Source organism: Rhodamnia argentea, chromosome 5 (genome assembly GCF_020921035.1).
Source record: "Rhodamnia argentea isolate NSW1041297 chromosome 5, ASM2092103v1, whole genome shotgun sequence".
Lineage (NCBI taxonomy): Eukaryota > Viridiplantae > Streptophyta > Magnoliopsida > Myrtales > Myrtaceae > Rhodamnia > Rhodamnia argentea.
In genome coordinates this window covers 12,383,138-13,527,685 of record NC_063154.1, presented here as the reverse complement: position 1 = coordinate 13,527,685, position 1,144,548 = coordinate 12,383,138, and the positions used below count along the sequence as shown (strand labels likewise).

General features: G+C 40.4%; 22 protein-coding genes, 1 long non-coding RNA gene, 2 other non-coding genes and 2 pseudogenes across 39 annotated transcripts; 15 read left to right on the top strand and 12 right to left on the bottom strand.

Annotated features, from left to right (window-relative positions):
* Positions 1-47,849: 47,849 nt before the first annotated feature.
* On the top strand, positions 47,850-62,111 carry LOC115741962 (zinc finger CCCH domain-containing protein 19). Its single transcript, XM_030676013.2, has 10 exons — positions 47,850-49,981; positions 50,130-50,209; positions 52,537-52,724; positions 54,744-55,662; positions 55,758-55,885; positions 56,296-56,355; positions 56,432-56,482; positions 57,847-57,917; positions 59,573-59,727; positions 59,819-62,111. Exons 1-10 carry the CDS (start codon positions 48,081-48,083, stop codon positions 61,993-61,995), a joined length of 5,730 nt encoding a protein of 1,909 aa, XP_030531873.2. The 5' UTR covers positions 47,850-48,080; the 3' UTR covers positions 61,996-62,111.
* An 8,200-nt stretch (positions 62,112-70,311) lies between these two features.
* On the top strand, positions 70,312-73,972 carry LOC115742030. 2 transcript variants are annotated; one of them, XM_030676105.2, is made up of 6 exons: positions 70,312-70,496; positions 70,533-70,777; positions 72,028-72,197; positions 73,183-73,246; positions 73,475-73,550; positions 73,642-73,972. In XM_030676105.2, the coding sequence occupies exons 2-6, from the start codon at positions 70,570-70,572 to the stop codon at positions 73,760-73,762; spliced, it is 639 nt and encodes a 212-aa protein (XP_030531965.1). In that variant the 5' UTR covers positions 70,312-70,496; positions 70,533-70,569; the 3' UTR covers positions 73,763-73,972. The 2 variants fall into 2 exon arrangements, with proteins under 2 accessions (XP_030531965.1, XP_030531966.1); XM_030676106.2 differs by having other exon boundaries at positions 70,315-70,777; positions 73,481-73,550.
* A 39,325-nt stretch (positions 73,973-113,297) lies between these two features.
* On the bottom strand, positions 113,298-115,021 carry LOC115742031 (GATA transcription factor 5-like). 2 transcript variants are annotated; one of them, XM_048278993.1, is made up of 3 exons: positions 114,384-115,021; positions 113,381-114,089; positions 113,298-113,344 (listed from the first exon to the last, which is right to left on the bottom strand). In XM_048278993.1, exons 1-2 carry the CDS (start codon positions 114,753-114,755, stop codon positions 113,421-113,423), a joined length of 1,041 nt encoding a protein of 346 aa, XP_048134950.1. In that variant the 5' UTR covers positions 114,756-115,021; the 3' UTR covers positions 113,298-113,344; positions 113,381-113,420. The 2 variants fall into 2 exon arrangements, with proteins under 2 accessions (XP_048134950.1, XP_030531967.2); XM_030676107.2 differs by having other exon boundaries at positions 113,320-114,089.
* A 21,799-nt stretch (positions 115,022-136,820) lies between these two features.
* Positions 136,821-136,892, bottom strand: TRNAP-CGG. The gene has a single exon. It is a non-coding gene; the product is annotated as a tRNA-Pro (tRNA).
* An 82-nt stretch (positions 136,893-136,974) lies between these two features.
* LOC115742016 (bromo and FHA domain-containing protein DDB_G0267958) lies at positions 136,975-139,009 on the top strand. Its single transcript, XM_030676084.2, has 3 exons — positions 136,975-137,635; positions 138,385-138,591; positions 138,697-139,009. The coding sequence occupies exons 1-3, from the start codon at positions 137,000-137,002 to the stop codon at positions 138,754-138,756; spliced, it is 903 nt and encodes a 300-aa protein (XP_030531944.1). The 5' UTR covers positions 136,975-136,999; the 3' UTR covers positions 138,757-139,009.
* A 7-nt stretch (positions 139,010-139,016) lies between these two features.
* LOC115742014 (protein DETOXIFICATION 46, chloroplastic-like) lies at positions 139,017-144,525 on the bottom strand. Of its 2 annotated transcripts, XM_030676079.2 has the most exons (15): positions 144,376-144,525; positions 143,985-144,345; positions 143,760-143,854; positions 143,295-143,403; positions 143,059-143,114; positions 142,679-142,734; positions 141,785-141,923; positions 141,493-141,630; positions 141,341-141,409; positions 141,138-141,248; positions 140,889-141,017; positions 140,580-140,657; positions 140,283-140,354; positions 140,112-140,174; positions 139,017-140,018 (listed from the first exon to the last, which is right to left on the bottom strand). In XM_030676079.2, exons 1-15 carry the CDS (start codon positions 144,475-144,477, stop codon positions 139,917-139,919), a joined length of 1,680 nt encoding a protein of 559 aa, XP_030531939.1. In that variant the 5' UTR covers positions 144,478-144,525; the 3' UTR covers positions 139,017-139,916. The 2 variants fall into 2 exon arrangements, with proteins under 2 accessions (XP_030531939.1, XP_048134938.1); XM_048278981.1 differs by having other exon boundaries at positions 143,985-144,525.
* On the bottom strand, positions 139,017-163,699 carry LOC115741964 (annotated as a pseudogene).
* Positions 163,700-202,879: 39,180 nt separating this feature from the next.
* On the top strand, positions 202,880-210,997 carry LOC115742015 (squalene synthase 2). Its single transcript, XM_030676082.2, has 14 exons — positions 202,880-203,349; positions 204,755-204,797; positions 205,530-205,619; positions 206,720-206,795; positions 207,037-207,106; positions 207,775-207,918; positions 208,003-208,107; positions 208,304-208,450; positions 208,963-209,038; positions 209,411-209,499; positions 210,323-210,414; positions 210,511-210,556; positions 210,669-210,739; positions 210,834-210,997. Exons 1-13 carry the CDS (start codon positions 203,155-203,157, stop codon positions 210,735-210,737), a joined length of 1,242 nt encoding a protein of 413 aa, XP_030531942.1. The 5' UTR covers positions 202,880-203,154; the 3' UTR covers positions 210,738-210,739; positions 210,834-210,997.
* A 15,695-nt stretch (positions 210,998-226,692) lies between these two features.
* Positions 226,693-723,120, top strand: LOC115754607 (coatomer subunit alpha-2). Of its 2 annotated transcripts, XM_048278975.1 has the most exons (5): positions 226,693-226,913; positions 691,634-691,640; positions 717,268-717,509; positions 718,791-719,285; positions 719,779-723,120. In XM_048278975.1, the coding sequence occupies exons 3-5, from the start codon at positions 717,302-717,304 to the stop codon at positions 722,730-722,732; spliced, it is 3,657 nt and encodes a 1,218-aa protein (XP_048134932.1). In that variant the 5' UTR covers positions 226,693-226,913; positions 691,634-691,640; positions 717,268-717,301; the 3' UTR covers positions 722,733-723,120. The 2 variants fall into 2 exon arrangements, with proteins under 2 accessions (XP_048134932.1, XP_030549538.2); XM_030693678.2 differs by lacking the exons at positions 226,693-226,913; positions 691,634-691,640 and having other exon boundaries at positions 716,995-717,509.
* On the top strand, positions 226,782-233,472 carry LOC115742013 (coatomer subunit alpha-2). 2 transcript variants are annotated; one of them, XM_030676076.2, is made up of 4 exons: positions 226,782-226,932; positions 227,204-227,438; positions 229,199-229,693; positions 230,068-233,472. In XM_030676076.2, the coding sequence occupies exons 2-4, from the start codon at positions 227,231-227,233 to the stop codon at positions 233,016-233,018; spliced, it is 3,654 nt and encodes a 1,217-aa protein (XP_030531936.2). In that variant the 5' UTR covers positions 226,782-226,932; positions 227,204-227,230; the 3' UTR covers positions 233,019-233,472. The 2 variants fall into 2 exon arrangements, with proteins under 2 accessions (XP_030531936.2, XP_048134933.1); XM_048278976.1 differs by having other exon boundaries at positions 227,145-227,438.
* LOC115742000 ((-)-germacrene D synthase-like) lies at positions 391,231-394,326 on the top strand. Of its 2 annotated transcripts, none has more exons than XM_048278982.1 (7): positions 391,231-391,381; positions 391,809-392,088; positions 392,414-392,789; positions 393,015-393,233; positions 393,342-393,480; positions 393,648-393,899; positions 394,001-394,326. In XM_048278982.1, the coding sequence occupies exons 1-7, from the start codon at positions 391,241-391,243 to the stop codon at positions 394,295-394,297; spliced, it is 1,704 nt and encodes a 567-aa protein (XP_048134939.1). In that variant the 5' UTR covers positions 391,231-391,240; the 3' UTR covers positions 394,298-394,326. The 2 variants fall into 2 exon arrangements, with proteins under 2 accessions (XP_048134939.1, XP_048134940.1); XM_048278983.1 differs by having other exon boundaries at positions 391,276-391,392.
* On the top strand, positions 396,324-397,549 carry LOC115741999 ((-)-germacrene D synthase-like). 2 transcript variants are annotated; one of them, XM_048278996.1, is made up of 4 exons: positions 396,324-396,464; positions 396,573-396,711; positions 396,879-397,130; positions 397,219-397,549. In XM_048278996.1, exons 1-4 carry the CDS (start codon positions 396,376-396,378, stop codon positions 397,309-397,311), a joined length of 573 nt encoding a protein of 190 aa, XP_048134953.1. In that variant the 5' UTR covers positions 396,324-396,375; the 3' UTR covers positions 397,312-397,549. The 2 variants fall into 2 exon arrangements, with proteins under 2 accessions (XP_048134953.1, XP_030531922.1); XM_030676062.2 differs by having other exon boundaries at positions 396,325-396,464; positions 397,232-397,549.
* On the bottom strand, positions 539,435-546,941 carry LOC115754609 (coatomer subunit alpha-2-like). The gene is made up of 4 exons (XM_030693680.2): positions 546,769-546,941; positions 546,242-546,505; positions 543,049-543,543; positions 539,435-542,601 (listed from the first exon to the last, which is right to left on the bottom strand). The coding sequence occupies exons 2-4, from the start codon at positions 546,447-546,449 to the stop codon at positions 539,648-539,650; spliced, it is 3,657 nt and encodes a 1,218-aa protein (XP_030549540.1). The 5' UTR covers positions 546,450-546,505; positions 546,769-546,941; the 3' UTR covers positions 539,435-539,647.
* On the top strand, positions 592,834-594,964 carry LOC115754612 (B-box zinc finger protein 20-like). 2 transcript variants are annotated; one of them, XM_030693684.2, is made up of 3 exons: positions 592,834-593,267; positions 593,596-594,009; positions 594,461-594,964. In XM_030693684.2, the coding sequence occupies exons 1-3, from the start codon at positions 593,082-593,084 to the stop codon at positions 594,677-594,679; spliced, it is 819 nt and encodes a 272-aa protein (XP_030549544.1). In that variant the 5' UTR covers positions 592,834-593,081; the 3' UTR covers positions 594,680-594,964. The 2 variants fall into 2 exon arrangements, with proteins under 2 accessions (XP_030549544.1, XP_030549545.1); XM_030693685.2 differs by having other exon boundaries at positions 592,837-593,267; positions 593,596-594,004; positions 594,461-594,604.
* Positions 723,121-725,005: 1,885 nt separating the features above from the next.
* On the top strand, positions 725,006-730,902 carry LOC115754617 (DNA replication licensing factor MCM4). The gene is made up of 18 exons (XM_030693691.2): positions 725,006-725,036; positions 725,119-725,802; positions 726,377-726,505; positions 726,577-726,658; positions 727,328-727,460; positions 727,537-727,608; positions 727,707-727,826; positions 727,908-728,021; positions 728,128-728,340; positions 728,432-728,530; positions 728,816-728,976; positions 729,578-729,674; positions 729,760-729,921; positions 730,015-730,095; positions 730,190-730,268; positions 730,355-730,491; positions 730,617-730,670; positions 730,790-730,902. Exons 1-18 carry the CDS (start codon positions 725,021-725,023, stop codon positions 730,862-730,864), a joined length of 2,508 nt encoding a protein of 835 aa, XP_030549551.1. The 5' UTR covers positions 725,006-725,020; the 3' UTR covers positions 730,865-730,902.
* A 2,006-nt stretch (positions 730,903-732,908) lies between these two features.
* Positions 732,909-735,327, bottom strand: LOC115754610 (probable cysteine protease RD19B). The gene is made up of 4 exons (XM_030693682.2): positions 734,801-735,327; positions 734,123-734,242; positions 733,525-733,771; positions 732,909-733,396 (listed from the first exon to the last, which is right to left on the bottom strand). Exons 1-4 carry the CDS (start codon positions 735,275-735,277, stop codon positions 733,119-733,121), a joined length of 1,122 nt encoding a protein of 373 aa, XP_030549542.1. The 5' UTR covers positions 735,278-735,327; the 3' UTR covers positions 732,909-733,118.
* A 25,458-nt stretch (positions 735,328-760,785) lies between these two features.
* Positions 760,786-766,584, top strand: LOC115754614 (WD repeat-containing protein 13). Its single transcript, XM_030693688.2, has 12 exons — positions 760,786-761,173; positions 761,262-761,368; positions 761,594-761,663; positions 761,945-762,092; positions 762,162-762,299; positions 763,430-763,569; positions 763,951-763,998; positions 764,619-764,729; positions 764,821-765,002; positions 765,089-765,210; positions 765,822-765,898; positions 765,983-766,584. The coding sequence occupies exons 1-12, from the start codon at positions 760,973-760,975 to the stop codon at positions 766,091-766,093; spliced, it is 1,455 nt and encodes a 484-aa protein (XP_030549548.1). The 5' UTR covers positions 760,786-760,972; the 3' UTR covers positions 766,094-766,584.
* Positions 766,585-767,384: 800 nt separating this feature from the next.
* On the top strand, positions 767,385-767,457 carry TRNAE-CUC. Its single transcript has one exon. It is a non-coding gene; the product is annotated as a tRNA-Glu (tRNA).
* Positions 767,458-768,227: 770 nt separating this feature from the next.
* Positions 768,228-773,255, bottom strand: LOC115754613 (beta-galactosidase 5-like). 2 transcript variants are annotated; one of them, XM_030693687.2, is made up of 19 exons: positions 773,126-773,255; positions 772,836-773,028; positions 772,602-772,697; positions 772,372-772,484; positions 772,219-772,285; positions 772,005-772,097; positions 771,599-771,742; positions 771,415-771,503; positions 771,214-771,319; positions 770,973-771,060; positions 770,708-770,826; positions 770,387-770,551; positions 770,080-770,258; positions 769,857-769,966; positions 769,640-769,749; positions 769,423-769,533; positions 769,223-769,336; positions 768,623-768,825; positions 768,228-768,523 (listed from the first exon to the last, which is right to left on the bottom strand). In XM_030693687.2, exons 2-19 carry the CDS (start codon positions 773,007-773,009, stop codon positions 768,403-768,405), a joined length of 2,202 nt encoding a protein of 733 aa, XP_030549547.1. In that variant the 5' UTR covers positions 773,010-773,028; positions 773,126-773,255; the 3' UTR covers positions 768,228-768,402. The 2 variants fall into 2 exon arrangements, with proteins under 2 accessions (XP_030549547.1, XP_048135234.1); XM_048279277.1 differs by lacking the exons at positions 772,372-772,484; positions 772,836-773,028; positions 773,126-773,255 and having other exon boundaries at positions 772,533-772,669.
* A 24,568-nt stretch (positions 773,256-797,823) lies between these two features.
* Positions 797,824-803,126, top strand: LOC115754608 (BEL1-like homeodomain protein 6). Its single transcript, XM_048278602.1, has 5 exons — positions 797,824-798,590; positions 799,342-800,258; positions 801,122-801,492; positions 801,610-801,670; positions 802,102-803,126. The coding sequence occupies exons 2-5, from the start codon at positions 799,404-799,406 to the stop codon at positions 802,789-802,791; spliced, it is 1,977 nt and encodes a 658-aa protein (XP_048134559.1). The 5' UTR covers positions 797,824-798,590; positions 799,342-799,403; the 3' UTR covers positions 802,792-803,126.
* A 3,284-nt stretch (positions 803,127-806,410) lies between these two features.
* LOC115754615 (protein CHROMATIN REMODELING 35-like) lies at positions 806,411-816,512 on the bottom strand. Its single transcript, XM_030693690.2, has 6 exons — positions 816,305-816,512; positions 814,352-814,887; positions 811,593-811,772; positions 810,637-810,813; positions 806,648-808,425; positions 806,411-806,568 (listed from the first exon to the last, which is right to left on the bottom strand). The coding sequence occupies exons 1-6, from the start codon at positions 816,357-816,359 to the stop codon at positions 806,565-806,567; spliced, it is 2,730 nt and encodes a 909-aa protein (XP_030549550.1). The 5' UTR covers positions 816,360-816,512; the 3' UTR covers positions 806,411-806,564.
* Positions 816,513-871,484: 54,972 nt separating this feature from the next.
* Positions 871,485-879,855, bottom strand: LOC115754611 (squalene synthase-like). The gene is made up of 14 exons (XM_030693683.2): positions 879,637-879,855; positions 877,035-877,077; positions 876,433-876,522; positions 876,221-876,296; positions 875,834-875,903; positions 875,026-875,169; positions 874,840-874,944; positions 874,494-874,640; positions 874,145-874,220; positions 873,830-873,918; positions 872,104-872,195; positions 871,974-872,019; positions 871,794-871,863; positions 871,485-871,682 (listed from the first exon to the last, which is right to left on the bottom strand). The coding sequence occupies exons 1-13, from the start codon at positions 879,829-879,831 to the stop codon at positions 871,795-871,797; spliced, it is 1,242 nt and encodes a 413-aa protein (XP_030549543.1). The 5' UTR covers positions 879,832-879,855; the 3' UTR covers positions 871,485-871,682; position 871,794.
* Positions 879,856-944,033: 64,178 nt separating this feature from the next.
* LOC125315121 lies at positions 944,034-950,761 on the top strand. The gene is made up of 3 exons (XR_007198489.1): positions 944,034-944,175; positions 947,524-947,526; positions 950,730-950,761. It is a non-coding gene; the product is annotated as an uncharacterized LOC125315121 (long non-coding RNA).
* A 31,049-nt stretch (positions 950,762-981,810) lies between these two features.
* On the top strand, positions 981,811-989,232 carry LOC115754604 (SUMO-activating enzyme subunit 2). Of its 2 annotated transcripts, none has more exons than XM_030693672.2 (11): positions 981,811-981,930; positions 982,046-982,135; positions 984,202-984,285; positions 984,395-984,613; positions 985,699-985,800; positions 986,272-986,727; positions 986,835-987,064; positions 987,651-987,744; positions 987,832-988,014; positions 988,116-988,213; positions 988,635-989,232. In XM_030693672.2, exons 1-11 carry the CDS (start codon positions 981,898-981,900, stop codon positions 988,999-989,001), a joined length of 1,956 nt encoding a protein of 651 aa, XP_030549532.1. In that variant the 5' UTR covers positions 981,811-981,897; the 3' UTR covers positions 989,002-989,232. The 2 variants fall into 2 exon arrangements, with proteins under 2 accessions (XP_030549532.1, XP_048134850.1); XM_048278893.1 differs by lacking the exon at positions 981,811-981,930 and adding an exon at positions 982,856-983,001 and having other exon boundaries at positions 982,067-982,135.
* A 2,916-nt stretch (positions 989,233-992,148) lies between these two features.
* On the bottom strand, positions 992,149-994,945 carry LOC115754606 (bifunctional phosphatase IMPL2, chloroplastic). The gene is made up of 9 exons (XM_030693677.2): positions 994,521-994,945; positions 994,342-994,420; positions 994,023-994,117; positions 993,883-993,932; positions 993,547-993,671; positions 993,344-993,410; positions 992,983-993,072; positions 992,653-992,764; positions 992,149-992,470 (listed from the first exon to the last, which is right to left on the bottom strand). The coding sequence occupies exons 1-9, from the start codon at positions 994,882-994,884 to the stop codon at positions 992,400-992,402; spliced, it is 1,053 nt and encodes a 350-aa protein (XP_030549537.1). The 5' UTR covers positions 994,885-994,945; the 3' UTR covers positions 992,149-992,399.
* Positions 994,946-996,994: 2,049 nt separating this feature from the next.
* LOC115754605 lies at positions 996,995-1,002,213 on the bottom strand. Of its 5 annotated transcripts, none has more exons than XM_048278564.1 (5): positions 1,002,047-1,002,213; positions 1,000,762-1,001,242; positions 999,197-999,261; positions 998,174-999,123; positions 996,995-997,412 (listed from the first exon to the last, which is right to left on the bottom strand). In XM_048278564.1, exons 2-4 carry the CDS (start codon positions 1,001,159-1,001,161, stop codon positions 998,194-998,196), a joined length of 1,395 nt encoding a protein of 464 aa, XP_048134521.1. In that variant the 5' UTR covers positions 1,001,162-1,001,242; positions 1,002,047-1,002,213; the 3' UTR covers positions 996,995-997,412; positions 998,174-998,193. The 5 variants fall into 5 exon arrangements, with proteins under 5 accessions (XP_048134521.1, XP_030549533.1, XP_048134523.1 ...); XM_030693673.2 differs by having other exon boundaries at positions 999,203-999,261; XM_048278566.1 differs by having other exon boundaries at positions 999,197-999,249.
* A 14,679-nt stretch (positions 1,002,214-1,016,892) lies between these two features.
* On the bottom strand, positions 1,016,893-1,030,433 carry LOC115754618 (annotated as a pseudogene).
* Between the last annotated feature and the right edge of the window lie 114,115 nt (positions 1,030,434-1,144,548).

The following is a 1,144,548-nucleotide window of genomic DNA, read 5'->3' as shown; positions in this document are numbered from 1 at the left end:
CGATTTATTGCTAGTTTCCTCGCAATATAAAAGTTTGTGGTCATTTTTTTTTCCCCTAATTTTAAACAAATCAAAGTTAAAAGGGAAAAGTGCATTAGAAGTTCTAAAACTTGTCTCGAAAGTGCAATTGAGTCTTAAAGCTTGCAAAAAATGCAATCAAATTTTAAAACTTGTCAAAATGAATTAATTGAGTCCTTCCGTTAACTCCGTTCAACTGGGCTAACGAAAATGTTGACGTTGTTCATTTTAATACTTTCTCTGTCCTACGTGGTAAATATACTCAATTAAACTTGTCCATGTCCACAAAAACGACGTCATTCTGGAAAGTCCCTCTTTACAATTGAGCGTCGTTTTCCTTCACAACCTTGGAATGTCATCTCCTTTCCCGGTTTGAGAACTCTTCTTAACCCTAAGCCCCGATGTTGTTGCTGGAACATTATCTACTTCTTCCCGGATCGAAGTTATATATGAACCCTCAACCCCAACGTCATCGTCGAACATAGTTTTCTTCTTCCCAAATTTAAGTCATCTGAACCCTAAGCACCAAATCAAGTTCGATGATTGGGAGTTCCTTTGCGATTTGGGTCCCATCGTGATTTGGAGTAGTCGAGTTTGAGTTCGCTTTTTCATTGATTGCGATTTCGTGCGGTGGACCAAGCGACATTGACAATGGCGACGATTGATCAAGATCCGAAGTAGTTCGGGTTTGAGTTTTCTTTTTCTTTTTCGTCGATCGTGATTTCATGCGGCAGACCAAGCGATGTTGGCGACAAAGACTATCTCCAACAGTGACATCTAGAAATTTCGATGTCCGTAAGATAACTGGATTCAATGAATTCCAAATCATGAATTCTAACCTGGTAAACAAAATTGAATTTTTGAGGATTTAAGGGACAATAATTGGATTATCAAATATGACATCGGTCCGAGAAAGTTAAGCACGGGTAGTTGAGCCGTCACGTCGTACTACCGAAAACCTTCGCGCCCGAGCCTAGCCCTAACCGAACCCTAGATGTGAAGATACCAAATTACCTTTAGTCGGTTGAGCTAAATGAGTAATCGGGACCCATTTACCAAATTACCGTTTTGCCCCCTTTCCTTTTTATCACCATCACCATCCTATCTTCTATCTCTCTCTCTTCCCCCCCAACCAACTCGACAACCTCCTTCCTCCTCTCTTCTTCTTCTTCTTCTTTTGTTTTTCTTTGGCCAGCATCCCCCTCCTCTATCCACCCGCGTGACCACCACCCACACCATCTCCGCCCGCCTACGGTCGCGCCGGCCGATCGCCGGCTCAAGCCTTCTGCCGCGGTTGCCACCACAAGCTTCCCGCACCCGACAAACCCTAGTTGCCAAACGACCCACAAACCACTCCGCTCCTCCACCTCCTTTCGTTGCGGACCCGAGTCGCTTGTCTCTACATCCACCGCGCCGAGCCACCGTCCCTTCTGACCGGTTGCCATCACCCTTGAGCTCCATCGGTTGTGACCTGCGCGTCTACCGTCCGCCACCCGAGCCCCTCGATCTCGCCAATCTGTGCTGCTCTTGCCGCGTCGCTGTTGATTTCAGCCGACTCGAGCTGCTGCAGCCGCCTAGTCGCCGCCACGCCGCCCAAGACCCGAAATCCTCAAGCCCGTGACCGGAACCCATCGAGCTCAAATCGAACCGACCCGCACGGTTGCCGTGAGTCGCCCTCGCTTGTGCGTTGTTGTTGTCGTCACCGCTACACTAGAGTTGTCACCGACCGTCGTTAGTTAGTGAGTTAACCTCTAAACCCCGATTAGGACGTTAATTACATTTAGGGGTAGGTTAATTAGTGTTAATGACGTATTAGTTTAATTAATGTAGTCGGATTAAATTAGTGAATATGGTTAAGTTAAATTAACCTTAGTTGGATTAAAGTAACCATAGTTACTTTGGTTTAATCATGGTTACTTTATATTAATCATTGTTAGATTAAATTAATCATAGTTACTTTAATTTAACCGTAGTTACTTTTAGTTAATCGTAGTTACTTTAACTATTCGTGGTCGGATTAATTAACTGAAGCTAGATTGGTTAATTATTGTGGTACTAATTGATTGTGGTTGGATAATTTGACCGAGATGAATTGATCGATTAAGCTAGGGTTAATTAATTAATATGGAATTACTTAATTATAATGAGGTTAATTAATTACAATTATACTAATTAACTTGAGTTGGATAAATCAATTATTTATTAATTGATTATTATTGGGTGATTGTCGATAATTCTTTGTATGTCTTGATTGCTTATAAGGATATGAATGAGACGGTTAATCACCCTTATATAGATGCAAAGTCTGGTGGATAAATATGTTCATGTTACCATGTGTGAATTGAGTTTTGAGCATGAAAATAGCCTTGAGCCGAGTTTTGAGCATGACCGTGTGTGCACCGAAATTTAATACAAATATATAAATGGGCTGGTTATCTAGCGTGTTTGTGTGGTCATGTGATGGTTTCCGTCGGCTCGAGGGTACTTGGGGACGAAGCCGACGCCCGAGGGTACTTGGGGTTGAGCCTGGTATATTCGTGCTGAGGGTATTTGGAACCACACGGCTTATTAGATGCTAGTCGCGGCAAGATTTGGACCGATGCTCCCTAGATGAATGCCTGATTGTTAGTCTATACCAAGAGTACTTGGAACCACATGGCTTATCGATCGCCAGCGCCGAAGGAATGGGACGAAACCTAGCCTTACCGGAAGAGCATGGTTTTTTGTGGACTGGAATCTGTTGTTAATAACTAGAACATGTGTGGTGCACTGTGCATGCAGGTTGTGATGTGTATTCTGGTTGTGTGCCTTGGTTATGTGCTATTGATTGCCATGATACATATTGCATAATGTGTGGACCAAGGAGGGGTAAAATTGCATGTGATTGATAAGTGATTGTTGGGTTGTGCCCGATCCTGTGGTAGTTAGAGTGTGGCGCTAGTCGCCCACTATTGATATGTTATCGGCACTTATCTTGCATGTTTATACCACCACGAGCAAACCAGCGCTCTATTTGGACTTAGGCGTTGACTCACGGAGATTTTATGTCACACCTTGTTGATGTTGACCTTTTTCGGGACCAAGGTAATGGAGGTTCTTCTAGTCGGGTTTGGGGTTCCCCTCAACCGGTTATTTGATATCATTTACCATCCCATTCCGGGTATAGATCGAGTCCGAGAGCATCATGTGACGACCTTCTAAGTAGATGAGGGGTTGGAGCATCTAGTGCCCCACTGCTTCAAAGCCTGCCTTGTGCGTCATGGAGATGATCTCTATGGGCCAATCCGTGGATTCGATAGGCCGCCATCTGCGTCCCCGAGAATCCAAACCTGGGACTCTACGTACATCGATACTAGGTGGAGGACCCCGACTGCGATCGGACTACGACCCTACGCCCCCTTTCGACTATTACCGTTGAGTGGCTGTGGTCGAGAAGACCTTTTGTGGAGATCTGTTGATGTGGATGATAAGGGTGACGTGGCTCCTCTTTTGGAGTAGATATAACTTTAACCCCGCCTTGACCCGGTATCTTTTTGATGGTCTTAGGGAGCAGCCTAGAAGTGTAGGCTTGTAAATGTTGTAGCTTGCTTAGGGTTAAAGAATATCTATTAATAAAATAGTCTTTTACTGAGCTGGCTGATGTTGATTGATGTGATGTGCTGCTCTTCTATCCCTACTGATTAATGTGTTGTTTAGGAGTTGCACATTCCGCATGTGCTTAATAAAAAGATAAAAAGAATGGGTCGATGACGTGCTTATGGCATCATCCTTTTATGACCTGAGGCGAATTGGGAGGGTTGTTACGTGCCCGGAGATCGGGGTGTGACACCGACCCTCTATCCTCCTCACGTAAGTATCGCTCTTTGCATCTGTATTTTCCAATTGCAATTTCGAGTTGCTGACCAAGAGACATCCACAACTATCTGCAACCCCCCGTCCTCATCGCGTAGGTATCGCTCTCTCGCTTCGTGTTGTTCAACCAAAACTTTTTCAACTCTTCAATGCGGCCGGAATGTGTTGCTTTGAATGTGTTTAGTTTTAAACTGTTCAACGCAACCGTATTGCTCTCTCCTAACACACACATTGTTATCTCGGTTTAACTTTTCCTACAGTGTAGGGATTTAGTGATTGACGGTCCATCTCTAACATTTCAATCAATTTATGGGAGATTTTTATTAGGTTGGTTGAATAACTCTACTAGTATGAAGCAATCGTAGATTTGGAATAGAAACCTCTCACTATAGATCATGTAGCTGTATTGCGGTTATGCTGTGCATTGTGCTAGTTTGCTTTTCCTATGTTGATTGTTAGTCTCTTTTTAAATATCTTCAATCCAGAACTTATACAAGCCGACATAATTTGATGATTGAAAGTGCTATTTATTTTTGTTTCCTTGTTGGTCAATAGCTGGCAACAAAGTTTATGTTACTGTTTTCTTTGGAGGTAAATTTCAAGTTGGATTGCCGTTGGAATACGTGGGTGGAAGGGTCGATGTTGTTGAAATAGACTCCGTAAGGGTTCGCTGTCTAATCACAACCAAAGAAGAAAATGGTAGGATTTTGTTCCTAGGACAAACCTTCAAATTCTCAAGTGTTACTCTCCCTTCAAAGGAAAGGATTTTCCTTTCCAGGTCTCTGGTTTCTTCCTGAACTTTTCCAACTTGGTTTAATATTTTGCCCTAGTTACTTGCAGTAAACCTGTAGCTAATCCTGTTCGTGCTGATGTATGTTGCTTAGAGCTGTCTCAACAGTGATTTTGATGTAATGATGTCGTTCTAGTCTTTGTGAGCAGAAGTAGTTGTTAGAAACACCTGCTTCAATTTGTTTCGCTTGGCAAACTTTCAGTGGCTTCTTCTGATGAAAATGCGGGATCTATAGTGCAAGATTAGAATGCCGTTGATGATGATCTTCTTTCATTCTTTCATTTGGTTTTAGCTTTCGGTTGTTTTTGGTGCTCTTGATAAAATTACTTATGGTTCGGTGCATGAAAAGTAAGTTTTGGCCTCTACAATATAAAATAATTCAAAAAGGGAAAAAGAAAATAAAAAACGCTGAGTATTATTGTCTTTACGATTTTGAAGTAGTCTGAGCTAAAACTATGGAATGAGGTATTGTGTTTCTAGTTCTTTTTCCCTTTTCAGTTTAGAATTCATATTTATTGCTCTTTTCCCCTTTTCATTTTTTAGATTTAGTAGCCCAATATTTGAGAGTGATATGTTAACATTTTATCATAGCAATTGACTATCTGCTTGAGCTCGAAACATGCACATTCTTATGCAGCCTGGTACAACTGGTGCAAGATTATTAGACACACCAGATAAAGGAGTAGCTTCACCCAATGCAATGGCAAAGGCATATCCCAAAACAATACATAACCTCAGTCATTCGCAAAGGCACATCCTCGACCTCGGGAGAGTTGGCAATCTCGGTCATCTCATGCTACAGCATCTCCTCCAGAGCGTGACGCTGTAAAGCTAAAGGCACCAATACAACCCCAAGCCAGTTCGCAGCCTCAGTCATCTCATCCTACAACAACTCATCGAATGCATGCTGCTATAAAGCCAAAGCTACCATCACGACCCCTAGCCAGTTCCCAACCTAAGTCCTCTTAGGCTGCAACAACTCATCTGAAGCCTATTGTTGGGAAAAGCCCGATGGTTATGAATCAAGTGAACGTGAAACCTGCTGGACCACCAGAGACCATAGAATTGGATTGACATATTTGCTGAAAAAAGTTATTTTTAGGTTAAGTAAGGTCGATTATGAGCTGGTTTTTTGTATGAGAAATGCAACTTTGTTTGTTTAGTGGCCATAGTTAACTGAGTTTTGGAGATTCTGTTAATGTTAGGAATGATGCACACTTTGTGATGATGTTTATTTATTTGATGGTGTAGTTAATGTTGTAATTCAAATCATTTCTTGAACGGAGTTGTTAGTCGCTTGTTGACACCTAATTTTTACTCGGTTCTTTTTAGAAAATTAATAGAAAGTTTATAAAAATTCAAAAAAATAGCAAAGGCAACTTACAAAGCCTTGGTCAAGCCCAAGGAACAATTTTTGAACAATTTTTTTTTATATATTTTGTGCATTTTTTTAGCATTTTCTATATCGAAAAAATATTAAAAAACATCAAGAAAAATAGGATTAGTGACCACAAAAATACATAAAAATAGTCAATATTTTTATTTTTATTTTCCCTTCATTTTGGTCATTTAAAATTTGAAATATTCAATTTGAGATTACAAGTCTCTTCATTGAGCATTACCCATAATTAAGCCAAAAATTATACTTTCAGTCATTTTATTTTCTCTATGCGCTTTTTCCAAGTCATGACATTGGCCTTTATTGCCTCATACTGCATTTCAATCCAATTGTTTGCGTGATTGCACAATTTAGGGAAAAAAGAACTTTTTATTTTCAATTTAGCCCCTAAATTTCACTCAGAGTGCAATTAATCAAATTTTAGAGATGTTCATGCAAATCCAAAACCAATACCCTATATTTTTCATCATTATGAACCTATTGGTGGGGTAAATTGGATCGATTCAGTCATTTAGGGTTTGGATTATTGGAAATTCATTTTGGGCCAAACTAAACAAATTGGGGGTTTTGCACAAATCAAAATTGATTCTGCCTGATTTTACCTTTTTTAGACAGAATCCATGTCCTAGAATTCAATTTTGAGATTTGATATGATGAATTTTGAGATTTAGCAGGTCAATTTAGCAAATTATTGACAGTCGGGTCTGTCGGGTCGGACAAGATCCGACCCAGCGACCCAACTACCCACCTTCTTCCCCAATTCCCTTCGTGCGCAAGTTTGAACATCCATGGACGACGGAGTTTGAGCAGCCAAATTGAGCACCTTCCCAGCCATAATCAAGTACAACAATGGCTGGGCTTTGTGCGCCACCTCATTCCGATTCAATTGGGACCATTTTCATGGCCAATAATCGCCGGAGTAGGGAAGACTAGATCATTCTTCGCCGCGGCAGTGCCCAAAGGGAGGCCCTAGCGTAAACTATCCAAATTGGCTATCCATTTGAGCATGACGGAGAACCAAATGGAATGGAATTGCCATCTATCTCAAGCGCCGTTTTGGACCATTTGGCATGTAGTATCACGTGCAAGAGCTAAGTCGATGATAACCCCGAGCGCCAAATTCTGTTTCAAAATGGATATACCCAATTTCACGCATTTTTTTATCAGAGGAGGAGCTCATTCTGTTCCACTAGAGCTAAAAAACAAGAGAGAGAAAGAGTTAGAGAGAGAAAATCCTCTCTGTGGCCACCATTCATACGAGCTTGAGCCGAAGCTTTGCAGACTTGGCCAAGGCGTTACAGGCAGGCATAATCGAGCTACGCCACTACATCCTCGAGCTTCATTTTGGTCCAAGGAAGAGATCGCACCAGCTCGTGAGGCCTGTACATCGCTAGAAAGATAATTGCCATCTTTGACTTCGAGCTCGGTTGGCCATGACGGATCGATGCTTTGACCTCCATTTCGCGAGATTCTTTGTGTGTTTTACTCCTTGAACATCACTGAGCATCTCTCTGCCTTTGATTTGCTTCAATTTTGCATAAAAGCTTGTATCCAATCTTCGAACTTCTTTGAACCTATAGCGAGTTTGCGAACTCAAACTAGGGATCTACTGCTTGATCAGGACCTTAGGTAAGTGTCCTTAGACTCCATTGAAGTTGTTTGTGTGCTTACATTGCTTCGATTCTTTGTGTAGTGCAAGTTACGTTCCTCCATGGCCGAGCTGGTTCGACCTTGAGTAGTCTAGATTCTATTGTTAGATCTTGCCAGGATTTGGATATGTTAATCTAGAATTGACGAAGATTCAATTGATATATAGATCAAAGCAATCGGGGAAGGTTTTGCCATCGATCGGGGCTGGAAAAATCGCAGCCGTTCATGGTCGTCTTCAACCTCTCGACCGTTGACCAATCAACGTCCATTGACTTGGTCAACGATTGACGTGGCGCCGACGTGGCAGCTACGTTAGCAGGGACGGGCAACTTTGTTTCTCTAAAAATAAAATAAAAATAAAAACAAATCGGACGGCCACGATTTGACGAGGTGGGGCGATTTGGCTTTTTTCTAAAAATAAAAAATGATTTTCAGATATTATAAAATATTTTTCAATAATAAAAAATAAAATTTGATTGGACGGTCGTCGATTAGCCATGCTGTTTGATCTCGGCCGTAGGTGGCTTAGCCACATGGCTTAATCTGGTGCGTCGGATCAATAAATTGATGAGAATTTAGAAAAACCAATAAAACATTCAAAATAAATACCAAAACTATGTTGTTTAGTGCCAACTCGAGACCCATTTGGTCTAGGTCAGGTGCCTAGAGGCGCTGGTGGGGTCACAACAATCCAAAAAATAAAATAAAAAAATCAGAAAATAATAAAAACAATAAAAAAATCATTAAAAAATCATAAAAATTTCAAAAAATCATAAAAATTCCGAAATTTTTTTTTTCTAAAAATAAAAAAAAATGGGAAATGACGACGTTTCAATTGGTTTAACCCATTTTTGTTGATTTTGGTTCCCCGAATCTTCCTAAAATGATATTTTTGCCCCTTTGGGTAATTTGTTCCAAAATTTCCCAAATCACCCTTGAATTTTAATTATGCGTTCTCTAAACCTTTAGGCTACGTTTGGTCTTCTAGATTTATAGTTAGGATAGGATTGGATAGGATATGATATGAAATGCGGGGATTTTACCATATCCTATCAATTGTTTGGTAAATGACGATAATAAAGTCAGATATGTTCATATCATGTCATGTTCATCATTTGATATTTATACATATTAATGTAAATGAACACGAAAATGCACAAATGGAGACTATAAGAATCTCTTTATAATTCATTGCCAACTCTAGTAAGAGAGAGAAAATATGATCATTTACATTTGCAACTAAGAAAAGTTTAGCCTCTCTCACTACTTTCGTTAAATTTCAATATGAACAACAAAGCTGCGGAGGAAAATGAGTTTTGACTCTATTTTTTTGTTCATAGACTTTTGACGCGAGCCAGAAACCTATGAAAGAGAAGAAGTTTTACTCTCTCGCCGTTTTCGTAGAGTTTGGACATGAACTAAAAAACTACGAAAGAGTGGTGAAACTTTACCATGAACCATAGATGCATAGGAGAATGAGATGGAGTTTTCTTGATTTATTGTTTTTAGAAATTTCACTGGCCCACATCCTTCGAAAATTAGAAAGATCATTTTCAAGTTCGAATTTGTTCACTTAAAATCTAGGCTTTTCTGCTTCATTTTTTTTTATACTTATTTTCTCTATTTTTATAGCTCTTTTTTCATTATTTTTATTTCGTTACATCATTTCTTAATAAAATTTTTATTAAATAATAAACTATACTACCATAGCTAAAATATGTAATGATATAGATATGATTTGTGTGTATACATATGCACAAAATATATATTATAACGTAGAAAAAAATTAAATTTTATAAAAATATATAGGAATAAATAAAAAAATTATTTTTCATGTTTCATTTTCTTTTTAAAATTAGAATCCAAATATGATTCATATTTAATTATTATTTTGGTTTATCACATGAGAAGTTTGTTATTTGAGAAAAAATAACTTTTGTACCATAAACATAAAAAATCCTATCCACCTTTATCCCACCTCCCCATGGAATAATTTTATTTAAGCTATATCCTTCTTATATCACACTTTATCCCGTCCCGAGTGGGAGCTAAACATAGGATAGGATATAATTTATTATATCCTGATTTTTATCCCGACTACCAAACGCAGCTTAGGGCTTCACTAGATATGCCACGCCATAATTTGATGCGATTATATATATATATATATATATATATATATATATATATATATGCTTCCTTTATTTACGCATTTATTATCATTGGTTGTGATTGATAGGCTAGACACTCTCATTTGCATGAACTTTTAGATGATAAAGCTCACCCTTCCCTAAAACATTTGCTTGAAAATCTTAGTTAGGAAAATCTTCCAAGTAAGGTACCGAAAGGGCGTCAATGGTGACATTGGCATAACTAAGTCCTCGAACCCTCTTTTCTAGTTTTCGCAGAATTGAACGGAATCTCTCAACCTCTTGATAGGGTTTCCAATCTACCATCCAAAAACATATTGGTGGCGACTCCATTGGCATGTCTACACAGCACATGTCACTCGACCACACTAAGGTCGATATCGATGTAAAATCCCTCCCGTCGGGATTTGGTATGGTTCTTGGGAGGGCCCATGTCGTAGTGTACTCGTTTCTCACAAGGGTTAGACGATGACAATCCATTAGCCCCGCGTTAGCGACCGATCAACATCCGGATCGGGCGAGGTCGCAACACTGTACAATCTCTCTTTTTCAATTGTGAGTTAGTTTCAGACCAGAGAGAATTAGTTACCATTTTGAAGAGCCTATTATCATTATTTGCTCAACTTTTTTGGAAATGTTTGTTCCTAAACACAGTTATTACCATTTTCTTACAAAAGTTTCAGACCACAAGCTGTAGAACTTGACAACACAACATTCACAATGAAAGAAATTCATCTCAATTATCCACAATCAGTCTTACATACTTACAAACTTAAAAACAAGGCACTATGGAAGACTTAGAAACTTCCCACCAACTTTTACATTACATATGACAAATACAATAATACAACACATGCATAGAACTAATGCCGGTTGATATAGCATGTTAACTTCTAATTGACCTCATTAGGAGTTATGCCACTTGATTCACATGTTGGACCCCTCATTTTTCTAGTCATATTAAGCACGCAAGAATAACCTACAAAACAAAAGTTTAGAGACCAGTTACTTAATTGAAAAGTGCCTTCGGCAATGAAAGAAATCGAGACTATATACTAGTCTGCAAAGCTTGTTCACTGTGTATGCCTATGAACTCATCAAATTTCTTTATCTATACCTATTGGGAACCTAATAGAAATATATTACATGCATAATGATAGTTTCATTAGAACCTAATATGAGTATATTGTTAGTATCATTAAACAGATTGTCAGGTGAAGCAGTATATATAAGTAGAGAACAATCACAGTACTAATGTACATACATTGGCCTAGATCCAATCCATATGCACTGGATGAACAGATATATAGAAATTACTTTACATTGCTTAGCAATGAGAACAAAAGATGTAAAGTAGAAATATTTTAGTTTGTTCCTAGTACTGGAGCATGCAAACAAGCATAGCAGGAAATGCGCGAAATGCTTAATGATGGTGTAGACATTGAAATGTATTCGACATGGAAAGAATCAAAAGTGCTACAGTATTGTAATTGATTGTAACCCTAGTAGCAATTATAATATTCCCTTGTAGGCCAAAGTGATTTTTTCTACCAAAATATTTCATCAATTTAAAACATGCCAATTTAGTCGAAGAATGTCTACTTACTGCACAACAGAGTGATAAAATTAGTAAATTACCATAAAACACAACTCCAAATCACAATGCTAGTGTCAGTTTGAATCAACGATATGCAACCAAACAAAGCTATGTAAGCATGCACTAAGTAAGAACAATCTACATCGTACACGACTAAAGCAACAATTTCCACAACTCAGTTCTCGGTTTTGATACTCCAGGAGCTCGATCTCCCTCAGAATTTTAGTGAACTTTGATCTTTCCCATTGATTTGGAAAGAATCAAAAGCGCTGTAGTATTGTAACTGATTGTAACCTTAGTAGCACTTACAATACTCTCTCGTACGCCAGAGTGATCTTTTGTACCAAATATTTCCTCAATCTAAAACATATCAATTTAGTTGAAGAATGTCTACTTACTGCACAACAGAGTGACAAAATTAGTAAATTACCATAAAACACAACTCCAGATCACAATGCTAGTGTCAATTTGAATCAATGATATGCAACCAAATAAAACTATGTAAGCATGCACTAAGAACGTCTATGTAGTATGCAACGAAAGCAACAATTTCCACAACTCATTCTCGATTTTGATTCTCCAGGAGTTCGATCTCCCTCAGAGTTTTAGTGAACTTTGATCTTTCCCATTGATTTGGAGTGATGGACTAATAAAACCACTTAAAAAAAAAACTATAAAAAGCTACAGTCAGACAACACAGATGCAGAGAGCGATACCTGCGCCAGTAGGATAGAGGGTTGGAGATACTCACTGTCACTGACGTCGCTCGGTCCGACGCACGAAATCGCGACCAACAAAAAAGAGAACTCGAACTACTCTAGATCACGCTTCGCCACTGCCATTATCGACGTCGCTTGGTCCGCCGCACAAAATCGCAATCAACGAAAAAGAGAACTTGAACTGGACTGCTCTATATCACGATGGGGCCCAAATCGCAAAGGAACTCCAAATCATCGAACTTGATATGGGGCTTAGGGTTTAGACGACTTCGATTTGGGAAGAAGGAGGACTATGTTGGAGCGACGACGTTGGGGTTGACGGTTCAGACGACTTCGATCTGGTAAGAAGCAGGCAATTTTCGAGCGACAATGTCGGGGCTTTGGGTTCGGAAGAGTCCTCAAGTTGAGAAAGGAGATGACGTTTCCATGCTAAGAAGGAAATAGCACTCGACTGTGAAGAGGAACTTTCCAAAACGATGTCATTTTTGCGGATGTGGACAAGTTGGACTAAATGTATTTGTCACGTAGGACAGAAAAAGGACGGCATTTTCCCTTAGCGTAGTTGGACAAAGTTAACGGAACGACTCGATTGAACCATTTTGACAAGTTTTAGGATTTAATTATACTTTTTGCAAGTTTAGGACTCAATTGCACTTTCGTGACAAGTTTTAGGTCTTATAGCGCACTTTTTCCAAATTAAAAAACTTAAATTGGCACACCAAATAACTTTCAAAATAGAAGTTTACCAAACAGTATTTTTCCCAAAGATGCTTCCAATGCACTTTTCAATTATAGTTTACCAAACAGTATTTGCATTTCACCAAACCCTTTTAGCCCAAAGGTATTTGCATTTTTCCAATGACATTTCCCCAAAACTTGGTTTGTTACTCCTATCCGATTTAGCTTCCTTGTACACTATTCCGCTTAATTCACTGAAAGTATCTCAAATTTTTATTCAATTCCAATTTTGCCAAAAAGAATCATCAGCTTTCACGCTAACCCCAAATCTGTCCCTGTTAATTTTCCATCCAAAAATCACCGTCGGTTGCTTTAGAATCATCACTATCGGGAGGCCGTTATTGTTCCATATGAGGTGAGGGCATTGATGAAAATGTAGGTTAATGGGGGTAGAAATTAGAGTGGCTTGTAACTCTTTTGAGATAAAAAGAGAACGGAAAATTTTCAAATAAGGGCTAAATTACCTTAATTTTCACAAATAATGGTTTGAAGTAGACTTTATTTAAAAAAATGGCTTGACCAATGATATTTTAGGGATCTACATTTCTTGACTTTTTTTCTTTTTCTTTTTTATTCTTTCTTAATTCTTTTTCTCATATTTTTGCTTGTGACGGACCACTAGTGAGGGATGGGCAGCCTCGCCCGGCCGACCAATTACGATACTCGAAAATAAAAATCATAACAAATTTACCAAATGGGTAGACAGTGAGTGTCACGTCCCGATCCCCGGGCCCGCAATAACCCTACCAAATTGCCTCAGATCATTAAAGGACGACGTCCCAGGCCCGTCATCGTCCCATTAGTTTTATCTTATTGTCAAGCGCATGCGGAACATACAACTCCCCGACAGTTATAAAAACAAACAACAAGCATAGAAAAGCGGGAAATCACACCAATCACATCGGACAACTCTGCAAAAGACTATTAGTTTATTTATAGATACTTCTTAATCCTGGGGAGACTACGGTATATACAAGCCCGCTCTCTCTAGGGCGGCTCCACAAGACCAAGCAAAAAGATACGAGGTCGACAAGGTTAATGCATATCTACAAGAGTTCAGCAACTCCAACTAGTGGGGCCAATGTTACCCTCTCCAAACTCCCTCCAAAAGATCTCCAACAAAAGGTCTACTCTACGGCTCACATCCTACGAAATAGTCGGGGGTTTCTGGGTCTTCGTGCGGGTCATGATTAGGGTCATCAACTTCCCCATCGGGGGAGTCTATGTTCATCGGGTCCCACGCCTCGACCCTAGGGGTCATAGTAGGAGACCCATTAAACCTTCGGATAGGCCCGTATAGGAGATCACCATGACGAATAAACCAGGCTTTGAAGTTATGAGGAATCAAAAAGCATAGTCCTTCATCGACCTAGATGATCGTCACATGGTGCTCCCATATCCGGTCCGATTAGGGAATCGGATGATGTGTGACATCAAAGGACTAATATATAGGGACTCCAAACCTCACCGAACGTACAGTTGGCATCACGGATATGAAAATATTCAACAATAATAGGGTGAGATATAAAATCTCCGTGAGTTAACATCTAAGTCCAAGCGGGACATTGACTCGTTCGGGACATTGACTCGTTCAAGACATTCTAAGCATGTAGTACAGTATCGATCGCAAACCAAAAGCATGCGATCCTCACAACGCTTTACCTATCACAGGGTCATATACCAAACCAATAGTCGATCATCAAACACATGCAAGCTTACCCCATCTTGGTCCATACATTTGGCGGTTCATATATAACATGCAATCAATTGCATACAACCAAGGTACATAACCATAACACTCATCACAATTTGCATGCACAATGCACCATATGTGTTCCAATTATTAATGACCGTTCAGGGTCTTAACAAAACCATGTTCTTCCGGCGGGACTAGTATTGTTCCATTCCTTCAGAATCTGCAACTAACAAGCCATGTGGTTTCAAGTATCCTCGGTATGGACTAACAATCAAGCATTTCTGTAGGGAGTGTCGGTCCATCACAAGCTGCAAGCGGCATCCGATAAATTGAGTGGTTCTAAGTACCCTCGGCACGAACTTACCAAACTCGACCCCTTGTACCCGGGGATGTTGCCTTCGTCCTCACATACCCGAGGGGACGGTATCCATTATGTGACTACACGAGCACGATAGTTAATCAATCAATTTATGTCTTTGCATTAAATTTCAATCCACACACGGTTGTGCTCAAAACTTAGCTCAATGCCATTTTCATGCTTAAAACTCGGTTCACACATGGCCATATGAACACATTTTATCCATCACACTTTGTATCCGTAAACAGGGTGATCAATCACATCGATCAAGGCACTAAATAGTCATCAGACAATCATCCAAAAATACGATGCTCATAAAAAAAAGTAATTAATTAATTATCATGACCATAATTAATTAATCCGACTTTAATTAATTAACCCGCCTCAATAAATCAATCTAGGTTCCGATTAATTATCACCATAATTTTGAGTGACCCAACCTCGAGCAAACAATTCAATTATAAATTAAATAAATATCCGACACTCGTTAATTATTCCAATCGGCAATTAATAACAATTATTCTAATCCTCAAACATAATTAACACCATAATCAGAGTTTAGGGGTCGACTCACAAACTCCGATGGTCGGTGATGGGTTGGGCGCTACTGCAATAAAAATGGCGAGACTTGCGAAACGGTTGCGGTGCGGGTCGAATTGGTATGGGCGCGATACGATTCTAGTTAGGCTTCGAGTCGGGTCGGGATCGGGTTTCAAGTCGGATGGTTAGGGTTCATAGGTTTATGGTCGGCAGTAGCTGGTCGATGGCGTCACGGACAGCTAGGGGCTCAAGTGGTGGCTAGACGGTGGATCAAAGGGGCTGCAGTGGCGTCGGAGTGGGGTGGAAGCGGGGCAAGCATGGACGACATCGAACAGAGAAAAAGGGTAGAGTTGGAGGGACTTTAGGCAAGACTCGGCTGGCTATCGGGGGTTTTGGATTGCCGGTTTCAAGCGGCGACGAGGCCAAACAGGAGGTTGGATTCGCCCGATTTGGGTTGCGATTGTGGATCTCGGGTTTGAAGGCGTCGGCGATGGAACGAAGGGCTCGGGGTTGGCATCGGGACTACGTCGGTAGAGGTAGTAGCCGGGCACGTCGTCGAGGTAGAGCATGGTGGCGGTGAGCAGCATTAGCTCTCGGCCCAAGGGTGTCCCGGTGGCGACAAGGCTAATCTCGGCTATTGACGCGACATCGGAGAAAGCGATGGCGTCTTGGAAGGCGGGAGCGGGTGGCCGGGTAGCGGTATCGTCAATGGTGGTCGGGTGGTGGTGGTGGTGGTGTGTCATCGAGGTTAGGGGTTGGTTCGTGCAAGAAAATAGAAGAAAGAAAAAAGAAAGAAGAGGAAGAAAACCAAAGAAGATGAAGCAAAAGATGAAGGGGGAGAAAGATAGTGGTCACGTGGGCTTTGGGGAAAACTTGGGGGGAAAGTAAGGGTGATGTCAGCAGGTCGACATGGGATGCTTCAAAGCTTGGGGGATTTCGGTCGAACAAAACAAAAGTAGGGCCCACAAATTCAAATCTCACTTACTTAACTATTTTGTCTTATGTAAATAAAACCTAGGGGCAAAAATGGTAATTTGACAAATGGGTACCGGTGGTCGTTTGGCTCAACCGATTAAGGGCAAAATGGAGATTTTCACATTTAGGGTTCGGTTAAGGTTAGGTTCAAACACAAAGGGTCTCAATAGTACTAGTCAATATTTGACTATTCAAACTTAACGTTTTCTGACCTACGTCTCTGAACATCCAATCATCGTCTCTTGAATCCTCAAAATCCAAATTTATTTTCCACGCTAGAATTCATAATTGTTTTTATCTTACAGTCATCAAAATTCCAGGGTGTCACAACTCTCCCCTCTTTAGAAAATTTCGTCCTCCAAATTGAAACACTGTTACATTTCCTCGAAAAGAAAAGGGTATAAACTTCTCATCACTTCTTCGCTTTCCCACGTTGCACCCTTAGTTCCATCGTGTTGCCAAATCACTTTGACCAACGGGATCATTGTTCTTCGACGCACTTGCTCTTTCCTATCCACAATTTTCACCGAACTCTCCGTGTACAATACTCGTTCGTCCACTTCAATTTCCTCGAAACTCAACACATGAGCTAGATCGAGCTCATATTTTCTCGATATAGACACATGGAAAACGTCATGCATTTGAGCAAGTCTCGGTGGCAATGCAAGAAGATAAGCTAAATTTTCAATCCGCTCCAAAATTTCAAACGGTCCCACATATCTCGGGCTTGCTTACCTTTCTTACCAAACCGAGATGTTCCACGCATGGGCAACACCTTCAAAAACACTTGATCTCCCACCTGGAACTTCGAAGGTTTGCGCCTCTTGTCTACATAACTTTTCCGATGGCTCCGAGCAATCTTGAGTCTTTCTCTAATGACCTTGACAACTTCTAAGGACTGTTGCACCAACTCATGACCGGTGATACTTCTTTCACCAACTTCGTTCCAACTCTACCATATAATACCTCAAAAGGTGCCATTTTGATGCTCTCGTGAAAGTTGTTATTGTAGGCGAATTCAACCAAATGAAGTTGTTCCTCCCAAGTACCCTTAAAATCCAAAACACAGGCTCTTAGCATATCCTCAAGCATCCGAATCGTCCTTTAAGATTGGCCATCCGTCTGTGGATGATAGGCCGTCTTGAACTGCAATTTCGTTCCTAACGCATTACGTAAGCTTTTTCAAAATGTGGCAATGAACTTAGGATCGCGATCCGAAGTGATTGTCACTGGCACTCCATGTAGTTGTACTATATGTCGCACATACAAGTCGGTATACCTGTCCAAATTTAAATCCTTCCGTACAACAATGAAATGAGCAGACTTCCTTAACATGTCTACCGGAACCCAAATCGAATCATTGCCTCTCTAACTCCTTGGCGGTCCCATCACAAAATCCATTGTGATATGCTCCCATTTCCATTCTGGAATTTCTAGCGGCTACAACAATCCACCAAGCTTACAATGCTGCGCTTTAACCTGTTGGCACATCGGACACTTTGCCACGTGCTTAGCTATGTCGGCCTTCACACCATTCCACCAAAAATGTTATTTCAAATTTTGATACATTTTCGTACTACTCGGATGAATAATGTTGCTACTGCGATGTGCTCCCGACAAGATTTCTCGCTTTAGACTTTCATTAACGGGTACACATAAACGTCCTCGAAACCAAGTATTCCATCTTCGATTACTTGGAAGTCAACATTTCGCTTAGCTAAGCCCTCTTTAAGGGTCCTTTAAATGGTAGGGTCCGTCGATTGTAAGGTCTTAATTCTTACATGTACTTTTGACTCAATTCTCAATGTAGCTACAAGACTTGACAGGCGAATTACTTCCAGTTTAAAATCCAAATCCCGTACTTCTTCAAGAAGACGCCATTCTTGTATCTGTAATTGAGCAATCACCGATTTTCTACTTATAGCATCTGCGACTTTAATGGCCTTACTCGGATGGTACAAAATCTCGCAGTCAGAATCCTTAAGCAGTTCCATCTAACGACGCTGCCCTAAGTTCAACTCCTTCTAAGAGAACAAATACTTTAGGCTCTGATGATCGGTATACACCCGAAACTTTTCACAATTCAAGTAATGCCTCTAGATCTTAAAGGCGAAAACGACAGCTACTAACTCTAGATCATGCGTCGGATAATTCAACTCATGAGGCCTTAACTAACGAGATACATATGCTACTACCCTTTCATGTTGCTTAAGAACACAACCCAACCATTTATGCGATGCATCACTGTAAATCTCGAATCCTCCAGGACCAAACGATATTGTTAAGACAATTCGCTTTTCCTTAACCCCTATTGTTTCCTTACCCAAAAAAAAAAAAAAAAACGATATTGTTAAGACAAGAGCCGTAGTCGCCTTATGCTTCAGCTCTTGAAAACTACGCTCACATTTATCTGTCCACTCAAATTTCACATCCTTCTTTAACGATCGCGTCGGTGGCATGGCTATGGCAAAAAATATTTCCATGAAACGTTTCTAATAACCCACCAATCCCAAGAAACTTCGAATCTCGGTCATTGTCGTTGTTCTCGGCCAATCCGTAACAGCTTCGATCTTAGCTAGATCCATAGAAATTTCTTCTCCGGATACCACATGGCCTAAGAAAGCCACATGAGTTAGCCAAAACTCGTACTTACTAAACTTGGCGTATAGCTTATGATCCCGAAGGGTCTATAATATCGTCCTCAGATCTTGCTCATGATTCTCAAAACTTCTCGAATAAATCAAGATGTTGTCAATAAAATATTATGGCGAATTGATCCAAATACTTCTTGAATACTCTGTTTATCAAATTCATAAAAGTAGCAGGCACATTTGTTAGAACAAACGGCATTATGGTAAATTCATAATGACCATAACGCATTCTAAATGCCGTTTTCCATATTTCTTCTTCCCTTATCCTCAACTGGTGGTATCCTGTCCGTAGATCGATCTTGGAAAATACCGAAGCTTCTTGGAGTTGAACAAATCGTCAATCTTTGGCAACGGAGTACTTATTCTTAATCGTCACCTGATTAGGTTGTTTGTAGTCTATACACATTCGCAACGATCCATCCTTTTTCTTGACAAACAACACAGGTGCTCCATACAGTGACGCACCGGCGAACGAATCCTTTGTCCAAGAACTCTTGTAACTACACCTTTAGCTCTTTTAGTTCCCAATAATGCCGTCTTATACGGAGCTTTAGAAATAGGCTCCGTTCTAGGGTTTAACTCAATTACAAACTCGATCTCCCTATTTGGTGGCGAGACCGGCAACTCCCGTAGAAATACATTGGCAAATTCGCATACAACCGCAATGTCTTCAATCCCTGGCTCCTCAACGGAGGTGTTGACTACGATCGCTAGATATCCTTGATAGCCACTTTCCAACATACGCATCGCCTCCCGCAACGAGATTAATAAGGTCAATGTTCCATCTCGACTTCCGACAAACTCAAAACTAATCCCATCCAAAGGGTTAAACTGAATTGCCTTACGATAGCAATCTATCGTGGCTCTCTACTTTGTTAGCTAATCCATACCAATAATCACATCAAAATCATACATTTCCAGTACAATCAAATCTATCCTTTCTTCATGATTACCTATTGTCAACTTACAATCGGGACAACCTACCGCAGATACTACAATATCCTTTAACGACGTAGAAATCTTAAAGACTGTCCCCAAGCAGTTTGGACTCAACCCCACTATTTTAACAAATAGCTCCGCAACAAAGGAGTGCGTAGCTCCGTGGTCAAACAACGCATATACTATATGATCATACAAGAAAATCGTACTTGTAACGGTTGGCGAATCTTTCACCTATTCCCGGGTCACCGCATATACCCTTCATTATGCTGGGGGTCGGTTCTGGTAATTCTACGACGCATTCACACGTGGCTATCCTCCCTGCTGCGTTAGCGCTAGAGCTTCTCTTTGCCTCTGCCAGGCAATTTCTCACCTGGTGGCCGATCCGACCACAACCAAAACAAACTCCATTTTTGAAGAGATACGGGGCAGTTCCATGCCTCCAATTGCAAAATTAGCATACTTCACCATTACCAAAAGCTGCTTTCCCCACGACATTCCTCCGGTTAGGTGGGATAGTCAGCTTTTCTCCCGGCATTGGCCTCTCGCCAAATCTACGATCGTTTCTACTAGAGGACGCAAATGGCGATCCAGATGCGACGACCCTTTCAATCACATTTCTCTCAATCAGCTAGGCCCTTTTGTAACGACCCTAGGACCTTTCCCCTTATTATCCTATTTATACTTTTCTTTAACCGTTTTCCTTATTTTTTGCTAACCTTTATTTCTAACGATGGGTGTATTGAAATAGCAGACATAACAATCTCCATACATAAACACACATAATCTTATATATGCATCAATATATCTTGCAATCATCATATAACCTCCAATTATTACTTTATAAATAAAATACGAAAGAGGTTAACTACTCACTCTTATACTCTATCTCTCTTAGCTACTATCACCCACATCTCAAGACTCCACATCGACAACGTTACTCCGGTACATATGCATATGGATGGATTGGCCAAACAGAGGAGCTTGTGGTGGGTTCATTAATTCCTAAAAAAAAAATAAAGGGATGAACGAGTAGTCTAGTAAATGAAATTACTAGGTCTAAGGCATGAATGTCGCCTTTATACTTAATAAAGCTATCCTGTGATCTATTGCAAATATGAGCATGAACCTTCATTTGTAAATCATCAAATGCGTGGAATCCACCACATAACTTTTGTTCAAATGCCATGAACACATCAATCCATGCAAGTCACATTAAATGACTATTCATGGCTCGCCAATTTTCATGTCTATCTAGGCCATAGTTGTTGCCTGTCCAGGCCATAATTAGTAAGACATATCCCAGGTACACTTACTTATGGGTTCAATGTCACCAAAAGATAAACTTTTCGCATAATCAGTTTTACGGGAACGATGGCTCAATATACCCATAATACGAACACTTGAGATTTTAAGGGAATGTTTGCCTATCCGGGCTATACGTCGTTCCTCGGATGATCTGCACAAATACATTCTTGCGGGCGCATACATCAAATCATTTTAATGCAAGAAAATATTGTTGTGGTTTGATGCAAATCATGCTAATGCAATAACACTCGTATTGCACACAAAATGCACACAAGTCATATCAATCTAATGCAAAACTTCGTTTAAGTAACTAACGGACGTTACTGTGTTAGATCTAGTAATCTCATTTACCTTTCACTGGATTATCGTATCTCACTACGATTAACGAACGAAACCCAAACTAAGCCAAAGGAAGAGGCGGCGGCGGCGTGATGGCGACAGCTTGAGGCGATGGTGTCGGTGGTGTGAAGTGAGGAAGAGAGAGAGTCGGTCGTAAAGAGAGGGAAAAGAAGAGAGAAAATGATGGGTTTTTGTGGTCCTAAAATGGGAGACCATCATCCTTTTTATAGCCTAAAGTTTTTGTCTTTTATGCCATTAATACACATACTTCTAGTTCTAATCTTATTGGACCACCTACAAAGCCTATTATTCACTATGTCATCCTATCTTTAGAGTAGCCACTTATCTCCATTTTATTGGGCCACCTTACACCCTATAGGTCATCTTAGTATAAATTAGCTACTTATTGAAATCCTATTGGTCCACCTTAAACCCTAGGTATCTTAGATTAGCCACTTATCGGTATTCTATTGATCTACTTGTTTAAGGTATTAATCCTAGGTTTCTAAGGTAGCTATCTATCGTCATTTGATTGGTCTGTTTGTATGGTTATTATTGAACCTTTTCTTAGTATTTAATGCTTGAAAATGACATTGATCTTATCCTATCATTAAATATTTCAAAACAACATTAATCTCATCCTATCATTAAATGCTTGAAAATGATATTGATCTTATCCTATCATTAAATGCTTGCAAATGATATTGATCTTATCCTATCAATAAATGCTTGAAAATGACATTGATCCTATCTTTTAGAAAATTGACTTACCATTGACTTAATATCAATGCAAGAACTATTTCTTCATATTGTATTTTCTAATACAATTTTTCGAAAATCTTCCCAAATAAGTTAAGTGACAACTCTCTTGAGAATTTTTTAAATAACTTTCTTGGGAAGTTACGGAGTAACCACTTAAAAATTCCTTAAATAATGGTCGATAGAATTTCTTTTACTCTCTAATTATTTCTAATGAAGGGAAAATCCGGAATGTCGAAATTCTTCCCATCTTAAAAAATTTCATCCTCGAAATTTGGACATACCGGGATTATTGAATAGGTATGGGTATTTGCACTTCATTATATCCTTGCTCTCCTAAATAGCCCCTTCCACGCCATGCCATTGCCATAGAACTTTGATAAAAGGAATTGTCTTATGCTTTAGTATTCATTTCTTTTGATCCAAAACTTGTATTGATTCCTCGACGTACGACATCTTTTCATCCACGTCGATTGTCTCGAAATCTAGTACATAAGTTGGATTAGGCTCGTACTTTCTTGGCATAAACATGTAGAATACGTCATGGATTTTGGAAAGTTTCCGTGGCAAGGCCAACCGATAGGCTAGGTTTCCTATCTTCTCTAGGATTTGAAAGGGCCCTATGAATCTCGGGTTCAACTTACCTCTCCAGCCAAAGCGTAACACACCTCTAATAGGGGAAATCTTGAGGAATACATTGTGACATCCTGTATTCCAACTCATTTTCGAAGTTTTGAATAAATGAAAGGTCTCATTGATGTATTTCGGTTTAATCTCACTCGGAATTGATCCCTCTTGAGCAGACTAACCAAATGGGAATGGCTAACTAGGAAAATCAAGTACGTTGACCTAAGAACTTGATCCTGGACGGACTATTTGGCCATGAAAATTGTCGAGGGAATATTTTGGACCAATTTAGGCCGATCCTAGAATGATTAAGGAACAATTTGGATAATACCCTAGGCTTGGATCACGGGTGATTCCGTTTGACCTTGTATGGGTTCCGAACGTCCCTAAATTATTTTCTAACGATCGTGTCCATCGGGACTAGTGATTGACCCTCGCAATTGAATGACAAATAAAGTCGCCATGGCTTGAGAAATCCTTAAACGTGATATTAATCACGGGTCGATACGCGTAACTCCTAAAAGCCGCCCGTTAATTTGAGATACGCTGAAATTTCAATTGATCAAGATTGATCGCAAATTGAGCTTTAGAATTTGACGTCGAACCTTCAAGGGTTCCAATAATTAAATTTTGGACGTTACCTCATCCGGAGAACGATTTCTTCGCGGTTTGCCCCAAAGGGTTCGGGAAAAATAAAATTTGGACTGGAAATTGGAAAAGACCCATTTACTCTTGGAAAATATCCAATTTTCCACTTTGGCTCAAGGACATTTCGGTCAATACCCCTCATGGCCGAAATTTTGGACTAGTCTTTGGTGGGAAAATTGCTTTTTTACCCTTCTTGATTTTTAGACCCAAAATATCTATGCCCAAAAATTATCTTAACCTTTTCTAATAAATTTTTTGGGCTTCTTCCTCACAAATCCAAGAACACACACACTCACTCTCTCTCTCTACCTCACTCTCTCTCTCTCTCTTGGGTGAAAATTCCCTCTCCCCCATCTACCATTGCCAAAAATTCTCAAGCTCTCGCCGAGTTCGCCTTGAACCGCCGGAGCACAACCACCATCGTGAATCGCCCGGGACCGCCGGATCTTCGTGGATCAAAGTCGACTCGGAGGAATCGTCGGAGCCGCCGGTTGGGATCAAAATCTCTCTTGACTTTCTCGCCGGAAAATTTACTAAACTTTGAGTAAGTTGGCTTCTAATCTTAGATTAGGTATTTAGGTTGCTAATAGATAGTATATTGAGTAGTTTTGATGGAAAATTTGTGGGATTTGCTCAAGAACTAGTCATGGCCGAAAATGAGAGGGGGAGGAGAGAGAAAACATGTGTTCTTAAGTGAATAGTGTTATGCATGATTGATATTGGATGGCTAGGATTTAATCTAGCTTGATCATGCTTTACTAGAACGGCCTAGAATGAATCTTACTTAGGAAGATTGATCGGACGGCCGAGATTAAATCCTGTTTTATGTAGATTAGTCGTGTGGTGGGAATTAAATGTACGTTAGCGTATTTAAATCGTACGGTCCCGATTAATTGCCGCGTTGGTATGGTTTAATGGTATAGTACGTATTAAACGTATGGTAGTATAATTTTGATCATACGATAATTATTGATTGCTACGTTGGTATAATTTCGATCGTGTGGCATAGATTAATTTTTGGTGGTAACATAAATTAATCGTGTGGCCCGATTGGCCGATGGCTTGATCGTGATTTAATCGGGTGGTCCCGATTTATTATTTATTCAACGTGAGTGAATCACGTGGTCCCGATTGAGTGTTTATTCAGTACAATTTAAATCGAGTGGTCTCGATTGAGTAGTTGAGGAAAATTAGAAAGATCATGTGGTCCCGATCTTTTGTCGGAGAAATATTGGGAAGATCGTGTGGTCTCGATCTGCTAATTGGGAAGTTTAGCAAGATCACGTGGTGAAGATTAATCGATTGGAAGGATTTAAGAGATCGTGTGGTATCGGACGAGCGATCGAGGAATTATTGTTGTCATATAGTCTTTATGAGGATTATTTGAGAGGAAATGTGGAATTTTACCCCGAAGCGTTATGACGTGGGGTTCGCATTTTATAAGACCATATTTTAGCCTGAGGCGTTATGACACGGGCTCTGTTATTATTATTTTACCCTAAGGCGTTAAACACGGGGTTGTGCTTATTATTTTACCCGGAGGCGTTAAACGTTGGGTTGTGCTTATTATTTTATCCTGAGGCGTTAAACGCGAGATATTAACCTGAGGCGTTATTATGCGAGTTACGGTGACTCGAGGCGTTATTACGCGGGTCCGGACTATATAATGGTCTGAGCCGTTATTATGAGGGTCTGTCCATTTATATGTTAGCTTGATGCATTAAACGCGGGCATTTGAGTAATGTGGAATTTTATATGTTAGCCTGAGGCGTTAAACGCCGGCTCTAGAGCAATGTGGAATATTTTATTTACGGACCGAGGCGTGGAACGTCGATATGGGAGTAACGTGGAATTTTTATAAAGGTGTGGCAATTTTTGGAGAAAGAATGGAATATTCTGGAATTTATTAGTGGAATTTTTTTTATTGAAGGAGGAATTGTTGAGAAATTGCTCACCTAGGACGTGTCTGAAGGCACTAGCGCCCTAACCCGGGATTAGGGACTTTCTTATTGAGATTTATTCTTACCCCGTCGTGGGCTCGTCTTTTTTTTCATACCCTCCGCCTCAACCATGAGTGGTCCGCCCCCGAGATTCGGAATTCCCCAGAATATGGATACATTGGTAACGGAGTACCCGGTTGGGGAAGATCAAGTGTATTATAGGCACGCTACTACGGTTTGGGTGGACACATGAGAGATCTACTGGAAGCCCCACACATATGTGGCATGGACGTACCGTCATGGGGATTTGTTAGTGGGTTCGTTGAGTGGATTCAATATTCCCTATGATGGTGTTGGGGTATGGAATCCCACTAATGCTACACCTCCGGATGGCGTTGTGGTGCACCCCGAGGCCGGACCGGCAGGTTTGGAGCCCAACCCGAAAGTTTTGGTGCCGGAAGAGAATGGAGAAGTGGTGGAACCATCGGATGCGAAGCAGCCACCAGAGTTGGACGAAGACGAGTTAGCAGCTATAGATGAGATAATACCTGATAGCGAGGACGAGGCTCGGGGTAGTTGGCCTCTTGACTTTTGTAGAGCGTTTTATTTTGGAAGTGTAGTGGGCTTCGACCATGTAATCTTTTTGTTATAGGTGGTCCTAGGCTTGTACGGTGGTCCTAGGCTTGTAGAGTGGCCTCTGAAACCCTAGGTTTGAGAGTTGTAACAACTATGTATATATATACATAAGTTTGTTTTTGCCATCCCAAGTTATCGTATTTTGCTGTTGTTGGTTTTTGTGCGGGGATTGTTTCTGCTTCCGCACGTGTTGTTTTTTTATTGGCCTTTGGATCCTAGAGAACCGTATATAAGTGTGGCCAAAGGGGATGTTTACGAGCTCGCGGGGTTCGAGTCGTGACATACATGGTCGCTCATGTTGAACTCTAAAGGTTTCCTTCTTCTATCGGCGTAACTTTTCTATCGACTCTGAGCCGTCTTAAGTCGATCTCGTATTACTTCTACGGCATCAATCGTTATTTGGACTAGTTCGGGTCCTATCAATGGTCTCTCGCTGACTTCACTCAAATAAATTGGAGTTCGACAAGCTCTTTAATATAATGCTTCAAAGGGTGCCATTCCAATACTCTACTAGTAGCTGTTATTATAGGCGAATTCCGTGAGACGCAAGTGTTCATCCCAATTGCCTTTAAAATCAATGGCGCATGCTCGCAACATATCTTCCAAGATTTAAATAGTCCTTTCTGATCGACCATTGGTTTGTGGGTGATATGTCGTATTGCATCGCAGCTTCGTTCCCAATGCCTCTTGTAGACTCCACCGGAAAGCAGATGTAAACCTCGGATCTCAATCGGATGTGATCGATACAAGAACTCCATGTAATCGCACTACTTGTTGAATGTATAGCTTGGCATATTTCTCCATTGAATAATCATTCCGCACAAGCAAAAAGTGGGCAGACTTGGTTAAACGATCAACAATTACCCAAATGGAGTTGTGACCTCGTTGAGTCATTGGCATTCCTTGAATGAAGTCCATGGTCACATGCTCCCACTTCCATTCTAGAATTTCTAACGGTTGTAGCATTCCGCCAGCCTTGTAATGTTGAGCTTTGACTTATTGGCACATCAAGCATTTTGCAACGTGTTTAACTATATTCATTTTCATGCCATTAGACTAATAATGTTGTCGAAGATTCTGGTACATTTTCGTGTTTCCCGGGTGGATGCTATAACTACTCCGATGGGCTTCTGATAAGATTTCTTCCTTCAAATTTTCATTGTTAGGAATGCAAAGATGCCCACGAAATTGTAAGGCTCCATCACTAGATACTTAAAAGTCTGGTTTCTTCCTATTTAGAGCTTCTTCTCGAAGTTTAGCTATCTCTAGGTTGTCTTGCTATAATGCCTTAATCCTTCGTACTATTTCTGGTTCAATTCAAAGGGTAGCGATCAAGCTGGAAAGTTGCCCCGCTTCGAACTTAAATTCCGTATCCCGAACTTTCTCCTAAAGGGTTCACTCTTTGACCATCATGTGTATAATGGCCGATTTCCAATTGAGAGCATCCGTGACTCTGTTTGCCTTTGCTGGGTGGTATAATATCTCACGCTTGTAATCTTTCAATAATTCCATCCAAAGTCACTGTCTCATATTCAGCTCCTTCTAAGAGAACAAGCACTTTAAGCTTTGATGATCGGTATAAATCTCGAACTTCTCTCCATATAGATAATATCTCCAAATTTTTAAGGCAAAAATGATAGCCGCAAGTTCCAAGTTATGAGTTAGATAGTTCAACTTATACGGTTTTAGTTGCCTGGAGGCATAAACGACTACCTTGCTATACTACGTTAGGACACATCCGAGTCCTTTATGGGATGCAACACTATAAATAGCGAAGCCTCCCGATCCCGTTGGTATGGTTAGGACATGTACCGTTGTTAACCTCTACTTAAGCTCTTGAAAGCTTCATTCACATTTGTCGGTATATTCAAACTTGACATCTTTCTTTGTCAAATTTGTTAGAGGGGCAGCTATACTTGAAAACTTCTCCACAAACCTTATATAGTATCTAGCTAGACCCAAGAAACTTTGAACTACTCACACCGTCGTTGGTCTTGGCTAATTGGTTAATGCTTCTACCTTCATTGGATCCATTGATATCCCTTCATGTGTCACCACGTGGCCTAAGAATACTATGCGATTTAGCCAAAATTCACATTTATTGCATTTGGCATATAACTTATGCTCCTAAAGTGTTTGTAGGACCATCTTCGGGTGTTGTTCATGGTCATTAGAGGATTTCGAGTACACTAAGATGTTGATGAAAACTATAACAAAACATTTTAGGAATGGCTTAAACACTCGGTTCATTAAATCCATGAAGGCTGTAGGAACATTAGTAAAGCCAAAAGGTATTACCAAGAACTCATAACGACCATATCGAGTTCGAAAAGCGATCTTTGAAATGTCCTCGTGTCCGATTCTTAGTAATGATAACTCGACCTTAAATCTATCTTCGAGAATATCGACGCTCCTTGTAATTAATCGAACAAGTCATCGATTCTAGGTAATGGGTACTTATTCTTGATAGTTACCTGATTTAGCGGCCGGTAATCAATGCAAAGACGCAATGACCCATCCTTCTTCTTCATGAAGAATACAGGTGCTCCCCAAGGTGATGCACTTAGTCGAATAAAACCCTTATCGAGTAATTCTTGTAATCGAACTTTTAATTCCTTAAGCTCCGTCAAAGACATACGGTAGGGAGCTTTGGAAATGGGTTCTATCCCTGGAGCTTGTTGATGGCTAGTGATTTCACCTAGAGGGGGGTGAATAGGTGATAAAGTGTGATTTTAAGATTTTATTGCGGAATTTAGATCACACAACGTAAAACAGAGATCTCTGATGATCAAGCAATTCAATTGATGTAGGATATGTAATAGGATTGATGCGTGCTGTTCATGTGCAGTTTAGCTATCACAAAATATTTAGAGTGATTAGAGTAAGAGATAAGGAAAACTGCACGGAGGGATTATAGTGGTTCGGTTTTGGTTAAGCCTACGTCCACTTCTTTGGCCGACAGCCAATCAGCTGGATTCCACTAGTAAGCTACTCGGAGGTTACGGATCAGTGATCTCCTTGATACGCAAGAATTCACACCTAACACTCAACACTCGTGTGTACACCTCCTCACAATTATAATTGATGGATCAAGAAGTATGTATGAAATGAAGTACACTCTATCTAGGAATTATGAACACTTTTCCCTCTTTACGCCGATCTCTTATTTCCCTTCGTCTTCGAGATGTCTTTTATACTCTTCTGCCTCCAATCTAGCCGTTGCAAGGCATTCAGAAGAGATCTCTCCAAATCTACCATTTTGGAAGAGATGATTACCAAAAGAAGATCTCTTAGCCGTTGGGGATCGCTAAAGGAAAGTCTTCCCCGCTTGGATCAAATCGCCCATACAATTAAGATCCCGGGTTTCCATAGATGGTTTCTTCCATTTGGAAAGTCTTTGTTTGTCTTCTTGGTTCCACATCTTTGATTGATCTCTGTCGCTGAGAATCTTCAAGGATGATCCAGCTCGATGGCGTCCATTGATATGCATCAATTAAGCTCAATTTGTATTCCTCTTGACGTTCGATTCATCGTTCGTGAAGTACTTCTCTCAAAGCTTGAGCATCATTCCAACGTTTGAGCTATCCCCGCTCATCGTCCGAGCTCGAACCAGTGTCCGAGACTCTCAGAAACAACATCCGAGCCAAATCTTTTGCCAGATTCAATCTCATGCATCCCCACACAAAAGGATAATCTGCAAAACAAGTAAATCACGGCATTATCTCAAAACACAAGAGTAATTGGATTGTTTTGTCAACTTCAAAACCATCTATGGATTTTTCTCAACAGTCTCCCCCTTTTTGATGATGACAAAACAATCCATTATAGTAATGAATAATTGAGTTTAGAAAAGGTGAGCAACTTCAAGAAAGTTACTCTAGTGATAATGTTGCTAAGGAATAATTTTGGCGGTTCGTTCCTTGTACTTTTAGCAAGATTAAGTTCCGAAAAAGAATGTATTTATTTACTATGATGAGCAGTCTTAGAACTTGTGCCATCTCAATCGATGAGTCTGTCGGATGCTCAAAGCTTGTCCTGTTTAGCCAAAGCTTTCAAACTTATGTAATCTTGAAAGAAAGAAACTTGTTCACCTGCTCAACTTAGGAGAAGATAATCCTTCTAAGATGATGTTTCCATAGATCATGCGTAACCCGAAATCCTGTTCTTAAGGGATTTTGGCACACATATTATAGATTAATCTCACATGATTCAATCACATATTTTTCGGAGTCACATATCACATCACGACATCACAAAATAGTCATATATCGCACATATCTCATTTCGCATAAATCACATAATGTATCATTCTCCCTCTTTTTGTCATCAACAAAAGGGAGTGACCTGTATAGTCAGATATAAATTGTAGAGATAAAATGTTGCTCCCCCTAAATTCAAATGCCTATTCGGGTCATCCATGCAAGATACTCAAATCAAACATACTAGCATTCAAATGGTGAATCATTCAATCAAATGAATCAGAAAAGAGAAGAACAGAGTTCAGAGTAAGATTCAGAGTGCAGATCCAAACACGAAATGTTAAAAAAAATTTAATCTTTTGGTGTTTGGTCTAGATGAGAAGATGGTTGGGCTTGATCCGAAGTGGAGGCTTGGTCTACAAGTAGTTGAACCAGGACAAATTTGGATAGCTGATTTAGCTTGAGATCCAAATCCTTCTTCAGAGTAAGGATCCCGTTGTCCAAGAAGCCCAACCGAGATTCCCAATGATCATGGACAGTTTTCTGAATATTCGCAACCTCAGCATCTACCTTTGTGCTCAAGCCTTTAACTTCTAAGCGCAGAAAGATCCAAAGGTCTAATCATTTTTTGTCCATCTCTTGTTGCCTATGGGCTATCTTCCCGAGAAGGTCCGAGTTACGATCTGTTTCATCCGTCTAAGTGCCTACATTTGTTGACTCCCCCTGAGTCCTTGCAAGGTGCTCGGATGATGAAGCAGATCTGTCTGAGAGATTTGCTATTTCAGAAAGATTAGTATCTATTTCGGTTTGCTCCCTCTCAAACGTTCCTTCTCGTGGAAGTGGCCCCTCTGTCTCTATTCCCCGTTTCGGAACAGATGATATTTCTTCTCTTGTTGTATCTCCTCCTTCTTCTGTGTCCTCTTTCTCTTTTTCCCGCTATTCTAGTTAAATGGCGCTCTCATCCTCATATGTTGATTTGACGATCGTTTGGATCAGCTCTTCTAGTTCTGTATCATTTGTTGCTGAGCTGTCCAAGATGTGCTCCTTTTCAATTCTGTCAAGCAGCACCTTAGCATGCTTTCTTCTTTTGCTGCTAGGTCTGGTTGATTTGTGAGCAATCATCTTGATCTTCCTCTTTCGAGTGGATTCCGAGGATGGTTCCCAAGATTTGTTCTGTGGAGTTTCAACAAGAGCCTCCTTCCGAGGAAGATCTATGGGGATCACTTTCTTCTTTCTATCCCTCCAGCTTCCATTCTCAAATCAGTAACCCATCTTTGTGAGCATTGTCTCGTCCACACTTCCCTAATGAAGCTCTATGGATCCGAGTTCCAAAGGTACCACTATCCGCAGGTACTCAAAAATTCTGCTTATCAGAGATCCATAGGGCGGCTGATCCTTATTCTTCTTCACTGCTCTCCTCATGTGCAGAAAAATTAGGTGAGGCGGAGAGAAGGGTTTTCCATTCAGAATGGCCCAAATAAGCTTTGCTTCATACCTTGAGACATCTGTTTTTGAGGAACCCTTTGGTCTTAGGCGATTGATAACTACCTTATGTAGTATAATGGTCCTCGGAGGGAAGTGGTGATGCTCAACGTGTGGCTTGTTGGCTCTTGAAAGATCGGGGTTGCAAGATAGCTCCTTATAGACATCTTCATCTGAGACAGAGATTTTGGTAAAGTTGAACAGCTCGGTCCCAAGAATGTCTGCCAGGTATTCAACAGTCAAAATGATGTTCTGTTCCTCGTAGGAAAACCGAATTGCATTTCTATCGATCATTGTGAAGTTCGAGTAGAAATAGGCAATCAATTCAGTGTAGGTTGGAGTAGATAAGGAGCAGAAGTTGTGAAGCTGCAGGTTGGTGAGGGATAAAGGATCTCGTGACCATTCCTTTCACAAAAGTCCGAATCAACAGGCCTGTTAAGCATGACTCCTCTAGCAAGTAGTGTATTGTAGCTCTGTTGATGTTCTTTCGATCCGAACAGCCTGTCCGCCTCTTCTTCATCAGCCATAAACTTCATTGGTATAGACTTGAAGAAGGAATAAATCGGTTCATCATCATCATCTCTCACATGTTCGATCACGTAAATTTCTTCCTCTTTTACATCCTCCTTTTGAGCACTTCCCCGCTCAATCTCTCGCAGTTCTCCATCCTTTTATTTTCCCTTTTTAGAGGGACTACTCTTCAGTAGCTCGGTTCCTACTTTGGAAGCTAACCCTATTTCCGTTTGAGTGAGCATCTCGTAAAATTTGAACATCTCTTCTTCATTGAAGAACCCATTCATTTTTACAAATTCCAGAATGTTATTTTCGGACCTACCATCAATCCGCATTCCTTTAATGACATTCAATAAACCCCTAGCTAGCTTTATCCTTTTGTCAACAGGCAAACTAGTGGTTTCCTCGGCGGTTCGGATTACCGTGGAAGAGATTCGTTGGAAAATCTTCTTGTGTTTCTCTTCTGTCACTCCTGTTCACGAAGTCTCCGCCATATGAGCGATCAATCTCTATGCCTGTTGTTCGGCTTCGCTTGGCCGAGTGGTGAGGTCGTAATCGCCGGATGCTCTCTATCCTCTGGATCCTAGACGATTAGAGCGGCGAGAACCAGCGCCCGAAGATTCATGTGCGGAAGGATTCTTGGGCGTCACGAGGAATGAGAGTTATCGAGGGATTCCGATTGTAGATCTTTGGGAGATTTATGATTTTTGGATTTTGCATGACTGATTTGTGAGATTAAGAGAGCAATTTGTGAGAGTGAGCGAGTAGAAAAGGTTTAGGGTATATGAGGTGGTTTCCAAAAAAAAATCTTTTGAAAATATTTTGAGAATATTTCAACTCAATCAATTTAATCTCAATCAAGGCAATCAAATATTCAATCAGAACAATCATCACAATCACATAATATATGCCGAATATTTAGGAAGATTGTGTTGATGCGTACTTTATTTGTTGCCAAAAATAAAAACGACTTACACGCCAAGATTTCGAACAATCAAATCTTTTGTCGTATCTGCCCGTAAGATGTTGTCTTCAGATGATTCTCTAAGTTCCGAGATCCTTAAGTTCCTTCAGATGATGCTTTCAAGCTCCGAAGCTACCGAAGGTCTTCAGATTATATTTTCGGGTTCCGAGGCAATTTCTCCTATCTCAAGATCTCAGCTCAAATGGGAATCATGGTTATACCCAATTCTTGTCTAATGTATTCAAATATATTTTTGTCAAGTGCCTTAGTGAATATATCAGCTAATTGATGTTTAGAATCAACAAATTGAATGTTAACATCACATTTATGCACATGATCACGAATAAAATGATGCTTAATTTCAATATGCTTAGCTCGCGAGTGCAGAACTGGTTTCTTTGTGAGGTTGATAGCACTTGTGTTGTCACATTTGATTTCCACGTTGTGAGCTTCAACACCAAAGTCCTTCGGTTGTTGCTTCATCCATAGGATTTGAGTGCAACACCTTCCTAGTGCTACATACTTGATTTTTGCAGTTAATAGAGCTACGGTGTTCTGTTTCTTGGAGAACCAAGACACCAGCATTGATCCCGAAAGTTGACATGTGCTTGAAGTACTTTTTCTATCCAACTTACAACCCGCAAGATCAGCATCCGAATAGCCATGTAATACAAGATCTGATGTTTTGGGATACCATAATCCTAGGTTTGGATTAGTTCATATATACTTGATGATTCTTTTGACAGCAGACATATGTGATTCTTTAGGATCAGATTGAAATCTCGCACACATTCATACACCGAATATAATATCAAGTCGAGAAGCAGTAAGGTATAACAAAGAACCAATCATGCTCCCGTATAGCTTCCGATCAACCTGTTTGCTATTGAGAAAAATCCCTAGATGGTTTTAAAGTTGACAAAACAATCCAAGTACTCTTGTGTTTTGAGATAATGCCGTGATTTACTTGTTTTGCAGATTATCCTTTCTTGTGGGGATGCACGGGATTGAATCTGGCAAAAGGATTTGGCTCATATGTTGTTTTTAAGAGTCTCGGACACTGGTTCGAGCTCGGACGATAAGCGGGGATAGCTCGGACGTTGGAATGACGCTCAATCTCCGAGAGGAGTACTTCAAGAGCGTGAATCAGAACTTCAAGAGGAATGCAAATTGAGCTTAATTAATACATATCAACGGATGCCATCGAGCTGGATCATTCTTGAAGATTCTCAAGATGAGAGATCAATCAAGGATGCGGAACCAAGAAGACAAACAAAGACTTTCCAAATGGAAGAAATCATCTATGGAAACCTGGGATCTTAATTGTATGGGCGATTTGATTCAAGCGGGGAAGACTTTCCTTTGCGATCCCCAATGGCTAAGAGATCTTCTTTTAACAAACATCTCGTCCAAAAGGGTAGATTTGGAGAGATCTCTTCCGGATGCCTTGCAACAGCTAGATTGGAGGCGAAAGAGTATAAAAAACATCTCGAAGTCGAAGGGAAGACAGAGATCGGCGTAAAGAGGGAAAAGTGTTCATAATTCCTAGATAGAGTGTACTCCATTTCAAACGCACTTCTTGATCCATCCATTGTAATTGTGAGGAGGTGTACACACGAGTGTTGAGCACTAGGTTTCAAGTCCTGCGTATCAAGGAGATCAACGATCCAGAACCTCCGAGCAGATTACTAGTGGAATCTAGCCGATTGGCTGTCATCCAAAGAAGTGGACGTAGGCTTAACCAAAGCCAAACCACTATAATCCCTCCGTGCAGTTTTTCTTATCTCTGGTCACTCTAAATATTTTGTGATAGCTAAACCGCACACGAACAACGCGCATCGATCCCATTACATATCATGTATCAATTGAATTATTTGCTCATTGCGATATACTCTAGCTTCATCATTTGAGATCTCTGTTTTACGCTGTGTAATCTAAATTCTACAATAAATTTTTTAAAATCACACTCTATCACCTATTTACCCCCCCTCTAGGTGAAATCACTAGCCATCAACATTTGCCTTGCTCATCCTTATCCAATTTGGATGAGGTAGACATTAGCGATTCTGTTTTCTTGCAATTATTTTGACCAAACTTCTTCATTAGTTCTAAGGCATATTTTTCTTGATGTATGAATGTGCCCTGATTAGTCCGATTTACTTGTAGTCCTAGGAAGAATTTGAGTTCTCCCATCATACTCATCTCGAACTCATTCTGCATGGTCCGAGAAAAGTTCTTACAAAGATGTTGGCTAGACAAGCCAAATATAATATCATCGACATATATTTGGAAAAGCAGAGTATCTTTACCTTCCTTTTTGATAAATAGAGTTGTATTGACTTTACCCTTTTCGAAGCCTTTTTCAGTAAGAAAATTACTTAAACTTTCATACCAGGCTCGGGATGCTTGCTTCAGTTCGTAGAGAGCCTTCTTCAACTTGTAAACATGATCCGAGTTCTTTGGATCTTCAAAGCCTGGAGGTTGTTTGACATAAACTTCCTCCTTGATATATCCATTGAGAAATGCGCTTCTAACATTCATCTAGTACAACTTGAAGTCATGGTGGCAAGCATAGGCGAGTAGCAGTCTTATAGATTCCAGTCTTGCTACTGGTGCATAAGTTTCATCGTAATCAATCCCTTCTTCCTATGAGTAGCCTTTAGCAACAAGCCTTGCCTTATTCCCGATTACTTTTCCTTTGTCATCCAACTTATTTCGGAAGACCCATTTGGTTCCAATAACAGGATGATTCTTTGGTTCGGGTACAAGTTCCCAAACATCATTCAGTCTGAATTGTTGTAACTCTTGTTGCATAGCTTCGATCCAACTTTCATCTTCAAGAGCTTCTTCGATTCTTTTGGGTTCAACTTCAGAAACTAGAGCAAAGGCATTTATCATATCCTTGAGTCTCGGATCCGGTTCGACTCCTTCATCTATATTTCCAATGACCTAATTTGCGGAGTGACCGGATCTGTATTTCCAGCTCCTATTTGATTTGTCACGTTTAGTCTCGGTGAGATCTTCGTAATTTGAATCTTCAGATGATGTACTTTGCGAAGTATTTTCCATGTTTTGAGAGGTTTCTTCCGGTTCTGCTTCTTCGGATGATGGTTTTTCCTTCTTAGATGATGATTTCTGATTCTCGGACCTTGTTGTTTCTTCAGAATCTATCGTCCGAGTAATCCGCTCTTCTTCAAATTTCACATTCATTGATTCATCGACTGTCCGAGAGTTCTTGTTGTAGACTTGGTATGCTTTGCTTGTTGTGGTGTATCCCAAGAATACACCTTCATCTCCAATACTCTGTGTTCGAGTAGGTCCGAAGATATCCATGTGCAACAGTTGCAGAGCATGGGTAGTGATGACTTCATTTAAGGGTTTGTAGGAATTTCTTACTTGCTTTCCAAGTGTGCATGTTTCGCAGAGTCTTGTGTTTTCAAATCTTGCATTTGGAAGTCCTCTCACAAGCTTCTTTTTGGAGAGTTTGTTGATTTGCTCGAAGCTTATGTGTCCTAGCATCCCGTGCCACAATTCTGGATCGTCTTTGATGGATAGAAGACATTTTTCATTCTCGGACAACGTATCCGGAAGGTACATGTTGCCATATCTTCGTCCGGTAAATGATGATTTGTTGTCTTGGCTTATACCTGAGCACTTATTTTCTGCAAAAGAAACTTTGTATCCAATATCGCATAATTAGCTAATACTAACAAGATTGAAGTTCAAACCCTTGACTAATGAAACATCTTTAATAAGTAGATTGCCAATCTTCACAGTTCCTTTGCCGGTAATCGTTCCTTTGTTGTTGCCTCCAAAGGAAACATTTCCTCCATCAAGTTTTTCAAATTCAATGAACATGGATGAGTCACCGATCATGTGTCTAGAGCACTCGCTATCAAGGTACCATTTGTTTCACCTTTTGTTCGGTACCTGCAATGATCAAAGATTCTCACCTTTTCTTTGGTACCCAAATTTGTTTGGGTCCTTTGAGGTTAGTGTATCTAAGAATGTTATGTGTTGGTCGATTGATCTTTGAGCAATAGCTCCTGGAATGTTTCGGATCACCACAATTTGAACATCCCGAGAGATGTTGTCCTTCAGATTTTGCAAATTTTTTCCTAAAGTGACTCATGTAGGCACCTTTAGAAGGTCACCGCTTAAGTCTTTCTTTTACTGTTGGAAAATAATTTTTTTCATCACTTTTCTTTTGAAAACCAAATCCCGACTTGTTGTAGTAGGGAACTGTTATAGAAAGTATATGTTGTAAAGTTTTTGAACCGGATGAGAATTTTTTGTGCATCTCCAAAACTTCCTTTTTCAAAATGGAGTTCTCTTTTTCGAAAGGATCTTTTTCCTTTTTCATAGAAATGTTTTCCTCTTTAAAAGGATTTCTTTCCTTTTTCAAGAAATCATTTTCCTTTTCGAGAGTTTCCACCCTTGATTTCAATTGCGCATTTTTGCAAGATATAGAATTGGTTTTCTCATTTAGTAGACAAAATTCTTTTTCGAGAAAGCTGATTTTATCTTTTTGCGAAATATCTTTTTGTTTAAAAACAGCTACTTCCTTTTTCAATTTAGAAAGTCTCTTGAGAGTAGCCTTGTATTCTAAACATAACTCATCTATATACGCAGATACTTCAGGAGAGATGTTTGGATGAGTTACCTCAAGATCATCATCCGAGTCCGCCATTAGACAGACATTTGCGTATTCTTCATCACTTTCACATTCGGTGTCGCTCCAAGTTTCTGCTTTCAATGCTTTCTTGGATTTCTCATCCTTCCCTTTCTTCTTTGATAGAGGGAAATTGGGTTTGATGTGGCCTCTTTTCTTACATTCGAAACAAATGACTTCTTGACCTTCATTTTTTGTCTCGGATGATCTTCTTTGATTGAATCGTCCGAGATCCTTTCTGTCTTTGAAGTTCCTACCTTGTTTAGCCATTTGTCTAAATCTCTTGACCACGAGCGCTAGCTCTTCATCATCTTCGACTTCAGAATCTGAAACGTTAGAATCAACATTAGATTTTAAGGCAATTGACTTTTTACCTCTAGTTGTGTTTTCATCATTAATTCTTTCTTCTTCATAGGATTGAAGAGTTCCAATGAGCTCATCCATTGACAAGGGAGATATTCTTTGAGTCTCTCGAATGGAAGTTTTAACGTTGTCTCATTCCTTTGTAAGAGCTCGGAGTAGCTTGTTGATTCTCATCGGTCCAAAAACTGGTTGCCCGTGATATGTGAGACCATTCACTATTTCAAAGAACTTGTCAAACATTTCTTTCACTGTCTCTTCAGGCTTCATTTTGAATGCCTCATATTGTCCGAGTAGAAAGTTAACTTTTGTCTCATTTACTCTATCTGTTCCTTCATAGGTAACATGAAGCTTATCCCATATTTCTTTCGATGAGAAGCAATCCGCAATACGTCTATATGCGATAAGAGATAATGCACTGTAAAATGAATAAATGGCCTTTGCATCAAGAGCATCTCTCTTGGTTATCTCTGTTACGCTTAGAGCAGCGGCCGTGTTATCCCCCGCACTTGTAGTCTCCGTCGTTGGATTTACTCCTGTTTGTACGACATCCCAGATTTGAGGATCTTGGCATCCGAGAAATGCCTTAAATTTGTTCCGCCAGTCGCTATAATCTTTTCCTTCAAAGTATGGTGGCCTATTGTTACTTCCACCTTCGATCTAAGAAGGAGAGAAATTGCTAGCCATAAAGATCGTTAGTTCAGAAGTAAAAACACTTCACAAAATACGGCACCAGGCTCTGATACCAATTGTTGATGACTAGTGATTTACCTAGAGGGGGGGTGAATAGGTGATAAAGTGTGATTTTAAGATTTTATTGCGGAATTTAGATCACACAACGTAAAACGTAGATCTTAGATGATCAAGCAATTCAATTGATGCGGGATATATAATAGGATCGATGCGTGTTGTTCGTGTGCGGTTTAACTATCACAAAATATTTAGAGTGATCAGAGTAAGAGATAAGGAAAATCGCACAAAGAGATTATAGTGGTTCGGCTTTGGTTAAGCCTATATCCACTTCTTCGGCTAATACCCAATCGGCCGGATTCTACTAATAAGTCGCTCGGAGGTTACGGATCGGTGATCTCCTTGACACGCAGGAATTCACACCTAACGCTCAATACTCGTGTGTACACCTCCTCACAATTACAATGGATGGATCAAAAAGTGTGTTTGAAATGAAGTACACTCTATCTAGGAATTATGAACATTTTTCCCTCTTTACGTCGATCTCTTATTTCCCTTCGTCTTTGAGATGTCTTTTATACTCTTACGCCTCCAATCTAGCCGTTGCAAGGCATCCAGAAGAGATCTCTCCAAATCTACCATTTTGGAAGAGATGATTACCAAAAGAAGATCTCTTAGCCGTTGGGGATCGCCAAAGGAAAGTCTTCCCCGCTTGAATCAAATCGCCCATATAATTAAGATCCCGGGTTTCCATAGATAGTTTCTTCCATTTGAAAAATCTTTCTTTGTCTTCTTGGTTCCGCATCCTTGATTGATCTCTGTCACCAAGAATCTTCAAGAATGATCCAGCTCGACGGCGTCCGTTGATGTGCATCAATTAAGCTCAATTTGTATTCCTCTTGAAGTTCGATTCATGCTCGTGAAGTACTCATCTCGTAGCTTGAGCGTCATTCCAACATCCGAGCTATCCCCGCTCATCGTTTGAGCTCGAACCAGCATCTGATACTCTCAAAAACAACATCTGAACCAAATCCTTTTCCCAGATTCAATCCTGTGCATCCCCACACAAAAGGATAATCTGCAAAATAAGTAAATCACGACATTATCTCAAAACACAAGAGTATTTGGATTATTTTGTCAACTTCAAAACCATATAGGGATTTTTCTCAATAGAGCTAACTCAATAATAAACTCTATTCCCGCTTTGGAGGCAGCTCTGGTAACTCTTTTGGGAAGACATTTGGAAACTCTCGCACAATAGTGATAGCTTTTAACTTCAACTCCTCCTTATACTTGCATACTATGGTTGCTAAATATCCTAGACAACTATCCCCAAGAAGTTGGCGTGCTTCTAGTGCCAATACTAGAGGTATTGAAGGGTTTCTTCTATTTCCCAAAAACTCGTGATTAGGGTAATTGGGTGGGTGGAATTGAATGACTTTCCCATAACAGTCTACCTTGGCTCGTTGTATAATAAGCCAATCCATGCCAAAAATGACATCATAATTATACATAGCTAATACAAAGAGGTCCACCAATTGTTCTCTCCCAGTGATGATAACTCTACACCCTTCACATATTAGTGTAGACAGAAGGACTTTTCCCGATGGAGTAGAATACTAAGGAGTGTTTCAAGTGGTTTAGGTAGTAATCCAGCTAGTCGTGCAAATTGCTCAGACACGAATGAAGGCGTGGCACCGGTATCAAATAAGACATGGGCATTCTTATCATGTACTAAGATCGTACTTGAGATAACGGTCTTAGCAGCCTCTGCCTCTTCTTGAGTTATCGGATACATTCGACCCCGAGCCGGTGGTCGTTGCGTATTTCCTAGTTTAGCATGTTCACCCCGATTCGGATGTTCAATCAGCACAGGTAGTTAGACCCGCACAGGGCAGTCTCGTGTTATGTGGCTCTATTGACCACATCTAAAGCGAGCTCCAGTCTGAGTTCTGCACAACACATTACCATGTTGTCTGCTACAAATTCGGCATGTCTCGTTTTGTATCACCGGTCGCTTAAACCCTCTGTTGTTGCCTTTAGCGAAGGGTCACTTCTTATTTTTGTTCCGTTGAAGAAAGGAATACCCTCTTTGAGGTACAACCATCTAGGATCTCTCCACGAAATCCCTTTTACCAGTTAGGCATGTTTATATACCTCATTGTAATCCTTCGGGTTTAGTGGCACTAGTGGACTTTTAATGTCGGGGCTCAGTCCATCCAGGAATCTTTTTGCCTTATCCTCGGATTCTTCAATTAACTTAGGGGCGAATTAGGACAATTCGACGAACTTTGCTTCATATTGGTCCATTGTCAGATCATTTTGCTTCGGATGTAAGAACTCCTTCATCTTCTGATCACGAGTGCAATCGGAAAAGTACTTTCCGAAGAATGCTTTAACGAAAGCATTCCATGTGACTGCATCATCCGTTGGTACTTTGCCAGAGCTACCCTATCAACATTAGAACACTCCAATAAGGTGAAGATCTTCTCGAGTTCATCAATCCAAGTTTCTGCTCACTAGGGTTTCCTATACCGATGAACTTTGGTGGCTTCAATCTCAAGAACTGTTCAACTAGTCCTTGCAAATAACGTTCACCATTCATTGCATTAGAGTTAGCATGTTATTGGGCTTATTGGTTCACCAGATTCCCCAAGTTTTCAAGTATCTCCGAGATCCCCTCTAGATTGTGGTTATTCGTAGCCTTTCCTTTTTCCCATAGAGGTTCCAACTTTAGAACTCATACCATACGAAAAACCGTAATTTACTAAATTCACATTAACCTTGTCGATCGGAGTGAGTAAAAAAATGTTTTTTTACGATTATACTTTATTTACAATCTATTCACAATGACGTTCACAGGGATCGAAGCCCAGTTGTTCTTGAACCTACTTCATTCCCTTACTACCAGGTTATCACGCTGATGGCGACATAAATTGCTTTCTTTAGACTTTTATTCCTTAAGACTCATGGCTTAAGAAATAGCAATTAAATCACAAAATCAATAATACTACAATCAAAATTTATGCAATTGAATGCACATACCTCACCAACTAGTCCAGCTATTGGCATGCCACCTCCATCTGCATTTTCTCAACCCTTATTCCAAAGACTCCATCATAACTAAATCATCCTTGTCACTCCAACCTAACCTGGCTCTGATACCACTCAAACGGAAATATAATGACCCTAGGACCTTTCCCCTTATTACACTGTTTATATTCTTCTTTAACCGTTTTCCTTATTTTCTACCAACCTTTATTTCTAACGGTAGACGTATTGAAATAGCAGACATAGCAACCTCCATATATAAACACACATAATCTTATATATGCACTAACATATCTTATAATCATCATATAACCTCCCACTTATTACTCTCTAAATAAAATACGAAAGAGGTTAACTACTCACTCTCATACTCTATCTCTCTTAGCTACTATCACCCACATCTCAAGACTCCACATCGACAACGTCACTCCGGTACATATGCATATGGGTGGATTGGCCAAACAAAGGAGCTCGTGGTGGGTTCATCAATTCTTGAAAAAAATAAAGGGTTGAACGAGTAGTCCAAGAAATGGAATTACTAGGTCTAAGCCAGGAATGTCGACTTTATACTCAATAAAACTATCTTGTGATCTATCGCAAACATGGTCATGAACCTTCATTTGTAAATCATCAAATGCGTGGAATCCACCGCATAACTTTTGTTCAAATGCCATGAACGCATCAATCCATGCAAGTCACATCAAATGGCCATTCCCGGCTCGCCAATTTTTGTGCTTATTCTGGCCATAGTTGTTCCTATCCGGGCCATAATTAGTAAGACGTATCTCGAGAACGCTTACTTGTGGGTTCAACATCACCAAAAGGCGAACTTTTCGCATAATTACCTTCACGGGAACAACTACTCAATATACCCACAATATGAATCCTTGAGACTTTAAGGGAACGTTTGCCTATCCGAGCCACACATCGTTCCTCGGATGATCTGCACAAACACATTCTTGCAAGCGCATGCATCAAATTATTTTAATGTAAGAAAATATTGTTGTGGTTTGATGCAAATCATGCTAATGTAATAACACTCGTATTGCACACAAGTCATATCAATCTAATGTAAAACTTCGTTTAAGTAACAAACGGTCGTTACCGCGTTAGATCTAGTAATCCCATTTACTTTTTACTGGATTATCGTATTCACTACGATTAACGAATGAAACCCAAACTAAGCCAAAAGAAGAGGTGGTAATGGCATGATGGCGATAGCTTGAGGCGAAGATGGCTTGAGGCGACGGCGTCGGTAGCGTGAGGTGAGGGAGAGAGAGTTGGCGGTAAAGAGAGAGAAATGAAGAGAGAAAATAGTGGGTTTTTATGGTTCTAAAATGGGAGACCATCCTCCTTTTTATAGCCTAAAGTTTTTGTCTTTTATGACATTAATACACATGCTTCTTGTTCTAATCTTATTGGACCACCTACAAAGCCTATTATTCAATATGTCATCCTATCTTTAGAGTAGCCACTTATCTCCATTTTATTGGGCCACATTGCATCCTATAGGTCATCCTAGTATAGATTAGCTACTTATCGAATTCCTATTGGTCCGCCTTAAACCCTAGGTATCTTAGATTAGCCACTTATCGGTATTCTATTGGTCTACTTGTTTAAGCTATTAATCCTAGGTTTTTAGAGTAGCTATGTATCCTCATTTGATTGGTCCATTTGTATGATTATTATTGAACCTTATCTTAGCATTTAATGCTTGAAGATGATATTGATCTTATCCGATCATTAAATGCTTGAAAACGACATTGATCTTATCATATCATTAAATGCTTAAAAACAAAATTGATCTTATCCTATCATTAAATGCTTGAAAATGACATTGATCATATCTTTTAGAAAATTGACTTACCATTGACTTAATATCAATTCAAGAATTATTTCTTCATATTATATTTTCTAATACAATTTTTCAAAAAATTCCCAAATAAGTTAAGTAATAGCTTTCTTGATAATTTTTTAAATAACTTTCTTGAGAAGTTACGGAGTAACCACTTAAAAATTCCTTAAATAATGGTCAAGAAATTTTCTTTTACTCTCTAATTATTTCTAATGTAGGGAAAATCCGGGATGTCACACCTTTCGTATGACTCATTATAATCCTTCAAGTTCAACGGCACTAGCCGATCCTTCATATCCGGTTTCAATCCATCTCTGAACCTCCTTGCCTTATCCACAAGGTCTTCCACTATTATAGGTGCATACTTAGACAGTTCAGAAAACTTGGCCTTATACTGGTCTACAGACATCTAGTTTTGGCGCAGGCGCATGAACTCAATCATCTTCCGCTCTTTGGCAAGGTTAGAAAAGTATTTGTTGTTAAAACCTTCCATAAAGGCATTCCACATCGGGACCGTACCCTCGGGAAAGATCCTTCCTCGCATGGCTTGCCACCAGGGGTTGGTATTCCCTTGCAACTAATATACTGCAAAGGTTACCTTATACTCCTCATCGCACCTCAACAAAGCAAAAGCCTCCTCTAATTCCTTAATCCACAAGGTGGCAACCTTAGGATCTCCAACTCTAGAGAACTTTAGCTGCTTAAGCTTCAAGAACTGCTCCACCAACTTGTGCATCTGTTGACCTCCGTTCTTGTTTCCAGCCAACGGGTCTTCTTGCAAAGCAAGATGGCAGCAGATAGTAGCGGCAGCTTGATTCCTCACTTGCTACCCAACAATATCTCCCAAAGCTTCCAACGCCCGCAGAATCCCATCTACTCTGGGATCTCCTTGAGCTACTCCTCCTCTAGGTACTCTAGGATTACGGTTGCTCATCTTACAAGTCGATTACGAAGCTCTGTTTACCCCAAGCAACACGTAATAAGAACTCAAGCGTACGGCCTTAAAACCTTAAGTAACAAACACATACACGGATTTCAATCCTACTAACTATCTCAAAAACTCAATGCTCCTTATTACTCCAGGTCATTACTAGATGGATTAGGCTAACCTTGCTCTGATACCACCTTGGGCGGGGTAGTCACACCCCAATCCTCGGGCTCGCAACAACCCTACTAAATCGTCTCAAGTCATTAAAGGATGACGTCCCAGGCATGTCATCGATCTATTATTTTTATCTTATTGTTAAGCGCATGCGGGGTGTACAACTCCTAGATAGTTATAAAAAAAAAAAACAACACGGATAGAAAAGCAAGAAATCACACCAATCACATTAGACAACTTAGCAAACGACTATTATTTCATTTATAGATACTTCTTAACCCCGGGGAGACTACAATATATACAAGCCCACTCTCCCTAGGGCGGCTCCACGTGACCAAGCAAAAAGATATAAGGTCGACGGGGTTAACGCATATCTACAAGAGTTCAGCAACTCCAACTAGAGAGGCCAACGTCACCCTCTCCAAACTCCCTCTAAAAGAACTCCAACAAAAGGTCTACTCTACGGTTCACATCCTACGAAATAGTCAGGGGTTCCCGAGTCATCGTTCTGGTCATGATCGGGGGGTCCTCAACTTCCCCATCGGGGGTGTCTATGTCCATCGGGTCCCACGCCTCGACCCTAAGGGTCGCAAGAGGAGGCCCATCAAACCCTTGAATAGGCCCATATAGGAGATCACTATGACGGATAAACGAGGCTTTGGAGATATGAGGAATCAAAAAGTCTAGTCCTTTCTTGACCCAAATAATCGTCACATGGTACTCCCATATCCGATCCGATCCGAGAATAGGATGATGTGTGACATCGAAGGACCGATCTACAAGGACTCCAAACCTCACTAGACATATATATATAGCATCATGGATATGAAAATATATAAAAAAATAATAGGGTGAGATATAAAATCTCCATGAGTTAATACCTAAGTCCGAGCAGGATATTGACTTGTTCAAGACATCCTAAGCATGCAAGACAATATCGATAGCAAACCAATAGCATGCGATTCTCGCAACGCTTTGCCTATCACAGGGTCAGATCCCAAACCAACAATCAACCATCAAACACGTACAAGCTACCCCGCATTGGTTCACACATATGACAGTTCATATATAACATGTAATCAATTGCATACAACCAATGCACATAACCGTAACACTCATCACAATTTGCACGCACAATGCACCACACGTGTTCTAGTTATTAGCAACCGTTTCCGATCTTAGCAAAACCATGCTCTTCCGGCGGGATTAGGCACCGTTCTATTCTTTCGGCAATGGCAACTAACAAGCCATGTGATTCAAGCACAAAGGGTCTCGGCATTACAAGTTGACGTTTGACTATTTAAACTTAACTTTTTCCGACCGACATCTCCGAACATCCAATCATCGTCTCTTAAATCCTCAAAATCCAAATTTATTTTCCTCGCTAGAATTCATAATTTTTTTTTTCTTACGAAAGGTTCTAATTCCGGGCGTCATTGTGAGAGCCGAACGATTGGAGATGGCAGTGTGCTTGCTAAAGAAGATGAGCTTGTCCACCACCTTGCCGGTGGCTTCTTCCCAATGCGAGTCGAGATGAATTGCTTTGACGATGCCTTTATCCTATCACAGCAGCCTCGCTTGTCGATTGGCAAAAATTTTTATACCCTTGTAACCCCAAATTACAAAAAAGCATAACATCGCCCAAAAAAAAAAAAGCCACTCAAATCAAACATCGTTCAAGACAATGCAAGTTGAAGAAGAGAGGCTAAATTTTTTTTTTTTTATGACTCAATTGAGGGTGGATGACTTAAAGGGAGGGACTAGGGGTCCAATCGGGCGGGGCCAAGACGGCATTAGCGGGATCGATGGACGCAGGATCGGTGGTTGTGGCCACCAAAAGAATCACTAGTTCTCACTCTTTCATTCTTCTTTCTTCTTTCTTATTCTTCTTCTTTATTGCCTGCGCTATGTTAAAACATGGAGTTTGGTCGAGCAAGTGATTCACCAAACATTGGGGACAGCTTCATTCCCAGTTGGCGATCGCAGCTTTGGCTTCTTCTTCCTTTCTTGAGCCGCCACTTCGGCCTCGCCTTGCCCGATCCGGCGAGGCCGCCCTCGACGGCCACCTGGGATCGGGCAAGGGCTGCCCTCGTCGCCCATAGGTGAGGCCGCCCGGGCCTCGCCGACCGGTGGCTATTTCCACAAGGAAGGGAAGAAAAGAAGAATAAAAAGAAAAAAAAAAAAGAAAAGATCCATAAAAGGTAAATAACTAAAATACTCTTGGCCAGGTCTTTTTTTTTTAAACAAAGAGTATTATTCTGGCCCTTATTTAAAATAAGATCTATTTCATATTTTTATTTAAAAAAATAAGAACACTTTATGTCATTATTTGAAATTTTTCAAAAAAAAAATTCATAATATAATTGAGATTTGATCTAAATCTAGAGAGCTAAGAGAGGTTTGTTGAGAAAAGGAGGTCCACTGGGCACTCGGGGCTAACAACGTGGGAACACTGGCTGTGAAGCGGGACGCGACGATATGCCGATACTACCGAAACAAAAGTAACCGCTGAAAAATCTTCCATGACGTCACCACTTGTCCCAAGAGGCCAACTTTATTTTATTTAGCATTTTTTTAATATCGGATATTTTGTTGTTCTTGTGTTGTTGTCTCCTCTCCCCGTCACACAGGCGGAACAAGAACACTCCCTCTTCTCTCTCTGTGTGTCTTTCTCTCTCTATATAAGCGAGTTATCCCTAAATCGAAAAGGTTTCTCTCTGCCTTTTCGACAGTCCCCTGCGAGGCTCGTGTCCCTCTTCGTCTGCGATTCATTCGTCACGTCACCGATTTCGTCAGGTAGAGAACCCTAGGGTTTTTTGATTTCGCGAGTTCTTCGGGGTTCAATTCGTGCGGTGGGAGCTCCATGGAAGCCGAGGAGGAAGATCCATCGCGTGGCGTCACCGTGACGGAGAGCGGGGACGCGCGGCGGGAGCTCGGATTCGCTGAGGCTCAATGCGAGGGCGAGCCTGCTCGTTTGCCGACCGTCGGGGAGAGTGCGTCGGGGTTGGGAACGGAGCCGCGTGAGTCGCCGAGGAGTGGAGAGGAAATCGACGGAGATAGTGTTCGAGTTAGGGAAGCGGTGGAGGGAGCATCGCGTCGGGAGCAATCGGAAATGGAGCCCGAGTCTGCATTGCCGGTCATGGCGGGAGATGATGGAGAGCCAGTTTCTGGGACGGGACGTGGGGATTGTGCTGTGGTTGACAATCAGTCTGTCTCCGTGGCGGAGATGCCAATAGCCACGGAATTGGACCCGTCGCTGCCAGGGTCACCACCTCCGCAAAGCGCAAATGATGGTGGATATGCATTCGGCGGAGAAGAAACAGGAGCAAAGGTTGCCAACACAGAGATTTCCCAGCTGGAGAAGGGTGCTGTGGAGTCGCCACCTCCTCAAAGCAGAAATGGTGGTGGGGATGCAATCGGAGGAGAAGAAACAGGAGCGAAGGTTACAAAGGCAGAGTTTTCCCAGCTGGAGAGAGGTGCTGAGCAGTCGGAGGGTATACGGGCTGCAGTTTCAGCGGTTGATGTGGTACAGGATGGGGCTGAGGCTGAAAACAAGATGGACGAGGGCTTGGCGGAAGCAGGCGAGAATAGAGCAGCTGCTGGGGGGGCAGGAATGTCTGATGTGGAGGAGAAGAAGGTGATGGCCGGCAATGATGTGGTGGTGGAGAACAGGGAGGTGAGTGATGGACAAGGAATACCTGCCACAGAGGTGGAGGAGATGTGCAGTGTGCGGGGTGATGATGTGTTGGAAGTTGCACAGCAGGTTAAAGGAGAGGTCAGTGGTGTTATGGCTTTCAATAGAGTGGCAGAGGATGATGCTGGTGTTGTTGCAGCGGAGGACGGGAGGGTGGCGGGGGATATGCAGGAGGGACTGGCCACGGAGGTTGAGGAGATGCGCTGTGAGCAGGCCGATGATGTGTTGGTAGTTGCACAGCAGGTTAAAGGAGCTGAGGACGGAAAAGAGATGGAAGAGGTTGACAACGTTGTGGCATTCAATGAAGTGGCAGAGTATGATGCTGGGGTTGTTGAAGTGGAGGATATGAAGGTGGCAGAGGATAAGCAGGAGGGTGATGCTTTTGGAAATGAGAAACCCATGGAGGATACAGAAATTGGTGCAAAAGAGCTTGAGGAGATTGAGGCAGAGCAGGGTGCTGATGTGGGTAGGGCTCCAGAGGAGGATACAGGAAGAGATGCCATTATGGAAACGATGGATAAAGAGGTTGCTCAAGAGGAAGAAACTCAGGCGCTGGAGGATATTGATGAGGACATGGGCATGGCTCGTGCCATGGAAGTCATTGCACCGGTGGACAATACGGATGGCATTGCTGTTGTGGAAAAGGATATGATGGTTGATGATGCAGTTGTTGGCACAGCAGTTGTGAGCTTGGTGGATACTGAGGAGAGGGAAACTTTGGAAATTACTGATGTTGCAGAGGGTGTTGTGTTAGTTGGGGACCCAGTTGAAAAAGTGGAGTTTTCTGATGTAGCAGAGCATATCGAGTTAGAGGATCAAGAGATGGATGATGTGGCAGGGGATACAGAAGCAGTTGATGAAATGGAGGTGCATGAGGACACTGATGTTGCTGAGGAGACAGATGTCTTGGATGAGATGGAGAAGGTTGATGAAACAAATAGAATTGGTGGTCAAAAGAGGAAGCGGGGAAGGATTTCTAAGGGAGTTAAGGCTCCTACAAGGAAGAAGATGGAAGAGGATGTATGCTTCATCTGTTTTGATGGGGGTGAACTTGTGCTATGTGATCGCAGGTGTGCCCAGCTTCTGAGATTGTTTCCCTTTGATGGGTGTACTTGCAGTTTTGTATTTGCTTGCTTTTGATATGATTAGGAACCGGTTTTGAAAGCAAAACCATTTGCATTGTTAAATGAGACTGATCTTTTTGTTTCTTATATTTAGGGGATGCCCTAAGGTATATCATCCTTCGTGTGTGAATCGTGATGAGGCTTTTTTTCGAACCAAGGGGCGCTGGAACTGTGGTAAGCCTTTCTTTTCTGGTTCAATCGGAATACATACGTAGGTGGGCCTTGATTGACTTGAGAAGTTCACTGCCTTTGTTTTAAATGCTTTGACAGTAACTTTAGTTTTGTTGTAGCCATCCATTGAACCTTCGTCAACTTGGAATGTTGATTCAGGCATTTCTATTTTGTTAAAGATGTAGCTAGAGACTTAGGTCTCACAGTTGCAATTGTTCTTGTTTATTCCTTTGGAATTGTAAGTTTCTTCGAGAAACGGGAACTGCAGATTCTTGTACTTGCAAACAGGTTGACTGATAAAATCAAACTTCTCTCTGTGAGTAATAGTTCTGCTAGATTTGTTTTTTAACTTGTGTGAATTTGGCATGGAAGTTGGTGTTGTCATCTGCTTTATTCTTAATTCCTCTGAAAGTTTGTTGACGTCTTATTCCTTCCAATAGGCTTGCTTAATACGAAGAGGAACACTCTGATTAATTTTTCTACAGGGATGGACCTAGTGATACGTCGTAATTAAGGGTGCTTTTGGAATGATTTAACTTTGAACTTGTCATTTTTTTCCTTTTCTTGTAGCATTTTAAATTTGACTTAAATTTAATGGTGAACACCTGAAACTTTTGTAAGCATATATATATATATATATATATATATATATATATATATAATATAGGGTCATCTTGAATTTGTTAGGATTTGTTCTTTCCTGTGGTTTCAAAATCTGGAGGGGAAAAAAACTCTTCTCAAACTATATTATAAAAAGACCCTAAGTTTTAGCAAATTTCAGATTCTGACTGGACTCAAGGTCATGTATTACTAGTTATTGGTGCCTGTACTTTTACACTATAGAAACTTGCCAAAGTACTCTTGGAGACGGTGAAATGCAGATTAGCTTGTTGCCTACCAAAGGGGGTACTGTACTTCAAAATGAGGATGCTAAAAGTTGGATGAATGCTAAGTGCAACGAAATTGTAGAAGGCATTGCAGTTGGGAAAGTATCTTGCACTTAAATTACATCATATTTATTTCAGCAATTTGGCACGTTAAATGGTGCAATTTTATAAGCCAGAAGTGAAGAATGGTGTTAGCTCAGTTAAAAGCATTGGCCTAAGAATTACATCTTGTGAACTTGGACAAGATTGCCTGTTGGATCATAAACTGGCTCATGTAATTCATAGGCGCTCTTTGTTGGGGATCTAACGTATCCAAGATATTTTAAGGTGAAAGAATCCTATTTGGCTTTAGTGGAACATATTGCTCCTTTAATACCAAATTCAAGAAGAAAAGGAAGAAGATAAAAGCAAACCCTGAGCTCTGAGCAGATTAGGGCAATGAGAACTTGCAAAGTTGATACTTGAAAGAACTTAAAAACTGAGCTGCCACTCTCATCTCTCGTTTGCAAAGCCATATTAGGCTTTATGAGATGGTTGGCTTTGAGGGCTTTAGCAATGACCACAAAGTGATCTCAAGTTCCTTCTTCAACTGCATTAGTGCATTGTTCCATGTTTTCCTTCGAGAGTTTATTCTTCATCAGTAAATTCCTCTTGTTTTTGTCTAGATTTTATGATGATTCTTTCTTATATCATGAGTCTAGAGGGGAGGTCTGATGATTTCAATTTTGCATGATTTCTTTTCATGATTATCTGAAATAAAATAATTAAACAAATTTGAACTGTCCGTGACTAGTTGTGTGGACGTATATTACTTAAGAACTTAATATGCTCTTTTGCACTTTAGAATTATGAGAATGACACTATTTAAATTCTGTTGTTTAATATTGTATGTAGTTTGTCATCAGTCTATGAATTTCATTAAACTTTTCGATGTTATTTCACAAAGTTTACTACCTTGTCATCTGACCATCCTATTGGATGGGGACCTTACAGACTATAGGTAAAGAAAGCACTTTTCATTACACTTTTATTTGGTGATTCTGGTATTGCTGTAACAGCCAGTCAAGTGTTGCCAAATTCATTTTGATAATGGAAGCAAAGAACCAACTCATCCATAATGCAAGCTGCTTTGTCACTTCATTGAGTTGCTATGTTATGTCATCTATTACACATGGTGCACACTAAATTTTATTAGACTGTTTCTCCTTGCGGTCATGATTGCTTTAAATTGCTGAGATAGTGGAATATTTTCAGGGCTATAATTCACAGCATGTAAGGTTTGGTAATCTTAAGGCAGTTTGAATATGAAAATGTCTCTCATTGTGTATCCACTAACTCTTCACGGCCTCATGCTAACGCCTTTTGTTTGGTCCAGTGTCCTGACCTTTTCTTTCAGTGCTCTTGTCAATTGTCATATGATATACTTTGTTTGTTATTGTACAGGTTGGCACCTCTGTAGCAACTGTGAGAAGAATGCATACTACATGTGTTATACTTGTACATTTTCATTATGCAAGGGTTGCATCAGAGATGCTGTTATCCTATGTGTGAGAGGAAACAAAGGATTCTGTGAAACGTGCATGAGAACGGTCATGATGATCGAGAGTAATGAGCAGGGGAGCAAGGACGTGGTATGTGCCCTTCAAATTGTCATGTGTAACTCAGAGATTCTAATGCAGCTTTTTTAGATGGATACTTGCAAGTCCAGTGATTTGCCATTCTTATCCTATGTCGTTGCCCTTTTCTGTGTTAGTGCACAGCTGAAATATTCACATTGAGTTGAAGCTGTTGTGGTGGTGGGGGTTGCTGGTGGGGAAGAGAGAGTCCTGTCCATGGATTCATTACTTTTAGAAATTCCATTGGTTGTATTTGTGTGAATTGTACGAAACTGAGTATCAGCTGCTCGGTTTGTTCTGATTAATTTGGATGTTTTAAAAGTGGGTGTCAATGCTTGAAGGATTTAAACTCTCATAGCGTGTTTGACACACTGATGTGAAAAAGGCATAGTGGAACTACAAGTGGGAAGTTTGGTTTTTTCTGCATCCACTATTCTATTTAATTCACATGAGTGGCAAGTGGGGTGCCGTAACAATAACCTTAAAAGTTCCTCAACACCCTTATGTATGAGAGAACCTAGATGTGTAGTTTCTAACTGAAAGCTTACTAAATATATTGAGGAAAAAGGCATATTCACTTTGATGTGGCTTTTTAGTGTTTGAATTGTCATTATTTTTTTCCTTAGTTGCAGTTGTAGTTGGAAGCATTATAATGGTAGCAATAAACGAATATTGAGCCTCTTCCCTCGGCCACATACAAATGTCTCTGGTTCTCAGCATTTATTGACTAAAAAGATGTAGTAGTAGTAGAGTGCCAAGATGGAATACCATGACGTGCCTCCTCTGCCGCCCTCAGGTCACCTGTGCCGCAACTTCTAAACCAATACAACCACCACTATTTCAACTCTATTCATTACCTCCTTCGCTACAATCACCACAAGACTTATCAAATTTGGTACAAATTGGGTCTGCACAAAACAATTCACGTCACAATTAATTTTCTAGATTGTACTTTGGGAAAGTCCATCGACCAATTTAATATAGTCTTTTGATAGCTACTCTTTTGTGAACCAAAGCTCATAATAGCCATTCATCATTTGTTCTATTTTTGTGCTGTAATTCAATGACTATCTTTATAGCCAAAAAGCGTACTTATACGTGTGGGTAAAAGAAAAAAATTGTCAATACACGAAGAGGAATAAAATGTTTAATGATAAGAATTAGTTTAGGAAAAGCTTCTAAAATATTGTAAGATTGGAGACATTTGAATTCAATTTCCGAACAGTGAAGTATGATGGTTGGCTGGACTATTAACATTATGGTCTTGTCCATCATCTAGTTGTAGCATATTATGGTAGGTCACCTTAACAAAATGCATGTATGGAATTGTGGTAAAAGTTTGTGTTTGAAATGTGTGAATGGATATGCTTTCTATATAGAAGAGATTCTATTCTAGTGACGAACAGGTCTTGAGATTGCATTTCACGTCAACAGATAAACTCCACTTCAAGCTTTCAAAAATGTAATCACTACATTATTGCAGTTGTCGTTTGACCAACCCCTAACACTATGGGAATGAATCTGCACTTACATTTAGAGACTGGCAGGTCCTTTCTTGCGTCACATTCCCGAAAATGAAGTTCTTAAGCCTTTTTTTTTTTTTTTGTGTGTGTATTTGACTGAACGGTGCAATCTCTTCGACTCTTCTGTTTTCGGGGGTCTGTTTAATTGGCATTAGAAACCTCTTTGTTACTATGAGGTATGATGTCTTCCGAGAAGTTATATTTTTAATAGTGGAGAAAAATTCACTATGAGGCACCAAGGGGTTCCCAACCCTTTCACAAAAAGAGCTTAAATCTGGAATGTATCTTGAAAAGTTGTGCAATGAAATGTGTTGCCAGAAGACATGCTTTTCTTTTGGGCTAAGCAGGCTTTTTGTCAATTGGCATCGCATATTCTCAGTTGTGTGCTACATAATTTTTTCTTATTTGGAGCTGCTATATGTGTTTCCTTTTTCCTGAATCTACTCTGTATCCTCCAATCCTGTGATGTCATCTTATTAGTGGGTATGCTTGGTATTTGATGTCCTTGCAGGGTCAAGTAGATTTTGATGACAAAAGCAGCTGGGAATACCTGTTCAAGGATTACTATACTAGCTTAAAAGAGAGGCTTTCTCTAACTTTGGAGGAGCTTTCACGGGCTAAGAACCCGTGGAAAGGATCTGATGTAACTTCAGGGAAACAAGAATCTCCTGATGAACTTTATGATGCTAATGATGATGGAGGATCGGGTTCAGACAATTCTTCTGGAAATGCAGAAGTAACTGTCTCTAAAAGGAGGAAGGCAAAGAAACAATCAAAATCACGCAATAAGGAAAAGTACTTGCTGACCAGATCAACTCAAGTTAGTAGGGAAGATCCTTCTGCAAATGACAGTGTTGAGTGGGCATCAAAGGAGCTTTTGGAGTTTGTGATGCACATGAGAAATGGTGATAGATCAGTTCTTTCTCAGTTTGATGTACAAGCTCTCTTGTTAGAATATATAAAAAGCAACAAACTCAGAGATCCTCGGCGGAAAAGTCAAATAATTTGTGACTCAAGGCTTCAAAATCTCTTTGGCAAGCCACGTGTCGGGCATTTCGAAATGCTGAGGCTTCTTGAATCTCACTTTCTTATGAAGGAAGATACAGATGATCTTCAAGGGAGTGTTGTTGATACTGATGCCAGTCAAATTGATGTTAATGGAAACTCTGATGCTTCAATAAAGGCGGTTAAAGAGAAGAGACGCAAAAAGCGAAAAAAGAATGATGAGAGAGGACTTCAGTCTAACCTTGATGACTTTGCAGCTATTGATACACACAATGTCAATCTGATTTACTTGCGTCGTAATCTGGTGGAGGAGTTGATTGAAGATGTTGGGACATTTCATGATAAAGTTGTTGGCTCTTTTGTCAGGATAAGAATTTCTGGTAGCAATCAAAAGCAAGATCTGTATAGATTAGTCCCCATAATCGGTATGTGTCTTGCTTCCCATCAATTCTATAGAGACAGTAAAGTTTTTCCAAACGGGTAACGAGATTGTCAAGTATGTATTCCATTGTACCTCCAGGTACTACCAAAGCTCCGGAGCCATACAAAGTTGGCAAAAAGATGACAGATTATCTTCTGGAAATATATAATCTGAACAAGTCTGAGGTTATATCAGTTGATATAATCTCCAACCAAGATTTTACTGAGGTAATGCATTTGGATATTCAATTGGTTTATTTTTGTTTTCCTATTTTGCATTTGCATGATGTTGATTTTGGGTGACCTTTTCTTTGAAGTCCTTTGCAATAAGATATAGGTGAGTTGTGGTTTCTTGAGTTTGCTCACTAGCAAAGTCCTAGTTGTTGATGATTTTCTTCTTGGTTGATACAATGACGTAATCAAGTGATTGATGAATTTGAAGTTTTTTCTTGATCTTGCTTTCGAGCTATTGATGTCAATAGCTTGTCGTCAGAAGTTACTACTAGGAGAACCAATGATTAAATACAGTCACTTCATAAAATTATATAAGTGGAATTTTCTAGATAAATGGCACTTCCTCCTTCGACAGTATAGGATATTCTGTTTGTTAAACAGTGCATCTACTCCTGCTGTTCTAGGACGAATGCAAGCGCCTGCGGCAGAGCATAAAATGCGGACTTATCGACCGTCTGACTGTGGTAATATTTGCTGTCTATCTTTTTTTTCTCTTTTCTTCAAAACATTTCAACCTGAAAATTTCTGTGATTTTTGTAGGGTGATATTCAGGAAAAGGCCATAGCGCTCCAGGCAGTAAGAGTCAAAGATGTAATTTTCTTGCTCAGACCTACTCGAACTGTTGATATTTATTACTTTTGCTACTTACATAGACAATTTCTACTTGTAGACTATTGGTTCATGTTCAACTTGTCAAGCTGCATAATGGTGTCTTTTCTAAAAGCTGTGTTTGCATTTTAAAAGAAGACTTGGCAGGTTGAATAATGGTGGGTTAGTACACCATGGGAGGGGATTGGGGGCGTATCTCTATGTCAGACCACTAGGATTCAAGTTTGCTCATGTTATATTTGAATTGCGCGCGTCTTGTCCCACCCAAATCAATCATAGAAATGCAGATTAAGGGTGCATATTTGAGAAGTAAATGGAACTAAACTTGTGTCAAATCAGCTGCAGAAACAGTAATATTTGGTTGAGTTCCTGCCAACTGACCTAGTCGTTCTGCCCTCGTTTGGATTCAAGCTAGAATACCCAAGCTTTCCACTGAGGTTTCGTCTTGAAATATGTATGGTAATTTTGTCATTGATGGCATGTCACTTAGGATGGCATTAATTGAAAGGTAACGTCCTTGCTGCAACACTTTGGCAGCTGCTTCTACTATCAGATAGTTGCAGCTTTTTTGTATAGCATGTGGCAAATCTTTAAAGGTAGAAGCAGATGAAAGCTGAAGCAGTTAAAAGTCAATTTTCAAACAACAACTAAAGGGTGATTATATATGTTTTTGTTTTTATTTTTGTACTTTTGGAATCAAAAGTGTTTTAATAAAAGTTGCTTTGTGTTTAGAACTAATTTGCCCTTAAATCATATAGAAAGGTTAAATGTATTAATTGCTGGATCATATTGGAATTTGCTTGCCAAATTGTTACATTAAACATAGTTCAGCACATCGCAGCATTTCTGCATCGAAACTACAACAATAAGAACATACTCTAAGCCTCTAAGGCTTCTTTATGGTTTCAGGAATGAAAACTGCATGATGGATTAGAATCTTGCTCATGATTGTTTTCGAAGAAAGGCAGGCAAAAAAATGTGGATCGGCATGCGATCTGAACTGTAATGGCATTGGCTTCAAGTTTGCAACTAAAGCATTTTAAGAGGCAAATAGGCCAATTTCTCGTAGATCTTTTCTATTTAGGGTCAAAATGAACATTACTTATTTTTGTTCGATTGACTTTGCTGAACATGTGTATATTTTAGCAGTGTCTGGGCATGCTCAGACAGTTATTTATTACAGCCCAGCTTAATAAATTTGTTGCATGTCAAAAATAGCTCTCAGCTTTCTAGATAGAACAGTAGCATATTTTCCCTCTCATCTTCCGATTAAAGCCCAGTCAATAGAGATAAATTGCTATCTATTTCTGGTAATGATAGGAATGGTTTTCTTTCTACTGATGCAGTGGCTGGAGGCAGAAGTTTTGCGACTCAGTCACCTTCGTGATCGAGCAAGTGAAAAAGGTCACCGAAAAGAATATCCTTCTTAGCATTTTGGACTTTTCTTAAGTGCAACATGCGTTTTACTTTTACAGTGACTTTTCGCAGTCAAATTCTGCACGCTGGAATAATGCTATGGTGATGCTCTTGTGGGACTGTTCTGCTGCCTGTTTTTACACATTAATCTACTTGTTCATAAGCTGCATATGCGAAAAAGCGGGGCTAAATTAGTTTTTAATTGATCATCTCCTGCTCCCTTTTCTCTTCCGTCCCCATCCCCTCTCCCCTTTCTCCCTCTTTTTGCCTGCATTTCTTCTGTTGCTTTTTTACTTTGCTAATATATTCCTTTGAAGCAAATATGCAGTGGGCTGCAGGTCTTCATGTCTCTATCATGATTTATGAACAAAGAACTATGTTTCTAGCTCAAATAAAGCAAAAATTGTTGAATTATGACACTTGCTTTTTCTAGAAGTAGACTCTCCCAACTCCTCCCCTGCTCGCCCTTATATAATAGGAAAATTGATTCATATGTCAATATCATGATCTTATAAGTAATGACCGTGAAGAATTGCAAGTTGATATTGCCTCCTACATTTTGTTAAAGAGTAACAAAGAGAGGAAGATGAAGGAGAAGAATGTTGAAGAAGTCCTTCGATGGTTAGTGTGATTATAGGAAATTCACATAATGTCTAGTCAATGCATTTAACATAATCTTTTGAGCTTTGATTTAGTTGCTTAGCGTATTTAATTATCAGATCTTTGTAAGTCCTAATCCAAATTTTGTTTTAAGGGGTTAAGGATATATTAGCTTTAAGATGAATCCTAGATGTTGAATTTGATTGAATTTTCTGAAGTGGTGAATCGGGAATCGAATCAAAAAGTTGGTACATTTAACTATTCTAAGTGATTTTATGATCCTGTCAAACACTAATACTCCTTCAGATTTCTGATTTTTTTGTATGAGGGGAATCATTCAGTGAATTTTGGCTGGCAATATGCAATGAGTTTTTTGTCAACTTTGAACAAACATGAATTGGTTGTGTATTTGACTGGCTGGACAAACGTAAATCCAGTTTCATGAGTTAGGTTTAGGTTTTGTTCGTTTCCACTTAAAAATAAGCACAAATTCTTTTTTGCCTTCCAGTGAATGTTACCCAATTTTCAAATATTATGATGAAGTTATATGTGAGTCTACCTGTCAATATTTATTTTGCGAAAGTTTCAAGCATCTGGGGTTAAAAAAAAGTCAAAGTGCAGGCGTTGCATATTTAGATTAATCAAAAAGTAAAAGGTAATTGTCAATCCTGATACGCCCTTTTACCTGCATTTCAGATTGCATCCATTCTCACTGTTGTGTTGATATGTGTTGGTTGTTTGCAGTCTTGGGTGGTGAAACATTTTGCAATAGTGGTGGTCTTGACTGGTCTTCAGACATTGGTTGTTTCAGTGACCCATATGATGATGTTTTTTGCTGTTTTTAGAATCAAAACTAGCTACACTTGCCTCTCAGCCTTCCTAAGCTTAGACTTTCAAGCTCCACTACAATAAATCTCATTATTGTCATGTGACCACATTGTTTTCTCCCAACACCTCACCATTCAGGAAAGGGCCTGAAATCTAATAAACCTGTTAATGGTATTCTATAACATCACTTGTAAAGTGAATCTGAAGTTATCCTTGACTTTCTTTTACGCTTAGAGAATGTGTAGAAAAATTGCAGGTTCTAAAAACACCTGAGGAGCGCCAACGGAGACTTGAGGAGGTTCCGGAAATACATTCAGATCCAAAAATGGATCCAAGCTACGAGTCTGATGATGATGAAGGTGAAGCTGATCAGAGAAGACAAGGTACATCTCTTTTTTCAGTAGGCAGTATAAAAATGAATACCTGATTTCTGCATTGTGTTCTCTGTTCTTATCGTACTTCTTGTCCATGCAGAGAGTTATGCGGGAGCAAGAGGTTCTGGCTTGAGTGGGAGGGGGAGGGATCCAATATCTCCCCAGAAAGGAGGTTCTGCACCAACTGATTCCTGGAGTGGAGCAAGGGCTTATACAAACACTGGCAGAGAATTGACCCGAAATTTTTCTAATAAAGGCACTTTAATTAGAGGGGATGATGCTACTGAAGCTGGTGAGACAGTGAACCAAAGCGTGTGGAATCAGACCAGAGAGAGAGAAACACAGCAATTCAGCAGTTGGGAGAAGTCAAAATTTTCTCCAACCTCTGAAATTAGTGCGGTAGTTTCTAATCCTGGGGTGCTGCCTGAGTCAATCCAGAGGGTTGTCCATGAAAATCCAGGGGTCTCTCATGTAGTGAATACACCACAAGCTCCCCCCAAAGTCAATGAAACAGAGAAGACCTGGCATTACCAGGATCCATCTGGAAAAGTTCAGGGGCCATTTTCCATGGTACAACTGCGTAAATGGAATAACACTGGGTATTTTCCTGCCAATTTGAAAATTTGGAGAGCTACTGAGAAGCAGGATGACTCCATTCTTTTAACTGATGCATTGAGCGGGAAGTTTCTGAAAGACCCGCCAGAAGGTGGTTTTCCGAAGGCTCAAATGGTGCAAAGCCCACATATGTCATCCCAGTTCTCTAACAAAGCCCAGGGTGCACCCTCACAGCAAGCAACGGAACTTCTGGTTGGGAAGCAGTCGAACTTGGACCAGAATCGTGGAACTCAGGGATCAGAAGGTGGCCGAAGTATTGGCAGAGGTACTGCATCTTCAGTCGAGATACCCAAGCTCTCTGCCAGCGAATGGGGTTCTGGTATGAACCTCCCGTCCCCCACTCCGGGCCAAAATGCCACTCCTTCAAAAAAGGGGCAGGCAGATGAAAGCAAATGGTCACCTACTGGTTCTATTCTCAGTGCTAATATCATTCCTGGAAGTGGAGTTACTCAACCTTCAACTAATGTTGTCCCAAGTAGTAGCCAAGTGATGCAGTCGTCTTCTTCATCTTTCGCGGGATCAGGCAGTATGAATGGTCCAGATGGTTCTCATGATGTGGCTACTGTACCTAGGCCAGAGACGGACATGCTTTTGAGCTCTGGAAGTGCCTCTCAAGTGCATCCTCAGTCAACAGCATCAGGTCATCTTCAACTACCAGCTGATTTCGCTAATTCTTCTGGAAGCACAGGTAATGACATGATAAGTAATGTTGCGACTATCCAAAACTTAGTCCAGGTTATGAGAAGCCATAACCTGCCGGTCAATTCTCATGGATGGGGGTCGGCTCCAGTCTCGAAGACAGATATTGTCGGGTCATCACCCAGGTCCAATAGTGATGCTCAAGTCTGGGGAAATTCACTGTCTCAGAAGTCGGAACCAAGTGGTATGTCCACACAGTCTTCTGTACAATCACAGCCTTCTGTACATGGTCAATGGGGTGAAGCTGCCTCTTCTGTCCAAAACTCTGCTTCCTTCGCCATGGGTAATCCTAGTGGTGCTTTTGCAAATCCGTGGAGACCCGCCGGTTCAGGTGATCAATCAAATCTCCAGTCCACCGGTCCACCCAATATGAATTGGGGTGCTAATACAAGCACTTATACTACTGTTCCTGTGGTGGGACCAGAGAACCAAAATGCTGGTTGGGTGCAAATGCCTGGAAATCCGTCCGTTGGATGGGGAGGTCAGGTATCAGGGAATACTAATGTCAATTGGGTGGCTCCTGGAAATTTGAATCCTGGTTGGTCCGTTCCTGGTCAAATACAAGCATCTGGAGTTCCGAACTCGGGTTGGGTCCCAACTGGCCAAGGATTTGTGCAAGGAAATTCTAATCCTGGACCAGCGGTGATATTGGGACGAGGGGCACCACCTCAAAATGCAAATACTGGTTGGGTGGCACCAGGTAATCAGGGCACGTGGGGGAATGAACAGAATCAGCATGGGGATAGGTTCTCAGGTAAAAGGGACAGGGGTCCAGGAGGTCGAGATTCGGGTCACAGTGGAGGTAGGAGTTGGAATAGGCAGTCCTCATTCGGTAGTGGAAGTGGAGGTGGGGGTGGAGGAGGTTCGAGCAGGCCTTTCTTTAGAGGGGAGCAAGGGGTGTGTAGGTGGTATCATGAGAGTGGTCATTGCAAGAAGGGAGCTTCTTGCAATTATAGGCACTAACTCTAGCAGGATAGAGTAGCTTATATACAGTAATTTTAATCTGAAGATCTTTGTCACTGTATAATCTGTTGAATATTTATTATTGTAAAATGAAGTTTAGCAGCTCTTTTATTCATCTGCTTTTCTGCTTTGTGTGATATACCTGCACTTAGGTCACTCAGTTTATCGTGGTGGTCATAGAGGGACACGTTTGCTGTTATGTTTCTTGATCTGACTTGTCACTCATGTTGCTTTTGTTTGATTTACACTTGGTTTACCATGATCTTGACATTTGTATGAATGGGCTGGACATAAGCATGTTCTTGGTCGTATTTGAGAATGGAGCAATGCAGGAGTTATCACGACTCTGTTTATCCTTTAAGCAGCTTAAGCTTCAAAGGAGTCAGTAAGTTGAGCCTGTACCTATGTTGCCTTTTCATCTCCAGCAGAGATGTATAGATTTGGTAATTGTTTCAATACAGTATATATCTTCAGCAAGATATCTGAATCACAGCTGGTGATGGAGTACAACCTGATATTATTCTTGTCCCTGAATGGAAAACAAGTGCTTGGCCACTGCTTTACTGGATATGTACCATGATCTTTAAAGGTACTTTCTCAGACATTCGACATGGTTGAATTGGAGTTGATCGTGGATTTTCTCCTATATGGATATACACAATATTGTGGCACGTAGGTACTTTTCTCTTCTAGTCCACATTGCTAACAGGAGTATGGACAGATCATTCAAGTTTGAACTGATGCAAATCTTTTGACGTCTGCACACCCAGAATAACATTTACAACCCACACAATATGGAGCATTAAGGTAAATGCAGGTAGGTCCAGCTCTTTTTCTGCGTCCTATTTAATGTTTAAAAGACCTCTGACCGATCCAGGTTTCCAAACAACATCTACTTCAATGATTAGCTGATAATCACCATATAGCCCGATGGTATGCAACTGATGAAATTAGTGAGTTCAGATGTTGCTTCGTGAAAGAAGTTACTCACGTTCTCCTGATCTTGGTTAATACATGGCGATGATGGTTGGAAGGCGAGGATTGTCAAAATGACTCTCATTCTGTCTGCCTCTGTTTCCCATCTCTTGATATTGTTTGTTTTCTACTTCAACCCTTGCTTGGAATCTAGTATGAAAGCCTTACAACCGTCTATTGTTTTCACGTAATATGTTATGGACAAGAAGGTAGGCAGCAGTTAACTTCTTGTACCATGCCATTTGTCATCCAAACAAATGTAATAAATTTATTAGGACAAGTCACTCAATTTGAATAAATCAATTTTGTATTCGAGTGATTTAGATTTTTCTTTCGTCTTCTAAGTGTTTGGAATTTTACTTTTTCCTTGATATGGAGCATCTAACAGCTTTTTGATATAAGTGCCGATATATAGACATTGAGATTTCATTATTTTTGGTATCTAAAGGAATGAAGTTAAAAGCCATTTAAGAAGCCCGTATCGGTCAATATTGTGGGCATGCTATAGCTGTATAGTTATTCAGCCTTTTCTATTAGTTCTATCTGACAAGTAAATCTGTCTCAGTTTGTTACATAAAGGAACACCTGCATAGCATGTTCCTGCATGAGAAACCTGTTTCTCTCTTTCAATGCATGCCTTGTTTAATAGGAGCCACATACGAATTGCTCTGCCTAGTTCTGCCAGTGGCCTATGCCATGAATGTTTCCTCCTCCTGCTATGCAAGATTTGTTTGTCCATCGTTAATTTGGCACCTTTTCGCTCATCGCGTCTGATCACTTTCTTCAGCTCCAGATTGTCCATCTTTATCCTCAACGCGGAGTTTCAAGACAGCAAATTCTACAGGAGATGATTATTTGAGAAGGTAAGTCCCCTGTTCCGACATTGGTGTAGTCTGTCATCGTGGTTTAGATTACTCAGAATTTCAGATGACAAGTTCCAAAAGCAGGTCCGGACGCATCTACTTCGCAATCAGCGTGACCTGAGTTGAAAACTAAGTACATGAAACAGAGTCTAGATGATGGTCTCTACCCTTACTGGAGGCAACCGAACTAAACTGATCGCATATCTTACATACAAGTGCCGCCTGATTTGTTAATCAGAAGCTAATTTCTCTGATGGAGTCAATGGCTATTGCTACGCGTGCCAAGGGGCAAGGGGCAAGTTCCATTACCTATTATCTTAGCAAATTACCGATGATTATACTAAAAAATGCAGTCTTTATATTTTTCCGTAGAATGTCCCTAGTGCTCTACTAACACTAGTCAGATGTTTAATCGAAATGCCTCCGGCTTCCTGATCTTCTCACCTTATGTTCAATAAATCCGCAACTCCGGATTGTTACACGAGTATGAATCATATTGACCTTAAATGGCCTCTACTGAGAGTCTATAAGCAGGTCGCTTATGCCAACTCTTGTTTCGTCCGATCATTCTAGCATGAATTTACGTTTGTTAAGAGGTCCATGGTGTACGTCCTGACAGAGTGTAGATGCTTTATGGAAAATTTGTAGTGACAAGTTGCTCGCAGGGGTGACTGATCGCGTAATGTTGTTTGTCATAAAATTGAAAGTTTTCACCGCAATCGGAGAAGACTCAGCCGTCCTAAAATTTGTAGGAATCGCGTAGTCAAAGTATTTCCATAAAATTCGTTAATTTAATTTAATTTTTGTTGTTTCTGTTACTTTTGGGACACTCGGTGCTGGTGTCATGTTAAATGGGTGTTACATCAACAAAATAGATTAAAGCTAAAAAATAACTAAGACTAGAAAGTAGAAGAGAGGAATGAAGCAAAGGCATATTAGGGCGCGAATGATAATCATTCTGTTCTCGGAAATAATTTCTAGCTTATTTTTGTTCTCTGGAAGAGTTTTTGAGTAGAGAAGTAGAGAGATCCGTTCGATAACGACACAGAATTTCTGTTCATAGAATAGAAATTTGTAATATAAAAAAAAATTTGGTGACCGACGGCCGGAGATCGGGAACCGACGGCAAGAAGAGTCTTTATTTATGTTTGTGTTTCTAAAAAAGAAAAGTAAAAAATTTATACTTCTTATTTTTATTTTAAATCTATTTCTAGGCTAAAAATTTGTCCCCGAAATAGAAAAATTATATGACGTTACTAAATAGATTTCTATTCCAAATCTGTTCTTAAAAATAGAAAAATAGATAAATAAAATATTCATCATTCGCGTCCTTAGTGTACCGTAGCCTCACTTTTCTTATAACTATTTCATGCTTGATTTGTGGTAATTTGCATAAAACTTACGATGTGTTGCGATGTCTTGCGACGTGTCATAACGATGTACGGTACACATACTATATAAAGTGTCCCGAGAGCCAGACGACGAAGATGACGGCTGGAGAAGAAGAGCAAATAATGTCGCTGAAGTCACCTGAGGCCTATCAAGATGCTCTATTTCTTATTCCTCGATCCATCAGCTCATCACTTTTTTTTTTTTTTTTGGTCAAATAAAAAGTTGCTTTCATTGCTTCAAGTGATTTCACAGTTACAGCCAATAAGGGCTTCCGAACACAAGGGGTCTCATAAAACTCGAGGGGGATTAGTAGTCCAATTACAAGGTAGAGCTTTTCGTCTATGGGCTTTGGCAACCCAATCCGTCACTTGATTCTCTTCTCTTCCGCATCAGCTCATCACTTCACTTCTGCAAATTTGAAGTTCCCATCAATGCTCGCTCTATGCACTTCCTTGTACATACAACTCATGCTCAAGTCACCTCCTAGAGTAATCCATTGGACCTTGACCGCGTCTATGGCTTAAAAAGTTACTTCTCCTTGAAGTTACGTCCTCCAAAATACAAACACTTCAACTTTAGACTCAAATTTAGCTCCCTTTTAGTGAATCATAGGTTTGATTCATAATCAATGACATACAAGACAAAATGTACATTTATAAATGTCAAAAGACGATTCATTTTTTTACCGTTCAAGATTAATTGCTTGCTTTTCATACCGTTAGCAAATTTGCGATTTTCAAATTTCAAATGCACATCATGAGACTAAGGATCACAATCATTCTAACACAACAGAATCATATTAGACGTCGAATGAGGAAGAAATCAACGAGCAAATTTCGATTAAACTTCGATTAAACCCGAAAAAGGTCCTAGAGCCCAAAAACGGGAAAAATACCAAAAAAGTCATAAACCTATTATATTGGTATCAATTCAGTCCTAAACTTTTGAATTGGACCAATTTAATACTAATTTTTTTTGCATCGGTACCAATTCGGTCTATCCGACTAATTTTGATTGGAAATTGCCAACACGAATGCCGGTTGTGTCACGTAGAACGGCCAGTAATGAAGTGGACTTTTTTAATTAATTTTTCTTTTTTCTTTTTTTTAATTGCTTTTTTCTTTTTCTTTTTTTTTCATTGTGTTCTTTCCCTCTCGCTAGATCAGGGTGAGGGCCACGAGGGTCGAGGGCAAGGGCCTCCAAGGGCGGCGAGGGAGTGGCAGATTTGGGAATTTGGAAATTTACTTGTGCCTGTTGTTCATTCTTATATTGGTACCACTTCTTCCGTCCAAGAAATGGGGGTTGCCTGCTGGGAAAATTTTCTTGGAGTAGATCCTCGTTTTGTTGCAGCTTAACTGATTTTCTCCTGCTACTCGGAGAAATCCGGAGCTCGGCGAGACCTTATGTCGAATTGACAGGGGATCCAGGGGAGATTCAGTTTCTTCTATCCTTCTTTCTCGTTTCATGGCAACAATCGTTGGTTGCAAAATCTTTGGGGAACTGATTTTCTTGATTTTGGAAGAATTTGGGGCTTCAGATTTTATGTTTCCACATGGAGCTACTCTTGATCAGGGTGACTGAGCTGCAACTGCTTGTCTGAAGGGTAAACTCTGAAATCCGGTCATCTTTCTTGGTTTTTCCAATGTCTCTTTGGACTTCTGCATCGCTTCAAGTATCTGTTCACATTCGACCCAAAAAAAAAAAAAAAAAGGAGGTATCTGTTTACGAGCTCCAGATGTACGCATCTGCAGATTTGGTGGTGAAAGTAGTCACCTTTTCTCGTGAATTTGAGCGTTGTGGTGCTGTACACACGTATGATGGGGACAATTAAAAAAGAATATTTAAAAATGTGACACTGTCGGCATTCACGTCAACGATTTTCTATCAAAATTGACCGAATGTATTGAATTGGTGTCACTGCAAAAAGGTTTAGGATTAAATTGATCTTATTGAAAAATTTAGGACTAAATTAGTATTAATACAATGAGTTTAGAACTTTTTTGGTACTTTTCCTGCCTAAAAACATACTTAGAGGCCTCCCAATCGAATGAAACTTTCGAGGCCTATAAGTTATGGGAAGTAATCATTTAAAAAAAAAATGTCAAACTGCCGAAATGACATTTTGTTCATAAAACCCGAGCCTTAGACCTTGGTACTGTTCAAAATATTGGGACCGTAATTTCGACATTGATCTTGATTCGACCATCCCAACACTATTCGGAACTAGGCAAATGGGGCACAAGATGGCGAAGTGCGTGGGCCCAAGAATTGGCATGACTCAGGTGCCATGCCCGCCACGGCCTATAAGCACTACCCACCCATATTTCAATTTTCAAATACGAAGAGCCATTGCCTTACTTTCGTTTCCTTGAATTTCTCCTAGTTTGGTGACGGTGCGTATGCTGCCTCTCTTTGCGTGATCAAAACCTTGGACATGTGATTATTGCGATTTTACCTAGGGTTTCGTTAGAGAGCTCTCGACACGAGTGGTTCAACGCCGTGAAATTTACTCAAATCAGACAGCGAATGGAGAAATTAAGAATCCATAAAGTGATATTCTGAAGCGAAGGCACCCTCGCCTCTAGTCAAGTATCAACGTTGTGATTTACGTGGAAATCCATTCTATGGGAAAAGGGAAAAGTGATATGTCTGGGCATCGGAATTCGTTAATCGACTTCAATCAAGATGAGTTCAAGAGGTTGAACAGCACCAAGAATATAAGTGGACACAAGCTCTCCCTTCTACTAGCTACTATACCACCAACTTCCAATTATTAAATGTGTTAACCATGTTCTACTATATATATTTGATAACCGAGGATCCTAATCAGCTTGCGCGCACCTCGACTATTACTCGAGGGAGACTAGCATAGCAATCTACCGCCATGGCCCTCCACTTAAATCAAAGGTGCTTAGCTCGAGAATCGAATATGAGATCGGTGCGTCAAACCACACAATCTCAAATGCGCCCTAATCAATTAAGCCACCCATGGGTGGATACAGTCCCTAAGAATGAACACTACTTAATTGGAAACTTGGTACAACCTTATAAACAAGCAGAAAACTTGCGCTTTTGCCTTCAATGTGAATGCAAAGACACCTTAATCCGTAAAATACTCTAAATCCTAATCTCTCTTTTCCCTATTGCGTCTCTTCCATTTTGCATGATCACTCTAAGATTAGGGGTGAGCACCAGCCTAATTCAACTCAAAAACGAATCAAATTAGCTTGGACCGAACAGTTTGTTGGATCTAGCAATATCACTTAGAGGGGGGTGAATAAGTGGTTCTAAATAATTTTGACTAGAAAATATGGGATTAAAAGAATCAAGACAAAATGTACATAAAATCTGAATCTGAATATGTATAATTTTGATTCCGAATACGAGTATGCAATTTATGGATATGTATATTCAGAATATGAACACAAATATGCAGTATTATCAATCAAAATGATAAGAGTTTAGAGATAGAGAATATTGCACACGACGATTATAGTGGTTTGACTTAGATCAAGACTACGTCCACTTTCCCACGCCGACAGTTGATTGGCTGGATTCCACTAGATGAATCAATGGAGGTTTACAACAAGTGATGATACTCTCTTTGATATATCACACTATCATTTCTCAATCACTCTTACAAAGTCTATCAATGATTATTGTACAAAGCTCACGATGACAAGTATGAATATGAATAACTTTAGCATCTTGGAATTTATGACTAATCCTGCACCGTAGTAGCACCATGGATTTCCTTTTATACTCCTTCACCCCCAATCTAGCCGTTGGATAGGTCTTCAAAGGATCGCTTTTCAATCACCGATTGAACGTCATCAACCTTGATTGAACAAAACCGTATCTAGAGAAATTTGATAACCATTGGTGCAGAATTTGAACCCTTCAGATTCGGTCACCCATACAACTCAATCTTCGGTTTCCATAAGCGGAGTTCTTAAAAAATGGAAGTTTTCTTGTCCCATGGATGGTAATTTACAATCAAGGATATTCTATCAATTATGCTATAGAATAATCCTATCAATCAAAGATTACAAACTTCCATAAATACCTTAGTAACAACGGACACATGTTAGCCGTGAGTCTTAAGAATCTCAAATCAACATATCTCGTAGCTTCGAACAATCTTTAGAAACAGACCTTGAATACTTCGCTGTGTCTAAATAGTCTTCATAAATGAAATCAGTCTTTAGAATGCATAATTTAGATGTAGTATGTTGAGCTCTATCTTTTGGTTCCTCCAAGCATATTGGCAATTGCGGCTCTACCTCGTTGTTTACCTATCCAAGGTACTTCCGAGCTTTATCGAACGTTCCGTTTTAGGCTTGTTCACCATTGATAGATAACTCATAACTTTCGGACGTTAATTTAATACACCATTTGCATAGTGGCTTATGCTTTTTTCACTTGGTTCTACTTAACCAACGAACATATTAGTAGCGTTTGATTATTTTGTCATCTTCAAAACATCATAAGAGATTTTCCTCAACACAGTTCAATAGAGAAACAGTTCAATTCCTAGTTTCATAAACCTAAAACTGAACAAACAAGTTCTGCTCCCCGATTCCAAGGCCAGAACCACCGGTTCTCGAATAGAACCGTTTGTAAACTAGTTTTGAAGCCTGTTTCAAATATTTCACCTAACAATAATCATATTATGGTCTTTAACACAAAGAAACAACAATATAACCACTTTTTTTTGGGGGGGGGAATGTTTTTGCAGTGAAAATGTGCAACTTTTCTATACTTTATTGTAAGAATTTGACTTTTAATTAAAAAAAAAATGGTTAGTTCCCTAGTAAAATTAGGACGAGAATTGTCAATTGTCCGAAAATCGGACTGAGATAGATCGGTGGATGGGCGGTTTAAAAAAAAACCGACTAATTCGGTTCATGATTTCAATCTTTTAGAACTTGAGGGTTATTGGATCGGTTCTCGATTCTCTGGAACCGATTACCCCTAATTCGATGGTGGGACCCCTGAGCCAGATCAAAGGGTATGGCTTTATTAATTCATCAAATCCATGGGCGTTTTAGTAAAATCGATCTATTAAGCGTAAATTTCCCGGAAAGAAAGGAAATTGCATTTCGCCCGGGGAGAGCTCACCAGTTTGATGGTGGGTCGCAGCCTCTCTCGTACAGGCGGAATCTTTCCTCTGGCGATTTGAACGAACGATCTGCGAACAAACCACAAAAACCAAACTCCATCCCGATTGCTTCGCCATTCCATCTCTCCTCCCGAGCACGGACGACTCGTTTCCCTCTCAAGCTCGCGTACGTACGGAGATTGCAGTTTGCAGATTCGATCGATCAGCCGAGAGAAGAGCCTGATGGAAACGAACAAAGGGGAAGACGCTGGCGGTTGTCCTCAGGTCCCCCATCAAAACCCTAGTCCGGGCCCTAGCCCGAGCCCGAACCCTAGCCGGAGCGCAGGATCGAGGGGGAAGTCGTGCAAGGGATGCTTGTTCTACTCCTCCGTTCTCAAGTCCAAATCTCAGCCCCCTACCTGCGTCGGCCTCTCCCGAACTCTCCCTGAAGGTCCGTCGTTTCCTCTTCATTGAACTCGTTTCCTTGCCTCGTTTTGGTTTTTCCTGCATTTTCCGCTGCTCTTCCTTCCTGGTAAGAGAATTGACAACGCGAGAATGGCGGAGAGGATATGGTAATCCGCTGCGGTTCGCTCGTTCTTCTTTTCTGTTCTTTGCGTTGCTTTGGATGGCTTTAGTAACGGCATCGCATTTGAGCAATTGCTTGGAATTGAGGTCGGAGGGTTTTGCGGTGCGAGGCTTATGTCTGACAAGATTAACTAGTTAAAGTGGGGGACCAAAATGACGATTGTTTTCTCCTTTTCTGGCCGATTCATCGGTGTCTTGTGGATGTTTAAGCTTATTTTGCACATTGCCGTTGATAGGTTTTTCTTGCTTATTAGGTTTCTTGTGCGCACATACGCTGCTGCTGGCTCCCCTTCTACTTGTTTTGCGTCTGTCTGAGATTGTAGAGTTTAGTGGGGTTCTTATTCTCGTGCTTTGCCTTCAAATATACAGTTGCTTCTAGAGTGAATTGTGTGGTTTGATTGTGGGGCAACCGGAAAGACACTCTGGTAACAAAGCCTTAGTGTAAGCTGTACTGAGACGAGCCATGACTTTTGTGCTGCCCTCTGGAGTAGCACTTTTTGAGTATGATATTGGACATAATCTAGGGGAATTTCTATCCAAAAGTGCTTCTACAGGACTGGTCCTGCATTCGATGTGGATCTTTGGATAAAAAGGGAAAAAACGTGGTTCGTCAGATAGGTCGGTTTTCTATTTGTAACTTACTAACGTTAATGGATAGTTATGGATGCAAGGTGATCAAACTTACATTTGATGAAGTAAAATAGTTTATAGATGTCAGAAAATTGTTACTGGTCCAGTAGAAAGTGCCCCTACTGCTTTTCCAAGTGAACGAAGGTTTGAACCTTGCTTGTGCAAGGTCAAATATTTTTGTTTATAAAGCCAAAGGAACAGATAGAAGCTGTCCCGGTCGAACAATGCACACTGGGCTTGATCATTTTTTGACCACTCAAATTCTTTCACATAAAACGGACTATACCATGCTCCGGTTCCTGGTTGAATCGGCCAGTTCTGTCTGAGTTTGAAAACGCTGGTTTGACAGTTTGCAATTTTCACTTAAAGTTACTTGTTGTCTTAAATTCATTGACCTACGGACAAAATGTTCCAGCTCCATCTTCACAAAAGCATGAATACTTTTGTCCTACTGTAAGTATGCTGACCCTTAGGATTGTTGATCAGTGCCTACCTCTGTTGTGGGAGAATCTGAGTTCGAAGCTATCCAAGAGGGCCGGAATCTGAAAGAATTCAAATATGCCTGTGTTGGTTACTCTGTCTTCTTGGAGAAAAATCATCAATCTTCAGATCTGAAGGATAGACAAGCAGAGCTTCCCTTGTGTATTGGTCTTGAGGTAATGTCTCCTCTCTGTCTTTGCCTCAATGGGATTACCTCTCTCTATGAACCAGCTTCTTCCTAATTACATCAGATGGTGTTTTTGTTCAACACAAAACTGAAGACTGTAAGCACCTATTGTGGCTTAATGTTGTATTATAAGTCTTTTGATGTGTTTCTGTTACTGATTTAAGTTGCTTGCAAATACTGGATACACTATTGTGACTAAGATAATTATTTTTAAGTGTGATTTGTTTTTGGTTGACTCAGTTGAATGCTATCAGAATTACGCTATGTGAGATCCTACTTTTGAGCATGGATGTGTCACTAGGGCCATAGTGTTCTTTTCATGAGTCCATATAAATTTCACGGAGGCTGTTTAATTGCGTTTTGCGGGTACTTGTAAAGATTGCCATTTGATTCAGTGTCTTTGTATAGATTACCATTTGATTCGGTGTCATTGTTAGAGTAAGTCCAGAAAGGACACAAGATACCAAGATGCTAGATATTTTGCCCATTGAAGGTTTTGAAGTACTTAAATAAGGAAGAAGACATGACACAGGCTGCATGCTGTGGTGATTCTAATTTCCAAACCAATTGGGACCTTAAATTAATCCTGCATGTACTTACTGGCTGATGTAGTTGTACGTTTTCTTAGATGGTGTTACTACTTTGGAAGTTTCTGCTTAAGTAGTCAACTATAGGAGAGCCTCTGGTTATCAATCATCTCATTGGCCAAAAAGAATTATTAACTGTCTCCTCTGTCATTGGTGTCAAATGTAAAAGAAAGCGAACGATCAATTGTCTCTTCAACCATCGATCAGGCTTGGTTATCGAAAAGTGAGATCTAAGGGCTGCATTTATCTTTGGTTTTTCTCTTGTTTATAATGATGTCTTGTGTAGTGAACATATTCGGTTCTTCTTGAATCGGTTGTCGATAATGTGGGTGTGTTGTATGATTTGTGCTGTACTTTATTTTTATCTGACAGCTAAATTTGTGTCAGGTTCTGTTAGATAAAAGAACAACACCTGCTGAGAATGTTCCTGCGAACCTACATAAAAAGGAAGGTGAGGGGCTTATTTCTCTTTTGCAATGCTTGCCTTATTACTTGGTTATATTGCCAGCACACACGTAACATTCTTTGTTCTGCCGTGGCCTTAGCCATAATTGTCCCCTTGCCATGTTTTATCGTTGGCCTTAGGCACTAGATGTGCTCTTCTCATGCTATTCCACATGAGTTGCTTAGTGACGATTTAGTTCTTTCTTCTCATTATGGCTAACTCCTGTGTCTTGGGCTCCAGATGGTCATGCTTTTCCTCAACGGCGGAGTTACAAGCCAGCAATTTCTTCTGGCGATGATTACTTGAGTAGGCAAGTCGTCTACTCTAAACATTTGTATTATCCTCCTCCGTGTTTTAAGATTACTTGCAAATCCAGATGACTAATTCCATTAGTTTGGCAGGTTTAGGAGAAATGCAAGTCTGGTTGCATCTGGTGTTGCCAGGAACGTGAATAGAGTAGGAAACTACATAAAAGAGAGTCTGGATGATATTTTCCAGCCTTATCGGAGGCGACCGAAGTGAGGTTGGCAGATCTTGGCGGCGTAGTTGAGGAATGGGCAACTTGCTGGACGCCGAATTTGACAGAATCCCAGTTTCTCTGATACAGAGTTATTTATAGTACATCCTTTGCCGAGAAGGGCCAAGTTCAATTTTTGTAATAAATGAGTTTTGACGAGTATACTTAAGATTCTACTAAGTTTTGAAAATCCCCGAGGCTTCAGTTTTGCACAATTATCATTTCCCATCTTCAATCGCCGCACTTCACATTTCCTACCTCCTGACATATCTGTCCGTCCTGTGTTCAATCAATCCTTTAGTTTGTCGGGGTGTGAATAATATGGTTAACAGTAAATGCCCGTTACTCACATTCCCTCATCAGGTATCATCTTATGTTCAACATGGCTCGAGATTCACCACGAGTCATGACAGCAGGTGTACTTTCCCCATCCTTAGCCCGAGCTTTCTTCTTTAGTTTTTATTTCTAGCAATTTCTTTTTTCACCTCAAGGCTCAAGCTTTTATTTTAGTTATTATTTCTTTAGGTTATTGTACTTTTTGCCATGGCCAACTCAACAAGCCTTGATAGGCTAATTTATACAAGAAAAGTTATTGATGGGCCTCTCAGCTGTAAGCTGCCAAGCCCACTCAAGCCCATGATCGTATCTGTCTAAAGTGTTTTGCCTTTTGTTTCTTCTCAGTTTTCCTATGAAAGGTGATCAAATTGAGCACGTGATGCGGGTACATCAAGAAAAGTCACTAGCCGTTCCCACTACGCTAGCGTTTCACTATGTCATTTTGTTGTTTCGGACAGTTTGGAGGACTCGTGACTCACGATGAGTGATGGTGTTAACATTATCCCAAAATGAAAGCCCGCTCTACCCAAGAAAGATGATTCCTCTCAAACACTTTGCAAAGTTTTTGGGAAAAGTGTTAAAAAAATCTTAAACTTATTGTGTTGGTGCTAATTCAGTCCTAAGCCTTTTATTGGTATCAATTCAATCTTTTTGCATTGACGCTAATTCATTCCTAATCTTTTATATTTGTGTTAATTTAGTCAATCTTGCCAATTTTGATCCGAAACTCGGCGACGTGGATGTCGGTAGTTCTACATGGCACGAATGGCGTTGAAGTGGATTTTTTTAAAAAAATTTTAAAAAATTATTAATAAATATTTTGGTTTTTTCTTCCTTTTCTTTTCTCAAAATATTTATTAAAAAAGTATCAAAAATATTAAAATAATATTAGAAGATATTCACGTCAACGCCATCCGTGCTAAGCGACGTACATGTTAGCGAATTTCCGGCTAAAAATGGCCGGAGTGACTCAATTAGCACAAATATAAAAGGTTTAGGACTTTTTTGACACTTTTCTCCTACATTTTCTTTACAAGTTTGTATTCCATATTTGATGCGAGTTTTAATCACTTTTGATCATTATTTTGTATCGGTTCATATCTCTCTCGAGTGCAGATTACTGCCCTCATGCATGGTTTTTATTATCACTGTAACTTTCCATTATGACCTTTTTTGTTTTTATCAATTTAAATATCAGTTCATAGCTCCCTTGAGCGAGGATGTTTCCACCCTTGCGAATTTTCTTTTTAAATAAAGCATAATTTCAATATTTCCATTCAAATGCTAAAAGTAATTTATAATTTAGTAAATTCAGAGATACTATAACACAGACTGAATGGAAGTTCCCTCTTGTTCTTAGGGCTAGCTGACCCCATACAATCTTAGGGCATGAATCGCACCAAGCTCTAGACCAATTCAGAAAAGATCCTTTTAGAAGCCACTCATGCACCGCATCTGAGTCACATGAGCCACCCACTAATCAAGTGGCACTTAACATGCATCAAAGTCAATGGAAGTATCTCTTGGACACATCCACTTAGTGCCTTTGTGGATGGACAGATTACACTGGATTCGGCTTGACCCAACACCTGAAAACTCTCCTCTAATAGAGTCCCCAATCTCAATATATAGTTACCAAGGTACCACAAAAGTAGAGATGTCAAATAGATGAGTTGAGTCAGATTTAAATTAGGTCAAATATGATATGATTCATATTGACCCATTTAACTCGTTTTGATCTATTTTCATACCGTATAAATTTAACAACCCAAACCCGACCCGAAGAAATACAATCAAGCCTAACGAAATACAATCCTTTCTCTTTTTCAACACCAAAATTCTGTATACATATCAATTTGAAGGAGGTACTGCTCTGTGGTCATACTTGTTGTATATTGTCCTTATATAGGTAAAACCGTTATGTCTAGAGTTTTCTTTCCCTATTCGAAGTTGATTTATGGTCCCCTTTAGGATCCTGAGCTATCCCAAGATACCGCACCCTGGAATTCAAGGGCTATAACCCCGTGGTTGTGGTGGTGACCGCCAATTCATATGGCCGAATTGAAGGTCGTTTGAATCCCCAGGGTTGTCCGGTGTTTCGACGCCTTCTCCGTGTGGTCTCACAACAACATACTGTTGCACCACGAGTGCCGACACGGTCATTGCGAAATCCGATGATGCTAATAAATCCCCAATTGCTCCGAGCTTAGGGTAATCGCGTCCAGTCCGTGAGCCGTGTCGTGAGCGGCGATATCATCCCTTGCCCTCTCCCCACTATGAAAAGATCGTATGAAACACTTACACACCGAAGAATTTTAATTAATCAAGTAAAACCGTAACCTTAGACCATTAGACCACTCGGGAACCGAACAAGACTGAAGGTCTGATCCTCGATTTTGAAAATTGGGAATCGGGACCACCAGTCCAGCTCTCGGTTCTTGAGGGGGACCGGACCGGATCGGGAACCGCTCATCCCTAGAATCCACCAATGTTGCAATTGAAAAAAAAAAAAAGACCATCAAAGATTGCTATAAAATAAATTAGACCGCAGGTGTGGAATGGTTAACCAAATCTCTTTAAGGTGATTTGTTTCTGTCAACGGTGCTAAACAGCTTTACGAATTATGCCTCTCAAGATACGACACCTTGATTGTATCAACACTATATGAATAGGACTTTGTCAAGTACTTTTCGAAACCAACACACTTGGCGAACAACTACAGGGAAAACTAGAGGAGTATTTCGAGTAGTTCTCTTGAAGTTCTTATTTTTGAACTAAGGAGACACGACTATTTATTGACAGGTAGAAAATCAAATGGACGTGAACTCAAGAGTCAGTGTCGATTATGTCCACATTAATTAAGCCATCAACCCTTCATAATTACAATATTAAAGTCCGAAGCTGCAGTGCAAGAAGAGTCTCGTGAACTTGAAAAGGCAAGTTAATTCAAGAGATGTCACTAATGTTGAGCCGTTAATAATCTATAATTACAACAATTAGAACACGACACGATTACAACACAAAGGCACGAATTACCAGCTATGGTCTTGTGCCCCACCGGCGTTTTTATTCATGATGATCTTAGTTCATGTTCTTAGCTACAATGGCTCTTGATAGATTCATCTTTTGTACATTGCAAAGCACTCCTCAGGCAGGTACTCTAGAGCCGTATGGCCTCTTCCCTGCAATTGCCATTTCTTCACATTCCAATCAACCTGCTTCCTACTTTGGTAAATGACCAATGTCGGGTTTTAGATGCTCATCTTCACCGTCGCGAAAGCGAAACCGTTCTAGTAACCCCTCGTAAATCTGCTCAAGCAGTACAAATAACACCGGTCAGGAAGAACAAAACGAAAATGCCGATCAAAAGTTTAGAACCATCTGAGAATATGTGCTTATTCAGAATGTTCCCCGCAACTTGATCGCCGACCATCCATGGCCGCCAATCGTCCACGATGGATAGGTTAAGAGCCTTGATCCAGGACCGTGTACCCAAGTACGGGATTACCAATTCACGATCTCCACTGTAGAATATATACACTCACTGCATCAAAACACGTGAGGAACGAATCGGGATCTTGCTTGGTTGTTTCGAGTCTTAGCCAACTTCTCAACTAAACACAATTTAACCAACATGCTTGAACCTTTTCAGTTCCCTAGTCCTTACCTTATTTATTGCTCGTTTTGTCGCCTGATCTGACCAAACGTCATTTCGAAAGAAGATGGTACAGCTAACATGGAAAAATGAAAAAGCCAGGGAGTATATTAGGGTGCGGCATGTTCTGCTATTCAAGTATAGGTGATGGCTCACAGTGCTGCTGACATTGGGGGCGTAAGCTAAGCTTCTGTTGCATCTCACCCAAGACCTTAGTATACCCTGACCATTGTCGCGAAATGCAGTCACCAGGAAGGCCACTGTTTGACATCCTTTTTCTAAAGTAAACAGCATCTCGTACCTGTTCAACGTGAACCGCCTCCAGAACGGCGGGATCGTTTGCCCAAACGTCGTCGCATAACAGGTCAAAATATTGCCGTTCTAGGGATGAAATCATTGCCATAATAAGTGTACTTTACATTCTCGAGCAGGCTTAAGCCTTAAGTAATTACCCAACAATGGAATGCGAGAATTTCTGGTGGCGCCCGCCAAGTATCTTCATATATCTCTGCCATGTATCTTCGACTTTCAAGAAGTTTATGTGATGGCTCATAGATATCGCATTTTGGCTGAAGAATGTGTCCCTTATTTACTCCACTAGTGCACTGCAAGATCCAAGAAAGTTGAAGACAACCTTCAGTAACAGAAACACAACCTAGGAACATTAAGCTTACAGTTAAAAGGAAAGATCGGTTAGCGTTTACTTCTGAGATATTCTCCTTGGCAGTTCCTTTTAGCTGACTGACATGCAAATATCAGAAAAACGAAGATGCTTCGTCGTAAGTTCTGGGAACAACAAAATGGAGCAAATGCAGTGGAGGAGAATCACCTCGTAAAGCTCTTTCGGTATTAGCGCTTTATGGTAAGCAAAGGGAATTCTTGAACCATCGTCGAATACTGAGTCTGTCGCAGGATTTCCCAGCAGATAACCATGAAACAGATTAAGGGCCTTCTCAAAATTAATCGAAGACCGGGTAGGGACAGATATAATGAAATTTAACCAAGTGAGTCGAACTTATAGTGCCAGATACTTTTACTTTGAGATTTCTCAGAGGTCGCTGCAAAATGTTGTTACTCGCTGCATTATTTAACCAGAAGATGTCATTCGCCGGAAAAGAACAGTGAAAACGAACAGGACCGAGTGAAAATGGAGTATACCTTCTAACATCAGTATCTGAATCGGTAAAGTATAGAGTTTTTTTTTTTCGCCTTTTCCAGGAAAATACGACTTCGGTGAGCATGAACTTCATCTCCAGTATCGTTACCTTCTGCGCTCGCTGAATAAGAGAAACCCCGTGCCAACAGGCGTGTCTAGAAAGATTATGCTAGAGACCTGCTATTTCTTCGCTGGCATGAGTGCAATACAAATGAAAACTTTATAAAAAACAATGGATATGTTCCCCGGCAATCCTAAAACCTATCACGAAAGTGCAATTGAGTCATAAAATTTGTAGAAAGTGCAATCAGTCCCTTCCATTGATTCCGTTTAATTTGGCTAACAAAAAATGCTGACCTGATATTTTTTGTATTCATTTCTCTCTCTCTCTTACGGCTAGAGATCAAATGAAGAATTCCACGTGTGCAAAAACAACGTCATTTGAGGTTTGCCCCCAAATCTCCAAGCCCTAATTTCATTCTCAAATTCTGCTCACACCATCGTCCAGTTCCTCGATTACTCCTGCTCTTCGTCCGAGTGTCCTCGTTCGTGGAGTCTGCTTCTTCTTCTTCGAGCCCTTTTGTTCTTCACCCGTGTGTCCTACTTCGTCAAGCCTCATTGTAGGAGTTGGGTGATATGTCATTCAATTTGGGCCCATCAGATTCAAGGGCCGAGTGCATGCACCAAAAAGCCTCTCGATGCCATGAATATTTTGTTTTGCGCGAATTGAGTCCAATTCCATATATGGACTTCGATTGTCCTACGTAGCACCGTCGGCGTTCATGTGGATATTTTCAAATTTTTTCAGATATTTTTTTTTTGTAGTTCTTATTATTTTTATTTTTTTCTTTACATTCTCTTTTCTTTTTTTCTTCTTTTGGATTGACGGCCAACGACTCTCGCCAAGACTGGGCAAGGGTGTCCGGCCCTCGCCGGCCAAAGCGTTAGAAAAATTCGCATAATGCAAGGGCCATCGACTATAAGCAAGCTTATCCATTACTTCACCCTCGGGTATGCCATTCTTGCTTCTTCCTGCCAATTCGAACTTATTTTACTCCTCGTCCCTCTACTTTAATGCTTTTTCTAAACCAAGTGTTATTATTTTGAAGCGAAAAGTTAGTTCAAAAAGTATATAACCATAGTTTGAAAAGAAAACAAAATGAAGTTGGGTTTGTTCACTTCTAACTTTGTGTATTTTAAGATAATAAACATAAATAAGAAGATGCTCTTCAAAGAGAACTTTCATTAGAGTGCACAAACTAAACTCCCGAAAAACGGAAAGTGATCCGCAAGCGAGAACAAGTATCAAAAAATTATTAATCCTGTTGCATCGATACCAATTTAGTCATCAACCTTTATATTGGTACCATTAGGACTGAATTGATACTAATACATTAAATGTAATACTTTTTTGGTACTTTTCCTTCTACCATGCCTAGGCAGAATTAAAATCTCGGGCCTTGTTAGGTTAGAGAAAGGTTTTCCATTTTTTTCAATTTCCAAAATGGATGTGTCTGGTAAGAATTCTCAAAAGTTGGACTCACTTGAATCCACGGGCAGCGCTTTTCTCACTCTAAAAAATTAGGGAACGACTTCGTAGTTGTTGACACTCTAATCACAGATTTTCCGTTCAGCCAAATTTGTGTTCAAGTTAAAAATAAAAGTCTTGGATGCGGGATAGATCTACCTTGGTCATGGAATGAGCATTTTTTTTGGGACTTTGCCTTTGCCATTGCCTTTGTAGAGAGAAAGGACCACTTAAAGTCTACTCTTTTGCCTTTCCGGCAGTTTTGACGCAGAAAACTCATTCTACTTCTCGGCAGCGCAACAACATTTTTGAAAATGGCCAATAATCCCTCTCCTCTCGCTCAGTACTTAATTTCGGCTCAAAATACGCGGCAACGTTATAAGGAGTACCAGAATGCTCACATGGTTGCTATGGCGAATGTGATGGGGTAGCCATTTGAGTTGCTATTTTTAAGCAATATTTGTTCTAATTTCTCGTATTCCTCCTTTTTTTTTTTTTTGCTTCTTCATCGTTGGTCAGTCAATTTATAATGTTCATACATCGTTCGAGGAGGCTCGGGATGCGTGTAGCGCACAAGATGTAAGGGCAGTAACACAATTTGTATTAGTTGTGGCAACTCCCGAGGAGGTGAAAGCTTCAGGGGAGCTCCCTCAAAATGAGCAATTGGTTCGCGCAGTACAATGGGTCGTTGTTCGGGGCCCTATCATGGATGCAAATGGGGTAGTAGACCGGAGGTAGCAGATCTTGAGTGACGCTCTAGAAGCACAAGGCTTCGTGCTTCAAAACGGGTAAGGGTTTCTTCGTTTTTGCTTCTTTTTTACTTCCTTCTAAACCTTCTAATCTATTTGCGGGAACACCTACATAGTTCCTAACTACTTATGGGGGGGGAATGCGAGCATGCGGTTACGCTAGCTCAACGGCAGGTTCTGGCCGGGGGTCGAGGTCAATGCGGCGGCCGCGACAACCATGGCGTTTAGGAGAGAAAGATTGCTATCTTCCGTTATATGAGAACTTTGATTGATTAGAGTGCACAAACTAAGCTCCCGAAAAATGGAATGTGATCGGCCAAGCGGGACAAGTATCAAAAACTTATTGATCATGTTGCATCGATACCAATTCCATCCTCAACCTTTCTATTGGTATCATTAGGACTGAATTGATACTAATTGATTAGATGTAATGCTTTTTTGGCACTTTTCCTTCTACCATGCCCATGCAAAATTAAAATCTCGGGCCCTATTTGGTTAGAGAAAGGTTTTCCATTTTTTTTAAATTTCCAAAATGGATGTCTTTGGTAAGAATTCTCAAATTGGATTCACCGAATCGACGGGCCAGTGGTTTTCTCACTCTAAAAATTTGGGGAACGACTTCGTAGTTGTTGTCACTTTAATCACGAATTTTCCGTTCAGCCAAATTTGTGTTCAAGTTAAAAATAAAAGTACCGGATGCGGGATAGATCTACCTTGGTCATGGAATGAGTATTTTTTTTTTAGACTTCGACTTTGCCATTGCTTTTATATAGAGAAAGGACCACACAAAGTCTATTCTTTTGCCTTTCCGGGAGTCTTAACGTAGTAAACTAATTCTACTCCTCAGCAGCGTAGCAACGTTTTTGAAAATGGCCAATAATCCCTCTCCCCTCGCTCGGTATTTAATTTTGGCTAAAAATGCACGGCAACGTTATGAGGAGTACCATAATGCTCACATGGTCGCTATGGCGAATGTGATGGGGTAGCCATTTGAGTTGTTATTCTTAAGCGATTTTTGTTCTAATTTCTCATATTCTACTTTTTTTTTTTCCTTCTTTATCATTGGTCAGCCAATTTTTAATGTTCATACAGCGTTCGAGGGGGCTCGGGATGTGTGTAGCATACAAGATGTGAGGGTAGTAACACAATTCGTATTAGTTGTGGCAACTCCCGAGGAGGTGGAACCTCCGGGGGAGCTCCTTCAAAATGAGCAATTGGTTCGCGCAGTCCAATGGGTCATTGTTCAGGGCCCTATCATGGATGCAAATTGGGTAGTAGACCCGGAGGTAGCAGATCTGAGTGACGCTCTAGAAGCACAAGGCTTCGTACTTCAAAACGGGAAAGGGTTTCTTCGTTTTGCTTCTTCTTTACTTCCTTCTAAACCTTATAATATATTTGTAGGAACACCTACATAGTTCCCGACTACTTGGGGGGCGCGAATGCGAAGCATGCGGCTTTGGCGGCTGCGGTTGTGGTGGCTCAGCAGCGGGTTCTCGCTGTGGGTTGGGGTCGGGGCCACGGCCGGGATCGGTCGTAAGTTCCCGCAGGGGGTCGGGGTCGGGGTCGGTGTCGCGGCCGGGGCCCTAGCGACCTCGGCGTTTAGGAGAGAAATATTGCTATCTTCTGTTATATGAGAACTTTGATTGATTAGAGAGCACAAACTAAGCTCCTAAAAAACGAAATGTGATACGCCAAGCAAAACAAGTATCAAAAAATTATTAATCATGTTACATCGATACCAATTTAGTCCTCAACCTTTATATTGGTATCATTAGGACTGAATTGATACTAACATATTAGATTTAATACTTTTTTGGCACTTTTCCGTCTACCATGCCTATGCGAAATTAAAATCTCGGGCCTTCTTAGGTTAGAGAAAGGTTTTCCATTTTTTTCAATTTCCAAAATGGATGTGTCTAGTAAGAATTCTCAAAAGTTGGATTCACTGAATCTACAGGGCAGTGCTTTTCTCACTCTAACAAATTGGGGAACGACTTCCTAGTTGTTGTCACTCTAATCACGGATTTTCCGTTTAGCCAAATTTGTGTTCAAGTTAAAAATAAAAGTACTTGATGCATGATAGATCTACCTTGGTCATGGAATAAGCATTTTTTTTTTAGACTTCGTCCGTGCCATTGCTTTTATAGAGAGAAAGGACCACCGAAAGTCTATTCTCTTGCCTTTCCGGAAGTCTTGACGGAAAAAACTCATTCTACTCCTCGGCAGCGCAGCAACGTTTTTGAAAGTGGCTAATAATCCCTCTCCTCTCGCTCAATATGTAAGTTCGGCTCAAAATGTGCAACAACGTTATGATGAGTACCCGAATGCTCACATGGTCACTATGGCGAATGTGATGGGGAAGCCATTTGAGTTGTTATTTTTGAGCAATATTTGTTCTAATTTCTAAAATTCTAATTTTTTTTTTTGCTTCTTCATCATTGGTCAATCAAATTTATAATGTTCATATAGCGTTCGATGCGGCCCGGGATGCGTGTAGCGCACAAGCTATGAGGATAGTAACACAATCCGTATTAGTTTTGGCAACTTCTGAGGAGGTTGAAGCTGCGGGGGAGCTCCTTCAAAATGAGCAATTGGTTCGCGCAGTCCAATGGGTCATTGTTCAAGTCCCTATCATGGATGCAAATGGGGTAGTAGACCCGAAGGTAGCAGTACTCGGTGATGCTCTAGAAGCACAAGGCTTCGTGCTTCAAAACGGGAAAGGGTTTCTTCATTTTTGCTTCTTCTTTACTTCCTTCTAAACCTTATAATATATTTGTAGGAACACCTACATAGTTCCCGACTACTTGGGGGGGGTGCGAATGCGGAGCATGCGGCTTTGGCGGCTGCGGTTACGGTGCCTCGGCGGCGGGTTCTGGCCGTGGGTCGAGGTCGGGTCGGGGTCGGTGCCGCGGCCGCGGCCCCGGCGACCTCGGCGTTTAGGAGAGAAAGATTGCTATCTTCTGTTATAAGAGAACTTTGATTGATTAGAGCGCACAAACTAAGCTCTCGAAAAACGGAATGTGATCTGCAAAGCAAAACAAGTATCAAAAAATTATTAATCATGTTACATCGATACCAATTTAGTCCTCAACCTTTATATTGGTATCATTAGGACTGAATTGATACTAACATATTAGATGTAATACTTTTTTGGCACTTTTCCTTCTACCATGCCTATGCAGAATTAAAGTCTCGGGCCTTCTTAGGTTAGAGAAAGGTTTTCCATTTTTTTTCAATTTCCAAAATGGATGTGTCTAGTAAGAATTCTCAAAAGTTGGATTCACTGAATCCACAGGGCAGTGCTTTTCTCACTCTAACAAATTGGGGAACGACTTCGTAGTTGTTATCACTTTAATCACGGATTTTCCGTTCAGCCAAATTTGTGTTCAAGTTAAAAATAAAAGTACTAGATGCATGATAGATCTGCCTTGGTCATGGAATAAGCATTTTTTTTTGGACTTCGTGCGTGCCATTGCTTTTATAGAGAGAAAGGACCACGAAAAGTCTATTCTTTTACCTTTCCGAAAGTCTTGACAGAAAAAACTCATTCTACTCCTCAACAACGCAGCAATATTTTTGAAAGTGGCTACTAATCCCTCTCCTCTCGCTTAGTATTTAAGTTCGGCTCAAAATGCGCAGCAATGTTATGATGAGTACCAGAATGCTCATATGGTCACTATGGCGAATGTGATGGGGAAGCCATTTGAGTTGTTATTTTTGAGCAATATTTGTTCTAATTTCTAAAATTCTAATTTTTTTTTTTTGCTTCTTCATCGTTGGTCAGACAAATTTATAATGTTCATATAGCATTCGATGCGGCCCGGGATGCGTGCGGTGCACAAGCTGTGAGGGTAGTAACACAATCCATATTGGTTTTGGCAACTTCTGAGGAGGTTGAAGCTTTGGGGGAGCTCTTTCAAAATGAACAATTGGTTCGCGCGGTGCGATGGGTCGCTATTCGGTGCCTTATCACAGTTGCAAATGGGGTAGTAGACCCGAAGATAGCCGCACCGAGTGACGCTCTAGGAGAACAAGGCTTGATGCTTCAAAACGGGTACGGGTTTCTTCGTTTTTGCTTCTTCTTTACTTCCTTCTAAACCTTCTAATCTATTTGCGGGAACACCTACATAGTTCCCGACTATTTGGTGGAGCTGCGAATGCGGAGCATGCGACTACGGCGGCTGCGATTACGGTGGCTCAGCGGCTAGTTCCCGCTAGGGGTCCGGGTTGGGGTTAAGGTCAAGGCCGCGGCCGGGATCAACCGCAAGTTCCCGCTGGGGGTCGGGGTCGGGGCCGGTGCCGCGACCCCAGCCCCGGTAGCCTCGGCGTTTAGGAGAGAAAGATTGCTATCTTCTGTTATATGAGAACTTTGATTGATTGGAGTGCACAAATTAAGCTCTCGAAAAACGGAATGTGATCTGCCAAGCAAGACAAGTATTAAAAAATTATTAATCATGTTACATCGATACAAATTCAGTCCTCAACCTTTATATTAGCATCATTAGGACAGAATTGATACTAATTTATTAGATGTAATATTTTTTTGGCACTTTTCCTTCTACCATGCCTATGTAGAATTAAAATCTCGAGCCTTCTTAGGTTAGATAAAGGTTTTCCCTTTTTTCAATTTCCAAAATGGATGTGTCTAGTAAGAATTCTCAAAATTTGGATTCACCGAATCCACAGGGCGATTCTTTTCTCACTCTAACAAATTGGAGAACGGCTTCGTAGTTGTTGTCACTCTAATCACGGATTTTCCGTTCAGCCAAATTTGTGTTCAAGTTAAAAATAAAAGTACTAGATGCATGATAGATCTACTTTTGTCATGGAATGAGCATTTTTTTGGGACTTCGCCTGTGCCATTGCTTTTATAGAGAGAAAGGACCACTGAAAGTCTATTATTTTGCCTTTCCAGAAGTCTTGACAGAAAATACTCATTCTACTCCTCAGCAGCGCAGCAACGTTTTTGAAAGTGGCCAATAATCCCTCTCCTCTTGCTTTGTTTTTAATTTCGGCTCAAAATGCGCGACAACGTTATAACGAGTACCGGAATGCTCACATGATCACTATGGCGAATGTGATGGGGAAGCCATTTGAGTTGTTTACCTTTTAGCAAAATTTGTTCTAATTTCTAAAATTCTAATTTTTTTGTTTTTGCTTCTTCGTCGTTGGTCAGTCAAATTTATAATGTTCATATAGCGTTCGATGCGACCTGGGATGCATGTAGGGCGCAAGTCGTGAGGGTAGTAACACAATCCGTATTAGTTTTGGCAACTCCCGAGGAGGTTGAAGCTCAGGGGGAGCTCCTTCAAAATGAGCAATTGGTTCGAGCGGTGCAATGGGTCATCATTCGGTGCCTTATCACAAATGCAAATGGGGTAGTAGACCCGAAGATAGCAGCACTGAGTGACGCTCTAGAGGCACAAGGCTTCATGCTTCAAAACGGATAAGGGTTTCTCCATTTTTGCTTCTTCTTTACTTCCTTCTAAACCTTCTAATCTATTTGCGGGAGCACCTACACAATTCCTAACTACATGGTGTGGGCTGCGAATGTGGAGCGTGCGTCTCTAGCGGCTGCGATTTTGGTGGCTCAAGAGCAAGTTCCCGCTAGGGGTCCGGGTCGGGGTCGGTGCCGTGGCCGGGATCAGCCCGGAGTTCCTATAGGGGGTCGAGGTCGAGGTCAATGCCGCGGCTACGGCTATAGCAGCCATGGCCATTAGGAGAGAAAGATTGCTGTCTTCTATTATATGAGAACTTTGATCGATTAGAGTGCACAAACTAAGCTCCGGAAAAACGGAATGTGATCTTCCAAGCGGGACATGTATCAAAAAATGATTAATCATGTCGCATCGATACCAATTCAGTCCTCAACCTTTATATTGGTATCATTAGGACTGAATTGACACTAATATATTTGATGTAATACTTTTTTGGCTCTTTTCCTTCTACCATGCCAATGCGAAATTAAAATCTCGGGCCCTTTTAGGTTAGAGAAAGGTTTTCCATTTTTTTCAATTTCCAAAATGGAAGTGTTTAGAAAAAATTCTCAAAAGTTGGATTCACTGAATCCACGGGGTAGTGCTTTTCTCACTCTAAAAAATTGGGGAACGACTTCATAGTTGTTGTCGCTCTAATCACGAATTTTCCGTTCAGCCAAATTTGTGTTTAAGTTAAAAATTAAAGTACTAGATGCTTGATAGATCTACCTTGGTCTATCGAATTTATAATGTTCATATAGCGTTCGATGAGGCTTGGGATGCGTGCGGCGCACAAGCGGTGAGGGTAGTCACACAATCCGTATTAGTTTTGGCAACTCCCGAGGAGGTTGAAACTCTGGGGGAGCTCCTTCAAAATGAGCAATTGGTTCGCATGGTGTAATGGGTTGTCATTCGGTGCCTTATCACCGATGCAAATGGGGTAGTAGACCTAAAGATAGCCGTCTTGAGTGACGCTCTAGAGGCACAAGGCTTCGTGCTCCGAAACGGGTAAGGGTTTCTTCGTTTTTGCTTCTTCTTTACTTCCTTCAAAACCTTCTAATCTATTTGCGGGAACACCTACATAGTTCCGGACTACTTGGTGGGGGCTGTAAATGCAGAGCATGCGGCTCGGGCGGCTGCGGTTTTGGTGGCTCAACAACAAGTTCCTGCTAGGGGTCCAGGTCGGGGTCGGGGTCAAGGCCGCGGCCGGGATCAGCCACAGGTTCCTACAGGGGGTCGAGGCCGGGGTCGGTGCCACGAGTACGGCCGTGGCAGCCACGACGTTTAAGAGAGAAAGATTGTTGTCTTCTGTTATATGAGAACTTTGCTCGATTAGAGTGCACAAACTAATCTCCCGAAAAATGGAATTTGAACTACCAAGCCGGACAAGTATCAAAAAATGACTAATGATGTCGCATCGATACCAATTCAGTCCTCAACCGTTATATTGGTATCATTAAGACTGAATTGATACTAATACATGATATGAAATACTTTTTTGGTACTTTTTCTTCTACCATGCCTATGCAGAATTAAAATCTCGGGCCTTGTAAGGTTAGAGAAACGTTTTCCATTTTTTCAATTTCCAAGATGGATGTGTCTAGTAAGAATTCTCAAAAGTTGGATTCACTGAATCCATGGGGCGATACATTTCTCACTCTAAAAAATTGGGGAACGACTTCTTAGTTGTTGTCACTCTAATCACGGATTTTCCGTTCTGCTAAATTTGTGTTCAAGTTAAAAATAAAAGTACTGGATGCGTGATAGATCTACCTTAGTCCTTGAATGAGCTTTTTTTTTTTTGCGACTTCGACTTTGCCATTGCTTTTATAGAGAGAAAGGACCACTCAAAGTCTATTCTTTTGCCTTTTCAGGAGTCTTGACGCAGAAAACTCATTCTACTCCTCAGCAACACAACAACGTTTTTGAAAATGGCCAATAATCCCTATCCTCTAGCCCAGTATTTCATTTTGGTACAAAATGCGCGGATACGTTATGGGGAGTACCATATTGCTCACATGGTCACTATGGCGAATGTGTTGGGGTAGCCATTTGAGTTGTTATTTTTATGCAATATTTGTTCTAATTTCTCAAGTTCTTTTTTTTTCTTCTTTGTCGTTGTTCACTCAAATTTATAATGTTCATACGGCGTTCGATGAGGCCCGAGATTCGTGCGGCGCATAAGGTGTGAGGGTAGTAACACAATCGGTATTAGTTGTGGCAACTCCCGAGGAGGTTGAAGCTCTGGGGGACCTCCATCAAAATGGGCAATTGGTTCGCACGGTGGAATGGGTCATCGTTCGGGGCCCTACACGGATGCAAATGGGTAGTAGACTCGGAGGTAGTAGCACCGAGTGACGCTCTAGAGGCACGAGGCTTCATGCTTCAAAACAGGTAAGGGTTTCTTCGTTTTTGCTTCTTCTTTACTTCTTTCTAAACCTTCTAATCTATTTGCGGGAACACCTACACAGTTCCCGACTACTTGGTGGGGGCTCCGAATACGGAGCATGCGGTTCTGGCTGCTATTGGTCTAGTAGCGCAGCAGCAAGTTCTTGCTCGGAGTCGTGGTCGGGGCCACGACCGGGAGAAGCCGCAGGTCCGGCAAAGGGTCGGTATCGGGGTCGGTGCCGCAGCCACGGCATTAAGGAGAGAAAGATTGCTATCTTCCGTTATATGAGAACTTTGATTGATTAGAGTGCACAAACTAACCTCTTGAAAAACGGAATGTGATTTGCAAGCATGACAAGTATCAAAAAATTATTAATCATGTCACATCGATACCAGTTTTGTTCTCAACCTTTATATTGGCATCATTAGGACTTAATTAATGCTAATACATTAGATGTAATGCTTTTTCGGTACTTGTCCTTCTACCATGCCAATGCGAAATTAAAATCTCGAACCCTTTTAGGTTAGAGAAAGGTTTTCCGTTTTTTTCAATTTCTAAAATGGATGTATCAAGAGAGAATTCTCAAAAGTTGGATTCATCGAATCCACGAGGCGATGCTTTTCTCACTCTAAAAAATTTGGAAAGGACTTTGTAGTTGTTGTTACTCTAATCACGGATTTTCCGTTCAGCCAAATTTGTGTTCAAGTTAAAAATAAAAGTCTTGGATGCATGATAGATCTACCTTGGTCATGGAATGAGCAATTTTTTTGGGACTTCGCCTTTGCCATTGCTTTTATAGAGAGAAAGGATGACTCAAAGTCTATTCTTTTGCCTTTTCGGGAGTCTTGACGCAGGAAACTCATTCTACTCCCGAGCAACGTAGCAACGTTTTTGAAAATGGCCAACAGTCTCTCTCCTTTATATTGGTAACATTAGGACTTAATTGATGCTAATACATTAGATGTAATACTTTTTTGGTACTTCTCCTTCCACCATGCCTTTGCAGAATTAAAATCAAGGCCCCCTTTAGGTTAGAGAAAGGTTTTCCGTTTTTTTCAATTCCCAAAAATGGTTGTGTCTCGTGTGAATTCTCAAAAGTTGGATTCACCGAATCCATGGGGTGGTGCTTTTCTCACTCTAAAAAATTGGGGAACGACTTCATAGTTGTTGTCACTCTAATCACGGATTTTCCGATAAGCCAAATTTGTGTTCAAGTTAAAAATAAAAGTTATGGATGCATGTTAGATCTAACTTGGTCATGGAATGAGCATTTTCTTTTTTTTGGGACTTTGCCTTTTCCATTGCTTTTATAGAGAGAAAAGACCACTCAAAGTCTATTCTTTTGCCTTTTCGAGAGTCTAGACGCAGAAAACTCATTCTACTCCTCGGGAGCGCATCAACGTTTTCGAAAATGGCCAACAATCCCTCTTCTTTTTATTGGTATTATTTGGACTTAATTGATGCTAATACATTAGATGTAATACTTTTTTGGTACTTCTCCTTCTACCATGCCTATGTAGAATTAAAATCTCGAGCCCTTTTAGGTTGGAGAAAGGTTTTCCGTTTTTCTTCAATTTCCAAATTGTTTGTGTATGGTGAGAATTCTCAAAAGTTGGATTCACTGAATCCACAGGGCAACGCTTTTCTCACTCTAAAAAATTGGGGAACAACTTCGTAGTTGTTGTCACTCTAATCACGGATTTTCCATTCAGCCAAATTTGTGTTCAAGTTAAAAATAAAAGTACTGGATGCATGATAGATCTACCTTGGTCGTGGAATGAGCATTTTTTGGCGACTTCAACTTTACCATTGCTTTTATAGAGAGAAAGGACCACTCAAAGTCTATTCTTTTACCTTTTCGGGAGTCTTGACGCAGAAAACTCATTCTACTCCTCAGCAGCGCAGCAACGTTTTTGAAAATGGCCAATAATCCCTCTCCTCTCGCTTAGTATTTCATTTTGGCTCAAAATGCGCCACAACGTTATGAGGAGTACCGGAATGCTCACATGGTCGCTATCGCGAATGTGTTGGGGTAGCCATTTGAGTTGTTATTTTTATGCAATATTTGTTCTAATTTCTCATATTCTACTTTTTTTTTTGCTTCTTCCTCAATGGTCAGTCATATTATAATGTTCATATAGCGTTCGAGGAGGCCTGGGATGCGTGCGGCGCACAAGGTATGAGGGTAGTAACACAATCGGTATTAGTTGTGGCAACTCTTGAGGAGGTTGAACCTTTGAGGGAGCTCCTTCAAAATGAGCAATTGGTTCGCGCAGTCCACTGGGTCGTTGTTCGGGGCCCTATCACGGATGCAAATGGGGTCGTAGACCCGCAGGGAGCAAGACTGATTGACGCTCTATAGGCACAAGGCTTCGTGCTTCAAAACGAGTAAGGGTTTCTTCGTTTTTGTTTCTTCTTTACTTCCTTCTAAACATTCTAATCTATTTACAGGAACACCTACGTAGTTCTTGACTACTTGGTGGGGCTGCAAATGCGGAGCATGTAGCTATGGCGGCTGTCATTTTGGTGGCTCAGCGACGGGTTCCTACCGGGGGTCGGGGTCAACGCCGCCGCCTAGATCGGCAGTAGGTTCCTGTAAGGGGTCGGGGTCGGTGCCGCGATCGCGGCCATGGCAGCCACGACTTTTAGGAGAGAAAGGTTGCTATCTTATGTTATATGAGAACTTTGATGGATTAGAGTGCACAAACTAAGCTCCCGAAAAACGGAATATGATCTGCCAAACATGACAAGTATCAACAAATTATTAATCATGTTTCATCGATACCAATTCAGTCACCAACATTTATATTGGTATAATTAGGACTGAATTGATGCTAATACATTAGAAGTAATACTTTTTTGGCCCTTTTCCTTCTACTATGCCAATGCATAATTAAAATCTCGAGCCCTTTTAGGTTAGGGAAAGGTTTTCCATTTTTTTCAATTTCCAATATGGAAGTGTCCGGTAGGAATTCTCTAAAGTTGGATTCACCGAATCCACGGGGTAGTGCTTTTCTCACTCTAAAAAATTGGAGAACAACTTCGTAGTTGTTGTCACTCTAATCACGGATTTTCCGTTCAGCCAAATTTGTGTTTAAGTTAAAAATAAAAGTACCAAATGCATGATAGATCTACCTTGGTCATGGAATGAGCATTTTTCTTTTTTGGACTTCGCCTTTGCCATTGCTTTTATAGAGAGGAAGGACCACACAAAGTCTATTCTTTTGCCTATCTGGGAGTCTTGACGGAGAAAACTCATTCTTCTCCTCAATAGCGCAGCAACGCCTTTGAAAATGTCAAATAATCCCTCTCTTCTCGCTTAGTATTTAATTTTGGCTCAAAATGCGCGGCAACGTTATGAGGAGTACTAGAATGCTCACATGGTTGCTACGGCGATTGTGATGGGGTAGCCATTTGAGTTGTTATTTTTAGGCAATTTTTGTTCTAACTTCTCAAATTCTTTTTTTTTTTGTTTGCCTTTTCGTCTTTAGTCAGTCAAATTTATAATGCTCATACAGCTTTCCCTGGGGGCCGGGATGCGTGCAGCACACATGGTGTAAGGGTAGTAACACAATCTGTATTAGTTTTGGCAACTCTCGAGGAGGTTGAAGCTCTGGGGGAGCTCCTTCAAAATGAGTGATTGGTTTGCGCGGTGCAATGGGTCGTCATTCAATGCCTTATCACGGATGCAAATGGGGTAGTAGACCCGAAGATAGCAAGACTGAGTGACGCTCCGCAGGCACAAGGCTTCATGCTTCAAAATGGGTAAGGGTTTCTTCGTTTTTGCTTCTTCTTTACTTCCTTCTAAACCTTCTAATCTATTTGCAGGAACACCTACATTGTTCCCGACTACTTGGTGGGGGCTGCGAATGCGGAGCATGCGGCTCTAGCGGCTGCGGTTCCGGTGGCTCGGTAGCAAGTTCCCGCTAAAGGTCGGGGTCGGGCCCGGGGCCACGGCTACGAACAGCCGCAAGTTCCTGCCGGGGGTCGGGATCGGGGTCTGTGCCGCGGTTACGGCCGTGGCGGCCACGGCGTTTGGGAGAGAAAGATTGTTTTCTTCTGTTATATGAGAATTGTGATCGATTTGAGTGCACAAACTAAGCTCCCGAAAAACGGAATGTGATCCACTAAGTAGGACAAGTATCAAAAAATGATTAATTAAGTTGCATCGATATCAATTCAGTCCTCAACCTTTATATTGGTATCATTAGGGCTGAATTGATACTAATACATTATGAGTAACACTTTTTTGGTACTTTTCCTGCTACCATGCCTATGCAGAATTAAAATCTAGGACCCCGTTAGGTTATAGAAAGGTTTTCCATTTTTTTTCAATTTCCAAGATGGATTTATCTAGTAAGAATTCTCAAAAGTTGGATTCACTGAATCCACGGGGCGGTGCTTTTCTCACTCTAAAATATTGGGAAACGACTTCGTAGTTGTTGTCCCTCTAATCTCGGATTTTCCGTTCAGCCAAATCTGTGTTCAAGTTAAAAATAAAAGTAATGGATGCATGATAGATCTACCTTGGTCCTCGAATGAGCATTTTTTCGGCGACTTCGACTTTGCCATTGCTTTTATAGAGAGAAAGGACCACTCAAAGTCTATTCTTTTGCCTTTTCGGAAGTCTTGACGTAGAAAACTCATTCTACACGTCAACAAAGCAGCAACATTTTTGAAAATGGCCAATAATCCCTCTCCCCTCGCTTAGTATTTCATTTTGGCTTAAAATGCACGGATAGGTTATGGGGAGTACCATATTGTTCAAATGGTCGCTATGGCGAATGTGATGGGGTAGCCGTTTGAGTTGTTAGTTTTATGCAATATTTTTTCTAATTTCTCATATTTTACTTTTTTTTTTTTGCTTGTTCGTCGTTGGTCAGTCAAATTATAATGTTCACACAGCGTTCGAGGAGGCTCGAGATGCGTGCAACGCACAAGGTGTGAGGGTAGTAACACAATCAGCATTAGTTGTGGCAACTCCCGAGAAGGTTGAAGCTTTAGGGGAGCTTCTTCAAAATGAGCAATTGGTTCGCGTGGTCCAATGGGTCATTGTTCCGGGCCCTATCAAGGATGCAAGTGGGGTAGTAGACTCGAAGGTAGCAAGACTGAGTGACGCTCTATAGGCACAAGGCTTCGTGCTTCAAAACGAGTAAGGGTTTCTTCGTTTTTGTTTCTTCTTTACTTCCTTCTAAACATTCTAATCTATTTACAGGAACACCTACGTAGTTCTTGACTACTTGGTGGGGGCTACGAATGCGAAGCATGTAGCTATGGCGGCTGTGATTCCGGTGGCTCAGCAGCAGGTTCCTACTGGGGGTTGGGGTCAAGGCCGCCGCCTAGATCGGCCGCAGGTTCCCGAAGGGGGTCGGGGTCGGTGCCGCGGCCGCGGCCATGGCAGCCACGACTTTTAGGGGAGAAAGGTTGCTATCTTCTGTTATATGAGATCTTTGATGGATTAGAGTGCACAAACCAAGCTCTTGAAAAACGGAATGTGATCCGCCAAGAAGGACAAGTATCAAAAAATTATTAATCATGTTTCATCGATACCAATTCAGTCACCGACATTTATATTGGTATAATTAGGACTGAATTGATGCTAATACATTAGATGTAATACTTTTTTGGCCCTTTTTCCTTCTACCATGCCAATGCAGAATTAAAATCTTGGGTCCTTTTAGGTTAGAGAAAGGTTTTCCATTTTTTTCAATTTCCAATATGGAAGTGTCTAGTAGGAATTCTCTAAAGTTAGATTCACTGAATCCACGGGGTAGTGCTTTTCTCACTCTAAAAAATTGGGGAACGACTTCATAGTTGTTGTCACTCTAATCACGGATTTTCCGTTCAGCCAAATTTGTGTTTAAGTTAAAAATAAAAGTACTAGATACATGATAGATCTACCTTGGTCATGGAATGAGCATTTTTTTTTTTTGGACTTCACCTTTGCCATTGCTTTTATAGAGAGGAAGGACCACACAATGTCTATTATTTTGCCTTTCTGGGAGTCTTGATGCGAAAAACTCATTCTACTCCTCAGCAGCGCAGCAATGTTTTTGAAAATGGCCAATAATCCCTCTCCTTTATATTGGTATCATTAGGATTTAATTGATGCTAATACATTAGATGTTATACTTTTTTGGTACTTCTCCTTCTACCATGCCTATGCAGAATTAAAATCTCGGACCCTTTTAGGTTAGAGAAAGGTTTTCCGTTTTTTTCAATTTCCAAAATGGTTGTGTCTGGTGAGAATTCTCAAAAGTTGGATTCACTAAATCCACGGGGCAGTGCTTTTCTCACTCTAAAAAATTGGGGAACGACTTCGTAGTTGTTATCACTCTAATCACGAATTTTCCGTTCAGCCAAATTTGTGTTCAAGTTAAAAATAAAAGTACTAGATGCATGTTTGATCTAACTTGGTCATGGAATGAGCATTTTTTTTTTTTTGGACTTTGCCTTTTCCATTGCTTTTATAGAGAGACAAGACCACTCAAAGTCTATTCTTTTGCCTTTCCGAGAGTCTTGAAGTAGAAAACTCATTTTACTCCTCAACAGAGCTGCAGCGTTTTTGAAAATGGCCAATAATCCCTCTCCATTATATTGGTATCATTAGGACTTAATTGATGCTAATACATTAGATGTAATACTTTTTTGGTACTTCTCCTTCTACCATGCCTATGTAGAATTAAAATCTCGGGCCCTTTTAGGTTAGATAAAGGTTTTCCGTGTTTTTTCAATTTACAAAATGGTTGTGTCTGGTGAGAATTCTCAAAAGTTGGATTCACTGAATCCACGGGGTAGTGCTTTTCTCACTCTAAAAAATTGGGGAACGACTTCGTAGTTGTTGTCACTCCGATCACGGATTTTTCATTCAGCCAAATTTGTGTTCAAGTTAAAAATAAAAGTATTGGATGCATGTTAGATCTAACTTAGTCATGGAATGAGCATTTTTTTTTTGGACTTCGCCTTTGCCATTGCTTTTATAGAGAGAAAGAACCACTCAAAGTCTATTCTTTTGTTCCGGGAGTCTTGACACAGAGAACTCATTCTACTCCTCAGCAGCGCAGCAACATTTTTTAAAATGGCCAATAATCCCTCTCTTGTCGCTCAGCATTTAATTTTGGCTCAAAATGCGCGGCAGCGTTATAAGGAGTACCAGAATGCTCACATGGTCACTATAGCAAATGCGATGGGTAGCCATTTGAGTTGTTATTTTTCTGCAATATTTGTTCTAATTTCTCAATTTCTATTTTTTTTTTTTTTTTGCTTCTTCCTTGTTGGTCAATCAAATTTATAATGTTCATACGACATTCGATGAGGCTCGAGATGCGTGCGGCGCACAAGGTGTGAGGTTACTAACACAATCCGTATTAGTTGTGGCAACTCCCGAGGAGGTTGAAGCTCTAGGGGAGTTCCTTCAAAATGAGCAATTGGTTTACGCGGTGCAATGGATTGTCATTTAGGGCCCTATCATGGACGCAAATGGGGTAGTAAACCCCTAGGTAGCAACACTAAGTGGCGCTCCGGAGGCACAAGGCTTCGTGCTTCAAAACAGGTAAGGTTTTCTTCTTTTTGGCTTCTTCTTTACTTCGTTCTAAACCTTCTAATCTATTTGCAGGAACATCTATGCGGTTCCCGACTACTTGGTAGGGGCTGCAAATGCGGAGCATGCAGCTCTGGCAGCTGCAATTCCGGTGGCTCAACAGCGGGTTCGTTGGGGGTCGGGGTCGGGATCGTAGCCGGGATCGCTCGCGAGTTCATATATGGGGTCGTGGTCGAGGTCGGTGCCGCGGCCGTAGCCATGGCAGCTACGGCATTTAGGAGAGAAAGATTGCTATCTTCCGTTATATGGGAACTTTAACCGATTAGAGTGCACAAACTAAGCTCCCGAAAAGCGGAATGTGATCTACCAAGCAGGACAAGTATAAAAAATGTATTAATCCTATTGCATCGATACCAATTTAGTCATCAACCTTTATATCGGTACCATTAGGACTGAATAGATACTAATACATTAGATGTATTACTTTTTTGGTACTTTTCCTTCTACCATGTCTATACGGAATTAAAATCTCGGGCCCCGTTAGGTTGGAGAAAGGTTTTACGTTTTTTTTTTCAATTTCCAAAATGGATGTGTCTGGTAAGAATTATCAAAAGTTGGATTCACTAAGTCCATGGGCAGTGCTTTTCTCGCTCTAAAAAATTGGGGAACGACTTCATAGTTGTTGTCACTCTAATCACGGATTTTCCGTTAGGCCAAATTTGTGTTCAAGTTAAAAATAAATGTACTGGATGTATGATAGATCTACCTTGGTCATGGAATGAGCATTTTTTTTGGGACTTCGCCTTTGCCATTGCTTTTATAGAGAGAAAGGGCCACTCAAAGTTTATTCTTTTGCCTTTCCAGGAGTCTTGCCACGTAAAACTCATTTTACTCCTCGACAGCTCAGCAACATTTTTGGAAATGGCTAATAATCCCTCTCTTTTCGCTTAGTATTTTATTTTGGCTTTAAATGCACGGCAACGTTATGGGGAGTGCCATAGTGCTCACGTGGTCGCTATGGCGATGTGATGGGGTAGCCATTTGAGTTGTTATTTTTAAGCAATATTTGTTCTAATTTCTCATATTCTTTTTTTTTTTTTTGGTTCTTCGTCGTTGGTCAATCAAATTTATAATGTCATACAGCATTCGGGGAGGCCCGGGGATGCGTGTAATGCACAAGGTGTGAGGGTAGTAACACTATCCGTATTAGTTGTGGCAACTCATGAGGAGGTTGAAGCTTTGGGGGAGCTCCTTCAAAATGAGCAATTGGTTCGCAAGGCCCAATGGGTCGTCGTTCGGGGCCCTATCCCGGATGCAAATGGGGTAGTAGACCCGGAGGTAGCAAGACCGAATGACACTCTGGAGGCACAAGGCTTCGTGCTTAGAAGCCGGTAAGGGTTTCTTCTTTTTTGCTTATTATTTACTTCCTTCTAAACTTTCTAATCTATTTGCAGGAACAGCTATGCAGTTCCCGACTACTTGGTGGGGGCTACGAATGCGGAACATGCGACTCTAGCTGTTGTAGTTCCGGTGGCTCAGCAGCGGGTTCCTATTGGGGGTCGAGGTCCGGGCCGCGGCCGGGATCAGCCGCCCGTTCCTACAGGGGGTCGAGGTAGGGGTCGGTGCCACTGCCGCGGCTCCGGCAGATACGGCGTTTAGGAGAGAAAGATTGTTATCTTCTGTTATATGAGGAAATTAGTTGAAAACTGTGTTTAGTTTGACAATATGTCTTTATATGAGAATATTTTTACAATATGGCTTTATCTCGCTTGTGAATTTATTTTCTGGAGTTTTTCTACTGTTCTGGTGTTTTTGGCTTTCGGGTTTTGATTGGTTTTAGGTAAGCATCGTCTGTCTCAGAAAGAGCTGTATCTGTGGCCTATTTGAACTCTAAAATTGTCAAGACCTGCTTGGTGCACTACGCGAAGCGATGCATCCGAGGCGTCTCGCGATCCAGTATGAAGGCACCATTGCTGTCGTCTTCTTCTTTGGTCCCTTCGGAGTGTGAACAAAGAGCTTCTGGAGACACTAATCACTAATCTGCCGCATGAGAAAATGACGTCGCGGTCTTCGGTGGTGACCCCTCTCCCGGACGAGCCAAGGGTTGGGCGATGGCAGCGCTTGTCGGCCCGAGGCTAGTCGAGGACGGTTCTCACCGATGGTCAGCCAGCCACCGGCCACGAGCAAGGGAAATTAAAATAAAAAAGAGAGAAAATAAAAGGAAAGAAAGCAAGAAAAAAGGAAAAAAAAAGCAAATGACAAAATATCCTTAAACTCTTGTTTTCTTTGAAACAAAAGGGCCCTTCAAGCCATTCTCAAAGCAAAGACTCCTTTCTCAATCAAAAAGAGAAAAAAACCTATGATCAATCTCCCCTCTCATGTCGCTCTGCTTTTGCAAGCCTGCGAAAGCAGGCACCTCCGACGACGAGAAAACGACTGTGCGCTTTTGAATGCCACAAGGAATTTTAAAGGGTAAGGATTTCAGTTAGGATTGCCATTTTTTATTTATTTTAATTTCTGATTTTTCTTTTTTTGACAGAAACATTCTTGAAGCGCGAAAAGCCACGGAGGTTTTTGTAGCGTAAAGAGCCGTCGAGAATGCCAAGGATACGTATTCGGCACAAGCTCGTAGAGTCTTGGCAGAAAGCACATTAGGAGTAAGTACAATAGAAGAGATTGAAGCTCTATTGGAGCTTCTGAGAAAGCCCCTCTACAGCAGCAACGAGGGCCACTTTGGAACGCCGAGGCTTCATCTTGTGGAATGGGTAAGAGTGTTCTCTCTTATCCCATAGGTACAGTCATCAATAGAAATGCGCCGTAAATTGCTCTGATACTATCGATGGCACCCAAGTGCCTTAATGCTCTTGATGCACAGAACATCAAGCTCGGTCGAGTACCAGATCTTGTTTATCGAGCAAAGTCAAGCTTGTAATGGTACCGAATCCATCTCCACCTCATTACCACCCCACGAACAGCACGTGAAAGGTGCTACTAGCTCTTAGATCGGGAAAAGTGCACTAGAAGTGCCATAACTTGTGTACGGCGTTCACTTGAGTGCCATAACTTTCAAAACGTTCACTTAAGTGCCATAACTTTCAAAAATCGTTCACTTGAGTGCTACGTCGGAGCAAAATCGTTCACTTGAGTGCTACAGTAACTTTTACGGCGTGACACGTCAGCTTTCCGACGTGCCACATCAGCTTTCCGGCGACTACAGTAACTTTTCCAGCATGCTACAGTAACTTTTCCGGCCTTTACAATAATTTTTCCGGCAGCCACGTCAGCTTTTCCGTCTGCCACGTCAACATGGCACTCAAGTGAACGATTTTTAAAAGTTATGGCACTTAAATGAACTTTTTGAAAGTTATAGCACTCAAGTGAACGCCGTACAAAAGTTATGGCACTTCTAGTGTACTTTTCCCCCCTTAGATCTAGTGTCCCCTACCTTTTCTAATGACTTTTGTCAAGATTACTAAAGAATGAAGAAATCCGATAGAGATGAGAATTGAATCGTGTGCAAAATATTTCCTTTTGTAGTGTACATAAAGCATGCTTAAAACCATGCGCGTGTATGACTTTGAGTAAGGACTCTGTGGAATTCTGAAGATGCCAATCCATACATAGTATATGATGGTTTCATGCGAAAAGTTTCAAAAATTAAAGTGTCATTGACATACATTATACTTTATGAGAAAACAATATGTCCCGATTACGTTGAAAAATCTTGACATTTTGACATTCCGACATTCGGCTACTTAACAAATGCCTCGGATATGTCCGATAACATAGTTATTAACATTGTGATCCGTAATTATGAATTGATTCAAACTACATGATGACGAGTTGGTCAAATAATCTCAAAGCTTGTTAAGAAATTGAAAGCAGGAAATATCAAACGTCATTTGAGATGTGCCCTCAATCTTCTCTAGCTAAACTCATGTCTTTAGCCCACTGGATGTGAGCTGCAATGTTTAGTGCAAGATAAAAGGATGATATATGTGTGTGTATATATATAAAAATTAGCCCTAGCGGGCTTCTTATTTCTTAGCCCCATTTGAGATCGATGGTTGAAATTTTACTCTATCAGAGTATATAAAACCGTTAGAAAAGCGAACGATTAGCAGTTTTGTATAGTTCATCTAGATAACGCAAAGTGATCAAATTTGTGGAGGTCACATCCTCTAAAGGGAGCAAGGCAAAAGTGAGCGTCTTCTTGAGGCTAGAGGCTACCATAGTATTTATAACGACCCACCTTGTTTTACCTAAATTTATTGTAATTATACCAATTCAATTCATCAAGTCAATTTTGGCTGCAAACCGCTAACATAAACATTGGTCGTCCCACGTGGCACGAATGGCACTAACATGAATAATTTTTTAAATATTTTTCAAACTTTTTATTAATTTTTTTAATCTTTCTTTGCTTTTCCTTTTCCTTTTCCCTTTTTTTTCTTTTCCTTCCTTCACCCACTACGAAGGTTGCCTTCCATTGGGTGAGGGTCGTGCATCCCTCGTCGATTGCCGGCAAGGGTCACGACCCTTGCTTGGCCTCCCCATGGCCTCTTCGGCCGCTGGCGAAGGAGGTCTCGCTAGCCTTGCGGACCGTAGGGGAAGCCAGCCATGGTCTCACCAGCCGTGGGCAAGGCAGGGTGAAGCTAGGCGAGGTAGCCGACGGGGCCGTCGAGGCCTCGCCTAGTGGCCAACCCGCTCCGACAAACATCGTCGGCCATAATCGGGGAAGGAAGGAAAATAAAAATAAAAATAGAAAATTAGCTAGCCATGTCATGTAGAAACTCGGCTTCTATATCAACGATTTTTGGCCAAAATCGACCGGATGGATTGAATTAGCTAAAATGCAAAAGATTTAAGACTTAATTAGCAAAAGGAAAGGCTTATGATTGAAATGGCATAATTGCAATATATTTAAGATTTTTTTGGTAAATTTTTCGCAATTTGCTGAGTGACCATAAGATTGTGACTAATTAAGGACAAATCTTAGTTATCAATGGGGTCTTTTCCGTAATTAAGGACAAATTTTTCCGTAATAGGTTTATGAAGCACTTAATGGGGTCTTTTCCATCTAATGTGAGACTCTGGGATATCATGACGTTTGCTATTACCTAATTGAGAAAACAAATATTATGAAGGAAAAATCATTGCTCATAGGCACCAGTGAATTCTTTTTACAATCGTTGATATCTATATTATGTATTTGTCGATGACCATTTCATATAGCTTGTCAATAACCATACCGGTTTCATGACCAAACTTTAGTTGACTAAATCAACTTTGTGTCGTGTTGATTATGAATAGTCCTTTAAATAGTGAAGGGGGAAAATGGGGTAGCAAAAGAGAGGTTTCCTATGTAAATGACCTGTACCCTTTCATATCAATCATCATGTTTAAAGACAAGAATTTTGTCAAATTAAGTACGGACCAAAAAGCGTGATAGGTCAAATGAATCTTCACATGTGAAATGGATACACGATTATTTCTTGCAATCGACAGATATGAACTTGGTACATTTGAAGAATTAGTTTATAAAGAGAGTGATCACTATAAATGCATTTTTTAAATAGTTAGAAAAAATTCAAACACCAACCATGGTTTTAACTATAGGTGTCAATATGGGTCTTTGGCCCACTCTCTAACCCACTTTTATTCATTTGGTGGATCTTGTCCATAGTGCCTCTCTATGGGTAGGGTAATACACAGCTTTGTGGATTTATCAATGATGCCATAAATTATGCGTGAAACCCCCACATTTCGCTTGCTTATAAGTAACGGTGAACTTGGCTAGCCTAAGTGATTACACTGTTCTTTAGAGTGAGGTAAAATGGCTTCTTCGCTGTGGTTCCTATGCCTTGGCTTCTCGCCTCGGGAGGGAGGGGCGCCGCGCCGAGAAAGCCCATGGACATCCCCTTCGGTCACAGCCACATGCCGACTTGGGCATTCAACCACATCAAGTACTTCGGTGGCGATTCCAAGATTCAGCTGTCTCTTGACAAATACACCGGTAAGGGGCATTGTGACGCTTTTAAGTACCGGTGCAAGATCCCCTGGCACTCGGTTTCATCTTGCGAATGTAGCTACTTTCGTTAGCACACCGATAATATTGAAGAACAAATCCGAAACCATATAAAAGGAGGATCGAATCGACGGGATCTCTCGGCTCGTGGATTTATTAATGATGTAGAATGATAGCCAATGATTCCAAATTAACGGGGGTCAAATTTGGAATTTGAGTTAAAGATAGTGATTTTTTATAAGATAAAAAATATATTCGGGTTAAATTTGGCACTCGAGTCAAAAGTGGACGATTTTTCATGAAACCAAAAAAAAATATAAAAGGTTTGTTTTGTGAAAAACGTCTCCAAGAGACGATGGAGGGGCGGTTTTATGAAGCTGCGAGTCTCAAGCGGGAGGGTTTGAACCGTCCCATACCATCATGGTCGTCTTCTTCAATGCGTTAGGGTTTTGGCTCATCGTATGTATACGCTCAATCACCCAAAAATTACACGGCAGTTTTCTTCTCTTCTTCAAAACAAGAAGCCATGGCCAATCTGCCCTCTCCACTTTTGGAGGGCGAAGGCCTCATGTTGCGGCATGGGTAAGAGTGTTTCTCAACTGCTCGTTTTGCTTCTTCTTTTTTTTTTGCTATTTTTTTTTTTCTTCTCTCTTCAACCGTTTTAGTCTAATCTATTTGCAGGAACGTCTACGATTTCCTAAAGCCTTTAGTGCAGGCTGCGCAGCAGGCTCCGGTTCAGCAGCTGGCTGGGAGGTGGACTTCGCAGCGGCAGACTAAGCGGCGTCGGCTTTAGGAGGCGAGAGAGAAGCAGTTGTGTTTAGTCTTTAGTAGGTGGGAGGGAATTAAGTGGGGGGAGCTGTGGTTAATCTGCCTGTAAAAATCTAAAGATTGTTCTTTCAAAAGCTTTTGGATTGGATTTGGTTTCCTGACTTTCCAGATATTTGTTATTTTGTGTGCGAAAATGTTTAATATGGAGCTTATGAAAAAATAGAGGAACTTTGGTGGTCGGCACGATTCTATCTGCTTTGTTGTACAAGGACTGCTTTACATAGGACCGGAGTGTTCTTATTTTCTTATTTTTTATTTTTTTTTCCTTCTCCCTCGTCTTTTTTCACCGTAAAACATCATGAAGTCACAACAAGCAAAGGCCCACTAGTGGCCCGGGTCTACTACACCAAGCCATCAACCACATTGATCCAAAAGACTTTGCTGAGATGAGCCGAAGCCCAACAATCAAAATGATCACTTGTTGAAAAAGGAGGCATCATGCTTCATCGCATCCATCAATTACCGGCCCGGGCAACTTGTTAAGCAATCGATTTTCGGTACGCTGGCTGCCCTCGTGATAAGCACGATCGATACACTGCGAACAAAAATATTCCCTTACAGGGCATGATTAGTAAACGTCTCGGGGACGCTTGTTAATAAGACCCCCGGCAATTATCGGGACCCCGCAAAATGTCCGCAACTGAGGGTAGTGAGTCCGAGATTCATCGGAGGATTATTGGATGCTCGCAATAGCCTCGGGTTTCATTAGGTATATCCCTACTGATCGCTCACTGATTTGCGAGCTGCGTTTCTCCTGCTTTCTAGTTGTTAGTTTTATATGCTTCTCATTCTAGATATGATCGCGTCAAATATAAGCAGGCTCGCTCTCTCTCTCTCTCTCGCCAATTTTTTCTATGTTGGCCTGCATATGACACAAACTGGAAAATATCTTGTTTTCTCATCCCGTGCCCACGTTTTAAGTTCACTTTGTTATTCTAGTTAGTCGTCAAGGGAGGGTCAGGTTGACAAAATGGTATTCTCCGTACACGCAGAAGGAAAGGAGTAGGGTATTGTCCTTATTCCGACATACTGTTTCTTTAAACCTCACCGATGATTCTTGATAAACTGATAAGATTTGAGCACCTGAGTTTAGTGGCTGCCTGCTGTAGTTATTGTCACCTGCCTTTGTGTATTGTTTCTTCGTGCCCCGTTTTGCTGATATGCTCGTATGGTGACACTGTCATATGAGAAGGTCATCTGAGAGCCCAGTGGATTAGTTCTTAGTAGAGGACTTAAGGTTGTTCACAAGAGGTAATTTATGAAAGATTATTTAGGTTTTCATCCATATTTTGCTCTTGACCAAGTTGGATTCAATGATGTTGTGCAGATATGCCAGTCTCTATTTTTTGTATGTGCTTTAATTAGGATGACAATTAATTGGAGGTACTGGAGATAATTCATCATTTTGTGGAGATTTTGGACCTGTACTTTGGCAGTGTGTATACGAACTTTTCTATTCATAAAATAGTAAGATGTTTGTGTTGCGTTCCTGATCTCACCACAAGCTCCTTACTCTTCACAGGTATGCGAGTTGGACTCGATATTTAACTTCCATAAGGTCGGTTATGCTCATTAAGTACAAGAGTTCACATATTTATCTTCTCTTCATATTGCTTTATTTATGAGAATTAACGATTTTGCTTAATGTATGTTGCTGTCAAAACTCAAGGCTTACTATATTTTGGATGAGCGCCTGATTGCTGGTGAACTTCAAGAGTTGAGCAAGAGAACAGTTGCCCGATTGATAGGAGCTCAGGTCTCTCTCTTGATCTCTCGACTGCAGGGTTGCCCACTTGTTTTTGTTCAATATGTGCTTTCCCATCTGGTGATAGGGATTCACTTGTGGAAGCTGTAAAGGTACAACAGATTATATAGGATATTCAATTTGCTCTCGATTCCCACTGCATTCGATGTGCTTGAAGCATGGCTTCTTCAACTCTATGCTTTCCTTGCCGCGGTTGAGTTGTCGGTTTTGATTGTTGATGCACCTACTATGATGGTTAACACCACATATATTGTGTGACTGGTTGAGTTGTTGGTTTTGATTGTTGATGCACCTACTATGATGGTTAACACCACATATATTGTGTGACTGGTTTTGAGTATTCATGTTCGATTGAAGATAGATGCACACAGGATTTTCAGTGAAATAACTATGAGTTCTAATCGCCTGAAAAAGTCATTCATCACTTGAAGAGTTTTTGCGCTGGTTTCTTCTATTTAAGATGTCATGACTTTGGAATTTTATAAACCGTTGCTTGTAACTTTGGCGGGGGCATTGACATACTCCATCCTGGCAATCATTCTTCTAAAGTCACAATTCCGCAGTGCTTCCTTTTTTATTGTGATTGTAGAAGATGATAGATCGTTCAATTCGAAACTGGCCTTTCCGTTGATTCCGTTTAATTTGGCTAACAAAAAATGTTAACGTGATATTTTTTGTATTCATTTCTCTCTCTCTTACATGGCTAGAGATCAAATGAAGAATTCCACGTGTGCAAAAACGACATCATTTGAGGTTTGCCCCCCAAATCTCCAAGCCCTAATTTCATTCTCAAGTTCTGTTCACACCGTCGTCCAGTTCGTCGATTACTCCTGCTCTTCGTCCGAGTGTCCTCGTTCGTGGAGTCTGCTTCTTCTTCTTCGAGCCGTTTTGTTCTTCACCCGGGTGCCCTTCTTCGTCAAGCCTCATTGTAGGAGTTGGGTGATATGTTATTCAATTTGGGCCCATCAGATTCAAGGGCGGAGTGCATGCACCAAAAAGCCTCTCGATGCCAGGTAAAGCTGTAACCGGCGCTAGAATACACACGTACAAAGCGTGACATAGAACAAAAAAAATGATCATACGAGGCTCTACATTTTCGTTTGCTACTCACCATCTCACTTAAATGGACACCAATTCCTTTGACCCCAAAAAGAGAAAAAAAAAAATGGACACCATTCCACAACATGTATTAACAAGTATTCCTAGTGGAACGAACATCTATTACTAATTAGTACTGCTAAATAATCATAGCCCTTAAAAAATGTTTGTTCTTTCAAAACTAAAAACATCTAAATGGAAAAATCTCCATTCTACTTTAAGGATCTTATATACTGATCGAAACAGAGGAATGATACAACATGTTCTCATGCATTGATTCTTCTTCCTTGCCACTAGCTTCCCAATAATGAATCCATGATTGTCTCTAAAGCTATTGGTGTAAATTCAGTCCTAAACATTTCAATTGTGCTAATACAACCCTAAACATTTTGTTTTGTACCAATTGAATCCAATCCCAAATGTGGACTTCGATCGGCCTGCATGGCACGGTCAGCATTGACGTGAATATTTTCAAATGTTTTCAGATTTTTTTATAGTTTTTATTTTTTTTAAAAAAATTTCTTTACATTCTCTTTTTTTTTTTTTTTTTTTTTTTTGGACCGACGGCCGACGACTCTCACAAGCACTGGAGAAGAGTGTCGCAACCCTCTCCGGCCAAAGCGTTAAAACTATCCGCATAACGCAAGGTAGACAAGGCCAAATGGGCGCCCCGAACAAGCCCGTTGACCGGGCCCACAGTTCTAACCCGGAACCAAAACCGGCCCTCAAGGGCCGGTTTCGGTTTCTAAATTGTCTGAACCGGCCCGGAACCGCCGGTTCCCGGCCGGTTCCGACCCGTTTAAAAAAAAAAAAAAAAGGGGGAGGCACGGGCCAAAGAGCCGTTGGGCTCCGGAACCAGAACCGGAACTAGCTCCTTCAAGGGCTGGTTCCGGTTCCACCTTTTCGTGGAACTGGAACCGGCGGTTCACCCGAACAGGCCACCTCTATCGCAAGGGCCATCGACTATAAGCAAGCTTATCCATTATTTCACCCTCGGGCATGCCATTCTTGCTACTTCCTGCCAATTCGAACTTATTTTACTTCTCGTCCCTCTACTTTCATGCTTTTTCTAAACCAAGTGTTACTATTTTGAAGCTAAAAGTTAGTTGAAAAATTATATAACCTTATTTTGAAAAGAAAACGAAATGAAGTTGGATTTGTTCACCTCTAACTTTGTGTATTTTAAGATAATAAACAAAAATAAGAAGATGCTCTTCAAAGAGAACTTTGATTGATTAGAGTGCACAAACTAAGCTCTTGAAAAACGAAATGTGATCTACCAAGCGGGACGAGTATCAAAAAATAATTAATTCTGTTGCATCGATACCGATTCAATCCTCAACCTTTATATTGGTACCATTAGGACCGAATTGATACTAATACAATATGTAATACTTTTTTGGTACTTTCCCTTCTACCATGCCTATGCAAAATTAAAATCTCGGGCCCCATTAGGTTAGAGAAAGGTTTTCCGTTTTTTTCAATTTCCAAAATGGATGTGTTTGGCAAGAATTCTCAAAAGTTGGATTCATTGAATCCACGGGCAAGTGCTTTTCTCACTCTAAAAAATTGGGGAATGACTTCGTAGTTTTTTTCACTCTAATCACGGATTTTCCGTTAAGCCAAATTTGTGCTCAAGTTAAAAATAAAAATACTGGATGCATGAAAGATGCATGAAAGATCTACCTTGGTCATGGAATGAGCATTTTTTTTTTTGGACTTCGCCTTCGCCATTGCTTTTATAGAGAGAAAGGACCACTCAAAGTCTATTCTTTTGCCTTTTCGGGAGTCTTGACGTAGAAAACTCATTCTACTCCTCAGCAGCAAAGCAACGTTTTTGAAAATGGCCAATAATCCCTCTCCTCTTGCTCAGTATTTAATTTTGGCTCAAAATGCGCGGCAACGTTATGAGGAGTACCGGAATGCTCACATGGTCGCTATGGCGAATGCGATGGGGTAGCCATTTGAGTTGTTATTTTTAAGCAATATTTGTTCTAATTTCTCATATTCTTCTTTTTCTTTTTTCTTTTTTTTGGTTCTTCGTCGTTGGTCAGTCAAATTTATAATGTTCATAGAGCGTTCGAGGAGGCCCGGGATGCGTGCAGCGCACAAGGTGTGAGGGTAGTAACACAATCCGTATTAGTTGTGGCAACTCCTGAGGAGGTTGAAGCTTTGGGGGAGCTCCTTCAAAATGAGCAATTGGTTTGCGCGGTCCAATGGGTCGCCGTTCAGGGCCCTATCCCGGATGCAAATGGGGTAGTAGATCCGGAGGTAGCAGCACTGAGGGACGCGCTAGAGACACAAGGCTTCGTGCTTCAAAACAGGTAAGGGTTTCTTCTTTTTTGCTTCTTCTTTACTTCCTTCCAAACCTTTTAATCTATTTGCAGGAACACCTATGCAGTTCTTGACTACTTGGTGGGGGTTGCGAATGCGGAGCATGCTAGATGCTCTAGCGACTACGGTTCTGGCGACTCTGGCGGTTCTGGCGGCTGGGGGTCGGGGTCCAAGTCAGGGCCACGGCTAGGATCAGTTGCCGATTCCTGCAGGGGTCGAGGTCGGGGTCGGGTTCAGTGTCGCGGCTACGGCCATGGCGGCCACAGCGTTTAGGAGAGAAAGAATGATATCTTCTGTTATATGAGGGAATTAGCTTAATACTGTGTTTAGTTTGACAATATATGTCTTTATATGAAAATATGTTCATGATATGGTTTTATCTCGCTTGTGAATTTATTTTCTAGAGTTTTTCCACTGTTCTGGTGTTTTTGGCTTTTGGGTTTTGATTGGTTTTAGGTAAAGCTTGGTCTGTCTCAGAAAGAGCTGTTCTGTGGCCGATTTGAACTTTGAAATCATCGAGACCTGCTTGGTGCACTACGCGAAGCGATGCATCCCAGGCGTCTCGTGATCCAGCATGAAGCCACCATTGCCGTCGTCCTTCTTTGGTCCCTTCGGAGAGTGAGCAGAGAGCTTCTGGAGACACTAATCACTAATCTGCCGCATGAGAAGATGAAGTCACAGTCTTCGATGGTGACCCCTTGCCCGGACGAGCCGAGGGCTAGGTGACGGCAGCCCTCGTCAGTCCGGGCGAGTCGAGGACGGCTCTCGCCGGTGAACTTCAAGAGTTCACATATTTATCTTCTCTTCGAATTGCGTTATTTGTGAGAATTAACGATTTTGCTTAATGTATGTTGCTGTCAAAACTCAAGGCTTACTATATTTTGGATGAGCGCTTGATTGCTAGTGAACTTCAAGAGTTGAGCAAGAGAACAGTTCCGATTGATAGGAGCTCAGGTCTCTCTCTTGATCTCTCGACTGCTAGGTCGCCCACTTGTTTTTGTCAATATGTGCTTTCTTATGAACTTCTATTTCAGTTTCTCTGATCTAAAAACTACTTTCCCATCTCGCTATAGGGATTCACTTGTGGAAGCTGCAAAGGTACAACATATTATATAGGATATACAATTTGCTCTCGATTCCCCGCTGCATTCGCTGTGCTTGAAGCATGGCTTCTGTAACTCTATGCTTTCCTTGCTGCGGTTGAGTTGTTGGTTTTGATTGTTGATGCACCTACTATGATGGTTAACGCAACATATATTGTGTGGCTGGTTTTGAGTGTTCATGTTCAATTGAAGATAGATGCACGCAGGATTTTCAATGAAACAACTATGAGTTATGATAGCCTGAAAAGGTCATCCATCACCTGAAGAGTATCTGCGCTGGATTCGTCTATTTAAGATGTCATGATTTTGGGAATTTTATAAACCGTTGCTTGTAACTTTGGCGGGAGCACTGACATACTCCATCCTGGAAATCATTCTTCTGAAGCCACAATTTCGCAGTGCTTCCTTTTTTATTGTGATTCTAGAAGATGATGGATAGTTCTTTTCCACTGGAGGAGGGATGTCTGGAGGCCATGAATGCCCCCTCTGAAGTCTCAATCACCATTGGAATTGCCGCCTTTATTGAACACATGCAAGTCTCAGTCCCAACTCAATGTCTCTTCAAATCAATAAATGGTTGCATTTGCCTTTCAAGAGTACCTGCAGGGGGACTGCAAATAGAGTCATGATGACATCAATAGAAATGAATACGTTGGCTTTTGACATGATTAGCGAGCCGGGGCAAACGCACTTTCGACGAATGCTATGAGTCAGGGGCGCTTCTTGTTGTCCACGGCGATTTGGGTGGCTAGTTTGAAGACATTTTGAGGATGTTTAGAATCGCAAGCTTTTGAGAAATCTCATCTCTTTCATTTTTGAGATACTTGTGTGCCGCATGATGTGTAAGAGCTTGAGACCACTTCTAGATGACGCTTGCGATTGTAGTGAATTCTTTGAATCATATTATTGATGGAGATTTTGGAACAGTAAAAACATGTTTATTGATTCTTTTCAGGTTTGGTGTTTGGTCCTTTATAATTCCTTTTTTTTTTTTCTGAGTGAAACAGAGAAAACTAATAATTGTCCGAATGAGAAAGCGTCAAATGCTGAAAATTTTTCGCTTGTACCATGCACTGAAAAAATGTCTCGGTTATGCCATCAGTCTTCGGACTGGTATAGTACCTTTTATCCGGCGGCTATTCATAATTATAATGCTGCTGCATTGATATATCATGGGACTGTAACAATTCAACAACTCCCGCAAGAGATTATTGGGTGATTTGTTCCTTAATTTGGGTCGATCAAGGATAAGGACGTGGGTCGGCTGGAATTCGAACCTCCTCCTTGCACCGCATGGCGAAAGCCGAGAGAGAGGTCGAGTAAGAGAGCGGCGTCGAGGGGCGGCTAGACATCAGATGGGACCTTGAGGTTTGCCACCGTCGGGCCATGGAGTCGCCGGCCAAAAAGAGAGGACGAGAGGGAGAGAAGTCGGGCGGAGGAGGGCATGGGCGGAGTGAACAAGGGGGAGGGTCCCATGCAAAAGAAGAGAGGGAAAAAAAAGTGAGGGGAAAGTGAAAGATAGGGGCCTTAATACTTATATAGGAGGGGGATGGGTGGGTCGGTTTAAAGGGGTTCACGGTTCCTTCCCGTCCAAACTCTAGGCACGAATCACACTTTTGCGTTCCAAAATGATCGTCGCTTCCAATATGTTCTCACAAGCTACTACTGTCGTGCCCGTCGACAAGCCAACGTCTAATAGTCCCTTGCCACATTAGTTAATCTCTCATACACCATCTTGAATATTCTAAGCTCGATCATTAATCATTTCGCTCGTTAATCTAAATAAGATAAAAAATAATTTAGGTCTTCGCAGATCGCATGTCAGAGTGTCGGATACGACACAACACAATACAAAAATCTCTGAACAGTATCGGTGCTTTTTGAGATCCGACTCGTACGCTCATAACTGTCGAATAAGTTTGACATGAATCCTAATTATTGGACATCGCATGCCGTGAAGTAAGTGCAACCGGCCCAACTCGATGGAGGACGGGACTCAATTTCCCACCTCTTCCATCATGCCAAGTTGACGGAGTCTTGATAACGACGATTTTATTTAGGCCGTTGAAAGTGATATGCTGGATGGCGGAGCATTGACGTTTGACTCTTCATTTTCTAGGGGCTTGATAGACTTTTACAACTTATTCATTTCATTTTATATTTTTTTTATGACTTTTTTTTTTCGCAGAAGATGCCAGTTGGGACGCTGTGTAAGATGCCAACGCAACACTTAACGGTAGCCCGACAGTCACGGCAGCTTTCCCATTCTGTACGAAAGGACCGGCAGAAACCAAAAAAAGAAAAAAAAAAAAAAGATTAGGTGGCTCACGGGCTCAATTTGTGAGAAAAAAAAAAAATCTCTCTATATGTCATTAGATAATTTCTTAAATCTAAAATCTAACTGTTTCTGGGTCCCTACCGTTTATTGCTTTAATAATTATCCATGTTAAGGACGGGGACATTAGGATTTCAGATTTTGTTCTCTAGGGTTATAACTAAAAATAGAAAGGTAATCTTCTCGTAAAAACAGTTTAGCCGTATGACAACACTTTTTGAAGTATAATATGATTTTCAGATTTGTTCTCTAGGGTTATAACTTAAAATAGAAAGGCAAATATCCTTCTTGTAAAAACAGTTTAGCACAATGACAACACTTTTGAATCGAAAATCCGTTTGATGATGCAATTTTCGAAATATAAATTTATTTCGTTCTGTAATTTTTTTTAATCCAAAAATAATTTTAGAGCCATTTGAAAAGAGTTAAAAAAAATCGTTTATCTTCAGAAGTAGAAAAATCAACTTCTGCTCGGACGTATAAGTAAAAAAAATTAACTTCAGATCAGAAATTGATTTTTAGAACAGAAATATTTTCGCACTTATTCTTATCTTTCTAAATTAATGATCGAAAATTCACAAAAAAAAAAAAAAAAGAATTCTTGCTTGTTGCATTTCGAGCACGCTTCGTGTATGGCAGCTATATAGCATGACACCGACCCATGCAAATGAGCCATCAGCCATGTCGAGAATCATTATTCAGATATTTTGTTTCGCCAGCTGGACCGGACCCCACCAAATGGCAAGGCCGCACACCACGCAATCTCTCCTTCTTATTTAATTATTATTATTATTATATATATTTTTTGGATTTGGTTGTTTATTTATTTATTTTCTGGATTTGGGTTCTCGACGACCATAGGAAACCGCCGAATCCATTTGAACATTTCAACAGCTTGTGATATTGGGTTGAACTTGGAACAGTTATTTGAATTTGACTTGACTTTACCAGGCGCCAATCACTGAACTGGTACACATCAAACATTAAACCAAACTTCTACTGCATAGAAAATTCCAGTCACCAATAATTTTGTTTGGCCGAAATTCCAGAATGAATTAACTTACTAATTATCGTTTTCTCGATTTTTCATGCGAGGTAATTCTAACATTATAACATTAATTTCTCAAAAGATGACCAGAACCAGATCCAAATCTCGTAATCATTCTAATGTCTCGAGTAAATATACTATTAATTTAGCACTACCTACGCTAAAAGCAAATAATAGCTAGGAGCTACTATCTAGAAAAAAAAATGTATAGAACCTGAAGGGAAAAAAGGAAAACACTAAACCGGGTTAAGGAACCCGGTTCGAATGGCCTCTCCTCCTAACCTAATAGACCCTTCAAAAACTGGTGACAATCCGGTTCAACTTCAACCCGCCTCCTCCAATTCCATTTCCGGCCATCTCCTTCTTCTTCCTCATGTCCAACACTTTCCGGTGGCTGTTCGAGTGAGCTTCGACTGAGAACGTCGGGCTACAAGCCGGCCTATACTCGGGGAAGAGCCGGCCCGATTTGTACCGGACCCCGCACGCGTTGCAGAGCGTCTTCGGGCCCAACGGGCCAGCTCGCCACTGCGGCGTCCTCTGCACCTGGCAATGGCTGCAACGCCTCTGGAACTGAACCGGCGATCCCCTCGTTGTCTTCATCTTCTTCTTCTTCTCCGGTTCGCTTTGGCCGGGCACAAATCGCACTCGGGTAAGCACGCTCGTGAAAGAAAGGCACGAGCTCGACGTGTTCTCCGAAGAGCACGAAGATGTGGAAGATGACTCGGACGACGACGGTGGTCGGTCCTTCCTCAAGGCCCGGGTCCGTTTGGTACGAATCTTGACCGGAACCGGTGAAGGAAAACAGGGCGGTCTTATGAAAACCGGTCTAGGTTCCTGTTCAGGCCGGTTCTTGGCACTGCTTTCTTGTTTCCATTTTCCGGTAAGGTGACAAGTCGAGAATTCCGGCAGGGAATCATCGTCCACAAATTGAGACAACCATTCAAGCTCTGCTATGTCAACATCCTGCACAGCAGCATATAACGTTTGGATAATTGTCGCAAAAAAGAAGAATCTTGAAAAATTACTTTCCATTTAGATATTACCGAAAAAAGAAAAGAAGAAAAAAAATAAAAACATGTAGGAAACCGCAGAAAATTTAATAAACTCGTTCTTTTTCCAATTAAAAAAAATACCACCTAAATTATTTCACGAGATTCTCACACATGACGAAAATTTACAAACGCGGGAATGCAATTTAGAAGATAATTACAGAAAAAAAAAATATTTTCGAAAATAAATAAAATGAATATCTGTTACCGGAACGGTTAATTCACTGGCCAAAATAGGCTCGCCGGAGGCCGAAGAAGAGGAACTGAGATTGGAGCAGTCGTCATCGCCCTCTTGCGAAGAAACGCAGAGAGACTCCTTCGCTTCTTGCCCTTCGTCGTCGTCATTTTCTTCCTCTTCTTCCTCCTCTTCTACTTCTTCTTCTTCTTCTTCTTCTTCAACCTCTCCGTCATCGTAAGAGAAGTCGAACAAGTCGTCGACGACGAAATCGTCGTTGCAGGCGACCAAGGACACTGCACCGACACCCAGCAAGCCGTCCTCAACCGCCACGACGTGCTGGCCCTCCGCCTTGCTGCGGAAACCGGACTTGAGCGCTCTTTCCACCATGGACGACGACTCCATCTTCCTCTTCCTCTTCCTCTTCCTCTCTCCGTATAAATTACCCCCCGCCAAATCAAATCTTCACAAATCGAAAGCAGCTCCACGGAACCCGCAGACTAATTCCCTCCCAAACGAGATTATTTCGTGCTCTGTGCCTGAGCGAACCGAGAAGAGGAAAGCGGGTGCAGAAGAAGAGGGAGATTGCTTTGCTGTGGATAGGAACGAGAGGAGTTGGTCAGAAAGAGCGCACTGAAATGGGGGCGAAACAGGTGGTGGGAGCAGATGGTTTTTTATCTTTATCTTTTATTTATTTATTTATTCCTTTTTTTTTTTTTTGACATTTTGGGTTTTTCTCGCATGGGCTGTTGAATTTCTGGTATGAAATCATTTGTTTATTTTACAGTGGTGGGAAGGAAAATTTAGGAAGACGCGTATTTCGGGGGAAAATTCAAAGAACGTCGGGGTTGAATTTGGCGGTTCATGGAGGACGGTTGACTGTTCAAACGAAGGTTCCCAACGGTGGCGGAGGGGAGGGGAGGGGAGGTTCCGTGCCTGGACCTGTTCGGACCATCCAATCGCGGTCGAGACATTTCGTTTTGGTTTTCACTGGACAAAGGCAACTTTGTTTGACCAATTGTTTCTTGGTCCGTTGCGACGGGTCCAACCCGAACAAACCAGGAAAATGAGGGTTGGATCCGGCCAACGACATCACCCAACCCAAAAAAAAGGTTATCATTTGCCAATGCAACGCTTCATTTATTGTGCAAAAAATGTGATACTTTTAAAAAATACTTTTCAAGAAGTTATCTTAAAAAAATTGACACTATTTTTCGATGTTTGGTTGCGACACGAAAATAAACTGAAAAATACTTTCTATCTTTTGATAAGGTTAATTTGATTTTCTGTTTAGTCATTTGGTAAAAAATTACTGACATGGACGTCGGCCGTCTAACGTGGTACGATCGGCCCTAACATGGACAATTTTTATAAAATTATCCAAAAAAAATTAGAAATTTTTTAATAATTTTTATTTTACTTTTTATTTAATTCTTTTCTTTTCTTTTTGTGGTAATTCACATCTTCTCAAGACCTCACTCATCTTGAGACGCAAGATAAAGATTTGCTGAACCCTCATGGATCAAGCGAACCGTATTTAAGTCTCGTGATGATCATGCTTCTTAGTTCTTGCTCATGAAGCATTTCTTTACTTTCATTGATTGAAATGACACGTTTAGAATCTTTTCAATGTGTTGTCACCCAAAAAAGATTAGTCCTGGTAACTGACCCAATGTTGATGCAGAGCCCGCAGTTGGTCATGTTGAATATCGACAAGAGGAGAAAATCTACCGATAATAGAGGAAAAAAGTCGACAATCGGTGACGTTGATACACGTGAAAATGTCTAGCGATTGGGCTAGCGACATCACATTAAAAGTAAGGAAGTTTGCCAATGGTTGTAATGCCGACGACAAAACATTGTTAACAATGTACAATGACGAGCTGTCGACAATTAGTTCTAAGTGAATTTGACTTATTACCAATTGCGATATTAAAAGCTGAACAGACATCGATTACGGAGACATTAATAGTGCACCATGGAAACTGCCAGTGATCGTGACTCGGGAGGAGCAAATCATGAGCCTGAGGGGAGCACATAAAAAATGGCGGGATCGTTTACAAAGCATCATCAGCTCTCTCTCTCTCTCTCTCTCTCTCTCTCTCTCTCTCTCTCTCTCTCTCTCATCTTCTGTTCTCTCTTTGTTTCTTTTTTTTTCCTCCATATTTTGGTTTCTTCGACGATTTCGTGGACGATGCGATCGACATTCTCTACTGAAGTGCTATGAATATCGATCTCCATCCGATCTACTCGCTCGCTCCGGCTCCGGGTGCTTGCTCAAGATAGTCGAATGCTCCACAAGTCTTCTTTATCGCTCGGTTTGTCCGATAGTGATTTTGTGATCAACTGCTATTGATTTTGTAGCCCTTCTCTCTCGATCTAGAGGTATATCTAGATTTGAATGCTTTTCTATCTCGATCTAGATATAGATTTGGGATTGTCAAGATGTTTTCTGTATTCCTTTAACCTATTAGTGTTGTTGTACTCTCTACATGGTTATGGTGCTGGGAGTGCCCAATCTAGGCTCGCACAGTCTTTTGGTAAAATCGTAGTCACTAGAGAGGGATTTCTCGGCGTGTGCTCATCACCGATGATGTGAGATTCCGTGATCAGCTGCCATATGAATTTTGATGCTACAATATATCCATCATCGGGGAATGTGCCATTCTTTGAGAGTAGAAGCAAGTCGATTTACTTTTCAGATTTGTTTTACTTGTTTTGTAGGATTTGTATCATTATTTGAAGTTATGTATTCCTTTTTCCATATGAAATGAAGATGCTCGTTTCAACCAAAAAAAATTATAACCATTTAAAGGCGGTTATATCGGGCTATATAAGCTAAGACAATTTTGTCCGGCCATTTGTTTCTTGGTCCGTTGCGACAGGTCCAAACCGAACAAGCCAGGAAAATCGGGTTGAATCAAGTCGACCCTCGTCGGCTGACCAATTGAAAAATCGAATTCTCAATGAGCAATAGTCATCTAAGGTTTCATTTGTTGTCCAAAAAATGTGACTTTTTTGAAAAATATTTTTTGAGAAGTTATTTTCTAGAAAAATGATAATTTTTTATGATAAGTCATTTTCTAATAAAATAAAAATATTTTTTTTGTGTTTGGTTGACACTTGAAAATGAACTAGAAAATATTTGTTGTTGTTTGCTAAGAAAAATCTAATTTGATTTTTCGCATTGTCATTTGACCGAAAATTGTTGATGTAAATCTTGGCTATCTCACATGGTACGGATGACGCTAATATGGAAAATTTTATAAAATTTTGAAAGGAAATTCGAAATTTTTAGTAATTTTTATTTTACTTTTGTATTTAATTTTGATATTTTCTTTCTTTGATTCCTTTTTCTTTTTCCTTCTTCCTCCGCCGCAACTGGCCAACAACGGCTACGGGCAAGCTCGAGCCTCGTTTGCCTCGAGCGAGCCCGAGGCTCCGTTCGTTGAAAAGAAAATGAATGATTTAAAAAATATTTTCCTAAAAAAATGAACGAAAAATATTTAGACATAAATTTTTATCGATAATTAAAATATTTTTAATTGAATAATTATTTTAAATGATATAAGCTAGTATTTTGAGGATAATGGTTGTCAAATCATTAATTTTTCGCGAAATCAATGGAACCTAAATATGCTAAAAGTGCCGTTTATCTTACTTCTCAGACATTCCTAAATTAGACGAATAACAGTACAATGCATGCGTCCCCAATAACTTCCCACTTCATCCACTTCCTTGCGCGGCTACTCATTTTCTTCCCCCACATGCTTTGCCAATTGCGTGCACACGAGTGGCGCGCGGCCGAGTACGAGTACGAGATTTCACATTGAACAACGCCAAAAACTACAAACAGGTACTTAAAAATCAACACATGCATCATTTTATTTTGAGTAGCGTTTAGGTGATATTTTGAGGATAATTGACTATGCAACAGTTTTTGGGTAACCTTAAGATTAACAGTCCTTTTTTTAGTCACAAAAAATAAATAAAAATTAATTAAAAATTATTGTGGGCTCTACTATTTTAAGAATTTATAACTCGCAACATACTTGTTATTCTCACATCACTTAAAAACTGTTATGCTAGCAAAACCCTTTTATTTCGAGCCAGGTTTTGCGCACCCTTCCTCTAATCTGATGACAGGTTGGTTATCCTCATTGAAACAAAAAGGGTTCGCCATAAGTTCCCTGAGGCTTGACCTCGAGTGGTTGCATCGAATAGAAAATCAACCATTAGACTGCACCCTTTCTCGAACGCAATATGATAGTGGATATCAAGAATCAAGATCAAGTATAAATCATCACCTCTTCTCAAGAGCTCACTCGTCTTGAGATGCAAGATAAAGATTTGCTCAACCCTAAGGGATTGAGAGAATCATATTTAAGTACCTCATAGAAGATAAATCAGAATTTGTACATCAATTTGTGATCCCTCTGTCTAACACCGTCCAAAAGACAGTCGTTATCTCATCATTTCGGTTTTATGTTTGATAGAGATGACTGATCTACGTTTTGTACCTTAGTTGCAGTCATAATGGCCAACAACTCCTTCTCTTCTTCTACTGCTATGCCTACTCTACATTCCTTCTCTCGAGGATGTCTTGGACTATGTTCAGGCAAGGCTTGACGTGAACAATTACTTGCCTTGGTCTCGTCTTTTGCTATCTGGTGCTAGAAATGTTCGATTAACAAAATCATGCCGAACAAGACGTGTCTCCCAACTTGCCAATATCAATTAATTCTCAAATGAGTTATACAAACAATCAATGTTAGAATAATGTTTACCGAATCATTTATTTTCTGTGAAATAAAGCACCCTAAACTAGAGTTTCCTTGTGGGAGACATACTAGCAACAGTTGCCGTATAATTGCATGGCTGCTCCTGTTGCTCGAGCTAGTAGACTCCATGAATATTTCCTTGACAATACTTGGAAGCTAGATCTTCGCCTCTCAATTGCGTAATCAATGCAAAAGGTCCTCCTTCACCAATTGATGAATAAATTTAGAAAACCCGGGAATTTGCCAATTCCTTTTCAGATCAGAACAAGTCACGTACATAGAGTCTCCTGATGTTTGGATCATGCTTCTTGCTCATGAAGCACGTTCAGATTCAAATCCTCCTCCATCTGATATCACAAAACAATTTGCTGCACTTCTTATTATAACTTACTCCTTTGATGCTTCGTGGTACCTTGATACCGGCGCTGCAAGACTTTTTTAATGTAGGCTTTATTAATTAATATTATAATTAATTAATTGATCTAATGAAGTAAAGAGATAAGATTTCTTGAAGATAAGTTTTCTTAATTAGTCCAATAAGGGATTGGATAGTGTGGACCGAGTTAAATCTTATCCATGAGGAGAAGCTAGGTTACAAACTCTATAAATAAAGTTCAAGTCCCTTCTCCAAACCCTAATGCACAAATTACCTCGTCATCTCAAGAAATAATACTTGAGGAGCAGCCTCATTGAAGCCAATGATTCAAGGGTTATAGAGGAGAAGCCCTTGAGCATCGGATCATCACTATTCCACATCAAGAACGATGGATCCTAAACAAGGTGCATAAATTTCTCTACTTGATTATTGTGATTTGTGTATCTAATTATAGTAATCTTAGGATGTTGCTTAAGGTTATTATCACAGTTTGCAAGAGTAACTTCTCACGGGTATCTTGATGCAATGCCATTTCACATCAATTCCTTTCCTTCAACAACAAAAAAAAAAACAATTACGTATTGGACTTTGTTGTTTCTAATGTAATGAATTCACCGATATCTGCCGTTAGTGGCTTCCTCTACTATGTTATGATTACTGATTATTTTCCTTGGTTCCCTTGAATGTATTCAATTTGTCACAAGCATGAAGCATTTCTTTACTTTCATTGCTTCAAATCACGCGTCAAGAATCTTCTCGATGTGACAACACCTAAAAATGACTTAAGTCCCGATAATTGACATGATATTGATGCATTGCCCGCAGTTAGTCATCTTGAATATCGACAAGAGGAGAAAATCTATCGACAACGGAAAAAATGTTGACAATCGGGAAAGAATGCTTCTGGAAGGACCGTGGCAACTACAAGGCAAAGTAAATATGATGCGGATCAAAATACCTAACTGCATCTAGAGAGTGGCAAGAGGGGTGTTAGGGGAAAGTAGAGGGAACGGACATCAAACAAAGGAAACTTGGTGGTGGAATGAAGAGGTGCAGGAGGCAATTAAATAGAAGAAGGAGTGTTTCAGATGTTTGCATAAATGTCCTCATGAAGAGAATTTGCAAAAGTTTAGATTGGCAAGAAAAAAATGCCAAGGAAGCTGTGTGAAAGGCTAGAGGCAAGGTTTTCTTATATATGTACAAAAAACTTGGGAGCAAAGAGGGAGAAAAGGGTATCCATAGGCTTGCAAAGATAAGTGATAAGAAAAGTAAAGACTTGACACAAGTTAGATGCATCAAGGATGAAAATCAAAAACTCTTAGTAAGAAATGTAGAAGTTAAGGAAAAGTGGATGAGCTATTTTAACAAGCTTTTTAATGGAGAGAGCGATAGAAGTGAGGTGGATTTGGAGGACACTTTTGATGATTTAAACAGAAAGTTTGTGCGTAGAATTAGAGCGCATGAAGTTAAGGAGGCATTAAAGAAGATGAAGACTAGTAAAGCCTTGGGACCCGATGGTGTCCCTATTGAAGTGTGAAGATGCTTAGGGGATGTGTCAATAAGTTGATTGACTAACCTTTTTAACAAGATTCTCCAAATGAATAAGATGCCCGATGAATGGAGAAAGAGTATGTTTGTGCCTATCTACAAGAACAAGGGGGATGGTCAGAATTGTTCCAATTGTAGAGGCATTAAGCTTATAAGCCATACAATGACGTTGTGGGAGAGAGTTATTGAGCATCGTTTAAGAATAGGGACTAAGGTCTCTGTAAATCAATTTGGATTTATGCCAGGAATATCTACCATGGAGGCTATCTTCTTGATATGACAGTTGATGGAGAGATATCGAGAAAAGAAAAATGACCTACATATGGTGTTTATTGATCTCGAGAGGCATATGATAGAGTTTCAAAAAAAGTTTTGTGGTGGGTTTTTGAGAAGAAAAAAGTACCTTCAAAGAACGCAGAGGCAATCAAGGATATGTATGATGGTGTTACTACATGTGTGAAGGCTTGTAATGGTACAACAAGTTATTTTCCAATCACAGTAGGCTTACACCAAGGTTCTACTTTGAGTTCTTATCTTTTTTCCCTAGTTATGGATGAGCTAACAAAAGATATCTAAGATGAGGTGCCGTGGTGTATGCTATTTGCAAATGATATTGTACTTATTGATGAGACTAAGGCTGGGATTGGCACTAAATTAGAATTATGAAGAAGCACATTGGAGTCTAAAGGATTTACATTAAGTCGAAGTAAGATTGAATATATGAAGTGTGAGTTCGACTTGGCAAGAGGAGGAAATCAAGAATCCGTGAATATGCTCGGACGGGAGGTACCCAAGAAAGATGATTTTAGATATCCGGAATCAATATTGCAAAAGAGGGAGAGATTGATGAGGATGTAAACCATAGAATTGGAGTCGGTTGAATAAAATGGAGCAATGCATCAGGATTTTTACGTGGTCGCAAAATCCCTCTTAGGCTAAAAAGGAAATTTTATAGAATAACAGTAAGGCCTGTAATGTTATACGAAGCTGAATGTTGGCCAACACAGAAGCAACATGAGCATAAAATAGGAGTAGTGGAAATGAAGATGTTAAGGTAGATGTGTGGTCATACAACGATGGATAAGATAAAAAATGAAGATATTCGACGAAAAGTTGGAGTAGTATTGGTGGCAGAAAAGATGAGAGAACATAGATTGAGATGATTTTGGCATATTCTTCGAAGATCCCTAGATGCTCCAGTAAGAATAGAAGTTTGTTACCGAGAGCATAACATGAAGAAAGGAAGATGTCGGCCAAAACGTAATTGGGAGAAAGTAGTAAAACAAGATTTAATGAAGTGGAAAATAGATTAGCGTACGATTTGTCTTAGGATGAAGTGGAGGAAGTGATTAGCATTGTGAAAGGGCAGAATTTCTATGTTCCAGACTGTCATTTTTAGTCTATTTTCCATATATATTTATATATTTTTATTTTTATTTTTATATAATTATTTCCTTTCCCTCAATCGGTATTGCTTTTATTTTATTTATTTTTGGGTTCATCGACCGCCGACCCCAACACTAGTTTGGGAGAAAGTTAATATTGATGTTGATGTTGATGTTGAGTCGGTGATTGTCAACACAATTGGGTTATCGACAGGACATTAAAGGTGAGGAAGTTTGCCAATGGTTGTGAATGTCGATGACTGAACACCGTTATCAATGTATGATGACGAGTGGTCGATTATTAGCTTTAAGTGAATTTAACTCACTACTAATTGCGAGATTGAAAAGTTGAATAAACATCAATTAAGAAGACATTAATAGTGCACTATGGGGGATCAAAATCATGGATCTTGAGGGGAACCCATCTAAAGTTGCGGGATCATTTACCAAGCATTATCATGAGGCCAAAAATCAATGGCCGATTAATTTCAAGTTTGAATTATAACCGTTTAGAGACACCAAGCTATATAAGCCAAGTTGAATCACTATAGAGAGGATCCACAATCGTGGACACAAGTCAAGGCACAATACTAAAAGAACTCCTTAACTTTAGCATATGTCCTAATTATATTCAAAACTTTTTTTGTCGCATAAAAAATTCTCAATTTTTACTTTTCTCCCAATTTTACCAATCTTATAGCCAAAAAACTCCCAATTTTAGCATATGTCCCAATTATATCCAAAACTTTTTTCGTTTCATAAAAAAACCCCAAATTTATTTGTCCTAATTTTACCACCTTTAGCCTTCCATCCATAATCACCTTAGTTAATCCTACATGGCGTTTCCACATTGTTAATGAATTTCTTTTTGTCATAATGTCATTAATGAATTACACTTTAGCAAAACCGACATGAAAAAAAAAAATCCCTCGACTTCTCTTATGTTATATGCTTCCCCTACACATTGCATGAAGATATAGAGCTACTCAAGGCGACGCATTTTAGATTCTCCACGGTACTCAACAACTCAAAAGAACGGCTAGACGTGGAGATCCGATTATTTGGACAAACGATCTCAAATCTCGTCGTCCCTAAAACCTGCTATTTTCGAATTTCAAAGATCCATTGGTAAGTTTGACGAGAAAATTTGAGCCACATAGGACTAACTAATGAAGGTTGTGGACGGAAGGTCGACGTCGTATTTGCACATCATTAATGAATTCCTTTTTATCATAATGTCATTAATGAATTACACCTTAGCAAAATTGACATGAAAAATTCCCTCAACTTCTCTTATGTTATATGCTTCCCCTATATATTGCCTGGAGATATAGAGCCACTCAAGACGGCGTGTTTCGGATTTTCCACGGTACTCAACAGCCCAAAGAACGGCTTTACATGGAGATCCGATTATTTGGACGAGCGATCTCAAATCCCATCATCCCTAAAACCTGCTGTTTTCGAATTTCAAAGATGAATTGGTGAGTTTAATAAGAAAATTCAAGCCACGTAACATTAGCTAATTGTGGTTATGGACGGAAGGTTGACAGTGGTAGAATTGGGATAAAAGAAAAAGTTGGATTTTTTATGAGACAAAACAAAAGCGTTGGATATAATTAGGACATATGCTAAAGTTTGGGATTTCTTTGGGTATTGGCCAGCGGAATTAAGACAAAAATAAAAGTCGGGGATTTTTTGTGAGACAAAATAAAATTGGATATAATTAGTACAAATGCCAAAGCTAGGGGTTTTTTTGGGTATTAGGCCCACAAGTCTATACTTTTTTAATCTATCAATTTATGGACTTTCGGTGTTTATACTTAAATTTTTCGTGGAATCGGTTAGCATAGTGTAATGAGGATCCTTATTGTGACTATATATTCCTATCCGAATCACTGTTGTAATTTTATGTGTTAATGGCTCAACATTAAGGAGACATTATTTTATTCGTGTCTCTTCAGTTTACGTAGCGGTTATGACTTTCTAGTTTAATGTCGGCATAACCGATGTGCATTTATGTCCGTGTAATTGAGTACTCTTATGTCCGTGTAACCGACGTGCTCTTATGTCTCGCGTAACGGCATGTTTAATGTTGGTATAACCGTCGTGGTTTAATGTCGACGTAACCGACGTTTTTCCGGTCTATAAATAGATTGTTTCGGTAGTTCATAAAGAGAACTCACAACTTGCAGCACATTTCTCTAGTTCTCTTGTAGTCATCCTCCATGTGTGCCAGTTTCGAGAAGTGTTCAATAGAATCTTATTCGTATAGTGCTGATACATACAGGTTTGAGGTGTTGTACCTTGGGAGGGATAGTTCGTAAGCTACTTAGCACCATTGGCAGAAACTAATCGCCTTAAGGAGATTCGGTAAGTCATACCTCACCTCTTGTCCAATTTTTTGAAGTTTATAGTATTCAGCAAGTTTATTTGTTTTGTAATCTTTATTTGTAAAGATTGTAATCTGGCTTGATCGGTATTAAATATTGTTATCGCCTTCTCTATGTTATTGTTTTTCTGATTACAACAAACAATGTTACGTATTTTTCCCGATACATTAATGTGTGCGCAATATTTTCCAACAATCGCCACTTAACCCGAATCCAATAAAAATCGAAAACCAACCTTTGGTGAAAGTATGACCGAAAAAAAAAAATCTTTGGTGAAATATATTTCGTAATTGAGACATTTCCTGACGGGATACAAAGACAACAGTCAATCCTTTTCTATTCAACCAGATCAAAAGCAAGCACTGTGCACGTGATTAGCTCGTTTTTGAAAAAGAAATATTTGAGGCTTTAAATGAATATTGATTGAAGTGTTTAAGAGGATACACTTCAATTAAATTTGCTCCCTCCATTGCGATAGAGATTGCCTCGTTATTCTTGTATGCTATTAATAAGATAATAAGTGATGTATCTAGCACTGAAATTTTAGACTTTTAGAAAGTTGACACCAAAATTCCAAAATATACTTTTGTGTGTCAACGCATCCGAACTTTGTTCCTGTCTCAAAGATAAAAGGGCAAGGATCTCTACAAGCTATTAGGAATAACAACTTTAAACATTGTTCTTATTTGCACATTTCTCAATCCAAAGTTAAAACTAAAAGTCAATTGAGAATTAGAAGGCTGATTTCTGCCAATACCAGTCTGTTTTTCTAATCCAAATTTTTTGGAACTAGCCTTGACTGGTCCTGTTCCCGGTTCAGGACCGTGAACCATCAATTTTGCCTCCAAACCAGCCTCGTTACAGGGCAGAAGTTGACCAAATCGAGACCCAATCGGGACTGACCCTAGGTTTCTCTCTTTTAACTCTTTCTATTCACCAATGCAAAGGACATGTTTCATTCTCATTCTCATTCCAGCAAGTTCCACGCCTTACTTTTCTCGAAGCTTATACCTATCTTGCATAAAATAAAATGACATAAGTGTCAGACTAAACTAAAGAGATAAACTAACGATCCCGAACCTTAGTCAGGAATAAAATTCTGTAGAAAATCGGGAATGAATGCGGAAACACGAAGAAAAATGAATATATCTCTAGCCATTGATGAAGACGATGATTATAGAAGCAAACATTGAACAATCGGCGAAAACAGGATATTACTAAGCCAATTGCCCCCTTTGAAGCAATGGTGTGGGTTCTCTATAATGTACGTTCTGAAGAGAGAAAATTGACAACAAAACTGACCTCATAACTTACTTAAGGGGTTTGGCTTAGACAACTTGTCTAAAAATTGACGCTCCCACCTCTTCGGATAACTGTATCCCATCAAGACGTTAATTAGGTGAGGCGGTTAACAAGTAATTATGTGCATAATATGACGTTAATGAACTTAAATGTCACTAATTATCAACTAAATGTGGGATCATATTATTAATAATATGACATTCTTCCACTTGATCCAAACATTCATTAACGAAATATTGAACCAAATGCACAGTAACTTCATGCTGAAGACAAAACACATGAATTGTGGCAACAACTCCTCTTAGAACGAGTATTATCTTTCATATATCATAATACGTCTTATCTCATCAAATTCAACCCACATGTGATAACATAACTTAGGCTGCGTTTGGTCGTCCGTATAAAACTCAAGATAGGATATGTTTTATCATATCTCGTGTTTGGTAGGCGTCCCGGATAGTATAATGTCAAATATAGGAGGGATATAACCCGGATAAAAAAATCCTAGGGGAGGGAGTAGGATAAGGTCGGATAGGATTTCTCTTATCCGTCATATAAAAGCTAACTTTCTTGTCTCATTTGTTTATATTTTCATTTTATTTATTTTTTTTGCAAAGAGGTTTGAAAATCTAATAAAGTGTGTATATTTTCAAGTTTTTTTTTTTGTGTATGAGAACATTAATAAGATCGGAATATTTCATGAGCATCACGTAGGGCATATACGTCATTTATATTAATATACAGTTTCTACCAAATGCAGAATATGATAGGATATAAGAATATTCGACTTTAAATCCGTAGTTCACCAAATAATGGATAGGATATGGCCAAATCCTTAGATTTCTTATCATATCCTATCCAATCCTATCCCGACCAGAAATCCCGACGACCAAACGTAGCCTTAATGAATAAACCCGGTATTTATTTCAGGTCTACTTAATGAGTAAACCTTTAAGTTTATTCTAGGTCAAAATGACCAGTTTTCTCATAATAACCGAATGTACACCTTAATTGAGAAAAACATCACAACTGAATAAGAGTTTTATAAATTCATCCATAGGACGAAAATCCTCATAACAGGAACTATTTCCATTTTAACCACATAATCCTTGTATCTCATTAGTGGCATGCCTTCATCCAAGGATCTACTAACATCAACTCAATGCTAACATGTTCAATGACCACTGTATTTCCTTAACGCGTTCCCTTATGGCTAAATCATTAAAGTCGACATGCTTAATTCGACTACCACTTTTGTGGCGTTTAGCCTTGAAAATAGCAGATAAATCGTCACAAATATCCTTAATGGCTTAGCACCAGAAATCACTTAATCACCATAGGGCTTATTTGATTCGGTTTATGTAAAGGCAAAATTCATTTTCTGTTTTCTTGCCAAAATAAAGCATCTCATTTAAATTTCAGAATATTATGAAAATGTTATATGGGGATTTACTTGATGAAATTTACATCATGCGAAATTGCAAATGTTTTGAATAAATAATCTTGAAGCGCATGAGTTGCAAGGATATGATCAAGTGACAAGTAAGGGCCAATCCGGGCAATTGTAGAGATAAAGAGGCATTCAGAAAAGTGTCATTAGTTTTTCCAATGGAATCCGAATACCAATGTTGATGGCAATAAGTGTCATTGGATTTCAAAATAAGGTCTTTTTAACAATTGGGCTCGAGGCATTCTTTAAACATATTTATTACGAAAATATTCTTGACTATCAATGCACTAATTAAATAATTATGTGTCACACAAGGGACAAGTGACAAAAGCCTTTTAATAGGGCAAAAGAACACTTCAAATATCAATATTTGTGTACGGCGCTTACTTTGGTGTCAATATTTTTTTTTATCTCTTAAGTGCTAATTTTTTTTAAAAAACGATAATTTAAGTGTCAATTCTGGTGAAGTTATTGGAATTTATTGCCGTTGATACTAAAATATTCATTTTTTCTCATATTTGGCAATGAAGTGATCGTTTTTTGGATCACTTGAGTATCTATTTTTTTAAATGATTATTTAAGTATCAATTCCGGTGAAGTCACTGGAATTTCTCGCCTTTGACTCTAAGCGATCCAAAAAAATTAATATTAAAGTGAGCATCATAAATAAATATTTACGCTTAAAGCGAATTTGTGCCTTTTTAATAGTAAGTATAGATTAACCGGTGATGCATTGATAACTTCATGATGCTCCACGGGCCTTGTCAAAAGACAAGTGACCTCGACCCAACAAATTTAAAGAGAGAGAGAGAGAGAGAGAGAGAGAGAGAGAGAAGTGACAGCCAAGTGGCGCTAGATTGATTCCTAAAAGGAAACCGGCGACGAAGTAGCCACGAAACTGCCGCCCCTTTTCTATATTTGTGCGCCTTTTGTGTTTTTCTTTTCCAAAATTGCCCTCCCACTTCAACTTATTTACGGATTTGTACTTTCTAGATTGCTTGGCCGCGTTGATGGCGCCGCCTTTTCAGTTTCCAACTTTACCCCGCCCTTCTCAAAAGCAGCACTCGAAGAGCGTCGCGCCAACTTAGCGCGTGGAGATCGGACCACCCAAATTCGACGAGGCTTTTGATCGGAGGGGTCACAGGCTGTCGTGTTGTCCACGGACAAGAAAGAGCGAGTGAGTGGTAGTTACTTTTGCTATTTAAAGCGATTTCGAGGAACTTTAAGGGGCCGGTTGCTCCCACGTCATTACGCATTTCGGAAATTCGGACAAAGCGTGAGAGACTGGAGAAGACAATAGAAGAGCCAAAACACTATTGTTGCGCGTGACTCTTTGTGGTCCAAAACGCTCTCGTTTTTCAATTACAAACGTCTGGTTCTGGTCTGGGGATTAAGATCATACCGAAATTACTCTGATCTAGCTTGATTTGATTTTGGTTTGGGCCATCTAGTGAAATTAAAGTTGTTGCATGTATTATCTACGCGCTTCCAGTGATTATGTCATGCGAGAAAAAGTATTCGTATATTCATTTTATGTATAATCAGTTCAAGTCGAAATGATTATTTTATTAGATTGTGTTGGGTTTTACAACCTAATGCCGCAAATGGATTCTAGTATGAAATAACTTTTGCTTATTGACTCGGTATTGGTTGAAAATTTTTGACCGAAATCAAAAGAATTTATTTTTTTATGAATAAAATAAATAAATAAATTTGAAATATAGAACCTCATGAATTAAATAAGATACAAAAGAATTATGTTCAATTGGTCACTGACAAGTGTCTGCTTATGGATATGCTAGTGTTTGGCCATGCCCAACGGTCACTTTGCAAAATTCAAAACCTCTTGTGGCTTTATCCCTCATTCTTTTCAATTTTCAGTTCAAGCTTTTATCAAATGCAAAGCTTTGATTATGGTTAAGTGGTTATTTAGGGGATGCTCTTATTTGTCTTGGAAGTTGTATGTGGTTGGCTTATCATGAAGCTCGGTCGTATTTAGGCTTCATTTGTTTCGCGAAAAATGAGTGATTTGAAAAACATTTTCTGAAAAATGATCTCTTATATCACTTGCAAAACTATTTAAACGAAAAATATTTTCATCGTTTATGTAAATATTTAGATACAAATTGTTGTCGGTGATGAAAATGATTTTCATTACTTAATTTTTTTTCAAGTGATGTATGCGATCATTTTAAAAAAAATATTTTTCAAATCACTCATTTTTCACAAAATAAATAAACCTAAATGTCAAGTCTGTATGGAGTATTAAAAAAATATGTGGTTGGTAACGACAATGATCAGATTTCAAATGCTACATGCTATTCAAAGCAAAACGTACTGAAACATGGTCTATCATAATCATGCACTTGGGCAAAAGCCAGACAAGTGAGAAGCCTCGATTTTCTTGTGACGACAATGTCCTCATTAGATTAGTAAAGTGAAGGCCAATCAAGCATCTCATCCGATAAATGGGAATTTTATCAACAATCCCCGTCTCAACTTTGGCAACCACCAAAGAGGGGAAAGTTGAAAATCATCATAGACGGTGCTTCCTTGCAAGGATTGAACGAAGGGTCCATTGCAGCCGTTTGTCGAGATAACCAAGGATGCCTAATCGATGATTTTGCATGGTCAATTAAAGCTTCATCAACGGCAATGGTGGAGGCAATAGCCTGGGTCAAAACCCTAATACACTTTCTGACCTATGTAGGAGAAGACTTGGAGATAGAAATAGACCACTTAGATTTGATATATGGCCTTGCAAATCAAACTCAAGTTAGCTAGAGTTGGAATGTGCTTATCAGCTAAGCCAATCTCCTTTGTGGACCTTATTCGAAGTTAAAGATGACCCATATTAATAGAAAAGCGAATAGAGTTGTTAATTGGGCTTCTAAAGCCCCAAAAGAGAAATATTCTATCTCGTAATTAGGCTTTTTATCCCCGGAGGTTTTTTGGATTTACTGTGCTTCGAAACCCATGGAGTGTGTTCTCGAACTCCATTGACCAAACCAGCTGAAGCCAAAGCTCGAATTGATAGCTTATCTATCGAATTATCTACGCTTGATGGCATAGAGAATTTTCTTTTTGTCAGTTTCAGTGCGTGAAAACTGACTTATAATACTATTTAAACTACGAAGAAGGAAAGAACAGCTAGACTATGCAAACTATCATCTACCAAAACACTTATGTTGCGTGCCTAGACGTTTACTAATAGACTATATGCAAAATCACTCCTGCTCTCCCTTTCCTCCTCGTGCACATGCCACCCGGTTAACTCTATCATCGATGACTTAGGGCACCCATAACAATATTTCTGAAGCATAGATTTGTTTGGTAAAGTAACTTTTAGAGCAGACATTAGTTTGGATACGCAACTTCATTTTTCTACTTCTACAGCATTTTTTTTTACTCCGTAAGTAGTTTTGAAGCTACTTAAATAAGTAAAAAAAAATTACTTCTATCCAGAAGTAGAAAAATCAATTTTTGGCCAAAAGTTCATTTATATAGCATAAGTGTTGCCACGCGCCCTTCATGAATCATTCGTTACCAAAAATCAAAAAGAAAGAAGGAAATAAACTGCTCATAATTTTTTAGAAAATTTTCAAATAAGGGCCCGAAGTGTATTCATTTTCTCAAATAATGATATGAAGTAGACCTTGATTCAAATAAGGGCCTAAGTTGGCATAATAGCTTCAAATAGGGGTGTCCAGTAGCTATGTAGTCTCAAAAAAATGATATGATCTCAAGGGTATTTTCGTTATTTATTTTTTGATTTTTTTCTTTTTTGTAAATAGAAAAAGTTACACAAGTTAAAAAAAAATCCAACATCTTCTTCTTCTTCGCATAGCCAACTGCTGTGACCACCATGGATGACTACCACCGGCACCAGCGGGCGCCGCCCACCATCGATTGGGCGTCTGCGATAGCCGGCGGGGTCGCCCGTGCCTCGGTAAGAGCCGACGACCTCGCCCAAACCGGGAGAGGGTTGCGAGCCTCTCCTAGAACGACCCATGCCCGGCATCGCCAACACCCCACCGACGGTGGGGTGACCGCCATAGGCCGGAGAGACAGCCCTCTCGCGGACTAGAGGGAAGATCTGTCGGTGGCGGTGGCGAAGGGCCAAGAGGAGGAGGGGGTGACGAGGGAGAAATCATCGACGCATGACTTTGATAGCGTTTGGGTTTGGGATCGATGGAGGGAAGGAGTAGAGATGGGACGGAGATCCGATGAGGGCGGTGGTGACATTGTGGTGGTGGTTTTCCATGGTGGTCTTCGTAGTTGCTATGGGAAAGTTGAAGATGATGAAGACGATAGCTTTTTTTAAATTTTTTTTAATCTTTTTTTTAAAATAAATAAAGGAAAAAAAGAAATAAAAGAATAGAAAGAAAGGTAGATGACGAAAATGCCATTGAGATTAGGCCCTATTTTGAAACTACATGGCAACTTCAAGTCTTTATTTGAAATAAGTTTCACTTAAGGCTTTTATTTGAGAAAATAATGGTACTTCGGGTCCTTATTTGAAACAAGATCCATTTCATGCCCTTATTTGAAAAGATAAAAGCATTTCATATTATTATTTGAAATTTTTTCTAATTTTTTAATTCACGAAACAATATGCGGATGATATGAAGAAAAACTGAGCAATCGAAGGCCAGTGGAGGGCCGGGTGATGCGGGCGGCCCGTGATTTCGAGAGGAAGGGAATTGTTTGTCGTGTCTTCAATTAGAGATTTCATATATTCGAACAATAGGCCACGTCATAGGTCCACTAGTCACCAATGGCCACGGATTTACGTGTCCATTCGTACCACCGCCACAGCTGACGGTTGACCAAACCAAGAGTTAAGCTTTGCAGGGGCCCTGAGACCGACGCGCGGAAGAAACAAAAAGGCTATAACAGAAATTTCCTTTTTCCCCAAAAAAAAAAACTTATTTAATTACATTGTGATCTAAACTTCCAATTGGACTAATCTTTAGAAAAAGCATGCAAATCATTTTGTCCACGGGGTTTTTTTGGAAAAAAAAAACTTGTTAATTACGTTATTATCGATCTAGTCGACCTGTCTGCATGCATTAGGCAAGGCTCTATCCTAAAAAGTGACTGTGAGAACTACTTAAATTGAGGGAGATCTTGATTTGAACATAAAATATTTAACCGTTCCCTAAATCAAGAAATGACATGAAGATGGAATTTACCTTCCCCCATCCTGGTTGGAGGCTTTCAGCCTGTCGGTGTTAAATATGCACACCACCCATGTACAGACCTCAATTAGATCAATGCGGGTTTGTTCTCGTTTAATCCTCGGTGGTGTAGGGATTGATTTTGTTTCATACTACTTAACCCCCATGTTGCACGGACACTCCTTCGAGGATGATTTTCGCGTGTCGGACACGTGTCGGTGCCCGACACGCATCGGTCACGGCTGTACACATTCGGACACACGGTCAACGCTTGTCCGAGCGTCGAAACACGGTCAACTGAATGCGTGTCTGGATTAAGATGGGAAATTTTTCAGTGAAGTAAAAACAAGAAAGACCGAAATCTAACCTAATTTTCAACCTCTCCTCTCTGTCTCTTGCTCTCGTCACGCCTCTCCTGTCTATCTCGCGCTTTGTCTCTCGCTGCTCTCGGCTCTATTGCCTCCCCTCGTCACCTCGTGGCTGCCGGCCTCGCCTCGGGCCCTCAGCTCGCCTCCTCAGCTCGCCTCGAAGTTCAGAGACGATACCCTTGATGCTCGACTCGCCATTTTGCCGCTGGATCTCTCTCACTTCCTAGTTGTGAAAAGAATCTGTTCTCTCCTGCTTATCACACGTGGAGAGTAGCCCATGGGCCTTCCAGCACCTATGGCCTGCAATTTATTTTTGGCCCAAATGAAGAACGTATCCCTTATTACATGTTAAGAGGATAGTTTGATTTCTTTAGGATAGATAATTTGATATTAACAACTGGCGGATCATTGTTTTTAGTGTAAATTCATTCTAGGCTCTTTTTATTATTTATTTATTTGTGAAATCATAAAATTGATATTTTATTATGTATATATAAGTCCCAACGTGTCTGAATTTTTTATTTTTTAAGAAATCAAATATTGACGTGTCGTGTCGTGTCTTACATCCCGTGTCGTGTCGGTGCAACATAGTAACTAACGCGTACCACAATTCTATTCATTGGAAGGCTTGAGCTTTACTCATTCTTAGATTATACTTTTGATATAAGAAGTCATGGTTCAAATCCAAATTTTTGGAGTTCAAAATTTAGGTAAGCACTTTAGTGCCTTGATTAAGAAAATTTTCTGAGGAATAATGTAAAACGCATATGTAAGGCCTTTTCTCCTCTTTGTTGATTAGCAGAGAATGTTACAAAGTGGAAGGGGAGAAACAGTTGAACGCATTTCTTGGCGTTACGAAACGATTACTTCTCAACAGAAGTCGACTCCCTATGACTTGCGAAGCTTTTTCTTTGACGTAAATAGGTATGACCATGTTCGAGGTAAATACCAATCAATAGCATGATCTAATCCATCCTCTAATACCGTAATACATGTTAGTTTGGCACCACAAACATCTCATATGCTGAAAACTTCTGCATCAACTAATACTATAGTCTTAAGAAACAAGGGTAACCGGTGGCTTGGCCATATTATTAAACCTATCAAAATTGGTCGTAAATCCATTTCCTAACCCATATATGATAGGTTGAGTTGTTATATGGATGAACTATATCCAATAAATGGGCCATAAATGAGTTTTTAATATATTATGAGTGTTAAATGGGTTACTAATGAGTTATAAACGAGTCATGGATGGTTTTACAACTTATTTAAACTCAACATACCCGTATGACTCTCTCTTCATTTTTTCTTGCCCTCACTCAATCTCACGCTTGTTTTCTTCACACTCTAACCTCAGTTTGGATATGAAATTTCCTAGATTAGATTAAATATGAAAGTATGAGGAATATGGGTTAGGTTGGATATGTCTTAATAGATGTGCAGTGCAATAAATAGGTCATAATGGGATTAAATCGGTTTATTTGGATTGGACTATCTATGACACGACCCAAACTAGATGACGGGTGTGTGTGTTACTAAGCTTGCAGCAGCTGGTGAGTTTGGTTTGCCTTTTTGCATAAAAGGCACATAGAGAGAAACCAGAAGAAAAAGAAAGAGCTGGTTTATGGGCAAGAAAATGTATAACAAGTTCCTTTAGAAGCTTAAACGGCTTTAACGGTGAATACTTTTGTATGTTCTGAAGTGAAAAATTTGAGATGTTCATTTCACAGTGCCCATGATACAGTAACAGTCAAAATTCAAATATGTAAATGTCTAAAGCCAAATTAAAAGCAACAGCCACTCCAAACACACTATGACGGATTCCCGCATTCATGGTGGTTTGGTATCAAATCAACCCGTGGAGTGAAACTTTAGGGCGCGCATGACAACACTTCTGCTTCAAAAATCAACTTTTGGGTACAAATTAGTTTCTCTACTTCTACTCAGAAGCATATTGATTTTTCTACTTATGTTCTAGGAGTTGATTTACGATCGGAGAAATTCGTTTAGTAACGATTGAAAATTTCTACTTTTGAAATATTATTAATACAAAATCTTCTATGAAAAATTATTGTCGGCTGAAAAATTTCTAATTCATTTTTAAACATTTTAAATTTCTTATTTTTATTATTAAAACTATTATTTACTTTTTAAAAATAAATTTATTTTTACTCTAGCGGTCAGAGACGGCGACTCGGTGGTAGGCGGCGATGGTTGCTCCGGTGGTCGGCGGCAATGTTCGATGGCTAGTGGCTAGGAGTAGCGATGGTCGGCGGTTGGCGGCGGTCGCGGGTGGCAATGAGCGACAGCCGATGAAAGTCGGCGATGGTCAGCAGCGGCGGTGGTTGGCGGGTGGCGGTGGTGGTGAGCGGCGATAGACGCCAGGTGGCGGAGGTCGGTGGTGATTGGCGGTGGTCGCCGGTGACAGAGGTCAACAACAAGCAATGGCGGGCGTGGTCGAAAAGTGAGTGAGGCAAAAAGTACTTTTTGAGTTGAGAAGTAATTTTTTTTAACTTCTCTAATTGGGAAAAAAAAACAACTTCAAAAATGAAAATTCATTTCAAAAAAATTGAAATTTCTTTCAGAAATAAAAGTTTTTACCTAACAAATTGCTGTTCTAGAAGTACTTTTAGAGTAAAAATCCTCTTTTAGGAACCGGTGAACACAAAACTATTGATATGCTTTAGAAGCACGTGAAAAATGGAGCACTAGGAGCTTTTATTTTTCTTTCACAAAATGCTCCTTTTCTGCCATTTTGCTGCAATTAAAGACGCGGAAAGGGAAAGGAAGGTCCACTCAAATAACAAAGAACGAAGAACTCCTTGTTGGTCTGGTAATTTGTAGAGGTAACCTGCAGGAGGTTTACCATTCAGAGAGAATCATAAAGCTTCCGCTTGGGGAAAATTATCAAAAAAGTCCTAAATTAATTCTATTTATGCCAATTCGGTCTTAAACCTTTTAATTATGTCAATTCAGTTTTAACTCTTTTGACAACTTGTGAATTCAGTATTAAGCTCTTCAATTATGTCAACTTAGTCCTAAACCTTTTGAAATTTTGCCAATTTTGTTTTAAGTCTTTTGAAATTTTGCCACTTTTGTCATAACCTTTTTATTTGAATAATTGACTGATTAGGACTAAATTGGTAATTCATGAAAATGTTTAGGATTAGTTTGACAAATCATTAAAAGGTTTAGCACCAAGTTGGTATAATTAAAAGGTTTATAATTGAATTCGCAAATTGTCAAAAGACTTAGGACTGAATTGACATAATTGAAAGGTTTAAGACCGAATTGATACAAGTGCAATAGAGTTAAAACTTTTTGAACAATTTGCCCCTTTTGCTCGACACACAGGACATTAGAAGGCTGTCTTATTAATTATTATCACTTAGTACTTCGGGCTTGTTTAACTTAAATTTAAAAAAAAAAAAAATTAGGTGAGGGGTGATTGCCGTGACTGTGCCACGGGCACCAGAAAGGACCATCAATGATGGGGGCGATGGCCGGCGAGGTCACTCGGCCCTAGGCATTCACCAGCGACCCTCGCCGGCAAAGGTCGTGGTCCTCGCCCCAGCAAACTTCCAAAAATTTTCCGTCTTTGCACAGAAACAGCTTGGGAATCCATCGAGCAGCTTCCTCCTAAGACTGAATTAGGGTGCTGAGAGAATCGAACAAAAATTTTAAAATGGGGTGTTGCGAGAATCGAACTCGCGACCTCTCGCACCCGAAGCGAGAATCATACCACTAGACCAAACACCCTGTTTGGTACAAGCTGTCAATATTTTTATAAATACTTTGTATTTTTCCCCTACCCAAAAGCATAGCTAGTTGTAAGGAAGCTCGCTTGGAAACGGCGGTGCCAAAAAATGGCGGCGACAACTCTATCTTCATCTTCTTCTCTGTCGATTCATCTCCTCCACCAACTTCGCCGACCGCAACCGCCGTCACCGCCGACTCCTTCTCCTCTTCTCTCTCTATTTCTTAACCCGCACTGTGCCCCCGCCGCCACCGCCAAGTTGAACGCACTTTCGTTACCTCCGTCACCCCCGAAATCGGCTGTCCGATTCCGAGCCCTAGTTTCCAATCCAACCTCCTTGTCTTCCGTCTGTTATCTCCTCGCTTGCTCTCGTCCTCTCTCCTCTTCCTCGTCCTTTGTGGCATTCACCCAAACACCTTCTCTGCATCCGGAGGCATCGACCGATGGAGACGACGGAGACGAGGGCACCGAGCTTCTAGAAGAAGAAGAGGACAGCGACGACGGAGACGAGGGAAGGGAGCTTCTAGAAGAAGAAGAGAAAGAAGAAGTGCCAGAACCAGCCTATCGACAGCCAGTGACGGCCGGGAAAGTGCCCGATTTGAGTGTGAAGGAGAAGAAAGAGCTTGTGTCGTATGCCCACAGCCTGGGGAAGAAGCTCAAGTGTCAGTTGGTCGGCAAGTCCGGGGTAACAGACAATGTGGCGGCTTCGTTTATCGAGACGCTTGAAGCCAACGAGCTTCTCAAGGTACAGGGTTTTCCTTTCTTCCCTTGCATATTTCTATTGTGGACTCTGGTTGGACATCCTCACTCCTAAAGCACGTAGTTTTTTTGTCCTAAAATACTGTTTTCCTGATTGAGGATTCTTGTGTACGTACACCTTTGTCAAATTTCATTGCTTTGAGTGCTCATTCTGGTTCTTTTATTTGTACAGGAAAACTGTGCTCTTTACTGCGAGATTTTCTTGGTTTTACCGTTTCACTTTGTCGTGTGTTGTGCATAATTGCTGTTTAATTGGGTCTTCAGGCCTTCCTTGTTTGTAGTGTAAAGTGTTCCTCTGAGTGGAAATATTTGATTTGCCAACATCGTCTTCAAAGTTGGATTCCATTTTTAGGGGATTGGAACGCAAGTTTTTCTTTGAGATCTCTCTCCCTCTCTCTCTCTCTATCCAGTTTCTTGAATTCTAGATTAGCACTTTGGAACTATCCCCAATGTTGGTTACTGGCTGCTTCTACAGCTTATGCAATGGTCTGAAGTTGTGTGGCTACTGGATATACTTTTAGTTTGATTGGTCGATAACAATCCCTATGTCTCTGACAGCCAAAGGGGTTGTCAGGTTTCTCTTTGTAAAAGAAACTTACCGGAGTTCCGTGTTGTTGTTTGCATTTCATATGTATATTGATAAGTAGAAGTAGAACTTGTCAGTTTTTAGCTCAGGCATAAAATTTGGAAGTTCTCTGATGAGGGGGTGTAATTTGTTTCATATTTTCTTGCTAGATCAAAATACACAGGACTTGTCCTGGTGAGCTAGATGAAGTTGTGAAGCAACTGGAGTTGGTCACCGGATCAGTTGTTGTTGGTCAGATTGGTCGGACCATAATCATATACAGGCCCAGCATTACCAAAATGAAGGCAGAGGAGAAGAAGAAGCAGGCTCGCAGGGTGTTTGTCAGAAAAGGAGCTGGTGCCAATCCGTTGATCTTGGTAAACTGAAAATTCTAGGATTCTCTCAGTTTACTCGAAAACATTGTCCCTATTGTAATTTGTGGGAGCAATTTGACAACCTTAACATTTCGTGGTCAAATGCAGAAGAAAGGTCGACCGTCCAGACTCACTGGACGTGTTCGTCGTGGCCGCACCCGGGTTTAAGATCTGACTCATTGTTTGGTCTATTATCCCTGTTGAACATCTAAAGCAAGCACATCGTCCTTTGTTCCGTCGCCTTACTCTGTGATGGCAGGTTCTCCCATAGGGAAATGGGAGTTTCACACAACACACATCTTGGAGTGCCATCTGGATTGTGGGAGTGCTTGTTTCGACTAGAGACTAAACATGCAACAGTGCGGTCATTAAGTCGGTTTATGGGGAAGCAAATGAGATCATATCATGCTGTTTGGTAGTATTTTTTGATCAGCTGTTGATGTGAGATTCGAAGGGGCACATAACGCCACTGTCTTCTGTCATTTCCTATTTTGCCTCTTCTTCACTCCCAAATGGGTAATAGTAGTAGTGAGAGAGATTATTGTCAATGTTAAGCTATGCAATGGTTTTCCCCAGAATTCCCTGGTTCTGCAATGACATCCAGAATTCAGGAACGAGATTGAACAAAATAAAAAAGTTCAGGAAGATATTGAACAATGAAGTTAAGTTCAAGGACTACTAAGGTCATTCCACATTTCCTTTTTAAGATTGACAACGAGAAGAAAGAAAGGTCAATTCAGGGTTTTGATTTGGCTTCCTCTCTCTTGGTGACTTTGATATTTTAGAATTTTCGGGAAAGAGGGAAAAAAAGTACTCAAAAGCTACATTGTTGCTCTAATATTTTATTATGACCACCTATTAATTAATAATTACTAATTAATATCCATAAAAGGCCCTAACGGTTGATGTTCATTCCTACGCTTGTCACTTCATCAGAAGTTTCTTCTGACTGCATAGTGCGTACATGGTTCAAGGTTTTCTTCCGAGAACTCCAAGAACAATTAGTGTAATTTTTTTGTTCCCTATGGGACCTTACAGAAGAGAATACACTTGGGCATTACAAATTGACGTGCAAAACCAATGGATCTATCATACTTTACTCCCCTTGCAGGGGCAAAAGCACAGGTCCAAAAGCAGGGCTCACTTATGTCCTTCTCTCGGCCATCCGGTACTAAAGAATGAGAGCCTCCTTATCCATTTGGAGTCCGGAGAGTACAAATGCCTTCCAGGAAGCTGTTAGGGTCTTGTAGCAAAAGCAAGAACCTGTCATTCGCTCTTCCTTCGAATTCCGCTAATTCGTATATAAATTCACGGGGATGTTGCAGAAATTAAGTGGCTTTCAACTTCCCTACTTGAAACTGAGTCGAGCTCTCGGAATAAAGTATTCCTGTGGGGGAGAGGAGACGCTGGAGAGCAAGGAAGAATCGAGCCTGAATGTCCAAAATCAAAAACAAGTCTTGAGTAATAGTGCATATGAACAGAGTGGTGGGACGTTGTCAAAGATGTACAATTGTTAGAATTACCCATTGAAACACTAGGAGTGCACCCCAGCAGCCTGGCAAACCGTATCCTCTGCTGCTTACGAGCTGATATTGAGGAGAATGAAGGGAGTATTCTTCAGTTCACAAAGATCTTAGAAAAAATTCATTACTCCTAAATCAAAAGCAATAGAAACTTGAGGAACCGATCCATACCATAAGCAGAAGGGCACCAAGAGAGAAGCAACCGCTCATCGCCAAGCTAACAAATTTGAAATCTCGTCCAGCCTGTGAAATAGGGGGTTCTGCTGTTAGATCTCTCTGAACTTCTTAGTTCTAATGAATGGTAAATTAAGTGACACTGTGAAGAAACATGCAGGCTAGTAGCATCTAGTACTCCAGTATCAATGCCAATCATGTGTTTATTGTTAACATGCCAGAGCACTTGAGATCGTTTGTCACCGTTAAAATGTTCCAAGGATGTGCAAACGGATGCAAAGTGATGGGACTTACCAACAACGTTCCCTCGAGGCTATGAGTGCAAGGTGTTGCAAATATGGCAACAAAGAACAGAAGCAAGACTTTGTGCATCTGCAAGAGTAAGCACAAGAGATTACTGAGATGCTTGAATTGCACCTCGTACATTATTGCAGTGTCTACCATGCTAAAAGCAAATACAGAGTAAACGAGGCAAACGATTGGTGTCAAAACTTGGTAGAACGATTGCATTAAAGAATGTGAAATAATCCTATTGTCAATAGTAGCCTGTAATATGAGTAAAAGGGAAGGTTATGACATCTTTATGTAAAAGAAAGCACTAACCTGCTGTATGACATTAGGATCCGATGTGAAAATATTGGGGAACAAACCAGGAACAGAAGCTCCAATACCAGCTATTACTAGTCCCAGAATCCCTCCGATAATCATAAGAGACTTCAGCAGCATTCGGGCCTGAGAAATTTTTTTTTTTTTTGAGTCCCTTTCTGGGCAGTCCAAATCTACTCAAGAAGAAGTGCCAGGAAAGGGAATGCATAGACATGTCGGAATCTGTGGAGGCAGAAGTGAAATTACCTTTTCTAAGCTTCGGGTTCTTCCATACATCAACTCAGGCATAAACGACTGTGCAGTTTGAGAGAGGGGCTCGCCCCATACCATGCACATGCTGTACATTTGTATCATGACCTGACGATATATACATGTGGAGTTCATCAATGCCACACTAAAATTGGATCGGAACCCAAGCAATGCAGTTTATGCAATGCATTAAAATTAACCTGGTGAGCTGCAACCATGTGTGTGCCCATGGCTGTGGCAAAGTACGTAATGAGCGAGTAGAAAGCCACCTGAAACGTTGGTACATCTCGAATTCGTCAGCCTTGCAATCGAGTAGGATAGACAACCATGTGTCAGGTAAAATGGAGCTGACCTTTGAAAACATGGTAACAAAAACTGGAGCGGCTATCCCAAATAAGTGAAGAAATTCGCTGGGTGATGGAACAGACACGGCAAAGCTGTTAAAACCTTTCTTGTTCAGAGCTTCGATCATCATATATGCCGCAACAATCTGGATGGTCATGTATTTACTCGTTAGTGAAGATCACCATGAATTGAATGAAATTCAAGCTGAAAGTGGAATTTCCGTTTCTTCATTCACATATTTCTGGGTGATTTTCCCCGATTGCACCCAATAGAAACAAGAAAATGCTCTTTGAGGTTACCTGTGAAGCCATTGTAGCCCAAGCGGCACCGACAATACCATAACCCAACATTTTGCACAGGACTAAGTGACCCATTCCATTTACAGCACTGGCCACTAATAGAGCCTTCAAGGGGCCCATGGAATCCTTCATGCCAAGGCTGAAATTAAAAGTTAGCAAGCCATAAGAAGTAGAACAGTGAGCAAAAAATTTGAGTGATTTCTTCTATTTTGTCACAACCACTCAACAGCGCAGCACATCCTCATCAGTTGTCACATAATCAAGTTCCACTAGATTCACAAGCGTGGACAAAAATGATAACCGCCAAATACAAGATATGCCGATCAGCATATGCCAGCCAAAGTTACAAGCAGCCGAACAATTTTCTTAACTCGAGAGGTCTCAGCCAGTCTCAAAACTCAAAAGTGGGTGGTTATCCCTTAGCTCATAATAGTAAAGGATATGCAGCTGATGCCTGAAGATTACAGAGTCAAGGAAAAAGCACAGACCTAGGTGCTAAGGAATAGCTTTATTTTACCAAAAGATACCCTACGAGTTCTAATAGGAGTAACAATGATACCAAAGTAACTCATCCTGCTGACATAGCAATCACCCAGATGCAACCTTAGTATGTTTGAAACTTTCCATAAGAAGTCAGGCTAGAGTTGCAGAGCCCTTGCTATGTATAGTTCAATGTTAAGGGTCGTCAGAGAACAACTAATGTAGGAGTCTTCCAACAGTTGCTAGTAAATTAACAGCACATTCAAACATGGATACATGAATCTTCTCAGCAATCAATACAGAATGCTTAAAAAAAAAAAAAAATCAATACAGAGTGCTTTATCGATGTGCCTTCCAGGGATACCTAGCATAGACTGCAAAGTACTAAACGTGGACATTGTATGAAGTACCCACCTCGAGCTTTGAGCGACCAAGCCATAAAGGATTGCAGGCCATGCTAGTCCTCGGATCTATCAAACGAAGATCATTGCGGTCATTTAGGAATTCATGAAAAACTTACAAACTAGAGGTGATTAGATACAAGGAGCATGAGATCTAAACTATGCACCAATAAGCCAAAAACTTCAAAATCTAGATCAGTATAGCTTGTATAGATGTAGCCAATCATATGAACCTAGTTTGGGGCCTCGGAAGGATCATCTATCATGGTCTCAATCTGTCCATTTCTCCTCATTAGAGATCGTACAGAGACGAGTGGATAGACTGAACTATTGACGCGAGCTAGCAAGTGATCACAAATGGTTAACCCAAAAAGAAAAAAAATATGAATGAACCTGAACATATTTGGTTGCTGCAGGTACAATGTGTACATTCTTTGCCCCTGCGAAAGCTGAAAAAATATACGAGTTCGAGCTCATCAGTTCACTGCATTACTCTGTTTCTCGAAGACTGAATTTATTGTCTCAGAGACAAATTTACAAATTCATTCGTTCTTATGCATGATATGTCAAAGTCTAATATATGTTTTTAAGAACAAGGAAGAAGAAAAATTGATGCACCAGCTTATTACCAGTGAGTGCTTGTGATCCGAGGAATTGGGTGAACAAAAGCATCAGCGTCCCACATGTCAATCCAACGAACAACAAGATGGAGATTTGATGCTGAACATCTTTCTTGTCCTGCGGCGAATCCGGTTAACTTGGAGGAGCAAATTCGGTACCAGATGAACACCTTAAACAAATGATTACATCCATTGCAGACAGATGCGTAAAAGGTACTTGGAATCAATTGTACATCGCAGCAGCTGCAGCCGGATGTGAATTTGCTTTTGACACATGACCACAGTTGGAACCAACGAACCAAGGCATAAATGTTTCGGCATTGAACTTTTGTGAGAAATGTTGTTGTTAAGCAGGCGCGGTAAGCACTCTAAACTCTACCATATCATTCTCACACTCAATTTGCGATGTCACCGACTGCACTCAAACTTTGGGGTAACAAGAAACTATTCATCTAAAAAGCTCGGAATGCTTACCCCTTTTGCAAGTGATGTGGCAACCATATTCGATGTAGCAATCGACAGGAACATGAACAGAAGATTCATGTTGTCGCAGAACACCGTCCCAGGACCTGTTAATTCAAAAATTGCACTGCTTATTAGACTCACAAGCAATCTTCTTGCATTTTCCCCTTACAACCGAAATAGCTCCAATTGAATCAAGCTCAATTCAGAGGAACTCCAACAATCGATCAAACTAACCTAAAGCGGCGAGCTCCGTGGAGCTTCCCTGGCCGATCACAGCAGTCGAGATGAGACTCATCAATGGTGCGCAGATCCACAGACCAGTCGCCGGCCCAGAGAACATCATGATCTCCTTAATTTGGCTCCACAGGCTCTTCGTCGCCAGATCCTCCTCCTCCTTGCCAACTCCCGCCACTTGGGGCTTTTCTTCTTCACTCGGCACAGCCAGCGCACCGTTGCCGTGGCTCCCGACGGCGACCGTAGGCTCATCATGGAGGAGCTCTTGGCTCGAACTGCCGAGGCACGGAGTCACGAAGCGGCGCCGAGGATGCGTCGGCGGGGAGATGCGCGGATTGGAAGGCTCGAGAGAGATGCTAGACGGAGGTTTGAGCGCGGCGGGGAAGAGAGATGGCGGTCGGAGTCGAATCGGGAATGGTTGAGAGAGTCGCTTCAGATTCTTCGCATTGTGGTGGATTGGAGTAGGTGAATGAGTGAGTGTGTGGATTTGCATTGTGTTTGTTGCCGTTGATGCGCAGAGAGAGAGAGACAGAGAGAGAGAGAGAGAGAGAGGGAAAGGGAAAAGCGGGCTCATATATTAGTAGCCATTTTCAAATGAGCTCGAGCGGCTCAAAAGTGGCTCGGCTCGGCTCATCGCGTACGGACAAAGGGGAGCGGGAGATTTCGTGGGGTGAACATTGGTGGTGGTTAAGTGGCTCGGCTTGGCAGCTGATGTACAGCGGCGGCTTTCTTCTTTCCAACTAACTTCTTTCATGAGGGACTTGTACTGTATCTAACCGTAACGAGACGTGCCACGCTGCGATGCGCACGTGTCCAACGGCAATTCCAAGGGGTCTCTCCAGCGGAGACCAGCAACAGCAAATTCGTTTTGCTGAAATTCCAGTACTAACCATGTTTCTTGAGGCCCAATCTAATGTGTAGAGTCGAAAAATGAAAATCTACCAGCACTTGCTTGTTAAAAAAGGTAATTTTTGAGCTAAAGTGGCACTCAAGTTCGTTGAAAAATAATGGGTTGATGTCACAAAAAACTCATAAGTTAATACGTTTGTGATATATTTATCCCAAATTATTTTTTTTATCACAAATAATTTCAAATTTGTATACATGTGACAAATTTATCCAAAATTATTTTTTTGACTACCAAAAATCCTAAACTGGTACATTTGTCATAAATTTACCATAAACTAACTTTTTTTAACCACAAAAAACCCCAAACTCATACACATGTGATAAATTTATCCTTCATTAAATTAAATTAATGCCTCGAAAAACTCAAAATTAATACACATGTGACAAACATATGGTAAAAACCTCAAAATAGTACACCCGTAAACCGTCACGTGCCATCCGACTCGGTAGTTTAAAGGTTAGATTTAACGAAAACTATCGGAGGATAAATTTGTCATAGATGTACTAGTTTAGGATAAATTTATCATAAGTGTATCAATTTATTATTTTTTTGTGGTAAAAAAATAAATTTAAGATAAATTTATTACATGTGCACTAGTTCGAAGTTTTTCATGATATTAACTCAAAAACAATTATACTGCAATACTAAAATTGGCATATATAACATTGCTTCCACGAAACGACGGGTTAGATTTTTTTCAAGAATTGGATATGACTTAATGATTTACTTAGATATTCATTTACATTTATGTTATTTTGATGAGAGCAAACCGGTCTACTCGAGGCTGCTCCATTTTATAGCTTTCAGTACGTAAAAAAATTAAATAATCCAGTTTTCTATTTTGAATTGAGACCATGTTTTTGTGAGTTTTTTTAAAATTATTATTTTGGGATTTTGCTAACCTTTTAGTAAAGCAATTAATTTGTTAGGAAGATATGCACATTGATTCAGAACCGGGTTTGACTAGTGCTACAATGGAATCAACCTCGTAAGTTCGGTCACTAGGCAGAACCAGCGTGTTTAAGACACTCAATTTGGTTTTTGATCAAATTCCTAAGTTTTAAATCCACGAACCTGCTCGATTCTCTAGGCCTGAGTCTCCGGATCAGAACACGGACCAATTGTTCTTCGCCCTACAAATGAGTCCCATCCGTGGGTCTCACTAGATATCCACGTGTCCCCTAGGATGTTGATTGAACTTTGCCTAACAAATGCGCGTGATGCACTCAATAGGGGCTCAAATTTTGGAAAAACTCCATAACATTCGATCAGAGTTCGTGGGCCCACTTCATCCCAAACATTAATTGTTGTGGGCCCCACCTTAAATCCACGTCATCTAGAGATTGAGATTGAGATTGAGATTGAGCGAGCTCACGTACAAAAATTTGGACCCGGTAAGGCCCTTGAGGCCCTTTGCCAATCGGTCCGGCCTTTTAACACCCTCTCAAAACCGGCTGCTCATGTGGAGGGCGTGTCTTCTCATCACGTCAAATGGTCAACCGGGCTATCTGAAAAAGTTAGCGCACCTTCCTTTCTTGGTATCCACCAAATTGGTTAGGACCCAAAAAAAAAAGAGTAAAACACAAGGACTACGTATCCGCTTGTCATCGTTCGGACGATGAACTAAATCGAAAAGCATAATCAGCCGCCTCAGAGATTCACCCGCTGACCAACCATACCCATGCAAGGTCAAAGTGTGTTAAGTTTGACCTGGCTTCTTCCACTAGCAAGGAGGACAAAATGAGGTCGTTTTGGCTGATATCGTATTTTCAATCCCCTCCTTGTTTTCCTTCTCTATTCAGCGGCGAAGATTGATTGCCATTGCTAACCCTCGTCAGCAACGCGATGAATTGCAGTGCGAGCGAGGAGGAAGACGGTAGTCCCCCGCACTACTCTCATTAGCCTTCGAAACCCTTCGATGATGCGAGCCGAGAAGCGAAGAGGCCACAGCGAAGTCACAGTCACAAACTAGAGGGCTGTGGCTAAGCCGAGCCGGCGAGGGAGGGAGGGCAAGCTCACTGTGGCTGTGAGGACGGAGGGGAATCGAAACTAAACATGAAGAGAGTCTTCAATTTGTTGGAGTCCGAGAAGATGGCAATGAAAACCGAGGCCACGTATCTCTATCTCGCCCGTCTCCATGGACTGTGAGGAGCTTGTACTTGTTATTCAAATCTGAGATCTGAAGGTATAATGCCTTTTGTCAATAATTGTAAAGTTATTGCTTTTCTTGGTTATTTTTCGAACTTTTATGCGATCTTTCATATGCGTGCTGTGATTTTGATGTACCTAGTCATTTGGCATGGTAGGCCAAGAAAGTGGTGGCCATAGGCCGGTTTGGGCTCGAAACTGGCCCGTTAATCGGGTCCGCCGATTCCAAACCGGCTCATAGCCATTGGGCTAAGGCCCAACGACTAAAATAAAAAGAAATTCGAGAAATAGCCGCTCTTTCCTGACCAATTTGACCATTGCAAGCAACGGCTCCCCCCCCCTTCCCCTCCTTCAAATTTTTTTCCCCTTAATTTATTAAAACTATCCTAAATCTTTATAAATACCAATTTCCATCTTTCATTTTTTTCTCATAATTTCTCTCAAATTCTCTTAATTCTCTCAATTCTCTAAATCGGTTTAGATCTCTCAATTCTTATTTTTGCTTCCTTCACCACCCACAATCCTCTGTTCTCTTCTAAGCATGTAGTTAGTCATAGCGCTATGAAGCTCCACCTAAGGGAAATAGGCATGGATTGGGTTGGACTTTATTGGTTAAAAGAGCCTGTGTACCCATTAAATGAAGAAGCAACTAGCCTTTGGGTCTTACCTTCCTAGACCATTGCTAAAGCTCAATAAGGAAGCCAATTGAGTCTCACGGACTTTTTTTATTTTCTCCTTAAGATGAGGTTCTATTGTTAGGTAGAAGTGGGCAACTGCTCAATAATTCTCAGCCTTGGGATTTCGACCTTGATGATGGATATCATAGCATCAATGGCCTCCTTTTCTTGTTTGAGTTGCACAATCCTCAAGCTTCTTGACCTCTCATTTGTTCGAGTTTGCCCAAAAAGAATTCATGCCGAGCACGAGTGTGAGATTTGGTGAACAAATCTGCAATATGAAGGTCGGACGAAATAAAGGGTTGTCTTTTAATCCAAGCACTTCTCACGAGTGAAGTGCCCTAAATGAGTAAGGCCACTTCGTTTAATGACACGTAAAGAAAGACCGTATTAAATATAAAAATAGGTTGTCCGAGCGTGACCCTAAAGGTAATGATTCTTTAGCATTGGTTCGTGAATCTAATTTGTCAGAAGCCACATCTTGTTCATGGTGACTAAATAGTGATGCAACTAATCATATTGCGTGTATCATCGTGGATTCATAAACCAAAGGAAACCAAATAAGGAAGAATCAAAGCTTACGGTAGGAATAATAATAAAGTTAACATTGAGTTCTTGGAAGATGTTATTTTAATTCTAGATTATAGGTTTAATTTGATGTTAAGGAAAATATTTTATGTACCTTTTTTTAGAAAGAATTTAATTTTCGTATCAAGTTTGGACATATGTGGCTACTCTTTTGAGATATCAAACAATATAATTTATATTTTTTAATTCAAATAAAGTTGAATGTGTTAGCGGTCCGCCCTAGGAACTAATCAAGGTTGATACTCTACCATTAGTGGTGGATTAGGTTGTGTTGAAAAACGACATTCACTATACTTAGGTAGCCATAATGTGTTGTTAGAGACCGCTTATGATTTGTGGGCCAAAAAGAGTTTTGAGCACACTGCTAGTGTTTAGTGAACCTACAAGGTCTCACACGATAGCGAACCGAATCCATATTTTTTATGCGCCTTGATCTACTTAAAAAGTAGATTTTAATTTATTTTCTTATTCTAAATATCTATGTGATTGTGCATGTTATGAGATAATGATTAAACGCATGATTGGAGATAGGTAGTTTGGCGGGCCCAGCCCCACTTCTTTTGTTACGTGTAAATATTGAGGTTATATATAGACAGGGAAAAACCCTAAAAACGCTTAACGGAGAATCAAGAAAGACTTATTCCAAAGGGGAAAAAAAAAGAAAAAAGAAAAGGACAGAGAATCATTCTCTGTTCGTAGATCTTTGAGAGAGTCTTAAAGAGCAAAGACAATCAAGCAAGAGGAGCTCCAAGATTTGTAAGCTAACACTTAGATTATTGGAGACTTCAATTCGTATGTGTGGATATCGGTAGAGGCGCAACAATTAGGGTGCTAATCCAAACACAACCGATTGTCAATTTATCTTCGATCCGCAAAAGGTACGTCTTGAACGCCTATTAATTTTAATATACGCATGGATCCTGTTTAGGGTTTTGGTTTGTAAATATATTCCGTTGTGTTTACCAATCCCGAAACCCTTTTAGGATGTTGCACTATGTCCAATAGATTGTACACATTATATTTATCTCCCAACGAAATATACGTTACTTATACAGTTGAAAAAGTTATTTTTGAAAGACCTCTTCCTAAAGAACAGCCTTACACATTATGACATAAACGTCTTGATCACATCTCTAAGGAAAGAATGGAAAGACCGATAAAGGAAAATATCCTACTCACTCTTAAAAGTGACCTAGATGCATGCGTAGACTGCTATAAAGGTAAGATGACTAAAATAAAGTAGCAAATTATAGTTCGTAGTTCTCACTTATTAGAGACCATTCATATAGATATAAGTGGACCTTATATAGCAACGTTGTGTAGAAATTTGTATTTCATCATATTTGTTGATGATTGTTCATGATGTGGTTATCTGTACTTAATTAAGGAAAAGTGTGAATCTCTTGACAAGTTCAAGATTTTTCCTACTAAAGTCGAGAAATAGCTGAGAAAAATCGTGAAAATTGTTATATTTGATCGCGGTAGTAAGTATTATGATCGGCATAGCGATGTAGGACAGTTTAAAGGGCCATTCGTCAAATATTTAGAGGATTCTAAGATTGTAGTTCGATTTACTATGCTCGGTAGTCCCGAATAGAACGGTATAGCTGAAAGGAGTAATTGTACCCTCATAGATATAGTGGGGAGTATAATTAGTATAACTAATTTACCTAAATTTCTATGGCGCTTTATATTTTAAATCATATTCTTACGAAATCTGCGCCACTTACTCTTTTTAAATTATGGATTGAACGTAAACCTAGCTTAAATCATCCGAAGGTTTGGGGATGCCTAGCATAAGTAAAATTATATAATTCAACTTTCAGCAAGTTGTACTCCAAGAGAACTCGATGTTATTTCATGTCTTATCCAAATCATTCGAAGAGATATCGATTTTACAATCCCAATGAAGGAATAAGCTTGTGGAACCACAGATAGCGAAGTTTCTAGAACTAGATGTGGCCGAAAAAGGTAATTGCTCACAAACTATTGAGGATAACAAGATGATGGGTACTTTTATATCGTTTTCTCTACTTATACGGATAATTAAGGAGGCCCCTACACCACAAACCGAACCCGTTAAGGTTCAGGAACTTGTTATTAAAGCAATTCCCGATGAATTTCCTCAAGCCTCTCAAGAATAGATTAAGGTTGAAGATGCTCCTACATGGAGATCTGTCAAATAGAGATGATCAGCTATACCACCAAACTATTTAGTTTATCTAGGAGAGTAGGATTATGATATCGGCTATGTTGTTGATCCAAGAACTTATATAGAAATTGTTTCCTGTTCTCGGTCCAATTACTCGAAGGTTACAAACCCGTCGCCTATAAATGGGTGCATAAGACTAAATGGGACTCCAAAGGAAAGATTGAGAAATTTAAAACTAAACTAGTAGCCAAGGGATTCACTCAGAGAGTAGGAATAGACTACGAGACAACTTTTTATCCAGTCTCTTTTAAAGATTCTTTTAGAGTGATAATGGCTTTAATTGCTCATTTTGATATGGAGCTTTACCGGATGGATGATAAAACTGCTTTTCTGAATGGAGACTGGATGAACAGGTCTATATAGCACAACTCGAAGGTTTTGCAAGAGATGATTCAGGTAATCCGGCTTGTAGATTGAAAAAGTCTATCTATGATTTTACACAAGCTTCTAGATAGTGATACTTAAAGCTTCATAGTGTTATTACTTCTTTTGGGTTTGTTGTAAACAAACTGGATCGATGTATATACTACAAGGTTAGTGGGAGGAAATTTATTTTTGTCATTCTTTATGTTGATGACATCTTTGTCGCGACCTAAAAAATCAAGTTTCTAGGCTAATGGATTATTAGGTTAATTATTCAACTAACCTAACTCGGACTCTCCCAAGTCCATACCAAATCGCAACTTAACATACAAAGATATTTGAATTGGAGTCGCCACTAATCATTTTTGGTAGGTCGATTAGAAACCTAAGTAAATTAGCGGGAGAACTAAATTACTTCTACGAACCAGAGATTCTAAGTCCGGGGACTTGATTACGCTAGATTACTCTAACGCCCTTTCGGTACCATTTTATTTCAATGAAAATTATCTGAGTCGGCAACTTTCGAAGATTGTGATTTAAAGTTCCAAAGGTGTGATTGTTTCTTTTTTTATTTAAATGGATGATGCAATGCATGAATGTGATGGTATTATGAGAACACAATTATTCTAACGAGATGAAAAAAGTGACGACTATTCTAATATGACATGAATGCATGATGGTTTTTTTTTTTTTTTAAGTTTTTGAATCCTAATGACATGCAAAGCAACGTGAATTCTAACCTACATGTTATGCAAAAATGACATGAATTTAATCTAAATGACGTGTTATATTAGACTAGACTAATCTACTAATTTAAAATGAACGAGCCTTATTCTAAATGACGTATGAATGTGACATGGCATCAATGACTTATCAAATTTTATGACATAACGTATAATACGACACGTAAAAAAAAATAATATGATGAAATGACATGCCGAACTATATGATATGTCAAACTTTGATAACGTGGCAAAATATATTACATGACTAATCAATGCAACATGAAAATGACATAGTGGTTGTGCGACTAGGCCTAAACAATGTGCATATGTAAAATGAATGTGTTCAATCTACCTTAATAGAATGTTCTAAACTATATGCAATTTACATAAATGAGATATTTTTGGTGTTTTGAATGGATTTTTTTTTTTATTTAACAAATCAAATCATGCATGATCATTTATGAAAATATCTTCCGATTCGAATTAGATAACGGATTGGATCGAGGAATCAAAGCTGGTGGTTAAGATTAGATATCTCGATCCCCGTGCCATCGAGACAAATCTCGGGGTTGAGATTAGTCCGAATTTGCACGTTGTTGGTAGGGAATCACCCCTCCGATTCGAAACGGTTTTCTAATCTAAAAATATGCCGAAGATGTCGAAAAATTCAAATAGGCAACTAATATATATTGCGATATCAACAGATAAAGTTTGCCTAACTGAAATATCAACACAATATTTGCATCAATTCAAAAACGAGAAATAAAATATGAATGAATTGGATTTTTACCCGATCCCAAACAATTTCAGATTCGTGGCCTCCCACTTAAACCCAATACGTCACGGATGGAACTGATTTTTCGTGAGGATTCGCACGGCTTTGGAACCGCAACTCAATTTGGCTTGTTCATGGTGGACTTGCGGATTGGACCGGTTCGGATAGGGAGCTTGGCGCTTGAATGGTCGCAATGAATGATCTACTAGGTTGTTGACTCGAACAAGCCCGGGTAAGAGAAGTAGCGACGGTGCATGGCGAAATCGAGAGGCTTCGTGGTTTTATCAGCATGGATCCTTTTTGGCGTTGAATGCATATCCCGTTGAAGCCATAGAGGTGTTTATGGAGAAAACAATTGGCTGACTCCTCTCAGGCTTTCTTTTCTTTTTCCTCTAAGATCAAAAACTCTCTGAACATGGCTTCACTTTTTCTGCTCCCTCTATTACCGTCCAGCTTTCCCTCTAAACCTCGCTTGGACGACTCCTCCCCCCTAACACTTCTCTCTTTTTCTACCTAGACGAGACTCACTTTTTTTCAAGGAAGTCTTCCCCCTCACTTTTCTGCTCTCTTTGTACCATCACGCCTTTTTTCCTATTCACCCTAGACGAGACCCCTCGACTTTCTCTCTTTGTGCTTGTGCGGTTGTCGAGCCCCCTTTGAAGAAGAACGTGAATGCCTTTTATAGACCAAGACGGCTTGAGCTTCTTCAAAACAAATCAAATCTCTCTTCGTATCTTTTTTTGAAAGTACGGAGCTGTTGGAGCTATTTTGATCCGTGGAGATTTTCCGAGAATTTCGACAAAGACCACTTGAGCTCTTTCAACGCAATCTATTCTGTTTCGCTCATATTGCCGCGAACGTGTCTACGTTCATCACCGTTGGCCCATTCACGAGAATTGATCTTTTGCCGATATTTCTCCAACCGCATTCTCATTGATTTTGAATATCGAAGATATGCTTCATCTTACCAGATTTTCAACGTTCTTTTTCCTATGGTTGCTTTCTTTCAACAATTTCCTACATCGATCTCGAGCAAAATTAAATAGGTTCTGAATTGAACATTTAAGCATGTCCGCTACCAGTCCTATGCTAAATTAAACTAGACTATATGAAAATGATTTGAATATTCTAGGGACTAAAGTTAGTCCCTAATTTTTATGCAAAATTTCATGACTAAAGAGAATAGCCAAAATTTAGGTGCCAACAATCTTGCTTGCAAGCAGCGATATTGAATTATTGGATGAAGCAATGCAAATGTTGCCACAAAACTTTGACATGAAGGATCTTGATGAGGCGTCTTTTGTTCTTAGCATTGATATCCATAGGGATCGTTCTCACCACATTTTGGGCTTATCTTAGAAGGTATATATTGATTCTATTTAGGAGAAATTCAATACACAACTATGCAAATAAGGAATTGCTCATATCTGCAAAGGTGATAAATTGAATCTTTCATAATGTCCTTACTCGGATATTGAGAAAGCACGGATAAATAATATACCTTATACTAGTCAACTTGGTAGTATCATGTATGCTCAAGTTTGTACTAGACCGGACATTATTTTTGCAGCAGGATTTCTAGGCAAGATATCAATCAAATCTAGAACACGATCATTAGGTTGTTGCCAAGAAGGTTTTAAGATACTTAAAATGGACTATGGACCTATATGCTAATTTATAGACTTGTTCAAAACTTGCAGTTAGTAGGGTTTTCAGATTCGGACTATCCTGGTTGTTAAGATGATAAGAAGTCAACAACATGGTACATCATTGTGCTAATAGGTGGTGCAATATCATGAAAAAGTGAAAACAAAAAACGGTATCATTCTTTACCATGCAAGCGGAGTTTATAGCATACTTTTCTACTACTACTCAAGATATTTAGCTCCGAAATCTCATTAGGGAGTTGACCGTATTTGATTTGTCGATAGGCCCATATAGTTATATTGTGACAATAACTCTACAGTGTTGTTCATTAACAATAACAGAGGTCTCAAGGGGTTTAAGCATATAGAAGTCAAATTTTTTACCATAAAAGAATTCATACATAATGGTGACGTTGCGGTAGAGCATATTTCTATAGATGACATGATTGCTGATCAACCGACTAAAGGTCTATGCCTTTGATTAGTTGAACAACATCTCATTAACATGAGCTTAGAAGTATTGTGAGATGCCGTTGTTTAGTGGGAGGTCTTCAGCTTTTGCTCTAATAAAGTTTGCATATATATTATGTTACATTTAGTAACAATTTTAATATATATGGACTTTTTACGTTTAATGAAGTGTTTATGAATGTGTTATTTTCATATTGAATACATATCTATTGAAAAATGTCGGGGTATTTAGTAAACCTTGAGTAATGGCTGAGGCATTAAATTTTTAGCCATAAATGTATGTCTTGTTACACATAGAGTATAATTAACTATAAAGGTAAAACTTATGTGGATTCATTAAAACCATAGGGATATTCTCTAATAACATATCGGGTTTCGTGACATTTAAAGTAAGAAAATGATGACCGATAAGAAGGATAACATATAAAGTTTCTCTATTATTTGAGATGTTATATGTTTGTCTTACTACCATATCAAATCCATATCAGTAAAGTTAAGAGCATTTGTGACTATGGATGGCTCTACGTCTTCTGATACGATTCTCATTACGATTCGGAGTTAAGACTTTATAGGATCGGATTAACTATTAGAAATTATCTCTAGATCAATATAAAGATGTGCATATACGGTACAATTTCAATTAATATAGTCCAAGTATGAGAATGTTAGAATATATTTTATGGGCTTTATTAATTATTATTGTAATTAATTATCTGTCTAATAAAGGAAAGATATAAGGTTTCCTAATCCTAATTGGATGTGGGGCTGATTAACATGGGCTGAGATAAACATTATCCATAATGAGGGGATATGTTAAAAACTCTATAAATAGAGCTCAAGTCTCTCCTCTAAATACTAATGTTCATATAACCTCACACAAAGAGTCGTCGAAAAGAGATATGTGAGGGGCCATCTCATTGAAGCCATTGTTTAAGAGGGTTCATGGAGGAGAAGCACTTGAGTATCGAATTATCGCAATTTCGTATCAATAGCAATGGATTCGAAATAAGGTGTGTACATTCTCCTACTTTATAAAATTTTGATTCGCATATCTAAACGCGACAATCTTGAGTCGCTGCATAAGAATATTAATCGCAGCATATAGAAGTATCACTCTATCACAGCCTACCCAACTGTCGACCTATCTATCACGTGAAAGTGAAATCCACATTGATCAGGATACCAAAAAACCGAAGTCAACGGTTTGATTGATGGGAAAATAGAGAATGAGAAACCTTGCGGGCATGAGAGAATCGTTCGCGGAAAGTCACGGATTATGCGCCGGAGCTCCGCGAATTGGACCTTATCACCTCTTTGGAGCCTATTGTTGGGCATCGGAGCAACGGTCGGGCCAGATTTCTGAGAAGAGTGATTTTCGAGTATAGATTGGGCTTGTCAGCTAGAGAGAGATATATTGTCGATGTAGGTGGTGACCTCTTACAGGCCGACGATGTACTCTGCCCCAATTCTCTCGTCGGCTTCTCATCGTTTTCGCTTTGCGTATGCTAATTCATACAAGATCTAACCCATCAAACATACGTTAGATTAGAAAACAAAGCACACAACCCTCCCCACCCCACTCCACCCCCCAAAAAAAAAAAAAAACAACGTTAGAAAGTGAGCATTTATTCCATTTTGGCGGCACTATTGCATAGTCATTCTAATCGAAAGAATCACTTTTGAGACCCCTCGTTACTTCACGTCGAGAAGAGTGCAAGGACGATGAGTTCATGTTCATGCGCATGAAATGGGCCGACACTTGGGCCGAGAGGGGGGACTACCATAGAAATAGGAGCTAGACTAATAAAGTCAGGATTAGCTTCCGGCCAAAAAAAGAGTCAGGATTAGCTGTCGGTGTTCATTTAGGCTGCGTTTGGTCGTCGGGATTTACGGTCGGGATAGGATTAGATAGGATAGGATAAGAAATCTAGGGATTTGGCCATATCATATCCATCATTTGGTGAACTACGGATTTAAAGTCGGATATTCTTATATCCTATCTTATCCCGCATTTGGTAGAAACCGTATATCAATATAAAGGACATTTATGTCCTATGTGATGCTCATGAAATATTCCGATGTTATTACTATAAAAATAATGTTCTCATACACAAAAAAAAAAAACTTGAAAATATACACATTTTATTAGATTTTCAAACCTCTTTGCAAAAAAAATAAATAAAATGAAAATAGAAACAAATGAGGCAAGAAAGTTAGCTTTTATACGACGGATAAGAGAAATCCTATCCGACCTTATCATACCCCCTCCCCTAGGATTTTTTTATCCCGGTTATATCCCCTATATATCCGACATTATACTATCCTGGACACCTACCAAACACGGGATATGATAAAACATATCCTATCTCGAGTTTTATACGGACGACCAAACACAGCTTTAGAGAGTAGAAAAATATCCACACGTAGATATGAAATGAAAAAACGCACAACAGTCCTAAAAGGTGGAGCCCACTTCGCACGTGCGAAAATATAACGGAGAGTAGTGGGGACCCACTACGCTGGCGCAAAATTCAATTTCAATGCTTCAGACAATTGGCGAAGCTGGGGTAATGTAGTGGGTCCCATTTCGATGTTATCAAAATGGGGGCCAACGATGTTTCAGTTCCTGATATTTCTGATGTTAACGGGACTCTTTTTTGAAGTAATCAAATTTCAGTATTTCCAATACAAAAAAATCAGGCCCCACGAGGAGAGCAAGGGGGTGTTTGATTCAACATTTGAAATTAGCTTTAGGAAAATACGAATACCTTCAATTTGAAAGGATTTAAGAAAATATTAATTGTATTTGATAAAATCTCATTTGAAAATGAGCTTTGGGTTAAACGATATTTGGTAAAAATAACATTTCAAAGGGGTTTTGAATGTAATTTTTTAATTTTTAATTAAAAAATTACTGATTACCGGACCATCGAAGAAGATGAACAGTAAAAAAGGAGGCAAAATAGAAAATATAAGGAATTAATGAAGTTAGTTTTGGAAGAAAAAAATCTCTTTGCATTTGGCCAAATACTGAAGTCCAATGTTGGTCCCTACTAGTATTGGGCTTTCAGCTTTTCCAAGGCCAGCATTTGGTTGGCCTAAAGCTGAAACAAATACTTCAGCATTCTTCCAATGGGCTTTGATAGTTGAAAACCCCTTGGAAATCTTGAACCAAACCCACCCTAAGAGAAGCGGCGTTTGGAAGTCCATTGTTTTCATCCTTCATTTTTTTATTTACATTAATATCACAAAAAATTTTAATCTAATGTATTTATAATAATTAACTACAAATTAATTTATTGATGACGAAAACCCTATACATATGCATATGTGATAAATTTATCCCAAATTTAATTTTTTACTACCAAACAGTTGGACAAATTTACCGTCCATTAATTTTCATTAAATTAAGTTAATATCACAAAAATCTCCAATTTAGTACACCCGTGATAATAGGAGGGTAAAATTTTCAAATCGGTGCACTAATCAATTATTACATGTCATTCAATTCTGCAATTTAATAGCAAAATTTGTAAATTTGTCATAGGTACACTAATTTGGGCTTTTGACCGTAAAAAAAAATAATAATTTTTGATAAATTTTTCATTCGTACCAAATTTTTTTATGATATTAACTCTTTTTCTTATTGGGTGCACGTTTTTCAGATTACCCGCAAAAGCACGGTCGACTTTTGCGAGCCCTAGCTTAAAGCTACATAGCATGCCATGGACGGACTTCGACCAAAACAGAGTGGACTGAATTCCAATGTGAACGTGGTCCTAACTCCACAGTTATATAGTCAACAAATAATCCCTTCCGCTCAACCTTGGTTCATCGAATCAACTTAAAGCAGCTATGTGCTTGAGGACGAGGTCACACTATACTCTCACACGTTGGTTGGAGGGAATATTCGAGGATTTCAACCACAATTCAATAAATCATTTCTTCACGTCTTTTTAGCCGAACTATTTAACGTCGAACTTTCAAAAATCCATTACTTTTATGCAAAATATGAAATGAAAGCAATTCTTCCATTACTAAAAGGAAGAAAAGAAAAGAAATGGAAGGACTTCGTTTTCATAGAAAATTTTGAGAATCAATACATGTAATAATTCCAATGTGGTTGAAGATAGGAGCTAGTATATCGAATAACATATAATCCCCAAAAAAATTTAAATAAACAGCAAAAGTTCAATTAAAAAAAAAACTCGTGAAAATAGTGGCCTCAGAAGAAAAATGACAAAAAACTAAATAAAGAGGGAAAAAAAATAAAATACAGACCATCCACATTATCATCGCTCCGTAAATTCCTCGTCATGACTGGCTCAGTGAATCACGGACAGGCCCGGGTCGTTTTCGGATAAATGTACAAATCTCCTCTTTCTTGTCCGCAATCGAAACTCCCCCATCCATATTTTCGGCCATTTACATTGTTCAATTCCAATCGAAAGAGTCGCCACATTAGGACCATTCGGGTGTCGATCGCCTTTACAAAAAGCCTCCCCGCATTTATTTGTTCTCCACCCAGATTCAATCTCGTCTTCTGTGAGAGAGAGAGAGAGAGAGAGAGAGATGGGCAGCTTGGGAGCATTTCTGAAGCATCAGGGTCTTGTAGCAAACGCAAGAACCCCGTCGTTGCTCTTCCTTCGAATTCCGCCAATTCGTAGATAAATTCACGGGGATGGTGCGGAACTCAAGCGGCTTTCAACGTCCCTATCTGAAACTGAGTCGAGCTCTCGGAATAAAGTATTCCTGTAGGGGAGAGGAGACGCCGGAGAGCAAGGAAGAATCGAGCCTGAATGTCGAAAATCAAAAACGAGTCTTGACTAATGGTGCATATGAACAGAGTGGTGGAAGTGGAACGCTGTTAAAGATGTACAATTGTTAGAATTACCCATTGAAACACGACGAGTGCACCCCAGCAGCCCGGCAAACCGTATCCTCTGCTGCTTACGAGCTGATATTGAAGAGAATGAAGGGACTATTCTTCAGTTCACAATGATCTTGGAGAAAAAAACATCATTAATCCTAAATCAAAGCTGTAGAAACTTGAGGAACCCATCCATACCATAAGTAGAGGGGCACCAAGAGAGAAGCAACCGCTCATCGCCAAGCTAACAAATTTGAAATCTCAAGTCCAGCCTGTGCAATAGAGGGGTTCTGATGTTAGATCTCTCTGCTCTTCTTAGTTCTTATGAATGGTAAATTAAGTGACACTGAAGAACCATGCAGGCGAGTAGCTTCTAGTACTCCGGTATCAATGCCAATCATGTGTTTATTGTTAACATGCCAGAGCACTTGAGATCGGTTGTCACCGTTAAAATGTACCAAGGAAGTGCAAACAGATGCAAAGTGACGCGACTTACCAACAATGTTCCCTCGAGGCTATAAGTGCAAGGTGTTGCAGATAGAGCAACAAAGAACGGAAGCAAGACTTTGTGCATCTGCAAGAGCAAGCACAAGAGATTACTGAGATGCTTGAATTGCACCTTGTACATTTTTGCAGTGTCTACCGTGCTAAAAGCAAATGCCGAGTAAACGAGGCAAACAATTGATGTCAAAACTCGGTAGAACGATTGCATTAAAGAATGTGAAATAATCCTATTGTCCATAGTAGCCTGTAGAATGAGTAAAAGGGAAGGTTATGATATGGTTATGTAAAAGAAAACACTAACCTGCTGTATGACATTAGGATCTGATGTGAAAATATTGGGGAACAAACCAGGAACAGAAGCTCCAATACCAGCTATTACTAGTCCCAGAATTGCTCCGATAATCATAAGAGACTTCAGCAGCATTTGGGCCTGAGAAATTTTTTTTTTTTTTTTAACCTTTTAGTACAGATATCCTTTTCGGAGCAGTCCAAATCTACCGAAGCAAGAAGTGCCAGGAAAGGAAATACATACACGTCGGATTCTGTGGAGGCGGAAGTGAAATTACCTTCTGTAAGCTTCGGGGTCTTCCATACATCAACTCAGGCATAAACGACTGTGCAGTTTGAGAGAGGGGCTCGGCCCATACCACGCACATGCTGTACATTTGCATCATGACCTGACAGTATACGTGTGGAGTTCATCAATGCCACACTAAAATTGGATTGGAAACCAAGCAATGCAGTTTATGCAATGCATAAAGATTAACCTGGTGAGCTGCAACTGTGTGTGTGCCCATGGCTGTGGCAAAGTACGTAATGAGTGAGTAGAAAGCCACCTGAAATGTTGATACATCTCGAATTCATCAGCCTTGCAATTGAGTAGGATATACAACCATGTGTCAGGCAAAATGGAGCTGACCTTTGAAAACATGGTAACAAAAACTGGAGCGGCTATCCCAAATAAGTGGAGAAATTCGCTGGATGATGGAACAGACACAGCAAAGCTGTTAAAGCCTTTCTTGTTCAGAGCTTCGATCATCATATATGCTGCAACAATCTGGATATATGTATTTACTCGTTAGTGAAGATCACCATGAATTGAATGAAATTCAAGCCGAAAGTGGAAGTTTCGTTTCTTCATACATATATTTCTGGGTGATTTGCCCTGATTGCCCCCAAAAGAAACAAGAACATGCTCTTTGAGGTTACCTGTGAAGCCATTGTTGCCCAAGCAGCACCGACAATACCATAACCCAACATTTTGCACAGGACTAAGTGACCCATTCCATTTACCGCACTGGCCACTAATAGAGCCTTCAAGGGGCCCATGGAATCCTTCATGCCAAGGCTGAAATTAAAAAGTTAGCAATCCATAAGAAGTAGAACATTGAGCAAAAAATTTGAGTGATTTCTTCTATTTTATCACAACCACTCAACAGTGCAGCACATCCTCATCGGTTGTCACATAAATCAAGTTCCACTAGATTCACAAGCGTGGACAAAAATGATATCTGACAAATGCAAGATATGCATATCAGCATATGCCAGCCAAAATTACAAGCAGCTGAATAATTTTCTTAACTCGAGAGATCTCAGCCAGTCTTAGAACTCAAAAGTGGGTGGTTATCCCATAGCTCAGAATAGTAAAGGATATGCAGCTGATGCCTGAAGATGACAGAATCAAGGAAAAAACGCAGACCTAGGTGCTAAGGAATAGCTTTATTTTACCAAAAGATACCCTAAGAGTTCTGAGGGGGGTAACAATTATACCAAAGTATCTCACCCCGCTGACATCGCAGTCAGCCAGATGTAACCTTAGTATGTTTGAAACTTTCCATAAGAAGTGAGGCTAGAGTTGCAGAGCCCTTGCTATGTATAGTTCAATGTTAAGGGTCATTAGAGAACAACTAATGTAGGAGTCTTCCAACAGTTGCTAGTAAGTAAACGGCACATTCGAACATGGATACATGAATCTGCTCAGCAATCAATACAGAGTTTTATTGATATGCCTTCCAGGGATACCTAGCACAGACTTCAAAGAACTAAACATGGACATTGTATGAAGTACCCACCTCGAGCTTTGAGCGACCAAGCCATAAAGGATTGCAGGCCATGCTAGTCCTCGGATCTATCAAAAGAAGATCATTGCGGTCATTTAGGAATTCATGAAAACTCACAAACTAGATGTAATTAGATACAAGGAGCATGAGATCTAAACTATGCACCATTAAGCCAAAAACTTCAAAATCTAGATCAATCTAGCTTGTATAGATGTAGCGAATCATATGAACCTAGTTTGAGGCCTCAGAAGGATCATCTATCATGGTCTCAATCTGTCCATTTCTCCTCATTAGAGATCGTACAGAGACGAGTGGTTAACAAAAAGAAAAATTGAACGAACCTGAACATATTTGGTTGCTGCAGGTATAATGTGTACATTTTTTGCCCCTGCAAAAGCTGAAAAAATATACGAGTTCAAGCTCATCCGTTCACTGCATTACTCTGTTTCTTGAAGACTGAATTTCTTGTCTTAGTGATGAATTTACACATTTATTAGTTCTTATGCATGATATGCGAAAGTCTACTATATTTTTAAGAACAAGGAAGAAGAAAAATTGCTGCACCAGCTTATTACCAGTGAGTGCTTGTGATCCAAGGAATTGGGTGAACAAAAGCATCAGCATCCCACATGTCAATCCAACGAACAACAAGATGGAGATTTGTTGCTGAACGTCTTTCTTGTCCTGCGGCGAATCCGGTTAACTCGGAGGAGCAAATTCAGTACCAGATGAACACCTTAAACAAATGGTAATATGCATTGCAAACAGATGCGCAAAAGGTACTTGGAATCAATTGTAGATCGCAGCAGCAGGATGTAAATTTGCTTTTGACACATGACCACAGTTTGAACCAACGAACCAAGGCATAAATGTTTTGGCATTGAACTTTTGTGAGAAATGCTGTTGTTAAGCCGGCGTGGTAGTCATTCTTACACTCTACCATATCATTCTCATCAATTTATGATGTCAGAGACCGCACTCAAACTACGGGGTAAAGAAATTATTCATCTAAAAAGCTCGGACTGCTTACCCCTTTTGCAAGCGACGTGGCAACCATTTTCGAAGTAGCAATCGACAGGAACATGAACAGGACATTCATGAAGTCGCAGAACACATTCGCAGGACCTGTTAATTCGAAAATTGCACTGATTATTCGACTCATACGCTAGCTTCTTGCATTTCCCCTTACAACCGAAACAGCTCGAATTGAATCAAGCTCGATTCAGGGGAACTCCAACAACCGATCAAACTAACCTAAAGCGGCGAGCTCTGTCGAGCTTCCCTGGCCGATCACGGCAGTCGAGATGAGACTCATCAATGGCGCGCAGATACACAGACCAGTCGCCGGCCCAGAGAACACCATGATCTCCTTGATTTGGCTCCACAGGCTCTTCGTCGCCAGATCATCCTCCTCCTTGCCAAACCCCGCCACTTCGGGCTTTTCTTCTTCACTCGGCACAACCAGCGCACCGTTGCCGTGGCTCCTGGCGGCGACCGTAGGCTCATCATGGAGGAGCTCTCGGCTCGAACTACCGAGGCACGGAGTCACGAAACGGTGCAGAGGATGCGTCGGCAGGGAGATGCGCGGATCGGAAGGCTCGAGAGAGATGCTAGATGGAGGTTCAAGCGCGGCAGGGAAGAGAGATGGCGGTCGGAGTCAAATCGGAGATGGTTGAGAGAGTCGCTTCAGATTCGCATTGCGATGGATCGGAGTAGGTGAATGAGTGAGTGTGTGGATTTGCATCTTGTCGCCGTTGAGGCGCAGAGAGAGATTGTGGGAGAGAGAGAGGAAAACGCGGGCATCTTATACATAGTAGCCATTTTCAAATGAGCTGGAGCGGCTCGAAAGTGGCTCGGCTCGGCCCGGCTCGCCGTGTGCCGACAAAGGGGAGCCGGAAATTTCAGGGGGGTTGAAAATTGATAGTGGCTAAGTGGCTCGGCTTAGCAGCTGATGTACAGCGGCGGCTTTCCTCTTCCAACTCACTTCTTCCGTGAGGGACTGTATCCATATCCAACGGCAACGAGCGTGGGGGCCAGGGCCATGCTCCGATGCGCACGTGTCCGGCGGCAATTCCAAGGCGCGAAGACCAGCATATTCGTTTCGCTGAAATTCCAGTAATAACCATGCTTCTTGAGGCCCAATTTAATATGCAGAGTGGAAAAACGAAAATCTAAAAGAACATGCTTGTTAAAAATGTAATTTTTCAAATTAAGGTTAAGAAAAGAATTAGAACGTTTCTTGCCGTTTCCAGTGTCTCCATTTCATGTGAAAACCAAAAGATCCGAAAATTTGGCATTCTAGTACGTTGGAAAAACAATGACGCCGCAATACTAAAATTTGGCGTATGATATCGCTTCCACGAAATCATGGGTTAGGATTTTTTCAAGACTTGCGTACGATGTAATTATTCATTTAAATTTATGTTAGTTTACGTAGTCCGATGCAAACTCTAGAGATGACAGCAAACCGGTCTACTCTAGGCTAATTTCCGAAAAGACGGGGGCAACCCATCCTCCATTTTGTAGTTTTCAGTGTATAAAAATAAATAATCAAGTTTTCTATTTTGAATTGAGACTGTGTCTTTCCGTTTGTTTCACTGAAATGAAACGTTTTCCACTCATGAAAAGAACTCATTCAAGAGTGGGGAAAATATTTTCCTCTTTTTGAGAAGAGGAAAACATTTTTCCTAATCTTTGCTCTTTCAATTCCTTTACATTTAATTTCTTTTATAATATTATTTTTTGCGTTTCAACTTTTCAGAAATCTCTTTTTCCCTCACTTTCTCTCTTCCATAAACGCCGCTCCACCCTTCCTCTAATATGCAACGGTCCTCCCCGTCTTCCCTCGTCTTCGATTCCTCCCTCCCCCCCAATTCAACAAAAATACGGGGAGAGAGAAGGTCTATCCCAATTTTTTGTTCAAGAAGAAAATGCACAAAGCCCCGCCAGCTTTGTACCTCGTTCTCGGCCGCCGCCGAGCCGGCTCTCATTGATGCCGAGCCCGATAAACTCTGCGGTGAGATGTTCGACCTCCCGCATGCCGCCGCCTTCCGGCCCGGCGCCAAGATCTCGTCGACTATTCCATCGCCGACCGGTCAACGGAGGCCGAGATCTTGGTGAAGGAATAATCGATTTCCGTAACCCATATAAATTAAGAGTCAAATCGCATAGAAATATGAATACATTAATATGTGGCAATGAAAATCAAAGAAAAGATGAATTATTTTTTGTTCTTCTTTCATGAATGAGTGAGACAAAAAAAAAAAAAAAAGTCTTCATTTCCGAAGGAAAGAGAGAGGGAGCGCGCTGTAGAAGAGAGATGGAGAAGAGAGGAGGTGGAGGGGCGACTGTGGAAGGCAGAAAGTGGGTCAGAAAGAGATTTTTCAAAGATCTGAAATGTGGAGCCTATTGGACACGTGTCGTTCATTAAATGGATAAGTGAAAAAATGAGGTGGCATCAATGGGATATGCAATATTTTCTCTAACAAGGCGCTTGCGGCCCTTTGCCAGTCGGTCCGACCTTTTCAACACCCTCTCAAAGCCAGCTGTTCATGTGAAGTGTCTTCTCATCAGATCAGGTCAAAATGGTCAACCGGGCTACCCTGAAAAAGCAAGCGCACCTTCCTTTCTTGGTATCCACCAAATTGGGTTAGGACCAAAAAGAGAAAACGAAAAGACTAAAATTGCAAGTACTCCGTATCTGCTAGTCACCGTTTGGACGATGGACGAAATCGAAAAGCATAATCAGCCACCTGAGAGATTCACCCGCTAACCAGCCACACAAATCCAAGGTCAAAGCGTGTTAGTTTGACCTAGCTTCCTCCACTAACAAGGAAGAAAAACGAAATCATTTTGGATGATGTCGTATTTGTTAGAAATATGCCCTAAAACAATCATGTAATAGTTACATGTTAGAGATTTTAGTTGTACTTTCAATTTCTAATTTAATTAATGGCAAAAACATATTTATTCATTTATCCAATTGCTTACGTATATGGATAAATTCCATAAGATCAATTCAATGTTTTCGATCGATGGATCATTGAATGAATATTAATGATCCCGTTAAGACCTCTGTGTTCTTTTAACTTCACCATTTAGTATCGGATACTTAAGAAAATGACGAGTCACAAGTTATTAGGTATTGTAATGCCCGATTAGAACACATGTACTTGCACCGAACAAATTCATTGAACGTGACACACATTAAACTATTAGCAACATGAAAACTTTTAGCGTGGTCAATGTCTAATCGTTTAACTTCCGATCTTGTGTAAATAATCCTTAAACCCGAGATACAGTGTTAACTTGTATGTTTGATGGCTATGCTTCACAAGTGCGTATATTGTCGATTCGTTGATCCATTTCCGCACTTAATGATCATAGTTCATGCACATATGAAGTTACACGTGTGCGCAAAATGAAATCTGTCTCCTTGTTACGTGCAAGGGATGATGTCTTATGTGATCCAATTATGACAATGTATTAAAAGCCTCGGCCGGGGTTATAATCAAGAATGAAATGTTCATATCTCATATAAATGCATGTCGAATTAGATTTATACATATGATTGAATTAGTGGCTTGACAAATATTTCATGGTGTTTGTTTGATTGGGACATAGTAAGAGAGGGGGATTGCATTACACTATAGCTAAAACCGACGGGTTCATTATGTTTTTAAAATATTCACACTGTTTTGTCGCGACCCTCCGGAAATCTTGGTCCCGCCTCCTTTTGATTTCGGGGATCCGGGATGAATAGGGCTAACGAGCCGATCCTTTTTATAAGTAAGACCCCGGTTGTCGGCGGGGTATTTTTAGGATCGCGGGTCTCTCCCAAGACCCATTACTCGAATCGCGATGTCGAGTAAAATTTATCAAATATCGATATCGACCTTAGTGTGGTCGGGTGGCATGTGCAAATGTGTACATGCGATTTGGAGTCGCCACCGATCGGTTTATTGGAGGGTACGATCGGAAAACCCTACCGAGCGATCGGGAGAAACCGTTCGGTTCCGCGAAAACCCGAGATTTTTGGGTCCGGGGACTTGGTTATGCCAAAATTCACATTGACGCCCTTTCGGTTACCGATGTCGAGTGTTTTTCTAACCTAGGAATTCATGCAGATGGACTTTCGGGTGAGGTAGGCCCTAACAATACTAAGTATTCATGCAGATGGGAATTTTCTATCCAAACAAATCATAATCAAAAATTAAAATGCACAATCAAAACAATCAATGTCAAATCAGTCAAACAAATCAAACAAACGAGCCTAAGAGGGTTCTATCGATACAAAAATAACGAATTTTAGTTCCGGCGGAGGGCTCGGGAAAATTTGGGGCGAAGGGCCCGGAAGGGTAGAATGGTCATTTTGGGGGTCCGGGACCCGAAAATCACAAAATTGGGGTCGGGCCAGTTGAATGTGGTCATTTCCCATTTTTTGTGATTTTCCAGAATTTTTCTAATTTTTTCTATTTTTTGGAATTTTTATTTATTTTCTAAAAATATGGGAATTTTCCGGATCGACACAAATCGACCCTCGAAGTCTCAAAATTTTCGATCCAGAATTTATGAGTTCCGAATCAATCTAGGAATTTTTAGAAATTTTTTGTGAAAATCCGGGAATTTTTATGAATTTTCTAAGTATTTTTACAATTTTTTTGGATTTTTGGAAATTTATTTTTTATTTTTTATTATTAAACCGGATCGGGTCAACTAGTCAACGGTCGGTCAACCCGGTTCGACCGCCCGTGAACCCGCTTGACTCAAATACGGTGCCGTATACGTATCTATACTATTTATTTTTTATTTTTCTAAACCATTTTCTAATATCCGAAAATACAAAAATGAAACGGACGGGTGAGATCAATCACAGATTTGATCTCGGCCGTCGACTCACACTTATTCAAAACGACGCCGCTTCAGGCTAGCGAACGGACGGCTAGGATCTAAACTTAGATCTAATCCCGACCGTCAACCTACTTAAGCTAAAACGACACCGTATCTAATAATGAAACGGACGGCCACGATCTAGCCTGGATTGAATCTGAGCCACTCGTTCCCTACACGCTCTAAACGACGCCGCATCACCTATCGCCATGAATGGCTACGATTAATCCTAAACCTGATCTGCACCGTTCATTCCCTCAGAAGCCAAAACGACGACGTATCCGCTCATACCCTAAACGACGCCGTGAACCATTCAACCTTAAACGGCATCGTTTCTATATTTCTCTAATAAACGAAAATATACATAGCGATCCAACGGCCGAGAATCAAATTCGTCGATTAATCTCAGCCGTTGGATCGGATCTGAGTCGACCTACTCGCGCCAACGGCCGAGCCGACTCGGATCCGGGTGGACCTATCGCAGAACGACACCTCAGCACGCCGACCAAGTTGACCACGCCACGTAGGACTTTGACCCGTTGACCATGCCACGTCGGCATCGTCGTCTTCCTCGCGACGACGCCGAACGAACGGCCGAGGTTTCCCGGCGAGATCTAACGGTGAAACCTCGGCCGATCGACCTCAAACCAACGCCAATCTACTCGCTTTTACATCTAGATTAACATACTCTAAGATCAAACAATTTCAACGGCTAAATCGTAAGAATCGAGCTACGCACAATCACGGCATTCCAAATCTCAAACATGAAATACAGAGCATAACAATCAAATCCAAGCTTCAGACATGCATAAATCGAGTTCGGAATACTCACCTCGGGCTCCGATCGAGCCCGGGGTTGCCAGATTTGTCTGACCGAAGATCGGCCGAACCGCGAAATGTTGGAGGTTTGATTCGGGTGACTCGGGCGAAATCAATGCAGAAAAAAGATGCAATCATGGTCGGTGATACTCGGGGATAAAAACGCACACATCAATTGACAGAATCATGCTTGGAAAGTCAAGATGCCATGATCGCACAGAAACGACGCTCGAAGCTCGACTTACCGGTTTGGAAGCTTGAAGACGATTAAGCTGCGCCGATCGCCTCTCCTGGACTCCGGTGAACTTCCGGTGAAGATCCGATGATTCGATTTGGCTCGGATTGGCCGGGATGAAGTTCGGAAGTCTCGGTGCAGCTCCCGGTTATGGCGTCGCCGGAACTCCTCTCTCTCGCTTTCTCTCTCTCTCTCTCTCTCTCTCCTCTCTATTCTGTTTTGTCTCAAGAACCGAATGAGCCTCTTTTTCTTCTAGAATCCTCTTGTTCCCTTTTATACTCGTTTTTGAATTCTCGCGCGCACAGGAGCTTTAGTCGGTGACGTCCTCACGTGTTGATCACGTGGCTTTTGGTCACCGGACGGTGACGGAATCGGTTATGATTCCGTCAACGTCCATTTGGCCCTCCGTCGACTAAGAATGCGCACGAATTGAGCCCTGGTTTGTACACGTTGACTTTTCAAGCGGCCGTAACTTTGACTGGCTCGCCGGAGCTCCTCCGGCGGCCATTGACCTTGATGCTTGGTCCAATCGACGCATATCAACATGGGGAACAAAACGCCTAAGCTAATTGCTTCGATTATCACCAATTGGCTCCTCAATTTGATCGTCCAAATCACGCTATTCACTGTTCATCGTCGCGAGTATTCCGTGAGGAAGATGACATTATTCCAGACCGGTTCGACCGGTCCGACCGGCGGTCAGACCGGTTCGAACCGGTTCGGACGTGAATTTCATGCAATTTTCAAAATTAAACAAAATTGGCTGGGAATTTTTGCAATTAAACCTCAAAATTGGACTTTAGGGCCTAGATATTATCTAAAAATGCAATTTTTCCCAAAAGTTCTTATCAATTTATACGAAATCCCCAAATGTTTCTAAATCGGCAAATTGGGGAAAAACTCAATTGGACGTCTAATTGATAAAATTGGACTATGAGACCCATGCCAATCGATTCAGAATATGTCAAAACCTTAGGGGTAGCCCAATTGTGTATAGAAAGTTCCCCAATTAAAAGTAATTTCAAAAATTAAGAAATTGAGGGACTAAATTGCAAAGAAATTGGGGAATTTTGTGCAATCCGTGCAATTCGAGCAATTAAGGGTGCAATTGATCAAATTGAGGCTCAAAGGGACTGCAATTGAATGTCTAGACTCTAAATGTGCAAAAATTACAAATAAAAAGACTCAATTGGTATTTTTTGTGAAAATTCAACCTTAGGTATTATGAAGAAACACCTAAAATTGAATTCAATTTTCAATTTTTCTTGAGGTCAATATGAAAAGAGGATTAAATGAAAAATATAGGACATTTTTGTGTATTTTTGTGACCTCGAAAAGTATTTTTTTTTATGAATTTTCAAGTATTTTCCTATTTTTCGAAAATATTAAAAAATGTGAAAAATATGAAAAATTATTTTTTGTTCCAAATTGGTTCCTTATGCTTGGCCAAGGCTTCCAATGTTGATTTTTTAATTTTTTGATTTTTTGTGAATTTTTAGTGAATTTTGGAAAATAATACTAAAGGAAAATTGATCAAAAATCGGGTGTCAATAACTGTCCCTCTTTGAAAGTAATCTCGGTTAGAGGTTGCTTTCAAAGACAAGGTGACACCTGGATCCTTAATCGACTCTGCTGGGGAAAAATCTAAAGAAAATAAATCTTGACATTCGATTGTTTTACCTTTGCCGTTTAAGCTCCAACTCCGTGGGGAATTGTTTCAGCTCATGCTCATTTATATGAAAGAGAGATAAGAAGAGAGAGAGACTTACCCGTAGCTCACCCGTCTATGGTTTGAGATTTGTCGATCCGAGGTTGAAAGATTCAGTGTATGGAATTACCTTCGAATGAATGGCGAGATTTCGCGATGGTCGGCGTTCGTCTGGTGTCGAGTGGTGATTTGAAGACTTAGAAGGGAGGTTCACCCTTGTAACAAAGGGATTTCACCTATTCAAAATGGGTTTGACTATCCACCGGGGGTTCATCATTTAAAAAGGGGCAGATCGTCTTTCATCTAGGAAGCTACTCACCGTCCGGAAGGGAGGTTCACTCTTGTAACAAAAGGGTTTCACCTATTTAAAAGAGATTGGCTATCCTCTATGCGGGGACTCACCATCTAAAACGCAGATCGGCTTTCATCTAGGAAGCTACTCACCGTCTGGAAAGGAGGTTCACCCTTGTAACAAAGGGGTTTCACCTATTTAAAAGAGATTGGCTATCCTCTATGCGGGGATTCACCATCTAAAACGCAGATCGGCTTTCATCTAGTAAGATACTCACCGTTTGGAAGGGTGCCATCCGAGGACCTAGGTTGACTAGTGTACCTACGTAAGCTCAAACCCTATTTCAAATTTTCTAAAAAGCAGATCGGCTTTCATCTAGGAAGCTACTCACCGTCCGAGAGGGTGCCATCCGAGGACCTAGGTTGACTAGTGTACCTACAGAAGCTCAAACCCTATTTCAAATTTTCTAAAATGCAGATCGGCTTTCATCTAGGAAGCTACTCACCGTCCGAGAGGGTGCCATCCGAGGACCTAGGTTAACTAGTGTACCTACGTAAGCTCAAACCCTATTTCAAATTTTCTAAAATGCAGATCGGCTTTCATCTAGGAAGCTACTCACCGTCTAAGAGGGTGCCATCTAAGGACCTAAGTTGACTAGTGTACCTACGGAAGCTCAAACCCTATTTCAAATTTTCTAAAATGTAGATCGGCTTTCATCTAGGAAGCTACTCACCGTCCGAGAGGGTGCCATCTGAGGACCTAGGTTGACTAGTGTACCTACAGAAGCTCAAACCCTATTTCAAATTTTCTAAAATGCAGATCGGCTTTCATCTAGGAAGCTACTCACCGTCCGAGAGGGTACCATCCGAGGACCTAGGTTGACTAGTGTACCTACGTAAGCTCAAACCCTATTTCAAATTTTCTAAAAAGCAGATCGGCTTTCATCTAGGAAGCTACTCACCGTCCGAGAGGGTGCCATCTGAGGACCTAGGTTGACTAGTATACCTACAGAAGCTCAAACCCTATTTCAAATTTTCTAAAAAGCAGATCGGCTTTCATCTAGGAAGCTACCCACCGTCCGAGAGGTTGCCATCTGAGGACCTAGGTTGACTAATGTACCTACAGAAGCTCAAACCCTATTTCAAATTTTCTAAAAAGCAGATCGGCTTTCATCTAGGAAGCTACTCACCGTCCGAGAGGGTGTCATCCGAGGACCTAGGTTGACTAGTGTACCTACGTAAAATCCAAGTTAATCAAATCTTTAAAATGTAACTTTTCCGAGGATTTAGGATCACCAGGGAACCTGCAGAAAGTTCAATCAAACATCATTAGAATGACAATTTTAAGTTACGGGGAGAAACTTAAGAATCCCGGACAAATTTTCAAAGTGTAATTGCGAAGGAAATGTGTCCAATCACAAGTTCAAACTTTCACTGGGGATGGATTTTGAATGACACATCCTAAGTGTTCTACAAAAAATGGTGTTTTAAAAGTTTTTCAAAAGACTTTCCTTCATCCAAGAGGGATTCTCACCATTTGGGAAGGCTTTTCTTGAAATTCAAATCCGCTCACATGAAACCTAACCTCGAGGTTTCGGGATCATTCGAGATGCATACAATCTGACTAATCAGAGAAGGCATTTTAAAAAGGACCGTAATTCGGGCCAGGTCAAAGGCTTATCAAAGGATATTCATTTTGAGGTTTAGAAATGAATTTTGATCAGAAATAGCTTCTTCGGGTCTACAAGTTAAGAACCCCGAAGTCATGATAAGATATGATTGTACTTACCTCTTTAAGCGGTAGCTTCCTTTATGATTTCTTGCATCAACCTGAAACACCTCTTAGATCAGAAAAGTTTTGGTGACAGGCTGCATCTTGGCTTAAAGTGGGCTCTTTAAGAAAAGGCCATATTTTCAAAAGAGGGGTGAACTTTGGTAATCACCTTGACATTTTTCCAGCATTCATTTGCTTTTGCAACAGATTCATGATCATTCTTTCTTCAATCAACTTTGAGGATTTTCCTCTTTTTGTCTTGATTTCTCAAACTTTGCCCCTTTTCGGGATGCTCTTTTCATGGGCTTTGGCCTTGCTTTTACCAGGCACTTTGCTTTTTCTAGCCCTTTCAATCTTTATTTTTTGCATTGACCGGCTCTTTTGGAGACCAGTATCAAGAATTCTTCCAAATTATGCATTTTGACTCATTGCTAGCAATTCCTTTGTTTGCCCCGGTGTGGGGAGGTAATCACCAACAAGGGTTTAGAAATGAATATTCAAAGGCTCAAATTGGCTTTTTCAAAGGGTAAGTGTTTGGGGATATAGAAATGAAATGCTTTTCTTCACTTTGAGGCGTTCCAAGTCTCCGCCAGAAATCACCTAAAGCTATCACAAAAAGATTGATGCGAGTTAGCACAATAAAGTCTTACCCGATCTTTTCTCCAAGGAATCATCCAATGAACCTTCAAATATGCCCCAGTGTGGGGTGGTTCTTGACAGGGTTATATTCATAAAATTCTCCCTTTTTGGTTCGGATTGGTTGTCAAGGGATATAAATGTGTATGGATAATTTTGAAATGGAAATGCCTTTCATCATTTCAATCCATGTAATCACCGCAAATGATCTCTACGTCCCGAGATTAAGCTCTTTCGCTCCGCCACTCTCACTCATCGCTCAAGTGTATCGGGGATGTGTTTGAGGATAATGCTTGCCTCTTTTCATCCGAAGGATCATTCTCTTGAAAAACTTTCAAAACATGCCCTTTTATAGAAAGCCAGGGTGTTTTCATCAAAATTCATCATTTGCAACAAGTTCTCGTCAAAAGATGTATCCAAACGATGTTTTTGAAATTTGTAATGAATGTTCCTTTGAAAAGGGTCTTATGGCTTCACAAATCAAAAATTTTTAAATCTTTAAGCATGACGATGTATGAAAATATTTCATAAAGGAAGAGAACCTCAAACCTGTCTTCTTCAAATGTTGGCTTCTGTCTCCTGTAAAAATAAAAGGAAGCAATCGGTTCAAAGATGTTCAAAATTTCATATCCCGAAGCGACTTCTTCTCATCTCCTTCGGACGCCGACTCCCGTTCCCCGTAAAAACAAAAGGAATCAATCGCTTAAAGATGTTCAAAATTTCCGATCACATTCAAAATTTCAAATCCCGAAGAGACTTCCTCCTGTCTCCTTCGGATGTCGACTCTCGTTTCCCGTAAAAACAAAAGAAAACAATCACTCAAAGATATTCAAAATTTCAAATTCCGAAGCGACTTCCTCCCGTCTTCTTCGGATGTTGACTCCTGTTTCCCGTAAAAAAACAAAAGGAATCAATCGCTTAAAAGTGTTTAAAATTTCAAATCCCGAAGCGACTTCTTCTCATCTCCTCCGGATGTTGACTCCCGTTTCCCGTAAAAACAAAGGGAATCAATCGGTTACAATGTTCAAAATTTCAAATCCCGAAATGACTTCCTCCCGTCTTCTTCGGATGTTGACTCCCGTTTCCTGTTTGATCCATGGCTCAGTAGGATTCCTCATGACTCCCACTCCACCTACAAAATACAAACGTATGCAAATGCATGTATGCAAATGTCATGCGAATGCAAAATCTTTATGTGACTCAGATCTGCTCATCAATAGCTCTGAAGCTCAATTTTATTTCAAGGATAATATCTCTTCACGGTGTCTGCATTTACTAGACTTGCCAATTCTTCCCCATCCATGTTTACAAGTATAAGAGCTCCCCCGGATAAGACCTTCCGAATCACGTAGGGGCCTTCATAATTTGGCATAAATTTGCCTCCTGGGTGTTGAGTATTTGGGAGCATTTTCTTCACAACTAGCATCCCTGTTTCAAAATTTCTAGGCTTGACTTTCTTGTTAAAAGCTCTGGTCACTTTCTTCCGGTAACTTTGACCATGGCAGATAGCTTTCAATCGTTTTTCGTCAATCAAATTCAACTGTTCATGTCTCTCGCGGCTCCACTCATCTTCCGAGAGTTCAACTTGAGACAGAATCCTTAAAGAGGGGATTTCCACCTCTACTGGTAGGACTGCTTCCATACCGTATACCAAAGAGTAGGGAGTTGCCCCGGTTGAAGTACGAATTGAAGTTCGATAAGCCATGAAAGCATATGGCAATCTTTCATGCCGGTCTCGATATTTCTCAGCGGTTTTAGCCAATATCTTCTTGATATTCTTGTTTGCCGCTTCCACAGCTCCATTCATTTGCGGGCGGTAAGGTGAAGAATTAAGGTGTCGTACCTTAAATTGTTCCAATAAGTGATCGACTACCTTGTTGTTCGGATTGGAGCCATTATCTGTAATGATGGTTCTTGGAACCCCATATCTTGAAATGATATCTCTTTTGATGAATTTAGCCACACTATTCGCAGTGACATTGGCATATGAGCTAGCTTCAATCCATTTTGTGAAGTAGTCAATAGCCACCAGAATAAAACGATGTCCGTTTGAGGCCTTTGGGTTGATAGGGCCAATCATATCAATTCCCCACTTAGAGAATGGCCAGGGTTCTGACATTTGATGTAGCTCGGTTGGTGGCGCATTTATCCTGTCGCCGTATACCCGACATTGATGACGGGATCTAACATGTTGGTTGCAATCTGACTCGATAGTCATCCAGTAGTATCCGAGTCTCATAATCTTCTTGGCGAGGAGGTGACCATTCATATGCGGTCCGCATTCCCCTTCATGAATCTCTTTCATAATGAGATTTGCTTCTTTCGAATTAACGCACCTCAATAGGACCGAGTCAAAGGACCTCTTGTATAGGATCTGCCCGCCGAGGAAAAATTTAGATACCATCTTACTGATGTACTTCCTATCTTCCGGTTGATCGTCCCGTGGGAATTCGCCCTTCAGCAAATAATTCTTGATGTCATGATACCATGGTTCTTCATCGGGTTCTTCTTCAATGACCATACAGTATGCGGGTTGCTCCAGGATGTCAATCCTTAACGGCTCTATCTCAAGGCCATCTTGTACTTGTAACATGGGCGATAGTGTGGCCAGAGCATCAGCAAAATGATTCCGAGTTCTTGGAAGATACTCGAAAGTGATCTCCTCAAAATGTTGGATCGGCTCCTCGAGGTACTTACGATAAGGAATAAGTTTGGGATCTTTTGTCTTCCACTCCCCTTGGGTTTGTAAGATAATCAACATGGAATCTCCATATACCAGTAGCTTCTTCACTTTTAATGAGATGGCCAATTGTGACCCAAGAATGCAGGCTTCATATTCAGAAATGTTATTGGTGCATGGGAATACCAACTTGGCTGAAACTGGATAATGTTGATCTTCGGGGGATATCAGAACCGCCCCAGCACCTGATCCGGTGAGGTTCACTGCGCCGTCAAAGTACATCGTCCATCTCGTCTTCGATATGTTCGGGATTTGACCTCCCTTGGTTTGTTCTCAAACGTCTTTAGGAGGATTATCGGCTAGCATGTCGGCAATTGCTCTTCCCTTGACAGACTTTTGGGGAGAGGTTTTGATATCGAACTCTGAAAGCAGTATTTGCCATTTAGCCATCTTTCCTAACAATGTTGGTTTCTCCAAAAGGTACTTGATAGGGTCATTTTCGGTGACCAGTTCTATATGATAATGCAGCGTATACCGCCTTAATCTGTGGAGGACCCAAACCAATGCTACGCAAGTTCTTTCTACTGCTGGGTACTTGGCTTCAGACGTTGTGAACTTTTTGCTCAAATAATATATGGCCCGCTCCTTTCGATCTTTGGGATTGGTTTGGGCAAGTAAAGCTCCAAATATTTCTTGATCTTCTCAAATGCTTGTTGACATTCCGAATCCCATTTCACTTTCGCACCTTTCTTTAACAGCTTGAAGAAGGGTTTTGCCGTTTCTAATAGTTGAGATATGAATCTGGATATATAATTCAATCTTCCAAGTAGGCCCCTTACTTCTTTAACAGTAGAAGGAGTCCCTATTTTCCATATGGCTTTGATCTTGGAAGGGTCAATTTCAATACCACGATTGCTCACTACAAATCCTAGCAACTTTCCGGATCTTGCGCCAAATACGCATTTCGCAGGATTCAACTTGAGCTTATACTTTCTCAATCGATCGAATAACTTCTTTAGCACTTTAACATGGTCTTCTCCAGGCTTGGACTTGGCAATCATATCGTCCACATAGACCTCAATCTTCTTATGTATCATATCATGAAAAAGGGTCACCATAGCCCTTTGATATGTTGCCCCTGCATTTTTCAATCCAAAGGGCATTACCTTGTAAATGAAGGTTCCCCATTGTGTAGTGAATGAGGTCTTGATCTTATCTTCTTCCTTCAACATGATCCGATTATATCCCGAGAATCCATCCATAAAGGAGAATAATTCAAAGCCCGCAAGATCGTCGACGAGCACATCAATGTGCGGTAAGGGAAAATCATCCTTCGGACTAGCTTTGTTTAAGTCGCGATAATCCACGCATATTCTAATTCTTCCATCCTTCTTCTTAACCGGTACGATGTTGGCGACCCAATCAGCATAGGGGACTACCTCGATAAATCCGACCTTAAGGAGCTTCATCACCTCTTCCTTGATTTTATCTGCCAGCTCGGGATTCATTCTTCTGGGCGATTGATTTACTGGTGTGCAAGAAGGATTTGTGGGCAAAGTATGCTCCACAATTTCACGATCTAAACCCGGCATGTCAGCATATGACCAGGCGAAAATATTTTGATATTCTTTGAGCAATGCCGTTATTCTTAAAATATCTGCTGCAGATAAGTGCCCTCATATATTCACTTCCTTGACGCAATGTGAATCTCCCAAATTAATAGTAATGGGTTCTTCGGAGATAGGGGATTCAGATTCTTCAAAACAATCCCATTCTTTCTTGATATCACTCACATCCATCTCATCTATATCAACCTCGCATGCATAGTCATCGAGCTGATCCGAGTCACATATTAACATGTTATGTATGGGTGGGATGACATGCCCGAAATGCACCATGAAAGGTTAGTATTCAAAGATGATAAAATTGAAGGATGCATGATTTTTATCATGAAAACATTTTTCAAATTCCAATTTTTAGACAAAGAAAGGAGAACTAGTCCACGATCTTCCGGACATCCCGGTTCTCAAAAGCTATTTAAAACTCAAGATCATATGGCGGATCGGGCCTCAAGTTTCATGGTAGAATCAATTGTCATCATCGGACTAATCCGTTGCTCCACATGTCTGTAATAAAATTTGTGATGATTTTCATTAATAGATGTGACTAATGACAAGACAATATTGCACTTCTTGGATCACAACATGAGACCCAAATGGTGCTAACAATAGCGAAAAGCTTTTAGAAATAAATGCAGTAATGAAAATGCATTAAAAGATAAAGTTCAGAAAGAGCCTTTTACTCGGGGGTGGGGAAATCATCCTCCGGCCACTCAATGATCACGTGCACCCGATTATCCAGGAACGGGTTGAATAAGTCCGACTCAGCATCTTCAGAGATGTTCTCATCTTCCAGCCATTTGCCTCCTTTAGAGAATACCTCAAATAAGGGGTTTATGAATATTTTTCCTCTAGCTTTCCACGCATCGGTGCCTACGAAACGGCCACCTTGGTGTCCATGGCGTCCACGGTCTCCATAACACTTGTTTCGACCTCGGCCTCGACTCGTGTTATTCTTCACTATTCCATTATAACCCATACCAACCTTGTGGTCATTTGAGCTCAAATTCGGAGGGTTAAGGATTCCCCGACCGTACTTCCCTAATCCGGCACCCGGAATAAATCCATTCGAGAGTAGCACTCTTCCCGCCATAGTCGCAGGCTTCGAAAGCTCCGGTGCAGCTATTTTTGCATCCGGCGATACATGCATGACAGATACAATGTTGAAGGTATGATAACTCGGATCCTCCTCCTTTGAGGGTTCAATGTATGGGACCATCCCTTTTAAAGAAGCGCGATGCCTAGTCTCGCCATGGATGGTGATCAGCTGGCCCTTGATCACGAATTTTAACTTTTGATGCAGAGAGGAAGGTACCGCTTCGGACACGTGGATCCATGGTTTTCCCAGGAGCAAGGTGAAGGCGCTAGGAATGTCCAAGACTTGGAACGGTATAGAGAAAGTTACCGGTCCAATGTCAATGTCCAGCTCAATCTCTCCTACAACATTTTTAGAGACTCCGTCAAATGACCGGATGGTGGCCTTGGATGTCTTCACAAAATCTTCATTGATCCCCAAGCTTCTCAAAGTGCTCAGAGGACATAGGTTAAAAGCAGAACCATTATCAATCAGAACGTGAGGAACCTCCTTTCCATGGCACCTCACGGCGATGTAGAGGGCTTTGTTGTGGACTCGCCCTTCTTTCGGGAAATCTTCATCCGAAAAGGATATCTGGTCTTTCAAGAGGATAGCACCTACGAAGTCCCCTAGTTGAACCTCGTTAATTGTTTCCGGAACATGCACCTCATCCAGCACTTTCAAAAGGGCATTCTTATGCTTTTCAGAATTTTTGAAGAGATCCAAGAAGGAAATCTATGCCGGCATTTTCCTCAGTTGATCAACGACCTCATATTCACCGGTCCTTACGACCGATTGCAACTTCTCAACTTCTTCTGCATTCGGATCTTTCTTTTGAGAATCCGCCTCTCTTGGTGGATAACATCTTCCCGATCTCATTATGGCGTCGATCTCGCCCGTTCCATAATCCCAATGAACTGCTTTCGAATTATATTCCTCCACAAACGGTAACTTAATCTTCACCGGTATGATCTTTTACGGTGGTGATTCAAATGTCGACGGTTTCTACGAGGCGGACGCTTCCCAATTATCTACCTTATTTAGATCAATAATGAAGCGAATCGGGGTATCTACCATTCCGATCATCTCGTCTTCATGGACATCATCGGGGTTATGTTACGGACCTGGCCTTACCAGCGTGGCATTTTCTTCATCCAGACACCTCTGCCTTTCCCTTTTGATTCTCGGGATAATCCCCTCAATTCTCATACCAATCTCCACCAGATATTGGAACGACGAGTACGTGTACGCATACATGCGGTCAAAGTATTTAGCCGGAAGTGACTTTAGCACGAACTCCAGCATTTCTCTTTCTGATAGTGGCGGTTGCACCATCATAGCGTGCTTCTTCCATCTCCTAGCGAAGAGTTCAAAACTTTCATCTTCACCTTTCCCGATATTCAACAGATTGGCTTTAGTGAAATAACCTCCGATTCCAGCTTCAAAATGCCGTATGAAGTGTTATGATAATTCCTCCCGACTTGGGACCCAGTCCAGATCAATCGACCGGAACCATACCAGTGCGGGGCACGTCGGACTATGTCCGAAATTCCGGATCGGTGTTTCATCATCCTCATGATGGCCAACCATTTGGCGAAGATAATATGAGATATGCGCCGGAGGACATCCAACGCCATTATACTTTGTGCGGAAGGTTACTCTCGGGTTCACGCCTTGGGGCGGAACATTTCTTGCCCGAGTAAGTGGCGTAACCAGCTCTTTTAATTCATCCATTTTCCTTGACATTTCGTCTCCTTGCTCCTGCGATAAGGCAATCTTTCGATTTTGTGTCTCCATAGCCTGCCGTATTTCCAGAATTTGCATGTTCTCTTCTACCGCCATGGTGTTCCTTTTGGTTATCAATTGTGACAAATCCGCCACCATGTTTGTCAAATGACGTATGTGAGTTTCTATATTAGAAACCCGCATATTTACTTCCCGATTCTCTCGTTCATTCCGAGGGGCCGCTTGGTCTTTAACTTCATCGACCGTTCCTACAAATTCTTCATTTGCGGGGTCATCCATGCCGCCCCACCCATCGGGGACTACATCTCCAGAATCGACGAAAAAGCTTGGGGGTGCCGAATATAGCACTTTAAAGTTATAACCGCCACTATCTTCTCCGAGATTATCCACTATTTCGCCTCTCTCAAGAGCCTTCTGCATAAATCTTCTATCACCTCTGCGTGCTTTATCTAGATGGACTTCATATTCGTCTATTTCTTCAATTTCTTGGCCATCTTTGATGCTCATCAAATATCCCGAGGGTATTTTCAAAACAGCTCCCCTCGTAGGTTTCATCGCAAACTCCTCAGACAGCATGTCCACCGCCACGTAGGTCCCCTTGAAAGCGACATCTTCCATTTTTCCTATGACGCCCGGATTGATCAACTTTTCTAAGCACACCTCCTTTTGCTCCCGGGAAATACTTTCTCCTTCCGGGTATTGTGAGGCCAATATCAAGACATCCCGCATTTTACCCATATCCACTATGAACTCCATAACCTCTTCCTCTTCGCCTCCAAAAATCGCGTTTACCTCGCGATGCTCAGGTAACGGGTTTTGTTGCACATTCGGTTCGGTTTTGTCAAACTCCAAGACCTTACCGTCTATCAACGCTTGTACTCTGAATTTGAGAGCAAGGCGGTTGTCCATATTGTGCCCCCTTTCTCCCATATGGTACGTGCACGTCTGGGTCTCATCAAACCCGGGAAACCTTGGCGGGTGAGCTCTAGGTGGCTCTTTTGCAACTAAGCGGTTCTCCAGAAGCATTGGTAATAATTTGGATAAGGGTCGGGGTAGTGGTGTGAAAACAATTTAGTTCTTTTTTTCTGAATTCTGGTGGTTTGGAAGCGGTCCAGGAGGACGTTCCTTGGGTAGGGATTGAAGGTGAGAAATTTCTAGGCTTTGGCGGGTTAGGGACAAAAGCTACTTCTCCGGTTTGCTCCCTATTATCCCTTCTCAAAGGGTATTGGCGTACGAAAGGCGCTTCAGGTATCTTCTTTTCTCTCGGTGCCCACTCATGGCATTCTGCTACCTTGATCGGGTGCGCAAACGTTTGACACCCGGAGGTGTTCGGTTTGTCGAAAAACTCAAAGGGAAGGGCCTTGAGAAACAGGTCTATTAGTTCTTCTTCCGGGACGGGCGGCTTTACCGGCACAACCAACGCTCTCCATCTTTGGGCGTAGGCGCGAACGGCCTCGCTCTTTCCTTTCACGGTCCTTAAAAGGTCCTCTCTAGTGAGGGCGGTCAAAGTGTTAAACTTGTATTGCCGAAGGAACTCATCTGCCGGTTTGTCCCAATCGGCGAGCCTCTCTGGCTCCAATTCAATGAACCACGCCAGGGCTGCCCCAGATAGGCTTTCCCGGAAGGTGTTGACCAGTAGTGGGATGTTGTCGGAGAACTGCGACATTCGGCGCAAATAATACTTCAAGTGCGCCTTGGGACACCCGGTCCCATTATATTTTCTCACAAAGTCCGGTTCCTTGTAGTCGGCGGGAACCTCAATCTTTCCAAACGGTGCTACCTTATCAAACCTTGAAAGTTCATACCCCTGACTCGCCAAATATTCTTCGATCTTAGCAAGCCTTTTAATTTCCTTTTCCATTTTGAGGACTTGTTTCTCCTTCTTTTCCAAATCTATCACAACGGGAGGATCCTTAGACGATCTCTCCGGATTCAGAGTGGGATTAGCGGCGGGCGCCGGATTAGCATTCGCTCCATCGGAAGAACCCGCAGGGGCTTGGGAATTAGGATCAACGGGGTATCTACCTTGGCTTGCAATCATCATTGCCTTCATCTCCGCCACCATTGTAGCGATCACATTCATTTGGTTCTCCAGATTACCCACACGAGGTACGAGCTCTTCTTGTTCCATTCTTAACTTGCGCGTTTTGCTACGAGTCCTCGTATTTGTCACTCACCTGTTTTCAGAACATCAAGTCGGTATGGAAAATATTAAAGGATTTGGAGACATTGATCCGTGGTAATTGACTTTTCTATATGTATGCATGAAATGCTCATAAAAGAAATAATGTGTATTTATTACAAACCAAATTGTTCAAAAGTATCTAAAAGATGACAAATATGCAAAAATCTAAATGGGGGAATGAATCTATCCAAGTCTAGGACGTTTCGACTCTTCTTGTTCTTCTGATCCATCGGAATCCCACAGGTATGGGTCTTCTCCTTCTTCTGACATCCACCGCTCCGGATCTTCGGGAATGTACGGCTCTACCCCCGGTACGTACGGTACTATGTACTCTGGCTCATAGGACTCCACCTCTTCAATCCGAGGAGATACGCACTCGGGTACATATGGCTCGACCATTGATTGGCGATACTCTTTAAACTTCTGGATATACTCCTTGGAGGCTCTATGAATGTTCATCTCATCATCCGAATAATCCGGCCATTCAACTTGTTGCAACGGGGAATTCTTCAAAGCGTGAAGAATAAGCTTGATCCGAGCCCGATATAACTTCTTTGCTTCTTTTGTAAGTTTTCCTCGTGTCATGTCGAATAAGAAAATCCCGGGACAAACATCCGGTGGCACCTCCCGTAGGACTCCAAATTGCCTTACCACTCGGACGGGGTAATATGCCACAGCGCCAGTACATCCCAATAAAGTAATAGGGCTATCTTCCACACCCATAATGCGAGCCTCCACAATCTTAGGCCAAGTCAGATGCCATCTAATATGCTCGGGTTTCAAATTGTCCAATAGCTCAACCCATTTTTTACACGAGTGTTTGGGTACAAGGGATTGACACTTGAGGAAGGATCTAAGAGGGTGGACGTGCTCATTGATCTCATAACACCCCACTCGGAGTTGGAAAGTCTTTATATGAGAGGTGAACCACATATGGAGTAGCCCACTAGACGCTTGGAAAATAGCCTTTCTTGAAGCTTTGGAACGGTTTAAGGAAAGAAAGGTCTCGACTAAGATCATGTACGAATAATCCCAACGACAACATGCTTGTCCGGCTATATGGGTTATGGAAGGGTCAAAGGTAGTTCTAGAAGTTGGGAATAGGACGAATGCAAAAAAAGCCAAGATGAACACCTTTCCCGATTTATGACCGGTTTCGGTGGGTAAAGAGGAATAATTATCGAAAAGGAATGAGAAGGTGAATTTGCCAGAATTGGATTTATAAACTTTTTCAATCTCAGAAGTTTTAAGGCGAAGGAAACTCGACAAAGAACGAGTGGAGTCCATGTCCAAAGGGGGTTGAGCTATTCGTTCTTCAAATTTGGCCCCAATAATAGCGGTATACTCTTTGAGTGTAGGGGTCAATTCTAATCCTCGGAAGTTAAATGTCATTGTACGCGCGTCCCAAGCCTTGGCTAGTGCTTGAATGAGCGCCGGTTGGTATTCCACTTTAATCAAATCTATAAGTTGTCCCAGACGTCCTTCCACGTAGGCCTTGTTGATGATGTCGAGGCGGTCCCACCATATAGCGAGTTCTTTGCGTGGTACTGGAATGATCTTGATGTCTCCATTCCCCATGATCTAAAAAGAATGCAAAAAATGATGATCCTAAAGTCAATTACCACGGATTTAATATGCATATGCATGAAATGTGATGCAAATGTGCTAACCAAATTCCATGTCATCTTTTGGTAACATGAGGGTCAACTACTCCCACTTGACCCAAATAAGCTAAATAGGGTAGTTATGGACCTAATCCCACCCAAAGATGGCATGTAATTTGATTAGGACCGTTTAAGCGAAATCGGGGTAGAAAGTCGCTCACAATTTGACAACTCATGGAATTTACAAGTATAATACAATAAAGTCGAAAGGGATAGGACATAATAGCATCTAAAGATGTTCGGACAATAAATGTCGATGAAAGTACATAATCGACTCAAAACGTAATGAAACCTAGAAAATGCCCCAAAGTCATACTAAACTAGATAGTCGGAATGGTGTCCTCATCGGATGAAACCTCTACTATCTCGGGAAACTTGACATCTTCTTCGTCATCGGAGGATATGGTGATGACTTCCTTCTTCTTAATAGGGGAGTGTTTTGGGGTCGTCTTGGTCCCACGTGGCTTCCTTGCCAATTTCATGTACAACTCCCAAATTCTCTCCTTTTCGCGCTTGATTTCCAAATGGCGTCCACAACAGGTATAATCGCAACTCTCGCTACGAATGCGGTTCCGTCCATTGAGCTCCCGTCCATGGACAAATCCAAAGACTCGAAATGTAGCGGGTACTCGGTCCTCGCGTCGAACAGTCCTCCGCTCCCACGTGAATACGTCGGGTACATCAATATGACCTCGGGGCGCTATCTATCCTAAAAAGGAAAAATTGACCTTCAACCCCGATCACTTAAACGATCTTACAAATTGCGATGATATGTCGTGAAAATGCATGGTATGCAAAATTTAAATTTACAAGTTCAAAATAAAAAATGGTAGAAAGCCTTACCAACCGATGTTACTCTTTTTTTGGGTTTTTGGTTTTAGGTATGCCAACCGTCCATTTCACATACGCATGAGACAAGTGAGGTTCAACTCTAAAGAAATCAAAAGAGGCTTGGGTATGTACCTAAAAGGCTCTCGCTATACAAATCGATGAGCCGCCCACAAGCGCAATCAAACAACAAGTGGGTAGGATCATCAATCTTGCATAGCGAGCGGGATCAAATATGGTCAACCCAAGTGCAATCAAACACAAGAGCTTTGCATATCGATCCCTATCTATGGCGACCTAATAGGTGATTTCACGGCTCGGGTTTAGGCGCTTGTGTGTGCGGTGTCGTGATCCTCGGAATATGCAAGACATGCACAACAATTTATATTCAAAACACCGCTTCAATATTTGCATAAATAAACACACAACCCAAAACTCCATGTTTGCATCAAAGAGGTTAACACAGACGCCACCCCTTATAACTCCCATCTACATCAACATTTAACACTTTTTGTTAGTGGACTTACCTCATCTTCAAGAGCATCTGCAGGAAACGGGGTTAGAAAGCACTCAACATTTTTATCGGCTTAAGTCCTCTTATGAAATTCTTCCCCAGCGGAGTCGCCGGTCTGTCGCGACCCTCCGGAAATCTTGGTCCCGCCTCCTTTTGATTTCGGGGATCCGGGATGAATAGAGCTAACGAGCCGATCCTTTTTATAAGTAAGACCCCGGTTGTCGGCGGGGTATTTTTAGGATCGCGGGTCTCTCCCAAGACCCATTACTCGAATCGCAATGTCGGGTAAAATTTATCAAATATCGATATCGACCTTAGTGTGGTCGGGTAGCATGTGCAAATGTGTACATGCGATTTGGAGTCGCCACCGATCGGTTTATTGGAGGGTACGATCGGAAAACCCTACCGAGCGGTCGGGAGAAACCGTTCGGTTCCGCGAAAACCAGAGATTTTTGGGTCCGGGGACTTGGTTACGCCAAAATTCACATTGACGCCCTTTCGGTTACCGATGTCGAGTGTTTTTCTAACCTAGGAATTCATGCAGATGGACTTTCGGGTGAGGTAGGCCCTAACAATACTAAGTATTCATGTAGATGGAAATTTTCTATCCAAACAAATCACAATAAAAAATTAAAATGCACAATCAAAACAATCAATGTCAAATCAGTCAAACAAATCAAACAAACGAGCCTAAGAGGGTTCTATCGATACAAAAATAACGAATTTTAGTTCCGGCGGAGGGCTCGGGAAAATTTGGGGCGAAGGGCCCGGAAGGGTAGAATGGTCATTTTTGGGGGTCCGAGACCCGAAAATCACAAAATTGGGGTCGGACCAGTTGAATGTGGCCATTTCCCATTTTTTGTGATTTTCCAGAATTTTTCTAATTTTTTCTATTTTTTTGGAATTTTTATTTATTTTCTAAAAATATGGGCATTTTCCGGATCGACACAAATCGACCCTCGAAGTCTCAAAATTTTCGATCCAGACTTTATGAGTCCCGAATCGATCTAGGAATTTTTAGAAATTTTTTGTGAAAATCTGGGAATTTTTATGAATTTTCTAAATATTTTTACAATTTTTTTGGATTTTTGGAAATTTATTTTTTATTTTTTTTTATTAAACCGGACCGGGTCAACTAGTCAACGGTCGGTCAACCCGGTTCGACCGCCCGTGAACCCGCTTGACTCAAATACGGTGCCGTATACGTATCTATACTATTTATTTTTTATTTTTCTAAACCATTTTCTAATATCCGAAAATACAAAAATGAAACGGACGGCCGAGATCAATCACAGATTTGATCTCGGCCGTCGACTCACACTTATTCAAAACGACGCCGCTTCGGGCTAGCGAACGGACGGCTAGGATCTAAACTTAGATCTAATCCCGACCGTCAACCTACTTAAGCTAAAACGACACCGTATCTAATAATGAAACGGACGACCACGATCTAGCCTGGATTGAATCCGAGCCACTCATTTCCCTACACGCTCTAAACGACGCCGCATCACCTATCGCCATGAATGGCTACGATTAATCCTAAACCCGATTTGCACCGTTCATTCCCTCCGAAGCCAAAACGACGACGTATCCGCTCATACCCTAAACGACGCCGTGAACCATTCAACCTTAAACGGCACCGTTTCTATATTTCTCTAATAAACGAAAATATACATAGCGATCCAACGGCCGAGAATCAAATTCGTCGATTAATCTCAGCCGTTGGATCGGATCTGAGCCGCCCTACTCGCGCCAACGGCCGAGCCGACTCGAATCCGGGTGGACCTATCGCAGAACGACACCTCAGCACGCCGACCAAGTTGACCACGCCACGTAGGACTTTGACCCGTTGACCATGCCACGTCGGCATCGTCGTCTTCCTCGCGACGACGCCGAACGAACGGCCGAGGTTTCCCGGCGAGATCCAACGGTGAAACCTCGGCCGATCGACCTCAAACTAACGCCAATCTACTCGCTTTTACATCTAGATTAACATACTCTAAGATCAAACAATTTCAACGGCTAAATCGTAAGAATCGAGCTACGCACAATCACGGCATTCCGAATCTCAAACATGAAATACAGAGCATAACAATCAAATCCAAGCTTCAGACATGCATAAATCGAGTTCGGAATACTCACCTCGGGCTTCGATCGAGCCCGGGGTTGCTGGATTTGTCCGGCCGAAGATCGGCCGAACCGCGAAATGTTGGAGGTTTGATTCGGGTGACTCGGGCGAAATCAATGCGAAAAAAAGATGCGATCATGGTCGGTGATACTCGGGGATAAAAACGCACACATCAATTGACAGAATCATGCTTGGAAAGTCAAGATGCCATGATCGCACAAGAACGACGCTCGAAGCTCGACTTACTAGTTTTGGAAGCTTGAAGACGATTAAGCTGCGCCGATCGCCTCTCCTGGACTCCGGTGAACTTCCGGTGAAGATTCGATGATTCGATTTGGCTTAGAATGGCCGGGATGAAGTTCGGAAGTCTCGGTCTGCAGCTCCGGTTATGGCGTCGCCGGAACTCCTCTCTCTCGCTTTCTCTCTCTCTCTCTCTCTCTCTCTCTCTCTATTCTGTTTTGTCTCAAGAACCGAATGAGCCTCTTTTTCTTCTAGAATCCTCTTGTTCCCTTTTATACTCGTTTTTGAATTCTCGCGCGCACGGGAGCTTGAGTCGGCGACGTCCTCACGTGTTGATCACGTGGCTTTTGGTCACCGGACGGTGACGGAATCGGTTATGATTCCATCAACGTCCATTTGGCCCTCCGTCGACTAAGAATGCGCACGAATTGAGCCCTGGTTTGTACACGTTGACTTTTCAAGCGGCCGTAACTTTGACTGGCTCGCCGGAGCTCCTCCGGCGGCCATTGACCTTGATGCTTGGTCCAATCGACGCATATCAACATGGGGAACAAAACGCCTAAGCTAATTGCTTCGATTATCACCAATTGGCTCCTCAATTTGATCGTCCAAATCACGCTATTCACTGTTCATCGTCGCGAGTATTTTGTGAGGAAGATGACATCGTTCCAGACCGGTTCGACCGGTCCGACCGACGGTCGACCGGGTTCGAACCGGTTCGGACGTGAATTTCATGCAATTTTCAAAATTAAACAAAATTGGCTGGGAATTTTTGCAATTAAACCTCAAAATTGGACTTTAGGACCTAGATATTATCTAAAAATGCAATTTTGCCCAAAAGTTCTTATCAATTTATACGAAATCCCCAAATTTTTCTAAATCGGCAAATTGGGGAAAAACTCAATTGGACGTCTAATTGATAAAATTGGACTATGAGACCCATGCCAATCGATTCAGAATGTGTCAAAACCTTAGGGGTAGCCCAATTGTGTATAGAAAGTTCCCCAATTAAAAGTAATTTCAAAAATTAAGAAATTGAGGGACTAAATTGCAAAGAAATTGGGGAATTTTGTGCAATCCGTGCAATTCGAGCAATTAAGGGTGCAATTGATCAAATTGAGGCTCAAAGGGACTGCAATTGAATGTCTAGACTCTAAATGTGCAAAAATTACAAATAAAAAGACTCAATTGGTATTTTTATTGAAAATTCAACCTTAGGCATTATGAAGAAACACCTAAAATTGAATTCAATTTTCAATTTTTCTTGAGGTCAATATGAAAAGGGGATTAAATGAAAAATATAGGACATTTTTGTGTATTTTTGTGACCTCGAAAAGTATTTTTTATGAATTTTCAAGTATTTTCCTATTTTTCGTAAATATTAAAAAATGTGAAAAATATGAAAAATTATTTTTTGTTCCAAATTGGTTCCTTATGCTTGGCTAAGGCTTCCAATGTTGATTTTTAATTTTTTGATTTTTTGTGAATTTTTAGTGAATTTTGGAAAATAATACTAAAGGAAAATTTATCAAAAATCGGGTGTCAACATGTTTGAGTAGCTATGACGTAATGCTAGATGTCACTCATGGCTTGTAGGACCTAAATATTGATCGGGATAATTAATTCTCTTAGGAGTACTAATGTGTTAGTGCAAATCTTACTACCACCTCGGTGATGAATGTAGGGATGTCACACACCTTAACCAATACATGATGACATTGAATGAGAATGATGATATTGCAAATATGTTTGCAATTATGACTATTGAATTAGTTGGACTGAAATTAGATTAAATATGACTTAATTTAAATTCTTATTTTTTGTTGTGGACTACATGCATAAAATGCACATGCATGTTCAAAGTGGACACACATTGATGCTGCATTTATGTTTCAATTTTTATCTATGCATGTTACGTATTGCTCCATAGTATTTTCAATCCACCTCTTGTTTTTCTTCTCTATTTGTTGGATACTTAATCCGATCTAATAGATACTTAAAAGCGAAAACATGCCCAATAGATCACTAGATTCACCGATCGACGAAGATACATCACGAGGACATACCTTATTGATCACCGGTTAAAAGCCCTTTGCAATCTCGGAGTTTTTCTCTGTCAAACAACAATCAACGATTTGGGGAGGAGTGTTCTTCGTTCTCTGTTCTCTTTGGAAGTGACAGAATGAATTCATCAAGAGAATTGTGGAGAGGACGTCGCTTATTTGACGTTACTTCAACTAACGTGATCTTTCACGTTTGAAGTAGATAACCGCTCAAGGGGGGTGTGGTTGCCCACATGGGCGCACACCGTAACCATGTTGACCATACTTTAATTTAATCTAATATCTCCCACTCGCCCATGTAGGGCAAACAACTCCTATTTGTCCACGGAGGACTAAGAACTAAACTTTTTATCTTCGCAAAGTTCATATTGGCAAATAACCCGTGCGACCAGCATACACTGAGAGCTCGTTGTCATATATCCGTTGGGAGTATATTACAGCTCTAAAATTGGACATAAAAAAAACAATAAATGAATTGTATGTTGTACCCTAGATCGATCAGTCACATATAAATTTCTCACTAGATCTCATTTTAAAATTGACATATTATATTCACAATTATGATCACACCAAATAATCATAATTGACCGGTCTGTGAATATAATCCATAATGTGACTTAAAACTCCAAATCAATCTTCCTCATTCATTAGATCTCTCAATCTCGGTTCAGCTCGCTTTTCTAGAAATGTCCCTTTAGATCGAATCAATTTCATGACCATAGGCAACACCCTAAGATAGCAAACACTAAATAGAGTCCTTGAGAATAATGAAGAGTCATGAAGGTACAAAAAATGAGGAATTTTATCCTCGAGAGTCTCACACGGCATAGAGAAGTTGAGATCAAAACTTTTGCCTACTCTCATTGGTCGATAGTGCATACGTATTATGAAATACGTATTACGGTATGTTCTCCTTCCCTATGGAGAGTATGTCTTTCTATTTTAATACCGTACAGATGCTCATCTTGACACACTCGGTGTCTAACTTGGGTTCACGTAACAACTTCAGCCAAGAGTTTTTCATCAGAACTCTCATCCGGCATTTAAGACGGATAAAACGAAATATGTGGGTTATTTCACTTCCAGAATTTGTAAGTAACAAGTCCTCATCTTAACATCATGTTAAGGCGGTATTAGTATTTTAAGTTTGAGCTCTCAATTATCACCTAAATAATAAGCTTAAAATTGCATCATATCTATTCACTACATAATAAATAGAGGCGGTTACTCGTGTGGGTGGGCTAACCTCCCATCTGTTCGACATACCTTTTCAACATATAGTGCACCAAGCATTAATATGCATGAATATCAAATAAACTTATAGACTTCAATATTGATAAACAACATCATCAATTATTGACGTTCGGGGAAAAAATTACAAATATTCAATACATTAACCTCTACGCAGTCCTAGAGTCTTTATATGACCAAAGAAAGCATCTCTAGGAATTGGCTTTGTCATGGGATCTGCTAACATTCTATGTGTAGATATATACTGTAGGTTCACTTCCTTTCGTGCTTCCATGTCCTTGACATAGTTATACTTAATGTCTATGTGTTTGGTCTTACTATGAAACTTAGGATCTTAGTATAAGTCATTGCTGCTTGACTATCACAATAAATCTTCACAGGTTTTACAGTATCTTTTGTAACACCCAAATGATCCATAAATCTTCTAAGTCAAACACCTTCTTGTGCTACCGCTGATAATGCCACGAACTCGGTTTCCATGATGGATAAGACAATATACTCTTGTTTCTTCTTGTTCCACGATATGGCGCCATTATTCAATAAGAATACATTTCCAGAAGTGGATTTTCTCTCATCCAAATCTTCTTCCCGAGTCAAGATCGTGTAGCCCTCAAGGTGCAAATCACTTCCTTGATAAGTTAGCGAGTAATCGGCGGTTCCTTTCAGATACCTCAAGATTCTCTTAACGGCAATCCAATGTGCTTAACCTGGATTGGATTGGTATCTACCGATCAATCCAACCGCATAACAAATATCATGTCTTGTACACATCATAGCGTACATGAGACTTCCAATAGCACTAGCATATGGAACGTTTTTCATACGTTATTGCTCTTGTGGAGTCTTAGGACACATTCTTCGGCTCAACCCATCACCTTTTGCAATAGGAGTATCAATGGGTTTGCAATCTTGCATATAAAATCGTTCGAGAATTTTATTGACGTACGTCTCTTGCGAAAGAGATAATGACTTTTTCGAACGATCTCTCGAAATCTTAACTCCGAGAATGTATGTAGCTTCACCCATATCTTTCATTTCAAAATTAGAAGATAGCCAACTTTTAACTGTCTTTACAAACTCCATATTATTTCCAAGAATCAATATATCATCAACATATAATGATAAAATTACAAAGTGACCTTTGGACCTTTTGATATAGACGCAATTATCTTCATTAATTATATCAAAATCATATGCCACTATGGCATTATTGAAGCATATATACCATTGTCTTGAAGACTGCTTAAGGCCATATATCGATCTCAAAAGTCGACATACCTTTTGTTCTTGGCCCTTTTTAACAAACCCAACAAGTTGTTCCATGTAAATCTCTTCATCTAATTCTCCATTGAGAAAAGCGGTCTTTACATCCATCCGATGTAATTCAAGATCTAAACTAGCCACTATTGCTAGAATGAGGCGAATCGAGGTAAATCTTACCACGGGAGAAAAAGTATCTTCATAGTCGATTCCTTCCCGTTGGTTATATCCTTTCGCCACAAGGCGTGCCTTATATTTCTCAATTGAGCCATCAACTTTGCGCTTTATTTTGAGAACCCATTTGTTCCCAATGGCTTTGCGTCCTTTCGGAAGATCAACCAGTTCCCAAACTTGGTTTGATTTCATTGACTCAATCTCTTCTTTCATTGCTTTCATCCATTTTTCCTTATCGGGGCAAGATAGAGTCTCATTCACATTTCTTGGCTCATCTTCATCCAATGGAGCGATCATGAAAGCTTCCCCTTCAATTTCAAAGCGTCGTCGAGGAATGCTTTTGCGACCGGTTCGTCGTGGAGAATATTGTACCAAGGGTACTTCATCCTCCAATACGCTCCCACTCGGACCGGATAATGGCATTGATTCATCAAGTGGTTGCAATGGAGATTGGTTTGTATTCAACTCCCCACCTATCATATTGCTTCCACTTGGATCATTATGTCCAACAGTCTCATCATCTTGATCCAATGTTTCAAATAGGGAACAACCTTCACCTATTTCGCCCTTTCTTGGAAATTCATTCTCTAAGAATGTGACATCTCGTGATTCAAATTCAGTCACATTTCCACTTTCTTGCTCACCTATGAACACATATCCTTTTGAGTGTTCCGAGTATCTTATGAAGATACTCTTTTTGCCTCTTGGTCCTAATTTTCCATATTTATATGAGGACTCATGAGTATAGGCAAGACAACCCCAAGGTTTGAGAAAGCTTAAATTAGGTTTTCGACTTGTCCACAATTCATAAGGGGTAGAAGTGAGCGATTTGGAAGGCACTCGGTTAAGTACATAGGCAGCAGTTAATAAAGCATCGCCCCAAAAGGCAATCGGTAAATTAGCTTGTGCCATCATGGACCTAACTATTTCAAGTAGGGTTACGTTTCGTCTTTCGGTAACACCATTTTGTTGCGGAGCATATGGAATAGATAAATGTCTATCTATTCCATTTTCATCACATAGATTTCTGAACTCATCGGATAAATATTCTCGACCTCGATCGGATCTCAAAGGTTTTATTTTCTTATCTAACTGATTTTCCACTAAGGTCATAAATTTCTTGAAGCAACTAAATGCTTCTGATTTATGAGATATCAAATAGACATATCCATATCGAGTATAATCATCAATAAATGTGATGAAATAAACAGCACCATGCCTTGCCCTAACATTCATTAGGCCACAGATGTCGGTATGAATTAATTGCAATGGGAATTCAACTCTTGTCCATTTTTCAAATGGCTTTCGAGTTGTTTTTCCCATTAGGCAATGCTCACAGGTAGACAATTCAACTTTCTCAATATTGCCTAATAAGCTATCTTTGGCTAATCTATTCATTCTTTGTTGGCCAATATGACCAAGTATAGCATGCCATGTATTCACATCATTCTCATTAGAACTAGAAGATGCAAACAATGAATAACATACATTCACACTAGCATGTTTAATATCCAATACAATAAAGCCATCCGTGAAATAATCGGAACCATAAAAAATTGTTCCTAACAACAAATCAACACCATTGTTGTGAAAATTCATACTAAAACCAAGTTTGACTAATACCAATACAGAGACAAGATTTCGATGAATCTCCGGAGCGTACAAAACATCATGTAGAAATAAAGTGCGTCCACCACGCATGATAAGTTGGCAAGTGCCAATTCCTTTCACTTCTACTATGGAATTGTTTTCTACATAAATCCATCTCGCTTCACTTGGAATTCGTCGAAATTCCACAAACGTATTTCTATCTCTGGCTACATGGTATGTGGCTCCCGAGTCTACAATCCACAAATGATAAGATTCAATTAAAAATACAGAACTTGACACATAACAAACATTTTTAAGTGTATTAAGGGTTTCTACTTTCTTCGGCTCGGCATAGTCGCAAGCGAAGTGACCCTTCTTACCACGGTTGTAACATTTCATCCTCGAAATGTTTTTCTTCACGGGACGTTTCCCTTTTCCATGCTTCTCAAACTTTGGTTTCTTGCTAGATGGTTCAACTCTTTTGCCTGTCCACTTCTTGAACTTTCCAGGATAGTTGCGCTTGAAGCCCGAAGCTCCATGTGAGCTAGATCCAAGAATGTATACATCAGATTGTATTTTAGTCGCCAGAAGGTGGTCCTCCTCTAGCTCCAAATGGCGCACAACATCCTCAAAGGTTGTGACGCTCACATTGTGGGTCGGGTTCACCTTCATGTGTTCCCAATTGTGAGGCAAAGAACGAATTACAGCCTGCACTTGTTGTTCATCAGACAATACATGTCCAAGATCCTTTAGCTCACTAATCATGTTCGACATCTTCCTCAAATGTTGCTTTATATTATGCCCATGTGGCATCTTATAAGTGTCGAATCTGATTGTAAGTCGCCTCGGCTTAGTGACAGAAGTTTGTCCAAATCTAGCCTTCAATGCATCTCACATGTCTTTAGCATTTTCATGCTTTCCGAACTCTCACATAATGTCATTATCCATACTACTCAACAACATAATGCGAGCAGTTGAGTTCTTTTTCTTCCAGGCGGTGAAGGCTTCTTTGTCTCTTCTGTGCGGTGCGGTATTACCATCATCCGGCTTAGTCATGGTCGGGTTAAGAGCTTCCAATGCCTCTAGTTCTTCAAGCATATACTGGATTTTCATACTCCAGATTTCATAATTTTCTCCATTCAATTTCTCACCCTTGTTGAGCTCAAGAACAATATTCTTAGATGCCGTTGCGATAGTATCTGAGTATAACATTTAGCATGTGTTTAAAGTCTATTTGTATGCAACAAATGCAATCATATTCATGCATCTTGATTATACTGGTATATAGTTTAAAAAAAAATTTCTAAAATCAACAGTTCACTAAGTTCCCCATCATCATCCAGATTTTCTTATTTAAAACCAATACCAATACAATCATCACTTTGTGTTCATCATACGATTACTAAAACTTGTGAACACTCTCACTCAAAATATATACACATAACATAATGTATATACATAAATTATCAATACAACAATCACAAGTCCCTAAAAGTCTCCTAAGACATACAGGAAAAGAACTAGCCAAAAATAAAAGTCTAAATGTAATAACGTGTGATCCTCCTAGTTCCGGTTAGAACATGAACATATGTAATTTCCTTGGTACAATGAAAAGAAACATCAAGGTCTTGAGGAGGATTATGAATCAAATCAGGGGCCCAAATCAGCTCCTTTGGAGAAAACCTTTGAGGACCCCTTACCGTTACGTCAAGGCGCATTCCGTTTGCGCAAAGACACATTCATTGCAAGCGATGACGTCTTCATCGCTCCAATCCTTATAAAATCGTGTAAGAAATGTAGCACGGATTTCTTATATGTGGTAGCATCATTCCACCATGCGTTATTCATCAAATCATGTCATTCTACGGTATAGTGTTACGTAGTGCATAAAATGCATCTATTGGAGTCATTTCTTGTCCATCCCATACGATTTCTTGGATCATGTCGTTGACCTTAATAACATATGTTATAATGTCAGAAGCATTATCCCATTTATAAAGGCCCAATTTTGTAATCTTTTCCCTTAGAGCTTGCCGAGCTTCACTCTCTCCGGGCCTTTGGGGTGTTCTTGCATTTCGTCTTACCCATGTTATTGTTCCCGCAACTAATGCAGAACACAAATGGATTACGAAAATCCAATGATTTTGTAACTATTATGAACATATCATAACAAATAAAATAATAGATAAAACAAGTCTCCCTTAGTATTGACTAACAAGACCTTCTTCTTCTTCTTCTTCTTTTTTGTTGGGTTAACGGTCAACAATCAAAGTCAACGGTCAACGGGTCAAGGTCAACGGTCAACGGGTCCAAGGTCAGACCGGGTCGGGTGCGTAACGGGGCTCGGGTCGCGAGCCGGACACGGTAAAAATGAAATGGGCTGGCCCAATTACCTTTTTTTTTTTTTAAAAAAAGGGCTGGGTTTATAAAACAAATGGGCCGGACTAGGCTTTCTCTTTTATATCAAGAAAAGGTTTTCGTATTGGGCCGGTCCCGGCCCAATACGCCGTGGGTCGCAGCTATGTGCGCGGCTGGGCCCGCCACGTGCGCCGCACGCAGCGGCTCCGCTGGCGTGTGCCGGCGCGTGGCCGGCCGTCCGGCGTCCTTCGGCAACTAAATTTTCGCCAAAATTTTCGTTTCTTCAAGACGAATACGATGGTATATCCATAACTCAAAAATGACAAACAAAAATGGACATAAAAAGGACAAAATGACACGGCCCCGCGGGACTCCGCCCCGTCGCGGCGCGTAGCGCGCATGCGGCGGCTTCCGACGGACTCTCGGGGCCGGCGACCACTCAAAACGATCATCTCGACGAGCCCGTTCTAATGGTATGTTCAATTTACTATTTTGATGAACGAATCATAATCAAAATGCTATGAACGATAACGACGCGATTAGGGTAAAAAATCCTTAAAATACAACATATCAATAAGAAAACGATCGGGAAACTAGTAAATCATTGCTCTGATACCAATGTTGGACACTTAATCCGATCTAATAGATACTTAAAAGCGGAAACATGCCCAATAGATCACTAGATTCAGCGATCGACGAAGATATATCACGAGGACATACCTTATTGATCACCGGTTAAAAGCCCTTTGTGATCTCGGAGTTTTTCTCTGTCAAACAACAATCGACGATTTGGGGAGGAGCGTTCTTCGTTCTCTGTTCTCTTTGGAAGTGACAGAATGAATTCATCAAGAGAACCGTGGAGAGGACGTCGGTTATTTGACGTTATTTCAACCAACGTGATCTTCACGTTTGAAGTAGATAACTGCTCAAGGGGGGTGTGGTTGCCCGCATGGACGCACACCGTAACCCCGTGGACCCCACTTTAATTTAATCTAATACTATTCAACGGGGAAGATTGGCTGCTAACCCTCGTCGACAACGCGATGAATTGCGGCGCGAGTGAGGAGGAAGAAGGTAATCCCCCGCACTACTCTCGCAGGCCTTCAAAACTCTTCGATGATGTGCGCCCACAAGTGAAGAGGCCACAGTGAAGTCACGGTCGACGCAATAATTATAAGGTTATTCCTTTTCATGGTTATTTTTTGAACTTTTATGCGATCTTTTGTACGCGTGCTGCGATTTTGATGTACGTAAGTCATTTGTATCTTTTGCTTCACCCACCATAGAGAAACCATTGAAGCACCGTCCCCGGTGCTGAATGCTTGTTCAATTGCATCACCAAACAATTCTTATTAATTAACAGTTGCATACTAAATAGAGGTGATGATGAAGTAGACTTGAGTAAGGTCGGGGACGTTGTGAAGCCGAACTTTATTACGAATCCCGTCCATTACAAATAATAATAATAATAATAATAATAATAATAATAAAATGTTCAGCCTGGGCGAAGGATGACTAGGTCGAGAATTTTTACCAAGATCTTTGTTCAAATTGGCCCGTCTAATATTGGGCATAGGGTTTGGCCGAGCTGAGCAAGCCATCCGGTACTAATCACCTCCAAATAACCACACTCAATTGCTCGAAAAACTTTCTGATGAATCGGTCTCCAATGATTTAGTAAGTAATGATCCGGAAAAAAGGATCAAGAGAAAGTACTTAGGCCGGAAGATCTTTGGGTTCCAAAAAAAAAAAATTTGAGTTCTCGTCTTTCTTTCTATTTATATAACAACCACATCCAAAGCCGCCGCTTTTGACCTGTCGCATGGCATGACAAACTCATATTTAAAAATGGGAATTGATTATGTAACAGTCTTGGGTGACTGTCTTGCTAACAATCTATTTTTTGTCGCAAAAAAAAAAAAAGTAATTAAAAATTATTGTGGGATCCACTCTTTTAAGAGTTTGTGGCTATTATTCTCACGATTATCCAAAGACCATTATGCTATCAAAGCCATTTAAAAGAACATAAACATATTGCCTGTCATGTGAAGTTGACATGTGAGAAATGAGATGCTCTCTCCATGGTATTCACACTGCCCACTTCGGTATACTTTGAAAAGAATTCCGTGAGAACTATTCTCGGGCTTCAGGCGGCTTTCAGGTCCACGTTTTCCAAACTCCCTAGGCTGGGAGATCCGATGTTAGTTGGACCTTAAATGCTTTCTAAGACTTCGAGATTGATTGGATACAAACATATGACTTTTGATTACTTTGGGCTTATGGTTCCCATCTAAAATTCTTGGTGTCTGGCCTATTTAGTAGGCCCGCCAAATGAGTGGGTCGATTTGAAAATGGCTCGACCCAAATTGACCAAATTAATCCGTTTTGACACATTTCTACATACTACAAATTTAATGACCCATAACCAAAATGGAACCATACCGAACCTAAACAAGGATGTTTCTTTTTTTTCAAATTTTTTCCTTATAGGATTGCTTTTGAAGAATGGAAGGCTCTGTAGACCGATTCATTGAGTTAGTGAGGGAGTTTCGGGATGTGAGCCATCATCCATAAATCATGAAACAAATTTGAACTTTGGCTTTAGGTTGCATATAGATAAGAGATCTTAACGTATTGGACTTCATGAAAGCCCAACTTACATTTCACTTGTAACATAAACAAATCTTTACTAATTTATCGAGAAAAGTATCAAACAATTTCTAAACATATACATTGGTATTAATTCAATCATACATCTTTTAATTATACCAATTTAATTTACTCTTAAACCTTTTCAAATTATTAACGATTGAGTCCATCATGCAAATTTAGGATGAAAATTGCTGACCTAGGTGTAAACCGTCCTACTTGACATGGTTGGTGCTGACATGCACATTTATTTTTATAAATTTTAATAATTTATTTCTTTATTTCCTTTCCCTTTTCTTGGATGGCTCCTTTGAGGAGGCCATCCCCACCCTTTTGCCAAAAAGCAAAAACAGTTCATGTTTCTTTCCCCCCTAACACCCTAGCTCATCTCTGCTTCATTTACATGATTGCCCTTCTCCACCACACTCTTTATCTGGACTGCCGTACATGTGTTGGTTGCACAGACTGTGAGCTTTAATTATGATATCATGTTCCGTTTGGGAGTGGGACAAAGCTCTGCTCTTGTCTTTACTTTAATCTCCCGGATCATCCCAAGAACATTGTCCCAAACATGTTGCGAGGGTGAACTCCTGAGCAATTTACATTTGATTAATCCCATGTTTATATCCAACAGCAGTTCAGATAAATAAATAAATCTAACTTACAAATACACAAACCAAATCGTGACCGAACCAACCTTCCAAAACTACGCTATTAGAAACTATCTCATCTTACCCAACTGTTGACCTATCTATAATGTGAAACCCACGTTGATCGGGATACCAAAAACATAAAGTCAACATTTTGATTGATGGGAAAACAGAGAATGAGAAACCTCGCGCTCATGAGAGGATATTTCGCGTAAAGTCACGGATTATGTGCCGAAGCCCACGAATTGGACCTTGTTGCCTCTTCGGAGCACATTGTCGAGCCTCAGAGCGACGCTGGAGCCAGGTTTCCGAGAGAAGCGGTTTTCGAGTACAGGCTGGGCTTGCTAGCCAGGGAGAGATTACCGATGTAGGCGGTGACCACTTGGTTTCGCTCGGGGGAAGTGCTGGCCGACGATGCACTCCGCCCCAACTCTCGAAGCTATTCGCGTGGTCTTCTCATCGTTGCCCCGAGATCCAAGTCAGCACCGACAGAGATCTGTTGATTCCTCGCGGCCAGGCCGTCCATTTTGACGGCACTACTACATAGTCAGTCTGATCGAAAGAATCACCTTTGAGGGCCCTCGTTCGAGTCACATCGAGCAGGGAGCAAGGACGACGAGTTCATGTTCACGCACATGAAATAGGACGACACTTGGGCACAGAGAGGGAGTACCGTACAAATAGGAGCTAGACTAACAAAGTCAGGATTAGCTTCCGACCTAAAAAAAATGTCAGGATTAGCTGGAGAAAAGCTGTCGGTGTTCATTTTAGGGAGCAGAAAAATATCCACACGTAGAGGTGACATGAAAAAAGGGAAACAACAGTCATAAAAGGTGGAGCCCACTTCGCACGTGCGAAAATATAATGGAGAGTAGGCACTAGGCATAGGAAGTGGGGGTGCAAAATTCAATTTCAATGGTTTAGACAATTGGTGAAGCTGGGTTAATGTAGTGGGTCCGATTTCAATTACAATTAGGTTCTGATATTTGCGATGTTAACGGATTTTTTTTGGGATAAGTCGTAAGATTTATAACAAAAGTACGATAGAATCCTAAAATTTTTAAATAGTCCAATTAAATCCTAAAATTTATGAGATAGTACAATTGAGTCTTAAAATTTTCAAAAGGTATAATCAAGTCCTAAAACATGTCAAATTGATGAAATTAAGTCCTTTTACTGATTGCATTTGCTGAAAGTTTTATGACTCGATTGCACATTTCAAAAGTATTGGGACTCAATTGCACTTTTGTGATAATTTTTAGAGCTTGATCAATTTTTTTGATAATTTTAAGACTTAATTGCACTTTCATGATAAGTTTTAGGACTTACAGTGTACTTATCCCAACTTTTTTTTTTTGAAGTAATCAAATTTCAATATTTCCAATAAAAAATTTCGGGCCCACAAGGGGAGAATGAGAAGAGTGTTTGGAAATCCACTATTTTCAACCTTCATTTTTTATTTGCATTAATATTAGGAAAAATTCTAATTTAATGCATTTATAATAAATTAATCACAATTTAATTTTTTGATCACGAAAACTCCAAACTAATGCATATGTGATAAATTTATTCCAAACTTAATTTTTGACAATAAGAAATCCAAAACTGGTACACATTGACAAATTTACTCTCAATTAATTTTTATTAAATTAAGTTAATATCACAAAAAACCCCTAAACTAGTAGTACACCTATGACAGAAAGAGGGTAAAAATGCCAAATTGATACACCCATCAACTACCACATGTCATTCAACTCTGTAATTTGATGGTAAAATTTTATATATTTATCATAGTTATATTAATTTGGGGCTTGATCGTAAAAGAAATAATTTTAGTAAATTTATCACCTGTATCATCATTTTTCGTGGTATTAAGCTCATTTTCTTATTGGGTGCACGTTTTTCAAATTACCAGCAAAAGCGTGGTCAACTTTGGCGAGCCCTAGCTGAAAGCTGCATAGCATGCCATGGACGGACTTTGACCAAAACAGAGTGGATTGAATTCCAATGCGAACGTGGTCCCAACTCCACATTTATATAGTCAACTAATAATCCTTTCGGCCCAACCTTGGTTCATTGAGTCAAGTTAAAGCAGCTATGTGCTTTGAGGACGAGGTCACACTATACTCTCACACGTTGGTTGGAGGGAATATTCGAGGATTTCCACCACAATTCAATAAATCATTTCTTCACGCAAAGTGGAAATTATGCCACCTTTTGGACATGTACCATAGGTTAAATCTAGGCATATATGCCCCTTTTTAGCCCTATCATATCAATTTTAATTTCACACGTCTTTTTTTTTTTTTTTAACTTTTGAAGTTAAAAAGTAAAAAAAATGTATTGAATCTCAAATTGCTATAAAAAAAAATGGTATGAGTTTCTATGCATCAATATTCACACATCATCCGTTATTTCAAGTGCTTCGTGCTAGATGATTATCAAAATATAAGAAATGCAGGCAAACTATTTAACGTTGAATTTCCAAAAAAAAGTGAAATGAAAGCACTTCCTCCTTTCCTCCCAAAAAAAAAAAAAAAAAAAAGAAAGAAAAGAAATGAAAGAACTTTGTTTTTATGTAAATTTTTGAGAATCAACACACATGATAATTCCAATGTAATTGAGGATTGGAGTTAGCATATCGAATGATCCCCAAATTTTTTTTTCAATAAACAGCAAAAGTTCAATCTCCCATTTTTTTTTCCTGGCCAGTAAAAAAAAAAAACTTTTAAACTCGTGAAAATAATAATAATAATAGTAAAAAATGGTGAAAATAGTGGCCTCAGAAGAAAAATGACGAAAAACTAAATAAAGGGTGAAATAAAATAAAATAGAGACCATCCATCTCATCATCGCTCCATAAATTCCTCGTCTTGACTTGATTGGCTCAGTGAATCACAGACAAGACAGGGCCCGGTCGTTTTCGGAGAAATGACGACAATCTCTTCTTTCTTGTCCGCAATCGAAACTCCCCACATTTGGTTTTGACTCCCTATCTGTATTTTCGGCCATCTACATTTGTTTAATTCCAACCGCGGAGACGCCGCGTTGGACCACTCGGGTTTCGATCGCCTCTACAAAAAGCCTCCCCCACCACATTTTATTTGTTCTCCACCCCAAGATTCAATCTCTATCTTCTTGGGATCTCACAGGTCACAGAGAGAGAGAGAGAGAGAGAGAGAGAGAGAGAGAGAGATGGGGACTTTGGGAGCCATTCTGAAGCATCCGGACGATTTCTACCCCCTGCTGAAGCTGAAGATCGCGGCGAGGAATGCCGAGAAGCAGATCCCTTCGCCGCCCCACTGGGCGTTCTGCTACTCCATGCTCCACAAGGTCTCCCGGAGCTTCGGCCTCGTCATCCAGCAGCTCGGCACCGAGCTTCGCGACGCGGTGAGCGCGGCTTTTCGATTTTGCCGTTAACATGATGTGGTCTGTTGTTTCGGTTTTGGTCTCTGTCTCTCTCCTTTTTTTTTTGTTGAGGAATTTGGACGACGATGACTTTGTGGATGATATGTGAATAGGATTGCGGATCAGTGGATTGAGTTTTCTGCTGTGATGATATGTGATGATCTTTTTTTTTTCCGCATTGTCTCTGCCCGTTGCTATTTAATGGACGAAGTTCTTGTTTTTTTTTTTGGGGTGGGGGGGTGGGAACAAGAGAATTTTTCTATGGCTTTGTGAGCATTACATGGGATCGGGAAGTACGAGGAAATTCATGGAATTGTACAGGGTGGAGAAATATGAAATAGTCAGGAAAAATTACTAATTCTGGACGACCTGCTGAAGACAGCAGGCACAACAGCTTAGGTAAAACCATGGATCAGTTTGTTCTGCATTGATTAACTCGGGTTCGTTATTCTGTATGTTGTGGCTCGGGTGGTGTGCCCATACTTACTGAAAGGCCCTGAATCAGTTTAATGAGGCATTTTACTAGGGGATCAATGCATGATGTTGATGCAAGATGATGGCGTTAGAAGGAGTACTCCAAGCATACACTTTTCTCTCTCATACGTCTGAGTTCCCATGAGAAGTCCACAGAACGTCAGATGGTCAGGATAAGCCCAAGGTTTTCATGAGTTTGGGCATTAGTTGATGGGAGGAGGTTCCTCGAGTCCATCCTCCTCCTCCTCCTCCTATGGTTTTGGTGTTTAGTAATATTGATTCTGAATTCAGAGCCAAATAAAGTATAGATTTTTCCCTCTCCTTCTCTCTCAAGAGAGATTCTGCAGGGAGGATATATCATGTGTCGATGTTTGGAGTGCTTCTTGCTTGGATTGGCTTTAGTCATACTGTTTGATAGCATGCGCGTGGCACACACAGCACCTGGAGATCAAACAATTCTGATGGACTGTATATAGCGACGGCTTGGTTATATAGGAAAGATGACATGTGTATCGGTGAACAAGCTGGTGGAGCTTATTTCTTTCCCTTGCTAGAAATTAGAATATCACCTGTTGAAAGTACATATTTTTATGCAACCGTTAATATTGAAAAGTCAAAGAAAGCGCTATAGGCCCTCCTGACTTGAACCCCATTGAATGGAATTGCGTGATATTATTGGTGACACCAATGCTGTCTTCTTACCTAGACTAATGTGGTTACTTCTTACTTTCTTCTGATATTTTCTCCTACGGACTTCTAGTGTCTGCTAATCCAAATTCCAAAAATCTGACAAACTTTTTGGATTAGTTAACTCAAATGCCAGCAGTAGCCAATGGGATTCCAATGGAATTGTTAGATTAGTTCCTCGTGAAGTGGTTTTATCTCTTTAACTGTTGTTTTTGCATTTTTGCAGGTGTGCATATTCTACTTGGTCCTGCGAGCACTTGATACAGTTGGTTTGTCCCATAACTCTGTATTAATTCTCTGTCTGGCATTTGCAAGATATTATGCTGTTTATCAAATAAAGTGAATTTGTCTTATATCACTATCATTCCATCTGGGTGACATTAAACCTTGACGGTCATTTTACCAATTAATTCCAAATGTATTTGCCCAGGTGGCAGCTCAACCTTTTCCCCTTAAACTTCTGCATACCTGGATAAGGAAGTGGCATTCAGGCTACATTTCCTTGTCCGTGTGTTTTTAAAGGCGAAAACTTACGTCTCTTCAAATCTCGATATTTTCTAGGTAGTGTCCTTCCAACTAGGAGAAGTTGCAACACTTACCTATAGCACTTTTTGGTTGGCGAACCGGTCCAGCTATCCTTTGTCTGTCAAAGACTAACCATAATGTGAACCCATTGGAGTTATCTTTTTATATTGATAATATTCATGGGAATATTATTGTGTAGGTCAGATTGTGTTCTCCACATCTAGACTTCATTTTGTTTGTCACCACTATCCGTCATAAATGGAAGTGGAGCATGTTATGCTCTAGTTGTTAAGGCCCGTACTGATTCATCAATTGATAAATATGGACTTATATATATTTAATCAGTTGGATTATCCATAAAAGAATCAGTTTCAGGATTAGTCCTTATCTCATTGAATAGTTGTTTCCAGCTCCATAATGACATTATTACGTGATTTTCTGCTGGAATCTTATCTCTTCTTATGTTCCCTTTCCAGAGGATGACACAAGCATACCTACTGATGTCAAAGTGCCTATCCTGACAGCTTTTCATCAGCATGTGTATGATAAAGAGTGGCATTTTTCATGTGAGTTAGACATGCTGTCCTACTACCTCTTCTTGCCAGTTAAAGCTTTTGGTGATCTAAGACTGGTTTTCCAGGATTTAAAGGCTTGGTTCAGTATTGGTGCCCTTTCCATACCTTTTATGTAAAATTAATGAAACATGAGTTACATGTATTCTAAAGGAAAATCTGTTTGACTCATCTCTATTAATGGTTTCCTTCGTATAAATGTGTGTATATATGTGTAAATAATAGATGTTGCCCCCATTTTGCATTTTTAAGAATGGGCTTTGAAGCGACAGGGAGATCCTATCTATGATCTTGTACCATATATACGTCTTTGCCATTCTGGCATCACTGGGAGGATCAAAACCACATTTGTAGGCCTACAATTTTTCTGGATAGGTCGAACACTTGGAAGCAAATGGAAAAGGAACACTGAGCTTTGTTCTTCCAAATCTAGAATGATAAGAGAAGTAGTTCTTTCTGTCATATTTTATTTGAATTTGACTTGAAATTAACTTGAATTATTTTCCGTAACACCGCTTTTAGTAGAACCACACCACAGGCTGAAGTCCTTCCATGGCAGGAGAAGGGCAGGGCAGCATTCTCATTGTTGGGCCGGAACAAGAAACGACATTTTGCATGTACTTTATGATTCTACATGAGAACCTTTAAAAACAGTCTCATCTACTTTTCTTACTTTGGGCAATCTTTCCCTAATTTTTTTAAGAACTAATTCTAGAGAATGATGAACCATCTCTTGTAATACTTCCAGCATATGGGGAAATTGGACTATCCAACATAGGGTAAAAGATTGTGAAATTTATTCCCGATAATCAAGTTGAAAATCATATGTTTCTAGGTTATTTAGTTGCCATCATGCCGCTGATTTCCTTCAAGTGGCACCTTTTGGGGCGTCCAGAACTTGGTTAGATAGCTGTCTTGTAGTTAATATTATTACAAGTAATAATCTTTTTCTGGTTTAGTTTACAGACAATCTGTGAACCACCCAGTGATCTGTGTTTCCTCATTTAAGAAGAAGTCGGCTGTGCTTTGAACTATGCAGTCACCCAGAATTTCTTGTAAGTGTACTGACTCAAGTTTTCTGTGGTTGTATTAAGGTGGTACAAAGGAGTACAAGGTTCTAATGGACCAATTTCATCATGTGTCAACAGCTTTCCTGGAGCTGGGGAAAGGGTTAGTAACTTATGACTTTCTGTGTGGTTTAGATGTGAAAACCTTTTGTGAGATCAGGATATTCTCTTCTTCTACCTGATCTTCCTTAGCCGCTCAACTTAACCATGTGTATTTCCTTTGCCAACATACTTGATCATCGGAGTTTCGCAACTGATTCATGATATTAAGGCGAACTGTTTCTACTGATTGATATGTTGATTGCTTTTCCTTTATAAACTGTGGCTTTTGCCTATACTTGCAGGTACCAAGAGGCAATTGATGACATTACTAAAAGAATGGGAGCAGGAATGGCAAAATTTATTTGCAAAGAGGTTTGCGATCTGCCATGTGACCCTTCTGATATTTTCCAAGACCTTACCGTAATGTAGCCAAGCTGAAGGAATTCTTAAAAGATTATGATATTTGGTTGTGCTTGGACTAGGTCAATATGTAGCCAGTGCATAAGCTTTACATGAGGAGAATCCTTGCCTCAAATGGAAGAACATAAAACTGGTCGAGTTTGTTGATATCATTTAGTGCCAGCGACCTATTATTTGTTTAATGGCTGACACAATGGGTAGCCCATCCTGCTGTTTACTATAACTGTGGTGGAGTAAGGATTTGACTTTAGCTCTTTGGCACAACTCCTTAAAGGATGCACTTGCTTATAGATAAGAATAATACATCTAGAAGTTTAGCATTTGCCCTTAACGACCATAATTCGATTTTCCAAGGTCCAGCGGCTTGTGAAACTGACTATTGACTCTTTATGCACCTTGTTTATGGTAGCTGATTCGGTTGAATTGGAACAATTTTGACCAAAATAATATAATCAAGAGGATTTAAGAGCTGGCGACGTTCTTTTGCACAAAACATTTCAAGGCTAGTTATAGACTTGAACCTTCTTGAAGAATTGCTTATAGTGAAGATACATCTATTTAATAGTTCATGCTGTTACTTATCCTGCAAAGAGTTCTACTAATTTTTTTCCTCATTGCAGGTGGAAACAGTTGATGATTACGATGAATATTGCCACTATGTGGCAGGACTTGTTGGTTTAGGTCTTTCAAAGCTTTTCCATGCTTCTGGAGCTGAAGATATGGCATCAGATTCTCTATCCAATTCAATGGGCTTGTTTCTTCAGGTACTTAAAAGGCTACGAAGTTTAATGTGCATTACTGCCCTTTTTATTTGGATTTCTAACATTGCTTTTGAATGTGAATATCAGAAAACAAACATTATTCGAGATTATTTGGAGGATATTAATGAGATTCCAAAGTCACGCATGTTTTGGCCTCGTCAGATTTGGAGTAAATATGTAAACAAACTTGAGGTACGCTTATTCAACATGATTCATGAATATTAAGTGCTTACATAGATTGCTTTAACCCATTTACCTCGTGAAGTTAGTTTTTTGATCACCTAGTTTGCAGATGAATTTTTGAGACATTATTCACCTGTAGTGCTGTATATGATATTGCATGCACATCCTTATCATTGTTTTTCTGTGATTGGCCGTATCTATGTAGGACTTGAAGAATGAGGAGAACTCAGTGAAGGCAGTGCAATGTTTGAATGACATGGTCACAAATGCCTTGACACATGTTGAAGACTGTTTGACATACATGGCTGCTTTAAGGGATCCTGCCATATTCCGGTTTTGTGCTATTCCTCAGGTACACGATTCACTCTTTAAGACAATAGTGTTCTTAAGTGTGACCAAGAGTTGTTGCCTAGATCTCTCCTGTATATTAAAATATAGGAGGTAGCTGTCGTTCTCAAAAAATTCTCCTCCAAAGATTTCCTTTGAAAGTTCTTCTCACGAACATTGTACGAGCCCACTCTCTGAATTATTCTCTCTCTCGCCCCCACCCCTGCCCCCCCTCTCCCGTCTCTCACACAAGTGCGCTCAGGCACCCAAATTGTCCCTTTGTCTCCCCTTGCAGACACATGCATGCATTTTTTACTAGTGCGTATTAGAAAGAGCGTTGCTTCTGCTTTTGGTTACACACATCAGCTTTGCCAAATTTTGGTACTAGAATCAGTTGTCAGCTCTTCATAATCTTAAGACTTCTGTATGTGGCACTTTTGCTTTCATGGCATTTAATTGTGCTATTTTATTGTCTATGCCTTTAAGTTGTTGATAATTGGGGAGAAGCTCATTTCCAACATTTTCAACTTCTTCTAGATAATGGCAATTGGAACATTAGCTTTATGCTACAACAACATTGAAGTTTTCAGAGGCGTAGTAAAGATGAGGCGAGGTAAGAATATGATCTGTTCACATTTCCTTTCATCATTGAAATTATAACTATCCTAGATACGATGAAGTGATTAGGCATACTGAAGAACTTGAATGGCAAGAGGCATTTGTAAAATAGTTTTACTGGGCCATTAGGCATGAGGAAATAATGAGGCATACCGAAGAAACTAGATAGAGTCAAGATGGAAATAGAGCCTGCGAGACTATCACCATTAATCAGTTTAAGACTCTCAGTAGGGCCTTGCATTATCATAATTCATCATTTGTCAAGGCAGCGTCTATCGATGAGCCTTTTATTCTATTGTGTTTGTTCTGTAATAGCTCCTATATAATGGCTGCTCAGTGATTCCATTTGTCTACCTATACTTTTCAGGTCTTACTGCTAAAGTTATTGATCGCACAAAAACAATGGCTGATGTTTATGGTGCTTTCTATGATTTTTCTTGTATGCTGAAATCCAAGGTATGAAGGTCAAAAGCTGGAATATATATATATATTCAGTTATTTCTTCTTGAAATGAACTAGACCTTGTGACCTGCATTAGACTTAATTTGTTGGAAAGAAACTGCTGATGTTCCCAATTTGTATGTGTCTGTGTAACAACATTGAGGTGGCCTGCTCAGGACATTGCCAGCAACCAAACAGGCGAGTCTTCCCAATGTCTTAGGGTCATTGGACTTATGCCTGTATCCCTAGATACTTCTTACTGAGAGGGTTAATTCCCCTATTTTGCTCTAGGCTAGCGGAAGACTAAGTTTGGGGTTGGCTGGGGGTGTACTATGAGAACTCCATACATTGGTTCGTCTTTGTTATGCAGCCAAACAGAAACCAATGAAGTTGTCGTTTGGTTTCCTCTTTTCCTTTCCTTCCTCAGGGGCTCGTACAGTTGTTAGGAAAAGTGGGAGGTTTGTTAGGAAGCTCAGTAAGCCATTGGACCACGCAAAATCCCACCGATCTAGGGGACAAAAGGAGTTGTGAATACTGCAAACCAGATTTTAAAGGCTAGCTATCTTAAATATGTAGTGGACGCTACAGTGCTCCGTCATGTCTTGTGAAGTGAGAAAATGAAATGAAGTTGTCTTCTGTAAAGATACATATGTATTGGGGTACCACTTCTCCTTTGGTGAGGCAGAACTTGCTTGATCAGTTATTTCAACTTTTGGCTGCAATAATAGTTGATACTTTCCTTGATTACCCAGTTTTCCATCTCCACACCTTTCACGCTCTGATTTTTTTAATATAGTCTGAGACATCGCTCACTAAATTATGTATTTGGCTCTTGTAGGTTGACAAGAACGATCCTAATGCTACAAAAACATTAAGCAGAATTGAGGCTTCGCAGAAGGCTTGCAGAGATTCTGGCCTCCTAACCAGAAGGTTCCTCTCTCTCTCTCTCTCTCTCTATCTTGCTCGGTTACATAGACCCTGATTTTGTTCCTTTTACTTAAACAAACTTCTTGTGAATTCCGACAGGAAGTCTTACATCCTTGCAAGCGAACCCAGATACAGCTCCGTCCTGGTGAGTTTACAACCATTTACCTTGAATTGTTTGGCTGGTCTGAGAACAATGGGCTGAACGGTAACCTGAACAAAAGAGAACGAACAATCGCTTACTATGATCTGAATTCCAGGTCTTGGTTTTGCTTGTTATACTGGCGATAATTTTGGCTCAACTCTCTGCAAGCAGAACAAGCAACTAAGGGTGAGTTCCATTAGCATAATACGCACGACCTATGATTGCCACAAACTTTCAGTCTTATTATTGTCCAACAACTTCTGCTCTGCTTTTTGCGCAGGATGTGCTTTGTGGGAACACTAGCAAATCATAGAGATGGGAAGATGCAGATGCATGTATTGAGGAGTTATCATATCTTGTACTTTGCTCTTTGTGAAAAATAGAGAATTTACCTTGTTCTTGTTCTTCAAGGAAATGGAAATAAACACATCCTTTTTCTGAAAATTCATTTCGGCCCCAAGTTAATAATTCCGCGATCTGTCGCCCCTTACTTTCGGCATATCCATATTTGAGCTGATACAGGATCGGATGGCATTTCTTCTGCTGCAAAAGCAAATGATGGACAAATAATTTGAAGCACAAAATCCCCGATGATTATCGTCGTTGTCATGAGCCTCTCCAGCACCAAAGTCATAAGAGAACCGTCCCAAGTACTCTTCATGAACTTGTGGACAATCCATGCTTCCATTGTTCAAACAGAAAGTGACCCAGGTTTTCATTTAAAGGGGGACAAAAGACATTGAATTAACTCTTTCATTTTCAATAGACTTTTTCAACACAGTGCACCAAGGGTATGCCAACCCTAGGTTCTGCAAAGCGTGACACCCACATATACTGGAAGAAATATGGAAATGAGGAGCACTTTCTGTCTAGTACATGGTATGATAGCATAGGGGTCTGCTTCTGTAAATCATTTGGTTGAGGCAAGATCATGATTCATATGCTGGACGCCATATTTTGTGGAAGAACACAACTTTTCTTAAAAATTAGTGAAAGATATTTGAATGGTGGTTTTTGAGTTGTCTATATTCATCGTGGTTTTCGAGTTCTCTATACTTACCAAGAAACCGAGATATTATTATTCGTGTAGATTGGAGATAGTAGATTCAGGCAAAGGCTACTGTATTAATATTATGAGAGTCTTCAATACACTCCATTAATTCATAACATGTACAAGAAGTATTGCCTAAAACACTGCATACTGTATTATTACTAGCGTCTTCATTTGAGGATATTTGAACACAACAGTTTGTCCAATATGAAATTGCTTTGATGGTGGTAAGGAAATCAAAAATCGAGGGTTTCCTTATATTTTTATTTTTGGTCCAAAAGAGGGCTTGCTATGTGGGAAAAAAAATGTTAAAACCACATAGCTTTAAAGCAGATCATCAGAAGATATACAACATCTAGTTTATTACAATGGACACGCTATAGTCGTATCTAGGATAATACCGCAAACTCATAAGAGTAACAATATTTAGATCTTAATAAAAAATGTTATTTTGATTTTATTGGCCAAATGGTTTGAATTTTCAGCACCTATAAGATACAATGCAGCGAAAACAGCTCTAGAATTTCAACACTAGGTTAACTGCTCTAATTAACAAACTTAAATTGTACCTTTGTGATTTGAAGGTGTCGGCTGTGTTAGCCTCTTAACAACTCGGAATGCAATGCCACGGAAGTGGCAAAGGGATCAAAACCTGAAAAACATTATGAAAAGAAGCAAATCAACTAAGTTAAAAACCTAACATGAGGACAAAGTAAATGGGAGAGTGGATAACAGAGTTTTGTTTTCTTGTCGCTAAAAAGCTCACCAAAAACAGCACAGAAAGGAAAAGAACAATCTAATCATTTATTCAAAGGGCAAAGAGACACACGTAATGAGCTCTGCACAATGCCACACGTGCGTGATGCCTGTCACTGGAGCCTCCAAGATCGAGGACAGAATTTTCAGCGACAAACCCAAGATTCATGTCGAGGACGGTAGTTTGGTGAATCTGGAAACGTGCGTCAAAGATATTTTGAATGGTTTCGGGAAAAAGATTCTTATTTTAACCAAGGAATACATTTTGCTCAAGCCATTGTAAGCAGTAAGGACAATCATTAAATATAGTAAGCATCTATAGACTGCCCTATTTCAAATGAAAATGATAATTTCATTACTACCAACTCATTTTAAGCATCACCATGACGAAAGGATTAAAACTATAAGGCACATTTCAATGATAATTCCACCAATCATCAAAATTCTTAGTGACAGCTCTTTCAGGGCAAAACTTGCATTGCATTTGCTGGACACTGCACCCATAGAAAGAGAGCCAGAAAGACAGAGACAGAGAGAGAGCCAGAAATCCAACAAGTAGGATAGTATGATTTAAGGGTCATGAGTAAGTCGTGGCAAGAGGCGCAGGAACACGCAACCCAAGCTGATTCCCTGAAAGCATTTGTGTCCAACTCGTTGGCTTGTCATGCTAAGATTAAGTATATCCTAAATTGCCTCCTTGGTGCAATGAACCTTCAAAACTAGTCTCAAGACCCAAATCCACCAGAGACCATCAAATTTGAAGTGCAATCTTGCAAAATGCCTAAGTAGAAGTCCTTGGTAGTAAAGTCGCAATATAGAGCATTAGTATTAGGAGCTATGACTAAAGATGGTCCAAGTGACTAAAAATTCACATCACAAAAAGGCCATTCCCAAGTAAAATGAAATAAGATACACGTTTGGTGACAGGATTACCAACATTTTGATCTATAAATAACTCAACCAGATCTAGAACTTGCAAAGCAGGGGCAACGTTTGTCGATATACCTTGGTACAGAATTTCCAGCGAAGCATGAAGTACAAGTTAGAAGCGAATTCACAAGTCATGCTGGTAAATGATATCTCTAGCAGATATAACATCCACGATGCCATTCTGTGACAGCTCAATAGCCACGGAAAATGTGATTTCATTTATGATTGCTACAAGTGAGAACTTATGCAAGGACACCATAGCCATTACGTGCTGGTACTTCTACCTTCAAATTCAAATATTTCAACTCTGTTTTTGGGGCTTTCAAATACTATGCTCCTAAAGCAGAAAACAATTGTACTGATATCAAAGCCATAAAGAATAGAGCTCTAAATTCATCGTCAAAGAGTCCAGCGTTATTCTACGGGGCTTAACCACAATCTTAAAGAGGCCATATTTTAAATTTAGAATGGTCTAAGGAAAATATCTGTATAGAAGAAAATTCCCAAAACCCAGGAACTTAAACACAACTTCAAAATCTTTAAGTTTGTTTAAGATATGGAATTTAAACACATGGAACAATCCAAGACTTAAATTTTAATCTTTCACCTCTTTCGGAATCTTGGCCAGATAGCTAAAAGATAGTCCCTTGAAATTGGCCAAGAGAGCCTGGTATTGGGGATAACATATCTGCTTCGGGTTTAGGCTTGTCTCCGCTTCCTTCCTACTATCAGAGCCATTCATTGTCAAAACCAAGTTAAGATTAGGACTCCAAACCAGGACCCGCATAGTGAGAAGAACTCCACTCTCATGGAAACTTTTCCGGATACTTCACTTGTTCAATTTGAATCTCCAATCTGTTTAGCCCCTCCAACCGAACTTCGGAAATCTACCGCTTCCAAGATTGATTATCTTTATGAGGTAGCCTATTTAGCCGAGAAAAGCAAGATCTCGAAACTCAACTTCCTCCCGATGAATCCTTACTCCGCCTTCTCAAAACCCTCCTCTTTTTCACTCATCAGATCCATCAAACATCTCTTAAGGCATACTCTTCGCATTGTTAAGGAATATATCCAATCCTCAAAGTTTGACCAACACTTTATCTTGTCCACCCAACAAGACCAGTTCATCATTCTACGTATATCTCAAGAGTTCCCTCTACAGTGGGCTCAATAGGGTTATACTCATCTCCATTTTGGAGCCATTCATCTTGCTCTCTCTTTTCATGGACGTAAAAGGTTGCTTGTTGTTGCACGAGTTTCTTTACTTGATATTCGTTTTATTGATTACCATCATGCTTGCATAGGCACCATTTAGACTACTCTGAATGATGGTACTGTTTTTGTTACTCTCTTCCCAAATTTCAATATGGCCCTTGTTGATTCTAGTCTTCTTTCACCTCTTAAAGTACAATTATAGATTATCGAAGCACCTCGGACTCCCCGAATCTATAACTGCTACTCTTCACTATCAGATGATTTATAGGATTCAAAATCATGCCATTGATCTTAAAAAAGGGACCACCACACGCCTAGGATACCGAGTCCTAGCTAGAAGAGGGTGTGGCCATGGAGGGCTCGGACTCCATATCGATCTCGGGGTCCATTACCTTCTCGTCGGGCGTATCCGAGTCATGGGTCCTAGGCGGGGACGTGAGGGGTTGGGTTAGGTGGCCCTCAAATCCACGAAGCGAGCCAAAGAGCTAGTCCTCATCATAAAAGAATCATGCTTTAAAGAGTACGCTACTAAGTGCGGAAAACCCGCATCCACCCGGATAGTCGTGACGTAATGCTTCCAGATCTGTTCGGTGCCCACGATCGGATAGTGGATAGTATAAAAAGACCGATCGGTAGGGACGCCGAATCGAATATGCCTCTCCATTACCTGGAACTTGAAAGTGTTGAACAACGGGGTGAGAATAATCTCGGTGAGTCAATGCCTAAGCCCGCTAGAGCGTTGATTTGCTCAGATTGTCCTACCAACCAAATATATAATCAACGCATATACGTCAATCACATGCAAACTTACCGGTCTTCGGTTGTCACGTTACGGATTCTGACCCCATTTCGAAGTATATGAATGAATAAAATGAATATCGATGTATTTCGGTAATCTCGCTCAGAATTGATCTCTCTAGAGTCGATCGACCAAAAGGGAATAGCTAAGTAGGATCTAAGTACGTAGACTAAAGAACTCGATTGCGGATTAGTACCTCGATCATAAGGATTGTCGAGGGTATATTTTGAACCATCGTGGACCGATTTAGGATTGTGTCAGAACGATTTGCTAGCATTGTGCAATTGGTTCGTGGGTGATTCCGCCTGATCATGGCATAATTTGCGAATCAACCCGAACCGATGTTTGATGATCGCGTCCTTATGGGATTGGTAATTACCCTCACAATTACATGACAACCAGGGTCGCAGTGACTCGAATAATTCTTAAACGTGACGCAAATCACGGGTCGATACGCGTAACTCCCGAGAGCCACCCGTCGATCCGAGATGTCTTGAATTCTCAATCGGTCGATTTTGAGCGCGAGTAAACTTTGAAATTAGAGGCCGGACATCCGGGGATTTCTTCATTGATTAATTTGACGACGTTTCATTTAGCCCAAGGCTCATCGGTCTTCCTAATCGGTGTTTGTTTCAGAATTCTCCATTCGCTCAGAGTTATAAGTTACCAAATCGCCCCGAGATATTAATTGCAAGAGCCAAAATTATTAATAGGGTTTGAATTTTTGTCTTTTCCCCATTAATTCCCCTCAACCACCTACCTACCAATCTTTTCCCCATTAATTTCCCTCAACCACCACCACTTTATGTCACATCCAAGAACCCAAGCTTCTCTCACAAGCTTCCCTTTATCTTTTCCTTAGTCATATTTGGATAACACTCTCTCCCTCACACTTTCTCTCTCACTCACCCAAACTCTCTCTTCCCTCTCCCTTGTGTTCTTGCTCGGCCGCCCAAGACCAATCGCTTGCCTCACCGCCGCCGTGCTGCCGCCGTTCGGCTGTGGGTTTGCCGGGGACTTGAGGAGTTGATTTTGGGTTCATTTGGAGGAGTTTCAAGCTCAAACTCAAGTAAACAACTCCCTAATCCTTGAGTAGGCTAATGGGTTACTAATGAGTATGTTTAGGGCCTGATTTAGTGAAATTTTGGGCGTCGGATTACTGTTCACAGAGGAGATCCGAAAATGAGAAATGTGGTGTAGGTGATCTTGGGTGTTGGAATGTGGGATTTTATACTAGAAATGGATGATTGAGCCTAATTAGAGGTCAATAAGCATGGGTATGAGATCTCGAATTACTGTTCATTGAAGATATTTACTGTTCATCGAAGACGGTTCTTGTTCATCGCGACGGGTTACTGTTCATGACAGAACCGAAAATGGAAATAAGTGTTTGGATGATCTTGGGGACTTGAATTGGAGTTTTAGGTGGTTAGAATTTGGATAAGAGGTGTCATGTTGACCTATTGTGTATGTAAGGGCTAAGTAACTTATTGCGGCTTATGTGCATGACTAGATGTCAATTAGTGCGATGTTAGTCATGGGTGCAATAGGTGCTATGATATTGCCTTGAGAGTCCGATTATGCGGCTAGAGCTAATGTATGTGCTATGCCTTATTGTGATGTTGATTGGGCCTTATTATTATTTGGCCATGGCGTGATGAGTTGAGAAATTATTAATTGAATCGATGATGTGCCCTAACACATTGGGTCATGTGATGAATGACGCGAGTCGATTTTTTTGATATTGACTTAATCGCCTTATATTCGATCATGAAGTATTAATGATGTGAATCGGTCGAAGCGTGGGGACGAAAGACGTTTGTATGCATATAAATACCCTGATGCGCCTATATGACGCGGGGATGGTATTTATGAATACCCCGAGGCGCCTATAAGACGCGGGGAAATGTGTTGGTAAATGTGAAGGTGATATGATACCCTGAGGCGCCTATAAGACGCGGGGAAGGTGATACGATTACCTTGAGGCGCTTATATGACGCGGGAAATGTGATTTTGAATAGTCCGAAACGATAATTGTGGACTCGATTGCTGGAACTGATCCACTTGAATTTATTGCCACGTATTGTGATTGAATTGTTGATAAGTGCCTAAGTACGAAGCTTGTTACTATAGATATTGGTGGAATATTAATTTGAAGTGTGTATGGTGTCAATTCTCTTTAATTGATGATTTCGAGGTTATTATTACTACTAGTGGTATGTTGGGTTTTGTGTCTCAATTAAATTGCTCGGAGGTACTATTATCTTGGTCGAGGCTTAGGGGTTAGCTTATTGAGATTTATTCTCATAGTTGTATCCCAAAACCTTTTCAAACCCCCGACCCCGAAGATGCCACCGTCGCTTTTTGGGATACCGAGACGAATAGATCGCATAGTGACGAAATATGTGATAGGCGATGGTAGGGTGTACTATAGGCACCATAACACCGTATGGATAGACGTAGGAGGGGGAGCTTGGGAGGAGCTTACCTTTTTGGCCTGGGCTAAGGGAGCCGAAGAGGGAAGGGACGGACCTCTCCAAATCTATGGTGTGCCGTACGACGAGAACGAGCAAGGGGATCCCATGGAGTTGGACCCCGTCGAGTGCTTGCCTTGGAATAGAGAAGTTGAGGACCCGGACACCAATTCGATGGAGGAGGAGGACGCCGAAGAGCCAAAGGAGTCCGACTCGGAAGATGTGCCACCACCAAACGATGCCGCGGACCGAAGGCCAGAGTAGGGCCCCTTACTTTTTGGTACATCCCGGTGGATGGATGGAGTCTTGTAGAACGCCTACCTTTAGTTGTCATATATTTTGTGGGAGCCCTTTTTACACAAGTTGACCGTCTCCCTCGTATCCTCATGTATTTTGTTCCTATGAGTTGTAAGAATGATCGTCTCTTTAATGTTATAAAATTTCCTTGTCTTCCGAAGTCATCAAGTGAATTTCTTTGTATGGGGAAAATTTTGTATTGCTTCCGCTTGTGCATATCATGTTATATTAAGTTCGTTGTCGTTTCGATCCTGGTGAGAAATCTGTTAATGGTAGTTAAGGGGTGTTGGCGCATTCGAAGGACACGGGGCATGACATCGCCCATACATAATGCAATGCTGGACTTGACCCAACAATCACAACAAGCAATCAATTGGCAAGACATCACATGAAGTCTATTTATTAACAGATGACCCACGCAACCGGCGTGATCGGCACATACTACTGGTGTGGCCCCAACACTACGACCGACAATGTTTATTGGCGGGATCAGATATCGTCCCTTACTTTCGGTGACGGCGACCGAAAGCTATGTATCTAGTGCGATTGGCACGGCATAGCAGCATGGCATTCCAAAAGGAGCGTCGGTCCGTCACAAGCTGCGATTGGCATCCGAAAATCCGTGTGATTCGTACGACCGGCACGGACACGTATTGAAGTGCATCCGACAAGTCGTGTGGTTCTGTACGATTAGCATAGTACGAATTTGTCGGGCATCTCATCACAATTTCCAACATATGACCACTCGTGCACATCTGACAGCCAATCAATTCTCATCTTTGTTTATAACCGGATGCTGGTACGGACGTGTTCAAAGACTCGGACCAAGGCCATTTTCATGCTAAATTATGCAATTTGAGTTCGCACGTGGTCATATGAATGCATAGTTTTATTCACCAGACTTTGCATCCGACACATGACACTAACAACCCAAAATTTCACATGCAGCAACCATCGGTCAATGCAAAGCATCCACACAAACAAGCAATCTCCACGAATCAATTAAACATGTATAATTATTCTGACGATAATTATTAAATCTCAATTTCATTCGATTGTCAATTGTACGCTTAACTTTAGCCTATCACTCGCTCGCGATCAAATAACAGCAATCAACCGCCTAATCAATCAATTTAATCATTCTACGTATCAATTAGCCACCGATCACCTAACTACCCAAACTAACTTAATTAATTGTGGCAATTTAACCTAAACCATGTTTCTAACTAAACCGACCATAATTAATCTACTTAAACACCTTAATTTACTAGTTACACTAATTAACTACCACTAAGCGCAATTAACATCCTAACAAAAGGATTAGGGGCTAACTTACAACTAATGGGCCTAGGCGACGATAATGAAGGCGGTGGCGGGCTACGGTGACGGCGGTGGCATGAGCTCGGGATCACGATGAGGTCTTGGGTGGCTCACGGTACTGCGGGTCTCGAGGGTGGCGTAAGCCGGCGGTAGCGACCGAGGCCGGAGGACAATAGTGGCCGGAGGCGGATGGGCGACCAAGAGAGAGAGGTGGGCGAAAGAGAGGGGTCACGGGGCTCGGTTCCTCAAGTGGCGCGCGACGAAGATGCTCGGGACGGCGGCTCATGGTGGCATGGCGAGGTCAGGTGACGGTGGAACAAGAGGAAGGGGGTTGGAGGCGAGGGTGGAGGTAGGATGAAGGGCACACGAGTTCGAGGGGTCTTAGAGCTTAGCGGAGGGTGGCCGGCGGTCCCGTAGCCTCGGGGTTTTGGGGGCGAGGTTACGGGTTCAAGGGGTGGGCGAGGGTTCTTGGCGAGGCAATGGAGGAGTGGTGGTGGCCGGAGGTGGCGTTGGGTGTGAGGAGGGAGGCGTGAGGTGGTTGGGCGCTTAAAATGGGAGGGAGAGGGGGAAGGAGAGAAAGAAAGGGAAGAAGGAGAGAGAAAGGGGAGAGAGAGAGTGATATGATGGTTGGGGGTTGGCAATGTTACAAGTGGTGTCACATTCCATTCAAAACTTTTTATCCTCTAGCACATGATTGGGAGGGTAAAATGGTAATTGGGTATTTTAGGACCGGGTTGGACATTTAGCTCGTCGATGAAGGGTATTTTGGTTCTTTCATAACTTGGGCTCAATCGGGGTCGGGCTCGGGTACATAGGTCTCGATCATAATGCGCGACGACCGAACTACGAAGCCTAATCTATTCCGACCGACGCCTTAGAAATTATCCAACCATTGTCACTTAAATCCTCAAAATCCAATTTTATACAACAAATTGAATTCCACAGTTGGACCAAAACCGAGTCTAGTTATCTTACAAACGTCGAAGTTTCGGGGTATCACGGATGGTACCGTTACCATCAAGTTCACTAGGGAAAAGGAAGATTCTCTTTTGACTTTCCTTCTTTCCCTACCATTCCGTGTTTTACCTTATGTCCAACGCACCCAGCTGGTATGGAATGTTCCGATCCTAAAGAGTTTGTTCGGTTCTTTAATTCGGATGGACAACATGTCCATTATTTCAAGGATTCTATAGGATACTATTTTTGGGATATTGATTGTTCTTGTTTATCGTGTTCTCGAACGGAAGAAGAAGATGACGGACCTTCTTCCAAGTGGAAGAAAAAGAAAAAGGATTCTTTCTACCAAAGATACTTTGATGGTGGCCCTATAGTGGGGCCACTTAAAGAAGATGGTGGAAGATGGTAATACATGTTTGAGTATGGCTCACCCAAGCCCCCTCAAATTACTCCACCACTACCTCCTTATCCAAACATAAATTTTCACCACCATCACCAAAGAAGTTTGTTATTTTTTCTTTTTACAAGCCAATTTAGAAATGGGTTAAAAAGAATTCTTACCTTCTTGAACTCCCTTAGCCATATACATGCTCTCCCAAGCTAAAACCACCTCCAGTTTTACCCAAGATTTGCATGTTTCAGCCTAAAGACTTCCATCTATTACATTTTTCAAACTCCGAATCCAGTCCCAGCACTATCAAATTCCCTCGCTTGGAAAAGTTCTCTAATTCGCAGCAGAAGTATTACCATGCACCCATGATACCTGCTCCTAATGATGTGGATATGTATGGAAGACGCAAAGAACCTACTCCTTCTAAAACTGTCTTGAACCGGCAAGCAGAAAATGTATTTGCTTAGAATGTGGCCCTTAGCACAGTTGCTACCCCCTTGAGTGAATAGATCGGACTACCGCTGTGTTTAACAAGATGTTAGAAGATTTTCAGAAGAGACTTCATCTGTTTGAAATAAAGCAGATCCCTCCTAGTCACTATCCGGAAGATCAAACCCCCGAAATTGAAAAGCTCGGACGCTAGATCCGGATCCTCCAGAATCAAAGGAACCAAGGGTCTTTATTTCCTACTGAATCTCTTCTATTTTCTTCTATAGCCCCGGTTCCAAGATCAGAACCTTCTACAAGATCCTCCTCCTCATTCGTAACTATTCTTAGTACTATTGCACCGCCTCCTAAGATTAATATTTTGTTCTTTCGAGAACATTTGAGAAAATGGGAAGAAGATAAAGAATCTCAAGGCAAAAGGAAACCATCCCCTTCAGCTCTTCCACCTCATCCTTCTCCACCTTACTCTCCATCTCGCCCATCTCAATCATACACGGTGTCAAATTCTTTAGAAAGTTTTCTTAGGCACCAGGTTCAAGTCCCATCAATCTCTATTGTAAATCCTTGAGAACCTCTTGAAGATGAACTATATGCTTCTGATTCATCTGAGTCTAATTCATCCGATGACTCCTCCCAACCCGCTGATATTAGGATGGCGGACCCGGTTCCAAGAGAAGAAGAAATGATGTCGGAACCGTAAATGGTTCACCCTCCAAACACTCATCCCGCTGGATCATCCACCTCCTCATCATCCAAGGTATATTTTACCTTAGATGATCTTTCATATCATAAGTGGCCCGAATGTCTCCAAGAATTTCATGCCCGATTGACCATCGGTCATCTTACAGAGCACAACACTTATGAAGTACTCCTTAAATTCACAAGTAGATTCACAGGAGCTTTGAAGGATTGGTGGAAAGCGACACTAGAGTAAGATCGGATGATGTTTCTCACAATAACTCTTGATGAGGCCATCCAGTTTATTTATCTGTTCTTCATTAGCCAACCTGGTAATTCTAAAGAACTCAAGTGAAGAGAGTTCTTTGAATTGGCCAAGAAAGATCTTGATCGACTCTTTAAGGAGATGATCAAGCTCTTTTACCTCCTTGGTGCAAATCCAAATCTCAAATCTATCTTTCTATCTTCCATCTCTAAAGAAGTCGGCCAAAATGCTGAAATGACCTTGCGGGAAAGACAAAGTCTCCAACAGAAGCCACTTTTGGAGGAATCCAACAAACAGTTCATATTGCGCCCGAAGAATTATGCCTCAAAAAAGAACTTTTTAGAAGTTATCTTCGAGAAAATCAAATCTTGACAGATTTTGCGCTAAACCTAATCTAAAGATCAAGTGTTCCAAAGATTGCAATGACCTTTCTTGCCCGAGTCATAAAAAGAAGATGCACTTCAAGAAATTCTCTTTTGGCAAAAAGAGACATGATATTGGCAAATGGAAATCCCTTCGAAAAAGAAGGCATTCCTTCCATTCATCTCGAAGGAAAGCCAAATCTAGCGGATGCTATATCTGCTACAAAAGAGGACACCTTGCTAAAGCTTGTCCTCAAGCAAAGCGTCAAGGCGATCACATGATCTAGAAGATAACACAAAGCACGGGGATTTCTCTTGATGATGATGATATTGAATCAATATTTTCCATCGATGATGAACCTTCACCCGAGACCCCGTGTGCCATACAAGCCTATTCTTCTGATTCAACGATCAATCTACGGGAGACATCCTTGCCTTCTTTCCCAACTCTTTCTTCGGTTCTTTCCATATTTGACATCTAGTCTTTTACCCTTATATTTCTATCCAAATATTCACTTTCGAGTATGATAAACCCGTTCATGTGATAGCTCTTATAGATACTGGAGTAGCTGCATCCTTCATGGATACAAAAGTATTCCTAGAAGAATTCCGGACACCTTACACAAGGTATTTCAATTCTGCTTTTGGTGATACTTTCACAATCAAATTTCATGGCAAACCAGTCACACTCATGATTTTCCCCTAGTGTTTAATCACTCCAAAAATCCTTAGATGCAATTCCTTTATAATGATCTTATCATTGGCTGAGATATTCTTGCTCAACTTCCACAACTCATAATTGTACCCATTGACTTACAACCATCCATTTGACACCATACTCACCGCAAATAAACCTCTAAACCACGACCATTTCTCATCAATCCGAGCCACACCACTAGCAATCACCTACAATGAGGCGATAAAGGGTGAGAGGGTAGGATTTACTCGCTTAGTAGTCGCCGACGAGGAAACTAGCAGCTTGATCTCCGGCAGATGTTAGCGATCCACAGCGGCAACGTGCACTTTGGCTTCTCGAGACCACCATCGAGAGCTTCTTGAGAGGAGAGAAAATTGAAGTTTTGAGGAGCTCCCTCCCCTTTTCTTTCTCGGCGGATCACACGAAGCCAAGGGAAATCATGGACTTCCCTTCCCTATGCACACAATGATCATGTTTTGGCGAAGTTAATAAGCCATTTGCCACATGTTTCACTCTCTCTTATGTTTCATCATGTCTAAAAACCCATGCACGACACCCTTCTATTCTTCTTCACATTTGCGCACGGCCAAGCGCCCATTTCCCTGCCCTTTTCTTTTTGAATTGTAACCACTCTTGATTTGTGGTCACCTTGCGTGCATATTGGGGTCTCAAACCGTAGGTCTTGGATTTAAGGTAGACCAAATTTCTAAGGTAAAATTCTTAACAAATTGATTGCCCAACCAAATGTGACGTCGCATACTTTCCAATCGACCGAACACTTTATAACATATTGCGAATACCTTTCGCAATATATCCAAAATGACCTTTATAAGGGAGGGCGAACTTTCCTCCTCACTATATAGAGTTCCATAACAATATCTGATAATAGGTCCCAAAAAGGACATTTATTTAAGAGGTTATATCAGTCTTAAATTACAATCTACTATATTAGTGACTGACATTCTATTGAAAATAACCTTAACTTAAGGAGGTAAATTTTCGGGATGCTACATCGTCGGTGTTAAAGTCATGACCATATCATTATATTTTGTTACAAACATAAAATTTCATATGCGATATGAAATTCTTTTGAAACCTATGATGGTATCCTAAACATTAAAATCATCTATCGATATAATTTCGAGGTAGATCCCGGCGGTTGTATCCTTGGGCTCCAACTCGACGGCCCCGACGAGCCGCTAGAGATCTGCAAAGTCGGCTCTAGAGAAGAGCCTCCGGATGGTACAAGTTAATAATCATTGTATTGATATCGGTTAGTACCAAATAATAGATAGGATATGATATAAAGATATCGGACTTTAAATCTGCAGTTTACCAAATGGCAAATAGGATACGATCAAATACTTGAATTTCTTATCCTATCATGACTGGAAATCCGAACAACCAAACTACAATGTCCATGGCCACGACAAAGTCCCAAAGAGACAATGCAAAAAAGAACAAATTGAGTTTTGGCAACAAGCTAGAAGCTTCTAAAACTAGACTAAGTTTGCTCCTTGATAACTACCTAAAGCATTCAAATTACCCGATTAATATAAAGGGATAGTGACACAAAAGGTTTCCGAATTTTGACGCAATGTGAAATATAATTCATATACTTTTAATTTATGTAATGTGATCCATAAACTTTTAGTTTATTCAATGTAATCCTTGGATTTTTTGTACATTTTTAATTTAGTCCCTAAATTATATGAAAATGTTCAATGTTATTTTTCCATTAATTCAAGTTCGGTGATAATATTCAACATTTTCATATAAACATTTACATATCGCGCTTTTGAAAAGTTAATACATTTCTTACTTTACCCAAAAAAAAAAAAAATTAAACATGTACCTCGTTACCCAAAAAAAAAAAAAAATTTAAACATGTACCTACAGTTCAATGACCAAATTGTAAAAAAAAAAAAAAAGTTTCGGGGACAATATTGAATAAAAATTAAAAATCTTAGGACCACCTTGCATATTTGGCCAAAGTTAATTGATCATTTGTGTCATTTTCCCTAATAATAATGTTCCACCTACCGAAAGAAAATTCCACGATCGCGTGAAATGAGAGCCCAAGCAAACTAGGCAAAAAAAAAGCAAGACATATAAAAGGGCACGCATCCTATCTGCATAATCCACCCGCAATTGAAGAGAGTCGGTAACTATTCATCTTCCGGATACAACAGAAACCAATAGAACCTCGAGAAAAAGAAGAGCTTGTCAAACGAAATAATGATAAATGAACGTAGGAAGAACCATGGCAGATTCAAGACAGTCCACATCGAACTCAAGAGGTTTGCATTTGAGCAAACAGAAGCGGATAACAAAAATGCCAAGTATCCAAGAAGCGGTAGCTTGTCCAATCTTTAAACAATCATCAACTGAGCCCCACAGAAAATGCAATAGATCCCCAATACTCAAATACGGCAAAACTCCAACCTGTAAAAGAACTATAACTTGACAGTAATCGTCTCGCCACTCCCCAAAGATAATTAACTGCAGACCAGTTCCAATCAAAGCTAGGAACTGCCTAAAAATCTTCAAAATTTTCAGTCCATCGCCCATCCTTACAATGCCAACAAAGACTACTAATTCAACACCTCAATCCAACAAGACTGCAAAATCGATCATCACTCCTCCAAGAAGCCCAAATGCCCTATTCTATCTAGAGTAGAGGTTGGAAAAGAGAATTGCTGTAGTCGTGCGTTGAGCGAGAAATCCTCACTGCTGATATCTCTCAGAAACGGTTGGCTTGGGTAATAGCTATTAGTCAAGTGTACAAGTGTAAGTGTAGCGATTATGTCCTTATAGTGTGATCTATCTTATGAAAGGAATGACACTTGCCAATTGTAACTTTCATTGCTGGTTTCTGGTGGAATCCACAGCGACTATTAGGTTGTTAGTTGTAGCATGGACGTAGGTTTGGATATAAAACCGAACCATTATAAACGTGCCGTGTGATTGATCTTCAGCATTCATTATTTACATCCGTAGGGCACCATCATCACACGCATTGGTTCTGCATCTTTCACACCTTGCGCCGCTAGTTGTTAATAATGGCGAAAGATTGTCAATATTTTTGCATAACCTATTTAACCTCCTCTTAGGATATTTTATTAGCCTCAACATATTAGATGAAGGAGGGAGGAGATGGAAAGAGAAACGGAAAAAAGTAGAAAAAAAGAAGAAAGGAAAAATCTCTAGACAAAAATGCCCCCCTCCCCTTTTTTTGTGAACACCAAGCCTTTTTATTTATTTATTAATACTAAACAGTTTATTTCAAGCTCTTATTTGAGACAAAGTCCATTGTCTTCCGAGAAATGAATCATTTTTCGAAACTTCTCAAGCATATCAACGATGAAAATGCTTTGACAAAAGAAAAAAAGAAAAACAAAAAAACTGAAAATGCGACCAACACGATGGATTCTCCATTTTACCCTCCATAAGTTGCAAAATTCCCTCCTCTTCCTCTCTGTTTGCGCTCTCTAATACTGACGCCCAAGACCAGATCTAAAAGCGAAGACCCCTCTCTCTCTCTCTCTCTCTCTCTCTCTCTCTCTCAGAAGCTCACAGCTTCACCAACTATCTCCACCGTCTCTTCGTCTTCTTCTTCTGTATCAATTTCTCTCCGGGCGCACACCGATCGACGCCCGCTCGTGCTTACGCTTATCTAGTGATTGTGCCGTTTTTGGAATTTGCCCGGATCTTCGTTTGTACGTTTGCTGATCCCTGAGGTAAGTTTCATATAGAACGTGTGAATCTCGTTATCTAATCCAATGCTGCCGTGGGGGTTAGATCTCTTTGGGTTCCGCTCATTAGGCTTCGCGTAATTCTGCATCTACTCTTTGTCTCCCGTAAAACGGCTTAGCTCAAGAAACGTGGCGTGGTTTGAGCAAGGGCTTGCATCGATTTATGTCGCGTTTGATTTGATCTGGTTTGTGCTTAGCGTTTTCTTCTCTGTTGTGACTGGGAGTGGTTTTTTTTGGCGTGACTGCGGTGCTGTAGCGGTGGAGCTTTGCGTGATTGGAGAGGATGTTGACGAAGTTTGAGACAAAGAGTAATCGGGTGAAGGGGCTCAGTTTCCACAGTAAGAGACCGTGGATACTCGCGTCCCTCCACAGTGGCGTGATCCAGCTATGGGATTACCGCATGGGGACTCTGATTGATCGTTTCGATGAGCATGACGGCCCTGTTCGTGGGGTGCATTTTCACAAGTCACAACCTCTTTTCGTGTCCGGAGGTATTGATTTTTACCTTTAGCTGCCTTTTTGCAGTTCCAAGTTCATCTGAAAGATAATCATACTGCAGAGCAAGTTAAAAGCTTTTTCATTTCTCGTGTCTCATAGTAGTTTTGATCTCCGGTTCCTTGTGATCGTTGATTGGCTGTGTGGGGATATCACATATATGCATGGAAAGACAGGAGAGGGAATTTCACTTAATGGTATCTGGTATACCCCAGGGATCATGGTTGACTACATCTCTTTGGAGGATGGGACTCTTTCTCTCTAATTTCAAAATCAAGTAATTGCAGATTATATATTGGATTTGTCATTCCCGCTTTCTCATCAAATTGACTTTAATAGATGTAACATCATCAATTTTCCATTTTGGATCGATATTTCTCTTCCTGGATTCTCGGCAATTTAAAATGGCAGTACCATTTGCTGTCTGTAAAACAATATATCTGTATGATCCTGGTGACCATTTGGCTAGCAAACCCTTTAATCAGAATGTATATCCTTTTGAGAAACATTTGGCATTTTGGATAATCTTGTCAAGTGCCAATCAAGTGCCATGAATTAAATTTGAGGCAAATGTGTTCTTGTGCTTGTGTTTTTTCCCGTTTTCAAGAGTGATCAATCCTCTTTGAAGTCCTGGTCCGAAGCCGATAACAGTGGATCGCTCCAAATTTTATCACTTTCTTGCTGTAGCATCTGCATTGTAGTAGGTTTGCGATCTTAGATAGGAGATTGCCTATGGAATGCGACTTTTTCCTCTATTAACATATTACCGAGTAGATTCTCCATTCAATGAAGATTTGATCAGTGTAGTCCAAAATGCTAGATTGCTGTGGCCCAGGTGTTCAGAGGGGCAAGGGAATGACTTGCCTGGCTTCTAGCTAGCCATGGCAAACTTAATTTATGCACACACTTTTTGCAATGAAGCAATTGAACATTTCAGAAACCCAAAATTGGTTAAACTCTAAAAAATACCCTCTCGTCCATTCATTTTTTCAGCCCATTATGTTGGGTTGAAATTTTAATTTTTGGGCTAGAGCATAATTGAACTTTTCAGAAACCCAAGATGTTCAGAGGGGCAAGGGAATGCCTTGCCTGGCTTCTAGCTAGCTAGGGCAAACTTAATTTAGCAAGGCACACACTTCTTGCACTGAAGCAATTGAACTCTTCAGAAACCCAAAAATGTTTTAACTTTCAAAAATACCCTCTCGTCCATTCATTTTTTCAGCCCATTGTGGTGGGTTGAAATTTTAATTTTTGGGCTAGAGCATAATTGAACTTGTCAGAAACCCAAAAATGTTTTAAATTTCAAAAATACCCTCTCGTCCATTCATTTTTTCAGCCCATTGTGGTGGGTTGAAATTTTAATTTTTGGGCTAGAGCATGTTTTGTTCTTTTAGAGCAAACTGCTTCTGTAGTTTCTCACTATTCTGCTCCTTAACACTAGTAATCTTCCTCCCTAATGATTTACGCTTTTGTTTGATATAGTCTTAGCCTGGGGATTTGTATCTTTTCAACCTATTTTCACGTCCTTGTAGTATACCACCCACCCATCCATCTTTTTGTGCTTCTCCATTATTCTAGGGTCCTAGGGCCTTAGATGCACTTTTCATCCTTAACTACACTGGACTGGAGTCTTTTGAAAATTTGACGTGGTATAATACATGTCTTTGGATAGTTACTGTGGTGTATACCACTTTTTTATTGAATAACTATGATGTGTGTACATAATGACAGCAATATAAATTTCTTGCCATCGCAGGAGACGATTACAAGATTAAAGTTTGGAACTATAAGACATGCAGGTGTCTTTTTACCCTTCTAGGACATCTTGATTACATCCGTACTGTGCAGTTCCATCATGAGCATCCATGGATAGTGAGTGCCAGTGATGATCAGACTATTCGCATATGGAACTGGCAGTCTCGCACTTGCATTTCTGTCTTGACAGGTCACAATCATTATGTCATGTGTGCTTCATTCCACCCAAAAGAGGACCTTGTCGTCTCAGCTTCCCTCGATCAAACTATTCGTGTGTGGGATATAACTGCCTTAAAAAAGAAGACAGCCTCCCCAGGTGATGACTTACTGCGGCTGAGTCAGATGAATACAGACTTATTTGGTGGTGTGGATGCTGTTGTCAAGTATGTCTTGGAAGGCCATGACCGAGGAGTCAATTGGGCTGCATTTCATCACACCCTGCCGCTGATTGTCTCTGGAGCAGATGATCGCCAAGTAAAGTTATGGCGCATGAATGGTATTTGGTCCTAAGACATTGGTTTCTTTTTTAAAGTTCTTTGTAAAGTAGTATGAATGAGGTGCTTGGTTTGGCTCCTTTTTTGCTTCCTTCCCCCAAGAAAAAATGGAAAAGTTATGTAAAATTTTGATTGGAGGAGAGTTTGAATGTTAATATTTAGAGGTTAAAAGATTTGAGGTTTACAACACATAATGAACTCTGGTTTCACACTTTAGGAGTTATAAAAGCCAAAAGCTAATCCAGAATGCACCTAATTTGTGACTGCGCCATTATTTTCGTTGCTTGCAATTTGTTAGAAGCATCTTGATGTTCCATAATTTATAAATGACAAGACTTGATTGATTCACTGAAGTGGTATACATGTTTGCCTGCAGATACCAAGGCTTGGGAAGTGGACACTCTCAGAGGGCACATGAACAACGTGTCCTGTGTTATGTTCCATGCAAAGCAAGACATAATTGTATCCAATTCAGAAGACAAAAGTATTCGCGTTTGGGATGCAACAAAGCGAACTGGAATTCAAACTTTTCGACGTGAGCATGACCGTTTCTGGATACTTGCTTCTCACCCCGAAATGAATCTTTTGGCAGCTGGTCATGACAGTGGCATGATAGTGTTCAAGCTGGAGAGAGAGCGACCTGCCTTTGCTGTGAGCAGTGATCTTATTTTTTACACCAAAGAACGTTTCTTGCGCTGTTATGAGTTTTCTAGTCAAAGGGACACACAGGTTATTCCTATTCGACGCCCTGGATCTACTGGCCTCAACCAATGTCCAAAGACGCTCTCTTATAGTCCTACAGAAAATGCTGTTCTTATTTGCTCTGATGTTGATGGAGGATCTTATGAACTGTATGTCATCGCGAAAGACACTGCCAGTAGGGGTGATGGTGTTCAAGAGGCAAAGAGAGGTGCTGGAGGATCTGCTGTTTTTGTGGCTCGGAATAGGTTTGCAGTGCTTGACAAAAGTAGTAATCAAGTATTGGTCAAGAATCTAAAAAATGAGATTGTGAAGAAAAGTGGGCTTCCTTTTCCTGCAGATGCAATCTTTTATGCTGGAACTGGTAACTTGCTGTGTAGGTCAGAAGACAGAGTTTATATATTTGATCTCCAGCAGAGGTTGGTTCTTGGTGATCTGCAGACCCCTTTTATCAAATACGTTGTCTGGTCAAATGACATGGAAAGTGTTGCCTTGCTCAGCAAACATGCAATTGTTATTGCTGGCAAGAAGCTTCTCCACCAATGCACTCTCCATGAGACCATTCGTGTAAAGAGTGGAGCCTGGGACGACAATGGAGTATTCATCTACACTACACTGAACCACATTAAGTACTGCCTCCCTAATGGTGATAATGGAATAATTCGAACTCTTGATGTCCCTATCTACATCACGAAGGTTGCAGGGAATACCATCTTTTGTTTGGATCGTGATGGAAAGAATAGAGCTATAGTTATCGATTCCACAGAGTATATGTTCAAGTTATCTCTCCTGAAGAAGAGATATGATCATGTTATGAGCATGATAAGGAACTCTCAGCTTTGTGGACAGGCTATGATTGCATATCTGCAGCAAAAGGGGTTTCCTGAAGTGGCTCTTCATTTTGTTAAGGATGAGAGGACACGGTTCAATTTGGCTCTAGAGAGTGGCAACATTCAAATTGCAGTTGCATCAGCTAAGGAAATTGATGAGAAGGACCATTGGTATAGATTGGGGGTTGAGGCCCTTCGTCAAGGCAATGCGGGAATTGTTGAGTATGCATATCAGAGAACAAAGAACTTTGAGAGGCTCTCTTTTCTCTATCTCATAACTGGAAATATGGACAAACTGAACAAAATGTTGAAAATTGCTGAAGTTAAGAATGATGTCATGGGGCAATTTCATAACGCTCTGTATTTAGGTGATGTTCGAGAGCGTATTAAGATATTAGAGAATGCTGGGCACTTGCCTCTTGCCTATATTACTGCTTCTGCTCATGGGCTGCAGGATGTTGCTGAAAGATTGGAAGTCGAATTGGGAGATTCGCTTCCATCTTTGCCAGAGAGGAAGCAACCTTCCCTTCTGATGCCCCCAATGCCTGTCATGTGTGGTAGTGATTGGCCTCTTTTGAGAGTCATGAAAGGCATATTTGAAGGTGGGCTGGACAATGTTGGCAAGGGTACTGCAGATGAAGAAGAAGAGGAGGCTGAAGGTGATTGGGGAGAGGAGCTTGATATGGTTGATGTGAATGGTTTAGCAAATGGTGATGTGACAGCTATTATGGAGGATGGTGAAGTTGGTGAAGAAAATGAGGAGGGAGGCTGGGATCTCGAAGATTTGGAGCTTCCTCCCGAGGCAGAAACTCCAAGGGCTTCTGTCAATGCTCGCTCCGTGGTTTTTGTGGCCCCTACTCCTGGCATGCCAGTAAGTCAAATATGGACACAAAGATCATCTCTTGCTGCTGAACATGCGGCTGCTGGTAATTTTGATACTGCAATGAGGTTGTTGAGTAGGCAACTTGGAATTCGGAATTTTACTCCTTTGCAGTCTATGTTCCTTGATCTCCACACTGGCAGCCACACCTATCTACGTGCATTTCCTTCTGCTTCAGTGGTATCACTGGCTGTCGAGCGTGGTTGGAGTGAGTCTGCTAGCCCAAATGTCCGGGGTCCGCCAGCACTTGCGTTCAACTTCTCTCAATTGGAAGAGAAGCTTAAGGCTGGTTATCGTGCCACCACAGCTGGGAAATTCACTGAGGCTCTTCGGCTTTTCCTGAGTATTCTCCACACAATTCCACTTGTCGTGGTTGAATCAAGAAGGGAAGTCGATGAAGTCAAGGAGCTGATCATCATTGTTAAAGAATATGTCGTAGGTATGCAAATGGAGCTTAAGAGGAGAGAAATTAAGGACAATCCAGTTCGCCAGCAGGAACTTGCGGCCTACTTCACTCACTGCAATCTGCAAATGCCTCACTTGCGGCTCGCCTTACAGAATGCGATGAATGTCTGCTACAAGGCAAAAAACCTTGCTACCGCTGGTAACTTTGCTCGACGGCTTCTGGAGACCAATCCCACCATTGAAAACCAAGCAAGGACAGCAAGGCAAGTTCTGCAGGCTGCTGAGAGGAATATGATAGATGCTTCTGAGCTAAATTACGATTTCAGAAACCCATTTGTGATCTGTGGAGCAACGTACGTGCCTATATACCGAGGGCAGAAGGATGTCTCTTGTCCATACTGTAGCTCCCGGTTTGTGCCAAGCCAGGAAGGACAGCTTTGTACTGTGTGTGATCTTGCTGTGGTTGGGGCAGATGCTTCAGGATTACTGTGCTCCCCATCTCAGGTGCGATGATCTCTCCTGTGAAGCAAGAAGAATTTCCAACCTTTTTTCTCATGCATCAGAGTTGCAGCTGTTGATTTCGTTTATGTGTGCAGCAGTTAAGAGCTGAGAAATGCTGAAGTGTCAGAGCTAAGAATGAATTGGTTGTGTCGTCTTCGTTTCTTGTTCATCATCATTGGATTCTCCTTTACTTAGCTGTTTAGATTTCCGGTGTAATAACTGAATTCAGAATTTTGTAATGAGTAGATGTTTATAGATACGAATGTGTCAAGGCCGTTGTCTAATTTTGATGGTGCTACTAGGGTGGCCAACTTTGATACAAGTGACTGCAGATGCACTTGGCAGATTTGCTAGGACTTTGTGATGATTGCGAGCAGCATTTGAAGAGTTCCGTGGATTTATGTTTCTTCTTTTGTCGCACCGTGTATCTTATTATACCATTTGTAGGTTCCTCCTTTGAAGTACTGTTTTGTTGGTCTTGTTTAGTTTTTTCAATTCATTCTTCCCTGAGCAATTCTTCTAAGCGACTTCGCTTTCTTGATCGGGAGCATCTGGTTTTGGTGGGATTAAAGGAATGAACATGAATATGAATTTTTTGTGGTGTTCGTAGGTGTTTGGTGAATGTGGTATATACTATAATGTACCGATTGGATTTTTCTTTATGATGCACCATATGTTTTTTTGTCACTAGATCTCGCAAGGGATTGAATAGTGAATGTGTATCCTGGCTTTTCGTTTCTTCGGAAAATGAATGTACGGCCTTTTGTGTTGCGCTGCACAAATGAGGAAAAAAAAAAAAAAAAAAAAGGTCGTGCCACATATGCTGGATCATCCTACTTATTTTGCATCTGCTTAGTTTTTTATTTGTTTGGTCCAAATTTTGCATCTGCTTAGTTGTTCAACTAAGCAATTTGAGGTTTGCGATGACATGCCTTCCAAGAAAAATTTCCTTCGCTTAAGCTTTCGCTCCACCCATTTGGCCAGTTCTTCTGCCACCTCATTTGGGAGGTCAAAGCGGCTGCCCCCATGTGCCAAGAGGCAGCAAACGAGCGGTCCAAATATCAAATACAATAGTCACCTAGCTTGTCAAGCCTCCTCTCAATCATCAAATTACGTCTCCTTTTAAATTGGAGAAAGGATAATCAAACGATATGGACATTTCACCGTCCACAATTATCCGAGAGCACGAGGTCAAAGACCTCAAAAGTCCACCCTCGATTAGTTATGTGCCGATAAAATAGTCTATGATGCATAAATTTCAATAGATAGTGAGCTTGAAAATGTTATCCAACGAAGTTTTTGTGAATGAGACAATGGGCTCGGAAACTTTTTTTTTTGTGTGTGTGTTTCTTTCTTTTCGCATTCATGAATTTTGCAAATGTCTGACCCTCGAAAGATTCTTGCAAGTTGAGAGGCTTGAGACTTGGAGAGATCTCTTGATTTCTCTACTAATATCTTCCACACGTTTTTCTCCTTTGCATGGGGACCCATAATTATATATGTCCACCTCAAATTTTCGAATCCAGATTCACCTGACAGTAGTGCCTCGATTCTTAGGCTCTTCCCAAATCCTAGTTTCAAGATATATATACCAAAATACTCCCGATCAAAACTAAAAAAAATCGGACCAAAAGGCACAATAAAGTAATTTAGGAAAATTCTAGGTCAATTAGACACCTAACGCCTTAGGTTCTGACGCCCTAGTTAGTGTTGGGAAGCCACATACTACCTTAGGTGTAGGTGTGACGGGTGGAATAGGTTTTCAATTTTCATTGGACCGTGCCTTTACTGGGAAGCATCATGCATACTTAAAGAATTTATCAGATGAATGATTTAAGACTTCGTCATAAAAACAAAAGTTGGTGCGGCTTACACCTAAGCTTGATAGATGTCTTACACCTAAGCATAGAATACAAAACCGATACACTTCTCAAGAGATTACACTGTTCAGTACACTCTGAAAACAGTACGAATGCCGTACGAATGCCGAACTTTCTAGGATGAGTTAGCTTGATACTCTTGATGCTTCTTAATTTCTTCGGCGTCGGTTGATCTTCTTCAATACTTCTTGCTATCCAATCTGTCCGTTTGGACAATCTTCAATAGGGTCAATCTCCAAGCTAACCATTGGGTGATTATCATGAAGATCTATTAGCCATTGAAATCAACATATCCGAGTCAATTTTTTCAATTAGAAATCTATTTCCTAAATGATTGTTAATCAATCAAGTTATCACACGTAATTAGGATCTTTCGAATAGATATTCCTTTAGATTGATAATCGATCAATTTTTTCAATTAGAAATCCAAGCGCTGCCATAAATGTCTGAATTTGAATCTCATGGGATATCTTATCCAGATTCAAAATAGTATATGGAGTTTTCTTATCAATTCTCCCTTTTTGATTGTGACAAAACTATCAATGCAGATATCAAAATATATTTGATAAAAATTTTGCAGAAGTAATTTAAATTGCTTGGAACAATTTGAGTGTAAAACTTGGGCATGAGCAAGCAAGTTTTGCTATATAGTCTCCACTATAGGTTTTATCAGTAAGAGTTAGACTTTGTCTATAAAAAAAAAAATGAAAAAAGATTTGCTATAAACGTTTGAGCAGTTTCTTATAGAAGTCATTCGGATGCATATAATTAAACAGGTATATACCAGATCATATCTCTTAAATTCTGTCCAACTCTGTTCTGAGTATACTCTAGTATTATCCTGCAAGTAAGATCAACATCAGGTTACAACAACTATCCTGTATCAATATCAGCATCCTGTACTTTCATCTTATATTCAAGAGTTGCGTATATATAAGCAGTTCAGTCGCATAATGCCAGCAATATGTATCAACATATATCTGCATAATTTATCCTCCTCTTTGTCTGCATCACAACAAAGAAAAAATAAAGCCCGACAAAATGTTAATGAAAGTTCAAAACCAACAACTTTTTAATGTCAACACTGCAGATAGGTCCGAATCCCAAAACGTCAACAACATTCAAACACCAAAAAAAAAAAATAGAAAACTCCAAAAATATGTTCAAACAGGGTTGATTAGCATAAATGACCTTTCATTTTGATGATGAAGGGTTGTGGGTAACGAATGAGGGATCGAAGCTAGCTTTGACAGGATCATAGCACTTCAGAGGGTGGAGTTTTTGATCAAGTCTGATCAGGTAGTTGCGAAATCCTTCCTTCAGGGTGGCCATTCCATCCTTCAAAGCCTAAACCTCCTCCTTCGGTTCTTCTTGATTGGCCCTGACTTCCTTCGTCAATCTCATCATATCAGACTCCTCCTGAGTCTCGTCAACTGCCTTCTGCCGTTATCTTTTGGTGTGAACTTAGCACGAACTTTCCTAAGCACCAATTCAAACAACGTTTGGAGCGAACTTTCTCAAGTACTAATTCCAACAACTTTGAACTTTACCCAGTACCATTTCACACAACGTTTGGTGCAAAATTGGTGCTAACTTTTCCAAGTACCAACTCTAACAACTTTTTGTACGGACTTGATGCGAACTTTGCTAAGTAGCAATTCAAATAACTTTTGGTACGAACTTTCTCAAATACCAATCTACGCAACTTATGGTACGAAATTTCTCAAAGTACCAATTGATGCGGGAGCATCAAGCTTTATCGGTCAATTTGCAAGCTCAACTCCCAACTCATCGATTGATCCTTATTCCAACATGCAAAACGTGGCAAACACAACAATGGCACCCTAGGCACCCCACTTCCTTAATTCATACTTCCATTTGATTATATTTCCAATGTGATTAGCGCAGGCGGAAGACAAACATTATATTAAATTCAAATCTAAAGGATGGAATACGGAAATCATATATAATCATAGTGCTTCATTTCATTTGCACATAATAAGAGTTAGTTACATATTGATCACCTTACATATGTCACCGAAAGCCAAACACAAACTATCGTCCCTTAAGCCGGGGGTGACCTAGCCTACGCCTGGAGAAGAGGGCGTTCAAAAGGTTCCTAATCCCGTCTAGTAGGCGGCATATCACAAACCAAAAGTGTGTCTGATACATATAGACACGATACACGTGTGTGTATCCATACACGCACGCCATCTACGCCTCCTCTAGATCACTATATTCCTCCGGATCGCTGTCACTACTCCCACTATCATCATCAGCAAAACGCAAGGTTCATAACAGTTGATCGCCACGTCTATAGTACCACACGACAAATCGATATGTTACTAAGGGCACACGCCCCACATTAACCCATAAAGTGGCCGTGTAACGGGCATACACAGAGGTAGACCAAGGAAAACTGACATATTTTGTAACGAGCCGATTTTTTCACCTGCTTAAACAACGAGCGGGATAATATTTAGGGTAAATACTATAAAAAATCCTAAACTATGTCCATTGTGACACATTTACTTTGAAATTTTTTTGTGATGTCAAAAACCCCAAACTATACTCATTGTGACACATTTAGCCTAAATTTTTTTATTGTGATATTAAAAATCCTGAACTTGTACCATTATGACACATTTACCTTCTAGTAAAAAATAGTAGTTAAGCATCTAAAATGAATCCAAGGTGGCGTTGATATGGCGTCACAAGTGCCACATAAGAAAAACATTAAAAAGAAGAAAAGGAGAATTTGAAGACACTATTCATCATCTTCAACCTCCAAGGTCCTCGGCGTCCATCCGCTACCCACTTCCGTTTGGACCTCCAGTGGCTCCCTTGCCTGACGACACTCATCATATCTTGGTCATGGTAGCCGCAAGCGTCGAGGTCCAATTCAAAAAGAAATGAAGTATTGTTGTCAATTTTGTCGCTAGGTTTGGGGTTTTTGTTTTTGTTTTTTTTTGGGCCCTCTTTTGCAGAAGCTAGCTTTGGCAAAACACAAGAAAAGTAAGGACAAAATTGAAGCAGATTGAGAGTACTTAAAGTGGTGCTGCGAGACGCTCGAGGAGCAAAACCGAAGGCTCCTGGAGCTCCTACAATTCGGCTCCAGCAAGGACCAGCCCGACCTCCTCCAATTCGGCTCCGGTACTTCCGAGGACCGCATCCTTTGCTTTCTAGGGTTTTATTCTTTCCTCTATGGAGCAATTTGGGAAGCTCGTTTCTTGCGTTTCGATGTAATTGGTGATCGTTCGATGTTGGGGGATTTTAGATTCTCGAGACCGCATTCAAGAAGGAGACAATTGGGTTGCTCACAAGAGAACAGTGCGTTGAGAAGGTGAGTAGCTCTCTCATTAGCTCATCCAAACGGAAGTAGGCAGCGGACGAACGAGTGCCGGAGGACCTCGGAGGTTGAAGATGATGAATAATGACTCCAGATTTTCCTTTTTTTAATTTTAATGTTTTTCTGATGTGACTTTTGCGTGGTGCCATATCAACACCACCTTAGATCCACGTCATATTTTTAACTTTTACTTTTAACGAGAAGGTAAATGTGTTACAATGGTATAGGTTTAGGATTTTTAGTGTCACAAAGAAAAGTTTAGGATAAATGTGTCACAATGGATATAGTTTGGGATTTCTGATGTCACAAAAAAAAGTTCAAAGTAAATATGTCGCAATGAGCATAATTTAAGATTTTTGATGGTACTTTTCCTAATATTTATCGAGTTCGAATTATAGTTAAATAAACATGCTATGAGCGGATTATTATATTTGGCATGGAGGACTAATTGAATTTGATAGTATAGTTGGTCGTGGTGGAATTTTGGAGGTTAATGATATATTTTGGATGAGGCGGTTTCATTGGACCCCTAGTGGAATTTTTATTTGAGCGTGAGAATATAAAATCGTTTTGGGGGTAATTGGTAATTGTGAAGCATTTGGATTAGAAAATTGCTTTCATGACAGTCTAACAAGACTGTCAATTATTTTTGACTATAAATTCACACACCATTATCGCGTGTTTTGCATAAAGCACTCATTAATTAAAAAATTATGAGGCAAAAAATAATGACAGTATTATTAAACTGTTAGGCTAGCATCTCCCTTTGAATTAAACCCCCCTCACGCCACCTGCCCTTTTTACACCACTCACCCTGTCTTTTCCCCATGGACGACACCTCATTACTCCCTCCCATCTTCGCCCATAATCTACCACCTCCCCTCGCTCAAGGCACCTCCTCTCTCTCTCTCTCTCTCTCTCTCTCTCTCTCTCTCTCTCTCTCTCTTATTTGGTGGGAGAACTCCACGCCACCGTTCATCTTCATCCTCATTCTTCTTCTTCATTTTCTTCGGGCGACACGACTGAACGAAATCCCTCTCGCTCTCTTCCTCCTTGCGCTGGCGACTCCAAGAATTGATGGCAGTCCACGAGCTGCTCTAGGCCTCGTGCTCAACCCCTCGACACCGCTCATCTCCTTCTCGCTTGGCCTTGAACTCATGCGGTGCACCGAAGGAGGAAAATGTTGGTTCGAGCTCATCCGGATGGCCATTCGACTCCGTTTCTTCATGCGTCATTCTAAGGTGAGTAGTTTACTAATTCCTATTACTAGATTAGCTTATGTTCGCAAATTGGGTAAGTTGGCACAAATTGGTTCCTCATATTGCCGAAAATGAAAAGCTTTTGGTATGGCCTAGAGAATGGCAATACTTGTTGGTATAAATGGCTATATTATGTCCTTATGGACATGGGTAAGCACTGTTCGAACACTGATCATTGTTGTCGCCGCTAGGATGAGCTGAATTGGAGTGGGAATGTAGAGGAACGGCAGCCGAGAAACCCATGAGGGGATATTCGATAGTTCTTGTTTCCTTGGGGGTTTCCACTAGTTAAATGGTGTACTTCAGGCTGGAGAAGGTCTAGCTCTGAAGTTTGGGTGTAGCAGTAGTCATTATTGTGGCTATGGAAGTTGTGTTGCTGTGCGGATATTGAATAGGCCTAGAAGCTTATAGCAGTTGTGGTGCTCCATGTGCTTGTTTGTGACGATGTAGATGTGAAGTGAAAAATAGTGCACACGAGTTGGAGTCTCGTGAGTTCTGGCGGTTGAAGATTATCATTTGTTTGGGGTAATTATGATCATAGTTCATGAGGGTGAATTCATGGGTTCTCTGGATAGTGGGTCATTGCTTGGACTACAAATTTAGTGTGCTGTGACGTTGGATAATAGTATATCGATCTAATCCTGTCTTGCTTTAATCTCCTTTATGTATTACTAATGCAGTCCTGCCCTATGATTGCCCCAGTGTTATTCCTAAATGATCTTTGTGACCTTGCGATAAAAAAAAAGGATTATTTAGTAGTTCTGTTTAGTACTCTATTTGCTAAGCTTGTAGCTCACCCTTGTCGGATTAGCCTTTTTTAGATGAGCTAGTTAGCAAGGAGGAGCGATCATGGAAGTGGAAAACCATGGACGGAAATTACTTTGGTGGATCGGGAGCAGATATTTCGTGTAGTCTCCTAGTAATGCTTTGAACTGTTGTGAAGAACTAGTTGTAAAGTTGATTATATACGTATTAGGTTACAATATAGTGAAACCCTAACGAGGCCATACCCTATTAAGCTTGCCTACTGTTTATTTTCATGCACTTGTGTTTCGTATGGCCACTGTTTCTTTTCGGTTTATTAAGTTTCCGCATGCGACTCTATATATAATATTAGATTAAAGTAGGAGCGCGTAGTTAATAAGCGGGTTAAGCGGGTGGCAAGGCTTGGGTCGTCATAGAGTGGCATCGGAGCGGGTCAATGGAGTGATATGGTGCGCTAGTGGATGAAGCATTAGGTAGGCACGTACATGAGAAAAATTTACTAGTGCTTGTAATTTGTGTTTGTTCGGGATTAGTAGTAGCTCATGCTAGTTATTCTATAAGAAGTTTATTGATCACTGCTTGAGGAATTGACGATTTTTGTGTTTTGAGATTATAGCAAGGCAATCAACAAGCGTATTAGATGGTAAGTCGGATGGTGAAAATCAACCCTACGGGTAAGTGAGGCTAATTGAGGTTTACTTCTAGGCTTGAATGTTGTGGCTTGGTGGTTAGCCTTGTATGACTGGTTTTGGATATGGAATTATGATGGATGACTAACGTTTGTAGATTATAGGACTGAATCCTATTGGGATATTGATGGTTTTAGATATTGATCTCTACTAAAAGGCCTTGAATTGTCATGTAAAGTTTGCAAGGAAGTGAACAACGAATGTGAAGTGTTAGGCTTGGATTTGAATTTGTGCCTTGAGGTTTAATTATTGATATTAGACGATGGACTTTTTGAATTGTGTGAAGTTGCTCTTGATATTAACAACGACCAAGAAAGAGAGGTTAGTGTGAATCAGAGGTCATTAATGTTTTTATGATGAGTTGGTCGCTCATGGTATTAGATTGTTCAGTTTACATTAGGGAACTGATATTTTGGAAAGTGAATGATACGTAATATGGCTTGAGGTTAAACATGTATTACACATATCATTTGTTCCGTTGAACTTGACAAACCGTAAAGCATGGTCTTATTGATACCTAAATTTTAACTAATCTTTTTAGTCATTATTTTCGCATAGAAAATAAGAACTAATTTTAGTTCTTGCCAAAAATAATCAAATCATTTTTAATATTTATTTTTAACATTCATTCTTTGTATTTACATTCATTTGTATCGGCGATGCTAGAATAAGCTTAAATTGAACGGCGATTTGGACTATAAGCCCATCATCAGATTTTCGACAATATGAGGGATGGTGTGCCAAAATTCTCAAGGCTATTAAGCTTGTTTTGAGCTTAATTCAGCCTATGTAAATGATTAATTTGGAAAAGGCTTGATTTAAATGCATATTTAATTGGAAAAAGCCTAATGAGAGCCTAAAATTGTGCGAATAAACCCATAATTGAAAGAGAAATTCGGCTAAGCCCATTCCATGGGTGTGCTGAAATTTATATAGGGTTTTGAACTTCTTTTTAGAGAGAGAGAGAGAGAGAGAGAGAGAGAGAGAGAGAGAGAGAGGGGGGGGGAGAGATCGATATCGGAGCGTAGGTTTACCTAGAGTGATAAGGTGCGATAGTGTTCGATCCGCATTGTAAAGGCCTACTCGTCGATGGAGTGGAGTCGAATTGTAATTAAAGATTCGGGTACGGTTGAGTATATGATGGGCACGTTTAAGAAGTTAAATGGTGATCCAAATAATGACATTGGTATATAAGTGGGTCAATTGGGAGTTTGCGGGTCATGCGAGCGTGGGTGACCAGCCATCGTAATTAATGAGATGTCGCCATTATATTGAACTAGGCGTGATCATCTGCTTGCTTCTTATTTGTAACACATAAATATATGTGAGACAAGGAAGACCTAACTACATCTATACATATATGTATGCCGTAGGATTAAGTAAGTTGCCTGCTATCTTTTCTAATGGCATATGTGTAGCGCATGGAAGGGACTAAGCGGACAAGTGGCAAGAACGAAGGACACTAATAATATTGCAAGGCCTTAATGCATGCAAAAGGGGACAAATGGCAGCTACAATTGATAATTAAGGGATAAATCACCCCATGGGCGACCAGCTAAGTTGGAGCATGTCGCACAAGTGTCACATTTTCATAATCTTTTCCCTAAAACTATCCGCATGTTCGGCCTGCTATTTTTGGATACATTTTGGGCCTCAATACTTATTTGAGAAGAGGAAACAACTTTGTTCCATTTGGTGAAGGCAATGAGGGAGGAAGCAAAAAGGGAATTGCAGGGCAACTTCATCAAAAGTCCACGCCACTTGATTGTTCGGGCAAGGAGTCCATTCGATTCTGTTTCATAGTTTCGCTGGTGTATCCGGGTAGTGCAGATTAGGTTGTTTAGTTTAATGGGCTTGTGGTTTCGCTTAGCTCGATTGACATGTCCACCCGATCCGATCCATAAGGCTTCTTCCATATAGAGAAGTGTTTCGGAGTTGAGAGATGTACGGAATGATAGTTGATCGTAATCACTTCACAAGACGACTAGTCATCTTCAATTTGTAGGTTAAAATTTGATTGGTCGATTTTGTCTTTAAGGACGAGAATTGGCAAAATATGTGAGGGAATTCCGGGAAGTAAGGGATGAATGATTGAGATTACATGAGAGTTCCCGGAGGAATCGAAGGGTAATGGCATTGGCTTCGGTCTAAGGGTTAGGAGTGGTTCTGTTTATAGGCCTTAGCGGTGCAATTAGGCATATTGAGGGTCGAATTAATGTGATTCTAGGGCGATTTGGTGTGGTAGTTGGTATTGTATAGTTGGCTATATATGGTTTGAAGTGGCGGCAAGATGAACAAGAGAAAAATGTTGAAACGACAGGTTGAATGTTGTGCTTTTTGGAGCTGAATAACGGTCTTAAAGGTTGAGAAGATTAACTCTTGCTGGTCTATAGACTTTGCTTATTGTCTTAATATTTGAAGTGACCTTAACGCCTTTCAATGATGTGTTGAACCGATGGCCTGAGGATTTGTGACAAAAAGAGAACCTTCGATTCACTTTATTAGAGAGATCAATACCGGTACTTGTTGTGGCTGTTGCATTCATAGCATTTGGCATGTCATAGCACGAGTACTTGATCATTGGTATTACCAAAAGGGGAATAAGATACTTTGAATTGTGTGCGGGGAATGCCATGAAATTGTGATGCCCCGAGCTGTGTGCGGGGGATACCGGGGCCCCGTGATCACATAAGCATTGAACTTGTACCATTTTATATTTGAGTCGATCTCTAGTCATCGGCTGTAGGCTACATTCGGAGTCATAAGCATCATTATGTGTGTCACTTTTGCATTCATTTGACATGCATTTGCACTAAAACTAATGACGTGATATTGCTTGTGAAATGAAGATTATGTTGAACCTTCATTTCGTATTATTCGCCATACAATGTTTGATAGGTTATCTTGCGACTAACGTACCAAGCCCTCAGATGACGGGGTTTGAATGCATTCCTTGCTGAGCTTGTGAGCTCACCCTTGTATTTTTCCCCTTTTTTTTTTTTTTAGATCGGTAGATATGGCGGCTCCCCCTACGGGTCGTTTTGGATTCCCTATAAATTATGAGGTCAACCATTATGATATGATTCACCTAGATATGCCGTACCTTTAGCTTGTAGTGTATGAGTTCACCTTATGGGTGGATGAAGGATTTGTGACCGGAGTAGTGCCTTATAGGTTCCATGTCATGTATTTACCAGTAGGAGGATAACTGGTCAGTCCTTTTCCACACTATGCTTTAGACGCCGCCGACGAGCCAATCAACCTAGAGAATGTAGGATAAGGAGACAACTCTTTTGAGGAGGACACTTCACAGGATGACTAGTCTTCTTTAACAAGGGAATTGTTATTGCTTGATAAGTTATCTTGCGACTAAAGTACCAAGACCTAAGACGACGGGGTTTGAATGCATTCATTATACTAAAATAGAGCTGTGGTGTCCCAGGTCACCACATCTATTCGGTTATATCTCTTTTATAGGTCCTAGAGGATTTACACGCATATGTTGAACATACGAAAAGAAGATTCATTCAACCAAATACACATTATACAGAACAACAAGTCTAAAATGTTAGGCTTAGCGCGGAAAGACCATAAAACTTAGGATGACACCAAAAGGTCTACTTTCATATTAACTATTTATAACCATTCATATTTACATAAGCATTCACGTGTCGAGAGTTAACTTGATGGTATTGGGAGGTTCGATAACTACTCCTTGTTTATTTGCTATTCGCCAAGCTCCAAAAATTCCAGTACTCCATCTTCCTCCCTTGTTGAAGAAGACTAGTCGTCATGTGAAGTGTCCTCCTCGGAAGAGTCGTCTCTTTGTCCCACATTCTCTAGGTTGATCGGCTCATCGGCAACGTCTAAGGCATATTATGGGAAAGGATTGATTAGTTGTCCTCCTACTGGTAAATACACAGCATGGAACCTATAGGGCCCTACTCCGGTCACAAATCCTTCATCCACCCATAAGGTGAACTCATACACTACAAGCTGAAGGTACGGCATATTTAGGTGAAACATATCATAATGGTTGACCTCATAATCTATAGGGACTCCAAAACGACTTGCAGGGGGAGCTGCCATATCTACCGATCCGAAAAAAGAGAGGAAAAACACAAGGGTGAACTCACAAGCTTAGCAAGGAATGCATTCAAACCCCGTCGTCTTAGGTCTTGGTACTTTAGTCGCAAGATAACCTATCAAGCATTGTATGGTGAATAATACGGAATGAAGGTTCAACATAATCCTCATTTCACAAGCAAGATCACATCATTAGTTTCAGTGCAAAGGCATGTTAAATGAATGCAAAAGTGACACATATAACTATGCTTATGAACCCAAATGTAGCTTGCAGCCGATGACTAGAGATCAACTCAAATATAAGATGGTACAACTTTAATGCTTATGTAATCACAGGGCCCTAGTATCCCCCGCACACAGCTCATGGTATCATAGTTTCACGACATTCCCCGAACAAATTTAGAGTATCTTATTCCCCTTCCGGGGATACCAATCGATCAAGTACTTGTGCCATGAAGTGCCAAATGCTATGAATGCAACGGTCATAACAAGTACCAACATTGATCTCTCTAATGAAGTGAATTGAAGGTTCCCTTTTTGTCACAAATTCTCGGGCCGTCGGTTCAACACATCATTGAAAGGCGTTAAGGTCACTTCAGATATTGAGATTACAAGCAAAGTCTATAGACCAGCAAGAGTTAATCTTCTCAACCTTTAAGACCGTTATTTAGCTCTAAAAAGCACAACATTCAGCCTTCCGTTTTAACGTTTTTCTCTTGTTTATCTTGTCGCCACTTTAAACCATATATTGCCAACTATACAGTACCAACTACCACACCAAATTGCCTTGGAATCACATTAATTCAGCCCTCAATATGCCTAATTGCACTGCTAAAGCCTATAAACAGAACCACTCGTAACCCTTAGATCGAAGTTGACGCCATTACCCTTCGGTTCCTCTAGGAATTCTCATGTAATCTCAATCATTCATCCCTTCCCAGAATTTGCTCACATATTTTGCCAATTCCTGTCCTTAAAGATAAAATCGACCGATCAAATTTTAACCTACAAATCCAACGGACATTCTGCAAGTCTAAGCTGAGCCGTACCCTAAATAGAGAGCATATCTTATAGTTCAACCTAGTTGATAGGCATGTGCATTCCATTAACCCGACTTGTGGACGGGTCAATCTATCTATGCGAAACCACAAGCCCATTAAACTAAACAACCTAATTTGCACTACCTATACACACCGGTGAGACTATAAAACAGAATCGAATGGACTCCTTACCCGGACAATCGAGTGGCGTGGACTTTTAATGAAGTTGCCCTTCGGTTCCCTTTTTGCTTGCTCCCTTGTTGCCTTCACCAAAAGGAACAGAGTTGTTTCCTCTTCTCAAATTAGTATCGTGGCCTAAAATGAACCCAAAAATAGCTGGCCGAACATGTAGATGGTTTTAGGGAAAAGATTATGTAAATGTGACACTTGTGCGGCATGCTCCAACTTAGCTGGTTGCCCATGGGGTGATTTATTCCTTAATTATCAATTGTAGCTACCATTTATCCCCATTTTACATGCATTAAGGCATTGCAATAATATTAGTGTCCTTCGTTCTTGCCACTTGTCCGCTTAGTCCCTTCCATGCGCTACACATATGCCATTGGAAAAGATGGCAGCCAACTTACTTAATCCCACGGTATATATATGTCTTACAGATATTTATGTGTTACAAATAAGAAGTGAGCAAGTGATCACGCCTAGTTCAATATAATGGCAACATCTCATTAATTCTCTTACATAGGATGGCTGGTTGCCCACGCTCGCATGACCGGTAAACTCCCAATTGACCTAGTTATATACCAATGTCATTATTTGGGTCACCATTTAACTTCTTAAACATGCCCATCATATACTCGACCGTACCCGAATCTTTAATTACAATTTGACTTCACTCCATCGACAAGTAGTCCTTTACAATGCACATGCCCATTGGATACCCTTTACCATCTTCTTTATTCAATATACGAATAGTATGAATCCTCTCGCCATGAATCTTCTTTTCAATCCGTTTCGATCTTCCTTGACCGGAATTATTAAAAATGGGATGTTACGGTTTCCCCCCACTTTACGAAATTTCATCCTCGAAATTTATAGCTTAGTTTAGTTTTCGAATAGATGAGGGTACAATTGTCGCATTGATTCTTCAAGTTTCCAAGTAGCCTCCTCCACACTATGATGTTGCCACAATACTTTTACCAACGGAATGACTCTCTTCCTCAAAACTTGCTCCTTGCGATCCATAACTCGTACATGCTTTTCTACATACTTGACTTTGTCATCCACTTCTATTGTTTCATAACTTAACACATGGTTAGGATCGGGTCGGTATTTCCTTAGCATGGATACATGAAATACATCATGTATATTAGACAATTTCGGTGGTAAGGTGACTCAATAAGCCATTTCTCTTGCTTTCTCAAGAATCTCAAAAGGTCCAACATACCTTGGGCTCAACTTTCCCTATTTTCCGAATCTCGATATTCCCCTTATAGGAGAGGCCTTCAAGAATACGTGATCGCCAACCGTGAATTCAAGTGGCCTGTGGCGTTTATCCGTATAACTTTTCTGTCGATTCTGAGTAGTTTTGAGTTTATCTCGCACCACTTCTATTGCTTCAGTCGTGACTTGTACCAACTCTAGTCCCGTTATTCTTCGCTCTCCAACTTCATCCCAATAAATAGGTGGTCTACATCTTCGTCCATATAATGCTTCGAATAGGTTATGTCGATCCTTTGTTGGTAGCTATTGTTATAAGCAAATTCCACCAAATGTAATCTTTCATCCTAGTTGCCTTTAAAGTCTAGAACCCGGGCTCTTAGCATATCTTCTAGGATTTGGATGACTCGTTCTGATTTTCCGTCTGTTTGAGGATGGAAGGCTATGCTAAACTGAAGTTTAGTTCCTAAAGTATCCTGAAGACTCTTCCAAAATTTTGCTGTAAACCTTGGATCTCTATCCGAAGTGATGCCTACCGGTATTCCATGTAATCTTATGATCCGTTGAACATATAAGTTGGCCGGTTTCTCCAGGGAATAGTCCGTTCGTACTGCCAAAAAATGAGTTGATTTGGTTAAACGGTCAATTATCACCTAGATAGAATCATGACCTTGCGAAGTTCTTAGTAATCCTTGTACAAAATCCATGATGAATTGGCCACGGCCAACAACCGTCATAGACATACGAAGTTTTCTAGGATTGGCAAGATACTAATGAAGATTTGTAGAAGGATTCTCTCGGATAGCTGGCCCATTGACTCAATTAACACGAAAGGGAGTCAAGTTTGAATGGGCTGGAAAGTGTGAATAAAGTTTCTAGGAACTCAAAAAGAAGTTGACTATTGCTCCAGTATTAATAATACCGTCAAGACCTAGAGGGTTTGTGGTATATAGTGATGTGTCGCACAAAGGATTGGGCTGCGTCTTAATGCAACACGAGAAAGTAGTTGCTTAGGTTTCACGATAACTATGGCCGTATGAGTTGAACTATGTGATGCATGATTTGTAGTTGGCAACTGTTGTTTTTGCATTGAAGATGTGGAGGCATTTACATCGTCATTAAGACCTTTGGCGTGAATCACAAGGAGAGTGGGAAAGAGAAAGACTTTTCCTTGTACATGTGTCCTTGTGCATGCAATGGAGATTTGGTGGCTAATTTTATGGTTGCCACAACTCCTCCACTAGTCTTCACTCTAATTTGCTGCATATACCATGTGTTAGAAGAGGGAGTAACCAGGTGGAGTTGGCTACATATGGTCTACATCCCAAGAAGCATTATTAGTGTCCTATATCACTTACATGGTCTTACTTATGAAATTTATGTGGACCATCCCCTCCCAATTCTCATGGAATAATATGAATGAAGGTCTTATAAATCCTTTACCGTTCTCAACGGCGCATGCCCTCGGAACTCCCACATTTGCATGTCCTTCTCTCACATTGTGAATTTAAAATTTCTACATACCACAGATCATTTCCTTCAAGCTCTCACTCCTTCAAAATTAAACTTCCATGACAAGTTTGCGACTTGATAAGTAATCACTCTTCGGTTCCTACCTCCGAAAATCACACTCAATTCCTTCTTAAATTTACATCGTCATTACAATCCTTTCCGCGACGACCTAATCTGCACTACCCGGATACACCAACGAGACTACAAAACAGAATCGAATGGACTCCTTGCCCAAACAATCGAGTGGCGCGGACTTTTGATGAAGTTGCCATTCGGTTCCCTTTTTGTTTGCTCCCTCGTTGCCTTTACCAAACGGAACAGAGTTGTTTCCTTTTCTCAAATTAGTATCGTGGCCCAAAGTGAACCCAAAAATAGCTGGCCGAACATGCAGATGGTTTTAGGGAAAAGATTATGAAAATGTGACACTTGTGCGATATGCTCCAACTTAGCTGGTCGCCCATGGGGTGATTTATCCCTTAATTATCAATTGTAGCTGCCATTTGTCCCCTTTTGCTTGTATTAAGGCCTTGCAATATTATTAGTGTCTTTCGTTCTTGTCACTTGTCCACTTAGTCCCTTCCATGCACTACACATATGCCATTGGAAAAGATGGTAGCCAACTTACTTAATCCCACGACATACATGTATGTATAGATGTAGTTAGGTCTTCCTTGTCTCACGTAAATTTGTGTGTTACAAATAAGAAGCGAGCAGATGATCACGCCTAGTTCAATATAATTGCAACATCTCATTAATTCTCTTGCATTGGATAGCTAGTCGCCCACGCTTGCATGACCAGTAAACTCCTAATCAACCCACTTATATACCAATGTCATTATTTGGATCACCATTTAACTTCTTAAACGCGCCCATCATATTCTCAACCGTACCCGAATCTTTAATTACAATTTGACTCCACTCCATCGACGAGTAGTCCTTTACAATGCACATCCCCATCGAACACCCTTTACCATCTTCTTTATTCAATATACGAATAGCACGAATGCTCTCGCCATGGTCCGCTTTCTAGATCATTCAAGATTATGTGATCGCCAACTGCGAATTCCAGTTCCTCAAACGGGTAGGGCACTCGATAAGAGACCGCCCATAAAGGAGACAATAGCCTCGGCGTATCGCATCGGTTCAAGAACCCCAATGCAGCAAAAGCGTGGTGGGCCCATAATCCACAGGTCCTAGGTCCTAGCTCTGATACCACTTATAATGCTCGGGGGTCCCACTTGCACGATATTATCCACTTTAGGTTTTGCAACCTTCATGGTTTTGTTTTTTCATGTACCCAAACTAGAAAATGGCCTCATGTAAGTTAAAGGCCTCTAAATCCTTATAAACTAGCCCAGGACTTCCCCCCTAAGTGATGTGGGACGGGGGACAAGCACCTTAGCCTTGCTTGAGTACCGTCGAGGCGATCTTAGTCCATCCCTTCATACTTCCCAAGTTTGGGATGTCACATTCTCTCTTTCTTTGAGCGCAGAGTCGAGCACGGTGTCCTTGCTGTGTACCGCGTACACCAGCGAGCGCCCACTGCGGCCCACATGCTGTCGAGGGTCGGTTCTGATACCAAAACAAAGCTGTGACGTCCCCGTATGACCAAGTTAACTCTTGATACATGAATGCTTATGTAAATATGAATGGTTATAAATAGTTAATATGAAAGTAAACCTTTTGGTGTCATCCTAATTTTTATGGTCTTTCCGTGCTTAGCCTAATGTTTTAGACTTGTTATTCTACATAATGTGTATTTGGTTGAATGAATCTTCTTTTCGTATGTTCAACATTTGAAAAAAAATTTTCCTGAGTGTTTTTATGGTTAGAAAAGGTAGCTTGCAACCAACGTGCTTGTGCTAAGCAAGTAAACTACCTTCTTTGATTGTGTTTTTGTCAAATGACGAGGTGTTGCTCAGTAGTCTTATTGCCGAACGAGAGTTGATGCGGCAGTCATACTACCGAGGGGGCCATCATGAGGTCTGCTCGGTAGTTTGGGTGCCGAACGGCCCTCCGCTTGGCACTTTAGGTGCCGAATGACTACTGGGTACAATTGGTTAATTTTTTTTAATTTCATATGTTTTTTACATTTTTATATAAAGTTTATTTTATTTATAATTTTGTTCTTTTGAAGTTCATTTTATAATATAATTATTAATATTTAATTACTTAAGATATATGATTATAACATTACAATAAATTCACATATGTAATGTAGACATCGAACGGAAGAAAAGTAGGTTTTAGACAGTATTTTTGAAGTGGACACAACTTTTTTACCTCTTGTCATGACAAACTCTACACATTCTCAAGTCATTGTACGATATGACTTAAGGGTGGTGACAAGAAGGTTATCATATCCATTTCTGCTCCTAGCAAGGATGCTCCCATGTTTGTTGTAGGTGTCAATTAGGATGAATACACACCTGAGCTTGACATTGTCTTCAATGTTAGTTGCACCGGCGAAATCCCACTCACTATCCGAGGTTGATGAACCTACCCACTTGTTGTTTGATTGCGCTTGTGGGCGGCTCATCAATTCGAATAGTGGAAACCCTTTTAGGTCCGTACCTAAGGCATTTTTGATTTCTAGAGTTGAACCCTTCACTCGTCTCATGCGCATATGCTTGGAAGATTGTTATATCTAAAACCAAAAATTAAAAAAAGAGTATCATGGGTTGGTAAGGACTTTTCAATTTGAGTTTGTAATTTTAATTCCTTATTTTAATTTGCACATATCATGCATTATCACGAGCATACCATGCATTATTTAGTAAAAATCATTTAAGTGATTGGTCCGAAAGCCATTTTCTAGGATAGAAAGATGGTTTCTCCAAATCGGTCCAAGGTCCCCAACATGTTGTCATGGGAACGCAAGGCCCCCCAATGTGATGATACCAAGGATGTAGACTCTTTCCGGTTATCCGATTCATTCATAGGACGAGCTCTACTTGGCGCAATATTATTTGAGCCAGAAATTGGTATTACACCAAGTGTGCACATAAGCTAGAGTTCAAGCACAACTAGAAAAAAAAAAATCTACAAGCTAGACATGAAGTTAATGAAATGGCCTCGTGCGGTCAAGACGACACCTAAGAAAAAGTGAGTCATAGTCATTTCCTCCGATGATGAGGAAGATACCAAGGGGGATCCCTCACATTTCCCTAGATTAGTAGAGATGTCATCGGATGAGGATTTTGATGCAGATTAGACTAGACTTGGGGCATCTTTAGAATTTATCACATCTATTTGCCTTGTATTTCATTTCCGGATGTTGCGTATAGGATTACCCTCTTTGGGAATTCCTTCATCCTCTATCCTTAGTCTTAGTTGTATTAGGGATCTTTTGAGTTGTATTTGCACCGTTTGGGATGCTTTTCATATTTTCGCAGATAGATGTGATAATGGCTTTCTTTTCGATCACTTGAATGATTCTAATTCATTACATGACAACTTTAAGTGAAATTTGGTTTAAACTCTTCATTTGATTCCTTTGGTCAAATAAAAGCTTTTAACCCTTATTTTGCCAAAAGATGACATGGAATTGAATTAGTGAATATGCATAACATTTGTATCACATTGCATGTATCAAGCAACAAAATCCATGATAATTGATTCTAGGATCATTCTTTCATATATTATAGACAATGGGGAACGGAGACATCAAGATCATCCCCGTCTCATGTAAGGAGCTTGCTCAATGGTGGAATCGCCTCAACCCGATCAACCAAGCATATGCGGAAGGCCGTTTGGGAAGATTGGTAGATTTGATCAACGTAAGATATCAACCCGCTCTCATTCGGGCATTAGCAAGATCCTAGGATTTGAATATAATGACTTTCAACTTTCATGGGTTGGAGTTGACACTGACTTTAGAGGAGTATACCGCCATTATAAGCATTCAATTCGATGAACGTATAGCTCAACCCCCTCTTGATATAGATCCCACACGTTCTTTATCTAAATTCCTCCGTGTCAAGTCTCGGAGATAGAAAAAGTTTACAAATCATACTCTGGTAAGTTTACCTTTACATACCTTTTCAACAATTATTCCACACTCCCAACTGATTCTGGCCATAGATCGAGTAAGGTGTTCATTCTAGCCTTCTTTACGTTTGTTTTATTTCCGACTTCTAGAACAACCTTCAATCCTTCTATAGTTTACATTGCTCATCCAGTTTGTTCTCATTGGAACTATTCCTACATGATCCTAGCTAAAATCTTTCTCTCTCTAAATTGTTTCCAAACTAGTGAGAAGGGTACGTTTCAAGCTTCTAATGGACTTCTCCATATGTGGTTCGTTTTTCATATCAAAATCTTTGGGCTTCGGGTAGGTTGTTATGAGATTAACAAGCATGTTCGTCTACTTAGACCTTTCTTAAAGTGTCAATCCCTTATTCCTACCTATTCATTCAAAGAGTGGACCAAGCTCTTCGAAAAACTAGAACCCGAACACCTACGGTGGCGATTGACTTGGCCAAGGATCTTAGAGGCCCGTATTACTAGTATAGATGGGACTCCCATTCCTTTGATGGGTTGAATGGGTGTAGTTGCATATTATCCCATTCGGGTGGTAAGACAGTTTGGCATGCTTCAGGAGATTCCATCGAAAACTTATCCTAGGATTTTCTCGTTCAACCTACCACAAGGTAATCTCTTTGAGAAGACTGGAGCACTTTACCAAGACAAAATCAAGCTGATTATTCATGCATTGGAGAACTCTCCCTTACATGAGGTTGAGTGTCTAGATCATTTAGAGAAGGAGATGGATGTCCCTCGTGCTTCCAAGGAATACATAAAGAGGTTCAAGGAGTTTCGACAGTCCATGGTGGAGCTATGTTTCCGAGTATGTATCGCCTAGCGTAGCCGGGCCGGAGTCTTACGTTCTGAAGGATATTGTGCCATACGTACTAGGGGTAGAGCCTTATATTCTTGAGGACCCGGAGCCGTCGGTATTTGAGGAGGGGGAAAACCCTTACATGTGGGACTCGAATGGATCGGACTAGCATGCAAATCTCAAGCGTTCCTAACTGGCTTAGATTGATTCCCCATTAATCGTGACTTGAGAGTGTTGCATTTATGACATTATGAACATCTAAGGACTATCTGTATTGTGTTAAATTCATTTCGCTCTCATTTATGCCATTTTTTGATATATTCATCATGAGATAGCAAACATCAATTATCACAGATTGATTTCCTTTCATTAGCATGATTATATGTGACAAATGGAGAAAAAGACCATTCTGGTAGGGCTAAGGCTCCCCAGCGAGCCTTTTTCGTCATTATTCGCGAATAAACATGGTATTGAGGAAACTTTAAAGCCTTAAGTCCTAAATACCAATTATTTCAATTCTAACTCATGTCATGGAAAACAGGTGATATAAAATCACGAGGACTCGTAGCAAAGCGGGGCTATTAAGAATGGAGCAAGAGGAACTCGCTCCTCGTATAGCCGGCCCGGAAACACGGATGAACGCTGTGGCCACTATGGTCGTAGAATTGAAAGCAATATTGATCGCGACTCAAGGGAAATACCCGACTGGTGCGGAAGCTAGCACACAACCCAACCCCTCTCCTAATGTTGAACTAGTGCACCCTGTTAACTCAACACCGAACGCCGAAGTACCACCTCGGGTTCCTCTGGTGATTATTGACTTAGAGAAGAAAGAAAAGCAGATTTCCAAGGCAGAAGAGGAAGCTAAAAGGTTGGCCAAGATAGAAGAGTGCTCGGCCGATCAAGGTTATGAACTATCTAGATTCGATAAAGTGAGGTGCTCGCTGATTACAAAGAACCGGACTTTGTAAGAAAATATAATGAGACAGGATGTCCCAAGGCACACTTTAAGTACTATGTAGTGTCCTAGGTTACCACATCTAACGGTTATAGCCATATTCCATTATTAGTGAGTTTCGTTGTAAACATGTACATACCAAGATCTTGCACGTTAAATCCTAAATGGCCGTGGAACGTAAATTCAAGACCAAAGAAAAGACAGAATGTGAAACACGGGATCTTGAGATTACCAAAAAGGATAACTTTACGATCACCATATACCAAGAGATCGTTTCCACAAGCTTGACGTTCTGACCTCATCGGTTCATTTAATAGCAACTAGATTTGACACAAAGCAATAAACATTAGTAATAGCCTAGAAACAATTAAGATGTTCACAAAAAGGCCACATATGTGGATATATAAATACGCTTGCCCACTAGTCTTTTAGGGTTAGATGGTGAGCCTGGGATGGCTTAGGTATCTACTTCCCCTATCAACGAAAGTTGCCCATCTTCCAAAAAATGAGTCAATAGGTTGATGATCCGAGTCTTCAATCTTCGGATGGATCGGTCATGGTCGGCTCCTCCTTTTCATTAGGTTCAGCGGGTGCAATTGGCTCCATAGGTGCGTCGAATATGTGTTTGGGAAAGGGACCTACGAGCTGCTCCCCTACACGTATATATAAGGCATACCAATGATACGTAATCACTCCTAACTGAGCTCCCTCATCTACCCTCGGTGTCGATACATATATAACCATCCTTATATGTAGAGCGTCTAAATGTATCAAATCATGATATTCCATTACATAGTCAACAGGGACCCCAAAACGCATGACGGGAGCTGTCGCCATTTGCACTAATCTGAAAAGTTAAGGACAATATGGGTTAGCACAGGTTTAGCAAGAAAAACGTCCATTTGCATCGTGCATACCATAATTCATGAAAGGGTAATAGCAACCATATTTGACACAAAGTGATAAACATTAGTAATAGACTAGAAATGATTAAGATGCTCACAAAAAGGCCACATATGTGCATATATAAGCACGTTTGCCCACTAGTCTTTTAGGGTTAGATGATGAGTGCGGGATAGCTTAGGTATCTACTTCCCCTATCAACAAAAGTCCCCCATCTTCAAAAAAATGAATCAGTAGGTTGATGATCCGAGTCTTCAATCTTCGGATGGATCGGTCATGGTCGGCTAATCCTCGATCGGCTCCACCTCTCCATTTGGTTTAGCGAGTGCAATTGGCTCCATAGGTGCGTCGAATATGTGCTCATGAAAGGGACCTACGAGCTGCTCCCCTATACGTATATATAAGGCATACCAATGATACGTAACCACTTCAAACCGAGCTCCCTCATCTACCTTCGGTGTCGATACATATATAACCAGCCCTATATGTGGAACATCTAAATGTATCAAATCACGATATTTTGTTACATAGTCAACGGGGACCCCAAAATGCATGACGGGAGCTACCACCATTTGCACTAATCTGAAAAGTTAAGGACAACATGGGTTAGTGCGGGCTTAGCAAAAAAAAAAAAACGTCCAATTGCATCGTGCCTACCCTAATTCATCAATGCTATGTACCTTGGATTGAGAATTAAAGTTAAGTACCGAACCGAACATATTAGCATTAAGTTTAATCATAAAATTAAATTAGACATAAACCGCATCAGTTCATATATTATAGAATAACACTTCATCACAACTCAACATGTATGTGCGTATATGAGGATGTTATGTAACAATGCATGCCGAATGTATGAGAATGCACCCTTCACAACACCATCAACCTCAAGTTGATTGAACTTTATATTCCTCTAATATGAGGCTCCAAGGACAATGGTTATAGCAATGCATGCACACATGCTCAAGCGTCCCCTCTACTCTGAGGCTCCACGGACTAGCTATAGCAAACCTTGCACACAACTTAGGGCATTCCACATTCGCTTCGCATTCATTTCCAACACAATAGTGAGCTCACATGACATACCGTGCGATGGAATGATGGAAATGCTTCAATAAAACAACTCCTCATTTATATTGATATTCAACATACTCCATAGATCACATTACCACATCATGTGCACCAATGTACTAGATCACAAGGTATGGGAACTATTAAAATGTCACGCTTTTACATATGAATCACGCCACTCAAAGAAACATGCCACTTCATTCCGAATGACCAAGCAAAGATCTCATTTTAGTCACATACCGGTTCTTATCCATTCTCGTAATAACTTGCCCTAGAAGTCATTGGACACATTGATAATTATAGTCAGCATACACGCATATTCTGAGTTAGATATATTTAACAAGATAGCATGGAATTTCAGACCAATCTATTTAGAATTGTTGAGAAAAATCCCTAGAAGGCTTTGAAGTTGACAAAACAATCAAAGTACTCTTGTGTTTTGAGATAATGCCGTGATTTACTTATTTTATAGATTATCCTTCGGTGCGGGGGTGCACGAGATTGAATCTGACAATTGGATTTGGCTCGGATGTTGTTTCTGAGAGCCTCGGATGCTGGTTCGAGCTCGGACGATGAGCCGGGATAGCTCGGACGTTGGAATAACGCTCAAGCTCTGAGAGAAGTACTTCACGAGCAATAATCAGAACTTCAAGATGAATACAAATTGAGCTTAATTGATGCATATTAACAGATGCCATCGAGCTGGATCATTCTTGAAGATTCTCGGTGATCGAGATCAATCAAGGATACGGAACCAAGAAGACAAACAAAGACTTTCCAAATGGAAGAACCTATCTATGGAAACCCAGGATCATAATTGTATGGGCGATTTGATCCAAGCGGGGAATACTTTCCTTTGGTGATCCCCAACGGCTAAGAGATCTTCTTTTGGCAAACATCTCATCCAAAAGGGTAGATTTGGAGAGATCTCTTCTGGATGCCTTGCAACGGTTAGATTGGAGGCGGAAGAGTATGAAAGACATCTCGAAGATGAAGGGAAAAAAGAGAGATCGGTGTTAAGAGGGAAAAGTGTTCATAATTCTTAGATAGAGTAAACTCCATTTTCAATACACTTCTTGATCCGTTCATTGTAATTGTGAGGAGGTGTACACATAAGTGTTGAGCGCTAGGTTTGAAGTCCTGCGTGTCAAGGAGATCACGGATCTGTAACCTCTTAGCAACTTACTAGTGGAATCCGATCGATTGATTGTCAACCGAAGAAGTGGACATAGGCTTAACCAAAGTCGAACCACTATAAACCCTATATGCAGTTTTTCTTATCCCTTACTTTAATCACTCTAGATATTTTGTGATAGTTAAACCACACACGAACAGCGCGCATCGATCACATTACATATTCATCATCAATTGAATTACTTGCTCGTTGCGATATACTCTAGCTCCATCATCCGAGATCTCTGTTTTATGTTGTATGATCTAAATTCCGCAATAAATTCTTAAAAATCACACTCTATCACCTATTCACCCCCCTCTAGGTGAAATCACTAGCCATCAACAATTGGTATCAGAGCCTGGTGCTCATACTTTGTGAAGTGTTCTTACTTCTGAGCTAACGATCTTTATGGCTAGCAATTTCTCTCATTCTTAGATCGAAGGTGGAAGCAACAACAGGCCATCATACTTTGAAGGAAAAGATTATAGCGACCGGCAGAACAAATTTAAAGCATTTCTCAGATGCTAGGATCCCCAAATCCGGGACGTCATACAAAGAGGAGTAACACCAACGACGGAGACTACAAGTGCGGGGGACAACACAACACCGACGGCTGCCTTATCTGCAATCGAGATAACCAAGAGAGATGCTCTTGATGTGAATGCTATTTATTCATTTTATAGTGCATTATCTCCTACCGAATATAGACGTATTGCAGATTGCTCCTCATCAAAAGAAATATGGGATAAGCTTCACATCACCTATGAAGGAACAGACAGAGTAAAGGAGACGAAAGTCAATTTTCTACTCGGACAATATGAATCATTCAAAATGAAGCCCGAAGAGATAGTGAAAGAGATGTTTGACGGGTTCACTGAATTAGTGAATGGTCTCACATATCACGGGCAACCAGTTTCTAGACCGATGAGAATCAACAAGCTACTCCGAGCTCTTACAAAGGAATGGGACAACGTTAAAACTTCCATTCGAGAAACTCAAAGAATATCTGCCTTGTCAATGGACGAGCTCATTGGAACTCTTCAATCTTATGAAGAAGAAAGAATCAATGATGACACCACAACTAGAGGTAAGAAGTCAATTGCCTTAAAATCTAATGTTGATTCTGACGTTTCAGATTTTGAAGACGTAGATGATGAAGAACTAGCGCTCATGGTCAAAAGATTTAGAAGAATGGCCAAACAAGGTAGGAACTTCAAAGACAAAATGGATCTCAAACGATACAATCGGAGAAGATCATCCGAGACAAAAAATGAAGGTTAAGAAGTCATCTATTACGAATGTAAGAAAAGAGGCTACATCAAACCCAATTGTCCACTATTAAAAACGAAAGGCAAGGATGAGAAATCCAAGAAAGCATTGAAAGCAGAGACTTGGAGCGACACAAAATGTGAAAGTGATGAAGAATACGCAAATGTCCGTCTAATGGCAGACTCAAATGATGATCTTGAGGTAACTCATTCAAAAATTTCTCCTGAAATATCTGCGTATATAGATGAGCTATGTTTAGAATACAAGGCTACTCTCAAGAGACTTTCTGAATTGAAAAAGGAAGTAGCTGCTTTTAAACAAAAGGATATTTCGCAAAAAGATAAAATCAATTTTCTCAAAAAAGAATTCTGTCAACTAAATGAGAAACCGATTCCATATCTTGCGAAAACGGTCAATTGAAATCAAGGGTAGAAGCTCGCGAAAAGGAAACGATTTCTTGAAAAAGGAAAGAAATCCTTTAGAAGAGGAAAATGTTTCTCCGAAAAAGGAAAAAGATCTTTTCGAAAAAGAAAACTTCATTTTGAGAAAGGAAGTTTTGGAGATACACAAAAAATTCTCATCCGGTTCAAAAACTTTGCAACATATACTTTCTATACAAGTTCCCTACTATAACAAGTCGGGACTTGGTTTTCATAAGGAAAGTGATGAGAAGAATTATTTTCCGACAGTAAAGGAAAGGCTTAAGCAGCGACCTTCTAAACGTGCCTATGAGAGTCACTTTAGAAAATAATTTGTAAGATTTGAAGGAAAACATCTCTCGGGATGTTCAAATTGTGGTGATCCGAAACACTCCAGGAGCTACTGCTCGAAGATCAATCGACCAACTCGTAACATTCTTAGATACACTTATGTGGCTAACCTCAAAGGACCCAAACAAATTTAGGTACCATAGAAAAAGTGAGAATCTTTGATCATTGCAGGTACCGAATAAAAGAAGAAACAAATGGTACCTTGATAGCGGTTGCTTTAGACATATGATTGGTGACTCATCCATGTTCATTGATTTCGAAAAATTTGCTGGAGGAAACGTGTCCTTTGGAGGCAACAACAAAGGAACGATTATCGGCAAGGGCACTGTGAAGATTGGCAATCTACTCATCAAAGATGTATCATTAGTCAAGGAAAATAAGTGCTCGGGTACAAGCCAAGACAACAAGTCATCATTCACCGGACGAAGATATGGCAACATGTATCTTCCGGACACACCGTCTGAGAATGAAAAATGTCTTCTATCCGTGAAAGATGATCCAGAACTATGGCACGGGAAGTTGGGACATATAAGCTTCAAACAAATAAACAAACTTTCCAAAAAGAAGCTGGTGAGAGGACTTCCAAATGCCAGATTCGAAAAGACAAAACTTTACGAAGCATACACGGTTGGAAAGCGGGTAAGAAATTCCTACAAATCCATAAATGAAGTCATCACTACCCATGCTCTATAGCTGTTGCACATGGATATCTTCGGACCTACTCGAACACAGAGTATTGGAGGTAAAAAATATTGTCTTGTTATTGTGGATGACTATACTAGATTCACATGGGTATTCTTTCTCACTCACAAAAGTGATGCATTCTCATTCTTTAAAACCTTTTCTAAGAAAGTTCAAAATGAAAAAGGTTATTCAATCACAAGCAACAAAACCGATCACGGAGGTGAATTTGAAAATCATTACTTTGTAGAATTCTGCGATCAAAATGGTTTTCAACACAATTTTTCTTCCCCATATACTCCTCAACAAAATGGAGTTGTTGAAAGGAAAAATAGATCTTTGCGAGAAATGGCACGAACCTTTTCAATTGAAAGCAAAGCCCCACCCATTTCCTGGGCCGAAGTCATTTTAACGCTCGTTATATTATTAATCGTGTTTTCCTCATACCATTGATTGAGAAAACTCTCTTTGAACTCTACAAGGAAAGGAAGCCAAATATTTCATATTTTCATGTGTTTGGATGTAAATATTATATTCTTAAGAATGCAAGTGACTAGACTGGTAAGTTTGATAAGAGATTAGATGAAGGTGTATTCTTGGGATACTCCACAACAAGTAAAGCGTACCGAGTCTTCAACAAGAACTCTTAGACAGTTGAAGAATTAATGAATGTGAAATTTGAAGATGAGCGGACTACTCGGACGATAGATGCTAAAGAAACAACAAGTTCTAAGAATCAGAAATCATCATCCGAGAAGGAAAAATCATCATCTGAAGACGCAGAACCAGATGAGACTTCTCAGAACATGGAAAATACTTCGCAAGGCACATCATCTGAAGATTCAAATGATAAAGACCTCACTGAGACCGAACGTGACGGATCAAATAGGAGCTGGAGATACAAATCCAGTCATCCCGCAAATCGGGTCATTGGAAATATAGATGAAGGAGTTAGAACCAGATCCAAACTTAAGGATACGATACATGCTTTTGCTTTAGTTTCTGAAGTTGAACTCAAAAGAATTGAAGAAGCTCTTGTAGATGAAAGCTGGATCGAAGCTATGCAATAAGAGCTACAACAATTCGGATCGAATGAAGTTTGGGAACTTATACCCGAATCTAAGAATCATCCTGTTATTGGAACCAAATGGGTTTTCCGGAATAAGCTGGATGACAAAGGAAAAGTAATCAGGAACAAAGCGAGGCTTGTTGCAAACGGCTACTCACGGGAAGAAGGGATTGATTACGATGAAACCTATGTACCAAGAGCAAGACCGGAATCTATCAGATTGCTACTCGTTTACGCTTGCCACCATGACTTCAAGTTGTACTAGATGGATGTTAAAAGTGCATTTCTCAATGGATATATCAAGGAGGAAGTTTATGTCAAACAACCTCTAGGCTTTGAAGATCCAAAGAACTCGGATTATGTGTACAAGTTGAAAAAAGCTCTCTATGGACTGAAGCAAGCATCCCGAGCTTGGTATGAAAGGTTAAGTAATTTCCCCTCTTGAAAAAGGCTTGAAAAAGGTAAAGTTGATACAACTCTATTTATCAGAAGGGAAGGTAAAGACATTCTGCTTATCCAAATATATGTTGATGATATAATATTTGGCTCATCTAACCAACATCTTTGTAAGAACTTTTCTCAGACCATGTAGAATGAGTTCGAGATGAGCATGATGGGAGAACTCAAATTCTTCCTAGGACTACAAGTAAATCGGACTAATCGGGGCACATTCATACATCAAGAAAAATATGCCTTGTAACTAGTGAAGAAGTTTGGTCAAAATAATCGCAAGAAAACAGAATCGCCGATGTCTATCTCATCCAAATTGGATAAGGATGAGCAAGGGAAACATGTTGATCGGAAGCTATACAGAAGCATGATTGGTTCTTTGTTATACCTTATTGCTTCTCAACCTGATATTATATTCCGTGTATGCATGTGTGCAAGATTTCAATTAGATCCTAAAGAATCTCATATGCCTGCTGTCAAAAGAATCATCAAGTACATAGGAACTAATTCAAACCTAGGATTATGGTATCCCAAAACATCAGAACTTGTATTACATGGCTATTCAAATGCTGATCTTGCGGGTTGTAAGTTGGATAGAAAAAGTACTTCGGGTACATGTCAACTTCTGGGATCAATGCTGGTGTCTTGGTTCTCCAAGAAACAGAACATCGTAGCTCTATCAATTGCGGAGGCTGAGTATGTAGCACTAGGAAGTTGTTGCGCTCAAATCCTATGGATGAAGTAACAACCGAAGGACTTTGGTGTTGAAGCTCACAACGTGGAAATCAAATGTGACAACACAAGTGCTATTAACCTCACGAAGAATCCAGTTACGCATTCACGAGCTAAGCATATTAAAATCGAGCATCATTTTATTCGTGATCATGTGCATAACTATGATGTTAACATTCAATTTATTGATTCTAAACATCAATTAGCTGACATTTCACTAAGGCACTTGACAAAAATACATTTGAGTACATTAGATAAGAATTGGGAATTACCACGAATCCCATTTGAGCTGAGATCTAGACAGGAGAAATTTCCTCGGAACTTGAAAGTATCATCTAAAGACCTTCAGCAGCTCCAGAGCTTGAAAGCATCTTCCGAAGGAACTTAAGGATCTCGGAACTTAGAGAATCATCTCAAGGCAACATCTTCTGAGCAGATACGACAAAAGATTTGATCGTTCGAAATTTTGGCACGTAAGTTGTTTTTATTTTTGGCAACAAATAAGGTACACATCAACACAATCTTCTTAAATATTCCCCAAATTTTATGTGATTGTGCTGATTGCTCTGATTGAATATTTGATTGCCTTGATTGAAATTAAATTGATTGAGTTGAAAAAATTCTCAAAATATTTTCAAAAGAATTTCCCTTTTAAGAAACCGCCTCATATACCCTAAACCTTTCTACTTGCTCACTCTCACAATCTCACAAACCGGTCTTACGAAATCCAAAAACCCTAAATCTCCCAAAGCTCTACGATCAGAATCCCTCGACAAGTCTCATTCCTCATGGTGCCCAAGAATCCTTCGGCACAGAAATCTTCAGCTGCTGGCTCTCGCCGCTTTGATTGTCTAGGATCCAGAGGACAAAGAGCATCCGGCGACGCTCCAGCCCTAACCACTCTGCCGAGCAAAGTAGAAAAGTAGGCACGAAGATTGATCACTCATATGGCGGAGATTTCGCCAACATGAGTGATAGAAGAGAAACGCAAGAAGATTTAGCAACGAATTTCCTCCATGGTAATCCGAACCCCCGAGGAAAACGCTAGTTTGCATGTTGACAAAAGAATAAAGCTAGCTAGGGGTCCGTTGAATGTCATTAAAGGAATGCAGATTGGTGGTAGGTCCGAAAATAACATTTTGGACTTTATGAAATTGAATGGGTTCTTCAATGAGGAAGAGATGCACAAATTCTCCGAGATGCTCACTCGGGCAGAAATCGGGCTAGCTACTAGGGTAGGAACCGAACTTCGGAAGAGTAGTCACTCCGGAAAGGGAAAAGAAAAGGTTAGAGAACCTGTAGAGATTGAGCGGGGAAGTGCTCAAAAGGAGGACGTAAAAGAGGAAGAAATTTCTGTGGATGAACATCCGAGGGATGATGATGATGAACTGATTTATTCCTTCTTCAAGTCTGTACCGATGAAGTTTTTGGCTGATGAAGAAGAGGCGGACAGTGCTGTTCGATTGAAAGAACATGAACAGTGCTACAAGGCACTACTTGCTAGAGGAATTATGCCTAACAGACCTATTGATTTAGATTTTTTTAAAAGGAATGGTCTGCAGATCCTTTATCCCCTCACCAACCTACAACTTCACAACTTCTGTTCTTTATCTACTCCAACCTACACCGAACCGATCGCCTATTTCTACTCGAACTTCACAATGATCGATAGAAATGCAATTCGATTTTCCTACAAGGAGCAGAACATCATTTTGACTGCTGAAGACCTGGCAGACATTCTTCGGACCGAGCTGTTCAAATTTATCAAAATCCCCGTCTCAGATGAAGATGTCTACAAGGAGCCGTCCGGCAACCTTGATCTTTCAAGAGCCAACAAGCCACATGTTGAGCATCATCACTTCCCTCTGAGGACCATTATACTGCATAAGGTAGTTATCAACTGCCTAAGACTAAAGGGTTCCTTAAAAACAGATGTCTCAAGATATGAGGCAAAGCTTATCCGGGCCATTCCGAATGGAAAACCCTTCTCTCTAGCTCACCTAATTTTTCTGCACATGAGGAGAGCAGTGAAGAAGAATAAGGGTCACCTGCCCTATGGATATCCGATAAGCAAAATTTTTGAGTACCTACGGATAGTGGTACCTCTAGAACTCAGATCCATAGAGCTTCATCAAGGAAGTGTGGGGGAGACAATGCTCACAAAGATGGGTTACGGGTTTGAGAATGGAAGCTGGAGGGATAGAAAGAAAAAGGTAATCCCTATAGATCTTCCTTAGAAGGAGGCCATTGTTGAAACTCTACTGAGCAAATCTTTAGAACCATCTTCAGAATCCACTCGAAAGAGAAGGATCAAGATGATTGCTCATAAATCAACCAGACATAGCAGCAAAAGAAGAAAGCTTGCTAAGGTGTTGCTTGACAGAATAGAAAAGGAGCACATCTCGGACAGCTCAGCAACAAATGATACAGAACTAGAAGAGCTGATCCAAACGATCGTCAGATCAACATATGAGGATGAGATTGCCATTCAACTGGAACAACAGGAAAAAGAGAAAGAGGACACAAAAGAAGGAGGAGAGACAGGAAGAGAAGAGATACCATCTGTCCCAGAACAGGGAACAGAGACGGAGGGGCCACTTCCACGAGAAGGAACGTCCGAGAGGGAGCAAACTAAAAGAGATACTAATGCTGCTGAAATAGTAAATCTCCTAGACAGATCCGCTTCATCATCCGAGCATCATGCAAGGACTCGGGGGGAGTCAACAAATGTAGGCACTCGGATGGATGAGACAGGTAGTAGCTCAGACCTTCTCAAGGAAATAGCATAGAAGCAACAAGAGATGTACAAAAAATGGTCGGACCTTTGGACCTCTCTGCGCTTAGAAGTTGAAGGTCTAAGCACAAAGGTAGATGCTGAGGTTGCAAAAATTCAGAAAACTGTTCATGATCATTCGGAATCTCGACTGGGCTTCTTGGACAATAGGATCCTCACTCTGAAGCGGGATCTATACCTCAAGCTAAATCAGCTAACCACGTTTGTCTTAGTTCAACTACCTACGGACCAAGCCACCACTTCAGATTAAGCCCCATCTTCCTCTCACCCGGACCAAACAACAAAACCTTAATTTTTTACAACATTTCATGTTTGGATCCGTATTCTGAATCTCACTCTGAACTCTGTTCTTTTCTCGTCCGATTCATCCGATTAAATGATTCATTATTTTCTACTATATTCCAATGCTAGCATGTTTGATTTGAGTATATTGCATAGATGACCTGAATAGGCATTGAATTCAAGGGGAGTAACGTTTTATCTCCACAATTTATATCCGACTATGCGAGTCACTCCCTTTTGTTGATGAAAAAAAGGGAGAGAATGGTATATAATGATAATTATGTTGTAAGTGTTATAACTTGTGATGTTGTGATGTAATATGTGCGATGTATGACTTGGAAATATAACTTGTGATGTATGAATCATGTGAAATCAATCTGCAATATGTGTGCAAAAATCCCTCAAGAACAGGATTTCGGGTTAAGCATATTACGTGGAAAATAGAAGCATGATCCGTAGAAACATCATCCGAGGAGGATTGCCTTCTCCTAAGCTGAGCAGGTGAACAAGTTCCCTTCCTTCAGAATTACATATTTCAAAGCTTTGGCTAAATAGGACAAGCTCTGAGCATCCGACAAAACAAGATGCTTTGAGGAGTTACAATTTTCATACTCGCATCATATTTGAAACTATCACACATCTCAATAAGTATATGTACTTAGAATACAAACTCATCAATTGAGATAGCACAAGTTTTGAGACTACTCATCATAGTATATAAATACATTCTTTTTCAAAACTTAATCTTGCTAGAAGTACAAGGAACGAACCGCTAAAATTATTCCTTAGCAAGATTCTCACTAGAGTAACTTTGCTGAAGTTGCTCACCTTTTCTAAACTCAATTATTCATTACTATAGTGGATCGTTTTGTCATCATAAAAAAGGAGGAGGTTGTTGAGAAAAATCCCTAGACGATTTTGAAGTTGCCAAAACAATCAAAGTACTCTTGTGTTTTGAGATAATGCCATGATTTACTTATTTTGCAGATTATCCTTCGGTGCGGGGATGCACGGGATTGAATCTGGCAATTGGATTTGGCTCGGATGTTGTTTCTAAGAGCCTTAGATGCTGGTTTGAGCTCGGATGATGAGCAAAGATAGCTCGGACGTTGGAATGACGCTCAAGCTACGAGAGAAGTACTTCACGAGCGATGATCAGAACTTCAAGAGGAATACAAATTGAGCTTAATTGATGCATATCAACGGACGCCATTGAGCTGGATTATTCTTGAAGATTCTCGGTGAATGAGATTAATCAAGGATGTAGAACCAAGAAGACAAACAAAGACTTTCCAAATGGAAGAAACTATTTATGGAAACCCAGGATCATAATTGTATGGGCGATTTGATCCAAGCAGGGAATATTTCCTTTGGCGATCCCTAACGGCTAAGAGATCTTCTTTTGGCAAACATCTCGTTCAAAATGGTAGATTTGGAGAGATCTCTTCCGGATGCCTTGTAATGGCTAGATTGGAGGCGGAAGATTATAAAAGACAACTCGAAGACGAAGGGAAAAAAGAGAGATCGGCATTAAGAGGGAAAAGTGTTCATAATTCTTAGATAGAGTGAACTCCATTTTCAATACACTTCTTGATCCATTCATTGTAATTGTGAGGAGGTGTACACACAAGTGTTGAGCGCTAGGTTTGAAGTCCTGCGTGTCAAGGAGATCACGGATCTGTAACCTTTGAGCAACTTACTAGTGGAATCTAGCCGATTGGCTGTCAGCCGAAGAAGTGGACGTAGGCTTAACCAAAGCAAAACCACTATAAACCCTATGTGCAGTTTTTCTTATCCCTTACTTTAATCACTTTAGATATTTTGTGATAGTTAAACTGCACACGAACAGCGCGCATCGATCACATTACATATCCATCATCAATTGAATTACTTGCTCGTTGCGATATACTCTAGCTCTAACATCCGAGATCTCTGTTTTATGCTGTGTGATCTAAATTCCGCAATAAATTATTAAAAATGACACTCTATCACCTATTCATCCCCCTCTAGGTGAAATCACTAGCCATAAACAAGAATCGCATTTGATAGACTTTGTAAGTTCACCGAGTTAACTATAGCAAAATAAACTCTTCCTTTCCTCACATTTTCTCATATTATGAGGCATCCATCTACTAAGGACAACTAATCCTTTGGACCTCCTTTCTTGCTCTTAAATTACCCCTCAATCGTGGGTTCATCAGGTTCAAATAAGTCCTATAACTAGTTTATCACCTCACCACACCACCCTGGTACATGCACGCCCTAACCGAGCTCCTTTATTGCATTTAGTTGTATCAATCTCTCAATTACACCATCCAAAGACTAAAATTCGTCCAATTATCAGCTCTAATCGCAAAATAATAGACCTGAAACCGAGCTAATTCTTATTGATTCATTAAACTCAAGACTACAGGAGACAATTGGAAGAGTTTCTTGCTTTTGCGCTTGAAGTGAGCTGTTGGTTGTGAGTCCTCATTGCTTGTTGGTCGTGAGTCCTCTTCACCCGTTATCACAGTTGGACAGCCGTATCTCCTTCCTCGCAGCAGCTAGTCATCGAGAATGGAGGGTGGGAGGAGGAAAATGAAGAGACCAAAACCCCTTGCTCGGCCCTCACATACGTTTAGATAGGGTTGGGAAAAGTGTAGATGTAAAATTTTTGAGTGACAAATGGCAAGCTGCATGCAAGATATTTTACTAATCTAAGCCAAGTGTCATCAACCTTTAAGCAAGCTCACTCTATCCTTCCCTTTTAGCATCACTTGTCCAAATCCGAAACTAATGATTGTTCCTCCACTTACCACTTATCCAATGTCTTTTCTTTGCCCTTTCATCTGCCTTCTTTTGCATGACTACATGCATGGCAAGAGAGAAATCCATGTGAGCTCTAATACATGTGAACATGGCCTTAAACTCTCGGTTGAATGTGTTGCCTTTTTCAATTCAATTGAGATTTTCCGAGGTTCAACCATCCATGGTCACGGGCTACAAATACCTTTGGCTTGACCGAAACTCCCAATTGATTTGTTAAACCCTTACTTAATTCCCTTCTTGCGAGATTGGCCATGCTAGACCTGAATTATTTCACTATAATGGCTCCCTTCTCGTAGGTTTGATTCCTTGTTCCTTTCCCCACATTTCCAATCGGATGTGCTACGTCTATATAAGTTGACTTCCACTTTAATTAGTATACAAATATCACAAGTCTCCTCACTAAGGTCAGTCCCCAAATCTCTTTCAGTCTTCTTTGACCCTTTAGAAATCGTTGGAAGTGGGACGTCACAATTTCCCCCCACCTTATAAAATTTCATCCTCGAAATTTATGTGAGACTCTAGGGTTAAATGGCACATAAAAAAAAAAAAATCTCTTCCCTATAAATGAGCTTGTTGGTATATTAACAATATCTATCAAGTCTGCTTATAGAACATTTCTTGATGTATTCTCTTCAAAGGTTTCCTTGAAGTCCTTCAATATTCTCGTACGAAAATCAATGTACTTAGCGATATAGAAAAAATAATATACATTGTGTTGCTGCAAAAACTGTTATTGTTTCTATTGTATTTACAAGATACATCCAATCACCACCTTCGGGGGTCGATCCAAAGACCACCACCTCGAACCACTTCATTCCCACATACCACTCGACTAAAGTATTGGCGGTGGTTACGAGACGCTTTTATTTTGCTTTAAGTTTCATTTGAGTAGGTGTTGGCGAGGATTTCCCGGCGATACCATCCATTGTTGTGAAAATGCAGCATGTCTAGTCAAGTGTCAAAGGCTTAGCCTATGATTTAAACAAATGAAGGTATCGTTATTTCATTGATTCCCCGAGCTCCCAAGTGGCTTCCTCTATACCATGATGATGCCACAATACCTTAACCAACAAAATGATCCTGTTCTTTAAGACTTACTCCTTACGATCCAAGATTCGCACAAGCTCCTCTACGTACTTGACTTTCTCGTCCGCCTCTATAGTCTCATAGTTTAATACGTAATCTGGATCGGGTTGATATTTTCTTAACATGGATACATGGAATACATCATGTATGTTGGACAACTTCGGTGGCAAGGCTACTCAATATGCCATTTCTCCTACCCTTTCTAGGATCTCAAAAGGTCCAACATATATGGGACTTAACTTCCATTTCCTTCCGAATTTGGATATGATTCTTATTGGCGAAACCTTCAGAAACACATGATTACCTACTGTGAATTCAAAAGGCCTTCGACGCTTGTCGGCGTAACTTTTCCGATGACTTTGGGTAGCTCTAAGCTTATCTCGTATTACCCGTATTGCCTCGGTCGTGAATTGCACTAGTTCCGGTCCTATCAATTTTTCATTCTCCCACTTCATCCCAACATATAGGCATCCCGCACCTTCGTCCATATAGTGCTTCAAATGGTGCCATGTCGATGCTCTACTGATAGCTATTGTTATAAGCAAATTCCGCCAAGTGCAACTTTTCATCCTAGTTACCTTTGAAACCCAGTATATACACTTGTAACATATCCTCCAGGATTTGTATCACTCTTTACGTCTGCCTATCCATTTGAGGGTGAAAGTTTGTACTAAATTGGAGTTTAGTTCCTAAAGCATCATGGAGGCTTTTCTAGAACTTCGCCGTAAATCTTGGATCCCTACCCGAGGTGATGCTTACAGGGACTCCATGCGGTTTTACTATATGCCCAACGTATAGGTCTGCTAATTTCTCCAAGGAATAATTTGTCCTCACAGCCAGGAAGTGTGCTGATATAGTTAAACGATCGACTATAACCCAAACCGAGTCATGACCTTTTCGGGTTCTTAACAATCCTTGTATGAAATCTATGGTAACATGTTCCCATTTCCACTCGAGAATCTCTAAGGGTTTTAACATTCCCGCCGGCTTGAGGTGTTCGGCTTTCACTTGCTGACAAGTTAGGCATTTAGAGACATACCTAACAATATCTCTCTTCATTCCATTCCACCAATAATGTTGTCGAAGGTTTCGATACATTTTAGTGCTCCTAGTGTGAATATTATAGTTGCTTTGATGAGCTTATGTCAGGATTTCGTTCCTCAAATTTTCATCTTCGGGACGCATAGACGTCCTCGAAATCTAATAATTCCATCTTCGGATATAGAGAAATTTGGTCTCTTGCCCTCTACGGTTTCATTTCGAATCTTGAAAATCTCGGGGTCCGTCTATTGTAACTCCTTGATCCTTTGCACCGGTTTAGGTTCGATCCTAAGCATAACAAGAATACCCGCGAGTTCATCCACTTCAATCTTAAACTCTGAATTTGAGATTTCATTCAGTAATTCCCATTCCTTGCTCATCATACTTGCTACATATAAGGTAGATTTCCGACTTAGAGCATCCGCTACTCTGTTGGCCTTGCCCGGGTGATACAAGATCTCACAGTCATAGCCCTTTAATAACTCCATCCAACGTCATTATCTCATATTTAATTCCTTCTGTGAGAATAGATATTTCAAGCTCTTATGATCTGTATAAATTTGAAACTTTTCACCATAGAGATAGTGCCTCCATATCTTTAGTGCAAAAATAACAGTCGCCAACTCCAAGTCATGTGTCGGATAGTTCTATTCATAGGGTCTTAGCTGTCTTGAGGCATACGCAACCACTTTCCCATGTTGCATCAATACGCAGCCCAAACCTTTATGTGATGCGTTGCTATATACCACGAATCCTCCAGATCCCGATTGTATCATTAGTACGGGGGCAGTAGTTAGTCTTTTCTTGAGTTCTTGAAAAATTTGCTCGCATTTCTCTGTCCATTCAAACTTGACTCCCTTTCGCATTAATTGAGTCAATGGACTGGCAATACAAGAAAATGCCTCTACAAACCTTCGATAATATCCCGCCGGACTAAGAAAACTTTGAATCTCAATAATAGTCGTTGGTCATGGCCAGTTCACTATAGCTTCAATCTTGGCTGGGTCAATAGAGATTCCCTCATCGGTAACCATGTAACCAAGGAATGTAACCCAATCAAGCCAAAACTCACACTTACTAAATTTGGCATACAACTTATAGTCTTATAATATGTGCAACGCCATCCTCAAGTATTCCTCATGTTCTTTAGGCCCATTTGAATATATTAGGATGTCGCCAATAAACATTATTATGAACTGATATATGTGGGGCTTGAACACCCTATTCATTAAATCCATGAATGCCGCTAGAGAGTTCGTTAAACCAAATAGCATAACTATGAATTCGTAATGACTATATCTAGTCTAAAAAGCTATCTTAGGAATATCCTCCTCTTTGACTCCCAATTGGTGGTAGCTCGATCTCAAATCAATCTTCGAAAAGACCGATGCTCCTTGCAATTGATCGACTAGGTCGCCAATCCTTGGTAGAGGATATTTGTTCTTTGTGGTTGCCTGGTTCAATTGTCTATAATCAATACAAAGATGAAGCGATCCATCCTTCTTTTTGACAAATAGTACAAGCGCACCCCATGGTGACATGCTCGGCCTAATGAAACCTTTATCTAACAATTCTTGTAATTGTACCTTTAGTTCCTTGAGCTCTGCCAATGCCATTGTATACGAGCCTTTGAAAATCGGCTCAGTTCCTAGAGCTAACTCAATTGTGAACTTAACTTCTCATTTAGGAGGTAAACCTAGCAATTTCTTAGGAAAGACATCTAGAAATTCTTGGACTATTGGAATCTCCTCTATATTGGCTTTCTTTTTAATCATGTCTTTAACGCATGCCAGATAGTTTTGACACCCATTTCCAAGAAGTTCATGAGTTTCAATGGCAGAAAGGAGAGGTACAACCATACTTGCTCCAGTCCCTAGGAATTCGAAACTGTTCCCATCCGAAGGACTAAATTGAATCACCCTCCCAAAGCGATCTACAATGGCTCACAACTTGTATAGCCAATCCATTCCTATGATTACATCGAAATCAGACAAATCCATAACTATCGGGTTGATCCCCTAATCTTGCCCTCCTATAGCAATCTTGTAATTCTTGCATACCGTAGTAGTGACTACCCTATCCTTCAAAGGCGTAGACACACTAAGCGGTACTTCTAGTAATGCAGCCTTTAATCCACATAAGTCAACAAATCTTGTAGATATGAAGGAATATGTTGCTCTAGTGTTAAATAATGCATAGGCATTCTTATAACATATAAGAACCGTACCTGTAATGGTGGTCTTGGAATTCTTCGCCTCTTCTTATGTCATAGCTTGAATTCTGCCTTTGAGTTGGGGGCCTCTGTTGAGCTCCGGGAAATCTTGTTCCATTGTCCCGAGATGGTTAAGTCGGTGGGGCATGTTGAGGTTGTTGTCGTTTTTGTAGACAATCTATTATCGGGTGTCCCACTTGTCCATAACTAAAACATTCCTTCCGAATAATACATGGTGCATTGCTATGTGCTCTTCCACATCGACGGCAAATTCCATTTTGATACTGGGCTTGTCCGGTCGCCTAACCACTTCTAGTCCCTCGATAATTCCCAAAGTTACGTCTCTTATTAAAAGTATTAAATGGTCTACCAAACTATCTCGATCTTTTGTTATCACGCCTCTCATTATCCCGTGAAACTTGCCAACTCGATCCCACCTTCCGTTCAGCTTCATTCTTTTCCTTCACAAGTACTTGCTCTACTAGTTAAGCTCATTCATAGAATTCAGAGTAGTCCCCAATCCTCAAAGGCGCCAACCGCTTCTGAATGTCAATCTTGAGGCCATTCAGAAACCTCTTGCACTTGGGTATTTGAGTTTCAATTAATTGCAGTATAAACCTAGGTAACTCAGAAAATTTCACTTCGTATTGAACTACGGTCTTGTCACCTTGAGTCAAGTTCATAAACTTAGCTATCTTTTGATCTCCGGCACAATCGTAGAAACACTATCCATAAAAGGCATTAACAAAAACCTCCCAAGTTACCTCAATTCCATTAGGAAATACTACTTCCTTACTCGCATTCCACCAATGCTGAGCATTGTCTTCCAGTTGATATTCAGCTAGGGCTACTCTATCGACGTTGTTACGCTTCAACAATCTAAAAATCTTTTCCATGCTCTTAATCCATTTCTTGGCTTCTTTAGGTTCTCCTAATCCCGTAAACTTCAACGGTTTCAGCTTTAGAAATTGCTCGACTAATCCTTGTAAACGATGCTCCCCTCTTCCAATATTAGCACCAGCTTGAGGTTGCTATGCTTGGCCTCCTAATACTACACCCAAATTAACTAAAGCTTGTAGAGCCTCATCGATCCGATTATTCGCCCCTGCATTCCCCGCTCTACCAGATGATGATCCTCCAGTCCTCCCCATTGAAAACTATAGCTTATGCATATCAATCCATATTCACTCAGGATCAATACATTCAACCTTAACAAATGTTACTCGAAACCTATAAGTAATCAAACAGTTACTTATTTCACAACAATAAGACAATCACATGCGTTAGTGTTTTAATCGCATGCAACCTAACACATCAATCCCTAGCACACCTTATCACTCCAGGTACCCTATCCTTTGATACCAAAAATAGAGCCGTGGTGTCCCCGGTCACCCCATCTAATGGTTATAGCCATATTCCATTATTAGTGAGTTTCATTGTAAACATGCACATACTAAGATCTTGCACATTAAATCCTAAATGGCCGTGGAATGCAAATTCAAGACCAAAGAAAAATAGAAAATGAAACACGAGATTTTGAGATTACCAAAAAGGATAACTTTACGATCACCATATACCAAGAGATAGTGTCCACAAACTTGATGTTCTGACCTCCATTGGTAATAGCAACCAGATTTGACACAAAGTGATAAACATTAGTAATAGACTAGAAACGATTAAGATGTTCACAACAAGGCTACATATGTGCATATATAAACACGTTTGGCCACTAGTCTTTTAGGTTTAGATGGTGAGTTTGGGATAGCTTAGGTATCTACTTCCCCTATCAATAAAAGTCCCCCATCTTCAAAAAAACGAATCAGTAGGTCGATGATCCGAGTCTTCAATCTTCGGATGGATCGGTCATGGTCGGCTCCACCTCTCCATTTGGTTCAGCGGGTGCAATTGGCTCCATAGGTATGTCGAATATGTGCTCATGAAAGGGACCTACATGCTGCTCCCCTATACGCATATATAAGGCATACCAACGATACGAAACCACTTCAAACTAAGCTCCCTTATCTACCTTTAGCGTCAATACATACATAACCAGCCCTATATGCGGAACGTCTAAATGTATCAAATCACGATATTCCGTTACATAGTCAACATGGACCCCAAAATGCATGACGAGAGCTACCGCCATTTGCACTAATTTGAAAAGTTAAGGACAACATGGGTTAGCACAGGCTTAGCAAAAAAAAAAGTCCAATTGCATCGTGCCTACCCTAATTCATCAATGCTATATACCTTGGATTGAGAATTAAAGTTAAGTACCTAATCGAATAGATTAGCATTAAGTCTAATCATAAAATTAAATTAGACATAAACCGCATCAATTCATATATTATAGAACAACACTTGATCACAACTCAGCATATATGTGCGTGTATGAGGATGTAATGTAACAATACATACCGAATGCATGAGAATGCACCTTTCACAACACCATCAACCTCAAGTTAATTCAACTTTATATTCTTCTACTCCGAGGCTCCAAGGATAATGACTATAGCAATGGGAGCACACATGCTCAAGCATCCCCTCTACTCCGAGGCTCCACGGACCAGCTATAGCAAACCCCGCATACGGATCGGGGTGTCCCACATTCTCTTCACATTCATTTCCAACACAATAGTGAGCTCACATGACATACCTTACGATGGAATGATGGAAATGCTTCAATAAAACAGCTCCTCATTTATATTGATATTTAACATACTCCATAGATCACATTATCGCATTATGTGCACCAATGTACTAGATCATAAGGTATGGAAACCATTAGAATGTCACTCTTTTACATACGAATCATGCCACTCAAAGAAACACGCTACTTCATTCTAAATGACCAAGCAAAGATCTCATTTTAGTCACAAATCGGTTCTTATCCATTCTCATAATAACTCGCCCCACAAGTTATTGGGCACATTGAAAATTATAGTCAGCATACACGCATATTCCGAGTTAGATATATTTAATAAGATAACATGGAATTTTGGACCAATCTGTTTAGAATCGCACTTGATAGACTTCGTAAGTTCACCGAGTTGACTACAAAAAAATAAACTCTTCATTTCCTCACATTTTCTCATATTATAAGGCATCCACCTACCAAGAACAACTAATCCTTTAGACCTCCTTTCTTGCTCTGAAATTACCCTTCAACCATGGGTTCATCAGGTTCTAATAAGTCCCATAACTAGTTTGTCACCTCACCACACCACCCTGGTACATGCACGCCCTAACCGAGCTCTTTTATTGCCTTTAGTTGTATCAATCTCTCAATTACACAATCCAAAGACTAAAATTCGTCCAATTATCAGCTCTAATCGCAAGATAACAAACCTGAAACCTACCTAATTCTTACTAATTTTTCAAACTCAAGACTACATGAGACAATTGGAAGAGTTTCTTGCCTATGCGCTTGAAGTGAGATGTTAGTTGTGAGTCCTCTTCGTTCGTTGCCATTGCTGGATAGTGTTGGCTTGGTTCATTGAGCTGGAACCTAAGAGCCTCTTAGATTGGGATAAATTGGCGGATGATTTTCTGCGCCAATATAAGTTCAACACCCCGATTGCACTTACAAGGGAGGACTTATTGAGAACATCCAAAGGAAAGAATGAGGCCATCCCATGTCTACGCCCAAAGATGGAGAGCACTCGCAGTCTAAGTAAAGCCGTTAATTCCCGAAGAGGAGTTTGTAGACCTCTTCTCGAAGGCTCTACCCTTTGAGTTTTTCGATAAGCTAAATACTTCTAGGTGCCAAACCTTTACACATATGATAAAGGTAGTGGAATGTCATGAATGGATGTTAAGAGAGAAGAAGATGCCCGATGTAACATTCAAGTGCCAATACCCTATTAGCAGAGAAAAGGAGCAATCGGGTGAAGTCACTTTCATTTCTAACCCTATTAAACCAAAGAAATTTCCAAATTCTATGTCAACACAAGGGAATACTTGTGACATTCTGAATTCCAACCGAATTGATGAATGAATAAATGTCTATCGATGTATTTCGGTGAGATCTCGCTCAGAATTGATCACACTCGAGTAACTAACCAAATGGGAAAGGCTAACTGGGATTTAAGTACGTGGACTAAAGAACTCGGCCATGGATTGGTACTTTGACCGGAAGGACTATCGAGGAAATATTTTGGGCCATCGTAGGCTGATCTAAGATCGCTCTTAGAACGATTTGCTAGTGTTATACAATTGGTTCACGGGTGAATCCACTTGACCATGGTATAATTTGTGAATTAACCTAAACCGATTTTGAAGATCGTGCCCTTCGTAACTAGTAATTGACCCTTGTGGTTATATGACAACCAAAGTCGCCCTGGCTTGAATTACTCTTAAACGTGACAATAATCATGGGTCAATACGCGTAACTTCTAAAAGCCACCCGTTAGTGTGAGATGCACCGAAACTACAATTGGATAATTTTGACCATGATTTGGGTTTCGAAATTGGATGTCAGGTATTCGAGAATTCCAACGAAAGAAAGTCGGATGTCGTCTCATTGAAGTCAATTAGAATTTAGGTTCGCTTCGAAGGGTTTTGGAAATTACCCTTACGCTCCCGGTAATTGCTCATTCCTCTAGAAATTAATAATGACAAGGTGGTCATTAGTCATTTCTCCATATGTGATTGATTCATGGAAGGATAAAATGGTCTTTGGGCTCTTGAAGTGACTAGAGGTCAAGAATGACACATGAAGGAAATCCCATCAACAACTTCCACCAACCAACACTATTCCCTTTGTCACCTCATTCTTCCACCATGTCATACACTTGAGTGTCTTGAATTCATCACAATTACATATCACCCCACTCTTGCAAGTGGTCTAAGATTTGAAGAAAGCTCTTGACTCTCTCTCCGTCCCTCTTCATTTTGGCTAGCCATCCCTCTCATTTTTTTTCCTTCTCTCTCTCTCGGCCTTCTCTCTCTCTCTCTCGTTTGGTGTCGCTTACCAACCCGTCACCGCCCGTGGTTTTAGCTGTTTCGCCATCATCCGTGGCCGAAATCCGATGAGCCACCTACCATTAGAAAGCCCTTACTCTTACCGTCCCAACAAGCCATCATAAGCCCCAATCCCCCTAGCCGTTCTTCCCGTACAGCCGTTTTAAGCAGCGAAGGTCGCTGTCTGACCTTGTTCCAACCCAAGAAGCATCTTAGCCTATTTGGGAGCTTGTTTTGGCTTGGTTTCTTAGTAAGACACTTCCTAAGTCTAGTTAAAACATCTAGCATTGTATTTATAAGTTTAAGGATGGATTATAGTGGGTATTATAGACTAAATCCTTGCCATTCTTCATTGACCAAAACCGATCAGTTCTGCCCGGTGAAGATCGCGAGCTTTGCTGCTACTTTTGGAGGATTTCGTTCGCTCGTTTAGCCTTGTAAGTTGATCCTAAACCTTCCATAGGATGTTAGGTTACTAAGGGACCAAGTTTGAGCTTGATATTGAGTGAATGCATGACTGGTTTTGTGAAAAATGCCGAGACCCGAATCTATCCGTGTTGAGATTAAGTGCTTGATGACTTGTTCTTGCTTGGAAATCATGTTTTTATGCTTAATCCATGTTAGTTCAAGGCTGTAAATTAATGAACTTGGGTTATTGTAACAAGGATTAAGCATGCTAGCTTGAACAGGCTTGATTAAGGACCGTGGCGACTCGTATGCACGTTTGGGTATCGTTGATGAAATTGCTGAGATGAGTCGACTTAATTGGCTTTGAGAATAGAATGCCTTGTTTTGGTGAGGAACTGCTTGCTATGAGATGAGCTTGCTTGTGTTTGTAATCATGACTTGTTAATAATTAATGGTATGACCAATGCATTGTACTCAGGGTGTTTGATCTCGATTGACCTGGCGAGGACTTACGGCTAGAGAGTCAATATACGACCGAATCATCTCGAGGGCTGTAAGAATCGAGAGTCATTATATTTGACCGAATCATCTCGGCGTCCGGATGCGGGAGTCATATATACGACCAAATCATCTCGATGGAGCGGAGTATCGAGAGTCGATATAGTGACTGAATTATCTAACAGCTCAAAAGGAGTGTAACAAAAGTGATAAGATTAATGGAACATCAAGAAATGGAACCGAGAATGGAATTGCCTCATGAGTCCCGATTTGCCTCAAATGTTTAATTGTTTGATCTAAATGCCTTAAGTACGAAGCTTAGTCCTAATTACGAGTTGTAATTGAGTTGATATGAAATTGAATGCCTTTCCTCGTGTTTTCTGTTATTTTCTCATTCGCCATGTTATGCCCTTGTTTTGAAACCGCATCTTTATCAAAGTGTCTGGAGGTACTAATAGCCTAGTTTAGGTTTAGGTTTGACTTGGTGAGATATATTCTCAACCCGTTGTGGGTCCAACTTTTCAGACCCTAAGTCTTGATCCCGTTTACAATGCCATTACTTTTTGGGATGCCGATGGACGTTGAGACCATAACCATTGAGTACCCAAGTGGCGAGGACCGGGCGTACTATAGGAAAGCTAGTACAATCTGCGTGAACGAGGGAGGCGATTCCCGGAGGCCCCTTACCTTTTTGGCTTGGACTTATCGAGATGGGGACACCACTTTTGGACTACTCAGGGAGTGTGCTTTACCCCAACAAGGTGCTAGGAACCGCGAATCAACGCAGAGCTATTCCCCCTATTAGCGTGATAGCAGATTTTGATGGAGGATGCGTGCGGCGTGGAACCCCCGATGTCGATATCGAGTCCGAGGAACCTCCGAGTCCAAGCTCAAGCCGATGAACGAGTTTAAGGCTCTGTTGGAGTCAGAGTCCGATACGTCAGAGACTAGCAAGACAGACACCTCCGCAGAGTATGATCGTGTGGCTAATGAGGATATACCTGGTGATAGTGAACCCGACCTTTAGGTGTAGCTGTAATACCTACCTTTTGATGTCCTCTTGGGTTTAGTCAGCAGTTGTCCCTTTGTTTTGTATCATCTTTGTCGAACCTTTGTGGTATGCTGTTTTATTTATATGGGTTGTAAAAAGACTAAGTGTATTTTTGTATGGAGTTTCGTTTGTGCTTCCACTTGTGCATTTCATATCGAGTTTAAGATGTGCGCCATTGGATCTTGGGAATAGTTAAAGTAAACGGCCGTAGCGGGATTTTATTGGACCCGAAGGGCTTGGGGCGTGATAATACTTCCCGGTCAGCACCTAGGACATCTAAACCGAAGAAGAAACCGTCGGTTTTTACACCTTTATCGCGACCGTTATTGAAACTCTTATCTATGCTCTTGGAAGGGCGCTTGGTCGTTAAAGAACCTCCAAGAGCAAATCGTCCTAAACTTCCCAGATTTGATGAATTTCAATCATATGTCTACCATATGGGTGAAAAAGGGTCATAACGTGGATAATTGTATCCCTTTGAAGTATAAGGCGCAGCTTTAATAGACGGCGGAATGTTGGAATTTGATAAGCCAGAACCAAATGTACAACAGTATCCCATCCGGAATGTCACAAGGTGAACACGATATTTGTAGATGACTAGGGGAAAAGATGGAGTTCATAGTGAACTTAACAAAGCTGAAAGAAGTATTGATTGTAACTTCTCATTACCTAGAAGAAGGAGATATCTCAAAGGAGCAGAAGATGTTATGTCTAGCCAAATTGATTAGCTTGGGTGTTGTTGACACCTGATTTTTTGATCAAGTGTTTCTTAATTTTATTTTGTAAAATTCATAAAAATCCATAAAAAGTGAAAAAATTGAAAAATCAATTTTGGAAGCCTTGGCCAAGCATAAGGGACCATTTTTGAACAAAAAAAAATAATTTTTAATATTTTTCGCATTTTTTAATATTTTCAAAAAATAGAAAAATACTATAAAATTCACAAAAAAAACTTCTCGAGGTCACAAAAATATAGAAAAATGTTTCATATTTTTCTTTTAATTCTCTCTTCATATTGGCTTCAAGAAAAATTAAAAATTAGATTCAATTTTAGGTGTTTCTCCACAACATCGAGAGTTGAATTTGCTTAGAAAATTCGATTTGAGTCTTTTTATTTCCAAATTTTGCATATTTCGAGTCAAGACATTCAATTATGGTCATCTGCAATTTCAATATGGTCAATTTCACCCCCAATTGCACGAATTACACGGATTGGGCAAAACACCCAATTATTCTTTGCAATTTAGTCCCCGGGATTTTCAATTTTTGAAATTACTTTTAATTCAGGGACTTTCATGACAAAATTGGACTACCTCCCAAGGTTTTCATATGTCCCGAATCAATTGGCAGGGGTAATTTGATCCAATTTGATCATTTGGGCGCTCAATTGAACTTTTCCCCGATTTGCAATTTTAGAAAAATTTGGGGTTTTTATAGAAATTGGTTAAAATTTTTGGGGAAAATCATCTTAATAGAATTTGAGCCTTTGAATTCAATTTTGAGGTTTAATTATAGAAATTCCCCATAGATTTGGACTAATTGCGAAAATTACAAGTCGGGATCGGTTCAGACCGGCTCGACCGCCGATCGGACCAGTCGAACCGGTCCCGAACAGTGTCATCGTTTTCCCCAGCTCTTGCCATTTTGCAGGTTTGAAGGTCGAGATTCGGAGATCAAATTGGACGACCAATTGGCTATAATTGGACAAGCTCGGGGAGGCGTTTTGATCTTCAGGATGTCTCCCGTCGATTGGGCCCAATATCGGGACCGATTCTCGCCACGGAGCAGATCAAAGTCTTGGCGCATGAAAAGTCAACATTTTTGAAACCGAGTAAAATTCATGCTCGCTCGTGTTCGACGGAGGGCCAAAAAAACTCGGACGGAATCCCAACCGATTCCGTCGCCGTCCGACGACCCAATTGCACGTGTGGGCACGTATGAGGTGAGTCGGCGAAGCTCCTCCCCGACGCGCCAAAATTCAAAGTTGCTATAAAAGGTTGAGAAACTTCACGAACCAAGAGAGAGGTTCATTCATGCTCCCCAAAAATAACATAATAGAGAGAGAGAGTAAGCTAGAGAGAGGAAAAAGCTCTCGTTATTCGCCATTGATGAGAGTTTGAGCAAGGATCGTGAGTCGCTCGGCCGGCCAATCTAGGCCAATTCTGGGCGTCGCCGTTGATTCCGAAGCTCGCCCGAAGATCAAGGAAGCGACCGCCACCGATCTCTCCATCAAAGATCGCCTAAATCGGTAAGTCGAGCTCTCGGCTTTCTCACTATGCATCTATGGCGGAGCTCGCCTCCGACCATCATTTTTGAATCTTGTTGAGGTGTTTTACTCCTAGAACATCAGTGACCATGATCGCATCTCACTTTTGCATTGATTTTGCTCGAAACACCCGAGTCGAACTTCCAACCTGTCACGGTCCGGCCGAGCATTGGTCGGGCATTTCTAGCCATTGTGAGCTCAATCGGAGCTCGAGGTAAGTTTCTGGAACTCCTATTTGTGTGATTGTGCGAAGGAATTAGCCTGTTGTGCTCTATATTACTCGATTGAACTCTATAATGTCACTTTGTGCGTAGCTTGATACCCGCGATTTAGCTAATAGAATTGTATGATTCTGAGGTATGTTGATCCGGGAGAGTAAACGAGTCAATTGGTGTTGGTTTTGTGTAGTTTCGTTGAGTTTTCACCGTTGGATCATTGCCGGAAGCTCACAACCGTTGGTTGGGTCGTCGGTGAGAGGTTGAAGACGAAGTCTACGTGGCAAGTGAACAAGTCAGCGTCCGAGGTGGCGAATTGTGATTGGTCCAGGTCAAGGTCCAGTCAGCGTAACCGTTCGCGTGAATGGGCCGAGTCAGATTAGATCGATGGTCAAGATAAATAGGTTAGTTCAATTCTCGACCGTCCGATTAGATTTTCGGAAATTCGTTTATTAGTTAGAAAATAAAAAATGCAGAAACGGTGTCGTTTGCGTAAGTGAGCGTGTGACGTCATTAGGGTCTAAGGGTTAATGCATCGTCGTTTAGGCCTTAGAAGGAATAAACGGTTCGGATCGAGTCTCGGTTTAATCGTGACCGTTCGTTCATTTTTTGAAGTAGTGTCGTTTTAATACAGAGGGCAGGCGTGATCCGGTGTAGCGAGGCGCACATAGGCTTAAGTGAGTAAATGGCTGAGATTAGTTTCGGGATTAATCGTGACCGTCCGTTAGTTTTTTTATATTTTCGGATATTAGGAAAATAGTTTTAAAAAATAAAAAAATTCAGAATAAATAGATACGGTGTCGTTTTAGCGGAGAGCAGGACTGAGTTGGGTCGGGGTCGAGTTGATCGGGCGTTGACCAGGTTGACCATGTCCGAAAAATTAATAAAAAATTAATAAAAAATTTTCTAATAAATAAAAAAATCAATAAAATTCATAAAAAATCCCAAAAAATCCCGGATTTTCGTAAAAAAATTTTCAAAAAAATGTTTAGGTCGATTCGGGACTTTTATAGTCTGGATCGAAAAATTTTGAAGTTCCGAGGGTCGATTTATATCGATCCGGAAAATTATTGATTTTCGAAAAATAAATAAAAATTCCAAAAAAATTAGAAAAATTCAAAAAAATTCTGAAAAATCACAAAAAAGGGAAATGGCCACATTCAACTAGCCCGACCTTATTTTGTGGTTTTGGGTCCCGAACCTTTAAAAATGACCATTTTACCCTTTTGAGCATTTGGCCCCAAAGATTTCTCGAACCATCCCGGAATCCGATTAGATCTTTCTCACGACCGATAGGGCAGTATTAAACATGTCATGCTCGTTTGATTGCTTGATTTGATTTGTGATTATTTTGATTGCACATTTTATTTCTTAATTGTGATTGATAGGGTAGTGAATTCCCGTCTACCTGATACCCTATATCGTTAGAGCCTACCTCGCTTTAAATTTCATCTGCATGAATTCCTAGGTTAGAAAATCACTCAACTTCGGTAACCGAAAGGGCGTCGATATAAATCTCGGCGTAATCAAGTCGCCAAACCCACTTCTCTGGTTTTCGTGAAATCGAACGGTTTCTCCCAACAATTGATCGGTGGCAACTCCATATGCATGTACACCGTGCACATGCCACCCGACCACACTAAGGTTGACCCCGATATCTTAATTTCTTCTTCCCACCGCGATTCGAGTAATGGGTCTTGGGAGGGACCCGCGCATGATACCTACTACCCACTGGGTCAAAGTGTGGCTCGTTAACCTTGCTCGCCATCCATTGGGAAGGGATGCGATAGACCGGCGACTCTGCTGGGAAGAAATGGTTGCAAAATCAGTAAGAGGACTTAAGCCGATGAAAAAGCTGAGTGTTTTTCTAACCTTATTTCCTACAGATGCTCTTGAAGATGAGGTACGTATACTAACGAAAAGTATTAAATGTTGATGCAGATGGTAGTTATAAGGGGTGGCATCTATGTTAACTCATTTTATGCAAATATGGTGTTTCGGGTGTTGTGTGTTTATTTATGCACATATTGAAGCGGTGATTGATATGAACTACTGTGCATGCTTTGCATATTCCGAGGATCACGACACCGCACACACAAGCGCCTAAACCCAAGCTACGAATCACCCTTTTAGGTCACCTTAGATAGGGATTGGTATGCAAAGCTCCTGTGTTCGATTGTACTGGGGTTGACCATATTTAATCCCGCTCGCTATGCGGGGTTGATGATCCTACCCACTTGTTGTTTGATTGCGCTTATGGGCGGCTCATCAATTCGTATAGCGGGAGCCTTTTTAGGTCCATACCATAGCCTCTTTTGATTTCTTTAGAATTAAACCTCACTTGTCTCATACGCATGTGAATGGAAGGTTGATATACCTAAAATCGAAAACAAAAAAAAAGAGTAACGTCGGTTGGTAAGGCTTTCCCCTTTTAATTTGAACTTGTAAATTTAAAATACGCGTAGCATGCCTCATCACAAGCATATCATGAAAATTTGTAAAGTCGTTTAAGTGATTGGGGTTGAAGGTCATTCTTTTTAGGCTAGATGGCGCCTCAAAGTCAGACCAACGTTGTCGATGTGTTCTCATGGGAGCGAAGGATTACTCGACGCAAGGATCGAGAGCTTAATTCATTCCAAGTCTTTGGATTTGTCTATGGGAGGGAACTCAATGGACGCAACCGCATCCGTGGCGAAAACTGTTACTATACAATTTGTGCACGTCATTTGGAGCTCAAACGGGGAAAAGAAAGGATCCGAAAGCTATATGCGAAATTGATGAGGCGACCTCACGCAATTAAAACGGCCCCGGATCACTGTCCAATCAAGAAAGTGGAAGTTGTTGTCATATCCTCCGATGATGAAGAAAATGTTGATCCTCCCGAGTTGGTAGAGATATCGTCGAATTAAGACATCGATCCGACTAGTTAGTTTTAGTAGGACTTTGGAGCATTTCTAGGGTTTATTGCATTTCTTCTAGGTTGTTTTCGTATTTCCTTTTGACATGTATTGATCAAACATCTTTAGGTTTTTTTATATCCTATTTCTTTGGATTTAACTTTATTAGAATTGTGAGTTTTATGAGCTGTCAAACTCGAAGCCGTAATAATGACTTTCTTCCCCGATTACGCTTAAACGATCCTAATCAATTACATGCCATCCTTAGGTGGGATTTGGTTCATAATCACCCTATTTGGTTTCTTTTAGTCAAATGGGAGTAGTTGACCCTCACGTTACTAAAAGATGACATGGAATTGGATTAGTGCATTTGCATCACATTTCATGCATATCATCATAATCCATGGGAATTGACTTTAGAATCATCATTTTGCATATTCTACATCATGGGGAATAGAGATATCAAGGTCATCCCGGTGTCGCGCAAAGAGCTTTCTTAATGGTGGGACTGTCTTAACCCAATCAATAAAGCATATGTTGAAGGACGTCTCGGCCGATTAATGGATCTAATCAGAATGGAGTATCAACCGGCCCTCATTCAAGCTTTGGCCAGGACATGGGATGCACACACAATGACCTTCAATTTCCAAGGTCTTGAGATGATCCCTACGCTCGAAAAATATTCTGCTATCATCGGGGTCAACTTTGATGACCATATAGCTCAACTTCCTCTAGATATGGACCCTACCCTTTCTCTATCAAGTTTCCTTCGCCTCAAGACCTCGGAGATAGAAAAGGTCTATAAATCCAACTCTGGCAGATTCACTTTCTCATTCCTCTTCGACAATTACTCTTCTCTATCCACCGACACCGGTCATAAATCGGGAAAGGTGTTCGTTCTAGCTTTCTTTGCATTCGTCATATTCCCTACTTCCAGGACTACTTTTGACCCCTCCATAGTTCACATAGCTCGACAAGCGTGTTGCCGTTGGAACTACTCTTACATGATCCTAACTAAAACCTTCCTTTCCCTAAACCGTTTTAAAACCTCTAGAAAGGTCACTTTCCAAGCATCCAACGAACTACTTCATATGTGGTTCGTATCTCACATAAAGACCTTCCAACTCCGGGTAGGATGCTATGAGATTAATGAGCATGTACACCCTCTTAAATCCTTCCTCAAGTGTCAATCCCTCGTGCCTAAGCATTCTTTCAAGAAATGGATCGAGCTTTTGAGAGATTTGGAGCTCGAGCATATCCGATGGCGCTTGACTTGGCCTGAGATCCCGGAGGCTCGCATTGCTGGCATTGATGATAGCCCTATTCCCTTACTAGGGTATACCGGCGCGGTGGCCTACTATCCTATTCGCATGGTGAGACAGTTTGGCATTTTACAACAAGTAGCACCAGATGTTTGCCCCGGGATCTTCTCATTCGATATGACACATGGAAAGCTCACCAAAGAAGTAAAGAAGCTTTATCGAGCCCGAATCAAGCTTATCCTTCATGCCTTGAAGAATTCCCAATTGCAACAAGTTGAATGGCCTGACTATTTCGATGATGAGATGAACATCCACAGGGCTTCCAAGGAGTACATTTAGAAGTTCAAGGAATACCGCAGATCGTTGGTCGAGTCGTATGTACCTGAGTGCGTATCTCCCCGCATTGAAGAAGTGGAATCATATGTACTCGAGTACATTGTACTGCACGTCCCGGGAGTGGAACCATATATCCCTAAAGATCCGGAGCTTTGGATGTCCCAAGAAGGAGAAGATCCTTATTTGTGGGATTCAGACGGATCAAAGGAACAAGAAGAATTCAAGCGTCCTCGGCTTGGATAGATCCATTCCCCCAGTTAGTTTTGCATATTGTTTTCTTTTTTTTGAACACTTCTAAACAATTCGAGTTGTAATAAATGCATCTTATTTCCTTTATGAGTGTTTCATGCATACACATCATTATATAGGAAACGCAATTACCACGGATTAATCCTTTCAGATTTTGAATGCTCTCAATGCTGACTAGTGTAATGAAAAATAGGTAACTCATAAACACGAGGACTCGTAGCAAGGCACGCATAATAAGAATGGAGCAGGAAGAACTCGTGTCTCGCGTGGGTAATTTGGAGAATCAGATGAACATGATAGCCATAATGGTGGCAGAAATGAAGGCAATGCTGATTGCCGGTCAAGGAAAATATCCCGTCGACCCAAGTTCCCACGCTCCTCCAAGCGCGTTAGATGGTACAGATGCTAACCCGGCCCCCGCTGCAAACCGTTCTCCAAATTCGAAGCGGCCACCTAAGGACCCTCCAGTTATAATTGTCGCGACCCTCCCTTCCAGCGCGTGAGGGCGAATGGGGTTAACGAGCCGATCCTTTTATAAGTGTGACCCCGGTTGTTAGCGGGATCTTTAGGATCACGGGTCTCTACCAAGACCCATTACTCGAATCGCGATGTAGGGAAAAATTTTATCGAAATGGACCTTAATGTGGTCGGGTGACATGTACATAGTGTATATGCATTTTGGAGTCGCCACCGATCAACTTATTGGAGGGTGTGATCGGATAACCCTACCGAGCGGTCGGGAGAAACCGTTCGATTTTACGAGAACCAGAGATTTGGGTCTGGGGACTTGGTTACGCCAAGATTTACATTGACGCCCTTTCGGTTACCGATGTCGAGTGATTTTCTAATCTAAGAATTCATGCAGATGAAATTTCGGGTGAGGCGGGCTCTAACGATCTTAGGATATCATGCAGACGGGATTTTTCTACCCTAGCAATCACAATTAGAAAATTAATGCACAATCAAGATAATCACAATCAATCCAATCAACCAATCAAGTGAACAAGTCTAATATGATCCTATCGACCCACAGAAATATCGAGTTTGGCTTCCGGGGTATCTCGGGAAAAGTTTGGGGCGGAAGGCCTAGAAGGGTATAATGGTCATTTTTGGGAGTTCGGGACCTGAAAATCACAAAATTGAGGTCGGGCCAGTTGAATGTGGCTATTTCCCATTTTTGTGATTTTTCTTGAATTTTTCTAATTTTTTTATTTTTTGGATTTTATTTATTTATTTTTTTAAAAAAAGTTAGGAATTTTTCGGGTCAATGTGAATCGATCCTCGAAACCTTGAAAATTGTCGATCCAGACTACAAGAGTCCCAAATCGATCTAGAAATTTTTTAGAAATTTTTTGGGAAAATCTAGGCATTTTTATGAATTTTCTAAGTATTTTTACAATTTTTTTTGGATTTTTTGGAAATTTTTATCTATTTTTTATAATATTTCCGGACCGGGTCAACCCGGTCTGAACTGCTCGCGGACCACTTGACACTTCAAACGACACCGTCCCTATTTTCTAATATATATTTTTTTATTTTCTAAATTTAATTTGTAATATCCGAATATACTAAAATGAATGGACGGCCGAGATCAATCTGCAAATCCATCTCACCCGTCGGTTCAACCTGGCTAAAACGACGCCGTGTTCTAACACCGAATGGACGGCCGCGATTAAACCCTCGGACTCGATCTCAGCCATCGATCCCCTTACTAAACTAAACGACGCCGCATCGGTTCTACAGCTCAAAACGACACCGGATTAGACATTGAGCGGACGGTCACGATTAGCCTTAGACTTGATCCAAGCCGTTCATCCCATCCTCATCCTAAACGACGACGCATTACTTAGTACCTCGAACGGTCGCGATTAATCCTAGCTTAGATCTGAACCGTTCGTCCTATTTAATATCAAAACGACGCCGCATCATCTACACGAAACGACACCGTTTTTGATTTATTATATTTTCTATCTAATAAAGACTAATATTCAAAAATACGAAATAAGATCCAACGGCCGAGACTTAAACCTATCCAATTTCCTCAGCCGTTGGATCGGATCTGAGTCAGCACGCTCGCGCCAACGGCCGAGCCGACTCAGATTCCCGCCGGCCCTATCACGCGACGACACCTCGGACTTTTGACCGTTTGACTCGACACCTCAGCTCGTCGTCTTCAACCTCGCGACGACGTAATGGACGGTCAGAATTGTTCCGCGCGAGATCCAACGGTGAGATCTCGCCGGAATGACTCGAGACCAACACCGATCGACTCTTCCGTTCATCCAGATTAACATATCTAAGAATCATAGCATTTCATCCATGGAATCACGATTAATCAAGCTTACACAGTCTCGATTTCTCACAACCTAATCTCATGATCCAGAGCATAACTATCAAATTCAAGCTTCAAAAACATCAAATGCAAGTTAAGAAACCTTACCTCGAGCTCTGATTGAGCTCGCAATGGCTAGAATCGCGTAGCCGAAGTTAGACCGGACCGAAGGAGGTTTGAAGTTCGACTCGAGGTAATCGCGTGAAATCAATGCACAATGGAGATGTGATGGTGATCGGTGATGCTCGGGGATAAAAACGTACACATCAATTGACAGAATCGTGCTTGGGAAGTCGAGATGCCATGATCGCACAAGAACGACGCTCGAAGCTCGACTTACCGATTCAGGCCGTTGTAGGTCGATTGACTCACTGCGATCGCTTCTTTCATCTTCGGGCAAGATTCTGGAAGTGGTAGTTGGCCTCGATTCTCCTTAGATTGCTCCGGCGAGGCGCTCACGGTTCAAGCTCAAATCCTCGATCGTACGGGCGAGAGGATGAGCTCTCTCTCCCTTTCTCTCTCTCTCTCTAGCTTTCTGGATATCTTGCGAGCAGAATGAACCTCTCCCACGATCGAGAATCTTCCTTGGCTTTTATACTCGTTTTTTGAAAAAAAGGCGCGTCGGGTGTGAGCTGGCCGAGCCAATTCACGTACACTCACGTGCCAATTGGCTCGCCGGACGGTGACAGAATCATTAGGATTCCGTCCAAGTCCGTTAGACGTCCGTTGAGCTCAAGCGAACGCCAATTGCACGTGTTTTTGCAAAGGTTGACTTTGCTGTGCAGCCGTGCCTTTGACCGGCAATGTCGCCGTTCTCCGACGACGATTGGCCGTGCTGTCGATGGCAATCGACGCACCTTGGCCTGAGGATCAAAACCCCTAAGGTAACTGGTCTAATTAGGTTCAAATTGAGCCTCAATTTGTTGATCAAAATTTACCTTCAAATCTGCAAAATGGGACGGTCGCGCGAGGAAGAAGATGTACTGTTCGGGACGGGTTCGACCGGTCCGACCGGCGGTCAGACCGGTTTGAACCTGTTCGAACAGTAAAATTTCCACTATTTTCAAAATTAAACAAAATTGGTGGGGAATTTTTGCAATTAAACTTCAAAATTGGACTTAGGGGCCTAGATATTATCTAGAAATGTGGTTTTACCCAAAATTTTCTATCAATTTATGCAAAACCCCCAAATTTTTCTAATTGCCCAAATTGGGGAAATGTTCAATTGGATGCCCTAATGATCAAATTGGACCAAACTACCCCTGCCAATCGATTTAGAATGTATGAAAACATAGGGGGACGGTCCAATTTTGCTATGAAAGTCCCTCAATAAAAAGTAATTTCAAAAATTAGCAAGTAGAGGGACTAAATTGCAAAATTTTTGGGAATTCTTGTGCAATTCGTGCCATTGGGGGTGCAATTGGTCAAATTGAAGTTTGAAGGGACTGCAATTGGATGTCTGGACTTAAATTGTGCAAAAATTGCAAATAAAAAGACTCAAATGGTATTTTTTATGTAAACTCAACCCTAGGCATTGTGAAGAAACACCTAAAATTGAATTCGATTTTTGATTTTTCTTGAGGTCAATATTAAAAGGGAATTAAAAGAAAAATATTGGAAATTTTTCTGTATTTTTGTGACCTCGAAAAGTATTTTTTATGAATTTTATAATATTTTTCTATTTTTCGAAAATATTAAAAAATTTTGAAAAATATGAAAAAAAATTTTTGTTCAAAATTGGTTCCTTAAGCTTGGCAAAGGCTTCCAATATTGATTTTTTTTTAATTTTTTGATTTTTTTGTGGATTTTTGAGAATTTTCTAGAAAATAAAACTAAAGGAAAGCCGATTAAAAATCAAGTATCAACAATAATTGATCCGGAAAAGAAAGAAAAACAAGCCCTCAAGATGGAGGAAGAAATCAAGAGACTCGCAAAGATTGAAGAATGCTTGGCTAGCCAATGATACAAGCTTTTCACGCTTTGACAAAGTGAAATCGTTCGAGAAGATTGAGGTTCCTTCTGATTATAAGGAACCCGATTTCGTAAGGAAGTATAATGGGACCGGATGTCCCAAGGCGCATCTGAAGTACTACCTGCGCCGAATGTCTCAATTCCGAGACAACATCGCGCTATTGGTCAATACTTTTCAAGAAAATCTATTTGGGGCAAACTTAGCATGGTTTATCGAACTGGAACCCGAAAGGCTCGCCGATTGGGACAAGTTAGCTGATGAGTTCCTCGGGCAATACAAGTTTAACACTTTGAAGACCCTTACTAGGGAGGACCTTTTGAGGATCGCTAAAGGGAGGAATGCTGTCCGTGCCTATGCTCAAAGGTGGAGAGCTTTAGCTATTCAAGTGAAGCTACCTGTTCTCGAAGAAGAGTTGGTGGATATCTTCCTTAAAGCATTACCCTTTGAGTACTTTGATAAGTTGAACACCTCTGGGTGTTAGACGCTCGCGCACTTAATTAAGGTGGCGGAACGTTATGAATGGGCGTTGCGGGAGAAGAGGACATCCGACTCGTCCTTTAGGCGCCAATACCCCGTAAGAAGAGATAGAGAGCAAACCGGTGATGTGGCATTTGTCCCTAACCCTCCTAAACCGAAAAGTTCTCACCTCCTACCCTTACCCAAGGATCTTCTTCTTGGACCGTTCCTAAACCACCGGAGCCAAGGAAGAAAAACCCACCTGTTTTTGCCCCACCGCCTCGACCTTTGTCTAAACCGCTACCCATGCTATTTGAGAATCGATTGGTTGCAAAGGAACCTCTTAGAGTGAATCCCCCTAAGTTTGCGGGGTTCGACGAGACTCGGACATGCGTTTATCACATGAGAGAAAGGGGGCATAATGTTGACAATTGTCTTCCTCTCAAATATAAGGTGCAAGCCTTGATTGATGGTAATGTCCTGAAATTTGATAGGACAAAACCAAATGTGCAGCAGAACCCTTTACCGGAACATCATGAAGTGAACGCGATATTTGTTGATGACCATGAAGAAATTCTAGAGTTCATAATGGATGTGAGTAAAATGCAAGTCATCCTAACGCTGGCTTCGTAATACCCTGATGGAGCGACTATTTCCAAGGAACAAAAGAAGGCATGTCCGGAACGGCTAATCAATTTAGGTGTCATTGGGAGAATGGAGGATACTACTTTCAAAGGAACCTATGTAACCATCGATATGGTAGCAAATGAGTTCATGATAAAAGCTACAAGAGAGAAGACTTGGAGAGTCCCTTCAGGATACTTGATGAATGTCCAAGGTGGCAAAGAAACCGAATAGCTAGATGATTATGAAGTCCGCCTTGAGAAAGCTTGCCAAGGGGATAGAAGGTTCATGTAGAAAGCTCTTGAAAGGGGTGAGATAGTTGACAATCTCGGAGAAGATAGCGGCGGATACAACTTTAAAGTCTTATATTCGGCTCCCCCAAGCTTTTTCATTGATTTAGGAGATATAGTTCCCGATGATTGAGGTGGTATGGACGACCCCGAGAGCGAAGAATTCGTGGAAACGGTTGATGAAGTCAAGAATCATATGACCCCTCATAATGAACGGAAGAATCAAGAGTTCGGTATGCAACTTTCTAATCTAGAGACCCACATGCGTCATCCGACAAGTATGGTGGCGGAGTTATCTCGCTTAGCGGTCAAGAATAATACCGTAATGGTGGAAGAAAAACGCAAATCCTGGAGATATGACGGACTATTGAGACACGTAACCAACGGATCGCATTGTTGCAAGAGCAGGGCATTGATCTTTCAAAGAAAGTGGATGAACTGAAAGGGTTAATCGTGCCAATCACCCAAGTCAGAAATACTTCGCCCCAAGGTGTGAATCCGAGGGTGATTTTCCGCATAAAATATGATGGTGCTGGGAGTCCTCCGGCACATATCTCGTATTAGCTCCGCTAAATGGTCGGTCATCATGAAGATAATGAGGTGTTAATCCAAAGTTTTAAGCATAGTTTGACTGGTCCTACATTGACTTGGTTCCAATCAATTGATCCGGATTGGGTCTCAAGTTGGGAGGAACTATCGGAGCACTTCCCGCAACACTTTGAAGTTGGGATTAGAGGATACTTTACCAAAGCCAACTTGTTGAATATCAGAAAAGGAGAAGATGAGTGTTTTGAACTCTTCGCGAGAAGGTGGAAAAAGCATGCTATGATGGTGCAACTACCACTATTGGAAAGGGAAATGTTGCAATTTATGCTTAAGTCATTGCCGGCAGAATATTTCGACCGAATGTATGCATATACATGTTCCTCCTTCCAACACATGGTGGATGTCGGTATGAGAATAGATGGCATAATCATGAGAGTCGGGAGGGAAAAACAAAGGCACTTTGATGAAGGAAACGCTGCTGATGCAACGCCTGTAAGGCTATGTCATGGACATAATCCTAAAAGCATTCATGAGGATGAAATGATCGGAATGGTGGACGCTCCAATCCATTTTGTGATTGATCTGAATAAGGTGGATACCTGGGACACTCCCGGTTCGGAAAAGTCGTCAACACTGGATTTCTCTTATAAAGAAGTGGCAGAAGCCTCAAAAGGTTAAGATGGCAGAATCGGACCGGTGAAGATTAAAATTCCACCCGTAGAAGAATACAACTCGAAGGTGGTACACTGGGATTATGGGAACGATGAGATCGATGCCGTGATGAGATCCTGAAGATGTTATGCTCCAAGAGAGATGGAGCCTAAAAAGAAAGCGCCGACCTCGGAAGAAGTCGAAAAGCTTCAATCTATTGTGAGAACCAATGAGTATGAAGTCGTCGACCAACTCCGGAAAATGCCTGCACAAATCTCCTTACTCGACCTCTTTAAGAATTCAGAAAAGCATAGGAACGCTCCGTTGAAAGTATTAAATGAAGTACACGTTCTTGAGACTATCAACGAAGTCCAGTTGGGAGACTTCGTGGGGGCTATTCTATTGAAGGATCAGATTTCCTTCTCGGATGAAGATTTCCCGAGAGAAGGGCGCGTTTACAACAAGGCTCTCTACATCGCCGTAAGGTGCTATGGAAAAGAGGTACCTCATGTTTTAATCGATAACGGCTCAGCTTTTAATTTGTGTTCTCTAAGCACTCTGAAGAGCTTGGGGATAAATGAAGACTTCGTCAAGACGTCCAAAGTGACTATTCGCTCATTCGATGGAGTTTCTAAGAATGTGGTGGGCAAGATTGAACTGGATGTCTCCATTGGGCCGGTAACTTTCTCCATACCGTTTCAAGTACTGGATATCCCTAGCGCTTTCACTATGCTTTTGGGAAGACCATGGATCTATGTATCAGGAGCAATACCTTCTTCTCTACATCAGAAGGTTAAGTTTGTTGTCCAAGGCCGTCTGGTCACTATTCATGGCGAAACGGGACATCGCGCTTCCCCGAAAGGAATGATTCCCTACATCGAGCCCTCAAAGGAAGAAGAACTTAGTTATCACACCTTTGGTGTCATATCCATTATGCACGTACCATCCGATGCAAAAATAGCTACTCCGGAGTTATCTAAGCCTGCAACTATGGCTACAAAGGTATTCCTCACAAATGATTTCATTCCCGGCACCGGATTGGGAAAGTATGGCCAAGGAATTCGTAATCCCTTAAGTCTTAACTCAAATGATCACAAGGTTGATCCGGAATATAAGGGAATGATAAGACATGATACGGTTTGAGGCTGAGGTTGAAAGAAATGTTATAGAGACCAAGGATGTCGTGGACACCGAGATAATTGTTTCATTGGCACCAACGCCCGGAAGGCTAAAGGGAAAATGTTGGAAAATCCCTTATCCCAAGTATTCTCCAAACGAGGCATATCATCCCTCCCATGCATAACAGATCGCCTTGATGACTACTCATATGAGATTGATGAAGAAGAAACAGATGTCGGTGATATCAAGAGGGAATGAGATTGTTTTGAAGAGTCCCAACCTTCTATTTCTAAAGAACCTATTGTTGTCAATCTAGGAGATCCAGTTTGTGTTAAAGAGGTAAAAATAGGGGGGCACTTATCTATAATTGACGTTTTGAGAATGACGGCATTACTTAAAGAATATCGGGATATATTCACCTGGTCATATGCTGACATACCGGGATTAGACCGAGATATAGTGAAACATGCTTTGCCTACAAATCCCGCTTGCAAATCGCTTAACCAGCCATGCAGGAGAATGAATCCGGAGTTATCCGATAAGATCAAAGAAGAAGTAATGAAGCTTCTCAAAGTCGGGTTCATTGAAGCCGTCCCATATGCTGATTGGGTTGCTAACATTTTGCCGCTTAAGAAGAAGGATGGAAGAATCCGAATATGCGTGGACGATCGAGATTTGAACATGGCCGATCCGAAAGACGATTTCCCCTTACCGTATATTGATGTGCTTGTTGATAGCACCGCGGGCTTTGAATTATTCTCCTTTATAGATGACTTCTCGGGATATAATCAGATCATGCTAAAAGAGGAAGACAAGATTAAAACTTCGTTTGTCACCCAATGGGGGATTTTCTGCTATAAAGTCATGTCCTTCGGATTGAAAAATGTAGGGGCTACCTATCAAAGAGCTATTGTGACACTTTTTCATGACATGATACACAAAGAAGTGGAGATCTATGTGGATGATATGATCGCCAAATCCAGACTCGGAGAAGATCATGTTCAAGTACTAAGAAAATTATTTGATCGGCTCTGGAAATACAAGCTTAAGCTAAACCCCGCAAAGTGTGTATTTGGCGCAAGATCTGGAAAGTTGCTTGGATTTGTCGTAAGCGATCGTGGTATCAAAATTGACCCTTCCAAGATCAAAGCCATATGGGACATAAGGATCCCGTCCACTGTTAAAGAAGTAAGGGTTTACTTAGAAGGCTAAATTACATATCCAGATTCATATCCCAATTGTCAGAAATAGCAAAGCCCTTCTTCAAACTCCTAAAAAATGGCGCAAAAGTGAAGTGGGATTCCAAATGTCAACAAGCATTTGAGAAGATCAAGGAATATTTGGTACAACCACGAGTACCGGTACCTCATATCCCTAAAGTTCCTTTGACTTTATACCTGACGGTTCATGATGAGTCCTTAGGAGGTTTACTTGCCCAAACTAACCCCAAGAATCAAAAGGAACGGGCCATCTATTATCCGAGCAAAAAGTTCACCACATTTGAAGCGAAGTACTCATCAATCGAAAGAACTTGTGTAGCACTGGTTTGGGTCCTCCACGGATCGAGGCAGTATATCCCGCATTATCATATCCAACCGGTCATCGAAAATGACCCTATCAAGTACCTTCTAGAAAAACCAGCTCTATTGGGAAAGATGGCCAAGTGGCAAGTGCTCTTTTCGGAGTTCGACATTAGAACTTCTCTCCAAAAATCTATCAAGGGAAGAGCGATCGCCGACATGTTGGCTGAAAATCCTCCCAAAGGCAACCCGGAGCGAAATGATGGAGGCCAAATTTTGAACATATCTAAAGACAAATGGACAATGTACTTTGATGGCGTTGTAAATCTCGCCGGATCGAGTGCTAGGGCAGTCTTAATATCCCCCGAAGATCAACATTATCTCGTCTCGGCGAAATTGGTATTCCCGTGCACCAATAACATCTCTGAATATGAGGCTTGCATCCTTGGATTATAACCGGCCATTTCATTGAAAGTGAAGAAACTACTGGTATATGGAGATTCCATGCTCATCATCCTACAAACCCAGGGGGCGTGGAAATCAAAGAATCCTAAGCTTATCCCTTATCACAAATTTCTCGAAGGACTGATTCAACATTTTGATGAGATCATATTCGAGTATCTCGCTAAGAACTCGAACCACTTTGTTGATGCTTTAGCCACGTTATCGGCTATGTTATAAGTACAAGATGGCCTTAAGATAGAACCATTGAGGATTGACATCCTTAATCAACTAGCATATTGCATGGTTATCGAAGGAGAATCTGATGAAGAACCATGGTATCATGACATTAAAAATTACCTACTGAAAGGCGAATTCCCACAAGATAGCCAACCGGAAGACAAGAAATACATCAGCAAGATGTCTTCTAAGTTTTTCCTCGGTGGACAGATCCTATACAAGAGATCCTTTGATTCGGTCTTGCTAAGGTGCGTAAATGCCAAAGAAGCCAATCTCATTTTGAAAGAGATCCATGAAGGAAAATGCGGGCCGCACATGAATGGTCATCTCCTCACCAGGAAGATCATGATACTCGGATATTACTGAATGGCTATTGAGTCAGATTGCAATCAACATGTTAGGACTTGTCACCGGTGCCAGGTGTATGGCGATAAGATAAATACGCCGCCAAATGAACTGCACCAGATGTCAGAACCTTGGTCGTTTTCTATGTGGGGGATTGACATGATTGGTCCCATGAACCCAAAGGCTTCCAATGGACATCGTTTTATTCTAGTGGCCATTGATTACTTCACCAAATGGATCGAAGCCAGCTCATATGCCAACGTCACCGCAAACAATGCAGCTAAGTTCATCAAACAAGATATTATCCCAAGATATGGAGTTCCACGAGTGATCATTACAGACAATGGTTCCAACCCGAACAACAAGGTTGTGGATCACCTTTTGGATCGGTTTAAGGTACGACACCTTAATTCTTCACCTTATCGCCCACAAATGAATGGAGCTGTGGAAGCGGCAAATAAGAACATCAAGAAAATATTGGCCAAGACCGCTGAGAAGTATCAAGATTGGTTCGATAGATTGCCATATGCTCTAATGGCCTATCGAACCGAGATTCGTACTTCAACCGGGGCAACTCCCTACTCATTGGTATATAGTATGGAAGCAGTCCCGCCAATAGAAGTTGAAATTCCCTCTTTAAGGATCATTTTTCGGATCAAACTCTTAGAAGATGAGTGGAATCAACAGAGGCATGAGCGATTAAATCCGATTGATGAAAAACGACTAAAGGCCATTTCCCATGGCTAAAGCTATCAGAAGAAAGTGGCCAGAGCTTTTAACAAAAAAGTCAAGCCCGGGAATTTTAAAGCGGGGATGCTAGTTGTGAAAAAGGTACTCCCAAATGCCCAACACCCGAGAGGTAAATGTATACCGAACTATGAATGCCCCTACGAAATCTAGAAAGTTTTGTCCGAGGGAGCTCTTATCCTTGTAAATATGGATGGAGAAGAATTGGCAAGTCCGATAAATGCAGATGCTGTGAAAAAGTACTATCCCCGAAATAAAACCAAGTTTCGGGTTGTTTGATGAGCAAATCTGAGTCACATAAAACTTTGCATTTACATGCTATCTGCATACCCGCATTTGCATGTGTTTACATTTTGCAGGAGGACTTTGGGGTTATGAAGAATCTTGCAGAGCGACCGATTGAACTAGGAAAGGGAATCGCCTTTGATATGAAATTCTTTTGAATATCCATAGCTTATTAGTTTCTTTTGTTTCTCCAGGAGACAAGAATCGGCATTTGAAGGAGACGGGTTTGAAATTCTCTTCCTTCATGAAGGATACTAATCTTCATTAAAAGATGTTATCATGCTTGACACCGAGAAAAATTTTTGGATCCGCAAAGTGTAAGGTCTTTTAAAGAAACATTACTTTGAAATTTCACAAACACCATTTGAATATGTCTTTTGTGATGAAAATTTTTGCAAATGATGGATTTTGATGAAAACGCCCTGGGGTTCTACAAAAGGGTATGTTTTAAAAGCCTTTTCAAAAGGATGATCCTTCAGATGAAAAGAGGCAAACCTTGTCCTCAAACACGTCCCCGATACACTTGAGAGATGAGTGAAGATGATAAAATAAAAAAAGCTTAATCTTTGGACGTAGAGATCATTCGCAATGATTACATGGATTGAAATGATGAAAGGCATTTTCATTTCAAACTTTCTCTACACACTTATATCCCTTGACAACCATTCCGAACCAAAAAGAGAGAAATTTTTCTGAATAAAATCCTATCAAGAACCACCCCACCTTGGGGCATATTTGGAGGTTCGATGGTTGATTCCTTGGAGAAAAAGATCAAGGTAAGACTTTATTGTGCTAACCTGCATCAATTTTTCTGTGATAGCTTCAGGTGATTTCTCGTAGGGGCTTAGAACACCTCAAAGTGAAGAAAATCACTTCATTTCTATATCCCTAAACACTTTATCCTTTGATGAGCCAATTTGAGCTTTTATGATATTCATTTCTAAACCATTATTGGTGATCACCTCCCTATACTGGGGCAAGACATAGGAATTACCAATTATAAGTCAAAAGCATAAATTCAAAGAAATTTTCGATCTTGGTCTCAAAAGAGCCACTCAATGCAGAAAATGACAAGAGACAAAGGGGCTGAAAAAAGCAAAGTGCCTGGTAAAAGCAAAGGCCAAGGCCCATTTGAAATCATCTCGTGGAAAAAGAGAGAAAGAAAAGAAAAAGTTTGAGAATCACAATGAAAAGAGGAAAATCCTCAAAGTCAACTAAAGGAAGATATTCATGAATCCTCCTCAAAGCAAACAACTGCTGGTAATAATATTAAGGTGATCATCCACGTTCACCCTTCTTTTGAAAATATGGCCTTTCTCAAAAAGCCTATCTTAAACCAAGATACAACCTATCCCCAAAACTTTTCTGATCTAGAGATGTCTCAGGTTGATGCAAGAGATCACACAGGAAGCTATTGCTTAAAGAGGTACGTACAATCTCGTCTTATCATATCTTCGGGGTTCTTGACTTGTAAACCTGAAGAAGTTATTCTTGGTGAATATTCCTTTCTCAGCCTGAAGATGAATATCCTTCGATAAGCTTTTGACTTGGCCTGAATTACGGTCCCTCTTAAAATGCCTTCTCTGATCGGTCGGATTGTATACAACTCGAACGATCATGAAACCTTAAGGTTAGGTTTTCTATGAGCGGATTCAAGCCTTAAAAGCCTTCCCAAATGGGGAGAAGCCCTCTTGGATGAAGGAAATCCTTTTGAAAACTTTTAAGACAATCCTTTTTAAGAATACTCAAATCATGATATTCAAAATTCTTCCCAAGTGGAGATTTGAACATGTGTACTATTTGACAATGTGTTTAGACAAGCTTCCTTCACATATGCAAGTTGAAAACCTTTTAGTCATGATTCCTAAGTTTTTCCCCAAAACCTAGGACTACCTTTCTTTGTCATGATCCATGGGCCTCAACCCACTGGATTGCTCTAAAGGCAGCTCTAATGATGTTTAGTCGAATTTCTGCAGGTTCTTTGGTGTCCCCAAATCCTCGGAGTGACCATATTTTTGAAGATCTAACTAATTTGAATTTTATTGACACCTAATTTTTGATTTTTAGAAAATCATTCATATAAGCATAAAATGAGAGTTATTCATAATTCTCACAAAAAATAAATTTTCATGCATTGCATATTTAATTTTCATCGGTCAAGTGTACGTCATGTTAGCTAGGGCCGGAGATGAGTCAATTGAGCATGATTCCAACGGACGACCGAGTTAAAATCGACTTGAAAGTCACTAGAGAGGGTGCATAATTTTTTACTATAATTTTGGACTCAAAACAGCCCGTTTGAGCTTTTAAAATTGCAAAAAGGCCTTAATTAATTACCCATTTTATTAGTTAAGGTCCAAGTGAGTCCAGAATCATAAAACGAGCCCATAAAACATTGAAAAGTAGCCCATTTCGCCCTCCTCATTCATTTGGCCGAAAATTGTAAAAGTCTAAGTCTAATAGGTCTCCTCAAGATCAGAATTTTCGATCTAATGATTGATATCTAATTAGAGCTTTTGATCTAACGGTTTAAATAAACCCTACAACTCAAAGCCCTAGTTTTCTCTATAAATACATCTCTATGCCTATGGTTTAGGGGGTGGCACACATTCAGAAAATTTAGAATATTGAGAGAGAACACACGTGATAGAGAGGGGGAGCACGAAGGGGATTTACTCTCCATCAAATCACCAAGGAGCTCAGTCGAGCCCTATGAAGCTATTGCTATTTTGGCTCCGTGAAGGTCTTCTACGGCGACAATCCAGCAAGCTTCTAGTCAACGCCGTTTTGCTGCACATCACTGCCGAACGAATCCCTTGCTGTTTGGGGTCCCTCTTTGGTGCAAATTGGATCAAAACAATGCTGTTTTTGGGGCGAATTCACAGCTCGTTTGGTGCAGATTTTCGGGCTCATAAAAGTGACCATTCGCTGCTGTTTAGGCGCAATTTTTCACTATTTGGGGCTGATTAAGCGCAGATTTTTGGGCTTAGTTCAAGGTAATCTCTCTATACTTTTGTAGGTTTGATTTCATGACGTTTTCAGTTGAAAAACAAGCTGTTTTGTCATTGTTCACATGCTGTTTTTATGTTGTTTGTGTGCTGTTTTCTCCGAATTGATGCCCTTTTTGCACGTTTTATGATCACTAACTGTGTAGATTTTTATGCGAGCTTAAAGGTAAGTCTTTGGATTGTTGTTGTCGCTGTTTTGCATGAATTAGTTACTGTTTGCTTTCCATTCTTCGACATGAACACTAAAAATTTTTACGGGAAAATGCAAGGAGCAAGTTTTGCATATCAAAACAATAATTTTTATCATAAATTTTGAAAAGTGGGTTTAATTGGATTCATTGGACATATTTTCAGAATTAAAAAAATATAAATCTAAATTAGGAAATTTTATTTCCTAATAGGAAACATCTATGCTAAGTTGGATAAACTTATCCGTCGCCGTTCGGATACGATCCTCCAACTTAGTAAAGATGGAAATTTAGCCGATCCGATCTATCGCCATTTAGATCCGATTCGCTATCTTCAAAAAGCTGAGTTTAGATTTATGAATATCCTTTTTTCAAAAAAGTTACAAGAGGATAGGGTTTGATTTGGTTGGATCGCTATTTTGGATTATTTGATTGGGTTGATATTCTGTCCTTGATTGATATCTGGTCTAATTTAAATTTCCCGATAAACTTAAAAAAAAATCCTAAAAAATTTTAGTGAGATATGGTTTTTTATAAACCATGTCTGATTAAATCTTTAGGAAGATAAGGTTTCCTAAAAGCTTCATCTCATTAAGTTTATCTTGAAAATTTAGATAAAGAGAATCAAATCAGAATATTTTTAATCCGACCGAAAATTCAAATGAAAAGGGACAGAAATCGGGAAATTTTTTCATGCATATCTCGCATTAGCTCATTGCATATTTAGCTTATCTTGAATATCTCACGTCATTCTCGTGCATATTCCGAATTTTATGCATATCTTGTATATCCACTTCATATTTTCGAGTATCATATCTTGCATTCCATATTTTTAAAAAATATCATTTGTACTTCAAGCATATCTTTGGTCTCATGCGTATTTCTACTTCTAAACATACCCAAAAAAAAAAAAAAAAATTCTGCTCACATCTTGCATTTATCTCACGCATATATGTCACTTTTTGCATATCTTTTCACTACATATTCTTTCGAGTATCACTTATCTCCCTTTCCATTTTAAAAAAAATATCACGTTGCATATCTCATGTTTCTTTGTTTATCTCATAACATATATTGTGTACCTCACTTGCATATCAAATTTTCGAGTTCCACTAATCTTTTTGCCATTTTTTTTAATTTTCGAAAAATTGCATTGTCATAAATTGTCATGTTGCATGTTTACATATTGCATATCATAATTTGCCATGTAATTATATGATTATACTATGTCGTTTAGAATTCATGTTTAGGTTCACATTTTTTTAGGGCCAGTTAATTCAATGTTTGAGCTGCTAAATTAAAGTCGCATGTCCCTTTAATTAAACATGAATTCTTGCATAGCTATTGCATGTCTAACCTAGTTTTGATTGATAATCATATCATGTTGTCGCGATTTGCTTTGCATTTTATATCATGATTTGAGTTTATGTTTTGGTATCTCGCATGTGTAAATTGGTTACTTAATTTCGCATATGGGGAAACATGACTTTAGTTTTGCGTGTCTTGCATTGCATCCCTTTATTTAGTCATCTATTCATGTTATTGCATTTGTTTTTTGTTCAGTCATGCATTCCTTCATTCATATCATGCATTCATTCTAAAAAGTAAAACACAAAAACACCTCATTTGAACTTAAAGTGAATTCAATCAAGCTTGGGTTGCCGACCTAAAATATCTCATGGAATTAAGGTACCGAAAGGGCATTAGCTTTGATTAGTTAATGTAATCAAGTCCCCGAATCCACAATCTTTGGTTCGTAGAAATAAGAATAGTCCTCCCGCTATTTTTATTTAGGTTTCTGATCAACCTACCCAAAATGGTTAGTGGCGATTTCGAATCCCGAATCATTCTAATTAACCAAAGTTGCGATTTGGTAGGGCTTGGAAGAGTCCGTATTAGGTTAGTCATCAAAATTAACCCGATAATCCATTAGCTTGAAAAATTTATTTTTAGGTCGCGACAAATTTCTGTAGGTTTTCCGGCATCCCCAGGTTGTAACGGCCTTGGGCCCCACGCGCTTCCGCTGCGCCACTCTGCAAGATATTGTCCGCTTTGGACACACAGTCCTCACGGTTTTGTTCCTCCGAGCGTCGCCCATACAACGCCCGGAAAACGCGTCTTCCAAGTCTAAGGGCACCCAAGCCTTATAAAGGCTTTCCAAGACCTCCTCCTAGGCAATGTGGGACTAGAGGAGTTGTGACACAGGTCCTCGGATCTCCATCTTTTTAAATCTGAAAATCGGGTTCGAGCTTTTGTAGGTTCTCTAGTAATCCTAGATCCACAGATGGCACCCTCCTCTTTTAAAATCTGAAAATTGGGTTTGAACTTCTGTAGGTTTTCTAGTAATCCTAGATCCTCAGATGGTACCCTCTTTTTTTAAAATCTGAAAATTGGGTTCGAGCTTTTGTAGGTTCTCTAGTAATCCTAGATCCTCAGATGGCACCCTCCTCTTTTAAAATCTAAAATTTAGTTTAACTTTCAGAAGGTTTCCTAGTAATCATTGGTCCTTGAAACAACATCCTTGTTGCCGCTTTTGTCGATTCCAGGAGGAGGACATTAGGGTAGCCTTTTAAATGGTGAATTCCTTTCTACAGAATAGCCAATCTCCTTTTAATAGGTGAATTCCTTTCTACAGGATATCCAATCCCCTTTTAATAGGTGAATTCCTTTTTACAAGATAGCCAATCTCCTTTTAATATGTGATGAATTCCTTTCTACAGGATAGCCAATCCCCTTTTAATAGGTGAATTCCTTTCTACAGGATAGCCAATCCCCTTTTAAATGGTGAATTCCTTTCTACAGGATAGCCAATCTCCTTTTAATAGGTGAATTCATTTCTATAGGATAGCCAATCTCCTTTTAAGTGGTGAATTCCTTTCTACAGGATAGCCAAATCCCTTTTAATAGGTAAATTCCTTTCTACAGGATAGCCAATCTCCTTTTAATAGGTGAATTCCTTTCTATAGGATAGCCCATCTCCTTTTAATAGGTGAATTCCTTTCTATAGGATAGCCGATCTCCTTTTAATAAGTGAATTCATTTCTATAGGATAGCCAATCCTCTTTTAATAGGTGAATTCCTTTCTACATGATAGTCAATTCCCTTTTAATAGGTGAATTCCTTTCTACAGGATAGCCGATATCCTTTTAAATTAATAACCAATTTTCCCTTTATGGTGAATCCCTTCCTACATGATAACCAAATATCCCTTCCGGGATCTTTTTAGGTAAATCTCTTATTACGGGGTAAACCCTCCTTTTAATTTTCAAACCGCAGCAAAAGACACTTACCATAGGACGGGCGTCGCTCTTTGAAGGGACCTCACGAATTGTTGAAAGGTAATCCCATAAACTCGTCCTATCGACCTCCGACTAACAATCTCTAGACCAAGGACATGTGAGCTACAGGTAAATCTCTCTCTCCTCTCATTTCTCTCTCACATTATGAATGAGCCAAAGTGACTTTTCCATAAGATTTTAAACTTCAATAGCAAAGGTGAGATAATTGAATGTTGAGACTCGTTTTTCTTAAACCTTTCTCCCTAGTTGAGTCGATCTAAGACTCAAATGTCACCTTGTCTTTGAAAGCAACCTTTAAACGAAATTACTTTCAAAGATGGGCAAATGTTGACACCCGAGTTTTTGATCAAGTATTTCTTAGTTTTATTTTGTAAAATTCATAAAAATCCATAAAAAGTCAAAAAATTGAAAAATCAATTTTGAAAGCCTTGGCCAAGCATAAGGGACCATTTTTAAACAAAAAAATAAATTTTCATATTTTTCGCATTTTTTAATATTTTCAAAAAATATAAAAATACTATAAAATTCACAAAAAATACTTCCCGAGGTCACAAAAATATAGAAAAATGTTCCATATTTTTATTTTAATTCACTCTTCATATTGGATTCAAGAAAAATTAAAAATTGGATTCAATTTTAGGTGTTTCTCCACAACACCGAGAGTTGAATTTGCTTAAAAAATCCGATTTGAGTCTTTTTATTTTCAAATTTTGCATATTTCGAGTCAAGACATTCAATTATGGTCATCTGTAATTTCAATTTGGTCAATCTCACCCCTAATTGCACGAATTACACGGATTGGGTGAAATACCCAATTATTCTTTGCAATTTAGTCCTTGGGATTTCCAATTTTTGAAATTACTTTTAATTCAGGGACTTTCATGACAAAATTGGACTACCACCCAAGGTTTTCATATGTACCGAATTGATTGGCAGGGGTAATTTGATCCAATTTGATCATTTGGGCGCTCAATTGAACTTTTCCCCAATTTGCAATTTTAGAAATATTTGGGGTTTTTATAGAAATTGGTTAAAATTTTTGGGTAAATCACATTTCTAAATAGAATTTGAGCCCTTGAATTCAATTTTGAGGTTTAATTGCAAAAATTCCGTACGGATTTGGATTAATTACGAAAATTACAAGTCGGAGCCGGTTTAAACTGGTCTGACCGCCGATCGGACCGGTCGAACCGATCTAGAACAGTGTCATCGTCTTCCCCAACTCTCGCCATTTTGCAGGTTTGAAGGCCGATATCGTAGATCAAATTGGACGACCAATTGGCTATAATTGGATAAGCTCGGGGAGGCATTTTGATCTTCGGGATGTCCCGCGTTGATTGGGCCTAATATCGGGACCAATGGTCGCCGAAGGAGCGCCGGCGGAGCAGCCAAAGTCTCGGCGCATGAAAAATCAACATTTTTGAAACCGAGTAAAATTCATGCTCGCTCATGTTCGACGGAGGGCCAAACGGACTCGGACGGAATCCCAACCGATTCCGTCGTCGTCCGACAACCCAATTGCACGTGTGGGCATGTGCAAGGTGAGTCGGCGAAGCTCCTCCCCGATGCGCCAAAATTCAAAGTTGGTATAAAAGGTTGAGAAACTTCGCAAACTAAGAGAGGTTTATTTGTGCTCGCCAGAAATAGCAGAATAGAGACCGAGTAAGCTAGAGAGAGGAAAAAGTTCTCGTCGTTCGCCATTGACGAAAGCTTGAGCAAGGACTGTGAGCCGCTCGACCGGCCAATCCAGGCCAATTTAGGCATCGCCGTTGATTCCAGAAGCTCACCTGAAGATCAAGGAAGCGATCGCTACCGATCTTGCCGTCAAAGACCGCCTAAATCGGTAAGTCGAGCCCTTGGCTTTCTCATCGGACATCTATGGCGGAGCTCGCCTCCAGCCATCATTTTTGAATCTTGTTAAGGCGTTTGCTCCTAGAACATCGGTGACCATGATCGCATCTCACTTTTGCATTGATTTTGCTCGAAACACCTGAGTTGAACTTCCAACCCGTCACGGTCCGGTCGAGCATTGGTCAAGCGTTTCTAGCCATTGCGAGCTCAATTGAAGCTCGAGGTAAGTTTCTGGAACTCCTATTTGTGTGATTGTGCGAAGGAATTAGCCTGTTGTGCTCTATATTACTCGATTGAACTCTGCAATGTCACTTTGTGCGTAGCTTGATACTCGTAATTTAGCTGATAGAATTGCACGATTCCGAGGTATGTTGATCCGGGAGAGTAGACGAGTCGATTGGTGTTGGTTTTGTGTAGTTTCGTTGAGTTTTCACCGTTGGATCGTCGCCGAAAGCTCACAGCCATTGGTTGGGTCGTCGGCGAGAGGTTGAAGACGAAGTCTACGTGGCAGGTCAACCAACAAGCATCCGAGGTGGCGAGTTCCGATAGGTCTAGGTCAAGGTCCGGTCAGCGTAGTCGTTCACGCGAATGGGCCGAGTCAAATTAGATCAACGGTCGAGATAAATAGGTTAGTTCAATTCTCGACCGTCCGATTAGATTTTCGGAAATTCGTTTATTAGTTAGAAAATAAAAAATGCAGAAACGGTGTCGTTTGCGTAAGTGAGCGTGCGACGTCGTTAGGGTCTAAGGGCTAATGCGTCGTCATTTAGGCCTTAGAAGGAATAAACGGTTCGGATCGAGTCTAGGTTTAATCGTGACCGTTCGTTCATTTTTTGAAGCGGTGTCGTTTTAATATAGAGGGCAGGCGTGATCCGGTGTAGCGAGGCGCACATAGGCTTAAGCGATTGAACGGCTAAGATTAGTTCCAGGATTAATCGTGACCGTCCGTTAGTTTTTTTATATTTTCGGATATTAGGAAAATAGTTTTAAAAAATAAAAAAATTCAGAATAAATAGATACGGGGTTGTTTTAGCGGAGAGCGGGTCCGAGTCGGGTCGTGGTCGAGTTAACCAAGTTGACTCAATCCGAAAAATTAATAAAAAATCAAAATAATAAATTTTCTAATAAATCAAAAAATCAATAAAATTCATAAAAAATCCCAAAAAATCCCAGATTTTCCCAAAAAATTTTCAAAAAAATGTTTAGGTCGATTCAGGACTTTTATAGTTTGGATCGAAATATTTTGAAGTTTCGAGGATCGATTTATATCGATCCGGAAAATTATTGATTTTCGAAAAATAAATAAAAATTCCAAAAAAATTAGAAAAATTCAAAAAATTTCTGAAAAATCACAAAAAAAAAGGGAAATGGCCACATTCAACTGGCTCAACCTTATTTTGTGATTTTTGGGTCCCGAACCTTTGAAAATGATCATTTTACCCTTCTGGGCATTTGGCCCCAAAGATTTCCCGAACCATCCCGGAATCCGATTAGATCTTTCTCCGGGCCGATAGGGCTGTATTAAGCATGTCATGCTCATTTGATTGCTTGATTTGATTTATGATTATTTTGATTGCGCATTTTATTTCTTTATTGTGACCGATAGGGTAGTGAATTCCCGTTTACCCGATACCCTAGATCGTTAGAGCCTACCTCGCTTTAAATTTCATCTACATGAATTCCTAGGTTAGAATATCACTCAACTTTGGTAACTGAAAGGGCGTCGATGTAAATCTCAGCGTAATCAAGTCCCCGGACCCATTTCTCTGGTTTTCGTGGAATCGAACGGTTTCTCCCGATCGCTCGATAGGGTTCCCGATCATACCCGCCAAAAATTGATCGGTGGCGACTCCATATGCATGTACACTGTACACATGCAACCCGACCACATTAAGGTTGACCTTGATATCTTAATTTCTTCTTCTCGTCGAGATTCGAGTAATGGGTCTTGGGAGGGACTCGCGCACAATACCCACTGCCCATTGGGTCGAAGTGTGGCTCGTTAACCCCGCTCGCCATCCGTCGGAAAGGATCACGACAGGTGTTATTGGAAAACTCGACGACACCGCTTTCAAGGGAGCTTATGTGACGATTGATATGGCCTCAAGTGAGTTCATAATGAAGGCTATAAGGGGGGAGTTGTGGAAGATTCCTTCTAGATACCCGATGAATGTTAGAGATAATGAAGAAACTGATAAAGAATTAGATGAATATAAGGTACACCTCGAGAAAGCCCGTCAGGGAGATGGGAAGTTCATCTAAGAAGCGCTTCGGAGAGGCGAAGTGGTTGATAATCCGGGTCGGGGTAGCGGGGGATACAACTTTAAAGTTCTTTATTCCGCTCCTTCTAGCTTCTTCATGGATTCAAAATACGTTGTTCCCGATGGCTAGGGTGGAATAGATGATGCGGTAGAGCAAGAGTTCATCGACGCAATGGATGAAGGGTCTAATGAAGAGAACCTTGCGGATGAACAAAAGGGGCAGGAAACTCATATCAGAATATCTAACATGGAAACTCATATGCTTCATCCGGTGAGTATGGTATTAGAACCGACTTGATTGGCGACGCAACTTAACGAATGAAAGGTCGAGGAAAACAGACAAGCATTGGAGATACGAAGAACGATCGAGATACGTAATTGTCAAATGGCCAACTTGCAGGAGCATTGTAGTGAACTATCTAGTAAGATATTTGAGTTAAGGGAGCTTATAATTAGAAATATCCCACCGCAAGGGCCAAATCCAAATGTTACATTCTCAACAAAGTATGATGGTACTAGATGTCCCTTAGTCCACATTTCGTACTACTTTCATAAGATGGTTGGGTACCACAAAGATGATGAGGCCCTCATTCACAACTTCAAATTTAGCTCGACAGGATCTGCATCACTCTAGTTTCATTGATCTAGATTGGGTTCCTAACTAGGACGACTTATCGAAATAGTTTGTGCAGCGATTTGAAATTGAACTAAAGGGATATGTCAAGAGGACTAATCTACTGAATATTAAGAAAGGCGAGGATGAGAGCTTTGAATTCTTCACCCAAAGATGGAAGAAATAAGCTGGAAAAGTACAACCTCCATTGTCAGAGAAGGAAATGGTGGAGTATGTACTAAAATCGCTACCTGCGGAATACTTTGATCATATGCGTGCCTATGGGTACCACTCTTTTGAAGACTTGGTAGATATAGGCATAAGAGTAGAAAGTATCATAATGAGAGTCAAGATGGAATGTGAGAAGTGGTTTGGGGAAAAGAAACCTAGAAGCTCCTTATGTGCTAGGCATTCCCGTGAGTACGATTATGGGAACAATTCTGAAGATATCCATGAGGATGAAATGGTTGGGGTGATAGAAACTCCAACTCCTTTTGTCATCAATATAGACAAGGTGGACGCAATGAATGTGGAAGAAGATGGGCTCTCTCACAAGTTGTTAGTTATCAAGCCGACATATGATGGGCCGGAGGAAGTATTGAAGAACTCAAATGAGGTGATTAAACTAGTGAAGATCGGGATTCCACCTATGGAAGAGTATCACCCAAAGGCAGTACCTTGGAACTATAGAATCGGTGAGATAGATGCTGTCATGAGATCTAAGAGATGCTATGCTCCAAGGGAGGGCGAACCTAAGAAGAAAACACCAACCAGAGAAAATGTTGAAGAACTCCAGTCCATAGTAAGGGTGAGCGAGTATGAAGTTATAGAGCAACTCCGAAAGATGCCTGCTCAAATCTCACTCTTGGATCTTTTCATAAATTCCGAGAAATATAAAAATGCCCTAATGAGGAGGGTATTGAACAAGATACATGTTCTAGAGACCATAAAAGAGGTGCAACTCGAGGACTTCGTAGGTGCGATCTTATTGAATGATCAAATTTCCTTCTCGGATGAAGACTTCCCCAGAGAAGGGGGCATCCACAATAGAGCTCTCTATATCTCCGTGAGGTGCCAAGGAAATGAGGCGCCTCATGTTTTTGATAACGGGTTTGCATTCAACTTATGTCTCTTGAGCACTCTGAAGAGCTTGGGGATATCGGATGACACGATTAAGACATCAAAGGCAACTATCTGCTCATTCGAGGTTGTTTCGAAGCACGTAGTTAGAGAAGTTGAGCTGGATGTCATGGTAGGACCAATCGGTTCTCTATTCCATTTCAAGTGCTGCATATTCCAAGAGCATTCACAATACTTTTGGGAAGAACTTGGATACATGTATCTGGAGTAGTACCTTGGAGCAAGACCCTCAAGCCTTCATCAGAAGGTGAAATTTGTGGTAAACAGTATGTTGATTACCATCCATGGTGAAATGGGACATAGAGCACGTATAAGAGAATTGCTTATGTTGAACCTCAAGAAGAAGAAGAGTTGAGCTACCACACTTTCGATATCGTATCTATCATGGATGAACCATCTAGTACTAAGGTTGATACACCTAAATTATCTAATCCTTCTATCATGGATGGAAGAGTACTCTTGATGAGTGGATACATTCCCGGATTTGGATTGGGTAAATACGGCTAGGGTATTCATAATCCTCTAAATCTGAAATCAAATGACCACATAGTTTGTCTAGGTTATAAAGGAGACATTGATCGTTATAGAGGTCGAGGCCGAGGTCAAGGTAGAAACCACGGAAACTGTGGACACTATGGAGGCCGAAACGATTGATTTATCGTTCTAGCTCCTCGGAAGGGTCAAAGAAGGATGTTTGATAATTTGTTGAATAGGGTATTCTATCAAGGTACGTATTGGTTCAAAGATGGAGAGGTTCATGCTACTGAGGAACCTGATCTTTGCAATCAATTCATAGATGAACGAGTACACGTAATCATAGAATGGCTTGAGGATGATGCTCCTATCTCTAAGTGAAGAAACTCCTTCTGAACTTTCTTCTTGATGCATTTAATTCCTGCATTTAGTTTACTACATTTTACAATTCCATTATTGCATTTTCTTTAGGGTACCCTTGGATCCTTAACTGTTGATCCAAGAAGTGCAGTATTGTAATCATTTTTCCACATTAATCAATGAAAAATCTCAAGTTTTATTAAGGATATACGGGACCACAAATTAGCCCGATGATGATACTTGTCTTCATATAAATTAGAGCTTGAAGCCTGATTTGCGTATGAATCCCGATTTCAAAATTATTTTGAGAACCATAACGTCCGATGAAACGAGGACTGGTTCTCCCTCTCTTTTTCTCTATAAATGGGTTTCAAAACGACTTTCATATAGATTGTGTATTGATAATACTTATTGTGGCATGTTAACCATACTTGTTACGTTTCAAGCATATCATTCCTTCCATGCATAGCAGGTTATTATGTGACTCGGATGAGCTAGATGATTATTCTTATGAAATTGTGGAAAAGGAAAATGATTTGGGAGATGTTAGGCAAGATTGAAATCGTTATGAAGAGTTCAAACCACTTACTGCTGAAGGTACAATCACGATCAATTTAGGGGATTCTCAAAACATCGTAGAAGTGACAATCGAAGAGAGGTTAACCTCATCTCAAGCATCCATAATGATTGATTTGTTAAAAGAATATCAAGATGTTTTCGCTTGGTCTTATGTCGATATGTTAGGACTCGATCCAAGTATCGTGAAACATTCTTTACCCATGGATCCAAAGTTTCCTCCAAAGAAACAGAAGCTCGGACGAATGGAACCGGAGCTCTTAAAGAAGATTGAAGAGGAAGTGATAAAACTCCTCAACGTGGGATTCATTAAAGTTATCTCTTATCCTGATGGGTCGCTAACATCATTCCCATAATGGAGAAGGATGAGAGAGTTAGAGTTTGCGTGGACTATAGACATCCGAACAAGGCGAGTCTGAAAGATGACTTTCCATTACCACATATCGATGTTCTAGTTGACAGTATCGCTGGATTCGAGCTATTCTCGTTCATGGATGGATTTTCCGAGGTATAATCAAATTCTCCTAAAGAAGGAAGACAAAGCAAAAATTGCGTTCATTACTCCCTAGGGCACCTTTTGCTATAAAGTGATGCCTTTTGGATTGAAAAACCCAGGTGCCACATACCAAAGGGCAATGGTAACCCTTTTCCATGACATGATGCACAAATAAATTGAAGTATAAGTGGATGACATAATCGCTAAATCTAGAGCTAGAGAAGATCACGTCCAAGTGTTAAGAAAACTTTATGAGCGCCTTCGCAAATTTAAGCTGAAACCGAATCTCGCGAAGCACATATTTGGAGCTAGATCCGAGAAACTGCTTGTATTTGTGGTAAGCAATCATGGAATCGAATTTGATCCCTCAAATATCAAAGCCATATGGGGAATTGGAATTCCTACTACGCTTAAAGAAATAAGAAGTTTACTAGGACGATTGAATTGCATCGCCAATTCATATCTCAATTATCGAAACCTGCGAAGCCATTATTTAAGCTCCTGAAGAAGGATACGAAGGTGAAATGGGATGCTGAATGTCAAAAAGCGTTAGACAAGATCAAAGAGTATTTGGTACAACCACCGGTTTTGGCACTCCATATCCTTGGTAATCCCTTGACACCGTACCTAACAATTCGTGACAAGTCGTTAGAAGCCTTATTGGCTCCTACAAGCTCAAAGGATGGAAAAGAACGGGCAGTTTACTATCCGAGTCAATCCATGACGAGTTGTTAGGAACCTTATACGGTCAAGAAGTATTACCCGTAAAATGAAATCAAAGGCCAAAGGCAGCACCATTTTCCTCAAGTATATCTAAGTCACATTAGACCTACTTCATGCATATCCTGTATACATGCATACATGTATACACATGAATGTTCTCTTTTGTAGGTTTTCGATTGGTGATACACAAGTTCGGAAGACTATCCTTGAAGCATCATGGGCAAATACCCGTAATGGTAAATACCGATCTTGATTTTTTTTTAATATCTTTACTCATTTGATTCCATCATTCTTCCCCAGGAATCATGAGCATACAAGTTAGAATCATCATGGAGTGAAGAAGTTAATTCTCCTATTCCTTATAAATCTAAATCATATTAGGGTTAAAAAATCTTAAAGCTTAGAAGTATATGACTCCTTGAACTCTCAAGAAATATCCAAATCTTGAAAAATGACTCGTTTTGAAAAGCTCTTCTTGAAACTTTCTGAACACATTTGAATGCAAGCTTTATGTTTAAAAATCACCATGGAAACTAGTTTTGATGAAAGTGGCTTGAAATTTTTCAAAATGGGTTGTGTTAATTGATTTTCAAAAGGAGCATGCTTTCAAATGATAAGAGGCAAACCTTATCCCAAACATGTCCCATGCAATTTGAGTGATGAGTGATAGGTTGAGAGAAAAACCTTAATCTATAGACATAGGGGTCATTTGTAATGATTACATGGATTGAAGTGACCAAAAGGAATTTCATTCATTTCTCCCCAAACACTTGTTAAATCCTTTGCAAACTCTTCTAGGCCAAAAAGGGAGACTTTTGAACATAATCCTGTCAAAAACTGCCCCACACCGGGGTATATTTGGAGGTTCATGGTTGACATCTTAGAGGAAAGATCGGGGTAAGACTTTATTATACTAACTTGCATCAATCTTTTTATGGTAGCTCCAGGTGATAACCCGTGGAAGCTTGAAGCATCATAAAGTGAGGAAGAGTATTTCACTTATCTATCCTCAAACACTTTATCCTTTGATGAACCAATTTGAGCCTTTAAATTTTCATTTCTAAACCCTTGTTGGTGATTGCCTCCTTATACTGGGCAATGCAAATGACTTACCAACAGTGAATCGAGATCATATTCGGAAAAAATCCTCGGAAAAATGATAAATCAAGGGCTTACAAAAGCAACGTACCCGGTAAAAGCAGGACCAAAGCCCGTTAAAAATCACAAGATTTGAAATGCAATTCAAAAAAAGAAACATGTCATGTGCATCGATAAGACAAAATCTCTTAGTGTTGAAGAAAAGTCCTTACGACTCAAATGAGAATGAGCCTAAAAAAGGAGGACCTCTGAAGTTAAAAATATACAAGTTAATCTTCAGTGGGTTGGTAATGATGCAAACATAATCACCAACCTTTATACCCCTCTTTATGAAAATGTGGTCTTTTTCAAAGCCTACCATAAACCGATGTTACAACCCTATCCCGAACGCTCTTCCAATCCGGATGTTTCGGGTCTACATGGGAATTCACACAGGAAGCTAGTGCATAAAAAAGTAAGCACAATCTTGTCTTATTTTATCTTCAAGGTTCTCGACTTGTAAACTCGAAGGAGTTAATTTTGATGAACATTTTATTCTAAACCTCAAAGTGTCTGCCCTTTGTGCAGCCTTTGACTTAGCCTACATTACGATCTTATAAAAGACCTTTTCAAATTAATTAGATTGTATGCACTGCGAATAATCCCGAAGTCTTACATTTAGGTTTCGCGAGGAAATTCGAGTGTTTCGTAGATATGTCTCCCCATCATGGAGATCGAAACCCTCTCGAAAATTGTAAGGAGTCCTCTTAGATGAAGGAACTCTATTTTAAACTCTCTTAAAACAAAAATTTTCGAAAAAGTGATTGAGTCATATGATTCAAAATATCCCCAGTGGGGTTTTGAACATGAATATATGGTAATGTGTTTGGATAAAGTTTCCTTCACAACTTCTTTTTGATATCTTCTTTTGTGAATCTTAATCTCGCAAGCCATAGGATCGCATTATTTTTGTAAGAGCTTCTTAAGTCTTACCAATATGGTTTGATTTAAGACCCGCTTTGATGAATTTGATTAGGGTTGGAGCTTCTATAGGTTCATAGTGTTTCTAGGTCCTTAGAATGGCACTTACTTTATTGAATTTGACTAGGGTTGAAGCTTCTATAGGTTCCCTAGTGTTTCTAGGTCCTCAGAGTGGCACCCACTCTATTGAATTTGATTAGGATTTGAGCTTTTGTAGGTTCCCTAGTGTTCCTAGGTCCTCAGAATGGCACCCAGTTCTTGGTAAGTTCCTTCTTATAGGATAGCCAATCTTTTAAATCCCTCGGTAAACTCCTTCCTACAGGATAGACAATCTCGGTAAACTCTTTCCTACAAGATAGCCAATCTTTTATTACAGGATAACCAATCCCTCTTAATCCTCTTGGTGAACTCCTTATTACAAGATAGCCTATCCCTCTTAATTCACTTGGTGAACTCCTTATTACAAGATAGCCTATCCCTCTTAATTCACTTGGTGAACTCCTTATTACAGGATAGCTAGTTTCGAAAGATGTTAAGTATCTAGCCCAACATATAGGTCAATTTCTAAATCATCCTAAGAATTCTTATAACGAATCCTTAGGTTTTTCACTAATCCTCAATCAACATTCATCGGGTCATCGACAGGTAAGAATCAAGTGAGTCTCTCTCTCTTCTCTAATTCTCTCTCATATAAAAAAGAACGGAATGTGCCCATCTCCCCGATTAAAGCTTACATGGATGGATATGAAAGTTGAATGGCATGGCTAGATTTCTTTTATTTTTTCTTTATTTTTCTCCCATTCGAGTCAATTAGAACTCAGGTGTCACCTTGCCTTTGAGAGTAACCTTTGATGAGATCCTACTAAAAAAAGGGCAAATGTTGACACCTAACTTTTAATTTGTAGTTTTTCAATAAATTTTTCAAAAATTCATAAAAAATAAAACATTACAAAATAATTTTTGGGGACCTTGGCCAAGCCTAGGGAACCATTTTTGAACAAAAAATAATTTTTCATATTTTTCGCAATTTTTAATATTTTTCAAAAAATAGAAAAAATACTTGAAAATTCAGAAAAATAGGTTCCGAGGTCAGAAAAATATGCAAAAATAGTCTACATTTTTATGTTAATTCCCTTTTCATTTTTACCTCTTAAAATTTTAAAAATTTGATTTAGGAACCTATGTTTCTTCATTGGAAATAGTCCTAAATCAAGCCAAAAATTACAATTTGAGTAATTTTATTTGCAATGTTTGCATTTTTGGAGTCTTGACATTGAACTTGATTACCTTGCATTACAATTGAGTCCTTGAATTTAAAAAATTGCACAAATGCACGAATTTGACTTAATTGTACAAAAATCTTTCAATTTAGTCCTTGGATCCCTAGATCTTGCTCAAAGTGAAATTAATTAAAATCTAGGGACTACCATGCAAAACTAAGATCCATACCCTATATTTTTCAACCTAATGAATCGATTGGCAGGGGTAGTTTGGATTGATTTGGCTATTTAGGGGCCTTGAATTGCTCAATTTTCATTACCGGGTCAAAATCTAAAATTGGGGTTTTCGTACAATTTGTGGTAAAATGTTGGGGAAACCCACTTTTTTAGATAATATTTGTGCCCCCGAGTCTAATTTTAAATTTTAATTTGCAAACTTTTGAAGTCTAGGGGGTCGATTTGGTCATTTCAAGTCACTCGGGTCCGTTGGGTCAACCTAGATCCGACCCACGTACTCGGGCGACCTTCTTCTTCTTCTTCCCCATTCCCGCGCAAATTGCAGGTTTGTAGGCCGAGTTTCAATCAAGAAATTGACAATCCAATCAGCCATAATTGACGGACCTCATGGAGGGTTTTTATTCCTTGCTTCAGCTCGCGTCGATCGGTACCGGTGTTACTACCTATGATCGCCAGAGGAGCGCCGGTGAGGCTAATCAACCTCTCGGACCAGTAAAAGTCAACAAAAGCACAAAATCGAGCCAAATCGGTGCTTGATCACTTCGCTTGAGACCTTGACGGACTTAGACGGAATCCTAATTGATTCTGTCATCATTAATAGGCCAAAAGTCACGTGAGGACAAGTGAAAGTGAATCGACAAAGCTCGCCTAAGGGCGCCAAAAATTCAAATTGGGCATATAGCCCTCACGTGTCTTCGAGCGAGGGGAGTTCGATCATTTTAATCCTGGAGGCTAACAAAATAGAAAAAGAGAGAGAGAAAACGAGAGAGAACTCGATCGGCGACCTCCATTGTCGCGGTTCGTAGCTTCAACTAAGGTTCTTCAGTCCGACCATTCTAGAGCAAATCGGACCCGGCGATCGCTTCCAACAGCTTGTTCGACCTTCAAGGAGATGATCGGTACCAATCTCGCAGCTCAGCAGCCTCCGAAAAGGTGAGTTAAACACTGAGCATCCTCTCGGCACTCGCATGGTATCTTACTCGTTCGATGCTCATTTTTGAAATTTTTGTGTGCCTTTTACTCCTTGAGCATCACTAATCATGATCGCAACCTATTTTCGCATCGATTTTGCATAATACCTCTTGTCCGAGCCTCGCAAACTCTTCCACCATTACCGATCCTATTGAAGCTTGTCTAGATAAATCTAGACCAAACTAGGTCAATTGGACCTACAAGTAAGCTTTCTGAACCTTATTTTAATGTTTCCTGTGAAGAAATTGGCCTGATATGCTTTGATTTGTCTAATTGAATCGCTATGTGAGAGTTTTGTGCGAGCTTCATAACTGTTGACTTCATGGATGAAATGCTTTGATTGCTAGATATGTTGCTTTGCGAGTTGAGGCGAGTCGAACGATACTGGTTTCGCCTCATTTAGTTGAGGTTTCATCGTTAGATCATGCCGAGAAGCTCCCGGCCATCCATTCCTTCGTTCGAAGGTTGAAGACGAAGAACGTGGTTAACGTCCGAGTTTGCGCTGATGTAGCGCTATGTGGTCCGATACGTGGTGTTTACGCAAACAAAGCTAGTTAATCCGTTGGTTATGTTAGTCTAATAATAGAAATAGATTAGACGGCCAATAGGGTACCACGTGGTCTAATAGAGACCATTAGATTAGTAAATAGATTTTTAGAAATTCTGGAAAATAGGTTAAAAAATTAGAAAATTAGAAAAAAAAATAGAAAATGAAATGTGATGCCATTTTAGTGCTCAAGCAGGTTTGGATATGGGTCTGGACCGGGTGCCCAATCTGAGTTGATTGGGTTGACTCCGACCAGTTCAATAAAAAATATCAAAAAAATCACAAAAAATAGAAAAATCAATAAAAAATTCTAAAAAAATAAGAAAAAATAGGAAAAATTCCTAAAAATTTCCAAAAATACAAAAATTGGGAAATGACCACATTCAACTGGTTTAACCCAATTTTGTTGATTTTGGGTTCCCAAACCTTCAAAATGACCGTTTTACCCTTTTGGGCATTTGGCTATCACATTTTCTAAGCCAACCCCCAGGTGCCAATTGTCCATTCTCTAAGCTTATAGGGTTATACTAGGCTTATCCTGTTGATCCGATTGATTGATTTGATGTGATTTATCCTCACATGTCATTGATTCCTTGATATATGCGCTTAATTTCATGACTATGATTGTTAGGATAGAAAATTCCCATATGAATGATATCCTTATGTCGTTAGAGCCTACCTCACCTTTCAAAGCATTTGCATGAATTCTTTGGTTAGAAAAACACTCGACTTCTGTACCGAAAGGGCGTTGATGATATTCTCGATGTAACCAAATCCTCGAACCCACTTTTCTAGTTTTCATAGAATCGATTGGTATCTCCCGACCATTCGATGGGGTTTCCAATCATACCCTCCAAGAAATGATTGGTGGCAACTCTGATAGCACGTATACTATGCATATGCCACTTGACTACACTAAGGTTGATCCCGATTTTAATTCCTTTCGTAGTTACGACTTGGGTAATGGGCCTTAGGAGGGGCCCGCATCCGAAATCCACCCATTGCAAGATGGACGAGGATGACCCATTAACCCTTGAGAGCATTTCCCACCAATGAAACCTCTAACCGAGGGTCACGATAATTGTCTCCCCATTCGATCGAGACAATCCTCATCCCACCGAACCTCAATCGGGCACATCTCACCGAAGCTTTGGGTATCATAGCTTGGCATCCTTCTCGTCCTTCGCTGTCCAGCCGCGGATTTGTCCAGCTCCAACCACCCCAAGGGCCTGTCATCGTCTTTGCACCACCAACGTCTAGCCCCGTCGATCGGCTTGGACCGTAATTCACCAAACCGTCCAAATTCACTCATTGCTCTGTCAATTTTTAAGTTGCTGTTCGGCTTTATTCGGGGTTGATCTAGCTTCCTTGTTACTTAAATTTTGGTGAATAACATGATTGATATTTGGTATTGGAAGCTTTTGAGGTCTAGTACTCAAATTTGGATCGAAAGGTGGCTGTTTTGGGCGTGCACATCAAGTGCGCCCTTGCTAGAAAAATTGCTTGAAAAAACGAATGATTTTATTAAGCCCTTGATTGCATAATCATGCATGTTTACTTGGAAACTTGCATTGATGTTGTTGTATTATCGCGAGCATACTTGATTTGCAATAGAAATTGGGAAAATTGAAACCTTTTCCACCAAATTCTGTTCAATGCTGAAAATTGACGTTCATTGTTAGAAGATCATAATTTTTTAGCAAGTTCAAATTAATCACGGGATCGCTTGAATAATCTTGAGAATTGATATAATTTGGTTCAAAAATTCTTTTCCCAAAAGCTGAATTGTTCGGCAATTTTATATGGTTTAAGTTGAATTGGAAGAGGTTGAATTTTTACGGGACAAATCTGAAATTTTCGGTACTATAGATCTCTTGGCCGAATTATGCATTGGTGGATGAGCGTTGCTTTTATTATTATTTTTATATTGGTTGGTTGAGTTAATATTATCCTTTGTTGTTCAATTTTATCTCATAAAAATTGGATAATGATTACGCAAATGAACTCTATGTAATCTTTGGAAATCCTTTAATAGGATGAAGGTTTGATTGGTTATCGATAGACTCTTGGTTTTTGAATATCTATCTCTAACACAAGGAGTTAGTTGGATGCCTTATCTTTTGATGTTTTGATTGGATATCCCACCTTATGGATAAGGTTGAATTTGAATTGGATATTATCAAAACTTTGAGAATTATCTAGAACAACTTTAAAATCCTAAACGATAATTTCTTAAAGTTTGAACTTAAATTTCAAATGAGGAAAGATGGATCTCCACATTTCACAATTTTGGCTACCCCTCACATTATTTTCGAAAATTTAAATTAATTGCACGCTTTTTCTTTTATTTTTCCATGTTTGTTTGATTGCTTGATTGTTACAAAGTTTGCACATTTATAAAAAAAAAATGCTCATAATATATGCTTCCATGTACCTTATCCCATCGGAAAATAAATTATATGCGTTGGCCATGATCTCATGGAATGGGTTTATAATTTAGTATAAAATTTTCGTGTTTTGCCCTTTGGGAAAAGGGATGATGTTATTCTACACATCCATCTGCATGCCGGCTCTAACTTCGAGCTTGTAGTAGATAAAATTCTACTCTAGCCCAAATTTTTGGGAATGAGTGAATTTATCAGAAAATTTGAAATTAAAAGGTATATTATGGGCATTTTTATTTATTTTTGTTCAATTTTTCCTTTTTTTTAAATTATTGCCAAAAATACAAAAAATCATACCCATTTTTTTAGCATATCATATGTTTCAACGTCATATTTTCCCAATTAAGAATTCAATTCACATCAATCAATCGAAAGGGATTTTTTTTCATGAAATTGGTATCGAAAGAGCATTAATTTTCCAAATTAATGTAAACAAGTCCTCGAACTCATTTTCTCTAGTTCGTAAAAATAAGATATTCCTCCCGATATCTTATTAAGATTTCTGATCAACCTTCCATAAATGATTAGTGGCGGCTCCAATTGAACAATTTTTTGATGAAATAAAACCTAAGTTACGATTTGGTATGGGCCTGGAAGAGTTAGAGTCAAGTTAATTAAATAATTAACATGATAATCCATTAACTTAATGTTCCAACATTTTAGGTCATGACAGACCTCACTTCTTGACCTCTGCTCAGCCTTCCTTCATCATTTGAAGACCTCGTTCTCTCTTTCTCTCTATCCCTTCTTGGTCGTGCACATGAAGAGGAAATCAATGAGGTGACCCAGCTCGATTTCAAGGCTGTTCGACTTCAATTTTCTTTGTGCTTGGACATAATGCAAGTTGAGTCTCTAACTGATTGCCTATACTATTTACCTCTTGCTTGATTGGGCGTGATAATGCTATTAAGTTTCGGATATCAAGACATAAAACATGTCATAGGAAACGATCTTGCATGTTGAATCCATTGCTTGTATTAAATTTTAGGGACCTTGGGTATTCGGATTATGAGAACCGATCGCCTTGTACGACGTCGATTGGACACGAATTGAAGTTGACGGGCGCGTGGGTATTCGGCTGACCCTTGTAGATTGGCATAACGAGGATTCTCTTCTTTGTATATTGATTCTAATGGTTGCGTTAGCATTTACTATTCACGGCTATTTGGATCATAGAGATGAATTGTCCCGAATCTCATCAATTGAACATGAATTAAAGTTGAGTTCTAAAGGGGGGAGAGTTTGGTCGAGAGTCTTTGGGATAGATGGTATGGTTTCATGCCTTTATTCATTGATTTAGGTGAGTAGTATGATATCTGGTGATGTTAGATAAGTGGTCTTGAAGGACCGATTGCCTCGTATGCTATCGGTTTGGCTTGAATAAAACCGAGATAAAAATGGGGTATCCAACATGAACTCCATTACATGTTGAGTTAGTTGAACAAAATGAGGCTCTATGGTAGTAGGTAAATAGAAATTGGGAGGTTTAAGAACACTATAAGTATCAAAATTTGTGTACAATGCTCACTTTAGTGTCAAAACTTTCAAAACGATCACTTAAGTGTCAATTTTTTTGAAAAACGATCACTTCGGTGCCAAAAATTTCAAAATGTTCACTTAAGTGCTAATTTTTTTTAAATGATCACGTAAGTCCAATTTTTTTAAAAAATACTAACTTTAGTGTCAACTCCGACGAGCCACGTTAGCTCAAATATTAATAAAAAATAGGCCTCGTTGGATATCCTAGGAGCCACATTAGTTCAAATCGGAGTTGGCACTAAAGTGATTGTTTTTAAAAAAAGTCGATACTTAAGTGATCATTTTGAAAGTTTTGACACTAAAGTGAGCGTCGTACAGAAGTTTTGGCACTTATAGTGTACTTTAGCCGAAATTGGGATATGATCAGCTTGATTATAGATTGATTGACTTGAGTTAGATCTAATGTGGGATGGGGTATGGCCAAGAACATCAAAGGATGATAGCGTAATTCTTTTACTATGTACGTTGGACTTGATGGATTATTTAGTGTTATGTGATGTAGAAAGTAAATGGCAAGGCATGATTGTCTTGTGTATCATTGAATGGCACGAATTGAAGCAGATATGGGTGAAGTGGTTGAGAATTTTGGTGGATATTCATAAGATTTGTGACATGTGGTTAATAAATGGGGGTCTTCAAACTACAGGTGGATGGATTATAGTATTGTGTTAGCTGGATTACGTTGGTCGTAATTTAATATGGATGTGGACGTTATTCATGGGTGGCCGCAAATGAATTGTGCAATAGACTTGATTGGGCATTGTGGGATGATATTGATTGGTCATTGAGTGACTCGTGTGTTTAAGTGAGTAGCCGACGAGAATCGATCACTTTAAATATGAGCCTCGTAGCTTGATTAGGTGGTACAAGTGAGTTACTGAGTAGTTGTGCACATGAGATGATGAGTTCATCTTTGTAGTGGTATGATGTGAGTATCAATGATCTATAGTCCCGAGTGTCCATGGCGTGAGAAAATTGACTTGTGGTGTTTGACTGCGTTGGTTGTGAGATCGGTGGGTTGAAATAGAGCCTTAGAGTAGGGGAAATCGAGGCATATGTCCCTCGTGAGAGAATAAGGCCCGTGCCTCTCATGATACCCATGGCCAATGTCCCATGGATGAAAAGCCGAGGTAAAACCTAGAATCGATGCCTATGTCCCTCGAATGAATATAAGGCCTGTGACCTGTCGCGACCCTCCTTTTGGCGCGGGCGAGAGTTAACGAGCCGATCCTTCGGACCCCGGTTGACAGCGAGATCTTTAGGATCGCAGGCCTCTCCCAAGACTCATTACTCGAATCGCGATGTCGGAGAAAATTTTATCGAAACCGACCTTAGTGTGGTCGGGTGGCATGTGCATAGTGTACATGCATATGGAGTCGCCACCGATCAATTTATTGGAGGGTATGATCGGGAAACCCTACCGAGCGGTTGGGAGAAACCGTTCGGTTCTACAAGAACCAGAGATTTAGGTCCGGGGACTTGGTTACGCCGAGATTTTCATCGACGCCCTTTTGATTACCGATGTTGAGTGATTTTCTAACCTAAGAATTCATGCAGACGAAATTTTGGGTGAGGTAGGTTCTAATAATCTAAGGTATCATGCAGACGGGAATTTCTACCCTAGCAATCACAATCAGAAATTGAATGCACAATCAAGATAATCTCAATCAATTCGGGCAATCAATCAAATGGAAGAGTCTAATATGGCCCTATCGACCCACAGAAATATCAAATTTGGGTTCCGGGGTGGTTCGGGAAAATTTGGGGCGGAAGGCCCGTAAGGGTAGAATGGTCATTTTTTGGGGTTCGGGATCCAAAAATTACAAAATCGGGGTCGGGCCAGTTGAATGTGGCCATTTCCCATTTTTTGTGATTTTTTAGAATTTTTCAAATTTTTTCAAATTTTTTTTGGATTTTTTATTTATTTTCTAAAAAAAAGTTGGGAATTTTCCTGATCGGTGTGAATCGACCCTCGAAATCTAAAAAATTCTTGATCCAGACTATAAGAGTCCCGAATCGATCTAGAAATTTTTAGAAATTTTTTGGGAAAATCTGGGAATTTTTATGGATTTTCTAAGTACTTTTGGATTTTTTTTTTGGAAATTTTTATTAATTTTTATCTTTTTTTTATTAATATTTCGGGACCGGGTCAAACCGGTCAACGACCGGTCAACCCGGTCCAGACCGCCGCAAGACTCGCTTGAACACTAAACGACGACGTACCCATCGTATTTCTATATTTTTTTTTATTTTTCTAAACTATTTTCTAATAATCGAATATAAAAGAAAATAATGGATGGCCGAGATCAATTCCGGATTTGATCTCGGCCGTCGCCCCTCTATCGAACAAAACGACGCCGCATCATACATCCGAACGGACGGTCACGATTAAATCCTAAGGCTTGATCTGAGCCATTCATCCCCTCTTCAGTCAAAACGACGACGCATCTATCCTAGGTACTAAACGACGCTGCATCTATTAAATGAACGAACGGCCACGATCTCCTCTAGACCTAATCCGAGCCGTCCATCTCACTCATAAGTAAAACAACACCGTTCCGAATAGTACCACGAACGGTCACGATCAATCCTAGTCTTGATCCGGGCTGTCCAATTGCTTTCTACTTTAAACGACGTCGCATACATCTAACCTAAACGACACCGTTTCGCCTTTTTTATTTTCTATATAATATTCGAAATAACAGAAAATATCAAAAATAAGATCCAACGGCCCCAAATCAAATCTATCTATTTTTCACCATCGTTAGATCGGATCCGACTCGGCCTATTCGCGCCAACGACTAGGCCGAGTCAGCGGTGATCCGGACCAATCCTAGCTAGCCAACTCAAACTTTGACTCATTGACTCGGGCCACGTCATCATCTTCAACCTCACGCCGCCGAGCAAACCAACGGTTGAGGTTTCTCCGGCGAGATCTAACGGTGAGATCTCGCCGGAATGACCTCAAACCAACACGAAATGACTTGCCTAATACTCTAGATCAACTTATCAAAAGATCAAGCAAATTCAACGGCTAAATCGCAAGAATCGAGCTATGCACAGTCGGCCACCGCCGAGTTCAAACAATGAGATTCAGAGCAAATCATGACAATTATTTCACAGGTAAGCACAATCAGGAGTTTAGAATGCTTACCTTGAGCTCCGATTGAGCTCGTAGAGGCTAGGGTCGCCGGGCCAATGCTCGGCCGCACCGAGAGATGTTGGAGGTTCGACTCGGGCGAATGAAGCAGAATCGATGCATAAAAAGGATGCGATCATGGTCGGTGATGCTCGGGGATGAAAACGCACACATCAATTGAAAGAATCATGTTCGGGAAGTGGAGATGCCATGATCGTACAGTGAAGAGATTGAGAACTCGACTTACCAGCTTTGGAGTTCTCGGGCGAATTGAACGAGTGCGATTGCTTCCTGGAGTTGCTATGAAGCTTCGAGAAAGGATTGCGAGCTTCGATTTGCTCTGGATCGAGCTAGGGGGTGATGAGCAGTCCAAGCTCCGACGAGCTACAATGAAGCTCTCGAGAACTTCTCTCACTACTCGCTCTCTCTTTCTCTCTCTATTCCGTTACTCTGCGAACACAATAAGCCCCCCTTGATCGAGAACCTTCCTCGGTCTTTTATACTTGGTTTTCAAATTCGCGCGCGTCGGGTGTGAGTTGACCGAGCTGTCCTCACGCATCTATCACATGCACATTGGTCGCCGGACGGTGATGGAATCGGTTGTGATTCCGTCCATGTCCGTTAAACCTCCGATTGAGCTTAAGCGAGCGTGAATTTCACTCTAAATTGAATATGTTGACTTTTCCGGGCTCCGGGGCTTTGACCGGCGATTCCACCGTGCTTTGGCGACGATTGGTCATGTCTCCGGTAGCAATCGGCGCACCTAGACCTACCAAACAAAAGTCCCGCGTCAATTGAATCAATTAGGGTCGAATTAGCCTTCAATTTGGTCGTTGAAGTTCATCGTTCAATTCTGCAAATGGCGTGGGTAAATTGGGGAAGACGACATTGTTTGGACCGATTCAGCCGGTCCGATCAGCGGTCAGATCGGTCTGAACCGGTTCAGACAGTGAACTTTTCAAAATTTTCAAAATTAATCAAAATTGATGAGGAATTTTTGCAATTAAACCTCAAAATTGTACTTAGGGGCCTGGATTCTATATAAAAATGTGATTTTTCCCAAAAGCTCTTATCAATTTCAACAAAAGCCCCAAATTTTTCTAAATTGGCAAATTGGTGAAAAGTTCAATTGAGTGCCAATTTGATCAAATTGAACCAAATCAACCCTGCCAATCGATTCATAATATAGGAAAACCTAGGGGGACGGTCCATTTTCCCCACAAAAGTCCCTCAATTAAAAGTAATTTCAAAAATTGGCAAGTAGAGGGACTAAATTGCAAAACTTTTGGGAATTCTTGCCCAATTTGTGCAATCCGCGTAATTGAGGGTGCAGTTGATCAAATTGAAGCTTGAAAGGACTGCAATTGAATGTCTAGACTTCAAATGTGCAAAAATTGCAAATAGAAAGACTCAATTGGTATTTTTTATGGAAATTCAACTCTAGGCATTGTGAAGAAACACCTAAAGTTGGATTCAATTTTTGATTTTTCTTGAGGTCAATATGAAAAAGGAATTATAAGAAAAATATTGGACATTTTTCTGTATTTTTGTGACCTCGAAAAGTATTTTTTGTGAATTTTCTAATATTTTCCTATTTTCCGAAAATATTAAAAAAATGCGAAAAATAAAAAATTATTTTTTGTTCAAAATTGGTTCCTTATGCTCGGCTGAAGCTTCCAATCTTGACTTTTTAATTTTTTGATTTTTTATGAATTTTTGAGAATTTTTTAGAAAATAAAACTAAGGAAAAATTGATTAAAAATCGGGTGTCAATAGTTGTCCCTCTTTGAAAGTAATCTCGGTTAGAGGTTGCTTTCAAAGACAAGGAGACACCTGAATCTTTAATCGACTCTACTAGGGAGAAATCTAAAGAAAACAAGTCTTGACATTCAATTACTTTACCATTGCCATTGAAGTCCAATATTCGGAGAAGAGATCATTTCAAACCATTCTTATATGAAAGAGAGATGAGAAGAGAGAGACTTACCTGTAACTCACCCGTCAGTCGTCCGAAGATTGTCGATCCGAGGTCGAGAAGACGAGTGTATGGAGTTACCTTTGAATGGTCCGCGTGGTCTCACGATGATTAGCGTCCTTCCGATGTCGAGCGGCGGTTTGAAGATTTGGGAGAAAGGTTCACCCTTGTAACAAAGCGGTTTTACCTATTTAAAATGAGATTGGCTATCCCGTAGGAAGGAATTCACCATTTAAAATGCAGATTGGTTATCCTCTAGGAAGGGATTCACAATCCGGAAGAAATTGGCTATCCTCTAGGAAGGGATTCACCGATTAAAATGGGTTAGTCATCATCTAGGAAGGGATTCACCGATTAAAATGAGTTGGCTATCCTCTAGGAAGGGATTCACCATCCGGAAGAAAGGTTTACCCTTGTAACAAAGGGGTTTCACCTATTGAAATGGGGTTGGCTATCCTCTAGGAAGGAATTCATCGATTAAAATGAGTTCGCTATCCTCTAGGAAGGGATTCACCGATTAAAATAGGTTGGCTATCCTCTAGGAAGGGATTCACCGATTAAAATGAGTTGGTTATCCTCTAGGAAGGGATACACCGATTAAAATGAGTGGGCTATCCTCTAGGAAGGGATTCACCGATTAAAATGAGTTGGCTATCCACTAGGAAGGGATTCACTGATTAAAATGAGTTGGCTATCCTCTAGGAAGGGATTCACCGATTAAAATGGGTTGGCTATTCACTGGGGATTCACCTATTAAAAGAGGAGGGTGCCATCTAAGAACCTAGATTTACTAGTGTACCTGCAGAAGCTCAAACCCGATTTTCAAATTTCAAAAGAGAGAGTGCCATCTGAGGACCTAGGTTTACTAGTGTACATACGTAAGCTCAAACCCTATTTTCAAATTTCAAAGGAGAGGCAATCCGAGGATCCGGGGGTGCCAGAAGACTTGCAGAAAATCAAAATTAGTCAAATCTTTAAAAATGTAGCTTTTCCGAGGATTTGGGGTCACCAGGGAACCCGCAGAAATTCAGCTAAACATCATTAGAATTGTTTTATGAGAAATCCAGCGGGTTGAGACCCTTGGATCATAATAAAGGATGGTGATCCTAAATTCCGGGGAGAAACTTTAGGAATTCAAAACAGATTTTCAAAATTTGTGAAGGAAGCGTGTCCAAACACAAGTTCAAATTTTTACTAGGGGTGAATTTTGAATGTCACTACCCGAGTATTCTTCAAAAAGGTTGTTTTAAAAGATTTCAAAAGGATTTTCCTTCATCCAAGAGGGCTTCTCACCATTTGGGAAGGCTTTTCTTAAAACTCGAATCCGCTCACAGGAAACCTAACCTTGAGGTTTCGGGATCATTCGAGATGCATACAATCCGACTGATCAGATAAGGCATTTAAAAGGGATCGTAATTCGGGCCAGGTCAAAGGCTTATCGAAGGATATTCATTTTAAGGCTAAGATATGAATCTTGATCAGAAATAGCTTCTTCGGGTCTACAAGTCAAGAACCCCGAAGACATGATAAGACATGATTGTACTTACCTCTTTAAGTGGTAGCTTCCTGTGTGATCTCTTGCATCAACCTGAAACACCTCTTAGATCAGAAAATTTTTTGTGACAGGTTGTAACTTGGTTCAAGGCAGGCTTTTTGAGAAAGGCCATATTTTCAAAAGAGGGGTGAACTTGGGTGATCCCCTTAGTATTTTAACCAGCAGTCATTTGCTTTAAGGAAGTTTCATGAATGCTTTTCCTCATTTGATTTCGAGGATTTTCCTCTTTTTATCTTGATGATTTTTCTTCAAATTTTATCCCTTTTTGGGATGCTTTTTTATGGGCTTTGGCCTTGCTTTTACCAGGCACTTTGCTTTTTTTAGCCCTTTTGTTTCTTGCCAATTTTTTTGCATTGGCTGGCTCTTTTCGCACCAGGATTGAAAATTCTTCTAATTATGCTTTCGACTTATTGTTGGTAATTCCTTTGTTTTGCCCCAGTGTAAAGAGGTGATCACCAACAAGGGTTTAGAAATGAATATTAAAGGCTCAAATTGGCTTATCAAAGGGTAAGTGTGTGGGGATATAGAAATGAAGTACTTTTCTTCACTTTGAGGTGTTCCAAGCATCTGTCAAAAATCACTTGAAGCTATCACAAAAAGATTGATGCAGGTTAGCACAATAAAGTCTTACCTTGATCTTTTCTCCAAGGAATCATCCAATGAACCTCCAAATATGCCCCAGTGTAGGGTGGTTCTTGACAGGGTTTTATCCAGAAAATTCTCCCTTTTTGGTTTAGAGTGGTTATCAAGGGATATAAATGTGTATGGATAATTTTGAAATGGAAATGCCTTTCATCATTTCAATCCATGTAATCACCGCGAATGATCCCTACGTCCCGAGATTAAGCTTTTTCGCTCTGTTACTCTCGTTCATCTCTCAAGTGTATTAGGGACGTGTTTGAGGATAGGGTTTGTCTCTTTTCATCTGAAGGATCATCCTTTTGAAAAGCTTTCAAAACATACCCTTTTGCAGAGACTCAGGGCGTTTCCATCAAAATTCAAAAATTTTATTTCAAAAGATGTTTTCAAAAATGGCTTGTGAAATTTTGGAAGGAATTTTTTTTAAAAAGGGCCTTGTGGCTTTACAAATCAAAGTTTTTCAATTTCAAGCACGACAGTGTACGAAGATGAGCATACTTCATAAAAGATGAGAACCTCAAACCTGTCTTTTTCAAATGTTGGCTTTTGTCTCCCGCAAAAACAAAAGGAACCAATCGCTTAAAGATGTTTAAAATTTTAAATCCCAAAATGACTTACTCCCGTCTTCTTCGGATGTCGATTCCTGTTCCCTGCATAAACAAAAGGAATTGATTAGTTAGAGGTATTCAAAATTTTAAATCCAAAATGACTTCCTCGTTTGCAGGATTCTTCATAACTCCGAGTCCACCTACAAAATTCAAACATATGCAAATGCATGCATGCATATGTTATGCAAATACAAATCTCTATGTGACTCAGATTTGCTCATTAATCGCTTCGAAGCTTGATTTTATTTCAAGGATAATATCTCTTTACAGCATCTGCATTTACCAGACTTGCCAATTCTTCTCCATCCATGTTTACAAGAATAAGAGCTCTCCCGGATAAGACTTTCTGAATCACGTAGGGGCCTTCATAATTTGGCATGAACTTGCCTCTTGGGTGTTAAGCATTTGAGAGCATTTTCTTCACAACCAGCATCCCTACTTCAAAATTTCTAGATTTGACCTTCTTATTAAAAGCTCTAGCTACTTTCTTCTAGTAGCTTTGACCATGGCAAATGGCCCTTAATCGTTTTTCGTCAATCATATTTAATTGCTCGTGCCTTTGCCGATTCCACTCATCTTCTAAGAGTTCTACTTGAGACAGGACCCTCAAAGAGGGGATTTCCACCTCTACTGGTAGGATTGCCTCCATACCGTATACTAAAGAGTAGGGAGTTGCCCCGGTTGAGGTACGAATCGAAGTTCGATAGGCCATGAGAGCATATGGCAATCTTTTATGCCAGCCTCGATATTTCTCAGCAGTTTTGGTCAATATCTTCTTGATGTTCTTGTTTGCCGCCTCCACAACTCCATTCATTTGTGGGCGGTAAGGTGAAGGTGTCGTATCTTAAATTGGTCCAATAAGTGATCGACTACCTTGTTGTTCAGCTTGGAGCCATTGTCCGTAATGATAGCTCTTGGAACTCCGTATCTTGAGATGATATCCCGCTTGATGAATTTAGTCACGTTGTTTGCGATAACGTTAGCATATGAGCTGGCTTCAATCCACTTGGTGAAGTAATCAATAGCCACCAGAATAAAGCGATGTCCATTGGAGGCCTTTCGGTTGATAGGGCCAATCATATCAATTCCCCACATAGAAAACGGCTAAGGTTCTGACATTTGATGCAGTTCATTCGGCAGCACATTTATCTTATCGCCGTATACCCGACATTGATGACAAGATCTGACATGTTGATTGCAATCAGACTCGATAGTCATCCAATAATATCCGAGTCTCATGATCTTCTTGGCAAGGAGGTGACCATTCATGTGTGGCCCACATTCTCCTTCATGGATCTCTTTCATAATAGATTTGCTTTTTTGGCGTTTACGCACCTCGCAGGGACCGAGTCAAAGGATCTCTTGTATATGATCTGTCCACCGAGGAAGAATTTAGAAGCCATCTTACTGATATATTTCTTATCTTCCGGTTGGCTGCCTTGTGGGAACTCGCCCTTCAGCAGGTAATTCTTGATGTCATGATACCATGGTTCTTCATCGGGTTCTTCTTCGATGACCATGCAAGATGCAGGTTGATCAAGGATGTCAATCCTTAATGGCTCTATTTCAAGACCATCTTGCACTTGTAACATGGCTGATAGTGTGGCTAAAGCATCAGCAAAGTGGTTCTAAGTTCTCGGTAGATACTCAAAAATGATCTCCTCAAAATGTTGGATCAGCTCTTCGAGGTATTTATGATAAGGGATAAGCTTGGGATCTTTTGTCTTCCACTCTCCTTGAGTTTACAAGATGATGAACATAGAATCTCCATATACCAATAGCTTATTTACCTTTAATGAAATGGCCAGTTGTAATCCAAGGATGCAAGCTTCATATTCAGAAATGTTGTTGGTGCAAGGGAACATCAACTTGGCCGAGACTGGATAATGTTGATCTTCAGGGGATATCAGAACCGCCCCGGTACTCGATCTAGTGAGATTCACTGCACCATCAAAGTACATTGTCCATTTGTCTTCAGATATGTTCAAAATTTGGCCTCTATTGTATTGCTCCGGAATACCTTTGGGAGGATTCTCAGCTAACATGTCAGCAATTGCTCTTCCCTTGACAGATTTTTGGGGAGAGGTTCCGATGTCGAATTCGAAAGCAAGTACTTGCCATTTGGCCATTTTTCCTAATAAGGCTGGTTTCTCCAAAAGGTACTTGATGGGGTCATTTTCAGTGACCAATTGGATATGATAGTGCAAGGTATACTGCCTCAATGCGTGGAGGACCCAAACCAATGCTATGCAAGTCCTTTCCACCGACGAGTATTTGGCTTCAGATGTTGTGAACTTTTTGCTCAAATAGTAGATGGCCCGCTCCTTTCGATCCTTGGGGTTAGTTTGAGCAAGTAAAGCTCCCAAGGATTCATCATGAATTGTCAGATATAGAGTCAAAGGAACGTTAGGAATAGGAGGTACCAGTACCGGTGGTTGTACCAAATATTCTTTGATCTTTTCAAATGCTCGTTGACACTCCGAATCCCATTTCACTTTTGCACCTTTCTTCAGGAGCTTGAAAAAGGGTTTCGCCGTTTCTGACAGCTGTGATATGAATCTGGATATATAATTCAATCTTCCAAGTAGACCCCTTACTTCCTTAACAGTAGATGGAGTCCCTATTTCCCATATGGCTTTGATCTTGGAGGGGTCAATCTCGATACCACGATCGCTCACGACAAATCCAAGCGCTTTTCTAGATCTAGCGCCAAATACGCATTTCGCGGGGTTCAACTTGAGTTTGTACTTTCTCAATCGATCAAATAATTTTCTCAGCACTTGAATGTGGTCTTCTCTAGGTTTAGACTTGGCGATTATATCATCCACATAGACTTCCACTTCCTTGTGTATCATATCACGAAAAAGGGTCACCATAGCTCTTTGCTACGTTGTCCCCGCATTTTTCAATCCGAAGGGCATGACTTTATAGTAGAAAATCCCCCATTGGGTGACGAATGAGGTCTTGATCTTATCTTCCTCTTTTAGCATGATCCGATTATATCCCGAGAATCCATCCATGAAGGAGAATAATTCAAAACCCGCGGTACTATCGACGAGCACGTCAATGTGCGGTAGAGGGAAATCATCTTTCGGACTGGTTTTGTTGAGATCTTGATAGTCCACACATATCCGAATTCTTCCATCTTTCTTCTTAACTGGCACGATATTGGCAACCTAATCAGCATATGGGACAGCCTCAATAAATCCAACTTTAAGAAGCTTCATCACCTCCTCCTTGATCTTATTTGCCAGTTCAGGATTCATTCTTCTGGATGGTTGGTTAACCGGTTTACACGCCGGATCCGTAGGCAACGCATGTTCTACAATGTCTCGGTCAAGCCCCGGCATGTCAGCATATGACCAGGTGAAAATATCTTGATATTCTTCGAGCAATGCTGTCATTCTTACGACGTCACTTGCAGATAGATGTCCCCCTATTTTCACTTCTTTGACGCAAGCAGAGTCACCTAAGTTAATAGTGATGGGTTCTTAAAAAATAAGAGGCTTAGATTCTTCGAAACAATCCCATTCTCTCTTGATATCGCTCGCATCAGCCTCTTCTATATCGATCTCATATGCATAGTCATTAAGCCGATCTAAGTCACATATTAACCTGTTATGCATGGGCGGGATGACATGCCCGAAATGCACCATGAAAGGTTAGTACGTCCAAGGATGAAATTACAACATGCATGATCTATTTTGATGTAAAAATATTTTCGAATTCACTTTTTGAAAGAAAGAGGAAAGAGAACTAGTCCTTAATCTTCCGGACATCCTTGTTCTCAAAAGGCCATTTTAAAACCCAAGATCATATGGCGGATCGGACCTCAAGTTTCATGGTAGAAGTAATTGTCATCATCGAACCAATCCGTTATTCCACATGTCCGTAATAAAACTTGAGATGACTTTCATTAATAAATGCAACTAAAAGTAATACAAGATCGCACTTCTTGGATCACAACATGAGACCCAAAGGGTACTAAAACAGCGAAAAGCTTTAAAAACAAATGCAGTAATCAAAATGCATCGAAAGGTAAAATTCAGAAAGAGCCTTTTACTCGGGGGTGGGGAAATCGTCATCCAGCCACTCAATGATCACGTTCACCCGATTATCCAGGAACGGGTTGAATAGGTCCGGCTCTGCATCTTCAGAAATATCCTCATCTTCTTGCCATTTGCCTCATTTGGAGAATACCTCAAATAAGGGATTTTCAAACATCTTTCCTCTAGCTTTCCACGCATCGGTGCCAATAAAGCGACCCCCTTGGTGTCTACGGCGTCCTTGATCTCCGTACCAATTGTTTCGACCTCGGCCTCGACTTGTATTTCACCCTATTGACTCTTTATAGCCCAGACCTACTTTATGGTCATTAGAGCTCAGATTCAAAGGATTACGGATCCCCTGACCGTACTTCCCCAATCCGGCACCCGGAATAAAACCATTTAAGAGTAGCATTCTTCCCGCCATAGCCGCAGGTTTTGACAGCTCCGGAGTAGCTATTTTTGTATCCGGCGATACATGCATGATAGATACGATATCAAAAGTATGATAACTCAGCTCTTCCTCCTTTGAGGGTTCAATGTATGGAACCATCCCTTTTAACGAAGCGCAATGCCCTGTCTCGCCATGGATGATGATCACCTGACCTCTGACCACAAATTTTACCTTCTGATGCGGGGAGGAAGGTACCGCTCCGTACACGTGAATCCACGGTCTTCCAAGAAGCAAGGTGAAGGCGCTGGGAATATCTAGCACTTGAAACGGTACGGAGAAGGTTACCGGTCCAATGGAGATGTCCAGTTCAATCTCTCCCACCACATTTTTGGAGACTCCGTCGAATAACCGGATAGTGGCCTTAGATGTTTTGACGAAGTCTTCATTTATCCCCAAGCTTCTCAAAGTGCTAAGAGGACAGAGATTAAAGGCCGAACCATTGTCAATTAGAACATGAGGTACCTCCTTTTCATGGCACCTTACGGCGATATAATGGGCTTTATTGTGCACACGTCCTTCCCTTGGGAAATCTTCATCCGAAAAGGAGATCCGGTCTTTCAAAAGGATGGCACCTACGAAATCTCCAAGCTGTACTTCGTTGATGGTCTCCGAAACATGCACCTCATCCAGTACCTTTAAGAGGGCATTCTTATGCTTTTCAGAATTCTTGAAGAGATCTAGCAAAGAGATCTACGCCAGCATTTTCCGAAGTTGGTCTACGACTTCGTATTCGCTAGTTCTCGGGATAGATTGCAGCTTCTCAACTTCTTCTGCAGTTGGCGTTTTCTTTTCGAGCTCTCCCTCTCTTGGAGGATAACACCTTCCAGACCTCATTATGGCGTTAATCTCGCCCATTCCATAATTCCAATGTACTGCTTTTGGGTTATATTCCTCCACAAGCGGCAATTTAATCTTCACCGGCTTGACCTCCTCCCGAGGTGATTCTAATGCTGGCGTCTTTTCCGAGCTAGAAGCTTCAGCTTCCCAGTTATCTATCTTGTTCAAATCGATTACAAAGCGGATCGGGGTATCTACCATCCCAATCATCTCATCCTCATGGATGCTTTCGGGATTATGCTCAGGACCTAGCCTCACAAGTGTGGCATTTTCTTCATCCAGACGCTTCTGTTTTTCCTTTCTAACTCTCATGACTATGCCCACAATTCTCATACCGATATCCACCATGTGTTGAAAGGAGGAATATGTGTATGTGTACATGCGGTTAAAATATTCTGCTGGTAGTGATTTGAGCGTGAACTCCAGCATTTCCCTCTCCGATAGCGGTGGTTGCACCATTATAGCATGCTTCTTCCACTTTCTCGCGAAGAGTTCAAAACTCTCATCTTCCCCTTTTTTGATGTTCAATAAGTTGGTCTTGGTGAAATACCCTCCGATCCCGGCTTCAAAGTGCCGTATAAAGTGCTCTGATAAATCCTCCCATCTTGGGACCCAATCTAGGTCAATTGATTGGAACCAAGCCGGCGTGAGGCCCGTCAAGCTATGTCTGAAATTTCGGATTAGCATTTCGTCATCTTCATGATGGCCAACCATTTAGCGGAGATAATATGAGATATGCGCCAGAGGACACCCAGCACTACTATACTTTACGCGGAAAGTCACCCTTGGATTCACGCCTTGGGGCGAAACATTTCTAGCTTGGGTGATTGGCGTAATCAGCTCTTTCAACCCATCCATCTTCCTTGACACGTCATCACCTTGCTCTTGCAGTAGAGCGATCGTTCGATTTTGCATCTCCATGGCCCGCCGTATCTCCAGAATTTGCATATTCTCCTCTTCTGCCGTGGCGTTATTCTTAGCCACCAACCGAGATAACTCCGCTACCATGGTCGTCAAATGACGTATATGGGTTTCCAAATTGGAAAGCCGCATATCAACCTCTTGATTTCCCCGTTCACCCCGAGGAACTTCTTGATTCTTAGCTTCATCAATTGTTCCGACGAATTCTTCGCTTTCGGGATCATCCATGCCACCCCAACCGTCAGAAACTATATCTCCAGAATTGACGAAAAAGCTTGGTGGCACCGAATACAAGACTTTAAAGTTGTAACCGCCACTATCCTCTCCGAGATTATCAACTATTTCGCCTCTCTCAAGGGCTTTCTGCATAAATCTTCTGTCACATCGGTGAGCCTTTTCAAGGCGGAGTTCATACTCGCCTATCTCTTCAATTTCCTGGCCATCTCGGATATTCATCAAGTACCTTGATGGAACTCTCCAGGTCTTTCCTCTTGTAGCCTTCATTGTGAATTCTTCCGCCATCACATTTATAGTGACATAGGTTCCTTTAAAAGCGGAGTATTCCATTCTTCCAATGACGCCCGGATTAATCAACCGTTCTAAACACGCCTCCTTTTGTTCCCGGGAAATATCTTCTCCATTAGGGTATCATGAGGCCAATGCTAGGATGTCTTGCATTTTACATACATCCATTATAAATTCCAGATTTTACTCCTCTTCACCCTCAAATATCGCGTTCACCTCGCGATGTTCCGGCAGAGGATTCCGTTGCACATTTGGTTCGGTCCTATCGAACTCCAAGACCTTACCATCGATCAAAGCTTGTACTTTATACTTGAGAGCGAGACAGTTGTCGACGTTGTGCCCTCTTTCTCCCATATGGTATACACATGTCCGGGTCTCATCAAACCCGGGAAATCTTGGAGGATTAGCTCTAGGTGGCTCCTTTGCCACTAATCGGTTCTCCAATAGCATAGGTAGTAGTTTGGATAAGGGTCGGGGTAATGGGGTGAAGACAGGTTGGTTCCTTTTTCTAGGTTTCGGCGGTTTAGAGGCGGTCCAAGAAGAAGCTCCTTGGGAAGGGTTTGAAGGTGAAAACTTCTTGGGTTTAGGTGGGTTAGGGACAAAGGCCACTTCTCTAGTTTGCTCCCTATCTCTTCTCGTAGGGTATTGGCGTCCGAAAGACGTTTCGGGTACCTTCTCCTCCCTTAATGCCCATTCGTGACGTTCGGCCACTTTGATCAAGTGCGCGAACGTCCGACACCCGGAGGTGTTCAGGTTGTCGAAATACTCAAAAGGCAATGCTTTGAGGAAGAGGTCTATCGGTTCTTCTTCGGGTACAGGCGGTTTTACATGCACCGCCAATGTTCTCCATCTTTGGGCGTAGGCGCGAACGGCCTCATTCTTTCCTTTTACGATCCTCAGAAGGACTTCCCTAGTAAGGGTCATCAAAGTATTAAACTTGTATTGTCGAAGGAACTCATCGCCCAGCTTGTCCCAATCGGCAAGCCTCTCTGGCTCCAATTTAATGAACCACGCCAAGGCTGCCCTAGATAAGCTTTCTTGGAAAGTGTTGACCAATAGTGGAATGTTATCCGAGAATTGAGACATACGGTGCAAATAATACTTCGGATGCGCTTTGGGACACCCGATCCCGTTATATTTCCTCACAAAGTCTGGTTCCTTATAATCGGCAGGAACCTCAATCTTTTCAAACGGCGTGACCTTATCAAACCTTGAGAGTTCATATCCTTGGCTAACCAAACATTCTTCGATCTTGGCGAGCCTTTTAATTTCTTCCTCCATTTTCGGGACTTGTTTTTCCTTCTTTTCCAGGTCAATCACAATTGGAGGCTCCTTAGGTGTTCGCTCCGAATTCAGAGTGGGATTCGCGGCGGGAGCCGGATTAGCATTTGTACCATCCGACGAGCCCGAAGGAGCTTGGGAGTTTGGATCAACAGGGCATCTCCCTTGACTAGCGATCAGCATTGCCTTTATCTTTGCCACCATTGTGGCGATCATGTTCATTTGGTTCTCGAGATTACCCACACGGGGTGCGAGCTCTTCTTGCTCCATTCTCGGTTGACGCGTCTTGCTACGAGTCCTCGTGTTTATTACTCTCCTGTTTTTCATGAGATTAATTAGTATTGAGAGCATTCGGAATTTAAAGAGGTTGATCCGTGATAATTGTATCTTCTATATGCATATGCATGAAATACTCATAAAGGAAATAAAATGTTTTTATTACGGACCCAATTGTTCAAAAGTGTTTAAAAGATAACAAGTATGTAAAATCTAAATGGGGAGCAGATCTATCCAAGTCGAGGACGCTTCCATTCTTCCCGCTCCTCCGATCCATCGGAATCCCACAGGTACGGGTCTTCTCCTTCTTCCGAGTTCCACTGCTCCGGATTTTCGGGAATGTACGGCTCCACTCCCGGGACATACGGTACTATGTATGTGGGCTCATAGGACTCCACATCTTCAATCCGAGGAGATACGCACTCGGGTACATATGGCTCCACTAATGATTGGCGATACTCTTTAAACTTCTGAATATACTCTTTAGAGGCCCTATGTTTGTTCATCTCATCATCTAAGTAATCAAGCCATTCAACTTGTTGCAATGGTGAATTCTTCAAGGCATGTAGAATGAGCTTGATCCGGGCTCGATAGAGCTTCTTTGCTTCTTTGGTGAGCTTCCCTTGTGCCATATCAAAGGAGAAAATCCCAGGACAAACATCAGGTGGCACTTCTTGTAAAACTCCAAATTGCCTCACCATATGAATGGGATAATATGCCACGGCACCAGTACATCCTAGTAGGGGAATGGGGCTATCTTCAACACCGGTAATACGAGCCTCCAAAATCTTGGGCCAAGTCAAACGCCATCGAATATGTTCAAGCTTCAAATTATCTAATAGCTCAACCTACTTCTTAAAAGAGCATTTGGGTACGAGGGATTGGCACTTGAGGAAGGATTTAAGAGGGTGAACGTGCTCATTGATCTCATAGCACCCCACTCGAAGTTGGAAAGTTTTCACATGGGAAACGAACCACATGTGAAGTAGTTCGTTGGATGCTTGGAAAATGGCTTTTTTGGAAGTTTTGAAACGGTTCAAGGAAAGAAAGGTTTCAGCCAGAATCATATAGGAGTAATTCCAGCGACAACATGCTTGTCGAGCTATGTGAGCTATAGAAGGGTCAAAAGTGGTCCTTGAAGTGGGAAATAGAACAAATGCAAAGAAGGCTAGAATGAACACCTTTCCCGATTTATGACCGGTTTCGGTGGGTAGGGAAGAATAGTTGTCAAAAAGGAAGGAGAAGGTGAATCAGCCGGAGTTGGACTTATAGACTTTCTCTATTTCAGAGGTTTTGAGACGAAGAAAGCTTGATAGAGAACGAGTAGAATCCATGTCAAGAGGGGGTTGAGCTATATGATCGTCAAACTTGGCCCCAATAATAGCAGAATAGTCCTTAAGCATAGGAGTCAATTCGAGACCTTGGAAATTAAACGTCATCGTGCGAATGTCCTATGCCTTGGCCAAAGCTTAAATATGGGCCGGTTGGTACTCAACTTTGATCAAATCCACCAATCATCCCAAGCGCCCTTCAACGTATGCTTTGTTGATTATGTCGAGGTGATCCCACCATAGAGAGAGTTCTTTGCGTGGTACCGAGATGATCTTGATGTCTCCATTCCCCATGATCTAGCATGTATAAGATGATGATTCTAATGTCAATTACCACGGATCATGATGTATATGCATGGAATGAGATGCAAATGCAATAATCAAATTCCATGTCATCTTTTGGTAACATGATGGTCAACTACTCCCATTTGACCCAAATAAATCAAACGGGGTAGTTATGGACCAAATCTCACCCAAAGATGGCATGTAATTGATTAGGATCGTTTAAGTGTAATCGGGGTAGAAAGTTACTTTTACAACTTAAAATTTGACAACTCACGAAATTCATAAGTCTAATACAATAAAGCCCAAAGAGATGGGATATGAAAGCATCTAAAGATGTTCGACCAATACATGTGAATGGAGCATGCAAATGACTCAAAGGAAATGTAATAAACCCTAGAAATTGCCCCAAAGTCCAACTAAAACTAGGTAATCGAAGTGGTGTCCTCATCGGATGATATCTCCACTATCTCGGGAAGCTTGACATCTTCTTCATCATCAGAAGATATGATGACGATTTCCTTTTTCTTGATTGGAGAATGTTTCGGGGACATCTTGATCGCGCGAGGCTTCTTCATCAATTTCGCGTATAGCTCTTGAATCCTCTCTTTTGCCCGCTTGTACTCCAAATGGCGCGCACAATGTGCATAATCACAATTTTCACCACGGGTACGATTGTGTCCATTGAGCTCCCCTCCATGATCGAATCCAAAGACTCGGAAAGTAGCGGGTACTCGGTCTTTACGTCGAATAATCCTCCGCTCCCATGCGAATGTGTCGGGGACCTCAACCCGACTTTGGGGCGTCATCGTTTCTAGAAAGGAAAATTAACTCTCAACCCCGATCACTTAAACGATCTTACAAATTGCGATGATATGCTCGTGAAAATGCATGATATGCGAAATTTAAATTTACAAGTTCAAAATAAAGAGGGTAAAAAGCCTTACCAACCGATGTTACTCTTTTTTTTGGTTTTTGGTTTTAGGTATACCAACCGTCCATTTCACATGCGCATGAGACAAGTGAGGTTCAACTCTAAATAAATCAAGAAGGCTCGGGTAGGGACCTAAAAAGGTTCCCGCTATATGAATCGATGAGCCGTCCACAAGCGCAATCAAACAACAAGTGGGTAGAATCATCAATCTCGCATAGCGAGTGGGATTAAATATGGTCAATCCAAGTGCAATCAAACATAGGAGCTTCGCATACCAATCCCTATATATGGCGACCTAAAGGGTGATTTCGTAGCTCGGGTTTAGGCGCTTGTGTGTGCAGTGTCGTGATCCTCAAAATATGCAAGACATACACAGCAATTTATATTCAAAACAGCGCTTCAATATGTGCATAAATAAACACACAACCCGAAACACCATATCTGCATCAAAAAGGTTAGCAAAGACGTCACCGCTTATAACTCCCATCTATATCAACATTTAACACTTTTGTTAGCGGACGTACCTCACCTTCAAGAGTATCTGCAGAAAACAGGGTTAGAAAACGAGGACGTACCTCTTAACGGGTTTGCAACAAATTCATCCCCAGTGGAGTCGCCGATCTGTCGCGACCCTCCTTCCGGCGCGGGCGAGAGTTAACGAGCCGATCCTTCGGACCCCGGTTGACAACGGGATCTTTAGGATCGCGGGCCTCTCCCAAGACCCATTACTCAAATCACAATGTCGGAGAAAATTTTATCAAAATCGACCTTGGTGTGGTCGAGTGGCATGTGCATAGTGTACATGCATATGGAGTCGCCACCGATCAATTTATGGGAGGGTATGATCGGAAAACCCTACCGAGCGGTCGGGAGAAACCGTTCGGTTCTACGATAACCAGAGATTTGGGTCCGGGGACTTGGTTACGCCGAGATTTTCATCGACGCCCTTTCGGTTACTGATGTTGAGTGATTTTCTAACCTAAGAATTCATGCGGACGAAATTTTGGGTGACGTAGGTTCTAATGACCTAAGGTATCATGCAGACGAGAATTTCTACCCTAGCAAATACAATCAGAAATTGAATGCACAATCAAGATAATCTCAATTAATTCGGGCAATCAATCAAATGGAAGAGTCTAATATGGCCTTATCGGCCCACGTAAATATCAAATTTGGGTTCCGGGGTGGTTCGGGAAAATTTGGGGCGGAAGGCCCAAAAGGGTAGAATGGTCATTTTTGGGGGTTTGGGACCCAAAAATCACAAAATCGGGGTCGGGCCAGTTGAATGTGGCCATTTCCCATTCTTTGTGATTTTTCAGAATTTTTCTAATTTTTTCTAATTTTTTTGGATTTTTTATTTATTTTCTAAAAAGAAGTTGGGAATTTTCCAAATCGGTGTGAATCGACCCTCGAAATCTCGAAAATTCTCGATCCGGACTATAAGAGTTTCGAATCAATCTAGAAATTTTTAGAAATATTTTGGGAAAATCTGGGAATTTTTATGGATTTTCTAACTATTTTTAGATTTTTTTTTGGAAATTTTTATTTATTTTTATCTATTTTTTATTAATATTTACAGACCGGGTCAATGACCCGTCAACCCGGTCCAGACCGCTCGTAAGACTCGCTGAACACTAAACGACGACGTACCCATCTTATTTCTATTTTTTTATTTATTTTTCTAAACTATTTTCTAATATTCGAATATAAAAGAAAATAATGGACGGCCGAGATCAATCCCGGATTTGATCTTGGCCGTCAGCCCTCTACCGAACAAAACGACGCCGCATCATACATCTGAATGGACGGTCACGATTAAATCCTAAGGCTCGATCTAAGCCATTCATCCCCTCTTCGATCAAAACGACGACGCATCTGTCCCAGGTACTAAACGACGCCGTATCTATTAAATGAAGGAAAGGCCACGATCTCCTCTATACCTAATCCGAGCCGTCCATCTCACTCATAAGTAAAACGACACCGTTTCGATTAGTACCCTGAATGGTCACGATCAATCCTAGTCTTGATCTAGGCCGTCCAATTGGTTTCTACTTTAAACGACGTCGTGTACTTCTAACCTAAACGACACCGTTTCGCCTATTTTATTTTCTATCTAATATTCGAAATAACAGAAAATATCAAAAATAAGATCCAACGGCCCCAAATCAAATCTATCTATTTTTCACCACCGTTGGATCGGATCCGACTCAGCCTATTCGCGCCAACGACTAGGCCGAGTCGGCGGTGATCCGGACCAATCCTAGCTAGCCAACTCAGACTTTGACTCATTGACTCGGGCCACGTCATCATCTTCAACTTCACGCCAACGAGTAGACCAACGGCTGAGGTTTCTTCGGCGAGATCTAACGGTGAGATCTCACCGGAATGACCTCAAACCAACACAAAATGACTCGCGTAATACTCTAGATCAACATACCAAAAGATCAAGCAAGTTCAACAGCTAAATCGCGAGAATCGAGCTATGCACAATCGGCCACCGCCGAGTTCAAACAATGAGATTCAGAGCAAATCACGACAATTATTTCACAAGTAAGCACAATCAGGAGTTTAGAATGCTTACCTTGAGCTCCGATTGAGCTCGTAGAGGCTAGGGTCGCCTCGCCAACGCTCGGCCGGACCGAGAGATGTTAGAGGTTCGACTTGGGCGAATCAAGCAAAATCGATGCATAAAAAGGATGCGATCATGGTCGGTGATGCTCGGGGATGAAAACGCACACATCAATTGAAAGAATCATGTTCGGGAAGTCGAGATGCCATGATCGTACAATGAAGAGATTGAGAACTCGACTTACCGGTTTTGGAGTTCTCGGGTGAATTGAACGAGTGTGATTGCTTCCTGGAGTTGCTATGAAGCTTCGGGAATGGATTACGAGCTTCGATTTGCTCTGGATCAGCCGGGCGGGTGATGAGCGATCCGAGCTCCGACGAGCTACAATGAAGCTCTCGAGAACTTCTCTCACTACTCGCTCTCTCTTTCTCTCTCTATTCTGTTACTCTGCGAACACAATAAGCCCCCCTTGATCGAGAACCTTCCTCGGCCTTTTATACTTGATTTTCAAATTCGCGCGTGTCGGGTGTGAGTTGGCCGAGCTGTCCTCACGCGCCTATCACATGCACATTGGTCGCCGGACGGTGACGGAATCGGTTGTGATCCGGTCCACATCCATTAGACCTCCGATTGAGCTTAAGCGAGCGTGAATTTCACTCTAAATTGAATATGTTGACTTTTCCGGGCACCGGGGCTTTGACCGGCGATGATTGGCCATGTCTCCGGTAGCAATCGGCACACCTTGACCTGCCAAACAAAAGCCCCACGTCAATTGAATCAATTAGGGTTGAATTAGCCTTCAATTTGGTCGTTGAAGTTTATCGTTCAATTCTGCAAATGGCACAGGTAAATTGGGGAAGACAACACTGTTTGGACCGGTTCAAGCGGTCCGACCGGCGGTCAAACCGGTCTGAACCGGTTCGCACAGTGAACTTTTCAAAATTTTCAAAATTAATCAAAATTGATGGGGAATTTTTGCAATTAAACCTCAAAATTGCACTTAGGGGCCTGAATTCTATATAAAAATGTGATTTTGCCCTAAAGTTTTATAAATTGGCAAATTGGGGAAAAGTTCAATTGAGTGCCAATTTGATCAAATTGAACCAATTCAACCCCGCCAATCGATTCAGAATATAAGAAAACCTAGGGGAACGGTCCAATTTTTCCACAAAAGTCCCTCAATTAAAAGTAATTTCAAAAATTGGCAAGTAAAGGGACTAAATTACAAAACTTTTGGGAATTCTTGCCCAATTTGTGCACTCCGCGTAATTGAGGGTGCAATTGATCAAATTGAAGCTTGAAAGGACTGCAATTGAATGTCTAGACTTCAAATGTGCAAAAATTGCAAATAGAAAAACTCAATTGGTATTTTTTTATGGAAATTCAACTCTAGGCATTGTGAAGAAACACCTAAAGTTGGATTCAATTTTTGATTTTTCTTGAGATCAATATGAAAAAGGAATTATAAGAAAAATATTGGACATTTTTCTGTATTTTTGTGACCTCGAAAAGTATTTTTTGTGAATTTTCTAATATTTTCCTATTTTCCGAAAATATTAAAAAATGCGAAAAATAAAAAATTATTTTTTGTTCAAAATTGGTTCCTTATGCTCGGCCGAAGCTTCCAATCTTGATTTTTTAATTTTTTTATTTTTTATGAAATTTTGAGAATTTTTTAGAAAATAAAACTATGGAAAAATTGATTAAAAATCAGGTGTCAACATGACCCTCATGAGCTGTGGTAGTAAAAGATCAAAACTAGATAGTTCAATGTGTTTGGTACTGAGTTGATACTTCAGTGTGTCTGGTATCGAAACCCGATACTTCAATGTGTCCGGTATCGAAAGCGATATTTCAATATGTCCGATGTAGATGCGTTACTTTAGTGTGTTTGGTAACGTTGTTAGGTCATATGCATTCTGACAATTACTTGTGGGAGCTGGAAGGAAATCGGGAAGCCGTGTATCGGAGATTGATAATATGTTCATTGGCGGTTGTGAGGTTTAAGGCCGGATTGGTTCTGGAGGATTTGGAATTGATTGCTAAGTTTGCTCGCAGTGTAGACTATTTTTGTGATGAGAGGGGTTAGAGTTGTGGAGAGTTGGGTTTGTTCTACTTAATAGTAGTGATGAGACTATTTATGAGAGATTACGTGTGTGACGCCCTGGAATTTCGACGTCTATAAGATAACTAGACTCGCTTTAGGTTCAACGTTAGTTTAATCGTTGCGCGGTAAGATTGAGACCCTTGTGCCCGAGCCTAACCCTAGCCGTGAAAAGACCAAAATCCCCTCTGTCGATTAAGCTAAATGTCCAACTAGTCCTGAAATATCAAATTACCATCTTGCCCCTCATTCATGCATATAGTCCAAAGAAATTCAAATCTTGTGAGCCCCACTAGTTACCTCAACTTTTCACCCACAAAAAGTTAAATCCATAACCCCTAGTCTTGTGAACACAACTTTTCTCTCTCTCTACTCTTCTCTTCTCTCTATTTCTCCTTCCCCATCTCACCCAATCACTCCATCTCCTCCCCATCTCATTTATGCCGGTCGTCTCTCACCGCTAACCTCATGTCGTCCCACCATCGATGTTGCGGCACCGTCACCTCATCATCCGACGCTTGTCGCGCACCGTCCACCCCATACTGAGCCGCCCGCTCCCCCGTCCATCTCATTTATGCCGGTCGTCCCTCACCACTAACTTCATGTCGTCCCACCATCGATGTTGCGGCACCGTCGCCTCATCATCCGACGCTTGTCGCGCACCGTCCACCCCATACCGAGCCGCCCGCTCCCCCGTCCATCTCCGCCTCTCGCTCCCTCTCTCGGCCCCGACTCACTCTCTCTCATGCTTCTACTGCCTCGGCCTTCCACTACCGCCAGCAGCTTTGTTTGCCACCCACCGCCTCCGTCGCCCATGTTCTAGCCTTAAGTCATCGGTTCCCCACGGAGCCGAGACCCTCACGATTCGAAGCGGCCCGAGCCTTCTTCGTCACCGGTTCCTCCGCCGTTTAGCTTGCCGCTCCGATCGCCCGCCCTCGTCATCGCCTTCGGACGCCGCGCCTCGACAGCCGTGTCCCGTTTGTTGCCAAAGCTAGTGCCACCGGCTTCGAGTGCCATCGAGCCACGCCGCCGCCGTCCCACACCCACCGGTACCGAGTTCCATCGTCGCCACCGTAGTCGCCGTCATCGCCTAGGGTGAGTTAGCCCCTAACTCTTGGTTAGGATGCTAATTATGTTTAGGGTTAGTTAAATTAGTGTAATATGGTGTTTAGGTAGACTAATTATGGTTGGATTAGTTAGAGACTTAGTTTAGGGTAAATGACCATAGTTAATTAAGTTAAACTAGTTAGTTAGGCGGACTATGGCTAGTTCATGTTTAGACCGAATTGATTTGCTGGCTATTGTTGTTTGATCGTGAGCGAACAATAAGTTAAAGCCAAGGGGACAATTAAATATTTGACAGTTGGAATTATATCGGCTCGACTTTATGAATTTGGAAATTATTAATCGCAGTTGGATTAATTAATTATGTTTAATTGGTCATTGTGATTGACCGCTTGGTTTGGTGCTCTGGTTGGTTGCTGAGTGACTTGGATGGATCTATGAGTGTCGATCAGCATGTATTAGATGTAAAGTCTGGTGGATAAACTGTGCATTCATATGACCAAATGTGGAATCATACTGCATGTTTTAGCATGAAACCGGCCTTGGGTCGAGTTTTTTAGCACGACCGTATGAGCATTTGAATAATTGTAAAGATAAAAATTGACCGATTGTCGGATGTACTCGTGTGGTCATATGAGGAGATTTTAAACAATGCCAGCCGTATTGGATCCCGATAAGTTTATATCGTGCCGCTCGTAGGAAACCACACGATTCATAAGATTCACGTCAATCTGTGCCCGTACTAGTAGTACGGATCACACGAATTGTCGGATGTCGTTCGTAGCTTGCGACAGATCGACGCTCCTTACAGGAATGCCTTTACGTCATGCCGTACTAGTCGTATTAGATACATGACTTTCGGTCGCAGTCATCGGAAGTAAGAAACAATGCTTGGTGCTGCCGGTCGTAGTGCTAGGGCCGTACTAGTCGTGTACACCGACCACACCAACCGCGTGGGTCATCTTTTAGTAAATGGACTTCATGTGGTGTCCTATACATGTAAGTTGATGTGATACCATGCCAGTTGATTGTCCGATGTGGCTGTTGAGTCAAATTGAGCATTGCATTATATATGGCTGAAAACCGGTAAGCTTGCATGTGATTGACGTATATACTGTGATGTTGAGAAAAATCCCTAGACGGTTTTGATATTGACAAAACAATCCAAGTACTCTTGTGTTTTGAGATAATGCCGTGATTTACTTGTTTTACTGATTATCCTTTGGTGCGATGAAGCACGGGATTGAATCTGGCAAAAGGATTTGGCTCAGATATTGTTTGTGAGAATCTTAGACGCTGGTTCGAGCTCGGACGTTGAGCGAGGATAGCTCAGACGTTGGAATGACGCTCAAGCTCTGAGAGGAGTACTTCACGAGCAAGAATCAGAACCTCAAGAGGAATGCAAATTGAACTTTAGTGATGCATATCAACGGACGCCATCAAGCTGGATCATTCTTGAAGATTCTCGGTGACTAAGATCAATCAAGGATGCGGAAGCAAGAAGACAAACAAAGACTTTCCAAATAGAAGAAACCATTTATAGAAACCCGGAATCATAATTGTATGGGCGATTTGATCCAAGCGGGGAAGACTTTCCTTTGGCGATCCCCAACGGCTAAGAGATCTTTTTTTAGCAAAACATCTCGTCTAAAAGGGTAGATTTGGAGAGATCTCTTCCGGATGCCTTGCAACGGCTAGATTGGATGCGGAAGAGTATAAAAGACATCTCGAAGACGAATGGAAAAATAAGAGATCGGCGTAAAGAGGGAAAAGTGTTCATAATTCCTAGATAGAGTGTACTCCATTTCAAACACACTTCTTGATTCATCCATTGTAATTGTGAGGAGGTGTACACACGAGTATTGAGCGTTAGGTGTGAATTCCTGCGTGTCAAGGAGATCAACGATCTGTAACCTCCGAGCAACTTACTAGTGGAATCCAATCGATTGGTCGTTAGCCGAAGAAATGGACGTAGGCTTAACCAAAGCCGAACCACTATAATCCCTCTGTGTAGTTTTCCTTATCTCTTACTCTGATCACTCTAAATATTTTGTAATAGCTAAACCGGACACTAACAAGACGCATCGATCGTACTACATATCCCGCATCAATTGAATTGCTTGATCATCCGAGATCTCTGTTTACGCCGTGTGATTTGAATTCCTCAGTAAAATCTTAAAATCACACTTTATCACCTATTCACCTACTCTATGTGAAATCACTAGCTACTAACAATTAGTATCAGAGCCTGGTGCTCATATTTTGTGAAGTGTCTTTACTTCTGAGCTAACGATCTTCATGGCTAGCAATTTCTCTCCTTCTTGGATCGAAGGTGGAAGCAACAATAGGCCACCATACTTTGAAGGAAAAGATTATAGCGACCGGCAGAACAAATTTAAAGCATTTCTTAGATGCCATGATCCTCAAATCCGGGATGTCGTACAAAGAGGAGTAAATCCAACGACAGAGACTACAAGTGCAGGAGATAACACGACGGCTGCTCTAACTGCAACAGAGATAACCAAGAGAGATGCTGTTGTTGCAAAGGCTATTTATTCATTTTACAGTGCATTATCTCCTACTGAATATAGACATATTGGAGATTGCTCTTCATCGAAAGAAATATGGGATAAGCTTCACATCACCTATGAAGGAACAGATAGAGTAAAGGAGACGAAAGTCAACTTTCTACTCGAACAATATGAAGCATTCAAAATGAAGCCTGAAGAGACAGTGAAAGAAATGTATGACAAGTTCACTGAAATAGTGAATAGTCTCACATATCATTGGCAACCAGTCTACGGACAGATAAGAATCAACAAGCTACTCCAAGCTCTTACAAAGGAATGGGACAACGTTAAAAATTCCATTCGGGAGACTTAAAGAATATCTCCTTTGTCAATGGATGGGCTCATTGGAACTCTTCAATCTTATGAAGAAGAAAGAATCAATGATGAAACCACAACTAAAGATAAGAAGTCAATTGCCTTAAAATCTAATGCTGATTCCGATGTTTCAGATTATGAAGTTGAAGATGATGAAGAGCTAGCGTTCATGGTCAAGAAATTCAGAAGAATGGCTAAACAATGTAGGAACTTCAAAGACAGAAAGGATCTCGGACGATACAATCGGAGAAGATCATCTGAAACCAAAAATGAAGGTCAAGAAATCATCCGTTACGAATGTAAGAAAAGAGGCCACATCAAACCTAATTGCCCTCTATTAAAGAAGAAAGGCAAGGATGAGAAATCCAAGAAAGCATTGAAAGCAGAAACTTGGAGCGACACCGAATGTGAAAGTGATGAAGAATACACAAATGTCCGTCTAATGGCGGACTCGGATGATGATCTTGAGGTAACTCATACAAACATCCCTCCTAATGTTTCTGCGTATATAGATGAGTTATGTTTAGAATACAAGGCTGCTCTCAAGAAACTTTCCGAATTGAAAAAGGAAGTAGCTGTTTTGAAACAAAAGGATATTTCGCAAAAAGATAAAATCAATTTTCTCGAAAAGGAATTTTGTCTACTAAATGAGAAATCCGATTCAATATCTTGCGAAAATGCGCAATTGAAATCAAAGGTGGAATCTCTTGAAAAGGAAAACGATTTCTTGAAAAAGGAAGGAAATCCTTTTGAGAAGGAAAACGTTTCCCCGAAAAAGGAAAAAGATCTTTTCGAAAAGAGAACTCTATTTTGAAAAAGGAAGTTTTGGAAATACACAAAAAATTCTCATCCGGTTCAAAAACTTTGCAAGATATACTTTCCATACAAGTTCCCTATTACAACAAGTCGGGACTTGGTTTTCAAAAGGAAAGTAATGAGAAAAATTATTTTCCAACGGTAAAAGAAAGACTCAAGCATCGATCTTCTAAACGCGCTTCCCAAAGTCATTTTAGGAAACAATTTGTAAGATTTGAAGGACAACATCCCTCGGGATGTTCAAATTGTGGTGATCCAAAACATACGAAGAGCTGTTGCTCAAAGATCAATCGACCAACATGTAACATTCTTAGATACGCTTATACGGCTAACCTCAAAGGACCCAAACAAATTTGGGTACCAAAGAAAAAGTGATAATCTTTGATCATTGCAGGTACCAAACAAAAGGAGAAACAAATGGTACCTTGATAGCGGGTGCTCTAGACATATTATTGGTGACTCACCTATGTTCATTGATTTTGAAAAACTTGATGGAGGAAACATTTCCTTCGGAGGCAATAACAAAGGAACGATTATCGGCAAAGGAACCGTGAATATTAGCAATCTACTCATCAAAGATGTTTCATTAGTCAAGGGTTTGAACTTCAATCTTGTTAGTATTAGCCAATTATGCGATATTGGATACAAAGTTTCTTTTGTAGAAAATAAGTGCTCATGTACAAGCCAAGACAACAAGTCATCATTTACCGGACGAAGATATGGCAACATGTACCTTCCGGATACATCATCCGAGAATGAAAAATGTCTTTTATCCGTCAAAGATGATCCAGAACTATGGCATAGGAAGCTGGGACATATAAGCTTCAAGCAAATCAACAAACTTTCCAAAAAGAAGCTTGTGAGAGGACTTCCAAATCCCAGATTTGAAAAAACGAAACTTTGCGAGGCATGCAGACTTGGAAAGCAAGTAAGAAATTTCTACAAACCCATAAATGAAGTCATTACTACCTATGCTCGCAAGCTATTGCACATGGATATCTTCGGACCTACTCAAACACAAAGCATTGGAGGTAAAAAGTATTGTTTTGTTATTGTGGATGACTATACTAGATTCACATGGGTGTTCTTTCTTACTCACAAGAGTAATGCATTCTCATTCTTTAAAACCTTTTCTAAGAAAGTTCAAAATGAAAAAGGTCATTCAATCGCAAGCATCAAAACCGATCGTGGAGGTGAATTTGAAAATCACTACTTTGCAGAATTCTATGATCAAAATGGTTTTCAACACAATTTTTCTTTTTCATATATTCCCCAACAAAATGGGGTTGTTGAAAGGAAAAATAGATCTTTGCAAGAAATGGCGTGAACCTTTTTAATTGAAAGCAAAGCTCCACCCCATTTCTAGGTTGAAGCCGTTTTTTAACTGCATTACATTATCAATCGTGTTTTCCTCGGACCATTGATTGAGAAAACTTCCTATGAACTCTACAAGGGAAGGAAACCAAATATTTCATATTTTCATGTCTTTGGTTGTAAATGTTATATTCTCAAGAATGCAAGTGATAGGACTGGTAAGTTTGATGAGAGATCGAATGAAGGGGTATTCTTGGGATACTCCACAACAAGTAAAGCATATCGAGTCTTCAACAAGAACTCTCAGATAGTCGAGGAATCAATGAATGTGAAATTTGAAGAAGAGCGGATTACTCGGACGATGGATTCTCAAGAAACAACAAGGTCCGAGAATCAAAAACCATCATCCGAAGAAACAGAACTAGAAGAAACCACTCAGAACATGGAAAACACTACGCAAGGCACATCATCCGAAGATTCAAATGATGAAGACCTTACTGAGACTAAACATGACAAATCAAATAGGAGCTGGAAATACAGATCCAGTCATCCCGCAAATCAGGTCATAGGAAATATAGATGAAAGGGTCAGAACCAGATCCGGACTCAAAGATACGATAAATGCCTTTGCTCTAGTTTCTGAAGTTGAACCCAAAAGAATCGAAGAAGCTCTTGAAGATGAAAGCTGGATCGAAGCTATGCAACAATAGTTACAACAATTCAGATTGAATGAAGTTTGGGAACTTGTACCCAAACCAAAGAATCATCCTGTTATTGGAACCAAATGGGTCTTCCTGAATAAGCTAGATGACAAAGGAAAAGTAATCGGGAACAAAGTAAGGCTCGTTGCACAAGGCTACTCACGAAAAGAAGGAATTAATTACAATGAAACATGTGCACCAGTAGCAAGGCTGGAATCTATCAGATTGCTACTCGCTTACGCTTGCCACCATGACTTCAAGTTGTACCGGATGGATGTTAAAAGCGCATTCCTCAATGGATATATCAAGGAGGAAGTTTATGTCAAACAACCTCTAGGCTTTGAAGATCCTAAGAACTGAGATCATGTGTACAAGTTGAAGAAAGCTCTCTATGGACTCAAGCAAGCACCCCGAGCCCGGTATGAAAGGTTAAGTAATTTCCTTACTGAAAAAGGTTTCGAAAAAGGTAAGGTTGATACAACTCTATTCATCAAGAGGGAAGGTAAAGACATTTTGCTCATCCAAATATATGTTGATGATATTATATTTGGCTCGTCTAACCAACATCTTTGTAAGAACTTCTCTCATACCATGTAGAATGAGTTCGATATGAGCATGATGAGAGAACTCAAATTCTTCCTAGGACTACAAGTAAATTAGAATAATCGGGGCACATTCATATATCAAGAAAAATATGCCTTGGAATTAGTGAAGAAGTTTGGTCAAAATAACCGCAAGAAAACAGAATCACCGATGTCTACCTCATCCAAATTGGATAAGGATGAACAAGGAAAACATGTTGATCAAAAGCTATATATGAGCATGATTGGTTCTTTGTTATACCTTATCGCTTCTTGACCCGATATTATACTCGGTGTATGCATGTGTGCGAGATTTCAATCCGATCCTAAAGAATCTCATATGTCTACTATCAAAAGAATCATCAAGTATATAGGAACTAATCCAAACCTAGGATTATGGTATCCCAAAACATCAGATCTTGTATTACATGACTATTCGGATGCTGATCTTGCAGGTTGGAAGTTGGATAGAAAAAGTACTTCGGGCACATGTCAACTTCTGGGATCAATGCTGGTGTCTTGGTTCTCCAAGAAACAGAACACCGTAGCTCTATCAATTGCGTAAGCTGAGTATGTAGCACTAGGAAGCTGTTGCGCTCAAATCCTATGGATGAAGCAACAACCGAAGGACTTTGGTGTTGAAGCTCCCAACGTGGAAATCAAATGTGACAACACAAGTGCTATCAACCTCACAAAGAATCTAACAGGAGAAATCTCCTCAAAACTTGAAAGTATCATCCGAAGACCTTCAGCCGCTCCAGAGCTTGAAAGCATCTTCCCAAGGAACTTAAGGACCTCAGAACTTAGAGAATCATCCGAAGACAACATCTTCCGAGCAGATACGACAAAAGATTTGATTGTTCGAAATCTTGGCACGTAAGTCGTTTTTATTTTTGGCAACAAATAAGGTACGCATCAACACAATCTTCCTAAATATTCAGCAAATATTATGTGATTGTGTTGATTGCTCTGATTGAATATTTGATTGCCTTGATTGAAATTAATTTGATTGAGTTAAAATACTCTCAAAATATTTTCAAAAGAATTTCCTATTTTATCAAAATCAGGATCATCTCTTACGGAATCTCTCTTTCTTTCTAAATCGAAGTCATCTCCCCAATTTTAAAAAGGGTGGTCTTCACACTCATTTTCCTCCAAAGTCTTCTCTAGTCTTCTATAATCCCAGATTCCTAAAAACCGTCAATGCCCTTCAATCCTCATGGACCCCAAAAACATCTCTTACCCTTATCTTCCTCAAAGTGATCTAGAGAATGACGATCATCTTTCCCTCAACGAGTTCGTTGAAAAAGTTAGAAAAGAAAGAACGGCAGTTATAAGAGCAAAACATGGAATGCTGGAAGAAGAAGACATCTATCATAAAAATATGTTGGCAGAACACCATGACGTTCTGGTTGAAGATCGCGAAGAAGAAACTAATGATCCGACGCAACCGACGTAAAGCCAAGAAGAAAAATCACAGGGGGAGGACATGGAAACAGAACCGGGGATTGAGGAAGAAGAAATAAGTCAGAATAATGACTCTAACCTGTTGGAGGATGTCATGTACTACCAGACCAAGATGAAGCACCAAATCACTGGAATGTATAATCTGCTCTTTCGGGAGACAGGAGAAATGAGAGAAAGGATGATGGAAGAGTTTAGTGCATTGACACGGGACCTTTCAGAGAAAGAAAGACAAATCCTCTTCAAAACCGACATATTAACCAAGACGGTGGATATACTTCGGGATTCCATCAACCAAAGGCTGGAAGAATTCTCAAAACTGGTGTTGATGAAATTCTCACAAGACTTCATACTATCCACAGCACCACGGAGCTCCTCACAACCAACAGGGAAGGAATCGACCAAGCATTCCGAACCGGTAAGATCTCTCACCGTTAAAAGGGTTGCCTTTTATCTTGAAAGGAAAATAAGGCTGGCCAAAGTTGTTAGGAAGACAATTCTTGCAGCTAGACAAAAAGGAGAGGATGAGAAAACTGTGAAATCTTTGATAGAGCACAACGGGTTCTTCTCAGAACAAGAAGTGACCGAATATGTAACTAAGCTAACAGAGGAGGAATTGAGGAAGGCATCACTACAAGGAACTCAAACCGATAACGAGCTGAATCTGGATGATTTTCACATTCATGATCTTCTTCACTTCTACAAGGAAAATGAGCATGACTTTGCTTGAGCGGAACATGCAAGAGTAGTGGTGGAAGAACGCAAATTGGATCCAAGCTACATCTTAACAGGAATATAGGCTCTTGAAAAGCTATCTACCGAGATGAACAGGGATATCATCCAGAAGATTCAACAAGACAAACATGATCACACTCGGGGAGAATGGTGTCACTGCTGGGAAATAAAGAAACCAGAAATCTCCGACACGGACAAACTATCGGATATTCTGTTCAAGCGGGGTAAATGCAAAGATAACCTGAGGAAGTTCAGCACATAATTTAACATTGAAATGACAGGATCAAAGAACAACTGAGTATAAAGGGACAGACCCTTAAAGAAGATATGAACAACAAATACCATCTCACAGGCCTCAAGCTCGAACAAACCGAAAAGAATCTGCACAAGATAGCAGCTGAAGCCAATGAGAAGCTGTCTCAAGTGACACGAGCTGTCGTGTTTTAGATCTACTAAAGAACCTTCCAACACCATAAAAATCCCTTAGCCTAAACTTCTCTTAACCTCATTGTCTTGAATAAAATCTTCATCTGTCACACTCAATCCAATTCTTCTCCTTTCCGATTCATTTGATTGAATGATTCACCATTTGAATGCTAGCATGTTTGATTGAATGACTCATTATTTTCTGATTGCAAGCATGTTTGATTTCAGTAAACTGCATAGATGACCCGAATAGGCATTGAATTCAGGGGGAGCAACATTTTATCACTATCCGACTATGCAGGTTACACCCTTTTGCCGATGACAAAAAGGGGGAGAATGGTATATAATTGAGATATAATTGTAATAATGTGATATATATAACCCATGATATGATATGATATGATATGAGCAAAATATGATTCGAAAATTGTATGAATGAATCGTGTGAAATCAATCTGTGATATGCTTGCGTATTCGGCAAGAATCCTTCAAATACAAGGCTTTCAAGTTGAGCATGTTCTGCGGAATACAAAAGCATGATCTATGGAAACATCATATGAGTAGGAACATCTTCTCCTAAGCAGAGCAGGTGAACAAGTTCCACTCTTTCCACTCTTTCAAAATTACATATTTGAAAGTTTTGACTAAACAGGACAAGTTCTGAGTATCGGACAATGCGTGATACTCTGAGGAGTAACAACTTTCTTACTTGCTCGTATTTGAAACCGTTTCACATCTCAATAAGTACATGCACTTAGAATATAAACTTATTGATTGAGATAGCACAAGTTCCGAGATTGCTCATCATAGTATATAAATGCACTCTTTTTCAGAACTTAATCTTGCTAAAAGTACATGAACAAATTGCTAAAATTATTCCTTAGCAAGACTCTCACTAGAGTAACTTTGCTAAAGTTGCTCACCTTTTTTTTTTTAAACTCAATTATTCATTAGTATAGTGGATCGTTTTGTCATCATCAAAAAGGGGGAGATTATTGAGAAAAATCCCTAGACGGTTTTGATATTGACAAAACAATCCAAGTACTCTTGTGTTTTGAGATAATACTGTGATTTACTTGTTTTGCAGATTATCCTTTGGTGCGGGGAAGCACGGAATTGAATCCGGTAAAAGGACTTGGCTTAGATGTTGTTTCTGAGAGTCTCGGACGCTGGTTCGAGCTCAAACGTTGAGCGGGGATAGCTCAGACGTTGGAATGACGCTCAAGCTCCGAGAGGACTACTTCACGACCAGTAATCAAAACCTCAAGAGGAATGCAAATTGAACTTTAGTGATGCATATCAACGAATGCCATCAAGCTGGATCATTCTTGAAGATTCTCGGTGATCGAGATCAATCAAGGATGCGGAAGCAAGAAGATAAACAAAGACTTTCCAAATGGAAGAAACCATCTATGGAAATCCGGGATCATAATTGTATGGGCGATTTGATCCAAGCGGGGAAGACTTTCCTTTGGCGATCCCCAACAGCTAAGAGATCTTCTTTTGGCAAAACATCTCGTCCAAAACGGTCGATTTGGAGAGATCTCTTCTGGATGTCTTGCAACGGCTAGATTGGAGGCGGAAGAGTATAAAAGACATCTCGAAGACAAAGGGAAAAATAAGAGATCGGCGTAAAGAGGGAAAAGTGTTCATAATTCCTAGATAGAGTGTACTCCATTTCAAACACACTTCTTGATTCATCCATTGTAATTGTGAGGAGGTATACACACGAGTGTTGAGTGTTAGGTGTGAATTCCTGCGTGTCAAGGAGATCACCGATCCGTAACCTCTGAGCAGCTTACTAGTGGAATCTAACCGATTGGTCATCAGCCGAAGAAGTGGACGTAGGCTTAACCAAAGCCGAACCACTATAATCTCTATGTACGTTTTTCCTTATCTCTTACTCTGATCACTCTAAATTTTTTGTGATAGCTAAACTGGACACGAATAGCACGCATCGATCGTACTACATATCCTGCATCAATTGAATTGCTTGATCATCCGAGATCTCCGTTTTACGCCGTGTGATCTGAATTCCGCAATAAAATCTTAAAATCACACTTTATCACATATTCACCCTCCTCTAGGTGAAATCACTAGCCACCAACATGTGAGTCTATGTTTGGTTGATAAAATGCTTCGAACGAATCAACGTCCTAGCCGGGCTTAGGCGTTGACTCACCGAGATTATTCTCATTCCATTGTTCAACACTTTCGGGTCCCAAGTAATGGAAAGACATGTCCAATTCGACGTCCCTACTAATCAGTATTTTTATATTTGTCCACTATCCGATCGTGGGCACGGAGCATGTCTAGGAGCACCATGTCACGATAGTCCGGGTGGACGAGGGGTTACCTCACTTAGTGGTGGACATCTCCAAAGCCTGGTTCTTTCGTGACGAGGACCAGCTCTTCGGGCCGCTTCATGGATTTGAGGTGCCGTCTAACCCCGACCCCTTATGTCCCCGTCTGGGATCCGATGGATTTGGATACACTTGACGGGGAGGTGGACCCCAAGTTTGATATGGAGTCCGAGCCTTCCATGGCTACACCCTCTTCCGGCCGTGACTTTCTGCCCTAGGCACGTGGCAATCCCTTTTTTAGAACTCTGTTGATGCTTAGGTTGAGGGTAACGTAGCCCCTCTTTTGGGAGCAGATGAGAGATTAACCCTTCCTAACCATGGTATCTTTTTGTTGGTCTTAGAGGGCTACCCCGAAGAATGGGGTTGTATAAGCTGGTAGCTCAGTAGGGTTAACAATAATTTATTCGTATTAATAAAATTGAAAAATGTCTTTTGGTTGAATGATTGTGCTGCTTTCCTACTTTTCTATCCATGTTTGATATTTTGCTTGGGAGTTGTACGTTTTCGCTTGCGTAATTAAAGATAAAATGTTTGGGTCGATAACGTGCTTGGGACATTATCCTTCATGACTTGTGGGGATTTGGTAAGGATGTTGTGTGCTCGAGAGTTGGGATGTAACAATGTGGGATGTAGCTTACATTGTATTTTGAGATCTTCGTGTAGCGACTGCCTATGATCATAGCTTTATGTGTTTCTCTACGGGTTCTGGATTATTGATGTTGCTTAGTTGGGTGATTGGTACATAGTATAATCGATTTGTTAGGCACTTTACCTACTGAGTTTTATACTCATTCTCGTTGATTTCCACCATTTCAGATTAGTGGCAAGATGGAGCTTTGGGAAATACTTTGGAATGATATCCAGGTGTAGTAGTGATTGTGGATGGGGGTAATAGTAATGGTGAACGAAGGGATAAGATAACGATGTTGGATTGGAAGGAGAAGTTGGTTATCCTCCTAGTTGCTTTCCATTTTGTAATATGGAATATGAACTAGACAACTATAAATAGATATAACTTGAGCGTTGTGGTATCCACTAGTAATGTTGTGACAATTGAATATGTATGTAACGAGAACGGTTAGATGAACCTTAATGGCCATGCCCTTTTAGCGCGCGTGTTTAGTTGGATTGGTGGTGCAAATTATGGCCACATGCATGTTATTCTTTGCTTTTGGCTGCGCCCTTATGTTATGTATTAATAGATTAAATGAGATTGTGATTAGTAAGGACGATCCCTCGGAACGGTGGTATCCGAGTAGTGGGATGAAGGGCCCGGGCCTTACATTAGCATCGCCTTCATTTTCTCCATCATCATGGCTACCACATTCATCTGTATCTCCAGATTCACTACATGGAGAGCCAGCTCTTCTTGTTCCATCTTTAATAAACGATCTTTGCTATGGGTCCTCATGATTATAGATCACCTTATGTATCAAGGAACAAGTTAGAATCAAGATCTAGGATAAGAAGAAATTAATGCTTTTAAAATCTCTTCAATACCATGTTTGTTTGGGATTAATGCAGGAAAAAACCCATTTGTGAGCCTTAGTCCCACACAAATGCTATTTCTCTTTATTTGTCACAAATAAACATGCTATTTGCCAGTTTATGAAGAACACATTGAAAGTATATATATAAGGATAAATCAAGTTTATTGCAATGCAAAAATCCTAAAAGTGTTCAAAATGATCTAAAATGCAACATCCACACATTAAAACTTGATGGGAGAATCATCTATCCTATTTGGGGATGTTTAGGATCTAAATTATCTCCCATATCCTTTGAATCATTCCAATCCCACATAAGTGGATCTTTGTCTTCATAGGGGGATAGTGGCCCCATATCTTTAGGAAAGTATGGCTCCACTCTAGGTTCAATGAGGAAAATGTAGTCTGGTACGTAAGGCTCCACTTCGGGCTCGTGGAGAACTACATACTCAGGTATGTACGATTCAACCAAAGAGTGCGGTTCTCATTCCACCAAGGTATAAAGGATGCACCACCAGGCAAGGATAAAGATCGAGATCGGATGGAAGCTCACCACCACGATTTAAAGGATAACCACCAACCGAAGCTAAAGGGCTTTTGTTTAACCGCCAAGGAGTAATCCATTTTCCATGGATAAAGAAATTGAGGATTTAACAATTGAACTTATGATGCTGAATTCTCATTCATTCAATCTCATTTCATGTCTTCCTTTACAATGGAGACTTCACCTCGTTATATAGAGGGATAAGATAAAGCAAATAAGAAAAAGGAAATAAAAGACAATCAATCTCGTCCACCAACCTTTTATACTTAATAACAACCTTAAAAGATCTACTAATTGCATTAGAAATAACTCCAATCAGCTGTTGACACCTGATTTTTAATCCATTTTCTTTTAGTTTTATTTTCTAAAATTCCCCAAAAATTCACGAAAATCAAAAATTAAAAAATCAACATTGGAAGTCTTGGCCAAGCTTAAGGAACCAATTTTGAGCAAAATTTTTTTTTTCATATTTTTCATATTTTTTTAATATTTTCGAAAAATAGGAAAATATTAGAAAATTCATAAAAAATAATTTTCGAGGTCACAAAAAATACACAAAAATGTCCAATATTTTTCATTTAATTCCCTTTTCATATTGACCTCATAAAAAATTGAAAATTGAATCCAATTTTAGGTGTTTCTTCATAATGCCTCGAATTGAATTTGCATAAAAAATACCAATTGAGTCTTTTTATTTGCAATTTTTGCACATTTTAGGTCTAGACATTCAATTGCAGTCCCTTTGAACTTCAATTTGATCAATTACACCCTCAATTGCGCGAATTGCATAAAATCCCCAAAGTATTTGTAATTTAGTCCCTCAATTTGCCAATTTTTGAAATTACTTTTAATTGAGGGACTATCATGATAAAATTGGACTGTCCCCCTTTGTTTTCATGCATTTCAAATCGATTGGCATAGGTCTCATAGTCCAATTTAATCAAATTGACACTCAATTGAGGTTTTCCCCAAATTGGCAATTTTGGAAAATTTGGGGCTTTTGTGCAAATTGATGAGAACTTTTGGGCAAAATTGTATTTCTAGGTAATATCTAGGCCCCTAAGTTCAATTTTGAAGTTTAATTGCAAAAATTCCTCACCAATTTTGATTAATTTCGAAAATTGTACAAAGAACACTGTCTGAACCGGTTTAGACCCATCCGACCACCGATCGGACCGGTCGAACCGGTCCAAACAGTGTCGTCTTCAACCTCTCACCCGCGCGAATTGCAGAATTGAATGTCCAATTTCAATGATCAAATTGGAGACCAATTCGACCATAATAGATTCAATTGACGTGGGGCTTTTGTCTTGCAGGTTATGCCGCGTCGATTGGGATCGGCGGCGTGGCCAATAGCCGCCGAAGCACGGCGAAATCGCCGGTCAAAGGTTTGGCGCACGCAGAAAGTCAACATTTCGTAAAATGTACAAATTCAAGCACACTTCGCGACTAACGGAGAACCAAATGGAGGGTATCTTCACATCCGTCGCCGTCCGACCTCCGGTGACCAAAAATCACGTGATGGCGCACGTGAGAACCTCGGCCAGCTCACGCCCGACGCGCGCGAGATTTCAAAACTTGCTATAAAAGGAGAAGGAAGGTTCGCGAACAAAGAGAGGCTCATTTTGCTCGCACACATACCAGAATAGAGAGAGAGAGAGAGAGAAAGCTAGAGAGAGACGTTCTCGGGCGACGCCCTCACCGGAGTTCGGAACTCAACCGCGCGACTTCGGTCCGGCCAATTCAGGCCAAATCAGCGCGGTAAATCGTCACCGGAACTTCCCCCGAGCTAAGACGAAGCGATCTGCATAGCTCAATCGGCTTCGGACGTCCAAAACAGGTGAGTCCATCTTCGAACTTCAACTCTGCACGTTCATGGTATCGCATACTCACGAGCTCGATCTTTGCAATTTTTGTGTGCGTTTTAGCCTTTGAACTACGCTGATCATATATGCACCTTGTTCTGGCTTTGATTTTGCATGAACACCTTCAATCGAGTCCTTCAACTCTAATCTCCATGGCCGTCTCCTGCCGAAACTTGTCTAGATAGATCTAGACCAAACCAGGTTAATCAAACCTGCAGGTAAGGTTTCTATACTTGATTCGAGTCAATCTTTTGATTAAATTGAACTGTGATGCTCTATATCACTTGATTGAACTATGCAATGTTGATACTTGTCGAAGCTCGTCATTCGCGATTTCATGGATGAAATGCTGTGATTTTTGGATATGTTAATCTAGAAAGAGAGGCGAATAGAATGGCGTTGGTTTGGTATCATTCCGGCGAGATCTCACCGTTGGATCTCGCCGGAACATTTCTGGCCGTTCGTTGTGTCATCTGGCGCGAGGTTGAAGACGATGACGTGGCGTGGTCAAACAGTCAACGAGCTGACGTGTCGCGTCCGGATTGGTCCATGGTGTCGCCGACTCGGCTCGGCCGTTGGCGCGGACAAGCTGAGTCAGCTCCTTGATCCGACGGTCACAATAAATAGATGAGTTTAATTTCAGGCCGTCGGATCCATATTTTTGTATTTTTAGATATTTCGTTTATTAGGTAGAAAGTAGAAAAATAAAAAACGGTGTCATTTTTACTAGAGTAGTGCGTCGTCGTTTTGAACAATAGGCGAGTCGACGGCCCGAATCAAATCGAGGACCAATCGGGGCCGTTCACGTTATTAATGAATGCGACGCCGTTTTGAATATGGTACCAGAAGCGTCGTCGTTTAAGCTTTAATAGGAACAAACGGGTCAGATCTTGCTATAGGTTTTAATCGTGGCCGTTCGGGATACTAAGAGATGCGACGCCGTTTAGTCTAATAGGAGTCGACAGCTGAGATGAAGTCCGGGGATCTAATCTTGGCCGTCCGTTCGATGTCAAAATGCGACTTCGTTTTAGTTGAGTCGAGTCGACGGTTGAGATGGATTCCAGAGTCAATCTCGGCCATCCATTAATTTTCATATATTCGAATATTAGGAATTAATATTAGAAAATAAAAAAAAATATATTAGAAAATAGGATAAATGGACACGGTGCCGTTTTTGCGTCGTGTGTGGCCTGCGAACGGTCGGACTGGGTTGACCGGGCGTTGACCGGTTTGACCCGGTCCAAAAATATTAATAAAAAATAAATAAAAAATACATAGAAATTTCCAAAAAATAAAAAAATTGTAAAAAAAATACTTAGAAAATTCATAAAAATTCCCAGATTTTTCCAAAAAATTTCTAAAAATTTCTAGATCGATTCGGGACTCATATAGTCTGGATAGAAAATTTTGAGACTTCGAGGGTCGATTTATGTCGATCCGGAAAATTCCCAATTTTTGGAAAATAAATAAAAAAATCCAAAAAAAAATAGAAAAAAAATAGAAAAATTCTGGAAAATCACAAAAAAGGGGAAATGGCCACATTCAACCGGCCCGACCCCGATTTTGTGATTTTCGGGTCCCGAACCCCCAAAAATGACCATTCTACCCTTCTGGGCCTTTTGCCCCAAATTTTTCCCGAACTACCCCGAAACCCAAATTTGACTTTTCTATGGGCCGATAGGGCCATTTTTAGATATATCGAACCTTAATTGATTGATTTGATTGCTTGTGATTATATTGATTGCGCTTTTAATTTTCCGATTGTGATTGATAGGAATAGTAAAAATCCCATCTGCATGCATATCTTAGATCGTTAGGGCCTACCTCACCCGAAATTTCATCTACATGAATTCATAGGTTAGAAAATCGCTCAACATCGGTAACCGAAAGGGTGTCGATGAAAATCTCGGCGTAACCAAGTCCCCGGACTCAAAAATCTCTGGTTTTCGCGGAATAAAACGGTTTCTCCCTACCGCTCGATAGGGTTTTCCGATCATACCCTCCAATAAATTGATCGGTGGCAACTCCAATTGCATGTACACATTGCACATGCTACCAAACCATACAAAGGTCGATTTCGATATTTGATAAATTTTCTCCGACATCGCGATTCGAGTAATGGGTCTTGGGAGAGACCCGCGATCCCTAAAAAGCCAGCTGACAACCGGGGTTACATCTATATAAAAAATGATCGGCTCGTTAGCCCTATTCATCCCGGATACAAATATGAAAAAAATTTCCGGAGGGTCGCGACATCAGCCTCCCATTATCTTTCTTTAATTTAGCATCAAATCAGTAACTAATTAAACATCCAACAAGCGTATATCTCATGGAATCAGCAATCAAATTGCTAATCAATCAATCCGGTGAATCGCCATGAAATCCGTACTCAATCTGCTAAGCAATTAATCCGGTGAATCACCATGAAATTAGCAATCAATATGGTAAATCAACAATCTTATCGGTAAGGGAAATAATCAATACTTTATTATCAACAATCCTAGTGGATAGTCTTCATTTCGGTATGATCTACCGAAGCAAATTGTGACCAAATTAGCCTTTTCATGAAAGAATAAGGATTAAGCCAGATCAATCAACGAGTTGAAAATTGAGCTTGAGAATCGATCGATAAAACCCGATGTGGCCGCATCAATCTCCTTAGCTTCAAAAAGATTTGTCCTCAAATCTTGTTGTGGCTTCATCTCCGGGATTAGACGTTGCAAAATTTTCCATAACCATTCTTCCCGAAAAGATACTTGGTTCGGAAAATTTCCAGGACGGCTTCTCCAACGAACAAGATAATGCATCAATTTCACGCTAATAAATACATTTAAGGCATGCTAGAAAGATGAAAACATATCGAATCCATTTCTCAAATTGATGAATGCTTAAGAGAATGCTTCTGGGGGAAATGAAAGCATAATTCGTTCGATGATGAAGCCGTGGAGAATGAAACAAATCTTTTCTTTTCTATATATTCTCGATGTATACGTCCCAATCTAAGGAAAGGGGAAGTGAAATCAACCAGTGCTAGAAGCAATCGTTCGATGATGATCGAGTCTTTTTCAATCCATTTATTTCACATCACACTTCTTGGTATTTTTTATTAAACCCAAATTAGGTGTGTCCGTTTAGACAGGAAGAAATTTACCTTGACTATATGATAATCTAAATGAATCTCAAGTGTGACAGGCATACGAATTCAAACAAGCATGTACTGTCTTTGGCTGCCATAATCATTCCCCCTTTCTCTATGACTTCAACATTTATCTCAACAAATTGATTTAGCCATCCATAATATCATAATTTCTTGATGGCACCTCGATGATTAGCATCTCTCCCTCTTCAATTTGTTTGTTGATCTCTTCTTGCTCCTTGGGTTCAGACTTTTCATGATATGGATCTTTTTGAATGTCTCGAAGTTCCATACTAATCTTCTCAATTTCTTCAATGTTGATAGCCCTTTGGTTGGGACAATCAGTTTGTAGATGTCCATAGTTGTAGCATTTAAAGCACTTGCTAAACTCACCATTTGATTCTTTTTGAAGCTCGTTAACGAAATCAAGGGGCTTCTCCTTTTCTTGCTCCTATTTGAATGTATTCATAGCCTCGTTAGAATGAATACCGTCAAAGAAGGACATACCTTTAGTTGAAGGCTCAGCCAAATATCTCCTACCACCTTTTGATGTGAGGGCATCGGGCTTTGTAGATTGATTCTCAAGCTTAATTATGAACTCATCGATTGATTCAGCTTAATCCTTATTCCCGCATTAAAAGGCTGATTTGGTTGCAACTTGCTTCGGTCGATCATGCCAAAATGAAGACCATCTACTAGAATTTTCAATAATAAAGTATTGATTGTTTCCCTTACCAATAAGATTGTTGATTCATCAAATTGATTACTTAGCAAATTGATTGCTGATTCCATGGGATACACTCTAGCTAGATGCCTAATTAGTTACTAATTTGATGCCAAATTAAAGAAAGACAAATGGGAAGCTAATTGGAGTTATTTCTTTTGCAATTAGTAGATCTTTTAAGGTTGTTATTAGCTATACAAGGCTGGTGGACAAAATTGATTGTCTTTTATTCCTTTTCCTATTTGCTTTGTCTTATCCCTCTATTATAATGAGGTGAAATTTCCATTGTAAAGGAAGATATGAGATGAGATTGAATAAATGAGAATTCAACATCATGAGTTGAATTGTTAAATCCACGATTTCTTTATCCACGGAGAATGGAATTCTCCTTGGTGGTGAGCCAAAAGCCCTTTAGACTCGGTTGGTGGTTATCATTTAGACCATGGTGGTGAGCTTCTATCCAATCTCAATCTTTATCCTTGGCCGGTGGTGCATCCTTTATACCCTAGTGGTGATTGCATCTATCTTGCATTAGCATTCATTCTTTGACTTTCGTCCCCTATACACTCTAATCTATTTACACTTCCGTCCATAATCACTAAAAACACATTTACCTACCTCATGTACACATTAGATAGGGACTAAAACTTAATTCTCGATTTTTCATGCTATACAAATGAATAGAAAGAAAAAATCCAAATTTAGGTGTCAACAAAGGGCATTAAAAATTTACATTGATATCAAGTCCCCGTGATCATAATATCTTATTCGTAGAAGTAAAGCATACTCTCATGCATTACTTAGGTATCTAATTATCCTACTAAAAATTGATTAGTGGCGGCTCCTATTTGTATTGAACTTTGCATGTTCAATAAACACCAAGTTGTGATGGATAGGGCTTGGGAGAACTCGAGCAGAGTTTTCGAGCTTAGCAATCCTCTAGCTTATAATTTTAGGAAGGTCACGCGGATTCTTAAATAAAAAAAAACCAAAAAAGAATTAATATTGCAAATAGAAATTGAATTTTAGTTATTATCTTGCAAATATTTGGAAATTGATTATAGTGAAGCTATGCTTTGCTTAATGCATTGGTGTTAGCTCTCATTCTAACATTTATTTTCGGAAGGTTGATGCAAAATGAAGATAGAACAAAGTGTAGAAAGGATTTTAGACTCGATCGGACCAAATAGAATCGAGAAACAACACGTCTAAGGTTTAGCCATGAAAGCTTGAGCTTGAAGACATGAACGGCGCTTACCTTAATCGGCGAAAAATGAAGATTCGAAGAGGTCATCATGCTCGTCTAGACTTTGTGATGGTTTAAGAAGTGAGTTGGAAGCTCGAAGGGACGTTGGAGATGACGACCAAAGCTTGGAAAATCTCTCGAGCTTCGGCTTCAATGGCCACTCAAGAACTCATAGAGCCTTTTATCTCTCTAGTTTTTCCTCCCCCTTCTCCCTCTCCTTTTGTTATGCCTCCTCCTCCTTCTCTTTTTGTTGTTGGAACTTAATCCCCTCTTTCCAATAGACTTCAACTCCTCCCAATTTTCAGTTCAGCATTCGTTTCCTGTTACAGCACTTCCAGCCCATTGTCATGTACGTATCACGCGTGTTTGCCAGCTGGAGGTCGTTGGGAAAGGATGAGTAGTCGACCGAAGCCCGATCGAAGTTTGGGTATCCCAAAATTTCGTTCAATTTTTGGCCTGCTCTCTTGTGCTTATGTCCTTCGTGCGCGAAAGAGGAGAACCAAACTTGGTTCTGTGCATTGCCTTGGGATGACTTGGCAACTAGATTGACTAGGTCGGATTTATTTGATCCAGTTGGCCCGGTTCGACAAAAACAGCCCAGTTAGATGCCAATTCGCCTGAATTGATCAAAATGATGCCAAAATTGGAATCCGTAACATGGATATTATCTAGGAATGTCAGGCTTGGGTCTCATTGGTTCACTTATCCATGAAATCCCCAAATTTAAAGTTTGACCGGGAATAAAAAGTTGTCTAATCGGGGCCCTTAATAACCTGTGTGTGTCAATCTAACCTCACCAATGTATTTAGAATGTTGAAAAACCTATGGGTGAGGTTACATATTTGCATGGGTTCCCTTTTAGAATGTTCAATTTGACCATGATTAAAAACCGAGGACTAAGTCGAAAGTGCAAAGATGTCCATCTTGCAATCTGCTTAAAAATTGAAATTGATTGGATCAAAATGCAATTAAAGGTGTGGGAATCAAATGTCATAACTCACTCAAAGTAAGAAAAATAATAGAAAGATCTCAAATGAATTTTTTTTGCTCAATTTGGGTTTACGTTTGTGAAGACTCATGCATCCACAAATTGAATTTTCCAAATTTTCATAGGAAAAAATGAAGAAGGAATTAAAACAGAAATATTCTATTTTTTTATATTTTTTTGGCCAAAAATACTTTTATTGTGATTTTTTGGATATTTTTCTATTTTTGAAAAATATAAAAAAAAAGTGAAAAATATGAAAGTTTATTTTTTGCTCAAAATTAGTTCCCTATGCTAGGCCAAGGTCCCCAAAGTTGATTTTTTAATTTTATGAATTTTTATAGATTTTTAAAGATTTTTCAAAAGAAAAATTGATTGAAAATCAAGTGTCAACACTATTGTGGAGATAGAATTTGAAAGGAAATTGAAGAGGCTAAGCGCTACTTCAACCTCATGTTCGGCTTGAATTCAAGCATTCCTAGCCCAAGCATATTCTTCTTTAGAAGAGGAACGTTGCGAAAATTCTTTCGTTATCCGAGATTCAAGCATGTTCATTTCAACAATCAAAGGCTCAAGGCACCATATCTCTCTTACATTGTGTTTGAATTCCTTTAAACTAGAAGGCAAGAGAGAGCACAATTCCCATGCCGGATCTAAAAAATAAGAATCAACGGATAGAAACAGTTTGGATCCGAGGATGTCTCGCGGATCGGTGACTTCCAATCCATACTCAAGATTCAACACCAAGGCATGATACCCATATGAGAGTAGCTCATGCAATCATATCCATAAAGAGGGATCGTCATTAGGAGTTTGACTAAAAGAAGATAGCTCTGGAAGAGGAAGAAGAGGTCAAGCGCTAAATAAATAGAGAACAATGTCCAATAAAAAGCATTACCTCTTTGAGTAGGATGACATGGAGGTTGGATAGGTAAAGTAAGGTCACAAAAAGTCGAGAAGGCAAAAGGACGTGAGAGCGATGAAGAAGATGAGACTCAAAAGTTAGTCCGGAGGCAATAAGTCCGACTACGTAGGGACAGATGGATATGTGTAGATTGATGCGGAAAGGGTTGAAAAGGCAAACGCGCGAAACGAGGCAGCAAAATGGCGGTTGAAGCAAAAAGTAAGTGATTTTCTTCTTTGATATTTAAAAGAATTAAAGCTTCTTTAATTCTTTAAAAAGGGGGCATTTGTTGACACCAAAATAATATCAAGCACAAATACCGAATGGGCGTCGGTGTTACCATGTCCCGAGATCGGTAAATCGAAAGTAATAAACTACTTCCCCCAAAGTTCGGTAAGTTGATCATGACATACCTAAAATGGCAAAAAGGTTAAAACTGATATTTGGGAAGCAAGAGATAAGGTTATTGAATCTTAGGATTCGACAAGATTCGGGAACATACCAAAAATAGCAGAAAACCAGCAATAGAGGGATACAAGTGTAAAGAGGACCATGAGTCAGCCAAGTTAGCCCAGCATGGAAGTTATGAGCAAGAAACAAAGGTAATGGACACAAGCAGATCGTGGTAAGTTATTTAGCAAGACAAAAGTAATGGACACAAGTAGATTGTGGGAAGTTACTTGGAAGGATTCAAATTCAAAGCCATTGTGGCAGTTGAAGATCAAATTTTGGCGGAAGACGTGGGTGAAAAGGAACTTATTGAAGGCGCCAAGATTCAAGATTTGAAAACATGAAGATAATTAACTCGAGCGAGTCTACGCAAAAAGATACAAAGATACAGGGACGAAAGAAAGAAGGATAGATCAAGGACACATCCAAAAACACTCAATTTCCTCTGTAGTTTAACTTTCGTCGTGCTTTACTTTTCATACACTTTCAATTCCAGCAACCAAGTCTATTTCCTAGTTATTTATTGCTTTCCTAGGAGTATTGTAGCGCAACTTAGACCTTTGTTGATCTCAAATCCATATTCATTCCATTTATATCAAATCCATTCCCTTACATTCGCCTTGCAACCTGTTTTTCGTCAGAAACCTCCTCTATAGTTGAGCCATAGAACCCTCTTAATAAAAAAAATCAAAGAATAAATTTCGGTAAAAGATTTTTTTTGTTGAGAAACAAGCGAACAAGGTGCAACAACTAAAATAATTTACATAAAAACTTTATTTTGTTTTGTAAAACATAACAGGGACGCTGCCAACGTAACAGAAGAGGAGAAATAGTTTAACAAAAAAAAAATAAACGCAGTAAAAAGTCCATATTTGTGCCGTCACTACTACCCATTTTTGGTTTCGTTTCATTGTTTCATTTGATAACCGATCGAGATGCGATGCGGGAAAAATATTAGAGCTACAATGAGCGAAAGAGTCCCACATTTATAACTAATCGGGGTTTTGGACATAGACGTTTCACCTGCCTGTAAAAGTTGTCCTAACCCATCGGGATGGGACACGGTAGTACATTTAAAAAGTTGTTCCATCGATCTTGCACGTTTTAATCCAAATTTCCAAGTCAGGAATCGCGCATGGAGCCATTGATGCGACCTTGGACACAATGATCATGCACGACCTTGCACTATTTCTTTGGACGCATTCATCGGCAGCCAACTTTTGTGTACTACACGTGATAACATGTGATCTGAATCAGACCGCGAAATCAAATCATACTATTATATTACTCGGCACACGTTAATCGCCGAATATAAAATACAGGAAGAATTTGCTTTAATAAAATAAACTTTTGCCTTTTTTATTTGAATTCAACCTTTACGACAAATGTTGAGAACATGAGAGTAGATGTTGAGGTTGAATAGTTAGAGATCTCATAAACTTGGTTGACCATACAATCAAATCTTGATTCCCAAAGTGCTTCAATTATGGATAGAATCATGCCTATGGGATGATTGTCAATCAATCAAGATATCATGTGATTAAATATATTGTGAAAATCTTTAAGATGGAAAGTCAATCAATATCTTCTAAAGTAGGAATCCATAGTAGTTTACAAGTTGTACAATGAGATAAAGTATCCCAAAGATAGGGACAAGAAACTCATCGTAGGTACTGTAAGTGTCATGCTAATATTCAGCTATCGCAGTACTTTGTCGATAACCAGCACCTTGCTGATATCGAACATATGCTCGAATGACATGCTAATATCCACTCAGAACACTGTTTTCACACTGTAGTCCACTCTGTCTTCTTGGATATTATAAACTGTTCTGACCAATGAAACTTTAATAACAATAGTGATGTATATTCCGTACACACATAATTTTGATACTCCCAAGTTAAAATATGAATGTTCCGTTCTTCTAGGCTTGTTCATGTAGGTTCTTCCCGTCATAAAGAATCCTTTCACTAATCATACTTGGAGTTCTTTCAACGTGAATGTCACCTGAAACGTAAGCACTTCTTGCTTTACTCAAGATTGATATAAACCATGGATAATTTTGTCTACTTCAAAATATATAAGGAGGTTTTCTCAATAATGTCATCCTTGCAATCTAGATTTGTTCGATGTGGTCATTGAAGAATTTCTAAATTTTTAATTTGGCCCGTAAATTTTCCATTTGTTCTACTTTCAATGTTTAATCTGACAATCGAGAGCTGTCTTGTTGTCACATCTTCGTTCATCAGCTACTCAACTTTGGCGTGACCCAAAAAAAAAAAAAAAATTTGGTGTACTTCACGTGAATAATGTGGGATATCGATTAGACCTGGAAATCAGATCATATGATTAGATTACTTCTATGCACGGGACTCATTCGGAAATAGAAATACAGGGAAGAACTTACTTTAATAAAATAAACTGTTGCCTTTTCTGTTCCTTTTTTCTCAACGTTTACAACATGGGATGCTATAACGCTTATAAATAGTACCCATCAGTGAGGTATCGATACCCACAGAGAAGCCTCCACCCTCTACTGTTCTTCTTCTTTAGCCACAAAGAAATGTCTCTTCAGATTTCAGCAATCCCATCTCCTTCTCCTGTTCATGAAACGAGCCACGTCGCTGAACGTCGGTCGGGAAATTTTCATCCAAGCATTCGGTGGGATTACTTTCTCAAATATGCTTCTGGCTCCAACTCAATGGTAGGACTTAAGTTAATCTTTTCTGTTTTTGGATTACCTTCTGAAAATTGTTCTGTGGTTATATTTTCTAAAAACTGAGAGCACAGAAAATAATTTTCTCAGATTGTTAGGCACCATCCCACAGCAATTGATAGAAAAGAAAAAAAAAACATAGTTCCAGTTGATTGGGAACCCCATACATATATTGGTCCTTACGTGATTCAAAATTTATAGGCGAAACTTGAGGCATGCACATACGGCTTGAAAAATGTAGAATAATTTTGTTCTATCAATAAAACTAGTCTTAACCGAATAATGTTTAAGTAATTTCGATTCATAATGAGTCATTTTAAGCTTAAAAAAAGCGTAGACCATATTGGGTTAGTGTGTGATTTCAAATTAGCTCGGACCCTCGCAGGCCTATACCAAATCGCAATGAAGGAATATCCAATTCGATCTTAGTGTGATCGATGGCGTGTGTATGTGTACATGCAAATGAAGTCGTCACCAGTCTTTGAGGAATGTAGATCGGGAACCTTGTCGAACGGTAAGGAGAAACCGTTCGATTCTATGTAACTAGAGAAATCTAGGGTCCGAATAGTTGGTTACGTCGATGTTTTCACCAACTCCCTTTCGGTACCGGAATTGAGTGTTTTCTAAACGTGTTTTACGCAAATTTTTAATTCATTTCTAAACCTATGAGGTAAGCCAATGCTAAGTGTTCACGCAAGTTGTTTTTGCCTTTTTTCAAATTTTCTAAAACTATACTAAGTCTAAAGTACTTAAACCTAGGCAAATCACAACCAATGAAATCTAGTGCGCAATCAAGGAACCATGACATTGATAAATTGCATCATAAAACCCTAATGAAGCCTTAATGGCATAGAGAAATGTGGTTTGGATTTAATTTCAAAGTGTTTATGATTTTCCTAAAAAAGAATAAAATATATGAAATCTAGGCCCAAATTTGTGAAAATTAGGTCAAACTAACATAATCTAAGCTTCTTCTATTTTTAGGGATTTTCTAAAATTTTTCTGATTTTTAGAATTTTTTTCGATTTTTTATTTTTTATTATCTTAAATGTTTTTCTTTGAAAATGAGACCTCGTTATGTTTTAGGTCGAGTAAAAAGTGATAAGAGAACCGAAAGGGAAAAGTGTGAGATGTGAAACTTTATTCTGTTTTGTGATTCTCAAGAGTGATTCTTCTTCCAGAACCAATTGTTTTTCCTTTTTGTTCTTGTTTTTGTTCCAAAACTGTTCTTTGAAACAGAATCAGAATCAGAATCAGAATCATTTACATTATCAAATATGATTCTCATCATTTTTTATTTTAGGGAACATAATCAAAGAATCAAAATCATTGCTATACGGGCCCTAAACAGTCTCACAAATGGCCTAGTCAGAACTAGTCTCATTACTCAAGCAAAGCAAACAGAATCTGGATAGAGAGAGTGAAGCCAAGAATGGAATTGATGACTACATCCAATCCCTCTCTTCAAATCCAATCAGGTATAGAAGATAGTTGATGCTTTCTCTACAAGACTTAGTACATACTTTACTACGGAGCCGAGTATGACGCAGCCGCTTTTTCCTCTAGTTAAGCATTATGGCATCAATGAATAATAGTGGACAATGTAGAAGTATAAGATGTCTTATAGTATTCTTCCAAGACATATTTGTCTTTATAAATAGGGGGATAGTTCCATTTAGAGAAAACGACACTAACAATCCTTAAGCTACCCAAATGGGAATGACATCTTTGAACTTTTAACTTGTTCAATATGTCTCTTGAACTATTTCTAGATGTTCAATCTAGCCCTTAAATTTTGCATTTGTTCAATCTAGTCCCTCAACCGTCGTGACAAAGTCAAATCAGTCATTCGGTACTATTTTACAAGTTTTTGTAATTACATTATTGAATAACTTTTATAATGTCATTTCATTTCGATCCATTTAGTTTGTTCAATATGATCGCTGAATTTTCAATTGTTCAATCTAAATCGTAAATTTTGAATTTGTTTAATCTAGTCTTTCAACTTCTACAACAAAATCATATTGTCCTCTGGTACTATTTCACAAGTTTTCATATTAAAAGTTTTTCCCATATTTTAGAATGTCTTTTCATTTCAATCAATTTCCCACAGCAATAGTGAATGTGTTTTTTATTGCCTTTTTACCATTTTGGTCTTTGTAGAGATTATGATGGTCCCTTTGGGGAAAATGACATTAATAGTCCTTAAGATTCAACTCAGTGTGCAATGTCATCCTTAGACTTTGAATTTGTTCAATTTGATCTTTGAACTAATCCTAGATGTTCAACTAATCCCTCAACTTTTTGTATTTAGGTCAAATTGTCCTTTGGAACTATTTCACAAATTTCATGATTACAGTATTACCAAAATTTTAGGATATCTTTTCATTCAATCTATTTCCTAAATCAGCAATAGGCAATCGAAAAGGTTAGCCAATAAACATCGAGAACTCACCTTAGATATTTAAAGATCCGAGCAATAAATACTTGGAACTCACCTCAAGCATCATTTGAAACGTTTAAACATTCTTTAACCAAATTTTTAGGACTTGCCTTATATATTTAAGGAATGAATTGATAAACAAATGAAATTCACTCAAAGGTTTTGAAGATTTCTTAACGAAATATCTAAAACTCACCTTAGATGGTCGAGGAGATTTTAAAATATCCGAAACTCACCTCGGATTTTCGAAGAGATATTTGGAACTCACCTCACGTAATTTAAATACACATCTATGACTCATCTATGATAGTATGAAGGGACACTTGGAACTCACCTCATGCAATCTAAATAAGTACCTGGAACTCACCTTAGGTAGTCCGAAAGGGTACCTGGAACTCACATCAAGAAGTCTCGATAGAGATCTGGAATCACTTCAGATACCCGAAAGGGTTTGACCATCTAGAACTCACTTTAGAAGTCTGAAAAGGGACATGGAACTCACATTTGGACATGGAACTCACTTTAGAAGCCCGAGCCTCAATCATTTAAAGAATACTTTTCTTTTCAAGACCAAGTCTAGATTTATTGTAAAATGAAACTTCTATGAAAAGTATGTGCCCTACGGTTTTTTATAGTCGATAAAAATTTTTGTTAGGATTTGAAATTTCTTTTCTATGAGAATCATTTTCTTTTGCAAGTATATCTTGATTTTACTTGATTCACAATAATTTCTTTTGTAAAAACTCAGTCTTATCATTTTGTTTGTTGTTATTGCATGAACCTTGAAGTTTCCTTCTTCAACTGCAAAAGCAATTTGAGAGCAGATTGATATTCTAAAAATAATTCATCAATATAACCTAGGATTTCATTGTCGAACCTCGAGTCACCCATTAGTCAAATGTGTGCTTCTTTCTCATTGTCACTTTCCTCATTTCAAGATCATTCTAGCTTTCTACTTTTAGAACATTTATTTTTTAAAACTTGCCTATCTTCTTCTTTAGAAGTGGACATTTTGGCTTGATATGTCCTTCCTTTTTTCATTCAAAATAAATTACATCTTTACCTTCTTCCCGTTTGTCATTAAAGGGTTTTCTATGGTCAGTTTGCCCGAATTACTTTCTTCCCTTGAAGTTTCTCCCATCTTGGCCATTCTTCTAAATTTCTATACCATCGAGGCCAATTCTTATCATCTATCTTCCTCAAAATTTGTTTCGCCCGAGTCAGAAATGTTGGATTTTAAAGCAACTGACTTCTTACATTTGGAATCATCTTCATCATTTAAGTGTTTTGCTTCATATGACATGAGGTTCCAACAAGCTCATCTACAGTGAGAGGCATTATCCTATGTTTGTCGAATGGATGTTTACGCAGAAGTTGTTTACTTTTTTCTTTAGATGAGATTGGCTTCCCTTAATATGCTAGACAATTGATGATTTCAATAAATATGACTAACATGTCTATGACTAATTCATCTTGCTTCATTTTGACGGATTTAAATTTTCTAAGGAGAATATTTGTCTTTGTTTCCTTCACTCTGTTAGTTCCTTCAAAGGTCATCACATATCTCTATTTTGCATCAAAATAAATGGTTATATTCAGCATGAGGTGATACACAAGAAAGAAAATAAAGTGCTTTAGCAGTTAGGGTTGTGCCGCCCCGCTTAGGCGGCGATTGAAAGTCAATACCATCCCGTTAAGGATAGATTCCAGCTCTATGAATAGAGCCCTTCTCAAGAGAATACCATTCTAGCACAATTCTTCTAAATAGTCCCGATCGTAGCAAAGGTCGCATATGAGGGCACGTTTTGATTTGGTCAGAATGGTCAGAAAAAGACTTCTGGATCAAGGAAAAGCCATAAGAGGTCTTTCTCTTAAGAGGCGTTTATTCAAAAGGAACAACCCTAAGAACCATATAGCTACATGTCCTAATGTTGGTATCATCTTGATCCATTGGTAGTAGAAAAGAGTGATAGCTAGCTTCATTCTAGAGGTTTGAAACTATATAAGTCTTCCTTCCAAGTAAGGGTGGAGATGTGGGTGGGGTTTCCAATGGATACAAATATCCTCTAGTTTTTCCGTCACGCCCGCGTACCCTAGTGTTCGCCACATCCCGCTACCGCCATCAAACTCCAGGATCCGGACGGTAACAATACTCAGATGAAATGCACACGAGGAAGTAAATAAATAACCCGGACAAAATAAAAGATGCACTAGGATACCCCACACTTATAAAACATACACACCAAAGGTCTTATAGAAAGATCGTAGTCAAGTACAGCAGACGTCCACTTTGGTATCGTCAAAAGTCTACCAAAAGACAACCAAGATCCCGGATCCTAACACCACTACACCGAACTATTGGTATCATATTCATCCTCGTCTTAGTCCGCTTCCGAGTCGTAATCAGAAGAACCGTTGGCTCGCACCTCGGTGGCATCCTCCTCCTCCTCCTTCGAGTCAGAAACCTCAATCACTTCTATGTCCTCCTCAGCTTTATGAGTACTCTCCGGGATGTTCCTTGACCCAACCATACTAATTTCCAGCTCTACATTGTCTCGGATAGGGTGACACCAATTGGGCACTACTCCTCTAGGGACTTCTGTTGGCTTCAACGGACCTGTTGTAATGTCCCTAATCCGACGATACCACGCCTCATAATGATAAAGTGCTAAATATTCCTTTCCTTCATCCACCCCGACGGTAGTACACTTCCTAATGTACACAAACCCTCTACCATCAGGGAACTCATCAAAAGTGGAGGTCATCTTCTTGGGGTCTCCCGTGCGAACCGGCAACATCTTTAGGGTCTATGGTGTAAAAAAAAAAGGGATCCCACGACGGGGTGAGAATGAATCTCAAGAAATCAACCCTAACCCTAGACTAAGCCACTAGTAACTCCTAATTACTTTTCAAATCAAAGACGTCCTAAGACATCAATAAAATCAGTATAAACAGGATGCGAGCACAAGCAAAGGCATTGGCAAATCAAGCAATCATAACCACCAGGCATTCAATATTTCAAACCAAGCTTTACGTACTAGGATAATAATCTCATTCTCGATATCAAGGCCCGTGTAATAACGCATTAGGCTATCTTGATGTACTTGGCAATACCCGCGTAATAATGCATCGGGCTTATGTATAATTGCCGGGGCCCGCGTAATAACGCATCAGGTCAAATCCAGCATTTAACGCCTCAAGATAATATCAAAACCCCACATTATAACGCATCGTGGTATAAATAATCTCATAACCCGCGTCATAACGCCTCAGGTTACCATAGTCCATGACTTCGCAATTCAATCGATCGGACTCAATTTCAATCAAAACCTTCCCATTGGCCAAGGGTTCACAAATTCAATTCTCATTTTGTAGACTTCATGATCGAGTATAGCTCGACTTAGCGAACATTTAATCTATCACACGAGAATACACAAGGCTGCATTACACTAGGCCCGGCACAAATTGCACCACTACGCAATCAAGTCAACAAGCATAATTTCCGTTAATTCAAGCATAATTTATTGTCGTGTCATACAGATGATTAAATACTGTATAATCATTCAATGCAATCAATCATGCGTAATTCGCTTCATAATTCACCCAATTGGATCACAAATTGGTCCATTAGTACCCTAATGTCTTAATAAAGGGTTAAGGGCAATTTACCTATTCCAATGAGCTAGTCGTGACCTCCAATTCGAGCTTCCGAATCCAAGATTAATTCTGTCCAAAACAAGGCAGATCATCAATTAAGTTATGTCGCGCCGTTTAGTCACAATTCTAGCTCTAATCACCAAACCACTTCACATATTCTTCACTAACACACTAATATACGTCGTAGCATGTCTAAACGACAAGTTCAAGCCAAGTCGACACCCCATTCAGCCCAAAACAGAACCGGACAGCACCTTCCCCAGAACAAGGCCAATTTGGTTCTGCTCTAATCTACACTAATCAGTCCATAAATCACTCTAAGCTTCAATTTAATGAGAAACCAACTTGCCAAAACCTTGTTCTATATGTCTAATATGTTCACCAAAAATTTGAAGCCAATTGAACGCCTTGAAGACCTCCAATTAAACCAATCCTTTCAAGTGTGCAAAACAGTCAAATTCTGCTCTTTAAAACCCATCTCAAAACAGCTATGATCACCCATCAATTCTCAACTACAATTATCATTCCAACTCAGCCAAGTCAAGTACTATATGTCTAGAACATCTCACAAAAATTTTGAAACAAAATGAGCTCTTGAAACCGTTGTAAGAGAGCACCCTCTCAAACTGGGTTAGATTCAATCCCCGACTGGACCTTTGTCCATTCAATCAGACCTACTTGAAAAATTACCCAGCCAAATTGAGCTCATAATATGTTCTTAGAAATCTAAGACAACAAGCTTTCTGATGGAGGTGATCTCACCTTAAACCGATGTTGGAAGAAGAAGTTACGGCCGAAATAGTGAAGGGGGTCGGGGCTTGCTAGGCTGAGCGACTTTCTGTGGAAGTGCAGAAAATGAAAGAGCAGCAAGGCAGCAACATGAAGAGCAAGAGTGGCTGGTCAACTGAAGTCAAAGAGTGTGTGAGAAGCTTGGTCTCCATTATTGGCTTGGTCCAAACAAAATAATAGAGCACATGGGTCAAATGAAGTCCAAATATCTTAGTTGACTCTTATCCATAAATCTTTTTCTAGAAGCTTTGACTTCCATTGACTCTTTCTCATCCAATTTTCGGCAGCCAAGGGGAAAGAAAGACCAAAATGCCCCTTGGATCACTTATGGAAAAAATTAATGCTTGAGGGGTAAAATGGTCATTTTATACTTGTCATCCAAAAATTCTGATTTTTTCCAATCAAACTACTATCGATGAGGCGACATCCAATTCAAGACCAAAATTGGAATTCTTCATTTCCATTTTCCCTATTTCGAGAATCCATTTCCTAATTGATTTTCCTTCGAATGTAACTTCAATCCATCTCAAACCGACGGACGGCTTTTGTAGCGACATTACGTGTATTAACTTGGTAATTTTCATCACTCTTAGGCTTACTCAAGTCATGGTCATTTTGGTTGTCATATAATTGCAAAGGTTTATTATTAGTCCCTTAGGTCACGATCGTCAGGATCCAATTTAGGAAAATGTCGCAAATTATACATTGGTTAAGCAAAATCACCCGCGTTCCAATCGTATAACGCTAGCAATGGATTCCATAATTGTTCTTAGATCGACCTTTACTAGTTCTAAATATTCCCTCACAATCCTTATGGTCAAAATGTCGGTTTTCATTCGAGTTTCCTAGGTCTACGTACATTATCGTGCTTTAGCCTTTCTCTTTTGATCAGTATACTCGGGATTGATTAGATCCAAGCAAAATAAAATTGAATTACACCGGTAGATAATCTTCATTCAATAGTCTCGAAATGGTATGAAATTCAGAATGTCACATTTTTTCAACTAAAAGTGCTCATCGGGCTTAAGAACCCATATGGTTAACACAGGGAATTCATCTGGGCTTTAGAGGGTGCTATCACTACCAAAGGGCTCTTACCTCAGAGGCTTGGATGAGAGTTATCCTATAATCATTATGAGAGCATTGGAGGTTAGTCGGGATCACTTCATCCCACCCCGAAGGCGAAGGCTAGCTCTATCATCCTTGGGCCAAATAGACTGCATTAGTGGTGCATTAGTGGTATAGCAATGGTATTAACAGTGGCCGTAGTAGTAGTAGTAGTAGTAGTAGTAGTAGTAGTAGTAGTAGTAGTAGGATTACCTTAAAGCTTTTCTTTTGGCCAAATTTGTTGGGATAGTTCTAGCTATTGGAGGTGCGTTGTTTTTTGTTTTTCCTATCTCCGATGCTATAGTTGTAGAACCTACTGTTGGAATAACATTTACATCATTTTGGACAACATCCACAACAAGGAATCTATTAATGTGATGAAAGCTTTTATTTTGTTCTTCCAAATATTTTAGTCTTTCTAATCAAAGTAAGGAGGTACAGTATTGCTCTTTCCTTCGATAAGAAATGGTTCAAGATTGCTAACCATAACATATCGTTAACTCAGAAGTAACACGCTTCAAAATACTAATACCAATTGATATTAACTAATAGTATCACCTAGAGGTTGACCAATAAATGAGAAATTAAATATATCAAGTTAAATATGATTAGGACCCATCGAAATAGAGAGTGAATATTATCGGAGTTGCCATAATATTCAACAATGCATAAACTTCTATCAAGTAATTAGTAACTATGAACAAAGAGATAGAGAAGACTTCACACATAGGGCTTTATGGTGGTTCTTCATAGTTTATGTCTACCTCCACTTATTGGCTAGATTTCACAAGTTAACTCTAAGAAATTACGATAGCAGGTTCTACTTATACTCAAGCACTTCTTCTTGAAGTCCACTTGTTGCTTATGTTAGCGGTCCGCCCTAGGAACTAATCAAGGTTGATACTCTAACATTAGTTGGGGATTAGGTTGTGTCGAAAAACGACATTCAATATACTTAGATAGTCATAATGTGTTTCTAGAGACCGCTTATGACTTGTGGGCCAAAAAGGGCTTTGAGCATATTGCTAATGTTGTGTGAACCTACGGGGTCACACATAATAGCGAATTGAGTTCATATTTTCTTCATGCCTTGATCTACTTAAGAAGTAAATTTTAATTTATTCTCCTATTCTAAAAATCTACGCGATCATGCATGATTGGAGATAGAAGGTTTGGCGAGCCCGAATCACCCGGCCTCGCTTCTTTTGTTATGCATTAATATTGGGACTATATATAGCCAATTATTAAGAAAAGGGAAAAACCGCTTCTTTAGATAGTGAAAACCCTAGAGATGCCTCATAGAATTAAGAAAGTCTTATTCCGAAGGAAAAAAAATTTAGAGATTTGTGTTTGTTCTTAGATCTTTGAAAGAGTCTCAAAGATCAAAAGCTCTCAAAGGTCAAAGGCAATCAAGCAAAATGAGGTCCAAGATCCGTAAGCTAGTACTTGGATCGTTGGAGATTTCAATTTGTGTGTGTGATACCGGTAGAGGCGTAACAATTATGGCGCTAATCCGGATACAACCGATTGTCAATTTATCTTTGATCTGCAAAATGTATGTTTTGAACTCCTATTGATTTCAATATACGGATGGATCCCGTCGAGGGTTTTGGTTTATAAATATATTCCGCTGTGTTTTAACAATCTCAAAACCCCCTTCAGCTTATACTCAAGCTAATATAACTCACTATCTCACACCTAAACACATGTTATTACTCTCTCAACACTTCTCAAATTATTACAGTTGTATGCTCCAAAAAGACAAAAGAATATAAAGCTCTCTTCAAATTTTGGGATTAGAATTCTTGATCTCTCTCACTCTTTGATGCCTCGAACTCCTTTTGTACTCCTTCACATCCAAACTCCCCATTGGACAATCTTCAAGAGGATTGTTATCCAAGCTAGCCATTGTAAGCGATTAACGTAAACTTTATGTAGAAATTCATCATATATGGAATCGTTGATCTTCATGATTTTCATGATCAATAAGGATAAAGTCATACCTTTGTCCATAGTGATTCTTGAAAAACGATTAATGCAGAAGACAAAAATGATGAAAAATCTGATTTCTCTCCCTTAACCCTCTCTTATTTTACATATTCTAACGATGAAGAATAGAATACAAAACCGACGTTCCTTTTTACATTACGTTGAAGCGTCGTTCATTGATAGGATGGAGAGAGGATCGGACTTTCTTTAAACTTAAAACATTATCCAAAAGGGGCATCTTCAATAGGTGCCTTCCATCAAAGCACATCAGGTTTGTACCTTTTCAATTATATCGTTTCGTCACCAACAGATTTTAGCATTAATTAATTAATTATTAAATCATCAATAATAATATCACGTGGGTCACATTATTCTTACATTCTCCCACTTGACCCCTATGATATTTCTTTCATGATTTAATAATGACCATAATGTGCACAATAACATTATGTTAAAACCTTCTTAAATTGGCTATCACATAATAATCATAATTAAGTAAAGAAAACTAAAGCGAGTAAAAACGGTTGTGTCATTAATCGACACAGTCCATTCTATGTAATACAACTATAGCTCTCTACTCATCATGATTCATAGATAAGAAATATATCAATGGTCCAACTATAATGTCTCTATTAGAGACTATTCTATTAAACATTCATCTACTTCTATGATGTATACTAAGTAGAAAATAGGATATATCAGAAACACACATAAATGAGCTCAAAGTGTCAAATACAGAAACTAATAGAGTCATAATATAATATCATTAGTAACGTCCAATAATGTACATCCTTGCAACATGTTCATTAAATGTTTTGGGCGCCAATCCTTTTGTTAATGGATCTGCAATCATAAGATTGGTGCTAATATGCTCAATTGACACTCTTTGTTTATGAACTTCTTCTTTGATGGATAAGTTTGTAATTTCCATATACTTAGCACTCTTAGAAAACTTGTCGTTCTTTGAGAAGAAAACTGCTGTAGATTTATCATAATAAATTTTCAGCGGCCTAGCAATACTGTCGATTATCATAAGCCCTAACGAAATATTTCTATTTCTATCACATACATTGCTTCACCCATATCTTTCATTTTAAAATTCTTGGAGAGAATTTCTTGGTTTCACTTAATAAACCAAGATCATTAGCAGCAAGCAAAATGTTATCAACATACGTAACTAGAAAGATAAACTTGCTCCCATTGACCTTCATATATACATACCGATCAATGGTGTTTTTCTTGAGCCCGTAAGAAGTTATGGTATCATTGAACTTGAGATACCATTGTCGGGAAGCTTGTTTAAGTCCATATATTGATTTCTTTAATTTACACACTATGCGTTCCTTTCCTTTAACCGAAAAGCCTTCAAGTTGGTCCATATAAACCTCTTCCTCTAAATTTCCATTAAAAAACGTAATTTTCACGTTCATTTGGTGTAACTCTAAATCGTAATGAGCCACCAAAGCCAAAATGATTCTAAGTGAGTCTTTCTTAGAGACTGGTGAAAAAGTCTCCTTATAGACAATGCCTTCTTTTTAAGTAAAACCTTTAGCAACGAGTCCGGTCGTATATTGTTCAATATCACCTTTCGAGTCGTGCTTGGTTCTAAAGACCCATTTACACCCGATTTTGTTACATCATTCAGGAAATTCAATAATATCCTAGACTTGATTATGATCCATAGATTTTAATTCTTCTTTCATGGCATCAAACTAATTTGTAGAATCACTACATTCCATGGCCTGTGAAAATGAACCTAGATTATTACTAATTCCTAAGTCAATTTCCGACTCTTGTAGATAAACCACATAGTCATCAAAAATAGCTAACTTCTTATCCTTTTGAGATCTTCTTAATACTATTTCCGGTGGCTCAACTACCGTAGATTCCTTGTTGACATATTCATTATGGAGTGATTGATTATTTATTTATTTATTGTTCTTTATTATTGTTTGGTTGAACAATAAAATCAGGAACAACTTTGGAAGTTTTGGATAAAGAAACCTCCACCCTAACTTCTTGAATGCAAGCATCACGCATTCTTTCACTCCCACCGATGTCACCATTCTCAATGAACCTAGCATTTCCAGATTCAACAATTCTCGTACTATGATTAGGACAAGAAAATCTATACCCATTGGATTTTTCTGCATAACTAATGAAATAACCACTGGTTGTTCTAAAATCCAATTTCTTTTCATGTGGGTTGTAAATACGTACTTCTATTGGATAACCCCAAACATGTAGGTGTCGTAAACTAGGTTTCCTACCTGTCAACAGTTCAAATGGCGTCTTTAAAACCGCCTTACTAGGAGCCCTGTTTAATAAGTACATAAAAGTCTTTAATGCATACATCTACATAGATAAGGATAAAGACGAATAACTCATCTACTCCTAACCATTTCCATTAGAGTACGATTATGCCTTTCTGCCACACCATTTTATTGTGGTGCACCTGTCATTGTGTATTAAGCACAAATACCATGTATTTCAAGGAATTTAGCAAATGGACCTAGACATTGCCTTGATTCATCATACTTTCCATAATATTCACCACCTCTATCCGACCTTACTAGTTTAACCTTTTTATCTAATTGTCTCTTAACCTCTTTAATATACACCTCAAGTGCATTTACAAATTGAGATTTATCATGCAACAAATAAACGTAACCATTACGTGAAAAATCATCAATAAAAAGTGATAAAATAACTTTCTCCACCAAAGATGGAACATCAAAATGACCACATATATCAGTGTGTATAATTTCAAGAAGCTTTGTGCTTCTTGTGGCCCTTTATTAGTGTGTTTTGTTTGTTTACCTTTAATACAATCAATACGGACTTCAAGGTCGATAAAATCCAAATTTGGAAGAATTTCATTCTTCACTAATCTTTGCATCCTTTCTTTGGATATGTGACATAAACGTTTATGCTTATTCTCATCCATTAAACTACATTTAGCGCCGACATTATGATGCAAAGTCATTATGGTCTCAACGAATACATTATCAAGTCTAAACTTGTAAAGATCGTCACATAAGGTTCCAATTCCAACAAGATTCTCATTCTTAAACAAACTGAAAGATCCACAACCAAACTTAAAAGAAAAACCTACTACATCAAGTTTTAGCAAAGAAACTAAATTGTGGGAGAATGTAGGTACTTAAAGGGTTCGAAACAAATCCAAATAATGTCCAATATCTAAGACTAAACAATAAGTGTCAATGCCGTCAACTGGAGCTTTGTTTCTATTTCCCGTGTACACAAAGTTCTCATTTGGCTTTAAGGCTTGGATCGTAAGGAATCCCCGCATCGTGTTGGAAACATGGGTGATAGCACCCAAATCAATCCACCAAGTATTATGAGGAACTTTAGTAAAGTTTGATTCAAAATATACTAACGCACAATACTTACTTTTCTTTTTTACCTAAGCTTTACGCTTCAAACAATCTTTCTTCAAGTGTCCAATTTTGTTTAAAAAATGACACTTAATAAGATTATGCTCCTTCTTATGGTTTGAGAAGCCTTAGAAGAGTCATTCAAGATGTGCAATCCTTTCTCCTTGCTCTTTCTACCTTTCCCACCTTTTCACTTGAAATTCTTTTCGTGCTCTTAATGACTTAAGAGATAAATAGAATAAGTTTTTTGATTCTTTATCCTTGTTTCCTCTTGAACAAGTATACTAACCAATTCATTTACATTCAACTTATCTTTTGTAATGTTGTAATTCATCTAAAATGGCCCATATTGCTCATGAGGCAAGGAATTAAGAATGAACTGTACTAAGAAGTACTCATCCACGTTCATTCTCAAAGTCCTTAACTTTGTTGCTAAGTTCGTTATCTAAAGTACATGCTCATGCATGGTACGTGAATCATCATATTTCATGATGGTCAAAGTGCTCATCAGTGTACCAGCAAGTGACTTGTCGACGGTTTGAGAATGCTCTTCCACAAATTTCATATGTTCCTTAGCATTGTCGGTTTTGGGAAGAGAAGTCTTTAAGTTGTTCACTATTGTCATTCGCATGAACATTAAGTTTAGTCCGTTCGATCTTTTCCAAGTTTTATGGAATGACTTTTCATCATTGCTACTTTCTTTAGTAATAGCAGCCGGTTTCTCAACTTGAAATGCTAAATCAAGATTTAGGACACCTAAGTGAAATTAGACTTGTTCACTCCAATCGGAGAAATTCATTTCATTGAATAATAGAACGTACCAAGTGTCCGAATGAAGAGAAACAGGTACGGATACCGCAAGTATACAACAAAATACTCATACATTAACGCTTTGAGAATATCACAATCAGATTCAAATGAAGCATTACATGTATATCATAGTTCTCCTTTGGGAGATCCTATGATACGCCAACATATATTAAACCATAATGATGCTAACAACTTTTATTTGGTAGTTACGAATATATCTCATTAAAATTTATTTTCTATCTTTGGATATACAAATAAATCTAATAAGACATTTGAATTACCAACCATTACGTTCATGAATTATAAGAAATTAATTAACCTTTGGGTTAATCCCGAAGTTCTTATAATAAATGAACTTCAATATATCCACAATACTCATGAGGATATTTAACATATCAATTTTTTTATCATAGCATCAAATAATCATGGATAATTGAATAAAATATTATGAATTTAAAAAAAAAACTCAAAAAACTTAAGGTTTGGCCACTTTGGTGACTAACAAAACCTTAATTTTCCAAGCTTTATTAAATTCATGTGCCCAAGGGCAAAGTCATAAATTCATCATCCAAGGGAAAAATAGTAAATTTATGTATCAAGGGCAAATCTGTAGTTAGGCTTCATGAGCAAAACAATAATTTTGTCGCAAGAAGACAAAATAGGGAAAAATCTATAATTTTCGCAAAAGGACAAAATAGTACCAAAAATGTAATTTGCAGAAAAGGACAAAATAGGGAAAAAGACAAAACAGCAGAAAAGGAAAAAAAATGGAAAAATTGTAAATATGCACAGAAGGCCAAAACTATAATTTTTGCTGGGGCGTGTGCTAGGCATGCGCAAACGCGTGTCTAGCACGCGCCGAGACATGCGGGGTGCGTATGGACACGTGACCTACTGTTCTTCGCGCCAACAATGACCTTTTTTTTTTTTCTTCTTTCGCAATTTTTTTTTCGCTCCATCGGGTCTTTCTTTGCCTGGGTCTCCTCCGATAGCCCACATTCAATCAAAATAGTTGTGGGTTTTGGAGACTACTTCGGCACGAATACATAGGTCCTTGAATCGGTGAAAACGGTCTAGAAATTTGCCAGAATCGGACAAAATTCCTTGAACACAAAACCCTAACCACCGCAACTTCATTTGCTTAATTCACCTTTGGCAATCACCATAATGCTGAACAAACTTAGGGCTTTTGTTGCCCATGGCGATGTGACCCTGCTATATAAATTTCGGGTGGTGGGTGACTAGAATTTGGTTAGAATTGGCATTTTCTTTCAAGATCCAAAAATTGCCCAATATTGTAAAACGTCCAAAAACCCCAAAAATCAATCCATAAGTAAAAATGCCAACGTAAATTCATCATGCCCCTCAATTTTATCAAAACCATGAAAATTCATCGAGCCTTGATCCATAAGTACATATACATAACTAATATAAGCAGAAAATCATGAGATCCTAAACCATTGGATTGATGCCAACCGTAAGCGATTAACGTAAACTTTATGTGGAAATTCATCGTATATGGAATCGTTGATCCTCATGATTTTCACGACCAATATGGATGAAAACGTACCTTTATCCATTGTGATTCTTGAAGAACGAGCGATGCGTAAGACAAAGATGATGAAGAATCCGATTTCTCTCCCTTAACCCTTTGTTCTTTTACGTATTCTAACGATGGAAAATAGAATATAAAATTGACGTTCCTTTTTACATTACGTTAAAACATCGTTTGTTGATAGGGTGGAGAGAGGACCGGACTTACGTTAAACTTAAAACGTTATCAAAAAGGTGCATCTTCAATAGGTGCCTTCCATCAAAGCACATCAGGTTTGCACCTTTTCAATTATATCCTTTCGTATCCAACGGATTTTATCATTAATTAATTAATTACTAAATCATCAATAATAATATAACGTGGATCACATTATTCTTATAGCCATTGGGCAAATGTTGAGCAGATAAGAGTAGTCGTTGAGGTTGAATAGTTAGAGATCTCGTAAATTTGGTCGGCCATACAATAAAATCTTGAATCCCAAAAGTGGAGTGCTTCAATTATGGATAGAATCATGCTTTTGGATGTTTGACAATCAATTATGATATCCCACGTGATTAAATATATTGCGAAGATCTTTAAGATGGAAAGTCAATCAGTTTCTTCTAAAGTAGGAATTCATACTAGATTACAAGTTGTACAATGAGATAAAGTTTCCCAAAGATATAGACAAGAAACTCATTGTAGGTAGTATGCTTGTCATGCTAATATTAAGTTATCGCGGCACTGCTTTCACACTATAGTCCACTCTATGTTCTTGGATATTAAACTATTCTTACCAGATAAACTTTAATAACAATAGTGATGTATATTCCGTATACACATAATTTTGATACTTCCAAGTTAAGATATGAATCTTCCGTTCTTCTAGACTTGTTCATGTAGGCTCTTCCCGTCATAAAGAATCCTTTCACAAACCATTTCAGGAGTCCTTTCAACGTGAATATCACCTGAAGCATAAACACTTCTTCCATTACTCAAGATCGATATAAACCATGAATAGTTTTTTCAACTTCAAAATATATAAGGAGATTTTCTCAATGATGTCATGCTTGTAGTTTAAATTTATTCAATGTGGTCGTTGAAGAATTTCTAAATTTTTAATTTGGTCGCTAAACTTTCAATTTGTTCAACTTTCAATGTTTGATCTGACATTCGAGAGCTGTCCTGTTTCCATGTCTTCATTCATCATCTACTCAGTTTTGGTGTACTTTTCGACCAACAAAAAAGGAAAAAAAAACTTTGTTGTATTTCACGTGAATAACGTGGGACATCAATCAGGCCTGGAAATCTGATCCTATTATTAGATTAGTTCTATGCACGAGACTCATTCGGGGATAGAAATACAGGGAAGAACTTGCCTTAATAAAATAAACTCTTGCCTTTTCTGTTCCTTTTTTTTTGAACTTTTACAACATGGGATGCTATGGCGCCTATAAATAGTATCCATCAGTAAGGTATCGATACCCACAGAGAAGCCGCCACCCTCTATTGTTCTTCTTCTTTAGCCACAAAGAAATGTCTCTTCAACGTGAATAGTTTTGTCACAAACCATATTAGGAGTCCTTTCAACGTGAATATCACCTGAAGCATAAACACTTCTTCCATTACTCAAGATCGATATAAACCATGAATAGTTTTGTCAACTTCAAAATATATAAGAAGATTTTCTCAATGATGTCATCCTTGCAGTTTAAATTTGCTCGATGTGGTTGTTGAAGAATTTCTAAATTTTTAATTTGGCCGCTAAACTTTCAATTTGTTCAACTTTCAATGTTTGATCTGACATTCGAGAGCTGTCCTGTTTCCATGTCTTCATTCATCAGCTACTCAATTTTGGTGTACTTTTCGACCAACAAAAAAGGAAAAAAAAACTTTGTTGTATTTCACGTGAATAACGTGGGACATCAATCAGGCCTGGAAATCTGATCCTATTATTAGATTAGTTCTATGCACGAGACTCATTCGGGGATAGAAATACAGGGAAGAACTTGCCTTAATAAAATAAACTCTTGCCTTTTCTGTTCCTTTTTTTTTCAACTTTTACATGGGATGCTATGGCGCCTATAAATAGTACCCATCAGTAAGGTATCGATACCCACAGAGAAGCCGCCACCCTCTATTGTTCTTCTTCTTTAGCCACAAAGAAATGTCTCTTCAACGTGAATAGTTTTGTCACAAACCATATTAGGAGTCCTTTCAACGTGAATATCACCTGAAGCATAAACACTTCTTCCATTACTCAAGATCGATATAAACCATGAATAGTTTTGTCAACTTCAAAATATATAAGAAGATTTTCTCAATGATGTCATCCTTGCAGTTTAAATTTGTTCGATGTGGTCATTGAAGAATCTCTAAATTTTTAATTTGGCCGCTAAACTTTCAATATTTGATCTGACATTCGAAAGTTGTCCTGTTGCCACGTCTTCATTCATCAGCTACTCAATTTTGGTGTACTTTTCAACCAACAAAAAAGTAAAAAAAAACCTTTGTTGTATTTCACGTGAATAACGTGGGACATCAATCAGGCCTGGAAATCAGATCCTATTATTAGATTACTTCTATGCACGAGACTCATTCGGGGATAGAAATACAGGGAAGAACTTGCTTTAATAAAATAAACTCTTGCCTTTTTCTGTTCCTTTGTTTTCAACGTTTACAACATGGGATGCTATAGCGCCTATAAATAGTACCCATCAGTAAGGTATCGATACCCACAGAGAAGCCTCCACCCTCTACTGTTCTTCTTCTTTAGCCACAAAGAAATGTCTCTTCAGATTTCAGCAATCCCATCTCCTTCTCCTGCTCATGAAACGAGCCACGTCGTTGAACGTCGTTCGGGAAATTTTCATCCAAGCATATGGGGGGATTACTTTCTCAAATATGCATCTGACTCCAACTCAATGGTAGAACTTAAGTTAATCTTTTCTGTTTTTGGATTACCATCTGAAAATTGTTCTGTGGTTATATTTTCTGAAAACTGAGAGCACAGAAAATAATTTTCCTAGATGGTTGGGCACCATCCCACAGCAATTGATAGAAAAGAAAAAAAAAAGTAGTACCTGTTGATTGGGAACCCCATGCATATGTTGGTCCTTACGTGATTCAAAATTTATATGCGAAACTTGAGGCTTGCACATATGGCTTGAAAGATGTAGAATAATTTTGTTCTATCAATAAAACTAGTCTTAGCGGAACAATGTTTAAGTAATTTCGATTCCTATTTATGTTGGAAAATCAGGGGTCATAAGTATTATATTTCTGGCATTCTTACTAATTTACGTCATTGTATTTTTTTTTTTTTTTTGAAACTTTCTATTTATGTTATTGTAGAGTTGTCTTGCCACAACAGAGGAACGAATTGGGAGATTGAAAGCAGAAGTGAGAAAGATGTTGACCGGTGCCATGGATAAGCCTTTGCAGAAGTTGAACTTGATTGATCAAATCCAATGCTTAGGACTCGCCTACCATTTTGAAATGGAGATAGACGAGCAACTAGCACAGATCCACAGAAGCTATTTTGAGTTTCACTGCGGCGATGACAATGATGATCTACACACGACCGCTCTTCTCTTTCGATTGTTGCGACAACAAGGTTACAATATTTCATGTGGTATGTCATTTCAAATTCCCACTCATCGATCAATTGGCGAAATTCTATCCAAAAACTAGTTTGATAGCCATTTGATTGATTAGAGTGGAATACATAATATCACCGAGATGTTTAGTTTGCTCCAGTTTTGATTTGTTAATTCGTCGACATTTTTCTCTGTACTACTCTCACTCTGAGTTTGAGAGGTGAATAGTACTTTATTCTGGCTTCTTGGTTTAATAAGTCATTTTCTATTGTTTCCAATTGATCTAGATATTGGACATGATGTGTTTTTCACCGCATCTCTTGATAGAATCTTTTTCCCACGTTCCTTTTGGCAATACAGAAATCTTTAACAAGTTCAAGGACAAGGAGGGAAATTTCAGCAAATCGCTCATCGCCGACGTGCAGGGATTGCTAAGTCTGTTTGAAGCTTGCCATCTGGGTTTTCATGGCGATGATATTTTGAACGATGCACTTGCTTTTACTATAACTCACCTTGAATCAATTGACAAAGGAATAGTAAGCCGTAATCTCGGAAAGCAAGTGAGTCATGCCTTAAACCAGCCAATCCACAAGGGACTGCCAAGGCTAGAGGCGAGGCATTACATTCAACTCTACCAAGAGGAGCCTTCGCATAATGAAGTCTTGCTCTCCTTGTCTAAGCTCGATTTTAACTTATTGCAAGAGCAACACCAAAAGGAACTCGGCAACATTACAAGGTTAATTTCATGAAAGCATGTCTGAACTATCTAGATGTTCTAAGAACACCAAATTGCCGAAGATTGATTCATACAATTTCAATTTATCCCGGAACTAAAAGACATTTGTATGTGCAAGGAGTGTTAAATTCTTTTGATCATCGGTTTAAAGTAATTTCTAGAGATACCCTCAAAATTCCATCAAATGAATATTTGCCTAAAATAGTATTTGTTGGTAAACTGTAGGTGGTGGAAGGATTTAGACGGAAAGAGGAAGTTCCCATTTGCTAGAGATAGGCTTGTGGAGCTGTTTTTCTGGATGTCAGGAGTTTATTTCGAGCCGGAGTACGAAGCCACTAGAAAAATACTAACCAAAGTGATGGCGATTGTTCAAGTATTTGATGACATGTATGATGTCTATGCCACATTGGAAGAACTAGTAGTCTTCACGGAAGCAATTGAAAGGTACAGTTGGCGCTCAGATGCTTTTCTCATTTACAAATTCTAAACTTATTCTAATTTGATCAACTGTTAATTGTGGTCAAGTGTGATATTTTCTGAACTTGAACTCAGGTGGGATGTCGATGCCAAAGATGGATTGCCAGAGTACATGCGAGTGTGTTACCAGACACTTCTTGATTTGTATGATGAATTTGGCTACGAACTGACTAGAAAAGGACAATCATACCACCTCTTCTATGCAAAAGAATTGGTAAGCCATATGTGGTTACATTAGACAAATGCAATTTATACTCTGTCCACTTGCAGCCAAATATCGGAATTTTGGATAAGTATGGGAGAACGTCATATATTCAAGTCCACAAAATACATTAAAGTTAGGCTATTGACGTAGCCTTACGTTCGGCAATGGCTTCTCAGATGAAAAACCACTTGAGAACGTACTTCGCCGAAGCCAAATGGTTCCACCAAAACCACATACCAACGATGGAGCAGTACATGCCCATTGCATCAACATCCACTGGTTGTGAATTGCTGTTGGGGACGTCGTTGCTGGGAATGGGAGATATCGTAACAAAAAAAGATTTTGACTGGTTAGTATTCAGCGACCCCAAGATGGTGAAGGCTTCGGAAGTAGTCGCGAGGCTCATGGGTGACATTGCTGGACATAAGGTATATAAAAGCTACACCACAACATTAGTTATCTAAACTTTGTCTTATACATTTTATCTATGGGACAAATCATAATTATTTCCACAAGAATTCTTTTACAGATGGAGCAAAAGAGAGGACATTCGGCATCTTCGGTGGAGTGTTTCATGAAACAATACGGAGTTACAGAGGAAGAGGCTAAGGACAATCTCCGTAAACAAGTGGTCGATGCATGGAAGGACATGAATGAAGAGGTGCGCCGTCCGACCACTGTCCCCAAGCTACTCCTCATGCGAATTCTCAATTTGGCACGAGTCTACCATGTGGTGTATAATGATGAAAAAGATAACTACTCTCATGCTGGAACCAAGTTCAAAGAGAATGTCACTACTCTGCTCGTCGATCCATTGCCAATGTGATGCTTTGGAAGAGCAAGCATAATTACCAAGCGTCATAGATTGCACTAATATTTTCGAATCTGCTCTGTGCACAACTTGAATAGTGTTAACACTTGATCATTGCTCTTCTCTTTTTGGTAGATTTCGAATGCAAAAAATAAGGAGCCAGTTTCTTGGTGAATGTCAAATATATACTTTTTAATATATGCATATGGCGGTATTAGAACACGCAGATCGCACAAATTACAATATCCAACAGAATTGGAGCCACGTTTCGCATTTTTGGACAAAGTAACTCATTTGTCGGCTGTATAACTGATCTTGTGATGATTCAAGCACTCTATGATATAAACTCTAACCTACTTTGCATAGTCTTGATTATATTATACAGCTATATTGATTTATATCATCCTTCAATGTAACTAAACAATCTATCTTACGATAAAGAAGTGGGATAACTACCAAATCAGTTCCAAGCTTAATGTATAGATGCCAACAGTTCCCAATTTTTCAGTTTTGTCAATAAGTTCTAAACCTTTGGCCGAAATTCCAATGTGAATGGACTATACTAAATTGCATGCCCTAGATTAACTTGAATCACTGATCGAAGAAGTATATCACATAAAATGAACAAACCTCGATTGCCATAAATTAAGAGCCCCAAATGCAGATGAGAGAGAGAATCCGGATCTAATGGTCGCTTGTTCTTTGAGAGAAATTGCAAAGAGTTTTTGGAGAGTATTATTGCTTCCGAACTTGCATTTGTTCTAATAGAAGGAATGTATATATTTCTCCTCTTATAGAATTAGAATCAAATATATGATTATTGCAATCAAATAAGACTTGCCTAATTCAATCTTATATTATATTGTAACCGATGCCATACAAAAAAGAAATCATTATTTTTTGCATAAATGGGCGCCATTATTATTGACTATTTCAGTCTGATATTATATGGTAAGTGATGCCATACAAAAAAAGTAATCTTTATTTTTTGCCATTAATGGGCGCTTCCAACATATCCCACTTGCCCAAAAAGGCTACACATCTTTGTTTCTCTTCTCACTGCAAAGTTCATATGGGCAAATAATCCGTGCGACTAGCATCCTCTAAGAGCTCGTAGTATGCATCTATTAGGAATATATAGCAACTCACATTAGGGCATTATAATTTAGAGTAGATCCAGTATGTTGTACCCTAGATCAATTAGTCATATTTATATCTCTCTTGATCTCTTCAAAAGTTCGATATATATTGTATTCACAATTATGATTACACTCATACAATCATAATTGGTCGACTTATGAATACAAAATCATAATGTGACATCAACTACCAATTGATTTTCCTCTTTCCATAAAATCTCTCCATTTCAACTCAATTTGCTTTTTTAGAAATGTCCCACTAGATTGAATCATCCATGATCATTGGCAATACTCTAGGATAACAAACATTGAATCAAAATTTCAAGAAAAAATCAAGAGTCATAAGGGCACAAAACTGAGGAACTCATATCCTCAAGAGTCTCACATGGCAGTAGAGTTGAGATCGGTACATTTGCTAACTCTTCTTGGTCATCTCATGGATACATAGTATGAAATATGTATCACGGTATTCTCTCCTTTTCCGTTGAATGAATGTAGCTACATTCAATACTGTCTAGATGATAGTTCAAACATTCCCAATATCTAACTTGAGTTCACAAATCTACTCTCTTCAAAGAATCCATTAGAACTCACATTTGACATCAAAGACAAATAAAATGAAATACGTAGTTTCTTCACTTTCTGGCGCAACTTATTATGTCTCATCTTAACACTCCTATTAAGGCAACATCAAAATTTCAAGCTTGAGCTTTCAATTGTCACCTAGATAATAAACTTAAAATCCTCTCATTTCTATTGATGAGAGAATTCCGCCATGACATGGACACAAGTGTGCCGAATTTTTCACTATGATTTTAGACTCAATTTGATCGCAAATCAGCCCATTTTAGGAAGTTCCCATTTGCTAGAGATAGGCTTGTGGAGCTGTTTTTCTGGATGTTAGGAGTTTATTTCAAGCCGGAGTACAAAGTCACTAGAAAAATACTAACCAAAATGATAGCGATTGTTCAAGTATTTGATGACATGTACGATGTCTATGCCACATTGGAAGAACAAGTAGTCTTCACGAAAGCAATTGAAAGGTACAGTTGGCGCTCAGATGCTTTTCGCATTAACAAATTCTAAACTTATTCTAATTTGATCAACTGTTAATTGTGGTCAAGTGTGATGTTTTCTGAACATGCACTCAGGTGGGATGTCGATGCCAAAGATGGATTGCCAGAGTACATGCAAGTGTGTTACCAGATACTTCTTGATTTGTATGATGAATTTGGCTACGAACTGACTAGAAAAGGACAATCATACCACCTCTTCTATGCAAAAGAATTGGTAAACCATATGTGGTTACATTAGACAAATGCAATTTCTACTCTGTCCACTTGCAACAAAATATCGGAATTTTGGATAAGTGTGGGAGAACGTCATGTATTCAAGTCCACAAAATACATTAAAGTTAGGCTATTGACGTAGCCTTACGTTCGACAATGGCTTCTCAGATGAAAAACCACTTGAGAACGTACTTCGCCGAAGCCAAATGGTTCCACCAAAACCACATACCAACGATGGAGCAGTACATGCCCGTTGCATCAACATCCATTGGTTGTGAATTGCTGTTGGGGACGTCGTTGCTGGGAATGGGAGATGTCGTAACAAAAAATGATTTTGACTGGTTATTATTCAGCGACCCCAAGATGGTGAAGGCTTCGAAAGTAGTCGCGCGGCTCTTGGATGACATTGCTGGACATAAGGTATATAAAAGCTACACCACAACATTAGTTATCTAAACTTTGTCTTATACATTTTATCTATGGGACAAATCATAATTATTTCCGCAAGAATTCTTTTACAGATGGAGCAAAAGAGAGGACATTCGGCATCTTCGGTGGAGTGTTTCATGAAACAATACGGAGTTACAGAGGAAGAGGCTAAGGACAATCTCCGTAAACAAGTGGTCGATGCATGGAAGGACATGAATGAAGCAGTGCGCCGTCCGAGCCCCGTCCCCAAGCTATTCCTCGTGCGAATTCTCAATTTTGCACGAGTCTTCCATGTGGTGTATATTGATGAAAAGATAACTACTCTCATGCTGGAACCAAGTTCAAAGAGAATGTCACTACTCTGCTCGTCGATCCATTGCCAATGTGATGCTTTGGAAGAGCAAGCATAATTACCAAACGTCATAGATTGCATGAATATTTTCGAATCTGCTCTGTGCACAACTTGAATAGTGTTAACACTTGATCATTGCTCTTCTCTTTTTGGTAGATTTCGAAGGCAAAAAATAAGGAGTCGGTTTCTTGATCAATGTCAAATAGATACTTTTTAATATATGCTTATGGCGGTATTAGAACACGCAGATCGCACAAATTACAATATCCAACAGAATTGGAGCCACGTTTCGCATTTTCGGACAAAGTAACTCATTTGTCGGTTGTATAACTGATCTTGTGATGATTCAACCACTCTATGATATAAACTCTAACCTACTTTGCATAGTCTTGATTATATTATACAGCTATAATGATTTATATCATCCTTCAATGTAACTAAATAATCTATCTTACGTTAAAGAAATGGGATAACTACCAAATCGGTTCCAAGCTTAATGTATAGATGTCAATTCAGTTCCCAATTTTTCAATTTTGTTAATGAGTTCCAATCCTTTGGCCAAATTCCAATGTGAAGGGAACGGATCCTAATAACACATTCGTACATATACACAATGGACTATACTAAATTGCATGCCCCAGATCAACTTGAATCGCTGATTGAAGAAGTATATCACGTAAAATGAACATACCTCGATTACCACAAATTAAGAGCCCCAAATGTAGATGAGAGAGAGAATCCGGATCCAACAATCGCTTGTTCTTCGAGAGAAATCGCAAAGAGTTTTTGGAGAGTATTATTACTTCTGAACTTATGTTTGTTCTAATAGAAGGCATGTATATATTTCTCCTCTTATAGAATTAGAATCAAATATCTGATTATTGCAATCAAATAAAACTTGCCTAATTCAGTCTTATATTATGTTGTAACTAATGCCATACAAAAAAGAAATCATTATTTTTTCCATGGGCGCCATTATTATTGCCTATTTCAGTCCGATATTATATGGTAACTAATGCCACACAAAAAAAGTAATCTTTATTTTTTGCCATTAATGGGCTCTTCCAACATCTCCCACTTGCCCAAAAGGGCTACACATCCCTGTTTCTCTTCTCACTGCAAAGTTCATATGAGCAAATAATCCGTGCGACCAGCATTCTCTAAGAGCTCGTAGCATACATCTATTAGGAATATATAGCAACTCAAATTAGGGAATATATAGTCATTTTGTTCTTCCAAATATTTGAGTCTTTCCAATCAAAGTAAGGAGGTACGGTATTGTTCTTTCCTTCGATAAGAAATGGTTCAAGATTGCTAGCCATAACATATCGTTAACTCAAAAGTAACACACTTCAAAATACTAATACCAATTGATATTGACTAATAGTATCACCTAGAGGTTGACAAATAAATGAGAAATTAAATATATCAAGTTACGTATGATTAGGACCCATCGAAATAGAGAGTGAATATTATCGGAGTTACCATAATATTCAACAATGCATAAGGTTCTATCAAGTAATTAGTAACTATGCGCAAAGAGATAGAGAAGACTTCACACATAGGGCTATATGGTGGTTCTACTTAGTTTAAGTCTACCTCCACTTATTGGCTAGATTTCATAGGTCAATCTCAGAGAAATTACAGTAGCAGGTTCTCCTTATACTCAAGCACTTCTTCTTGAAATCCACTTGCTGCTTATACTCAAGCTAATATAACTCACTATCTCACACCTAAACACATGTTATTACTCTTTCCACACTTCTCAAATTAGTACAGTTGTATGCTCCAGAAAGACAAAATAATATAAAGCTTTCTTCAAATTTTGGGATTAGAATTCTTGATCTCTCTCACTCTTCGACGCCTCGAACTCTTTTTATACTCCTTCGTATCCAAACTCCCCATTGGACAATCTTCAATAGGATCGTTATCCAAGCTAGCCATCAAGCAAATGTTGAGAAGATAAGAGTAGTCGTTGAGGTTGAATAGTTAGAGATCTCATAAATTTAGTCAGCCATACAATCAAATCTTGATTCCCAAAAGTGGAATGCTTCAATTATGGATAGAATCATGCTTTTGGGATGATTGTCAATCAATCATGATATCCCACGTGATTAAATATATTGCAAAGATCTTTAAGATGGAAAGTAAATCAATATCCTCTAAAGTAGGAATCCATACTAGATTACAAGTTGTACAATGAGATAAAGTATCCCAAAGATAGAGACAAGAAACTCATCGTAGGTAGTATGATTGTCATGCCAATGTTCCTCTATCACGGCACTGCTTTCACGCTGTAGTTCACTCTGTCTTCTTCGATATTATGAACTATTCGTACCAGTTAAACTTTAATAACAATAGTGATGTATATTCTGTATACACATAATTTTGATACTTCCAATTTAAAATATGAATCTTCCGTTCTTCTAGACTTGTTCATGTAGGCTCTTCCCATCATAAAGAATCCTTTCGTAAACCATATTAGGAGTCCTTTCAACGTGAGTATCACCTGAAGCATAAAACACTTCATGCATTACTCAAGATCGATATAAACCATGAATAGTTTTGTCAACTTCAAAATATATAAGGAGAGTTTCTCAACGATGTCATCCTTGCAGTTTAAATTTGTTCGATGTGGTCGTTGAAGAATTTCTAAATTTTTAATTTGACTGCTAAACTTTCAATTTGTTCAACTTTCAATGTTTAATTTGACATTCAAGAGCTGTCCTATTGCCACGTCTTCATTCATCAGCCACTCAATTTTGGTGTACTTTTTCGACCAACAACAAAGAAAAAAAAAACTTTGGTGTATTTCACGTGAATAACGTGGGACATCAATCAGGCCTGGAAATCAGATCCTATTATTAGATTACTTCTATGCACGAGACTCATTCGGGGATAGAAATACAGGGAAGAACTTGCTTTAATAAAATAAACTCTTGGCTTTTCTGTTCCCTTTTTTTCAACGTTTACAACATGGGATGCTATAGCGCCTATAAATAGTACCCATCAGTAAGGTATCGATACCCACAGAGAAGCCTCCACCCTCTACTGTTCTTCTTCTTTAGCCACAAAGAAATGTCTCTTCAGATTTCAGCAATCCCATCCCCTTCTCCTGCTCATGAAACGAGCCATGTCGTTGAACGTCGGTCGGGAAATTTTCATCCAAGCATATGGGGGGATTACTTTCTCAAATATGCATCTGACTCCAACTCAATGGTAGAACTTAAGTTAATCTTTTCTGTTTTTGGATTACCTTCTGAAAATTGTTCTGTGGTTATATTTTCTGAAAACTGAGAGCACAGAAAATAATTTTCTTAGATTGTTGGGCACCATCCCACAGCAATTGATAGAAAAGAAAAGAAAAAGTAGTTCCGGTTGAATGGGAACCCCATGCATGTGTTGGTCCTTACGTGATTCAAAATTTATATGTGAAACTTGAGGCATGCACATATGGCTTGAAAAATGTAGAATAATTTTGTTCTATCAATAAAACTAGTCTTAACGGAATAATGTTTAAGTAATTTTGATTCATAACGAGTCATTTTAAGTTTAAAAAAAGAATAGACCATATTGGGTTAATGTGTGATTTCACATTAGCTCGGGTCCTCACAGGCCTATTCCAATTTTATAAGTTCCCAAGTACCATGCATATGCTATCTGGTTAATTCGTAATGGGCTCAACTGAATGTCTTTGTCCCGAGCTTAGTTCAAATAATTCAATTAAGCCTACAATCCCCTTATTTTAGTCCATTAATTCATATGCAATGTTATATGGGCTTAATTAAATTGCTCATATTATCTATATATTATTTAACTAACATTTTCTTCTAGAGGTCATTAATGCATAATTTTCGATGCAATGAATGACTAAACAAGGATCACCCAAATTTAGGTGCAACAACTAAAATAATTTACAGAAAATATTTATTTTGTTTTATAAAACATAACAGGGACGCTGCCAACATAACAGAAGAGGAGAAATAGTTTAACAAAAAAAAAAAACCGCATTAAAATGTCCATATTTGTCCCTTGTCACTACTACCCATTTTTGTTTTCGTTTCATTGTTTCATTTGATAACCCATTGAGATGCGATGCCGGAAAAATATTAGAGCTACAATAAGCGAAAGAGTCCCACATTTATAATTAATCGGGGTTTTGGACATAGACATTTCACCTACCTGTAAAAGTTGTCCTAACCCCTAGAGATGCGACACGGTAGTACATTTAAAAAGTTGTTCCATCGATGTGACCTCGGACACAATGATCATGCACGACCTTGCACTATATCCTTGGCCGCATTCATCAGCAGCCAACTTTTGTGTACTACACGTGATAACATGTGATCTAAATCAGACCACGAAATCAGATCATACTATTATAATACTAGGCACACGATAATCGCCGAATATAAAATAAGGGAAGAACTTGCTTTAATAAAATATACTTTTGCCTTTTTTGTTTGAATTCAACCTTTAGGACAAATGTTGAGAACATAAGAGTAGTCGTTGAGGTTGAATAGCTGGAGATCTCGTAAATTTGGTTGACCATACAATCAAATCTTGATTCCCAAAGTGCTTCAATTATGGATAGAATCATGCCTATGGGATGATTGCCAATCAATCAAGATATCATGTGATTAAATATATTGTGAAGATCTTTAAGATGGAAAATCAATCAATATCTTCTAAAGAAGGAATCTATACTAGATTACAAGTTGTACAATTAGAACACTGCTTTCACGCTGTAGTCCACTCTATCTTCTTGGATATTACAAACTATTCCGACCAATGAAACTTTGATAACAATAGTGATGTACATTTCGTATACATATAGATACTTCCAAGTTAAAATATGAATGTTCCATTCTTCTAGGCTTGTTCATGTAGGTTCTTCCCTTAATAAAGAATCCTTTCACTAATGATACTTGGAGTTCTTTGGGCATTTTTCCAAATTAAGATTAATTTTTTTTTACCAAAATATGTAAAAAAAAACATATTTACTAGTTTGGGGTCCGCTCGGCAATCATGGTGCCGAGGAAGAGCTGCCCGGCAGTCCCACCGCCGTTGTTCGACATTGAGCCTACCGAGCGGGTGCCCGCAGACTGCCCAAAGCGGTCAGTGACGGGGGACCTCACCCGCTCAGCACTTTGAATGCTAAGCGGGAGGCTGTAGTGGCTGTGGCCCCTACCCGCTCGGCACTCATATTGTCGAGCGGAGGGGGCCCCTCCCCTCACAAGGCCTTCAGACACCCGATTGAAGGTGCTGCTCCGCCTTTAATCAGGCGCTGGTACTACGGCGCACGTAAAGGTGCTACAGCACCTTTATGAGCATTTTAGAGCCTTCGGCTTTGCTTAACACAGAGCTGAAGGCTCTCCCGCCAGAAGTAAAAACTCTCCTCTCCCTCTTTCTGCACTCTCAAAGCCATTCCTCCTCTCACACTTTCGAAAATTTTCTTCATTTCACTTAACTCTCGCACTCTCTCTCACTTAGCTCACAAAGTTTTCCTTAGATAATTCTCACTCGTCTAGTCTCAAAATGCCCTCTCTCTGTTGACACCGGAATTTTTGATCAAGTTTTTTTAGTTAGTTAGTTTTATAAAAATTCATAGAAAATCCATAAAAAGTAAAAAAAAAAATTGAAGAATCAAGTTTGGTGGCCTTGGCCAAGCATAAGGAACCATTTTTGGACAAAAAATAATTTTTCATATTTTTCGTATTTTTTTTAATATTTTTGAAAAATAAAAAATACAAGAAAATTCACAAAAAATACTTCTCAAGGTCACAAAAATATAAAAAAATGTTCCATATTTTTATTTTAATTCCCTTTTCATATTGACCTCAAGAAAAATTAAAAATTGTAGGTGTTTCTTCACAACACCATGGGTTGAATTTGCCTAAAAAATGTAATTTGAGTCTTTTTATTTACAAACTTTGCATATCTTAGGTCAAGACATTCAATTTCAGTCCTCTGCAAGTTCAATTTGATCAATTTCGCCCTCAATTGCACGAATTGCACGGATTGGGCAAAATACCCAATTATTATTTGCAATTTAGTCCCCGAGATTTTTAATTTTTGAAATTACTTTTAATCCAGGGACTTTCACAATAAAATTGGACTACCTCCCAAGGTTTCCATATGCTCCGAATCGATTGGCAGTGGTAATTGGATCCAATTTGATCATTCGGGTACTCAATTAAACTTTTCCCCGATTTGTAATTTTAGAAAAATTTGGGGTTTTCATAGAAATTGATCGGAAATTTTGGGTAAAATCACATTTCTAAATAGTATTTGAGCCCCCGAGTTTAATTTTGAGGATTAATTTCAAAAATTCCCCACAAATTTTGATTAATTTTGAAAATTACACGTCTAAACCGGTTCAAACCGGTCTGACCGCTGGTCGAACCAGTCCAAAACAGTGTTGTCTTCTTCCTTAGAACTTCCGCACGAGTGAACAGTCCTTAGCCTAATTTTGACGACCAAATTGACAAGCCAATCGGTACTAATTGAATCAATTATCATGGGCATTTTGTTCCTCGGGATGATACGCGTCGATTGAGACCAACGGTACGGCCAATGGTCGCCGGAGGAGTGCCGGCAAGGCAGTCAAAGCCTTAACAGTCTAAAAAGTCAACATTCTTAAAAAACGAGTGAAATTGGCGCTCGCTCATGCTTGACGGAGGGTCTAACGGACTTGGACAGAATCCTAACCGATTCCGTCGCCGTTCGGCGACCCGATTGCACTTGTGGCCACATGCAAGGTAAGTCAACGAAGACCCCCTGTGCGCGCCTAAATTCAAAGTTGGTATAAAAGGCTCGGGAAGCTTCGCGAATGAGGAGGAGGCTCATTCGTGCTCGCGAGAAGTAACAGAATAGAGAGAGAGTGAGCTAGAGAGAGGAAAAAGCTCTCGTCGTCCGCCATTGACGAAAGCTTGAGCGAAGACCGTGAGCTGCTCGGCTGGCCAATCCAGGCTGATCCAAGCATCACTATTGATTCCGAAAGCTTGCCCGAAGATCAAGGAAGCGATTGCCATCGATCTTGCTGCCGAAGACCGCTTGAATCGGTAAGTCGAGCTCTCAACTTTCTCGCTGTGCATCTATGACGGAGCTTGTCTCCAGCCATAATTCTTGAATGTTATTGAGGCATTTTGCTTTTGGAACATCACCGAGCACATCTGCATTCCTTTTTTGCATCGATTTCGCCTAAATATCCCTAGTCGAACTTCCTACCCGCCTCGCTCTAGTCGAACATTGGCCAGGCTTCCCTAGCCTTCGCGAGCTCAATCAGAGCTCGAGGTAAGCTTCCCGAACTCCATGAGATGCTTGTATATGAAGGAATTGTTCTGATTTTCCTTGGATCTCCATGATTGAACTTTGTGATGTTGTTCTGTTCATAGTTCATAGCTCTTGATTCCGTCGATGAAATGCTTTGATCTTCGAGTATGTTAGTCTAGGCGTAGAGACGAGTCGATCGGAGGTAGTTTCGCGCGATTTGGTCAAGGTTTCACCGTTAGATCTCGTCGGAGAGATGTCGACCGTTCGTTTAGGCTCGTCGGGAGGTTGAAGACGATGCTGATGTAGCAAGGCCAAAGAGTCAAAGTCCGAGGTGTCACATTTTGGTTGGTCCAGGGTGTCGCTTAGTCGCCTCGGCGGTTGAGCGAGTTGGCCGAGTCGGATTAGATCCGACGGTCGAGATAAATAGGTTAGTTCAATTCTCGACCGTCCGATTTGATTTTCAGAAATTCGTTTATTAGTTAGAAAATAAAAAAGTAGAAACGGTGTCGTTTATATTAATGGGCATGCGGCGTCATTTAAATCCAGGGCCTGATGCGTCGTCGTTTTGCAGCTTAGGTGAGTCGACGGTCGAGATTAGATATAGGTTTAAATCGTGGCGATTCGATTAGTTGTGATGCGGCGTCATTTCGTGTATAGGGCGGGTATGATCTAGTGTGGCGAGGCATACGTAGGCTTAGGTGAGCGAACAACTGAGATCAATTCCGGGTTTAATCCCGGCCGTCCATTTAATTTTTGTATTTTTGGATATTAGGAAAATAGTTTTAAAAATAAAAAAATTTTAGAAAAAAAAAGAAATTGTGTCGTTTTAGTGTCGAGTGAGTCCGAGTCGGGTCGGGGTAAGGTTGTCCGGGTGTTGATCCGGTTGACCATGTCCGAAAAATTAATAAAAAATTCATAAAAATTTTCTAAAAATCCAAAAAAATCAATAATATTCTTAAAATTTCCCAGATTTTTTCAAAAAATTTCTAAAAAATGTTTAGGTTGATTCAGGACTCTTATAGTTTGAATCGAAAATTTTTGAAGTCTTGAGGGTCGGTTTATACCAATCCAAAAAATTATTCATTTTTTAGAAAATAAATAAAAATTCAAAAAAATTAGAAAAATTCTGAAAAATCACAAAAAATGGTAAATGGCCACATTCAACTGACCCGACCCTATTTTGTGATTTTTGGGTCCCAAACCTTCCAAATGACCGTTTTACCCTCCTAGGCCTTTGGCCTCAATAATTTTCCAAACCATCCCGAAACTCGATTGGATTTTTCTCTAGGCCAATAGGGCCATATTATACATGCCATGCCTTGATTGATTGGATGATTTGGTTGAGATTATCTTGATTGCGCCTTTATATTCTTGATTTTGATTGGTAGGATAGAAATTCCCGTTTGCATGACAACCCTAAATCGCTAGAGCCTACATCGCCCTAAATTTCATCTGCATGAATTCCTAGGTTAGAAAACCACTCAACTTCAGCAATCGAAAGGGCGTCGAGTCGAAACTCGGCGTAATCAAGTCCCCGGACCCACTTCTCTAGTTTTCGTAGAATCGAGCGGTTTCTCCCGACCGTTCGATAGGGTTCCCAATCATACCCTCCAAAAATTGATCGGTGATGACTCCATATGCATGTACACCGTGCACATGTCACTTGACCACACCGAGGTCGACCCCGATATCCAAAAATATTTTTCACGCCGCGATTCGAGTAATGGGTCTCGGAAGGGACCCACGCGCCAAGATCCACTACCAACTGGGTTGGAAGCGCGGCTCATCAACCTCGCTATCCGTGCTGGGAAAGAACGGAGAGGATCGCGACAGATTGGCAACTCCGCTGGGGATGTCGATGGTTGCAAAATCATTAAGAGGACTTAAGCCGATAAAGAGTTGAGTGTTTTTATAACCTTGTTTTTTGCAGATGTTCTTGAAGGCAAGGTACTTTCACTAACAAAAAGTGTTAAATGTTGGTGCAGATAGGAGTTATAAGGGGTGGCGTCTATGCTAACCTATTTTGTGCAAATATGGAGTTTCGGGTTTTAAGTGTTTATTTATGCACATATTGAAGCGGTGTTTGATATAAACTGTTGGGCATTCTTTGCATATTCTGAGGATCACGACACTGCACACACAAGCCCCTAAACTCGAGCCGCGAATCACCCTTTTAGGTTGCCTTAGATAGGGATTGGTATGCAAAGCTCCCGTGTTCGATTGCACTAGGGTTGACCATATTTAATCCCGCTCGCTATGTGAGGTTGATGATCCTACCCACTTGTTGTTTGATTACGCTTGTGGGCAGCTCATCAATTCGTATAACGGGAGCCTTTTTAGGTCAATACCCGAGCCTTTTTAATTTTTTTAGAGTCAAACCTCACTTGTCTCATGCGCATGTGAATGGAAGGTTGATATACCTAAAACCAAAAATCAAAAAAAGAGTAACATCGGTTGGTAAGGCTTTTTCCCTTTTAATTTGAGCTTGTAAATTTAAATTACGAATAGCATGCATTTTCACGAACATATCATGGAAAATTGTAAGATCGTTTAAGTGATTGGGGCTGAAGATCATTTTTTTAGACTAGATGACACCTCAAAGTTGGACCAATGTCCCCGATGTGTTCATGTGGGAGCGAAGGAGCATTCGACGTAGCGATCGAGAGTCCGATTCATTCCATGTCTTCAGATTTGTCCACGGGGGGGAACTCAATGGATGCAGTCGCATCCGTGGTGAAAACTGTTACTATACAAGTTGCGCAAGACATTTGGAGCTCAAACGGGGAAAAGAAATGATCCGAGAGCTATACGCGAAATTGATGAGGCGGCCTTGCGCAATCAAGACGGCCCCGGATCACTCTCCAATCAAGAAGGAGGAAATTATCGTCATATCCTCCGATGATGAAGAAGATGTTGAGCCTCCCGAGTTGATGGAGATATCGTCGGATGAGGACGTCACATCGACTAGTTAGTTTTAGTTGGACTTTGGGGCATTTTTTTTAGGGTTTATTGCATTTCCTCTGGGTTTTCTTTGTATTTTCCTTTGACATGTATTGGTCGAACATCTTTGAATTTAACTATATTAGGATTGTGAATTTTGTGAGTTGTCAAATTCAAAATTGTAATAGTGACTTTCTCCCCCGATTACACTTAAACGATCCTAATTAATTACACGCCATCTTTAGGTGGGATTTGGTCTATAACTACCCCCATTTAGTTTATTTTAGTCAAATGGGAGTAATTGACCCTCATTTTACTAAAGGATGACATGGAGTTTGATTAGTCATTTGCATCACATTTCATGCATATCCATCATAATCCGTGGTAATTGACTTTAGAATTATCATTTTGCATATTCTAGATCATAGGGAATGGAGATATCAAGATCATCCCGGTACCACGCAAAGAGCTTTCTCAATGGTGGGACCGTCTCAACCCGATCAACAAAGCATATGTTGAAGGACATTTGGGTTGACTAGTGGATTTGATCAGAGTAGAATATCAACCGGCCCTTATTCAAGCTTTGGCCAAGACATGGGATGCGCACACAATGACTTTCAACTTCCAAGGCCTCGAGATGACCCCTACACTCGAAGAGTATTCTGCTATCATCGGGGCCAAGTTCGATGACCATATAGCTCAACCTCCTCTAGATATGGACTCGCGCAGATTTACTTTCTCATTCCTCTTCGACAATTACTCTTTTTTATCCGCCGACACCGGTCATAAATCGGGAAAGGTGTTCGTTCTAGCTTTCTTCGCCTTCGTCCTATTTCCCACCTCTAGGACTACCTTCGATCCCTCCATAGTTCACATAGCCCGACAAGCATGTTGCCGATGGAACTACTCTTACATGATCCTAGCTGAAACCTTCCTTTCCCTAAACCGTTTTAAAACCTCCAAAAAGGCCATTTTCCAAGCATCCAACGGACTACTTCATATGTGGTTTGTTTCTCACATAAAGACTTTCCAACTTCAAGTAGGATGTTATGAGATTAATGAGCATGTACATCCCCTTAAATCCTTCCTCAAGTGCCAATCCCTCGTACCTAAACACTCTTTCAAGAAATGGGTCGAGTTTTGGAGAGATTTGGAGGTCGAACATATCCGATGGCGCCCGACTTGGCCCAAGATCCTAGAGGCTCGCATTATCGGCGTTGATGATAGCCCCATTCCTTTACTGGGGCATACCGGTGCAGTGGCCTATTATCCTATTCGCGTGGTAAGGCGGTTTAGAATTCTACAACAAGTGCCACCAGATGTTTATTCCGGGATCTTCTCATTTGATATGGCACATGGAAAGCTCACAAGAGAAGCGAAAAGGCTTTATCGAGCCCTAATCAAGCTTATCTTTCATGCCTTGAAGAATTCCCCGCTGCAACAAGTTGAATAGCCTGATTTTTTGGATGATGAGATGAACATCCATAGGGCTTCCAAGGAGTATATACAGAAGTTCAAGGAGTACCGAAGATCATTGGTCGAACCATACATACCCGAGTGCGTATCTCCCCGCATTGAAGAAGTGGAATCCTATGTACCCGAGTACATAGTACCATACGTCCCGGGAGTGGAGTCGTTTATCCCTAAAGACCCGGAGCTCTGGATGTCCGAAGAAGGAGAAGATCCTTATTTGTGGGATTCGGATGGATCGGAGGAACAAGAAGAATCCAAGCGTCCACGGCTCGGATAGATCCATTCCCCCCATATAGTTCTGCATATTGTTATCTTTTCGAACACTTTTGAATAATTTGGGTTGTAATAAATGCATCTTGTTTCCTTTATACGCGTTACATGCATACGCATTATCATATAGGGAATACAATTACCACGGATTAATCATTTCAGATTTTAAATGCTCTCAATACTGATTAATGTCGTGAAAAACAGGTGACTCATAATCACGAGGACTCATAGCAAAACGCGCCTAATAAGAACGGAGCAAGAAGAACTCGCACCTCCCGTAGGTAATCTGGAGAATCAGATGAGCATGATAGCCACAATGGTGGCAGAGATGAAGGCAATGATGATTGCCAGTCAAGGAAAGTATCCTATTGATCCAAATCCTCAAGCTCCTCCGAACACATCAGATGGTATAGGTGCAAACTTGGCCCCCGCTGTAAACACCTCTTCAAATCCCGAGTGGCCACCTAAGGACCCTCTAGTTGTGATTGATTTGGAAAAGAAAGAAAAACAAGCCCTCAAGATGGAGGAAGAGATTAAGAAACTCGCCAAAATTGAGGAATGTTTGGCCGATTAGGGGTATGAGCTCTCGCGCTTTGATAAAGTGAAACCGTTTGAAAAAATCGAGCTTTCTTCTGATTACAAGGAGCCTGACTTTGTAAGGAAGTACAACGAGACCGGATGTCCTAAGGTGCATCCGAAGTACTACTTGCGCCATATGTCTTAATTCTCAGATAATATCCCGCTGTTGGTTAATACTTTTCAAGAAAGTCTATTTGGGGCAGCCTTAGCGTGGTTTATTGAGCTGAAACCCGAAAGGCTCGCTGATTGGGACAAGTTTAACACTCTAATGACCCTTACTAGGGAGGACCTTTTAAGGACCGCTAAAGGGAAGAACGAGGCCGTTTGCACCTACGCTCGTAGGTGGAGAGCTTTAGGCGTGCAAGTGAAACCACCCGTCCCCGAAGAAGAGTTGGTGGACATTTTGATCAAGGCATTACCCTTTGCATATTTTGATAAGTTGAACACTTCTGGGTGTCGGACGTTCGCGCACCTAATTAAGGTAGCGGAGCGTCATGAATGGGCATTGCGGGAGAAGAAGATACCCGACTTGTCCTTTAGACACCAATACCCCGTAAGAAGAGATAGGGAGCAAACCGGTGATGTGGCGTTTGTCCATAACCCACCTAAATCGAAAAATTTCTTGCCTCCTACCCAAGGATCCCCTTCTTGGACTATCCCTAAACCACTGGAGCCAAGGAAGAAAAATCCACCTATTTTTACCCCATTGCCTCGACCTTTGTCTAAACTACTACCTATGCTGCTGGAGAACCGATTAGTTGCGAATGAGCCTCCTAAAGCGAATCCTCCTAGGTTCGTTGGTTTGACAAGACCTAGACATGCGTGTATCATATGGGAGAGAGGGGACATAATGTTGACAACTATCTTCCTCTTAAATACAAGGTGCAAGCCTTGATTGATGGTAAGGTCCTGGAGTTTGATAGGACTGAACCAAATGTGCAACGTAACCCTTTACCGGAACATCGCGAGGTGAACGCGATATTTGAGAGTGACAACGAAGAAACTATGGAATTCATAGTAGACGTGAGCAAAATGCAAGATATCTTGACCCCGGCTTCACAATACCCCGATGGAGCGACTATTTCCAAGGAAGAAAAGAAGGCATGTCCGGAACGGCTAATTGACCTAGGTGTCATTGGGAGAATGGAAGATACTACCTTTAAAGGAACCTATGTAACCATCGATATGGTGGTAGAGGAGTTCGTGATGAGAGCTACGAGAGGGAAGACTTGGAGAGTTCCTTCAGGATACTTAAGGAATGTCCAAGATGGTAAAGAAACCGAAGAGCTAGATGATTATGAAGTTCACCTGGAAAAAACTCGCCGAGGTGATAGAAGGTTCATGCAGAAAGCTCTTGAGAGGGGTGAGATAGTTGACAATCTCGGAGAAGATAGCGGCGGGTACAACTTTAAGGTTTTGTATTCAGCACTGCTAAGCTTTTTCATTAATTCAGGAGATATAGTTCCCGATGGTTAGGGTGGCATGGACGACCTCGAGAGTAAAGAGTTCGTAGGAACCGTTGATGAAGTTAAGAGTCAGATGGTCCCTCGCAATGAACGGAAGGATCGGGGGATCCATATGCAACTTTCTAATATGGAGACCCATATACGTCACCCGACGAGTATGGTGGCAGAAATATCTCAACTAGCGATAACAAAAAAATACTTCTATAGTGGAAGAAAATATGTAAATCTTAGATATAAGGTGAACTATTGAGACACGTAACCGACGGATCGCGTTGTTACAAGAGCAAGGCGATGATCTTTCAAAGAAGATAGATGAACAGAAGGAGTTGATCATTCCAATCACCCAAATCAGAAATGTTCCACCCCAAGGTGTGAATCCGAGGGTGACTTTCTGCTTGAAATATGATAGTGCTAGGTGTCCTCCGACATATATCTCATATTACCTTCGCCAAATGGTTGGTTATCATGAAGACGATGAAACGTTGATCCAGAGTTTTAAACATAGCTTGATTGGTCTCGCACTAGCATGGTTCCAATCAATCGATCTGGATTGGGTCCCAAGCTGGGAGGAACTATCAAAATACTTCATGCGACACTTTGAAGCTGGGATTAGAGGATACTTCACCAAAGCCAACTTGTTAAATATCAGAAAAGGAGAAGATGAGAGTTTTGAACTCTTCGCGGGAAGGTGGAAAAAGCATGCTATGATGGTGCAACCACCACTATCGGAAAGGGAAATATTGGAGTTTATGCTCAAGTCATTGCCGGTAGAATATTTCGACCGCATGTATGCATATACATATTCTTCCTTCCAACACATGGTGGATGTTGGTATGATAATAGAAGGTATAATCATGAGAGTAAGGAGGGAAAGACAGAGGCACTTTGACGAAGGAAACGTCGCTGATGCAATGCCCGCGAGGCCCCGTTATGAACACAATCCCGAAAGCATTCATGAGGATGAAATGATTGGGATGATGGGCGTCCCAATCCATTTTGTGATTGATTTGAATAAGGTGGATAATTGGGAAGCTTCCAGTTCAGAAAAGCCGTCAACACTAGATTCATCTTGTGAGGAAGTAACGGAAGTCTCGAAGGGACAAGATGGCAGAATTAAGACGGTAAGGATTAAACTTCCACTCGTAGAAAAATACAACTCGAAGGCGGTACACTGGGATTACGAAACCGGTGAAATTGATGCCATGATGAGTTCCGGAAGGTGTTATGCTTTAAGAGAAATGGAGCCCGAGAAGAAAACGTAGAACCTCAGAAGAAGTCGAGAGGCTTCAATCTATTGTGAGAACCAGTGAATATGAAGTCATTGACCCACTCTGGAAAATACCCACACAAATCTCCTTGCTTGATCTCTTTAAGAATTCAGAGAAGCATAAGAATGTTTTGCTGAAGGTACTGAATGAAGTACATGTTCCCGAGACTATCAACGAAGTCCAAATGAGAGACTTTGTAGGAGCCATTTTATTGAAGGATCAAATTTCTTTCTCAGATGAAGATTTCCCAAGAGAAGGGCGCGTCCACAACAAGGCTCTCTACATCGCCGTAAGGTGTCATGGAAAAGAGGTACCTCATGTTTTGATCGATAATGGCTCAGCTTTTAATCTGTGTCCTCTAAGCACTCTGAGAAGCTTGGGGATAAGTGAAGACTTCATTAAGACGTCCAAGGCGACTATTCATTCATTCGACGGAGTTTCCAAGAATGTGGTGGGTGAAATTGAACTGGATATCTCCATTGAGCCGGTGACTTTCTCTATACCATTTCAAGTAATGGACATCCCTAGCGCTTTCACTATGCTCTTGGGAAGACCATGAATCCATGTATCGGGAGCAATACCTTCTTCTCTACATCAGAAGGTTAAATTTGTGGTCCAGGGCCGTTTGATCACTATTCATGGAGAAACGGGACATCGCGCTTCCTTGAAAGGAATGGTTCCTCGCATTGAACCCCTAAAGGAGGATGAGCTTAGTTATCATACCTTTGATGTCATATCCATTATGCACGTACCATCCGATGCAAAGAAAAATCTTCCAGAGTTATCTAAACCTGCGACTATGGTAGGGAAGGTACTCCTTACAAATGGTTTCATTCCTGGCACTAGATTGGGGAAGTATGGCCAAGGAATTCGTAATCCCTTAAGTCTCAATTCAAATGATCACAAGGTTGGTCTAGCATACAAGGGAATGACGGGACATGATGTGGGTCGAGGCCAAGGTCGAAACAAGTGTTATGGAGACCAAGGATGTCGTAGACACCGAGATAGTCGCTTCATTGCCACCGATGCATGGAAAGCAAAAGGGAAAATGTTCGAAAATCCCTTATCTCAAGTATTCTCCAAAGGAGGTAAATGGCTTGAGGATGAAGATATTTCTGATGCTGCGGAGTCGGATTTATTCAACCCATTTCTGGACAATCGGGTGAATGTGATCATTGAATGGCTCAACGACGACTTTCCCACCCCCGAGTAAAAGGCTCTTTCTGAATATTATCTTACTACATTTGTTTCTTTCAACTAAAACTTTTCGCTATTTCTCCATTTTAGCACCCTTTAGATCTCGTTTCGTGATTCAAGAAGTGCAGTATTGTATTGCCATTAGTCGCATCTATCAATAAAAAATCATCTCCAGTTTTATTAAGGATATATGGAACAACGGATTGGTCCGATGATGACAATTGCCTTGACCATAAAACTTGAGGCCTAATCCGCCATATGATTCTTCGTTTTCAAAATGGCTGTTGAGAACTAGGATGTCCAAAAGATCAAGGATTAGTTCTCTTTTCTTTCTCTTCAAAAACGAATTCGAAAACGTCTTTATTAAAATAGGTCATGCATTCCGTAATATCATCATTGTGGCATACTAACCGTCCTTGATGCATTTCGGGCATACCATCCCTCCCATGCATAACAGGTTAATATGTGACTCAGATCAGCTCGATGACTACTCATATGAGATTGATGAAGAAGAAGCAGATATGAGTGATATTAAGAGAGAATGGGATAGTTTTGAAGAGTCCAAGCCTCTTATTTCCGAAGAACCTATTGTTGTCAACTTGGGAGACTCAGTTAGTGTTAAAGAGGTGAAAATAGGGGGGATTTATCTACAACCGACGTTTTGAGAATGACGACGTTGCTTAAAGAATATCGGGATATCTTTGCCTGGTCATATGCCGACATGCCGGGTTTGGACCGAGACATAGTAGAACATGCTTTGCCCACAAATCCTGCATGCAAACCAGTTAACCAGCCATGCGAAAGAATGAACCATGAATTGTCCGATAAGATCAAAGAAGAAGTGATGAAACTTCTTAAAGAGGGGTTCATCGAAGCTGTCCCATATCCCGATTGGGTCGCCAACATTGTACCGGTTAAGAAGAAGGATGGGAGAATCCAGATATGCGTGGACTATCGAGATCCGAACAAAGCTAGTTCAAAAGACAACTTCCCCTTATCGAATATTGACGTGCTTGTCGATAGCACCGTGGGCTTTGAATTGTTCTCCTTCATGGACGGCTTCTCTGGATATAATCAAATCATGCTAAAAGAAGAAGACAAGATTAAGACTTCGTTCGTCACCCAATGGGGAATCTTCTATTACAAGGTCATACCCTTCGGATTAAAAAAACGCGGGGGCAACTTATCAAAGAGCTGTGGTGACTCTGTTCCACGACATGATACATAAGGAAGTAGAAGTCTAAGTGGATGATATGATCACTAAGTCTAAGCCCGGGGAAGATCATGTTCAAGTACTAAGAAAGTTGTTTGATCGGCTAAGAAAATACAAGCTCAAGCTAAACCCCGCAAAATACGTATTTAGCGCCGGATCTAGAAAGCTACTTGGATTCATTGTAAGCGGTTGTGGTATCGAGATTGACCCTTCCAAGATCAAAGCCATATGGGAAATAGGGACTCCGTCTCTCGTCAAAGAAGTAAAGGGTTTACTTGGAAGGCTAAATTACATATCTAGATTTATATCGTAATTGTCAGAAACAACAAAACCCTTCCTCAAACTCCTAAAAAAGGGCGCAAAAGTGAAGTGGGATTCCGAATATCAACAAGCATTTGAGAAGATCAAGGAGTATTTGGTGCAATCTCCAGTCCTGGTACCTCCTATCCCTAACGCTCCTTTCACCTTATACCTTACGATCTATGATGAGTCCTTGGGAGCGTTACTCGCCCAAACTAACCCCAAAGATCGAAAGGAACGAGCCATTTACTATATGAGCAAGAAGTTCACGACGTCCGAAGCTAAGTACTCACCGGTGGAAAGAACCCGTGTAGCATTGGTGTGGGTCCTCCATAGATTAAGGCAAGATACCTTGCATTATCACATCCAATTGGTCATAAAAAATGACCCTATTAAGTATCTTTTGGAAAAATCGGCTCTGTTGGGAAAGATGGCCAAATGGCATAACCCGTGTAGCATTGACCGAAAATGACCCTATTAAGTATCTTTCGGAGTTCGACATCAGAACTTCTCCTCAAAAATCTGTCAAGGGAAGAGTAATCACCGACATGTTAGCTGAAAATCCCCCTAAAAGCAACCCAAAGAGAAATGATGGGGGCCAAATTTTGAACATATCTCAAGACAAATGGACAATGTACTTTGACGGTGCTGTAAATCTCCCCGGGTCGAGTACCGGGGCAGTTTTAATATCTCCCGAAGATCAACATTATCCGGTCTCGGCGAAGTTGGTATTCCCGTGCACCAACAACATCTCTAAATATGAAGCTTGCATCCTTGGGTTACAACCGGCCATCTCATTAAAAGTAAAGAAACTACTGGTATACGGAGACTCTATGATCATTATCCTACAAACTCGGGGAGCATGGAAGACGAAGGATCCCAAGCTTATCCCTTATCACAAATTTCTCGAAAGACCGATTCAATATTTTGATGAGATCATATTTGAATATCTTCCGAGAACTCAAAACCACTTTGCAAATGCTTTAGCCACATTATCGGCTATGTTGCAGGTACAAGATGGCCTTGAAATAGAACCGTTGAGGATTGACGTCCTTAATCAACCAGCATACTACATGGTCGTCGATGGAGAATTTGATGAAGAACCATAGTATTATGATATTAAAAATTAGTTGCTGAAAGGCGAGTTCCCACAAGGCGATCGGCCATAAGATAAGAAGTACATTAGCAAGATGTCTTCTAAGTTCTTCCTCAATGGACAGATCCTATACAAGAGATCTTTTGATTCGGTATTGCTAAGGTGCGTAAATACCAAAGAAGCCAATCTCATTATGAAAAAGATCCATGAAGGAGAATGCGGGTCGCACATGAATGATCATCTCCTCGCCAAAAAGATCACGAGACTCGGGTATTACTAGATGACTATTGAGTTAGATTGTAATCAACATGTCAAAACTTGCCATCAGTGCTAGGTATATGGCGACAAGATAAATGCGCCGCCAAGCGAACTTCATCAAATGTTAGAACCTTGGTTGTTTTCTATATGGGGGATCGACATGATTGGTCCCATCAACCCGAAGGCTTCCAACGGACATCATTTCATTCTAGTGGCCATTGATTACTTCACCAAATGGATTGAAGCTAGCTCATATGTCAACGTCATCACAAACAAGTGTGGCAAAATTCATCGACGAGATATCATCTCAAGATATAGAGTTCCACGAGCGATCGTTATAGACAATGGCTCCAACCCGAACAACAAGGTAGTTGACCACTTATTGGATCAATTCAAGATACGACACCTCAATTCCTCACCTTACCACCCACAAATGAATGGAGTCGTGGAAGCGGCGAATAAGAACATCAAGAAAATATTGGCCAAAACCGCTGAGAAGTATCTAGATTGGCAAGAAAGATTGCCATATACTCTCATGGCCTATCGAACTTCAATTTGTACTTCAACCGGGGCAACTCCCTACTCATTGGTATATGACATGGAAGCGATCCCGCCGATAGAAGTTGAAATTCTCTCTTTAAGGATCTTTTCTCGAATCAAACTCTCAAAGGATGAGTGGAATCGACAGAGGAACGAGCGATTAAATCTGATTGATGAAAAACGACTAAAGGCCATTTACCATGGCCAAAGCTATCAAAAGAAAGTGGCCAGAGCTTTTAACAAAAATGTCAAGCCTGGGAATTTTGAAGCAGGAACGCTAGTTGTGAGAAAGGTACTCCCAAATGCCCAACAACCGGGAGGCAAATTTGTACCAAACTATGAAGGCCCTTACGTAATCCAGAAAGTTTTATCCGAAGGAGCCCTTATCCTTGTAAACATGGATGGAGAAGAATTGGCAAATCTAGTAAATGCAGATGCCGTGAAGAAATATTATCCTTGAAATAAAATCAAGCTTCGAATCGATTGATGAGCGAATCTGAGTTACATAAAACTTTGCATTTGCATGCCATCTGCATACCCGCATTTGCATATGTTTGTATTTTGCAGGAGGGCTCTGAGTCATGAAGAAACCTCGCAAGCGATTGATCGAACAGGAAATCAGTTTTGATTTGAAATTTTGAATATCCATATTTGATTGGTTTCTTTTGATTCTCCAGGAAACATGAATCAACATTTGAAGAATACAAGTTTGAGGTTCTCTTCCTTCACGAATGATACTCATCTTCATTAAAAGATATTATCATGCTTCACACTAAGAAAATTTTTGAATCTGCAAAGTTGCAGGACCTTTTAAAGAAACATCCCTTTTAAATTTCACAAACACCTTTTGGATATATCTTGGGTGATAAAAATTTTCACAAATGGTGAATTTTGATGAAAACGCCCTGAGGTCCTATAAAATGGTATATTTTGAAAGCTTTTTAAAAGGATGATCCTTCAGATGAAAAGAGGCAAACATTATCCTTAAATACGTCCCCGATACACTTGAGAGATGAGTGAATGTGATAGAGAGAAAAAGCTTAACCTTTGGTCGTAGGGATCATTCGCAGTGATTACATGGATTGAAATGATGAAAGGCATTTTCATTTCAAAATTTTCCATACACACTCATATCCCTTGACAACCATTCCGAACCAAAAAGGGAGAAATTTTTCTGGATAAAGCCCTGTCTAGAACCACCCCACACTAGGGCATATTTAGAGGTTCGTTGGTTGATTCCTTGGAGAAAAAGATCAAGGTAAGACTTTATTGTGCTAACCTTCATCAATCTTTTTGTGATAGCTTCAGGTGATTCCTTGCGGAGGCTTGGAACACCTCCAAGTGAAGAAAATTACTTCATTTTTATATCCCCAAACACTTTATCCTTTGATAAGCCAATTTGAACCTTTAATCTTCGTTTATAAACCATTGTTGGTGATCACCTCCCTATACCGGGGCAAGACAAAGGAATTACCAGCAATAAGTTAAAAGCATAATTGGAGGAATTTCTGATCCTGGTCTCGAAAAGAGCCGGTCTACGCAGAAGGTGGCAAGAGACAAAAGGAGCTAGAAAAAGCAAAGTGCCTAATAAAAGCAAAGGCTAAAGCCTATTTGAAATCATCTCATAAAAAGAAAAAGCTTGAAAATCGCAATGAAAAGAGGAAAATCCTCAAAGCCAACTCAAGAAAGATATTTGTGAATTTTCCTAAAAGCGCGAACAACTGCTGGTAAAAATATCAAGGTGATTACCCACGTTCACCCCTCTTTCTGAAAATATGGCCTTTCTCAAAAAGCCCACCTTAAACCAAGGTACAACCCTTCCCCAAAAATTTTCTGAGCTAGAGATGTCTCTAGCCGATGCGAGAGATCACACAGGAAGCTACCGCTTAAAGAGGTAAGTACAATCCTGTCTTATCATATCTTTAGGGTTCTTAACTTGTAGACCTGAAGAAGTTATTCTTGATGAATATTCCTTTCTTAGCCTCAAGGTGAATATCCTTTGACAAACCTTTGACCTGGCCCGAATTACGGTCCCTTCTAAATACCTTCTCCGATCAATCAGATTGTATGCATCTCGAATGATCTCGAAACCTTAAGGTTAGGATTTTTGAGAGCAGATACAAGTTTTGAGAAAGCCTTCCCAAAAGGTGAGAAGCCCTCTTGGATGAAGGAAATCTTTTTGAAATCTTTTAAAACAACCATTTTAAAGGATACTCGGATCGTGATATTCAAAATTCATCCCCGGTGGAGATTTGCACATGTGTGCTATTTGACAATGTGTTTGGACACGCTTCCTTCACAAATACAAATTGAAAACTTTTTTGGGGTTCCTAAGTTTTTCCTCAGAATCTAGGATTACCCTTTCTTCGTCATGGTCCAAGGGTCTCAACCCACTTGATTGCTCTGAAAGCAGCTCTAACGACGTTTAATCGAATTTCTGCAGGCTTTCCGGTATCCCCAAATCCTCAGAATGACTACACTTGTGAAGATCTAACTAATTTGAATTTCTGCAAGTCTTCCGGCATCTCCAAGTCCTCGGATCTCCAACTTTTAAAATCTGAAAATCGGGTTTGGGCTTCTGTAGGTTCTCTAGTAATCCTAGGTCCTCGGCTAGCACCCTCAACTTTTTTAAAAAAAAATATGAAAAATCGAGTTTGAGCTTCTGGAGGTTCTTTAGTAATCCTAGGTCCTCGGATGGCACCCTCAACTTTTAAAAATCCGAAAACTCGGGTTTGAGCTTCTACGGGTTCTCTAGTAATCCTAGGTCCTTAGATGGCACCCTCAGCTTTTAAAATCTAAAAATCGGGTTTGAGCTTCTTTAGGTTCTCTAGTAATCCTAAGTCCTCAATGGCACCCTCAACTTTTAAAATCTGAAAATCGGGTTTGAGCTTCTGTAGGTTCTCTAGTAATCCTAGGTCCTCGGATGGCACCCTCATCTTTTAAAATCTGAAAAATCGGGTTTGAGCTTCTGCAGGTACGCTAGTAATCCTAGATCCTTAGATGACACCCTCTTCCTTTTAAATCTAAAGTTTAGTTTAAATTTCCGAAGGATTCCTAGTAATTTTAGGTCCTTGGAGCAGCATCCTTGTTACCACTTTTGTCGGTCCCGGAAGGAAGACATTAGGGTAGCCTTTTAATAGGTGAATTCCTTTCTACAAGATAGCCAACCTCCTTTTAAACGGTGAATTCCTTTCTACAGGATAGCCAATTTCCTTTTAATAGGTGAATTCCTTTCTACAGGATAGCCAATTCTCTTTCAATAGGTGAATTCCTTTATACAGGATAGTCAGTTCCTTTTCATAGGTGAATTCCTTTCTATAGGATAACCAATTTCCTTTTAATAGGTGAATTCTTTTCTACAGGATAGCCAATTTCCTTTTAATGGGTGAATTCCTTTCTACAGGATAGCCAATTCTCTTTTGATAGGTGAATTCTTTTTTATAAGATAGCCAATCGCCTTTTAAATGGTGAATTCATTTCTACAGGATAGCTAATCTCTTGTTAAATGGATAATCAAATATCCCTTTTTGGGTTTTTCTAGGTAAATCCCTTATTACGGGGTAAACCCTTCTTACTACCTTCAAACCGCTGCGAAAAGACACTTGCCATCGGACGGGCGTCGCTCTCTAAAAGGACCTCACGAACTATTCAGAAGTAATCCGATACACTCGTCTTATCAACCTTCGACTAACAATCTCTAGACCTCTGACGGGCGAGCCACAGGTATCTATCTCCCTCTCCTCACTTCTCTCTCACATTAGGAATGAGCCGAAGAGATTTCTCCATAGAATTTTTGAACTTCAACGGCAAAGGTAAGATGATTGAATGGCGAGACTCATTCTTCTTAAACTTTTCATCAGTTGAGTCGGTTGAAGATTCAGGTGTCACCTTGTTTTTGAAAGCAACCTCTAATCGAGATTACTTTCAAAAAGGGGCAGCTGTTGACACCCGAATTTTTTATCAAGTTTTTTTAGTTAGTTAGTTTTATAAAAATTCATAGAAAATCCATAAAAAGTCAAAAAATTGAAAAATCAAGTTTGGTGGCCTTGGCCAAGCATAAGGAACCATTTTTGGACAAAAAATAATTTTTCATATTTTCCGCATTTTTTAATATTTTCGAAAAATAAAAAAAATACAAGAAAATTCACAAAAAATACTTTCCGAGGTCACAAAAATATAGAAAAATGTTCCATATTTTTATTTTAATTCCCTTTTCATATTGATCTCAAGAAAAATTAAAAATTGAACTCAATTTTAGGTGTTTCTTCAAAACACCAAGGGCTGAATTTGCCTAAAAAATGCAATTTGAGTCTTTTTATTTACAAAATTTGCATATCTTAGGTCAAGGCATTCAATTTCAGTCCTCCGCAACTTCAATTTTATCAATTTCTCCCTCAATTGCACGAATTGGGCAAAATACCCAATTATTCTTTGCAATTTAGTCCTTGAGATTTTTAATTTTTGAAATTATTTTTAATCCAGGGACTTTCACAATAAAATTGGACTACCTCCTAAGTTTTTCATATGCTCCGAATCGATTGGCAGGGGTAATTGGATCCAATTTGATCATTCGGGCACTCAATTGAACCTTTCCCCGATTTGCAATTTTAAAAAATTTTGGGGTTTTCATAGAAATTGATCGGAAATTTTGGGTAAAATCACATTTCTAGATAGTATTTGAGCCCCTCGGTTCAATTTTGAGGATTAATTTCAAAAATTCTCCACAAATTTTGATTATTTTTGAAAATTACACGACCGAACCGGTTCAGACGGGTCTGATCGCCGGTCGAACCGATCCGAAACAGTGTCGTCTTCTTCCTCAAAACTCCCGCGCGAATGAACAGTCCTTAGGCTGATTTTGACGACCAAATTGACAAGCCAATCGGTACTAATTGAATCAATTATCGTGGGCGTTTTGTTCCTCGGGATGATACGCGTCGATTGAGACCAACGGTACGGCCAATGGTCGCCGGAGGAGCGCCGGCAAGGCGATCAAAGCCTAGACAGTCTAAAAAGTCAACATTCTTAAAAAACGAGTGAAATTGGCGCTCGCTCATGCTCGACGGAGGGTCTAACGGACTTGGACGGAATCCCAACCGATTTCGTTGCCGTCCGGCGACCCCGCTTGCACGTGTGGCCACGTGCGAGGTAACTCAGCAAAGACCCCTCGTGCGCGCCTAAATTCAAAGTTGGTATAAAAGGCTCGGGAAGCTTCGCGAATGAGGAAGAGGTTCATTCGTGCTCGCGAGAAGTAACAGAATAGAGAGTGAGTGAGCTAGAGAGAGGAAAAAGCTCTCGTTTTCCACCATTGACGAAAGCTTGAGCGAAGATCGTGAGCTGCTCAGCCGGCTAATCCAGGCTGATCCAGGCGTCGCTGTTGATTCCAAAAGCTCGCCTAAAAATCAAGGAAGTGATCGCCACCGATCTTGCAGCCAAAGACCGCCCGAATCGGTAAGTCGTGCTCTCAACTTTCTCGCTGTGCATCTATGGCAGAGCTCGTCTCCAGCCATAATTCTTGAATGTTATTGAGGCGTTTTGCTTCTGGAACATCACCGAGCACATATGCATTCCTTTGTTGCATCGATTTCGCTCAAATATCCCGAGTCGAACTTCCTACCCGCCTCGGTCCGGTCGAACATTGGCTAGGCTTCCCTACCCTTCGCGAGCTCAATCGGAGTTCGAGGTAAGCTTCCCGAACTCCATGAGACGCTTGTATATGAAGGAATTGTTCTGATTTTCCTTGGATCTCCATGATTGAACTTTGTGATGTTATTCTGTTCATAGTTCATAGCTCTTGATTCCATCGATGAAATGCTTTGACCTTTGAGTATGTTAGTCTAGGCGTAGAGACGAGTCGATCGGAGGTAGTTTCACGCGATTTGGTCAAGGTTTCACTATTAGATCTCATCGGAGAGATGTCGACCGTTCGTTTAGGCTCGTCGGGAGGTTGAAGACGACGCTGATGTGGCGGGGTCAACGAGCCAAAGTCCGAGGTGTCACGTTTTGGTTGGTCCAGGGTGTCACCCGATCGGCTCGGCCGTTGAGCGAGCCGGCCGAGTCGATTTAGATTCGACAGTCCGGATAAATAGGTTAGTTCAATTCTCGACCGTCCGATTTGATTTTTGAAAATTCATTTATTAGTTAGAAAATAAAAAAAGTAGAAACGGTGTCGTTTATATTAATAGGCGTGCGGCGTCGTTTAAATCGAGGGGTTGATGCGTCATCGTTTTGCAGCTTAGGTAAGTCGACGGTCGAGATTAGATCTAGGTTTAAATCGTGGCCGTTCAGTTAGTTATGATGCGACGTCGTTTCGTGTATAGGGCAGGTATGAACTGGTGTGGTGAGGCATACGTAGGCTTAGGTGAGCGAACATCCGAGATCAATTCTAGGTTTAATCTTGGCCATCTGTTTAATTTTTGTATTTTCGGATATTAGGAAAATAGTTTTAAAAATAAAAAAATTTAGAAAAAATAGAAACGGTGACGTTTTAGTGTCGAACGAGTTCGAGCCGGGTCGTGGTCGGGTTGATCGGGTGTTGACCGAGTTGACCTTGTCAGAAAAATTATTAAAAAATTCATAAAAATTTTCTAAAAACAAAAAAAAAATCAATAATATTCATAAAAATTCCCAGATTTTTTCAAAAAATTTCTAAGAAATGTTTAGGTCGATTCAGGACTCGTATAATCTGAATTGAAAATTTTTGAAGTCTTGAGGGTCGGTTTATACCAATCCGAAAAATTATTCATTTTTTTAGAAAATAAATGAAAATTCAAAAAATTCTGAAAAATTCTGAAAAATCACAAAAAATGGGAAATGGCCACATTCAACTGGTCCGACCCTATTTTGTGATTTTTGGGTCCCGAACCTTTCAAATGACTGTTTTACCCTTCTAGGCCTTTGGCCTCAATAATTTTCCAAATCATCCCGAAACTCGATTGGATTTTTCTCTTGGCCAATAGGACCATGTTATACATACCATGCCTTGATTGATTGGATGATTTGGTTGAGATTATCTTGATTGCGCTTTTATATTCTTGATTTTGATTGGTAGGATAGAAATTCCCGTCTACATGACAACCCTAAATCGCTAGAGCCTACCTCGTCCTAAATTTCATCTGCATGAATTCCTAGGTTAGAAACCACTCAACTTCGATAACCGAAGGGGTGTCAAGTCGAAACTCGGCGTAACCAAGTCCCCGGACCCACTTCTCTGATTTTCGTAGAATCGAACAGTTTCTCCCGACCGTTCGATAGGGTTCCCGATCATACCCTCCAAAAATTGATCGGTGCCGACTCCATATACATGTACACTGTGCACATGTCACTCGACCACACCGAGGTCGACCCCGATATCCAAAAATCTTCTTCACGCCGCGATTCGAGTAATGGGTCTCGGGAGGGACCTACGCACCAAGATCCACCGCCAACCGGGTCTGAATCGCGGCTCATCAACCTCGCTATCCGCACCGGGAAAGAGCAGAGAGGGTCGTGACACTCTCTCGGACCCCCTTTCATTATTGTCGTTCGCTCTTTCTCGCTCTTGCTATTCATCGGCCTCATTTGTTTGTTGAAGGAGATCCCCCTCACCTCAGTGTCTTTATTAATGTTATTATAGGTTGTTGGTGTTTTTTTTTTATTGTTAATATTTTTGTCATGTTTAAATTAATTTGGGACTTTTTTATTTTACAGAAGTTGAGACAAAAGCAAAGCCGGCCTCCTTACTCGATGCTTTCTCTTAACAGTTTGAGCTCTTTATTCTACACGTGCTTACCATCGATAGTTTGAGGTAAATTTCGTTGTAGTTACTTTTTGCAGTTTCGTAAGTATAGTTTTATTTATTTGGTTATTATGTTACTTATAATTTGTTATTATTATACCCTCAATAGTTATAATGTTTAGGAATTTAGGTAAATAAAAAAAATCACCCTAATCTCGTAAAAACAAATTTTTTGGGACTCATTTTTGCAACTATGTCCATATTCATATTGGCAATTTTCAAATTATTAAAATTAATTTTAGGAGTTTAAAATGAATTTTTGGGAAAATAAAAAAAGGTGATCAGATGGCCCAAGAAGCGGGGCGGGGGTTTCACCCGGTTCGAAAAATAATTTTTTAATAATTTCAAAATTAGAATAATAGAAAAATGGAAAATAGAAAATTGATTAAAAATATAGAAAAATCATAGAAACTTTAAAAAAATGAAGAAAAATTATTCAAAAAATAGTAAAAAATAGTAAACATCCAAAAAAAAAAAAAAGGAAATAGCCACAATCAATTGGCCATAGACGATTTTGGGTATTTTGCCCGGCAACTTTTATAATGGGCTACATACATGCAGTAATCCACAAATGTCACGGGATCATCGGTACCTTGATCAAAAGTATTTCTGCCGCCAAATAGAAGCAATGGTCGTTGCCCAACCGGATATCAAAATCGAGCCACTAATGGTGGAGATTCAAGACAAGCCGCACTTCGAACCTACTTACCGTAAAACCTAAAAGGCCAAACAAATGACGATTGTCAGACAATTTGAAGGATGGGGTGAGTTATACAATAGGTTGAGGACATGGTTGATCGAAATGGCGAGCCGGAATCCAGGTTCACATTTCGTGATCATGATCACATCAACCTAGATTAGGGCTGCACGATTTTCAATCGGATGTTTTGGACTTTCAAGCGGACGATTGAAGGCTGCATAAGTTGTCATCCCGTGATATTTGTGGATGGTACTTTTTTGAAAGGAAAATACCAAGGAACGCTCCTTTGTATGGCCTCACTTGATGGCAACAATCATAGTATCCCGTTAGCATTTGCTGTGATCCATCGGGAAAATATTAACAATTGGACTTGGTTTATGAATTTGTTGCGGAGATATGTCACTAGAAGGGATGATATTTGTGTAATATCAAACATACATATAGAGATTCAATGAGTAATAGAGACAACACGGTGGCGTCCTCCATATGGCCACCATAGATATTGCATTTGGCATGTTGTTAGCAACTACAATAAACAATTCAAAAATATCGAAGGCAAAAAACTTGTTGAGATGGCAAGTAAATTTTCGAATTTGAAAATACGAGGAAAATACGTGTTCATAAGTTTGAGTGCAAAGTACTAATTATTGTTGTAATGTACAGCTTATGCGAAACAACGGCGGAAGTTCGATCAAATCATGAGCCAACTTAGGGGGTTCGATCCAACCACAACTGCATGGTATGATCAGATTCCAAGAGAAAATGGACAAATGGTTATGATGAAAGGAGGAGATATAGATCGATGGCGACAAATTTAGTTGAATCGGTCAACGGCATGCTGAAGGGTTTTCATGGTCCGCCAATAGCAGCCGTGGTGGAAAAGATATTCTACTAGTTGGTGCACTATTTTCATACAAGAAGAACGATGTATATGATGCATAAAGAAAATGGGTGGGAATATACGCAATTTGCGTATGTCATGCTCGAGCACAACAATCGAAAAGCAAATAGGCATGCAATGACATGTTTCGACTCTAATAGCGGGGTTTTTGAGGTGATAACTAGACATGACGGATTCAAGGGTTCAAGGAGCTACAAACACATAGTGTACACAGACTTGCGAACGTACACATGTGAGAAATTTCAAGGGCTGAAAATCCCATGTTCACACGTAATTGCAGCATGTTAAGTGTGCGGCATTGATTACGGATTGTACGTAGATGAATGGTATACGTTAGATAAAACCCTTAAATGCTATTAGTATATGTTTCATCCGTTGGGGCATTTTGATTACCGGCTTGAACTTGACGAGCTACCATTAATGCCGGACCCAAGTCGTATTCAGAAGAAAGGAAGGCCCCGTGCATCACGAATACGAAAAGAGATGGATTGGAGAAGGCCGAGTAGTAGTACTTCACGAAATCATTGTACACACTATGAAAAATCAAGGCACAATAGGAAACTTGTGCATATAGATTGGCCCGAGAGTAGATCACAGTTATGTAAATTATGTAAATTAGTTTGATGAATTTTTTGTAATGTTATAATATCATTATTGGATTGATATTTATGAAGTTCATTTTTTTTTCGGGTTTTTACAATACATATATGATTTTTTTGTAATAGTATAATATCACAATTGCTTGATATTTATTCAGTTCATACGTTCCATGTTATCAATACATATGGAAATTTGTTGTAATGTTATAATATCACAATTGTGTAGATATGACATAGAGTACTCACATTCAATAGGGCCTTGAGGATGGTTCACTACTTGTCGGGCAAGCCCGACATAGATTTCAGGCCATATGGGACGCTAAGGTAATCGAGAAATTTAGCAGTTGATCTATCCTTTGTGACAACATTATCAAAATTGTAACTAATTATTCATGTCACATTTTACGGACACATCCGACTCAAGTCCTTAGATATCAATGAATGATGTTATACATAGGTGAACTTGATCCACACATAGTCCTATATCTGCAAGCTTCGGGATTTTACGGCGTTTATATGATGGGATTTGTCCAGCTTGATTGGCATTTGATTACTGCATTAGTCGAGCGGTGGAAGCCCGAGACCCACACCTTTCATATATCGGAAGGTGAATCCACGATCACGTTGCAGGATATTGTGATGCTTACGGGGCTTCCCATCATGGACGTGCGATTCATGGCCCTACTAATGTAAATTAAGCCACTATCTATGATGATCTACTTGGTACTCACCCAACCTAGTTGGGTGGCACGCAGATAAGTTTAAGCTGGTTGAGACAACGCTTTCAAGACCTTTCGGTAGATGCCAATGACGTCACCATAGTGCAGCATGAAAGGGCATTCATTCTTCGCCTGTTAGGAGGATCTATTTTCACGGACAAATCAGGTGCCATGGCTAGTTTGCTGTTTCTTCCACTATTGGCGAACCTCAATGTCCCTTCGTAATACAATTGCGGTTCAGTAGCACTTGCATCGTTGTACCGGGAGCTATGCCGTGCAACCGACCTAGAAGCAAAATAAATGGGCGGTGTCGTACATGTATTGCAGATTTGGGCATGGAAGCGCTTCAGATGTGTCTCCCCATCTTTGAGGATTGATGTTCCTTTACTAGATGCACTTTTTAGTCGGTATGTGATCTATTGCCTTTTTAGTTTGTACGTCATTAATTCATTCCAGTACATATAATATATAAAAATCCAATGTATTTTTGTTTATATAGCTGGAGTCAAGACCGAAACACAATGGAGGTCTCCACACATACATTGGTACATCTGCACTACCAACTTAATAGATTGGCATCCGAAAATGTAAGTAATGACAAGAACGAGTGAGTTTAATATAATGTTAGCTTTTAAATTAATTCTTCATTTAATTTGATATTTTTTATTACGATAATAGATTACTTGGGAGCCCTATGTTGGCGACAAGATAGAGGTTCTACCGTATTACTACATGTACGACTAAGACATTTGGAGGCCTCGTGTCCCACTCATCTATTACCAGATAGTTGAGTGGCATTATCCAGATCGAGTACTTTAGTAGTTGGTATGCATTAGCCAATACCTACTCCTCCTAGCGATAATAAAACCTTGCATGGTATTGATAATAGGCCACTTGGGAAGGATTGGGCAGCTAAGCACGGATGATGGATCGTTATGTAGGACGGACGTACCGAATATATAGTCCATGCTGATCCCGCAATGAAGCAACTTCACTTTTGTTTAGGATATATGAAGTGTTTCCATAGACATACACGGAAGTGGATTTCTATTACAGGAACCGCAATGGGTTCAACGGTTCGTGCAAACATTTTAATTTAATTCATTAATTACTTTTTAGTAACATAAATTATTAGCATGTAATAACTTTTGTTTTTTGTGATATCATTACTAGGGTAATGGCATTGAACAAATCTTACATATAAGAAATTCACGTCCATCTCGTCGGGCTTAGGCAGATGTGGGGAGAATAGCTAGGGCAATCTTATACGCCCGTAATGATGAGAGATGGCTAACAATGATGCCACCACTCCAACCAGCAACTATAGCAAGACCTGTTGGCACTCATGATGATGACCCACCTGAGCCTATTCAGCCAACCCGGAAGACTCCTCGAGCTCATCTAGTTGGTAAAGTCATCCCTTACACCTTTGAGTATCATACGACAGATTTTGCTCCAGATTCACTCCAGGGTTAGGCCGGGCAGATTTTGATGCAAGATTCGCCCGGTTTGCTGCCCTATTTCCCAAGGGATCTACTTTTGTGTTTCTTGACATTCTACGATCATAGACTCCATATCCTTCTCCTACTTCGTATGGATCCGATTTCTCTCATTTTTATCTAGACTTTCCTATAGGAGGATATGTACCATCTCGGTATGGCATATTTTCACAAGATATACCTTCATCATATACACATCCTACTTAGCTGGATCTGCATCCTTTTCGGTACAATACTAGACCCTGCGAGCACCGGAGAGAACCTAATTACGGAACAGAAGGTCATGTAGGAAGACAACATTAACGTAGATGTAATTGCGCTTAATGATTATTATCTATTATGAAAATTACATGTTTTGCATATATCTCAGCACTTTTACTTTATGAATATTCTTAATTAATTACATAAATACATAATTATTTATTAATTATATAGCTTAATTAATTTTTGATAATTATGTTATAAAAATAAGCTTCAAAAGAAATAAATTATAAACAAAATAAATGTTAAAAAACTTATGAAAGTTTTTTGGAAAAAGGTGTGCTCCCACTCGGCGTTTGGCAGCCTTTTCTATTCCTATTTTCTCAATGTTTACAACATGGGATGCTATAGTGCCTATAAATAGTACCCGTCAATAAGGTATCGATACCCACAGAGAAGCCACCACCCTCTATTGTTCTTCTTCTTTAGCCACAATAAAATGTCTCTTCAGATTTCAGCAATCCCATCTCCTTCTCCCGCTCTTGAAACGAGCCACGTCGCTAAACGTCGATCGGGAAATTTTCATCCAAGCATTTGGGGGGATTACTTTCTCAAATATGCTTCTGACTCCAACTTAATGGTAGAACTTAAGTTAATCTTTTCTATTTTTGGATTACCTTATGAAAATTGTTCCGTGGTTATATTTTCCGAAAACCGAGAGCACATAAAATAATTTTCTTAGATTGTTGGGCACCATCCCACAGCAATTGATAGAAAATAAAAGAAAAAGTAGTTCTAATTGATTGGGAACCCCATGCATTTGTTGGTCCTTACGTGATTCAAAATTTATATGCGAAACTTGAGGCATGCACATATAGCTTGTAAAATGTAGAATAATTTTGTTCTATCAATAAAACTAGTCTTAACGGAATAATGTTTAAGTAATTTCGATTCATAAAGATTCATTTTAACCTAAAAAAGGATAGACCATATTGGGTTAGTGTGTGATTTCAAATTAGCTCGGGCCCTCACGAGCTCATACCAAATCGTAATGAAGGAATATCCTATTCGATCTTAGTGTGATCGATGGAATGTGTATGTGTACATGCAAATGGAGTCATCACCAATATTTGAGGAATGTAGATCGGGAACCTTATCGAACGGTCGGGAGAAATCATTCGATTCTACGTTACTAGAGAAATCTAGGGTCCGAATAGTTGGTTACGTCGATAGTTTCACCAACTACCTTTCGGTACTGAAATTGAGTGTTTTCTAAATGTGTTTTACGTAAATGTTTAATTCATTTCTAAACTTATGAGGTAAGCCAATGCTAAGTGTTCACGCAGGTTGTTTTTTCCTTTTTTCAAATTTTCTAAAACTATACTAAGTCTAAAGTACTTAAACCTAGGCAAATCAAAACCAATGAAATCTAGTGCGCAATCAAGGAACCATGACATTGATAAATTGCATCATAAAATCCTAATGAAGCCCTAATGGCTTAGAGAAATGTGGTTCGGATTTAATTTCAAAGGTATTTATGATTTTTCTAAAAAAGAATAAAATATATGAATTCTAGGAAATCTAGGCCCAAATTTGTGAAAATTAGGTTAAACTAACATAATCTACGCTTCTTCTATTTTTAGGAATTTTTGAATTCTTTCTATTATTTTTTATTTTTTTTTTCAAATTTTTTATTTTTTATTTAGTTTTTATTATGTTATATGTTTTTCTTTGAAAATGAGACCTCGTTATGTTTTAGGTCGAAAAAAAAGTGATGAGAGAGCTGAAAAGGAAAAGCGAGAGATGTAGAACTTCATTTTGTTTTGTGATTGTCAAACGTGATTCTTCTTCCAAAACCAACTGTTTTTCTTTTTTGTTCTTATTTTTTATCCAAAACTGTTGTTGAGAACATAATCAGAATCATTTACGTTATCAAATATGATTCTAATCATTTTTTATTTTAGGGAACATAATCAAATAATCAAAATCGTTACCATGCAGACTCATTACTCAAGCAAAGCGACCAACAACTACATAGAGAGAGTGAAGCCAGGAATGGAATTGATGACTACATCCAATCCCTCTCTTCAAATCCAATCACCTATAGAAGATAGTTGATGCTTTCTTTGTAAGACTTAGTACATACTTTACTATAGAACCGAGTATGGCGCAGCCGCTTTTTCCTCTAGTTAAGCATTATGGGATCAATGAATAATAGTGGACAATGTAGAAGCATAAGATGTCTTATAGCATTCTTCCAAGACATATTTTGTCTTTATAAATAGGGGGAAAATTCCATTTAGAGAAAAACGACACAAACAATCCTTAAACTACCTCAATGGGAATGACATCTTTGAACTTTTAACTTGTTCAATATGACCCTTGAATTATTTCTAGATTTTCAATCTAGCCCCTAAATTTTGTATTTTTTCAATATAGTCCCTCAACTTTTCGTGACAAAGTCAAATCAGTCATTCGGTACTATTTCACAACTTTTCGTAATGACATTATTGATTAAGTTTTATAATGTCATTTCATTTCGATCCATTTAGTTTGTTCAATGTGATCGCTAAATTTTCAATTGTTCAATCTAATACGTAAATTTTGAATTTGTTCAATCTCGTCCTTCAACTTTCTACAACAAAATCAAATTGTCCTCCGGTACTATTTCACAAGCTTTCATATTAAAAGTTTTTCCCATATTGTAGAATGTCTTTTCATTTCATTCAATTTCTCACAACAATAGTGAATGTGTGTTTTTTATTGCCTTTTTAACTTTTTGGTCTTTGTAGAGGTTATGATGGTCCCTTTGGGGAAAATGACATTAATAATCTTTAAGATTTAACTCAGTGTGTAATGCCATCCTTAGACTTTGAATTTGTTCAATTTGATCTTTGAACTAATCCTAGTTGTTCAACTAATCCCTCAACTTTTTGTATTTAGGTCAAATTGTCCTCCGGAACTATTTCACAAATTTCATGATTACAGTATTACCAAAGTTTTAGGATATCTTTTCATTCAATCTATTTCCTAAATCAGCAATAGGCAATTGAAAAGGTTAGCCAATAAATATTAAGAACTCACCTTAGATATTTAAAGATCTAAGCAATAAATACTTGGAACTCACCTCAAGCATCATTTCAAAATTTTAAAAATTCTTTAACCAAATTTTTAGGACTTGCCTTATATATTTAAGGAATGAATTGATAAACAAATGAAATTCACTCAAAGGTTTTCAAGATTTCTGAATGAAATATCTAAAACTCACCTTAGATGGTTGAGGAGATTTTGGATTTTCCAAGAGATATTTGGAACTCACCTCACGTAATTTAAATAGACATCTATGACTCATCTTTGATAGTATGAAGGGACACTTCGAACTCACCTCGGGCAATCTAAATAAGTACCTGGAACGTACATTAGGTAGTCCGAAAGGGTACCTGGAACTCACATCAAGAAGTCTCGATAGAGATCTGGAATCACTTTATATATCCGGAAGGGTTTGAACATCTAGAACTCACTTTAGATGTGGCATCCTGTATTCCGACTCACTTTCGAAGCTTTGAATGAATGAAATGTCTCATTGATGTATTTCAACTTAATCTCACTCAGAATTGGTCCATTTTGAGCAGACTAACCAAATGGGAATGGCTAGCTAGGAAAATCAAGTACGTGGACCTAAAAACTTGATCCTAGATTGACTCTTTAGCCATGAAAATTGTAAAGGGAATATTTTGAACCAATATAGGCCGATCCTAGAATGGTTAAGGAATGATTTGGGTAATATCCTATGCTTAGATCACGGGTGATTCCGTTTGACCTCGTGTGGGTTCCGAACGTCCCTAAATTATTTTCTAACAATTGTGTCCGTCGGGACTAGTGATTGACCTTCGCAATTAAATGATAACCAAAGTCGTCATGGCTCGAGAAATTCTTAAATGTAATATTAATCACGGGTCGATACGCGTAACTCCTAAAACCGCCTATTAGTTTGAGATACGCCGAAATTTCAATTGATCGAGATTGATCATGAATCAAACTTCAAAATTAGACGTCAGACCTTTAGGGGTTACAACAATTAAATTTTGGACGTTACCTCATTCGGAGTACGATTACTTTGCGGTTCGTCCCAAAGTGTTTAGAAAAATAAAATTAGGACTGGAAATGGGAAAAGACCCATTTACTCTTGGAAAATATCCATTTCTTTACTTTGGCCAAAGGGCATTTTGGTTATTCACCCCCTTTTACCGAAAATTTGACTAGTCTTTGGTAAAGGAAATTACCAAATTGCCCTTCTTGCATTCAAGAGCAAAAAATTGAAGTTCATTATTGGTGGACCCCACAAGACTCTCTCTCTTCATTTTGCAAGACCAAAACATCTGCCAAAAATTATCCTAACCTATGATCTTCAATTTTTTCACCTTCATCCTCATAATTGGTCTTCACTTTCTCTCATTACACTCCCTCTCTCTCTTTGGGCGAACACCCTTCACCACCACCATCACCGTCGGAATTTTCACCAAGCCACCACCGGCCACCCCCTTGAACCATTGAAACTAGGCCGCCACCGTGAGCTACCCGGAGTAGACGGTTTTCGTGGGTCAAAGCCGGCCGAGAGGAATCGCTGGAGCCGCCGCTTCAATCGGAAAAATTCTCAACTTTTCACCGTAAAATTTGCTAGATTTTTGAGGTAAGTTACTTTCAAAACTTGGATTAGGTAACTAGGATGCTAATGGATGACATATTTGAGTAGTTTTGATGAAAATTTGGTGGATTTGTGCTTGAGAGGGAGCTTGGCCGAAAATGGAGAGAGAAGAGAGAGAAAATTTGTGTTCTTGAAGTGAATAGTAGTCCATGAGTGAAATTGGATGGCTGTCGCGACCCTCCTTCGCCCTTCCTTACGACGCGCGAAGGCGAGATGTGAGGTTAACGAGCCGCGCTTCTGACCCGGTTGACGGTGGATCTTGGCGCGCGAGTCTCTCCCAAGACCCATTACTCGAATCGTGATGTGAGGAAAAGATTTATTGAGGTCGACCTTAGTGTGGTCGGGTGTCATGTGCATAGTGTACATGCATATGGAGTCGCCACCGATCAATTTTTGGAGGGTATGATGGGGAACCCTATCGAGTAGTCGGGAGAAACCGTTCGATTCTACGAAAACTAGAAATTTGGGTCCGAGGACTTAGCTACGCCGAGATTTACATCGACGCCCTTCGGTTACCGAAGTTGAGTGATTTTCTAACCTAAGAATTTATGCAGATGAAATTTGAGATGAGGTAGGTTCTAACGATCTAGGGTATCATGCAGACGGGGATTTCTATATTATCAGTCACAATTAGGAAATTTAAATACGCAAGCAAGATAATCGCAATCAAATCAATCAATCAATCAAAAAAGAGCATAGTAGACCTAATATGACCGTATCGGTCCATAGGAAGACATACTCGGGTTCCGGGGTGGTTCGAAAAATTTTTGAGATGAAAGGCCCGGAAGGGTAAAATGGTCATTTTGGGGGTTCAGGACCCAAAAATGACAAAATTGGGGTCGGGCCAGTTGAATGTGGCCATTTCCCATTTTTTGTGATTTTTTAGAATTTTTTGGAATTTTTCTAATTTTTTTGGAATTTTTATTTATTTTCTAAAAATTGGGAATTTTCCAAGTCAATATGAATCGACCCTCAGAGTTTCAAAATTTTTCAATTCGGACTATAGGAGTCCCGAATTGAACTAAACCTTTTTTTGAAATTTTTTGGGAAAGTTTGGGAATTTTGATGAATTTTAGTAATTTTTTTTTAGAAATTTTTTATGTATTTTTATTTATTTATTTTATTAATATTTCGGATCGAGTCAACCCGACCTCGAACCGGATCAAACCCGTTTGACTCAAAAACGACACCTTATACTATTTAATACCTATTTTTTTATTTTCTGAATTAATTTCCTATTATTTTGAAATATAGAAAATGAATGGACGGCCGAGATCAATCTCGGAATTAATCTCAGCCGTCGACCCTCTCTTAATCAAAACGACGTCGCTTATTACTAAATGAATGAACGGCCACGATTAATTCTATACTCGATCCGGGCTGTCCGCCCACTCCCGACCTAAACGACGCCGCATAGAGTAATGCACGGACGGTCGCGGTTAAACCTAAGACTCAATCCGAGCCATTCATTCTTTCTAAAGTCTAAAACGACGCCGCATCCGCCCTATACCCTAAACGACGTCGTGCACTACTAAACTAAACAAGGCCGTTTTTTATTTTATTAATTTTCTATCTATTAAACTAATATCCGAAAAATACGAAAAATCGATCTAACGGCTGAGAATCAAATCTACCTAATTATCTCGGCCATTGGATCTATGCCGAGTCAACTCGCACGCGCCAACGGCCGAGCCGACCGGGCAACACACTGGACCAATCGGACGACGACACCTCAGATTTGACTCGTTGACCACACCACGTCACCTTCATCTTCAACCTCTCGCAACGACGCAATGGACGGCCGAGGCTTCCCGACGAGATCCGATGGTGAAACCTCGGGCGATTGACCTCAAACCGCAGCCAATCGACTAGTCTCAATGTCCAGATTAACATATCTAAGAATCACGGGATTTCATTGACTAGATTACGAGTATCGAACTTCGCACGTAATGACATCTCGTAGTTCAATCACACAATATAGATCATAACTATCCAATTAGAGCTTCAGAAACACTCAAATCAAGTCAAGGATACTTACCTCGAGCTCCAATTGAGCCCGTAGTGGTTGGAATTGCCTGGCCGAAGTACGACCGGACCGCGACTAGTAGGAGGTTCGACTCGAGGTGATCAAGCAAAATCAACATAGAAACGAGTTGCGATGGTGGTCGGTGACGTTCGAGAATAAAAACGCACACATCAATTGCGGGAATCATGCTCGTGGAAGTGAGAAGCCATGATCACACAGTAGAGAGATTGGAAGTTCGACTTACCGGTCTTGGAGGTTACAGGTTGATCCGGACGGTGCGATCGCTTCCTAGAGGTGTTGCGAAGCTCCCGCACTTGATTTCGTGGCTTGAGATGGCCTGGGTTGGTCGGACGAGCAGCTCATAGTTCGAGCTCCAGCGAGCGACAGGGGCGGCTGCGAGACCTTCTCTCTCTACCTTTCTCTCTCTCTCTCTCTCTCTATTCCGTTTAGTCCGGAGAGCACAATGAGCTTCCCCCCCTAATTCGCGAAGCTTCCCGCCCTTTTATACTAAGCTTTGAAATTTTGCGCGCACGGACAAGCTCGCCGAGCCTCTCATACGTGTGTACGTGCGCAAATAGGGTCACCGGATGGCGACGGAATCGGTTGTGATTCTGTCCAAGTCCGTTAGGCCCTCCGTCGAGTACAAACGAGCGTGAATTGCACTCGGTCTTGGAAATGTTGACTTTTTGAGCGCCGGGAATTTGACCGGCTCACCGAAGCTCCTCCGGCAACCATTGGCCGTGCCGTTGGTCCGAGTTGGTCCGTATTAATCTGAGGCATAAAACGCCTAAGGCAATTGATCCAATTAGGCTCGAATTGATCTTCAATTTCATTGTTGAATCTCGGCCTTCAAACTTGTAAATCGTGCAATGAATTGGGGAAGACGACATTGATGCGGACCTGTTCGACCGGTCCGACCGGCGATCAGACCGGTCTGAACCGGTTCGGACGATTAATTTTCAAAATGAATCAAAATCAGTGGGGAATTTTCACAATTAAACCTCAAAATTGCACTTAGGGGTTAAATATTATCTAGAAATGTGGTTTGACCCAAAATTTTTCATCAATTTCTACAAAAACTCCAAATTTTTCTAAAATTGCAAATTGGGGAAAAGTTCAATTGGACACCCAAATGGCCAAATTGGATCAAACCACCCCTGCCAATTGATTCAGAATATGTGAAAACCTTAGGGGACAGTCCAATTTTGCTGTGTAAGTCCCTAAATTGAAAGTAATTTCAAAAATTGGAAATCCTAAGGACTAAATTGCAAAAATTTTGGGAATTCTTGCCCAATTCGTGCAATTCGTGTAATTGGAGGTGTAATTGATCAAATTGAAGCTACCAAGGACTGAAATTGAATGTCTTGACTCAAGATGTGCAAAAATTGAAAATAAAAAGACTCAAATTGTATTTTTTAGGCAAATTCAATCTTTAGTGTTGTGAAGGAACACCTAAAATTGAATTTAATTTTTGATTTTTGTTGAGGTCAATATGAAGAGGGAATTAAAATAAAAATATGGAACATTTTTCTATATTTTTGTGACCTCGGGAAGTATTTTTTATGAATTTCCTTGTATTTTTCTATTTTTGGAAAATATTAAAAAATGTGAAAAATATGAAAAATTATTTTTTGTTCAAAAATGGTTCCTTATGCTTGGCCAAGGCTACCAAACTTGATTTTTCAATTTTTTGATTTTTTATGATTTTTGGTGAATTTTACGAAATAAAACTAAGAAATAGTTGACCAAAATTCAGGTGTCAACAATGGCCATGATTGAAAGTAGCTTTATTTAGAATAATCATACGGCTATGATTGAATCTTGCATTATGACACTTTGATCGAATAGCTAGGATTAATTGTTATTTTTTATGCTTTAATCATGTGGTGAAGATTAAATGCATGTTAGGATATTTAAATCGTGCGGTCCCAATAAATTTCCACGTTAGTATAATTTAATTGTACGGCATTTATTAATTTCTACGTTAGCATAAATTAATCGTGTGGTGCCGATTGGCTAATGGCTTAGTGTGATTTAAATCGGGCGGCCCTAATTTATTAATTATCTAACGTGAGTGAATCACGTGGTACCGATTGAATATTTCTTCGGTATAATTAAGTTGAGTGGTCTCGATTGAGCGATTGAGAAAAATTAGCAAGATCGTGTGGTCCCGATCTTTTATTCGAGAATATTAGTGAGATTGTGTGGTGTCAATATGTTAATTGGGAAATTTAGCAAAATCGTGTGGTTAAGATAGATCGATTGGGAGGTTTTATGTGATCGGGTGGTATTAGTCGAGCGATCGAGGGATTATTGTTATAATATGGTCTTTATGAGGAATAATTGAGCATGATCGCAGAATTTTACCCCGAGGCGTTATTACACGAGGTTTGTATTTATAAGACGGTATTTAATCATCTGTATGACACGAGAATAAATTATGTTTGAATTGGCGGGAATTATGCTTGTTGACTTGATTGCATAGTGGTGCAATTTGTGTTGGGCCTAGTGTAATGTGGCCTTGTGTATTCTCGTGTGATAGATTAAATATTCGCTAAGGTGAGCTATACTCGATCATGAAGACTACAAAATGAGAATTGTATTTGTGAACCCTTGGCCAATGGGAAGGTTTTGACCGAAATTGAGTCTGATCGATTGGATTGCGAAGTCATGGACTACGGTAACCCGAGGTGTTATGACGTAGGTTATGAGATTATTTGTACCCCGATACGTTATAACGCGGGGTTTTGATATTATCCCGAGGCGTTAAACGTGGGATTTGACCCGATGCGTTATTACGCGGGTATTGCCAAGTACATCAAGATAGCCCGATGCGTTATTACGCCGGCCTTGATATCGAGAATGAGATTATTATACTAGTACATAAAGCTTGGTTTGAAATATTGAATGCCTGGTGGTTGTGATTGCTTGATTTGCTAATGCCTTTGCTTGTGCATATATCCTGTTTATACTGGTTTTATTGACGTTTTCAAATGTCTTTGATTTGAAAAGTAGTTTGGAGGTACTAGTGGCTTAGTCTAGGGTTAGGGTTGATTTACCGAGATTCATTCTCACCGCGTCGTGGGATCCTTTTTTTTAGACCTCGGACCCTGAAGATGCTACCGGTTCGCTTGGGAGACCCCAAGGAAATGACCTCCACTTTTGATGAGTTCCTCAATGGTAGAGGGTTTGTGTACAATAGGAAGTGTACTACCGTCCGGGTGGATGAAGGAAAGGAACATTTAGCACCTCATCGTTATGAGGCGTGGTATCATCGGGTTAGGAACATTACAACAGGTCCGCTGAAGCTAACAGAGGTCCCTAGAGGAGTAGTACCCAATTGGTGTCACCCTATACAAGACGACGTAGAATTGGAATTAGTATGGTTGGATCGAGGAACATTCTGGAGAGTACTCATAAAGCTGAGGAGGACATAGAAGTGATTGAGGTTTTTGACTCGAAGAAGGAGGAGGAGGATGGCACCGAGGTGTGATCCGATAGTTCTTCCGATTACAACCCCGAAGCGGACCAAGACGAGGATGAAGATAAAACCAATAGTTTAGTGTAGTGGTGTTAGGATCCGGGATCTTGGTTGTCTTTTGCTAGAGACCTTTGATGAGACCAAATTGGACGTCGGTTGTACTTGACTCTAATCTTTCCGTAAGACTTTTGGTATGTATGTAGAGATGGCCATTTGGAACTGTGGGCCCGGAACCGGCCCATTGACCGGGCCCACGGTTCCAACCCGAACTCGGAACCAGCTCTCAAGGGCCGGTTCCGACCCGTTATTAAAAAAAAAAAAATTTGGGCCGGTGGGGCAAAGAGCCATTGGGCTCTCTGCCCCACCGGGCCCCTTCTGCACCCCCCCAACGGCTCTTTGGGCCATTTGGTAACGGCCCAAAGAGCCATTGCACTTGCAGATAAAAAAAAATTGAATTATTTTTAATTATTGCCTATAAATACTATCCTCCCCTTTTCATTTTTCTCACAAATCCTCTCAACAATTCTCTCAATTGGATTTCCGATCAATTTTTTCAAAAATGGCAAGTGGAAGCGAAAATGCTGAAAAGGGCAAGATGACTACGGGAGATTTCGAGTATCTCATTCTTGAATATGATCCTCGTGAGTATGCATGTTGGCAAGACAACGACGATAATATCAACAATGTCCCGATTCCGAACGTCGAGCACATCCCAACACAAGAAAGTCTTTATCCTCCTACTAGTGTCGAAGATACGTCAATGGCAAATGAGCCGAAACGGAAGGGGCGAGATAGTACATCCGACTTGTGGCTACACTTCGATAAGGTACGTGATAAAGGCGAAGGTAAGTAAAATATAAATTGTAAATATTGTTCGCAAACATATAAATTTATGAAAAGAGACGGCTGCGGAATATTCCGTCGGCATCGGACGAAAAAGCATCCAACGCAAGCGAGGATGGACAATACACAACAACAAATTTCCGGGTACGCCATTTCTAATCCTCATCCTTTATTCTGTTACGCCGATGCACTTTATAAACAAAAATTAGCTGAATATGTTGCCCTTGATCATGCTCCGTTTACTATTGGTGAAAATTTTAATTTGAAATATTTGATAAATATTGCGTTGGTTCCGCAAGCGCCAACTATTCCAAAAAATGCTCTTAAACGCAAAGTTTTTCATCTTTATAAAAAAGGAAAAAAATCTTTAGCAAAATTTTTTGCGGAATTCAATATACGTGTGCATATAGGTAGCGATATTTGGAGTGGTCCTTGGCAAATTCATTCTTATATGGGTGTCACGTGTCATTGGATATGTGACGATTGGACTATTCAAAAAAGACTTATTGCATTTCGAGTTTTTGATGAAAGACATTCGGCTCATAATACTTATAGAATAATTAGGCAAGTTTTAGAAGAATATAATTTGATAAATAAAGTATTTTCAATTGGTTTTGATAATGCCGCCGTAAATACCGCTTCTATTCCCGAATTAGAAAATATTTCAAACCCACTTTTGGCGGATAATTTTTTCACATTAGATGTACTTGTCATGTTTTAAATTTATGTGTACAAGATGATTTACGAACTCTTGACACTTCTTTCGCCCCAATAAAGGGTGCAATTAAATTTTTATGGAGTCGTCCCCATTTTATGAAATCATGGGGAAAATTTTGTAAACAACATGGGAGAAGGGCAAGAAAATTTCCAAAAGATATTCCAACTCGTTGGAATTCTACCTACGAGTTGCTTCGACAAACTTTTGATTACAAAGATTTATTATGTATGTTTACTTCACAAAATATTCTTGAAATTACTTTATTTCCGCAACATTGTGACATTTGCAAAAAAAATTTAGATTTTTTGAAAATTTTTAATGATGCTACTAAGACTTTATCTGGTATTTATTATCATACTACGCATTTATTTTTAATAGAGTATGTTAATATTGGTAGTGTTTTTAGTGAATATGAAAATAATACTGGATTAGCTCGAACTATTTTAGTAATGCTAGAAAAATGGTTGCATTATTAATTGCAAATTCCTCTTGTCTATTTAGTTGGTCGTGTTTTTTATCCACTTATTAAATTAGACGGTTTACTAGATTATTTGAATGTGTATTATCATAATTGTTTACATTTGGAAGATTCAATAGATATTTCAAATATACAAGTAGATGTTAAAGAATCAATAGTAGTTTTATATGGAGAATTTTATAGTAGATATGGTTTAAGTGATTCTGGATCTTTACAATCTACTGCATCACGTAGCGAAGGTGGTAGTTCACTTAGTAGAGGGTATAATATGCTCAAGAGTGGGCCAAAAAAAAATTAAAAGGGGCAACAGGTAGTATTTCTGAATTAGAAAAATATTTAACCACTCAATTTGAGTTTCGTGATGCAGAACATAGTACAGATTTCAAAATCCTAAAGTGGTGGAAGAGTCACCAAATCGATTACCCAGTTCTCGCCCTCATCGCTCTCCGGATATTAGCAACCCCTTCTTCAACAGTTGCGATTGAACAAACATTTAGCGCTGGAGGATTAGTTTTGGACTCTCGCTGTTCAAGATTAAGCCCGAGTCTCGTGGAAGCTCAAGCTTGTGTCGACGATTGGACGAGGGTGAAATTTCGACACCAAGAGCTGAATAGAGAACACGAATTTTTTAGTGAGGATTGTGGAGATACTACCGTAACGGGTACCACAACGGGTAGCGACGATTGACGATGAGGTAAGTTGGGTTATCAAAGGTAAAAGAACTACATGGGCTTTGATTCTTCTATCCCCAAGAAGATATGTAGGCGCTTAATGATAATTCATTAAGTTCAAGCCCATTCCTCCTCTCTCTCTTTTTTCCCCACATTTTATTACAATGTACAATTTGATTATATTTTATAATTTATAATTTATTATGTTTATTTTATTATTTATTATTTTAAAAATTAAAATTAAAAAACGGAACCGGAAGAAATCGGTCCGAAACCGGTATTTTCAAGGGCCGATTCCACCTTTTCGTGGAACCGGAACCGGGCACCTCTATGTGTATGTTTTATAAGTGTAGGGTATCCCAGTGTATCTTTTATTTTGTCCAAGTTATTTATTTACTTTCGCGTATGCATTTCATCTAAGTATTGTTACCGTCCGGATCCTAGAATTAACGGCGTGAGCGAGATGTGGCGAATACTAGGGTACGCGGGCGTGACATAGAGAGCGACCAAGCTTCGGACATCCGATAGAGTTCATTTGGAGAGGCATTAATCCTATCTCCATATATTTGGCATTGATGACACAATCGCACATGCTGATTGCAATCGGACTCCATGGTCACCCAATAATAACCGAGTCCCATAATTTTCTTCGCAAGGAGATGGCCATTCATATGCTATGTACTTTCTATCTCCAGCCTGACTTCCCTCGGGGAATTCTCCCGTCAGAAGATAATTCTTGATATCATTGTACCAAAGCTTACTATCGAATTCTTCTTCGTTCAACATATAGTAATCTGGTTTCTTAATCACATCAATCCTTAAAGGTTCAATGTCAAGCCCATTTGCCACCCGCAACATAGAGGCTAATGTTGCTAAGACGTTTGCAAAGTGGTTTTGCGTTCGGGGCAGGTACTCGAAAGATATCTCTTCGAATACGAAAGCCAGTTCTTCTAAAAACTCATGATAAGGGATGAGCTTGGAATCATTCATTTTCCATTTTCCTTGAGTTTGAAGGATAATGAGCATGAAGCCCTCGCAGACTTGAAACCTTCGTGCTTTCATTGAAATGGCCAACTGTTGGTCGAGAATTCATGCTCATATTCTAAAATATTATTGGTGCATGGAAATCCCATTTTTGCAGAAAGTGAATAATGTTGGCCTTACGGGGATATCAATATTGCCCGAGTACCAGCTCTCGATAGGTTAACTGCAGTATCAAAATACATGGTCTATTTATCCTCTGTCAATGTCGGGACTCGATCTTCGATTCAAGCTTCATTAGTAACCGCTACCATCCGGGAGTTCTCTATTAGCATATCTATTATAGCTCGCCCCTTAACGGACTTTTGGGGCAAACTTCTTATGTCAAATTCGTATAGCATAACCTACCATTTAGCTAATTTTCCAATCAAGACCGGCTTCTCCAATAGATACTTGATCGGATCATTTTCTATCACCAATTGTATGTGATGATGCAGGGTGTATTGCCTCAATTTGCAGAGCACCCAAACTGTTGCAACACATGTTCTCTCAATAGCAGAGTAATTCATCTCTAATGTGGTGAATTTCTTACTCATATAGTATATAACTCTCTCTTTACCATCTTCTGGATTAGTTTGGGCTAGTAGCACTCCTAATGACTTTTAATGAACCGTCAAGTACAGAGTCAAAGGATATTCGGGCATTGGTGGTACTAGTACAGGAGATGAGATCCAACACTTCTTGATCTTTTCAAACATTTGGTGACATTCTGCATCACAAACTACCTTAGCACCCTTCTTCAAAAGTTTGAAAAACGATTTAGCTATGTCGAAAAGTTGGCATATAAACATGGCAATATAGTTCAATCTCCCCTATAGGCTTCTTACTTCCTTAACCGTCGAAGGAGTGGCCATGTCGAGGATAGCTTTGACTTTTGAAGGATGAACCTCAATGCCCTTACTACTAACCATGAATCCGAGAAATTTTTCAGATCTTGCACCAAATATGCATTTATTGGGGTTTAACCTTAGCGTATATTTTCTCAACCATTCAAATAATTTTCTTAATACTTGGATGTGATCTTCTCCGAGCCTGGACTTGGCAATCATATCGTCAACATATGCTTCGACCTCCTTATGTATCATATTATGAAATAATGTCACCATAGCCTTTTGATAAGTTGCCCCGACATTCTTTAATCCAAAAGGCATTAGCAAAAATTCCCCCACGGTGTTGTGAACGAGGTCTTAGCCCTATCCTTTTTCTTCATCAGTATATGATTATACCTAGAGAACCCATCCATGAATGAAAACAACTCAAATCTAGCTATACTATCAACCAATACGTCAATGTGAGGTAGTGGAAAATCATCTTTCGAGCTCGCCTTATTCAAGTCCAGGTAGGATTCACACATTCGGACCCTTCCATCCTTTTTCATAACGAGGACGATATTAGCAATTCGGTCAGAATATGTAATTGCTTCAATAAAGCCGACTTTAAGAAGTTTCATCACTTCCGCTTTGATCTTGTTTGAGAGCTCGGGTTTCATCCTTCGCACAATTGTTTTACTGGTTTGAAACCGGGATTAATGGGTAATGCATGTTCCACAATACTAGGGTCCAGACCTAGCATATCTACATATGACCATGCAAAAATGTCCCGATACTCTCTAGGATGCTCAGTAATTCTCGATGTATCTACCCGAGATAAATGTCCCCCAATTTTCACCTCTTTGACATTTTCAAAGTCTCTAATGTTGACAATAACATGATTTTCTGTGGTAGGTAGCTTAGATTTTTCAAAATTGACCTAATCCCTTCGGATGCCCATCTAACCCTCATCTTCTTCCTCAATGTCACAAGAATAATCTTCCTAATGATCCAAGTCGCATAACAACCTGCTATGCATGTTTGGGATGATATGCTCAGAAGTATTAGCATCCTCATCAAGCTACTCAATGATGACATTCACAGTATCATCATTAAGGAAAGGGTTGGTCAAATCTAGATCACCCACTGGCATTACTTCTTCATCTGCCAACCATTTTGAAGTCCTACAAAAAAACTTGTTCAATTGACTGTCGAACATTTTCGCCTTGCCTTTCCAAGTGCAAAAGCCAATAAAAAAACCACTCCGACCTCCTCGGCATCCACGGCTTCAGCGATTTTTGTCCCTACCTCGGCTTCAGCCTGCATAGTTTTTTAGGGTAATGCGATTGCTCCCATCAACCCCAAAACCTAGACCAATTCTATGCTCATTCGACCCTAATTATAAAGGCGTGTGAATCCCTTGGCCAAACTTGCCAAAACCATTTCTTGAAATGTACCCATAAGCCAATAGCATCTTTGCTGGTAGGAGATCAAATTCAAAAAGGGCGGGGACCTTTAGTTTGGTTACAATAGGTATGTGGACCACAGCTACTAGTTCCAAGGAATGATAACTTGCCTCTTTTTTCCCTTCGGGCTCAATGTACGGAATGGCATTGTCATGATAAGATAGGAGGTCTACCTCGCCATGGATGGTAATAACCTTCCCATCAACCACAAATCGGACTTTCGGGTGTAAACTTGAAGGTAAAACCTCGACAATATGAATACATGGCCTCCCCAATGGAAATCCGAAAGCACTTGGAAGGTCCATTACTTGGAATTCAATAGAGAACTTGGTCGGACCTATAAAGTCATCAAGCTCGATTTCTCCAGCTACTGCTCTCCCCATTCCGTCGAAAGCTCTAATGTTAGCGTTAGTGGTTTAGATCAATTCTTCCTTTATGCCCAAATTCCTCGGAGTAGCCAAAGGGAAAATGTTAAACACGGATCCATTATCGACTAACACATGGGACACTTGCTTTCCATGACACCTCATGGTTATGTACAATGCATTGTTAGGTGTCCATCCCTCCAGTGGAAAATCTTCATAAGAGAAGCTTATTTGGCCTTTCGGGAGGATCGTACAAACGAAGTCCTCCAACTGAACTTCATTAATAGTCTTAAGGACATGTACCTCATTTAGCACTTTCAAGAGGGCATTCTTGTGCTTTTTAGAATTGATGAATAAACCCAGCAAAGAGATCCGGGTCGGCATTTTCCTTCTTTGTTCTATCACCTCAAAGTCACTTATCTTGATAATGGATAAAAGCTTTTCAGCGTCCTCTTTAGACACCTCTTTCTTTTTCGGTTCAGCCTCCCGTGAAGCATAGAATCGACCGCACCTGATCATGGGGTCTATTTCCCCGGTCCCATAGTTCCAATGGACTGCTTTGAGATTATACACATTTATAGGAGGGACTTTAATCACCACGGGTGTATCACTTTCTCCACTTCAGCCTCTGGTTCATCCTTCATCTCATCATCGAAAACGAAAATTACAACCGGCTTGACCGGACGATTATCATTACTGTCACAGTGATCAACTTTATATAGTCTAATTACAACAAGAGTTACAATCTTGATCATCCCAATCAGATCATCTAGATCCTCCGAATTATACCCGCATTCGGGTTCTTGATAATACGCATCATGCATCCGAATGGTTGGTAAGGTTCCCCGATCTAAGGCATTCTTGCTGGCTCCTCCGCTTGAGGACTCTGCCTTGGCGTAAATTGTCTCAAGACTAGCGAGCTTTCGCTAAGCGAATGATTTAGTCGACATATCAATGGTGGACACAACTTCGGCCAAAGTTAAAGAGTCTAACAACCCTCTCATTTCCGTAGCCAACGCCGTTAAGCTTCCCAACTGTTGATTCAGCCTCACAATTCTGCGATTCTATCTACAGACTTGAACATGAAGGTCAATGGCATACATGTCCCTTATCATCTGTGACCGACCAAAGGTTGCTAACTATCGAGATATATCCCTCAACTCATATGAAAAATCAGTCAATTGTTCTTCTACGCAAGATAGCCGGTCTCGGGCATCCCGCTTAAGTGCTGGCTCCGGATCTTTCTAAGGGAGTATAGTCTCATCACCTACTAATTCAAGCTTAGCGTAATCACCCATGCCTCCCAATCCTTCAGGTACGATGTCCTCATCTTTCAAGAAGAAACTTGGAGGAGTGGAGTATTTAACTTTAAAGTTGTATTTCCCAAAGTCTTCACCCAAATTATCCACGATCGCGCCCCTCCCTAGGGCTTCTGACATAAATCTCTAGTCTCCCAAGCGTACTCTTGCAGCTTTTAGCTCATCTTCATCAATCTCATCCTTTAGTTTCAAAGTCGGTTTAACAACGCGCATCAGGCTTTCATATGGGACTCTCCACAAGTCGGCTTGCTTAGCCTCGACCACGAACCGGTCTAAGGTTAAGTTCACAGAAGCAACAACTCCTTTAAACGTCTCATCGTTCGCTTGAGCAATTATCCTAAGGCTCAATAGATTGACGATACATAGCATTTTATTTTCAATCGACAACTCCCTTTTACTTGGGCAAGATGATGCGGGTGCTAGAATATCTTGTAACTTAGCTATATTCACCCTAAGCTCCAAGCGTTCCTCCTCTTCGCCATCGAAGATCATCCCTACCACCCGATGATCGGGAAGTGGATTTTGTTGTACATTGGGCAACACCTTGTTAAACTCTAGCGGATGGTTATCAATAAGAGCTTGCACTCTAAGGTTCAAGATGTAGCAATTATCTACATTGTGTCCCCTTTCGCCCATATGGTAAACACAAGTCTAGCTCTCATTATAACTAGGGTACTTTGTTGGGTCCGCCTTGGTCAACTCCTTAGCAACCAAATGCTCTTCTAGCAACATTGGGAACAGCTTCAATAATGGCCTCAAAAGAGGTAAGAACTGTTTAGATGGTTGTTTCCTCTTTTGTTCTTGTATTTTAGGAGTTGACCAGGATGACCCTCCCTTTGTATGGATAGAATTAGCAAACCGCTTTGGCTTCGGAGGATTTGGCACAAAGGTTACATTGACCCCCGCCTCCCTTTCCTTCCTCAAAGGATATTGGCGTCTTATCAGAGCTTCTAGGGCCTTCCGTTCCCTCATGGCCCACTCTAACCTCTTTGCGACTTTGACCAAATGTACAAATGTCCGACACTCAGAAGTATTCAATTTATCAAAATACTCGTAGGGTAGAACTTTCAAGAACAAGTCGACCAATTCGTCTTCAAGAATGGAAGTTTTAACCTGCGTTGCCAATGCTCGCCACCTCCGGGTATAAGTACATATTGCCTCATTCTTCCCCTTCACCATACGGAGTAGGTCTTCACTATTAAGGGCGGTAGCCGTATTGAACTTATACTAACATAGGAAATCTTCAGCTAAATCATCCCAGCCGTCATAATCTTCCATATTGGATTCAATGAGCCATGCCAATGCGGTGCTAGACAGACTTTCTTGGAATGTGTTCATTAACAATGGGACATAGTTAGAAAAATGCGCCATCTTACGCAAGTAATACTTCAGGTGAGTACGAGGACAACCTATCCCATTCGACTTTCTGACAAAGTCGGGCTCCTTGTAATCGTGTGGTGCTTCAATCTTGGCAAAAGGCGATATCTTGTTGAAATGGGACAATTCGTAGCCCTAACTACTCAAGCACTCTTCAATTTTGGCCAACATTTTGGCTCCTTCTTTAGTCTTCGCTATAGACTTTCCTTTCTCTACCTTCTCATGGTTAATAACAACATGAGGCATCTTAGACCTAGAATTAGGATTCGGCACCTGATTAACTTCAGGGACATACTAAGCATCTTCGGTTCGCCCTTTATCGTAGGTATTGGATGCCGACGGCTGAGTGGCGTTATTTAAATCGGGCATCATCATCTGTCCGGCTTAAGAGGCTTCTAGCATAACCTTCATCTCAGCCATCATGGCGACCATAGTAGTCATTTGGGTCTCTAGAATACCCACCCTCAGAGTCAATTCTTTCCGCTTCATTCTTGTCCTCAAACGAGTTCTAATACGACTTCTTATCCGTTCCATGATTAAAAACTCCCTGTTTTGAAGAACAATGAGAACATAAGAATTACGACAGGAAAACACCAAAAGGACTACATTCTTTCAATTGTATGTTTTCTGTTGATTAACGAGGGAAAGGACCACCACACGAGCCTTAACTTCATGCAAGTAGTTCTTTCACTCATTCTCCAAGAGAAATCATGTAATTAAAAGAAGTGTAACCCGTTGCAATAGTTTTAATGCATCGTAAAAAGGAATGTCTCTGTGCATATATGAGAAAATCAAATTAGTTTATTACAACAAAAATCTCAAAGAGTGTTCAAAGGCTAAAATAATATAATACCCCAATATCTTAAGCCTGGCGGGGTATTTCTATCCAAGTCCGGGACATTTAAGGTCCAAGGTATCCTCAACATCCCAGGAGAAGCCGGTTTCCCCAATCCGAGACTCCCCATCTTCATCGTAAGGCAGCGGTCCCATATCCTTTGGTATGTGAGGCTCGACTCCAGGCTCATGAGGGACAATGTACTCTAGTATGTACGGCTCAACATAGCTGCGCTTGGGTATCTCGAAATGGCGAATGTACTCGGACAAAGCCCTATGAAGGTTCATCTCGTTAGTCATGTCATCCAACCACTCTATATCCTCGATTTGGGATCTCTTCAATGAGTCTTTGATGTACTCGACCTTGGCCTCAAACGACTCCTTTTCTTTACCCTTGAGGACTTCCTTTGGCATGTCGAAAGAGAAGAATCCTAGTCTCGGCGGTGTCGGAATTTTTTCTAGAGCCCCAAACTATCCGATAACCCTTGTCGGGTAATACACGGTAGCTCCAGTAAAGCCAAGCGGTGGGGCCGGGTCTCTATTGTTGCAAGTAAGTCTAGCCTTATAAAGTGTTGGCCATTTAAGCCGCCATCGAAATTGTTTGGGGTTTAAGGTTCTAAGGAACTCCTTCCAATCCTTAAAGTTGAACTTAGGGACCCGTTTATGAGTTTGGATGAAGGTTCTAAAGGGATGGGTATGAGGACTAATCTTGGTGAAACCCATACGGAGGTTGAACTATTTGACGTGTGAGATAAACTACATATACACCACTAGAAGCTCTAAAGATCCCTTTGTTTCTAACTCGAAAATGGTTTAGGGACATGAAGGTTTCAGCTAGAATGAGGTTGGAGTAATCCCACCCACAATAGACCTTTTAAACTACCACAGCCATAATAGGGTCAAAAGTGGTGGTGGAAATAGGGAATAGCACAAAGCTAAAGAAAGCTAAGATAAAGACTCTACCCGACTTGGTCCCTTTATCTGCAAGAAGTTTTGAGAAACGAAAGTGAAATACGCCCATAGTTACTATTGGTGTCCGAAACTATCCGAGAAAAACTGGTATCTAAGAACTCAGCTAAGCAGATAAGGGGTTCATACCCTATCGGGGGTTGGACTAGGTGGGAAATAAACTCTACTCCGATGGCGGCACTATACTCCTCCGCAGTATGGGTGATCTCAAGTCCTTCCATGTTGAACGTAGAGGTAGTTGAGTCCCAAAACTGTGCAATGGCTTGGACGAAAGCCAAAGGGCACTCAATCTTGATCAAATCTAGCAGATACCCCAACCGTGTTCTCACGTACGTCCGATTGACTTCACTCATGTTCTCCCACCAGGCTAGGAGCTGATCTCGGGGAACTTTGAACACTTGGATATCGTTCTTGCCCATCAAGTCTAAAGTATGCAAATGATGTTGGAAAATCAATTGCCATAGGTTACTTTAAAATGCAGGAGTGCAAATGTCATGAAATATGCATGACCCGATTCAATTACATATTTTCAAAAGGTGAAATGAAAATTAGACACTCTTATTTTGGACTAAAGATCGAATAAGAGATCTAATTTGAATTTTACACGAGTGAAGTATGCAATTAGTCATAGTAATATCCAAGTGATTAAGAGAAATAATGATGTCACATTCCATTGATCAAAACAACAAATCGAACAATAAAGAGAAAATACATTGAAATAGATTCCTATTACATGAAAATTTATAGAGAAAAGACATAAAGATAAGAGGAGGTCCCAAAAAGGGAGATCCTATACATGCAAGTTAAAACATGAAAGTAATAAAAGAACAATGGAATGTGAATCCTAACTTTTCAACCCTTGAAGTCCCCATGGTTTAGTTGTCTTTGTCTAATTCTTCATCAAGGTAATTGTCATTATCTTGAGAAGATTCTTTACTTGGATTCTCCTCGAATGAGTAGTCGATTAGGGGTTCCTCTTCGAACGACTCTCGTCGCGACCCTCCTCTACGGACGAAGGTTAACGAGCCGATCCATTTTCCCGAAAAACCCCGATTGTTAGCGGGATTTTTTAGGATTGCGGATCTCTCCCAAGACCCATTACTCGAATCGCGATGTCGGAAAAAATTTCATCGAAATCGACCTTAGTGTGGTCGGGTGGCATGTGCGTAGTGTACATGCAATTGGAGTCACCATCGATCAATTTGTTAGAGGGTATGATCGGAAAACCCTACCGAGCGGTCGGGAGAAACCGTTCGGTTCCGCGAAAACCAGAGATTTTTGGGTCCGGGGACTTGGTTACGCCAAGATTTACATTGATGCCCTTTCGGTTACCGATGTTGAGTGATTTTCTAACCTACGAATTCATACAGATGAAATTTCGGGTGAGGTAGGCCCTAACGGTTCTAGGTATTCATGCTGATGGGATTTTTCTACCCTAACAATCACAATCGAAAAATTAATATGCGCAATCAAAATAATCACGACCAATCCAGTCAATCAATCATATAAGCATATCTAAAATGGCCCTATCGACCCACAGAAATATCGAGTTTGGGTTCCGGGGATGGTTCGGGAAAATTTGGGGCGGAAGGCCCATAGGGGTAGAATGGTCATTTTGGGGGTTCGGGACTCGAAAATCACAAAATTGGGGACGGGCTAGTTGAATGTGGCCATTTCCCTTTTTTTGTGATTTTCTAAAATTTTTCTAATTTTTCTAACTTTTTTGGATTTTTTGTTTATTTTCTAAAAAATTGGAATTTTCCTGATTAATGTGAATTGACCCTCGAAACCTAGAAAATTCTTAATCCAGACTATAAGAGTCCCGAATCGACCTAAGTATTTTTTAGAAATTTTTTGGGAAAATCCGGGAATTTTTGTGAAATTTCTATGAATTTTTGGATTTTTTTGGAAATTTTTATGTATTTTTTATTATTTTTTATAATATTTCTGGACCGGGTCAACCAGGTCAACGACCGGTCAACCCGGTCAGACCGCTCGCTGACCCGTTCGATCTATAAACGACGCCACTTCCTATTTATTTAATTTTTTTTTTTTTGAATTTCTAATCTAATTTCCGAATTTCAGAATATATCAAAATGAAATGAACGGCCGAGATCAATCCCGGATCCGATCTCAACCGTCGACTCACTACTTGACAAAACGACGACGTATGCCTTTTAAACAAATGGACGGTCACGATTTCTTCTGGATCTAATCTCGGCCGTTTATTTCACTTGAGATCAAAACGACGCCGCATTCACTAACTAGACGGACGACCGGGATTGACTCGGGGTTTGATCCGAACCGTTCACTCACACTCGCCTAAAGCGACGTCGTGTATGTTAAACCCTTGAATGGCCACGATCTGTCCTAAATTCAATCCGAACCGTTCGTTCGCTCTAAAACATAAAAATGACACCGGATCTACATCAACTTAGAACGACGTCGCACGATCTCTAGTCTAAACGGCACCATTTTACATTTTCTGTATTTTCTATCTAATATAAACGAATATTCAAAAATACAAAATAAAGATCCAACGGCCCAGAATCAAACTCAACTAATAATGCGGGCCGTCGGATGAGATCTGACTCGGCTCGTCCGCGCCAACGGCCGAGCCGAGTCGTGGATGAGCTGGACCAACTAGCACTCGACACGTCAGACTATTGACCATGTTGATCGCCACGTCGTCGTCGTCTTCAACCTCTCGACGACACCTAAATGGACGGCTGAAAAAGTTCCGGCGAGATCTAACGGCGAGATCTCGCCGGAATGATGCGAGACCACCACCGGACGACTCAACTCAACTTCCTCTACAATATATCCCAGAATCAAGTGATTTCGTTCACGTAATCAACATTAATCAAGTTTGTACAAACCTATAGTCGCAAAGTTCAATCACGGCATATGAAGCATAACAATCTAATTCCGTCACATACAAGCATCATAGGAGGTTAAGAGAGCTTACCTTGAGCTCGGATCGAGCTCGCAATGGCCGGAATCGCCCGACCGAGGTTCGACCGGACCGAAGCGGGTTGAAGGTTCAACTCGTGGTAATTGCGCAGAATTAGAGCAAAAACATGATGCGTTGATGATCAGTAAGGTTTAAGGATGAAAAGGCACACAATAATCGAAAGGATTATTGTCGCGAGCTTGAGATGCCATGATTGCACATTGAAGAAATTGAAAGCTCGACTTACCGATTCAGGCGGTCTCGAGCAACGAGGTTGGTGGTGATCGCTTCCATGATCCTCGGGCGAACTTCCGGAAGTGGTTTCACAGCTTGAGGTGACCCGAGATGACCGGGCGAGCGGCTCACGGTTTGAGCTCCGGCGGACGACGACGAAGCTCGCGGGAGTCTCTCTCAATACTCGCTCTCTCTTTCTCTCTCTAGTCCATTGCGAAACAAACAGAATGAGCCTCTTCTTCGATCGAGAACCTTCCTCCCTTTTATACTCGCTTCTTTGAATCTTGGCGCGCACGGGTATAACTTGGCTGAGCTGTCCTCACATGCGCCCACGTGATTTACGGCTCGTCGGACGGTGATGGAATCATTAAGATTCCGTCCAAGTCCGTCGAGCCTCCGTTAATCACAAAACGAGCACCAATTGCTCATATTCTTGAATATGTTGACTTTTACATACGCCGAACCTTTGACCGGCGATTTCACCGTGCTCCGGCGGCCTTTTGCTATGCCGCCGGTAGCAATCGACGCGTCGTGACCAGCAAGACAAAAACCCCAAGTCAATTGGATCAATTAGGATCGAATTGACATCCAATTTGATCATTGCAACTCGACGCTCAAACCTGCAAAATGCACGAAGATTTGGGGAAGATGACACTTTGCTGGACCGGTTCGACCGGTCCGACCGGCGGTCAGACCGGTCTAAACCGGTTCGAACAGTACAATTTTGATAATTTTCAAAATTAATCACAATTGACTGGGAATTTTTGCAATTAAACTTCAAAATTGGACTTAGGGGCTTGGATATTGTCTAGAAATGCAATTTTACCCAAAATTTTCTATCAATTTATGCAAAAGCCCCAAATTTTTCTAATTGCCCAAATTGGGGAAATGTTCAATTGAGTGCCCTAATGATCAAATTGGACCAAATCAACCCTGCCAATCGATTCAGAATGAGTAAAAACCCTAGGGGTAGTCCAATTTTGCAGAGAATATCCCTAGATTAAAAGTAATTTCAGAAATTAAAAATTCTAGGGACTAAATTGCAAAACTTTTGGGGATTTTTGTCTAATCTGTGCAATTTGTGCAATTGAGGGTGCAATTGATCAAATTGAAGTTCAAAGGGACTGCAATTGAATGTCTAGACCTAAAATGTGCAAAAATTGCAAATAAAAAGACTCAATTTGTATTTTTTGTGCAAATTCAACTTTGGGTATTGTGAAGAAACACCTAAAATTGAACTGAATTTTCGACTTTTCTTGAGGTCAATATTAAAAGGGAATTAAAATAAAAATATTGGACATTTTTGTGTATTTTTACGACCTCGAAAAGTATTTTTTATGAATTTTCTAATATTTTTCTATTTTCTGAAAATATTAAAAAATGTGAAAAATTATAAAATATTATTTTTTGTTCAAAATTGGTTCCTTAAGCTTGGCCAAGGCTTCCAATGTTGATTTTTTAATTTTTTGATTTTTTGTGAATTTTTGGGAATTTTTAGAAAATAAAACTAAAGAAAAATTGATTAAAAATCGGGTGTCAACAGCTACCCCTCTTTGAAAGTAATCTCGGTAAGAGGTTACTTTCAAAGACAAGGTGACACCCGAGTCCTTAATCGACTCTGCTGGGGAGAAATTTAAAGAAAACTAGTCTTGACATCCAATTGCCTTACCTTTGTCATTAGAGCTCGACTCCACTCGGGAATTATTTCAGCCCATGCTCATTTTATATGAAAGAGAGATGAGAAGAGAGAGACTTACATGTAGCTCACCTATCCGTGTTCCGAGATTTGTTGATCCGAGGTTGAAAGAATAAGTGCATGGAATTACCTTTGAACGGTTCGCGAGATTTTGCAATGGTCAGCGTCCGTCCGGTGTCGAGTTGTGGTTTAAAGATTTGGAAGGAAGGTTCACCCTTGTAACAAAGGGGTTTTACCTATTAAAAGGCAGATTGGTTATCCTCTAGGAATGGACTCATCATCCGGAGAAATTGGCTATCCCGTAAGAAGGAATTCACCATTTGAAAAGCAGATCGGTTATCCTCTAGGAAGGGACTCACCGTCCGGAAGAGAGATTCACCCTTGTAACAAAGGGATTTTACCTATTAAAATGAGATTGGCTATCCTCTAGGAAGGGATTCACCATCTAAAAAGCAGATCGGTTATCCTCTAGGAAGGGACTCACCGTCTGGAAGAGAGGTTCACCCTTGTAACAAAGGGGTTTCACCCGTTAAAATGAGATTGGCTATCCTCTAGGAAGGGACTCACCACTTGAAAAGCGGATCGGTTATTCTCTAGGAAGGGACTCACCGTCCGGAAGAGAGGTTCACCATTGTAACAAAGGGGTTTCACCTATTAAAATGAGATTGGCTATCCTCTAGGAATGGACTCACCATTTGAAAAACAGATCGGTTATCCTCTAGGAAGGGACTCACCGTCTGGAAGAGAGGTTCACCCTTGTAACAAAGGGGTTTCACCTATTAAAATGAGATTGGCTATCCTCTAGGAATGGACTCACCATTTGAAAAGCAGATCGGTTATCCTCTAGGAAGGGACTCACCGTCTGGAAGAGAGGTTCACCCTTGTAACAAAGGGGTTTCACCTATTAAAATGAGATTGGCTATCCTCTAGGAAGGGATTCACCATCTAAAAAGCAGATCGGTTATCCTCTAGGAAGGGACTCACCGTCTGGAAGAGAGGTTCACCCTTGTAACAAAGGGGTTTCACCTGTTAAAATGAGATTGGCTATCCTCTAGGAAGGGACTCACCATTTGAAAAGCGGATCGGTTATCCTCTAGGAAGGGACTCACCGTCTGGAAGAGAGGTTCACCCTTGTAACAAAGGGGTTTCACCTATTAAAATGAGATTGGCTATCCTCTAGGAATGGACTCACCATTTGAAAAGCAGATCGGTTATCCTCTAGGAAGGGACTCACCGTCTGGAAGAGAGGTTCACCCTTGTAACAAAGGGGTTTCACCTATTAAAATGAGATTGGCTATCCTCTAGGAAGGGATTCACCATCTAAAAAGGGTTGGGCTATCCACTAGGGATTCACCTGTTAAAAGAGGAGGGTGCCATCCGAGGACCTAGGTTTACTAGTGTACCTACTGAAGCTCAAACCCTATTTTCAAATTTTCAAAGGAGAGGGTGCCATATGAGGACCTAGGTTTACTAGCGTACCTACAGAAGCTCAAACCCTATTTTCAAATTTTCAAAGGAAAGGGTGCCATCTGAGGACCTAGGTTTACTAGTGTACCTACGTAACCTCAAACCCTATTTTCAAATTTTCAAAGGAGAGGGTGTCATCCGAGGACCTAGGTTTACTAGTGTACCTACAGAAGCTCAAACCCGATTTTCAAATTTTCAAAGGAGAGGGTGCCATATGAGGACCTAGGTTTACTAGTATACCTACGTAAGCTCAAACCCTATTTTCAAATTTTCAAAGGAGAGGGTGCCATCTGAGGACCTAGGTTTACTAGTGTACCTACAGAAGCTCAAACCCTATTTTCAAATTTTCAAAGGAGAAGATCCGAGGATCCGGGGATGCCAGAAGACCCGCAGAGGATCAAAGTTAGTCAAATCTTTAAAATGTAACTTTTCCGAGGATTTGGGGGTCACTAGGGAACCCGCAGAAAGTCCAATCAAACATCATCAGAATTGCTTTCGGAGTAATTCAAATGGGTTGAGACCCTTGAATATCGCTTAAAAGAGTGACAATTTTAAGTTCTAGGGAGAAAATTAAGAATTCCAGACAAATTTTCAAAGTATAATTGTGAAGGAAACGCGTCTAATCACAAGTTCGGATCTCCACTAGGGATAGATTTTGAATGACACACCCCGAGTGTTCTACAAAAAGGTTGTTTTAAAATTTTTTCAAAAGGATTTCCCTTCATCCAAGAGGGCTTCTCACCATTTTGGGGAGGCTTTTCTTGAAATTCAAATCCGCTCACAGGAAACCTAACCTTGAGGTTTCGGGATCATTCGGGATGCATACATTCGACTAATCGAGAGAAGGCATTTTAAAAGAGACCGTAATTCAGGCCAAGTCAAAGGTTTATCAAAGGATATTCATTTTGAGGCTTAGAAATGAACATTGATCAAAAATAGCTTCTTCGGGTCTACAAGTCAAGAACCCTAAAGACATGATAAGACAGGATTGTACTTACCTCTTTAAGTGGTAGCTTCTCGTGTGATCTCTTGTATCAACCTAAGACACCTTTTAGATCAGAAAAGTTTTGGTGATAGGTTGTATTTTGGTTTAAGGTGGACTTTTTGAGAAAGGCCTTATTTTCAAAAGAGTGGTGAACTTGAGTGATCACCCGACATTCTTTCCAGCAATCATTTGCTTTTGAGGAATTTTCATGATCATTTTTTCTTCAATTGATCTTGAGGATTTCCCTCTTTTCATTGAAAATTTTCAAACTTTGTCCCTTTTTCGGGATGCTTTTTCATGGGCTTTGGCCTTGCTTTTACCAGGCACTTTGCTCTTTCTAGCCCTTTTGTTTCTTGCCATTTTTCCGCATTGATCGGCTCTTTTTAAGACCAGTATCAAGAATTCTTCCAACTATGCATTTTGACTTATTGCTAGTAATTCTTTTGCCTTGCCCCAATGTAGGGAGGTGATCACCAACAAGGGTTTAGAAATGAACATTAAAGGTTCAAATTGGCTTAACAAAGGGGTATAGTGTTTGGAGATATAGAAATGAAGTGCTTTTCTTCACTTTGAGGTGTTCCAAGCCTCTGCCGTAAATCACCCGAAGCTATCGCAAAAAGATTGATGCAGGTTAGCACAATAAAGTCTTACCTTGATCTTTTCTCCAAGGAATCAACCAATGAACCTCCAAATATGCCCCAGTGTGGGGTGGTTCTTGATAGGGTTATATTCAAAAAATTTCTCCTTTTTGGCTCAGAGTGGTTATCAAAGGATATAAATGTGTATGGATAATTTTGAAATGGAAATGCCCTTCTTCATTTCAATCCATGTAATCACCATGAATGATCCCTACGTCCCAAGATTAAGCTCTTTCGCTCTATCACTCTCACTCATCACTCAAGTGTATCGGGAACGTGTTTAAGGACAAGGCTTGCCTCTTTTCATCCGAATGATCATTCTCTTGAAAAGCTTTCAAAACATGCCCTTTTATAGAAACTCAAGGCGTTTTCATCAAAATTCATCGTTTGCAAAAAGTTTTCATCAAAAAGGTGTATTCAAAAGATGTTTCTGTACCTTGAAAGAAATGTTTCTTTGAAAGGGCCTTATGGCTTGACAAATCCAAAATTTTCAATTTCAAGCATGACAGTGTATGAAAATACTTCATAAAAGAGGAGAACCCCAAACCTGTCTTCTTCAAATGTTGACTTCTGTCTCCTGTAAAAAATAAAAGAAACAATTAGTTCAAAGATGTTCAAAATTTCAAATCCCGAAGCGACTTCTTCCTATCTCCTTCGAATGTTGATTCCTGTTTCCTGCATAAACAAAAGGAATCAATCAATTAAAGATGTTCAAAATTTTAAATCCCGAAGCGACTTCTTTCTGACTCCTTTGGATGTTGATTCTTGTTTCCTGCATAAACAAAAGGAAACAATTAGTTAAAGATGTTCAAAATTTCAAATCCCGAAGCGACTTCTTCCTATCTCCTTCGGATGTTGATTCATGTTTCCTGCATAAACAAAAGGAAACAATCGATTAAAGATGTTCAAAATTTTAAGTCTCAAAAGTGACTTTCTTGTTTGATCCATTGCTCAGCAGGATTCTTCATGACTCCCGATTCACCTGCAAAATACAAACATATGCAAATGCATGTATGCAAACGCCATGCGAATGCAAAATTTTATGTGACTCAAATCTGCTCATCAATCACTTTGAAGCTTGATTTTATTTCGGGGATAATATCTCTTCACAAAGTCTGCATTTACTGGACTTGCTAATTCTTCTCCATCCATGTTTACAAGTATAAGAGCTCCCCCGGATAAGACCTTATGAATCACGTAGGGGCCTTCATAATTTGGCGTAAATTTGCGTCCCGGGTGTTGAGCATTTGGGAGCGTTTTCTTCACAACTAGCATCCCCGCTTCAAAATTTCTGGGCTTGACCTTTTTGTTAAAAGCCCCGGCTACTTTCTTCCGGTAGCTTTGACCATGACAGATAGCCTTTAATCGTTTTTCATCAATCAAATTCAACTGTTCGTTTCTTTGCCGATTCCACTCATCTTCCGAGAGTTCAACTTGAGACAGGATCCTTAAAGAGGGGATTTCCACCTTTACCGGTACGATCGATTCCATACCGTATACCAAAGAGTAGGGAGTTGCCCCGGTTGAAGTACGAATCGAAGTTCGATAGGCCATAAGTGCATATGGCAATCTCTTATGCCAATCTCGATATTTCTCAGCAGTTTTAGCCAATATCTTCTTGATATTCTTGTTTGCCGCCTCCACAGCTCCATTCCTTTGTGGGCGGTAAGGTGAGGAATTAAGGTGTCGTATCTTAAATTGATCCAATAAGTGGTCGACCACCTTGTTGTTTAGATTAAAGCCATTGTCGCTAATGATAGCTCTTGGAACTCCGTATCTTGAGATGATATCCCGCTTGATGAATTTAGCCACACTGTTCACAGTAACGTTGGCATATGAGCTGGCTTCAATCCATTTGGTGAAGTAATCAATAGCCACTAGAATAAAACGGTGTCCGTTGGAGGCCTTTGGGTTGATAGGGCCAATCATATCAATTCCCCACATAGAAAATGGCCAGGGGTTCGACATCCGATGTAGTTCGATTGGAGGCGCATTTATCTTGTCGCCGTATACTTGACATTGATGACAGGATCCGACGTGTTGATTACAATCGGACTCAATAGTCATCCAAGAGTATCCGAGTCTCATGATCTTCTTGGCGAGGAGGTGACCATTCATAAGCGGCCCACATTCTCCTTCACGGATTTCTTTCATAATGAGATTTGCTTTTTTGGAGTTTACGCATCTCGGTAGGACCGAGTCAAAGGACCTCTTGTATAAGATCTGTTCACTGAGGAAAAATTTTGATATCATCTTGCTGATATATTTCTTATCTTCTAGTTGATTGTCTTGAGGGAATTCGCCCTTCGGCGGGTAATTTTTGATGTCATGATACCAAGGTTCTTCATCGGGTTCTTCTTCAATGACCATGCAGTATGCAGGTTGCTCGAGGATGTCAATCCTTAAGGGCTCTATTTCAAGGCCATCTTGTACTTGTAACATGGCTGATAGTGTGGCCGGAGCGTCAAGAAAATGATTCTAAGTTCTTGGTAGATACTCGAAAGTGATCTCTTCAAAATGTTGGATCAGTTCTTCGAGGAATTTATGATAAGGGATAAGTTTGGGATCCTTTGTCTTCCACTCTCCTTGAGTTTGTAAGATGATTACCATGGAATCTCCATATACCAATAGTTTCTTCACCTTTAATGAGATGGCCAATTGTAATCCAAGTATGCAGGCTTCATATTCGGAAATGTTATTGGTGCATGGGAATACCAACTTGGCTGAGATTGGATAATGTTGATCTTCGGGGGATATTAAGACTGCCCCAATGCCTGATCTAGTGAGATTCACTACGCCATCAAAGTACATTGTCCATTTATCTTCAGATATGTTCAAGATTTGATCTCCATTGCTTGATTCGGAGTCATTCATGGGAGGATTTTCAGCTAGCATGTCCGCAATCGCCCTCCCTTTGACAAATTTTTGAGGAGAGGTTCTAATGTCAAACTCTGAAAGGAGCACTTGCCATTTGGCCATTTTTCCTAATAAAGCTGGCTTCTCCGGAAGGTACTTGATAGGGTCATTTTCAGTGACTAATTGGATATGATAGTGCAAGGTATATTGCCTCAACCTATGGAGGACCCAAACCAATGCCACGCAAGTCCTTTCCACCGACGAGTACTTAACTTCAGACGTGGTGAACTTTTTGCTCAGATAATATATGGCCCGTTCCTTTTGATCTTTGGGGTTAGTTTGGGCTAATAAAGCTCCCAAGGACTCATCATGAACTGTCAGATATAGAGTTAAAGGAACGTTAGGGATAAGAGGTACCAAGACTCGGGGTTGTACCAAGTATTCCTTGATCTTTTCAAATGCTTGTTGACACTCTGAATCCCATTTCACCTTCGCGCCTTTCTTTAAGAGTTTGAAAAAGGGTTTCGCCGTTTCTGACAGCTGCGATATGAATCTGGATATATAATTCAATCTTCCAAGTAGACCCCTCACTTCTTTAACAGTAGAGGGAGTCCCTATTTCCCATATGGCTTTGATCTTGGAGGGGTCGATTTCGATTCCACAACCGCTTACGACAAATCCAAGCGCTTTTCCATATCTTGCACCAAATATGCATTTCGTGGGGTTCAACTTGAGCTTGTATTTTCTCAATCAATCAAATAATTTCCTCAGCACTTGGACATGATCTTCTCCAGGTCCGGACTTGGCAATCATGTCATCCACATAGACCTCCATCTCCTTATGTATCATATCATGAAAGAGGGTTACCATAGCTCTCCGATATGTTGCCCATGCGTTTTTCAGTCCGAAGGGCATGACTTTATAACAGAAGATCCCCCATTGTGTAGTGAATGAAGTCTTGATCTTATCTTCTTCTTTCAACATGATCTGGTTATATCCCGAGAATCCATCCATGAAGGAGAATAATTCAAAGCCCGCGGTGCTATCGACAAGCACATCAATGTGTAGTAGGGGAAAATCATCTTTCGGACTAGCTTTGTTCAAGTCCCGATAATCCACGCATATTCTAATTCTCCCATCCTTCTTCTTAACTAGCACGATATTGGCGACCCAATCAGCATATGGGACAGCCTCGATAAATCCAACTTTGAGGAGCTTCATCACCTCCTCCTTGATCTTATCTGCCAATGCAGGATTCATTCTCCTGGATGGTTGATTAACTGGTATGCAAGCAGGATTTGTAGGCAGAGCATGCTCCACTATTTCACGGTCTAAACCCGGCATGTCAGCATATGACCAGGCGAAAATATCTTGATATTCCTTGAGTAACGCCGTCATTCTTAAAACATCTGCTGCAGATAAGTGTCCTCCCACTTTCACTTCTTTGACGCAAGTAGAGTCTCCTAGATTGATAGTGATGGGTTCTTCGGAGATGGGAGGCTTGGACTCTTCAAAACAATCCCATTCTCTCTTGATATCGCTCACATCAGCCTCTTCTATATCAATTTCATATGCATAATCGTCGAGCTGATCTGAGTCACATATTAACCTGTTATGCATGGGTGGGATGACATGCCTCAAATGCATCATGAAAGGTTAGTATTCAAAGACAACAAAATTAAAGGATGCATGATCTTATCTAACATGAAAACATTTTTGAATTCAATTTTTGAAGAAAAAGGAAAGAGAACTAGTCCACAACTTTTTAGACATCCTTGTGCTCAAAAAGCCATTTAAAATTCAAGATCACGTGGCGGATCGGGCCTCAAGTTTCATGATAGAATCAATTGTCATCATCGGACCAATCCGTTATTCCACATGTCCGTAATAAAACTTGAGATGGTTTTCATTAATAGACGCAACTAAAAAAGTAATACAGTATTGCACTTCTTGGATCACAGCATGAGACCCAAAGGGTGCTAAAACAACGAAAATCTTTAAAAACAAATGCGATGATCGAAATGCGTTAAAGGTAAAGTTTAGAAAGGGCCTTTGTCGGAACCCGTGGCGTCCCGGGCTCGCCACGTAGCTATCGAATAGAATTAATTTAAATACACACAAGCTTGAGTTATCAAAACACGACACTTATTTATTAAAAGGCCGACAACGATCGGGTTTGTTTACATAAACCCGGGAGGTACACATCAGGTGGCTTTCAAAAAGTGGCCCGTCGCCCTACCCGGTCATCAAAAAGAACTCGGAGTCGGAACAACCGACTCCCGACAAAACTCCCATACAACCCGACACTCATACATATCAGCAAGTACTTTGGCCCATGCCGTACATCATAAACCTTCTATACTACTATACTAAGGCCCTCTAAGGCGCCACGTAGTCAAAGGGTAGGGATCCCACAAATCCCAAGCCATCCTCCGTAACACCATACACAGCCACATAAATATGTGGAAACCCGTCCACATCTAAACCGCCGTTCACCCGGATGGTGACGGTGACTCGAACCATATCAATACCAGGTAGCCTAGGGCACACGTAGGGCTCCACGCTCACAAAGACTTGCGTGGGAATCCCGTAGAAAATGGTCCGCGGATTAGCCATTACCTAAAAAAAATAAACAACAACGGGGTGAGAAAACTCAGCAAGTCAGATTCCTAACTCACCAACTAATCTGCTCAAAATGATGAACATACGACAACATTACGGATCAGCATCCGTAATCCACGTAAAATCCATTTGTCATTTACTAGCAAGTTCGCTACATGCATCGGCATATAAGTATCTCTATGTATTGGAATAAAGATTATGATGCGATGCGTAAGGTACATTTTTACTTGGTTTACTATGACTCAAACAATAACATTACTCGGTTTCGATATTGTCTCGTTCCACCACGCAGACTAGTCCGGATCACGTAGCGGGACTATCCAGTTCACACACCAGGGCTACCCGGATCACACAACAGGGTCCTCCCATACACTCCATGGGAAATACGTGTTCAACTTGGAGCCTGTTCCCACTTCTCGCCTTTGGCCAAAAATAAAATATGGAAAAATTTATTCATATACACACGTGAATGGTGCACATATAACTTCACCATATCGAGCATCCACATGATAAATTTTATACTCATTGTATCCGTGACGACCAACATTATAATCGTAATGCATTACGGAAATCGCCACTCGAATTTACCCAATATGATTACCCAAGCAAAAATAGGACTACCAAAGCAAATAGAGGTAACACCCATCATGCGTTTTATGCTTGGATACCATAATCTCTCAGTCCCAATTATCTATTATATTTCTAACTTTTTTCCCAACTCCCGTAGCTTGAAGCCTCCCTAAACGGCGTGTTTTATATTACCCTGTTTTCCTTTTCCCCATTCGTTCTCACAGAATAATCAGTATCCTACCCACTAAAAGCCAAATCTCCCCCATTTTTCTCATCCCAACTCATGCTTCTCGGACCCACAAGACATCAGCCGCACGCCCCTACAAATCAATACGCATCCGCAGAGCCAAATCGTGAAGACTTCTTCGTACCTCATCGTCACTGTCCCCCATTTCACTTCAAGAAAAAATACTCACTTTAACCTGCAGATTCCGATTGCAGGACTCGATCCCTTCTATTTGTAGTTTAAAAATTTCCAAGAATTCCAGCCAAATAACACGCATTGCAACTTTACTCTCAAAACCCGCACTTCCTCCCTCTCCATCTTCTACAACCAAACAGCACTTAGGCCGCTTTCACGGCATTCCCCTCACCGTACCGGCACTCGTGACTCCTAAGAACGGCGTATACCCAAGATTCTTTTGACATGCGGACACGCACGACATCCGACGTCGGCCACCCGAAAATCACCCGCCAACCAGCCCGCCGTTATCGTCACCCATTGCGCAAACTAGTGAGCGAGTTAGGAAGGTGACTTACAGAAATCTTTGTTGCGACTAAACCGGTGCTTGCTAGTCGCGATCGAGCTGGAACGTTGCTGTGCGTACGGGCTTTCGAAGAGAAGGAAGCGTCGTCGTCGCCGGGAGCTCTTCCGGCGAAGACAACGAGGCGCAGAGAAGAAAAGAAGTAAATGAGTTTCTGTTGGGTCGATAACTAGTCACCAAGTGGGCCAAACTCACGATAATCTGTTCACAATCTAATTGGTAGGACCGAGAATTGGGCCTCCCCTTTTCATAGCCCAAAACTTGAAGAAAGAAAGAAGATGTGGGCTGCTCACCCAACCGCCCCCTTAGGCCCCAAACCGGTGGGCGAACAGCCCGGCTCGCTCGGCCTATGAGCTTGAGCTAGATAGCGCAGGCCCACTTGGGCCAAAGTAAATGGGCCGCTTCAAAAATATCAATGTTTGCTTTAAAAACTGAATTAGTCCAAAAACCTAATCGGTCCCTTGCACATTTAATTTAAAATGCGAGATTCTCGTGATAGCTTTGTATCCAAAATTTTTATTCCTCAAGCTTCGCTTGCTACTCATGCCCACCGATTTAAAACCGATAGCTACGTTAAGATTTCGCTATCACTTACCACACGAAACGCCTTTCCAATCCGTTTCGTCTAATTTCTATTTATTTAGAACTAAAAATATGGGGTGTCATAGCCTTTTACTCCGAGGTGGGGAAATTATCCTCCGGCCACTCAATGATCACGTGCACCCGATTATCGAGGAACGGGTTGAACAGATCCGGTTCTGTATCTTCAAAGATATCCTCATCTTTCATCCATTTTCCTCTTTTGGAGAACACCTCAAATAAGGGGTTTAGGAACATCTTCCCTCTAGCTTTCCACGCATCGGTGCCTACAAAATGGCCACCTCGGTGTCCACGGTCTCCATAACGATTGTTTCGACCTCGACCTCGACCCGTGTTGCGTCCTACTGTCTCTTTATAGCCCAGGCCTGCCTTATGGTCATTAGAGCTCAAATTCAAAGGGTTAAGGATTCCCCGACCGTGCTTCCCTAATCCAGCTCCCGAAATAAAACCATTTGAGAGCAAGACTCTTCCCGTCATGGTCGCAGGTTTCGACAATCTTGGAGTAATCATCCTCACGTCAGATGGTACGTGCATGACGTATACGATATCAAAAGTATGATAACTCAGCTCTTTCTCCTTTGAGGGTTCAATGTATGGGACCATCCCTTTTAAAGAAGCGCAATGCCCCGTCTCACCATGGATGGTGATCAGCTGGCCCCCGACCACAAATTTTACCTTTTGATGCAAAGAGGAAGGTACCGCCCCGCACACGTGAATCTACGGTCTCCCAAGAAGCAAGGTAAAGGCACTAGGAATGTCCAGCACTTGAAACGGTACAGAGAAGGTCACCGGTCCAATGGAGATGTCCAGTTCAATCTCTCCCACTACATTCTTGGAGACTCCGTCAAATGATCGGATAGTGGCCTTGGATGTCTTCACGAAATCTTCGTTTATCCCCAAGCTTCTCAAAGTGCTCAGAGGACAGAGATTAAAGGCCGAGCCATTATCAATTAGGACGTGAGGCACTTCCTTTCCGTGGCACCTCACGGCGATATAGAGGGCTCTATTATGCACACGCCCTTCCTTTGGGAAATCTTCATCCGAAAAGGATATCTAGTCTTTCAAGAGGATAGCTCTCACGAAATCCCCTAGTTGAACTTCGTTAATGGTCTCCGGGACATGGACCTCATCCAAGACTTTCGGGAGGGCATTCTTGTGCTTTTCTGAATTCTTGAAGAGATCTAACAAAGAGATCCGGGCCGGCATCTTCCGCAATTGGTCGACGACCTCATATTCACTAGTTCTCACGATCGATTGCAACTTCTCAACTTCTTCTCGGGTCGGCACTTTCTTTTCGTAATCCGCCTCTCTTGGTTGATAACATCTTCCCGATCTCATTATGGCGTCAATCTCACCCGTTCCATAACCCAAGTGAACTGCCCTCGAGTTATATTCTTCCACAAACGGCAATTTAATCTTCACCGGTCCGATCTCTTCCCGAGGTGATTCAGAGGTCGACGGTTTGTCCGAGGCGGATGCTTCCCAATTATCCACCTTATTCAGATCAATGACAAAGCGAATCGGAGTATCTACCATTCCGATCATCTCATCTTCATGGATATCATCGGGGTTATGTCCCGGACATGGCCTTACCGGCGTGGCGTTTTCTTCATTCAGACGCCTTTGCCTTTCTCTTCTAACTCTCAAGATTATTCCCTCAATCCTCATGCCAATCTCCACCGGATGTTGGAATGAAGAATACGTGTATGCGTACATGCGATCAAAATATTCCGCCGGAAGTGACTTGAGTACGAACTCCAGCATCTCCCTTTCTGACAATGGCGGTTGCACCATCACAAGATGTTTCTTCCATCTCCTAGCGAAGAGTTCAAAACTCTCATCTTCCCCTTTTCTGATATTCAACAAATTAGCTTTAGTGAAGTACCTTCTCATTCCGGCTTCAAAGTGCTGTATAAAGTGCTCCGATAGATCCTCCCAACTCGGGACCTAGTCCGGATCGATTGATTGGAACCACACCGGTGCGGGGCCCGTCAAGCTATGTCCGAAATTCCGGATTAGCGTTTCATCATCTTCATGATGGCCAACCATTTGGCGGAGATAATACGGGATATGCGCTAGAGGACACCCAGCGCCATTATACTTCGTGCGGAAAGTCACTCTCGGGTTCATGCCTTGGGGTGGAATATTTCTAGCTTGGGTGAGTGGCATAATCAACTCTTTCAACTCATCCATCTTTCTTGCCACGTCATCACCTTGCTCTTGCGGTAGGGAGATCTTTCGATTTTGCGTCTCCATGGTACGCCGTATTTCCAGAATTTGCATATTCTCTTCTACCGCCATGGTATTTCTTTTGGTCATCGATTGTGACAAATCCGTCACCATGTTTGTCAAATGACGCACATGGGTTTCTAGATTAGAAAGCCGCACGTTGGACTCCCGATTCACCTGTTCATTCCGAGGAGCCTCCCGATTCTTAGCTTCATCAACCGTTCCCACAAATTCTTCACTTCAGGATCATCCATGCCGCCCCACCCGTCGGGAATTATTTCTCCAGAGTCAACGAAAAAGCTCGGGGGCGCCGAATATAACACTTTGAAGTTGTAACCGCCGCTATCCTCTCCGAGGTTATCCACTATCTCGCCTCTCTCTAGGGTCTTTTGCAAAAAACTTCTATCGCCTCTGCGGGCCCCGTCAAGGCGCAATTCATACTCATCTATCTCTTCAATTTCCTAGTCATCCTTGATGCTCATCAAATATCCCGAAGGTATTTTCCGGACACCTCCCTTCGTAGCTTTCATCGTGAATTCCTCAAATACCATATCCATAGCCACATACGTTCCTTTAAAAGTGGCGTCTTCCATTCTTCCTATAACACCCAGTTTGATTAACTTTTCCAAACACGCCTCCTTTTGTTCCCGGGAAATATTCTCTCCTTCCGGGTATTGTGAGGCCAATGTTAGGATGTCTTGCATTTTACGCACATCCATTATGTACTCCAGAATATCTTCCTCTTCACCTTCAAAAATCACGTTCACCTCGCGATGCTTAGGTAACGAGTTTTGTTGCACATTCGGTTCAGCCTTATCAAACTCTAGGACTTTTCTATCGATCAATGCTTGTACCTTGACTTGAGAGCGAGACAGTTGTCCACGTTGTGCCCCCTTTCTCCCATATGGTATACACATGTCCGGGTCTCATCAAACCCGGGAAATCTTGGAGGATGAGCTCTAGGTGGCTCTTTTGCAACTAGTCGATTCTCCAACAACATGGGTAGTAGTTTGGATAAGGGTCGGAGTAATGGAGTGAAAACAGGTTGGTTCCTTCTTCTAGGTTCCGGTGGTTTAGAAACGGTCCAGGAGGATGTTCCTTGGGTAGGGGTGGAAGGCGAGAAATTTTTAGGTTTAGACGGGTTTGGGACAAAGGCCACTTCTCCAGGTTGCTCCATATTGTCCTTTCTCAAGGGGTATTGGCGTCTGAAAGGTGCTTCGGGTATCTTCTTTTCTCTCGGTGCCCATTCGTGACGTTCTGCCACCTTGATCGAGTGCGCAAACATCCGACACCCAGAAGTGTTCAGCTTGTCGAAGTATTCAAAAGGCAACGCCTTGAGGAAGAGGTCTATCGGTTCTTCTTTAGGGACGGCCGGTTTTACTTGCACAACCAATGCTCTCTATCTTTGGGCATAGGCGTGAACGGCCTCATTCTTTCCTTTCACAGTTCTCAGAAGGTCCTCTCTAGTGAGGGTGGTCGGGGTGTTAAACTTGTATTGCCGAAGAACTCATCGACAGCTTTGTCCCAATCGGCGAGCCTCTCCGGCTCCAACTCGATGAACCATGCCAGGGCTGCTCCAGACAGGCTTTCCCGGAAAGTATTGACCAGTAGTAGAATGTTGTCCGAGAATTGTGACATTCGGCGCAAATAATACTTCAGGTGCGCCTTGGGACACCCGGTCCCATTATACTTCCTCACAAAATCTAGTTCCTTGTAATCGGTAGGAACCTTAATCTTTTCAAATGGCGCAACCTTATCAAACCTCGAGAGTTCATACCCCTGACTTGCCGGGCATTCTTCAATCATAGCAAGCCTTTTAATTTCCTCTTCCATTTTGAGGACGTGCTTCTCCTTCTTTTCCGGATCAATCACAACGGGAGGATCTTTAGGCGGTCGCTCCGGATTCAAGGTGGGATTAGCGGCGGGCGCCGGGTTAGTGTTTGTTCCGTCAGACGATCCCGAAGGAGCTTGAGAATTAGGATCAACTCGGGTATCTCCCCGACTTGCAATCATCATCGCTTTCATTTCCGCTACCATTGTGGCGATCATATTCATTTGGTTCTCCAAGTTACCCACACGAGGTGCAAGTTCTTCCTGTTCCATTCTTAATTTGCGCGTCTTGCTACGAGTCCTCGTGTTTATCACTCACCTGTTTTTCGGAACATCAAATCAGCATTGAGAACTTTCATAAATTCGGAAATGTTGATCCGTGGTAATTGTATTTTCTATATATATGCATGAAATGCTCATAAAAGGAATAATATGTATTCATTATAGACCAAATTGTTCAAAAGTGTCTAAAAGATAGCAAATATGTAAAATCTAAATGGGGGAATGAATCTATCCAAGTCGAGGACGCTTCGACTCTTCTTGCTCTTCCGATCCATCAGAATCCCACAGGTATGGGTCTTCTCCTTCTTCCGACACCTACTGCTCCGGATCTTCGGGAATGTACGGCTTTACTCCCGGGACATATGGTACTATGTACTCGGGCTCGTAGGACTCCACCTCTTCAATCCGAGGAGATAGCACTCGTGTATGTATGGCTCAACCAATGATTGGCGGTATTCTTTAAACTTTTGAATATACTCCTTGGAGGCTCTATGAATGTTCATCTCGTCATCCAAATAATCCGACCATTCAACTTGTTGAAGCGAGGAATTCTTCAAAGCGTGAAGTATAAGCTTGATTCGGGCTCGATACAGCTTTTTCGCCTCTTTAGTTAGCTTTCCCTTTGTCATATCAAATGAGAAAATCCCGGGACAAACATCCGGTGGCACTTCTTGTAAAACTCCAAATTGTCTCACCACTCGAATGGGATAATAAGCCACAGCACCAGTACATCCCAATAAGGGAATAGGGCTATCTTCAACACCAATGATGCGAGCTTCGATGATCTTAGGCCAAGTTAAACGCCATCTAATATGCTCAAGCTTCAAATTATCCAATAGCTCAACCCACTTCTTAAAAGAGTTTTTGGGTATGAGGGATTGACACTTGAGGAAGGATTTAAGAGGGTGAATATGCTCATTGATCTCATAACACCCTACTCGGAGTTGGAAAGTTTTTATATGAGAAGTGAACTACATGTGGAGTAATCCATTAGATGCTTGGAAAACGGCCTTTTTGGAAGTTTTGAAACGGTTTAGGGAGAGAAAGGTCTCAGCTAAAATAATGTATGAATAATTCCAATGACAACATGCTTATCTGGCTATATGGACTATGAAGGGTCAAAAGTGGTTCTAGAGGTTGGGAATAGAACGAATGCAAAGAAGGCTAAAATGAACACCTTTCCCGATTTATGACCGGTTTCGGTTGGTAGAGAGGAATAGTTGTCAAAAAGGAATGAGAATGTGAATTTGCCGGAGTTGGATTTATAGACTTTCTCTATTTCAGAGGTTTTGAGACGAAGAAAGCTTGATAGAGAACGAGTAGAATCCATGTCAAGAGGGGGTTGAGCTACATGGTCGTCAAACTTAGCCCCAATGATAGCGGAATACTCCTCAAGTGTAGGAGTCGGTTCGAGACCTTGGAAATTAAACGTCATTGTGCACATGTCCCATGCCTTGACCAACGCTTGAATGAGAGCCGGTTGATATTCAACTTTGATCAAATCCACCAATCGTCTCAAACGCCCTTCAACGTATGCTTTGTTGATTATGTCGAGGCGATCCCACTATAGTGAAAGCTCCTTGCGCGGTACCGGGATGACTTTGATATCTCCATTCCCCATGATCTAAAAAAAATGCAAAATGATGATCCTAAAGTCAATTACCACGGATTTAACATGAATATGCATGAAATGTGATGCAAATGTACTAACCAAATTCCATGTCATCTTTTGGTAACATGAGGGTCAACTACTTCCATTTGACCCAAATAAGCCAAATAGGGTAATTATGGACCAAATCTCACCCAAAGATGGCATGTAATTGATTAGGATCGTTTAAGTGTAATCGGGGTAGAAAGTCGCTTTTACAACTCCAAATTTGACAACCCACGAAATTCGCAAGTTTAATACAATAAAGTTTGAAAGGGATAGAACATGATAGCATCTAAAGATGTTCGGACAACAGATGTAAATGAAAGTACATAATTGACTCAAAATGTAATGAATCCTAGAAATGCCCCAAAGTCGCACTAAACTAGGCAATCGAAATGGTGTCCTCATCCGATGAGATCTCCACTATCTCGGGAAGCTCAACATCTTCTTCATCATCGGAGGATATGGTGATGACTTCTTTCTTCTTAATCGGGGAGTGCTTTGGGGTCGTCTTGGTTGCACGAGGCTTCTTCGCCAATTTCATGTACAACTCCCAAATTCTCTCCTTTTCGCGTTTGAGTTCCAAATGTTGTCCACAACGAGTATAATCGTAACTCTCGCCACGAGTGCGATTCCGTCTGTTGAGCTCTCGTCCATGAACAAATCCAAAGACTCGAAAAGTAGCGGGCACTCGATCCTTGCGTAGAATAGTCCTCCGCTCCCATGCGTATACATCGGGGACATCAATATGACTTCGGGGCACCATCTATCCTAAAAAGGAAAATTGACCTTCAACCCCGATCACTTAAACGATCTTACAAATTGTGATGATATGCTCGTGAAAATGCATGATATGCAAAATTTAAATTTACAAAAATAAAGAGGGTAAAAAGCCTTACCAACCGATGTTACTCTTTTTTTTGAATTTTTGGTTTTAAGTATACCAACCATCCATTTCACATGCGCATGAGACAAGTGAGGTTCAACTCTAAAGAAATCAAAAAGGCTTGGGTATGGACCTAAAAAAGACTCCCGCTATACGAATCGATGAGCCGCCCACAAGCGCAATCAAACAACAAGTGGGTAGGATCATCAATCTCGCATAACGAGCGGAATCAAATATGGTCAACCCAAGTGCAATCAAACACAGGAGCTTCCCATACCGATCCCTATCTATGGCAACCTATAATGGTGATTCGCGGCTCGAGTTTAGGCGCTTGTGTGTGCAGTATCGTAATCCTCAAAATATGCAAGACATGCACAACAGTTTATATTCAAAACACCGCTTCAATATATGCATAAATAAACACACAACCGAAACACCATATACGCAACAAAAAGGTTAGCATAGACGCCACCCCTTATAACTCCCATCCGTACCAACATTTAACACTTTTGTTAGTGGACGTACCTCACCTTCAAGAGCATCTCAGAAAAACGGGGTTAGAAAACACTCAACATTTTTATCGGCTTAAGTCCTCTTAACGGGTTTGCAACCATTCAATTCCCCAGTGGAGTCGCCGATCTGTTGCGACCCTCCTCTACGGTCGAAGGTTAACGAGCCGATCCATTTTCCAGAAAAACCCTGGTTGTTAGTGGGATTTTTTAGGATCGCGGATCTCTCCCAAGACCCATTACTCGAATCGCGATGTGGGAAAAAATTTCATCGAAATCGACCTTAGTGTGGTCGGGTGGCATGTGCATAGTGTACATGCAATTGGAGTCGCCACCGATCAATTTGTTGGAGGGTATGATCGGAAAACCCTACCGAGCGGTCGGGAGAAACCGTTCGGTTCCGCAAAAACCAGAGATTTTTGGATCCGGGGACTTGGTTACGCCAAGATTTACATTGACGCCCTTTCGGTTACCGATGTTGAGTGATTTTCTAACCTACGAATTCATACAGATGAAATTTCGGGTGAGGTAGGCCCTAACGGTTCTAGGTATTCATTTCTACCCTAACAATCACAATCAGAAAATTAATATGCACAATCAAAATAATCACGACCAATCCAGTCAATCAATCATATAGGCATATCTAAAAAGGCCCTATCGACCCACGTAAATATCGAGTTTGGGTTCCGGGGATGGTTCGGGAAAATTTGGGGCGGAAGGCCCAGAGGGATAGAATGGTCATTTTTGGGGGTTCGAGACCCGAAAATCACAAAATTGGGGTTGGGCCAGTTGAATGTGGCCATTTCACATTTTTTGTGATTTTCTAAAATTTTTCTATTTTTTCTATTTTTTTTTTGGATTTTTTGTTTATTTTCTAAAAAATTGGAATTTTCCGGATCAATGTGAATTGACCCTCGAAACCTTGAAAATTCTCAATCCAGACTATAAGAGTCCCGAATCGACCTAAGTATTTTTTTAGAAATTTTTTGGGAAAATCTGGGAATTTTTATGAATTTTCTATGAATTTTTGGATTTTTTTGGAAATTTTTATGTATTTTTTATTATTTTTTATAATATTTCCGGACCGGGTCAACCCGGTCAGATCGTTCGCAGCCCCGTTCGACCTATAAACGACGCTGCTTCCTATTTATTTCTTTTTTTTTTTTTTTTTTGAATTTCTAATCTAATTTCCGAATTTCAGAATATATCAAAATGAAATGAACAGTCGAGATCAATCCCGGATCCGATCTCAACCGTCGACTCACTACTTGACAAAATGACGACGTACGCCTTTTAAACAAATGGACGGTCACGATTTCTTCCGAATCTAATCTCAGCCGTCTATTTCACTCGAGATCAAAACGACGCCGCATTCACTAACTAGACGGACGACCAGGATTGACTCGTGGTTTGATCTGAACCGTTCACTCACACTTAGCTAAAGCGACGTCGTGTGTGTTAAACCCTTGAACGGCCACGATCTGTCCTAAATTCAATTTGAACCGTTCGTTCACTCTAAAACATAAAAACAACACCGGATCTACATCAACTTAGAACGACGTCGCACGATCTCTAGTCTAAACGGCACCGTTTTACATTTTCTGTATTTTCTATCTAATATAAATGAATATTCGAAAATACAAAATAAAGATCCAACGGCCCAGAATCAAACTCAACTAATAATATGGGCCGCCAGATGAGATCCGACTCGGCTCGTCCGCGCCAACAGCCGAGTTAAGTCGGCGACAAGCCGGACCAACCAGCACTCGACACGTCGAGCTATTGAGCATGTTAACCGCCACGTCGTCGTCGTCTTCAACCTCTCGACGACACCTAAATGGACGGCTGAAAACGTTCTGGCGAGATCTAACGGCGAGAGCTCGCCGGAATGATGCGAGACCTCCACCGAACGACTCGACTCCACTTCCTCAACAATATATCCCAGAATCAAGTGATTTCGTTCACGTAATCAACATTAATCAAGTTTGCACTGACCTATAGTCGCAAAGTTCAATCATGGCATATGAAGCATAACAATCTAATTCCGTCACATACAAGCATCATAGGAGGTTAAGAGAGTTTACCTTGAGCTCGGATCGAGCTCGCAGTGGCCGGAATCGCCCGACCGAGGTTCGACCCGACCGAAGCGGGTTGAAGGTTCGACTCGTGGTAATCGCGCGAAATCAGAGCAAAAACATGATGCGATGATGATCGATAAGGTTTAAGGATGAAAAGGCACACAATAATCGAAAGGATTATTGTCGCGAGCTTGAGATGCCATGATTGCACAGTGAAGAAATTGAAAGCTCGACTTACCGATTCAGGCGGTCTCCGGCAGCGAGGTTGGTGGCGATTGCTTCCATGATCCTCGAGCAAACTTTTGGAAGTGGTTTCACAGCTTGAGGTGGCCCGAGATGACCGGGCGAGCGGCTCACGGTTTGAGCTCCGGCGGACGACGACGAAGCTCGCGGGAGTTTCTCTCACTACTCGCTCTCTCTTTCTCTCTCTAGTCCATTGCGAGACAAACAGAATGAGCCTCTTCTTCGATCGAGAACCTTCCTCCCTTTTATACTCGCTTCTTTGAATCTTGGCGCGCACGGGTATAACTTGGCTGAGCTGTCCTTACATGCGCCCACGTGATTTCTGGCTCGCCGGACGGTGACGGAATCATTAGGATTCCGTCCAAGTCCGTCGAGCCTCCGTTAATCACAAAACGAGCGCCAATTGCTCATATTCTTGAATATGTTGACTTTTGCATACGTTGAACCTTTGACCGGCGATTTCACCGTGCTCCGGCGGCCATTTGCCGTGCCTCCGATAGCAATCGACGCGTCGTGACCAGAGGGACAAAAACCCCAAGTCAATTAGATCAATTAGGATCGAATTGACATCCAATTTGATCATTGAAACTCGACGCTCAAACTTGTAAAATGCACGAAGATTTGGGGAAAATGACACTGTGCTGGACCGGTTCGACCGGTCCGACCGGTCTGAACCGGTTCGGAAAGTACAATTCTCATAATTTTCAAAATTAATCACAATTGACTGGGAATTTTTGCAATTAAACTTCAAAATTGGACTTAGGGGCCTGGATATTGTCTAGAAATGCAATTTTGCCCAAAATTTTGTATCAATTTATGCAAAAGCCCCAAATTTTTCTAATTGCCCAAATTGGGGAAATGTTCAATTGAGTGCCCTAATGATCAAATTGGACCAAATCAACCCTGCCAATCTATTCATAATGAGTAAAAACCTTAGGGGTAGTCCAATTTTGCAGGGAAAGTCCCTAGATTAAAAGTAATTTCAGAAATTAAAAATTCTAGGGACTAAATTTCAAAACTTTTGGGGATTTTTGTCTAATCTGTGCAATTCGTAGAATTGAGGGTGCAATTGATCAAATTGAAGTTCAAAGGGACTGCAATTGAATGTCTAGACCTAAAATGTGCAAAAATTGCAAATAAAAAGACTCAATTAGTATTTTTTGTGCAAATTCAACTTTGGTTATTGTGAAGAAACACTTAAAATTGAACTGAATTTTCGAATTTTTTTAGGTCAATATTAAAAGGGAATTAAAATAAAAATATTGGACATTTTTGTGTATTTTTACAACCTCGAAAAGTATTTTTTTATGAATTTTCTAATATTTTTCTATTTTCCGAAAATATTAAAAAATGCGAAAAATTATGAAAAATTATTTTTTGTTCAAAATTGGTTCCTTAAGCTTGGCCAATGCTTCCAATGTTGATTTTTTAATTTTTTGATTTTTTGGAAATTTTTGGGAATTTTTAGAAAATAAAACTAAAGAAAAATTGATTAAAAATCGAGTGTCAACAACTCCTCACTAAGCTCTTCTTCCGGATAGGGCTCTTCGATCAGAACTTCTTCCTTGATTGGTTTCCCCTTGAGATTCTTGTCGCGACCCTCCGAACTTTCGATCGAGGCGGGTGAGTTTAACGAGCCGCGCTTCCGACCCCGTTTGGGAAATGGATCTTGGCGCGCGGGTCCCTCCCGAGACCCATTACTCGAATCGCGATTTGAAGAAAAATTTTATCGGGATCAACTTTGGTGTGGTCGGGTGATATGTGCATAGTGTACATGCATATGGAGTTGCCACCAATCAATTTTTGGAGAGTATGATCGGAAACCCTATCGAGCGGTCGGGAGAAACCGTTCGATTCTACGAGAACCAAAGATTTGGGTCCGGGGACTTGGTTACGCCGAGATTCGAATCAACGCCCTTTTGGTTACCGAAATTGAGTGATTTTCTAACCTAAGAATTCATGTAGATGAAATTTAGGACGAGGTAGGCTCTAACGACCTTAAGATATCATCCAGACGGGAATTTGCTAACCTATCAATCACAATCAAGAATATGAAAGCCCAATCAAAATAATTGCGATCAAATCAATCAATCAATCAAAAATGAGCATAGCGCGTCTAATATGGCCCTATTGGCCCATAGAAAGACCCACTAGAGTTTCGGGGTAGTTCGGAAAATATTTTTGGGATCAAGTGCCCGTAAGGGTAAAATGATCATTTTGGAAGGTTCGGGACCCAAAAATCACAAAATAGGGTTGGGCCAGTTGAATGTGGCCATTTCCCATTTTTTTGTGATTTTTTAGAATTTTTTAGAATTTTTCTAATTTTTTTGGATTTTTTATTTATTTTCTAAAAATTGAAAATTTTCCGAATCAATGTAAATCGACCCTTGAAACTTCAAGATTTCTCGATCCATACTATAAGAGTCCCGAATTGACCTAAACATTTTTTAGAAATTTTTTGGGAAAATCTGTGAATTTTTATGAATTTTGGTAATTTTTTTTATTTTTAGAAAATTTTTATGATTTTTTTATTAATTTTTTTATTAATATTCGGACGGGGTCAACCCGGTCAGCCCAACCCAGACCCGCTTGGACTCGCTCGACACCAAAAACGACATTGTATCCTATTTATTTCTATTTTTCTATTTTCTAATACTAATTTCCTATTAATCGAAAATAAAGAAAATAAACGGACGGCCGAGATCAATCCCAGATTTGATCTCGGTCGTCTGCGCATGTCGATTCAAAACAACGACCCATTTGACCCCTATGTGAAACGACGTCGCATTTGGTAATCGAACGAACGGCCACAATTAGCTCTAGACTCGATCCGGGCCGTTCGCTCGCCTAGGATCCAAAACGACAACGCATCGCCCAATGTACTTGAACGACGTCGCATGCCACTTACACGAAACGGCATCGTTTCTTATTTTTATTTTTCTACCTAATAAACAAATATACGAAAATTACAAAAATCTAATCTAACGGCCTAAAATTAAACTAGTCGATTTACATTGACCGTAGGATTAGATCCGAGTCAGCTCGCTCGCGCCAACAAATGAGCCGACTCAAACGTGAGCTGGACCAATTAGAACGTGACACATCAGCATTGTTGACTCGCTAACCGCCGGGTCACCTTCGTCTTCAACCTTGCGACAACGACGGAATCAACAGCCGACGCTTTTCCGGCGAGATCTAACGGTGAGTTCTCGCCGAAATGACACCAAACCAAGACCAATTGACTCGCCTAACACTCTAGATTAACATATCAAAGAATCAAACATTTCTATCAGCTAAATCGTAAGAATCGAACTACCCACAGTCGGCCATCACCGAGTTCGAACATGCAAAATCCAGCCAAATCGGATCAATTCACTCACATACGATCATCATAGGAGGTTCAAGAAACTTACCTCGAGCTTTGATTGAGCTCGTTGTGGCTAGAAAGGCCCGGCCGATGTTCGACCGCACCGGAGCAGGTTGAAGGTTCGAGTCGACGTATTCGGGTGAAATCAATGCAAGAATAAGATGCGATCGTGGTCAGTGAAGTTCATGGATTAAAACGTACACATTAATTTCAGAAATCAAGCTCGTGGAGATGCGATGCCATGGATATGCGTAATCGAGCTCGAGAAGTCAACTCACTTGTTTTGGAGGTCGTGAGATAATTAAGCTGGTACGATCGCTTCTCCTCAGCTCGGACGAACTTCCGGACTTGATTGCGGGCTTTGATTTGCTCTGGATTGGCCGGACGAAGTGTTCACGCTTCTCGCTCGAAGCTCCGGTAATGGCGTTGCACGAGAGCTCCCTTCTCTCTTTCTATTCCGTTAATCATCGCGAGCACGAATGAGCCCCTCTCCCTCTCTCGCGAATCTACTAAGCCTTTTATACTCGTTTTTGAAATTAGACGCGCACAGGCGAGCCTTCGCCAACTCACTTCACACATGCCTACGCGTGTAAAGTGAGTTGGACGGTGACTAGAACGGAACAGGATTCTGTCCAGCTCTGTTTGGCACTCCGGCGATCGCAAACGAGCACGAATTTAGTCAATTCCGTGAAAGTTGACTTTTCCGGGCCGCCGCAGCTTTGATCGCCTCGCCGGCGCTCCTCCGGCGACCATTGGCCTTGGGGTTGGGTTCAATCGACGCGTATTGACCCGAGGAACAAAATGCCCAGGTTAATTGATTCAATTATCACCGATTGTCCAATCAATTTGCTCGTCAAAATCCACTCAAGCACTGTTCATTCGCATCGGCGTTCTGAGGAAGGAGACGACACAGTTCCGGACCGGTTCGACCGGTCCAACCGTCGGTCAGACCGGTCTGAACCGATTCCGACTTAGAATTTTCAAAATTAATTAAAATCCGTGGGGAATTTTCACAATTAAACCTCAAAATTGAACTTAGGGGCCTACATATTGTCTAGAAATGTGATTTTGTCCAAAAGTTTTCATCAATTTCTACAAAAACCCCAAATTTTTCTATAATCCCAAATTGGGGAAATCTTCAATTGAGTGCCCAAACGATCAAATTGGATCAAACCACCCATGCTAATCGATTCAGAATATGTGAAAACCTTAGGGGGCAATCCAATTTTGCTGTGAAAGTCCCTAGATTAAAAGTAATTTCAAAAATTAAAAATTCTAGGGATTAAATTGCAAAGATTTTGGGAATTTTTACCCAATTCATACAATCCGTGCAATTGAGGGTGAAATTGATTAAATTGAAGTTGTATAGGACTAAGATTGAATGTCTTGACTCAAGATGTGCAAAGATTGCAAATAAAAAGACTCAAATTGTATTTTTTAAGCGAATTCAACCCTTGGTGTTGTGAATAAACACTTAAAATTGGATTCAATTTTTGATTTTTCTTGAGGACAATATGAAGAGGTAATTAAAATAAAAATATGGAACATTTTCCTATATTTTTGTGACCTCGGGAAGTATTTTTCATGAATTTTCTTGTATTTTTCTATTTTTTGAAAATATTAAAAAAATGTGAAAAATATGAAAAATTATTTTTTGTTCAAAAATGGTTCCTTATACTTGGCCAAATCTACCCAAATTGATTTTTCAATTTTTTGATTTTTTGTGAATTTTTGTGAATTTTTATGGAATAAAACTAAGTAATATTTGATCAAAAATTAGGTGTCAACAACTGCCCCTCTTTGAAAGTAATCTTGGTTAGAGGTTGCTTTCAAAGGCAATGTGACACCTGAATCTTTAATCAACTCTACTGGGGAAAAGTTTTAAGAAAAAGAGTCCCGACATTCAATTATCTTACCTTTGCCGTTAAAGTCCAAGATTCTAAGGGAGGATCATTTCTGCTCATTTCTGATTGTGAGAGAGAAATGAAGAGAGAGAACTTTACCCGTGGCTCACCCGTCGGTGGTCCGATAATTGTTAGTCGGAGGTTGATAGGACGAGTTGTATAGAATTACCTTTGAACAGTTCGTGAGGTCCTCTTAAAGCTCGGCGTCCGTCCGATGTTAGGTGTCTTTTCGTGGCATTTTGAAAGTTAAAAGAAAGGTTTACCCCGTAACAAGGGATTTACTGATCAAAAGGAGATTGGCTATCCCGTAGGAAGGAATTCACCGTTTAAAATGGAGATCGGCTATCCTGTAGGAAGGAATTCACCGTTTAAAATGGAAATTAGCTATCCCGTAGGAAGGAGTTCACCGATTAAAAGGAATTGGCTATCCCGTAAGAAGGAGTTCACCGATTAAAAAGGAAATGGCTATCCTGTAAGAAGGAGTTCACCAATTAGAAAGAGTTGTTGGCTATCTTGTAGGAAGGAGTTCACCGATTAAAGGGGTTGGCTATCCTATAGGAAGGAATTCACCGATTAAAAGGGGTTGGCTATCCCGTATGAAGGAATTCACCTATTAAAAGGAGTTGGTTATCCCGTAGGAAGGAATTCACCGATTAAAAGGGGTTGGCTATCTTGTAGGAAGGAATTCACCGATTAAAAGAGGTTGGCTATCCTGTAAGGGTTGGCTATCCTATAGGAAGGAGTTCATCGATTAAAAGGGGTTGGCTATCTTGTAGGAAGGAATTCACCGATTAAAAGGGGATTGGCTATCCTATAGGAAGGAGTTCGCCGATTAAAATGGGTTACCCTAATGTCTTTCTTCTAGGATCGATAAAAGTGATAACAAGGATATTGTTCCAAGGACCTATGGTTATTAGGAACCCTTTGGAAACTTAAACTAAATTTCAGATTTTTAGAAGAGGAGGGTGCCATCCGAGGACCTAGGATTACTAGAAAACCTACATAAGCTCAAACCTGATTTTCAAATTTAGAAGAGGAGGGAGCCATCCGAGGACCTAGGATTACTAGAAAACCTACGTAAGCTCAAACCCGATTTTTCAGATTTCAAAAGTTGAGGGTGCCATCTGAGGACCTAGGATTACTAGCTTACCTACGTAAGCTCAAACTCGATTTTCAAATTTAAAAGAAGATGAGTAGTCGAGGATCCGGGGATACCAAAAGACCCGCAAAAAAAATCCAAATTGGTTAAATCTTTACAAGTGCGGTTATTCCGAGGATTTGGGGACACCAGGGAACCCGCAGAAATTCAATTAAATATCATTAGAATTGCTTTTTGAGCAATCCATTGGGTTAAGACCCTTGAATTATGATAAAAAAGTGGTGATCCTAAATTTTAGGGAGAAACTTAGGGATCCCAATCAAATTTTCAAATTGCATTTGTAAAGAAAACGTGTCCAAACGCAAGCTCATATTTCCGCTAGGGATAAATTTTGAATGTCACAACCTGAGTATTCTTCAAAAAGGTTGTTTTAAAAGTTTTTCAAAAGGGGTTTCCTTCATCCAAGAGGGCTTCTCACCATTTGGGAAGGCTTTTCTTGAAACTCGAATCCGCTCATAGGAAACCTAACCTTGAGGTTTCGGGATTATTCGAGATGCATACAATCCGACCGATCGTAGAAAGCATTTAAAAGGGACCGTAATTCGGGCTAGGTTAAAGGTTTATTAAAGGATATTCATTTTGAGGCCAAGAAAAGAATATTCATCAAGAATGACTTTTTCGGGTATACAAGTCAAGAACCCCGAAGACATGATAAGACAGGATTGTACTTACCTCTTTAAGCGGTAGCTTCCCGTGTGATTTCTTGCATCAACCCGAGACATCTCTAGATCAGAAAAGTTTCGGGGATAGGTTGTATCTTGGTTCAAGGTAGGCTTTTTGAGAAAGGCCATATTTTCAAAAGAGGGGTGAACATGGGTGATCACCTTGATATTTTACCAGCAATCATTTGCTTTGAGGAAGATTCATAAATGTTTTTCTTCAGTCGATTTTGAGGATTTTCCTCCTTTCATTGTGATTTTCAAACTTTATCCCTTTAAGGGATGATTTTACATGGACTTTGGTCTTGCTTTTACTAGACACTTTGCTTTTTCTAGCCCGTTTGTCTCTTGTCATTTTTGTTTGCATTGGCTGGCTCTTTTCGAGACCAGGATCGAAAATTCTTCCGATTATGCTTTTGACTTATTGCTGGTAATTCCTTTGTCTTGCCCCAGTATAAGGAGGTGATCACCAACAATGGTTTAGAAATGAAGATCAAAGGCTCAAATTGGCTCTTCAAAGGATAAAGTGTTTAGGGATATAGAAATGAAATACTTTTCTTCACTCGAAGATATTCCGGACTTCTGCAAGCAATCACCCGAAGCTATCACAGAAAGATTGATGCAGGTTAGCACAATAAAATCTTACCTTGATCTTTTCTCCAAAGAATCAACCAAATAACCTCCAAATATGCCCCAATGTGGGGTGGTTCTTAACAAGGTTTTATCCAGAAAATTTCTCCCCTTTTTGGTTCAGAATAGTTGTCAAGGGGTATAAGTGTGTATGGAAAATTTGAAACGAGAATGCCTTTCATCATTTTAATCCATGTAATCACCGCGAATGACCCCTACATCCCAAGATTAAGCTTTTTCTCTCTGACACTTTCACTCATTGCTCAAGTGTATCGGGGACGTGTTTGAGGATAAGGCTTGCCTGTTTTCATCTAAAGGATCATCCTCTTGAAAAGCTTTCAAAACATATCCTTTTATAGAACTTCGGGGTGTTTTCATCAAAATTCACCGTCTACGGAAATTTTCATCGCAAAAGATGTATTCAAAAGGGGTTTGTGAAATTTAAAGGGAATGTTTCTTTAAAAGGAGGCCTTATGGCTTTGTAGATCAAAATTTTTCAGCGTTAGGTATGATAATGCCTTTTAATGAAGATGAGCATTCTTCATAAAAGAAGAGAACCTCAAACCTGTTTCCTTCAAATGTCGATTCCCGTTCCCTGGATAAACAAAAGGAACCAATCAGTCGGGGATGTTCAAAATTTCCAAATCAAAAATGATTCCTTTTTTGATCAATCGCTCTGCAGGATTATTCATGACTCCGAGCATTCCCGCAAAATATAAACATACACAAATGCGGGTATGCAGATGTTATGCAAATGCAAAGTTTTATGTGACTCAAATTTGCTCATCAATCACTTCGAATCTTGATTTTATTTCAGGGATAGTATTTCTTCACGGCATCTGCATTTACCGGACTTGCTAATTCTTCTCCATCCATGTTTACAAGGATAAGAGCTCCCCCAGATAAAACCTTCTGAATCACGTAGGGGCCTTCATAGTTTTGGCGTAAACTTGCCTCCCGGGTGTTGAGCATTTGGGAGTATCTTTCTCACAACTAGCATCCCCGCTTCAAAATTCCTAGGCTTGACTTTCTTGTTAAAAGCTCTGACCACTTTCTTCTTATAGCTTTGACCATGGCAAATAGCCTTTAGTCGCTTTTCATCAATCAGATTTAGCTGCTCATACCTCTGTCGATTCCACTCATTTTCCGAGAGTTCGACCCGAGAAAGGACCCTTAAAGAGGGAATTTCAACTTCTATTGGCGGGACTGCTTCCATGCCGTATACCAATGAGTAGGGAGTTGCCCCGGTTGAAGTATGAATTGAAGTTCAATAGGCCATGAGAGCATATGGCAATCTTTCGTGCCAATCTCGACATTTCTCAGCGGTCTTGGCCAATAACTTTTTGATGTTTTTATTTGCCGCTTCCACGACTCCATTCATTTGTGGGCGGTAAGGTGAAGAGTTAAGGTGTCGTACCTTAAATTGATCCAATAGATGATTGACAACTTTATTGTTCAAGTTAGAGCCGTTGTATGTAATAATTGCTCTTGGAACTCCATACCTAGAGATAATATCTCGCTTGATGAATTTAGCCACACTGTTTGCGGTGACATTGGCATATGAGCTGGCTTCAATCCACTTGGTGAAGTAATCAATGGCCACCATAATAAAACAATGTCCATTGGAGGCCTTCGGGTTGATGGGACCAATCATGTCAATCCCCCATATAGAGAACGGCCGGGGTTCCGACATTTGATGCGATTCATTTGGCGACGCATTTATCTTGTCGCCATACACCTAGCACCGATGACAAGACCTAACATGTTGATTGCAATCTGACTCAATAGTCATCCAATAATATCTGAGTCTCGTGATCTTCTTGGCGAGGAAGTGACCGGTCATATGCGGCCCGCATTCCCCTTCATGAATCTCTTTCATAATGAGATTTGCTTCTTTGGCATTCACGCACCATAGCAAGACTAAATCAAAGGATCTCTTGTATATGATATGTCCACTGAGGAAAAATTTTGAAGACATCTTGTCGATGTACTTCTTATCTTCCGGTTGGTCGTCTTGTGGGAACTCGCCTTTCAGCAGATAATTTTTGATATCATAATACCATGGTTCTTCATCGGATTCTTCTTCAACGACCATGCAGTATGCTGGTTGATTAAGGATGTCAATCCTTAATGGTTCTATATCAAGGTCGTTTTGTACTTGCAACATGGCCGATAATGTGGCTAAAGATCTGTAAAGTGGTTTTGAGTCTCGGCAGATACTCAAATATGATCTCATCAAAATGTTGGATCAATTGCCCGAGAAACTTGTGATAAGGGATGAGCTTAGGATCCTTCGTTTTCCACGCCCCTTGGGTTTGTAGGATGATGAGCATGGAATCTCCGTATACCAGCAATTTCTTTACTTTTAATGAAATGGCCACTGTAACCCCAAAGATGCAAGCTTCATATTCGGAAATGTAATTGGTGCACGGGAATACCAACTTGACCGAAACTAGATAGTGTTGGTCTTCGGGAGATATCAAGATTGTGCCGGTACTTGACCCAACAAGACTCACAATGCCGTCAAAGTACATTATCCATTTGTCTTCAGATATATTCAAAATTTGACCTCCATCATTTCGCTCCGGAATGTCTTTAGGAGGATTTTCGGCCAACTTGTCGGCGATCGCTCTTCCCTTGACATATTTTTGGGGAGAAGTTCTGATGTCGAACTCTGAAAGAAGCACTTGCCATTTGGCCATTTTTCCTAATAAAGCCGCTTTTTCCAGGAGATACTTGATAGGGTCGTTTTCAGTGACCAATTGGATATGATAATGCAAGGTATACTACCTCAGCCTATGGAGGACCCAAACCAGTGCTACGCAAGTTCTTTCGACCAGTGAGTACTTGGCTTTAGATGCGGTAAACTTTTTGCTCAAATAGTAGATGGCCCGTTCCTTTTGATCTTTGGGGTGAGTTTGGGCAAGTAATACTCCCAAGGATTCATCATGAACCTGCCGATATAGAGTCAAAGGAACGTTAAGAATTGGAGGTACCAAGACTCGAGGCCGTACCAAATATTCTTTGATCTTCTCGAATGCTTGTTGACAATCGGAATCCCACTTCACTTTTGCACTCTTTTTTAGAAGTTTGAAGAAGGGTTTCGCCGTTTTCAACAACTGCGATATGAATCTTGATATGTAATTCAGCCTTCCAAGTATACCCCTTACTTCTTTAACGGTAGAGGGAGTCCCTATTTCCCATATGGCTTTGATCTTAGAGGGGTCAATTTCGATACCACGATCGCTTACGACGAATCCAAGCGACTTTCTAGATCCGGCGCCAAACACGCATTTTGCGGGGTTCTGCTTGAGTTTGTATTTCCTCGGTCGATCAAACAATTTTGTCAATACTTGAACGTGATCTTCTCCAGGCTTGGATTTGGCGATCATGTCATCGACGTAGACTTCCACTTCCTATAGCTCTTTGATATGTTGCCCCCGTATTTTTCAATCCAAAAGGCATGACCTTATAGCAGAAGATTCCCCATTGGGTGACGAACGAGGTCTTGATTTTGTCATCTTCTTTTAGCATGATTTGATTATATCCCGAGAAGCCATCCATGAAGGAGAATAATTCAAAGCCCGCGGTGCTATCGACAAGCACATCAATGTGCGGTAAAGGGAAATCATCCTTTGGACTAGCTTTGTTCGGATCTCGATAATCTACGCATATTCGGATTCTCCCATCCTTCTTCTTAACCGGTACAATATTAGCGACCCAATCAGCATATGGGACGGCCTCGATGAATCCCACTTTGAGGAGCTTCATTACTTCTTCTTTGATCTTGTCGCCCAACTCGGGGTTCATCCTCCCGCATGGTTGATTAACCGGTGTGCGAGCAGAATTTGTGGGCAAAGCATGTTCTACTATATCTCGGTCCAATCCAAGCATGTCAAGATACAACCAGGCGAAGATATCTTGATATTCTTTAAGCAACGCTGTCATTCTCAAGACGTCGATCGCAGATAGATGTCCCCCTATTTTCACCTCTTTAACACAAACCGAGTCTCCCAAATTGATAACAATAGGTTCTTCAGAAATAGGAGGCTTGGATTCTTCAAAACAATCTCATTCTTTCTTGATATCACTCACATCTGCTTCCTCCTCATCTATATCACATGAGTAATCATCGAGCTGATCTGAGTCACATATTAACCTGTTATGCATGGGTGGGATGATATGCCCGAAATGCATCAAGAAAGGTTAGTGTACAAAAAATGATAAAAATATAGAATGCATGACCTATTTTGTCGGGGAAAACATTTTCGAATTCGCTTTTTGAAGAAAAAGGAAAGAGAACTAGTCCTCGATCTTTCGGACATCCTGGTTCTCAAAATGCCATTTTAAAACCTAAGATTATGTGGCTAATCGGGCCTCAAGTCTTATGATTAAGAGCATTTGTCATCATCGGACTAATCCGTTGTTCCATATATCCTTAATAAAACTGGAGATGATTTTATTAATAGATGCAACTAATGGCAATACAATATCGCACTTCTTGAATCACGATACGAGATCCAAAGGGTGCTTAGAAGAAACAAATAAAAGAAACAAATGCAGTAATTGAAATGCATCGAAAGGTAAAGTTCAGAAGGAGCCTTTTACTCAAGGGTGGAAAAGCCGTTATCGAGCCATTCAATGATCACATTCACCCAATTGTCCAAAAATGGGTTGAATAAGTCCGGCTCCACAAAGATCGAGATATCTTCATCTTCAAGCCATTTATCTCCCTTGGAGAATACTTGAGACAAGGGATTTTCAAACATTTTCCCTTTAGCCTTCCAGATATTAGTGCCGATAAAGCGGCCATCTCGGTGTCCACGACGTCCTTGGTCTCCATAACATTTGTTTCGATCTTGGCATCGACCCATATCACGTCCTATTATCTCCTTATATCCCGGACGAACCTTGTGGTCATTTGAATTAAGACCGAGAGGATTACGAATTCCCCGGCCATACTTCCCTAATCCAAGGCCCGAGATGAAACCATTTGTGAGGAGTACCCTTCCAGCCATAGTTGTAGGCTTCGACAATTCTGGAGTAGCTATTTTCGCATCAGATGGTACATGCATGACAGATACGATGTCGAAAGTGTGATAACTAAGTTCATCCTCCTTCGGGGGCTCAATGTAGGGAACCAATCCTTTCAGAGAAACGCGATGTCCCGTTTCATCGTGGATAGTGATTAGTTAGCCTCGAACCACAAACTTAACTTTCTGATGTAGAGAAGAAGGTACTGCCCCAAACACATGGATCCACGATCTTCCCAAGAGTAGATTGAAAGCACTAGGATATCCAGAACTTGAAACGGTATGGAGAAAGTTACTGGTCCAATGGAAATATCCAACTCGATCTCGCCCACCACATTCTTAGAAACTCCATCGAATGATCGAATAGTTGCTTTGGACGTCTTGATGAAGTCTTCATTTATCCCCAAGCTCTTCAGAGTACTCGGAGGACACAGATTCAAAGCTAAGCCGTTATCAATCAAGACATGAGGTACCTCTTTTCCATGGCACCTTACGGCGATATAGAGAGCCTTGTTGTAAATACGCCCTTCTCTCGGGAAATCTTCATCCGAGAAAGAAATCTGATCCTTCAAAAGGATGGCTCCTACGAAGTCTCCCAGCTGAACTTCGTTAATAGTTTCAAGAACGTGCACTTCATCTAGTACCTTCAGAAGGGCATTCTTGTGTTTTTCTGAATTTTTAAAGAGATCGAGCAAGGAGATTTGTGCGGGCATCTTCTGAAGTTGGTCTACAACTTCGTACTCACTGGTTCTCACAATAGATTGAAGCCTTTCGACTTCTTATGCGGTTGGCGCTTTCTTCTCGGATTCCGCCTCCCTCGGAGGATAACATCTCCCCGATCTCATCACGGCATCAATCTCATTGGTTCCGTAATCCCAATGTACCGGTTTTGGATCATATTCCTCCACAGGCGGTAGTTTAATCTTCACAAGTTTAATCCCATCGTCTCGGCTTTTTGGGATTCTGATTGCTTCCTCACATGATGAATCTAATATCGACGGTTTCTCCGAACCGGACGCTTCCCAGCTATCCACCTTATTTAGATCGATCACAAAACGGATCGGGACGTCTACCATCCCAATCATTTCATCCTCATGGATGCTTTCGGGATTATGTTCGGGAACCGGCCTCGCCGGTATTGCATCGACAGTGTTTTCTTCATCAAAACGCCTTTGCCTTTCCCTCTTGACTCTCATGATGATGCCCTCAATTCTCATACCGATATCCACCATGTGTTGGAAGGAGGAATATGTATATGCGTACATACGATCGAAATATTCCACCGGCGGTGACTTGAGCATAAACTCTAGTATTTCCCTTTCGACAAGCGGCGGTTGCACCATCATAGCATGCTTTTTCCACCTTCCGGCAAATAGTTCAAAACTCTCATCTTCTTCCTTTCTGATATTCAGCAAGTTGGCCTTGGTGAAGTATCCTCTAATCCCAGCTTCAAAGTGTCGTATGAAGTGCTCCGATAGTTCTTCCCAGCTCGGGACCCATCCAGATCGATTGATTGGAACCAGGCCAACGCAAGGCCGATCAAGCTATGCTTAAAATTTTGGATCAACGGCTCGTCATCTTCATGATGACCTGCGATTTGGCGGAGGTAATACGAGATATGTGCCAGAGGACACCCAGCACCATCATACTTCACGCGAAAGGTCACCCCTCGATTCACGCTTTAAGGCGGAATATTTCTAGCTTGGGTGATTGGCAAGATCAAATCTTTCGGTTCGTCCACTTTCTTCAAAATATCGTCGCCTTGTTCTTGTAACACGGCAATCCGCCGATTCTGCGTTTCAACATTCGATCGTATCTCCAGGATCTGCATATTTTCTTCTATCATCGTGGTATTGTTTTTGACCACCGACCGAGATAACTCCGCTACCATATTTTTCAAATGACGTATATGGGTCTCCATATTTGAAAGCCGCATATTGACCTCCCGACCCTTCAGTTCATCCCGAGGGACCTCTTGATTCTTAACTTCATCAACTGTTCCCACGAATTCTTCACTTTTGGGGTCGTCCATACCGCCCCAACCGTCGAGAACTATATCTCCCGAATCAACGAAAAAGCTTGGCGGCGCCGAATACAAGACCTTAAAGTTGTAACCGCCGCTATTTTCTCCAAGATTGTCAACGATCTCGCCTCTTTCAAGGGCTTTACGCATGAACCTTCCGTCACCTCGGTGAGCTTTCTCAAGGCGGATTTCATAATCATCCGGCTCTTCTATCTCCATATTATCTTGGACATTCATCAGGTATCCCGAAGGGATTCTCCAGGTCTTTCTCCTCGTAGCTTTCATTATGAACTCTTCTGCCGCCATATCGATGGTTACATAGGTTCCCTTGAAGGTAGTATCTTCCATTCTTCCGATGACGCCTAGATCGATCAGCCGTTCCAGGCATGCATCCTTTTGCTCCCCGGAAATACTCTCTCCTTTAGGGTATTGTGCAGCCAACATAAGGATGTCTCACATTCTATCCACGTCCATTATGAATTCCAACGTTTCTTCATGGTCATCTTCAAATATCGCGTTCACCTCGCGATGTTCCGGTAAAGGATTCTGTTGCACATTTAGTTCAGTCCTATCAAATTCCAGGACATTTTCGTCAATCGGGGCTTGCACCTTGTATTTAAGAGGGAGACAGTTATCAACATTGTGCCTCCTTTCTCCCATGTGATACACACATGTCTAGGTCTCATCAAATCCAACGAACCAAGGATTTGCTCTAGGAGGCTCTTTTTCGACCAATCGATTTTCCAGAAGCATGGGTAGTAGTTTAGACAAAGGTCGAGGTAGTAGGGTAAAAACAGGGTGGTTTCTTTTTCTTGGCTCTGGCGGTTTAGGGACGGTCCAAGAAGAAGTTCCTTGGGTAGGGGTAGAAGGTGAAAATTGTTGAGAAAAAATCCCTAAACGGTTTTGAAGTTGACAAAACAATCTTAGTACTCTTGTATTTTGAGATAATGCTATGATTTACTTATTTTGCAGATTATCCTTTGGTGCGGGGATGCACGGGATTGAATCTAGCAAAAGGATTTGGCTCAGATGTTGTTTCTGAGAGTCTCAGATGCTGGTTAGAGCTCGGACGTTGAGTAGGGATAGCTCGGACGTTGGAATGTCGCTCAAGCTCTGAGAGAAGTACTTCACTAGCAAGAATCATAATTTCAAGAGGAATACTAATTGAGCTTAATTGATGCATATCAACAGACGACATCGAGCTGGATCATCCATGAAGATTCTCATCGATTGAGATCAATCAAGAATGTGGAACTAAGAAGACAAATCAAGACTTTCAAAATGGAAGAAACAATCTATGGAAACCCGGGATCATAATTGTATGGGCGATTTGATCCAAACGGGGAAGACTTTCCTTTGGCGATCCCCAACGGCTAAGAGATCTTCTTTTATCTCGTCTAAAAGGGTAGATTTGGAGAGATTTCTTCTGGATGCCTTGCAACGGCTAGATTGGAGGCGGAATAGTATAAAAGACATCTCGAAGACAAAGGGAAATGAGATCGGCATAAAGAAGGAAAAGTGTTCATAATTCCTAGATAGAGTGTACTCCATTTTAAACACACTTCTTGATCCATCCATTGTCATTGTGAGGAGGTGTACACAAGAGTGTTGAACACTAGGTGTGAAGTCCTGCGTGTCAAGGAGATCACCGATTTGTAACCTCCGAGCACATTAATAGTGGAATCCAGCCGATGGGTCGTCGCCCGAAGAAGTGGACGTAGGCTTAACCAAAGCCGAACCACTATAATCCCTCCGTGCAGTTTTCCTTATCTCTTACTCTGACCACTCTAAATATTTGGTGATATCTAAATTGCACACGGTCAATACACATCGATCCTATTACATTTCTAGCATCAATTGAATTGCTTGAGCATCCGAGATTTCTGTTTTACACCGTGTGATTTGAATTCCGCAATAAAATCTTAAAATCGAAAGTTATCACCTATTCACGCCCCTCTAGGTGAATTCTCTAGCCAACAACAATTAGTATCAAAGCAAGGTGCTCGTATTTTGTGAAGTGTTTTTTACTTCTGAGCTAACGATCTTTATGGCTAGCAATTTCTCTCCTTGGATCGAAGGTGGAAGCAACAACAAGCCACCATACTTTGAAGGACAAGATTATAGTGACTCGGCGAACAAATTTAAAGCATTTCTCGGATGCCGGGATCCTCAAATCCGGGATGTCGTACAAAGAGGAGTAAATTCAGCGACAGAGACTACAAGTGCAGGGGATAACACGATGGCTGCTCTAACTGCAACAGAGATAACCAAGAGAGATGTTCTTGATGCAAAGACCATTTATTCATTTTATGGTGCACTATCTCCTACTGAATATAGACGTATTGCAGATTGCTCTTCATCAAAAGAAATTTGGGATAAGCTTCACGTCACCTATGAAGGAACAGACAGAGTAAAGGAGACAAAAGTCAACTTTCTACTTGGACAATATGAATCATTCAAAATGAAGCCTGATGAGATAGTGAAAGAGATGTTTGACAGGTTCACCGAAATAGTGAATGGTCTCACATATCACGGGCAACCAGGTTTCGGACCTATGAGAATCAACAAGCTACTACGAGCTCTTACAAAGGAATGGGACAATGTTAAAACTTCCATTCGAGAGACTCAAAGAATATCTCCCTTGTCAATGGATGAGCTCATTGGAACTCTTCAATCTTATGAAGAAGAAAGGATCAATGATGAAACCACAACTAGAGGTAAGAAGTCAATTGCCTTAAAATGTAATGTTGATTATGATGTTTCAGATTCTAAAGTCGAAGATGATGAAGAGTTAGCGCTCATGGTCAAAAGATTCAGACAAATGGCCAAACAAGGCAGGAACTTCAAAAAGAGAAAGGATCTCGGACGATTCAATCAGAGAAGATCATATGAGACCAAAAATGAAGGCCAAGAAGTCATTTGCTTCGAATGTAAGAAAAGAGGCTACATCAAACCCAATTGCCCTTTGTTAAAGAAGAAAGACAAGGATGAAAAATCCAAGAAAGCTTTGAAAGCAGAAACTTGGAGCGACACCGAATGTGAAAGTGATGAAGAATACGCAAATGTTTGTCTAATGGCGGATTCGGATGATGATATCGAGGTAACTCACCCAAACATCTCTCCTGAAATATTTGCATATATAGATGAGTAATGTTTAGAATACAAGGCTACTCTTAAGAGACTTTCCGAATTGAAAAAGGAAGTTGCCGTCTTTAGATAGAAGGATATTTCGCAAAAAGATAAAATCAGCTTTCTCGAAAAGGAATTTTGTCAACTAAATCAGAAATCCGATTCTATATCTTGCGAAAATTCGCAATTGAAATCAAGGATAGAATTTCTCGAAAAAGAAAATGATTTCTTGAAAAGGGAAAGAAATCATTTTGAAAAGAAGAACATTTCTCTGAAAAAGGAAAAAGATATTTTCGAAAAAGAGAATTCTGTTTTGAAAAAGGAAGTTTTAGAGATACACAAAAAATTCTCATCCGGTTCAAAAACTTTCCAACATATACTTTCCATACAAGCCCCCTACTATAACAAGTCAAGACTTGGTTTTCAAAAGGAAAGTGATGAGAAAAATTATTTTCCAACCGTAAAAGAAAGACTCAAGCGGCGACCTTCCAAACACGCTTATCAAAGTCATTTTAGGCAATAATTTGTAAGATTTGAGGGACAACACCCCTCGGGATGTTCAAATTGTGGTGATCCGAAATACTCCGGGAGCTACTACTCAAAGATCAATCGATCAACACTTCACATTCTTAGATACACTTCTACGACTAAACTCGGAGGACCCAAACAAATTTGGGTACTAAAGAAAAAGTGAGAATCTTTGATCATTGTAGGTACCAAACAAAAGAAGAAACAAATGGTACCTTGATAGCGGGTGCTCTAGACGTATGACTGGTGACTCATCCATGTTCATTGATCTCAAAAAATTTGATGGAGGAAACGTGCCCTTTGGAGGCAACAACAAAGGAATGATTATCGGCAAAGGAACCGTGAAGATTGGCAATCTACTCATCAAAGATGTTTCATTAGTCAAGGGTTTGAACTTCAATCTTGTTAGTATTAGCCAATTATGCGATATTGGATACAAAGTTTCTTTTGCAGAAAATAAGTGCTCGGGTACAAGCCAAGACAACAAGTTATCATTTATCGGACGAAGATATGGGAACATGTACCTTCCGGACACGTCATCTGAAAATGAAAAATGTCTTCTATCCATCAAAGACGATCTAGAACTTTAGCACGTAAAGCTGGGACATATAAGCTTCAAGCAAAGAAACAAGCTCTCCAAAAAGAAGCTGGTGAGAGGACTTCCAAATGCCAGATTTGAAAAGACAAAACTTTGTGAAGCATGCACACTCGGAAAGCAAGTAAGAAATTCTTACAAACCCATTAATGAAGTCATCACTACCCATACTCTACAACTATTGCACATGGATATCTTCGGACCCACTCGAACATAAAGTATTGGAGGTAAAAAGTATTGCTTTGTTATTGTGGATGACTATACAAGATTCACTTGGGTATTCTTTCTTACTCACAAGAGTGATGCATTCTCATTCCTTAAAACCTTTTCTAGAAAAGTCGAAAACGAAAAAGGTTATTCAATTACAAATATCAAAACCGATCATAGAGGAGAATTTGAAAATAACTACTTTGCTAATTTCTGCGATCAAAATGGTTTTCAACACAATTTTTCTTCTCCATATACTCCTTGACAAAATGGAGTTGTTGAAAGGAAAAATAGATCTTTGCAAGAATTGGCACGAACTTTTTTAATTGAAAGCAAAGCTCCACCTCATTTCCGGGCTGAAGTCGTTTCGATCGCATGTTATGTAATCAATCGTGCTTTCCTCGGACCATTGATTGAGAAAACTCCCTATGAACTCTACAAAGGAAGAAAACCAAATATTTCATATTTTCATGCGTTTGGTAGTAAATGTTATATTCTTAAGAATGCAAGTGATAGGACTGGTAAGTTTGATGAAAGATTAAATCAAGGTGTATTCTTGGGTTACTCCACTACTAGTAAAGCATACCGAGTCTTCAACAAGAACTCTCAGATAATTGAAGAATCAATGAATGTGAAATTTGAAGAAGAGCGGATTACTCAAACGATGGATTCCCAAGAAACAACAAGATCTGAAATTCAGAACACATCATCCGAAAAAGAAAAACCATCATCCGAAGACGCAGAACTAGTCGAAACGTTTCAAAACATGGAAAACACCTTGTAAGGCACATCATCCGAAGGATCAAATGATGAAGACCTCACTAAGACCGAACATGACAAATCAAATAGAAGTTGGAAATACAGATCAAGGCATCCCGCAAATCGGGTTATTGGGAATATAGATGAAGGAGTCAGAACCAGATCTAGACTCAAGGATACAATAAATGCCTTTGCTCTAGTTTCTAAAGTTGAACACAAAAGAATTGAAGAAGCTCTCGAAGATGAAAGTTGGATCGAAGCTATGCAACAAGAGTTACAAAAATTCAGATTGAATGAAGTTTGGGAACTTGTACCCAAACCAAAGAATCATCCTGTCATTGGAACCAAATGGGTTTTCCGGAATAAGCTGGATGACAAAGGAAAAGTAGTCGGGAACAAAGCAAAGCTTGTTCCACAAGGTTACTCATAGGAAGAAGGGATTGATTATGATGAAACCTATGCACCAGTGGCAAGATTGGAAGCTATCGGGTTGCTACTTGCTTACGCTTGCCATCATGACTTCAAGTTGTACTAGATGGATGTTAAAAGCACATTTCTCAATGGGTATATCAAGGAGGAAGTTTATGTCAAACAACCTCCAGGTTTTGAAGATCCAAAGAACTCGGATCATGTATACAAACCGAAGAAGGCTCTTTACGAGCTGAAGCAAGCACCTCGAACCCGGTATGAAAGGTTAAGTAATTTTCAAACCGAAAAAGGTTTCGAAAAAGGTAAAGTCGATACAACCCTTTTTATCAGAAGGGAAGGTAAAAACATTCCGCTTATCCAGATATATGTTGATGATATTATCTTTGGCTCATCTAACCAACATCTTTGTGAGAACTTCTCTTAGAACATGCGGAATGGGTTCGAGATGAGCATGATGGGTGAACTTAAATTCTTCCTAGGGCTACAAGTAAATCGGACTAATCGGGGCACATTCATACATCAAGAAAAATATGCCTTGGAACTAGTGAAGAAGTTTGGTCAAAATAATTGCAAGAAAACAGAATCACCAATGTCTACCTCATCCAAACTAGATAAGGATGAACAAGGCAAACAAGTTGATCAGAAGCTATACAGGAGCATGATTGGTTCTTTGTTATATCTTACTGCATCTCGACCGGATATTATATTCGGTGTATGCATGTGTGCGAGATTTCAATCTGATCCTAAAGAATCTCATATGTCTGTTGTCAAAAGAATCATTAAGTATATAGGAACTAATCCAAACCTAGGATTATGGTATCCCAAAATATCAGATCTTATATTACATGACTATTCAGATGCTGATCTTGCAGGTTGTAAGTTGGATGGAAAAAGTACTTCATGTTGAGAAAAAATCCCTAGATGGTTTTGAAGTTGACAAAACAATCCTAGTACTCTTGTATTTTCAGATAATGCTGTGATTTACTTGTTTTGCAGATTATCCTTTGGTGCGAGGATGCATAAGATTGAATCTAGCAAAAGGATTTGGCTCAGATGTTGTTTCTGAGAGTCTCAAATGCTGGTTCGAGCTCGGACGTTGGAATGACGCTCAAGCTCCGAGAGAAGTACTTCACTAGCAGTGATCAGAACTTCAAGATGAATACAAATTGAGCTTAATTGATGCATATCAATAGACACCATCGAGCTGGATCATCCTTGATAGATTCTCATTGATTGAGATCAATCAAGAAAGCGGAACCAAGAAGACAATTCAAGACTTTCTAAATGGAAGAAACCATCTATGGAAACCCGAGATCATAATTATATGAGCGATTTGATCCAAACGGGGAAGACTTTCCTTTGACGATCCCCAACGGCTAAGAGATCTTCTTTTATCTCGTCCAAAAGGGTAGATTTGGATAAATCTCTTCCGGATGCCTTGCAACGGCTAGATTGGAGGCGGAAGAGTATAAAAGACATCTCGAAGACGAAAGGAAATGAGATCGGCGTAAAGAAGGAAAAGTGTTCATAATTCCTAGATAGAGTGTACTCCATTTTAAACACACTTCTTGATCCATCCATTGTAATTGTGAGGAGGTGTACACAAGATTGTTGAACGCTAGGTGTGAAGTCCTGCGTGCCAAGGAGATCACCGATTTGTAACCTCCGAGCACATTAATAATGGAATCCAGCCGATTGGCTGTCGGCCGAAGAAGTGGACGTAGGCTTAACCAAAGCCGAACCACTATAATCCCTCCGTGTAGTTTTCCTTATCTCGTACTCTGACCACTCTAAATATTTAGTGATATCTAAACCGCACGCGGCCAATACGCATCGATCCTATTACATTTCTAGCATCAATTGAATTGCTTGAGCATCCGAGATTTTTGTTTTACATCGTGTGATTTGAATTCCACAATAAAATCTTAAAATCACATGTTATCACCTATTCACCCCCCTCTAGGTGAATTCTCTAGCTAACAACAATTGGTATCAGAGCAAGGTGCTCGTATTTTGTGAAGTGTTTTTACTTTTGAGCTAACGATCTTTATGGCTAGCAATTTCTCTCCTTCTTGGATCGAAGGTGGAAGCAACAACAGGCCACCATACTTTGAAGGAAAAGATTATAGCGACCGGCGTAACAAATTTAAAGCATTTCTCGAATGCCGGGATCCTCAAATCCGGGATGTCGTACAAAGAGGAATAAATCCAGCGACAGAGACTACAAGTGCAGGGGATAACACGATGGTCGCTCTAACCGCAACAGAAATAACCAAGAGAGATGCTCTTGATGCAAAGGCCATTTATTCATTTTATAGTGCATTATCTCCTACTGAATATAGATGTATTGCAGATTGCTATTCATCAAAAGAAATTTGGGATAAGCTTCACGTCACCTATTAAGGAACAGACAGAGTAAAGGAGACAAAAGTCAACTTTCTACTCGGACAATATGACGCATTCAAAATGAAGCCCGATGAGATAGTGAAAGAGATGTTTGACGGGTTTACTGAAATAGTGAATGGTCTCACATATCACGGGCAACCAGTTTTTGGACCTATGAGAATCAACAAGCTACTACGAGCTCTTACAAAGGAATGGGACAACGTTAAAACTTCCATTCGAGAGACTAAAAGAATATCTCCTTTGTCAATGGATGAGCTTATTGGAACTCTTCAATCTTATGAAGAAGAAAAGATCAAAGATGAAACCACAACTAGAGGTAAGAAGTCAATTGCCTTAAAATCTAATGTTGATTATGATGTTTTAGATTCTCAAGTCGAAGATGATGAAGAGTTAGCGCTCATGGTCAAAAGATTCAAACGAATGGCCAAACAACGCAGGAGTTTCAAAAACGAAAAGGATCTCAAACGATTCAATCAGAGAAGATCATCCGAGACCAAAAATGAAGGCCAAGAAGTCATTTGCTTCGAATGTAAGAAAAGAGGCCACATCAAACCCAATTGCCCTTTGTTAAAGAGGAAGGACAAGGATGAAAAATCCAAGAAAGCCTTGAATGTAGAAACTTGGAGCGACACCGAATGTGAAAGTGATAAAGAATACGCAAATGTTTGTCTAATGGCAGATTCGGATGATGATATCGAGGTACCAAACAAAAAGAGAAACAAATGGTACCTTGATAGCGAGTGCTCTAGACATATGACTGGTGACTCATCCATGTTCATTAATCTCGAAAAATTTGATGGAGGAAACGTGTCCTTTGGAGGCAACAACAAAGGAACGATTATCAACAAAGGAACTATGAATATTGGCAATCTATTCATCAAAGATGTTTCATTAGTCAAGGGTTTGAACTTCAATCTTGTTAGTATTAGCCAATTATGCGATATTGGATACAAAGTTTCTTTTACAGAAAATAAGTGTTCGGGTACAAGCCGGGACAACAAGTCATCATTTATCGGACGAAGAAATGGGAACATGTACCTTCTGGACACATCATCCGAAGATGAAAAATGTCTTCTATCCGTCAAAGACGATCCAGAACTATGGCACGTAAAGCTGGGACATATAAGTTTCAAGCAAATAAACAAGCTCTCCAAAAAGAAGCTGGTGAGAGGACTTCCAAATGCCAGATTTGAAAAGACAAAACTTTGTGAAGCATGCACACTCGGAAAGCAAGTAAAAAATTCTTACAAACCCATTAATGAAGTCATCACTACCCATGCTCTGCAACTATTGCACATGGATATCTTCGGACCCACTCGAATAGAGAGTATTGGAGGTAAAAAGTATTGCTTTGTTATTGTGGATGACTATATAAGATTCGCTTGGGTATTTTTTTTTACTCACAAGAGTGATGCATTCTCATTCTTGAAAACCTTTTCTAGAAAAGTTCAAAATGAAAAAGGTTATTCAATTACTAGTATCAAAACCGATCACGGAGGAGAATTTGAAAATAATTACTTTGCTGATTTCAGTGATCAAAATGGTTTTCAACACAATTTTTCTTCTCCTTATACTTCTCAATAAAATGGAGTTGTTGAAAGGAAAAATAGATCTTTGCAAGAAATGGCACGAACTTTTTAATTGAAAGCAAAGCTTCACCTCATTTACGGGCTGAAGTCGTTTCGATCGCTTGTTATGTAATCAATCGTGTTTTCCTCAAACCATTGATTGAGAAAACTCCCTATGAACTCTACAAAAGAAGAAAACCAAATATTTCATATTTTCATGCGTTTGGTAGTAAATATTATATTCTTAAGAATGCAAGTGATAAGACTGGTAAGTTTGATGAAAGATCAGATGAAGGTGTATTCTTGGGTTACTCCACTACTAGCAAAGCATACCGAGCCTTCAACAAGAACTCTGAAATAGTTGAAGAATCAATGAATGTGAAATTTGAAGAAGAGCGAACTACTCGGATGATGGATTCCCAAGAAACAACAAGATCCGAAATTCAGAACACATCATCTTAAGACGTAGAACTAGTCGAAAAGTTTCAGAACATGGAAAACACCTTGCAAGGCACATCATCCGAAGCATCAAATGATGAAGACCCCATTGAGACCGAACATGACAAATCAAATAGAAGTTGGAAATACAGATCTAGTCATCCCGCAAATCAAGTTATTGGGAATATAGATGAAGGAGTCAGAACCAAATCTAGACTCAAGGATACAATAAATGCATTTGCTCTAGTTTCAGAAGTTGAACCCAAAAGAATCGAAGAAGCTCTCAAAGATGAAAGCTGGATCGAAGCTATGCAACAAGAATTACAAAAATTCAAATGGAATGAAGTTTGGGAACTTTTACCCAAACCAAAGAATCATCCTATCATTGGAACCAAATGGGTTTTCCGGAATAAGCTGGATGACAAAGGAAAAGTAGTCGGGAACAAAGCAAGGCTTGTTGCACAAAGTTACTCGCTGGAAGAAGGGATTGATTATGATGAAACCTATGCACCGGTGGCAAGACCGGAAGCTATCGAGTTGTTACTTGCTTACGCTTACCATCATGACTTCAAGTTGTACCGGATGGATGTTAAAAGTGCATTTCTCAATGGGTATATCAAGGAGGAAGTTTATGTTAAAGATCCTCCAGGTTTTGAAGATCCAAAGAACTCGGATCATGGGTACAACTGAAGAAGGCTCTTTACGGGCTGAAGCAAGCACCTCGAGCTTGGTATGAAAGGTTAAGTAACTTTCTAACCGAAAAAGGATTCGAAAAAGGTAAAGTCGATATAACATTTTTTATCAGAAGGGAAGGTAAAGACATTCTGTTTATCCAAATATATGTTGATGATATTATCTTTGGCTCATCTAACCAACATCTTTGTGAGAACTTCTCTCAGAACATGCAGAATGAGTTCGAGATGAGCATGATGGGTGAACTTAAATTCTTCCTAGGGCTACAAGTAAATCGGACTAATCAGGGCACATTCATACATCAAGAAAAATATGCCTTGGAACTAGTGAAGAAGTTTGGTCAAAATAATTGCAAGAAAACAGAATCACCTATGTCTACCTCATCCAAACTAGACAAGGATGAACAGGGCAAACAGGTTGATCGGAAGCTATACAGGAGCATGATTGGTTCTTTGTTATATCTTACTGCATCTCGACCTGATATTATATCCAGTGTATGCATGTGTGCGAGATTTCAATCTGACCTTAAAGAATCTCATATGTCCGTTGTCAAAGGAATCATCAAGTATATAGGAACTAATCCAAATCTAGGATTATGGTATCCCAAAACATCAGATCTTATATTACATGGCTATTCGGATGCTGATCTTGCAGGTTGTAAGTTGGATAGAAAAAGTACTTCGGGCACATGTCAACTTCCGGGATCAATGCTGGTGTCTTGGTTCTCCAAAAAATAGAACACCGCAGCTCTATCAACTGCAGAAGCTGAATATGTTGCACTAGGAAGTCATTGCGCTCAAATACTATGGATGAAGCAACAACTGAAGGACTTTGGTGTTGAAGCTCATAATGTGAAAATCAAATGTGACAACACAAGTGCTATCAACCTCACAAAGAACCTAGTTCTGCACTTACGAGCTAAGCATATTGAAATCAAGCATCATTTTATTCGTGATCATGTGCATAACCGTGACGTCAACATTCAATTTGTTGATTCTAAACATCAATTAGCTGACATATTCACTAAGGCACTCGATAAAAATACATTTGAGTACATCAGATAAGAGTTAGGTATTACCATAATTCCTATTTGAGCTGAAATCTAGACGGGAGAAATTTCCACAGAACTTGGAAAGTATCATCCGAAGACCTTCAGCGGCCCCAGAGCTTGAAAGCATCTTCTAAAGGAACTTACGGATCTCAGAACGTGGAAAATCATCTGTAGACAAACATCTTCCGAAGAGATACAACAAAAGATTTGATCGTTCAAAATCTTGGCGCATAAGTCGTTTTTATTTTTGGCAACAAATAAGGTACGCATCAACACAATCTTCCTAAATATTCGGCAAATATTATGTGATTGTGCTGATTGCTCCGATTGAATATTTGATTGCCTTGATTGATTTTAAATTGGTTGAGTTGAAAATATTCTCAAAATCTTTTCTAAAGAATTCCCTTTTGAGAAAATGCTTTATATACCCTAAACCTTCTCCACTCATTCAATCTCACAAATCACTCTCTCAAGACTACGAAATCCAAAAACCCTAAAACCTCCAGAGCTCCACGATCGGGACTACCCAACAAATCTCATTCCTTATGGCACACAAAAATCCCTCGGTACAGAAATCTTCAGCAGCTGGTTCTCACCGGTCCGGGCGCCTTAGACAAAGGACATTTGGAGATGCTCTGGCACTCACCACCTTGCCGAGCAAAGCCGAAGAGCAAGCACGAAGACCGATCGCTCATATGATAGAGATTTCGCCATCAAGAATAACCGAGGAGAAACGCAAGAAGATTCAGCAACGAATCTCTTCTACGGTAATCCGTACCCTTGAGGAAAACGCTAGTCTTCCCGTTGATAAAAGAATTAGGCTAGCTAGGGTCTCGTTGAATATTATTAAAGGAATGCGGATCGGTGGTAGGTCCGAAATTGATATTCTGGATTTTGTTAAAATGAATGGATTCTTTGATGATGGAGAAATGCAAAAATTCTCTAAGATGCTCACTCGACAAAAAATCGGGTTAGCTACCAAGGTAGGGACAGAAACTTCGAAAAGCGGTCCTTCCGGAAAGGGAAAAGAAAAGGTTGGAGAACTCGTGGAAATTGAGCGAGGAAGTGCTCAAAAGAAGGACATAAGAGAGGAAGAAATTTACGTGTCCGAACATCCGAGGGATGATGATGATGAATTGATTTATTCCTTCTTCAAGTCTGTACCCATGAAATTTTTGGCTGATGAAGAAGAGGCGGACAGATTGTTCGGATCAAAAGAACATGAACAATGCTACAAGGCATTACTTGCTAGAGGAGTCATGTCTAACGCACCTGTTGATTCAGACTTTTTCCAAAGGAATGGTCTACAGATTCTTTATCCTCTAACAAACCCGCAGCTTCACAACTTCTACTCCATATCCAAACCAACTTACACTGAACCGATCGCCAATTTCTACTCAAACTTCACAATGATTGATAGAAATGCAATTCGATTTTCCTATAGAAGCGAGAACATCATTCCGAGTGCTGAAGACATGGCGGATATTCTTCGGACTCGGTTGTTCAACTTCACCAAAATCCATGTCTTAGATGAAGATGTCTATAAGAAGCTATCTAGTAACCTTGATCCGTCAAGAGCCAACAAACCACACGTTGAACATCATCATTTTCCTCCGAGGACCATTATACTACATAAGGTAGTTATCAACTGCCTAAGACCAAAGGGTTCCTCAAAAACAGATGTCTCAAAGTATGAGGCAAAGCTTATCTAGGCCATTCTAAATGGATAACCCTTCTCTCTGCCTCATTTAATCTTTCTACATATGAGGGGAGCAGTGAAGAAGAACAAGGGTCGGTTGTCCTGTGGTTCTCTGATAAGCAGAATTTTTGAGTAACTGCGAATAGTGGTACCTCCGGAGCTCGGATCCATAGAGCTTCATCGGGGAAGTGTGGGTGAGACTATGATCACAAAGATGGGTTACGGATTTGAGAAATGGAAGCTGGAGGGATAGAAAGAAGAAAGTAATCCTCATAGACCTTCCTCAGAAAGAGGCCGCTGTTGAATCTTCATAGAACAAGTCTTGAGAACCATCCTCCGAGTCCACTCGAAAGAGAATGATCAACATGATTGCTCACAAATCAACCAAACCTTCTAGCAAAAGAAGAAAACTTGCTAAGGTGCTTCTTGATAGAACTGAAAAAGAGCACATCTCGGACAGCTCAACAACGGATGATTCAGAACTAGAAAAGCTTATCCAAACGATCGTAAAAACAACTTATGAGGATAAGACTACCATTCAATTGGAACAACAAGAAAGGGAAAACGAGGACATAGAAGCAGGAGGTGATAAAGAAAGAGAAGAAACGTCATCTGTTCCGCAACAGGGAACAGAGATAGAGGGGCCACTTCTACAAAAAGAAATGTCCGAGAGGGAGCAAGTCGAAATAGAAACCAATGCTGCTGAAATAGCAAATCTCCCGGACATATCTGCTTCATCATCCGAGCACCATGCAAGGACTCGGGGGGAGTCAACAAATATAGGAACTCGGACGGATGAAATAGATAGTACCTCAGACCTTCTTAAGGAAATAGCACAGAGGCAACAAGAAATGGACCAAAAATGGTCCGATCTTTAGTCCTCTCTACGTTCAGAATTGAAGGCCTAAGCACAAAGGTAGATCGTGAGGTTGCAAAAATTCGGAGAACTATCCATGATCGTTCGAATCTCACTTTGGGCTTTTTGGACAACAGGATCCTCACTCTAAAGAAGGATTTGGATTTAAAGCTAAATCAACTATCAAAGTTTGTACTTGTTCAACTACCCGCGGACCAAGCCTCCACTTCGCTTCAAGCCACAACATCTTCTCATCCGGACCAAACACCAAAAGATTAATGTTTTAAAAGAAAATTTACTTTGATGTTTGGATCTATACTTTGAATCTTGCTTCACACTCTATTCTTCTTTGATTGAAAGACCGACAATTTGAATGCTAGCATCCGCTTGAATGATTCATTATTTTCCGAATGCTAGTATATTTTGAATAGATCGCATAAATGACCCGAATAGGCGTTGAATTCAGGGGGAGCAACGTTTTATTACTATCCGACTATGCAGGATACTCCCTATTGATGATGACAAAAAGGGGGAGAAAATTAATGTTTGATGGTGTTATGATTTACACTTCATATGGTGTTATATGCGTGTGTATTACGGCAAGTATCCTTTAAATACAAGATTTCAGCATTTTCTGCGGAATACAAAAGTATGAACTCTGGAAACATCATCCGAGAAGGAACATCTTCTCCTAAATAGAGCAGGTGAACAAGTTCCACTTTTCACATATTTGAAAGCTCTGGCTAAACGGGACATGTTATGAGCATCCAACAAAGCATGATATTTTGAGAAGTTACAATCTTCATACTTGCTTGTATTTGAAATTGTTTTATATCTTAATGCTCTTAGAATACAAACTTATCGATTGAAATAACACAAGTTCTGAAGATTACTCATCATAGCATATAAATGCATTCTTTCTCGGAACATATTCTTGCTAAAAGTACAAGGAACGACACTCCAAAAATATTACTTAGCAAGATTATCACTAGAGTAACTTTGTTGAAGTTGCTCATCCTTTTCTAAACTCAATTTCTTCATTCCCATAGTGGATCGTTTTGTCATCATCAAAAAGGGGGAGATTGTTGAGAAAAAATTCCTAAACGGTTTTGAAGTTGACAAAACAATCCTCGTACGCTTGTATTTTGAGATAATGATGTGATTTACTTGTTTTGTAGATTATCCTTTGGTGCGGGGATGCACAGGATTGAATCTAGCAAAAGGATTTGGCTCAGATGTTGTTTCTGAGAGTCTCAAATGCTGGTTCGAGCTCGGACGTTGAGTAGGGATAGGTCAGACATTGGAATGACGCTCAAGCTCCGAGAGAAGTACTTCACTAGCAGTAATCAAAATTTCAAGAGGAATACAAATTGAGCTTAATTGATGCATATCAACGGACGCCATTGAGCTGTATCATCCTTGATAGATTCTCATTGATTGAGATCAATCAAGAATGCGGAACCAAGAAGACAATTCAAGACTTTCTAAATGCAAGAAACCATCTGAGGAAACCCGGGATCATAATTGTATGGGCGATTTGATCCAAACGGGGAAGACTTTCCTTTGGCGATCCCCAAAGGCTAAAAGAGCTTCTTTTATCTCGTCCAAAAGGATAGATTTGGAGATATCTCTTCTAGATGCCTTGCAACGGCTAGATTGAAGGCAGAAGAGTATAAAAGACATCTCGAAGACGAAGGGAAATGAGATCGGCGTAAAGAGGGAAAAGTGTTCATAATTCCTAGATAGAGTGTACTCCATTTTAAACACACTTCTTGATCCATCCATTGTAATTGTGAGGAGGTGTACACAAGAGTGTTGAACGATAGGTGTGAAGTCCTGCGTGTCAAGGAGATCACCGATTTGTAACCTCCGAGCACATTAATAGTGGAATCCAGCCGATTGGCTGTCGGCCGAAGAAGTGGACGTAGGCTTAACCAAAGCCGAACCACTATAATCCCTCTGTGCGCTTTTCCTTATCTCTTACTCTGACCACTCTAAATATTTGGTGGTATCTAAACCGCACACGGTCAATACGCATCGATCCTATTACATTTCTAGCATCAATTGAATTGCTTGAGCATCCGAGATTTTTGTTTTACACTGTGTGATTTGAATTCCGCAATAAAATCTTTAAATCACACGTTATCACCTATTCACCCCCTTAGGTGAATTCTCTAGCCAACAACACTTCGGGCACATGTCAACTTCCGGGATCAATGCTGGTGTCTTGGTTTTCCAAGAAACGTAACATCGTAGCTCTATCAACTGCAGAAGCTGAATATGTGGCACTAGGAAGCTATTGCGCTCAAATACTATGGATGAAGCAACAACCGAAGGACTTTGGTGTTGAAGCTCACAATGTGGAAATCAAATGTGACAACACAAGTGCTATCAACCTCACAAAGAATCCAGTTTTGCACTCACGAGCTAAGCATATTGAAATCAAGCATCATTTTATTCGTGATCATGTGCATAATCGTGACGTCAACATTAAATTTGCTGATTCTAAACATCAATTAGCTGACATATTCACTAAGGCACTCGATAAAAATACATTTGAGTACATTAGATAAGAGCTGGGTATTACTATGTTTTCTATTTGAGCTGAGATCTAGACAGGAGAAATTTCCTCAGAACTTGGAATGTATCATCCGAAGACCTTCGGTAGCTCCAGAGCTTGGAAACATCTTCCGAAGGAACTTACGGATCTCAGAACTTGGAAAATCATCTGTAGACAACATCTTCTGAGCAGATACGACAAAAGATTTTATCGTTCGAAATCTTGGCGCGTAAGTCGTTTTTATTTTTGGCAACAAATAAGGTACGCATCAACACAATCTTCCTAAATATTCGGCAAATATTATGTGATTGTGCTGATTGCTCTGATTGAATACTTAATTGCCTTGATTGAAATTAAATTGGTTGAGTTAAAATATTCTTGAAATCTTTTTTAAAGAATTCCCCTACGAGAAAATGCTTCATATACGCTAAATCTTCTCCACTCGTTCACCCTCACAAATTGCTCTCTCAACTCTACGAAATCCAAAAACCCTAAAAACTCCTAGAGCTCCACGATCGGGATTACCCAACAAATCTCATTCCTCATGGCACCCAAAAATACCTCGGCACAGAAATCTTCAGCAACTAGTTCTCGCCGGTTTGTTCGCCTAGGACGAAGAACATCTAGGGATTCTCCGGCACTCACCACCTTGCCGAGCGAAACCGAAGAGCAAGCACGAAGACCGATCGCTCATATGACAGAGATTTCGCCATCGGGAGTAACAAAGGAGAAACGTAAGAAGATTCAGCAACGAATCTCTTCTACGGTAATCCGAACCCCCGAGGAAAACACTAATCTACCTGTTGATAAAAGAATAAGGCTAGCTAGGGGTCTATTGAATATTATTAAAGGAATACAGATTGGTGGTAGGTCTGAAATTGACATTCTGGATTTTGTCAAAATAAATGGATTCTTCGATGAGGGAAAATGCAAAGATTCTCCGAGATGCTCACTCGGGCAGAAATCGGGCTAGCTACCGGGGTAGGAATAGAACTTCGGAAGAGTAGTCCCTCCGGAAAGGGAAAAGAAAAGGTTGGAAAACTCATGGAAATTGAGCAGAGAAGTGCTCAAAAGAAAGATGTGAGAGAAGAGGAAATTTACGTGTCCGAACATCCGAGGGACGATGATGATGAATTGATTTATTCCTTCTTCAAGTCTGTGCCCATGAAATTTTTGGCTGAGGAAGAAGAGGCGGACAGGTTGTTCGGATCAAAAGAACATGAACAATGCTACAAGGCATTACTTGCTAGAGGAGTCATGCCTAACGGACTTGTCGATTCAGACTTTTTCGAAAGGAATGGTCCGTAGATTCTTTATCCTCTCACCAACCTGCAGCTTCACAACTTCTGCTCCTTATCTATACCAACTTACACTGAACCGATCGCCTATTTCTATTCAAACTTCACAATGATCGATAGAAATGCAATTCGGTTTTCCTATAGGGCGAGAACATCATTATGAGTGCTGAAGACATGGCAAACATTCTTCAGACCGAGCTGTTCAACTTCACCAAAATCCCTGTCTCGGATGAAGATGTCTATAAGAAGCTATCCGGCAACCCCGATCTATCAAGAGCCAACAAACCACACGTTAAGTATCATCACTTTCCTCCGATGACCATTATACCGCATAAGGTAGTTATCAACTGCCTAAAGCCAACGGCTTCCTCAAAAACAGATGTCTCAAGGTATGAGGCAAAGCTTATCCGGGCCATTCTAAATGGGCAACCCTTCTCTTTGCCTCACTTAATCTTTCTGCATATAAGGAGAGCAGTGAAGAAGAACAAGGGTCACCTGCCCTATGGATCTCTAATAAGCAGAATTTTTGAGTACCTACGGATAGTGGTACCTCCGGAGCTCAGATCCATAGAGCTTCATCAGGGAAGTGTGGGTGAGACTATGCTCACAAAGATGGGTTACAGATTTGAGAATGGAAGCTGGAGGGATAGAAAGAAGAAAGTGATCCTCATAGACCTTCCTCAGAAGGAGTCTGCTGTTGAATCTTCACAGAACAAGTCTTGAGAACCATCCTCTGAGTCCACTCGAAAGAGAAGGATCAAGATGGTTGCTCACAAATCAACCAGACCTAGTAGCAAAAGAAGAAAACTTGCTAAGGTGCTGCTTGACAGAATTGAAAAAGAGCACATCTCGGACAGCTCAGCAACAGATGATTCAAAACTAGAAAAGCTGATCCAAACGATCGTAAGAACAACTTATGAGGATGAGACTGTCATTCAATTGGAACAGCAGGAAAAGGAAAAAGAGGACACGAAGCGGGGAGGAGATAAAGAAAGAGAAGAAACATCATCTGTTCCCGAACGGGGAACAGAGACAGAGGGGCAACTTCTACAAGAAGAAATGTCCGAGAGGGAGCAAGCCGAAATAGAAACCAATGTTGCTGCAATAGCAAATCTCCCGGACAGATCCGCTTCATCATTTGAGCACCATGCAAGGACTCTGGGGGAGTCAACAAATGTAGGAATTCGGACGGATGAGACAAACAATACCTCAGACCTTCTTAGGGAAATAGCACAGAGGCAACAAGAAATGGACCAAAAATGGTCGGATCTTTGGTCCTCTTTACGCTCAGAAGTTGAAGGCCTAAGCACAAAGGTAGATACTAAGGTTGCAAAACTTGAGAGAACTATCCATGATCATTCGAGAATCTCACTGGGCTTCTTGGACAACAAGATCCTCACTCTGAAGAAGGATCCGGATTTAAAGCTAAATCAACTATCAAAGTTTGTCCTTGTTCAACTACACACGGACCAAGCCTCCACTTCGGTTCAAGCCCCAACATCTTCTCATCCGGACCAAACACCAAACGATTAATGTTTTAAAAGAAAATTTTCTTTGATGTTTGGATCTATACTCCGAATCTTACTCTACACTCTATTCTTTTTTGATTGAATTGAATGCCAGCATGATTTGATTAAATGATTCATTATTTTCTGAATGCTAGTATGTTTTGAGTAGACTGCATAAATGACCTGAATAGGCATTGAATTCGGGGGGAGCAATGTTTTGTTACTATCTGACTATGCGGGATACTCCCTTTTGTTGATGACAAAAAGGGGAGAAAAATGGCATATAATTGAGACATATTTGTGATAATGTTTTGATGGTGTCATGATATACACTTCATAATTATATATGATTGTATGAATAGATCGTGTGAGATCAATCTGTTATATGCGTGTGTATTCTGGCAAGTATCCTTTAAATACAAGATTTCAGCATGTTCTGCGAAATACAAAAGCATGAACTTTGGAGACATCATCCGAGAAGGAACATCTTCTCTTAAACGAAACAGGTGAACAAGTTTCACTTTTTCAAAATCACATATTTGAAAGCTCTGACTAAACAGGACAAGTTCCGAGCATTAACAAAGCATGATGATTTGAGGAGTTACAATACTTGTTCGTATTTGAAACTGTTTAATATCTCAAAGCACTTAGAATATAAACTTATCGATTGAGATAACACAAGTTCTGAAGATTGCTCATCATAGCATATAAATGCATTCTTTCTCAGAACTTATTCTTGCTAAAAGTACAAGGAACGACACTCCATAATTATTACTTAGCAAGATTATCACTAGAGTAACTTTGTTGAAGTTGTTCATCCTTTTCTAAACTCAATTTTTCATTCATATAGTGGATCGTTTTGTCATCATCAAAAAGGGGGAGATTGTTGAGAAAACATCCCTAGACGGTTTTGAAGTTGACAAAACAATCCTAGTACTCTTGTATTTTGATATAATGCTGTGATTTACTTATTTTGCAAATTATCCTTTGGTGCGGGGATGCACAAGATTGAATCTAGCAAAAGGATTTGCCTCAGATGTTGTTTCCGAGAGTCTCGGATGCCGGTTCGAGCTTAGACGTTGGAATGACGCTCAAGCTCCGAGAGAAGTACTTCACTAGCAAGAATCAGAATTTCAAGAGGAATACTAATTGAGATTAATTGATGCATATCAACGGACGCCATCGAGCTAGATCATCCTTGAAGATTCTCATCAATAGAAATCAATCAAGAATGCGGAACCAAGAAGACAAATCAAGACTTCCTAAATGGAAGAAACCATCTATGGAAACCCGGGATCATAATTGTATGGGCGATTTGATCCAAACGGGGAAGACTTTCCTTTGGCGATCCCCGACGGCTAAGAGATCTTCTTTTTGCAAACATCTCGTCCAAAAGGGTAGATTTAGAGAGATCTCTTCTAGATGCCTTGCAACGGCTAGATTGGAGGCGGAAGAGTATAAAAGACATCTCGAAGACGAAGGGAAAACAGATCGGCGTAAAGAGGGAAAAGTGTTCATAATTCCTAGATAGAGTGTACTCCATTTTAAACACACTTCTTGATCCATCCATTGTAATTGTGAGGAGGTGTACACAAGAGTGTTGAACGCTAGGTGTGAAGTCCTGCGTGTCAAGGAGATCACCGATTTGTAACCTCTGAGCACATTAATAGTGGAATCCAGCCGATTGGATGTCGGCCGAAGAAGTGGACGTACGTTTAACCAAAGCCGAACCACTATAATCCCTCTGTGCGGTTTTCCTTATCTCTTACTCTGATCACTCTAAATACTTTGTGAAAGCTAAACCGCACACGGACAATAGGCATCGATCATATTACATATCTTGCATTAATTGAATTGCTTGAGCATCCGAGATTTCTGTTTTACACCGTATGATTTGAATTTCGCAATAAAATCTTAAAATCACATGTTATCACCTATTCACCCCCTCTAGGTAATTCACTAGCCACCAACAAAAAAATTTTCGGTTTAGGTGGGTTAGGGACAAACGCCACTTCTCCAGTTTGCTCTCTATCCCTTCTCACAGGGTATTATTGGCGTCTAAAGGATGACTCGGGTATCTTCTTCTCCCGCAACGCCCATTCATGACGTTCCGCCACCTTAATCAAGTGCGCGAACGTTTGACACCCAGAGGTGTTCAATTTATCAAAGAATTCGAAAGGTAATGCCTTGAGGAAGATGTCCACCAATTCTTCTTCGGGGGCGGGTGCTTTCACTTGCACGGCTAGAGCTCTCCACCTTTGTGCATAGGCGCGAACGGCCCCGTTCTTCCCTTTAACGATCCTCAGAAGGTCTTCCCTAGTAAGGGTTGTCAGAGTGTTAAACTTATACCGCCTAAGGAACTCATCGCCTAACTTGTCCCGGTTAGCGAGTTTCTCGAGTTCCAGCTCAATAAACCATGCCAAGGCTGCCCCGGATAGGCTCTCTTGGAAAGTGTTGACCAGCGACGGGATATTGTTCGAGAATTACGACATACGGCGCAAATAGTACTTCAGATGCGCCTTGGGACATCCGGTCCCATTATACTTTCTTACGAAATCAAGTTCCTTATAGTCAAAAGGAACCTCGATCTTTTCAAACGGTTTCACCTTATCGAAACGTGAGAGCTCGTATCCCCGACTAGCCAAGCATTCCTCGATTTTGGCGAGTCTCTTAATCTCTTCCTCCATTTTGAGGGCTTCTTTTTCTTTCTTCTCTAGATCAATCACAACTTGAGGATCCTTAGGTGGCCACTCCGTATTTGAAGAAGGGTTCACAAGGGGGCTGGATTAGCACTTGTACCATCCGATGCGCCCGGATGAGCTTGAGAATTCGGATCAATGAGATATCTCCCCTGACCGGCAATTAGCATCGCCTTCATCTCTGCCACCATTGTGGCAATCATATTCATCTGGTTCTCCAGATTACCCACGTGAAGCGCGGCTCTTCTTGCTCCATTCTTATAAGTCGCGTTTTGCTATGAGTCCTCGTGATTTTGAATCACCTATTTTTCATGACATTAATCGGTATTGAGAGCATTCAAAATCTAAAAGGATTGATCCGTGGTAATTGTATGATGATATGTATGCATGAAACACTCATAAAGGAAATAAGACACATTTATTACAACCCAGATTGTTCAAAAGTGTCTAAAAGATAACAAGTATGCAAAACTAAATGGGGAATGGATCTATCCCAGCCGATGACGTTTGCATTCTTCTTGTTCCTCCGATTCGTTCGAGTCCCACAGATAAGGGTATTCTCCTTCCTCGAACATCCAAAGCTCCGGATCTTCGGGGATGTACGGCTCCACTCCCGGGACATACGGTACTATGTACTCGGGTACATAAGATTCCACTTCTTCGATACGGGGAGATACGCACTCGGGTATATAAGGCTCGACTAATGATCTGCGGTATTCCTTGAACTTTTGAATATACTCCTTGAAAGCCCTATGGATGTTCATCTTATCATCCAAATAATCCGGCCATTCCACTTGTTGCGATGGGGAATTCTTCAAGGCATGAAGGATAAGTTTGATTCAAGCCCGGTAGAGCTTTTTCGATTCTTTGGTGAGCTTTCCATGTGCCATATCAAATGAGAAGATCTCGGGACAAACATCCGGTGGCACTTGTTGTAAAACGCCAAATTGCCTCACCACACGAATAGGATAATAGGCCACTGCGCCGGTGCATCCCAGTAGAGGAATAGGGCTATCATCAATACCGTAATGCGAGCCTCCCGGGATCTTGGGCCAAGTCAAGCGCCATCAAATGTGCTCAAGCTCCAAATCTCTCAATAGCTCAACCCATTTCTTGAAAGAGTGTTTAGGTACGAGGGATTGACACTTAATGAAGGATTTTAGAGGGTGTACATGTTCATTAATCTCATAGCATCCTACTCAGAGTTGGAAAGTTTTTATGTGAGAAACGAACCACATGTGAAGCAATCCATTGGATGCTTGGAAAATGGTTTTTTTGGAAGTTTTAAAACGGTTCAAAGAGAGGAAGGTTTCAGCTAGGATCATGTAGGAGTAGTTCCATCGGCAACATGCCTGTCGAGCTATGTAGACTATGGAATGGTCAAAAGTGGTCATACAGGTGGGAAATAGGACGAATGCAAAGAACGCTAGAACGAACACCTTTTCCGATTTATGACCGGTTTCGGCGGATAGAGAAGAGTAATTATCGAAGAGGAATGAGAAAGTGAATCTACCGGAGTTGGATTTATAAACCTTATCTATCTCAGAGGTTTTGAGGCGAAGAATGCTTGATAGAGAAAGGGTAAGATCCATATCTAGAGGGGGTTGAACTATATGGTCATCGAACTTGGCCCCGATGATAGCAGAATATCTTCGAGCGTGGGAGTCAACTCAAGGCCTTGGAAGTTGAAAGTCATTGTATGTGTATCCCATGTCTTGGCTAAAGCTTGAATAAGGGTTGGTTGATACTCTACTCTGATCAAATCCACTAGTCGGCCCAAACGTCCTTCAACATATGCCTTGTTGATTGGGTTGAGACGATCCCACCATTGAGAGAGCTCTTTGCGAGGCACCGAGATGATCTTGATATATCCATTCCCCATGATCTAGAACATGCAAAATGATGATTCTAATGTCAATTACCACGGATTATGATGGATATGTATGAAATGTGATGCAAATGCACTAACCAAATTCCATGTCATCTTTTGGTAACATGAGGGTCAACTACTCTCATTTGACTAAAATCACCCAAATGGGGTAGTTATAGACCAAATCCCACCCAAAGACGGCATGTAATTGATTAGGATCGTTTAAGTGCAATCGGGGTAAAAAGTCACTATTACAACTTTAAATCCGACAACCCACGAAATTCACAAGTATAATACAATTAAACTCAAAGAGATAGGATATAAAAGCATCTAAAGATGTTCGACGAACACATGTCGATGAAAAATACAAAGACAATCCGGAAGAGGTGCAATAAACCCTAAAAATGCCCCAAAGTCCAACTAAAACTAACTAGTCGAAGCGGTATCCTCATTCGACGATATCTCCATCAACTCTAGGGTTTCATCATTTTCTTCATCATTGGAGGATATGACGATAATTTCCTTCTTCTTAATTGGAGAGTGATTCGGAATCGTCTAGATTGCGTGAGGCCGCCTCGTCAATTTCGCATATAGCTCTTGGATTCTTTCCTTTCCCCGTTTGAGCTCCAAATGTTGTGCGCAACTTGTATTGTCACAATTTTCATCACGGATGCGGTTGCGTCTGTTAAGTTCCCTCCCATGGACAAATCCGAAGACTTGGAAGGTAGTCGGCTCTCAATCCTTGCATCGAATGCTCTTTCGCTCCCACATAAACACATCGGGGACATCGGTCCGACCTTGGGGCATCATCTATCCTTTAAAAAAAAAAAATTTGACCTTCAATCCAGATCACTTAAACGATCTTACAATTTTTGATGATATGTTCATGAAAATGCATGATATGCATAATTTAAATTTACAAGTTCAAAAGGGAAAAAGCCTTACCAACCGATGTTACTCTTTTTTTTTTTTTTGCTTTTGGTTTTAGGTATACCAACCTCCCATTCACATGCGCATGAGACAAGTGAGGTTTAACTCTAAAGAAATCAAAAAACTCGGGTATAGACCTAAAAAGGTTCCCACTATACGAATTGATGAGCCGCCCACAAGCGCAATCAAACAACAAGTGGGTAAGATCATCAACCTTGCATAGTGAGCCGGATTAAATATGGTCAACCCCGGTGCAATTAAACACGGGAGCTTTGTATACCAATCCCTATCTAAGGCAACCTAAAAGGGTGATTTGCGGCTTGGGTTTAGGCGCTTGTGTGTGCATGTCGTGATCCTCGGAATATGCAATACATGCACAGCAATTTATATCAAAATACCGCTTCAATATGTACATAAATAAACACACAACACCTCGAAACACCATATCTGCACAAAATAGGTTAGCATAGACGCCACCCCTTATAACTCCGATCTGCATCAACATTTAACACTTTTCGTTAGTGGACGTACCTCATCTTCAAGAGGATCCGTAGAAAATAAGGTTATAAAAACAGTCAACTTTTTTATCGCCTTAAGTCCTCTTAATAATTTCGCAATCACATTCCCTAGTGGAGTCGCCGGTCTATCGCGACCCTCCGAACTTTCGATCGAGGCGGGAGAGGTTAACAAGCCGCGCTTCTGACCCGGTTTGGGAAATGGATCTTGGCGCGCGGGTCCCTCCCGAGACCCATTACTCGAATCGCAATGTGAAGAAAAATTTTATCGGGATTGACCTTGGTGTGGTCGAGTGATATGTACATAGTGTACATGCATATGGAGTCGCCACCGATCAATTTTTGGAGGGTATGATCGGGAACCCTATCGAGCGGTCGGGAGAAACCGTTCGATTCTACGAGAACCAGAGATTTGGGTCCGGGAACTTGGTTACGCCGAGATTCGAATCGACGCCCTTTCGGTTACTGAAGTTGAGTGATTTTCTAACCTAAGAATTCATGCATATGAAATTTAGGACGAGGTAGGCTCTAACGATCTTAAGATATCATGCAGACGAGAATTTGCTAACCTATCAATCACAATAAAGAATATGAAAGCGCAATCAAAATAATTGCGATCAAATCAATCAATCAATCAAAAATGAGCATAGCGCATCTAATATGGCCCTATTGGCCCATAGAAACACCCACTAGAGTTCCGGGGTGGTTCGGAAAAACGTTTAGGGGCCAAGTGCCTAGAAATGTAAAATAGTCATTTTAGAAGGTTCGAGACCCAAAAATCACAAAATAGGGTTGGGCCAGTTGAATGTGGCCATTTCCCATTTTTTGTGATTTTTTAGAATTTTTTAGAATTTTTCTAATTTTTTTGGATTTTTTATTTATTTTCTAAAAATTGAAAATTTTCCGGATCAATGTAAATCGACCCTCGAAACTTCAAGATTTCTCGATCCAGACTATAAGAGTCCCGGATCGACCTAAACACTTTTTAGAAATTTTTTGGGAAAATCCGGGAATTTTTATGAATTTTGGTAATTTTTTTGGACTTTTAGAAAATGTTTATGATTTTTCATTAATTTTTTATTAATATTTCGGACCGGGTCAACCCGGTCAACGACCGATCAACCCAACCCGGACCCGTTCGGACTCGCTCGACACCAAAAACGACACCGTATCCTATTTATTTCTATTTTTCTATTTTCTAAAACTAATTTCCTATTAATCGAAAATAAAGAAAATAAATGGACGGCCGAGATCAATCCCAGAATTGATCTCGGCCGTCTACGCATGTCGGTTCAAAACGACGACGCATTTTACCCCCTACGCGAAACGACGTCGCATTTGCTAATCGAACGAACGGCCACGATTAGCTCTAGACTCGATCTGGGCCGTTTGCTCGCCTAGGATCCAAAACAACAACGCATCGGCCAATGTACTTGAACGACGTCGCATGCCACTTACACGAAACAGCATCGTTTCTTATTTTTATTTTTCTACCTAATGAACGAATATACAAAAATTACAAAAATCTAGTCAAACGGCCTAAAATTAAACTAGTCTATTTATCATGACCGTAGGATTAGATCCGAGTCGACTCACCCGCGCCAACCGCCGAGTTGACTCGGACATGAGCTGGACCAATTAGAACGTGACACATCAGCATTGTTGACTCGGCGACCACCAGGTCGGCTTCGTCTTCAACCTTGCGACAACGACGGAATCAACGGCCAACGCTTCTCCGGCAAGATCTAACGGTGAGATCTCGCCGGAATGACACCAAACCAGGACCAATCGACTCGCCTAACACTCTAGATTAACATATCAAAGAATCAAACATTTCTATCGGCTAAATCGTGAGAATCAAACTACGCATAGTCGGCCATCACCGAGTTATAACATGCAAAATCCAGTCAAATCAGATCAATTCACTCACATACGATCATCATAGGAGGTTCAGGAAACTTACCTCGAGCTCTAATTGAGCTCGTTGTGGCTAGAAAGGCCTGGCCGATGTTCGACCGGGCTGAAGCAGGTTGAAGGTTCGAGTCGACGTATTCGAGCGAAATCAATGCAAGAATAAGATGCGATCGTGGTCAGTGAAGTTCATGGATTAAAATGCACACATTAATTTCAGAAATTAGGCTCATGGAGATGTGATGCCATGGATATGCAGAATAGAGCTCGAGAAGTCAACTCACCTGTTTTGGAGGTCGTAAGCTAATTAAGCTGGTGCAATTTGCTTCTCCTCAGCTCGGGTGAACTTCTGGACTTGATTGCAAGCTTTGATTTGCTCTGGATTGGCCGGACGAAGTGCTCACGGTTCTCGCTCGAAGCTCCGGCAATGGCGTCGCGCGAGAGCTCCCTTCTCTCTCTAACTCACTTTCTCTCTATTCCGCTAATCCCCGCGAGCACAAATGAGCCCCCTCCCTCTCTCGCTAATCTTCTCAGCCTTTTATACTCGCTTTTAAAATTAGGCGCGCACGGGCGAGCCTTCGCCGACTCACTTCGCACGTGCCCACCCGTGCGAAGTGAGTTGGACGGTGGCTGAAACGAAACAAGATTCCATCCAGCTCCATTTGGCACTCCGGCGATCGCAAACGAGCACGAATTTAGTCAATTCTGTGAAAGTTGACTTTTCCGGGCCGCTGCGGCTTTGATTGCCTCACCGGCGCTCCTCCGGCGACCATTGGCCTTGGGGTTGGGTTCAATCGACGCGTATTGACCCGAGGAACAAAACGCCCGGGTTAATTGATTCAATTATCACCGATTGTCCAATCAATTTGCTCGTCAAAATACACTCAAGCACTGTTGATTCGCGCGAGCGTTCCGAGGAAGAAGACGACACTTTTCCGGACCGGTTCAACCGATCCGACCGGCGATCAAACCGATCCGAACCGGTTCTGGCTTAGAATTTTCAAAATTAATTAAAATCCGTGGAGAATTTTCACAATTAAACCTCAAAATTGAACTTAGGGGCCTAAATATTGTCTAGAAATGTGATTTTGCCCAAAAGTTTTCATCAATTTCTACAAAAACTCCAAATTTTTCTAAAATCCCAAATTGGGCAAATCTTCAATTGAGTGCCCAAACGATCAAATTGGATCAAACCACCCATGCCAATCGATTTAGAATATGTGAAAACCTTAGGGGGCAATCCAATTTTGCTGTGAAAGTCCCTAGATTAAAAGTAATTTCAAAAATTGAAAATTCTAGGGATTAAATTGCAAAGATTTTGGGAATTTTTACCCAATTCATGCAATCCGTGCAATTGAGGGTGAAATTGATTAAATTGAAGTTACGGAGGACTAAAATTGAATGTTTTGACTCAAGATGTGCAAAGATTGCAAATAAAAAGACTCAAATTGTATTTTTTATGCGAATTCAACCCTTGGTGTTGTGAATAAACACTTAAAATTGAATTCAATTTTTGATTTTTCTTGAGGTCAATATGAAGAGGGAATTAAAAGAAAAATATGAAACATTTTCCTATATTTTTGTGACCTCGAGAAGTATTTTTCATGAATTTTCTTGTATTTTTCTATTTTTCGAAAATATTAAAAAAATGTGAAAAATATGAAAAATTGTATTTTGTTCAAAAATGGTTCCTTATGCTTGGCCAAGGCTACCAAACTTGATTTTTCAATTTTTTGATTTCTTGTCAATTTTTGTGAATTTTTATGGAATAAAACTAAGGAATATTTTATCAAAAATTAGGTGTCAACAATTCTCTTTCTCGAGGGGTTCTTCCTCTAGGTCTTCTTCCGAAAAGGCGTCAATGGGGGTTTTTTCTTTCTTAGTGAGTTCCTTGCGATGGCGCAGTTCCTCTAGCCATTCTCTCGTCCATGGCACTATTATCTCGGGGGATTTCTCGGTCACCTTGGGTTTAAGCTTCTTGAGTACAACACACTTCAGCTTGGTCTTGATGGCGGGACGCTTCCCTTTTTCCCATGGGGCTAGCATGGGTCGGTTCACCTTAGCTAGATACTCGGCCTTTCGACGAGTATGTGCTTCTCTGGCTAGTTGGTTTCGGCATTGTCTTTGTAGCTCCATGAGTGCTTCATGACGTTTATCCATTTCACATTTAAATTGTAGATCCGTCACATAATACTCGGTGTGGCAATCTTCAGCATGCCATAGCTTCTTCCCAGTCAGCTCACGTCCGTGCACGAATATGGTGAAGTATGGATGGGTATTGGGTGCGGGCCACACTACCTTCCTCCGATGGATGACGACTCAAGCTCTATAGAACTCCGAAGAAAAAGCGGCATTCTACCCTACCATCATTATTTTTCTTAATCACTTGGACGATTTATGAGTGTGTGTCGTGCTTATGAATGCAAATGATATGCAATACACAAACAAACTATGATCAAATGGCATAAAGAAATACATCGGAACGTAAATGCCTTACCAACCAATACCAAAGGGAAAGCCTGATTTTCCCTATATATATTTTTTGGTTTTAGGTTTACCAACCGTCCACATACATGCGTATGGAACAAGTGGGGGGTATACTCTACAAATCAAAAGATCAAGTATAGAACCTATGGCTAAAGGCTCCCGGGATCCAAATATAGCAGATTCGCCCTCGAGAGCATCTACCCAAGAGGGTTAGAGATCGCCAATCAAGATCATGAGCGGGAACGAATACGAAAGTCTCAAGTGCTATCAAACACAAGACCCTCTCGCACTCTTTTCCTGTCTAAGGTAACTTATGGGTGGTCGTAGTCGGGGTTTGACCACCAGTGTGTGAAATCATGCACAGCAGCTTATATCAAAACACCGCTTCCATAATCACATCCACAAACATTAATTCCAAACTCCTAACCTGCGGGAAAAATATCAACAATCACTTCATCCCTTATTTCTCCCATCTACAAAAACATCTAACACATTTGTTAGCGTATGTATCTCATCTTCAAGGCATAAAACTAGGTTAGAAATCAATCAAATTTTTAATCGGCTCAAGTACTCTAAATTCCCAAGTGGAGTTGTCAAGTTGTTGCAACCCTCTCGAGGTTCGTATACTCTCGGGGTTAATTGGTCGTCCTTCGATCCAGTTGTCTATGGATCTCGGATGTGGGCCTCTCCCAAGGCCCATTACCCAAATCGCAACGGATGATAATGTGGTCGACCCTCGATACGGTCTAGTGACATGTGCTATGTGTGCATGCTAAGGAGTCGCCACCAATCGTTTCGTGAAAGGTACCATTGGAAACTGTATTGAATAGTTAGAAACTTCTATTCGATTCTCCGAGAACCAGAGAAATGGGATCGGAAACTTAGTTACGCCAACTATCAGAGTTGACGTCTTTTTGGTACCCAAGTTAGCTAAATTTTCTAACCTCGAAATTTCATACGGATGAGTAGAGGTACGAATCCCAAATCTAGGAGTATATACAAATGAGAGCAACTACCCTATGTTGACACCTAATTTTGACGATCCCATATTATTATTATTATTATTCGTTAAATAATAATACGTCTAATTTACTTTGTCTTATTGCAAAATAGAAAAAGTAAATATATATATAACGAATTTTAAAAGAAAGAAAGAGAAATAGAAAAAAAAATGAAAATGAAAAAATGAAATGATGAGCTATTGAATATGCATATTTTCTTGTTGTACTATAGAATAAAAAAAAATCAATCAAAAATCAAATTTTATTTTATTATTTTATTTCGTTTTTTTTTTATAAAAAAGAAAAAAGAAAAAGAAAATATCGGGCCGGGCCGGATCGACTCAAGCCCGCTCGTGGCTATCGCATTTCACGTGTAGCCCACCCACGCGCAGCCCAGTTGGGGAATTCTCTTCCTCAGCCCACCATTTCCTTTTAGTTCTCAACCCATCTCCATTTCTTATTTCTCTTCAGCCCATCTTTGTTTTGTTTCCCCCCACAGCCCATCTCTCTCTTTTATTCTTATTTCCTTCAGCCATTTCCCATGCGTGAATATCTCCCCACTCACCCGCACACTCGTTACTTTCATTTCCACCGTATACTTCACGTGGTCTTTCACCAACCCACGTCCACATCAACCGGATTTTGCGCTCGTCCACGCAAGCAAGCTTGGGGAAGGAGTCAAGAAGAAGATAAAAAAAAAAGAAAAAAAAAAGAGAAGAGCAGGCTACGGGCGTGGGGGGTCCGAGAGAAAAAAAAAAGGGGGTTGGTTCAGCTCCAAGAAGAAGGGGGATTGAAAGAGAGAAAACAAAAAGGAGAGGAAGACAAGCGCAAAAGGGAGAACAGAGAAGAATTAAGGAGGGGAAGTCCAAGCTGCACCGTAAAAGGAGAAGAACCCTTCTTGCGGTTGATCTCCGGAACTCACCAGCCACTTCGTTCGTGTAGGTCGGCTTTCTCTCTCGGATTTAGTTGTAGTGTTTCAATCGTGGAGCTCGCCGGGCCGAGAGCTTCCATTTCTCGGGTCGGCGAGCCTTGGGTCGCTGCTTTGTCTTGGCCGCTATAGGTCCTACCTTTGAGTTCTTTGTTTGCCTTAGTTGGAATACCCATATCCGGTCACGAACTTTTGACCCCTTCTCTCATTTTGTCGCGTGGTCGCACTCGTTTGCCTGTTAGCTTACTGTTTTGGTTTAGTATTCAACTGTGGGTGATTTTTATTTGAGTGATCAACCGCTCGGCGAGGCTCCGGTTTGCGAGGTGCGGGAGTTAATGAAGGTTTGAGCCTCCGTCGAGTCCTTCGTTTGTGGTCGTTGGTCGAGTCCGTCGCTGGGGGTCGTCGTTCCTTCGGACGGTCAAGAGTCCGTTGGAGCGTGGCTTGGTGTTGGTTTTGGCGGACAAGTCCAAGAGGTGCGGCGCCGAAGTGAACGAGGTCCGGTGATGCCGAGAATGCAATGTTGCCGTTTGGCGTGGTAAAGGAAAAAGGCGACGTTTTTTTAGTGCTGTGAACGAGACTAACCGAGCTTGGCGTGGTAACGTGAGCCTGAACCGAGGCGGAGCGAGGCCAAACAAAAGCGATGCAAGTGTGAATAGAGGGTGACGCGAGTGTGAGCGGGATGACACTCGCGCTCGAACCCACAACGACGCCAACGCGAACGGAAGAGGGCGATGCGGGATCGGGTCGTGGCGGTGAGGCGACCGGTGACCAGAGGCGACGTGGGCCCGAATTGAGGCGACCCAAGCTCGGCGGAGATGCTGCAAACGTGACCGGATGGTGACGCTAGCTTGAGAAAGAGGAGGAACGGGTTCCGAACGGTGGAACTCCGACGAAGCGAAAGAGGGATCGGAGCACGAGGCGATACGGCGGCTGGCAAATCTTAGTGTCGTTGAACCCGTACCGTACGAATGCACACGGCGTTTCCGATGAACAATTCTGGTGGCGATGCGATGAACGAGACCTAGTGGCGGTATGATGATCGAGTCTTGGCGATGCGGGAACAAGGCCGGTGAAGGCTGTTGGAGTCGTGGAGGTGCGGTGCCGTTTTGGGATGTTGCGGAGGAGAAAACGTCGCATGAGGAAGAAGATGAACAAGAATAGAGGGCCATTTCACGTTTTTTTTGTTTGATGTTGGGCTGGCGTGGAAGGAAGTGGGGCCTGGTTTAGAAGAAGTGAAGAAAGTCTTGTGGGCTACTCGCATGGGCTGGTGAAGAGAGAAAGAAGAGGAAAATGGGCTAGGCGAATGGGCAAGCAGAACTTGCATAAAAGGGAGGAGAGAGGGCGGGCTCGTGGTTGTTGGCTCGGGCTCCAAAAGTTGGTTCGGTTCGGGGAGCGACCAAAAAAATAAAGAAAAAAAAAGAGATGAAGCAGAGAGAGTTTGAGAGAAGTTGAGTTGCGGTAGAAGCCAGAGCCGGTCGCGTCTTGGCCGGAGAGGATCGTCACCACTCACCTCCGCCTCCTAGTTGTTTCTTACAGCCGGCCGAAGTTTGAACAGGTTCGCCTTTCTTGTAGGTTTTTCTGTCCCGACGAAGGGGCTCGTCGGACAAAGACCTCCCATTGCTTGGTCCGGCGAGCTCCCGCTTAATTAATGGGTTAGCTTACATACTGTAGAGCTTCTTTTCGTGTTATTTGTTCTTTGCGTTTCAACTACTCGTCTCGGTCCCACCTGCTTGTCGTTCACACTCCTCACGTCACCAATGAAGTAACCCCGGATTCCACTGTGAATATTTCTTTCCAAAATACTTGTTTGCGCCCGTTTCCACGTTAGTCTTTGGTCACCTGCGCTTGCCTTGTGGTGATCTGTGGATCGTCGTTTTGGACGGTCGGCCGTCCGGGAAGACCCGACAGCGCAAGACAGAACTTCGGCGCGACACCTCCGAGGCGGGGGACCCGAGATTTACAGAGATGAAAACTGGGGTGAGCTCGGCTTGAGTAGGGCCTGGAGTGACGAGCATAGCCCAACGAAACGGCCGCGAGATATGACATACGCTCCGGCGAAGGGGAGCTTGACCAAAGGCAATGGCGTAGCGACCGGACCTCGACGACGTGGTCTAGGCACTAGGTGAACAGAACCGCCTTGCACTCGGGAGATCCGGTGATTGTGCAACAAACGAACCCCGACGGTGCGGCAAACGAACACGAATCGGTGACGAGGCCCGGCGTGAGCGAGAGGGGACGCGGGCTCCGAGCGGTGGCAGTCCGACGTGGCAACGAACACGGCTTGGCACTCGGTGAACGGGACCGGTTGTCCTCCAGGAGGTCCACTGCAGCCTGACCTGGTGGTGTGCTACGAACGGATTTCGACGATGCGACAAGCGAGTGCCGGCGGGGTGGCGGCGCGATGACCGAGTCCCGGCGGTGCAACGGGTGAAGGCTTTCGGAGTCATTGGCATGGCGTCGTCGTTGAGTTTGCGGGGAGAAGATGCCGCACGGAGGAGACGATGAACAGTAATAATGGGGGGCTGATTCACGCTTTTGTTGGCTGTTTATGGGCCGAGAAAGTTTAAAAACGAGAATAAGAAGAAAAGGATGGGCTGGCGTGGGGAAAAGAAGGGAGATCGGACGGGCTGAAGAAGAAAGGATGGGCTGGCGAAAGAAAGAATAAAAGAAGAAGAAAGGATGGGCTGGCAAAAGAAAGAATAAAAGAAGAAGGAGGAGTGGGCTGGCGAAAGAAAGAATAAAAGGAGAAGGAGGAGTGGGTCAGCGAAAGAAAAACAAATAAAAGGAGAAGAGTAGTGGGCTGGTGAAGAAGAAAAGAAAAGAAAAGCTTCTGGGCCTTTTTTGTTTTGTTCAAAAAAAAGAGGCTGGTTTGGGCGTGAAGAGGTCGGGCCAAAGAAAAAAAATGTTGAAACCCAATTTGGATGAACTAAAGAAGATTGGGCCTGGAATTTCTTTTATGTCCTTCGGGCCCGGGTTTGGGTTTCTCCCGCGGACCGGACCGGGCCCAACGACCTGATCTAGGTTCGGGTCCGAGAACCCGACCCGGACCCGGTTCCCTTTAATAAAATATTAATAATAATAAAAAATAAATAATAAAAAATACTAAAAAAATTCAAAAAAATAATAAAAATTCAAAAAAATCAGAAAATTTTCAGAAAATTGGAAAAATGGTTTCTTTGACCTTTTTACCCCTAATATGAGTTTTAAGCCCGAAATTGGCGTTGATTGAAGACCGATGTTCAATCCAATCTGATATCGTTGTAATTCGACCTTCGAGTCGAAGTTGTTTGTTTAAATATCGCCATTATAGATTTGGTCCGCACGTGCTTATCCCGATCTTTATTTGGCATATTTATCTGATTGAGTGTTTAAAAACATTGTCTTTTGAAAAATTACCTGTTAATCGTTTTCCCCGTATGCTAGGTTAAGGATAAATAAGTAATTGCACGAAATGACAGAAAACATTATGCATGATCATTTAGTATGGATTAGATACACGATAAGCTTAAAATGATATGCAGAATGTGTGGTCACCTTAGGAAATATCAACTGGTTAGGTACCGAAAGGGCGCTAATTTTCTAATTAGCGTAAAGAAGTCCCCGAACTTAGAAGCTCTTGTTGCGTAGAAATCGAGATAACCCTCCCGTGTCTCGATTGGTTTCTAGCCGACCCTAATAGGCTAGTGGCGACTCTTAATAGCATTTTAATTTGCTAATCAATAAAATGAATCCAATGTCACGCGAGGTAGGACTTGGGAGAGTCCACGCCATTGATCTATGACAATACCTCTAAACCCGCCGGACCCTCCGCGGGAGACCAAAGGCGAGGTCGCGACACCCTAGCAAACACAATCGGTAAAATAAAGTGCACAAATCAAGAAATCCAAACATGCAGATAAAACGCATCAAATCAGCATGGCATCCCTAGTAAAACCCTATTAGCTTAGCGAAATGTCAATTACAACTCAAGAGAGATTTAGACATGATTTGCCTATGAGGGGCAAAATCGTAATTTCGAAGAAATTTGGAAATCATTTGCCAAAAAGGGCAAAATCGTCATTACGAAAGAAATCTGGAGTCAGAAAAAAAAATATATTGAAAATAGGATTGGCCACCTAACTGACCAACCACCTATTTTACGACAACTTTTAAAAATTTCTAGAATTTTTGGGAGGTGATTTACCCTTTGAGGGGTAAAATCGTCATTTTGGAAAGATCGGAAAAAGAAATCTCAAAAATAGGATTTTCCAATTAACCGTGGCCAATTGTGACATTCCGAAATCCGACCATTTTGAAGTAATGAAATGTCATCGATGTATTTCAATAAATCTCGCTCAGAATTGATCACTCTTGAGTTAACTAACCGAAGGAGAATGGCTAACTGGGAAATGGGTACGTGGACCTAAGAACTTGACCATGGATCGACGCTTTAGCCATAAGGGTTGTCGAGGGAAGGTTTAGAACTATTATAGGCCGATCCAAGAACGACTAAGAAACAAATTGCTAGCGTTATATAATTGGATCACGGGTGATTCCGTTTGACCACGGTATAATTTGTGAACGTTCCTAAACAGTTTCCTGATGATCTCGTCCTTCGTAACTAATGATCGACCCTCGCAATCACATGACAACCAAGGTCGCCATAGCTTGAGTATGATACGAATCATAAGGTCGATACGCGTAACTCCTAAAGAGCCACCCGTTAGTTTGAGATAAACTGAGTTGCAATCGATTGGGATTAGCCATTAAATTGGACTTCGAACTTGGGCATCGGACTTTTAAGGATCACAATATGAATATCTTGGACATCGCCTCACCAAAGTCAATTAAGTTTATAGTTCGTCCCAAAATGATTAGAAAAGTGAGATATGGATGGAATTAGAAATTACTCTTTTACCGTTGGATTAGAGCTCATTCCTCAAGTTAGATTAAGGGCAAAGTAGTCTTTAGACTTGAGTTGAATTTACAAGATTGCCCCTCTTGTTGTTATTTGCAAGAAGCCAAAAGTTTGAATTATTAATATGACTCCCTAGACAACTCTTTTTCAAACCGTCAACCACATAATCTACTAAGCCCCCCCCCAAGTCAAAAGCCTAGTCTAAGACAACCCATCACCTCAATCTCTCACTCTTCCCCTTGGCTTTGGGAACAAGCTCTTGAGAAGCAAGAGCTCATTTTCACTCTCCCTCTCCCCTTTCTCACCACCATCTCCTTCTTGTTACCTTGTCCGTTGGTCACCGGGATGCCTCACCACCACTACCATCGATCACCCTCCTCGGTAAGAGCACCGTGAGCCTTGAACCGCCGTCCGCGAGCCGTTGAGAGCCCGCAAAGCCGAGCCAAAACAGCTGCTACCCTGCACTGGAACTGTGGACTTGTAGGGCTGTTCTAAGGAGTTTCTTGAGTTGTTTCAAGGTAAGAAACTCCATATACCTCACTTAGTATGTTAGACAACTTGTGGAAGAATTTTGGAGTGGATTAAGAGGATTTAAGTGGCTGACTTCAAGCGTTTTCCTTGGACTGAATCAGCCCTCAAATCTATTCCAGATCTGGTCGTGAAGTCTTGCCGCCCCTTGGTTGGCTTTTCAAGCTTGAATCTTGCGGTAAGTTACTCTTAAACTTAGTCTAGGACTTTAGGTTACTAATGGATGGTTTAGAATTGGATTGGTAGGATTTTAGGGTAATTTTTGTATGAAGAATGTGTGAAACCCGAGAGACCCATAAATCCCGTTTTTCAGCGCGCGTCGAAGTTGAAATGGCTCGTTCGAGGTTGTCCGGAGTCCGAATTGAGCCCCGTTTCCTCCCACACAACCGTAAGATCATGAGGAACATGATTCTGAGTTTAGATTGCTCAAAAAGAAATTAGAAAGACGTCATTTTTTCTGAGAGTAGGTCTGGATGTAGAAATCAGTAGGTGGATACCGCCGAGGATGCATGGACGTGGCTAAATTAACTTGTTTGCCCTATATGTGTTTGGTCTTGAGGTGCCCTTGTGGATTGATCACTTATCGTTATTATGTTTGGCTATGGTTTGCCAATGTGAATTGAGCATTTGGAATTGACTAGCTAAGTACCTTGTATTTGGTCATGAGGGATTGAAATGATCGATTGGCTGAATGGATAAATTGCTCCTAGTATGTTTGACCTTATGATGTGGAACATGAATGAATTGATGTGTTTGGGGCATAGTGGACGAACCATGAGATGTCCTTTGAGATTGTGCAATTCATGTCTGCTCGAACAAGTGCTATGGTTAGTTGGCATGGCATGTGTTGTTTAGGTCATGATTGACCTTGAATTCAAGTTTGGCTAAGCGAACGAATTGATTATATATATATGATCACATAATACCCTGAAGCGTGATACGCGGGAAATTGAATTTATCTTGAGGCGTTAAACGCAAGATAACGACTTGATGCGTGTTTACGCGAGTCTTAATATTTATAACAACTTAATGCGTGTTTACGCGAGTCTTAATATTTATAATGACTTGATGCGTGTTTATGCGAGTCTTAATATTTATAATGACTTGATGCGTGATTACGCGAGTCTTAATGCTTAAAATGGCCTGAAGCGTTATGACACGGGCACTTGGCAATCTGATATCAATGATTGGTATGTGATTGAGATATACGATAGGAATCACCCTTTATGATCTTGTGATTTGTGAAATGTCCAAGTACGAAGCTCGACCTTAAAACGGTAAAGCATGACTTGAATTGCGAACTTCTAACTTATGATTGTAGTGTGCTTTTGTCGTTTTCCTTGCTGAGCAATTGTCCCTTTGAGTAGAATTACCTGTTTTAGGAATTGTCCGGAGGTACTATTGGCCTGGTCTAGGTTTAGGAATAACTTGCTGAGATTTATTCTCACCCCGTCATGGGATAACAATTTTCGGGTCCCAAATGATGAAGTCCCATGACCGCCATGGATTGGCTTTTGAAGATGCCCTTTTGAAGTATATGAACCGTTAACCTTACCCGACTGTACTTCTTTTTGTAGTCTTAGAGAGCTGTTTTTATATTTGGGGTTGTGTTCGCCCGTATAGCTCTGTAAGGTTAAACTTCATCTACCTTGTTTTATTAAGAGAAGTTGTATTTTGAGAATTATCAAATAGTAACTTTTGAAGTCAATTTGATGTTTTTAAGAAATGTATGGAGTAAGTTTTAAATCTCTCTTTTACATCCCGAGTCATTGTATTTCTTTCTATTGTATGGAGTGTAGTTCTCGCTTCCGCATGTGCTTATCATTTCGTGCTTATCATTTCATGCTTAAGTTTGTTGCCGTTGGATCCCCGGGAAGTTTATAAATTTACAGCCCGTGCGGGGTGTTGGCGTGCTCGTAAGGTTCGGGGCGTGACACCAAGCCTCAATTTTTGAGATTTTCTGAAATTTTCTAGGAATTTTTATACAATTTTTCCTAATTTTTTTAATTTTTCTAGGATTTTCTAATTTTTTTACTTTTTACTTTTAAATTTTTTTAAAATGCTTTCCTTTTCTTTCCTTTCTTTTAAGAAAAAAAGAAACTTTTACGAATCGGGTTGACCCAACCCACGTTGATCGGGCGCCCGACCCAAACCTGGACCTAGACTCATCCGCCTACGAGCCAAAACGATGATGTATTCATTTTTTTTAAATTTTATAATTAATAAAATATTCAAAAAAATCTAATTATTGATCGGACAACTGGAATGCTCCCACGTGGCCGCCTACGGGTCATTCGATCGCCTAACGGTTTTATAACAACTCTAATAGCCTCGTTGACGTGGCTCGCCACGTGTCATGCCATGTGGCGCCACGTCAGCACCAGGTTAGTGTTGACCAAAGTCAACGCTCACCGGAGAAGACAATCGGCGCCAGCATTCCATCGTCGGCGCCTTGTCGGAAGCTAATTCCGACGGCTACAGACATCCAAACTTCGTGAAACCAACGCCATTCGGCTCGTCTAATCATGCTCTACAACATACCACAAGATCATAGCACCAGAATCACATTTGACGAACCTACAAATCTCTACCGAAGCTAACCTCCGGCGACTACTCGCCCTAGCCGTTCTATGTGCGATTTAAGCAATTATATCAATCGGGAAGCATCACAGAAGCTCAAGGGAACTTACCCGTCCATCGCGACACTTTGATTTGGTCTAAATCGAGCTCTCGAGTTTGCAATCACTCAAGATTAAATGGAGGTCGACTCGACAATTTAGGCCACGAAAATGCACAAACAAGATATGTATTGGATTAGTAAGGTATAGAGAGTAAATTGAGACCGATAGCATGCAAAATGATTGACAGAAAATCAAGATGCCATGCGAGCCTTCATCGGCTATGTAGAGCTCGAACGTACTCTTTTCAAGAGTACAGCTCGATTGGAAAGGTCCGGCAGCTTCCTTAGAGCTTAAGGATGCTAGGACGAGCGGCGGTTTGCTTCGATTTGGTTAGAGAAGGTCCGACAAGCACGCGAGAAGTCTTAGTGCTTCGAAGCTTCAATGGAGGTTCCGAGCGCTCTCGATCGCTTCTCTCCTCTTTTATCTCTCTTTCTCGAAAGTTCTAGAACCAAATGAGCCTCCTTTGTGAACGAAAATGCGTGAGGATTAAGTAATTCCCTTTTTCAATTTTGGTGTGTCGAGGAGGGTAAGTCGGTGGGCTCCGTACATGAGACCACCCGCAAAATGGTCCGTCGGCAATGGGTACCGTCCGGCTATCCGAATGTAACTCTAGCATGCCCAATTTGGGTCAAATTTGAGGTGTATTTGGCTCTGTATTTCCACTGGTTCAACCGTGGCTCAAATTACCCTCGTCGGCATGACTTCGACGAACCGGTCCCAATCGACACTAGACATTATGGCCAAAAAATCCCCTCGACCCATTTCATCAATTATGGCCGATCATTCCATTTGGGTCAAATTTGAGGTGTATTTGGCTCTGTATTTGCACCGGTTCGACCATGGATCAAATTACCCTCATCGGCGTGACTCCGGCGGACCCAGGTCGTCAGACCGCTCCCAATCGACGCCGTACATCGTGGCCAAAAAATCCCCTTGACCCATTTCATCAATTATGGCCGATCATTCCATCGATTTGTTGATCAAAATCCAACCCGCAAACCTGGAATTGCGCAGGAAACCAAGGAAGAAGAAGCTGGGTTTCAATCGAGTTTGCGGGCCAAATTCGGTCTAGCTCGCGAACCCAATCAAGGCCAATTTTCAAAATTAACCAAAATCTATGGGAAATTTTTGAAATTAAATTCAAGGATGTCAATTTCATCTAAAAATGTGATTTTCCCCAAAATTATAGCATGAATTGAACAAAAACCCCCAAATTTCCCTAAAAATTCGAATTGGGAATTTTTCAATTTCGAGCCCTAATTAGCCAAATCAGACCAAACCACCCCCACCGATCAATTTAGAAGGGTGAAAAACATAGGGCAAGGGTTTTAATTTATCATGGCAGTCCCCGATTTTAAATTAATTTCATTTTTACTAAAATTAAGGGACTAAATTGCAATAAAAGTATGCAATTTTGCCCAATTCATGCAATCATGCAATTTTAGCAAAAAATTGGACTAAATAACAATACAGGGCAATCATATTGAATGTCAAGACTCTGAAAATGCAAAGATTGCAAATTAAAAGACTCAAATGACATTTTTTTAATCAAACTCGGCCCTTAGTGTAACAAAGGAACACATAAAATCGAACCTGAATTTTGACTATTTATGAGGTCAAAGTGAAAAGGGAATTAAAATAAAAATATAGGCTATTTTTCCATATTTTTTTGACCTCCAAAGCTATTTTCTTGATTTTCCATGCATTTTCCTATTTTTCAAAAATATTAAAAAATGCGAAAAATATGAAAAATTATCTTTTGGTAAAAAAAAAAAAAATGGTTCCTTAGGCTCCGCAAAGGCTACCAAAGTTGATTTGTAATTTTTTTTCAACTTTTTATGAATTTTTTTATGAATTTTTTCAAAAATAAACTGGAAAAAGACCGACCAAAAATCAAGTGTCAATAGCAACTTCCTCAATCTCTTTTGGTGATTGATTGTTGGCCCCTTAGCTTCTTGGGAACCGACTTAACTTAGTTGCGACTTCTGCTTGTAACTTCAGTTGCAAATATTGCCCCCTACCGCATATATTATCGTTTGCTACGTATATGATTCCTATCGTATCCAATATTCTATGCTGCAAATATTATCTACTGGTGCAGATATTATTCATGTTGCAGTCAATATTCTCTATTTGTAGATGATATTTTTAGATATTCTCAATCGTAGATATTCCGAGATATTCTCTATTTACAACTGTATTCTTTCTTTCTAAAATGGCGTCTTTTTTTTTCCCGCTATGTTTTCTTTTCTTTTTAATTTTTTTTTTATTTTTTTTAGGCACAATAGGTGTATTTACATGAATAGATCTATTCTATTTTGCAGAGAAAAATAAAGTACAAGACCGACAAAATTAGGTGTCAACATTAAGGAAAGGAAAGATTAAGTAAAGAAAGAGAGCAAGATTTTGGAAAGCCTTCCCATCGTGTGTTAGCGGTATGGGACGCTACATACGATTATGGTATCGAGCAGATTCATGGAGTGATAAGGTGCGCTAATGGATGAAGTGTTTGGTAGGCACATACGCGTTTAAAACTACAAGTGTATGTGATTGTGATTGCCAGGGATTAGTGATAGCTTATACCACTTATAAATTGTGTTGATCACATGATTGTCATATTTATTTGTGGATATAGTAAGGGGATCAACCGATAAGTTGTGTTGGCATCAGTTTTCCTTTAAGTTTAAAGTGAAATGATTGAGATTTACTTCTAAGTTTGAAAAGTTGTGGTTTGATAGATAGTCCCAAATTTGGAATTGCTATGAAGTGTTAACATTTGTAGATTATAGGACCGGGTTGTGGAGTTGTGAATGGAATTTAGAAATTGATTTTGAGTGGTGTGGAATATGGTTGATATGAAAGTGGTCAAATGATATAGATGAATCTAAGCTATTGATCTTTGTGAGATGATCACTCGATGCTTATAGATGAGTCTAAGTTGTGAATTTATGGTGTAACTAGTCTAAAAAACGAATAACATGCGTTGCACAGACTTATTGCATCAAAACTATTGAGTTTGAAAACATGCATGCATGATTATATCATTGCTTTTATATCGGACTTGAAAAACCGTCGCTTTGGTATCCGACGAGCTGGCAAGATAATTAAAAATCGTGGAGACATTGTATGGGACGTGTTGAAACGGGACTTTCTCCGTAAGTGTATGACTTAGGGACAAACAGTAGCAACCCGACTTGTGTTCGACTAGGGGAGTTTACGCCGGGGTAGAGATAAGACCTGTGCAAAGGGCGGCTCCCGGCTGTCATCTCGTAACCAGGTGGTAGGGGGCAGGATGAACTGTAGCAACCCGACTTGTGTTCAACTCGGGGAGTGTTCACTCGGGCAAAGATAAGTCTCGTGTAAAGGGTGACTCCCGGTTGTCATCTCAAAACCAAGTGGTGGGGGAGCAGGATGAACCGTAGCAACCCGACTTGTATCCGATTCGGGGAGTGTTCGTCGGGCGAGAGATAAATCCTGTGTAAAGGGTAACTCCTAGCTGTCATCTCGGAACATAGTAGCGGAGAGAGGCGGGAATGAACTAGGTCGTATATTGAAAGAGTGGGTCTAAGTGCTATGCTAGGTCTGATGTCGCTCTCGATTCTATATCGAGATGATTACAAAAATCTGAGTTGATTTTAAATTTAAAGTGCTTTCGGATGTCGAAATGTTCTCGATTTTGAATCGAAACGATTTCAAGTCTAAAGTGTTTTGTACTTATGAAATGAAATGACTTTTGAAAGCTAAGTTGCATCGTTTCGGTGTTTTGAATTGATTTTGAAATGAATTTCAAATGTCCGAAAGTGAAACTCTAAACATGGCATTGCAACTCGCATATTGAAAATGGAAATGGAAATGGTCATAAATGAGTCGAGATGCTATTGGCAAGAAATGACTAAAATACCTAGTGTGAATTGGTGAAAGTATGTTGTGATATCTCCGAGAATGTTGCCGGAGAAGATCCTGTCTGTGTGAGAGATGTGTTGTTTGTATTTGCCTACAATGGTGTGCCATGCAGAAGTCTAGATTGCGTCACGGAATGCCTAAAGGTTGATTCCCGGAGATCCGGGGATTGCGTCAGACTTGTTTAGTGTTGTGAAATGATTATATGAAATATTTTTTACCATAATCAATAGACCACAAGCTTGGCATATGGAACCGGCATCATGAATAGCAAAGGATTGTGTCCCGATTCTGGAATTTCATTGATAGTAGCCACTCCTAATCTTCGAAGTCTAGTCTAGTCCAAATGATGGACACACGCTTGGATATTTTGAAATATGGGACAGTGATAAGCCCATTGTTGAATGTTGACGCCATTTGAATTGGCGTGTTGAGAAAGTAATAATGGCATTGAAAATTAATTAAAGTATATGAAAGAGTGATTGTGGTATTGTGATTAAAAGATAGATGAAAATTGCACGTTAATGATGCCAGATTATTGAGGTTGATGATGACCTTGTTTATAGGTTGAGATTGCAAGATGTGTTGATTGAGGTTAGAATACGCAGTGAAGCATAGCCACATGATTGAGTCAACAGAAATTCACCATGAAAATCTCCTTATTTAGGATGGAGTAAGAATGAAATTAAGAGGACGAAATTTCCTAAGGTGGGGAGGATTGTGATGACTCGAAAACTCTCACATGCTTATGAGTGAATTAGTATTTAATGAGTTCGGATTATTAGATAAGCCGTAAGGAATTTTTATCCGAACTCCCCGGTATTTTTAATGAATTTTTATGGACTCGATACTATTTTTAGGAACATGATATGATACTTTTACCCGCTTAAAATAGGAGCACGCTAATACTTGATAGTTTAGAATCATTTAGCACGAAATTTGGAATTCGGCCTATATAAGCACGACAAAACAGACGCACGACAAATCATTAAGCACGGCACACCATAGGTCGACTCTGCAAGCAAGCAATGACAAGTACAACAAATCACAAGCTGACTCTACTTTAAGCGGTTGATAAGTACGACAAATCACAAGTTGACTCTACTGTAAGCTACCGATCGCAAGCTACCGATCGCAAGCCGACTGGTCTAAGTTGACTAGACCATTATAAATAAAAATCGACGTCGGTTCATTCAGTAACTATTGTCAGAATTCTCTATCATTACTGTACTTCTCTAGACCGCCGACTCTCTCTCTCTCTCTCTCTCTCTCTCTCTCTCTCTCTCCGCCATTCATCGTCGAGAGAACCGCACCGCCTGTGGCCGCCTGTCATTGCTAACCACCTTTAGCCGTTCGGTGCTCCTACTGTTCATCTCGTCCATTTGTCTGTCTGATCGTCGAATTGTTTGATCACTCGTTCATTGAATTCTCGCTTAGTTAAGGCAAGTAGATCTCTATCCTTATTACTATACTTTATATGATTACGGATACGAGTATTAGATTCTGGTAAATGATATTTGTGGTATAAATGCTTTGGATATGATTCCGAGATCTACTGTCTACGAGGATCATATTTGCTTTGCTAGGATTTCGATATCTACCGTTAATGTGGGATATGTTTGGTTGTCTTGAACGATCCTCAATTCCGTAATGTTATAGTTGGTTTAGTCGTTTGGCCTTGGGATCTTACTTTCGGAGGAGCTTCAGCTTACTCCCGTTGATTAGTCATTTTTCAAATAAGCGACATAGCTGTAAGTTGCGGATGATGATACTGAAAATGTGGAGTAGATTGCCTTCCTACGTAAATCCTCCCGTAGTCATTTCAACTTTTGTAAAGAACTGATTGAAAGATATGAATAAAAGATTGTTGTTTGAAATGTGTATATGTGGTTGGTGAAACCATGAAAGGCCATACCCTTTAATTAGGCGTGCCTGGCATTATATATTTTGTATTTCATACATTTGTGACCGTATGGCCGTCCCGCTTGATTTTCTATTTTTAAAAACTTCCGCATGCGCCATCGAGCTTTGATTAAGGAAAGATCAAAGTAGAAAACGTAAGCCTTTAGTCACGGGCGGTTTGGTATGGAACGTTCCACTAGCTTCGCTTGGATTGAGAACACGACAGTGGCAAACTGCCGGGGTTGCTACACCACCACCATCATCATGCTCCATCGTCACCCCGCCATATCTGCTACGGTTCGGTATGGAACATTCCGCCAGCTTCGCTTGGATTGAGGACGCAATAGTGGCGAACTACTTGGGTTGCTACACCACCACCATCATCGTGCTCCATCGTCACCCTGCCATATCTGTGACTCTTTACCGCCATCCTCATTGGCTAGCTAGTATGAAAAGAGTCATATCAACGAGGGTCAGCGAGAGCTTAGCAAGTAGGAATACTAGCATGAAAAGAGTCATATCAACGGGGGTCAGCGAGAGCTTAGCAAGTAGGAATACTCGCCCTATAACTAAACTATCAATTCATCACTCGATAGGCAGAAATGATAAACAACCAACATAAGAGTAGCCAATGGAAATTCACCACACAAAAAAAAAAAATAATAAGCATAGAAAAGCGGCAGCTAGCCAAATATCAACCACAGGCAGCAGTCAAACTAAGGAACTCCACGAACGGCTTCCTAGGCTTACGGCCGAATGCACATACGCAGTCCCATCTCAACTTTCCGGTATTTCGATGACACTCGTAACAATTCACTTCGCAATTCCAACTGCCCAGAGTCTCAAGATGTTAAACAATCCGCTGAACCCAACATGTGAATCACAATTGCATTCGACCAAAAAAAAAAATCACAATTGCCACCAAACCAACCTTCTCACCCATGGCCGACCGCCTTTAAGGACCTGATCCTCAATTAGTGTCGATCCATGAATAATTTAGACGATCAGCTTACATACATGAATAATTTAGACGATCAGCTTAACCAAGACCCAAAGAAGCTACCTCAAGTAACGGATCAGACATGCAAGGCCATTCTTCCATCCATGCAACACAAATTTCAATCGGCACACTCATGCTTAAAATCAGCGATCCGCACTAATCGAACGATAAATGGACAATTTAGTCACAAGGGTAAGAAGTGTACTTGCCATAGGTTCATGCAAGAGAAAACGAGGATCAATTCGCCACCCAAACGAGCTTAAACTGCCCTTCCTCCTTAGTGTTGCACATGCGAGAGGAAAGAGAGGGCCAGCGAGCTGGGACTGAGATGAGGGACAGCACGAGAAGGAGAGTGAGCCGTCGAAGATCGCCGTCGGTGCATCGTGGCGTCGCCAGCCAAAGCAAGAGCAAGAGGGAGCTTGGCGAAAGAGAAACCGAGAGAAGAGAAGAGAGTTTCTTTGAGAGAGGCTTCAAATGAGAGGAGAGAGGAGGGGTTTACATAGAGGGGCAATGGCAATGGGCAGGTCAGTGGTGGGAGCTTTCGCAAACCAAACTTCACATGGAACCATTTTACACTAACTAACAAAATCAATTAAACAATCATAGAAGGTCCAAATTAACATGTCCACTACGCCATTAAACTCAAATATAGTACCCCCAACGTCACTTTGCGCCACTAATCCAAGCCCGAGATATACTGCTTCAATTATAATCTTAACCTGGTGAAAATCGGATCGTCACACTATCTGTGTCATTATCCCTATGAGATATGCATATTTTTCATGCATTTCAGATTCTTAACATCAATTGCTGCTTTAACAATTTGAAACATCTAAGACAAAATAAACAAATTTGAACACTACAAGAACCATAATTGATCTCTCTCATCGCATAAGGACCGTTTCAAAATGCTAGCAAAGTGTAATTAGGGGAAAAAAAAATTAAAAGACTTCAAGGAGTTGTTTTACCACCATATGTTTGTCTGTCTCGGGTTCGAATGCAATTGTTCCATCTTAGAGAGATGCCTACACCACAACCTCCAACGGCATTCTACCCTGACGCTAAACAAGACCAGACTGGAGCAAAATATGGTTTTGACAAATATAGGATGGAGCAACATCACAAATTTTGGTATTCAAAAGACAGGACAGTCGTGTGATTTAACAGAATCCAGAATCCCGTAAAGAAGCATCATTGGCTGCCCAGAACTCCATCTCAGTAAGTAATTCTCGACGACAGTCCAGTACATAAAATTAATCTCATGGAACCAAAAAGATCGAGGCCAACCAAAATTCCGAGTCAGCTTATGGTTTATAAATTTTTTGGTACCGCACTCTGCTGCAGTTTCTAAATCACTCATATGAAGCTGAAAACAACTGTAAATTCCATTTTTATGTGGTAGGCCAAGCTAAAATAAGATGACCTGCAGACATGTTTCAAAGAAAAACTGCGAAATGATTTGCATCACAGATTCACAGAAAAGGAAAACTTAGAAATGGTACAGACAAAGAAGATTCACAGTACTGTTCCACGGCCAATCGATATGAAAACCAAACCCCTGACCCATCAATAGGATTTGCACAAACGTGCAAAATGCAATTCAGTCACTGACATGGTACTTGCCAATTCATCCAGCCTCAAGACCATAATCAAAAACTGAAAAGGGCTAGACATTTCTTGACCACCAACATCCATCCATCACAAAATTCAAAAGTACGGTTATAAATTAAAAATCTTAACATCTACTTAAAGGAAAATTAGATGATGATATAGGAGACAACAAACAATTCACCATAAGATTTGACATGTAAATTTCTTAACTGCTGTTCATGTCAATGAGCCAACACGTGCAACTACAGTGTCAAACCACGAAAAAACAAAAAACAAAAACAAAAACAAAAACAAGAAAGTTGGAAGTGTGTTCCTTGGTTACATAGACAGATCATCGTACCTGAGACGGGCAACAGAGTAATCCTGAAGCATCTGCTCCAACCACTGCAAGATCACACACACTACAAACCTGCCCTTCCTGGCTAGGCAAAAACTGGGCGCTGCAGAATGGGCAGCATACATGCTTCTGTCCTCGGTATATTGGCACATAGGTAGCCCCACATACCACAAATGGATTTCTAAAATCATAATTTAGCGCAGCGGCATCTGTCATATTCCTCTCAGCCGCCTGCAGAACTTGTCTTGCCGTCTTTGCTTGATTTTCAATGGTGGGATTGGTCTCTAGAAGCCGTCGGGCAAAGTTTGCTGCTGTAGCAAGGTTTCTTGCCCTGTAGCATACATTAATTGCATTCAGCAAGGCCAGCCTCAAGTGAGGCACTTGAAGATTGCAGTGCGTGAAGTAGGCTGCAAGTTCCTGCTGGCGCACAGGATTGTCCTTAATTTCTCTCCTCCCAACCTCCATTTGCAGACCCAAGACATACTCTTTGACTATGACGATCAACTCCTTAACTTCATCAACTGCTCTTCTTGATTCCACCACAATAAGTGGAATTGTGTGAAGAACACTGAGGAAGAGCCGAAGAGCCTCAGTAAATTTCCCTGCTGTTGTGGCCCGATAACCAGCCCTGAGCTTCTCTTCCATTTGAGAAAAACTGAAAATAACTGCTGGTGGACCCCGAACATTAGGGGTTGCAGACTCACTCCAACCACGCTCAACAGCCAGAGATATCACTGGAGCAGAAGAGAAGGCACGTAGATAGGCGTGGCTGCTACTGTGAAGATCAAGGAACATGGATCTCAATGTAGCAAAATTACGAATTCCGAGTTGCCTATTCAGTAGCCTCATCGCTGTTTCGAAATTACCAGCGGCTGCATGTTCAGCAGCAAGAGACGATTTCTGGATCCATATTTGACTCACTGACATGCCCGGAGTTGGGGCAACAAAAACAGTTTGGCGAGAACTTACAGAAGCCCTAGGGGTTTCTGCCTCAGGAGGAAGCTCCAAATCTTCAAGGTCCCAGCCTCCCTCTTCCTTGTTTTCTTCACCAGCTTCATCATCGTCCATAATAGCTGTCACATCTCCGTTGGGTAAACCATTCGCATCAACCATATCCAGTTCCTCTCCCCAATCACCTTCGACACCCTCTTCATCTTCACCTGCAGTACCCTTGCCGACATTATCTAACCCACCTTCGAATACGCCTTTCATGACTCTCAAAAGAGGCCAATCACCACCACATATTACAGGTATTGGGGGCATCAAAAGGGAAGGTCGCTTTCCATCTGGCAAAGAAGGAATAGAATCTCCCAATTCAGCCGCTAGCCTCTCAGCTACATCCTGTAACCCATGCACTGAAGCAGACGTATAAGCAAGATGCAACTGCCCAGCATTCTCTAATATCTTAACACGCTCTCGAACATCTCCTAAGTACAAAGCATTATGAAATTGCCCCATGACATCATTCTTCACTTCGGCGATTTTCAGCATTTTGGTCGATTTGTCTATGTTTCCAGTTATAAGATAAAGGAAAGAAAGCCTCTCAAAGTTCTTAGTCCTCTGATAAGCATACTCAACAATGCCGGCATTGCCTTGGCGAAGAGCCTCGACCCCCAATCTGTACCAATGATCCTTCTCATCAATTTCCTTAGCTGAGGCAACTGCAATTTGGATGTTGCCACTCTCCAGAGCCAAATGGAACCGTGTCCTCTCATCCTTTACAAAATGAAGAGCCACTTCAGGAAATCCCTTTTGCTGCAGATATGCAATCATAGCCTGCCCACAGAGTTGAGAGTTCCTTATCATGCTCATGACATGATCATATCTCTTCTTCAGCAAAGACATCTTGAAAGTATACTCCATTGCATCAATAACCATAGCTCTGTTCTTTCCATCACGGTCCAAGCAAAAGATTGTATTCCCTGTAACCTTAGTAATGTAGATAGGCACATCAAGAGTTCTAATAATTCCAGTATCACCATTAGGGAGGTAGTACTTAATATGGTTCAATGTAGTATAGATAAATACACCATTGTCATCCCAGGCTCCACTCTTTACACGAATGGTCTCATGCATAGTGCATTTGTGGACAAGCTTCTTGCAAGCAATAAGAATTGCGTGTTTGCTTAGCAAGGCAACACTTTCCATGTCATTTGACCACACAACATATTTGATAAAGGGGGTTTGCAGCTCACCAAGAACCAACCTCTGCTGGAGATCATATGTGTAGACTCTGTCTTCTGCCCTACACAGCAAGTTACCGGTTCCAGCATAAAAAATTGCATCCGCAGCAAAAGGAAGCCCGCTCTTCTTAACAATCTCATTCTTTAGATTCTTTACCAATACTTGATTGCTGCTTTTGTCAAGCACTGCAAACCTATTTCGAGTTACAAAAACAGCAGATCCCCCAGCACCTCTCTTTGCCTCTTGAACACTGTCACCCCTCCCAGCACTATCTTTCAGTATGACATACAGTTCATAAGATCCTCCATCCACATCAGAGCAAATAAGAAGAGCATTTTCTGTAGGACTGTAAGAGAGCGTTTTTGGGCTTTGGTTGAGGCTGGTAGATCCAGGGCGTCTAATAGGAGTAACCTGGGTATCCTGCTGACTAGAAAACTCATAACAGCGCAAGAAACGGTCTTTGGTGTAAAACAGAATATCATTGCTCACAGCAAAGGGAGGTCGCTCTCTCTCCAACTTAAACACTATCATGCCACTGTCATGACCCGCTGCCAAAAGATTCATTTCAGGATGAGAAGCAAGTATCCAGAAACGGTCATGCTCCCGTCGAAAAGTTTGAATTCCAGTTCTCTTTGTCGCATCCCAAACACGGATACTTTTGTCTTCCGAATTGGATACAATTATGTCGTGTTTTGCATGGAACATAACACAAGACACGTTGTTCATGTGCCCTCTGAGAGTGTCCACTTCCCAAGCCTTTGTATCTGGAGATAACATGTATATCACTTCAGAGTTAACTCAATTGAATCCTACGATTCATGAATTACGAAATTTCAAGATGCTTCTAACAAATAGTAAGCAAAAATGATTGCATAATCATTACTAGGTGTTTTGGGATCTTATGGCTTTTATTTTAACTTTTAAAGTATGAAATCAAACTTAATTCTAATAAGTAACATCCAAAGTAACTCGTTAATCATATTCTACATAACTATCACATTTTCTTTTTTGGGTAGGGATTCGAAAACGGAGCTAAACGAAGCGCCTGCTTCCTACCACTCTAGTCTAAGTGCATATTAATCGAAACACGTGTTATTTCACTCACAATTTACTGCATTTAAGCCTACACAATAATCAAGCAACCATTCTGCTGATCCTTAAAGTTCATTGCAAGGAATCACTTTAAAAAACAATGTCTTTGGAACAAGTACCATTCATGCGCCATAACTTTACTTGGCGATCATCTGCTCCAGAGACAATTAGGGGCAGGGTGGGATGAAATGTAGCCCAGTTGACACCTCGATCATGGCCTTCCAAGACATACTTTACAACAGCATCCACACCACCAAATAAGTCTGTATTCATCTGACTCAGCCGCAACAAGTCATCACCAGGGGAAGCTGTCTTCTTTTTTAAGGCACTGATATCCCATACACGCACGGTTTGATCAAGGGAAGCTGACACGACAAGGTCCTCTTTCGGGTGGAATGAAGCACGCATGACATAATGATTGTGACCAGTCAAGACAGAGATGCAAGTACGAGACTGCCAGTTCCATATGCGAATAGTCTGATCATCGCTAGAACTCACTATCCACGGATGCTCATGATGGAACTGCACGGTACGGATGTAATCAAGATGTCCTAGAAGGGTGAAAAGGCACCTGCATGTCTTGTAGTTCCAAACTTTAATTTTGTAATCATCTCCTGCAAAATGGCAAGAAATTTATGTTAAACTCATTCTTGTACACATCATGATTGTTACTCTAAGAAAAAGTAGTATACACCATAGAAGTTATCCCCAAAAAATGTTATTATACACCAGAGCACATCTCCAAAAGACTCCAGTCCAGTGTAGTTAAAGATGAAAGGCGCGCCTAAGGCCCTAACATATTAAAATGCACCAGGCCAGAAGCACAAAAAAGAGAGGGAGCGAGGGGAGGAGCAGATTGCCCAAGCGAATCAACATGCAATGACAAAATAAAAAGGAACAAGCAAAACAAAACCTCAACAGTTAAAACTATGACAAATAAAAGGGTAAATTGAAGGGGAATAAGAACACTAGTTTTGCAGACTAGAGGCAGTGAAAAACTCCAAAAGCTTTCGATGCTAAAAACAAAATAATGCTTTAGCCCCATATTTTCTTTGTCAACCCTTGACCATGGCTGACAAAATTAAATGGTTGAGGGCTTATTTTTCAAAGATAAATCAAATGTTGGGTTTCTAAAAACAGTTGAAGTTGCCAAGTGAGGGATTTAGCATTTTTCCCCGATTGCTTCCGTGCAAAAAGTGTGCCTTGCTGAATGTTGTTCGGCTCGGATGGTGAGAAACAAGAAGTCGTCCTCTTTTTACTGTAAACACCAGGACCACAGCAATCTGGCTCTTTAGACTACTGATCAAGTCTTCAGTAAAAGAAGAATCTGTCTGGCAACTTGCTAATAGAGGACAAAGGTCAATTTCGATAGCAAATCTAACCTATCTAAGATCACCCCAGCTATACTGCAGATGCTCCAGGGAGGAAGCGATAGATATTTGGAAAAATCCACAATTAGATGACAACACATCTCAATGTATTAACAAATTCGCTACTTTTACCGAGCCTTCCAAGAGAATGGCTCATTCTAGAACACTACACAAGCATAAAACTCAGTTATCAGAAAAGTTACTAGTTCATGGAACAAGGTTTTGGACTTGCATGATTATCCAAGTTTTTTTACAAGGATATACATCCTGATTATAGGGCTCGCTACCCAAATGATCTTAGATTCCAATACAGGATATATTGCTTTCTACATGGCGAACTGCTTTTCTAAGACATTGTTAAATAACTGCATATATTGTGCATTATATGAAAAATGTCAGAATACTGGCTGTCATATTAAATTGCCAGGGATCCATGAAGGCAATATCAGCTCCAAATGGCAAATTGCTAGAGTAACACCTTCTGAAGTCAATTTGATGAGAAAGTGAGAACCAGCAAATTTAATCTTGAATCTGTGATTATTGATTTTGAAAGCCAGAGAGAGAGAGAGAGAGAGAGAGAGACTGCCATCCTCCACATGCCATTAACTGAAAAATGCCCTCTCCTGTCTTTCCGTGCACATAAGTCATATCCCCACTGAATTAGATTCTTTTTGTAATTAATATCCCTGTGGAATAAACAATAACAAGGAACTGGAGATTGAACCTAATAGCTACACGAGAAACTAATCTACTTTTAACTTACTATGCTGGACAGTTATCTTTCAGATCAACATGGAACTACATTGATATGGACCTTAGAACAACCACACCCTAAATGCTAACTATTAAGGTCGGAGAACCTAAGGCCATATAAACCATAAATTGAAATCCCATAACATTTATGTGGGATTCAAGTTCCATGCCTTGCAATTAGGATCATAAGAATCCACCATGCTCCGCGGTCCTCGTGTCCCCCATCGAGCTGGCTTGACTAGCCATTTGCTAGTCCCGGGCAAACACTGCAATACCAACATCACCACTCGTGCCCCTCAATTAAAACTAGACTTACCAAATAAGTGGGTTCGGTTGGTTTGGCATGAAAAAGCTTCAACAAATTGCAAGGAAAATGAACTAAATATATGAGTAACATTACGGAATCAACATAATTAATAAGTACATACATAACATATCCACTTTGTTGCAATATCAAGTAAAATACATATTTCAATGTATTCTAAACTGTGATTGGAAGTAAGTGCATTTTAAATGGACCATCTTCCTCTGATTTCTACTTTTGGCTCAATCGGTTGTTTGACAACAACAAAAAAATTCCAAAAGAAAAAAATAAATACAAATTTTTCCCTTGCAGTGTATGTCTAAAAAAATGACTATATAATTTAATTATGCTAGTACATACCAGAATAAGGGATAAATTTCAATGCTTATTACTTTTAATAATTGACATCATAAATACTGAAAAACGCGTGTGCTATTTGGAAGATTATTGACCACTTAGCACTAAGATTCTAAGAAATCCTTCCAAAAATAAATAAATAAACCCCTCATTGGGTGAACCACTTCATGATGCATTCTTGATGCTTGTTGGACCGGTGGTACAGTTTAGACTGTTTCAATGTAGCTAACAAATAAGATGGATCTGAGTCTAACCCATTTAGACCTACTTTTAGTTAGTCTTTGTTTCTTATGGCTCATTTGAAGCCATTCATAAATTTGGAGTAACCCATTTTAACCCAAACTCAGTAGTATGAGTGGAAAAATGGGTATACAGGAGCTTCTCGAAGTCCCATAATGTCGATTTTAGATCCTGACTTGCATACTTTGCAATTAGGATCACAACAAACAGCCAAACAGCAGCTAAACCGGAAGATGCATTTGAATTTATGTAAGTAGATTCATATCATATAACTTAACAAAACAATACCTCCAGATACAAAAAGAGGTTGTGACTTGTGGAAATGCACCCCACGAACAGGGCCATCATGCTCATCAAACCGATCAATCAGAGTCCCCATGCGATAATCCCACAGCTGGATCACGCCACTATGGAGAGACGCAAGGATCCACGGTCTCTTACTGTGGAAACTGAGTCCCTTCACCCTATTACTCTTGGTCTCAAACTTCGTCAACATTCTCTCCAATCACTGAAAGCTCCGCCCTAAACCACCGCACTCACGCCGAAAAAGCACTGCGCAGTCACAACAGACCAGAACATTTCAAATAAAGCACAACCGAAATCAATGCAGGCCCTTATTCAAAACCTTCCATGTCTCACAGCTAACACGAGAAATCATACGGACTACACAAAATCTCTACAATAGAATTTTTGCGGGGGACGATGAGTGAACGCGTAATCGAGCAAACCCTGATGCACGGAATTCAAATAGATCTAAAGCCTACGGCAGCATTGATCTAGACAACGAATTCGCACGTCGGGCGATGAAAATTTACCTCGGGGATCAAGTACACGTATACGCGAAGATCAAGCAAAATCGAAAACGCCACGATCACTAGATGATCTTGTATCACATATTGATATAGAAGAAGAAGAGAGACAGAGAGAGAGTTAAGAACAAGCAGTTCTCTCTGTAGATCTGGTCTGTCTGTACTTTCCTCAGTGTTAAAACAGAGCGCAATGTCAGAGGAGGAGGATGAGGAGGGAATTGAGTAACTAATGGAGGGCAAAATGGAGAATTCGGCCCGTAGCTCGTCTTCAGTCTTGAACGTAGTCCTGACCGTTGGATCGGGTTTTGAGGGCTGGGATCTCTGTACCGTATCTTCCTTAAAATGCATTGGCAGATATTCATACGAGCCGTTTCAGCCCGACTCTCCCAAGTAGAAAATACTAGGGGTGAGCATGGGTCGGGTGAGCCGGGTCCAGACTTAGACTCTAAAACCGACCCCGTTATAATCGATTCCCAGTTTTTAGAATCTAGATTCGACCCTGTTTGTCTTGGCACCTATTTTGGAACCGATCCTGTTTTTTGGTCCGGGTCCGGGGTCTATCCGAGAACATATTTTCTTTTTCTTTTTATCAAAATACGATGAAATAAGCAATAAAAATTATAATCCACCAAAAGCAATAATCCAAAATATAATAATAGATAATACGACGAGATGGAAAGAAACATATGATTAAGAAGAGGTGAGGGCCGTGAGGCAATCAAAAGGCAAGCGACGTTAGACTGGACACTATGATTTAAAAAAAAAAATTAACTAAAAATCGGTTCTAAAATTGGTCCAGGCGAGTCTTCACCTAGAACTGGAAACCAGACCGGTTTCAACCAGTTCTCAAAAATTGGAACCAATTCTCGGACCGGTTTGAGAATGAACTGATTTCCGACCCTATTTTTTGGGTGGGCAAATCCGAGTTCCAAGTAAACCCAATCCGATTGCATACCCCTAGAAAATACGTTATTTGATGTGGAAATGACTGCAAGAGATGAGATAATAAGAATCGACAAGCTTAAATGGAACGTGTTAATTAACAAGGCTATGCTTGAAATAAAGTTAATAAATTAGAGGGAGGTATTTATTTCGTCTACTATTCTAATTTTTTTAAAGTATCGTGTTATAATTTCGCGATGATTCACTATATTATTTTATATCTCAAACTAAGTTAATATATTTAATCAATCTAAATATTCTTACTAGACTAAATCAAAGAATCAAGAACAACTATAATGAAGTGAAGCTTATACAAAATGAGTCATAGCTCCAAATTACAGATTATATATTTACATATGCTGCATAACATTATAAATTAAATGAATTTCCCAAAATTCAATAAACTAGTTTTTTTAAAATAAATGATAACTTAAGTTTCATTTAAAGATACTTATCTATCTACTCAAGTCTAAACTCAAATTGGATTGTAGGTAAAAAAAAATATTAAAGTTATCTTATAAAACTCATTCTCTTTATTGACAATAATTTTTATCAGACTTAATAATTATCTGAATAAGATGACATAAATTAAATTGAATGTGCGTTTGTTGTGCTTTTGTTTACTATTCTATTTAAGAGGTTTTCTGTTTCTTTTTTTTACTATTTTAATTTTGTAAAAGTAGCAATAACTCATGATAGGGTAGCAATTTAGCATCCTGTGTCTTTCATTCTCCAATGGTCTAAAGGATAATCAACGCTGAATCCCCAAATACCTTGAGTCGGGTTATCCTCATTTCAATTGTGGCTTGAAGACCGAGAATATATACCTCGTGTTGTACTATGTTATTAGTGTAAGGAAACACTAACTTTGCTGGTACAAGATAGTGTTGTCCACCCGGGGATATCAAGACTGTTCTAGTGCTTGACCCGGACAGATTTATGGCTCCATCAAAATACATGGTCCAGGTATAATCACCCACCGACAAAATTCGATCCTCAAGATGATAAATTTCCTCGCCCCGCACCGGATTCTCAACTAAAACGTCTGCTATGACCCGTCCTTTGACCGACTTTTGTGACAAGTATTGAACATCAAACTCAGAAATAAGAATTTTCCATTTCGCAAGCTTACCGACGAGGGCCGGTTGGTTCAGTAGGCATTTTATAGGATCGCATTCCGTCACCAAAAACACTTGGTAATGCAAGGTAAATTGTCGAAGCCTGTGCAACACCCAGATTAAAGATGTGCATGTCTTTTCGGCTTCGAAATATTTCAATTCAGAAGTCGTGAACTTCTTGCTCAAATAATAAATTGCTCGCTTCTTCCCATCCTCCCGACTTGTTTGGGCTAACATAGCACCTAGCAACTCGCTATGGATCGTGAGATAGAGGGTCAAAGGCTGTTCTAGTGTGGGTGGAACAAGTACGGAGTGGATTCATGAAATATTGTTTCAGCTTTTCAAAAGCTTCCTCGCATTCGCTATTCCAGTCAACTAGCGCATTCTTCTTTAACGACTTGAAGAATGGCTTAGCGATTTCAGACAATTCAAAAATGAATCGAGCAATATAATTCAGCCTATCCATGAGGCTTCAAACTTCTTTGACTGTCGCCGGCAGGTTGAGTTCATAGATAGCCTTCACGTTAGATGGGTTGATTTCGATACCTTTGCTATCGATGATGAACCCGAGCAATTTGCTCGAGCTAGCTCCAAAAACACACTTGGTCGAGTTGAGGCGTAACCCGAACTTTTGAAATCTGTCAAACAATTTCGTCAAGGTCTCGACGTGATCCTCCCCACACCTTGTCTTTGTGATCATGTCATCGACGTAAACTTCGATCTCATTATGCATCATATCATGAAACAATGTGACCATGGAGCGTTGATAAGTAACACCGGTATTTTTTAGACCGAAGGGCATTACCTTGCATTGGAACATCCCCCAAAGGGTTGTGAATGCGGTTTTCGGTTTATCATCTACGTTCATAAGGATCTGGTTATATCTTGAGAAACCATCCATGAATGAAAATAAATCAAAACATCATGTACTGTCGACAAATACGTCTATGTGTGGGAGGGGAAGTCATCCTTAGGACTGACCTTATTCAAATCTCAATATTCAATAAAGACCGGACTCGGCCGTCTTTCTTTAGTACGGGGATTATATTAGCAACCCAATCAGAGTATTGGGTAGTCTCTATAAATCCCACATCGAGGAGCTTCATCACCTCTTTCTTGATTTTTTATGCCAATTCTGGTTTAGCCCTCCATGGCCTTTGCTTCATAGGCTCGACCGAGGGATCTATCGGTAGGCGGTGTTCAACGATCGATCGATCAAGATCGGGCATATCTGCATAAGACCAAGCGAAGGTATCTTGATAGTTTTTCAAGAGGTTCACCAATCGCTCCGCCATATCTTTCGAAAGGTTTGTTTGGATCTTAACTTCTCTAGGATTTTCTGCATCACTAAGATTAATCGGTACAGTCTCCTCACTGGTTAAGGATTTGGCCTTCTCGTGCAGCTCAAAATCCCAATGTATTTCCTCATAATCGGGACTAGACTCGTCTAAGTCGTCTACAGCATATACTTCATAATCCATTGGACTTCCCTCCTCATGCTTACCCCCAAAACACAAAGTAGCAGAATTAGAAAAACAAACAGGCTTCAACTTGCATGTAATTTTTGAAAATCATGTGTCATTTTCGAAGAAATTTTTATTTTCAAAGACCGCGGGACAAGAATCCTTGACGAAGCTCAGCCCTAAGTTCTTACCATAGATGACAAATTTGTTTGATCGTTGGTTATCATTATTGGGTTGGTTTGGGATACCTCAACAAGATTCCAAAATTTAATGAAAAGCATATGTAATTTTATTGATATCAAATCAATGAATTACATCTTATTGGACGGGAAATCCTAAAAGTGCAATATTGAATGGAAATGAAGATTCAAATGCAACCTAACACCTACGGGAAAGCAAGGAATATCCCATGTAGGGGAATGCATGAAAATATAAAAATGTTACTCTAAATCTAAACCCTCTAGTGGATCGTCGAATATAGCATTGACGGACAGCCTTAGAGGTTTAGGCACCATGTAAGGCTCCTCTTCAACCTATATGGGGTCTTCGGATATATCGGCGATGGTTAGATCATCGAACAAGCCAGCAAGATTAGAGACTCCATCCTCAACTTCTTCTCTGCCTAGGATCATCGGCTCAATCATGGTACCCTGGCCCTTTGGCGAATTAGGGAACACAATCCCTAGGTCGTCTTCATAATAAGCCAATTCATCATAACGATCGACCACTCCAACTAATCATGACCACGAGTCGGAACTGGCGGGTTCCGGTTCATGAACCGGCGATTCCGGTTCGTGGCCATGGGGAAACCAGAACCAAACCTTAAGGGGTGGTTTCGATTTTGAACCGGCGGTTCCGAACCGGTTCAAGCCTGGTTTCAATTCAAAATCGAAAATGGAACCGTCGAATTCGATTCCGTTTACAATTTTTAAATGATGAATCATAAAAGAAAAAATAATAATTATGAAATTATGAAATAATAAATTATCAAATACAAATTGTAATCAAATTTGGAGGGAAAAAGGGAGGGGGAAGGGGCTTGAACTTAATGAATTATCATTAAGCGCCTACATATCTTCTTGGGGATAAAAGAGTCAAAGCCCATATAGTTCTTTTACCTTTAATAATCCCATACTTACCTCATCATCAATCGTCGCTACCCGTTCCCGTACCGGTACCCGTGGCGGTGGTATCTCCATTATCGAAAAATTCGACTTCATTGATGCAATCTTTCTCTTGTTGTCGATATTGAGCCTTTGTCCAATCATCGACACAAGCTTGAGCTTCCACCCAATCCAAAGCTAATCTTGAACGTCGGTCGTCCAAATTGTTACCTCCAGCCTAAATGATTATTCAAGCGTAAGCGTTGAATAAGAGATCGCTAAAACTTGTCTCGCGATGAGAGCGAGAATTGGGATTTGGGTTGAATGCCTCTTCTACAATCTAGAATTGTGAAATCTGTGCGGCCTTCGGATTCACCAAACTCAAAAGAAATAGTTAAATAAGTATCTATTTCAGAAATATTTCCTATTACTCCCTTTTATTTTAATTTTTTACCTATTCATCAGAAGTTTGTGCCTTCTACTAATTTTACCTAGGTCTCCGCTTTGTAAATCACTAGGTTGGGAAGATCCGCTATCACCTAGATTACATTTACTGCAAAATTCATTATACTATTGCATTTTTAACCACTGTTTGTATGGCTCTAACATTTACCATTTCAATCAAATGTAAACATTCATAATACGTAGTCAAATAATCACCTAAACTATCTAATTTGATACTTGGATCGAAAATAGAAGCAACCAAATAAATAAGAGAAATTTCGATATAATAATGTTGCCATTTTGTTTGCATTACTATAATAGTTTGACCTAATTGATCATCTTTTTCATTTTCTTAAAAAACACCAGCAATATTAATACACTCTATTAAAAATAAATGTGTAGTAGGATAATAAACACCAGATAAAATATAAGTCATATCATTAAAAACTTTTAAAAAATCTAAATTTATTTTGCAAATATCCCACCCTTATGGGTATAAATTAATTTGAGAAACATTATTTGAAATAAATGCACAAAATAAATCTTTATATGCAAAAGATTGATTAAGCAACAAGTAAGTAGAATTCCAACGAGTTGGAACATCTCTTGAATTTTTTTTTCCTTTTCTTCCATGTATTTTACAAAATCTGCCCCATTCTTTCATAATGTGGGGATGTTTCTATAAAAATTGAATTGCTATTTTTATTGGATTGAGAAAAACATCAAAAGTTTTTAAACCATCTTGTACACATAAATTTAAAACATGGTAAACACATCTAATGTGAAACAATTGTCTACCAAAAGCGGGATTACAAATCTTTTCTAAGTAGGGAATTAAAGCGGTATTTGCAACGGAATTATCAAAATCAATTGAAAAAATTTTATTAAGCAAATAATATTCTTCTAAAACTTGCCTAATTATTCTATAAATATCATTTGTCCTATGCCTATCATCAAAAACTCTAAATGCAATAACTTTTTTTTGAATGTTCTAATTATTATCTACCTAATAACATGTGATACACATATAAGAATGAGTTTGCTAAAGATCATTCCAAATGTCCTTACCTATATGCACACATCCATTAAAATTCACAAAAAAGGTTTGTAAATCTTTTTTTCCTCTTTTTTAAAGATCAAAAACATGGCATTTAAGTGTATTTCTCAAAACAGGTTTTGCTTGTGAAGTATATGCAGATTGTATAAAACGATTAAAATCAAAATTGTCACCAAAATTAAATGATAAACGTTCAACGGCAATACATCTAGCTAATTCTTCTTTATAACGAAATAAAATAGGAGTGTTATGATTGGCATACTTGAAAATTTATTGTTGCCTGGTGTCAATTTTCGCTTGGGTTGGATGTTTAGCCTTAAGATGCCATTTGAATGTTCCATAGCCTTGTCTACTTGTATATTTGTATGTTGCCCCCACAATGTTTACAAGTTACCTAATACTTTTTTGGGCATAAATCAAATATTTACTTCTTTGTGAAGTGCTCCCACATGTCGGATGCATCCTCTCGTTCCAACACATTTGTTGTTGACATTTCTTCTATACCGATAGGAGGATGAAGACTTTCTTGCGTTGGGATGTGCTTCACATTGAGAATAATATTGATATCATCAACATCAAATCCCCAATCTGCAAAATCACGAGGATCATGAGGATAATCGAATTCACCCATCTTGTTCTTTCTCGTGTCACTAGTTCTGCTTTCACTTGCCATTTTTTGAGAGAATTGAGCGAAAAGCGGATTCAAAAAATTGAGAGAATTGAGCGTATTGAGAAAATTGAGAGAATTGAGTGGATTGAAAGAAATGAAAGAATTGAAAGAATTGAGAGAATTGAGAGAAAAAATGAAAGATGGAAAATGGGTATATATAATAGCTAGATAGAATTTATAAATTAAATAAGAACGATAAAAAAAAAAAAAGGATGAGGGGGGAAGTATGACGATTGCAAGGCAACGGTCACAATTTGGGGAAAGACGGTTCTCTCCCCCTTTTTATTTTATTTTTTGTATTGTCTTGGTTAGTTTACCGGTTCAATGAAATAGGGACCCGTAATAGGCCCTTATGGCATGAACATGTTCCAGTGTGGAACCGGCAGGACCGATCAAAAGGCCGATTAAGGGTTTGACCAGGGCGAGTTTCGAGCAAAACCTGGCCCGTAGCGACCTCTAACTACAACCAGCCGGAAGATGGTATAAAGAGGGGTGTATCACCTCCCGATCCCCGAGCATACGACATCCCTATCAAATCACCTCGGGTCAAGAAGGATAACGTCACAAGCACGTTACCGACCCATTTCATTTTATCTTCCATTATGCATGCGAAAACGATTTACTCCCATACAATAAAATAAATAGGGATAATAAAGCGGGATACGCAATAGCACTCAATCACCAAAAAACTTTTTCATTTCATTACTAAAAATAGATGATCGTTAACCTTATAAAACTATACAACATAAATAACCCCCTTTCTTTGGGTTTGCTTCCTAAGACCATAAAAAAGACAGGTAGGTTGAGAAGGGTTAGCTTCTCATCTACTCTAAAAGAAGGGTTACCACTCCCTCGTCCTCAACATCTCTAAAAGATCCAACAAAACGTTTGACAGCTCACATCCCGTGAAATAGACGAGGGAACCCGGGTCCTCGTCCGGGTTATTATCGGGGTCCACAACTTCCCCATTAGGGGTATCGATGTCTAGTGGGTCCCGGACTTGGTTCGCATGGGTCGTAGCAGACGGCCCCTCAAAACCATAGAGCGGTCCATATAGAGTATCGCCGTGACGAAGATACCGGGCTTTGAAACGATGCGGCACTAATTGCTCGAACCCTTCCTCCATGCATATCGTCGTAACGTGATGCTTCCGGATCCGAGATGTGTTTGGAATTGGATGTGACTCGATATCGAAGGTCCGGTGATATGGGATCTCGAACCCGATCGGACGCATCTCCATCGTCTTGGACCCGAAAATGTTTAACCACAACAGGGTGAGGATAAATCTCGGTGAGTCAACGCCTAAGCTCGACAAGGGCGTTGATTCGGTTAGAGCATCCTACCAGCTAGCACATAGTCACGACATATATATCAACTACATGCCACTTACCAACCATGAGCCACATGTAATGCAATGCTTGACACGACATGATAGCCACGTCAAACAATCACTAGCAAGGCATTACATCAATTTGCATACACAGGACACTATACGTAGTTCATTTATTAACAGATAAGGCCACTTAATCGGGCACACACGATTGGCGCGGCTTAACAACAAGACTATTGGTATCTACTGGCGAAACCGGGTTTCGTTCCATTCCTTTTGCAACGGCAACTACTAGGCCATATACCTTGTACGACTGGCATGGCACAGCTAAGCGATCATTCTTGTAAGGAGCGCCGATCTGTCACAAGTTACGATCGGCATCCAATCAACCCAACGACGTAGATTGACATGCATCCGACAAGTCGTGTGGTTCTGTACAATTGGAACGGTAGGAACTTGTCAAGATCCCTAAGATCGGTACAGTTTAAACTCATTATATGACTATACAAGCACATTCGACAACCAGTTAATTCTTATCTTTGTAATTAGTTGAATGCTTATACAACCGTACTCAAAGACTCGACCCAAGACCGGTTTCATGCTAAAACATGTAGTTTGGTTCCACACACGGTCATATAAATGCATAGTTTAACAATTAGCTTTTTGCATCTGATATCGTGTAACCGACACTCACAAATCCACCCATAAAATTTAGTAACCAACCAATACATCCAATCAAGCAATCGAACATAAGGATTAATTAAACTCATTTATTTAATTTGACTATAATTATTAATTCCAATTTCATAAAATCTATCCAATATGATTCCTATTTATCGACAAATCAATCGTCCACTCAGCTCTAACCAATCGATCTCTCACGACCAAACAACTACGGTTAGTTAACAATTTAGTCTAATAACCAACTAGCCACAATCCATCTAAGTATCCGATCCGACTTATTTAATTGTGGCTATTTAACCTAAATCGAATTTCTAACTAAATCGACCACAATTAATCTATCTAAACATCATATCACACTAGTTAAGCTAATACTAAGCGTAATTAATGGTCTAACCGTGAATTTCGAATTAACTCACTATCCAAAGACTTGAGACGACGGCACGGCAACACGGGTGGTAACGATGAAGCTCACGGCTTCGGGGCATGACGACGATAGCGACGATAGCCCTCGGGGCTCGGTGGTGCACGGAGGACGACGACGAGTAAGAAGGCAAGCTGGATGAGTTCACGAGCTTCTCGGATCCTACGAGCACAAAGTAGTGGCGGAATAGCTCGGTAGAGTGTCGGCGGTTGCGGGGCTGAGAAGGGGTTGGATAGTGGGGTAGGCGGCACGAGGGGGGCTGGAGGTGGCGGATGGGGGACCGAGCAAAGGGAGGGGGTGAGGTGGAGCTGAGTTGCGGGGCTGTCGACTCTTCGAAACGGCGACAACGAAGGGAGTTGAGGGAGGGACGGCGAGAACCTAGCGGCCTCGGAGGTTGCTAGTGGGCTACCGATGACGGTGGAGCGGCGAGTGGAAGCGGCTCGAGCAAGTGAGGTGGGCGATGGTGAGGTGGTGGTCCGCTTGAAGAGCAGAAGAGGTCGGGGAATCTGGCTTTAGGGAACAGCCGCAAGGAAGGAAGAGATCGGGGTGGCGGAGCGGCGGCGGCGGCAACGGCAACAGCGGCGGCGGCGAGTGGCGAGCCGGCGGCACTTATGGCAAGAGCTAATGGACGGACGGAGGGTGGTGGTGGTCAAAGGTGGCGTCGGCAAGTAAGGGAAGGGGATGATCAAGCCAAATGAGGGAAAAAGGAGAGAGAAAAAAGGGAAAAGAGAGAAAAGGAAGAGAGAGAGAGGGTTTGACTTGACTTGAGGGAAAGTGAAAAAGATGAGATTTGACCTTGGTGGGTGAGGAATTGATATGTAGAGGCCCACCAAATTTGAATTTATTTGGCTTATGTGTATTAAAGCGGGGATGTTTTGGTCAATTGATATTTCGGATCTGCTTGGACATTTAACTCAACCGACGGAGGGTATTTTAGTCTATTTGTAGCAGGGGTTCGAACGGGTTTCGGCTCGGGCATGAAGGGTTCTAAACCTATTATCCCCAAGCTATTAGAGCCCGATCTAAATTAATCGATGTTACCGGCGAAATCCAACCATTATCACTTAAATCCCTAAAATCCAATTTTCAAACAACCAACTGGAATTCACATTTTATCCTTAAATTGAATTCGGTTATCTAACGGACGTCAAAATTCCAAGGCTTCACAGCTCTTCCCACTTTAAGAAATTTCATCCTCGTAATTAAACTACAATTACAACGCATCAAAAAGAAAAAGGATAACTATGTCTCATGATCTCTCTGCTCTCCCATGTAGGTCCTTCAGTCCCATGGTGTTATCAAATCACCTTAACCAACGGGATTGTCCTATTCTCAAGTACTTGCTCCTTTCTATCCAAGATCATCACTAGGCGCTCTACGTAGAATGCTCGCTCGTTCAACTCAATCTCTTCATAACTCGGGACATGAGTGGGGTCCAACTCATACTTCCTTAACATCGAAACATGGAACATGTTATGCACCCAAGCAAGTCTCGGTGGCATAGCAAGACGATACGCAAGATTTCCAATCCACTCCAAAATCTCGAACGGTCCTACATATCTCGGGCTCAACTTTCCTTTCTTGCCAAAACGGGATGTCCTCTCATAGGCGATACCTTCAAAAAGACGTGATCTCTACATGAAACTCCAAAGGCCTATGCCTTCTAATGGCGTAACTTTTTTGGCGACTCTAAGCTCTCCTTAGTCTTTCTCTGATAACCTTAATAGCTTCCATCGATTGCTACACCAACTCTGAGCCGGTGATCTTCCTTTCACCCATTTCATCCCAACACATTAGCGTTACGTAAGCTTTGCGATACAACGCTTCGAACGGTGCCATCTTAATACTCTGTTGATAGCATTTGTTGTAGGCAAATTCCACTAAATGCAATTGTTCCTCCCAACTGCCCTTAAAATCCAAAACACAAGCTCGCAACATATCTTCGAGCGCCCGAATTGTCCTTTCAAACCGGCTATCTGTCTCCGGATGGTATGCCATATCGAACTACGATTTCATTTCCAACGCAGTCTGCAAACTTTTCCAAAACATAGTTGTGAACTTGGGATCGCGATCCGAAGTGATAGTCACTAGCACTCCATCTAGTCTCACAATGTGCCTCACATATAGTTTTGCGTACCTATCCAAGGCGAAGTCCTTTCTCACAAGGATGAAATACGCCGACTTCGCTAATTTGTCGACCACAACTCAAATTGAATCATGACCTCTCTGACTCCTCGATAAACCCTTCACGACGTCCACCGTGATATGCTCCCACTTCCACTATGGAATCTCTAGTGGCAACAACAAACCTCTAGGTCTATAGTGCCGCGCCTTGACACATTGACAAGTCAAATACATCGCCATATGCTTTGCTATGTCCCTCTTCATACCATTCCACCAATAATGCTGCCTCGGGTTCTAATACATCTTCGTACTACCCGGATGAATGATGTAATTGCTACGGTGCGCCTCAAACAAGATCTCTTCTCTTAGACCTTCGTCGGCGGGAATGCACAGACGTCCTTGAACCCCGAGTATTCCATCCTCGACTACTTGAAAGTCAGCCCTTCTCTTAGTCGAGCCCTCTTGAAGGATCTTTTGAATGGTAGGATCCATCAACCGTAAGGCCTTAACCTTAGCTTACACTTCGGGCTCGATTCTCAATGTAGCCATCAAACTCGAAAGGCGACTCACTTCCAACCTAAAACTCGAATCTTTGACTTCCTTCGGAAGGCGCCACTCTAACACCATCATCCGGGCTATTGTCAACTTTTGACTCAAGGCATCTGCAACCTTATTCGTCTTACCCGGATGGTACAAGATCTCACGGTCATAATCCTTAAGTAGCTCCATCGATTGAAGTTGCCTCATGTTTAACTCCTTCCGAGAGAGCAGGTACTTCAAGCTCTAGTGATTGGTATACACTTGGAACCTTTCTCTAACTAGATGTTGCCTCTAAATCTTCAACGCAAAAAGATCTTGGCTAACTCTAAATCGTACGTCGGGTAGTTCAACTCATGCGGCATCAACCGACGAGATGCATAAACTACTACCCTTCATGCTGCATCAGAACATAACCCGGACCTCTAAGGGACACATCACTATAGATCTCAAAACCTCCAGGACCAAACGGAATCGTCAAAATGGGAGCAATAGTTAGCTTGTGCTTAAGCTCTTGAAAACGATGCTCGTACTTATCGGTTTAATCAAACTTCACATCATTCTTCAGCAGCCTCGTCAAAGATGAAGCTATGCTAGAGAACCTCTTCACAAAAAGCCTATAATAGCCTGTTAGATCTAGGAAACTCCAAACCTCGGTCACGATCGCAGGCCTCGACCAATCCATGACCGCTTCAACCTTAAACGGGTCTACGGCGATCCCTTCACCCGAGATCACATGGCCTAGAAATGCCACACGAGTCAACCAAAGCTCGAACTTTCTAAACTTTGCATACAACTGGTGCCCTCTCAAGGTTCCCAAACTATCTTCAGATGCTGCTAATGATCCTCCATACTTCTCGAGTACATTAAGATATCGTCTTTGAATACAATAACAAACCTGTCCAAATGCTCCTTGAACACCTTGTTCATCAAATCCATAATAGTAGCGGGAGCATTTGTGTGACACTCTGAATTTCGACCCATTTCAAAGCAATGAATGAATGAAATGCCTATCGATGTAATTTAGTAAATCTCGCTCAGATTTGATCACTCTCAAGTTAACTAACCGAAAGGGAAAGGCCGATGAGGAATTAAGTGCGTTGACCAAAGAACTCGACCGTGGAATAACGACTTGACCATAAGGATTGCCGAAGGAATATTTTGGACCAGCGCAGGCCGATCTAAGATTGGTTTTAAAACAATTCCTTAGGGTTATGCAATTGGTTCGCGAGTGATACCGCTTGACCATAGTATAATTTACGAATTAACCTAAACCGATTCCCGACGATCACGTCCTTTGAAACTAGTAATTAACCCTCGCAATTACATGACCACCAAGTCACCATGACTCGAATAATTCCTAAACGTAGCAATAATCACGGATCGATAAGCGTAACTCCTAAAAGCTGCCCGTTAGTTTGAGATAGACCGAAATCGAAATTGATAAATTTTAGCCATGAATTGGACTTTAGAAATGGATGCCGGATATTTGAGAATTCCAACAATCAAAGTTTGGACGTCGCCTTATCGACGTCAATTAAATTCCAAGATTGTTCCCAAGAAATTAGAAATTGAAAATTAGGCGATATAAGTTTGAAATTAACCTTTTACCCCGGATAAACACTCATTCCTATAGTTAATAGAAAGGGCATATGGTCTTGTATAGTTCCCCTTGTGACCAAAATATCTACGGGCAAAGTGGTCTTTACGCTTGAGTTGGAATTTACAAGATTGCCCCTCTTGATTTACATGAGACAAAAGATTTGAATTATTGGGTAAGGGCCCCCATTAGACATAATCCCCTAAATCCCTTAACCACCAAGTCTATTTTGTCCTAGCCTATCCTATGTCTCAATCCCTCTCTCTTAGCTTGTGAATGAAGTCTTGGGTCTTTGGAAAAGCAAGAGCTCTCAAGCTCACTCACTCTCCCTCTCTCTCTCGGTTTGCCCTTCTTTGGCCGAAGCTACCCCTTACCGGCAACACCACATACCACCATCGTGAACTACCCTCCTCCGTGAGACCCCGAGAACTCTTGAACCATCATCGACATCCACGACGCCGTGCAAAAATCGCTTGCTGCCCAAAGTGGAACCGTAGACTTGTAAAGCTGTTCTTGGAGTTTTCTTGAGTTGGTTCAAGGGAACCGAACCTGCTTTCACCGACCAGATCTGGATCGTGTTTTACACCGTTTGTTTCGTGGATTTCCTTGGTTCAATACTTTGTAAGTTACTCTTAAACTTAACCTAGGACTTTAGGCTACTAAAGGATGAATTAGAGTGGAATTTGTGGGTCTTAGGAGCTGTTCTTGCATGAAAAACACTATCAAACCCGAGAATCCCGTAATCCCCTTTTTCAGCGCGCGCCAAAAGTAAAATGGCTCGTTCGAGGTCGTCCGAAGTTCGAATTGAGCCCCATTTTCTCTTACGCGACCATAAGATCATGAGGAACGAGAATATGAGGTTGGATTTCCTAGATAGTACATAGAATTTTGTCAATTTTGAGAAAGCCAAAACTGTTCATGTAGGGACCAGTTTTTGTTTGGGGTATTCTTGAGCCAAAGATTGTGTGGCCCGGGCTAATTTGATTTATTGCTCTTGGTATGCTTAATTTAATGAAGAAAAAATGACTTAATTGATGAGTTTAGGGCATAATAGCCGAATCATGAGATGGCCTTGGTAATCGTGCAAATTCAAGTTTGCTTGAGCAAGTTTTATGATTATGTTGTCTGAATTGTGTTGTTTAGATCACGAGTTATCTTGATCTTAAGTTGGCCAATTGAATAACGTATATGAGAATGCCTGTTATGACCCGAGAGCCGTTATTACGGGGGGGAGGGGGGGTCTATAGAATCACATATTAACCTAATAAGGTTAAATTATGACCCGAGAGCCGTTTTTACAGGGGGTCCTGGTAAATGTATATGAGCCTGGGCGTTATAACGATGGCGTTTACCAAATGCAAGCATGACCCGAGAGTCATTTTTATGGGGGGTCCGAGCGGATGAATTTATTCAACTTGGGCATTACGACGAGGGTCCGCCTAATGTAATATGATTATGACGCTACGTGACGGACGCTAAGGCAAGGGCTGAATAGCGAGAATTGAGGTTATTGATAGAGCATACCTCATGCGAGTTATTGATTGATTAAATGCTTGGAGTACAAAGCCTAATCCTAATTATGAGATTGTGACTTGAATTGAATGGAATCGAAATGTTTGAATGTCGTACAATTATTTATTGTTTTAATTATCATGTTATTGCATATGTTTAGAATTGCATGTCTTGGGGTACGTCCGAAGGTACTATTGGCCTAGGCTAGATTTAAGAATGACTTGCTGAGATTTACTCTCATCCCATTGTGGGATAACATTTTCGGGTCTCGAATGATGGAGTCTTGTGATTGCCTTGAGTTTGACTTCCGAAGATGCCCTTTTGAAGTAGATGAACCCTTAACCTTACTTGACCGTATTTCTTTTTGTGGTCTTAGAGAATTGCTTTCTCATTTAGGATTTTAAACGTCTGTTTAGCTCTGTAGGGTTAAGCTTCATCTACCTTTGTTTTATTAAAGGAAGTTGTATTTTGAGAATGGCAAGTTGTAACTTTTGATGAATAATTGACGCTTTTAAGCAATGTATGAAGTATTTAAATCTCTCTTTTTCATCCCGAGTCATTTTGTTTTAAATGTTTGGAGTTTGTCCGCTTACGCTTGCGCACTTAATTTCGCACTTAAGATGTACGCTGTTGGATCCCGGGAATAATCGTAGTAAATGGTCGTGGCGAGATATTATCGTGCCCGAAGGGTTCGGGAATGACAATTTGTTAGTCCAAACGACATCATAGCGAACTCGTAATGCCCATAACGTGTCCTGGATACCATTTTCGATATATCCTCCTTCTTAATCCTTAATTGGTGATATCCCGTCCGTAGATCGATCTTGGAAAATACCGAAACTCCCTACAACTGGTCAAATAAATTATCTATCCTCGATAGTGGGTACTTGTTCTTAAACGTCACTTGGTTCAAATGCCTATAATCTATACACAACCTTAGTGACCCATCTTTCTTCCTTACAAACAATACAAGTGCTCTCCATAGCAAAGCACTAGGGTGGATAAATCATTTATCCAACAATTCTTGCATCTGCACCTTAAGCTTCTTAAGCTCTAACAACGCCATTCTACACGATGTCTCAGAGATAGACTCCGTTCCAAGAACCAACTCCACTACAAACTCTATTTCCCTTTACGGCGACAATCCGGGTAACTCTTGATGAAAGACATCGGGGAACTCACACATTACTGCAATATCTTCAATCTTTGGCTCATCAACGGACACATCCACTACGGTCGCTCGATATCTTTGACATCCACTTTCCAACGGATGCGTCGCCTCTAGCAATGAAACTAACAGAGTCGAGGTTCCACCTTGACCTTCAACGAACTCAAAGTTAAATCCATCCAATGGGTTAAACTAGACGCCTTACTGTAACGGTCTACCATGGCTTTTTGCTTCGTCGGCTAAGCCATCCCAATAATCATATCAAAGTCGTACATTTCCAGCACAATCGGATCTATTCTACCCTCATGACCATCTATAACAAACTTACAATCGGGAAAACCTACAACAACCTCTACGTTATCCTTTAACGGCGTATAAATCTTAAAAACAGCACTCAACCGTATCGAGCTCAACCCAACTACCTTGACAAACCGCTTAGCTACAAACGAGGGGGTAGCACCTGGATCAAACAAAGCATAAACTACTTGGTTATGCAAGAGGATCGTACTTGTAGTGATCAGCGAATCCTTCGCCTTTTCGCGAGTAACAATAAATACCATTTTCTTGTGCCAGTGGCCAATTCTAGAAGTTCTATAGCACGGCTCCTCTTAGCTATCCTCCATGCTACCGTGGCGCATGTACGCCCTACTGCCTTCGCGGGCAGTCTCTCACTTGGTGGCCATGATGGCCACAACTAAAACAAGCTTTGCTAAGGAATGGGCACGAAGTAGACCCATGCCTCTAGTGGCACAGATGGTATACATCATCCTGGCGAAGAGCCGGCTTACCGATCTCCCATTTACGTTGGGCGGGATGTGGTGCCTACCACCGGGCATCGGCCTTTTTCCTTACCGAATGTTTCTCCTACTCGAGGGCATGAACCCCGATCTATATGCGATAGTTCTTTCCATCAAGTTCCTCTCTACCAACCGAACCCTCTCATATATATTATTGTAATCTTTCGGGTTGAAAGGGGAAAAGCACACTAGAAGTGTCATAACTTGTGTACGGCATTCACTTAAGTGCTATAACTTTCAAAACATTCACTTAAATGCCATAACTTTTAAAAATCGTTCACTTGAGTGCTACGTCGGAGCAAATCGTTCATTTGAGTGCTACAATAACTTTTTCGATGTGCCACGTCGGCTTTCCGGCATGCCATGTCGGCTTTCTGGCGTCTACAGTAACTTTTCCGGCGTGCTACAGTAACTTTTTCGGCTGCCACATCAGCTTTTCCAACCGCCATGTCAACATGACACTCAAGTGAACGATTTTTAAAAGTTATGGCACTTAAATGAACGTTTTGAAAGTTATGGCACTCAAGTGAACGCCGTACAAAAGTTATGGCACTTCTAGTGTACTTTTTCCGGTTGAAAGGCACCAATACGGCACCAATACATCCTTGATCTAGGGTTCAGCTCATCCCGAAATCTCCTAGCCCTATCTATTAGGACCTCGACCATCCTCGGGGCTTACCATGATAGCTCTGTGAACCTTCCTTCATACTAGTCGATCATCATCCGGTTCTGACGCAGGCGTAGGAATTCATTCAGCTTCTGTTCCTTGGCATAGTCCGAGAAATACTTGCCATTAATGGCTTCCAAAAACACGTCCCATCTTGGGATTGTACCCTCGGGGAAGATCCGTCCCTTGGATGCATCCCATCCAATACTAGCGTTCTATTGCAAGCGATAAACGGCTAGGGTGGCCTTATCTTCCTCGGTACACCTCAGCCGGGCGAACACCTTCTCTAGCCCCTTGATCCGCAAGGTAGCAGCCTTAGGATCTCCATCTCCCACGAACTTTGGTGGCATCGGCTTCAAGAATTGCTCCACCAGCCTTCGCGCTGGGCGCCCTTCTTTTATGTTCCCAATTATTGGGTTTCCTTGTGGGGCTTCAGAATCAGCAGCTTGGTTCCTCATCTAATGTGCCATCGGATCTCCTAACACTCCCAACGCTTACAAGATTCCATCTATCCTTGGGTCCTCTCTAGCAGGCTTACCACGAGGTGCTCTTCCACCACGGGCATCGTACGGAATCCTACTCACCCCAAGAAATACGCGATCGAAATACTGCCCTACCGCCTAAAACTTAAGTAACAATCACATGTATGGGGTTTTTAGCCCTACTAACAATTCCAATTCCGTTCCTTATCACTCTAGGCCAATGACTAGATAGATCAGGCTGATCTTACTACGATACCACCTTAGGCAAGGATGTCACGCCCCCGTTCTCCGGGCCCAAGATATCCCTACCAAATCATCTCGGGTCAAGAAAGATAACGTCCTAAGCACGTTACCGACCCATTTCGTTTTATCTTCCATTATGCATGTGGAAACGATTTACTTCCATACAATAAAATAAACGTAGATAGTAAAGCGGGAAAAATAACAACAATCAATCACCAAAAGATATTTTCATTTCATTATTAAAAGTAGATGATCGTTAACCCTACTGAGCTATACAACATAAACAACCCCCTTTCTTCGAGGTGGCTCCCTATGACCATCAAAAAGGTAGGTAGGTCGGGAAGGGTTAGCTTCTCATCTACTCCAAAAGAGGGGCTATGGCTCCTTTGCCCTTGTTGACACCTAAATTTTGGTCATCCTTTTTAGTCATTAACCTTTGCATAAAAATTAGGGATTAACTTTAGCCCTTACAAAAAAAAAATAATTAAATCATCTTGCATATAGTTTGCACTTAGTTCATTTTATTTTATTCTTATAGCATGCATGTAGTTGCATTCGATCGACGATGAGCGAGATAAAACATATTGGACTAAGTGGGCGTGAATCAAGAGGGAAGTAGGCAGAGGCAGTTAGAAAAAGAAAATATAAAGGGATGTGATCAGATTTGTTGAAACAGAATTGATCTTCAAAAGATCTTAAACAGAAAAGTTTTTTTAAAACATCCAAAAGAAAGAGAAACCTGCTAGTCTTGGCTTATAAAAGGCTCTTTGGTTCACGCTCGGGGGGGGCTTCGTTCGGGAAAGGTAGAAGAGGAGGAGAGGGCAGAAAAATCAGAGGGGAGAAAAGGTTAAAAAAAGGGGTCCACGATCGGAGAGTGAGAGAAGGAGTCGTCCGGGGAGGTCCACCATTTGAGAGCATTCGTGAGGAAAATTGGCTCTAAAAGCTGAGAAAAACACGTGAGTTCCACTCTCGACGACGGCCGAACCAGGATCGAAGCGAGTTCCACTCTTGACAACGGAGCTGCTAACCGGACGTGCACGAGTGAGTCTCCTTACGTTGGTGTCCTTGCCTACGATTCTGCTGTTATTGTTTCACTAAAGCCCTTCCGATGTGGTATCCAATTTGAGAAAAAAGCGATACTACCATCATCGAAAAAAGTGAAATCCTTCGGTGGTTTCTTTTTGTCGTCTTTTTGCTTGGTCAACAGAGTCTAAAATTTATATTCTTTGGTTAATTAACTACAAAGTCTACCATGTTGACTAATTGAATCTTGAGATGGGATTCGGAGAAGCCTTGGAGGGGGGTGCAATTGTAGTGCATGCGGTGAAACACCCTCACCGGTTGACCACCATGAGCGTGATCGTAGACGTTTGAGCCTTCGGTCTCCCGCACGTGTCAACTCTCACCATCGCCACACGTGAGCCCCCATATATCACGTCCAAAGGGTCCTAGGTCGAGCTGCAATTTTTATGCAAGTCAAAAAAAAAGAAAAGCAATCTTTGAAAGGCAAGGTACATCCTCCATCTCGAAATTTGATTAATTTGAGGATGTTTTTGCATATTCCGAATATTGCATATCTTGGAGCATAAGTTGCAAATGTCAACGCATTTATTGTGTTAGTGTGTTATCTTGCATAAACACAGGTCGATTAGGAAAATCTCTTAATCCGCAACTTGCCACACAAGCAAGGATTTGAATTCAACCGTTAACCGTAAGATTACGGATTAAAGATTGGATTCAGATATTTGCGAAATGTTTTCAAAAATCGGTTGAGATATCCACTTTCTTGATTGATTTGATTGGCATAATATCTTTAGAATGAATATTCTCTTGCATGATATTTAAAATTCTAAAAGATATTGCATTGCATTTTAGACAAATTTGCATCCTTAAATTAAAATCATGTAGATATTCGCACGTTTATTAATTTTAGAATGAGTTAATTTAGATTTGCATTTTAGGATAGAATATGCATATTTGAGTAGATTTTCATGTCTAAAATAATTTATCTTTAATATGTTAGGGATTAGGCAAACCTGAACCTTAAAATATGAAAGATAATTATCTTTAGGCATATTTTTATTTAGGGTCATTCATTAATCCGAAAATACAGAAAAATAAAACAAGCTTGCCATGTCATTTGCATGCTAGGTTTAGATCATATAGAATTTGCATGTTTCGATCTTTACGTCATGTAGTAGACCGTAACATCATTTGTGCATTAGTTTCATTTAATTGCATGTCATCCAGGTTAGTCATGTAGTTAGATTAATTTCATATGCATGCTTAGGATTTCCATGCATTTAATTTAATTCATTTGCATCTTAGATTAAATTCATGCATTGCATATAAGTTAGTCTTTATCCCATTAAAAAGAGAAAACTCAAAAGTGAGAACAATTTGTCTTGGCGTATGCTTTCCGCAATTACCTCGACTTTTGGATGTTCAATTAATTGATTGTGCAATTGCATGATAACCTTTGTTAGTGAATTAGGTTAAAATCAATTAACGTTGCACGACAAAAATTTTTCATGAAATAAAATGGTACCGAAAGGGCGTTAGAGTAATCTAGCGTAATCAAGTCCCCGGACTTAGGATCTCCGGTTCGTAGAAGTAATTTAGTTCTCTCGCTAATTTACTTAGGTTTCTAATCGACCTACCAAAAACGATTAGTGGCGACTCCAATTCAAATATCTTTGCATGTTAAGTTGTGATTTGGTATGGACTTGGGAGAGTCCGAGTTAGGTTAGTTAAATAATTAACCTAATAATCCATTAGCCTAGAAACCCGATTTTTAGGTCGCGACAGCCCTTAACATCTCCAAAAGATCCAACAAAAGGTCCGCTCTACGGCTCACATCCTGCGAAAAAGACAAAAGGAACCTGGGTCCTCGTTCGCATCATCATCAGAGTTCACAACTTCCCCATTAGGGGTATTGATGTCCATTGGGTCCCAAACTTGGTCCACAAGGGTCTTAACATACACCCCTAAAAAATATGGAGCGGCCCATAAGAGTATTGCTGCGACGAAGATGTCGGGCGTTGAAACGGTGCGATACTAAGTGCTCAAACCCTTCCTCTACCCATATCGTCGTAACGTGATGCTCCGGACCCGATCTATATCCGGAACCGGATGTGACTCGATATCGAAGGTCTAATGATATGGGACCCCAAACCTAACCGGATGCATCTCCATTTCTTGGACTTGAAAATGTTTCACCACGATGGAGTAAGAGTAAATCTCGGTGAGCCAACGACTAAGCCCGGCTAGGGCGTTAATTTGCTTATAGTATCCTACCAGCTAGCACAGAGTCACAACATATATATCAACCACATGCCACTTACCAGTCATGAGCTACACGTAATGTAATGCTTGACATAACATTACAATCACATCAAACAATGACTAGTAAGGCATCACATCAACTTGCATATACTGGACACCACAAGCGGTTCATTTATTAACGGATAAGGTTATGTAACCCATACGGCTGGGGAAGCTGGGTATCGTCCCGTTCCTTCGAAAACGGCGACTACTAGGTTATGTACTCCATACGACCGGCGGGGCACGGCAAAGTAGGCAATCTTGTAAAGAGTGTCGATCCGTCACAAGTTGGGACCAACATCCGACCAACCCAACGACATGGATTGACATGCATCCGACAAGTAGTATAGTTCCGTACGCTTGTCACGATAGGAACTTGTCGGGATCCCGTACAACCGGCACGGGTTAAACTCATCATATGACCATACAAGAACATTCGACAACCAGTCAATTATTATCTTTGTAATTAGTCGAATGCTCATACATTCGTGCTCAAAGACTTTGCTTGAGGCCGGTTTCATCTAAAACATGTAGTTTGGTTCCATACGTGGTCATATGAATGCACATTTTAACAATCGGCTTTTTGCATCCGATATCGGGTGACTGGTACTCACAAATCCACCCATAACACTCAAGAACCAACCAATTCATCCAATCAACCAATCGATCATAACGATTAATTAAACTCATTTAATTAATCTGACTATAACTATTAATTCCAATTTCATAAAATCGAGCCGATATGATTCTTATCCATTAAACAATCAATCGTCCACTCGGCTCTAACCTAGCACTCGCTCGCGACCAAACAACTGCAGTCGGTTAATCTATTCGGTCTAATCACCAACTAGCCACTAACCTCCTAACTATCCGATCCGACTTATTTAATTATAGCCATTTAACCTATATCGAGTTTCTAACTAAACCGACCATAATTAATCTAGCTAAATATCCTATCACACTAGTTACGCTAATACTAAGCGTAATTAATGGCCTAACTGTGAGTTAGGAATTAACTCACTATCTAATGACCTGAGACGATGGCGACGGCGAGGCTCACAATTCAAGGGCTCGGGGTGGCGACGACAACCCTCGGGGCTCGGCGGCATGCGGATGGTAGTGGCGAGCAAGGGTGCGACCCGATTGAGTTCTCAAGCTTCTTAGGTCCTAAGGCGCAAGGTGGCGGCAGAACGGCTTGGCGAATAGTCGGGGGATACGGGGCCGAGAAGGTGCTGGACATAAGGGCTCTTGGCATTGGGGTGGCTGGAAGTGGCGAATGGGGGACTGAATAGAAGGAAAGAGTGAGGTGGACCTAAGCTGCGCAGCTGATGGCTCCTCGGAACAATGACGACGAAGGGAGTTGGGGGACGAATGACACAAACCCAGCGACCTCAAAGGCTGCCGAAGGGCTAGCGACGACAACGGAGTGGCCGGTGGAGGAGGCTCGAACAAGTGAGATGGACGGTGGTGAGGTGGTGGCCAGCGCAAAGAACAGAGGAGGTCGTGGGTGCTGGCCAAGGGGAACAATCGCGGAGAAGGAGGAGATTGGGGTGGCGAAGCGGCAGCAACGTCGAGCGGCGAGCCGGCGACGCCTATGACAAGAGTTGGCGGACGGACGGAGGGTGGTGGTGGTCGGAGGTGGCACCCGAAAAGTAAGGGGAAGGGAAATTCAGGCCGAAGGGGGAAAAAGGAGAGAGAGAGAGAAAAAAGGAAGAGAGAGAGGGTTTGACTTGACTTGAGGGAAAGTGAAAAAGGTGAGATTTGAGCTTGGTGGGTGAGGAATTGACATGTCGAGGCCCACCAAATTTGAATTTCTTTGGCTTATGTACATAAAGGTAGAGGCATTTAAGTCAATTGATATTTCAAGACTAGTTGGACATTTAGCTCAACCGACGGAGGGTATTTTTGGTCTATTCGTGGCTAGGGTTCGTTCGGGGTTCGGTTCCGGTGCGAAGGGTTCTAAACCTATTACGCGACAACTAAACTATCAGAGCCCGATCTAAACCGACCAACATCACCGGCGAAATCCAACTATTGTCACTTAAACCCTTAAAATTCCATTTTCAAACAACGAACTAGAATTCACATTTAATCCTTAAGTTGAATTCAGTTATCTAATAAACATCGAAATTTGTCACTGGGTGGTAGGAGGCTATATTTCAGCTTACCGTAACCCTTGACAAATCGTATGTCACATCCAAGATGGCTACGTCCTCAATATCCCAAACCAGCTATATGAGATTGCCCTTTGAGTTAGATTGGAGTGCTGATTCCTTGGCGATGCCGATCTAAACCCATGCCAGGCACAAATCCATTGCCAACCATTACATTGGCCACCATGAGGAAAGTGTTTGATATTTTCAGAATCGGTAAGGGATCCTTTAGCGATGCATGAATGGTCTGCACTAGCTCAAAAGCATGATATGTATCCTCTTCATTATGAGCCAACTCAATATAGGGGATGGCCATCTCATTAAAAATCAGGTGATCTTTTTCACCATGGATGATAGCTAGTTTTTGCTCAACTACGAACTTGAACTTCTAACGGAGACTAGATAGTACAACACCTATGTTGTGAATCCATGGACGGCCTAGCAAAAGGTTGAATGCAGATATAATGTCCAATACCCGGAGCAAGATATTGAACATAGAGGGTCTGATTTAAATCTCAAGATTAATGTGTTCCATTACGTTCTTCTTTACACCATCAAAAGCCCTAACTAAAGTCTTAGCTGCCCGCATCCTGGCCAAGTCAATCCCCGGGTGATTCGGTGTAGCTAGGAGATAAATATTCATTGCTGACCCATTATTGACGAGCCACATAAGTCTACTTGTGCAAAATTGACAAGGAAAATGGCATTTTTTGGGGAAAAATCCGGGCCAAACCGCCTACAACAATTTACCAATGGATTCGTCTCGAAAAATTACATGAAATAAAAAATAAAAAAAAACGTCTCAAATGGACGCCCAAGCGATGATATATGCTCTTCCAAAGTTTTGCCCTTTCTTTACTCGTTTACACTCTTTTCTTGCGGTTTTTAATCTTTCCATGCGGTTTTTAACTCTTTTGCTGCGGTTTCCCATCTAACTATTATTGCGGTTTCCAACATATTCCTGCGACTATATTACATTATATCACAACATTATTTATTAATTATATATCTTAATAAATATTTACATTAATTATTGTTAATAATGTTATAAATATAAGCTTCACAAGAAAAAAAATTATAAATAAAATAAATATTCTAAGTATCAATAATTAAAAAAAATACGAAATTTACAACAACAACAAAAAAACGCGCGGGCCGGGTGCGCCTTGCTCGGCGGCTCAACCGCCAAGCAAGGGGTTGGAGTGGGCCCAGTCCCTTGCTCGGCGGCCTAGCTGCCGAGTGGGCCTCGCTCGGCAATTCAACTGCGGAGTGAGGCCCAAATCCGTAAATCTTTATTTTTAAAAAATATTTTTATAAATATTTTTTTTTAAAATTATTTTGGAAAAAAACCCAACTTTCCTCCGACGTTCGTCATTTTTTTCACCGATAGATTTACTTGTGAATTATCCTTTTGCGACTTCTCTAGAGGAAATATTTTCAATTTTATCTTCATAAGTTCTTCAAATCTTATGATTTGCAATACTTCACAAAATATAGTAGTAGATTCCTTCTCGTATTGTTAGTAAAGCACAAAAGTGATCGTAACTTCCTTCGCCTTTCATAATTGTCCTCACTAAAAATAATAGGTTAATATCACGAAAAATTCTAAACCGCTACACTTGTGACAAGTTTACCTCAAACTATTTTTTTTACCATAAAAAATCCCAAAATGGTATACATGTGATAAATTTACCCCAAACTATTTTTTTGCCCATCAAAAATCTCAAACTAATACATCCGTGACAAATTTACTCTAAGCTAATTTTTCTATTTTCATTTTTTTCTCTTCTTCGGTTGGACACTGCCATGGCGACAGTCGGCTGCGGGCGAGCTCGAGCCTCGCTAGCCTCGAGTGAGGCTAAGTGTCCCCTCGCCTCACATTGCTAGATTTAGCGAGTCTTGGCCTCGCTCGCCTACGGCCGGTCGCCGACCATGGCCATGCCCGATGATAGGCCTAAGAAGAAAGTAAAAGAAAAAAAATATTAAAAAAAGAAAAGAGAAAGAGAAAAATTGAAAATTGAAAAAAAAATTCAATTATTTTTTAAATAATAAAAAATAAGTAAAAATAAAAGGAATGTGAAAGAGTGGATGAAGTAAAGATGAGAAAAATTGCTTTCCTCTTCTCAAAAAGAGCAAACTATTTTCCTCACTTTTGAATGTATTTTTTCCGTGAGTGGAAAATGTTTTTCTTGACTCTTTTATTTTATGTGAGCCGAACAATGAAAATTCAATTTTTTTTAAAGTTTTTTTTTCGCCAAACGAACGGAGCCTAGGTTAATAATAGGTCTCCAATATTGTATTATTACTCAAATACACAATTTATTGTAACTTCTCTTTAGCATCCGTAATTGTCCTCACGAATAGTAGTTTACCTATAAAATCATTTCGTAATTTTACTATAGAGGACTTAACTTTCTTTTGTCGTTGTAAGTTTAATTTTCCTTTTATGGTCGTAGGTTTTGTTGATCCTATAGTTCGTAATATTCCACAAAAACTAGAGCTTGTATTGTTAGCAGATTACTTAATTGATCGTGACTTTCCTCTGGAATTTGTAATTTTCCTCACTAATAATAATTTACTTGTTATATATCCTTTTGTAATTTTTCTTCGCAAGACGACTTTCCTTTCGTCATTGTAAGTTCCATGAGTTCTATCATTCGTATTATTCCTCTAAAAATAGTAATCTACTACGTTAATGGTTAAAAATCCTCTGTCCTATTGCTAGTAAGCTAACGAATAGATCGTCACTTTTCTTTTGAATTCCTAATTGTCCTTATTAATAGTAATTTACCCGGTAAATATCATTTTTCGATTAACCTATGACTTATTATGAGTCAATAACTTCCCTTAGTCCCGGTGACTTTCCTGAGTCAAATGAAATCGTTTTTGCACATTACCCGCTTTCACTTATGCAATGAGTCGGACGGATGTCCTTTTTTTCTCCTTTTAACCAACTGTCCAGATTGGCTGCGGGACCGATCTCGTACAAAGCATGGACTGGACCACAGAACTTCCCGAAGCACAAAATTCCGATAGGTTATCATAAACTTATTCTTGGGTGAGGCCGACGCACTGGTATTGGTGGCTTCAAGTTTTGTATAGGTTCTATCTGAAATCTGAAATCTACCCATCAAAATAGGTTCTTTATTTTTTGAAATCTAGAACTTACCCCACATATCTTGAAATTTGGAATCTACCCTAAGGTTCCACCCGTATTCTTAATTAAATGGTTGAATTGAATCATCACTTTTAATGACTATCATTTACTACTATAATTCACTGACCACAACTCAAATTTAGACACACAAATAAATATGAAACGTCAACAAAGTAAACGTCTTAGTCATAAATATCACCGAAAATGGAAGCTTAAGCAATGGCTCTAGATTACACACTCATTATTGGACGACATAGAATACCGTAGAATCACGCGAAGAAACATACAAAAAAAAAAAAATACAAAAACTTGTTACAAGTTACATTATATATTGCAGGTTCTAGATTTCATATTCCACCTAACTGAAACCTAACAATCAGAACATGCTTCCCAATTTTTAAAACTTGGAACCTATCATGTATACCTTGAACCTAGAACCGGATAGATTCTTCACCGGTCTAGTTTTAGATTTCAATCTTTACACGGAAACCATGTTCACCCCTGTTGGTACCGGCGATCTAGGCCTTTGGATCCTGTCAGTCCCACAATCAAGGGCTGAGAACGACCCATGCATCTATCCTCTTTGGGCTTTATTAAACCCTCTTTAGGATGGGCCTATTGAGCCACAAAAGTGGAGTTTTCGACCAGGTTTGAGCCTTTGATCAGGTGCCCAAATTTATTGAGGTTTTGTCAAGGCTTTTGGTTTGGCGACTTTGGTCCAATCGTCTCCGGGTAAGATCATACAAGAAGGTATACTATCTTAGCTCACCATCAGTGCCCATGCCACGGCGATGAGTGAAGAAACAAGTCGGTCGTAAGTGATTTTGTTTTCATTTCGAAATCCGAAAGCAAAGTTTGCTAACAAGCATAATACTCAGGGAATGAGATTGCTAGGTTTTCTTACGTAAGTCGTGTGTAGAGGTGTCAATATAGATCATTGACTCACTTTTTAATCCACTTTTATTCACTTGGATCACATATGAATTTAGTAGATTTAAATGGTTTAGCCTTATAAACTTTATTCAAATATGGGTTTTAACTCAATCCATATTCGACTCATTTTCGGCTCATGACCTAAACCTTCTCAAGCATCACTTCTAAATGGGCCTCAATTATATTAATTTATATTTCTTATAAGTAAAAGAAAGAAAATAAATAAAATTAAAAAAATAAAAAATGTTTTGGAACTCTGGGGCCGTCTCTACCTCCACCCTCCGCCGCCAGCCACCTCTGCCCTTGCCCCCCTCTCCTCGCCCCCACCCCCCCCACAAAACCTGCCTACCTCCAGCTCCGTCCACGGCCACCTCTGCCCACTACCGCCGCCCGTGTAAAAGGTTGTTTGCTTCTTCCCTCTGTTTCCACTTGCGAGTTTGTGCCTTTCCTGCGAAATGCAGTAAGTTTGTGAGCATGGTAGTGACCGGAATCAGAGCGTGGACTTGAAGAAGAAAGAGAAAGTTGCAAGGTAGTCGATGAGATTGCATTTCTAGTGTCAATTCGTATCAGAGACTGTTGGCTGGGTCCGCCTCATTTGTGGGGCCCAGCTAGCAAGACAAAAGAAAAACAAGAAATAGAAAAAAAACAAAATAGAGAAACGTGAAAAAGTCAAACGAAAAAAGAAAAGACAAAAAAAAAAAAGTCAAAGAAGAGAAAAGTTGTTCTGTCTTCGTGGAGTGGAGTAAGCCCAGAGGAGAGAGAGACCAGAGGCGAGAGAGAGCACCAAGAGGGTGCACGCAGAGGAGAAAGAAAAGAGGCAGCGGTTCCAGTGAGGTTTCGACAGCCAAACATTATTGAAATCGGCTCAAATTTTAATATCTTGTTCGTGAAATCGAGGACTACGGTTTGATCTATTTCGTTCATTGAGATCTTTCTCCGAACCCTCCTATTGCGATTAGGGTTTCTTGCCCCATTTTATATTGTTCCACTTTTGTGTGAAGAAATGCTCTTATAATATTGATGCTGAGCCTCTAGTGTGTAATTAGACATAAAACTTTTGTATTTTCTACTATTCTTGATGATTAGTGGAAGTTTTGGGTCATCCGTGATTTTTCTTGTTTTGAGTTTTCCACATAAATCTTGATGTGTTATCTCATTGTTATTCTGCTATCATATTTACTTGTTGTGAGGCTATTTTTGCTGGATACATACATTATGCTATATATATATATATATATATTATTGGTTGTTGCTAGATTAAGTCGGTTTAGTTTCGGGAGAGAATTTGATCCTAGATTGACTTAGTTTGAAGCGAAGTGCTGCCATTTTTTCCCAACAAAGTGGTATCAGAGCCAGGTTGAGATTCTAGTGTTAAATGGAGGATACAATTGGCACCATGTTTAAATTAAATGCCTTGAATTACTCCATATGTAAGCCTCGGATGGAAGACATGTTATATTGCAAAGATTCGTTTGATGCTGTTGATGGTGATAAGGCTCAAGGAGACAAGGAAGACAAAGAGTGGGAGCGAATGAATAGGAAGACGCTTGGGCTTATTCGAAAATGGATTAACAATAGTATGTGTCACCATGTTGCTCAAGAAACGAAGGGGATTACTTTGTGGAAGAAATTACAAGATCTCTATGAGAGGAGAACTCCACAAAATAAAGCTCTTCTAGTTAAACGACTTGTGAATTTGAGATACAAGGAGGGGAGTAGTATGTCGGAGCACTTGAACGAATTTTAAGATGTTGTAAATCAAATTAACAAATCTTGAGATTGACCTTGGTGATGAATTGCATTCATGTTTGTTGCTTGATACTCTTCTCGATAGTTGGGATACCTTGGTTGTGGCATTAAACAATTCGGCTCCTTACGATTGTGCTTCGTGAGCATAGTCAAAGAAAACTTGTTCAATGAAGAAACAAGGAAAAAAAAGGCTTGAATTATGCTTCTAAATTGGAGGGACTTTTCGTAGAAACTAGGATGAGAAGTTAATCAAAAAAGTTTCAATTAATGATAGAGGCAAATCAAGAGGAAGGTCGAAGTCAAGGCCGAGGAGAAGTGTGAAGTGTTACAATTGTGGCGAGATGGGTCATTATGCTAAAAAATACTGGTTACCAAAGAGAGACAAATCCTATGATAGAAATGGAGATAGAAAGAACGAAGAGAAACAAGTTACAACGGCAGTTGCATCATACGGCAATATTGTGTTCATTTGTGAAGACGGTTGTGTAAACCTTACATGCCAAGACTCTAGTTGGGTTGTTCATTCCGCAGCTTCTTTTCATGTCACCTCATGGCATAACTACTTTACATCTTATCACATTTTGATTGTGTTAGGATGGGAAATAGCGGTGTTTCCAAGGCTGTCGGCATGGGAGATGTTTATTTGGAGACCGATATAGGATGTAATTTGCTTTTGAGAAATGTGAGACATGTTCAAGATATTTGACTTCACTTGATCTCTGCGGGTGCCTTAGATAATAATGGCTACGGTAATTCCTTCTATGATGGCAAATGGAAATTGACTAAAGGCCCTATGATAGTGGCCAAGGGCAAGAAGACATGCACTCTCTACACCATGCAAGCAAAGTTGATGAGAGAAAATGTAAATGCAGTGCGGGACTCATGAGTTGATTTATGGCACATGAGGTTTGGTCATTTTAGCGAGAAGGGGCTGGAAACTCTTGCTAGGAAAAATCTTCTACCATTGAAGGAGAGAAATCTAACGGAATGCACTCATTGCCTAATAGGTAAGCAACATAAATTCTCATTTCATAGTTCATCTCTACATACAAAATCAAATATACTTGATTTAGTTCACATTGATGTTTGTTGTATGGATGCTAGAACACTTAGTGGTGCGTTGTACTTTGTGACATTTATTGATGACTACTCTAGAAAAGTGTAGGCTTTCATTTTGAAATCTAAATATCAAATGCTTGCGCCTTTGAAACAATTTCATGTTTTGAAAGGGAAACTGGGAAGAAGCTGAAATGTGTTCAAGCCGACAATAGTGGAGAATATAGAGGCCGGTTTGAATATTATTACGGGGATTATGGTACCGAGGTTGAGAAGACTATTCCAAAAATCCCACAATAGAATGGAGTAGCGGAGAGAATGAATCGGACAATTAATAATTGGATTCGGTGTATGCTCTCTCAGCAAGGTTGCCTAAGTCATTCCGGGATGAATCAATGAGAACAGAAGTGGACTTGAGTTGAGAGATTTTGAAATATAAATTCTAGAAATAAAATATTTTGAAGAGATATGATGAATTCATTTTGGAAACAAAATATTTAATAAATTCAAGCAAGATAATCACATCAATCATAATATTTCACATGATATTAAAAAGATTGAGAATGCGCGTACCTCATTTGTTGCTAAAAATAACAACTTACGCACCAAAAATTTGAACAATCAAACCTTATGTCATGTTTGCTCGGAAGATGACTTCCTCGGATGATGCTTTTAGTCCAGAGATCCTTTCATTCATCGAATCTCTTCAGATGAAACTTATCATCTTTTTGCTTTCTTCGGATGTTGTAGTCTGCTTAGAAGAAATATTTACCTATCTAGAGAACAACTCATACATGCATATCAATGATACCCAATTCTTATCCGATATATTCAAAAGAATTCTTTTCAAGTGGTTTTGTAAATATGTCAGCTAATTGATGTTTTGAATCAACAAATTGAATATTAGCATCACCATTATGCACATGATCATGAATAAAATGATGCTTAATTTCAATGTACTTAGCTCGAGAGTGCAGAATTGGATTCTTTGTGAGATTGATTGCACTGGTATTATCACACTTGATTTCCACATTTAATGCTTCAACACCAAAGTCCTTTAGTTGTTGTTTTATCCATAGGATTTGAGCACAGCAACTTCCTAATGCCACATACTTAGCTTATGCGGTTGTGTTTTGTTTCTTTGAGAGCCAAGATACTAGCATTGATCCCAAAAGTTGGCATGTACCTAAAGTACTTTTCCTATCTAACTTACAATTTGCAAGGTCAGCATCTAAATAGACATATAACGTAAAGTCCGATATCTTAGAATACCACAATCTTAGATTAGGATTTGTTCCAATGTATTTTATGATCCTTTTAACTGCAGAGAGGTGAGACTCCTTAGGATCCGATTGAAATCTAGGACACATACACACACTAAAAATAATGTCGGGTCTAGAAATTCTTGCAAAGTTTTTCATTAGAAGAACCAAATATAATGTCATCAACATATATTTGAATGAGCAAGATTTCTTTACCTTCCATTTTGATAAGCAAGGTTGTAACTACCTTAACTTTTTCAAAGCATTTTTCGATAAGGAAATTACTTAACCTTTCATACCACGCTCGAGGTACTTGCTTGAGTCCATAAAAAAACTTTCTTGAGATTATATACATGATCTGAACTCTTTGGATCTTCATAGCCTAGGGGTTGTTCCACATAAACTTCTTCTTTAATGTATCCATTTAAGAATGCGCTCTTGACATTCATCTAATATAGCTTGAAGTCATTGTACCAAGCATAAGCGAGTAGTAGCCTGATGGATTCCAATCTTGCTATTGGAGTATACGTTTCATCGTAGTCAATCCCCTCTTTTTGAGAGTAACCTTTGTAACAAGTCTTGCCATGTTCCTAGTTACTTTTCCTTTGTAGTCCAACTTATTTCCGAAAACCCATTTGGTTCCAATAATTGGATGATTCTTAAGTTTGGGTACCAGTTCCCAAACTTCACCGAGTTTAAATTGATGTAACTCATGCTGCATTGCTTCTATCCAGCTTTCGTCTACAAGAGCTTCCTCAATTCCTTTGGGTTCTACTTTTGAAATAAGTGCAAATGCATTTATAGCATTCTTAAGCTTGGACCTTGTTCTGATCCCTTCTTCTATTTCTCCAATAACAAGATCTGTAGGATAACTGGATTTGTATTTCCAGTTCCTCTTGGACTTGTTACTTTCATTTTTTGGAGATTCATCTTGATTTTCCTCTTCAAAAGATGTGATTGTCTGAATGTCTTCCATGTTCTGAGTAGGATTGTGTGTTCGCCTATCCTCGGATGATGGACTCTGCTCAAATGATACTGTGTTTTCAATGTCCGTCTTCTGAGTGATATGTACATCTTCAAATCTCACATTCATTGATTCTTCAACTGTTCGTGAGCTTTTGTTGAAAACTCTATATGCCTTGCTTGATGTGGAATAACTAAGAAAAACACCTTCGTCTGATCTTTCATCAAACTTTCCAAGACGATCACTTGAATTCTTAAGGATGAAACATTTACAACCAAATACATGAAAGTATAATATATTTAGTTTCTTTCATTTGTAAATCTCATAGGGAGTTTTTTCAAGTAGTGGTCTTAGAAAGACACAATTTATAATATAACATGCGGTTGAAACAGCTTCTACCTAAAAATGAGAATGAGCTTTGCTTTCAATTAAAAAGGTCCATGCCATTTCTTGTAAAGAGCAATTTTTCCTTTCAACAACTCCATTTTACTGTGGAGTGTAAAGAGAAGAAAAATTGTGTTGAACACCATTTTGATCACAAAAATCTACAAAGTGTTGGCTTTCAAATTCCCTTCCATGATCGGTTTTGATGCTAGAAATTGAATAACCCTTTTTATTTTGAACTTTCTTTGAGAAACTTTCAAATTATGAGAGTGCATTACTCTTATGTGCAAGAAAGAGAACCCAAGTATATCTAGTGTAATCATCTACAATTACCGAACAATATTTTTTACCTCTAATACTCTGGGTTCGAATAGGTCCGAAAATATCCACGTATAAGAGCTGCAGAGCACGGTTAGTGAAAACTTCATTTATTGATTTGTTAGAATTTCTTACTTATTTTCCAAGTGTGCATGCTTCGCTTTATTTGTTCAAACTTATCATTTGGAAATCCTCTCACAAGCTTCTTCGAAGAGAGCTTTGAAATTTGTTTGAGAGTTATGTGTCCCAACTTCTTGTGCCAAAGTTTTGAGTTGTCTTTGACAAATAGTAGACATTGCACATCCTCATATGATGTGTCCAGAAGATACATGTTACCATGTCTTTGTCCAGTGAATGAGTACTTGTTATCCCAACTTAGGCTTGAACATTTATCTTCCGCAAAAGATACCTTATAGCCAATATCACATAGTTGGCTTATGCTTGTGAGATTAAAATTCAAACCCTTGACCAATGATGCATCATTGATAAGAAGATTGCCAATCTTCATGGTTCCTTTGCCGGTAAATGTTCCTTTATTATTGCCGCCAAAGGAAACACTTCCTCCATCAAATTTATTAAGATTGATGAATATCTTAGAGTCTCCAATCATGTATCTAGAACAACCACTATCAAGGTACCACTTATTTCTTACATTTCATTGGTACCTACAAGCATCAAGAAAATTCAAGCTTTCTTTGATACCCAAATCTATTTGGGTGCTTTCAGGTTAGTGGAATTTGTAAATCTAAGAATATCTCAAGTGGGTCTCCAGATTTTAGGACAGCAACTCCTAGAGTGCTTCATGTCACCATAGTTTGAGCATGTAGAAGAATTTTGTCCCTCGGATCTTATGAACTGTTTACGGAAGTGATTCTTGTATGAAAGTTTAGAAGGTCTTTTTCTAAGCCTTTCTTTGACTTTAGGAAAATAAAATTTTCAAATCACTTTCCTTTTGAAAACCAAGTCCTTATATATTATAGTAAGGAACTTGTATAGAAAGAATATGTTGCAACGTTTTTTAGCTGGATGAAAATCTTTTGTTGATATCCGAAATTTCCTTTTTCAAGGAAACATTTTCTTTTTCCAAAGAATCTCTTTCCTTTTCAAAGAAACATTTACTTTTTCCAAAAAAAATCTATTTCCTTTTTCAAAGAAACATTTTCGTCCTTTAAGGATTCATTCCTAGATTTCAATTGCGAATTTTCTTTAGAAATAAAATTAGATTTTTCCTTGATTTGAGAAAATTCGCTTTCAAAAAAACTTATTTTATCCTTTTGAGAAACATCTGTTTGTTCCAAACTGGTTACTTCCTTTTTTAATTCAGAAAACCTTTTAAGAGTAGCTTTATAATATGAACACAGTTCATCTATATAATCAGATACCTTAGGACGAATTTTCAAATATGTTACCTCAAACTCATCTTCTAAGTTGGCCATAAGATAGATGTTGGCATATTCCTCATCACTTTCACATTCTGTGTCGCTCCAAGTTTTTGCCTTTAAGGCTTTTTTGGATTTCTCATCCCTTCATTTCTTCTTTAATAGAGGGCAGTTTGATTTGATGTGTCCTCTCTTGTTGCATTCATAGCAAGTGACATATTTTCTATCATCTTTGCCTCTAGATGATCTTCTTTGATCATATTGTTTGAAATCTCTTTTGTCTTTGAAATTCCTTCCTTTCTTAGCTATTATTCTGAATCTCTTGACCATGAGTGCTAATTACTTACCATCTTCATCTTCAGAGTCTGAAGTATCGGAATCGATATTAGATCGAGTGCCAATTCCATAGATGGAGTTCTTCATTAGGAAGGTCACACTCGTCTCTGTTAATCCTCATCCTTGATTGATTTTCAAGACAAAGGATCTTCAAGGCAGAGAATCTTCAAGAATGATCCAGCTCGATTACTAGCCATTGTGATGATGTAATATATCAATTAAATCATGTTTCAATATATCTCTTGATATTCTCGTCACTGTGCACAAAATAATTCTCTTAGAGCTTGAGTATCATTCCAACGTCCGAGCTCCCCTACTCAACATCCGAGCTCCACACAGCGTTTGAGTCCCTCAGAATAACATTTGAGCTCCCCTACTCAACGTCCGAGCTCCACACCTTTGAATAATCTGCAAAACAAGTATTTCATCGTATTAACCCAAATCAAGAGCACATGGATTGTTTTGTCAACTTCAAAATCAGTAAGGGATTTTTCTCAACAAAACTTAGCGGGATTGCCTCTCGTTGGCACTCAAGTTACCAAACGATTTAATGACCCCATCGATCGATGCCTATCAATACTATTACGCGCTCTGCATAAGTATTCTTTATTCTCCATCGAAATGCCTATTCCTTACATGTCCATTGCATATGTCGATTCTTCATGTATCCCGCTCGGGTGTCGATTCCTCACGTACATTCCATGTGTGTTAATCCTTCATGTAATCCAAGCGTGCACCGCCTTCTCACGTGTATAGCATGTCTTTCAAGAGGTGAAGTATTTTGAATGCCAACATGAATTGACCATATCCAAGCATTTGCTTTTACACATGGCCTCATCAACCCCCATTTGATTGAAATAAAATCACTATAGAATCGTATATACTATTTAGGGTTAATATCCCGAAAAACCCTAAATTAGTACACTTATTATAAATTTATCCAAAATAAATTTTTTGACCACAAAAAATCTCAAACTGGTATACTTAAGATAAATTTACCCTTTGTTAATGTTCGTTAAATTGAGTTAATATCACGAAAACTCCAAACTGGTATATATTTGACAAATAGAGGGTGAAAATCACAAATTAATACACCTAGTAACTAGCACATCTCATCTAACTCAAGCAATCGATAGTAAAATTTAACGAAAACTAACAAATGATAAATTTATTACAAATATACCCATTTAGAATTTGTGGTGATAAAAAAATTAATTTAAAATAAATTTATTACTAATATATCAATTTAAGCTTTTTCATTGAATTAATCCTACTTTTCAACCATTATTTCTTCAACCAACCGCAACTTTTGAACGCAGACCACGGGAGAGAAGCCTCGAAACTACACACGACCCTTTTGATTATTGCTTCTTCTTTTTCTTCCTTATCTTTCCGATTGCCGACAACTCGCATATATCTCTCTGTGCTGTTTATACATTCAGAAGATCATATCGTGATCATCATCCGAATCCACATCTGGCAAAAGTGAAAATTTGTCGTCTTTTGGCGTTGGCCTAATCCCTCCCGCCTCCTTTTTCTTGCGTTCCCATTCGATTTCAACTTGTGTCGCCATCACGTTCCCGGGGTGGGCGCCGCCCATCTTGCACGGCACGTCGTCCTCTTGCCAATTTGCAAGGAATTAAATTGAGTTAATGGGCTAGGCATGTCGTCCCCCAACTTGTAGCGACTAATGATGTGGTCGTAGTTGTTATCTTGTGAACTTCCAATCACTAGTTCGCTACCTTGTTCAAACCTCTAGTTGGGAGATGTCGATTTGTTTGATGTTCTCCCTTTTTTTTGGTCGAACAAACATTGGTCTCGCCCTATTTTATATCGAATTGTTTGTGTTGTATTTTGTTAGTAACAAAGCATTGGATGGTATAGAAAGAGTATCGTTAGATTCGGATGATCTCCTCTATTGCCCCTTGGATAGCCATCTTATTTTGTTCTACGGTGCACCACTCACTAGAACTTTGTTTTTGGTATGGCGTAGCACATTTGTGGTACACACTACATACGCCAAAATGCGACAAATTGGTACCACATTGTTTGGTACCATATTTCAGAACAAGAACATGATACCACAAATTAGGTCCCCTTCTATGCATTGGTGCCCCAACTCATCGCAGCAATTCCAAGATACCATTCTGGTGTACCATGCATTGAGACCTGATTCGCGATGCCGGATGTCACGTTCTAGTATTGTATCCTAAAATGCAAAAACTAGTGCTGGATGAAAGGGCGTATGTACCACAAATGATGAGATGCACCACCCTTTCACCTGGGAAATATTATCCAAAAAGTTCTAAATATATTGTAGCTTTTTCAATTCAGTATTAAGCCTTTTAATTTTGTTAAATTGAGTCCTAAACATTTTTGCTTTTGACAATTTAGTCAATCCAGCCAATAAAAATGAGTTCACCGGAGAAACTAAACTGCACATGATAAAAATGTTTAGGACCCAATCTCATGAAATTCAAACCTTCAAGACTTGATTACCCATTAGATCAAACGCTATTGATTGTTGGTGCAATTTTCTCTTCTTTATAGCAATGATCTTTTCACTGCGATGCTTTCGAGTGAGGTGTACATGTTTTCTATTGGATTTGGCAAATATTCCACTTTAGCACTTTGCAACATAGTTAACTACTTTACGTTCGTATTTCAAGGATGCTTAGAATCTTAGCAAAGCATTTTTAATGGACTCAGACCTTGATGATCTCTCCGACGAGCCAATTAGATACGAGGATCTCAAGACGCTTGTTGGCTCCTCCAAGTAGTGGGAGCAAAAGATCCAATTTGGAATATTGTAATGCTAAAAGAGCAAAAGATTAGCTTATGAAGAACCTAGAAATCGAAAAAGCGACAGGGAACACGCGCACACGAGTGATAAAAGTGAAAAAGACGTGGCAGTCACAACTATCCTACAGGGAGACATAAATCTTGAATCTTGATATGATGTTATTTTCTAGAACAAGTCTTTTATTTTCTAATGTCTAAGCTTAAATGATTTACTAATGCCTCATGCCGTAAAGTTTTACCCAACATGCACTACTTTTTGCTGGGGAGACCAATCATTTCATTGAAAAATGTGCCACATCAATTTGAAACAAGAATGAGCCCCAATTTGAAATTCCAATGTCAATACCTTGTAGCCTTATTTTTGCTACATCGTCCAATCTTTAAAGCATACATGCCTATAGCCAATGATATAAGTGGAATCGAACACCGTCCTTCAAAAGGCTCTAGCAAAAGTAACACGATTGTTATAGCATTGACGATTTTTCACATTACCAAGACCAACTCAATGGGACATCGTCTCCCAAATCACTAGATATTCTATGCAAGTTTTAGTGATCATACGCTATGTTTCTATACGTGAGATAGAAGCATACAAGGACACATGAGTAAAGGAGCCATGAACCACAAATTACTGGTGAACATTTAAGCAAGTAAATCATTATCAACATCAATACAGCCAGCCAAATCACTTGACAACTCAATTTTACAGATCGGATTTTGTATACGCAATATACATTTTTTTTAGTTTTCTATGAGTCCATCATGTGAGCCATCGGATCCGTCGTCCCATCCACGAGGTAAAGAACCATTGCGGGCAAGTCGGGGTTACAAAGCTAAGAAACCCGAATATTGGAGAAATTGAGGTGTGCATGTAGCTATGGTGTGCCTAATGCAGATAGACCATTTGTTTTGGTATGTGTCAAATTGAATTTCATGCTGCAAATCGATTAGCTATACGTAGCAGTAATCCTCATCTATCCTAGAAATTTTCCTAAACAAGGTCAATAGTCAATGCCCTAAAATAGCACTAGGAAGGCACTCAAAAGTAGGGTAGATGAGAATCTCAACCAGTAGGAAGGCGAAGGTTCTTTTATTTGAATAGAAAAAAATTTGACCTCGGGTGAGTTTGTTTGCAAAAAACTTCGTGATAAAGAAAAATACTTTTCGAAAAATCATTTTCTAGAAAAATGGGTAGCTTTCCTTTGTTTGATGATATTTGACCAAAAACATGTTTGTTATTTGGATTTCTTTTTAAAAAAATGATTTCAATCTCATGATTTTATCTCGAACCAAAAGAAAATTAAAATTTTAAATTCATTATTCTTTTTCTTTTTCTTTTTCTTTTTCTTTTTCCTCAATCGGTTGCCGGACCTTGACAACTGCTAGCGAATGGTCACAAGAGCTCGAGCCTTGTCGGCCTCGAGCGAGCTAGCTCGCCAAAACAAAGACACCCTCCATTGGATGACTCTTTCCCTTTTTCCCTAGCTTTGGCCCTTAACTGCCTTGCCGTGGAGCAGGGAACTCAACGTCGAGTGAAATTAACTCATTAGAATCCGCCCCTCGAAGAGAGTGAAATGGTACGAATGCTTGTGCGCTCATGATATTCATAATATGCACAAATTAAGACAAAATATGTGAAATTTTTTAATCACTTTAGGAAATATGCTTATTTGCATCGAAAATTGATCAATTTTTTATTATTATATACATGTGATAAACTTAGTCGATAAGAATATAATTCGTTCATTTATGAATAGAATTAGCGAAAGGGCCGTGCTATTTCCACTCTCATTTTGGATAAGACACTCATTTTTTTCAATCAATAGACCTAAATACCCTTCTCTCTCTTTTCAATATATTGTTTCTTTTTTTGTCATCTTAACCAACATAACGCTTTTATTTCTATCTCTCTTAAATTATCAATTTCACAATATAACCGTTAAATTATACCATAAAAAATATTATCCTATCATTCATCATGTTACCACTTTGTCCAGAGAATTGCATTATTTTAAATTTTTCTTCTCATTTTTCAATTATAAAAGTTATATAAAAGGTTAGAAATTTCTAGTTATAATGGCTTATGAACACACAATTAATTGTCTATTTGTTAAAACTTTATTTCAAAGTTGAAAATTATAACTCAATTTAATTATCTATCAAATTTTTTTACCTTGTGGGTGAGTTTACGGAATTAATTTATAGGTTTCTAAAACTAAGCATTGATTATTTGTACTTTCTTTTAAGCTTTTCATATTTTAACATGAATTACAAGATGGTGTTGAAAATTTATTTACACATTTTGCACTTTCAAAATCACGCAAGATTTTTTTAGGGAAAATATTTTAAGCATATTTTAAAGTTTTGATCCATTTGCTATGCAATTGAATATACAATCGCTATTATCTAGTTCCTTCATAACGTGAGTTTTTTTTTTGTCGAAAATTCATAACGGGAGTTTTTTTTTTTTTTATCGGACATAACAGGAGTTAAACAGCAAAAAATTTCATGTTTTCCCTTTATGCGTTTATCCTTTACTAATATTTATGTACGGTTTGAATATAAATATGTCTGACGTTTGATCACACTTTTAACAAATTAACCTTTTTCATATGTTGATCAATTTTCTTTTCCACTTTTTATCAAGATTAGCTAAATAATTGAATTCTATTTTCGACTTAGAAATGTAGTTTCACTCACACTATTCAGAAAAAAGTCACTTAATTGTATGTTCATAAGCCATCATAAATATAAATTTATTATGAATGAAAATGTGAAACCATTAATTAGAATTGACAATGTTCTCTAGGGAAAATGATAATAAGATATGGTAAATTGATATTTTGATACATGAGCATTTGTATTGTGAAACTAATGAGAGACATTATAGAAATAAAGGCAATTTGGTGTATTAGCTTGATTAAAAAAAAAAAAAAGAAACAGTAAATTGAAGAGAGAGAGAGGAGGGCATTTTGGTAAGTTGATTGAAAATATGAGTGTTTTAGTCAAAATGGGGGTGGAAATAGCGCTATCCTTAGCGAAAACGTGAGAAATTGACAACTTGAATGAATCAACAAAGAGTGGAGTCGACAATCTCCGATGCAACCATCAAAGAAGTAACTGACAATATAGTGGAACAAAGCAATCGTCAAGATAGTGGAATTGAAGAAATTGTCAAGATAATAGAGTCGATACAAACGTCCGATAACAATTTGTAACCTTTGTTTGTAACTTCCATTTGTAAACTCCATCTATAACATCCATTAAGAACCGTCATTGTAAGCTTCAAATTCAAATAGCCACATTCTACTCTTCGGAGACCGCTCCTACACAAATCAAACAAATTTACTATTTTTTAGTATTGTACTTTCCTGCGCTGCTATTATAATTTTCCAAACTCATGTTATCGACTAAATTTCGGTGTGAATCTCTATCTTAAGTATTGCGTCGTCGATTAAATTTCAGCATAGTATGGTAAGTTTTCCAGGCTTTGTGGTCGGTGAAATTCTAGTATAGTTTGTTTATGATAGTTCTACTGTGAAGTTTGTATATTCCAAACCTTGTCATCAATTAAATTCTGGCTTGGTTTGTGTCTGTACAAATCTACTGAAATTTAAGGTGTTGAATTCCTTATTTGATTGGATATTTCCTGTTCGGAGTCGCCACAAAATTTATTTTTCTTTAATTAAAATCAAAAGTTGACTTTTAGTGGAAGATATTTCACAACGGGAAAAACTTCGACGCTACAATTTTAATGGAAGTATTTTGACAAATATACACACATATTAAATATGTGAGATTTACTCGATTGTCGTATTGATGAGTTTGAAATTATTATTTGATTTGTTGCTACTTGTAGTGAGCCACAGACGGGGAAGGGACAAGCCACGGGCTGTCTACTCCCTTTCCCCTCCACTCCCAACAATAATCATAGCAAGCATAAAAAGAAAATATTTAAATTTTAATGGTTTTTGAGCTGTAAACTTTGCCTTCCTACCCCCAAAGTTTAGGGGATTAGTTAACCAAGCCCTTGAATTTTTATATAGACTGTTTATGTGATTTTTCTTTGTCACTATTCGTTAACTATGTATAAATAATTTTTCTCGTATTCAAGTTTGCGAAAAAAAATCCTTTACTTACTTTGACATAGGAATTGTGGCTCCAAAACTACTTGTGCTTTTCCTTAGGCTTAATACCCTAAAAAATTTTCAATTTTAACTTCTATCTCAATTACACCTTTTGTCTCATGAAAAACCTCAAACTTTAGGTTCGGTCCCAATTTTACCCTCAATTTTTTGTATCTCGTAAAAACCCCTCAACTTCAGGTTATATTCTAATTCTATCATATACTCTTTTTTGTCCTATGAAGAAATATCTACTTTAGGTGTTGTTCCAATTTTACCATCCAGCCCTAATTTTATTCTAACATTTTTGTAGTCACATAAAAAATCACAAATTGTTACTTAGAGTCACAAATTTGTCCCAATCAACCGTCCATCCAAAATTTCTCCTCGCAATCGAGAAATGGAAAACTCCCAAGTATGAGCTATTCGAATATCCGGAGCGTGAGCTCTCTGTCCGTGAGAGATGGAACATTCCCAAGCACAAGAGATCGAGAATTGAGCACAATATCACTAAGGGCAATTTTGATGAAAGGTTAACGGAAGTAGATTTAGGATTTAAGTAAAAGTTGATGATTTTTTACGAGACCAAAAAAATTACAGTAAATTTGAAACTAGATTTAAAGTTGAGATTTTTTTATGAGACAAAAAAATTTAGTATAGAATTGGTGCTGGACCTAAAGTAGAGGCTCTTTTATGAAACTACAAAAAATTTAGGATAGGATTGGGACTCAACCTAAAGTTTGAGGTTTTTTATGGAACAAAAAAAATTTATAATAGAATTGAGACCGCACCTAAAGGTGGATGTCTTTTATAAAAGAAAAAGTAGAAGTGGGATAAAAGCAAAAGTTTGAGTTTTTTTGGGTATGAGAGCCTTTTTCCTTAATATAAGCATCTTAGATAAAGTTTAAATTTGAAAACTTTCTAAACTTGTCTTATATTTAATACAGATCTACATGAGTGAATTGATTATAGGTATATTAAATGTGGGATGAGCATAAACGACAAATCGGGAATAGCTCGGATCGAACAAAATTGGCCAGTTGGGTCCAATTTTTGGGGGTTCTGATCTAATTCCTAGTTCCATAAAATTGGAACGGGCTATGGTTGGTTGGTGTGGTTTCCGATTCGATAGAGGGGGGAGACTGGACCTCCCAGGCCAAAACAGAATAATTTTTTTAAAAAAAATTTATTAAATGTAAACCTAAACGACCAAATTCTAAAAAAAAAAATCCTCAACTTTATATTTAGTCCCAATTATATTCCTAACTCTTTTTTATCTCAAAAAAATCTTCAACTTTCAATTTAGTCTCAAATTTATCTCCAGTTACTCTCCATCCAAACCACCACTAGTCATCTGACTTTCACGTAGGAAATAAATTCACGTCCCTGTTGACTTGGATTTGAAGTACTGTTCATCATCCCTATCCTCCCAACCCTTATCCAAATCTTTTCCTCCTTTTTTTTTTTCCTCTCTTTCCTTTTTATTTTCCTTTTTCTCCATCTGACCCTGCAAATCAAAGCATGGTCGGAACTCGGACCAAAACAAAAACATCACCGAAGCTAATCAAGACGACAAAGAGTCCCGCCCTCCCTCTATTTTGTTAACGCCTCCGTCATCTTCGTCATCTTCACCGTCCTCTGCTACCTCCTCTCCCATTGGCGCGAGAAGATCCGTTCCTTCTCCCCACTCCACCTCCTCTCCGCCTCGGATCTCGCCACCCTCTTCGCCTTCGCGGCCTCCTCCGTCTACCTCCTCTATAGGCTAAGGAGGTCTTGAAGCCGTTCGTCAGCAAACAGATGGTGGCAAGGTCAAGCTCGGTTACAGGGAATCACGAAGAGGGTCGATTTGGGTTCGAGCTCGAACGAGCGAGACTTTGCTTTTCTTAAGGATTGCACACACAGTCCTTGCTTGCGCAGGGGTTCGCAAAAGAGAGTAATAAAAATGAGTTCTTGAGTCGTGAATTCGAACGTCCAAATGGATCCGACGGACATGCTTTGCAAGGTCAGAAGGAGAAGAAGGAAAATAAAAAGGAAAGAGAGAGAAAAAAATAAAAAAAGAGGAAAGATCTGGATGAGATGATGAACAGTGCTTCAAATCCAAGTCAGCAGGGGGCGTGAATTTATTTTTTTATGTGGAAGTCAGATGACTAACGATGGTTTGGACGGAGAGTTAACTAGGGATAGATTTGGGAATAAATTTAAAGTTAGAGGATTTTTATTGAGACAAGAAAAAGTTGGGAATATAATTGGGATTAGATTTAGAGTTGAAGATTTTTTATGGAATTTGGTCAAACCTAAATATAAGATACTTAGGATTCTTAGTATGACTTCAAAATTTAGTGACAAAGTGACGCAATTAACCAGAGGCAGTCCAATATATACGTCATTCATGAGAAAAATTTAATGACAAATCACGAAAAAATGCGATCAATCCAATAATTGGATCGCCCAAGACCGGATCCAGATTGGTCCAATTGCTTGACCCTAATCCAGTTCCGGATCTAGGATAGAATTAGATCGGATGGGGAACCGATCACCCCTAATTTAATATTGAGAATGAGTTATGTCATTCCAATTAATATTTTCAAAGCACGGTGTGAGAAGCTTGTTGTTTTCATTTCATTAAAAAGTGAAAATGTTTCTTAGATTTCCCCGTTAAAACTTAAAATATTATTAAATATAATTACAAAAAATTATATATGAATTTACATGTCAATATTCGGGCGCTGTGAAAATTTCGGGAGTTTAGGATTCGAAAAAGAAAATAAAATGTGTTAGCCACAAGCTTTACATGAAACAAATAACAAAAGTTTATTCAAACGAGTATTAAGTATTGTCTAAATGTTTTTTTTTTTCTCTGAAGGCACTTTTTAATTTGTGCATTATCTTTGATTGGAGAGGGCATGATCATACAGCTTTCTGTCATAATGAATACACAGTCATAAAAACTAGAGAGAAAATGCCCATGTCATAACAGTAGCCACATTCATTGTCAACTTGTTCAAGGGTATTGAAAGAGCCAGCTCTGGTCTGTCAAAAAAGCTCTCTCTCTCTCTCTCTCCATCTAATATAGTAGTTGAGGCGGATCAGTAAATGCGCGTGTCAATGCTTACCATGCTCTCTCAATCTCTCCCACAGCATGAGAGTGATAGTAGGAGTCCTCGGTTCTCGGCCCGATCCAGTCCCATCCTAAAATCGGGAACCAGACTAGGAGGATCGGTTCTCAGCTTGAAGGATCAGGAATTGAACCGGATGATCTTGAGATTGGACTGGTCAATATTCGGGTGGTCTAACCATGGGACCGATCACAATTTTTGTGATTTGTCGCTAAATTTTTCTAGCTGGCGACATATACAACATACCACCTCTCATTAATTGCATCGCGTTGTCACTAAATTTAGAAGTCATGCTAAGCATCTTAGGTTTACGTTTACGTTTACATTTAGGTAATTTCTTTTAAAAAAATGTTATTCTGTCCGATTCTCCTCTAGAACCGGGAGTCGGACTGACCGTAACCGGTTCCCGGGAACCAATCCAAAGCCCTCACCGGACCAAATAGGACGATCCGGTTCGATTTGGGCGGTTCTTGATTCGATCGGTTCATTATGTTCAATCCACATGATAGTTTTTTTGTTTTTTATCATATGAAAGTCGCCACCAAAACTAGACCTTTTCAGCTTGGGGAAGGGAACAAAAGGAGAAAAGCCATCCTTACCAAAAAAAAAAAAGGAGAAAAGCCATATTCTCATACCCAACTTGCTTCCTCATCTCAACTCAAGAAGAACAAGAAGAGGAGAGAGAGAGAAAGAGATCATCCGGAGACTTCTACCAAGAAAAGTGCCCCTTCTCTTAGCTGTTCAGCCATTACCCTTAAAGCCTCGCCCATACCATTTTGTCTCTTCTTCCCAATTCAATAGCGCCCTTTGCATCTGCAAGTGAGTCAAGGACACTTTTTGAGGAAAAAGTACCCAGACAGAGAGAGAGAGGGGGGGAGTACAACACGAAGCTAGAAGAGAATGAAGATCCAATGTGACGTTTGCGACAAAGACGAAGCCACCATCTTTTGCGCTGCAGACGAAGCCGCCCTCTGTGACCACTGTGATCGCCGTGTCCACCATGCCAACAAGCTCGCCAGTAAACACGTGCGATACTCTCTTCTCCATCCAACCTTCAAACAGTCCCCTCTCTGTGACATCTGTCAGGTAAATACCATAAAAACATTTCTTGTTCCCTTTTTACTGGTTTTCAACAATAACCGATTCAATTTGAATGGCCTGTTTCGGAATCTGTCCCGAACGATGAATTTGTCCCGAACGAGATGAAATTTGTCCTACTTTTGCACTAAATGATGCAGAGCAAGTTGCAGAATGTTGGTTACATCCCATTTTTCTCTAGAAATTTGCTAAGTGTCGGGTACAGAACCCCAAGGGAAGCAGTTGTAGCGAAATTTAGACACTTCCTTTATGTTGAAAACACAACTGCAGTGGTAGTCCTTCCATCATTTTCAGTAATTTTAGTCTCTTGTTTCAGGAGAGGCGAGCATTGCTTTTTTGCCAAGAAGACAGAGCGATCCTGTGCAGAGAATGTGATGTTCCAATTCACAGATCCAACGAGCACACCCAAAAGCACACCAGGTTTCTTCTAACCGGGGTTGAGCTCTCTGCTTCTTCATCCTCGAGCCAAGCCTCATCGTCATCCAGTGCATTGAGCACAGACATGAAGAGCTCCAGATCCTCGGCAAAGAGACAGAATTGCTCGCCGTGTTCAGTGTCGACAGCCGGGAGCAGTTTGCCGTTGGGAGCTTACCAAGACGAGAACCACACCAGCGAGGCCGGCTCGATCTCGACGAGCAGCATCTCAGAGTACTTGATGGAGACTTTGCCTGGGTGGCGCGTGGATGAGTTTCTTGATCCTTCATCGACAGCTTCGAATAGTTATTGTAAGGTTTGCATGACACTCATGGAGTATCCGCTCTATTTCCGATTGAGATTATTGCAATTTACTCTGATATCGTTGCCGGGTCAGTCTGATTTCGTTAAGATGTCTGTCGGGTCGGACCAATTTGAATAATTTGTTAGTTCCATGACTCGGAAAAGCTTCACTTTATCATAAGTAGGAATTGGAAAGTACAGATGATACCAACGAGAAATCTGTTGCTATGCTAAAGAACAATTTGGTTTGGTTCACTTGTCATTTGAGTTTGATCTTTCTCTGGTCGTTTTCAAGTCCAATAGTCTTTCTTATCATGCTCAATTTTGAAGTACCGAAAAGTGGAGCTCTTCATTTCAGTGAATTTGGGCTGGTTTGAGCGCGACATATATTTTAGCCGACGCTTATCAATAATTAAGGAGTAAACGTTAGAGGAGTTGCTGATGCTGGACTGGATTTTATGCAGACTTTTGATCACAAGTCGCCGGCGATAGATCCCGACTTCGAGAGCGACACGAGCTCCTCTGCCTTGAAAGATTTTTGTAAACCACTCCGCCAAAGTTCCTCATCTCTCTCTTCCGCCTTTCTCCGGCTCAAGGTCCTTTCTTTTCATGGAATGGATCGGCAAGAGAAGGCAATGAGCAACAGAATCATCAAGAAACAGAGTGATGATGGTTTTCTTTAAGGAAAGCTCATATCAGCTTCCCTTCTCCCATAATTCTCAGGCTTTTTTAGCTACTGCGTTGAATCTACAACCCTTGTGCAATTTTTTCCTGTGTTTTCTGCATTGTTTTATTTGTTTTAACGGTTCCTCATGATCTCCTGTTCAAAGGGTAGGTTTGTTTTTTCCCCCCCTGATAACCACAACAATGAAAAAGGAAAATAACCCTTTTTTGTTCTTCAGATCTCTGGAGAAGTTCATTTAGGTAAATCTTCCTACAAAATAGTACATTTGTTCATTCAATGTGGCGAAAAAAGAAGTTTTCGCCGTATTGTATTCTGGAGATTTTTCCGTAAACTGAGGTGAAATACCGTGAAATATGCCGATGCCGGTTTATTCTTTTGGCACGGATAGTTAGCTGCTCAGTGCAGACAACAATCGATCAAGCATTGAAACTGAACTAAAGCCATGGTTGTCCCCATTCAAAAATAGCCCGAAAGGATGGTGACCAGCTTTGTGCTCAGATTGGACCAAGTTACATGCTAATTTCATCAGCTCTAGTAGCTGACAGCTTCGCATGATTCCAACTGGGCACGGTGGGGATGGACACTGGACGAGAAATGGAGTGTCACAGATGAAAATGAGAAGAAGCCGACAAGTAGTTTTGGCTGGAAAGTGAAGTGGGATCAAGAAAATATTGGCCCATGAAGATCTTGAAAGACAGAACCTTATCGATTTTTACTTTCCATCCACAGCCGCCACAAATATCATCGGCGGCTGCTGCACCTCAGCCTCTTGATGATCAAATGCTTCATTTATTTTGCGAAAAACAAGTGATTTATTAAAAAAAATTTAAAATAATTATCCGTTTCACATACAAAAATAAATAAATAAAAATATTTTCATCGTCCACGAAAAATTTTGAGACATAAACTATTATCGATAATGAATATATTTTTTATCAATTAATTATTTCAATTTATACAAACGATTATTGTTAGGAATTTTTTTTTCAAATTATTCATTTTAGCTTTACTGAGATCAATAATTGTTGCAAAAAACGCTAAGAAATGCGCGAATTTAAGCGCGAAATACCAAATGATGAAAGTAAAATAAAAAAACGCACAAAACACAATATACGTGGAAAACCTAAAAAGGGAAAAACCACAGGAGATAGGGGTTTCACTATCTTCAATAACAAATACAAACGTACAATCAAATATCTAAAGGTCTAATAAAAAAATGTGAAAACAAAGGATTTCGAGACAGAAGCAAAAAGCTCGGGGCAAAAGCGAAAGTAAGCGTTACAATGTAATATGCAACATATCCCTTTTATAGCACCCTCTTAAAAACCCTAAAACAAAAGTATATGGTCCAAACTACTCTTATCTTTTATTTGAAAGTCAAAATATGAAAAATCTCCATCTTGACTTCAAATTTCCAGAAGAGCGTTTTACCAAATGTCACATGACCTCTCTCCCTCACCATCAAGAGTAACCACTCAAGACCACTCGCCAAACGGCAGAATCGACAACGCACACCCCTAAGCCTACGTGAGTGTGCTCGATATAGGAAACAAGGGATGAAATGCCACCAACTCCGCATAAGTAACTCGAATGGCAAAAAGACAAGTCCAAACAATGCTTGAATTTGGTCAAAGAAACTGGTTTGGTCAACATATTTGTTGGATTATCCATCATAGGTACTTTCTTCACTATAACGGTAGCCTTATCAACCTCATCACGCACAAAATGATACCGTATGTCGATGTGTTTTGTTCTCTCATGATACATCGCATTCTTGGTCAACTGGATCACAATTTGATTATTACAAAAGATAACAGAGGCTCCCTCCTATATCACCTTAAATTCTGCAACCAAACGCCTCGACCAAAGGACTTCCTTTGCAGCTTCCATTGCTGCCATGTGCTCTGCTTCGATGGTAGATAAAGCAATCGGCATCTTGCAAAGTTGCTCTCCAACTAACCGCGTAACCATTAAGCGTAAAAACATAACCTGTCAAAGATCTCCTTTCATCGAGCTCACTTGCAGAGTTAAAATCAACAAAGCCAACAACTGAATGCCCTATATCACAGCCTCTATCAAAGATCAAACCAACATCCGAAGTACCCCGGACATATCAAAGAATCCACTTCACCGCTTACTAGTGAGTTTTACCTAAATATGCCATATACCTGCTCATAACACTAACTGCTTGGGAAATGTTTGGGCGAGTGCAAACCATAACATACATAAGACTATCCACCGCACTAGAATATGGAACTCAAGACATCTCCTCTTCATCTTCTTTAGTTTTGGGTGACAAAGAAGCAAAGAGTCTAAAATAGAACACCAAAGGAGTACTTATCGGTTTAGCATTCTTCATGTGAAAGGTATAACTTCCTAACTTGTCTATCTCTGCGAATCTCCATACCTAGAATTTTCTTGGTAGCTCCAAGATCCTTCATCTCAAATTCCCTGCTAGGTTGCATCTTTAACAATTGTATCTCCGATATGTCCTTCGCTACAATAAGCATGTCATCCATATACAATAGCAAATAAACAAAAGAACCATCACGTAATCTCATATAATACACACAACTACCATGTGCACTTCGCGAATAGGCATAACTTTACATAAAGCTATCAAATCTCCTATAACATTACCACGGAGATTACTTAAGACCATATAAGGAGCATTTCAACGTGCAAACGTGATCTTCTTTACCCTCAACAACAAATCCAAAATAAGAATGCCCTTAGGAACCTCTCCTTGATACATATCGCATAGTTGATCCGAGGGAAAACTGTTACATCCTCAAATACCCTCCCGATGTTTCGGGCCTAATTCGTACTAACCAACTCACTGCTAATCTCAAAGACCTCTTATGGCATGTAAATTGTCTCTTCAAGCTCGCCATGCAGGAAAGCGGTCTTGACATCAAGTTGCTCAAGTTCTATATCATAAAGGACCACTAAAGCGAGAGCAACACATGAATGAAACTATATTTCATAATGGGAGAGAATACTTCATTAAAGTCTATCCCCTCCTTCCGATTAAAACCCTTCACTACCAAACGTACTTTTAATCTTTCATCTTCAACCCCTGGAATTCCCTTTTTTCTTTTGAAAATACACTTGCATCCAACAACTCTTTTTTCCTTAGGCAATTTGTCAAGATCCCAAGTTTCGTTCTTATCAAGACATTCTATCTCTTCATTCATCACAACAAGTCACTTCTCGGATTTAGAACAAATAATAGCTTCACGGAATATAGAAGGTTATTCAATACCAAGATCTTCAGCAACTATAAGAGCATATGTTACCAAATCAACAAAACCATACATCCGGGGAGGCTTAATTTTCCTTTTAGCTCTCCCTACAGCTAAAGTCTAAGATTGTTCAACTTCTTCTACTTCTTCTTTAATCGAATCTGCGTCTTGTTGCTCACTGTCACTTTCTGACAGTATAAGAACATCTTCAGAGGTTCTTCGTGGATATTCTACCTTAAACTCCACATCTTTTACTACATTCTCTTCCTGAATATCCGTAAACTCAATAACTTTTCTCCGATCAAGCATGGAATTTTCATCAAAAGTAATATCCTTACCGATTATAAACTTTGGTGACCGAGGGTCATAACACCACAATCTATATCCCTTAACACCATCTGCATAATCAGCGAAAATATCTTTCTTGGCTCATGGTTCAAGCTTACCACCTTTCACATATTAATGAGCGGGATATCCAAATACTTTCAAAACAGAATAATCAAAAGCTTTACCAAACCATATCTCATTTGGAATCTTACATTCAATTGCGGTCGAAGTAAAACGATTTACCGAATAACATGCCGTGTTATTTGGTAAATCTTTTTCAAAATCAACATTAGAAAACATACATCTAACTCTCTCTAAAATGTTCGATTCATGCGCTCCGTCATCCCATTCTGTTGAAGTGTATATCTGATTGTTCAATGTCGAATAATCCCTGAATATTGTTGACACCTAAATTTTGAATATATATTTTCTTTTTTTTGCACAAAAAAAAAATATAACTAATTTTAGTTCTAATAAAAAAAAATCATCTTTAGCATATTTAATTTTTACTCATGCATTGCATCTTGCATTGGACTATCGGTGGCACAAATTGGAACTTAAATTTCACGGGCGGGAGCAATAGGGCATTTTTGGCCAAGGCATTTGAAATGGGTGTGCCGAATTTGAATAAGTGTTGGACACTTTTAATTAATTATTCGAGCTCAAGATTGCGCAAAAAGCCCATACACACGTAAAATACGGCAAGCCCACATACATATTCCTTATAGCCGAATATTTTATTAGAAAATAGGAAAGAAATTGTGCAATTCGGCTAGCACATTTGCATGTCTCTTTGGCTGATAACTGCACTCCAAGAGGGAATATTTATCAAATATTCATATTTTTAAGATACACATCCAAAAGGATATGTGAATATTGCATTCTTGCCCATCAAGCTAGGCCAATTCTCTCTATAAATACAAGGTCCTAGCAAGAGATTAGGGGGGCTAGCTCGGAGAAAAAAAAAATTTCAGAAAATAGAGAAACACACGTGAGTTTTTGAGAGCAAAAGAAAGAAGGGTTCTCGGCAAAAACTTTTCCAATCAAGCTTGGAGATTCCTTCGGTGATTACTCCTATTGCACTAGGCGATTTTTTTTTTTTTTTTGGGCTATTTCTCTGCTGTATTTGGCGTTTCTTTTGCTGGTTTTTTGTATCGGGATGGACAACTACCTCTTTGCTTCTGATCTTCACCGATTCGACACTCCTTGCTGCACCGAAAAGGACTAACTTTGCAGTTTGACATCCCTTTATTTTCTGGTCTTCGGTGGTCCAATATCTCCACTACTGGTGCTATTGTTTGCCTGCTGTTCAAGGTACGGTATTGCTCCAACACGAAGCTGTTTTTGTGCCAAAATCGGTCCGAAAATTGTAATTTGTCCAATTGAACTTCCCCTGCATTGCTGCTGCCCTCTGTTGATCACGGGCCATTTAACCTCAACGTTGGTTTCTCTTGCTCGAACGTGTCCTCACCAAATTGATCCAAGGAGCGGAAGCTTGGAGTGCGAAATTTGGTCTAGTCCAAATTAGGAGAGCATAAATTTGCAAGATAAGGTAAATATTTCCTATATTCAAATTGAGTATTCACTTGCCTAATTCAAGCATATCTTGTCATATATTTGCATATCTCGAGTATATTGCATCAAAGTGGATATTTTTTCAAACTACGGGTAGATTAGGAAAATTTCCTTTCCTAATCCGCAACTTGTCATATGATTGAGAACGTCCATCTTTAGAATTATTGATGGAATACTCGATTAGGCAAGGATTTGGGTTCAATCGTTAAACGTAAGATTATGAATTAAAGATTGACTCAAATATTCGCCAAATATTTCAAAACTTGATTGATATATCCACTTTCTTGTTTGACATTGATTGACATATTCACTTTCCTCATTTGATTTGAATTGCTTGATTGTCATATTTTTTAGAATATACCCGTCGCATGATGTAATCTCCAAAATTCTAAAAAATTGCATTCATTCACTTTGCATATCTGAAAATTACATCTTTTAAAAAAATAACATCATGTAGATATTGCATATCTAATTTTTTATTTAGGTTAGATTGCATACTAGAATAGAAATTGCATGTTTAAATAGAATCTTATGTTTAAAATGATATGTCTTCAATATATTAGGGTTTAGGTCAATGTAAACTCTAAAATATACAAGATAAAAATTGTTTTGACATAGTTCTATTTTAGGAAATTAATTCATCCGAAAATATAAAAAAAAAATCATTCATTCTTGCCACGTCATCTTTGCCATGTCATACTAGGTTGCATTTTAGCTTAAATTGCATATTAGAATTGCATGTCTTCTTTTTAATTAATACACGTGTCACGTAGTTAATTTAATCATGGTCCTACTTGTGCATTCATTTAGTTTGCATGTAATCTAGTTTAGTCTTGCATTTAATCCATGTCATTGCATATAGTGTAGTCTCTCATGCATTCATATAAAAATCGAAAATTAAAAAAAAGAACTATTTTGTGTGGCGCATGCTCCCTTGATTATATTGACTTCCGGATGTTCATTAATTGATTGTGCACCCGCATGATAACCTTTGTTAGTGACTTAGGTTAAAATCAATGTTGCCTTCTCTAATGATTTTTCATGAAATAAAATGGTACCGAAAGGGCATTAGAGTAATCCGACGTAATCAAGTCCCCGAACTCTTAATCTCCGGTTCGTAGGAATAAAATAGTTCTCCCGCTATTTTATTTAGGTTTCTAATCAACCTACCATAAATGATTAGTGGCGGCTCCAAAATTAAAATATATTGCATGTTAATCAATTGAACCTCAAGTTGCGATTTGGTATGGACTTGGGAGAGTCCGAGTTAGGTTGGTTAAATAATTAACCTAATAATCCATTAGCCTAGAAATTTTCCAAATTTTTAGGTCGCGACAACTTAGCGACTCCATTGGGGACTTGAACAACTTGATTTTCTCGAAAATTTTTTTGATTAATCAATCACTTTAATTTTCAAAAAAATTAAAAGGCACCTTAGTGGACTTAGGCCGACAATTTCATGGAAAATCGCATTTTTGTTTGGCAATTGGACTCCAGGTAAGTCTTTAACCATAGTGTTAAATGATTTTGCAAATTGGGAGTTATAAGGGGAGGAGTGTTTGGCTAACCCTTTGTTTTGCAGATCGGTGTTTGGGATTGTTTGTTTAATTATGCACATTTTGAAGCAGTGATTGCTTCTTAATTATTGTGCATGATTAATTGCTTTAGCATTACACCACACACGACCCGTGGTCGGACCCGGGCCACTAGTTTTAGGATGGTATCGAAATTGGATCCTAACGTTCTCCGTGAGATCACGGTTGAAAGTTAGTCCGAATTCGATCCCGACTGTCTCTTCAAAAATGAGTTTCGAAAGTTAGAACCCACGCTCGATAAGATTACCAAAGTGGGGTTATAATTTTTAACTCGAGAAGCCGAAGTTGAAATGATCCGGCTAATCCTGGTTATATCGTGGGATCCTAATTAATCTTGATTATGTGCGCGAGATTGTCGCCTTGCCGTAAGTCTTTCACTTCATTTTGCCAGCCTTTAGGATAGTTAGAATAAGTTTAACTCACGACTCATATGCATGTCTTTGTGATTGGCATTTTCTCCCTAAAGGTGATAATTTCTTGAACCTATCTTTTTTTTTTTTCTTTCTTCCTTATCTTATTTTGGGTCAGTCCATGATCTAGGTTGATTTATTCAATATTTTTATGGATCATTGGAGTATTCTTGATACTGTTTATGTTATTGGTCTTCCTTAAAAAATTCTGTCATTCGAATTGGCCCACAAAGTCTTGATGAAAAAACATTTCCAAGATTCTAATCTATCACCTAAAAATTTTCGAATCGGTGCATTTTTTATGAGAACAAATCAATCTCGATTTCAGCAATTTTGGACGAAACTGACGGTTTTCCGAAATGGAGCATTGGTGTCTTGTTTACACTTTCACCTTGCTCACCCGTTGCACTCAAATGGAAAGAGTCTAGGCACATGTCATGGATTGACCTACCATTCTCATCAAGTGTACTTATTCATGTGTTTACTATTTTGAGGGATTTAGGTTGTTACGGATCCTCCACGAGAACCCTATGGCACACGGTCTAGGACAAGGAAGATGGCCGACAAAGCTGAAATTGCGGCGCTTGTTGAAGAAAAGGTGAAGGAACAAATGAAAGGACTAACCGAACAAATGTCCTTGCTGGTGGACATGTTCAAAGCCCAACAGCAGCAACAATCCAGTTCAAGTTCCCAATTGGAGATGGTTCCGCCGATGCGTCAAGGCCTTCGCTCCGATAAAGCTGTGGAAGTGGATGCCAACGAGACGTTACCCTTCGAGAATTTTATCATGACTAGAACTAATGCCATTGCACCTAATGTGACCACACCCCCTATGATCAATACTTCCTAGATTCCCGTGGCTGAACCATCAAATGATGAAAGTGCAAAGCTATTAGCCAAGCTTGATCAAAGGCTTCGCGAGGTAAATGGCTCGCACCACCTGCCTCCCATTGACTTCTCCATTTATGCTAAGGTGCAAGTGCCAGAAAAGTTCAAAATGCCAGATTTTGAGAAGTATGAGGGTACCTCCAACCCTATCCAGCATATTCGGATGTACCAATCATTGATGTATAAGTACATATCCAATGGCCCCTTCATGGTCCAAACTTTTCAAGCCAGCCTCAAAGATGCAGCAATGAGATGGTACATTGACTTTAAAATTAACCGGATGGAGAACTGGGAAGAGGCGGCCAATGCTTTTGTCAAGCATTTCAGATTCAACCTGGATATTACTGTTTCCGGGGAAGACCTTGAGTAAGCCGAGATGAAAAAGGGAGAGAATCTCAAGCAGTATGCCACTAGATGGAGGAATATCGCATCTCAACTAAGGCCCGAACCTCCGGAGCGTGAGCTAATGAGGCTATTTGTGTCTACTCTTCCCCAAGCTATGAGATCACGATTGGTAGGAACCGCAGCCCAATCTTTCGATCAACTCGTTATAATGGGTGAAGATATTGAGATTGCTATGAAGAGGGGATGGCTCGGTGATAATAGTTCAGCAAGCAAGCGTCCTCCAGTAAAGAAAGAAAGAACCGACAATGAGGTAAACATGGTCTATGCCCAAAAAGGCGTGGCTCAGAATCCTGGAAAGCGGTTTGCCGCTCAACAGCAAGCCGGCTCAGGTCAACAAAATCAGCGGACTTATCAACGTAAGCCTCGGCAATATACTCCTCTTCCTGGAACAGTGTCACGGGTTTTTGCTGTATTACAAAAGAAGGGGTTGTTGACATCAGAACCACAACAACCCAATCATGCATCCTTCCGCAACTATGACCCATCTAAGAAGTGTGACTACCATAGGGGAGAACCTGGTCATTCAACCGATGAGTGTGGGGTGCTAAAAAATCGAATCCAAGATCATTTAGACACAGGGGCATTTGTACTCCGGCCGACCACACAGCCAAATGTTCATAGTAATCCGCTACCCGATCATGGGGGCAATTAATCTTGTTTTTGGGGAGGCGGGCAAAGACCTAAATTAGTAACTTATTTATTTTTATGCAATCCCCTGCGTGGGATATTTCTTGCTTTTTAGGTGTTTATGTTGCATTTTCATTTCCTAAGTTGATTGTCAGAGTCAAATTTCTCACCGTCGAGGAGTTTTACGTGTTTTGAATTCAATAAGATGTAATTTGTTGAGTTATCAATAAAATTACAGATGTTTTTCATTATATTTTGAATCGTGTCGAAGTATCTCAAACTAACCCGATGACGATAACCAACGATAAAAAATATGTCATCTATGGTAAGTACTGAGGGTTGGGCTTCTCCAAGATATCTCGTCCCGAGGTTTTCTAAAATCAAAATGTTTTGTAAAATGTTTGAAATAATGATGCGTGCTTAACCCTGTTTATCTATTTGACTCATTTATTAGATGTTTCAGGAATTTCTAAGAGGCGGGCAGCAAATCGTGTATTAGGCCATTAGACAGTTGAAGCTTAATCATTGGGCCACGTCCCGACATGCATCCTAATCTTCAGAGGAACGTATCTCTCACTAAGTTTAATCATTCCTAAAAAATAATGTCCGATTTTCCTCCTCGCAGGATCAACGGAAGAAGCGATTATCATGAACTCCCAACTTGAGGCACATCCGGAGGCACTTCCAATCCCCCTTCATGGCAATGTCACGATCATTGGACATAATCCATTCTGATAGAAAATGGGGCAAATCGACAACAAACTCCGACTTGGGAAGGGAAGTACCTCTTTCTCTATCTTATGTTATTCTCAATGTGACACTCTTTTTCCTCCTTGCGGGAGCACATGATAAACATATAGTCATCTCCAAACAGCTAGAGCATCTCAAGTCCTCGATTGAGTGATCTCATGCGCATTTCTATCTCCCCATTCCTCGAGATTTCTTTCACATATGAATATACTTGATTTGCATTTTTTTTATTGTGAATAATTAAATCAAATTGAATTTCATTTCATCAAATTTTTGTCTGTATTGCAATTCTTCATTGGGAGATAATTTAAATCAAGCAATCTTTGTGGTCCAAATGATCATACCGAATGAGAAAATCTCGGGATGACGAAAGACAAGCCATTTCCATACACGTTCGGATCCCCAAGTGAGCTGAGTGAGAATTTCCATGCTCACAAGGTAAAGGGTTATCTCGCGAGAAGTATGACAACCAAGATGATATGAGGCATTTATTTCCTCTATCCAAACACTACAGGTTGCCCTTTACTAAACCCCTTTTGAACTGCAATCTCATTTGATACCCCTGTTAGGAACAACCCCATACTGGGGTAATTCTCGAATCAAAGAATAGTTAAAATTTTCTTGCTTTCACTTGCATCAATCTTCGAGTTTATTTATTGCATACAAGTTCCGCATTAGCTCAAGTGCCCTAGAAATGACGAAGAGCATTTCTTTTCTACACCATATACATTTATCCCTTGCTTAAACCAACTTGAGCGGTGGATTCATTTCTCATAACCCGATCGATGATCACTCTTGTGATGAAAAGGAAAATGAGAATCTTAAAGTATCTAGCAGGTGAGGAGCAAAGTGCCTTCGAGCAAGATGAAGTTTGAAAGTTCCGTCACGAAATGTGCAGAAGATTCAAATGAGATCCTCTTTTCCTCCCGAGAAGAAACTTTTGAAAAAAAAAACAGGAGTAGGGAGTAAGAAAAGCAAAGGCTCACCATGCAGAAAATTTGGGGCATCCAAAAATTCTATGCACCCAAAAGGAAGGAGAAACAAGTGTAGCCCAAAAAGAAAAGGGCCCACTCCTGTAAAAAAAAAAAAAAAGGAATCTTTGGATGGAAGGAGATCTCAACTGGATTGGCTCACAATATGTTCCTCATGGATAGTCATTTTTTATGCGGATCGAGAGAAGTTGCTCGCTCAGAGCAACATCCACGCTTAAAAGCGACAAGGATGAATGATAACATATCTTATCTTCATACACCTCTTTTGTTATAAATAAGCCTTTCATTTCCAAGCCTACCGTGAACCTACGTTACAACCCTTACCGAAGTCTCTTCAGATTAAGGCACTTGAGCTAACGTAGGATTTCAAATACTTATAAATGTCACTTGAAGAAGTGTAAGCAAGATCATTTTATCTTATTTTACGGGGTTCCCGACTTGTAAACCCGATGCAGGTGATGAAGATCTCATTTCACTTCTAAGCCTTATGACTCTTGTGAGTCCCCTTCGATCAACCTTTGACCGAGCCCGAATTACAATCCTTGCAGAAGACCGCATGGATTGGTCCGGTCATACTAATTGCGAGAATACCTAGACCCTTGTCGAGTGTGATGATGACAGTTTTGAGTGTTTCTCATGCCCGCATTGATGGTCGGGGTTTCAAAAGCCTTTTCATGAGAGTGAGTGAAAAGTCCTTCCTAACTGAAGGTTCCTCATTCAACTTAATCAAATTTATCAAAAGGATCAGATAGATTTCCTCACTAATAAATTCTCCAGTGGAAGCTTGGTAACACGAACAGGTTTTGACTTAGGATGTTGCATTTTTGTTAGGAACACAATTATTTGCAGCTTTATTTTAAGTGAATGAATAGGTATGACGCAATCGGCCTAGCCATTCCTTAACCATTGCTCAGAAAATGTAGGTAAGTTTTCCGAATCCTTTTCCAAATTGATCTTGGTTGTCGTTTTAATATGTATGTTCGTGCTGATAAGGCCCGTGCGGCATACCTATTTTTATGTTCACGTTGATAAGGTGCGTGTGACATATTCCTTTCGTGTGTATACTACTAAGGTTTGTATCACACCCTTTTTGTGATTCGTATTGGCAAGTTTCAGGCGTCACATCATCTCTTGCATTCATATGGAGAGACCCGCTAAAACGGAGAAGGTCGCAAGAGACATTTTACCGACTCAAGGTGACCCATTAAAACGGAGGTGGTCCCAAGAGACATTTTATCGACTCACGGTGACCCATTAAATCGGAGGTGGTCCCGAGAGACATTTTATCAACTCACGGTGGCTCATTGAAACGGAGGAGTCACGAGAGACAATTTTACCGACTCATGATGACCCGCTAAAACGGAGGTGGTCTTAAGAGGCATTTTCAGCTGATACGTGACCCGCTAAAATGGAGGAGGTCGCGAGAAGCGTTTTCTAACTCACGGTGGCTCACTAAAACGATGGCAGCCCCAAGAGACAAGATGGTGCAGCTTGAACCATAACTCAAGCACATTTCTTCATTACGGATCTTGCGTCATCTCGCATCGGGAGAAGTCTCTGGTAACAGATGAGCCCAGTACCTTGAGATCCTCACATCAGAAACTTGGAAATTGAGGGAATTGTCAGCTTATGAGGTATCCGGTAAAACAGGTATTATCATATGCAATCCATGTGCAAGTTCCTCTAATATGGGAAAAAGAGAAGCTCCGGCGCATGTTATTTACAGTCTTGCACATCATGCATCATTTCTCTTGCATTAGAAAATGGGATTAAGACTCCCGCCAAAACTCATATTTCATCATTTGCATTTGCAAAATTTAGGTTTCAATTTTGGTCTTTGAGCGAAACCTCTGCGAGCCTCCACTCAAAGAGAGGCAAATGTTGACACCTAAATTTTGAATATATATTTTCTTTTTTTTGCACAAAAAAAATATATAACTAATTTTATTTCTAATAAAAAAAAATCATCTTTAGCATATTTAATTTTTACTCATGCATTGCATCTTGCATTGGACTATCAGTGGCACAAATTAGAACTTAAATTTCACGACAGGGAGCAATAGGGCATTTTTGGCCAAGGCATTTGAAATGGGTGTGCCGAATTTGAATAAGTGTTGGACACTTTTAATTAATTATTCGAGCTCAAGATTGCGCAAAAAGCCCATACACACGTAAAATACGGCAAGCCCACATACATATTCCTTATAGCCGAATATTTTATTAGAAAATAGGAAAGAAATTGTGCAATTCGGCTAGCACATTTGCATGTCTCTTTGGCTGATAACTGCACTCCAAGAGGGAATATTTATCAAATATTCATATTTTTAAGATACACATCCAAAAGGATATGTGAATATTGCATTCTTGCCCATCAAGCTAGGCCAATTCTCTCTATAAATACAAGGTCCTAGCAAGAGATTAGGGGGGCTGGCTCGGAGAAAAAAAAAATTTCAGAAAATAGAGAAACACACGTGAGTTTTTGAGAGCAAAAGAAAGAAGGGTTCTCGGCAAAAACTTTTCCAGTCAAGCTTGGAGATTCCTTCGGTGATTACTCCTCTTGCACTAGGCGATTATTTTTTTTTTTGGGCTATTTCTCTGCTGTATTTGGCGTTTCTTTTGCTGGTTTTTTGTATCGGGATGGACAACTACCTCTTTGCTTCTGATCTTCACCGATTCGACACTCCTTGCTGCACCGAAAAGGACTAACTTTGCAGTTTGACGTCCCTTTATTTTCTGGTCTTCGGTGGTCCAATATCTCCACCACTGGTGCTATTGTTTGCCTGCTGTTCAAGGTACGGTATTGCTCCAACACGAAGCTGTTTTTGTGCCAAAATCGGTCCGAAAATTGTAATTTGCCCAATTGAACTTCCCCTGCATTGCTGCTGCCCTCTGTTGATCACGGGCCATTTAACCTCAACGTTGGTTTCTCTTGCCCGAACGTGTCCTCACCAAATTGATCCAAGGAGCGGAAGCTTGGAGTGCGAAATTTGGTCTAGTCCAAATTAGGAGAGCATAAATTTGCAAGATAAGGTAAATATTTCCTATATTCAAATTGAGTATTCACTTGCCTAATTCAAGCATATCTTGTCATATATTTGCATATCTCGAGTATATTGCATCAAAGTGGATATTTTTTCAAACTACAGGTAGATTAGGAAAATTTCCTTTCCTAATCCGCAACTTGTCATATGATTGAGAACGTCCATCTTTAGAATTATTGATGGAATACTCGATTAGGCAAGGATTTGGGTTCAATCGTTAATCGTAAGATTATGAATTAAAGATTGACTCAAATATTCGCCAAATATTTCAAAACTTGATTGATATATCCACTTTCTTGTTTGACATTGATTGACATATTCACTTTCCTCATTTGATTTGAATTGCTTGATTGTCATATTTTTTAGAATATACCCGTCGCATGATGTAATCTCCAAAATTCTAAAAAATTGCATTCATTCACTTTGCATATCTGAAAATTACATCTTTTAAAAAAATAACATCATGTAGATATTGCATATCTAATTTTTTATTTAGGTTAGATTGCATACTAGAATAGAAATTGCATGTTTAAATAGAATCTTATGTTTAAAATGATATGTCTTCAATATATTAGGGTTTAGGTCAATGTAAACTCTAAAATATACAAGATAAAAATTGTTTTGACATAGTTCTATTTTAGGAAATTAATTCATCCGAAAATATAAAAAAAAAATCATTCATTCTTGCCACGTCATCTTTGCCATGTCATACTAGGTTGCATTTTAGCTTAAATTGCATATTAGAATTGCATGTCTTCTTTTTAATTAATACACGTGTCACGTAGTTAATTTAATCATGGTCCTACTTGTGCATTCATTTAGTTTGCATGTAATCTAGTTTAGTCTTGCATTTAATCCATGTCATTGCATATAGTGTAGTCTCTCATGCATTCATATAAAAATCGAAAATTAAAAAAAAGAACTATTTTGTGTGGCGCATGCTCCCTTGATTATATTGACTTCCGGATGTTCATTAATTGATTGTGCACCCGCATGATAACCTTTGTTAGTGACTTAGGTTAAAATCAATGTTGCCTTCTCTAATGATTTTTCATGAAATAAAATGGTACCGAAAGGGCATTAGAGTAATCTGACGTAATCAAGTCCCCGAACTCTTAATCTACGGTTCGTAGGAATAAAATAGTTCTCCCGCTATTTTATTTAGGTTTCTAATCAACCTACCATAAATGATTAGTGGCGGCTCCAAAATTAAAATATATTGCATGTTAATCAATTGAACCTCAAGTTGCGATTTGGTATGGACTTGGGAGAGTCCGAATTATGTTGGTTAAATAATTAACCTAATAATCCATTAGCCTGGAAATTTTCCAAATTTTTAGGTCACGACAAATATTCACAAGACTTGTTAAAATCACCTCCGTAAAACTCAAAACCATTGTCCGTTCTGAGACGCTTTATCTTATTGCAAGTTTAATTTTGAATCAACATCTTCCACTTCTTGAACATATCAAAAACATCACTTTTTCGCTTTAAGAAATAAACCCAGACTTTTTTTAGAAAAGTCGTGAATAAATGTTAGAAGATAAACCGCACCACCTTTAAATGTAACCTGCACAGGTCCCCATAAATAAGAGTGAATGTAATCAACCGTGCCCTTCGTCGAGTGCACCCAAGACTGAAACTAACTGTATGCTATTTCCTGTAAATACAATGCTCGCAAAAATCAAGTGAAATAGTATGCCCCCCTAGAGAGTAAACCACGTTTACTCAAAATAGTCATTCCTCTTTCGCTCATGTGACCCAACTACATATTCTACAATCTTAATTTATGAGAATGTGAAGAGAATGATATAATTAAAAAACCCACAATAGTACTTCCATGCAGAACGTAAAGACCATTCTTCTTGTTGCCTCTCATCACGGTCAAGGAGCCCTTTGAAATTTTCAACCTCCACCGGCATTCATACATCCACCAAAATCCAAACTGCTCAATGAAATAACATTCTTCTTCAAATCCGAGATGTGATGTGATGACCCGAAAATTTGAGTTGCTTGTCTAGAAATATTATTGGATAATTACGAAGTGAAAATGAGATAAGAAATATTTTTGGATAATTATGGGCTAAAAATAAGGTGATAGGGTGACACGGTATAATTTTTTGTTTTTGGACACGGCAGGATCGAGTACATGCGAAATTAGGATCGGGTGAGTATACGGGGACAAGGTGGCCACGTGGGGGGCCACGTAGCCGATTATGGTGAGGCGACAGAGGCGGTCGCCCATGTGTCACCGCTTGACACGTAATGACCATCTACCACGTACACATGGCACATGCTTGACACGTGTCATGGCGTGGGCGCAGCTGCAAGCAAGTCAACCTACCGACGTGTTGAAAGTTGCAAACCGCAAGGTGTTGACTACAAACTAATTGGACTAAGCTAACTGAGCTGTTATAAATAAAAATCGACGTCAGCTCACTCAGCAGTTTTTGTCAGAAATCCTATCGATCCCCCGCCCGACCACCCCACATGCCGCCAACTCGAGCCGAACAGCCATACACACCGCCCGTGACTCGCGCCCTAGCCGTCTCTACCATTGAACGCCGTAGCCGTTCGCCATCCGTTGCCCATCGTCCATTCATCATTCTGGAAATTGAGATTTCTAAATCCAGATGAGTGAATTTCTAACCTTTATGGTTAGTTTGAATTGGTGTTAGAATCATTTGTCAATAGTTTGAAAACTAGATTGTATTCTTGAAAATTCACTTGATATGCTTGATTCCCGCATTGTTAGGTTTTTTGGAAAGAATTTGGTCTTGGATATGAATGATTTATTCATTTTATAAAACTTCTAAATGCTGATGATGGCAAGATTTCAACATGTGTGCATGGCATGGCATTTCATGATGAAACAAGTGAAACACTCATTATGAGGTTTATCCGACGTTATACCGCCATGAGGTTTATCTAGCGATACGCTGTAGAAGCTGGACGGAATTCGGGATATCCTTTTATGCTTTTTGATAGTCAGAAATACCTCCACCCTTGTGAGCTTGAGATGCCTCCGGAGCGAGATGCCGAGTGAGGTTTATCCCCGAGGATGGCATACCCACATGAGGTTTATCTACGAAGGATTCGGAGACATTGCATACAAATTCATGAGATTTTGGAAAGAAACTTCACTAGAAATGCTTGAAATGCATGCTTTTGGAATTATGAATTATTGATATGGCATTCTGATATCAATGCTTACATTCCATTATGCTAAATGTTCATTTGTGGGGCGTTAGCTTACTATTGTTGAATTGTGGTTTTTCAAATAGTAAGAGTGCCACAAGTTAGTCATATATCACCAGTTTTGTGTTGTGGAGTCCCCCGGGAATGTATATCATCCTAGGAAGACCATATGAATACGTAACACCCTAACGTGAAGTTTAAGAAATTGAGTAGTACCCCGGCAATCGAAGTAGGACCGATGTATGCCCCGGTCTCGTATCATTTTATAGCATTGTATATGGTTGGTGACGACGATGTACTTTTGGGTCATCTCTTGTTCGTTGAGGACGATGATGATGCTAGTGATGGGTAAGTGATGAGAACGAGTGGTTGTGGGAAACAGGATAGCTTGCTCATGTGTATAGCGGAGTTGTAGTTGTAAGCGGTTGACCATTTTTGGTTGTGTATAGCCGTTGACTGGCTTAGATGGTTGTCTTTTGATCCCGATTCCCAGTTATTTAACTACGATTGTAAACTGAATCAAACACCTTGTAAATATGTTTGAGGAAATAAAGAGTTGACTTATGTTATATGCAATTTGGTTAGTGAACCAAGAAAAAGCCATTCCCTTGGACGTGCCTACTATTGGTATTTGAAAATTTTATTATACACTTGTTATGTATGGCCGATTGACCGATTTGAATAGAGCTTCAGCTTGCGCCAAATTTATAATGAAAGATTAAATTAGAGAACGTAAGTCGCAAGGCTATGGCGCGTCTAGGACGTTACATGTGTCTAATTTCTGTCAAAGTTCTTCCTACATTGTCATGACATTCAATCCACACTATACCAATACCCACAATCTTGTAAACCGTATTGTTACCCATCTAAACCGAACGACCATTGACTTTCTCATATGTGTGGAACCAATCTCTATTTGGACACATATGGTATAAACATGCCGAATCAAAAATCCATTCATCGTCTACACGACAATCCGAATACAAAACAGGAAGAACATTATCTGCATTAATAGACTCATTATCCTTCACAGATTAGCCAAATTAGAACTCTCCATCTACTTTTTTCCCTTAGCCTTGAGCAAAGGACACTCGTTTTTATTGTCTTCAAACTTGTGATAATAGTAACACTCAGTTTTTCTCTTGTCCTAACCTGATGTAGACTTTAGACACCCTTTACTATTACTGTGTCTATCCCGATGATTCGACCTTCTTCTAACAACTAAGCCATCGGCTTTATCTGCACTATTACTCGCATTCAAATTTGTACACATCTCCGCAGCAAGGCATTCACATCCTCAAGAGTTATGGATTTTCTTCCATACAACATAGAATTCACAAAATTCTCATATGAGCTTGGTAGCGAACATAACACAATTAGAGCTTGGTCTTCATCATCTAACTTCAAATTTAGATTTTTCATATCCATTACAATCTTATTAAATTCATCTAGATGTTCTTGGATAGGAATACCTTATTGCATCTTTAACGTATAAAGACGTGCTTCAAGAATAATCTCATCGTAAGAGGTTTCTTCATACAAAGACTCTCTAGCTTTTGTCACAGTCCCAAAGCCGTTTCTTCATCGGCAACTTCATGGAACACCTTGTCAGACAACGACAATTGGATGGTGATGTGCCCATTCTCTTCCATCTTCTCAATCTCTGTCGCAGTCATGTCGTCGGGATAATTCCCATCCAAGGCTCTAATAGAACCTTCCCGATGCAACAATGCCTTCATCTTGATCCTCCATTGCCCGAAATTGTTTTGACCATCAAAGGATGCCACTTTGAACATGATAGATGCCATCTCAAACAAAAGACCGAAATTCATTCGCTCTAATACCAATTTGTTGCGGAAAACGCTAAGAGATGGGCGAATTCAAGCGCAAAGCCTTGATCCTATGCACAGGATACCACCAAACCAAAGGAGATTGCAAGAAGGCTGAGAGGCAAGTGTAGCTATAGAAAAGGATGAAAATAAAATAAAAAAACACCCGAGACACGATATACGTGAAAAACCCAAAATGAGAAAAACCACAGGGAGAGAGAGGGGTTTCACTATATTCAATAACAAGTACAAGCATACAATCAAAGATCTAAAGATCTAACAAAAAGAAGTAAAAAACCAAAGGGTTTTGAGGAAGAAACAAAAAGCTCAGGGCAGAAGCGAAAGCAAGAATTATAATGTAATATGCAATATATCCCTTTTATAGCTCACTCTAGAAAATTCTAAAACAAAAGTGTATGGTCCAAACTACCCTTATCTTTTATTTGAAAGTCAAAATATAAAATAATTAATGAGGTCCCCAGAAAATTAGAAAGAAAAAACATACAAACGTGATCAATATATATGATCCTAACAACTGCAACTCAAATCATTTGGAAATAGCTCTTTGCAAAGTCAACCCAGTTCAGTTTGTGCTTTGGAAGAAGCAGTGAAATCGCTGAAACTAAGCTGCTATTTCAAGATTGCTGGTCACACAAAGATAAAAGTAGAGCATAGAACCCTTATTCTAAAAGTTTAAGCTAATAGAGAGCATTAAACACTTTCCACTCTCCCCTCACATCAAGGTAGATTTGACGATAAAGGTCTGTGGAGGGACAAGAATTTGAGGTCTCTTACTTCAATATCAAGGTGTAGTTATAAATCTTATTGTATATTCCAAAGTTCGCATAGCTGTTTTTTTTTTTTGGTAAAGAAAAGTTCGCATAGCTGTTTGTTGTCATTAAGCTTAATAATTAGACGAGCACATATATTTTGTATTTTGACATTAAAGTTATTTTATAAACTGTGCATTTGTTTTATTAGTACAAATCGCTCTAATTGATACGTCTGCAAACATTTGTTTTTGGTTAAATTGCCGGTTGTTTATCTTTTAAGAGGAGTTATGATATGTTCGGGCTCCATTTGTTTTGCGAAAATTTCGACCTTTTTGGGAAAAAAAAATCTGGAAAGTCATTTGTCAAGAAAATGACAATATTTTCTGGTAGTTGGTTGAGACCCGAAATTGAATTGAAAAATAATTTATGTTGTTCGGTAAAGAAAATCTATTTTTGATTATTCTCGTCATTATTTGGTCGAAAAATTGCTAATGTTTACCATGGCTATCATACATGGCACGATCAGCACTAACGTGGACAATTTTCATAAAATTTTCGCACAAAAATCAAAAAAATTTAATAATTTTATTTATTTTTTTCATTTTTTTCCTTTTCCTTTTTCCTTGGCCGATCCTTTTTCCTCAGCCGCCATGGTTGGCAATCGGCTGAGGAAAAAGGAAAATAAAAAAAAATAATTACAAAAAACAAAAAAAAAATATTAAAAAATTTTGAATCATTTTTAAGTCAATTAAAGGAAAATAAGGGTGAAGGAGTGGAGGGAGGAAAGACAAGGGCGAATGATTTCCTCTCTTCAAAAGGAGAAAATCATTTTCCGCATTTTTTAAAGTGTTTTTATTCATTGATGGAAAATATTTTCTTAGATTAGTTTAGTTTCTATAAACCAAATATTACAAAATATTTTTTCAAGAATTATTTTTCGCGAAATAAACAAAGCAGTAGTTCCTAAACCTTTTTGCATTGTTCTATATAATCCAACAAAAAATTTGACCCAATAAGCAGAGAGAGACTATATGAAAATAAGATTAGAGATGTCGATATGGGTCCATGATCCATTTCTAACCCATATTTTGTATAAATGGGTTCCATGTTGGTTGTTAATTTTTAGAGGACCCATTAAAAATGGATCCAAAAAATAAAAGCTAAATTTGATGGGTCAAAAATAGATCGCACATAGAACCCATTTTCGATCCATTTTCAACCTACCAAAAACGTTAAGTCATCCAAAAAGGTCACACAATGTGACCCAACTTCCACAAGCACCTCTTGCCCTCGCAGCTACAAGCAGCGGTCCCTCGCCTCCAGTCGCGTCTCTCTTCCCCTCACTCAGGTTCTCGTCTCTCCTTCCCCATTCATGTTCAATCACCACCGTCGTCAACCCCCGAATCACCCTCTCTTTTTCGATGCCTCCCCTTGTGGACTCGCCAGAGGTGAGCCGTCGTCCTAGTGCCTTGCAACTCTGGAAATGCTAGAATAGAATTGCATTGATCCGCATGCTTCTCTGCTTCCTTGAGTGAAACGTGAATTTTGGGTAAGAGTGAGATGGCGGACCCGATGGACTCCTCGGTTGCTCAAACTAGCGTGAGGAATCGAAATGGGTTTCGCTCACACAAAGACAAGAAAGAGATGGAGAGAGGAGAGATGTGTCACTGATCGAAGGAATAAGAAATTGAGTTGTTGAAGGAAGAAGAAGAAGTCAGGACGACATGCAATGGAGGACCGAGAGCCGACGGAAGATGGAGAAGGAACCGCGGGCATTGTGGTGGGTTGACTTGTTGACTTTTGGGATCCATACACCTAAATTTTGACTTTTTTTGGGTCATTTATGCATGAAAAATAGAACTAATTTTAGTTCTAATAAAAATAAAACAAATAATCTTTAGCATATTTACTCATGCATTGCATCTTGCATTGGATCATTGGCGGCACAAATTTGAACTTAAATTTGACGGGCGGGAGCAACAGGGCATTTTTGGTTAAGGCATTTGAAATGGGTGTGCCAAATTTGAGGAAGTGTTGGACTTTCTTTTTAAAAAAATTCAATTAATTAATTCAGCCCAAGCATACTTTTAATTAATTATTCGAGCTCAAGATTGCACAAAAAGCCCATACACACGTAAAACTCAGCAAGCCCACATATATATTCCTTATAGCTGAATATTTTGTTAGAAAATAGAAAATGTCTCTTTGGCCAATAATTGCACTCCAAGAGTGGATATTTTATCAAATATTCAGATTTTTTAAGATACACATCCAAAAGGATATGTGAATATTGCATTCTTGCCCATCAAGCTAGGCCAATTCTCTCTATAAATACAAGGTCCTAGCAAGAGGTTTTGGAGGGGGTAGTTGCACTGAGAAAAATTCCATTCGAGACCTCACGTAAGAAACACACGAGCGACAAAATAGAGAGAGTTGTGGATTCAAGACCTCCTTTGAACGAGTTTGCCCAAGTTCCTCTCGGCGGATTCCTTTTCCGCTACCGCTGCCGTCCCTTCTCGACGATCTTCCTTGGCGGTCTTGACATCTTAGTCATGGGACCAATCCAACCACTAATTTTAAAGTCGACGCTCCTGCTGTCCCAGATAAAACAAAACCGTGAATAGAAGCCGTTGTTTTTGCTCAATATTGCTACCGCACCTTCCCGATCTTGTCACTGTTAAAGGTTTGATGTTGCTCGAGAATTTTTGTACTGTTGATCTTGTCTTCTAGTGCTGTTTTTGCACGTGATTTTCTGCTGCCCACTACTGTCCAAGACGCCAAAATATTGTTGTGGCCTCAATTCAATTTTGGAGCCCCGGACTAGCTAATGGACTTATTGGTCACCACTGCATTTTTTATTTTTTTTTGGTCCAATGGTCACCACTGCATTTACACGCTATATGAGTTACCGATCCTGCAGCAATCATCCATGTTGTCAAGCCGGCCGTAGATCAAGGTCCAGCCTGGCGTGTTCCCATAGTTAATCGGTCCGAAGGTACAAAGATTGGAGTGCGATTTTTGCGCGAAATTCAAATTAGGAAAGCTCAATTTTGAAGAACAAGGTAAATTTCTTAACTTGAAATTGAATATTTGATTGCTTAATTTGAAATATTTGAATATCTTGACATATCATAGCATATCTTGTATATTGCATAAAAGTGGATATTTTTTTTAAAATACGGGTTGATTAGGAAAATTTTCTTTCCTAGTTCGCAACTTGTCACATGATCGAGAAAGTCCATCTTTAAGATTATTAATAGAATACTCGATTAGGTAAGGGTTTGGATTCAATCGTTAATCGTAACATTGACTCAAATATTCGCGAAATATTTCAAAGCTTGATTGATATATCCACTTTCTTGATTGAATTAATTGGCATATTCACTTTGCTATTTGATTTGAATTGCTTGATTATCATATTTTTTTAGAATATATCCGTCACATGTGATTATCTCAAAAAATTTAAAAAAGATTGCGTTCATTCATCTTCCATATTTGAAAATTGCATATTTTAAAAAATAGCATGTAGATAATTGCATATCTAATCCTTTTTGCAAATAATTAGATTAGATTGCATTTTAGGATAGAAATTACATGTTTAAATAGAATTTTATGTTTAAAATAATCTATCTTAATATAGTAGGGTTTAGGTCAATTTAAACTCCAAAATATGCAAGATAAAAATTGTTTTGGCGTAGTTCTATTTTAGGAAATAAATCCATCCGAAAATAGAAAAAAAATCATTCATCTTTGCCACGTCATTATTCCGGCCATGTCATATTAGGTTGCATGTTAGCTTAAATTGCATATTAGAATTGCATGTCTAGGTTTTAATTAATTTACATGTCATGTAGTTAATTTAATCAAACCATGGTCCACTTGTACATTCATTTTGCATGTCATCTAGTTTAGTCATGCATTTAACTCATGACATTGCATCATTTAGAATAAGTTCATGCATTCATAAAAAAAAATCGAAAATAAAAGAACTATCTTGTGTGGCACATGCTCCCGGATTATATTGATTTCTAGATGTTTAATTGATTGATTGTGCCCCTGCATGATAACCTTTGTTAGTGGCTTAGGATAAAAATCAATTAATGTTGCCTTCTCAAATGATTTTTTTCATGAAACAAAATGGTACCGAAAAGGCGTTAGAGTAATCTAGCGTAACCAAGTCCCCGAACTCTTAATATCTAGTTCGTAGAAGTAATTTAGTTCTCCCACTATCTTACTTAGGTTTCTAATCAATCTACCAAAAACGATTAATGGCAACTCCGAATTCAAAATACATTACATGTTAATAACATTGAACCTTAAGTTGTGATTTGGTATAGGCTTGGGAGAGTCCGAGTTAGGTTAATTATTTAATTAACCTAATAATCCATTAACCTGAAAATTTCTTAATTTTTAGGTCGCGACAATCATCCAATCACATGTCGTGTTCATGCTAGTTTCGAAAAATCTTAAGTCCCGTTCAAAGTAGAGAGACGTTGTTTCTGACTTGGCCATTTACATCCCGACGGTCCATCAGAAATTTAGAATGAGATAAATTATCCACGGAAAATAGTTTATTTAAAAAATATTTTCAAAAAATGATCGCTTTAATTACTTGGTAAAATAGATTCGAGGTTCGTATTGTTGGGTATTTAATGCGAAATGGGTTATTCTTCCCTTGCCTTGCACAAGTTACTCTCTAATGATGTCCCTAAAGATGGGGCGGGGAGGGGTGGGGCAGGGCATGGCTTAATGCTTGATTTTGTTCTGGGACATAAATTCGGGAGCTGTGATTTCATGGGAAAGTGATTTAGAGAATTCGGGTTGAACATGCTTGACGATCAGTTAAGTTCATCAAACACACGTATATTTGCTTTCAACAAACGAGTTATTCATATGAAACTGGGCTCATTAAATATGGTCACAACCCATTTTGTCATCCCTTTTTTTATTTGTAAGTATTTCAATTTACAGATTTTTTGCATTTTTTATTTTATTTTTTAACTTTTTTATTGTCTAATTTGCTTTTTTTTATTTGATGTGAAGTTTTTATCTATGTAACATATATATGTAAAGAGCTTAAATGAGTTAAATAGGTTGTCTAGGTTTTTCCTGGAATATTAGTGTGTTTTGATAATATGAGTCGAGTTGGGTATAGGGCGAGTGTGGGTCGAATCAGGTATGAGTCATTAAATATGGGTCAAAACGGGTTATATGGGTCAATATGGTTCAGACCATATTTGAACCGACCCAAACCCGACCCGGCCACCCATTTGACACCTCTAGATAAGATCCATTGAAACTCTATAAACAAGCGATGAGGGATTGCTACTTTAACACCCCTCTACCATGCAAGTTAAGATCATAAACTCTATAAACAAGCGATGAGGGATTGATACTTTAACACCCCTCTACCATGCAAGTTAAGATCATAAACAACACGTGTAGACAAACCGAGAGCCGCACATGTGTAATAAATAGGGGTGGAACCTAATTTTGACACCGTGTAAAAAGTTTTTAAGGTCATGGCCAAATTTTCTAAAAAATAGAAAGTAATAGGTAAAGAAAAAGGGTATAAAATATAAAGCTCCTTGAAACCTCGTAGACAAACATGGTGAATTAGATGCTTTACGGAAATTTTTCAGATTCAGCTAACTACGGCAAAGGGACATCCGGAGTGTCAATATTTGTGTGCAGCACTCACTTTGGTGCCAATATTTTTTTATCACTTAATTTCCAAATCGGAGAAAAACGATCACTTAAGTTCCAATTCCGAACAAACAGAACACGTGGCATTTTTATTAATTACGTGACAATTTTAAAAAAAAAAAATCAAGCCATGTGGCAGCCACGTGGACTTTTAAACTTGAAAATAATTTAAATTTTTTTAAGAATTAAAATTACTTAGAAAAAGAACAGAAAAGTTGCGGTTGCGGTGGATAGCCCTTGCCGCCACCGCCCTACCACCGCAGGCAATGGCCGGCCACCGGGGAGGCCTCGGCGGAGGTCGCCAATGCTCGGCCACCCCCCGCTCACTCATGGCTGGTGATGGTGGGTCGGCGGCAGCAACCTTGCCACTACAATTGGATTTTTTATATATATATTTTACCTTATTTTTAGTTTATTTTTATTTTTTTATATATTAGGTGGATTTTTTATTGATTTTAAATTTTTTTATTGCTAACTTGGAAGCGCCGGAGAGCCATGTAGATGCCACGTCAAATTTCCGGCGAAGCTCATCAAAGTTGGCACCGAAATAACCGTTTCTCAAAAAAATTGATATTAAAGTAAGCGTCGTATACAAATATTGACACTCTAAATGTCTTTTTGTCGGTTAAATACGGTCCTTCATTCAATGGAGTACAATATAAAGGATATTTTGCTTACACGGCATGCCAACTTAGAATGAACTACGCGTTGTTTATGGTGTGGGGGTCTAACTAAACTGAAGATGATTTTTTTCAAAAACATTTTCCTTTGTTTGACCCTTTGTTGTTCTTTCCGACCAAAAAAAAAAAAAACCTTTGTTGTTCTTTGGGAAAAGTGTCAAAAAATCCTAAACTTATTACATTGATGCTAATTCAATCATAAACCTTTTATTGGTGCAAAGTCAGTCATAAACATTTTCATTTGTGCCAATTAAGTCCATCAAGTCAATTTTGATAGAAAATCGTTGACGTAGATGCCGAATATCCTACGTGGCACGCCCGGGGCTAACGTCAATACTTTATGATATTTTTTAAATATTTTTTAATTTTTAATTTTTTTCTTCTTCTTTTCTTACATTTTTTTTTATTGGGGGCTAGCAGGGGTCGCTTGTAGACCCCTACCAACCCTAGGCGAGGCCGCGACGCCCCTCCCCCAATCGCAAGCGAGGGCATCATGGCCCTCACCCCCAGTAACCGTTGATAGCCTCGAACAAAAAAAAAAGTATAAGAAAAGAAATAGAAGAAAAGAGAAAATTGAAAAATATATTAAAGATGTCCACTTCAATGTCAATCGTACCACATAGGATAACCAATATTCAAGTCAATGATTTCCAATTTAAATTGATCGGATAGACTCAAATGATACAAATGTAAAATATCTAGAACTAAATTGACACTAATAAAGGGTTTGGGAGTGAATTGACATCAACACAATAAGTTTAAGACTCTTTTGATATTTTTCTCTTGTTGTTTTTCTTCTTTTTCTTCCATCCTCTGCATCGCCGTGGTTGGCAGCTTTCGTCGCAGCGTGCCACTACGCCATTGTCACTCTGCTGTGCGTTACCTCTATGGTCGCCAATCTCGACCCTGAGTGGCCCGCTCAACCTCACGGTGCTCTCTCTCTCTCTATACTAATTTGGTGGAGTCGTACACCAAAGTCACATGAGTCATTCAACTGCAGATTGGAGTGGGAAGATCAAGACTTGAGTTGTGCAATCTCATCGGAGTTACCCTCAGAGTTGCTGGCTCCAACTAATCAGATATCAGATTTACATAATTCGATAAACATAACCATGTTTAGGGGAGAGCATAAAAAAATGCCATTATAGGTTAAGCGAGAAGAAAAATTATTCAAAAAGTCATAAACCTATTACACTTTGTCCAATTCAGTTTTAAACTTTTAAAATTTGCCAATTGAGCCGTAAACTTTTTGAAACTTTATCAATTGAATCTATTCAGCCAATTTTAACTAGAAACTATTGGCGTGCATGCCATGCGTCATACATGACACGGTCGGTGATCACGTGAAATTTTTTTGCAATTTTTTAAAAGTTAATGAGTTTTTTCGATTTTTTTTCTTCTTTTTTCTTTTCTTTTTTTCTTTCTTTCCTTTCCCTTTTTTTTTTTTGGCCACGGCAACCCTCGCCGAACTTGGGAAAAGAAAATAAAACACTAAAAAAAATTATCCATGTCAATGCCAACCATTCTACGTGGCACCACCAATATCTCAGTTTACGATTTCCAATTAAAATTGATGAGATGGACTTAATTGCAAAATGTCAAAAATTTTAGGATTTGATGAGAAAAATTTAAAGGTTTATGACTAAATTGATCAAAATGCAATAGGTTTGAAACTTTTTGGACAAATTCCCATAAAAATTATAACCGCACTTGAGTCACTCAAACATTATTAGCATTCTTCAATCCTCAATTACACTCAATAACTCAAAAAGTATTTTACTCTCATAATCCCTCACGTAATAATCTTACAAAAGAATTACACAAATCTTAATAAAAGATTTTCAAAGCTTTGAAACATTATTTATGTAATTCACGAAAAAAATGCCTCTTGAATACTCTTCACTGAGAAGACATTTTTCATTTGTAGACAAGAGTTAGATCTAATACATGAAACATATACAAATGAAGTAATCATTTAAATAGAAAAACAACTCTAACTGGGAAACATATTTAAATTAGTAAAGTTTCCTTCTCAAACCCATGACATATAGGATGAGCAAATTGGACTGGACTAGCCGGACCGAACTAGATCGAGACCAAATCGGCCCGAACCGGACCGGGACGGGACTAGCCGGGTTGGTCCGGTCCTTGAGGGGGTAGTTCGATCCCCAATCCCAATAAATGGGACCGGTGATCGAGCGGTCCGATTCCCGATTTCATGGTAGATAGGACCGAACCAGATCGTCAAGAATATATATAACCTAATTTCCTCCTATTCTACTTGACACTCACTCATCTCCTCTCGCTCAACGCTCGCGTTTCCTCTTCGCAACGCAGCCTTCGATCGTGTTTGTCACTATGCAGTCTTTGATCATGTTTTGTTTTGACTATATTATGCAGACTCATTATTTTGTTCGCACTTGGATTCAGTAAAGTACAAGTATAATCCCACTTTGAGCTTGATTTTTTCCAATTCGAGGAGAATGATGCGGGACCATAATCATGTTTCAGTTGTTTTAACTGTTTTTGTTCCTAATTTAGTCTTCTCTCATTATTTTAGGATTATGAGTACTCATGCGATGATTGTATGATGGTCATATGTATTTTTTATTAGGTTAGATAATTGAGATTGGAAGTTGTTAGTTTAGATCCAATGATTAGATTTCTATAAGCGGTTGGTGTTAGCGGTCCCACTGGGACCGGATCGCCAATCCCAGGCGGGGCTGGTCCGGTCCCGATCCAATCCCCGGTCCCAAAAATTTGGCAATTGAGACTAGTCCCGGTCCACGGTTTCATACTAGACCAGACCGGCCCAGACCATGCACACCCCTAGCGACATATTTTCATCGGAGGGAGAGGAGAGCGACAGAGAGACGAAAGGAAATAGAAGACAGAGAAACACGAGAGACGCCAACGTCGTTCACGCGTTTCGCGTAACTGCCAACGTCAGTGTATCAACGGCATTTATGGTGAGGACTGCCGCATCCCCAGCTTTCGTTAATCCATTTAACGAAAGGATGACTTCGAAACAAATCTTAAAAGTGTGAAAATTAAATGAAGAAAAAAATTGGGACGATATTGGACAACGAGGAAAGTCATATTCTACGAATGGCAATTGCACCGGAGAATGATAAACCTAGTTTTCGAGAAAACTAAAGTTTGACATCTCTGTTTGCGTCCACTCGACGCAAACTTTACAGCTGAGCATAAATCTACAATTACACTGGCTGCTGTAGCTCTCTCTTTTCATTGATTTTTGTTTTTTGGTCTCACTTCTCCCTTCAATTCAATGTAGCGTCTGCGACAAAATTTCCACGGAGCACGGTGGGCCCGAATAAGATGATATACGCGCTCGCGCTAATTCTTGGATTACAATGGGACAATTTGGAATGGATCGGGCCTTACCCATGTAGAACCATTTCTCAAGCCCGCCCATTTGTCTTCCCGGATCCTATCGATTTAGTACTCGAGCGATCTAGCATCCGATCAGTGGCTGAGGACTCAAATTGGGTTATCATGAATATGATTATTTCATGGATGAGTACGGGAAATCAAATTACTACAACACATTTGACAATTTGGGACATAGATATTTATCCCCGGAGATCGATTATCGGCCTCTAAAACTTTTAGTGACATGTAATTAGGTTTCTTGAATTACTTAATCGTGGAAAGTATATAGGGACAGCTTACGGACAAATCATTCTCTATGTTTTTTGCACCCTACTTAGCTAATTAATTCGACAACGCATCTCCCGGCACATCTCCTCTTATCTCCAAAGCTCTTCTTTGTTTCTTTAAACTCCTGGGCTCTTCCCGACGCTTGAGTGAGGTGCTGGTAGTTAGTCATGCAACGTAGTTCCTCCTCTAGAGAATTTTTCCTTGTTCCATCTTGTTAGCTTCTCTTTGACAGCCTTCTGCCTCACTACTAAGTTTTGTTCCACCAGGTTTGGGGCCTGCCAGGCTTCTCTCATAATTCAGCTGCAGTCCTCCTCCTCTTCTAATCAGTAGGCCTCGAATTTGAACTCCCTTTTGCGCTTGACTGGTCCAGCAAATAAAGACTGTAAAATTTGCTTCTTCACTATTGTTTGCTCGCGTGTCAGCACAGCCCTTACTCTCTGAGTCCATTAACGAACAGTTATTCAGGAAATATCGGAACGTGTTCATTCAATAAGACTTATGAGGTCTCTTTCCTACTTTCTCCCGATGATAGAGAACTTTGTTAAAGTCCACCGTGCAAACCCATGGACTAGTGTCGACTGGCCCTCTCTCGTGGTCGAGGATCCCCCATACTTATGAGGGTCTTCCGATAAAATTTTAAAAAATTATAAAAAAAATTATTAATGCCGGCATCAACCGTTCAATGTAAGATATCCACGTCCACATCAACGATTTTCAATTAAAATTGATAGGATATACTCAATTGTCAAAATGTCAAAAAGTTTATGACTCAATTAGGTTTATAACTGAATTGGACAAAGTAAGTTTAAAATATTTTGGATAATTTTCCTTGATTTCTATCATGGCATTGTGATCGGTAGGCTGGTCCATGATGAATCCAATGGGGCAAAAATTATATTCCACCTTGCACATCTGCAAGATCATATATCATAAAAGGTTAATACCATAAAAAAATTTCAAATTTATACACATGTAACAAATTTACCTCAAACTATTTTTTTTACTACAAAAAATCCCAAATCAATAGACTTGTGACAAATTTACCCAAATTATCTTTTTTACCATAATAAATCTCAAATCGGTATACATGTGATAAATTTATCTTAAGCTATTTTTTCGATCACCAAAAATCATAAATTGATATACTTATGACAAATTTATCCTAAATTAATTTCTTTTACTATAAAAATCCCAAGTTGTTACACATGTGACAAATTTACTCTCTATTAGTTTCCGTTAAATTGGATTAATACCACGAAAAATATGAAATTGATATATATATGTGACAAACAGATGATTAAAAACTTCAAACACGTACACCCGATAATTATCACGTGCCATTCAATTCAGCAATTTAACAATAAAATTTAATGAAAATTAACGGATGGTAAATTTATCACAAATGTATTAGTTTACAATAAATTTATCGAAAGTGTGTCGATTTGAGAGTTTTTAATTACATTAACTGAACCCTATAATAAATTTACAAAGTGGGGTGAACCTCGCTCGTGCACTTGTGCAGAACCTACATTTACTAATTTTTGAAATAAAAAAATGCAACACTCGTAAAGTCTAGGATACAATCAAATCCTAAACGTTTGAAAAAGAATAAATTAAATCCTTAATATTGTTGAGTCCCGGTACAATCAAATCATCCCGTGTGACTTACTAAATCAATTTTGCTAACTTGACACGTTGCAAATTGGCATTCGACAAGGCGTTTCTTAACTTAACATATGACATTGCCGAAATGGTGCTGACATGATACCGTGATGGCGTTTATCTATCTTTTTATCTTTTTTATTTGGCAATTTTTCTGACACCACATCATGTTAGCGTTTGTATTAGCTCAAAAGTATTGAAAAATGCTATTTCTTATTTTCCACGTGGCACATCAGCAACACTAACTAAGAATTTAAAATATTTATGACAAATTGGACAGTGAACAAATTGTTTAAGGTTAGCTAATACAATCTTCCCATTTCTTAATTTTTTATGTCCAAAAATATTTATAGTCTAGAGTTAATGAGGAAAATTCCAAATAAATATTTAAAGTGCCTTCATTTTTTAAAATATAAGTATGAAGTAAATCTTATTTCAAATAAATATTTAAAGTGCTATCATTATTTCGAAGAATAGCATGGTCGAATGGTATTTTCACCTTTCATTTTTTAATTTTTTTCTTTTTTTTCTCCTCTCTCCTCCTTCGGCCATTGCCGACCTCAAGTAAGGACGGCTCTCCTGTATCTAGCGCCCTCCATCGGTGGCCCCACAATGGCCCAAGGAGGGAAGAAGGGGAGAGGGAAAAAACAGAAAAAAATTTTAAAAAAAATAAAATTTTAAATTTTAAAAATAAATGAAGGGAATACTTTTAGTCAATTTTTTTTTTTAAATATTGATGGCACTTTAAGTTTTTATTTAAAGTAAAGTTCATATTTGTTTTCTGAGAATGTACTAAAGAAAATCCATCCATCACTTTCTTTGAAGTCTGAACGGTGATGCGGTTAGTCTACCCGTCCCCAGAAGAACCGGGACTCGTTTGCAAACAGACCAAAGGCGTAAAACCTTGAAATCTTCGGATTTTGATTGGATTCGCATTAATGGTGATGGACATCAGTATCTCCGCCAATATCTTTCAGTTTTTTTATTAAAGTTAATAATGTTCCTGGTGAACTCAAATCCGTACCACGAGAGACAACAAATTGTAACCTCCGCTACAGTTTGGTTATGATCATGACGACTAAAACTTTGTTTTTGTCACGCATGTGTAGTTTAAAGGCCTGTCAGGCAACGACTCTCATCCAAAATAAATAATTTTGATTAAAATTTTATTTTTTGTTCCGTCTTCTAAATAATTTTTAAAAAATTAGAACGCGTTTAGTAATTATAAAAAAAAAATTTTAATATAAACACGTTTGACAACTACACAAAATTTCTATTTCCGAAAATAATTGAGAATTCTTTTTATAAAATTTTTCATGTTTTTAAAATCTTTTTGACTTTTTCAAAAATTTTCTCAATTTTAATTTTTTTTAAAATGCATTTTTTTAAATTTCCCCCATTAAATTTTTTTTTCAATTTTCAATTTTTTTTATATTTTTTTAATTTGCCCCCCTTTTTAAAAATTTTTAACTTTTTTTGTTAAATTTTAAAGCTTGCTTTTAAATTTAATTTTAAAAAAAGTATTTAAAGAATTAAAATTTTGCCCTTTTTGTGATTGTCAAAAGTGGTTCTTTTTTGCTAGAATCAACTTTTTTTTTATTCTTATTTTTGCTTTAAAATTATTTTCGAGAATATAATCAGAATCATTTATATTACCAAATATGTTTCTGATCTTTTTTGTTTTTTTTTTAGAGAATAGAATTAGAAAATCAGAATCATTGCCAAATAGACTCTCAATAAGTAAAGAGTTTTTACTTCAAGTTCATTTTGTGTTGAAAATTATTCCTATGGAAAATCCATTGGAATTTTCTAAGTTCTTTTGTCGAAGTGCATGATGTTGGACACGGTCTTGATGTTACATACTTTTACGAGTCTGAATATTTGCAAATAATTAAAAATTTTAAGAAGTCCATACGGGAGAGTAAGTTTATATGCTATTTTTTGTATTTAAGGAAAATTATTGTGAAGAATTAAAACTCGAGTACGATCAGATTGGGTCGGGTTAGGGATGAATAGTATTGTGTACAAAAAAAGGATCAAATCACTTCACATTTATACTTATTTCGAACCCACTCAAACTTGTTTGGATTGGGCCATTTGACAAGTCCTGCGAAAACAGATATGCATGAAATTTTGATTTCACTCGAATTGGTCAAGGGACATATTGAATTAGCACTTGGATCGGGAATAATGCTCTATTAACTATTGTTCCCTAATAGACTACTAGTTCTTTATTGCGTGTTTCTCTATATAAGTGAAATGTAATGGATTGTCCCACATAAAAATAAATCCATCTCCACCTCAATCCGATAAGAGACGTGTCATTTTCATTAGGACTAGAGAATTTACCGACAATTTTGTTTTTTGTGACTTCGTCAAAGATCATGTGATTCACCATCCTTAAGACATAGGGTCTTCGTCATTTTGATATCGCCTATGGTATAAAATACAATTAAGGTGGCTAGGGAATAATTACGGCAATTATTAACGTTGCTTCCTAATCAAAAGACCTAATATAAATGGTAAGGTTGTCAGGATATAAGCCAAAATTTAATATATTTTATCATATTTTATATTTAATAGATACCTATGATACGATAAATAGAGATATAGGGGTAATATAGCCATAATAAAAATATCCGAAAAGATGTGTGGGATAAATCAAAATAGGATTTTTCAAGAAAACATACACGAGGATAACTAAGTTTTTTCCACAACCACCGCCTCTCCGTCATGTCGGGCCGCCTTCTCGGCGGCGGCAACCGTTTAGTGTGACCGCCTCTTCGGTGATGTCGGGCTGGGTTCTTTAGCCATAAAATCAAATATCTCCAAGACCTTATTTTTTTAATTAATTATTTTGCATGATATGAGATCACGTCTCTCGTTTTTAACCGCTAGAACCTTTTCAACATTTGAACTCGACATGTTATGAAAAACATAAGGTTGATCATCAACTTTCAAGGTAGCTCATTTAGACAACTTATATGCGTGCATCTTCAAATTGTCAAAACATGTCGACTAATTAGATTGTTCAACATTTGTTTACTTACTCGATAAGACAACGAGCAAAGTTAACAGGTCGGATTTGACTCCAAATCAAGACCCTCTATCTCACAAGGTTTGCTTCAGTGATGTTGTGCCTGGATTTAAAATAACTCGCTCATCGGTGAATAATTTTTGAAGTATCCCGATGTTTGAATGAAATAGAGTTGATCATAGTTGTGCCCTACCTTTATTTATCCAAATTTAAATCCTCAATTCACCAAGCAGTAGATATGATATGATAAATCTTTGGATTTCTTATTATATCATATCCAGTCTTATATTTTCACTAGAAATCCGAACGACCAAACGTAACATCAAAATATTGACTATCTCAATGGCTACTAACTTATATGCTTATAATGAGGGGATGATCGGTTCGCAATCCGATCCTATCCTCCCACGAATCGGGAACCAAACCGAAAGGATCGATTTCCAATTTCTAGGATTGGGAATCGAATCGCATCTCCTGGGTGGCTTAATGGATTCGGTAGATTATTAGTAGGCTGATAACACAGATTTTAATATCAATATATTAATTAAAATTATATTTGTATTTAAGAAATAAAAAAATTAATCGATAAATTATTTAATAAATAATCGGTCCGGTAATTTTCAATCCGATTTCAAATAGGAAGTCACAGATTCCAATTTTATACAACTGGACCAACGCTTAGAAAATCAGTTTGAGTGATTTCCGATTCGGAAGATCCGACTCGCTGCTTGAAACAACAGATCACGATCGCGATCCAGGGTCGCTGTTGGTTTTTACGTGATAGGGGGCAAAAGAGAAGGGAAAGATACAGAGGTGATGATTAGATTACAAGCATTGAATGCATGGATTTGAAGTCAGAGAGAGAGAGAGCAGCCATGGATGATCTGTGTGGAACTGTGGAAGCAGAAGCAGAAGCGACGGGAGGCGAAGGGTTTGCAGCTTCCCGACAACCTAAATGATGAGCTTCACGTCTTTCACGAAACATTCGGCCGCCTCCTCACCCCAACTTGGGTTTTGCTGCAACTGCACGAAACCCTAATTCTCTCCACCTTCCACCGTTGGTTTCCCTGTCTTTGTCCCCCGCCACTATGATGTCGAGACACGCTAATTTCGTGTTTAAATCCAAAGTTAGGACCCGACCAAAAAAAAAAAAAAAATCCAAAGTCAGGGCATGATAATTGATATGCATCTCCTTCCATTTATACGGCCAATGTATTATTAATCAACAGTGGTAATACATTCGATCATGGGGATTTTTGCTTTTTTTGTTACCATGCACAATGCTCGTTAATTAGGGATAAGTCACCAACAAGATGGTTAATAAGTATTATGCGAGGTACAGGCCGACAACGCAGGAGCCGAAATCCCGATGCCGAAACCGACGTGATGACATTTCCTAAATTGAGAGAGAATGTTTTTTCTTCCCATCATCTCAAGAAATACCCTGAATTTTTCTCGAGAATGCAGACGAAGTAGTTTAAGGATTTACTCAAGTCCAAATTCTTTCCACCTTCCACCGTTGGTTTCTTTATCTTTGTCCCCATCGCTTTGATGTCGAGTCATGCCAAATTCGTGCTTAAACCCAAAGTTAGGGCATGATATGCATCTCCTTCCCTTTATATGTCTATTATTACTTAGCTGTGGTAATACATTCAATCGTGACATATTAACAAAAAATTTATGCGCTCCAGCTCTGAGCAATGTTGGGGTACAACACGACTTTACAACTCGATTGGTGATTTGATTGTAGTCGGCCTCCAAAGCTTCCATAAATTCTTCCGGCGAAAGGAAGTACTTCCTAAAGACTGTCAAGGTACTCTACTAGTTACACAGTAGTTACGCAGTCCATTTGGCCATATAAGTTTCTTGATTTTCGCAATATACCATTAAGAAAATAAAAAGTGATAACTCAATAATTGGGAAAATTCCAAATAAGAGTCCAAAGTACCTTCATTTTTTCAAATAAGGGTCTGAAGTGGATCTCGTTTCAAATAAGGGCCTAAAGTGCACAAATCGTTTCAAAAAAGGGTCTGGCCAAAAGGCATTTTGGTCTTTTAATTTTTTGTATTTTTTCCTTTATTTTTGTTTTTCCCTTTACCTTTTCTTTTCGATTTTTTTTTCCTTCTTCTGTTCCTCTCCCTCTCCAGCAGGTCCTTTCCCCTCCCCCCTCCGGCCATGGCCGGCCTCAGGCTCAGGCGGCCGTTGCCTTGACCAACATCGGGCGACGCCTGGTCGCCCTCGCTCGACCAGGCGAGAGCAACCCTCGCCCAACGCTTGGCCTGGCGTTCCTCGCCAGCGTCTGTTCCTTATTGTGTTTCTTCATGATTCACGATCTGCAAGACGCTAAGCGGAGGAAATTTTCTGTTTCTTTCTCGTAATTTTATTCTTTGAAGTTTTTAATATTTGTCACTCGAATCTTCATCTCATTAGCCAAGACCCGCGAGTTATCACCGGAGGTGAAGTTGCCGAGACCCTCCTCTCTTCCTCGGCATTAATTTCTGCCGAAGCTGAAGAACCGATTCAGAGCAGATTTTGCAGACTTCAGAAAAACGTGCAGATCAAAAAGGATTATTTTAATTAACCGATCCATCATTGTCTCCAGCATCGTTTAATGACACAAAATCCACGCAGATGGGGCTGCGAAGTTTCCCCTTCCCACGCAACCACCTATCTTCTCTGTCGAACTTGCGATTAGCCTGAGATTCGTCCTCTCAGTCGCGCCACTTTTTTTTCTGCTTCTGTTCTGTGAGATTTCCATCAAGAAATCTTTGGAAAGATCAGATAAAGTAAAGATAAAAAGGAGATGGAGACGAAGTTGGATTTGAGAAGTTAGTGCGAGGGTCGCCCAACGCCGGTCAAGGCGAAGGCCGCCCGTGCCTGAGGCTAGTGATGGCCGGAGAGGGAGGAAGAGGGGAAAAGACCTGCTAGAGGGGGAGGGGAAAAGAAGAAGGAAAAAAAAAAACGAAAAAGAAATGTAGACGGAAAAACAAAAATAAAGGAAAAAATGCAAAAAAAATTAAAAGACTAAAATGCCCTTCCACCAGGCCCTTTTTTGAAACGATTTAGGCACTTCAGGCCCTTATTTGAAACAAAACTCATTTCAGACCATTATTTGAGAAAATAAGGGCACTTCAGGCCCTTATTTGAAATTTTCCCTCAATAATTTGATAATACTATTAGTTATTTTTTATCACATAATTCGTCAATCAATGATTATTTTATTCAAAATATATGGTAATAGTGTGTGGATTTGCGATTGAGATTGTATGATTTTTTTTTAATTTAATTTTCAAAAAACAAATTTACGAAATTATTTATAAAAAAAAAACTATTTACAAGCTTAGGCCTCGCTCGGTAGTTGGGTTGCTGAGCGAGGCCCGCTGCGCAGTTGGTCTGCTGAGTGGATCGGGCTATTTTTTTTTTTAAATTTCATTTTTTAAGTGTTTTAATTATTTATACTTATAATATTTAGTTTATTTCATATTTTTTAACATGTTTATATTTATTTTATTTATAATTTTTTCTTGTGAAGCTTATCTTTATAACATAATTAGTAATAATTAATATAAAAAATTATTAAGATCTATAATTAATAAATAATATTGTAATTATGTAATTAATTAAAAATATTCAAAAAATAAAATTGGTAAGATATATGAAATTAAGGGGGACGAGGATCCGGATGTCATTTCGTAAATATATATATTTTTAAATTAAATTGGAAAAAAAAACCCTTATTTTGCCCTTTTCCCTACATTTCATAAATGACAAGTTTTATTAGCTTTTGTAGTTTTTGCCAAAGTCCCTCGTCACATTCCCCAAGAGTCGCGTTAGGACAAAGGTCGTTTGATTGATAAAGCTGAACAATGCACCGACACTCGACTTGTCACGCACCACATGCATGAACCTCCTCCTTGATTCAATATCATGCAAGGCCGTATGTTCAACTATTACTGGATAGTTGAGTTGTATTATTCAGATTGAGTACTTCATCGGTTCGGTATGCGACAACCAATACCTACTTGTCCGCGTGATCATACGGCATTGTATAATGTTGAACTAAGGAGGGGGTTCATGCATGAGATGTGTGACAAGTCGAGTGTCGGTGCATTGTTCAACTTTATCAGCCGAACGACCTTTGTCCTAACGTGACTCTTGGGGAATGTGACAAGGGACTTTGGCAAAATTACAAAAGCCGATAAAATTTGTCATTTATGAAATGTAAGGAAAAAGGGCAAAAGAAGAGTTTTTTTCCAATTTAATTTTCAAAAAAAATATTTACGAAATGACATCCGGATCGGCGTCCTCCTTAATTTCATATATTTTATCAATTTTATTTTATGAATATTTTTAATTAATTACATAATTACAACATTATTTATTAATTATAGTTCTTAATAACTTTTTATACTAATTATTACTAATTATGTTATAAAGATAAGCTTCATAAGAAAAAATTATAAATAAAATAAATATAAACATGTTAAAAAATACGAAATGAACTAAATATTATAAGTATAAATAATTAAAACACTTTAAAAAATGAAATTTAAAAAAAAAAAATAGCCCAGCTAGACAGGCAGCCCAACCGCCAAGCGAGTGGGCCGCTCAGCAGTTGGGCTGCCGAGCACTTGGGACGAGGCCCAACACGGGCTACTCGGCAATCCAACTGCCGAGTGGGCCTCGCTCAAGAACCCAACCGCCGAGCGAAGTCCAAACTTGTAAAAAAATTTAAAAAAAAATATTTTCGTAAATATTTTTTTTGAAAATTAAATCGAAAAACAACCCGAGATTGTATTATCCCTAATAATACTGTCGAGAAAGTGTTTTCTTAAAAAAATTGACATCCAAATTCCAAAAAGAAAAGGAAAAAAGAAATGCCGACTTATTCAATATTTTAAAAATTTATAGCATTACGTAGTAAGTCAAGTGACACCTCACTTCGACAAAGAAAAAGTGACATCTCACTAGAAAGGAGTACATGTTTATTTGCATAAAACCAAAAAAGAGCACTTACCAAAAAGCAAGAGCAAAATGTATTACTTTTCCTTCAAAATATAAAGTGTCATATAACTTTAAAAAAGTCATATGTAAATGTATGTAACAATACTCAAGCGTGGAGAGAGTTTCAAAAGTTCCCGTTTAAAAAAAAAATAAAACTAATTGGTGAGTTGCAAGAATTAGATCCGAATTTTAGAAAAAAAATCAAAAAGTGAAAGTTTTAAAATTTAGATTAAGCAAAAAGTATAAGGTAAAGTTCTATCTAATGTGCTCTCAAAGTTCTATTTTGTCGTTAGCTTATTAGAGTTAAAGATTTTCTTTAGATATAATCACTCAAATTCTCCTGAACTTTGGTATCATTGTTCAAAATTCCGAGTTTTGAAAAATTTCAGACTACCCCTGAACTTTGAACAATTGCAAAAAAGCCTCCTAATTTTGAGAAGTTACAAATTGACACCCTAGACTTTTTTTTCGGTCACCTTTTTTTTTTTGTCTGTATAGTCATTAAGTGTTAGTTGAAAATGAACTTACTGATCATTTCTTGAAAAAATTCGTAAAGGTTATATAGATCACAAAAAATGAGTTAGTCCATTTTCATATGATACCAAACAACTATGTAGACAGAAAGTTTGTCGACCGAAACAAAACTCAAATTTCGAGAGGGAGAGTAGGTGTATCTTTTAAAAGTTGGTGGCTGATTGTGCAGAGACGCGAAAGTTTATTGACCATAAAATCTATCTTCATAGCTAAATCCCGCAAAAAAAAAAAAGTCAAACATCAATACTATTTAAAAAACCTCTCAAATGTTTAAATATGCACAACTATTAAGATTAAGAATTTACCCAATTTTAGAAGTTCTATAAAACAATTTTTTTTATCTAAAAGTAGAATCCGAAAAGTGACTGATTGCTAGGTTATAAAGGACAAGAAAATCACTCGAGGGTTTGCAATATTTGTGACTCGCAAACAAGTTTTAAGAAAGTGTTCGACCAAAAAAAATAAATAAATAAGTTTTATGAAAGTGACGTAAGTTTTCTTCGCACTACTCATTGGAAAAGTCTAGGATGACTGATCTTGATAAGACTGATCTTGATGTTATGTGTCTTGCTGAAAGCTCTCGTGCACAATTCAACGGCAACTAATCCTTGTAAAAAAACAGACAAAGCAACTTTTGCATTGCCAGATAATGCTTGTCGCGCTTGTGCATTGCATTCCATGCAATAACATCAGCCTAGACATAACCATGGGCTGATTCGAGCTCGAAATCGATCGGGAACTAGTCCGTTGACCGTGCCCATCGATTCCGAATCGAAATAGGCTCAGCCCCTCACGTATCGATTACGATTAGAAAGGAATTCGAAACCGGCCCGACCGAATCCCCACTCGCTTTTTTTTATTAACCAATTTATCCTAAATTCTCTATAAATATCATTCACCCTTTTCATTTTTCCTCACAATTTCTCACAATTTCTCTCAATTCTCTCAAATTATCTTAGTTCGCTCAATTCTTTCAATTTTCTGAATCGACTTTTCGCTTAATTTTCTGAAAAAAAAAAATGGCAAATGAAAGCGAAGCCGGTGACAAGGGAAAGAGCCCGATAGGGATGGGGAATCCAATTATCCCCAACTTCATGATCAATATGATCCTCGTAAGTTTACATATTAGGTAGATACTGATGATAATATCAATTATATTTTCAACGTCGAGCACGTCCCAACACAAGAAAATCTTCACCCTCCTACCGGCGTCGAAGAAATGTCGACAACAAAGGAGCCAGAATGGCAGGTACTTATAGCAACACTTCGACAAGGTACATGTAGGCGGAGACAAGTATAAAATAAACTATAAATATTATACGAAATCATACAATTTTAATAAAAGAGACGGTTATGAAACATACCATCCGCATATGATGTGAAAACATGCAATGCAAGTGGGAATCGATACTAGCCAACAATAAATTTTCGGGCACGCCAATTCTAACATTTCTCATTTATTTCGTTACGGTGATGAGGTTTATAAAGAAACATTAGTTCAATATATTGCCATTGAACATTTACCGTTTACTACTGGTGAAAAATTTGATTCGAATTTTTTGATAAACACTGCATGTACTCCGCAAGCAAAACCCGTTCCGAGAACTACTCTTAAACGCGAACTTTTTAGGGTTTATAAAAAACAAGAAAAGGCTTTGCAAAACTTTTTTGCAGATTTCAATGAACATGTGCATATATGTAGCGACATTTGGAGTATCCTTAACAAATTTATTCTTATATGGGTATCACATGGCATTGAATAGGTGACAATTGGAACATTAAAAAAAGAATACTTGCATTTTGAGTATTTGATAAAAGGCATACGGCCAATAATATGTATAAAATAATTATGCAAGTTTTAGAAAAATATAATTTGATTAATAAAGTTTTTTCATTTGCTTTTGATAATGCCATGTCAAATATTATTTCTATTCCAGAGTTAGAAAATATTTATAAATCCTCTTTTGGTGGATAATTTTTCACATTAGATGTACTTGCAATGTTTTAAATTTATGTGTACAAAATGGTTTACGAACTCTTGAGCCTTTTCTCACCCCAATAAAGAGAGCAATTAAATTTTTATGGAGTCGTCTCCAAGTTATGAAAGAATGGGCAGATTTTGTAAAGCACGTGCACAAAAATCAAAAAAATTTCCAAAAGATGTTCCAACTCGTTGGAATTCTACCTATGAGTTGCTTCATCAATCTTTTGCTTATAAATATTTATTATGTGCGTTTATTTCGAATAATGTTTTCGAAATTAGTTTACTCCCACAAGATTGGGTTATTTGAAAAAAAAAATTAGATTTTTTGAAAGTTTTTAATGATGCAACTTATATTTTATCTGGTGTTTATTATCCTACTAAGTATTTGTTTTTAATATAGCATGTTAACATTGCTGGTGTTTTTTGTGAAAATGAAAAAGATGCTCAATTAACTCCGACTATTATAGCAATGAAAGCAAAATGGCTGCATTATTATGTCCGCATTCCTCTTGTTTATTTGGTTGCTATTGTTTTCGATTCACGTACTAAATTAGATGGTTTGTATGATTATTTCAAGGATTATTATTATGATTGTTTAAATTTGAATGAAACAATAGACACTAAAACTATACAAGGAGATGTTAAAAACACTATAGTAGCATTATATAATGAATTTTGTAGTAGATATGGTTTAGGTGATAGTGGATCTTCTCAATTTAGTGCCTCACAAAAGGAGGAGAGTGGTAGACTTAGTAGAGGGTACAATCTGCTCATTAGTAGGCAAAAAAGATAAAAGGGAGCAACATGTAATATTTCCGAATTAGAGAACTATTTAACCATTGCTTTGGAGTTTCGTGATTCCGAACATAGCACGGATTTCAAAATTCTGGAGTAGTGGAAGACTCATTCAACCCAAATCTTAGTCCTCGCTCTCATCGCAAGACGTATATTAACAACCCATTTTTCAACAGTTGAAGTTGAACAAACATTTAGCACCGAAGGATTAATTTTGGACAACCGTCGTTTAAGATTAAATCTGGATGCTGTGGAGGCTTAATCTTGTGTCGATGATTGGACAAAGACTAAATTTCGACAACAAAAGCTGGGTCGAGACGATGAATTCTTCAATGATGAAAATGGAGATACCACCGCTACGAGTACCATAACGGGTAGCCATGATTGACAATGAGGTAAGTTGGGGTTATCAAAAGTAAAAGAACTACATGGGCTTTGATTCTTCTTTCCCTAATAATATATGTAGGCCCTTAATAATAATTCATTAAATTCAAACCTCGTCCCTCTCCCTTTTCCCCCCCAAATTTGGTTACAATGTAAAATTTGATTATAATTTATAATTTATAATTTTTTTATTTCATAATTTATTATTTAAAATTAAATATAAAATTGAGAATCAGAACTAACCCTTGAACGGGCCCGAAATCGGGACCACCCCTTTAAGGGCCGGTTTCAATTCAAGCATGGCCACGAACCGTAACCGGTAGTTCACAGCCCGTGGCCATGTCTACATCGACCCGATGTAAATCTGCTAAGGACTACGTATTTTTCCGACCATCTTTTTTATTGGTGCGCTACGTACAAAACTCACATCCTCACTCCCCGTTACATAGCACCGCCATTGCCTTTGACCGCTCTTGGCTACCGACAATGGACCTTGCTGTTGAAGTTGTTGTTGCTGTCCCACATCGATTGTAAATGGGTCTTATGTGGTCTCCTTCTACCTATAAGCTTAAATTTTTGAGTTGATCTTTTTATCATAGTATTAGAGTTAGTGTTTGCTTCTTGTGAGTACTATACACAAACCACGACTATGGCGGTCCCACTATATTCATCATTCCCGTGCCAGCCGCTTGACGTTGTCTTCATCGCTCCGACTTCGCAATTGTCCGATTTTGTCTTGCTCGATCTTCTTTGTCTTTCGCCTTGTTCTCACAATTGACCTCGGGGTATGTGCGCACGCGCGCGCATTTGTTTGTCTCAGAATCATGGGTGATAGTGATCGAATTGGTTGCATTGATGTTAAGTTGGATGCACTAATTATGTTATTTAAAAACCCTTGGTGATGATTGCTCTTGTTTATCGTGATTTATATGAGCATATTGATGGCACTCGTTCTTGTCTTACATCTTTGTCCAATACTGCCGATCCTACACCTAGTACCGATCAAATTACACAACGCGAATATGAAATTAGGGTTTTGCATGTTGCTGATCGAAAAACATGGGCAATATTATTTGGTTCTATTAGCCCCGAGCTTCGGCCCCAATTTACTCAAATTATTGGTGCGAAACAGTTATGGGATCAAATTGATGAGATGTTTACACAAACAGGTGTTGTTCACGTTTATCAACTTATGCAAGAACTTTGTTGTGCCACTCAAGGTACACGATCAATTCGTGAATTTTATAATTATATGCTCGTCCAGCATATCTCACGTGTGCTGGTTGCATTGCTTGTGCTGCATTTAAACTTAAAGATCAGAACAAGAATCGTCTTTACGAATTCTTGATGCAACTCTCACCAGATTTTGAGAGAGTTTGAAGTTAGATTCTCTATCGTTATCTTGCACCATCTCTTTCTAATGCAATAAAGGAACTTTAGGCCGAGGAAACTAGACAAGGAATTCTTTGTGCTCCTCCATCTCTAGATCCCTTTGTAGTACTAGCCACCGCACGTCTCGATTTCCAGCCTACTCCTCTCAACATGGTTTCCGGTCTGGCTATTCTTAGCGTAGTTCTCAACATGGTTCTCAAAGTGGTTCTATGCACGGTTCCCATCGTGCCTCTTCTCGCCGAGGTTCACGTTTTTATTGTAACTTTTGAGAATCGATGTTTTCAGAAGATGCGTGATCTTTCTAATGCACATTCGCGTTCATTTGCACCTGTCTCTTCTCCATCCATGGATCGTGCCACCGCATCCTCGTCTTTAGATGATCGTCTTGCTAATATTGAGGCTCGGCTTTCTTATTTAGCCCAACTTCATGTTGGTTCTTCTAGTGCATCCTCCACTATTGCTGCGCAATCCTCAAGTGATAATTCTTCTTGGATTCTTGCCTTTGGGGCTACTCATCACATGATCGCCTCTGCTCATCATCTCACTCAAGATACTGCACTTACAAATCCAAAAGGGTTCTTTACACCTAATGGAACCTCTCTTATTGCTATTATGCAAGGACATCTTACTGTCCTTGGTAGTTTTAATGTGCATAATGTGTTGCATATACTTAATTTAGTCCTAAATATTTTATTTATTGGGTAACTTGCTGATATGGGTTATATGGTGACATTTACTATTGATTCTTGTGTTGTACAGGATCGTACAAGTAGTCGGATGATTGACAGAGGTAGTAGACATGGAGGATTGTATACGATATAGCATATCCAACTTCCTTCACCTCAACTTGTTTTCGCCATCTTCGATCTTGACTATTGCCACCAGCGTCCGGGTCACCTATCTACTTCCCATTTGTCTTTTTGCCTTAGCAGGGGTGTACTTGGGCCTATTTCATCTACTATTATGCGTCCTTGTACTAGTCGTCCTTTAGCTAAACAATCTACACCTCCTTTTCCTATTAGTTTTTCTGTTTCCACTTCTTATTTTGATTTAGTACATTCAGATATTTGGGGTCATGCTCCCCAAATTTCTAAAAGTGATTTCAAGTATTATGTATCGTTTATTGATGATTATTCTTGTTATATATGGGTTTATTTTACAGCTATGGTCTCTACTCACTTTTGTAAAACTATTAAAGTTTTTCATTGCGATTCGGGTAGAGAGTATCTTTCTACAACCTTTCATTCTTTTTTAATTTCTCGTAGAACCTTACCTTAGTTGTCCCGTGTCGGTGTTCTTGCTCAAAATGATCTTAATGAGTAAAAACATCGTCATATTCTAGATACTATTTGTGCTCCCCTGTTGTCCAATTTTGTTCCTACTGAATTTTGGGTCGAAGCACTTTCTATTATTTTTTATCTCATAAATCGACTTCCTTCTTTTGTCCTCTCCAAAGCCACCTCTCACTAAGGTCTTTTCTTGAAACCACCCATTTATCACAAACTTCGTGTTTTTTGCTGTACGTGTTATGTGCTTCTTCCTCCCCATGAGCGTACCAAATTCTTTGCAAAGTCGGTTCGGTGTGCTTTCTCGGGCTACGACATAGAACATAAAGGCTACATGTGCTATGTTCCTTCTTTACGGAGTATTAGTATCTCTCGTAGTGTAGCACCTACCATTCTTTTCCATTGCCTCTACTTCTTCACAGTCCTCTCCATATGTTTTTATGGATTTTCCTCTTGATTCACCTCTTGCTCCTCCTATTATATCTTCTCCTTCAGACTCAATATCACCACCTTCTCCTATTATGCCTCCTCCTTCGTCTACTTCACTTGCCACTTTGACACCTCTTAACGATTCTCTCCCACCGTCTCCTTTGTGGAATCCTCTAAGAGATGGCCTCCTCCGGCTAGGTATGTAGCTGTGACGTTCTGAAATTTCGACGTTTGTAAGATATTGAATTCGATGGATTTTAACCACAAATTCCGATACGATAAATGATTAAATTCAATGGATTTTAATCACGAATTTCGATTTGGTAAATAATATTAAATTTTCAAGAATTGAGGGATAATCGATGGACATTGAATTATTGAATTGAAAAAGGACATTGGATTATCCTTAAGGCTTTGAACAAGGAAAACCAAGTCGGATTAAGCGAGCCAGGTAATCGAGCTATCAAATCGAAGCATCGAGACATTCGCACCCGAACCTAGCCCCGACCAAATCCGAGAAGTGAATTTACTATTTTTTTCCTAAAGGGAAATTTACGTTTTTGCCTTTCCTTGAAATTACAATTCTACCCCTTTGCAAAATTACCATTTTACCCTTAGTGTTAAATTTCCACTTTTCCCTCAATTATTAGTTGCAATTGAGTCACTTGCCGTCTTGTGAAATTATCCTTTTGCCCCTAGCTTTACTAACCAAAGGACAAAAGTAACTATGAGAATTTATTAACTTGGCTCCACACTTCTTCTTCTTTCTTTCCCCCTCCTCCCATTCTGCCACTCCTTCTCCCTCTTCACTTGGCCGACCACCCCTCTCTCTCCCTCTACCTCCATTTTTGTTGCCCCGGTTCCACCATTCACCGCTCAAGCCACCGGCCGTGAGTGTAGCCACCACCGCGCCACCCCCGAGCCAAACCGCCGTGCTCGTGCCGCTCAACCGCCGCATCTCACCGCTGAGCAATCGAGTCGCATTGTCACCGTCATGCTGTCGTCAAGCCACTCACCGAATCGCGCTACGCATCGCCGACCGAGCCACCACCATGTGTCACCCTTGTTGTAGCCGGGCTGCTTGTGCCACCCGCCGCCGTCGCCGTGATCGTTAATTTGTGAGTTAACCTCCTAATCCTTGATTAGGTTGTTAATTGCGTTTAGAGATTAGTTTAGATTATGTTAATTATGGTTATATTACGTTAATTATGGTTAGACTATGTTAATTGTCGTTAACCTCGGTTAGGTTAGTTAACCTTGGTTGGATTAATGAACCTTGATTGGATTAATTAACCATAGTTACTTTAATTAATCATGGTTGGGTTAATTAACCATAGTTGGATTAACTTAATCATAGCTGGGTTAATTAACTATGGTTGGGTTAATTAAACGTGATCGAATTAAATAATAATAATAATTATTGTTATTATTTGGTGATGATTTGGTGATTATTTTGTGCCCTTGAATATATATTTATTTATATATTTAGATATTGACATAATCACCTAGATTGGGATTAAATTACTATGTTGAAAAATGAATTTTTGGACACGTAATTAATGACGCACTAAGAGGTGGCGTCATAATGTCATGTTCTTGTGTCCGAAAAATCCAGCACATTGTAGGATTGAGGAATACCAAGTTTGACAAAAAGTGCATGTCTCTGTGATCACGTGTTAATTTTAGATTGTATTTTTAAGCATGAAAAATTGCAATAAGTTGAGTTATGAGCAATCATGTTTGCATTAGGCTAATTACGAAGATATGAACAGGCATAATTGCCTGGTGTGCTCGTGTGGTCACATGAGGGAACCGCTACTCTAGGGTGTCCAGGAGACGATGCCTAATACGTTCGTGCCGGTCGGAGTTCGAAATCACAAGGTTTACCGGACGCCCGACACTCCGTGTCGCCAGGCTGAACGGATGTCGATCGTGACTTGTACCAGGCTAATACTCCTTACAGGAATGCCCGATATGTCCATATCGGCGGGAGTTTGGAATCACGTGGCTTATCGGTCGCCGTGCCCAATAGTGCAGGACAATGCTCGATCATGCCGAAAGACCGCTAACCTTCGAGTTGTGCCGTGGCCAAGTAGTTGTTAATAACCAAAACACTTGTAATGCATTATGCATGTAAGGCTGTGATGCGTGTTCTAGTTGTGTACCTTGACTTGTGTGTCGTTTATAAAATGCCATGATGGACATTGTGCAGAGTATGTGCCAAGATGAGGTAAATGTGTATGTGATTGATGGTTGATCGGTTTGAGTTAAGTACCCGATCACGTAGCGACCGTAGCGTTATGGAAGTTGCACATTATTGATCTGCTATGGACATTAACCCGCATGTTTAGGCCATCATGAGCGAGTCAGCACCCTATTCAAGCTTAGGGTGTTGACTCATGGAAATTTTATATTTCACCCGTTATAGTTAACTGTTTTCAAGACCTTAGCTATGGAGACCGCACCGGTTTGGTTTGGGGGTGGAGGATTCGGAGTCCGATTCGAACGAGGACCCCGAGACCCCGGCCGACTACCGCCTTCGAGGAGCATGTGGGAGTCGATATCTTTTTGAGTAGCTTGGAGTAGTGTTAACCCCAGTCCCAACCTGGTATCCTTTTTATGGTTGTAGGAAGTGGCCTTGAGGTAAGACTTGTGTGCATACGTACTTCCTAGGGTTAACAGTAAATCAATAAAATGAACTTTTGCTGTTTAACCGTTGTTGATTTCCTTTCTGACTATCTCTATTGTTATGATTGTCCGGGGATGAGAATCATTTCCGTATACGCTTAATTGAAAGATAAAATGAATAGGTCAATGACGTGCTTGGAACGTCGTTTTTAAATGACCCGAGGCATTTGGTAGGGTTGCGGTTGCCCGGGGATTGGGGCGGACGGTAGTGGCTACGAATTATTCTAATGAGTTTGGTTCCTTTATGGCTACCGTCCACACTTTGCCGGAACCATCACATTATCGTATGGCTGTACAATATGCCAAGTAGTGTGATGCTATGTTTGAGGAGTTGTCTGCTCTTGAGCGCACCGGTACGTGGGATCTTGTGCCTCTTCCACTAGGGAAGTCATTGATATCTTATCGCTGGATCTATAAAATCAAGACTAACTATGATGGTAGTATTGAGCGCTATAAAGCACGTCTCGTTGCACGTGATCTTGATCGGGAATATGAGATTGATTATGAGGAGACCTTTGCTCCAATTATCAAAATGGCTTATGTTCTCACTTTTCTTGCAATAGCCTCTATTCGTAATTGGCCTCTTTTTTCTGCTTGATGTGAAGAATGCTTTTCTTCATGGGGTCCTTTAGGAGGAACTCTATATGCAACCGCCTCCTAGTCCGGCTCATTCTTCTTGTCGGGTTTATTGTCTTCGTCGGGCCATTTATGGCCTCAAATAGGCTCCCGAGCTTGGTTTGAACGTTTTGCGGATATTGTTCGGTCACCTGGTTTTGTTCAGAGTGAGAATGATCATGCTATGTTTACTCACACTTTTCCCGCTGGTTGTACTATTCCGGTTCTCTATGTTGATGATATGATTATTACTGGGGATAGCTCTGCTCATATTATTTATACTAAGCAACATCTTCATCATCAGTTTGCTATGAAGGATCCGGGTTTCTTACGTTAATTTTTTCGGTATTGAGGTTGCTCGCAATTGACGTGGTATTCTTCTCTCTCAAAAAAAGTAAATTGCTGACATTCCGGCTTGTGCTGAGTTATCCGATATTCGTATCGCGGCTACTCTTATTGAACTTCATTTACAGCTTCATTCGAATGATAGTGAGCCTTTATCCGATGTCACTCGCCACCGGGCTCTTGTTGGCGATCTTGTCTATCTTATGACCACTCGTCCTAATATCGCCTATGCTGTTCGTCTTGTCGGTTAATTTGCAGTAGTTCCTAATACAGCTCATTATGCTACTGTACTTCGGATTCTGTAATATCTTTGTGATATTCTGACACGCTCAATTTTCTTCCATCGACTTCCTCACTTGCTCTTCATACTTACTCTAATACCGATTGGGCAGTGGATGTTACTAACCGCAAGTCCATTACAAGATTTTGTGTCTTTTTGGATAGTTTTTTGATTTCTTGACGTGCTAAGAAGTAGCCTATTACTAACCGCAAGTCCTCTATGTTGATGATATGATTATTACTGGAGATGGCTCTGCTCATATTATTTATACTAAGCAACATTTTCACCATCGGTTTCCTATGAAGGATCCGGGTTTCTTGCATCATTTTCTCGGTATTGAGGTTGCTCGTAGTTGACGTGGTATTCTTCTCTCTCAGCAAAAGTAAATCACCGACATTTTGGTTTGTGCTGAGTTATCCGATATTCGTATCGCGGCTACTCCTATTGAACTTCATTTACAGCTTCGTCCGGATGATGATGAGCCTTTATTTGATGTCACTCGCTATCGGGCTCTTGTTGGCAGTCTTGTCTATCTTGCGACCACTCGTTCTGATATTGCCTATGCTGTTCGTCTTGTCGGTCGCGTTGTAGCAGCTCCTAATACAATTCATTATGCTGATGTACTTTGGATTCTGCAATATCTTTGTGATACTCCGGCATGCTCAATTTTCTTCCATCGACTTCCTCACTTGCTCTTCATGCTTACTTTGATGCTGATTGGGCAATGGATGTTACTAACCGCAAGTCCATTATAGGATTTTGTGTCTTTTTGGATAATTTTTTGATTTCTTGATGTGCCAAGAAGCAGCCTGTTGTGTTTCGCTTTTTTACTGAGTTTGAGTATCGTGCTATGGGCGACACTACGATTGAGATTATTTGGCTTCGTCGTCTCCTTTCCGATCTTAGTGTTCCTCTTCTGCTCCCATTCCTCTTCATTGTGACAACAAGAGTGCTATTCACATTGTTATAAATCCGGTCTTTCATGAGCGTACCAAGCACATTGACATTGATTGTCACATCACGCGTCATCATCTCCAAGCACGTATCATTTCTCTTCCCTTTGTGGCCTCTACAGATTAGCTTGTCGACTTATTCACCAAATCTCTTACATCACAACGATTTGCTTCTTTTCTTTCCAAACTCTCGTTGGTTGACCCACCTTGAGTTTGAGGGGGGTGTTAGATATATTGTATATATTAGAACTAAGATTTTTCGTTTAGTGTATGTATTTACATTTGTACCCTTCTTCGTATGTATATTTATATCGGCCTTGTGCCTAATTGTAAATCAATCATTCCCTTATTCACTTTTCTAAATCTAACATGGTATCAAAGTTAGTATTATTCCTTTCTGCGTATTTAGGTTCACCCCCATTAATTAATTTCCACGTGCCGCTCGTACCCCGGCTTGCATGTGAGAGGGGTTGTTGAAGGTGTTGTTGTTGTCCCACATCGGTTCCGAATAGATCCTATGTAGTTTTCTTCCACTTATAAATTTAAGCTTTTGGATTGAAATTTCTAACTTCCGCGTCCCATGACTCTCTCTCTCTCTCTCTCTGTCAGGTCAAGCTAGACTTAAAAGTCGCGGCCGCAATCTTGGATGGGTTGGTCCTCAACCTCTACAGCCTCGAATCCGAGGTCGCCCGAGGTTGCGACTTCTACCACTTGCAGAGAAGAGGGGCAATTTTGAGGGCTCATGGCAGCTCGCTGGCTCGGTGATGGCGGCTCATGGGCACCGCAACGGCAGTAGTTTGTGCTAAGTGGGATTGGTGGTGTGATCGCGGTTTCCATGATCGCTCACAAATCAGAAGGGTAGAGAACAAGCCGGGAAAGAGAGAGAGAGAAAAAAAAAAAAAAAGAGAAGAGAGGTGATATTTTAATCATTTATTTATATATCATGAAAATTGGATTAGCTTGGTGTTGATTTTTCTAGAAAATCTATCAAGGTCTTGGTTGAAGGAAACCATGAGTAACTCGTTTAGAATTATTATGCCATCCACTGAAGATCGAGTCCGAATTCTACCAAGGGTACCATTGATGAATGAATTTGATAATTCCAACTATTTACTTAAGTTGCCAACTGGATGTATCTTACTGTGGTCAATGTATATCAACATCTACTGTATTTTCTTTTAATATAAACACTTTAATATGGTTTTTAAAATAAAAATAAGATAAGGGACTTTCTTGACATATTTTTCTTGTAAAGGACATTCTTTAAAAAAAAAAAAAGACAATCTCCTTACATAATAGCAAAATATCCGATTTACCTTTATTGTGTACTATATTTCCTTTTTGTCTCGATACATATACTTTTCTGACAAATTATAACATTCTTATGCAGTCTTCATGGAAGAATTTATACTTTGGTTAAATAAGTTCATATAGACGTGAAAAGATTATCGCGACATTAGCCGATCGACGGATTGCTGGGCGTCGCGAATAATTTTCTAGCGAGATGGTGCTCACGGTTCAACGGACTCTCTCAAATACTACCTGTCACAACTTGTTTTTCAAGCATCATCGGTTAAAAGAGACTAAAGCCGTCAGCATCCTACTTTAAGCCAGTTATGAGCCTAGTAAAGCTCGAAATCCGCCCTAATTTTGCGCATCAAGGTTTTAAAACTTGAGGACTTGGTTATGCTAAGTTTATTGTGCTGCTTGTTAAGGTTATCTTTTATCCTTGTAAGGAAGTCATTTTTCATGCAATTTTTTTTCCCCATGCAATTCTAGGTATCCACGTACAAACAACGTGCAAATAATTTAACGAAACAATGGAAAAAAATGCGACGACCGAGCTATATTGGTCAAATTCATACATAGCATTTAGCTTGGGATAGGATCCTCGGAATATTTATAAAAGTAAATATATCCTAAATTTAGGAAAGATATGTAACGCTTTTTTTTTTTGGGGGGGATTTTTATTTTTAATAAAAAAATCAGAAGAATAAAGCGAGGCCAGTTCGACCTTATACTACTCAAGACTTGTGTACAGCCTCGACTTCTATTTCCCTTTAATAATCTTTGTTTTTTTTTTCACAATTTTCAATAAATAGGTATGCCCTAGTCTAAATGCATGTATGCCGAAAGTTCACAGAAATAATAGTTAGCAACCTCGATGCATGAGTCTCGTTTTACTCAAGCAACACTCACGAATTCCTGCGAAGCAACACCTTAGTTCTTGATTTAAGGACATGATATATAAACGCACAATGATGACAAAACTCATCAGATACAAGATGACCAGCGCTCGATTGTTGATCCGAGAGACGAGTCGAATTCCAAATTGAGACATATCATCCCGTGACTTTCTGATACGGACAATGATCAAACCAAACATGCTAAGCAGCATATATTAACATAAAATTGGATGTTCTAAACGTGACGGAAGATGAGAAAAATGGGACTCGACAGCCCTCGAAGGCCGAAGCAAGGAGGCTGGCTGCATCCCGTGTAGTCTGCCTATGTGGACTGTTCAGCGGAGTCCCTTCAATGAGCAAAGGTTAGCTCACGCGAAGTAAATCATGAAACAAAGATCAAGCGCGAGAGCGAACGAACAACACAATTGTCAAAAAGTCGAGTACGCTTTTAATGTTTGAAAAAACCAATTATTCTTTTGACATAATCTAAGGCACCATCACATACGAATCAACTTCATGTCTCTTGGGTTTTTTTTTATTTATTTATTATAAATCGAACGAAATTTGCCATTCATATGTTGAAATACTCAAAAGCTACATTTTTCAAATCTACCAAATCTCAAAGGAAAAATGATTTGTATGATCCCTAGACTTTAATTCAATGTGTAATAAATCCCTAAACTTTCAATTTGACCAATATAATTTATAAACTTTAGTCCAATATATACTATGATCTTTGAACTTCCCACTTGTTCAATATGATATCTAAACTTCTGAAACGGACATTTGAAATATGTTCAACTTAATTACTAAAATATAAAAAGATGTTCAATGTAATCATTTTATTGATTTAAGTTCACGAAGCACATTAACTACATTAAACATCTTCCTATAATTCAAAAATTAAATTAAACATTTTAAAAGTTTAAGAATCATATTGAACAAATTAAAAATACAAAAATCATATTACACATTAAAATAAAAATTCAAAGATCATATTAGTCAAACTAAAAATTTAAAAACTTCATTGCACATTAAATCAAAATTCAAAGACTATTTTTATCATTATCCCAATTTCAAATAACTGCAGAACACCGATCGAGTCAAAAGAAACATACCCAAACCAACCAAAGAGACACCAGTGAAAACTGGCCGCTAGAGAACTCACGATGGTTTCCATGTATCACCTCGTTCTGAACTCAAAGAAAGTCCTCTTTTCACGAAATTTTTTCTTCTTCTTTTTCTTTCCTCTCTTCGCTACCAGCTCTCCTTCATATAAAGCAAAAGACCATTAAAACTCATTCTGATTATTAAACAAGGACCCAGACGCAGTTCATAGGGGGAGAGAGGGGTAGAAAGAGAGAGAGAGCAGTACATCCCTTTGAGGAAAATCAAGAAAAGACCTTAACCCTAACGAGCTCACGATCTTCTAGAAGGTGGACCCCACCACCTGCCCCATCGTATAATCCGTGTGGGGGTCCAGGTGCCAAGCTCCACCTCCATACACGTTTATTCTCATTGATCATACAACAAAACCCTAGCTCAACCTCACTTTTTCCACCCACAAACAGGAAAACCTGAACGCCCCCGAAACGAAGCATGAGACAAAATGCAGGGTTGGGAGACTGAACCCAATCTTTTCTCCTTCAGCTCATGATGATGAAACTGGCATAAAAAGAACTTGTCACATCAGTCACTTATTCTTTTGCCTATTTTGCCACCAGCAAGACCTAGCCAAAAATGAGCAGAGGGTTCAGTTCATTCATGGCTAGAAACGGCCCGTCCTATTGATGAGCTGCGCCTCGTAGTGTCTAGGAGCAATGCGCCCGCCGACGACCTCTTGGGTCACTGCCTTGCCCGACCCGTCGCGCGGCGGGCTGAATGCCACGGGCAGAAAGTCGTTGGAGTCGCAAGCGAACACCGTCTTCTCGAAGTGCCGCATCAGCGCCTCTTTCCCCTGATGGGAAGCACATGCCATCGTGAGAATTGTTACGATCCAAATTTTACTATAGCAAAAGAACACATCTTCATGACCCTTGATCAGATAAGACCTTTGCTAAAAAAAAGATCAAAAATGATGGACAGTGCATAGCTGAAGTTACTAAATTGAAAAAGCCAACAAGACTATGGCGGAGCTCGCCGCCCTGGGAGCTGTTCATCTAATCCTTATCAGAAACTAACAAGTACATTGCATCGAAACCCCCTCGTTCTGCAAGAAAACATACACTCAGCTCGCGATCGCAGATCATATAACATGGCAATTAGCGGCCGCGTAAGAAATCAAAGCAATTAGGTAATGTGATTGCCACCACTTGAAACATCAGAACCGAATTTTGACATTAACTTTGGGGGCGTCTACAGAAATTACTAGATGCATTGCTACTCTTATCCCGTGGCTGATGGAGAAAAACTATCTTACTTATTAGTCAGAGATTTTAGACGCAACGGGGAGGGATGATGATGATAGGTAACGTCTGCTCTCGTAGCTGCGGCGAGACTGTGTGAGTGAGTGAGATTTCAAGTCAAATCTTTCTCCCTGGTAATGATTAGGTGCTTTTTACTCATAAAATACACGTAATGATGTAGACATACGCGCTTATATACATGCATATGTACGTATACCTGGTATTTGGCGGTAGCGATCTGACGGATTTTGCTGGAGTAGAATAGCTCCCACCTCTGGTTGTTGGTGGCCACTTTGAACTTCCACACCGCTCTCGGACTGGTGAAGTTCACGAACGCGTACCCCAGATTCGCCTTCCTCCTACGCACGCACACGCTCGAGTTAAATTATAGCTTTGTACCAAGATCGCACAACAAGCGTTACCTCAATGGCATGATTAACTGTAAAAAGGAAAAAAAAAAAAAACAGCATGCATATCTAGAAATCTTCACGTGTAGCGTGTTTACCTGAGATCAAGAGGCAAGTAGACAAAATCGTAAGCTGAAATGATCGCATCGCCGCCCTCAGCCTTCCCCTCCGCCTTCTGGTTCTCCATTTGGCAGTGCTTGTCCAAGAAATCGATCAGCAATTCACGACTAGGCATGCATGAACGTATCACAGATAACCATTAAAACCAAAAAATGGCATCAGACAAGGTGCATCGAAAGATTATATAATCAATCAAAAGTGGTCGGGTCACGATTTCATATGTGAGAACATCGTCGGTCGATGATGAGCAACATCCAAGAAACTGGATTTTCACAAGTAGAAATAGCTCCAAAACCAACCCAAATGCAGATTTTCTCTTTTCTTGATTCTTCCTTTTTTGACAAGTCTTGAAAGAACAAAGACCTCTTTCACGTTTTGGCCTTCTTTTTCCTTTTTTCCAATCCTTTTTGGGGTAGATAGGGTTTTTAAGTTTTAGGAGAAGGGCACGCACGTGTACTTGTTGGGGATGTTCCTGATCATGACGGTGGTGTGATCGCCGCCCTCGTCGACCGGCACCACCGGCTTCTTCCTCTTCCCCACCATCTCCCGGGGCTCCACGATCCTCGGGTACTTGTGGACGCTGCAACAGGACTCCTCTTCGCTGCTGCTGTTGTTAACGACGCCCAGCGACGAGAGCTCCTCCTTCCACGCCCATCGCCTCCCGCGAGGCCCCAAATCCCCTCCCCGCCCTCCTCCGCCGCCGCCGCGGCGCCACGTCGGAGACCGCCGGAAACCGCAGTGCTCCCTCCCACGCCCGCCGCCTCGGGGATGGGGGCCCGCGGCCAGCCTCTGGCCGCCTAGTCCCTGCTTCAACTCCACGCTGATTCGGGCGCGGTTCAATCGCTTGGAAGTGTTTGACGGGGGTGGCAGCGGCGGCGGAGGTGGATGGAGGAAGCCGGAGTAGCTGGCGGAGAAACGGTGCGTTTCAGGGTCTAAGAGGGGTCGAGGGAAGGTAGAGTAGTATTGGTATTGGCAGTAGCAGTGGGTGGCGGTGGCAAAGTACGGTGAAGGTGGTGGTGGCGTGTTGTAGAAGCTGATCATAGGGGTCGAGGTAGGGAGGAGAAGGTGGGTGTAAGTGAAGGGAGGAGGGTGAGACTGGAGAAGAAGGGGGTTATTTTGGGGGATGAACTCTTGAGCTTCAGGGTTCAGGATTGTGGAAAAGGCCATTTGTCTGAAGGGTGGAGTTGCAGAGAGAGATGGTGTTGGTGGTGGAGACGCCGGAGAAGATCGATCGAGAGAGAGAGCGAGAGCGTGAGCGTGAGTCGGTTCTGTTTGACGAGACTATATATTTGCAGCAGAAAGAGAGAGAGAGAGTGGCGGTCATGATATCAGGCTCTCGCGCAAAGGAAGAGGGAATTTTCATTTGCTTGGATTAATCAGAAGACGGTCGTCATCGTAAAAACCGTCTTCCCTTGCCACTCAAAAACAATCTAGTTACGTTTTAAAGGGTTGGTAGCTGGTAATAATAAAAAAATCACAAATTGATATATTTATAATAAATTAATTTTAAATTAAGTTTTTGGCTATTTTTAATAAATTTATCATACATTAATTTTCATTAAATTAGATTAATAAATACCCCAAAATTGGTATACGCGTAATTTGATAGTAAAATCTAACGAAAATTAACGAAAAATAAATTTATCACATGTGTGCTAATTTGAGATTTTTGAGATAAAAAAATTAATTTGGAATAAATCTATTATATATGTAACAGTTTGAAATTTTTTATAGTATTAACCGCCATTTTAAAACTTACATTTTATATTTCTCTCGCTAAAAAGAGCTATACGTACTTTGACACACGTTAGAAATCCACACTTACAACATGATAATTTGAGAATTAAAATAGCAACTTGATGAAGTACTTATGCATGGAAGATAAAATTTGATGTTCAATTCAAAATATGAGAATGCCAAATTTCGATTTTGAAATGTGAGAGACAATCCATATGGATAGCAAATTGAGGATGATATTTATAATATTTCCGTTTTTCATTAGACTTGAATACCTAAGTTGAAATGAAGCTAACTGTGCGTAGAAACAGAATTTACAAAAAAGAAAAATTATGTTAACAGACATCTCAAATTGAGGATGGCCTTAGGTAATGTTCCTACGTGAGAATGCCAACTTGCCTGACAAACATTTATGCGTAACCGGACGAGAGATGCCGTGGAATTGAGTTTTTGTTGGGTTTTGGTCGGTGTTTGGGTTGAATTTGGATGGGTGTTTGGTGTCCGGGGTTGCATTTTGCATATGTTTAGGTGATTGGACATGTATGGGATTAGGGGGGTAGGATGTGGATTATGCCCGACCGTCTTACCATTCTCATACCATCTTCAATTCTCTCTGTGACGATAGCAAGACCAGTGAAGTCCGGGGATATATGCATCAGCATGTGTGACCCTTTGAAGCTCTCCTTAATCTTCGTTTCCATTTCTGCTGGTCCATGCGATTCGCGCAATTTCGACATCAATCTATACTGCTTTCGAAGAGTGTTATTAGTGAGGTCGAACCAAATTTCGAAATTGCTGGGATCTAAGTTCTAACTGGACTAACCATGTGAGTGTGAGTTTGCTTAAACTTTTTGGAATGACTGTATTATAGGCATTTCGTTCTTGCAATAAGGGGCCATCTTTGCTCAATGTATCATCCCTCCTCCCCAATTAAAAAGCGAAATTCAATCATAAAAAACACGACATGGCAAATCAGGTACAAAAAATAATGATAAAATGTCATAACAAAGAAATAATCACATGGAGCATTATATAACAAATAAGATGCAAGACAAGATGATGAAATGACATACATGGAAAATAATTACAGGTAGCATGACATGGTACATCGGATGCACAACACTAACGATAAAATGACAGGACAATAATCACGCGCCTCATGACATGACAAATCAAGTGCAACACATCAAGAAGAGACGACATGACATGATAATAATCACATATATCATGACAACGACAGATCTAATGCAAGGCATAACGATAAGATGATAGATATGGCAATGATCACATGCAACATGACATGGCAAATAAGATGCAATACACAAGGATAAAATGACATAACATGGTAGTAATAGCATGCAAATGACATGGCAAACTGAATGCAATACATGGCAATATGACATGTCAATAACTACATGTATCATGATATGGCAAGTCGGATGCAAGACATGAAAATGAAATAACATGACATGATAATAATCACATGCAGCATGACATGGCAAATCAAATATAAGATGTAATGACGTTATGTGCAAGCTACAATATGCGATGAGTAATTTATTCAATGTGTGGGTTTGCTCGAAAATCGTAATATTACGTAAAAACGGACAATTTCATTTTGGCTAGGTCAAAACAAAATCACTGATTAATTTCAAAATCATGTTTTAAATCAAAATCATGAAATGAATAATCACATCCATGAGGCCTCAGTTCATGAGATCGAATCCTGATGGCTATTAAGTCAACCCCCTATTAGTTGGCCTTCAAATGACCAATGCGACAGTTCAACAAATCCATCTCTTAATATCCTCCCTAAATTCCACAATGTACATAGATTTACATTAACAACATGCTTTCTATCATATTCCTGTCACAGCCAACATCTTAGTGGCCTAATTCCAAACCTATACAATCATCATACTGGTCTCCTCGCATACATAATTTTGAAGGAATAACCACATTATAAGTGTCATAATTTTCGTACGGCGCTTACTCGAGTGCAATAACTTCTAAAAAATAATTACTTAAGTGCCATAACTTTGAATTGATAATTTTAGTGCCAAAATATTTTTAAAACATTCATCCAAGTGCTAGAAATTCGATATGGCATAGCACTTGGGGTTAACGCTTTAAAATATTTATAGCACTTAAATGATCGATTGAAAAGTCATACGACATTCAAGTGAGTGGAAAAAAAATTATGGCTCTCATGTGAGTATTGTACATAAGTTATGGTACTTAAGTGATCGAAAGAAAGTTGTGGCATTTAAGTAGTATTATACAAACATTATATTACTTATGGTGTCATTTTTCCTAATTTTGAGTGATCATTTCGGCAGCACAAAGATATATCATATATCTCAAGATCTTACTTCAATAGTATTACCACCTAAGAACATGTATTTTTAGCTATTCAAATGAGCAGCGTAACAATATATCATGGGCTTTCGAGCTTTTACTTCGATATCACGTTGCCTAAGAACGTGTGTTTTTTGAGTTTTCAAACGGGCAACAAATCTATGTATTCTAAACTCTTTGACTCTAAATAGACGTTGTGATAACTATATGAAATTGAAATGAAGGGAGTTGAAACTTATCTTGAAAGTACAAGAGTTTTGACATCTACACAAATAGAAAAAACATGCGAAAACAAGAGAAATGTGAGAACTGGACTCGATCTAAGCGAAATTCAGGAGCAAAAGATTAGGTACTAGATTTACTCTCTCCATTTATAATGCATAAAAGGAATTTGTAAGCATTTCGGGTCACCTTAGGATGAGGCGTGGCCACCTCAAGAAGAGGCGGGCGTGGCTCATTTCTAGGCTCTAGTTTTTCAAGTCGTATGTTCTCCATTCTATGTCTAATACGTGTGATTTTTGCACCCTGTTTGAATGCTCGTGTCAAGAGCTTTCCAACGAGTCACATATTACTAGGTGAAAATGCAGAATCCTAGATCCAAGATCTAAATCCATGTCGAGGCCTAAGGCTCGATTCTATAAACTCCACATCATCTCGGTCATTTATCACTTCCAAAAATCACGTTTTACCGTAAAGGAGATGTTTGGAAATTTTCTTTCGAATATGAGACTTTTAGGTGCGATTTTGGTCTCTAGGACCTTTCTTTGGGTGTCGAAAGGTTCGACTGAAGTTTGATTGAATTGCTTTTGTCAGACATCCTCTGGAGGTCTGATTAGCGGCCAAAATGTTTATTTTTGTTTTGCTTTATTTTATGGTACTACATTTTGCTTATTTTTTTCTCTTCTCTGCCTGGTTCAAAGTTGCGATACCTAGCCGCCCAATTTAAACTGGGCCCAAATGGGCCTGATTACAGTGAATCAGGTCCAAACGGGCCTGATTCTGCTCCTCTTCCTGAATAATATTTGATTAGTAAGGGACGATTCGAGGTAAGTTCATGGGGCATATTCATATTCAAGTTTGAGAGGGAAATCTAGAAGGTTTGTTCCTAAAGGAAGTCCTTGAAGATTAGGGGACCGAAAACTGAAAAAGGTTTGCTCAGGTAAGAGAAAAAAGCAGTTGACAAAAGAGTATAATTTCTTTTAATGAGTAAAGGAGAGTTGGGATCGTTAGCTGTCGGATTGGCAATTCGATTTGATGCCTTTTCTAGCCTAAGCAACCCTCGACGCGGTCCTCTTCGTCCTTGCACAAAATTCCGTTAGGTAAGTAATTTGAGTTATGTTTTAAATGATTCACAATGCAAGCCTATTAACAATTTCTTGATTTTTCTTGAAGCAACAACCATCAAGAATGTTACGTAATTTGTTATGGACAAGACCTATATCCTACTACTCTTTTGTTTCTTCTATCATATTTTCAACGTGTCATGCGCATTGCATGTAGATACACATTATTTTGTAACAAAGTAACAAATAAGAGTTATTCCTGCAAATAGAATAACAGGAAATAGGACTAGTTCCATCTTTTTGGTAAGTTTTAGTAAGTTTACCATTAAAAAAGAAAAAAAAAAATCTTATTGCATCAATTGAGATAATAACACAAATGGTTCCTGAACTTTGATCCAATGTGCAATATCATCCGAACTTTTAATTTGACTAATATGGTTCATGAACTTTAGTTCGAGATGCAATGTGGTCCATGAACTTTTAATTTGTCCAGTGTGGTTCCCAAACTTTTGAAACATGTTCAACTTAGTTCCTGGATTATAGGAAGATGTTCAATGTAGACATTTCATTAATTCAAGTTCGGAGAAGAGACTAAGTTGAACATGTTTTAAAAGCTTAGGACCACAATGAACAAATTAAAAGTTCAGGAACCACATTATAAATTGAGCTAAAATTTAAGGACCATATTGTCAAATTAAAAGTTCGGAGATCACATTGCTCATTGGATCAAAGTTCAAGGATCATTTGTGTCATTTTGCCTATTATAATAAGATTTTACATAATAAAAAATGTCATGTAGAAAATTGAACTTTTTTTCTCGATAAGTAAGTGCTCTTATGCGCAGTTAAGATCATTTAGGCTATTATTTATCTTGTTATCGTTAATTCAAATTATCGCGGCATTTAAAAAAAAAAGAAATAGAAATCATGTATTGCATGCTTAATCATTTAGAAAGCACTTTTATCAATTAAAAATTCGTAAAATATGTTTCCAGGATTCCATATAGATCGAATCTGCATCTTTTATCATTGAGAATAGACTTGCTTTTAATTCATAAAAAAGAAAAAAAGAGAAAAAGAGTACAAACGTCGAAGGAGATTTTTGGCTTGCATTACGTGGAGAATGTTTTGGGTCATATTTTAAAATCCTCCATAATGATTTAAAATTATTGCTCATCCATCTCAAGAAAATTATCCAAAAATTCATAAATCTATTGTATTTTTGCCAATTCAGTCTTAAATATTTTTCATGCTTTGCTAATTGAGTCAATTCAACAAATTTTGGCCAGAAATCACCGACGTGAATGCCGAACATCAGCATGATTTAGATTAATGTGGATAACTTTTAATAATATTTTAATATTTTTATTAATATATTTCATTTTCCTTCTTTACTTTTTTCTTTTTTATCATTTTCTTTTTTTTAAATCTTTTTTCCCTTTTTCCATCCACCGGTGATCGATGAGGCGATGGCCGGCGAAGGTCACTAGCCTCAAGCAAGGGATGCCCAAGCCTAGGTTGGCAAAGGTAGCCGTTGCCGGATCGGGCGAGGGCGACCCTTACCTAAGGCCCACGATCTTTGTAGCCCTCGCTGGCCATAATAAAACAAAAGAAGGAAAAGAGAAGAAATTTAAAAAACAAAAGAAAGAGAAAAAAATAATAAAAAGTTAAAAAAAATATAAAAAAAATTATCCACATCGCCGGTTGTGCCATGTAGAAAGGCCGTCGTCCACATCAAAGATTTTTTTACCAAAATTGGTTAGGTGGACTCAATTGGTAAATCGTGAAAAGGTTTAGAACTCAATTAACTCAATTAAAATATTTGTGATTGAACTAGCAAAAGTGCAATAGATTTAAGACATTTTGGATACTTTTTCCCCATCTTTCTCACCTTATATAGACTTTAATTTAGGAAGAATTAGTGAAACAGTTCAACATCCGTTGCATATGTTGACACCTAAATTTTGATTTTTCGGAGAATCATTTATATGGGCATAAAACGAGGATTAACCATAATTCTCACAAAAATTAAATCTTCATGCATTGCATATTTATTTTCTGTCCTATAATTAGGTTAGAGGCGAGTGTAGCTCGGCATCAATATCAATTTTTTAACCACCAAGGGGGATTTTTGAATTTTTAATGGGTTTGGGCTTAATTCAAAGCTAAATCAGCCCATTTTAGCTCTTTAAATGAAAGGGGTTTTAATTAATTACCTGTTTAATTAATTAAAGCCTGATTAGGCCTCAAATTCGTGCATATAAGTCCATTAAATTGAGGAATTCGGCCAAGTCCTATTGCCCTCATTAAATTTCGAAATTCTGAAGAATAAGCCCATCAAGGGTAGAAATTTCAATCCAACGACCGTTATTTCTCAAATCTGACGGTAAAAAATAAACCCTACAACTCAAAGCCCTAGTTTTCTCTATAAATACATCTTGATGCCTAGGTTTAAGGGGTCGGTAAACTTTCTGCTCACAAAGCTCAAAACATATGTGAGAAATTAGACGGGGAGAAAGGGAGTAAAGAGATTGTGCGGATCCATTATTCTCATCCACCGGTGCACCACCATCCGCTACGCATCAAGATCATCTTCGTTGTTGTCCGCTCTCCCGACGCTTCCTGTTTTGCGTTCCATGATCCACCACAAAAGGCACGGCTGTCCGATGTACATGGTCGCCCGTTCGTGCTGTTGAAGTCCTCCCAAACCAGCACCGGTTTTCATCAATGTTTGGTCCGGAAAAGCTGCTGTTCGGTGTTGCTTTGGGTGAAAACCGATTTCTTGCTCACGATTTGGGGCTGATTACTACAGTTTTGGGGTGATTGCTTTGCCGTTTGGGGCTGTTTGAGGTGTGAATTGGATGTCACGAATTCACCTAGCCTCACACGAATCCCATAGTCGATCAGTCCAAAGAATTAGCTCACCGGTGTTTTTCAGCTCAAGCTTTGAATTAGGTAACGAACGAATCCAATTTGTCTATCTTAGAATTCGTTATCTATGGGATTGATTGCTTGCTTTGGTGCTTTATTTTTGCTAAAGTTTAGTCATTGAACATTATCCGATTCGCAAGAGATCATTAAATCGAAAGCATGCATGAAAATTTGGATTTTTACTCTTGATGTTGCTAGATCCGAAAATCTAAACTTGATTTGGATGAATTTCACTTTGTCTTGTTCATCTTGATTGAATTTGAATTATCTTGCATATTCTAATATTGATCGAACGAAAGAGAATTTTGACAAGATAAGGATAGTGATATTCAATTGAGATTTTGTGGATCATTCAAGGATAAGGATTGACCTTTGCATATCGGATCTAAATTTTTCTGCATATCTTCTATTCTTGTGGATATTGCGTATATCTTGAGCATATATCTGGATTTGTGGTATATCTATGGATATTTGATTTATTTTGTGGCTGAAATTTGAGATATCTAAAAAATTCTAAACATCATCTTAAAAAAGGATAGTGCGCAATTTTTTAGAATATCTAATTTATCTTGTGATAAAAATTTGAATCCATATGAGAATTATGAGCATATCGGATAAGATCCGTATTTCGGTTGGGAATTCTAAACATATCTTTAAAATTCAGGGAATTAGCTAAAAAAATTCTTTCAAATCTCGAGATAACTTACCTGAATTAAAAGATATCAATCCTTTGTGGATAGAAGCTTATCTCCTTGAAAATTCTGGAATCTCCTAAGAATTTTCAAAAATTCAATAAATATTTGCACATCTTTAAACAAAACTGCCTCTAATGTATGCTCCCCGGTGCCTAGTCCCGTCTGAAAATTAAATCATACGCCATGCCCATGATCTTATGGGATGGGATGGTGATTTAAATATAGAAATTCGTATTCTGCCATTTGGCGAGAAGGGACGTTGTATTTCTATATATTTATCCGCATACTAGGTCGAATCTTCGAGAATGTAGTAGATAGAATCTCGCTCTAGCCCGGATCTTTGAGAATGAGAAGATTCATCGGAAAATTCAGAAAATAAAGGTATATTATGGGTATTTTTATTTAATATTGTTCAAATTTACGTTTAAATAAAATTTACAAAAAAAATTTAAATCACGAAAATCAATCATAAAGACATGTTTCATGGAATCGGTACCGAAAGGTTGTTAATTAAAAAAAAATTAACATAATTAAATCCCCGAGCCTTAAATCTCTAGTTAGTAGAAAATAAAGTATTCTTCCGTACTTTATTTAGGTATCTAATCTACCTACCAAAAAAGATTAGTGGCGGCTTAAAAAAAAATCAAACCTAAGTTGCGAATTAGTAGGGCTTGGGAGAGTCAGTATTAGGTTAGTTAATTCACCTAATTAACCTAATAATCCATTAATCTAAATTAATTTTTAGGTTGCGACAGCATAATATCCACTTTTTTCACTTATACAAGGATCAAACATGAAGCTTGTTTCATTTACCAAAAAAAAAAAAAAAACATGAAGCTTGTTTTCCTTACCAAAAAAAAAAAAAAAATTACATGAAGCTTGTTTAGCGAAAGCATTGCGCATGCACTGTTCACTTAGTTTCTCTCATCCCTTTTTTTTATTTGCACTATTCATCGTCTCTGTGTTTTTGCGATTCCTAGCTATCGTGCCATCAATTCCTCCTGAAATTTTAGGACGTTGGTCGTGCCATCTCCATCTTCCTTCTCACTATTGGGCTTTCGGTTTGGAGCCCTCCTCTTGACTCAATAGCGGATCTCAATTGAGCGACTCCATAGCTGTTCGACCTAAAAATCGAGAAGAGGAATCCCAACAGAAGCTTGCTGCTATGGCGAAAGCCAAAATCTTTGAGAACCTCTTGCCCCCTAAGCGAACTTCCGAAGTTCAATTTGAGTCTGTTGGAGATGCCCCGAGTTACATTGCAGCTCTCGGCCCTTCAAAAGGGAAGAATTCTGTTGTCTTAGGTGGTATGGGGACTTCTTCCGCTTAGTCTCTAGCTCCACTAGAGTCATGCCCTTGTGGTCATGGTCAAAACCATGGCGGGGCCTCGTTTAAGCCTCCTTAGCCCCCCATTACGTCCGTGACATCCTTGCCTCTCTGCTTGGTCCTTGCATCCGGGTGTTCAACATACCTTTCCTTGAGCAACTCTCTTGCTCGTTCATCATCTCGGTGTCCTATGTTGATGATCTCATCTCTTGAATTTAGCCATCCTTCCGGAGAAACCACCCTCGGTATCATCTTATCGAGTGTCATTTTCCCAATGACAATATGAGTGAGAACCTCTTTAGGTGCTCGGGAGAAGTCGATGCCTTTCTTCTTGAAGATTCGATCGATCAATGCTACGTAGGGTAGTCCTCCTGATTTTTTCATTTGGTAGTTTGGTGCATGTGCAAGATGATGAGGTATGGGATTGATATAAGAAAACCAGTGAACAGAGCCCATAACACCTTTGCTTCAAATCTTGACACATCATTTGAGGATGAGGACTTAGGACGCAGCATGAGAGTCAAAATTTTTTGGAAAAAAATTACTTTGAGGGGTAAAACATTTACAGGCACAATCTTTCAGTAATCACGAGCAAAATTCGGAGTTCCCGGGGATAAAATGGTAAGCATAGTCACGGGGGATTTCCAGCTTTTGATAGGGACGAAAATTTATTTGGATAATCTCAGACAACTTCACAGTCGTAATAGTATAATTTTTCCTTTCAAAAGTGAAGACGAAAGAGGGAGGATTCGGAAAGTGCAAGTTTGAATAAAATATTGTGATCACATTTGGGTCAATGGATCCTCCATTGTGCATAGTTCCAAAAGTTTGTGTTTTTTCAAAATATCAGTAAAAAAATACCATGTAAATCAAGAATGTTAAAATCAACCACACGAGAAAAACCAAAGTTCTCAATTTGATGGACGACCAAGCTTTGTGATGATCTTTGCTTAAAAATAGGGGTTTTGAAAAAGACGGGTCGAGTTCAAAACCTATTGTGGGTTTGAAATTTTGAAAAATCCCATCATCATCATCCTCTTGTGTATTATCACTTGCTCTAGGATCAGCATTAAGGAGATCTTTACTAACCTTAACATTCTCCGCCTCGGGCATGTCTTGGGACTTAAGAAGATTAGGAGCCGATAGACCGACCTCGGGCATAGGAGTTCCACCGGATGTTTCTTTTGGTGGACTTATTTCCTCTATTTTTTTTTTTTTCGTGGATCTGCGACTTCCTTTGTTGTCGATTTGTGAAGCGATCTTTCCACTGGAGCTTCGGGTATATTAGCAGATGATCCGGCAGCAGCAGATTCAAGACCAGCTAGGGCGAGTGGAGCAGATGTCTATTTCTTTGGTTCTTCCTTTTTCTTGGGTTTCAGTAGCTCTATCACATTTTTGAACCATTCACCGAATTCCTCTTGAGACTTAATCAAAACGAGAGGAATAGTGACTCTTTCGATTAGTAGAATGAACTCAAGAGGAGATTCATCGAAGTTTTCGTCTTGATCTTTATGGCCAGAGACCGTGGTGTGCTAGCAGTAAGAGACGCTATAGCCGTCTATGAAGGCGTGCTTGCAGATATTGAGCCAGCCGGTTCTCGTCCTATCCGGGATCTGGGAACCGATACCTTAAGGGTATTTGTGAGATCTATGTTGGAAGGTTCGGCAGCCTTAGCCTTGGCTCTACTTGCTCTGATATATCTATGAAGGGTCATGGAGAAGGTTCGAGAGAAGGTAGGAATGAGGAAAGTGGATGAGGATGAAATGAAAAAGAGAAAAAAGTGTCTGTCTCAAGAAGAGAGCAAGAGAGATGGTTGAAAAAGTAGTAGAGGCAGAGTGGTGAACATGGTTCGCTTAAATAGGCATGTATGCACACGATCTTTCAAGAAAGATAACAGTAATAATTTAAAGATAATTAATAAAAATCAATTAAAGATATGTGATAGCCGAAAAATCACATCAACAGACAGTACAATAGATATATTGTCAAAATGGTCGTATCGTACGTTTATTGAGAATCAGTAATGGTAACTTTTTCTAAGAGATTAGGAGTACCCGATCCTTTGAACATTGAAGAGATCCGGTTACTAATTTTTTTCGATACTTGTGGATCTTTTGCCTTTTGGACTTGCTACTTAGGAGGGCTAGAAATTTCCAATTCTCCTTGGAAGAATTCAAACACTTGCTTGGTTAGAGGCTTTATGAATATATCAGCCAGCTGATGTTTTGAGTTGACACTTTTATGCACACATCACCACTATTTACGTGACCTCTAATAAAATAATTCATCAATGCAATATTTGATTCATGGTCCGATTTATAGCACTTCTATTGTTAAATAGATAGGAGTATTCAAGTTTTGTTCCTCAAAGTCGCTAAGTTATTGTTTCATCCAAAGAAGTTGGGCGCAATAGCTCCTTATGCAATGTACTCATCTTCATTGGTTGAAAGAGCAACTGAATTTTGCTTCTTTGAAAACCATGATATCGGCATGTTTCCCATCATTTGACATGTACTCGAGGTACTCTTTCAATCGATTTCACATCCCGTATAGTTAGCATCCGAATATCCCAATAAGTCAAAGCTTGAAGCTTTTGGATACCACAACCCTATCTAGGGTGAAGAACCAACATACCTTATGATCCCTTTTGCAGCAGTGATATGTTATTCCTTTGAGTAAATTGGAACCGTGTACGTAAACATATGGCGAACAAAATATCCGATTGAGAAGCAATTAAGTATAACAACAATCCTATCATGCTTCTATAGAGTTTGGAATCAGCGGACATACCTTTTTCATCCTTGTCCAACTTGATAGATACAACCATAGATGTTTCAGTGAATTTGCATCCTTCCAAATCGAATATTTTCACCAGATATTTAGCATACTTTTTTTGTGAATGAAAGTGCCAGCTCTTGTTTGCTTTATTTGAAGTCCAAGGAAGAAGTTCATCTCCCCCATCTGTTTGAGATTAATGAACATGTTTCTTTTGCCTGTCATGTGGCGTGAACATCCGTTATCCAAGTACTACTTATTCTTCTTCAGTATCACCTATAATCAAGAAAATTTTCATGTTTTATTTGGTGCCCACACAAACTTGAGTCCTTTTGTGTGAGTCTTTCGTCTCGTATCATATCTCAAGTAGATCTTTTTGGGCTTCATTTGCTCGATTGGGCTTGTTTGCTTGTAATAACCTGGTTCATTGCAAATAGAGCAATTGAATTGTTTGCCAATAGATATAGTGAATTGACGTGCAAAGTGATCTTTGTAAGACTGAAAAGACGGTACTTGTTTCAACCTTGTTTTCACATTTGGAAAAGGATTCTTCTCTTCATGTCTTCTTTCACGTCCAAGTCCGGACTTGTCGTATAGAGAGACTTAAATAAATAGAATGTGCTGCAAAGTTTTTAAGTTAAATAAAAATTTGTGCTAATTTTTGAAATATCTTCCTTTAAAGTTTTGTTTTTCTCCCGCAGAGAGCTGTATTCACTCCGAGAGTTGTCTAGATCTTTCTGCATTTTCTCGAGCTCATCTTTTTTAGAATGGTTTTATTCGGTGAGTTTTGAAACTTCCTTTTTCAGTTCTGAAATTCTTTTTGAGGCCTTTTTGTGCTCCGGAAATATTTCTTTAAAAAATTCTTGCATTTCATCGTATGTAAGTCAGAATCGTTTACCTCATCTTCTTCTTCCTTTTTTGATTCTTCCATGAGATCGGGATTTGCATCGTCGTTTCTATTTGATTCACTTTTAGCGTTGCTCCATATTTCAGCTTTGAGTTCCCTTTTCTTCATTTCTAATCTTCCTCCTCTTGTCTTCAAAAGTGGGCATTCCGGCTTGATATGTTCCGGTTTCTTGCACTCAAAATACAAAATATCTTTACCTTGGCTCTCTTCCTTCCCTTTGAAGGACTTCTTTTCTTCTGAAGATCTTAGATTTTTTTTGCTTATGAAGTTTTCGCCTTTCTTCATAAGCGTTTTGAATCTTTTGGTGAAAATAGCTATTTCAATGTCATCTTCTTCTTCAGCTAATGTTAAACTCATGCATTCTTATCATTAGCATTGAAAGCAATTACTTTCTTTCCTTTGGCGATGTTCTGTTTATTTATGCCTTCAGCTTCATACGATATCAAGGTACATATGAGTTTGTCCATAGTAATGAGTTGGATCCTCATAGTTACTCGGACTGATATTTTCACGGTCATCTACGCATCGGGAAGTGCTATGAGCAGCTTGTTCACTTTTTTGTGAAAATCTTTCCTTGATCGGCCAAACCATTCACTATCTCTGTGAATTTTGTGTACATCTTTCTTGCTGTTTCATCCGGGCTCATCATGAACATTTCGTATTTCTCAAGAAGAATGTTCTTCTTGGTCTCTTTTACTCTATTCGTACCTTTATAGACTAGCTGAAGACAGTTTCATATTTGCTTAGCTAAGACACAAGAAGAGATTCAATTATATTCAGATGGAGATAAAGCACAAGAAAGAAGATGTCTCGCTTTAGAATTGAGAGCAATTTTTTTCGAATCAATTCAAGGTGGACAGCTAAGGCAGCAACTGGATCAACAGCTTGTTCTCCAAATGCAGCATTAATGGCAGGAGCAAGAGGTACAATAGGAGCGGCTTGAACTTCAACACCGTTTTGGATCACGTCCCACATCTCCCGATCATAGGAGTCAAGATATGCAAACATGCTGTTCTTCCAATAGTTGTAGTTGCTTCCGCCAAAGTATGAAGGCTTTTTAGGTGCTGCAGATTCATTGCTCAAAAAACAACCAAAGTTAGCCATAATAAGGATCTTTATGCTCCAAAGAAGTACACATCAAATTACAAACAACAGAGCTCTGATACCAATTGTTTGGGCTAACAATGCAACCTAGAGGGAAGGTGAATAGGTTGTTTCAAAACTTTTTCAAATTTTACAGAAAACCAAAGGCGACATAAAAAAAATTGGGTGAGCAAATATTTCACTAAATAGTATCTAGTTGTGTGCAGACAGATATATGAAATAAAAAAAATTGGCATATAGGATAAATAGTGGTTCGGCTTATATACCAAGCCTACATCCACTCCATACAACTAACGGCCTCAACACAAGCTGAAATACACTAGTAAACTGCCTCATAAGTTACAAACGGTGCGTGAGCTAATCTTACACGCGATAGATCACACCATCTTTGTAATAAGTGGGCTATGAACTAAAATAAGTGAGCCCATCTCCAACCCATCTCCAACCATTTTACTGTAATAAGTGAGCCAAACAAGTGAGCCCATTTTTATCTTTCCTAAGTCCAAGCCCATCTCCAACCCTTTTACTTCTTTTCCTCTTTAGAAGACTTGTGCGTGAAGTATCTAGAAAGAAGAAGAACAACCGAGAGAAAGAAGGAAGAGATCTTCGTGCGCCCTCACTCCGAAGCGGAATCAATACTATTTTCAGAACGCCGGATAAGAATTGAAATCTTTAATCATCTAAATAGAGAAATTTTTGGGTTTGGGGTAAAAAATTAGGATTTTGATCGAATCTCACTTTACGTGTCTGATTGCTTATTCATTTGGCTACATTTTTGTATGAGGATAAAACTTTAAGATGTTTTGAAGCCTTAGGATTTGATGAATCTTAATTTGATGCTATGGTTTGCCCGTAACGAGTATTTCAAATCTGGTGCGCTTGCTGGACTATGCCAATAATATAATTTGAGGGCCGATTTCTTTAGTTTCCAGTTGTCGACAAGGTTGGCCATGTTAGGACTTTTGTAGTACGCCGAATAAGTTTCGCTTGGACTGTAAGATGGCTTAAAACAAAGCTCGGTGGAGGGAGTTATGGCCTTAATGAGCTCGGCGCGCAAGTTATCCATAGTGTATAGCAATGGGTATCCTCTACGGGCGAGCCGCCACCGGTGCGTAGTTATCATTCTATCGTTAAACAAGTGTAGTTTAGGTAATTCGTATGTTAGGGTGGCATGTTACTCCATTTTGATCTGTTTTTCCGTACATTTGATAGGACTTCGGACGCGTAAGCTCAAGTAAGCATTTCATTAGCGGAACTTTTGATAAGAAGATTTTTTGGTATAAGTTGTAAATAGTTGATGAGCTTCTAAAACAGATCTTTTGGTGGTTATGTGTATCTTTTTGATGGTTTATAGAATGCTTTGTTACTGTAACCGCACGACCTTTTTATTGTATATATTGATATCCGGTTGAGCAGAGCTACATTTTGAGGTTGCATACTTTATGAGAAAGGATGGCCATGTTGTAATCCTGTTCTTGTAGGAATTGGGGTGTGACATTTACTTCTTTTCCTCTTTAGAAGACTTATGCGTGAAGTGTCTCGAAAGAAGAAGAACAACCGAGAGAAAGAAGAGAGAGAGAGATCTTCGTGCGTCTTCACTTCGAAGCAAAATCAATGCCACTTTCGTAACACCGAGTAAGAATCTAAGTCTTTATTTGTCTAAATAGAGGAATTTTCGAGTTTAGGGTAAAAAATTTGGATTTTGGTCGAATTTGAGTTTCCGTATCCGTTTGCTTGGTCGTTTGGCCGCGTTTTTGCATGAGGATGAAACTTTGAGATGTTATGAAGTAGTAAGATTCGACGGATCTCGATTTGATTTATGGTTTGCCCGGAGTGAGTATTTAAATCTGGTGCGCTTGCTAGATTGTGCGAACAGTGTACTTCGAGGGATAATTTCTTTAGTTTTCGGTTGTCGGCCGAGGTTGACCATGTTAAGGTGGCAAGTTATTCGATTTTGATTCATTTTCTATACATTTGATAGGAATTCGAACACGTCGGCTCAAATAATCCTTATAGTTCGATTTTGGCTTTATTAGGTGAGTAGTGCTTTTCTTCTTTGAGTTTGCAAACTAATGTTTCATAAACGAAAAGTATTAGATATGTTATGAGGTAAGAAAAGAGCATATTTCTTGCATGAATTGGATCGAACTTTTACTGTCTTTTATAGTTGATTGACAAAGTTTCGGAAGACATTACTTGACAAGAAAGATCGTTTGTGAATTCCTTAAATAAATACTTTGCGAGGTGAATATTCGAAAGCTATATGTATGGTTTATGAAATTCATTTTGTCGATAAATGCAATTGTGGGGTTTATGTGATTTGTTATGAGATTATGTTGATTTTGATTCGGTTATTGGGGATTGTGGTTTATGAACTATACTCATATCACTATGTTAAGGACACATTGAGAGGGGAAGTACGCATACTATCATGACGTCCTTCGGGGCCGAACCACCGGGTGATATAAATGGCGGACCTAGACAAGCGGGTAAACCCGATTGCCTTTGTCACGACGTTAAACATGATCATAGTTTGATATTGAGCAGTTTAGTAGTCAATGGAATGGACCATTGACTTTTGCCTTGATTGAGATTAATTAGTGGATGAACCATTGATAGTTGGTTTGAGATTACTCAATGGATTGACCATTGATTGTCGATTTATGATTGTAAGTTATTATTGCTATCGATCCTATATGTAAAAAAAAAAAGATTTGCTGGAAAGATATCATTTACTTATGATACTTTACATATATTGTATATTGGATTCGGACTTGATAAGTGATGATATCATTTTTATAAATGTGCAAAGTGGTAGTTCGATCCGTTTAGAAGAAATATATTACTTACTGAGTTGTGTTAGCTCGCTCTTTTCGTCTTACTTGCTTTTTAGGTTCTTCATTGATCCGCAAGTAGGACGTAAGTGTTTCATTAGTAGGAAAACTTTTGATAGGGGGATTTTTTGGTATAAGTTGTACATAACTTATGAGCTTCTAAAACAGATCTTTTTGTGGTTATGTGTATCTTTTTTATAGTTTATAGAAGCTCAGTTATCGCAACCACATGGCATTTTTATCATATATATGTGAATGTTTATATATTGATATCGGTTGAGCATGGTTACATTTTGAGGCTGCATCCTTTATGAGAAGGGATGGCCATGTCCTTACCCTATTTGTGTGGGAGTTGGGGTGTGACATTTACTTATTTTCCTATTTAGAAACTTGTACATGAAGTATCTAGAAAGAAAAATAACAAGTGAGAGAAAGAAGAGAGTGATCTTCATATGCCCTCACTTCAAAGCAAAACCAATGCCATTTTCTCAAAGCCGGGTAAGAATCGAAGTCTTTATTCGTCTAAATAGAGGAATTTTCGGGTTTAGGGTAAAAAATTCAATTTTTGATTGAATTTGAGTTTCTGTGTTCGATTGCTTGATCATTTGGCTACGTTTTTTGTATGAGGATGATACTTTAGGATGTTTTGAAGGTCTAGGATTCGACGGATTTTAATTTGATTCTATGGTTTGCTCGGAGCGAGTATTTCAAGTCTCTTGCGCTTGCTGGATTGTGCGAATAATATACTTTGAGAGTTGATTTCTTTAGTTTTTGATTGTCGATCGGGGTTGGACATATTAGAACTTTTGTAATACGTCGAATAAGCTTCATTTGGACTATTAAATCGCTTAAAACAAAGCTCGGTGGAGGGCGTTATGGCCTTAACAAGCTCGATATGCAAGCTGTCCATAACTTGTGACATTCCAAAAATTCGACGTCTGTAAGATAAATGAATTCGATAGATTTTAACGACGAATTTCAGTTTGGTTAATAATATTGGATTTTCGAGGACTAAGGGTGTAACACCTCGTTTTCTTTTTTCCTTTGCCGGTCTTGGGCCATTGAGCCTAACCCGTCCCTCTCTTCTCTTACGGAGGCTCAGCCTCTAACTTTTTCTTCTTTCCCTTCACCGGCCCAAGGGAAGGCCCTTCTTTTTCCTCAGCTTTGGTCTTTTACGGACAATAGCAAAACCAGAAGTTGTATCACCGTGTTTAGCATCTTCAACGCCTCGGGTGCGTCGCAATAGGAGCTCTTCTTCCTTCCTGGTGCAGCGACTTTAGCGAGCGGAGCTATCGGTGACCTCTCGGCGTCCAACAAGGAAGAAGTCAGCAGCCGAAATCAGGTAAACCGATTTCCTATCTTGCCTACTAGCTCATACAATGGATGCCGGTGCCGGTGGGTGGAGGGGCAAGAGGTTTCGGGTGTAGTTCTGGTGGTGTCGGGGCAATTGAGAGACAAGTTGTGGTAGTGATTTTAGGAATGTGGTGTTGAAGCAATGTGAACTCTGGTTTACGGCGGGAATGTCGGGTGGATGGCATTTTGGGTCTCGGTTATACGGTACCGAAAGGGAGAGGCGTTCGGTTGGCTCGAACCGAATGCATGTTATTGATCTAGGATGGGTTGAGCATTCGGGAGTTTGGGTAAGAGGCTGAAGCGACTAATAGACAAAATGAAAAAAAAAAAGAAAAAGAAAAAAGAAAGCTGCTGTCCGAGTTGGAAGAGAGAGAGAGAGAGAGAGAGAGAGAGAGAGAAAGGGCAGAAATGGTTTGTAAAGGGCAAGAAAAGAGTTTACGTTATCAATTTTGCAGGAACTACTCACGAGCGATTCTAAGTTTGGTTCGATCGATTGAGCTAGTCTGTTTTACTATATGTCGTCCCGTGCAACGGCAAGGTCGAAAAGGGATGGTGGCCTAGAGGGCCTTGGCGTGGCTCCCCTAGTTCGTGTCAAGAGTTAGCAACGTATATCTGCCGAAGGGATTACTCATTTTGCTGAAACGGTTCTTGATCCTTAGCTCCCACTTCGGATCGTGTGTGGGTGCAAGTGAATTTTCTAAACTTATCTACTAGCCTTGGCAATGGAAGCCAAAATGTGTGGTGTCGGGAAGGTTTAAGGATGGGGGATTTTATTACTTGCGCTCTATTTGCACGGTTGGTAACGCAGTTGCATACCTTATCGTATCACTATGGTAATAGTAGAAGTTAGCTTTTGCGAATGCTAGTTAAATCACACCGCATACTCGATAATAGTACAATTGATGATGAATTAGAATATTTGTACAACATGCATTCATGTAAATCGTGGGTAATGGGATTGCGTCATGTGAACCCGAATTGTCTACTGTATGTAAATATGAGATTAATGCTTGGATGACCTTACCCCAAGAAATGTTACGTAGCCCCGCTGTGTGATCCGGGCGGTCCTACTGTGTGATCTGGACCAATCTATGTAGCCCCGCTGTGTGATCTGGGCGGTCCCGCTGTGTGATCTGGACCGGTCTCCGAGGTAGAACGAGACGACATGACAATTGCATGAGCATATTACCAACGTCACGGTGGCGACTAGCATTGTGTACCACGTGCATTTTGATTATAAATCCATTTCATCGCATCATAACTCTTGTTTGTTATCGATTGAAATGAACCTTTAAACAAATATCCGTGGTGAATGATGAAGTGACTTAATGCTTAATCTGCTTTATCGTTGTCTATCGATCTCGTTGAGTGGGTTAGTCGGTTTGTTAGGGAATTTGGTTTACCGAGTTTATCTCACTCCCTTCCGTTGATAATTTTTTTTAGGTAAACGACATGCACTTGTTAAGGCGTCGGAGCCGGGGTTTAAGGTCAAGCTATTGCAGGTGGTGTCAAAGCGGGAGGATCGAGGGTCCGGGTCGTTATAAAGGGACAATCGTTAGATGTTGATTTAGCGAACCGAAATTGGTATTGGATAACCTTAAGGCATTGGACAAGGGAAATCAAGCCGGAATAATTGAGTCGTCGAATCGAAGCTCCGAGATAATTGGCGCCCGAGCCTAATCCTGGCCGAACCTTAGAAGTGAATTTACCATTTTTCCCTTAAAGGTAAATTTACTATTTTGCCATTTTGCCTTGAAATGACCATTCTACTCTTTTGCAAAATTACCATCTTACCTTTGATGCTAAATTACCAAAGTGCCCTCAATTATTTGTGCCAAATGACTAACTTACCCTTACTTGTGAAATGACCAAAATGCCATTCTTGCATTATTGAGAAAAGCCAAGAAACCATTATGGATGAAGACTTTAGAGGCATGGCATTTATTGAGGGGATTTTATCTTGGATATAACTTGTTCAAGAAACGTAAGGGATATTCTCTCTCTCTCTCTCTCTCTCTCTCTCTCTCTCTCTCTCTCTCTCTCTCTCTCTCTCTCATTTTCTCTTCAATTTTCGTGGAAGCCTCCCCCATCCCGAGCTCCCTCTCTTTCTCGGATTTCTGCGTGCACCCGAGAAGAAATCGCTGGTTTGAGCTCGTCCGGAGGGCGAATTGAGCTCCGTTTTCTCCTATGCGATCGTAAGATCAAAGGCTATTTGGATGTGAGTGCAGATTGTCTAGAAAGTTGATGAAATTTCATGAATTTGAGCAGAATAGAGGCTGATCGGTGGAGACACGGTTCGTTCGGCGTTGATTCAAGTTCCGCCGTTCATCGTTCGTTGCCGCGCCACCGTGGGTTGTTTTCCTCAAGCCACGTGTTACCCCTAAGCTCAAGCTGGCAATTGCTGTGCCGAGCCGAGCCGAGAGGCCTAGAGCCACCGAGGATCGCCGTTGTCCCGCTCGAGTCGCCGTCGCCGATCGTTCGTCGTCGTCGGTCGTTATTGGTGAGTTAACCCATAATCTCTAATTAGGTCGTTAATTACGTTTAGAGATAGATTAGTTTAGTTAATGATGGTTGGGTTAAGTTAATTGACTACAGTTGGGTTAGTTGACTACGGTCGGGTTAGTCAACCTTGGTTAGTTAAAGTAACCGTAGTTACTTTTCGTTAGCCGCAGTTACTTCTAGTTAACTATAGTTACTTTTCTTTAATTGTAGTTACTTTATGTTAGCTATAGTTACTTTTTATTAATCATGATTGTGTTAGTTAACCTTGATCGATAAGCTATTGAGGTTTTAGACGATAAGTTATTGAGGTTTTAGACGATAAGCTATCGAGGTTTTAGACGATAAGTTATCGAGGTTTGGGTGATAAGCTATCCAAGTTTTGACGATAATTCGACGATAAGCTATCGAGATTTGCACAATAAGTTATTGAGGTTTTGACGATAAGCTATCAATGTTCTGACGATAAATTATCGAGGTTTAGACGACAAGCTATCAATTTATTATTTTACTAATATTATTGTGTAGCTTTAATACTCGTCTGTGATCGTTCTATGCTTGAATTGTGATGTTGATATTGAGAATAGTCATATAAATTGGCTTATGTAATAAATTGATTGGTAACTTTCAAGGATGGTAATTGAATTGTGTGTAGGTCATCACGTGCGGTTTATTTATCGCATGTTTGATGCCGTGCAATTTATTTATTGCATATTTGGCATAAAAGTTGTGATCAGTGTTCGGGTTGTGAGCCTTAATTTAGTTGTACTATATAATATGTGAGCTAAGGCGGGGTAAGTCGACATGTGATTGATGGTTAACTGTTGAGTTGGGCCCGATCATGTGATAGCTATACTATTGCGAGAGTCGCACATTATTGATCCGTTATCGACATTGACCTGTATGTTTAGGCAGCCCCGAGTGAATCGGCGCTTTACTCGGACTTAGACGTTGACTCACGGAGATTTTATATCTTACTCGTTGTTGTTAACCATTTTTCGGGCCTTTAGGCGTGGAAAGCTGGAAGTGGACGTGGATCCCTTTTTGAGTTAGCACAAAGTAGCGTTAACCCTAATCTAAACCTAGTATTTTTTTTTACGGTTGTAGGAAGTGGCCCCGAGGTTGGGCTTGTATATACGTATTTTCCATGATTAATGAGATAAATAAATAAAATTATCTTTTGCTGTTGATTGTCGGTTGCCTGCCGACCGTCCCTATCGCTTTTAATAGTGTTTGGGGGAAGTAACATGTTCCGCACGCGCTTAATTAAAAGATAAAATTTTAAATGGGTCGGTGACGCGTCCTAGAACATCATAACTTAACGACCAAGAAGGGATGTTGACGTGGCCGATGGGTGTGGAGCGTGACATAGCCGATCAAAATGGGTATCCACTATGGGTGAGCTGTCGTTGGCGAGTAGTTGTCGTTCTATCGTTAAACAAGTATAGTTTAGTTAAGTCGTATGTTAGGGTGGCAAGTCACTCAATTTTGATTAGCTTTTCTATACATTTAATACGAATTCGGACGCGTCGGCTCGAGCAACCCTTGTAGTTGAATTTTAGCTTTATTACATGAGTAGTGCTTTTCTTTTTTGAGTTTGTAAATTTATGTTTTGAAAACAAAAAATATTAGATATGTTATAAGGTAAGAAAGGTGAATATTTCTTGCATAAATTAGATTGAACTTTTACTACCTTTTATAGTTGATTGACGAAGTTTTGGAAGACATTACTTAAAAAGAAAGATCATTTGTGAATTCCTTAAATAAATGCTTTGCGAGGTGAATATCCGTAAGTTATATGTATGGTTTATGAAATGCATTTTTTCGATAAATGTAATTGTGGAGTTTATGTGATTTGTTATGATATTGTACTGATTTTGGTTGGGTTATTGAAAATTGTGGTTTATGTACCATGCTCATATCACTATGTTAAGAAGCCATTAAGAGGGGAAGTATGGGTACTATCAGAACGTTCTTCTAAGTCGAATCACCAACTGATATAGGTGGTAGACCTAGCCATGGGGGATAAACTTGATCGCCTTTGTCACGGCATTAAACGTGACCATAGTCTGATGTTGAACATTTTAGTAGTCAATGGAATAGACCATTAACTTTTGCCTTGATTGAGATTAATCAGTATATTGACCATTGATAGTTGGTTTGAGATTACTCAATGAATTGACCATTGATTGTCGATTTATGATTGTCGGTTATTATTATTATCGATCCTATACGTAAAAAAAAAAAAAAAAGATTTGGCGGAAAGATATCATTTACTTATGATACTTTACATATATCGTATATTGGATTCGAACTTGATAGATGATGATATCATTTTTATAAATGTACATAGTGATAGTTCGATCTGCTTAGAAAAAATATACTACTTGCTGACCCATGTTAGCTCGCTCTTTTTATTTTACTTGCTTTTCAGATTCTTCAGCGGCCCATATGTAGGATGTGAGCGTTTCGTTGGCATGACAACTTTTGATAGGGGATTTTTGTATAAGTTGTAAATAGCTAATGAGCTTGTAAAATAGGTTTTTTGGTGGTTATGTGTATCTTTTTGATGGTTTATAAAAAGCTCCGTTATGTAACCATATGACTTTTTTTATCCTATATATGTGAATGTATATATATATATATGTATATGTATATGTATATATATATGTATATATATATGTATATATGTATATATATATATATATTGATATCAAGTTTAGCAGAATTACATTTTGAGGTTACATTCTTTATGAGAAAGGATGGCCGTGTCATTACCATATTCTTGTAGGAATTAGGTTGTGATATTTGTTGGTATCGTAACATAGGTTATGATCTATATGGGTATATGTATGGGACATTGTGAGATAGTGTGATAGATTTTAATGTGTTAGGCTATCAAATACGAAGGTGTACTATTATCCTTGGATCGGGTAATTATGAGTTCCAACTCGGATCCCCCACTTGACTTTCTTCTTAGATATGGGGGAAAGAGAGCTATTAACTTCAATTCCAAGGATGTGCCTCGAAGTTCTAGAGGCAATGTCGTGACCTAAAATTTAGGCTAACGGATTATCAAGTTAATTAAATCAACTAACCTAATTTGGACCCTCCCCGGTCCTACCGAATCGCAACTTAGGTTCATTCATGAGAAAATATTTAATCGGAGCCGCCACTAATCATTTACGGTAGGTTGATTAGAAACCTATATAAAATAGCAGGAGAACTATTTTATCTCTACGAACAAGAGAGAATGAGTCCGGGGACTTGGTTACGCTAAAAAAATTAACGCCCTTTCAGCACCGATTTCATGAAAAAACCTTTCCAATTGATGTGAATTTGATGATTAATTAATTGAAAAAAATGTGACATGAAGACCATATATTATGCGCCTAGAGGATGATTTTTTTTTGGTATTTTCGGTAATAAAAGAAAACACTCAAAAACAATCAAAAATCTGAACAAAAATGCCCATAATATACTTGTAATTTCTGATTTTTTCGAAAATCCTCTCATTCCCAAAGATCCGGGCTAGAGCAAGATTTTATCCGCTATATCCTCGAGGATTCGAGTCGGTATGCGGCTATGTGTATAGAAAAACAACATCCCTTTTGCCGAAGGGCGGAACACGAATTTTTATACTAAATCACCATCTCATTCCACGAGATCGTGGCTAAGGCGTGTGATTTATTTTTCCGACGGGTCTAGGCATAAAGGGGACCATATATTATGGGCATGTTTGTTTAAAGATGTGCAAATTTTATAACAAATCAAAAACAAACAAGCACGACAAAAATAAAATAAAAATGAAAATCAATTGAGCTTGAAATTTCGAAAAATTCAAAGAGGGGTGGCCGAAAATATGGCGTTAGGGTCCACCTTTCCTCATCTAAACGTTTGATCCAATTTTAATTTGAAAGAATTATCTTTAAGATAGGAAAAATTATTTCAGATATTTCTCAAAAGATATGAATCGAACCTTATCTTTAATTAGATAACACTCAGGAAAATTGCCAAAGATAGGATAAGATAGCATTCAAATAACATCCAAATCGTCTTGCACGTGCTAGAGATAACGATCAAGGTCAAAAGCTTATTTGTAACAAATGTAAATATTATCCAATGACCTCAAATATTATTGCTAACAATCCAACATCATCATAAGATCACAAAATAAGTCCAATCATCCATGGATACGTTTCCTCCCCCAACACATTCGTCCTTAAGATTGAAGAGCTCATCCACATTACATCAAAACCCTATCTATCACATAAGATAATGATGTTTCAAACCCGAAATAGGTTCAGCCATGACGTGAATGTATGTCAAGAAACTCCGGCATGCTTATCTCATCTTAGAAAATTCATCGGACAACAATTTTTTTTTTAGGAAAGATATTTTCATTTAATCTCATCTATTCTCTAAAAAAATTAGATTCATCCAATCTCATGATCAAGTTGAGTTTACTAAAAAAAAAAAATCTGACATCATGACAAATCAATTTGCGGTTCTAGCATAGAAGAACTTGAATTCCTTTAATCGCAAAATCGTGAATGTTCGAAGGAGCCTAAAGACAACATGCACATTATCACGTAAACTAGCATGGATAAGCACTCAAAGTTTAAGATTAGTTACCTTTTCCAGATAGATTTTCCAACAAGCACTTGAGTTGTGATTTTCACCCAAAATGGCCTCCTCTACACCGGATTTGTGCTCTAAATAGCCAAATAAGCTAGCACAAGAATGCAGCTTCGTTAGACAATGAATACGGATCAAAGTAAAGTCAAATTATTGCCTGGACAGAGCTGATTTTTGTGTTGAACAGAATTGGACAGCAGCTGGGGCGATCCGGGTTTTCGACGTCTTGAACTACGACGAATGTCGGGACCGCTAAGGGGCGAGGCACCGGATTGTAACGGTTGAGCGATGACGGATCAGCGAACCAAAGCAGTCACGGGGATATTGGGATGGCGGTGGACAGCGATGGAGCAAGGGTGCCTCGTGTGTGACGGAGCTATGGCTAGGGGATCACTTCGACCACGAGGGAGACAATCGAACCTTCAATCTCTCCAAGCAACTCTCCAATTTCTGCTGCAAATCAATAATGGCCAACCAAAAAAAAACATTGACTTGAGCTAGGGGTTCCTTATATAGACTTCGGACTACTAGTCCTATTTGGAATAGGACTCCCTTAAAACCGTTAGATTTATAACGCTAGTCGAAGTATGAGCCATTAGATCGTGAGTTCCCGCATCTATCAAAACTCTCTGTTATTTTCAGCTAAGTAGAGATAGAGTTTTAACTTTTTGGGAACTCATTAAGATCCTAGACTAATTTTGAAAATTTAAAGAATCCTAGCTCTACTTCATCAAAACTTCGGCCAGGGCATGTGATACATGGATTCGGCTGAACAATCATGTTCGTGGGCTTTGAGATGCAATTAGGCACGATTGGTCTTCAATTAAAAAAAATAATGGCCTTATAAAATAAACTAAATTAAGGTCTAAACCCACATGCAACTTTCGGCTCCTTCATGGACTAGCCCCATTAGATTTTCTGATTAAACTATAGGCTTGTCTTGCATTCTTAAACTCAACTAAGGCTTTTCTAAGTAATGGACATTTAACTGAAAGCCTTAATTAAATAATTGAGCTCACATAGACTAAGATAAAATTGAAAATAAGTCCACTTAGCTCATTAAAATGCAGCACACTCCCCATGCCTTGGTCGCAATTTTTCAAACCAAGTTCGATTCAACCGCCTGTCAAAATTAAGCTCGGTTGACTCACCTCTGATCTTAAATGCAATGACCGACAGAAAATATATATGCAATGCATGAGAAATTATTTTTTTTTTGTGAGAATTATGACTAACTCTCATTTTATGAAGTAAATAAATAAATTCCTAAAAAATCAAAATTTAGGTGTCAACAGGCAAGCCTGTGACAAGACAATAAGATGATACAAGCGCAGACTCACAAGAAACAAGAGAGCAGAGCTAACAGCCAAGGACTCAAAACAATGTATCCGGAGTTACTAAACCTGGGAGTAATAGAGGTTACACCTTTGCTCAATTTAGAAAGGTGAAACCACCAACATATGATTGGAATACCAATCCTCTTGTGGCTGAACGTTGGATTAGGAAGATAGAGGGGAACTTTAAAGATGAAAGGGTTCCCGATGAGAAGAAAGTTGATTTTGCCACCCAATATCTAGAGGGCGAAGCTGAATATTGGTGGGAAGGCACTAGACCAGCCCTTGGAAGCAAGGATGCAAGTATTTCCCGGAAGGACTTTGCTGAGGCATTCAACGCTCAACTCTTTTCGAAGTCATTCCAGTTGAAGATGAGGAGCGATTTCATACATATATCTCAAGGTGATTCTACAGTATTGGAGTATGTAGATTGCTTTAATCGGTTGAGCAGATTTGCAGAACAATTTGTTGCTAGTGAGGAGGATAAAGCTGAACATTTTCAGAGAGGGCTCCGATCGTAGATTCGTTTCACAATTATGCCTCTTGCACTTACAACTTACAAAGATGTGCTGGAATGAGTGATGGGGGTTGAACAAGGTACTTTGGAATGCGGGATACAAGGTGTTTTTCAACCTAAGAGGCCCAAACTCACCGATTCTCGGGAAAGTTATACAAGTGGCAGTAATAAGCGAAAATGCATCCACCGACTAGGAAAGGGTAAAAACCACACTGTTCAAGATCTTTGCATTAGCTGCGGAAAACATCATAGCGGTCGTTATTCTTGGAAGACAGGAGTTTGCTTCCTATGTGGCAAGATGGGATACTTGCGGCAAAATTATCCTATGTAGAGGGATACTCCAAGAGACAGCTGATCGTGTTTTATATATGGATGACCTTGACATTTGGCTCTTACTTGTCCTATGAGAAAGGATGCGTCCTTGGTTGGTAAGCCCCGGGATAATCAGCAAAGATAGAGGACAACCGGGAAAGTTTTGCTATGATTGAAGATGATGCTGCAACATTTAACACGAGAGTTGCTTGTAATATTTTTATTGCCTCGCGATATGCTTATGCATTGTTTGATCCTGGTGCTACGTATTCATTTATTTCTACTAAACTTGCAAATAAACTTGGTGTACTGCCCGAGCCTCTTATTTGTGAATTACGTGTTGATACTCTTACCAGAGATTTCTTGATTGCGAATTGTGTGTTCAAGAGATGTATGCTCCATATTGATAATGTTGAAATGCCCGTAGATCCGGTGGTGATAAATATACGGGATTTCAATGTTATTCTTAGGATGGATTGGTTATCGCCTTATAATGCTACTGTGAATTGCTATTCCAAGAGGGTTATCTTTTAACTTTTAGATTATCCCAAATTCTCTTTTTCGGGAAGATGTAAAAGCACATTTTAAGACTGATTTTAGCTTTGCAAGCGAGGAAATTCTTGAGGAAGGGTTATTGTGATTATCTAGCATATGTAAAATACACTGGTAAGGAAGTTGGAAAGCTAGAAATTGTTAGAGAATTTCTGGATGTGTTACCTAATGATTTAATCGGTTTATCTCATGATAGAGATTGAATTTTGTATTGAGATGATGTCCGGTACCGTACCTAGCTCTAAGGCACCTTATTGGATGGCACTTGCTGAACTAAACGAGTTGAAGATGCAGTTGCAAGAGCTTTTGGATAAGGGTTTCATTAGACCCAATACCTCACCTTGGGAGCTTCATTGCTGTTTGTGAAGAAGAAGGATGGTAGTATACAGCTTTCCATAGACTACCGAGAATTTAACAAGGTGACGGTCAAGAATAAATATTCTTTGCCTTGGATTGATAATTTATTTGATCAACTTCAAAGAGCTCAAGTATTTTCTAAGATTGACCTTTGCTTTAGGTATCATAAGTTGAGGATAAAAGCGGATGATGTGCTAAAACCGCTTTCAAGACTAGGTATTACCACTATGAATTTCTTGTTATGCCTTTTGGATTAACAAATACGCATGTTACTTCATGAATTTGATGAATAGGGTATTTAGGGAGTATCTTGATAGATTTATTGTAGTGTTCATTGATGATATTCTGCTGTATCCGAGGAGTTTGGAGGAACACGAGCAACACTTAAGGTTTGTTCTGCGGACTTTACGTGAGAAAAAGTTGCAAGCTAAATTCGGTGAGTGCGACTTCCGGCTTGATCATATAGAGTTCTTGGGTCATGTGATCTCGAAGGAAGGTATCTCGGTTGACTCGAAGAAAGTTAAAGTAGTTGTTCGCTAGAATCGTCCTATAAATATTACTGAAGTGAGAAGTTTTCTTGGATTAGCAGGCTATTACAAATGATTTGTGAAGTGGTTTCCCAAAATTGCTGGTCCACTTACCCGCCTAACTCGAAAGGGAGTTAAGTTTGTATGATCAGATCGGTGTGAGCATAGTTTTCAAGAGTTGAAGAGGCGATTATGACAGCTCCCATATTGACCTTGCCTCAAGAACCGATGGCTTCACTATCTATTGTGACGTGTCTAAAGAAGGTTTAGGTTGTGTTCTTGTGTAGGATGGTAAAGTCATTGCCTATGCCTCTAGATAGTTAAAAGTACATGAGAAGAACTATTTCACCGATGAGTTAGAGTTAGCGGCTATTGTGTTTGCTTTGAAAATATGGCGTCATTATCCGTACGGTGGAAAATGTGAAATTTCTACCGATCACAAGAGCTTGAAGTATATCTTTACTCGGAAAGAATGGAATATGAGACAGATAAGATGGTTAGAACTTCTGAAAGATTATGACATGTCCATAAATTACTATCAAGGTAAGGCTAATGTAGTAGCCAATGCCTTAAGTCGTAAAACGTTTGGAAACATGGCAGCGTTGCTCACTTCTCAGAAGCCTATTCTTGAGGATATGAGAAAGTTGGACCTAGAGGTGTTGGTATATCAACTTGGCGCACGGTTGGCTAATGTTCGAGTACAACCGACCTTGATAGATATAAGGCTAAACAGAATGAGGATTCTTATTTGTAGAAAATTAGAGAAGGCGTAGAAGCTGGGAGATAACCAAATTTTAGTATCCATATGGATGGGCCATTGAGGTTTCGATGTTGGCTATGTGTTCTCGACGATGCAGAGTTGAAAAAGGAGATATTGTAGGAAGCTTACGCTACTAGATACTCGATTCATCCGGGAATCACTAAGATGTATAAGGATTTGAGAGAAAACTTCCGGTGGATCAACATAAAGAAAGATATTGCGGAGTTTGTCGACCAACCTTTGTAGTTGGATTTTGGCTTTATCAAGTGAGTAGTACTTTTCTTCTTTGAGTTTATAAACTCATGTTTCGAAGACAAAAAGTATTAGATATGCTATGAGGTAAGAAAAGAGCATATTTCTTGCATAAATTGGATTGAACTTTTACTACATTTTATAGTTGATTGATAAAGTTTTGGAAGACATTACTTGAAAAGAAAAATCGTTTGTGAATTCCTTAAATAAATGCTTTGCGAGGTGAATATCCGAAAGCTATATGTATGGTTTATGAAATGCATTTTGTCGATAAATGCAATTGTGGAGTTTATGTGATTTGTTATGAGATTGTGATGATTTTGGTTTGGTTATTAGAGATTATGGCTTATGTACTATGCTTATATCACTATGTTAAGAAACCATTAAGGGGGGAAGTATGCATACTATCATGACGTCCTTCTGGACCGAACTACCGACCGATATAGGTAGTAGACCTAGTTAAGGAGGTAAACTTTGTCACCTTTGTCACGGCGTTAAACGTGACCATAGTCTGATGTTGATTAGTCAATGGAATGGACTATTGACTTTTGCCTTGATTGAGATTATTTAGTGGATTGTCTATTGATAATTGGTTTAAGATTACTCAATGGATTAACCATTGATTGTCGATTTCTGATTGTAAGTTATTATTGTTATCAATCCTATACGTAAAAAAAAAAAGAAGTTAGGTGGAAAGATATCATTTACTTATGATACTTTACGTATATCGTATATTGGATTCGAACTTGATAAGTATGATATCATAAATGTGCATAGTGATAGTTTGATCAGTTTAGAAAAAATGTATTACTCACTAAGTTGTGTTAGCTTACTCCTTTCAATTTACTTATTTTTCTGGTTCTTTAACGACTCGCAAGTAGGACGTAAGCATTTCACTAGCAGTAGGACTTTTGATAGGGGGATTTTGTTGGTATAAGTTGTAAATAGCTGATGAGCTTCTAAAACATATCTTTTGGTGGTTATGTGTATCTTTTTGATTATTTATAGAAAGCTCTGTTACTATAATTGCGTGACCTTTTTATCGTATATTTGTGAATATATATATTGATATTAGATTGAGCAAGGTTACATTTTGATGCTGCATCCTTTATGAGAATGGATGGCCATATCATTATCATGTTCTTGTTGGAATTGGAGCGTGACAATCTTGATACAACCTCACTACTCAAGAATATACAGTTGTTTTTACACGATTACAAGGCTATCAGATGATCACAAGATCTTTTACACTTAAGCTTTTCAACTAGAACAATTTCTAGAGCAACATTTGGAAGAGCAATCTATTTTTTGTGCCTTGGTTCTATTACTCATTGGCCTTCACGACCTCCTCCTTTTATAAGCCTCAGTAAAATTGACATTTGAGTATCTCTAGAGAAGCAAAAGAGCCGTTGTAGTTCGATGGGATAGCTTGTCATCTCGTGGAGTAGCTTTCTTAACGTCAGACATGACTTTCCTAAAATAGGTGCTGACCTGCTGTTTTACGGCGACAGCTTTAGCTTTTCTCAGACACAACATTGTATTATTCTTGAGCAGATAGAGATCCTCCCGTTGACCTTTTCCATCAATCGTGGCCAACTTCAACTAATCTTTCCAAAATATTGGCAAGTATGGACTTTATACTCGTCATTTGACCCGATCTTTCAAGCTTTGATATCAAATATGCCGTGATCAGATCTTTTGAGGTTTTCAGCGAATGTTTTCATGAAAGTGCTTCAATTTTCATGCGACTTTTATCTGATGGCCATCTCATAATCGTTAACCATATATAATAAACATATGCGCACTAAAGATAAATAAAATACCAAAAGATAGTTTTGAAATCATCAAAATATTTTATGAGGCGTTTCTCCAACACATATTGTTGCTTATTTTGATGGCCTACTTGCTTCATCTAGTTTACCAGCCCGTCCATCTGTTCAAGACATCTAGTCGGTTATCGAGTATCTCTTGATTCCAATCAACGTCGGTTCCTATCTCGGCCCGCCTCAAATATTGAGATTTGTAACACTATGTTCTCTCTAGACGCTGGCAAGGCTCCGGGGCCCGATGGTTTTAATGTTGAATTTTTCAAAGCCACCTAGGATATTGTTGGTTTGACAGTGACTTTGGTAGTAGAAGATTTCTTTGGCTCTAGATACCTGCTTCGGGAAACTAATGCTACCATTCTCTCTTTCATTCCTAAAGTCCCTAACGCTAATTCTATGAATGACTTTAGGCCTATTGCTTGCTGCAATACTATTTACAAGTGTATTACGAAGATAATGGCTAATAGGCTTGCTTGTGTCCTACCTACTCTTATTGGCCTTCCTCAAAATGCCTTTGTTAAAGGTCGTCGCATTAGTGATGACATCCTTCTTGGTCAGGAACTTTTCTGTGGATTTCACCATGAGCCCTATTTATCTAAATGTACCATCAAAGTTGACTTCCAAAAGGCCTATGATACCGTGGATTGAGATTTTCTAGCTTCGGCTTTACAAGCGTTTGGGTTTCCCGACATGTTTACCAAGCTCATTATGATGTGTGTTCGTACTCCCAAGTTTCTCTTTCCATTAATGAGGAGCTTCATGGTTTCTTCTCAAGTGGAAGGGGCATCCGATAAGGCGATCCCGTGTCATCTTATCTCTTCACTCTTGTTATGGAGATTTCACGGGTATTCTTAAAGTACAAACTCGGTAGCCAGTCTTTAAGTTCTTTTGGAGATGCAAAGCTATTCAGCTCTCACACACATTATTTGCAGATGATGTCCTTCTTTTTACTGTTGTCGCGACCTAAAAATTAATTTAGGTTAATGGATTATTAGGTTAATTAGGTGAATTAACTAACTTAATACGGACTCTCCCAAGCCCTACCAATTCGCAACTTAGGTTTGATTTTTTTTAGGAGCCGACACTAATCTTGTTTTTGGTAGGTAGATTAGATACCTAAATAAAATATGAGAAAATATTTTATTTTTTGCTATCCAGAGATTTAAGGCTCGGGGATTTGATTATGCTAATTAATTTTTTCAATTAACACCTTTTCGGTACCCATTTCCATGAAACATGTCTTTTTGATTGATTTTTGTGATTTAAATGTTTTTTTAATTTTATTTAAATGTAAATTTGAACAAAATTAAATAAAAATACCCATAATATACCTTTATTTTCCGAATTTTCCGATGAATCTTCTCATTCCCGAAGATTCGTACCATAGCGAGATTCTATCAACTACATTCTTAGGGATTCGAGCTAGTATGCGGATAATGGTATAAGATGTCATCATCCCTTCTCGCCAAAGGGCGTAATATAAAATCTTATACTAAATTGCCGTCCCATCCCATAAGATCATGGTTAAGGCTTGCAATTTAATATTCCGAAGGGTCGGACTCAAGGGAGCATATATTATGGGCAGCTTTATTTAAAAATGTTCAAACATTTATTGAATTTTCGAAAATCCCTAAAAGATTTCTAAATTTTCAAGGAGATAAGCTTCTATCCACGAAGTATTGATATCTTTTAAAAAGGGAAAGCTTATCTTCTGAAATTTTCGAAGTATATTAGATAACTTCCCAAATTTTAAAGATGCATTCGATATCTCCAGAAAAATCCGATTGAACCTTGAGTTATCCGAATATTCCGAAAATCAATATTCCGTAAGATATGATTGCCTCAAAATCCAGTGTGATCTTATCTTTTAGTATTTTATTTTTTATAATTTTTGAATTTTCCAATTAGATTAGGGACAAATTCGAAAACAGGGGATATGCTTCAATTTGGCATCTATCAATCCAAACATACAAATATCCGAAAATTCACCTCATCCACAAGCATTCAAATCAAACGAACAATTTCCAGCCCAAGCATGGCAATTTGCACGAATTTGATGAACAATTTCAAAGCAATCCGACTGAATCTATGTAGAATAACATAAAAAAAAAAACATTTGAGCTCCATCTAGAGGACATGGAACACGCAAAACAACTTTTAAAAAAAACGTGCAAACAATGCGTGACAACGCCACAAAGTAGCGATTTCAATTCTATCAGAAACGTGATAGATTAGTGATCTTGAAAACAACGAAAGCGGGCGTGTTTTTTTTTGTCTTGGATGAAACGTGCACATGGAAATAGCATCAACACGGTGATCAATCCATGCAGAAAAACGCATGTGACGAAAATCACGAATATGCTCGGGATTACCTCAACTCACGGCCCGAAACTCGGACTGATCCGATGCAAAAGCTCCTCCAGATAGTAGCTCAATACAACAACTGAGTTATTCTCCAAATAGCAGCGAATTCTGCACTAAATGAGGGCTGAATTTGCGCACGAACAAAGTTGAAAACAGCCCGGACAACAGCTCCAAACACACATGGTCGGTGGCTCACGTACGAGAATTTTGAATGGCTTCTTCCGGGATCCCTCAATCTCATGTGAATCTGAATTTTCTGGATCAAAATTTGCCGACCCTTTAACCCTAGGCATAAAGATGTATTTATAGAGAAAACTAGGGTTTTGAGTTGTAGGGTTTATTTTTTACTGTTGGATTTGAGAAATAACGGTCGTTGGATTGAAATTTCTACCCTTGATGGGCTTATTCTTCAGAATTTCGAAATTTAATGGGGGTAATAGGGCTTGGCCGAATTCCTCAATTTAATGCATTCATATGCACAAATTTGAGGCCTAATCGGGCTTTAATTAATTAAACGGGTAATTAATTAAAGCCCCTTTCATTTAAAGAGCTAAAATGGGTTGATTTAGATTTGAATTAAGCCCAAACCCATTAAAAATTCGAAAATCCCCCTTGGTGGTTAAAAAATTGATATTGATGCCGAGCTACACTCGCCTCTGACCTAATTGCGGGACAAAAAATAAATATGCAATGCATGAAGATTTAATTTTTGTGAGAATTATGGTTAATCCTCATTTTATGCTCATATAAATGATTCTCTGAAAATCAAAATTTAGGTGTCAACAGTTGCCCCTCTTTAAGTGGAAGCTCGTAGAGGTTTTGCTCAAAGACCAAAGATTGCAACCTAAATTTTGCTAATGCGAGTGATAGTAATTTTTGGTGGGATTGAATCCCATTTTTTATGTGAAATAAATGATACATGAAATGCGAGACTGTAAATAATATGTGAAATCCGTACATGGATCGCATATGAGAATACCTATTGTACCATATACCTCATAATGCTGATGATTCCCTTAATTTCCAAGTTTCTGATGCGAGAATCTTAAGGTATCGGGCCCATATGTACTAGAGATTTCCCCATGATACGAGACGATACAAGATATGTGTGTCCTTCGAGATCACAAGAGCTATGTTGTTGTGAGTCGAAAGAAGTGAAATCAAGTTCACAATAGCTACGTCGTTGTGAGTTGATAAAATGTCAAAATCGCCAGTACATATATCTTCGCGATTTAACAAAGGGGAACCAAAATCATAACAGCTACGTCGTTATGATTTTGTTTGAATCAAAATCATGGGTGTTTATGTCGTCATAATTTGATAAAAGGGCCGAGATTCATAAGAGCTATGTCATTATGAGCCGACTAAAGGTCAAGATCACTAGTGCATATGTCTTCATGATTCGAGACCAAAATCATAAGAGCTACGTCATTATGATTTGATAAGATATCAAGATCATCGGTGCATATGTCTTCACGACCTGACGGAAGAGGCATATTGCCCGAATTGAACAATATTTGATAAGAGCACCACCGAATGGAATAGATAAGTAAGAAAGGGGCATATTGCCCGAATTGAATCATAACAACTATCATCAGAAGAGTTGTTAATTTGAAAAGGGCAAAACTTACCTGGGTTCTCCGAATGATTAATCAAGGAACGAAACAGATTGCTCGTATCGTACCTGCTTAAACACTTGAGATGAACACGATTAATTGTTAACACAACATGATATGTCCATAAATTCTTGAATCTTCATTTACATTACGAAGATCCAATGGGGAATTTGCCAATAAGGAAATTTGTCTGATTCTTTTGACGAATTTGATCAAATCGAATGAGGAACTCCGGTGAAAAAGGACTTTTCACTCACTCTCATGAAAAAAGTTTTGAAACCCGACCATTGATGCGGGTAAAAGAAAACACTCGGAACTGTCATCATTACACTTAACAAGGGTTCGGGTATTCTCGCAATCAGTATAACTGGACCAATCTATGAGACCTTTTTGCAAGGACTGTAATTCGGGTTTGCTCAAGGGTTTATCAAAGGGGACTCGTATGAGTTATTTTTAGCTTTGAAATGAAATGAGATTTTTGTCGGCTACATTGGGTTTGCGAAATGAGACAAAATGATCTTGCCCGCACTTTTTCGAGCGATATTTATAAACAATTTAAAACCCTACATTAACCGATGTGCCCTAATCTGAAGAGACTTTTGGCAACGGTTGTAATGTAGGTTCGGGGTAGGCCTATAAATGAAAGGCTTATTTGCAACAAGGGGTACATAATGATGATATTGGTAATCATCTCTTTGCTTAGAATGGTATTCTTGCGGACTCCCTGGAGAACATTCGAATGCATCCAATTGAGACACCCCTTCATTCCAGAGATTTTCCCGGGAGTTTTTTCTTTTTTTTTTTTAAGGAAATGGTCCCCTTTTTTTAAGTCGCATTTCTCATTTTTTTCCCATTTTTTTTTTGGGATTTTCGGATGCTCAAAATTTTTCCCACTGTTTTCTCTTTCTTTCTTTTTTTGACTGGTAAGCCTTTGCTTTTCTTACTCCCTTCTCTCGCCTCTCTTTTTTAATTTTTTTTTCAAAAGAAAGGAAGGGGTCTCGTCTAGGTCCTGCATATTTTGCTGGCAAATCTTTCGAGTTCGAGTTTGCCCCAAGGCGTTTTGCTCATTTGCTAGATGATCCGAAATGATTCCTTGCTAGGATGATCACCAATTGGGTTACGAGAAATGAATCCGCCACTCAAATTGGGTTTGCAAAGGGATAAATGTGTATGATGTAGGGAATGAAACGCTCTTCATCATGTCTAAAGCACTTGGACTAATACAGAATTCACATGCAATAAATACACTCAAAGATCGATGCAAGTGAGAGCAAGAAAATTTTACTCATTCCTTGATCCGAGAATTGCCCCGATGTGGGATTGTTCCTAACAAGGGCATGAAATGAAACGCCGTTCAAAGGGGTTAAGCAAAGGGAAACCTTTAATGTTTGGATGGAGGAAATGAATGCCTCATATCATCTTGGTCGTCATACTTTTCGCGAGACAATCCTTTACCTTGTCGGTATGGAAACTCTCTCTTTTCACTAGGGTTATGATATAGACATGTATAGGAAATGGCTAGCCTTTCATCGTCCCGATATTCCTCATTCAAAATGATCGGTTCAGCAGAATCAAAGAAATTTCCCGATCGAAAACTTCCCACATTGAAGATTAACAATGCGAACAGGAAAAATTTGAGTTTTGGCGATGAAATTGAAGATCAATTCGAGCATAATTGAATGGACTAATGTGGGCGTTTTGTTCCTCGGGTTGATACGGGTCGATTGAACTTGACCTCGAAGTCAATGGTCGCCGGAGGAGCGCCGGCGAAACAATCAAAGCTCCGGCGGTCCAGAAGTCAACATTTTCACGGAATCGACCAAACGATGTCCAATTCGCGCACGTCAAAGCATGAGATAGGTTGGACGGAATTCCTCACCGTCGCCGTCGCCGTTTGCACATCTTCGCACGCTTAGGCACGTGCGAAGGAAGGCCGGCGAAGCTCCTCCCGTGCGCGCCAAGTTTTGAAAAATTGATATAAAAGCTGAGAAGCTTCACGAACGAAAGAGGATGCTCATTCGTGCTCATCCGTAATACCAGAATAGAGAGAGAAAGAGAAAAGTAGAGAGAGAAGCTCTCGCGCGATGCCATTGCTGAAGCTTCACATCCAAGCTTCGCGACTTCAACCCAACCAATCTGGGCTAAATCGAGGCATCGAATCATCACCGAAAGCTCGCCCGAGCTAGGAGGAAACGATCGCACCAGCTCAATTAACCTGTAGCCTCCGAAACCGGTGAGTCTATCTCTCGGCTTTCTCACTATGCATCTATGGCGGAGCTCGTCTCCGGCCATAATCCTTAAATATTATTGAGGCGTTTTGCTCCCGTAACATCACCGAGCACATCTGCATTCCTTTTTTGCATTGATTTCGCTTGAATATCCTAAGTCGAACCTCCTACATGCCTCGGTCTGGTCGAACATTGGCCAGGCTTTCCTAGCCATCGCGAGCTCAATCAGAGCTCGAGGTAAGCTTCCCGAACTCCATGAGATGTTCGTGTATGAAGGAATTAGCTTGTTGTGCCCTATATCACTTGATTGAACTCTGCAATGTCGCTTTGTGCGAAGTTTGATACTCGCAATTTAGTCGATAGAATTGCACGATTCTGAGATATGTTAATCTAGAGGTCGAGACGAGTCGATCGGAGTTGGTTTCGCGAGTTTTGGTTAAGGTCTCACCATTAGATCGTCACCGGAGGTTCTCGGCCGTCCATTGAGTCGCTGGTGAGAGGTTGAAGATGAAGTACACATGGCAGGTCAACGAGTCAAGGTCTGAGGTGGCGAGTCATGATAGGTCCAGCTCGAGTCCGAGTCGGCTTGGCCGTTGGCGCGAATAGGCTGAGTCGGATTAGATCCGATAGTCGTGATAAATAGTTTATTTTAATTTTGGACCGTTAGATTAGATTTTTTGTATTTTTGGTAATTCTTTTATTAGATAGAAAATAAAAAAATGGAAACGGCGCCATTTATGTAAGTGAGTGAGCGACGTCGTTTGGGTCAAAGGGGCGATGCGTCGTTGTTTTAGACTTAGGTGAGTCGACGGTTGAGATTAGATCTAAGCTTAAATCGTGGCCGTCCATTTAGTTGTGATGCGGCGTCATTTCATGTATAGGGCAGGTATGATCCGGTGTGGCGAGGCACACGTAGGCTTAGGTGAGCGAACAATGGAGATCGATTCCAGGTTTAATCCTGGCCGTCCGTTTAATTTTTGTATTTTCGGATATTAGGAAAATAGTTTTAAAAATAAAAAAAATAGAATAAGCAGAAACGGTGTCGTTTTTAGGTCAAGCGGGTCACGAGTCGGGTCAGAGTCTGGTTGACCGGGCGTTGACCCGGTCTGAAAAGTTAATAAAAAATTAATAAAAGTTTCTAAAAATCCAAAAAAATCAATAAGATTCATAAAAAATTCATAAAAATTCCCAGATTTTCCCAAAATTTTTTTAAAAAATGTCTAAATCGATCCGAGACTCTTATGGTATAGATAAAAAAAATTTGAAGTTCTGAGGGTCGATTTATATCGATTAGGAAAATTATTAATTTTCGAAAAATAAATAAAAATTCCAAAAAAATCGGAAAAATTTCAAATTTTTTTTAAAAATCACAAAAAATGGGAAATGGCCACATTCAACTGGCCCGACCCTAGTTTGTGATTTTTAGGTCCCGAACCTTAAAAAATGACCATTTTACCCTTCCGGGTATTTGGCCCCCAAAATTTCTTGAACTATCCTGGAATTCGATTAGATCTTTATTTGGGCCGATAGGGCCATACTAGACTTGCCATGCTCGTTCGATTGTATAGTTTGATCGTGACTTTTCATGATTGCGCATTTAATTTTCTGATTGTGACCGATAGGACTATAAATTCCAGTCTACATGATACCCTAGATTGTTAGAGCATACCTCACCCTAAATTTCATCTGCATGAATTCCTAGGTTATAAAATCACTCAACTTCGGTAACCGAAAGAGCGTCGATGCAAATCTTAGCGTAACCAAGTCCCCGGACCCACTTCTCTGGTTGTCGTAGAATCGAACGGTTTCTCTCGATCGCTCGATAGGGTTCCCAATCATACCCTTCAAAAATTGATCGGTGGCGACTCCATATGAACGTACACCGCGCACATGTCACTCGACCACACCGAGGTCAATCCCGATACCCGAAAATTTTTTTCACATCGCGATTCGAGTAATGAGTCTCGGGGGGGACCCACGCGCCAAGATCCACCGCCAACTGGGTCGGAAGCGCGGCTCGTTAACCTCGCCTCGATCGCCGCTATTCTGCCGGAGACAGGGTCGCGACAACCGGTCTTCTCAACACCTCTATCTTTAATGGCTCAATTTCAAGTCCATCGGTGACTTGTAACATGGAATATAACGTAGCTAATGCATCAGCAACCTGATTGTTAGTCCTGGATAGGTATGAGAATGAGATGTCGTCGAACTCCTCGAATAACTCCTCTAGATATTCATGGTAGGGTAGTAAATTGGCATCTCGCGTTTTCCATTCCCCAACGGTCTGGAAGATGATTAGAGCAGAATCTCCGAATACTTTGAGTCGAGTTACTCTCATGTCAATTGTGGCTTGGAATCCGAGGATGCATGCTTCGTACTATGCTATGTTATTTGTGTAAGGAAATACCAACTTCGCTGCCACAAGATAGTTGGCCACCTGGGGATATTAGGACCGCTCCAATGCCCGACCCCGATAAATTGACAGCTTCGTCAAAATACATAGTCCTCTACCGACATGATTTTATCCTCGGAATGATAGGCATCATCGTCTTGCCTTGGATTTTCGGCTAGGACATCCGCTATGGCCCGTCCCTTGACCGACTTTTGGGATAAATATTGAACATCAAACTCGAAAATGAGGATCCGCAATTTGGCGAGTCTACCAATCAAGGTGGGTTGTTCAACAGGTATTTGATAGGATCACACTCTGTCACCAAGAGCACTTGGTAATGCAAGGTATATTGCCGAAGTATGTGCAGTACCAGGACCAATGCCATGCATGTTTTTTCTATTTCGGAATACTTCATTTCTAAAATCGTGAATTTCTTGCTCAGATAATAAATGGCTCGTTCTTTTTCGTCCTCCCGCCCTTCCCGGGCTAACGTGGCACTTAAAGACTCGCTATAGATTGTGAGGTAGAGGATCAGAGGTTGCCCCGGCGTTGGAGGAACAAGTACGGGGTGGATTCATGAAATACTGCTTCAGCTTCCCAAAAGCTTTTTCACATTCGCTATCCTATTAGACTAGCGCATTCTTCTTTAACAGCTTGGGAAACGGCTTAGCGGTCTCTAATAACCGAGAAATGAATCGAGTAATATAGTTTAGCCTACCCATCAAGCTTCGAACTTCTTTAACCGTCGTTGGCGGCTTAAGCTCGTGGATAGCCTCGACTTTAGATGGGTCGACTTCAATACCCTTACTACTTACCACAAATCCAAGCGGCTTGCCCGAGCTGGTCCCAAAGAGACACTTGGCGGGGTTGAGGCGTAACTTGAACCTCCGGAGTCCGTTGAACAATTTTTTTAACGTCTTGACATGATCTTCTCCATGCCTTGTCTTTGCTATCATGTCATCGACGTAAACCTCAATCTCATTATGCATCATGTCGTGGAAAAGGGCGACCATGGCCCGTTGGTAAGTAGCTCCAGGTGTTTCGAGACCGAACGGCATCACCTAGTAATGGAACATCCCCCAAGGTGTGGTGAATGTGGTTTTCAACTTGTCATTAACATTCATCGGGATCCGATTGTACCCGGAAAAACCATCCATGAATGAAAACAATTCAAACCATGCGGTAGTGTTAACGAGTACGTCGATATGCGGGAGGGGAAAATCATTTTTAGGACTGGCCTAGTTCAAATCTCGATAATCGACAAAGACCCGAATGCGCTCATCTTTCTTCATGATTGGGACTATATTGGCGACCCAATCGAATATTCTCGTAGTCTCAATAAATCCAACATCAAGCAGCTTCATGACCTCCTCTTTGATTTTCCGCACCAATCCTGGTCCGGCCCTACGCGATTTTTGCACCACAGGCTTAGCCGAAGGATCGATCGGCAAGCAATGTTCAACAATGGAACGGTCAAGACCGGGCATATCTGCATAAGACCAGGTGAAAACATTCTAGTAATCCTTCAAGAGCTTAATCAAGCGTTCGGACGTTTCTGGGGAAAGGTTCGCCCCTATCTTAACCTCTTTAGGATTTTCCTCATCGCCCAAGTTGATCGGTATAGTTTCCTCACCAGTTAGAGGTTTAACTGTTTCGTGCTGCTTGAAGTCTTGATGTATTTCCTCGTAATTAGGAGTGAACTCGTCCAAGTCGTATACTCCGGAATCCACTAGGTCTCCTTCTTCCCATTTTCCCCTAAAACAAAAGTAGTAGAATCGGGAGGACAAACAGAATTTAAACATTCGATGCATTTCTTTGTAAATCGAGCACCTTTAGCCATGTTTTTTAATTTTCGAAGACTCGGGATGAGAACTCTTGACGGAGCCCAACCCTCAATGCTTACCATAGATAACGGATCGTTCAATCGTTGGTTATCGTCATCGGATTGGTTTGGGATACTCCGACAAGATTTCAAAGATCATAATAAAATTGTCGGTAATTTTATTGATATCAAATCAATGAATTACATCTTATTGAAAGGGAAGTACGACATTGAATCAAAATCCTATGAGAGCAATGTGACCTAAAGGAAAGCAGGAAATATCCCACGCAGGGGAACATGAAAATAAATAAGCAAGTGTTACTCTGAAACCAATCCTTCCAATGGATCGTCGAACGTGGCGTTGACGGATAGCCTCGGGAGTTCACGTGCTATATTAGGCTCCACTTCAAGTGCGCCATCAACCTCCATGGTATCTTTCAATATAGCAAAGAATAGTCGATTATCGAACCAGCCAAGAAGGTTGAGGTTCTCATTCTCTTTGTCTAGCATCATTGGATCAGCATCTTGACATTACGGGAACACTATTGCCGGATAGTCTTCAAACTGACTCAACTCATCGTAACCGCCGGTCACTTCAGCCAATCCGAAGATAGTGTACAAGGACGATGGCAAAGGACTACGTTCTTCCTTACTCCGACCAGTTGTATATTGTTTATCACGTCTAGGGTGGTTATATCCTTGATATCCCAAACCACCTGTGTAGGACTGCTCTTTAAGTTTGAACGGGGTGCGGATCCCTTAGCCGTGTCGACCTAAACCCATGCCAGGCTTGAAACCACAACCGACCATTACTTTTACTACCATAAGGGAAGCGGATGACACTTCCGGAATGGGTAAAGGGCACTCTGGAGATGCATGGATAGTGTGTACTATTTCAAAAGCACGGTAAGAATCTTCATTATCATGAACCGACTCAATGTAAGGGATGGTCGTTTCATTGAAAATTCTGTGATCTTCCTCTCCGTGGACAATCACCAACTTCTGCTCGACCACGAACTTAATTTTTTGATGAAGGCTCGATGGGACAGCCCCGGTGTTATGAATCCAAGACAGTCTAGGAGAAGGTTAAAGGCCGAAGGGATATCCAAGACTTGGAAGAGGACGTCAAACAAAGAAGGCTCGATCTGAATCTCCAAGTTGATCTGCCCTAACACATCCTTCTTTACGCCATCGCATGACCGAATGGAAATCTTAGCCGTCCGCAACCCGACCAAGTCGATTTCAAGACGATTCAATGTGGCTAATGGGCAAATATTCGATCTTGACCCGTTGTCAATAAGTACTCGAGCCACGTGAGTTTGCTTGTGTTTGACTGTCATGTGCAAAGCTTTGTTATGACCCCGCCCCCGGAGCGGAATTTCATCGTCGCCGAATGCGACTTGATCCTTTAGAAGGATCGTCCCCACAAAATTCTCCAATTTGTTCCGCTTAATATTCTCGTGTACGTGAATTTGATCGAGTTCCTTCATTAAGGACTCCCGTTGCTTCTTAGATGATTGCAGAAGTTCAAGTAGGGATACCCGAGCCGATAACTTTCGTAATCAATCGACAATGCTATACTCACTCGCTTTGATTACGGCTAAAAATTCCTTAGCATCTTACTTAGCGACTTGCTTAGTCGGTTGGCCCTCACTGTAAGCGCGTCTTGATGTTGTTATCGGGATAAGATCATAGGACCAAGAAACCGCCTTATCATTGACATACGGAAAAGGTTGGGGTGGGCCAATGACAATTCCGAGTTCATCGTCCATCGCATCCTCCAAGGCGAGCATGTCTGCCGGCTCTGGGTCGTTCTTGATTAAGTCGATCACGTCGGCATCTGCTACCTTAGACTCTTGAAAGGACCCAGGTTGGATCAAAGCTGCGAACTCCCGATCCCGACCAATGACAATCCGGGATATAGTGGCCACTGTCCCGATTTGATTTGCCCGGACTATGAACCTTTTTTTTATGAGGTCGGATACCTTTTCTTTCAACTGATCGAGTGATGTCGGTTCACCGACCCGGTAATAACCTGCCCTGATTAGAGCATCAAAAACATCTGCTACTTAGATCTTAAAGGTGCCAACCTGTCCGATCCCCAGCCCAAATACAACATTAACTTTGTCCGAATGATCCGGCAAAGGATTACTCTGGACATTCGGTTGTTTGTTGTCTTGAAACGAGAATGCCTTCAAATCAAGTAGATCTTGAATACGATGCTTCAACACGAAACAACCATCGATATCATGCCCGAGCTCATCGCAGTGGTAATCGCACTTCTTCGATGGATCATATCTCGGCGAGCTTGTGTTACCGGGTCGCAAAAGCTCGAAAGTCGATAAGTCTTTCTTACATAGAACCGCAAGTACATGTAATGGGGTTCCTGGTAGAGGGGTGAGCTGTTGAAGGGGTCGTGGATTTCCTCTTTGTCGTTGCGCATTGTAGTTAGCCTGCTGCTAATTAGGAATTTGTACGACCGGCATTTGGGTCGTGGGTTTTTGACCGTAAGTCACGTTGACCTGTGAGGCCGGCTCCTTGTCCTTCCTTAGCACAAACCTCTTGGTTGTTGCGGCGGCATCACCATACCTGCCTTTCTTCATGCGATTATCGACTTCTTCAGCCATTGCGATGAAATGGCTAAATGACGTTGCGGCGGATCCCAAAATTCGAGTTCCATGATTTGAGGCGGGGTGGAAACGAACAATTTCATAAGTTCCCTTTCGGGAGGGATCGGTTTTAGTTGAGACCCCACGTTCCTCCACCTGGTGGCATACTGCTTGATCGTTTCTCCTTTCTTCATCTCAAGCTGCTCAAGATTGTTGAGAAAAATCCTTAGACGGTTTTGAAATTGACAAAACAATCCAAGTTCTCTTATGTTTTGAGATAATGACGTGATTTACTTGTTTTGCATATTATCCTTTGGAGCGCGGATGCTCGGAATTGAATCCGGCAAAAGGATTTGGCTCATATGTTGTTTCTGAGAGTCTCGGACGCCGGTTTGAGCTTAGACGATGAGCGGGGATAGCTCGGACGTTGGAATGACGCTCAAGCTCTAAGAGAAGTACTTCACGAGCGAGAATCAGAACTTCAAGAGGAATACAAATTGAGCTCAATTGATGCATATCAACGGACGCCATCGAGCTAGATCATTCTTGAAGATTCTCGGTGACAGAGATCAATCAAGGATGCGGAACCAATGAGACAAACAAAGACTTTCCAAATGGAAGAAACTATCTATGGAAACCCGGGATCATAATTGTATGGGCGATTTGATCCAAGTGGGGAAAACTTTCCTTTAGCGATCCCCAATGGCTAAGAGATCTTCTTTTGGCAATCATCTCGTCCAAAAGGGTAGATTTAGAGAGATCTCTTCCGGATGCCTTGTAACGGCTAGATTGGAGGCGGAAGAGTACAAAAGACATCTCGAAGACGAAGGGAGAGAGAGATTGGCGTTAAGAGGGAAAAATGTTCATAATTCCTAGATAGAGTGAACTCCATTTCAATATACTTATTGATCTATCCATTGTAATTGTGAGGAGGTGTATACACGAGTGTTGAGTGCTAGGCGTGAAGTCCTGCGTGTCAAGGAGATCACCGATCTATAACCTCCGAGCAGCTTACTAGTGGAATCCAGCCGATTAGCTATCGGCCGAAGAAGTGGACGTAGGTTTAACCAAAGCCGAACCACTATAAACCCTATGTGCAGTTTTCCTTATCTCTTACTTTGATCACTCTAGCTATATTGTGATAGCTAAACCGCACACGAACAGTGGGCATTGATCACATTACATAACTTGCATCAATTGAATTACTTGCTCGTTGCGATACACTCTGTTTCCATCATCCGAGATCTCTATTTTACGCTGTGTGATCTAAATTCCACAATAAACTCTTAAAATCACACTCTATCACATATTCACCCCCTCTAGGTGAAATCACTAACCACCAACAATTGGTATCAGAGCCTGGTGCTCATATTTTGTGAAGTGTTTTTACTTCTGAGCTAACGATTTTTATGACTAGCAATTGCTCTCCTTCTTGGATCGAAGGTGGAAGCAACAACAGGCCACCATACTTTGAAGGAAAAGATTATAACAAATGGCGGAACAATTTTAAAGCATTCCTCGGATGTCAAGATCCTCAAATCGCGGATGTCGTACAAAGAGGAGTAGCACCAACGACAGAGACCACAAATGCAGGGGGCAACACAATGCCGACGGCTGCTTTAATCGAAATCGAGATAACCAAGAGTGATGCTCTTGATACAAAGGTCATTTATTCATTTTATAGTGCATTATCTCCTACTGAATATAGACGTATTGCAGATTGCTCTTCATCGAAAGAAATATGGGATAAGCTTCACGTCACCTATGAAGGAACAAACAGATTTAAAGAGACAAAAGTCAATTTTCTACTCGGACAATATGAAGCATTCAAAATGAAGCCTGAAGAGACAGTGAAAGAAATATGTGACGGGTTCACCGAAATAGTGAATGGTCTCACATATCACGGGCAACCAGCTTTTGAGCTGATAAGAATCAACAAGCTACTCCGAGCTCTTACAAAGGAATGGGACAATGTTAAAACTTTCATTCGAGAGACTCAAAGAATATCTCCTTTGTCAATGGACGAACTCATTGGAACTCTTCAATCTTATGAAGAAGAAAGAATCAATGATGAAACCACAACTAGAGGTAAGAAATCAATTGCCTTAAAATCTAATGTTGATTATGACATTCTAGATTTTGAAGACGAAGATGATGAAGAACTAGCGCTCATGGTCAAAAGATTCAGAAGAATGGCTAAACAAGGTAGGAACTTCAAAGATAGAATGGATCTCGGACGATACAATCAGAGAAGATCATCCGAGACAAAAAATGAAAGCAAAGAAGTCATCTCTTACGAATGTAAGAAAAGAGGCCACGTCAAACCCAATTTGCCCACTATTAAAGAAGAAAGGTAAGGATGAGAAATCCAAGAAAGCATTGAAAGAAGAGACTTGGAGCGATACCGAGTATGAAGGTGATGAAGAATACACAAATGTCTGTCTAATGGCGGACTCGGATGATGATCTTGAGGTAACTCATTCAAACATCTCACTTGAAGTATCTCCGTATATATATGAGCTATGTTTAGAATATAGGCTACTCTCAAGTGACTTTCCGAACTAAAAAAGGAAGTAGCTGTTTTTAAACAAAAGGATATTTCACAAAAAGATAAAATCGGTTTTCTCGAAAAAGAATTTTGTCAACTAAATGAGAAATCCGACTTTGTATCTTGTGAAAATGCGCAATTGAAATCAAGGGTGGAAGCTCTCGAAAAGGAAAACGATTTCTTGAAAAAGGAAAGAAATCCTCTTGAAGAGGAAAATGTTTCTTTGAAAAAGGAAAAAGATCTTTTTGAAAAAGAGAACTCCATCTTGAGAAAGGAAGTTTTGGAGATACACAAAATATTCTCATCCGGTTCAAAAACTTTGCAACATATACTTTCTATACAAGTTCCCTACTACAATAAGTCGGGACTTGGTTTTCAAAAGGAAAGTGATGAGAAAAATTATTTTCCGACAGTAAAAGAAAGACTTAAGCAGCGACCTTCTAAACGCGCCTACGTGAGTCACTTTAGGAAACAATTTGTAAGATTTTAAGGACGACATTTCTCGGGATGTTCAAATTGTGGTGATCCGAAACATTCCAGGAGCTACTGCTCAAAGATCAATCAACCAACACGTAACATTCTTAGATACACTTATACGGCTAACCTCAAAGGACCCAAACAAATTTGGGCACCAAAGAAAAAGTGAGAATATTTGATCATTGCAGGTACCGAACAAAAGAAGAGACAAATGGTACCTTGATAGCGGTTGCTCTAGACATATGACCGGTGACTCATCCATGTTCATTGATTTTGAAAAACTTGATGGAGGAAACGTTTCCTTTGGAAGCAACAACAAAGGACCGATTATCGATATAAGAACTGTGAAGATTGACAATCTACTCATCAAAGATGTTTCATTAGTCAACGGTTTGAACTTCAATCTTATTAGTATTAGCCAACTATGCGATATTGGATGTAAAGTTTCTTTTGCAGAAAATAAGTGCTCGTGTACAAGCCGAGACAACAGGTCATCATTTACCGGATGAAGATATGGCAACATGTACCTTCCGGACACATCGTCCGAGAATGAAAAATGTCTTCTATCCGTCAAAGATGATCCAGAACTATGGCACATGACACTATGACATATAAGCTTCAAGCAAATCAACATACTTTCCAAAAAGAAGCTTGTGAGAGGACTTCTAAATGCCAGATTCGAAAAGACAAAACTTTGCGAAGCATGCACACTTGGAAAGCAAGTAAGAAATTCCTACAAATCCATAAATGAAGTCATCACTACCCATGTTCTGCAAATGTTACACATGGATATCTTCGGACCTACTTGAACATAGAGTATTGGAGATGAAGATGTATTCTTGGGATACTCCACAACTAGTAAAGCTTACCAAGTCTTCAACAAGAACTTTCGGACAATCGAGGAATCAATGAATGTGAAATTTGAAGATGAGCGGATCGCTCAGATGATAGATGCTGAAGAAATAATAAGATCCGAGAATCGTAAATCATCATCTGAGAAGGAAAAACCATCCTCCGAAGACGCAGAACCAGATGAAACATCTCGTAACATGGAAAACACTCAGTAAAGCACATCATCTCAAGATTCAAATGATGAAGATTTCACCGAGACCGAACGTGACAAATCAAATAGGAGCTGGAAATACAGATCCAGTCATCCCGCAAATCAAGTTATTGGAAATATAGATGAAGGAGTCTCAACCAGATCCAAACTCAAGGATACGATAAATGCCTTTGCTCTAGTTTCTGAAGTCGAACCCAAAAGAATCGAAGCAGCTCTTGAAGATGAAAGCTGGATCGAAGCTATGCAATAAGAGTTACAACAATTCGGATCGAATGAAATTTGGGAACTTGTACCCGAACTAAAAAATCATCCTGTTATTGGAATCAAATGGGTCTTTCGGAATAAGTTGGATGACAAAGGAAAAGTAATCAGGAACAAAGCAAGGCTCGTTGCAAAAGGCTACTCATAGGAAATAGGGATTGATTACGATGAAACCTATGCACCAAGAGCAAGACCGGAATCTATCAGATTGCTACTCGCTTACGCTTGCCATCATGACTTCAAGTTGTACCGGATAAATGTTAAAAGCGCATTTCTCAATGGATATATCAATGAGGAAGTTTATGTCAAACAACCTCCAGGCTTTGAAGATCCAAAGAACTCGGATCATGTGTACAAGTTGAAGAAAGCTCTCTATGGACTCAAGCAAGCCCTCCGAGCCTCGTATGAAAGGTTAAGTAATTTTCTTACTAAAAATGGTTTCGAAAAAGGTAAAGTTGATACAACTTTATTTATCAGAAGGGACGGTAAAGATATTCTGCTTATCCAAATATATGTTGATGATAGTATATTTGGCTATTCTAACCAATATCTTTGCAAGAACTTCTCTCAAACCATGCAGAATGAGTTCGAGATGAGCATGATGGGAGAACTCAAATTCTTCCTAGGACTACAAGTGAATCGGACTAATCGGGGCACATTCATACATCAAGAAAAATATGTCTTGGAACTAGTGAAGAAGTTTGGTCAAAATAACCGCAAGAAAATAGAATCGCCAATGTCTTCTTCATCCAAATTGGATAAGGATGAACAAGGCAAACAGGTTGATTAGAAGCTATACAGGAGCATGGTTGGTTCTTTGTTATACCTTACTGCTTCTCGACCCGATATTATATTCGGTGTGTGTATGTGTACGAGATTTCAATCTGATCCTAAAGAATCTCATATGTCTGCTGTCAAAAGAATCATCAAGTACATAGGAATTAATCCAAACTTAGGATTACGGTATCCCAAAACATTAGATCTTGTATTTCATGGCTATTCGGATGTTGATCTTGCGGGTTGTAAGTTGGATAGAAAAAGTACTTCAGGCACATGTCAACTTCCGGGATCTATGCTGGTATCTTAGTTCTCCAAGAAATAGAACATCGTAGCTCTATCAACTGCTGAAGGTGAGTATGTTGCACTAGGGAGCTGTTGTGCTCAAATCCTATGGATGAAGCAACAAGCGAAGGACTTTGGTGTTGAAGCTCACAACGTGGAAATCAAATGTAACAACACAAGTGCTATCAACCTCACAAAGAATCCAATTCTGCACTCGCAAGCTAAGCATATTGAAATCAAGCATCATTTTATTCGTGATCATATGCATAACTATGATGTTAACATTCAATTTGTTGATTCTAAACATCAATTAGCTGATATATTCACTAAGACACTTGACAAAAATACATTTGAGTACATTAAACAAGAATTGGGTATTATTATGAATCTCATTTGAGCTGAGATCTAGACAGGAGAAATTGCCTCGTAACTTGAAAATAGCATCCGAAAACTTTTAGCGACTTCAGAGCTTGAAAGCATCACCCGAAAGAACTCAAGGATCTCAGAACTTAGAGGACCATCCGAAGTCAACATCTTACGAGCGGATACGACAAAAGATTTGATCGTTCGAAATCTTGGCACGTAAGTCGTTTTTATTTTTGGCAACAAATAAGGTATACATCAACACAATCTTCTTAAATATTCGGCAAATATTATGTGATTATATTGATTGTTCTGATTGAATATTTGATTGCCTTGATTGAAATTAATTTGATTGAGCTGAAATATTCTCAAAATATTTTCAAAAGAATTTCCTATTTTATCAAAATAAGAACCACCTCCTACACCCTAAACCTTTTCTACTCGTTCACTCTCACAAATCGCACTCTTAGTCTTACGAAATCCAAAAACCCTAAATCTCCCAAAGCTCCACGATCAGAATCGCCCGACAATTCTCATTCCTCATGGCACCCAAGAATCCTTCGGCACAGAAATCATCAGCTGCTGGCTCTCGCCGTTACGTTCGTCTAGGATCCAGAGGACAGAGAGCATCTAACGACACTCCAACCCATTACGACCTCACCACCTTGCCGAGAGAAGCCGAAAAGCGAGCACAGAGATTGATCGCTCACATGGCAGAGGTTTCGAATGTCTTCCACGGTAATCCGAACCCTTGAGGAAAACGCTAGTTTACCTATTGAAAAAAGGATAAAGCTAGCTAGGGGTGTATCGAATGTCATTAAAGGGATGCGGATTGATGGTAGGTCTAAAAGTAACATTCTGGAATTTGTAAAATTGAATGGGTTCTTCAATGAGGAAGAACAGTACGAATTTTCCGAGATATTCACTCGAAAAGAAATAGGGCTAACTACCGGGGTAGGAACCGAACTTCGGAAGAGTAGTCTCTCCGGAAAGGGAAAAGGAAATGTTGGAGAATGCGTAGAGATTGAGCGGGGAAGTGCTCAAAAGGAGGATGTGAAGGAGGAAGAAATTTTTGTGACCGAACATCCGAGGGATGATGATGATAAACTGATTTATTCCTTTTTCAAGCCCGTACCAATGAAGTTTTTGGCTGATGAAGAAGAGGGAGATAGGTCATTCGAATTGAAAGAACATCAACAGTGCTATAAGGCACTACTTGCTAGAGGCATTATGCCTAACAGACCTGTTGATTCAGACTTTTTGAAAGGAATGGTGCGGAGATCCTCTATCCCCTCACCAACTTGCAGCTCCACAACTTCTGCTCCTTAACCACTCCAACCTATACTGAACTAACTGCCTATTTCTACTCGAACTTCACAATGATCAATAGAAATGCAATTCGGTTTTCCTACGGGGAGCAGAACATCATTCTGACGGCTGAAGACTGTGGAGACATTCTTCAGACCGAGCTTTTCAATTTCACCAAAATTCCCGTCTCAGATGAAGATGTCTACAAGGAGCCGTCTGGCAACCCTAATCTCTCAAGAGCTAACAAGCCACACGTTGAGCATCACCACTTCCCTCCGAGGACCATTATACCGCATAAGGTAGTTATCAACCGCCTAAGGCTAAAGGGATCCTCAAAGACAAATGTCTCAAGATATGATGCAAAGCTTATTTGGGCCATTCCGAATGGAAAACCCCTTTCTCTGCCTCACCTAATCTTTACGTACATGAGGAGAGCAGTGAAGAAGAATAAGGGTCACCTGCCTTACGGATCTCTAATAAGTAGAATCTTTGAGTACCTGCAGATAGTGGTACCTCCGGAACTTAGATCCATAAAGCTTCATCGGGGAAGTGTGGGAGATACAATGCTCACAAAAATGGGTTACTGATTTGAAGATGGAAGTTGGAGGGATAGAAAGAAGAAGATGATCCCCATAGATCTTCCTCGGAAGGAGCCTGCTGTTGAAACTCCACAGAACAAATCTGCAGAAACATCATCAAAATCCACTCGAAAGAGGAGGATCAAGATGATTGCTCACAAATCAACTAGACCTAGCATCAAAAGAAGAAAACTTGCTAAGTTGCTGCTTGATAGAATTGAAAAGAAGCACATCTTGAACAACTCAGCAACAAATGATATAGAATTAGAAGAGTTGATCCAAACGATCGTCGGATCAACATATGAGGATGAGACTGCCATTCAACTGGAGCAACGGGAAAAAGAGAAAGAGGGCACAGAAGAAGGAAGAGATATAGCGAGAGAAGAAATATCATCTGTCCCCGAATAGGGAATAGAGACTGAGGGGCCACTTCCACGAGAAAGAACGTCCGAGAGGGAGCAAATTGAAACAGATATCGATGCTACCGAAATAGCAAATCTCCTAGGTAAATCTGCTTCATCATTTGAGCACCATGAAAGAACTCAGGGGGAGTCAACAAATGTGGGCACTCAAATGGATGAAATAGACAATGCCAATGACTCAGACCTTCTCAAGGAGATAGCACAAAGGCAACAAGAGATGGACCAATAAGGGTCGGACCTTTGGACCTCTCTACTCTCAGAAATTGAAAGCCCGAGTACAATGGTAGATGCTGAGGTTGCAAAAATTCAGAAAACTGTCCATGATTATTCGGAATCTCATTTGGGCTTCTTGGACAACAGGATCTTCACTCTAAAGCGGGATCTGGACCTTAAGCTAAATCAGCTATCCAAGTTTGTCCTAATTCAACTACCTACCGACCAAGCCTCCACTTCAAATCAAGCTCCATCATCTTCTCAACCGGACCAAACACCAAAACCCTAAACTTTTTTTTTTACAACATTTCATGTTTGGATCTGTATTCTGAATCTCACTTTGTACACCGTCCTTTTCTCTTCTGATTCATTTGATTGAATAATTCATTATTCTCTGCAAAATTCCATATATGAATGTTAGCATAATTGATTTGAGTATCTTGCATAGATGACTGACTGAATAGGCATCGAATTTAAGGGGAGCAATGTTTTATCTCTACAATTTATATCCGACTATGCAGGTGACTCCCTTTTCTTGATGGCAAAAAGAGGGAGAATGATATATTGTGAGATATGTGTGACATAATCGTGTTGTGTTATAAGTGTTATAACTTGTGATGTCGTAATGTGATATGTGCGATATATGACTCTGAAAAATATGTAAATGAATCGTGTGAAATCAATATGTGATATGCGTAAGTACTATGGCAAGAATCCCTCAAATACAGGATCTCAAGTTAAACATGTTACTGTGGAATACGAAACATCATCTAGGAAACATGATATGTGGAAACATCATCTAAGAAGGAGTACCTTCTCCTAAGGCGAAGCAGTGAACAAGTTCCATTCTCTCAAAATCATATATTTCACTTGACAAGTTAAACTTGAAAGCATTGGCTAAACAGGACAAGCACCGAGCATCCGACGTAACGTGATGCTCTGAGGAGTTACAACTTTCATACTCGCGTCGTATATGAAACTATCACACATCTCAATAAGTATATGCACTCAGAATACAAACTCATCAATTGAGATAGCATAAATTCTAAGACTGCTCATCATCGTATATAAATGTTTTTTTTCTCAAAACTTATTCTTGCTAAAAGTACAAGTAACGAACCGCTAAAATTATTCCTTAACAAGATCCTCCCTAGAGTAACTTTGCTAAAGTTGCTCACCTTTTTAACTCAATTACTCGTTACTATTGTGGATCGTTTTGTCATCATCAAAAAGGGGAAGATTGTTGAGAAAAATCCCTAGACGGTTTTGAAATTGACAAAACAATCCAAGTTCTCTTATGTTTTGAGATAATGTCGTGATTTACTTATTTTGCAGATTATCCTTTGGTGCGCGGACGCACGGGATTGAATCTGGCAAAAGGATTTGGCTCAGATGTTGTTCTGAGAGTCTTAGACGCTAGTTCAAGCTTAGACAATGAGTGGGGATAGCTCGGACGTTGGAATGACGCTCAAGCTCCGAGAGAAGTACTTCACGAGCAAGAATCAGAACTTCAAGAGGAATACAAATTGAGCTTAATTGATGCATATCAACGGACGCCATTGAGTTGATCATTCTTGAAGATTCTCGGTGATAGAGATCAATCAAGGATGCGGAACCAAGAAGACAAACAAAGACTTTCCAAATGGAAGAAACTATCTATGGAAACCCGGGATCATAATTGTTTGGGCGATTTGATCCAAGCGGGGGAAACTTTCTTGTAGTGATCCCCAACGGCTAAGAGATCTTATTTTGGTAATCATCTCGTCCAAAAGGGTAGATTTGGAGAGATCTCTTCCGGATGCCTTGCAACGACTAGATTGGAGGCGGAAGAGTACAAAAGACATCTCGAAGACGAAGGGAGAGAGAGATCGGCGTTAAAAGGGAAAAGTGTTCATAATTCCTAGATAGAGTGAACTCCATTTCAATACATTTCTTAATCCATCCATTGTAATTATGTGGAGATGTACACACGAGTGTTGAGCGCTAGGTGTGAAGTCCTGCGTATCAAGGAGATCACCGATCCGTAACCTCTGAGCAGCTTACTAGTGGAATCCAAATGATTAGGCGTTAGCCGAAGAAGTGGACGTAGGCTTAACCAAAGCCGAACCACTATAAACCCTCTGTGCGATTTTCCTTATCTCTTACTTTGATCACTCTAGATATATTGTGATAGCTAAACCGCACACGAACAGCGCGCATTGATCACATTACATATCCCGCATCAATTGAATTACTTGCTTGTTGCGATACACTCTATCTCCATCATTTGAGATCTCCGTTTTACGCCGTGTGATCTATTCCGCAATAAACTCTTAAAATCACACTCTATCACCTATTCACCCCCTCTAGGTGAAATCACTAGCCACCAACAAAGATCTTCTCTAGTGGTGAACACGTCCGCATTAAAGCTGAAATGTTTGACAAAAGCATTAGCCGCCTTCTCCCAATCGTCCATACGATAGATCTCGTAGTCAATATACCATCTCATGGCAGCCTCTTTCAGACTAGCCTGGAAAGTCCGAACCATTAGGGGGCCATTGGTCGTATGCTTGTTCATTCTTGCTTGGTACATCCGGACGTGCTGGACCGGGTTAAAAGTCCTATCATATTTCTTGAAGTCGGGCATCTTGAATTTCTCCGGTACCACGACCTTCGAAAAGACAGACAGGTTGATCCGGGGTATACTATATGTGCCTTCCACCTCACGGATTCTTCGCTCCATTTGGGCCAATAGTTTGGCGGTTTCATCGATCGGTCTCATAGCCACAGGGCCGGCTTGGTAAACGGGAGCCGGTGATAGGGCATTCGAGCTAGCGCTAGTAATGACAACATCCTCTAGCGGCATGGTGAAACCAGGGACATGCTCAGAAGCCTTCTCAAGATTGCTTGCGGGAGGGGTCGGAGAGGCGACGTTTTGAGGTGTTCGATCGGTCGAGTGCTTAGCAGAAGCAACGTGAGCGACCATCATACGTTGCATCATCCGGCTTACCATACCCTCAAACCTCTAGTTCATAGCCTCGAATTGCTCCCGCAGTGTAGTCGATTCCCCTTGGGATAGGGCAGCTTGGACATCCCTTCATCCCAATTCTTATGCTCGGGGTGACGACCACGGTCGTCGATGCTATCATTACGACGGGAGTCAGAGGCTTCTCCACCATTCATCTTGGCTTGCGGCTCATCGTATCGGTAGAGATCGATGAGGGATTCAGCTATAGCGAGAGTTTTGGATAGCTCTTGCACTCTGTAGCGTTCTAGCTCCATCTTAGCCCACAATTTGAAACCATCTACGAATGCGAACAATGCTTCGGCGTTACTCATGTCGGGAATCTCGAGCGGGAGTTCGAAGAACTCACGCACATACTTGTGGATGTCCCCCTTTTGGGAGATCCAACATAGCTTGCTTCGGGCTTCATTCCTCGCACATTCGAAGAATAATTGCTCACAGAATGCATAAACAAAATTAGGCCGGCGAGAGATCGGTCTCGCATTGCGCCGGTCATTGTTGCAAAGCCTACGCCACCATAGCAACACTACTTCGAATAGATAAATAGCGGCGGTTCGCACCTTGGCTGCTTCATCCGTGATTCCGAAGGCATCGAAGTACTATTTGACCGCCCCGTAGGAAGTTATCCACTTGTTTGGTGAATTGTTCTCCCTTGAATAGATGTGGTTGGGGCACGTCCAGCTTTGGACTTGGCGTCACAGTGATAATGCATTGCATTACGGCTGATTTGTATGCTTTGAGCTCCTCCTCAAATTGATCAAGCTTGTTGTCCCTCGCTTTCTTGTAGGTCGGGAAGTCGACCTTAACACTCAAAAGCTTCGCTAGGATGCTAGTGATCGGCGCGTCATGAGTGTCTACCCGATCGACAGCTCTTCCAACAACGATGTTGAGGCCGGTATTGAACTTGTCACGAAGTCCTTCCTTGAGCTTCTCAAGCCGATCCTCCTCATTATCAAAGAACTCGTCAATGACAGCTTTCATGCTCACGAGTTAAGCCTAGTCCGAGGATCGTTCACACGCACACACGCTCACGTTTGGTGGAGGGAAAGAGAGTGAACCAAGAGATTGATTCATGGGGAGAAGGGATAATGCTCTATTATTGTTTGGTTGATACAAAGTGACTCAAGGTGCGTTACAATGTGGGGATTCACCCCTATTTATAGTACAAAGAAGTAGCAGCTCGGGTGGTTCTTTAGCTCACCCATTTCGTTTTGTAGTGTTTGTCTCATTACCTTGGCTTGGCTTGTTTGAATTCCCGAGTATTGGTGTGGCTATTTGGTCCCCTATGGTAGAATGATGTTGTGAGCAAACTCATGTGTGCGTTCTAGAAGGTTGGGGAGCCGATAGGTGGTACGTTTGTTTGTCTACCCACTCGATCGCTCGATCGCTTGGGTCATCTATAGCATGATGCACGACATCATGCTGCACGAGTCTTGTATCATGCGTTGGATCGTTTAGATTAAGTCTTGCATCGTACCATAAATGAAGTTGTACGATTGTTGATGCACCGATGATACCGCCGATTCGCCTACTTGACTGTCTTGGTTGATGCTTGGTCAAGGGGGATTGATGTTAGTTGATTCACATGATCGACCATGAATTGATTAATTACATGGTCGGCCGGTCGTATCTCGGTCAAAGCCGAGCTATGATACAATGGTATTTCTTCTCCATGCTGCTAATCTATTAGTCTCTATATAAATATATGATAACTAGTTCTTTTAAGGGTTAATACTATGAAAAACCTTAAATTGGTACACCTATGCCTAGGAACTACTTTTTTACCGCAATAAATCTCAAACTGATACACCCGTGATAAATTTTTCCAAAACTTTTTTTTTACCGCAATAAACCCAAACTGGTGCATATGTGATAAATTTACCCTAAACTATTTTTTTTACCACCAAAAATCCAAACTGGTACACATGTGACAAATTTATCTTTCATTAGTTTTTGTTAAATCGGGTTAATACCATGAAAAATCTCAAATTGATACATTTGTGATAAACAGAGGGTCAAAACCCTAAATTGGTATACCCGTCAACCGCTACGTATCATTCAACTCAATAATTTGATGGTAAAATTTAATGAAAAACTAACGGAGGGTAGATTTATCACAAAAGTACCGGTTTGGGATAAATTTATCATATATGTACTAGTTTATGATTTTTTGTGGCCAAAAAATAATTAGATGTACCAATTTGAGGTTTTTTCATGGTATCAACCATTATTTTTTAGGTTTGTCTCTAAGAGTGACATATAGGACTCTAAATTGCATGAAATGACCAATTTCTTGCAATATGTATGTCTTTTACACTCTCTACGCATTTTGTTTCCAACTAGAATTTGAGCTTACATCCAATCGCTAGTTTGTTCAACAATAGAAAGTAGTTTTAATGTTGCCACTTAGCTATTCCAAAAATTTTCAGCATTCTATGCAACTCTTCCTATTTTTTTGGGAAGATTTTTACGTTTTTTTTTTTCCTCTTTATATTATAATTGTGGAGAAATTATCTAATCATTCCTAAAATCATTGTACGGATGCCGCTTTAATCATAAAATTTTCTTTTACCAATTTAGTCATCTATACTTATGCAAAAATGGACTAAGATGGTCAGCTACCTAGCCAATCTTCACATAAACTTTTGCACAAAATTATCAACATGTTCATTCGGGATAATTTTTTGCCTAAAATCACCGACGTGGGGACGTACCAAGTAGAACAATATGTAATGACTATACTGTTATATTAGAAATTTTCAGCAAAAATTGATTGAAAGGGCCACATTGATAATTTTACATAAAAATTTAGGATTAAATTAGTAAAATTTAAAAGTTTAAAATTGAATAGACTAAAATTGATAAATTTATTTACGAAGTACAAATAAGTAAAAAAATTATATGCAATTGAATACAAATAATGAGTAATTTACCCTAAACATATATACTAAATCTTTGTAAATTTGAGTTTACTCTTTTCCTTGATGCTTCAATGAAAAATTATTAGAGAGAGAGAGAGAGAGAGAGAGAGAGAGAGAGAGAGAGAGAGAGAGAGAGAAGCTTTCGACGAACGCCATTGTCGAAGCTTCAAGCTTCGATCGTAGAACTTCAGCCAGCTTGATCCAAGGCAAATCGAGGCCTCGGACCACTTCGGGAAGCTCCGTCGCAACTCTAGGAAGCGATCGGACCTACTCTAACAGTTCAGCATCCTCTAAAACGGTAAGCCCAAACTCGGAGCTCCTCACTATGCATCTCACTTCTCCAACGATCATTCTTTGAATTTTTTGAGACGTTACGCTTGTTGAACTTCACTGAGCACAAGCCTGTCTTACTTTTGCATCAATTTCGCGTGAAACCTTGTATCGAGCCTTACACCATAGTTGAAACATGTCGAAGCCTCCCTAGCTCAAGCTAGCCAAAATTGAGTCAATCAGAGTCGCGGGTAAGTCTTGTGAACTTGATTTGAGTGTGTTATGTGCTTTGATTGGCCCGTTTAGCTTGATTTTGCATGATCGAACCGCCATTGGAGCTCTCTATCCGAGCTTGATTCCTATTGATTCCGTTGATATTTTGCTTAAATCTTTGATACGTTTATTTGCTTGATTAGACAAATCGAACGAGACCAATTTCGGGTCATTTGGACGAGGTTTCATCATCGATTAGCGCCGGAGAAACCACAACCGTCCGTTAGTCGTGGTCTCCATGAAGACAATGACCAATCAACATTCGTTGACTTGGTCAACGCCAACGTGGCACCGACGTGGTGCCCCGTGGCTGACACATGGTAGCTACGTTGGCTAGGTCTATTATCCGAAAATGTTTTCAAAAAAATAAAAAACAAAACCCAGATCAATCGGCCACGAGTTGACCACGTGGCGCGATCTAGAAATTTTCAAAAATAAAATTGATTTTTCAATTTACAAAAGTATTTTCAGAAATAAAAATAAATGTTGATCGGACGGCCGAGAACTAGTCTCACCGTGCGATCATGGTTGTAGGATTTAGAATTCGGATTGAGCGGTCGAGAGTTAATCTCTCCGTTCGATCTCGATCGTTGGTTTTAGTATGTTGATCGGACGGATACGATTTAGTCTCCATTTGATCCGGACCGTAGATTTTAGTATGTGATCTAAGGGTTGTGGCTTATCCACGTGAGCGATTTTGAACCGTTGGATTAGTAATTAGAATAAAAAATTCTCAAAAAATTCTTGAAAAAATATAAAAAAAAATTATAAAGTAAACAAAAAAATACAAAACAACATCATTTAGACCAACTCGGGACTAATAGGGTGCCGGTCGGGCGTCCGGTTTGCGTGGGTCGGGTCAACTCGATCCGAAAAATATTAAAAAATTTGAAAAATAAAAACATTGAAAAATATTAAATAAATCATAAAAATTCGTAAAAAAAATCTTAAAAAATTCCAAAAAAATCAGAAAATATAAGAAAATTTCCCAAAAAAAAAAAAAAAGGAAAAAGGCCACGTTCATCTAGCCCAACCCATTTTTGTTGATTTTAGGTTCCCGAGCCTTCCCAAATGACCATTCTACCCCTCCGGACACTTTGTCTCGAATTCATTCCAAACCACCCCCAAACTTAAATGACACATTCTCTAAGCCTATATGGCTTGACTAGGCATGGTATGTGATCGATTGTGTCTTGACTTGATGTGTTTTATCCACACGTTATTGATTCTTTGATTTGCACATTTACTTTGATGATTGTGACTAATAAAATAGACTTTTCCATTTGTATGAACACTCTTAGACATTAGAACCTACCTCATCCTCCAATGCATCTTCATGAAAATCATATGTTAGAAATTCAATCAACTAAAGTACCAAAAGGACGTCGATGACAATCTAGACATAACTAAGGGTGCGCATGGTAACACTTTTGGAAGTGAATTTTTTTAAAGCAGAAATCCATTTGATAATATAACTTCTGAAGCGTAAATCCGTTTGGTAAAAATGTTTACTTCTAAAAGAAATTTCTTTTTCCGATGTGAATTTTCACTTCTGAAGTTATTTTTGCCCCAATTTGATAAATTAAAAAAAGTAGCCTCTCAACTTAAGAAGTACTTCTTGGATAAATAAAAAAAAAACTCAAAGTACTTCTCGTATCACCTTCTTTTCATTACATCCTCACCCTCTTTTTGATTAGGCCCGCCTCCGCCGTCTTCCACCATTACATACTGCCGACGACCCACCACCACTGCCAACAACCACCGACCATTGCAATCGCCAACAATCGCTGGCCACCAACCGCCAACCATCACTCGCCACCAACCATGACCACCGACCACCACCTTCTACCCGTCGCCACCGTTGAGTCACGATCTTCACCCATTGGAGTAAAAAACAAATAATAATTTTTTTATTTTTAAAAAGTAAATAATATTTTTTTAATAATAAAAATTATTTTTTAAAGAAATTTAAAAAGGTTTTAAAATGAAGTAGAAATTTTTCAGCCACCGACAATAATTCTTCAAAGAAGATTTTCCGTTAATAATATTTTAGAACTAGAAATTTTCAACCATTATCAAACGAATTTCTATAATCAGAAATCAACTTCTACTTCTAAGAAAAAGTAGAAAAATCAACTTTTAGCTAAAAGTTGATTTTTGAACCAGAAGTGTTATCATGCGCACCCTAAGTCCCCGAACCCACTTCTCTAGTTTTCGTAGAATCGAACGGACTATCTTGATCGCTCGATAGGGTTTCCAATCATACCCTCCAATAAATGATTGGTGACGAGTCCGTTGGTATTCACACTATTCACATGTCACTCATTGGGCCCGACCCCTCACCGTGAAAGCGATCAACCCTCGTTTTTTAATAATACCTCTCCGTCGTGATTTGGGTGATAGGCTTTAGAAGGGCCCGCGTTCGAAATTCATCCACCGTGAGTTGGACGACGAAGACCCATTAACCCTCTCTCAATCCTCACACCCGCGCATGGGAGGGTTGTAACATCGGCTTTAACGGTTGTCCTCTCGAGTTTCGACCCGACGGCCCCAACGATCGGCCGGTGATCCACCGCGTCGGCTCTAGAGAAGAGCCTTCGAAAAGTACAAGTCAATAATCATTATATTGATATATAGTTTCTACCAAATAATAGATAAGATATGATATAAAGATATACAACATTGAATTTGAAGTTCACCAAATGGCAGCTAAGATATGATTAAATCAATGGATTTCTTATCATATCCTATCTAATTTTATCATTATTAGAAATTCGGATGATCAAACGCAGCTGGTTTTAGTAATAAAGATATACGCTAAATTATCGGTTTCGTAGCTCTCTTGTATTTCGTTGGAAGTCAGCAACTTAACTTTTGCACTACCTTTGAATGCGCGATGTTAGTACAAAACATCAGCACATCAATAAATCCCACATTTTTACAACAATAAAAGAAAACTTAGCATTTCATGATACAATATGGTTTTGTCGTTAACTCTACCATCGGGGTAAGACATAATTTTTCTAAAAGTTGAATTAATGACAGGCAAAAAATTTCGATTACCAAACTAATTCCGAACACGCATGTTATACATATATGGGAAAAAGCCAACAAATATCTTGAATTATGCCTATGGTGATATATTTATCCAAAACTTATAACTGTACAACACATTTACTCTATTTTTTTGTGACCGTAAAAAACTCAAAGCTTTTACTAGTGTGACAAATTTACTCAAAATTATTTTTGTGTTACACTAAGAACCCTAGACTTTTATTTGTATGACACATTTACCTCGAATTACACCAAAAATCCCCAAACTTGAACCAAATGTGTCACAATGATAGAAGTTTGGGGTAAATGTGTCACACAGAGACAAATTTGGGATTTTTTGTGTCAACAAAAAAGTTTGGGTAAATATGTCACAAGTAAGCATAATTTAGGATTTTTGGTGGCTTTTAGCCTTCATATAATGGTGAACTCGCATGTTTTTTTTTACTGTGGAAGTGGACTTAACAATAACCGTGCAAAATTTGACAATTTTGGACTTGTCAATTGTTGTGACATCAAAACTTGGACATGTCAATTGTTATGTCATTGTCAAAAAAAAAAAAAATGCTATGTCATTATTTTTGGAAGTACTAAATCTAAAAAAATTTGAATTAAATTTAAACTTGAATTTAGCTTATAAAAAAAAATTTCACATTCTTGGTTCTTCGAATTATGATAAATATATAACTTATGACCTAGTAATTAACTATTTATAAAGTTGCACTTTTCATTGTAAAATAATTTAAGGGTCATTTAAGTTTTCACAAAGACAAGATATGTCAATTCTACATTCTTTATACAAATCCACCTTTTTTATATCCCTAGAAAGATAAAATTTATATATTTATCTAATATATAGTAATTAATTAGAATAATAAAAAGACAAGCTTGAAGTATAAATATGCAATGATATTTCTTCTCCATGCTATAATCTATTAATCTCTATAAAAATATAAGATAGCTAGTTTTTTTAAGGGTTAATACCATTAAAAACCCCAAATTGATACACTTATGAAAAATTATCCAAAAATTATTTTTTTTACCGCAATAAACCTCAAATTGATACACTTGTGATAAATTTACTCTAAACATTTATTTGACCACAATAAACCCATAGGTGCATATGTAATAAATTTACCCCAAATTATTTTTTTGACCACCAAAAATCCCAAACTTGACAAATTTACCCTTCGCTTGTTTTCATTAAATCGGGTTAATACCATGAAAAATCTTAAATTGATACATTAGTGACAAACAGAGGGTAAAAATCCCAAACTAGTGCACTCTTCAATTGTCACGTGTCATTCAACTAAACAATTTGATGGTGAAATTTAATGAAAAATTAACGGATGGTACATTTATCACAAGGGTACTAGTTTGGGGGTAATTTATCATAGGTGTACTAATTTGTGATTTTTCGTGGTCAAGAAAATAATTAGGTATATCGGTTTGTGATTTTTTGTGGTAAAAAAATAATTTAGGATAAATTTTTATCACAAGTGTATCAATTTGGGATTTTTCATGATATTGACCATTTTTTAAAGTCTGTCTCTAAGAGTGACATATAGGACTCTAAATTGCAAGAAATGACCAATTTCTCGCAATATGTATGTTTTTTACATTCTCCACACATTTCGTTTCCAACCAAAATTTCAACTTATATCCATATCGCTAGTTTCGTTCAACAATAAAAAGTAGTTTTAAGGAGCTTTAATGTCGCCAATTAGCTATTCCAAAATTTTTTGGCATTTTATGTAACTCTTCCTATTTTTTCTTTTGGGAAGATTTTTATTTATTTTTTCTCTCGATATTATAATTACGGAGAAATTATCAAGCAATCCTAAAATCACTGTATGGATGCCGCTTTAATCATAAAATTTTCTTTTACCAATTTACTCATATATACTTTTGCAAAAACGGACTAAGAGGATCAGCTACCTAGCCAATCTTCACATAAATTTTTGCTGAAATTATCAATATATTCATTCAAGATAATTTTCAGCATAAGATCATTGGCATGGCGATGTACAAAATAGAACGATCTGTAATGACTAGACTGTTATATCATAAATTCAACGAAAATTGATCGAAATGACTAGATTGATAATTCTACATAAAAAATTTAGGATTAAATTAGTAAAATTTAAAAATTTGGAACTAAATCGGCAAAAATTGACACCTTTATTTATAAAGTACAAATAAGTAAAAAAAAATTATATGCAATCGAACACAAAATAACGAGTAATTTACTCTAAACACATATCCTCGATACTTCAACGGAAAATTATTGCCGAAAGGATTTTAACAAACCAAGGGCTTTTTTTTTTTTTTTTTTTTTGTCGTAGTTAACAAACCAAAGGTGGAGATATATAGTGATTGTAGCGTTTTTTGTTTGGCCCGATCTTCGCCTGTACGTTCACTGTGCGAATCTCGTTCTCTGATCCAATGCCGCCGTGGGGTGCAGATCTCTTCGTATTTCGCTCATCAGGCTTCGCCTGATTCTGCATCTTCTAGATTGTGCGCAGTTCGATTCGAATTGTGTCGAGTTAGCCCGAAGAAGACATGGCGAGGTTCGCGTCGATTTAGGTCGCGTTTGATTCGATCTGGTCTGCGCTCGGCGTGTTCTGGGTCTGTCGCGACTGGGCAGTGGAGATTTCAGTGAGATTTGGAGAGGATGTTGACGAAGTTCGAGACGAAGAGTAATCGGGTGAAGGGGCTCAGCTTCCACAGCAAGAGGCCGTGGATCCTCGCGTCGCTCCACAGTGGCGTGATCCAGCTATGGGATTACCGCATGGGGACTCTGATCGATCGGTTCGATGAGCACGACGGCCCTGTTCGAGGGGTGCATTTCCACAAGTCGCAACCTCTTTTCGTGTCTGGAGGTATTGATTCTGTTCCTTTATATGATATGAATCCTCCTTATGTAAGATTAAAATGGATTTCCCAGTTCCATGCTGATCTGAAAGATAATCTTCCTGCAGAGCAAGTTAAAAGTAAATCATAGCGTTTTGTTATCCAATTGACTTTAACAGATGGAATTCTAACAATATTCCATTCGGATCTGATATTCCGTTCTGGGTCTTCAACAACTCAAGATGAGAGTTGATGTTCTGAAACCTTTGTACGATGCACTATATAGTTACTTCGCAGTGTCTCTTATACTTTGTTTTGCAGAAAGCAACATATCTGTATGATCCTGAAGACTATTTGGTTAGCAAGCCCTACAATTCAGAATGTATATCTTTGTGAAATGCTTCCGGCATTTTGACTAATCATCTCAAGTCCCGACCAAGTGCCATGGATTATTAAATTTCAGACAAATGTTTTTTCTTTTTTGTGCTTGTGTTTGTTTCCCATTTTCTAGAGCGATCCATGGTCTTGGAAGTCTCTTGGTCCAAAGTAAATTTGCCATTTTATTGAGATCATTGTCGTCTAACTGCGGATCTCTCCAAATTTTATATCCCTTTCTCACTGTAGCACTCAGTGTAGTTGGTCTGTGATCTTAGATTGGCTACTAGATGTGACTTTTTCTTCTGTTGCGAAGTAGATTCCCCATTTAATGAAGACTTAATCGGTGCAGTCCTAAGCGCTATATGCTGTGGCCTAGATTCAGAGTGGCACGGGATGACTTCTCGCTTCTTGCTAGCCAGGGCAAACTGCATTCAGCTAGGCAGATGCTTTTTGCACTGAAGCAATCTGGGAAAAATGCTAAACCTCTCACTTGGCCATTTCAACTGGTTTCAGAAACCCAAAAATGTTTTATCTGTCAAAAGTACCCTCTTGTCCATTTATTTTTTCAGCCAAAGTGGTGGGTTGAAAAAGTATATTTGGGTGAAAGCATGTTTTGTAATTTTAGAGCAAACTGCTTCTGTAGTTTGTCCCTACTCTAGTCCACAATACTATTGCTCTTGCTCCCCAGTAATTCTCTTTCATTTAGTTATAGTCTTAGTGGTTGAGGTCTTGTATTGCTTTAACCCATTTTTCAGTCACTGTAAGTTTAGTCACTTAAAAAAAGCTGTATACTTTTGTGCTTTTGAGGTATTCTAGGATCCTGGGGTCTTAGATGCGCTTTTCATCTTTAACAACACTGTACTGGAGTCTTTTGAAAATGTCGTATGGAGTCTTTTTATAATGAGGGTAATGTGAGTTTCTTGCCATTGCAGGAGACGATTACAAGATTAAAGTTTGGAACTACAAGACATGCAGGTGTCTTTTTACCCTTCTAGGACACCTTGATTATATCCGTACCGTGCAGTTCCATCATGAACATCCGTGGATAGTGAGTGCCAGTGATGATCAAACTATTCGCATATGGAACTGGCAGTCTCGTACTTGCATATCTGTCTTGACAGGTCACAATCATTATGTCATGTGTGCTTCATTCCACCCGAAAGAGGACCTTGTTGTCTCAGCTTCCCTTGATCAGACTGTTCGTGTATGGGATATCAGTGCCTTAAAAAAACAAGACAGCGTCCCCGGTGATGACTTACTGCGGCTGGGTCAAATGAATACAGACTTATTTGGTGGTGTGGATGTTGTTGTCAAGTATGTCTTGGAAGGCCATGACCGAGGAGTCAACTGGGCTGCATTTCATCCCACCCTTCCCCTGATAGTCTCTGGTGCAGATGATCGCCAAGTAAAGTTATGGCGCATGAATGGTACTTGTTCCAAAGTCATTGGTTTTTTTATAAATTTGTTCCTTGCAAAGAACTATAATAATTAGCAGGATGGAGCTTGATTATTATATAGGTTTAAATGCAGTAAATTGTCACTGAAATGACATTTTTTTTCTCAAAAAATATGCACTAAGACTGAAGTGGTATGAAGGAGATGATTGGTTTGGTTCTCTTTTGGCTTCCCTACACAAAATAAAGTTGGAATAGTTATGTGAAAATTTGATTAGAGGTGACTTCGAATGTTAATATGTATACGTTTTAGAGATTTGAAGTATATGACATTAATAAAGTCTTATTTTATGCTTTTAGAATTAAAATAAGAGCGAAAAGATAATTCAGAACACACGGAATTTTGTGACCATGCAATCATTTTTCATTGCTCACAAATTTGTTAGAAGCATCTTGAAGTTTCTTAATTTATGAATCACAAGATTCAATTGAGTTACCGCTGAAGAGAGGAAATGTTTGCCTTCAGATACCAAGGCTTGGGAAGTGGACACTCTCAGAGGGCACATGAACAACGTGTCTTGTGTTATGTTCCATGCAAAACAAGACATAATTGTGTCCAACTCAGAAGACAAAAGTATCCGCGTTTGGGACGCAACAAAGCGAACTGGAATTCAAACATTTCGACGTGAGCATGACCGTTTCTGGATACTGTCTTCTCATCCTGAAATGAATCTTTTGGCAGCTGGTCATGACAGTGGCATGATAGTCTTTAAGTTGGAGAGAGAGCGACCTGCCTTTGCTGTGAGCAGTGATATTATTTTCTACACCAAAGAACGTTTCTTGCGCATTTATGAGTTTTCTAGTCAACGGGACACTCAGGTTATTCCTATTCGACGCCCTGGATCTACCAGCCTCAACCAAAGTCCAAAGACACTCTCTTATAGTCCTACAGAAAATGCTGTTCTTATTTGCTCTGATGTGGATGGAGGATCTTATGAACTGTATGTCATTCCGAAAGACAGTGCCGGTAGGGGTGATGGTGTTCAAGAGGCAAAGAGAGGCACTGGAGGATCTGCTGTTTTCGTGGCCCGAAATAGATTTGCAGTGCTTGACAAAAGTAGCAATCAAGTACTGGTGAAGAATCTGAAAAATGAGATTGTTAAGAAGAGCGGGCTTCCATTTCCTGCAGATGCCATCTTTTATGCAGGAACCGGTAATTTGCTGTGTAGGGCAGAAGACAGAGTTTACATATTTGATCTCCAGCAGAGGCTGGTTCTTGGTGATCTGCAGACCCCTTTCATCAAATACGTAGTGTGGTCAAATGACATGGAAAGTGTTGCCTTGCTCAGCAAACATGCAATTGTTATTGCTAGCAAGAAGCTCGTCCACCAATGCACTCTCCATGAGACCATTCGGGTGAAGAGTGGAGCCTGGGACGACAATGGAGTATTCATCTACACTACGCTGAACCACATTAAGTATTGCCTTCCTAATGGCGATAGTGGAATAATTAGAACTCTTGATGTCCCTATCTACATTACGAAGGTTTCAGGTAACACCATCTTTTGTTTGGATCGTGATGGAAAGAATAGAGCTATAGTTATCGATGCGACAGAGTATATGTTCAAGTTATCCCTTCTGAAGAAGAGATATGATCATGTTATGAGCATGATAAGGAATTCTCAGCTTTGTGGACAGGCTATGATTGCATATCTGCAGCAAAAGGGGTTCCCTGAAGTGGCTCTTCATTTTGTTAAGGACGAGAGGACACGGTTCAATTTGGCTCTAGAGAGTGGCAACATTCAAATTGCAGTTGCATCAGCTAAGGAAATTGATGAGAAGGACCATTGGTATAGACTGGGGGTTGAGGCCCTTCGCCAAGGCAATGCGGGAATTGTTGAGTACTCTTATCAGAGGACAAAGAACCTTGAGAGGCTCTCTTTTCTCTATCTCATAACTGGAAATATGGACAAATTGACCAAAATGTTGAAAATTGCTGAAGTGAAGAATGATGTAATGGGGCAATTTCATAATGCTTTGTACTTAGGTGATGTTCAAGAGCGTGTTAAGATATTAGAGAATGCCGGGCATTTGCCTCTTGCTTATGCTACTGCTTCTGCTCATGGGCTGCGGGATGTTGCTGAAAGATTGGCAGCCGAGTTGGGAGATTCTGTTCCGTCTTTGCCAGAGGGGAAGCGACCTTCCCTTCTGATGCCGCGAATGCCTGTCATGTGTGGTGGTGATTGGCCCCTTTTGAGAGTCGTGAAAGGCATATTTGAAGGTGGGTTGGATAATGTTGGCAAGGGTACTGCAGATGAAGAAGAAGAAGAGGAGGCTGAAGGTGATTGGGTAGATGAACTGGATATGGTTGATGTGAATGGTTTAGCGAATGGTGATGTGACAGCTATTATGGAGGATGGTGAAGTTGGTGAAGAAAATGAGGAGGGAGGTTGGGATCTCGAAGATTTGGAGCTCCCTTCCGAGGCAGAAACTCCAAGGGCTTCTGTCAATGCTCGCTCCGTGGTTTTTGTTGCCCCAACTCCTGGCATGCCAGTAAGTCAAATATGGACACAGAGATCGTCTCTTGCTGCTGAACATGCGGCTGCTGGTAATTTTGACACTGCAATGAGGTTGTTGAGTAGGCAACTTGGAATTCGGAATTTCACTCCTTTGAGAACAATGTTCCTTGATCTCCACACTGGCGGCCACACCTATCTACGCGCATTCTCCTCTGCTCCAGTGGTATCCCTGGCTGTTGAGCGTGGTTGGAATGAGTCTGCTAGCCCGAATGTCCGGGGACCACCAGCACTTGTCTACAACTTCTCCCAATTGGAAGAGAAGCTCAGGGCTGGTTATCGTGCCACCACAGCCGGGAAATTTACTGAGGCTCTTCGTCTTTTCCTGAGTATTCTCCACACAATTCCACTTATTGTGGTTGAATCAAGAAGGGAAGTTGATGAAGTCAAGGAGCTGATCATCATTGTTAAAGAATATGTCTTGGGTCTGCAAATGGAGCTTAATAGGAGAGAAATTAGGGACAATCCAGTGCGCCAGCAGGAACTCGCAGCCTACTTCACTCACTGCAATCTTCAAATGCCTCACTTGCGGCTTGCCTTACTGAATGCAATGACTGTCTGCTACAAGGCGAAGAACCTTGCTACCGCAGCTAACTTTGCTCGGCGGCTTCTAGAAACCAATCCCACTGTTGAAAACCAAGCAAGGACGGCAAGGCAAGTTCTGCAGGCTGCTGAGAGGAACATGATTGATGCTTCTGAGCTAAACTACGATTTCAGAAACCCATTTGTGGTCTGTGGAGCAACGTATGTGCCTATATACCGAGGGCAGAAGGATGTCTCTTGTCCATACTGCAGCTCCAGGTTTGTGCCGAGCCAGGAGGGGCAGCTTTGTACTGTGTGTGATCTTGCTGTGGTTGGAGCAGATGCTTCAGGATTACTGTGCTCCCCATCTCAGGTGCGGTGATCTCCTCTGCTGAAGCAAGGAATTTTCCGACATTTTCATGCATCAGAGTTGCAGCTGTTGGCTTTGTTTACATAAGCAGCAGCTAAGAGGTAAGAAATACTTGAGGTTTCAGAGCTAATAGCTGGTTGTGTTGTCTTCTTTTCTTGATCGTCATCATTGGATTCTCCTTTACTTAGCTATTGAGATTTTCGGTGTAATAATTGAATTCAGAATTTTGTAATTCGTAGATGTTTATAGATACCAGTGTGTCAATCCCCTTGTTGGATTTTGATGATGGTACTAGGCTTGGCCAACTTTCATACTAGTGACTGCAGATGCACGTTGCAGATTTACTAAAATTTTATGATCCTTGGGGGGTTTATACTGATTGGGAGCAGCATTCAGTGGATCTATGTTTCTTCTTTTTTCGCACCTGGTATCTTATTTGTACCATTTTAGGTTCTCCTTTGAATTACTGTTCTGTGGCTGTCTTGTGTAGTTCATTATTCACTGGGCAATTTGCCTCGGAAGGTTTTGCAAGATTAACAGCACGTGACATCTCTTCTAAACAACATTTGTCGTTTTGATTCGGGAGCGTCTGGCTTTACTAGGAATAAATGAATGAACGATACAATGCTTATCGTGTTGTGTTGGTTGGAGGTGTTTTCTTGGTTTGGTATACACAACGCTGTTTAGTATAACTGTAATGTACCAATGGTTTCCTTTTTGGTTACTTATAATGTACCAAACGTTACTATGAGGTGTTTTGCAAGTTTCAGAAGTCTTTGGACCTCCCAAGGCATTGAGGTGAATCTGTGTTCTGGTCATTCGTTTGTTCGGAAATTAAATATACAAAGATGGAACTGGATTTGGCTGACACTTGTGAGTAGAGACCGAATCGAACCGAACCAATGGGGGGAAAAGCTTGAACTGAATTGAATCTCGCTCTGAACTGAAAAAAAAAAATCAGTTCAATTCGGTTCGATTTTTCTTTTTCAATTTTCAATTTCATTTTTTTTATATTTTTCCTTTTTCCTTTTTCTTTTTGGGTTCAATCGGCTGGCCATTGTTGAGGGCCGGTGACTCTTGGGCGAGTGCCGGCAATGGTTGCCGGCCTCGGGGCAAGGGCATCATGGCCCCATGCCCAGGGTCGGTGACAACGCCCTTTTTCCATAAATAAATAAATAAAAAATGGTTATGTTAGATATTTTCGGTGCGATTTGATTAATTGAACCGAAATACTTGAAAATTGAAATGCACGATGCCATGCCGTCCTCGGTGTGTCAAAATTAGGACGGTGGGGCGTCATCCGTTAGCGATTTGGTTCGGTTCTGTTCTTTGGTTCGGTTTTGACACTCTTGCTTGTAAGGACTTACTTATGAATCGCGGTAAGAATAAAATGTCAGCCTTGTCGAATCGATTGTCGCTGGATTTCAACGAATAAAAAATTTAGAGACAATCTCTTATTTGCTGGATTTTGGAAAGAAGCATAGGTTGGTTCAAAATATGTTGGGCTTAGTGTTACATCTGTGTGTGCTGGATCATCATTGTATCGAGTTTATATCTACTTAGTGGTTCACTCAACCAACTTGAGGCTGTAGTGCTTTTCGCTCGAGAAAATTCTTCACCCGATATAGATGGGTGTGATATCTTGAAATTTCTATATTTTGTTAATATTCTCATCTTTCATAAAAATGACTTTTTTTTATTGACTAATATTCAAGTGATATAAGCCATGATTTTTTGGAAAATATTTTTCGAATAATTTATCTTTCGCAAAACAAACGAAGCCTAAAAGTATAAATCCACATGAATTTGGGCGGGCATGGCTTGGGCTCCACTGGGCTTGTCCAACTCAGCTCAAGAGTGCACACAAGGTGTTGCGAAACGGGCTGGGCCTAAATCGGCCCCTGGATTTGCTAGGTCCGTGATCAGATCTAAGACAACAAATTCGGTGAACGAAAGAAAAAGGTTGCCTCCAATTTCATCCCGTAAAAATACTCGCTCCATTTCGCCGCGGTCAACTTTTTGATCTTCCTTTGGAAGAAAAGAAGGAGAAGAAAAAGACTTTCTATATTCGGTCGTGGGAAATTTACCTGGGCTCCAACATTGGGCCTTGTTCAGCCCAAAAAAGTCGGCCTGGCAACAACTCTTCGTCACGATCTGGCGCGAATCCTCCTCATCTTTCCCGCTAAAAAGATCGACCGGACTCTCCCCAAAGCACACACTGTCTCTCTCCGTGCTTCATCATCTCCGCTCAGTCTCCAGAGCCTTAACCCGAATCTCTCTCTCTCTCTCTCTCCCCTCCAATGGCGTCCGACACAGGTACTCTCTCTGCTAAGTATTGGTTTATGTGTCTGGAAATGGACGATTCGATCATGCTGTGCGCTTTTTCTTCCATTTTCAGGTCCTTCCTCCCCGGATGATTCCTTCTCCAGCCCCATCGGCAACACGCTGTCCTCTCCGGACAACGCCACGGCGCGGGCCGGGGGGCGGAGGAGGCGGCAGCCCGGCGGATCCTCCACTCCCTCCAGCTTTGCGGCTACTCCACCGGCGCATCGGTCGCGCTTCGCCGCTTCGTCGGAGACGACCCCGACCCCTTCCAGAACGCAGCGACGGACGTCCGGCGGCGCCAATGGGAGGCCCTTCGTGGCGTCCACTCCCTCCTCGACGGATGACGGACCGCCGTCCTCGGAGTGTGGCGACGGGTACGAGACGGCTGAGCAGATGTACGTTTGGGGCACCAACATTAGCGTGCAGGACGTGAATGCGGCGATCGTGAGGTTTCTAAGGAATTTCATGGAGGGCCCGTTGCAGGCGGATTCTATTGAGGAAGGGAAGTACATGAGGGAATTGGATAGGGTTTTCGAAATTGAGAGGGAGTGGATTGATATCGATGCTCAGGACATTTATAATTATGATCAGGATTTGTATAGTAAGATGGTGAGATATCCACTGGAGGTACTGGCAATTTTCGAGATCGTCTTGATGGACATGGCGAGCACGAGAAACCCGCTGTTTGAAAAGCACATACAAGCAAGGATTTTTAATCTCAGGACATCCACTTGTATGAGAAATCTTAATCCATCGGGTGGGTGCGGTCCTTTTTCCGATAAATTGTTCTTGAAGGATCGAAAAGTGTCAGATTGCTTTGATGAAATACTGTCTTGAATATTGGTGGTTCTGGAAAATATTTGTTGGTGGATAGGGGCAAGTGTGTGTGACAAATTGAGGTTCATGTTTGCCTTTAAGCTTTTTCCACAAATCTGTAACTTGAGGTGAAGATGGGTCTAACATTGAAGAGTTGTTTGAACTATCTCTTAACTTCCTGTGGAAATCAAAAAAATCAGCTTTAACTTTTTGGTGGAAATCAAGCTAGTAAAGAATATGAGACTTGGTATTGGGGTCGTATACGGCTAGTTCCCGCTGCTTAGTGTGAAGTTTGCTACAGTGATTCATAGACATATTTTCTAAATTGCAGGTAGTTCATTAAGGATGTATGGTTGGTTTGTTGTGTATGCATCTGCTACTTCTTTCAGTTTAATGTGAAATCGATACTTGTATGGGCAGATGATCATGTTTATTTCATTGCTTTTAGCTGTTTCTCTCAACGAAGTAGTTGAGCTTTAGGTGTCTGTAACTGATGATGTCTCTTGTGTGACTAGATATCGAGAAGATGGTGTCCCTGAAAGGAATGATAATCCGATGCAGTTCAGTAATCCCAGAGATAAGGGAAGCTGTCTTTAGATGCCTTATCTGTGGATATTATTCAGATCCTGTTCGTGTTGAAAGAGGTAAGTGCTAATAAGCCTGTTGAGAAGAATGAATAATTTTGGTTTTCTTTCTAACAGTTCATCATTCTCAGGAAGAATCAGTGAACCTAAGAGATGTATGAAGGAGGAATGTGCTACCAAGAACTCCATGACATTAGTTCACAATCGATGCAGGTAGTTTACCCCTCTGATTTGGTTTTCCAAACCTGGTCAGGAGTTTTCTTTAAGCCATTTGTTGAATGACGTTCAATCATTTCTTATGCAGTTATTAAACGTCAGCTGCATTCTCTTTTTGCACCTTCACTTGGATACAGCAGTGTCTTCCTTATGGAATTCAATGATATATCTGCAATTTGGAAGCTAATCATCATTAAATGATTCTGACAATTAAATTCTCTCTTTTTTCTAAAGTTTTCCTCATAAACAAACTTTTTGGTCATCAGTGGTTTCAAGATGATCATCACGGACCTTGTCTTAGCAGCAGAAGTGTCCACCCTTCAAGCTTCAAAAGCTTTTTCAAAGTTTTAACATGTTGTGCACTGGCTCACTGAGGCCAGTGTAGGAAGTCTAAGCCTTCATGTTTGTTACTGAAAAGCCCAGTATCAGGATAGATTAGGATAGCCCTTGACAATTCTTGTCGCGTGTTCCTTGAAAGGAGAAGAAAATTAAACTATGGGTATCAAGTAATTGGAAAATCCAGAAGACAAATATTGTTGTTGGGAATCTATTCCATCAGAAAGGCAGTGCTGTTCTTAAAATATTTAGCTGGTGTTTTCAGTCAGTCATTATCTTTTGGAGTCTGTCGTGACTATAGCTAATTGATTTTGTCTTGCAATAAACCAGTTTTGCAGATAAGCAGATTGTGAGGCTCCAGGAGACTCCAGATGAGATCCCTGAAGGAGGAACACCACATACGGTTAGCTTGCTAATGCATGATAAGTTGGTAGATGCAGGAAAGCCCGGTGATAGAGTTGAGGTAAATATCACACTGTGCCTGAAGAACATGGAGGTCTCACTCTTCTGTGGTCAATTGACATTTTTTATTTCAACAGGTTACTGGAATCTACAGGGCAATGAGCGTTAGAGTTGCACCAACACAGAGGACTGTCAAATCGTTGTTCAAGGTGGATTCCTTACTCCCCTGTACTGTCACTGAGGCTACCCCATCAATCCCTTTAAGTGAATGCATTGTCTAACAGTGATCTCATTATATCTAATGCAGACTTATATCGATTGTCTTCATATAAAGAAGACCAACAAATCAAGAATGCAAGCAGATGACCCAATGGAAGTTGACAACGGTTCTAATAGAAGTGAAGATATCACATTTGATGAACAGATGGTATATCGGTTTTATTTTTCCCATTGGATGACAGTGTTTGCCTTTACTGCTATTTTAAGACTTTCTTGCCTGATAATATAGGTGGAGAAATTGAAAGATCTGTCTAAAAAACCAGACATATATGATAGACTAACTAGGTCCTTAGCACCAAATATTTGGGAGCTCGAGGATGTCAAGAAGGGTCTGCTCTGCCAGGTAATGCAATATTTAGTCCTCTTGTTGTTGACTAATAAGATATTGAGATAAATGAAGCCCTTTTTCGTTTAAATGCCTAATGTTAAATTGATTTCCATTCTTGTAGCTTTTTGGTGGGAATGCATTGAAGTTGGCTTCTGGTGCTACCTTCCGTGGGGACATGAATATACTTCTTGTTGGTGATCCTGGGACCAGCAAATCACAACTCCTTCAATACATACATAAGCTTTCTCCTCGTGGTATTTATACCAGCGGAAGAGGGAGCTCTGCTGTTGGCTTAACTGCTTATGTTACCAAGGATCCTGAAACAGGGGAAACTGTATGATACCTTTCTTTTCTTTTATTTGTGAGTTTCTTTATTAGAAAATGTAAAGTGGAGTTGATACTAACATACAAAAGGGTCTTTGCAGGTCCTTGAGAGTGGAGCCCTGGTTTTGAGTGACAAAGGCATTTGTTGCATAGATGAATTTGATAAAATGTCTGACAGTGCAAGGAGTATGTTACATGAGGTTTGTGAAGTTCATTCCTAATTATGTAGACAACAGAGGAGAAGATCGTGGGGCTCTATCTAATTCTTCATATTAAATCTTCGTGTCACATTTTTCTTCAGTCATATTCCTAAATGTGGAACGTGATTGTTAATTAAGCGAGGAAATAGCACCACTAAGCACCAAATTTTTTCCTTTCCATTAAGCACCGGATTACTAAAAGTTAATATTACTTATTGACATAGTCATGTTAATTGAGTTACTGGACTTGTGACTTATTTTCAAACTTTAACTTTGCCCTTCCAGGTGATGGAACAACAAACTGTTTCGATAGCAAAAGCAGGAATTATTGCATCACTTAATGCCAGGACATCGGTGTTAGCTTGTGCAAATCCGAGCGGCTCGCGCTATAATCCCCGTTTATCTGTTATTGACAATATACACTTACCACCTACCTTGCTATCCAGGTTAAGTAACTGTTCTTCCCTATATGTATATCTGTGTGAACATATATACCCACTGCTGAGTTTACCTCACAAAGTTGAGTGTTCATGGACCTGATTGTTGATATGGCCAACATGTGTCGATTGATTTTAATATGCAGAGTGTTGTGTGTACATTCTGCTTTAGGTTTGAATGCTCCCATTTGCTGGTTTTGTTCTTTTGTAAACTCGATAAACCTGGATTTTGTTTATGGACCTGATTGGGACCAAAGCCACATACGAAACAAACGTATGTCAAGCACTATGTTGACATGTTATGATCATCTTGTCCAAATATGAGGTTATGTGTAGATGCCAATAAGCATGTTCTCTGTTACACAGTCATGAGAGAATATGTGATTTCTCACTGTAATCGCAGACCCCAGCTTAGTGTCATATATTTTTACTGTTAAAGACATTTGTGTTGTCTGATAAGTCGGGCGACATCTTCTACGCTTCTCTCTTCTTGATCTGGTTTGTCAATGATTTACCTAATGCACCATAGTCATTTCAGAGATTGAAGCACCACAGCATTAGAGATTAGATTAATCTGACTCACGATCATAAATTGGTTCATGATGAACAGGTTTGATCTGATATACTTAATTCTTGACAAGCCTGATGAGCAAATGGACAGACGCCTGGCCAAGCATATTGTTGCTCTGCATTTTGAGGATACTGAGGTGCACTTAGAATTAGTGCTTACCTTTATTTAGTCATCAGGAACATCTCTGTAACATCAGTTAATTTGATCCTTGCAACTTGCAGAGTGTGCAGCAGGACGTTTTGGACCTCCCTACTTTAACTGCCTATGTGAGCTACGCTCGGAAACACATTCATCCACAGTTATCTGATGAAGCTGCTGAAGAGCTGACACGGGGTTATGTCGAGATGAGGAGGAGAGGAAACTTCCCAGGCAGCAGTAAGAAGGTGCACATTTCATGTTTCTCTCACATTCTTTGCCCTCTTATGGGGTTCAGTGCATTGATGTTAAAATAGACCAGGATACAATTGCTTGGACAGGTGATAACAGCGACACCTAGGCAAATTGAGAGTTTGATTCGCCTTAGTGAAGCGCTAGCTCGGATTCGATTCTCAGAATGGGTTAGTGAAGGCCACATACTGCGATTTGACCTTGTTTCTAGCGTGTGAATTCAGTCCATTCAATGCTTTAACTATAACGTTCCTGATTACATAGGTTGAAAAGCAAGATGTGATGGAAGCATTTCGACTACTGGAAGTTGCAATGCAGCAGTCAGCAACTGATCATTCAACAGGTATTTCTTTAGCTGTGTGATTCTTCACCGTTGCAGACAGCGTATGGATATATAGCAAGATCTAAACTTGAACTAAAATTTTCTAGGAACCATTGACATGGATCTTATCACTACCGGGGTTTCAGCTAGTGAAAGGATGAGAAGGGATAATCTTGCAGCTGCTACTCACAATGTAATAATGGAAAAAATGCAACTCGGTGGACCCTCTATGCGATTGATAGAGGTAGGTCTTTTTATATATGTTCTGCGGAACAGATTATCTTATGACTCATCGTAGTTAATAATATGGGAGGCCAGATGTACTGCATGTCATGGCTCACATTGGTTATATGCTAAAATGTGCTGCAGTTGCTGGAAGAGCTCAATAAGCAGAGTTCTCTGGGTGAAGTTCACCTTAGCGATGTAAGTATCATACTTTGTTTATGAGCTAGTGCCACTTTCTTGTCCTTTTTCCCCTTTTTTCTTTTGGCAAGTGACTGCCATTTCAAATATAAATTGAGATATGACCTTTATACATCCAGCTGAGGAATGCAGTTGCAACTCTCACAACTGAGGGGTTTGTAGCTGTCCATGGCGATACTGTCAAAAGAGTATGATGCAGTGGCATGATGGTAAATTTAATGGGGCGAGTACATTATCTTTAATTTAACGGGGAGAGTACATTATCTTTCACTAGTGCAAGTCTGTTGACTCTTTTGCATCTAGAATTTACCAGTCACTCTAAATAAAAACCCTTTGCTCTCAGATAGTTATCAGCTTCAGTTTCAGGAGTGTAAATGCTTAATACGTTACATAGGGTTAAGTTTGATAAAACGCTTTCTTTGTGTAATGTCTACATTTCAATCTGTTCTACTGTTTCTGGTAAATGTTATGTAATTTAACTCTAAGTAAGCTAGTGGTGCATGTAAGATACTGGTTTTATATCGTTGAAACTTCATTTTTTTCCTGTTCCACTGAAAACAGAGACTTCATTAACTTGAGCACAGGCAGGAAAAGATGCAGCTATTAGTCATGGTTGAAACAACCGAATGAATATCAAATTTGTGATAGAAGTTCTATTCAGTTTTGCCAATTTATTAGACGTCCAAGATGAATGGTATGGTAGAACATGACTGATTAGCTGCAGAAGGCCATGTCAATTCCATGGCTTATACAGTGTTGTCTCGGCTGGAAATTTGAACATTTTATGTGAGATTGCTCATTCCTTGCATTCAGTCGTTTTAGAGGTTGATGACAGATTATAAGTTTTGCATCCTTGATTTGCATTTGTTCCGAATGCATTCAAGGCTGCACAAAAGGTTATGCAAGAAATACTTTGATTGCACCCTTAGCTCTTTCAAGAAAAATGGGTTGCAATGTCAACCCCCGCCTTACTAAGCCGTCTTGGGAAACTTTTTGGCCATTTTGGGAAGCTCTTACCTTAGATGATAGTGCAGTTTCAAAAGACGGGAGATGATCTTGTGCGTGTGAAAGCTGTCCTCAAGCACAAATTCTTCACTAATGGGGTTAAAATGCTTGGTGGAGGATGATCTCTAGAACTCAAGAAATGAAATCTCATAATTTTTTCCTTTTTAGTTGGTCTTCAAGCCGAAACTTAATGGCTGAAACCTCTTATCTAGACATGGCCAAATGGAACCGTGGGCTCGGAACCGGCCCGTTGACCGGGCCCACGGTTTCTAAATTTTCGGAACTGGCCCGGAACCGCCGGTTCCAACCCGTTTTAAAAAAATAAAAAATAAAAAGAGGGAGGAGGCTCGGGAAAATAGACATTGGGCCTAGGAACCGGCAGTTCCGAATCGGAACCGGCCCGGAACCGGCAATTCCACCTTTTTTAGGAATCTGAATCACCGGTTCTTGAACCAGTACCGGCCACATCTACTGTTATCTCTTCGATACCATCATCAATTGCGACAGAACTTTTCCCCCTTTTGCTAAATAATGCGGGTTACATTTATTGGGAGTTGTAACTTAGCGCACAGGTTGCTGTTCCTTTGAGCATTCAGATCGTCTTCAATGAAATCCATCTAAAAAGATGGTCAGTTAATGGCACTTTACTTGTTCAGTCTGAATACATCACCATTGCAAAGAACATTTGGCAACAAATATCCATGATACCCTCTAGAGGTCAATACACATTCTTTATAACAAAACGATAGGCTGACCTTTACTAGAACATATCTAATACCATTCAATTTTACCTGCGAAACCAAAGATATTTTGGCAAGTTTTTTAGGATGTTCCAAAGTTAAAGTCGATGACCACTGGCAATGCGCACAACACACTATGTTTCAACAAGTTGATGTATCGTTAGATCCATCCCGTATAATGGTGGAAACTAGAAATACATGGGCCCTGGTATGAGATATAATCAATGGAATTTCCAGGATTGGGTTGGAGCTGATGAAACTTGAGAAACATTAGGCTGAACAGGAAAATTAGTTAACAGCAAAAAATGAAGACATGGGCTCTGGTATGAGATATAATCAATGGAATTTCCAGGATTTTCAGGATTGGGTTTGGAGCTCATAAAACTTGAGAAAATATTAGGCTGAACAGGAAATTAGTTAGCAGCTAAAAATGAAGGCCCCCGGCTCAGCCTTAACAACGTCATCACATGGGAAGGTGACCATAGATGTATGATAATGGAAATAAAACATAAAGTAGCATTCCAGTTGCCGTACAATTTCATAAACATTGTATCGGATGAATGTTTTGGTAGAATCCGAGAAATAAAAGTTCTTTCATGAAGCTGAATTGCCATAATAATATAACACGCCTTATGTACATGCATAGGTAAATGGTCAACCTACTGTGAAGCGGTGGAACAGCTTTGCAGAGGCAATAGTTAACCTACTGTTTGGTGGTGTGAATAGCAGCGACGGTGGAAACCATGGAGTCCACTCCGCATATATTGCGGCCCCTGCAGATTTTGTAGTATCCATTCTCTCCCCAGCTCTCTCCCCATGAGTTCTTTATGATCCAGTAGGGCTTTTCCTTCATTCTGATGGGAGAATAACCAGCAGAGCCATACCCTACCAGCAAGACCCCGTGATCCAACCTCTTAGAGCATATGTATGGGCATGAAACGCCCCCAACATACGTCTGCATGAACACTGCATTGATGGCAACTGCATTCAAGCAAAACAGATTGAAATGCGTAAGAATGGATCACATCTTTGTTTTCTGTGAATCAATGCATATCTTTGGCGCTCAACAAAAGATTTGTTAAGGTCTAAGAACTAGAAAATATCATTACTTGCTAGCGGACCGTTCTTCACAAGATTTGCAGCAATTTGATCCTCATTGAGGGAAACAACACTGAAGTTGGCAACGGATGCCGCTATCTTTGACTTGTCGAATTTGCAACTACTACGATCAGTACCGGTGTACGGGTAGTCTTCTTCTCGCATAAGGCCGCCGGCTTTGAGAGTGTATTCAAAGGCACTGTTCATCAAACCGCCATTGCAACCTGAGTCGCAGGAACCTGGTTCTTCTGGATCACACTACAGAGGTACACAAGCTCGATTGAGGAAATACACCCAGAATCACACATAGTTTCATCATGAGAAATCAACATCACAGCATTCAACACGACAAGAAACCCAGACTAATATGCTTAAAAACCAAAATGTATTTCATTTTCTGTAGGGCTGCATGATTTTAACACAGACATACATCCAGACATATTGGGCAAAAGACAAATCAGAACTAGTGATTTTTCCTAGCTTATGCACATCAGAACTGAAAACTTAGGACAAAAAGTAATTTATATCGTTCACTCATATGACCAAATGGAAAAACTAGGCATAAAGACGCATGAATGATTGGGCACGTTACGAGGCATGATAACAAACCTCGTGATCACAGTCCACAAGCTGTTGCTCGCTGAGGCTAACAAGTTTCCCGGTTGCAAGGTAGTTTGCACCTTCCAAGGCTCCAGTGGTGCTGAAACTCCAGCAGGATCCGCATGAACCCTAATCTCGCATGAAATCAATCACAATTAATTCAATCCATCAGACAAAGCAACGCTTAACTGTGGACGAATTTTACTTCCAGATTAAAGAGAACAATACAGAAGCCCACGAACAACCATTCAAATCCCCAGAACTCGCCAGCAAAGTTTCCAATCCAAAAGTCAACTCTCATATATTATCACAAGAGTCGCATATACTACTTCCTAGCTAGGCGAAACAGATCCATATTTGTCAAATAGACCATTAATTCAGGCGAAAAACTCACCAATCAATCATCAAATTCGACGGATGCACACACTACGCAGGGTACAAAATCTCCAAGGGGAGAAACATTGAACTTCAAAGGTCGGACAAAAATCGTCGCAAATAACTTCAACAAATCTATCAATCAAGCAGGAAAATTCAACTTCCAGTAAGAATCTAATGATAAACTACGTCCCCATGTCCCGACTGAGAATCTCCAACGTGATTCCCCGGTTCACACAAATAAAACTTACGTAAACATTCCAATCAGAGAACATAAATTACGAGGATCAAATTTCGCGGAAACAAAAGTACCTGATTTTTTACAGGGGTGACAGCTCCATGATCTCTCCAATCGAAATCTGCCGGCAGATCCTCGGTGGGCAAGATCGGCGCCTGGTTCGCGTCCTTGGGCAGCTTGACCTTGCTCCTAAGCCCCAGGTGCGTCCTCCTGAACTCCGACGGGGTCAGGTCGGAGAACTGCGTCACGCCGTGGACGGCCGAGGGGTCGAGCTTCTGGTGCCGCCTCGCGCGGCGGAGGTTCGCGCGGAAGACCCCAAACCTGTAGTCGTGCTCCTCCTGGGAGCCGTACGACCTCCCGAACCTCTTCTTGAAGAGGGCAAAGTGGTGGTGATCGGACAGAGCGCCCTGCCCGTCGCCGGCGGCGCCGTCCACCACCTGCCTGATCAGCGGGTCGGCATCGCCGGAGGAGAGGCCCTCCGTCGCCGACGCGGCGGCGAGGGCGGCGGCGAGGAGGGAGGAGACGAGGAGGAGAGAGAGGCGGCGATCCATGGTCAATATCTGTGAGAGAGAGGGGGAGAGAGGAGATGGATTCGCGGGATTCTTATAGCTGTAAAGGTTAGGTGGTTTTTACCTTCTTCGAAGCTAACAGTCTTTCGTTGATTGGGGAATACAAGCTTGGAGAAGAAGACGACGAGATAGGCCAACGAGAGATGGACACGTGGCAAGACATGAGGTCAAGCTTGAATGGTAGTTTCGCTTTTAGTCATCCGATAATTCATTTATTTGTCTTTTTTTTTTTTTTTTTTGGCCAGCGAGATTGAAATTGGTTGAAGAAAAGCAGGAACATAGTGGCGTGTCGTTCGGGCATTCTACATTGCGGTTTCCGATGGAAGGTGCGGGAAAATGGAGGAGGAGGACTATTTGCAAAATATTTCTTTAAAGATAATTAATTGTATCATGTAAAAAAATAAATTAATTTGGGCGTCTCTGAATTGATTCTCGCTTCTTCTTTTTATTCTTAATTAAAGATATTTAATTTGAATTTTAAATTTTCACGGTAGATGACAATTCAAAGGTAGATTAACATATAACATTTTGGTATTCTAGAAGATTTGGAATGTATTTTAATTTTTTACATACAAGTCAAAACGTACTTTTGGTTTAACACTTAAGCAAAACCACCCTAGTTAATGGCAATTTTTGTATTTAAAATTAATATATGCCTAAATATCTTTGCTAAACACAAATATATTATTATTTTAATTCATTTATATTGAACTTTCGAGAAACATTTTTCAAAGAAGTGTTAATAGTACGGAAAATCCTAAACCGGTATATTTATGACAAATTTACCCAAAACTATTTTTTTTTCATAAAAAACCTCAAACCTGGTATACTTGTGAAAAAATTATGTCAAATTGGTACGCTTATGACAATTTACTCTCCGTTAGATTTCGTTAAATCTAACGGTCAAATTATTGAGTTAAATGGTACGTGGCGGTTCACGAGTGTATTGGTTTGGGATTTTTATCCTATATTTGTCACATGTGTATCAATTAGATACTTTTCGTAGTATAAATTCAATTTGATGGAGAGTAAATTTGTCATAGATATAATAATTTGAAATTTTTCGTGATCAAAAAAATTAATTTATATTAAATTTATCACAGATGTGTCAATTTAAGGTTTTTAATGGTAAAACAAATAGCTTGGAGTAAATTCATCACAAATGCATCAATTTGAGATTTTTTATAGTTAAAATTTAGGATAATTTTATCACATGTGTATCAGTTTAGAAATTTTTGTGATATTAATCCTTTAACAAATTAATTTTTCGCAAAATAGATGACCTCATATTCGTCCTTTTTCCCTTTTGCCCTTTTTTTTGTTTTTGTTTTTTGTCTTTCCTTTCCTTTGATGAACAGCGTGCTGTCTGTTTGATCATTATGCAAGATAAATCCTATTGTAACTGTTTCTTCTCTGACACTTTATATTTGGATGTGTGTGATAATGGCCGGATAATTCGGAGACGAAATTTTGCAAAAAAATAAAATAAAAAGTATATATATAATTTCGAGAACTATAATGATTTTTCTTCGTGCTTTTTTCCTGTATAGACAAAGAACTTTTCTTGTTGGAGGCTGAAGCCTTGTTCACATCACGGTCATGCTTTGTGTAAGAAGTTGTCTGGTCTTCAAGAGAAGGAGAGGATACTCCTAAGAAAGCAAAGTTTAAATGAATCCCATGCTCTGAGGTTCCTAAGTAGATAATTTGGCTTGGCCATATCAGTCTATCCAAACAATTTTTACACATTTGATTCATTTCGAGCAAAACAATGATTTGACTCACGAACATGGTGTCGTTATTAAGTACAAAGACACTCTAATGAATGGTAGCATTGTCTTAGGACAACACGATGTAGGGGTAAAGGTGTTTTAAAAATCTATAATTGTGCAGTGTATTATCATGCTTTAGAAATTTCGTTGGGTTACCCTGAAAGGCGCAATTGAACCTGACAAATGGTGGAATATAGTTGAACTGGGTCGATTAATGTTTTTATTGTTTTTACATTTATGAAGCATGCATTGTAGGAAAAAGTACCGCAAAAGTCCTAAACTTATTTCATTGATACTAATTCAGTCTTAAACCTTTAAATTAGACCAATTTAGTCATAAACATTTTGTATTGAAATCGATTCAGTCCATTTGCCTAATTTTGATCGGAAAACGCTTACGTAGATGTTGGCTATCCTATGTGGCACAGCAAGTGTTGGCGTAGATATTTTTTAATAGTAATTTTGAACTTTTTATAGTTTGTTATAATTTTCTTTCTCTTTTTTATTTTTCTTTTGATTTTGTCCTGCAAGGGCCATCACGGCCTTACCGGCCGCAATTGAGGTGACCCTCGCCAAAAGCCATTGTGGCCTTGCTAGCCGTGACCCTCATTGGGCAAAATGAAGGGGGGAAAAAAAGAAGAAAAGAAAAAAAATCAGTTTTTTGCAAATTGAGAAAATGTTCGTGTCAACACCGGCTATACCACGTATGATGGCCGGCGTATACATAAGTGATTACCGAATAAAATTGATCCGGTCGACTGAATTGATACAAATGTGAAAAGGTTTAAGACTAACTTGATCAAATTAAAAAAGTTTAGAATTAATTGGTACCAATGCAATAAGTTTATGACTTTTTTTGTACTTTTTCCCTACATCGTATTAATTAGTTGACGTGGAACTTATATCCATTGGTAAATGAACTTAGTTTTATTTTCTTATCCGGAAAGATTATGATGCCATTATTGGGTAGTATATTTGTTTATATATCTAATGGGTTGCTTCTTATTTTATTGGGATTCCGATTCTATTATCATAAAAGGGACAAATGTACTAGAAGTCCTAAAATTTATCACGAAAGTACAATTGAGTCTTTAAACTTTCAAGAAGTGCATTCAAGTCCTAAAATTTGTTATGAAAGTGCATTTGAGTACTCAAACTTTCAAAATGTGCAATCAAGTCATAAAATCCGTCGCAAAATTGCAATCAAGTATTTTCATTAACTTCGTCTTGCTTGACAAACGGAAAATACTAATAAGTTTTAGGACTTAATTAAACCAACTAGATAAGTTTTATGATTTGATTGCATCGACTCTATAAATTTTAGGATTTGGTTGCACTTTTTGAAAGTTCTACGATCCAATTGAACTTTCATGACAAATTTTATAACTTGATTGCATTTTTGAAAGTTTTAGAGCTCAATTGCAACTTCGTAATAAGTTTTAGGATTGCAATGCACAATTATAAATAAGAAAGTTATGCTTCAACATTGTTCACTTTATATCATGGTCGAATATTGAGTTGCGCTAGTGATATAAACACGAGTAGCTGCAGAACCAAGCACGAATACAAGGGTCTCGACTTCGGCCTTGATGGACCCAAGCTCGGGGGCAAGGGACCTAGTCCCAAGGTGACGACTTGGACATGGGCACTAGCTTGAGCCTTAGCCTTAGCCTCGGCCTCGGCCTCGATAGATGTGGGCTCATGCACGGGAATTTAAGCACGAGCACAAGCACCGGCATCTCGAGCCTAGCCTCAATAGACTTGTGCTTAGGCTTAGGTGTCGGGGATCTACACATGGGTTTTAGGTTTCGATCTCGGCTTTTGTGGACCCAAGCTCGGCCTATATGGACCGATACACTTGCTTTGGGAACCTGGTGTCTTAGGCCTAGCCTTTGTAAACTCGGGTCGAGGAACCAACCAACAATACCGGGGATTTAGCCTGGCAGCATCGATGTCTCGAGCATGGGTACTAATGTCTTGCTCCACCTTTGTTGATCGAGCCTAAGTATCGGGGTTCCGGGCCCAACCTATGTGGACCCAGGCTTAGCCTCGATGTGCCCCGATGCGTGCATGGGCAAGTGGTTCCGTCGATAGGGAATTCACAAAGCTATATGTTGCAATTAGTTAGGATGGAATGAAGTATATGGGGATTTTCGGGGATAAGTGAATGGACGAGTGTATAAAGCAACAAAGAACCGATAGGAAATGATCTATATCGAGGCGTATAGGACGAATCATCAGCTGACAATACGTAACGAAACGATAGAATACGATCACCACCATGGCCTAAAGGATGCAACACTAGCCAAGGATAAAGGTCGGGATTGGATAGAAACTCACCACTATTATCTAAAGGCCACGTCACCGAAGAAGGATAAAAGACTTTTGACTCACCACTAAGGAGTAATCCACCCTCCAAGTATAAAGTATTGGTAGTTTATTTGTAAAACAAACCAAAAGGTACCTTGTCCCACATCGAAAGGATGTAAGTGCATGCACGAACTAGTTTTGGCACTAATCAACAATTACTATTCTTTGTTTATTGAAATTCGAAATTATTATTAAAAAAATTATTAATAACTATTGTGTCCTAACGAAACAATGTGACTGTTCACAAAGGAATTAGAGTTATTTTTTTTATTTTGAATTTAATAATAAAATAACCATTTTGATTAGCGAAACAAGGCGACTGTTCACAAAGGAGCTACATTTATTTATTTATTTATTTATTTATTATTATTATTATTATTTAATTTCGAATTTATATTAATTTCTTATATCCTTTGGAGTGTTTGTGCCTATTCGGATGTAACTACCGGTTCGGACATGAAGAGTTGCGTCCGAATTAACTTCCTTTTGAGATTTAAGGGTTATGTATGAATTAATCTCTTTTGGGAATGAAGAGATGCGTTCGAATATAGTTATTTTCGGAATGAAGAGTTGTCTTCTCTTCACTTATATATTCTCATTACGACTCTCTTCATTTTACTCTTCAATTTTTCAGAATTTCTTCTTCCATTTTGTCGCTTCTTTTCTAACGAGAGATACAGCCATTATTTCCAATTGTTTTCCTTGAGAGATTTTGGACAATTATCAGAATTGATATATGCTATTCTCATCGAGACTTTATTGTATCATGGAGTATATTTGCCGAATACCATTAACAACATTGTGAGGGCAAATAAATCCTTAAAGAGAGTGTTATCACGCCTTAAAATCTGACTCAATTGTTCATCCCATTCGCTAAATTTCCTAACAATTGTAAGGATTTATTTGTGTAACAATGGAGTCAGAGTCGATGTTGGAGGCACATGGCAATACACTGTTTTTGGGCAATAAAGGAGAGGAATTCTAGAGATTTTATGGGACCAAAGACGAAGAGCAGCACACACGGACACGAAGATGGGCTTAGCAACCAGAGAATTCTCGGCTGAACAAACCAAGAATTCCTGCATATTCATCAACAACGTATTCTCGGTCAAGGCAGAAGCAGCACGTTCATGGATGAGAGGGGCAGAAGAATTTTATTTTATCTTTAGTTTGTCTTTTGGGCAGAGAATGAAGGCTCTCCATCGCAGATTGAAGGGACAATCACTTCCACGCACTGTCAATGATTATAAGTTTCCATTTTCGCTATTGGCCATGGCGAGCAATGCTTATGGGATATATACACAGTTGGTAGTGGATGCAAGGATATGTGAAATCTGCCAAAGACCGAGAATGAGGCGGAGATGAGCCTGGAGTATGCCTTACTTTAATTAGTTTCTATTCAAGTTTGATATATGCAAAACTGATTGCAATGCTTCTGCAAGAAGTTTAAGAATAGAAAAGATTCGCGATGGCTGTTTAAGTCTTACTTTAGCGTGAAGACATCTCTCTATTTGATGCTTAGTGCCATATCTACATTTAATGAATTCAACTTACGATAGAAGTTAGAGGGGCATGATTGTTGCTGAATCATAATCAGCATAACGAGGAGATAAACTGTCTCGAGAAGTATGAAGCCATGCGTATGAGATGTGATATATCCGTATGCATTCTATGATATTTGATTTGTATTGAGATGCTTATTAATTCACAAGGAGACGGGCAGCATTACTCTCTGTCCATTTCCATTCCCAACGTGAAACCTGTAGCTTGGCTACAAATTCTCCGTTTTTGACTTTGTTGCACAGTTTCATCTTTTGCAAAATACACGAATGACAGTGGTTCTCCAAAAGAGTTAAAATTTTATTCCTGGAACTCAGCGACGAAAATGACTTGATCATATTTTAGCGTCTGTAGATTGTAGTTCTTTTTAAATGCCATGGAATACAATCACAAGATGCAAGGAAGCCGTGGGGGACATGTCCCGTGTGTGGATTATGAGTTCTAGATAAGTGGTTGGTCCTTAATTGATCAATGGCTACGGCAAATTGGTTTTGAGGGCAATTCATGTGGGGAGGAGGTTCCCTGATTTAGCATCAGGAGATTTTATTTATTTATTACGTTTGTATTGTCATAACCTATTCATGAGCAAGAGCCCTATATGCAAAGTGGACGGAGGATTTCAGTTGATGATATGCACCATCTTGGACTGGATCTCGCTTGTCTCGCGCGAACAATCTCTTGGCGGGGCCAAGAGTAAATGAAGGACAAAATGCATCACCATTATAAACGAGATGATATAACCAATATTTGTTCTTCTGTTCTTCGAAATCAGTATATGCACGTAGATAACTTGTCTGAATGTTTAGGGGCCTTCATGTGGAAAGAATTAGATAACTTGTCTTTTGGAGACCAATGCTTTCTGATAATGCTTGGTCCTGATTGCTTCTTAGTTTCCTCATCCCCTAGTATCTTGTCTCTATGCTAAATGATCTTATGGTGCTTCAAAGCTCAAAAAGGAAAAAGAGAGGAGAGGACCCCACACGAAACCTTTGAAGGAGTGGCAAAAAAAATTTTTTTATTATGAAGTCATATTGTCCCATAGGTTCAAACATAATAGTGCTCATGAGTGTATTTATCCTAAGTTCACTAAAAATAATGGTGTTTTAGTTTGCTTAAAAGTTGATAATATACTTATTATTAGAACCAATATGACTGATGTTATTGAGAGTAAAAAGTATGTAACTTTCAAGCTGAAAAATGAAAGACTTCGATGAAGCTGGCCTATCTTGGATATTAAAGTTAAAAAGCATAATGGGGTTTATTCTTTAAGCCAATGTGATTATGTTCCAAATATGTTAAATAAGTTTAAACATCTTGATTTCAAAGAAATAAGTATTTCGTTTGATACCAGTATGAAATTAAATTATAATACTAGTAGAGTAGTAGCACAACTTGAATATGCGAGTGCTATAAGATCTTTAATGTATGTGATGCATTGCACTAGACTTGACATTGCTTTTTCGTATTTAAGTTGAGTAGATGCACTAGTAATCGAAGTATAAAAAATTGAAATGTTGCCACCAGAATTTTTTGTTATCTTAAGAGAACTGAAAATTTGAAATTGTTCTATAATAATTATTCGGCTGTATTAGAAGGATACATCGATGCTAGTTGGATTTCTAGTATGCGAGATAAACATTCCACTTTTGGATGGATATTCACATTAAGTGGATATGTTGTATCTTGGGCGAGCAAGAAGCAAATATACATAACTCACTCAACTATAGAATTGGAATTCGTTGCTTTAGCGGCAATTGAAAAAGAGGTTGAGTAGATTAGAAATTTGCTGTTGGACATCAAATTATGGCCTAGTCATATGCCTCATATTTCTGTTCATTGTGACATTCAAGTTACTTTGGCAAGAGCTTATAGTAGCACTTATAATGAAAAGTCTAGACATATTAACATAAGGCATGAGTACGTGAGATAATTGATTCGGGATGATATCACAATAATTGTTTACATGAGGTCAATCAAGAATATGACCGTTCCCTTTGCAAAGGCTCTACTAGGTGATGTAGTAAAGATGACTTCAAAAGAAATAAGCAGAACCCTTTGCTTAAAATCACCTGTAATGGTAATCCAACCTAATACTAGTATATCACAAGTTATAAGGCTTAATGGGTGAAAACAAGTTACTGAAAGTGGTTGTTTGATATTGACATTAGCCCGGACATGAGAAGTTAGTGTCGTATGTTACATTTTAGAGGCTGAATTATACTTTTAATGAAGCATAATATGATTTAGTAACGTGTTTATTAGTAATAGAAACATGTGGCAATACTTCACCTATATGGGCTAAGAAGTGGTGCCGCATTTTACGAAAGTTAGGGTTGCCTTCTAAATAGCTCACAAAACAAATACAAGCACAAGGCCATAATAGTGCTGATTAAATATGAACTTATCGTTGAAACAAGATGTTAGAATATGTGCGGTATGTTCGATTCTATTACATAAAGTAACAAGTTTAAAGTTAAGCTACTTGTAATGTTAATAGAGTTTTGAGATACTTACACTAAATAAATGTTTAACTCAAAAGAGACCTTTATGTAGGTATATTAATCTCATGGAAATGTTGACTGTATTTTTTGAGAAATTTCATTTTGTAATTTTGATTTACAAACAAAGTGGTGGATTATTGATAGTTTGTTTTACAAACAAAGAGGTACATTGTCCAACATCGAAAGGATGTGAGTGCGCACATGGGCTAGTTTTAGCACTAATCAATAATTACTATTATTTGTTTATTGAAATTCAAAATTATTATTAAAAAAATTATTAATAATTATTGTGTCCTAACGAAATAGTGTGACTGTTAACAAAAGAATTATATTTCTTTTTTTATTTTGAATTTAATAATAAAATAATCATTTTGATTGGTGAAACAATGTGACTGTTCACAAAGGAGTTACAGTTATTTATTATTAATATTATTTAATTTTGAATTTATATTAATTTTTTATACCCTTTGGAGTGTTTGTGTCTATTCAAATGTAACTACCGGTTCCGACACAAAGAGTTGCATCCGAATTAACTTCCTTTAGAGATGAAGGGTTGTGTCTGAATTAATCTCGTTTGGGAATGAAGAAATGCGTCCAAATATATTTATTTTTGGAATGAAGAGTTGTCTTCTATTCACTTATATATTCTCACTACGACTCTCTTCATTTTACTCTTCAATTTTTCAGAACTTCTTCCATTTTGTCGCTTCTTTCCAAACAAGAAATACAACCATTAATTGCAATTGTTTCCTTTGAGGGATCCTAGAGAATTATTAGAATTGTTATCTGCTATTATCACCGAGACTTTGTTGTATCCTGAAGGATATTTGTCGAAAACCATTAACAATGTTGTGAGGTAAATAAATACTTAAAGAGAGTGTTATCATACCTCAAAGTCCGACTCAATTATTCATCACATTTGCTAAATTTTCCAACATAAAGATGTGGAGGGATAAACAATTCAACTCATGAAGGGGAATTCTCATCCAATCATATTAAGTCTATGTTACAATGGAGAACTCTCCTCATTATATAGAGGGACTCGGACAAAAAGAAATAAACAACAATAAATGACATGGAGACTAGACGATATAGGGACTCCCCAAATAGTTAAGACTCATGGGGACTAGAAAGTAGTTGAAGACCTAGTGACTAGAAAAGCATTAAATGACAACTTGAAACTAGAAAGCATTAAAGACTTGAAGACTTGGTCTTAGACTCTTCAGCAATTTCATCCACCACATCGATCCAACAAATAACTATTATTGTAAGTCTCCAAATGACCAAGGAAATAGCTCTGAACATCATGCCATTGTTATGTCATCGGCTTGCATTGAAATCAGCAACTATCGAACCTAGTCGACTAGGCCAGGAATTGGTAACTCCATAGTCGGCATCTTGGTCATTATCCTTCATATCGGCATCTCCATGATTGATCCATAATTGCGAGTTATAACCAAATTCGATTTTGACCTGAATAAACAAAGAGTTTGTTGAACTTGTCGACAAAACTAGATCGATTCTTAAAGATTGTATTGACTTGTCGGATGCTTCGCATCAACCCCGATGGACTCGGCTCCAAGAGAGTGTTGACATATAGCTTTGCTACATGTGACATCCTCAATTTTGACCTACTTTTGAAACTGTGAATGAATGAAATGTCTCATTGATATATTTCAATTAAATCTCACTCGCAATTGATCACTCTTGATAAGACTAACCAATGGAGAATGGCTAGCTAGGAAAATCAAATACGTGGACCTAAGAACTTGATCCTGGATTGACTCTTTGGCCAAAAGGATTGTCGAGAGAATATTTTGGACAATTATAGGCCGATCCTTAAACGGTTAAGGGACGATTTGTTAATACCCTACGATTGGATCACGGGTGATTCCGTTTGACCATGTATGGGTTTCGAATGTCCTCAAATCATTTTCTAATGATCGTGTCCTTCGGGACTAGTGATTGACCCTTGCAATTACATGACAACCATGGTCGCCATGACTCGAGTAACTCTTAAACGTGATAATAATCGCGGGTCGATACGCGTAACTCATAAAAGCCACACGTTGATTTGAGATACACCGAAGTTGCAATTGATCGATATTGACCACGAATCGGACTTCGAAATTGGACGTCACACTTTCGAGGATTCCAATATTAATCTTTTGGACGTTGCATCATCTAGAGCATGTGTATTTTACCGGTCACTCCAAAGTGTTCAGAAAAGTGAAATTTAGATTGGAATTAGAAAAAGACCCTTTCACCCTCGGGAAATGCTCATTTCTCTAGGTTAGTAAGAGGGCATTTCAGTCTTTTACCCCCTTTAGTGACCGAAATTATTAGGGGGCTAGGTATCCACTTGTGAAGCCAATTTATCAAATTGCCCTTCTTGAGTTTTAAGAGAGAAAGAGGATAGAATTATTGGTGGGCCCCACAAGTCCTTATCTCATCATTCAAGATCAATCATTCTTAGCAAAATATCTCACCCAAAAAATATCATAACCTATCTTATCTATCCATCATCTTCATCTTCTTCATTTGCACAAAAACTTTCTCTCACTTCTCTCTCTCTCACTTGCTTTGGCCGAACCACTCTCTCACCGTCACCACCGCCGTCGAACCGCCACCTCACACCACCACTCTCACCTTGAACCGCCACCCACCACCGAAATCCTAGCCGCCGCCATTGAGTAGTTTGATGCCGCAGAACCGCCGTGGATCAACCCGGCCAAGAGGGAGTTGTCGATGCCGCCGCTTGGACTTCGATTTTTGTAGCCTCTTGGCCTTAGGTTAATGCTAGATTTTGAGGTGAGTGAGCTTCTAAACCTTGATTAGGTAGTTAGGTTGCTAAAGATAGTAGATTAGAGTGATTTTGGGTGAATTTGATGTTGAATGGGTTCTTGGGAGCTTGGACCGAAAATTTGAGGTAAGAGTTGATTGTGTGGCCTTGATTCCTTGAGTTCATCATGTGATAAATCGTGTGGTCCCGATTGATTGCCACTTGGGTGTGATTAAATCGTGTGGTCCCGATTGATTGTTGTTTTAGTGTGATTAAATCGTGTGGTCCCGATCGATTGTTGCTTTAGTATGATTAAATTGTGTGGTCCCGATTGATTGTTTATTTGGTATGATGAATCGTGTGGTCCGGAATTGAGAATTGAGTAGATCATATGGTGTCGTAGCGATTATGATTGATATGGTTTGGTATATGATCATTCCGGAGGAGAATAGGCATATTTGATGATATTATACCCTAAGGCATTGTTACGTGGGGTTTTGTGTATAAGAGAATCATATTATACCATGAGGCATTATTACACGGGGTTTTGTATTTATCTTGAGGCATTAAACGCGGGATGCAAACTTGAGGTGTTATTGCGCGAGTTATATATTGACTCGAGGGGTTATCACGCGGGTCTAGAGTACTATAATGGCATAAGACGTTATTACACGGGTTTATTATTATATTATAGCCCGATATGTGTTATACGGGCTTTTAATCGCTTTAGCCTTGTTAAAGGCGTCGTGAGATTGAGGGATGATTTGCTTTTAATTCTTGCACATGTCATGTACTTTTGGCTGAGTTGGTAATTGTTTTAGGATAGTTCGCCTAGGATGAATCCGGAGGCATTATCGCCCTAACCTAGGTTTAGGAACTTACTTGCCGAGATTTATTCTCACCCCATTGTGGGTTACCTTTTCGGACTCTCAGCCTTGACCATGAATGATCCATTACAACGTTTCGAGATACCTATGGACATGGAGACAGTGATTACCGAGTATCTTGTAGGAGAGGATAAGGTATACTTTAGGCACGTCACCACAATTTGGGTAGATGAGAGAGGTGATTTTTGGAAGCCTCACACCTATTTGGCTTGGTCTTATAGACATGGAGATTTGTCAGTTGGACCGTTTAGAGGTTTCGACATTCCCCGTGATGGAGTTGGGGAATGGAACCCCACTCGGGGCGCCCCTCCTAGTGGCATTGTGGTGAACCCCAATACCGGTCTCGAAGATTCAAAGTCAGACCCGGAGCCTATGGAGCCCGATCAGAATGTGGAGATAATGGAGCCGTCCGATGCGGAGGTTGGTTTGGAGATGCCTTTTGAGACCGACGATGAGGATGAGTTATGGATGTCTTTAGATGACAATGGAGATGGGGCTTAGGATAGTCGCCCCTTGACTTTTTGGGAGTACCCTCATAGGATATGAGCTAGGCTTCGACTACTTGATCCTTTTTATTATAGGTGGTCTTAAGCTTGAAGATATGGCTTTGGAAGCCCCGGGTTTGGTTGATTCAAAGGATATGTGAATATGTATATAAATTTTATTTTACTATCCCAAAGCATCGTATGTTATTTGTTTTGTATAGAGTTTTATTTTTGCTTCTACATCCGCCTATCATTCGCATTTAGTTCAAGTTTTGTTGGCCATTGGTTCTTGGGAATTTGTATTTAAGTGTGGCCGGGTGAGATGTTGGCGTATTCGTAGACATGTGCTAAGTTCGGTTTACCCAACTTTTTCTGGTTTATTTTAACATTCCCACTTGTGCGATCGTTGCTGCGCAATTTTTAGATTATCCGAGAAAGTATTAACATGTCGCTTTGCTACATGTGCCAAGTCTTCTGCACTTTTGTCACCAAGGTTCTAGCAATATCCTTATGTAAGCCATGGGGTTAGCATCATCTAGATAATATAAGACGATCGGTTATTGGTCTAAAAGTTCTGTTAGATAACCTAGAGTTTTGTTCTTTCCCGAATTGGTGTAAACAGACTTAATGTTTCTCAGGAGCCAAATCCCGTAATCATCCGTAAAGTTTATTAGATCTAGTATTGGGTTAAAGCACGTGTAGAGTCCGGCGGGGCCTCTCTCCACTTGTTGATTAACTTCGCAAGTGAGTCTTGGATCTATCCAATATTTGATCGGGATAAACCTATGGGGGAAATAGATAGTGGATCCTGTGGATCAGAAATCGATGTCTTAAAGGATTAGTTCCAAGACCAAGATCCGGAAACTAACAGGCGATCCCTTGAGTGGCCAGAGAGCCCGTGTGGGATAGCATAATTGTTTCAGATTGAGTTCTTGCTTCCGCTCCTTTTTGGTATCAGAGCTGTCCGGTCCATCATAGTCAGAGGGGCCGTCTTTCTGACTTTTGTAGGCTCGCAATAACTGCTCTTTTTCGTAATCCGAGATAATCTGATCTAAGTGTAGGTCATGAGGGACGCCCGGGGTGCTTCTGGATGAGGAAGGGACGTCGGGCATGACGGGTTGCGGATAGCCGTATGGATCTTGTGACAGTTGTCCGCCTCATGGGTCAAAGGACCGGGTATCTGGATCCATGGAGGAGCTTGGTTGATTGTTGTTGTACTCCCGGAGGGCTTCGAATACATGAGGATGGGTCCTGGGTGTATCCCAAGAGTAGCTCGCCGAGCTGTAAGGCCATATTTCAGGTGGTATAACCTTATTCTCTTGACAGAGTATTCGCTGGAGTTCTCTGTATTCATGAGGAATGTCAAATACGATTCCGGAGTACGTCTTGTGAATCTTGAAGACTTGATCTTGGAGTACGGGTTTGAAAGTGGTAGTGCCAGTTTGCGAAAGATTGGATCTTTTATCTCCCGAGGGTCCAATGAATGACCAGGGATGATGAAAGAGGACAACTGTGTGTCCGCAAGGTTCCGGTCGACCAACTTGTCTTTAAAGAATGAACAAGTGTTTCCATGCTTGAAGGGGTTGGAACCAAGTATGAATATCAAGAAAGAACTTCTGGGGATGGTTCCGATAATTTCCAAAAAGGGAATCGGAAAAAACCTTAATGATTTTGTCTAAAGGGAACTCTATGGCAACTTGGTAGAGGTGAAACATAAACCAAAACATCCATTTTAAATCAGAAGGGAAAGGGATGGTAGAAGACCATCTTAATGGATGTATGAACGGATAATCACAATTGAGACCTGGTTTGAGGAATAATCCACCATAATCTTTAAAGATGACATAATGATAATTCCAAAATAATCCGTGAAAATTATCAGAGAGGGAATTCTGTTTGAGGGATGAATGCCTAATTGCCAGAAGCCCGCCTTAAGATCGAATTTGGAATAGATCTTGGCCTGGGCAAGGCCGGAGAACAAAGAGTTCTTATGGGGCAATGGGAATTTGTCATGTTGGATGAACAGATTGAGAGGCTGGTAATTTATGACTAACCGTAGCTTTCCACGATTTTGTTCTGCTCTTTTGTTGACATAGAAGGCCTCACATGCCCAAGGGGAGTCAGAGGGCTCGATGAGTCCTTGAGAAAGAAGTCGAGCACATTCTGCTTGTGCTTGAGCAAGGTGATCCGGGTTCATGCCCGAATGACTTGCTTTGGTGGGATTGATTTCTCCATTTTTCTTGAAGGGAATTTTGACAAAAAAGTCGAATTTTGCCAAAGAGGGTTGGAACAAATCTGAGCAAACCGCCGGTGAGATTCCGAACAACGAAAAAGGAGAGATTGATAGATGGGATCAAGGATTTCCGGTTGGATGAGAAAGAGTCTCCGGATTTCAACAAACTCCTGGAACTTCTTTTGGAATTTTAACCCCTTAGGGTTTATCTTGAGTTGTGGGAGCTTAGAAAGAATATCCCAACCAATGATGAGATCCTTGTCATGAGATGGACATCCAAGGATTTGGGTGGTGATTTCACAACCAGGGAGAATATGAATGGTGAGAGGTTTACTACGCAGTTTGGTAGTAAAAGTTTCTCCCGAGGCTGCCTGGAAATATCCGGTATATGGTGTCCAAGATTCTTCCGGAAGGATTTTGGTATCTAACGGGGATGCAACGCGCCAAAGATCGATGAGAGCAATGACTTGGATGGATCCGGTGCTTTACGGAAGGTGAAGCCGGACCGGAAAATGTGGGGGATGAAATGTTGGGGAGTGGATTCCCAAAGAATCAGCAAGAGGAAAGAAGGAGAGAATATCTCCCGGGGAAGAGTCCGAATCAGAAGAGTAAGTTTCAATAGCACACAAGGTGTCCGGAGACGGCTCTTCTTCAATGGAGAAGATGGATTCAACGTCTTCATCACCGAGAGAGATCCCAGTGTTTTGAGAGATCTTCCGGATCATGTAACCGCCCTGTTTCTTCGCTTGGGGGCATTTTTTTTGCAAAGTGACCCTTCTTGTTGCAAATAAAACATCCGTCAGACTTGGGTTTCTTGCGGTGCTTTGCGTAATGACTGCGTGATTTTTTTCTGAGGAATTTCCACTTGCTTCTGCGAGGCTTCGCAAATGAAAACTTCTTGAAATGAACTTTCTTCTTGTGACCCGAGCAAGACGGATCATTACGATCTACGGTGCACTTGATCTTCCATTCCGGCCTTTCACAATTCTTGTCATACTTGCGGTTTTCTTTTAAGAACTGGTCGAACTATCTTTTTCTTCCGCATTTTTCTTCAATGGCAATATGAACAGCTTGCTGTATTTCTCCGAGTGTGGATTCAAGGAGAGGCCTTTGAAGATGTTTATCAACTTCATCTGCAATCTCTTTAGGAATTGAGGCTAAAAAGATTGGTTTAAGATTGATGTCTGCTCCGAGATGATAAAAGAGTCGAATCATCTCTTTGAAATGTCCGTCAAGATCCTTTCGAGAAGTGGAGCAGCATTTTCTTTCAAAGAACTCTTTTCGCTTGAGTTCTCTTTCACTGGTGGGTTGACCAACAAAATACGTGTGAATGACCTGCATAGCTTGATTAAAGTTCATCGGGAGAAAAGCAATTTGGTCTTGTTCCGAGATGGAGATCCACCAGTCTTTCGGGGTTCCAATGAACTTGCTAGTGAATTCTAAGAGAACTTCATAAGTGCTTTGTTCAGCTAGATTTCTGGCAACAAGCCATGTATGAAACTCCTGGATTTTCATGGGCCAACGATGGTAAGGAACATCATCAAAAGTAAAGTACGTGCTTGATGAGGAATGGGCCGGACGAGATGATGGACTTGGATCTGAAGGGGTTTTAAGATTGACAAATTCCACTTCTTCATCTTCTTCTTTTAGGATCGCCGCAGCCATCATAATGGCTGGGATTTGGTCCGAAATGTGTTCGGGGTCATTTTCGGATTCCCAAGAAGGAGATGTTTCTGATGGTGGTGCAGATGATGTTGAAGAGGAATCATCTTGCTCGGTGGCTTGGATTGTGGAAATGGATGGAATTTGTTTTCTCGGGAAACTTTCAATAGGATTAGAAACCATGAATGAAGGTAGTTTCTGTGAAGGGGAGTGTGGAGGTGAGTCAAGAGGTTCCGGCGGTGCTGTGGGAGGGATTGGAAAAGTAGGAACCGATGATGATATGTCAGAGAATTTTGTTCTTTCGGCATCGGCTTCAGCCTTCTTGATTGCTTTGAGTCGAGCTCGAAGAGCGAGTACGTTTATACCCGAATCCGTGATGTTTTAGCGCTCGAAGGTCCGTGATGAAGAGAAACTTTCTCCAACATGGAAACTCCACAAGAAGAAAGCATGCTCACTCCCATACAGCATCAACCTCCACTCTCTCTCGCATCACCCCGCAGTTACGAAAATCCACTGCATCCAAAATAGACTATCTCTATGAGGTAGCCTTTTCCGAAGACAACAAGATCTCCGAAACACATCTTCCGCTTATCAACCCATATTCAGCCTTTGCTAAACCCACCTCCTTTTCTCCAATTCGCTCCATCAAACACCTTATCCGACACACTCCCCGCTCCGTTAAAGAGTATGTTCGATCCTCCAAGTTTGACCAACATCATATTCTCGCTACACAACAAGAACAGTTTGTGACGCTCCAAATTCCTCCCGAATTTCCACTCCAGTGGATCCAACAAGGGTTCACCCATCTTTATTTCGGAGCCATCGGACTTGCTCTTTCCTTTCATGGCCGTAAAGGTCTCCCCGTTGTAGCCGAATTGCCCTTTTTGGACACACGGTTCTTAGACTACCAGCATGCCCGTATAGGTACAATCCAGACCACTTTAAATGCTTGGACGGTCTTTGTTACTTTGTTTCCAAATTTCAACATGGCACTAGCAGACCCAGGACTATTGTCGGCCTTAAAAGTTCAATCGCAAATTACCGGAGCTCCTCGGACTCCTAATTCTTTGGTCGCTACACTCCATTATCAGATGGTTTATAGGGTCCAGAATCATGCCATTGATCTTAACCATCCCACCTCAGATGATGCCATCATCATCTCAATAGACCATGACCAGACATCCCGTGTTCATGTTCCCGGGTAAATACCCAGAGAACAGCTCATCAAGCTTCTCCCCGATAGCCGGGTCACCAATTATGAAAAACTTCATCAAAACACAAGGCCGCTTCGCCCATCGAACCCCGGTTCTCCAAGAAGAAAGATGGTACAGTAACCATCAAGTTTGCAAAAGAAAAAGAAGACTCTTTGTCCCTTTTTCCCTCCTTCCCTACTATTCTCTGTTTCACTCCATGTCCATCCGAAACAGTGAGTATAGAAGACCCGGATCCGAAAAATTTTGTCCACTCGTTCAACTCTGATGGACAACCGATCCACGCCTTTAAAGATTCCTCGTGTCATTGTTTTTGGGATCCAAAATGTGGCTGTCCTTCTTGTACTTCTCTTGCTGAAGAAGACGACAGACCCTCTTCAAACAAAAAGAAAAAAAAGAAAGACCCTCTGTACCAACGGTACCTTGACGGTGATCCCACCGTAGGTCCTCTTCGCGAAGATGGCGGAAACCGGCAATACCTTGTTCAAGATGGTACTCCTCCAATACCCCAAATACCCTCTCCATCCTCTTGTAAACCGGAACCCCCAAAATCCCCATCAACACCGTCTCAGAAACCAGTTACCAGCCCCTTTTATAAACCCATCCAAAAATGGATCGGGAAAAATCCAACTTGCTCCATTGATCTCCCAAAACCATACACATGTGTTCCCATCCCCGAACCACTTCCAAGCATCCGTATGTTTCAACTTGGCGATTTTCCTCCACTCCACCCCGGAGATGAATCTCACTCATCCACTTTAAATTTTCCACCACTTAGAAAATTCTCCGACCCTCAAAGAACGTATTATCATGCTCCTAAGATACCCGCACCAACCGAGATTGACCCACATGGAAAAAAGAAAGGTCCAGCTCCAGCAGAAACCGTTCTCAATTGGCAGACAGAGAATGCATTAGCCCAAAATGTGGCTCTTGAGAGAGTTTCTACTCAAGTAGATCGAGTTGATCAAGCTTCCACACATATCTGCAAGATGCTTGCAGATTTCCGGAAGAGAGTCTACATGATGGAAAATCAGCAGCTCCATCACCATTACCTAGAAGACCGGACTCCTCAAATAGAGAAGCTAAAGAGGCAGATCTTCATCCTTGAAAATCAGAAAGCTCAACTTGAGTACCAACCACCTTTCTCCTCATTTACTTCCCCTATTCCTCCATTTCCCTCCCATACACGTCCTACTACTCGTTCGTCCCAAGCTTCCAGCCAAACTTCTTTAACCCCTTTCCAAGAAGTTCTTGAGACAAGCACCTTCGTATTCGGTATAAACGTACTCGCTCTTCGAGCTCGACTCAAAGCAATCAATAAGGCTGAAGCCGATGCCGAAAGAACAAAATTCTCCGACATATCATCATCGGTTCCTACTTTTCCAATCCCTCCCACAGCACCGCCGTAACCTCCCGACTCACCTCCACACTCCCCTTCACGAAAACTACCTTCATTCATGGTTTCTAATCCTATTGAAAGTTTCCTAAGAAAACAAATTCCATCCATTTCCACAATCCAAGCCACTGAGCAAGATGATTCCTCTTCAACATCATCTGCACCACCATCAGAAACATCTCCTTCTTCGTAATCCGAAAATGACCCCGAACACATTTCGGACCAAATCCCAGCCATTATGATGGTCATGGCGATCCTAAAAGAAGAAGATGAAGAAGTGGAATTTGTCAATCTTAAAACCCCTTCGCATCCAAGTCCATCATCTCGTCTAGCCCATTCCTCATCAAGCACGTACTTTACTTTTGATGATGTTCCTTACCATCGTTGGCCCATGAAAATCCAGGAGTTCCATACATGGCTTGTTGCTAGAAATCTAGCTGAACAAAGCACTTATGAAGTTCTCTTAGAATTCACTAGCAAGTTCATTGGAACCCCGAAAGACTGGTGGATCTCCATCTCAGAACAAGACCAAATTGCTTTTCTCCCGATGAACTTTAATCAAGCTATGCAGGTCATTCACCCGTATTTTGTTGGTCAACCCACCAGTGAAAGAGAACTCAAGCGAAAAGAGTTTTTTGAAAGAAAATGCTGCTCCACTTCTCGAAAGGATCTTGACAGACATTTCAAAGAGATGATTCGACTCTTTTATCATCTCGGAGCAGACATCAATCTTAAACCAATCTTTTTAGCCTCAATTCCTAAAGAGATTGCGGATGAAGTTGATAAACATCTTCAAAGGCCTCTCCTTGAATCCACACTCGGAGAAATACAGCAAGCTGTTCATATTGCCATTGAAGAAAAATGCGTAAGAAAAAGACAGTTCGACCAGTTCTTAAAAGAAAACCGCAAGAATGACAAGAACCGTGAAAGGCCGGAATGGAAGGTCAAGTGCACCGGAGACCGTAATGATCCGTCTTGCTCAAGTCACAAGAAGAAAGTTCATTTCAAGAAGTTTTCATTTGCGAAGCCTCGCAGAAGCAAGTGGAAATTCCTTAGAAAAAAATCACGCAATCATTCCGCAAAGCACCGCAAGAAACCCAAGTTTGACGGATGTTTTATTTGCAACAAGAAGGGTCACTTTGCAAAAAAAATGCCCCCAAGCGAAGAAACAGGGCAGTTACATGATCCAGAAGATCTCTCAAAACATTGGGATCTCTCTCAGTGATGAAGACGTTGAATCCATCTTCTCCATTGAAGAAGAGCCGTCTCCGGACACCTTGTGTGCTATTGAAACTTACTCTTCTGATTCGGACTCTTCCCCAGGAGATATTCTCTCCTTCTTTCCTCTTGCTGATTCTTTCATAATCCACTCCCCAACATTTCATCCCCCACATTTTCCGGTCCAGCTTCACCTTCCGTAAAGCACCGGATCCATCCAAGTCATTGCTCTCATCGATACCGGCGCAATTGCATCCCCGTTAGATACCAAAATCCTTCCGTAAGAATACTGGACACCATATACCGGATATTTCCAGGCAGCCTCGGGAGAAACTTTTACTACCAAACTGCGTAGTAAACCTCTCACCATTCATATTCTCCCCGGTTGTGAAATCACCACCCAAATCCTTGGATGTCCATCTCATGACAAGGATCTCATCATTGGTTGGGATATTCTTTCTAAGCTCCCACAACTCAAGATAAACCCTAAGGGGTTAAAATTCCAAAAGAAGTTCCAGGAGTTTGTTGAAATCCGGAGACTCTTTCTCATCCAACCGTAAATCCTTGATCCCATCTATCAATCTCTCCTTTTTCGTTGTTCAGAATCTCACCAGCGGTTTGCTCGCATTTGTTCCAACCCTCTTTGGCAAAATTCTGACTTTTTTGTCAAAATTCCCTTCAAGAAAAATGGAGAAATCAATCCCACCAAAGCAAGTCATTCGGGCATGAACCCGGATCACCTTGCTCAAGCACAAGCAGAATGTGCTCGCCTTCTTTCTCAAGGACTCATCGAGCCCTCTAACTCCCCTTGGGCATGTGAGGCCTTCTATGTCAACAAAAGAGCGGAACAAAATCGTGGAAAGCTACGGTTAGTCATAAATTACCAGCCTCTCAATCTGTTCATCCAAGATGACAAATTCCCATTGCCCCATAAGAACTCTTTGTTCTCCAACTTTGCCCAGGCCAAGATCTATTCCAAATTCGATCTTAAGGCAAGCTTCTGGCAATTAGGCATTCATCCCTCAGATAGATTTAAAACTGGTTTTTGCATCCCTAACCAGCACTTCCAATGGAGAGTCCTTCCCTTTGGACTTAAAACTGCTCCGTCCTTATTCCAAAAGGCTATGTGCAAAATTTTCCAACCTATCCTTGCTAATGCCCGGATCTATATTGATGATATTCTCCTGTTTTCCCATGATGAACATTCTCAAGCAAAACTCCTTCAGCAATTTGCTGAAATTGTGCATACTCATGGCATCATGTCATCACAAAAGAAGATAATCATAGCTCAACGAGAAATTGAATTTCTCGGCATGCGTTTGAAAAATGGAACCTATTGCCCAGGACCACACATTGCGGAAGATCTCCGAAATTCCCGGATGAAAATCTCTCGGTTCACCGCATCCAATCCTTTTTAGGAATTGTCAATTATCTCAGAGATTTCATCCCAAAAATTTCTCAGATCCTTTCTCCCCTGCAAAAGATGTTGAAAAAGAATCATCCTCCTTGGTCACAAAAGCAAACCACTTCCATTAATACCTTAAAAGAAATACTGCAAAATTTGCCCCCTCTCCGGATCCCTTCCACTGGAACCGGAATCCTTCAGACGGATGCCGTTGACAAGCACCGGCACCCTATTCTCCTTGAAGAAATTAAAGGTAAGCGAAGAATCTGTGCATACGAAGTGGAAAGTTTTCGGCAGCAGAAATGCATTATCACTCCACTTTCAAAGAAATTCTTGCAATCAAAAATGGAATCAAAAAATTTGAATTTCATCTCATTGGTCATCATTTTTTAGTCGAAATGGACATGTCCTCTTTTCCTCAGATGCTCAAATTCAAGCAAAAGCAAGTTCCTCATCCTCAACTCTTGCGATGGGCGTAATGGTTTTCCAAATACTCTTTCGATTCAAAACACATTTCCGGAAAGAAAAATATTTTGGCTGATTTCTTTTCTAGGCCAAAAGAACATTTCGAATCCATAAACATGTTTATTCGAAAAGAGTTTTCGAGATCCATTATCTATTTCAGGATCCTTCAAAACTCAGAATATGCGTGAACACCAGTGGCCATCACACCAGAATCCACCTGATATCCCTCCACTCCTCAAACGGAATTCCCTCTCCGATAATTTTCACAGATTATTTTGGAATTATCATTATGTCATCTTTAAAGATTATGGTGGATTATTCCTCAAACCAGGTCTCAATTGTGATTATCCGTTCATACATCCATTAAGATGGTCTTCTACCATCCCTTTCCCTTCTGATTTAAAATGGATGTTTTGGTTTATGTTTCACCTCTACCAAGTTGCCATAGAGTTCCCTTTAGACGAAATCATTAAGGTTTTGTCTGATTCCCTTTTTGGAAATTATCGGAACCATCCCCAGAAGTTCTTTCTTGATATTCTTACTTGGTTCCAACCCCTTCAAGCATGGAAACACTTGTTCATTCTTCAAAGACAAGTTGGTCGACCGTAACCTTGCGCATAATACGTTGTCCTCTTTCATCATCCCCGGTCATTCATTGGACCCTCGGGAGATAAAAGATCCAATGCTTTGCAGAAACGGCACTACCACTTTCAAACCTCGTACTCCAAGATCAAGTCTTCAAGATTCACAAGACGTACTCCGAACCGTATTTGACATTCCTCATGAATACGAGAGAACTCCAAATAATACTCATCAAGAGAATAAGGTTATACCACCTGAAATATGGCCTTACAACTCGCCGAGCTACTCTTGGGATACACCCAGGACCCATCCTCATGTATTCGAAGCCCTCCAGGAGTACAACAGCAATCAACCAAGCTCCTCCATGGATACAAATACCCAGTCCTTTGACCCATGGGGCGGACAACTGTCACAAGATCCATACAGCTATCCGCAACCCGTCATGCCCGACGTCCCTTCCTCATCCAAAGCACCCCCGGGCGTCCCTCATGACCTACACTTAGATCGATTATCTCGATTATGAAAAAGAGCGATTATTGCGAGCCTACGTAAGTCGAAAGACGGCCCCTCCGACTATGATGGACCGCATGACCTCGACCCGCACAAGAGACGATAATGCCACCCGCTCCACCGGATCCATCAACTTCCTCCATCCGACACCACCTACTCCACCAGACAAGGCCATGTGCTTCATCGGATATCAGAAGCCCGAAAAGTCGTGTGTTTACCCGCTCCATTTGCTTCCCTTTGTAAAGAGTCAAGAATGGCTGCAGAGTTTGTTTGTATGTGTGCTTAGTTGCAATAATGGCTTCCTCAGAAGTCAATTTTGGTTGTGTGCTTGTCGGACCTCAATTATGAGGACTCCTTTGTGTTTTCGCCTATATAAGGCTTGTTTTCCCCTTGTAAGGGCTAAGACTTGGCTTCCTTCGTAAATCCAAGTAAGAGTTTGCTTCCTAATGAGTTTCTAAAACACTCCTCTTTTCTCTTCGAGCAGATACTTCTGTGCTAAAATGTCTCTACTTCTCTATTACAATGGTTGGTTCAAGATGCTCTCCACTTGCCACAAATCCCGTAATCATCCGTAAAGTTTATTAGATCTAGTATTGGGTTAAAGCACGTGTAGAGTCCGGCGGGGCCTCTCTCCACTTGTTGATTAACTTCGCAAGTGAGTGCTGGATCTATCCAATATTTGATCGGGATAAACCTATGGGGGAAATAGATAGTGGATCCCGTGGATCAGAAATCGATGTCTTAAAGGATTAGTTCCAAGACCAAGATCCGGAAACTAACAGGCAGTCCCTTGAGTGGCCGTAGAGCCCGTGTGGGATAGCATAATTGTTTCAGATTGAGTTCTTGCTTCCGCTCCTTTTTGGTATCAATGGTTAATCCCTAGATTGACAGATAATTGCACAACCATTGTTCAAGGAAAAATTTCAAATAAGGGTCTGAATTGCCAACATTTTCTCAAAAAATGGCATGAAATGAACCTCATTTCAAATAAGGGTCCGAAATGGGTATATCAGCCTTAAATAAGGGTCCAAAGTGGTCATGATAATTTCAAATAAAGATCGGACGTTGGCCGGCTAAATCTTCTAGCCGGTCAAGGGCATTTTCTTCCAAAGATAGTTTTAATTCTAAATTTTTTTCTATTTTTTTCTTTCCCGTGGTCGACAAGGGCTCGGGAGGGTCGTGGCCATCGCCCGGGCCCTCGTCAAGGGCCTGTTAGGATGCCAAAAATAAAAGAAAAAATAGAAAAAGGAAAAAATAAAGAAAAAAAAAGTAAAACAAATTCAAAAAAATAAAAGACAAAAATGCCCTAACCAACTTGCTCTTCTTTGAAATTGACGTAGCCACTACATGCTCTTTTTTGAACTAATATCCATTTCATGCTATTATTTTAATAAAATGATGGCTTTTTTATTTGAATTAATATTTCCTTCGGGCCTTTATTTAGAATTTTCACTTTGTTCAATGGCAATTATGATGCACTGACATGATTGATGCATCCATTCGTTGAAGTCCATCATTGATCTAACACCTACCTTCAGGTGCCATAACCGATAAGTATAGACTCTCTTAGTATAAACTAAAAGACAAGCCAACCGAGAGCGTCCGGGTTGGGAGGCACAGCAGCGCCAAGTCCAATCATCCAACCATCTATAATGACTCGGTGTTCCTCCTAGTGCATCATCTCCGATCACAAAGAGGAACCCAAATTAGTTCTATGCAAGCCAAGACCTAATCTGCTGCTGCAGCTTACCCGCTTGAGTATGCACAAAAAGGGCAACAAGGGAGTTCAAAGCGGATCTTTTTCTAATAAGGTCATGAAGTTGTCATATTAGTCTCCAAGAATGGTTTAATCTCACCAACCAAACAAATCTTTTGTCTAGTCGGGGGCATTTTTGTCCTTTAATTTGTATGAATTTGTTTCCTCTTATTTTCTTTTTCCTTTTGGCCATTGGCTAATCTCAAACGATTATTGGTCGGTGATGCCCGAAGAGGGCTAAGTGAGAGTGGCCCTCGCTAGATTTGGACAAGGGTCACCTTGCTTGTGACCAAGAAGTGGGCGGGACAACCCTCGCCCAAATCCGGCAAGGGTCAAGGCCCTCACGTGCGATCGGTGAGGTCCGCAACCCTCATCGGTGGCCAAGCCCTCGCCTAGTGGCTAATAAGGATTGTTGGGCCCACTCCGGTGGTAACAAAGAAAAAAATAACTAATTATTTTAAAATAAAATTATCTTTAAATGAAAATATCCTTGATAGACTTAAATATTTGGCTAGTCGGTGAGGTTAATTTTTTAAATTATGATCATTTTAAATCATTATTTAAAATAATATTCACTCTGAGCTCTCAAAGCAAATGAGGACATTTCAAAGTTTTTATGTGAAATTTTACTCGAATAAATATGAGCAAGACAATCGTGTTATAATGCTAAATGGGGCGTGACCCTGGAGATGCGGCAGGTGTATCTTTCACGTCTTTCAAAAGACTAGCACCACTGGAAGAACAGCACGAACTTGATCCATACCTCGAGCTTGAACAAGGTGGCTTGGCGAACTCCAAGTCGTCGTCATCGTGGTGGTTCGTCGAATCAAAAAACATGGATCGATCTCGGCTCGTGCGATCGACGTAGCCGGAAGAAAGCACGACAATGGCGGAGATCGATGCCGGAACCAGTAATTCGACCCAGCAGGCGTCGCGGAAGGACGAAGAGAGAGAGAAAAACAGTGCCGATCCAGACTTGTTCAGCTGCCTGCTCCAACCTTTCAGCGCCGATGGCGGTCCCAACTACATCGGCATTCGCCGCCTTCTTCTCCAGCGCAAAGCGCTCTCTGGTTCTGTTCGCCGAAGAGTATCTCTCTTACTCTCTCTGAATTCGGCGTGAATGTGTACGCGTGTTTCATTCGGCGGATTTTTTTTTTTTTTTTTTCTGTTTGAAGGACTGGAGATGCAACGGGAAAGGTTACGTCGCGTACCGGAATTACATTCGGAGGCCGAGGGATTGGGAGAATTTGCAGACTCCGAACCTGAGCACTCCTGGAAACAGGTCGCCGATCGCTTTGCTGGATTTGGAGCTGTCATTTCTTTTCAGATTTTAAGTTTCAGTTAGCTTTTCTCGATGGGGTTTATCCTCTTTTTGGTTTTGCTTCTTATGTTGCTAGGTCTGTGTGAGCTGTAGTTGTGCTTTTGGCATGTGCGTTAGTGCTATTTTTTTAAGTCTACGTTTGCACATAATTCTGACATCAGGCTGATTTACTGGTTAATGCATCAGCGGGCGGTGGGTTTCTTCTCCGCATCCGCTGTCCCTCGCATACGAAGCGGAGAGCTGGAGCTCAAGCAGGGTAATCATTTTATCTTAAAAGTCTTGTCTTCAGTTTGAATTATAAGTGTTGTCGTGTAGAATAACCAATTATAGTTTGTCTGCAAAACTAAAACCCTGGAGTACTTGTCTGTAATGATATATATGGAGTGGATTCTATGTGGTACTTGTCGGTAATGATTTCAAGGAGTACTGGGCAGAACTAAAACCATAGTCTCACGAATACAAGGTTTTAATTATGTCAGCAGAAAAGAGGATGTTTGATCTGTAGGGATAATTGCATTATGTGGACTGTGATTACAGGATCTGCGGACTGGCAATGTAGCTTCAAGTCACCGAACAAGTTTCAGCTCCAGCACGAGCGATAGTGATCGGCCGCGGCGTAAGGGGGCTGAACCTGCATACTCGTTCGTGGGAATGCATTGCATCTTTGATCAAAGCAGAGCTTCTGGTAATCCTTCAGATAGTCTAGACTGCTTTCATTGGCTGAGGATGGAGTGTAAACAGTAATATTTTGCAGTGACCGTTCTGAAGTTTGGGCATGCAAATTCCAATCTGCTTGCATATGGGGCAGCTGATGGAACCTTGACAGTATGCACTGTCTTGGAGCCACCTTCAGTCATTAAGCAATTGGCTGGGCATTCGAATGAAGTCACAGGTTGGCTTAACTGGTATCAGCTCCATTCTTTTCTTTCAGTCTGGTTATGTACATTTTTTTTGCAAGGCATCCCTTTCACATGTCATTAAAGGTCAGTGAAAAGATATTCTTTTCATGTATTCCAATTCTAATTCATGCCGGAAATGTAGTATTTTTAAGTTTTTTTAGGACTCTTATATGCGAAATTACTCACCCACGGCATAAAATTCTTTATTTATTTGAAAAGCTGTATTTCCTTATTATAATTTGGTTCTCTGAAATCCACTTGTGAGGAGCCATGATGGTATTCAATCTTTGACTAGCATAATATTCGCTAATCAGTTGAATAATGTTCCAGAAGCTTGATTGTTGTTTAATTGAGTGAAATTCAGGGAGGAAATAAAAATCGACTTTGAAGTTTAATTGCCAACATGTCATTTATTTATCTTATGTGTGTCTTTTCCTCTTAAATTCACGTGGAAGCCAATGTGTGTCTTCAGTCTTCCTCATAGATTCGGCAGATATAAGCAAATGACCGTATGGTGGTTGCCTATGTGGATCTTCTTTTCATGCATCCTGTTATTTGAGTCATTATGATGCTTGCTCAGAAGAATCAGTTGGACATATCCTATCATCATGGCACCTAGGTAGACACGTGAAGGACATTGACCTATGTGAAGACACCCAAAGAATAATGCTGGATTGACCGCCTGTGGAATCCACTCATCCTAGAAGTTAGTTACAGAAATCCATCATGTATAATTTCTTCATGATTGACACCAATATGAAATATCGTGCTGTGTACTTCTTTGCCTTGTAAGCAGAGTGGAGTTGTGGCTAATTTGAAGTAATTTTGTGATATTTTCTAGTAATACACGAGGTTGAATGTAGCTAGTTGTTCAGTTAGTCGCAATAGCTTGATCATGATTCACCTAATGGCAAATTGTACCTTTTTATTTGTTAAGATAGCACAAAAGTAGTAGCAGGGAAGGAAAAAGTTTGTCTGGTGTGGATGCATTGACTATATATAGTGAAATACCACAAGGAAATAAAGAATTGGTCCTTGCTTGAAGTTGTTTTTGTGGCTCTTTTCATGCAGTTGTCGGCCCTCCTATCGTCATAAATTTTCTGATACTCTTTGTTCATTTCAGACTTTGATTTCTCCTCCAATAATCAGTACATCGCATCATCCTCATTGGATAAGACAGTGAGAGTCTGGGAGATATCCAAAGGAATTTGCATTAGAGTGATATATGGAGTATCGTCACAGTTGTGCATCCAGTTTCACCCTGTAAGTACCCCTGTACATACATTTTAAACTAGAAAAGGTTCCATGAGTTCAATCTACTGGATGTTGAAACTAGAAAAAGTTACTCTAGAATTTAAGCCCTAAACGCCGTGTCATTTATTAGAAGTATTCAACTCAACTTGTTTGAGCATCTCATTCTTTTTCTTTGGTCTAATTCCTTTATGTCATGTTCAATAAGTTTTTCTTAGAAGTTCCTGTTCAGTGTTGGTGATGTCATAGTCAATATGCTATTTATATAAGTTGGATTTACTATCAGTTGCAATCAAAGGCTTCCATATCTTATATATATTTTTAACTTATAGACTGTGTGGTTAAAACATACTATTAAAGTCATTTACCTTTTACTCTTGATTATTGATGCAGGTAAATAACAACTTCTTTTCAGCTGGCAATGCAAACAAAGAGATAACTGTAATTACTGGGTACCCTAATTTTCAGCATATCTTGTTGTTTGCTTCTCCCATGCTTGAATTATTTGCTTTGTTTCATTATATCCTTTAGATAGTTCCAACTAGATACAATCGTAATGCATTTTTATGTAGTTGTTTTTTTGGTTGAATATTTTTATGTAGTTGAGTGATAGCGTTTTTGCCAATTTTTTAGTTGTGTTGGCTTCCAAAAAGTTTTAAACACTGATTAGGCATATTCAGTGACCATGGTGACCATATTTTCTGGGACTACATTGCAAAACCTACCTGAGTCATAAATATGGCTGGTATTTGCCAGATTTTACAAGACATCACGTCAGAATTTTGTGTACGTAGTCATGTGATTGATTAAAGGATGGGGATAGCTCAATCATGTGATCTTGTTTCATGACTAAAGGATGACTTTGCTAAAGTGTACTAAAAGTGCTCCTCGAAAGATCTGAATTGAATACTATTGTCAGAAGCACTCGGGTTAAGCTTGGTTTTTCGAGTGAGGACCATGTTTGTTACTGTATAAATTGCTCATCTCCATATTGAGCTTTTTCGAAAATATATATTCCAGCAATCTCTCTTATATGTGAAACTCCTTTGATACCAAACCAGGTGTTCAATTTTAGCACTGGGAGGATAATAAGTAAGACAGGATTTGATAGTGAAGTCACGTCTATGGACCACGATCATACTGGTCAGCTGATATTCTGTGGGGATGCTCAAGTATGCTTCTGTAAATCACTCTGATGGACTTTTTTGGTCATCTCGCTCTTCTGCTTGTCGAATGCTAATTGCAATGTGCTATTATGTGCAGGGATCTATATACTCTGTCAGCATGAACTCACGCACAGGGGCATTGTCACGCAGTCATCGTGATAGAACTAGCAGCAAACACAGGTCTCCTGTAACTACTGTGCAATACCGGAGTTTCTCTTTGCTAGCCCACGGTCCTGTGTTGCTAACTTGTACCCAAGATGGAAGTTTGTCTTTCTTCAGGTCTTGGAGGCAGAACACATCCTTTGTTCTAATATTGTTTTTGTAAATCCTAATGAGCTGATACAATTGGTTTGCTATCATTGCAGTGTAGCTTTGGAAATACAAGGTTATCTGACCCTCCGTTGCTCGCTCAAATTAAGTCCACGAGTGCATACTATTAGGGTTTCATTCTGCCCTCTTCTTTCCCTTGAGAAAGGGGAATTTATAGGTCTCTCTCTCTCTCTCTCTCTCTCTCTCTCTGGATTTTCTCTTTAGTATATTTTGGGATGAAGCGTACATCAAGACATGCATGAGAATTGAGTGTACCTAATGAACTGATTATTTTGTTTTCATTCTTTTACCATTTGTCAGTAAAACGTTTAGATAACTATAATTTCTCCTGTTTAGAAAATGAATCATTCTTGGATGCCACTTGGATTCATTCATCTTGTGTGCCTGTTTGGTTGGGTGAATGACTCCGCTTTGTTTTGGCCATAAGAGTGGATATCTGTGCTGAAAGATGCATAAGTATAGTCAGACATATTTAGTATTATTGCAAGTTATTGTTGAATGGCAGGGTGTAGTAAAAGCATTAGACCTAACGGTTAATGCTTGAGAATCAACCATATGAAGCCCAAGGCTCTTTCACAATATATACTTATTCATGTTTCATACATGAGTGTTAATGCAAACTCAAGCTGTAGAATGAGTAATAATCTAGAAGGTTTCATTGATGGAAGTGATCAGCAAAAACTACAATAAAATCATTTCATGTGCATGAAGTTGAGGTCAAATATTTGTTTGTTATAAATAACATGGCACATTTTCTGTTATGTGAAGTTGCTGGAAGCGAGGATTCAAATGTCTACTTTTATGACCTGACTCGGCCAAGGCATACCTGTGTAAACAAGCTACAGGTTTGCCTTCATTACTTGGGATGCTGTCAGAGCTCTTGTATTTGTTGTCATCAAAAACCGAATCTAAAGTTGATTGCATTACAGGGCCATCGGTTCCCAGTTGTAAGTGTTGCTTGGAACCATGGTGAAAACTTATTGGCATCATCCGATTTATATGGCACAGTTATTGTGTGGAAGAGAGCAAAAACAAGCTAAGACATTTGAACACAGGACAGGTATGAAGCACGAGAACATGTCAGCTCATGCCCAAGGAGACGAGACCAGGTTTGAGGAATTCAACGATGTTGTTAAACATAAGGCCACTTCTTACAGAGTGCTTTAAAGTTTACGGCATCAATGGAAGCTGATTGATCATACCTCTCTCTTGCTCTCACTCACTCTCCCTTTTCGGGAAAAAGATTAGGTGCGTTTTTGTTTTAAGGGGAATTGAAGAATTAGGTGCTGTTAACATTTTCCTTTCCCCAATTGACATTTTAAAAACGCAAGCGAAAAGGTTTTATTTTGGGAGCAAATTTCTTGATATATGATATGGAGTTGAAACTTGATGCAAGATTCACTGATTCACTTACTTCAGGTTTTTTTCACTCTTTTGTTTTCTTATTTTCCCAAATGTCACTAGGAACTTGCATTACGCTTTTTTCTCTAAGCAGCTTATGAGAATACTTTACTTATCCATGAAGATTATCCCTGATGTATGCCTGGAAGATGGAAAGAATGCAGAGCACAATGGCTCCATTCTCATTTAGTCGTCCTCTTGCTTTCACTGGCCACGAAAATTAGTTTGTCTTTGGTTTTTGCCTCTTTGTTTGGTTTGATGCCCTTTGTGGACGGTTCTTGTTCGGTCGATGAATTGTTCCAAAGGCACATTGACGTGAATTGAAGGTCGATAAGTAAATGGTTTCGCTATACTGGATTTGGTGTCACAATACGACGGGTAATTCGAAAGGGTGCTCACCGACAGAGTGCACACGGAAAAGATGAAGCGGAGATGTGTCTGGTGTTTCGCACATTCGACAAATGCTACTGAAGAAAATTTTATAAGATTGATAGTTAGTAGCAATGTTCTTTGGCACAGGGGGTTGGGCAGAAACGAGAATTCTACTCTAATTAAGGATAAGACAAGAGATTCGTATTTAGATAACTTGGTCTTAACGAATGCTTTAGTGAGGAACTGCGATCAGGAGATTGAAAGGGACGGTAGCCATAGACATTAAACATTCAAAGCTTCAAAACGATCTAATACAGAACCGTGTGCAACGGGATAAAGAGATCGGCATAGTAGATCCCATTCGGTGGGAATCGTGACGTGACGTTTGTCGCCGTTGCGGTGTCCACTTAGAAAACATCCAAAGCCATCAATCACCCATCATGCCATCACATTTGTTTCTCAGAAAAACTGCAATGCTTTCGTACGAGGATTGAAGTAAGGGTGTCCAAACAATTTATAGTGATATATATATATAAAAGCGAAGCACGTAAACACAAATCCGTTGTAGTCTAGTTGGTTAGGATACTCGGCTCTCACCCGAGAGACCCGGGTTCAAGTCCCGGCAACGGAAGTCTTACGTTTTTTTAAATCCTCAGCTTAGTCTTTTTGCATTTTGTAAGGTGGCTACTGTATCTTCTGTCTTTCTGCAATAACCTCTGTGGAATCCACGAAGCTGGTCCTAATGCGATATTGTCCTCCAAGGAGTACACAGGAACATAAAATCCCATTCAAAGAGCTTCCTCTAATAAAACTCCATCTACTAATGGATGCAGCTGCAGCTGCAGCTGAGATGGAGTTACAGTACCAGCAAAGAAAGTTGCCAAACTTTAAGCCGATACCGATAAGGCAAGTCGCTTGTGGTACAAGAAAGAAATTTTTTTCCTCATTGCACACAACGAGGCCAGATTCGCCAATGACTTTGTTCCCGGTATACCAAAGACGACAGAGAGTATCTTTCTAAGCTAACTTGGTCACCTGCTCCGAAAGCTCTGCCCTCAATGTAGTTAATGGCCCATTGCCGTTCATCAGTCCCAACTCCCAACTACTTGTGACTCCTCGCTTGGAAAGATGATCCAATGTCGACTGAAAAGATGCGCACAGCGCATAGGGACGATCGATAGGAGTGTTCCGTCATCGATGTAACACATTCTCGATCATTGCTGCAGTAATTCTTCCAGGAATAGATTGCTCGACTTCCGAGTTCGTTGTTTCAGTCTTTCAATAGAATGCGGGTCATTCTTTCGCTCGCACTTTGATCGCTGGGGTTTGTATCATACTTGCTCTCGACTACATACATGCAGAGATTTCGAGGGTGAAGCCTGATAATGCAGGCCTTTGAAATGAGCATGGACAGTTTCCTTGTGACCATTTTGAATGGCTTTGGGGTGTTGATTCACACACATAAATGTTGTAAAATGAGGCGATTCTTCGTCTTTGCTAATCACATAACAACTTCTGCAGTCAGTTTCGTAAAAAAATCCTGAGAACGTGTATACTGGAGTGCAACTCGGTTCGATTATTGTTCACCAACCACCACTCTTTTAACGAGAGCAATCCTTGAAGCGTCCCCACCGATTTCCTCAAAAACTACCAGCAAATTTTTGGCTGGTCTTAACCAAGACCGCGGAACGTGGTACCTGGAATACAGGAGTAGAAGTTAGATGATTGAATTCCTAATGTTCAGTTGACTGACCTCTCATCATGTTGGTTTTATGGTTTCATGGAGAAGTTTTTACCACTGTTGAGTGGGTTGTCCACATCGGAATTGGCACTTGATGGGCCGAAACGTGCCAGAGTAACTGCATCCGCTGCAATCTCCGTTGGCGCGTATACTCCAGTATCTTCCGAGGCTCTGCCCGTTGACCCAAACTTGACCTTTCCCCATACTTCCCATGTCGAGAGCCAGAGGTTCATCTCCTTCTGGTGCATCGAAATAGGCCTGCGGGTTTGAGCAGAATATTAAAAGGCAAATCCTCTCAACAACTGAAATCTGTTCATTGCTTTGTATGTTGGCATTGCATTGCATTGCCTAAGAGCCGAGGACATTACTATCGGTCCATCTTAAGCAAGAAGAAATTCTCTATCCCGGTTGATTCCCAGGAAACAAAACATACAATTTTACATGGCATTCTGTAGCAAATGATCTGCAATTTTGAGTTTAGAAGAACCAGGAGATGTTCTGTGGACGGCATCAGATTCGGGAAAAAATGAAGAAACGCAAGAATCAGGAATCCAGATTGAATTCAGACTATTATGCGACTCCTCCATCATTCATTAGCACGAAGAACATTAATAGTATCTCAATTGATAATGCACCAAAATAGTGTTACTCGTACCTTGTACCAAGTAAGAGGTTGTTGTTTCACCGAGACTAAAGACTCTCTTGTCCAATCAACTGACTGGATGGAACTCGGAGAATACAGTGTCATCGATTCTCCTTTAAGCCCAACCTGTACAAGCATTAGCGAGGTGGAGGTTTTACCAAGTTCTCGTCGACAACTAATTGCAACTAGAAGAGAAGCCAATATGTTTGTACCTTGTACAGCCACTTTTGCCATGACAAGTCCTTGTTCCCTTCCTCGAGCCCTTCCAGCGTCACTGGTCCTAAGATGCCGGTGCTCCATGTCTCGAAATGAGAGCCGATGTTCTAGAATCCAGGGTGATGTGAAATGTGATATCACGGTTTAGGATAAGTGCACATTCAGAAAGCTACTATTCGACAAAATTCTAAAGTGAAGTTTTGAAAGACCTACTTGTAATCCAACAGTGGCGCTGAGAAGTGAAATTTGGTTGGTCCCGCCTCGCAAGTTAATGTCCACTGCTAAATCAGATCTCCTCTTTTCCCTAGTGCCGAACGCAGAACCTGCATTAAAGGCCACCGATGTATCGGTGAGTACAGCAGCGAAGCTCATTTTATCCATTCTGTTTTCGTTCTCAACAGCAAACAAGAAATGAGACAAGAAAATGCACCTGAAAGATGTCCATTGACAAAAACGTGCGTACCATGGCCCATGGATCGAACTTTGAGAACTGGGCGTTTCCCTCCTCTGAGGATTGATTCAGACGGGCTAATATGGACACTGGAGCCGACACGGGAAAACAAGCAACATGTTCACAGAAAGACGAAAGCAATCTTTCACAATTCATGTTTTCCCCGTCGTCATTTTCTAGCTGCATAGTAATTTGATCTCACCTGGTTGTGTACCAGAGGTAGTCACTAGCATCTCTTGTTATGTTCAGCTGCTCGAGGAGACCAGTCGCTGTGATGGCGGAGTCTTCATTGAGGGAATAGATTTCCTCATTGAAAATCTCCCAGGAGTGGAGTTCTGCTTCAGTGGATAACATCTGCACTTGAGTTGTTTGATGCTGGACCTGCGCAATTAGTTAAGAAACTACTGTTAATTGCAGTCCGCAGGTGGAGTTTCTTTTTGTGGGGATTAGGTTAGATTCAAGTGGTTTCCCCTTAAAAATGCAAGTCAAGCCACTACCTCTCTACTTACTTTGGCTGTGTTGAAGACGACATCGACGCAGTTGGGGAGGATGCTGATGGACCAAGGCGGCAAGTCGTAGTGCCTTCCCCTGAAAGTCACCCTGGCATCCGAGTTTGTGTGGTAGTTCGAGAGAAACGCCGCGCAGCCTCCCGAATTAGATGAAAAAACATGAGCCTGCCCACCAAATATTTCTCCGTGAAGTGGAAGAAGTGCCAAAGAGCCGAATTGTGTCATAAAAGATGGTCCCTTTGATCGTCAATGATATGATGTTAACTAGTACCACTGGTTTTTCAGCGTCTGTGGACCAGTCGCTCAAAGAAGGTTGTGTACCTGCTCGTAGTTCCCGAGCGACTGCACGGCAGGGTCAGCATTTAGAATGGCTCTCTCACATCTCTTAATGGCATCATGTAGTTCCTTCAAATGACCATACTTGGGTTGCCTGATCAATCCTGGCAATCAATTACCGCATCTTCAGAAATGGACAGTAGCCGAAGAAGTGAATGAATGGAACGGGGAACGACTTTTATAGTCCACTACTCTGTGCAGCAAAAGTATAACCAGACCGGACTGTGCATCTGCTTTAGTATACTCTCACCATATTCATCAATTGGAGCATCGTAGTCGTAGCTCGTGGTAATGAAGGGCCCTCCGGATGTTCTGCCAAAATTGGTTCCTCCATGGTACTGCCAAAACAGGTATATGTCTGTGCTTTATAAGCATTCAATTTTGCATAAAAACAGAAAGCCAAAATCGGTAAAAGCATGACTGCATTTCTCGGAAGTGACTAGAAGGAGCCGAAATCGATAAAAGCGTGGCAGAACATCAATATCACTGACCATGTAGTAATTAATGAGGGAGCCTCCCTTTTGGATGAAACGAGCAACTGCAAATGCCAAATCCTCGACCGGCCTCTGATAAACCGGGCTGCCAAAATCTGTAAACCTGCACAGTTCAAGGGGAAATTTCACCTCGGTCTACTCTACGACACTGCTTGAACATCTGAAAGTTTCAGAGACTCTGGTACTCGAGAAAATTACCATCCGCTCCAAGCCTCGGTCCATAATGTTGGTTTATATGGTCTGTTAGGAGAGAAGTAATCGCAATAAAAGCCATTGCATGCGTTTATCTGCCACATGAAGTGTTGCAGGAGCCAGAAAAACTAATTCATTAGCGGCCAGCAGACGTCTCGCATATTACTAAACGAAGGTGATATGTGTTTACCACCGGGTCAGGAGCATCATCTTCCTTGCACATCACCCACGGCACTCCTGTGTCCATTCCTACAGCCATTTTCGCAGCCCAATTCATGTAGGCATTACCGGCAGCTCCAAAAGCCTTGCGTTCCGGCCCATACTCATTCTCAATCTGTTGTGGAGGACAACATTACCAAGAAGATCCGGCGAGACCAGAAAAAAGGATAAACTACACAAGCCATAGCAGAAATAAGACTAATACACTATATAGTGCCAGAAATTTTCCATTGATGAGGACGAACAAATGTTCATGCATTCCATTATGGCAAAATTCATACCGAGGAGCATCAATAGAGTGATTCAGAAGCTTGAAAGAGAGATTTTAGGTTCGAAAATATTTCGTGCCATCCAATGACAGAGACCAGAGGTAGAACCTGAGATAGGATGATGGGGCCTCCTTGAGAGTGAAACAGGTTTTCACTCTTCATCATCTGGACAATCTTTTGAGTGAATTTTTGCATTGCCGACTGCAACATGTAAGAAAGCAATCAAACCGTTATAATAGTCTGCCAAGCCCTCCTATTAAACCAATTCGAGAAGCATCTCTCTCTCCGCACGCGCACATCCACATGATCCACTGCTACAGACCTTGTAGGGCTCATTTTCTGTTCTGAAGCTAATGCCCCGAACAAACTTCAACCACACAGGTAGTCCCCTGAAAAGTCATAGGAAACACATTACAAATTACATCGAATAAGCGTGAAATCTTCACAAAAGGAAGAAGAAATTGTGGCTGTTCACCCGAAATTCCACTCTGCACAAACATAAGGCCCGATGCGGAGATGGACAAATAGGCCAGCTTTCTGGACAGTCCTTACAAACCGAACCAAATCAAATTGCCCCTCGAAGTTATACTATAAGATTCAGCATATAAAAAATCACTTAGCACAAATGAATTGAACCTAATGGCGAATGTGCATAAACCCAGATTAAGATAAGAGAATATATGTAAGGGTAAAGAAAAGAAGTACATTGCCAGGAGAAGGCTCATGAACATTCCAAAACACATAGGTATCAACAACATCCAAACCACCCTCTTTTGCCTTCTGCACAAGCCCTTCCCACATCTGCATTATTTGAACATAATGTTCAAGAAACATTGACAAGACACCAGACACTTATAAACTCATCAACTGAGCTGCAACAGAAATTTAAAAAAAAGAAAAAAAAATGGGAAAAAAAAAAAGGAGAGGAAGTGTACAAACCTGAGGGGTGCTTCTGGGGTAATGAATGGACCCAGAGAAAAGAATCCTCCTCTGGCCATTGATGATGAGAGCCTTGCCATCATAACTGACATTGCTGCAATGTGTCAATGATAGAGTCGCACACAGTAGCAGCACACAAGGCAAGAACCACTTGGAAGCTGAGGTAGCTGCCATTTGGTTGGTCCTCTTTTCCCTGAGGAGGGAAAGGGAAAGTGAAAGAGAAGGTTGTTGTGACAGCCAGTGAGCAAAGAATCTGGGGAAAAGGAAGTCTATTGAGGACTAAAAACAACCTGTGACTGTCTTGAAGAAGCCTCTACATGGACATCATCATCCAGAAGATGATGTTATCTACATGTTATCTACTTGTTAGATTGAATAAAATAACCTAAAAGAAGAACCCACTGCCACATTTCTCTCTCTCTCTCTCTGGAGAGTATGACAATAAATTATGAAGCTTTTCTTTGATCTTTTTCGTTTTTCAGCTCAAGTTTCTGTTCTTTTTTATCTTTTCTTCTTGGGGCCAGATCCCTAATTTGTTGCTAGAAAGTGGTTTTTTCCGTGATTGCGGAGACAACAATGAAAGCGGGAAAGTTCCCACTCACAGGAAGAAAATGTGCTGAAATCACTTCGAATGGAAATAAGCTTCTTTGAGTCCAAATAGTACTTTTGAGTCTACTAGTTACTGCTATAGTTTGGCCTTGATGAGTAGTACTCATTTCTGGTTTATGCACAAAAATAATTTATGTAAGTTGGTCTGTTCTTTTCTGTTTTCACTAGGGGTTACCAAAAGAATCAGCAACCAGCCCAAAATTGGTGGTTCCTAAGGGAACCAGCCCGGTTCCCACCCATCCATTGGAACGGGACCGATTATATATAATATGTAATATTTTTAAAAAAAATGAACACTACTAAAACCCTAATATGAAATTTGCTCATATTGTCTCAAATTCTCAGTCTCATCTTGGTCTCTACTCTCTCTCGTCTCAGACTCCCGGTGTCTCACTTTCACTTGAGTCTCTTCGTCTCCATCTCCGTCTTCGTTTCTTGACTCCCATCAACTCACGGCCTCAACTCCCACCAACTCATGGCCATGCCTCTGGCCATTATCACCTCCCTCTCTCGTTCTCGATCGCCTCCATTTGCTATAAGTTCAAATCCATAATCTTCAGTCTTCTCACCAAATCTCTAATTTTCAATCTCCATTTCGTCAGTGAAGCTTGGTGGGACCGGTTCCATTGGCCTACTATAGAATTGGACCGGATCGGCAGTTTGGTTCCTAGGTGGATCCATGAAATCCACAGGCGGTTCCCGATTCCAATTTTTCAAAACCGGTCTTTAGTGGGAGGTTCCTAGTTCTAGGATGGGAACCATCCACTCGGACCATGACCTCCCGCGCTAGTTTTCAATAGACAACTCCAAGAAACAAGGCTTTTTTTTTATTATTATTTAACTCATTGTCTGGGTATCATATATTGTGCCATACTTTCAGCAATAGGACAATTGATAAATGATGCCAAACAGTAATTAGTGTTATCACAAAAGGATTCATTTAAAAAGTGCTAAATAATCACATATATATAGTATATATGTATACAAATAGATAGTGTAATTGTTAATGCACCACTATTTTAATGTTATCCACAAACTTTGAGAATTCAACATTTCCTCATTAAATATATTTGCCGAGTTGGGAGCACTTGTTAACAAGGTTCGTCCCAAATCACATAAAATGGACTCCTTAAAAACTTCACGAAAATCTTGAGCATAAATCAATTAAAAGGAATGATTTCGGCATGACCTATAGGATCTCATCACGTTGAGGAGGCAGTTGAACGGGAACCCATCTAATTCTTTTTCATGAGAAACAACAAGTATTTGAATCCAATCCATCGATGGGGCCTCATTACGGGGACTAGGCTTGTCTCGATCCATGTTCACATCGGTCGGATCAATTACAATCCTCCGTCACATGGAACCCGCGTGAGTCTCACGTATGGTCCGTGCAATTTTTGTCCCCAAATCACATTCCGGGCGCGCGCGCAAACTACTTCCATGGCCACCTATAATATCACAAATTTGGCATGAATCAGAGATGGTAAATCCATCAGACGGAGAGATGAACCCATGCGGCCAGATTGCTTAATTGTCTCTAACATTAAATGCAACAAGAAGAGGCTATCGAAACTGTAGGTGGGCATGATGCCCCCTCGGAAAGTGATGGAACATAAAAAAAAACATAGGATGCCAACATTGGCAACTCTACCCCACGAAGCATGCACAAAGCTCTGCTTTTATTCATTGGTTGACAAAGACGGACAATGCACCCTCTTTTGTCTTGAGCTGTTTGGCCCACATGGGAGAATACCGATGCTCGAAATTGCCCGCCATGCACAACCGCAGAAGGACGTGCTTCCCGTGACTTTTCCCCCCTTTGACAATCAATCCACGTTTGAGTCTATTTTGCTTGGATCCCGGTCTACATGGATCAGTATTATCGCTGTCATTTCACGTATGGAATCTACGCGATCGATCGACGATTAGGTTTGACCTTGATCCCGCCAACAATTTGCCTTTACAAAAAGCCAATTAGATCAGCCGCCGGCCAGTCGAATAGGTTTAATCAATGGACGGATCTCAACGGCGCTTCATCGGAGCGTTGTAAAGTTCCTTAGCTCATTAGTCCAGTAGCATCAGGCTCTCCTATTTTGGTAAAAAAACCAACGCCATTCATTCATTCGCTAGAAAAAACCCGGCACCATACATAACATTTCTTGAACAAAGCATATTTAAAAAAGGTTTTGTTAGCATCACAGTTTTTAGATTACTGTGAGAGTAACAGTATGTCGTGGAGCCATGAATTTTCGAAAGAAGAGGCCTCACAATAATTTTTAAATATTCCGTTATTCTTACAATAAATTAGGGACGGTCACATAAGTATTTCTCAATCCGAAAAGGCCTCGAGAGAGGGCCTTCTGTCGATGGGCTTTAGCCTAGTTAGGAAGACAATTCACCTCATGGGAGCAAAAGATGGCTTTAGCTAGGGGTGATCAGCTCCCGATCCAATCCGGTTCCCCTCAAGAACGGGAACTGGACCGGTGGTCCTGGTTCTCAATTTTTAGAAATCGGGAACCCGACCACCGGTCCGGTCCGGCTCCGAGGCGGTTCCATTGAATCGGACACATGCAAAAAAAAAAAAAAATACCATTCTTGGATGGTCCTGGTCCAGCAAATATAGAGGCTGGACATAAAAAATATTCGAGTTTATTTCTCGAAACAGGTCTTTCATGGAAAAGCTGAGAACTTTTTGCAAGATTGGTTCCAAAATGCACATGGAATTCAAGCAGAAACAATCTTCCTTCAGTTCAAAAATGACCCAGGAATCAGTTGAGGCAAGATCAAGATGGGGATTTCGTTTGAGGGCTAAAAAGGCAAGATCGAGAAAAATCCATGCACATGGCGTTTTCTTGATTAAAAAAAAAAATTTCGATTGGTCCGGTCCGGGCAGTCTGGTCTTGGTGGACCCTAGAACCGGGAATCGAACCGCTCCCTCTAGAATTGGGAACCAGCCCACCGATCTCAATCCGATTCGAGCAGTCCAATTTGCTCATCCCTAGCTTTAGCGGGCTTCAAATTGGCCAACACTTACAGTAACCTGCAATCTTCCACTAGTGGAACTAGCAGCATCAGGCTTGAAAAGAGAGAGAGAGATATGTGGTTTAACCTAATTCTGGACACATGTACATTTTCGCAGATATTGCTGAAAAGAGGGTTGGTAACTTTGTTTTTTCTGTTGTATGTATTCTTACGCGTATAAGCGTGCAAATGGTGGGGCCAAATGCTTTAGGTGAAGTTGCAGGTATCACCAAAATAATTATATACCGCCATTTCCTAAATAAAAAAAAAGTCCTCGACTTTTGGTCCAAATTCCTAATTTTATCCCGAACTTTATTTTGTCTGAAGAAAAATCCCCAATTTTCATTCTACTCTCGAGTCTACCATGCTTTCGAAAATCTCCGATGATTTCTTCAAGATGATTAACATTACGAGATTGTTATTGTTCCATACGAAACATATGTTCTGATAATGAACCTCCTAACTGGTCCTGATGTTAATAATTTTGAAGAAACTAATGTCAATTTATTCACCCACGGGCAGATTTAAGACCAGATAGATTAAAAAAAAAAAATTTCGGGCTAGAACTGAGGTTCGACCTAAAGTCGGGAATTTTTTTTTTTTTTCTTTTAAAGAGAAGAGAGATGGGGAGAGAGGGGGAACTCAAGCCCATTGAAAGAATGAGATTGTGATAATACTCATAGGCATGGACTGGGCCGAGTGGTATACACAGTTGCACTAAACTTGGGCCAAGGAGCAAAAGAGTGGTTGACACCGGGCCCATTTCAAAACCCTTGTGAGGAGAAACAATGGCAAAGATGATGATGAAATTAGTCACAAAACCAACCTTATCGTTTTCCATTAAATGAATCGACGCACCGAAAATTCATTATGTTTCCTGAATTCCACAAATTGTGGAAAGAAAAGCTTCGTGGGATTATATAAACGCTTTTTAAGGATTATATGTAAACTGAATAATGCTTGGGCATAAATAAAAAAAACGCGCAATAATCTTAGATTAGTGTAGAGATCCGGCAAAAACTAATGTCTTTGGTGTCCCGACGACACCGTCAACTTCGCGGCAGTGACTCCCTCGTACGTACTTTGCCTCGAGAGACATTGTTAGCCTTTGCTATGATAACCTGCGACGGGATCAAAACAACCGATGCGCGTGTCGACTTGACGAGGCCGTAGGCCATCGACGGACGCCAACTGCATGGTTCTTTTACCAACGTCTACGCAGGGCTCTGAACTCGGTGAAGTGGTGAATTCATGAAATCCGAGGGATGCACTTACGAGTTCTTGCATGGGCCGTAATGAGCTCACAAGTTTCATTCTGGTGTTGGCTAAGCATAGGTAACTTTGGGAACGTCTGATTGGAGTCGATAACATGATTGGCGAAAAGACGAAAAGGAAACCACCGAAACTATGTCATCTATAGAATCGCTAAGGCAAAAAATTGAATGATGTTTGATTTGATCCGATGTACTCATCATGTCCACGTGTCACGGAGAACGATAATCTTAAGTATCTCGAAAAAAAAAACAAGAGGACCTAGCCCCCCATCCACGTCATTGATGACATTATGGCCTTTCATATGTCAAAACGTGGGTACTATAAGGGACCCACATTTCCTACTATAAGCTTGATTATTGAAGGGTTAATGCTCTACTTGTCAAAAAAATCAATCAATCAATTATTTTATCGATCTTAACAACCTACCAGGCTCCTGACCCCACATACACAAAAAAAGAAAAAAGAAACTGAAGAGCGAGCTACTCCCTCCACGTGTCATTATATTCCAATCATGCAAAAATAGTCTTTTTCCACTACTTGTTTTAATAAAAGCTTACTTTAAAAGTAATTATATTTTAATTGTACTCTTGCTAATCCAGCTGTTTGAGTTAGATTACAGCCAGCAAACTTGTAATATTGATTTCTTCCCATTGGAGTTAGGTTAATGAAAATATTAGGGTTGGTCCATAAGAGACATATTCTATCATTGTAGGTAGGTCTCATTTCGGTTTTGTTTATGCTAGTTCTACGTGCCGGACTAGCCCAAGGCCAACTCCTTTATGGAGTTATTAATGGCGGTTGGTAATGAAATTAAGGATCTTACTAACCGCCATATCTTTGGTTCCACATCAACGTAAGAGGCGAAAAACAGCTGCTGAGAATGTTTGATAATTAAGGTAAAGTGCTTGCTCAATCTACAATTGATGCGGACAAATTTCTGATGTTGTTTTCTCCGAGGGGAAAATTGTCCTATCAGTCTTAAACTTATTGTAAGGATGCCAATTCAATCCTAAAATTTTAAATTTTGCAAATTTAGTCCCGAACATTTACATGAAATTCGTTAACGTGGTTAGTGCCATGTGTGAAGACCGGCGATGACTGGATCACCATATCAAAGCTTCGAAAGTTGACCGAAAAGACTACGTTTGTATTCGACACACGTATTTAGGACTAAGTTGGCAAAATTGAAAAGTTTATGATTGAACCGACATCCATACAATAATTTTAGGACTTATTGAGTAATTTCCTCCTTTCTTTGATGATTAATTTAATATATAAATATGTTGGAAGGTTCAATTCAAATGCATCGACTTATATGTATAGGGAGGCCATATATCCATATAAATTATAAAGGGATACAAATCCCTTAAATAAGAGGATGTGTGGAATTTAACAAACAGGGACAACAAATTGGGGGTAAAATCTAGCTTTATACCATCTTTAAAAGGTACAACATAAAAGTTTAAATTTATAGGTGAAGTAAGAACATAATAGGATAATTTAAAGACTCTAAATCGATTTTACTCTTATTTATTTTTTACCAATTCTCTCCAATACATCCAACTATCCAAGAGAAATAGAACATCTAATTATGGTGGGTACGATTCATGCGAATCATTTGGATGAGTGAAGGAGAAGAGAAGAATTTAACTTTTGTTATTGAATTCTTAATATGCCACTGGCGGATGGCTACCAAAATTAGATGCGATATTTCAGCTTTAGAATATATTCGAAAGATGACTTGTACTATACGGTTCGGTTCCCAGTTCCCAGGGAACCGGGTCTGGGAACCGAACCAGGAAACTACTACACTCCAAAATGGAAATTGACTTAATTGTAATTTTATTCCAAACCAATTATTAAGTGATTAACTATCTTTGCTGTTTCTTTTGATTTCAGGTTGTTAGAGTTTGGAGCAATTTTTCATGGTTGATTAAGAAGCAAAGTTCTATAATTTAGGTCTTATGTTACGTGTTTTGAACCTTCTATTGTTTATTTGATTTACGTGTTCATCTTTTATGGATTGTTGCTATTAATTAAAGAGAAATTATCATTTTTGTTGTCGCGTTCACTTTTATTTTGGTTAACTAAAAATGAAATGAAAAAGAGAGAGGAAATTGGCAGATTTTCGGGTAGAACATGGAATCAATCCTAAAACTTATGACAGAGTATTTCAGATTCTAAAAAATGGGAATCGATTTCGATAGATAGGTTCTAGGTTTTAAGTGTAACCGGGACAGGACCTGTTACCAGACATCCTTATTGGAGAGTTGGTAATATAGTGGACCGTTGACCGTTGAATTGCAAGCCACGCAAAATCATACACCCAATTATTGGTGGAAAAAATAAATTAGTGGTGGAAACGAATCTCTTTGCATAAATAAAAAGGAAGAAGGTAATTTACATTTATACATGGAATATAGGAATTTGATATCTTAACTAGATCCCTAATTAAACATTTTAATGATGTTTAGTGTATCTATTATCGTATTTTCAAGGAAGTCTTAATTGATTCTCGAGTATAATGTGCTTATCGTCATACTATATACTTAAAATAACTCTACGATACATAACAAAAAAAAAATATTAATATTCTTAATGCATCTTTAAGTATTATTAATAGAGAAGCTGAAAGATTGACAACATTGTATGATAGTTCATTTATGAACAATAAAATCATCTAATTTTCATTGGCATTTCTTAATCGAAAGTGGTGTTTAGTTACACGTAATAATAAATTTTTATCTACATCGTTTTCGTTAAACAATATTTGTCATATCTAACTAAGTGTTATACTTTTATAGTATTATCGCTCAACGATACTTTTGACTCACATTTTAACCAATTAAATTAAACTAAAAAAGACGTTTTAATATTTATAGTTCAACATAAATAGTGCAATGAGTGTACAAAGCATCATTAATAATTCACATATTTAAAGGATAAGATAAAAAGGCGAAAATTAAAAAGCTGTACAATTGTGTAAAATTCAGCCTCAAAACATTTTTCTACCTAGATATATTCGCATAGTTCGTTAATTGCATCAATCTATCACTTACAAGATGAGTTTAAAATGAAAAAACAAACATAGCTTCTTGACAAATATTTATTTTATAGCGACTTTGAAAATACTTTTAAGAAATCTCAATCAATTTTAAAACGTTAAGATACTAGGTCAGAATTTAATTGAAAATGCAATACCTAAGATAAAGATATATATCGAAATTTAATCGATGATGCGGATCTAGAATCTACAGCTAAGAAATATGTCGGAATTTAATGGATGAGGCAAGTCTGGGAAATTCTCGTGCTCACGTTCTGACAGTCTCTTGATCTTGTCCTCGAGCGGTTGTCTCTCCGTTCTTTTAGTCCGGAAAGTTTTTGTACTTTGTGACTCCATGATCTTGCTTCCAGTGGTAATGGTCCCCACAAAAAGGACGTTTGCCAGTTGTTTCATGATTTCAAATATTTCGGCGATCTCGAACTTACAGTTTCACTTGTCTATTGCCCGGTCATCCCAATTGCCTTGTTCCTTCGTACTCCTGAAACTTGTGATTGTATCCCCGCGTTCATCGGCGGCCATGTCGATTACCATTAGTCATTCGTCATCGGGTATTAACAACTGAACAATAATTTTTGTCAATATGTGTCACCATGTCATTCAAGTTCCGCCGATGGTTGTATCAATTGCTAATATCGACATTGATCTCTGTAGTCGTCGGCGATATGTCACGTGCATAATAATATTCATGCATTAGCCACATGATTCTTTATGTTGATGACTCAGTTATTTTTTGTGTATATAGCGCTAAAAATTGCATTTGTCTTTTTTTAAAAGAGAAATCGTCAAAAAAGTCCTAAATTTTTTACATTTTTGACAATTTAATCCTAAACTTTTTTAAAGTCGCCCCCTCCTTTATCGATGCCATTATGGTTGTCAAGGGATTCATCAAAGGCGGTATCGCCTCCATCGTCGCTGGTCGCTCGACCCACCCGCTCAACCTCATCAAGGTTCGTATGCGGCTCCAAGGCGAGTCCCTCCCCGCGCCACCCCTGGCCTCCACAGCCTACGCCTCGCCCTCGCCTTCCATTCCTCTTATGAGCTGTGTTTTCCTCCATTTGTAATTGAAGAAAAATGCTTCAACTAGAGCCATGATGAAGGGTTGCAAGGACAAACATTATTCACATATAAATTTACTTAAAAACAAATCTAGGCGATGTCTATAATTATTAAACCAACAATTGTAAGAATGAGTGGATAAAAAACATAAATAGATATATGATAAATATGAAGCCCTTTGAATTTGGTATCTTTTATGCAAGAAATTAAATATGATAAGCAGACTCAACCAATTATTTATGTACATAGCTAAATACAAAGCATGGAAAGTTACATTTCAACTTGGATGTCATCAAATCCAGCAATTTATATATTCATTTAATCCCTCGCATGTCTCATGTTTCATAATCTTTTCTAGTCTACAAAACATTCCTAAAGTAATTTTTTTTTTTGTCAACTTTCCTGAAGTAATTCGAATCTTGAAAATGTTATTGTATTTCCACATAATGTTATATAAACTTTGTTTTTATTGTATTTTTATATCACCAATTTCCTTTAAGTATTTAGTCATTCAAAAATTTTCATGACATGGTGGTTTCACTTAATCTTTCTTTTTGCATATATTGCTCGTGCACATTTACTTGTAAGAAGAAATTGTGCATATACACGGGAAAAGAGAGAAATATCTCAATATTCGAACTTTTTTAAGGCTATTCATAAGACTGAAAATTTTCAAATGCTAAAATAAACAACGTGAGAGATAAGATGTACTTAAGAGTCTATGTTTTTGCTCATTGATAGAAAATTTCCAAGATAACTAATTGAGAATATTTTGGAAAGAAGAAAAAGGATTGAAGGTATGTCCTTAACTTTATGTAATAATACATATTACCTCATGGGACAGCTTAATAATGGGTTCTTGAAATTAGGTCCATACCCACCTGTTGACATAAGCAAAAAGGTTCATTTTTTTGCTCTTTCTGATAGCAATCATTTCGAGACACGTCTTAGTTTGATGGTTGATAAATTGAACATGAAAGGATTTACCCGTCTTTCAAATGATTCTCATCCCCCGGAACAATCTACCTAAAAGGAGGAAAAATTATCAAAAAAGTTCTAAACATATTACAATTGTGCCAATTTTGCTCTAAATCTTTTGCAATTGTACTAATTCGGCTCGTTTGGCTAGCCAGCGCTAACGTGACAAATTTTTAGTTTTTTTTCCTTTTTCTTTCTTTTCTTTCTTTTTCCTTCTTCCTCTAGTCGGTCGCCGAGCCCGGCGAAAGGCTAGAGGCGGAGGTCGGCAAGACACGACCTCGCCGTCACTAGCGAGGATCAATCTCATCGTTGTTGGGTGACGTCGTGCCTCTCTAACCTCTGACTTTGGCCGATAGCCGGGCTCGGAGGCTGGTTGGAGGAAGAGGGAAGAAAAAAGTAAAAGAAAATAAAAAGAAAAAGAAAAAAAATAAAAATAAAAAGTAATTCAAAAAATACTAAAATATTATTAAAAATTGGCCACGATCGCGCCACGGCAGTGTCGGCCTATTAAATGGACTAAATTGGCACAAATGAAAAAGATTTAGGACTGAATTGACATAAATACAAAAAAGATTTATGACCGAATTGACACAATTGTAATAGGTTTGAGACTTTTTTGGTAATTCTCCCCAAAAGTAATAGCTAGCCATCAAGAAGGGGAATTGGGAAGAAATAAAAAAAAGATGAAGGTTTTGATTGATAAAATTGAAAAATAAAACAGTTACTAATATTTGGTTGAGTATTAAACTTTTAAGAATGCCTTCATTTAAAAGTCATGAATTAGGTAAGCATTTGCAACTCCAAAACTTTTACATGACATCTGAATAAGAAGTCCAATGTTAGAATCTCTTAACATCCCCGTTTACCTCCCTATCTAATCAATAAACATCTTTGTCCCACGCTAAATCGAATTTTGTATGTAAGAGAGAGTGTTACGACAATCAAAGAACTTGTATGATATTTTAAATATTTGCCACTGATTTTTCAATTTATGCTTTTCTAAAATCGAGGGGCTAAAACGTCAAACTAACTCCAACCCACACATTGACGAAAACAAAAAATGTAGCCATGAGTAGGGGTGAGCGGTTTCCAGCCCCGATCCCGAGCGGTCCAATGGGATCGGCAATTTGTCCAATAATTGAGGAAAAAGAACACCAAATGAGTGAAACAAGATCAACGAGGGCGTGAACGAACACAATATTCAACTCTACCTTTGAACAGAGTTACACCTATAGGAAGCCCTTGAAAACCAAATAAGAAGGCCATGGATGAAAGGACAGAAGCCATGTATTTGAATTCAACAACAATACAATGCTTCCCCACATGATAATCAAAAGCAGGGGAAGAAAGTTTGGGGGGGCGAGATTGAACTGTGTGAGATGTGGGAGAGGTCACGGAAAGAAAGTTTGGGAAAGAAATAAACGAAAATTAGATATAGAGTTACGGTTAAAAAATTAAAAAAATAAAATAAAATCGATTGGTCCAATCTAGTCATGTATCCCTGGAATCGGGAATCGGACTGCCCGGTCACCAATTCCAATTTTACGGATCGAGAATTGGATAGTTGCCCTTTGGACTCGGAAACTTGATCCGGTCGATTCGGTTTGCATCCTGAATCAACACTTCCAGTGGACAGTAGTCCCTTTTGGGCTGAGTTACGAGGTGATGGTATGGTAACTGTAGAGAGAGTTTTTGCAGTTTGTGTTCACTTGTCAAATTCAAATTATAAATGTGTGTCAAATTATATCACGGGAACATAGTATTTTCTTGGTAAAAAAAAAAAAAGTACCATCAAAGTGTAGCATTTCAATGTCATTTTTCACATTTCCAAGTCATTTTTTTTAAAATTTTTGAATATTCACTCTCATGAACATTTATAGGAATAATATGTCTAAATTGAATAACCGTGGTAATATCCCCAAAGGTTGTACACCCTCCCATTCATTTTGAGCGTACACCGGGTTCGAATTTTTCACATTCGTGTAAAATCCCAGAAAAACTTATTATTTACCAAAATTTTCCCTCAGTAAATCCCCTCGTCTTGCTAAATGTGGGTCAATCATCTTATAAAATAATTTTAAAAACAAAGAGGTTGTGTGTCTTCTGGAATGTTTTGTAATGTTTATGTTTTAAGTTTCACTCTGCTTAATTTATTATATTCTTAGTTTTATCAAAATAAAATTCTTGTTTGAAGATATATTGCAAAACATACACACATATAGAATATGTGGTCACATTAGCTTTTTGGAAAGTTTTTCCCTTGTTTTCAATTGGAAGCCTAGATAATATTATCATTCATTTACTTGCATTTAAGTGGGGAAGGAAGTAGTTATGATACAAAAGAAATATCTCTTTTTTGTTTTGGATACTTTAGCATTTTAATTAACGAACTTAAAAAAAAAAAAATTCTCAATGGAAGATCTACGAGGATTAAATTTAAACGAAAAATCGAAAGTCATGATAAATTTTGGTGATTTGTCGTCTTTCTTTATAACTTTTAAGATAATTTTCACATTTTTTATTTTATATTTCGAGATAACAATAAGATTGTTATGCTATTTTTAAGTGCTTAACCAATCCGTGCATCTTGCGGGTATTATTCTGCTTACATGTTTATATAAATTTGGAGGAGAATATTACCTAATTAGTCTTTAACTTATTGTATATATACCAATTCAGTTTTAAAATTTTTGATTTGCTGATTTAGTCCTAAACCTTTACTCAAAATTCCAAAGTAGTCATTCCAAACAATTTTGCTGAAATTGCTGACATGACAATTTAATCATTACCGGCTGTCCTAAGTGGCACATTGCTACGTTAGTTATTTCCGACGAAAATGGCTTGAAGGACTAAATTGAAATTTATTGAAAAGATTTAGGACTAAATTAGTAAAATTAAAAAGTGTAGGACCAAATTGAAATCTATACAATAAATTTATGACTAATTGAGTAATTTTTTCAAATTTGGATTGTATCGGCAAGCGAAGCAATATGAACCAATAATATCTCACAATAAACTTATTGCTGAGCAGCTAATAGCTATATATCTTATTAAATCAACTCAAAACTCACCAGCTTCAATCGTGAATTGATGATAATTTTTTTGGTCTGTGAATTGATAAGAATTCAACGACCAGGGCATGAACGTGTTATTTGCTTAGAGGTGCATAATTTTTGTTTAGGTGGTGTCTAGGAGGCGGCTATTTTGTGGAGTTAAGCACATTTTCTGACAACGAGGAGAAGACCATTCTAACAATTTACAGTATTAATTATTGAGCTTAAATGTAATACTTAGAGAAAACTCTGTGACAGTGTGTGTATATATTTGGGTAATATTACACCATTTTTCCAAACTGTATATTTTAGGGTGTGTTTATTTCACGGACAACTCAATATGTGGAAATCATTTCTTAAAAAATGATTAGTTATAACGCTTACAAAGATTAGTGAATGAGAAATATTTCATTATCCACAAAAATAGTTACATATAAATGATTGTCGATATTGAAAATATTTTCCGTTGACGAATTTTTCTAAGTGATATAATCAATCATTTTTTGAAACATATTTTTCAAATTTTGATTTTCGCATGAAACAAACGCATCAGGACTTGTTTATCTTTAAGGCTCATCCACCATCTCAACGAACATTTACCAAATTAGGCAATGATCAACGAAGCCCAGGTTACGTTTTTCTTTCGTTTCTACTATTTCCAGTTTCTCATGTTTTGATTTTAAATTTTATTATGGTCTTGGAAAATTTTCGGATAGCATGTGAGATCAACTACTTTGAATGCACTACCATCTATCTTCAATTATGCTCGACTCTCTTAGCTTAGCTTGACTGATCGTGTAGCAACGAGCTGCTTGAATCTCTAGAGTAGGATCTGCAGCTCAAATTAAAGCCATGAAACAAATTGCTGGAAAATATTAAAATTAGAATTAGCGCAATTCACGGTATCGGTGAGATACCACTCTGGAAACGCTAGAATTCTACCCTTGTGTCGGGACCTGTGGGCTAAGGGAAGGAAGATGATCTATCTCTATATTAATATGCCTAGGTTTTTTTTTTTCCCAAAAGGAAAAGCTGTATTTTATTATTTCATGCATTATTCAAAATAAATTACAAACTACCAAATAAAATATATGTCAAAATGTTTATTGTTAAATATTTTTTATTAAGATTTAGTGTATGTATCTATATGTTGCAATTTGTTCCATTAACTAAATAAGCTAGCATAATTTTTCTATAAGATATATAGCTTTAGATATTGTTTCGTTTTTCATTGTAATATAATAAGACATGTCATGCTGATAGTTTTAGTCCTCATCTTTACTTATTTTTCTATTAAAAGGTAATCATTTAGTGCAACTTATCCCCTTAATCAAGTAAGTTATACTTCAAATTACAAGCCAGATATTTTGTAACAAAATATGCCTTTAAGTTGTCAGATTTTTCATTTTAATTTACTAAGATAAATATTATTTATTCGCTCAGTAAACAATTTTACCATACTATTGAAATGTAAAGTGAACTTGTTGATGTTATGATTCAAGGTATACCTCCACGGCTAAACGAAAAGAAGTAAGCTGTAATTCAAATACAAATAATTTGGTCTACTTGTGTAGGAGGTTTCTTATTATATATCACTTTACGTTCTAGTGTAATTGTGGATTAAATAGAATTCATTAATTGTACTATTTCAAACTAATTTCAAAATAAGTTATATTTTATAAGAATACTTTTCAAGATATTTTCATTTTACATGCTTTTTTTTTTTAAATTTAGACTCAATAACATGTTAATAACTAGAGATGCCGAATGAGGTTAGGTTTATCATTAATCAATGAAAAATATCTTTATTACTGCCATCAACTTGTTTCTAAATCTTTACGTAGATGACGAAAATATTTTTCATTTATTTATTTTTCTAAGCAATAAAAATAATTAGTTTTTAAAAAATATTTTTTAAAATACTCATTTTTCGCCAAACAAACGAAAGAATGAAAATGAAAGTAGGACTAGGCTCTTTGCTATGGAAGAAAGAAAACGACAAGTTTAGACTTATTTGATTATTTGCTAAATTTGTTAGAGGGTACTTTTGTTTTTTTAATTGAAAAAAAAAACCCTACTTTCATTGTGGATGAATTGTTAATGGCATCTGACCAAAAAAAAAAAAACTGCTAATGGCAAATTAGTCCAACAAAAAATGTAAAATATGGACATTTCGTGGAAGTAGAGTTTTTAGTTGTGTCAATATCATTTTCCCGCTTATATAGAATGATCGATCAGAAAAGAAATCCATATTTTTACGATTTCCCCCACCTCTTTTGTCAGTAAGAAAAAGACGAGAAAAGAAAAGTCGCCGCACGTGCGGAAAAAAGCCAAACTTTTCCACCGGCTCCGTGTGAGAAACGAAGGATCCTCGATCACGCCTCCTTCGGCCAATCACATGACGCCATTTGTCCTAACGTTGGATTTGTCCTCTTTTACGCGAATCCCGTACGTTGTCGTCACCTGTCTCCTTCTGACGCGGTGCTTTAATTACCACGCCACGTCAAGTGTTTTTTGCTTCTCTCACTCTCACCCCCGCGCCCTCCCACTTTTTCTCATTGACCCACCTTTTTCCTGTTTTCCTCTCTTTCGGCCCCCTCTTTTTCCTATTTTTCTTGCACTTTGGTCCTCGATTTCAACGGTTTTACTGATTTACCTCGGGTTGACTCGTGCTGTGTTTTGAGTTCTTTCTATATCTACTAGCAAATGCGTGCCGAGACGTGTGTGCACGCAAAAGTTGAACATTCAAATGATTTAGTGAAATCGCCTTATTATGAGATATTTACGTTATCAATCAATAAAAAGAAATTATTGGCACAATATGAAGAAACTTGCACATATATGTTAATAAAAAATAAATATTACAAAATGCAAACTTTTTTGTGACGTTATTTATAATAAAAAATTTAAATTATAAGTTTGGTTTGGTTTGCAAAAAATGAATAATTTAGAAAGCATCTTTATGAAAATGACCGTTTGTATCATTTAAAATAATTAATCAAAGTAGTATTTTTCATTAATTTATTTTTGTAAGCGATATAAATGATCATTTTTAAAAAATTACTCTTAAAATTTCCATTTCTCACAAAATAAATAGAACCTTAACGTAAAATGTACAAATAAGTAGTACTAATTATTTAATGCATTTCAAAAGAATGCAGCCAGTTTATTAGTATTTCTTAAATTAAACTGGATTTTATCTTGCCCTTTCTCTTGAACGACCTCGAGTTGCACTCCACATTTTGTCAACTTCTGATTACGATGTAAGGATACGTTTGGCTTCCATCAAAATAAATTCTCAATTTTTTTTCTCCACCATTGCATATGATGACTTCATAGTCTCATAGTTTTCGCAAATAATCAATTATGCACAAAGCTCAACACTTTTCAAATTTACTCATGCGGTATCTCTTACATGTTGTTGACACGTGAGAAGTCGAACTCAAATCAATTTCAAACTAAAGGAGAGAAAAAGAAAAACTCAGGCGAGCCTTGCTCTGTTGCATCATCTTCCGGAAGTCTCAACTGATTAGCAGTTAGCATGATTAACAAAGATGATTAAGTGTATCAAAATCATAAGATAAAGTGGGAGTGCTTGGTTTCGGGAGCCGATCATTTTATCTTTTGGGCCAAATTCTTATGATAAATATAAAAGTTGTACCATTTCACTACAAAAACTTTAATTGGTCGAGTAATTGCGTTGTTATTTGTTCATCATATTGAAGACCGTGGTTAACATCCTTAATGGGTGCAAGGTTTTTTATTATTATAAAAAAAAACAGATGCTTTAAAATCGGTTCAGAACCGTGCAACCCAATAATCAGATTGGATGAACCAGTTCTTGGACATAATCAGCGGCGTTGGCCTTGGAATGGGGAATCGGATGGGTCTTGGGCCGATTTTAGGTTTCAAAATCGAGAGTCGAACCATTTCTCCCTAAAATGGATCAGTCTAGGCGAGTTCGGTTTAGTTGCCAAGTGAACCAATCCTAATGCCTCACATTTAGTAAGTAGCATATTCTTCATGTCATCCGTACGTGATATTTTCAATTAGATACAATCAGATCCAATAGTAATTATTATATTTAGTTAAAATGAAAGCCAATCAAATAGCATATAGGTTAACTATTTCGTTAAGACTTTGGATGACTTTTGGTATTGAAGTCAAGAAGATATGTTTCTTACTAATTATATACTTTATTTCTTCGGTGGAGATTCCATGATGCTCGCTAGATATATATGTCTATTTTGTTGGTCGTTCACGCAAACCAAAATTCATTACCATACAAAAAGGACCATGCACCAATTGGAGTCCAATGGGTCCCACATAGGATGATGCTTTTCTCAATGTGGAATTAGGGGGAATAATTGCTGAGAAAAGTGGAAAGGGAAATGGGCGGTTCGCGGAGAGATTGTGTGGCAAATTTACTTTGCTTTAATTTGCTTTCTTTTACTTTAAATTGTTTCCAAAAAAATGAAGAAATCATAATTTGTGCGGTGTTCATACGCGTGGGGACCTCCTAAGCAATTGGGGTTGTGGAACTATCAACAAAATAGGTGGGCCGTGGTGGATTTTTAAAGCATCGCAATAAGAAAATCAAGTAAAGTCATATTTCAGTCTAGGGTTTAGTCAAGCGATTTGATCTCACTTTGGATGTGATTTGTAGGACCTGTTGTGTACCGGCAATGAATTTGACAAGAAAAAAGAAAAAAAAAAAAAAACAAGCATGCTTCCATACTTATACATTAGATAATTATTAAAAGACCCTCTCATTGTTTTACTTTACTTTTACCCAAATAACACTTTGCTTGTTAATTCGTTTCTTGGCCATTTTGCACTTCTATTTATGGAAACATAGTAACTAGCTATAAAATCATCACATTTTCGTTTCAAAATGCTCTCACAAGATTCCAAGTTTCTCAACCATTAGAAAGGTCCTTAATTAGAAAATGTTACCCTTTTGTTGAAAGTCGGGCGAGCTTATTCCAACCCTAACCCAATTTAACGCTATTGTCATGGGCCGATAGTTGAGGGTCGATTCGAGCGGTAGCTTAGGCTTCATTGGACCATTGGAGCATTTAAGCTAGGCCTTTTCTTAACAATTCAGCCGAATCGCAGAGAGAGAGAGAGAGAGAGAGAGAGAGAGAGAGAGAGTTCTAGAGAGAGCAGCTTTGGGAGGAATGTTTTTGTATTTCTTCCTATGGATGATTAAATGAGGATAACACCTCTTTATATAGTAGAGGGCATCGGATTATAATCGTTGATCTATATTCAATCTAATGGCTCGGATAGCACTTTCCCATTTACCTAACCATCGACAATAAATAGATAGGTTCCAGAACACGTGACAATTACCGTCTCGCTCGCCCTTGAAAATATTCTAGAAAGTGGTAGAAAACCCTAGACAAACCCTAGAGGTCCAAGATGCGTCAAGTCTTGGGGTTCTTCTCGGTCATATGATCTACCGGTCGCACCAAGAAACCTTCAGCACGTGTCATTCTCCCCTACCCATTTGAGTGTCGTCCTCGGTGCTCGCTGCTTGGGGTGTTTCGCTTTGCCATTTATATCCTTCTCCTGGATCATCGGTTTTTTTGAGCATTTGCGGTTCTTTCATTCACAAGAATGCTTCTTCTTAGGCTTTGAGACTTGATGTTTGCCCAATTTTTGGATTGCAATACGAGTTATCAGCAACTCGGTCTTCGATCCGGCCTCTCCAATGTCTTCCACTTCTGGAAACAACACATGAATTGGGTTGATGCGGTGAAGGTTTTTTAAAAGTGAAAAGACAAAAGGGACCTCGTCTAACTTTTCTCTTGATGCTGAGTCTAGCTCACTTAGGGTCACATTTGTTGAGTTGGCTTGGGATGCTCCCACTCTTCCTTTGGCTTCTCCAAAAGTCGGGTCTTCGTGCTTAACTCGTTCGGCGCCTCGGCTCTTGGCTTGGCGTCAACGAGTCAGATTGTCAAGAGTTTTTCGTCACTCTCACTCTAGTGAACACAGTCACCATCGATGGGCATTCCGGGTCGGTGATGATGATTGACTTAGTTCTTAGGTCAACCATCGCTTTAGCACTATCAAAAAAATCCATACCCAGAATAAGATCATATTCGTCAAGTGGGATTACCTCGGAATTGTGCTCTCCTTTCCATCTACCGACTTGTATTTCGACATATATAGCAACGCCAGGAGCCGGCTTGTCATTGGAGGTGAGCGTCTTGAGCCGGCGTTCAAAGGGTTCTACAAGGAGTCTCAACCACTTCGTCGTTTTGCTCAAGATGAACAAGTTTGTTGCTCTCGTGTCAACCAAGGCATAGAGCGGCTTGTCGCGTACCTTGACTTCCACGAAGTATAGAGTCATTGCACTTGAGGATTTCTTTGGCCGTGATTGAGTCTTCACGAAGTTGAGAGTCTTTATGCCTTCGAGTCGCACTTCCCTTGTTTCTTCTTGCAGCTCTCCATCACCTTCCTTGGCGACGAGTGCGTTGATTTTTTTCTTGTTTGGATAGAGTTGGGTCCAATGAGGACCTTTGCAGATGAAACAAGAAGACAACGCAGGATGCTTGAACTTGTCTCCATTGCTGATGTAGTTATTTTGAGGCATTTTTCCCCGATGTTGGTAGGTTTGTTGTCTAGAAGACCCTACTCTCCAATTCTTTTGATGTTCACCATAGTCTTTTCTACCACGGGTGGAATTGCCTTCTTCATCCTTGCGATCCGTGTTTCAATCCAACTTCCATATGTTCCCCCTTTAACTTGGATGAATCGGCTTTGCTGAAGTCGATGAGAGACTTAGACATGAAGATTGCCATCATGATGCTCCAAACGTCCCTTTGCTTTAGTCCGATTTGCACCTAAGGCTCCAATCCATCCATGAACGCTCCGAGAGGCTCCTCCTCCTCTAAGAATGAGAATTTGGAGTTTAAGCTCGGTGAATTCCTTAATGTACTCCCAAATTGTGCCTTTTTCGCTCAAGATGATGGAGCTTGATACGGGCTTTTTGTGGAGCAAATTTGGAATAGAAGTGATCCCGAAGTTCTTTGACAAAGTCGTCCTACATATCTATGGGATTGGATGCACCTTTCTTGGCTTCATCACACATGAATTGCCACTAGAGTATGGCATTATTATAAAGGAACATAGAAGCATTTCATACCTTGGCCATCTCGTCTTGGATACCAATGGCTATAAAGTATTGCTCCATGCTCTAGAAGAAGTTGTCCACCTCCATGGCAGATTGTTCGCCTTTGAATTCTTTGGGTTTTGGCACCTCTATCTTTAGCACCATTTGAGTGGGTATCATGTCACTTGCGATGCTTGTTTTGCAAAAGACCAACTTGGTCTTGAGTTCATGTATCTCCAATTTCAGCGCATCAATCTCGGCTTGGTGGGATTGTCTTTTTCCTGGACATCCAGCTTCAAAGCTTCAATTGATGCTTTGAGAGCTTCATCCTTTATGTGTAGCGGGGCCATGCCTCCATTGATGACGACAGTGAAATCTTTGCGAATCGTCTTGTTGACTTTGGTGATCCGCTTCTTCACTTCATTGAAACCATCGATGAGCTCTATCATAGTGGCTCTCATCTTTGCGAATTTTTCATTGAGACTGGACAAGGAGTCCGACGATGCTTCTCTTCTTTTTGATTTCCCACAGGTTTTCTCCTACGAGGTTTTCTCGTGGGGAATTTCTCCATCCACGGCAACGTGATCCACTTCCGAGTTCGACATTTCCTCGACCAGCTTAATGCTCCTCAGTATCATGAATAGCTCATCTCTACGTTGCTCGCATTACACTTATCACGAGTCGGCGGTTGAGGGTCGATTCATGCGACGACTTACGTTTTCTTGGATTGTTGGAGCACCTAAGCTAAACCTTTCCTTTACGATTCACCCGGATCGCGAAGAGAGAGAGAGAGAGAGAGAGAGAGAGAGAGAGAGAGAGAGAGAGAGAGAGAGAGAGAGAGAGTTAGTTTTAGAGGGAGAAGCTGTGGGAGAAATGCTTTTGTATTTCTTCTTGTGGATGATCAAATAAGAAGGAGGATACCTCTTTATATAATAATGTTCGCTCGTTTTGCAACAAGGAAAATTTTTCACCGAAATTCGTTCTTTGATTTTTATGAAGAAGGTTATGTGATTCAATTCTCGAGGAGGTATCCGATGAATAACGGATCACCAAGTGAAGGTGTGGAAATGAGTTTGAAATAGATGAATTGAAAGTGGACTTGAGATCAACAAAGGTCCGAGTTAAGCTACGATACTCCTAAGAAAGTAGTACATGGTTAGGAAATAAACTTGGCTACTAGAATTAAAAGTGCAAGAAACTTAAAGTGTGACAAAAGTTAAACCGCAAAGGAAATTTAGTATTTTTGGATGTCTCGTTGATCCCCATTTCCCTTCTTTCTTCCGGATATTTGTATCTCCTTTCACCCCGTGATTGTTCGGTCGATTATCTTTGTGTTTTCAAACCTTTAATCTTGGTACCTTCAATAACTACCCCTTTACGCCCATGTTCTTCATCGCTTTTGTCTGCCAAAACTCGATCTTCAAGCGCCACAATGATTTTGAATTTGAATCTTTTTGAATAACCTCTCATGATCCGTTCGTGCCCATTACTTTCGTTTCCTGCTTGTAACTTCCCATTGATGTGGCTAGCTTAGCTGTTCCATGGCCCTCTTTATGCCCGCAACCTCCATCGTTGGCCTTCTGCGATTTTCGGGAAGTTCCCGAATCATGACCACTTATCGAATTTTGGACTTTGTGACCTTGCTGCCCACTTCTCGAATATCAGGTTCTTGCAACTTTCAGCATACTACGGCCAACTTACCAAATTTCGGAAAGTCATTCGTCGCTCCCGATTTACCGATTTCAGGACATATTGACGATGACCCCCATTTGGTACTTGTTATCAATTTTGGTGTTAACAAGTAGATAACATTATATTACAACTGTTGATCTATATTCGATCTAGTGGCTCAGATAGCATCTTCCCATCTACCCACTGATAATAAATAGGAAGGTTCTAGAACACAAAACGATTACCCCCCTGAAAATATTATAGAAAATTGTAGAAAATTCTAGGCAAACCCTAGAGGACCAAGACATATCAAGTCTTGGGGTTCTTCTCGGCCATATGATCGACTGATCGCGCTAGGGAAACCTCGGCACGTGTCACTATTGTCTTGCATGTGTTGTCGCACCAATCATTATTGCAACCGTGCTTGCCGCCCGTTACCTTCGCAAGTGATTACCCTAAGCCCCGAGAGAGAGAGAGAGAGAGAGAGAGAGAGAGAGAGAGAGAGAGAGAGAGAGAGAGAGAGAGAGAGAGGAGGATGTTGAGAGCCCGTGTCACTGGAAATAGTAGTAAGGAGGCGGGGAGGCAAGGGAACCGCCTTCGATTGAGGTGGTTTGAGGAGGTTTTCATGGTGTTAAGGAGTTTAGAAGTTATTGGATTTCGAGACATGAGGGTGGGGGTCTTGGGAATTGAGGGTTTGGGGGGGGAGTGAAATTGAAACTACGACATAACATATGTTATTTAATGCGTTTGTTTCTCGAAAAATAAATGATTTGCAGAACGTTTTAAAAAGATGATTGCTTAAATAACTTACAAAGATGAATAAACGAAAAATGTTTTCATTGTCTATGAAAATGTTCAGACATAGATTCTCGTCAATAATTAAAATACTTATTATGAACTAATTATTTCAAATGATACCGACGATTATTTTTAGGAAAATATTTTCAAAGCATTTATTTTCAACGAAATAAACGGAGCTTGATACAAAGGATATTTTGTTATACATATAAGTCTTATGTACATACACATATAAATGTCTATTTATTATCAGTCGAGGATATTGTTTGGTGTTAATGTTGAAACACGGCATGCATCTTTACACATTGAATAACAAAAAAGCCATAAATGACTATGCTACAGTTCTATCAAATTTTTACTACGTTGGAAATAGAATATAGAGTCGGTTTACATTTTTAAATTGCGTTGGTTTTCTAAAGTATTCTTGAGAATGATTGCTGCAGAAAGCACAAACCAATAATACAAATGAAATTAAAGACTAAGGATCTATTTGTTTCGCGAGAAATAAATAATTTGGAAGTCATTTTTCAAAAAATGGTACCTTATAATTTATATCGCTTGAAATAATTAGTCAATAAAATTTTTTATTACAGTTGACAACAATTTGTATCTAAACATTTTTATGGATAACGAAAATGTTATCCATTCATTTATTATCATAAGCGATACAAGAGATCATTTCTTGAAAATATTTTTCAAATCATTCATTTTTCACGCATGAAACAGAGCCTACGTAGGGCTTATTTTCTTGACTCTCAAGTTCATTTTGTGCACACATTATTGAGGACTATAGTTACATCTGCATGATAAATCGAATTGAATCGTGTACAATCTTAACGAACATAGTGTAGTATAGCTCAAATTAAACATTCTAGTTGAGAGTGTGGAACTTGGATGATTTATTTTATTTTATTTATTTTTAGCTGTGAGTGAAAATGGGGAGGAAAAAAAATGAAGTATGAAAATAGTGCATTTGCTCAATGCTCTTTCATATCAGAGGCAAGACAACGGCTATGCTTTGGGCGCACATGATCCAAGCAAAGCAAGTTACAGGAGGAAAAGACTAGACCCAAAAAAAAAAAAAAAATAGAAAAGAGGAGGAAATGCACATCAATTGAGTGAGATTTTTTGTAATTTAGCCATAAAACTGATTCCGATTCATATCACTATAATAATTAATCATACCACGTCAATTATGAACCGAGGAATGAAATGCTTTTTCCAAGGGAAGCAACTTTTTTTCTGCTAATATATATCTTTTTTTAATTAATATCATGAAAAATCTCAAACCGATATACTTATGATAAATTTACTTAAAACTATTTTTTTACCACAAAGAACTTCAAACTGGTATATTCATCCAAACTATTTTTTTGACAACCAAAAATCTCAAATTGATATACCCGTGATAAATTTACCCTGAATTAAATTTTTTGATTACCAAAAATTTCAAGCTGGTACATATGTGATAAATTTATCATATGTTAATTTTTATTAAATCGGGCTAATACCACGAAAAATCGCAAACTTATACATCCAGAACAAACAGAGAGTAAAAACTCCAAATTGGTACACTCGTCAACTGTTACATGTCGTCAACTCAACAATTTGATGGTAAAATTTAACGAAAAATTATCAAATGTTAAATTTATCATAAGTGTATCATTTTGTGATAAATTTATCAGAAGCAAATTAGTTTGGAATTTTTGGTGTTAAAAAAAATAGTCTTGTGTAAATTTAGCATAAGTGTACAAGTTTGAAGTTTTTTATGATAAAAAATAATTTAAAATAAATTTAATATAAACGTATCAGTTTAGATTTTTTCATGATATTAAAATTTTTTTTTGGGATGTTTTATTTTTTCATTTTTGCTAAATTTATTTCTGAAAGCACCAACAAACCCCTGGCACTTCCCAGATTGAAAGGGTTTAGCGTACTTGCGGGGCAAGATGTTTGACAATTGACTCCGTCCCATAAAAACTAAAAACCAATTAAGGTTTGACACTGACACATGAACAGCAAGGCAAAACAACAAAAGAAAAGAAAATCGAATTTCCAAGGGGGAGAGAAAGGAAAATACATGAAAAGCCAGCACCTTCTCTGCAAGAAAAAAAGAAGGAGAAACGTTAAATACCAGTTTGGAGAAAAGGACAGATACAGGGATATGGGCACCTACTAATGGTGCGCCGATCACCTTTTTTTTTTCAAAGAGGAAACCAAATTCGAAGAACAAAAAGTGTGACTTAATGCTATTATTTGAGTTTGAACAAGCCAACAGCCGGAATAGAATATTGTTTCCAACGGTGGATATTGAAGAAGCCCCAGACCTTCCATGCCCATGGGGGGAAGAGAGAGAGAGAGAGAGAGAGAGAGAGAGACAGCTAGAAGAAGATAGAAGAGAGGGAAAAAAACAAAGTCTTTAGAGAGAGAAAGTATGCTGTGTTGATGAATGAGGAGGTTTATTGGAAGGGTTTCTTGTTACCCATTTTTTTTTTTTGGGTTTTAGGTCCACCAACTGGTAGTTAGAGATTGAGCTCCTTAACCAAACAGAGACAATCCCAAAACAAGAGCAGGAGGAAGAGGAGGAGGAGAAGGAGGAGGAGGAGGAACCTTTTAGAGAGAGAGAGAGAGAGAGAGAGAGAGTTTTGAAGGAGGAGAAGAAGAGTCTGCAAGCGTGTGGAATTCACACGTGGGAATTGGTGAAATTATGGGTGGGGAAGACAAATGAGCAGGAAATAGGAGGAAAAGATAAAAAGAAAAGAAATTGTGGGGGGATTTGATCTGCAGTCCTTTGAAATTATCCCCCATCTCATCTCCCATCATTAGAAGGGAAGCTGCAAAAGTTTTTCTTCTCATTCTCCCACTCTTCTTCTTGTGCTTGTTCTCCTTCTTTCTATCTTTGTCTTTGTCGTTAGTTTTTCTTCTGCGTTTGTTGACGTGTGCTGTGATACTTTGGACGAGAGGATCAACATCTTGGGATCGGCAAGTGTTTTGGTCTCCAGAGAGGATTGTTCTATCAAATTGATCTCTCTCTCTCTCTCTCTCTCGCGCGCGCGCAAAAGCTCTTTCTGTTCCCCACTAATCCCACACTTGTTGCTGGTCTCAAGGTAAATTTTTTCTTTTCAAGTACCATATTTACTTGACTATTTTATCCATACCTGCTCAGGCATTGAATTCTGCAATTTTTTTAACGTTCTTTTGGTTTTACTCTCTCCCTCCCTTTGGACTTTCCATGCTAGTACTCTACCCTTCCTTCTCTCTCATGATTCTGCTGGAACTGGAAGATTATCATAACCTCAAATGAATCTTTTGTTTGGCTTTTTTTTCAAACAGTATTTGTTACCATGTTCTGGGCCTGTCCTGGTTGTCTCGCCATATGATTAGCATTTCATGTTTCTGATTGGGTGGTTGGAAGAATGGAATTTTGCCCAATAATCGCTGAGTTTCTTGTCGGAATCAGTTTTGTTGGGGAATTGTCTTTGTCCCTTTTGTTTTCGATTTTGGGGTTTCAGCTGATTTTCCATCTCTTTGTCACCAGCTTGACCATCTGATTCTGTTAGAAGCAAAGTTGTGCCTATGTTTTTTTTGGGGGGTGATGATTTTTGCTGATAGAGGGTTTGTCTTAAAACTTATCTAAAGACAATATGTAATTCACCAAAAGGGATTGCCATGATCTTTTGGAGCAGCATGTTGAATTATTCAGGGCCAGTTAAGTTCTTGGTATAGCTTCCATGGCCCTATAATGGACTAGAGTTCTCGATATGATAATTTTAGTTGTCAGCTTGTTAACATCAAATAGCCATGCTTGATTTCAGATATTGAACAGCTTTTTCATTCATGTTCTATCTCTACTGCCAGAGTGAGGATGCGATTGTTGTCCCACTAACAAAGAGCACGAATCTTCAGATTGTGGAATTAGTATGGCGACTTACTACACCAATTCGAATCAAAGAGATGCTACACCTGCCCTCTACTTAAGAGAATCTATGCATGGTTCGTTCCCCGAGACACCTGTTCTATCCGGCAACATGATGCTGTATATGAATCCTGGGCCTTATACAGATAATCCACTGGGTGGGAATTCTCAGCAGCAAAGCAACGGCATGGAGGTGCCCTCGGTTGGGGGCATTGATACGGTGCAGCAGCAGCAGCAGCAGCAAGAAATCCTTTCCACTTTTGGTGGGTCACGAAGCGGAGATCACGATTTCACATTGTGGAGAGATGGAAGAAACGAGACGCTGCTAATGCCACCATTACAGAACTCACAAGGCCAGGGATTGTCCCTCAGCCTCGGCACGCATATTCCATCGGGAATTCAGATGCCTTCTGCGAATCTCAGTTCCATATCGTTCTTAGGTCCTATTCGCATGGTATCGGGGGAAGGTGGTGGGAGGACAGGTTCTGAGCGGTCAAGAAACACTGATTGTGCTCCGGCGGGTTTTGCTGGAGGTGATGAAGATGTGAATAAAGGAGGGGACATTCCCTATGGAATGTCAAGCATCGTGAGAGTCATTCCCAATTCTAGGTACTTGAAGGCGGCGCAGCAACTGCTCGATGAAATAGTGAATGTGCGAAAGGCTTTGAAGCGCCCTGATGACGCGAATGACCAATCTAGACACGAGAACCAAAGGAGCCCCAAAGATGCGGATGGGGGTTCCAAGAACGAAGAATCCTCTAATCCCCAAGAATCTGCCAGTAACTCTAGTGAGCTTTCCCCAGCTGAAAAACAAGATTTGCAGAACAAGCTCACAAAGCTCTTGTCCATGTTGGACGAGGTAAGAAAATTTGTTCATCTTTTGCTTACCTCGGAGACTGCTGTGCATTATCTGGGCGCTTGTAGATGACGTTAATTGCGAATTTTAGCTCTCAATTTAGAGGTTTCTTTGTTTTGGAATGATGGATGATAGGTTTCTAATGAATGCACAAAAGCTTGTTATTGATCAGTGGATTTTATTAATTATTTGGTACATGTTGTTAAATGCAATCTCAATATATGCTGATTCTTTTGGAAAAGCACTTGGCTACTAGAGATTCATATGATAGTAAAACTTGTATAGTAGTGCAGTACCAGAGGTGACGTTTTCCCCAATACAGCAGATTGAGAAAATTTTAATCATGCGAGAGACACGTGAAAATGTCTTTCATCAGAGATAATTCTAACAGAAAAGGCTCTGGAAAAGGAAAAAAAGAAGGTTAAATGGCTGACTATTAGTTCTTGTTGTAAAGATTTGGCAGGCCTACTTACTCTACCTTTAAAAAAACCCAGAATTTGATCATTCTGTTGATCTTAAACCGGTGTTCCCTGGCATGCCACACTTCAAAATTTCAACCATGTCTGCATATGATCCGTACATAAGACAATAAAATGTTGTGTGAACTGATTAGCACTTAGAGAGTGGTGGTTTGAATCGTCTCCAACATCGAAACAAAGAGATTATTTCTTTTTGAGTTCAGCGCTTCTTTTTGCATAAAAAGCTTGCGGTTAGTCATATCGACCTGCATTTTACGAACATAATCTCCAGTCTCTAAATCAGCTTAGCATGTAACCAATCTCCTCTTCCATAAGTTTAGATTATTGTGTCGCTTTCGGATGATAGTTTGACAAAAAGGATCATGATTTTGCCTGCGATGCTCACAGGTTGATAAAAGGTACAAGCAGTACTATCACCAAATGCAGATGGTCGTACAGTCTTTTGATTCAGTAGCAGGAAGTGGTGCAGCCAAGCCCTACACGGCACTCGCGCTCCAGAGAATATCCCGCCACTTCCGGTGCCTGCACGATGCGATCACGGGTCAAATTCAAGCCACCCGAAAAAGTCTTGGAGAGCAAGACACCTCCAACAGCAGCGGAATATCGCGATTACGGTATGTAGATCAGCATCTGAGGCAGCAGAGGGCGATGCAGCATCTTGGTATGATGCAACAGCATGCTTGGAGGCCACAAAGGGGTTTGCCTGAAAACTCGGTTTCAATTCTTCGTGCGTGGCTGTTCGAACATTTCCTTCACCCGTAAGGCCCCCCTGATTCCAAGTGTCGCCTTCTTTTTTATTCTCAACTTTCAATGTTTCTTCTTTCCTGGAAATCATGTATGCTTTGTGTAATTGCTGATTTGATGATGGTGACTAGATATCCGAAAGATTCAGACAAGATCACGCTAGCAAGGCAGACGGGATTGACTAGAAGTCAGGTAACAGTTCTTCTTTAATTCTCGCCGTGGTCAAATTATGGGGAGTCCACATTCATATGCATCCCGATATTTCGTGAAGTCTTATGTTGGCTAAGTTACACGTATGACAAGGGAAGTCCTATAAAAGGAACATAACATGTAAGTTATGTCTCGACAGTGCTACTAGGATCCTCCAATCTTCACAAGAACCTGCTACCCATACATGCCTTGTTTCACTCCATAGATCAATTCTCACAGAGGAATTCTGATGCTTCACTGATTCGGTGTAAGCTGGATTGCAAGAACTTTCGTACGAACGGAAGTTCTGGATGTAGAACTTTTAGATCCTCTTTTTATGTGGAGAAAATCATCTCCCAAATGCCTTGGTGATTATTTGTTGAAGTGAGTGGTGCTTGTCAACCCATATCGTCATGCATCTGCCACCTGTGTAGGTCTCGAACTGGTTCATCAATGCACGAGTGCGCCTATGGAAGCCTATGGTTGAAGAAATGTACAAAGAGGAAATTGGTGATCCTGAGATGGATTCTAACTCCTCCTCCGAAACTGCGGCCAAGGCGACGGGAGGCGATGGCCGGTCTTCAGAGGACAAGGGTGAAGATTTGCAGCAGAGTGCGACCTCATTGGCCACTAAGAGATGCGGAATGGGGAACTTCATGGACTTAAAACCACCTGTAATTAACGCTGAAATGGAGATCTCTGGACCGACTTTCAATAGCGGGGCACATGGAGAAGTTGATGCTGAGTATGGTTTTAAGCTTCGAGGAGGGCAAATTCCTAGTGGAAACGATGGAATTCTCTTCTCGGATGGCATTGTGCAGTCGGATGGGGGAAACAACAGGTTCATGGCTGCAGCCACGGCTGCTTATAACGTGTCCAATTTCGGACAATTTGGGGGTGGGTCCGGGGTTTCTCTGACTCTTGGCTTGCAGCATTGCGACGGTGGGACCTTACCCATCTCCAACTCAATGAATCACGGTATCGCATCCATGAGAGGAGATGGCTTCTTCAATGCAGCGGCCTCTTCTGTGGGGGCAGGGACGATGGCATTCGAGGGCTCAAGTCCAGGGGACCAGCAGCACCGGCTCGCTTCAAACCAACTGTTCCACGATTTTGTCGCGTAAAAACAGAAGGGGTTAGTGCTGATCGATGCAAGTCCACGTCGATTGGAACTCAAGATCCTCATTTAATAGATAAAAATGAGAACAGGCCGTGCTCGCCGACTGCCCCTTACTGCTCTATCAGAGCAGGCCTGAAGGTGATAAATAGACACTGTAGGGGGAAGGTGTAAAACACAGTTGTATATGGAGATATTGTTTGGTGGAGTTAGCTTATTTGTAAAGATGTATATCTGATACTTGCGTTAACCCATGTGGAAGAAGAAAAATATATACAGGTACGAATATCTATTTTTGTGTGGAAGAAAAATGGGTATAGTGGAATGAAATGGAGGTTGGTATTAAGTTGTCATCCATCTCACTTCCCACTTCATTTCCTACATTTCAAAAAGTAAACACCCTGAGATTGCCCCACTCTCAGGACATTCGCATCTCAAGATGCTCGAGATCGCAATAAAAATATTCTAGAGATAAGTGCATTGGAAGTTTTAAAATTTTGAAAAGTGCAGTCAAGTTTTAAAATTTATCAAATTGATCCAATTAAGTCTTTCTGCAACTTTTGAAAGTTTTAAAATTCGATTGTACTTTGGTGATGAGTTTTAGGACTTAATTGCATATTTTTGAAGTTCTGGAACTCGATTGCATTTTTGTGATAACTTTTAGGATTTTACTGCACTTTTCGAAAGCTTTAGGGCTGAATTATACTCCTCGTGACGAGTTTAAGCATTTTTAGTGCGCTTATCCTAATATTGAATATGCAAAGCTGAGAACTCGGCAACAGGCACTAACATTTGGTACGAGACTTCGCACACCTTCAGAATATTTAGAAAACGGTCTGCCTTAAGTCCCTGCTTCATTCGACACCAAAAAAAAGATAAAATAAAATAAACTCCCTGCTTCACACCTAACTTCTCCGGCAGCTCCTCTATCTTAACTATGGTCTCCTGATCCACTATCTTACTCTTTTTGTCTCAGTTGCAGAGAAGCTTCATGACGAAGGGCCCGAATTTGAATGCCAATGAAACAGCATTCCCAGCCGCCGTCGTCCTCGACTTCTTGAGAATCCTCTCGACATTCCCCGGTTCGGCCTCTGTTCAGCATTACATTGTAGGGTGAAGTAAACAAGTCCAAGAAGTCACCTTTATCCTGCAAAATATGCTCCGCCGCGCCGCACCATGGATCCGTGTCCGTACTGCTGCTTCCTCGCCTCTGGTACGGTTGCCCTACTCGAAAACATTGTTATGACTTATTTAAGATAGTTAACTAACCTATTTCTGACCCATTAAATTGTTAAGTGATCCATTTATGACCCACTTAAGTTTGTTAAACAATCCATAATATGGGTTCTTGATCCATTTTGCCACCTCTAGGCAAAAATGCATTCAAGACGGAAGCAACACGAGGCCTGGTGTCACGGTTCGGACTTTAGCCCACTTCGAAAGGACGATACAATAGTGACGCACGCACCATTCGCCTAGGATTGTTTGTAAGAAAGCAAGAACAAAAAGGGGTCTTGAGAAAATCTTCTACTCATTTATATTAACTGATAGTATAAACAATGTACATCAGGGGTCCATCAGAACAGGAGTTTGAGAAGCGGAACCCCTCAAAGAGCTCCAGACATTATCAAATCTACCAACGAGTAGAAGTGCTTGAGACAACACCATGCAGAAATTACGAAAGCATATGACAGCCATGGCCCAAACTTACTGACCTTCCTTCGTTTTCTAGTCTTTCTATTTCCACGTAGGATTTTAATTACCATAATTTAGATTTCATATGTTTCGTTTTTGTTTATTGTGGGCATCCTATGTATTTTAAAGGCATTATGTTTTCAATTTATTGGAAGACTTTACTTATGTAGAAATTAGTTTTCTCCAAAAGAGAAACTACCAATAACAAAGAAGGAAAGTGAAAAAATTTGGTGCGCTACAGCCTAAATGATTGAGGGCAATTTTTCATTTTCAGTGAAAAGTAGGAAGAATTTTTTGTTTTCATAAAGGGTGGAACAAGCGTGGCCCTTTATAAATGATAAAAAGAGAATAGTGCCACTGCTGTCTTAGAGTTACCTAACCTTGTTAAAGGTAAAAATAGAAAATATAGTTGTGGTAACGTGTGAAAAAAGACGATTTTTAATGAGGATAGTATAAACGTGTATTTGTATTCACACCCTTCTAAACCCAACTTCGATGTTAAAGAGCTGAAATTAATAAGCAATTGATGACATTCAGGATCCATCAACATTGTCCTTCGACTCGGGTAAGGTTAATGTGAAAATGCTATCGTTGAGATAAAGTCGAGCTGTAGCGGTGAATCCAGCCATCGACCGAAGAAGTCGAGGACAAGGGTGATTATTGATTGAGTAATTATAGGTTGGATGTCAACAAGGGTAAGAGAAAATGCTATGCTGACCAACACATATGATGTCATATTGGTTATGAATACAGTCGATAGTCAAACACTAGGGATGAGCTAAATAGCACCTACACCGACACGCCGACACGCCATTATTAAAAAATAAAAAATTCTGACACTTTGGGGCATATAAATTATACTAGCGGCGAGTTTCTTCTTCTGTTATATCAAGATTAGATTTTTTTTTTTTTTTGCTGGTTGAGTATATTAATTTTGAATTGGCTGGATATACGACTTTTTTTTTTGATCGAAAGGTATGTGACTTAAATATATATATATATATATTTGATAAATTTATATTTTGATCTTTAATTTATCGAAAATGCTCAAAATTGACTCGTGCGCGTCAAAATGGCATTTCGAGATGCTGGACTCGCGTGTCGCTAGCATGTCTAGGGCGCCGATCATAGGTCGGTTGTATGTCGAAGAACGTAGAAATGTCAAACACGACACATAGATCCTCAAAGAGTGTTGGTGCTTCATAGGGGATGAGCACCAATCCCGATCCAACCCAAGAATTGGTCCGGTTTTCGGATCGGAACCGTATGCCTTGTTTTTCTTTTTTTCAATTTTTTTTCTCTCTTCTAGAACTAAAGGTGTATTGGGGTCACAGACAATGTGCAATGTGAAATTTCTGCTCAGATTTAATGCCAAACTCAAAAAATTAAATCTTTGTTATTTGTTCACGACGGGATAAGAAACTCACGCTTAATTTTCACATTAGCAAGGAAAACCATTTATACTTAGCAAATAGATAAGTCTTAAGATTATCGAATTCCAGCATAAGAAATCTAATTATCCACAAACTATAGCTTCAAATAAAGAAAAAAAGAAAAAAAGAGACAGCAGCAGGTTCCCGGGTGGGGTCGGTTCTCGTCTAGTGACTGATGGTCGAGTCAATGTCAGACAAGTTGAAAAATATTATCGACTCACGGAATTTGACTGACATAATCGACTCGAAGGGAGGGATTTTCAAGTGAAACAATATATTTCGCCACATTTCTGGAAGAAGTAAAAAAAAATAAAAAAAATGAAGGTACAGCTATCTAACCTTTGGGTAGAAGAACAAAAGGTATGCCACCCACCCACTTCCCAGCTCATTTAGTTAACTTTCACAAAGAGCACCACTGAAGTTGCACTAGACATCATGAAAACAGCAATACCTTAAAATCCAGAACGAATCAGGCAAAAACAGAATGGAGAGATCGCATTGAAAATAAAAAGAGCATCAGCTTTCTTTTCAAGAACGAAGCAATGAGTTTGACAGACTGCCATATAGACATTTCAAATTGCTCTGACCTGTGATAAAACATCTACACGTCCATAATATACTTCTGCTACTTCAATCATCGTCTACCCCAACATTACCTGGAAAAGACACAAGACAGAAACTTAGTACACGATTCATATGTTGCGCATGCAAGGCTGAGAACCGCCAGGCACTAACCTTTTGTACAAGACTTTGACATCCTCATGGAGAAATGGGTTCTCAAGAAAAGGATCGCCACATTCCTTTGTGTCGACAGTCTCCACATCAAAGTCCTGAAAACCACGATACTCGTTCCACTCAAACCACATTTTCGAAATCAATTCCTTCTTGAAGCATGTAACATGATCTTCCTCTTCAGGGGAATCGGCAGCGACCAGCCTATATGCATAAACCTTTCTCTTCTGCCCAGGTCGAAATGCACGACCTATTGCTTGCCGAGTAACTGAAGGATTGAGGTGCACATCCAGAATTATAATCCGTGATGCACCCACCAGAGAAATTCCTTCACCACATGCCTTGATCGAGCCAAAGAAGACTCTAGCATCAGGTGAATTGTTGAACTGCTCCATCGATGATTCCCGCTCCTCCGTACTAGACTCACCTGATATGAAAAAGATTTCTCTCCCAAGAGACCAACTTCTCACTTTCATCACTAACCTCTCCATGAATTTCAGTGGTAATAGGAATTGACTGAAGACCAGTAGCTTCTCCCCTGCAGACTCGCACAATCTCAGGATATTTAGAAAGAATTTTGCCTTAACTCCCTGCTTCACATCTAACTTCTCCAGCAGCTCATCAATTTTAATTATAGTCTCAGGATCCACAGACTTACTATTACCATTAGTTGCAACGGAACTATGAGTTAAATGTTTTAATTTTGGATGCAGATAAACAGCACTTCCAACAGAATTCATCTTGAACTTCCGTGGAAGCCTCTTCACATTCTGCACTTCGCGCCTCTGTTTGGAACTAAGATTCAGCACTACAGTGAAGTCAACAAGTCCAGGGAGCTCGTCCAAGAAATCACCTTTATAATAATGGAGAACTTTTTTTGTCATCTCGCGTAAATCTTGGATGACAGTAGCTTTCCTCTTAAAGTCGGTTTCCTTCTGCAAAGTATGCTCCACCAAGTCGTAGAAACAAGTGTCTTTTCCACCTGTCAACTGCTTCCTAATCCCAGACATGTTTGCCCTACTCAAGATGCGCTTAATGACAACTCGTGAAGAGTCCAGTTTCAGGAACTTGGGACGGACAAGATTTAACACATTGAATACCTCTTTGACATGATTTTGATAGAGAGTTCCTGAAAGGACAACTTTCCTTGGTGTCTGCACTTTGGCAAGAGATTGAAGAACATCAGTGTTCTCATTCCGGGGTGTGTGCCCTTCATCCAAAATAAGAAGTGACGGGGCTTCCAGCAGTATTTCCTGACATTTAATAGAATGAGCACTGGCACCAGAGTCGCAAACAATTGCAGAGAACTGCTTGTATCCCAAGAAAAGTATGCTTTTTTGATTGATCCATTGCTTCAAAACCTCCAATTGCTGGGACCTGCTATCTGCTTTATTATAAAAGTCGAGCAATGGGATGTCCTCCACCTGCCATGTCTGAAATTCCTTTTTCCATGTAGGCAATATTCCTTTAGGAAGCACCACAAGAGGCCTGGCATGAGGATACTTCGCAAGGAAGCTCTGCATGAAGCTGATCATCATAAATGTCTTCCCGGATCCTGGAGCATGGGCCAGAATACAGCCCCCGGGATTATCAGTGATTAAGTTACTGACAAGAAAGTTGAAGCCCTCCACTTGATGAGGTTTCATCTGCTTCATGTGCCTTGGATGAGCAGCTATCTCTGTCACTGCCAAATCATCCAGCGGCAGGTCAAAACCAGCCAGCCCTGAAGCATCGCTGCCTTTCCGGATATCAGACACGTACGTCCTATTACTCCTCTTTACCTGACATACATGGAGTAAAAAATAAGTGACACGGGAGAGAATGTTGTTATGCAAAGCTATGCTGCATCAGATCAGAGGGCTCTCAATCAATAATCTACTGCACTTTTTTTTGGGGAGAGTATGCCAATATGATCTTAATGAGGTGGGGGGATTTTGCATCTGACATTCATTGGGCTTCTCACTTCGGGAGCCTGTCCTGTCATTTTTGTGCAATAAACCTGACAGGGAAGCCAGTGACTGAAGCCCCGGTGAATGGCGGCCGCAACTAATTTCTGTCGATTATTCAAATGAATCATCCAATTTTCGATTTTGCAACAGACCTTAATTATGCTGACATAACAACTGGCAATGGAAACAATTCAAAATGAGCAAATAAATAATCGAAAATTTAAAGAAGTTTCACATTAACTGATGATCAACAAAGATAAAAAAGCTGCTGCCTCCTCTGGAGATGCCTCCTGGTTGTTATATCTTCCAGCTGTGTTCTTTCTTTCTTGGTTGGTTACTATTCTAGTTTGGCCGCTTGTTTGGCTTTCTGTTCCTCTGCTAGCTTGTTAGCCTGTTGGGCTCTTCCCCTTCTCTTGGTGTATTTTGCGACCGGTTCACCGTTGAACTCTCCTTCGCACCCTATGTGCCATGTTGAGTTCATGGCTTTTGTGCACGGTATTTTTGTATCTAGCTTTTGAAAGATCAATACATACTTACCTTACCAAAAAAAAAAAAAAAAAAAAAAAAAGATAAAAAAGGATTCTGCAAGTAGAGAGAGAGTTTGAGGGAGGGAAGGAGATGGTGGCAGCCATCACCAGTAAAAGACTGGCACCACCAACCATCCCCCCTCTAGGGCCAGGGAAGGCTGCTTCTCGCCTTAGTAAGGTCAAATCTTTCTGGAGGGTGCAACCCAGGCAAGGTGCACCACTGCCTCACAGGGTGGCCAGACCCAGGCGTGGCGACAATATAATCTTCTTTGGACTTTGGTGGAGCAATCATTCTTCAGATCATCCTGAAGAACAAAATGGTCGAGGTTCTTGAGGTCCACAGATGCAATCAGGACCACCTCAACTTCACAGTCCAAGAAGATCATTGAGCAATCACAAATTCAGTGAACAAGAATATGCAGGAGAGAATTATGACTTTGAGACTCCAAATCTACAGAAATAATGGAGCTTTCTGGCTTTAAAGGATTGAGGGGCTTGAATGACTAAGCAGAGAAGGTGAGGCAGGGACCATGCCTCTCTCTCTCTCTCTCAATCAAAGTGCCTGCTTGTTGGGTCGCGTGATCCAAGCGAGAGATCTAGCCATGCAATGGCAAAGAGGAAACTTGCCTGGTTGGAATCGCGCAATTCCAGTGAGGGCCCACTGGATCAGAGCGAGGCAATGGTCGACGGTCAACACCATAAGCCACCACCACCAGACCCTTTCTAGTGGTGACTACCACCTCCAACTCTCTCTCAAACTCTCTCTCTCTCTCTCTAGATTGTTTTACATTTCTTTTTTAATTTTTCAATTAATCTGAAACTTTAATTTGATTTTTAATAACTTTTTACTCGTTTTTTCAATTTTTTATTGAAAGTTGCCCTGTCAGTCAACATTAGCGTTGATTAAGTGAGCTAATATCTCAGAGCTCGATTGCGCAAATCGTGCAAGCTGTGCAATCAAGCAAGTTAAAAGACTTGATGCATAATTAAAAAATAAAGAACTTAAATACATATAATTGCATAATAAACTTCAGCAAGAAACTGCGCCTCGTAAAACTTCAAGGTTCATGTTATCTTATTATGGCAATACTCTACATAAAATCTTGAATGCATGTATTCCTAAGATCACTTTCCTACAGTCTGTTGTCCTCTATTAAACCATATTATTCTTAGGCTACCACCCAACAGCTTATAACACGAAATACTGGTCAAGAATCTCCATGTAGCCAATGCAAGCACACTAGCCAAATGCAATCAACTGTTGTGTCAAAATCTCACCAGACATGCATGAACAAATCCCCCAATAAATAGAGAGGCTGAGCAACAGACGTTAATAACTTATCAAAAGACGATTCTAATGAGATCTCATGCATCTCTGATACGAAACCGATCAACGCTGCGGTGTCTCCATGCTCAGTCACAAACATTCATCAGAAAATATTATTGAACATAAAATGGGAATTTTGAACATTGTGAAGATGGCCTGCAAATTCAGAATGCAATAGATGAAGCTTACTTTATTATACTGGAACTCAAATATGGTCTCAATTTTCCTATCAACCACCCCGCACACCCGACAAACATAGCCGATATCGTCCTTGAGAACAAATGAATGGTCACAGTCCTCGATCTCTTCACTTGAATTGTCATCGGATGAAGGATGCTCCCAGTTCTCCATATCTTCAGCAATATCCTAACAAAAGCAGAATTGAATTAAAACACTTCAGATGGATGAATGCATATGGCAGGGCAAGGTAATGTGTAAGCACATTATGCTCTAAAAGAGTAAACATTTCCAAAAGTTTCGAGCATGTAGACATCGATAAATCAAGTTACTTTCATAACAGCCAAAAATGAAAAAACAGAAGGTAAGTTTTACAAATCCAGCATCAGATCTCAGACACCGCAAATAATCAGAACTGCCAATAATCCCTTCTATTCAGTCAGCACAATGTGGCAAACCAATATTACTGTCCCAAAGTCCAACTCACTGAGGCATGTTCAAGCACTATTGTGACAGAGAGGAGAAACAGCAGAAGGATCATAGCTTAAAATACCAAGAGTTCTCACTCACAAGAGTGAACTTCAAATAGCACACATAGGATCAAATAAGAGCATATGCCAATTCATGCTTTACAGTTTAAACTGAAACTCATAATTTCATCTCCTCAACGTGACAACTTTGCACCACACATGCCCAGCAAGATAAAATCCTTAAGAATGTTAGATCAAACTCAGCAGCAATGTTCCATATTACAGAAAAGAAATGTACCATTTCCACGACTTCCTTACACCTCCTAGATAACATAAATAATACAGCACTGGACGGAAAGTGATTTAACGATTTCAAACAAAAGCAAGCTGAATCAAATATTTGAATTGTCACTAAGAAGGGGAGGGAGGAAAATTGCCACAAGAAGCTTCATGGAGATTTTGAGAGGTATGAGTCTCAATGAAGAATTAATCATCTACCTTTGAACATTCCAATGCCATTGTCATCTCAGTCCAGATATCCCCAAGACCATCATCAACAACCTTTGTTAGGTGATCATCTTCATTGTCTACACCCACGTATACGCCCTTGTCTTTCTCAGTTTCAGTTTCAGTATTCAGAAGCCCATCTCCTTGAGCGATGTTTCTGTAGTTTTTAACCTGAATACAACATACAACAAAATCTTAAAGGCAGGATAAGAATTAGGTAATAGAACACACGGCAACATGAATTTCCATATGCAAGAAGATTCTAGGTCTTAAACTGGCCATAGATACAACATGAAGGGGAAAGGCCTACTCAATGCAAGTTTTAACAAGGAAAATCAGGAACTTTCTTCTAGCGTAGGAAAAAGCTTGTGAGCAATTTGGGAGGATGCAAAAGCTCAACATAATGTAGTTCAAAAGTCTATTTTTGGATTCTATCTTCTGATAGTCCATCATACATCATTAACAACAAAAGGAACCACAAGGAACACAACACAATACAAACAGCAGTAGCGAATGTGCAAACATCATATAACACCACAAATATAGTACTCAAGATGTCAAAGAAGATATGCAACTCTTTATGTAGTTGACCATGAGATTAAAAACACACCACATATGTGTTCTTGTTCAGCAACCAAACAAGAGAACATTACAATTTCCAATAAGCTAACCTTTTCTATGGTATGCAAATCAATGCTTTGAAAATCGAATGGTATGCTCATCCAGTGCCCCTGGAGCACTCCTTCACATGACCCATGCATATAGATTTAAGGAAACAAACAAGGTTTTGTACTAAAAAGTAAAAGCAAAGATCAACAGCAAAGGGTTCTTAAGCCTCATTTTAGAATGAGTAGCTTCTATGGATCTTGGTCATTGCCTCAGTAAACTCCACTGAATCAGTGAAGATGCATTTTTGACAAAAATCCAGCCGCTTTGTGAGACAGCAGAAAAATGAAATCATTAATCATCAAATAGACAAATGCATTTCTGGTGAAATCTACTTCTTTTCTTCTCATCAAAGCTTAAGCAGACATGTGCTACCAGTCAAAGATTAAGAACCAGCAGCCGCTAGAAGGAGGAAGGAGCTTAAAGGTCCCATTTCATTCAGGAACATGTAGCTAATGGGTACACAATGCATAAGGTGAAGAGGTCCACCTATTAGCAGACATGTACATCTAGTTTTCGGCAGTAAAAACCTGCTGAACATAACCAATTGATGTTATGTAAGAACATGCAACACATGCAATCGAGCAAAATTGAATCAACAACAAAAGAACAAATTTGGGACTACTTCCTCCACTGGCTTTAGGAAGGAGGAAAGAGGTGGAAGGAACAGGTGGAGGGAAATATGGGAGCTAGAGTGGAACATTCCAAGGTTCGGAAGAACAAATGGAAAGTAAGGACAGACATTTTACTTGGAACAAACAAAGAAATCACTCCAAGTTGGATAGAAATGTGGGCAGAATACGCTAAAAACCTCCAGCTTTAGCTCTTGTCCCAATTCTACCTTTTGTCTCATAAAAAATATCTAATCTTAGGTCCAGTCCCAAATCTATCATGAACTTTTTTTTGTCCCACAAAAAACCCCCGACTTTAGGTCCAGTCCCAATTCTACCCTAAATTTTTTTTTGTCTCATAAATAACCCCAAACTTTAGGTCCAGAAATAATTTGAACCTAAACTTTTTTTTTGTGTCTCATAAAATCCTAGCTTTAGATTTTTTTTTGTCTCATAAAAGGCCTCATACTTGAGTTCTAAATCTACCTCAATTAACCATCTATCAAAATCTCCCTTAGTACTGGAAAAAAAAAAAAAATCTCCCTTAGTGATTTTGCACTCGGTCTTCAATCTCTCGTGCTTGGGAATGTTTCATCTCTTTTGGTTGGAGAGCTCACGCTCGGCATGCTCGAATAGCTCATGTTTGGGAATTTTCCATTTCTCGATTGTCAATGAGAAGTTTTGAACGGAGGGTTAATGGGGGCAGATTTGTGACTCAAGTAAAAGTTTGTGGTTTTTTATGATATTACAAAAATTTTAGGATAAAATTGGGACTCGATGGTACAATTGGGATAAGACCTAAAGTTGGGAGTTTTTCATGAGACAACAAAAAGTTTAGGGTAAAATTGAGACATGACTAAAGTTAAGGATTTTTTATGGGACAAAAAAAATTTAGGATAGTATTGAGGCTTGACTCAAAGTTGGATTTTTTTATGAGACAAAAACGTAGAATTGGGATAAAAGTTAAAGTTAGAGGTTTTTTAAGGTATTAGGCCTAGAAAAGTGATAAGAAAGTAATTGAATTTACTTTTTCACTTGAAACAAACATTTTCAACGGACTTTATTCTAACCAAACATTTTCTCGATGCATTTTCGTTTCCCCTATTTCCCATCCATCCAAGCAAGGCTGCAAGAAAATTACCTCCACCTCCAATTTCAACCATTCCTCATTCATTCTTACTTTTCTCTAATACACAGGGAAAAGTAATTGTATAAAAGTTATCAGAGATCTTGCCCTTTCTATTATAATGCTTTGTGATTTGTAAGTACCGTGGCATGTCATGGTCACTTATGCTTTTCTTTTGATGCAGGCAAGATCATATAGAAAGGGCCAGATCTCTCATTAATTTTTTTACAAGCACTATGGCATGCCACGGTACTTACCAGCTAAAAAATATTGACATGCTATAAAAGTTTCTATACAATATTGTCCTCATATTAATTTAAAGCACGTGTATGTTAATGAAATGTTACCGCTATATCTCCCACAGGACAATGCCCAGCAACTCCTGCTTGTGTCGCCAAGAAAATCTGCTGAAAAGGATATGACGGTTTCCAGTTTGTATGGTCTTCCTTGTCTGAATCATCAAGAATTAAAACAGGTTGTGCTGCTTCCGGAGCATCATTTCTCGCACCATCATCATCCAAATCGATAATATTCTTATGCCCAGAATTTGCAGCTGGTTCCCCAGCAAGGTTTGAGGCCTCCTTTCTTGGGTTTACCACAGAATTTAACAAACCATTTGAAAGATTAATGAGAGGGGTCAAGTACTGCATCTTCTGGAAAATCACTGCTTCTACATCCTTGGTGACACTGCCATATTGACCACAATCCACCTTGTCCAGCATACGATGGATTGCAAAAGGATCGGAGTAGTCAACAACACCGGAAGAAGTTTTACCATTTTCCCCTTCAGATACATTAAAAATTGATCTGAAGGAGGATGGTCTGCGCTGATCGTTTCCATCCCCAGAGAATTTCATTTTCTTGTGCCCTCCAGAGTACCTCCCTGTTCAAGATAAAAGACAGTATGATGATAAACATTAATTGATATGACCATGATAGACAAAGCTTGGAAAGCATTTTAATTTCATTGAATCGAAATATACCTCCATTACAAATATTATCAAAAGAAAAAATGAGAAGTGATTTAGAGATGTACAGTAAATTGCACCTCTACCACAATAGGAAAAAGAAAACAGCAACAGCAACAGCAACAGCAGCAGCAGCAGCAGCAGCAACAAAGGCAGGCTCCTTTTATCCTCTTATTTTCTCAATGTGTTAAATATGAAGTCCTCATGACAGTATATCCAAAAGCATCTGCAAACCTATTTTAGCAGTCCTATAGACATGTTCTTAGTTTTCCCTTTCCCATTCTGACCCACTTCCCTACCATCAAATCACGCCTTCTCAGTGAAGCATCCTGCTAACAGCCATGTTCCTCCCCTCCCTTTCTCTACTGGAGCCACTGCAAACTTTTCACAGTCTCATTTCTAATAAATTCTTCTCTTAAATAGCAATAGATCAATTGAAACTGACAAATTCTGGTCTCGAACATCCTCATTCTATGTACAAGCCAAAAGTTGGCATGGCCAAATTTATCGCAGCAAAAGAAAATTTTCAACTTACACTTGAGCCGCCTCATAGAGAACAGAGCTTTCTGTATACCCAACAAGGGGTGATTCTATACACGCATGCCATTTAATTTACAATAGCAATATGGACTTAAAATCAACTTTTCCTACATTATAATACTTGAAGACCCATTGGACCTTTATATTCATATTACATCCAAGTCATATTCCTCTTGAGTACTGCTGCGAATATGATTCATCAAACATATCTTGTTTCGACTACATAACTACAACAAGCCAAGCGCTACCATACCATGCTTTAAACATGGGGCTGTCTACATTATTTTCATTTCACTTGCTGGTGCAACCGATGCCGCAGAATTCTCGAATAGCATGCTACAGTCACACCAGATGCTCTACCCTATGTTATTCATCAGGATTATATGTTATGAGTCCCAAATCATTGATTCGTCAATCTAACTCAGTATGCTACTAAATGACGATGCGCTAAAAAAGCAGTCGAGACTAAAAGCGCACAAACACCATATGCGACAAAATTAGATTTCCAAAAGGGACAAAAAAAAAAAAAAATGCACACTTGACAAACTCAATTGCCGTTCCGACCATGAGCAGAGGGGTCGCAGGAACAAAGCTTAAGCAGAGTAACTGAGTATGGAAGGCCCAGGAAGCCCACGTATAACTACGACACCATAAGAAATACGAAAACCACAGCCGCATCGCAATCGCAGAATCGCATCCACTCTTCGCGTACACCCGTAAATGCATACACGCATTCACGAGCAAGCAACGCTAATACATCAACTGAGAGAGAAAGAGACAGGGAGAGAGTACCGTCTGCGGAGCCGGAGTCGACGAAAAAGGCCTCGACATCTAAACCGAACTGCATCGTCCACTGAACAAAACCAAAAACCTTACAAAGAAAATGGTAATAAGAGACCAAGAAAAAAGAAATCCTGCCGAACAAAAGAATCAAAGTGCAGTCACACGTCAAGAATCGCAAAGAATCAAGAAGCCATAGCCGCTGCAATGATCGCCTCAACGCGTCCACCTCCGAGGACGACAGTAGGAGTCGGCGACTCTGAAATTTGGGCGCTCTTTCGCAGGGGGAAAGTAGAGTGCTCTGACATCTGACAAGAGGAGGAAGAAGGGGCGAGCATTGCTACTGTACGTCGCGGGATGAGAAGGTCGCCTATTTTTACTGGGTGATGTGATGTGAGCGAGGTGGAAGAGCCCGTCAGCGACCCGAGTGGCCCGATTTTGTCTTGTGTATGGACAGGGTCCACAGCGAGGTGCTGAGCAGGATTAGTTGAGAGAACGTAGGCGCCGTTCCCTTGTTTATCTTGTCCTTCAACATTAAAAGATCCTTTTTTTTTTGGCAAAAGAAAAAAAAAATCCAATATATGTATGTGTATATATATGTGTATATATATACATTTGTAATTTGAACGATACAATTTGTCACGCATCGAACTATTCGTGCTTGCCAACATCTCGTCACGGTCGTTATCTTTCAATTATTCCTAGGATCCAACGACGTACATTTTAATTCGATATAATATGCATAGGCGGAAGCATGAACAAAACTCCGAACAAATTGAAACAAGATGACTTAAGAAAAACATCATAATATAACACATAGTGTTTTACAACACAAGGGATAAAGCATAAATGGCCTTGAGGGTTCAACGAAGGCGATATCGATCAAAAATGGCACTGCTACCTAAACCCAAGGAATATCAAAAGCCATGTGATACAGCTACATCTAAGGGTCGGGCTCACTCTCGTTAGAGGATTCTTCATCATCGAGGGGCGGTCCACTGCGTAAACGTCTGACTCGGAGTTCTATGCGGTCTGCTGCTTCTTCCTCTGCCTCGGGATCGGATTTAGCGTTTGATAGGATATCCCATTCGTCTTCCATCTCGGGTTCCAACTTAGAAGGTTCTCCAAGTTCAGCCTTAGCATCAACATCAGAGGGTTCTACGACATCAATTCCTTCCTTGGGGTTAGGCGCATTTTGAAGTTGGACTCGGGCTTGACGTCCGGGTCGAGTACTTCACCATCCGGGGGAGTAGTACTAAACCATCTAGGGACGATACCAATGGGTATCTCAAAAGTCCTAAGCGATCTAAACTCTACATTGCCGTCTTTATAAAACCAGGCTTCATAGGAGTGAGGCCTCCGGAAGTCGTCCCCTTCGTTTATCCAAACCGTGCTTCCCTTCCTAACATAGGCTTTACCCTCGCCTACCGGGTACTCGGTGACGGATGTATCGATGTCCATTGGTACCCCAAAATGCTTTGGCGGCATGGCTAGGATTTAAGGTTTGAAAAGTTGAACCCACGACGGGGTGAGATTTTTATCTCAACAAGTCGAACTTAAACTTAAGCTAGGCCAATAGTACCTCCAAAAAATTTATAACACACAGAAATCAAACAGGAGTAATCACCGGACGATCGACACCACAATCGGAATTTAAGAATAAATTGGCACTACACATGCTTTCAAATAACATTCAACTAATCAACTAGGACTATGCTTCGCACTTAGGTACTGGATATCACATCGATTATAGAGTAGTAATAGACTCAATATGGCATGAATTTTCTAGCAATCGGGCCTGCGTATTAACGCCTCAAGCTTAATGAAATATTGCACCCGCGTTAGTACGCCTCGGGTTACCATGCCTTTCATAGACCCGCGTTAGTACGCCTCGGGTCGATCCTGCGTATTAACGCCTCAAGATAAATTTCAAACCCCGCGTTTGGCGCATCAGGGTATCATATACTTATCGACTTGCAACCCATCCAATTGAGAGCCAAAAGTAGTAAATTGCGCGTTTCCATAATTAGGGCACGCAAATTGGATTTCACGCCCAAGACTCGGTCGTTTCACATTTTAAAACTTCATGATCGAGTATAATGGAATTAAGCCAAACTTTCAATAATGGGTTCACGAAGAATAAAATCACCATAAGATCGAATAATCTAGGGCACCATATGGATTCAATCATCAACTTTCCCAAACACCACATGTTGCCCGAATAATCTTAAGGATCGAACCTTCACGCTAGAGCAATATAGCACAACAACTCGCCCAACCGGATATTAGGGATTCAATCGGCCACTATGGTATCTTTACAAGCAATATCATGGTATCAATTTTATTCATGACTACCATTGCATTAATTGGGCATTTAAACATACTCATAGGCCGAAAATAATTACTCGGCTCTCAATCAAATATACTAGACCAAATATGATCCCAAATCGGTGATGGTTATCCACTTTAGTCTCTAGCACACACATAATTCCATTCGGTTTCCACATGGCGGGTTCGACTCCTCATTACACGCCAAAAACAGTCCCTCAACCGAACAAAATCACTATCTAACATGCTCCTTAGTAGCCTATAGTCCTAAGTTAGGTTTAAGAATAACTTACCCTTGATTTGAGCAAGAGAAACCCAAGGGAATGACAGCAACACCCCATGACCAGAACTGTGCAAGAGTGAGCTGGTTCGGTTCCAAGGGAAAAATACCAAGTTTTAGTCAACAAAACTCCTTTAAATCTAACTATGATGTCCGCCTTTTGTTCCCTAACAAGCTAAGATAAGTTTAAGGGCAGCTCACCTTCCGAAAGGGACTAAGCAAACCTAGCAACGATGGCCTCTAAAGTTCACGGTTCAGCCGGCGATTCAGAGGGCGGATGAGGTGGTGGCGGCGGCTTGAAGCTTCTTTGGTCGAGCAAGCAAGGAGGAGAGGAAAAGGAGTGTCGGTTTCTTAAGCTCAACCGAGAGAGAAAATCGAGAGAGAGGTCTAAAGAGAGAGCGAAAATGAGGGAGAGAGGGTGTTCAAATGGAGAAGATGAAGAAGAGGGAAAAGATTAGTGGGAGTTGTTTGCGGGGTTTCATGACAAGAGGGGTGTGAAGTGACAAAAGGTATAGTGATAGTGGTTGAAGGTGGTTGGTGGGATTTTGGGCATAAAAAACACATGCCAAAATTATTTGAACAATGGAAGACCACTCTTGGACTAAATTGCCCTTGGATATTTCGGCCAAAGAGAGGGAAAAGTCAAAAGACTGAAATGCCCCTACCATTTCTAAAGGATTGAATATTAACTCGGGGGCAAAAAGGTAAATTCCATTATGAAGTCCAAAATTTCACTTTTCCAAATTCGTGTGGGGTGTAGCATGATCTTAACTAGACATGATGAGGCGACGTCCAATTTAATAACATTGGGATTCTTAAATATCCAGCCTTAAATTTCGAAGTCTAATTCATGCTCAAAATCAACCGATTAAGAATCCAGTACATCTCAAACCGACGGGCGGCTCTTAGGAGTTACACGTATTGACCCATGAGTAGCATCACGTTTAAGAGTTATTTGAACTATGGCGACCTTGATTGTCATGTATTTGTGAGGCTAAATTGCTAGTTCCAAAGGGCGCAATCGTCAGAAATCGGTTTAGGTTAATTCATAAATTATACTATGGTTAGGCGAAATCATCCGCGAACCAATCTCATAATACTAGCAAATCGTTCTAAACAAATCTTAGGTCGGCCCACGATGGCCTAAAATATTTCCTCGACAATCCTTGTGATCATGGTACTAATCCGCGGTCGAGTTCTTTAGTCCACGTACTTAGATCCTAGTTAGCCATTCCCTTTTGGTCAATTGACTCTAAGAGATCAATTTTGAGTGAGATAACTGAAATACATCGATAAGCATTTTATTCATTCATAAGCTTCGAAATGGGGTCGAATTCGAGAATGTCACAATTCTTTCTCCCTTACAGAAATTTCATCCTCGAAATTTACAAAAACACAACTATTCGAACAAATGGGGGTATTGACGCCTCATAGCTTCCTCACTTTCCCAAGTAGCTCTTTCGGTTCAGTGATGCTCCCGGATCACTTTCACTAGCGGAATCGCCTTGTTTCTCAAGACTTGCTCCTTCTTATCCTCAATTCGACTTGGTCTTTCCACATACGTCACTCGACTATCTACTTCTATGACTTCGTGATCCAATATATGGGTCGGGTCCGGTTCGTACTTCCTCAGCATCGATACATGAAAGACGTTGTGGACCTGCGATAAGTTTGGCGGCAAGGCGAGTCGATATGCCAAAATCCTAGTCTGTTCTAATAACTCAAAGGGATCCACGTACCTTGGGCTTAGTTTTCCCTTCTTTCCAAATCAAGACAACCCTCGTATTGGTAACACTTTGAGGAAGACATGATCTCCCACTTGGAATTCCAAAGGTCGACGTCGCTTGTCGGCATAGCTTTTCTGGCGACTCCGAGCCATCTTAAGCCTTTCTCTAATGACCTTCATTGCCTCAACCGGCCGTTCTATTAACTCTGGACCCGTTATACTCCTTTCGCTAATTTCGTCCCAACATATCGGAGTTACGCACGCTTTGCCATACAATGCTTCAAATGGTGCCATTCTGATACTATGCTGATAATTGTTATTGTAGGCGAATTCTACCAGGTGCAACCGTTCTTCCCAACCTCCTTTAAAATCTATGATACATGCTCGTAACATATCCTCCAACATCCGAATCCTCCTATCGGATTACCCATCTGTCTAGGGATAATAAGCCTTCTTGTACTTTAGTTTTGTCCCCATAGCCTTTTGTAAGCTTTTCCAAAATAAAGTAGTGAACTTGGGATCTCTATCGGACGTAATTGTCACTAGAACTCCATGCAATTGGACTATTTGCCGGATATACAGCTCGTCATATCTATCCATGGAGAAATCTTTTCGCACAACCAAGAAATGCGCAGACTTAGTCAACCTATCCACGATTACCCAAGTAGAGTCATGACCTTTCTGGCTTCTCGGCAAGGCCATAACAAAATCCATCGTAATGTGTTCCCACTTCCATTCGGGGATTTCCAACGTTTGAAGTAAGCCACCCAATTTACAATGTTGTGCCTTCACTTGTTGGCACGTTGGACACTTCGTTACATGTTTCGCAACATCCACCTTCATTCCAATCCACCGATAATGCTGTCGTAAGTTTTGATACATCTTTGTGCTACTCGGATGGATGCTATAATTACTTACGTGGGCTTTTGACGGGGTCCTTTCCCTTAATTCCTCGTCTTTGGGTACACATAACTGTCCATGAAACTTCAAGGTTCCGTCCTCAGACACTTGGAAATCGGGTTTTCTTTTCTTCCCATCCATCTCTAGAATTTTTGTGACATCGGGGTCCGTAGGTTGCGGGGTCTTAATCCTTTCTCGAATCTCAAGTTCCACTCTCAATGTAGCCAACAAATTGGACAGCTGGCAAACTTCAAGCTTGAATCCGGAATCCCTTATTCCTTCTAGTAGAGTCTACTCTTTAACCATCAAATGTGCGATGCTCGATTTCCGATTAAGTGCGTCCGCCACCTTATTTGCTTTCCCGGGGTGATACGGAATATCACAATCAAAATCCTTAAGCGACTCCATCCATTGACGTTGCCTCATATTAAGCTCTTTTTGGGAAAATAAATACTTCAAGCTTTGATGATCCGTATAAATGTGAAACTTCTCTCCACACAGATAATGCCTCTAGATTTTCAACGCAAGGATAATTGCGGCTAATTCCAAATTATGCGTTGGGTAGTTCATCTCGTGTGGTCTCAACTATTGCGATGCATGTGCAACAACTCTCCCATGCTGCATCAGAACGCACCCTAATCCTTTTTGTGATGCGTCGCTATAGATTTCATAACCTCCAAGGCCAGAAGGGATCGTCGATGCCGGTGTGGTTGTCGGTCTACGTTTGAGTTCTTGGAAACTTCTTTCGCATTTATCTGTTCATTCAAACTGCGTATCCTTCCTTGTCATCTTCGTCAAAGAGGTAGCTATCGAGGAGAACTTTTCCACAAATCTCCTATAATAGCCAGCTAGTCCTAAGAAACTTCGAACCTTGGTCACCGATGTTAGCCTCGACCAATTCGTAATCGCTTCAATCTTTGCAAGGTCTACCGAGATCCCATTCCCGGAAATTACGTGTCCGAGAAATGCCACTCTGTTGAGCCATAACTCGCACTTATTGAGCTGGCGTAAAGCGAGTGCTCCCTTAATGTCCGTAGAACTACATCTAGATGTTGTTCATATTCCTCGGAGCTTTTCGAGTAAATCAAGATGTCGTCGATGAAGATGATGACGAACCGATTGAAATGCCCCTTGAATACCCCGATGCATCAAATCCATAGAAGCGGCCGGAGCATTGGTCAATCTAAATGGCATTACTGTAAACTCATAATGCCTATATTTTGTTCGGAATGCCGTCTTTGGTATGTCTTCCTTCTTAATCCTCAACCGATGGTAACCCATCCTCAAATCTATCTTGGAGAACAACGAAGCCCCTTGCGGTCGATCGAATAAGTCGTCTATTCTAGGCAACGGGTACTTGTTCTTGATAGTCACTTGGTTCGGTTGTCTATAGTCAATGCATAGGCGCAATGACCCGTCCTTTTTCCTCACAAATAGTACCGGCACCCCCATGGTGATGCGCTTGGACGAATAAAGCCTTTGTCCAATAGTTCTTGCATCCGAACCTTTAATTCCTTTAACTCCGACAAGGACATCCTATAGGGTGCTTTCGAGATCGGCTCCATCCCAAGGGCTAGTTCGATCACGAACTCTATTTCTCTCTCGGGTGGTGTCCCGATAATTCCTTAGAAAAGACATTCGAAAACTCACACACCACAACTATGTCCTCCAACTTTGGTTCTTTGATCGTCGGATCAACTATAGTGGCTAAGTAGGCTTCGCATCCTTCGTCCAAAAGCTTTATCACTTTTAGTGACGAAATTACGGGAATCGAGGTACCTCCTCGACTTCCCACAAATTCGAATTTAAGGCACTCCGTCGGGTGAAACCTAATCACCCTGCTCCCACAATCCATAACGGCCCTTATCTTACCCAACCAATCCATCTCAATAATAACATCAAAGTCGTACATGGTCAACACAGCTAGGTCTATTTTTTTCCTCACTACCACCAATTACTATCTTACAATCTGAGCATCCTAACGAAATCAATACTTTATCCTTTAATGGGGTGCTAACATGCAACACAACATCCAACGGTTTCAAATCCAATTCGGCTAAATCAGCAAACTGTGTAGATACAAATGAATGCGTTGCTCTGGGATCATATAAAGCATAGGCAGTATGATCACATAATATAACCATACCTGTGACCACGCTAGGCGCATTTTCCGCCTCCTTATACGCCACAGCATAGACTCGTTCTTGAGCCGGAGGTCTATTCAAGTTATTCTGCTGAACGACTCTAGTTGGCGGTCCCGACCGAGGTCATTGCCCTTGAAACCGAAGCCCCAGGGCTTGACTTGGGTAGCTTCTCATTTGATGGCCTAGCTGGCCACACTTAAAGTATGCACCTGTCTTACTTGGGCAAGGCCCGTCCCCATGTCTCCTTCCACACGGGCGGCAATTCTAGTTGGATTGGTGAGCAGGCTTTCCAATATTTTTCTTGACTAGAGGGATAAAGCGTCTATTGCCTGTCATTGGCCTCTTACCGAACCGATAATTGTCCCGAGTAGGGGTAAACCACGATCTAGATGCGACAGCCCTTTTTTTCATGTCTCTTTCGATCATTTGGCCTCGCTTATACATCTCATTATAGGTCTTTAAATTCAGAGCTATCATCCGGTTGTGAAGGTCCGGTTTCAGCCCATCTCAAAACCTCCATGCTTTATCTATCGGATTCTCAACCATCCTCGGTGTGTACCTTGACAACCTTGCAAACTCCGCTTCATATTGATCGATCGTCGGTTGGTTACGGCGAAGTTGTTGAAACTCTATCGGCTTCCGCTCCCGAGCGGTCTTTGAGAAGTACTTCCCATTAAATGCTTCAAGAAAGGCGGTCCAATTAAGAGCGGTGCCTTCGGGAAAAACTCCTCCCCTAGTAGCCTTCTACCAATCATTAGCGGTACCTTCTAGTTGGTAAGCCGCCGGGGTCACTTTTTCTTCCTCCATGCACCTTAGAACTTCAAAAGCCTTTTCTAACCTCTTGATCCATCGAGGTGCGGTCTCCGGATCTTCGGCGCCATCAAACCGAGCCGGCTTCAGCTTTAGAAATTGTTCCACTAATTGGCTCATCCAGCAATTCACATTCCCATTTACTCCTCCGTGATTATTCCCATTTAGTCCATTGTTCCCATTTGTCGGGTTAGCAGTAGTAACGGCGACCTCGGCGGCCTAAGCAACGGTTGCGGCTCTTTCTTGAGCCTGTTTGCCCATTAAGTTTCCGATCTTTTCCGGTGCTCTAAGAACTCCATCAACTCTCGGGTCTTCTACGATTGGTGATCTTGAGCTAGAAGCTCCTCTTGTTCCTCTATTCCGGTTGTTCATCCTCGCTAAGCCTCGCAACACTTGAACTACCCTATAATTCTATCCAAGAATTAGAGACCTAAGTCATCTACTAAGTCTAACAGGCCTATGCCACGCATCAAAGCGGCAATCACAACAAGGTGAACAACTTATCAAGCAAACAACCAAGCAATCCAGAATACCGCATTCAAAGGTTCATTTTCATACCTCAAGTCCAAACGCATCTGCAATTTAGCATAATCACAATCAATCATCCACTCGGCCGATGAACACCATACTAAGCTACAACAATTAGTGCCAAGTACGAAGCTCTATAGTCTTATAATCACACGAGGTGATACCAATCAAATGTGCCAAATCACAAACGCCAAATCACATGACATGCATTTCGTGTCTAACTCTAGCGAATCTCTAAGGTCTCGCTACCCGGTCATCTCAAAGTCATCACTCCTTAATACTCCAAACCTTAATCAACTTGGATCGAGCTGACCTTGCTCTGACACTACTTCAATGGGGATGTCACGCCTCGAACTCTACGGGCTCGCAAACATCCCGCCACGGTCATTATCTTTCGATTATTCCGAGGATCCAACGACGTACATCTTAACGCGATATGATATGTATAGGCGAAAGCATGAATAAAACTCCGAACAAATTGAAACAAGATAACTTAAGGAAAACATCATAACATAACACATAGTGTTTTACAACATGAGGAATAAAGCATAAAGGACCTTAAGGGTTCAACGAAGGCGATATCGACCAAAAAGGGCACTGCTACCTAAACTCAAGGAATATCAAAAGCTATGTGATACAGCTACACCTAGGGGTCGGGCTCACTCTCAATAGAGGATTCTTCATTATCGTGGGGCGATCCACTGTAGAAACGTCCGATTCGGAGTTCCATGTGGTCTGCTGCTTCTTCCTCTACCTCGGGATCAGATTTAGCGTCTGATAGGATATCCCATTCGTCTTCTATCTCGGGTTCCGACTCGGAAGGTTCTCCCGGTTTAGCCTCGGCATCAACATCAGAGGGTTCTACGACATCAATTCCTTCCTTAGGGTTAGGTGGATTTTGAAGCTTGACTTTAGGCTTGACGTCCGGGTCGAACACTTCACCATCCGAGGGAGTAGTACTAAACCATCCGGGGATGATACCAATGGGTATCTCAAAAGTCCTAAGCGGTCCAAACTCTGCATCGCTGTATTTATAAAACCAGGCTTCATATAAGTGAGGCCTCCCGAAGTCGTCTTCTTCGTCTACCTAAACTGTACTTCCTTTCCTAACATAGGCCTTACCCTCGCCCACCGAGTACTCGGTGACGGATGTATCGATGTCCATCGGCACCACAAAACGCTTTGACGGCATGGCTAGAATTTAGGATTTGAAAAGTTGAATCCACGACGGAGTGAGATTTTTATCTCGGCAAGTCGAACCTAAACCTAAGTTAGGTCAATAATACATCCAAACAATTTATAACACACAGAAATCAAACGGGAGTAATCGCCAAACGATCGACACCACAATAAGAATTTAAGGATAAACCGGCACTACGCATGCTTTCAAACAACATTCAATTAATCAACTAGGACTATGCTTTGCACTTAGGCACTGGATATCACATCGATTATAGAGTAGTAATAGACTCAATATGGCTTGAATTTTCTAGCAATCGGGCCTGCGTATTAACGCCTCGGGCTTAATGAAATATTGCACCTGTGTTAGTACGCCTTAGGTTACCATGCCTTTAATAGACTCGCGTTAGTACGCCTCGGGTCGATCCCACGTATTAATGCCGCAGGATAAATTCCAAACCCCGCGTTTAACGCATCATGGTATCATATACATATCATCTTGCAACCCATCCAATTGAGAGCCAAAAGCACTAAATTGCGCGTTTCCGCAATCGGGGCATACAAATTGGATTTCACGCCCAAGACTCGGTCGTCTTACATTTTAAAACTTCATGATCGAGTATAATGAAATTAAGCCAAACTTTCAATAATGGGTTCGCGAAGAATAAAATCACCACAAGATCGAATACTCTAAGGCACCATATATGTGACATTACGAATTTCGACTCAATTCGAGACTTACGAATGAATGAATATCCAACGATAAATTTCAGTTATATCTCGCTCTGAATTGATCACTCACGAGTATACTAACTAAAAGGGAAAGGCAAATACCAATAGTGCCACTCGTTAGTTGAGGTAAATTGAAATCGAAATCGGCGGGATTCGGACGTGAAATGAGATTTTGAATGCGGAGATCGGGTTCGTGAATTTGCAATAACCAAGTCGAGTGGCGCTTTATTGAAGCTAATTGGATCATGAGTTTAACCTCAAAAGTTCAGAAAAATCTAATCAAGAATCGGGGTTGGGACGCGAAATGACCTTTTGCCTGTAAGGTTTCTTGCATCTAATTGGACTTGGGAAGGGCGAAATGGTCAATTATCCCCTTTCATGATCTGTCAAGGAATGAAGAGAGAGAGACAAGACCATTGATGGACTTGAATGACAAGGGTACCATTTAGCCCCAACCACCACACCTCAAGTTACCATCCATCCAATCTTGAAAGTACAAGTTGGTTAACCACTCCCACTTCCCATTTCTAACATGTGATAATTGAGTGGACATCTTCTCTTTCCTTCTTTCCTTCTTGCCCCAACCGACCAAGCTCTCTCTCTCTCTCCCTCTCTCTCCCCTTCACTCCCTCATTTCCTCACCCGAATTCTCCCTTCTGCCGGTCGCCGGCTGCCCACACCGGTACCAAACCACCGACTTCAAGCGGGATTCTCTCCTTCATCCGACGTCGTATGGCCATCAAGCCACCGCCATTCTCTTCGTCTCTCTCTTCTATTTCCGTACATACATGGATTGTCTCCTAACTCAACTAGATGCGTTCTATAGAAGCCGATGAAGGTAGGTCACTCACTAACTCCCGCTTGTCGCGATGCCGCCGACTTCGAGCGGGCTTATCTTTCATCCGACATCATTTTGACCTCAAACCACTACCATTCTCTTCATCTTTGAGCCCTCTTTCAAGCCGTACTGACCTTGTGTTCATACGATCTCTGTAGCTCCCTAAAGACATCCGAGACCGTGAGGTGCCCGGACAACCGGTTTACGTCATTTAGAGTTCGTGAGTCTTTGAGCCCTTCTACTAGCTTCCGAGGCTTGTTCAAGCTGGATTTAAGACCTGGACCGAGTCGTTTTGTGAATTTGCTGATCTTGTGTTGTGATTTCGAGTTGATTAGAGGCCAAAGTAAGTCATTCTAACCTTTGTCTAGCTTGCTGGGAAGCTAAAATGCATGATTTGAGTGATCTCATAGTGTAAAGTGGGTGATATCGCTTATTATCTTGTAAACCAAGTCTCGATGCCTGCTGGTTGCGTGAATTTTCACCTTAAATGAGCACGAAAATGATGATCCTTGGTTGTGAAGATTCGGTCCTTGAATGAATAAGACATACCTGGTTTACCTTGCGTTCGGTTTCGCAAGAAAATGGGTTTATACATGTTTTTATGGCATTATTTATGCATGGTATGTTTGGGCCGACTATGTTGAGTCCAAGAGTGCTCTGATATATGGTTAAACGATCGAGACTTGAATAATGACTTATCCAGTTGCTTGAGATCTTGAGTTATCGTATATTGTTGAAAGTCAAATACAAACCGTCGGGGTGACATGGACTTTTCGATGGTCATCCGGTGTTCGATCAAGAAAGTGACCGAAAATCGTGTCAAGAGCGAGGTTGTCCCCTTTAATCAAGCGAATCGTGTTAATGGCTAGTGGAGGCTCGAGGTGGTGATTGGAGTACAGAAGAAGGTGCGGGGCCTCTGCTGAATCGATATACGAGTAGATGAGGACATCATGCACGTAGCCGGACTTCATCGAGACTTGCCAAAGAGACTAGCTTGTTGGGATCCCGAGTCTAATAAATGGATAAGTTACCCAAAAGACGCCTCGCGATCGAGTCAGTCGCTATTTGTTTGGTCGTTTTGGTTACCACTTTGCTCTACTCTGTGTTCTTTTCTCTTGTGATTCACCTTCGATGGAGATTTCCATGTGTGGCTAGTCTATATGAGTATGATTGATTCTTATCTTGGTTCATGGGATTTATCGCTTTAAATGTACTTTCCACGTTTGTTTATTGCCAACGGTTCGTGGTACCTGTAAACTAGGCTAGGGTTAGTTCGACTTACCTTAACTGTTTATCCCGCTCCTCCGGGGTAAACTTTCGGATCCTAAACCCTAATGATGCCGACACGACGTTTTGGACTACCCAAGGACATAGATACCCATGTGATTGACTTCCCAGTAGGACCGGATAAGACTTGGATGCGGTGCGGTAGCACTATTTAGGTTGACGAGGGAGGGGTACATCGGGTGCCCCATGTGTTCGAGACTTGGTATGTAAAGGAAAACGGTAGGCGTTTGGTCCATTTAAACCCTCAACGATACCGCCCGGTGAGTTATCCCCTTGGGCTTTTGATGGACCATTAGAGGGAGATCCTGTTGGCCCCGCTCCTCTACCCGAACTAGTTGCCCCCGAGCTTGACTTTCCCGATCCCGAGCCCGAGCCAAAGGATGAGGTCACTATCATAGTGGATGAGGACAACCAGGTGGAGGTGGATGACGTATCTGTTTCCGACATGGTGATGGAGATCTACCCGGAGGAGAATGAGGATGAGCCCGATGAGTCGGTTTCCTACTCTGTCCACCAGCCCCCGGGAGTTTATATAGGCAGCACTGATGCGGAGGAGTCCGTCGATTCTAGTGGTTGACCCCGCCCTAGTCTTGGACCTATGTTCCTTCCGTATCCGTTTATATGTGTTAGTATACGGTGCTCGAGGTCCACTTTTGGTGTATGAAATCGAAGACAGTGATGTCCCCTAGATTGTCCTTGGGTCTATCTTGCAGTACTTTATTTTTCGTTAGAACTACGTTTATACATCATTTATTTATATTAAGTATATTTGTATTATGTTGTTCTATTGTCGGTTGTATATTTTATGTACATTCGGAGATGTGTGCTTCCACATGATCATCTGTTGTAGCTTGTGCCCTTGCCGACGAGATCTTGGGTTAACTTACGAGCAAGCGGTCTTATAGTATAGAGAGGGATGCTCCCGTGCATGTCGGACCCAAGCCGTAACAAAAAGTGGTATTAGAGCAAGGTCGGCTTGATCCATGAGGTTAAGCGTTGGAGTGATAAGGTGGGCTGATATTAGAACAATAGAGATTGAGACCCTTAGGTGAATAGGTGTCATTGGTGCGTAGTGCATGGCATTCGATTTGGCGCAAGTGATTGGCATAACGTTGGTTGTCTTGAACAATGGTACGATTCGATTGTATGACCGAAGTTGAACTGTTTGAGTGATATTGCTAAGCTGCAGATGCGGCGAGACTAGAGGTTTGAATCGAAATTCAATGAATTGCTGATTGGTTGCTTGGTATGCAAAGAACTAGTTAATGTGGTGTGTGTTTGAGTTTGAATGAATGTTGCTCGTTGGCCTGCCGTTGTTCTAATTGCTTAGTTGGGTAGCTAGTTGGCTTACCCTCGAAGAGTTGGCTTAGATCCCTAATTCCTAACTTGAATTATAGTTGCCCAGGTACCCAGTGTGTTTAGCAAATGAGTAACCGTGGTAGAGGAACCCGAGGAGCGTCAAGCTCGAGTGCACCATAGGTGAAAGATCCAAGAGTGGATGGTATGCACAAGGCTTTAGAACAGATTGGAGAGCTACCGAACAGGCAAGCCCGGGAAAGAGCCACTTCGACGACAAGTCAAGGCGAGGAAAGGGCTGCTACCGCGGCCTAGGTTGCGGCCGCTGCTGTTTACGGGACACTGGGGAATCGAGAGAATAATCTAGGTCATGTGGGTGAAAATGTGCCTAATCGGGAAACGCAAGTTCGGGCTCCGAGTCAGCTGATCGAGAGATTCCTCAAATTGAAGCCGTCCAGTTTTAACGGGAAGGGTGACCCAGAGTTGGCACCTAGGTGGATCGCTGAAATGGAGAAGTGTTTTAGGGTTATAGGTTATGCTGAGGCTGAAAAGGTAACCCTAGCAACGTATCGGTTGCAAGATACGGCTCATGATTGGTGGATGGCCACGAGTAGCATAGTGTTCCCAGAAGGTGTAGGGCGGGCGTGGGCTGCTTTTGCCCAAGTGTTTAATAATAAGTATTTCTTTATGGCTGCTCGGGAACGGAAAATGAGAGAGTTCCGGGATCTCCGCTAAGGGAACATGACGATAGAGCAATATGAGGCATAATTCACAAGGTTGGCTAAGTATGCCCCAAGGATGGTTGAGAACTCGGAAGACAAGGCTATGAGGTTTCTGGATGAGTTACAACCAGAGCTTCGTAGTTAGTTGATAGCTTTGAATTTGAACACCTATGAAGAGATTTATGTTCGAGGTCGGATGATTGAGCAAGAAATGAGAGACAGGGGAAGCTTTACTCCTGTGCGGTGGTTTAACCTACCTAGGGACAATCGGAACCAAGGCAAGAAACCGATAGCGAACAACAGACGGTTTGTCCCCCCGGCGAGAAGGAACATTGGAAAGCCCGCCCATCAAAGTAATTGGAGTTGTCGCATATGCGGGAGAAGGCATGGGAGTGGACCGTACCCATTGCGGAGCGGTGCTCGTTTCAAGTGTGGCCAACATGGCCATCAAATGAAGAATTGTCCGGACAGAGAGCCCCGGGAAATCAACCCCAAGGATTGAGACCTCAAGGGGGCCGCAAATAGGAGCTGCGTCGCAAGCAAATGTGAACAGACCGTCGGCGCAAGGAAGAGTTTATGCTGTGGCACGAAAGGATACTGAGAATGCGCCCGGCATGGTTACAGGTACAGTTTCTCTCTGTGATTATGCTTTCTATGCTTTGTTTGATCCTGGAGCATCACATTCATTCGCATCTGCCCAATTTGTTGAATTGATTGGATTAGAAGTGAGACCATTAGAAGCGATATTGCATGTTGTTACGCCTTTAAAGGATAAGGCATTGGTTTCTTTGGGATGGCCGAACCGTAAGTTAGTGATTGGCGGTAGTGAAGAGTCGATAGACTTGGCTATGTTGCCCATATATGGTTTTGATGTTATTATTGGTATGGACTGGTTAGGAAAACAAAGGGCTATTGTTGATTGTGGTAGCAGGGCGATTCAATTCTTTCCCGTTGATCGCCCTAAATTTGAATTTGTCGGAGGTTGAGAAGGGACCTCGATTCCTTTGATTTCGTCACTTGAGGTGACTAAGTTGATAGATAATGGATGTGAGGCTTATTTGGCGGTTGTGTTAGATCCGACAATTGAGGAACTGAAATTGGAAAACTTACCGGTGGTGTGTGATTACCACGATGTCTTTCCTCAAGACCTACTTGGATTACCACCTAAAAGAGAAACAGAGTTTTCTATTGAATAAGCTCTTGGGACAGAACCGATATCTAAAGCGCCATATAGGATGTCTTTGTCGGAGTTGAAGGAGTTAAAGGTGCAAATGCAAGAACTATTGGATAAAGGATTTATTCGCCCTAGTGTTTTGCCTTGGGGAGCACCCATACTTGTTTGTGAGAAAAAGGATGGGTCATTGCGTTTGTGCATTGACTACATGCGGTTGAATCAAGTAACCATCAAGAACAAGTACCCGTTGCCAAGGATAGATGACTTGTTCGATCAGCCGCAAGGTGCATCTATATTTTCAAATTTTGACACGAGAACGGGATATCATCAATTGAGGATAAAAAAGGAGGATATTTCTAAGACTACTTTTAGGACAAGGTATGGGCATTACGAGTTTACGGTTATGCCGTTTGGATTGACTAATGCCCCAACCGCATTCATGGATTTGATGCATCGTGTGTTTAAGGAACATTTAGATCGGTTCGTCATTGTCTTCATAGACGACATTTTGATTTACTCAAAGAACAACGAAGAGCACGAAGGACATTTGAGGATTGTTACGCAAACGTTAAGAGAGCACTCACTTTACGCTAAATTTAGTAAATGTGAGTTTTGGCTAAGTAAGGTGGCATTCTTGGGACATGTAGTTTCCGAAGATGGAATTTCGGTAGATCTCGCTAAGATTGAAGCAGTGATGAATTGGCCTAGACCGACGACAGTCACGGAAGTTAGGAGTTTCTTAGGATTGGCGAGCTACTATAGGAGGTTCGTGGAGAAGTTCTCATCCACAGCCATGCTATTAACCAGGTTGACAAAGAAGGAAATCAAGTTCGAATGGACGGACAAGTGTGGAAGAAGCTTTCAAGAGTTAAAGCACAAATTGACAACTGCACCAATTTTGACAATTCCCTATGGACTCAGAGGTTATGAAATCTATAGTGACGCGTCTTTGAAAGGATTGGTGTGCGTGCTAATGCAACATGGGAAAGTCGTTGCTTATGCCTCGCGTCGATTAGTACCTCACGAGATGAATTACTTGACGCATGATTTGGAACTTGCTGCCATCGTCTTCACGTTGAAAATCTGGAGGCATTACCTGTGTGGGGAGAAATTTCCGATCTACACGGATCACCGAAGTCTAAAGTACTTGTTCTCCCAAAAGGAGTTGAACATGAGACAACGTCAATGGATAGAGTTGCTCAAGGACTATGATCGCGACATTCTATACCATCCTGGGAAAGCGAAACAGTAGCGAGATGCTTTGAGTCGGAAGTCTAGTAAAGCGCACATGATGTTGGAGGAGTGGACTCTGCTGGAAAAGATAAGAGATTCGGAGTTTAAACTGGAAGTTTGTCGGTTGTCCAGTTTAGTGGCGACACTATGGATTGAGCCGAAAATCCATGAAAGAGTTAAGATACTGCAGCCTACGGACCCCGATCTTCAAAAGATTATGGAAATGGAGGCGGATAAGAGGAAACCGGAATTTCAAATATTGGGGGATGGAATCCTAAAGTTTCGTGGGAGGTTATGCGTGCCCAATGATGAGGAGCTTAAGGAAAAGATCTTGGTAAAGGCGCATCGGAATAATTATAGTGTTCACCCTGGTAGCACAAAAATGTATCATAACTTAAGGCGGCACTACTGGTGCAATGGAATGAAGGTGGATGTCGATGTAGCAAAATGTTTGACTTGCCAACAAGTGAAGGCGCAGCACTGTAAGCCTGGTGGTATGCTACAACCTTTAGAGATTCCTGAATGGAAGTGGGAGCACATCACAATGGATTTTGTTATGGGATTACCAAGGAGCTAGAGAGGACATGATTCGATATGGGTGATTGTGGATAGATTGACCAAGTCAGCCCATTTTCTATCGGTCTGAAAGGATTTCGCCATGGAAAGATATGCTGAGTTGTACGTGAGGCATATAGTACATTTGCACGGAGTTCCGGTAACAATTACGTCCGATCGTGATCCGAAATTTACTGCCATGTTTTGGAAAAGTCCACAAGAAGCTATGGGAACGAAATTGCGATGCGATGCGGCGTATCATCCTCGGACCGATAGACAATTTGAGAGGACAATCTAGACCCTGGAAGATATGCTAAGGACATGTGTGATTGACTTTAAAGGAGGATGGGAAGATCGGTTACACTTAGTGGAGTTCGATTATAATAACGGTTATCGTCAGAGCATCAAGATGGCACCATTTGAGGCATTGTATGGCGGAGCTGACAGAACTCCGGTATGCTGGGATGAGGTTGGAGAAAGGAGTATAAGCTGGGCCGAGTTGGTAGAACAGTCGGTGGAAGCCATTAAGGTAATTAGAGAAAGATTGAAGACTGCGCAAAGTCGCCGGAAAAGCTATGCGGACAAACGACATAGACCCTTAGAGTTTCAAGTTGGCAACCATGTATTCCTTAAGGTGTCGCCTATGTGAGGAATATCCCGATTTGGGAAGAAGGGGAAGCCGAGCCCCAGGTGCGTTAGATCTTTTGAAGTATTAGCGCGAATTGGGACCTTCGTCTATCACCTTGCCTTACCACCCGGTTTATCACGGGTGCACAATGTCTTTCACGTCTCAATGTTGAGGAAATATGAACCGGAACCGACTCATGTGCTGAACCACAATGTCATAGAGGTGGACGATAGAGTATCCTACGTGGAAAGGCCGGTTAAGATCAACGATAGAAAAGAGCAAGTCCTAAGGAATAAAACAATTCATCTGGTCAAAGTGATTTGGGAGCACCATGGAATCGAGGGAGCCACGTGGGAAGCGAAAGAGGCAATGAAGCGCCGGTATCCCTATTTGTTCGAGTAGTAGAAAGGATTATAATTTTGAGGACGAAATTCCTTTAAGGAGGGAAGAATTGTGACATTCTGAATTCTGACCCAATTCGAGACTTATGAATGAATGAATATCCAACGATGAATTTCAGTTATATCTCGCTACGAACCGATCACTCACGAGTATACTAACCAAAAGGGAAAGGCAAATACCAATAGTGCCACCCGTTAGTTGAGGTAAATTGAAATTGAAATCGGCGGGATTCGGACGTGAAATGAGATTTTGAATCGGAGATCGAGGTTCGTGAATTTGCAATAACCAAGTCGGCTGGCGCTTTATCGAAGCTAATTGGATCATGAGTTTAACCTCAAGAGTTCGGAAAAATCAAATCAAGAATCGGGGTTGGGACGCGAAATGACCTTTTGCCCGTAAGGTTTCTTGCATCTAATTGGACTTGGGAAGGGCGAAAGGGTCAATTATCCCCTTTGATGGTTAGTCAAGGAATGAAGAGAGAGAGACAAGACCATTGATGGACTTAAATGACAAGGGTACCACTTTGCCCCAACCACCATACCTTAAGTCACCATCCATCCGATCTTGCAAGTACAAGTTGGTCAACTACTCCCACTTCCCATTTCCAACATGTGATAATTGAGTGGACATCTTCTCCTTCCTTCCTTCCTTCTTGCCCCAACCGACCAAGTTCTCTCTCTCTCTCCCCTTCACTCCCTCATTTCCTCACCCGAATTCTCCCTTCTGCCGGTCGCCGGCTGCCCACACCGGTACCAAACCGCCGACTTCGAGTGGGCTTATCTCCTTCATCCGACATCGTATGGCCATCAAACCACCGCCATTCTCTTCATCTCTCTCTTCTGTTTCCGTGCATACCTGGATCATCTCCTAACTCAACCAGACGCGTTCTGTAGAAGTCGAGGAAGGTAGGTCACCCACTGACTCCCGCCGGTCGCCGTACTGCCGACTTCGAGCGAGTTTATCTCCTTCATCAGACGTCATTTTGACCTCAAGCCACTGCCATTCTCTTCATCTTTGAGCCCTCTTTCAAGCCGTACTGACTTTGAGTTCATACGATCTCTGTAGCTCCCTAAAGACGTCCGAGACCGTGAGGTGCGCAGATAACCCGTTTCTCTCGGTTAGAGTTCGTGAGTTTTTGAGCCCTTCCACTTGCTTCCGAGGCTTGTTCAAGCCGGATTTAAGACCTGGACCGAGATGTACTGTGAATTTGCCGACCTTGTGTTGTGATTTCAAGTTGATTAGAGGCCAAAGTAAGTCATTCTAACCTTTGTCTAGCTTGCCGGGAAGCTAAAATGCATGATTTGAGTGATCTCATAGTGTAAAGTGGGTGATATCGCTTATTATCTTGTAAACCAAGTCTTGATGCTTGCTGGTTGTGTGAAGTTTCACCTTAAATGAGCACGAAAATGATGATCCTTGGTTGTGAAGATTTGGTCCTTGAATGAATAAGACATACCTGGTTTACCTTGCGTTCGGTTTCGCAAGAAAATGGGTTTATACATGTTTTTATGGCATTATTTATGCATGGTATGTTTGGGCCGACTATGTTGAGTCTAAGAGTGCTATGATATATGGTTAAACGATCGAGACTTGAATAATGACATATCCAGTTGCTTGAGATCTTGAGTTATCGTATATTGTTGAAAGTGAAATACAGATTGTCGGGGTGACATGGACTTTTCGATGGTCATCCGGTGTTCGATCAAGAAAGTGACCCAAAACCGTGTCAAGGGCGAGGTTGTCCCCTTTAATCAAGCGAATCGTGGCTAGTGGAGGCTCGAGGTGGTGATTGGAGTACGAAAGAAGGTCCGGGGCCTCTGCTGAATCGATATACGAGTAGATGAGGACATCATGCACGTAGCCGGACGTCATCGAGACTTGCCAAAGAGACTAGCTTGTTGGGATCCCGAGTCTAATAAATGGATAAGTTACCCAAAAAACGCCTAGCAGTCGAGTCATTCGCTGTTTGTTTGGTCGTTTTGGTTACCACTTTGCTCTACTCTGTGTTCTTTTCGCTTGTGATTCACCTTCGATGGAGATTTCCATGTGTGGCTAGTCTATATGAGTATGATTGATTCTTATCTTGGTTCATGGGATTTATCACTTTAAATGTACTTTGCACGTTTGTTTATTGCCAACGGTTCGTGGTACTCGAAAACTAGGCTAGGGTTAGTTCGACTTACCCGAACTGTTTATCCCCGCCCTCGTGGGGTAAACGTACGAATCCCAAACCCCGATGATGCCGGCACGATGTTTTGGACTACCCAAGGACATAGATACCCATGTGATTGACTTCCCAGTAGGACTAAATAAGACACGGATGCGGTGCAGTAGCCTTGTTTGGGTTGACGAGGGAGGGGTACATCGGGTGCCCCATGTGTTCGAGACTAGGTAAACGGTAGACGTTTGGTCCATTTAAACCCTCAATGATACCACCCGGTGAGTTGCCCCCTTGGCCTTTTGATGGACCATTAGAGGGAGATCCTGTTGGCCCCGCTCCTCTACCTGAACTAGCTGCCCCCGAGCCCGACTTTCCCGATCCCGAGTCCGAGCCGGAGGATGAGGTCACTACCATAGTGGATGAGGACGACCAGGTGGAGGTGGATGATGTATCCGTTTCTGACATGGTGATGGAGATCTACCCGGAGGAGGATGAGGATGAGCCCGAAGAGTTAGTTTCCTACTCTGTGCACTAGCCCCCAGGTATTTATATAGCCGGCACCGATACGGAGGAGTGCATCGGCTCCAGTGGTTGACCCTACTCTAGTCTTGGGCCTATGTTCCTTCCGTATCCGTTTATATGTGTTAGTATGCGGTGCTCGAGGTCCACTTTTGGTGTATGAAGTCGAAGACAGTGATGTCCCCCAGATTGTCCTTGGGTCTATCTTGCAGTACTTTGTTTTTCATTAGAACTACGTTTATACATCGTTTATATATATATATATATATATATATATATAAAAAGTATGTTTGTATTGTGTTGTTCTAATGTCGGTTATGTATTTTATGTACGTTCGGAGATGTGTGCTTCCGCATGATCATCTGTTGTAGCTTGTTCCCTTGTCGCCGAGATCCTGGGTTAGCTTACGAGCAAGCGGTCTTATAGTGTAGAGAGGGATGCTCCCGTGCAAGTTAGACTCAGGCCGTGACAATATGGATTCAATCATCAACTTTCCCAAACACCACATGTTGCCCGAATAATCTTAAGGATCAAGCCTTCACGCTAGAGCAATATAGCACAACAACTCGCCCAACCGGACATTAGGGATTCAATTTGCCACTGTGGTATCTTTACAAGCAATATCATGGTATTAATTTTATTCATGACTACCATTGCATCAATTGGGCATTTAAACATACTCATAGGCCGAAAATAATTACTCGGCTCTCAATCAAATATACTAGACCAAATATGATCCCAAATCGGTCATGGTTACCCACTTTAGTCTCTAGCACACACATAATTCCATTCGGTTTCCACATGGCAAGTTCGGCTCCTCATTACATGCCCAAAACAGCCCCTCAACCTAACAAAATCACAATCTAACATGCTCTTTAGTAGCCTATAGTCCTAAGTTAGGTTTAAGAACAACTTACCCTTGATTTGAGTAAGAGAAACCCAAGGGAATGGCAGCAACACCCCACGATCGGAAGCGTGCAAGAGTGAGCTGGTTCGGTTCTAAGGAAAAACACCAAGTTTTAGATAACAAAACTCCTTCAAATCTAACAATGATGTCCACCTTTTGTTCCCTAACAAGCTAAGATAAGTTTAAGGGCAGCTCACCTTCCGAAAAGGACTAAGCAAACAGAGCAATGATGGCCTCCAAAGCTCACGGTTCAGCCGGTGGTTCGGGAGAAGGTTAAGGTGGTGGCGCCGGCTTGAAGTCCTTAGTCGAGCTAGCAAGGAGGAGAGGAAGAGAGTGTCGGTTTCTTGAGCTTAACCAAGGGAGAAAATCGAGAGAGAGGTCTAGAGAGAGAGCGAAATGAGGGAGATAGGGAGTTTAAATGGAGAAGATGAAGAGGAGGGAAAAGATGAGTGGGAGTTGTTTGTGGGCTTTCATGACAAGAGGGGTGTGAAGTGACAAAAGGTATAGTGATAGCGGTTGAGGGTGGTTGGTGGGATTTGAGTCATCAAAAACCATGCCAAAATTGTTTCAACAATGGAAGACCACTCTGGGACCAAATTGCCCTTGGATATTTCGGCCAAAGAGGGGGAAAAGTCAAAAGACTAAAATGCCCCCCACCATTTCTAAGGGATTGAATATTAACTCGGGGGTAAAAAGGTAAATTCCATTATGCGATCCAAAATTTCACTTTTCCAAATTCGTGTGGGGCGTAGCACGATCTTAACTGTACATGATGAGGCGACGTCCAATTTAATAACATTGTGATTCTTAAATATCCGGCCTCAAATTTCGAAGTCTAATTCATGCTCAAAATCAACCGATTAAGAATCCGGTGCATCTCAAACCGACGGGCGGCTCATAGGAGTTACACGTATTGACCCGTGAGTAACATCACGTTTAAGAGTTATTCGAACCATGGCGACCTTGATTGTCATGTAATTGTGAGGGTAAATTGCTAGTTCCAAAGGACACGTTCGTCAAAAATCGGTTTAGGTTAATTCGCAAATTATACTATGGTCAAGCGGAATCACCCGCAAACCAATCGTATAATACTAGCAAATGGTTCTAAACAAATCTTAGGTCGGCTTGTAATGGCCCAAAACATCTCTTCAACAATCCTTGTGGTCAAGGTACTAACGAAGGGGAAACCATCAATCCCTAGACGAACAAGTACAAGGGTAACATTGTATTATTCCAAGTTGTCATTTCCGAAAACGATACTAACTAACGTGAGTTCTTTCACATAATTGTAAGATCAGCCATCCAGCATGGATCAAGTAAGTATCCTCCCTAAAATCGTTCAAAAAATGGGTTCCTTGAATGTCCTACTTCCTGTAAAGTCCTATGTAACGATCCTTAGGCATTCTATTAGTCCTAGGTGAGAAGCTTAGGCATCCGGTCTTGAATGACGGTCTGGAATGAAATATGATTTCAAATCCAGCATCCAATATAATCTATTGTAGAGTAGGCGACAGTTGGAGAGACGAAGTCGGTGAGTTTCAATTTGTGCGGATCTTAGACATGAAGTTAGAACATGCACATTAATCTCACCATTCCCTAGAAGTCTCCAATCTCGGTTCATGCAAGTCTTAAACATAGGTTTTGACTTTGCTAGTGAAACTTGTAGGGTCCCCGACTGGAGGTGATCCACAGAGTTGCAATGATCATTGCTCGGGAAAATCATAATGTAGATTTATCTCTAGCAAGACCACCACAAAAATATTCCCGGTCGGGATTCTTGGAGAAGTATGTATATCCCCAGCATAGTGGAAATATATTCCCGGCAAGCGTCGGAGATAACAAGGCTTGCCATCATGCAATAATGACTTTTATCTCCGTGTCCGGATAGAAGGTCATTTTCCTAGCAGTGGGTCAATTCATTAAATTTGAGGATGTATCAGAAACATCATCAAGCCATGGTAGATGGATAACCCCATAAGTCACTTTCATCCCCAATGCGAATAACGGCAGAGAGGAAGAATGCTAGTAGCTCCATGTTCTTCGTTTATGCCTATTGTGCCTCATTTCTAGTCCTATACGGCAAATCAAGATGCGCCATCAGCATCCACGGGAGACTCAAAGGATCAACCGGTTGCTACGGTCCAAGTAAGTATCTTCTCCCTAACCTCTATAGGAAAAGCTATCCAAATCTTTTCATCCCCAAATGGGGTCATAACCGATTTTCAATCCATAAGCATCACTCATGAAATATCTCATCCCCCATGCAGAGTTTGAGTCAATGTTTCATCATCATACAGAGAAAAATATCCATTTTCATTGAACAAGTACATCTATTCATGCATACATGCATTTTGCAAAGAAGTCTCCTATAGGTTCATTTGGTGAGATGATTTTGCCAAATGAAGCAGAGGTATTGAGTATGCCAAACTAGAATGTTTAAGATGAAAAGCAAGCCCCATCTAAACATGTCCCCGATATACTCTGAGAGTGACTTGAGTGGAGTGAAAACAAGACTCGTATCTTAGGACGGAAGATCCATTTGCAATGTGTACACGGGTCGAAGTGACGAAAGCCAATTCCGTCTTTCCCATACACACAGTATAACCCTTGCTAGCCACTTAAACCTGAGTAAGGAGAATGTTTAAATACCCATGTCAAGAAACACCTTACACCGAGGCAGGCATAAGAGATTGTGGTTGAAAATCAGCGAAAAAAAGGTAAGAAAGATTTAATTGCCTTCACTTAGGTTAACCTTTGTGTGGTAGCTTCAATGAATCTTCATGGAAGCTCGAAGCATTGTAAAATGAAGAAGAACATTAATTCTTCTACATAAACATTGACTATCCTTTGCTAGCCAAGTTGAACCCGAAATCATTCATTTCCAAACCCAAGTGGTGATTATCTCCCTATGTTGGGGCAAGGCGTGTGATTTACCAAAAAGCTGTTGTCAATGTGAAATGACTCGAGAGTCTAGAGAGCTCATGAAAATAAGCAAAGAAAAGAAGAAAAAAGAGAATGAAAAACATAGGGCTAAAAAAGCAATGTGCCTAGTAAAAGCAAGGCCAAAGCCTAGAGAGGAGAAAGCTAAATGCAGAAGAGCATAAAGCTTACCTCAAACAGAAACAAATGCAGAAAATAGAGTGAAACTCTTTTCTTACCTAAAAGAAATAGACAACCAATGGACTTTCGAGACATGTTATGATCCTTAGAGTCAGATGCTTTCCCGTGACGAAGTGAGATTGATAAAAACACTAAGATGGTCACCAACTCATAAACCTCTTGAAAAGAAAATCGGGGCCTTATAAGCCTTCACAAACCGACATTACAACCCACCTAAAGACTCTTTCGATTGGGATGTTTCGAGTTGACATGAAGACTTTACAGAGAAGCTATCACTCGAAGGACCGGAGCCAATCATTTCTCTTCCTATCTTTTAGGTTCTTGATTTGTAAGCCGATCAAAGGTAATAACTTTAAATGTTTCCCCAATGTGGCCTTAAAGTAAGAGAAGCTGTTTGTAAGCCCCTAATCATGCCAACATTACGGTCCCTAAAAGACCTTTTAGATTGACCAAGAACGTATGTATTTCGAATATTTTCGAGACCTTAGACAAAAAAAGAGTGCGAGGTCCGGAGAGTATTTGTCCCAGAACCCCCAAGTGAGCGATTGGGATCAAGAGATATCCCCCAACAAGAGTATGTGAGAAGTCTTTTTAGACTAAGGAACTCGGCTTGGCATGCTTGACAAACCCGTTTCATGAAGCAAAATTGTTGCTCTTCATGATTCAGAATTTTCATCCAAAAACCATTTTTGAGAGTCACAGTTCTCTCATTAATTGATTTTTCATGGAGTCTAATTGTAACGACCCAATCCGACGAGGGTGGGGAATGGTCATCGGGGCTAGAGGGTCCGGACAAGAAGCGGCTCTCGACAGGCTTCTAGGATGGCAAAGGGAATATGAATAAATCGAATTGTGCACCGACTAGGGGAAGAGCGATTCTAGAATAAGTATGTGAAAGTTGAAATTAACTCATAGAGGCGCCTTTGACAGAACGGCAACGGGTAGCTTTGGAGCCCCAAAGTTAAGTGTGCTCATATGAGAGGGATTCGAGGATGGGTAAACTCTTGGGAAGGTGCTCACTTGTACGTCAAAGGAGAAAATTGTGAGGCTTGGTATAGGATGGGGCAAAGCGGATAATTTGTCACGGCCCGATCCCCGAGTACGCAACAACCCTACCAAACGCAACCGATCAATAAAGGATGACGTCCCAAACATGCCATTGACCAGTTCTTTTATCTTTTTATTTTGTGCATGCGGAACATGCTACTCCCTAAGCATCAAATCAATCAGCATGGATAGAAAAGCGGGGAATCATATTACACATTAGCAGAAAACCATTTTCATTAATATGTATTCATCAACCCTAAGGAAGCTATAGTAATTACAAGCCCACTCTTCGGGGCTGCTCCCTAAGACCATAAAAAAGATACCGGGTCGGGATATGGTTAAATTCATATCTACTCTAAAAGAGGGGTCAACATCACCCTCAACATCCATATCAACAGGTCTCCACCAAGAAGGTATTCTCGACTACGGCTACTCGGAGGTAATAGTCCGGCAAGGGCTGCGGGTCAAAGTCCGGGTCTAACTCTGGGTCCTCTACTTCCCCGTCCGAGGTGTCAATATCTATGGGATTCCGGGTTTGGATCTTCGGGTTCGCCGTCGGAGGTTCATTAAACCCTTAAATAGGCCCGAAGAGGAGATTTTCATTACAGACGAAACCAGGCTTTGAAGCGATGGGGCACTAGGTACCTCAATCCCTCATTTATGTGAATCATTGCGGAATTGATCGTTCTATGAAGATCCGGAAGGTGCGAATTGCGAACCTCGACCCTCAATCGAACCTGTGATTGGTAACCTCGGTATAAACGTGACCTATTTATGAACCCGTATCAACCAACTAATAATATAGATGCAACGAACAAGAAAACTCGCTATCTTGCTCAATAAGTCGAACCGACCGCCATAAGGAAGCCTTGATAAGGTCAAGTCCTCAAAAAACTCCAAGAAGAGAAAATCCTCTCATTGTATTAAAATTGAAAAATTCATCTCCCCGGTCTCGAAACCCTAAGCACCCTTATATATGGTGCTAACCCTAGAAACGCAATATCACAAAATATCATTAAATCACGCAAATTGCCTAAAATAAAAATAAATGCTTAAAAAACCTATGTAAACAACTCTGAAATGGAAAATAACGCCGTCGATCACGGTATATCGGTGGGTATGGATCATCGGTCTGTTTCCATGCAGCCGACTAAATATGAGCCCATTCGAAGTTTGCCAGCCCTTCCACTTTAGTTAACGGCTCGGGTCAACAGCTCGGTTAACGTCACTCCAAATGATCGTGTTGCACCAAGAAGTCCAAGATTCTTTAAGTCTCGAATGAAGATTGACTCCACTCCAAAGATCACGAACCATGACACCAACAGCTTTCTTGAATTGCTTTACCCTCGCTCGAGTGATCGGACCAAGTGGATAGGACAATGGGCCCCTAGCACCTCCTCCTTGATATGGCTCGATGTCTATATCATTCCCTCCTTCGTGCAAAGGATTTGCTCTCAAATCATCATCTTCATCGAAAAGAGTCAAGTTAGAAATATTGAAAGTAGCACTAACACCATACTTACTTGGAATATCAAGCTTGTAGGCATTATTGTTGACCCTCTTTAACACTATGAACGGTCCATCCCATTGCGGTAGCAACTTAGAGTGTCGCTGCTCGAGAAAACGCTTCTTACGCATAAGAACCCAAACCCAATCATCAAGCTCAAACACTAATTTCTTGCGCCATTTGTTGGCTTGCCTTGTATATTGCTCGGTTTTGTACTCAATATTCAATGGCGTTTCTCATGCAATGCCTTGATAAATTCAGCCTTTTTAGCACCATCTAAATCCACATGCTCATCAACAAGCAAAGGGGTTAAATCAAATGGAGTTAACGAATTAAAACCATAGACAACCTCAAACGGTGTAAATTTGGTAGCATAATGCATGCTCCTATTATATGCAAACTCAACATGTAGTAAATAATTTTCCTAAGACTTTATGTTATTTTTAATGATAGAACGCAACAATGCCCCTAAAGTTCTATTAACTACTTCGGTTTGACCATCGGTTTGTGGATAACAAGTAGTAGAAAATAAAAGCTGCGTACCTAACTTCTTCCACAATGTTTTCCAAAAATAGTTAAGAAATTGAATGTCTCATTTAGAAACAATGGACCTAGGCATGCCATGCAAACGTACAATCTCACAAAAGAACAAATCAGCAACATGCGATGCATCATCGGTTTTATGACAAGGTATAAAATGAGTCATCTTTGAAAACCGATCAACAACTACATAAATAGAATCCATACCATGCTTAGACCTAGGCAATCCTAGCACAAAATCCATAGAAATATCAACCCAATGATGTGTCGAGATAGGCAAAGATATATACAAACCATGTAGTTTAGTTATAGACTTAGCTTGTTTATATGCAATGCAACTCTCACAAACACATGTAACATCTCGTTTCATGTGTGGCCAATAAAAATATCATGCAGTACTTCATAAGTTTTATTAATGCCAAAATGCCCCAAGAAACCACCACCATGCGCCTCTTGCACCAACAACTCAAGCAAAGAACATCTAGGCAAACATAACTTATTTTCACGAAAAAGATAACCATCATGCCTATAGAAGTTATCAAATGTAGCGTGTTCACAAGATTCAAACATTCTTCCAAAGTCTTCATCATCAAGATATAACTCTTTGATGCGCCTTGGGACATCCGGTCCCATTGTACTTCCTTACAAAGTCGGGCTCCTTATAATCGGTAGGAACCTCGATCTTCTCAAATGGTGTTACTTTATCAAACCGGGATAGTTCATATCCCTGGCTAGCCAAGCATTCCTCAATCTTGGCAAGTCTTTTAATTTCTTCCTCCATCTTGAGGGTCTGTTTCTCTTTCTTCTCCAAGTCAATCACAATTGGAGGCTCCTTAGGTGGCCGCCCTGGATTTGCAGAAGGGTTTGCGGTGGGAGCCGGGTTAGCACCTGTACTATCCGATGAGCTCGAAGGAGCCGGGGAGTTTGGGTCGACGGGGTATCTCCACTGACTAGCGATCAACATTGCCTTCATTTCTGCCACCATTGTGGCTATCATGTTCATCTGGTTCTCCAGATTTCCCACATGAGGTACGAGCTCTTCCTGCTCCATTCTTAATTGGCGCGTCTTGCTACGAGTTCTCGTATTTATCAATCACCTGTTTTTTCACGACGCTAATTAGTATCGAGAACATTAAAAAATTTGAAAGGGTTGATCCGTGGTAATTGCATTTTCTATATGTATGCATGCAATGCTCATAAAGGAAATAAGATGCATTTATTACAAGCCCCAAATTGTTCAAAGGTGTTTAAAAGATAACAAATATGCTAAACTAAATGGGGAATAAATCTATCCAAGCCGACGACGCTTGCATTCTTCTTGCTCCTCTGATCCATCAGAATCCCATAGATAAGGATCTTCTCTTTCTTCTGACATTCAAAGCTCTGGATCTTCGAGGGTGTATAGCTCCACTCCCGGGACATATGGTACTATGTACTCGGGCATATAGGATTCCACTTCTTCAATGCAAGGAGACACGCATTCAGGTACATAAGGCTCGACCAACGATCTGCGGTACTCCTTGAACTTCTGAATGTACTCCTTTGAAGCCCTATAGATGTTCATCTCATCATCCGGATAATCAGGCCATTCAACTTGTTGCAATGGGGAATTCTTCAAGGCGTGAAGTATAAGCTTGATCCGGACCCGATAAAGCTTCATTGCCTCTTTGGTGAGCTTTCCTTGCGCTATATCAAACGAGAAGATTCCAGGACAAGTGTCCGGTGGCACTTGTTGTAAAATGCCGAATTGCCTCACCACACAGATAGGATAATAAGCCACTACGCCGGTACATCCCGGTAGAGGAATAGGGCTATCATCAATACCCGTGATGCGAGCCTCCAAAATCTTAGGCCGGTCGGGCGCCATCGGATATGCTCATGCTTCAATTCACTCAATAGCTCAACCCATTTCTTGAAAGAGTGTTTAGGTACAAGAGATTGACATTTGAGGAAGCATTTAAGAGGATGTACGTGTTCACCGATCTCATAGCACCCTACTCGAAGTTGGAAAGTTTTTATGTGAGAAACGAACCACATATGAAGTAGTCCGTTGGAAGCTTGAAAAGTGGCTTTTTTAGAAGTTTTAAAATGGTTTAGAGAGAGGAAAGTTTCAACTAGAATTATGTAGGAGTAATTCTATCGGCAACATACTTGACAAGCTATATGAGCTATGAAAGGATTAATAGTAGTCCTGGAAGTGAGAAATAGAACGAATGCAAAGAAGGCTAAGATAAACACCTTTCCCGATTTATGACCGGTTTCGGTGGGTAGAGAAGAGTAATTGTCAAAAAGGAATGAGAAAGTGAATCTACCGGAGTTGGATTTGTAAACTTTCTCTATCTCGAAAGTTTTGAGGTGGAGGAAGCTCGATAGAGAACGGGTAGAATCCATATCAAGAGGGGGTTCAGCTATATGATCATCAAAGTTAGCCCCAATGATAGCAGAATATTCCTCGAGCGTAGGAGTCAACTCAAGGCCTTGAAAGTTGAATGTCATCGTGTGCGTATCCCAATTCTTGGCCAAAGCTTGAATAAGGGCCGGTTGATACTCCACTCTAATCAAATCCACCGATCGGCCCAAACGTCCCTCAACATATGCTTTGTTGATTAGGTTAAGGCGATCCCACCATTGAGAGAGTTCTTTGTGAGGCATCGGAATGATCTTGATATCTCTATTCCCCATGATCTATAATATGCAAAATGATGATTCTAATGTCAATTACCACGGATTATGATGAATATGCATGGAATGTAATGCAAATGCACTAACCAAATTCCATGTCATCTTTTGGTAACATGAGGATCAATGCTCCCATTTGACCCGAATGAATCAAATGAGGCAATTACGGACCAAATCCCACCCAAAGATGGCATGTAATTGATTAGGATCGTTTGAGTGTAATCGGGGAAGAAAACTATTATTACAACTTTAAACCCGAAAAGACACGAAATTCACAAGTTTACTACAAGATAAAAACATCTAGAAATATCCGACTAATACATGTCAAAGGAAAATACACAAATGACTCAAAGGGAATGTAATAAAACCTAGAAATGGCCCCAAAGTCCAACTAAACTAACTAGTCGAGGAGACGTCTTCATCGAACGATATCTCTATCAACTCAGCGGGATCCATTTCTTCCTCATCATCAGAAGATATAACAATGTCTTCCTTCTTCTTGATCAGAGAATGATTTGGGGCCGTCTTGATTGCTCGAGGTCGCCTCATCAATTTCGCGTATAACTCTTAGATCCTCTCTTTTCCCCGCTTGAGCTCTAAACGTCGTATGCAACTTGTATAATCACATTTTTCACCACGGATGCGATTACGTCCATTGAGTTCCCTTCCGCGGATAAATTTGAAGACTTGGAAGGTATCGGGTACTCGGTCCTTTCGCCGAATGGTCCTTCGCTCCCACATGAAAACATCGGGGACGTGGGTCCGACCTTGGGGCGTCATCTATCCTAAAAAGGAAAATTGACTTTCAACCCCAATCACTTAAACGATCTTACAATTTCCATGATATGTTCGTGAAAATGCATGTTATGCATAAATTAAATTTACAAATTCAAACAAAGAGGGTAAAAAGCCTTACCAATCGATGTTACTCTTTTTTTTGGGTTTTTGGTTTTAGGTATACCAACCTTCCATTCACATGCACATGAGACAAGTGAGGTTTAACTCTAAAGAAATAAAAAAGGCTCGGGTATAGACCTAAAAAGGCTCCCGCTATACGAATTGATGAGCCGCCCACAAGCGCAATCAAATAACAAGTGGGTAAGATCATCAACATTGCATAGCGAGCGGGATTAAATATGGTCAACCCTAGTGCAAGCGAACATAGGAGCTTTGCATACCAATCCCTATCTAAGGCGACCTAAAAGGGTGATTCGCTGCTCGGGTTTAGGCGCTTGTGTGTGCAGTATCGTGATCCTCAAAATATGCAATACATGCGCAGCGATTTATAGCCAAACACCGCTTCAATATATGCATAAATAAACACAAAATCCGAAACACCATATCTGCACAAAATTGGTTAGCATAGACGCCACCCCTTATAACTCCTATCTACATCAACATTTGACACTTTTTGTTAGTAGACGTACCTCACCTTCAAGAGCATCCGTAGAAAACGAGGTTAGAAAACACTCAACTTTTTTATCGGCTTAAGTCCTCTTAATGGTTTAGCAACCATTCGATCCCCAGCGGAGTCGCCGATCTGTCGCGACCCTCCTTCCCCCCCTTTCGATACGTGGGACGAGGTTAAGTGAGGTTAATGAGCTGCGCTTCCGACCCAATTGTCTGTGGATCTTAGCGCGCGGGTCCCTCCCGAGACCCATTACTCGAATCGCGATGTGAAGAAAATTTTTATCGAGGTCGACCTTAGTATGGTTGGGTGACATGTGCATAGTGTACATGCAAATGAAGTCGCCACCGATCAATTCTTGGAGGGTATGATCGGGAACCCTATCGCGCGGTCGGAAGAAACTGTTCGATTCTACGAGAACTAGAGATTTGGGTCCGGGGACTTGGTTACGTCGAGATTTACATCGACGCCCTTTCGGTTACCAAAGTTGAGTGATTTTCTAACCTAAGAATTCACACAGATGAAATTTAGGGTGAATTAGGCTCTAACGATCTAGGGATATCATACAAACGGGAATATGCTAACCTATCGGCCACAACCAAGAATTTAAATGCGCAATCAAAATAATCGCAATCAAATCAACCAAGCAATTAAAACAAATATGTCTAGAATAGCCTATCGACCCATAGAAATACCAATTTTGAATTCTAGGGTGGTTCGGGAAATTTTTGGGGCGTAAGGCCCGGAAGGGTAAAATGGTCATTTTTGGGGTTCGGGACCCAAAAATCACAAAATTGGGGTTGGACCAATTGAATGTGACTATTTCCCATTTTTGTGATTTTTCAGAATTTTTTAGAAATTTTCGTATTTTTTTTTTGAAATTTTTATTTATTTTCTAAAAGTCGGGAATTTTCCGGATCAATGCGAGTCGACCCTCGAAATCTCAAAAAATTCTCTATCCAGACTATAGGAGTCCCGAATTGACCTAGATGTTTTTAGAAATTTTTTAGGAAAATCAGGGAATTTTTATGAATTTTTTGGTAATTTTTTGGATTTTTAGAAAATTTTTATGAATTTGTATGAATTTTTTATTAATTTTCTCGAACCGGGTCAACCTGGTCAATGACCGACCAACCCGGTCCGGACCCGGTCAGACCTGCTCTACACAAAAACGACACCGTACCTATTTATTTCTAATTTTTCTTTGATTTTCTAAAACTATTTCCTAATATTCGAAATTAAAGAAAATGAATGGACGACTAAGATTAATCCTGGAATCGATCTCGGCCGTCGACTCTCTCCTAAATGAAATGACGACGCTTTAGCCCCGCTCCTCTAAACGACGCCGCATCGATTAATATAATGGATGGCCACGATTAAACCAAAGACTCGATCAGGATTGTCCGTTCGCCCTTTAGTAATTCAACGCCGCATCGACTAACACTCAGAACGGCCATGATTAATCCTAGATTTGATCCGAGCCGTTCCTTCCTTCTAAAGGCTAAATGACGACGCTTTGGGTCTATACTCTAAATGACGCCGCATACTACTTGACTAAACGGTACCGTTTTAATTTTCTATTTTCTATCTAATAAACAAAATAACAGAAAATACAAAAATTCGATCCAACGGCCGAGAATCAAACCTATCTAATTATCTCGGCCGTTGGATCTACGTCGAGTCGGCTCGCTCGCGCCAACGGCCGAGTTGACTTAGACGTGATCCGGACCAATCATATGACGACACCTCGGCCTCTTTGACCCGTCGACCTGCCACCTCGGCTCGTTTTCTTCCGCGCCGGCGAGCGAATGGACGGCTAGGACTTCTCCGGCGAGATCTAACGGTGAGATCTCACCGGAATGACTCAAGACCAACCCTAATCGACTCGTCTAATCATCTAGATTAACATATCTCAGAATCAAACATTTCTATCGGCTAAATCACGAGAATCGAGCTACGCACGATCGGCCATCGCCGAGTTCGGACAATGAGATTCGGAGCAAATCACGACAATTCCTTCATAGGTAAGCATAATCAAGAGTTCAAAACACTTACCTTGAGCTTCGATTGAGCTCGCAGAGGCTAGGGTTGCCTGGCCGCACCGAGAGATGTTGGAGGTTCGACTCGGACGATTCGGGAAAAATCAATGCAAGAATGAAGTGCGATCATGGTTAGTGATGTTTGAGAACAAAAGCGCACACATCAATTGCGGGAATCATGCTCGAGGAAGTGAGATGCCATGATCGCACAGTAGGGAGATTGGAAGTTTGACTCACCTTTTCCGGAGATCTCGAGCTGATCCGGTTGGTGCGATCGCTTCTCCTCGGCTCGGGCGAGCTTCCGGTGGTGGTCCGATGTCCCGATTTGGCCTGGATTGGCCGGGTTGAAGTTGCGAAGCTTCGGTCCGCAACTTTGGCTATGGCGTCGCACCAGAGCCTCTCTCTCTACTTTTCTCTCTTTCTCTCTCTATTCTCATTGCGAGCGAACACCAATGAGCCTCAAACAGTTTGTGAATCTTCTCAGGCTTTTATACTAAGATTTTTGAAATTGGGCGCGCATGGGTGAACCTTCGCCGGCTCACTTCGCACGTGTCCGGGCGTGCGAAGTGAGTTGGATGGTGATTGGAACGGAATAGGATTCCGTCTAGCTCCATTTGGTACTTCGGCGACGCGAATTGTGCACGAATTTCACTTGTTTTTGCAAATGTTGGCTTTTTATGCTCCGGAGCTTTGGCTCGCTCACTGGAGCTCCTCCGGCGACTATTAGCCGTGCCATCGATCCCAATCGACGTGTATTGATCCGAGGAATGAAACGCCTAAGGTAATTGATCCAATTAGGCTTGAATTAACCTTCAATTTGATTGTTGAATCTCGGCCTTCAAACCAGCAATTCGCGCGAGTCCGTGAAGAAGATGACACTGTTTGGACCATTCGGACCGGTTTGACCAGCGATCGGACCGGTCCGAACGTGTTCTAACTTGGAATTTTCAAAATTAATTAAAATCCGCGGGGAATTTTTAAAATTAAACCTCAAAATTGAACTTAGGAGCTTGAATATTTTCTAGAAATGTGATTTTGCCCAAAATTTTTCATCAATTTCTACAAAAACCCCAAATTTTTCTAAAATCCCAAATTGGGGAAAACTTCAATTGGGTGCCAAATTGGTCAAATTGGATCAAACCACCCCCACAAATCGATTCAAAATATGTGAAAACCTTAGGTGGAAGTCCAATTTTGCATTGCAAGTCTCTAGATTAAAAGTAATTTTAAAAATTGGAAATCCTAGGGACTAAATTGCAAAAGTTTTGGAAGTTCTTGCCCAATTTGTGCAATTTGCGCAATTGAGGGTGCAATTCATATTGAAGCTACAAAAGACTGCAATTGAATGTTTTGACTCAAAATGTGCAAAAATTGCAAATAAAAAGACTCAAATTGTATTTTTTATGCGAATTCAACCCTTGGCGTTGTGAAGGAACACCTAAAATTGAATTCAATTTTTTATTTTTATTGAGGTCAATAAGAAGAGGGAATTAAAATAAAAATATTGGACATATTTCTATATTTTTGTGACCTCGGAAAGTATTTTTTTTTTATGTATTTTCTTGTATTTTTCTATTTTTCGAAAATATTAAAAAATGTGAAAAATATGAAAAATATTTTTTTTGTTCAAAAATGGTTCCTTATGCTTGGCCAAGGCTACTAAACTTGATTTTTCAATTTTTTGATTTTTTGTGAATTTTTTGTGAATTTTAAAAAATAAAACTAAGAAATACTTAACCAAAAAATCGGGTGTCAACAACGTCCTCCCCGTATGCTAAAACGACACCGTGTCACGACTAAAGGGACGGCCACGATTTAATCCTAGGTCTAATCTCAACCGTCGACTCGCTCTTAATCAAAACGATGACGCATCGGGATTCCTACTCTAAACGACACCGCATCGGGACATCAATGAACCGCCACGATTTACAACTAGATCTAATCCGGGCCGCTCGTTCACTTAAGCTATAAAACGATGCCGTATTAACCTTTGGGCACAAAATGTCGCCGCATCATTCCTAGATGAACGGCTGTGATTAAAACCTAGATCTAATCTGGGCCGTTTACTTCGCCAACGCTATAAAACGACGCCGCTTTTAACCCGTACACTAAACGATGTCGCATGCCAATTAACCGAAACGGCACCTTTTTTTATTTTCTTTATTTGCTACCTAATATCAAAAATTAAAAAGTCTGATCCAACGGTCCACATTCAAACCGGCCTATTAATCGTGATTGTTGGATCCGATCCAACTCCGCTCGCCCGCGCTAACGATCGGGCTGACTTGGACGCAAGCTGGACCAACCAGAACTCGACACCTCGGTATGTTGACTCGCTGACCCGACAGGTTAGTTACGTCTTCAACCTTGCGACAACGATCAAATGAACGGCCGAGAGTTCTCCGGTGAGATCTAACGGTGAGATTTCGCCGGAATGACATGAAACCAATGCCATTTGACTCGCCTCAACCTCTAGATTAACATACTCGAAGATTAAACAATTTGATCGGCTAAATCTCGAACTATGAACTACGCACGATCGGCCATCGCCAAATTCGAGTACACAAAATCAAGCTAAATCAGGTCAATTCACTCATACAGAAGCATCATATGAAGTTCGGGAAACTTACTTCGAGCTTTGATTGAGCTCGCTGTGGCTAGAAAAGCCTGGCCGATGCTCGACCAAACCGCAATAAGTGGAAGGTTCGACTCAGGTGATTCGGGGGAAATCAATGCAAATAGGAGTTGCGATCGTGGTTAGTGAAGTTCTAGAAGTAAAACGCACACATCAATTGCGATAATCGTGTCCGGGAGATGCGATGCCATGAATGCACAGTAGAGAGATTCAAAGTTGAACTCACCAATCTCGGAGGTTGTAGGCTAATCGGGAGGGTGCGATCGCTTCCCGGAGGTGAAGGCAAGCTCCTAGACTTGATTACATAGCTTGAGGTGGCCTGGATCGATCGGCTGAGCAGCTCACGATCCGAGCTCGAATCCTCGATCACACGGGCGAGAGGATAAGCTCTCTCTCGCTTTCTCTCTCTCTCTCTCTCTCTCTCTCTCTCTAGCTTTCTGAGTCTGTTGTGAGCACGAATGAACCTCTCTTTCTCGCGAAGCTTCCTCAATCCTTTTATACCTATTTTGAATTTTGGGCGTGCACGGAAGAGGCTTCGCTAGCTCTCTCACACGTGTGTACATGCGTAATTAGGTCGCTGGACGGCGACGGAATTAGTTAAGATTCCGTCCAAGTCCGTTTGGCCCTCCGTCGAACCAAAACGAGCACGAATTGAGCTCTAGTTTGAGAATGTTGACTTTTCCGGGCATCGGGGCTTTGATTGGCTCACCGGAGCTCCTTCGGCGACCATTGGCCGTGATACCAATGGCAATCGGCGCGTCTTGGCCTGAGGAACAAAACACCCACATCAATTGATTCAATTAGGCTCGAATTGATCTTCAATTTGCTCGTTGAATCTCGTTCTTCAAACCTACAAAATGGCGCGAGTCGCTTGAGGAAGATGGCACCGTTCTGGACCGGTTTAGCTAGTCCGACCAACGGTTAGGCCGGTCTGAACCGGTTCAGACGTGTAAATTTCAAAATTAATCAAAATTTATGTGGAATTTTTGCAATTAAACCTCAAAATTGAACTTAGGGGCTCAAATTCTATCTAGAAATGTGGTTTTGCCCAAAAATTCACTTCAATTTCTACAAAAACCCTAAATTTTTCTAAAATTGCAAATTGGGGAAAAGTTCAATTGGACGACCAAATGACCAAATTGGATCCAATTGCCCCTGCCAATCGATTCAGACTATGTGAAAACCGTAGGAGGCAATCCAATTTTATCATGAAAGTCCCTAAATTAAAAGTAATTTCAAAAATTTAGAATTCTAGGGACTAAATTGCAAAGATTTTGGGAATTCTTACCCAATTCGTGCAATTCGCGCAATTGGGGGTGCAATTGATTAAATTGAAGTTGTATAGGACTAAAATTGAATGTCTTGACTCAAGATATGCAAAGATTGCAAATAAAAACACTCAAATTGTATTTTTTGACAAATTCAATCCTTAGTGTTGTGAAGAAACACTTAAAATTGAATTCAATTTTTAATTTTTCTTGAGGTCAATATGAAGAGGGAATTAAAATAAAAATATGGAACATTTTTCTATATTTTTGTGACCTCGGGAAGTATTTTTCATGAATTTTCTTGTATTTTTCTATTTCTTGAAAATATAAAAAATGTGAAAAATATGAAAAATTATTTTTTGCTCAAAAATGGTTCCTTATGCTTAGCCAAGGCTACCAAACTTGATTTGTTAATTTTTTTTTTTATTTTTTATGAATTTTTGTGAATTTTTGTGAGATGAAACTAAAACTAAAAAAAATACTTGATCAAAAATTAGGTGTCAACACTAAGTACCATTGGGTGAAGATAACTATCATGTGACCATACAAGCATGCCAACAAACTAAGCCAATCTATATCTTCACATTTAGTCTAATGCATACGCGATCGTGCTTAAAAGTCGATGCAATGTCATTTTTCATGCTTAAAATGTAATGGGAGATTCACACACACTCACATGAATATACCTTTTCCATTAAACACGATACTCCGACATGGGTGACTAATCCTCATATCCATATGTATATACAATCAAAGCACATAGCAATCACCAAACAATCACCGAATAATAAATAATTATTTTGACTAATGTTAATTAGCATAACCGTAATTAATTAATCCGATTGTAATTAATTAACCCGACTTTAATCGGTCAAATCATCTCAATTAATTTACCCGATTATAGTTGATTAGTCCAGAATAATTAATTAACTCGACCTCCGTTAATTAACCCGACCACGATTATTTAAAGTAACTATCCTCAAATAATCCAACCATGATTAACCATAAAGTAACTGCAGTTAGCTAATTTAATCGGGGTTAACTAACCCAATTGCGATCAACTAACCTAACCATAGTCACTTACTTAACCGACCACGGTTAATTAACTAACACATAATTAACTTAAACTAATCTATCGCCCAAATAGAATTAATGACCTAATCGGAGATTATAGGTTAACTCACAAACAACGATTGGTGGTGATGATAGTGGCGGCGGCGAGTACTCGAGCGAGACAAAGACGGCGGCCCGCGGGCTCGGAGTTGGCATGGCAAGTCCGCGGTGCGGGGTGCGGTCGTGCGGCGGCTCGCGGCTAGTGGGGTTGCAAGTCGGCGGAGGCTCGTAGCATCTCGGCTAAGGGCTCAAGTTCGCCCGGTTGTCGCAGGTTCGGGTTAGCCCGTTGTTGCGGGTCGGCGGTGGCGACGGGCGATGGTGGCGCGGCGCGGGGCCTTGCGGGGCTTGGCTTGCACGACGAAGGGTGGAGCATGGCTCGGCGAAGTGACGAGCGGCGGACGCGGCAAGGTGAGGTGATGGTTCGGTGAGGTAGTTGAATGTGATGGAGGTTGCGGGCGTGCGGTGCTCGGGACCGCGGAAGGCGCGGTTGTTCGCAGGGGCTTGGGCGGTAGCCGTCGGGGAACGAAGGCAGCAATGAGGTGCGGTGCAACACGAAGTAACATAGAGGGGGCTCAGGCGGTAACAATGGAGGATGAAGGGAGGAGGAGAGAATGGTGATGGTGGCGGTGCTTGGCCAAAAAAGAAAAGGAAAGGGAGAGAGGGGGATCAGCCATAGGGTAGAGGAAGAGAGAGTGAGTTGATGTGAGGGGATGGGTAATTAATGTGTGGGTCCCACTAATCAAATCTCAATTAATGGGTTTCGTTTCTTATGTAAAATATCCAAGGGCATTTTGATAATTTGGTTCGTGGGGTTGTTGACACTCGATTGTTTATTATTCTTTTTCGAGTTTATTTTTGAAAAAATTCATAAAAAGTTCATAAAAAGTCAAAAAATTACAAAATCAACTATGGTAGCCTTGGCCTAGTCCAATGCACCATTTTTAACCAAAAAATAATGTTTCATTTTTTTCGCATTTTTAATATTTTTCAAAAATAGGAAAATGCTTTAAAAATCAAGAAAAATACCATTCAAGGTCGCAAAAATACAGAAAAATAGTCAATATTTTTATTTTAATTCCTTTTTCATTTTGGCCTCTTGAATGTTCAAAAAATCAAGTTCATTTTTATGTACTCCTTCATTACACCTAGAGTTTGATTTGTCTAAAAGTTGCCATTTGAGTCTTTTAATTTGCAATTTTTGCATTTGTGGAGTCTTAACATTCAATTTGGTTACCCTGCATTGCAATTTAGTCCAATTATTCACTAAAATTGCGTGATTACATAAATTGGCCAAAATTGCATATTTTTCTTTCATTTTTGTCCCTGGGTTTCGGATAAAATGAAACTAATTAAAATCTAGGGCCTTCCATGCAAAAATAAAACCATTGTCCTATAGTTTTCACTCTTTTGAATCAATTGGTGAGGGTAGTTTGGTCTGATTTAGCTATTTAGGGATTGCAATTACTAATTCCCATTTTCGAATCATTAAAACCAATTTGGGGTTTTTGTTCAATTTATGATAAACTTACGGGCAAAATCAAGTTCTTAGATAGCATCCATGCCCTTAAGTTCAATTTTGAGGTTTAATTTTGAAAATTCCCCACAGATTTTGATTAATTTTGAAAATTGGAAGGACCGGGTCTACGGGCCGGACCGGATTCGGCCTACGGACCTAGGTCAATAGTAGCGTCCTCAACGTACATTTCGTGCTATGTTTACGGGTTTGAAGGTCGAATTTCAATCAAGAAATTGAGGACCAATTCGATGATAATCGAAGCAGTTATGGGAGGTATTTTGTTCCTCGGCTCGAGACCTGTCGATCGGGACCGATCGCAGTCCAAATGGCCACCGGAGGAGGACAAGGCGACCAATCAAAGCTGCGGTGCCCAAAAAAATCAACCATTTGCAAAGTTGAGTCAAATTGGCTCGCATCCGAGCTCGATGGAGTAAATAACGGACTTGAATGGAATGCCGGACGATTCTATCACCGTCGACGAGCCAAATGGCACATGGGAGGCACGTGAGAATTAAGTCGGTGCCCTCCCGTCCACGCAAAATTTCAAAATTGGTATAAGGCATCCCCACGAGTTTTCGATCAAAGGGGGAGGCTCATTTTAGTTCACACACTAACAGAATATATATATATATATATATATATATATATAGAAAAGTTAGAGAGAGAGAGAGAAACTCTCGGAGGCGCCATTGATGAAGCTTCGGACCAAAGCTTCGCAACCTTGGCTTGGTGAATCCAAGCCCAATCAAGACGTCGAGTCACCACCAGAAGCTTTCCTGAGCTCCAGTGAAGCAATCGCCACCGATCTCGTTGCTTACAATCTCCTGAATCGGTGAGTCGACTTCCAAGCTTTCTCTCGGTACTCACATGGCATCTCACGGTTCGAATCATCATTCTTGCAATTATAGTAGGCGTTTTGTTGGTTGAATATCACCGACCATCATCACATTCCATTTTTGCATCGATTTTGCTCTGAAACCTCAAGTTGAACCTCCAACTTGTCGAGGTCTACCAGGCCATTCTAGCCATCGCGAGCTCAATCAGAGCTCGAGGTAAGTATTCTGAACTCCCCGTGATGCTTCAGTATGAAGGAATTGTGCTATTATGCTCTGTATGTTGAGTTTGATGTTACCATTGTCGCTCTCGTTCAAGCTTTGTTCATGTTCGTTACGTGGATAATATCGTTTGATTCGGATATATCTGTAAGAGGAGAGTTAGGTGAGTCGAACAACACTGGAATTAGGCCAATTGGCTAGGTTTCACCGTATATCAACGGTGGAGAAACCTTGGCGGTTTGTTCTAGGGTCGTTCGCTTGAGGAAGACGACGCCGACGTGGTTTGGTCGGTGGGTCAACGGCTAATGTGGCAAGCGTGATTGGTCACGTGGTAGCCACTTCAACGCAATCTATTATAATGGACAACAGAAAACCAAACTTGATCCGACGGTGGATGGTCGTCCATGTGTCACGATCTTGCCTTTTTCGAAAAATAAAAAAAATGAAATGATTTTAAAAAATATTCTATTTTTCAAAAAAATAATAAAAAATATATTTTGTGATCACGTAGCCTAGGTTTGGCCACGTGTCACCATTCCGATCATTGGATCACATTTTTAAAAATTATAATAATAAAAAAATAATCATTTTTGAAATAAAAATAATGCCTCTGATCGGACGACCGTGGATTTGCCACGTGGTCCGATCCCGACCGTAGATTTGATCGAAAGATCTGAGGGCCGTGGGCTAGCTACATCGCCCATCCCTTGCCATAGGATTAGAAACAAAAAATCTTGGGAAATAGGTAGAAAATGAGGGAAATTCAAAATTTTGAAAGTAAATAAAAAAATAAAAAATTAGAAATGATGTCGTTTTAGCGTAGACTGACTCGGGGCCCTTTCGATCCGGGCCAAGCAAGGGCCGAGTTGACCTGACCCGGTCGATATATTTTTTTAAAATAAAAAATTGGAAAATGGTTTTAAAAAAATAAAAAAGTGAAAATATCTTAGAAAATCCAAAAAAAATAAGGAAAAATTGTAAACAATTCTAGATAATTCCAGAAATTCTTAAAAATTGAGGAATGGCCACAGTCAATTGGCCAATCCTATTTTTGAGGTTTCTTTTCATGATCTTTCCAAAATGATGATTTTACCCTTTAGGGGTAAATTGTCCCTAAAAATTCCTGTGAGTTACGAAAAAATGCCAAAAATTAGGAGATGGGTCGGTTTAGTGGCCAATCCTATATTTGAATATTCGTGCCTCGTTTCCCTTGGAAAATGATGATTTCACCCCTCAAGGTAAATTATCCCAAAAAAAAAATTTAGAAAATTCTAAGAAATGTCAAAAATTAGGAGATGGGTCGTTTTAGTTGGCCAATCCTATTTTCGATACTTTTCACTTTGAATTCCTTTCAAAATAATGATTTTGCCCTTTACGGTAAATCGTCTCCTGATTTGTTTCTCAAATTTACGATTTTGCCCCGCATGGGCAAATCGCTTCCAAATTATTCTTGTTTCCCCTCTTATGCTGTGTTGACTTTTCTCTAAGACACTAGAGATTTACTAGGGATGCCATGTGTTGATTTGATACGATTTGTCCTCACATGTCATTGATTCCTTAATTGATGCACTTTAATTCTTGATTGTGGTTGCTATGATAGAAAATTCCCAATCTGCATGATACCCATAGGTCGTTAGAGCTTACCTCACCTCCTTGAGCATCTGCATGAAATCATGTGGTTAGAAAATTCATTCAACTTAGGTACCGAAAGGGCATCAATTAAAGTAATTGACGTAACTAAGTCTCCGAACCCATTCATCTGGTTCTCGTAGAATCAAATAGAAACTTCGGACTATTCGATAGGGTTTTTCAATCATACTCTCCAAAAAATGATTGGTGGATACTTCGAGGTATGTACACGTATTCACATGTCACTAGACCACACCGAAAGGGCGATCCCATTTTTCTCCGTTGCGATTTGGGTAATGGGTCTTGGGAGGGGTCTGTGTCTGAAATCCATATACAACCGGATAATGACGGCCCGTTAACCCACTCGAGAGCCCGCTTTGCTCGGGAGGGTCACGATAGGGGTAGATTAGTTTTTCAGTACTAATAGCCGAGGGCTTTTGATACTTTCACAACCGTGGTTCGGTCGGGGCTAGGCTCGGGTGCGAAGGGTCTCGGTACTACTGCGCGACGGCTCGACTACTTGGGTTTGATTTTCTCTGACCGACGTCTCGGGATAATCCAATACCCATTTCCGACGAATAAATCAACATTAAATTATTGTCCCTTAGTCCTAAAAAATCCAGTTTTATTTACCAAGCTAGAATTCATGGTTAAAATCCATCGAATCTAGTTATCTAACAGATATCAAAATTTCGGGACGTCACACAGTTCATCAAATCCATGAAAGCAGCAAGGGCATTTGTTAGACCAAACGGCATTACGGTGAACTCATAGTGACCATAATGTCTTCAAAATGCCGTCTTCGGTATATCCTCCTTCTTAATCTCAACTAGTGATATCCCGTCCGTTGGTCGATCTTGGAAAATACCGAAGTTCTTTGAAGTTTGTCAAAAAAACCGTCGATCATTGGTAATGGGTACTTATTCTTGATCGTCACTTGATTGAGTTACCAATAATTGATGCAAAGTCGCAATGATCCATCTTTCTTCCTCACGAACAATGCCGACGCTCCCATGGTGATGTACTAGGGGGGATGAATCCCTTGTCGAGCAACTCTTGCATGTGTACCTTCAATTCCTTGAGTTCTGACAACACCATACGATACGGTGCTTTGGAAATCGGCTTCGTTCAAGGGACTAACTCAATCACAAACTCTATCCGTGACATCCCCGGACACGAGAAGTACGGAGGGATGGACTAAGATGGCCTAGGTAATACTCGGGCAAGCATGAGGTGCTTCTCTCCTGTCTCATATCTCTTAGGGCGGAGGTCTTGGGCTAGTTTATAAGGATTTGGGGGCCTTTAACTTGCATGAGGCCTTTTTTGGGTTGGGTGCTCGGAAAAAAAAAATCGTAAGGGTTGCAAAGCCCAAAGCAGATAATATCGTGTAAGTGGGACCCCTAGGCATTATAAGTGGTATCGGAGCTAGGTTTCGATCATAGGACCTTTGGGTTATGGGCCCACAGGTCTTGTTAAAGTAGTACATTAGATTGACATGAATTGTGTACATTTTGTGTGTGACATAAGTGTTATTGCATCAGGCAACAACTGTACTTTCTTGCATTAAAATGATTTGATACATGCGCCCGCAAGAATGTTTTCGTACGGATCATCCGAGGAACGACGTATGGCCCGGATAGGCAATTATGGCCCAGATATGTAAACATTCCCTTAAAGTCTTAAAGGTTCGTATTGTGGGTACATTGAGCCATCATTCCCGTGAAGGCGATTTTGCGAGACGTTTACCATTTGGTAATGTTGAACTCGCAAGTGAGTGTTCCCGAGATATGTCTTAATGGCCTAGATAGGTAAATATTTATGGCCCGAATAGGCACAAATTGGCAAGCTAGACATGGCCGTTTGATGTGAATTGCATGAATGGATGTATTCATGGCATTTGACCAAAAGTTATGCGATGGATTCCACGCATTTAATGATTTACCATTAAAGATTCATACTCATATTTACAATAGATCATGGATAGTTTTGTTAAGTATAAAGCTGACATTCATGCCTTAGGCCTAGTAATTTCATTTACTTATAACGCCGAGGGTCCCACTTGCATGATATTGTTCGCTTTGGACTTTACAACTCTCACGGTTTTATTTTTTTCGGGGTACCCAGCCCAGAAAAAGGCCTCATGCAAGTTAAAGGCCCCAAAATCCTTATAAACTAGCCTAGGACCTCCCCCTAAGTGATGTGGGACAAGAGAGAAGTACCTTCGCCTGGGCCAAGTATTGCCAAGGCGATCTCGGTCCATCCCTTTGTACTTCCCGGGTTTGGGGATGTCATACTATCTCCCTTTCCGATGGCAAGCGTGGCAATTCTTATATAAAGACATCGAAAAACTCCCATAGCACAGTATTGTCCTCCATCCTTGGTTCCTCAACCAATGTGTTCCATGGTCACCAAATAGCCTTGACAACCACTATCCAACAAACATATCGCCTCAAGCGATGAAATCAAGGGAATCATGGTTCTCCCACGGTTTCTAACAAACTTGAAGCTAACTACTTTCAACGGGTTAAACTGAATCAACTTGCAATAGTAATCAATTGTAGCTCATTGGTTGGTGAGCCAATCCATACCAATGATAACATTAAAGTCACACATTGCAGCACAATTAAATCCATCTTTTCCTCACGATCGTCCATAACCAACTTACAATAGAAACATCTTATTGTAGACAATATACTATCCTTTAGCGGGGTAGAAATCGTAAAGACTATTCCCAATGGTTTCGGACTTAGCCCTACTAACTTGACAACCTGCTACGTAACAAATGAATGCGTGGCTTCGGTATCAAACAATGCATAAGCTACATGATTATGTAAGGAGATCGCACACGAACGGTCGGCGAGTTCCACGCCTCCTCTAGGGTGATAGCATACATCCATCCTTACATCGAGGGTCGATTGAGGTTGTTTTGCGGAGCGTTCTCTCGCGGTTGTCCTCCTTGCGAGGCGAGTGCTTGCACTCTCATTGGTCTTCATGGGCAATCCTATATTCGGTAGCCATGATGACCACACCAAAGCAGGATCCCGCCCTTAAAGGCACAGAGCTGTTTCATGCCTCCAATTATAGAATCGACATATACCAATAGAGTTGTATGCCGCTTTTCTCACAGCATTCCTTTGGTTGCAGAATGGAATGCTTTTCGCCTATCATCGACCTTTCTCGAATCGATGACCATTCTTAGCATGAAGAGCAAATCGCAATCCATATGCAGCTACCCTTTCGGCCATGTTCCTCTCCACAAGTCGAGCTCTCTCATACAACTCATTATAATTCTTGAGATCAATAGCACCAGTTGATCCTTGATTTCAGGTTTCAGTCCATCTCGAAATCTCCTTACCCTATCCACAGGGTCCTCGATCATCCTCGGTGCATACTTCGATAATTCGGCGAACTTTGCCTCATACTGATCCACTAACAATTGATTCTATCGAAGACGTAGGAACTCGGCCATCTTCCGTTCTTGTGCACGGTTCAAAAAGTACTTCCCATTAAAGGCTTCGACGAAGGCATCCCACACCAAGATTGTACCTTTGAGAAAGATCCTTCCCCATGTAGCTTCCCATCATGTTCTAGTGTTACCTTGTAGTTGGTAAACGGCCAGCATCACCTTATCCTTTTCCGAGCATCTTAGCAAGGTAAATACCTTTTCCAACTCCTTGGCCCATAAGGTTGTAGTGTCTAGATCACCTGCTCCCGCATTGGCCGTCCACCATTCTCGTTTCCAGCCAACGGGTCTTCGTTCTAAGGGTTTCCTCACTTGCTACCCTATAATGTTTCCAAGGGCTTCCAATACTTGCAGAATCCCATCCATTGTGGGATTCGCTTGAGTTTCCAAGGGCACTCTCGGATTACGCTTGCTCATCCGGAAAGAAATTTACGGAACCCTGCTCACCTAAAGTCGACACATAAGAAGAACTCAAGAACAGCAACCTAAAAGTCAATCAACAATGACAAGAACGGCATTTGATCCTACTAACTATCCCAAAACTCAGCGCACATTATCACTCCAAGCTATGACCAAGTGGATTAAACTAACCTTGCTCTGATACTACTCATGGGCAAAATTGTCATGCCTAAACCCTTGGGCACACAACAACCCTACCAAATGGCTTAGGTCATTTAAGAGCGACGTCTTAGATATGTCATTGACCCATTCATTTTATCTTTCAATTAAGTGCATATGAAAACGATTCTCATCCCCAAACAAGCAAAACAATAGGGATAGTTAGAAAGGAAATCAAAAACTATCATACAACAAAAGCTCTTTTTATTTATTTACTGCTAACCCTAGGAAGTATGTATATACAAACCCTACCTCGGGGCCGCTTCCCGCAACCATAAAAAAATACCAGGTCGGGGTTGAGGTTGATGCTACTCCAAAGCTACTCAAAAAGAGATCGGCGTCCACATTCTCCTTAGATCCAATAGTCGGCCGAGGTCTTGGGATCATCATCCGGATCAGAATCTAGGTCCTCTACCTTCCCATCAGGGGTGTCGATGTCCATCGGGTCCTAGGTCCGGATCTTCAAGGTTGCACTTGGAGGTCCGTCAAAACCTCGAATCGGCTCGAAGAGGACCTCACGGTGATGGACGAACCAGGCCTTGAAGTTGTGAGGTACCACGTACCCCAGCCCCTCCTCGACCCAAAGCATCGTTACGTAGTGCTCCTAGACACGGTTTCTCCTAGGGATCGGATGCGACATGACATCGTGAATCTGATCGACAGGCACCCCAAACCGAATTGGTATGTTCTCCATGATTAAGGGCCCGAAAATAGTTAACAACAACAAATGAGATATAAAATCTCCGTGAGTCAACACCCTAAGTCCGAATAAGATGCCAATTCGCTCGAGGTGGCTTAAACATATAGGTTAATGTCGACGGCGGATCAATAGCGTGCGACTTCCGTAATGCCCTAGTTACTACGTAATCAGGCGATTGACTCAAACTAGTCAACCATGAACCACAAGCACACTCACCCCGCCTTGGCTCATACCTTGTACAATGCCCGTCATGGCATTATATAAACAACACATCAACTAAGGCACACGACCAAAACACCCATCACGGTCTCGCATGCATAATGCAACACATGTGTGTCGATTATTACGATCGCTCTCGGCCACGGCACAACTTGAAGGTTGGCGATCTTCCGGCAAGACCGGGCATTGTCTTGTCCCCATCGGATATGGCAACCAATAAACCATGTGATTTCAATCTTTCGTCGGTACGGACATATCGGACATTCCTGTAAGGAGCATCGGCTCGACACAAGCCGCGACTCAACATCCGGCCAACCGTGCGATTTCGAAGTTCCATCGGCACGGACTTTTGGGCATCCGATAAGCCATGTGATTCCAAACTACCGTCGGCATAGACATATCAAGCATCGTCCCTAAGTACTATCGGGTGATGGTTTCCATCATGTGATCACACGAGCACACCGGACAATCATGCCGGTTCATATATTCGCATTTAGCCTAATGCAAACATGGTCGTGCTCACAACTCAACTTATTGCATTTTTTCACGCTTAAAAATGCAATAAAAAATTCACACGTGATCACAAAGACATATGTTTTTCGCCAAACTTAGAATTCCTTATTTCTACACCATACTGGATTTTTCGGACACAAGAACATGGCAATTTGACGCCACCTCCTAGTGCGTCCTTAATTACCCGTAAAAAAATTCATCTTTCAGTATAGTAATTCAATCCCAAACTAGGTGATTATTTTCATGTCAATATACGCATTAAAAGATACACACAATCACCAAATCATCATTATTTAATCCGACTATGATTAATTAACCCAACCATAGTTAATTAACTCAACTACGGTTAACTAACCCAATTACGATTAGTTAACTCAACCTTAGTTAACTAACTCAACTATGATTGATTAATTCAATTTTAGTACTATGATTAATTAACTCAACTATGGTTGATTAACCCAACCGAGGTTAACTAACCTAACCAAAGTTAACATATTCTAACCACAATTAACATTAACTAAACTAATATCTAAACGCAATTAACAACATAATCGGGGATTAGAATGTTAACTCATAAATTAACACTAGCGGCGATGAAGACGGTGACGCGGGCGGCGCGGCTACGAAATGGGCGGTGCATGATGGTGGCTAATTGGTGGCGCGTGGCTCGACTTGTGTGGGTGGCTCGACGACGGTTCAACAGTGGACAACGGTGATGATAGCGAGGTGGTTCGGTGGTGGATGGTGGTGTACGGGCGACAGCAACCCACGGTGGAGCGGCGGCGGAAGACGGTGATGAAGGAACTTGGGGGAACGGCGACAATGGAGGTAGAGGGAGGAGTGTCGTTGGCCGAATGGGGGGAAAGAGGGAGGGGAAGAAGATGAAGTGTGGGGCCAAAGTAAAAAAAAAACTTTTAATGATGGCTTTTGTCTTTTACCAATAATGCTAGGGGCAAAAATGTAATTTCACAAGTGAGGGCAATTTGATCTATTTACAGCCAATAATTGAGGGCAAAAAGGTAATTTACCACCAAGGGTAAAATGGTAATTTTGCAAAGGGATAGAATTGTAATTTCAAGGAAAGGTCAAAATAGTAAATTTACCTTTAGGGGTAAAATGGTAAATTCACTTCTCAAATTCGGCTAGGGCTAGGTTCGGGCTCAAATTGTCTCGATGCTTCGGTTCAACGGTTCGATTATCCCGACTTGCTTAATCTGACTTGATTTCCCTTATCCAGCGCCTTAGGATTTTTCAATATTCTTTTCAATTCAATAATTCAATGTCCATCGATTGTCTCTCAATCCTTGAAAATCCAATATTATTAACCATAAATGAATTTGTGGTTAAAATCTATCGAATTCAATTATCTTATGATTATCGGAATTTCGGGATGTCACATTATGAGTGCGAACGAAGGAGTTTGGGATACTCCTTGGGACCCCATGAAGCTCGGAGGAGCAATCTTCAAGCTCGGTTGTGCCTCCTTTATGATGATGAAGTCCGAGAAGATTTTTCCGAGCTCGGCTCCAATGGTGGCTCTGTGAGCTTCCCGATCGCCTTTCTCACTCTCCCTCTCTACCTTCGGCTCTCTGTCCACTCTCCTCCTCCATGAAAACATGGTCTTCCCCTCTCTCATCCCCCCCGCCCCCAATTTTCCTATCGCGAGCGCTCTTCTTGTATCTGCCTACTCAACCAAGATTCTTTGTGAAAAAAAAAAAAAACCATTGCCCTCGCCAGCTGGCTTCCCATACTACCCATGTGCCGAAAGGACCGCTGGTCGATGGAGGTAACAATCTAGAATATTGCTCCGCAAAGGATGTCACTTGGGCACCTACAATTGATGAGGAATTTTTGTGGCATTCTCCTATGGGTATCCTATGTGTACATGAGAGGAAGGATGAAGCAGATTCGGCTTCTATGTAAACCGGGTCGGGTCGGGTCGGGTCGGGACCAACTCGAGTGACCCGATTTTGTATTTCGTCCAATTTGGCATTAATATGACCCATTTTCATAAAATTGACGCTGAAATTGGATTCTACAGCATGCATTTCATGTAAAAATGATGCTCTCAAGATTAAATGGTTTAATTTGGCCCAAAAACCCTAAGTCCAAAGTTTAACTCGAGTAGAAAAATTGACCAATTGAGGAATTGAATGACCAAACCAAGCCAAATCGATCGCACCAATTAGTTTAAAATGTTGAAAAACCTTTGGATGAGGCTTAATGAAATCACCCAAAAGGTGATTGATTGATCATGATTTGAAAAAGAGGGATTAAATTGAAATTTCAAGTAGGAACAATTTTCAAATTGCTCGATTCATGAAAGTGATTAGACTAAAATGCAATTAAAGGTGTAAGAACCAAATGTCATAACTGGACCAAATTCAAAACAAAACCAAAAAGAACTTAATTTGAGATTTTTGGGTCGACTAGGGACCTAAATGAAAAAAATTTAGAACTCAAGGACCTAGGTCGAACTTTTAGGATTTAAAGTGACCAAAATTCAATTGCGGTTAAATGAAAACTAATGGCTATTTTTTTTTCATATTGTTCCTATCACAAATGCTATTTTTTTTTTCTATTTTTGGGGTACTTTTTAATATAAAGTATTATTAAAAATTCCAAAAAATTCAAAAAAATATTTTTTATTCAAAACTAGTTACTGAGACTTGGCCAAGGCTTCCAAAGTTAATACAATTTTATGAATTTTTGTGGTATTTTTAATAAATTTTATAAAAATAAAAGGATAAAAAAATGGTGTCAATGGTAGGGATTATACTTTCTAGGACTCTTCATCGAGTCAAACTCTAGTTTGGTTTATGCCTATGTAATTTCATTTTTGTTTCTATGTATTGACCATCTAGGATTGTACTTTCGGAACCTTTACGTTGAGTTAAACCCCGGCTTGGTTCACACCGGCGTATTTTTATTGAAACCTTTATGCATTCTATGTGTTGATTTTTTTTACTCTGGATCACTCATGTTTGGAATCACCACATGACTGTTTTCTACATTTAAAAGCCAAAGAATTAATATTGGTGAAAGTATTTTGTTGTGAGAGAATTTTGGCAAAACAGACCTGATCAAGAAAAATTAGTGACGCCTATTGTAAAATAAATACGTAACGCCTTTTCAGTGTTGATGGCTAGAATAGATACGGTTTAAATGGTGGAAGAAAAAGTTGAACGCATTCTTTGGCCTTAAGAAATGATGAATCCTCAACTAAAGTCTGACTTTCTTAGTCTTGCAAAGCTTTTCTTAACATAAATGGCTATGACCATAATCTAAGTAAATTGCAAAGCTCGCACTATTTCCATTTTCTTATTGTTCGTAGCACCCCCTATCAATTAAATTAACTACATTATCTTTTTGCAGGTCCCACGCTGGATTTAAGATTATTTCTTACTTTTTTTTATTTTTCTTTCGTTTTAATTTTATTAAAAAAACAAAACTACCCCTGTCCCCTTCAAACAACTATTTTTTTTTTCACGGATAACCGCTTCTTCACACCCATTACATTTCAACATTGCCTCCATGTTTGTCTTCTAAACTTATTCCGCCAATTATTATTTCTCTAGATAATCCTCATGATCGTGAATTTTTCGACCACGATTATGGCACAAATATATGAGAATTTGCTGAAAGATTGGCTATTGTAATTGATAAATGCATTATGTACAATTTATTCACATTTCACAGTACTTTTTTTTTTGTTAGTGCAGTCACTATGGAAGATAAAATTGAATAGGACCCAAATCGCGTAAACGTATCCATTGATGATGAAACTACGAATGGCGAACAACAATCAATCATGTCAACAAGTTTCTTTGGAGCTTCTCGCACTATAGATTGAAAATTATTCCTTGATGTACATGTGTTTAAGTCAATAATGACTCTCATTGATGTGATTGAAAATTTTTATTGTTTGATTCAGGTAAAATATTGTTTTCGAGAGAGTAACCTTTTTTAGGGGAGTCAATCAACTGAAGGGACATTATTTTCTATTAAGATGCATATGTAACTTGTTATTATTGTAGTGATTTATTTTCATTGATTGTTTAGTAAAATTTCCAATGCATTAAAATATATGTGTGTGTGTGTGTGTGTGTGTGTGTGTGTGTGTGTGTTTGCAAATGGTTCGAATGAATTGGCTTATAATTCCATTACAATTGCCATATTTTTTTGTCAACAGCCAATTATACCATGTAATCAAGACATATATAGAATTCTATGTGATAATGCTTGAGGGTGCATTTTCTTTTGCATTTGCATGGTAATAAGGGATGTTTAGAATATTTCATGTACTTTACTTTGTCATTTTTTTAATGTATCTTTTTAAATATCAAGCAATGACGGTATGAAAAAAAAGAAAAAAGAAATTGAACTATTAGATTCACTGAATAAAATGAAAGTTGAGTAGTTAAATTACACAAACTATAACATAATTTATATTAAATTTATAATCAAACAAAATGAGTACTCAAACAGGTAGATGGAGTCTTATTTTTTTGGTAAAGGGTAGTGGAGTCTTTTCACTCTTACTTGTAAGGAAAAAACAACAAAATGAGAAAGAAGGCAAGAAATAATCCTAAATCAAGAGTGCACCCCACATTTGACCTTAATAAGTGTTGTTTGAGAGGACCATGGGTAGTTTTCTTTTTAACAAAATTTAAAAAAAAATGATAGGATATCATCATAAATCAAAATCGGGACCTGCAAAGATAATATAGCCAATTTATATAATAGGGGGATGTCAGGAGCTGACAATAGAGTGGAAATTGCGCAAGCAAATTATAAATGGAAAGTATCATCTAATATATCCTGTAGTATGAGTTCATTGTTTGGCACAGCCTTGAAGGACTGTTAGGAAAATATTTGATGTCATTACGGCAGTATTCGAAGCCAATTCATCAAATAGAAACTTTGTAGGTCAAAACACCTAACTCTCTAGCAATCACTTGCAAATGGACGAAGTATAGTAAGTTCGAATTGACCAAAATTAGGAGAAACTATTAAAAAATCCATGAACCTAATGTACATATTCAATTCAGCTTTAAACATATCAATTTGATCAATTTAGTCCTAAAATTTTCAATTGTACCAATTTAGTACTAAATCTTTCAATTGTTCTAATTTAGTTATAAACCTTTAGACAATTTGCCAATTTAGTCTTTCTGACTAATTTTGGTCGAAAATCGCTGTTATGGATGTCTAGTTAGCCCCGGCCATCCTATGGCATGGACGACGACGTAAACAATTTTATGACTTTTTTTAAAAAAAATTTATGAAAACGTTAAGAAATTTTCCATTTTTTTCTATTTTCTTTTCTTTATTTTCAACCTTGGGGCGAGGTAGCCGGCCAACCATCATCGGTCACCGACCTAGAGTTGGAAAAAAAAAAGAAGAAAAATATGTATTAAAGAATAAGAAAATTTGAAAATTTGATTTTCTTAAAAAATTGCAAGAGTTGTCCACCCAAGCGACGTCTTGGTTGATGCTGGCTAGATCATCAAGTCAACAGTGTTTGGTCAAAGTTAGCCAAAACGAATTAATTTTGAAGATGTTTAGGATTAAATTGACAAATCATCAAAATGTTTATAACTAAATTCGTCAAATTGGAAGGTTTGTGATTAAACTGGTACAATTTCAATAGATTTAGGCCTTTTTTGATAATTCCCCCACCATGATTATATTAGCTTCCTATGAAATACTTGAAGATGAGAAGATTGGATTCAATTTAATATTTGGATGGTTCGAGATCACATGTCCCAGAAGAAAAACTATTTGAAATTGAAAATAGGAGTTGGTCACTTATGTTCGGGACCACCAATGTGCTTCAAACATACATAAGGACCAAGTTACATACATATCCAAAAGAAGGATGCAAACATATATAGAAGCATAACTTCACAACTGATGCATCTACATCGACACAATCTCCATGACTTGCTGGTGTTCGCACAAAGCCCATCCTGCACAAGAAAAAACAATGGAATATAAGTTGTTGGACAATGATAACTGAGAACTGAGAAGACAAGTTTGGAGCAATCTTAGGTTGAGCTTATCATGCTAATAGACCTCACACTAGTTACTGGATCTGCTTGCAGAGAGTTGAGCGACGATTATAGCCAGTATAATGAGCAAAACGGTGACCTGCAATTTAGATCATGAAAAGCTATTTTTCTCTCTTTTGTTTGGGTTACTGTTCATCACATTGTTCTTTGAACAGCCAAACAATGCAAGATAAATGGTTGTAAACTCACCAGGACAGATCTGTATCTGGGTTCAGTCGCAAGGATGTAAGATTTCCTGTCAAAATTCACAAAAGAAGTCTGCTCAAGTCAAATGAACAATTGAATTCTACACCACCGCGAGAGAAGGGGGGGCGGAAACCTTTTGTTTAGGAGGCCAGAATCTCTGCCAGCCTTCTGTATACCCTCAATTATGCTTAATGTTTTTGTAGCATTAGGATCATTCTTGTCCACCTACAGGAGCCAAAAGCATTATTTAGCATTAGGATCATTCTAACGATTTTGATCCGAAAAAGTTATTCTTATTAAAATTGATTTTTTCTGATTCTATCCCATAGATGAATTTTTAAGAATCAGAATTTGTTTAGTAATTGCATAAAATTTCTGTTCCTGGAACAAAAATGCGTTTGATAACTACACAATTTCTTTTTTCTCGAAAATAATTTCTCTTCCCAATTTTGTCATTTAAGTCAAATAATTACATAGTTACTTTATAAAATTTCGTCATACATTTCAAATTAATTGAAGATTAATTCATATTGATTCTCTTATATAACATATTGCATATTGCATGTAACATTTTTTCGTTCTATTTTGTCTAATTGTCATGTCATAACAAGTCATGTTAAGCTTAAAAAAGGAAAGGCCATGTTGGGTTAGTGTATGATTTTAGATTAGCTTAGCCCTCCCATGCCTATACCAAATCGCAACGAGGAAATATCGGACTCAATCTTAGTGTAATCGGTGGCATGTGTATGTGTACATGCAAATGAAGTTGCCACCAGTCTTTGAGAAAAGGTAGACCGAAAACCTTATCAAGCGCTTAGGGGAAATCGTTTGATTTACGTAATCAAAGAAATATGTGGTCCAGGGACTTGGTTGCGTCGGTGGTTCCACCGATGCCCTTTCGTTACTAAAGTTGAGTGTATTCTAAACGTGTTCATGCTTAGAGAAATGTTGTTCGAGTTTAATTTCAAAGATGTTTATGATTTTCTTAAAAAAATTAAAATCTATGAAACCTAGGGAATCTAGGGTCAAATTTATGAAAATGAGGTCAAACTAGCCTAAGCTAATTTTCTTCTATTTTTAGGGATATTTTGAAATTTTTCTGATTTTTTAGATTTTTTTTTGCAATTTTTTTTATTTTTTTTATTATCTCATATATTTTTAAAAAAAATGAGAGTTCGTTCTGTTTTAGGTTGAGGGAAAAATGAAAGATGTGGACTTTATTCTATTTTGTGATTCTCAAAAGTAACTCTTTTTTCCGGAACCAATTTTTTTTTTTTTTTTGCTCCAAAATTATTCTTGGGAACAGAATCGAAATTGGAATCATTTACGTTACCAAACATGATTTTCATCCTTTTTTGTTCCGAAGAACAAAATTAGAAAATCAGAATCGTTGCCATGTAGGCCCCTAGAGGAGCATTCTTAGACTTTATATTTAAATAATGAAAGGCATGGAGATGGAAAAACTGGGTAACAAATGAAAGCATCAGCTACTATTGCAGCCAAAAGTTGCAATAACAGATCATCAAGCAAGTTCCACCCCACAATCAGGAAACAGAATAGAGAAATTCCGCAACTTTTTTTAGGCTTAATTATAATCCCTTCTGCTATTTAGCATTATAGGTACTTAATATCATTGCAGAAGACTGAACTTCAGTTCATTTATTCACTCTTCACAGGCATAAAGGAGCACCGTCACGTCCACTTCGGATTCAATTAGCTTTCCTTTACAATCTGGTTTGTTGTATCCCAGTCAGTTCACCGAAGATTTTGCACGTTATAAGGTCCAGTACGTTTTCAAGAAGAAATAGCTAAATGTACGTGTGTAAAAGACAACGCATTCTACTTTTTGGCTTGCGCACCTTGGACTTCAGCATGCAAGAAAAATCATAGAAAGCGCCATAAACATCAGCCATTGTTCTTGTGCGATCCCTAACTTTAGCAGCGAGACCTGGAAAGTATAGGTAGACAAATCGAATAATTGAGCAGTCATTATCTCGGAACTACTACGAACATACAGCACAAGCTATATATATTTCTCATGTCTAATGGCCTAGTAAAACTATCTTTTGAATGCTATGTGCCATTCAAGTTCTTTAGTAGGCCTAATCATTTCATCGTGTCTAGGAAAGCTAATTTCAATGATGAAAGAAAATATCAGCAGCTCATTTTCTTACCTGGTCTGATCTTTACTACGCCTCTGAAAACTTCAATATTGTTGTAGCATAAAGCTAAATTCCCAATTGCCATTATCTAGAAAATGTAGAAAATGTTGGCAAAGGAGCTTCTCCCAGATAATCAAAAGATTAACCGCATTGTCAAGAAAATATCAACATTAAACACGCAAGTGAGGGTGAGAGAGAGGGGCAGGGGAAGAAGTGCAGAGAGCGGGCTTGGAGTATGTTCATGAGCAAAATTTCAACTCCTGTTCGATATCTACGTCCTATGATTTTACTACATTAGAGGGATGTGAGAGAACTCCTGTTCACAAAGAAGCACTGTTGCCTTGAAGAATTTATCAATTACCTGAAAAATAGCCCAAAACCGGAATATAGCAGGATCCTTTAAAGTGGACACGTATGTCAAACTGTCTTCAACATGTGTCAAAGCATTTGTCACCATCTCATTCAAACATTGTACTGCCTTCACTGAGTTCTCCTCATACTTCAAGTCCTACGTTGATATTCAAGCCAATCATAGGGAAGAGAAAATATGGATTTGCATGTGGCACGATATCCAACATTATATGTGCATAATATCTTAACAATTCATCTACAAAGTAAGCGGTGGAAAATCAACTTTATATTCTAAAATCGCCTAAGCACAATCTTTGTAAACACTTAATAGTCCCGAAACATGTTAAGAGGCATACCTCGAGTTTGTTTACGTATTTACTCCAAATCTGACGTGGCCAAAACATGCGTGACTTTGGAGTCTCATTGATATCTTCATAATAATCTTTAATTATGTCTTGTTTCTGATATTCACATCCATAAAACAATGTTAGACATCCAAAATATGTGGTCATGTACATGAAACTTTAGCGTCTTTTAAGTACCTGCAGGATCAAAGCCATTGAATTGGATAGAGAATCTGGTGCCAGATCTTCAGCTCCAGAAGCATGGAAAAGCTTCGACAGACCTAAACCTACGAGTCCTGACACATAGTGGCAATATTCATTGTAATCATCAACTGTTTCCACCTGCAATGACGAAGAAATTAGTGGAACTCTTTGTACAATAAATAACTGCATGACCTATTAAACAGATTAATCTCCACTACAAACAATTCTTCCAGAAGGTGCAGGACTACAACTAGCCTTGAAATGCTTTGTGCAAAAGAAAACTGCCAGCTCTTAAGTCCTCTTGATAATAGAATTCGGTCTAACTCATTCCAATCCAGCCAGATCAGTTACCATAAACAAGGCACACAGTAGGGTCAATAGGCAGTTCACAAGCCTGTGGACCTTGGAAGATGGAAGGATGGTCATTAAGGCCAAATGCTACGTCCTAGATGAATCCATTTTTTGTAAGTGAGTGAATACTAGGAGGAGTTGTACCAAACAGCTAAGGTCAAATCCTTACTCGACCACGGTTATCGAAAAAGGCAGGATCGAGTACCCGTTGTATGTGTCAGCCTATCAACAAATAGAAAGTCTATACTTGTACAAAACATTATCATATTAATTTTCATCCATTGGAGGCAAGGATTTTCCTCATGAAAGGCTTATGCACTAGCTGCATACTGACCTAGTCCAAGCACAACCATATACCATATAATCTGTGTAAGAGTTTGTTCGGCATGGCTATTTATCAAGGTCAGGTCTTGGAAAGTATCATAAGTGTCACATATCACATGTCACAAACCTCTTTGCAAATAAATTTTGCCATTCCTGCTCCCATTCTTTTGGTAATATCCTCAAGTACTTCTTGGTACCTGCAAGTATAGTCAAAAGCCACAGTTTACAAAGGAAAAGCGGTCAACATGTCAATCAGCAGAAACAGTTTGCCAATTTTGGGATAATTGCAGGAAAGTATTAGTTTTGAGTTTTCATTCTCAATGAAAACACAAAGAACATTTGGTAGACAATGATAATACAGTTTCAGAACTGGGATCATTATAGGTATGTTGGTAAAGAAAACACACATGGTTAATTTGAGAGGCTAAAGAATATCAAATAGAAGAATAGATTATCCTCTTCTCACAAGAGATGTTCACATCATAATTACAAAGAAAAATCATAAGTTGGTAACCTTTTCCCCAGCTCCAGGAAAGCCATCGAAACATGATGAAATTGGTCCGTTAAAACCTTGCCCTCCTTTGTACCACCTTAATACCATAATAGAAAACTCAAAGTCGGTGAACTCAACAAACTGAATTTTATGTAAAGGTCAGGAAAAGGTTAGCAACAAAGGAGGGCAAGGTTTAAGTGGCAAGAAAGAGGAGGATAGCATGTTTAACTCACATGAAAAATGCCACGCCTTATCAAACACGTGCTGATGAAAAGCTTGCAATAGAGGCACTTTGACATCAGTAGGTATGCTCGTGTCATCCTCTGGAAAGGGGTACATTAGAAGAAATAAAATTCCAGCACAAAATCACAACTAATGTCATTAGGGAGCTGGAAACAATTATTCAAACAAGAGCTAGGCAGAGGAACTAAGGACCAATCCTGAATCCGATTCTTGTGTGCATTATTCAACTGACAAAAAATAGAATTCAAAACATATATCATCGGATGAATCGGCTGGGGCCTTAATAACTAGAGAATAGCATGCTCCACTTCCATTTATGATGGTTAGTGGCGACAAATAAACTCAAGTTTAGACATGAAGAACTCGCTCTCGCCTACACAGATATTTCCATGAATGTAATGTACAAGGGAAACTCCAGTGGGTTCGCGTTATAGTTAATCTTTGACAGATAAGGGATTGCTGGCTTAGGTTAACCAACGAAAAGTGCTAATGGAATGACGGTAATTTAGGACAGATGCACTATGTTTGATAAAAAGCATAATAACTTGCAGATGAAAGACAAAGAGAATTAATGCAGTGCTATGGGACAAACCAACTGTATCCAGTGCTCGCAGGACCAAATAAAGTATGCACACCTGCAAAAATGCAAAAGAAAGTTGAAGAGATAAAAGCACATTGAGAAAAACTAATCTAACAATTCTACTGGAATTCGCATTGGCCGCGAGTGGCATTTGCATTAACAAATCTAACAGTTCATAAGATTTTTGCATTTGGATTAGCAGACAACAGAGGTGAGGTAGGAGAAAGCACCAAAAGAAAGCAAGAACTGCCTTGACATGAGGGGTAATAGGTTGCAATTCAAGTCGAGATCATACTTAGATGTGGTTCATGTCAGGAGAGCCCGTAGCACTTTCTTTGACATTCAGATTTAACAGTTGTATAGGAAAAAGAAATTATCTCTCAATGACAATTCAAATGGGGGAAAATTACCAAAAAAGTCTAAAATCTATTGCAATTATGTCAATTCAGTCCTAAATTTTTTTTTCTTGCGGATTCAGTCCTCAACATTTTGTAATTGTACTAATTTAGTCCATTCGGCAAATTTTAACTAACCAACACTGATGTAACACAAATTACAAAAGGTTTAAGATTGAATCGACAATAAAAAAATAAGGACTTTTTTTGTAATTTTTTCATTTAAATGGGTTAGCTAATAGCATGTGCTTTCACAGCTGAGATTCTGCCACCGCGGAAGGGAAAGAAATCAGTCCCTTGGGAGACTGTTCACCAATAACCAAGATGCTGTCAAATCCAGTCCGTCAGACTTGTTAGAGATCTCCAAGTGTCATGTGTGCCACTTGCATGCCATCAAATGGTATGTCTAAAGCGAGAAAATATTTGTGAAAATTTATGTAATCACTATAGATTATTTTAAAAGCTTAAACTTTTAAATGAATGCGCAAGTTAATATTTGAATATTCTATCATTTTTCTTTATGTTTAGTCTATTCTTTTTTGCCTAACACTAAACGTGAAAATATTTAATTAGAGAGATAAATAGAGTCCGAAAAGATTTGAATCCAAAAAGAGGAGGAGGATAGATTTTAGGAACCTCCTCCCATCAACTAAATGCCAAATTCAAAAATCTTGGTCTTATGCTGACCATTTGGCACGAAAAGGAAAGTGTGTCGGGGAATTGATTTTTAGGTGAACTTATCAGAGAGGTGTGTAAGATTAGTCGTACGGTTCCCCACTAGTTAGTGGAATACAAAAAGTCAACATATGAACACTTCATAGTCAAAAAAAGAGGAATTAATATTGACTCATCATCTGCCTGGATTATACTATTTGAGCGTGCATGACTCAATCCTAACTCTATTACTATCTCGAGAATATTTAAGTGGAAAGGCCTTGCCAGAAATAACCCACAAAATAAAATGAGTTCAACCATGGAAAATTTATCTGGAAGACCTTCTATTTCTCTATAAAGGATGAATTTGAACAATTTCAATCATGGGGTTAAGCTTTTTCTTTATTAGAAATATTTAGTCTTTTCAAAAAACATATTCATATTTTACTCGTAGAAGAAAACAATATATATGTCACCACACATTTGTGGCAACTTTATCCATAACTCAACAGTAAGAGCACGACCGATATTAATGCAGAGGGTTCTAGATTTGCAAAGGAACTTCCCAAAAAAATATTAAGATGTACATGCTACAAATCATCATAATTCTCCACGAAAATAATGGTAAACAATGGGTCGCTAAAATTGAAAGGCATGTCATAGCACCATGATGATTTTTCGAGGTTAAAAGCAAATATATATATATCATTTATATTCGGTTATGCAGCATCATTTTTCTACTTCAGAGGTAGTTTTTTGCTCCATAAATAATTTTGAAATCACTAGAAGAAGTAAAAAAATTTACTTTTCATCAAAAGTTGATGAATTTAGGGGTTTTGCGTCATCATTAATTTGCGTAATTTCCTTTGGGTCGTCCCCCATAAGTATCGGGCTACTTGCAAGTATTTGCAGGCAATCTAAGCAAGTATGACGCTTTAACTTGTCTGATTCTGTAGTGAGACTGATGAACCCGAATTCATCTTTGCAGCAAATTGATCCTTGACCTCCATTCGTTTCGCAGAAATTTCATGTTTTTGAAACATATTTTCTAGCAAGCCATTTTTCAGGAAAATGATAACATTTTTCAGTATTTGATTGAAACCTGAAAATGATCTAGAAAATATTTTCTGCCTTTCGGTATGGAAAATCAAATTTGAATTTCCTCCGTGCACTCCATTTAGTTATTAATTATTTTCTTTTTCTTATTTTCTTTTCCTTTTAAAAAGTCAACTTTTTTATTTTTTCTTTTTCTTTTTCTTTCTTCTTCGGCTGATCGCCATGCATAAGGTAAAAAAATCGAAAATAAAAAAAATAACAAATAATTAAATACGTACGCTTGGAAAAGTTTTCAAAAATGACTTTTCGTATTAACAAAGTTCTTTGGCTTGAGGTATATCTGCTCAAAGCAAATAGCATTTGGACAATTGATACATTTTTGTTACTCTTACTCTAATATCATGTGTGATCACTCCTAACTATTATAAAAAACTTAAGCCGTCATATGAATGTATGGTTGGATATTTAAATATTCCAACAAGAACATGAAAATTGAAAACTGCGCTGACCGCATCGCGAAGCTCAGTGGGGAGCTGTTCGATGACGAAAGCGAAGGTCTTGGAGAACTTGCGGAGCATGGAGTAGCAGAATCGCCAGTGAGGCTGCCGAGGGATCTGCTTCTCGACATTCCTTGCCATCATCTTTAGCTTCAGAAGCGGGTAGAGTTCGTCCGGATGCTTAAGAATCTCTCCCAAACTCACCATCTCACTCTCACTCACTCTCACTCTCACTCTCCCTCTGAACTTGGGATTGGAGAGAAAAGAGATTAATGAGGAGGTTTTTATATCGTCTTCGAAGGGTCCTTTCACGTTTTCCACGTGCCGCAGAGTTGTTTCGTGGTTTGTGGCGTTAAAACCAAGATTACCAATACAAGCTACCACGTCATCACCGATCAACCAAAAAATTACCAAAAAAAATTTCAACCTTATTATAATTATGTCATTTCAATTATAAATCTTTTCTTATCAATTGAGTTCTAAATCTTTTGCATTTTTATCAATTTAGTTTATCCGGCCAATTTTGGCCGAAACTCACTCATGTGGCATTGTTGGCGCTCTAGAGAAAATTTTTAGTATTATTTTTAATATTTTTTGAATATTTTTATTTAGTCATTTACTTGTTTACTCTTTTCTTTTCTCTTCTCTTTTTTTTTTCTGCCATTTCTTCTTCCTCCGGCAAGTGAGGTCAACCACGCCGGCCTTTGATGAAGCTCTCCCTCACTGGGCACTAGTGAAGCGCAACCTTGTCATCACTGCGAGAGGTCGGCCCCACCATCGCTAGGCAAGATTAGCCTCGCTCAACCATGGTGAGGCTCGACCTCACCCGAGCCTCGCCCAACCATGGCAAGGCCGGCCTCGCCCAATGACGGCAAGGCCGACCTCGCTAGGGGCGGGCGAGGCTCACCTTTGCCAACCCTCGCCTCAGGCTAGTTGCGTTCGGTTGGAAAGAAGAAAGGGCAAGAAAAAAAAAGAGAGAAGAAGCAAAAAAAGAAAAGAAAAAATAAATTAAAATATTTGAAAAATATAAAGACATTATTTAAAACTGTCACATCGGTAATTTCGGCCAAATTGACCGAGATGACTAAATTGGTCAAAATGTAAAAGATTTAAAACTCAATTGGCCAAAAAAAAAAGGTTTGGGACTTTTTTGGTTAGCCTCCCCATATCAACTGATCTCCCATTACAATTTTAGCTGTTAATCCATTCATGCATTACCCCCCAAGCCTAGTTTTAGCGGTGACCTGAACAGTCACTTATTCTAATTTCTAAATCATGTGGCAATGAAAAATTCTAAGATTGTCCTTACCAAAAAAATCTAAGATTGCTCCATGGTGTTGAAAATATGTCTCAAGTTTAATCCAATGAACGAAACCGATGCGAAATAGAAATATATGAATTGTGAATTATCTTGTTTTCGGATAACCGAATGCGCATCAATTGGGAAAGCACTTATCATTGATGGGTTTGAAATCTTGAATGGAAGTTACGTTTCCATATTGAAGTCCTTGTTGCAGATTTTACTGGACGGCCAAGATAAGAAGAAAACAAATTAAAAAGCAAAAGCAAAAGTATCTTGGACTTTTGTTGGCAGAATCCTAATGCATATCTGGTGCATGGAGTTTCCTCTTCAAGCTGACGTTGTCCAAGAAGTTCAAATATTGATATATATTCACATGAACTTGGATTAGCATCAAGAGTCGGTCAACATGGAAGGAAGTACATGAAGAGATAAAATATATGAAAATCTTTCCCTGCACAAGTGTGTTTGTTTTCTTTATACGTCGGTTTGGCTTGCACATATATATAGTATACCATATCGTGGCCGAGAGTTATTGTTTGAAGCATCGTCTCGTCGTCGAGTGCTTGAGAGAGTTTACATTCGTTGGTTTTGTTCGCGAAATTGCATCAAGAATTCAAGTGTCGAAGCCGATTAAATCTTGAGATTAGATTTGTGTAATTCCTTTGTGAGATTGAGAGATTATTTCACTAGGGACTGAAGGCTAAACACTTGTGAGTTATTTGATGTAATTGCGGCTTAGGAAACACTGCAAGTGTTTGAGTGACTCGAGTGTGATCTATAATCTCGCTTGATCTATAGTGGAATTCGTTGCTGCTCTCTCCGTGGACGTATGTCTTTACAACCGAACCATATATATCTGGTGTCCGATTTATTTTCTTGTTTTATCTATTTATTGTTTGATCGTTTGGTTCCACGCAATACATAGTGACCTTCAGGCACGGTTATGCAGCCATTTTGAGAGAAACTCCATTAGTAGTTTATGTACTTTGATTTCGTTCAGTCATTCTGATATCATATGCCTCGACGAGATCGACGTAAGTTTTTCCTTGCTGTTCTGTGGTGCACGAGATTTTCTCGTAACAACCCATGAAACTAAACAAATTAATAAAGTAATTTCTAGAAAACAAGATTATCCTAATGGGGAATCCGAAGGTTTGGTAACATAAGATCGGCTGGTCGGCATCATTGCTAGGTCCGGAGAAAACGACCAAAAGAAATTTTGGTGAAGCTGCTCGTTATTGCCCTTCTGTTCTTTTTTCTTTGATCTCAATGAATGCGTCCGGCTTTATGCTGGGGCTCCATAACTCTGAATTTTCAGTACTTATGTGAAAGTTATCGATCCTAACCGTTGACTCAATTATTGATTTGATTGGGATTTGATTCTCCAAAAAAGTAAACGAGGGACCTTGGCGCAAAAGCTCTCCCTGCCGGCGAGCCATGACATCGACCCTTTCTGCATTGCCGCCTTTGGACCGCAAAGAAGAACATTACGGCGATGACCAGCAAGCTGACTGCGAAGGTAGCAACGGCCTTGACAACGGTCTTAGGGGAGGATGACGACTGTGCCAGCGGTGGAGGCTAGGACAATTGTTGGTGCTGCCCTGGATCAAGGACATTGGATCGAGGTTGGTGCACGAGGACCTTAGCGGTTGAACAGGCACAATGTTGGAGCTAAAAGTGGTAAGTGGTATGTCCGAGGGGTAAAGTCACGCAAGGGTAACGGATATAGAATAGACCCGAGGGGGTTCAGATTCTAAATCAGTTTCACTTTCACTTGAAATATAGAATATACCTGTCGGAACATGTTCTCATTTTTGAAATCTAGAACCGGACCAGTTCTCACCAATCTAACTTTTCGATTCTCGATTCTACCATGGTACCATGCTCACTCATAATAAAAAGTTACGACGCCTGCCCAAGATTAGCAAAGATAGAGAAAGGAAGAGATGGGACCTATAATTTGTGATTGCTTCAATTAAAAATTTATTAAATTTGCACCGATTTAAATGTGTGATTTTGAAAGTGACTTATTCACTAGTCATCAATTAGACTATGATTAGACACATGGGCAAATGTTTTTAAAAACGCAACAAAGATTATGACCGCAATCTGAAGCTTCAGATGGGCGTAGAACTTGCGGGAGAAGTGTAATCAACATAGACATGTCTTGTCCTGCATGTGGAGAACGCCTCCTTATTTATCGACTTTTTATTTGATTAGATTTCCTTATATGACATCGGATGTCGTTGGCGAGCAAACTTGTCAAAGTGGTGGGCCATGGGGACTTCGTCTTCATCCGCGATCAGTGTGACAAATGTCTCCGTCTTCCGCCAATTCACATGTCTCATGAGTATTATGTCCATTTTTGGGATTTAATTCATGTAATCCCCATGTCTCATGAGTATTATGCCCTGTCCTGGGATTTAATTCGCGTGCTCTCTTTCATTTTCGCCAGTGTGGGAGGCTGGCTGGAGGAAGAATGAAGTAAAAAAAGAGAGAGACGAAAGGAAAAAAAGGTAAAAAAATATCTCAAATGTCAATATTTGTGTATGACGCTCACTTTGATGTTAATATTTTTTGTACTACTTAAGTGCAAAATTGAAGAAAAAGCCGATCACTTTAGTACCAACGACGAAAAATTCTGGCGGACACTCACCGGAGTTGGCACTCAAGGACATTGGGTCGAGGTTGGTGCACGAGGACCTTAGTAGTTGAATAGGCACAACGTTGGAGCTAAAAGTGGTAAGTGGTATGGTTGAGGGGTAAAGTCACGCAAGGGTAACGGATATAGAATAGACTTGAGTGGGTTCAGATTCTATATCAGTTTCACTTCCACTTGAAATCTGGAATATACCCATCGGAACATGTTCTCATTTTTGAAATCTAGAATCGGACCAGTTTTCACCGATCCGACTTTTTGATTCTCGATTCTACCCCGGTACCATACTCACTCATAATAAAAAGTTACGACGCTTGCCCAAGATTAGCAAAGATAGAGAAAGGAAGAGGTGGGACCTATAATTTGTGATTGCTTCAATTAAAAATTTATTAGATTTGCACTGATTTAAATGTATGATTTTGAAAGTGACTTATTCACTAGTCATCAATTAGACTATGATTAGACACACGGGCAAATGTTTTTAAAAACGCAACAAAGATTATGACCGCAATCTGAAGCTTCAGAAGGGCGTAGAACTTGCGGGAAAAGTATAATCAACATAGACATGTCTTGTCTTGCATGTGGAGAACGCCTCCTTATTTATCAACTTTCTATTTGATTAGATTTCCTTACATGGAATCGGATGTCGTTGGCGAGCAAACTTGTCAAAGTGGTGGGCCATGGGGACTTCGTCTTCATCCTCGATCAGTGTGACAAATGTCTCCGTCTTCCTCTAATTCACATGTCTCATGAGTATTATGTCCATTTTTGGGATTTAATTCATGTAATCCCCATGTCTCATGAGTATTATGTCCTGCCTTGGGATTTAATTCGCGTGCTCTCTTTCATTTTCGCCGGTGTGGGAGGCTGGCTGGAGGAAGAATGAAGTAAAAAAGAGAGAGACGAAAGGAAAAAAAGGTAAAAAAATATCTCAAATGCTAATATTTGTGTTTGGCGCTCACTTTGACATTAATATTTTTTGTACTACTTAAGTGCCAAATTGAAGAAAAAAACGATTACTTTAGTACCAACGACGAGAAAAAAATGATCACTTTATACGCTCACCGGAGTTGGCACTCAAATAATCAATTTCCTAAAAAAAAAGGATTTACATCAAAATGAGCGTCGTACACAATTATTGGCACTTGAAGTATTCTTTTTCCCATATTAGTTAAATCTCTGGTAATGTACTTCAGTGCCTGAATTTTTGCATCGTGTAAATGTTCGTCATTATTGAGATTTCGGTTCCGGAAGAATGGAGGTGGTGTTATAATCATCGGAGATTATTGCTAGCAATGGTCCGGCAATTGTCGGAGTAGTTGGACGACTGGAGGTAACGGTAAGCGATCTTGGTGATGGAGTTTCGATGATACTCTCGGTGATGGAGTCTCGGCGACGACGCTGTCAGTGAGGAGAGCAAGCCCAAAAAAACATAGAACAGTAAAAAATAGATAGGAATGAAAAAAGAAAAATACGAGACAAAGAAAGGAAAATTGTAAAATAATGGCCTCTTTGGAGGGATATCTATTAAATACATACAACATATTAAATAGAGTGCTCTAGAACTAGTCAAACAAGACAAAGAAGATAGAAAATATGCAATTAAGATACTTTGTAAGTTCAAGACTCAAAATCTTTGCACGGTCAAGTAGAAGCTAGGACATCATCAAATTGCAAGTTTTTTGAAGGAGTATGTTGACACCAAAATTTTGACTTTCCTTTTTAGTTATTTTTGCATAAAAATTAGAGCTAATTTTAGTTCTAAACAAAAAAAACAAAAAAACCAAAAAAAAAAAACAACAAATCAATTTTCTTTATGCATCACATTAGTACTCGTTTGCGTTGATGGCAAAAAAAGTGATGAATGAAAAATGATGACGGGTGAGAATTCGGCCAGGAGTAAGGTTCCGAAATTGCAAGGCCATTGGGGCTTGTTTTAGGTTCAAATCAGCCCACTCATGTTAACCACGAAGCTTTTCACTAAATCAGCTAATTAAAAGGGTAGTGGGTTTAAGATTAAAAAAAAGAAGAGACAAGCCCATCTAGGCCTAGCAGAATTCCACAATGCCTTTGGAATAAGGCCAGTTGAATTTCTAATCAATTTTTTTTTTTACCAAGTTCGTGCAAAATTGGACCCTCGGGGCTGTTATCTTAAGTCTTATTTTATTATGGGGCTCTATTTTGCGATAATTTAAAACTTTAAGCCCCGACTTGCAAAGCTCCAATCTATAAATACATAGCATTGCCTAGGGTTGTAGGGGGAGGAAAAAGATTCCACACAGACGCTCACCCAGAAAAATTCAGAAAGTTCAAGAGACACGCGAGAATTGAGAGGCCAAAAGCTAAAATTTGTGGCTGAGAAACATCTTGTGGGGGCGTTTTGTCTTATTCCTCCGATTGGCGACCGCTTCCTGCATACTCCAGTGTTGGCTCCATCTGCTGACCTTGTGACCCTTCGATCACCACAGTCGTTACTTCCAAAGGTCCAAAACCTTGAGTCCAAGAGGTGGGTTCTATTGCTTTTTGATTATTCTGCTAATCAAGGTCAAAGATATTCAGTCAAAGGTTTATGAAAAAACGCCACTTGGAGGACCTTTCTGGGATATCTACACACATTGAAGGGCATCCACTTGGACAATACTCCTCTCTAAGCGCACACGAATCCCATAGCCGATCAGTCCAAAGAATTTGCTCACCAGTATTTTTCGGCTCAAGCTTTGAATTAGGTAACGAATGAATCCAATTCGTCTATCTTAGAATTCTTTATCTATGTGATTGATTGCTTGCTTTGGTGCTTTATTTTTGTTAGAGTTTAGTCGTTGAACATTGTCCGATTTGCAAGAGATCATTAAATCGAAACCGTGCATGAAAATTCACATTTTTACTCTTGATGTTGCTAGATCCAAAAATCTAAACATGATTTGGATGAATTTCACTTTGTCTCGTTCATCTTGATTGAATTTGAATTATCTTGCATATTCTAATATTGATTGGACAAAAGAGAATTTTGACAAGATAAGGATAGTGATATTCAATTGAGATTTGGTGGATCATTTGAAGAAAAAAATTAGATTTTGCTTACCAAAATCGAATTTGGCTGCATGTTCGTTGTCTTGGTGGATGTCACGTTTATCTTGTTGGATACTTGATCTTTCTTGCGGATTGACTTTTCGAGAAAATTTGGGTTCAAGTCATGTCCTAAATTGCACTTGACTCGTGAAGCATCCGAGTTTATCTTTGGCATATGTTTGATCGACTTGATCTTGGCATAAAGATATTGTGCACATTATTTAGAATATTCATGGTTATCCGGTGTTCGAATTTTGAATGCATCTGAAAAATTTGAGCATATCAGACACAATTTTTACCTTAGTCGAGAATTTTGAGCATATCTTTAAAATCCGGGAGATTATCTAAAAACTCTTTCAAATCTCATGTGATAACTTTCCTAAGTTTAAAAGGTATGAAATCCTTTGTGGATAGGGGCTTATCTCCTCTAAAATTCGGCACCTACCCCTAGTTGGCCGAACATAATCTTTTTTATGCTTTATTTTAATTCAAATATTTTTATAATTTACCTTGAGTATAATACATGCTCCCTCGTGCCTATACACAGCCGGTTCCCGGGCCGGTTTCGATTTCGGTTCGGAACCGGCGGTTCATTCCGGTTCCTTTTTTAATATTAATTTTTAAAATAATAAATAATAAAATAAACATAATAAATTATAAATTATAAAATACAATTAAATTGTACATTGTAATAAAATATAGGGAAAAAAAGAGAGAGGAGGAATGGGCTTAAACTTAATGAATTATCATTAAGCGCCTACATATCTTCTTGGGGATAGAAGAATCAAAGCTCATGTAGTTCTTTTACCTTTGAGAACCCCAACTTACCTCATCGTCAATCGTCGCTACCCGTTGTGGTACCCGTGGCAGTGGTATCTCCAATATCATCGCTAAAAAATTCGTGTTCACGATCTAGCTCTTGGTGTCGATATTTCGCTCTCGTCCAATCGTCGACACAAGCTTGAGTTTCCACAGAGTCCGGGCTTAATCTTGAACGGCAAGAGTCCAAAATTAATCCTCCAGCACTAAATGTTTGTTCAACCGCAACCGTTGAAGAAGGGGTTGCTAATATCCGACGAGCGATAAGGGCGACAACTGGATAATCGATTTGGTGACTCTTCCACCACTTCAGGATTTCGAAATATGTACTATGTTCTGCATCACGAAACTCAAATTGAGTGGTTAAATATTTTTCTAATTCAGAAATACTACTTGTTGCCCCTTTTTGTTTTTTTTTTTTGCCTACTCTTAAGCATATTATACCCTCTACTAAGTGAACTACCACCTTCGTTACGTGAGGCAGTAGATTGTAAAGATCTAGAATCACTTAAACCATATCTACTACAAAATTCTCTATATAATGCTACTATAGATTCTTTAACATGTCCTAGTATATTTGAAATATCTATTAAATCTTCCAAATGTAAACAATCATGATAATACACGTTCAAATAATATAGTAAACCGTCTAATTTAATACGTGGATCAAAAACAATACCAACTAAATAGACAAGAGGAATTTGCAAATAATAATGCAACCATTTTTCTCGCATTACTAAAATAGTTCGAGCTAATTCGGTATCATTTTCATATTCACTAAAAACACTACAAATATTAACACACTCTATTAAAAATAAATGCGTAGTAGGATAATAAATACCAGATAAATTCTTAATAGCATCATTAAAAATTTTCAAAAAATCTAAATTTTTTTGCAAACGTCCCAATGTTGAGGAGGTAAAGCAATTTCGAGAATATTTTGTGAAATAAACATACATAATAAATCTTTATAATCAAAAGTTTGCCGAAGCAACTCGTACGTAGAATTCCAACGAGTCGGAATATCTTTTGGAAATCTTCTTGCCCTTCTCCCATTTTGTTTACAAAATTTTCCCCATGATTTCATAAAATGGGGACGACTCTATAAAAATTTAATTGCACCCTTTATTGGGGCGAGAGAAGTGTCAAGAATTCATAAACCATCTTGTACACATAAATTTAAAACATGACAAGCACATCTAATGTGAAAAAATTGTCCGCCAAAAGTGGGTTTGCAAATATTTTTTAACTCGGGAATAAAAGTGGTATTTGCGGCGGCATTATCAAAACCAATTGAAAATACTTTATTTATCAAATTATATTCTTCTAAAACTTGCCTAATTATTCTATAAATATTATGAGCTGAATGTCTTTCATCAAATACTCGGAATGCAGTAAGTCTTTTTGCATCGTCCAATCGTCACCTATCCAATGACACGTGACACCCATATAAGAATGAATTTGCTAAGGATCACTCCAAATATCGCTACCTATATGCACACGTCCATTGAATTCCGCAAAAAATTTTGCTAAAATTTTTTTTCCTTTTTTATAAAAATGAAAAAGTTCGCGTTTAAGAGTATTTTTTGGAATAATTAGCGCTTGCGGAACCAACGCAGTATTTATCAAATATTTCATATTAAAATTTTCACCAGTATTAAACGAAGCATGATCAAGGGCAACATATTCAGCTAATGTTTGTTTATAAAGTGCATCAGTGTAACGAAATATAGGATGAGGATTAGAAGTGGCGTACCCGGAAATTTGCTGTTGCGTATTGTCGATCCCCGCTTGCGTTGGATGTTTTTTCGTCAAATGCCGACGGAATGTTCCGTGCCCGTCTCCTTTCGTAAATTTATATGTTTGCGAACAATATTTACATTTTATATTATACTTACATTCGCCTTCATCACAAACCTTGTCGAAGTGTAGCCACAAGTCGGATGTGTTATCTCGGCCCTTCCGTTCCGGCTCATTTGCCGTTGACGTTTCTTCGACACCGGTGGGAGGATGAAAACTTTCTTGTGTTGGGATGTGCTCGACGTTCGGAATTGGGACATAGTTGATATTATCGTCGTCGTCTTCTCAACGGCTCTTTGCGATCCGCCCCGCGGCCCCCACAGGCCCATTTTTTTTCCCGGTTCCCACGGTTATGGAATCGTGGGCCCGGTCAACGGGCTAGTTCCGGACCCACGGGCCCAAATGGTATTGTCTACCCGTGCCTCGTCCCTTAGAATATGTGCAATATGGATGACTATCCGACTTCACCCCCAAAGTACGACGTTATCCGCACATCAATTTGTTTAACCTATCCCATAACTTTGGGACCGGACTGACAAATTTCATAATATATAAATTCATTATCTAACCCCACCCCCGAGGTACGACGTGAATAAATTATCTTCTGACCCCACCTCCCGAGTACGAAGTGAATTCATCGGAAAAATTCGGATTATAAGGTGTATTATGCTCAAGATTTATTATATTCTTATTTGATTCATTTTTTCATTAAAAAAATCATAAAAATCATAAAAAAAATCATCATATCTTGACCTTAAATGAATTTTTTTGGAAATTATATCTTAAGATGACTCTTAATATAAATTGGATTTTGATTAATCAATTTGTGTTAATTGTCGGACCAAAAATCATAAAACCGAAAATTCATTAAAGGGTTGTGACATTTCATGTGCATTTCAGATAATCTAATTCATCATGCATTATTATATGTCATTCATGCATTTTCATGTCTTAAATATAATCCATATTGCATGCCATGTAATTCGAAATTCATGTTCACTTTGCATCAAATTCAATTTTTCCAAAAGCCATTCATGCAATTTTTTTTATACCACATAACGTAAATAAATCATCTTGCATGTCATATAGGTTAGTTTTCATGTTGCACATCATGTAGTTAGAATTCACTTTACTTTATACGCATCAAAATACATTTTTTCAATATCATCACTACTCATTTCATATAGTTGCATAGCATTCGTCTAATCAAGAAAATCCAAACAAAAATAAATTGCACTTTAATTCATTCATTGAAATCAATTGGATTTGCCAATCAAGAAAATCTTCACAAGAATGGTAACGAAAGGGTGTTAATTGAAAAATTAACATAATCAAGTCCCCGAACCTAAATCTCCGGTTAGCAGAAAATAAAGTATTCTCTCATACTTTATTTAGGTATCTAATCTACCTTCCGAAAAAGATTAGTGGCGGCTCTAAAAATCGAAAATCCCTTGATTGAAATCATGTGAACCTAAGTTGCGAATTGGTAGAGCTTGGGAGAGCTCGGGCTAGGTTAATTAATTCATTTAATTAATTTGGTAATCCATTAACCCGGAATTCAATCCGAATTTTAGGTCGCGACAGCTTGGTGACTCCGCCGAGGTACGGGCGACCCCGTCCCTTATCCCGACAATTTCTTTCGTGTTGGAGATTTCTCCCTTGGCTATACCCCCATGGCACGGGGCGGAATCTCGACCATAGCCGAAATTTTGGAAACTAGACCTGACCAAACCCCATTGGTACGGTCCGTTGTTGGAATCTCCTTTTGAAAACACCATTAATCAATTAACTTGCATCCATGCGCATGTGGTTGTGATTGTGGTCTCTCATGGTAAATTCTTAGGTTTCGTCTTGTAATTTACTCATTTTTCATTTATTATTTTGGGTTGGTCCATGGCAATTAGGGTTGTCGTGTCTCTATCTTGATTATGGGAAGCAAAGATAATCCTAAGAATATCCGGATTCTGGATGCTCCGAAGTCAGACTTGAGCGAGTGGGCGACCCGACTCGACTGCACGGCCCATGCATATGTCGAATCCAGAGTTGGGCGACCGATGCCGATATTGGATATCAAGATTCGTGTGGGGATAGTTCATGCGTTCACTCACTTCTGGAGTCCCGATACTTCGACGTTTATCTTCGGTAAGCATGAGCTTACCCCTACTCTGGAAGAATATGGCATGCTTATTGGAAAACCTGTGGATGCGAAGTTGATTAGCCCGCCCATTGGGTTAGATCCTGCCATAGCACTAGCTGATTTTTTTAGAGTCAAAGTAGAAGAAATTCGCAAGATTTTGAAAGGCGATCGTGGGAATTGCCCGTTTTCTTTCGTAGAAAAATGCTTCAATGAGGCATCTCCTATTCAAAAGGGCAGAATTTTTCTATTGGCTTTCTTTGGAATGGTCATTTTCCCATATTTTCAGAACTTCCTCAATCCTCATGTTGCTTTTGTTGTTCAGCAAATATGTGATGGGAGAAACTTAGTCCATGCTGTCTTGGCTGAGACTTTTATCTCCCTCACAAAATTCAAGCAAAAAAAAAAAAGGAAACATTTTGCAAGCATTGGCCGATCTCTTGCTTATCTGGTTTTTATCACATATTAGGCCATGCAAGCATCTCGTCTCGCTTGAGAAAATTAGAAAATTTTCCCACCCCATTACTATTTTTAAAAATAAACAAGAGGAGATTATGGATTATCATTTTTCAGATTGGGTATTGCTTTTAACGGATCCGCGTCCAAGGGGGTTCCGATGGCAAGCTAATTGGTTCCAAGTAGAGAATGCTAGATTGGCGAGCGGGGGCCAAAAGCCCATCCCTTTGCTCGGATTTACCGGAGCGACCGAGTATCACCCCCCTTGCGTAGCCTGCCAATATGGAGTGGTTCAGACATTGCTACCACCTCTTGATGCCGACCGGGTCCAGTTCGATTTTACTCAGAGTGTCTCGTAACATGAGCAGGCGGTGATCACCATTCGTTCCCTATGGGACTTTTGCCGACCGACCAAGCTCAAGCTACCGACGAAACTCTTATCGTGCAACGAGAAAGCGTATCATGCTACATCGCTTTACATCAAGAAGCACGTGATTCCCAAGGCAATCCAACCGAAGATTCCTACAATGTCAGTCACAACCTCTCATCGGGCCGAGAATGAGGAGCTTAAGTGGAAGTTGGAGCAAGCCGAGGGCACTACCTCAAAGCTGACCACTGCAAATAAATGGTTGAAGGATAGACTTGCTTCCCCGAAGTCATAGATCGAGATCATCTTGTCGTCGAGTTGTTCGATTATTAGTCTTGCATTTAATTATTTTCTTTCTGATGTCTTTATTTTCCTAGGTCTTATGTTAGAGGAATCTCATCGGATGTCGGGCTTGTTATCCTTTGATTACACTCTCAGATTAATAAAACAGTTTTGTTCTCATTCTGACCTTGCTGAGTTGTACGAATTTTTATACCCCTTTCAAGTTGGATTCAATTTCTGTGCTTTAAATGAAATTTTTTTGTAAGATCTTGAACCATTTATTCAAAAAATTTCGTGATGATCCATTGTGTTTTCTATTTTTTATGGAATTAATGGCCGGAGTCAGGCAGGCTGGAATTTGACACGTTCTCAGACTACAGATTTTTTTTGCGATTTACTACCAGTAAACATGCCGTATTGTTAAATTGCCAAAGATGAAAGTTATTGATCTATGTTTCAAATAACAGCCTGAAAAATTTCGGAATTAAATTCACAATTTAGAGGGGTCCTTCGTTCTTTTAACAGCAGGTGGACGAAACGGTTTTCTGAACATAATTTTTCGTAAAGACACATTAAACTGATTTGATCCACTCAGATCTAACTTGATCGTCCAACACAAAAGTTGTTTATCAGCCTCTTGGTTATGAGCTGGTAAATTTTCACACCATTTTCATTATCGGGTGATTTATCATGAATAATTTCCCGAAACCCGACGAGACTAGAACCTGCAGGTCGGGGTCACGAGTCAAGTGCTCATGAGTCTAGTATAGCCATGGAACGACTCGACGTCTCTCACGCATTATACTCATCATATGACCCTCCTTTGTAGGTAATTTATCACGGATCCTCTACACATTACTCGATCGGTGGCTAAGAAAATGGCGGACAAGGCTGAAATCAACAATGCGGTCCAGAAAGCTCTGCGAGAGCAATTCGAGGCTATGAACCAGAGGTTTGAGGGTATGATGAGCCAGATGATGGAACATATGATGGCTACTACTGTTGCTTCTGCTAAGCACCCGACCGGTCCAACACCTTAGAACGTCGTCTCTCCAACCCTTCCCGCAAGCAATCCCGAGAAGGCTTCCGAGCATGTCTTTGGTTACACCATGCCACTAGAGGATGTTGTCATTACGGGCGCTAGTTTGAGCGCTCCATCACCAGCTCTCATCTCCCAAGCCAGCCCCGTGACTATGGGACCATCCGATGAAATGGCCAAATTATTGGCCCAAATGGAGCAGCGAATCCGTGAGGTGGAAGGAACGCACAGAATACCCCAGATTGACCTGTTTGTTTTTTCAAAGGTCACGGTGCCGAAGAAGTTCAAGATGCCCGGTTTCGAGAAGTATGATGGGACTTCCAACCTGGTGCAGCACGTCCGGATGTATCGAGCAAGAATGAACAAACATGCGACCAACGGCCTCTTAATGGTCCGGACTTTCCAGGCTAGTCTAAAGGAAGCTGCCATGAGATGGTATACGGACTATGAGATCTATCGGATGGATGATTGGGAGAAGGCAGCTAATGCTTTCGTCAAACATTTTAGCTTTAACTTGGACGTGCTCACCACCGGATAAGATCTTGAGCAGCTTGAGATGAAGAAAGGAGAAACGATCAAGCGGTATGCCACCAGGTGGAGGAACGTGGCATCTCGGCTGAAACCGGTCCCTCCCAAAAGGGAGCTCATGAAATTGTTTGTTTCTACCCCGTCGCAAGTTATGAAAACTCGAGTTTTGGGATCCGCTGCCATGTCATTCAGCCATCTCATCGCAATGGCTGAAGAAGTCGAAAACGGCATGAAGAAATGTTGGTACGGTGATGTCGCCACGACAACCAAGAGGTTTGCAGAAAGGAAAGATAAGGAGTCGGCCCCACGAGTCAACATGACCTACAGCCAAAAACCCATGACCCAAACGCCAGTCGTACAGATTCTTAATCAGCAGCAGGCTAATTTCGGCGTGCAACGACAAATAGGGAATCTACAGTCCCCTCGGCGGTTTACCCCTCTACCAGGAACCCCGTCGCAGGTACTCGCGGTTCTACGTAAGAGAGGTTTACCGAATTCCGAGCTTCGCGACCCGAATGACATGAGCTCGCCGAGATACGATCCATCGAAGAAATGTGATTACCATTGTGGGGAGCTTGGACATGACACCGATGGCTGTTTCTTATTGAAGCATCGGATCCAAGATCTACTCGATTCTAAGGTATTCTCGTTCCGGGGCAACAAACAGCCGAATGTCCAGAATAATCCTTTACCGGATCATTCGGGTAAAGTTAATGCTGTATTCGGGCTAGGAATCGAACAGGTTGGTGCTGTTAAGGTTGAACTAGCCGATGTCCTCGACGCTTTGATCGGGCAGGGATATTATAAGGTTGGTAAACCGATATCACTTGATCAATTGAAGGAAAATGTCTCCGGTCTCATGAAGAACAGATTCATAATTTGGGCAAGTCAAGCCGGGACAATGGCCACTATATCCCAGATTGTCATTGATCGGGATTAGGAGCTTGCAGCTTTGACCCAACCCGGGATCTTTCGAGAGTCTTAGGTAGAAGATGCTGATGTGACCGACTTAATCAAGAATGACCTAGAGTTGGCATATATGCCCGCCTTGGAAGATGCAATGGATGATGAACTCGGAATCGTCATTGCCTCGCCCCCGTCTTTTCCGTATGCTAGTGATAAGGCGGTTCCTTGGTCCTACGATCTTGCCCCGGTAACAAGATCGGGACGTGCTTATAATGATGACCAGCCAACTAAGCAAGTTGCTGAGAAGGATACTAAGGAATTCTTGGCCGTGATCAAAGCGAGTGAATATAGCATTGTCGACCGATTGCGGAAGTCACCGGCTCATGTGTCCCTACTTGAACTTCTGCAATCATCCGAGAAGCATCGAGAGTCTTTAATGAAGCTACTCGGTCAAATTCACGTACCCGAGAATATTGAGCGGAACAAATTGGAGAATTTTGTAGAGACGATGAGATTCCGCTTGAGGGGCGAAGTCATAACAAAGCTTTGCACATAACAGTTAAACATAAGCAAACTCATGTGGCTCGGGTACTTATTGACAATGGGTCGGCACTGAATATTTACCCATTAGCCACATTGAATCGTCTTGGAATCGACTTGGCCGGGTTGCAGACGGCCAAGACTTCCGTCTGGTCGTTCGATGGAGTGAAGAAGGATGTGCTAGGGCAAATCAACTTGGAGATTCAGATCGGGCCTTCTTTGTTCGATGCTCTCTTCCAGTGTTCGGATATTCCTTCGGCCTTTAACCTTCTCTTAGGCCGTCCTTGGATTCACAACGCCAGGGCTATCCCATCGTGCCTTCATCAAAAAATTAAGTTCGCGGTCGAACAGAAGTTAGTGATTGTCCACGGAGAGGAAGATTACCGGATTTTCAATGAAACGGCTATCCCTTACATCGAGCCGGTTCATGATGAAGAAGATTCTTACCACGCTTTTGAGATAGTACACACCATCCATGCATCTCCGGAGAACCCTTTACCCATTCCGGAAGTGTCATCCGCTTCCCTTATGGTGGCAAAAGTAATGGTCGGTTGTGGTTTCGAGCCCGGCATGGGTTTAGGTTGGCACGGCTAAGGGATCCGCACCTCAATCAAGCTTAAAGAGTAGTTCCACACAAGTGGTTTGGGATATAGAGGGTATAATCGCTCGAGGCGTGACAAGCGATATACAATGGGTCGAAGTCAAGAAGAACGTAGCCCTTTGCCACCACCCCCGTACACGACCTTCCGATTGGCTGAAGTGACCGGCGGTTACGATAAGTTGAGCTAGTTTGAAGATGATCCGGGAATAGTGTTCCCGGAATGCCAAGATGCCGATCCGATGATGCTAGACAGAGAGGATGAGGACCTCGACCTTGCCAACCGGTTTGATAATCTGACTATTGCTGCTGTATTGGAAGAGACCATAGAGGTTGATGACGCATTTGAAGAGGAGCCTAATATAGCACGTGAACTCTCGAAGCTATCTCGCAACGCCACGTTGGACGATCCGCTGGAGGGATTAGTTTCAGAGTAACACTTGCTTATTTATTTTCATGTTCCCCGCGTGGGATATTTCCTGCTTTTCTTTAGGTCACATTGCTCTCGTAGGATTTTGATTCGATGTCGTACTTCCCTTTCAATAAGATGTAATTCATTGATTTGATATCAATAAAATTACATACAATTTTTATTATGATATTTGAAATCTTGTCGGAGTATCCTAAACCAATCCAATGACGATAACCAACGATTAAACAATCCGTCATCTATGGTAAGCACCGAGGGTTGGACTCCGTTAAGAGTTCTCGTCTCGGGGTCTTTGAAAAATAAGAAATGCGGCTAAAGGTGCTCTATTTGCAAAGAAATGCATCGAATGTTTAAACCCTATTTGTCCTCCTAATTCTACTACTTTTTGTTTCAGGGGTAAATGGGAAGAGGGAGACCCAGTGGATTCCGGAGTATATGACTTGGACGAGTTCACTCCCGACTACGAGGAAATACGTCAACACTTCGAGCAACACGAAACGTTTAAACCTCTAACTAGCGATGATACTATATCAATCAACTTGGGCGATGAGGAAAATCCTAAAGAGATTAAGATAGGGGCGAACCTTTCCCCGAAAACATCCGAGCGCCCGATCAAGCTTTTGAAGGATTACTAGGACATTTTCGCATGGTCCTATGCAGATATGCCCGGTCTTGACCATTCCATTGTCGAACATTATTTATCGATCGATCCTTCGGCTAAGCCAGTAGTGCAAAAGTCAAGGAGGGCCGGACCAGAATTAGTACGTAAGATCAAAGAGGAGGTCATGAAGCTTCCCAACCTAGGATTCATTGAGACTACGAGAATATTCGATTGGGTCGCTAACATAGTCCCCGTCATGAAGAAAGATAGCCGCATTCGGGTTTGTATCGATTATCGAGACTTAAACAAGACCAATCCTAAAGATGATTTTCCCCTCTCGCATATCGACGTACTCGTTGACAGTACTACGGGGTTTGAATTGTTTTCATTCATGGATGGCTTCTTCGGGTACAATCGGATCTTGATGAATGTCAATGACAAGTTGAAAACCACTTTCACCACACCATGGGGAATGTTCCATTACCGGGTGATGCCGTTCGGTCTCAGAAACGCTAGAGCTATTTACCAACGAGCCATGGTTGCCCTTTTCCATGACATGATGCATAATGAGATTGAGGTTTACATCGATGACATGATAGCAAAGACGAGGCATGGAGAAGATCACGTCTAAACGCTGAAGAAATTGTTCGACGGACTCCGAAAGTTCAAGTTACGCCTCAACCCCACAAAGTGTGTCTTTGAGACCAGCTTGGGCAAGCTGCTCGGATTCGTGGTAAGTAGTAAGGGTATTGAAGTCGACCCTTCTAAAGTCAAGGCTATTCGTGAGCTTAAGCCGCTGACAACGGTTAAAGAAGTGCGAAGTTTGATGGGTAGGCTAAACTATATCGCTCGTTTCATCTCTCGGTTATCGAGACTCGCTAAGCCGTTCCTCAAGCTGTTAAAGAAGAATGTGCTAGTCGAATGGAATAGCGAATGTGAAGAAGCTTTTGAAAAGCTGAAGCAACATCTCACGGATCCACCCATGCTTGTTCCTCCTACGTCGGGGCAACCTTTAATCCTCTACCTCACAATCCATAGTGAGTCTTTAGGCGCTATGTTAGCCCAAAAGAGACAGGAGGATGGAAAAGAACGAGCCATTTATTATCTTAGCAAGAAATTCACAGCTTCAGAAATGAAGTACTCCGAAGCGTAGAAAACATGTGTGGCGTTAGTCTAGGTAATGTACAGGCTTTGGCAAAATACCTTGCATTACCAGGTACTTCTAGTGACAGTGTGTGATTCTATTAAATATTTGCTGAATTAACCCGCCTTGATTGGTAGACTTGCCAAATGGCAAATCCTCATCTCCGAGTTTGATGTTCAATATTTATCCCAAAAGTCAATCGGGGACGGGCCATAGCAGATGTCATAGCCGAAAATCTAGGGTGAGATGATGATGCCTATCATTCCGAGGATCAAGTTATGTCGGTGGAGGATTACATATGGACTATGTATTTTGACGGAGCTGTCAATTTATCGGGATTAGGCACGGGCGCGGTTCTCATATCTCCGAGTGGTCAGCATTATCCCGTGGCAACAAAATTGGTATTCCCTTGCCCAAATAACATAACAGAATATGAGGCATGCATTCTCGGCTTGCGGGCCGCGGTTGAAATGGGAGTTACCCGACTCAAGGTATTTGGGGATTCGACATTGATTATCCTCCAAACAGTTGGAAAATGGAAAACTCGGGATGCCAAACTGCTGCCCTACCACGAGTATTTAGATGAATTAATGGAGGAGTTTCACAATATCTCATTCGAGTTTTTGCCTAGAACTCACAATCGGTTTGCCGACTATTTGGCTACTCTGTCCTCAATGTTACAAGTCACTAATGACTTGAGATTGAGCCATTGAAGATCGAGGTACTAAGGAAGCCATCATATTGTATGGCTATGACCGATGAACCCGACGGCAAGCTATGGTACCACGATATTAAGACTTACATTCAGAAGCGGGAGTTTCCGGAGAAAAGTACTGTATCCGACCAATGGTACATAAAGAAGATGGCCTCAAAAATTTTTCCGAGCGGAGAGAGTTTATACAAACGGTCGTTCGATTCGGTCCTTCTAAGGTGTATAGATTCCACCGAAGCGATCTGCCCGATGATGGAGGTGCATGAAGGAATTTGTGGTCCGCACATGAACGGACACATGCTAGCCAAGAAGATCATGAGGTTGGGCTATTACTGGCTCACCTTAGAGAGCGATTGTATTCAACATGTCCGGAGCTGTCACAAATGCCAGATTCATGGTGATAGGATTAACGTTCCTCCGAACGAGCTGCATTAGTTGTTTGAACCATGACCATTTTCTATGTGGGGCATTGACGTAATCGGTCATATTAATCCTAAAGCATCTAAAGGGCATCGATTTATTCTTGTCGCCATTGACTATTTTTCTAAATGGATTGAAGCTACATCATACCTCGCAGTCACAGCTCGAAATGTCGTAAAATTCATCCATCGTGACATTATCGTGCGATACGGTTCACCTAAAGCTATAATCACCGACAATGGTTCAAACCCGAACAACAAGCAGGTCGATGATCTATTCAAGGAATTCAAGATCAAGCATCCGAACTCTTCTCCATACCGTCCACGGATAAACGGGGCGGTGGAAGCAACCAACAAGAACATTAAGAAGATCTTAGCTAAGATAGCTGAAAATTATCGCAACTAGCATGAGAGGTTGCCGTTTGCCCTCATGGCGTATCGGACTTCGATCCGAACATCTACTGGGGCAACCTCGTACTCTATTGTATATGGGATGGAAGCAGTATTACCGGTCGAAGTGGAGATTCCTTCCGTGCGAATCCTATCTCAAGTCAAGTCGATCGAGGCCGATTGGATCCAACAGAGGATGGACCAGTTAAATTTGATCGATGAAAAATAACTTAGGGCCGTATGTTACGGCCAGTGCTATCAGCAAAGGGTTGCTAAATCATTCAACAAAAAGGTTTGGCCTCGACACTTCTAGGTTGGTGACCTTGTCTTGAGAAAATTGTTGCCCATTGTTCCACTTCCGGAAGGGAAGTTTGCTCCAAACTATGGTGGCCCGTATGTTGTGAAGAAAGTACTCCCGGGAGGCGTTTTGATTTTGATTGAAATGGATGGTCATATTTTTACCAAGCCCGTCAATTCCGATGCAGTAAAGAAATATTATGCTTGATTTGCTCCTACATTTTAATTAAGTTACAATACATCTAATGGGTGTTCATGCATTATACTTGTACTTGAATTATTCCTATTCGCATTGTTAATCTTCAATGTAGGAGGTTTTCGATTAGGAAATTTCTTTGTTTCCGCTGAATTGATCATTTTGAATGAGGAATATCGGGATGATGAAAGGCAAGCCATTTCCTATACACGTCTATATCATAACCCCCAGTGAAAAGAGAGAGTTTCCATACCGACAAGGTAAAGGGTTATCTCGCGAGAAGTATGACAACCAAGATGATACGAGGCATTCATTTCCTCCATCCAATCATTAAAGGTTTCCCTTTGTTAAACCCCTTTGAACGGCGTTTCATTTCATGCCCCTGTCAGGAACAACCCCACACTAGGGCAATTCTCATATCAAGGAATGAGTAAAATTTTCTTGCTCTCACTTGCATCAATCTTTGAGTGTATTTATTGCATGCGAATTCTGTATTAGTCCAAGTGCCTTAGACATGACGAAGAGTGTTTCATTCCCTACATCATACACATTTATCCCTTTGCAAATCCAATTTGGGCGGTGGATTCGTTTCTCATAACCCAATTGGTGATCATCCTAGCAAGGAATCATTTCGGATCATCTAGCAAATGAGCAAAATGCCTTGGGGCAAACTCGAATTCAAAAGATTTGCCAGCAAAATATGCAGGACTCGGATGAGACCCCTTATTTCCTTTTGAAAAAAAGAGAGAGGTGAGAGAAGGGAGTAAGAAAAGCAAAGGCTTACCACTCAAAAAAGAAAGAAAGAGAAAACAATGGGCAAAATTTTGAACATTCCAAAATTCCAAAAAAAGAAAGGGAAAAAGAAAAAGTGAGAAAAGTGGCCTAAAAAAAAGGGGGCCATTTCCCGTAAAAGAAAAGAGAAAAAACTCATGGGAAAATCTTTGGAATGAAGGGGTGTCTCAGTTGGACGCATTCGAATGTTCCCCAGGAAGTCCGTAAGAATACATTCTAAGCAAAGAGATGGTTACCAGTATCATCATTATGCACCTTTTGTTGCAAATAAGCCTTTCATTTCTAGGCCTACCCCGAACCTACATTACAACCGTTACCAAAAGTCTCTTCAGATTAGGACACTTGGATTAATGTAGGATTTTGAATTGCTTATAAATATCGCTTGAAGAAGTGCGAGCAATATTATTTTTACTTCATTTTGCAGGGTTCTTGACTTGTAAACCCGATGTAGCCGACAAGAATTTCATTTCATTTCAAAGCCAAAAATGACTCATACGAGTCCTCTTTGATAAATCCTTTGACCAAGCCTGAACTACAGTCCTTGCAAAAGACCTCATAGATTGGTTTGGTCATACTGATTGCGAGAATACCCGGACCCCTATCAAGTGTGATGATAACAGTTCCGAGTGTTTTCTCATACCCGTATCAATGGTCGGGTTTCAAAACCTTTTTCATGAGAGTGAGCGAAAGTCCTTTTCGACTGCAATTCCTCATTCGATTTGATCAAACTCATCAAAAGGATTAGACTTATTTCCTTATTGACACATCCCCATGGAGCTTTGCAATTAAAAAAACAAAAAAAGAAATTTTCAAGAATTTGTGGACGTGTCATGTTGTGTTAACAGTTGATCATGTTCATCTCAAGGGATTAAACAGGTACGATACAAGCAATCTACCTCGTTCCGTGATTATTCGCTCGGAGAACCCAGGTAAGTTTTCTGAACCTCTTTTCAAATTAACAACTCTACTGATGATAGTTTTTATGATTTAATTCGGGCAATATGCTATTTTCGTACTTATCGATTCCATTCGATGGTACTCCTCTCAAATATTGTTCAAATCGGGCAATATGCCTCTTACGTCAGGTCGTGTAGACATATGCATTGGCGATCTTGACATCTTATCAAATCATAACGACATAGCTCTTATGATTTCGGTCTCAAATCACGAAGACATATGCACTGGTGATCTTGACCTTTAGTCGGCTCATAATGACATAGCTCTTATAATTCTCGGCCCTTTTATCAAATCATGATGACATAAGCACCCATGACTTTGATCCAAACCAAATCATAACGACGTAGCTCTTATGATTTTGGTTCCCCTTTGTCAAATCGTGAAGACATATGCACTAGCGATTTTGACATTTTATCAACTCACAACGACGTAGCTCTTGTGCACTTGATTTCACTTCGTTCGACTTGCAACGACGTAGCTCTTGTGATCTCAAAGGATATACATATCTTGCATCGTCTCGCATCAGTGGGAAATCTCTGATAACGGATGAGCCCAGTACCTTAAGATCCTAGCATCAGAAACTTGGAAATTAAGGGAATCATCAGCATTATGAGGTATTTGGTACAACAGGTATTCTCATATGCGATCCATGTGCAGATTTCACATGTTATTTACGATCTCGCATTTCATGCATCATTTATTTCACATAAAAAATGGGATTCAATCCCACCAAAAATTACTATCGCTCGCATTAGCAAAATTTAGGTTGCAATCTTTGGTCTTTGAACGAAACCTCTACGAGCCTCCACTCAAAGAGGGGTAGCTATTGACACCTAAATTTTGACTTTCCTTTTAGTTATTTTTGCATAAAAATTAGAGCTAATTTTATTTCTAAACAAAAACAAAACAAAACAAAACAAAAACAACAAATCAATTTTCTTTATGCATCACATTAGTACTCGTTTGCGTCGATGGCAAAAAAAGTGATGAATGAAAAATGATGACGGGTGAGAATTCGGCTAGGAGGAAGGTTCCAAAATTGCAAGGCCATTGGGGCTTGTTTTAGGTTCAAATCAGCCCACTCATGTTAACCACGAAGCTTTTCACTAAATCAGCTAATTAAAAGGGTAGTGGGTTTAAGATTAAAAAAGAGAAGAGACAAGCCCATCTGGGCCTAGCAGAATTCCACAATGCCTTTGGAATAAGGCCAGTCGAATTTCCGATCAATTATTTTTTTACCAAGTTCGTGCAAAATTGGACCCTTGGGGCTGTTATCTTGAGTCTTATTTTATTTTGGGGCTCTATTTTGTGATAATTTAAAACTTTAAGCCCCGACTTGCAAAGCTCCAATCTATAAATACATAGCATTCCCTAGGGTTGTAGGGGGAGGAAAAAGATTTTACACAGAGGCTCACCCAGAAAAATTTAGAAAGTTCAAGAGACACACGCGATAATTGAGAGGCCAAAAGCTAAAAGTTGTGGCTGAGAATCATCTCGTAGGGGCGTTTTGTTTTATTCCTCCAATTGGCGACCGCTTCTCGCATACTCCAGTGTTGGCTCCATCTGCTAACCTTGTGACCCTTCGATCGCCACGGTTGTTACTTCCAAAGGTCCAAAACCTTGAGTCCAAGAGGTAGGTTCTATTGCTTTTTGATTATTCTACTAATCAAGGTCAAAGATATTTCAGTCAAAGGTTTCTGAAAAAATGCCACTTGGAGGACCTTTCTGGGATATCTACACACATTGAAGGGCATCCACTTGGATGATACTCCTCTCTAAGCGCACACGAATCCCATAGCCGATCAGTCCAAAGAATTTGCTCACCAGTATTTTTCAGCTCAACCTTTGAATTAGGTAACGAACAAATCCAATTCGTCTATCTTAGAATTCTTTATCTATGTGATCGATTGCTGGCTTTGGTGCTTTATTTTTGTTAAAGTTTAGTCATTGAACATTGTCCGATTTGCAAGAGATCATTAAATCGAAACCGTGCATGAAAATTCACATTTTTACTCTTGATGTTGCTAGATCCAAAAATCTAAACATGATTTGGATGAATTTCACTTTGTTCATTCATCTTGATTGAATTTGAATTATCTTGCATATTCTAATATTGATTGGACAAAAGAGAATTTTGACAAGATAAGGATAGTGATATTCGATTGAGATTTGGTGGATCATTTGAAGAAAAAATTAGATTTTGCTTACCAAAATCGAATTTGGCTGCATGTTCGTTGTCTTGGTGGATATCACGTTTATCTTGTTGGATATTCTTGCGGATTGACTTTTTGAGAAAATTTGGGTTCAAGTCATGTCCTAAATTGCACTTGACTCGTGAAGCATTTGAGTTTATCTTTAGCATATGTTTGATCGACTTGATCTTGGCATAAAGATATTGTGCACATTATTTAAAATATTCATGGTTATCTGGTGATCGAATTTTGAATGCATCTGAAAATTTTGAGCATATCGGATAAGATTTTTACCTCGATCGGGAATTCTAAGCATATCATTAAAATCCGGGAGATTATCTAAAAACTCTTTCAAATCTCATGTGATAACTTTCCTAAGTTTAAAAGATATGAAATCCTTTGTGGATAGGGGCTTATCTCCTCTAAAATTCGGCACCTACCCCTAGTTGGCCGAACATAATCTTTTTTATACTTTATTCTAATTGAAATATTTTTGTAATTTACCTTGAGTATAATACATGCTCCCCTGTGCCTCGTCCCTCGGAATATGTGAAATATGGATGACTATCTGACTTCACCCCCGAAGTACGACGTCATCCGCACATGAATTTGTTTAACCTATCCCATAACTTTGGGACCGGACTAACAAATTTCATAATATATAAATTCATTATCTAACCCCACCCCCGGGGTACGACGTGAATAAATTACCTTCTAACCCCACCTCCCGGGCACGAAGTGAATTCATTGGAAAAATTTGGATTATAAGGTGTATTATGCTCAAGGTTTATTATATTCTTATTTGATTCATTTTTTCATTAAAAAAATCATAAAAATCATAAAAACAAATCATCATATCTTGACCTTAAATGAATTTTTTCGGAAATTATATCTTAAGATGACTCTTAATATAAATTGGATTTTGATTAATCAATTTGTGTTAATTGTCGGACCAAAAATCGTAAAACTGAAAATTCATTAAAGGGTTGTGACATTTCATGTGCATTTCACATAGTCTAATTCATCATGCATTCTTATATGTCATTCATGCATTTTCATGTCTTAAATATAATCCATATTGCATGCCATGTAATTCGAAATTCATGTTCACTTTGCATCAAATTCAATTTTTCCAAAAGCCATTTATGCAATTTTTTTATACCACATAACGTAAATAAATCATCTTGCATGTCATATAGGTTAGTTTTCATGTTGCACATCATGTAGTTAGAATTCACTTTCCTTTATACGCATCAAAATACATTTTTTCAATATCATCACTACTCATTTCATATAGTTGCATAGCATTCCTCTAATCAAGAAAATCCAAACAAAAATAAATTGCACTTTAATTCATTCATTGAAATCAATTAGATTTGCCAATCAAGAAATTCTTCACAAGAATGGTACAGAAAGGGTGTTAATTGAAAAATTAACATAATCAAGTCCCCGAACCTAAATCTCCGGTTAGCAGAAAAAAAATTATTCTCTCATACTTTATTTAGGTATCTAATCTACCTTCCGAAAAAGATTAGTGGCGGCTCCAAAAATTGAAAATCCCTTGATTGAAATCATGTGAACCTAAGTTGCGAATTGGTAGAGGTTGGGAGAGCTCGGCCGAGCTCGGGCTAGGTTAATTAATTCATTTAATTAATTTGGTAATCCATTAACTCGAAATTCAATCCAAATTTTAGGTCGCGACAGAGTAAAGTCGAAAGATTTGTGCAATCCGGTTTTACCCGTAGACCGCACGTCATTAATCATCAAAGAAATTCGACTTACAAATGCATACTCTTCTTCCTTTAGAGCTTCCTCTAGCTCTCGCATGTTCTTGTAAAAAAATTTAAGAACTAGGCTTCTCGATTCTATTTTAAAGGCTATATTACGACGTATTTTGTTCATTTTTTGACATATTTCTTCATCACACTCCTTTTTTGACAAAAATACATTAATCATATCCTGCAATTTGTTATACTATTTATTGTGTCTATCATTGCTATTGAGAAATTCCTTTGATTTCAATTTTCTATCAAAATACAGAAATATATCAAATTCTTAGTGAAACGATATTCTACACAGAAAGCACAAAATTTAATCCTTCCCTTCTAAATCCTCACAATAGACTAAAAAATGCAAGCACTTCATCCATGCCTTGGATTTTGATAGTGGGTCATTTTTGCAAACTCCTCAGTTCTTTTTTTTTTTTTAAAGGAAAACCCTACGTTTCAACGTAAGTTACTGCGATATTGATAATCACAAGCAAAAAAAAATTAGGAAAATTATTTCATGACCATACGGCCATTTTACAAAATGGACAGTACGATTGCATAACTTTTTGCCAACGAATTGTTGGCGTTTCCACTATTTTAAAAAGAAACAAGATGACATTTATTTATTTATTTGTTTTATTTTGAAACACATCAAAGTGATAATATTCGAATAATAACTAATATATAAAGAATTTAATAGCAAATTTTTAAAAGAGCGGATATGATTCTTTGGTAAAAAACTGATGGATATTGTTCCTAAATAAAATGTTTCAATAAGCCATAGTCAAGACTGAAGAGGATTTTAAAAGAAATATTTTTCAGGCGTATCGGCGCAAAATGAAGTGGTTGTGCTCATTCCTTCCCGCTAAAACAAACCGCTATATCATCTCCCCATTTTTGTCCTCATCGAATTAGACAAACCCTGTCGATTCACGGTAAAAGGACAACTCAAATGTCAATATTTGTATATGACACTTACTTTGGTGCCAACATATTTTTTTGAGATCATTTAATTGTCAAATCGAAGAAAAAATGGTCACTTTAGTGTCAACAAGAAGAGATTCAGGCGAGCTTACTGGAGTTAGCACTTAAATAATCGTTTTTTTTTAAATTGGCACTTATGTGATCTAAAAAAAATATGGGCACCAAAATGAGCGTCATACACAAATATTGGCACTTGATGTGTCCTTTTGCTAAAAAAAATAAAAAATTTGTAAAAATATTAAAGTACTATTAAAAATTATCCATGTCAATACTGATAGTGTCACGTCATTGATTTTCATTCAAAATTGGCCGGATGGATTGAGTTGATGGAAATGGAAAAGGTTTATGACTCAAGTGAGAAAAAAATTAAGACTGAATTAGTATAATTATAATTAATTTATGATGTTTTTGATAATTTTCTCCACATTCTGGTTAATTGTTTAGGAAGAGTTATTCATAAATAGACCAGTGGTCTACCAACACCACAATTGAAGATAAAGATAGTGGATCAACACGAGTGCACAACCGTTGAGTCTTTATGCCAACGGTCTCAAAATCTGTAACTTCTAGTAGATAATATTGCTAGATAATTGGAGATCATGTCTAAAGGTTTTGACTTCTTATCAATAATTGCATATGGGGTTAGGCTGTATTTGTAGATTCAAAATTTATAACTTCTTTAAGTAACCATTCATGGGAAATTTATAACTTCTTGGAAGTAATTATGGATGGTGGGACTATATATACACACGTTCTTCTCTTTGTAAAGGTTGGTCCAATCCATCATAGGACACATGTTCTTGTATATTCTATGTTTAGCTAAAAGGGCATCACAAGTGTCAAAATTTGTATGCAGGGATCACTTTAGTGTCAAAATTTTTCACTGGCTCATTTAAGTGCCAAATCAGAAAAAAAAATGATCATTTAAGTGCCGACACCGAGAGTTTCCGACCAATAATTATACGTAGCATTTATGATAAAAAAAAATTTAAGTGACATCGCATCTTGAATTAAAAAATCTAGTCCACGTGGACTTTAGTAATGATGTTGCTCGATCGTCATGGTTGGGCATGTCTTAAACGATGTTGCTTCTATCATCATGGCAAAAGTGACATTGCTCCAATGGAAGCAAAATGTCATAGCTTAGTTGTACCTATTGCAGACTCTTCTTGTCGCTCTCGCTCTCACTCAACATTACACTCTCTTGGTTGCTGCTCACTGGCTGTCGCTCTCTGTCGGTCGCACTCAGTAAGGTTTATTTCCCTGTCTAGTGTGAGTTGCATGAAATTAGAGCTCGAAAAGTGAAATTAGGGCTTATAATTGGGGTTGTTGATGCGAGTCACACGAAATTAGGGCTCTAAAGGGAAATTGGGGTTGTTGGTGTAGGGGGTGAGTTGCGCAAAACTAGGGCCCAAAAGGAATTTGGGTTGTTGGTGCACTGGTTAAGTCGTCCCAAATTATGACTTGAAAGGGGAGTCCATGTTTCTCCCTCCGTGTTGTCATCATTGTCGTCCGTATGGGGACCTCCATTGTTGTCGTGCATGTGGGGTTATTGTCCACTATAAAAAAATATTTGTTGAGTTAATGTTGTCATCCATGTGGAGACCTCCATGTGAAGTTGTCGTTAAGGTGTCATGCATGTGGGGCGCAAAAATTGCCGAGTCAATATTGTTGTGCATGTGGTCCCAAAAGCTAATAATTTTTTTTGTCTTTGGGTGCAGCATTGACATGGGGAAAAGTGTAAAAAAAGTCCTAAACCTATTACGCAGGTGCCAATTCAGTCTTAAATCTTTTTTTTTTTTGGTAAGGTAAGTATGTATAGACTTTTCAAACGACTTAGTTACAAGAAATGGCCGAAACACAAAAACCTTGATCCGACTAGGACACAAGAGATTGTCCTAGAAGGGTCAAAGGTGATGCGGCGCAAAAGATCAAGAGGGATCAAGAGAAAGTCCCCAAAAGGCCAAAAAGCGGCCGAAAGAGAACTAGACCGGCCAAAACAGCAGCCGAGGAACCAAAAAGAAACACGGCCAAAACAACGGCCGAAATCTAAGGAATACACGGCCAAAGCAACGGCAATAGCAGAGAAGAAGCTGCAAAAAGGCCTAAGGACGAACCTCAAAGATGGATGTAGAGAGACCCCAGCTACTTTGTAAGCGACGGTTCCGAGGAGTGTCATCGATGCTACCAAGGGAAAGGGTTTTATCCTTGACTACCTTGATGAGGTGTTTGACCATACCCGGTGCGAAAACAGGCTTGTCTCGAAAAAGGATGTTATTCCTCTCGGTCCATATGAGGTGACAGAGCGCCGCAAGTGAGAATCTGGAGATCTGGTGAGAGAAGGACCATCCACCGATGTGTTTAATGGCCCACCGAATGTGAACTTGCCACGGCCTGTTCCTCTAGAGTAGGTGGCACTTAGCCGCCCAAAAGTTGGCCAAGCTGCTAGTAACCGAGCACCCGAAGAAGAGGTGGTCTACCGAATCCGGTCTCCGCCGATAGAAGGCGCATGATCCTTCAATAATCCCGTGGTTTTGAAGTAAGATAACCTGAGTGGGTAAGCGGTTGAGAGTGACTAACCAGAGAAGGAAGGCATGTCGGGGAATAATAGCTCGATCCCACACAAAGGAGTGCTATGGAGCCGCACGGCAGCCTTAAATCTTTTTCGATGCCAATTTAGTCATAAACCTTTTGCATTGGTGCCAATTCAGTCCTAAACCTTTTACTGGTGCCAATTCAATCCTAAACCTTTTGTATTGGTACCAATTCAGTCCTAGACCGGCGAATTGAGTTAGCACAAATGCAAAAGGTTTAAGACTGAATTGGTACCAATGTAAAAGGTTTAGAACTAAATTAGCACAATGCAAATGGTTTAGGACTGAATTTGACATAAAAAAAAAGGTTTAGAACTGAATTGGCACAAATGTAAAAGGTTTAGAACTTTTTTTATACTTCTCCCCGTTGACATGGCTGATGGGGACACAATTGTAGCCATCATTGTTTACTATGGTGAGTAATTCATCATAGGAATTGACGAGTGGGAATATGTCGATGGAAATGAATGTACTGTGTATGTTGATATAAGTGGACCATCTTATATTAATTTTTTAAGGGATATAGTGCAATAGTTATTTGCAAAATAGAAAAAATGGCATTTTTGTGTTCCTAGGAAGAGCTTGAAGGATGATTTGAGACATTTTCATGATGGTATTGGTGTTAAAAATATAATTTATCATTATCTTCATGGCGAGGAAGTGTCGCGACCCTCCCGTAAAAAGGGACGAGGGGGTTAATGGGTCGTCCTTCGATCCAGTTGGCTGTGGATTTCGAACGCAGGCCCCTCCCAAAACTCATTACCCAAATCGCAATGGAGGAAAAATGGGGTGGACCTTTCAATGTGGTCTAGTAATATGTAAATACGTGTACATGTCTTGGAGTTGCCACCAATCATTTCTTGGAGGTATGATTGAAAAACTCTATTGAATAGTTGGGAGTTTCTATTCGATTCTACGAGAACTAGAGAAGTGGATTCAAGGACTTAGTTACACCAATTATCGTAGTTAAAGCCCCTTTCTATACTAAGTTGAATAAATTTTCTAACCTCGGGATTTCATGCATATAAGTAGGGGTACAAATCCTAAATCTAGGATTTCATGCAGATAGGAGTGACTACCCTAGCAATCACAATCAGTGAAATAAATGCGCAAACCAAGGAAATAGAACATGCGGATAAATAACGTTAAATTAGCATGACATTATTAGTAAAGCCTTATTAGCTTAGAGAAAAGTCAAGTACATCGTAAGAGAGGAAACAAGAGTGATTTGGAAGCGATTGCTCATGAGGGGCAAAATCGTAATTTTGAAAAAATTAGGGGACAATTTTCCAAAAAGGGAAAAATTATCATTTTTGAAAGAACCAAGAGCCCAAAGCATCGAAAATAGGATTGACCAGTTGATTGTGGCGATTTCCTATTTTTTCGACATTTTTCGGAATTTTCTGAAATTTTTGGGGGCGATTTACCTTTTGAGGGATAAAATCATCATTTTTCAAAGGAAATGAGGGACAAAAACCTAAAAATGGGATTGGGCACCTAAACTGACCTATCTCCTAATTTTTGGCACTTTCTATAAACTCACAAGAAGTTTCAGAGACGATTTACCCCTAAAGGGTAAAATCGTCATTTCAAAAATATTGGGAAAAGAAATCTCAAAAATAGGATTAGCCAGTTGGTTGTGGCCATTCCTCAATTTTCAAGAATTTCTAAAATTTTATAGGAATTTTTCTACAAATATTTCCTTTTTTTTTTGGAATTTCTAGGAATTTTCCTCTTTTTTAGATTTTTCTTATTTTTTTGAAAATGTTTTCTTTTCTTTTTTTTTTATCAAAAAAAATTCTACGGACCGAGTCGATCCAGCCCACGTGGATCGGGCACCCGACCCAAACCCGGACCTAGACCCGCTCACCTACAAACCAAAATGAAGCCGTATTCGTTTTTTTTTTTTATTTTTATTTATTTTCGAAAATCTTTTCTAATCAACAAAATATTCAAAAAATCTAATTATCAATCGGACGGCCGGACTGCTTCCACATGGTCGCCTATGGGCCGTCCGATCGCCTAACGGATTCTAAACAGCTCTAACGGCCTCGTTGACGTGGCCTGTTACATGTCATGCTACGTAGCACCACGTCGGCGCTAGCTTAGCATTGACCAAAGTTGACACTCACCGGAGAAGACAAACAATGCTGGCTTTCTATCGCCGATGCCTCATCAGAAGCCAATTCCGATTGCTACAGAAGTCTAAACTTCATGAAATGAACGCCATTCAGCTCGCCTAATTATGCTCTACAATATACCACAAGATCATAGTAGCAAAATCACTTTTGACTAACCCGCAAATCTTGACCAAAGCTAACCTCTGGCGACTACTCATCCTAGCCATTCTATGCGCTATCTAAGCAATTAAATCAATCAGGAAGCAACACAGAGGATCAAGAGAACTTACCCGTCCATCGCGACACTTTGATTTGGTCTAAATCGATCTCGCGAGTTCGCGATCACTCAAGGTCAAGTGGAGGTCAACTCAACAATTCAGGCCATAAAAATGTACAAACAAGATATGTATGTGACCAGCAAGGTACAGAGAGTAAATTGGGACCAATAGCATGCAAAATGATTGATAGAAAATCAAGATGCCATGCGAGCCTTCATCGGCCGTGTAGAGTTCGAATGTACCCTTTTCGAGATCGCAGCTTGATTGGGAAGGTCCGGTAGCTTCCTTGGAGCTCAAGGATGCTAGAACGGGCGGCGGTTTGCTTCAATTTGGTCGGAGAAGGTTTGACGAGCATGCAACAAGTCTTGGTGCTTCGAAGCTTCAATGGCTGTTCGGGGAGCTCTTGATCGCTTCTCTCCCATTTTCTCTCTCTTTCTAGGGTGTTCTCGAACCGAATGACCCTCCCTTGCGAATGAAAATGCGTGAGGATTAAGTAATTCCATTTTTCAATTTTGGCACGTCGGGGGGAGGGGGGTTTTCATTTTTTGGTCCGAGGGCCGGCGAAGGGGGGGGGCGCGGAGGGTTTTGCTAAGCTGGAATTCACGTGCCATCGCGTGCAAAATGGCATGTCCGTGATGAGAGACGTCCGGCAATCCAAATGAAATTTAGGCAAGCTCCATTTTGTGCCAATTTAGCGCGCATTTGGTTTGTGCTTTGTCCCAAAACGACCGTGGCGGAAATTAACCTTGCCGACTCAACTCCGGCAATCCCATGTCATCGAACCGGTCCCGATCGACACAGGACCTCAAGGCCAACAAAACCCGTCAATCAATTTTATCAATTAAGGCCGATTGGAACGCCTATTTCATGATCAAAATTGAACCTACAAGTCTATAAAATGCCTAGAAAAGGGTTTGAAGGAGATGGTGGGTCTCGATCGAGTCGTTGGGCTCGACCCGGTTTAGCCCGACAAACCCGATCGAATCAATTTCTTGAAATTGACATGAAAATTCTCAAAATTTGTCGAATTAAATCACATAATCGGAATCAAGAGCATGAATTCTATCTAAAAATACCATTTTCTCCAAAATTTCATCATGATTTAAACAAAAACCCCAAATTGGTTTTAGGATCCGATTATGAAAATCGTACAATTAAAGGCCTAAATGTGCAATTCAGTCCACAATACCTATGCCAATTGATTTAGAAGGTTGAAAAACATAGGGTAGAGGTCTTACCTTTACATGACAATCAGTGAAATTTGATTAATTTTATTTTTACCATGATTTAAGGACTAAAATGCAAGAAAAGTATGCAATTTGGCCCAATCTACGCAATCATGCAATTTTAGTGAACATTTGAACTAAATTGCAATGCAGGGTAATCAAATTGGATGTCAAGACTCCTAAAATGCAAAAATTGCAAATTAAAAGACTCAAATGACTATTTTTGGACAAATTCAACTATATGTGTAATGAAGGAGCACATAAAATTGAACTTGATTTTGAATTTTCAGGAGGTCAAAAAGATAAGGGAATTAAAATAAAAAATATTGAATATTTTCTTGTATTTTTGTGACATCAAAAACTATTTTTCTTGATTTTTCAAGCATTTTTTATTTTTAAAAAATACTAAAAAATGAGAAAATTATGGAAAATTATTTTTTGGTCAAAAATGGTTCCTTATGCTTGGCTAAGGCTACCGAATTTTATTTTGCAATTTTTCAACTTTTTATGAATTTTTTCAAGAATAAACTGGAAAAAGACTAACAAAAAATAGGTATCAACAACTGACCCTCTTTGAGAAGAATCTAGTTAGAGGTTTCTCTCAAATATAAGGTGACACCTGAGTCTCAATCGACTCAACTGGGGAAAGTGACAGAAAACGAGTCGTGACACTAAACTTTCATGCCCATCGATGTATGCTCTAATTCGAAAGGAAATATGCTCATTCTACTCCTTTTGATGCAAGAGTGTTAGAGAGTAGAGAAACTTATCTACTCGATGTGTGTGTGGCATTTGACATGAATGGATTCAAGAAGATACATAGGGACTCGTCACCAAAGTATCTTAGGGAGGTTGAGCTTTGACCCGTATGGTAGGTCAAACCATGATGGAATTCCTAACTAAAAGGAATGTGAAGAGAACTTATCCCATTTGTGGGATTCGTCTAAGGATTTGATTCGTATGGTGGACTAGCATAGAATAGAATTCCTAATTGAAGGGATTCTAAAGACGACCTATCTCACCTTTGGGATTCGTTTAAGGATTTGATCCATATGGTGGATCGGCCTAGAGTAGCATTCTTAATCGAAGAGATTATAGAGACAACCTATCTTGCCTTTGGGATTCATCTAAGAATTTGATCCGTATGGTGGATCAGCCTAGAATAGAATTTCTAACTCAAGGGATTCTAGAGACGACCTATCCTGCCTTTGGGATTTGTTTAAGGATTTGATTCGTATGGTGGATCAGTCCAGAGAAGGCTTACCTACTAAAAGGTTTAAACCATAGAATGATTTATCCCATTTTCGAGACTTGTTGAAAGACTTTAGGAAGGCTTACCTAACAAAAGGTTCACCTAAGAGAGGAGTTATCCCACTTTCGTGACTCATCAAAATGACTTTAAGGAAGGCTTACCTAATAAAATGTTCACCTAAGAGAGGACTTATCCTACTTTCGGGGAATCGTCAAATGACTTTAAGGAAGGCTTACCTAACCAAAGGTTCACCTAAGAGAGGATTCATCCCGTTTTCGGGACTTGTCGAAAGATTTTAAGGAAGGCTTACCTAACAAAAGGTTCACCTAAGAGAGGACTTTTCCCATTTTCGGGACTCATCAAAATGACTTTATGGAAGGCTTACCTAACAAAAGGTTCACCTAAGAGAGGATTTATCCCACTTTCGGGAATCGTCAAATGACTTTAAGGAAGGCTTACCTAACCAAAGTTTCACCTAAAAGAGGACTTATCCCACTTTCGAGACTCGCCAAATGACTTTAAGGAAGGCTTACCTAAGAAAAGGTTCACCTAAGAGAGGACTTGTCCCACTTTCGGGACTTGCCAAATGACTTTAAAGAAGGTTGACCTAACAAAAGGTTCACTTATGAGGGACTGTTCTGTGGTCTAGGGAATACCTGAAATCCTACAGAAAGTAGATTCTAAAAATTCTTCTCATCGTGAGAGGTGCCATTCTAGGATCTTGGGATGCCAGGATTCCAACAGAAACTCAAACCCGAAAGTTCTTTCTTATCAAGAGAACGTTAGAGATCTTTATGTGATGCCTTTTGTCAAACTGAAAAAACTTTACGACTTAAACTGAAGTCGTGAAAGATTTTGAATAAATGCATTATGATATTGGAGGTTATCCAAAACATCTTGCAACATATAGAAGTGATTAAAAGTTCCTTGTGGGAAAATTTAGATCCGATAGTCTAAAAATTCCAAAAGAGTTTATTTAAACTATCCATTGGAGTATCTCATCAAAGATGACTTCTCATCTACTTTGAGATAATAGTCTTTTGTAGGGAAAGCACTCGAATTTCTTATCAAACCTATACCTAAGATTCGGGATTAATCACAGCACATACATCTTGATCAATCGAGAGGTTTCTAAAGGACCGTAATTTTGAGCTTGGACAACTATTTCCAAGTGGGACTCAGAAGTGAGTCAAGGCTGCCGAATGAAAGGTCTTCATCATCTGCTCCAGGTTTATAAGTCAAAAAACCTATAAAATGAGAAACAAAAAATTTTGATCGTACTTCTTCGAGCTAAGCTCTACGTTAATCCAAATGCCTTCATTGGAAAAGACTTTGCAGGGTTATAACGTAGGTGATGATTGGGGACCGAAAAAGGCTTATTTTTGGTTCTTGAATATATGACGAGGTTTGACGTTGATGATCATTATAGATTTGCCACATATCCCGACCTTTCTAGATTATCCTTCGAAGAACATCTTCAATCTTTGAGATATATCAATAATCTTTGGAGAACAACATCAGCATTCCGAGAGCACCCATTATTCTTCCGGGTACACACTAACTTTTAGAGTGCACATCGGTCTTCAAGGGGCACCTCTATCGTATCAAGAGGGTGAAATTTTTTTTGTCTATGCCTTTGTCACCTGAACATGACATAACTAGGGAGTGTATTTTGCAGTCTAATTCCCCTAAGAACTTTCTTTTACGACCCTCTTTCACTGGGGATCTATATAAAGATATCATATGATCTTTTGACACTTATAAGATTATAAGATCAAATGTATGATTTACAAGTGTATAAATACTTGAATGGGCACCAGCCTTGCTTTTACCAAACGGTTTGCTTTTTTTTTTTTTTATGCCCGGGATTGACTTTTTCTTTCTTTTTTATTTTTTTGTCAAAATCCCACATTTTCCTTTCTTTTTGGAACTAGGATTTTCAATGATTGCACTAGACATTCAATTGGAAACTTTAGTACGTTTAAGTATTAGTCTCGGAATCTTTCGTAAATTGCATCTCTTGAACTATTTCATTCTTGAAGTGACATCGCTTCCACCTTGTAATATGCAATGATCACTAACGGGGTTCATGAATCAAATATGCAGGCTTAATTGGGTTGTGTAAAGGGTAAAAGTGTATAGGGAAGACAAATGAATGCTTTTTGTTATCCTAAAACACTTGAATTATCGCATAAGCAATACACGAAGATTGATGTTAGATCAAATAAGAAAATTTCTAATCATTTTCCTCTTGATGCTGTTGGACTTATCTCCATTTGGCCCCAATATTGAGTGGTTCTTGATAGGGGTAAAGAATGAAACCGCCGTTCAAAGGGGTTATCAATTGTCACCTATAGTGTTTATGATAGAGAAACAAATGCCTCCGTCATCCCAATCCATATAATCGCTATGAATAACCCTTACGTCCGCAGGTCAAGGTTTCGCTATCTTTTCTACTTCACTCATCTTTCAAGTGTGTGTAGGACATGTTTACGGATTAGGTTTGCCTCTTGTTTGAGGAAACATCGTTTTGAATGGTTTAAACAACCCTTATCGGAAAATTTTATCTAATTTTTTCCAAAATTTACCCTTTAAGGGGATTTATGATGCACCTACATGTCCCAATTGTGTTTAAATAACCTCCAAATTTTTTAAACATGAATGCAAGTAACGTGATCAGAGAAAAAGCTTGGTTTCCAAATCCAGGACTTTCATGAATTACCCATACTTAAGACCATTTCCAATATTGAGGGATGATGGAAAAATCTTTCACGCGATTTTGACGTGAGCTTTCAGTCATTTTTGCCTTCAATTGTTGTACCTTGATAAAAGGAGTCAAACACTTGATAAGCCATATGGCTAATAAAGGGTGATGAGACATATACATATTACATGTTCCAGCATATTGAGATGAGTAAGCTCTTAGTTCCTCTTGAACGGGCTCGGTTCCGGGTTTCTCTTTTTGAACTTTGCAAAATATGATGTACGTATGTATGTATGAATGCATGACATACAATGTAATGACTCTGTGGTGACTTGGATCATTCCAAAGAAGGCCAAATTTGCTTCTAATTTTATTTCAGGGATAATACCTTTTCACTGCATTAGTATTTATAAGATATCCCAATTCTTCTCCATCTGAGTTTACAAGAATCAAGACCTCTCCACGAGGACTTTCTCGATAACATACGGGCCTTCATAATTGGGAGTGAACTTACCCCTAGAATGAGTAGCATTTGGCAGTGTCTTTCTTACAATGAGATCATCCACCTCAAAGTGTATAGGCTTAACCTTTCGGTTGAATGATTTAGCTACCTTTTTCTAGTAACTTTGGCCATGGCATATTGCCTTTAGATGCTTTTAGTCAATCGATTCAACCTGTTCACATCCGTGATGCATCCACTCGGCTTCGGAAAGTTTAACTTCTAACAGTACCTTCAAAGATGGAATCTCCATTTTCACGGGTATGATTGCTTCCATACCATAAACCAAGGAATAAGGAGTTACCCCAATTGAAGTTCGAATCGATGTTCAATATGCCATCAATGCCAAAGTTAGCCTCTCATGCTAATGTTTATAATTCTCTGCCCTTTTTGCTAGAATTTTCTTGATGTTCTTATTTGCCACTTCAACGCCCTATTCATCTCAAGGGCGATAAATGGATGAGTTAAGATGTTGAATATCAAAGTGATCTAGCATATCATCGACAATCTTGTCGTTTAGATTGGACCCATTGTCCGTGATAATTGCTTAGGGAGACCCATAGCGAGAGATTATGTTCTTCTTGATAAATCTCTCCACATTCATCATAGTGACATTTGCGTAAGAATTGGCTTCAATCCACTTAGTGAAATAATCAATTGCTACTAGAATAAAGCGATGACCATTTGAAGCAGTTGGGTTTATTAGCTCGATCATATCTATTCCTCACATGGCGAATGGCCACACTTTTGACATCCGATGAAGTTCATTTGGAGGTGCATTGATCTTAGTACCATATACTTGGCATTGACATAATCGCACGTGTTAGCTTCAATCCGATTCCATGGTCATCTAGTAATAACCGAGTTGCATGATTTTCTTTTCAAGGAGATGGCCATTCATGTGCGGCCCACATACTCCCTCGCGAATCTCCTTCATGAGTATATTTGCTTCTTTGGCATCTATGAACTTGAGCAATACTGAATCAAATGATCTTTTATGGAGCGTCTAACCACTCAAAAAGAATTTGGTAGCCATCTTTGCTATGTACTTTCTATCTCCAGCCTAACTTTCCTCTTGGAATTCTCATTTCAGAAGATAATTCTTGATATCATGGTACTAAGACTCACCATCGAATTCTTCTTCGATCAATATACGATAAGCGGGTTTCTTAATCACGCCAATCCTTAAAGGTTCAACGTCAAGCTCGTTTGCTACGTGCAATATAGAGGTTAATATTTCTAAGGTATCTGTGAAGTGGTTTTACGTTCTAGGCGGGTATTCAAAAGATATCTCTTCAAATTCAAGAGTCGGTTCCTCTAGAAATTTATTATACGTGATGAGCTTGGAATCCTTCGTTTTCCATTCTTCTTGAGTTTGAAGAATAATGAGCATGGAGTCTCCATAGACTTGTAATTTCCACACCTTCAAGGAAATGGCCAACCGCAGATCAAGAATACACGCATCATATTTCAAAATATTATTGGTGCAAGGAAATACTAGTTTTATAGTAACTGGATAATGTTGGTCTTCCGGAGATATCAGCATTGCCCCAGTACCAACTCCGGATAGGTTAAATGTACTGTCAAAGTACATGGTCCATTGGTCCTCTATCAATGTCAAGACCCGATCTTCGATTTAAGCTTCATCGGGGACTACCATGATCTAGGAGCTCTTTGTTAGCATATTTGCTATAGCTCGTTCCTTAACGGACTTCTAAGGTGAACTTCTTATGTTGAACTCGGATAACATTACCTACTACTTGGCTAATTTCCCAATCAAGGATGGCTTCTCCAACAAATACTTGATCGAATCGTTTTCTGTCACTAATTGGATGTGATAACCCGGGGTATACTGCCTCAATCTGCGGAGCACCCAAATCGTTGCAACACATATTGTCTCAACATCATAGTAATTCATCTCTAACGTGGTGAATTTTTTACTCAGATAGTATAAGGCTCTCTCTTTATCATCTTTCGGATTAGTTTGGGCCGATAACGCTCCCGGTGACTCTTGATGAACCATCAAGTACAGATTCAAAAGATGTGCAGGCATTGGTGGTACCGGTATTGGTGGGGAAATTAAGTATTGTTTGATCTTTTCCAATGCATGGTGACATTTCGCATCCCATACCACCTTAGCACCTTTCTTCAAGAGTTTGAAAAATGGTTTAGCCGTATCAAAAAGTTGGCATATAAACCTGGCAATATAGTTCATTTTTCCCAAGAGACTTCTTACTTATTTAACTATCGAGAGAACGGCTATGTCTAGGATAGCACTGATTTTAGAAGGGTCAACTTTGATGCCCTTGCTACTGACCATGAATCCAAGCTTCCCAAATCTTGCCTCAAATATGCATTTGTTGGGATTCAATCTCAGCTTATATTTCCGAGGAAAAGTACACTAGAAGTGCCATAACTTGTGTATGGCGTTCACTTGAGTGTCATAACTTTCAAAACGTTCACTTAAGTGCCATAACTTTCAAAAATCATTCACTTGAATGCTACGTCGGAGCAAAATAGTTCACTTGAGTGTTACAAGAACTTTTCCGACGTACCACGTCATCTTTTCGGCGTGCCACATCGCCTTTCCGACTGCCAAATCAGCTTTTCCGGCATCCACATCAACATAACACTCCAGTGAACGATTTTTGAAAGTTATGGCACTTAAGTGAACGTTTTGAAAGTTATGGCACTCAAGTAAATGTTGTACAAAAGTTATGGCACTTGTAGTGTACTTTTTCCATATTTCCACAATCGCTTGAACAGTTTTCTCAATACTTGAACATGATCTTCTCCGGGTTTAGATTTGGCGATCATATCATCAACGTACACCTCGATCTCTTTGTGTATTATATCATGAAACAAAGTTACCATGGCCTCTTGATAAGTTGCCCCAACATTCTTTAATCCAAAAGGCATAACTTTATAGCAAAAATTCCCCCATGGTGTTGTGAACGAGGTCTTAGCCCTATCCTCTTTCTTCATCAATATTAGATTATATCTAGAGAATCCATCCATGAACGAAAACAACTCAAATCCAGATGTACTATCAACCAGCACATCAATATATGGTAGTGGAAAGTCATCTTTCGGGCTCGCCTTATTCAAGTCTCGATAGTCTACACACACTCGGACCCTTCCATCCTTCCTCATAATTGAGACGATATTAGCAATCCAGTCATAATATGGAATTGTTTCAATAAAGCCGACTTTAAGAATTTTCATCACTTCCTATTTGATCTTGTCCGAGAGCTCGGGCTTCATCCTTATGCACGATTGCTTTACTAGTTTGAAACTAGGATTAGTGGATAATACATATTCCACAATACTAGGGTCCAGACCTGGCATATCTGCATATGACCATGCAAAAATGTCCCGATACTCTTTGAGCAGCTCAGTAATTCTCAATGTAACTGCCTAAGATAAATTTCATCCAATTTTCACCTCTTTGACATTTTCAGAGTCTCTAATATTGATAATAACGTGCTCTTCCGTGGTGGGTGGTTTAGATTATTCAAAATCAACCCAATCTCTTCGGATGGCCATCTGACCCTCATTTTCTTCCTCAATGTCACAAGAATAATCTTCTTGATGATCCAAGTAGCATAACAACCTATTATGCATGTTTGGGATGATATGCCCGAAATGTCATGGAAATGGTCAGTTCATTTCATATAGGAGAGTAAAATTGATGATTTTATGAAAAATATTTTTGAAAGAGATTTTAAAAATCAAAAGAACTAGAAAAGAGATCTAGTCCTTGTATCCTCAAACAACTTTGTTCCTTGAAAATCATTTGGAAATCGGGAAGCATATGGAAAATCGGGCCTCAAGCTTCGAATCACGAGCACAAGTGTCATCATTAGACTAATTTGTTATTCCACATGTCATTAATGAAACATGAAATGCTTTATTGAATGTAAAAAGGATCGCATTACAAATTGATTTGGACCAACGGTCGGAGATCCAAAGGAATTTTCCTCTTACATTCCCAAAGCAAAAAAAATGCGGAATCAAAAAATAGAATTCAAATGCAAGAAAGGAATCAACAATGCAAGAAATAAAATGCAATAGTGAAAACAGAAGAGAAGCTTGTTTACTCAGAAGTATCGGCATCCTTGTCAAGCCACTTTATGATGACATTCGTGGTATCGTCAACAAGGAAAGGGTTGGTCAAATCTGGATTCGCCACTGGAATTACTTCTTCATCTGCCAACCACTTTGAACTCTTATAGAAAAACTTGTTCAACGGACTATCGAACATCTTCACCTTGCTTTTCCAAGTGCAAGAACCAATAAAAGAATCACTTCAGCCTCCTCGGCATCCACGGCTTCTGCGGTTTTTGCCTCCGCTTCGGCCTCGGCCTCCATAGTGATTTTTTAGGGTAATACGATTGCTGCCATCGACCTCAAAACCCAAACCAATTATGTACTCATTTGACTCTAATTGGAAAGGCATACGAATCCCTTGGCTAAACTTGCCAAGATGTACCCATAAGCCAATAGCATCTTTACTAGCGTAAGATCAAACTCAGAAAGGGTGAGGACCTTCAGCTTGGTTCCAACGGGTTATGTGGACTACAGCCACCAATTTCAAGGAATGGTAACTTGCCTCTTCTTTCCCTTTGGGCTCAAGGTATGGGATGGCATTGTTCTGATAAGATAGGAGGTCTACCTCGCCATGGTTGGTAATGACCTTCCCATCAACCACAAATCAGACTTTCTAGTGTAAACTTGAAGGTACAATCCCGGCAATATGAATCCATGGTCTCCCCAAAAGAAATCCGAAAGCACTTGGAAGGTCCATTACTTGGAATTCAATAGAAAACTTGGTTAGATCCGTAAAGACATCAAGCTCAATTTCTCCAACTACAGCTCTCCTTATTTCGTCAAAAGCTCTTATGCTAGCCTTAGTGGTTTGGATCAATTCTTCCTTTATACCCAAATTCCTCGGAGTGGCCAAAGGGCAAATGTTAAATGCGGATCCATCATCGACTAATACATGAGACATTTGCTTTCCGTGGCACCTCACGATTATGTACAATGCCTTGTTATGTATCCATCCCTCCATGAGAAAATCTTCATCGGAGAAGCTTATTTGGTCTTTCGGGAGGATCGCACTAACGAAGTCCTCCAACTAAACTCCATTAATAGTCTTAGGGACATGCACCTCATTTAGCACCTTTAGGAAGACATTCTTGTGCTTATCAGAATTGATGAGTAAATCCAACAAAGAGATCCGGACTGGCATTTTCCTCAGCTGTTCAGTCACCTCAAACTCACTTGTCTTGACAATGGATAAGAGCTTTTCTGCTTCTTCTATTGATACCTCTTTCTTTTTGGTTTCAGCCTCCCGTAAGGCATAAAATTGGCATGATCACATCACGGCATCAACCTCACTTGTCCTATAGTTCCAGGGAACCGCTTTAGGATTATACTCTTCTACAACAGTGACTTTGATCACAACGGCGCATCATTTTCTTCTCTTCGACCTTTGGTTCATCGTCCACCTCATCATCAGAAAGGTAAATCACTACCGATTTGACTGGACAATCACCATTGCTCTCCCAGTTATCAACTTTATCCAGCCTAATCACAATGGGAGTTACGGTCTCGACAATCCCAATCGGATCATCGAGGTATTCTGGATTAGACTCGTATTCGGGGTTCTTGATAATACGCAGCAGGCTCGATGGGTTCATCCATGTCCCCTCATCCATCAGGTACGATGTCCTCGGCATTTAGGAAGAAGCTGGGAGGAGTGGAATATTTAACTTTGAAATTATACTTCCTCGAGTCTTCGCCCGGGTTGTCTATGATTTCACCCTTCTCTTGGGCCTCCGATATGAATCTTCGATCATCCAGGCGCGTCTTTTTAGCTTCAAGTCATCCTCATTAATCTTGGGTTTGGACTTTACAATTAACTCCGGATCGCCCGCCAAGCTTTCATGAGGAACCCTCCTCGAATCACCCTACTCGGTTTCAACCACAAACCGAGTCCAATCTAAATTCACAAAGGCAAGAACTCCTTCGAACGCCTCATCGGTGGCTTCAGCAACTATCCCCGGACTCAACAACTTGGCGATGCATAACATTTTTCTTTCCATTGATATTTTCCCTTCATTCGAGAAGCATGACACAATTGCTAAAATGTCATGCAACCGGCCCATGTTCACCTTGAGTTCTAGGCAATTCTCCTCTTCGCCATAAAAAAATCATCCGTACCACCCGGTGGTCGTGGAGTGGATTCTGCTGTACATTAGGTGCTATCTTGTCATACTCGAGCAAATGGTTGTCAATGAGAACTTGTACTCTAAGCTTCGGGATATAATAATTATCCACATTGTGCCCTTTTTCCCCCCATATGGTAGATACATGATCGCCTCTCATCATATCCGAGGTATTTTGTTGGGTTATGCCTCGATGGTTCTTTTGTAACTAAGCGCTCCACTAGCAGCATCGGGAGTAGCTTAGATAACGGCCTGGAGAGAGGCGTAAACTACTTTGGCGGTTGTTTTGTTCTTCTAACCTTGCACCTTTTGCACCGACCAATATGAATCTCTTCTTGTCGGATTAGAGTTAACGAATTGTTTTGGCTTCGAAGGATTTGGCACAAAGGCGATATTGACCTCAACCTCCCTTTCCTTCCTCAAAAGATATTGACGTCTTATCGGAGCTTTTGGGGCTTTCCTCTTCCTCATGGCCCATTCCAGCCTTTCTGCAAGTTTTATCAAATGAACAAATGTTTGGCACCCCGAGGTATTTAACTTGTCAAAATACTCATATGGGAGTGCTTTTAGAAATAGGTCAACTAACTCATCTTCCGAAATAGATGCTTAACTTGCGTCGCTAAGGCTCGCCACCTTTGAGTATATGTACGGATCGCCTTGTTCTTTCCTTTCATGGTTCTAAGCAAGTCTTCTCGAGAAGGGGCGGTAGCAGTGTTAAATTTGTATTGACGCAGAAAGTCTTCTGCTAAATCCTTTTAGCCGTTATAATCTTCCAAGTCTAGTTTAATGAACCATGCCAAAGCGGCACTTGACAAGCTCTCTTGAAATGTGTTCATGAGGAGAGGGACATAGTTCGAGTAATGTGCCATCCTACGTAGGTAATACTTCAAGTGAGCACGGAGACAACCTGTCCCATTATACTTTTTAACAAAGTCGGGCTCCTTATAATCCGATGGTACTTCAACCTTGGCGAAAGGCAATATCTTATCGAAACGGGCCAGTTCATACCCTTGACCGCTTAGGCATTCCTTGATCTTGACCAACCTCTACGCTCCTTCCCCAGCCTTAACTGCAGATTTCCCTTTCTCCTCCTTCTCTAGGTTGATAACCACATGTGGCGTTTTAGCTCAAGGGTTAATATCTAGCGTGTGATTAACTTCCAGGACCTATTAGGCATCTCCGGTTTGCCCCTTGTCAGAAGTATTTGATGCTGACGGTTGAGTGGGATTATTCAAGTTAGGTAATGCTATTTGTCTAGTATGAAAAGCTTCCAAGAAAGCCTTCATCTCAGCCATTATAGTGACTAGAGATGTCACTTGGGTCTCTAGAACGCTTACTCTTGGAGTTAACTCCTCATGTTCCATGCTAGTCCTCAAGCGAGTTCTAATACGACTTCTTATCCGTTACGTGATTAAAAATAACCTGTTTTAAAGAATAATAAGAACATAAGAATCACGACAAGAAACACACCAAAAGGACTAAATCCTTTCAATTATATGTTTTACGTTAATTAATGAGGGAAAGACTACTACACGAGCCTTAGCCTCATGCGAATAGTTCTTTCATTCATTCTCCAAGAGAAATCATGTAATTAAAAGAAGCGTAACCCATGGCAACAGTTTTAATGCATCGCGAAAAAGGAGTGCTTCTATATGCATATATGAAAAAATCAAGCGAGTTTATTACAACAAATTCTCAAAGAGTGTTCAAAGGGTAAAACAATATAATACCTTTATATCCTAAGCTTGATGGAGTACTCCTATCTACATCTAGGATGTTTGGAGTCTAAGGTGTCTTCAACATCCTAGGAGAAGTCAAGTTTCCCAATATGAGACTCCCTATCTCCATGATAAGCCGGCGGTCCTATATCCTCCGGTACATAAGGCTCTACTTTAGGCACATGAGGGATAATGTACTGCGGCACATACGGCTTGATAAAGCTGTATCCGGCCATCTCGAAAATGGCAGATGTGTTGATGGCTAGTGATTTCACCTAAAGGGGGGTGAATAGGTGATTGTCGCGACCCTCCGGAAATTTTTCCGGGCGGAATAAGGGCTAACGAGCCGATCCCTTAATTAATTTTTAACCCCGGTTGTCGGCGGGGTATTTTTTAGGATCGCGGGTCTCTCCCAAGACCCATTACTCGAATCGCGATGTCGGGTAAAATTTATCAAATATCGAAATTGACCTTGTGTAGTCGGGTGGCATGTGCGAGGTGTACATGCAATTTGGAGTCGCCACCGATCGATTTATTGGAAGGTACGATCGGAAAACCTTACCGAGCGGTCGGGAGAAACCGTTCGGTTCCGCGAAAACCAGAGATTTTGGGTCCGGGGACTTGGTTACGCCAAGTTTCAAATTTGACGCCCTTTCGGTTACCGATGTTGATTGTTTTTCTAACCCGAGATTTCATGCAGATGCGATATCGGATGAGGTAGGTCCTAAAAAAATCTAAGTATTCATGCAGATGGGATTTTTCTATCCTAATCAATCACAATCAGAAAAATTAATGCGCAATCAAAATCCTTACAAACAATCAAATCAATCAAATCAAGGTTCGATATGTATAAAAATGGCCCTATCGGCCCATACAAAAATCAAAATTGGGTGTCGGGGTGATTTGGCAAAAAATTTGGGGCGGAAGGCCCGGAAGGGTAGAATGGTCATTTTTGGGAGTTGGGACCCGAAAATCACAAAATTCCGATTTGGCCAGTTGAATGTGGCCATTTCTCATTTTTTTGTGATTTTCTTGAATTTTTTCTAATTTTTCTATTTTTTTGGAATTTCTATTTATTTTTCAAAAATATTAGGAATTTTCCGGATCGAAATTAATCGACCCTCGAAGTCTCAAAAATTTTCGATCCAGACTTTATGAGTCCCGAATCGATCTACAAATTTTTAGAAATTTTTTATGAAAATCCGGGAATTTTTATGAATTTTCTAAGTATTTTTGCAATTTTTTTTAAATTTTTGGAAATTTCTATTATTTTTTATTATTTTTTATTAATAGACCGGACCGGGTCAACCCGGTCCGACCGAACTCAGACTCGATCTACACAAAACGGCACCGTATGAGTACATATATCTATTTATTTTTTGATTTTTCTAAAATAGATTTTCTAATTTTCGAATATAAAGAATAAGAATGGACGGCCGAGATCAATCCAAGATTTGATCTCGGCCGTCGACTCGCCCTCAAACAAAACGACGACGTCCCGACCTTCTACGTAAAAACGACGCCGTATGTCACCGAACAAATGAACGGCTACGATTAAACCTGAAAATTGATCCGGACTGTTGACTCAACCTTAAGCAAAACGACGCCGTATCTAATAAATGCATGGACGGCTACGATCTATTTGAGATCTAATCTGAGCCGTCAACTCTTCTAAACCCAAAACGACGACGTTTCTTTTAGTACTATGGACGGCTACGATCAAACTTTAGATCTAATCCAGGCCGTTCGTTCCTAACATGTCCTAAACGACGCCGCACCACTTATTCAAAACGGCATCGTTTTTATTTATTATTTTCTAACTAATATACCTAATATCCGAAAATACAAAATAACGATCCGACGGTCGTAAATCAAACCTATCTATTTATCCTAGCCGTCGGATCAAGGCTGACTCAACTCGTCCGCGCCAACGGCCGAGCCGAGCCAGCGACAGCCCGGCCCAATCATAGGGCGACACGTCGGCTCGTTGACTCTTTTGACTCGCCACATCGGTCATCTTCAACCTCTCGCAACGACGCAACAAACGGCCGGGAACTTCCGGCGACGATCCAACGGTGGATCCTCGACCAAAACACACAAATCCAACTCCTATCGATTCGCCTCGTCCTCTAGTTTAACATATCTAAGAATCATAGCATTTCGTACACGGAATCACAACAAATCGAACTCGCACAATCACGGTATCACCAAGTTCAAACATACAAACCAGAGCATAACAATCAAATCTAGCTTCAGACACACTCAAATCAAGTCTAGAGTACTTACCTCGGGCTCCGATTGAGCCCGGAATTGCGAGATTCGTCCGGCCGAAGATCGACCGGACCGCGTGATGTTGGAGGTTCGATTGAGGCAACTCGGGCAAAATCGATGCAAAAGAAAGTTGCGATCGTGGTCGGTGAAGTTCAGGGAGCAAAACGCACACAACAATTTAAAGAATCATATTCGGAACAGTGCGATGCCATTGATGCACAATGGAAGGAAGTGAAGCTCGACTCACCAGTTTTGGAAGCTTGAAGACGATTGAGCTGTGCCGATCGCCTCTCCTGGACTCCGGTGAACTTCCGGTGGTGGTGCGAGGCCTCGATTTGGCCTGAATCGCTTGGGCCGAAGACGTACGGCTCCGGTTCGAAGCTCCGGCGAAGGTATCGCTCGTAGTCTCTCTCTCTACTTCTCTCTCTTTCTCTCTCTATTCCGTTATGAGTGCGAGCGAAATGAGCCCCCCTCCCCTCTTCTAGAATCCTCTCTTGGCTATTTATACTCGGATTTCAAATTGGGTGCGCGCGGGTTAAGCTTGCCCGAGGCTCTCACGTGCCATTCACACGAGTCTAGGCTCGCCGGACGGTGATGGAATCATTAGGATTCCGTCCAATGTCCGTTAGATCTCCGGTCGAGCTCAAACGAACACCAATTTTACTTGTTTTCAGAAATGTTGACTTTTCGGACCACCGTGCCTTTGACCGCTGATTCAGCCGCGCTCCGGCGACGACCGGTCACGCCGAAGGTGGTGATCGACGGAGCTCGACCCGAACATCAAAAACCCCAAGTTAATTCGTTTAATTAGTATCGAATTGGACGTCAATTTGATCGTGAAGTTCACCACTCCAATCAGCATATTCGCGCGATTCTGTGAGGAAGATGACCTGTCTTGGGACCGGTTCGACCGGTCCGACCGTGCGAGCCGACCCGGTCCGAACCGAGTTCGCACAATGAACTTCGCGCAATTTTCAAAATTAAACAAAATTGACTTGGAATTTTTGCAATTAATCTTCAAAATTGGACTTAGGGGCCTGGATATTATCTAGAAATTCAATTTTGCCCAAAAGTTCCCATCAATTTATATGAAAACCCCAAATTTTTCAATTTGCCCAAATTAGGGAAATGTTCAATTGAGTGTCAATTTGATTAAATTGGATCATGAAACCTATGCCAATCAATTCTAAATGTATGAAAACATAGGGTGACAGTCCAATTTTACCATGAGAGTCCCTCAATTAAAAGTAATTTCAAAAATTGGCCAATTGAGGGACTAAATTGCAAAAAATTTGGGAATTCTTGTCTAATTCATGCAATTCGTGCAATTGAGGGTGCAATTGATCAAATTGAAGTTTAAAGGGACTGCAATTGAATGTCTAGACTTAAAATGTGCAAAATTTGCAAATAAAAAGACTCAATTGGTATTTTTTATGCAAATCCAACCTTAGGCATTGTGAAGAAACACCTAAAATTGAACTTAATTTTCAATTTTTCTTGAGGTCAATATGAAAATGGAATTAAAATAAAAATATTGGATATTTTTGTGTATTTTTGTGACCTCGAAAGGTATTTTTTATGCATTTTCTAATATTTTCCTATTTTCCGAAAATATTAAAAAAAATGCGAAAAATATGAAAAATTATTTTTTGTTCCAAATTGGTTCCTTATGCTTAGCCAAGGCTTCCAATGTTGATTTTTAATTTTTTTGATTTTTTTGTGAATTTTTAGTAATTTTAGAAAATAAAACTAAAGGAAAACTGACTAAAAATTCGGGTGTCAACAGCTGCCCCTCTTTGAAAGTAATCTCGGTTAGAGGTTGCTTTCAAAGACAAGGTGACACCTGGATCCTTAATCGACTCTGCTGGGGAAAAATCTAAAGAAAATAAGTCTTTGACATTCGATTGCTTTACCTTCGCAGTTTAAGCTCTGACTCCGTGGGGAATTATTTCAGTTCATGCTCATTTTATGTGAAAGAGAAATGAGAAGAGAGATACTTACCCGTAGCTCACCTGTCTATGGTTTGAGATTTGTCGATCCGAGGTTGAAAAATTGAATGCACGGAATTACCCGTGGACGGTTTGGCGCGATTTTGCAATGGTCGGCGTCCGTCCGGTGTTGAGTGGTGGTTTGAAGATTTGTGGGGAAGGTTCACCCTTGTAACAAAGGGGTTTCACCTATTTAAAATGGGTTTGACTATCCACTAGGGATTCATCATTTAAAAAGGGGGCGGATCGGCTTTCGTCTCTCCAAATTTACTCACCGTTCGAAAGGGGGGTTCACCCTTGTAACAAAGGGGTTTCACCTATTTAAAAGAGATTGGCTATCCTCCATGCGGGGACTCACCATCTAAAAAGCAGATCGGCTTTCGTCTCTCCAGCTACTCACCGTCTGAGGGGGAGGTTCACCCTTGTAACAAAGGGGTTTCACCTATTTCAAAGAGATTGGCTATCCTCCATGCGGGGACTCACCATCTAAAAAAGCGGATCGGCTTTCGTCTCTCCAAATTACTAACCGTCTGAGGGGGAGGTTCACCCTTGTAACAAAGGGGTTTCACCTATTTAAAAGAGATTGGCTATCCTCCATGCGGGGACTCATCATCTAAAAAGCAGATCGGCTTTCGTCTCTCCAGCTACTAACCGTCCGAGAGGGTGCCATCCGAGGACCTAGGTTGACTAGTGTACCTACGGAGCTCAAACCCTATTTCAAATTTTCTAAAAAGCAGATCGGTTTTCGTCTCCCCAGCTACTAACCGTCCGAGAGGGTGCCATCTGAGGACCTAGGTTGACTAGTGTACCTACAGGGCTCAAACCCTATTTCAAATTTTCTAAAAGTGGGGGATATGAGGACCTGGGGACTCCAAAAGACTTGCAGAAAATTCAAGTTAATCAAATCTTTAAAATGTAACTTTTCCGAGGATTTGGGATCACCAGGGAACCCGCAGAAAGTTCAATCAAACATCATTAGTATGACAATTCTAAGTCCTAAGGAGAGACTTAAGAATTCTTAGACAAATTTTCAAAGTGTATTTGCGAAAGAAATGTATCCAATCACAATTTCAAATTTTTACCGAGGATGGATTCCGAATGACACATCCCGAGTGTTCTACAAAGAGATTGTTTTAAAAGTTTTTCAAAAGTGTTTTCCTTCATCCAAGAGGGCTTCTCACCATTTAGGAAGGCTTTTCTTAAAATTCAAATCTGCTCACAGGAAACCTAACCTTGAGGTTTCGGGATAATTCGAGATGCATACAATCCGACTAATCAGAGAAGGCATTTTAAAAGGGACCGTAATTCAGGCCAGGTCAAAGGCTCATCAAAAGATATTCAATTTAAGGTTTAGAAATGAATTTTGATCTCAAATAGCTTCTTCGGGTCTACAAGTCAAGAACCCCGAAGTCATGATAAGACAGGATTGTACTTACCTCTTTAAGCGGTAGCTTCCTGTATGATTTCTTGCATTAACCTGAAACACCTCTTAGATCGAAAAAGTTTTGGTGACAGGTTGTATTTTGGCTTAAGGTGGGCTCTTTAAGAATGGCCATATTTTCAAAAAAAAGGGTGAACTTTGGTGATCACCTTGACATTCTTCCAGCATTCATTTGCTTTTTGCAGAAGATTCATGATCATTCTTTTTCCAATTGATTTTGAGGATTTTCCTCTTTCCATCTTGATGATTTTTCTTCAGAATTTGCCCCTTTTCAGGGTGTTCTTTTCATGGGCTTTGGCCTTGCTTTTACCAGGCACTTTGCTTTTTCTAGCCCTTTCGTTCTTCATCATTTTTGCATTGATCGGCTCTTTTGAGACCAGTATCAAAATTCAAAGTTCTTCCGATCATGCTTTTTGATTCATTGCTGGTTATTCCTTTGCTTTGCCCCAGTGGGGGGGGGTGATCACCAACAAGGGTTTAGAAATGAATATTCAAAGGCTCAAATTGGCTTTTCAAAGGGTAAGTGTTTGGGATATAGAAATAAAGTGTTTTTCTTCACTTTGAGGTGTTCCGAGTCTCTGCTAGAAATCACCTGAAGCTATCACAAAAAGATTGATGCAAGTTAGCACAATAAAGCCTTACCCGACCTTTTCTTCAAGAAATCATCCAATGAACCTCCAAATATGCCCCAAGTCGGGGTGGTTCTTGACAGGGTTGTATTCATAAAATTCTCCCTTTTTGGCTCGGAATGGTTATCAAGGGATATAAATGTGTATGGATAATTTTGAAATGGAAATGCCTTTCATCATTTCAATCCATGTAATCACCGCGAATGACCCCTACGTCCCGAGGTTAAGCTCTTTCGCTCTATCACTCTCACTCATCACTCAAGTGTATCGGGGACATGTTTGAAGATAATGCTTGCCTCTTTTCATCCGAAGGACCAGTCTTTTGAAAAGCTTTCAAAACATGCTCTTTTTATAGAAACTCGGGGCATTTTCATCAAAATTCATTGTTTGCAAAATGTTCTCATCAAAAGATATATTCAAAAGATGTTTTTGAAACTTGTAATGAATGTCTCTTTGAAAAGGGCCTTGTGACTCTATGAATCCAAGTTTTTCAATTTCGAGCACGACGGCGTATGAAAATTCTTTGTAAAGGAAGAGAACCTCAAACCTGTCTTCTTCAAATATTAGCTTCGTCCCCGTAAAAAACAAAAGGAAACAATCATCTCAAAATATTCAAAATTTTCAAATCCCGAAGTGATTTCTTCTCGTCTTCTTCGGATGTTGACTCCTGTTTCTGTAAAAACAAAAGGAAACAAATCAGTTCAAGATATTCAAAATTTTCAAATCCTGGAGCGACTCCTTTCTCGCCTCCTTCGGATGTCGACTCCCGTTTCCCGTAAAACAAAAAAGGAAACAAATCGATTCGAGATATTCAAAATTTTCAAATCCTGGAGCGACTCCTTTCTACCTCCTTCGGATGTCGACTCCCGTTTCCCGTAAAAACAAAAGGAAACAAATCAGTTCGAGATATTCAAAATTTTCAAATCCTCGGAGCGACTCCTTTCTACCTCCTTCGGATGTCGACTCCCGTGTCCCGTAAAAACAAAAGGAAACAAATCGCTCGAGATATTCAAAATTTTCAAATCCAAAATAAAAGATAACTTCCCCTGTTTTGATTAATTGCTCTGCAGAGTTCTTCATGATTCCCAACTCACCTACAAAATACAAACGTATGCAAATGCATGTATGCAGATGTCATGCGAATGCAAAATTCTATGTGACTCAGATCTGCTCATCAATTGCTTTGAGGCTCAATTTTATTTCAAGGGTAATATCTCTTCACGGCGTCGCATTTACTTGGACTCGCCAATTCTTCTCCATCCATGTTTACAAGTATAAGAGCTCCCCCGGATAAGACCTTCCGAATCACGTAGGGGCCTTCATAATTTGGCATGAATTTGCCCCCTGGATGTTGGGCATTTGGGAGCATTTTCCTCACAACTAGCATCCCTGTTTCAAAATTTCTGGGCTTGTCCTTCCCGTTAAAAGCTCTGGCTACTTTCTTCTGATAGCTTTGACCATGGCAGATGGCCCTTAATCGTTTTTCATCAATCAAATTCAATTGTTCATGTCTCTGTCGGTTCCACTCCTCTTCTGTGAGCTCAACTTGAGACAGGATCCTTAAAGAGGGGATTTCCACTTCTACCGGTAGGACTGCTTCCATACCGTATAGCAAAGAGTAGGGAGTTGCCCCGGTTGAAGTACGTATTGAAGTTCGATAAGCCATGAGAGCATATGGCAATCTTTCGTGCCAATCTCTATACTTCTCAGCAGTCTTGGCCAATATCTTCTTGATGTTCTTGTTAGCCGCTTCCACGACTCCATTCATTTGCGGGCGGTAAGGTGAAGAATTAAGGTGTCGTACCTTAAATTGTTCCAATAGTTGATCGACTACCTTGTTGTTCGGATTAGAGCCATTGTCCGTAATGATGGCTCTTGGCACTCCATATCTTGAGATGATATCTCGCTTGATAAACTTAGCCACACTATTCGCAGTGACATTGGTATATGAGCTGGCTTCAATCCATTTGGTGAAGTAATCAATAGCCACCAGAATAAAGCGATGTCCGTTTGAGGCCTTTGGGTTAATAGGACCAATCATATCAATTCCCCACATGCAGAATGGCCATGGCTCTGACATTTGATGTAGCTCGGTTGGCGGTGCATTTATCCTGTCGCCATATACCTGGCATTGATGACGGGATCTAACATGCTGGTTGCAATCCGACTCGATAGTCAACCAATAATACCCGAGTCTCATGATCTTCTTGGCGAGAAGGTGGCCATTCATATGCGGTCCACATTCCCCTTCATGAATCTCTTTCATAATGAGATTTGCTTCTTTGGAATTCACGCACCTCAGCAGGACCGAGTCAAAGGATCTCTTGTATAGGATCTGTCCGCTGAGGAAAAATTTAGATGCCATCTTGCTTATGTACTTTTTATCTTCCGGTTGACTGTCCGGCGGGAATTCACCCTTCAGTAGGTAATTCTTGATGTCATGATACCACGGTTCTTCATCGGGTTCTTCTTCAATGACCATGCAGTATGCCGGTTGTTCTAAGATATCAATCCTTAATGGCTCTATTTCGAGACCATTTTGCACTTGTAACATGGCTGATAATGTGGCCAAAGCATCAGCAAAATGGTTCCGAGTTCTCGCGAGATATTCAAAAGTGATCTCCTCAAAATGTCGGATCATCTCCTCGAGGTACTTATGATAAGGAATAAGCTTGGGATCCTTTGTCTTCCACTCCCCTTGAGTTTGTAAAATGATCAGCATGGAATCTCCATATACCAGTAGCTTCTTCACCTTTAATGAGATGGCCAATTGTAATCCTAGTATGCGAGGCTTCATATTCGAAATGTTGTTGGTGCGGGGGAATACCAACTTGGCTGAAACTGGATAATGTTGATCTTCGGGGGATATCAGAACCGCCCAAGTACTCGATCCAGTGAAGTTCACCGCACCGTCAAAGTACATTATCCATTTGTCTTCCGATATGTTCAGAATTTGACCTCCCTTGTTTGGCTCTAAAACATCCTTAGGAGGATTCTCGGCTAGCATATCAGCAATCGCTCTTCCTTTGACAGATTTTTGGGGAGAGGTTTTGATATCGAACTACGAAAGCAGTATTTGCCATTTAGCCATTTTTCCTAACAACGTTGGCTTCTCTAAAAGGTATTTGATAGGGTCATTTTCGGTGACCAGCTCTATATGATAGTGCAGCGTATACTGCCTCAATCCGTGGAGGACCCAAACCAATGCTACGCAAGTCCTTTCCACTACTGGGTACTTGCTTTCAGATGTTGTGAACTTTTTGCTCAAATAATATATGGCCCGCTCTTTATGATCCTTGGGGTTAGTTTGAGCTAATAAAGCTCCCAGGGACTCATCATTAACCGTCAGATATAGAGTTAAAGGAACGTTAGGGATAGGAGGTACCAATACTGGAGGTTGTACCAGGTATTCCTTGATCTTCTCAAATGCTTGTTGACATTCTGCATCCCATTTGACCTTCGCACCTTTCTTTAACAGCTTGAAGAAGGGTTTCGCCGTTTCCGACAGTTGAGATATAAATCTGGATATATAATTCAACCTTCCCAGTATGCCCCTTATTTCCGTGACAGTGGTAGGAGTTCCTATTTCCCATACAAAAAGTTCCCCATTGTGTAGTGAATGAGGTCTTGATCTTATCTTCTTCCTTCAGCATGATCCGATTATATCCCGAGAATCCATCCATAAAGGAGAATAATTCAAAACCCGCAAGACTGTCGACGAGCACATCAATGTGCGGTAAGGGAAAATCATCCTTCGGACTAGCTTTGTTTAAGTCCCGATAATCCACGCATATTCTAATTCTTCCGTCCTTCTTCTTAATCGGTACGATATTGGCGACCCAATCAGCATATGGGACAGCCTCGATAAATCCAACTTTAAGGAGCTTCATCACCTCTTCCTTGATTTTATCCGCCGATTCAGGATTCATTCTTCCGGGCGATTGATTTACTGGTGTGCAAGAAGGATTTGTGGGCAAAGCATGCTCCACAATCTCACGATCTAGACCCGGCATGTTAGCATACGACCGTGCGAAGATATCTTGATATTCCTTGAGTAACACCGTCATTCTTAAAATATCTCGCTGCAGACAGGTGTCCTCCTATTTTCACTTCCTTGACGCAATGTAATCCCCCAAATTAATAGTGATAGGTTCTTCAGAAATAGGAGGCTTAGATTCTTCGAAATAATCCCATTCTCTCTTGATATCGCTCACATCAACCTCGTCTATATCAACTTCACATGCATAGTCATCGAGCTGATCCGAGTCACATATTAACCTGTTATGTATGGGTGGGATGATATGCCCGAAATGCACCATGAAAGGTTAGTATTTAAAGATGATAAAATTGAAGGATGCATGATTTTTATCATGAAAACATTTTTCAAATTCCAATTTTTTAGACAAAGAAAGGAGAACTAGTCCACGATCTTCCGGACATCCTGGTTCTCAAAAGCTATTTAAAATCCAAGATCATATGGCGGATCGGGCCTCAAGTTTCATGGTAGAGTCAATTGTCATCATCGGACCAATCCGTTGCTCCATATGTCCGTAATCAAGTTTGTGATGATTTTCATTAATAGATGCAATTAAGAGCAATACAAGATCGCACTTCCTGGATCACAGCATGTGACCCAAGGGGTGCTAAAAAGCGAAAAGCTTCAAAAACAAATGCAGTAATCAAAATGCATTAAAAGATAAAGTTCAGAAAGAGCCTTTTACTCAGGGGTGGGGAAATCATCGTCCAGCCACTCAATTATCACGTTCACTCGATTATCCAGGAACGGGTTGAATAAGTCCGGCTCTGCATCTTCAGCGATATCTTCATCTTCCAGCCATTTGCCTCCCTTAGAGAATACCTCAAATAAAGGGTTCAGGAACATTTTTCCTTTGGCCTTCCATGCATCGGTACCTATAAAACGGCCACCTTGGCGTCCACGGCGTCCACGGTCTCCATAACAATTGTTTCGACCTCGGCCTCGACTTGTGTTATTCTTCATTATCCCATTATAACCCGGACCAACCTTGTGGTCATTTGAGCCCAAATTCAAAGGGTTACGGATTCCCCGACCATATTTCCCTAATCCAAGACCCGGAATAAATCCATTCGAGAGTAGCACTTTTCCCGCCATAGTCGCGTGTCTCGAAAGTTCTGTGTAGCCACTTTTGCATCCGGTGACACATGCATGACAGATACAATGTCAAAGGTGTGATAACTCAGTTCCTCCTCTTTTGAGGGTTCAATGTACGGGACCATCCCTTTTAAAGCGGCTCGATGCCCTGTCTCGCCATGGACGGTGATCAACTGACCCTTGACCACAAATTTTAACTTTTGATGCAGAGAGGAAGGTACCGCTCCGGACACATGAATCCACGGTCTTCCCAGGAGCAAGGTAAAGGCGCTTGGAATATCCAATACTTGGAACGGTATAGAGAAAGTTACCGGCCCAATGTCGATGTCCGGTTCAATCTCTCCTACAACATTCTTGGAGACTCCATCAAATGATCGGATGGTGGCCTTGGATGTCTTCACAAAATCTTCATTGATCCCCAAGCTTCTCAAAGTGCTTAGTGGACACAAGTTAAAAGCGGAACCGTTATCAATCGGGACGCGAGGAACCTCCTTCCCGTGACACCTCACAGCTATGTAGAGGGCTATGTTGTGGACTCGCCCTTCTTTCGGGAAATCTTCGTCCGAGAAGGATATCTGGTCCTTCAGAAGAATAGCACCCACAAAGTTTCCTAGTTGCACTTCGTTAATTGTCTCTCGGAACATGCACCTCATCCAAAGCACCTTCAAAAGGGCGTCTTTGTGCTTTTCAGAATTTTTGAAGAGATCCAAGAAGGAAATCCGTGCGGGCATCTTCCGCAGTTGGTCAACGACCTCATATTCACCGGTCCTCACGACCGATTGCAACTTCTCAACCTCTTCCGCAGTTGGGATTCTCTTTTCAGAATTCGCTTCTCTCGGGGGATAACATCTTCCGGATCTCATTATGGCGTCAATCTCGCCCGTTCCATAATCCCAGAAGCGCCCTTGAGTTGTACTCTTCCACAAGGTAATTTAATCCTCACCGGTATGATCTTTTCTGGTAATGATTCGGATGTTGATGGTTTTTCCGAACTAGAAGTTTCCAACTCCCAGCTATCAACTTTGTTCAAATCAATCACAAAACGAATTGGGGCATCTACCATCCCAATCATTTCATCCTCATGAACGTCATCGGGGTTATGTTCTGGACCTAGCCTTACCAGCGTGGCATTTTCTTCATCTAGATCCCTCTGCCTTTCCCTTTTGACTCTTAGGATAATCCCCTCAATTCTCATACCAATCTCCACTAGATGTTGGAACGATGAGTACATGTATGCATACATGCGATCAAAGTATTCCGCCGGAAGAGACTTCAATACGAACTCCAGCATTTCTCTCTCGACAAGGCGGTTGCACCATCACAACGTGCTTCTTCCATCTCTTAGCGAAAAGTTCAAAACTCTCGTCTTCACCTTTTCGGATGTTCAACAGATTAGCCTTAGTGAAATAACCTCCGATTCCAGCTTCAAAGTGTCGCATGAAGTGCTCTGATAAATCCTCCCGACTCGGGACCCAATCCAGATCGATTGATTGGAACCATATCAGCGCAGGGCCCGTTAAACCTTGTCCAAAGTTCCGGATTAGTGTTTCATCATCTTCATGGTGGCCAATCATTTAGCGGAGATAATATGAGATATGCGCCAGAGGACACCCGGCGCCATTATACTTCGTGCGGAAGACCACTCTCGGGTTCGCACCTTGAGGCGGGACGTTTCTTGCTTGAGTAAGTGGCGTAATCAGCTCCTTCAACTCATCCATTTTCCTCGACACGTCATCTCCTTGCTCTTGCAAGAGAGCGATCTTTCGATTCTCGTGTCTCCATGGTCCGCCGTATCTCCGTAATCTGCATGCTTTCTTCTACCGCCATAGTATTCCTTTTGGTCGTCAATTGCGATAAATCTGCTACCATAGTTGTTAAATGACGCATGTGCGTCTCCGCATTAGTAAGTCGCATATCAACCTCTTGGTTCTTCTGTTCATCCCGAGGAGCCGCTTGGTCCTTAACTTCATCGACCGTTCCCACAAATTCGTCACTTGCGGGGTCATCCATTCCACCCCACCCATCGGGAACTACATCTCCAGAGTCAACAAAGAAACTCGGGGGCGCCGAATATAGCACTTTAAAGTTGTACCCACCACTATCTTCCCCCAGGTTATCAACTATTTCGCCCCTCTCTAGGGCTTTCTGCAAAAATCTTCTATCGCCTCGGCGGGCCTTATCCAGACGGACTTCATATTCGTCTATCTCTTCAATTTCTTGACCATCTTTGATGCTCATCAAATATCCCGAGGGTATTTTCAAAAGAGCTCCCCTCGTAGGTTTCATCGCGAACTCCTCGGACAGCATGTCTACCACCACGTAGGTCCCCTTGAAAGCAACATTTTCCATTCTTCCTATGACGCCTAAGCTAATCAATTTCTCCAAGCAAGCCTCTTTTTGCTCCCGGGAAATACTCTCTCCTTCCGGGTATTGCGAGGCCAATGTCAAGACATCCCGCATTTTACCCATATCCGCTATGAATTCAAGAATTCTGTGCTGAACTTCCTCAAGTTATCTTTGCATTTACCCCGCTTAAACAGAATATCCCATAGTTTGTCTCGTGTCGAGATTTCTTATTTCTTTGTTTCCCAAGAGTGACACCAATCTCCCCGAGTGTGATCATGTTTGTCTTGTTGAATCTTATGGACGATATCTCTGTTCATCTCGGTAGATAGCTTTTCAAGAGCCCGTATTCCCATCAAAATGTAGCTTGGATCCAATTTGAGTTCTTCCACCACCGCTCTTGCACATTCCGCTCGAGCAAAGTCTTGCTCATTTTCCTTCCAGAAGTAAAGAAGATCATGAATGTGGAAATCATTCAGATCCAACTCGTTATCAATTTGAACTCCTTTCAATGAGGCATTCCTCAATTCTTCCTCGGTTGGTTTGGTTACATATTCGATCACTTCTTGCTCTGAGACGAACCCATTGTGCTTTATCAAAGCTTTCACAGTTTTCTCATCATCTTCTTTCTGTCAAGCTATAAGAATTGTCTTCCTAACAACTTTGGCTAGCCTTATTTTCCTTCAAGAATAAAGATAGCCCTTTTAGCGATGAGAGATTTTACCAGTTCAAAATGCTGGTCAGATTCCCGCCCCGTTGGTTGTGTTGAGCTCTGTGGTGCTGTGGATAGTATAAAGTCTTATGGGAATTTCATCAGCACCAGTTTTGAGAATTCTTCCAGCTTTTAGTTGATGGAGTCCCAAAGTGTATCCATCGTCTTGGTTAAACTGTCAATTTTGAAGAGGATTTGTCTTGCTTTCTCTAAAAGGTCTTGTGCCAGTGCACCGAACTCTTCCATTAGCCCTTCTCTCATTTCTCCTGTCTCCCGAAAGAGCAAATTGTACATTCTAGTGATTTGGTGCTTCATCTCGATCCGGTAGTACAGGACATCCTCCAACATGTCAAAGTCATTATTCTGACTCATTTCTTCTTCCTCAATGCCCGGTTCTGTTTCCATGTCCTCCCCCCGAGATTTTTCTCCTTGGCTTTTAGTCAATTGCGTTGGATCATCAGTTTCTTCTTTGCGATTTTCAATAGAGTGTCGTGGTATTCTGCCAACATCTCTTTATGATAGATGTCTTCTTCTTCTAGCATTCCATGTTTTGCTTTTATGGCTGCCGTTCTTTCTTTTCCGACTTCTTCAACAAACTCATTGAGAGAAAGGTGATCATCATTCTCTAGATCACTTTGAGAAAGATCGGGGTATTTTGTTGAGAATGGGATTTTTTGGGGTCCATGAGGATTGAAGGGCGTTGATAGTTTTAGACAAGTCTCGATGCTTCGGAGCTTCAATGGCGATTTGGAGAGCTCTCGATCATTTCTTGCCCCTTTTCTCTCTCTTTAAGGGGGTGTTCTCGAACCGAATGACCCTCCCTTCCGAATGAAAACATCAGTCAAAATTGGCTAGCTAGACTCTTTTACCAAAACTTGAAAAGGTTTAGGACTCAATTGATAATATTAAAAAGTTTAGGACTGAATTGACAAAAATACAATAGGTTTATGATTTTTTGAATACTTTTTTCAAATTAAAAGGGTTAGGTTGAATTAGTAAAATTGCAATATGTTAAAAAAAAATTTAATATTTTTCCCCCAAAGTCCGACTTTCTTGGTCTTGCAAGCTTTTGTTAATGTAAATCTTTATGACCATAATCTAAGTATTACTGATCGTAAGTATCATCTAATCCATCCTCTAATATGAGTTAATTTTTGGCACAGCCCTAAAGAACTTTTAAGAATATAGTTAAAGTATATCATAACAAGATCCAAGCCAATTCGCAAAAGGTAGAAACTTTGTGGGTCAAAACACCAAACTCTCAAGCAATTAATTGCGAATGGACGAAGTCTAGTAACTTTTTAGGAGAAATTACCAAAAAAGCCCTAAATCTATTACAACGATGTCAATTCATCTCTTAACCTTTTAATTTGATCAATTTAATCTTAAATCTTTTAATTGTGCCATTTTAATCCTAAACTTTTAGACTATTTACGATTTTAGTCTTCATGACCAATTTTGGTTGAAGATCACTTACATGCTGTCTATTTAGCATCGGCCATCCTAGGTGGCTTGGACGGTGTTGACGTGAATAATTTTTACAACTTAAAACAATTAAGAAATTTCCAATTATTTATTTCCATTTCTTTTGCAACCTTGGGTCAACAATAAACCAGTTTGACCCCCATTGGTCATTGGCCTAGAATTGGAAAAAAAACAAAGAAGAAAAAATGAAAAAGTGAATAAGAAAATAAAAAATGTAGAAATCTAAAACAAATTTATAAAAAATGCAAGAAATATCAACGTTAGCACCGTCCACGCTACATAAGACAATCGATGCCGACTGGATCATCGGGATAGCGATTTTCGATCAAAATTGACCAAAAGAACTAAATTGATGAACATATTTATGACTAAAATGACACCATTGAAATGATTAGGATTAAATTGGTCAAATTGAAAGATTTACAACTGAATAGGCACAAGTGCAATATTTTTAGGACTTTTTGATAATTTTCCCACCAAAATTATGTTAACTTCATATGAAATAGATGAAGACGACAAAAGTATATTCAATTTAACACTTGGATGGTTTGAGACCACATGTCCCAAGAAAAAAACAGATTAAAATTGAAATTAGAAGTTTGTCAATTATGTTCAAGATCACAAATGTGCTTCAAACATATATGGGGAGAAAATTACATGCATATCTAAAAGCAAGATACAAACATATATAAAAGCATGACTCCACAACCGATGCATCTACATCGACACAATTTCTATGCTTTGCTGGTGTTCTTGCAAGGCCCATCCTACTCAAGAAAAAATGACGGCATATAAGTTGTTGGATAGTGATAACTGTTAGTAATTAAACCGAATTCAGAATGTTGATATTCTAGAATTGATGTCAATGGGCATATTTGGTTCAGCATTTGCAAAGGACTTTGGGGCTCTAAAGTTCATTGGCCAAATGTAAATAACATTTGGTTATTTTTTTGCTCAACTTGGAGAAAATGCAATTGCATTTTCAAAGGCCCCTAAAGGCCTTTAGCCCAAAGTACCTCTGGAGGTACTTCGGAAGTTGTATTGCCTGAATGCAGCTAATTTTTTTTCTTTAACTTTGTCAGTCCACATGCCTCCACCCTTCGTCGCCGCTGCTCGCTGCCACCCATTGATCGTCCTAGCCACCCGTGTGACGTCCCAAAATTTTAATGTCTGTAAGAAAAATTGTGAATTCCAATCGAGGCAAAATGATATTAGATTACGAGGATTTAAGAGACAACAACAGGATATCCCTAAGACATCGGTCGGTTTACATTAGGCTTCGGTAGTTTAGTCGTCGCATAGTAGTATCGAGATCCTTCATGCTCGAGCCCAGCCCCGATCGAACCATAGTGTGAAAATCCCAATTTTGCCTTCGATCGGTTGAGCCAAATGACTAACAGGTACCTATTTACCAAATCGCCCTAAGATATTATCCACTATAAGACGAAACCACTAATGAGGATTTGACCCGTGGGCTCCACCCCCATTAATACCCCTCACCTCACATCAATTCTCTTTTGCTCTCTCTTCTCTCTCCTCTCTCTTTTCCCCCCAAACCCACGACTTCTTCTTCTTCTTCTTCTTCTTCTTCTTCTTCTTCTTCTCTTTTGGCATCCCTTTCCCCCTTCACCCCAATACCACCCGTGCGCCCTTCTCCACGGTGTGCTACCCGCGACCAGCAACCTACCGTTAACCCAAGCCACCCGTGAACCCAAACCGGCCCGTGAGCCACCATCGGCCATTGTCCTTGTTGTGTCACCGAGCCCTTACCACCACCTCCATCCTTTTACCTTGTCGCCACCGGCCACCACCGCAACCATTGACCAAACTGTTGCTACCGCCATCTAGTACCATCGCCACCAAGCCTAGCCGACCTAACCTAAGGATGAGCTCCACGACCCGAACCTATTAGCTCCACTCGAACCTGGCTGCGACACTTCTTCCTTTGCTCTCTCTCGGCCAGCCTTCACCCATCTCCGTCCTCGTCCCCGACCCGTTGTCGCTTGACCCAGCTACCCTCTATGACCCTATCGACCATCGAGGAACCAGAGCCGGTCACCCCAAGCTCAGGCCAACGAAACTCTCAGCCCCGAAACTCCTCCTTGCTTGAGCCATTGTCGTGCCACCCGAGGCCGTTATTGCGGCACAACCCACGATCCGGACCGGTGAGCTGCCGTTACATACTGCCGTCAACCCGTTAGCCGCCAAGGAACCTTTTACTCGAGAGCTTGAGGTAGAGACCCCTCTTGGACCTAGGGACCCAAACCTACCCATGTCACCGTGAACCTCGTCATTATCGTGGTCATCGCCGACGCGCCCGAGTCATCGCTAAACGTCATTAATTGGTGAGTTAGCCCCTAACCTTTGGTTAGGACACTAATTGCGTTTAGGGATAGTTAATTAGTGTAATTTGGTATTATAAGGTGTTTAGGTAGATTAATTATGGTCGGTTTAGTTAGAAACTTGATTTAGGTTAGATGGCCACAATTAAATAAGTCAGACTAGATAGTTAGGTGGACTGTGGCTAGTTGGTGATTAGACTAAATTGTTTAACCGATCGTAGTTGTTTGATCACGAGCGAGAGATAGGCTAAAGTCGAGTGGACATTTGACTGTTTGATGGTTGGAATCATATCGGTTCAATTTTATGAAATCTGAATTATTAATCATAGTCGGATTAATTATAGGTGTTTAATCAATCGTTATTATCAATTGCTTGATCGGATGCATTGGTTGGTTGCTGATTGTTCCGGGTGAATTTATGAGTGTCATTCACCCGGTATCAAATGCAAAGTCTAATTGATAAACTACATATTTATATGACCACATGTGGAACCAAATTGCATGTTTTAGCATGAAACCGACCTTGGGCCGAGTCTTTGAGTACGACCGTATGAGTATTCGACTAATTGTAAAGATAAGAATTAACTTATTATCGGATGTACTTGCGTAGTCATATGATGAGTCTAAACCGTGCCATTCGCACGGGATCTTAACAAGTTCGTAGCATGCTAGTCTTACGGAATCACACGACTTATCGGATGTACGTCAATCCGTGATCGTACCCGTCGTACAGATCACACAGATGATGGGATATCGATCGTAGCTTGTAATGGACGGATGCTCCTTACAAGAATGATTATCTACCATGTCGTGCCAGTCACATCGGATACATGGTTTTTAGTTGCTAGAAGTAAGGGACGATGTCTGGTCCTACCAGGATATACCGCCAATCGTAGTGTTAGGCCACACCCGTCGTGTACGCCGACCATGTCGGTCCTATGGGTCATCTGTTAATAAATAGATTCCATGTGGTGTTTCATGCATGCAAGTTGATGTGATGCCATGCCAATTAGTTATCTAATGTGACTGTTGGGTCAAGTCGAACATTGCATTATGTATAGCTGAAGGCGTGGTAAGCTTACATGTAATTGAGAATATACTGCTAGGTTGTGCCTACTCTTGTAATAGCTAGAGCATAGTGTAGATCGCCCACTATTCATTTGTTATTAATTGTTACTATATGTTTAGGCCACCATGAGCGAATCAACGCCTTAATCGGGTTTAAGCGTTAACTCACTGAGATTTTATATTTCACTCGTTGTTGTTAACCCCTTTTGGGCCCCTTAGCTGTGGAGAATTGGATGTGGACGTAAATCTCAATGGAGTAGTTTGGGAAGTAATATGAACCCCTATCCAGTATTTTGAGGGTGGTAGGAAGTAGCCCCGAAGTAGGGCCTGTGTGTATAAATGTGCTTCTTATGATTAACGAATAGTTTTAAATGAAATAACCTTTTATTAATGTTGATTGTTGTGCATCCCGCTTTCCTATCCCCGCTTAGTATTGGTTGCTTGGGAGTTAATTATTTCCACATGTACTTATTAAGAAGATAAAATCTATGAGTCGATGACATGCTTAGGACGTCGTCCTTAATGACCTGAGGTATTTTGGTAGGAATATTACATACCAAGGATCGAGGCATGACATCCCCGCCCAAGGTGGTATCGGATCAAGGTCAGCCTGAACCATCTAGTTATAGCCTAGAGTGATAAGGAGCATTGGGATTTGGGATAGTTAATAGGATTAAAATTCCGTCCATGTATTTGCTACTTAAGTTTTAAGGCTGTATGCCCGAGTTTTCATTAGTTTTTCTTTGAGATGAGAAGGGGCCCGTAAGGTACTTACTGGGAGTGTAGTTTGTTAAACTAGTTGGGTTGAGTTTGGAACTACTATGAATGGTCTTTAGGATCTCTATGCGTTAAAGGACATAGGGTAGTGTTTGTTGTAGGATGTTCTAGGTGTAAGTTGACTATCAAGGGTCACAAGGAGAGGATAAATTCGAATGTGCTGGCAATGTTTAATTCCGATGTTATTACTAGTATGCATTGTCTTAGAGTTACGATGGATGTTGTCACGAGGTGATGTGGTTTAACCCGTTGGATGGGGTTAGTTTTGAGTTTGATGTTAATTGAGGAGGAATCTCGACCTTGTTAGTTATGTTGCTTGAGGTAACTAGTCTATTGGAGAGTAGTTGTCAAGGTTACTTGGTGTTTGTGGTTGATGAGTCGGATGAAGAACCTAGGATGGAGGACATCACCGTCGTGTGTGAATTTTCGGATGTCTTTCCTTATGAGTTTAGGAGTTGTCACCAGTAAAGGGAAATAGAGTTTGTAGTTGAGTTAGCCCTTGGAATGGAGCCGGTCTCCAAAGCGCCGGATAGGATATCGTTATCGGAGCTTAAGGAGCTCAAGGAGCGGATACGAGAGTTGTTGGATAAAGGATTTATCCACCCCAAAGTATCGCCATGGGGAGCACCCGTATTGTTCGTAAGGAAAAAGGATGAATCGTTGAGCTTGCACATCGATTACAGTTAGCTTAGTCAAGTGACGATCAAGAACAAGTACCCACTACCGAGGATAGATTATTTGTTTGACCAGCGGCAAGGAGTTTCGATATTTTTCAAGATAGACCCATGGATAGAATATCATCGGTTAAGGATTAAGGAGGATATACCGAAAATAGCATTTAGGATGTGTTGTGGATATTATGAGTTTACTGTGACGACATTTGGTCCGACAAATACCTCCGCTACTTTTTTGGATCTAATGCATATGGCGTTAAAGGAGTATCCGTATGGATTAGTGATAATGTTCATAGACGACATCTTGGTGCACTTGAGGAGTTGTGGGAATCATGAGCAACATTTGAGGATTATACTGTGGACCCTTAAGGAGTATAATGCTTGCCAAGTTTAGTAGATGCAAGTTTTAGCTAACTCGTGTAACTTTCTTAGGTTTGATGGACTATTACAGGCACTTTGTGGAAAGATTCTCTACAATAACTATTCTCTTAGCGCAATTATCTAGGAAGGACGATAAGTCGAAATGGAAAGGAATTATTGATAGGCGTGACTTGTGAGTATGGGTTTGCAATGAGACGACTAGTATTGGTGGACTATATAAGTTTGAATTTGTGTTGTATTCTAATGGTCTTAGTTATCGACTTTCATTAATGGTCTTGAGTGGTGATACGATTGAGATTTACAAGGAAGATAACAAGAACTAGGAAGTTTTAAGTGTAGGTTGGAGCTGGTGAATGTGCTTGAGGTTTAATGATTTACTTACGAACGAAAGGTCGGTTGGATTATATGAGTATAATTTTAGATTGACAACGACCAAGCTTGAGGATATAATATAGTGGTCGATAAGAAGATTGGATGACAAGTTCAGAAGGTGAGGATTTAAAATTAAATTTTTGAAGTTCGGTGGTTAACTGGTTTGGAATTGTGGTGATTAATGATTGTAGATTATAAGTCTAAATTTGTGCGGCATCTTGATGGTTTAAGTTATCGTTTTTTTTATTGATGACCCCGATTGATGAGAAAAGGGTCGCAAGAAAGTGCTTGACGAACATTCAGACTAAAGGCCAATATGATTGAATGCATATGAGTTTTATCTAGACAAAGATCAGACATGAAGTTATAGATCGATCTTAGGCAATTGATCTTTGAGATGCGATGGTCTTGTAGAGTTAGAAAGTTCAAACATATAAGGATTAATGTGAAAGCGAGTGGTGTGCGAAGAGTGTTAAAGACAATCATGCACTACACATGTTCATGACATTAAAGTAGATTCTCAAAGGTGAGAAATATATTTCGAAGTGCATCGCATTGTATCTTGAGCATCAGACGAAGGATTGTGAGTGGATTGAGATGCCACGGTTAAGTGATACTTACGTGCCTTGTGGTATTAGTGAATGTCGGTTTACGCCCTAATGTAGTCATAGAGAGAGTCCTATGCTAAGTGACTAGGATAGTCTTGGAATGAATTGAGATCAATACGAACTAGTTGGTTAGCGACCTAACAATGTGGTGGTAGGGTGTGTTTTGTATAAGGACTGTAACCAATGGAACCGCGGGCAAACTTGTGGAGCGAAGAGTTGTAGAAAACATGAAAAGTTTGTAATGGCATCATGAGTTGATGGCTTAATGAAAATGCTAGTTGAATCTACGAGTTCTAGAGGCTGGTGATGACCTAGAATAAGGTTAAGCTTATGAGATGTAGCAATTAAGGAAAACAAGTGATCGAGTGCACAAGTGGAAGAGTTGTAAGGCCACTTAGTTTAGTGAGATAATGACCACAAGCGTCTTGCTATTGATAAGGACGAAATCTTGGCAAAAACCTATCGCAGTAGCTTTAATATTAATTTAGATAGCACGAAGATGCATCAGAATTTGAGGCAAAATTACTAGTGGAATGGCGGGAAGGCTGGTATAGCCAAGCATGTGGTGAAGTGTTACGCGTACCAGCAAGTCAAGGTACGATCTTATAAGTCCGGTGGACTGCTGCAACCATTGGAGATTCTAGAGTGAACGTATGAGCATATCACAGTGGACTTTGTAATGGGAATTGCCAAGGAATTAAAAGGGAAACGATTCGATTTGGGTTGTAGTTGGCATATTGATGATGCCTGCTCATTTTATAGCAGTGCAATAGAATTTTACTTTCGAGAGATATGTTGAGTTGTATGTACTACAGATAGTACGTCTTCATGGAGTGCCAGTAACAATCACTTTATATCGTGATACCAAGTTCACTACCACGTTTTGGAAAGAGTCTACAGACTGCGTTGGAAACGAAATTGCAGTTTAGTATAGTCTACCATCCTCAAACGGATGTCCAATCCGAAAAGATAATTCAAACGCTAGGTGTTATGTTGTAGGATGTGTTTGTGTCTGCTATGGGAAATAGTAGCCACTTACGTCTGTTTGCTAGTTAAGAGATTATCAATCGATATGTATGGTTGGCTAATTTCTATGGTTAATTGTAGATATAGTATAGCGATCGATAGCTAGATTGGACAGCAAATTCAGATGGTGACAATTTAGGTTTTGAATTTTGGAGTTAGACGATTTAACCTGTCTAGCCGGATTATGGATACGGAATTGGGTTGGTAATTGAGGATCATAAGCTTGAGCCAGATTTGTGTATTGATGGTCGCCTTATGGTTTTAGTGCACCGAGATGGGATAAGGATTACTATGAAATGAGTAGTATATGACGAGCGATTAAGATGTTATGGGATGTCAGCATCTCTATCTTTTGAGGTTATGCGGTGGGGTAATTTCGAGAACAAAATTTCCTAAAGAGGGGAGAATTGTGACGCCCCGGAATTTTAACGTCTATAAGAAAAATTATCAGTTCCAGTTGGGGCAAAATGATATTGGATTACGAGAATTTAAGGGACAACAATTGGATATCCCTCGGACATCGGTCGGTTTAGATCGAGCTTCGGTAGTTTAATCGTCTCGTAGTAGTATCGTGATCCTTCACGCCCAAGCCTAGTCTTGACGGAACCATAGTGTGAAAATCTCAATTTTGCCCTCAGCTGATTGAGCCAAATGACTAAATAGTACCTAATTACCAAATTACCAAACCGTTCTCAGATATTATCCACTATAAAACAAAACCATTAATGGGGATTTAACCCGCAGGCCCTACTTCTATTAATGCTCATCACCTCACCATCAATTCTCTTTCTCTTTCTCTTCTCTCTCCTCTCTCTTTTCCGCCCAAACCTACAACCTCATCCTCCTCTTCCTCCTCTTCTTCTTTGTTTCTTTTGGCCAGCCCTTTTTCCCTTCACCCGAACACCACTCGCACCCCCTAATTCACGGCGCGCCACCTGCGACCCGCGACCCACCGCCAACCCGAGCCACTCCGTGAGCCGAAACCAGCTTGTAAACCACCTTCCGCCATTGTCATTGCTATGTCGTCGAGCCCTCACCGATGCTTCCATCCTCTTGCTTCGTTGTCTCCGGCTACCATCGTAACCACCGACCAAACTATTGCTGCTGCCCTCTTATACCGTCGCCGTCAAGCTTAGCCAACCAAACCCAAGAACGAACTCCACGATCCAAGCTCGTGAGCTCCACCCAACGCGACCGCGTCACCTCCTCCTTTGCTCTCTCTTGACCAGCCTCCATCTATCTTCGTCTTCGTAAATACCATGTTGTCGCTCGACCCAGCCACTCGATGTGACCCCATCGGCTATTAAGGAATCCAAGCCGGTCGCCTTGGCCTCGGACCTGCGAAACCCTCAGCCCCGAAACTCCTCCGGTGAGCCATTATCGAGCCATCCGAGGCTGTCGTTGCCACCGAAGCCCACGATCCGAATCCACGAGCTGCCGCTACTTTCCACCGTCAAACCATCTACCGCCACCTACCACCGTCAACTCATCTGCCGCTAAGGACCCATTTACTCAAGAGCCGGAGATCGAGACCCCTCTTGGACATAAGGACCCGAACCTACCCATGGCTCCGTGAACCTCACAATTATTGTGGTTGTCACCGACACGCTCAAGTTGTCGCCAAAGGTCGTTAATTGGTGAGTTAGCCCCTAACCCATGGTTAGGATACTAATTACATTTAGGGATAGTTAATTAGTGTAATTAGTATTAAACGGTGTTTAGGTAGATTAATTGTGGTCGGTTTAGTTAGAAACTCGATTTAGGTTAAATGGCCACAATTAAATAAGTCAGACTGGATAGTTAGTGGACTGTGGCTAGTCGATTATTAGACTGAATTGTTTGACCGATCACAGTTGTTTGATTTCGAGCGAGCGAAAGGCTAGAGCCAAGTGGACGTTTGACTGTTTGATGGTTGGAATCATATCGGTTCGATTTTATGAAATCTGAATTATTAATCACCGTCGGATTAATTAAAGGTGTTTAATCAATCCTTATGGTCGATTGCTTGATTAGATGCATTGGTTGGTTATTGAGTGTTATTGGTGAATTTGTTAGTGTCGGTCACCCGATATTAGATGCAAAGTCTGGTTAATAAACCGAGATTCATATGACCACGTATGGAACCAAATTACATGTTTTAGCATGAAACTAGACTTGGGCCGAGTCTTTGAGTACGATTGTATGAGCATTAGACTAATTATAAAGACAAGAATTGACTGATTGTCAGATGTGCTTGTGTGGTCATATGATGCGTTTAAACCAGGCCGGTGGTAAGGGATCCCGACAAGTTCGTACCGTGTTAGTCATACGTAGCCACAGGACTTGTCATATACACGCCAATCCATGCTCGTGCCGGTCGTACGAATCACACGGAATGTCGGATGCCGGTCGCGACTTGTAACAAACCAACACTCCTTACAGGAATGCCTATCTACCATCTATGCCGGTCATACCGAATACATGGCTTTCGGTCTCCATCGCCAAAAGTAAGGGACGATGCCTGCTCCTGCTAGTAGACATTGCCGGTCATAGTGTTAGGCCATACCGGTCGTGTGCAAGATAGCAGTATATGGTTCAATATGGCACACTTGCACCTCCTCAGATTTCAATACAATTACTTTGTGTTCCGGATGAACAACTTCCTCCACCCCCACCATCAAAGAAGCCAATTACTTCTCCTTTTTACAAGCTAATTCAGAAATGGGTCATGAAAAACCCATCTGGTTAGATTGATCTTCCAAAGCCTTATACATGTGCCCCTAAAACAGATACACCCCTTATTCTACCAAGCTTCTACATGTTTCAACCTGAAGATTTTCCTCCCTTCAGCTAGTAAGAAATGAATCCAGTTCTTAAAACCTACAATTTACTCCATTGGAGAAATTCTTAGACCCTCAAAGAAAATACTACAATGCTCCTAAAATCCCAGCTCCTCATGATGTTGATGCACATGGTAGAAGAAAAGGCCCAACTCCAACAGAAAATGTTTTAAATCGGCAAACCGAAAATGCTTTAGCTCAAAATGTTGCACTTGACAAAGTTTCCACCCGAGTTAAACGGGTAGATCGGGGCACCACGTTGATCAAGAAGATGCTTGAAGATTCAAAAGAGACTTTATCTCGGTTGAAACCCATCGATTCTTCACCGTTACATAGAGGACCGGACTCTTGAAATCGAGAAGCTAAAGCGGCAAATTCAGCTTCTTGAAGAGCATAAGGCACACCTTGAATGGCATCCATATCAACTTGGTTTCTCTCCACGAAGTCCAATTTCCCAAAGTTCTTTCCATCTCGAATTATTCTAGAATCTCCAGCCACTTCGGCTTTTTCAAGATCACCTTCCTCTTTTGTAGTCACTCTTGCATCTACACCACCCTCTCCTAAGACCAATGTTTTGGCTCTTAGAGCAAAATTGCAAGAAATTGAAAAGGAAAAACAAAAGAGAAAATCTCCTCCTCCTCCAACTCCTTCAGCACCTCCAAAACTTGAAGAATCACCTCCCGATTCTCCCAAGCCACAAACCCATTCTTATATGGTGTCTAATCCTCTGGAAAGTTTATTGAGGCAGCAAATTCCTTCTATCTATACTATCAATTCGGCTAATCCCCAATAATCATCTGACTCTGATTCGGTTTCGAAATCTTTAAACACCGATCTTCCTTCTTCTACCTTGTCTGATACTTCTCCCGACAAGATTCAGGCAGTTGCTAAAATAATGATAGCTAATCCCGGAGAACCAAAAGAAGAAGACATAGAGCCTCAAGTAACCATGCCTTCAGAAAACCAGCCTTCATCAACCTCCAGAACCTTCTTTACCTTTGATGATCCTCCTTATTACAAATGGCCTAATAGACTCCAGGAGTTTCATGCATGGATGACAGGTAGAAATCTAAGGGAGCATAGTACTTATGAAGTGCTCCTTGAGTTTACTAGTAGGCTTACAGGAACATTGAGAGATTGATGGAATTCAGCCTCCGAGCAAGATCAAATATCTCTCATAATGATGAATTTTAACCAAGCCATCCATGTTATCCATACCTACTTCATTGGCCTGCCTGGAAACACCAAAGAACTCAAAAAGAAAGAGTTTTTTGAGTGGAAATGTTGCTCCACTTCCAAAAAAGACCTTGATCGTCACTTTCCTAAGATGATCAAACTCTTTTATCTCCATGGAGCAAATGTAAACCTTAAACCTGTATTCATGGCTTCCATTCCCAAAGAAATTGTCGATGAAGCAGAAAAGGTATTATAAACCCGTAATAAGCCCGTTGCAGAAGCCACCATGGGAGAAATCCAGCAAGCAGTCCATCTTGCCATTAAAGAAACTTGCCACATAAAAAAACTTTTCCAGCAATTCCTTCGTGAAAATCGTAATCCAAATAGGAATTGTAACAAGTCATATTTGAAGATAAAGTGCCCAGGAGACTGCAATGATCCAGCTTGTATGGGTCATTAAAAGAAAACCCACTTCAAGAAGGCTTCTTCCGGAAAAAGAAGAAAAGGTAAACGGAAAGGGAAATGGAAATTCCTATGCAAAAATCTCGTTCCTACGTAACGAGTGGGAAATACAAGTCGGATATGTGCTATATTTGTAACAAAAAAGGACACTTTGCAAAAAAAGTCCTCGTGCAAAGCACTAGGGAAGCTATATGATTTAGAAGATCTCGAAGATTACGAGAATCCCCCTTAGTGATGAAGACATTGAGTCGGTCTTCTCAGTTGAAGATGAACCTTCATCTGAAACCCTCTGTGCCATAAAAGCTTCTTCCTCTAATTCTAAATCTGATGATGCCTCAAGAGACATCTTTGCCATTTTTCCCAACTTTGTTTTAGACTCTTTCCATATCATTCCCTCGGTATTTCATTCACCCTATATTCCAGTTCAAATCTGTCTTCCTAACCAGGAAAATCCCATTCAAGTAATTGCTCTCATAGACACCGGAGTCAATGCATCTCTCATGGACATCAAGGTCCTCCTAGAAGAATTTTAGATACCCTATACCAGGTATTTCAATTCTACTTCTGGTGACACTTTCACTACAAAGGTTCACAAAGAAACCAATTACTCTTCGATTTTTCCCGATTGCTCAATCACTACAAAAATTATTGGTTGTCCTTCCCATGATAAAGATCTCATCATCGGTTAGGACATTTTGGCCTAACTTCCACAACTCAAAACCGTGTCCGATGGAATCTAATTCAAAGATCATTTTAAAGAATTCATAGATATTTAACGGCTTTTTATCATTCTGGTTGAAATCCTTGATCCAATTACCCGATCCCTCCTATCTTGTTGTGCAGACTCTCATGCCCAGTTTTTCCAAAATTGTTCTCATCCTCTCTGGACAAATCCAGACTTCTTCGTTCGTCTTCCGTTTAAGAAAAATGAAAATGTGAACCTCACAAAAGCCAGTCATTCTAGAATGAATCTTTGTCATCTTGCTCTTGCTCAAAAGGAATGCTTTGAGTTACTTTCACAAGGACTCATTGAGCCATCAAACTCACAATTGGCATGTGAAGCTTTCTATGTTAACAAGAGAGCTGAACAAAATTGTGGCAAACTCGAATTAGTCATAAATTATCAGCCTCCGAACCAATTTCTTCATGATGATAAATTTCCTTTGCCACACAAAAATTCTATGTTCTCCAGTCTTGCGCATGCCATAATTTATTCCAAATTTAACCTCAAAGCAAGATTTTGGCAATTGGGTATTAACTCGGAAGACAAGTTGAAAATCGGGTTACGTGTTCCAAACCAGCACTACTAGTGGAAAGTCCTTCCTTTTGGACTCAAAATAGGCCCTTCATTGTTTCAAAAAGCCATGCGTAAGATCTTCCAACCCATACTATCAAATGCCTAGATTTACATTGATTACATCCTTCTTTATTCGGCTGATGAAAAATCTTATTGCCAACTTCTCACTCAGTTTGTTGAGATTGTCAAAAAATATGGCATCATATTTTCCAAGAGAAAAATGATTATCACCTAGAAAGAGATAGAATTTCTCGGCATGCATCTCAAAGAAAGAACTTATGGCCTAGGATTCCATGTTGCGGAAGACTTGCAAAAGTTCCCAGACAGTGATCTCACAGCTAATCGGGTGCAAGCCTTTCTTGGTATTGTTAATTACCTAGAGACTTTATACCTAAAGTTTCGAAGGTATTGCATCCACTCCAAAAGATGCTAAAGAAAAATGCACCACCTTGGAGATCAAAATAGACCAAGACTATTAAATATCTCAAGGAGATCCTCCAGCATATGCCTCCCCCGAAAATTCCTTCCACAGGTAAAAGAATTCTATAGACCAATGCCAATGACAAATATTGGGCAGCAATTCTCCTTGAAGAACTTGATGGTAAGCGAAAGATCTGTGTCTATAAAAGTAGTCGACTCCGCAATGTAGAAATGCAATATCATTCCACTTTCAAAGAAATTTTGGCGATCAAATATGGCATCAGAAAGTTTGAATTCTATCTCATTGGTCACCATTTTCTTGTGGAAATGGATATGTCCTCCTTCCCCCAAATGTTGAAATTCAAACAAAAGCAAATTCCTCACCCAGAACTTTTGAGATGGACAGAATGGTTTTTAAAATATTCCTTTGATGCTAAACACATTTCAGGAAAGAAAAATGTCCTTGCAGACTTCTTCTCCATACAAAAGGAACCTACCTCCTCTATTAACATGTACGTACGAAAACAGGTCTCAGATAATACTTTTCGTATAGTTAATATGAGAGAACACCAGCAGCCTTCCTATCAATATCCTCTTGATGTCCCTAATTTGATCAGACACAATCAATTCTCTACAAGTCTCCATCTCCAGCTTTGGCATTATCACTACCATATCTTTCAAGATTATGGTGGTTTAATGTTAAAACCAGGACTAAACCATGAATATCCCTTCATTCGACCTCTTCATTGGTCTCATGATGAAGTATTTCCAGAAGAACATAAATGGATGTTCTGGTACATGCTTAATATTTATCATGTTGCCATAGAATTCCCAACAGATAAAATCATCAAGGTTTTATCCCAAGCTCTTTTTGGATATTATAGAACTCATGACCAGAGATACTTGATGGACATCCTCACATGGTTTCAGCCCCTCCAAGCATGGAATAATCTGTTTAAAATGCACCGAAGAGTTGGAAGACTAGAACCAGAAAAACACACAGTGGTGATCTTCTACGGTCCTTGGGATTTTACAGGACCAACGGGAGACAGGCGAACATATGCAGCTCAAGTCGGTACTTCAACTTTCAAGCCAGACCTTCCCGAATAAAGAGCTCGGATTCACCAGACTTTTTCAAAATCAGTCACACAGCTTACTTATGAATATAAGGAACTTCAAAGGATTTTGTGTCAATCAAACAACGTCATCCCTCTAGAAGTTTGGCCATACTCAGCTAGTTGTTCATGGGACAGACCCAAGACACATCCCAGTACATTTCAAGCCATTGAAGAATACCAGAGAAATCAACTAGATTCTTCCATGAATGTGGACTCACAAGATCCATGGGGTGGTCCACCGTTACGGGATCCTTATGACTTCCCACAGCCGGTTATACCCAGTCAAGATTTTCCATCTAGTTCAAAAGCCATTCCGTCCAGCTCAAGTGGTATCCCCGATAACCCGGAAGCCGACAAACCGATATCAGAGTATGAAGAAGCTCGATTATTGAGAGCTTGCCAAGTTCAACACTCGCCTTCAGAAATATTAGTGTGATTCCCAAAACCATGAGCCACTAAATCCTCTTCTCTTCCCTTCGAGCAGTATTTCAATAGTTTGAATCCTTTTGTTAATTTAGGTGTATGATTGGTTCAAGATACTCTCCACTTGCCACTTATGTGGATCTTATGAATTAGAAATTTCTAATACTTTACTAGATGAGTTCTAAGAATGCATTTGGAAGCTAAAAGGCAATCCCATGTTATCGGCCCAGGAGCCACGGGTTTTGGGATAGCATACCCGCTTCAGATCTGTTCTTGGACCACCTCTATTTTGGTATCAGAGCTAATATCGTCAGCCTAAGTTAAGATTATGATTCAAACTTGCGAATCTGTGAGAAGAGAAGAATTCACAAACCATGGAATCTTCCTTGATATATCTGCTCCGATACAGCTTATTTCCTCTATTTCTCTAGCCCCTCCTCCAGAACTTCAAAAATCCACCGTTTCCAAGATCGACTATCTTTATGAAGTAGCATATTCTGAAGATAGTAAGATTTTGGAAACTCAACTCCCTCTCATAAATCCTTACTCAGCCTTTTCAAAACCATTATCCTTCTCACCCATAAGATCCGTAAAACATCTTATCGGACATACTCCTCATGCTGTGAAGGAATATGTCCAGTCTTCAAAGTTTAACCAACATCATGTTTTGGCTACTCAGCAAGAATAGTTCATGACTCGCCAGATCCTCCAAGAGTTTCCTCTCTAGTGGATCCAGCAAGGATTCACCCACCTGCATTTTGGAGCTATCTAAATTGCTTTGTCTTTTCATGGTTAAAAAAGGGTTGCCTATAGTAGCAAGAATTGCTCTTCCGGATACCCATTTTTTGGACTACCAGTATGCTTATATTGGTATAGTCCAAACTACCCTAAATGCTAGTACAGCTTTTGTTACCTTGTTTCCAAATTTCAACATCGCTCTTGCTGATCCGAGCCTACTTTCAGCCCTTAAGGTTCAACTCCAGATTACGAGAGCTCCTCAAACTACTAATTCTTTGGCCGCAACTCTTCATTATCAAATGGTTTACCAGGTTCAAAATCATGCTATAGATCTAAACCTTCCTAATTCAAATGAAGCTTTGATCATTTCCATTGATCATGACCAAACCTCTTGTGTCCATGTACCCAAGTGGATTCCTAGAGATCAACTTGTCAAACTACTTCTTAGCAACTGGGTAATAAACTATGAAAAGCTTCACCAAAATTGTTGACATGTTCAATCTTTTGAACCCTAGTTTACCAAGAAAAAAGATAGTACTATCACCATCAAATTTGCCAAAGAAAAAGAATATTCTCCTTCTTCATTTCCCTCTTTTCTGACCATTCTATACTTTACTCCATGTCCAACGGAATCGATCGGCATGGAGTGCCTAGACTCAAAAGAATTTGTCCAGTCCTTTGATTTAAATAGTCAACCTATATACCATTATAAGAACCCTTCAGGACATTGTTTTTGGGATATCAATTGTGCATGTCCCTCTTGTACAGGTTATGAAGAAGAAGAAGAAGACAGGTTTTCTTCCAAAAAAAAGAAAAAGAGAAAAACTCCTTGTACCGCAGGCACCTTGACGGTGACCCTACTATCGGACCTCTTGGTGAAGATAGTGGAAGATGACAGCATATGATTCAATATGGCACACCCGCACCTCCTCAGATTTCAGTGCCATTACCTTGTGCTCCGGATGAACAACTTCCTCCACCCCCACTACCAAAGAAGCCAATTACTTCTCCTTTTTACAAGCTAATTCAAAAATGCGTAAAAAAAAACCCATCTGGTTCGATTGATCTTCCAAAGCCTTATACATGTACCTCTAAAACAGATCCACCCCCTATTCTGCCAAGCATCTGCATGTTTTAGCCTAAAGATTTTCCTCCGCTTCAGCCAATAAGAAATGAATCCAGTTCTTCAAACCTATAGTTTCCTCCATTGAAGAAATTCTTAAACCCTCGGCAAAATAGTACCATGCTCCTAAAATCCCAGTTCCTCACGATGTTGATGCACATGGTAGAAGAAGAAGCCTATCTCCAACAGAAATTATTTTAAACTAGCAAACTGAAAATGCTTTGGCTCAAAACGTTGCACTTGACAAAGTCTCCACTCGAGTTGAACGGGTAGATTAGTGCACCACGTTGATCAAGAAGATGCTTGAAGATTTTCAAAAGAGACTTTATCTACTTGAAACCTATTAGGTTCTTCACCATTACATAGACGACCGGACTCCCGAAATCGAGAAGCTAAAGCAGCAAATTCATCTTCTTGAAGAACATAAGGCACACCTTGAACGACATCTATATCAACCTGGTTTCTCTCCACAAAGTTCATTTTTCCCAGAATTCTTTCCATCTCGAATTATTCTAGAATCTCCAGCCACTTTGACTTTTTCAGGATCACCTTCCTCTTTTGCAGCCGCTCTTGCATCTGCACCACCTTTTCCTACAACCAATGTTTTGGCTCTCGGAGCAAAATTGCAAGAAATTGAAAAAGAAAAACAAAAGAGAAAATCTCCTTCTAAAACCTAAAGAATCACCTCCCGATTCTCTCAAGTCGCATAGGTTATCTCTTAATGAATAAACATTGTGTGGTGTTCTATTCATGCAAGTTGATGTGATGTCGTGCTAGTTGGTTGTCTAATGTGATTGTTAGGTTAAGTCGAGTATTGGATTATGTATGGCTAAGGGCGTGGTAAGTTTGCATGTAATTGAGAATGTACTGCTCGGTTGTGCTTACTCTTGTGATAGCTAGAGCGTGGCGTGGATCGCCCGCTATTGATATGTTATCGATTGTTGCTGTATGTTTAGGCCGCCCCGAGCGAATCAACACCCTAGTCGGGCTTAGGCATTGACTCATTGAGATTTTATATCTCATTCCGTTGTTGTTAATCCTTTTTCGGGCACTTAGCTGTGAGAACTGGATGTGGACGTAAATCTCAATGGAGTAGTTTGGGAAGTAATGTGAACACCAACCCGATGTTTTGAGAGTGGTAGGAAGTAGCCCCGAAGTGGGGCCAGTGTGTATAATTTTACTTCATAGGGTTAATTAATAGTCTTAAATGAAATAGCCTTTCATTGATGTAGATTGTTGTGCATCCCGCTTTCCTATCCCTACTTAGTGTTGGTTGTTTAGAAGTTAATCGTTTCCGCATGTGTTTATTAAGAAGATAAAATGTATGAGTCGATGATGTGCCTAGGACATCGTCCTTAATAACCCGAGGCGTTTTGGTAGGGATATTGCATACTCGGGGATCGGAGCATTACAACACGCTACCAGCCGACCGCCGCCACCACCGTCACGGACCACCGCCCCTAATGGCCTTTAACCCAAAGTACCTCCGAAGCTACTTTGGAAAGTTGCATTTCCAAAATGAAACTAATTTATTTTTTCTTTTAACTTTGTTACTCTACCCGCCGCCATCCGTCGCCCCCGTAGCCCGCCACCTTCCGACAGCCGCCAAAGACCACCACTGTCGCCGACCACCACCCTTACCGTCGACGTTAGCCCCTGTCGTCGCCGACCACCGCCGTCACCACCGATTACCACCATTACCAACTTTAGCCGCCGACCACCGTCATTACTGCAATCATTGACTACCGCTGTCGCGGCCCACCACCGCCATCACCGACCACTGCGATGGCCGCCGTCATCGACCACCACCGTGGCTAACCCTTGCGGTAGTCGACCGCCGTGGCTATCGCAGACACCCACCGCCATCTACCGCTGCCCGTCGATTACCACTTCTTTTTTTCAAAAGTAAAAATACTTTGCAAAGTGTATTTTTCACCAAACAGCCTTTACATCAAAGTTTTTTTCTAATGTATTTTTAAAATACACTTTATCAAACACTACTTGCATTTTGGAAAAGGCCTTTAGTCCAAAGACATTTGCATTTTCTCAAAGTTCCTTCGCCAAATGCTGAACCAAACAAACCCAATGTGTGTTCGACTTTTGAGACTGGTTCCAAGAATCAAAAGTCTTTATTGTAGTTTTGTTTTCAAGAGCCATAGTTAGGTGAGTTTATCAAGAGTCTATTCGGATTTCTATGTATTATAAATGCATCGTGACTCTTCGTGTTTCTAGGAGTCCATCTCCTTGGAATGTAAGTTACGTTTAAGAGTCATATAAGAGTAAGTTCAAGAGTCACGTAAAAAGTGAATATAAAGACAAGTCCTGCAATCATTTTTGGCTAGGGGTGATTGAAGGTGAAACAAAAAGAAATACAAAGTCAATTCATTTCATCCTCCTTCTTGTGTTGTGAGAGTTGTGAGTGGTTTTCACCTTCAAATCATCCCATTAAATTAATATTAGAATTTATGGTTTGTGATCATGGCCTCAATGAACACTCAGCTTCCTCTTCAATACCCTCGTCTTATCAAAGAAAATTATGGTAATTAGGTTGTTAGAATGAAAGCTCTACTCAGCACCTACGGTGTATAGGAACTTGTCAACACCGAATATGATGAGCCAAAGGATGAAGCCACCTTGACTCAAATTCAGAAGAATGCCTTGGAGAAGTTTCTAACTAAATATCAATATGACATGTCGATCTTGTATCAAGCTTTAGATGATTCTATGTTTGAGAAAGTCTCGAATGCTACTACTTTTAAGGAGGCATGAAAGATTTTTCACAATATACACCAAGGAGTACAAAAAGTGAAGAACATTTGCCTTCAAATGTTGAGAGGTGAATTCAAGGTAATCCATATGTAAGAATTTGAATCAAGTTGCTGATTGTTTCAAATGAGTTTTGGGAAAAAAAGACACCTCAAGTACTAATATTTGTGTACAGCGCTCACTTTAGTGCCAATATTTATTTTGGATCACGTAAGGATCAATTTTTTTTGAAAAATAATTATTTAAGTGCCAACTCCAGTAAGGTCATCGGAATTGGTACTAAGGTGATCATTTTTTTTTTTCGATTTAGCACTAAAGTGATCTTTTTGGATCACTTAAGTATCAATTTTTTTTAAAAATGATTATTTAAGTGCCAATTTCGGTAAGGTCACGAGAAAAGTACACTAGAAGTGCCATAACTTTTATATGGCGTTCACTTGAGTGCCATAACTTTCAAAACGTTCACTTAAGTGCCATAACTTTTAAAAATTGTTCACTTGAGTGCCATGTTGACGTGGCGACCGGAAAATCCGACGTGGCAATCAGAAAGTTACCGTAGCAAGCCGAAAAGCTGACGTGGCACGCCGGAAAAGTTCTTGTAGCACTCAAGTGAACAATTTTGCTTCGACGTAGCACTCAAGTGAACGATTTTTGAAAGTTGTGGCACTTAAGTGAACGTTTTGAAAGTTATGGCACTCAAGTGAACGCCGTACACAAGTTATGGCACTTCTAGTGTACTTTTCCCTAAGGTCACTGAAATTTCTCGCCATTGGCACTAAAGTAATCGTTTTTCTCCTATTTAGAACTCAAGTGATCCCAAAAAAAATATTGGCACCAAAATGAGCATCGTATACAAATATTGACACTTGGGGTTTCCTTATGATAGCTAAACTGCGCACGAACAGCGCGTATTGATCACATTACATATCCCGCATCAATTGAATTATTTGCTCCTTGCGACACACCCTATTACCATCATCTGAGATCTCTATTTTATGTTGTGTGATTTAAATTCCGTAATAAATTCTTCAAATCACACTCCATCATCTATTCACCCCCCTCTAGGTGAAATTATTAGCCACCAACAGTTGGCATCAGAGCCTGGTGCTCATCTTTTGTGAAGTGTTTTTACTTCTGAGGTAACGATCTTTATGGCTAGCAATTTCTCTCCTTCTTGGATCGAAGGTGGAAGCAACAACAGGCCACCATACTTTGAAGGAAAAGATTATAGCGACCGGCGTAACAAATTTAAAGCATTCCTCGGATGCCATCCCCAAATCCGGGATGTCGTACAAAGAGGAGTAACACCAACGACAGAGACCACAAATGCAGGGGACAACACAACACCGACGGCTGCTCTAATCGCAACCGAGATAACCAAGAGAGATGCTCTTGATGCTAAGGCTATTTATTCAGTTTACAGTGCATTATCTCATACTGAATATAAACGTATTGCAGATTGCTCATCATCGAAAGAAATATGGGATAAGCTTCACGTCACCTATGAAGGAACAAACAGAGTAAAGGAGACAAAAGTCAATTTTCTACTCGGACAATATGAAGCATTCAAAATGAAGCCCGAAGAGACAGTGAAAGAAATGTTTGACAGGTTCACCGAAATAGTGAATGGTCTCACATATCACAGGCAACTAGTTTATGGACCGATGATAATCAACAAGCTACTCCGAGCTCTTACAAAGGAATGGGACAACGTTAAAACTTCCATTCGAGAGACTCAAAGAATATCTCCCTTGTTAATGAATGAGCTCATTGGAACTCTTCAATCTTATGAAGAAGAAAGAATCAATGATGAAAACACAACTAGAGGTAAGAAGTCAATTGCCTTAAAATCTAATGTTAATTCTAACGTTTCAAATTTTGAACTCGAAGATGATGAAGAGCTAGCGCTCATGGTCAAGAGATTCAGAAGAATGGCTAAACAAGGTAGGAACTTCAAAGACAGAAAGAATCTCGGACGATACAATCAGAGAAGATCATCTAAGACCAAAAATGAAGGTCAAGAAGTCATATGTTATGAATGTAAAAAAAGAGGCCACATCAAACCCAATTGCCCACTATTAAAGAAGAAAGGCAAGGATGAGAAATTCAAGAAAGCATTAAAAGCAAAGACTTGGAGCGACACCGAATGTGAAAGTGACGAAGAATACGCAAATATCTGCCTAATGGCGGACTCGGATGATGACCTTGAGATAACTTATTCAAACATCTCACCCGATGTATCTGCGTATATAGATAAGCTATGTTTAGAGTACAAGGCTACTCTCAAGATACTTTCCGAATTGAAAAAGGAAGTAGCTGTTTTTAAACAAAAGGATATTTCGCAAAAAGATAAAATTAGCTTTCTCGAAAAAGAATTTTGTCAACTAAATGAGAAATCTGATTCTATATCTTGCGAAAATGCGCAATTGAAATTAAAGGTGGAAACTCTCGAAAAGGAAAACGATTTCTTGAAAAAGGACAGAAATCCTTTTGAAGAAGAAAATGTTTCTCTCAAAAAGGAAAAAGACCTTTTCGAAAAAGAGAACTCCATTTTGAGAAATGAAGTTTTGGAGATACACAAAAGATTCTCATCCGGTTCAAAAACTCTACAACATATACTTTACGTACAAGTTCCCTATTACAACAAGTCGGGACTTGGTTTTCAAAAGGAAAGTGATGAGAAAAATTATTTTCCAACCGTAAAAGAAAAACTTAGGCAGCGACCTTCTAAACAAGCCTACGTGAGACACTTTAGGAAACAATTTGTTAGATTTGAAGGACAACATCTCTCGGGATGTTCAAATTGTGGTGATCCGAAACATTCCAGGAGTTACTACTCAAAGATCAATTGACCAATACGTAACATTCTTAGATACACTTATACGGCTAACCTCAAAGGACCCAAACAAATTTGAGTACCAAAGAAAAAGTGAGAATCTTTGATCATTGCAGGTCTTGAACAAAAGAAGAAACAAATGGTACCTTGATAGCGGTTACTCTAAACACATGACTGGCCATGTTCATTGATTTTGAAAATGTTGATGGAGGAAACGTTTCCTTTGGAGGCAACAAGAAAGGAACGATAATCGGCAAAGGAACTGTGAAGATTGGCAATCTACTCATCAAAGATATTTTACTAGTCAAGGGTTTGAACTTCAATCTTGTTAGTATTAGCCAATTATGCGATATTGGATACAAAGTTTCTTTTGCAAAAAATAAGTGCTCAGGTACAACCCAAGACAACAAGTCATCATTTACCGGACAAAGATATAGCAACATGTACCTTCCGGACACATCGTCCGAGAATGAAAAATGTCTTCTATCCGTCAAAGACGATCCAGAACTATGGCACAGGATGCTAGAACACATAAGCTTCAAGCAAATCAACAAACTTTCCAAAAAGAAGCTTGTGAGAGGACTTCCAAATGTCAGATTCGAAAAGACAAGACTTTGCGAAGATGCATATTTGGAAAACAAGTAAGAAATTCCTACAAATCTAGAAATGAAGTTATCACTACCCATGCTCTCTGCATGTTGCACATGGATATCTTCGGACCTACTTGAACACGGAATATTAGAGATAAAAAGTATTATCTTGTTATTGTGGATGATTATATTAGATTCATATAGGTATTCTTTCTTACTCACAAAAGTGATGCATTCTTGTTGACACCTAATTTTTGATCAAGTATTTTTTAGTTACATTTCACAAAAATTCACAAAAATTCTTAAAAAATCAAAAAATTGAAAAATCAAGTTTGGTAGCCCTGCCCAAGCATAAGGAACCATTTTTGAGCAAAAAATAATTTTTCGTATTTTTCACATTTTTTTAATATTTTCGAAAAATAGGAAAATACAAAAAAATTCACAAAAAAAATACTTCCCGAGGTCACAAAAATATAGAAAAATGTTCCATATTTTTCTTTTAATTCCCTCTTCATATTGACCTCAAGAAAAATCAAAAATTGAATTCAATTTTAGGTGTTTCTTCACAACGCCAAAGGTTGAATTCACTTAAAAAAATACAATTTGAGTCTTTTTATTTGCAATCTTTGCACATCTTGAGTCAAGACATTAAATTTTAGTCCTATGCAGCTTCAATTTGAGCAATTACACCCCCAATAGTACGAATTACATGAATTGGGTTAAAATTCCCAAAATCTTTACAATTTAGTCCCTAGAATTCTAAATTTTTTAAATTACTTTTAATTTAGGGACTTTCATGATAAAATTGGACTGCCACATAGGGTTTTCACATATTCTGAATCGATTGGCAGGGGTAATTGGATCCAATTTGGTCATTTAGGCGTTCAATTGAACTTTTCCCCAATTTGCAATTTTAGGAAAATTTGGGGTTTTTGTAGAAATTGAAGTGAACTTTTGGGCAAAACCACATTTCTAGATAGAATTCAAGCCCCTAAGTTCAATTTTGAGGTTTAATTGCAAAAATTCCCCATAAATTTTGATTAATTTTGAAAATTGCAAGTCTCGAACCGGTTTAGACCGGTCGACCGCCGGTCGGATCGGTTGAACCGGTCCGTAACAGTATCATCTTCTTCCTCGGGACGCCCGCAACAATGAACAGTACTAGGGATGATTTTGACGATCAAATTGACATGCTAATTGTTGATAATTGAATCAATTGATGTGGGCGTTTTATTCCTCAAGTTAATACACATCGATTGGACCCGACCTTAAGGTTAATGGCCACCGGAGAAGCACCGGCGAGGCAATCAAAGCTCCGATGGCCCGGAAAAGTCAACACTCTTCAAACTGCGTGGAATTGGCACTCGTTTGAGCTCGACGAAAGACCTAACAGACTTGGACGGAATCACAACCGATTCTGTCACCGTCCGGCGACCCAATCGCACGTGGGAACACGTACAAAGTGAGTTGGTGAAGTTCACCGTGCGTGCCTAAATTTGAAAACCGGTATAAAAGGGTCACGAAGATTCGCGAACAAAAGAGGAGGCTCATTGTGCTCGCAAGAAGTAATAGAATAGAGAGAAAGTGAGTTAGAGAGAGAAAGAAGCTCTCATCATTCTCCATTGACGAGAGCTTGAACGAAGATTGTAAGTTACTCGGCCGGTCAATCCAGGTTGATCCAAGCGTCGCAATCGCCTCCAGAAGCTTGCCTGAGGATCAAGGACGCGATCACCACCGGTCTCGTCGCCAAAGACCGCATGAATCGGTAAGTCGAGTTGTGAACCGTCTCATTGTGCATTCATGGCATCTCACCTTCACGAACTTGATTCTCGCAATTGATGTGTGCGTTTTGCTTCGGGAACATCACCGAGCACATCTACATTCCTGTTTTGCATTGATTTCACTTGAATTGCTCGAATCGAGCCTCCAACCAGTCACGGTCCGGTTGAACTTCGGCTAGGCTTTTCTAGTCACTGCGAGCTCAATCGGAGCTCGAGGTAAGTATTCTAAAACTTGATTGGAGTGTTTTTGAAGCTTTGATTGAATAGTTATGCTTTGGTTCGGTAGTTTCATTGTTTGTGGCCGAAGCCTGTGCGAGTTCGATTCATGGTGAATTAGTGGATGAAATCGCGTGATTTTAAGATATGTTGATCCGCACGTTGAGTCGAGTCGATTGAAGTTGGTTTCATATCATTCCAGCAAGATCTCACCATTAGATCTCGCCGGAGAAGTCTCGGCCGTCTGTGTCGTCGTCGTCGCAAGGAAGAAGATGAAGCTGAGGTGGCGGGTCAACGAGTCGGCGGTTGAGGTGTCGTATCCTAGTTGGTCCAGCTCATGTCCGAGTCGGCTTGGCCGTTGGCGCGAATAAGGCGACTCGGATCCGATCCAACGGCTGAGATAAATAAGATAGTTTGATTCTAGGCCGTTGGATCTAATTTTTGGTATTTTCTATTATTTCGTTTATTGGATAGAAAATAGAAAAAATGCAAAGTGACGCCGTTTAGGTTAATAGATGGGTGACGTCGTTTAGACAATGAGGCAAAAGCATCGTCGTTTAGGCTTTAATAGGGATGAACGGCCCGGATCGAGTTTGGGATTAAATCGTGGTTGTTCATTAATTTCCCGATGTGGCGTCGTTTAGAGTAGGAAGCCGGATGCATCGTCGTTTTGATTAAGAGCGAGTCGACGGTCGAGATTAGACCTAGGATTAAATCCCGGCCGTCCCTTTAGTCGTGACACGGCGTCGTTTTAGCACGCGAGGCGCACGTGATCCAATACGATCGGGTGCATGTAAGCATGAGTGAATCGATGGCTGAGATTGATTCTGAGATTAATCTCAGCCGTCCGTTTATTTTCTTTATTTCAGAATATTAGGAAATTAGTTTTAGAAAATAAAAAAATCTAATAAATAGGAAACGGTGTCGTTTTAGCGTCGAGCGAGTCTTGAGCTGGTTCAGGGTCAGGTTGACCGATCGTTGACCGGGTTGACCCGATCCGAATTAATAAAAAATTACTAAAAAATCATAAAAATTCAAAAAAATTCAAAAAAATTACTAAAATTCATAAAAAAATTCATAAAAATTCCCAGATTTTCCCAAAAAAATTTCTAAAAAATGTTTAGGTCAATTCGGGACTCTTATAGTCTGGATCAAGAATTTTTGAGGTTCCGAGGGTCGATTTATATTGATCCGTAAAATTTCCTATTTTTTAGAAAATAAATAAAAAATCCAAAAAAATTAGAAAAATTCCAAAAAATTCTGAAAAAATCACAAAAAATGGGAAATTGCCACATTCAACTAGCCCAACCCTATTTTGTGATTTTTGGGTCCCGAACTCTCAAAATGACCATTTTACCCTTCCGGGCATTTGGCCCCAAAAATTTCCCGAACCACCCTAGAATTCGAATAGGTCTTTCTATGGGCCAATAGGGCCATATTAAATGTGCTATGTTCGTTGTTTGGTTGAATGACTGATTTGATTGCGATTACCTTGATTGCGCATTTAAATTCTTAATTGTGACTGATAGGTTAGCAAATTCCCGTCTGCATGATACTTTAGATTGTTGGAGCTTACCTCGTCTTAAATTTCATCTACATGAATCATAGGTTAGAAAATCACTCAACTTCGGTAACCGAAAGGGCGCGATATAAATCTCAGCGTAACCAAGTCCCCGGACCCACTTCTCTAGTTTTCATAAAATCGAACGGTTTCTCCCGACCGCTCGATAGGGTTCCCGATCATACCCTCCAAAAATTGATCGGTGGCGACTCCATATGCATATACACTGGGCACATGTCACCCGACCACACTAAGGTCGATACCCAATATAAAATTTTTTCTTCACATTGCGATTCGAGTAATAGGTCTCAAGAGGGACCCGCGCGCCAAGATCCACTTCTCCCAAACCGGGTTAGAAGCGCGGCTCGTTAACCTCGTTAACCTCGCTCCGCCGCTCGCCGATATCGAGAGAGAGGGTCGTGACAATTTTCATTCTTTAAAACCTTTTCTAAGAAAGTTCAAAATGAAAAAGGTTATTCAATTACAAGCATCAAAACCGATCACGGAGGAGAATTTGAAAATCACTACTTTGTTGAATTCTGTGATCAAAATGGTTTTCAACACAATTTTTCCTCTCCATATACTCTTCAACAAAATGGAGTTATTGAAAAGAAAAATAGATCATTGCAAGAAATGGCACGAACTTTTTTAATTGAAAGCAAAGCTCCACCCCATTTCTAGGCTCAAGTCGTTTCAACCGCCCATTATATTATCAATCGTGTTTTCTTCGCACCATTGGTTGAGAAAACTCCCTATGAACTCTACAAGGGAAGGAAGCCAAATATTTCATACTTTCATGTGTTTTGATGTAAATGTTATATTCTTAAGAATGCAAGTGATCGGACCGATAAGTTTGATCGGAGATTAGATGGAGGTGTATTCTTGGGATACTCCACGACTAGTAAAGCTTACCGAGTCTTCAACAAGAACTCTTAGACAATCGAGGAATCAATGAATGTGAAATTTGAAGATGAACGGACTACTCGGATGATAGATGATGAAGAAATAATAAGATCCGAGAATCAAGAATCATCATATGAGAAGGAAAAACCATCATCCGAAGACGCAGAACTAGATGAAACCTCTCAGAATATGGAGAACACTCTGCAAAGCACATCATCTCAAGATTCAAATGATGAAGACTTCACCGAGACCGAACGTGACAAATCAAATAAGAGTTGGAAATACGGATCTAGTCATCCCGCAAATCAGGTCATTGGAAATATAGATGAATGAGTCAGAACCGGATCCAAACTCAAGGATACGATAAATGCCTTTGCTCTAGTTTTTGAAGTCAAACCCAAAAGAATCGAAGAAGCTCTTAAAGATGAAAGCTGGATCGAAGCTATGCAACAAGAGTTACAATAATTCAGATCGAATGAAGTTTGGGAACTTGTACCCGAACCAAATAATCATCCCGCTATTGGAACCAAATGGGTCTCATGGAATAAGCTGGATGACAAAGGAAAAGTAATCAGAAACAAAGCAAGGCTCGTTGCAAAAGGCTACTCACGGGAAAAATGGATTGATTACAATGAAACATATGCACCAATAGCAACACTGGAATCTATCAAATTGCTACTTGCTTACGCTTGCCACCATGACTTCAAGTTGTACTAAATGGATGTTAAAAGCGCATTTCTCGATGGATATATCAAGGAGGAGGTTTATGTCAAACAACCTCCAGGCTTTGAAGATCCAAAGAACTCGGATCATGTGTACAAGTTGAAGAAGGCTCTCTACGGACTCAAGCAAGCACCCCGAATCCGGTATGAAAGGTTAAGTAATTTTCTTACTCGAAAAGGCTTCAAAAAAGGTAAAGTTGATACAACTCTATTTATTAGAAGGGAAGGTAAAGACATTCTGCTTATCCAAATATATGTTGATGATATTATATTTAGCTCGTCTAACCAACATCTTTGTAAGAACTTCTCTCAGACCATGCAAAATGAGTTCGAGATGAGCATGACAGGAGAACTCAAATTCTTCCTAGGACTGCAAGTTAATCAAACTAATCAGGGCACATTCATACATCAAGAAAAATATGCCTTGGAACTAGTGAAAAAGTTTGGTCAAAACAACCGCAAGAAAACAGAATCGTCGATGTCTACCTCATCCAAATTGGATAAGGATGAACAAAGCAAACAGGTTGATCAAAAGCTATATAGGAGCATGATTGGTTCCTTGTTATACCTTACTACTTCTCGACCTGATATTATATTCGGTGTATGCATGTGTGTAAGATTTCAATTTGATCCTAAAGAATCTCATATGTCTGTTGTCAAAAGAATCATCAAGTACATAGGAACTAATCCAAACATAGGATTATGGTATCCCAAAACATCAGATCTTGTATTACATGGCTATTCAGATGCTGATCTTGCGGGTTGTAAGTTAGATAGAAAAAGTACTTCAGGCACAGGTCAACTTCTAGGATCTATGCTAGTGTCTTGGTTCTCCAAAAAACAGAACACCGTAACTCTATCAACCGCAGAAGCCGAGTATGTAGCACTAGGGAGCTGTTGCACTCAAATGCTATGGATGAAGCAACAACTAAAGGACTTTGGTGTTGAAGCTCACAACATGGAAATCAAATGTGACAACACAAGTGCCATCTACCTCATGAAAAATTCAGTTCTGCACTTGCGAGCTAAGCATATTGAAATCAAGCATCATTTTATTCGTGATCATGTGCATAACTATGATGTTAACATTCAATTTGTTGATTCTAAACATCAATTAGCTAATATATTCACTAAGGCACTTGACAAAAATACATTTGAGTACATTAGACAAGAATTGGGTATTACCATGATTCTCATTTGAGCTGAGATCTAGATAGGAGAATTACCTTAGAACTTGACAATATCATCCCAAGACTTTCGGCGACTTCAGAGCTTGAAAGCATCATCTGAAGGAATTTAAGGATCTCATAACTTAGAGGATCATCCGAGACAACATCTTTTGAGCTAATACGACAAAAGATTTGATCGTTCGAAATCTTGGTGTGTAAATCGTCTTTATCTTTGGCAACAAATAAGGTACACATCAACACAATCTTTTTAAATATTCGGCAAATATTATATGATTGTGCTGATTGTTCCGATTAGATATTTAGTTGTCTTGATTGAAATTAAATTGATTGAGTTGAAATATTCTTAAAATATTTTCAAAAAGATTTCCTATTTTATCAAAATAAGAACCGCCTCCTACACCCTAAACCTTCTCTACTCGCTCACTCTCACAAATCGCTCTCTTAGTCTTACAAAATCCAAAAACCCTAAATCTTCCAAAGCCGCACGATCAGAATCGCCCAACAACCCTCATTCCTCATGGCACTCAAGAATCCTTCGGCATAGAAATCATTAGTTGCTGGCTCTCGCCGTTCTGTTCATCTAGGATCTAGAGGACAGAGAGCATCCGGTGACGCTCCAACCCAATACGACCTCACCACCTTGCCAAGCGAAGCCGAAAAGCAGGCACGTATATTAATCGCTCACATGACGGAGATTTCGCCAACGGGAGTGACAGAAGAGAAACGCAAGAAGATTCAGCAATGAATCTCTTCCATGGTAATCCGAACCCCTGAGGAAAACGCTAGTTTGCCTGTTAACAAAAGGATAAAGCTAGATAGGGGTCTATTGAATGTCATTAAAGGGATGCAGATAGATGGTAGGTCCGAAAATAACATTCTGGAATTTGTGAAAATGAATGGGTTCTTCAATGAAAAAGAGATGTTCAAATTTTCTGAGATGCTCACTCAAACAGAAATAGGGCTAGCTACCGGGGTAGGAACCAAACTTCAGAAAAGTAGTCCCTTTGGAAGGGGAAAAGGAAAGGTTGGAGAACTTGTAGAGATTGAGCAAGGAAGTGCTCAAGAGAAGGATGTGAAGGAGGAAGAAATCTCTGTGACGGAACATCCGAGGGATGATGATGATGAACTGATTTATTCCTTCTTCAAGTCTGTACCAATGAAGATTTTGGCTGATGAAGAAGAAGCGGAGAAGCTGTTCGGATCGAAAGAGCATCAACAGTGCCACAAGGCACTACTTGCTAGAGGCATTATGCCTAATGTACCTATTGATTCTGACTATTTTGAAAGGAATGGTTTGTAGATCCTCTATCCCCTCACCAACTTGCAGCTCCACAACTTCTGCTCCTTAAACACTCCAACCTATACTAAACCGACTACCTATTTCTACTCGAACTTCACAATGATCGGCGTTAAGAGGGAAAAGTGTTCATAATTCTTAGATAGAGTGTACTCCATTTCCAATACACTTCTTGATCCATCCATTATAATTGTGAGAAGGTATACGCATAAGTGTTGAGCACTAAGTGTGAATTCCCGAGTGCCAAGGAGATCACTTATCTGTAACCTCTAAGCAGCTTACTAGTGGAATCCAACCGATTGACTGTCAGCCGAAGAAGTGGATGTAGGCCGAACCAAAGCCGAACCGTTATAAACCCTCTGTGCAGTTTTTGTTATCTTTTACCTTGATCGCTCTAGATATCTTATGATAGCTAAACCGCACACGAACAGCACGTATTAATCACATTGCATATCTTGCATCAATTGAATTATTTACTCATTGCGACACACTCTGTCACCATCATCCGAGATCTCTGTTTTACACTGTGTAATCTAAATTTCGCAATAAATTCTTAAAATCACACTCCATCACCTATTTACCCTCCTCTAGGTGAAATTACTAGCCACCAACACCTGGCGCCAATTCCGAAGGAAACCAGTCGGATCCCCCTAACCCTATCAAAGATGGTAAGGTCGTGAAACCCTCCGATACCGATGTCGAGCCTAGAGAATCTTCTAAGTCTGAGCTCGAATTAGAGAACGAGTTTAATAACCCTTTGGAATTGGAGTCCGAACCAGAAATGGAGGATAAGTTGGATGCACCATTGGATTCAAAATCCGAGCTTGAAAAGGTTGATGTCCTAATAAACTCTAAGTCAGATGCTTCTACGGATTTCAACCCAGTGGGTGAAGAGGATATGTCCGGTGGTAGTGAACCCGATCTTTAGGTGTAGTCGTAACACCTACTTTTGGTCTCTAGTACAATCATATCTATTCTATCCTCATAACCACCTACTACCGACTTACAATCGGGACAACTCACCGCAGCTACTACATTATCCTTCAAAGGGGTAGAAATCTTAAAAACAACACTTAATGGTATCAGACTCAACCCAACTAACTTAACGAATCGCTCGGCTACAAATGAGTGCGTAACACCAGGATCAAACAAAGCATAAGCTACTTGGTTATGCAAGAGGACCGTACTTGTAACGGTCGATGAATCCTTCGCCTCCTTGCGAGTGACAGCAAACACCCTTCTTTGCGCCGGTAGTCTGTTTTAGAGTTCTTTGGGCGTCTCCTCCAAGTTGTACCCTCTCTACTGCGGTAGTGCCCGCTTGCCTAGCTACCTCTACAAGCAGTCCCTCACTTGGCGATCGTGCTGGCCGTACCCAAAACAAGTTCCACCATGGAATGGACACGGAGCAAACCCATGCCTCTGGAGGCATAGACGGCATACCTCATCTTGGCGGGGCACCGGCTTGATGATGACCCCTCTTTTGTTGGGCGGGATGTGGTGCCTTCTACTAGACATCGATATCTTCCCGTACTAACTGTCATTCCTGCTCGAGGGCGCAAACCGCGATCCGGATGCGGCAACCCTTTCCATCAGATTCCTCTCCACTAACTGGACTCTCTTGTATAGTTCGTTGTAATCCTTCAGATTGAACGACACCAACACGTCCTTGATCTCAGGCTTCAACCCATCCCCGAACCTTCCGGCTCTATCCACAAGGTCCTCGACCATCCTTGGGGCATATACCTCAACAACTCTGCAGACCTTGCTTCATACTAATCAATCGTCATCTAGTTTTGACGAAGGCGTGGGAACTCATTCAACTTATGTTCCTTCGCGCGATCTGAGAAATATTTGTTGTTGAAGGCTTCCACGAACGCATCCCATCTTAGGACCATGCCTTCGGGGAAGATCCGTCCTCTAGATGCATCCCACCATGTACTTGCATTCCCCTATAGCTAATACAAGGCTAGAGTTACCTTATCATTTTCTTCAGAATACCTCGGTAGGGCAAACGTCTTCTCTAGTTCCTTGACCTATAAGGTAGCAGCCTCTAGGTCTCCCACTCCCAAAAACTTAGGTGGCTTCAGCTTCAGAAACCGCTCCACCAACCTATGCATCCGAAGGCCACCATTCTCGTTTCCGGCTAATGGGTCTTCATGCGAGGCGGCAGCACCCGCGGCCCGGTCTCTCATATATTGCCCAACCAAACCTCCTAAGGTTTCCAATGCCTACGGGATCCAATCTACATGGGGATCCCTTCTAGCGGACCTATCACGAGGCACTCTTCCACCGTAGTAGCTCATTACGCAGGTATTGTATGGAGTCCCGCCCAGCCCAAAGCAACACACGATGAGAACGTAAACTTACGATCTAAGGCACAAACAACCACATACATGGAGTTTTCAGTCCTACTATCCCAACTCCCAACGCTCCTTATCACTCCAAGCTATGACCAAATTGATCATGCCGACCTTGCCGTGATACCACTTTAGGCGGAGATGTCATGCCCTCGATCCCCATACACGTGACAACTCAACCAAAATGCCTCAGATAAAAAAGGATAACATCCCAAGCACGTTATCGACGCATTAATTTCTAATCTTTATTTCGCATGCGGAAACGATTCACTCCCAAACAACATATCATTAAGTAAGGATAGTAAAGCGGGAAACGGTAATGAGATAACAACCGAAAGATTTTCGTTTCTTAGCAAATAATCTATAATCTTACAGAGCTATACACATACAACCCCATACTTCAGGGCGGCTCCCTAATACCAACAAAATGATAGGCAAGTCAGGGCGGGGTTAAAGTCATATCTACTCCAAAAGAGGGGATACGTCGTCCTCGAAACTCACATCAACGGGTTTCTCCAAAAAGGTCTCCATGACTACAATAGCCCTTTAGAAATACTCGGGCGAAGGCATGTAATTCGAATTATCGTAATGCGACTCGGGTTCGGGGTCTTCAACCTCCCCGTCAGAAGTATCGATGTCCATCAAATTCTAGACTTAGCTCGCAGAGACCGCGATAGGCGATCCCTCGAATCCACGGATCGGTCCATGGAGAGCATCACCCTTACGAACGAACCAGGCTTTGACATGGTGGGGCACTAAGTGCTCCAACCCCTCCTCCACCCATACGGTCGTCACGTGATGCTCCCAAACCCGGTTCGTGTTTGGAACTGCATAGTAATCGATATCAAATGACTGGTTGATGGGGACTCCGAATCGGACGTGACGGTTCTCCATTGCCTTGATCCTGAAAAAGGTCAACAAATAATGGGAAGAGAAATAAATCTCGGTGAGTCAACGCCTAAGCCTAGTTAGGGCGTTGATTCGCTCAGAGCAACCTAGCAAGCAACATAGATCCACTAGCAAGCATCACATCAACTTGCATACACAAGACACCACACACAGTCTAATTATTAACAATTAAGGCCACTCGGCCCGGCACACTAGATAGTTGGTGCTAGTACACTAGAAGTTGGTACTCTACCGGCGGGACTAGGCATCGTTACATTACTTCGGCAATTGTGACTACTAGGTCAATGTGATTCCGATCGACATGGCACGACATAGTAGGCATTCTTGTAAGGAGCATCGGCCCGTCACAAGATGGGATCGGCATCCGATCAACCCGATGACATGGATTGACGTGCATCTGACAAGTCGTATGGTTCCGCACAATTGGCACGGTACGAACTTACCAGGATGCCGTACGACTGGCACGGCATGAGCTCATTTGTGACCACACAAGCATATTCCACAACCAATCGATTCTTATCTTGGCATTTAATCAAATGCTCACACGATCATGCTTAAAAACCCGACCCACGACCATTTTCATGCTCAAATATGCAATTGGACTCCACACATGGTTACATGAACGCACAGATTATCCACCAGACTTTGCATCTAAGACAGGGTGATTAAATCTTTTATATATATATATATATATATATATATGTAAGCCATGCCAGTGCATTTAGCAATCAATCAATAATCACCCAACCATGCATTTAATAATAACGATTGAATATAAATAATTATTCCGATTGTAAATTTCATATATTCGAGCCCATAATAACTTATCGATCCAGGCAATTTATCGTCCACTAGGCTCTAATCAATCGGTCGCGCGCGATCAAACAATTACAACCAGTTAATTAATCCAGTCTAATCATCAATTAGCCACAGTCCACCTAGCTATCCAGTCTATCTTAATTAATTGTGGTCATTTAACCTAAATCGAGTTTCTAACTAAACCGACCACAATTATCTACCTAAACACCTAATTACACTAATTATACTAACTCTAAACGTAAAAACGTCCTAACCGTGAGTTAGGGGTTAACACACAAAAACGACGACGACGACACGGACAGCGGCTACACACGGCTACGGCTGCAGCACGGCACGGCACGGCACGGCAAGGTACGGTGGCGACGCGGCAGCTCCCGGAGCTTCTCGGGTTTGGCGGTACGGCTGCGAGTAGCTCAAGCTCGGGTGGTCGTGGGTTGCGACCGGGGTAGCTACAAGCGGCATCTCACGGCGGGGTTTTTAGTGAGGTATCGACGACTTGAGTGGAAACCACGGGGGACAGTGGTTCTCGGGCAGCTCGAGCTTGGCAACCACAAACGACAACGAGCGCGGCGAGGACGGTGGAGTGGTGGCGATTAGATGAAGTAAGGACCGAGAAGGAGAGAGAAAGCAGGGGTCGCCGGGGTTGTTGGTCGCGATTTGGTGGCGGTGGTGATAGGCGGCGACCATGACAAAGGGCGGTGGCTTGTGGCTCGCGGAGGCGATGAGGCTACGGCGGTGCGGCGGCAGGGGTAGTAGTCGCCGAGAGGGGGAGGGGAAGGATGGAGGTTGTGGGGTCTCGAGGTCTTCAGCTCCACAGGACAATGACGGGGTTGGTGCTTAAGAGTGCGGCGCGAGATTGACGGCTCAAGGTCAGCTGGTGGTGGTTGACAATGATGGATCGGTAAACGCCGATGGCTACAAGCGGCATCGAGGGTGAAAGGGGGGTCATCATCCGAGAGAGAGAGAGAGAGAGAGAGAGAGAGAGAGAGAGAGAGAGGGAGAAAAGTAAGAGAGAGAAATTGAGTTGACTTGAGGTGATGGGTGATGGGGGTTTTGACTAGGGGTGGGGCCCACCAGATTTGAATTATTTGGTGCATAAAGGCGGGGACATTTTGGTCATTTGGCATTTAAGGACTGGTTAGACATTTGGCACAACCGACCGAGGGTATGTTGGTAAATTTGTGGCTAGGGTTCGGTCGGGGTTCGGTCCCACGCGAAGGGTTCTAAAATTACTACACGACAACCAATTACCGAAGCTTAAACTACTCTAACCGACCTCTCAGGAAAAATCCAATTATTGTCACTTAAATCCTTAAATTCAATTTTCATACAACAAACTGGAATTCACAACTAAAACTTAAATTGAATCCAATTATCTAACCGACGTCGAAATTCCATGGGGTCACAAGAACCAAGTATGATTGCTTTGGCTTCCCAAAGCTTATGATTATCATTCTTGGGATGAGTTGTGGAGATCATCTGCCAAATGGCAGATCTCTTCCCACCCTTGCATCTCCTATGTGCACGACATCCCTCGCATTCTCACAATTTGTACACGTCCGTCCCTTTTCATTTCGGCGAGCACTTCCCCCTTAGTTCGCCGAGTTCCACAAGTGCTAACCATCATTGGACTCAATTTCCCACATTCATGATGATTGAGTTCCAGTTGAGTATAGAGGGTAGCGGACGCAGGTTCTGTCCAAATCCAATTTGTTGTGCGCAGACCACCTTCATTTGCTGTCCAATATCTCACCAAAGTCATATGTCACAATCCTCCTTTATAAATCTAAGCGCATCATAGACATATATATGTCCAGCTATATATATACATATTTGTGAAGTATTAATCTAATGCGAGTGCAACTTTGAAATTGAATTTTAGAAAATGTCTAGCTGGGTGTGTCTTCACAAATTGCTGCCCCAAAATATCGTTGGTGAGCCATTCCGCAGGTGACCAGGCGGAATTCACTATGTTCGGGGGTAATCATGCATTTCTCTTCCCCATATTTTCCATCATTAGGTCTTGGTGGACTCGTAGAGGAAGTTTCCCATTTGTCCATTTCATTCTTCACTCCTCATTGCACATACACGGCCATCCTCCCTTCCTCTTCATGTTTGCGACACCTCCCACTCGTCTCTCTCTCTACATCCAATTTGAAACTCCAATTGATTGTCCGTGCCTTATTGCTTGCCCTAGAAATTTGTATTGCAACCAGATGAAATTCCTAGGATAAAGTTCACAATCACTTGATTGTCCAATTATTTGTGACGCCACACGGTTTTCAGGCTTATTGCGAATACATTTCGCAATATATCTAAAATGACCTTTACATAGGGTGATGAACTTTCAATCTTGCCATATAAAGTCTCAAGAGCACTGTATGATACCATATTCCACAAAGGACTATTATTGACATAGGCGTTTCTATCTCAAATTACATTTCAATCCGAAAGTAATTGAGTATTTTGGTCAAAATAGCTCTATCTTGGAGAGCTGGTTTTTTAGGATGCTACAAAAGATCATCAGGTAGAAGAACAAAATATCCTAATCTCAAAAAAGGTGTTCACATCATAATTACAAAGAAAAATCATAAGTTAGTAACCTTTTCCCCATATCCAGGGAAGCCGTTGAAACATGATGAGATAGGTCCATAAAAACTGTTAGAGATAAATAATTTTTTTATTTAGAGGTATTTCTGTTAATTCTATGTATGTCTCAAGATTGTGCGTATCTTAATTGATATATTACTTTAGATAGTGACTTCATAAAGTCTATAAATAGACTTATGTGATCTTTATTATGACATATCGAATTATACAAAAAAAATTCCCAAATTCTCTTTTTCGCTCTATTCTCAACTTGGTATCAGAGCATGACTCTAAGGTTGATCGGGACAGATATTTGGCGAGGTGCTATAGGTTATATATGATCCTAAACAAATGTGCAACATGAGCGTAGATACACTAGAAATCCTAAAAGCTATTCCCAATCCCAAAGCACACCTAAGTCCTAAATCTTTCAAGTAATTACAATCAAGCCCTAAAAACTTGTTATAATTAAGTAAGCAAGCCTCTCTGACTACGCCGCAATGACAACGGCAATGGGTCTCCTACAATTCCATCTCCAAGGACCTCTAATCTCATCTAGGAGTAGAAAACTACATGTGATTGTTGTCCAAGCGGTGACCTAGACATGCATTTATTGTATTTATAACAGAGCTAATTGCTAATCCTATGGCAAGAAAATATTCCAAGATTGCTCCATAGTGACCGAAATCACGTGCTCCACCGAACGAGATGAAAAAACTTACATCGATCTCGTCGAGGCAGATGATGTCATAATGAATGGACGAAATCACGGTACATAAACTAATAACGATGTTACTCTATGAAATTAAATGAAGGTTTCGAGAAAACAAGATCATCCTAATGAGGAGTCCGAAAGTTTTGTAACACAAGATAAGATGGCCAGCAGTTATCGCTTGGTCCTCGAAGATGTCCCAAAAATTATCCATTAATCTATTGTACATATGCCAATTCAGTCATAAACTTATCAATTTTGTCAATTTTGTCCTAAACATTGGCGTGAAATTTCAATATAATATTTTCAATCAATTTTTGCGGAAACTCGCTGACATGGTGGCGGTCCAATCGTCTCTGACCATCCTACGCGGCATATCGCCGCATCAGGATTTATAGCGAAAATTGACTAGAATGACTACATTGGAATTTTCAACAAAGGCTAAGAACAATTTTAAAAAATTTCACTGAATTGATATCCATATAGTAAAATTTATGACTGAGTGGACAATTTCCCCCCAAAAAATGTCCTATCATTCTTGCCCTTCTATTTTGTTTTCTTTTATCTCGATGAATGCATGCGGCTTTATGCTAGGGTTTCATAACTCTCTTTTTTTTTTTTGGTCAAGATGGTTTCATAATTCTGAGATTTCAATATCTATCTAAAAGTTGTTGATCCTTACTGTTGACAAAATTAATAACTTGGTTGGGATTTGATTCTCTTAAACTGGTCATTAGTATAGTCATAGCTCAAGTAACGGTTGCACCTACTAAATGAAAAATGATGTTTTATTAGAATAATTTCTGATGATTTTCGCAAGTTTTATTTTTTTTAAATTAACCTATTATAAAAAAAAATTAAAATCGAACAATCAAATTGCACTCATACAACTTATAGATATTAAAACCTAAAATTTTGAAACGAATTATGTATACTTTATTGAGTACAAAGCTTTACAAGTTGAAGTGTGAAATGGTTTCCTTATTACATTTAAATTTATAAATTTAAATAAATCTATTTTATTGCAAGTTAAAGTAAGACTTAAAAGAAGAAATAAAAATGCTATATTTTATACGTCAAGTAAAATCCTTATAATTTTAATGATAATAGCATTTTCCGTTAGCAAGGTTGCCCTTAAAATATGAAGTCACTTAATGGAAATATCACAATGAAATTATTACTCCAAAACGGAAAAGTATATTTCTAATTTTATTTAAAACGTATCTATATTTTATGGAACTTCGAGACCTACTTTCGGAAAAGCTGGAGACATGAGAATGAGAATTCGGTATGAAAACCTTTCGACACGACATTGTGAGAAGCTTAATTTTTATTTTATTTTTTTGGACAGAAAGGAACTTTCATTTCACATAAAATAAAAATACATGACATCAAGACTAAACCAATCACAAAATGTTATTATAATCAAGTGTAGATCCGAAAAAACAGGTCATAACATCATAGCACAATCGACGGCCGATCACCAAAATTCGTATCATCATCGGTGATGAGCACACGCCGAAATCTTCATCGGTGGATGAAGCTTAATTTGAAAAGTGGTTTTGTGAAAAAAAAAATCCATTTTAAGCCGGTACTTGACGAGGCTCGATCGAGTTGCTAGCCGAAGCCCCTTAAGCTATGATCATATAGTGAGAGCCTCAGTGGGCTCGCTCAGGCCCATTTGGCCAAGAGGGTAAAATGCTCGATATTCCCTTTTTTCAGATATGTTCCGCACGTCTAAGCCCGCTCGGATGAGATCAATTTTATGTGAAACAGTTTTTCATAATCATAGATGGATCCGGAACGAGCTTTCTGTGGATCATATGCTAGGCCCCGACCCGCTCATCGATCAGGTCCAGCGCTCGTCCCGCGCGCGCCCCCGGTCTTGCATTTCCATTATTGGCCTCGTGGAATTCAATTCATGCACGGAAGATTACATTTCCTACTTTCCCTTTTGGATAAGAAAATTGTTTTCTATGCGTCTGCACTTTTCACTTTCTTGAGGCTCTCTTTTTGGCGCCTCCAATTAATTATTTATTATTATTATTTTTTGGGCCATAGCCGCCCCCTTTCCTCGAACCATTTGGCCACGCGCACGAACCACCACTCTTGCAGATTCTCTCTCCTCTTTTTATATGCCAAAATTTCAAACTCCCCCGACGCTTGCCCTCTCTCTCCCCTCTCGCGCTCGCCTCCCATGGCTTCTCCTCCACAGCTCTCCGCCATAAAGGTACCTCCCGTTGACCCGTTGACCGACCTCGAAGTCTCCGCGCTTCTTTTCGCTCCCTGGTTTTTGCTCCGCGTTCGGGGAGAAGCTTTGATTTGTGAGGGTTTCGTGGTTGCAGGACGCGAGAGTGCTCATGGTCGGGGCTGGTGGTATCGGCTGCGAGCTTCTCAAGACCCTCGCCCTCTCTGGTTTCCGAGATATTCATATTGTGAGTGGTGTTTCATCTCTCCTTTTTTTCTTTCTTTTTTTTTTGGTTTTCTTTTTCTTGGGCGGTAATAGGCTCAGTTTTACTGAGCTAGGGTTTTGAGATGATTTTAATTTTTAGGAATCTTGTACTTCTGTGCTGCTAATTTTGGTTCTTCCGAGGGCAAATGGTTTGTCGCTAGGGTTTCGAAAGGTGTTTAGTTGGTTGTGGGGGAAGCCTGGGTATAGGAAGAGTGCCACTGTGTTTCCTGTTCTGTGCATATGGGCTGCGTTAGTTCTTTGTTTCGTGCTCCAGTGTTGATTCGGGTCATATTTACTGTGAAAACTTTGATTGGGTAGTTTGGAATACAGCTATTTGGTTTAGTCGATAGTAGTTGCTGATTGGCGCTTCCACAATGCCTTGGCTCCCCAGGTGGTTAACACGCTTCAACCTTGGTGGACTTTTGTCCTCTTTGCGTTGGTAAATCAATCTTAAGTGTGGAATCTTTATTATCGAAAACTAATTTATCATAATATGTTTATTTTCATGCACAAGCAATTTCTTACCAAACTTATTGGATGTTTACCCCTCGGGCCACCATCCCCAGCGGATGGTAGTCAAACAGATTGATGACATGGGCCAATCCCTAAAATTCAGTATTGCCGTGCTAGGTAAAACAATGCTATCACACCCAAAATGTGCGTTTCCGTTTTCACATGCTACTTCTGTTGCACTAAAACTGAGGATTACGTACCAAAAAGGGTGCAACAAGCTATTCACTTAAATCTTCATTGGATGAGCTTTCATTGATGAACTGATCATGCGGTATTCAGCAACCACTGTTTTTCTTGGTGTATGGGGAATATAGAACCAATTGGAGCCTTCAAGGGGTATGTGGATGTTAAACACATTGGGTTGGGTATTGCCCATGATTTGCTGGTTTTCCTCGGTCTGGCTCGAAGGAAACATAAAATTTGATGCGTGTGTTGCAGTGGAGTCAGTAGTGTTGGGCGGTTGGAAACATCATTTATGCATGCTAGTTTGTAAAATTGTCTTTTGCAACAAACGATGCATTTGTTGCACATATGCTGAACCTGTACATTGTAAATTGATTCTCCTGGGATGTTGTATTATTAGTGCAAAATCTAACCGCAAGTTGCAATTTGGTGGAGGCGTTGATGCTTTATCCCATTTGGCATGAACTTTACATGGTGGTTCCATTTGTGATGGGTTCTCCCTAGTCTTGATAATCAAGAAATATGACTGTCCATGCATGGTCATCTTGAATGGTCTGCATAGTTTAGATGATAGACTGAAGAGTTCCTGGTTGCCATATGACCGCATCTGGTGGTGCAGTTTTGTAAGAGGTGGTGCAGATCCCATGGCTATTGTGTTCTGAAAGTGTATGACGTTGTACTCATGACTAGGATGTTATCTTTGCTTATGGCTCTCTGTGTTCTGAAAGTGCATTAAGTTATGCATATTTGCAAGAAAAAAAATTTCAGAGGGGGGCAGACCTTTCTTTTGTCTGATGGTGATAACCCCAAATTCTGGTTATACAAGTAATTCGAGGTTGTTCATCCTTATATGCATGGATCCAGGATTTGTACCTTTGTCTCTCTTTATTCTTGATTTTAACCGTGTAAACTTAGGATGCCTTGTTGATTGTCCATAACATCAGGAACTCCTTGCATGTGTTGCAGCAGTGTCGTAGAGTTATGAAATAGGGTACAGCTCCTGAATTTAAAGCTTTGAGTACTTATATAAAATTTATTGTTGAAATTGAACAAGCAAGTGTTTAGGACTCAAATTCTTCTATTAGTATTTTGCTTTTAATGTGCATTTTGTTGGCAACGTATGGTCTTATGGAAAATGTGTTCCTGATTCTAAGGGCCTCCCTACTTTCCTTCCTTTTAAATGTGTGTAACCTAGACCTTTGGGTCTCAAACCCCTTGCTCTCATAAAAAGTTGCTTTCAAAGGAAGAAGAGATAAAGGGAAGGAGGACCGGGGCTAATTTCTGTTTTGTTATCAACTTAGTTTCTATTGCATGAAGTGTTCCAAATGGTAAATAATTGAAATATTCTTGCAGATTGACATGGACACGATAGAAGTCAGCAACCTTAACAGGCAATTTTTGTTTCGTCAGAAACATGTTGGACAATCAAAGGCCAAGGTGTCTGCAGTTGCATCGTGTGCTCAAATCAACAATTTCCTTTAGTACCTGGACTGATTTTAGTTGTGCAGTTTGAGTTGCATTTTTTTCCTAATTTTCTTCTAATCAGGTTGCACGGGATGCTGTCTTGAGATTTAGGCCTAACATAAGTATCACACCCTACCATGCAAACGTCAAGGATCCTGACTTCAATGTTGACTTCTTTAAGCAATTTAATGTTGTCTTGAATGGCCTTGACAACTTGGATGCACGGCGACATGTAAATCGACTATGCTTGGCAGCGGATGTTCCCTTGGTTGAGAGTGGGACTACTGGGTTTCTTGGACAGGTGACAAGTCATTTCATGCCCTCCTCTAGTCAATCTTGCTTGACCTTTTCTAGTTTTTTGATGAACTACTTGCAGTTGTGTTATCTGTTTGTTATTGAAGATGTCTGTTCTTTGTAAACTGCTGTATGATTTCCAGCCATCACCCTCCATAACCATTTGGGACTCCACCAAGAGGTTCTTTCTCTCACGGGGGGCCCTTTTACTTGGTTTCATGAGCACTTTCTGATGTTGTGATCTATGCCAACAATTGTCTACTGAGCTTTTGGAGGAATAGAGATTATGTCATTACCTGTCCATTGATAATAATTAAGATAAAATACCCTGTTTGATGGCCTGGTGGAAATTCGTCATCCTGCAACATTCAGTGCTGTTGAACTGAACATGGCCTGATGTTGTAAACCTTATTAATAGTTGTCATAGAATTATTATGGATGATAATTAGTGCTTTGACGGGGCAAATGAAGCCTCTAGTCGTAAATGATATTTTTATTACATTTGATCTTGAAGTGCTGTCCCAGCACTAGGACGCGTTTCACACCTTTCACAGTTCAAGCTGGCTGTCTTACTCTTGGCTCAATATAAAGTGTTCATCTGTATATGAATTGAGTTCAACTAGAGAGGGCATAGTTTATATAATTTGGAAAAATTGATGTATGAATTAATGTGGAAAAACTAGTAGTTAAAATCTGTGGAAAAACTAGTATTCATTATCTGTTCAAACATTGATTGGAATAATCATGTCCAGAGATAAGAGACTTACTGAGGCAGCCAAATTTTATGGTTCCATGATCTTGCATTGTTAACATAAAATTGTTGAACAAATATTATGACCTTTCATAGGTCAAAAGGTTAGAAGTAAAATGTTTGTTCAAAGGAGGAAACAATGATTCTTTGATTGGAATAATATAAAAGCTGGGTGTATTTGCTGGTGGCGTGTTGATAAGTTGTGAAAACTCAAGGGACTTGCCAATAATCTGTGATTAGAAAAGTTCTGAATTATCCTACCTCAGCATCCTCTGTCAATTAATATATTCTGTTTATTTGCGATTATGGCTGATTTTGCTTAAACACATATGTATGACCAGGTGACCATACACCTCAAGGGAAAAACAGAGTGCTACGAGTGCCAGCCAAAACCTGCCCCAAAATCATACCCTGTATGCACAATCACCAGTACGCCTTCAAAGGTACTTCCTTAGGTTAATACATTGCTTGCGTTATTTTTCTTCTTCTTGTTCACCTCTTCCTACATATAGTGTCATATGGGTTATGTGAGCTATTTGTGGAAATCAAATTGAATAATTATGTTGTGCGGATTATGCGTCAGGCTTTTTTTTTGGTCAAAACGTCAGGCATTTGGAATATGGATTATTTTGCACTTTGTCATAATTTACAATAATTGTGGGAATTTGACTTACGATTATTATGGAAATATGTACTATCATCTGTTTTGAGAAATCAATTGGTATGTGGTTTTAATGCAAGTTCCATCATAACAAAAAGTGTATTCGAAGGCCGTATCGGGTTATTGTTGTTAATTGGCTGCATCTACCTAGATTGAGAGAAATCCTAGGTATAACGCTATATCAAATTAATTGTATTTGTTCTATATGACCTCAAGTAATTCATTACATTTGTTATATTTTCTTGATGAGCAGTTTGTTCACTGCATTGTATGGGCGAAAGACCTACTGTTTGCGAAGTTGTTTGGAGATAAAGCACAAGATAATGATTTGAATGTGCGTTCTGGTAATGCTAGCACTTCAGACCATACAGATGATGTTTTTGAGCGTAGGACGGATGAAGACATTGAGGAATATGGAAGGAGAATATATGACCACGTATTTGGTTATAATATTGAAGTGGCCTTGTCCAATGAAGAGACATGGAAAAACCGCAATAGGCCGAGGCCAATTTATAGTAAAGATGTATTACCTGAAAGACCGATTAATCAGAATGGAAATATGGATGGAGCGAGTGCGACTGATAACCCATCTTCAGTCTCTGCCATGGCGTCTTTGGGCATGAAAAATCCACAAGAAATATGGAGTCTCATGGAAAATTCGAAGATCTTTTTGGAGGCTCTGAAGCTTTTCTTTGGGAAAAGAGATAAGGTATTGACTTGCTTCTTGCTATCTAGATATTATGCTCTCATTAATGAACTTGCTCCACACATTCTGAAGACAAAGAGCTTTTGCTTTTTCTCTTAATTATTTGGTAGGAGATTGGAAACCTTAGTTTTGATAAAGATGATCAATTAGCCGTGGAATTTGTTACTTCTGCTGCAAATATCCGGGCTTCTTCTTTTGGTATCCCTCTGCACAGCCTTTTTGAATCTAAAGGTATGGCGGGTAACATTGTTCATGCTGTTGCTACGACAAATGCTATTATAGCTGGATTGATCGTGATTGAGGCGATCAAGGTGCTGCAGAAGGATGCAAAGAACTATAGGTATAGATTAAATCCCTCCCTCTCTCCCTCTTTCTCTCTCTCTCTCTCTCTTAGAGTTTGCATCAGCCATTTTTAAATTTTGAGAGTACCTAAAAAAAGATCGTATCTGGTGCTGCTCTTTTAAAAATTGATGTCCATATCCAATTGGCAGACTATTTCTGCTTCAGCTTCAGGGAGTAACCAAAATCATATCGGGAATCAGGAAAAGTATATGAAGGAGCAAACTTCAGTAGTGATGTAGCTTTAGTTGACATTGACGAGAAGTGATCAGTTGTTGGAACTTGGAAGATTAAATACTGTGTGTTGGAAGAGTAAATACGTTGATGAGAAGTAATTGAAAAGTGTCCACTCTTGTTAATTGTAGAGACTTGGTGTGTTTAGCGAAGAACTTGTGCATTAGCATCTTGGTTAGGAGAAAGTTGCTTATGCCTGGTTATTCTATTGTTGTTGCTTGTTAACTTCAGGCATGAGTTACAAGAGATGCTATATTCTGTTATCATGTGGCAGTCGAAGCATGTAAAAACGTGTTACATGGGTTATTTAGCTGACCTTCCAACTACTTTAACTTTGATCATGATCTATGCAGAATGACTTATTGTCTGGAGCATCCATCAAAGAAGATGTTGCTTATGCCAGTGGAACCATATGAACCGAACAAATCATGCTATGTCTGTTCTGAGGTAGTTTACTTGCTTTTATTCTAGTGGTGGAACTTTTACAGGCATGTCCTATGGTCTTCTGCTGATGCATGAGATGATTGATAATAGACACCGCTGACCCTGGAGATTAACACCCATCAATCAACCTTAAGAGACTTCGTTGACAAAATTGTTAAGGCGAAGCTCGGAATGAACCTTCCCCTTATCATGCATGGGTCAGCCCTTCTTTATGAAGTTGGCGATGATCTTGAAGAAGACATGGTTGCAAATTATGCAGCCAACCTTGAGAAGGTGATCCATTTTGGTTTTTCAAGCTGATTCAGAGGTTTTTTGGGGGTGCAATTGATGCAAACTCTTATGTCGCTTTCTTTTCATCAAATATCTGATCCCAGGTAATGTCAGAGCTTCCGTCTCCTGTTACAAGTGGGACTCTCCTTACAGTCGAGGATCTCCAACAAGAGCTGACTTGTAATATTAATGTTAAACATAGGTCTCTCGCTCTCTCTCTACAACGTAATGTGTGGTGGTGGGGTTTTTTTAAAAGATGTTTTGAGTACCTCAGGTGGTTTGACTTCCGTGTTTCTTGTCCAAATATTCTGAACCCTCTAATATTCATGACTTTCTTCCACTTGAGTACCTCAAGTGGTCATCTTGGTTTTTTTCCATGATATTGGTGCAATTTTTGTAAGATTTGAAGTTAAATTGTTTTATCTACTCTGAAGGCGCATGACTTCAATTTGCGTTCTTGTTGTATTGTTCCAAAATCACTTCAAAATTAGGCAGTATATGTTCCATCGTCCCATTCCTGAGTTGGTATTCATTTCATGTTCGTTATGACTGACCTTTTCTCTGCGGGGCTAGACTTACAAGAGATCACACTGTAACTGAGTTCTGCATTTGGATCTTAACAGGGACGAATTTGATGAGGAGAAGGAACCAGATGGAATGGTTCTCTCTGGATGGACTCAAGCCCCTGCAGTTGAAAAGAAAGATGAGAACCATGTAGGCAACGGTGTTGGCACATCTAAGAACATGCCTACAAATGCGGAGCAAGTTGAAATGAATGAAGACCTAGAGATTGTTCCTGCAGATGTTGAGATTCCTGCTGAAAAGAAAAGAAAGCTGTCCGAGATTTCAAATAACGATGGTTTGGGTACTTCAAGGGGTGCTGCTGAAACTAACAGCCACAGTAAAGTGGAGGAGCTTGACGACGACGACGACGTTGTTTTCATCTGCGATGGAGACTCAGACACTATCAAGAGGAAAAAGCTGCACTAGTTCTTGCATCCTAATTTTGTACTGACTGAGAGACAATATTCTTTTGGCGCGTATAGTTGTTGGTGTCCCATATAATCTGTAGTGAATGGCTTGAGTTAGACGTAGCCAATTGTCAAGCCGTGTACTTGATCTAGATGTGAGAAGCCAGCCCTCATTTTTGCACCGGAAACGTGCAGAACTAACTCGACTTGTAATGCGTGAATTAACAAATTGTGACACTCATTTTACTTATGATCCTTTGTCCATGTAATTGTCAGTTTCCTGTCCATTTTGCCTATCTCTCGTGGTTGTGAAGGATTGTTATTGTGCGTGCTATGAACTTGAGAGTGCATGGTAAAGCTCGAAAAAAGACGGAAGTTTGCCATGTGTTCAGCTTCCGTATCATCATCTGCACTCTGTTTCATTGGACGGAGTCTTTACTCGGTAAGGGAAAAGCTCAGAGAAATATTTGATGGATTTCAAGCTTCTGATAAAGATCTATGCGAAAACGAGGTATGAGAATCTGGACTTTCTCAAGGAAATCTATCTAGACCCAATTTCTGTCTAGGTCCCATTTTTTGTCACCCATCCATTCCAGATTTGGTTTATTTACAGCATGAACAAGTAAATACAGAGAGAGAAAGAGAGATGCCTCAAATAATCTGTGGAATCTACACGCCGATGAAGCTACTAAGGCATTGGGTGCTGCTACAGGTACTTCGACATGGGTATGGAGGAAATGGTGCTTCTGTCCTCTCCAAGTACTTCATTTTCTTGGCATCCGGGTGTTCTTGTTTCTTGAGATCTTCGAGGCACTGCACATCGGCCATGCACACGAACGATCTTGACTTTCCCGAGTAATACCTCGACAACCCTCTTCTGCAGGAGCAAAGAGAAAGTCCAAAACAAAAAATTAAGAGAGACATTCGTCCCGCTAAAATGCTGGGCTTAACTCGTCTTATACCAGACGATAACACGATCCATTGGGCATAGTTCTTACTTCTTTGGAAGGTTGCTCTTCAACACACGCATGTCGAACATCCTTGCCTCGTTTTCCATATCGGATCTATCTTAGGCGGAGAAGGGAGAGAACATAAGAGGGGGAGAGAACGGAAGAGGAGGGAAGTTGCTTGTTCCAAAGGATTTCAGGTAGAAAATCTGAGATAAAGCAGGAGCTAATAGCAAGTACATATGTATAGGTTGCATCAACAGAATTAGGATGAGAGCACGCAATATATGAACGTTGATCAATGGAGCTTGGGTGATCACAGACAGTTCTATTTATGAGGGTCGTTTTGTTCATGAAGCCTCTCTGATCACCCACAATTTTTGCGCAAGAGGATGGAGAGAGACGCATCCACATTCACATCATCACATGTATATCTTCTATTCTCCTCGATTAGCCTGTCTTTATCATTTGAATCTGGCCTTTTAGCCCTTCAACTCTCCTATTGTTGCGGGCAAATTTGTGGTTCTTCATCGACAGAGTGAGGACCCTTAACTGCATTTATCTGGTTTTTTTTTTTTTTTTTTTTATTTATCATTTATCTGGTTGAGAAGGTGCTAAAATAGCTTTGCATTTATCTAGGGTTACTATAGAAGAGCATATATATGCATTCAATCATGTTGCTGAAGTGGCGAATTGTTTGCCGCTTTCTTGAGGTCTCGCCATTCCGATCGATGTCTAAATTTATTACGAAATTTTAGGTGGTGCGACAATCGATGTTTTATGATATAGTTGATGGGATCGTGAAGGGACTCATTTGGTAATGGGTAGGCAAGAGGGCATGTACATTGAATTCCCTCTCAATGTTTCACCCTTCCTTTCCTTACTTCTTATCTCCATTGACAAATTTTTACTTGGGTTCAGTGTATCAAATCTATCGCAATCGTTGATTATATGGTTTTACATGATCAGCGGATATAATTGCTTTAGATGGGGCAAGATTGGCCGAAGATCCTAGATAACATTCTTGGAGAGCCCATTGAACTTGAAGAAATAACATGTAGAAAAGATCAAAAAAAGATTATTAAATGAAGATTTCAAAATAGCAGACCAAAAAATTACCAAACACCAAAAAAAAAAAAAAAAAGGAATGACAATAAAAATTTGACAAAGTCAAATTGATGTTTAAAAAACTTAGAAAATTATAAAGAAAATAAATCATGAACAAAAAGGCTAAAAAAGAATCTGAAGGGCAATTAGTTCCAAAGGCAAAAATATAATGGAAGAATCTACAACTGTTTTTTTTTTTTTTTTTTGAGGTCAAAGAAGAATCTAGATTATAATTCGTAATTAAAAGAGTTTCACGTGCATTAAAGCACCCGAGCTACTTCACGGCACTCTCCTAAGTTACTTTATTAGGCCCATTGACGCAACGTTTGATCGTCTTTAAGGCCAAAATCATTATACGACATTTAACAAACGCATACCACTTTATTTAGTATCGTCGTACATTAAAAAATCTTCTTTAGTAGGACTGTACGACGTTTCATCATATTCTAGGCAAAGCCGTAATATGCCGTTCATTTTTTAATATCATTTGACGTTATTAGGAAGATGAATGCCGTTTCACTGTATCGTCATAGATTGACAATTTCTATTCTTCTCACAACATCGTGTCGTACTCAATGTCAAAAGCGTTGTGTGATAATTCCTGATGTTATCAGTTTTCGTAAAAGCATATTGTGATACTTTCATAAATGGCGATTTCTCTCGGGCACAATCTTACGACAGTACATGAATTTTTATTTTTGTATTTTTTTTGGACAAAGTACGTGTATTCGAGATGTTCAAAAAATTTATCGTACGACAATTTGCTACTATATGACCGGACAAAACGGACAATGCTTGGTCGTACGTAATGCCAAATCTATCATACAAAATACTTTCGCTGTCTAAACTATTCATAAAAAAACAAAATACAAGTCAAACGGCTATTGCCGGTTGCACTTTAGGATCTCCAAGTTAATTTAGACAGAGCACAATTATGAACTTCATTTTTAGATAAAAAGACAGTATGGGAGTTCATAAAGCTACTGACAAAATAAATAATTTTGGGATGAGCTAAATATTTGATACCGACTCTTATATTGCATGCCAAGAAACAACACTGCTAACAGGATGAGCTACTACGGGCTCTTTAATTGCCAAGAAAGAATAGGATGTTTGAGAGGAGCAACCATCTTCTTTTGAGTTGTCACTCAGAACTCGATGTTACTTCAGGTTTTAACTCAGAATTTTATCAGTGTCTAACACTTGCTCAAATATTATCCACCTTTCACTAACCTTCTAACCTACACCAGTTCATGAGATCCACAAGGTCGTAATGGTTCTTGCAATAAATTGCCAGAATAACGAGCATTAGAACCAAAGAATTGCAAGTTCTATGGCAAATCAATTGCTACTAATCGAGATCTTACTGCCACTGTAATAAATCAAGAGCTTGCTGGTGAACTTGTTTGTCTCCTGCTGCCACAACATTAAAACCTGAAATAAAAAGAAAGAAGTCTTTTTAAGATGAAGCCCGGATATAAGATCATAAAGCTCCACCAGACTCACCTATAAATGAGTTCCGTCGATTGCATCAGTAGCTCAAAATAAATCATAACGTAATAAATGAAGGTCAACCAACTTAAAGTGAACCTCACGGATGGAGATGGTGACAGTACCTTGCGCACGTGAATCCAGAGAAGGTTCCCAATAAAGTCGGTGGCCTTTCCAATCAGTTATAATACCCCCAGCTCCTTCAATCACAGGTATCAGAGCAAGAAAATCGTATGGCTGGTAGAGAAGAAAATTTTAACTACTCAGGAGGTCTGAAAATTCTTTAAGAGTAATTCTTTTTGCGTGATATGAAAGATGAACTACTGAAGGCACAACACCAGGAAGTGTATGATCATTGAAGTCCTATATTGGGACACAAAGATGCTTCATTGCTCAGCTTCACATAATATAATTGCGAATCATCAAATGCATTAAAAAAGAATTGCACACTGTACCTTTAGACCGGACTCAATGACAAGATCCACAAAGCCAGAAGCCAAAAGAGCATATGCATAGCAATCACAGCCATATAGCGGCACTTTTACCTGCAGATAGTTAACATACTACAATTGACTTACCCATATCATAGATTCATCAAATAAAAGAGATGCAGAATTATGAGACGAAAGTAATGGGCAATTCTAAAAAAGAGGGAAAAAGCAAAATCAGAACTTGCCCAAAGTATCGATTCTCTTCAATCACCGCATGAGTTTGTATATCCTCATAAATACAGTGAAAAAGAATCTTCCATGATCAGCTGCCTAAGTATAGCTTGAAAGTACGAAAAAGCACAGCCAAATATTAAGTAAAACTGACCTTGCTTCTAACACGGCCAAATGCCTCTTCAGCCTCTTTCTTGAAGAGATGCGGACTTGTTGTGTATCTGAGAAAGTATTACGTGAAGTCAGGTAATAGATATATCAATTGAGAGATTTCATCTGCAGATGCTTGCAAACTTTCTTTTACATAAACGAAGCCCAACTCATATCCAGTTACACAAACAGTACCCAAAAACGTACAGATATGCCTGGGATATTTTTGTGCATACACGTGTCGACAGTTCTTCTCCATTTAGTGTAGTTCTCTTTCCCGTTATCCCAACCCATCTTTCCTTTAGAATTGGTTGATCAATTATGCCAAGAATCTGAGGATGCCATAATCATCATAATCAGACATACAGATAGTATTGCTATAGGCTCAGCATTAAGTTCAGGCAAGAACTGTTCATTTCACATCCCAAAGAAAAAGCATATGAATGGCAACACAAACAACGTCCGACATAAAATAAAACTCGATGAAGATCATCAACGAGAAGAAACACATTTCACAATGCTTAAATTCTGCCTAGTTCTCACCGGTTTACCCTTATGTAAAAGAGCAATCAGAGTACCAAACAAAGGCTTTCCTGAAACAAATAAGAGTTCTCGAGTCACTCAAGATGGGTTTTCGCGCATAAACACAAAATGAGCCAGAAACACGAAGAGGCAAAAGATACCAGTTATAAAGCTCTTTGTCCCATCTATCGGATCCAGAACCCAGACATAATCTGCAGATTTCTCCTTGCACCTCCATCCCTTCTCCTCTCCATAACTGCAATTGCAACGAGAGGCGCGTCAAAGGTACTAACATCAAACTCTCTCACTCCTATTCTAACCATATATTTTCCCCACAAATGGTCAGTCATTCATTATCAAATCAGACACATCTTTTTCCCCTCTACTTCAATACCAGTCTCGACACTTGAAGAAAGCGAAGCAAAACACTGCTACAGCATCAGTACTTCCGACTCATTGGTTAATGTACTTTTCACATACATTGCATGAGCAGGGAAACTCCCCAATATAATCGAGACCATTGCCTCTTCAGCTGCTTGATCCGCGATCGTCACTGGACCTACACCGAATCGAGGCCATAAATCGCCAAAACCGAAAAGGAGGAAACAGTAGAGTAACTTCACAGCACCCCCCCCAAAAAAAAAAAAAAAAACACTCACTCAGGTCCTCCTTATCGAGAATCTCGAACTTCTTCCGGAAATACTTCTGGATCACCTCTCCGGCGGCGTCCGCAGCCCTATTGGCGACCCCGGCGAACCGGCCGAGCTCGTCCTCCTCGGGACCCGGGTCGAGGGCCTGAGTGTGATTACCGGACGGGACGGCACCGGCGGAGGCCATCGGGGGAGGGGACTTGAGCGCGAGGGGGACTGGGATTGGAGAACCCAGGGCTGAGAAGGAGAGCAGGTTTGGAGGGTTGGACCGAGAGATCGGGGATGGAACCGAAGGGAAGATGATCGGAGCTCGGGTCTGGGCGGACAGATGGGATTGAGCCAGCATTTTGGCTAAGTGTGCGCAGCTCGCCATTTTTTATATAGCAGACGGAGAGAGAATGAAAGCGTGGAGATGTAATAGTGCTCCCGCTGAGGAAACGCCGTTGGGCTCACAACAGAGCGAGCGACCTGGGCAATAAGAAAAGAAGCAGAGAGGAGAAATTAACCCCAGCTTTGCCGTAATTTATATATAAAACATAATCATATTTAAACCAAAATCACGCTATTTTAATCTTACGATTCGTGTTTTACCCACGTGAGATAAAACAATAAGAAATATCATGTCAGCATTTTTTTGCTACCCAATTAATGAAAAGATTTTATTGTAATTGAAGTGGTCGATTTTTTACCAAATCAATAAGTGAGTGATCGCTCAAAAAGTTTTAGTATCATTTAAGTGAGTATCGAGCGAAAATTACAGCACTTTTTTTTTTTATCGAAAAAATTACAGCACTTAATGGTATCAATTTCCAGAGTGAGAACGTGTTTTATCTTCTTCAGACCACTCCACGTGAATAGACCGTGCCTACCATGGGACTAAAACTATAGCACTAAATGTAAATTACTGAATTTTTACCGAAAGTCATGAATTCAGCGTTGCCAGCCAACAGGGAAAAAAAGAGAGGAAAAAAGTAAAGATTGGTAGGGGATGTTGTATAAACTCGAATTATTTAACATGTCAATTTTCGTAATAAAATAGGTTTGAAGAATGTTTGATACTTTTCATTCTAAAGAAGAAAAACATTTAATTTTCCAACTGAACTTACAAATGGATTGAACTATTGAAAGAAGAAAAAAACATTTGGACTGTAAATTTGAAAAGTGGTCCAAAACATGCAGAAAAATGAATTTTTGAGTGAACCGATCAGCCGAAACTAGAAGAAATCCCTGTGACTTGTGAGTTACTGACGTGTTTCCGGAAGTTCTTCTCGGATTTTTGCCCAAACGTGAGATCAAACTCACCGTCTAATTAGCCACAAGAACTGAGTCAGTTTCTGAAGCGCCTTATCGGATTGCTATTACGGGATTTAAGGAGTTGATGGTACAATTGCAAGAACCGTTGGACACAGGCTTCATTTGACCAAATGCATGGCCATGTGGAGCCCCAATGCTTTCCGTGAAAAAGAGAATCAAGCCACCATCATATACAAGTTTTAGTTGCCTGAGTGTTGATGATTCGTTCAATAAGTTATGAGGAGCTTCGGTGTTCTCAAAGAATAAATCTTCAATCCGGATATCACCAACTTCACATCGAAAAGGATGACATTTTCCTAGAACCACCATTAGGAGCAATACGGTCACTATGAGGTTCTTGGTTATGCTGGTCAGATTTAAAACATGCCTGCGGCGTTCATGGACTTGATGAACTGAGTGCTCCGACCGTCTTCATGTTGATAGTACTCGGGTTAAATCTAAGAACCCCTGAGAAGCATGAGCCACACCAAGGCACGTTCTTCAAACCCTCCGAGAGCACACGTCGGCATCCCAGAAAACCGATGCTCTCAGTCCCAAAATCGGAGGTTCCCCTGCTCAGTTAATTGATCAAGGAGTGGCAGTTCGCTGGAAGAGGCATGAACTAGATTCCCAATTCAAGTTCGATTGGCATGACTCATTCGCGGTTTTCGCGACCCTAGTATCAAAGCCGTTCTCGTGCAGAGAATAAAGTGAGTTTCAATGTAATGACCCTGAGACAGAGAAGCTTAAGGGGAAGAGGCCCGATTTTCGAATTCATAATGACGAAAAGATCGTATCTCAAAGAATATTACGGGTGCCAAGAGACGATGACTTGTGAAATAGAGTTGTAATGGAGGCTCACCGTTGCGCTTATGTGGCACTCTTCTTGGGGATGCATCACACCTTGGCTATCACTATGGCATAGAGCAATGACATAGCCCATTTTGTTGTTCCATATTTGCTACGCCGACAGGTCGAAGCAGGACACCGTAAGCTGAGAGGTAGTCTCACTGCTTTGGAAGTTCCTAAATGGAAATGACAGTACGTGACCCTGGATTTCATTCCAACTCCTCTCCTGAGCAGAAGGAAATCGCGATTCTGGTCGGGTCATCGTCCGCCATTTGACAAAGACTGCTCATGTTATGCCTGTTCGAGGGTCGAAAATTCATCTTCTTGCAGGGGGTTGAAAATTTCCCAAAGCCAAGCAATTGATATATTGACAATGATAGAAGGTTGCAAATCCAGATACAACACTATCCATCACCAAGCCACCACATAGATGCACGGTGGCAGATCTTGGACTCTCAACAATCTTACAGAATTTGAACTGACTCTATATCATTTCATATCATAAATCAATACAGAAATCGACCAGAGGTTATACAGCACATATGCACCTTCAACCTACCAAATTTCCCTCTTTGGCTGTACTATTTTTTACCCTTCTACATTTTCCTTTCGCTTTTGATTCCTGTACAGTGTAGAATCACAGCAAAATAATGCGATAATTTCTGTGTATGCAGACAACTCGTCTTCAATCGAACATACATGAAATCCTCCGCAATCCTTTATCTGACTGAGATTGTCGAAGCGATTGCCATGAAAACTCTGCATGGTTAAAACAGGATCAGAAGTCGCAAGTAAATACAAATTAAAGCCACTTTCAACATGCGCACGCATGAGCCAAGCAGCAAGTTTCGAAGTTCAGTCGAAGTGCTGGTTAACGCCAACTTTTCAACCTCAAATAAAAGCATGGGACTGATCGGCACTGCTTGCGATTTGAATCGCAAAATGATTATTCTGTCTTCTAGCTAAGCGCATAGCATGTATTCAGAAGCCACCTATTTCAGTGATCCTACTTCAATTTCGCTAGAATAAGCATCATGTCCCTAGTGACCAGCAAACTCATTTGGAGGGTTTTAAAATTCCAAAGATAACTGACACATATGTAAGTAGCATTTGTTTCCACACGTTAATAAACCAAAAAGATGCATCGAAACACATCTGCAATCATGAATTTCAAAAGGATATCTATCAAAGCTACTGTATATGTCAGTACAATGACTATATCTCTATTCCTCTTACTTTCTTTTTTTACAGTTCTATTCCTCTTACTTCACAAGTTTTTTTTTTCTTTCACAATCTCTACAAGTATTTAGTTGCTCAATCTCATAAATAGGAACCCAAGGATGTAAGTTACTTTTTATCAGTTACTTCCACATGGAAGCAATCAAGCTCCATTTCCTCACTTTCTACTTTAAATATCTACCACATACTTTTAGCAAAGTTCTTATACATTAAGAAATATATATTTGACACAAACAGAGAAGAAGAATTAATCCTTTCAACGAAAACGTATTCAGTCTCACCTCGTTGGAGCTAAACAAGATCATTCCTTGCTAGATTTTGTCCAGAAGAATCCCTTTTTTCGGGAAGAATGATTCTCTTTCAGGGACCTACTCCCCTTTGATCCAAAAGAGAAGTGGCGACTCAAGAAAGGCTTCCCCGAGGAGCTTCTTGTGACTGAACTGGAACCCACCCTAGAACTCTTCACATCACTTCCACTACCTTTTATGCGATCATACACATAATCACCACCAAGATCACTATCCACCACTTGATTTCTTGATCTTTTTCCCTTTTTGATTTTTGAATCAATTTCCACTTTTAATGCTTTTTCAGACATCTTAAGGGTCTGTTTTACCCCAAAAGTACAGATCGGGCAAGCGGGATCATACTTGTTGATGTCTGGTGTCATAATCTCCAAACATTCAGCATGATAAATGTGACCACAGATTAAAACAGCGACAACAGAAAGCTCATTGTTAGCAATTATCTTCTGGGTGCTCCATGACGATTTTTCAGTCAACAACTTTGTGCAAACTCCACAGGTTTGTTGATCAGCACAAGTACTTCGTTTAGTTATCTTCTCATGCTTCAAGCCCAAAGGTTCACTGTCAAAAGACCAGCTCCCCTGGCGAGAAGTAGCCACAAGTTCTGAAAAGGCATTGACAGACCACCCATCTGAAGACCCACCATAGGAACCCCTAGTTGAATCATTGCTCCATGAAGGGATCCCTGGCCTTTCTTCGGCATCCAACTGACTGCTGGGTGACTTACTCCCTTGAAGTTTATTCTCAGATCTCTGCTGTGAAAGTTGTTTTGCTGAAGGACTAGATTGCCTTAATGGAGTTAAACTAGCAGGCTGCAGATGAATTTGGGAAGATGATGGCAATGGGGACGAAGCTGAGGGTAAGGAAGGCAGCGAAAGTTTTGTAGGAGATGGACACAAATAAGCTGGAGATTCTCTGGAGTCCACCTAAAACATTTCCGAAGAAGAGTTCATATACATTTACTGAAAGCATGAAAATCAGGAATTTCTGTGGGTTTACATTTACCTGCTCCAAATTCACATCCAGCGAGACGTTGCGTGAAATAGATTGATCTGCGATAGACACTAGAGAATGTAAGCTTAATAGGCCATCCAACAATGCATTAGAACTTAAAAAGCAAATTGTACAGTCTAAACACAAGTGAATAAGGAGATCTAATTTTGCAAATTAATAGGTAATAACAACAACCAGCGCTCTTTAGTGATCAAACCATCTAAGTCTTGAATCTTCGGCCTGAACTGAAATTGTCCTACTTATCTAGATCAACTAACAAAATAAGTTCTTCTCCTATCACCACCAACTTGTTCACACGACTAAGAAATACCCAAAGATCTCATACTACTACACCACGAAGGAGCAGAGAAGCGGAAAAGGACAAGAAACTGAGGAAACCAAACAAGAGAATCTGATCATATAATGGATATTTACAGAACCAATAGAACATTAACTGTGTTTACTGGCCAAATATACCACAAAGTCAAAACAGTCGAACAAGACCTACATAAACTTTTCAGAAGCAACTTAAGGATGGATCGCAATGAAGATGTTCAACACCTCGGCACTGATCACAATTTTGCAACTATATGACCCTGGGCAGGCCATGTCCTGCTACATATGCAGTCAATCTCTTAAACAGCAGGTGCTCACACAAAAACTCCAATATTTAAGGCGTAAATCTGAAATACCATCGAAATGGTGTAATGACACAAATCAGGTACTTATCAGATGTTGTCCCTCAGGTGCATGTACAAAGTTAAAAAATAAAGTCCGTCAAACTCTCTTCTATACAGTATGAAAAGGCCTTGCCATTTTACGACTGCCTTCTTAACTCCACTCCACCTAACTAGAATGCCCATTGCTTCATCCTCCCTCAAAATTCTTTTTCATTATTGCCCTTCAAATCAATTATGCGATCTGAATAAATGACGAGCATGAACAGTGAAAAACTGAAATTATCACTCTCTCTAAAACAAATGTGCTGAAAGATTGCACTCTAAAGATGCCCACATCTTAGCCAATCTTGATTGTATTGAAAAATAGGAATGGCAAGACAAGGGTGAAATGTTTTGCTTTCTGTTATCAGCCAACGCCTTTAACCACCGTGCTCGCACTTAGGGCCACAAAAACCTACAATATGCTGTGCAACTCAAAACCAATAGTAATTTAAATGCCACTCTAAATATAAATATAAAAATTGATATGAGGATACTTACATTGAAGAGATAAAGCATGGCATGCTTCCTCTTGCTTCTCTTACTCTCATTTTCTAATCTTCTCAGAGAAAAAGAAAATTCATATGCTCAATTTTGTCCCATATTCATGTGTAAATAAGGGCATGGATTTCTTTTTCTCACAAGAAAGATTTCATACAGCCACAGGCAAGTTTTTTCTGCCTAGCAGTCAAAATCAACAAGCAGTGCACAAGCTAACCAATAGAAATCAGAAGTTATGGATCAAAATGCAGTAAGGGTGGCAAGTGTGCAAGAAAGTGGCTAAATAATGGTGGAAAAAACAATAATGAAGATTCAATTAGTTAACCTAAAAAGATAATCCAGCAACTGTACCTGAACCAGCAGTTCTCACAAGTCCAGCGGTCCCTTCAGAAAATGGAGACTTAGGCCATGGCGGTCTATGCGAGCTATCCAAAGAACTTCCATCCTCTGATGCATAAGCACTTTCATACTTGACATCTAAGCGATTATTTTGGCTGATTCCATCAGGAAACCAACCTACAGAAGCCTCTTCACCTGCCACACGCCCTCGGTTTTCCCACCGAAAGCTCCATGTCGGCGAGTATCGTATATTTCGGTGAAAGAATTCATTACTTGACCCAACCGGGATAGTTTTGTCTCTGGCAGCAACACAGCAAGCTGAACCCATTCTAACAAGCACCAAACTCAAAATCTGAAACTGTAGCCAGACGGCACTGTTCAAATATGCAATGCCTACAGCTTCACAATTCATCTGTGAAACATTTTTCCATGCGTGTCATCAGCATCATACCCGATGCTTATTCCTCCAAATCATGCGAGAAGCGACTTCAACCTGGACAACAAGTAATACTGTAATCAATCGTCTGAAAAAACTAATACTCTAACAAATGCATAAACATCACAAGAATAGATCTAACAGCTATATAAAACTAACTAGTAAACTCATCAACATATCATCGAATCATCGCTCAGCCTTTATAGAAACCATAAATGAACTGGAGTCCCATTAATTCCGCTACCATGTTGTCCTAAATGACCAATTCACAGAGTGATCGGGCATTAATTCAAAGTGAATTTTCCTTCCGACCTCCAGCGACACCAACTAAATGAATCCATCAACAAAAGGGCCAAGAAAACTCACAAAAAGAAAGCGTAATTGGAATTCAATAAGAACTATAAAAAAAACGAACGCACTCTGGCTCGAGGACTAGTATGCAACGCCATTGCTGAACAGAAAATGCACGAAACAGAACAATAGGCTACCATAAATATGTACACATGTATAAAAAGCAAGCAGAATCGACTAAATCTGCTACTTTTAAGGCTGCTTAGAGCAAGTCCAATTCAAAAACCACCTCAAGTTAGCAGAAATAGTTAACACTGCGACAAGTCGGATAGATCCGAAACGAACGCACGGAGAACGAGAATCGCGGTCAAAATAATTCTTCTCGGTCCAAAAAAAAAAAAAACCACAAAATTGGCGGAAAATTATAATTAAAACACGAAACAGACAATCATCAGAAAACATACAAATTAGGTCGAGATCAACATATCCGATTAAAGCGCGCAGTCATCGCAAAACTGGAATCTCCACGCTCAGAAAACAAGAGAAAGCGCAGAAGAGAAAGGCGAGAACCTGACGCGATCGAATCGAAGCGTCGTTCGGAGAGGCCGAACCGTGCGGAGCTAGAGAGAGAAGCTGCGGTCTGAGAGCGAGAGCTTTCTAGAGAGAGAAAACTGAGATACGAGAGCGTGAGGTGAGGTGAGGTGAGGTCGGTTCGTCTTCGTTGCAGTGAGAGAGAGAGAGAGAGAGAGAGAGAGAGCGAGTCCGCGTGTGTGAAGTCGTTTTTAGACTGAGGGAAAACGGCATGTCGTTTTGGGGAAAGAGGAACAGAGTTAAGTGACGTGTCGTCGTGGGCGTCGGTGACACGTCGTCCGTGTGTGGCCTTCCTTTTTTTTGTTTTTGGGTCGACTCGAAACGTGTGTGGCCTTAATTCCCGGTAAAATGCAAGAATTTTCAGACTGAAATTTGCAACGGAAATTTCTTGCCGCCTTCCATTAAATGTGAACATAGATATAGGGACTCTTTATCCTGGTCCTGGCTTTTTCTTTTTTAAATAATTTTCGCATTCCTCTCCGAATTTTAAAATCAAAAGGAAATTTCTTTAACAATTGAAATCCTTAAAACTGTATATTTTCATATTAGCCACGAAAAATATCAAATTATGCCCACTGTGACCCAACTACTCTAAAAAATTTTTTGGTGACACTGAAAAATTCCAAACTTATACATGTGTGACACATTTATCCTTTGTCTAGATTTCATCAATATGACGCTCATGTGGTTTAAATAAAATAAAAACGGCGTTATTTTAGCTGGAAAATTTCTGACGAAATCTTGATGGTAAAAGTTTGGGGTTTTTTTTTTTATGTAGTAAATATGTTACAGTAAGTATAGTTTGGGGTTTTTTTGTCACGGAAAAAGTTTAGGTAAGTGTAGTTTAGGTTTTTTTTTTTTTGTGAGTTTTTCTCGATTTTTTATATTCTAATATGATCACTATCCTATGGAAATATTAAATTTCAAATACTAAGAAAATAAAAGGTAAAAATAATTACTCCCCACACTTAAACATCCAAACATGATTAAAGGTCGTTTTTAGTGAATCTGTTGACACTTTTCATTGCATCAAAGACTTGGGTAATGCAAATAAAGTAAAATTGAAGAAGAATGGCAAAAATATGTGCTGAGAATTCAAGTATTGAATATTAATTGATGAGGTCTTTGAGCACTGAAAACGAAAGTAAAGAGTTGTTTGATGGCGGATTACAATTAAATAATAGATTTTATTGAATTTCTACCAGACATGGAACAGTGAGCATTATTAGAATGCTTTGACAATATAACTGATAACATTTTACTTCCCATTGTATATTATATCCTTTAACGGAGTAAGTATGTCATTTTTACTTATAAAAGGTACAATTAAGTGATTTTTTACTTTAAACAATCAATTAAGTTGTGTGTAATTAGTGGTTATCAATGCACTCGATGACATGGTTTTCTGAAATTCTTCCAAAGTTTCTATTTCGATTAATGAAAATTGCAAATAATCACAAAAAAAAAATCATTTTATGCAGTATTTTGAAAGAAAACTGCTCTCCAGTGAAGATATGGCATAATAGTTCCAAAGATTAAAGATATTAGGGTTAATACCATGAAAAATCCTAAACTAATAAACATTTAACAAATTTACTCTTAAATTGTCACAGGTCTACCGGTTTGAAGTTTTTCGTTGTAATAATCAAATTTAACCGAAACTAATGGAGGATAAATTTTATCACATGTGTACCAATTATGGGTTTTTTATAGTCAAAAAATTAGTTTATGATAAATTTATCATTGGTGTACCGATTTGGAGTTTTCCGTGACATTAAATCAAGATAGTAACTGAAAGTTATATTTTTTTATTTTTTTATTAAAGAAAATAAAGAAAACTATTTTATAATTTTATTCGAGTAGAAACACATCCACGAAATTTTATTATTCCCTGAGAAAATTATCAACTTATACATCAAGCAAGTTTTCAAAAAATAAACAGCATATAAAAGAATATTTTCTCTTTTGCATTTATTGAACATTAAAGCTAAGTAGTTTTCTTTAACTCAAAAGTGGCAATCTTTTGTGCTGGGGCTTTCTGGAGAGGGACTTCTTTTTCTTTGTGCGCGCGTAAAATCAAGACAAGGCCGCTTTATTCTGGAATAAGCGGAGTGCGCACTACGCATTCCCCTGCTTTTCGCAGCACAAGAAAGCATCGCATTGTAAATTTCCTAACGGAAATTACATAAATGATCCTGCAAAGAAGCAGTACTAAACAAGATTAATGCGACATAGTCAACTTTTTTTAAAATCCATTTTTCCTTCTTGCTTCGGTTTTTTCGGCTTATTTGGCAACTATTTGCCCCGAAGGATTCACACGAAAAGGCATTTTGATTGTGTTTTTTTAGAAGATTATCGATTTGGATGGGCGAAAACGCCTAATCTAGGAGTATGTAAAAGTCTTCGATCATGGGTGATGTATTAATTAGCTATTCGAAACTCTTCGAGGATTTAACTATTTTTCATCGATCCACTCATCCCTAAGCATGCCAAAGTGCTCAGCGAGGCACGGTTGGCCAACTATATTTAACTTGCATCTAATGAGGCCATTTTCGTAGAATTTAATTATATTTGGATAGAAGTTACTTTGTCAATTGAAGACACTTCTTTTTATGTGGTGGCAATAACGATAAGATTCCATGTCCTAAAAAATAATTGCGAATATTAGAAAATGCTTATTCTTGGCTTGGCCTTTTGGGTATCTGCTTTCATCTTTGTTGGGATGTAAAGGAAGGTCAGACGTCCTTACCCAAAAAGAAAGAAAGAAAGAAAGAAAGGTTAGACGCCTATTGTTGTCGTGATAAGGCAATCGAGTGCTCATTCAATCCACCATCCGAGGCTAGACAGAGGATTGAGAATTGGAATACCATCTTTTGAGAAAGGGGAAAAAAAATTCTTTCTAAAACAACGGAATTCGGAGGGCTTGTTTCGATTCGATTCTGTCAGGCTTCCCATCACCTCTCCTAAAAAATTGAAGTATTCATTACAACCAATAGTATCCCCTCCGGTTGGGGTGACATTGACAATGATGAATTTCTCGAGTGGAAGGAACTTATGGAAATCTTGTAGTTCAACGCCTTCTAATTGTTAATAGCCCGGCCGTGGTCTACCAAAACCTCAAAATGAAATCCAAATCGACCCCCTAATACACCAAAAATGAAATCCAACAGTCACGTAAGTTTGACCAAACCTAAATTTGTAGGTGGGCTCTCTCTCACCATCCCCACCCCCGCCGAAATTTCTGACTTTAGTGATTTTTTTTTTTTTTTTGGGGTCAAAATCTTGAACAATGTCTTTTTCATTCCCACCAGTGTAGTTGTTGTTGTTGTTTTCTCATCAACCCTTTGTTTTACCAGCTAAAGTACGCTTTCATTAGGTGGTGAGCGTTGGAGGGTGCATCATAATTAGTTGAAGAGTAGAAACTAAAGAACTTCGCTTCCTTGGCAAATAAAAAAACCCCCAAAATTATAGAAGGGGAAAAATCATTTATTTCGAGAATGAAATTAGAGTTATGCTATTGAAGAGTAGAAATTAAATAATTCCGTTTTCTTAGCTAATAAAAAACCCCAAAACTAGAAGGGGGTAACTCTATTTTCGATTAAAAGAAACAAAAGTTATGCTATTGAAGAGTAGAAATTAGAGAATTTGGTTTCCTATTGAAAAAAAAAATCCAAAAAAAGAATGACTTTGCCAAGATAGTAATTTTTTGGCAACTGTGAGAATAATAGTATGTTGTGGACGACAAATTCTTGAAAAAGTAGATTCAATGATAATTTTTAATTATTATTATCAATTTTTTGTGGCTCATAATATATAGTTAATTTCACAGTAAATAAAAAATTGTTACATAAGCATATTTCAAGTAAAGAATGATGTGAAAAATTATTTACTTTTGAGAAAAAGAAATTAGAGTTACGCGTGGGCACGTAAATTCGATTGCCTCTCTCAACTCCCAAGTTGCAGTTGACGCAGATCAGTGAATGCGAGTCAATGGATGTTGATGTCGTGTCAAAGGAGCCCGAAATCCCAATCATACCCCCGCACTTGCCACTCCCTTAGGCGGCAAGTTGAGGGGTAGATCGGGGGACGAAATGGTCTTTTTATGGAACTCGTCAATTTTGGTGGCGTGTGATGCTAGTTAAAGGGCCCAATCATTTTTTGGGTTAATGGGTTGGATTAGATGTCTTCATCGAGTTGGGATTAGGTGGATCAATGGAGATGTAACACGAAGCTATAAGAAAAGCGTTTCTCCCTCCTGCGTTATTGTGTACAAGTTATCCCTTTGTACAGGCGCACGTGTTATTAAAGTAACGTGGAACATGCATTGTCGATGGATTATCGGATGTTTGTGTCATTTAAGATTAATGTTCCCATTTATTTCGCAAACATGAATGATTTGAAAAAAAAATTCTTAAAGAATGTTCGCTTTTATCACTTGAATTTATTAGTTAACAATAAAAATTTTAGGGTCAGATAGAGTTTTCTTTCGAAAAAGATCGTCTTTAGTGGGTAGGACGTTTAGATAGAGAGACCACATGAAAAATCTAATTTTGGGAGCAATTTTCAATTTCCATATGCCACTCTAAAGGTTGTGTGGTACTTGGAAAGAGGAGGAAGTTGAGTTCTGGCTGATGCTTTGTTCTGCTGCCCTTAAGCACTTATATCAATGAGCAAAATGGATCGCTCGTACCAGAAACCTCCCCGGACCGACGAGTTTCGTCACGTCGGCGACGGGGGTGAGATCATGGGCATTTTGGCATGTTGGCGACGGGGAAATGTTGGCAATTCCGTCCAACTCTGTTAGGTGCTCCATCGGACTATCCAAAAATTGCTAAATTGACCTACAAAACCTCATTATTTGTCAAATTAAATCACAAAATTGGACTTAGAGATATGTATTTCATCTAAAAATGTGATTCTTGTGGAAAATATGTTTTGAATTATGCAAAAACTCCAAATTTTGACTATGACCGAAAAATGGTATTTTCAAAATTACAAATCCTAAACGGTTGAATCGAGCCAAACTAACCCAACCATTAGATTCAAGTAATGAAAACTAGAGGGTATCGGCCTTGGTTTTGCAAGATCATCCCTAGATTGTGATTAATTGCATTTAAAGTGAAATCGGGGACTAAATTGAAAAATAATTGTTCATTTAGGTCCTTTTAGTCCAAATCATGCAATTATTCAAACTTTGGGTCAAAATAAAAAGCAGGGTGTCACGCCCCGCATCCTTCTTCCAACATGCGAATATCCGTTCCTCGTCTTTATTCGCGATAATCCCTAGGACCGAACGACGAACCATACACTTAAGAAATGAAATGCACATGCGGAAGCAATAAATAAACTCCATACACCAAAATACAACAAGATGACTTAGAATGCATAAAGCACCAATGCATACCATAAAGTGAAATCGATTTTACAACTTCGACGTCCATAGAAAACGAGTCCGGCTTCAAAGATAGGTGATACGAGAAAACAAAAGAGAACAACTACTAACCCAAATCAAACTCTTCTAACCCAAAAAGGATAACCAAAAGTAGATGTTATAACTACACCTAAAGGGTGGGTTCACTACCACCGGACATATCCCTTTCAACCACTGGGTTGAAATCTGCATAAGCATCCGACTCAGAGTCTTTTGGGACATCAATCTCTTCAGGCTTGGATTTTGAATCCAATGGTGCATCAAACTCATCCTCTATCTCCGGTTTGGACTCCGATTCCAAAGGGACATTAAACTCGTTCTCTAATTCCAACTCGGACTCAGAAGGTTCTCTAGCCTTGACATCATCATTAGAGGGTTCCATGACCTCGCCATCTTAGATAGGATTAGGGGGATCCGACTGGTTTCCTTCAGAATTGGCGCCGGGGTTACACAGCTCGCCATCAGGGGGAGTAGGGTTACTCCGGCCAGGGATCACACTTTACGGTATGTCAAAGCTCCTAAGTGGTCCAAAAGTCACTTCATTGTCTTGATAAAACCATGCCTCAAAACAGTGGGACTTCCAATCGTCATCTCCTTCGTCGGCCCGCACAATAATTCCCTTTCTAAAGTAAGCCTTATCTTTGCCTACGGGGTATTCGGTAACCGATGTCATGATGCCCATCGATATCCCAAACCGTCTTGGCGGTATAGTCAAGGTTTAGGGTCTGAAAAGGTAATCTCACGACGGGGTGAGAATAAATTTCAGTAAGTCGAACCTAAACCTACTAGGCAAATTGTACCTCCGAACGAGTCTAGACATGCAATTCTAATCACAAGTATAAACATAGCAAAAAAAGTCAATTTAACATGGCAATTGAAACAATAAGTCATGGCATGATACTTTGTTACTTTAATTCAATCCAATATAAGTCATAATCTCATAGTTATGACTAAGCTTCGTACTAAGGCAATTTAAAAATCACATACCACTCATGGTATTCCATAATTTAATTCTCAATGCTAAGGCCCACGTAACACTCATCAAGCGGGATAAGTACACTATAAGTGCTATAACTTGTGTACACTATTCACTTAAGTGCCATAATTTTCAAAATGTTCACTTAGGTGCCAGAACTTTCAAATATCGTTCACTTGAGTGCCACGTCGGAGCAAAATCGTTCACTTGAGTGCTATACCAACTTTTCCGACGTGCCACGTCATCTTTCCAACGTACCAAGTCGGCTTTCCCGTGTGCTACGTCGGCCTTTTCGGCATCCACGTCAACATGGCACTCAAGTGAACAATTTTTGAAAGTTATGGCACTTAAGTGAACGTTTTAAAAGTTATGGTACTCAAGTGAACGCCTTACAAAAGTTATGGCACTTCTAGTGTACATTTCCCCGCATCAAGCCAATAATTTGCCCGACCCGTGTAATAACGCCTCAAGTCGCAATCCCGCGTTTAATACTTCAGGATAAGTTCTAACCCCACGTAACATACATCAAAGTCAAATGTGCACATATACTCATAAATCAATCAATCAATGGCCAAACAATTGGAATATGAAATTCCACCATCCCATATACTCAATTCGACCTCCAAGCCTCAAATTTCAATCATTGGATCACATGCCACAACTCAGCCATTTATTGCCTCATTAAATTTCATTATCGAGTACCAAGCATCATGATTTAGCCATGGATTTCATATTTTAAGCTTTAAAACAATCAAACACACATTGACCCCCAAACGGTTTCCATGTCCGGACCTACTCCCAGAAAAACCGACATAATTCTATTCATTTTTTTAAAGAAATCTAACCTTAGAGTCATGTTCCTCAAGGTCTTATGGTCATGTGGGAGAAAAAAAAACTTAATTCGGCCTCCGGACGACTCCGAACGAGCCATTTTACTTTTGATGCGCGCTGAGAAACGGAAAATACGGGCTCTCGGGTCTAAGATGTTTTTCATACGATAACAGCCCCTCAAACTCTCCAAATCCAATTTTAAACCATCCATTAGTAACCTAAAGTCCTAGGCTAAGTTTAGGAGCAACTTACCAGAGATTTGAGCAAGCGAAGCCGGCGAAGGAAGCAATACAAGGCCTTTGTCCAACCCGGAAACGAAAAAAGGGAAAAATTTCTCCCTTTGAAGATCACAAGGAATTAGCCATCAAATTCCCTTAAGACTAACCTCAAGCTCAACCACAAGTCACTTATATGTTTAGACTAAGTTCTAAGATGGCTTACCGAGTGAAATGAAGCAAGACAACTCCTCAAGTGTCTCTCAAAGGCCAAGGATTCAAGTTAGGCTGGGTCGGGGTTCTCTTGGCTTCTCGGCTTGTCACGGCTCACGGAGGAGGACAGCGCCGGTGGGCGAGCAGAAAAGAGAGTGGCCAAGAAAGTGTAAGGGAGAGGAGGTGTGTTCGGTTGGGAGAGGAAATGAGAGAGGGAGAGTGATATATTTGCTCCCTAGAGCTTCCTCAAGAAGCTTCAAATAAGTGGGGTAGACAATGAAGTGACTAGGTGATGGATAAGCTTGACTAGTTGAAAAGGTGATGGATGGACACTTGTGATTGACTTGTGGGCCCCCACACAATCTTGACTTTTGTTCTCTTATCCATTATCTCAATACCACAAAATCATATCTTGTCCTGTTATCATTAATCAAGACAACTTTTGGACATAAATGCCCTTAAGATTACGGTCACATGGAGAATTGGCTAAAGACCATTTTGCCCTTGCTACTTTCTAGAGGAATCAACATTTAACGGTGATAAAAAGCTAACTTCACATTTCTAGTCCAAATTCCGATTTTCCGACTTCCAAAGGACGAATCACAATCTCAATTGATCTTGTCGATGCAACATCCAAATTTTTTATTATTGGAATCCTCGAATATCCGACATCCAATTCCGAAGTCCAATTCATGGCCAAAATTTCTTAATTCCGATTTTAGTGTATTTCAAACTAACGGGCGGTTTTTAGAAGTTACGAGTATCGACCCGTGATTAATATCACGTTTAAGAGTTATTTGAGCCGTGGCGACTGTGGTTGTCATGTAATTACGAGGGTCAATCTGCTAGTTCCGAAGGACGTGACCGTCGGGAATCGGTTTAGGTTAATTTGCAAATCATACGATGGCCAAACGGAATCACCTGTGAACTATTGGTATAATGCTAGCAAATTGTTCTAAGACCAATCTTAGACTAGCCTTTGATGGCCTAAAATATTCCATCGGCAATTTTTATGGTTAAAGTGTCAGTCCATAGTCGAGTTCCTTAGTCCACGTACTTAAATCCTAGTTAGTATTTTTCCTTTTTAGTTAGTCATCTCAAGAGCGATCAAGTCTGAGCCAAATTTAATTGAAATACATCGATGGACATTTCATTCATTCATAAGCTTCGAAAAGGGTCAGAATTCAGAATGTCACACAAGGTATTAAAGAAAAATGTCACAACTCGGAAAATGTAAAAAAGTTTGACTAGAATGACTTTAAATGTAATTTCTAGGCCAATTTGGGACTAAGGTTAATGAGGAGACCTATAATCCCGAATTGAATTTTTCAAATTTTGAGTGGCCCAATTGAAAAGGGAATTAAAATAAAAATATTCACTATTTTTGTGACCACGAATTCTATTTTTCCCGATTTTCTAAGTATTTTCCTATTTTCGAAAAATATTAAAATATACGAAAAATTTTGATTCAAAAATGGTTCCTTGGGCTTGGCCATGGCTAACAAAGTTGATTTTGCAATTTTTTGACTTTTTATGGATTTTCTACACATTGGTTCCAACCTCCTGGAAATGAAGAAGCCTGCATTGAAAATATCTTCCTTTAAAAATGCCTAGTGGTGTTAGTAGAATAACTAATTAAAGCCATCCGGACCAAGAGCTTTGGAAGCCCCAAGTTGGAAAACCACATCTTGTACCACTTCCTTCGTTACCTCAGCCACTAAACAGTCATTCATTTCCTCCGTCCGTGCTTTGCAACATAGTTATTCTGTTCCTTTGTCACGCTGGAGAGTAGTCGCACGAAAGAATTTTGTATTCTTGTCACCCCATTTTAACCAATTCATTCTGGTCATCATGCTCCAATACATTTTATGTTGTATCCAAGCTTTCTCAATTTCGTTTTGGAGGTGGTAAACTCACTCCCTATCAAAGAAGCCATTGGAATTGCTTAAAATGCATGTACTTGAGAAGGTCCCAATCTATTACTATTTGTAATGGTCCAACCCTTTCTATTTGAGCCTAGACCCCAAAAGGAGTACTCTGAATAAAGTGAGACTTGAGACGTCAAACATCTCCTTCGAATTTTTTCCTTTTTTTCATGAAAAATTTTATTAAATAAATCATGAATTGTAGTCAAATCTTTTAGGAAACTCAATTAATCTCATAGGATCATAGCTATCCCCCGGCCCCATATAAGCAAGCAATTACCGATGCAACATATGTTTTGTTAAAATAGCAAGGTAGCTCAGCATCTTGCAATTCTATATCAAGCACAAAAGAATGATATTGCCAAAGAAATCAGCAAGGAACGACGAGGCTGCCAGATATTTGTGCTTCGGTTCAGGTGTTAGTATCTATTCCAAAGGGAGAACCAACTGCAAATGATTCCACTATAAATATGCAGAATTAAACTGTAGCTCAATTACTCTAGTGACCCCTAGATTACCCAAAGTAAACTTGTTAATGTTATCTCATAATCTCTCGCTGGGTACTTGCTAAGAAAATTCACAAAGAAAAAACCCTAATGCTTGTCTTGATTATTCTAATGTGCAACTTTAAGAAAATGGGTCAAAACAAGCTTTTAAAAGTCGTGTTGTTCAGATCAAGCCCACTTGACGTACAAAATCAAAAGGCAAAACCAAACCACTAGTTGGGCTAGCATCCGCTAGGCTCGGTCGAGCTTTAGGCCTTAAATCAATTAGGTGAAAATTTTAAATTAGAACGTGTGATCCCGCATCCATCTAGATTAAGAGTGTGCATGGTCTGAGCTGGTCCGGTCTTGGTATAGAACCGAGACCGGACCAATAGTCCCGATCTCCAAATTTTCGGGACCAAGGACCGGATCGGGGCCGGCAATTTTCGTGCCAACCGCTCGACGTTGTTGTCATCGGCCTGACTTCTCAATTGTCCGACTTTGTCTCGCTCGATCTTCTTTGTCTTTCGTCTTTCACTTGTTCTCGCGATAGACCTCGGGTTCTATCTTCTTCACTCATATATATATATGCTTCCACTTTGATTTATTGATCTCGGAATCAATGGCTGATAGTGATCGGATTGATTGCATTGATGTTAAGTTGGATAGCTTTAATTATGTTATTTGGAAACCCTCGGTGATGGCTGCTCTTGTTTATTGTTATTTATATGAGCATGTTGATGGTACTCGTTCTTGTCCTACATCTTTGTTTGATACTGCTGATCCTAAACCTAGTATTAATCGGATTACACAATGCGAATATGAAATTAGGGCTTGGCATGTTGCTGATCGGAAAGCATGGGAAATATTCTTTGGTTCTATTAGCCCCGATCTTCTCCCCCAATTTACTCGGATTGTTGGTGCGAAACAGTTATGGGATCAAATTGCTGAGCTATTTATGCAAACAGGTTCTGTTCATGTTTATCGGCTTATGTAGGAACTTCATCGTGCTACTCGGGGTACATGATCAACTCGTGAATTTTATAATTATATGACATCTCTTTTGTCCCAACTTGATGTATTGGCTCGTCCAACATGTCCCATGTGTGCTGGTTGCATTACTTGTGCTGTATTTAAACTTGAAGATCATAACAAGAATCGTCTTTACGAATTCTTGAAGCAACTCTCACCAGATTTTGAGGAGTTCGAAGTTAGATTCTCAATCGTTATCTTACACCATCTCTTTTTAATGCGGTCAAAGAACTTCAGGCTAAGAAACTAGATGAGGAATTCTAAGTGCTCCTCCATCTCTAGATCCCTCTGCAGTATTGGCGCCCCATAGCCTAATTTCCAATCTGCCTCCTTTTAGCGTGGTTTCCGGTCCGCCTCCTCTCAACGTGGTTTTCGGTCCGACTATTCTCAGTGCAGTTCTCAACGTGGTTCTGTGCGTGGTTCCCAACATGCCTCTTCTTAGTGAGGTTCGTGTTTTTATTGTAACTTTTGTAAGCTAAATAGACATACTAAGGATCGATGTTTTTAGAAGCTGCTTGATCTTCCTAATGCACCCTTACGCTTAGTTACACTTGTCTCTTCTCCATTCGCGGATCGTGCTACTTCATCCTCGTTTTCTGATGATTATCTTGCTAATATTGAGGTTCATCTTTCTCGTTTAATGCAGCTTCATCTTGGTTCTTCTGGTGCATCCTCTATTATTGCTACTACAATTGCTGCGCAATCCTCGGGTAATAGTTCTTCTTGGATTCTTGACTCTGGGGCTACTCATCACATGACTGCCTCTGCTCATCTTCTCTCCCAGGAGAAGTACATCACCGACATTCTGGCTCGTGCTGAGTTATCCGATACTCGTATCGTGGCTACTCTTGTTGAACTTCATTTACAACTTCGTCCGGATAATGGTGAGCCTCTGTCCGATGTCACCCGCTACCGGGCTCTTAATGGCGGTCTTGTCTATCTTACGACTACTCGTCTTGATATCACCTATGCTGTTCATCTTATCGCTTAGTTTGTAGCGGCTCCTTATACAGTTCATTATGCTATTATACTCCGGATTCTGCGATATGTTCGTGGTACTCTGACACACTCGGTTTTTCTCCCATCAACTCCTCACTTGCACTTCGTGCTTACTCTAATGCTAATTGGGCTTCGGATGTTACCGACCGGAAATCCATTACAGAATTTTGTGTCTTTCTGGGTGATTCTCTAATTTCTTGACGTGCCAAGAAGCAACCCGTCGTGTCTCGCTCTTCTACCGAGTCCGAGTATCGTGCTATGGATGACACTATAGTTGAGATTATTTGGCTTCATCGTCTCCTTGCTGATCTTGGTGTTGCCTCCTCTAATCCCATTCCTCTTCATTGTGACAATAAGATTGCTATTCACATTGCTACAAACCTAGTCTTTCATGAGTGTACCAAGCACATCGACATTGATTGTCATATCACACGTCATCAGCTCCAAGCACGTATCATTTCTCTTCCCTTTATAGCCTTTGTAGCCCAACTTGCCAATTTATTCACCAAATCTCTTACATCATAATGATTTACTGCTCTTCTTTCAAAACTATCGTTGGTTGATCCACCTTGAGTTTGAGGGGGGGTGTTGGATATATTGTATATATTAGGATTAGGGTTTTTCCTTTAGTGTATGTATTTACGTTTATACCCTTCTTTATATGTATACTTATATCCGCCTTGTGTCTAATTGTAAATTAAGTGTTCCATTATTCACTTCTATAAATCTATCACTTATATCCCAAACACTCAAAATCCTTTACAAGCCCTTTGAGCATGATAAGGAGATTTCAAAATACCCTTGTCAATAACCATTCCACAATGGGGCAAAATAAGAGATTTTAGTTGAAAATTTGGAGAAAAAGATCAAGAAAGATTTAATTGCGTTCAACTTCACGTGAATCCTTGTTGGAGCTTGAAGCATCCTGAGGTGAAGAATAGAATTTCTTTTGAATTATCCCAAATACTCAAACCTAAACTTAGACTCAACTTAGCTAAGTTGTCTAAATTTTTCATTTCAAAGCCTAGTTGTGATTATCTCCCCACACTAGGGTCATGTGATTTACTAAGCTAGAAAGTAGTAAAATTGATGAATACATGAAAATCTCAAAAGTTCTGATAATTCAAGGGAAAATGAAACCAGGTGGCATAAAGCAAAAACAATGTACCTAAAGCAAGTCATATGCTTAAAAAGAAAAGTGTGCAATACAAAAAAATCAAAAACATAATGTTGGATTGAAAAGATCATCCAAATTCAAAAGCCATTAGAAAAGAGCAAAGCTCTTGAAAATGATTCAGATGAATTCTTGAGATATGCAAAAGAGTTCCCAAAATGAAAACAGTGGGTAATAATGCCATGATAATCACCAACTTTTATGAGCCCCTTTCCTAAAAGAATTTGAGGCCTTTTTGAGCCTTAACCTAACCGACATTACAACCCTTCACGAATCTCTCCAGATCGGGATAGTTCGAGTTGATATAAAGATCTCACAAAAGAAGCTATCACTTAAAGGAGTGGAAGCAATCATTTTGTTCTTATCTTTGAGCTTCTTGACTTGTAAACCTGGCGGAGATAACGTTGATGAATATCCTTTTCTTGGCCTCAAAGGGCACACCCTTTGTGCAAGTCCAGGATTATGGTCCTTGCAAAGACCTTACTGATTAATTTACATGTGTTCACTGCGAATATCTCTGAAATCCTTGAGCATTGGTTTCTTGAGTTGAATTCCGAGTGATTAAGCTTGATTTTTCATATGAATGATAGATCAAAACAGGAAAGAACTTTTGAGAGCCAGTGAGAGTAGACTTTTCAAATAAAAGTACTCCAATTTGACATTCTTGTTAAAACCTTTGAGTCATTCAAGACATCTTGTTTGAAACATTCCTTTGAAAGGAATTCTTGATATTGACATTTACCATTGTTTAAATGGCATTGAAAGTCTTCCTACACCCCTCGAAAAAAGTAATCTTCTGTTATATGTGTAAGCAATCTCAGAATCCCTTTTCAAAACTTTGCTAAGCAGAGTATTTTAACAATCTTATTTAGTAAAAATGAATTATTTGAAATATATTTTCTTAAAGAATGTTCTCTTCTATCACTCGAATTGGTTAGTCAATGATAAATGTTTTCGAGTCAGGTAGAATTTTCTTTCGGAAAAGATCGTCCTTAGTGGGTAGGGCGTTTTGACAGAGAGAAACCACATGAAAATTCTAATTTTGGGAGCAGTTTTCATTTCCCATATACCTTTCCAAAGGCTGCGTGGTACTTGGAAAGAGGAGGAAGCTGAGTTCTAGCTGATGCTTCATTTTGTTGCCTTAAGCAATTGTATCCACTTTTAACCAGGGGTGAGCAAGATGGACCACCCACACCAGACCAGACCGATGGGTTCGGTTCGGTTCTTGAGTTTACGAGTTCGGTCCTCGGTTCCTCAAGGTGGAACCTAGAACCGGTGTGCGGTGGCCGGTTCTTGATTCTTGGGGGAACCGGATCGATAGACTGTCCACTAGGACCTATTAATTTTATTTTACTCAAAAGATTCAATTCTGTTGAGTTCATGACTGTTTAGTCTGTTTTCTTTTGTAATTTTTGTAATATAAATTGTAGTAGCTCATACATGAGATTGAAATTCCCTTGCATATCGCTTGCCTACAATTATGGCCATGTTGATGTTTAAAAGATTCAGCTCTAAAAGAAATTAAATATTATACCATGCCTTCATTACATCGGCCATCGGGTGACTGGAGCAGATGCAAAACCTCGGTCGGGTCCATTTTCCAAAAGCATGCCGGTCACTTTGGCTGCATTATCATGCTCCAGCCGATCCACCAATAAAACATGCCTACATAACCTGGCATTTGTACTTCTTGCATATTGCGATCGGGCGGGAACAAGTAGCTGCTGACAACCAAATCTAGCTTGTGGATGGATTATGGCAGGAGGACCTTGCCCGTACAAAGAATTGTTGCCCCAAACCTGGAGCACCAGGAGGATGCATATGCATTCCAGGACCAACAAATGGTGCCATAGCACGGGGTCTCATCTGCGAGAACTGCGCCTGCAATCTAGTCCTTCTTTCTTCTTTCCTTTGGGCGAGTGCGGCACACAGAAGATTGCTGACAACCATCTTATTAGCTATTCCAACAGGCAACAAGAACTCGAATGCTTCATCAGGAGATGAGAATGGCACGAATCCAAAGCCCCTGCTAATTCCATTAGGATCACGCATGACTTCACACGAAGTAATTGTTCCAAACTTTGAGAATAATTCCTGGAGTTTCTCTTCGTCGATGCTATCATCGAGATTCTTAACATAGACGTTTACACCTCGATATTTGTCTGTTGTTTCCTTCATGCTCTACTCGAACCCTACCTTCAGTTCAAGCTCTTTTTCAGAATTTTCTGGGCTCTTTCAACGCACCATTCCTTCTCATCTAATCTTTTTTACCATTCAAAGGGTCAACTGCTTTGGCGGCGCCATCTGCATTTTCAGAATTGACAAATCCAAAACACTTTGACTTACCATCTCCATCTTTCATTGCTACATCATTGGTTATGGGCCCATACTCACCAAACGTCTTCTTCAAATCCTCATCTGTAGTCGAGCTGATAAGTTCTTCACATGCACACTATCGAATCTTGTCTTATTAAGAGCAGTATATAACTTTTTTGCTTGCGGAGAAAGTGTCCAACATATACTTGTTTATCATTGAGCACCATTCCATTTAACTTATCTATTGCATTTGGAACCCATTCTTCACTATCAAATTGAACGAAACCATGACCCTTTAACTAGCCTTGAGCATCAGCGGCCACTTTGCAGGAGGAAAGAATGTTGCCAAATGAAGAAAGAGTGGTCAATCCTCTTGTCCAGATTCTTGATAATTATGTTTCTAAATCATTAGTTTTTCGCAAAACAAACAGAGCCTAAGTATCTTCTTCCTTTATTTGTTTCTATCTACATCCTTATTATGTTCTCCCGTCTGTTTCTGTTTACTTTTCTTTCTAAGGCATATTTATGTAATTGTCTTCTCTTCCCTTTTGTCATATATAAAAAACAGTAATGAACATAACACGCTTTTGTGCAACTTTTTCCATCCCCAAAGCGTGTTACTTTCACTCCTTTCTCTTGTGTGCCATAGTCATGATAGCAACTTTGCTAAAGCTGGTAAAAGAACTTTTGCAATGTATGAATCTTTGGAAATGATCTCTTCTTCATGAAATATTCCATTTACGTCTCTGGCGTAGCCGAATTCAAAGGGTAGTTACTACTCATAATGTTACTAGTAGGAGGAATTCAGGTGTGGATAATGCCTAGGCTAGAAGCTAGATAAAGACTCTCGGGCTCGCATCATCCTCAGATGTGAAGATCAAGGTTCCTTTGTCAATCAAGTTCTGCACTCGGCGCTTCAGCTTCGGAGAGTCTTACTGTCGCGACCTAAAATTTATGCTAACAGATTATCGTGTCAATTGAATCAACTAACCTAATTCGGACCCTCCCAAATCCTACCGAATTGCAACTTAGGTTTGTTCATGAAAAAATATTCAATTGGAGCCGCCACTAATCATTTACAGAAGATTGATTAGAAACCTTAATAAAATAGAGAGATAACTATTTTATTTCTGCACACCAGAGAAAAACGGGTTCGGGGACTTGGTTACAATAATTGGAAAAATTAATGCCCTTTCGGTACCATTTATGAAAAATCCCTTTTTGATTGATCGATGTGATTTGAATGATTTTGATTTTTTTGAAAAAATGTAACATGAGACCATATATTATGCGCCCAGAGGATGATTTTTTTTTTGGGTATTTTCGATAATACAAGAAAACATTCAAAAGCAATAAAAAAATTTGAACAAAATTAAACAAAAATGCCCATAATATACCTTTAATTTCCGATTTTTTCGAAAATCCTCTCATTCCCAAAGATCCGGGCTAGAGTGAAATTTTATCCGCTACATCCTCGAGGATTCGAACCAGTATGCGAATATGTGTATAAAAAACAACATCCCTTTTTGTCGAAAGGCAGAATACGAATTCTATACTAAATCACCATCCCATTCCACGAGATCGTGGCTAAGGCGTGCGATTTATTTTTCCGATGGGTCTAGGCCAAAGGGGAGCATATATTATGGGCATGTTTGTTTAAAATTGTGCAAATTTTATAACAAATCAAAACAAACAAGCACGACAAAAATAAAATAAAATGAATCAATTTATTTTGGATATTTTGAAAATATGAGACGGGTGGCCAAAAATATGACATTGGGGTCCACATTCCCTCATCTAAAAAAATTGATCCACTTTTAACTTGAAAAATTATCTTTGGGATTTGAAAATTTAATTTCAGATAATTCTAAAAAAATGGGATAATTATCCAGTCGAACGCAAATATTATCTCTAATCAAATGCTTTCAGAAAATTTACCAGAGATAAGATCAAATAATCATCCCAACCAATTCGCATGTTAAAGATAATCATTGGAATCAAAAGTCTATCCACAACGACCAAACATTATCCAATTAAGCACCGATCCTTATCTACAATACAAGATAGCATCAAATAACACCGAGATAAGGCAATGATTAGATAAATCAACCAACCATGTATCAAAATTCAAAGCGAGGATTATCCACAAGTAAAATACTATCCGATTAAAAAATTCTAGAGATTAGATAGAGCCCGATTCGCATGATCATTATCTGATTTACATGAGATAAGATTGAACAACCAATGGATAACATCAAATCCACCAATTGGGATAGAAATCAAAACGATGCTCATCCATTTATATGCAATTCGGCCAAGAGAGTGAGTACGCCGAAAATTCAATCCTTAATTTGATAAAATCCTAAGATTTTAACCTACTTCAATTTGATCTTGAAAGTGCTTGATTTACATTGAGAAAAGATAAATTTCCAATTAAACTTAATCAATTCCCAAGAGTGTCACAAGTCAACCAAATTAATGAATGCGTTAGGAAAAATCAGAATTTCATTCCAACATGCTCAAATTTCTGCTCTTGATTGGAGTTGATAAAAACATGTCATTTTCCAACCTTGATCACAAATCAACATATATTCATTGACATCCATGAAGTATATGCATGTTACCAATTTAAATAAGCACAGATAACAACCAAAGATGTGAGGATTTTACCTTTTTTTAGAGCAATTTCTAGCACACGTGCAGTTGGGTAATCGCCTAAAACAGCCCCTTTTGACCCAAATTTGAGCTCTAAACAGGAAGAGACTCTAGCACCAAATAGTACATAAATTAGTGACAAAATATCAGTTGAATATAAGGATGAATCAACCTTGAATGGAGCTGGACAGAGGCGATCTTTTGCTCCAAACAGCTTAAGGAACCGAACAATAAATCGGGGTGTAAGCATGAGCAAAAAAGTAGTGGAAATAACACCAAACAGCAGTGTAAACGCAACAAATCAGCAGAGAATTAGAAGCACTCAAGAGCAGGTGAACCGGTGTCGAACAACCGTTGAATCGGCGCTGAATCAATGCACAAAAGTTGCTGGAGCAGAAGCTAGAACACGCTTGGATAGCAGCTGGGTTGATGCGACTCCGCGGCTGAATTCGTGGCGATAAATATGCATGAACAAGTATTGAAGTTGGAGCCTTCGGTGATGCAAACAGGAACTGTTGAGGGCATGCTCCTCTTTTGGCTTTATCTATATATGAGCTTTATGCCCATTGGGGTTGCCATCGAGGAGATCAATTAAGCTGTGGATCCCTCTTTCCTTTTATCAGCCGTATGTGTATAATGAATGTCAGCCCCCCTAACCCTAAGGTATAATGAGGTATTTATAGACTAAAGGGTTGTATAATCCTAGTTGAAGTAGGATTCTTTAATGATCATCGGATTAAAAATTCTGATCTTCAAGAGTTCGATCTCATTAAAACTCCACAATAATTTCCGCCACAAGAGGAATTATCATGGGCTAGCTCAATTTCCCACTCTTGCGGGCTTAACTATACAATCTCAAGCTCAAATTGGGCTTTAATAAATTAAATGAATAATTAATTATGAGCCTTTAACATTTAAATGAGCATAAATAGGCTGAATTAAATCAGAAAATAGGTTCAAGCCCTCTTAGAATTTTCGGCAATCTCCCCATGCTTAGCCGAATTTTTCATGTGATGACTAGTTCGTCTACTTGTCAATTTAAACTCAATTACTTTCTCTGGCTTGAATACAATGATACGCATGACCGACGAAAAATAAATATGCAATGCATGAGAAATTTATTTTTGGTGAGAACTATGACTAGTTCTCATTTTATGCTCGAAATGAATAATTTCAAAAAATATCAAAATTTAGGTGTTCATAGTTGCCCCTATTTGAGTGGAGGCTCGTAGTGGTTTCGCTCAAAGACTAAAATTGAAACCTAAATTTTGCAAATGATATGATAATTTATTTTTGGTGGGAGTCTTAATCCCATTTTCTAATGCAAGAGGAAATTATGATGCCACGCAAGACAGTAAATGACATGTGCCAAAGCTTCTCTTTTTTCCATATTAGAGAAACCAACACATGGATTGCATACGAGAATACCTGTTTTACCGGATGCCTCATAAGCTAATGATTCTCTTAATTTCCAAGCTTCTGATGCGAGGATCTCAAGGTACTAGGCCTATCTATTATCGGAGACCTCTCTCTGACGGGAAACGACACCGGATGTGTGTAATGTTGAAAATAAGCTTTTCGGGATCATAAGAGCGAATCGAGATTATGAACCCAAAACAATATTTAGATCACAAGAGTAAATCGAGATTATGAACTGAATAAATATTAAAGCCACAAGAGCAAATCGAGATTATGACTTTAACAAAAATTTATCGAGACCACGAGAGCAAATCCATCCTGGTTCGATAAAATTATCTCATGAAGTTAATCGTGAGTTGAATCCGGACCACAAGAGCAAATTAAGATTATGGGCTGGAAAAATATTCAGAGCACAAGAGCAAATCAAGATTATGATCTGAAAAATATTAAAGCCACAAGAGCAAATCGAGATTATGACTTTAACAAAAGAGATCGGGAACACGAGAGCAAATCCATCAATGAACTTGATAAAGATTTATCAAAACCACGAGAACAAATCCATCCTGGCTTGATAAATTAACTCATGAGAGCGGGTCGATCATGAGTTGGGTAAATATTCAGATCACAAGAGCAAATCAATCATGAACTGAATAAAAGAGATTGGGAACACGAGAGCAAATCCATTGTGAACCCAAAGGTATAAGAAATGCATTACTGTCGCGACCCTCCTCCGGAAATACGCGGGAGGTGAGTGAGGGTTAACGAGCCGATCCTTAATTTTTAATTTTTATATAACCCCGGTTGTTAGCGGGATTTTTTTAGGATCGCAGGTCTCTCCCAAGACTCATTACTCGAATCGCGATGTCGGAGAAAATTTCATCGAAATAGACCTTAGTGTGGTCGGGTGGCATGTGCGTTATGTACATGCAATTGGAGTCGCCACCGTCAATTTATTGGAGGGTATGATTGGAAAACCCTACCGAGCGGTCGGGAGAAACCATGCGGTTCTGCGAAAAACCAGAGATTTTTGGGTCCGGGGACTTGGTTACGCCAAGATTCACATTGACGCCCTTTCGGTTACCGATGTCAAGTGATTTTCTAACCTACGAATTCATGCAGATGTGATATCGGGTGAGGTAGGCCCTAATAGTTCTAGGTATTCATGCAAATGGGAATTTCTATCTTATCAATCACAATCATGAAAATTAAATGCGCAATCAATATTATCGCCAGCAATCAAAATCAATCAATCAAGGCTCAATATATCTAAAATGGCCCTATCGACCCACGTAAATATCGAATTTGGGTTCCGGGAATGGTTCGGGAAAATTTAGGGCGGAAGGCCTAGAAGGGTAGAATGGTCATTTTTTGGGGGTTCGGGACCCGAAAATCACAAAATCGGGATCGGGCCAGTTGAATGTGACCATTTCCCATTTTTTGTGATTTTATGGAATTTTTCTAATTTTTCTAATTTTTTTGAATTTTTATTTATTTTCTAAAAATGTTGGGAATTTTCCGGATCGACACGGATCGACCTTCGAAGTCTCAAGATTTTCGATCCAGACTTTATGAGTCCCGAATCGATCTAGAAAATTTTTAGAATTTTTTGGGAAAATTTGGGAATTTTTATGAATTTTCTAAGCATTTTTTTTGTAATTTTTGGGATTTTTTAGAAATTTTTATCTATTTTATTATTATTTTTTATTATATTTTTGGATCGGGTCAAACCGGTCAACGATCGGTCAACCCGGTCAGACCGCCCAAAAACTTGCTAGACTCAAAAACGACGTCGCCTACTATTTATCTAATATATTTTTGATTTTCTAATATTAATTCCTAATATCCAAATATATAAGAAAAAATAGACGGCCGAGATCAATCCGAGCATCGATCTCGGCCGTCGACTCGATCTAACAAAAACGACGCCGCGTCATACGTTTAATGGACGGCCACGATTAAAACTGGAATCGATCCGGACCGTCAACTCGTTCTTTGGACAAAACGACGACGTATCGATTTATACATTTGAACGGTCACGATTAATCCTAGACCGGATCTAAGCCGTCCATTTCTCCTTAATACCAAAACGGCGACGCTTTATCCTATCTACGCGAAACGACACCGTATCAATTAAAACCTTGAACGGCTAGGATCTATCCTAGACTCAATCTCAGCCATTCGTTCTATCCAATGCCAAAAACGACGACGCCTTCATGTTTATGCTCCAAACGACGTCGCTCGGACCTTAACTAAACGGCACCATTTCATTTATTTTCTATTTTCTTCCTATTATATCAATATCTAAAAATACGAAAATTGGATCCGACGGTCCCGAATCAAACTTGCCTAATTATCTGGACCGTCGGATCGGAGCCGACTCGGCTCACTCGCGCCAACGGCCTAGCCGAGTCGGCGATGCTCCGCACCAATCACACGACGACACGTAAGCCGCCGACCGTTTGACCACGCCATGTCGCCTTCTTCTTCAACCTAGCGACGACACAGGAATGGACGGCCGAGGGCTCTCCGGCGAGATCCAACGGTGAGATCTCGCCGGAATGGCCTCAAACCGGCGCCGATCGACTCGATTTAACCTCTAGATTAACATATCTCGAAATCTCACGATTTCATGCACGTAATCACCACAAATTGAACTCGCACACTCACGTATTTACAAAATTCAATCACGAAGTATAGAGTATAATAGGCTAATTCCTTCACACAAAAGCACCACAGGAGGTCGAGAAGGCTTACCTTGAGCTCTGATTGAGCTTGCGTGGGCCGGAAAGGCCCGGCCGGCGTTCGGCCGGACCGCGATAGGTAGAAGGCTCGACTCGTTCGATTCAAGTAAAATCAATGCAGGAATGAAATACGACCGTGATTAGTGATGTTTAAGAAGCGAAAGGCCTACACTAATTGCAAGAATTGAACTCACGAGCATGATATACCATTTATGCACGGTCCGAAGCTCGAGAGGATGACTCACCGATCTAGGAGGTTTCTGGTCGTTCGAGCTAGTGCGATGGACTCCTCCGAGCTCGGGCGAGCTTCCGGTGAAGATCCGTGGCCTCGATTTGGTACGAATCGCCCGGGACGAAGTTGTGAAGCTTCGGTCCGAAGCTTCGTCTATGGCGTCTCCGAGAGCTTCTCTCTCTTCCTCTCTCGCTTTCTCTCTCTATTCTATTACTTGAGCGAGCAAATGAGCCTCCTCTCTTCGCGAATATTCTCCCGAGCCTTTTATACCAACTTTCAAATTTTTGGCGCGTCGGGCAAGCTTGAGTCGGTGACAATTACACGTGTTTGTCACGTGATTTTTGGTCACCGGAGGTCGGACGGCGACGGGCGTGAAGATATCCTTCGTTTGGTTCTCCGTTAGTCGCGAATTGTGCTTGAATTTGTGCATTTTGCAAAATGTTGACTTTCTGCCCGCGCCGAACCTTTGACCGGCGATTTCGCCGTGCTCCGGCGGCCATTGGCCACGCCGCCGGTGGCAATCGACGGCCCTAAACCCGAGTATCAAAAGCCCCAAGATAATTAGTCCAATTAAGTTCGAATTGAGCCTCAATTTGTTGATCAAAATTCACTTCCAAATCTGCAAAATGGGACCGTCGCGCGAGGAAGAAGATGCACTGTTACGGGCCGGTTCGACCGGTCCGTCCGGCGGTCAGACCGGTCTGAACCGGTTCAGACAAAGTGCAATGTTGATAATTTTCAAAATTAATCACAATTGACTGGGAATTTTTGCAATTAAACCTCAAAATTGCACTTAGGGGCCTGGATATTATCTAAGAATGTGATTTTGCCCAAAATTTCTTATCAATTTGCACAAAAGCCCCAAATTTTCTTAATTGCCCAAATTAGGGAAATGTTCAATTGGGTGTCAATTCGATTAAATTGGACCATGAGACCCGTGCCAATCAATTCAGAATGTGTCAAAACCCTAGGGGTGGTCCAATTTTGCATAGAAAATCCCCCAATTAAAAGTAATTTCAAAAATTTGCAAGTAGAGGGACTAAATTGCAAAGCTTTTGAGGGTTTTTATGCAATTCGTGCAATTCGCGCAATTGTGAGTGCAATTGATCAAATTGAAGTTCAAAGGGATTGCAATTGAATGTCTAAATCTAAAATGTGCAAAAAAAATTGCAAATAAAAAAGACTCAATTGGTATTTTTTATGCAAATTCAACCTTAGGCGTTGTGAAGGAACACCTAAAATTGAACTCAATTTTTGATTTTTCTTGAGGTCAATATTAAAATGGAATTAAAATAAAAATATTGGACATTTTTGTGTATTTTTGTGACCTCGAAAAGTATTTTTAATGAATTTTCTAATATTTTTCTATTTTCCGAAAATATTAAAAAAAAGTGAAAAACATGAAAAATTATTTTTTTGCTCCAAATTGGTTCCTTAGGCTTGGCCAAGGCTTCCAATGTTGATTTTTTAATTTTTTGATTTTTTGTGAATTTTTAGTGAATTTCGGAAAATAAAACAAAAAAAAAATGATTAAAAATCGAGTGTCAACAATTACCCGAACCGAATTGGTGTTAATATAAGGAAATGTGTTGCCTAAACCAAGTCAATACAAACACAAAAGGTCAAAATGACAACTAAAATGAGTAAAGTCATCAATTTGAAAAGGGTTCAAAAAACTTACCCGAATTCTTCGAATGATAAAAAAAAATAGCTAAGTCGACTACATTGTACCTGTTTATTCACCCAAGATGTGGTTTAAAATAACATGTGCATAGACAAAACCAACACTTCACTGAAGAAGGTTGATAGCTAAAGATGTGGTCACCGCAATGAGTTTGAATACCTTGATAATCGTCGGTATTCATTCTCCCGAAAGATTTAGGTTAAGGATACACTTACCCGAGGATTTGAAAGATTACCCGGTGGATACTCTCGCCGGCGGGGTTTTGTTCATTGAATAATCCTTGGATGAACTTCGAGACTCAAAAAGTAACTTGAACATCGGGAGTGTGTTGCCTGTCGACAAAGTGTCGAGGTAACATGTGCAAGCATACACGCTGAAGTATGTTCAATAGTTTCATGCCAAACTATCCTACCGAGTTTGCGAACGAAATAATAACTCATAACGCGGTTCATTCATAACTATTCTATCAAGTTTGCGTCACCAATTCTATTCGGGGAGGTTATCTCATCATGAATACCTCAAATGTAAGCTGAAAGGGGGATTTCGGGCCGAAAGGGCTTTCGCTCACTCTTGAGAAAAGCTTTTCATCCCAACTGCGGGATTCAAGAGAAATCACTTAATCTTACTATCATCGCATTTGACAAGGATCCGAGTAACTTGCAATTGATACGATCGAGCCGATCCGGAGGTCTTGATTAATACCGTAATGAGAGCTAGGTCAAAGGTTTACAAAGGGGACTCTAGTTGAGTCAAGGCTACCGAAATGATTTTCTTTGTCATCTGCTCCAGGTTTACAAGTCAAGAATCCTGCAAAAATGAGAGAGAAATAATCTTCCTCGAACTTCTTCGAGTGATGCTTAAAATCATTTAACTTTACATTAACTCAAGTGCACTAATCAAAAGAGACTTTGGAGGGTTGTAACGTAGGCTAGGATTAGGGATTGAGGAACAAAAAGACTCGTTTTAGCTTAGAAGATGTATTAGAAAGGCTTGATGTTGGTGATCACTGCACACTTGGCCTACTGGAAATATCATTCAAAAAACACCATCATTGCTTGAGAGATGGTATGAACTTCTGCTGAGAATTATACTCTGCGAACCGACTTCTTAGGGAGTCTTCTTTACAACTAGGCTCGATTGAGGATTTACAAGAAAAACACCATGCAAACATGTACATGGAATTTACAAGTTAACATACAACAATGTACATTAAAATTGAGAAGAACTTCAATGGGCAATGGCCTTGCTTTTGATAGGAATTTTCCGTGAGATTAGCCTTCGCTTTTCTTACTCCCGACTCCCAATTTTTTTCTCCTTTTTTTTTTAGGGAGTGCTTGTCTTTTTCGAAGAGATTTCCTTCTTTTTATTTTTTATTTTTTGGGAGTGAGCCCTTTTTTCAGGCTACATTTTCTTTTTATAATCCCATGATTTTGAATTAGGAATTACAACAAGAATAAACTTTACAAACAAAAGTTATGAAAAATCTAAAATACAAGATGAGTTCACACGGGAATTGTCTGTTGACTTGATCATCTCTAGTTCTACTCCTTGGGAAAATGTTATCTTCATTTTGGAGTGAGCAACCGATCACCAACAGAGGTTTAAGAAAGGAATTTGCAGGCTCAAGTTGGCTATGTAAAGGACATAGTGTGTAGGATAGAGAAATGAATGCTCTTCATCATCCTAAGGCACTTGAATTAAAGTTCGAGTATAATGTAAAGGAACACTTGAAGATTGATGTTAGTTTGAGCAAGAGAATTTCTAATCATTTACCTTGTGCTGCTGGTAGAATTACCTTGTTCGGCCCCTATGTGGGGTGGTTCTTGATAGGGGCAAAGAAATGAAACCGTTGTTCAAAGGGGGTTTGCAATGGTAACCTATAGTATTTGGAATAGAAAACTGAATGCCTCTGTCACCTTGGCTATCATACCTTTTGCGAGAAAACCCTTTGTCGTGTGAATACGGAATCTAGCTACTGCTCAACTCATTGGGGATTGTAATGTAGGACGTATGTGGAATGGCTTGCCTTTCATCATCCTGTCATGCCCCATTCTATACATTCGATGTTTCATATATAACTTACGCTCCCTATACAGAGTTAGTAAATTAAACATGAAAAATAATCATGCTTGAATCATGAGATGTGGAGCAATTTTCCAAGTACGTGAACATGTCGATTTCAAGCATCGTGGCATGTTTCATGGAAGTCTTATGCACTTGATTAAGAAACAGACTATGCAAGTACGAAAGAAAACTCTTAGAAACAAGAGAATCTAAGTTGGCCCAAAGCAAGGAAAACATGCATTATCGAATCGGGTAAAGACTTGAGATGCTTTGATTGCCCCCGCTTAATGGCGATGATAATCATAGTTAGTCGCATCTTTCTGCAAGAACGAAAGTATCACCCTTGACAATAATATGAAACAGAGAAACACTCTCCATTTTTCAAGTCGAGTTGCCCCATTTTCAATCGGGATGGGTATAACTTTGCCAAAATGTGAGATTGCCCCATATATGGCCGGTGTTGGGAGCTCGATTTCGAGACCCGATCCTATATAGGAAAAATGTGCATGAGTAGGGTCTTAAAAAAATGGAATGGGTAAAATTTGAGAGGCTCTTGATTGTCAATTTGCTTAAATCGTAGCAATCAAAGATATGCCTCTTAGCTTGGCACCCGTAAAAAGGAAAATAAAAGGTTAGTCTCAGAAATGATGGGTAGTTGAACTGTCTTGAATCATTTAAGGGAACATATAAACTCCATGGATAATCGTCCATTGGATCATGTCATCGAGGATTGTCTCATAGATTATCATTGGGTTGATTAATGGACGGCCTGAGGCAGCGCCGATCGATGTAGGGATTGACGACGCTTGACGTCGAGATTTAATACAAAGATCGTTGAGCATTTTGTCGATCCGGCCCGACATCGACGCATGATTAACAGCCGCTTCATCGATTGGCATGGGAGAATGATCAAAAGCGAAGCATGGACCCGCCTCAATTGGATGATGAACTAAATTCTACCAAGGACACCTAGCTTGATATCCATGCGTGGGGCCATCCAAGGATCGATCGGGCTGATGCGTAGTGAGAGTTAAGACTTGCCCTCTTGCCCCTGAATTGATTCCCAAACACATAGTATGAGCATCAGCGGGACAACCGGGGTTAAACCACATGCCATTTCTGAAAATTTTTATGAAAAACCTTTTGTTTTAAAAAATCTTGGGACAAGAAATCTTGGGAAGCCCAACCCTCAGTGTTTACCATGGATGATAATACGTTCAATCGTTGGTTATCATCATCGGGTTTGTTTGAGATACCTCGACAAGATTCAAAATATAATGAAAAACATATGTAATTTTATTGATATTAAATCAATGGAATTACATCTTATTGAAATTGAAATCCTAAAGTGTAACATGGAATGAAAAGGAAAATCCTAGAAAACAGTAAAAGCTCCCACATAGGGGGAAATGAAAGACTGAAAAATAATTATTCTTGAGGGCTAACGCCCATCCCCACCATGATTTTTCAAACATTGCCCGAATGATTGGGCAACTGATTATTTTGAACATTCGATCGATTGTTATTTTGAAATGAAAATGCCCCGGAGTTGAGCAAGTCCTGGATGCGATTCTTGAGTACATAACAGCCATCTATATCATGTCCGGGTTCTCCTTGATGGTAGTCACATTTCTTAGTTGGGTTGTACCTTGCAAAGGTTGCATAATTCGGCCGTATGGGCTCCGTTGACAATAAGTCCTTCTTACGTAGGACGGCCAAGACTCGAGAAAGAGTACCAGGCAATGGTGTATACTGTCGGCTGCGCTTGTATCCTTTATGTCCCCGAGTACTAAAATTTTCATGCTGCTGATTAGGGACTTGAACCTTGGGTGTTTGGACCCGAGACTTCTGAGTGTAAGTGACATTCACTTGTGGAGTGGATTCTTTGTCTTTTCTTGCTGTGAATCGTTTGGCACTAGTACTACTATCTCCATACCACCCTTTCTTCAAGCCACTCTTAACTTCCTTAGCCATCGCAATGAGGTGACCGAACGACGTCGCAGCAGATCCAAGGATTCGTGACCGCATCATCCGAGGTAGAGTGGAGACAAACAATTTCATGAGGTCTCACTCGGGGGGTACCGACTTCACCTGAGATGCCACCTTCCTCCACCTGGTGGCATACTACTTAATCGTCTCACCTTTCATCATCTCTGCCTGTTCTAGGTCTTCCTTAGAAATGAGAACATCCAAGTTGAAGCTAAACCGCTTAATGTTGACACATGATTTTTAGTCAATTTTTCTTTAGTTTTATTTTCCAAAATTCACTAAAAATTCACAAAAAATTTAAAAAAATTAAAAAATCAACATGGGAAGCCTTGGCCAAGCTTAAGGAACCAATTTCGAACAAAAAATAATTTTTCATATTTTTTACATTTTTTTAATATTTTCGAAAAATAGGAAAATATTAGAAAATTCATAAAAATGCTTTTCGAGGTCACAAAAATACACAAAAATGTCCAATATTTTTCATTTAATTCCCTTTTCATATTGACCTCATAAAAAAAATTGAAAATTGAATCCAATTTTAGGTGTTTCTTCATAATGCCTATAGTTGAATTTGCATAAAAAATACCAATTGAGTCTTTTTATTTGCAATTTTTGCACATTTAGAGTCTTGATATTCAATTGCAGTCCCTTTTAACTTCAATTTGATCAATTGCACCCTCAATTACGCGAATTGCACGGATTGCACAAAATCCCCAAAGTATTTGCAATTTAGTCCCTCAATTTGCCAATTTTTGAAATTACTTTTAATTGAGGGATTATCATGGTAAAATTGGATTGTCCCCTATGTTTTCATGCATTTCAAATCGATTGGCATAGGTCTCATAGTCTAATTTGGTCGAATTGGCATCCAATTGAACATTTCCCCAATTTGGGATTTTAGAAAAATTTGGGGCTTTCATAGAAATTGAAGTGAACTTTTGGGCAAAATTGCATTTTAAGATAGAATTCAGGCCCCTAAGTCCAATTTTGAAGTTTAATTGTGAAAATTCCCCATCGATTTTGTTTAATTTTGAAAATTATGGGAATTTCACTGTATGAACCGGTTCGGACCGGTCGAACCAGCCCAACAAAGTGTCATCTTCCTCACTCAATCGCGCGAATTGCAGGTTTGAATGTCAAGTTTCAATGACCAAATTGGAGGGCGATTAGGTCCTAATTGATTCAATTATCGTGGGGGTTTTGATGTGCGGGTTAGGCTCCGTTGATTGCCACCGCGCGCACAGCCAATGGCCGCCGGAGCACGGTGAAATCGCCGGTCAAAGGCGCGGCAGTCCGAAAAGTCAACATCTTCAAATCAGAGTCAAATTCTTGCTCATTTGCGCTCGCCCGAGTGTCAAACGGACGTTGACGGAATCATAATCGATTCCGTCACCGTCCGGTGACCAAAATCCACGTGATCAACACGTGAGCGCGACACCGACTCAAACTCCAATGCGCGCGCGATTTCAAAAATGAGTATAAAAGGCCGAGGAAGGTTCTCGACGCAAGGGGGGGCTCATTCTGTTTGTCTCGCAAATGACTAGAGAGAGAAAGAGAGAGAGAGTAGAGCGAGAAGGTCCAGAGATCATCGCCGTCGCTCGTCGGAGCTTGAATCATGCAACATTCGGCCGGTCAATCCTGGCCATGTCGAGCTGCGAAATCACTTCCAGAAGCTCACCTGAAGATCAAGGAAGCGATTGGCACCAACCTTGCTGCTGGAGATCGCTTGAATCGGTGAGTCCTTTCTTTGATCATCTCTCTGTGCGATCATGGCATCCTCCCGTTCTGAGCACGATTAGTGAAATTAGTGTAGGTGTTTTACTCCTTGAACATCACTAATCCTCATCGTATCATGTTTGTGCATTGATTTTGCCCGAGTCACCCGAACCGAGCCTCCAACCGGTCGCGGCCTGGTCGAACTTCGGCCAGGCAAATCTAGCAACTCCGGGCTCAATCGGAGCCCAAGGTAAGTATTCTTGACCTCATTTGAACGTTTCTGAAGCTTGAATCGCATAGTTATGCTCTGATTTGTGAGATTGTGTTTTGCGAAATCGATTTTGTGTAAGCTCGATTGACGTTGATTCCGTGAGTGGATTTGCTTGATTTTCATATATGTTAATCCGGACGTAGAGGTAAGTCGTCCGGTGGTGGTCTCGCGTCATTCCGGCGAGATCTCACCATTGGATCTCGCCGGAAGGATTCCGGCCGTCCGTTTAGGCGTCGTCGAGAGGAAGAAGATGACCGACGTGGCGAGTCAAACGAGTCAACGAGCTGATGTGTCGCCGTGTGATTGGTCCGAGCTGTCGCCGACTCGGCTCCGCCATTGGCGCGGACGAGCCGAGTCGGCATAGATCCGACGGCCGTGATAATTTGTCTAGTTTGATTTAGGGCCGTCGGATCTGCATTTTCGTATTTTTGGATATTAGATTAATTGATAGAAATTAGAAAAATAGCGATACGGTGCCGTTTTTCCCGAGTAACACGTCGTCGTTTCGTTTATAGAAGTAATGAACGGCCGAGATCGAGTCTAGGTTAGATCGTGACCGTCCGTGCTCTTAATTGATGCGGCGTCGTTTTGGTAGAAGTAGTTCGACGGTTCAGATTAGACTTTGGTTTAAATTAGGACCGTCCGTTCGATTGACAAATGCGGCGTCATTTTATGAGGCGTACCAGAAGCGACGCCGTTTTGATCAAGAGGGTATCGACGGCCGAGGTCAATTCTAGATCCGATCTCGGCCGTCCATTCATTTTGTATATATATATTTCGGATATTAGAAATTACGTTTGACAATAAAATAGGAATAATTGGGAATACGGCACCGTTTTGTGTCGTGGGCGGCCTATGAGCGGTTCCGACCGGGTTGACCGGTTTGACCCGGTCCAAAATATTAATAAAAAAAATAATAAAAATAGATAAAATTTCCAAAAAAATCCAAAAAAATTGTAAAAATACTTAGAAAATTCATAAAAATTCCCAGATTTTCCCAAAAAATTTCTAAAAATTTCTAGATCGATTTGGGACTCTTATAGTCAGGATCGAAAATTTTGAGACTTCGAGGGTCGATTTATGTCGATCCGGAAAATTTCCAACATTTTTAGAAAATAAATAAAAAATCCAAAAAATTAGAAAAATTCTATAAAATCGCAAAAAAATGGGAAATGGCCACATTCAACTGGCCCGACCCCAATTTTGTGATTTTCGGGTCCCGAACCCCAAAAAATGACCATTCTACCCCTCTGGGCCTTCCGCCCCAAATTTTTCCAAACTACCCCCGGAACCCAAATTTGACATTTACGTGGGCCGATAGGGTCATTTTTAGATATATCGAGCCTTGATTGATTGATTTCATTGCTTGCAATTATATTGATTGCACTTTTAATTTTCTGATTGTGATTGTTAGAATAGTAAAATTCCCATCCGCATGAATACTTAGAACCGTTAGAGCCTACCTCACCCGAAAGTCCGATCGCATGAATTCTTAGGTTTGAAAATCACTCAACATCTGTAACCGAAAGGGCGTCAATGTAAATTTTGGCGTAACCAAGTCCCCCGAACCCAAAATCTCTGGTTTTCGCGGAACCGAACGGTTTCTCCCGACCGCTCGGTAGGGTTTTCCGGTCATACCCTCCAATAAATTGATCGGTGGCGACTCCAATTGCATGTACACATTGCACATGCTACCGACCACACTAAGGTCGATTTCGATATTTGATAAAATTTTCTCCGACATCGCGATTCGAGTAATGGGTATTGGGAGAGACCCGCGATCCCAAAAAATCCCACCGACGACCGGAGTCACATATAAAAAGGGATCGGCTCGTTAACCCTACTCACCACCAAAAACTTTATTAGTACGGAAGAAAAATATATTCCGGAGGGTCGCGACAGACCGGCGACTCCACCGGGGATTTATTATGGTTGCTAAACCGATAAGAGGACTTAAGCCGATAAAAATGTTGAGTGCTTTCTAAGCCCGTTTTCTACGTATGCTCTTGAAGGTGAGGTACGTCCACTAACAAAAGTGTTAAATGTTGATGCATATGGGAGTTATAAGGGGTGGCGTCTATGCTAACCTTTTTGATGCATATATGGTGTTCCGGGTTGTGTGTTTATTTATGCACATATCGAAGCGATGTTTTGAATATAAACTGCTATGCATGTCTTGCATATTTTGAGGATCACGACACTGCACACACAAGCGCCTAACCCCGAGTCGCGAAATCACCCTTTAGGTCGCCATAGATAGGGATTGGTATGCGAAACTCCTGTGTTTGATTGCACTTGGGTTGACCATATTTGATCCCGCTCGCTATGCGAGATTGATGATCCTACCCACTTGTTGTTTGATTGCGCTTGTGGGCGGCTCATCGATTCGTATAGCAGGAGCCTTTTTAAGTCCATACCCGAGCCTTTTTGATTTCTTTAGAGTTGAACCTCACTTGTCTCATGCGCATGTGAAATGGACGGTTGGTATACCTAAAACCAAAAACCCAAAAAAAAGAAAAGAGTAACATCGGTTGGTAAGGCTTTTTTTTACCCTCTTTGAACTTGTAAATTTAAATTTTGCATATCATGCATTTTCACGACATATCATCATAATTTGTAAGATCGTTTAAGTGATCGGGGTTGAAGGTCAAATTTTCCTTTTTAGGATAGATGGTGCCCCGAAGTCATATTGATGTCCCCGATGTATTCACATGGGAGCGGAGGACCATTCCACGCAAGGACCGAGTACCCGCTACTTTTCGAGTCTTTGGATTTGTCCATGGACGGGAGCTCAACGGACGGAGCCGTATTCGTAGCGAGAGATGCGATTATACTCGTTGTGGACGACATTTGGAACTCAAGCGCGAAAAGGAGAGAATTTGGGATCTGTACATGAAATTGGCAAAGAAGCCTCGTGTGACCAAAACATCCCCAAAGCACTCCCCAATTAAGAAGAAGGAAGTCATCACCATATCCTCCGATGATGAAGAAGATGTTGAGCTTCCCGAGATAGTGGAGATCTCATCGGATGAGAACACCATTTCGACTAGCTAGTTTAACGTGACTTTGGGGCATTTTCTAGGGTTCATTATATTTTGAGTCGATTGTATACTTTCATTTACATCTGTTGTCCGTACATCTTTAGATGCTTTCATATTCCATCTCTTTGGGTTTTATTGTACTAGACTTGTAAATTCCATGGGCTGTCAAATTGTGAGTTGTAAAAGCGACTTTCTACCCCGATTACACTTAAACGATCCTAATCAATTATATGCCATCTTTGGGTGAGATTATGTCCATAACTACCCTATTTGGCTTATTTGGGTCAAGTGGGAGTAGTTGACCCTCATGTTACCAAAAGATGACATGGAATTTGGTTAGTGCATTTACATCACATTTCATGCATATTCATATTAAATCCGTGGTAATTGACTCTAGGATCATCATTTTTGTATTTTTAGATCATGGGGAATGGAGACATCAAAGTCATCCCGGTACCGCGCAAGGAGCTCTCTTTATGGTGGGATCGCCTCGACATCATCAACAAGGCCTACGTTGAAGGACGTTTGGGACGATTAGTGGACCCGATCAAAGTGGAATATCAACCGGCCCTCATTCAAGCGCTAGCCAAGGCATGGGACACGCGCACGATGACATTTAATTTTCAAGGTTTAGAATTGACCCCTACGCTTGAGGAGTATACCGCTATCATTAGGGCAAAGTTTGACGACCATATAGCTCAACCCCCTTTGGACATGGATTCCACTCGTTCTCTATCGAGCTTTCTTCGTCTCAAGATTTCCGAGATAGAAAAAGTCTATAAGTCCAATTTTGGCAAATTCACATTTTCATTCCTTTTTGACAATTATTCCTCTCTACCCACCGAAACCGGTCATAAATCGGGAAAGGTGTTTATTTTGGCTTTCTTTGCATTCGTCCTATTCCCAACTTCTAGAACTACCTTTGACCCTTCTATACTTCATATAGCCAGACAAGCATGTCGTCGTTGGAATTATTCGTACATGATTTTAGCTGAGACCTTTCTTTCCCTAAACCGTTCCAAAACTTCCAAAAAGGCAACTTTTCAAGCATCTAATGGACTACTCCACATGTGGTTCACATCTCATATAAAAACTTTCCAACTCCGAGTAGGGTGTTATGAGATCAATGAGCATGTTCACCCTCTTAAATCCTTCCTCAAGTGTCAATCCCTCATACCCAAAAACTCTTTTAAGAAGTGGGTTGAGCTATTAGATAATTTGAAGCCCGAGCATATTAGATGGCGTTTGACTTGGCCGAAGATCGTGGAGGCTCGCATTATTGGTGTTGAAAATAGCCCTATCCCCTTGTTGGGATGTACTCGCGCTGCGGCTTATTACCCCATTCGAGTGATAAGGCAATTTGGAGTTTTGCAAGAGGTGCCACCGGATGTTTGTCCCGGGATCTTCTCATTTGACATGACATGGGGGAAGCTCACAAAAGAAGTAAAGAAGCAGTATCGAGCCCGAATCAAGCTCATTCTCCATGCTTTGAAGAATTCCCCACCGCAACAAGTTGAGTGGCCGGATTATTTGGATGACAAGATGAACATTCATAGAGCATCCAAGGAGTATATTCAGAAGTTTAAGGAGTATCGCCAATCATTGGTTGAGCCATATGTACCCGAATGCGTATCTCCTCGGATTGAAGAGGTGGAGTCCTACGAGCCCGAGTACATAGTACCGTACGTACCGGGAGTGGAGCCGTACATTCCCGAATATTCGGAGCAATGGATGTCAGAAGAAGGAGAAGATCCATACTTATGGGATTCCGATGGGTCAGAAGAGCAAGAAGAGTGGAAGCGTCCTCGACTTGGATAGATTCATTCTCCCATTTAGATTTTACATATTTGTTATCTTTTAGACACTTTTGAACAATTTGGTCCGTAATAAATACATGCTGTTCCTTTTTTATGAGCATTTCATGCATACATATAGAAAATTTAATTACCACGGATCAACGTCTCCAAATCCTTTAATATTCTCCATACCGATTTGATGTTCCGAAAAACAGGTGAGTGATAAACACGAGGACTCGTAGCAAGACGCGCAAATTAAGAATGGAACATGAAGAACTCGCACCTCGTGTAGGCAATCTGGAGACCCAAATGAATTTGATCGCCACAATAGTGGTAGAGATGAAGGCGATGTTGATCGCTAGTCAGGGGAGATACCCCGTTGATCCTAATTCTCAAGCCCCTGCGGGCTCATCCGATGAAACCAACGCTAATCCGGCACCCGCCGCTAATCCCACTCTGAATCCGGAGCGACCACTTAAGGATCCTCCCATTGTGATTGATCTGGAAAAGAAGGAGAAGCAAGTCCTCAAAATGGAAGAGAAAATCAAAAGGCTCGCTAAGATCGAGGAATATCTGGCAAGCTAGGGATACGGACTCTCGAGGTTTGATAAGGTCCCGCCATTTGAGAAGATAGAGGTTCCCGTTGATTATAAGGAACCGGATTTTGTAAGGAAATATAATGGGACCGGGTGTCCCAAGGCGCACTTGAAGTATTATTTGTGCCGAATGTCGCAATTCTCCGACAACATCCCATTGCTGGTCAATACATTCCAGGAAAGCCTATCTCGGGGCAGCTCGGCTTGGTTCATTGAATTGGAGCCAAAGAGGCTCGCCGATTGGGATAAGCGCGCAGACGAGTTTCTTCGGCAATATAAGTTTAACACTTTGACTACCCTCACTAGAGAGGACCTTCCGAGAACCGTAAAAGGAAAGAATGAGGCCGTTCGCACCTACGCTCGTAGATGGAGAGCACCGGCCGCGCAGGTAAAACCGCCCGTCCCCGAAGAGGAACTAATAGACCTTTTCCTCAAGGCACTTCCCTTTAAGTATTTCGACAAGCTGAACACCTCCGGGTGTCGACGCTTTGCGCATCCGATCAAGCTAGCGTAACGCCATGAATGGGCACTAAGGGAGAAGAAGATACTTAAAGCGCCTTTTAGACGCCAATACCCTTTGAGAAGGGACAATAGGGAGCAAACGGGAGAAGTGGCCTTCGTCCCTAAACCGCCTAAACCCAAAAATTTCTCACCTTTCACCCCTACCCAAGGAACATCTTCCTGGACCGCTTCTAAACCACTTGAACCTAGAAGAAGAAACCAACCTGTTTTCACCCCTTTAGCTCGACCCTTATCCAAATTATTACCTATGCTGCTGGAGAACCGCCTAGTTGCAAAAGAGCCACATAGAGCTCATCCTCCAAGATTTCCCGGGTTTGATGAGACCCGGACATGTGTCTACCATATGGGAGAAAGGGGGCACAATGTGGACAACTATCTCGCTCCGAAGTTCAAGGTACAAGCGTTGATTGATGGAAAAGTCCTAGAGTTTGATAAGGCCGAACCGAATGTGCAACAAAAGCCGCTACCCGAGCATCGCGAGGTGAACGCAATTTTTGGAGACGAAGAGGAAGAGGTTCTGGAATTTATAGTGGATGTAAGCAAAATGTGGGATATCTTGACATTGGCCTCACAATACCCGGAAGGAGAGAGTTTTTCCCGGAAGCAAAAGGAAGCGTGCATGGAGAAGCTAATTAACCTAGGTATTCTCGGGAGAATGGAAGATTCCTCTTTCAAAGGAACCTACGTCACTATAGACATGGTGGCGAAAGAATTCGCAATGAAGGCTACTAGGGGAAAAACCTGGAGAGTTCCATCGGGGTACTTGATGAATATCCGAGATGGTCGGGAAATTGAAGAGATAAACGAGTATGAACTCCACCTTGAAAAGGCCCGCCGAGGCGATAGGAGGTTTATGCAAAAGGCCCTTGAGAGAGGAGAAATAGTTGACAATCTTGGAGAAGATAGTGGCGGTTACAACTTTAAGGTTTTGTATTCTGCGCCCCCAAGCTTTTTCGTCGATTCTGGAGATATAGTTCCCGATGGGTGGAGTGGCATGGATGATCCCGAGAATGAAGAATTTGTGGGAACGGTTGATGAAGCTAAGAATCAAGAGGTTCCTCAGAATGAATAGGAGAATCAGAAGGTCAATATGCGGGTTTCTAATATGGAGATGCATATACGTCATTTGACGACTATGGTAGCAGAGTTATCTTAGTTGGTGGCTAGGAATAACGCCACGATCGTAGAGGAGAACATGCAGATTCTGGAAATACGGCGGGCCATAGAGACGCAAAATCGAAAGATCGCTCTACTGCAAAAGCAAGGGGATGAAGTGTCGAGAAAGATGGATGAGTTGAAAGAGCTGATTACGCCATTCACCCAAGCAAGAAATGTTCTGCCCCAAGGCGTGAACCCTAGAGTGACCTTCCGCATGAAGTATAATGGCGCTGGGTGCCCTTTAGCACATATTTCATATTATCTTCGCCAAATGGTTGGCCATCATGAGGATGATGAAACATTGATCCGAAATTTCAGACATAGCTTGGTGGCCCCCGCACCGGTATGGTTCCAATTAATCGATTTGGACTGGGTCCCGAGCTGGGAAGATCTATCAGAGAACTTTATACGGCACTTTGAAGCTGGAATTAGAGGGTACTTCACTAAAGCCAATTTGTTGAACATTAGAAAAGGGGAAGATGAGAGTTTTGAACTCTTCGCTAGGAGATGGAAGAAACATGCTGAGATAGTGCAACCGCCACCGTCAGAAAGGGAGATGCTGGAGTTCATGCTCAAGTCGCTTCCGGCAGAATATTTTGATCGCATGTATGCATACACGTATTCTTCATTCCAACATATGGTGGAAATTGGCATGAGGATTGAGGGAATAATCCTAAGGGTCAGAAGGGAAAGGCAAAGGCGTCTGGATGAAGAAAATGCCACGCCGGTAAGGCCAGGTCCGTAACATAACCCCGATGATGCCCATGAAGACGAGATGATTGGAATGGTAGATACTCCGATTCGCTTTGTTATTGATCTGAATAAGGTGGATAATTGGGAAGCATCCACTTCGGAAAAATCGTCAACCTTTGAATCACCTCGGGATGAGATCATACCTGTGAAGATTAAATTGCCGCCCGTGGAAGAGTATAACTCGAGGGCAATTCACTGGGATTATGGAACGGGCGAGATTGACGCCATAATGAGATCGGGAAGATGTTATCCACCAAGAGAGGCGGATTTTGAAAAGAAAGTCCCGACTGCAGAAGAAGTTGAAAAGTTGCAATCGGTCGTGAGGACCGGTGAATATGAGGTCGTCGACCAACCGCGGAAAATGCCGGCCCGGATCTCCCCGCTAGATCTCTTTAAGAATTCCGAAAAGCACAAGAATGCCCTCTTGAAGGTATTGGACGAGGTCCATGTTCCGGAAACCATTAACGAAGTCCAGCTCGGGGACTTCGTAGGAGCTATCCTCTTGAAAGACCAGATATCCTTCTCGGATGAAAATTTCCCAAAGGAAGGGCGTGGACATAATAAAGCCCTTTATATTGCCGTGAGGTGCCATGGGAAGGAGGTTCCTCACGTTCTAATCGATAATGGCTCGGCCTTTAATCTCTGTCCTCCGAGCACTTTAAGAAGCTTGGGGATAAACGAAGATTTTGTGAAGACATCCAAGGCCACTATTCGGTCATTTGATGGGGTCTCCAAGAATGTGGTGGGAGAAATTGAACTGGACATCTCCATTGGACCGGTGACCTTCTCTGTACCGTTTCAAGTGCTGGATATCCTTAGTGCCTTCACCTTGCTTCCGGGAAGACTGTGGATTCATGTGTCTAGGGCGCTTCCTTCCTCCTTGCATCAAAAAGTGAAATTCGTGGTCAGGGGTCACCTGATCACCGTCCATGGCGAAACGGGGTATCGGGCTTCTTTAAAAGGGATGGTCCCATACATCGAACCCTCAAAGGAGGAAGAGCTGAGTTATCATACTTTTGACATCGTATCTGTCATGCATGTATCGCCGGATACAAAGATAGCTACATCGGAGCTTTCAAAACCTGCGACTATGGCGGGAAGAGTGCTACTCTCGAACGGTTTTATTCCGGGTGCCGGATTAGGGAAGTACGGTCGGGGAATCCTTAACCCTTTGAATTTGAGCTCTAATGACCATAAGGTAGGTCCGGGCTATAAAAAGACAAGAAAGCGCAATACAGGTCGAGGCCTAGGTCGAAACAATCGTTATGGAGACCGAGGAGGCCGTTGACACCAAGGTAGCCGTTTTGTAGGCACCGATGCATGGAAAGCTAGAGGGAAGATATTCCTAAACCCCCCTTATTTGAGGTGGTCTCTAGAGGAGGCAAATGGTTGGAAGATGAGGATATCTTTGAAGATGCAGAGCCGGACTTGTTCAACCCGTTCCTGGATAATCGGGTGCATGTTATCATAGAGTGGCCGGAGGATGATTTCTCCACCCCGGAGTAAAAGGCTCTTTCTAAACTTTACATTTTAATGCATTTTGATTACTGCATTTGTTTTTAATGTTTTCACTGTTTTAGCACCCTTTGGGTCTCATGTCGTGATCCAAGAAGTGCAGATCTGTATTACCTTTAGTTGCATCTATTAATGAAAATCATCTCAAGTTTTATTACGGACATGTGGAACAACAGATTGGTCCGATGACGATAATTGATTCTATCAAGAAACTTGAGGCCCGATCCGCCACGTGATCTTGAATTTTAAATGGCTTTTTGAGAACAAGGATGTCCGAAAAGTTATGGACTAGTTCTCTTTCCTTTTTCTTCAAAAGTTGAATTCAAAAATGTTTTCATGTCAGAAAAGATCATGCATTCTTTAATTTTGTCATCTTCAAATACTAACCTTTCATGATGCATTTCGGGCATGTCATCCCACCCATGCATAACAGGTTAATATGTGACTCGGATCGGCTTGACGACTATGCATATAAAATTGATATAGAAGAGGCTGATGTGAGCGATATTAAGAAGGAATGGGATTGTTTTGAAGAGTCCAAGCCTCCTATTTCTGAAGAACACATCACTATTAATCTTGGAGACTCTTCTTGCGTCAAAGAAGTGAAAGTGGGAGGACACTTATCTCCAGCAGATGTTTTAAGAATGACAGCATTGCTCGAAGAGTATCAAGATATTTTCGCTCGGTCATACGCCGACATGCCAGGTTTAGATCGTGAAATAGTGGAACATGCTCTACCTACAAATCCTGCTTGCACACCGGTTAATCAACCATCTAGAAGGATGAACCCCGAATTGGCTGATAAGATCAAAGAGGAGGTGATGAAGCTTCTTAAAGTTGGATTTATTGAGGCTGTCCCATATGCTGATTGGGTCGCCAACATCGTACCGCTTAAGAAGAAGGATGGAAGAATTAGAATATGCGTAGATTATTGGGACTTAAACAAAGTTAGTCCGAAAGATGATTTTCCCCTACCGCACATTGATGTGCTCGTCGATAGCACTGCGGGTTTTGAATTATTCTCCTTCATGGATGGATTCTCGGGATACAACCGGATCATGTTGAAAGAAGAAGATAAGATCAAGACCTCATTCACTACACAATGGGGGATCTTCCGTTATAAAGTCATGCCCTTTGGACTGAAAAACGCAGGGGCAACATATCAAAGGGCTATGGTAACCCTCTTTCATGACATGATACATAAGGAGATGGAGGTGTATGTGGATGATATGATCGCCAAATCCAGACCTGGAGAAGATCATGTCCAAGTGCTGAGAAAATTATTTGATCGATTGAGAAAATATAAGCTCAAGCTGAATCTCGCGAAATGCGTATATGGCGCTAGATCCGGAAAACCGCTTGGATTTATCGTAAGCGGTCGTGGAATCGAAATCGACCCCTCCAAGATCAAAGCTATATGGGAAATAGGGACTCCATCCACTGTTAAAGAGGTAAGGGGTCTACTTGGAAGATTGAATTATATATCCAGATTCATATCGCAATTGTCAGAAACGGCGAAACCCTTTTTCAAGCTTCTGAAGAAAGGCGCAAAAGTGAAATGGGATGCGTAATGTCAACAAACGTTTGAGAAGATCAAGGAATACTTGGTACAACCCCAAGATCTGGTATCTCCTATCCCTAACGTTCCTTTAACTCTATATCGACAGGTTCATGATGAGTCCTTGGGAGCTTTATTAGCTCAAACTAACCCCAAGGATCGAAAGGAACGGGCTATCTATTATCCGAGCAAAAAATTCACAACATCAGAAGCCAAGTACTCGTTAGTGGAAAGGATTTGCGTAGCATTGGTTTGGGTCCTCCATAGATTGAGGCGGTATATTCTGCACTATCATATTCAACTGGTCACCGAAAATGACCCTATCAAGTACCTTTTGGAAAAACCAGCGTTATTGGGAAAGATGGCCAAATGGCAAGTGTTGCTTTCGGAATTTAACATTAGAATCTCTCCCCAAAAATCTGTTAAGGGAAGAGCAATTGCCGATATCCTAGCTGAAAATCCTCCTAAAGATGTTTCCGAACCGAATAAGGGAGGTCAAATTTTGAACATATTTGAAGATAAATGGACAATGTACTTCGATGGCGCAGTGAATCTCACTGGATCGGGATCAAGCGCAGTCTTGATATCCCCCGAAGATCAACATTATCCAGCCTCGGCCAAGTTGGTATTTCCATGCACCAACAACATTTCTGAATATGAAGCCTGCATACTAGGATTATAATTGGCCATTTCATTAAAGGTAAAGAAGCTATTGGTATATGGAGATTCCATGCTAATCATCTTGCAGACTCAAGGAGAGTGGAAGACAAAGGATCCCAAGCTTATTCCTTATCATAAATTCCTTGAAGAACTGATCCAACATTTTGAAGAGATCACTTTTGAGTATCTACCAAGAACTCAGAATCATTTTGCTAATGCTTTGGCCACATTATCGGCCATGTTACAAGTACAAGATGGCCTTGAAATAGAGCCGTTAAGAATTGACATCCTTGATCAACCCGCATACTGCATGGTCATTGAAGAAGAACCCGATGAAGAACCGTGGTATCATGACATCAAAAATTATTTACTGAAGGGCGAATTCCCACAAGGTAGTCAACCGTAAGATAAGAAATATATCAGCAAGATGGCATCAAAATTTTTCCTCAGCGGACAGATCCTATACAAGAGATCCTTTGATTCAGTCCTACCGAGGTACGTAAACACAAAAGAAGCAAATCTCATTATGAAGGAGATTCATGAAGGAGAATGTGGGCCGCATATGAATGGTCACCTCCTCGCTAAGAAGATCATGAAACTCGGATATTCTTGGATGACTATCGAGTCAGACCGCAATCAGCATGTTAGATCCTATCATCAATGCTAAGTATACGGTGACAAGATAAATGCGCCCCCAAATGAGCTGCATCAAATGTCAGAACCATGGCCATTCTCTATGTGGGGAATTGATATGATTGGCCCTATCAACCCAAAGGCCTCCAACGGACATCGTTTTATTCTGGTGGCTATTGACTACTTCACCAAGTGGATCGAAGCCAACTCGTATGCCAACGTTACTGCAAACAACGTGGCTAAATTCATCAAGCGAGATATCATATCAAGATATGGAGTTCCAAGAGCCATCATTACGGACAACGGCTCTAATTTGAACAACAAGGTAGTCGACCACTTATTGGATCAATTTAGGATAAGACACCTTAATTCTTCACCATACCGCCCACAAATGAATGGAGTCGTGGAAGCGGCAAACAAGAATATCAAGAAGATATTGGCCAAAACCGCTGAGAAATATCGAGACCGGCACGAAAGATTGCCATATGCCCTCATGGCCTATTGAACTTCGATTCGTACTTCAACCGGGGCAACGCCCTACTCTTTCGTATATGGTATGGAAGCAGTCCTACCGAGAGAGGTGGAAATTCCCTCTTTAAGGATCCTATCTCGGGTAGAACTCACGGAGGATAAGTGGAACCGACAGAGACATGAACAGTTGAATCTGATTGATGAAAAGCGATTGAAGGCTATCTGCCATGGTCAAAGCTACCAAAAGAAAGTAGCCGGGGCTTTTAACAAGAAGATCAAGCCCGAAAATTTTGAAGCGGGGATGCTGATTGTGAAGAAAATGCTCCCAAATGCTCAACACCCAGGAGGCAAATTCATGCCAAACTATGAAGGCCCCTACGTGATTCAGAAGGTCTTATCCGGGGGAGCTCTAATACTTGTAAACATGGATGGAGAAGAATTGGCGAGTCCAAGAAATTCAGATGCCGTGAAGACATATTATCCTTGAAATAAAATCGAGCTTCAAAGCGATTGATGAGCAGATCTGAGTCACATAAAGTTTTGCATTCACATGACATTTGCATACATGCATTCGCATACGTTTGTATTTTGCGGGTGAACCGGGAGTCATGAAGAATCCTGTAGAACAACGGATCAAACGAGGGAGTCATTCCCGATTTGAAATTTTGAACATCTTTAACTAATTGTTTCCTTTTGTTTATGCAGGAAACATGAATCAACATCCGAAGGAGATAGGAAGAAATCACTTCGGGATTCAAAATTTTAAACATCTTTAACTGATTGATTCCTTTTGTTTATGCAGGAAACGGGAGTCAACATCCGAAGGAGACAGGAGAAAGTCGCTTCGGGATTTGAAATTTTAAACATCTTTAATCGATTGATTCCTTTTCTTTATGCAGGAAATAGGAGTCAACATCCGAAGGAGATAGGAGGAAGTCACTTCGGGATTTGAAATTTTAAACATCTTTAACTGATTGATTCCTTTTGTTTATGCAGGAAACGGGAGTCAATATTCGAAGGAGACAGGAGGAAGTCGCTTCGGGATTTGAAATTTTAAACATCTTTAACCGATTGATTCCTTTTGTTTATGCAGGAAACGGGAGTCAACATCTCAAGGAGACAGGAGGAAGTCGCTTCGGGATTTGAAATTTTGAACGTCTTTGAACCGATTGTTTCCTTTTATTTTTTACAGGAGACAGAAGTAAATATTTGACGAAGACAGGTTTGAGGTTCTCCTCCTTTATGAAGTATTTTTCATACACGGTCGTGCTTAAAAAATGAAAATTTTGGATTTGCAAAGCCATAAAGCGCTTTCAAAGAAACATTCCTTTAAATTTTCAAAAACATCTTTTGAATGCATCTTTTGATGAAAACTTTTCCAAATGATGAATTTTGATGAAATGTCCTGAGTTTTTATAAAAGGGTATGTTTTGAAAGCTTTTCAAAAGAACGATCCTTCAGGTGAAAAGAGGCAAACATTGTCCTTAAACACGTCCCCGATACACTTGAGCGATGAGCGAGAGTGATAGAGCGAAAGCACTTAATCTTAGGACGTAGGGATCATTCGCGGTGATTACATGGATTGAAATGATGAAAGGCATTTCCATTTCAAAATTATCCATACACAGTTATATCCTTTGATAACCACTCTGAGCCAAAAGGGGGAAATTTTCTGAATATAACCCTGTCAAGAACCACCCCACACCGGGGCACATTTGGAGGTTCATTAGATGATTTTCTTGGAGAAAAGATCGGGTAAAACTTTATTGTGCTAACCCGCATCAATCTTTTTGTGATAGCTTCGGGTGATTTACGCCAGAGATTCGGAACACCTCAAAGTGAAGAAAAGCATTTCATTTCTATATCCCCAAACACTTGACCTTTGAAGAGCCAATTCAAGCCTTTAAATGCTCATTTCTAAACCCTTGTTGGTGATCACCTCCCCACATTGGGGCAAAGCAAAAGGAATTACCATCAATAAGTCAAAATGCATAATTTGAAAAATTCTTGATACTAGTCTCAAAAGAGCCAATCAATGCAAAAAATGGCAAGAAGCAAAAGAGCTAGAAAAAGCAAAGTGCCTGGTAAAAGCAAGGCCAAAGCCCATGAAATGTATATTGGGGAAAAGTACACTAGAAGTGTCTTATGTACAGCGTTCACTTGAGTGCCATAACTTTCAAAACGTTCACTTAAGTGCCATAACTTTCAAAAATCGTTTACTTGAGTGCTATGTCAGAGAAAAATTATTCACTTAAGTGCTACGATAACTTTTCCGACATGCCACGTTAGCTTTCCGGCATGCTACGTCGCCTTCCGGCGTGCTACAGCAACTTTCCCGCCTGCCACGTCGGCTTTTCCACCTGCCACGTCAACATGGCACTCAAGTGAACGATTTTTGAAAGTTATAGTACTTAAGTGAACGCCGTACGAAAGTTATGGCACTTCTAGTGTACTTTTCCCCCGTATTTTGTCATGTTCCTTTTTGAATATCAAAGTACCCCTGGTTGGTGTGCGCCATTTCTAACTGGTAAATTCTAGCTTGATATTGGTCTTATGGAACATTAGGCTGAAACCGTCTCTTGTTGGTTTTAAAATAGCTGGACTATCTTCATGCTAGGGCTTTCCATCATAATCTCCTCCTTGCTAGCAATCCGCCATGAGATGGGTCATCATCACCTTAGAATACGAAGATTTTCACTGCCAGGACGAATGCACTAGCCTCTTCTTCCCCAGTTAATGGCGGGATTGGCTGTTCAGCGCATTTCTTCCACCACCGCCCAAACATCGCGAAGCTTTCATCATTTTGAATTTCCAGCTTCTGCAAGTCCACCTTTGTCGGCGCTATCTTTTGGATGAACTGATTTATGAATGCTTCGGCGAATTTTAACCGATGAAGGGCTTGTTGATGAGGGAAAAACATCCAGCGCTTGAAAACTTAAGGAGAACTTAAGTTTAGTAAGTTACATAACCTAAAACGCGTGTGGAGAAAAGATTATTTAGTGAGACAATTTCTTCGAAGTATTGAAGCATTTGGGTTTGTAACTGTCCCAATTTCACAAAATATTTTCAACTATGACATCCTTCCAGAATTTGACAAAGTTAGTGGTGGAAAATTCATCCGAATTGGTACATGTAGTAACATTTTCAACGATTATAAATTTAGTACATCTCACTGACATGACCATAATAGGATACGAAAGAGTGAAAGAACTAGTGGCAAACGATTGGAAAAGGAGAAGGAAAAGTGACTTCTTTTGAAAAACTAGAAAGATTGAGGCCTATTATGCTTCTCGTCCACCACAAGTTGCATCTTGAGGTTTCCATCCTTGTTTGAAATTGTAGTGGACAAGTGCCACAAAATGAGGATCTTTTCTATGGGTACACTAGGCACCAAAACTATGTTATGCGATACTGTTTAGATACTCCCGGGAAGTGAGCTTGGAGGGTGATCTCAATACAGCCATAAAACAGTTATCAACATACAGCAACACACATAAAATTAGTAAGATCCAATTAATGTAACTCTCATCTTTTTTTTTTCTTGCTTTGCTTCTCAAATCGTCGGTCACCTTTTGACTCTTTAAGTAGAAATTTTCAATTCATTCCAGGCTCATGTTATCATTATTTATCTATTTCCTATGGGTAAAGTGTCCAAAAAGTCCTACACTTATTACATTGATGTCAATTTAGTCATAAATCTTTTAATTGTGTCAATTTAATCTTAAACATTTTGCACTTGTGCCAATTATGTTTATCCTATCAATGTTGACTGAAAATCGCTCATGTGGACGTTGATATTTTTTTAAATTATTTCATTTTTTCTTTTTTATTTTGTTGAGGGCTAGCAAGGGGGCCCCCAACCGAGAGCCGAGGACCCTCACTAGCATTTGGTGAGGGTGCCGCAGCCCTTACCGGAACCGGGTAAGGGCTCGCAACCCTCATCCGGTTGCCGCCGCAGGTAGCGACCCCTTCTCCTAGTGCCTATGAGGGTCTCCCGCACTCACCTAGGGCGGGTAGGAGTCGGCTGGAGATCTTTGTCGGCCCTTAACTAAAAGAAAGTAAAGGAAAGAAAACGAAACAACCAAAAAAATTATAAAAAAAATTTAAAAATAGGTAAAAATGTCTAAGTCAGGGGCCATGCCACATAGGATGATCGGTGTCCACATCATTGATTTTCGGCCAAAATTGGCTGGATAGACTCAATTACTGCAAATGCAAAAGGTTTAGGACTAAATTGATATAATTGAAAGGTTTAGGATTGAATGGCACCAATGCAAGAGGTTTAGTACTTTTTTGACACATTTCCATATATATATTTTATGTTTTCCCTTGCACTTGTGACATCAGATCATGCAGCTTAGCTTAGAGTCTAAGAGCACAAGTCCTCAATCTAGCAATTCTTGCCATCACACCGGCCGCTTGAATTTGTGCATGGGCAGTGCACTCCTTATGGATTCATCACAAAACATGATCATGAAAACAAAGAAGTAGCAACTCTTGGGCATTTAGACAAATGGTGACCGGTGAAGATAAGGAGCTATCCACAAAAGGATGTGGCGTTCTACTATATCCCATTATTTTATCTCTGTTTAATTTATTTATTATTTTCTACCAACCTTTATTCTTTATTTGCAAAAACGTTAATAGCTAGCATAATATAATAGGCATGACAACTTTCAAGATATTTATAAACATACTTAGTTTTACATATTTACTTAAAGTATATCTTACAATACTCACTAACCTTCCTTACTATGTACAATCGAAATTTGGAAGGTTACCCTTGACTATGACTACTCTATCTCTCCATACTCTTACTAAACTGTTAGGACCTCTTTCTCATCCCGACTCGGGTACTCTCCTAAGGCGTCACTTCGCCGTGGAAACCTAACGGTCCATCGAAATTACGCAGAGGACTCATAAGCATTCTTCCACCTACTTTTCGATTTCAATTTCTACATTCATGACTTCTTGCTGGCAATATTCCATGTGAGTCCGATATCCAAATAGCGGGGCACGAAGTGGATCCATCTTAATTTTGTAAAAATAAAGGGATGAGTGAATAGCCTAGTAAATGAAGTTACTAGGCCAATGTAGGAATGTCGGCTTTATACTCAACAAAGCTATCTTGTGATGCATTGTGAAATGAGCATGAATCTTCATTTGCAAACCATCAAATGTGTAGAATCCACCGCATAACTTTTGTTCAAATGCCATGAAACACATCAATTCATTCATTTCACATCAAACAACCACTCTTGGCTCATCAATTTGCTCCTATCCGAGCTATAAACATTTGCCAATCCAGGCCATAGTTAGTAAGTCATATCCCGGGAATGATCACTTGTGGGTTCAATGTTACCTAACGGTACGTCTCACATAATCACTTTCGTGGGAACGACAACTCAATGTACCTACAACATGAACCCTTGAGACTTTAAGGGAATGTTACCTATACGGGTCATATATCATTCCTCGAATGATCTGCATAGACATATTCTTGCAGGCACATGAATCAAATCATTTTAATGGAAGAAAATATTGTTGTGTCATAATTCAAATCATTATAATGCAAGAAAATATCGTCACGGCTTAGTATAATAACATTCGTATCACACATAAAATGCACATAATTTATGTTAATCTACTGTAATACTTTGTTTAAGTAACAAACAAATGTTACCCCGTTAGATTTAGTAATCTCATTTACCCGATATCCGAGAGGTGGCGTGACAACGGCGGTGTGAGGCGGCCAAAGAGGCATGGGGGAGAGATAGAGAGAGATTGGCATGAGAGAGAGCACATGAGAGAGAGGATTAGTGGTTATGGAAATTGAAGAAACCGCACCCCTATTTATAGTAGTTTTTCAAAAAAATTTCCCAAATTTCTTCATTAATGAATGTGCTCCTTAAGTTTTTCCGCAAATGTGAATGCATTTATAACATCTTGACTTTGTCAATCTTTTAGTGTGAACTCATTTATAGTTTCTTGACTTATTAGTGAAAGTGACATAGATCTTCTCCTAATATTAAATGCTTGAACAACTTGCTCGTTAAGTTTTTCTACAAACATTAATGAATTTATATCATATTGACTTTGTCAATCTTTTAGTATGAACTCATTGTTAACACCCGATTTTTAATCAAGCATTTCTTAGTTTTATTTCACAAAAATTTACAAAAATTCATAAAAAGTCAAAAAATTGAAAAATCAAGTTTGGTAGCCTTGGCCAAGCATAAGGAACCATTTTTGAACAAAAAATAATTTTTCATATTTTTCGCTTTTTTTAATTTTTTTGGAAATAGAAAAATACAAGAAAATTCATAAAAAATACTTCCCGAGGTCACAAAAATACAGAAATATGTTCCATATTTTTCTTTTAATTCTCCTTTCATATGGACCTTAAGAAAAATTGAATTCAATTTTAGGTGTTTCTTCACAACACCAAGGGTTGAATTTGCCAAAAAAAAATCCTATTTGAGTCTTTTTATTTGCAAATTTTGCACATTTTGAGTCAAGACATTCAATTTTAGTCCTCTGCAACTTCAATTTGATTAATTTCGCCCTTAATTGCATGAATTGCCCGGATTGGGCAAAATACCTAAGTTTTTTTTTGCAATTTAGTCTCCGGGATTTTTTAATTTTTTAAATTACTTTTAATCCAGGGACTTTCATGACAAAATTGGACTACCCCTTAAGGTTTTCATATGTTAGGAATCGATTGGCAGGGGTAATTTGATCCAATTTGGTCATTTGGGTGTCCAATTGAGCTTTTCCTCGATTTGCAATTTTAGAAAAATTTGGGGTTTTTATAGAAATTGATGAAAACTTTTGGATAAAATCACATTTCTGGATAATATTTAGCCCCCTAAGTTCAATTTTGAGGTTTAATTGTAAACATTCCCCACAGATTTTGATTAATTTTGAAAATTGTAAATCGAACCGGTTCGAGATCGGTCTAACCGCCGGTCTGACTAGTTGAACCGGTCTAGAATAGTGTCGTCTTCCCCAGAACTCTCGCGCCAATTTTGCGGGTTGATGATCGAGATTCAACGACCAAATTGACAAACCAATCGATGATAATTGAACAAACTACCCTAGGCATTTTGTTCCTCGGATCAATATGCGTCGATTGAGCCCGATCTCAAGACCAATGGTCGCCGGAGGAGCGCCGGCGAAGCGATTAAAGCTCCAACAATCCAAAAGTCAACATTTTCATAGAATTGACCAAACGACGTCCAATTCGCCCACGTTGGAGCATGAGATAGGTTGGATGGAATTCCTCATCGTCGCCGTCGCCGTTTGCACATCTTCGTACACTTAGGCACGTGCGAAGGAAGGCCGGCGAAGCTCTCCCGTGCGCCCCAAGTTTTGAAAAGTTGATATAAAAGCGGAGAAGCTTCGCGAACGAAAGGGGGGCTCATTCATGCTCGTTTGTGATAACATAATAGAGAGAGAGAGAGAGAGAGAGAGAGAGAGAGAGAGAGAGAGAGAAGCACTCGCGCGACTCCATTGTCGAAGCTTCACACCGAAGCTTCGCGACTTCAGCCCGGCCAATCCAGGCTAAATCGAGGCGTCGGATCATCACCGGAAGCTCGCCCGAGCTAGGAGGAAGCAATCGCACCAGCTCAATTGACTAGAGACCTCCACAATCGGTGAATCGATCTCGCAAACTATACTCTGCACGTTCATGGCATCACACTATTATAGGCATAATCGGTTGAATTAGTGTGTGCGTTTTGATCCTTGAACATCGCTGACCATCTCTACATCTTTGTTTTGCTTCGATTTTGCATAAAAACCTCCAACCGAGTCCGTGAACTTCAACCTCCATTGCCGGTCATTGTCGAAGCTTGTCTATGAAATCCTAGACCAAACTAGGTCAATCGGACCTGCATGTAAGGTTTCTAAACTTCATTCGAGTGATTATTGTGATTGAATCAACCCGTTGTGCTCTGAATCGCGCGATTGAGTTCTGTGACTTCGATATCGTGCATAGTTCATTGCCCTGGATTCTATCAATGAAATGCTTTGATTTTTGAGTATGTTAATCTAGAGTGTTAGACGAGTCGATCGGTGCTGGTTTTGTGTCATTCCGTCGAGATCTCGCCGGAGAATTGTCGGCCGTTGGTTGTGTCGTTGTCGCGAGGAAGAAGACGAAGCTAACGTGACAGGGTCAACGGGTCGGTGTACGAGATAGCGGGCTGTGATTGGTCCAGCCCGGAGTCGAGTCGGCTCGTCCGTTGAACGAGCCGGCCGAGTCAGATTGGATCGACGGTCGAAATAATTAGGTTACTTCAATTCTCGACCGTCCGATTAGATTTTCGAAAATTCGTTTATTAGTTAAGAAATAAATAATGTTGAAACGGTGTCGTTTTGTATAAGTAGTGAGTGACGTCGTTTGGGGTAGAGACTTGATGCATCGTCGTTTCGGGCCTAGGTGAGCGAATGGTCCATATTAGATCTAGGTTTAAATTGCGGCCCTTTATCCGGTGGTAATGCGGCGTCGTTTTACGCGTAGGGCGGGTGTGATCCGGTGTGGTGAGGCATACGTAGGCGCGAATGAGTGAACGGCCGAGATCTATTCTAAGATTAATCGTGACCGTCCATTTAATTTTTGTATTTTCGGATATTAGGAAAATAGTTTTAAAAAAATCAAAAAATTAGAATAAATAGGATACGGTGTCGTTTTAGTGTCGAGCGAGTCAGAGTCGGGTCGTGGTCCGGTTGACCGGGCATTGACCGGGCCGGCCCGATTCGAAAAATTAATAAAAAATTCATAAAATTTTCTAAAAATCCAAAAATCAATAAAAATTCATAAATATTCCCAAATTTTTCCAAATTTTTTTAAAAAATGTCTAGGTCGATTCGGGACTCTTATAGTCTGGATCAAATTTTTTTGAAGTCCCAAGGGTCGATTTACATCTATCCGAAAAATTATATTTTTTTTTTTTTTTTATTTTTTTTTTGGGTAAGGTAAGTATGTATTGATCATCCAAAAAGCTAGGTACAAAGGAGCCGGACACAAAGACACCATGAACTCAAGATGGCACAGAATGTGGCATAGGGAGTTCATGGGTGAAGCGGCTGCAAAAAACAACAACAGACAGAACGGAACAAAGGCAAACAAGCCAAAATAAGAAGGCCAAACAACCGGCCAAAAGCTAAGGGGCAAACAAGCAAAGAAGCACAGGCCAAACAACCGGCCAGAAAGTAAAGCAGACAAATGGCCAAAGACTAGCAGGGGATAGCAAATTAGAGAGAAGACCTAATCGTACATCCATAGCGTGGGGACAGCAAAGGCAACATCCATGAACCAGCGTGTAGGCATGTAGTAGTTGCAGCAGCTACACCCGATGTGAATGCTCATTAAAGATAGAAGCCGAAAGTCCCCGGTTGGTTTGAATGCGTACATTACGCGAATGATCTCGAATATGGCCCAAAGATAAAGCTTTATCCTTGATGAGTTTGGTGAGGTGGGACAGCATCGCGAGCAGAAAAAGCTGCTTATTGCGGAACAGTATATCATTCCGTGTAGTCCATATAATGTGGCATAGTGCACCAAGGGAAAATCTCGCGATCCTATGAGAGAAGGAAGATGCACCCAAGTGTGTCTTTGCCCATCTAATAAACCCGTCCCATGGTCGATTCCGCCAATGTAAGAGACAGTTGGAAGCCCAAGTGGAGGCTAGTTGACCGGTGATAGAGCATCCAAAGAAGAGATGATCCACAGAGTCCGGTGTACTATGGCAAAAAGCACAAGAGCCATCATCTATCCTACGATGTTGAAGAAGTAAGGTTTGGGTAGGAAGACGATTGTGGGATGCTAGCCACATAATAAAAGTGTGTCTTGGAGCGAAAGCCTTATCCCATATAAAAGAGTGCCAATGGACAGCTTGGCCTCTCGGCCTAATAATGTCCCAAGCCGAAGAGACAGAGAAGCGACCGGAAGCTTGACCACTCCAATAGAACCTGTCATCCATACTTTCCACTAAAGATGGTGGCGGATCCAACCAAGGCTGCATAGTAGTAAGTAAGGGAGATGGTGGGAAATCGGAGGAGAAGAAATCCCGTACAGAGATTGTGCGAGGGATCCCAGCTCTATATATTTCCCCTGGAGTAAAGAACTTGTAAAGCGGGCCTTTAACATGCCGGTGATCAAACCGGAAGGATGTTGAGACTCCATTTCCCAACTTCCACTTGAAATGGTCAGAGAAGTCTTGGCGAAGGTCCAGGATTTTCTTCCAAGACCAAGAACAAATCGTCGGTCTAGTGACAATCCGGAAGTTGGATTTCCGTAGGAAATTGGAATGAATCCACTTACACCAAAGAGATTCCTTATCGTCGAAGAGAGACCAAATATGTTTTAGCATCAAGGCCTTGTTACAATCCCCAAGCCTACGAATCCCCAGGCCACCTTCCTTTTTAGGGCAACATATATTTGCCCAGGAGACTTTGGCCCCTCCAACCCCAAGATCGGGGCCCTTCCATAGAAATTGGTGTAGGATAACCTCAATGTTCTTCAAAACTGATTTCGGGAGGGAGAATACGGTACCCCAATAAACATGGATGGAATGGAGCACCGATTTCAATAGTTGTAGACGGCCGGCATAAGATAAGTAGCGCCGAGCCCACGAACGTGCTCTGGCCGTAATAGCGTTAACTAGGACATTACAGTCATTCTTGCTAAGCCTGGATGAAATTACCGGGACTCCCGGGTAGCGGAAGGGTAGTTTCCCTTGTTGAAAGTTCAGCACATGCTGAATTTGTGTAAGCGTGGTCGGGTGCCCACCAGAAGCATAGAACTCGCTCTTGTTTGGGTTTGGAATGAGGCCCGACCAATCGGAGAACAAGTCCAAACCATTCTTAAGAAGCTCGATAGATGGCAAATGGCCTTCCAAAAATAGTAAGACATCGTCGGCAAAAAATAGATGGGAGAGCCTAAGATGTTTGCACCTCCAATAAGGTTTAAATCCGGGGCTTGAAGATTTGTCGAGTAAAATTCCGGAAAGCACTTCCATAATCAATGTAAAGAGGTAGGGAGAGAGGGGATCGCCTTGTCCGATACCTCTTTGCTGGGAAAGAACCCATGTAACTCCCCGTTAATCGCGACCGAGAATTTTGGCGTAGTAACACACTCCATGATCGAGCCAACAAGATAGTTAGGGAACCGGAAGGCTTGAAGGACTAGCCTAAGGAACTCCCAACCGACAGTGTCATATGCTTTTGAGAAATCAACCTTGATAGCACATCTAGAGCTATATCGAGGATGGTGGAAGTTCGCAAAAAGTTCTTGGGCAATCAAGATATTGTCGCTGATTCTCCTCCCTTTAACAAAGGCTGTCTGCGAATGGGAAATGATCGATGGCAAGATGGAAGCCACTCTATTGGCCAAGAGCTTAGTGATGCATTTATATACTGTGTTACAACATGCTATGGGCCTAAAATCATTCATTGCCAAAGCATTGGGTGACTTTGGGACAAGCGATAAAATGGTTGCATTTAGTTCCTTGAGTAGCCGGCCACTAACAAAGAAGTCCATGACTGCGGAGACGATGGAAGGGCCAATGATATCCCAAGCCGATATAAAGAATTCCGCATTGAAGCCGTCGGGGCCCGGTGCTTTACCTTTAGGTAAAGAGAGAAAGGTTGCACGAATCTCCTCCTCGGTGAATGGTCTTGAGAGAGACTCCACCCGATCGTCCGAGAGGGTGTGGGAGATAAAGCCCCCGATCTCAGCAACACATGGCCGAGTAGTAGCCGCTTCTGAGTTGAGAAGTGTCTCATAGTGGCTAACAATTCGGGCCTTCACTAGATTCGGTTCCGTAAGAGTTGAGCCATCGGATCCGATTACTGAAAGAATGCGGTTATGCGATCTTCTCTTGTTGACAAAGTGGTGAAAGTATTTAGTGTTCAAGTCTCCCTCTTCGAGCCACTTGATTCTTGACTTTTGTTTGAAGAAAGACTCCTCTTGTAGTCTAAGAGTCGCAAAAGTCTGTATATGTTCTCGCTCTCGGTCTACTAAAGCCTCATTCATGGGGTCATGTTCCAATGCCTCTTGGATCAATGATAATTCAATCCTGGCTTGTTCCGTGCGTTCCGAGATATCGGAGAAGGAACTCTTATTGAGTCGCTTGAGCCGCCATTTGAGTAATTTCAGTTTAGCACATATCACGAACATCGGGGTGCCGAGAAAGGGGGTAGCCCAAACCTGTGAGACTATCTCCTTGAAGGAGGGGTGAGTGGACCAAAAGTTAAAAAACTTGAATGGTTTCTTGGATTGAGCAGGGGGCAGAATTTTCACTACCACGGGAGTGTGGTCGGATATCCTCGGGGCCAAAAAAGTAGCTTCAGAGAAGGAGAAAACCCGGGTCCAGTGTTCATTTACAAGGACACGGTTAATCTTCCGTTGCTTGCGGTATGGACCAGAGGAAGTAGACCAAGTAAACCTGTGACCTACATATCCGAGGTCCTCCAAACCCGACCGGGATAAGCATTCCCCAAAGTCATCAAAAGATGGAATCCAACTACTTGAACCTCCCACTCTATCCGTATGATCGCGGATCGCGTTAAAGTCACCAGCAACTACCCACGGGTCCTCACATGCACCGAGCCAGAGTAGATCGGACCAAAGAGAGTGTCGGGCTATAAATGTGTGGCCTCCATATGCAACCGATAATAAGCATGAGCGGTTGAAGGCACTCAACGAAAGACGCACATGAATCGGTTGGTCGGAAGTGGAAAGAACCGTTAGACCAACCATTTGAGGGTCCCACCCTACCCAAATTCTTCCAAGGGGGGAGTATTCATAATTGGCCACCCAACTCCAACCCGGTATTAGGGTACGAGATATGTTAGCAAAAGTGGATGCTTTGACTTTTGTCTCCAAAATTCCAATGCAAGCAAGACGATGGTTCCGGACAAAGGATCGAGTTTCAGCTTGACGTAGGGGGTGAACAAGACCCCCGATATTCCACACGCCAAAAAACATATTTACAGAATGTAGAGGGGGGGTTACCATTTCTTCTTATTCGGCCTCCTCTTGGGTTTTCGGGAGTTGGCCATCGAAGAAGTGGGTATGTTGTCACCATCTTGGATATTGTCATCGTCTTTTGATTGCTGCTGGAGGGCCTCCTCCAAGGCTTCAGCCATTGGTATAACTTCTTGTGTTTTTGGGAGGGCAAACTCCATAGCTCTTGATTTAGTGTGCGGCGGTGATAAGAGGGGGAAATCCTCGTCGACATCACTTGCCAATTTGTTCTCCGAAGTCTCTTCTTTATCCCAAGTAGAGTAGACAGAGGAAGTCCGAGGAGAGGAGGTGGAGGGGCTCCTGCTCCGATTAGTAATGGTGTCGGGCATGGGGGACTGTGGTTTTCCGAGAGAATCGATCCGAGTGAGCTGCAAGACATTCTTGGGATGAGTTGCTGTATTCCCAGATTTGTCCCGTGCATCCAGATCTGTCCGAGGGTGTGTAGAGGCATCCAAAGCTGCTTGGAGGAACTGGGTAGTGGCCGGGTGGTCCAACCGTAAGAGTAAGGCTAGTGCAGCAGCCATACAAGAGGGCTGTGAAGCAGAGCCATCGAGTAGCACAAGGCGGGCTGCGGTATTTTCTTGAGGTGCAATAAGAGAGGAGGGAAGGGTGGCACCTTGATGCAACTTGTCGGAGGGGGTGTTTGTGATCATCTTAGCTACGGGAGGATTACCGTGATCGAGTGGCTGCAGCGCTCCTTTGACCTGGATGATGGCGAGGGCGGTTACGTAGCCACGCCTAAAGGGGAGTTTTCTTCATCAGCAACGAGCACCCGCTGTGTGATAGGAGGCACTTGGGATTCCTCAACATCGGTACCAAAGTGTAGGGGCATCAGCTGTTACGTAGGTGTTGGCACAACATTGGTTCCCGGCAAAAAGGCCGTGAGTTCTTGTGCTTGACCCTCACATTGTGGATGAGTAGGTTGATGGAGCCGATCGGACCCTACTGCTGGGCGCCTTCTACCTCGCCCTTTGACTTGTTTCCAGGTACCTTCGGGTTGTTGGTTGCTACCCGAAGGCTTGGGAAGGGAGGCTAGGGGGGATTTTGCACATGGATATGCAGCTGAGCCCATTTTGTGGCCAAACACACCACAAGTAAGGCAAGACAGCGGCTTCCATTCGTATTCGACACCAATGATGAGCAACTCACCTTTCCAACGAACTTTGATCTCTTCAAGGAGAGGATGAGTTGCCTTAATCTCAACACAAACACGGGCGTATGAGATTCTTCTCATTGAGTCCGTTTGTTCATCAACATAAAGTGCCTTGCCAATTACACTTGCAATATAGCCTAAACCAGATGGAGACCATAGAGAAAAAGGCATGCCCCGCAACTTTAACCAGATAGGGAAAGTTTGTTGGAGTCCCTTAATGAGTTTCAAGTCGGAGTGCCATTGTTGTAACAACATCGTGCTATTAAAGATGGAGATGGGTCCCTTCTCCAAGACTCTTCTTCTAAACGATTCATCCGGGATGTTGAAGAAGTAAATTCCATCATCATGAAGGTGCACATCAACAAGGAATTCCCCCCAAGCCTTTCTAACCGCCTCTTCAGTGGCTTTGAAGTGTATCTTCCTACCAATATAATGTCCAACGATGCAGTTTTTCCACATCGGATGTTGCTCCGCCTCAACCTCCGGAGGAATGTCTACAATGAGGTCTCCATCAACCATGGTTTGCGGAACATGTTTAAGGTTGTAGCCCGTGGAAACCACCTTAGCAACATTAGCCCGGGTTCTTGGTTTCTGGTGTACCGAAGGAGTAGTCCTTGGTCGACTTTTGCTTCTGTTAGTACCAGCCACGGAGGTGGAAGGACCCTTGTCTTCGGGACCACCAGCACTAGGGTTAACCATACGCAAGGGGGGTCTAGAGGGATTCTTGGTTTCCCCTGCGTTTCGGCTCCCCGCCTCTACTGCGACTCCTTCTTGGGTCACGGGCAGCGGGATCTCCCAACTTAGGTGGGTTAACACTACCAACGGGAACTAAAGCAACAGACTTGCCCTTATTTGAAACCGAATCAATGGCAGCAGAGCCACCCATCTGCTGTGCAGGGGTTAGGCGAGGTTGGGGTTCGGGGAGGCGGGAGGGGATAGGCTCTTGTAAGGATGGGGAGTGGATGGTGTTGTGAGTGGGGGGGTGCGGATCAGCCATTTCAACTGGAATTGCAGCTTAGAAAATGCCGCCCAGAAGCATGACGGAAGAGTAAAGCAACCAACAGAACTCTCCACCACAGAAGCAATACTCCAAATACGGATCGACGACAGACAATGTAGTAATCAACAGCACAGAGAAGCATGTAGCAGCGGGGCAATAGTGACGGATAATGCGGTCTTACCGGTGCGCAACGGGTATACGATTGTCCCGGATGCGAGTGGAACCGGATCTGCGGGACACACTTGCGCACACCGAAGATTCGGCGTAGAGGAGATGGCGACAACACGACCCTCGGTTGGAATGGGTGAGGGACGTTTGCGGGTCCGATTGATGTGTGAGAGGCCACAAGCGCCGGCTAGAGTAACCGGAAACCGCAACACTTCGACGGGTCTTTACCACTCGAGTGAGGACAGTAGGGAGCACGAGAGGGATCGCCGTTTAGAGGGTTCGGAGTGTAGAGAGAGCCGATCAAAACCCCCCAAACAACCGCCGCAAACGCCGCCGGGAATGGCCGGAAACACTAGGTTTCCGGCGGATGAATAGTGAACGCGGGGGCATCAGGCGAGAGCATCCTACTGGTGGTCAATCTTTGATAAAAAATAATCTTCAATTTCTTCTCTATCCGAAAAATTATTGATTTTCAAAAAATAAATAAAAATCCCAAAAAAATTAGAAAAATTCCCAAAAAATTCTAAAAATCACAAAATAATGGGAAATAGCTACATTCAACTGGCTCGACCCTATTCTGTGATTTTTGGGTCCCGAACCCTCAAAATGACCGTTTTACCCTTACGGGCCTTTGACCTCAAAAATTTCCCGAACCATCCCGAAACTCAAATAGATTTTTCTCTAGGTCGATAGGGCCATATTATACATGTCATGCTTTGATTGATTGGGTGATTTGATTAAGATTATCTTGATTGGGCCTTTATATTCTTGATTTTGACTGATAGGATAGTGAATTCTCATCCGTATGATACCCTAGATCGTTAGAGCCTACCTCGCGCTAAATTTCACCTGCATGAATTTCTAGGTTAGAAAAACACTCAACTTCGATAACCGAAAGGGCGTGGATGTAAATCTCGGCATAACCAAGTCCCCGGACCCACTTCTTTGATTTTCGTAGAATCGAGCGGTTTCTCCCGACTGTTCGATAGGGTTCCCGATTATACCCTCCAAAAATTGATCGGTGGCGACTCCATATGCATGTACACCACCGTGCACATGTCACTCGACCACACTAAGGTCAATCCCAATATAAAAAAATAATAATATCTTTCACATCGCGATTCGAGTAATGGGTCTCGGGAGGGACTCGCGCGCCAAGATCCACTGTCAACTAGGTCGGAAGCGCGGCTCGTTAACCTCACTTGCTCCTGCAATCTCCGCCGGACGGGAGAGGGTCGCGACGGACTAGCAACTACGCTAGGGACGTTTTTTGCAAAATCATTAAGAGGACTTAAGCCGATGAAAAAGTTGAGTGTTTTTATAACCTTGTTTTCTGCAGATGCTCTTGAAGGCGAGGTACGTACACTAACAAAAAAGTGTCAAATGTTGATGCAGATGGGAGTTATAAGGGGTGGTGTCTTTGCTAACCTATTTTGTACAGATATGGTGTTTCGGGTTTTGTGTGTTTATTTATGCATGTATTGAAGCGGTGTTTGATATAAACTGCTGTGCATGCTTTGCATATTCCGAGGATCATGACACTTCACACACAAGCGCCTAAACCTAAGCCGCGAATCACCCTTTTAGGTCACCTTAGATAGGGATTGGTATGCAAAGCTCCCGTGTTCGATTGCACCGGGATTGACCATATTTAATCCCGCTCGCTATGCCAGGTTGATGATCCTACCCACTTATTGTTTGATTGCGCTTGTGGGCGGCTTATCAATTCCTATAGCGGGAGCCTTTTTAGGTCCATACCTGAGCCTTTTTAATTTCTTTAGAGTTAAACATCACTTGTCTCATGCGTATGTGAATGGAAGGTTGGTATACCTAAAATCAAAAACCAAAAAAAGTAACATCGGTTGGTAAGGCTTTTCCCCTTTTAATTTGGACTTGTAAATTTAAATTACGCATAGCATGCATTTTCATGAACATATCATGGAAAATTGTAAGATCGTTTAAGTGATTGGGGTTGAAGGTCATTTTTTAGATTAGATGATGCCTTAAGGTCGGACCAACGTCCCTAATATGCTCGCATGGGAGCGAAGGATCATTCGGTGCAAGGATCGAGAGCCCGACTCATTCCAAGTCTTCAGATTTGTCCAAGGGAGGGAACTCAATGGACGCAACCGCATCCGTGGTGAAAACTGTTACTATACAAGTTGCGCACGACATTTAGAGCTCAAACGGGGAAAAGAAAGGATTCGAGAGCTATACGCGAAATTGATTAGGCGACCTCGCGCAATCAAGACGTCCCCGGATCACTCTCCAATCAAGAAAAGGGAAATTGTCGCCATATCCTCCGATGATGAAGAAGATGTTAATCCTCCCGAGTTGGTAGAGATATCGTTAGATGAGGACGTCCCTTCGACTAGTTAGTTTTAGTTGGACTTTGGGGCATTTTTTTTAGGGTTTATTGCATTTCCTCCGGCTTGTCTTTGTATTTTCCTTCGACATGTATTGGTCGAACATCTTTGAATTTAACCGTATTAGGATTGTGAATTCTATGAGTTATCAAGTTCAAGATTGTAATAGTGACTTTCTCCCCCGATTACACTTAAACGATCCTAATTAATTACATGACATCTTTAGGTGGGATTTGGTCCATAACTACCTCATTTGGTTTATTCTAGTCAAATGGGAGTAGTTGACCCCGTTTTACTAAAGGATAAAATGGAATTTGATTAGTGCATTTGCATCACATTTCATACGTATCCATCATAATCCATAGTAATTGACATTAGAATCATCATTTTACATGTTTTAGATTATGGGGAATGGAGATATCAAAGTCATCCCGATGCCGCGCAAAGAGCTTTCTCAATGGTGGGACCGTCTCAACCCGATCAATAAGGCGTACGTTGAAGGACGACTAGGCGGACTAGTAGATCTGATTAGAGTGGAGTACCAACCAGCCCTTATTCAAGCTTTAGGCAAGACATGGGATGCGCACACAATGACTTTCAACTTCCAAGGCCTCGAGTTGACCCATACACTTGAAGAGTATTCTGCTATTATCGGGGCCAAATTCGATGACCGTATAGTTCAACCTCCTATAGATATAGATCCTACCTTTTCTCTATCGAGTTTCCTTCGCCTCAAAACTTCCGAGATAGAAAAGGTTTACAAGTCCAACTCTGGCAAATTCACTTTCTCATTCCTCTTTGATAATTACCCCTTTTTATCCACCGACACCGGTCATAAATCGGGAAAAGTGTTCGTTCTAGCTTTCTTTGCCTTCGTTCTATCCCCTACTTCTAGGACTACTTTTGACCCCTCCATAGTTCACATAGCTCGACAAGCATGTTGCCAATGGAATTACTCTTATATGATCCTAGCTGAAACTCTCCTTTCTCTAAACAGTTTTAAAATCTCCAAGAAAGCCACTTTCTAAGCATCCAACGGACTACTTCATATGTGGTTCGTTTCTCACATAAAAACCTTCCAACTTAGAGTAGGATGCTGTGAGATCAATGAGCATGTACATCTCTTAAATCCTTCCTCAAGTGTTAATCCCTCGTACCTAAACATTCTTTCAAGAAATGGGTTAAGCTTTTAAGAGATTTGGAGCCCGAGCATATCCGATGGCGTTTGACTTGGCCCAAGATTCCGGAGGCTCGTATTACTAGCATTGACGATAGCCCCATTCCCTTCTTGGGGTATACCGGCGCGATGGCCTATTATCCTATTTGCGTAGTGAGACAGTTTGGTATTTTACAACAAGTGCCACCAGATGTTTGTCCCGGGATCATCTCATTTGATATGGCACATGGAAAGCTCACTAGAGAAGCGAAGAAGCTTTATCGGGTTTGAATCAAGCTTATCCTTCATGCCTTGAAGAATTTCCCGTTGCAACAAGTTGAATGACCTAATTATCTGGATGATGAGGTAAACATTCATAGGGCTTCCAAGGAGTATATTCAGAAGTTCAAGGAGTACCGCAGATCATTGGTCGAGCCATACGTACTCAAGTGCGTATCTCCCCGCATTGAAGAAGTGGAATCCTATGTACCCCGAGTACATAGTGCCATATGTCCGGGGAGTCAAGTCGTATATCCCCGAAGATCCGAAGCTCTGGATGTCAGAAGAAGAAGAAGATCCCTATTTGTGAGATTCGGATGGGTCGGCGAACAAGAAGAATTCAAGCGTCCTCGGCTTGGATAGATCCATTCCCCCATCTAGTTCTGCATATTTGTTATCCTTTTGAACACTTTTGAACAATTTGAATTATAATAAATGCATCTTGTTTCTTTTATATCTATTTCATGCATACATATAATTATATAGGAAGCGCAATTACCACGGATTAACCCTTTTAGATTTTGAATGCTCTCAATGCTGACTAGTATCCTCAAAAATAGGTAATTCATAATCACGAGGACTCGCAGCAAGACGCCCCTAATAAGAATGGAGCAAGAAGAACTCGCACCTCATGTGGGTAATCCGGAGAATCGAGTGAACATGACAGCCATGATGGTGGCAGAGATGAAGGCAATGCTGATTGCCGGTCCAGGAAAGTATCCTATCGAGCCGAATTCTCGGGCTCCTCCTAGTGCATCAGATGGTACATGTGCTAATCCGGATCCTGCTGTAAACCCTTCTCCAAATTTGGAGCGGCCACTTAAGGACCCTCCATTTGTAATAGATTTGGAAAAGAAAGAAAAACAAGCCCTCAAGATGGAGGAAGAAATTAAGAGGCTCGCCAAGATTGAGGAATGCTTGGATAGTCGGGGATACGAGCTTTCACGCTTTGATAAGGTGAAACCATTTGAAAAGATTGAAGTTCCTTCTGATTACAAGGAGCTCGACTTTGTAAGGAAGTATAACGGGATCGGATGTCCCAAGGTGCATCCGAAGTACTACTTACGCCGTATGTCTCAATTCTCAGACAATATCCCATTGTTGGTCAATACTTTCCAAAGCTCGGCGATTCGGACAAGTTAGGCGATGAGTTCCTCAAGCAATACAAGTTTAATACTACGATGATCCTTACTAGGGAAGACCTCTTGAGGACCACTAAAGGGAAGAACGAGGCCGTTCGCGCCTACGCTCATAGGTGGAGAGCTCTAGCCGTGTAAGTGAAACCACCGGTCCCCGAAGAAGAGTTGATGGACATCTTCCTCAAGGCATTACCCTTTGAATACTTTGATAAATTGAACACCTCTGGGTGCCAAACGTTCGTGCACTTAATTAAGGTGGCATAACGTCATGAATGGGCGTTGCGGGAAAAGAAAGTACCGGAATCGTCTTTTAGACGCCAATACCCCGTAAGCAGAGATAGAGAGCAAACTGGTGATGTGGCGTTTGTCCCTAACCCACCTAAATCGAAAAAGTTTTCACCTCCTACCTCTACCCAAGGATCTCCTTCCTAGACTGTCCCTAAACCACCGGAGCCAAGAAAGAGAAACCAACCTATTTTTACCCCACTGCCTCAACCTTTGTCTAAACTGCTACCCATACTGCTAGAGAACCAATTGATTGCGAAGGAACCTCCTAGAGCGAATCCTCCTAGGTTCGTTGGGTTTGACAAGACCCAAACATGCGTATATCATATGGGAGAAATGGGGCATAATGTTGACAATTGTTTCCCTCTTAAATATAAGGTGCAAGCCTTGATCGATGGTAAGGTTACGGAGTTCGATATGACCGAACCAAACGTGCAGCAGAACCCCTTATCGGAACATCGCGAGGTGAACGCGATATTTGAAGATAATCCTGAAGAAATTCTGGAGTTTATAGTGGATGCAAATCGGATGCAAAACATCCTAACACCGGCTTCGCAATACCTTGATGGAGCGATTATTTCCAAGGAAGAAAAGAAGGCATGTCCGGAACGGCTAATCAATCTTGGTGTCATTGGGAGAATGGAAGATGTTACTTTCAAGGGAACCTATGTAACCATCGATATGGTGGCAGAGGAGTTTGTGATGAAAGCTACAAGAGGAAAGACCTAGAGAGTTCCTTCGGGATACCCGATGAATGTCCAAGATGATATAGAGACGGAAGAGCTAGATGATTATGAAATCCGCCTTGAAAAAGCTCGTCGAGGTGATAGAAGGTTCATGCAAAAAACTCTTGAAAGGGGTGAAATAGTCGACAATCTCATAGAAGATAGCGGCGGCTACAACTTTAAGGTCTTGTATTCGGCACCGCCAAGCTTTCTCATTGATTCAAGAGATATAGTTCCCGATGGTTGGGATGGCATGGATGACCCCGAGAGCGAAGAGTTCGCAGAAATAGTTGATGAAGCCAAGAATCGGGAGACCCCTCGGAATGAATGGCGGAATCAAGAGTCCGATATGCGACTTTTCAATTTGGAGACCCACATATGTTATCCGATAAGTATGGTGGCAGAGGTATCCCGATTAGTGGTAAAAAATAATACCACGGCAACGGAGGAAAGTATGCAAATCCCGGAGATACGGTGGACTATTGAGACGCAGAACCAGCGGATCGCATTTTTGCAAGAGCAAGGCGATGATATTTCAAGGAAGATGGACGAACCGAAGGAGTTGATCACTCCAATTACCCAAATCAGAAATGTTCCGCCCCAAGGCGTGAATCCGAGGGTGACTTTCCGCTTGAAATATAATGGTGCTGGGTGTCCTCTAGCGCATATCTCATATTACCTCTGCCAAATGGTTGGTCATCATGAAGATGACGAGGTATTAATTCGGGGTTTTAAGCATAGTCTCGGCGGTCCCGCATTGGCTTGGTTCCAATCAATCGAATTGGATTGGGTCCCAAGTTGGGAAGAATTATCGAGAAACTTTGTGAGGACATTTTGAAGCTGGGATTAGAGGATACTTCACCAAAGCCAACTTGTTGAATATCAGAAAAGGGGAAGACGAAAGTTTTGAACTCTTCGCCAGAAGGTGGAAAAAGCATACTATGATGGTGCAACCACTTGCTATCGAAAGGGAAATGTTGGAATTTATGCTCAAGTCATTGCCGCTGCAGTATTTTGATCGTATGAATGCATATATATATTCTTCCTTCCAATACATGGTGGATGTGGGCATGAGAATTGATGGCATAATCATGAGAATCGGGAGGGAAAGGTAAAAACACTTTGACGAAGAAAACGTTGCTGATGTAACGCCCACGAGGCCGTTTCATGGACATAATCCCAAAAGCGTTCGTGAGGATGAAATGATCGGGATGGTGGATGTCCCGATCCGTTTTGTGATTGACCTGAATAAGGTGGATAACTGGGAAGCTTCTAGTTCGGAAAAGCCGTTGACACTAGATTCATCTCGTGAAGAAGTGACGGAAGTCTCGAATGGTCAAGATGACAGAATTAAGACGGTGAAAATTAAACTTCCACCCGTAAAAGAATATGACTTGAAGGTAGTGCACTGGGATTATGGGACCGGTGAGATTGACGCCGTGATGAGATCCGGAAGATGTTATGCTCCAAGAGAAATAGAGCACGAGAAGAAAGCCCCAACATATGAAGTTGTCGAGCAACTCCGGAAAATGCCCGCACAAATCTCCCTACTTGATCTTTTCAAGAATTCCGAAAAGCATAAGAACGCTCTGCTGAACGTACTAAACGAAGTACATGCTGGGAGACTTCGTAGGGGCCATTTTATTGAAGGATCAGATTTCCTTCTCGGATGAAGATTTCTCAAGAGAATGGCGCGTCCACAACAAGGTTCTCTACATCGCCGTAAGGTGCCATAGAAAAGAGGTACGTCATGTTTTGATCGATAATGGCTCAGCTTTTAATCTGTGTCCTCTAATCACTCTGAGAAGCTTGGGGATAAGTGAAGACTTCATCAAGACGTCCAAAGCGACTATTCGTTCATTCGACGAAGTTTCTAAGAATGTGGTGGGTGAGATTGAACTGGATGTCTTCGTCGGGCCGATAATCTTCTCCATACAATTTCAAGTCTTGGATATCCCTAGTGCTTTTACTATGTTGTTGGGAAGACCGTGGATCCATATGTTGGGAGCAATACCTTCTTCTCTACATCAGAAGGTTAAGTTTGTGGTTCAAGGTCGCCCGATCACTATCCATGGAGAAATGGGACATCATACTTCCTTGAAAGGAATGGTCCCTTGCATCGAGCCCCTAAAGGAGGATGAGCTTAGTTATCACACCTTTGACGTCATATCCGTTATGCACGTACCATCTAATGCAAAGATAGCTACTCCGCAGCTATCAAAATCTGCAACTATAGCCGGAAAAGTACTCCTCATAAACGGCTTCATTCCCGGCACTGGATTGGGGAAATATGGCCAAGGAATTCGTAATCCCTTGAGTCTTAACTCGAATGATCACAAGGTTGGTGCGGGATACAAGGGAATGATAGGACATGATGGGGGTCGAGGCCGAGGTCGAGGTCGAGGTCGAAACAAATATTATGGAGACCAAGGACGTCATGGATATCGAGATAATCGCTTCATTGTCACCAAGGCTTGGAAAGCTAGAGGGAAAATGTTTGAAAATCCCTTATCTCAAATATTCTCCAAAGGAGGTAAATGGCTTGAGGATGAAGATTTTTCTGATGCTACGGAGCCGGGTTTATTCAACCTATTTCTGGATAATCGAGTGAATGTGATCATTGAATGGCTCGACAACAACTTTCCCACCCCCGAGTAAAAGGCTCTTTCTAAACTTTATCTTTCACCGCATTTCGATTCGTGCATTTGTTTCTTACAACTAAAGCTTTTTGTTGTTTCTCCATTTTAGCACCCTTTGGATCTCATTTCATGATTTAAGAAGTGCGATCTTGTAATGCCATTAGTCGTATCTATCAATAAAAATCATCTCCGGTTTTATTAAGGACATATGGAGCAACAGATTAGCCCGATGATGACAATTGCCCTAACCATGAAACTTGAGGCCTAATTCGCCATATGATTCTTGGTTTTCAAAATGGTTGTTGAGAACCAGGATGTCCAAAAGATTAAGGACTAGTTCTCTTTTTCCTTTTCTTCAAAAGCGAATTTGAAAACATTTTTATCAAAATAGGTTATGCATTCCGTAACATCATCATTGTGGTATACTAACCATCCTTGATGCATTTCAAGCATATCATCCTTCCCATGCATAACAGGTTAATATGTGACTTAGATCAGCTCGATGATTACTCATATGAGATTGACGAAGAAGAAATAGACGTGAGTGATATCAAGAGAGAATGGGAATATTTTGAAGAGTCTAAGCCTCCTATTTCTGAAGAACCTATTGTCATCAATCCGGGAGACTCAGCCTGTATCAAAGAAGTTAAAATAAGAGGACATCTATCTGCAACCGATGTTTTGAGAATGACGGCATTGCTCAAAGAATATTAAGATATCTTCGCCTGGTCATATGCTGACATGCCTAGATTAGACCAAGACATAGTAGAACATGCTTTGCCCATGAATCCACCTTGCAAACCCGTTAACCAACCATGCAGAAGAATGAACCCTGAATTATCCGATAAGATCAAAGAGGAAGTGATGAAGCTTCTCAAAGTGGGGGGGTTCATCGAAGCCGTCCCATATGCTGATTAGGTTGCCAACATTGTACCGGTTAAGAAGAAGGATGGGAGAATCCGAATATGCATGGATTATCGAGATCTAAACAAAGCCAGTCCAAAAGATGACTTCCCTTTACCGCATATCGACGTGCTGATTGATAGCACTGCAGGCTTTGAATTGTTCCGCTTCATGGATGGCTTCTTAGGATATAATCAGATCATGCTAAAGGAGGAGGACAAGATAAAAACTTCGTTCGTCACGCAATGAGGAATTTTCTGTTATAAGATTATGCCCTTTGGATTAAGAAATATAGGGGCCACCTATCAAGGAGCTATGGTTACTTTGTTCCATGACATAATACACAAAGAAGTGGAGGTCTATGTAGATGATATGATCGCCAAATCCAAGCTCGGAGAAGATCACATTCAAATACTAAGAAAGTTATTTGATCGGCCGAGAAAATACAAACTCAAGGCGAACCCCGCAAAATGCGTATTTGGTGCCCGATTTGAGAAGTTGCTTGGATTTTTTGTGAGCGATCGTGGTATTGAGATTGACCCTTCCAAGATCAAAGCCATATGGGAAATAGGGACCCCGTCTACTGTTAAGGAAGTAAGGGGTTTACTTGGAAGACTGAATTACATATCTAGATTCATATCACAATTATCAGAAACGGCGAAGCCCTTCTTCAAACTCCTAAAAAAGGGTGCAAAAGTGAAGTGGGACTCCGAATGCCAACAAGCATTTGAGAAGATCAAGGAATACTTGGTACAACATCCAAGATTGGTATCTCCTATCCCTAACGCTCCTTTAACTTTATACACGACAGTTCATGATGAATCCCCGGGAGCTTTACTTGCCCAAACTAACCCCAATGATCAAAAGGAACGGGCCATCTATTATCTAAGCAAAAAGTTCACGGCGTACGAAGCCAAGTATTCATTGGTGGAAAGAACTTGTGTAGCATTGGTTTGGGTCCTCCATAGACCGAAGTAGTATACCTTGCATTATCATATCCAATTGGTCACCGAAAATGACCCTATCAAGTACCTTCTAGAAAAGCCAGCTCTGTTGGGAAAAATGGCTAAATGGCAAGTGCTCCTTTCGAAGTTCGACATCAGAACTTCTCCCTAAAAATCTGTCAAGGGAAGAGCAATTGCTGACATGTTAGCTGAAAATCCTCCTAAGAACACTTCGGAACAAAATGATGGAGGCCAAATCTTGAATATATCTGAAGATAAATGGACAATGTACTTTGATGGCACTGTAAATCTCGTTGGATCGGGTACAGGGGCAGTCTTAATATCCCCTGAAGATCAGCATTATCCAGTTTCGGCCAAGCTGGTATTCCTATGCACCAATAACATTTCTGAATATGAAGCTTGTATCCTTGGGTTGCAATTGGCCATTTCATTGAAAGTAAAGAAATTGCTGGTATACGGAGACTCCATGCTCATTATCTTACAAACCCATGGAGCATGGAAAACAAAGGATCCCAAGTTTATTCCTTATCACAAATTCCTCGAAGGGCTGATCCAATACTTTGACGAGATCATATTTGAGTATCTACCAAAAACTCAGAACTACTTCGGCGATGCTTTGGCCACATTATCGGATATGTTGCAAGTGTAAGATGGCCTTGAGATAGAACCATTGAGAATTGACATCCTTAATCGGCCAGCATACTGCATGGTCGTTTATGGAGAATCTGATGAAGAACCATGGTATCATGATATCAAAAATTATCTGCTGAAAGGCGAGTTCCCACAAGGCAGCCCGGCTGAAGATAAGAAGTACATTGTCGCGACCCTCTCTCTCGTTCCGTTGAAGAGAGATGGTTAACGAGAGTTAACAAGCCGATCCCTCTTTTTATAACCCGGTTGTCGTCAGGGATCTTTTTCGAGATCGCGGGTCTCTCCCAAGACCCATTACTCGAATCGCGATGTCGGGTAAAATTTATATCGAATATCGACCTTAGTGTGGTCGTGTGGCATGTGCAATGTGTACATGCAATTTGGAGTCGCCACCGATCAATTTATTGGAGGGTATGATCGGAAAACCCTACCGAGCGGTCGGGAGAAACCGTTCGGTTCCGCGAAAACCAGAGATTTTGGTCCGGGGACTTGGTTACGCCAAAATTCACATTGACGCCCTTTCGGTTACCGATGTTGAGTGTATTTCTAACCTAAGAATTCATGCGGACGCGATATCGGGTGAGGTAAGTCCTAACAATTCTAAGTATTCATGCAGATGGGAATTTTATTCTTAACAATCACAATCAAGAAAATTTAATGCACAATCAAAATAATCAAAATCAATTCGGACAATCAATCCAATGAAAGAGTCTAATACGGTCCTATCGACCCACAAAAATGTCTAATTTTGAGTTCCGGGGTTGGTTCGGGGAAATTTGGGGCGAAGGCCCGGAAGGGTAGAATGGTCAATTTCGGGGTTCGGGACCCGAAAATCACAAAATTTCGATTTGGCCAGTTGAATGTGGCCATTTTCCATTTTTTGTGATTTTCTTGAATTTTTCTAATTTTTTTAATTTTTTCGAATTATTTATTTATTTTTTCAAAAATATTGGAAATTTTCCGGATCGATACAGGTCGACCCTCGAAGTCTCAAAACCTTCGATCCAGACTTTATGAGTCCCGAATCGATCTAGGAATTTTTAGAAATTTTTTGTGAAAAACTGGGAATTTTTATGAATTTTCTAAGTATTTTTGCAATTTTTTGGATTTTTTGGAAATTTCTTTTTATTTTTTATTATTTTTTATTATTAAACAGGATCGGGTCAACCCGGTCCGACCGCTCGTGGACCCACCCGACACTCATACGGTACCGTATCCGTATTTATCCTATTTATTTTTGATTTTCTAATATATTTCTAATATTCGGATATAAAAGAAAATAATGGACGGCTAAGATCAATCTGCAAATCAATCTCGGCCGTCGGACATCTACTAAACAAAACGACGTCGTGTCTAGCTAATACACGAACGGACACGATTAAATCCACTAACGCGATCCGAGCCGTTGATTCCTTACTAAGCTAAACGACGACGCATTAGGACTTGGACATAAAACGACGCCGCATAACGGATCAAACGAACGGCCACGATTCAACTTTGGATCTAATCCGGACCGTTGAAGCCTCTAAACTACAAAATGACGTCGCTTCTGGCTTTTATGCAAAACGGTGCCGCATCACTTAATGCCTTGGACGGTCACGATCTATCCTAGATTCAATCCCGGCCGTTCGTTCCTAATCTGCCCTAAACGACGACGCATGCTACCGGTATAAACGACACCATTTTTGAATTTTCTAATTTCTAATCTAATATATCTAATATCCAAAAATACAAAACAAAGATCCAACGGCCCGGAATCAAACTCAACTAATAATCTGGGCCGTTGGATGAGGTCTGACTCGGCTCGTCCACGCCAACGGCCAAGCCGAGTCACCGACGACCTGGACCAACCCGCGCCCGATACGTCCGACCGCCGACCACGTTGACCGCCACGTCACCTTCTTCTTCTTCCTCGCGACGACGCCTAAATGGACGGCTAGAATTGATCCGGCGAGATCTCGCCGGATCGGCGCAAATCCAACGCCGATCAACTCGGTCTAACCTCTATATAAACATACCTCAGAATCAAATCATTTCATTCACGGAATCGCGAGAATCAAGTCCAACACAGAACGACAACGAGAAGTTCAATCTCGAAAGACAGAGCATAACAATCCAATTCCATCAAACAGAAGCTCGAGAAGAAGTTGAGGAAGCTTACCCGGAGCTACGATTGAGCTCGTGAAGGCTAGGGTTACCCGGCCGAAGTCTGACCGAGCCGTGAGGTGTTGGAGGCTCGACTCAGGTTTTTGTGCAAGATCAATGCCAAACAAAGATGCGATCGTGATTAGTGAAGTTCAAGAAGTAAAACACACACGCTAATTGAAGAAATCGTGCTCGGGAACGTGTGATGCCATACTCGCACAATGTCAAGCTCGAGAGGTGAACTCACCAATTTTGGAAGTCTTGAGCCGATCCGGTCGGTGAGATCGCTTTACGGTGGCTCCGGCGAACTTCCGCACGTGGTTTCGAAGCTTGAGGTAGTCTGGATTGGCCGGACGAGCCTCTCACGGTTGAGCTCCGACGAGGCGGCGATGGTGCTCGCGAAAGGTTCTCTCTCTCTTTTCTCTCTCTTTCTCTCTCTATTACGTTGTGTCGTGAACCGAATGAGCCTCTCTTGCTTCGCGAATGTTCTTGGCTATTTATACTCGACTTTGAATTTTGGGCGCGCACGGGTGTGTGAGTCGGTGACGCGATCACGTGCCAAACACGGGATTTTTGGTCACCGGATGGTGACGGAATCGTTAGGATTCCGTCCTAGTCCGTTAACCACGCCGTCGAGCTAAAACGAGCACATATTTACACGATTTGGCAATATGTTGACTTTTGGACGCCGGGAGTCTTGACCGTTGATTCCGCCGTGCTCCGGCGGCCATTGGCCACGCCGCCGGTAGCAATCGACACGTCGTGACCTGTAGTACAAAATCCCCAAACTAATTAGCTTGATTATACAAGAATTGAACCCCAATTTGGTTGTTGAAACTCGCCCTCTAAATCTGCAATTCGCGCGGGCGAGAGGTTGAAGAAGGCACCATCTTTGGGTGGTTCGACCGGTCCGACCGGTGGTCGACCGGTGCGAACCAGGTTCGAGCAGTGCAATTCTCATAAATTTCAAAATTAACCACAATTGACTGGGAATTTTTGCAATTAAACCTCAAAATTGGACTTAGGACCCTGAATATTATGTAAAAAAGTGGTTTTGCCCAAACGTTCTTGTCAATTTGCACAAAAACCCTAAATTTTTCAATATTGCCCAAATTGGGGAAAAGTCCAATTGAGTGTCAATTTGACCAAATTGGACCATGAGACCCGTTCCAATCGATTTAGAATGCATGAAAACGTAGGGTGACAGTTCAATTTTACTATGATAGTCCCTCAATTAATATTAATTTCAAAAATTGGCAAGTTGAGGGACTAAATTGCAAAGAATTTGGGGATTTTGCCTAATTCGTGCAATTCGTGCAATTGTTGGTGCAATTGATCAAATTGAAGTTCAAAGGGACTGCAATTGAATGTCTAGACTCTAAATGTGTGAAAATTACGAATAAAAAGACTCAATTAGTATTTTTTATGCAAATTCAACCTTAGGCGTTGTGAAGAAACACCTAAAATTGGATTCAATTTTCAATTTTTCTTGAGGTCAATATTAAGAGGGAATTAAAAGAAAAATATTGGACATTTTTGTGTATTTGTACGACCTCGAAAAGTATTTTTTATGAATTTTCTAAGATTTTTCTATTTTCCGAAAATATTAAAAAATGTGAAAAATATGAAAAATTATTTTTTGTTTCAAATTGGTTCCTTAAGCTTGGCCAAGGCTTCCAATGTTGATTTTTTAATGTTTTGATTTTTTGTGAATTTTTAGTGAATTTTGGAAAATAAAACTAAAGGAAAATTGATTAAAAATCGAGTGTCAACATACATTAGCAAGATATCTTCTAATTTTTTCCTTAGTGGACAGATCCTATATAAGAGATCATTTGATTCGGTCTTGCTAAGGTGCGTAAGCGCCAAAGAAGCAAATCTCATCATGAAAGAAATCCATGAAGAAAAATGTGGGCCGCACATGAATGGTCATCTCCTTGCCACGAAGATCATGAAGCTCGGATATTCTTGGATGACTATTGAATCGGATTGCAATCAGCATGTTAGGTTTTGTCATCGGTGCCGGGTATATGGCGATAAGATAAATGCACCGCCAAATGAACTGCATCAGATGTTAGAACCTTGGCCGTTCTCTATGTGAGGGATTGACATGATTGGTCCCATCAACTCAAAAGCCTCTAATGGACATCGTTTTATTCTGGTGGCCATTGATTACTTCACCAAGTGGATTGAAGCCAGCTCATATGCCAACATCACCGCAAACAGTGTGGCTAAGTTCATCAAGCGAGATATTATCTCAAGATATGGAGTTCCACAAGCGATCATTATAGACAATGGCTCCAATATGAACAACAAGGTTGTGAACCACCTTTTGGATCAATTTAAAGTGTGACACCTTAATTCTTCACCTTACTACACACAAATGAATGGAGCTACGGAAGCGGCAAATAAGAACATCAAGAAAATATTGGCCAAGATCGCTGAAAAATATCGAGACCGGCATGAAAGATTGCCATATGCTCTCATGGCCTATCGAACTTCGATTCGTACTTCAACCGGGGCAACTCCCTACTCATTGGTATACGGTATGGAAGTAGTCCTGGCGATAGAAGTTGAAATCCCATCTTTAAGGATTCTTTCTCAGATCAAACTCTCAAAGGATGAGTGGAATCAATAGAGGCATGAGCAGTTAAATCTAATTGATGAAAAATGACTAAAGGCTATTTGCCATGGCAAAAGCTATCAGAAGAAAGTGGCCAGAGCATTTAACAAAAAAGTCGAGCCTAGGAATTCCGAAGTAGGGACGCTAGTCGTGAGAAAGGTACTCCCGAATGCCCAACACCCGGGAGGCAAATTTACACCAAACTATGAAGGCCCCTACATGATCTAGAAAGTTCTATCTGAAGGAGCTCTTATTCTTGTAAACATGGATAGAGAAGAATTGGCAAGTCCGGTAAATGCTGATGCCTTGAAGAAATATTATCCCCGAAATAAAATCAAGCTTCGAATTGATTGATGAGCGAATCTGAGTCACATAAAACTCTACATTTACATGCCATCTGCATACCTACATTTGCATATGTTTGTATTTTGTAGGAGGGCCCCGAGTCATGAAGAATCCCGCAAAGCGATTGACCGAACAAGAAATCGGTTTTGATTTGAAATTTTGAATATCCATATCCGATTGGTTTCTTTTGTTTCTCTAGGAAACAGGAATCAACATTTGAAGAATACAAGTTTGAGGTTCTCTTCCTTCATGAAGGTTACTCATCTTCATTCATAGATATTATCATGCTTCACACTAAGAAAATTTTGGAATCTGCAAAACTGCATGACCCTTTCTAAAGAAACACCCTTTTCAAATTTTACAAACACCTTTTGAATATGTCCTTTGTGATCAAAATTTTCGCGAATGGTGAGTTTTGATGAAAACGTCCGGAGGTACTACAAAAGGGTATGTTTTAAAAGCCTATTCAAAAGAATGATCCTTCGGATGAAAAGAAGCAAATCTTATCCTCAAACACGTTCTCGAAACACTTGAGAGATGAGTGAAGATGATAGAGAGAAAGAGCTTAATCTTGAGACGTAGGGGTCATTCGCGGTGATTACATGGATTGAAATGATGAAAGACATTTTCATTTCAAATTTTCCATACACACTTATATCCCTTGACAACCATTACGAACCAAAAAGGGAGAAATTTTTCTAAATAAAACCCTGTCAAGAACCACCCCACATTGGGGCATATTTGGAGGTTCATTGGTTGATTCCTTGGAGAAAAAGATCAAGGTAAGACTTTATTGTGCTAACTTGTATCAATCTTTACGTGATAGCTTCAGGTGATTTCTTGCAGAGGCCTGGAACACCTCAAAGTGAAGAAAAGTACTTCATTTCTATATCCCCAAACACTTTATCCTTTGATCAGCCAATTTGAGCCTTTAATCTTCATTTCTAAACCATTGTTGGTGATCACCTCCCTATACTGGGGCAAGACAAAGGAATTACCAATAATAAGTCAAAAAGCATAATTTGAGGAAATTTTTTATCCTGGCCTCAAAAAGAGCCGATCGATTTAGAAAATGACAAGAGACAGAAGGGCTAGAAAAAGTAAAGTGCCTAGTAAAAGCAAAGGCCAAAGCCCATTTGAAATCATCTCGTGAAAAAAGAAGAAGAAAGGAAAAAGTTTGAGAATTACAAAGAAAAGTGGAAAATCCTCGGATTCAGCTGAAGAAAGATGTTCATGAATCTTCCTCAAAGCGAACAACTGCTAGTAAGGATATCAAGGTGATCACCCATGTTCACCCCTCTTTTTGAAAATATGGTCTTTCTCAAAAAACCCACCTTAATTCAAGGTACAACCTATCCCCAAAACTTTTCTGATCTAGAGATGTCTCGGGCTGATGCGAGAGATCATACGGGAAGCTACCGCTTAAAAAGGTAAGTACAATCCTGTTTTATCATATCTTCGGGGTTCTTGACTTGTAGACCCGAAGAAGCTACTCTTGACGAATATTCCTTTCTTAGCCTCAAGATAAATATCCTTTGATAAACCTTTGACCTGGCTCGAATTACGGTCCCTTTTAAATGCCTTCTCTGATCAATCGGATTGTATGCACCTCAAATGATTAAGAAACCTTAAGGTTAGGATTTTTGAGAGCGGATTCGAGTTTTGAGAAAGCCTTCCCGAATGGTGAGAAGCCCTCTTGGATGAAGGAAATCTTTTTGAAATCTTTTAAAACGACCTTTTTGGAGAATACTCAGAGTGTGATATTCGAAATTCTTCCCGAGTAAAGATTTGAACATATGTAATATTCAATAATGGGTTTGGACAAGTTTCTTTCACAAATGCAAGTTGAAAACTTTTTAATTGGGATTCTTAAGTTTTTCCCTGAAACCTAGAATTGCCTTTTCTTCGTCATTATCCATGGGCCTCAACCCACTGGATTGCTTTGAAAGCAACACTAATGATGTTTAGTGGAATTTCTGCGGGTCTTCTAGTATCTCCAAATCCTCAGAATGACTACATTTTTAAATACCTGACTAATTTGGATTTTTTGCAGGTCTTACGGTATCCTCGGGTCCTCGGATAGTTCTCTTTTTAAATCTGAAAATCGGGTTCGAGCTTCAGTAGGTTTTCTAGTAATCCTAGGTCCTCAGATAGCACCCTCCTCTTTTAAATCCGAAAAATCGGGTCCGAGCTTATATAGGTTCGCTAGTAATTCTAGGTCCTCAGATGGCACCCTCCTCTGTTGAATTTGAAAAATCGGGTTCGAGCTTCTATAGGTTCTCTAGTAATCCTAGATCCTCGGATGGCACCCTCATCTTTTAAATCTAAAAATCGGGTTTGAGCTTCTATAGGTTCTCTAGTAATCCTAGGTCCTCAGATGGCACCCTCTTCCTTTTAAATCTGAAATTTAGCTTAAATTTCCGAAGGATTTCTAGTAATCATAGGTCCTTGGAACAATATCCTTATTACCACTTTTGTCGATTCCGGAAGGAAGACATTAGGGTGCCCCTTTTAATAGGTGAATTCCTTTCTACGGGATAGCCAATTTTCTTTCAATAGGTGAATTCCTTTCTGCAGAATAGCCAATTCTCTTTTAATAGGTGAATTTCTTTCTACATGATAGCCAATTTTCTTTCAATAGGTGAATTCCTTTCTACGGGATAGCCAATTCCCTTTTAAATGGTAAATTCCTTCCTACGGGATAGCCAATCTCCTTCTAAATGGTGAATTCCTTCCTACGGGATAACCAATCTCTCTTTAATCGGTGAATTCCTTTCTACGGGATAGCCAATTTCCTTTTAATCGGTGAATTTCTTTCTATAGGATAGCCGATCTCCTTCCTTTTTGGATCTTTACGGGTAAACCCCTTATTACGGGGTAAACCTTCCTTTTAACCTTCAAACTGCTGTGAAAAAGACACTTACCATCGGACGGGCGTCGCTTTCTAAAAGGACCTCACGAACTATTCGGAGGTAATCCTACACACTCGTCTTATCAACCTACCGACCAACAATCTTCAGACCATTGATACGTGAGCTACGGGTAAGTTTCTCTCTCTCCGTTTCTCTCTCATATCAAAAATGAGCTCAAGTAATTCCTCCATAAAATTTTGAACTTCAACGGCAAAGGTAAGATGATTGAATGTCGAGACTCATTTTTTTCTTAAAATTTTCCTCGGTTGAGTCGATTCAAGATTCAGGTGTCACATTGTCTTGGAAAGCAACCTCTAACCGAGATTACTTTCAAAGAGGGGCATTTGTTGAAACCCGATTTTTGATCAAACATTTCTTAGTTTTATTTCACAAAAATTTACAAAAATTCATAAAAAGTCAAAAAATTAAAAAATCAAGTTTGGTAGCCTTGGCCAAGCATAAGGAACCATTTTTGAACAAAAATAATTTTTCATATTTTTCACATTTTTTAATATTTTTGGAAAATAGAAAAATACAAGAAAATTCATAAAAAATACTTCCCGAGGTCACAAAAATACAGAAAAATGTTCCATATTTTTCTTTTAATTCCCCTTTCATATTGACCTCAAGAAAAAAAAAATGGAAATTGAATCAATTTTAGGTGTTTCTTCACAACACCAAGGGTTGAATTTGCCAAAAAAAATCCTATTTGAGTCTTTTTATTTGCATATTTTGCACATTTTGAGTCAAGACATTTAATTTTAGTTCTCTGCAACTTCAATTTGATTAATTTCGCCCTTAATTGCATGGATTGGGTAAAATACCCAAGTATTCTTTGCAATTTAGTCCTTGGGATTTTTTAATTTTTGAAATTACTTTTAATCCAGGGACTTTCATGGAAAAATTGGACTACCCCCTAAGGTTTTCATATGTTAGGAATCGATTGGCAGGGGTAATTTGATCTAATTTGGTCATTTGGAGGTCTAATTGAGCTTTTCCCCGATTTGCAATTTTAGAAAAATTTGCGGTTTTTATAGAAATTGATGAAAATTTTTGGGCAAAATCACATTTCTAGATAATATTTAGGCCCCTAAGTTCAATTTTGAGGTTTAATTGTAAAAATTCCCCACGGATTTTGATTAATTTTGAAAATTGTAAGTCTGAATCGGATCGACCGGTCGGACCGATGTCGCGACCCTCCCGGAAATTCCCTCATTTCCCGGGGGTGGAATAGGGCTAACGAGCCGATCCCCTCCTTTTTATAGGCATATATATATATGGGGGATCGCGAGTCTCTCCCAAGACCCATTACTCGAATCGCGATGTCGGGTAAAATTTTTCAAATATCGAAATTGACCTTGTGTGGTCGGGTGGCATGTGCGAGATGTACATGCAATTTGGAGTCGCCACCGATCGATTTATTGGAAGGTACGATCGGAAAACCTTACCGAGCGGTCGGGAGAAACCGTTCGGTTCCGCGAAAACCGGAGATTTTGGGTCCGGGGATTTGGTTACGCCAAGTTTCATATTTGACGCCCTTTCGGTTACCGATGTTGATTGTTTTTTTTTTTTTTTTTTTTTTTTTTAACCTAAGATTTCGTGCAGATGCGATATCGGATGAGGTAGGTCCTAAAAGAAATCTGAGTATTCATGCAGATGGGAATTTTCTATCCTAATCAATCACAATCGGAGGAATTAATACGCAATCAAAATCATTACAATCGATCAAATCAATCAATCAAAGTTCAATATGTCTAAAATGGCCCTATCGGCCCACACAAAAATCAATTTTGGGTATCGGGGTGATTTGGTAAAAATTTGGGGCGGAAGGCCCGGAAGGGTAGAATGGTCATTTTTGGGAGTTCGGGACCCAAAAATCACAAAATTAGGGTCGGGCCAGTTGAATGTGGCCATTTCCTATTTTTTTGTGATTTTATGGAATTTTTCTAATTTTTTCTATTTTTTTGGAATTTTCATTTATTTTCTAAAAATATTTGGAATTTTCCGGATCGAAATTAATCAACCCTCGAAGTCTCAAAAATTTTCGATCCAGACTTTATGAGTCCCGAATCGATCTACAAATTTTTAGAAATTTTTTATGAAAATCCGGGAATTTTTATGAATTTTCTAAGTATTTTTACAATTTTTTTGGATTTTTGGAAATTTTCTTTTTATTTTTTATTATTTTTTTATTATTAAACCGGACCGGGTCAACCCGGTCAACGACCGGTCAACCCGGTCCGACCGCTCACAAACCCGCCTACAACACCAAAACGACACCGCATATGCATTTTCTATTTATTTTCGATTTTCTAATATCTATTCCTAATATTCGAATATACTAAAATAGAACGGACGGGCCGAGATCAACTCCTGGATCAATCTCGGCCGTCGACTCCTTCTCTCGGACAAAACGGCGACGTTCTAGCCTTCGTATTCAAAAACGACGCCGCCGGGTATTGAAATAAACGGCCACGATCCGAACTAAAATCTAATCTAAGCCGTTCGTCCTACTCGGACTAAAACGACGTAGTACCAATTAAAAGCACGGACGGCCACGATCTAACCTAGATCTAATCTCGGCCGTTCGTTACTCTCTCGCTAAAAACGACGCCGAATCAACTATGAGCACGGACGGCCGGGATCTAAACCGGACTCAATCTCGGCCATCCATTCCATACGAAGAACAAAACGACGACGCATTTGGCCCCTTTACTCCGAACGACGTCGCCTTCTTAATGACCTAGACGACGACGTTTCTTCATTTTTTATTTCTATCTTATATACAAAATATCTAAAAAACACCAAAAAAATGGATCCAACGGCTCGAAATTAAACCTATCTAATTTTCCCCACCGTTGGATCAAAGCCGATCGGGACCATTCGCGCCCAACGACCAAGCCACCTCGGCATGAACTGGACCTATCACCGAACGACACCTAGGACGCTGATTTGTTGACCTGACACGTAAGCATCGTCGTCTTCAACCTCTCGACGACGCGACGAACGGCCGAGGTTTCCCGGCGAGATCCAACGGTGAAACCTCGGCCGATCAACCTCAAACCAACGCCAATCTACTTGTTTTTACATCCAGATTAACATACTCTAAGATCAAACAATTTCAACGGCTAAATCATAGGAATCGAGCTACGCACGATCACGGCATTCTGAATATCAATCGCGAAATACAGAGCATAACAATCAAATCCAAGCTTCATACATCCATAAATCGAGTTGAGGATACTCACCTCGGGCTCCGATCGAGCCCGGAGTTGCCAGTTTGCACGGCCGAAGATCGGCCGAACCGCGGAATGTTGGAGGTTTGATTCGGGTGACTCGGGGCGAAATCAATGCGAGAAAAGGATGCGATCATGGTCGAGAGGTTCAAGGATGGAAACGCACATGCTAATTTCAATAATCGTGCGGTGTGAGTGTGATGCCATAGATGTGCGAGAATGAAGCTTTTGAAGTCGACTTACCGATTCTGGATGTCTCAAGGCGATTCGGGTGAAGCGATCGCTTCCTTGATCTTCGGGGAGCTCCGGGAAGTGGTTTCACGGCTTGGAGTGGCCTGGATTGGCCGGACAACCGATTTGCAGAACAAGCTCCGGCGAGCTACGGTGAGGCTCTCTAGCACTTCTCTCACTACTCGCTCTCTCTTTCTCTCTCTTTTACGTTGGTTGTGCGAGCGAATCAGCCCCCTCTTCTAGAATTCTCCCTTTGCTATTTATACTCGCATTTTGAATTTTGGGCGCGCACGGTGATGATTCACCGACTCACTTCGCACGTGCCCAAGCGTGCGAAGTGAGTTGGACGGAGACCGGAACGGAATAGGATTCCGTCCGGCTCCGTTTGGCAATCCGGCAACGCCAATTGCACGCGAATTGAGCTGGGTTTGCAGATTGTTGACTTTTTCACGTTGCCGCAGCTTTGACCGGCTCGCCGGAGCTCTTCCGGCGGCCATTGTCCTCGGAGTTTGGCTTAATCGACGCATATTTACCCCGAGGAACAAAACGCCCGGGTTAATTGACACAATTATCATCGATTGCATGGCCAATTTGTTCATTGAAATTCATCCAGGTACTGTTCATGTGCGCGGGTGTTACGAGGAAGACGATGCACTATTCTCGGGACCGGTCCGGTCGGTCCGACCGGCCGTGTCGAGACCGGTCCCGAACCGGTTCAGACGGTAAACTTCACGCAATTTTCAAAATTAAACAAATTTGGCTGGGAATTTTTGCAATTAAACCTCAAAATTGGACTCGGGGGCCTAGATATTATCTAGAAATGTGTTTTTGCCCAAAATTTCCCATCAATTTATATGAAAACCCCAAATTTTTCTAAATCGGCAAATTGGGGAAAAACTCAATTGGACGTCTAATTGATAAAATTGGACTATGAGACCTATGCCAATAGATTCAGAATGTGTTAAAACCCCAGGGGTGATCCAATTGTGTATAGAAAATTGCTCAATTGAGAGTAATTTCAAAAATTGCAAAGTTGAGGGACTTAATTGCAAATAATTTGGGGATTTTGCCTAATTTGTGCAATTCGCACAATTTAGGGTGCAATTGATCAAATTGAAGTTCAAAGGGACCACAATTGAATGTCTAGACTTAAAATGTGCAAAAATTACAAATAAAAAGACTCAATTGGTATTTTTTGTGCAAATTCAACCTTAGGCATTGTGAAGAAACACCTAAAATTGAACTCAATTTTCAATTTTTCTTGAGATCAATATAAAAAGGGAATTAAAAGAGAAATATTGGACATTTTTCTGTATTTTTGTGACCTCGAAAAGTATTTTTTATGATTTTTCAAGTATTTTCTTATTTTCCGAAAATATTAAAAAAAAGTGAAAAATATGAAAAATTATTTTTTGTTCCAAATTGGTTCCTTAAGCTTGGCCAAGGCTTCCAATGTTGATTTTATAATTTTTATTTTTTTTGTGAATTTTTAATGAATTTTGGAAAATAAAACTAAAGGAAAACCGACTAAAAAAATTCGGGTGTCAACAGCTGCCCCTCTTTGAAAGTAATCTCGGTTAGAGGTTGCTTTCAAAGACAAGGTGACACCTGGATCTTTTGTCGACTCTGCTGGGGAAAAATCTAAAGAAAATAAGTCTTTGACATTCGATTGCTTTACCTTCGCGGTTTAAGCTCTGACTCCGTGGGGAATTATTTCGATTCATGCTCATTTTATGTGAAAGAGAAATGAGAAGAGAGAGACTTACCCGTAGCTCACCTGTCTATGGTTTGAGATTTGTCGATCCGAGGTTGAAAGATTCGGTGTATGGAATTACTCGTGGACGGTTTGGCGCGATTTTGCAATGGTCGGCGTCCGTCCGGTGTCGAGTGGTGATTTGAAGATTTGGAAGGAAGGTTCACCCTTGTAACAAAGGGGTTTCACCTATTTAAAATGGGTTTGACTATCCACTAGGGATTCATCATTTAAAAGGGGGCAGGATCGGCTTTCGTCTCTCCAGCTACTCACCGTCGAAAGGGGAGGTTCACCCTTGTAACAAAGGGGTTTCACCTATTTAAAATGGGTTTGACTATCCACTAGGGATTCATCATTTAAAAAGGGGGCGAGATCGGCTTTCGTCTCTCCAACTACTCACCGTCTCGAAAGGGGAGGTTCACCCTTGTAACAAAGGGGTTTCACCTATTTAAAAAGATTGGCTATCCTCCATGCGGGGACTCACCATCTAAAAAGCGAGATCGGCTTTCGTCTCTCCAACTACTAACCGTCGAGGGGAGGTTCACCCTTGTAACAAAGGGGTTTCACCTATTTAAAAAGATTGGCTATCCTCCATGCGGGGACTCACCATCTAAAAAGCGGATCGGCTTTCGTCTCTCCAACTACTAACCGTGCGAGGGGGAGGTTCACCCTTGTAACAAAGGGGTTTCACCTATTTAAAAAGATTGGCTATCCTCCATGCGGGGACTCACCATCTAAAAAGCGGATCGGCTTTCGTCTCTCCAGCTACTAACCGTCGAGGGGGAGGTTCACCCTTGTAACAAAGGGGTTTCACCTATTTAAAAAGATTGGCTATCCTCCATGCGGGGACTCACCATCTAAAAAGCGGATCGGTTTTCGTCTCTCCAGCTACTAACCGTCCGGAGAGGGTGCCATCCGAGGACCTAGGTTGACTAGTGTACCTACGAGCTCAAACCCTATTTCAAATTTTCAAATAAGCAGATCGGTTTTCGTCTCTCCAGCTACTAACCGTCCGAGAGGGTGCCATCCCGAGGACCTAGGTTGACTAGTGTACCTACGAGCTCAAACCCTATTTCAAATTTTCAAATAAGCGAGATCGGTTTTCGTCTCTCCAGCTACTAACCGTCCGAGAGGGTGCCATCCGAGGACCTAGGTTGACTAGTGTACCTACTGAGCTCAAACCCTATTTCAAATTTTCAAATAAGCGGATCGGTTTTCGTCTCTCCAGCTACTAACCGTCCGAGAGGGTGCCATCCGAGGACCTAGGTTGACTAGTGTACCTACTGAGCTCAAACCCTATTTCAAATTTTCAAATAAGCGAGATCGGTTTTCGTCTCTCCAGCTACTAACCGTCGAGAGGGTGCCATCCGAGGACCTAGGTTGACTAGTGTACCTACTGAGCTCAAACCCTATTTCAAATTTTCAAATAAGCGAGATCCGAGGACACGGGGACTCCGGAAGACCCGCGAAAAATCCAAGTTAATCAAATCTTAAAATGCAACTTTTCCGAGGATTTGGGGTCACCAGGGAACCCGCAGAAAGTTCAATCAAACATCATTAGTATGACAACTTTAAGTTCTTGGAAAAAATTCAAGAATTCTAGACAAATTTTCAAAGTGTATTTGTGAGGGAAATGTCTCCAATCACAATTTCAAATCTCCATTGGGGATGGACTTTGAATGACACATCCCGAGTGTTCTTCAAAAAGGTTGTTTTAAAAAATTTTCAAAAGGATTTTCCTTCATCCAAGAGGGCTTCTCACCATTTAGGAAGGCTTTTCTTAAAATTCAAATCTGCTCACGGGAAACCTAACCTCGAGGTTTCGGGATCATTCGAGATTCATACAATCGACTAATCGTAGAAGGCATTTTAAAAGGGACCGTAATTCGGGCCGGGTCAAAGGCTTTTCAAAGGATATTCATTTTGAAGTTTAGAAATGAATTTTGATCAACAATAATTTCTTCGGGTCTACAAGTCAAGAACCCCGAAGTCATGATAAGACAGGATTGTACTTACCCCTTTAAGCGGTAGCTTCTGTATGATTTCTTGCATCGACCGAAGCACCTCTTAGATCGAGAAAAGTTTTGGTGACGGGTTGTATCTTGGTTTAAGGTGGGCTCTTTAAGAACGGCCATATTTTCAAAAGAGGGTGAACTTTGGTGATCACCTTGACATTTCTCCAGCTTTCATTTGCCTTTTGCGGAAGATTCACGATCATTCTTTTTCCAATTGATTTTGAGGATTTTCCTCTTTTCATCTTAATGATTTTTCTTTAGGATTTGCCCCTTTTCGGGATGCTCTTTTCATGGGCTTTGGCCTTGCTTTTACCAGGCACTTTGCTTTTTCTAGCCCTTTCATTCTTCATCATTTTCGCCTTGATCGGCTCTTTTGAGACCGAGTATCAAAATTCTTCCGATCATGCTTTTTGACTCATTGCTGGTAATTCCTTTGCTTTGCCCCGGTGTGGGGGGTGATCACCAACAAGGGTTTAGAAATGAATATTCAAAGGCTCAAATTGGCTTTTCAAAGGGTAAGTGTTTGGGATATAGAAATGAGATGCTTTTCTTCACTTTGAGGTGTTCCAAGTCTTTGCCGAAATCACCCGAAGCTAATCACAAAAAGATTGATGCGAGTCGAGTACAATAAAGTCTTACCCGACCTTTTCTCCAAGGAATCATCCAATGAACCTCCAAATATGCCCCATTGTGGGGTGGTTCTTGACAGGGGTTATATTCATAAAATTCTCCCTTTTTGGCTCGAGTGGTTATCAAGGGATACAAATGTGTATGGATAATTTTGAAATGGAAATGCCTTTCATCATTTAAATCCATGTAATCACCGCGAATGATCCCTACGTCCCAAAATTAAGCTCTTTCGCTCTATCACTCTCACTCATCACTCAAGTGTGTCGGGGACGTGTTTAAGGACAAAGTTTGCCTCTTTTCATTTGAAGGATCATTCTTTTGAAAAGCTTTCAAAGCATGCCCTTTTATAGAAACTCGGGGCGTTTTCGTCAAAATTCATCGTTTGCCAAATGTTCTCATCAAAGATAATATTCAAAAGATGTTTACGTAATTTGTAAGGAATATTTCTTTGAAAGGGCCTTGTGGCTCTATAATTCCAAGTTTTTTCAATTTCAAGCACGACGGCGTATGAAAATTCTTTGTAAAGAAAGAGAATCTCAAACCTGTCTTCTTCAAATATTGGCTTCTGTCCCCGTAAAAACAAAAGGAAACAATCAGTTCAAGGTATTCAAAATTTTAAGTTCGAGCGATTTCTTCTCGTCTCCTTCGGACGTTGACTCCTGTCTCCCGTAAAAACAAAAGGAAACAATCAGTCCAAGATATTCAAATTTTCAAATCCCGAAGTGATTTCTTCTTGTCTCCTTCGGATGTTGACTCCTGTCTCCTCTTTCGGGTGTCGACTCCTGTTTCTGTAAAGAACAAAAGGAAACAATTAGTCCAAGATATTCAAAATCCGTGATCCAAAGTAACGAGATAACTTCCCTGTTTTGATCGGTTGCTCTGCAAAGTTCTTCATGATTCCCGGTCCACCTACAAAATACAAACGTATGCAAATGCATGTATGCGAGATGTCATGCAAATGCAAAATTTTCATGTGACTCATATCTCGCTCATCAACCGCTCTGAAGCTCAATTTATTTCAAGGAAAATATCTCTTCACGGCATCCGAATTCACCGGACTTGCCAATTCTTCTCCATCCATGTTTACAAGTATAAGAGCTCCCCGGATAAGACCTTCGAATCACATAGGGGCCTTCATAATTTGGCATGAATTTGCCTCCTGGGTGTTGTGCGTTTGGGAGCATTTTCTTCACAACTAGCATCCCCGCTTCAAAACTTCTAGGTTTAACCTTCTTGTTAAAAGCTCGGCCACTTTCTTCGATAACTTTGACCATGACAGATAGCCCTTAATCGCTTTTCGTCAATCAAATTCAATTGTTCGTGTCTCTGTCGACTCCATTCATCTTCCGTGAGCCCTACTTGAGACAGAATCCTTAAAGAGGGGATTTCCACCTCTACTGGTAGGACTGCTTCCATACCGTATACCAAAGAGTAAGGAGTTGCCCCGGTTGAAGTACGAATTGAAGTTCGGTAGGCCATGAGAGCATATGGCAATCTTTCGTGCCAATCTCGATATTTCTCGGCAGTTTTGGCCAATATCTTCTTGATGTTCTTGTTTGCCGCTTCCACGACTCCGTTCATTTGTGGGCGGTAAGGTGAAGAATTAAGGTGTCGTACCTTAAATTGTTCCAATAGTTGATCGACAACCTTGTTATTCAGATTAGAGCCATTGTCTGTAATGATGGCTCTTGGCATTCCATATCTTGAGATGATATCTCGCTTGATAAACTTAGCCACACTATTCGCGGTGACATTGGCATATGAGCTAGCTTCAATCCATTTAGTGAAGTAGTCAATAGCCACCAAAATAAAGCGATGTCCGTTTGAGGCCTTTGTGTTGATAGGGCCAATCATATCAATTCCCCACATGCGGAATGGCCATGGCTCTGACATTTGATGTAGCTCGGTTGGCGGCGCATTTATCCTGTCGCCGTATACCCGGCATTGATGACGGGATCTAACATGCTGGTTGCAATCCGACTCGATAGTCATCCAATAATATCCGAGTCTCATGATCTTCTTGGCGAGAAGGTGACCATTCATATGCGGTCCGCATTCCCCTTCATGAATCTCTTTCATAATGAGATTTGCTTCTTTGGAATTCACGCACCTCAGCGGGACCGAGTCAAAGGATCTCTTGTATAGGATCCGTCCGCTGAGAGGAAAAATTTAGATGCCATCTTGCTTATGTACTTTTTATCTTCCGGTTGACTGTCCTGCGAGAATTCGCCCTTCATGAGGTAATTCTTGATGTCATGGTACCACGGTTTTTCATCGGGCTCTTCTTCAATGACCATGCAGTATGCAGGTTGCTCCAAGATGTCAATCCTTAATGGCTCTATCTCAAGACCATTTTGCACTTGTAACATGGCTGATAATGTGGCCAAAGCATCAACAAAATGGTTCGAGTTCTCGAGATATTCAAAAGTGATCTCCTCAAAATGTTGGATCGGCTCATCGAGGTACTTATGATAAGGAATAAGCTTGGGATCCTTTGTCTTCCACTCCCCTTGAGTTTGTAAAATGATCAGCATAGAATCTCCATATACCAATAGCTTCTTCACTTTTAATGATATGGCCAATTGTAACCCAAGAATGCGAGCCTCATATTCGAAATATTGTTGGTGCGGGGAATACCAACTTGGCTGAAACTGGATAATGTTGATCTTCGGGGGATATCAGAACCGCCCCAGTGCACGATCCAGTGAGGTTCATTGCACCGTCAAAGTACATTATCCATTTGTCTTCCGATATGTTCAGAATTTGTCTCCTAAAACATCCTTAGGAGGATTCTCGGCTAGCATGTCAGCAATTGCTCTTCCCTTGACAGATTTTTGGGGAGAGGTTTTGATATCGAACTCCGAAAGCAGTATTTGCCATTTAGCCATCTTTCCTAACAACGTTGGCTTCTCTAAAAGGTATTTGATAGGGTCATTTTCAGTGACCAGCTCTATATGATAATGCGGCGTGTCTTGCCTCAATCCGTGGAGGACCCAAACCAATGCTACGCAAGTCCTTTCCACTGCTGGGTATTTGACTTTAGATGTTGTGAACTTTTTGCTCAAATAATATATGGCCCGCTCTTTGCGATCCTTGGGGTTAGTTTGGGCAAGTAAAGCTCCCAGGGACTCATCATTAACCGTCGGATATAGAGTTAAAGGAACGTTAGGGATAGGAGGTACCAACACTGGAGGTTGTACCAGGTATTCCTTGATCTTCTCAAATGCTTGTTGACATTCTGTATCCCATTTGACCTTCGCACCTTTCTTTAACAGCTTGAAGAAGGGTTTCGCCGTTTCTGACAGTTGGGATATGAATCTGGATATATAATTCAACCTTCCGAGTAGGCCCCTTATTTCCTTAACGGTGGAAGGAGTCCCTATTTCCCATATAGCTTTGATCTTGGAAGGGTCAATTTCAATACCACGATTGCTCACCACAAATTCTAGCGACTTTCCCGATCTTGCACCAAATACGCATTTCGCGAGATTCAACTTGAGCTTATACTTTCTCAATCGATCAAATAACTTCTTCAGCACTTTAACATGGTCTTCTCCAGGCTTGGATTTGGCAATCATATCATCCACATAGACCTCGATCTCCTTATGTATCATATCATGAAAAAGGGTCACCATAGCCCTCTGATATGTTGCACCTGCATTTTTCAACCCAAATGGCATCACCTTGTAACAAAAAGTTCCCCATTGTGTAGTGAATGAGGTCTTGATCTTATCTTTTTCCTTCAGCATGATCCGATTATATCCCGAGAATCCATCCATAAAGGAGAACAATTCAAAACCCGCAAGATCGTCGACGAGCACATCAATGTGCGGTAGGGGAAAATCATCCTTGGGACTAGCTTTGTTCAAGTCCCGATAATCCACGCATATTCTAATTCTCCCATCCTTCTTCTTAACTGGTACGATATTGGCGACCCAATCGGCATATGGGACAACCTCGATAAATCCAACTTTAAGGAGCTTCATCACCTCTTCCTTGATTTTATCCGCCGATTCGGGATTCATTCTTCCGGGTGATTGATTTACTTGGTGTGCAAGAGGGATCCGTGGGCAAAGCATGCTCCACAATCTCACGATCTAGACCCGGCATGTCGGCATACGACCGGGCGAAGATATCTTGATATTCCTTGAGTAACACCGTCATTCTTAAAATATCTGCTGCGGACGGGTGTCCTCCTATTTTCACTTCCTTGACGCAGATCGAGAATCTCCCAAATTAATAGTGATAGGTTCTTCAGAAATAGGAGGCTTAGATTCTTCGAAACAATCCCATTCTTTCTTGATATCGCTCACATCAACCTCGTCTATATCAACTTCGCATGCATAGTCATCGAGCTGATATGAGTCACATATTAACCTGTTATGTATGGGTGGGATGACATGCCTGAAATGCACCATGAAAGGTTAGTATTCAAAGATAATAAAATTGAAGGATGCATGATTGCTATCATGAAAACATTTTTCAAATTTCAATTTTCTTAGATAAGGAAAGGAGAACTAGTCCACGATCTTCCCGGACATCCTGGTTCTCAAAAGCTGTTTAAAATCCTAGATCATATGGCGGATCGGGCCTCAAGTTTCATGGTAGAATCAATTGTCATCATCGGACCAATCCGTTGCTCCACATGTCCGTAATCAAATTTGAAATGTTTTTCATTAATAAATGCAACTAAGAACAATACGATCTTGCACTTCCTCGGATCACAACATGTGACCCAAAGGGTGCTAAAACATCAAAAAGCTTTAAAGCAAATGCAGTAATCAAAATGCATTAAAAGATAAAGTTCGAAAGAGCCTTTTACTCGGGGGTGGGGAAATCATCGTCCAGCCACTCAATTATCACGTTCACCCGATTATCCAGGAACGGGTTGAATAAGTCCGGCTCTGCATTCTCGAAAATGTCCTCATCTTCCAGCCATTTGCCTCCTTTAGAAAATACCTCGAATAAAGGATTTAGGAGCATTTTTCCTCTAGCTTTCCATACATCGGTACCTATGAAACGGCCACCTTGGCGTCCACGGTGTCCACGGTCTCCATAACGATTGTTTCGACCTCGGCCTCGACCTATGTTATTTTCCGCTATTCCGCTATAACCCGGACCAACCTTGTGGTCATTTGAGCCCAAATTCAAAGGGTTACGAATTCCCCGACCATATTTCCCTAATCCAAAGCACCGGAATAAATCCATTCGAGAGTAGCACTTTTCCCGCCATAGTTGCGGGTCTCGAAAGCTCGGGTATAGCCACCTTTGCATTTGGTGACACATGCATGACGGATACAATGTCAAAGGTGTGATAACTCAGCTCCTCCTCTTTTGAGGGTTCAATGTAAGGGACCATCCCTTTTAAAGTCGCTCGATGTCCCGTCTCGCCATGGACGGTGATCAACTGACCTTTGACCACAAATTTTAACTTTTGATGCGAGAGAGGAAGGTACCGCTCCGGACACATGAATCCACGGTCTTCCCGGGAGAGCGGGTGAAGGCGCTTGGAATATCCAACACTTGGAACGGTATAGAGAAAGTTACCGGTCCAATGTCAATGTCCAGCTCAATCTCTCCTACAACATTCTTGGAGACTCCATCAAATGATCGGATGGTGGCCTTGGATGTCTTCACAAAATCTTCATTGATCCCCAAGTTTCTCACACGGTGCTTAGTGGACACAAGGTTGAAAGCGGAACCATTATCAATTAAGACGTGAGGCACCTCTTTTCCGTGACACCTCACGGCTATGTAAAGGGCTTTGTTGTGGACCCGCCCTTCTTTCGGGAAGTCTTCGTCCGAGAAGGATATCCGGTCCTTCGGAAGGATAGCACCCACAAAGTCTCCCAATTGCACTTCGTTAATTGTCTCTCGGAACATGCACCTCATCCAGCACCTTCAAAAGGGCGTCTTTGTGCTTTTCAGAATTTTTGAAGAGATCCAAGTAAGGAAATGCATGCGGGCATCTTCCGCGGTTGGTCAACGACATCATATTCACTGGTCCTCACGACCGATTGCAAATTCTCAACCTCTTCCGCAGTTGGGATTCTCTTTTCGGAATCCACTTCTCTCGGGGGATAACATCTTCCGGATCTCATTATGGCGTCAATCTCGCCCGTTCCATAATCCCAATGAACCGCCCTTGAGTTGTACTCTTCCACAGGCGGTAATTTAATCCTCACCGGTATGATCTTTTCCGGTAGTGATTCGGATGTTGATGGTTTTTCCGAACTAGAAGCTTCTAACTCCCAGCTATCAACTTTGTTCAAATCAATCACGAAACGAATTGGGGCATCTATCATCCCAATCATCCCATCCTCATGAACCTCCTCGGGGTTATGTTACGGACCGGGCCTTATCGGCGTGGCGTTTTCTTCATCCAGATCTCTCTGCCTTTCCCTTTTGACTCTTAGGATAATCCCCTCAATTCTCATACCAATCTCCACCATATGTTGGAACGACGAGTAAGTGTATGCATACATGCGATCAAAGTATTCCGCCGGAAGTGACTTCGTACGAACTCCAACATTTCTCTCTCGACAGTGGCGGTTGTACCATCACGGCGTGTTTCTTCCACCTCCTAGTGAAGAGTTCAAAACTCTCGTCTTCCCCTTTCCGGATATTCAACAGTTAGCCTTAGTGAAATAACCTCGATTCCAGCTTCAAAGTGTCGTATGAAGTGCTCGATAAATCCTCCCAGCTCGGGACCCGGTCTAGATCGATTGATTGAAACCATACCAGCGCGAGACCCATTAAACTTTGTCCAAAGTTCCGGATCGAGTGTTTCGTCATCTTCATGGTGGCCAACCATTTGGCGAAGATAGTATGAGACATGCGCCAGAGGACACCCAGCGCCATTATACTTCGTGCGGAAGACCACCCTCGGGTTCACACCTTGAGGCGGGACATTTCTCGCTTGGGTGAGTGGCGTAATCAGCTCCTTCAACTCATCCATTTTCCTCGACACGTCATCTCCTTGCTCTTGTAGTAGAGCGATCTTTCGATTCTGTGTTTCCATGGCCCGCCGTATCTCCAGAATCTGCATATTCTCTTCTATTCTTGTGGCGTTGTTCCCGGCCATTAATTGCGATAATTCTGCTACCATAGTCGTCAAATGACGTATATGCGTCTCAGTTAGAAAGTCGCATATCAACCTCTTGGTTCCTCTGTTCATCCCGAGGAGCCGCTTGGTCCTTAACTTCATCGATCGTTCCCACAAATTCGTCACTTGTGGGGTCATCCATTCCACCCCACCCATCGGGGACTACATCTCCAGAATTGACAAAGAAACTCGGGGCGCCGAATATAGCACTTTAAAGTTGTACCCACCACTATCTTCCCCCAGGTTATCAACTATTTCGCCCCTCTCTAGGGCTTTACGCAAAAATCTCCTGTCGCCTCGGCGGGCCTTATCCAGACGGACTTCATATTCGTCTATCTCTTCAATTTCTTGACCATCTTTGACGCTCATCAAATATCCTGAGGGTATTTTCAAAAGAGCTCCCCTCGTAGGTTTCATTGCGAACTCCTCGGACAAACATGTTTACCGCCACGTAGGTTCCCTTGAAAGCGACATTTTCCATTCTTCCTATGACACCCAAGCTAATCAATTTTTCCAAGCAAGCCTCTTTTTGCTCTCGGGAAATACTCTCTCCTTCCGGGTATTGCGAGGCTAATGTCAAGACATCCCGCATTTTATCCATATTCACTATGAACTCCAGAACCTCTTCCTCTTCATCTCCAAAGATCGCGTTCACCTCACGATGCTCGGGTAGCGGGTTACTGCTGCACATTCGGTTCGGCTTTATCAAATTCCAGAACTTTTCCGTCGATCAATGCTTGCACCTTGAATTTCGGAGCGAGACAGGTTATCCGCGTTATGCCCCCTTTCTCCCATATGGTATACGCACGTCCGGGTCTCATCATACCCGAGAAATCTTGGCGGGTGAGCTCGAGGTGGCTCTTTTGCAACTAAACGATTCTCCAAAAGCATGGGTAACAATTTGGATAAGGGTCGGGGTAGTGGGGTGAAAACAAGCGGGTTTTTCTTTCGAATTCCGGTGGTTTGGAAGCGGTCCAGGAGGACGTTCCTTGGGTAGGAATTGAAGGCGAGAAATTTCTGGGCTTTGGCGGATTAGGGACAAAAGCTACTTCTCCGGTTTGCTCCCTAATATCCCTTCTCAAAGGGTATTGGCGTTTGAAAGGCGCCTCGGGTATCTTCTTCTCTCTCGGTGCCCACTCATGACGCTCCGCCACCTTGATCGGGTGTGCAAATGTCGACACCCGGAGGTGTTCGGCTTGTCGAAAAATTCAAACGGAAGGGCCTTGAGAAACAGATCTATTAGTTCATCTTCCGGGACGGGCGGTTTTACTTGCACGGCCCAGGTGCTCTCCATCTCTCGGGCGTAGGCGCGAACGGCCTCGCTCTTTCCTTTTACTTGTCCTTAAAAGGTCCTCTCTAGTTAGGGCGGTCAAAGTGTTAAACTTGTATTGCCGAAGGAACTCGTGCGCCGGTTTATCCCAATCGGCGAGCCTCTCGGCTCCAATTCAATGAACCACGCTAGGGCTGCCCCGAGATAGGCTTTCTGGAAAGTGTTAACCAATAGTGGAATGTTGTCGGAGAACTGCGACATTCGACGCAAGTAATACTTCAAGTGCGCCTTGGGACACCCGGTCCCATTATATCTTCTTACAAAGTCCGGCTCCTTGTAATCGCAGGAACCTCTATCTTTTCGAACGGTGCAACCTTGTCGAATCTCGAGAGCTCATAACCTTGACTCGCCAAACACTCTTCGATCTTAGCGAGCCTCTTAATTTCCTCTTCCATTTTGAGGACTTGCTTCTCCTTTTTCTCCAGGTCAATCACAATGGGAGGATCCTTAGGCGGTCTTTCCGGATTCGGAGTTGGATTGGCGGCGGGCGCCGGATTAGCGTTTGCTCCATCGGATGGCCCCAGGGAGCTTGAGAATTAAGGTCAACGGGGTATCTCCCCTGGCTTGCAATCATCATTGCCTTCATCTCCGCCACCATTGTGGCGATCACATTCATTTGATTCTCCGGATTACCCACACGAGGTGCGAGCTCTTCTTGTTCCATCCTTAACTTGCGCGTTTTTCATGCGAGTCCTCGTATTTATCACTCACCTATTTTCAGAATATCAAATCGGTATGGGAAATATTAAGAATTGGAGACATTGATCCGTGGTAATTGACTTTTCTATATGTATGCATGAAATGCTCATAAAAGAAATAGTATGTATTCATTACAAACCAAATTGTTCAAAAGCATCTAAAAGATAACAAATATGTAAAATCTAAATGGGGGAATGGATCTATCCAAGTCGGGGCGCTTCCACTCTTCTTGCTCTTCGATCCATCGGAATCCCATAAGTATGGGTCTCCTCCCTCTTCGATATCCACTGCTCTGGATCTTCGGGAATGTACGGTTCTACTCCCGGTACATATGGTACTATGTACTCTGGCTCATATGACTCTACTTCTTCAATCCGAGGAGATACGCACTCGGGTACATATGGCTCTACCATTGATTGGCGATACTCCTTAAACTTTGGATATACTCCTTGGAGGCCCCGTGAACGTTCATCTCATCGTCCAAATAGTCCGGCCATTCAACTTGTTGCGGTGGGGAATTCTTCAAAGCGTGAAGAATAAGCTTGATCCGGGCCCGATACAACTCCCTTGTTTCCTTAGTGAGCTTTCCTCGTATCATATCGAATGAGAAGATCCCGGGGACAAACATCCGGTGGTATCTCTTGTAGAACTCCAAATTGCCTCACCACTCGAATGGGGTAATATGCCACAGCGCCGGTACATCCCAATAAGGGAATAGGGTTATCTTCAATACCCGAAATGCGAGCTTCTACGATCTTGGGCCAAGTCAAACGCCATCTAATATGCTCGGGTTTCAAATTGTCCAATAGCTCAACCCACTTTTTGAATGAGTATTTGGGTACAAGGGATTGACACTTAAGGAAGGATCTAAGGGGGTGAACGTGCTCATTGATCTCATAACACCCCACCCGGAGTTGGAAAGTCTTTATATGAGAGGTGAACCACAAGTGGAGTAATCCGCTAGACGCTTGGAAAACGGCCTTTTTGAAGACTTGGAACGATTCATGGAGAGAAAAGTCTCGGCTAAGATCATGTACGAATAATCCCAGCGACAACACGCTTGTCGGCTATATGAGTTATGGAGGGGTCAAAAGTAGTTCTAGAAGTCGGGAATAGAACGAATGCAAAGAAAGCCAAAATGAACACCTTTCCCGATTTATGACCGGTTTCGGTGGGTAGAGAGGAATAATTATCGAAAAGGAACGAGAATGTGAACTTGTTGGAATTGGACTTGTAAACTTTTTCAATTTCAGAAGTTTTAAGGCGAAGGAAACTCGATAACGAACGAGTGGAATCCATGTCCAAAGGGGTTGAGCTATACGTTCTTCAAATTTGGCCCCGATAATAGCGGTATACTCCTCAAGCGTAGGGGTCAATTCCAATCCTCGAAAGTTGAACGTCATTGTTCGCGCGTCCCATGCCTTGGCTAGTGCTTGAATGAGCGCCGGTTGGTATTCCACTTTGATCAAATCTACAAGTCGTCCCAAACGTCCTTCCACATAGGCTTTATTGACGATGTCGAGGCGATCCCACCATATAGCGAGTTCCTTGCGCGGTATTGGGATGACTTTGATGTCTCCATTCCCCATGATCTAAAAATGCAAAAATGATGATCCTAAAGTCAATTACCACAGTTTAATATGCATATGCATGTAATGTGATGCAAATGTGCTAACCAAATTCCATGTCATCTTTTGGTAACATGAGGGTCAACTACTCCCACTTGACCCAAATAAGCCAAATAGGGTAGTTATGGACCAAATCTCACCCAAAGATGGCATGTAATTTGATTAGGATCGTTTAAGCGTAATCGGGGTAAAAAGTCGTTCACAAATTGACAACTCATGAAATTTACAAGTCAAATACAATAAAGTCAAAATAGGTAGAACATGACAAGTATCTAGAGATTCGGACAATAAATGTCGATAAAAGTACAAAATATAATGAAACCTAGAAAATGCCCCAAAGTCGTACTAATCTAGACAGTATGAATGGTATCCTCATCCGATGAAATCTCTACTATCTCGGGAAGCTTGATATCTTCTTCGTCATCGGAGGGTATGGTGATGATTTCCTTCTTCTTGATCGAGGAGTGTTTTGGGGCCGTCTTGGTCGCACGTGGCTTTCTTGCCAACTTCATGTACAATTCCCAGATTCTTTCTTTCTCGCGTTCGAGCTCTAAATGTCGTCCACATCGGGTATAATCGCAACTCTCGCTACGGATGCGGTTCCGTCCGTTGAGCTCTCGTCCGTGAACAAATCCGAAAACTCGGAACGTAGCGGGTACTCGGTCCTCGCGTCGAATGGTCCTCCGCTCCCATGTGAATACATCGGGTGCATCAACACGACTTTGGGGCGCCATCTATCCTAAAAAGGAAAATTTGACTTTCAACCCCGATCACTTAAACGATCTTACAAATTGTGATGATATGTAGTGGAAATGTATGATATGCAAAATTTAAATTTACAAGTTCAAAATAAAAGGGTAGAAAGCCTTACCAACCGATGTTACTCTTTTTTGGTTTTTGGTTTTAGGTATACCAACCATCCATTTCACATGCGCATGAGACAGGTGAGGTTTAACTCTAAAAAAAATCAAAAAGGCTCGGGTATGGACCTAAAAAAGGCTCCCGCTATACAAATCGATGGGCCGCCCACAAGCGCAATCAAACAACAAGTGGGTAGGACCATCAATCTTACATAGCGAGCGGGATCAAATATGGTCAACCCAAGTGCAATCAAACACAAGAGCTTCGCATACCGATCCCTATCTATGGCGACCTAAAAGGTGATTTCGCGGCTCGGGTTTAGGCGCTTGTGTGTGCGATGTCGTGATCCTCGAAATATGCAAGACATGCACCACAATTTATATTCAAAACACCGCTTCAAAATTTGCATAAATAAACAAACAATCCAAAACTCCATATACGCATCAAAAATGGTTAGCACAGACGCCACCCCTTATAACTCCCATCTGCATCAACGTTTAACACTTTTTTTGTTAGTGGACGTACCTCATCTTCAAGAGCATCTGCAGAAAACGAGGTTAGAAAACAATCAGCATTTTTATCGGCTTAAATCCTCTTAAAGTAGTCCCCGGTGAGTCGCCGATCTGTCGCGACCCTCCCGGAAATTCCCTCATTTCCGGGGGTGGAATAGGGCTAACGAGCCGATCCCCTCCTTTTTATAGGCATATATATATATGGGGGATCGCGAGTCTCTCCCAAGACCCATTACTCGAATCGCGATGTCGGGTAAAATTTTTCAAATATCGAAATTGACCTTGTGTGGTCGGGTGGCATGTGCGAGATGTACATGCAATTTGGAGTCGCCACCGATCGATTTATTGGAAGGTACGATCGGAAAACCTTACCGAGCGGTCGGGAGAAACCGTTCGGTTCCGCGAAAACCGGAGATTTTGGGTCCGGGGATTTGGTTACGCCAAGTTTCATATTTGACGCCCTTTCGGTTACCGATGTTGATTGTTTTTTTTTTTTTTTTTTTTTTTTTAACCTAAGATTTCGTGCGGATGCGATATCGGATGAGGTAGGTCCTAAAAGAAATCCGAGTATTCATGCGGATGGGAATTTTCTATCCTAATCAATCACAATCAGAGGAATTAATACGCAATCAAAATCATTACAATCGATCAAATCAATCAATCAAAGTTCAATATGTCTAAAATGGCCCTATCGGCCCACACAAAAATCAATTTTGGGTATCGGGGTGATTTGGTAAAAATTTGGGGCGGAAGGCCCGGAAGGGTAGAATGGTCATTTTTGGGAGTTCGGGACCCAAAAATCACAAAATTAGGGTCGGGCCAGTTGAATGTGGCCATTTCCTATTTTTTTGTGATTTTATGGAATTTTTCTAATTTTTTCTATTTTTTTGGAATTTTCATTTATTTTCTAAAAATATTTGGAATTTTCCGGATCGAAATTAATCAACCCTCGAAGTCTCAAAAATTTTCGATCCAGACTTTATGAGTCCCGAATCGATCTACAAATTTTTAGAAATTTTTTATGAAAATCCGGGAATTTTTATGAATTTTCTAAGTATTTTTACAATTTTTTTGGATTTTTGGAAATTTTCTTTTTATTTTTTATTATTTTTTTATTATTAAACCGGACCGGGTCAACCCCGGTCAACGACCGTCAACCCGGTCCGACCGCTCACAAACCCGCCTACAACACCAAAACGACACCGCATATGCATTTTCTATTTATTTTCGATTTTCTAATATCTATTCCTAATATTCGAATATACTAAAATAGAACGGACGGCTGAGATCAACTCCTGGATCAATCTCAGCCGTCGACTCCTTCTCTGGACAAAACGGCGACGTTCTAGCCTTCGTATTCAAAAACGACGCCGCTTCGGGTATTGAAATAAACGGCCACGATCCGAACTAAAATCTAATCTAAGCCGTTCGTCCTACTCGGACTAAAACGACGTAGTACCAATTAAAAGCACGGACGGCCACGATCTAACCTAGATCTAATCTCAGCCGTTCGTTACTGTCTCTCGCTAAAACGACGCCGAATCAACTATGAGCACGGACGGCCGGGATCTAAACTGGACTCAATCTCGGCCATCCATTCCATACGAAGAACAAAACGACGACGCATTTGGCCCCTTTACTCCGAACGACGTCGCCTTCTTAATGACCTAGACGACGACGTTTCTTCATTTTTTATTTCTATCTTATATACAAAATATCTAAAAAACACCAAAAAAATGGATCCAACGGCCTGAAATTAAACCTATCTAATTTTCCCCACCGTTGGATCAAAGGCGATCGGGACCATTCGCGCCAACGACCAAGCCACCTCGGCATGAACTCGGACCTATCACCGAACGACACCTAGGACGCTGATTTGTTGACCCGACACGTAAGCATCGTCGTCTTCAACCTCTCGACGACGCGACGAACGGCCGAGGTTTCCCGGCGAGATCCAACGGTGAAACCTCGGCCGATCAACCTCAAACCAACGCCAATCTACTTGTTTTTACATCCAGATTAACATACTCTAAGATCAAACAATTTCAACGGCTAAATCATAGGAATCGAGCTACGCACAATCACGGCATTCGAATATCAATCGCGAAATACGAGCATAACAATCAAATCCAAGCTTCATACATCCATAAATCGAGTTGAGGATACTCACCTCGGGCTCCGATCGAGCCCGGAGTTGCCAGATTTGCACGGCCGAAGATCGGCCGAACCGCGGAATGTTGGAGGTTTGATTCGGGTGACTCGGGGCGAAATCAATGCGAGAAAAAGGATGCGATCATGGTCGAGAGGTTCAAGGATGGAAACGCACATGCTAATTTCAATAATCGTGCGGGTGTGAGTGTGATGCCATAGATGTGCGAGAATGAAGCTTTTGAAGTCGACTTACCGATTCTGGATGTCTCAAGGCGATTCGGGTGAAGCGATCGCTTCCTTGATCTTCGAGCGAGCTCGGGAAGTGGTTTCACGGCTTGGAGTGGCCTGGATTGGCCGGACAACCGATTTGCGAGAACAAGCTCCGGCGAGCTACGGTGAGGCTCTCTAGCACTTCTCTCACTACTCGCTCTCTCTTTCTCTCTCTTTTACGTTGGTTGTGCGAGCGAATCAGCCCCCCTCTTCTAGAATTCTCCCTTTGCTATTTATACTCGCATTTTGAATTTTGGGCGCGCACGGTGATGATTCACCGACTCACTTCGCACGTGCCCAAGCGTGCGAAGTGAGTTGGACGGAGACCGGAACGGAATAGGATTCCGTCCAGCTCCGTTTGGCAATCCGGCAACGCCAATTGCACGCGAATTGAGCTGGGTTTGCAGATTGTTGACTTTTTCACGTTGCCGCAGCTTTGACCGGCTCGCCGGAGCTCTTCCGGCGGCCATTGTCCTCGGAGTTTGGCTTAATCGACGCATATTTACCTGAGGAACAAAACGCCAAGGTTAATTGACACAATTATCATCGATTGCATGGCCAATTTGTTCATTGAAATTCATCCAGGTACTGTTCATGTGCGCGGGTGTTCTGAGGAAGACGATGCACTATTCTGGGACCGGTCCCGATCGGTCCGACCGTGACGGTCGACCGGTCCGAACCGGTTCGGAACGGTAAACTTCACGCAATTTTCAAAATTAAACAAATTTGGCTGGGAATTTTTGCAATTAAACCTCAAAATTGGACTCGGGGGCCTAGATATTATCTAGAAATGTGTTTTTGCCCAAAATTTCCCATCAATTTATATGAAAACCCCAAATTTTTCTAAATCGGCAAATTGGGGAAAAACTCAATTGGACGTCTAATTGATAAAATTGGACTATGAGACCTATGCCAATAGATTCAGAATGTGTTAAAACCCCAGGGGTGATCCAATTGTGTATAGAAAATTGCTCAATTGAGAGTAATTTCAAAAATTGCAAAGTTGAGGGACTTAATTGCAAATAATTTGGGGATTTTGCCTAATTTGTGCAATTCGCACAATTTAGGGTGCAATTGATCAAATTGAAGTTCAAAGGGACCACAATTGAATGTCTAGACTTAAAATGTGCAAAAATTACAAATAAAAAGACTCAATTGGTATTTTTTGTGCAAATTCAACCTTAGGCATTGTGAAGAAACACCTAAAATTGAACTCAATTTTCAATTTTTCTTGAGATCAATATAAAAAGGGAATTAAAAGAGAAATATTGAACATTTTTCTGTATTTTTGCGACCTCGAAAAGTATTTTTTATGAATTTTTCAAGTATTTTCCTATTTTCGAAAATATTAAAAAAAATGCGAAAAACATGAAAAATTATTTTTTGTTCCAAATTGGTTCCTTATGCTTGGCCAAGGCTTCCAATGTTGAATTTATAATTTTTATTTTTTTGTGAATTTTTAATGAATTTTGGAAAATAAAACTAAAGAAAACCGACTAAAAAATTCGGGTGTCAACAATTGCCCCAGTGGAGTCGCCGGTCTGTCGCGACCCTCCCGGAAATTCCCTCATTTCCCGGGGGTGGAATAGGGCTAACGAGCCGATCCCCTCCTTTTTATAGGCATATATATATATGGGGGATCGCGAGTCTCTCCCAAGACCCATTACTCGAATCGCGATGTCGGGTAAAATTTTTCAAATATCGAAATTGACCTTGTGTGGTCGGGTGGCATGTGCGAGATGTACATGCAATTTGGAGTCGCCACCGATCGATTTATTGGAAGGTACGATCGGAAAACCTTACCGAGCGGTCGGGAGAAACCGTTCGGTTCGCGAAAACCCGGAGATTTTGGGTCCGGGGATTTGGTTACGCCAAGTTTCATATTTGACGCCCTTTCGGTTACCGATGTTGATTGTTTTTTTTTTTTTTTTTTTTTTTTAACCTAAGATTTCGTGCAGATGCGATATCGGATGAGGTAGGTCCTAAAAGAAATCGAGTATTCATGCGAGATGGGAATTTTCTATCCTAATCAATCACAATCGGAGGAATTAATACGCAATCAAAATCATTACAATCGATCAAATCAATCAATCAAAGTTCAATATGTCTAAAATGGCCCTATCGGCCCACACAAAAATCAATTTTGGGTATCGGGGTGATTTGGTAAAAATTTGGGGCGGAAGGCCCGGAAGGGTAGAATGGTCATTTTTGGGAGTTCGGGACCCAAAAATCACAAAATTAGGGTCGGGCCAGTTGAATGTGGCCATTTCCTATTTTTTTGTGATTTTATGGAATTTTTCTAATTTTTTCTATTTTTTTGGAATTTTTATTTATTTTTAAAAAATATTGGAAATTTTCCGGATCGAAATTAATCGACCCTCGAAGTCTCAAAAATTTTCGATCCAGACTTTATGAGTCCCGAATCGATCTACAAATTTTAGAAAATTTTTTATGAAAATCTGGGAATTTTTATGAATTTTCTAAATATTTTTACAATTTTTTTGGATTTTTGGAAATTTTCTTTTTATTTTTTATTATTTTTTTATTATTAAACCGGACCGGGTCAACCCGGTCAACGACCGGTCAACCCGGTCCGACCGCTCACAAACCCGCCTACAACACCAAAACGACACCGCATATGCATTTTCTATTTATTTTCGATTTTCTAATATCTATTCCTAATATTCGAATATACTAAAATAGAACGGACGGCCGAGATCAACTCCTGGATCAATCTCGGCCGTCGGTGTGCCCAAGATCAAAACGACGACGTGTTTGGCTATGTCCCTAAAACGACGCCGCATCAGTCAAAAATGGACGAACGGCTACGATTAAATCCTATGACTCGATCTCAACCGTTAACTCATCACTAATCAAAACGACATCGCATCGCACATTTGATAGACGGCCACGATTGATTCTCAAACTAATCCTAGCCGTCGCTCCACCTAGCTATAAAACGACGCCGCATCAACTAAAAACTCGAACGGCCGGGATCTATTCTAGACTAAATCGAACCGTTCAACCTTCAAATGCATAGAACGACGCCGTTCATTCCTAAGCTAAACGGCAACGTTTTTGATTTCTTTTATTTTCTAACTAATATACCTAATATCCGAAAATACAAAATAACGATCCGACGGTCATAAATCAAACTAGGCGAATTATCCTAGCCGTCGGATCGCGTCCGAGTCGGCTCGCTCGCGCCAACGGCCGAGGCGACTCGGATCCGGGGTGGACCAATGGGGATTCGACACGTGGACGTTGACTACTTTGACCGAGCCACATCGGTCGTCTTCAACCTCGCGACTATGACGGAATGGACGGCCGGAAGCTTCCGGCGACGATCCAACGGTGAATCTCCGACCAAATCTCACGAAACCAACTCCTATCGACTCATCTAGACCTCCAGTTTCACATATATCAAAATCAAATGAAATCATTAACTAAATCTCGAGAACCGGACTATGCACGATCGCGACATTGCGGACTTCGATCGAGCAATATAGAGCAAGATAGACCAATTCCTTCACAAAATCACATCACGGGAGGTCGAGAAGGCTTACCTCGAACTCAGATCGAGTTCGGAAAGGCTAGAAAAGCCTGGCCGGTGTTCGGCCGGACCGAGGGATATGGGAGGCTCGACTCATGTATTTCGGGTAAGATCGATGCAAAGAAGATATGCGAACATGATTAGTAAGGTTCCGTAACAAAAACGCACAAAATAATTTCAAGGATCGTGCTCGAAACCGTGTGATGCCATTGATGCACAGTGATGAGAGAGGAAGTTCGACTCACCTGATTTGGACGATTCAAGCGGACCGAGCTGGTGCGATCAACTCGCCCGAGCTTGGAGGGAGTTCCGGTGATGATCCGCCGCGCCGATTTGGCCTGGATTCGCCGGGCTGAAGTCGTGCGATTACGAGTTGAACTCCGGCGAAGACGTCGCCCGAGAGCGTCTCTCTCTAACTCTCTCGCTTTCTCTCTCTATTCGGTTCTTGGACGAGCACCAATGAGCCTCCCCCTAGTCCGGAATCTTCTTGTTCCTTTTATACTCGGATTTGAATTTGCGCGCGTCCGGTGCTTGAGTCGGTGATGCTTCGCACGTGGCAACACGTGCCAAATGGCCGCCGGACGGTGACGGAATCGATTAGGATTCCGTCCCCGTCCGTTAGTCCTCCAATTTGCCACAAACGAGCATAGATTTGACACGGTTTGGGGATTTGTTGACTTTCGGATACCGCCACCTTTGACCGGCGATTTCGCCGTGCTCCGGCGGCCATTGGCCGTGCCGCCGGTGGCAATCGACAGCCCTAGACCCGAGGATCAAAAGCCCCAAGTTAATTGATTCAATTATGGTCATATTGACCTCCAATTTGTCCATTGAAATCCAGCTCGCAAACCTGCAAAATGCACAAGCTCGATGAAGGAGATGATATTGGTTCGGACCGGTTCAGCCGGTCCGACCAGCGATCCGACCGGTCCGAACCGGTTCGGACAAGAAATCACGTAGAATTTTCAAAATTAATTGAAATTGAGTGAGGATTTTTGCAATTAAACTTCAAAATTGGACTTAGGGGCCTGAATTCTACATAAAAATGTGATTTTGCCCAAAATTTCTTATCAATTTGCACAAAAACCCCAAATTTTTCTAAAATCCCAAATTGGGGAAATGTTCAATTGAGCGTCAATTCGACCAAATTGGATCATGAGACCTATCCCAATCGATTCATAATGTTCAAAAACCTTAGGGGTAGTCCAATTGTGTATAGAAAGTTCCCCAATTGAAAGTAATTTCAAAAATTGTAAAGTTGAGGGACTTAATTGCAAAAAATTTGGGAATTCTTGTCTAATTCACGCAATTCGTGCAATTGAGGGTGCAATTGACCAAATTGAAGTTCAAAGGGACCACAATTGAATGTCTAGACTCCAAATGTGCAAAAATTGCAAATAAAAAGACTCAATTGGTATTTTTTATGCAAATTCAACCTTAGGCATTGTGAAGAAACGCCTAAGATTAAACTCAATTTTTGATTTTTCTTGAGGTCAATATTAAAAGGGAATTAAAACAAAAATATTGAACATTTTTCTGTATTTTTGCGACCTCGAAAAGTATTTTTTATGAATTTTTCAAGTATTTTCCTATTTTCGAAAATATTAAAAAAAATGCGAAAAACATGAAAAATTATTTTTTGTTCCAAATTGGTTCCTTATGCTTGGCCAAGGCTTCCAATGTTGAATTTATAATTTTTATTTTTTGTGAATTTTTAATGAATTTTGGAAAATAAAACTAAAGAAAACCGACTAAAAATTCGGGTGTCAACAACTGCCCCTCTTTGAAAGTAATCTCGGTTAGAGGTTGCTTTCAAAGACAAGGTGACACCTGGATCTTTTGTCGACTCTGCTGGGGAAAAATCTAAAGAAAATAAGTCTTGACATCAAATTGCTTTACCTTTGCGGTTTAAGCTCTAACTCCGTGGGGAATTATTTCCAATTTATGCTCATTTCATGTGAAAGAGAGATGAGAAGAGAGAGAGACTTACCTGTAGCTCACCTGTCTATGGTTTGAGATTTGTTGATCCGAGGTTGAAAAATTGAATGCATGGAATTACCTGTGGACGGTTTGGCGCGATTTTGCAATGGTCGTCCGTCCGGTGTCGAGTGGTGATTTGAAGATTTGGAAGGAAGGTTCACCCTTGTAACAAAGGGGTTTCACCTATTTAAAATGGGTTTGACTATCCACTAGGGATTCATCATTTAAAAAGGGGGCAGATCGGCTTTCGTCTCTCCGGCTACTCACCGTCCAAAGAGGGGAGGTTCACCCTTGTAACAAAGGGGTTTCACCTATTTAAAATGGGTTTGACTATCCACTAGGGATTCATCATTTAAAAAGGGGGCGAGATCGGCTTTCGTCTCTCCAGCTACTCACCGTCGAAAGGGGAGGTTCACCCTTGTAACAAAGGGGTTTCACCTATTTAAAAAGATTGGCTATCCTCCATGCGGGGACTCACCATCTAAAAAGCGAGATCGGCTTTCGTCTCTCCGGCTACTAACCGTCGAGGGGGAGGTTCACCCTTGTAACAAAGGGGTTTCACCTATTTAAAAAGATTGGCTATCCTCCATGCGGGGACTCACCATCTAAAAAGCGGATCGGCTTTCGTCTCTCCAGCTACTAACCGTCGAGGGGGAGGTTCACCCTTGTAACAAAGGGGTTTCACCTATTTAAAAAGATTGGCTATCCTCCATGCGGGGACTCACCATCTAAAAAGCGGATCGGCTTTCGTCTCTCCAGCTACTAACCGTCGAGGGGGAGGTTCACCCTTGTAACAAAGGGGTTTCACCTATTTAAAAAGATTGGCTATCCTCCATGCGGGGACTCACCATCTAAAAAGCGGATCGGTTTTCGTCTCTCCAGCTACTAACCGTCGGGAGAGGGTGCCATCTCGAGGACCTAGGTTGACTAGTGTACCTACGAAGCTCAAACCCTATTTCAAATTTTCAAATAAGCGAGATCGGTTTTCGTCTCTCCAGCTACTAACCGTCCGAGGGGGAGGTTCACCCTTGTAACAAAGGGGTTTCACCTATTTAAAAAGATTGGCTATCCTCCATGCGGGGACTCACCATCTAAAAAGCGGATCGGCTTTCGTCTCTCCAGCTACTCACCGTCCGAAAGGGGAGGTTCACCCTTGTAACAAAGGGGTTTCACCTATTTAAAAAGATTGGCTATCCTCCATGCGGGGACTCACCATCTAAAAAGCAGATCGGTTTTCGTCTCTCCAGCTACTAACCGTCCGAGAGGGTGCCATCCGAGGACCTAGGTTGACTAGTGTACCTACGGAGCTCAAACCCTATTTCAAATTTTCAAATAAGCGGATCGGTTTTCGTCTCTCCAGCTACTAACCGTCCGAGAGGGTGCCATCTCGAGGACCTAGGTTGACTAGTGTACCTACGAGCTCAAACCCTATTTCAAATTTTCAAATAAGCGAGATCGGTTTTCGTCTCTCCAGCTACTAACCGTCCGAGAGGGTGCCATCCGAGGACCTAGGTTGACTAGTGTACCTACGGAGCTCAAACCCTATTTCAAATTTTCAAATAAGCGAGATCGGTTTTCGTCTCTCCAGCTACTAACCGTCGAGAGGGTGCCATCCGAGGACCTAGGTTGACTAGTGTACCTACGGAGCTCAAACCCTATTTCAAATTTTCAAATAAGCGAGAGGATCCGAGGACACAGGGATGCCAAAAGACCTGCAGAAAATCCAAGTTAATCAAATCTTTAAAATGCAACTTTTACGAGGATTTGGGGTCACCGGGGAACCCCGAAAAGTTCAATCAAACATCATTAGTATGACAACTTTAAGTTCTTGGAAAAAATTCAAGAATTCTAGACAAATTTTCAAAGTGTATTTGTGAGGGAAATGTCTCCAATCACAATTTCAAATCTCCACTTGGGGATGGACTTTGAATGACACATCCCGAGTGTTCTTCAAAAAGGTTGTTTTAAAAATTTTCAAAAGGATTTTCCTTCATCCAAGAGGGCTTCTCACCATTTAGGAAGGCTTTTCTTAAAATTCAAATCTGCTCACGGGAAACCTAACCTCGAGGTTTCGGGATCATTCGAGATTCATACAATCGACTAATCGAGAAGGCATTTTAAAAGGGACCGTAATTCGGGCCGGGTCAAAGGCTTTTCAAAGGATATTCATTTTGAAGTTTAGAAATGAATTTTGATCAACAATAGTTTCTTCGGGTCTACAAGTCAAGAACCCCGAAGACATGATAAGACAGAGGATTGTACTTACCTCTTTAAGCGGTAGCTTCTGTGTGATCTCTTGCATCAACCTTGAAACACCTCTTAGATCGAGAAAAGTCTTGGTGACGGGTTGTATCTTGGCTTAAGGTGGGCTCTTTAAGAATGGCCATATTTTCAAAAGAGGGTGAACTTTGGTGATCACCTTGACATTTCTCCAGCTTTCATTTGCCTTTTGCGAAGATTCACGATCATTCTTTTTCCAATTGATTTTGAGGATTTTCCTCTTTTCATCTTAATGATGTTTCTTTAGGATTTGCCCCTTTTCGGGATGCTCTTTTCATGGGCTTTGGCCTTGCTTTTACCAGGCACTTTGCTTTTTCTAGCCCTTTCATTCTTCATCATTTTCGCACGACCGTGGCTCTTTTGAGACCAAGTATCAAAATTCTTCCGATCATGCTTTTTGACTCATTGCTGGTAATTCCTTTGCTTTGCCCCAGTGTGGGGGTGATCACCAACAAGGGTTTAGAAATGAATATTCAAAGGCTCAAATTGGCTTTTCAAAGGGTAAGTGTTTGGGATACGAAATGAAATGCTTTTCTTCACTTTGAGGTGTTCCAAGTCTTTGCCGGAAATCACCCGAAGCTAATCACAAAAAGATTGATGCGAGGTCGGTACAATAAAGTCTTACCCGACCTTTTCTCCAAGGAATCATCCAATGAACCTCCAAATATGCCCCATTGTGGGGTGGTTCTTGACAGGGTTATATTCATAAAATTCTCCCTTTTTGGCTCGGAGTGGTTATCAAGGGATACAAATGTGTATGGATAATTTTGAAATGGAAATGCCTTTCATCATTTAAATCCATGTAATCACCGCGAATGATCCCTACGTCCCAAAATTAAGCTCTTTCGCTCTATCACTCTCACTCATCGCTCAAGTGTGTCGGGGACGTGTTTAAGGACAAAGTTTGCCTCTTTTCATTTGAAGGATCATTCTTTTGAAAAGCTTTCAAAGCATGCCCTTTTATAGAAACTCGGGCGTTTTCATCAAAATTCATCGTTTGCCAAATGTTCTCATCAAAGATAATATTCAAAAGATGTTTACGTAATTTGTAAGGAATATTTCTTTGAAAGGGCCTTGTGGCTCTATAATTCCAAGTTTTTTCAATTTCAAGCACGACGGCGTATGAAAATTCTTTGTAAAGAAAGAGAACCTCAAACTGTCTTCTTCAAATATTGGCTTCTGTCCCCTGTAAAAACAAAAGGAAACAATCAGTCAAGGTATTCAAAATTTTAAGTTCCGAAGCGATTTCTTCTCGTCTCCTTCGGACGTTGACCCCTGTCTCTGTAAAAAACAAAAGGAAACAATCAGTCCAAGATATTCAAATTTTCAAATCCCGAAGTGATTTCTTCTTATCTCCTTCGGATGTTGACTCCTGTCTCCTCTTTCGGGTGTCGACTCCTGTTTCTCGTAAAGAACAAAAGGAAACAATTAGTCCAAGATATTCAAAATCCGTGATCCAAAGTAACGAGATAACTTCCCTGTTTTGATCGGTTGCTCTGCAAAGTTCTTCATGATTCCCGGTCCACCTACAAAATACAAACGTATGCAAATGCATGTATGCGAGATGTCATGCAAATGCAAAATTTTCATGTGACTCATATCTCGCTCATCAACCGCTCTGAAGCTCAATTTATTTCAAGGAAAATATCTCTTCACGGCATCCGAATTCACTGGACTTGCCAATTCTTCTCCATCCATGTTTACAAGTATAAGAGCTCCCCGGATAAGACCTTCTGAATCACATAGGGGCCTTCATAATTTGGCATGAATTTGCCTCCTGGGTGTTGTGCGTTTGGGAGCATTTTCTTCACAACTAGCATCCCCGCTTCAAAACTTCTAGGTTTAACCTTCTTGTTAAAAGCTCGGCCACTTTCTTCGATAACTTTGACCATGACAGATAGCCCTTAATCGCTTTTCGTCAATCAAATTCAATTGTTCGTGTCTCTGTCGACTCCATTCATCTTCCGTGAGCCCTACTTGAGACAGAATCCTTAAAGAGGGGATTTCCACCTCTACCGGTAGGACTGCTTCCATACCGTATACCAAAGAGTAAGGAGTTGCCCCGGTTGAAGTACGAATTGAAGTTCGGTAGGCCATGAGAGCATATGGCAATCTTTCGTGCCAATCTCGATATTTCTCAGCGAGTTTTGGCCAATATCTTCTTGATGTTCTTGTTTGCCGCTTCCACGCTCCATTCATTTGCGGGCGGTAAGGCGAAGAATTAAGGTGTCGTACCTTAAATTGTTCCAATAGTTGATCGACAACCTTGTTGTTCAAATTTGAGCCATTATGCGTAATGATGGCTCTTGGCACTCCATATCTTGAGATGATATCTCGCTTGATGAACTTAGCCACACTATTCGCAGTGACATTGGCATATGAGCTAGCTTCAATCCATTTGGTGAAATAATCAATAGCAACCAGAATGAAACGATGTCCGTTGGAGGCCTTTGGGTTGATAGGGCCGATCATATCAATTCCCCACATGCGAGAATGGCCATGGCTCGACATTTGATGTAGCTCGGTTGGCGGCGCATTTATCCTGTCGCCGTATACACGGCATTGATGACGGGATCTAACATGCTTGGTTGCAATCCGACTCGATAGTCAACCAATAATACCCGAGTCTCATAATCTTTTTGGCGAGGAGGTGGCCATTCATATGCGGTCCGCATTCCCCTTCATGAATCTCTTTCATAATGAGATTTGCTTCTTTGGAATTCACGCACCTCGGCAGGACCGAAGTCAAAGGATCTCTTGTATAGGATCTGTCTGCTGAGGAAAAATTTAGATGCCATCTTGCTTATGTACTTTTTATCTTCCGGTTGACTCGTCCTGCGGGAATTCGCCCTTGATAAGTAATTCTTGATGTCATGATACCACGGTTCTTCGTCGGGTTCCTCTTCAATGACCATGCGGTATGCGGGTTGCTCTAAAATATCAATCCTTAATGGCTCTATCTCAAGACCATTTTGCACTTGTAACATTGCTGATAATGTAGCCAAAGCATCAGCAAAATGGTTCCGAGTTCTCGGCAGATATTCGAAAGTAATCTCCTCAAAGTGTTGGATCGACTCTTCGAGGTATTTATGATAAGGAATAAGCTTGGGATCCTTTGTCTTCCACTCCCCTTGAGTTTGTAAAATGATTAGCATGGAATCTCCATATACCAGTAGCTTCTTCACCTTTAATGAGATGGCCAATTGTAATCCTAGTATGCGGCTTCATATTCGAAATGTTGTTGGTACAGGGGAATACCAACTTGGCTGAAACTGGATAATGTTGATCTTCGGGGGATATCAAAACTGCCCCAATGCCTGATCCGGTGAGGTTCACTGCACCGTCAAAGTACATTGTCCATTTGTCTTCAGATATATTCAGGATTTGACCTCCCTTGTTTTGCTCGAAACGTCCTTAGGAGGATTCTCGGCTAGCATGTCAGCAATTGCTCTTCCCTTGACAGATTTTTGGGGAGAGGTTTTGATATCGAACTACGAAAGCGTATTTGCCATTTAGCCATCTTTCCCAACAATGTTGGCTTCTCCAAAAGGTATTTGATGGGGTCATTTTCGGTGACCAGCTCTATATGATAATGCAGTGTATCTTGCCTCAATCTGTGGAGGACCCAAACCAATGCTACGCAAGTCCTTTCCATTGTTGGGTATTTGACTTCGAGATGTTGTAAACTTTTTGCTCAAATAATATATGGCCCGCTCTTTACGATCCTTGGGGTTAGTTTGGGCAAGTAAAGCTCCCAAGGACTCATCATTAACCGTCGGATATAGAGTTAAAGGAACGTCGGGGATAGGAGGTACCAATACTGGAGGTTGTACCGGATATTCCTTGATCTTCTCAAATGCTTGTTGGCATTCCGCATCCCATTTCACCTTTGCACCTTTCTTTAGCAACTTGAAGAAGGGTTTCGCCGTTTCGATAGTTGGGATATGAATCTGGATATATAATTCAATCTTCCCAAGTAACCCCCTTACTTCTTTAACGATAACAGGAGTTCCTATTTCCCATATGGCTTTAATCTTGGAAGGGTCAATTTCAATACCACGGCTGCTCACCACAAACCCTAGCAGCTTTCCGGATCTTGCGCCAAATACGCATTTCGCAGGATTCAACTTGAGCTTATACTTTCTCAATCGATCAAATAACTTCTTCAGCACTTTAACATGGTCTTCTCCAGGCTTGGATTTGGCAATCATATCATCCACATAGACCTCGATCTCCTTATGTATCATATCATGAAAAAGGGTCACCATAGCCCTCGATATGTTGCACCTGCATTTTTCAACCCAAATGGCATCACCTTGTAACAAAAAGTTCCCCATTGTGTAGTGAATGAGGTCTTGATCTTATCTTTTTCCTTGACATGATCCGATTATATCCCGAGAATCCATCCATAAAGGAGAACAATTCAAAACCCGCAGATGCGTCGACGAGCACATCAATGTGCGGTAGGGGAAAATCATCCTTGGGACTAGCTTTGTTCAAGTCCCGATAATCCACGCATATTCTAATTCTCCCATCCTTCTTCTTAACCGGGTACGATATTGGCGACCCAATCGAGCATATGGGACAGCCTCGATAAATCCAACTTTAAGGAGCTTCATCACCTCTTCCTTGATTTTATCCGCCGGTTCGGGATTCATTCTTCCGGGTGATTGATTTACTGGTGTGCAAGAAGGATCCGTGGGCAAAGCATGCTCCACAATCTCACGATCTAGACCCGGCATGTCGGCATACGACCAGGGCGAAGATATCTTGATATTCCTTGAGTAACACCGTCATTCTTAAAATATCTGCTGCGGACGGGTGTCCTCCTATTTTCACTTCCTTGACGCAATGTGAATCTCCCAAATTAATAGTGATAGGTTCTTCAGAAATAGGGGGCTTAGATTCTTCGAAACAATCCCATTCTTTCTTGATATCGCTCACATCAACCTCGTCTATATCAACTTCGCATGCATAGTCATCGAGCTGATATGAGTCACATATTAACCTGTTATGTATGGGTGGGATGACATGCCCGAAATGCACCATGAAAGGTTAGTATTCAAAGATGATAAAATTGAAGGATGCATGATTCCTATCATGAAAACATTTTTCAAATTTCAATTTTCTTAGATAAGGAAAGGAGAACTAGTCCACGATCTTCCGGACATCCTGGTTCTCAAAAGCTGTTTAAAATCCTAGATCATATGGCGGATCGGGCCTCAAGTTTCATGGTAGAATCAATTGTCATCATCGGACCAATCCGTTTGCTCCACATGTACGTAATCAAATTTGAAATGTTTTTCATTAATAAATGCAACTAAGAACAATACAAGATCGCACTTCCTGGATCACAGCATGTGACCCAAAGGGTGCTAAAACATCAAAAAGCTTTAAAGCAAATGCAGTAATCAAAATGCATTAAAAGATAAAGTTCGAAAGAGCCTTTTACTCGGGGGTGGGGAAATCATCGTCCAGCCACTCAATTATCACGTTCACCCGATTATCCAGGAACGGGTTGAATAAGTCCGGCTCTGCATCCTCAGAGATGTCTTCATCTTCCAGCCATTTGCCTCCCTTAGAGAATACCTCGAATAAAGGGTTTAGGAGCATTTTTCCTCTAGCTTTCCATACATCGGTACCTATGAAACGGCCACCTTGGCGTCCACGGCGTCCATGGTCTCCATAACGATTGTTTCGACCTCGGCCTCGACCTATGTTATTTTCCGCTATTCCGCTATAACCCAAACCAACCTTGAGGTCATTTGAGCCCAAATTCAAAGGGTTACGAATTCCCCGACCATATTTCCCTAATCCAAGACCCCGGAATAAATCCATTCGAGAGTAGCACTTTTCCCGCCATAGTTGCGGGTCTCGAAAGCTCAGTATAGCCACCTTTGCATCCGGTAACACATGCATGACAGATACAATGTCGAAGGTGTGATAACTCAGCTCCTCCTCTTTTGAGGGTTCGACGTATGGAACCATCCCTTTTAAAGCGGCCCGATGTCCCGTCTCGCCATGGACGGTGATCAATTGACCCTTGACCACAAATTTTAACTTTTGATGCGAGAGAGGAAGGTACCGCTCCGAGACACATGAATCCACGGTCTTCCCGGGAGCGGGGTGAAGGCGCTTGGAATATCCAACACTTGGAACGGTATAGAGAAAGTTACCGGTCCAATGTCAATGTCTAGCTCAATCTCTCCTACAACATTCTTGGAGACTCCATCAAATGATCGGATGGTGGCCTTGGATGTCTTCACAAAATCTTCATTGATCCCCAAGCTTCTCAAAGTGCTTAGTGGACACAAAGTTGAAAGCGGAACCATTATCAATTAAGACGTGAGGCACCTCTTTTCCGTGACACCTCACAGCTATGTAAAGGGCTTTGTTGTGGACCCGCCCTTCTTTCGGGAAGTCTTCGTCCGAGAAGGATATCCGGTCCTTCGAAGGATAGCACCCACAAAGTCTCCCAATTGCACTTCGTTAATTGTCTACGGAACATGCACCTCATCCAAGCACCTTCAAAAGGGCGTCTTTGTGCTTTTCAGAATTTTTGAAGAGATCCAAGTGGGAAATCATGCGCGGGCATCTTCCGCAGTTTGGTCAACGACATCATATTCACTTGGTCCTCACGACCGATTGCAACTTCTCAACCTCTTCCGCGAGTTGGGATTCTCTTTTCGAGAATCCACTTCTCTCGGGGATAACATCTTCCGGATCTCATTATGGCGTCAATCTCGCCCGTTCCATAATCCCAATGAACTGCCCTTGAGTTGTACTCTTCCACAGGCGGTAATTTAATCCTCACCGGTATGATCTTTTCCGGTAGTGATTCGGATGTTGATGGTTTTTCCGAACTAGAAGCTTCTAACTCCCAACTATCAACTTTGTTCAAATCAATCACGAAACGAATTGGGGCATCTATCATCCCAATCATCTCATCCTCATGAACGTCATCGGGGTTATGTTCTAGACCTGGCCTTACCAGCGTGGCATTTCCTTCATCGAAATCCCTCTCGCCTTTCTCTTCGACTCTCGGGATGATCCCTTCAATCCTCATGCCAATCTCCACCCGGATGTTGGAACGATGAGTACGTGTATGCATACATGCGATCAAAGTATTCCGCCGGAAGTGACTTTAGTACAAACTCCAGCATTTCTCTCTCCGACAACGGCGGTTGCACCATCACGGCGTGTTTCTTCCACCTTCTTGCAAAGAGCTCAAAACTCTCATCTTCACCTTTCCGGATATTCAACAGATTAGCCTTAGTGAAATAACCTCCGATTCCAGCTTCAAAGTGTCGTATGAAGTGTTCGATAAATCCTCCCGGCTCGGGACCCGGTCTAGATCGATTGATTGAAACCATACCAGCGCGAGGCCCGTTAAACTTTGTCCAAAGTTCCGAATCGGTGTTTCGTCATCTTCTTGGTGGCCGACCATTTGGCGAAGATAGTATGAGACATGCGCCGAGGACACCCAGCCGCCGTTATACTTCGTGCGGAAGACCACTCTCGGGTTCACACCTTGAGGCGGGACGTTTCTTGCTTGAGTAAGTGGCGTAATCAGCTCCTTCAACTCATCCATTTTCCTCGACACGTCATCTCCTTGCTCTTGAAGTAGAGCGATCTTTCGATTCCGTGTCTCCATGGTCCGCCGTATCTCCAGAATCTGCATATTCTCTTCTATTCTTGTGGCGTTGTTCCTGGCCATTAATTGCGATAATTCTGCTACCATAGTCGTCAAATGACGTATATGCGTCTCCAGATTAGAAAGTCGCATATCAACCTCTTGGTTCCTCTGTTCATCCCGAGGAGCCGCTTGGTCCTTAACTTCATCAATCGTTCCCACAAATTCGTCACTTGTGGGGTCATCCATTCCACCCCACCCATCGGGGACTACATCTCCGCAATTGACAAAGAAACCCGAATAGGGCTAACGAGCCGAGAATGGCCCCAAAACATTCTCCGATTTGGGGGATCGCGAATCCCGAGTGGAGTCGCCGATCTGTCGCGACCCTCCCGGAAATTTCCTCATTCCCCGGGGTGGAATAGGGCTAACGAGCCGATCCCTCCTTTTATAGGGCATATATATATATGGGGGATCGCGAGTCTCTCCCAAGACCCATTACTCGAATCGCGATGTCGGGTAAAATTTTTCAAATATCGAAATTTGACCTTGTGTGGTCGGGTGGCATGTGCGAGATGTACATGCAATTTGGAGTCGCCACCGATCGATTTATTGGAAGGTACGATCGGAAAACCTTACCGAGCGGTCGGGAGAAACCGTTCGGTTCCGCGAAAACCAGAGATTTTGGGTCCGGGGATTTGGTTACGCCAAATTTCATATTTGACGCCCTTTCGGTTACCGATGTTGATTGTTTTTCTAACCTAAGATTTCATGCGGATGCGATATCGGATGAGGTAGGTCCTAAAAGAAATCTGAGTATTCATGCGAGATGGGAATTTTCTATCCTAATCAATCACAATCGGAGGAATTAATACGCAATCAAAATCATTACAATCGATCAAATCAATCAATCAAAGTTCAATATGTCTAAAATAGCCCTATCGGCCCACACAAAAATCAATTTTGGGTATCGGGGTGATTTGATAAAAATTTGGGGCGGAAGGCCCGGAAGGGTAGAATGGTCATTTTTGGGAGTTCGGGACCCAAAAATCACAAAATTAGGGTCGGGCCAGTTGAATGTGGCCATTTCCTATTTTTTTGTGATTTTATGGAATTTTTCTAATTTTTTCTATTTTTTGGAATTTTCATTTATTTTCTAAAAATATTTGGAATTTTCCGGATCGAAATTAATCAACCCTCGAAGTCTCAAAAATTTTCGATCCAGACTTTATGAGTCCCGAATCGATCTACAAATTTTTAGAAATTTTTTATGAAAATCCGGGAATTTTTATGAATTTTCTAAGTATTTTTACAATTTTTTTTGGATTTTTGGAAATTTTCTTTTTATTTTTTTATTATTTTTTATTAATAAACCGGACCGGGTCAAACCGGTCAACGGTCGGTCAACCCGGTCCGACCGATTCGAACTCGCCCGCGACACCAAAACGGCACCGTGTACACTTTCCTATTTGTTTTTTTTTTTTATTTTCTAATATTAATTTCTAATATTCGAAATAAAAGAAAATGGACGGACGGCCGAGATCAACTTCCGGATCAATCTCGACCGTCGGTCCTCTATTAAAAGAAACGACGCCGCATCGGTCAAAAGATGGACGGCCACGATCACACATTCAGACACGATCTCAACCGTCGACTCACTATTAAACAAAACGACATCGTATTGTTCAATAAATAAACGGCCACGATCTGCTCTCAAATTTAATCTAGACCGTTCATTCTACCTAGACTAAAACGACGTAGCTTCAATTAAGAGCACGGACGGTCACGATCCGATCTAAACTCTATCTCGGCCGTTCATTCCATCTAACGCTAAAACGACGCCGCATTGCCTAATATAAAACGTCACCGTTTGGATTTATTGGATTATTCATCTAATATATCTAATATCCGAAATTAAAAAAGCAGATCCGACGGTACGAGAATCAAACTCCTCGATTTATCTCGGCCGTCCGATCGGATCCGAGTCGGCTCGCTCGCGCCAACGGCCGAGCCGGCTCGGGCGTGAGCTGGTCCAACCAAATGACGACACCTAGGACGCCGACTCGTTGACCAAGACACGTCGACATCATCTTCTTCCTTGCGACGAGAACTAACGGACGGTCAGAAATGATCCGGCGAGATCCAACGGTGAGATCTCGCCGGATCGGCGCAAAACCAACGCCCGATCGACTCGCCTAACTTCTATATTAACATATTCAAAAATCAAACGATTTCACCGAGCTAATCTCGAGTTATGAACTTCGCACGAGCATCGATTCAAAGTTCAATCCAGCAATCAAGGCCAAACCAAAGCAATTAACGCATACGAGAGCATCATAGAAGGTTTAGAAGACTTACCTCGAGCTCTGATTGAGCTCGCGAGGTCTAGGATAGCTTGACCGGTGCTTGGCCAGACCGAGCAATGTTGGAGGTTCGACTCTCGGGATTTAGGGGGAATAGATGCGAGAAATGAAGTGCGAACATGATCGGTGATGTGAGAGGACAAAAACGCACACACTAATTGATAGGATTACACTCGCGAAGACAAGTTACCATTAATGCACGGTAGAATGATCGAGAGGTCTACTCACCGCTTTTGGAGATTTCGGGTTGAATGAGCTGGCTCGATCGGCTCCTAGAAGTCCAAGGAAGCTTTTGACGGCGGTCCGGCGGCTCGATTTGGCCTCGAGTCTGCAACGGCGAAGTCGCACGGCTTCGGTCGAAGTTCGAGCTTGAACCTGCGAGAGAGCTTCTCTCTCTTACTCTCTCCCTTTCTCTCTCTAGTTTGTTGGGTGTGCGAGCGAATGAGCCTCTCTTTCTAGAATTCTCCCTTTGCTATTTATACTCGCATTTTGAATTTTGGGCGCGCACGGTGATGATTCACCGACTCACTTCGCACGTGCCCAAGCGTGCGAAGTGAGTTGGACGGAGACCGGAACGGAATAGGATTCCGTCCGGCTCCGTTTGGCAATCCGGCAACGCCAATTGCACGCGAATTGAGCTGGGTTTGCAGATTGTTGACTTTTTCACGTTGCCGCAGCTTTGACCGGCTCGCCGGAGCTCTTCCGGCGGCCATTGTCCTCGGAGTTTGGCTTAATCGACGCATATTTACCTGAGGAACAAAACGCCCGGGTTAATTGACACAATTATCATCGATTGCATGGCCAATTTGTTCATTGAAATTCATCCAGTACTTGTTCATGTGCGCGGGTGTTACGAGGAAGACGATGCACTATTCTCGGACCGGTCCGGTCGGTCCGACCGGCGGTCGACCGGTCTCGAACCGGTTCAGACGGTAAAACTTCACGCAATTTTCAAAATTAAACAAATTTGGCTGGGAATTTTTGCAATTAAACCTCAAAATTGGACTCGGGGGCCTAGATATTATCTAGAAATGTGTTTTTGCCCAAAATTTCCCATCAATTTATATGAAAACCCCAAATTTTTCTAAATCGGCAAATTGGGGAAAAACTCAATTGGACGTCTAATTGATAAAATTGGACTATGAGACCTATGCCAATAGATTCAGAATGTGTTAAAACCCCAGGGGTGATCCAATTGTGTATAGAAAATTGCTCAATTGAAAGTAATTTCAAAAATTGCAAAGTTGAGGGACTTAATTGCAAATAATTTGGGGATTTTGCCTAATTTGTGCAATTCGCGCAATTTAGGGTGCAATTGATCAAATTGAAGTTCAAAGGGACCACAATTGAATGTCTAGACTTAAAATGTGCAAAAATTACAAATAAAAAGACTCAATTGGTATTTTTTGTGCAAATTCAACCTTAGGCATTGTGAAGAAACACCTAAAATTGAACTCAATTTTCAATTTTTCTTGAGATCAATATAGAAAGGGAATTAAAAGAGAAATATTGGACATTTTTCTGTATTTTTGTGACCTCGAAAAGTATTTTTTATGATTTTTCAAGTATTTTCCTATTTTCGAAAATATTAAAAAAAATGCGAAAAACATGAAAAATTATTTTTCGTTCCAAATTGGTTCCTTATGCTTGGCCAAGGCTTCCAATGTTGAATTTATAATTTTTATTTTTTTGTGAATTTTTAATGAATTTTGGAAAATAAAACTAAAGAAAACCGACTAAAAAATTCAGGTGTCAACTATTTTTGGGAGTTCGGGACCCAAAAATCACAAAATTAGGGTCGGGCCAGTTGAATGTGGCCATTTCCTATTTTTTTGTGATTTTATGGAATTTTTCTAATTTTTTCTATTTTTTTGGAATTTTCATTTATTTTCTAAAAATATTTGGAATTTTCCGGATCGAAATTAATCAACCCTCGAAGTCTCAAAATTTTTAGATCCAGACTTTATGAGTCCCGAATCGATCTACAAATTTTTAGAAATTTTTTATGAAAATCTGGGAATTTTTATGAATTTTCTAAGTATTTTTACAATTTTTTTTTGGATTTTTGGAAATTTTCTTTTTATTTTTTTATTATTTTTTATTAATAAACCGGACCGGGTCAAACCGGTCAAAGACCGGTCAACCCGGTCCGACCACATTCAGACCCGCCCACAACACTAAAACGGCGCCGTAAGTATTTTTCTATTTATTTTTGTATTTTCCAAATCAATTTTCCATTATTGAAAATACTAAAAAAAAATAGAAAAATACTTACGGCGCCGTTTAGTGTTGTGGGCGGGTCTGAATGTGGTCGGACCGGGTTGACCGGTCTTTGACCGGTTTGACCAGGGTCCGGTTTATTAATAAAAAATAATAAAAAAAAAAAAAAAAATTTCAAAAATCCAAAAAAAAATTGTAAAAATACTTAGAAAATTCATAAAAATTCCTTGATTTTCATAAAAAATTTCTAAAAATTTGTAGATCGATTCGGGACTCATAAAGTCTGGATCGAAAATTTTTGAGACTTCGAGGGTTGATTAATTTCGATCCGAAAATTCCAAATATTTTTAGAAAATAAATGAAAATTCCAAAAAAAGAGAAAAATTAGAAAAATTCCATAAAATCACAAAAATAGGAAATGGCCACATTCAACTGCCCGACCCTAATTTTGTGATTTTTGGGTCCCGAACTCCCAAAAATGACCATTCTACCCTTGGGCCTTCCGCCCCAAATTTTTACCAAATCACCCCGATACCCAAAATTGATTTTTGTGTGGGCCGATAGGGCCATTTTAGACATATTGAACTTTGATTGATTGATTTGATCGATTGTAATGATTTTGATTGCGTATTAATTCCTCCGATTGTGATTGATTAGGATAGAAAATTCCCATCCGCATGAATACTCAGATTTCTTTTAGGACCTACCTCATCCGATATCGCATCCGCACGAAATCTTAGGTTAGAAAAAAAAAAAAAAAAAAACAATCAACATCGGTAACCGAAAGGGCGTCAAATATGAAACTTGGCGTAACCAAATCCCCGGACCCAAAATCTCCGGTTTTCGCGGAACCGAACGGTTTCTCCCGACCGCTCGGTAAGGTTTTCCGATCGTACCTTCCAATAAATCGATCGGTGGCGACTCCAAATTGCATGTACATCTCGCACATGCCACCCGACCACACAAGGTCAATTTCGATATTTGAAAAATTTTACCCGACATCGCGATTCGAGTAATGGGTCTTGGGAGAGACTCGCGATCCCCCATATATATATATGCCTATAAAAAGGAGGGGATCGGCTCGTTAGCCCTATTCCACCCCCGGGAAATGAGGGAATTTCCGGGAGGGTCGCGACAGATCGGCGACTCACTGGGGGAAAAATCTAAAGAAAATAAGTCTTGACATCAAATTGCTTTACCTTTGCGGTTTAAGCTCTAACTCCGTGGGGAATTATTTCCAATTTATGCTCATTTCATGTGAAAGAGAGATGAGAAGAGAGAGAGACTTACCCGTAGCTCACACTCTATGGTTTGAGATTTGTTGATCCGAGGTTGAAAAATTGAATGCATGGAATTACCGTGGACGGTTTGGCGCGATTTTGCAATGGTCGGCGTCCGTGCGGTGTCGAGTGGTGATTTGAAGATTTGGAAGGAAGGTTCACCCTTGTAACAAAGGGGTTTCACCTATTTAAAATGGGTTTGACTATCCACTAGGGATTCATCATTTAAAAAGGGGGCAGGATCGGCTTTCGTCTCTCCAAGCTACTCACCGTGCCGAAAGGGGAGGTTCACCCTTGTAACAAAGGGGTTTCACCTATTTAAAATGGGTTTGACTATCCACTAGGGATTCATCATTTAAAAAGGGGGCGGATCGGCTTTCGTCTCTCCGGCTACTCACCGTCGAAAGGGGAGGTTCACCCTTGTAACAAAGGGGTTTCACCTATTTAAAATGGGTTTGACTATCCACTAGGGATTCATCATTTAAAAAGGGGGCAGATCGGCTTTCGTCTCTCCAGCTACTCACCGTGCGAAAGGGGAGGTTCACCCTTGTAACAAAGGGGTTTCACCTATTTAAAAAGATTGGCTATCCTCCATGCGGGGACTCACCATCTAAAAAGCGGATCGGCTTTCGTCTCTCCAGCTACTAACCGTCGAGGGGGAGGTTCACCCTTGTAACAAAGGGGTTTCACCTATTTAAAAAGATTGGCTATCCTCCATGCGGGGACTCACCATCTAAAAAGCGGATCGGCTTTCGTCTCTCCGGCTACTAACCGTGCGAGGGGAGGTTCACCCTTGTAACAAAGGGGTTTCACCTATTTAAAAAGATTGGCTATCCTCCATGCGGGGACTCACCATCTAAAAAGCGGATCGGCTTTCGTCTCTCCAGCTACTAACCGTTCGAGGGGGAGGTTCACCCTTGTAACAAAGGGGTTTCACCTATTTAAAAAGATTGGCTATCCTCCATGCGGGGACTCACCATCTAAAAAGCGGATCGGCTTTCGTCTCTCCAGCTACTAACCGTCGAGGGGGAGGTTCACCCTTGTAACAAAGGGGTTTCACCTATTTAAAAAGATTGGCTATCCTCCATGCGGGGACTCACCATCTAAAAAGCGGATCGGCTTTCGTCTCTCCAGCTACTAACCGTCCGAGAGGGTGCCATCTCGAGGACCTAGGTTGACTAGTGTACCTACGGAGCTCAAACCCTATTTCAAATTTTCAAATAAGCGGATCGGTTTTCGTCTCTCCAGCTACTAACCGTCCGAGAGGGTGCCATCCGAGGACCTAGGTTGACTAGTGTACCTACGAGCTCAAACCCTATTTCAAATTTTCAAATAAGCGAGATCGGTTTTCGTCTCTCCAGCTACTAACCGTCCGAGAGGGTGCCATCCGAGGACCTAGGTTGACTAGTGTACCTACGGAGCTCAAACCCTATTTCAAATTTTCAAATAAGCGAGATCGGTTTTCGTCTCTCCAGCTACTAACCGTCCGAGAGGGTGCCATCCGAGGACCTAGGTTGACTAGTGTACCTACAGAGCTCAAACCCTATTTCAAATTTTCAAATAAGCGAGATCGGTTTTCGTCTCTCCAGCTACTAACCGTCCGAGAGGGTGCCATCCGAGGACCTAGGTTGACTAGTGTACCTACAGAGCTCAAACCCTATTTCAAATTTTCAAATAAGCGAGATCCGAGGACACGGGGACTCCAGGAAGACCCCGAGAAAATCCAAGTTAATCAAATCTTAAAATGCAACTTTTCGAGGATTTGGGGTCACCAGGGAACCTGCAGAAAGTTCAATCAAACATCATTAGTATGACAACTTTAAGTTCTTGGAAAAAATTCAAGAATTCTAGACAAATTTTCAAAGTGTATTTGTGAGGGAAATGTCTCCAATCACAATTTCAAATCTCCATTGGGGATGGACTTTGAATGACACATCCCGAGTGTTCTTCAAAAAGGTTGTTTTAAAAAATTTTCAAAAGGATTTTCCTTCATCCAAGAGGGCTTCTCACCATTTAGGAAGGCTTTTCTTAAAATTCAAATCTGCTCACAGGAAACCTAACCTCGAGGTTTCGGGATCATTCGAGATTCATACAATCGACTAATCGAGAGAAGGCATTTTAAAAGGGACCGTAATTCGGGCCAGGTCAAAGGCTTTTCAAAGGATATTCATTTTGAAGTTTAGAAATGAATTTTGATCAACAATAGTTTCTTCGGGTCTACAAGTCAAGAACCCCGAAGTCATGATAAGACAGGATTGTACTTACCCCTTTAAGCGGTAGCTTCTCGTATGATTTCTTGCATCGACACGAAACACCTCTTAGATCGAAAAGTTTTGGTGACAGGTTGTATCTTGGTTTAAGGTGGGCTCTTTAAGAACGGCCATATTTTCAAAAGAGGGTGAACTTTGGTGATCACCTTGACATTTCTCCGACTTTCATTTGCCTTTTGCGAGAAGATTCACGATCATTCTTTTTCCAATTGATTTTGAGGATTTTCCTCTTTTCATCTTAATGATTTTTCTTTAGGATTTGCCCCTTTTCGGGATGCTCTTTTCATGGGCTTTGGCCTTGCTTTTACCAGGCACTTTGCTTTTTCTAGCCCTTTCATTCTTCATCATTTTCGCGACCGGCTCTTTTGAGACCGGTATCAAAATTCTTCCGATCATGCTTTTTGACTCATTGCTGGTAATTCCTTTGCTTTGCCCCGGTGTGGGGGGTGATCACCAACAAGGGTTTAGAAATGAATATTCAAAGGCTCAAATTGGCTTTTCAAAGGGTAAGTGTTTGGGATATAGAAATGAGATGCTTTTCTTCACTTTGAGGTGTTCCAAGTCTTTGCCGAAATCACCTGAAGCTAATCACAAAAAGATTGATGCGGTCGGTACAATAAAGTCTTACCCGACCTTTTCTCCAAGGAATCATCCAATGAACCTCCAAATATGCCCCATTGTGGGGTGGTTCTTGACAGGGTTATATTCATAAAATTCTCCCTTTTTGGCTCGTGAGTGGTTATCAAGGGATACAAATGTGTATGGATAATTTTGAAATGGAAATGCCTTTCATCATTTAAATCCATGTAATCACCGCGAATGATCCCTACGTCCCAAAATTAAGCTCTTTCGCTCTATCACTCTCACTCATCACTCAAGTGTGTCGGGGACGTGTTTAAGGACAAAGTTTGCCTCTTTTCATTTGAAGGATCATTCTTTTGAAAAGCTTTCAAAGCATGCCCTTTTATAGAAACTCGGGGCGTTTTCGTCAAAATTCATCGTTTGCCAAATGTTCTCATCAAAGATAATATTCAAAAGATGTTTCTGTAATTTGTAAGGAATATTTCTTTGAAAGGGCCTTGTGGCTCTATAATTCCAAGTTTTTTCAATTTCAAGCACGACGGCGTATGAAAATTCTTTGTAAAGAAAGAGAATCTCAAACCTGTCTTCTTCAAATATTGGCTTCGTCCCCGTAAAAACAAAAGGAAACAATCAGTTCAAGGTATTCAAAATTTTAAGTTCAAGCGATTTCTTCTCGTCTCCTTCGGACGTTGACTCCTGTCTCTGTAAAAACAAAAGGAAACAATCAGTCCAAGATATTCAAATTTTCAAATCCCGAAGTGATTTCTTCTTGTCTCCTTCGGATGTTGACTCCTGTCTCCTCTTTCGGGTGTCGACTCCTGTTTCCTGTAAAGAACAAAAGGAAACAATTAGTCCAAGATATTCAAAATCCGTGATCCAAAGTAACGGATAACTTCCCTGTTTTGATCGGTTGCTCTGCAAAGTTCTTCATGATTCCCAGTCCACCTACAAAATACAAACGTATGCAAATGCATGTATGCGAGATGTCATGCAAATGCAAAATTTTCATGTGACTCATATCTGCTCATCAACCGCTCCGAAGCTCAATTTATTTCAAGGAAAATATCTCTTCACGGCATCCGAATTCACTGGACTTGCCAATTCTTCTCCATCCATGTTTACAAGTATAAGAGCTCCCCCGGATAAGACCTTCGAATCACATAGGGGCCTTCATAATTTGGCATGAATTTGCCTCCCGGGTGTTGTGCGTTTGGGAGCATTTTCTTCACAACTAGCATCCCCGCTTCAAAACTTCTAGGTTTAACCTTCTTGTTAAAAGCTCGGCCACTTTCTTCGATAACTTTGACCATGACAGATAGCCCTTAATCGCTTTTCGTCAATCAAATTCAATTGTTCGTGTCTCTGTCGACTCCATTCATCTTCTCGTGAGCCCTACTTGAGACGAGAATCCTTAAAGAGGGGATTTCCACCTCTCTTTGGTAGGACTGCTTCCATACCGTATACCAAAGAGTAAGGAGTTGCCCCGGTTGAAGTACGAATTGAAGTTCGGTAGGCCATGAGAGCATATGGCAATCTTTCGTGCCAATCTCGATATTTCTCAGCAGTTTTGGCCAATATCTTCTTGATGTTCTTGTTTGCCGCTTCCACGGCTCCATTCATTTTGCGGGCGGTAAGGCGAAGAATTAAGGTGTCGTACCTTAAATTGTTCCAATAGTTGATCGACAACCTTGTTGTTCAAATTTGAGCCATTGTCTCGTAATGATGGCTCTTGGCACTCCATATCTTGAGATGATATCTCGCTTGATGAACTTAGCCACACTATTCGCAGTGACATTGGCATATGAGCTAGCTTCAATCCATTTGGTGAAATAATCAATAGCAACCAGAATGAAACGATGTCCGTTGGAGGCCTTTGGGTTGATAGGGCCGATCATATCAATTCCCCACATGCGGAATGGCCATGGCTCGACATTTGATGTAGCTCGGTTGGCGGCGCATTTATCCTGTCGCCGTATACCCGGCATTGATGACGGGATCTAACATGCTGGTTGCAATCCGACTCGATAGTCAACCAATAATACCCGAGTCTCATAATCTTTTTGGCGAGGAGGTGGCCATTCATATGCGGTCCGCATTCCCCTTCATGAATCTCTTTCATAATGAGATTTGCTTCTTTGGAATTCACGCACCTCAGCGGGACCGAGTCAAAGGATCTCTTGTATAGGATCTGTCTGCTGAGAGGAAAAATTTAGATGCCATCTTGCTTATGTACTTTTTATCTTCCGGTTGACTGTCCCGCGGAATTCGCCCTTCGATAAGTAATTCTTGATGTCATGATACCACGGTTCTTCGTCGGGTTCCTCTTCAATGACCATGCGGTATGCGAGGTTGCTCTAAAATATCAATCCTTAATGGCTCTATCTCAAGACCATTTTGCACTTGTAACATTGCTGATAATGTAGCCAAAGCATCAGCAAAATGGTTACGAGTTCTCGGCGAGATATTCGAAAGTAATCTCCTCAAAGTGTTGGATCGGCTCTTCGAGGTATTTATGATAAGGAATAAGCTTGGGATCCTTTGTCTTCCACTCCCCTTGAGTTTGTAAAATGATTAGCATGGAATCTCCATATACCAAGTAGCTTCTTCACCTTTAATGAGATGGCCAATTGTAATCCTAGTATGCGAGGCTTCATATTCGAAATGTTGTTGGTACGGGGGAATACCAACTTGGCTGAAACTGGATAATGTTGATCTTCGAGGGATATCAAAACGCCCCGATGCCGATCCAGGTGAGGTTCACCGCACCGTCAAAGTACATTGTCCATTTGTCTTCAGATATATTCAGGATTTGACCTCCCTTGTTTTGCTCTGAAACGTCCTTAGGAGGATTCTCGGCTAGCATGTCGGCAATTGCTCTTCCCTTGACAGATTTTTGGGGAGAGGTTTTGATATCGAACTACGAAAGCAGTATTTGCCATTTAGCCATCTTTCCCAACAATGTTGGCTTCTCCAAAAGGTATTTGATGGGGTCATTTTCAGTGACCAGCTCTATATGATAATGCAAGTGTATACTTGCCTCAATCTCTGGAGGACCCAAACCAATGCTACGCAAGTCCTTTCCACCGTTGGGTATTTGACTTCGGATGTTGTAAACTTTTTGCTCAAATAATATATGGCCCGCTCTTTACGATCCTTGGGGTTAGTTTGGGCAAGTAAAGCTCCCAAGGACTCATCATTAACCGTCGGATATAGAGTTAAAGGAACGTCGGGGATAGGAGGTACCAATACTGGAGGTTGTACCGGATATTCCTTGATCTTCTCAAATGCTTGTTGGCATTCCGCATCCCATTTCACCTTTGCACCTTTCTTTAGCAACTTGAAGAAGGGTTTCGCCGTTTCGATAGTTGGGATATGAATCTGGATATATAATTCAATCTTCCCAAGAACCCCCTTACTTCTTTAACAATAATAGGAGTTCCTATTTCCCATATGGCTTTAATCTTGGAAGGGTCAATTTCAATACCACGGTTGCTCACCACAAACCCTAGCAGCTTTCCGGATCTTGCGCCAAATACGCATTTCGCGAGGATTCAACTTGAGCTTATACTTTCTCAATCGATCAAATAACTTCTTCAGCACTTTAACATGGTCTTCTCCAGGCTTGGATTTGGCAATCATATCATCCACATAGACCTCGATCTCCTTATGTATCATATCATGAAAAAGGGTCACCATAGCCCTCGATATGTTGCACCTGCATTTTTCAACCCAAATGGCATCACCTTGTAACAAAAAGTTCCCCATTGTGTAGTGAATGAGGTCTTGATCTTATCTTTTTCCTTCAGCATGATCCGATTATATCCACGAGAATCCATCCATAAAGGAGAACAATTCAAAACCCGCAAGATCGTCGACGAGCACATCAATGTGCGGTAGGGGAAAATCATCCTTGGGACTAGCTTTGTTCAAGTCCCGATAATCCACGCATATTCTAATTCTCCCATCCTTCTTCTTAACGGTACGATATTGGCGACCCAATCAAGCATATGGGACAGCCTCGATAAATCCAACTTTAAGGAGCTTCATCACCTCTTCCTTGATTTTATCCGCCGATTCGGGATTCATTCTTCCTGGGTGATTGATTTACTTGGTGTGCAAGAGGGATCCGTGGGCAAAGCATGCTCCACAATCTCACGATCTAGACCCGGCATGTCAAGCATACGACCGGCGAAGATATCTTGATATTCCTTGAGTAACACCGTCATTCTTAAAATATCTGCTGCGCACAGGTGTCCTCCTATTTTCACTTCCTTGACGCAATCGAGAATCTCCCAAATTAATAGTGATAGGTTCTTCGGAAATAGGAGGCTTAGATTCTTCGAAACAATCCCATTCTTTCTTGATATCGCTCACATCAACCTCGTCTATATCAACTTCGCATGCATAGTCATCGAGCTGATATGAGTCACATATTAACCTGTTATGTATGGGTGGGATGACATGCCCGAAATGCACCATGAAAGGTTAGTATTCAAAGATAATAAAATTGAAGGATGCATGATTGCTATCATGAAAACATTTTTCAAATTTCAATTTTCTTAGATAAGGAAAGGAGAACTAGTCCACGATCTTCCGGACATCCTGGTTCTCAAAAGCTGTTTAAAATCCTAGATCATATGGCGGATCGGGCCTCAAGTTTCATGGTAGAATCAATTGTCATCATCGGACCAATCCGTTGCTCCACATGTCCGTAATCAAATTTGAAATGTTTTTCATTAATAAATGCAACTAAGAACAATACAGATCTTGCACTTCCTGGATCACAAGATGTGACCCAAAGGTGCTAAAACATCAAAAAGCTTTAAAGCAAATGCAGTAATCAAAATGCATTAAAAGATAAAGTTCAGAAAGAGCCTTTTACTCGGGGGTGGGGAAATCATCGTCCACCACTCAATTATCACGTTCACCCGATTATCCAGGAACGGGTTGAATAAGTCCGGCTCTGCATCCTCGAGAGATGTCTTCATCTTCCAGCCATTTGCCTCCCTTAGAGAATACCTCGAATAAAGGGTTTAGGAGCATTTTTCCTCTAGCTTTCCATACATCGGTACCTATGAAACGGCCACCTTGGCGTCCACGGCGTCCACGGTCTCCATAACGATTGTTTCGACCTCGGCCTCGACCTATGTTATTTTCCGCTATTCCGCTATAACCCGACCAACCTTGTGGTCATTTGAGCCCAAATTCAAAGGGTTACGAATTCCCCGACCATATTTCCCTAATCCGGACCCGGAATAAATCCATTCGAGAGTAGCACTTTTCCCGCCATAGTTGCGGGTCTCGAAAGCTCCCGTATAGCCACCTTTGCATTTGGTGACACATGCATGACGGATACAATGTCAAAGGTGTGATAACTCAGCTCCTCCTCTTTTGAGGGTTCAATGTAAGGGACCATCCCTTTTAAAGTCGCTCGATGTCCCGTCTCGCCATGGACGGTGATCAACCGACCCTTGACCACAAATTTTAACTTTTGATGCGAGAGGAAGGTACCGCTCCGGACACATGAATCCACGGTCTTCCCGGGGAGCGGGGGTGAAGGCGCTTGGAATATCCAACACTTGGAACGGTATAGAGAAAGTTACCGGTCCAATGTCAATGTCCAGCTCAATCTCTCCCACAACATTCTTGGAGACTCCATCAAATGATCGGATGGTGGCCTTGGATGTCTTCACAAAATCTTCATTGATCCCCAAGCTTCTCAAAGTGCTTAGTGGACACGAGGTTGAAAGCGGAACCATTATCAATCAAGACGTGAGGAACCTCCTTTCCGTGACACCTCACGGCTATGTAAAGGGCTTTGTTGTGAACTCGCCCTTCTTTCGGGAAGTCTTCGTCCGAGAAGGATATCCGGTCCTTCGGAAGGATAGCACCCACAAAGTCTCCCAATTGCACTTCGTTAATTGTCTACGGAACATGCACCTCATCCAGCACCTTCAAAAGGGCGTCTTTGTGCTTTTCAGAATTTTTGAAGAGATCCAAGAAGGAAATACGTGCGGGCATCTTCCGCAGTTGGTCAACGACATCATATTCACTGGTCCTCACGACCGATTGCAACTTCTCAACCTCTTCCGCAGTTTGGGATTCTCTTTTGAGAATCCACTTCTCTCGGGGATAACATCTTCCGGATCTCATTATGGCGTCAATCTCGCCCGTTCCATAATCCCAATGAACTCGCCCTTGAGTTGTACTCTTCCACAGGCGGTAATTTAATCCTCACCGGTATGATCTTTTCCGGTAGTGATTCGGATGTTGATGGTTTTTCTGAACTAGAAGCTTCTAACTCCCAGCTATCAACTTTGTTCAAATCAATCACGAAACGAATTGGGGCATCTATCATCCCAATCATCCCATCCTCATGAACGTCATCGGGGTTATGTTCTAGACCTGGCCTTACCAGCGTGGCATTTCCTTCATCGAAATCCCTCTTGCCTTTCTTTTCGACTCTCGGGATGATCCCTTCAATCCTCATGCCAATCTCCACCGGATGTTGGAACGATGAGTACGTGTATGCATACATGCGATCAAAGTATTCCGCCGGAAGTGACTTTAGTACAAACTCCAGCATTTCTCTCTCCGACAACGGCGGTTGCACCATCACGGCGTGTTTCTTCCACCTTCTTGCAAAGAGCTCAAAACTCTCATCTTCACCTTTCCGGATATTCAACAGATTAGCCTTAGTGAAATAACCTCCGATTCCAGCTTCAAAGTGTCGTATGAAGTGTTCGATAAATCCTCCCGGCTCGGGACCCAGTCTAGATCGATTGATTGAAACCATACCAGCGCGAGGCCCGTTAAACTTTGTCCAAAGTTCCGAATCGGTGTTTCGTCATCTTCTTGGTGGCCAACCATTTGGCGAAGATAGTATGAGACATGCGCCGGAGGACACCCAGCCGCCATTATACTTCGTGCGGAAGACCACTCTCGGGTTCACACCTTGAGGCGGGACGTTTCTTGCTTGAGTAAGTGGCGTAATCAGCTCCTTCAACTCATCCATTTTCCTCGACACGTCATCTCCTTGCTCTTGAAGTAGAGCGATCTTTCGATCTCCGTGTCTCCATGGTCCGCCGTATCTCCGAGAATCATGCATGCTTTCTTCTATCGCCATAGTATTCCTTTTGGTTGTCGATTGCGACAAATCTGCTACCATAGTTGTTAAATGACGCATGTGCGTCTCAGATTAGAAAGTCGCATATCGACCTCTCGATTCTCCTGTTCATTCCGAGGAGCCGCTTGGTCCTTAACTTCATCGATCGTTCCCACAAATTCATCGCTTGTGGGGTCATCCATTCCACCCCACCCATCGGGGACTACATCTCCGAGTCAACAAAGAAACTCGGGGCGCCCGAATATAGCACTTTAAAGTTGTACCCACCACTATCTTCCCCCAGGTTGTCAACTATTTCGCCCCTCTCTAGGGCTTTACTGCAAAAATCTCCTGTCGCCTCGGCGGGCCTTATCCAGACGGACTTCATATTCGTCTATCTCTTCAATTTCTTGACCATCTTTGACGCTCATCAAATATCCCGAGGGTATTTTCAAAAGAGCTCCCCTCGTAGGTTTCATTGCGAACTCCTCGGACAAGCATGTTTACCGCCACGTAGGTTCCCTTGAAAGCGACATTTTCCATTCTTCCTATGACACCCAAGCTAATCAATTTTTCCAAGCAAGCCTCTTTTTGCTCTCGGGAAATACTCTCTCCTTCCGGGTATTGCGAGGCTAATGTCAAGACATCCCGCATTTTATCCATATTCACTATGAACTCCAGAACCTCTTCCTCTTCATCTCCAAAGATCGCGTTCACCTCACGATGCTCGGGTAGCGGGTTCTGCTGCACATTCGGTTCGGCTTTATCAAATTCCAGAACTTTTCCGTCGATCAATGCTTGCACCTTGAATTTCAGAGCGAGACAGTTATCCGCGTTATGCCCCCTTTCTCCCATATGGTATACGCACGTCTGGGTCTCATCATACCCAGGAAATCTTGGCGGGTGAGCTCGAGGTGGCTCTTTTGCAACTAAGCGATTTTCCAATAACATGGGTAACAATTTGGATAAGGGTCGGGGTAGTGGGGTAAAAACAACTGGGTTCTTTTTTCTGAATTCCGGTGGTTTGGAAGTAGTCCAGGAGGACGTTCCTTGGGTAGGAATTGAAGGCGAGAAATTTCTGGGCTTTGGCGGATTAGGGACAAAAGCTACTTCTCCAGTTTGCTCCCTAATATCCCTTCTCAAAGGGTATTGGCGTTTGAAAGGCGCCTCGGGTATCTTCTTCTCTCTCGGGCCCACTCATGACGCTCCGCCACCTTGATCGGGTGTGCAAATGTCGACACCCGCAGGTGTTCAGCTTGTCGAAAAATTCAAACGGAAGGGCCTTGAGAAACAGATCTATTAGTTCATCTTCCGGGACGGGCGGTTTTACTTGCACAGCCAGTGCTCTCCATCTCCGGGCGTAGGCGCGAACGGCCTCGCTCTTTCCTTTTACTGTCCTTAAAAGGTCCTCTCTAGTTAGGGCGGTCAAAGTGTTAAACTTGTATTGCCGAAGGAACTCGTCTGCCGGTTTATCCCAATCGGCGAGCCTCTCTGGCTCCAATTCAATGAACCACGCTAGGGCTGCCCCGAGATAGGCTTTCTGGAAAGTGTTAACCAAGAGTGGAATGTTGTCGGAGAACCTGCGACATTCGACGCAAGTAATACTTCAAGTGCGCCTTGGGACACCCGGTCCCATTATATCTTCTTACAAAGTCCGGCTCCTTGTAATCGCGGGAACCTCTATCTTTTCGAACGGTGCAACCTTGTCGAATCTCGAGAGCTCATAACCTTGACTCGCCAAACACTCTTCGATCTTAGCGAGCCTCTTAATTTCCTCTTCCATTTTGAGGACTTGCTTCTCCTTTTTCTCCAGGTCAATCACAATGGGAGGATCCTTAGGCGGTCTTTCCGGATTCGAGTTGGATTGGCGGCGGGCGCCGGATTAGCGTTTGCTCCATCGGATGGCCCCCGCAGAGCTTGAGAATTAAGGTCAACGGGGTATCTCCCCGGCTTGCAATCATCATTGCCTTCATCTCCGCCACCATTGTGGCGATCACATTCATTTGATTCTCCGGATTACCCACACGAGGTGCGAGCTCTTCTTGTTCCATCCTTAACTTGCGCGTTTTACTTGCGAGTCCTCGTATTTATCACTCACCTATTTTCAGAATATCAAATCGGTATGGGAAATATTAAGAATTGGAGACATTGATCCGTGGTAATTGACTTTTCTATATGTATGCATGAAATGCTCATAAAAGAAATAGTATGTATTCATTATAAACCAAATTGTTCAAAAGTATCTAAAAGATAACAAATATGTAAAATCTAAATGGGGGAATGGATCTATCCAAGTCGGGGACGTTTCCACTCTTCTTGCTCTTCCGGTCCATCGGAATCCCACAAGTATGGGTCTTCTCCGTCTTCGATATCCACCGCTCTGGATCTTCGGGAATGTACGGTTCTACTCCCGGTACATATGGTACTATGTACTGGGTTCATATGACTCTACTTCTTCAATCCGAGGAGATACGCACTCGGGTACATATGGCTCTACCATTGATTGGCGATACTCCTTAAACTTCTTGATATACTCCTTGGAAGCTCGTGAATGTTCATCTCATTATCCAAATAATCCGGCCACTCAACTTGTTGCATCGGGGAGTTCTTCAAAGCATGAAGGATAAGCTTGATCCGAGCCCGATACAACTCCTTTGTTTCCTTAGTGAGCTTTCCTCGTGTCATATCAAATGAGAAAATCCCGGGACAAACATCCGGTGGTATCTCTTGTAGAACTCCAAATTGCCTCACCACTCGAATGGGGTAATACGCCACAGCGCCGGTACATCCCAATAAGGGAATAGGGTTATCTTCAATACCCGAAATGCGAGCTTCTACGATCTTGGGCCAAGTCAAACGCCATCTAATATGCTCGGGTTTCAAATTGTCCAATAGCTCAACCCACTTTTTGAATGAGTATTTGGGTACAAGGGATTGACACTTAAGAAAGGATCTAAGAGGGTGAACGTGCTCGTTGATCTCATAACACCCCACTCGGAGTTGGAAAGTTTTTATATGAGAGGTGAACCACAAGTGGAGTAATCCACTAGACGCTTGGAAAACAGCCTTCTTTGAAGATTTGGAACGATTCGGGGAGAGAAAAGTCTCGGCTAAGATCATGTACGAATAATCCCAAATGGCAACATGCTTGTCTGGCTATATGGGTTATGGAGGGGTCAAAAGTAGTTCTAGAAGTCGGGAATAGAACGAATGCAAAGAAAGCCAAAATGAACACCTTTCCCGATTTATGACCGGTTTCGGTGGGTAGAGAGGAATAATTATCGAAAAGGAACGAGAATGTGAATTTGTTGGAATTGGACTTGTAAACTTTTTCAATCTCGAAGTTTTAAGGCGAAGGAAACTCGATAACGAACGAGTGGAATCCATGTCCAAAGGGGGTTGAGCTATACGTTCTTCAAATTTGGCCCCGATAATAGCGGTATACTCCTCAAGCGTAGGGGTCAATTCCAATCCTCGAAAGTTGAATGTCATTGTTCGCGCGTCCCATGCCTTGGCTAGTGCTTGAATGAGCGCCGGTTGGTATTCCACTTTGATCAAATCTACAAGTCGTCCCAAACGTCCTTCCACATAGGCTTTATTGACGATGTCGAGGCGATCCCACCATATAGCGAGTTCCTTGCGCGGTATTGGGATGACTTTGATGTCTCCATTCCCCATGATCTAAAAATGCAAAAATGATGATCCTAAAGTCAATTACCACGCTTTAATATGCATATGCATGTAATGTGATGCAAATGTGCTAACCAAATTCCATGTCATCTTTTGGTAACATGAGGGTCAACTACTCCCACTTGACCCAAATAAGCCAAATAGGGTAATTATGGACCAAATCTCACCCAAAGATGGCATGTAATTTGATTAGGATCGTTTAAGCGTAATCGGGGTAAAAAGGTCGTTCACAAATTGACAACTCATGAAATTTACAAGTCTAATACAATAAAGTCAAAAAAGATAGAACATGACAGTATCTAGAGATGTTCGGACAATAAATGTCGATGAAAGTACATAATAGACTCAAAATATAATGGAACCTAGAAAATGCCCCAAAGTCGTACTAATCTAGACAATGGGAATGGTATCCTCGTCCGATGAAATCTCTACTATCTCGGGAAGCTTGATATCTTCTTCATCATCGGAGGATATGGTGATAATTTCCTTCTTCTTAATCGGAGAATGTTTTGGGGCCGTCTTGGTAGCATGAGGCTTCCTCGCCAACTTCATGTACAATTCCCAGATTCTTTCTTTCTCGCGCTCGAGTTCCAAATATCGTCCACATCGGGTATAATCGCAACTCTCGCTACGGATGCGGTTCCGTCCGTTGAGCTCTCGTCCTTAAACAAATCCGAAAACTCGGAAAGTAGCGGGTACTCGGTCCTCGCGTCGCATGGTCCTCCGCTCCCATGTGAATACATCGGGTGCATCAACACGACTTTGGGGCGCCATCTATCCTAAAAAGGAAAATTTGACTTTCAACCCCGATCACTTAAACGATCTTACAAATTGTGATGATATGTAGTGGAAATGTATGATATGCAAAATTTAAATTTACAAGTTCAAAATAAAAAGGGTAGAAAGCCTTACCAACCGATGTTACTCTTTTTTTTTGGTTTTTGGTTTTAGGTACACCAACCATCCATTTCACATGCGCATGAGACAGGTGAGGTTTAACTCTAAAGAAATCAAAAAGGCTCGGGTATGGACCTAAAAAGGCTCCCGCTATACAAATCGATGGGCCGCCCACAAGCGCAATCAAACAACAAGTGGGTAGGACCATCAATCTTACATAGCGAGCGGGATCAAATATGGTCAACCCAAGTGCAATCAAACACAAGAGCTTCGCATACCGATCCCTATCTATGGCGACCTAAAAGGTGATTTCGCGGCTCGGGTTTAGGCGCTTGTGTGTGCGGTGTCGTGATCCTCGAAATATGCAAGACATGCACCACAATTTATATTCAAAACACCGCTTCAAAATTTGCATAAATAAACAAACAATCCAAAACTCCATATCCGCATCAAAAATGGTTAGCACAGACGCCACCCCTTATAACTCCCATCTGCATCAACATTTAACACTTTTTTGTTAGTGGACGTACCTCATCTTCAAGAGCATCTGCAGAAAACGAGGTTAGAAAACAATCAGCATTTTTATCGGCTTAAATCCTCTTAAAGCATCCCCAGTGGAGTCGCCAGTCTGTCGCGACCCTCCCGGAAATTCCCTCATTTCCCGGGGGTGGAATAGGGCTAACGAGCCGATCCCCTCCTTTTTATAGGCATATATATATATGGGGGATCGCGAGTCTCTCCCAAGACCCATTACTCGAATCGCGATGTCGGGTAAAATTTTTCAAATATCGAAATTGACCTTGTGTGGTCGGGTGGCATGTGCGAGATGTACATGCAATTTGGAGTCGCCACCGATCGATTTATTGGAAGGTACGATCGGAAAACCTTACCGAGCGGTCGGGAGAAACCGTTCGGTTCCGCGAAAACCGTAGATTTTGGGTCCGGGGATTTGGTTACGCCAAGTTTCATATTTGACGCCCTTTCGGTTACCGATGTTGATTGTTTTTTTTTTTTTTTTTTCTAACCTAAGATTTCGTGCGGATGCGATATCGGATGAGGTAGGTCCTAAAAGAAATCCGAGTATTCATGCGGATGGGAATTTTCTATCCTAATCAATCACAATCAGAGGAATTAATACGCAATCAAAATCATTACAATCGATCAAATCAATCAATCAAAGTTCAATATGTCTAAAATGGCCCTATCGGCCCACACAAAAATCAATTTTGGGTATCGGGGTGATTTGGTAAAAATTTGGGGCGGAAGGCCCGGAAGGGTAGAATGGTCATTTTTGGGAGTTCGGGACCCAAAAATCACAAAATTAGGGTCGGGCCAGTTGAATGTGGCCATTTCCTATTTTTTTGTGATTTTATGGAATTTTTCTAATTTTTTCTATTTTTTTGGAATTTTCATTTATTTTCTAAAAATATTTGGAATTTTCCGGATCGAAATTAATCAACCCTCGAAGTCTCAAAAATTTTCGATCCAGACTTTATGAGTCCCGAATCGATCTACAAATTTTTAGAAATTTTTTATGAAAATCCGGGAATTTTTATGAATTTTCTAAGTATTTTTACAATTTTTTTTGGATTTTTGGAAATTTTCGATCCGGACGGTTAGTAGCCGGATCGAAATTAATAGAGATTTTAGTTTAACTTCCAAGTCAAACTAAAGGAAGCCTCATGCTACCAAGACGGCCCCAAAACATTCTCCGATTAAGAAGAAGGAAATCATCACCATATCCTCCGATGATGAAGAAGATATCAAGCTTCCCGAGATAGTAGAGATTTCATCGGATGAGGATACCATTCCCACTGTCTAGATTAGTACGACTTTGGGGCATTTTCTAGGTTTCATTATATTTTGAGTCTATTATGTACTTTCATCGACATTTATTGTCCGAACATCTCTGGATATTATCATGTTCTATCTTTTTTGACTTTATTAGACTTGTAAATTTCATGAGTTGTCAATTTGTGAACGACCTTTTTACCCCGATTACGCTTAAACGATCCTAATCAAATTACATGCCATCTTTGGGTGAGATTTGGTCCATAATTACCCTATTTGGCTTATTTGGGTCAAGTGGGAGTAGTTGACCCTCATGTTACCAAAAGATGACATGGAATTTGGTTAGCACATTTGCATCACATTACATGCATATACATATTAAACTGTGGTAATTGACTTTAGGATCATCATTTTTGCATTCTTAGATCATGGGGAATGGAGACATCAAAGTCATCCCAATACCGCGCAAGGAACTCGCTATATGGTGGGATCGCCTCGACATCGTCAACAAAGCCTATGTGGAAGGACGTTTGGGACGACTTGTAGATTTGATCAAAGTGGAATACCAACCGGCGCTCATTCAAGCACTAGCCAAGGCATGGGACGCGCGAACAATGACGTTCAACTTTCGAGGATTGGAATTGACCCCTACGCTTGAGGAGTATACCGCTATTATCGGGGCCAAATTTGAAGAACGTATAGCTCAACCCCCTTTGGACATGGATTCCACTCGTTCGTTATCGAGTTTCCTTCGCCTTAAAACTTCTGAAATTGAAAAAGTTTACAAGTCCAATTCCAACAAGTTCACATTCTCGTTCCTTTTCGATAATTATTCCTCTCTACCCACCGAAACCGGTCATAAATCGGGAAAGGTGTTCATTTTGGCTTTCTTTGCATTCGTTCTATTCCCGACTTCTAGAACTACTTTTGACCCCTCCATAACTCATATAGCCGGACAAGCGTGTTGTCGCTGGGATTATTCGTACATGATCTTAGCTGAGACTTTTCTCTCCATGAATCGTTCCAAGTCTTCAAAAAAGGCCGTTTTCCAAGCGTCTAGCGGATTACTCCACTTGTGGTTCACCTCTCATATAAAGACTTTCCAACTCCGGGTGGGGTGTTATGAGATCAATGAGCACGTTCACCCCCTTAGATCCTTCCTTAAGTGTCAATCCCTTGTACCCAAGTACTCATTCAAAAAGTGGGTTGAGCTATTGGACAATTTGAAACCCGAGCATATTAGATGGCGTTTGACTTGGCCCAAGATCGTAGAAGCTCGCATTTCGGGTATTGAAGATAACCCTATTCCCTTATTGGGATGTACCGGCGCTGTGGCGTATTACCCCATTCGAGTGGTGAGGCAATTTGGAGTTCTACAAGAGATACCACCGGATGTTTGTCCCGGGATCTTCTCATTCGATATGATACGAGGAAAGCTCACTAAGGAAACAAAGGAGTTGTATCGGGCCCGGATCAAGCTTATTCTTCACGCTTTGAAGAATTCCCCACTGCAACAAGTTGAATGGCCGGACTATTTGGACGATGAGATGAACGTTCACGGGGCCTCCAAGGAGTATATCCGAAGTTTAAGGAGTATCGCCAATCAATGGTAGAGCCATATGTACCCGAGTGCGTATCTCCTCGGATTGAAGAAGTAGAGTCATATGAGCCGGAGTACATAGTACCATATGTACCGGGAGTAGAACCGTACATTCCCGAAGATCCGAGAGCAGTGGATATCGAAGAGGGAGGAGACCCATACTTATGGGATTCCGATGGATCGAGAAGAGCAAGAAGAGTGGAAGCGCCCCGACTTGGATAGATCCATTCCCCCATTTAGATTTTACATATTTGTTATCTTTTAGATACTTTTGAACAATTTGGTTTGTAATGAATACATACTATTTCTTTTATGAGCATTTCATGCATACATATAGAAAAGTCAATTACCACGGATCAATGTCTCCAATCCTTTAATATTTCCCATACTGATTTGATATCCACGAAAACAGGTGAGTGATAAATACGAGGACTCGTAGTAAAACGCGCAAGTTAAGGATGGAACAAGAAGAGCTCGCACCTCGTGTGGGTAATCCGGAGAATCAAATGAATGTGATCGCCACAATGGTGGCGGAGATGAAGGCAATGATGATTGCAAGCCGGGGAGATACCCCGTTGACCTTAATTCTCAAGCTCTGCGGGCCATCCGATGGAGCAAACGCTAATCCGGCGCCCGCCGCCAATCCAACTACGAATCCGGAAAGACCGCCTAAGGATCCTCCCATTGTGATTGACCTGGAGAAAAAGGAGAAGCAAGTCCTCAAAATGGAAGAGGAAATTAAGAGGCTCGCTAAGATCGAAGAGTGTTTGGCGAGTCGGGGTTATGAACTCTCGAGATTCGATAAGGTTGCACCGTTTGAAAAGATAGAGGTTCCCGCTGACTACAAGGAACCAGACTTTGTGAGGAGATATAACGGGACCGGATGTCCCAAGGCGCACTTGAAGTATTACTTGCGCCGAATGTCGCAGTTCTCCGACAACATTCCACTCTTGGTTAACACCTTCCAGGAAAGCCTATCTGGGGCAGCCCCGGCGTGGTTCATTGAATTGGAGCCGAGAGGCTCGCCGATTGGGATAAACCGGCGACGAGTTCCTTCGGCAATACAAGTTTAATACTCTGACCGCCCTAACTAGAGAGGACCTTTTAAGGACAGTAAAAGGAAAAAGCGAGGCCGTTCGCGCCTACGCCCAGAGATGGAGAGCACCGGCTGTGCAAGTAAAGCCGCCCGTCCCGGAAGATGAACTAATAGATCTGTTTCTCAAGGCCCTTCCGTTTGAATTTTTCGACAAGCTGAACACCTCCGGGTGTCGACATTTGCACACCCGATCAAGGTGGCGGAGCGTCATGAGTGGGCACCGAGAGAGAAGAAGATACCCGAGGCGCCTTTCAAACGCCAATACCCTTTGAGAAGGGATATTAGGGAGCAAACCGGAGAAGTAGCTTTTGTCCCTAATCCGCCAAAGCCCGAAATTTCTCGCCTTCAATTCCTACCCAAGGAACGTCCTCCTGGACCGCTTCCAAACCACCGGAATTCAGAAAGAAAAACCCAGTTGTTTTTACCCCACTACCCCGACCCTTATCCAAGTTGTTACCCATGCTTTTGGAGAATCGTTTAGTTGCAAAAGAGCCACCTAGAGCTCACCCGCCAAGATTTCCTGGGTATGATGAGACCCAGGACGTGCGTATACCATATGGGAGAAAGGGGGCATAACGCGGATAAGCTGTCTCGCTCTCGAAATTCAAGGTGCAAGCATTGATCGACGGAAAAGTTCTGGAATTTGATAAAGCCGAACCGAATGTGCAGCGGAACCCGCTACCCGAGCATCGTGAGGTGAACGCGATCTTTGGAGATGAAGAGGAAGAGGTTCTGGAGTTCATAGTGAATATGGATAAAATGCGGGATGTCTTGACATTAGCCTCGCAATACCCGGAAGGAGAGAGTATTTCCCGAGAGCAAAAAGAGGCTTGCTTGGAAAAATTGATTAGCTTGGGTGTCATAGGAAGAATGGAAAATGTCGCTTTCAAGGGAACCTACGTGGCGGTAAACATGCTGTCCGAGGAGTTCGCAATGAAACCTACGAGGGGAGCTCTTTTGAAAATACCCTCGGGATATTTGATGAGCGTCAAAGATGGTCAAGAAATTGAAGAGATAGACGAATATGAAGTCCGTCTGGATAAGGCCCGCCGAGGCGACAGGAGATTTTTGCAGAAAGCCCTAGAGAGGGGCGAAATAGTTGATAACCTGGGGGGAAGATAGTGGTGGGTACAACTTTAAAGTGCTATATTCGGCGCCCCGAGTTTCTTTGTCAATTCGGAGATGTAGTCCCCGATGGGTGGGGTGGAATGGATGACCCCACAAGTGACGAATTTGTGGGAACGATCGATGAAGTTAAGGACCAAGCGGCTCCTCGGGATGAACAGAGGAACCAAGAGGTTGATATGCGACTTTCTAATCTGGAGACGCATATACGTCATTTGACGACTATGGTAGCAGAATTATCGCAATTAATGGCCAGGAACAACGCCACAAGAATAGAAGAGAATATGCAGATTCGGAGATACGGCGGGCCATGGAAACACAGAATCGAAAGATCGCTCTACTACAAGAGCAAGGAGATGACGTGTCGAGGAAAATGGATGAGTTGAAGGAGCTGATTACGCCACTCACCCAAGCGAGAAATGTCCCGCCTCAAGGTGTGAACCCGAGGGTGGTCTTCCGCACGAAGTATAATGGCGCCGGGTGTCCTCCGGCGCATGTCTCATACTATCTTCGCCAAATGGTTGGCCACCATGAAGATGACGAAACACCGATCCGGAACTTTGGACAAAGTTTAATGGGCCTCGCGCTGGTATGGTTTCAATCAATCGATCTAGACCGGGTCCCGAGCCGGGAGGATTTATCGGAGCACTTCATACGACACTTTGAAGCTGGAATCAGAGGTTATTTCACTAAGGCTAATCTGTTGAATATCCGGAAAGGTGAAGATGAGAGTTTTGAGCTCTTTGCAAGAAGGTGGAAGAAACACGCCGTGATGGTGCAACCGCCGTTGTCGGAGAGAGAAATGCTGGAGTTTGTACTAAAGTCACTTCCGGCGGAATACTTTGATCGCATGTATGCATACACTTACTCGTCGTTCCAACATATGGTGGAGATTGGTATGAGAATTGAGGGGATTATCCTAAGAGTCAAAAGGGAAAGGCAGAGAGATCTGGATGAAGAAAACGCCACGGCGATAAGGCCCGGTCCCGAACATAACCCCGAGGAGGTTCATGAGGATGGGATGATTGGGATGATAGATG

Excerpts from the sequence above, each read along its gene's own strand:
- LOC115742016 (XM_030676084.2), top strand. The coding sequence starts at position 137,000 with ATGGCGGCGACAACTCTATCTTCATCTTCTTCTCTGTCGATTCATCTC. Across the intron at positions 137,636-138,384 it reads AAGCCAACGAGCTTCTCAAG|ATCAAAATACACAGGACTTG; the intron begins GTACAGGGTTTT and ends TTTTCTTGCTAG. Across the intron at positions 138,592-138,696 it reads GTGCCAATCCGTTGATCTTG|AAGAAAGGTCGACCGTCCAG; the intron begins GTAAACTGAAAA and ends GGTCAAATGCAG.
- LOC115754609 (XM_030693680.2), bottom strand. The coding sequence starts at position 546,449 with ATGTTGACGAAGTTTGAGACCAAGAGTAATAGGGTGAAGGGACTCAGT. Across the intron at positions 543,544-546,241 it reads ACCTCTTTTTGTATCTGGAG|GAGATGATTACAAAATTAAA; the intron begins GTATTGTTTTGT and ends GCCATTTTGCAG. Across the intron at positions 542,602-543,048 it reads AAAGTTATGGCGCATGAATG|ATACAAAGGCTTGGGAAGTG; the intron begins GTACTTGTTCCA and ends TGTTATCTCCAG.
- LOC115754612 (XM_030693684.2), top strand. The coding sequence starts at position 593,082 with ATGAAGATCCAATGTGACGTTTGCGACAAAGACGAAGCCACCATCTTT. Across the intron at positions 593,268-593,595 it reads CTCTCTGTGACATCTGTCAG|GAGAGGCGAGCATTGCTTTT; the intron begins GTAAATACCATA and ends CTCTTGTTTCAG. Across the intron at positions 594,010-594,460 it reads CTTCGAATAGTTATTGTAAG|ACTTTTGATCACAAGTCGCC; the intron begins GTTTGCATGACA and ends GATTTTATGCAG.
- LOC115754613 (XM_030693687.2), bottom strand. The coding sequence starts at position 773,009 with ATGGCAGCTACCTCAGCTTCCAAGTGGTTCTTGCCTTGTGTGCTGCTA. Across the intron at positions 772,286-772,371 it reads TGTGCAGAGTGGAATTTCGG|GGGACTACCTGTGTGGTTGA; the intron begins GTGAACAGCCAC and ends ATGACTTTTCAG. Across the intron at positions 769,967-770,079 it reads TACCTCTGGTACACAACCAG|TGTCCATATTAGCCCGTCTG; the intron begins GTGAGATCAAAT and ends TGTCGGCTCCAG.
- LOC115754615 (XM_030693690.2), bottom strand. The coding sequence starts at position 816,359 with ATGCAGTTCGGTTTAGATGTCGAGGCCTTTTTCGTCGACTCCGGCTCC. Across the intron at positions 814,888-816,304 it reads CGACTCCGGCTCCGCAGACG|GGAGGTACTCTGGAGGGCAC; the intron begins GTACTCTCTCCC and ends TATCTTGAACAG. Across the intron at positions 810,814-811,592 it reads TGGCATTGGAATGTTCAAAG|GATATTGCTGAAGATATGGA; the intron begins GTAGATGATTAA and ends TGCTTTTGTTAG.
- LOC115754608 (XM_048278602.1), top strand. The coding sequence starts at position 799,404 with ATGGCGACTTACTACACCAATTCGAATCAAAGAGATGCTACACCTGCC. Across the intron at positions 801,493-801,609 it reads TTCGAACATTTCCTTCACCC|ATATCCGAAAGATTCAGACA; the intron begins GTAAGGCCCCCC and ends GATGGTGACTAG. Across the intron at positions 801,671-802,101 it reads CGGGATTGACTAGAAGTCAG|GTCTCGAACTGGTTCATCAA; the intron begins GTAACAGTTCTT and ends CCACCTGTGTAG.
- LOC115742030 (XM_030676105.2), top strand. The coding sequence starts at position 70,570 with ATGGAAACGAACAAAGGGGAAGACGCTGGCGGTTGTCCTCAGGTCCCC. Across the intron at positions 72,198-73,182 it reads CCTTGTGTATTGGTCTTGAG|GTTCTGTTAGATAAAAGAAC; the intron begins GTAATGTCTCCT and ends AATTTGTGTCAG. Across the intron at positions 73,551-73,641 it reads GGCGATGATTACTTGAGTAG|GTTTAGGAGAAATGCAAGTC; the intron begins GCAAGTCGTCTA and ends TTAGTTTGGCAG.
- LOC115742013 (XM_030676076.2), top strand. The coding sequence starts at position 227,231 with ATGTTGACGAAGTTTGAGACAAAGAGTAATCGGGTGAAGGGGCTCAGT. Across the intron at positions 227,439-229,198 it reads ACCTCTTTTCGTGTCCGGAG|GAGACGATTACAAGATTAAA; the intron begins GTATTGATTTTT and ends TTGCCATCGCAG. Across the intron at positions 229,694-230,067 it reads AAAGTTATGGCGCATGAATG|ATACCAAGGCTTGGGAAGTG; the intron begins GTATTTGGTCCT and ends GTTTGCCTGCAG.
- LOC115742014 (XM_048278981.1), bottom strand. The coding sequence starts at position 144,477 with ATGCAAATCCACACACTCACTCATTCACCTACTCCAATCCACCACAAT. Across the intron at positions 142,735-143,058 it reads CAGCAACCAAATATGTTCAG|ATCCGAGGACTAGCATGGCC; the intron begins GTTCATTCATAT and ends TTCGTTTGATAG. Across the intron at positions 141,924-142,678 it reads TTGGTCGCTCAAAGCTCGAG|CCTTGGCATGAAGGATTCCA; the intron begins GTGGGTACTTCA and ends TTTTAATTTCAG.
- LOC115754604 (XM_030693672.2), top strand. The coding sequence starts at position 981,898 with ATGGCTTCTCCTCCACAGCTCTCCGCCATAAAG. Across the intron at positions 985,801-986,271 it reads TCACCAGTACGCCTTCAAAG|TTTGTTCACTGCATTGTATG; the intron begins GTACTTCCTTAG and ends CTTGATGAGCAG. Across the intron at positions 988,214-988,634 it reads AATATTAATGTTAAACATAG|GGACGAATTTGATGAGGAGA; the intron begins GTCTCTCGCTCT and ends GGATCTTAACAG.
- LOC115754605 (XM_048278564.1), bottom strand. The coding sequence starts at position 1,001,161 with ATGAATTGTGAAGCTGTAGGCATTGCATATTTGAACAGTGCCGTCTGG. Across the intron at positions 999,262-1,000,761 it reads TGTGAGAACTGCTGGTTCAG|TGTCTATCGCAGATCAATCT; the intron begins GTACAGTTGCTG and ends TACATTCTCTAG. Across the intron at positions 999,124-999,196 it reads TGAATTTGGAGCAGGTAAAT|GTGGACTCCAGAGAATCTCC; the intron begins GTAAACCCACAG and ends GAAATGTTTTAG.
- LOC115742031 (XM_048278993.1), bottom strand. The coding sequence starts at position 114,755 with ATGGAGTCGTCGTCCATGGTGGAAAGAGCGCTCAAGTCCGGTTTCCGC. Across the intron at positions 114,090-114,383 it reads CCAGTGAATTAACCGTTCCG|GATGTTGACATAGCAGAGCT; the intron begins GTAACAGATATT and ends GCTGCTGTGCAG.
- LOC115754610 (XM_030693682.2), bottom strand. The coding sequence starts at position 735,277 with ATGGATCGCCGCCTCTCTCTCCTCCTCGTCTCCTCCCTCCTCGCCGCC. Across the intron at positions 733,772-734,122 it reads TTGTGGACTGTGATCACGAG|TGTGATCCAGAAGAACCAGG; the intron begins GTTTGTTATCAT and ends GTACCTCTGTAG. Across the intron at positions 733,397-733,524 it reads GAAGAACGGTCCGCTAGCAA|TTGCCATCAATGCAGTGTTC; the intron begins GTAATGATATTT and ends GCTTGAATGCAG.
- LOC115741962 (XM_030676013.2), top strand. The coding sequence starts at position 48,081 with ATGGAAGCCGAGGAGGAAGATCCATCGCGTGGCGTCACCGTGACGGAG. Across the intron at positions 57,918-59,572 it reads GAAAAAGGTCACCGAAAAGA|GCTTAGAGAATGTGTAGAAA; the intron begins ATATCCTTCTTA and ends ACTTTCTTTTAC. Across the intron at positions 59,728-59,818 it reads AGCTGATCAGAGAAGACAAG|AGAGTTATGCGGGAGCAAGA; the intron begins GTACATCTCTTT and ends TTGTCCATGCAG.
- LOC115754611 (XM_030693683.2), bottom strand. The coding sequence starts at position 879,831 with ATGGTGAGTTTGGGAGAGATTCTTAAGCATCCGGACGAACTCTACCCG. Across the intron at positions 877,078-879,636 it reads CCACTGAGCTTCGCGATGCG|GTGTGCATACTTTATTTGGT; the intron begins GTCAGCGCAGTT and ends GCATTTTTGCAG. Across the intron at positions 871,864-871,973 it reads CCAGATACAGATCTGTCCTG|GTCACCGTTTTGCTCATTAT; the intron begins GTGAGTTTACAA and ends TCTAAATTGCAG.
- LOC115754607 (XM_048278975.1), top strand. The coding sequence starts at position 717,302 with ATGTTGACGAAGTTCGAGACGAAGAGTAATCGGGTGAAGGGGCTCAGC. Across the intron at positions 717,510-718,790 it reads ACCTCTTTTCGTGTCTGGAG|GAGACGATTACAAGATTAAA; the intron begins GTATTGATTCTG and ends TTGCCATTGCAG. Across the intron at positions 719,286-719,778 it reads AAAGTTATGGCGCATGAATG|ATACCAAGGCTTGGGAAGTG; the intron begins GTACTTGTTCCA and ends GTTTGCCTTCAG.
- LOC115742000 (XM_048278982.1), top strand. The coding sequence starts at position 391,241 with ATGTCTCTTCAGATTTCAGCAATCCCATCTCCTTCTCCTGCTCATGAA. Across the intron at positions 393,234-393,341 it reads TTCACGGAAGCAATTGAAAG|GTGGGATGTCGATGCCAAAG; the intron begins GTACAGTTGGCG and ends ACTTGAACTCAG. Across the intron at positions 393,900-394,000 it reads GTGACATTGCTGGACATAAG|ATGGAGCAAAAGAGAGGACA; the intron begins GTATATAAAAGC and ends ATTCTTTTACAG.
- LOC115754614 (XM_030693688.2), top strand. The coding sequence starts at position 760,973 with ATGGCGGAGATCGATGCCGGAACCAGTAATTCGACCCAGCAGGCGTCG. Across the intron at positions 761,664-761,944 it reads AGAGCTGGAGCTCAAGCAGG|GATCTGCGGACTGGCAATGT; the intron begins GTAATCATTTTA and ends CTGTGATTACAG. Across the intron at positions 765,211-765,821 it reads TGAGAAAGGGGAATTTATAG|TTGCTGGAAGCGAGGATTCA; the intron begins GTCTCTCTCTCT and ends TGTTATGTGAAG.
- LOC115754606 (XM_030693677.2), bottom strand. The coding sequence starts at position 994,884 with ATGGCGAGCTGCGCACACTTAGCCAAAATGCTGGCTCAATCCCATCTG. Across the intron at positions 994,421-994,520 it reads TCTCGATAAGGAGGACCTGA|GTCCAGTGACGATCGCGGAT; the intron begins GTGAGTGTTTTT and ends GATTCGGTGTAG. Across the intron at positions 993,073-993,343 it reads TTGGCCGTGTTAGAAGCAAG|GTAAAAGTGCCGCTATATGG; the intron begins GTCAGTTTTACT and ends AACTATCTGCAG.
- LOC115754617 (XM_030693691.2), top strand. Across the intron at positions 726,659-727,327 it reads TTAGTTCACAATCGATGCAG|TTTTGCAGATAAGCAGATTG; the intron begins GTAGTTTACCCC and ends GCAATAAACCAG. Across the intron at positions 727,609-727,706 it reads CTGTCAAATCGTTGTTCAAG|ACTTATATCGATTGTCTTCA; the intron begins GTGGATTCCTTA and ends TATCTAATGCAG.
- LOC115741999 (XM_030676062.2), top strand. The coding sequence starts at position 396,376 with ATGATAGCGATTGTTCAAGTATTTGATGACATGTACGATGTCTATGCC. Across the intron at positions 396,712-396,878 it reads TCTTCTATGCAAAAGAATTG|ATGAAAAACCACTTGAGAAC; the intron begins GTAAACCATATG and ends ATGGCTTCTCAG. Across the intron at positions 397,131-397,231 it reads ATGACATTGCTGGACATAAG|ATGGAGCAAAAGAGAGGACA; the intron begins GTATATAAAAGC and ends ATTCTTTTACAG.
- LOC115742015 (XM_030676082.2), top strand. The coding sequence starts at position 203,155 with ATGGGGACTTTGGGAGCCATTCTGAAGCATCCGGACGATTTCTACCCC. Across the intron at positions 206,796-207,036 it reads TTCCTGGAGCTGGGGAAAGG|GTACCAAGAGGCAATTGATG; the intron begins GTTAGTAACTTA and ends CTATACTTGCAG. Across the intron at positions 210,415-210,510 it reads TCTGGCCTCCTAACCAGAAG|GAAGTCTTACATCCTTGCAA; the intron begins GTTCCTCTCTCT and ends GAATTCCGACAG.